General features: G+C 38.6%; 6 protein-coding genes and 3 pseudogenes across 9 annotated transcripts; 3 read left to right on the top strand and 6 right to left on the bottom strand.

The window, feature by feature from the left end:
- The first annotated feature begins 10,369 nt into the window (after window positions 1-10,369).
- TTC39A (tetratricopeptide repeat domain 39A) lies at window positions 10,370-48,789 on the top strand. Of its 3 annotated transcripts, none has more exons than XM_060083464.1 (18): window positions 10,370-10,465; window positions 17,518-17,622; window positions 25,802-25,933; window positions 26,829-26,905; window positions 28,180-28,247; window positions 30,103-30,167; window positions 32,219-32,318; window positions 33,667-33,732; window positions 35,076-35,184; window positions 35,628-35,695; window positions 35,777-35,836; window positions 36,768-36,929; window positions 41,872-41,963; window positions 43,915-44,035; window positions 46,225-46,336; window positions 46,757-46,871; window positions 47,795-47,911; window positions 48,451-48,789. In XM_060083464.1, the coding sequence occupies exons 1-18, from the start codon at window positions 10,428-10,430 to the stop codon at window positions 48,572-48,574; spliced, it is 1,731 nt and encodes a 576-aa protein (XP_059939447.1). In that variant the 5' UTR covers window positions 10,370-10,427; the 3' UTR covers window positions 48,575-48,789. The 3 variants fall into 3 exon arrangements, with proteins under 3 accessions (XP_059939447.1, XP_059939437.1, XP_059939455.1); XM_060083454.1 differs by having other exon boundaries at window positions 43,873-44,035; XM_060083472.1 differs by lacking the exons at window positions 46,757-46,871; window positions 47,795-47,911; window positions 48,451-48,789 and adding exons at window positions 46,466-46,514; window positions 46,620-46,685 and having other exon boundaries at window positions 43,873-44,035.
- Window positions 48,790-58,364: 9,575 nt separating this feature from the next.
- On the bottom strand, window positions 58,365-96,356 carry RNF11 (ring finger protein 11). Its single transcript, XM_060083440.1, has 3 exons — window positions 96,062-96,356; window positions 61,391-61,560; window positions 58,365-60,056 (listed from the first exon to the last, which is right to left on the bottom strand). The coding sequence occupies exons 1-3, from the start codon at window positions 96,182-96,184 to the stop codon at window positions 59,885-59,887; spliced, it is 465 nt and encodes a 154-aa protein (XP_059939423.1). The 5' UTR covers window positions 96,185-96,356; the 3' UTR covers window positions 58,365-59,884.
- Window positions 96,357-108,060: 11,704 nt separating this feature from the next.
- On the bottom strand, window positions 108,061-110,701 carry LOC132502908 (serine/threonine-protein phosphatase 1 regulatory subunit 10-like; annotated as a pseudogene).
- Window positions 110,702-163,319: 52,618 nt separating this feature from the next.
- Window positions 163,320-163,991, bottom strand: LOC132502900 (ras-related protein R-Ras2-like; annotated as a pseudogene).
- Window positions 163,992-180,428: 16,437 nt separating this feature from the next.
- On the bottom strand, window positions 180,429-210,149 carry C2H1orf185 (chromosome 2 C1orf185 homolog). Of its 2 annotated transcripts, XM_060083418.1 has the most exons (5): window positions 210,134-210,149; window positions 201,087-201,192; window positions 197,019-197,154; window positions 182,101-182,137; window positions 180,429-180,901 (listed from the first exon to the last, which is right to left on the bottom strand). In XM_060083418.1, the coding sequence occupies exons 1-5, from the start codon at window positions 210,147-210,149 to the stop codon at window positions 180,507-180,509; spliced, it is 690 nt and encodes a 229-aa protein (XP_059939401.1). In that variant the 3' UTR covers window positions 180,429-180,506. The 2 variants fall into 2 exon arrangements, with proteins under 2 accessions (XP_059939401.1, XP_059939411.1); XM_060083428.1 differs by lacking the exon at window positions 182,101-182,137 and having other exon boundaries at window positions 180,709-180,901.
- A 228,813-nt stretch (window positions 210,150-438,962) lies between these two features.
- Window positions 438,963-445,227, bottom strand: CDKN2C (cyclin dependent kinase inhibitor 2C). The gene is made up of 3 exons (XM_060083404.1): window positions 444,032-445,227; window positions 443,436-443,575; window positions 438,963-439,998 (listed from the first exon to the last, which is right to left on the bottom strand). Exons 2-3 carry the CDS (start codon window positions 443,562-443,564, stop codon window positions 439,621-439,623), a joined length of 507 nt encoding a protein of 168 aa, XP_059939387.1. The 5' UTR covers window positions 443,565-443,575; window positions 444,032-445,227; the 3' UTR covers window positions 438,963-439,620.
- Window positions 445,228-451,793: 6,566 nt separating this feature from the next.
- FAF1 (Fas associated factor 1) lies at window positions 451,794-930,795 on the top strand. Its single transcript, XM_060089778.1, has 19 exons — window positions 451,794-452,269; window positions 539,772-539,840; window positions 614,721-614,767; window positions 626,623-626,834; window positions 650,337-650,428; window positions 663,444-663,535; window positions 687,883-687,997; window positions 734,295-734,381; window positions 784,009-784,104; window positions 794,518-794,644; window positions 795,610-795,673; window positions 796,844-796,925; window positions 810,564-810,718; window positions 830,817-830,953; window positions 835,689-835,777; window positions 884,626-884,706; window positions 885,771-885,848; window positions 889,628-889,843; window positions 930,538-930,795. Exons 1-19 carry the CDS (start codon window positions 452,225-452,227, stop codon window positions 930,619-930,621), a joined length of 1,968 nt encoding a protein of 655 aa, XP_059945761.1. The 5' UTR covers window positions 451,794-452,224; the 3' UTR covers window positions 930,622-930,795.
- LOC132483456 (proline-rich protein 3-like) lies at window positions 538,623-539,347 on the bottom strand (annotated as a pseudogene).
- Window positions 930,796-947,775: 16,980 nt separating the features above from the next.
- DMRTA2 (DMRT like family A2) lies at window positions 947,776-952,957 on the top strand. Its single transcript, XM_060083389.1, has 3 exons — window positions 947,776-947,846; window positions 949,387-949,950; window positions 951,469-952,957. The coding sequence occupies exons 2-3, from the start codon at window positions 949,395-949,397 to the stop codon at window positions 952,518-952,520; spliced, it is 1,608 nt and encodes a 535-aa protein (XP_059939372.1). The 5' UTR covers window positions 947,776-947,846; window positions 949,387-949,394; the 3' UTR covers window positions 952,521-952,957.
- Window positions 952,958-974,388: the final 21,431 nt, after the last annotated feature.

Genomic DNA, 974,388 nt, shown 5'->3' with positions numbered 1-974,388 from the left:
TTTACATGGATTTCTTGCCTGCCTGCCCTCCTGTAAGAACCCAGCTGTGCTCTGTCCTGCAGGCACCCTGTGTGCTGGAGCGTAGGTGAGGGCCTGAACACATGTACCTTTCTACTTCAGCTGGAACTTGCTGGACACAAATACTCAGAGAATTCTGACTCCCAGTTGCCCTCACAAGATCTCACACCTGGGGCAACAAACCAGGTCTCCTTTCTCTCAGCTCGGGACTTGTGACTTCTCCACCCTCAGGCCTCACCCACCACGCTGCCTGTCTCCCACAGCCTGGCTGAGGGGTGAAGGGCTTGCGAGGGTGCTCGGCCCCTGCTCTGCCACGTACATACTGGCTCTATGACCCTGATTCAGTCGCCTGACCCATGTGAGCCTTAGTTTACTCAGCTATAAAATAGTAGCTACTTACCAAGTGGCGGAAGACCCTGGTGAAGCCACATTGGTAAAGGACCTAACAAAGAGCCACCGAGCATATTCGGTGACCAGTAAATGTGAGTTCACTGGTACGAGGGAATCTTCCTTCTGAGGTATTTGCATTGAACAGAGGGGATTCAGAAAGGTTTGGGAGCCAATGGTGGGCTTCCAGGCACCAGGACTGGGTAGCCAGGGACTGTTAGGAGAGGGAAGTGATGTCTGTGCACTTTAAGATGGGGATGGCCACCTACTCGGCCTACAAACAGGGTCCCTTCCCAGTCATACCAGTAGCCCCTGCCCCCACCCTATGGCTGCTCCCATAAGAGACAGCACCAGGAGCAGGGGGGGAAGTGCAGGCAGGCAGAATGCTTTTTTAAATTAATTAATTCATTTCTTTATTTATTTTGGCTGTGTTGGGTCTTCGTTGCTGCACGCAGGCTTTCTCTAGTTGTGGTGAGCGGGGGCTGCTCTTCGTTGCAGTGCACGGGCTTCTCACTGCGGTGGCTTCTCTTGTTACCGAGCACAGGCTCTAAGTGAGTGGGCTTCAGTATCTGTGGCACGCGGTCTCAGTAGTTGTGGCTCGTGGGCTCTTGAGCGCAGGCTCATTAGTTGTGGCGCATGGGCTTAGTTGCTTCGCGGCATGTGGGATCTTCCCAGACCAGGGCTGGAACCCATGTCCCCTGCATTGGCAGGTGGATTCTCAACCACTGCACCACCAGGGAAGTCCAGGCAGAACGCTCTTGAGAGAATAATTCAGGGGCAGAGCTTGTAGGAGGGAGGGGCCGCCCCAAGAATGGAGGGGCCCTGCTGAAGAGACTGGGGGCCTGCTGGGCTGTTGTTGACAGATTTCTTGCTCTTGGTTTGAGTCTGAGCTCAAGGAGCTCTCAGATGCCTCCAGGTAGGGAGTTTCGAATTTGGTGACTGGAATCATTGGGCAGCTATGGGGTCCCTTCCTTGGGACTGGATGTGGACTCAAGGCCAGTGCTGAGTTTTCACCTCTGGGATTCTAAGATCCTCTGAGCTGAGGCATCTGTGGTCACCAGACTCATGATTTAAAATTCCAAATGTCTACGATGTTGAAGCTACTGACCCCAGGATTCTGATTTACCCCCTGTTGCTGAGGGCAGCTGCATGGGGTAGGAGAGGGCTCTGGTGTGGGAGGCACAATGTGGTCCCTCAGATCCTCAACCCCTGGTGAGGATACCATGGAAAAACTCCAAGTAACCTTTGTCACCCTTTGTCAGTTATGGAGGGATTCTGACTTGGGATATTTTTGGTCCTTTCTTGAGGTCAATGGAAAATAGATTATTTAGGTTGCAATTTCAGTTCTGCCAGCATGCCACATTTCCTGAAATCTCTTCAATCTGTAGCTCTAGTTGCTTTGTCCTTCCCCTGAAAATTTCTGCCTCTCAGCTCAGTTTCTGTCTGTGGTCAGCTCCGTTCTCTCCTAATGCTCACCTACTTCTCTACTCAATGCAAGACATGGCTGCCAGCAGTTTCCAAGCTCACGTCCTGGGACAGTAAGACAAAGCAGTGGAAAGTCCTCTGGAGCCACACAGGTTGATTTTGAATCCTGACTCCAGGCCTTTCTACCCGTGTGACCTTGGACAGGTTGTTTAAGTTCTCTGAGCCTCAGTTTCTTCATCTGTAAAGTGAGGGTAATGGTAGGACTTGCCTCACAGGGTTGTGAGGACTGCATGAATTAGTTTATGCAAAGCACAGAGGACCGTCCTTGACACATAGTCGGTGCTATACCCAGGAGTGTTACTGATTATTATGATTAGTCTCCCCAGGCCAGGAGAGAAAGGGGCTTCTCCACCAGCTCTAATATGAAAAAGCTCAGGGAAGTATTCCAATTGGCTCTTCTTTAACCAACCACTGTGTCCTGAGAGGTGGGGTCAAGGAAGAGAATGCACCTCCCGTTCAGCCACTGGGGCAGGAGAGGGGAGGAGAAACAGTTCTCTAAAAACAAGTGGGTGGCAGGGGAGGGTTCAGGGCGGGGAGGGTTGTAGCATCCATGTGGCCACACGGCAGGCCTTAAAATAAAGCCATAGTTTCATGAAGTACCCAAATTGATTTCCTTGGAGCACCGCTGCCCATCTGTCTCAGTCTTCCAACTGTTGTTGACCCCCTGGGAGCTGGGAACTAGTCCCTTATGAACCCCTCTTGGGACCTGTGCCACCCACCACCCCCTGCGATTGTGGCTTTGCCAGCCCCAGTCCCATTCTCTCCATGACTACCACCACCTCCCTGGCCTGGAGAGGGTATAGGCTCTTTGCTTTATCACCCCATCCCAAGGGTGGGACAGACCTTTCCCCTAATTCCCTACCACTTGGCTAGGACCAGGCTGTAACTTTTAAGGCCACCTTGGGATGCAAGGAATGAGCAACTGAGTTTTATGATTCTATGGCTCCTCTCAAAGCCAACCATCCGGGCCTCCCTGGTGGCGCAAGTGGTTGAGAGTCCGCCTGCCGATGCAGGGGATACGGGTTCGTGCCCCGGTCTGGGAGGATCCCATATGCCGCGGAGCAGCTGGGCCCGTGAGCCATGGCCGCTGAGCCTGCGCGTCCGGAGCCTGTGCTCCGCAACGGGGGAGGCCACAACAGTGAGAGGCCCGCATACCGCAAAAAAAAAAAAAAAAAAAAAAAGCCAACCATCCTGGAAGGAGCCTTCCTGCAGAACTTCCACTTCTGGGAGGGCCCAATGTATGTCTTCCAGCATCTTCCCTCCCGAGAGAGGAGGAAATTTCTGCCTTAACCAAGACAACCAAGCCTTCCTTTCCTTTCTCAAGATCAGCCCTTTCCCAGGTGAACAGCAGTGCAGAAATCTACTGCTTTCAGGTAAAATCCTTTGCCCAGCCTACTAACTGGCTGGTTATATTATAACCCAGACAATTATATTAGGAATTATGACAGTGGGTGGGACACCAGGCACCCGTCCAGGTAGACCTGGGTCTGGTCTATTCCTCTTTTTTTTTTTTTTTTTAGATGTTGGGGGTAGGAGTTTATTAATTAATTAATTTATTTTTGCTGTGTTGCGTCTTCGTTTCTGTGCGAGGGCTTTCTCTAGTTGTGGCAAGCGGGGGCCACTCTTCATCGCGGTGCGCGGGCCTCTCACTATCACGGCCTCTCTTGTTGCGGAGCACAGGCTCCAGACGCGCAGGCTCAGTAGTTGTGGCTCACGGGCCTAGTTGCTCCGCGGCATGTGGGATCCTTCCAGACCAGGACTCGAACCCGTGTCCCCTGCATGAGCAGGCAGATTCTCAACCACTGCACCACCAGGGAAGCCCTGGTCTATTCCTTTTGATTTCCTTTTTTCCCCATCAGACAAAGTTTGTCCGTGCATGTTCCCTCCCACAGCCTCAAGTGTTCCCCTTACCCCCTCGCAGAGTCGCCCTGCAAGTACCCACCCCCTGTAAAAATTCATCTCCAGCTAAGAAACAGCCTCCCCCAGATAGAGCATCCAAGTGTCAGATTGAAGTAACTCTGCTCTCTTTCCAAGAAAATTGGTGGGTGGGTACTTCCTTTATATCAGTGACTGAAGGGCACACCCAAGCACTGTCCCTGAGTGCAGGCCAGGACAGTCAAAGGGGGATGGCGGCTCCCCAGGCTCTGAGGACAGCACGGCACTCAAATCGTCACTGTTCTCCACCTGCACTTGCCCCTGCTCCCTCCAGCCACAGCTTCTCTCCCCGACACCCTCTTAACTAGGCCCCTGCCTCCAGAAGACCCTGTGCCCTTCAACTCTGCTGCCACAGTGATCTGTAATAACAGCGAGATCTGCCCTTGGCTGTGCCCTGACTTGACATGCATCATCATCTTCAATGCACCACAACTCTGACCAGGGGCTCTGTTGTCTCCAATTCTAATAGATGAGGAAATTGAAGGCTCCTCATACCTTCTCAAATGCATAGACATTGGGGTTTTCTTTTTAGTACTGGATGTGTAATTTTGCATTCTGCTTTTCTCATATTTTTCCACCTTTTCAAAAACTCATTCATGCAATAAATATTTATTGAGACCTACTGTGTACCAGGCACTGTTCTGGTCACTGAAAATATGTTAGAGAACAAAGCTGGAAAAAAAACCAAGAACAAACTCTTCTCTTGTGGAGTGTAGAATTTAGTAGGGAGAGACAGAGACTAAACGAATAAGCAAAATATACAGGATGTCAGATAACAAGTGCTGTGGAAAAAATAATGCAGGGCAAAGGAATTGGGAGAATGAGTGCGATGGTTCCATTTTAAATAGAATGGTCAGGGAAGGCCTCACAGAGAAGGTAACATTTGAGCTAAGTCCTGAAGGAGGTGAGGGACTAATCATGTGAATATCTGCAGGAAGAGCATTCCAGGCATAGGGAACAGGAAGTGCAAAGGCATGCTCCCGAGGTGGGAGCGTGCCTGACATATTTGGAGAAAAGCAAGGAGGCTGGTGTGGCTGAATAAGAGAGTAAAGGGAGATGATATCAGAGAGAGAGAGATGGGGGTGCAGGGCATCCAGGCCTGGTGGCCATGCGAAGACTTTAACTTTTTCACTGAGCACCATGGGAAGCCAGTGCAGAGGTGTGAACAGGAGCGTGGCATGATCTGATCAAGTGGGTCTGGTGCCGTGTAGAGAGTAGACAATAAGGGGACAAGGGTAAGAGCAGAGGAAACAGTTAGGAGACAATGCAGTGATCCAGGCAAATAAATTCTCTATAAATTTAATATCTGCAGAATAGTTCACCCTACAAATTCACTATAATTCACTGAACTAATTCCTTATTTTTTTTTAACATATATTTATTTATTTATTTTTGGCTGCGCTGGGTCTTTGTTGCTGCGCACGGGCTTTCTCTAGTTGCGGTGAGCGGGGGCTACTCATCATTGCGGTGCACAGGCTTCTCATTGCAGTGGCTTCTCTTGTTGCAGAGCACAGGCTCTAGGTGCACGGGCTTCAGTAGTTGTGGCTTGAGGGCTCTAGAGTGCAGGCTCAGTAGTTGTGGCACACGGGGACCAGGGCTCGAACCCGTGTCCCCTGCACTGGCAGGCGGATTCTCAACCACTGCGCCACCAGGGGAGTCCCTGAACTAATTCCTTATTGATGGGCATTTAGGTTATTTCCAGCTGTATCTTTATTATAGGAAACACTATGATGAACATCAATGTACAATAAATCCTTGTGTCTGTGATTATTTCTCAAGACATGTTTGCTACCCAGGTGTTACTGGTCATCTTTCTGAGGCTTTCAGCCCATAATTCCAGTTGCCCTTCAGAAAGATGGTGCCACTTTCTACCCCCACCAGCAGTGAGTGAGGAAGCACATTTGCCCTGAGGGCATGTAGTAGGTGTCCAATGGATGCTGCTCTGTCCCTGTGGACCTGGCCAGGTCTGGGTGCACATCATAGGGGAAATGCCTCTTCTCTGGACAGCCTTGCATAGTTCCAAAGCTCTTTTGGGTTCATTTGCTTATTTAGTGCTCACGACAATCTTGTTATCCCTGCTTTATGGGTGAGGAAACTAAAGCTCACAGAATAATGATAAGGCCCCATTCCAAGAGCTTTATGTATTTTATCTCATTTCATCCTTACAGCAACCCAGTGAGGTTGGTGCCATCAACATCCCCATTTCAGAGATGAAGTGCAGGGTGTCAGAGGTGGGGTATAAGCCCTGGCTTGCAAACCTGCTCTCTGAACTGCTCCTTGCCCTCCCTTGAGCTAGTAGGGTGACTGACTTGCTTGGAGCTGCGGAGCAAGGACATGGTGGGGCAGGAGTCCAGCCAGATCTTCCTGGTCCTGCAGCCCAAGTTCTAACCTCTGATGCCAGAAACCCTTCATTAGCATTCTGTATCTTCTTTTCATTCAGAATTGCTCTTGGTCCTTTGTGCCTGACTGGAGGCTCCTTTCTTAGACCCACCCTTGGCAGCTCCTGGAGACCAGACTTTCATAAAAGAGCTCAGGTCCGAGAACTGAGAACATCAGAGCGGGGAGGGTCCTTGACTTCCTGGTGCAATCTTCTCTCCCTTTTATATTTGGTGGGGAGAGAGAAACCAAGGGCCAGAGCGAGGCAGTAACTTGTCTGCGGTTCACAGCTAGTAGGGGCCAGAGTCCTTGAGGAGGAAGGGGGCCGGCCCAAGGAGCAGGCCTCGTGCTCCCTAAGGGCCTCTCTCCAGGGAATATTGAAGTACTGTGACTGGTTCAGCCCTCTTCCAGGGCCCTTTGTGTGGATGGGCCTGTTTACTTGTGAATTATTAACGAGCCCAAGCCTGTAACCTGCTGGGTGGGGCTCACTCACTTTAAGAAAACCTGCTTTACAGTCACCAGCTCAGCTGGGCTGGGAGGGCTCTAGGGTCTGAGGTGGGTAGTTCTGGGCTTTAGAGACAATGGGGGTGGGGCTGGGGGTGGAGGCTTTCTCCAGGGAGAGGTCTGGAGAAAGGCACTGAGAACAGGGAAGGGGACAAGGGGTCACCCAAGTAATGCTCAGTAAGCATTACTACCAGCATCCCTGAGAGGTTGGCACTATTATCCCAGGTTTACAGATGGAAGACTGAGATTCAGAGAGGAGAACTGACTTCACAGCTTAAGCTCCTTCTACGATGGCATCACTTTTCACATGCTCACACCCCTATTTCTGTGACACACACACACACACACACACACACACACACATTTCACACATTTTCTCTACAGGATAGAATTGAGACCTGGTTTAAGATATGGCTAGACCTGAGTCCAAGTCACACTTGGTCCAAGCCCCAGTCTTCTCATCTGTAGGATGGGAGATAAAGCTACTATGGAGCTTTCTGGAGCATTCGGAGGAGGTTTCACTAAACAGATACTTATTGAAGACCTTCTTCTTTTTATTTTTTTTTTAATTTTTAAAAATTTGGCCACGCTATGCAGCTTTCAGGATATTAGTTCCCTGACCAGGGATCAAACCCGGGCCCCGACAGTGAAAGCACCAAAGTCTTAACCACTGGACCACCAGGGAATTTCCTGAAGGCCTTCTTAAGCTGAGAGATGGTATTGGTGAAAACAGTCTATATTGAGACGTCTCAGGGCCACTGAGAAGTGCAGTGAGCCCAGTGGTTTGTTCTTGCAGGCTGGGGAGAAGATGAGAGAGGAAAACAGGCCTCGCATCTCCCAGGCACAAAGCACCAGAAAAAAAGGTCCCCTGGCAGGGGAGGAGGGAACCCAGGACTCAGGATGCTCTCCTGGTCCCCTGGGAATGAGCAGGAGACCTGAGCAGGGTCACCGGGGTTGGGAGGCAGAAATAATGGTGACTAACACGCTCCCCAGGGGTGGGGCTAGGCAGGAGCTCTTGGGGGCCGGATACTACCCAGGTGGAACCCTCAGGAGGGGTGGGCCACTCTGATGCTCTGACTCACCAGGCGAGTGGCCCCGGCATCACTGCCACCGTTGTGGCATGGGCAGAGTTCTAGCTCTGAAGGCGAAGCTGAGCCTCAGTTTTCATCTGTAAAAGGGGGAGAATAATAGCGTCTACCTTGGCACTGCCACCACCATCGTCAGGGCACTTATGTAACACCGTAAGCACATGCTAGGCACCATTCCGGGTGTTTTACACATATAAATGCTTAATCCTCACAATGACCCTTTGAAGCAGGCAGTACTTCCATCTTACTGATGAGGAACTGAGGCTCAGAGAGGTGGTTAAAAGTGTGCATTAAACGAGATAATCCACGTTACATACTTAACATGTGTGGCACATAATAAGCCTTCGATGAATTTCAGTCATTGTTATAATCATTACCTCAGAAGAAAATGGTAAAGTGCTAGGCTCAGTGTTAAAGTTTTTGGTGATTAGTTAGGCACTGATACAGAGATGTCTGACCAGGCCCTACCCTCCAGAAGGTCCCAGTCTGATGGCAGAGACAGTCACATACAAACCTCACTCCACCCCACCATACACAGATGGTGTTCACCCAGGGTGATAGGGGAGGTCAAAGTGGGTTAGAGCAGTGTGTGCCCAGGAAGCCCCTGACCCATCTAGGGAGGGAGGGCTTCCTGGAAGAGGAGGCATCTGAACTGAAACCTGCAGGGTGAGTAGGAGCTTTAGCACAGGGCAGGATTTTAATAAATGTTGGTCAAATACAGTAAAGATTTACTTTGAAGCTAATGTAGCATAAACCTTCAGAACTCCTTACTCACCTGGCCCCTCCCAAGGCTCTGGGAGGACCCTGGCAATTTTATATTGGTAAATTTGTATTCTTTTTTTTTAAAAAGAAGCCTTTCAATTGTAAGCTTTTGGATCATCCCTTGGTTAAATGAATGAATAATATGTGACAAGGAAGAAGGTGTGTTCCAGGCAGAGGGAACAGCATGTGCAAATGCCCAGAGACCTGAAAGTGCCTGGCATGTGACAAGACCCCCCACCCCCCCCCACCGCCAGCCTCCTCACCCAGGCTCCTCTTTACACACAGTGCTGGTCTTCTCACCAGCTTCACAAACTCCAGCTGTCCTCAGTGTACCTTTGCCCACTTCCATGCTTTTTCATCCATGTACCCATCTGGTACATCCTTTCTACAACTTCATTGTGTATAAATAATACAAACTTCAAGGCTCAACTCTGTCCACCTTCTCCAGGAAGCCCCCAGCCTATATAGCACTCTCCCTTATCTGGACTTCTGTAGATGACAGTGGATGTTATCATAGCCCACTCCTTGTAGTTAATTATCTTTTCCATGCTTATGTCAGAATCCCAGAGGTGGGATGACCCTTGCTAGTGAGCACCTGGCCTCTGCTCACACATGGACAGCATAAGAACTCACTACCTTTCCAGGCAACCTGTTTAGATTTAAACAGTAATCCCCTAAACCTCTCCCCTCTGCCACCAGGCCCAGTCTGCCTGGCTCTCCCAGGACCAAGTCCAAGCCCTCTTTCTATCATGGCTGCTTCTCCAGACTCCTCCTGTTTCCTTTTCTAACATCCTGGAGCTCAGGGCAGATCCAGGGGTGCTGGAGTCCCTCCTCCTTCTGTCCCCTGCCTTTGTGAAGGGACAGGTCTAATGGCAGCCACGTGCTCTGATGAGTCATGATTAAGAGCATCTGGGCCCCGGACGTGGTAGCTGGTTAACTCTTCATGGGCCAGTGGCTCTTCTGCCAGGAGACCAGGTCGGCTTCAACCCTGGTCCTAGACATATACCTTAGGGCTGGGCACACAGTAGGCATCTGAGGAGTGTTATGGGTGACTCCACATAGGCCCTGGGGATTCAGGGGAGAGGGGTCCCAGAGGGCAAGGGTGTGCACTTTGGAGTCAGGAGGGTTGAGTTCCAATCACGACTTGCCATTTTTTAGGTGAGTGGCCTTGGGCAAGTCACGGGAACTCTGTGCCTTAGTTTCCCCATCTGTAAAATGGCAGCTATGGGGACTATTTGAGGAGGCGAGTGTGAACTGCTGGCTAGCAGTGAGTGCTAAACCGCGTTATTTTCTGCCTTCTGGTCGCCTGCAAACACAGTCAAGCTGTGGACAAGTGGGTGGGATTAAAATCCAAGCCTGACTCTGGAGGCCATGTCTTTCTTTGCATGAATGCCCCCCACCGATGCAGTAGGATGATGAAGGGCTCGGGTCAGGGGCGGTGAGAGTGGCAGGGAGGTGGACCTCAGGCCTAGGAGAACTTCCCAGGACCACACTGGTGGGGCTCCTTGAGGAAGGAGCGCGCCCCCGCTCCCGGGGGCATGGGCCGGGCAGACCTTGGGCGCCCCGGGGTCTTACCCGTCAGAGCGGAGGTGGGGCGGGGGCGCCTTCCGCTGGCGGGCCGGCCCCAAGCAGCCCCCGCCCGCTGCTGGGCCCGCGTCTGCGGTCGGCCGCGGGCGGGCGGCGGCCTGGCCCCACTGCGCAGGTGGGCAGACCGAGGCCCGGCCCTGCCCCGCCGCCTTCCCCGCCCCCGGCGCGCCCCTCCCCGGCCGCCGCGTCCGCGGCTCGGCGGCACAGCGCCCGCTCGGGGTTCCGGCGGCAGCACCTGGGCCGCGGCTGGCGTCCGCGGGGGTACGCTGTCCGCCCCCCTCGGCGATGACCACGGCCGGCTCCCCGGGCGCCGTGCCGGCAGGGTAAGTGCGCTGCGGAGCGGCCCCGGAGGGCGCGGGCGGGCGGCGGGGGGCGGCGCCGGGCCTGGCCTCCCGCGAGGCCCGCACTGCGGCTTCCAGCCTCTGCGGGGCGGCACTGCGACCCCCGCCCCTCCCGGCCTCCGGGTGCCGCCGCCTCCGCCTCCGCCTCCGGGGAGCGGGGAGGGGGCTGCGCGGGGACGGTGGAGGCCCTGGGCACCCTGGGTCGGTCGGTCACTCCCCGCTGGGTCCCAACTTTGTTAGGAAGCTGTGTCCACGGCCGGGTCAGAGCCTCCTTCCTCCGCTTGTGGCGTTTACACCTCCACACCTGTGGGTGGGCTCTTATTGTCATTTCCCTTACAGGTGAGGAAACTGAGCAGTAGCTCTTAAATGACTTGTCTTAGGTCTCCCAGGAGGTGAGAAGTGGGCCTGGGATTTGAACCCAGCGATGCCAGACAGTACTTCATCTTCGGGGATATTCGGAGGAGTTAAATGACTAAGATAGGAACCGGCCCGGCCCACCGGGCACAACAGGAACAGGGGTAGTAAAGGTGGTGTTGTCACTTTCAACGTGGCACTTCTGCTCATCCCCACCCCACCCCGTTGAGGAACCCTGTAGGACCCCTACACCGCCCCTGTAGCAGTGCCAGCTGCCAGCTGCTGGGAGACCTGGAGCAACTCTTTGCCATTCCTGGACCCCCGTGGATAGGGGCTGGGAGCCCTGCTGCTGGGAGCTGGCACTGCTAGGAGGTTGCTGGGTGGAGATCCTGCGCAGGTGAGCTGGGAGGGCTGCCATTCTGCCTGGAACCTCAACACTAGGGACAGTGTTTGCCTAGGGCCTCACATGAACAGGGAGGTGACTCGGCTGGTGCCAGCTGTCAGCTGGAGGCCTCCACAGGGCCTGTGCGTGTCCCAGGCTGAGGGCTTGGAAGTTGGGTGGCCGGTGGACACCCTGGCCTGGGGGAGGGCTGCCTGGTGAGTCAGGCAGTGTTTTGTATGACATCGACCAAGTCCTTTATCCTCCCTAGACTTCTGGTCCCTCCTTTGGAAAATACAGGGAGGCTGGGCTGGCTACTCCCTTCCTTCTCTGGGCTGGTCTTTGTAAATCTGGAAGCTTCCCTTCTGCCCAGTCCTGAGCACCACCCCATTGAGCCCAGAAAAATGGTTTCCAGGAGAGAAGGCAGGCATGGAGCAGGGCACCTATTAAAGAATCCTGAACTCCCAGACTAGAACCCTCATTCATCCTCCTTCCTTGCACACTCACATCCCTGACTGAGGCCTCTCTACAACCCAGGGCTCCTCTGGCCCCTCCTTGGGCCTCCAGGGCAGTGAGCCTGCCCTTCTAGCACTGGCAGGTCATCCTCACACTAAACCATACCTACCCACCTGCGTGCCCTCCAGGTCCATCTGTCCCTGGCCCTGTTCAGTGCTATTCTGGTGGGGTCTGAGCAGAGCAGGGGCAAAGCAGTTCCACCTTCCCCATAGACACTCATTCAGTCAGTCAACAAACACTCCCAGGCCTGCTCTGGGCCCGGCCCCATGTGTGAGGCTCAGTGGTGAAAAGACCAACATTTAAATCTCCTCCACTTTAAAAATTATGAAATATTTTCAGCCTTCAGAAGAATATCACAAATAATAAAATGAACTCCATGCCCTTGCCAGCAAGCTTTTTCAGATGTTAACATTGTGCCCTGTTTATTTCATATTCTTTGTAAGAAATAAACCATCTCTGTGGACCAGCCCACCCTTCCCTCTACAGAGATAGTCACCATCCTGAATTTTGGTTTTATCATTTCTCTGTTTTTATTCTTTTGCTGAGTATGTATAAGCCTAAAAAATATGTAGTTCTTTAAGTTTTTTCTGTAAATGGAGTCATATAGCACAAATCATTTTGCAGCTTGCTTTTTCTCACTCAGCTTCAGGTTACTGAGATTTAGCTCTCTTGATCCTTGAAGCCCTGGTCCCCACTTGCCTTGAAGTATGATATGCCACCTGATGTAGAGACCATCATTTATTTATTTATCCAGGCTTCTTGGTGAACACTGAGGTGGTTCCCAGTGTCTTGCTTTTCAAACACTGAATATTCTTGAATGATTGTCCTTTGCACATATATGTGAGTGTTCTTCCACGTTGCCAGGTAGGAGTGGAATTGCTGGGATTTTACAGGATATGTGCACTCAATCTTTTAAAGTTACTTAGTTTCATTATAAAAGTGGTGCTGCTCGGTAAAAGAAATGATGGAAATACATAATCTTAGGAAAGAAAATTTGCTAACGTTTCCTGAATACTTCTTATTGTGCTTTCCACTGTCTCAGTCATTCTTCCCAGCAACCCTGGGAGGTAGGTCATTCCCATTTCATTGATGAGGAAACTGAGGCTCATAGAGGTTAAAGAACCTTCCCACTTTTCTCCAACAAGTGATTGCTGAGCTGCAGCTTGAGTCCAGGGTTGACTGCTTTCAAAACTCCATGCTACCTAGGCCACACCACATCACTCCCTGCCACGTGGTACTCGCTTTATGCACAGCTAAGCGGGAGTCTGGGACCAGAGTCACAATCATATTTGCAATTTAGAAAGGTCACTGTGGAAGTGACAGATCCCCATGTACAGGTTGCCTTACCCCCTGAGCCAAAAGTCCCCCCTGAATGCTGTAAGGAAGTAAAAGCCAGCTCTGGTTCCAGTCTGCTCTCTGAATGACTGCCTCGCCCTGCTTCCGCTGCCCCACCCATGTCACCCTGACTGGGATGGGGTAGGAGGGTTTCCTGTCTCCAGCGGAGAAGAGGGTCCCCTAGCTCTGCCCATCAGACACTAAGGTAGTGGTTTCCAGGCAGACCACCATGGATGGGGACGTGGGAGGAAAGGGGAGTGGGGTGGCCCTCTTCTCACTTTGGCTTCAAGCCCCCTCCCCCACTACGCTAAAGTTCCTGGTGTTAGTAGTCACCAGCCATGCTCCACGCTCCACCCTGCTCAACATCCTCCCCATACCAGAGTTTCCACCTGGCACGGCAAAGAGGCCACCATCACCACTTGGGAACCCAGGAATATTTTGGCCAGGGCCCCGGCAGGGTGGCTTGGAGCAGAAAGGCCTTAAAGACATGGGACAGCCTGCAGAGAAGTGGGGACCTCAGTCACAGCCAGGGGAGGGGAATGGTTTGGCAGGTTGCTTTTGCAGAAAGTATTTCTGTCTTCTCCCAGGTTCCTGGGAGGAGGACATCAGGTTCCTGTCTTCACTGTCTTCACTTATCTATCAAGTGCAGATAAGAACATCTGGCTCTTGGGGCTAGTGGGAGGACTGAGTGAAATAATGCAGTCATCAATTTAGATAACTTGAAGTGATATTCTCGTAGTGGTGATAGGTGTTTGTTCATGCTATTATTAGGTCAAATGGGGCCAATGTCCCCAGCCTGCCTGAGCTCCCCAGCCAGCTGGGATGCCCCCATCCCACCTGTCCACTTACAGGCCTTCCAGAGCCTCTGTCTTCTCCACCTGCCCCATGATGGCCTGTGCCCCCTCCTCACTATGGTATCGTGCCTCCAGCCCTTTGCTCACACTCTTTTCCTCTTCTGGGACTTCCTTCTCCATCTTGTCCTCAATTCAGGGCCATCTTATCCAGAAAGCTTCCTTGACGGCACCCCCCTCACTTCCGGGCCTCCCCAGCCCCCCAGTGACTCCCATGATCACGGCCCTGATGGCTCTGGCCGTCACTGTAGCCCTCAAGGGCAGGCCCACGTCTGGGTCCAGTTTCTTTCCCCAGAGTCCAGCCCCAGGCCTGGCCCAGAGCCAGGGATCGGTGGATATTTGTGGCAGGGGAGAAATCAGCTCCAGGACTGCCCCAAAGCAGCTGCCCGTCTGGAGAGGTCACCGCAGACCCACCTCATGACATTTAAGGGGAAGTGGTGCTGGGGCTGCCAGGGGAGGGACTATGCGCTTCTGTGCTGTCTGTCCATCTGTCTGTGCATCTTTCTCTCCAGGTAGACCAAGGAGGCAGAACCTCTTTCTTGATGGGGTTGGAGGTGGGAGTGGGAGCGGGGTGTGCGCAGAAGTGGGAGGTAGGCTCTCGACTCTGGAATTGTTTAGAGATGGGCAGAAGCCAGGACAATGGGCTTGACTTCCTGGGGCTGAGCTGGTGGGCACTGGCTCAGGCAGAAACTTGGGTTAGAACCCACGCTTAGGCGTGTGACTTTGGCCAAGTCACCTCTCTTCTGTGCCTCAGTCTCCTCATCTGCAGTGGAGATAATAACCCCACTCCACAAGGCTTTGTGAGGGCTCACGGAGAGCCAGTTAAATGCCTGGGGCAGTAGGTACTCACTGCCTTTTCATTGATTCATGCAACAGAGACAGTGGAATGAACACCACTCACTAGGCTAAGCCCTGGGTGCCAAGGAAGTCTCTGTCCCTGCCTCGTGAAGAGGGGGGCAGAGGTTGCTTCCAGTGGGGCCTTTTTGTCCCTGGAAAGGAACTTGATCTTTATCCTAAGGGTAAGACAGTGAAGGATTTCAAATCCAGAAGTGACATGGTCAGATTTCAGTTTTAAAAAGATAATTTTGGCTATTATGAGAGGGACAGAGTAAAGGGAATAATGCTTCCTACATTATCCCTTAAAAAATCTACCTAGAGGCTGGATGAGTTACAACATACATCCTTTAAAATACATTCCTGAGTGCCCGCAGAAGTAACAAATCCTCTCAAGCCAAGAATTAAGAGAGAGCTGAAATCAGGCTGGTAAATAAGATGAAGCCACAGCAACGTGAGGGTATTTACAAATTCCAGAAACCTAGAATCTTGAGTTTTAATGACACTTAAGGAATGGGAAATAAGGACTTGGGGCTATGCAACGACAGTGTGAAGAGTTGGAACTTAGCCTCCCACCACCTCACGTGAATCTGCCACCTTCAAAGGGCGTCCTCAGCAAATAGGGGCATTGACTAGAAAAAAACACCCACCCACCACAGAGGGAGACGACAGTTCTTGTGGGGGCAAAGAGGCTCCCTGGACAGTTATACATGTTGGTCTGCCCTCACACAAATTTCAGGTTTGAATATACACTACCTCTGTGGTCCTGGAAATGCTAAACTAAAAAAAATAACATAAATGGTCTTGGGGGTGGTAGCACCCCAGGGAACCTGGCTGAAGTCAATGAAAATCCTCTCTGGAGGAATGGATTCTCATTTCAAGATCCCTTTGGGATCAGTCAAATAGGAGCTCATGGTAAAATTACAAAACGCACAAGGAAACAAGTCACTGTGAGCAATAGATACCAGAAGCAAGAAATAGCAGAATTAAGAGTCTAAGATCCTAGAGTGATAAGATATTGATTATAACTGATTGTGTTTAAAATGTGTAAAGAAATCAAAGGTAGACTTGCAATGATACGCAGGGAACAAAATACTGCCCAAAATGACCAAGCAGATTTGAAAATGATCCAAGTGGAATTTCTGAGATGAAAAATAAAATCACTGAAATTAAAAACTCAGTAGAGGATAAGTAGCAGATGAGACCCGCTTAAAGAGAATTAGCGAAATGAAAGATCTAAAGAAATTACTTAGAATCTAACAGAGAGAGTGAATGAGACGGCAAAGAAGAGAGAGAAGAGGCATGAAAAACAATAAAATGGGATAACAGAGAGAGAGAAGAGTTAGGAATGGACAGGAGTACAGGAGGGGTCTTCCATCAGATATGGGTACAGATGGTAGTGGCCTGGACTGGGGGGCACTGGGTGTAGAAGGAAGTGGATTAAGAGATGTTCAGGAGGTAGAACTGATAGGGCTTATTGATGGAGTAGATGACGGAGGCCAGGGGGAAGATGTGTCAAGGATGACTATTTCTGACTTGAGAAACTTGGTCGAGGGGTACTATTTATTGAGATGGCAAATCTGGAGAACAGATTTGGGAGAACAAACAAAAGTTCAGTTCTGACCAAAACATGTTTCATTTTGCCTGGGAAGTTCTGTTGATGCATCACAGAGGAGGAGATATTAGAGCTGGGCCTTAAGATAGGTGTAGAAGTTTACCTGGTGGAGAAAGAACTTTTATTAACTTTGGGGGAAAAGGATCTCCTTTCAGTGAGATCATCGTGACACTTTTTAGAACCTTCTCTACTTAAAAGCGACCCCTTGAGAAGAGACATTCATAAGACCATCAGACAGGACTTTTGGGATCATCTCTCATCTTTCAGATGGGAAGCTGAGGCTCAGAAAGGTCAGGGATTTGCTCTCCTAGCCCAAGACTCTCCATCCATCCATCCATCCATCCATCCATTCATTCACTGACTAAAGCTATATTTATCAAAAGCCCATTTTGTACCAGATACTAGGTGCTGGTGATACAGCAGTGAACAAAACAAAGATTCCTGCCCTCAGGAAGCTTATATTTTAGTGGAGGGAGACAGACAATAAACACAAAAATAAGTTAAAAAAATATATATGTCAGAGGGTGATAAGAGCTATCAAGAAGTGTAAGGACTGGAAGGAGGTCGGGTGTACTGGAGGTGCCATTGGGAAGGTGGCCCTTGAACATAAAAGGCCCTGGGCAGCTCTTACAGGGTGGCTGCCCACTATGGCCCATTGTGACAGCGCCTGTAGGGTTCTAGAGTGCAGGCCTGAGGAGGCCAGGAGAAGGCCTAGAGAAGGAAGAGGAAGAAAGGAGCTGAAGTGGGGTTTAGTGGGTAGGCTGTGCCCCCCCAGTGGGGGCAGAAAAGTCCAATGGGTCAGAAGGGCCACAAAGACTCCTTTTACCCTTGTGAGAAGTAAGATAAATTTATTCCTGAGGTTTCCTTGCACCAACCCACCACATCCCATCCTCAGCCCCTCCCCACGATCTCAGATGACACCACCCCCTTCTGCTCCCCCTCCCACCTTTAGGAACACTTAGAGGTAGGTCCAAATTGTCCTGTGTCTTAGTACAGAGTGGGCAGCCTGGAGGAGCTCATGACAGGCATTCAAGGACCACCAGGGAGTTCGAGTGGGCCTTGGGCGGCTCTGTTCCAGCCAGGACAGTCGAGCCTCTCAACTGAGGCTCTTTTGAGAGCTCCCAGGTCATGCCTGTGTCTCTCTCATCAGGACTCCTGTGAGCAGCCTCCATGAGTCCCTGGACCAGTGCATGACTGCCCTGGACCTCTTCCTCACCAACCAGTTCTCAGAAGCACTCAGCTACCTCCAGCCCAGGTGAGGCTTAAGCCCAGGTTGTGTGTGTGTGTGTGTGTGTGTGTGTGTGTGTGTGTGTGTGTGTGTGTGTGTGTGTGTGTGTGTGTGTGTGTGTGTGTGTGTGTGTGTGTGTACGCACACATGTAAGTGTAGGGATGGGGATGTCAGATGGAGAACCAGAGGTTTTATGTGAGAGGAACCCTGTGTAACTCAATGCCTTCAGCCTTCTGGGTCACTATGACCCCCGAGAATCCCATAAAAATGGCTCAGGGTCCCCATTCCACAGCCAGGAACAGCCAGGCCCTCCCCAAGGTCACTGTGACTTCCTTCCCCTCAGGTCTTGCAGCTTCTTCCACTTTGATTTCTTGTTCCCACTGAATCCAGCTCTAAAACAGCCCCTTTTTGTTATTTTCCTGCAAAGCGCTGAAGACTTGAGTTGCTTTCACTCAAGGCTTTAGGGCAATGATGCCAGTAGTGTAGCCATTTCTTCTAGTGTTGGCTGCCTTATTTCTTGTTTTGGCTGCATTGTGTGCAGGCTTTCTCTAGTTGTGGTGTGTGGGCTTCTCATTGCGGTGGCTTCTCTTGTTGCAGAGCACAGGCTCTAGGCACGTGGGCTTCAGTAGTTGCAGCACGTGGGCTCAGTGGTTGTGGCACTCGGCCCCTAGAGAGCGCAGGCTTCAGTAGTTGCGGAGCGTGGGCTCTAGGGTGCGCGGGCTTCGGTAGTTGTGGCTCGCGGGCTCTAGAGCGCAGGCTCAGTAGTTGTGGCACACGGGCTTAGTTACTCTGTGGTATGTGGGATCTTCCCCGACCAGGAATTGAACCCGGGTCCCCTGCATTGGCAGGCAGATTCTTAACCACTGTGCCACCAGGGAATTCCCTGCCTTATTTCTAAATAATATGCTTAGAGTGCTCTTTCTTTACTTACCACTTTTTTCAATTTTTTAAAAACTGAAATTAAGTTGAGATATAATTCACATACCATAAAATTCACTCTTGTTACTTTTTGCTTTTACACATCACCTGATGGTTGACAAGAATTTAGCTCTCTTATACCCCTGCCTCACCTCCCTTCCCTCCTCCTATCATTATATCACAGTATCTGGCTAAATCAGTAATCAGTGTTTTCATTATTATAACTATGTAATTATGCTCATTGCAGAGACAAGTCTTACATTATAAGATTACATATTCTTTCTGGAGTTAATAATTGTCTTGTTTTTTTTATTTGCCTGATTCGCTATACGTTTATCCTGACCTCTTTATAACTACTCCATCAAGTCATGAGGTTTTCCGTAAATACTCAGACATATCAGGTAAGCCCTCAGTCCCTCTTTTTCCTGGAAACCTCTCCCCTGGAGGACAGGCCTGTTTACTGGCCACCTTCCAGCTGGCTCCTGGAATCCCCTTTGCTTCTCTCCTGTTTGCTTGGCCTGGCCTTTTCTCTCTCATGTCGGTATCCTCCCTCATTTTACTAGAGCATGTCCTCTAGAAATTTCCAAAGAGAGAGTTGCATGAATATGATCTTTCCCCCTCAGAATTTTGAAGGCGTTGTTTTCTGCCCTGTTTTCTGGCATGTACCGTAGCCGGGAGAATCCTAATTCTTCTTAACGTGGCATGGGGTCTTTTTTCCTTCTCCAGAGATGTTTAGGATCTTCTCTTTTATTCCTGCAAATCTGAAATTTCACAATGATGTGCCAGAATGTAGGTCTTTTTACTTGGCATTTTTTTTTCTTTTGTTTGTTTTGGCTGTGCTGGGTCTTCGTTGCTACATGCAGGCTTCCTCTAGTTGCAGCGAGCGGGGGCTACTCTTCATTACGGTGTGCAGGCTTCTCATTGCAGTGGCTTCTCTTGTTGCCGAGCGCGGGCTCTAGGTGCGCAGGCTTCAGTAGTTGCAACACACGGGCTCAGTAGTTGTGGCTCGCGGGCCCTAGAGCGCAGGCTCAGTAGTTGTGGCGCACGGGCTTAGTTACTCCGTGGCATGTGGGATCTTCCCGGACCAGGGCTCGAACCCGTGTCCCTTGGTTAGCAGGTGGATTCCCAACCACTGCGTCAATGGGGAAGTCCCCTTGGTATTTTTTTATTCGGAAACTGAGTTCTAGGAAATCCTCTCGTATGATCCTTCCACGTTCTGTTTCCCTTTCCTGGGCTTTGTTTAAGGCAGGTATTGGACTTCCTGGATCAGTCCTCTTCTAAGATATTTATCCGCACACCACCCCCCTCGCATTTCTTTATCTTTTTTCCTCTGATTTATGGGAGAGTTCCTCAACCTTATCATTAAATCCACTGACTTTTCTTTCTTGTGTGTAATCATATGATTAATTCCCTAGTACTCTTCAGTGTTCTCTGAATGTTCTTTTTTTCCTAAAACATCTTATTCTTTGTTTATGAGTGCACTGTGTTCTTTATATGTATATTTAAAAATATGAGTGTCCTGAGGATAGGACCTGGCATGTAGCAAGCCCTCTAATAAGTATTTATTGTTGTTATTACTATTATCGCAGAATATTATCTCTTTTAAAAATATTTTATTCTTTCCCTGCATAATCTTGGCTTTCTCCAGGTTTCCTTTTTCTGTGTAATGGGGGGAGTACTCTCCTCATGGTAGGGCGGGGGGCGCTACCCTGAAATGCCCGATGGTCCCTGGCTGTCTGTCTGGTCGTATTTAAGAGCACATTCACTCAAAGGCCAACTGGAAAGTCTGGGCCAAGAAGCCTTGTAATTGGTGGGTTCAGCTTTTGGATGATCTGGCAGAGAGCGGGCCCCAGATGTTAGCTTTTCCAGAGAAGAATCCTCCATTCCTCAATCTGGACAGAGAGCCCCTGGCTGCCTGAGTTCTGGGACTGGGATAGGGGTGAGGGGCCAGGGGTCTAATCATGTCTGCTGCCTGCTTGCCTGATCCCCTCTTTTCAGCTCTAGGTTGTCCTCTGCCACAACTGGTTCCCCCAGGTCCCCAGGGAAAGCAAGTGCTGGGGTAGGGGTACGGCTTTCCCCAAGCCCCAAGCCAGGCCTGTTCAGTTTCTCTAGACCTGACTGACCCATCCATCTCCTCTCTGGGGTCAGTGGCCCAGCTTCTGAGCGGGGCAGCTCCAGGGCTTGGTGGTCCTGAGTCGTACCCTAGTCACTCCGCGAGCAGTCCTCACACCTCATCCCCACCCTCTGGGGGGGATCCGGCTTGAGGTACGGCAGGGCCAGGTCTGCTCAGGAGTGGGGCCGCTGCCTGAGGCAGGCCAGGCCCCATCTTGCCCCATCACCGAACATCCAGGTTCCCCTCCCAGTGCTTTAGGAAGGCTCCCCGGCTCCCCTCCCCTCCTGGTCACTACCCGTCCCGAAGTGGCTCCTCTCTGCCACTGCCCCCTCAGCCCCCTCCTCGCTGAGGGGCTGCCTCACCTTCCCTCACCTCAGGAGGGCCCTCTACTAGGGGTCCTGCACCTCAGGCCCCCAGGAGGCAACGCCTGCCCTGAAGGAAGCACCACAGAGAGAACTGGCTTCCTGTGAGGCCACCTTTCATCTCACACGTGAGGCACTGTAACCTCTTTCTCTTGACTCCTGCCCCATTCCGGAAAAGGGTCTTTGCTTTCTTTTGAGTTGAAGCACTTCCTCCCCAAATAGTGGATGTCATGAACACACTCCCCACCCCTTCTTGTGACAACCAAATAATGTTTCCAGAAATTGCCAGCTGTCAGGGGAGGGGCAGGCAGATTCAGTAAAAATACCTCCCCATCTCTGTTAAGAACCACTGGTCTAGATAAAATAATTCTTGCTCAAAAATGGTCTCCTCTCCCCATTCACAGCCACTGAAGCTGTGAAGGATGCTGGGGGTCAGTGTCATCCACTGCTCCCCATGGCACGCATGGTGTCTTGTTTCACTGTCACCCACACTTTGCCCTCCGGAAGTAACTGGGCTTTCCAAGCCTCCCCCCCCAACCCCCCAGCTTCTGCTTTCCCTTTTTCACTTCTTTCTTTTTTTTTCCCCCAAACTAACACCAGAACCTGCATGTTATACTACTTTGTTGTTTGTTTGTTTGTTTTACAGCAGGTTCTTATTAGTTATCTGTTTTATACAGATTGGTGTATATATGTCACCATATATACACCATTTGCTTTCCCTTTTTCACTTCTTTGAGTAGCTTCTAGTTTATTTTACTTCATGCTGTGTATGTCCCTGAACACTGTCTCTGGAACATGGTATCGACACTACTCATTTGATGAAAAAAATGGTCATGGTTGATAAGTAGCAGGACCAGGATGCACATCCAGCCCCACTCAGCTCCACAACCCACACTTTGCCTCCTGGGCCATCCTGGATCTCAAGCAGGTGGAGTTTCCCTGGCACAGAAGGCCTCACACCTGCCGCCTCTTCCAGGAGGGAGGGAAGGAGGTAGAACAGGTGTGTGGGGCCGAGGGAGGGCGGTGTGCCCCTGCACTGTCCCGGATTCCTCTGAGGGAGGAAGCAAAGTCCCCTGCTGAGAGGGAGGGGCCAGGCTGGTGCTTGGCTGGGGAGGTGACAGGGACTGGGCAGAAGTTTATGAGTGGCATGATGGGCCGAGGTTGGGGGCCCCGCTCACAGCGTGCCTGTCCGTGTGGCTGGCGGCTTCCTCCTGCCTTGCTCAGTGGCAGCGCTGCGGAGAAAGTAGGCGGTCGCGCGGCTCCTAACCAGGGCAGCAGGAGTTGGCAGGAGTGAGGGTTCCAGCAGTGAGGGTTTTGACAAGAGAGTGGCTGGTATGAGGAAGCTCAGCTTGGGGGTCAGGGAGAGAGGACAGGCTGGAGGTGGGGGGATGGCACAGTGGGAGTGACTGGAGAGATCACACAGGCGGAAGGCGGGGAGTCTGTGGCTGGGAGGGTGGGTGGTATCGTGTAGGACTCCAGAAGCAGAGCTGGCCTGTGGGCTGACGGGGAGGTCAAGGTGTGACCCATGGGATGGGGCAGTTGGGCGCCTGGGGCCGGTTCACTCGGCAGCACCTCAGGAGTGCCCTCGTGTGGCCGGCGGCGGGCCAGGTTCTGGGGCCGCAGTACCGAGCAGGGCGTGGGCCCTTCTCAGGGTTCCTCACGGCACCAGTGAAACAAGTAATAATGGCTTTAGGACCAGCCACATACCTTCCGGGGTGCACTGCAACGTGAAAATGTGGAATTCTTTGTTCAAAAATTATTAAGGGTTTCAAGACGGTGACAGCAGAGCATTAAACCAAGCATGGAGCCCTGTGTGACTGCACAGATCGCACACCCATGAAGCCAGCCCCGGAAGTCTTCCTGGAGGAAGTGACACTTAAGTTGAGAGAGGTTGGATGAGAAGGAGTCAGCCAGATGGAGAGGGCATTTCCAGGCAGAGGAACGGCCGGTGCCAAGGCCTGGCAGTGAACAAGGGTCTAGTGTATTTGAGGAAGACAGATAGTCAGCCTGGCTGGGGTGGGGAGAGCTGGGGAAGGTCCCAGAAGGGAGAGGGCAGGGTGATGGAAGGTGGACTGGGGATATGAGTCCCCCAGAAGGTGGTTGGGCTGGAGAGGAGGGCAGCGAGGTGGTCTGAGAGGCGTGGGGGGATTTCATGAGGGTGAAGGAAAGTGGCTTGGAGGCAGGGGGTCTGTCTCTAAGACAGGCTGCAGGGGGGCATCCTCGCCCAGAGAGGTCCTCGGGAAGTAAGGCCTTAGGCTGCGACTGCAGGGGGGTCCCCAGGAAAGAGCAGTGGGGTTTGGGTCAGAGTCAGTCGTCCTGACGGTGAGGACAGGATGGCTGACGAGTAGCTGACAAGGGCCTGAGCCCTGGCTACTGGCAGAGGAGGGAAGGGCTGGAGGCCGCTGGGCTTAGCAGACCTCCAGGTGGCCAAGGAGTCCCCGGTCCCAACACCCTGCTCTTCCGATGGCTCTTCCAGTGCCCTCCCCATCTTGACAGCTGGTCTAGGCCTGGCAGGTGAAACCCCACTGGGCATCATGTCCTAGAGGTGGGTCTAGCTCAGAGGTGAGGGGATCGTTGCTTCTAGGGGTCTGGTTGCCATATGTACAACATGGACTTTGTGGAGTGCAGACTAAACTTGGGGTGCCTGAGGTCTGGGGGGTTGTTATACCTCTGTGCCCTGAATCCCAGTCCAGACCAGAGTTGGGGGCTTCCACGTCATGGGCTGGGGAGGGGCTAGGATTCCCAGCTGCAGGTGCCTGTCGGGGCCTTGGGCCTCAGACTAGAAATTCCACTTCGCCTGCCAGCTGCCCAGGAAGGGCTCTCCCTCCTACTGGGCTGGGCAGGTGGGGCTGAGTCCCAGGCCTGGGACCTGGGGGTGAGGAAGGTGAGAGTTGGAGAGGCCTGGGGGGAAGGGGATTATCTGGGAGGTGGATCTGTGTGCTGCCCGGGAAACCCTTCCTCAGGGAGAAAGTTTTTATGTAGGGCAATGACCCTTGACCCCGGCAGGACACAGAGGGACTCAGACTCACATTCATTGAGCATCGGTGTTATGGCCCTGGCCTGAGCACCCTACTTAAGCCACCCAAAGTCCTGGGAGAGAAGGGTTATTGTATCCATTTTACAGAGGAAAAGACTGAGGCTCAGAGAGGCTACAAGACTCACGAGGATCACACAGCTGGGGACTAGCGAGGCCAGGATTCCAACCTGTGTCTGAGAGACTCTGAAGCCTGAGTTCTGTCCCCACTGCAGACTGTGGCCTCCTTTCCACAAGCCGCTGCCCTCAGATAAGCAGTTCTAGCAGAGACCTGGGAGGTGTCCCGACAGCTGCCAGGACTGGTCTCCTTCATGAACCTTTGACTTCCAAGGATAATATCACCTGAGAATCACCCAGAAGTAAAAAAGCAACTTAATTTACAGAGGTGTTTTATGAATGAGGAACGGGTGAAGTCTTACGATAGAATAGATGGTCTATAAACCTTAGTCATCTCTCTCTCCCCTGAAGTTCCCAGCATAAGCCTGGCACTGAGGAGTTTGGAAAATAATTAATAAGGGGGTGTAGGGAAGGGAGCAAAAAATCGCTGCAGCATCTACTGCGTGCCAGGCAAGGGTAATCCCCAGCCAGACCCACATGGACTTGGGTGGGCCAGCATTATTGTCCCCATTTTGCAGAAGCATAAATCAAGGCCCAGATACATTGTGACTTCCCCACGTACAGAGGGGGACTGGCATTGGTCCCATCCTTCCTTGCCTGTTGCTCTCTGCGTGTGTTAGACTAAATGCCACCCCTCTCCCCGCCAACACCCTTTAGATGCGAGGCCTGGGGCTGTGGCGGAGCCGGGAGATAGGACGGGGAGGCTTCCTGAAACCGGCTCTCTCAGCCCTGTCACGTTGGTGCTGAGTCAGAGATAAATCTCACACTAGCGCTGTCCTTGAGGTGCCCACAGTCTGGGAGAGAGCTGAGCCTCGGCTGATATAAGTTCAGTGTGACCTATGCCTCAGTTATAGACACATGCTCCCTTTGGGAGGGAGCCCTGGATTCCCAGTGGCCTTTGAGCCATTTGAGGGCCTTGACAGATGAGTCAGGGGATGCGGGGGTAGGGGATGGGCATTTCAGGCTGAGGGAACAGCAAGGACAAAGCCCTGCAGGAGGGAAAATGTGGGCTTTTCTCGAGGAGAGTGTGTGTGGTTCAGTGTGGTATAGTCTTGAATGTGACCAGATGGTGGGTCAGAAGCAGAAGTGATAAGAGGGCTGGGCTGGAGAGGTGGGCAGGGCCTGTGAATTGTGGAGCCTCGGGCCCCCAGCATTGTCTCATGGGATGTGGAAGTCACGGGAGGGCTCAACCAGAGAGCAACAGGATCAGATGATGGGGTGGGGAGAGGCAGGAGGTGGCGAGGTCAGTGAGGTCCAGAGAACAAGGATGGGCAAGCCCGAGGTGGGGCTTGAGGAGAGAAGAGACCCCACAGGCAGGACCTGCGGTAGGTGGGGCAGCAGGGGAGTACCGCCTCAGGCCAGCACACTGCTGAGCTCTTTCGGAGTCCTCACGGCAGCCTTGCTGCTGCCGTCCATATGGAATGGGTGAGAAACCGAGGCTCAGATTGGGAGAGTCACTTAGAGCCACTCAGCAGGAAGAAGAGATGCTGGGATCCGAGGCCTTCTGAGCAGCAATGGGTCAGCCCTTGGCGAGTCCCTTCCCCTCTCTGGATCTGTGTTTCCTCCCATGCGGGACGGGGGAGGGGACGGTGGGTGATGACACAGGGTCAGCTACCTTGGAGTTCTAGGAGTTTATGCTCTCGTGTCCCTTCTGTCTGGCAGAACCAAGGAGAGCATGTACCACTCACTGACGTATGCCACCATCCTGGAGATGCAGGCCATGATGACCTTTGACCGCCAGGACATCCTACTTGCTGGCAACATGTTGAAGGAGGCCCAGTCGCTCTGTCAGAGGTCGCAGCCGGGGGTGTGGACAGGGATGAAGGGTTGTGAGGCCCATCCTTCTGTCACCTTGGCCTATCCCAGTGCCTGACATGCCACTATTAGTCCTACTCCTTTTGGCTAAAAAAAGGTGTCCCCAAGTGCTAAAAGCCGTCCCTGTTAGCACTGCCTCAGGAGCTGTGTTGTCTGAGCCAGTCACGGAGGGCTTCCAGGGGCCAGGCTGGCTTGGGAGGAGACAAATCCTGGCTCTGTCATGTAATAACTCGCTGACCTTGGGCAAGCCCCTTTCTGGTCTGAATTTTCCTCATCCGTGAAATGGGTGTGATGACAGGGTTGTTGTGGGGACTGAATGAAGATATCCGTTACGGGACCTGGTGCATAGTTTGTGTTCAGTACATGTTAACTGCCTGAACGCGTGAATGAATAGACCCTCAGGGTTCATGCACAGGTGGAGTCGTTATTCACTGGGACACACCCCTGCCTGCCCTAGGCCAGGCCCTGTGCTGGGCACTGGCCACCCAGGGAATCATCAGACCCCGGCCCCTCTGACGCCTGAACTGCCTGATCGGGGAGACAGGCACAGACAGTAACACCCCAGCCCAATGCAGGGAGGCTCATGGGGTCGTGGGGGTCCAGCTGGAGGAACAGGAAAGGCATCCTGGAGGAGGTGATGCCAGAGCTGGGTCCTGTAGGGTGCCTAGGAACTGGCCAGGGTAGAGCAGGCAGGGGAGGGGGCTTCATGCAGAGGCAACAGCAGGGGCAAGGGTGTGAGAAGGCGTGGACTGGGGGGAGTTGCCAGGAGTTTACTGTGTGGAGTCCTACGGGAGGGGCAGGAGATGCTGTTGGAGGCGCCCAGGCCCCTCGCTCACCCTCCCTGAATGACCTGAGACCCCGTTTTCCTCTTCAGGCACCGGAGGAAGTCCACTGTAACAGATTCCTTCAACAGCCTGTTGCACCGCCCCACTATGGACCAGTTCACGGAAGGTGTGGCATCTGGGATGTCCTCTCAACTCTGCTGACACCAGGCAGCCCGGTTCCAGGCCCAGGAAGGGGTGGGAAGGGACAGCTGTCCTCCCAGTTGTCACCCAGGGGGCCGGGCCCTGCCCTAGACACTGGGACACAAATGGGTCAGACCTGGGGCCTTTTGAGGACTGGTCTCAGGTGGCGGGGGTGTGGGGTGGGGTGAGGGCAGTGGTGCAGGGGAGACTCACTTACCTGACAGTATTACCTGCTGGAAATGGGGTAAGAAAATGCTGTCGCAAGGTCCGTGCACTTTGCTCCTCAGGCCAGTGTAGGCTTAGGACTGTGTGTGCAGTTAGGTTTACTGGTTTAATTCTCTTAGTGATCTCACATGCTCCTGAGGGGAATGTGGTCCTAGAGGCTGACACACTGAGATGAAACAGCTGGGGGCCGTGGAAGAGAAGGTCTGGGCCGCCAGAGCCCTGTGGCACCTTTGTGCCGTGACCACATGTGGCAGTCCTGGAGACAGCAGCAGCCAACCATGAGCAATTTGGGGCCCTTTAGTGCAGGGGCGAATGGCCCTCCCCACCTCGAGAGCCCTTTGAAGGTCCCAGTGCGAAACAGCGCTTATGATGGTGCCACTTCCTACTTCCTACCTTCCATGGCTCCCACCTGCCCGCAGGACCAAATCTGCAAGCCTCCACCAGTGTTTAAGACCCTTTACAGCCAGCCTTCTGCCCCTCATCTTTCCCTGTCCCCTAAATCTCTCCCTGCTCCACCCCATTTCAACCTTCTGTGGCTCAGCTGTCCCCCAGGCACCTGAGTTGTTTGGCTTGCCTGGACCTCTGCCGAGAAAGCTCTTCCTGCCTCATCCTTCCATCCCACGTTCAACTCAAACAGCCCAGCTCAGGTGTCTTCTTCTGGAAGTCTTTCCTGACTCCTCGGGCTGCGTTAGTTCTCCTTCCTTACTCCTGCAGCCTGTGGCTTCCCTGGGTTGATCCCTTCATCCCAGCACTGTAGGGGTGTTGGTGCACAGCACCTACAGTGACGCCCGGGGGACAAGAGAACAAGGCCCAGGGCCCTGTGCTGACGTTCTCGGGGGTGGGGTCAGGTGTGTGAGCTAATTCAGGGCAGTGGTGCGTGCCACCAAGGAGCCTGGTGATGGGGATTCGGGAGGTGGCAGGCAGGTGCTGACTCAGGCTCCCTTTGCCTTTTGGGAAGTGGGATGAGGAGGATTTGGCCCAAGCCTCCTGCCAAGAGTCCCAGGAGGCCGCAGGGCTTTGGTTTTCTCCCTGCAGTGGAAATCCACGCTGAGGTCTGCTACGCAGAGTGCCTGCTGCAGAGAGCAGCCCTGACCTTCCTGCAGGTAGGAACCCTCTTCTTGTACAAGCAGCCTGGGGGTTTCAGAAGATGGATCACCACGTCTTAGCCTGAAGGGTCTAGAGCAGCCGTGCCCAGCCCCCTTGGGGTTGAGGCGAGGACTGAGGCTCCGTCACCCCAACACTCCTGGCCCTGGGCAGGCTCAGTGGCAGAGGTGATGGGCCCTACCCCTCCACACGGAGCACACACGTTCCCACCCACTACCAGGATGTGCTTCCATCTCGTGACTGCTGCTTCCCTGCTGTTTTTATGTCACGGGGGTGACAGAGCCTGCTTTACATTTGATTCATTCAGCAGACTAGTCTGAATGAATCAAACGTGATTCCTTCAAGAACTTGTAGAACCTGCAACATACCAGGCTTTGTATGTACATTACAGGCATGTTGTTTTTACATACCTTATACACATTGCATGTTTGTTTTTACCTACATTTCTATGTATTATTTAATCAGCACCTCACAGGCCTATGATGGGGAGGATTAGTGGGGGAGGAACTGCTTTCCCAGGGTCACATGGTTAGCAAATGGCAGAGCTCGGATTTGAACCAGGTCTGGCCAACTCAGAGCCTATGCTCCTCACCACAGTGGAAATTATGAGAACCATCACGTCATGATTTTACCAAAAAGCCTGAATTATAATTATAAAATATAATCGTCATGTAAATAGGTGTACTGGGGTTGGGAGGCACATATAAATTTTATTGTTGGGGTACTGTTTATTTTTGTTAGTGATTTTTCTATCTTTTTGGACCTCAGATGATTAGAATTGGATTAATCTGAATTCTTCGTTAGGATCACTGTAATAATTGCACCATGACTGGCCTTTTATTTCTGTTGTTTGTTTACTCTATTATTACACATAATAAATAATCGCCCACGAACCCCCCACCCAACCGGAGAACAGAACCCTGCTGGCACATCTCCTTGCCCTCTGCCTCCCTTCCCCCAGGGGAAACCACTACCTAGAGTTTGTATTTATCATCCCCCGCCCTATTTTTTAAAAATGGTTTTCTCGACTTCCTGTTCATGTCTGAACAGCATATTGTTACGTTTTAGTTGCCTTTGAGCTTCTTAAGGCCTCAAGCTGTGTGGGACTTGCTTTCTTCACCCAACCGTACGTGGCTGTGTAATACTGCCTTCTATGAATATACCAGTTTGTTTATCCATTATCCTGCTGAAGGATATCTGGGTTGTTTCTGGTTCTTGGCTACTATGAACAGTGATTCTGTGAGCATTCTTGAAGTTGTTCATCCATTTCTCTTGGGTGTATACCTGGGAGTGGAACTGTCAGGTGGACTGTAGGTATTGGTGCTTTTTTTTTTTGGCTGCACTGTGTGGCATGCGGGATCTTAGTTCCCCAACCAGGGTTCGAACCCGTGTCCCCTCTAGTGGAAGCACGGAGTCATAATCACTGGACTGCCAGGGAAGTCCCCAGGTACTGGCGCTTTAAATTACAAATGTGATAAATACCTGCTTGTTGTAAAAAAAAACACAAGCAATCCAAAAATGAACGTCTCCCTTCCTTCCCCATAGTCCCTCCTCTGTTAACCGGTGGGAGCATCTCCTTCAGGCCTCTCTGCACGCACATAGTATATGTACATGTGAGCCTGCTACAGGAGGTTGTGGTTGAGCCCTGGGCATTGTGGAGGTCTTGTTTGGCAAGCAAGACCCTCATCTCAAGTACCAGGGGTAGAGTGGGGAGGCCTCTGACCCCACCCACGCGGGGCCCCTCATAAAGCTGGGCCCAGGGAGGGCCAGGCAGTATCCAGAGCCTTGTATGATCCCTCTCAAGCCTGTGGCTACCCACCCAGGCCCGGCTCTTAGCATCTCTCCCCCCTGCAGGACGAGAACATGGTGAGCTTCATCAAGGGTGGCATCAAAGTTCGAAACAGCTACCAGACCTACAAGTGAGTGGGGCTGGCCTGGGGGGCCTGAGGCCACAGCATCTACTGCCCTGTGCCCCTCAGGCTGCTTTGTGGGAGGTAGAGGGCACTGGCTGGAGGCAGGAAACCTAGAATGCTGTGTGACCTCAGGTAGATTTCTGCACCCTCAGGACTTCAGTTTTCTGAAATATTATTCCCCTGGGTGTATCCGTTCATTTGGTCCCCCTGAGAGCTGACTCTGTGCCTGACCCTGAGCTAGGGGAAAACAAGGCACGTGTTCTGTACAAACAGCCCAGTCTGGTGGGGGTGGGAGAAAGACACAGGAACAGTCATTTTGAGAATAGCAGCAGGACTCCTACACATCCGTAAAGTCCCCGTCCACGTGCCGCTTTCCCCATAAAGCCTTCCTTGAACCCTCCAGTACACAGGGATGATGCTTACATAATACCACCTCTCCAAACTGGGAGCTCCTCGAGAGCCAGATTATTTCCATGCCATCTCAGCACTGGGCCACACGTAGGCCATGTTTATGGGGCAAAGAATTAAGACTCAGTCCAGAGCACTTCTGCCCAATGTGGTCCCACAATCCTTATCTACAATTCCAAAATCAGAAAAGCTCTGAAAATAATTAACCCTCCCCCCTGCCCCAAGTTTGGCATTGAAACTCCTTTTCCATTAAAAGTTGACTTGAATTGACTTGAGACTATCATCTTTATTTTCCCCACTTAATGTGACTATTTCCCTGCAGAGAGATGGTGAGTTTGATTTCCAGGTATTACTAGGGTATAGCACACCATGCAGTATATGGACACCACACTGCTTTGTGGGTCCTGCTGGAATTGTTCAGGGAAACCAGACTGTGTTCTGGCCCTTGTAGTCTCCCTACCAGCTGCCAGAGTGATGTTTTCAAAGCACAAACCTTGTCAGGTCAGTCAGTCCCTGCTAACTCCTGAGACCCCCCCACCTCTTGCTCTTAGAATAAAGTCCTGGGTCCTACCGAGTCATTCTTGGGAGGTCCCCCTGTCCTCCTAGCCATAGCTCCCGTCCCACCGTGCCTCAGACATTTGGGCCTTCCCTCAGGTTTTCAAACATGCCAGATTTCTACCTCAGGGCCCCGGGCCACACTGTCCTCTCTGCCAGGAACACTTTGTGCCAGGCTAACTCCTCCTCCCTCAGTTTTCAGCTCAGATGTCAGCTCCTTGAGGAAACCTTCCCAGAACCCCAAACTAGGCCAGGCTCCAGGGTTCCTCCTCATCCTCACAGTGACTCGATAGGGGTCTGTCTCTAAGAGCGGGAGAGTTGTGAGGACAGCAGCTTGATGGCTTTGCTCCCTGCTGTCCTCCAGTGCTTGGCACAGAGAAACCTTAGTCCGTGTTTGCTGAGCGAATGCCCTCAAGATGCTCATGGCCTAGAAGGGAGGCAGGTACATCTTTAAAGCCCCTGTCCTGCCCCAGGCAGACTGGGATATGGACTCTGAGCTATTGGTGACCAGAAGAAAGAGGGTTGGATTCCAACCAAGAGACGCCAGGAAGACTTCCTCAAGGAGGCGGTGTTGGAGTTAACCCAGGGGTTCCCAACTGGGGGCGGTTTTTCCTCCCATGAGACGTCTGGCGATGTCTGGAGACATTTTGATTGTCATACTGGGGGAGGTTGCTCCCGGCGTCTAGTGGGTAGAGGCCAGGGCTGCTGCTTTACATCCTAGGACGCACAGAATGGCCTCCTGCCCCAACCTGAACAAAGAAATTTTCCGGTTATCCAGCCTAAAATACCAGTAGTGCCGAGGTTGAGAAACTGTTGTAGACAGAATGCAGAGCGCGAGCAAATGCCTAGATGTTGGACGAGGCGGGTGTGCTGGGGCTGATATAGCTGGAATTCAAGAGCAAGCGGTATGTCATTATGATGGGAGATGGGGCTAGAAATTCCTCGAATATCAGCTCTCTGGACTGCCAGACGATTACAGATCCACCACCAGGGAGTTCTGAGATCAGCTAGGAGTATAGGGGCAAGTTGGGCCCAGCTGGAAGAGGACCCAGCCCCGCAAATGTGGCTGAAACAGGCTTTGCATCCCTCCGCAGGGAGCTAGACAGCCTCGTGCAGTCCTCACAGTACTGCAAGGGAGAGAACCACAGGCACTTTGAAGGAGGTGTGAAGCTCGGTGTGGGAGCCTTCAACCTGGTGAGTGCGCATGCCCTCCCCACATCCACAGTGTCTGGGCTCAAGATTAATCTCCCCTGCACATCCCTGCCCTACCCATGGCCTCTGCCGAGCTACTATCCCGCGCCCCAGTGATGAAGCAGACACGTGGCCAGCCTGGGGGCTCACAGCTGGGGTGGAGATGGGGGCTGGCTGTGGCTCCAGAGTCCCTTCTGTGCGTTTCTTCCCAAGGCAAGTTGAAAGCTTGCAATCCACTATAGTGGCAGTATTTACAGCACCAGAAACTGACAAACACAATACATCAGGGCCTTTTCCTCCCTGGAGGGCTGGTGGTTAAACATTAACCAGTGGCAGGGAAGGAGACAGGCCTGGAAACAGCTGACGACCCACAGGGAACAGAGAGCCAGGACTCCTTCCTGGGGGAGCCCGGGAAGGTTTCATGGAGGGGATAGTATTTGAGCTGGATCTGGAAGGATCCATAAGCGGGGGAAGTTTTCCAGGCAGGAAGGGCATTCTAGGCAGAGGGAACAGTGTGAGCTGAGGCAGGGAGGCTCAGAAGCATTGTGCCTGCTCCTGGGAGGAGGAGCTGCTCTCTGACAATTCAGACTCCTGGCCCTGGGTGGCCAGGGACTTACCCAAAAGTGTGAGTGTGGCAGGGGGTGGCTTTCTCCCCTCTAGGCAAAGCCTGTTCTGATGGGGGGTCCCTGCCCCTCTCTGGGTTCCAGATTCCCCATATGTAAAATGGGAGCAGTGATCCTGGCCCAAGTGTTGGGAAATACAAGCTGCCAAGTGCATCAGATACTTTAGCAGGTTATAGCTGGACTGTCTGCTGTTCGAGAACTGGCTCCACCTCTGATGAGCTGTGGTGCCTCAGACATATCCTGTCACTTATCTGTGCCTCTGTTTCTCCGTCTGTTGAAAGGGGTTAGTAATCCCTTCTTTGCAGGACTGTTCTGAGGATCAAATGCAATGACAGAGCCCCTGGTACAAAGTAGGGATTCAGTGTAATAATAATAGCTAACTGCTAGGTGCAGGCCCTATTATGTGCTTCACATATATTAATTTGATCCATCTGGTAGGGGCTATTATTATTTCCATTTTACAGATGAGGAAACTGAGGCAGAGAGAGGAAATGTAACTGTCCGAGCTGGGAGTGGTGAGACTAGGATTTAGACGCAGTCTGCTCCTAACTGTCCCTCTGTAGTGCCTCTCTATCTGGGGAAGTTGGCTTTTGGAAACCTAGGGCCTCCTCATGGGCATTCCAGAGACAGGGCCTGCACCTCTGGGATTACCCCCAGGACTCTGGAGGCTTGGAGATTGGGAGGGTCAGCCCCCACCCCTTCACGTGTCCACCTGCCTCTTCCTGCAGACGCTGTCCATGCTTCCTACCAGGATCCTGCGGCTGCTAGAGTTCGTGGGGTTTTCAGGAAACAAGGTAACCACCTTTCTTCTGGGGATCCCAACCTGCTCAGCCCTAGGGCTGCAGCTCAGCTGGACAGGGTGAGGCTGAGGGACTGCGGGGCCTGAGTGCCAGTCCTGGCTCAGCCCCCCTCAGTGTGTGGCCCTGGACAAGGCTCAGACCTCTCTGGACCTCAGTCTCCTCTCCTGCAAATGGGGCCATTGATCCCTTCCTAGGGTAGAGAGGCTCTAGGGTAAGTAAGGGTGGGTGTGAAGAGCAGCTCCTGGGGTCCTTCAGGGGCCTGGGGCCATATTCTCTGAGCCTGGCAGGTGTCAGGAACCTGGTCCTTCTCCCCTCAGAAGACCTTGAGCAAGTCCCTTACCTTGGGACCATTTTCTGATCTGGGAGATGCCCAAGGGAAGCCCTACTGTGCGCTGGGCCTTGAGGTGGAAACCAGAGGACTCAAGCACCCAGAGGCTTTACTGAGGGCAGGAACCTGAGTGCCAGGTAGCAGATCAGGGAGGGCTCCCTGGTGGAGGAGGCCTGATGTGGTACAAGAAGCATTAACCTGGAAGTCAGGAGCCGTGGGTCAGTCCAGCCTCATCCCCTTCTCCCTGTGAGTCTGAGCAAGGCCCACCCTCCTCTGGGCCTCTTTTTTTTGTAAAACAAGGGGCTTTTTTTTTTTTTTTTTTCCACATCAGGTCAATGTTTCTCCAACTTGGACTTTCTCCGTCCCTTCCTGATTTTTGCCATGTCCACACACCTCTGTATTATTACTTATGTATCATTTTTCTCAAATGTGATTCATATTTTTTAGTTAGATTTATTTAAAGGAAATATTACTACACAGAAAACCCGTATTATGTGGCACAATAAGAACATAATCATAACAATTAATACTACAGGAACTGAGCAATCTTACGAAAGCCCTGTCTGTGCCCTGAGCCTGTGGTTAGGATTATCTGCCTCCTTGTCATTCCTACTCCCCCACCAGACTTGGGGCTGCTCAGGGCCTTGGTGCCCACCATGGGGACTGAACAAGTGAGTAAAGGGGGGAATGGGGAAGGGGCTATTGAGGAGGTAGGGGACACCCACACCTTTGCCCTGGCTGTGGCAGCTGTGTCCCCTGCCCTCAGGAAGGTGGCTGAGGCACTGAGAGGGGCAGCCCCTTGTTCAGGGTTGCACAGCCTGGGAGCAGCTGACCCGGCCTCCAGGGCTCCAGACTCGGAGTCCAGCACTCTCTGGTCCCTTCTGTGGCAGTGTTGCCCTCACACCTGTCCAGTGGCCTCCCAGGCCCCTCCCCCCCTCCCTGGGTCCCGTGGAGGACCCTGGGGAGCTCAGGCCGTGCTGGCCTCAGCCAGTCCCCGTCTTTCCTCCAGGACTACGGGCTGCTGCAGCTGGAGGAGGGGGCATCGGGGCACAGCTTCCGCGCCGCGCTCTGTGTCATGCTGCTGCTGTGCTACCACACCTTCCTCACCTTTGTGCTCGGTAGGAGCGCGCTCGGGGCGAGTGCTGGGGCCTCTGGGCTTTGGTTGGCTCTAAGGGCGGGGGTGAGAGGGCAAGGGGCTGCAGACCCTGCTCGGGCCCCCAGGACTGGGGACGGGGCACTGAAACCAGAAACAGCAGAGCCGAGTCAACTGTCCTGGGGCCTGGCCTGCTGACCACTCGCTTCCTCACAGTGTGACTGGGTTCCAGCCCCAGTTTTCTCATCTGTGAAATGGGGGTGGGTCATGCCCACCTCAGAGAGGGTGTGAGGATGCTGTAGGCTGTACTGTCTAATTCAATCCTCACATCACCCTGGAGATAGAAGAGTTATCATCCCCATTTCACAGAGGGGAAACGGAGACCCTGAGAAGCCCCTGGTAGGTTGCTGGGAGGAGGCTCACCAGGGAGGATGGTGACGTGTCCTATTGTTCCCCCACCTCCTTCAGGCACTGGGAACGTCAACATCTCGGAGGCAGAGAAGCTCTTGAGACCCTACCTGAAGCGATACCCTAAGGTGAGCCCTACCTCCTGGCAGATACTCCCAGCCCACGTGTGCCTTGCGGACCCACACGGACCCACATGCGTGTTGTTGCAGGGTGCCATCTTCCTGTTCTTTGCGGGGCGGATTGAAGCCATTAAAGGCAATGTTGACGCGGTGAGTAATGGGGGTCGGAGCCGGTGCCGGAGGGCCCTTGGGTCTCCCAGGCCAGCAGGGAAACAGATACACACAGACGAACTCGGGGACAGGGCAGACTGGGAGGAGGGCCCCGAGAGAGGACTTACGGGAGAGCCGGGGCAGGAGAGGCATTTCCGACTGAGACAGTCTGGGAAGACGAGGGAGGAGTTGGCGTTTGTGGTGAGTAGGATTTGACCGGGGGATGGAGGGCTACGGCATCCTTGAGTAAGGCAGAGAGGTGGGAAGACCCACTGTCCAGTGCAGGGCGACAGGCTGGAACCCGGTGCCAGGGGCTGAAGCGGGCACCTTGAGGGTCTGGCTAAGGAGTCTGGGCTCTGTAGGTGAGAGGGAGCCGTCGAAGGGGTGAGAGAGGGGAGGGTCACGGTCCGGGCAGCATCCCCAGCATTAAGCCAAGGCCCAGTACGGACTCCATGACCTGGAGTCCTGGCGTCTCCCGCTGGTCCTGGCTGTGGTTCCTCAGGCAGCAGGACAGATGCCCGAGGTCCAGGTCACTTCGTGGGGGCTTCTGGAACCTTTGGAGTTTGCTCTGAGACATAGACGTTATTATTAGATCACTTTAAGATTAGCACATTCCACTGCCTGTTATCCCTGCATTATAGCTCTGTCCCACCCTTTCATTTTGTGCTGCAAGACCAGAGTCCCCAGGAGGGGCAGTAACTGGGCCCAAGGTCGTGTAAGACTTAGGCGGTAGAACCAGGACTGGAGGCCACAACTCCTGTCTCCCCGATGCTGCCCCTCGCCCCCTGCCCGTGCCTGGCACAGGGCTGGGCCGCTGTGCACGGCAGGAGGCTGGGGCTACTGTGGAGCTGGGCCGGGACAGAGGGTGCAGAGAGCAGGGCGGGGGCGGGCCAGGGGACGCCCACCGAGGCTGACCGGCAGGTGCCCACAGGCCATCCGGCGGTTCGAGGAGTGCTGCGAGGCCCAGCAGCACTGGAAGCAGTTCCACCACATGTGCTACTGGGAGCTGATGTGGTGCTTCACCTACAAGGGCCAGTGGAAGATGGCCTACTTCTACGCAGACCTGCTCAGCAAGGAGAACTCCTGGTCCAAGGTGGGCTGACACCATGTGCTGGGGGCACAGGGGGGACCAGGCCAACCCAGACTGGCCATGAGCCCCCAGAGCAAGGGCCAAACCCCTAACTGAACGCAGATGTCTCAGCTGGTATTTAACCAAAACCACAAATTCTACTAGGCCTCAGGGTTGGAAGAAACTAAAGACCATGAGGAACAGATGACCTTTAGAACTACAGTGTGTCGAGATTTTTAGTCACAAGGGACAGAAGTGTGTTGTGACTCACATGGTCTATATGAGTGTCGCCCAACAGAACTTTCCATTACCGTGGAAATGCTCTATTTCTTTTTTTAAATTTAATTTATTAATTTATTTTTGGCTGCGTTGGGTCTTCGTTGCTATGTGCGGTCTTTCTCTAGCCGCGGCAAGCGGGGGCTACTCTTCGTTGCGGTGTGCGGGCTTCTCTTGTTGTGGAGCATGGGCTCTAGGTGTGCGGGCTTCAGTAGTTGTGGCATGCGGGCTCAGTAGTTGTGGCACGCAGGCTCAGTAGTTGTGGCTCACGGGCTTAGTTGCTCTGCGGCATGTGGGATCTTCCCGGACCTGGGCTCGAACCCGTGTTCCCTGCACTGGCAGGCGGATTCTTAACCACTGCACCACCAGGGAAGTCCTGGAAATGCTCTATTTCTGCATTGTCCAATGTGGTAGTCCCTAGCCATATGTGCACACCGAGCACTCGAAATGTGCCTACTGCAATTGGGAAACTGGATGTCTTCAATTTTATTCCATTTTAACTAATTTAAATGTAAAAAGTTACATGGAGCTAGTGGACATAGTACCTGACTATGCGGGTGTAAACATAAAAGGCTCATTGGTTCATATAACTGAAAATTCTAGGCACATCTGACTTCAGGTAGGGCTGAATTCAGGAATTCATATTATGTCGTCTGGGCTTGTTTTTTCCACCTGGGACTGTGCCCTCCTCTATAACATCTTTGTTGTACAGGCAGGTTCTCTCCATGTGCCAGCAGGGTGGCTATGGGCTGCCTGCCCCTAACTCACATCTTCCCTTTGGTTTCAACCAGAGTCCCTGGATAGAGCCTCACTGGTCTGGCATAGATCACAAGTCAATGCCTGGAAACAGGGGTGGGAGGACCCCTCACGGATTGGGAGTAGGAGATGGGTGGTTCTCCAGAAGAAAAATGAGGTGATGCCCCAGAATAAGTGTGGATGGGGGTGGGCATTAAAGAGATGCCATGTAGGCAAAACGAAGCAAAACAGATGCTCAGCACAGCATCTTATAGCTTATAACATCATGGTAAGTGATGAAATAAGTATCAGGCGTTATCATCATAGTAACGATAGCACAGACTTCCGAACCAAGGGTCTTAGCATCAGCTAGATCATCACAGAGCATCTGGTAGTGTCAAATCCGTAGCACTTGTGTCTCAATGACCTTGAATCCTTATTTCTCATCTCTCCCCCACCTCTGCATGAAAGTCCCTTTTCAGCCCCCCTACCTGGGGCCCCAGCTGAAAGGGAACTCTCTGGGTGTGGGCAGGTGGGGCCCACGGGAGGAGTGGGCTTTCACGGATCTCTGTGTGCCCAGGCGTTATCTCCTTCAGGCCCAGGAGGGACACTGAGGCTTAGAGAGGGTGTGTGACTTTCCTGGGCCACACAGCTGCTGTGAGGAGCAGAGGGAGGACGAGGCCTCCAGGTGTCAGGGGGTCTGGCTTCCTGAGTCTGGCTCAGCCTCCAGCTCTGTGACTTCGGGGAGGTCAGCCCCTCTTTCTCTGCAACGCTTTCCTCAGAAGGGTTTCCTGTGAAAGTAGGGGTTGTGGCACCCCGAGTTCTGGGGCTTCATTCATCCCTAATCTCCAGCACTTGGCCACCAGAGTCCACCAACTCCCAGCTCTAGGAAGTTGGCCTGTGGCCACGGCCATACGTGCCGGTCCCTCTGCTCAGCATTCTTCTCTGCCTGTACTATGCTGAGTCGTCCCTTTGGGCCCGTCACGTTTCCCACAGTGCTCGCAGCTTGGGTGACCAGAAACCAGATGGTGACGACTGTGTGCTCAGTGCCGTAACGGGGGAATCTGAGGGGAGCTCAGAGGCATCCCTGGGCAGCCCAGCCAAGGGGACAAGGAAGGCTTCTGGAAAAGGAGATGTCTGAACTGAACCTTGAAGGAGGAGGAATTAGGATGGCAGAGGGGAGGAAGTGGAAGTTCTCTCCCCAAACCGAGAGAACTGCAGGGGCATAGGGTTTGTGGGTGGGAGTGCAGAGGGACTGTGGAGGGACCGTCCCCCTCTAAGCCACTCGCTGTAAGCTTCTGGAGGACAAGGACTGTCTGATATCACAGAGCCTGGTAGAATAATCCAGCCAAATAAATATGTGGACTCAATAGGCAAACAGATAACTCTGGGAGACAGGAGTCCCATCAGGGAAGGTGGCTGCAGTTTTCCATCAGTGTGGCCCCAGAACATCCCCTGGTAACTTGGATGTCCATGGGTCTCACAACTCTAGGTCACTGCGTCCACCCTAATTCCTGTGGACTCAGTGAGGGTGTGCTGTCCTGGGGGAGTAAGAGAAGGCTCTTAGAGGAAGCCAGCAGACGAGCCTGGCAGAGAAAGGACAATGGCATCCCAGGCAGAGGGACAGCACAGGCAAAGGCCTGAGGTGAGTTCCAGGAGTGATGGGGAAGAGTGGCCAGAAGAGGAGGAGCCAGAAAAGTGGGTCACAAGGGCCCTGAGTGGCTGTTTGGGCTTCAGTCTGACAGTGGGGGAGCCCATGCTTGGGGTTTAGATTTGTGCTTTTAAGAAATCCCTCCTGGGCCTCCCTGGTGGCGCAGTGGTTGAGAGTCCGCCTGCCGATGCAGGGGATACGGGTTCGTGCCCCGGTCCGGGAGGATCCCATATGCCGCGGAGCGGCTGGGCCCGTGAGCCATGGCCGCTGGGCCTGCGCGTCCGGAGCCTGTGCTCCGCAACGGGGGAGGCCACAACAGTGAGAGGCCCGCATACTGCAAAAAGAAAAAAAAAAAAAAAAAAAAAAAGAAATCCCTCCTGCAGTCGCTGGGCACGCTCACACGCCGGGTCCTGTTCTAGGGCAGGACATACACAAATGAACCAAGCAAAGATCCCCTCAAGGCTCATGTTCTGGTGGGAAGAGAGAGAGACAAGAACCACACAAATAGATGATGGACAGTGTAAGATAACGTCAGGTTCCAGGAAGTGCGATGAAGAAAAATCGGGTAAGGTACGGGTGCAGGGCGTGATGAGCAGTGTGGTCAGGGGAGGCCTTTCTGAGAAGACACCAGAATGGAGTGAAGGAGCAAGCCATGTGGACATCTCCGTGAAGAACAGTCCAGGCAGAGGGCATTGGTGGCTATTAGGGCAAGAGGGGGAGGAAGCTGAAGCCGTGAGTTGTGTTCTGGAAGCAGCCCGGAGGCCAGTGTGGCTAGAGTGATACAAGTGAGGGGGCAACAGCGGAGGGGAACTGGAGAGGAAATGGGGCGGACCGCACAGGGTCTCGCAGGCCGTGACAGGGCATTTGGATGTTCTCCTAAGTGCGATGGGATACCGTGAGATGATGTCTAGGAGGGACTGATGTGATCTGCTTCTAAAAGGTCAGAGTGGCAGGTGGTGTGGAAAATGGCTTGCAGGGCCAGGAGGGGGAGCAGGAGATTGGTTAGGAAACCACGTGGACTAGGACAGCAGAAAGACATCCCTGGTGGCCCGGAGCAGGGAGATGCTGTGGAGGCTGGTGCAATAATTGAGGCGAGGGCTAGGGCGAGGCCAGTGGGATTTCGGAGCTATGTGGGAGGTAAAATCATGAGGGCTTGGTGGCTCACTACCAGGGCCGGGGAGAGGTTAAAGATGGGATGGGGAACAGATTTCACAGAGGGGAGCTTCTTCTCAGCACACCCCACAAAGACCAGCTTTTCCTCGTGTTGTGAAGGGCAGACCGGAACTGGGAGTAGCCCTGGGCTTCAGCATGGGTGGGGCTCCCAGGTGGAGGTTGCTTCCCACCTTCTCCTAAGACTAGACTCCAGGATGTCCTGCTCCGTTTCCTCCTCCACCCGCTACACTTGTTTGCTGGGTCACTGCCCCAGGTGGCAGGAGCTGTGGTTCAAGACTTGGCCACTGGAGGGCAGCACAGAGCCAGACTCCCCTGGCACTGGACTTCAGGCAAAGGGGAGCGGCTTTGGGGGATGGATTTTTGGCCGGGGGTGGGGGGGGTGGTTGTGGCAGCTTTCAGTGGCAGCTGTGGATCCAGTGGACAGACCCTTGAAGCCACACAAACCTGGGGTCACTCCCAGCTCTGCTCCTAGCAGCTCTGCCGTCCCAGGAAGTACAGGTGGGGTACGGATTCTTTTCTGGCATTGTCTTTGGGATCAAGTGAGGTGATGTATGTAGAGTGCCTGGCACACAGCAAGGCAGTTTCACCAAGGGGCCCTGAGCTGAGCCCTGACCCAGGGCCCTGTTTATTCTTTTGGCCTCACACCTCTTCTTGTACACATCCCATGCTTTATGCTAGTGATTTGTATCCTACGTACACACATCTCTGCCCTCCCTGGCTTTGATCAGGCTGTTCCCCTTGCCTGGAAGGTCCTTTTTCTGTCTCTGTGAATCTTCCCATTGGCCTTCAAGGGCCCAGCCTGAAGTGGCTGCTTCCCTGAAGCCTGTCTTTGTGTCTCCATCCTATCCTCAGCGCCACCCCGTGCATCCTCTACTTGCTTGAGTCTGCCCTGCTACTTCAGAGTGGAGAGGGCAGCTGCTTAGACAGGGCCCATCGTGGATTTAACTCCTAGCTCAAATCCTCAAGCTGCTTTGGCTTCCTCACCCAGTTTCTCCCCTGGGGCTTGGGGATAATACAATGTCAGCTACCATGCTGGGCCATAGTGAGGTTCCAGTAAGGTACTGGTGCCAGTTCAGCACTGTGATTGGAGGGCGGGTTGCTCACGCCTGAGTGTTGCTGTGCCTCACACAGGCCACCTACATCTACATGAAGGCTGCCTACCTCAGCATGTTTGGGAAGGAGGACTACAAGCCGTTCGGGGATGACGAAGTGGAGTTGTTCAGGTGGGTCCGACTGTTGCAGCCCATCTGCCCACAGCCAGCCTGAGCAGAGGGAGGTGGTGGGGTTGTCGTCTCCCCGACACTCCCCCCCAGTCACCCCACGTGCCTGTCCTTCCCTCCCATCGCCGCCGGGGCCTCCTGTCGCTGCTGGTGAGAGCCCTTGGAATCCGTTCAGAGGTTTTCTTTCACAAAAGTGGTTGTGTCAACATTCTTTCCACTGAACCTCTTTCACCTGGAGTGTAGGACAGATGTGGACACTGAGGTCCAGAGAGGTTCCTTCGGCTGAGTTAACCTGATCCACTCAGAAAAGCAGAGTTGGAATCACATAAACAGGATAAAATCTAGCCTCTGCCATTTGTTAGCTGTGTCACCTTGGACAATTTCAGGATCTGTAAAATGGGAATAACCACCCCTGCAGTGTTGTTTTGCGAATCAAATAGAGAATAGATTTAAAGAGCCTGGGGTAGGGCCTGGAGCCAGTAAATGGCGGCTGTTTTTATTCTTATCTGCACTACTGTGTTTGCCTTCTGCGAAGGGCCTAGAGCAGGGCTCAGCCATGGCAGGCTGAGGATGGAGCCTAGGGCTTTCCTCCAGTCATGGTGAGGGTTGGCCCCAACATGCAACATGTTAGGTAACCCTAGCTTCCTGGGCTGTCACAGTCACAGGGTGTTTATCATTTACTGAGTAACTGTGTCCCCATCTTATGTAACTCTTCCAGAAGATCTGTGAGGGTAAGAATCTGTGGGGGAGGAAGAGTAATTTTTTCTCCATCCTTCTAGGTTCTTGGCTGAGACCCTCATAATAAGATTAGCAGGAGAAAAGCAAACAGAAGTTTAATAACTCCTGTATACATGGGAGAGACTCAGGAAAACTGAGTTAACTCTCTGAAATGGCCCGAGCCATTACCTTAAGTGCCATCTCCAGCTAAAGGACAAAAGAAGATTTGGGGGGATAGGGAGCCAGTTGTGGGAGGTTTTCAGGTAAAAGAGGGTATGTGGTTGTTATGCAGATTTAAGTCTCTGCCTTCTCCACTGATAAGTTTCTAGAGATTTAGTTATCCTCCTCTTCCTGGTACAAAGAGAGAGAACCTTACAAATGGAGATTTCCCTTATAAATGTAAATGTCTCGTACAAAAAGTTAACTTCTACTAGGTTTTCAGAGCTTTTTGTGTGTCTGTTGTTTCTTAAAAATAATCAGCCTAAAATAATCTTTATGCCAAAGAAGCATATTTGGGGTAACAACTTCTCCCTTTTATATCATTGTCTCCATTTTAGGGATGAGAAAGCAGGCCCAGAGAGGTTCCACAGTGAATAAGCAGGGGAGGTGTTAGGTGGGGGACCTCACAACCAGGTCCAGCTGTTTGCTGGGCCTGGACAGCTCAGGTTCTGAAGGTCACAGCCATACCCCCATGATTGTGGCAGAGATCGAGGGTAAGGCGGAGCTGGGTGGGTGAGGCCCCAGATGTGGAGGCTTGCCCAGCTGCATACCACATTTTACCGTACCCTTGGGAACAGCTGAGGAGGCCACAACTCACGTGGCCAAAGTTAATGAAAGGTTTGTGCTGTGTGGTCTTGGGCAGGTCCTTCCCTTTATGAGTTTTAATATCCTCTGTGAAAGTAGGGTCAGACTTCCACTGGGCCCTTAGGAAATGGGGGCTGGGAGTAGAGAGAGACAACTAAAAGGCAGAGCAGGCCTGGGGGGTTTGTGTACAGTCTCACCTCTGCCTGCTGCTGCTTCTGGAGGAGCCCCTTGCCTAGCCCTACGAAGTGCTCGGGGCTTGGGGCAGGGCTTGTGAAATAAGGCCATAGCCACAGGCTGTGAGTCCAACACTCTCATCATATAGATGGGGAAACTGAGGCCCAGAGAGGGGCCAAGCAGAGGCTGGGCAGGCTGGGGACTCTGTCCTTTCTAGCATTTTCTTGCCCTCTCCCCACCCTCCTCATCTCTTCCACAGAGCTGTGCCGGGCCTGAAACTCAAGATTGCTGGGAAATCTCTACCCACAGAGAAGTTTGCCATCCGGAAGTCCAGACGCTACCTCTCCCCCAAACCTATCTCATTGCCCATCCCTGCTCTGGTGGGTAGGACGGTCTTGACTGGCTCTGAACTCCAGTTTGGGATTGTGGGGATGAGCTGAGAGCCAGGGATATATATAGCCACTGGCCCCGGGGGAAGTGGATGAGGGAAGAAAACCTCATGCCTCAGGTGCCTGGAGAGGATTTCACAATTCACCTGGTACTGGGTGGGGGACACAGATGAGCTGGAGCCTGCCTCAAGCTCTGAGAAAGCACTGGTCTACTAGGGATGGGGGTGGGGAGACAGGTGAGTCGGCTGCAGGCACCTCAAGGCAGAAAGAGCAGCCCCCCCCAGACAGCCCCACACCCCTGTTCCCAGGCAGAGGCATCCCTTGGCTGTTTATGTTTCCACCTGTTTCTATCTTGTCACACGATTAGAATTGTTGTTTACACTGTCCCGCCCTCACTGGACCAAGATTTTCTGAGGCTGGGACCATGTTATATTACAGTCAACTCTGAAATAACAGCAATTGCTGGCACTGTTGTTGGGCACTTGCTGTGTTCAAGGCTCCTTATACCCATTGCCTATGGCCTCATTTGATCCTCACAACAACCTTCTTAGTAGGTGCTGGTGGCATCTCCATTTTACAGAAGGGGATAATAAGGCCTAATAGATAAGGAGGAAGATAAAATATCTAGTAAGTAGATAAGATATAAGTAGAAAAATGAAATAACTTGTCCAAGTCCCATAGCTAGTGAGTTAGCCAGAATTTGAACCCAGGTAGTCTGGTTCCAGAGCCCATATTCTGAACCACGGTTTTGATGCTAATTCCATGCATGATTTGAGCAGGCATCAGAGAAGTTTCTAGTTTGTTAAGAGTCCTTGTTATTCAAATAATAAGGCAGCCAGCAAGGTAGAAAGGGTGCTGCTTCAGAGACCTGGCTCTGCTGTTCACTAATTGTGTGACCCTGTGTAGGGTCCCCTTTCCCTTAATGTAAATAATAATATATTCCTTGCCCATTTTATAGGGCAGTTATGAGAATCAGCTGATAAAACATGTTAAACACTTTAGAAATCAAAAAGTTCAATACTTATGTAGAATTTATTTAGAGCTCGTATCCTGAATATCTTTAAATAAAATTTGAGCTATTTTACAGGTTAAAATATACAATAAAGCTATTATCAAATGGGGGCATATGTTGTAAGGAAGGGCAGGGGAAGCAACTATACCAGAAATTTTGGGGAGAATTTCCAAAACTATAATCTGAAAAATGCTATTTGTGCATAAAATGATTTCTGTGATTAAATACATTTGGGAAAGACTGGCCTAAACAAAGTTTATATACTGTAGACCTTCTTGAAGCCTTCGTATGCTAATCTGCATGGTAGGTCTCCAAGGAGAAGCTTGAAGATGCAGTTTTTCCCTAACTTACTTGGCCACAGAACAATCTTTTAATGGAACACTTGCTAACTTGAGACCATATAACAACTTGATAAAACCTTGTCTAAACTTAAAATCCCTCCCTGGAACATAACAAAAGCCATAACAAAAGTCTTTATAGAACTTTATGTATACAAATCACTTTCACATCCATTGCCTGGTTTGATAGTTTAGGAAATGCTAATCTAAGCTAACAGAATTACTAGAATGAAAATTTAATTTAGTATTCTGAACTTCCTGGCAGTTAAGGCAAAAAAAGGCATCAGATATGTTTCATAGATGGATACTCAAGCTCAGTGCCTTGGCGAAATAGGAGAGAAGGTAACATGGTCTTAAGCTCCTCAAGTGCTTAAATTATGGTTCCTCCAATATAGGAGGCCCTATTAGCTGGATCAAGGAGGAGGACTCCCTGGAGAGTGTGGGGCATGACCTGGTCCTCAAAGAATGGGAAGAGTGTGGACACAGAGAGATTGGGAGAGAGCAGAGTAGTGCCCCAGGAAGCCATGAGCAGAAAAGTAACTGAAAACTATCGGCAGCTATGAGCAGAAGAGTGAGAATATGGGTCCATCTTAAATTTTCACTGGGGTAAGGAGAGATCTCAATAGTAAGTAAGAGATAAGACTCCCCATAACTCCCTCAAGTCCACAGCTTCAAAGGCTGGGCTGAGACTTGTCAAGGCTGGGCTGAGACTTCTAGAGTTAGAAGGGCCTTTAGTGATCCTCTGATCTGAGCTACCCATTTTACAGATGGGGAAACTTGAGGCCCCACTGGGGAGGAAACCTGGGACTGACTTGCTCCCCTGCCCCCAGGAAATGATGTACATTTGGAATGGCTATGCTGTGATTGGGAAGCAGCCGGAACTCACAGACGGGATACTTGAGATTATCACCAAGGCTGAAGAGTTGCTGGAAAAGGGCCCAGGTGACTACCCCCAGGCCCTTGAACCTGCCAGGCTGGGTCAGACCACAGGTCTTTACAGTTGAAGATTCCCTCTACCCAAAATGTCCTTCCTCACTTCTCTACCCTGGTAATTGTCCTTTGCCTTTCCAGACTGAGCTTCAGTGGCAGCTCCTCCAAGAAGCTGTCCCTTGTCCCCCAGGTAGGGTCAGGGCCTCTTCTGGGCTCCCACAACCCCCGGGCTTCCTTCAATCAGTCCTGGTATCACTGTATTGTCATCGTCTCAGTATCTGTCTTTCCTCCCCAGATGTGAGCTCCCTGAGGATGGGGACCATGTGTGAGCCGCCTCTGTCTCCCCAGGGCCCAGCACAGAGTAGGGGCTCCATGAGTAACTGCTGAAAAAATGAACAAACCTGTCATCTTCCCTCACTTCCCTATTCTCAGAGAATGAGTACTCAGTGGATGATGAGTGCTTGGTGAAGCTGCTGAAAGGCCTGTGTCTGAAATATCTGGGCCGTGTCCAGGAGGCCGAGGAGAATTTCAGGAGCATCTCTGCCAAGTAAGTGCCTCTGTGGCCGCTCCCGCTCCAGATGGCCTACTGCTGGGCCCGTGGCTCCAGGGCAGCATTTTCTGGGCTTCTCTTTCTCATGCACACATGCACAGTGCCTGACTCTGGACTACCCCTACTCACTCCACGTGTACTAGTGTCTATCCTGTGCCAGGACCCTTGCTGGGCACAGATCATTCCCATGTTGTCCTCTAGGGCCACCAGACTGCCCAACTACAGGAGCCCATCCGCAATGAGTTTCAGGTGAATGGTGCCCACTGGAGTTTGTAATTTATCAACTCTGCCCTTGGGGAGTGCAGATGTTAGAGAGAGACAGCTACAGGCAACTCAATCTGGTATGGTGAGGGCTGTGCTAGAGGAAAGCAGAGGACAGCAGGTGCCAGGAGGAGGGACCTAAACCTAATAATGCTAGATACCAGGAAAGGCTTTCCAGGGATGCCACTTAAATTGGGAAGTTCACCAGGCTGAGAAAGCAAGGAAGGAGGAGTTTTAAGTGGAGTAGGTAGAGCATGTGCAAATGCCTGGACACAGGAAAGACACCTGAGGTTGGGTGACAGTGGTCAGGTCCCTCCCTGCCTGGGTGAGGTTGTAGAGGGAAAGGGTTGCAGATGAAATAAAGGGAGGGTTGGGGACTGAGGTGGGGGTGGGCTAACTAAGGACATTGACATGAGCCATAGGTTGTCAGGGACTTGGGGCCCCAGGTGCAGAGGATCGGAAGGCTTTGCTGTGGATCTTAAGCCTTTCTAGGGCTAGGTAGTGGGAACCCTCCCAAATTGGAATTCAGATCAGAAAACCCCACAAGACCATGAGTTGGATCCTCCCATTGGGGAGAGGCTCAGGAGGAGTCTGAAGGACGTGCCTGAAGGATGTCTCAAGAGCAGAGCCTGTACGCCATGTTCTCCTCTGTCCTGCAGTGAAAAGAGGATTAAATATGACCACTACTTGATCCCAAATGCCCTGCTGGAGCTGGCCCTGCTGTTTATGGAGCAAGGCAGAAATGAAGAGGCTGTCAAACTCCTGGAAACTGCCAAGTAAGGCATGATTGCCCTTGGTCTGTCCTTTGTTCCCCATTGAGTGCAGGGTATGGGCAGAGGCGGCCAGGCAGCAGTGAGGGAGGAGGGTGCTGGCAGAGGCAGTATAGGCAGCCCAGAGGCTGGGCCCATGTCCCTGGGGAACCCAGCTCTCACCTGGCGTAGGGAGGCCTCTTCCTCAATTTACCAATGAGGAACTGATATCCCAGCATCAGGGACTGAGTTACCCAGGGTCACACCACAAGCCAGCTGCAGGGCTGGTGTGAAGATGCAGGTCTCCTGCCTTCCAGCCCTTGGATGGATCTACCTCTTGAAACCACTCCTTCAAGCACAGGGACCCAACAACAGGACCAAGAGTGGCACCAGAGGGCATGATAACAGGTAATCCCTATTAGTCAGGGCCCAACTCTTTCTTTAGACAGAGGTAGGGATCTAAGCCTCTAAAAATATTCCTTGGCTAGTGGGCTCCCACAGTTCAGACTAAAGGAAAAGCACTTCCTGGAGCAGCCTCATGTGTCTGATTCTCTGGTTTCTTCCAGGCAAAATTATAAGAATTATTCTATGGAATCAAGGACACATTTTCGAATTCAGGCAGCCACACTCCAAGCCAAGTCTTCCCTAGAGAATGGCAACAGATCCATGGTTTCATCAATGCCCTTGTAGTTTTGTGCAGCATTCCCAGGCTGGAAGACAGAGTCAGCTGGACAGAGCTCCTGGAAACATTTCAAAAAGATCCCCTCCCCCTGCCCTGCCGTTGGGGTCCACAGGTGCTCCAGTGGGATGACACGACATAGGTATCTGTGCAGAAGCGAAGCTGGCATTTTCACCAGTGTGGCCAAGGGCCTTTGCCAAGGACAGAGTAGCTGGAGCCCTCTGCCTGCCCTATCACATATACGGGTACTTGTTTCTCACTGTGATGTTTAAGAGAATGTATAAACAGTTTACATTTTCCTTAGAAATACATTGATGGGATCAAAGTTGGCTTTGGAAAAAACTACCAACCAACCACCTGTAAATCATTGTTTTAACCCATACTGATGTGGAGGTAAATCTATGATGCCAAGGGCCAAAGTGCTTTTCAGACTTCAGCGAGGTCTCAGCTTCCAGGGCTGGAAGGACCCAAAGGAGGATCTGCACCGCAGGCTTTGAGGTTTCTGGGGGTTGGACATAGAGGTTTCACACACTCCCACTACCTTTCTTCTTACACTCCCTTTGTAACAACTTTCCAATTTAAAAAAAATCAAACACGTCTTTTTAGTGAGATAATTTTGAGTCCATCTGTAGGAAAAAAAAAAAATCGATCTTCGCCACTAAGGAATAGCGATACCAAGGCCTGAAGGAAGGGGGAGCCCTGTGGCCCTTTCTGTGCCAAAGCCAAGAAGTTTGGCAGGTAAAGTTTCTCAGACACCAGTCTGCTATATGCCAAATTGAAACCACTGGGAATGATTTATGAAACATAAAAATCTTCTGTACTTCCCTTCGAGGTACACTTATTTACTGACAGCGTTTTTCTTAGAAACAGAATGGTTATTCTTGGCCTGTTTGTGTTTCAGATTTTTCAGTTAAGAGAAAAGATATATTTAAGTAATAAAACTTATACACTTTAAGAGATCATGCAACATCTATTTCAGTAAAATATGTTGTTGCTTGAATTCTTAGGCTGGGCAGAAAGTTTGAATCAGAAGTCATATGGCTCAGGCATGTTTTATTTAGCCAACAATGTTTTAAAATTTTTAGAATAAGTTACTAACATTTTAAAATGGGGAGATTTCACAAATAAATCTGGTTTCTGGCATCTTATTTTAATAATCTGGCAACATTGGGCCTCACTCCCACAAGGCAACAATCAGTTGGAGCTGAGTAGAGGCTCTTTTCAACACTTATAATCTTTCTGGCGCCTAAAAGCATCTGCATTTGCACCCAGTGGGACTGTTAAAGCGAGGACTCAAGTTCAGTGACCAACAAACACCAAGTTTTACCATTCACAATCTAACAACAGCATACTTCAACTTAACCGTTTTCCTGGTAAAAATATTCATCTGTGAAAATGTGATTCCTCAAAACTGAATGCAGTTTTTGTAAAGGAAGAACCACAAGACAACTTTTCCAGTCTTCCAGCCTGCTGTATTTAGCAAACACTTCTGAGCATTTGCCAGAAGCTAGGTGGTTTAATCTATTAATATACAACCAAGCTTCCTGTGACTGATGCTGAATGAAGTTATGGGTTTTAGGTAAAGCATATTCTCATTAGGAAAACAAAGCCGAAAACCCTCATCCAAGGTCCTCTTTTGCACTTAGTGTACTGTCATAGCAGAAATGCTATGAAAGGAAGATTCCTTATTTATTTTGTTAGAACTAGACAAAAGAATGCTTTCCACAGAGGGCAAGTCCTTTGCAAGCTCTCTCTCCTCCACAGCCTGAATGCTGGGAGCCCAGCCTATTTCCAGGTTGTTGGGCAGGGCAGGTGAAAGGGGTGAACTACAGCCAGGCTGCTGAATGAAGGTGGCCTGTTGTCCTCCCTCACATATTAGAATGCTACCCATTGCAGTATAAAAGCAGCACCGGTCACAGGATACCAAACATAATTTGCAAAACTGCCGTTTTCAAAACACTTTCATCTCAATGTTCATCTTAGGTGCTTTCATTTTTAAATTTTTATGCCAGGATGGTTTCCTAGTTGTTGCTGTTTCCTGATGGGCTTCATTAATTAGCCTCTGTCACCTTTACCTCTGGCTGCGGTCTGGCTATGAGTTCTGTCTCCTTTATTCCTACCTGCAGCTTGAGCTAGTCCATCAAAAACATGTTATGTGAGGGAGTTCCCTGGTGGTCCAGTGATTAGGACTCAGTGCTTTTACTGCCGTGGCCCAGGTTCAGTCCGTGGTGGGGGAACTAAGATCCCGCAAGCCGAGTGGCGTGGCCAAAAACAAACAAAAGATGTATGTGAAGGTGAAAATGCTGGGTGTCTGACACCACCATATCCTTGTGCAGAGGCCTCTGAAGGTGAAAATTCTGTCATGGGCTTCTCACTGCATCTTGAGCCGTTTCTGGTCACTGCTTCTCTAACACTGCAGACCTTTCCAGCACATCTGCCCTGGAGAGGCACCTCATCAGGTGAGGAGAGTCTTGGCCTAGAAATAAGGAGACCTGAATTCTAGTCCTTGTTTTGCTACTGCCTTTCAGAGTGACCTTGGGAAAGTCATGGACCCTCTAAAAATTAGTAATTTGGACGAGATTAAGGCTCTTTGCTGCTGTCAACAGTTCTGATTCTAATTCTGGTCAAGTCTGTTTCTGGGCTTTCGTCTCCAAAAAGAGGCAACAGATATATACCTTCCTACCTTTTGTCAAAGGCTTGTGCCACCAGGCTGCTTACCAGAAGTGATGATAGCCTTCCTCCCAGGACACCCAGAGAGCAAATAATCCTCATGTGGGGAAAGTCTGAATCCTGTGCCACACAGAGGAACTCAGTTGTTAGGAAGCAGCAACTGTGTAACATGCTCTGAATAGGCTCTTGGCAACAGAAAGTCTACCTCTGCCTCTCACTGGTCCCAGGCCTTGGACTGGCAGGGTAGCTTCCAGCACTGTGCTGGTCCCTATCAGCTCTCCCATATGTTGGCAGGATTCCCTATTCCTTATCTCTCAAGTCAGAATGGGAGTGTTTCCAAGACAGCTGTCGTCATTCACAGCAAAAAAGCCACGACCTGACAGCAAAGCCAGGACCCTAAAAGGCCAACGCCAGCCAAACACTAGGCTGAGGTCCAGGTGGGAGATTCCCAGCAACTGAAGGGAGCATCAGGAGGATTTTAAAAAGCCCCAGCCTGCTGAGTGCTTGAATCATTCGACGAGGGAATAAAATCCAAAGACACTTTTCTCTGGAGTTACTCCCAAGTTTATCTCTTCTAAGATGATAGGGAGTGGACAACAGTCTTCTTTCTCTGCTTCAAATTTAAAGCCCAACAGTGTGCCTTTTCAACAGTTTTCTTATGTCCTTAGCACCATCACACTAATTCAGTAATAAGTGAGAGGTGCCTGGATTCTGAAAACCAAGCAGCAGATGGGAACTTCTCACCCTCGCCCTCAGATGCAGCTTTCCAAGGTTGGAAAGTGCCTTTCTTCTTGGGTTAGCACAGCTCTGTGGAAATCTGGTACAAAGTTCATCACTGTCCAACAGGCTAAGTCAGTCCACAAACAAGGAGCCTCATTTAGGGGCCTGAAAAATCCATTTCGAAGTAAGCAAACTATGAGTTGCTTCTACTGTCTAGTCAGCTCTTAAGTGACAAAATATAATAGAGCCCTTATTTTGGTAAGACATGCAATTACAGAAGGTCGCTATGGACTTCTAAAAGCTGACGTTCAAACTTAATCAGACACATCACAGCTAACACCTCACAGATGACTGGATAGGATGGTTTTTTCTTCATGTCCCGAACAAACACTTCATAACACCAGATACCATATGCCCTCGGGGGAATAATACTAGCTAATATTAAGTGCTATTTACCAGTTGTGATTCTAAGTACTTTACATTTGAAGTGGAGCTATTATTGCCATTTTACAGATGAGAAAACTGAGACATAGGTTAAATAACTTGCCTTAAGACCACACAGCTATTATGCATCAGAAATATTTGAAGTCAGGCAGCTGAACTCTAAAGCTCATGCTTTCCTGAACAGCTAGTCAAGCTTTCAAATTATCAGCTTAAAGTCGGATCTGACTTACATTGACTCTTGGGCCACTGTTAAGTATGGAAAAGGTACTGGCTGGTAACTCAAACACTAGAAATCCTTGGCGTGGAGCACATGGAGCATATGCCTGTGTGGCATGGTTCCCCTGTGGCACTTGGCATCATGAGGTAGGGACAGGGTCTATCTTGGACAAAGGCAATCCTTAAGCAACCATATTGCTCATAAAACCATCAGGATGTTGAAGGAAAAGGCATGATCTAATCCCCAGCTGGATAGGTAGAGTTCCAGTCAGCTACTCCAGAGATGGGTAGTCAACAGATGCAGAGGCTCAGGCCTGGACTGAGGCTTGAGTCCAAACCATATGCTAGAAGAGGTTTGCTGTAAGGCAGTAAGAGGTAGGAACACTGACAAACTGGGAAGCATATGATGCTGAAGTCACTCTTAGGATTTTAAGTTTAAGCACCTAAGAGTGCTGGCTGGCCAAACATATCACACCTGTGGGTCTAAGTGGTCCATGGGCCAGAAATCTGCCACCCTTGGGCTAAAGGTGACTTTCAGACAACTATCTATGGAAAAGAGGTGGGGAGCAAATTCATAAGAGAAAAGCCTGATGTACTAAAAACAGCAACTTTAAATTCTATTAATTACATGGGATAATAGTGGATAAAAGTACAGACTGAATTCAAATTATTCTGCTGCTTTGAGAATCAGTTTACTCTTCTATGAAAATGGGGCCAATGCCAACTGCTTCACAGGGCTGCTGAGAATAAAAAGAAATCAACTAAGCAAATAGCCCGGCACAGTCCTTAGGATATTAAGAAGGTAAATGTATTGGCCCACACATACTGTGGGAAGGCAGTGGTGAGTTTGGCCTAGGGGATGACTGAATCAATGGCTCTAGTGCATCCATTAGGCCTTCTCCATCTCTTGGCTTTGCTCGTGTTAGACTTATTCTCTTGAACTGACTTCTCTGCGTGGCAGTTCAGACCTTACGTCCTTACAGCTCTGTGACAAGAAAAGGGCTCCTTTTCCTACCTCCAGTATGAAAAATCCCCAGATAAGGACTCTGATTAGTGTGACTTGGCTTGAATGTCCATCCCTTAGGCCAGTGGTTCCCCAGATCAGCATTAGGTATCAGGGAATTTGTTGGAAATGCCATTATCAGCCCCCCTCCCCCTGATGCAGGGGTGAGGCCGAACCACCTTAACAAGTCCTCCAGGTGGATCTGATGCACACTGAAGCCTGAGAACCACTGCCCTGGAAAGGGAGTGAGGTACTACAATGGGTCTATCTTGGATTACATGCTCAGTTGGGAGTTATTACTAAAAAAGATGGGGTACTGGGCAGACAAAAACATGTATCCAATATGTCCTTTCTTTCAAAAGTTGATATACAGGAACTATGACCTGCCAACATTCTCAGGTGAAGGGGAGGATGAGGGCAGTACTGGTTAGAGACAAGGCTTATTAGAAAGCTGCCCATTCAGGAAGAGCTTTGCCTCTGTCCTTCTCCTTGCAACCCTCAACAATCTTTGTAAGACCCCAATTTTCCAATGGGAACCTCCTTGATGGTGGTTCCCACTCCATCAGAAATGCTCAGATTCCTTAGGGCTTCTCTTCTTCCCTGCTTTCTCCTTCCTTTCACTTAATAAACATCTGTTGAGCACCTAAATGTCCTGCTCTCATGAAAGTAAACAAATTAGAGCCATGGAGTAAATAAACAGGGGCTGGGTCCAGAGGGTAAGAAACGAGCCATCAAACAATCTGGGCAAGTGAACTACAGGATGGAACTACAAAAGATCTAAGACAGGAAAGAGCTTGCCATTTTAGAAAGCACACAAAAAAGTCTAGAAAGTAGAGTACTATGAAAGGAGAGAGGCAGAAAGTCTACCGTCTTCATTAAGAAGCTTGGATTTTATTCTCCACACAATGGGAAGCAATTAAAAGTTCTAAGCTGATGAAAGACATCATCCAATTTACTCAAAACTATTTTAACTGCTATGTGAAGAAGGTACTATACAGGGTTAAACATGGAAGTTGGGAGGCCAGTGCCATGCCAAAGGCCAACAGCACCACTTGCTTCTGCTTCATGAGAATTGCCATTAAAATACCTCCTCTTCCCTGCACCAGCTACCACACTTAGGGGGAAAAAATACTTTCAATATGCTGCTAAGTGATAATCAGGCTCTAAGAGTCAATGTGAGTTGGCATTTCTTGTTCTTTACTCTTCATGAGAAATCATCAACCAAACCCATAAACATGATTTCTTACTTAAAAGATATCTTCAATGCCATTAATGCAAAGTTTCAGAAATAAATAATCCTGAGAACAAGGCTTGCAAAAATGCCCAACCTGACAATGCCATTAGCACCCATCTCACTACTGAAAAGAAGAATGGTTATTATTCCTCATATCAAAATAACATCATGGACAGTGATTGTCAAGGGCCATGAGGACAAATGGTTTGTGAAAAACAACTTCCCTTCACTGCATACCCTAAAATTGTAGCCATTAACTTACCTGTCTGCTTGAGTTCAGCTACCCTCATGGAAAGAAGATCATTGTTCTGCACTATCTCAAAGCTGAAGACTGGCTGTGATCCTGGAATTGGCAGAATGTAGCTTATCCCCATACCTCTGGTATGGACAGTGCTGGAAGCCAATCTGATAGCACAGTCCAGGCTTTCCAATTCACACAACACCTAAGACTTGCTTTTGGATCCTGAATGACTAGATTAACTACTATATGGCCCCCCCAGAGAAAAGCTGGGCCCATCACTTGCTTAGCCAACCACATCTTCTCGTAAGCATTCATCACTATGACCAGACTCTTGAGGTAAACCCTCAGTTATCTTTTTCAACTTCTTTTTCTCAGCATGAAGAAATCTAGTCGATAAGCACTGCTGTTACACACTGATAAGAATGTATTCAAAGTAAACAGGCACTGCTCATCTTTTGATCACAATCAGTTTTAAATGCCTAAAATCTGTACCTTATTGATAATGCTGCTTCATTCATATGCAGAGAAAACCAAACTTCCTGTGGAAAGCATCCAAAGATGACTAAATCTTCCAGTGGACAGCTAGTTTTCTCAAAAAACAAAAATGTAAAAGAAAGTTAGTATCTCTTAAAGTTTCCATAAAAAATTTATGAAATGGTAGATGGTTTCAGTCTATCAGTAACATTAATTAGATGGATCCAGTTATTATCCTAGGCTAATGACCATTGCTTAGCGTGATAAGGCAAACAAGAACAATGTGGACAATTAAGATGTGCAGATAAATCCAAACCCCTTTTGTAAAATTTTACTGAAGCCTCTAACAAAAATTTTATGGATCAGGAAATGGGTTGTAAAGGGATTCATCTGGATTTTCATCCATGCTAAAGAGCAAGGAAACAGCCAAAGGATAAATGGAAAAGCAAAGTCTGGATACTCGTATCAGGACAATCAATATCTGAATAAATAATCACCCAGCACTGCTGTTTTTAGAACCAGAGGCTCTCAGAAAAAGAATTACAAAGTATATTTAAATTAATATTCCCCAGATACATGTGCCTCATCCATTTACTAACTTCTATATGTCATTTTAATATAAAAGTTAATGTGTTACAATGTAACTCTTAGGAGCTTAAAAAAAATATGTATTTTTCTCTAGTTAAAAATAGTACTTTATGTGAAGAGAGAACCAACAAATAGTCCAGTTAACTTTCCCTAAATATGTAAAATGAACTTACCACATCTTTCAAACCACTCAGAAAAAGTAGTTTTAAGGTGTTTTATATAATGTAATCAAGCACTTACAGTTACTCCTCCCATTAAACCCTTATGTTTCACTTGAATTACTACAAACTAAAGTCCTCTCTAAATCTGAATTATGAGCATTAAACCACTCACTGCCTGGCCATAAGCAAACACCTATTCTGACAATACAGAACTGAGAAAAAATTCTTTCAGAGACCATTTCTTGGTAGCTCTTAGGTAAATCACCTAACAGTGGGTCAATCAGTAATGACATTAAATGCAAAGATGGAAATTTTTGTAGTTGGACATTTTTACTCCACACTTATTAATTTAATGATGGCAAAATACTTAGAAAGTGGGACCAAGGGGGAAGAAATTATAAGGAATTCAGCTATGTCCTCAAAAGGAATAATATAATGCAGTCAGAATAAGACTGCATAGGACGCTGATGGCTCTCATGCCCATGCCTCACATGATGGGGACATCCGAACCAGGCCTGTGTCTTAGGGAAGTCTAGTTGAGTGTGAGACTAGAACAGGGGAGCTAGATAGGGCATAGAAGGAGGGGTTACAAACTATCTTCACTAACTTTTTCCATACCCAGTAAAAGAATAGATGATCTTTAAATTCGGGTGGGTAAATTTAGTATTACTTCAGGAGATACTAACCAAAATCCACCTTTTCTCATGTCCACCAATTTCAAAATTAAAGGCTTAAAGAATTAGCTGATTAGCTCTGATGCATTTAACATGCAAGTGTCATCAGCTGACTCTGAGAAACTGATTGCTAGCCAATGCCTTTGTAAGCAAACATGGCCACCAATTGCCTACATTTCCGAATTATGCCAAAGAAACTTACCTTCTTTCCTGTTTGCCATTTTCAGTCTCAAGACCATAGGCAGTTCTGCTTTGGACTCCTTATTGTTATTCCTTTTTTAAAATGCATGCTTCCTTAAGAAGGAGCTTTGTTCACAGAAAATTTGTTACCTCAATGCTCACTATATTCTGTTTTATATTACACAGACACCAAAAGTAGTTGGAGAGTCTTCTAATACCTGAGATGTCTTATAAAGAATACTCATAGCATTTAAAAGGTTTGTGTGAACCAAACTACAAGTATCTGAAAGTATTTCAAATTGTTCAGTTTACATTTAAAAGAGTAAGATTCTTTTATTTTTTCCTGGTCAGGCTTTCCAGACATCTCAAATCCTACAGCCAAGCCTGAACATATCTTGCCCAAATCCAAATATGTTGTACCTATTATTTGGCTTAAGAAAATTTAGAAGCTATCAAGCTTCTAAATTTATGATTAGATGGTATTAAATGCCAAGCCATAAAAAAAATACTTCCCCAAAAGTATATATACCTAGAAATTTTTAAGTAATTAAATTTATACATGTGTTTTAAAGAAAGGATTAGAATATTCTTATGTAATCAATTCTAACTTTAGCCCTTTACAACTGTATTATAACTTTATTTAACTTGGTAAAAGCCAAAACTGATGGTTCTTAACATGGTATGTGGAGATCAAAATTAAAGAATACAAAATACCTTAAAAAAAAAGCATTCAGCTCAATCCTGGTTCCTTCAATATTACTGCCAAACTTCTGTGAAAGAAGCCTTGTAATAAAGACTAACAGCAACATAGAAGATGATTAAAAAAAAAAGTTCATTTACCGATTTTAACAATCTAGAAAAAAAGAAAGTGACTATAATACTTGATGACAGACATCATGTTTAAGTAGAAAACACAAAGATAGAAAAAGTAATACTGCTGAAAATATTGCACAACTTCAGGTGTTTCCTCCAAATTTGCTTTATGTAATTGGATATAAATTAATGAACAAAAACTTAAGCAAGATACATGTAACAATTTAACAGAACCTGATCATCTAATTTCTTTCAATTTTTCTTAAACTCATCATGGGGCTCATAAGAAAATTAACCAACATGGATACTGCTACAGTTGAATGTCAAATCTTTAAGTGCCTATGACATACTAAATTCTTCTATAATGCAATTATGAAGAACCCTTCGAGAGACTTGTGTTTTTTATTTAGAAAAGTGTTCAAGTCAAATATTCAACTCAATATAAAATAAAAAGAAACATTTCTGATTTGTTGGGTTGAGATTGCTTCTCCTTTTGCTAATGAATGATTTTTTAGCTGTAATATCACTGAGTTGAACAAATACGTCACCTTCGAGTACATAAAGAAAAATAAACACATGCTAAATGGAGAAAACATTACAACTACATCTTTACTAGACCATCTCTACCTCTAACACTTCAGAAGCTTAGAGATTCAGTGTTCTTATATTAACTGCAAGAAAAAGATAAGAGAAATTCCTTCTTTTTTGAGATCACAACTATGAAGTCATGTGGTTATACAAATTCTGCATTTGTGTGCAAAACATGAAACACATTTATCTTAATTCTCCCTGCTTAGAATTGTCAGTCAACTAGCAGGACTGTCCTTCCAACAGAAACAGAGATGTGTTTTATATAACTTCAGTAACCTCAGCACTACAATAAGAAGAGATGCAGTATCCTTTTGCTATGTTCAAGACAACAGGGAAGGAGGTCACAGGAAAGAATAAATCAAAATTGTTGCAACTGTGAAATTTTCTCAGTTTAACCATGGTGCCACTTTCATTTCTACATAAGCATGGTGGCATAATTCAAGCTCAATAAATCAGAATTCTTAATATTTAAAATTTACCTTGACTTTTAATTATCACCATATTAACAACCAAAATAATTAGGTGAAACACATAAGAAAGGGTAATATTAAACCCCACTTTACTAGAGTTGGTTTCTTGACACATTAACTCATTTTTTTATAGAAAAGGGATAGTGCATCTCAGTTTGCTTACAAGCTAGGAGATCACTTTGAATTCTGCATTTCCTAACTGCAAACAGATATAGCACTTATAACAGGTTATAAATAAACTGGTTTTCAAGCATAGAGCCAGCCCCAACGATAATAATACACTATTTAAAAAGACCTAAGGCAATGAATTCCATTTCCAATGGAAAAAAAGAACTGTGCAAACAAGCTTAAAACTACTTTTTTTGTGCCAGTGTTATAAAATGTAGCTTTTAATAAAACCTTGACCCAAATGCCAGCAACTTGAGAAAAGAATTTGGGTGGGGGGAAGAAGAAAGTTATTTCATTTAGGAAAAACAACCACTATCTTTTTCCTAATCTTCAACATACACAATTTAAACACATACAGCTGCTGTTTAACACTTTACACAATTCCTATGTACTGGAGCAATAACAAGATCTAAATACAATTATATTTTTGAACACTGGGTCAAGGCTTTACATAAAAATACCTTCCTACTTTTCCCCCTAAGTTTCTAAAATATCACATACTTTTTTTCCCCAACATCTGCAGCCATTCAGGAATTCCTGCAGCCATGCAGGAATTTTTAGGAGACTTTTGTGCATGATCTTAATTCCTAATCCCTGGCTCTTTGGGCTCAGTGACAAAAGATCAAAACCACCAAAAATGATGGTTCACTTGAAGTCAGATGAGAGACCCTGGCTCAATTAGTCTCGTAGGACGAAAGCAGTGCTGCATCAACTGGCTCCATGCAGGAGGGGCACGTGAAGGATCTCATCAACCAGTCATCTATACAGTCCAGGTGATAGATGTGCATGCACGGCAGAAATCGAATTGGGTCCCCGTAAACAAAGTCCATCATACAGATCACACACCTGTTGAGGGTGAGGGAGAGAAATAAGAAAGCATTTTTAGAGAAGTGATCCATCTAGAATACTCTTTAAAATCCCCATTACAAAGACAGTGTTAATATGAACAGATGAAAATGGCTTGCCTGTCATCCTACCACCTAAGCATCCAGATTGAATTTTTTCCTAGTAAGTGTTACACAGCCACAATGTCTTATTTCAATCACCTGGGAATTTGAAGAGTTTGAGAGCAATCAACAGGGCAAAGAGAAAGGTATCACATAGGGATCAAGTCCACTGCTAGAATTTTACTTGTAAAACAGCTACATATTACAGAAGAAACCTTAAGGAGAATGTGAAGCTTTAGTACGTAGGAAACCATGTTGGATTAATTTTATTTGAACTGCTTTTTTAGTGTAAGCCCATATAGTTTTCACTTTAATAACTGTATGTAAATACAGAACCACTAATTTCAGCCTACTTACTAGGCTGCTACAGGCTAAAGTTCTCTTCAATAACCCCAGTTTCAAGCTCACTGCACTCTTCTACAGGTTCAAGAAGCAACCCAATTCAGCAGTCAATATTCTAGATAGGTTATAATCTTAAGTACTAGCCCTAAATGGTGCTACAGCTCAAAGAGCCAAACACAACATAGTAAATTACTTTATGTCTGTGTTGGTAAAGACCATTCTCAACCTAAAAGGAGAATGGCTGTCCTCATTAGGGATTCTCAGACAATAATGAGCTCTGAGGACAAAATCTCCCTTATATTTAACTAATCAGGCTTAGTACAATTATTCTACAAGTTAAGAAATGGATAAGATTTTCCTCATATCACTAAAACCCTTAGCAAACCATTTTAATGGCTACATAACCTACCAAAGTATTCCTCTACTGTTATTTTTCACTAAATAAAACTATGGTGACTATCTTTATGCATAAAACTCTAGGGATTGAAGTGAGGTACATATTTTAGGATAGATCTCTAGAATTAACTGTTTCAAAGGGTTTAGATCCTTGATATCCATTTGGCCAGTCCTTGACATCTGGCCAAATGGCTTTCCCAACTGATTAGGCCACCAGCAATGCTGGTACTAGTTCACAGTTATTACACAGGTAAATCATTTTTAACTGACATTAACTGTCATCCAAATGGACAGAGGCAACATATAAAATGGTCAGAATTCACACCATCATTTATTTCTTAGCTATTTTTACATGAAAATTCTTCTTAATTGCTACATCTAAACATTTCCTGGTAAGAACTGATTAAACATCTGACTTCCAAAATGCAGGAGAGTATTTTTAAAAATCAGATCCCTGAAGATAGATCTTTGAAATATGTATAAATTAAAACTTACTCCCGGATCTTTTTTTCTGATCCATCTCTTCCAGGGTCATAAACTCCTTTAGGCAGATGCTGTATAAGGCCTATTCTTTGAGCTATCCTAATTTGTTCCTCTTCAGTCAGCTGAGTTGCTAGGCGAGTCTGGCTAGGTGTTGGATGATAGACCGGAACTGGAACTTGTTCCTAAATTTTTTAAAATGGAGAAAAGAATTATTTTTTAAGAATTTGTTTTCTGGGGTAGTGTTTTCCTTTTGTTTCTTCCTTTTTTGGCTGGGGGAGGGGGCCTTGGGGAGAAGGAGACTGGAAAAGTATGCAGTAGCATGAGATTCTGTTTTACCCTGCCTTAACTTTAGCATATCTGACCTACGTTTAAAGGATACTGAAACACAGCTTTACAGAAAAACTGGAATGGAATGTTACTTCAAGTATTTCTACAGGAAAACCATATAACACAGACATATTCATTCCTGATACACAAAAAGATAAATCAATGTAACTAATTAATTAACCAAATGGACTGTATTCAATATTCTGTAGGCCACAATGGAGTTTTGTGGCCTCAGTATCATTATTTACATTAGAATTGGCCACTGTAGATTCCTCTTATTTTCAAACTTTTTCTTTCCATACAGACAACAATCTTAACATTAATTTATTATTTATTTGGAAAGACTGGACATTATTGCAATAAACTTCTGTAAAATTTCTTTTAGGCTTTTGGATACATATTTAGATATGATAATCCAGTGAGCCAAATGAGGCCACCTTCCTTCCAAATGGAATACACATCCAAGGACTCAACCAACCATGGATCATGTAGTACTGTAGTATGTATTTGTTGAAAAAAAAATCTGTGTATAAGTGGACCGGTGCAGTCCAAACCTGTGTTGTTCAAGGGTCAACTGTATTGCTTTTTTTTCCTACTCATATTTATGAGATAACTTTATTCACACTCTATACAGTCTTTCAACAGATACTTGAGTATCTATTATGTGCGAGGTGATGGGGAGTGAAGAGTAAACAAAAGCAGGTTCCTAGATTGAATGCTACTTTAGGTAAGATACTCAGAAAAAATCTCTCTGATGAGACATTTGGGAAGAGACCTCAATGAATACGAGGGAAACAGTGCATCTCTGACCTAATGATTTCATTGTGGCTAAAACCATTTTTGAGCCACCTAATATGGTGTTTCAGACAACATCTCTACTGCATAAACTGAACCATAACACTTTCAATCCATGTATGATGTTTCCATGGGAAAATTTATGTTAAATCACAACTACCTAATCACATTACATTAGAAAATGTTATTTTCATTCATCCTATATGATCACTCATAATTTCTACAATTTAAGCACTCATTTACAATGACAGCCAATATTTGCAAGTATGAGATTATGTCTCCAGGAATAATTGATAAATTTGTGTTAAGCTTTAAAAAAAAAATTCTGTGAAATAACCTCCATAAGCATTCAGAACTAGCATCAGTTGAAGCTGTTTTGAGCCAATGGCTTCTGGGGTTCAAAATAAAATAATTAAGAATGCACCCATAGGCTGTGACAAAGCGAGAGAGAGGCATGGACATATATACACTACCAAACATAAGGTAGATAGATAGTGAGAAGCAGCCACATAGCACAGGGAGATCAGCTCGGTGCTTGGTGACCGCCTGGAGGGGTGGGATAGGGAGGGTGGGAGGGAGGGAGACGCAAGAGGGAAGGGATATGGGAACAGATGTATATGTATAACTGATTCACTTTGTTATAAAGCAGAAACTAATTTAAAAAAAGAAAGAAAAAAGAATGCACCCATAATTAGAGACTTCATAAGGGCTCAAGTATAAATATCCTTTTCAAAGAGAAATTTTAGGGGAAAGTCTCAGATACATATAAAGTAGGCTCAAATACTGAAATATCTAATTCAAGGAAAAAGGCACTTCACTACAATGTCGCTTAAAGATACCATTATGTCCCTTTAAATTAGCCTTATTCTTATAAACCCCTTTTCTGACAGTAGTTATTATTGAGTTTCTTATCAAAGGCAGTTCAACTTAAGACTTTAAATATTTCTTTTCTCTGAGATTCAGAACAAATCTGTAATTAAAGATTTCAAAACACAGTAAATCCTTTATCAAATAATTAAGATTACATTCTCTGGTAAAATGTCAGTATTTCAAAGTTTCATGTTTTATGAATTTCCACATAAAATCATTAATGGTTACTTTCATACTTCTAGCTCATGATTTAGGAAATAATAACCAAGCATGTGAAGTGCTTATCAGAACTATATTCTTCATCCAAATATTTATTTAGTTCATATTACATGCAAAGAAGATTTATTATTAATATGGTTCTTGGATCCAGATAACCTTGGGTTAAAGTCACCTCTCTGCCACTTCACAGAGTGACCATGTTGACGTGATTTAACCTATCTGGGTTACCCTATCTTATATGGTTGCTATAGGACTTAAATGAGAAAGATGGTGAACCTTGGAATGGCAGGAACTCAATAAACAGTAGCTATTATAACTATTAACACTGCATTCGAAGAGCTGTTTATTACTGCAGCCCAATTAGCTGTTTCCTATGTTTCATGCTTGTCCATCTTACTGGCTTTGTTCTTGCTATCCCCTCTAGTATCCCCTGCAGGTCCCTTGGTCCAAATTCTACCTCGTCTAGCAGCTTGTTGACCTAAAGCTTTCCCCAATCCTCCTCCCTACCACCCAATATTGACAGACTCTGCCTCTAGCCTCAGTTGAATTACATAGGTGTCTACCTATAAAAGAATTAAGACGATTATACAGAATACAGTAAAACTTTTAACAAGTGCAGTCATCAAGTGAGAAGAGACTGTCAATAACTAGCTTTCAAAGAGGAAGTGAAGTACAAAACTGGCTGCATTTCAGGACTTCCCTGGTGGTGCAGTGGTTAAGAATCCGCCTGTCAATGCAGGGGACATGGGTTCGAGCCCTGGTCTGGGAAGATCCCACATGCTGCGGAGCAACTAAGCCCATGCGCCACAACTACTGAGCCTGTGCTCTAGAGCCTGAGAGCCACAACTACTGAGCCCGTGTGCCACAATTACTGAAGCCTGCGCACCTAGAGCCCATGTTCCGCAACAAGAGAAGCCACTGCAATGAGAAGCCCATGCACTGCAACGAAGAGTAGCTCCTGCTCACTGCAACTAGATAGCCCGTGCGCAGCAACGAAGACCCAATGCAGCCAAAAATTAATTAATTAACTAATTAAAAACTGCATTTCTTTTTTTTTTTTTTTTTTTTGCAGTACGCGAGCCTCTCACTGTTGTGGCCTCTCGCGTTGCAGAGCACAGGCTCCGGACACGCAGGCTCAGCAGCCGTGGCTCACGGGCCGTCGCTCCACAGCATGTGGGATCTTCCCGGACCGGGGCACGAACCCGTGTCCCCTGCATCGGCAGGCAGACTCTCAACCACTGCACCACCAGGGGAGCCCAAAACTGCATTTCTTTAGCACAGTATGAAAACTTTCTTTCAGCCCTATATATCTACACCACTGTGACTACAGGCAATTTTTTGCTTTATAAAAAGTTATTTTTTTAACAAATATTTCCTTTTAAACAAGTCTGTATATATACAAAAATCTTCAGTTTGTAGGTCAAACTCAGAGAATCTTTTATGCACTAGAAAAATAACTTTGACCAGGCTTTATAGTGCATATAAAAGTTACATGACCCTTCTGTTATTAAAGATCATAAAAATGGCTGTTGCACCTCTGGTTTAGAAATTCACCTCTTTAAGGTTTTATACCTAGGAGGCTAACTTTCGATGCAGAAAAGTTTCATAGTTCAGAGTCAAAAAGGCTGTTCCTGCTCTGGTACTTATCAGGCATAAGAACTTGACCAAGTTATTTACTTAACCTCTATTAGACTCAGTTTCTCTATGTGTAAAGTACCAGGACTACTGTAAGAATTAAAAGAGACTTGTAACTGGTGTCCCAGTACAGCATGAGACACACATACAAAAGCTCATTAAATAAATGTTAGCTAAATAAATGTTAGCTGCTACAATATTATTCTGTCTCTACTAGTATGTGACTATAGAAAAGCATTGCAACGTTTAAGAAATGGACTGAATTTTCAATTTTGTATGTCAATTATAACTCAATAAAGCCGAAAATGAAATAAAACAATTTTTTTAAAAAAAGAAGAAATGGACTAGACTATGACAGAGGTAAGTAAAACTTGTCAAAAAAGAATCTTAGAAATTCACTTAAGAACAACTCTCTCATTTTATAGGCCCAGGCTTGGCCTACAGTCACAAAATTACTGACAATGTTGGAATTAGAATTCTGGTCTCCCTTTTAAGCTGGTAATTTCCACTACATCATGCTTGGTTGCTGGATAGGAAGGAGATTCTCCAAGTTAAATGATTTGGACCTTGTCCATTTATATTACATTGAAATGACATTTTAAGAAAGCCATCAAAATAAAGAATTTCTAATAAAGTTATAAAGATCTTTCATCTTCAATAAAGGTTTTATCATTTCAAAAACTTCTAAAATTTAAGAATTTCAAAGAACATCAAATCCATTTTGAAACTGCCCCATAAAATATATTCTATTGCTGAAAGAAAAACAGAATCCCACACCCCCACTCCTACCTGGGGTACCTTCTCAGAATCCTAGGAATCAATAGAATACCGTTTTTAAAACACTGCTATTTATGAATATGGAATTTTCAGTCTGAAAAATTAAATTATAAGATTTGAGTCTCTGATACTTCCTGCAGTGAGTAAGTTATTCTAACCCTCTGCTTTCTCTCCAACATCAAATGACTCTGGTTTGCAGACTTGAAGCTAACTACTATTGCCCCTGGCTTTGGTCCTATCTTTCTGGCTTGTCTCTGAATACAAGAACCTCTTCGGCCTCTGTTGTAACCCCCGCCAGGTCAGATTTCAACCCTTGAATTATGATTTCCAGTCTAGACTACCTTTCATTATTCTCAGTCCCAGACCAACTGACCAGTCTTGATGAGCTGCCATCCACATCAAGATATGACTCATAACGGAAGTCAGCGGAACAATTAGTACAAGACTGTGGGTAATGAGGTACTCCTTAATCCTTGAACATACCTACTACAAACAAAAAGACCTATACTACAAACAAAAAGACTTTAACTGTCTCTAAGCATGTGCTTTTTAAGAGGCTAGATTTCTTTGGTCTTGTGGTTCACATATGGGAACAGGGAACACAGAAAGCAGAACAGAAAAGGAAAGCTCTACCTTACGAAGAAGCATATTAATAGACAGAAAAACAAAACCCCTATCTCTTATTCACATTATGGATGTATTTTCGTTAAATGAAAGAAACCCTCTAGATATTTTAAGTGATTCACCATTCTAATTTCAGTTTATATGCAACTTTTCAGAAACCCGCTATAGGGAAGAAAATGACTAAGAGCTCCTGATATTTTAAAGATAGCCTCACCCTTCTTACCACACACACCTAGTTTTAATTCCCATCATACTTATTAAAAATGACCTTAAGTATGAATTACTATTTAGTAACTAGAGATCCAATGGTAATTTCTAGGTGGCAAAATGTAAACTTGTTTCTCCTGTCAGCTAGAAGACACTGAATGGAAGATTGGACGGGGATATAAAACCAGCACTGTTGAAAAGATCTGGACTCTGGGGCAGTTCTCAACACTCCCTAACTGATGGCTCACTGTGCCTAAACGCTTTGTGTGAACAGTACGATTTGTGCTGAACACCTGCTTTCCCTCTGGGAGTCTAGAATTTTGTTATACGTTAGGCAGTGGCTCAGTACTTTGGGCTTCCCTGGTAGACAACACTTCAAACATGTTGGCACAATTCAGTGCTGGAGAATTAAGCACATTCCGTGTGACTCCACTAGGAGAGAACTCTTAGAAGCCTATGCCTTTCCTATGGACCTATGCACCTTTTCCCTTTACCAATTTTGATTTGTGGTCTTTTGCAGTAATAAATCATAGCTATGATTACAATTATATGCTAAGAACTATGAATCCTCCAATGGAACTGAAGATCATTCTAGATAATGTTAAGAGTGATAGGGGGAATTCCCTGGTGGTCCAGTGGTTAGGGCTCTGCGCTTCCACTGCACGGGGCTCGGGTTTGGCACTTACCCGCCTCCCCCACCCAAAAAAAGAGTGATGGATAGTGCCTGCATTGACTCCTTTGTTTTCAAGCAATTTATTTGGTGATGTTCATTAGAAATGCTCCTTTGTGGACTTCCCTGGCGGTCCAGTGGTTAAGACTCCGCACTTCCACTGCAGAAGGCATGGGTTTGATCCCTGGTCGGGGAACTAAGATCCTACATGCTGTGTGGTGTGGCCACAAAAAAAAAAAAAAAAAAAGAAATGCTCCTTTGTGAAAAATGTGTGTTTTGACAATGGCAGTTACACAGTACTTCTGTTATTCCTTTTTTCAAAGCAAGTTTGAAGGAACTAATATTTTGAACATTTATTATTTAGCACAGAGAAAAACACCTTTGACATAGAAGGGTTATATGCTGAACTGTGTCCCCCAAAATTCTTATGCTGAAATTCTAATCCCCAGAACCTCATGATGTGATGATATTTGGAGTGTGTGACTGTTTTTGTCCTGGTCTCTTCTACTGCCCTATACTCTTCATCAAAACTATATCCATGTTGACAGCTAAAACTACCACCTAGATATAAATGATTCACAAATTTATATTCCAGTCTAGATCTCGCTTTTAAACTCCAGGCTCTACTTTGATAGTTCTAATTCGATGTCCAAAAATGAACTCCCCTCCAAAACCTGGTCCTCTTCCCTATCTCAGTAAATGACACAACCACCTTTCTAGTTCTGGAAGACAGAAACATCCTTGGTACCTCCCTTCCCTTTACCTTCCTATATTTAATACATCACCGGGTTCTAGTGAATTTATTTTCTATTGAAATGCTGATGGAATCTGTTCATTTCTTTCCATGTCTATTGCCAATACTCCAGTCTAAGTTCCCATTTCTTTCCTGGTGTACAATATTAGTTAGGAAAATCTCAATTTGTTCTCTACCCAGAAGTTACAGCAATCTTTCCAAAACAAATCCAACCCTATGCCCTCCTCAACATACTTTAAAACTCCTTCAATAGCTTCCCACTGCTCTTAGGATGAAGTCCAAAGTCCTTAATAAGACCTCCAAAGCCCTGCATAGTCTGGACACCTACCTACCTACCACTCACCCTCTCCTTCCTCATCTAACAACTCACTCACTGCTTTCTAGCCCCACTGGCCTTCTTTCAGATATTTAAAGAAGCATGATCTCTCTTATGTGAAGTCATAGCACCTGCTGTATTCTCTGCATGAAACACTCTCCTCCACCATCTCTCTGCTTAAATACCTCTTTTTTTCTTCCTTCTGAGCTCAGTTCAACTTCTATTTTTTCAGAAATCTTCCCTAACTAACCATTCTCCTCTATTATAGGCTCTTACACAACAAGTAACTTTCCTTCATAGCATCTGTCATATTTGTAATTTTATATTTAGTTATAGTAATTTAAATGTTGTCTTTCCCACCAGACTGTAAGATCAATGATAAGAATTGTGTCTGTTTTTGCTCCTCACTGAATGGATAGATGAATAAATGACCTACTAAAAATGTTATCTACTAATAGCTAAAAATAGTCACCCATTAACTTACTCCCGTGTTCCTTCTCATTTCAGTGTTTCTATACTTATTAAAGTTAGTATACATGCTATAACACTGGGATTACAGAGTTGTTTTTGCTTTGCTAAGTATATTCTTTAAGAATGACTGATAATAATAGTATCTCCACCAATCCCTCCAAAAAGTGAACACTAAATATGATTTTGAAGACCTGTGGAAAAATAACGTTTACAAATTAATCATTTACAATGTACAAGGGCACTTAGTACAAAATGAATGGGTTTATGAAAATCTAAATCACCAATGTAGTAAATTGCTAATTAATATAAATGCTGGCAACCTTCAAGGGTGGTTCAGTCGGCTGCCCTCACCTCTATCTCTATGTCTATGAATATGATTCATGAAGTATTTTGTCTCTGGGCTAAAAAGGTGATTACGTGACTATTTTACTAATGTATTCCTTCACCACTAGACTATAAGCTTGATAAAGGTAGGGATTATGTCTGTTTTGCTCACCAATATATACTATTTACCTAGCACAGTATCTTTCACATAGTAGGGATTCAAGCATTACTGGATAACTGAATGATTTAAATCAAAGCACTCATGTTCCTGTAATCCATGTCATATATTCTTATCAGGATTTTGTAAACATGCTATGAAAATTTTGCTAAGGATTTGGATTATGCCACAATAAAACCAAAAAGGAAAACCTGATATAAATTACAACCAACATTCCTTCTCCAAGTGATAACCTGGTTTGTTGCCTCTCTGAAATTTCAACCTACCTTTCTATCCCAGTAACTTCAATTTGTCCAAAATCAAACTAATTATCTCCTTCTACTTCTACAATCATTCTCAAGCTCAGAATTTCTATGCCCACTATCTAGGTTAATAATAGAAAAGTATAGTGGAAGGAACACAGACATATCATAGAATTTCAGCCTCTGGCACTTATCAGGTATGTGACCATAGGCAAGTTACTTAATACCTCTAAGCCTAAGGTTCCTCATCAGAAAAATGAATAGAATACCTATCTTAGAAGAATGTTATAAGGAATAACTAAGAAAATGTACCAACCACGATAGGGGCTCAAATATCTGGGCCTTCCTATAATGACATCATTAATCATCCAAGGTACACATCTCTTCCCCCTTTCCCTTTATCCCCAGCATCTACTTAAATGCCTTATCTAACTACCATTTTCTCAATGTTGATAGGAGACATACATGTACCTGCCCTGTGAGTTTAAATTTTGAGAAAGAGGGGATTCACAGTAAGAGAAGCAAATATATTTCAAGTAAATTTAAACATTTTTTTCCTCTTTAATGCTTTAATTCTCTACGTCTTCATGCAAAAAACAAAAAAACAAACAAACAAAAAGACCCCAAAGAGAATCCAAGCAAAAGCATTTGCCTTAAAGAAAGGGAAAAATTTAAATTAAAATGTGTTAGGAAAAGAAATGCAGCATCACGGAAAGGGGTAGAAGAGACAAGGAACAAAGGATTACAAAATGTGCTGAGGCAGAGCAAAGGGCAAAGACAGGGTCAGTCACACAAAAAAGCAAGGTTGACCTTCTGATGAGGAAAATCTCTGAAGCGTACCAACTGTTTGTTAATAAATAATGTATCATCTATAAAATGATGAATGTTGTGAAAAATAAAATGGGCCCCAATCTCAGAACTTACAAGTCAAGAAAGAAACAGATCAAAGTGTGAACTTGTCTATCTGAAAGGCACTGCATTAAAAGTTGGACCCAGGTTAGGGAATATGATATAATTTCAGAAACTAAATAAAACAATGCAGTGGGGAAGTGCCTAAATAATGTGCTGAGGCTGGAAATAGTACAAGTCTGGTTTGTGGTGAAGGAAAAATAAAGTCACTGCCAAAGAATGCAGCTTGTCACCAAAAGCTGTATCCTTTCCTCCAGAAGAGTCAGCTCTTCTGATTTTCTCCTTACAGCCTTACAAACTGCTGCTGGCACCACCCCCTCCCCAGCTGCAGTTTCCTACTGGGAATGTTTTTTTCTGAATTTTGCCAGACTGAAACATAAGGCCATAAAATGGAGGATTTGGAATAAATGATCTCAATGCATATTCTAACTCTGATGTTCAATGAATCTTGACCAAAAACCCCCAAACCAACCAAACAAACAAAACCCCAAAGACTAGCATTAATGAAATTCCTGAACCATAAAGGATAACAATTATACATAGAGGGGAAAAAAGCCAGCATCCCATCAATGATACTGACAAATGATATGTTTTATTTAATGAGATCAAACCGAAGTGATCTGCATGGAAAAAGAGCATTGCTTCCAGGGAGGCGTTTTGGCATTTATTTGTTTGCTTATTTTTTAAAGAAATGAAAAAGTTGGCTTCTTTTATTCATTACATAAATATTCACTGAGCACTTGTCATACAGGGTTATATACAGTATCCTAATTGGTGGAGAGCTGGTAGGCATCATCACCACAGGCACTCAGCATTAGCAAGTCATAAATCCATCTAAAGGTCAAGACAACTGAAATCAAGGTCACATTTTGAGCCTAGGCACAAATTACAGTATTTCTTGAATACTCAACCATATTTCAGATGCTGCTTTAGGCAAAGGAGATACAGTGGTGACCAAGACAGATGAGGTCTGTCCTTACAAAGCCTAAATCCCCTACAGTAGGGGGATACAGAGATATAGCAAACAAGAGAAGATGATTACCTCACCCATGGCTCCTACTATCCCTAAATTGCCCATGACCTGGCAACTCCTGGGACAGGCATACATTCCAGTGGACCCATAGGCTAGTCAACATTTGATGACTTGCAACCTCCTGACTGGTGAAGAGAGGATGAATCAACAACAGACTGTCTTCTCTGAGAATTAGAATTGGAAAACTGAATTAACTGACCTGAAAGGTCATTGAGCAGGAAATACAAGGTGTGTAAACTGAGGTTTGAGGAAACTGTATTAAAGACAGATTAGAAATGCTGAGTGAAGCAGACATTAGGAAAGCCCACAAATGAAAAATCCTGAAGCCTCTGGGTAAGAAAAATGGGAGAAAGTGGCTGCCTTGATTACTTGACAGCTGTCTGATTCTAATCCATGTGTATATCGTTAAAATAAAGCACGTTTCCTCTGAGTTAATTTTGTCTAAAATAAGAGTCTCCTAAGCACCACCACTATTTTCTTTACTGAATGAGACCTAAATTAGACCACCTTTTCCTTCTCATCAAGCAAACTGGTTTCCAGAGGGGAAATGGTACCCACTTACTAACAAAGAATTGCTTACCAGTGGGGCAGATCTCCACGGTAGTTGTGGGCCTAGAGATATCCAATCTGACTTAGTGCTTGAGTTATTGTTGGAACCACTTCTTTGCTACAGCCAAAAAATACTGGAATTTTTCTCACTTAAGCATCCTATCTTTGAATTTTACCAGTTCAAAGAATAAGAATATACATTTCAATAACTATCTTTCATCCTTAAATGGAAGATTCAAATATATGACAACTTGAAAGCTAACAGTAATAAGCCCAAGAATTCTTTGCAAAACCAGAGTCAGAATATACACAGCCTTTATGGAGTTAAAAGACGAAAGCTTAAAAAGGTGTTAATTCCAAAAAGAATATGTTTGTCGCAGCCAAGCGTTGTCTTTGGAGCTCAGGAAGTCTGTTATTGCATTTACTGCACTAAGTTCTCTAACAGATACCTTCCCCCCTCTTTTTAAGGGTTATTTTTTGAAGGGCTAACATCATCAAAAAAAATTAATTCCCTCTGAAAACTGGTGAACTTCAGTTGCAAAAATCTGTTTTTTAATTTTTAAATTTTATTTTATTTTTGGCTGCATTGGGTCTTTGTTGCTATGTGTGGGTTTTCTCTAGTTGCGGCGAGCAAGGGCTACCCTTCGTTGTAGTGCGCGGGTCTCCCATTGTGGTGGCTTCTCTTGTTGTAGAGCATGGGCTCTAGGCGCACAGGCTTCAGTCGTTGTGGCTCGGGAGCTCTAGAGCGCAGGCTCAGTAGTTGTGGCGCACTGGCTTAGTTGCTCTGCAGCATGTGGGAACCTTCTGGCCCAGGGCTCGAACCTGTGTCCCCTGCATCGGCAGGCGGACTCTCAAACCACTGCGCCACCAGGGAAGCCCTGTTACTCCTTTTTAAAACTGGGATTTTTATCTTCACTGAGTTGTAAAGAGTTCTGTATATATCCTGAACATAAGTCCTTATCAGATAGATGATTTGCAAATACTTTCTTGCATTCTATGGATTGTCTTTTCACTTTGCTGGTGTCCTTTGAAGCACAAGTGTTTAATTTCATGATATCCACCAAATTTATTTTTTGGTCAGCTGTGCTTTTTGTATCATATCTAAGAAGGCTTTACCTAATCCAAGGTCAAGAAGACATCTATATTTAAGAGTTTCATAGTTTTAGCTCTTACTAAAACTATAGTATAGGTAATATGAACAATTGAGTTTATTTTTGTATATGGTGAGAGGAAGGGGTCCAACCTCATTCTTTGTGAGTATGCAGGTGTCCCAGCACCAACTGTTGAAAATTGTTTTGAAAAGGCCTATATTTTAATGTGAGTTTTCCCAGAAGCCTAGTGAAATATTTCAGGGAGGAGGTTAAAGGAGTAAGGATTTTATAAGACTGCTTATTTTAAGCAAACGTGGTCCCTTCAGGAGGCATAAAAAAAAAATTACTCTGACCAAGTATGTTTTCTATGTCCTCTAGTCAAATCGGCTGCTGAAGCTTCTACATAGCTGGTTCTTATTTTCTAATGGACTATGCATTCAATACCGTATCCCTGGGACTTCCCTGGTGGTCCAGTGGGTAAGACTCCATGCTCCCAGTGCAGAGGACCTGGGTTCGATCCCTGGTCAGGGAACTAGATCCTGCATGCATGCCACAACTAAGAGTCCACATGCCACAACTAAAGATCCTGCATGCCACAACTAAGACCTGGCACAGACTAAATAAGTAAGTAAATAAATAAATAAATAAAAATTTTAAAAAGCATGATCCATAAAAAAATACTGCTCAACCAGTCTTAATGAAAATGAAAATTTAAGAAAAATACCATATCCTTAATACTTGCCTTCTAATTGTTCATGATGTTTCATGTAACATACCCTAACATAGAAAACAAAGAAAAATTATAATTGTCTTTACAGTGATCCTCTTTAAGACACAGACACCTCGGATCTCAACTTTGAGACTGTATTAAATAAATACTGAGATGCTGATACTTGTCCACTAGACTGCTCAGATTATGCTGAGTATCAGCACCTACAAGTCTTAAACTAGAAAATCAGGTTTAATCTTTAGATTCTCCCTCAAGCTCAATTCCAGGGGTCAGGTCATCAGGAAATCTCTAACTAGTAAGCAGAATATGGAATACAGAGTGCTTAAGTCCTTTTGCTAATGAACCTCAAAAAAAAAAAAAAAAAAGGCTTCCTAATACAAATGTAAGTAAAACGAAAGTTAAGATTACTAGAGAGATACTAATGTTCCCAAATGTAAAGTTGCCCTAAGCAAGGCTATCTACCCATCAGCCAGCTATTTACAACTTATTTTCAAACTGAAACTGTCAACACACTACTTTTTCATAAAAGCTCCCCTGGTACAATTTCTAGATGAGAAACACATCTCAACATCTCCTCTACCCCTACTACCATCAAGAATCAAGAAACTTATCCTGGAATATCAAGAAATAACCTGAATGTATAGAAGAGTAATATGGACTTAATAGATTTATAGATTTAATGGTTTTTTAAAATTGGAGCTTTCAAAACTACAGTAACATGAGAAAATGCTTGTAAAATGACACTGAGTAAAAACTAAAAGTATGCAAAAAATATTAGAGAGTAATATTATACATATTTTAAAATATTTGCATTTGGGATAAAAGTATAAAACTCAGTACCCTTTAGGTAGTTACCACCCATTCCTCCTTTTCCCCAGCCTGTATCTATGGACTTACCTATTCTAGATATTTCATATAAATGGAATCACAGACTACATACATGACTTTTTTTTGGGTGTCTAGCTTCTTTCACTGAGCATTATATATTTGAGCTTCGTCCATGCTGTAGTATGTATTAAGTCCAATTTTAAGATACAGTGAACCAGTCATACATAATTCTTTTAAGTTTCTTGCATGTAGGGTACTATTAGCTAAACAATATTTGGTTTCAACAATGCAACTTGGAGTGCAAAGGTATACAAATCAGTGGAAATTAACTTTGTTTTTTATACTTAAAATTGTAAAACTACAAAGAAAAAGGATTGTTAAATTGCACAATATGTTTTTAAAGTATACAAACTACTTCTAGTTTAGAATTATGTAATGAAATCCAATGATACACGCTGTGTACCATAAGTCAGGAAAACATGGCTCACTGTGGTGTTACAAAATAGCTGTGTGACCCTATCACACCCATTCAGTCAAACATCCAAGAGTACAGGACATCAAATGTTCTTAAATTTTTGTTCTTTATATTAAATAGCTGGCACTGAGGGATCACTGTTTAATAGGAGACCTGGCAGCAGTAGACAAGATATAATGAAGAAGGCAATGAAAGAAAGTAAGAACAGAAGTTTGAGATGATAGACGAGAGGTTGTTAATTGAGATCTGGGCTTAAGGGGGGTACATAAACCCCTTGAAATTGCATGCAAAATTCTGTGCATCTTCCCAGGAAGAGGACTTATGGTTTTCAGCTTCCCAAGAGTTAATAAATAATGAGAGGGTTAAGAGACACTTCTGTGAACTTGGATGGCTGCCACAGAACAGAAAAACCAGTTGAAGGAATATAAGGAAACATTTCAAACAAAGAGATAAAAGAAATCTTGGTTTTTGACACCTGAACACCCAGTCCTTCAAGAAGCCATCTCACAAAACTGTAACCAAAAGTTAGCTGTCTCACCTCAAGCCTCCTCTAGCACCTGTCACCCGTATGACTTTGTACTGTTTCATATTTGATCTTATACTTGGCCCATGGTACCTAACAGTGAGAGTGACCTCCCAGATCCACGAAAGTTAACTGAAAAAATTATAACCACTTTCAGGTGCCTTAAGTCAGTGCAAACAAATTTATAATTTAGACTTAATGCATTTTTCTATTTTACGTTAAAATTACACATTCTGTAACTAAAACACAACAGTAGAAAACTGAAATTCTTTGGAAATTAGGCAGTAATGCCTTCTCATAGAGCTTCTGAACTCAAAACACAGTCTTTGCCCTAAAAAGGACTCCTTGCCCTTCACTTCAGATGGGCTAGATCTATCTAACCTTGAATGGAGGGTCCTAATGTGAGGCTACCAAAAAATAGTCTTAATTCTTCACTATCAAAAGGTGACTTCTGAAAGTGACTTTTGACTGACAAACATGTAGTTTAAGGAGTTTTCCTGGTTATTGTCTCCAACTTTGGTCTAGTGACTGACTCCCTTACCTCCATCTAGTTTATTGACCTGGCCAGATTTCCCTAGATGTGGTATTTTAATTCCTGCTTATTTGAGCAAGTGAGTCTCCACATATCAGCTCTTTAACCTGAATATTAAAGTTCAGTCTGCTGGCCCAAAAATGGACCACCTACCTCTCTGTATCCAGATCATTTGGACCACTTAACTTTTAGAGTCAAACATACAGTCCTGCTCACAGGTGCACCTATCTCCAGTTAGTCTTTTCATCTTGTTAAAATAGAGGCACTAACAAAAGAATGGTAATGACCTAAATGTCCATCAAATAGGGAACTGATTAAATAAATAACAGTACACACAATGAATACTATGCAGCCCTAGAGAAGAATGAAGCTTTTTATGTACTGATAGGAAAACAGCTTCAAGATACAGTGTGGGAAAAAAAGCAACATGCAGAATTGTTTTGTACTGCGGGCTACTTTTTGTTTAAAGGGGTCAAGGAGGACTACTTGTATTTGTTTGCATGTGTATAAAATCTCTTGAAGGATATACAAAAAACATTAACTTTAGTTGCCTATTGGATGTGGAACTGAGTGGCTACAGAACAAATAAGATGTCTCATCCATACTTTTCTAGAATTTGACCACATGAATATATTATTTAAAATCATTAAAAAATAAATTTAAAGATTGTTTTCTTTTGTGTAGGCCAACCCTACTAACTCTGTTTGGATTCCATGTGCTTCCACCTTCTCAGAAACCTTATACTACAGATTTTTGCTGCTCTCCATATTCAACTTCTTTTCACTGCATCCTTCCCATCAGCTTATAAACATAAGTCTTTCTCATTAAAACAAACTAATCCACCGTCGATTCCACATCTAATTATTGCCCTATTCCTATACCCCTCCCCTGCTTCACAGCCGATCTTCTCCCAAAATAATCTGTTCTTGATGTTTCTATATCTTAATCTCCTGGAAAAATTCTTACCATACAATCCATTACTAAGTTCTGCTGTTTTTGTCTCTCAAATATCAATAGAATTCATCTATAACTCTTCATCTCTATTGCCAACACCCTAGCTAACAATATCTGCTAATGCAGTGGCTTCCTAAATAGTATACATACTCTTTGTTCTCAGAGACCTTCTTTAAAAATACAAATCTAATTTAATTTACATAATACCCCCCTCCCAACCCCACCTAAAATCCTTCACTGGCTAGCTTTCCTCTGTTCTAGTATAAAGTCCAAAATCCTTAATAAAGATAAGAAATGTAAAGAACCTGGCACAAGCATCTTAATGACTATTCCCAGGGTACAAACATGTACCCACTTCTCTAAAATGCTCTTTTTAGAGAGGCAAGTTTGAATTCCTAAGGGATTTTGTTTGAAATGCCAGACATAAAAAATATTTTAAATGTATTTCATAATCTTATCCTTTTGGTACAATATCTTGGAGTCTTTCTCTGGACTGCAGGTCATGACCATTGTGGACTGTAAAATAAGTTTTAGAGGGTCAAAGCTAGGACTTTTCAGAAAATGAAATAGAATATACAGAATATATAATAGTAAGGGTCAATACTGTTTTATGAAACTTGTTTCCGTTTTTACAAACTGAAACATGGTATAATATGTATTTTTTCTATTTTGAGTTGCCAAAAAAATATCTGAACCCATGGTCTAAGCAATTTGAGATTATGATACTACTGTTTTCCTACGATACAATGTTTTTCATCTATGACTAAGAAATTATACTTCAAGTTAACTTTCAATAGGTTTCAGAATTTCAGCCATTTTAAAATGGCTCTATTTCACACTATCTAATCTTAAATAAGGTCTGATAATTTACCTAACAGTGTTGCAACAGCAAAATTTAACTGAATACCTATACCACACACCTATCAGAACTCTGTGGTTCAAACCCCAAAGGCTTTGCGGTTTCTGGCAGCAGAGATATGAGCTCATTACCTGCAACTCAGAGACTGCCTCTCAGGGATTCTTAACCTTCTTTGTGGCATGGAAACCTTTACCAATCCGATGAAAAGTCGTAGATCCCTTCTCAGAGTGCTTTTGGATGGATACATAAGATTACCAAGGAAATTAGTTACACTGAAATATAGTTCTATTCTTGACCCTATAAGGATCTGTGGACCTAAGGGTAAGTATTCATCAATCTAAAGATTACACTGAGTTTAAAATTTATATGTAAGAAGTCCTAGGTAACTAAAGCACATTTTAAGAAATACAAAGCATTTTTAGAAAAAATATCTAGGAACAAGAGAAAATTCCAGATAATGAATCACAGTGGGGGATGGGAGCTGTATGTGAAAAATGAAATACTGATAAGCTTACCCCAATATTAAGGAAGGTTTCTTCCCTTATCTCTATTTCTCTACTCTCATGTATATATGGACTTCCTGCTAAAATCAACTTTATTTACTTAAGTAAATTTCTGCAATGGAAACTCTTAAAAATCATTTTTTGAACCTTAAAAAAAAGTACAAGGTGCCCATATATCCAAATCCCCAAACAGTTTATTCACAAATAAAAATGCTGCTCTACTCATAGGTACTACCTTTGGGCTCTCTTCTACTGGCAGCTGCTAGGAAATATTATGACAAACCTAATTATCTGATTTTCCAATAGGCAGAATATTAGAAGAGTTACTATAAGGGGAGCTGCATTAACAGCAGATGAAGAACCATCAGACAGTGGGAAGACAATGAGAAAAAAAAATTATAAAATGCTGGTACAAGAATTAAAAGCAGAAGGACTTCCCTGGTGGTACAGTGGATAAGACTCCACGCTCCCAATGCAGGGGCCCCGGGTTTGATCCCTGGGCAGGGAACTAGATCCTACATGCATGCCTCAACTAAGAGTTCACATGACAAAACTAAGGAGCTTGAGTGCCGCATCTAAGGAGCTGCTGAGCCACAACTAAGGAACCTGAGAGCCAAAACTAAGGATCCGGCAAGCCACAACTAAGACCTGGTGCAACCAATTAAAAAAAAAAAAAGAAAAGAATTAAAAGCAGAATAGATTTCATTCAGTAACACAAATATTCCTACATAATAAGACTCTGGGGCACCATTCTATCACCTACAGAGAATAATAAACTAATCCTTCTAATATGTTTTGAATCAGTAAAATGAGATGAAAATCTGCTCATAAATCAGAATTTCAGTGATTTATGGGGGAAGGAGTGAGAATGAAAAGGGAGCATTGTGAAGTTTGAAAAGACCCAGCTGCGAATCAGTCTTAGAAAGACCCTGTTACCAAAGACAGTGTTCTGGAATTTTAAAAAAAGTTAAAAATGTAAAACATATTTTAGAAGGTTTCTATCCAAAACTTATCTATCCAAAATAAACTGTTTGAATTGGAAAATTTCACTTAAATCTAATTGCAGTTGTACTTTCTACAACTGGATCCATTCAGTTCTCCTGTGTGATTTCAATACCCCATCTTTTTAAGTCTTGTTTTTTAAGTCACCTTGCTCCTTCACTACCCTGAACAGAATACTTATCAGTACCTATGGCTTCAGGGCCCTCTTAAGCTTCAAATCTACTTCTATTACTTCTACGTTTAAAAAAACATCACAGGGCTTCCCTGGTGGCACAGTGAAGAATCCACCTGCCAATGCAGGGGACACAGGTTCAAGTCCTGGTCTGGGAAGATCCCACATGCTGCGGAGCAACTAAGCCCCGTGCGCCACAACTACAGAACCTGTGCTCTAGGGCTCGCGAGCCACAACTACTGAGCCTGCATGCCACAACTACTGAAGCCTTGTGCCTAGAGCCCATGCTCTGCAACAAGAGAAGCCACCGCAAGAAGCCAGCACACCGCAACTAAGAGTAGCCCCTGCTCGACACAACTAAAGAAAGCCTGCGTGCAGCAATGAAGACCCAACGCAGCCAAAAAAAAAAAAAAATTAAAAAAAAAATCACAGTAAAAGGCAAGAAACTAGGATACAAATGACTAGTGGAGATAATGCTAAATAAAACACATTCACACTATACTATAAATTAGCCTCAATCAGGAATTGGTGCCTTAATATCAATTAATGGCAAATGTACAATGTTTGATTTGAGAGAGAAAGGTTAGACAGGGAGCCCTGATCACCTAATGGAGAAAAGAAAGGTGAAAGGGGAATCACCAATTGAGGATAGAAAGAGGACATTGGAACACCAAAAACACTTTGTTAACTTTAGCATTTTACTGAGTGACAGTGGTGTGTATTTTCAAATGACAAAATAGATGTTACACACAGGGATGTTTCTGTCAATTTAGCAGAACACTGCTGTGCTATATGAAACTTACCTTTATATGATTTAAGAGATCTTTTTAGAAGACCCACTTTATTATAAAAGGAGTCTCATTACCTCAATTATCACGTATAAACCACTTCATTCCAATATTCCATTCTTCTGACAGATTCACTTTACTGGAAAAGGACTCCCAGGTCCCCATGACTGCCTTTGAGTCAAATCCAGTGTTACCATATCTATTTTGTGTGTGTGTGTGTGTGGTAAGCGGGCCTCTCACTGCTGTGGCCTATCCCATTGCGGAGCACAGGCTCCGGACGCGCAGGCTCAGCGGCCATGGCTCACGGGCCCAGCTACTCCACAGCATGTGGGATCCTCCCGGACCGGGGCACGAACCCGTGTCCCCTGCATTGGCAGGCGGATTCTCAACCACTGCGCCACCAGGGAAGCCCCACCATATCTATTTTGATTCTTCTACTATTCCTCTGCCACGCTGTGCAATTACCTCTACCATCTAAAACTCAATTCTCATAGCTGACTAGCTCTACTGCTAAAACCTATTTCTTCATCTATAAGATGGGAATAACATTCACTTTCATATAATTATTATGAAAATTAAGAACTCCCAGTTTCTGATCTAGCAAGTAAGCTTAGAAGTCACCACACCACCCTAACAAAAAAATCAACAACTCTTCTTAGACTGGTCAGAGATGTGGGGTCACAGAGCAAACTGCTGACCCCAAAACTTAAGAGACAGACAGATGGATACAGAAAATCACAACTTACCAGAGCAGAAACCTGTCAGCAGAACCAGTGCTGGGATAGGAACACCTGAACTGTAATTCTTCTGGGGACTGTATGATTACTAGGGGTTCAGTGTGAACAAGTCTGAGTTAAAAACTCCAGGGGGACCCCACAGTCAATTTGTAAGTTTTATTTCCATGAGCTTTACCAGGTGTTCCCAGCGAGTATCAGAGAAAAATTCCCCTCATGCTCCCAAGAGGAGTGGGAAAGGAACCATTTTGATATATGCCAGAGCATTCTATTCTTCTTCACCTAAGGGGGTAGAGGCGGACACTGAGAAGCAATGGGAATTGCAAATTAAAACAAGCAAACAAAAACACCACTTACACCTATTAGAATGGTGAAAATTCAAAACACTTGACAGTATCAAATGCTGGCGAGGATGTGGATGGAGCAACAGGAGCTCTCCCTTACTGCTGGTGGGAATGCAAATGGCACAGCCACTTTGAAAGACAGTTTGGCGGTTTCTTACAAAACCAAACATACTCTTACCATATACAATCCAGCAATTATGCTCCTTGGTATTTACCTAAAGGAGTTGAAAACTTATATCCACCCAAAAACCTGCACATGGATGTTAACAGCAGCTTCAATCATAATTCCCGAAACTTGGAAGCAACCAAGATATGCTTTAGTAGGTAAATGGATAAACTTGTGGTGCATCAAGACAATGGAATACTATTCAGTGCTAAAAAGAAATGAGCTATTAAGCCATGGATAAACGTGGAATAAACTTCATTGCATGTTACTAAGTGAAAGAAGCCAATGTGAAAAGGCTACATGCTGTTTGATTCTAAATATATGACATTCTGGAAAAGAAAAACTATGGAGACAGTAAAAGATCAGTGGTTGCCAGGGGTTAGGAGGAAGGGATGAACATGTGGAGCACAGAGGATTTTTTAGGCAGGCAAAATATTCTGTATGATACTATACATAACGGAGAATCCATGTCATTGTACATTTGTCCAAACTCATAGAGTATACAACATCAAGAGTGAACCTTAATATAAACTATGGATTTTGGATAATAATGATATTTTAGTGTAGATTCATTTAAAAAAAATCAAATGTGGCCCTATCAAAATCCCAGCTGATTTCTTTTCAGAAATTGACAATTGATCCTAAAATTCATATGGAATTATAAGGGACTAAGAATAGCCAAAATAATGTTGAATAATAAGAACAAAGTCTGAAGACTCACACCTCATAACTTCAAAACTTACTGCAAAACTAGTATAGGACTAGCATTAAGAATAGACATGTAGGGCTTCCCTGGTGGTGCAGTGGTTGAGAGTCTGCCTGCTGATGCAGGGGACACGGGTTCCTGCCCCGGTCCGGGAAGATCCCACATGCCGCGGAGCGGCTGGGCCCGTGAGCCATGGCCACTGAGCCTGCGCATCTGGAGCCTGTGCTCCACAACGGGAGAGGCCACAACAGTGAGAGGCCCGCGTACTGCAAAAAAAAATAAAAAGAATAGACATGTAGGGACTTCCCTGCTGCTGCAATGGTTTAAGAATCCACCTGCCAATGCAAGGGACACGGGTTCGATCCCTGCTCCGGGAAGATCCCACATGCCGCAGGGAAACTAAGCCCGTGTGCCACAGCTACTGAGCCTGTGCTCTAGAGCCCGTGAGTCACAGCTACTGAGCCTGTGTGCCACAACTACTGAAGCCCAGGTGCCTAGAGCCCGTGCTCCACAACAAGAGAAGCCACTGCAATGAGAAGCCCGTGCACTGCAACAAAGAGTAGCCCCCACTCACCGCAAATAGAGAAAGCCCGCACACAGCAACGAAGACCCAACGCAGACAAAAATAAACAAATAAAATTTAAATTAAAAAAAAAAAGAACAGACATGTAGGGACTTCCCTGGTGGCGTGGTGGTTAGGAATCCGCCTGCCAATGCAGGGGACACGGGTTTGATCCCTGGTCCGGGAAGATCCCACGTGCCGCAAAGCAACTAACCCCGTGTGCCACAACTACTGAGCCTGCACTCTATAGCCCGCACACCACAACTACTGAAGTCCACATGCCTATAGCCAGTGCTCCACAACAAGAAAAGCCAAGCGCAGACATGTAGATCAATGGAACATAACTGAAGAGTCCAGAAATAACCCCTTAACACTTAACGGACAATTAATGTGGGGCACAACAATGGGGAAATATTGAACAAATGGTGCTCTGACAGGATAGTCACATTCAAAATAATAAATTTGGGCCTTCCTTACACTACACACAAAAATTAACTCTTAAAAGAAAACACAGGAGTAAATCTTTGTGAATGTGGGTTAGGTAAAATGTTCTTAGACACAACACCAAAAGCTCAAGTGACAAAAGAAAAAATAAATTGGATCCACCAGAATTAGCAATTTTTGTGCTCAAGTAACACCATCAGGAAAGTGAAAAGAGGGCTTCTCTGGTGGCCCAGTGGTTGAGAGTCCGCCTGCCAATGCAGGGGACACGGGTTTGAGCCCTGGTCCGGGGGGATCCCACATGCCGCGGAGCAACTAAGCCCGCAAGCCACAACTACTGAGCCCACGTGCCTAGAAGCCGTGCTAGGGAGAAGCCACTGCAATGAGAGGCCTGCGCACCGCAATGAAGAGCGGTCCCCGCTCGCGGTAACTAGAGAAAGCCCACGCGCAGCAATGAAGACCCAACGCAGCCAAAAATAAATAAATTAATTTTTAAAAAAAAGAAAGTGAAAAGACCATAGCAAAGGAAACCATAAACAAAACAAAAAGACAACCCACAGACTGGGAGAAAATATTTGCAAAGAAAGTGACCAACAGGGATTAATCTCCAAAATATACGAACAGCTCATGCAGCTCAATATCAAAAAAAAAAGCAACCCAATCGAAAAATGGTTGGAATATCTAAATAGACATTTCTCCGAAGAAGATATACAGATGGCCAAAAAGCACATGAAAAGATGCTCAACAGGGCTTCCTTGGTGGCACAGTGGTTAAGAATCCGCCTGCCAATGCAGGGGATGTGGGTTCGAGCCCTGGTCCAGGAAGATCCCACATGCCACAGAGCAACTAAGCCTGTGCACCACAACTACTGAGCCTGCGCTCTAGAGCCTGCAAGCCACAACTACTGAAGCCAGCACACGTAGAGGCCGTGCTCCGAAACAAGAGAAGCCACCGCAATGAGAAGCCCACACACCCGCGACTAGAGAAAGCCCACACACAACAAAGACCCAATGCAGCCAAAAATTAATTAATTAATTTAAAAAAAAGATGCTCAACATCACTAATTATTAGAGAGATGAAAATCAAAACTACAATGAGGTATCACCTCACACCGGTCAGAATGGCCACCACCAAAAAATCTACAAACAATAAATGCTGGAGAGGGTGTGGAGAAAAGGGAATCCTCCTACACTGTTGGTGGGAATGTAAATTGGTATAGCCACTATGGAGAACAGTATGGTGGTTCCTTTTTTTTTTTTTTTAACATCTTTATTGGAATATAATGGCTTTACAATGTTGTGTTAGTTTCTGCTGCATAACGAAGTGAATCAGCTATATGTATACATGTATCCCCATATGCCCTCCCTCTTGCATCTCCCTCCCACCCTCCCCATCAGACTCCTCTACCGAGCTGATCTCCCTGTGTTAGGCAGCTGCTTCCCACTAGCTGTCTATTTTACATTTAGTAGTGTATATATGTCCATGCTACTCTCTCACTTCGTCCCAGCTTACCCCTCCCCCTCCCCATGTCCTCAAGTCCATTCTCTACATCTGCGTCTTTATTCCTGTACTGCCCCTAGGTTTGTCAGAGCCAATTTTTTTTCTTTTAGATTCATTATGGCGGTTCCTTAAAAAACTAAAAATAGAGCTACCATAGGATAAGCAACCCCACTCCTGGGCATATATCTGGAGAAAACCATAACTGGAAAAGATACATGCACCCCCATGTTCACTGCAGCACTATATACAACTGCCAAGACATGGAAGCAACCTAGATGTCCATGAACAGAAGAATGGATAAAGAAAATGTAGTACATATATACAATGGAATATTACTCAGGCATAAAAAAAGAATGAAATAATGCCATCTGCAACATGGATGGACCTAGAGATTGTCACACTGAGTGATGTAGGTCAGACAGAGAAAGACAAATATCATATGATAGCGTTTATACGTGGAAGCTAAAAAAATGTTACAAATGAACTTATTTACAAACAGAAATAGAGTCACAGATGTAAAAAACAAACTTATGGTTACCAGGGGGGAAAAGGGGGGAGGGATAAATTGGGCAACAGGGATTGACATATATACACTACTATATATAAAATAGATAACTAACAGGGACCTACTGTATAGCAAATGGAACTCTACTCAATACTCTGTAATGACCTATATGGAAAAAGAATTTTAAAAAGAGTGGATATATGTATATGTATAACTGATACACTTTGCTCTACAGCAGAAACTAACACAACATTGTAAATCAACTATACTCCCATAAAAATTAAACCACCCCCCCCAAACTAGTCTATCTGTAGGAACAAGCAGGAGCAATCACTCACAAAGATCTAATAATGATATTTGAAGGGTTTTTTTTTTGCAGAAATGATGGAAAAGTACAAATAAAACATGAAATTGAACAGGGTATGCTTGTTAGGGTCTCTAGAAGCAGAAAAGAGCTTTATAGGGTATAATTACAAAATCTACTGGCTTTTTGTTTGCATTCACTTCCAAAGATTCTGACAACAGTCTTAAAACAGTCTCAGAGTAGATGACTATCGCTGTCTTTATTTGTCCAAAATTCTGAAATTCTCATCACCAAAACAGCTGTTAGTCTGCTCCCAGTAACATTATGTTCTTCTGAAAAATACCACTTCATACCCTTTCTCTGAGCGCTTTCAATAGAAGGATTATTCATGTCACATATGTTCTCTGTCTGTAATTAACTAAGAGGAAGGGACATAAAGATTTAAAGGAAGGTAAACTCATGGTTACCAAGGAGGAAGGGGGGTAGGGGATAAATTAGGAGATTGGGATTGACAATAGGTAACTAATAAGGACCTACTGTATAACACAGGGAACTCTACTCAACACTCTGTAATGACCTATATGGGAAAAGAATTTTAAGAAGGGTGGATATATGTATAACTGATTCACTTTGCTGTACAGCAGGAACTAACACAACATTGTTAATCAACTATACTCCAATAAAAATTAATTTTTAAAAAGTGAAAAGACAGTCCACAAAACAGGAGAAAACTTGCAAATCTCATATCTGACAAGGGATCAGAATATATAAAGAACACTTACAACTCAATAAGGATCTGAATAGACATTTCTCCAAAGATGTACAAATGGCCAAGAAGCACGTGAAAAGATGCTCAATGTGAGCCTTTACGGAAATGCAATCAAAACCACAATGAGGACTTCCCTGGTGGCGCAGTGTTAAGAATCTGCCTGCCAATGCAGGGGATTCGAGCCCTGGTCTGGGAAGATCCCACATGCCACGGAGCAACTAAAGCCTGTGTGCCACAACTACTGAGCCCGTGCTCTAGAGCCTGCGAGCCACAACTACTGAAGCCCGCGTGCCTAGAGGCTGTGTTCTGCGACTAGAAGCCACCGCATCTAGCCACCGCATGAGAAGCCCATGCACTGCAATGAAGAGTAGCCCCCGCTAACCGCAACTAGAGAGAGCCTGAGCGCAGCAACGAAGACCCAACGCAACCAAAAATAAATAAACAAATAAGTTAATTAATTTAAAAAAAACCCCAAAACCACAATGAGATACCACTTCATCGGCACTAGAATGGCTATAATTAAAAAAAAAAAAACGATAAGTTTTGGTGATGATGTGCAGAAATTGGAACCCTTGTGCACTGCTAGTGGGAATGTAAAACCATACTACAAGTGTTTTGGAGTTTGGCAGTCCCCCAAAAGGTTAAACATGGAATTATGTGACACAGCAATTCTATTAGGAAGTGTATAACCAAGAGATATGGAAACATATCTGTACAAAAACTTGCACACAAATGTTTATAAAAGCATTCATAAGAGCCAAAAAATGGAAGCCCAAATGTTCATCAACGAAGAATGGCTAAACAAAATGTGGTTGATCCACACAATGAAATACTTCACAATAAAAGAAATGAAGTCCTAATACATGCTACAACATAGATGAATCTTGAAAACAGTAAGAGACCATTAGTATGCATACTGGTATGCACTTCTCATTGGGGAAATGCAAATTAAAACCACAATGAAACACTTCTACACATTTATCAGAGTGTCTAAAATAAAAGACTGACAATACCAGGTGCTGGTAAGGATGTAGAGCAAACAGAACTCTCGTATATAGCTGACAGGAGTGTAAAGTGGTGAAACCACTTTGGCAACTTATTTTGAAATGCATCCAAAAATAGGATGGATTGATAAAGGGACTGGATATGTGTTAAAACAAACATAGCAAAATGTTAACTACAGTCTAAGTGGTAGGAATATGGGTATTCAAACAATTCTGTCAACTTCTCTTGTTTTTGAAATTTCCATAATAAATTATTGTGGGAAAAACTAAATATATACCTGTTCCATTACCCAGAATTTCCACTCCTGAATATAAACCAAATAGATATTTACGTATATTTAAAAAAATGTTCACAGCACATTCATACAGTCAAAAACTAACACAACCCAAATATGAATTAATAGTAAAATGGATTTTAAAAGTATATTTATACAACTGAATCCTCTACAGCAATGAAAAATAATATGAGCTACTGCCACAAATATGGAACATCATAACCGAATTTCACAAACAACGCTGAACAAATTAAGTTCAAAACTGGGCAAAACAAATAGAAGGTGGTAAGAGGTCAGAACAGTAGTTACCTTTGGGGAAGGGGTATTGACTGTTAGAGGAGATAAGAGGGAGCCTTTTGGGGGGTTGGATATTGGCTATATCTTGATGGTGGTTATAATATGTAAAAGGTCACTGGACTATATAGTTAAGATGTTATTTATACTATTAAAGATATACTCTTTATTGTATATAAGCAATAAAAAGGTTTTACACACACACGCACATATTATACTTTAACTGTACAACATTATACAACTCCCTCTAAATTCATGCTCACCACCTATTGATTATTCTTCCAGCTCCAAGCTCCCCAACTCACAGTTTAATCAGGGCAGTTCTTTTGCTTTTATTATTTTTTACATTTATGTTCATCATTTGATGTCTTCAGAAGCTAAAGAGTTATTTTTTGATTCACTGCCCTATCATAAATTGATCCTCTAACTTAAAAAGTCTCAAGTTTAATACTTGATTATACTGTTTCACACTGAATAAATGCTTCATGTATATACATTAATCTTGTCTCCTTAAAGTGGTAGCTCCTTAAGGGTAAAGGACTCATTTCTCCTTTCACCTTGGTGCCCAACACATACCTGCTGACCGATAGAAGAAACGAAGTATCAAGTGTCCTGGTTTTTATCCTTAAATCCTTGCTATTCAGTTTACGGTAAACTGCTTTTTTTGCCACATATGTAAGAATTAAATTGTTATACAAAATTACATGTAATTTTAACTAAATGGATCAATTATAAAAGTCTCATTCTTCTTAAAGCCATTCAGCTTCATAAGAATTCATGAAGTTTTAATAAATTTAGGAACTAATATATCTGGAGGATTGCTTTCTTCATTCCCACACCTTCATATCCCTTACTTACCTTACTGTATGCTCTCTGGATTAAGTAACAAGATAATTACTCAACTGCCCCTGGGAGCACACTCCATGTTGGCTATTTAATTAAAAGATAGGTATATGTGCATTCATATTAAAATGAACTCAAAGTATTTTTAATTGGTTACAATAAGGAACTCTTCCAAGACTTGAAAAGCAACATACCATAAAGTCAAATTGAATATCAAAACCAAAAGGTCAGGCAGATTCTCCAAGAGCAGAAAATATATTTAGTTCTCCCTTATCACTTTACTTTTCAACTGCATGTAGCAATTTCTTCTGCCATTAAAAACACACACACTTTGGCTATCTATATGCTAGCTTTTCCTCACATCTTTCACTCACATTTCCACTCTGAGTCTTTAGTATCTTTACCACCTCACTCTTGATTTCATTTACATCACAACTGCAAAAATCCTGAATACTGAACAGGTTAACAATGTCATAAATATTTGTTAAATTCAATATTAAAAGTTACTGACAAGGAATCAACTTCTGGAAATTTGTTACAGCCTATTTTTTAATAATCTGTTGATACAGGACAGAAACACATAATCCCTAACTCTTTGCTTTAAGAAAGGTAATACACAGAAGATAATTACATTCAGAAATGGCTTGAGGCAAGATGACAAAGAAATACAACATCTAATTCCAACTGTATTTACAATCATCCTCTTTTCACTTCCTTCCTCATTTCTAGAAATTTTGAACTTGGCTGAGACAGTAAAGACAGAAAGAAGTGGTACAAGTTGAAGAAAAAAAGTCAGGGAAAACCTATAGTAGCCATTCTGTGACAATTTTTCTATGTAGAAGGACCCAAATAAAATTAAGATCTTAAAAAAACAATCCCCTTCTACCTAAAGTATTATATTATGATTTTTAAAAGATCTAAATTTTACAAAAATATATACTAGAAAGTGCTAACTAAAAAATATTTTAAGAAAGTCTCAGACCTTATGTACCAAGTACTCATTACCCCTATCTTCTCAAGTTACCCTATAATTGGCTCTAGAATTAAATTGACACGCAGACTGTCCTACTCTTAAAGGTGCTCATACATTCTTAATGGCAAAGAATCTGCCTTAATTAAAGGACATCCAGAGGGGTAGATCATGCATAAACAAACAAAACCCTTGTAACAATGGTTACAAATAAATAAGCAAAGATATTTGCTTAGTTATTAAAAAAAACAGAAGAGGCAAGCTGAGCTACACAGAACACAGACTAAACTCAAATGAAAACGAGGTAAACAGATTAACTTTCCCAAAGCTTATGCACATTATAAATTAGAAGTGATAGGACAAAACTGAATATAGTCAGATAAAATAGTTAATGTGGGAGAGAAAAATAGCAGAATCCTTTAAAGTACAAAAGCCTAACACTAAAGCACAGGATTCTGGGAACAATTTATAAATAATCGAACAACCATAAGACTTCACACTCACAGAAAAACACAATAACTGATTTTCACATTTACTCAAGTATTTGAGTGCCTGCTATGTGAAAAGCACAGTTCTAGCAATGCAAAGATGAATCATCAGACTTGGATTCTAGTAGGGTACAGGCAACATTGTTATAAATAAGTTAAATCAAATAGGAAGGGTAAAGCAGTGTATAAAGAGGAGTATTCTGGGCAACAGGAATAGAATGAGCAAAGGCAGAGGCTGGAAAGCAGAAGGCATATACAGAACATAGCAAACTCCAGTCTGACCAGAGTATAGGTTTTATGTAAGACTACGAAAAGCTGGAAAAGTATAAAAGAAGCCAGATCATAACTCTGAATGCTACGACAGATCTTCAGTGATGAGTCGGGAAGAATCATTAAGGATTAAGAGGCAAGGGAATCTGATTTGGATAGAATTTACTGAACAATAAATGGTTGGGGATGAAATGCATGGAAGAGGAGACATCAAATAGGTAATTGTGAGAGGTCATGAAGACCTCAGTTCCAGTGGTGACAGTGTAAGAGGGAGAAGGCAGAGTTCTAAGTTAGACACCAGGTGTCTACAATGTGTAAGGTACCATTCCACTCCACTGAGAAACTTTTAAAATCTTAACACATCATTCGCACTTTTAAGGAAACAGTAATCTGGAAAAATAATAAATGTTAAAGCACCGAGAGCTAATAAGATAATATATGATTTCCAGATAAATATTACAAACAGAAAATACTGCACTTGAAGAAATCAGGAGAGGGGAAAAAAATGGTCAGTGGAGGCTTTATTAAAGAGGTTGGAGTTGATCTGCACCTCAATGAAAAGGTAAAATTTCAAGAGGGGAGGGATAAAATTTCACACAAAGGGAGTTTTTTTTAAGTTAAATAATTTGTTTAATAAGAGCAAGATAAGTGAGATACATTGAGGTAATTTCCAACAAAATAGTAAACAAAACACTAATACATAAAAAAAAAATTCAACTACCTGAACTTAACTTCATAAAGATACCAGAAAAACAAGGTATTATTACTATTACAGCTCTGAATGCTTAAAAATGAGTATTTTCTTATATTCTAGATCTTTAAACGAGAGGGGTTACTTTTAATGAGTTCCATAGGAGAGACCAAGCCTTAAAAAAAAAAAAAGTAACCTTCAGTCAGTTTGAAATATCCAAAATGTTATGTTTTGTTATTTGTGAAAGAAGTTCCTCAAGACACAACATAATCTGATAAACTCTTCATATTTTACACGTAAGTGATATGAACTCAGACCCATGTGACTCCAAAACCAGAGCTACACTTGCACTCAGTGCTGTATTACCAATAATTTTTCTTTTGATTTTAAAATCTCAAATGTATTAATCACAAAGTGCACAGCAGAAGGAAGAGACGAGTAAATCTCAAACTACATAACTACTGCAAAAGTGAGAGATACCACTTTATTTATATATGTATATATATATTCAGATTAAAGTACTGTAAAGTGCTTTTTTGTTGTCAATGAATATTAATTTAACAGAGTGCCACTCCCAAATTAGCCATGAGAAATGGGGGTTTTAGAGTGACTAGTTAGTGGTTTCTCAATCTGTTCACTTACACCTTTCAAAGCTGGGCTACCTACCTGGCTGGCCCTTTCCTCTTATCAACCTTCATTCCTCAGCCTTTCATGACTTATCCTCCCTCTCACAACCCTTCTAAGACTGCCCTTGATGGGCAGATTTCCTCTGTATTCTTTTTAAACATTCAGGAAGGAAAGAGTAGACGGTATGCCAAATTTCTTTGTTTTTTACCTTCTAATTCAAGAAAAGCTCTAACCTCTTCCCTCCAATTTCTTTAAGGACAAAGATTTAAGTTCTTTCTCACAAAATAAACATTTTGTTATAGAATATAAACAAGGTGGAAAAAACCTATTTTATCAATAATTATTTTAAACCAATTCCTATATTTAGTATTATTGGGATTTGATCTTTAGAATTGATTCCTTAAAAATGATCCATTATAAAGGAAAAAGGCACTAGGAATGTGCATAATTCTTATAAAACATTTTACTGCACTTGCCTCAAAATAAATATATTAATTCATTTAAAAGAAATCCAGTCATTCAACCAACAACTGAGTGCCTAATGTGTGCCAGGCACTATTTAGGCACTTGGGAAACAACAATTTTTTAAAAACTCCCCTTTCCTCAGGGAGTTTACCACCTAGCAGGAGGAGACAGATAATAAACAATAAATATAATAAGTAAAGGTAATGTGTTAGAAAGTGATAAATGCTATGGGAAAAAAATAGAACAGGGTAAGCAAGAATTCCAGGGTGCCAAGGCAAGTGCACTTTTAAATAGGGTGGTCAGAGAGGGTGTAAGAAGGTGTCATTTGACTAAAAACTTGAAGGTAAGGGAGTCAGCCATGATGATACCTGGGGGAAGAGTGCTCAAGGCACAGAAAAAACCAGAGTAAAGGTCCTGGAGTATCCTAGAAACAAGGAGGCCAGAGGAAGCCAGCAAAGGGCAGAGTAGTAAGAGGTGTCATAAGAGCTATGTATGGGAGCAGAGGGTATAGATCATGTAGGGTTTATGGGACACTAAGGAATTTGCCTTTTACTTTGAACGAAATGAGGATCCACAGAAAGTTGAGTAGAGTGTCATGATCTGTTTTACCATAATCACTCTGGATGATGGGTTAAGCACAGACTAAAGGGAGGGTAAGGGTGAAAGCAGAGAGACCAGTTAGGAGGCTACAAAAGAAACCCAGGAGAGAAATATGTACTTCCCATCAACTTTGATCACAGTAGTGCAGTGCTTACATTTAAGCATAAATAGATAAAACAAATCTCAGATCCTGCTAATAAGAAATAACTGGATGTTACAGAAGTTTTTTATATAGAGCTCTTGACATATAGATACATTGTACATCTTTTAACCACTCACTACAGAGAAATACCAAATGTGTTCCTTTATAATCAGTTATTCCCTCCATGAATTTTTTAAAAATCCTACTGTAACTGAGACTATTCTTTAAGGAAATAAGCCAATATTTCTGTAGCTCTGTCAATTATACACTATTTTTGAAGAAAAAAATAAGTCACTTCTATCCACTGAAAATATAAATCATTTACCTTGGATTAGTGTTTCTCAGATCACCTGATTTACATTCCTAAAAACTTCAATTCCTTCAGGTAAGACAAATTTCTACAAAAGTACCTCTTTTTATGCTTCTATCTTTAAAGAAATTACTTCTTTCAAATTGATGCCAAATTTGCATATCAGTATCTGGGTCGTTCATTTCAGGAAATGGCAACCACAAAAAACTCCCGCTGTCACAAACAACATGTTTCAAAAAACATTCCTTCATGACACCAAAAAAACCCTCTTATCATCTTATCCTCCTGGAAAAGGCAAATACAATTCCCATAAATTCTAAAGAAGTTATTCTTAACACTGTATTTATCATAAGGATATAAGAGAAAGAGTGTAGAAAGTCAAAGATATTTGACTTGCTTAGAAGGGGGCTAGGGAACATGGAAGGAGATTTTGAAGCAAAAACTCATTACCTCTAAAAAAATTTGCTTATGAAACTGAAATAAGCACACTGTCCTATAGCATTTATGAAGGAAACCAAGAGTGAAATATAAACTATTTACTTGCTTCAAAGACTCAGAAAAACATCTAGGCTTAGCTTGGATTTTTTAAGAGACTTCCCTTGTGACAATTCTTTGGAAGAAATGGGTGTGTAAATTTACAAAACAACTGAATTCAAATTCATTAATTCACTCAACATTTAAGTGCTTATGTGCCAGAAATTGCACTAAGGGGGCATAGTCCCTGTTCTCAAGGGCTTACAGTCTTCACTCACTCCAGTTACTAAGCATCTACTATGAGCCAGATGTTGCGTATACAACAAACAGGAAACACAGGGTCCCTACCTGCATACAGCTTATACTGGAGAAGGAGGGAAATGCCTCAAGAATGAGACACACATCTAACTAAACAAGGATAACATTCAAGTGTTAAATGGGCTGCTTATGAAAGTGTGGACACTTCCTTCAGGGGGGACACAAAGAAGGGAGTAATGGATTCAGGGTGAGAGGGAGGGGAATGTAGGGACTTCAGATACAGTTGAGTCCTCAAAGAGGATTACGTGTTCACGTGCTGACCTTGGGGGAAGGGCTCCAAACAGAGGGGGCAAATGGAGCTAAGGCAGAGATGTGTGAACAGGCTGTTGTATTTGATAGGCCTGTAATATGAATGTGGGAGAGAAATCATGGAGACTTCTCTATGCCACAATTAAAAGACTAGACTTTACTGGCATATATGAAAGGCCCCTGAAGGGTTTTATTCAGAAAACCAGCATATGTGATCAGGTTTTTCTGGTGTGGTGAGACACTGATTTACATAGGAATGAGAAAAGAATAACACTAGATAATGATGTCACCACATGAAACAACAAAGGAGACTGCCCAGTTTGAAAATTAAACCCCATTCATGAAAAAAATTAAGCCACTTAACTATCCAAGCCCTTCTGGGGAAAAAGTTTTTAATCAGCATCATTTAAAATTGAAAAAGTAGAGGAAAGATTTATATATATTACGGATTATAACATCTGCATATCTATTTTGAGTTTTCTAAAGCAGTCTTTAGCTCTTTATTAATTGTGTAAAGATATCTGGAGCTGCTGATTGCTGTACAAAAAGCAGTGAAGCTATTTAGAAGACAAGTCTTTGATACAAAGAGAGAACCACGAGTAACATAAGGTATTTCTCAAGTAAGGTTTGAAGGTTTCCAAAGTTCAAGATAAGCAAGTTCTCTTAAGTCAGCGCGTTTAAAAGGTGTGTCATAGGGGTGGAGCAAAAGGAGGGATTAAAAATTAATATAAACATATATAAAAACAAGTAACTCGATGTTGCTGGAACCAAAATCTCTACTTGGAAATCTTCTCCCAAGCAGAGGGAGAAATGAACGCCTACCAGATCCAATGAATACAGGCAGACAGGAGGGAGGAGAGGATGATCGCACTTGAAAGTATAAACGGGGGGGAGGGGGTAACCACCTATCCAGAACCCAGAATCCAGCTGCCGATGCGATGAGGAAATCACCTCCAAACCTCACAGTTCAGGCATAAAGGCAGGAAAATATCACTTCCAAACTCCACCATCTAACCACCAGCCACAGGCCAAGGGGATATCACACATACTCGAATACCAGAACTCAAGGACAAGTACCATCCCCACGCAGTGCTTGAGGGGAGGTGAAGGATTCCCCCTATCCTGATGGTGGGGAGCAATCACCCTCATATCCAGCCCTAAGGGGGTCAGTGCCCCTCAGGCCAGGGGCAGTGACAGCCCCGAAGATCCCACAATCTCAGCCAGAGCTGCCTCTACTCCTCGCACCCCCGTTGCCCAACACACACCCTCCCCTACCTGATATGGCGGCGGCGGCTCCTGATCCGGCTCCGTCCCCTCGCCAAAGCTAGCCCGGTCGGACTGAGACTCGTGAAGCAGGGAGATGTCATCCGAAGTGGGGGACTTGAGGCAGTTCCCCATCTTCCGGGGCTGGGATGTGTGATCTGAGGGAGGAAGAAAGCAGTAGCGGGGTCGTTCGCACGCTCCGCGCTCAGCCTCGGTCAGCGAGGTGGGGTCGGGCGGCAGGCCGGGGCTCAGGCGGCGACGGCTAACCCGCCCCCCGGCGCCGCCGAAGAGCCGCTCATGCCAGCCCCCGGGGTTGGGGGCTTAAGGCTGGGCCGCGGGTTCCCTGGGGTCGCGGCGGTAGCCTCCTACGAGGCGGCGGCGGCGGCGGCGGCGGCGATGGGGGGGGGCGGGGAGACGAAGCACTTCCCCACCCCGCCCCCCCGCGGGGCGGCGGCGGCCACGGAGCTGCTGGGCCTAATCCAGGTCAGGAGGGGGGGGCGCGGCCGTCGCGGCTCCCTCAGCTGCTGCCTCAGCTGCTGCTGCCCCCGCCGACGCCGGAGCTGCAGCCGCGGGCCTCATCCTACTCCGCCTGAAAGCGGCGGCGGCGGCCAGAACGAGGCCAGCTGCGGTCCTGCGTCACGCCGCCGTGCGTGCTCTGGGCCCGCCCCCGGCACTGGGAGGCGTGGGCGGCTCTCAGCTGCGCTTCCCCTCCCACCCCGCCTCTCTTGTCTTCTCCAGTCCCCAGCAGCTGTTCCTGGGCCTGCGTCAGTTTCTGCTTCTCTGACAGTTTGAGACGTGACTCCGAAACCTGTCCTGCCTCTCCCGTGCCTCCCCAGACGCACTGCGCCCACCTTGCTTGTCTCAGCCCTTACCTGTGCGCTGTTTTGACAGTCTTCTCACCACCTTCAGCCAAGTGATCTATTTTTAAACCCGTATCTGAATGGATCACTCCCATGATTAAAATGTTAAAAGGTTTACCATTTATCCCTTCAGAATAGAGTCCAAACTCACTAATGAACCTTCCCTACTTCCCCAGTCACTTCCTAAACCTCCTACATCACAGCCAGAAAGATTCTTCTACCAATTGTTCTATTTCTTTCCATTCCCACCACCATAGTACAAGTTACCATCATTTCTCTGCTGTAATACTTCGAACTCTTTCCCCTGCATTCACCATTGCTCCCATTCAATCCACTATTTGTACAGTTGAGTTATCTTTTTTAAATGTAAATATGATCATGTCATTCCCCTAGGGGGAATTTAAGCCTTTTAAAACCTTCAATGGCTTCCCAATGCTGTTATGACTAAATATTAATTGTTAGATTGTTTACAAATCTGGCTACCCCTCCGATCTCATTAGCGGCATTGTTCCCTGCATATTCTAAACTCTAGGATGTCTAAATAAAGTAGTTTCAGTTGTCTAGAGGACTATTCCCTCTGGCTGAGGCCTTTACCCATATTTTTTCTCTGACAGAAACTCACTTCTTCCCACTCCTGACCTTATACCTCCCATTAAGCTAAACTTTATCCCCACTTGTCTTCCTGGACTCAACTTTGGTGCCACTGGGAAGCCTCTCCTAACCCTCCAGTCTGGGTTAGTTGCCTCCTCTGTGCTCTCAGTCCCTGAGCTTCTCTCTGTCACAGCCTGATCAAGCTGAATCATCTGTACCTCCTCTGTGCAAGGCCTGGCACATTGCCTAAGGCAGTGTAGGCTTTCTTCTTGGTTGAATGAACAAAGAGCTCAAGAACCAATGTATGTAAAGGAAGGAAATAAGAAAGATGAGAATGCTCCTAATAGTCATTCATTCAACAAGAGACTAAAATTGGGTCTTGACTCCATTTCTTTCATTCATCATGTACTGATTTTTTTTTCCCTAGACCTTATGCTAGGCACTAGGGAAACCTGGCTAGTTCCTGATGGAGCCCAGAATCCAGCTGGGAAGACAAGTAAACAGATGAGTTCTTCAGTCACCCACCACCAAAGGTTTTTAGAGGGCACAGAAGGGAGTGATTAGACCATTGGGTGAGGATCAGATAGGATTCTTGGAAGCAGAACTGTGTCAAACTGGCATGGGCCTAAGTGCTCTAACTTTGGAGTCCCTATTCTATAAAATCACATATTTTATATAAATGCACTCATATCTCATATTAAATATAACCATTTTGCTATTTACCCTCTTCCAAGACTTGCCTTCCTTCCTATTAATGGCTTCCACCTAAATAGGTGTATCCCTAATGCCATGTTTTTTATCAGAATCTTTTACACATCCCCAAGAATCATTACTTAATTCTCTGGCTTGGACAAATAAAATTATTGGATCATTTGGGAGGAAATTTTCAGGAATTTGCCTCTTTTCTCCTATTGCCATTTTCCTTGTCCCCTCTGAACTATTGCGACAACTTCTTAATGAAGCCCTTGCCTCTGCACCATCAATCCATTCTCCACACTACTGCCATGAAAAATGTAATCAGAGAGCATTCATAGACTCGTGGTTCAGAAATTTAGCATGGCATTAAGGCCTTGAACCATTTGGTCCCATCCTGATCTCCCATATGACTCTGACTCCAACCAGGCATTCTATATTCCAGCCATATCACACTACTTACCATGCCCTCAGTTTTCACCGTGCTTTTTCACTTCTGATCTTTTGCCATGCTGTTCCCTTCTGTTGAAATCCAACTATCTTTAAGACCCTCCTTAAATACTACCTTCTTCATGTAGCTGACCTTTATTTCACTTAGTTGGAATATATATAACTATGTAAAATAAATGGGATCTATTATTGTATTATATTGTGTATATCTATAAAACATGTGAATATTTTAACATAATTCATATATATAAACAGATATGTATGTATATATGTGAGTGTATGTGTGTGTGTATATATATATATATATATATATATATGTAAAATCATAACTTCCATTTATTAGCCTGAGCCTTGAAATGTTAATGTTGACATTCCTGTTTTATAGGAATAGAAACATGGCTATTCAGGGGTAAAGCCAAGATTTGAATTATATACCAGTTGCCTTTATTAGGTTGTGGGAGGGAACTACACCCTTTTTTCATCCTGATATTCCTTTCTCAGTGTATAAAAACAAGAAAATGGGGGAAGACTTATCTTGAATGCCTTTAGCATCTACATGTACCTTTGTAAGGAAGTAGTTATTCAATGATCTTTCTTCCTAATCCAGATTTAGAAAAGAACCCTTGGGAAGCGTCCTGTAGACCAGAGAGTGTGATCTAATCACAAAACATAATTTTAAATAAAACAAGTAACCAAGACTATTGAAGTGACAAAGACTCTCCTAGACCCAACTCTAGTCAGGCTCCTCTAAGCCCTCAAGGCTCTAACCTTGGGTTCTGTGCTTAGCCCACTTATTCCAGTTTTAGCAAGATTCTAGCTGAGTTAGTTTAGCCAGAATCCCCCTCCCTCAGTATCTGACCACCTTGGCCTGCCTTCAGCAGCAATCCTATCAATGGGTTTAGCCAGAATTCCCTTTCAACCCTGATGTTTCCTCTTTGTAATTTTCCACCCACTTTCTCCCACCCTAGTCCTTGCCCATAAATCCCCACTTGTCCTTTTTGTATAATACAGAGTGAAGTCCAGTTCTATACTGAGGTTTCTCTTCCCCTTTTGCAATAGGTCCTGAATAAAATTTGCCTTCACTGCTTTAACTTGTCTGGTTCTGGTTTTCTCTGACAGCAGGAGATCTAATGCAGAAGCCGATATGAAAATCTAGTACCCTCTGTTGAGCCAGATTTTTTAAAATAGTCTTTATCTTTTTAGACCAGTTTTAGGTTCACATCAAAATTGAGCAGAAGGTACAGAGATTTACTATATACCCCTGCCCCTGTACATGCATAGCCTCTCCCATTTTCAACACCCTGCACCAGAGTGGTACATTTGTTACATTGATAAGCTATCACACAAAATCCTTGCTTAAGTTAGAGTACACTCTCGGTGTTGTACATTCTATGGGTTTAGACAAATGTATAATGATGTGTATCTACCATTATAGAGTCATACAGAATAGTTACACTGCCCTAAAAATCTTCTGTGCTCAGCCTATTCATTCTTCCCTTGCCCCTAACCCCTGGCAACCACTGATTTCTTAACAGACTCCATAGTTTTACCTTTTCCAAAATGTCATACAGCATGTAGTCTTTTCACATTGGCTTCTTTCACTTAAATGAAAACTAAGGTTCCTCTGTTTCTATCCATGGCTTGATAACTAATTTCCTTTTAGCACTGAATTATATTCCACTCTCTAGATGTCCCACAGTTGATTTATTCATTTATCTACTGAAGGACGTTTTAGTTGCTTCCAAGTTTTGGCAATTATGAATAAAGCTGCTATGAATATCTGCATATAGGGTTTTTTCCCCAATTTTTTAATTGTAGTAAAATACACTTAACATAAAATTTACCACCTTAACCATTTTTAAGTGTATAGTTCAGTATTTAATACGTTCATAATATTTTGCAGCCATCACCACCGTTCATCTCCAGAATGCTTTTCATCTTGTAAAACCAAAACTACCCATTAAACAATAACTATCCTTTTTCCCCTCCCCTCAGCTCCTGGCAATCACCATCCTACTTTCTGTCTCTATGATTTTGACCACTCGAAGTATCTTATATAAGTATAATCATACAGCATTTGTCCTTTTGTGACTGGCTTATTTCATTTAGCATAATGTCTTCAAGGTTCATCCATGGTATAGTATATTGTGAATTTCCTTCCTTTTTAAGGCTGACTGCTGTAATATTCCATTATATGTATATACCACATTTTGCTTATCCATTCATTCATTGATGGACACTTGGATTGCTTCCACATTTTAGCTACTATCATGCTGCTATGAACATGGATGTACAAATATCTCTTCAAGACCCTAATTTCAATTCTTTGATTATACACCCAGAGTGGAATTGCTGTATTATATGGTAATTCTATGTTTAATTTTTTGAGGAACTGTCATACTGTTTTTTCACGGTAGCTGTACCATTTTACATTCCTTCAAACAGTATGTTTGCAGGTTTTTATGTGAGCATAAGTTTTCAACTAATTTGGATAGTACCAAGGAACACAATTGCTGGATTGTATGGTAAAAGTGTGCTTAGTTTTGTAAGAAACTACTAAACTGTCTTCCAAAGTGGCTGTACCATTTTACATCCCCACCAGCTATGAATGAGTGCTCCTGTAGCTCCATATTCTCACCAGCTTTTGATGTTGTCAGTGTTTGGGGTTTGGCTATTCTAATAGGTACATAGTAGTATCTCATTGTTATTTGATTTCCATTTCCCTTAAATTTTCCTTTCATATGCTTATTTGCCATCTGTATATTTTAATTGGTGAGGTGTCTGTTGAGGTTTTGGCCCATTTTTTAAAAGAGTTGTTTATTTTCTTGTTGAGTTATAAGAGTTCTTTATATATTTTAGAGGACAGTCCATTATCAGATATGTCTTTTGCAAATATTTCTTCTCAGTCTGAAGCTTGTATTTTCATTCTTTTGAAAGCATCTTCTGCCCAGCAGAAATTTTTAATTTTAATGAAGTCCAGCTTATCAATTCTTTCTTTCATGGATTGTATCTAAAAAATCATCAGCAAACCCAAAATAATCTAGATTTTTCTCCTATGTTATCTTCTAGGAGTTTTATATATTTGTATTTTACATTTAGATGTGATCCATTTTGAGTTAATTTTTGTGAAGTGTGTAAGGCCTGTGTCTAGATCCATTTTTTCACATGTGGGTGCCCAGTTGTTCTAGTACTATTTGTTGAAAAGTTTATCTTTTCTCCATTGTATTGTCTTTGCTCCTTTGTTAAAGATCAGTTGGCTATATTTATGTGGGACTATCTGGGCTTTTATTATGTTCCATTAATCTGTTTGTCTATTCTTTCACCAATAACATACTGTCTTCATTATTGTAACTTTATAGTAAGTCTTGAAGTTGGGTAGCATCAATCCTCCAACTTGTTCTTCTTTTTCAATAATCTATTGGCTATTCTGGGTCTTTTTGCCTCTCCATATAAACATTAGAATCAGTTTGTTGATAACCTCTAAATAACTTGCTGGGATTTTCATTGGAATTGCATTGAATCTATAGATCAAGTTGGGAAGAACTGACATCTTGACAATATTGAGTCTTCCTATCCATGAATATGGACTATCTCTCCATTCACTTAGTTCTTCTTAGATTTCATTATCAACATTTTGTAGTTTTTCTCATATAGTTCTTATACATATTTTATTAGGTATGTATCTAAGTATTTCATTTTGAGGAGTGCTAATGTTAAGTGACAGTGTGTTTTTAATTTCAAATTCCACTTGTTCATTGCTGGTTATATAGGAAAGCAATTGACTTTTGTATGTTAACACTGTATCCTCCAATCTTACTATAATCACTTATTAGTTCCAGGAGGGGTTTTTTGTTGATTCTTTTGAATTTTCTATAGAGATAATCATGTTTTCTATTAACAAAATCAGTTTGATTTCCTTCTTCTCAATCTGTATAACTTTGATTTCCTTTTCTTTTTTTTAACTTTTTATTTTATATTGGAGTATAGTGATTAACAATGTTGTGATAGTTTCAGGTGCACAGCAAAGGGACTCAGCCATACATATATGTGTGTCCTTTCTCCCCTAATTATTTCTTTTTCTTGTCTTATTGCATTAACTAGGGCTTCCAGGACAATGCTGAAAAGCAGTGGTGAGAGGGTACATCCTTTCCTTGCTCTTTATCTCAGTGGAAAATCTTCTCACTAATGTTGGAATCTCACCATTCAGTATAATGCTACTGCAGGTTTTTTTGTAGATATTCTTTATCCCATTGAGGAAGTTCCCCTCTAGTTCTAGTTTACTGGGAGTATTTATCATGTATGGGTGTTGGATTTTGTCAAATGCTTTTCCTACATCTATTAATATAATCATATGATTTTTCTTCTTGAGACTGTTAAGGTTGTGATGTAATGGATTATATTAATTGGTTTTCAAATGTTGAACGAGCCTTGCATACCTGGGGTAAATGTCACTTGGTATATAATTCTTTTTATACATTGTTAGATTCTATTTACTAATGTTTTGTTGAGAGCTTTTTACATCTATGTTCATGAGAGAGACTGGTCAGTTTTCTTTTCTTGTAATGTCTTTCTCTGGTTTTGGTAATTATAGTAATGCTGGCCTCATAGGATGAGTTAGAAACTATTCCTGCTGCTCTATCTTCTGAAAAACACTGAGAGAATTGGTATAATTCCTTACTTAAATGTTTATTTTATTTTATTTTTTCAAATTTATTTATTTATTTTTATTTTTGGCTGCATTGGGTCTTTGTTGCTGCTCATGGGCCCTCTCTAGTTGTGGCAAGCGGGGGCTACTCTTGGTTGCAGTGTGTGGGCCTCTCATTGTGGTGGCTTCTCTTGTTGCAGAGCACAGGCTCTAGGCATGCGGGCTTCAGTAGTTATGGCATGTGGGCTCAGTAGTTGTGGCTCACGGGCTCTTAACCATTCTTAAGTGTACAGTTCAGTGGTTTTAAATACCTTCACATTGTTGTACAGTCATCACCACCATCCATTCCCATACCTCTTTTCATCCTGTAAAACTGAAACTTAATAGGTATAGTGATACCTATTTAAAAAATAACTCTCCAGTTATCACTGTGCACAAGCATTCCAATTTCTCCACATCCTTGTCAACACTTTTTGTTTTCTGTTTTTTTGATAGCAGCCATCCTAACTAGTGTGAGGTCATATCACATTATAGGTTTTTTTTAATATTTATTTTTATTTACTTATTTGGTTGTGCTGGACTTTGCTGGCTTCTTTTGCTGTTATTGTTTTTATATTCATTTTTTTCTTTTTTTTTAAATTTAATTTAATTTTATTTTTTTATACAGCAGGTTCTTATTAGTTATCTATTTTATACATATTAGTGTATATATGTCAATCACAATCTCCCAATTCATCCCACAACCCCTCCCCCCACCCCGGCTGGCTTCTTTAATTGTGGCACCTGGGCTCCTTAGTTGCGGCTTGCAGGCTCCTTAGCTGCAGTTCGCCAGCTCCTTAGTTGTGGCATGCATGTGGGATCTAGTTCCCTGACCAGCAATTGAACCCAGGCCCCCTACATTGGGAGCGTAGAGTCTTAATCCATGCACCACCAAGGAGGTCCCCACATTATAGTTTTTTTGTTTGTTTGTTTGTTTTTCTGGTACACGGGCCTCTCACTGCTGTGGCCTCTCCGTTGTGGAGCACAGGTTCCAGACGCGCAGGCTCAGCGGCCATGGCTCACGGGCCCAGCTGCTCCGCGGCATGTGGGATCTTCCCGGACCAGGGCACGAACCCATGTCCCCTGCATCGGCAGGCAGACTCCCAACCACTGCAACACCAGGGAAGCTCACATTATAGTTTTGATTTACATTTTCCTAATGATCAGCAATGCTGAGCACCTTTTTGTGTGCTTCTTGGCTATTTGTATATCTTCTTTGGAGAAATGTCTCTTCAAGTATTTTGCCCATTTTTGAATCAGGTTGCTTTTTTATTGTTGAGTTTTAGAAGTTCTCTATATATTCTATGCATTAATGCCTTATCAGATAAATGATTTGCAGATATTTTCTCCCATTCTGTTGTTTTCTTTTTTACTCTGTTATAGTGCCTTTTGATGCACAAAATTTTAAATTTTTCATAAAGTACAATTTGTCTGATTTTTCTTTTTTTATTTATGTTCTTAATTCATAGCTAAGAAATCATTTCCAAGTTCAATGTTGTGAAGCTTTTGTCCTATGTTTTCTTCTAAGAGTTTTATTCTTTTAGGTTTTACATTTAGGTCCATGATCCATTTGGAATTTTTTTTTTATATTATGTTAGCTAAAAGTCCAACTTCATTATTTTGCATATGTATATCCATTTTTCCCAGAATTATTTGTTGAAAAGACTGTTCGTTCCCCATTGAATGATCTAGGGACTCTTGTCAAAAATCATTTGACCATATATGTGATAGTTTATTTCTGGGCTCTCTATTCTATTCCATTGGTCTATATGTCTGTATTTATGACAGTACCACACTGTTTTGGTTACTGTAGCTTTTTAGTAAGTTTTGAAATCAAGAAGTGTGAGTCCTCCAGTTTTGTTCTTCTTTTTCAAGGTTGTTTTGACTATTTGTGGTCTCTTGAGATGTCATGTGAATTTTAATATGCTTTTTTTCTATTTTTGCAAAAAAAAAAGTAGTTGATATTTTGGTAGGGATTACATTCAATCTGTAAATTGCTTTGGGTAATATTGACATTTAAAAAATATTAAATCTTCCATTCCATAAATACGAGATGTGTTTCCATTTATTTATGTATTATTTAATTTCTTTCAGCAATGTTTTATAGTTTTCATTATACTCAACCTCCTTGGTTAATTCTTAAGTAATTTACTCTTTTTGATGCTATTGTAAGAGGATTTTCTTTGTAACTTCCTTTTCAAATTGTTCATTCTTAGTATGTAGAAATCCAACTGATTTTTGTGTTGACTTTGTATCCTGCTTTTATGCTGAATTAATTAATTAGTTCTAACAAGTTTTTTGGGGGGGAGGAATCTTTAGGATTTTCTACATATAAGATTATACCATCTGAAAATAGAGATACTTTTACTGCATTCTTTCCAATTTGGATGCTTCTATTTCTTTTTCCTTGCCTAATTGCTCTGGCTACCACTTCTAGTACTATGTTGAATAGAAGTGGTGAAAGTGGGCATCCATCCTTACCTTGTTCCTGATCTTAGATGAAAAGCTTTCAGTTTTTCACCATTGAATATGATGTTAGCTGTGGGTTTTCATATACAGCTTTTGTTATATTGGGGTCATTTCCTTATATTCTTAAGTTTGAGTGTTCTTTATCATGAAAGGGTGTTGACTTTGACAAATGCTTTCTCTGTGCCACTTGATATGGTCATGTGGGTTTCTCCCCCTTCATTCTGTTAATGTGATGTATTGTATTGATTGGTTTTCATATAATGAAACATCCTTGCATTTCAGGAATAAATGGCACCTAGTCATGGTGTATAATCCTTTTAACATATTGCTGAATTTGCTTTGCCGGTGTTTTGTTGAGGATTTTTGCATCAATGCTTGTAAGGGATATTGATCTTTAGTTTTCTAATAGTATCTTTGTCTGGCTCTGGTATCAGGGTAATGCTGGCCTCACAGAATGAGCTAAGAAGTGTTCCCTCCTCTTCAATTTTTTGCAAAAGTTGGGAAGGATTGGTGTTTGTTCTTTTTAAAATGTTTGGTAGAATTCACCAATGAAGGCATCAGGAAGGGAGTTTTCCTTTGTAGGGAGATTTTTTGGTTGTGAATTCAATCTCTTTACTCGTTATACATCTATTCAGATTTTCTGTTTCTTTGTGATTTAGTCATGGGTTATTTTTCTAGTAATTTAACCATTTCATCTTGGTAATCCAATTTGTTGCTATATACTTGTTGATAGTAATCTCTTATAATACTTGTTATTTCTGTAGAATCTGTAGTTATGTCCCCACTTTCATTTCTGATTTTAGTAATTTTAGTCTTTTCTCTTCCTTTTTGGTCTCTCTAGCTAGAGGTTTGTCAATTTTGTTAATTTTTTTGAAGAAGCAACTTTTTGTTTCCTTGATTTTTTTCCCATTGTTTGTATGTTCTGTTTCATTTATCTCTGCTTTATCTTTATTATTTCCTTTTTTTTTCCTGCTAGCTTTGGGTTTAATTTGTTCTTCTTTTTCTAGTTCCTTAAGTTGTACAGTTAAATTGTTGATTTGAGATCTTTATTTTTTTTTAATGTGTTTATAGCTATAAATTTTCCCCTTAAAACTGATTTCAATGATCCCTATAAGTTTTGGTATGTGTGTTTTGCCAACTATTGTTGTAGAGCGTACTATTTTTTTTAATAAGCTGTTTCTCTTTCCACTGTTTATTATTAATGTACAAAGTATACAAAATGAAAAGAAAAAGAAAATACTCATCCTCAAATTCTTTGTGGCTCTAACCCAAGACTGTGCACAAAATCCAAACAATGCACTGTTTTCTTAGATAACAACTGATGCTGAGGCAAGTGAAGGAGAGGGCTGTGAGAAGGCAAGTCATCTTATTGAATCCACCCAGGAAAGCACTTGGTGGGGATTCAGAGATGGCTGACAGGGCAAGGGAGCTGGAGGCCTCACACTGACAAGGTTCCAGGTGGAGGCCAGGAGCAAGCTAACTCCCAGAGGAGTGCAAGTAGTGTGACTGTCAGGTCCAGCACACTGGGCTTCAGCTGATAGAAAGCTGGTCTCACTGAAGTGTTTTACAGTTTCCAGAATGAGCTGTAGACCACCATCAATGGCCTCACCTATGCAAGCTGAAACTTTCACTGGATGCCAGTATGAATTTGCCATCATTGAACCTAGCAGATCCATGATGCAAACTTGGGTATTCACAGAAGATTGCAAAGTCTTACTTGAGAAAGGACTCAGAATGTAAAGCTTGTGTCAGAGGAGGGGTGGACATGATGTGTACTCCAGAACTCAAATCCAGCTGGATTGAGCCTTCTCAGTGCAGTAGGATACACAATGCCCCTTTTGCCGTCTCCTCACCCCATAAGGAAGAATGAACTTGACTGGGACGATTTCATAAGTGCAGTTGATCTTGCATCAGAGTTCTGTGTGCATGAGGAGGACCCACAATAGGAGAGTAGAGGTATTCTCCAGGATAACCAGCTTTAGGTTCTCAGGCATCAAGGGTAATACCAGAAAGGGGCTTGGGATACAGGGCAAATCTCCTCAAAAAGTGAAGGCAACTGAGTCTCCTCTTAAGCAGTCCATGGTACAGAATGTGTCCAGTCTCTCTCCTCCCCAGATTGGAGGAAAATATGTACATCAATGTGCACCAGTGATCAGAAAACCCACAGGAACCCAGGCAGGTGGGCCCTGAGGGGGCCAGCTCCTCAGCTGGGGAAAGGGGAAAATGGGCCTCACAGAAGCCATAAAAGTGTGGAAGGAGAAAGGCTACAGTACATAAGGGTGTGTGTGGATGGGGCAGGCAGTTGATTCCCTAGGACAGGAGAGGCCATTGACACTCGGGTGGTAGAAGGCACAGTTGTTCTCATAACAGCAGTTGCTATGAGAACATCATGATATGTCAACAAACAGGGCAGTTTGACATGTTTCCTCCATGGCTGTGGCCTCCATCATGCCCTTGGTGACCCCCTCCTCCATGGCCAGGGCCATCATAGCCACGGTACTTATGAGGGGGTGGCCTTCGATGGTCATGGCCTCAGTGACCAGGGACATAATGAGGCAGTGGCCATGGGGCCCCCCATATACAGGGCCTTCATGGGGCTGATGTCCATCACCAGCACCCATTCCTCCACCAGGGCCTTCATGGATACCATGCCCACCGCCTCCAACCATGCCCCCATCAGGGCCCCCTCGTCCATTTGGGGGTCCTCCTCCAGAGCAGCCTCTTCTGGTCCCTCAGAACAGAAGAGAAGGAAGAGGTTCATTTCCTCCTTGGCCACCACGGACTCTATGGGATGGTCCAGGGCCTGGTCCTGGTACCTCCAGCGTCAGGCCACACTGAATGGGGAAACCTGGGTCACCCTAGAAGGGATTGCACTGCCCCCAGGGAGGGGGTGGGGGACCCAGGAGATGTGGACCACTGGCTCACCAGGGCCCCCAGGGCCTCCATGGGGACCTGGCATAGGTCCCCTAGGTCTGGGGGGGGAGGAGTGCTGTATGCCCTTGGGGGCTCCCGGGGCCTCCCGGTAGAAAACCATTGGCTATCAGATCAGGGCCTAAGAGTATGTGTGGCACCGGCATCTGCTTGACGTTGTCTGAATAGTCTGTTTGCTTCAGCAGTTCCTCTGCGGTATGACTGTTAGGGCTATGCATGATGGAGGGAGGATCTCCTGCACATCGATGCCTCCTCCTCCAGAACCCGGGGGGCTCTTCCCGGCACCTATGTTTTCCATAAGATCGTCCAGAACAGAAGGCAACTTGGAAACACTTACCCTGTCGGGTGAACCACAGCCCACCCAACCTAAGGCTCCAGGGTCTCAACATATGGGGTTTTATCCATGGAATATTCCTCATCTAGGGGCATGAATTTTGGAGGGATAGGCTCATAGGGCTCAGGATCAGGATTGTGAGGACTTTCCTTTCTCAGGAAGAGCTCCTGAAGCATCCCCTTCTTCTACTCAGCCTGGATGTACTGATCCTGGCTACTGCTTCCAGGGGTGATGAGAGGCGAGAGCAGCACCGGGAGCCGGGGGCACACCCAGGACACATTCTCCTCCATGTTGTTGTTGCTCAGACACCGGGCTACCTCAAATGCGTGTTGGCCTGACAGTATCTCTCACTTAGCTGACTTGCCAAAGTCCTTGATCTTATTCACATTTACTCGTTCAGTTTCATTCAGTTCAAAATAGAAATACTCTCTGTTTGCCCTCCTCAGGTCATGTCACAGTTTTCCTCTTCCTGCCTTTCCCGGTCAGCTGGCTAAGATCTCCACTGGCTTTGCATCCCAAGCTCCTGGTTCCAAAGAGGCGGTATCCATGAGTTCTGGGACTTCAACAGGGGGAACTGGGGTCCCTGGACATTCTGTGTCCATAGCCGCAGAAGGAGGTGCTGGCTCTGGGGAAGAAGGTTTGCTGTGCTTGGTTCTGTGCTTGTTTTCCATTCAAACGGGCTTGACTTGGCAGCTGTGGGTGACAGCACCTTCTTCTTAATTTTGATGCCTGGAACAGGTGCTGAATTTAGCGCATCCAGAAAGCCCAGGCCCTCCATAGGCTATGGTGGGATGATCTTCACTTTGATCTCTTTGGTGGCATTGGGTGTCATGTTGAGTGGCTTGTATTTCTTCTCTGCAGGGGGTACAGCATCTCCTGGGGCAGCTGTGGAACTCTGACACTTGAGGGAGATGGGTTTAAGGTTGTACTTGTCAGAAACCACCACTGCACTGGCATTCTTCTTTAAAGGCACCAAAGACGGAGTCTCCAGCTCTAGCCTAGTGGAAAGGAATGTGACGTGACGGGGCACCATGGTTCAGAGAGACCTGGGCTTCTCCCTCTTCTTCTCTGGTGCCTCCTCAGTCTGAGTTTCAGCCTTCACATCAGTCAAAGGTCACTCAGGAGGGGTGGTTCAACTCTTTCCCTCTTCTTTCCATTTCTTCTTATCTTTCTCAGCAGGCTGGGTACTGCTCTGGGAGTGGATGACAGTCATTCAGTTGCTGATAAGGACTGAGACCAATTTCCAGAGCTCTCATCCTTACTTGACTTGCTCAGTTGCTTCACCAGTTTGGCTGTGTTGTGCTGCTTGAGATGGTCAACAGTGAGTGGTAGATGCTGCAGCATCAGCAGAATTTGCTTCAAGGGGGGAATGTTGTTGGTTGTCTTTGAATACGTCAGCCAATTGTTAAGAAACTTGTAACTACCAACATCAGTAAACTTGACCAATATTTCTAGTGAACAGGTCTGCAGGAGAGTGTTCAAGTAAATACATCAACTCACTATCTTTCGTGCTTCCTTTATCATACTGAAGATCTTCGAAATCCCATCCACACTCTTGATTTCCCCATCTCAGTTAAGGAAGCTATCCAGCTTCCTTAAGCTTAAGGAGGCTCTTTGGGGTCTATGGGACCTGAACCCATGATCGAGGTTTTATCGGGCTTGGGGTGGAGGGGGTTAAAATTTGGGGAAAAAAAATAAAACAACCAACGAGAACCCCAAACTCAATTATTTGGGGGGCCTCATTGGCTCAAAAAGTCTCTTTTAAAAAAACTAAGGCTAGCTCAGTATTCATCCCCCCCAACCAACTCCATTTAGGGAGGGGGGTTGTAGAAAAAAGTTCTGAGTGGATTCAAAAAAGTAAATGCTGGATGAGTGAATTTGGGTGTGTTTGGGAAGGGAGGGTTGTTAATTATTTTTGAAGCTATGTGGTGATGGTCCTTCAGCCACAGATTTCAAGTCCCAGGCAGAGTGGGCTGGTGGGGTGGGCAAGATAGGTGGCAAGGGGTAGAAGACACAAGTGCTTGGGCTTGTGGCTGCTGTTTTCCCTCCCCTGACACCCTCAAGTTCCTTTCAAGGTCTTCGATGTTGCTGCCGTTTGTTTCTTTTTTCCTCATGGCCGTCCTTTCTCTGAGAAAATTCAAACCTCTAAAAGAACCCCAGAATCGAGCCTTCTATTTCTCCCTTCAATTCCATCAGAAGGAAAAGAGAAAAATGGGGGGGGGGAAGAAATAGGGGTGCCAGCCCTTTAAATCCCCTGGAATTTAGCTATATGGGTAGGAGCTTGCAACAGGGTGGGATTTGCAGCAACAACTGCCTGCCTCTTTGTCTGCAGCTCTGTGATCAGAAGCAAGTCTTCCCCTGGAAGTTGTAAGCAAACCTTCAATAGACTCCAGAATTCCAAATAGTTACATGAGGCAGATTCTGCTAGTGAAGTTGTTGTCTAGGTGGGGAGATAGAATACTGGTGCTTTCTACTTTGCCGTCTTCCCAGAATCCTCTCTTGCTAACGTTTTGTCCTCTCAAGATGAATTGTGGTGATTACAATCTTTACAGTAAAACCAGGAGCTGAAACTGCCAGTAGTCCTCTTTTGGAGTTTCATTCTAAAGGAAAATTTAAAATAAAAAATAAATACATAGGGCTTCCCTGGTGGCGCAGTGGATAAGAATCCACCTGCCAATGCAGGGGACACGGGTTTGAGCCCTGGCCCGGGAAGATCCCACATGCCACGGAGCAACTAAGCCCGCGTGCCACAACTACTGAACCTGTGCCCTAGAGCCCGTGAGCCACAACTACTGAACCCTCATGACACAACTACTGAAGCCTGCACTCCTAGAGCCAGTGCTCTACAAGAGAAGTCACTGCAATGAGAAGCCCACACACCGCAACGAAGAGTAATCCCCCTCGCCACAGCTAGAGAAAGCCTGAGCAGCAATGAAGACCGAACACAGCCAAAAATATAAATATAAATATATATATATATATATATATATATATATATATATATATATATATATTTCACTGACAGCTAATCTCAGAAACAACGATCTAAATGTTTGATCATAGGGAAATATTAAGTAATTGTGTATTTACTACAAGAGGTATTTTCTAAAATGGTCACTCTCTACATTACTTTCTGTTCCATTGCCTTGCTTTAATTTGCTTTATAGCACTTGACATTTGCATTGTTTGTTGTATGTCTCTCTCACTGACATTAAGTCCTCAGGGTAAGAGCTTTGGCATATTCATTACTGAATCCTTGTCATCTAAAATAGAACCTGGCAAATTATAAGAACTAAGCAAATATTTGTTGGGTATATGCATGAAGGAAACATGAAATTTTGGGGGTCATACTATTTAGTAAAAAGTGCAGAAAATGAAATGTATTCTTCCATTAAAACAATAAAAAATGACACACATTGGGCCTCCCTGGTGGCGCAAGTGGTTGAGAGTCCGCCTGCCGATGCAGGGGATACGGGTTCGTGCCCCGGTCTGGGAGGATCCCATATGCCGCGGAGCGGCTGGGCCCGTGAGCCATGGCCGCTGAGCCTGTGCGTCCGGAGCCTGTGCGTCCGGAGCCTGTGCTCCGCAACGGGGGAGGCCACAGCAGTGAGAGGCCCGCATACCGCAAAAAAAAAAAAAAAAAAAAAAATGACACACATTGACAGAGTTTGGAATTTAGGAACTTGGAGACAATGGTCACCAAGGTTATGTGGAGAAATGAAAACAGTTTATACGATAGGAGACAGGATTGTCGGCAGTGTTTTCTCCCCCTTTCTCTTTATTCCTGGTATTAGTGATTCAAAATTGTCTGTGCACTGAAAAAAAAAACTTTAAAAAAAAGTCATTTTCCTGAGGCAGATGAAAGTATGGATAGAATATTATGCTTACCAAACTTATTCCTGACAAATTGGGCTCTATATTCCAGGTAGGAAGGAACAGTCCCTGGAACTTTCAGAGAGAGGACAATAAAGACAAAGAAGGAGAATGATTTGCTTAGTGTTTGCACAGTAAGTCACAGAATACTTTATAATTAAAGAATGTGGGGAGCAGGGGACAGAAACTAGCTTCTCTGGTCTGTTTCCACAGGCTCTATTCTGCATTTAACAATAGAACACCAATAACTAGCCAAAGCCAGAACATTAGAGTCACACATTCTGTACATGTCACAAAGGTGCCAGAGGCAGGAAACAAATGGCAGCTGATATTCAGACCCCGCTCTACTCTCCAAGCCACTGAAACCTGGTGTGAGCCTGTATCTGCCCAGAGAATATACATTTTTCTAATTTTCACACAGGCATTGCAGGGGACAGGTATTGGAATGGGTCTTTGACTTAGCATGTTGGAGTCTGTTGCTGAGTAAAATACCTCTTTGTTGAACCACGCCAATCTCCACTCCACTAAGGACTAAGGTCAGGCTTAATATGTAGCCTTCAAATAACCATATGAAAAGGCAGGATGAGTATTTATGACACACAGTTACCCAGACTTGCACACATGTTGGAAAACCGAAGTTTATATGCTGGATGTAAATATAGAATATTAAATGACCTTATCTTCCTCTGATCCTATTGCCATGATTTAATGAAGAAACAGGGTGGGAGGGTTGCAAATAGAAACAGAGAAAGAAAAGCTTTGGAGTCACAACTCTTAGAATCAATAGGAAAAACATTAGGCTGAAATGAAGTCTCCAATCACCTTCTCCCTATACCTCTCTGACTACCTCAGGAAAAAAACATTAAAATAATTTCAGGTTTGTACTCCTCACATTCTCCACATCAATCACGTGAACTCCTCAATGTTTCCCAAACATACCATGCTCTCTCACCCCGCCTCTTCTTGACCCATGCCTAGAAAGTCTTTCACTGTCTTCTCTTCTCAGCAAATTCTCTTCAGCTTTTAAATCTCAGCTCTAAGATCATTTCTCTAGCAAGCCTTCCCGATATTCCCTCTTTCCCAGTGTAGATATTCCCTCATCTTCGGTGTTCCCCCAGCATTTGGCATAACTCTCTATTAGTATCTAGCATTATCTGTGAACATATCTACTAACCTCATTAGACTGTGGGCTATCTTAGAATAGAAGATAATGTTTATATCCTGCTCAGCATCGAACATGGTACCTAACAGACAGCAGCATTTCAGAAATGTTTCTTGGATCATGAATGAAAGAAAGAATGAATGAGTGCTATGACCCATGCATGCATCTGAAGGCAGAAGATCTGGGTTCAACTCTTTGTTTTACTGCTAACTTTCTTTATGTGGCAGATTAAATATGGCCACAAATTCTTTGATGCTCCTTCTATTAAGAGATGATGTCCATATACTTTCCCCTTGAATCTGAGCAGAGTCTGTAACTGCTTTAGCTAATAAATAAAATATGGCAGAAATGACATTGCCAGTTTCCAAGCCCAGGATTTAAAAAACTGGAAGCTTCCATTTCTTATCTCTTGGAACACTGCCTCCTGGATCCCTTGGGTGTCACATAAGATGTTTGACATCCCTTCTGGACACACTTCATGAGCAGGCTTTGAGACTACATGCAGAAGAGAAGGGCCTGACTGAGCCCAGCCTTCAAGAGAGAGAAAAAGAGAAGGCCTTCAAGAGAAGGCTGAATCTAGCCTTCCGGTTGTCCTTGCCAATGTCTCAGTCATGTGAGTGAAGCTATCCTGGATCCTTCAGACCAGCCCAACCGCCAACTGAATATCAAAACTGACCCCAGTTCACTTCATGTGGAGCTGAAGAACTGGTCATTCAAGGCTTACCTCAAATATTGACACACAAAATCGAGACATATAATGATTTTGTTTTTAAAGCTACTAAGTTTTGGGGTGGTTTGTTAGGCAACAACTGATAACCACAACAGAAGTTGATAACTGGGAATTGGGCACTTCTATAACCCAAAACCCCAAACATGTGACATTGGCTTTGAGACCGGGCAATGTGTGGGGACTTGAAGGGCCTTGAGGTGTCTGTCAGTGAAAGCTAGAAAGACTTGGAGGAGGTGTTGGTGATCACTTTCAGAACAGTAAAGGAATTGTTACTGGAAGCTAAACAAAGGTTTGGCAACAAAGTTACTTGTGGTAACAGGGAAAATAGAAAGGTACCTAATGAATTTGAGGATCTGTTTGGCGAGTTTCCAGGCAGAAAGTCCAAAGTGTCAGCTGGCTTTTTCTAGCTATTTATAATGAAATATGAGAAGAGAGAGGTAAACTAAAAAAGGACCCAGGATAGTATTTCCAGGCAGCACAAGAATCTCAGTGGAAAAAAATGGCCTCATAGTAAAGATCAGCTCTAAGGTGTTGCTAGCAAAATGAGATCACAGGGTAAAGACAAGTCGAGGATGCAACCGTAAAGTCCTTTGTTAAGACCTCAGAAAGATTTTTTTAATTGAGGTAACATTGGTTGATAACAGTCATGTGTATAACATTATATTTAGACTTCTATATACACTACAGCATACTTACCACCAAAAGTTTAGTTTCCATTCACCACATACAGTTGATCCCCTTTACTCATTTCACCCTCCCCCCATACCTCTTCCGCTCTGGAAGCCACTACTTTGTTCTCTGTATCTATGTGCTTGTTTTTATTTTACTTTTTAAAAATATTCCACATATGAATGAAATCATAAGTTGTTTGTCTTTCTCTCTGACTTATTTCACTTAGCCTAATACCCTCAACGTCCATGCATGTTGTGGCAAATGGCAAGATTTCATCTCTTTTATGACTGAGTAGTATTTCACTGGTGTGTGTGTGTGTGTGTGTGTGTGTGTGTGTGTGTGTGTGTGTATAGCACATCTTCTTTATCCATTCTTCTGTTGATGGGTACTTAGGTTGTTTATATATCTTAGCTATCATACATAATGCTGTAATGAACATAGGGGTATATGTACCTTTTCTAATTAGTGTTTTCATATTCTTTGGATAAATACCCAGTAGTAGAATAACTGGATCAAATCATAGTTATATTCTTAATTGTTTGAGGAAACCCAATACTGTTTTCCATATGGCTGTACCAGTTTACATTCTCACCAGCAGTGTAGGTCAGAAAGATTTAAGGCAGTGTCTGATAGATGCTTTCAAAGTTATTCCTAGTGGAAAAAAATTCTTTCTGTGGATCTTAATGCTGTGCCTCATGGACCCTCTATGTTAAACAACAGGATTTCTAAGAGTCTTAAGGGTGTTGTTCCACAACAGGTTCATAGGGGGCCCAAGGTCGAGAAAGGCTACCTGAAAGATTTGTGGGTGTGTTTTTTGGATAATGGAGTAGAGTATAATTTGATACACAGGAACCCCCCCCCCCAATTTTAAAAGGATTACGTTAGCTTGGCCTGAAGCTCACAGAGACAGTATGAAATGAAAAGAGGTCTTTGGACTCCCAGTCTACTATGGGCAGAGAGCAGGCTGAGAAAACTACTCAACTATAAAAATGGGCTATTTCTTATGGAAAAAGAATGGTGACTCAGAGGGCAGAACCAAAAGTCACAGAGACTCATTCCCAGGGAGCAGAACTAACCCTTAATTAAAGCACTGGTATCATGTGTTTGGCTAGATTTCAGAATTTCTAAGCACCAGTGATTGCTTTGTGCTTCCATTCCTTCTACCCACCACCACCACCCCACCCTCTTTTGAACAGGAGTGTCTACAGCAGTTACCTTATGCCTGTCTCACCATTGTAGTTGGGTGTATATGGGGAAGATAACTTTTCTCTTTTGTTCAGAGATTTTCAATGGAAAGGAACAGTGCTCAAGAAACTACACCTTAGGAACTACATCTGAGGAAACTCATCCACATCTGGAACTTATTCAGATGATGAGATCATGGACCTTGATCCTGAGCCTAACACTATAATAGGTTGAGTTTGGAGGGGTAGGTCCTTTGAGGAAGTGAATGTATTTTGCTGTGGGAAGAATGTAAATGATTTGTGGCCAGAGGGCAGATGGTGACAAATTAAAGATGGCTGTAAATTCTTAGATCCTCCTCCCATTGACAGTGGGGTCTATGTCTCCTCCTCTGGAGTCTGGATGGGCTCTATGATTGTTTTGACCAATAGAATACTGTAGAGATGACACTGTGCTAGTTTCCAAGCCCAGGTCTTAAGAGACTGGTAACTTCCACTTCCTGTCTCCTGGGAATATTTTCTCTTTGAGCCCTGAGATACCATACACTCTGCTGGAGATATCACATTGAGACACTCTGGAAGGGGAGAGGGGGCCAAATGAAGCCAAGGCTCAAGGCATTGGGTGAAGCCAAACGAATACCATGGAGAGATCTCATTTGACTCTATGTGGAGCAGAAGAAGCAACTAGCCTAGCCTTGACTAGATTCCTGACTCATAAAATTGTGAGAAATAATATAGTGGTTGTTGATCTAAGCTGCTGAACTTTGGGATACTTTGTTACACAACAGTAGGTAACTGAGATCTCCATGACCTTGGGTCAGTCTCTTCTCTCTAGAACTACTTCTTCAACTTGGGCAGTGTTGGGCTAGGTTAGCTGAACTCTAAGGATCTTAATAGCTCTGATTTTCTGTCCCAATGCAGTTGAAGGCAGTTGAACTACACCAGATGACATTTGGACATCTGTTGAATGACCGGCAGGACATAGAACATATATTATTAGGTACCCAATAAATATTTTAATGAATTTTGAAGGACAAAGAAGAACTGGGTAAGTAGAAGTTAAGGGAGGGACATTTCAGGCAGAATGAAGAGCATGTACAAAAATGCAAAAACCTGGACAGCTTAGGAAACTGAAAGCATTTCAGAATTGTTGAAGTAGCAAGTACAAGGGAGAATGGGGGAGATGAAGCTGGAAAGATAGACAAGGGCCAGATGATGGAGGGACTTGTGTGCCTGGCCAAGTGTTTTAGGCTTTTCTACAGACCCAGAGAGACCTCTGAAGGAAAATTATCACTGAATCCTCAGTCAGATAAATGATGTATTTCTTCTTTTTATACATATAGAAACTGAGGTTTTGTCACTTGCCGAAGATCACATTATTAATAGGTGGTTGATCCAGGATTTGAATCCATGTCTTACAGCTTTGAAACGATATTTTAAAAGACTTCAGAAGTTAATATAACTTTATTTTAAAAGTTATTTTGAACATATTCTACATGACTGAAATTGTATAAAGTAGAAGAAATGTGAAAGTAAATGTCACAAGCAATATGAATTACTTATGATTTATTTTCCTTGTGGGAAATAGAAGGAATGATTAATTTTCCTTGGAGAAGTGAATAAAGCTTCCTAGAAAAGAGGACATTTGTTTATTTGTTATTCATTTATTATTATTTTAAACCAGAGCTAACATTCACTGAGCTCAAACTACGTACCTGCCATTGTTCTAAGCATTTTACTCATGTTATTGATATCTCACAACAACCCTGTGAAACAGGTACTGTTATTTTCTACTTTTATTTCTAAAGCAAAGAGAGCTTAGGTAACTTGTTCAAGTCACACATTTAGTAATCCTGGGTTGGATCCTGGTGAGTCAGACATCATGTTTTAGCCATAAGTAGGGACATTTAAACTGGGCCTTAAGACAGGGAGATTTGTGGACCAAAGGGCATTTAAGAGAGAAAAACAAATGCAAATACTTGATGGTATGAAAGTTCACTGTGTTCTAAGAATAGGATTTCAGGGAAGTTTAGGGAAATTTAGAGAAAGAACAGTGTGTGTGTGTGTGTGTGTGTGTGTGTGTGTGTGTGTGTGGTAGGAAGTGGAGAGAGAGGGTTACAGAAGAATGATAGAAGAGGGTGCTAGAAATGTATTGGGTTGCACAAAAAGTTCCTTTGGTTTTAAAATAAAAATAAAAGACACATTTTTCATTTTCACCAAGAACTTTATTGAACAACGTATTCACCATTTTGTTCCACTAACTTCTGTCATTTTTCAGGCAACTTCACAATTCCATCTTCCCAAAACTTTTTATCTTTTTGAGCAAAGAACTGTTCCAGGTGCCTTTTACAGTTTCCAGGGAATTGAAATTTTTTTCATTAAGAAAATTTTTTAAAGACCGAAATAAATGGAAAGCTGAAGGTGCAATGTCTGGTGAATACAGTGGATGAATCAGAACTTCCCAGCCAAGCTGTAACAATTTTTGCCTGGTCATCAAAGAAACATGTAGGCTTGCATATCCTGATGGAAGATTATGTGTTTTCTGTTGACTAATTCTGGACACTTTTCGTCGAGCACTGCTTTCAGTTGGTCTAATTGGGAGCAGTACTTGTTGGAATTAATTGTTTGGTTTTCCAGAAGGACTTCATAGAGGACTCCCTTCCAATCCCACCATATATACAACATTACCTTCTTTGGATGAAGACCGGCCTTTGGTGTGGTTGGTGGTGGTTCATTTCACTTGCCCGACGATCTCTTCCATTCCATATTATTGTACAATATCCACTTTTCATCATCTGTCACAATTTGTTTTAAAAAGGGAACTTTTTTTTTTTTTTTTTTTTTTTTGCGGTACACGGGCCTCTCACTGTTGTGGCCTCTCCCGTTGTGGAGCACAGGCTCCAGACGCGCAGGCTCAGCGGCCATGGCTCACGGGCCCAGCCGCTCCATGGCATGTGGGATCTTCCCAGACCGGGGCACGAACCCGTGTTCCCTGCACCGGCAGGCGGACTCTCAACCACTGTGACACCAGGGAAGACCAAAAAATGGAACATTTTTGTTACATTTAAGTAGAGAATCGAATGCGGAAATATGGGTTTTTTTCGCTTAAGGTTTTTTTCGCTTAACTTACGTGGAACCCAAACCTCAAAGTGCTTAACATAACCAAGCTGGTGCAAATTATTTTCACTGCTTGATTTGGCTATTTTGAGTATGTCAGCTATCTCCTGCGTGGTATAGTGTTGATTGTTCTCAATTAATGTCTCGACTTGATCACAATCAACTTCGACTGGTCTACACGACTGTGGAGCATCGTCCAGCAAGAAATCTCCAGCACGAAACTTTGCAAACCACTTTTGACACGTTCAATAAGTCACAGCACCTTCTCCATACACTGCATAAATCTTTTTTTGTGTTTCAGTTGTGTTTTTACTTTTCTTGAAATAGTAAAGCATAAAATGCCGAAATGTTGTTTTTCTCCCTCCATCTTCAATATTTAAATGGCTACACAAAAATTCACCAATTTTGATAAGTTTTTTCAAAATGCATGCTGAGATGAGAGATGTCACAATACTATCTAACAAAATTGTTTAGAATGAAGTTAAAGACAACTAAGTGTTACTAGAGACATCTTATGGAAAAAACCGAATGAACCTTTTGGCTAACCCAGTAGTTTGTGGCCAGGTAAGAAGGCCTGGATGCTAGACAAAAGAATTTGGACTTGATCTTGTAGGCTATGTGGAGGCATTGAAGTTGCTTTTCTTCTTTTGTTCTTTTTTTTTTTTTTAAATAAATTTTATTTATTTATTTATTTATTTTTGGCTGAGTTGGATCTTCATTGCTGTATGTGGGCTTTCTCTAGTTGCGGTGAGCGGGGCCTACTCTTCGTTGTGGTGCATGAGCTTCTCACTGCAGTGGCCTCTCTTGTTGTGGAGAATGTGCTCTAAGCATGTGGGCTTCAGTAGTTGTGGTGCGTGGGCTCAGCAGTTGTGGCTCCTGGGCTCTAGAGCGCAGGCCCAGCAGTTGTGGTGCATGGGCTTAGTTGCTCTGCAGCATGTGGGATCTTCCCAGACCAGGGATGGAACCCGTGTCCCCTGCATTGGCAGGCTGATTCTTAACCACAGTGCCACCAGGGAAGCCCTCTTTTGTTTTTTTTTTTGTTGTTGTTTGTTTGTTTTGCTGTACGTGGGCCTCTCACTGTTGTGGCCTCTCCCGTTGCAGAGCACAGGCTCCAAATGCACAGGCTCAGCGGCCATGGCTCACGGGCCCAGCCACTCCACGGCATGTGGGATCCTCCCGGACCGGGGCACGAGCCCGTGTCCCCTGCATTGGCAGGCGGACTCTCAACCACTGCGCCACCAGGGAGGCCCTCTTTTGTTCTTTTTTAATCAAAGGAATGCAATGATTATGTCTGTGTTTTAGAAAGAGTAATCTGATGGCAAGGAAAAATGGACTGAATGGAAGAGGCTGGAGGCATACAGAAGGGAGTCAGGACTCAGTTGCAGTGTCTGATATCAAGGCCTGAACTAGGATGATGGTAGCGAGGATGGAGGAAAGGGAACCGAGGAACATGTGGACTAGAGCTTATTTTCATAGCCCATGTCTATTTCCCTTTGGGCATAATATTTTGAAAGATGAATAATGCTGCTGGGTTTGCTTGGAGAGAGTATTTGGAAAGTCAGGAACTCTGCTTACAACTCAGTGGTCTTCCACACAGGGCAAATCAGACACACTGAGACCGTAAGAGGATACACATACCAAAAAAGTTTGGACACTTTAGTGTTTTCCTGGCCATCCCATTTGTGAAACTATGCCATGTATAGCTGTGTGCCTTCTTTCTACCTCAAAGACAGGATGCCAGCTGCATTTTAATAACAGGTACCTTTCTGAGATTTGAAAATGTCCACAGAAAGCCACAAAACTTGACCTGACCCAAATAAAACTAAACAAAAGCTGAGGCAAGCTCACATTCTGCATGTCCTACCTTCTAGCCTTAACAAACATGACAAAGGAAACTTGCTGACACCTCCAACCCTTTTCACATTAATTCCGTTTGCCTGGAAAGCTCCCCCTTCCATTATCCTCCTCTGTGAAGCAGCTCAGATCCACCTCTCCCAAGGCAAAGCTAGATATGCACTGCTTTCTGCTAGTGCCCTTCATATTTCTCTGTTATAGCACTTGTCATCTATTTAATAGCTACTTGGTTATTTATCTTTCTAGCTGTGAGCTATTTCTTTAAAGGTAAATCTTTAACTTTCCTCATGTATTTATCTCCAGTGCCAGGTAAGACACCAAATATATACATAAATGTTTGTTGAGTAACTTGCAGTCAGCACATAAACACATGATAAAAAGACTTCAGTTAGGAAATTTAAATGAAAATATTTTTAAAAAAATATTTAAATTTTTAAAAAAGTAATAAAAATAATATATTCACATTGTTTATAAGGTCAAAAAATGCTGTAATGCTTATTATGAAAACTCCCAATCTCCAGTTCCACCCATTCTTAACCTCAAACTCCCTGCCCAAACTTTTTTAGCTATTTCTTCTAGTATTTACTTCCATTAAAAAATAATATAGTTATACTGATTCTTTTTGATTTATCAGTTTTAGACATTATCTTTTGAATTCCTATTTTTGAAGATGAGGATTCATCTCTTCCATCACCGTAGGCCCCTATTTCCTCTCCCTTATGTAGTTAAAATAAAACTTTTGACTAATTCAAAATTCATTTTTTGAATTAGTGTTAAGCATTGGTTGCTGCTAAGCTAAGTTCTGCACTATAATTATATTTCCTCTCTTGTACATACTTTTCTTACTGGAGACATTAATAATTTTATTTTTTCATTTGCTTAGTTCTCTATGTCACTATTTTCTACATTATCAAATATATCAGATAATGTATCTGTTCCATTTATTTTCCTGAAGACATAAGTCCTGGAGCCCTCTATTCTCCTGTTCCAATCTTTTTACGTGCTAAACAGTGGTTATCCTAGGAATCCCTTTTAAAATCATCATGGGGATTCTCTTTGCCTCTCTCCTGTGTTATACTTCCTGTTTCTTTTTTTTTTACAAATCCCATGTTTCTCTCTCTCTCTCTCTCTCTCTCTCTCTTTTATTTTTAAACTCCCTCATTTTGGTGGCACATATCCCGTAGTAGCTTTCTGGAAAAGAGGTATGGGAAGTAATATTTTTTTAAGACTTTGCAAGTCTCAATGTGCCTTAATTTTACCTTCACACTTGATTGGTAGTTATCTGGATATAGAATTCTAGGTTGAAAAAAGTTTTTGCACAGAACTTTTAAGGCATTGCTACTTTGTATCCTAGTTTCTAGTATTTGTTGTTGAGAAATTTAATATCATTCAATCTCTCTCAGTCCCTTGCATGATACCATTATTTTCCCCTGGAAGTCTGAGCATATTTTTTTTAATCTCCTAGTGCTCTGAAATTTCTTAATGATGCACCTTGACATAGTTTTTGTTTTTGTTATTTAAAACCATTGTGCTCAGCCCTTGATAAGCCTTTACAAACTGGAAATATGTATTCTTTAGTATGGAAATTTTTTCTTGTATTCTTTCTTTAATAATTTTTCTTTTTTTTTTCTTTAACATCTTTATTGGAGTATAATTGCTTTACAATGGTGTGTTAGTTTCTGCTTTATAACAAAGTGAATAAGTTATACATATACATAGGTTCCCATATCTCTTCCCTCTTGCGTCTCCCTCCCTCCCACCCTCCCATTCTGACCCCTCTAAGGTGGTCACAAAGCACCAAGCTGATCTCCCTGTGCTATGTGGCTGCTTCCCAGTAGCTATCTATTTTACGTTTGGTAGTGTATATATGTCCATGCCACTCTCTCACTTTGTCACACCTTACCCTCCCCCCCCATATCCTCAAGTCAATTCTCTAGTAATTGACTCTGTATCTTTATTCCCATCTTACCCCTAGGTTCTTCATGACATTTTTTTTCTTAGATTCCATATATATGTGTTAGCATATGGCATTTGTCTTTCTCTTTCTGACTTACTTCATTCTGTATGACAGACTCTAGTTCCATCCACTTCACTACAAATAACTCAATTTTGTTTCTTTTTATGGTTGAGTAATATTCCATTGTATATATGTGCCACATCTTCTTTACCCATTCATCCGATGATGGACAATTAGGTTGCTTCCATCTCCTGGCTATTGTAAATAGAGCTGCAATAAACATTTTGGTACATGACTCTTTTTGAATTATGGTTTTCTCAGGGTATATGCCCAGTAGTGGGATTGCTGGGTCATATGGTAGTTCTATTTGTAGTTTTTTAAGGAACCTCCATACTGTTCTCCATAGTGGCTGTACCAATTCACATTCCCACCAGCAGTGCAAGAGTGTTCCCTTTTCTCCACACCCTCTCCAGCATTTATTGTTTCTAGATTTTTTGATGATGGCCATTCTGACTGGTGTGAGGTGACATCTCATTGTAGTTTTGATTTGCATTTCTCTAATGATTAATGATGTTGAGCATTCTTTCATGTGTTTCTTGGCAATCTGTATATCTTCTTTGGAGAAATGTCTATTTAGGTCTTCTGACCATTTTTGGATTGGGTTGTTTGTGTTTTTGTTATTGAGCTGCATGAGCTGCATGTAAATTTTGGAGATTAATCCTTTGTCAGTTGCTTCATTTGCAAATATTTTCTCCCATTCTGAGGGTTGTCTTTTGGTCTTGTTTATGGTTTCCTTTGCTGTGCAAAAGCTTTGCAGTTTCATTAGGTCCCATTTGTTTATTTTTGTTTTTATATCCATTTCTCTAGGAGGTTGGTCAAAAAGGATCTTACTGTGATTTATGTCATAGAGTGTTCTGCCTATGTTTTCCTCTAAGAGTTTGATAGTTTCTGGCCTTACATTTAGGTCTTTAATCCATTTTGAGCTTATTTGTGTGTATGGTGTTAGGGAGTGTTCTAATCTCATACTTTTATATGTACCTGTCCAGTTTTCCCAGCACCACTTATTGAAGAGGCTGTCCTTTCTCCACTGTACATTCCTGCCTCCTTTATCAAAGACAAGGGGACCATATGTGCGTGGGTTTATCTCTGGGCTTTCTATCCTATTCCATTGATCTATCTTTCTGTTTTTGTGCCAGTACCACACTGTCTTGATTACTGTAGCTTTGTAGTATAGTCTGAAGTCAGGGAGCCTGATTCCTCCAGCTCCGTTTTTCGTTCTCAAGATTGCTTTGGCTATTCGGGGTCTTTTGTGTTTCTATACAAATTGTGAATTTTTTTGTTTTAGTTCTGTGAAAAATGCCAGTGGTAGTTTGATAGGGATTGCATTGAATCTGTAGATTGCTTTGGGTAGTAGAGTCATTTTCACAATGTTAATTCTCCCAATCCAAGAACATGGCATACCTCTACATCTATTTGTATTGTCTTTAATTTCTTTCATCAGTGTCTTATAATTTTCTGCATATAGGACTTTTGTCACCTTAGGTAGGTTTATTCCTAGATATTTTATTCTTTTTGTTGCAATGGTAAATGGGAGTGTTTTCTTGATTTCACTTTCAGATTTTTCATCATTAGTGTATAGGAATGCCAGAGATTTCTGTGCATTAATTTTGTAACCTGCAACTTTACCAAATTCATTGATTAGCTCTAGTAGTTTTCTGGTAGCATCTTTAGGATTCTCTATGTATAGTATCATGTCATCTGCAAACAGTGACAGCTTTACTTCTTCTTTTCCATTTTGGATTCCTTTTATTTCCTTTTCTTCTCTGATTGCTGTGGCTAAAACTTCCAAAACTATGTTGAATAAGAGTGGAGAGAGTGGGCAACCTTGTCTTGTTCCTGATCTTAGTGGAAATGGCTTCAGTATTTCACCATTGAGGATGATGTTGACTGTGGATTTGTCATATGTGGCCTTTATTATTTTGAGGTATGTTCCCTGTATGCCTACTTTCTGCAGGGTTTTTTTTTTTAATCATAAATGGGTGTTGAATTTTGTCAAAAGATTTCTCTGCATCTATTGAGATGATCATATGGTTTTTCTCCTTCAATTTGTTAATGTGGTTTATCACATTGATTGTTTGTGTATATTGAAGAATACTTGCATTCTTGGGATAAACCCCACTTGATCATGGTGTATGATCTTTTTAATGTGCTCTTGGATTCTGTTTGCTAGTATTTTGTTGAGGATTTTTACATCTATGTTCATCAGTGATATTGGCCTGTAGTTTTCTTTTTTTGTGACATCTTTGCCTGATTTTGGTATCAGGGTCATGGTGGCCTCACAGAATGAGCCTGGGAATGTTCCTCCCTCTCTATGTTTTGGAAGAGTTTGAGAAGGATAGTTGTTAGCTCCTCTCCAAAAGCGATAAAATTTGCCCGTGAAGCCATCTGGTCCTGGGTTTTTGCCTGCCAGAAGATTTTTAATCCCAGTTTGAATTTCAGTGCTTATGATTGGTCTGTTTATATTTTCCACCTCTCCCTGGTTCAGTCTTGGAAGGTTGTGCCCCTCTAAGAACACGTCCATTTCTTCCAGGTTGTCCATTCTACTGGCACATAGTTGCCTGTCATAATCACTCACGATCCTTTGTATCTCTGCAGTGTCAGTTGTTACTTCTCCTTTTTCATCTCTAATTCCATTGATCTGAGTCCCTCCCCTTTTTTCTTGATGAGTCTAGCTAATGGTCTATCAATTCCGTTTATCTTCTCAAAGAAGCTGCCTCTAGTTTCATTGATCTTTGCCAATGTTTCCTTCATTTCTTTTTCATTTATTTTTGATCTCTTCCCTATGATTTCTTTCCTTCTGTCAACCCTGGGTTTTTTTGGTTCTTCTTTCTCTAATTGCTTCAGGTGTATGGCTAGGTTGTTTAATTGAGATGTTTCTTGTTTCTTGAGGCAGGATCGCATTGCCACAAACCTCCCTCCCAGAACTGCTTTTACTGCATCCCACAGGCCCTGGGTCATCGCGTTTTCATTGTCATCCATTTCCAGGTATTTCTTGACCTCCTCCTTGATTTCCTCAGTGATCTCTTGGTCATTTAGCAGTGCCCTGTTAGCCTCCATGTGTTTGTATTTTTTACAGATCTTTTCCTGTAATTGACATCTAGTCTCATAGCATTGTGGTCAGAAAAGATACTTGATATGATTTCAACCTTCTTAAATTTACCAAGGCTTGATTTGCCACAGAAGATATGGTCTATCCTGTAGAATGCTCCGTGAGCACTGGAGAAGAAAGTGTATTCTGTTGTTTTGAGATGGAATGTCCTATAAATATCAATCAAGTCCATCTTGTTTAATGTATCATTTAAAGCTTGTGTTTCCTTATTTATTTTCATTTTTGATGATCTGTTCATTGGTGAAAGTGGGGTGTTAAAGTCCCCTACTATTTTTGTGTTACTATTGATTTCCCCTTCCATGGCCGTTAGCATTGGCCTCATGTACCATGGTGCTCCTACGTTGGGTGCACAAATATTTACAATTGTTATATCTTCTTCTGTGACTGATCCCTTGATCATCATGTAGTGTCCTTCCTTGTCTCTTGTGGTAGTCTGTATCTTAAAGTCTATTTTTTTCTGATATGAGAATTGCTACACCAGCTTTCCTTTGATTTCCATTTGCATGGAATATCTTTTTCCATCCCCTCACTTTCAGTCTGCATATGTCCCCAGGTGTAAAGTGGGTTTCTTGTAGACAGCATATACATGGGTCTTATTTTTGTATCCATTCAGCCAGTCTATGTCTCTTGGTTGGAGCATTTAATCCATTTACATTTAAGGTAGTTATCGATATGTATGTTCCTATTACCATTTTCTTAACATTTGGGGTTTTTTATTGTAGGTCTTTTCCTTCTCTTGTGTCTCCTACCTAGAGAAGTCCCTTTAGCATTTGTTGTAAAGCTGGTTTGGTGGTGCCAAATTCTCTTAGCTTTTGCTTGTCTGTAAAGGTTTTGATTTTTCCATCAAATCTGAATGAGATCCTTGCTGGGTAGAGTAATCTTGGTTGTAGGTTTTTCTCCTTCATCACTTTAAATATGTCCTGACACTCCCCTCTGGCCTTCAGAGTCTCCATCGAAAGACCAGCTCTCAACCCCATGGGGATTCCTTGGTATGTTATTTGTTGCTTTTCCCTTGCTGCTTTCAATATTCTTTCTCTGTATTCAGTTTTTGATAGTTTGATTAATATGTGTCTTGGTGCATTTCTCCTTGGATTTATCCTGCATGGGGCTTTGTGCTTCCTGGACCTGATTATTTCCTTTCTCATATTAGGAAGCTTTCAACTATAATCTCCTCAAATATTTTCTAGTATCTTTTTTTTCTCTTCTTCCTCTGGGACCGCCATAAGTCAAATGTTGCATTTAATGTTGTCCCAGAGTTCTCTGAGACTGTCCTCAATTCTTTTCATTCTTTTTTCTTTATTCTGTTCTGTCATAGTTATTTCCACTATTTTATCTTCCAGGTCACTTATCCGTTCTTCTGCCTCAGTTACTCTGCTATTGATTCCTTCCAGAGAATCTTTAACTTCATTTATTGTGCTGTTCATCATTGTTTATTCGCTCTTTCATTCTTCTAGGTCCTGCCTAAATGTTTCCTGTATTTTCTCCATTCTGTTTCCTAGATTTTGGATCATCTTTACTATCATTACTCTGAATTCTTTTTCAGGTAGGCTGCCTATCTCCTCTTCATTTGTTTGGTCTGGTAGTCTGGTTTTTACCTTGCTCCTTCATCTGCTGCATATTTCTCTGTCTTCTCATTTTGCTTAACTTACTGTGCTTTGGGTCTCTTTTTCACAGGCTGCAGGTTTGTAGTTCCCGTTGTTTTTGGTGTCTGTCCCCAATAGGTAAAGCTTGTTCAGTGGGTTGTGTAGTCTTCCTGGTGGAGGGGGCTAGTGCCTGTGTTCTGGTGGATGAGGCTGAATCTGGTCTCTCTGGTGGGCAGGTACACATCTGGCGGTGTGTTTTCGGGTGTCTGTGGCCTTATTATGATTTTAGGCAACCTCTCTGCTAATGGGTGGGGTTGTGTTCCTGTCTCACTAGTTGTTTGGCATAGGGCGACCAGCACTGTAGCTTGCTGGTCATTGAGTGGAGTTGGGTCTTAGCATTGAGATGGAGGTCTCTGGGAGAGCTTTTGCCATTTGATATTACGTGGAGCTGGGAGGTCTCTGGTGGACCAGTGTCCTGAGCTTGGCTATCCCACCTCAGAGGCTCAGGCCTGACACCTGGCTGGACCACCAAGATCCTGTCAGCCACACAGCTCAGAAGAAAAGGGAGGAAAAAAGAAAGAAAGATAAATAAATAAATAAAATAAAATAACGTTAATAAAATAAAAAAATTTAAAAATTATTAAAAATAAAAAAATTAAAACGTAATTTAAAAAAGAAAGAAAGAAGAGAGCAATCAAACCAAAAAACAAATCCACCAATGATAACAAACGCTAAAAACTATACTAAAAAAAAACCCCCAAAAACAAAAAAACAAAACCCAGACAGACAGAACCCTAGGACAAATGGTAAAAGCAAAGCTACACAGACAAAATCACACAAAGAAGCATACACATACAAACTCACAAAAAGAGAAAAAGGAAAATATATATATATTAAAAAAAGGAAGAGAGCAACCAAATCAATAAAGAAATCTACCAGTGATGATAAGCTCTAAATACTAAATTAAGATAAACATAAAACCAGAAACAAATTAAACACAGAAAGCAAACCCAAGTCTACAGTTGCTCCCAAAGTCCACTGCCTCAATTTTGGGATGATTCGTTGTCTATACAGGTATTCCAGAGATGCAGGGTACATCAAGTTGATTGTGGAGATTTAATCTGCTGCTCCTGAGGCTGCTGGGAGAGATTTCCCTTTCTCTTCTTTGTTCGCACAGCTTCTGGGGTTCAGTTTCGGATTTGGCCCCACCTCTGCATGTAGGTCACCTGAGGATGTCTGTTCTTTGCTCAGACAGGATGGGGTTAAAGTAGCAGCTGATTCGGGGGCTCTGGCTCACTCAGGCCGGGGGGGGAGGGAGAGGCATGGAATGCGGGGTGAGCCTGCAGTGGCAGAGACCAACATGGCGTTACAACAGCCTGAGGCATGCCATGTATTCTCCCAGGGAAGTTGTCCCTGGATCATGGGACCATGCAGTGGTGGGCTGCACAGGGGAGGTGTGGATAGTGACCTGTGCTTGCACACAGGCTTCTTGGTGGCTACAGCAGCAGCCTTAGCATTTCATACCCATCTCTGGTGTCCGTGCTGATAGCTGCAACTCGTACCTGTCTCTGGAGCTCGTTTAAGTGGTTCTCTGAATCTCCTCTCCTCGTTTACCCCGAAACAATGGTCTCTTGCCTCTTAGGCAGGTCCAGACATCTTCCCGTACTCCCTCTCGGCTAGCTGTGGTGCACCAGCCCCCTTCAGGCTGTGTTCACACAGCCAACCCCAATCCTCTTCCTGGGATCTGTCCTCCGAAGCCCGAGCCTCAGCTCCCATCCCCCACCTGTCCCGGTGGGTGAGCAGACAAACCTCTCTGGCCAGTGAGTGCTGGTTGGCACCGATCCTCTGTGGGGGAATCTCTCTGCTTTGCCCTCTGCATCCCCTTTGCTGTGCTCTCCTCCGTGGCTCTGAAGCTTCCCTCCCGCCCCCCACTCACCCCCATCTTCACCAGTGAAGGGGCTTCCTAGTGTGTGGAAACTCTTCCTCCTTCACAGCTCCCTCCCAGAGGTGCAGGTCCTGTCTCTATTCTTTTGTCTCTGTTTTTTCTTTTTTCTTTTGCCCTTGCCAGGTACGAGGGGAGTTTCTTGCCTTTTGGGAAGTCTGAGGTCTTCTGCCAGCGTTCAGTAGGTGTTCTGTAGGAGTTGTTCCACGTGTAGATGTATTTCTGATGTCTTTGTGGGGAGGAAGGTGACCTCCACGTCTCACTCATCTGCCATCTTGAAGGTCCCCCTCATTCATTATTGTTATCAACATAAGTTAATATAATTCCTTTGGAATATAGAAATCTATATTGAGTCATAAAAATACTTTGACCTTTAACTAATTATCTTATGAAATTTTTAGGGGAAAAATTTAATCAACAAAAATGTTATTAATTTTAATGAAAAATTAAAGGCAATGAAAATTTCTAACAATCTTAAGATGTTAAAATTCAGTAGATGTCTAGTTTGAGATGCTAGTATTATATAGTAATTATTTTCCAACATGGATTACATTAACAGTTAAATATTATAATATAACACTAAGTGCAAAGAAAATACAAACATATGTTCACTGGGGGTAAGCAATGTAAACTTTATATGCTATAAAGGGAATATACAAAAATAGAACCAGTTGTTTTAGCAAGGTAGAATTAGGAAGGTTTTGTTTTTCTTTTTAAAAAATTCCTTTTATGTTGCAATAAAAATGTTTTTATAATTAAAAAAAAAACTTCTCAAGCCTAAAGCTGACAAAAATCATAGTGATTGTGTCTACCAGACCCCTTAGATGAAGATGAAAACTAAACCATTCAGTCAAACATCTGAAAGTTTCAGAACAGCCAGGTCTTTGATGTTGGGTAGACTAAACAACCAGATGTTTGACTGAAGTTTTCTATTTTCATCTGAAGGCTGACATCATGTAACTATAGCCTGAGTGCATTACTGTTGTCAGTCACCATAAAGTTCAATGAGTTGTTAACATGGCCCCATGCAGCTCTCCTGGCCTTCCTCATTTGGTACTCAAAAATATGATCTTTAACTTTCTTTTTGCTTTAAGGTGTTATATAACTCTGATTATTCTTCATTGTCTAAAGAATAAAGGTTTAACAATTCATAATGTGGCCCCAACTGGCATCACCAGCCCCATCTCTCATCATTTCCTTCCCTCACAAGGTCTATATGCTCTAGATGCTAGAAATATAGACCCTGACCCTCAAGATACTCATATTTGTATTATTATTATTATCTTTGGCTAGAGAACATTAGTGTTATCATTCATTGAGCTATTATGCTCCAGAGTGCTAGGGCTTAGTATACACTATTGAGTTTAACCTTCACCATATCTTTCTGTGGCATTATTTCCATTTTAGCAGTAGAGAAAGAGAAGCTACAGAGGTTAAGGATCTTGCCCCAAATTATATAACCAGTAAATTACAGAGCCAGGACTCAGTCTATTGGACTCCAAAGCTTATGCTCTTAATCACAACACCACTGAGACATGTTTACTAATAAATTTACTAAGGTATTATGGTGGCTGTGTGGTAGTATGGAGAGAATGAGGTCTATAAAATGGCAGTAAATAAAGTAGAAATAGGCAAAGGTTTAGTCCAAGTACCATTTATAGAAGGCCTAGTATGTTCTGGGCCCTATCCTAAGTACTAGGGACACAAAACAGTCAAATATCATCTTTGCCCTGAAGGAGAAATCAGTTTAATAAGGGTGTTAAGAACCCAAAATTAGGTGGAAAATTCAGGTGGTTCTAGAAATGGAACCCAAAGAAGTGATGGTGTCATATATGCCCAGGGCTGGGCTGGGGTAAAGAGTCATGGGGTAAAAGCTCCAGGAAGAAGAGAAAGGAAATAGAGAGCTCCCCAGATACCAAGGAATCTGGGAAGAAGTGCCCAGAGTGGTCTGAAACACATGACAGGCACAACTGTTTAAAACAATAATGAAACACTGAAACACGTGACAGGCACAACTGTTTAAAACAACAACGAAGATTTATTTTACTAGTTCCTGTTGTTGCCTCTACTGGTCACCAGGGATTTGGATTAGAGTCAGACACAGTCCCTACCAGTAGTGGTCATTGGGGTTGGCTCATTCTTTCTACAAATAAGTATGGAGAAGATATTATGATTGAGGCTTTGTTCTAGGCACTGGGGATACAACAGTAAACAAAACAGACATGGCTTCATAGAGCTTACGTTCTATTAGGGAGAGACAGACAAATAAATATGTAAAATATATAGTATTTTAGAAGGTGATGAGAATCAGGAAGAAAACTAAAGAAGAGAAGGGGGCAGGAAGTATCAATGAGATAGCAAAATCAGGAAAGGCCCCTCTAGGAAGGTGATATTTGAGCAAAGACCTTGCATTTTCACAAAAAGGAGAGCATTCTAGGTAGAGGAAAGAGTAAGTACAAAGGGCCTGAGTCTGAAGAGTGCTTGGCGCGATCCAAAAACAGCAAAAAGGCCAGTGTAACTGGGAAAGATTAAGTATTATAAGAATTTTGACTCTTATTCTGAGAGAGATTGGTAGCCATTGGATGGTTTTTGAACAAAGAAGTGTTATGATCTGCTTTATGATGTCACATTTTTATTCTGGTTGCTATGTTGATAATAGACTGAAGAAGGATAAGGGTGGAGGTAGGGAAACCAGTTAGGTGGTATTGTAGGGGAGAGATGATGGTGGCTAGGATGAGGATGATAGCAGTAGAGGTACTGAGTGGTCTGATTCTGAATATACTGTATTTTAAAGGAAGAGCTTGTAAAGTTTGCTGATGGATCAAATTGAGGTGTGAAAGAGTGGAGTCAAGGATGACACCAAGGTTTTACCCTAAGGAAATGTAAAGGTGGAATTGTAATTCACTTTGGTGAATAAGACTGAGGAAGAAGCAGCTTTTAAGGGAAAGATCTGGAGCTTAGTTTGGACATGTATATTAAATATTCAGGTGGAGATGATGAGTAAGCAATTGGATTATATGGGTCTGGAGTTCAGGGGAGAGGTCCAGGCTAGAGATAATAATTTGGGATTCATCAGCACGTAGATGATTATTTGAAGCTACATGAAGTCACCAAGGGAGTGTATACAAGAAAAACGACCAAGGACTGAGCTCTTGGCACTCCAAGATTTAGAGGTCAGGACATAAGAAACCAGAATAGAAGACTGAGGAAGAATTATTAAAATTAGAAAGAAAACTAGGAGAGGGTAGATTTTAAGAATCAAAAGAAGGCAATGTTCCTGGGAAAGGGAGTGATCAACTCAGTTATGTGCTGCTGAGAATTGACTGTTGGGCTTAACAATATGGAGGTCATTGGTGACCTTGACGAGAAATTCCTATGGAATGTTGGGGGCATAGCCAGACTGGAAACTTTAAGTGAGATTTAGAGGAAAAGAAGAGACAAAGTGAGATTAGATAAGACTTTTGAGGACTCTCTCAGTAAAGCAGAAAATAAGGTTGAAGTTGGAAGGGGATATGGAGTTAGGACAGGGATAGAAGTTTAATATGGGAGAAATATCAGCATCTATGTGTGTGCTTATAGGAATGTTCTAGTTTAGGGTTTCTCAACTTTGGCACTACTGACATGTTGGGCTGAATAATTTTTTGTTGTGGAGGGCTGTCTTTTGAATTGTAAGATTCTAAGTATAACATCCCTGGCATTCTATCCACTTGATGCCAGTAGCATCCCCCCATCTCCCCAGTTGTGATAACCATTAGGGTCTCTATGCATTGCCAAATGTTCCCCGAGAGATGGAGGGAAGGAAATGGGCAAAATCACCCGTAGCTGAGAACCACTGACTTAGTAGAAAATAAAAATATTGGTGATGCTGGATAGAAAATTGGAGACTTGCTGGGGCAATATCCTTGAGTTAATGAGAAGGTATGGGACCTATGGCACAAGAAGAGGGATGGGTCCACTAGTTTTATAGACTGTGAATCCACATTAACAGAGAAAGCAGAGGTTATGGGCACAGATGCAGCTGGGTGGCTAGATGTGGTGGTAGAAATCTAAGGAAGTTCTCTTCTAGTCAACTTTGCTCTTTCTCAATAAAATAAGCAGCAGAGTAGGCAGCTAAAATTGAGCACATGAAAGGTGTTGGAGGTTTTAAGAGATGGAAGATCATCTAGGAGAATGAAAGACAAAACAGACTAGTGAAATGTATTGTGATTGCTGAGCAGCTTTACTGTTCAGAAGTAAAGACCCATTAAGAGTAGAGTAGGGCTAGTTGACGTTGCAATGTTTTTTTCTCCAGCCACACTTAAAGGTCTTGATGCACAGAATAAGCTAAGTTGGGTATGGGCACGGTTGTAGCCTTACCAAAAAAGTATCATGAAATGAAGTGGGGCAAGGGAGTTGATAGAATATGCAAGGGAGTGATTATAATCATGGTCCATGAAATTTAAGCTGGGTAGGGAGGGAAATGAGGACATGAAAGGGGTGAAGGACAGTGAAAAGGTGGTAGGAACATCAATGGAACATGTCAGTCATCAGTGGAATATAAGTGGGACTGAAAGATTGCTGGAGTTGGAGTATTAAAGAAAATGAGCTGGAAATAGAGTCAGCCAGAGATTGAGATGATTGAAAGTGAAATTATGGAGGGGTGTATTTATTGGTAAGGATAGGGTCTAGGGTATGACCATGTCGGTGAGATTTGGGCTGAGGTGGAAAATGGAGTCACAAAAGCAGATGCACAGAACCAGAGAGTATCAGAGTTCAGGAGATGAGGACTAACAGCAAGGCCTTACTGTAGTAATTAACATAAACATTTACCAATTTCCACCCTGCCTTTGATGATTAGCTTAAACTCTTTGTGATAACATTATTTCCCTTCCCAGTGACTGATATAGGGGTGGCTGAGAAGATGAGGGCAAGTCTGGGATATGTTTCCTTTCTTTCTTTAAAGTTTTTTTAAAAATATTTGTTTATTTACTTATTTTTAATTAAAAAAATTTTTTTTGGCTGCGTCAGGTCTTAGCTGTGGCACGAGGGATCTTTGTTGACTCATGTGGGATCTTTTGTTTTGGAGCATGGGCTTCTCTCTAGTGTGGCGTGCAGGTTTTCTCTTCTCTAGCTGTGGTGCACAGGCTCCAGAGCACGTGGGCTCTGTAGTTTGTGGCATGCAGGCTCTCTAGCTGAGGCACACGAGCTCAGTAGTTGTGGCATGCGGGCTTAGTCGCCCCGTGGCATGTGGGATCTTAGTTCCCTGACTAGGGATTGAACCCTTGTCTCCTGCATTGGAAGGCAGATTCTTTACCACTGGAACACCAGGGAAGTCTCTGGGAATTTCCTTATTCTGAAGAAATAGAAAGTTCCTCTTCTTTCTCTGGATTATGTGATGCCTGAAACTTTTTAGCCATCCTGTTAGCAGCCCGAGGATGAAGTTAACACTAAAGATGGCAGAGAGAGGGAAAAAACATGGGTTCTTGATGATACCATTGAACCACTATATCAACCAATCCTGGAGCCTGCCCTACCCAAAGACTTTCTATTTTGAGAAATAATAAATTCTCTTATTGTTTAAGTCAGTTTGCATTAGGTTTCTGTTATTTGCAGCCAAAGCATCTGACAACACTATCCTTGAGGAGAACCCTGCCTGTGGGAGAGCCAGACATAGAAACAAACAAACACATCTCAGTATGTCAAGTGCTGCTCTGGAGGAAAACCAGGGGACCGTGAGAGCCTTGTGTCAATGCCTAACCAGATTGAGAGTCAGAGAAACCTTTCCAAGGAAGAGTAGTTCTTAAAGGTCAATAAGAGTTTTCTGGGCAAAAGGGGGTTCCTGAGGAGAGAGAGATGAATATGTAATGGGGCAATGATAAAAGAAAGTTCAGACCTGTTTGTAGTTTTACAACCAGCAGAAATTCCAGTTGACCTCAACAAAAATACTAGCAATAGTTGATACATACTTACCAATCAAAAAGATAACACATTAGAGGTTCTCATTAGTTGACTATCCAGCATCTACCTTCCCTCTCCTCTTCCTAATCATACTCATATTTTCCTCTGAGAGCTACTCCTTCCTCCTTGTGTGGTTAACTACAATCCCAGCTCTAGAGGTGACTCTGACTGACAGAAGCCAAGTAGACTAATCTTAAGCCCCTTGACACAGTGATTTGTTCTGGTAAATCAGGTATAAATCAGTCAAATCTGGCAGTTTCTGGCTACAGAAACTGTAGTTTGGGACTTTGATTCATTAGTTTTGAGGAGCAATGCTCTCTCCCTCTGCATGTGGGCAAGAAAGGATTACAGGCTACGTGCATGGAGGTCAGAGATGAGACAACTGAAGAGCAATTGAGGAAAAGCCCTGACTGTACTGCCCTGGAGTCCACCCTATTGTTCGACTTTCAGTTACATTTGCCAATAAATCTTTTCATTAGGTTAAGCCGATTTGAATTGGATTTTCTATTACTTGAAACTGAATTGATTTCAATTTGAAACACATATACACAGAATCAGTATGTTCATTTATAACTTACATTATATTTTATGTTAGCTGGTACATGAACAATTCATACCATAATATATTTTGTATTTTTTATTTCTCAGACAGATAGATGAAATACAGGATGTCCAGTTCCATGTCAGATGTCTGCAGACCCTAATGGCTTGGAATGGGATACATGGATATAACTCTGGAGAAGAGGACAGGAGACAGTATTTTATCCTAAAGATAAAGGAGAGTCAAGAGTAAACAAAAGGTAATAATCATGGTTTTGAAGATAAGCCTTTTCAAAAGGGAAATTCTTTTTCATTGCTTTTTTTGTCATTAAAATTCTTATTGATTTCAAGATCAACCCATTCATTCAATAGCTATTTATTAAGCATTTACTATGTGCCAGTCACAGTTGTAGGAACTTAGGATATAACAGTGAACAAAACAGAAAAAGAACTCTGCCATCATGGAGCTTATGTCCTTTTCAGGCCAAATGGTATCCTCTCTAAGATGTCTGCCTGAATTTTCTAAATCATAGTTAATATCTCCTTCTGCTTTTATGGCATGCTGTACCACTGTAATTACCCTTAAGTTCTGCTGCAAGGTAGATGTATTTTTCAGATATCAAATATCTCCCTCCCTATACCAAGGGAATCTTGGGATCAGGGTCTATGTTATAATCTGTCTCCCAAGCACAGAGCTGGTTTGGAGCAAGTGCCATTGGGTATTTGTTAAATAACTCTGTCTATAGTCCTATAGGGGAAGCCCACATGGTGCATCTCTCACTGCAGCCTCTGCCAGGTATTTGGAGCTGCTGGACTTAGGCAATCTGGGAGTTGTATAGAAATGACTTTCTTAATGAGCGATTATTACTGATAAGTGATAATAATAAAGGTCATTTGTATGACTATGGGCATAATAGGAATTGAAAGTCTAGATAATTCTATTATGAAATTCAAATAGCTGGGACTTCCCTGGTAGCACAATGGTTAAGAATTCACCTGCCGATGCAGGGGACATGGGTTTGATCCCTGATCTGGGAAGATTCCTCATGCTGCAGAGCGACTAAGCCCATAGGCACTCTACTGAGCCTGCGCCCTAGAGACCATGAGCCACAACTACTGAAGCCCGCATGCAGCAACTACCGAAGCCCACGCGCCTAAAGCCCATGCTCCACAACAGGAGAAGCCACCACAATGAGAAGCCCTTGCACAGCAATGAAGACCCAGTGCAGCCAAAAATAAATACATTATTTAATTAATTTAAAAAAAGATATATCTTAAAAAAAAGAATTTCAAATAGCTGTCCAGCTTAATAAGTGTAAATGGTTCTTTGATGAAAAAGTGGAACAATGGCAGTGAAAACAGTGAGTGCAAGTATGAAAATACTTCTTTGGTTAAAACTTAAACAACCCAGGATTGGTTCAAGATGGCGGAGTAGAAGGACATGCGCTCACTCCCTATTGAGAGAGCACTGGAATCACAACTAACTGTTGAACAATCATTGACAGGAAGACACTGGAACTCAACAAAAAAGATACCCCACATCCAAAGACAAAGGAGAAGTCACAATGAGATGGTAGGAGGGGTGCAATCACAATAAAATCAAATCCCATAACTGCTGCATGGGTGACTCACAAACTGGAGAACAATTATACCACAGAAGTCCACCCACTGGAGTGAAGGTCCTGAGCCCCACGTCAGGCTTCCCAACCTGGGGGTCCGGCAATGAGAGGGGGAATTCCCAGAGAATCAAACTTTGAAGGCTACTGGGATTTGATTGCAGAACTTAAACAGGACTGGGGGAAACAGAGACTCCACTCTTGGAGGTCACACACAAGGCTTCAGGACCCAGGGGGAATGAGCAGTGACCCCTAGGAGACTGAACCAGACCTACCTGTTAGTGTTGGAGGGTCTCCTGCAGAGGTGGGGGGGCAGCTGTGGCTCACCACAGGGACAAGGGCACTGGCAGAACAAGTCTGAGAAGTACTCCTTGGTGTGAGCCCTCCCAGAGTCTGCCATTAGACCCACCAAAGGGCATGTAGGCTCCAGGGCTGGGTTGTCTCAGGCCAAACAACCAACAGGGAGGGAACTCAGCCCCACACATCAGCAGATGAGTGGATTAAAGTTTTACTGTGCTCTGACCACCAGAGCAACACCCAGGTCTACCTACCACCAGTCCCTCCCATGAAGAAGCCTGCACAAGCATCTTAGAGAGCCTCATATACCAGAGGGCAGACAGCAAAAGCAAGAAGAACTACAATCCTGCAGCTGACTAAATGAAAACCACATTCACAGAAAGATAGACAGCATGAAAAGGCAGAGGTCTATGTACAAGATAGAACAAGATAAAACCCCAGAAAAACAAGATAAATCCCCAGAGAAAACGTTAAATGAAGTGTAGATAAGCAACATTCCAGAAACAGAATTCAGAATAATGATAGTGAAGATGGTCCAGGACCTTGGAAACAAATGGAGGCAAAGATCGAGAAGATGCAAGAAATATTTAACAAAAACCTAGAAGAATTAGAGAACAAACACCTAGAAGAATTAAAGAACAAACAAACAGAGATGAACAATACAATAACTGAAATGAAACATACACTGGAAGAAATCAATAGCAGAATAACTGAGGAAGAAGAATGGATAAGTGACCTGGAAGACAGAATGCTGGAATTCACTGCCATGGAACAGAATAAAGAAAAAAGAATGAAGAGAAATGAAGACAGCCTAAGAGACTTCTGGGACAGCATTAAATGCACCAACATTCGTCCTATTGGGGTCCCAGAAGGAGAAGAGAGAGAGAAAGGACCCAAGAATTTATTTGAAGAGATTATAGTCGAAAACTTCCCTAACATGGAAAAGGAAATAGCCACCCAAGTCCAGGAAGCACAGAGTCCCAGGCAGGATAAACCCAAGGAGAAACATGCTGAGACACATAGTAATCAAATTGAAAAAAAATAAAGACAAAGAAAAATTATTAAAATCAACAAGGGAAAATGACAAATAATATACAAGGGAACCCCCATAAGGTTAACAGCTGATTTCTTAGCAGAAACGCTAGAAGCCAGATGGGAGTGGCACAATATATTTAAAGTGATGAAAGGGAAAAACCTACAACCAAGATTACTCTACCCAGCAAGGATCTCATTCAGATTTGACAGAGAAATCAAAATCTTTACAGACAAGCAAAAGCTAAGAGACTTCAGCACCACCAAACCAGCTCTAAAACAAATGCTAAAGGAAATTCTCTAAGTGGGAAACACAAGAGAAGAAAAGAAACTACAAAAACAAACCCAAAAACAATTAAGAAAAGTGTCATAGGAATATATATATCAATAATTACCTTAAATGTGAATGGATTAAATGCCACAACCAAAATACACAGGTTCGCTGAATGGATATAAAAACAAGACCCATATATATGCTGTCTACAAGAAACCCACTTCACAGTTAGAGACACATACAGACTGAAAGTGACGGGATGGAAAAAGATATTCCATGCAAAAGGAAATCACAAGAAAGCTGGAGTAGCAATACTCATATCAGATAAAATAGACTTTAAAATAAAGACTGCTATAAGAGATAAGGAAGGACACTACATAATGATCAAGGGATAATCCAAGAAGAAGATATAACAATTATAAATATTTATGCACACAACATAGGAGCACCTCAATACATAAGGCAAATGCTAACAGCCATAAAAGGGGAAATGGACAGTAACACAATAATAGTGGGTGACTTTAACACCCCACTTACACCAAAAGACAGATCATCCAGATGGAAAATAAGGAAATACAAGCTTTAAATGACACAACAGACCAGACAGATTTAATTGATATTTATAGGACATTCCATCCCAAACCAGCAGATTACATTTTCTTCTCAAGTGCACAGGAAATATTCTCCAGGATAGTTCACATCTAGGGTCACAAAACAAGCCTCGGTAAATTTAAGAAAATTGAAATCATATCAAGCATCTTTTCTGACCACAACACTATGAGATCAGAAATAAATTATAGGGGAAAAAAACCATAAAAAACACAAACACATGGAGGTTAAACAATACATGACTAAATAACCAACAGATCACTGAAGAAATCAAAGAGGAAATTTAAAAATACCTAGGGACAAATGACAATGAAAACACGACAATCCGAAACCTATGGTATGCAGCAAAATCAGTTCTAAGAGGGAAGTTTATAGCAATACGATCCTATTTCAAGAAACAAGAAAAACCTCAAATAAACAATCTAACCTTATACCTAAAGCAACTAGAGAAAGAAGAACTAAGAGAATGCGAAGTCAGTAGAAGGAAAGAAATCATAAAGATCAGAGGAGAAATAAATAACATAGTAACAAAGAAAACAATAGCAAAGATCAATAAAACTAAAAGCTGGTTCTTTGAGAAGATAAACAAAATTGATAAACCTATAGCCAGACTCATCAAGAAAAAGAGGGAGAGGACTCAAATCAATAAAATTAGAAATGAAAAAGGAGAAATCACAACTGATATTGCAAAAATACAAGGATTATAAGAGATTACTACAGGCAACTCTATGCCAATAAAATGGACAACCTGGAAGAAATGGACAAATTCTTAGAAAAGTATAACCCTCCAAGACAGAACCAGGAAGAAACAGAAAATATGAATAGACCAATCACAAGCAATGAAATTGAAACTGTGATTAAAAAGCTTCCAATAAACAAAAGTGCAGACCAAATGGCTTCACAGGTGAATTCTATCAAACATTTAGAGAAGAGATAACACCCGTCCTTCTCAAACTCTTCCATAAAATTGCAGAGGGAGGAGCACTCCCAAACTCATTCTATGAGGCCACCATCACCATCACCTTGATATGAAAATGAGACAAAGATACTACAAGAAAAGAAAATTACAGACCAATGTCACTGATGAATATAGATGCAAAAAACCTCAACAAAATATTAGCAAACAGAATCCAACAACAAATTCAAAGGATCATACACCATGATCAAGTGGGATTTATGCCAGGGATTCATGGATTCTTCAATATATGCAAATCAGTCAATGTGATACACCATATCAACAAAATGAAGAATAAAAACCATATGATCAACTGAATAAATGCAGAAAAAGATCTGACAAATTTCAACACCAATTTATGATAAAAACTCTCCAGAAAGTGGGCATAGAAGGAATCTACATCAACGTAATAAAGGCTGTATACAACAAACTTAGAGCAAACATCATTCTCAATGGTGAAAAACTGAAAGCATTCCTCAAAGATCAGGAACTGGAGAAGGATGTCCACTCTCACCACTCTTATGCAACATAGTTTTGCAACTCTTAGCCATGGCAATCAGAGAAGAAAAGGAATAAAAGGACTACAAATTAGAAAAGAAGTAAAGCTGTAACTGTTTGCAGATGGCAATGATACTATACATAGATAATCCTAAAGACGCTACCAGAAAACCACTAGAGCTAATCAATGAATTTGGTAAAGTTGTAGGACATAAAATTAATGCACAGAAATCCCTTGCATTCCTATACACTAACAACGAAAGATCAGAAAGAGAAATTAAGGAAACAATCCCATTCACCATTGCAACAAAAAGAAAAAATAGCTAGGAATAAACCTACCTAAGGAGGTAGAAGACCTGTACTCAGAAAACTATAAGACACTGATGAAAGAAATTAAAGATGACACAAACAGATGGTGAGATATACCATGTTCTTGCATTGGAAGAATCAATACTGTGAAAATGACTATAGTACCCAAAGCAGTCTGCAGATTCAATGCAATCCCTTTCAAATTACCAATGGCATTTTTTTACAGAACTAGAACAAAAAATCTTAAAATTTGTATGGAGACACAAAAGACCCTGAATTGCCAAAGCAATCTTGAGGGAAGAAATAGGCTGGAGGTATCAGACTCCCTGACTTCAGACTATACTACAAAACTACAGTAATAAAGACAATATGGTACTGGCACAAAAACAGAAATATCGATCAATGGGACAGGATAGAAAGCCCAGAGATAAACCCATGCAACTATGGTCAACTAATCTATGACAAAGGAGGCAATGATATGCAGTGGAGAAAAAACAGCCTCTTCAATAAGTGGTGCTGGGAAAACTGGACAGCTACACGTAAAAGAATGAAATTAGAACACTCCCTAACATCATACACAAAAATAAAGTCAAAACGAATTAAAGACCTAAATGTAAGGCCAGACACTATAAAACATAGGAAGAACACTCTTTGACATAAATCACAGAAAGAACTTTTTTGACCCACCTCCTAGAGTAATGGAAATAAAAACAAAAATAAACAAATGGGACCTAATGAAATGTAAAATCTTTTTCATAGCAAAGGAAACCATGAACAAGACAAAAAGACAACCCTCAGAATGGGAGAAAATATTTGCAAACGAATCAAAAGACAAAGGATTAATCTCCAAAATATATAAACAGCTCATGCAGCTCAGTATTAAGAAAACAAACAACCCAATCCAAAAATGGGCAGAAGACCTAAATAGACATTTCTCCAAAGAAGACATACAGATGGCCAAAAGGCACATGAAAAGCTGCTCAAAATCACTAATTACTAGAGAACTGAAAATCAAAACTACAATGAGATATCAACTCACACCTGTTAGAATGGACATCATCAGAAAATCTACAAACAACAAATGCTGGAGAGGGGGTGGAGAAAAGGGAACACTTGCACTGTTGGTGGGAATGTGAATTGGTACAGTCACTATGGAGAACAGTATGGAGGTTCCTTAAAAAACTACAAATAGAACTACCATATAACCCAGCAATCAATCCCACTACTGGGCATATACCCTGAGAAAACCATAATTCAAAAAGACACATGCACCCCAGTGTTCATTGCAGCTCTATTTACAATAGCCAGGTCATGGAAACAACCTAAATGCCCATTGACAGACGAATGGATATAGAAGATGTGGTACATATATATAATGGAATATTACTCAGCCATAAAAAGGAATGAAACTGGGTCATTTGTAGAGACCTGGATGGACCTAGAGACTGTCATACAGAGTGAAATATGTCAGAAAGGGAAAAACAAGTATCGTATATAACACATATATGTGGCATCTAGAAAAATGGTATAGATGAACCAGTTTGCAAGGCAGAAATGAGACACAGACGTTGAGAACAAACGTATGGACACTGGGAAAGTGGGGAGGGGTGGTGGTGGGATGAATTGGGAGATTGGGATTGACATAATATACACTAATATGTATAAAATAGATAACTAAAAAGAACCTGCTGTATAAAATATAAATAAATAAATAAAAACTAAAATTACCCAATAACTGGGTCATATATGCACTTGAATACTTTATAAATTATTGTAATTTAAGGGCAAAGACCTCTGATTTTTCTAAAAACAAACAAAAAAAGAATTACGGTAAAGATACAAAGCAATTGTTTCTGCTGGATGTCAAATGGTTGCTATTTATTGCTACACGGTCAACAGAGGGAGCCCATGTTACAAAACCTAATAACATAATTTCCTTATAGAATGTTTTAGAAAGCCAATAGAAGAAACAGAAAGAAAAAGAAGAAATAGAATAGAGGAGTTAAGGTATTGGACAATATGATTTTAAACTTTAACTGGAATCTGGAATCTCTCTTACAAAACTGAGTTTGGGGAATGATGTTAATTACAGGTATTTCCAAATAGCATATATGTAGTAGTTTTTTTTTTTAACATATTTATTGGAGTATAATTGCTTTACAATGGTGTGTTAGTTTCTGCTTTATAACAAAGTGAATCAGTTATACATGTACATATGTTCTCATATATCCTCCCTCTTGCGTCTCCCTCCCTCACACCCTTCCTATCCCACCCATGGAGGTGGTCACAAACCACCGAGCTGATCTCCCTGTGCTATGCAGCTGCTTCCCACTAGCTATCTATTTTATGTCTGGTAGTGTATATATGTCCATGCCACTCTCTCACTTTGTCACACCTTACCCTTCCCCCTCCCCATATCCTCAAGTCAATTCTCAAGTAGGTCTGTATCTTTATTCCCATCTTATCCCTAGGTTCTTCACGACATTTTTTTTCTTAGATTCCATATATATGTGTTAGCCTATGGTATTTGTCTTTCTCTTTCTGACTTACTTCACTCTGTATGACAGACTCTAGATCCATCCACCTCACTACAAATAACTCAATTTCATTTCTTTTTAGGGCTGAGTAATATTCCATTGTACATATGTGCCACATCTTCTTTATCCATTCATCCAATGATGGACACTTAGGTTGTTTCCATCTTCTGGCTATTGTAAATAGAGCTGCAATGAACATTTTGGTACATGACTATATTTGAATTATGGTTTTCTTAGGGTATGTGCCCAGTAGTGGGATTGCTGGGTCATATGGTAGTTCTATTTGTAGATTTTTATGGAACCCCCATACTGTTCTCCATAGTGGCTGTACCAATTCACATTCCCACCAGCAGTGCAAGAGTGTTCCCTTTTCTCCACACCCTCTCCAGCATTTATTGTTTCTAGATTTTTTGATGATGGCCATTCTGACCGGTGTGAGGTGACATCTCATTGTAGTTTTGAGTTGCATTTCTCTAATGATTAATGATGTTGAGCATTCTTTCATTTGTCTCCTGGCAATCTGTATATCTTCTTTGGAGAAATGTCTATTTAGGTCTTCTGCCCATTTTTGGATTGGGTTGTTTGTGTTTTTGTTATTGAGCTGCATGAGCTGCATGTAAATTTTGGAGATTAATCCTTTGTCAGTTGCTTCATTTGCAAATATTTTCTCCCATTCTGAGGGTTGTCTTTTGGTCTTGTTTATGGTTTCCTTTGCTGTGCAAAAGCTTTGCAGTTTCATTAGGTCCCATTTGTTTATTTTTGTTTTTATATCCATTTCTCTAGGAGGTTGGTCAAAAAGGATCTTACTGTGATTTATGTCATAGAGTGTTCTGCCTATGTTTTCCTCTAAGAGTTTGATAGTTTCTGGCCTTACATTTAGGTCTTTAATCCATTTTGAGCTTATTTGTGTGTATGGTGTTAGGGAGTGTTCTAATCTCATACTTTTATATGTACCTGTCCAGTTTTCCCAGCACCACTTATTGAAGAGGCTGTCTTTTCTCCACTGTACATTCCTGCCTCCTTTATCAAAGACAAGGGGACCATATGTGTGTGGGTTTATCTCTGGGCTTTCTATCCTGTTCCATTGATCTATATTTCTGGTTTTGTTCCACTACCATACTGTCTTGATTACTGTAGCTTTGTAGTATAATCTGAAGTCAGGGAGCCTGATTCCTCCAACTCCATTTTTCGTTCTCAAGATTGCTTTGGCTACTCGGTGTCTTTTGTGTTTCCATACAAATTGTGAAATTTTTTGTTATAGTTCTGTGAAAAATGCCAGTGGTAGTTGGACAGGGATTGCAATGAATTTGTAGATTGCTTTGGGTAGTAGAGTCATTTTCACAATGTTGATTCTTCCAATCCAAGAACATGGTATATCTCTCCATCTATTTGTATCATCTTTAATTTCTTTCATCAGTGTCTTATAATTTTCTGCATATAGGTCTTTTGTCACCTTAGGTAGGTTTATTCCTAGATATTTTATTCTTTTTGTTGCAATGGTAAATGGGAGTGTTTTCTTGATTTCACTTTCAGATTTTTCATCATTAGTGTACGGGAATGCCAGAGATTTCTGTGCATTAATTTTGTAACCTGCTACTTTACCAAATTCATTGATTAGCTCTAGTAGTTTTCTGGTAGCATCTTTAGGATTCTCTATATATAGTATCATGTCATCTCCAAAGAGTGACAGCTTTACTTCTTCTTTTCCAATTTGGATTCCTTTTATTTCCTTTTCTTCTCTGATTGCTGTAGCTAAAACTTCCAAAACTATGTTGAATAAGAGTGGTGAGAGTGGGCAACCTTGTCTTGTTCCTGATCTTAGTGAAAATGCTTTCAGGTTTTCACCATTGAGGACGATGTTGGCTGTGGGTTTGTCATATATGGCCTTTATTATGTTGAGGAAAGTTCCCTCTATGCCTACTTTCTGCAGGGTTTTTATCATAAATGGGTGTTGAATTTTGTCGAAAGCTTTCTCTGCATCTATTGAGATGACCATATGGTTTTTCTCCTTCAATTTGTTAATATGGTGTATCACATTGATTGATTTGCATATATTGAAGAATGCTTGCATTCCTGGAATAAACCCCACTTGATCATGGTGTATGATCCTTTTAATGTGTTGTTGCAGTCTGTTTGCTAGTATTTTCTTGAGGATTTTTGCATCTATATTCATCAGTGATATTGGCCTGTAGTTTTCTTTCTTTGTGTCATCCTTGTCTGGGTTTGGTATCAGGGTGATGGTGGCCTCATAGAATGAGTTTGGGAGTGTTCCTCCCTCTGCTATATTTTGGAAGAGTTTGAGAAGGATAGGTGTTACCTCTTCTCTAAATGTTTGATAGAATTCGCCTGTGAAGCCATCTGGTCCTGGGCCTTCCTTTGTTGGAAGCTTTTTAATCACAGTTTCAACTTCACTGCTTGTGATTGTTCTGTTTATATTTTCAATTTCTTCCTGATTCAGTCTTGGCAGGTTGTGCATTTCTAAGAATTGGTTCATTTCTTCCAGGTTGTCCATTTTATTGGCATAGAGTTGCTTGTAGTAATCTCTCATGATCTTTTGTATTTCTGCAGTGTCAGTTGTTACTTCTTCTTTTTCATTTCTAATTCTATTGATTTGAGTCTTCTCCCTTTTTTTCTTGATGAGTCTGGCTAATGGTTTATCAATTTTGTTTATCTTCTCAAAGAACCAGCTTTTAGTTTTATTGATCTTTGCTATCATTTCCTTCATTTCTTTTTCATTTATTTCTGATCTGATCTTTATGATTTCTTTCCTTCTGATAACTTTGGGGTTTTTTGTTCTTCTTTCTCTAATTGCTTTAGGTGCAAGTTTAGGTTGTTTATTCGAGATGTATCCTGTTTCTTAAGGTAGGATTGTATTGTTATAAACTTCCCTCTTAGAACTGCTTTTGCTGCATCCCATAGGTTTTGGGTCATCGTGCGCCCATTGTCATTCGTTTCTAGGTATTTTTTGATTTCCTCAGTGATCACTTCGTTAACAAGTAGTGTATTGTTTAGCCTCCATGTGTTTGTATTTTTTACAGATCTTTTCCTGTAATTGATATCTAGTCTCATAGCGTTGTGGTCGGAAAAGATACTTGATACAATTTCAATGTTCTTAAATTTAGCAAGGCTTGATTTGTGACCCAAGATATGATCTATCCTGGAGAATGTTCCATGAGCAGTTGAGGAAAATGTGTATTCTCCTGTTTTTGGATGGAATGTCCTATAAATATCAATTAAGTCCATCTTGTTTAATGTATCATTTAAAGCTTGTGTTTCCTTATTTTTTTCCATTTTGGATGATCTGCCCATTGGTGAAAGTGGGGTGTTAAAGTCCCCTACTATGAATGTATTACTGTCGATTTCCCCTTTTATGGCTGTTAGTACTTGCCTTATGTATTAAGGTGCTCCTATGTTGGGTGCATAAATATTTACAATTGTTATATCTTCTTCTTGGATCGATCCCTTGATCATTAAGTAGTGTCCTTCTTTGTCTAATAGTCTTTATTTTAAAGTTTATCTTGTCTGATATGAGAATTGCTACTCCACCTTTCTTTTGGTTTCCATTTGCATGGAATATCTTTTTCCATCCCATTACTTTCAGTCTGTATGTGTCTCTAGGTCTGAAGTTGGTCTCTTGTAGACAGCATATATATGGGTCTTGTTTTTGTATCCATTCAGCCAGTCTGTGTCTTTTGGTGGGAGCACTTAATCCATTTACATTTAAGGTAATTATCGATATGTATGTTCCTATTCCCATTTTCTTAATTGTTTTGGTTTTGTTATTGTAGGTTTTTTCCTTCTCTTCTGTTTCCTGCCTAGAGAAGTCCCTTTAGCATTTGTTGTAAAGCTGGTTTGGTGGTGCTGAACTCTCTCAGCTTTTGCTTGTCTGTAAACGTTTTAATTTCTCCATCAAATCTGAATGAGATCCTTGCTGGGTAGAGCAATTTTGGTTGTAGGTTTTTCTCCTTCATCACTTTAAATATGTTCTGCCACTCCCTTCTGGCTTGCAGAGTTTCTGTTGAAAGATCAGCTTATGGGTATCCCCTTAAACTTATGGGGATTCCCTTGTGTGTTTGTTGTTTTTCCGTTGCTGCTTTTTTTTTTTTTTTTTTTTTTTGCGGTACACGGGCCTCTCACTGTTGTGGCCTCTCCCATTATGGAGCACAGTCTCCGGACGCGCAGGCTCAGCGGCCATGGCTCACAGTCCCAGTCACTCCATGGCATGTGGGATCTTCCCAGATCGGGGCACGAACCCGTGTCCCCTGCATTGGCAGGCAGGCTCTCAACCACTGCGCCACCAGGGAAGCCCCCTTGCTGCTTTTAATATATTTTCTTTGTATTTAATTTTTGATAGTTTGATTAATATGTGTCTTGGCATATTTCTCCTTGGATTTATCCTGTATGGGACTCTCTGTGCTTCCTGGACTTGATTAACTATTTCCTTTCCCATATTAGGGAAGTTTTCAAGTATAATCTCTTCAAATATTTTCTCAGTCCCTTTCTTTTTCTCTTCTTCTTCTGGAACCCCTATAATTCGAATGTTGGTGCGTTTAATGTTGTCCCAGAGGTCTCTGAGACTGTCCTCAGTTCTTTTCATTCTTTTTTCTTTATTCTGCTCTGCAGTAGTTATTTCCACTATTTTATATTCCAGGTCACTTATCTGTTCTCCTGCCTCAGTTATTTTGCTTTTGATCCCATCTAGAATATTTTTAATTTCATTTATTGTGTTGTTCATCATTGCTTGTTTCATCTTTAGTTCTTCTAGTTCCTTGTTAAATGTTTCTTGCATTTTCTCTATTCTATTTCCAAGATTTTGGATCATCTTTACTATCATTATTCTGAATTCTTTTTCAGGTAGACTGCCTATTTCCTCTTCATTTGTTAGCTCTGGTGGGTTTTTATCTTGCTCCTTCATCTGTTGTGTGTTTTTCTGTCTTATCATTTTGCTTATCTTACTGTGTTTTGTGTCTCCTTTTTGCAGGCTGCTGGTTCGTAGTTTCCATTGTTTTTGGTGTCTGTCCCCAGTGGCTTAAGTTGCTTCAGTGGGTTGTGTAGGCTTCCTGGTGGAGGGGACTAGTGCCTGTGTTCTGGTGGATAAGGCTGGATCTTGTCTTTCTGGTGGGCAGGTCCACATCTGGTGGTGTGTTTTGGGGTGTCTGTGTACTTATTTTGATTTTAGGCAGCCTTTCTGGTAATGGGTAGGGTTGTGTTCCTGTCTTGCTAGTTGTTTGGCATAGGTGTCCAGCACTGTAGCTTGCTGGTCTTTGAACGAAGCTGGGTGCTGGTGTTGAGATGGGGATCTCTGGAGATTTTTGCCATTTGATATTACGTGGAGCTGGGAGGTCTCTTGTCGACCAGTGTATTGAAGTTGGCTCTCCCACCTCAGAGGTACAGCACTGACTCCTGGCTGCAGACCAAGAGCCTTTCATCCACATGGCTCAGAATAAAAGGGAGAAAAAGAAGAAAGAAAGAAAGAAAGAAGAAAGAGAGAGAGAGAGAAAGAAAGGAAGGAAGGAAGAAAGAGGATAAAATAAAATAAAGTTATTAAAATAAAAAATAATTATTAAGAAAAAAAATTTTTTAAGAAAAAAACCAAAAAATGGCCTGATAGAACCCTAGGACAAATGGTGAAAGCAAAGCTATACAGACAAAATCTCACACAGCAGCATACACATACACAATCACAAAAAGAGGAAAAGGGGAAAAAATAATAAATCTTGCTCTCAAAGTCCACCTCCTCAGTTTGGGATGATTCGTTGTCTATTTATGTATTCCACAGATGCAGGGTACATCAAGTTGATTGTGGAGCTTTAATCGCCTGCTTCTGAGGCTGCTGGGAGAGATTTCCCTTTCTCTTCTTTGTTCGCACAGCTCCCGGGGCTCAACTTTGGATTTGGCCCCTCCTCTGCATGTAGGTTGCCGGAGGGCGTCTGTTTTTCGCTCAGACAGCACGGGGTTAAAAGAGCAGCTGCTTCAGGGGCTGTGGCTCACTCAGGCCGTGGGGAGGGAGGGGTGCGGATGCAGGGCGAGCCTGCGGTGGCAGAGGCCGGCGTGATGTTGCACGAGCCTGAGGCACGCCATGCGTTCTCCTGGGAAAGTTGTCCCTGGACCCCGGGACCCTGGCAGTGGCGGGCTGCACAGGCTCCCCGGAAGGGAGGCGTGGACAGTGACCTGTGCTCCCACACAGGCTTCTTGGTGGCAGCAGCGGCAGCCTTAGCATCTCATGCCCGTCTCTGGGGTCCGCGCTGTTAGCCGCGGCTCGCGCCCGTCTCTGGAGCTCCTTTAAGCAGCGCTCTTAATCCCCTCTCTCCCGCACCAGGAAACAGAGGTAAGAAAAAGTCTCTTGCCTCTTCGGCAGGGCCAGACTTTTCCCCGGCCTCCCTCCCGGCCAGTCATGGCGCACTAACCCCTTCAGGCTGTGTTCACGCAGCCAACCCCAGTCCTCTCCCTGCGCTCCGACCGAAGCCCGAGCCTCAGCTCCCAGCCCCACCCCCCACCGGCGGGTGAGCAGTCAAGCCTCTTGAGTTGATGAGTGCCGGTCGGCACCGATCCTCTGTGCGGAAATCTCTCTGCTTTGCCCTCCGCACCCCTGTTGCTGCGCTCTCCTCCGCTACTCCGAAGCTTTACCCCTCCGCCACCCGCAGTCTCCGCCTGCGAAGGGGCTTCTAGTGTGTGGAAACCTTTCTTCCTTCACAGCTCCCTCCCACTGGTGCAGGTTCCCTCCCTATTCTTTTCTCTCTGTTTATTCTTTTTTCTTTTGCCCTACCCAGGTACGTGGGGAGTTTCTTGCCTTTTGGGAGGTCTGAGGTCTTCTGCCAGCGTTCAGTAGGTGTTCTGTAGGAGTTGTTCCACGTGTAGATGTATTTCTGGTGTATCTGTGGGGAGGAAGGTGATCTCCACGTCTTACTCTTCCACCATCTTCCCTCTCTCCTGTAGTAGTTTTTTTAAAAAAGCAGTTTACATACTGCCAGAGTGATCCTTTATCTTTAAAGTACACAATTATATTACTCTCCTGCTTAAAACCCTCCAATGGCATCTTTATCATTCCTTTGACAAATCTAATCTTATGGGATTGTGAAGATTAAAGGAGATGATAAATAGCATAGTGCCTGGTACAATAAATTCTCATTAAATTTTTGGTATTATTTTTCACTACTGTGTCTTTTATTGTAGTGATCCTTCAGACTAGAATGTTTTCTGAACTGTCCTATTCCTACTCTAGATTTTGTCTTGTTAACTCCCTTCTTATCCTATAGGTTTCAGGATCCCAGTCGTCTTGCCTCATTCACAGTCTGAATGCTCTTCTGTTACTTATCACACCATATTGCAGTAACCTGTTCACAAAGGTGTCTTTCTGACTTGAGAGCAGAGGTCAGATCTCATAAATTTTTCTGTCTCTAATGCATAGCAATAAGGTGTCCAACATTCTAGGTTTCCCTGGGACTGCTCCAGTTTTAGCACTGAAAGCCCCATGTCTGCAGAACCCCACATTTCCAGGCAAACTGAACAATTAGTCACTTTGCCACAGATCCTGAAACATAATGATATTCAATCAATTAATTTGTTTACCTAAGCAATTATCTTTGGTGAGTCACTTTTGCTTCATGGGCTTAAATTTCTCCAAATATAACTAAAAAGTTTAAACAAAATAATATTTAAGGCCCTTTTAAATGCTGACATTTTAGAATTGGATGTCACATTTATGGCCTGCCTACCTTCATCATTTTACGTTATTTACAATACTAAGGAAGTATTAACTAGGTACCCTCTATTTTTTTTTAAAGCACTGCTAAAAATACTCATGATAAATTAAATGAAAAGAGTAAGATATGTATGTTTTATACATGGTGTGATCCCAATTTTGTAAAATGTGTATATTTTTATGTTTTAGAGAAGAAAAGGGAATAGAATTATGAATGCATTTTTTACTGTGGAAAAATTTTCATACTTTTTGAATTTTCAAACATCTCTACAATGATCATTTGATTTTACAGTCAGCAAACAGTACGTACAAAACACCGGTGTTTTTGCTGATGGGGCAGTGGGTATACTTTGAATAATTATTTTTCAGAAAATTGTTACCTTTGTGTGAAGTTGTTGGCAAAAGTTAGGTAACTGATTACATGATTTCTTTAGGACAGTGCTTCTCAAACCTTAATGTAGGTCTGGGACGGGCCTATGATTCTGCATTTCTAACAAACTTCCAGACGATGCCAGTGCTTCTGGTCTGTGGACCACATTTTCAGTAGCAGGCTCTAGTGTACATGAATTCTAATCCACATTTGACCATTAATTACAAAATTTTTACCATCCTGTGCCTTTGGTAGTGCTTCCCAAAATGATACACTGGGATAAATATAGAAGGCTTCTCCTAATTCAGCTTTCTGAGAACTGGGGAAATCAATACTTTGGGAACCTCTGTGAACTCTGAAGTACAGTATAGTGGTTGGGAATTCCAGCCTGAGAGTTAGTTGTCTTTTGTAAACAAGAAGTCAAATGCAGCAAAACATATCAGACCAACCAAAATACCAGAGCACTATGTTGATAGATGCTACATTATTCAAAATAGATTAACTGCCCCCTCCTCTATGTCCCTCACGGAGCTCCTAGTACAGTTGTGTTTGAAGACAGAAATGAGTTTAAATATATAATAATAGCTAACATTTGAGTACTTTCTGTAGGTTTAAAGCACTGGTTCTCAAGTTTCAGTGTGTGTGAGACTTATCTGGAGAAGTAGCTGAAATGTAGATTCCTGAACTGTATCCTCAGAAATTCTGATTCTGGGCAGTGGAGTTGAAGAATCTGCATTTTTAACAGGCATCCTGATGATTCTAATGTAGATGTCTCTGGACAATATGTTAAGCAGCACCAGTTTTAAACGTAAGAAAAAAAATACTACAACCTATAGTAAGAAATACACTTTACAGCATGATTTAGTTCACACACACATTTATATACATATATATCTGAAAAAAAAATTTCATAAAATAATACTAACCCTCACTATGTGTTATATAGCTTGATATTTTCTATTTTATTCAATTTCATTACTAAAACATTGCCCATGACCAACTACATTGATTTCACATCATTTATCTCATTTGATCCTCACATCAATGCTGTAAGGTAAACACCCTTAACTGCATATTTTTTTAATCTGGAAACTTACTGTGCCCAATGTTACGCATCGGGTATATGGCAAAGGTGGAATTCAAATTCAGAATGCCTGGCCTTAAATGGCCCTGTCCTGCCCTCACCCTCACACAGACATTCTGAAAAAGCCCAGCAACCCTCTAATTTGGGAGTACATTCAGATAACCTCAGGTTTCCCCAGTTGAATCCTATCACCTTTGAATACAAATTTGAAATTTCTATGAGAAAAAGAATTTGTCTCAACTTGGACCAGGTGTGAACTCTGATCTGTTCTGCTGTAGTCAAAAGGATGCTGAGGAGGGGTCACCTAATACAGCCATTGCCAACAAACCCCTAAAGAAAGGGCTGAAGCTGGGTGAGATTTCAAAGAAGGGGCAAAGGGCTTGGCAGTCACATAGAAACACATTTACTGTACCTGCATTTCTCCTCCTTTGAAAAGGGGGATTTTCTGTCTCCCTCCCCAGAAAGGTCCTCACTGCAGTACCATACCACTATAATCTATGTCTCTGCCATCTCACAACCTCCTGCCAGATGTCTGCCCTCTTCACCTCCCCATACACAGCAGGGATAATACTGAAAGTTCTCACCTGAGGCAAAGGAGAATGTCAAAATGAAAGGGCATCTTCTTCAGTCTTTGTGACTGAGGACAGTGATTGACTTTCTGTGTCAATAAATATCTTAGGATAATTCAACAGTAGCTGATTCCTCTCCATGTTTGAGATTGTCACTGTTGTCCCCTTCATATCTGGATCCAGCAGCAGGTTTTTGCCTAAGATTCTGAAAACTTGATACTGTTGACTACATCATTCAAACTTTGCATCCAAGACACTATTTTAACCTTTTGAAAAATGAAAAATTGCAAAATTTCTCTCAAAAGTTGTTGGATAAAGAAAAGAAACATTATTAGCCTTCTTAAAAAGTATTCAAAATGGAAAATTAATGTGGCAGTTCTTTAACACATGTTCCTTTCTTCTGTTAATGTAGACACACACCTCTTATGAAGACCAGCTATGGAAGTTTGAACTATGAAACTAGAAACATAAGACTAAATAAATCAAAAGGTTATAGAAGCATATGGAATTTTTAAATGCCTAAATCCTTTTTGGACAAATCAAAGAGTGCTTTCATCTCAATCCTTTGTTTTCTTCCCACCCTGAAAGATCGACAGTTTCTTTGATTAAAAGAATTGATTGAAGTGTTTTTTAAAAGAATATTTTTAAGATTTTACTTTCTGTTATTTTCAGTATTCTTAAAAGTTTTAAAATATTTTCTGTCTTTAACATGGCAAAATAAAGATTGATCTTTAACTTGCCTTATAAATAGAATGTTAATAATGGTTATTTCTAATTAAACTCTAAAATTTTTTTAGAAATAAAAACGATCTCTAAATCCTAATTCAGCAAGCATTTTCCTTTTCTTCCCAATCTTTTCAAGGCTTTATATGCTATAATTTTGTATAATGATAATCCTGGTGAATATAAAATGTTGGATTGTATCTTTCCCCCTTGATGACAACAATAACAAAAACAATAATCGTGCTTTCTTTTGCAGAAGTTTATTTGCTTGGGGACAATCATTATAAATATTATTTCTAAGTGTTTCAGGTATTGCTATCATGACTCATACTCTTTCATATGGAAGCATTTTGATTTGTATTATTTAAGATGAGTATTATTTTAACAAACATTCTTTTGTTCATTATTATTCATATTTCCGTGAGTGAAGATAGCATCTCATGCTGCCAAAGTAATGCCAAAAGTCAACCCACAGTATTACTGTTACTTTAATAAATAAAAACTGGCATTTCTCTTAGGAAATAAATGCCTCAGGAAATAAAAGTTTCACACAAAAAATTAACAAATGAAACTCTTTTAGGAAGAAAGAGGTAAATATACATTTGAATCCTATCTTAATGGTAGATGTGGAGAGGGAATAATTGTATTTAAGGTTAAGCCTAAGCCAAAAATTGAATGTACTCAAAATTACCCTTTAAAATGCCAAGTCAAGTACTGTATACACCACTCTTTTTTTGTATACAATCCTATAGAATATCAATGTATAAGACACATATCAAATATGAAGAATATAATTCCAACAGGACTTGGAAATTTAAAAATTTAGGTACTCCACTGTTTGGAAGACTGCAAGTTAGTGAAGATTCCAACTTGTTGTTCTTCCTATAACTGATTTTATCAGTTCCTCTTTTCATCATCCAGGAAAGCATACAACTTATTTTCTTCTCTTTTTTAAAAAAATTATTTTATTTATTTTATTTTTGGCTGCGTTGGATCTTCGTTGCTGCGCGCAGGCTCTTCTCTGGTTGCGGCGAGCGGGGGCTACTCTTTATTGCGGTGCACAGGCTTCTCATTGCAGTGGCTTCTCTTGTTGTGGAGCATGGGCTCTAGGCATGTGGGCTTCAGTAGTTGTGGCACACGGACTCAGTAGTTGTGGCTCGCGGGCTCCAGAACACAGGCTCAGTAGTTGTGGTGCATAAGCTAGTTGCTCCGCGGCATGTGGGATCTTCCCGGACCAGGGCTCAAACCTGTGTCCCCTGCATTGGCAGGCGGATTCTTAACCACTGCACCGCCAGGGAAGCCCACAACTTATTTTCAATGCAACTGCATATGCTACTATTTTGTTTGATTTCTATGGAAAAACTTGTTTTGTTACGTTTCAAAATCTCTTGTTTGCTTAATTTAGTAAGTTAAATGCCACTTTCATTGTATTTTTGTTGGTCTAGCTTTTGTATGTGTGTGTGTAAGAATAACACCAGAAAAGAGAGAAGCATGTTGGTAAAATCCTAATAAGAATAGTGTTGCCAAGACTGGAACAAAGACTCTTTTGTGTTTTTGAATAGAAGAGCTAAAAAATAAGAATCTAAAACAATAATTATTTTCCCTTGGAAATTAGAAACTCTGCAAATGAAGCATAATTCTAAAAATGCAGGAGTTACAAAAATAATCAGATGTAACACTCAAAAATACATCTGTAGCAGTTTCCAAGAAAGGAACAAAATATTTTAATACTTGATAAACCTATCTGAGGAGACATAAACCAACGGGCAAGTTTAGATCTCCTTAAGAATATTGGCTTCCTGGGATTTTCTTTGTCACTTTGTTTTGTTAAAGCACACAATGTCATTTATGACAATCTAAATTTAGGAAAAGTGACAGGGAAATAGTATTTATCCTTTAAAATGAAAACTTTCTATATCTTGAATTTTAAAAATTTCAATTTTGACTTTGGGTATAGAAAAACTAGAAAAACATTTCAATACTCTTCTATTGTTTTCTTTCCAAAACACCTTTCTCTTTAAAAAAATATTTTATGTCACCTATTGCCTATAGAATCTTAGCATTCAAAGCTCTCCACAGTGTGGCTGCAATCTATTTTTCCAGTCTTATCTCCCATCATTCTGTCCCTTACCATACTCCGGCTCATGCCACATTAGACTACAACTTAATCTTCAAACAAGCTTCCTGTTCCCTTTGCTGCGTAATGTTGACTCTTCTGCCTGTGTTGCTCTTCTCCTACTTCACTGCCAAGTAAAACACTGGTCATAGATCAAGATTCAGCTCAGATTGCTTCTATTATACTAGAGCAAGTTCTTAAACGATTTCCCTGCAGTCCATCTTGCATATCACTTTTAAGCCAATCTTATTAAAACTATTGTTTTATGTTTTTTTTTTTTTTTTTTTTTTTTGCGGTATGCGGGCCTCTCACCGTTGTGGCCTCTCCCGCTGCGGAGCACAGGCTCCGGACGCGCAGGCTCAGCGGCCATGGCTCATGGGCCCAGCTGCTCCGCAGCATGTAGGATCTTCCCGGGCTGGGGCACGAACCCGTGTCCCCTGCATAGGCAGGCGGACTCTCAACCACTGCATCACCAGGGAAGCCCTGTTTCATCCTTTTATTATCAGCTACCAACTGGGGCTTCTAGTTCAAGATGGTAAACTAAACAATTATGTTATAGATGTGGGAAATACAGCATTCCTAAATACTTCAACATGTGACTCTTAAGCATGAGGACATTCTCTTACATTATCACAATAAAATTATCACACATGAAATTTAACATTGATACAATATTATTATCTTATAGTTTATATTCAAATTTCCCCAACTGTCCTGATAATATTCTTTATAGCTCTGTGTATGTGTTTATGTGTGTGTGATATGTGTGTGTTTATGTGTGTGTGTGTGTGTGTGTGTGTGAGAGAGAGAGAGAGAGAGAGAGATCCAGGATCCAATCAAGTATCACGTTAGTTGACATGTTTCTTTATTCTCATTTAATAAAGAACAATTCCCTAGCCTTTCACTAGCCTTTCACGACATTGCCATTCTTGAAGAATACAGGCCAATTGTATTATAGACTATCCTTTAATTTGGATTTATTTTATTGTCTTCTCATGATTACACTCAGATTATTTTGGAGGGGCGTCAAGAATACTAAATAGGAATTGTTGTGTCCTCCTCTGTACAAACCTATCTGGAGGCAAACAATGTCAATTGGTCCCATTTTGGGTGATATAATTTTGATCACTTGGTTTGCTCATTTTTAGATTTTTTTCATTGTAAAAGTACTTTCTTCCCTTTTTATACATAATCTGTGAGTGATTCTTTGAGACTGCAAATCTCATGTTCTCAACGATCTTAAACCTAATGTTTTAGTGTACATTGACTTGCTGCGTAAATCAATTATTGCTAAAAAGTTTGCAAAATGGTGATGTCCTAAGTTTATCATTCTTTCTGCATTTATTACTTGGCTTTCTGTCATGATCTCCTTTAAATTTTTTAAAAGTTATCAGTATGGACTCATGGATTCTTTTTTATTCAATATTTTATAGTCTATTATTATTCATTTTGATTTCAATTTTTCTTGAATTTGACCAGTGGGAGCCCCTACAAGCTGGCTCATGTATCCATTTGTCCTGGTCCCAACAATTTATGAGTACTTCATTACCTTAGGCACAAGAAAATGTTCCAGGTTCAGTTTTTACTTTCCTTGCCCCAGCCCTAGAATTAGCCACTTCTTCAAGGAATGTTGTTTCCATTGAGTGAGGAATAGTTTTTAGAAACCAATATCTGGGCATTAACTGTGCTCGCTGTGCTTGGAATGAGGTATCAGTATTAACATATACAGTATGAACATATATAGTATGAATATGCTAATACTAATAATAGTATTAGAGGTATCAGTGTAAATAAATAAATACCCACACAAACACACAATACATATACATACATACAGATACCTCTAATTCTAACCCAATACCACACAACATGTTTTTTTAAATTTTCTTCTGTGGTCCTAACTTGCATGAAGATTAGCTAAGGTCCCACTAAAGAAGTGATATTTGAAGTGAAATCAGAATAATATTTAGAAGCCAGCCATGCAAAACTCTAGAAGCAGATCATTAAAAGCAGAGGGAACAACACAAAGGCCTTAGGCAGAAATAAGTGTGATATATTTGAGAAGCAGAATAGCCAGAGTGGCTGGAACATACTGAGCTACAGGAAGGTGGTTTGAAATGAAGTCAATGAGGTAGGCAGTAATAGTTGCTTCATATAAAGCCTTAAAGGATATGGTAAGGAGTTGGGAATTAATTTCAGCACAATTGAAAGACACCGAAAGTTTTTGAGAAGGTGATTGCGATAATCTGATTTATGTTTCAAAATATTACTCTGGATGTTGTATAGAGAATAAATTGTTCAAGGACAAGGGAAATAAAGCAGGGAGATATTTATAAGACTTGCAGTAATGTAGGCAAGATGAAATGATGAATTAGAGTAGCAACAGATTAGATAGAAGAGAATATCTTGAGATAAACTTTGAAGGTAGAACTAATTGGACTAATTCTGTATTCTCAAATGGTTATTATACATCTACTATGTGCTATGCATTGTGCTAAGTCCTGGGGATAGAAACACTAAAAAGAGATAAGCCCTACTTTTAATGAACTCATAATTTAGCAGTGGGGATAGATACACAAATAAATTGTTTGTATGTGTGATAAGAGATCAATTTTAGTTCTAGAACCTGAAGCCATACAAGGGTACACTTTATAAATGTCATGGGACTGTTGTACATGTTCAATAAAGTGACAGCTGTGCAATACCACTTAGTATCTCAAATCAGGAACATACTTTTGAATTGCCTAAATACAATCTGTAGAATTAAAAACAAAATAATAAGCCATCCACAGTTAAATTGTCAAATAAAAGTTTTACACTTACTACTTGATACAACAGTAAATATCTAGAATGGGATATTGAAAGTGATTTCAGACTCTCATCCTGTTGTACTCTATTGGGAAGGTTTCTTGAGTAGTAGGTGACTGGCCAAATGTGGGTACAACCAGGACCAGAATAGCAAGTAAAGTTCTATCACAGTTTCTGTAGTTTTCACTTTTTTGTCTTTGTCAGTTAAAAATGAACAGTGGGAATTAAATATTTATATTTACATATACACAAGGTATGCTGTGAAAACATATTTGCTTACAAACATAAAAATACTTGTTAACTAGTTTAATAAGAAAATAATCTATAAAAGTATATAGCAAAAATATTAATAACCTCTGACCCTGGAAAGATCAATTCCATATTTAGTATTACAAACAAAACCAGTTTTGGGTTTTTTGAATTCCTTATCTAGAAATGGTTGAAAAGAAAGGCAGAAAAAATTACTTTTAGTCTCAACATGGCTTTGAAAACATTAAATTAAAAAAACAAGAACGGGACTTCCCTGGTGGCGCAGTGGTTAAGAATATGCCTGCTAACACAGGGGACACAGGTTTGATCCCTAGTCTGGGAAGATCCCACATGCCGCAGAGCAACTAAGCCCATGTGCCACAACTACTGAAGCCCATGTGCCTAGAGCCTGTGGTCTGCAACAAGAGAAGCCACCGCAATGAGAAGCCCGCGCACCACAATGAAGAGTGGCCCCTGCTCGCCGCAACTAGAGAAAGCCTGTGTGCAGCAACTAAGACCCAACGCAGCCAAAAATAAATAAATAAATTAATTAATTAATAAAAAAAAAACAAGAACATTGAAACACCCAAGTCCAGAATGAATCCAAATACTTGACCACACAGAATATTATCATCTTTAGGAGTAGGAGTAATAATAAAGGCCTTACAAGCAGTTTTTCATCTGCAAATACAGTAGACATTTTGGTATTTTGGCAACTGGCAAACAAAGGCTATAGCATCAGTGAAGTTTTGAGTCGCCTCACTTTTGTGGATTCAATTCGTGTATTTAAGGTTAACTAAAGTTGACATCAAAACTTTCAGACAGGCAAAAATTCATATTTTATTTTTTTATTGGGGTATGGTTGTTTTACAATGCTGGGTTAGTTTCTATTGTACAGAGAAGTGGAGTTCCCTGTGCTATACAGCAGGTTCTCATTAGTTATCTATTTTATACATATTAGTGTATATATGTCAATCCCAATCTCCCAATTCATCTCACCCCCCACTTTCCCCACTTAATGTCCGTATGTTTGTTCTCTACATCTGTGTCTCTATTTCTGCCTTGCAAACCGGTTTACCTGCACCATTTTTCTATATTCCATATATATGCGTTAATATATGATATTTGTTCTTCTCTTTCTGACTTACAAAAAATCACATTTTAAATAAACTCCCTATGATTCTATTTAGAATAACAGTAGGCAATGATTTTAGAAGATAAAAGTTATTTCACAACCTATGACTTCAGCTTGGCAAACAGCTTAGGTTCCAAAACTGATCCATTTCTACTAAAATAAAAGCCCTTACAAAAGAATATGTTTGTGTATATAGAAACATATTTAAAATGAATCAGATAACTTTAAAAATATTTTATATATATATTTATTTATTTTAATCAAGTTATATGTGACATACAATAATATATTAGTTTCAGATATAAAACAGTGTTTCAATATTTTTATACATTATGAAATAATCACCACAATAAGCCCAGTTACTATCTGTCACCATGCAAAGTTGTTACAATATTATTACCTATATTCCCTATGTGTACATTACATACTGTGACTTATTTATTTTATAGCTGGAATTTTGTACCTCTTAATATCCTTCACCTATTTCACCCATCCTTCCACTCCCTTCCCCTCTGGCAACCACCAGTTTTTCCTCTGTATCTATGAGTCTGTTTCTGTTTTGTTTCATTTGTTCATCTGTTTCATTTTTTAGATTCCACATATGAGTGAAATCATACAGTATCTGTCTTTCTCTGACTTATTTCACTAAACATAATACCCTCTAGGTCCATCCATATTGTCACAAATGGCAAGATTTCATTCTTTTTTATGGCTGAGTAGTATTCTATTACATATATATATATGCATGCCTTATCTTCTTTACCTATTCATCTATTGATGTGCACTTAAGTTGCTTCTATATCTTCGCTATTGTAAATAATGTTGCAATGAACACTGCAGTGCATGTATCTTTTTGAATTGGCGTTTTTGTTTTCTTCAGATATATATCCAGGAGTGGAATTGCCGGATCATATGGTAGTTCTTTTCTTCGTTTTTTGAGAATCCTCCACTCTGTTTTCCATAGTGGTTACTCCAATTTACATTCCTACCAACCTTGCATGAGGGTGCCCTTTTCTCCACATCTTCACCAACACTTGTTGTTTCTTGTCCTTTTGATAACAGCCATTCTGATAGGTGTGAGGTGGTGTCTCATTGTGGTTTTGATTTGCATTTCCTGGATGAGTAGTTTACCACTTTTTCAGGTGCTTGTTGGCCTTCTGTATGTCTCCTTTGAAAAATGCCTATTCAGGTCTTCTGCCCATTTTTTAATCAAATTGTTTGGGCTTTTTTGATACTGAGTTGCATGAGCTCTTTGCATATCAACCCCTTATGGGACATATCTTTTGAAAATATCTTCTCCCATTCATTAGGTTGCCTTTTCACTTTGTTGGTGGTTTCCTTTGATATGCAAAAGCTTTTTAGTTTGATGTAGTCCCACTTGTTTATTTTTGCCTTTGTTTCCCTTGCCTAAGGAGACATATCCAAAAAAAATATTGCTAAGACTGATGTCAAAGAGTGTACCACCTATATTTTCTTCTAGGACTTTTATGGTTTCAGGTCTTACATTTAAGTCTTCAATTCATTTGAGTTCATTTTATATATGGAATCAGGTAATTTTTGAAGCATCCTTAGTGTTTCCTTTAAATCTGTCTTGAAATGACCGTAAGATTAGCTTCATAGAAAGGATTAACCAGCTTCTTGGTCTAAGGCTACCAGGATCATTTGTCTAAGGCTAGAAAGGTACCAACATGATGTAAACTGTAAGGAGAGAAGGAGAAGATGCAGGTTTTCCTGGCACTGGGTAGCTAAAACTCAAATAATTCTTAGAAAATGACACGATGGCAGCTTTTCTCGTCATTTTCTTTCCTCGTTGGTGAAGAAAGACATTCCCACTGTTGAAATTTCCTTATAACCCAGACAAGTTCATGGAAACCTTTATCTACATTCATCCTAATCTTTGCTGACACCTCCACAGTATGTTACCTTAAGTTGTGGGCTAACTGCTATTCTTCCTATGTTACCTGTCTATGATGATCCAGGTCTGCTTTTTTACCAATTAAAATCATTGGAACTCATCATGATCCTTTACTCTGAGAGTCTGTCTTTGAAACTCACAGATTTCTTCAAAACTGCCTCTATGCATGTCTGAAAAGAGCAATAGGAAACCCTCATCAGTTCTTAGGAACTATTCTCTTATAGCTCCAAACTCCTTGTCCTATTGTACCCAGAACATCTAGCTGGGCTGCTCTGTCATCTATCACACACACACAAAGCAGATTGTTGGCTCACATCTGTTACAAAAGAGGACTGTATGAGTCGGATGGGGAGCGCCAACTTGCCCAAGCCACCCCACCATCCACCACCAACTGGTACTTCTGGCCAGAGCCGTTAGGTCAGTGCGCCACTGCCACCAGGATGCTCAGAGTCCAGCCTGGCCACTGAGCTGCCGCCTGACCTAGGTCTAGCTCTGGGGACATGTGGGGCCCGCAGGTGTCCAGGGTCTGGTGGCATTGCAGCACTCCTGGGGCTGGCCAGTCAGGCCCAAGGGGTGGAGAAGCGGGGTGACCTCAGGGGCCAGGAGCGTCAGGGGCCAGGGTCTCACTCCTCTACACCTCTCTGTAGCATCCACCTACAACTAATTTCAATATATGTGTGATGAACAGATAATAATAGAGTTAACAATAATAACAAGAACTGAATTCAGTACTAGATAAAATGTCGGTACAAAGGAAGAAGGAATTGACTGTGCCAGATGCAGGGAGTGGTTATTGAAGTATTCATAAAGGATACAGAGAGCTGTCCCTTTCTTTTTCCCATTGAGATATAATTGACATATTACATTGTGTAATATTAAGGTGTACAACATGTTGACTTGATACACTTCTATATTGCAAAATGATTACCACCATGGCATTAGCTAATACCTCTGTCATCTCACATACTACCATTTCTTTTTTATTTATTTATTTATTTATTTATTTATTTATTTTTGGCTGTGTTGGGTCTTCGTTGCTGCACACGGGCTTTCTCTCCTTGCCGGGAGCGGGGACTGCTCTTTGTTGTGGTGCACGGGCTTCTCATTGCCATGGCTTTTCCTGTTGTGGAGCTTGGGCTATAGGCGCACAGGCTTCAGTAGTTGTGGCACTTCGACTTCAGTAGTTGTGGCTCGCAGGCTCAGTAGTTGTGGCGCACTGGTTTAGTTGCTTTGTGGCATGTGGGATCTTCCCGGACCAGGGATCGAACCCGTGTCCCCTGCATTGGCAGGCAGATTCTTAACCACTGCGCCACCAGGGGAGTCCCTACCATTTCTTTTTTATGGTGAGAATGTTGACGATCTCTCTTAGCAACTTTCTTTTAATTTTTATTAATATGTTTATTAGAAATAAGTTTACATAATGCTAACTATGAACATGGGATTGATACATGAATTTTTTTTATTAGTTTCTGCTTTATAACAAAGTGAATCAGTCATACATATACATCTGATCCCACATCCCTTCCCTCTTGCATTTCCCTCCCTCCCACCCTCCCTATCCCACCCCTCCAGGCGGTCACTCTTAGCAACTTTCAAGTATATAATACAAATTATTAACTATAATCATGTACATTAGATCCCCCAAACTTATTCTTCTTGTAACTGGAAGTTTTTACCCTCTGACCACAGACAGCTATCTTTTTTTTTTCGGTATGCGGGCCTCTCACTGTTGTGGCCTCTCCCGCTGCGGAGCACAGGCTCCGAACGCGCAGGCTCAGAGACCATGGCTCATGGGCCTGGCCGCTCCGCAGCATGTGGGATCTTCCTGGACCAGGGCATGAACCTGTATCCCCTGCATCGGCAGGCAGACTCTCAACCACTGCGCCACCAGGGAAGCCCGAGAGCTATCTTTTAAAGGCTAAAGGAGTGGGAAGTAAAATAAGCACAGGTGCATGAAACAGCCTGATGAATTCCAGGACTGCTTAGCATGACAGGAACCTAGAGTTTAAGAATGGGATTAGTGTCAGGTGGAAGCAATTGAGGACTTTTAAGTGAGGAGAGATAATGTTATATTTGCATTTATGAAATATCACTCTGGCTTTATAAGGAAGAAGATAGATTTGAGGAATGCAAAACCAGAGTTAGGAGGGAGTTAACACTTTTAGCCCTGAGGCAGTAACAGGGACTAGATTTACCTTTCCACTTAACTAGAAAACCAGACAAAATATGTGAAACTATGTTTCAGACATTGGGCAACAGGCCTTGCAAGACTGTGAACCCTGAGAAATGGGAAATTAATGAAGTAAACCCCTTGATTTCCTCAACTTATTCCCTGGAGGAAGTTTCTACACTGCAGTGGAAGGAAGGGAAATTCAGAGTCTGGTGGTCTTGCTGAGTTGAGGAGATAGATACTGGAGTTTTTGGAGGTGAAGGCAGCTATTATTAGCTAAGCAGAGTGCCAGAGAGGAGGGAACTGCAGAAAGAAAGAGCTTTGGAGATCTGCAGAGCGTTCCCCCTGAGTCTTTTGATGAGCATTAATTTGTGAATGCAAATGAGGACACTATCTGAGGCTGGGGAAAGTCTGTTAGAAAGCAGTAGGCCAAACAATTCCCACATTCACCTAGGGCTGGGAATATTTTGTGTGCAAAGCTGGAGTGAGGAGGCATCATAAAACACAAGGCATCAGATAGAGTTCTCAGAAGAGGAATGTCTTAGTTGTGGAGCTTTATTAGGACTAGAGTAAAGGCTCATCTGGATGCCTTTACTAATTTGTTACTAACCTAACAAATCTTTTTTTTTTTTTTTGAGAAAATATCAATATTTGTTTACTCTGGGAATTCACATATGACTTTTTATTATAATTTTTATGGTACTTTTCTGTATTTTAAAATACAAAAACAAGCAAACCAGGTGAGATTGTTTTTCCCAAAGAACACAAGTTTGTTATCTTTTTTATTTTTTTAAATCTGTAGGCTGCTGATGAAGATATTATCATGATATTCAATGAGCATCTAACAGTTTCTTGAAGCCATAGAATTTAATGGAACAGCTTTGGGAGATGTTTTGTTTCCAGCTTTATTGAATTGAATATATTATATATCATATTCAAATATAATAGAATATATTATAATTGAATAATTATTGAATATAATTATTGAAAACAATTTTAATATAATAAAATTGCATGTATTTAACAAAGCGCTTATGGAGCTCAATATCAAAAAAACAAGCACTCCCAACTAAAAAATGGGTGGAAGACCTAAATAGACATTTCACCAAAGAAGACATACAGATGGCCAACAAACACATGAAAAGTTGCTCAACATCACCAATTATTAGAGAAATGAAAATCAAAACTACAATGAGATATCACCTAACACTGGTCAGAATGGCCATTATCAAAAAATCTAGAAACAATAAATGCTGGAAAGGGTGTGGTGAAAAGGGAAACCTCCTGCACTGTTGGTGGGGGGTAAATTGATACAACCACTATGGAGAACAGTATGGAGGTTCCTTAAAAATTTAAAAATAGAACTACCATATGACCCAGCAATCTCACTACTGGGCATATACCCTGAGAAAACCATAACTCTAAAAGAGAGACATGTACCACTATGGTCATTGCAGCACTATTTACAATAGCCGGGAGATGGAAGCAACCTAAATGTCCATTGACAGATGAATGGATAAAGTAGATGTGGCACATATATATAATGGAATATTACTCAGCCATAAAAAGAAATGAAACTGAGTTATTTGCAGGGAGATGGATGGACCTAGAGTCTGTCATACAGAGTGAAGTAAGTCAGAAAGAGAAAAACAAATACCATATGCTAACACATATATATGAAATCTAAAAAAAAAATGGTACTGATGAACATAATGACAGGGCAGGAATAAAGACGTAGACATAGAGAATGGACTTGAGGACACAGGGTGGGGAGGGGGAAGCTGGGGTGAAGTGAGAGTAGCATCGACATATATACACTACCAAATGTAAAATAGCTAGTGGGAAGCAGCAGCATAGCACAGGGAGATCAGATTGGTGCTTTGTGACCGCCTAGAGGGTTGGGATAGGGAGGGTGGGAGCGAGGCTCAAGAGGGAGAGGATATGGGGATATATGTATGCATATGGTTGATTCACTTTGTTGTAGAAACTAACACAGTATTGTGAAGCAATTATACTCCAGTAAAGATCTATTAGAAAACTGTATATATTTAAAGTGTATATGATAGATTTGACATATAAATATTGATACATTGTGAAATATTTACCACAATTAATTTAATCAACATGTCCATCACCTTAATAGTTACCCATTTTTGAGTGTGTATGGTGAGAAAGCTTAAGATCTTCTCTCTTAGCAAATTTCAAGTATACAATACAGTATTATTAACTATAGTCACCATGCTGTACATTAGATTTTTAGAGCTTATTCACCTTATAACATAAGTTTGTACCTTTTGACCAACATCTCACCATTTCCCCAATCCTTGGCAACTGCCATTCTACTCTCTCTTTCTATAAATGTGACTTTTTTTTCTTTAGAGTCCAAGTATAAGTGATACCACATAGTAATTGGATTTCTCTACTTGGCTTATTTCACTTAGCATAATGGCCTCCAGGTTCATCCATGTTGTGGCAAATGGCAAGATTTTCTTATTTTTTGTAACTGAATAATATTCCATTATTGTGTGTGTGTGTGTGTGTGTATATGTATATATACACCATATTTTCTTTGTCCATTCATTCATTAATGAGTACTTAGGTTGTTGCCAGATCTTGGCTATTGTAAATAATGCTGCAATGAACATGGAGGCACAGATAGCTCTTCAAGACATTTATTTTTAGATATATATCCAGAATTGGGGTTGTTGGATCATGTGGTAGTTCTATTTTTAATTTTTTGAGGAAACTACATGCTGCTTTCCATAATGGCTGTAACAATTTACATTATTATTACTCTACCAACAGTGCACGAGTTCTCTATTCTCCATATCTTCACCAACATTTGTTTTGTGTTGTTTTTTTGATAATAGCCCTTCTAATAGGAGTGAGGTGATATCTCACTGTGGTTTTGACTTGCATTTTCCTGATGATAAGTTTTGCTGATCACCTTTTCATGTAAGATTGGCCACTTGTGTGTCTTCCATTCCACAGGTTGCCTTTTCATTTTGTTATTGGTTTCTTTTGCTGTGCAAAATCCTGTTCGTTTGATGTAGTGTCACTTGTTTGCTTTTGCTTTTGTTGCCTGTGCTTTTGGTGTCAAATACAAAATACCATTGCCAAGACCAACATCAAGGAATTTTTTTCCCTGTGTTTTCTTCTAGGAGTTTTGACAGTTTCCAGTCTTACATTAAGTCTTTAATCTTTGTGAGTGGTGTAAGATAGAGGTCTGGTTTCATTCTTTTGCATGTGAATATCCAGTTTTCCCAACACTATTCATTAAAGAGACTATCCTTTCCCCATTGTATGTTCTTTGTGCCCTTGCCAATGATTAGTTGGTGGGCTCATTTGTGGCTTCTCTATTTCATTCCATTGTTCTAAGTGTCTGTTTTTATGCCAGTACCATAGTGTCTTGATTACTATAGCCTTGTAATATAATTTGACATCAGGAAGTATGATACCTCCACCTTTGTTTTCTTTCTTAAGATTGATTTGGTTATTTAGAGTCTTTTGTGGTTCCATATAAATTTTAGGGTTTTTTTCCTGTGCCTGTGAAAAATGCCGTTGGAATTTTAATAAAGATTACATTGAATCTATAGATCACTTTGGGGAGCATGGGTGTTTTATTGATATTAATTCTTCCAATCCATTTGTGTCTTGTTCAGTTTTTTCATCAGTGTCTTACAGTTTTCAGTGTACAAGTCTTTCACCTCCTTGGTCACGTTTATTCCTAAGTATTTTATTGTCTTTAATGTGACTGTAAATGGAACTGCTTTCTTAATGTCTCTTTCAGATAGTTTGTCATTAGCATATCAAAATGCAAGTGACTTTTGTATGTTGATTTTATATCCTGCAACTTTACTGAATCTGTTTATTAGTTCTAACAGTTTTTTTGGTAGTCTTTAGGGTTTTCTATATATAATATCATGTCATCTACAAATAGAGAAAATTTCACTCTTCCTTCCCCATTTGGATAACTTTATTTCTTTTTCTTGCCTCATTTCTCTGGCCAGGACTTCTAGACCTATGCTGAATAAAAGTGGTGAGAGTGGGCATCATTGTGTTATTCCTGATCTTACAGTAAAAGCTTTCAGCTTTTCACCATTGAGTACGATGTTAGCTGTGAGCTTGTAGTATATGGTCTTTATTATGTTGAGGTACATTCCCTCAATACTCACTTTGGTGACAATTTTTATCATGACTGGATGTTGAATTTTATTAAATGCTTCTTCTGCATCGATTGAGATGATCATATGATTTTTATCCTTAATTTTGTTAATGTGATGTATCACGTTTACTGATTTGTGGATATTGAACCATCTTTGCATCCCCAGAATAAATTCCATTTGATTATGGTTTATGATTATTTTAATGTATTGTTGAATTTGGTTGGCAAATATTTTGTTGAGGATTTTTGCATCTATGTGCATCAGAGATGTTGGTCTGTAATTTTCTTTTCTTGTAATATCCTTGTCTGGCTTTGGTAACAGGGTGATGCTGGCCTTGAAAGTTGACTATGGAAGTGTTCCATCTACTTTAAATTTTTTGGAAGAGTTTGAGAAGGATTGGCATTAATTTCTCTGTAAATGTTTGGTACAGTTTACCAGGTATACCAACTCGTCCTGGACTTTTCCTTTTTTGGGAGACTTTTGATTACTAATTTAATCTTCTTACTAGTTACAGGTCTATTCATACTTTCTATTTCTTCATGATTCAGTCTTTTCAAAAATTAAATAAAATTTTATTTTATTTAAAAATTTTTATTGAGGCATAGTTGATTTATAATATTATTATATTAGTTTCAGGTGTACAACATAGTGATTAAAAATTTTTATCTATTTGATGTTGGCATGTTATATTTCTAGGAATTTATCTGTTTCTGTTAGGTTGTCCAATTTGTTGTCATATAATTGTTCATAATGGTCTTTTATGCTCCTTTGTATTTCTGCAGTATCAGTAGTAATGTCTTCTCTTTCATTTTCGATTTTATTGATTTGAATCTTCTCTTTTTTCTTAGTTAGTCAAGATGAAAGTTTGTCAATTTTGTTTGTTCTTCTTTAAAACGGCTCCGTTTCATTGATTTTTTTTCCTACTATTTTTCTGGTCCATATATTGATAGTTTTTCTATGCTGATCTTTGTTATTTTCTTTCTTCTGCTATCTTTGGCCTTAGTTTGTTCTTTTTCTAGTTCCTTGAGGTGTAAAATTAGCTAAATAAACTAAAATATGTATTCCTCTGATGATGGATGGATAATTTCAAATGACGTCTTTGAATTCACAGATTTTTTTCAGCTTGATTAAGTCTATTGTTGATGCTCTCTATCACATTTTTTATTTTATTCATTCTATTCTTCAGCTGCAGAATTTAAAAAATAATTTCTTTCTTTGCTAAACCTCTTATTTTGTTCACATACTGTTTTCCTGATTTCATTGAGTTGTGTGATTTCTTGTAGCTGAGTTTCCTTAAAACAATTATTTTGAGGGACTTCCCTGGAGGTCCAGTGATTAAGACTCCATTCTTCCACTTCAGGGGGCACAGGTTTGATCCCTGGTCAGGGAATTAAGATTCTACATGCCATGCAGCTTGGCCAAAAAACAAACATAAACAATTATTTTGAATTATTTGCCAGGCAAGTTGTTGATCTCCATTTCTTTGGGGCTGGTTACTAGAAAATCATTGTGTTCCTTTGGTGGTATACTATTTCTTTGATTTTTTCATATTTCTTGAAGTCTTGCATTGTTTTCTTCACATTTGAAGAAGTCAGCTCCTCCAATATTTACTGACTGGCTTCAGGAGGGAGATACCTTCATTTGTTAGTCCAGCAAGGAATTCTGAGGCTTTTACAGATCTTTTCTATGGATGTGCCCAGTCTACACTTCTTGCTCTCTCTTAGGGGAGAATTCTTAAGACTGCATGCCTTTTCTCAATCTTGCGAAGATAGACTGGGTGCTGAGGGCCTCCTTTTTTCCCCCCTTGGGCAGTGCCCTGAAATACTCAAGTTTATGAGCATTCTCCCAGTCCCACAGAGCTGGGATCACTTTCTGTGCTTGTTTGCTAGACATCTGCAAGGGCTAGCTCTCACTGTCCATAGGAGCTCATGCTGGGAACCAGCCATGGGGAGGTCGTGAGTATAGGGGAGATGCACAGAGAGTTGAGGGTTCTCATGAGCCAGTTAAGATAAGGCATTCCCAGTGTCTCATGGTTGGCCTTTTAGATAGAATCCAAAGATCAGTTGGTAGGAAGAAGCATGAAGCTGTTAGTTGTGTCCCTTTGATATATTCCAAGTACATCAAAGGGACACAACTGTGTCCCTGTGCTCCCCTCCTCTCCCAATCACACAGCCTTGCAGATCACCTCAGTAACCTGAGTTAGGCAAGAAAGAAGTGGACCCCTTGGGCAGCATCCAGAACAGCTGGGAGAGGCAGGCACTCACTCACATGCTCTCCCTTTCTCCTGCGGGAAAAATTACAGGCTGTGGGGGTCTTCCTGGCACCAAGTCCTGCCACCTTGAGGTAGAGGTGACATGGGCAAAGTGAAACTCTTTCTCTAACCCTCTTCAATATATTTATTTTCAGACATTTTTTTTCTTTGATGGTGTTTTGGAACTTCTCCACTGAATTCCTGGACTCTCACAAATGTACCTTCATCTGTGGGTAATTGCTTAAATTGATGTGGAGCCCCAAATCTGCAAATAAATGCCCCTGCAATCCAGGGCGCAATATTTTTTAAAATTTATTTTTATTTATTTAAAATTTTTGTTCTAGTTTTATTGAAATGTAATTGACATATTAGTTTAAGGTGTACAGCATAATGATTTCATACATGTATGTATTGCAAAACGGTTGCCACAATAAGTAACATCCATCAGCACACAGTGTTACAGTTTTTTTTTCTTGTGATGAGAACTTTTAAGGCCTACTCTCTTAGCAACATTCAGATATATAATACAGTGTTGTTAACTAAAGTCACCATGTTGTACACTATATCCCAGAAATTATTTATCTCATAAGTGCAAGTTTGTACCTTTTGACCAATTTTACCCATTTCCTCCACCCCTCATCCCTAGCCTCTGGCAACCACTAATCTGTCCTTTGTTTCTATGAGTTTCGCTTTTTGAAATTCCACATATAAGTGAGATCATACAGTATTTGCCTTTCTCTGACTTATTTCTCTTAGCGTGATGCTCTTGAGGTCCATCTATGTTGTCACAAACGGCTAGATGTCCACTATAGTCCTATACACTATTCCATTTTGTATATATACCAAATTTTCCTTTTCCATTCATCTGTTGATGGACACTTGTTTCAGTGTCTTAGCTACTGTAAATAATGCTACAATGAATATAAGGATGCAAATACCTCTTTGAGATAGTGTTTCCATTTCCTTTGGATATGTACCCAGAAGAATTGCTGGACCACATGGTAGTTCTACTTTTAATTTTTTGAGGAATCTCCATACTGTTTTCCATAATGGCTGCACCTATTTACATTCCCTCCAACAGTGCACAAGTGTTCCTTTTTCTCCACATCCTTGCTAACACCTGTTATCTCTTTTTTTTTTTTTTTTGCGGTATGCGGGCCTCTCACTGTTGTGGCCTCCCCCGTTGCGGAGCACAGGCTCCGGACGCGCAGGCTCAGCGGCCATGGCTCACGGGCCCAGCCGCTCCGCGGCATATGGGATCCTCCCAGACCGGGGCACGAACCCGTATCCCCTGCATCGGCAGGCGGACTCTCAACCACTTGCGCCACCAGGGAGGCCCTATCTCTTGTTTTTTTGATGACAACCATTCTAAAAGGTGTGAGGTGACATCTCATTGTGGTTTTGATTTCAGTTTCTCTGATGATTAGTTATACTGAGGAACTATTCATGTGTCTGTTGGCCATTTGTATGTCTTCTTTGGGAAAATATTTGTTTTGGTCCTCTGCCACGGCTCACTCTTGAACTGTTACATAGGTGAAAATCCAAGTTATCCAGGGGCAAAACAAGAGCTGAAAGAGCAAAACAGACACTTTCAGCTGTTGTCTACCACAGTGGAGACAGATTTAACCTATAAAGACTAACTTGATCTGAATAAGAGGAAAAGCTCTAGCTCGATAAATAGGTCTAATTTGAATCACTACAATATAATTGAGTGGTGGCTCCTCAACCACATCCCAGATTTAAGCTTGTTCTCAGACCCAGAGCCCTTTGGATAAAAGATGGCCTTTGACGAAGGACCTTGCTGCTCTCCTAAAAATTGACACTGTAAATCTTCCTCCTAGGCTTCCCCCCAAAATATTTGCAATCATTTGCCAGTGTGACGGTGCATTAGGCTAAGGGAAATAACCAGATTTTAAAAACAGATTACTAGATAATTTTTGTGAACTGACACTAATTACTGGAGTTCTAAAATGTCACAGTAGTCCACTAGTCAAATAGGGGTTTATGGAGCTCAGGTCACTAATGTAGTGGTGGTTTGGGTCCATGTCAATGGCTCCAGTAAATTCCAAACCAAATCCATGGTTCTCTCTCCAGTTCCAGAAAGCATAATTGGAATAGACATACTTAACAAAATCTCCATATAGGTTCTCTAACCCATGGAATGAGAGCTATTATGGTAGCAAAAGCCAAGTGGAAAGCACTAGAAGTGCTTCCCCATACCAAAATAATAAACCAAAAGCAATAGCACATAGAGACATTGGAGAGATTAATGTTGCTTGAAGGATGCAGGGATGGTGATTCTTGCCACATCTTCTTTCAGCTTGCCTATTTGGCCTGTGCAGAAGACAGATAGATCCTAGAAAATGAAAGTGGATTGTTCCAAACGACTTATTCACGTAGTCCCTCTAATTACAGCTGTTTGGGTGTTGTTTCATTGCTGCAAAAAATCAACACTTTCCCTTGTATCTGGTATCTGGCATTCCTTTGGCAAATACTTTCCCCCCCCTTTATTCCTGTTAGTATGACCACACGATGTAGTTTTGTTTAATCTGGAAGGATCAGCACTACACCTTCACTGTTCCACCCCAGGGTTAGATTATTTTTCTAACCTCCTGTCATAATCTAGTCCAAATGGGTCTTGATCTTCTTCATTACACAAGAATGGACACCACAGGATATTTGTGGTACCATGCTGACTGGACATAGTGAATAAGAATTAGTAACTATTCTAGATAATTTGATAAGATATATGCACATCAGAGGGCAGAAAGAAGTTCCACAAAATTCAAGGGCCTGTTGTCTCAGTAAATTCTAGGCATCCAGTGGTCTGGAGCATGTCCAGATGCTCCAAGATGAAAAACTAGTTGCTGCATCTGACTCCTCCAACCACTAAGAAAGAGGCACAATGGATATTGGAGGCAACATAAACCTCATTTGGGTGTGCTACTTTGACTCACTGAATAACTTGGAAGAGTTCCAATTCTGAGTATTGCCCATAAGAATAGAAGGCTCTGCAGCAGGTACAGGTTACCAAGTTAGTTTTTCTGTCCCTTGGGCCATATGGTCCAGCAGATCCATGTTACTTGAAGTGTCTGGCAGATAGGGATACTGTATGAAGACTTTAGCAGGCAAATATAGGTTGATCAGAGTTTATAGGATTCCAAACAAAGCTATGTTATCACCTGCCAATAATTATTCCCCTTTTGGAAACACCACCTAGCTTGCCATTAGACTAGTAGAGACTTACCATATGACCATGGCCACCAAGTTACCTTTGAGTTGAGCTGCTCACCATGAACTGAATGTTCTCTGATTCACTAATATGTAAAGTTAGGCATACAGATCTATACTAGATCAAAAATGGCATTAAAACATATAAAATTGAATTTGAGTGGATTCTGAAGGCACAAAGGAATTGTATGAGGAAATGGTTAATATACTTGTGGCTCTTACTGCTGCTGCATGGTCTTCTCTCTTTCAACATTATCTATGACTTGTCACCAATTGACTGAAGAAGAAAATCCTTGACCCTGGTTCACAGATAGTTCTGCATGGTATGCCAGCATCAGCTAAAAATTCACAGCTGGAGTACCATAGCCCTGCTCATGTATGGCTCTGATGGGCCGTAGTGAAAGACAGTCTCAGTAGGCATAACTCTGAGCAGTGACCTATTTGTATAGCTTGGAAGAACAAATGTTCAGACTGTATAGATTTTCACTGATTCATTGGCAGTGGCTAATGATTTGGCTGGATGGTTGCAGACTTGTAAGGAGTACAAGGAGTCTAAGGAAGATATATGTAGGTAAATTTCTCTGAATGGGCACAGAATGTGAAGATAAATTTGAGTCCCCTGTAAATGCTCCCCAAAGGGCAATATCAGAAAAAGACGTTAATGATCAAGTGGACAAGATGATCTGTTCCATGGGTGTTAGTCATCCTCTTCCAACAGCTACCCTTGTCTTTGCCCAATGGACTCATGAATAAACTTGCCATGTTGGAAGGGATGAAAGTTACTCATGGACTTAGGAACATGGACTTCCACTCACTAAGGCTGACATGACTACAGCCACTTCTGAGAGCCCCATCTGCCAACAGCAGAGACTAACACTGATTTCCCATTCCCTGGGGGGAGTATGAGTCAGCCACTTGATAACAGGTTGATTACATCAGACCACTTCTACCAAGAGAAAGACATCACCTGTGTTCTCACCGGAATATACACTCACTTTGGATATGGATTTGCCTTTCTAGACTACTGTGCTTCTCCCATTACCACCATCCCTGGACTTCAGGGTACCACATTCACCATAATGGTATCTGAAAAGATTGTTTCTGACCAGAAAATAATTTTACTTAACATCAAATGAGGTATGTCAGTAGGGTCATGCTCATGGAATTAACTCTTCTTACCATTTTCCCCATTACCCAAAGCAAGAACCGATAGAATGGTGTGGAGGTTGGTGGGGGGCACTTTTTGAAGATCCAGTTTTAGTGGCAATACTTTTCATGGCCCAGACAGATAATATCCTCCAGGATGTGGTATATGTTCAGGTACTAAGATATGGTGCTGTTTGTCTCTTGGCTAGGATTCTCAGGTCCAAGAGAGAAAGGGTGAAAATGAGAGTGACTCTTCTATTACTCCTGGTCATCCAGTAGTGAATACTTTACTTTCTGTCTCAGCTGTGACCATGTGACAAGTTACAAAAATGATGGTAGTAGTTACAGGCATTTCACTCCTACTTTGAAATGAATATATATCAGTTCTTTTTCTTTTCTTCCCCTATCTCATTCCCCTACTAGCACATGTGAATTGTGGCTAACCTTGTATTTCATTATTTAGGTTACAGAGTATCCATGGAGATCTGTCTCACTAGAAGAGAAACATCACTCAAAGATGGATAAAGTGACATAGGGGGCTTTGTATCCTCCACTGGGGAGAGTGTTGGTGTATTGTTTATTATAGGAGGGATCTTGCATCATGGAACGTAAGAACATGATTGATATTTTGTTATACAGAAGTTTTAAATATTGTTAAAGTGTAAATGAATGCCAAACTGATGAGTGAACTGAGGTGGTTTGTACTCTGCTAACTCATTAAGCTCGAATTATGTTACCCAGTATCCTTTTCCCTGTATGATTCCAGGTTAGAGTTGGCCAAGAGAGGAATCTGTGCAACATCTGGAAGGCAGAATTTAAGCAGAAGCCGTTTCTCTGTGAAGGTCATCATGCTTAGATGTGGCAACAACAGAGAGGACAGTGGTTTCCAAGTTGCCCTCACTCTGTTGTGTTTCCAGTCCTTCTTCCCAATGTCCAGCTTTTCCTCCTAACTGCTGACCCTATCGACAAACTATGGCCCCAGGGTCACCACCAGAGAGCTGGCAAAATACTGTCAAGGCAGTAGCTACTCAGAGGCACATCTTCCTGTAGACATTCTCACAAGCCTTTCCCCCACCCCTCTCCCCCCACTCCACAGTCTCACTGTGGCAGTTGGACAAGTGGCTTCTCAGATCATCTGACTGGTGACTTCTCTGATTCTCCGATTTCTAAACTTACTTCACTTCCCCAGCTTCTCCTACAACATGTAAGATATAATTCCTGTAATAAATCCCTTTTCTCATATATGATAGTGGTTCATTTTCCCCCATCAAAACTTGACTGGTATGAATAGAGAAATTCCTGATGGACTTTGAGCCTGTTCTGTCTGTTCCTGAGGCCCAGTTACAACCTTGTGTTTCTTGTATTTAGTTGCTTAACCATTATTTGATTCTATTTACAAAATAAAAATTTTTCCTAAGATAATTTGCGTTGGTTTCCAGGTATTTGTGATAAAAAAAAAAAAAACTGTAACCAACACCCTATGGCAATGTTAATTACGGATCTCTTGTATTTCTTCATGCCTGTGAGCAGACACACAGACTGCCAAACTCTTTTCAAGGGTGTTTATGTAGCAAAGAATTTTGGAATATATTGTGGTTTCCTATGGTACAAAGGGCACGTATGCTTACTGCCCATTATAAAATATGTTTCCCTCACTCAGTGTTCCTTTCCCGTTATGCAATCCACTGTACAGGTATTATTTGGGCCTCTTCCTACTGCCCCGTGGGAACTGGGGCTCAGGAAATGAGGCAAAAATGATGATACTTTGGCTATTGCTATTGCTATGACTGTCCTTTGTCGCTGACCTAAGAGACATGAAACTGTTGCAGGTTAACTTGTCAGATGGTATGGATGGTGAAATCTCAGATCCTTCATAGTTCTTGAAAATAAGATTATTTTAGACTGGTGTAATTTCATATGAACTGCTCATTAGGCTTTCCGAATAGAACAATGTATATACTTATGATACAAAGTAACATTTTAATAAGCAAGTAAATGTATTAGGTTTTGAAGAAATAAACTCAGTTTATTCTATCACTACAGTGTAACAATTACTTGAAAAGCATAGATCTCTTTCTCATTTGTAATGACAAGAATTTGGTTAGGATGCTTTGGTTATAGTAACAGAAACAAAATTCTACTTTATGCAAAAAAGGTAATTTATTTAAAAATTACAAGGGTATCTTACCAAAGCTAAGAAAAACAGTTAAAAACAGGGCTCAGGGATGGTGGCTAGAAATCAAATCTTGTTAGCTTAAGCAAAAAGGGGAATTTATAATTAGGATACAAGGTTGCCTTAGTAAGCCAAGGGCGGGAAACATGAAGGGCTGGAACAAGGGAATGGAGCACTGTTAGAAAGCCAGGAATCACATTCTCCTGATCTCTCATCTCTATTCTTCACTTTGCAAATATTTCACTGCTCTCTCACTGCAGATTTCCTGTTTTTTTTTTCTTTTTAAACCACAGGGTGGGACATGGCAACTCATAGCTACCTAATTTATGTTTCCTCTATTCCAGAGATGAGTCAGACCAAGGCTAGAATCTCTTGTCTTCAACCCCAAATTCCTAGGGAAGTTTTAGAATCTTACCAGATTTAGAGATGACTTTCTTCTCTGAGGTAGTAAGACAGAAGTTGCTAGAACACCAAGAGACAGAGACCAATTCAAAATACTTTTTATCACTCCTTACAAACCTTGAGCTGAAATAGCTTATTTTGATTTAGGAATGGATATAGACAGATGTTCTCACAACTATAACCAGTAGAAATGACCAGGTGCTTCAACAGAGAGAGGTGTTCTAATACTTTTTAATATTCCCCCTAGGAGGGACGTGATCGGCCTGGATAATGCTACTACCATATTTGAGACAAGTTTCTTTTCATTTATTGTAATAGGCATGATTTATCTCTTGGGAAGATATGCACAGGTCCTGGTATGAGTATTTTAAGCACAAAAGGTAATATTATATTTTGTTAATTGTTTTTCCCAAGAGAAAGAAAAACAGAGACTAATTACATGAAGCGTATTTGTGAGAAAGAGATGAAAAGAGATTAATTACAGGGTGGGTGTCAGAAATCCTGCAGCACCATAAATAGAAATTTGACCAAGGGTCTCTCAAATTAGAGAGGAATTCTGGTTCATCTAGCTTGCGTCACATGTCTATGAACATAACTGCTCACATCATCATTGTGGGGTAAGGACTGGAGGTCTATTCTGAGAAACAGACATGGGAAAGGGCAAAGAAAATTATTTTCTGTATTCTTCACAGTGTTCCAGGCTCCCCTAGAGGAGCAAAGTTATATTGCTTACGAAAGTCATGGCATAATAAGATTTAAACGGTAGGTGATTTATGTATTTAAAATTCAGAATAGTTGACAGAAGTATTCTGCCCAGCCTTACCCACATTGAAATAAAACTGAAAATGTCAAAGCATAAAGAAATGCTGCAAATGTTTTATTAAAAATGTATTTGTGCTGAAGATTTCTTTTTTTTTTTTTTTTTTTGCGGTATGCGGGCCTCTCACTGTCGTGGCCTCCCCCGTTGCGGAGCACAGGCTCCGGACGCGCAGGCTCAGCGGCCATGGCTCACGGGCCCAGCCGCTCCGCGGCATATGGGATCCTCCCAGACCGGGGCACGAACCCGTATCCCCTGCATCGGCAGGCGGACTCTCAACCACTTGCTGTGCTGAAGATTTCTTAAAGTACTTCTCCTATGTGTTGAAATACATTCCTATTATTTATTATGTCCTTTGATGAGATACAAGGAGTTAAACTTAATGTTTATGATATTGCTTTAGTTCTTCCTGTAATTTTGTTTCTAGAAGTAATTGGTAAGGGAAGTAGGACCACTCTATGGTAAAGATCAAGAAAAGCAATATTAGCATGGACATGTTAAGAGACTCAGAAGCTGGTAATTCAGTTTTAACTTTACGTGATTTCAGTGTACACAAAGTTTCAAAAGAAAAAAGTCATTCAATATTATGTTGAAGGTTTTGTATTTCAACCTCTGTATTTCTTCGTGTAAATCTTCCCTTAATGTTGTCATCTTTTTGATCATCATAAAGTGTCATATTTAGTACATTTCCAGTACATTCTTCTAATGGAATGGTTGACAAGTATGAAAATATTTTCTCCATTACAGGCTCCCCGAGAAAAGGCACTGGAGGGCTCTTTTTCACTAGGGAATCATCAGAAAACCAGTCATCAGCTACTTCTATACTTTGGCTGTAATAAGAATCAGATGGTAACGTTGATAAGCTTAAGGTAGCACTGCTGGGATTTGTTGCCGAGGTAGTCTCTGAGGGGTCACAAATGACCTTTTTTGCTGCAAGGCAGAATTCATCTTTAGAATAACCTTTAATTGCTGTAAAAAAATTAGATTTACTATGAATATTACATATTCATGAGCCAAATCTTAATTATAAGGATAATGTTACTTTCTAAAATTCAAACTCTTCTTAGGGTTTTAATGAACAGGATGATGCAACAGTGAAAATGCTAAGTTGCTATCATCATCCATACAATGTTAAGTATGTAATGGGGAATCAGCAATATTTTCATGATAATCAAGAGCACAAAAATCTATTCTAAATAAAATCAACCTGTTTTAACAGGAGACGGTTCTAAACAGGCTAGAAAGCTCAGTTCTGGAATGTCCCTTAAAATCAGAGATGGCAGACAGTTTCTTAACTATTTATAGCTAAATATTATCTTATTTAAAAAATAAATTTTAAAATGCCTCCTTAAGCAGGTAGATTACAAAATGTTTGATCCACAGTGGGAAGGGCCTATGGGTTGGCTTTATACCAGTTAAAGTAACAACTAACATTCATATAGTGCCTTACAATTTACAAAGCAGTTTGATATACTTCCAGATCTCATTTATCCTCTCAGTTATTCTTCAAGGTAGTTATTAGCCCTACTTCACAAAAGATATGACTGAGACTGAAACTTAAAGGAATGTCACCAAAATCAGATACAAAATGGACTTCAATCTAGATTTGTGTTACTCTAAGTCCCATGCTTCTCCCACTACATTAGTTATGCTGCACAGTTGTAAACAAAAAATGTTAAGTTTTAGAAAAGATCACATTTACACAATATCCTAAAATATCCTTTATAATATTTTACATGTTAATTTTTGATATGAATATATAACATTAATTGTTAAAGCTGTTTTAAATACCTTATTACATTTTATATTCAGCACTTCTAAAATTATGTAGGAGGGTAATGATTTGAGGTACTAAGTCAATATCTAAAGGGTTACAAAACACTCATGTCTTTTAACTCTCCATCATTACTATATGGCATTGACTGTGATACCTAGAAGGGACAAAAATTAAAATTTCACATTTTAATTTAAGACAAGACATTATAAATTTTGTTTTCTAAAAAATATATGCCCATTCATATATTAATAAATGTTTCCCTTGAATTTTTATGATTTCTAAAAATATCTAGATATTTAGGATATATTTAGGATAGCCTCTTGATTCTTTAAAATGTGAATTGCTGGAAGTTGATTACAATTTATTCTAATAAATTGTTGAGGGAAAGTACCTTTTATATGTGCTGTTTCCTTTTTTCTTTGCTCCTCCTACATAAAAAAAAAACGTTATTTGTTTTAAAAATTAAGTTTTTAAACAATTTGATATATATTTATATAAGAATAATATATTTTAACATCATAATAAATTTTTGATAGAATCATATTTTCCACAATATGAATTTATTTTACCAAACTATATAGACAGGAAAGAAAAAGTGTTGAGGTATCATCTGAAAAGAATGTGAATTGGTTCAAGAAGGCAGTCTCCAGGATAGGGAATGAAGGGTGAAATAGAGTTCAACAGGATTATTTCTCTCCATTCTCACTAACTTAGAGTCACTTGGTTAAAACTAGAGAGGGTTAAAAAGTAATTACAATTCCTAGACTTGCTCATTCTATTAACTAATAACAACAAAAAAGTGAATTCTGGCAGAAGGCTTTTATAAAAATGCGACTATTCTTTTGAAGCAAGTAAAACATTTGATCAAACAATACATTCCAGATGTGTTCTGGGAAGTGTGGTGGTGTAGTCGTTCTCAAGCAGGGCATCAGAATCACCTGATGTGTTTATTAAAATGCTGATTCTTGGACATAATATCAGACCCTACTAAAACAGATTTTCTGGCAGTAGGGTTTAGGAGTATGCAGTGTAACACACTACTCAAGCAGTTCTGATTCAGTTTTTCCTTAGACCACTAGATAAACAATGAGCTAGTGCATAGGGTGTTTGCTATGCGGTGGGTGAAGACAGAGAGATAACACTGTCTCTTGTGTTATAGGGGAACAGTGTGGGTATTCTATGCTGATTTTCATTGTCTTGTTCACCGAAAAAGGCTTGCTTAGGATATACATATATATAGGGTATACATTTATATGAGATATACATATATATAGGATAACACATAAGTACTTTTTCTTTTACAACTTACTTTACTTTTTGATCATTTTCAACTTTTATTAATATAAATGCCAGTATAGGCTCCTGACTTACCTTGCCTGGATTTAGGACCAATTCAATTTGTGACTCCTGTACAAATTATATTAGAACATTGCTTCTCACACTTTCATGTGCCTATGTATCACCTGGGGGAGCTTGTTAAAATGCATATTCTAACTCAGTAGGTTTGGGGTGGGGTCTGAGATTTTGCATTTCTAAAAGGCTCCCAGGTAATGCTGATATTGTTGGTCTGGGAACCACAGAGTAAGGTCCTAGACTGATTAAAATTCTACCCAAAGTAAGAGAATGACAAAATGGGCATTCTTATATATTGCTATATATAAATAGGTATAATTTTTCTGGAGGGCAACTTAACAAATCCATTTCTAGAAATTTATTATGCCAGGTAAATAATTTTGGATTTGTATAAATATTCAGTTACCAGAATGTTCCTCACAACACTGTTTAGCATTTTTAAAACCTACAATTTAAAATTCTAAAAGTAAGGAAATCTTTAAGTATGTTAGGATATGTGGATATTAATACAATGAGTATTCTTTCAAAATGATACTATAGTATCAGAAGTAAGTAAAGACTCAAAAAATGATGGGGACATATAAAAAAGACAGAGGAATAATCTTAAACAAGTGGCTCACTGGTTAAATTTAGGAAAATTTGAGAATCAAAATAATGATAGTAATGGATTATAATCTGCTGAATAAAATAGAAATCCATGAGTCTATACTAATAATAAATAAATAAAATAAGGAAGAGGGTAGGGCTTCTTTCTCAAAGTAGAAAGCCAAGTGACAAATATGGATGGGAGTGGCAGAATTAGAAAATCATCATATTGTTACAGTTTTGTAAAGATTATCTCAAGTAATAATTTATATAGCTAATAAGTAGAGTTTGATGAAGAGGAGGATAGTTACATGTTTTCAAAGTGTCACCACACAGCTTGTTTATTAACTGTAAGGGTAAAAACAGAAATAATTCAGTGAAGAAAGAACAGACATCATCTTGATTATGTGATCAACTAAAATCACCAGTGAAGAGCAGATGTACACTGTACGCCTTCAGATGTGATAAACTGCAAGGAAAAGTCACACTGAGGAATAGTCTATGATCTATAAAATAACTGGCTTGTATTCTTCAAAAATGTCAATATCATTGAAAGACAAAGAAAGGAAATTTTAAAATATTTTGAACTAAATAATTATGAAAAAAAACATAAAATTTGTGGGATGTAACAAAAGAAGGCCTTAGAGGAAAATTTAAATATTAAATGTTTATATTATAAAAGAACAAAAGTCTAAGAATAATAAAGCATAAAACTCCAGGCAAGACTGATTCAGGAAAAGAGAAATATAATCAGGAATAAAAAGAGTACCATCAGTAAAGATACTATAGATTTTAGAAGCATAATAAGAAGAAACTACTAAAAACTTTCTGCCAATAAACTAAACAATTTAGGTACAATGGACAAATTTACTGAAAAAAATTTCTAAACATACAAAATAGAAATATTTTGTATGTTCCACATCTGTTAAAGGAGTTAAATTCATAGTCAAAAATTTTCTCGGGCTTCCCTGGTGGCGCAGTGGTTGAGAGTCCACCTGCTGATGCAGGGGACACGGGTTCGTGCCCCGGTCTGGGAAGATCCCACATGCCGCGGAATGGCTGGGCCCGTGAGCCATGGCTGCTGAGCCTGGGCGTCTGGAGCCTGTACTCCGCAACGGGAGAGGCCACAACAGTGAGAGGCCCGCATACCGCAAAAAAAAAAAAAAATTTCTCTTGAAGAAAATTCCAGACCTTGATGACTTCATTGGTGAATTCTAGAAAAAAGTTTGAGAAAGCAAAATAGCCCATTCTACACAAAAATTTTTCAGAAAGTAGAGGAGCAGGAACCATTTCCCTATTGCTTTGTGACGAGAAAGAACTGTGATACTGAAATCTAACCAGATATTACAAAATAAGAAAATTATAAAATAATATCCCTTGTTAACATAGGTGCAAAAATTATTTAAAATATATTAGTAAATCAAACCCAGTGGGCTTTATTTCAGGAATACAGGGTTGATTTAACATTTGAAATTCAATGTAATTCACATTAACAAAATAAAAGAGAAAACCCATGTGAACAATTTTAAAAGATGCAGGAAAAGCATTTGGCAATTATCAGCAACCCTTCATGGCAAAACAAACAGACAAACCTCTCAGGAAACTAGGAATAGAAGGGAATTTCCTCAATCTGACTATATGCATCTACAAAAATTCTATAGCTAATTTCCTATTTAATGATGAAAAGCTGAATGTATTCTAAGATCAGAATATAAAAAGGATATCTGTTCTCAGTACTTCTGTTCATCATTATACTGGAGGTCCTATCCAATGCAGTAAGATGAGAAAATAAAATAAAAGCATAAACATTGGAAAAGAAATAAAACTTATGTTTTTCACAAATCTCATGCTTGTACATGAAGAAAACTTTTGTGGTCCTCAAAAAAACTACTAGAAGTAATAAATTATTTATAAAGGTCATAGAACACAGGTCAACTGTAGTAAAGATGGCAATTCATTACAAACTAATGTATAAACTAAATGTAACTCTTGGGACTTCCCTGGCATTCCAGCGGTTAAGACTCCACGCTTCCACTGCAGAGGGCATGGGTTCGATCCCTGGTCGGGAAACTAAGACCCCCATGTGGTGTGGGGTATGCTGCGTGGTGAAGCCAAAAAAGAAGAAAAAAAAAAGGTAATTTTCATCATGATCTCAACAAGATTTTTTCCAGCTAAAGTTCACCTTAAAACGTATATGGACATGCAAAAGAATAAGAAAACCTAAAACAATGTTGAAAAAGAAGAATGAAATTGGAGAAATCATACTGCTCAATTTTATAATTTACTATACAGCTAGAGTGTGATATTGGTAGAGATAGACACACAGGTCAATAAACCAGATAGAGAATGCAGTAACAGACTAACACATATATGCCCAACAGATTTTTCACAAAAGTTGCAAAAACAATTCAGTGGAAGAGGATAGCCTTTTCTTTTTTTTTTTTTTTTTTTTTTTGCGGTATGCGGGCCTCTCACTGTTGTGGCCTCCCCCGTTGCGGAGCACAGGCTCCGGACGCGCAGGCTCAGCGGCCATGGCTCACGGGCCCAGCCGCTCCGCGGCATATGGGATCCTCCCAGACCGGGGCACGAACCCGTATCCCCTGCATCAGCAGGCGGACTCTCAACCACTTGCGCCACCAGGGAGGCCCGAGGATAGCCTTTTCAATAAATAGTGCTGGAATAATATGACATCAATAGCTCCCCAAAATGAACTTTGATTTAAACCTCACACTTTATACAAAAATTAACTAAAAATGGATCAGAGATAGAAATATAAAATGTAAAACGATAATAGCCAAAAAAAATCTTGAAAAAGAAGAACAAAGTTGGAGAACTTACTGATATCAAAACTTACTACAAAGCTATAGCAATGAAGACAGTGTGGTATTTGTATAAGGATAGATATATAGATCAATGGAATAGAACTGAGATTCCAGAAATAAATGCTCATATTTACAATCAGTTGATTTTTGACACAAGTGCTAAGACAATTTCATAGGAAAAGAATACTCTTTTCAACAAATGGTGTTGGGACAACTAGGTTTAAACATGCAAATAAGTGAAGTTGGACCCATACCTCATACTATATACAAAAAACTAACTCAAAATGGATCAAACACTTAAATATCAGAGCTAAAACTATTAAATTCTTAGAAGAAAACAGAGGTGTAAATCTTTATGACCTCAATTAAGGAATGATTATAGATATGACACCAAAGACACAAGCAACAAAAGAAAAAAATAGGTAAACTGGACTCAAGAAAATTAAAAACATTGGTTCTTCAAACAACACCATAAGAAGAAAAGACAACCCATGAAATGGGAGAAAATTTTTACAAATCATATATCTGATATAGGATATGTATCTAGAATATAGAAAGAATACTTAAAACTCAACAACAAAAAGACAAATAGCCCAAATAAAAAAAATGGACAAAGCTTTGAATAGATATTTCTCTAAAGAAGATATACAAATATCCAATAAGCACATGAAAGTATTTTCAACGTCATTAGGCTTTAAGGAAATGCATATCAAAACCATGACAAGATACCATTTGATGCCCACTAGGATAACTATAATAAAAATAAAAAAAGACAGGTTAAAAACAAGGGTTAACAAGGGTGCCACAAAATATAATCTTCATATACTGCCTGTGGGGATATAAAATGGTGCAGGCACTTTGGAAAACAGTCTGGCAATTCTTCAAAGATTAAACATAGAGTTACCATATGACACAGCATTTCCATTCCTTGGTATATACCCAAGAGAAATGAAAACATATACCTGCACAAAAACTTGTATACAAATATACATAGTAACATTATTCATAATAGTCAAGAAGTGGAAACAACTCAAATGTCCTTCAACTGATAAATGGATAAACAAAATGTGATATATCCACACACAATGGAAAATTATTCATCCATGAAAAAGAATAAAATATTGATATATGCAATAACACAGATGGCCCTTGAAAACATTATGCTAAATGAAAAGGCAGATACAAGAGACCTTATATTGTATATTTCTATTTATAAGAAATTCCAGAATACGCAAATCTATAGGTACAGAAAGTATAGATTAGTGGTTGTCTAGGCCTAGGAGGGTTGGAGGAAAATGGAGGGGCAGTGATTACTAAACATACAGGGTTTCTTTTTGAGGTGATAAAGGTGTCCTAAACTTATTGTGAAGATGGTTCTATAACTCTGTGAATATCTATCTAAAAACTACTGAATTAGACACTTTAAAAAGGCAAATTGTATGGTATGTGAACTATATCTCAATAAAGCTATTAAATATAAAACAAAGCAACCTAAAACTAAGAAACTTTTGGAAGAGAACTTAGAAACAAATCCTTGTGACCTAGGGTTAGACTAAGAGTTATTGGACATGACACTTAAAAAGTATGATTCAAAAAGGAAAAATATACAACTCAACAACAAGGAAGCAAACAACCCAATGAAAAATGGGCAGAAGGCCTAAACAGAAATTTCTCCAAAGAAGAAATACAGATGGCTAATAGGAACATGAAAGATGCTCAACAGGGCTTCCCTGGCGGCGCAGTGGTTGAGAGTCTGCCTGCCGATGCAGGGGACGCGGGTTTGAGCCCTGGTCTGGGAAGATCCCACATGCCGTGGAGCAACTGGGCCCGTGAGCCACAACTACTGAGCCTGCGCGTCTGGAGCCTGTGCTCCGCAACAAGAGAGGCCGCGATGGTGAGAGGCCCGCGCACCGCGATGAAGAGTGGGCCCCACTTGCCACAGCTAGAGAAAGCCCTCGCACAGAAACGAAGACCCAACACAGCCATAAATAAATAAAAATTAAAAAAAAAAGAAAGATGCTCAACAGTGCTAATATTAGAGAAATGCAAATCAATTACAATGAGGTACCACCTCTCACCAGTCAGAATGACCATCATTTAAAAGTCTACAAATAACAAATGCTGGAGAGGGTATGGAGAAAAGGGAACCTTCCTACACTGTTGGTGGGAATGTAAGTCGGTACAGCCAATATGGAGAACAGTATGGAGGTTCCTCAGAAAACTAAAAATAGAATTACCATATGATCCAGCAATCCCACTCCTGGGCATGTATCTGGGCAAAACTATGATTCAAAAAAATACATGTAGCCCTATGTTCATAGCAGTACTATTCACAATAGCCAAGACATGGAAACAACCTAAATGTCCATTGACAGATGAATAGATAAAGAAAATGTGGTATATATATATACACAATGGAATACTACTCAGCCATAAAAAAGAAAAAAATATAAAGCCATTTGCAGCAACATGGATGAAACTAGAGATTATCATACTAAGTGAAGTAGTCAGAAAGAGAAAGACAAATACCATATGATATCACTTATATGTGGAATGTAAAATATGACACAAATGAACCTATCTATGAAACAGAAACAGAATCACAGACATAGAGAACAGACTAGTGGTTACCAAGGGGGAGGGGATTGGGGGAGGGGTGGAGTGAGAGGTTGAGGTTAGCAGATGTAAGCTTTCATATGTAGAATGGATTAACAACAAGGTCCTACTGTACAGCACAGAGAAGTATATTCAATATGCTATGGTAAACTGTAACGGAAAAGAATATATAAAAAAAAGAATGTCTATATATGTATAAATGAATCACTTTGCTGTACAGCAGATTAATACAACATTGTAAATCAACCATCTTCAATAAAAACAAAACAAAACAAAAAGGTAAAATGGATAAATTGGACTTTACCAAAATTAAAACTTATGCTGTTTTTCATTTTGAGAGGATGAAAACACAAGTCATCAAATGGGAGAAAATATTTGTAAATCACATATCTGACAAAAAGACTTGTATCCAGAATATACTCTCTAAATTAAATAGAAAGATAATCCAAGTAGAAAATGCACAAGAGACTTGAAGAGACTCTTCACCAAAGAAGATATATGGATGGCAAAAAATTAAAAATATGAAAAGCTGTTCAACATCACTACCCGTTAAAGAAATGCAAATTAAAATCACTAAACACATTTAAATGGCTAAAGTTTAAAATGCTGCTAAGTACCTACCCGGTGATAAAGAGGATGCAAAAACATGATTCTCTTATACGTTACTGGTGGATATGTAATATGGTACAATCTGGAAATCAATCTGGAAATTTCTTTAAAAATTAAACATATTTACCACATGATCCAGAAACTGCATTCCTGGACATTTATTTTAGAGAAAGTAAAACTAATGTTTTCCAAAAAGCCTATACACAAACGATCATGGCATCCTTATTTTGTAATAGCTCCTAAATGGAAACAACCCAAATATTCCTCAATGGATAAATGGTTAAACAAATTGTGATATCTCCACACAATGTTACACTACTCAGTAATAAAAAAGGAAAAAACTATTGATACATGCAGTGATATGGAGGGATCTTAAGGGCATTATGCTAAGTTAAAAAAAGGCAAGCTCAAAAGGCCATATGCTATAAGATTCCATTTATATAACATTCTAGAAATGAAGAAATTATAGCAGTGGAGAACAGATCAGTGGTTGCCAGAGGTTAGGGAAAGGGAGTGGGGGAGTGACTATAAAGGGTAGTATGAGGGAGTTCCTTTATGGTGATGGAACAATTCTTCTGTATGTTGATTGTCGTGGTGGTTATACAAACCTATACATATGATGAAATGTCATAGAATTATATATAAAAACAACAAAAAGTGAGTACATGCATAAACTGGTAATCTTTGAGTTAGGTCTGTAGCCTAAATTTCCTGGTTTTGATAATGTATACTCATAATAAAGTATACAGTATACTTTTCATAAAGTATACTTATATAAGATGTCATTGGGGGAAGCGGGTGATAGGCATACAGGACATCTTTGTAATTTTTCTGCAACTTTTTCGTCTGTAATTCAGAATAAGATAAAACAATTGTATTTATATTTACTAACAACAAACAGTTGGGAAATAAAATTTTTAAATCAATACTATTTACCATAGCATAAAAATAACTATAAATAAAACTAAAACAAATGTGAAGGACTTCTATACTGAAAACCACAAACTAAAAAGAACACCTCAACAAATTAAATTAATAAATTTAAATTGAAGAAGTCAATAAAAGTAGAGTGGGACTTTCCTGGTGGCACAGTGGTTAAGAATCTGCCTGCCAATGCAGGGGACACGGGTTTGATCCCTTGTCCGGGAAGATCCCACATGCTGCAGAGCAACTAAGCCTGTGTGCCACAACTACTGAGCCTGCGCTCTACAGCCTGCGAGCTGCAACTACTGAGCCCACGTGCCACAACTACTGAAGCCTGCGTGCTCTAGAGCCCACGTGCCACAACTACTGAGCCCGCATACTGCAACTACTGAAGCCCACACGCCTAGAGCCCGTGCTCCGCAACAAGAGAAGCCACCGCAATGAGAAGCCCATGCACTGCAATGAAGCATAGTCCCCGCTCACTACAACTAGAGAAAGCCTGTGTGCAGCAACAAAGACCCAATGCAGCAAAAAAAAAAAAAAAAAAAATCACTAGAAAAAAAGTAGAGGAATATTATCCTCATAGAAAAATCAATATTAATATATCCATTCTCCCTAAATTGATTTATAGATTCAATGGCAGTTCAATAAAAATTCAAGCAGGCCGTTTTGAAAAACTAAACAAGCTGCTTTCTAAATTATATGGAAAAACAAAGCACCTAGAATAGCCAAAATATTCTTGAACAAAGAAGAATAAAGTTGATTCCATGACATAAAGCTACAATAATCAAGACAGTATAGTATTGCTTAAGGACAAATAGTTCACTGAAAAAAAATATAGAGTTCAGCAAATAAACCAACACATATACAATAGACTGATTTTCATTCAAAGTGACTAATTGGTTCAATGGGGAAAGAATGTCTTTTCAACAGAATTTTCTGGAACAACTGGATATCATCATAGAAAATGATGAAACTTTACTTCTACCTTATAGACCTAAACATAGAACTCAACATTATATAGCAAAGATAAAAGAAAATATAGAATATTTTTGCAAACTTAGATAAATATTTGTTAGGATACAAATTTCTTTTAAAAGAAAAAAATCATAGATTGGTCTTTATCAACATTAAAAATTTCTGCCTAACAACTGATACCATTATAAAAATGAACAGACAAGCCATGGTCTGGAAAAAAACATTCACAACATATATATCTTACAATAGACTAATTCCAAATTGTATTAAGAACTCCTACAAGTCATTAAGTTAAAAAACAAACAAAACAAAACCACTAAAAAAATTTTAAAAATAAGCAAAAACTTGAAAAGGCAGGTCACAAAAAAATATGCAACTGGCCAATGAACACATGAAAAGGTGCTCAACATCTTTTGTTATCAGAAAAATGTAAATTTAAAGCATACTGAAATGCCATTACACACCCATTAAAATGGCTAAAATGTAAAAATACTAATAACACCAAATGTTGGCAAGGATGTGAAGCAAGTGGAACACTCATTTATTGTTGACAGGAGTGAAATAAGGTATAACCACTTTGGAAACTTGTTTGGCAGTTTCTTATAAGAACACACATATGTCTACCCAAGCCCCACCAATTCCACGGTCAGGTATTTTTCCAAGAAAAATGAAAATATATGTTTACTAAAAGTACATAAATATTTACAGCAGTCTTATTCATACTAGTCAAAAACTGGAAACAACACTAATGTCCATCAATAAGAGAATATATAAACATGTTATTGTATATTCATACAATGAAATACTACTTATTAATAGAAAGAACAAAGTTTTAGCACATACAGTAACATGGGTGAATCCCCAAAATATGTATTAAGTGAAAGCCATATGTAAAAGATATATATCATACAATTCCATTTGTATGAAATCTAGGAACAGATTAAAACTAAACTTTGTTGATATAAATCAGAAAGTGCTTACACGGGATGGTTAGAGGAATTGACTGGAAGGAGACATGAGGGAACTTTTTTAGATGATAAAAATATTCTGTATCTTGTTTTTGGTGTTGTTTAAATGTATATATCATTGTCAGGATTTACTGAGTGGAACATTTAAGGTCTTGCATTCTATTGTAGGCAATTATACATCAATAAAATATTTAAAAAATCATATCAATTTCACTTCAGTGTTATTCTTCCCCCAAATCCATAACCCCAGTATAATAATGAGAAAAACATCAGATAAATCCAAATTGAGGAATATTTTACAAAATATATGGCTAGTACTCCTCAAAACTGTAAAGCTCAGGTAAAACAAGGAGACTGAGATACAGTCACAGAGCAGAAGAAATTAGAGACAAATGCAATGTGGTATCCTGGATTAGGTCTTGAAAGAGCAAAAGTAAATTCATGTAAGAACTGGTGAATGCAAATAAAGTCTGAAGGTTGGTTAATAGTGATGTAACGATGTTGGTTTCTTAGTTTTGACAAATGTATCATGGTAAAATGATTTTTAACGTCAGGGGAAAATGGGTAAAGTACAAGATAATTCTATACTGTATTACCTTTGCAACTTTCCTGTAAATCAAAAACCATTCCAAAATACTTTACTTAAAAATCATATCATAGGGCTTCCCTGGTGATGCAGTGGTTGAGAGTCCGCCTGCTGATGCGGGGGACACAGGTTCGTGCCCCGGTCCGGGAAGATCCCACATGCTGTGGAGCGGCTGGGCCCGTGAGCCATGGCCGCTGAGCCTGCGCGTCCAGAGCCTGTGCTCCGCAGCGGGAGAGGCCACAACAGTGAGAGGCCAGTGTACCGCAAAAACATCATATCATAAAAGCATAAACATATAAAATTTCCTGTAATAAAAGCTAGCATAGGGTAGAAGGAGGTTGGATTGGGAGTTTGGAATTAGCAGATGCAAACTGGTATATATAGAATGGATAAACAGGTCCTACTGTATAGCAGAGGGAACTATAATGAATATCCTGAGATAAACCATAATGGAAAAGAATATGAAAAAGAATATATATATATATATATATATATATATATGTATAACTGAGTCACTTTGCTGTATAGCAGAAATTAACACAACACTGTAATTCAACTATACTTCAATAAAATATAAAATTTTTAAAAAGCTAGTATAAGATGTACAAGGCTTTTATAAAGGTAATTGTAAAGCTTCATTGAAAGATATTAAAGATAACATATGTAAATACAGAGAAACAACATGTTCATGGATTAGAAAACTTATTATAGAGAATCAGCTTTTCCCAAATTGATCTAAAACTGCACTGCAGTTCCCCTCAAAATTCCAAAAGAATTTCAGTAAATGCTACTAGGCAGTTGGGCAAACATGGAAAAGAAGTGAAATTGGCTTGCTATTTACACCAAACACAGACATCAATTCTAGATTGATTAAAGATCTATGTAGTCAAAACTACAAAACTCTTAGGTGGCAACATAGAAGAGTATCTTTATGACTTTGGAGTAGGGAAGGAAATAAATATTAAAGGAAAAGGCTGAGAAATTAGGTTACCTTAAAAATTAAAGAATGTTTTGTTCATCAAAACACACCATAAACCAGTGAAACAAAAACAGAAACAGATTCACAGACATAGAAAACAAACTTATGACTACCAAAGGGGAAAAGTGGGGGGGAGGGATAAATTAAGAGTATGGGGTTAACAGATGTACACCACTATATATAAAATAGATAGACAACAAGGATTTAGTGAATAGCAGAGGGAACTATATTCAATATCTTCTAATAACCTATAATGGAAAAGAATCTGGAAAATAATACATATATTATATACATACATTATATATGTAAAAGCTGAATCACTTTGCTGTACACCTGAAACTAACACAATATTGTAAATCAACTATACTTCAATATTAAAAAATAGTGAAAATAAAAGCCACAAAATGAAGATATCAAAATGAACATAACTGACAAAGGATTAGGTATCCATGTTAATATAATCCATTTATATTAATATAAAACATTTAACGTTTTATAATAAAAAGACTAATAGAAAAAGAGGTAAAAGATTTGAACAGACATTTTAAATAAGAGAAAACCATAATGGCCAATGAACTCTAGAAAAGAAAATCACCTAATTTTTTAGCAGGAAAATATAAATTAAAACTAAAGTGAGATATTAAGAGAATGAGAAGACAAGCCACAGGCTGGGTAAAAGTGTTTGCAAAAGACATATATGATAAAAGACTGTTATTAAAAATATACAAAGAACTCTTAAAACTCAACAATAAGAAAACAAACAACACAATTAAAAAATAAGCAAAAGATCTGAACAGACACCTCACCTAAGAAGATATACAGATGGCAAGTAAACATATGAAAAGATTATCAGCATCATATATTATTAGGGAAAGGGAAAATTAAAACAACAAAAAACTACTATATGCCTATTTTAATGGCAAAAATCCAAAACACTGACATCACCAAGTGCTGGTGAGGATGTGGAGCAACAGGAACTCTCACTCGTTGCTGGGGATGCAAAATGGTACAGCCATTTTGGCAGTTTGGCAACAGAACTAAACACCTCTTACCATCTGATCCAGCAGTCATGCTCTTGGTAGTTACCCAAATGAGTTGAAAATATATGTCCACACAAAAACCTGCACATGAATGTTTATAGCAGCTTTATTCATAATTGCCAAAACTTGAAAGCAACCAAGATGTCCTTCAGTAAGTGAATGGATAAATAAATTGAAGTAGATCCATACAAAGGAATATTATTCAGCACCAAAAAGAAATGTGCTATCAAGCCTTGAAAAGACAGAGAGAACTTTAAATGCATATTAATAAGAGAAAGAAGCCCCAAAAGGCTACATACTGTATGATTCCAACTATATGACATTCTGGAAAAGGCAAAACTATGGAAACAGCTAAACAATCACTGGTTGGAGGGAAGGATGAACAGGGATGGATCAAGATTTTTAGGGTAGTAAAACTATTGTGTCTGATACTATGATGGTGCATACATCTCTGTCTCTCTGTCTTTCTGTCTCTTTGTTCCTGTTTCTCTCTCTGTGTATGTGTGTGTGTGCCTGTCTGTCTGTCTGACTCTCTCTCTCTCTCTATAGATATGTCAAAACCCATAGAATGTAGGATTCAAGAGTGAATACTAATGTAAACAATGGACTTTAGGTGATGATGTGTCAGTGTAGGTTCATTAGTTGTAACAAATGTACCACTCTGGAGCACGATGTTGATAGTGGAGGAGGCTGCACTTGTATGGGAGCAAGGAGTAAATGAGAACTCTATTTTTTTCTCAATTTTGTTGTGAACCTAAAACTGCTTGGAAAAATTAAGTCTATTAAGAAAAACTACAGTGAGATACTATTACACATCCATCAGATTGTTAAAAATTTAGGAGCTTAAAAACATCAGTATTTGTTGATATGGAGCAATCCTAGCAATTATGCATGCCTGAGGGGAATGTATATTGACAGAACTACTTTGGAAAATAATTTGAAGTTATCTAATAATATTAAACATGCACAAACCCCATGAGCCAGTGATTCTACTGTTAGGTACATTCCCTATGGAAATTTCCTTCAAAAAAACCAACTGAAAACAATTCAAATGTCCATAACATAAAATTTGATATATTAATACAATGGAATATGATATAACAATAAAAAATGATGAACGATGGGTATATGCACCAACCTGGATGAGTCTCAGAAATGTAATAGAAAAAGGGAAGACTATATTAGACATGGAGTCCAAAACATATAAAATTTAATAATGCATTGATTAGCTATATCATAGTTTTAAATTTCTACTGGTGTCTCCCTTGTTTTACTTTGTCCATACAACTCTTGTGATGCCATATAACAGGAAGTTAATTATGTGTCTGCCTTTCCCACCTGTACTACACCAGCACTTTTAAGGTAGGGTTTGTATCTTACTATCCTCAATAGGTAGGGCCCAGAGCTCAGAATGTAATGAAGCCTTAATAAACCCTTATGAATTTCAATTAATATTTTGTAGTTAATTTCAATTAGTTGGTTTGGTTAGGTTATTTGGTTATCTGAGTATCCTCTTATCTCCAAATCTCTTTCTTCTGATAGGCTTGGCAATTTTTGCTTTGTTTTTTTTTTATGCCATTTATCTTCATCCCTGTAACAATTCCAATGTGGGGAATACAAGTTCTCAGGCTAGAGATACAGAGAAGCAACTGTAGAAGGAGACATTTTCATTTAGTCTTTCAGTTTCCTGTAATATAAACTCTAACTAGTTTGGGTAATTTAAATTTAGCTCCTTGTTAGTGTACCTCAAATTTAAAAATAATAGTGGATAATTTAAATACAACAATGCTAATGACATGGTGTCAAAAGAAATTATTTGAAAACATTGCTATAAAATATTACACATTACCTGCAATTGGAAATTTCCAGTATGAAAATTTTGAGAAATAAAAACACACGGAGAATGAGATTTAATCTTTGCCTTTGATGGTCTTTGTCTGCATCTCTCATCAATTGTTTTAAATTTGGAATCTTGAAATATTTCTCTGAAAAATATTTTATAGAGAATATTATTAAACATGAATTATAAAACAAAATTATTCTGTTTCCAACAGTTCTACAAAAACGTTTTAAAATCAGAATATATTATATATTTATTTTTAAAAGCACAAATCAACTTATATATTCCCTTTTCATATGTTACTGATTTCATTACACCTATTTTGTCCATAGAACATAAATTAAGCTACTTCTTCGCAGGGTTAATATTTCCAGTTTGAAGATTAACCATCAGTCTTTGATAACCTTCTCTCTGGTTGTGAGATAATTAATCGACTTTAATGTCACTTAGTCTTTTCATAGATTTGCTTTTAATGGCAAAGGAAATTAAGTGAAATGGAACTCAGTGGCCAATTTTATATTTAATAATGTCTCTGGCAAAAGTGAGTAGAAGGAAACTGAATTGAAACTAATGACTTACAAGGGAAGAGTACCTGTGATCTTTATGCATGCAGTCACAAGTAATTTTGAGAGAGGGTTAGAAATAATGAAGCAGCAAGTAAACTGATCAAAGCGGATCAGACAGTTAAGTATAAAGGAATGTAGTTTCTAATAGTAATGCTAAACTTAACAATTTAAAAAATAATGCTGATTGCCTTTTCTTCTTTCCTAGAAAATTTCCAAATTAATTCAAGAAATCATATTATGTTACTTATTGCATTATTAACAATTAAAATTCATTCATTTATTGAATTCAATTGACTTAACAAATATTTACTGAGTACTTACTATGCGCCATGCATTATGCTGGATGTTGTATATACAGTGGCAGGGGAAAAAAAAGCACAGCCACTATACTCATGGAACTGTCATTGTTTAAGCTCTCATGGAGCTTAAACACTAGCAAGGAAGACAGGTATGAATAAAACAATCACAAGAAAATGAAAAATTACAACTGTGGAAAGTGTTATCAAGGAAAGCTACCTGCTACTCTGTGAGTTTATAAGAAAGGGAATTGACTTGGCTAGAGAGGTCAGGGAAAGCTTTTCTGAGGATGAGATGATTGAATTAGGCATCTGAAGAAATGGGAGTAGTTATTAGATAGAATGTAGTGGAGGAGGGGAGTTGTAGGAGTAAGAATATTCTAGTCAGAGAGAATATCAAGTGCAAAGACCTAGTGCCCAGGACCCCAGCAGGCTTGCTGGGGCCTGAGTGGTGGTGGGGGACACTAGTCCCATTCCCCCGATCTTCAGATCCCCTAGGGTCCCTCCCTGTTCACCTCTACTCTTCCCCCTTCTCTTGTTCCCACGTCCCCAGGACCCATGTGGATGGAGGGTCCTCAGAAGGTGGAGGACCAGACCTGGGACCCCAGCATGCTCCCCGGGGCCCAAGTGGGCAGGGGAAATGCTGGCCGCATTCCCCTCTGATCCTCCAAACCCCTGAGGGTCTCTCCCTGTCCCTGTTAAACCCCTTGCTGTGAATGGGTCTCTCCAGGCATGGGAACCCCTTCCTTCTCCCAGCCACCCCTCAGGGGTGCCAGTACCATCTCACCTCCACTTCTCTTCCTCCCTCGCTCCCCCCATCGTCCTACCTAGTCACTTGGGGGTTCCTCCCATCCCCTTGAGTGTCAAGGCCACCCACCAGCATATGGTAGGTGCCCTAGTTGTGAGGAGATGCAAACTCCATGTCCTCCTACTCCACCATCTTGACTCCATGCCCCCCAGTTGTATGATTTTATATACCCTCTATACATTGATAACCTAAATCTTCAGGCCTGATTTCTCCCCTGAAGTTCACACATGTATATCTGACTGTCTAACATTTTTACTTGGATGTTTCATAGGCTTTCAAACTTACATCCAAAATACAACTCCTAGTTTACCACCACTCCCTCAACTTGTTTCCCTCCCAATCACCTCCTCATCTCAATAAATGGCATGATTAACTAGTCAGTTGCTCATGATAAAAATGTGGGTATTAGCATTAACTCTGCCATTTCACTTATCTTTCCTTACCTCATCCAATCCATCAATAAGACCTGCTAACTTTACCTGCAAAACTACCCCAATTCCAGCCCCTTCCCTTCATCTCCTCTACTTCCATATTAGTCTAAGACACAATCATCCTTAACATGGACTGTGCAGTAGCATCCTAACTTGCCTCTCCGCTTTTACTCTAGTTCCATTAACATACAGGATTCATAAAGACATAAGAAAATTCTTTTAAAAATATGAATCAGAACTCTCATACATTGCTGACGGGAATGTACATCCATCTTGGAAAACTGTTTAGCAGTTTCTTATAAAGCTAATCATACTATCCACCAATTCCACTCTTACCCAAGGGGAGTGAAAGCACATGTACAAAAAGATTAGAATGTTCACAGCAGCCTTATTTCCTAAGGACTAAATGTTGGAAATGACCTAAATGTCCATTAACAGAAAAATGGATAAACAAACTGAGGTAAATTCATACAATGTAATACTGCTCATTAATCAAAAGAATGAACAGATAAATGCAACAGCATAAATGAATCTCAAAAATATTACATTAAGTGAAAAAAGCAGACATAAAAAGTCCATTTATATGAAGTTCAAGAATAGGTAAAATTAATCTGTGGTGATAAAAATCAGAATAATGACTGCCTCTGGGTAGGAGGTGGGGAGAAATTGCTGGAAAGCAGGATGAGGGATCCTTACAGGATGATAGAAAATGTCTATATCTTGACTGGGGTTGTGATTACATGGGAATATATTTGTTGAAATTCAACATCATATATTTAAAATCTGTATCTCAAATTTTTAAGTGTTATTAAAATGTAAATCATCTATAGGTGGCATTGTAGTCTTTAAAATGGGGATAATATTACTGCAACTTCATGGGGCAGTTATGAGGTCTAAATGAGATAACTACATATAAAGCACTTAGAACAGCGTGCAGTAAACACTTGATTTTAGCTATTATTATGATGATAATGTCATTCCCTTGCTTAAAACCTTCTGATGGCAGAAATAATAAAATCTAAACTCCATGTTTTAGCCTACAAATTCCTGTGTGATTTGACCCTTATCTCCCTCTTTAATCACATCATTATTTCCCTCTCACTTCAGTCTACTCACACTGACTTTCTGTTTACTGAACAATACCAAGATCATTCCTACTTGGAGTTTCTGTACTTGCTATCCCATTAGCTTAGAAAAAAGCTCTTCCACAGGGCTGTCACATTTCTGGCTTCTTTTTTTAACTTAAGTCTCAGATTAAATACTACCCACTTGAAGAGACATTCCCTGACCACTTTATTTGTTAATTATCTGTCTCCTCCCAGTGGCACTGCAAGTCTGTGAAAGAATGAATTAGTGAATAATTTCTGGTTTTCTGACTTGTGCAAGTGGATAGTATGTATTCATTTGCTGAAATAGGGAATACTGGAAGAGTGTGTGGGAAGATCGTATTACAATTTAAACATTTTAACATGAGCCAAAGCAAATACTGAACCAATTAAATAATAAAAAAAACACCAAATTTTAGGGTTGAAAGGAACTGAGGTATCAAGTATCTTTTTTCCATCTCTGGTAAAAGACTACATTTAGACCATACCAGAGATTCTGTCAGCTCTCTTCTTAAATATCTCCTAAAGAGAGTCTTTTTCTCTCAGTAATGTTTTTAACCTCTAAGTTAGTAGTCAAAATTTTAAAAGTTTTCTAACCTTCTATTATAATTCAAACCCATGTCTTCTACGGAATAAAATAGATCTCGTTATTCCTTAAAATTTTAATGCATGAAGATTGCTATTATACTGCTTGGACTATTATACTACTAGGACTTCTCTTTTCAGGCTACTCTAAACATGTAAAGTTTTCTCTCCCCAATCAAATTACAGAATGAATATCATTATAGTTATTTAAATTTAATACCATTTGAGAAAATCTTTCACTGAATTTTTAAAAGAAAAAAAGTCAAATGTTCTAATAAATCTTACCTTCGTTTGCAAATCAGGAACCACAAAGCTGATGCCAAAGCCAAGAAACCAATTCCCAAAGTAACAGCACCAGCAGCCAGAAAATAGGTTAAGTGGCTTAAAAAACCTATACAAATAAATTATAAAAGATTATTTCAGGCATATACCTTCATTCTCTATGTAAAATTAAATGACATAATAGCTTAACACATAATGTAGTGTTAATAACACATAATGTGTGTTAATACACATTAACACCCATAAAAACACACATAATGTGCATTAATAACACATAATAACCCATAATGTAGTGTTTAAGACATTAATGAGGAGGTTGGGAGACCTAAATTCTGGTCCTTTGTAATTCTAATAAATTTCAAGACCCTGAGTTTGAGAATTACTCGGGGCCTCATCCTCATTAGGGCCCAGGGCACATTTCTTTGACCCTATCAAAATTTGAGACCTAGGTTTTGCTTGTTTTTATACAGCTGTCACCTCCTTGCTTCTTATCTAGCTGTCTCCCTTTCCAGTCCAGCTGTGAATTTTTATGCTACTTTTCCAGTATCATTCTTTGCAGTCCTTCAACATAAGAGGATTTCCATTTTAAGATTTTTATTATCAGTCACTACAAGGAGGTAGATGAGGGTACTAAAGAACAAATATGAGGAATTTTTAAAGATCTTAGAAATCTTTAAACATTTTATCTCTGCTTTTTCTCAGGAACAGTAAAAGATCATAGCCGAAAGCTAAATAAAAACAATGTAAATAATGATATATCACAGGTTTATAACTGGAAAAGCCTACAGGAATTATATGGTATAACTCCTTCATTTCCAGGTGATAAAACTGAGGCCCAGGTGAAAGCAGTAAGTGAAGTAAGGTCATGCAGCAAATTAAGGGCAATCCTCTGTTTTTTTCTATTATCGTATCCCTGCTACCAAACATCTTAATACTGGTATGTATTAAAAAGAATTAAGAATAAAGAAAGCATGAGATATTTATAGTTAGGTTGGTCAAGTATTCATTAAGATTCTGAAATCTGCTACCTAAGCATAAAGCAAGCTGTAGAAAGCTTTCACAGAAGGCTGTATAGAACTTGAAGGGTCTTAAGACAACTTAGGAGTATATTATTTGGGGGAAAAGAGGTTTAAAGTATAAAACTAATAGAAGATCTTTATGTGTGAACATATTATAAGTTCCACTAAGGGTATGACATGATAAAGACTTTGTTGTTCCCATACTTTTGTTGTTTTCTAAGTAATTTCCAACTTTCTAGATGGTGCCTCTCAAATCTTAGTTTTCTTTGGGTTCAGAAATACCTACATTTGGAAATTAATTAATGGTACAAAAAAGTAACATAAGGCTATTTATCAAAGTGATACAATATGAAAAAACACCTCCAATTTTCATTTTTATATATGAAACCATATTGATATTTTGGACCAGATAATTTGTTGTGAGGGACTGTCCTGTGCATTGTGCCAAAGATATCTCCAGGCATTACCAAATGCATTCTGAGGGGCAGAACTGTCCTCAGTTGAGGATCACAGGCATAGTGGTATAAGGAAGTATCAGATAGTATTAAATGATAAAAGCAAGATAGATAAAACACATATTTTTTAAAAATTTAAAGATATAGTTGTACTCAAATATAAGATAAATATTTCTATGGACAAAAGAAGAAAAGCAACACACAGAAATAAGTAGGAGCTAAAACTACAAGCATGCTAGGCACCGAGATCTGGAAGCAGGAATTAACTAGAAGAAGCAGAGAATATCAGTGAGAGAATTCCCAGACCAAGCCATCCTCTGGCGTGGTGAATGACCAACTCAAAAAAGAACCAAGGAGGAATCCTGGAAATTATAAATTTAAAAATTTTAAGATGGGGCTTCCCTGGTGGCGCAGTGGTTGAGAGTCCGCCTGCCGATGCAGGGGACACGGGTTCGTGCCCCGATCCCGGAAGATCCCACATGCCGCAGAGCGGCTGGGCCCGCGAGCCATGGCCGCGGAGCCTGTGTGTCCGGAGCCTGTGCTCCGCAACGGGAGAGGCCACAGCAGTGAGAGGCCCGCGTACAGCAAAAAAAAAAAAAAAAAAATTTTAAGATGGCGTACATGCTTCTTTAAATACAAAGAATTAATGAAATGAAAGATAATACTGAGAGATTCACCCAATTACATAAAAAAGTGAAAAATATGATAAATTATGAGACTTGGGAAAGATTAAGAGCATATAGCATAAAACTAATAGGGGTCCCAAAAGAGAATAGAGAAGTAGCAGAGAAGCAATATTAAGAGATACAGCTTAAAAATGTTTTTTCTTTTCCTTTTTAAAAATTAATTAATTTATTTTTGGCTGCGTTGGGTCTTCGTTGCTGCATGCGGGCTTTCTCTAGTTGCGGTGAGTGGGGGCTACTCTTTGTTGCGGTGCACGGGCTTCTCATTGCGGTGGCTTCTCTTGTTGCGAAGCATGGGTCCTAGGCACGCAGGCTTCTGTAGTTGTGGCACGCAGGCTCAGTAGTTGTGGCTCGTGGGCTCTAGAGCACAGGCTTAGTAGTTGTGGCGCACGGGCTTAGTTGCTCTGTAGCATGCGGGATCTTCCCGGACTGGAGATTGAACCCATGTCTCCTGCATTGGCAGGTGGATTCTTAACCACTGTGCCACCAGGGAAGCCCAGAAGGTTTTTTCTTTAAAAAACTTTTTTTCAATTTACACATACTAAAATTCACTTGTGTGTGTGTGTGTGTGTGTGTGTGTGCAGTTCTGTAAGTTTTGACAAATATAAAAAGTATTTAATCACCACCACAACCAAGTTACAGAAAACTTCCATCAGGCATACAACCAATAAATGAGGGAACAATAGTAATTAAAAAATTGCTAAAGTCCTCCTTTCCCTAGTATAGACAATGAATATCTTTAGATTTTGTTAGCAAAACAGTTAAGTATAAATGCTAATGGGCTTCCCTGGTGGCGCAGTCGTTGAGAGTCCGCCTGCTGATGCAGGGGACACGGATTCGTGCCCTGGTCTGGGAAGATCCCACATGCCACGGAGCAGCTAAGCCCGTGAGCCATGGTCGCTGAGCCTGCGCGTCTGGAGCCTGTGCTCCGCAACGGGAGAGGCCACAACAGTGAGAGGCCCGCATACCGCAAAAAAAAAAAGCTAAATATTTAAGGGTATCATAAAAGAGGATATCTAAATGGCCAATAAATATATGAAAACTTCATTAATAATCACAGAAATGCAAATTAAACCACAATGAGTCAATACGACAACCCTGTACGATGCCTAAAATGAAAAAGATGGAAAATATCAAGTGCTGTCAAGGTGGCAGAGTAACATGAATTCTCACTCACTGTTGGTGGGAATGTAATTTTCTATAATACTTTGGAAAACTGTTTGGCACTATTATTAAAGCTGAACATATACATGCCCTATGACCCAGCAACTCTTAGACATATACCAAACTGAAGTACATATATATTTTCTTAAAAATATATGCTAGAATGTTGACAGCATCACTTTTATATGTGTACGTTGATAGAGACACAAACTGGAAACTACCCAAAGGCCCACTGATAGTTAAACGGATAAATTTTAAAAGTTTAATTGATTTAAGGAAGCAAAATGTCCTATAACAATGGGAAAGAAGAGAGTACAACTATGCACAACAAAGTGGATAAATTTCATAAATAATGTTGGGCAAAAGAAGGCAAACAAAGACATCAGGGGGGAGTCCAGGGATGCTGGTAATTAATGTACTGTTTCTTGAACAGGGTGCTGGTTATAGAGATGTGTTCAGTGAAAATTCAAGCTTAACACTTATGACTTATGATTAAACTAGATCTATATGTATCATCATAAATAGAACTGAAAAACCTAGTGTTCAGTGAATAAAGGAATTTCCATAAATTTATATTCAATTATTCTAATCACATACTGATACCATTTATGCACATTAAAAGAAAACACAAAATGATACTTTTTAAAAAACAATGTAACAGAAGTATTAAAATACACCATACTCATGATATTAGTTGTGTCTGGGGAGGAAATGAGGGGAATGGGACTATGGATTGAATATAAACTTAAGACTTTACCTGTAATGTTTTCTTTAAAAAATTTAAAATCTGAAGTTTATATGACTAAAAAATATTTATTTAGTAGAAGATTACATGAATGTTTGTTATTCTTTGTCCTTTTCTTTTTACTTTTCTGGTTTTCTCAAATATAAAAACAATAGGATCTCAATTTTGTAAAAAAAAAAAAGAAAGAAAAAAAAAGAAAAAGGGAGAAACATACTTTTACAAGGAAAATAATCAATATTGGCTACTCCTGGGGTGAGGGTTTAGTTATAATTTTCCACTCCAGACCTTTCTGTACATTCAGATTTTCTAGCATGAGAATCTTAGAAAAATCAGGAACAAAAATTTTTAATCTTCATATGTGATTATTGACTCCTTTACTTAGTACAAGTCTCATTGCAGCAACTTCTCTATTGTTATCACTGTGTTTACAGCCTACTTAGCTTTCTCCTCCTTAAGATCTCTGCCCTCCTCTTTATCCTTTTTGTAATTCTCCATTAGGGAAGAAAATAGGTGTGATTAGTAAAACACCATTCTAGTCCCTGGCTTAAATGGGCCATTTATATCTCAGGGGAATTCCAGTGAGCTATAGAGAATATGAACGTTCCCAAACCACTTTACCAAGAGAAAGACAAATTACATATTTTCTAATTCCTCCAACAAATCACACTTTATCTATAAATCAATCTGTAAAATGAAAAGGCTTGACTCTATGATTATTAAGATCCCCTCTCACTTTGAAGATTTAGTCAATATATAAGTTAAAGAAACACTATATACAGAGGTAGGATTTTTACTTTCTTGACTCTGCCCTTAAGTATGCTATCTAAAGTAATGACTCCTCGGGCCTCCCTGGTGGCGCAGTGGTTAAGAGTCCGCCTGCCGATGCAGGGGATACGGGTTCGTGCCCCGGTCTGGGAGGATCCCATATGCCGCGGAGCGGCTGGGCCCGTGAGCCATGGCCGCTGGGCCTGCGCATCCGGAGCCTGTGCTCCGCAACGGGAGAGGCCACAACAGTGAGAGGCCCGCATACCGCAAAAAGAAAAAACAAACAAACAAAAAAAATAAAGTAATGACTCCTCACTTTCAACAGTCACTTTATTATGTGATGCTGTTTCTTCGTCTTTATTTATTTATTTATTTATTTATTTTTTTGCGGTATGCGGGCCTCTCACTGTTGTGGCCTCCCCCGTTGCGGAGCATAGGCTCCGGACGTGCAGGCTCCGGACGCGCAGGCTCAGCGGCCACGGCCCACGGGCCCAGCCGCTCCGCGGCATATGGGATCCTCCCAGACCGGGGCACGAACCCGTATCCCCCGCATCGGCAGGCGGACTCCCAACCACTTGCGCCACCAGGGAGGCCCTCTTCGTCTTTAATAATTGCTATAATAAATAGTCTTCTTTACTTATTGGTTTACTGTCTATTGTCTGTCTTCTTCTACAAGAAGATAAATCTTTTTCACTCTGGTATTCTTAGAGTTTAGAATAATGACTGGTTACTCAAAAATGATTGACTATTCAATGAATAAACGATAGGCACTGTGCTACATGTTAGTATTAGAAAAATGAATAATAAAGGTATGTGGGTTTTTCTTGTTTTTTGTTTTGTTTTGTTTTTTGGCTGTTCCACTCAGCATGCAGGATCTTAGTTCCCCGACCAGGGATCAAATCTGCACCCCCAGCAGTAGAAGTGTGGAGTCTTAACCACTGGACCACCAGGGAAGTCCCTAGGTATGTGGTTTAGTAGGAAGTTCATATATGTGAAAAAGAATAAGTGCAATTAAAAAGGTATTATAGGGCCTCCCTGGTGGCGCAAGTGGTTGAGAGTCCGCCTGCCGATGCAGGGGATACGGGTTCGTGCCCCGGTCTGGGAGGATCCCATATGCCGCGGAGCGGCTGGGCCCGTGAGCCATGGCCGCTGAGCCTGCGCGTCCGGAGCCTGTGCTCCGCAACGGGAGAGGCCACAGCGGTGAGAGGCCCGCATACCGCAAAAAAAAAAAAAAAAAAAAAAAAAAAAAGGTATTATAGGCATTATAATGGAAGAAATAAATAGAAAATACAGATACAGGAAGATCTGTAAAAAGATAGGAGAAAAATTTTTTAAAACTCCATAGTCTAGTTAAACTTGGTTTGAGAACTTTCTATGGCCAAACCCTTGCCAAGAATTGGTGACTGAGGACTTCTTTGGTGGCACAGTGTTTGAGAGTCCGCCTGTCAATGCAGGGGACACAGGTTCGATCCCTGTTCCAGGAGGATACCACATGTTGCAGAGCAACTAAGCCCGTGTGACACAACTACTGAGCCTGCGCTCTAGAGCCCATGAGCCACAACTACTGAGCCCATGTGCCACAACTACTGAGCCTGTGCACTACAACTACTGAGCCCATGCACCACAACTATTGAAGCCCACATGCCCTAGAGCCTGTGCTTTGCAACAAGAGAAGCCACTGCAATGAGAAGCCCGCACGCCGTAACAGAGTAGTCCCTGCTCGTCACAACTAGAGAAAGCCCACATGCAGCAATGAAGACCCAACGCAGCCAATAAATAAATAAATAAACGAACAACAACAAAAAGAATTGGTGACTAAAAGATAAGTAACACATGGTCATAGAGTTTAAAATCTGGAGGGTACAACATTTAAACAGAATATTTGTTACAATATTCTAATTACTATGATAATGACCTGTTGACAGCACTAAGACAACAGAGACACTTTGACTAAGTGCAGGAACAGTTTCTTAGAGAACACCTGAGCTAAATCTTACAGAATGAGTAAGAGATAGCTAGCCAAAGATATTAAATCCTAAACCAGGGTATGACCATTTCACCTTAAGATAAACAAAACTTTCTCTCTATGCACAGTAACCTCCAGCTTACAGTTGATCCTTTTCTTACCATTTGCAGCCAAAACTCTTAAAATGAGAATTTCTACTTCACAACTTCTATTCCCAAGGTCATTAATAACTTCATTAACATAAAATTGAAAGGTCACTATTGACCATTCTCTCTCTCTCTTACCTTGGCGTAAGTAAAATAAATTCACTTGGTTTTTTCCCATTTCTCTGTCTATAATGTTATTGCCTTTATAGGTTCCTCTTCCCCAGTCTGTCTATCCTTTAACCTATCTATCTATAGCTAGATATATACATATCCTTTAACATATCTACATATGGATATATATAGATATATAAAGGATATAGATAAATATAGACATGGATATAGATGTTATTTATCTGTATCTATGCCTATATCTTTAACCAGAATTACTATATATTTGTGTCAGGAGTAGTTTCAGATTATCTTTTGTAGTGATTCCAGAACTGAATGTTCGGTTTTATTTTTTGAGTATTCAATAACTTTTTATTATACTCTCTTGGGGTTTTGCCAGATTTCGTCTCAGGTTTACTCCAGTTCAACAAATGCTTATTGAACACCAAATATGTGTGAGATACTGTTTGAGACACCAAGGGAGGGATAAAAGGCCATTGAAGTAAGAATGAATCCTTACCCTGAGGTTTAAAACTCTATAATGAAATATAAGCAGGGCTCATATACAACTGGTATAAAAAGTTGACCACACTGATTTTTTTTTTAGTTGGTGGCTCCTCTGATTGAATACAAAGCTAACTAGGAAGAACTTGTACTTGGAAGAGATACTTATGCTGGTTGGATTTTAATGTTATTATTTGAAAAATGGGAGTCATATTACCTGTCTCACATAATTAGAATAAGGAATAAATAAGATAATGTTGCAAGGAATTACTAAAATAGTAAAGAAGATGACATCTCAAACAGCATGCCTATACCAGCCCATAAAGCAAGACTCAACAGTTTTATAGGATTATTACAGATACCACATTCTCTGACAATAATAAAATTAATTTTAAACTAGTAACCTAATACATACTCTAGGAAAAGCTTCCATACTTGGAAATTTTTAATCTCACTGTAAATAACTCTTGCATTAAAGAAGAAAATCAATGGAAATTTGGAAATTACATAAAACTAATCAATAATGAAGCACTATGTATAAATGCTTGCAGCAACAAAGCTGAAGACAAATTCAAGGGGAAAAAAAAAAAGCTGAAAAAAAAATGAGCTTAGCATTCAGATTGCAAGTTGAAAAAGACAAGCAAAGTGAGTCCAAATAATGTGGAGGAAGGAAATAAAAAAGAACAGAAATTAGTGAAAAATATAAAGATTTTAGGTAAACACTAACAAGATTAACAAATCTCTAGTAAGAGTAACCAAATTTTAAAAAAGAAGGCACAGGTAAACAATTTCAAAGATAAAGAAAGAACATAATTACAGTTACAGCAGAAATTAAAATAAGAAAATACTTTCAACAAATTATGCTAGTATATTCTAAAACTTATACTAAATTATATATACCTAAAAAGTGACTTACAAAAAGTGACTCAATACTAGAGCATGGACTTGAGGATATGGGGAGGGGGAAGGGTAAGCTGTGACAAAGTGAAAGAGCGGCATGGACATATATACACTACCAAACGTAAGGTAGATAGTTAGTGGGAAGCAGCCGCATAGCACAGGGAGATCAGCTCGGTTCTTTGTGACCGCCTGGAGGGGTGGGATAGGGAGGGTGGGAGGGAGACGCAAAAGGGAGGGGATATGCGAACATATGTATATGTATAACTGATTAAATTTGTAAAATAAAAAAAAAAAAAAAAAAAAGAAAATAAAACCATAGTTTGAAATAGAAAAAAAAAAAAAAAGTGACTCAAGAATAGAAAACCTAAATGAACATGTATCCGTTAAACTTAATCAACAGTTACAAAATTTCCCCGAAAGAAAACAGCAGGCCCCAATAACTTTACAATTTCTACTGTATACCCATGATTCAAGTATTTCGTATCTAATACAAGCCCTTCCAGAGAATAGAAAGAGGTTTCTGGCTGTTTGTCCAAATGTATTTTCCTCTTCTTCCCAGGCAAAAAGCTAGACTACATGTCCCAGCTTCCCATACCATTAGGTGAAGCCATGCGACTGAGTTCTAACCAATGGAATTTGAATGGAAGTGATGTCATAAAAACCTCCCAAGCACCTTTCTCCGTGTTCTTTCTCCCTTTAGGCTTGACTGGGATGGAGATGAACCCCAGGGAACTTTGGAAGCCATGTATCATCATGGATGTAATTGACATTTACAGAACACTCAACCCAAATGAAATGAAACACAACATATCAGGATTTGTGGGATGCCACCAAAGCAGTATGTAGGGGAAAATCAATACGAAAAAACTGCAGTATTCGGGAAAAAATGTGTGAATAATCTTAAAAACTAAAATAAGTAGAGCAAATTAAGCCCAAAGTAAAGAAAAGAAAAAAAACCTAAAGACCAAGTGAAAACCAATGAAATAGAAAACAGAAAAACAATAAAGAAAATCAATGAAACAAAAACCTGATTCTCTGAGATCTATATAATTGATAAACTTCTAGCTAGACTGACCAATAAAAAGAAAAAAGGCACAAATTATCAATATCAGAAATGAGAGGGTTTCTGTGGTGGTGCAGTGGTTAAGAATCTGCCTGCCAATGCAGGGGACATGGGTTTGAGCCCTGGTCCAGGAAGATCCCACATGCTGTAGAGCAACTAAGTCCATGCTCCACAACTACTGAGCCTGCACTCTAGAGCCCACAAGCCACAACTACTGAGCCTGCATGCTACAACCACTGAAGCCCACACGCCTAGAGCCTGTGTTCTGCAACAAGAGAAGCCACTGCAATGAGAAGCCCATGCACCACAACAAACAGTAGCCCCTGCTTGCCACAACTAAAGAAAGCCCGAGCCCAGCAACAGAGAACCAGTGCAGCCAAAAATAAATAAGTAAATTTATATAAAAAAAATGAGAGATATGACATTACTATAGATTCTACAGATATTAAAAGAATAATAAGGCAATATTATTAACAATTTTATGCTAATAAATCTAACAACTTAGAAGGGAAAATTCCTTAAAATATATAACTTTCAAAGTTCACTCAAGAAGAAATAGATAACATAGATAGACACACATCTATTAAATAAATTGAAATTGTAGTTAAAATTCTTAAAAAGAAACTCCATGTCCAGGTGCTTCACTGGTAAATTCTACCAAACACTTTAAGGGAAAAAATAGTATTAATTCTACACAAATGCTTCCAAAAATTTGAAGACAAGAGAATTCTTTTTTGATTTATCCTATGAGGCTGACATTACCCTGATACCAAAGCCAGGGAAAAAAAGAGGGAGAGAGAGAGAGAGAGAGACAGAGAGAGAGAGAGAGAGAGAGAGAAGTGAGAGAGAGAGAGGAAATTACAAACTGAACAGATATGCAAAATGCATCTGTGGACACAGATGCAAAATTCTAAACAATATTTTAGCAAATTAAGTCCAACATTATATTAAAAGAATAATACATCATGACCAAGTGGCATTTATCACAAGAAAACAAGGTTGGTTTACCATGAAAAAACCAATCAATGCAATTCATCATATTAAGAAGTTAGAAAAGAAAATCCATGTGATCAATATGGATCTGTGTCAATAGATATGAAAAATTTTGAAACATCCATTCCTGATTTTTTTTAAAAAAAGCTCTCAGAAACTAGGATAGAAGGGAATCTCTATCCTAGTTATCAGTTCCCCAACCTGAGAAAAGTTATTTATTGAAAACATCAGACTTAATGGTGAAAGATTTAATGCTTTCCTCCTAAAATCAGTAACAATACAGGGATGTCCACTCTTACAACTTCTGTTCAACACTGCACTGAAGGGTCTAGCCAGTGCAACCAGGTATGAAAAAGAAATAAAAAGCATCTAGAGTAAAATGGAAAAAATAAGAGTTATATTCTCAGTGCTTTGGTCTGAATGTTTCTGTGCCCCCCAAATTCATATGTTGAAATGCTAATGCCCAATGTGATGGTTTTAGGAGGTGGGGCCTTCAAGAAGTGGTTAGGTCATGAGAGTGGAGACCTTGTGAAAGGGATTAGTGCTCTTATGAAAAAAGATCCCACAGAGCTCCCTAGCCCCTTCCACCACTAGAGAACACATCAAGAAGCAAGAAGAGGGCTCTTACCAGACACAAAACTTGATCATTTTGGCCCCCTGATATCAGATTTACAGCTTCCAGAACTGTGAGAAATAAATTTCTGTGCTTATAATACATGCAGTTTGCGGTATTATGATATAGCAGCTCGAATTGACTAAGACACACAGAGAACATGATCATCTATGTAGAAAACCCTGTGGAATTTTAAATAAACTAGTACAAAAATTAAGTGAGTTTAATAAGATTGCAGGATACAAGAACAATATACAAAAAAAATTTGTCTTCTGGTACTGTTAACTCCTAGAAGAAAACAAAAAAAATGTTTCATGACATTAGTCTTTGCAATTATTTCATGAATATGATACCAAAAGCATAGATAAAAAAGCAAAAATAGACAAGTGGTACTATATCAAACTAAAAAGTTTCTGAACAGCAAAGGAAACAATCAACAGAGTGATAAGGCAAAATACAGAATGGAAAAAATATTTACAAACCATAAGAGGTCACTTTCCAAAATATAAAAGCTACAACTCAATGGCAAAAAACTAATAACTCAACTTAAAAATGGGCTAAAGACTTGAATGGACATTTCTCCAAAGAAGACACATAAATGGCCAATAGGCATATGAAAAGATGTTCAACATCTCTAACGCTTAGGGAAATGTAAATCAAAACCATAATGAGATATAACCTCACACCAGTTAGAATGACTATTTTCAACAACAACAACACAAAAGAGGATACAGATAAATTGGAACTCTTGTACACTGTTGGTGGAAATGCAAAGTGGTGCAGCTCCTATGGAAAACAGTATTGAGATTCCTTATAAAATTAAAATTAGAACTACCATATGATTCAGCAATCCCACTATGGGTATTTATCCAAAAGAAATAAAAACAAGATCTCAAAGACACATTAGCACTCCAATGTTCAGTACAGCACTGTTCACAGTAGCTAAAATGTGTAAAAAAAACTAAACATCCACCAGTGTATGAATGGATAAAGAAAATGTAGTATATACATACAGCCTTAAAAAAGAATGAAATCCTGCAAAATATGACAACATGGATGAACCTGAAGGACTGAAATAAGTCAGTCACATTAGGACAAATACTGTGTAATTCCATTGATATGAGGTACAATCAAACTCATAGAAACATAGAGTGGTGGGTACCTGGGGCTGGAGGAAGGAAGGAAATGAAGAGTTGCTAATCAATGGGCATAAAGTCTTAACTATGCAAGATGGATAAGTTCTAGAGATCTGCTGTACAACACTGTTCCTATAGTTAACAGTACTGTATTACACACGTAAAAATTTATGAGGGTAGATTTCATAATTTTTTAAGTGTTCTTACCACAATAAAATAAAAAATTTTTAAAAGACAAAACAAAAAGAAAAGTCTTTCTATATACTATCAAAAACAATTGGAAGGGCAGAAGTTGAGACACAGAGGTAGAGAACAAATGTATGGACACCAAGGGGGGAAAGCCGCGGGTGGGTGGGGATGGTGATGTGATGAATTAGGTGATTGGGATTGACATGTATACACTGATGTGTATAAAATTGATGACTAATAAGAACCTGCTGCATAAAAAAATAAATAAAATAAAATTCAAAAATTCAAAAAAAAAGTGCCATAATATTTGCCTTCCTTCTGTTTAGGATAAGAAAAAAACAAACAAACAAAAAAAACAAAAAACAATTGGAAACTGAAATGTTCAAAAATTACCATTTGCAACAGCATAAAAATATGAAACACTTAGGGATAAATCTGATAAAAGATGTGAAAAGCCTGTACATAAGCAACTACAAAATATTGCTAAGAGGAATTAAGGATGAACTAAATAAAAAGAGACACATACCTTGCTCAAGGGTTGAAAGACATACTACTGTTCTGATATTAATTCTCCCTAAATTGATCTATAGTTTCAATGCAATCCCAATCAAAATTCTAGTAGGCTTTTTTATAATAATTGATAAGGTGGTTCTAAAATTCAGATGGAAATGCAAAAGACCAAGAATAGTTAAAAATACCTCTAAAAAAAGAAGAAAAAGTTGGAGGGATAACTACATGATTTAAAGGCTTATTATAATTAAAATAGTAATCAAAACAGCATGGTATTGACAACCAGGGCACCTACCAGGCACTGGTGGGGGACCTCGGAGACCTAAAGTGATGGGAGTAATCCCCATGCAACTGGGTGGGATGTTGGGGGGAAGGAAGGGGGAAGGAAAAGTGGAGGCAGGATGGGACTGGTGCCACTGAGGGGCAGCTGGGGAAGAGGAGGGGTTCCAACTCACAGTGAGGGAATCAGCTGGGACAGAGAGAGACCTTTGGGAGATTGGGGGATTGGAGGGGAATGTGGCCAGCATTTCCCATGCCAGCTCAGGCTCCGGCGAGCCTGCTGAGGTCCCGGGCCTGAACCTCTGCCCTCTGGGGACCCATCAACCCATGCAGGTCTTGAGACTAAGCATGGCCCCCCAAGGCATTTTATAGCCATGCAGCTCCTGAGCCTAAGCCCGCCCCCACCAACTCCCCCCATCCCCACTACCCAAGGATTTTTCTGGCTTTTTTTCCCCCCTGTTTTCCTTTGTTCTGTTTTCCTTTGGTCTTGTTTGCTTTGTTGTTCATTCAGTTTTATTTTTTCTAATATATTATTTATTTCTCTAATTTAATTTATTTTTTATTCTTTGTTATTGTTCTGCTCCTTTTTCCTTGTTACCTTTTTTTTTTTTTTTGCAGGGCTGCATGACTTGGGGGCCTTGGTTCCCAGGCTGGGGGACAGGCCAGAGATCCTGTGGTGGGAGCAAGAAGTCCAAACTGGTGGACTAACAGAAAAACTCAGACCCCAGGGAATATTAATTGGAATGAGGTCTCCCGGAGGTCCTCAACTCAGCACCACGACACAGCTCTATCCCACTGCCTGCAAACTCCAGTGTTGGACATCTCAGGCCAAACAACCAACAAGACAAGAACACAGCTCTACTCATCAAAAAAATGAGACAACAAAAAAATATGTTACAGACAAAGGAGCAAGGTAAAAACCTACAAGATCAAATAAATGAAAAGGAAATAGGCAACCTACCTTGAACAGAATTCAGAGTAATGATAATAAAGAAAATCCAAAATCTCAGAAATAGAATTGAGGCACAGATTGAGAAAATACAAGAGATGTTTAACAAGGACTTAGAAGAACTAAAGAACAAACAAACAGTGATAAACAACACAATAACTGAAATGAAAAATACACTAGAAGGAATCAATAGCGGAATAACTGAAGCAGACGAACGAAAAGTGAGCTGGAAGACAGAATGGTGGAAATAACTGCCAAGGAGCAGAATAAAGAAAAAAGAATGAAAAAAATTGAAGACAATCTCAGAGACCACTGGGACAACACAAAATGCACCAACATTTGAATTATAGGGGTCCCAAAAGAAGAACAGAAAGAGAAAGCGTCTGAGAAAACATATGAAGAGATTATAGTTGAAAATTTCCCTAACACAGGAAAGGAAATAGCTGCCCAAGTCCAGGAAACACAAAGAGTCCCATATAGGATAAACCATAGGAGACAAACCAAGATGTATATTAATCAAACTAACAAAAATTAAATTAAAAGAAAAAATATTAAAAGCAGCAAGGGAAAATCAACACATAACATACAAGGGAATCCCCATAAGGTTATAAGCTGATTTTTCAGCAGAAACTCTGAAGGTCAGAAGGGAGTGGCAGGATATATTTAAAGTGATGAAAGGGAAAAAGCTACAACCAAGATTACTCTACCCAACAAGGATCTCATTCAAATTTAACAGAAAAATCAAAAGCTTTACAAACAAGCAGAAGCTAAGAGAATACAGCACCACCAAACCAGCTTTACAATAAACACTAAAGGAATTTCTCTAGGCAGGAAACACAAGAGAAGAAAAAGACCCACAAAAACAAACCCAAAACAATTAAGAAAATGGTAATGGGAACATACATGTTGCTAATTACCTTAAATGTAAATGGATTAAATGCTCCAACCAAAAGGCACAGACTGGCTTAATGGATATAAAAACAAGACCCATATTTATGCAGCATATAAGAGATCCACTTCAGCCCTAAGGACATATACAGACTTAAAGTGAGGGGATGGAAAAGATATTCTATGCAAATGGAAATCACAAAACAGCTAGAGTAGCAATACTCATATCAGATAAAATAGACTTTAAAATAAAGACTGCTACAAGAGACAAGGAGGGATGCTACATAATGATCAAGAGATCAATCCAAGAAGATATAACAATTATAAATATTTATGCACCCAACATAGGAGCACCACAATACATAAGGCAAATATTAACAGCAATAAAAGGGGAAATCAACAGTAACACAGTAACAGTGGGGAACTTTAACACCCCACTTACACCAGTGGACAGATCATCCAGACAGAAAATAAATAAGGAAACACAAGCTTTAAATGACACAATAGACCAGATAGATTTAACTGATATTTATAGGACATTCCACCTGAAAGTGGCAGAATTCACTTTCTTCTCAAGTGCACATGGAACATTCTCCAGGATAGATCACATCTTGGGTCACAAATCAAACCTTGGAAAATTTAAGAAAATTGAAATCATATCAAGCATCTGTTCCAACCACAGTGCTATGATATTAGAAATCGATTACAGGAAAAAAACTGTAAAAACATAAACAAATGGAGGCTAAACAGTGCTAAATAAAAAATGATCACTGAAGAAATCAAAGAGGAAATTTTAAAAATACACAGAAACAAATGATAATGAAAACATGATGATCCAAACCTATGTGACTCAGCAAAAGCAGTTCTAAGTTTATAGTAATTCAATCTCTCCTCAAGAAACAAGAAAAAACTCAAATAAAAAACATAACCTTACACCTAAAGAAACTAGAGTAAAAAGAACAAACATAAAACCCAAAGTCAGTAGAAGGAAAGATATCATAAAGATTAGAGCAGAAATAAATGAAATAGAAATGAAGAAAACAATAGCAAAGAACACTAAAACTAAAATTTGGTTCTTTGAGAAGATAAAACAACTGATAAACCTTTAGCTAGACTCATCAAAAAAAAAAAAAAAAACAAAGGGAGAGGACTCAAATCAATGAAATTAGAAATGGAAAAGGAGAAATTATACCTGACACTGCTGAAATACAAAGGATCATAACAGACTACTACAAGCAACTATATGCCAATAAAATGGACAACCTGGAAGAAATGGACAAATTCTTGGAAAGGTACAACTTTCCAAGACTGAACCAGGAAGAATTAGAAAATATAAACAGACTAATCACAAGTAATGAAATTGAAACCATAATTAAAAATCTTCCAACAAACAAAAGTGCAGGACCAGATGGCTTCAGGTGAATTGTAGCAAACATTTAGAGAAGAGCTAACACCTATCCTTCACAAACTCTTCCAAAAAACTGAAGAGGGTGGAGCACTCTCAAGTTCATTCTACAAGGCCACCATCACCCTGATACCAAAACCAGACAAAGATATCACAGAAAAAGAAAATTACAGATCAATATCACTGATAAATATAGACCCCAAAATCCTCAACAAAATATTAGCAAACAGAATCCAACAACATATTCAAAGGATCATACATCATGCTCAAGTGGGATTTATCCCAGGGATGCAAGGATTCTTCAATATATGCAAATCAACCAATGTGATACACCATATTAACAAATTAAAGAATAAAAACTATATGATCATCTCAATAGATGCAGAAAAAGCTTTGGCAAAATTCAACACCCATTTATAATAAAAACTCTCCAGAAAGTGGGCATAGAGGGAACCTACGTCAATGTAATAAAGGCTGTATATGACCAACCCACAGCAAACATCATTCACAATGGTGAAGAACTGAAAGCATTTCCTCGAAGATCAGGAAAAACACAAGGATGTCCACTCTCACCGCTCTTATTGAACATAGTTTTGGAAGTCAGCCACGGCAATCAGAGAAGAAAAGAAATAAAAGGACTACAAATTGGAAAAGAAGAAGTAAAACTGTCACTGTTTGCAGATGACAATGATACTACACATAGAAAATCCTAAAGATGTCACCAGAAAACTACCAGAACTAATCAATGAATTTGGTAAGGTTGCAGGATACAAAATTAATGCACAGAAATCTCTTGCATTCCTATACACTAACAACAAAAGATCACAAAGAGAATTGAAGGAAGCAATCCCACTTACCATTGCAATAAAAAGAATGAAATACCTAGGAATAAACCTACCTAAGGAGTCAAAAGACCTGTATGCAGAAAACTATAAAACACTGATGAAAGAAATCAAAGATGACACAAATGGGTGGAGAAATATACCATGTTCTTGGATTGGAATAATCAATATTGTGAAAATGACTATACTACCCAAAGCAATCTACAGATTCAGTGCAATCCCTATCAAATTACCAAGGGCATTCTTCACAGAATTAGAACAAAAAACATTACAATTTGTATGGAAACACAAAAGATCCTGAATAGCCAAAGCAATTTTGAGAAAGAAAAACAGAGCTGGAGGAATCAGGCTCCCTGACTTCAGACTATACTACAAAGCTACAGTAATCAAGACAGTATAGTACTGGCACAAAAACAGAAATATAGATCAATGGTACAGGATAGAAAGTCCAGAGATAAACCCATGCACCTATGGTCACCTGATCTTTGACAAAGTAGACAGGAATATACAATGGAGAAAAGACAGTCACTTCAATAAGTGGTGCTGGGAAAACTGGACAGCTACATGTAAAAGAATGAAATTAGAACACTCCCTAACACCATACACAAAAATAAACTCAAAATGGATTAAACACCTAAATGTAAGACTGGACACTATAAAACTCTTAGAGGAAAACATAGGAGAAACACACTTCGACATAAATCACAGCAAGATCTTTTTTGAACCACCTCCTAGAGTAATAAAAATAAAAACAAAAATAAATAAACGGGACCTAATTAAACTTAGTAGCAAAGGAAACCATAAACAAGAGGAAAAGACAACCCTCAGAATGGGAGAAAACATTTTCAAATGAATCAATGGACAAAGGATTAATCTCCAAAACATACAAACAGCTCATGTAGCTCAATATCAAAAAAAACCAAACAACTCAATCAAAAAATGGGCAGAAGACCTAAATAGACATCTCTCCAAAGAAAACATACAGATGGCCAAGAGGCACATGAAAAGATACTCAACATCACTAATTATTAGAGAAATGCAAATCAAAACTACAATGAGGTATCACCTCACACTGGTCAGAATGGCCATCATCAAAAAATCTACAAACAATAAATGCTGGAGAGGGTGTGGAGAAAAGGGAACACTCTTGCCCTCTTGGTAGGAATGTAAATTGATACAGCCACTGTGGAGAACAGTATGATGGTTCCTTTAAAAACTAAAAATAGAACTACCATATGACCCAGCAATCCCACTACTGGGACATACCCTGAGTAAACCATAATTCAAAAGGACACATGTACCCCTGTGTTCATTGTAGCACTATTTACAATAGCCAGGACATGGAAACAACCTAAATGTCCATTGACAGACGAATAGATAAAGAAGATGTGGTACATATATACAATGTAATATTACTCAGTCATAAAAAGGAATGAAACTGAGTCATTTGAAGAGGTGTGGAAGGACCTAGAGTCTGTCATACATTGTGAAGTGGGTCAGAAAGAGAAAAAAGAAATATCGTATATTAACGCATGTGTTGAATCTAGAAAAATGTTATAGATGAACCTATTTTTAGGGCAGGAATAGAGACGCAGACACAGAGAAGAGACGGGTGGACACGGGGAAGGGAAACGTGGATGAAATGAGAGATTGGGATTGACATATATACACTACCATGTGTAAAATAGGTAGCTAGTGGCACCTGCTGTATAGCACAGGGAGCTCAGCTCGGTGCTCTGTGATGACCTAGATGGGTGGGATGGTCCATGAGAGAGGGGATATCGGTATACATACAGCTGATTGACTTTGTTGTACAGCAGAAACTAACATAACATTGTAAAGCAATTATACTCCAATTTAAAAAACACAACAAAACAAAACAACAACAACAATACAACAGCATGGTGTTGGCATGAAGACAGACAAATGATCAATGGTACAAAATAGAGATTGCAGAAATAAACCCACATATAGGAAGACAACTGAGTTTTGACCAAGTGTCAAAGACAATACAGTAGTGCTGGAACAACTGGATAACCATATGCAAAAAATAAACAGAACTATATCTCACAAAAATCTCATGTAAATTTTAACTCAAAATTAATCAAAACCTAAGCATACCTAAAACTATAAATTTCTAGTAGAAAACATAGGGGAAATAACTTTGTGACATAGAGCTAGGCAAAGATTTCTTAGATATGACACCAAAAGCACAATTCAAAAAGAACAGATGGACAAATCAAATTTTAAAACATCTGCTCTTCAAAAGACATTACTAAGAGAATGAAAAGACAATCCACAGACTGGGAGATAATCTTAGTAAAGCACATATCTGATTAAGAAGTTGCATCCATAATTGGGAGATTGGGATTAACACTTACACACTACTATATATCAAATAGATAACTAATAAGAACCTACTGTATAGCACAGGGATCTCTACTCAATACTCTGTAATGACCTATATGGGAAAAGAATCTAAAAAAGAGTGGATACATGTATATGTATAACTGATTCACTTTGCTGTATGGCAGAAACTAACACAACATTGTATATCGAGTATAATCCAATAAAAATTAAATTTAAAAAAGAATTTGCATCCAGAATATATAAAGAAACCTCAAAACTCAACAGTAAAAAAAAAGAGAAAAACTCAACAGTGACAAAATGAACAACCCAATAAAAATAAGCAAATTCTATGAACATACCCTTTACCAAACAAGATACATATATGACAAATAAGTGTATGAGAAAGTTCCCCACATAATTAGGACAGCTAAAATTAAGGATTGACCATACCAAAGACTGACAAGGAATTGGAACTCTCATACCTTGCTGGTGGGAATGTAGAATGATACAACCACTTTGGAAATAGTTTGACAGTTTCATGAAAAGTTAAACATATGCCTACCATGTGACTCAGCCATTCTATTATATATTTATCCAAGAGAAAAAGAAATATACATCCATACAATTTTCATAGCAGCTTTATTTGTAACAGTCAAAAACTGTGTGTTAGGCAGAATTCTAAGTTGGTTCCAAGATTCCTGCATGTATTCTCCTGGTATAAATGCACCTACCTTCTCCCAGTTATTAAAAAAGTACTAATCCAGGTACTACTTTGAAAAGATTGTGCAGATGTTATTAAGGTCCCAAATCAGTTGAGTTTAAGATAGGGGGATGACCTGAGGGGCCTGGCCTAATCACCTGAGCCCTTTAAATCTGGGTCTAGCGGTCAGACTAGTAAAGTCAGGGATTTGAAGCATGAGGGGGATTCGTGTATGAAAAGTTCTCTGCTACTGGTCTGAAGATGGAGGGAGCCATGTGGCAAAGAATGAAGACAGCCTCTAGCAGCTGAGAGAGACCCCTAACTGACAGCCAGCAAGAAAATGGGGACCACGGTTCTACAGCTAGAAGAAACTAAATTTAGTGAACAACATAAATGAGCTCGGAAGTGGCTTTTTCCCCAGAGCCACAAAAAAGAAATGCAGCCTGGCAGACACCTTGATTTCAGCCTTATAATACCGTAAGCAGAGAAGTTTGGCTATAGTGTGCCTGGACTTTTGCCCTACATAACTAAAAACTAATAAATGGGTGTTGTTTTAAGCAGCTAAGATTGTAGTAACTTGTTATGCAGCAATAGAAAACTACTACAAACTAGAAACAACTCAAGTGACAATCAACAGATAAATGGATAAACAAGTTGTAATATATTCATACAATGTAAAATTCTCATCAATAAAGAGAAATAAACTATTGATACATGCAACATGAATAAATTTTAAAATTCTGCTGAGAGAAAAAAGCCAAAAAAGTCTACATATTATATGATATCATTTTCATAAAACTTTAAAAAGTGCAAACTAATGTACAGTGACAGAAAGCAGATGAGTGATTGCTTGGAGATGGGGGACAGAGAAGGGTGGGAAGTGGGGATTAAAAAAGGGTACACAGATACTTTTGGGGTAATGAATAGGCTCATTATCTTGATTGTGATGATGTATATTTATACATATGTCAAAACTTTGTCAAAAGTGTCAAAAATGTGTTTCAATTATTCCTCAAGGAGTTTTGTAAGTAAAAATTAAATTATAATATTTTAAAAGAAGAGATGAAAGAAAATTTGAACACAATGAAAATGAAATTAAATGCTACATGTTAAAAAATAAATAAATAGAAGAGTCTCTGGGAACTTTCTTTTTGTTTGTTTTTAGAACCATTTAAATTCTACAATGAAAGATGGATATGAAAACTTGCTAAAGTAATTATACTGGATATTCATTTGTGGATTCTGTATTTGTGAATTCATTACACACTAACATTTATTTGTAATACAAAAATAAACACTCACAGTGTTTTTGTGGTTGTTTACAGACCTGCATATGGGCGGTGGTGAAAATTTTGAGTTGAAGTGCATGTTTTTAACTGAGCTCAAACAAGGCAACATTCTGCCTTTTTGCTGCAGCTCTCATACTATAAACAATAGTTCTTTTTGTGATGTATTTACTGCCATGATTTTTGCATTTTTGTAATTTTTGTTGGTGAGTTCGCTGTTTAAAATGGTCCCCAAGCATAATGCAGAACACTGTCCAGTGTTCCTAAGTGCGAGATGGCTGTGATATGCCTTAAAGAGAAAATGTGTGTGCTAGATAAATTTTGCTCAGCTATGAGTTATATTGCTGCTGTCGGCTGTGAGTTCAATGTTAATGAATCAGCACTATACCTTATGAAGTGTCTTTAAACAAAAGCACACACAGAATAATATAATACATTCATTGTTTGATGAAAATGTTGTAATCAGAGGCTTGCAGGAACCTAACCCTGTATTTTCCCCTAGGAGTAATGTTTAAGTATTTGTTAATTCAGTTTTCACAGCAACTTTATAGAACCTAACTACCATGAATAAGGAGAAGTTTGTTTTCAATGAACTATAGATCTAGATCCTATAATCTAGGCTTATATGGATAGTCAGAGGCTTTAGAAATAATTATTTCTCTGATAACTTCTGCTTTGCCTATTTTTTATTTCAGTAAATTAAATACAATAAATTATATAGATTTTCCCACTTATTCTCCACTGTAGATACTCTAATTTTCCTCCTTTACACTTAAGTTTAAAATCCTATCTACTATCCTTAATTTCAGATGACCTCTGTCCATTTCATGCTTTAAAGCATGAATTTCCTCTTACTTAAAAGCATTTTAAAATGTTATAAACCTCCTATGTTTTCCTCTAAGAGTTTGATAGTTTCTGGCCTTACATTTAGGTCTTTAATCCATTTTGAGCTTATTTTTGTGTATGGTGTTAGGGAGTAATCTAATCTCATACTTTTACATGTACCTGTCCAGTTTTCCCAGCACCACTTATTGAAGAGGCTGTCCTTTCTCCACTGTACATTCCTGCCTCCTTTATCAAAGATAAGGGGACCATATGTGTGTGGGTTTATCTCTAGGCTTTCTATCCTGTTCCATTGATCAATATTTCTGTTTTTGTGCCAGTACCATACTGTCTTGATTACTGTAGCTTTGTAGTATAGTCTGAAGTCAGGGAGCCTGATTCCTCCAGCTCAGTTTTTCAATCTCAAGATTGCTTTGACTATTCGGGGTCTTTTGTGATTCCATACAAATTATGAAATTTTTTGTTCTAGTTCTGTGAAAAATGCCAATGGTAGTTTGATAGGGATTGCATTGAATCTGTAGATTGCTTTGGGTAGTAGAGTCATGACATAAATCACAACAAGATCCTTTTTGACCCACCTCCTAGAGAAATGGAAATAAAAACAAAAATAAACAAATGGGACCTAACAAAACTGCAAAGCTTTTTCAGAGCAAAGGAAACCATAAACAAGACCAAATGACAACTCTCAGAATGGGAGAAAATATTTGCAAATGAAGCAACTGACAAAGGATTAATCTCCAAAATTTACAAGCAGCTCATGCAGCTCAATAACAAAAAAACAAACAACCCAATCCAAAAATGGGCAGAAGCGTCCGGAGCCTGTGCTCCGCAATGGGAGAAGCCACAACAGTGAGAGGCCCGCGTATCGCAAAAAAAAAAAAAAAAAAAAAAAAAAAAAGGGCAGAAGACCTAAATAGACATTTCTCCAAAGAAGATATACAGATTGCCAAGAAACACATGAAAGAATACTCAACATCATTAATCATCAGAGAGATGCAAATCAAAACTACAATGAGATATCATCTCACACCAGTCAGAATGGCCATCATCAAAAAATCTAGAAACAATAAATGCTGGAGAGGATGTGGAGAAAAGGGAACACTCTTGCACTGCTGGTGGGAATGTGAATTGGGACAGCCACTATGGAGAACAGTATGCAGGTTTCTTAAAAAACTACAAATAGAACTACCATATGACCCAGCAATCCCACTACTGGGTATATACCCTGAGAAAACCATAATTCAAAAAGAGTCATGTACCACAATGTTCATTGCAGCTCTATCTACAATAGCCCGGAGATGGAAACAACCTAAGTGTCCATCATCGGATGAATGGATAAAGAAGATGTGGCACATATGTACAATGGAATATTACTCAGCCATAAAAAGAAACAAAATTGAGCTATTTGTAATGAGGTAGATGGACCTAGAGTCTGTCATACAGAGTGAAGTAAGTCAGAAAGAGAAAGACAAATACTGTATTCTATCACATATATATGGAATTTAAGAAAAATAAAAAAAGGTCATGAAGAACCTAGGGGTAAGATGGGAATGAAGACACAGACCTACTAGAGAATGGACTTGAGGATATGGGGAGGGGGAAGGGTAAGCTGGGACAAAGTGAGAGAGTGGCATGGACATATATACACTACCAAGCGTAAAGTAGATAGCTAGTGGGAAGCAGCCGCATAGCACAGGGAGATCAGCTCGGTGCTTTGTGACCACCTAGAGGGGTAGGATAGGGAGGGTGGGAGGGAGGGAGACGCAAGAGGGAAGAGATATGGGAACATATGTATATGTATAACTGATTCACTTTGTTATAAAGCAGAAACTAACACACCATTGTAAAGCAATTATACTCCAATAAAGATGTAAAAAGAAGAAAAAGAGAAAATCTTTTTTTAAAACATAAAAAAGTTATAAACCTTATAGTTACAGGAATTGCATAAAACTCTTTCCTTATATAAAACAAGATGATATTTCAACTTTCCTTCTTAAATTTACTTTTAAATAACTTGATTCAGTTTTTACATGAATTGACAAGAAACGTTATTGTATTTGCTATAAAATGTTTATTGGGGATGCAATTTGCCATATTACCAAATAGACTGTTAATCAAAATCCTATGTGAGAAGTAGGATTTTCAACGGCAACAAAAGCAAAAATAAACAAGTGGGACTACATCAAACCAAAAAGCTTCTGCACAGCAAAGGAAACCATCAACAAAATGAAAAGACTTGTAAAAATTGGGAGAAAATATTTGCAAATACGATAAGGGGTTAATATCCAAAATATATAAAGAACTCATACAACTCAACAGCAAAGAACCACAATTTGGGCTTCTCTGGTGTTGCAGAGGTTGGGAGTCCACCTGCCGATGCAGGGGACGCGGGTTCGTGCCCCGGTCTGGTAGGATCCCACGTGCCGCGGAGCGGCTGGGCCCGTGAGCCATGGCCGCTGAGCCTGTGCGTCCGGAGCCTGTGCTCCACAATGGGAGAGGCCATGACAGTGAGAGGCCCGTGTACCGCAAAAAAAAAAAAAACCAAAGAAACAAACCACAATTTGATCAAAAAATGGGCAGACAATCTGAATGATGGCCAACAGGTACGTCAATAATTGTTCAACATCACTAATCATCAAGGAAATGCAAATCAAAACCACAATGGGGATATCACCTCACACCTGTCAGAATGGCTATTATCAAAAAGACAAGAAATAACAAGTGTTGGTGAGGATGTGGAGAAAAGGGAACCCTTGTGCACTGTTTTGGGGAGTGTAAATTGGTGCAGTCAGTAGGAAAAACAGTATGGAGTTTCCTCAAAAAGTTAAAAATAGAACTGTCATATGATCCAGCTATTCCACTTCTGGGTATTATCCAAAGGAAACAAAAAAAATAACTCAAAAACATATATGCACCTCTCTGCTCATTGCAGCATTATTTACAATAGCCAAGACATGGAAGTAACCTAATTATCCATTAATGAATAAATGGATAAAGAAAATACTGCATATATACACACACACACATGCACACACACACACACACAAGATGGAATATTATTCAGCCATAAAAGAAGGAAATCTTTCCGTTTGTGACAACATGGACAGCACTTGAGGGTTGAGGATATTATGTGAAATGAGATAAGTTGAAGATAAATACCATATAATATCACTTACATATAAAATCTAAACAAAACAAAACAAACAAAAGCAAAAACCAGAACTCATAGATACAGAGAACAGATTGGTGGTTGCCAGAGGTGGGGGGTGGGGTGGAGGGTGGGTGAAATGGATGAAGGTGGTCATAAGGTACAAAATTCCAGTTATAAAATAAATAAGTCCTGGGGATGTAATATATAGCATGGTAACTATAGTTAATTATACTGTCTTGTATATTTGAAAGTTACTAAGAGAGTAAATCTTAAAAAGTTCTCATCATAAGAAAAATATCTGTGCCTCAAAAAAATTATTTTTCTTTTTGTCAAGGAGAATAATGTAGCTGACCATGTTTCCTTTTACATTTTGTCTTCTAGGAAGCTCAGACTTAAATTTTAGGTTAAATATAGTTAATTTGAAGACTTTCTATTTCAAAAAAATATTTTGTCAATTCTGAATCTTTACTCCTTATTTCTATTATATTATTGAATGTGTTCTTGCTATAAGACCTTGTGGGAAGTTGTGCTGCATTCTTGACATAAAAGACCAGTACATGACTTTGGGCTTCCCTGGTGGCACAGTGGTTAAGAATCCACCTGCCAGGGGACACTGGTTCGAGCCCTGGTCCAGGAAGATCCCACATGCCGTGGAACAACTAAACCCATGTGCCACAACTATTGAGGCTGCGTTCTAAAGTCCGTGAGCCACAACAACTGAAGCCCGAGCGCCTAGAGCGTGTGCTCTGCAACAAGAGAAGCCACCGCAATGAGAAGCCTGACACCTCAACGAAGAGTAGCCCCCACTCACCACAACTACAGAAGGCCCACGAGCAGCAACAAAGACCCAATGCAGCCAAAAATAAATAAATAAAATTTAAAAATTAAAAGAAAAAAAAAGGCCAGTACATGACTTAAAGCTAATGCCCTAGCCTTACCATCACAAACCAGGAAGAACAGTTTAATATCAAATATGACAAAATTAATATTTCTACTTAGGGAAAATGCTTTCCACTTTCCAGTGGATAATACTAACTAATTTTATTCATTAGATCTGTAACTTTTGCATTGGGTGGGTAAGTTTTACAGCTAGCTCATCCTGAAGGTTTATCTGGACATAATATTAAAAATCAGATGGGCAGAAATTATAAGCAAGTCTTTAATGACTGATGCCAATTATAACAACAATTCTTTCAGAAAAGAGTTCAGCCCAAAACAATCTATTCCATGTTCAATAACAAAACAACAGCAACAAGCAAACAAAAAATACAAATAAAAACCCCTTGATACTTAAATAAAGAAAGTGTAGTCATCATTGTAGATATTCTTGGGACTCATCTGTTTTTGCAGATGGGCTAGCCCTAAGGGGAAAAGTACCAGATTTCAAAGCAGAAATTCTGAGCTAAATTCCGATTCTGCTTCTTGATGTCTACCTTGGGTGGGGTTGGGGGAAAGGTTGGAATGATTAAATTAGCTAATAAAATTAAAAACACATTTTTGGACTTACTTCACTTCAGTATTATATTCTCTAGGTCCATCCATGTTGTTGCAAGTGGCAATATTCTTTTTTATGTCTGAGTAATATTCCATTATGTATATATATATATATATATATATATATATATATATATATATATATATATATATATATATATATATATATATATATATACCATTTCTACTTAAACCAATCATCTGCTGATGGGCACTTGGGTAGTTTCCATGTCTTGGCTATTGTATATAGTGCTGCTATGAGCATTTGGATGCATGTATCTTTTTGAACTAGAGTTTTCATATTTTCAGTCTGCCCAGGAGTGAGATTGCTGGATCTACTTTAGTTTTTTAAGGAAACTCCATACTGTTTTCCACAGTGGTTGCACCAATCTACATTCCCATGAACAGTATAGGAGGGTTCCCTTTTATCCATACCCTCTCCAGCTTATATCATTTGTAGACTTTTTGATGATAGCCATTCTGACAGATGGGAGATGATACCTCATTGTGGTTTTGATTTTCATATCTCTAATAATTAGTGATGTTGAGCATTTTTTCATGTGCCGTTGGCCATCTGTATGTCTTCTTTGGAGAGAGGTCTATTTAGGTCTTCTACCTGTTTTTTACTTGGATAGTTTGTTTATTGAGTTGAATGAGTTGTTTGCATATTTAGGATATTGACTCCCTGTCTGTCACATCATTTGCAAATGTTTCTTTCCCATTCCATAGGAGGTCTTTGTTTTGTTGATAGTTTCCTTTGCTGTGCAAAGGCTTTTAAGTTTCATTAGGTCTCATTTGTTTATTTTTGTTTTTATTTCTTTTGCCTTGGGACACTGATGTAAGAAAATATTGCTATGGTTTATGTCAGATAATGTTTTGCCCATGTTCTCTTCTAGAAGTTTAATGGTGTCATGTCTTATATTTAAGTCTTTAAACCACTTGGAGTTTATTTTTGTGTATGGTGTGAGGGAGTGTTCTAACTTCATTGATTTACATGTGGCTGTCCAGCTTTCCCAACACCACTTGCTGAAGAGACTACCTTTTCTCCATTGTATATTTTTGCCTCCTTTGTCATAGATTGATTGACCTTAGGTGTGTGGGTTTATTTGGGGGCTTTCCATTCTGTTCCATTGAGCTGTATGTCAGCCAATAACCAGCTGTTTTGATTATGCAGCTTTGTAGTATTAAGTGTGGAAGGGTTATGCCTCCAGCTTTGTTCTTTTTCCCCCAGGATTGCTTTGGCAATTCTGGGTCTTTTGTGGTTCCATATAAATTTTAGGATTATTTGTTCTAGTTCTGCGAAAAAATGTCATAGGTATTTTGATAGAGATCATGTTAAATCTGTAGATTGGGGCTTCCCTGGTGGCGCAGTGGTTGAGAGTCCGCCTGCCAATGCAGGGGACACAGGTTCGTGCCCCGGTCCGGGAGGATCCCACATGCCGCGGAGCGGCTGGGCCCGCGAGCCATGGCCGCGGAGCCTGTGTGTCCGGAGCCTGTGCTCCACAACGGGAGAGGCCACAGCAGTGAGAGGACCGCGTACAGCAAAAAAAAAAAAAAAAAAAAAAAAAAAAAATCTGTAGATTGCTTTGGGAAGTCTGGCCATTTTAACAACGTTGATTTTCTAATCCATAAGCATGGGATATTTTTCCATTTCTTTGAATCATCTTCAATTTCCTTATCATGTTTTTATAGTTTTCAGCACATAGATCTTTCACTTCCTTGATTAACTTTCTTCCTAGGTATTTTATTTTTTTGACGCCTTTTTTTTTTTTTTTTTTTTTTTTGCTGCATTGGGTCTTCCATTGCTGTGCGCGGGATTTCTCTAGTTGCAGTGAGCAGGGACTACTCTTCGTTGCGGTGCGAGGGCTTCTTATTGCGGTGGCTTCTCTTGTTGTGGAGCACAGGCTCTAGGCACGCAGGCTTCAGTAGTTGTGGCACATGGGCTTCAGTACTTATGGCTTGCAGGCTCTAGAGCGCAGGCTCACAGTTCTGGCTCACAGGCTTGGTTGCTCCACGGCATGTGGGATCGTCCCAGACCAGGGCTCGAACTCATGTCCCCTGCATTGGCAGGCAGACTGTTAACCACTGCACTACCAGGGAAGCCCTTTGATGCAATTTTAAGTGGGGCTGGTTTTTTTGCTTTCTCCTTCTGATATTTCATTGGTAAAGAAATGCCACAGATATCTGTATATTATTATTGTAGCCTGCTACCTTGCTCAATTAATTTATTAGTTGTAATAGTTTTTGTGGGGAGAATATAGGGTTCTCTCTATAGAGTATCATGTCATCTGAAAACAGTGACAGTTTTACCTCTTCCCTTCCAATTTGGATACCTTTTATTTCTTTTTCTTGTCTGATTGCTGTGGCTAGGACTTCCAATACTATGTTGAATAGAATTCATAAGAGTGGGCATCCTTGTCTTGTTCCTGATTTTAAAGGAAAGGCTTTCAGCTTTTTGTTGTTGAGTATTATGTTGCCTGTGGGTTTGTCATAAATGGCTTTTAATGTGTTGAGATATGTTCCCTTATACCCACTTTGGTAAGAGGTTTTTTTTGTTTGTTTGTTTTTTGTAAAGACCCAAACTACCTGATGGCTTTCAGAGGAAGGGTTTTTATTATTTATTTATTTATTTGGCTGTGTTGAGTCTTCATTGTTGCATGCAGCCTTTCTCTAATTGCAGCGAGTGGGGGCTAATATTTGTTGTGGTGCATGGGCTGCTCATTGCAGTGGCTCCTCTTATTGTGCAGCACAGGCTCTAGGCACACAGGCTTCAATAGTTGTGGTATGTGGGCTCAGTAGTTGCGCATGGGCTTAGTTGCTCTGTGGCATCTTCCTGGACCAGGGATTGAATGCAGTGTCCCCTACATTGGCAGGTGAATTCTTAACAACTGCGCCACCAGGGAAGTCCCTTGGTAAAAGTTTTTATCATGAATGGATGTTGAATTTTGTCACGTTTTTGTCTATTGAGATGACCTAGTGGTTTTTGTCTTTCCTTTTGTTAAGGGGGTGTATCATACTGATTGATCTGTGTTATGTTGAACCATCCTTGAGACCCTGGAATAAATCCAACTTGATCATGGTGTATGATCCTTTTTGTGTATCATTGGATTCAGTTTGCTAACATTTTTTTTAAAAACTTTTGCATCTATATTCATCAGAGATATTGGCTTGTAATTTCCTTTTTTGTAGTGTCTTTGTCTGGTTTTATTATCAGGGTGGTTGTGGCTTCATAGAATGAATTTGGGAGTGTTCCCTCCTCTTCAATCTTTTGGAATAGTTTGAGGAGGTCAGGTATAAATTTTTTTTATGTTTGGTAGAATTCCCCAGTGAAGCCATCCAGTCCTGGACTTTGTTTTCAGGGAGTTTTTGTTTTTTTACAGATTCTATTTCACTTCTAGTGTTTCTTCTTGACTCAGTTTTGGCAGGCTGTATGATTCTAGAAATTTGTCCATTTTTTCTAGGTTGCCCAATTTGTTGGCATATAACTGTTCATAGTACTCTCTTTTGATTTTTTGTATTTCTGTGGTATTGGTTGTTATTTCTCCTCTTTCATTTCTTATTTTGTTTATTTGGGTCCTCTCTCTTTTTTTCTTCTCTTTACTTCTTTTAGAATCCAATATCAAGAAACAGTCTTTTTAGACCAACTGACAATGTGTTCATTTGTCAGATATAAGAATTATATAACCAGTGTTTCCTTGCCTTGAATACAAGAAAGTTCAAACTAAAATTTATGCTTGATTATGGGAATTATGTTAACTAAAAATTTTAAATTATGACTCTTCTATTTCTCCTTCCATTTTTAACTTTTATATCTTAGTCAGTTCTACTATAAAACTTTTACTGAAAGCTACTTTAAATCCTTTCTGAAAGTAAGAAAGTTATACATTTCTTAAATTTGTTAGAACTTTGTTAGTACTTCAAAGAAAAGGGCCGCATACTATTCACTTTTGTGTCCCTGGGCACTTTAAAATTTATCCTTAAATTTTGCTTGCAGCATAGTACACAATAGAAATTGAACTATGAATGGCTCATATTATCATTTGAAGAATTGCTACACAATGGGAATGGAATACATTAATTCCATAATTATTTACTGAGCACCTACCATGTGCCAGACACCATTTTGAAGCCAGTGATACTGTGATGAACAAGATGACGGTCCTGGGACTCATATTTTAGTAGGAGAGGACAAATAATAAACACATAAGCAAATAAGATACTTTCAGAGAGTAATAAAGGTCTTGAAGAAATCACCTGAGAACCTGGTGGAAGTTGGAAAGGATACCTCAAGATAATGTGTATTTTCATACTACCATCCATGAAAAGATCTGAATTGTCAATTTGAAAGGGATACTGCCTATATCACCAGTTCAATCTTTGGGGGCACTTTTTTTAAAACAATGCTAAGGAGTCTCATTTAAGGATTTAGAAGTAGAAGATGTTGAACACTATCATTAGAGCATCAAAATAACACAAGCAATTATGTTATTTAAGCTCATTATATGAACAATAGAACAGTCTTTTGACTTTCACTAAGGTAGTCTTCTATTTTTATCTCTTAAGTTTCCTCTGCATTTTCCTAGGTTCTCTTCACTGTAACCTTTCTTCCAAAAGATGAGTGGATCATAAGCCAAAAGATAAACATATATCACCAGCTAGGATAAGTACTTAAGTTTTAGTTTCCCTGATGTGAATTAGATAGGTGTAATATCATTGAGGCCATTGTTTTCTCTTCTTCATGCAATTGCAGCATCCTCTGGTGGGCATTATTTTATTTAATAGCTTTTGAGAAAAGCTTTTACAGTTTTTGAGAAACAGCTTTTATGACATTTAGCACCGAAATAAAATATTATAGTGCTTCATTATTTTCACTAAGTTACCAACTTCACAAAGTATTATGTTAGTGCTTAGTGTCAAATTTAAACAAGCATCTGAGAGATATGCAATTACATAAGTACAAATAATAATGACACTACTACAAATAAATGGTAATACATTATTCTGGAAAATCTTCAGTTGAATTTTGAGGGAAAAACAAAAATTTATCATGAGATTTAAATTCTCTAATTGTACCCTATCCTTTTACATATTTTGACTTCTATCCCATGGTACATTTATTAGCTATTCAGAAAAACTAAAAAGCACAACTGAAAAGGGTAAAATAAGTTATTTAATATAATTTTTTAGCCAATGGGACAAAAATTTATTGTTTCTAATGAGTAATACAAAATTAATGAAATAAAACAGCATAATTTATAAAACAAATAGCAAAGATTCTTAGTTTTTATAGGATGATTTACAACTCAATCTCATAAATAGGTACTGATAATCTATAATAGAACATATAAGAAAAGTTGGAGATTAGTGCTTTTTCATTTCTGTAATCTATTTCCTTCTAGTTATAGATGTTGCTGCTTTCCAAGGAGAACCTGTAATAAGGAAAAAGGTCTCAAGAGAACAAAGACAAAGTTGTGATAGTGGGATTAATTGGAAACCCATCCCAGAGCCCTGAGATTCCAATATCAGAGACAGGGATAGAATGCCAGGAGAGTAAATTATGCATGTTAACACATCATAAATGCTTATTATAACAAATAACTGAAGAGAAGATGGCACTTAAGTCAGAACTTAATGGATGCATAAACTAAGAGTAAGTATAAAAGAAAGAGGGACTCAAATGCTTATGAGTTAAGAGGGGTACTCTAGAGTTGCCAAATTCTAACCAGAGGCGCAATTACAGCTGCTATCTGGGCACAGAAAACAAAACCACGAGTATAAGATAAGTGCTTAGCCAGCCTAGAAGAATCACTAAGGCATTTTTTTTCTTTAATTGAAGTATAGTTGACATAGAATATCATGTTAGTCTCAGGTATACAACAGAGTGATTCAACATTTATACAGTATGAATTTATCACCACAATAACTCTAGTATCTATCTGTCACCATACAAAGTTCCTGCAATATTACTGACTATATTCTCTATGCTGTACATTACATCTCTGTGACTTATTTTATAACTAGAAGTTTGTACCTTTTTTTTTTTTTTTGAGGTACGTGGGCCTCTCACTGTTGTGGCCTCTCCCGTTGCGGAGCACAGGCTCCGGACGTGCAGGCTCAGCGGCCATGACTCACGGGCCTAGCCGCTCCACGGCATGTAGGATCTTCCCAGACCGGGGCACAAACCCGTGTCCCCTACATCGGCAAGCGGACTCTCAACGACTGCGCCACCAGGGAAGCCCAGAAGACTGTACCTCTTAATCCCCTTCACCTATTTCACCTAACCACCTCCCCCCACTCCCCTCTGGGGACCACCAATTTGTTCTCTGTATTTATAAGTCTGTTTCTGTCTTGCTTTGTGTGTTCATTTCTTTTCTTTTTTAGATTCCAAATATAAGTGAAATCATATGGTATTTGTCTTTCTATCTGACTTATATATATCACTTAGCATAATACCCTCTAGATCCATCCATGTTGTTGTAAATGACAAGATTTCACTCTTTTTTATGGTTGAGTAATATTCCACTTTAAATATATACATATATACTATATATATATATATATATATATATATACACACACACACACACACCACATCTTATCCATTCATTTATTAATGGGCTCTTAGGTTGCTTCCATATCTTGGCTATTATAAATAATGTTGCATGCAATGAATAGAGATGTACATATATTTTTTGAATTGGGTTTTCATTTTCTTAACCAGGGCATTCTTATGTTACTTTTAAGATCTCTCGAATGGCTGCTAGTGTTTGGCATTTTCAAGTTTATAAATCTCTGCTATCCTAAGCTGACACTTTATCTAAGATTGGTGCTCTGATTGCCACCTAAAATGTGACTGTTTACTTTCCTGAAGTTTCTATTCTAAACTGTTACTGAACTGACTGAACTCCACTTTCACAATTCCATGAAATTTTATCACTGAAAGTACTACTACTTTTTTTCCCCATTCCTTTCTAATCCTGATAAGAAACTCTGAAATAAAATAAGCATATATGTTAAGCTCATTATACATTATGAAATTATCAAATATATGACTATAAATTAATTTAACCTCCTCAAAAGTACAAAAGAATAAAAAGGAAAAAATAAAGTAGACTAATCTTTTCTACAACAGAAACTTCCAAGCCTTAGAGAATCAGGTCAGTACAATCAGCAAACCATATCGCAAGCAACCATATAGATATAACTGTTTATAGTAAATATGTTTTATATAATTCCATTCATGAAAATATGTATGTGAAAGATTTCCTTATAGTCACTGTTGTAATATAGTTTTTATAAAGACTATTTTAACTCAGTTTTGAGGCCCTGGCTAGAGGCTGGTCAGTTCCCTTTCTTGAGAAGCCAAAAAAATTCATACCCCCAACAACCTCCGTTACAGAGCTCTCACACTTCAAATCACTGTACACTCACCCTAACTGCTCCAGGGCCAGGTAACAGACAACCAAGAACAGCCCCTATGTTCCAAAGCCTATGAAATTACTCAGACCAGCCCACCTTAAGCCTCCTTACCCTGTCTCACCCTATTCCTTCTCACAGAAATCAAAACAGAGGCACTTGCCTACTGTCCCCAACTCTCCCTCTGCCTTGTGATCTACCCTGGTACTTCCCCTGAGTGGGCCTGTGTGGCATACTGCTTCTTTCTAGGGAGCTGTGAGTATAATAAACTGTAAAAGTCTTTCTGGTTTCTCTCTTTTGATCTGAATCTGGCCTCACATACCTCATTCAAGGTAATATGGATAAAACAAGTGTCAATAGGGAATTCCCTGGCGGTCCAGTGGTTAGGAATTAGCACTTTCACTGCTGGGCCCGGGTTCAACCCCTGGTCAGGGAACTAAGATCCCACAAGCCGGCTGCATGGCGTGGCCAAACAGACAAAAAACAAGTGTCAGTAATAGTTGTCAATAGGGTCTATGGCTCTATCATAGACAACTATGTCCTGTTACTTGGGAGCTGCCACAAATCAGCGAAAGTGACTGTATGTTACCCCAGTAACTACCGTTTTATTTTAGCACAGTTCCAGTGATGCATGTATTAACCTAATAATGCTGAACCTGAAACTTTACCATTTGATCTTTTATTATCAAAAAATTCGATCCTTAAGGTTGATTTTTAAAATGGCAATATTAATAAACAAAGAAAAATCTTTCAAACAATTTAAACTAACTTTTGAAGAAATTCTTACAAAGAAATAATCATGTTGGATAAGCAAGGCAACAAGGTAGAAGGACTAACTGAAATCTAACATAAAAGTAAGCACAAATGAAGAAAAACTTCCTACCATCCCTTGCACTGGAACAAAATCTTTTGGTATTGAGAGATGACTGTATGGACATTATGCAGAAGTTGACCTATGTGCAAGAAAACTTGAAACATTGCATACGTCAAGCCAGGAAATGTTAAATCAAACAATTTAATAAATTGAACCGCCAGCATAGTTATAATACTTGATCTTTTCTTTTTCCGGTTATCCTGCGATCCCCATCAGGAGATGTAATAGCTAATGAGCTGGGCTGCTAGAGCTGAAGTTACTTTTTAAATATGCTATTTTCACAAGTATACTATTACTTGTACTAGAAGTAAATCTAGGTGTAGAATAACAAAAACAGTCTGGGAAATACTAAGTAGGGTTGGTCACACACTCACTTAATGTATTTCACTTTGCTTTGTTGATGTTCTTCATCTCATACCCAAAAAAGATCTCGAAAATAATTACAACTTGAAAGGGAAGAGACTTTAGCCATTATCTTTTTAGTGTTCCTATTAATAATATTCCAGTGCCATTCTACCTTATCTACATGTAAAGTAAATTGAAGATTGACAACAAGTTGTGGTTTACTTCCTACTCAGAGTTGTAAGTGTCTACAACCAGACTAAGTTTTCATCATAAAATAGTTTTATGTCCATCAACAGAGGAATGGATAAAGAAGATGTGGTACATATATACAATGGAATATTAGTCATAAAAAAGGAGCAAAATAGTGCCATTTGCAGAGACGTGGATAGACCTAGAGACTGCCATACAGAGTGAAGTAAGTCAGAAAGAGAAAAACAAACATCATATAATGTCGCTTATATGTGAAGTCTAGAAAAATGGTACAGATGAACTTATCTGCAAAGCAGAAATAGAGACACAGATGTAGAGAACAAACTTATGGACACCAAGGGGGGCAGGGTGGTGGAATGAATTGGGATACTGGGATTTACATATATACACTACTATGTATAAAATAAATAACTAATGAGAACTTACTGTATAGCACAGGGAACTCTATTCAGTGCTCTGTGGTGAGCTAAATGGGAAGGAAATCTAAAAAAAGGGGGATATATGTATATGTATAACTGATTCACTTTGCTGTACAGCAGAAACTAAACAAAACTGTAAAGCAACTATATTCCAATAAAAATTAATTTTAAAAATAAATAGTTTTAGAGAAAACAAGAAAAAGCTTCTGCTTGCCACACATACTTCTTTTTTCCCCCTCCCTTCACCAGTTTTTTAGGCATAGATAATTTTTTTCATTGACTTTGATCTATACTCCAAAGCCCCCAGCCTCACTCATTACATTCTGACTGTTAGTTTTTGTCACCTTATTAATCTTTTTTGTTTGTTTGTTTGTTTTGTTTTGTTTTGTTTTGTTGCGGTACACGGGCCTCTCACAGTTGTGGCCTCTCCCGTTGCGGAGCACAGGCTCCGGACGTGCAGGCTCAGCGGCCATGGCTCACGGGCCCAGCTGCTCCACGGAATGTGGGATCTTCCCGGACCAGGGCACGAACCCGTGTCCCCTGCATCGGCAGGCGGACTCTCAACCATTGCGCCACCAGGGAAGCCCAATCCCTTCATTTTTGAAGTTTTCCAGATATAAAAATTAAATGCTGTTTCTTAAACATTATAAACTGAAGCCAATATTAAAAAAATAGATATCTACCTTGTCTGAGAAAAGATAGAAATTATAGATAGCAAAAATTCTTAGTGACACTAAATTTTAAAAATTGTGTTAATTTCAAGGACTTAAAATTCAGTCAAAATGTTAAATCTCCCAGTTTTCTGGTTTTTTATACTTTAGTTATAAATTCCACTAAAATTCTTAGTTGTCCTGCCCAGATCTGGGTGGGTTAAAAATAATGACCAATAATGTCCACAGATCATCAACTAAAAACTGCTAAAGATAATTAAATGGTTTGAGAAGTTTCCTACTTCTTGTACTACATCACAAAACTGCTATTTCATAAATTTAATCATGACTCTCACAGCTTACACTATGCATAATTGTGAATGACTTTCATCTTATTAAATATACTTTTACTCATTTTCTTCTGATTAGCAGATTAGTTTACATTCTGATTACATTCCTATCTTGAAGTTAAAATAAAGGACTTTATTGACTGGGGGGTGATGCCAACAAAATGGTGAAATAACAGTTTTCTACCATCTTCCCCTCAAAGAACACCAATTTTGACAACCACCCATGGATGAGAATGCTTTTGTGGAAGTCTGGAAGTCCAGTTGAGAACTTCCAGCACGTCATTGGAGGGAAAAAAGAAATCTGAGATTGGATGCATTGAAGAAGGTAAAAGGAACAGTTTTACTTTACCCCCAAGGCGGCACAGTTCAGTCCCAAGAGAGATTTTCTTGGTCCATGATTTCTCCCATGGGAAAAAGTGAGAGTATGTGAGTAAGCACCCAGATTTCCGTAATTGTTCAGGATGCTGCCAAAGAGGCCCATTTCTCCCTTGAATACTGTCACGAACTGTACAACAGAGGGTCAGAGAGGGGCTGAAAGAATGGAACCCAGGGCTCAGAATACAACATAACAAAGGGACACAGATCCTACTAACCACTTCATGAACTCCATCAGGAAGCCCACGCACAATCCAGTGGTGATACCATTTCTGAGGATACAAGAGCTGGCCCATGGACAGCCCAAACACTCTGCAGCCCTCATCCACACCCTGACACCTCAAAGCCGGTTCCCTGTGCACACCCTCAGAAGTGAGAGCAGGTCCTTGCAGATGGCTAGTGAGCATATGCAGAATGCTGGCCTGACTCTGTAGGATTGAAACAAAGCACACAAACAAGCATTCAACATTGCCCTAAGGAAAGAAAATGGAAAGTTGTCAGTACCCGACCCGACTTTGCAGGATTAAGAAAAGACACACAGACTTAAGAATTCCCCACCAGAAGGGAAAAAGAAGTGTGGAACATAGAGAAGGACTGAGAAAGCCTCAGAATCCCTAATAGGTCAGACAGAAGGTATTTATCTCTTGAGGCCAGTCAGTTAAGACTAGAAGAGGCAATTGTTTCTTCAAATGTAAAGACAGCAACACAAAACTTCCAGGAATAAGAAAAAATGAAGAAAACATGACACAATCAAAAGAATGCAATAATTTCTAGTAACCAACCCAAAGAAATGGAGCTATGCAATTTGCATGAGAAAGGATCCAAAATTCTAACATCCACTTACACCAATGGACAGATAATACAGACAGAAAATAAATAAGGAAATACAAGCTTTAAATGACACAATAGATAAGATATTTTCATTGGTATTTATAGGACATTCCATCCGAAAGTGGCAGAATACACTTTCTTCTCAAGTGCACATGGAACATTCTCCAGGATACATCACATTTTGGGTCACAAATCAAGCCTCGGAAAATTGAAGAAAATTAAAATTGTATCAAGAATCTTTTCTGACCACAATGCTATGAGATTAAAAATCAAATACAGGGGCCTCCCTGGTGGCGCAAGTGGTTGAGAGTCCGCCTGCCGATGCAGGGGATACGGGTTCGTGCCCCGGTCTGGGAGGATCCCATATGCCGCGGAGCGGCTGGGCCCGTGAGCCATGGCCGCTGAGCCTGCGCGTCCGGAGCCTGCGCGTCCGGAGCCTGTGCTCCGCGACGGGGGAGGCCACAGCAGTGAGAGGCCCGCATACCGCAAAAAAAAAAAAAAAAAAAAAATCAAATACAGGAAACAAACTGTAAAAACACAAACACATGGAGGCTAAACAGTGTGCTACTAAATAACCAAGAGATCACTGAAAAAATCAAAGAGGAATTCAAAAAATACACAGAAACAAATGACAACAAAAACACGATGACCCAAAACCTATGGGATGCAACAAAAGCAGTTGCAAGAGGGAAGTTTATAGCAATTCAATCTCATCTCAAGAAACAAGAAAAATCTCAAATAAACAATCTAAACTTACACCTAAAGCAACATGAGAAAGAAGAACTAAGAAAACCCAAAGTCAGTAGAAGGAAAGAGATCATAAAGATCAGATAAGAAATAAATGAAATAGAAATGAAGAAAACAAGAGTGAAGATCAATAAAATGAAGAGTTATTTCTTCAAGAAAATAAACAAAATTGATAAACATTTAGCCAGACTCATCAAGAAAAAAAGGGAAAGGACACAAATCAATAAAATTAGAAAAGAAAAAGGAAAAATCACAACTGACACTGCAGAAATACAAAGGATTATAAGAGACTACTACAAACAACTATATGCCAATAAAATGGACAACCTGGAAAAAATGGAAAAGTCCTTGGAATGGTAAAATTTTCCAAAACTGAACCAGGAATAATTAGAAAACATAAATAGAGCAATCATAAGTAATGAAATTGAAACTGTAATTAAAAATCTTCCAACAAACAAATGGCCAGGACCAGATGGCTTCACAGGTGAATTGTATCAAACATTTACAGAACAGCTAACACCCATCCTTCTCAGGCTCTTCCAAAAAACTTCAGAGGGAGGAACACTCCCAAATTCATTCTACGAGGCCATCATCACCCTGATACCAAAACCAAAGATATAAAAAAAAGAAAATTATAGATCAACATCACTGATGAACATAGATGCAAAAATCCTCAACAAATTACTAGCAAACAGAATCCAACAACACATTCAAAGGATCATACACCACGCTCAAGTGGGATTTATCCCCAGGATGCAAGAATTCTTCAATATATGCAAATCAATCAATGTGATACACCACTTAAAAATTAAAGAATAAAAACCATATCAACATCTCAATAGATGCAGAAAAAGCTTTTGAAAAAATTCAACACCCATTTATGATAAAAACTCTCCAGAAAATGGGCATAGAAGGAACCTACATCAACGTAATAAAGGCAGTATATGACAAACCCAAGCAAACATCATTCTCAATGGTGAAAACCTGGAAGCATTTCCTCTAAGATAAGGAAAAACACAAGGATGTCCACTCTCACCACTCTTTTGCAACACAGTTTTGGAAATTTTAGCCACAGCAATCAGAGAAGAAAAGAAATAAAAGGACTACAAGTTGGAAAAGAAGAAGTAAAACTGTCACTGTTTGCAGATGACAATGATACTATACATAGAAAATCTTAAAGATGCCACCAGAAAAGTGCTAGAACTAATCAATGAATTTGGTAAGGTTGCAAGATACAAAATTAATGCACAGAAATTTCTTGCATTCCTATACACTAACAATGAAAGATCACAGCAGAATTTAAGGAAGCAATCCCATTTACCACTGCAACAAAAAGGATAAAATACCTAGGAATAAACCTACTTAAGGAGTCAAAAGACCTGTATGCAGAAAACTATAAAACACTGATGAAAGAAATCAAAGATGACACAATCAGATGGAGAAATATACCATGTTCTTGGATTGGAAGAATCAATATTGTGAAAATGACTACCCAAAGCAATCTACAGATTCAGTGCAATCCCTATCAAATTGCCAATGGCGATCTTCACAGAATTAGGACAAAAAATATTACAATTTGTATGGAAACACAAAAGACCCTGAATAGCCCAAGCAATTCTGAGACAGAAAAACGGAGCTGGAGGAATCAGACTCCCTGACTTCAGACTGTACTACAAAGCTTCAGTAATCAAGACAGTATAGTACTGGCACAAAAACAGAAATATAGATCAATAGTACAGGATAGAAACCTCAGAGATAAACCCACACACCTATGGTCACCTAATCTATGACAAAGGAGACAGGAATATACAATGGTGAAATGACAGCCTCTTCAATAAGTTGTGCTGGGAAAACAGGACGGCTACATGTAAAAGAATGAAATTAGAACACTATCTAACACCATACACAAAAAATAAACTCAAAATGGATTAAAGACCTAAATGTAAGACCTACTAGACACTATAAAACTCTTAGAGGAAAACACAGGGAGAACACCCTTTGACATAAATTGCAACAATTTTTTTTGGATCTGTCTCCTAGAGTAATGGAAATAAAAACAAAAATACAAATGGGACCTCTTTAAACTTAAAAGCTTTTGCACAGCAACGAAAACTGTAAACAAAATGAAAAGACAACCCACAGTATGGGAGAAAATATTTGCAAACAAAGCAATGGACAAAAGATTAATCTCCAAAATATACAAACAGCTCATGTAGCTCAATATCGAAAAAACAAACAACCCAATCAAAAACTGGGCAGGAGACCTAAACAGACATTTCTCCGAAGAAGACATACAGATGGCCAAGAGGCACATAGAAAGATGCTCAACATCACTAATCATTAGAGAAATGCAAACCAAAACTACAGTGGGGTATCACCTCACAACAGTCATAATGGCCACCGTCAAAAAATCTACAAACAATAAATGCTGGAGAGGGTGTGGAGAAAAGGGAACCCTCTTGCCCTCTTGGTGGGAATGTAAATTGATACAGCCACTGTGGAGAACAGTATGGAGGTTCCTTAAAAAACTAAAAATAGAACTACCACATACCCAGCAATCCCACTACTGGGCATATATCCTGAGAAAACCATAATTCAAAAAGTTACATGTACCCCAATGTTCATTGCAGCACTATTTACAATAGTAGGACATGGAAGCAGCCTAAATGTCCATTGACAGATGAATGGATAAAGAAGATGTGGCACATATATACAATGGAATATTACTCAGCCATAAAAAGGAACGAAACTGAGTTATTTGTAGTGAGATGGATGTAGCTATAGACTGTCATACAGCGTGAAGTAAGTCAGAAAGAGAAAAACAAATACTGTATGCTAATGCATATATATGGAATCTAAAAAAAAAATGGTACTGATGAACCTAGTGGCAGGGCAGGAATAAAGATGCAGATGTAAAGAACAGACTTGAGGACACGCAGTGGGGGGAGGGGGAAGCTGGAACCAAGTGAGAGATTAGCATTGACATATATACACTAACAAATGTAAAATAGATATCTAGTAGGAAGATGCTGCATAGCACACGGGGATCAGCTCAATCCTTTGTGATGACCTAGAGTTGTGGGATAGGAAGGATGGGAGGGAGGCTCAAAGGGAGGGGATATGGGGATATATGTATACATATAGCTGATTCAGTTTGTTGTACAGCATAAACTAACACAACATTGTAAAGCAATTATACTCTAAAAAAGATGTGGTACATATATACAATGGAATATTACTCAGCCATAAAAAGGAACAAAATTGGGTCCTCTGTAGAGGTGTGGATGGACCTAGAGTCTGTCATATAGAGTGAAGTAAAAGCCAGAAGGAGAAAAACAAATATTGTATTATAACACATATATGTGGAATCTAGAGAAATGGTACAGATGAACCTATTTGCAGGGCAGAAATATAGATGAAGATGTAGAGAACAGACATGTCGACACCAGGGGGGAAGGGGAGGGTGGGATGAATTGGAGATTAGGGTGGAAATATATACACTACCATGCGTAAAATAGACAGCTAGTGGGAACATGGTATAAAGCACAGGAAGCTCAGCTCCATGCTCTGTGACAACCTAGACATGTGGGATGGGTGTCATGGGAGGGAGATCCAAGACAGGGGGATATTGGTATACATATAGCTGATTTACTTCATTGTACAGCAGAAACTAACATAATATTATAAAGCAATTATACTTCAATAATAATAATAAAAAAACTAGAAGAGGCAATTGTTTCTTAAAATGTGGAAACAGCAACACAAAACTTCAAGGAACATGAAAGAATAAAGAAAACATGACACCATCAAAAGAACACAATAATTTCTAGTAACCACCCCAAAGAAATGGAGCTTTGCAATTTGCATTATAAAGAATTCAAAATGTTGTTTTAAGGAAGTTCAATGAGTTACAAAAAACACAGAAAGACAATTCAATGAAATCAGGAAAACAATACATAAACAAAATGGGAAGTTTAACAGAGAGATAGAAATCATAAAACAAAACCAAGAACTCTGGAGTTGAAGAACACAATGAGCAAAATGCAAAATGCACTAGAGAACATTAAGGGCATACTTGATCAAGCAGAAGAAAAAATATATGAAGTAGAAGACAGGTCATTTGAAATTATCCAGTCAGAATAGAACAAAGAAAAAAAATGAAAAGGAGTGAAGATAGCCTACATGAACTTGAGATACCATTAAGAGAAACAATCTATGAATTACTGGATTCTCAGAAAGAGAAGAAAGGGAGAAAGGGGTAGGAAACTTATTTAAATAAATAATGGATGAGAACTTCCCATATCTGGGGAGAGACTCAGATATCCAAGTTCATGAAGCTTATAGGTCCCAAACTGAAATCAACTCAACTCAAAAATACCTTCTCCAAGTCACATTATAATTAAACTGTCTGAAATTAAAAAATAGGTGAGAGAATTTTAAAAGCAGCAAGAGAAAAAATTTCTCACCTACAAGGGCCCATAAAGCTATTAGTGAATTTCCCAGCAGAAACTTTGCAAGCTAGGAGAGAGTGGGATGATATAGTCAAAGTACTGAAAGAAAAAACTACCTACCAAGAATAATTTACTTGACAAAATTGTCTTTCAGAAATAAAGAACAAATAAAAACTTTCTCAAACAAACAAAAGCTGAGGGAATTCATCACCTCTAGACCTGACGTACAAGTAATGCTGAAAGGACTTCAAGCTGAAATGAAAGGACACTATAGAATAACATGAAAACATATGGTAAAGGCAAGTATATAGTCACAATCAGAATATTCCAATACTGTAATACAGTGGTGTGTTAATTATTCAACTCTAGCAAAAAGGTTAAAATAAAAGTACTAAAAGTAATTAATAATGCTTAATGAATACACAATATAAAAAGACATAAGTTGTGACAACAAGAACATAAAATGTGGGAGGGAGAGAAAATGTGTAGAGTTGTTGTACACAACTGAAGTTAAGTTCATATCAACTTAAAATAAATTGTTATATCTTTAACATGTTTTATGTAAGTCACATGGTAACCACAAAGGAAAAACCTACAGTAGTAGCAAGAAAAGAAGAAAGGAACAAGGGAACTAAAAAATAGCCAGAAAACGATAAGATGACATTTGTAAATCCATACCAGTCAGTAATTACTTTAAAGTAAATGGATTAACTTCCCCATTCAAAAGGCAAAGCATGACTCAATGGATAAAAAAAAAAAGACCCAATTATATGCTACCTAAAAGAAACACTTCAGGGACTTCCCTGGCAGTCCAGTGGTTGGGACTCCGCACTTCCAGTGCAGGGGGCAGGGGTTCGATCCCTGGTCAGGGAACTAGGATCCCGCATGCCACATGGTGCAGCCAAAAAATAATAATAAGGAAAAAGAAACACTTAAGCTTCAAGGATATTCACCAAAGTGAAGGGATAGAAAAATATATTCCAAGCAAATGGAAACCAAAAGAGATAACCCTTGCTCTCTTTTTCAAGCTACACTTACATCAGACAAAATAGACTTTAAGACTTTAAGTCAAAAACTGTAACAAGAGACAAAATAAGTCATTATATCAATTCATCAATAGGATATAACAATTGTATACATGCATGCACTCAACATGGCAGCACCTAAATATATTAAGCAAATACTAAGAGAGAAATGGACAACAATACAATAATAGTTAAGGGACATCAAACCCCCATTTCCAACAATGGATAGATCATCCAAACTAAAAAACAATTGCAAAAACATGGAACATGAACTGTACATTAGACCAAATAAACCTGACAGACATAGAAATAACATTTCATCCAACTACAGAAAAATACATATTTTTCTGAATAGCACATGGAATATTCTCCAGGATAAAAAATATATTAGGCCACAAACAGATCTTAATGAATTCAATACTAAAATCATACCAAGTATCTTATCCAACTATAAGAGCATGAAACTAGAAATCAGTAAGAGGAAGAAAACTGGAAAGTTCACAAATACATGGAAATTAAACAACACAAACCTGAACAACAAATGGGTCAAAGAAGAAATAAAAAGGGGAAATAAAAAATATCTTGAAACAAATGAAATGGAAACATAACATATCAAAACTTATGGAATGCAAGAAAAGCAATTTTAAGAGGGAAGTTTATAGTGATAAATGCCTACATTAAGAAAAAAAGAAAGACCTCAAATAAACAGCCTAAGTTTACAATGGAACTAGAAAAAGAAGGAAAAACTAGAGCCAAAGTTAGCAGAAGGGAGGAGATAACAAAGATTAGAGCAGAAATAAATGAAATAAAGATGAGAAACACAATAGAAAAGACCCAAAAAACTAAGAACTGGATTATTTTAAGATAACTAAAATTAACAAACTTTTAGGTAGACTAAGGAAAAAGAGAGAGAGAGTACTCAAATAAAATCAGAAATGAAAAACAAGACACAGAAATACTAAGGATCATAAGAGACTACTATGAACAATTATACACCAACAAATTAGATAGACAAGAAGAAATGGATAAGTTCCTAGACACATACAACCTACCAAGACTGAAACATGAAGAAACAGAAAATCTGAACAGACCAAGAATGAGTAAGGAGTTGAATCAGTAATCAAAACTCTCCCAACAAAGAAAAGCCCAAGGACCAGATAATTTCCCTAGTGAGTTCCAACAAAGATTTACTGAAGAATTAATGCCAGTCCTGCTCAAACTCAAAAAAAAAAAAAAAAAAAACACCCAAAAGAGAAGGAAACACTCCCAAACTCTCTTTATGAGACCAGCATTATTACCCTGATACAAAATCCAGAAAAGGACACTACAAGAAAAGAAAATTACAGGCCAATATATCAGATGAATGATTTTAAAATTCTCAATGAAATACCAGCAAACTGAATTCAGCATGTTAAAAGGATCATAAACCATAATCAAGTGAGATTTACCCCTGGGATGCAAAGATGGCTCAAAATACGCAAGTCAATAAATGTGATACACCACATTAATAGAATGAAAGATAAAAATCATATGCTGGGTGAAGGAGGTCAAAAGGTTAAAAAAAAGCAGAACTTCTCTCCTACCATTTACAACAGCATGGATGGACCTAGAGGGTATTATGCTTAATGAAACAGAGAATGACAAATATTCTGTTCTCTCACTTATATATAGAATGTAAAAAATAAATGAATGAACGTAACAAAACAGAAACAGATGTACAGATATAGAGAACAAACTAGTGGTTACCAGTGGAGAGAAAAAAGAGGGAAGGGGCAAGATAGGAGTAGGAGATTAAGAGAAACAGACTACTATGTATAAAATAGATAAACAACAAGGATATGTTATACAGCACAGGGAATTACAGCCATTATTTTGTAGTAACATTAAATGGAGTATAATGTATAAAAATATTAAAGCACTAAGCTATATACCTGAAACTAATATAATATTGTAAATCAACTATACTTCAATAAAGAAAAGAATACTGTCAAAAAAGTAGAATTTCTCGTTAATTTTTAGATTGATAACATACTTCAGATACATTGGTTGAAATAAAACATATTACCTGTTTATTTAAGTAACAGAATTAATTTCACCTAAAAAAACCATATGATCATCTCCATAGATGCAGAAAAAGCATTTGACAAACTCAGTGTCTTTTCATGATAATAACTCTCAACAAATTGGTTATAGAAGTAATGAACCTCAACATAATAAAGACTATATATGACTAGCCCAGAGCTAACATCTTACTCAGTGGTGTAAGGTTGAAAGCTCTTCCTCTAAGACCAGAAACAAGACAAGGGTGCCCACTCTCATCACTCCTATTCAACATAGTACTGGAAGTTGTTGCAAGAGCAATTAGGGAAGAAAAAGAAATAAAACACATCAAAATCTGAAAGGAAAAAGTAAAGTAGTCTCTGTGTGAAAATATTATCTTATTTGTTAGAAAGTGCTGAAGATTCCATGCCAAAAAAACAAAAAACAGAAAAACGTTAGAAATAACACAAAATTTCAGTAAAGTTTCAGGATACAAAATCATTTGCATTTGATACACTAACAACAAACTTCCTGAAAAAAGAAATAAAGGGAATAACCCCATTTACAATAGCATCAAAAACAATAAAATACTTATGAATAAATTTAGCCAAGGAGGTGAAAGATCTGTACACTGAAAAGTACAAAACACTGACGAAAGAAACTGGATAAGACATAAATAAATGAAAAGATATTCTGTGTAAATTAGAAAAATTAATGTTAAACTGTTCATACTCCACAAAATTAATGTAATCCCTATCAAGATTCCAGAGGAATTTTTTATAGAAATAGAAAAAAAATCCTAAAATTTGTGTGGAACCACAAGGACCCTGAATAATCTAAGTTATGCTGAAAAAGAAGGACAAACCTGGAAGCATCACACATCCTGATGTCAAACGATACCACAAAGCTATAGCAATAAAAACAATACGGCAGGATCTGCCTGTGGACCTGACTCCACCAGGTAGCTGACACGAACCTGGTCTCCTCAGGACCCATGGGGGCTTTGGCTTCTGGAACACATGGGGCTGAGTCCATGCTGACAGCGTGGGGCCTTCGGGACAACACAGGGTCAAGTTTATGCTAATGGGAGCCAAGTCTCCTCAGGAGTTGCTGACGCTTCGGCTTTGGGACGTTGTGGAGTCCAGTTCACACTGACGGGAGCCCCGTCTCCTCAGGACCTGCTGGGAGGTGGTGTGGCTGACGGAAAAGAATGTCATATAAATGAGGTCATAGAGTGTGTAGCAGTTCAGATTGGATTCTTTCACTTAGCAACGTAATCCACAGGACCCAAGATATGGTAGCTACTAATATACTCTTCCCATGGTGCCCCTTAATATCATGTGGACTCCTACAAGGGAAATAAGTATCACAACTTTGGTTGAACGTGGTCTGGCCATGTGGATGAAAGGCTCTTCGTGCTCCAGCCAGGTGTCAGGGCTGTGCCTCTGAGGTGGGAGAGCCAACTTCACGACACTGGTCCACAAGAGACCTCCCAGCTCCACATAATATAAAACGGCAAAAATCTCCCAGAGATCTCCATCTCAAAGCCAAGACCCAGCTTCACTCAACGACCAGCAAGCTACAGTGTTGGACACCATATGCCAAACAACTATCAAGACAGGAATACAACCTCATGCATCAGCAGAGAGGCTGCCTAAAATCATAAGGCCACAGACACCCCAAAACACACCACCAAACGTGGACCTGCCCACCAGAAAGACAACATCCAGCCTCATCCACCAGAACACAGACACTAGTCCCCTCCAACAGGAAGACTACACAACCCACTGAACAAACCTTAGCCACTGGGGACAGACACCAAAAACAATGGGAAATACGAACCTGCAGCCTGTGAAAAGGAGACCCCAAACACAGTAAGTTAAGCAAAATGAGAAGACAGAAAAACACACAGCAGATGAAGAAGCAAGGTAAAAGCCCACCAGACCTAACAAATGAAGAGGAAATAGGTAGTCTACCTGAAAAAGAATTCAGAATAATGATAGTAAAGATGATCCAAAATCTTGGAAATAGAATAGAGAAAATACAAGAAATGTTTAAAAAGGACCTAGAAGAACTAAAGAGCAAACAAACAATGATGAACAACACAATAAACGAAATTAAAAATACTCTAGAAGGGATCAATAGTAGAATAACTGAGGCAGAAGAACGGATAAGTGACCTGGAAGATAAAATAGTGGAAATAACTACTGCAGAACAAAATAAAGAAAACAGAATGAAAAGAACTGAGGACAGTATCAGAGACCTCTGGGACAACAATAAATACATGAACATTCGAATTATAGGGGTCCCAGAAGAAGAAGAGAAAAAGAAACGGACTGAGAAAATATTGGAAGACATTAGAGTTGAAAACTTCCCTAATTTGGGAAAGGAAATAGTTAATCAAGTCCAGGAAGCACAGAGAGTCCCATACAGGACAAATCCAAGCAGAAACACGCCAAGACACATATGAATCAAACTATCAAAAATTAAATACAAAGAAAACATATTAAAAGCAGCAAGGGAAAAATAACACACAAGGGAATCCCCATAAGGTTAACAGGTGAACTTTCAGCAGAAACTCTGCAATGCAGAAGGGAGTGGCAGGACATATTTAAAGTGATGGAGGAGAAAAACCTACAACCAAGATTACTCTATGCAGCAACAATCTCATTCAGACTTGATGGAGAAATTAAAACCTTGAGAGACAAGCAAAAGCTAACAGAATTCAGCACCACCAAACCAGCTTTACAACAAATTCTAAAGGAACTTCTCTAGGCAGGAAACACAAGAGGAGGAAAAGACCTACATTAAAAAACCCAAAATAATTAAGAGAATGGGAATAGGAACATACATATTGATAATTACCTTAAATGTAAATGGATTAAATGGTCCAACCAAAAGACATAGACTGGCTGAATGGATACAAAAACAAGACCTGTATATATACTGTCTACAGGAGACACACTTCAGACCTAGGGACACACACAGACTGCAAGTGAGGGGATGGAAAAAGATATTCCATGCAAATGGAAATCACGAGAAAGCTGGAGTAGCAATTCTCATATCAGACAAAATAGACTAAAATAAAGACTACTAGAAGAGACAAAGAAGGACACTACATAATGATCAAGGGATCAATGCAAGAAGAAGATATAACAATTGTAAATATTTATGCACCCAACATAGGAGCACCTCAATACATAAGGCAAGTACAAACAGCCATAAAAGGGAAAATCGACAGTAACATAATCATAGTAGGGGACCTTAACACTCCACTTTCACCAATGGACAGATCATCCAAAATGAAAATAAATAAGGAAACACAAGCTTTAAATGATACATTAAACAAGATGGACCTAATTGCTATTTATAGGACATTCCATCCCAAAACAACAGAATACACATTCTTCTCAAGTGCCCATGGAAGATTCTGCAGGATAGATTATATCTTGGGTCACAAAACGAGCCCTGGTAAATTTAAGAATATTGAAATCGTATGAAGTATCTTTTCCGACCACAACGCTATGAGACTAGATATCAATTTCAGGAAAAAATCTGTAAAAAATAAAGGCACATGGAAGCTAAACAATACACTACTTAATAACCATGAGATCACTGAAGAAATCAAAGAGGAAATCAAAAAACACCTAGAAACAAATGACAATGAAAACACGATGACCCAAAACCTACGGGATGCAGCAAAAGCAGCTCTAAGAGGGATGTTTATAGCAATACAATCCTACCTTAAGAAACAAGAAACATCTCAAATAAACAACCTAACTTTACACCTAAAGCAACTAGAGAAAGAAGAACAAAAAAACCCCCAATGTTAGCAGAAGGAAAGAAATCATAAATATCACATCAGAAATAAATGAAAAAGAAATGTAGGAAACAATAGCAAAGATCAATAAAACTAAAAGCTGGTTCTTTGAGGAGATAAACAAAATTAATAAACCATTACCAGACTCATCAAGAAAAAAAGGGAGAACACTCAAATCAATAGAATTAGAAATGAAAAAGGAAAAGTAACTACTGACACTGCAGAAATACAAAGGATCATGAGAGATTACTACAAGCAACTCTATGCCAATAAAATGGACAACCTGGAAGAAATGGACAAATTCTTAGAAATGCACAACCTTCCGAGACTGAAGCAGGAAGAAACAGAAAATATGAACAGACCAATCACAAGCACTGAAATTGAAACTATGAATAAAAATCTTCCAACAAAGAAAAGCCCAGGACCAGATGGCTTCACAGGTGAATTCTATCAAACATTTAGAGAAGAGTGAACAACTAACCTTCTCAAACTCTTCCAAAATATAGCAGAGGGAGGAATGCTCCCAAACTCATTCTACGAGGCCACCATCACCCTGATGCCAAAACCAGACAAAGATGTCACAAAGAAAGAAAACTAGAGGCCAATATCACTCATGAACAGAGATGCAAAAATCCTCAAAAAAATACTAGCAAACAGAATCCAACAGCACATTAAAAGGATCACACACCATTATCAAATGGATTTTATCCCAGGAATGCAAGGATTCTTCAATATACGCAAATCAATCAATGTGATACACCATATTAACAAAGTGAAGGAGAACAACCATATGATCATCTCAATCGATGTAGAGAAAGCTTTTGACAAAATTCAACACCCATTTATGATAAAAGCTGTTCAGAAAGTAGGCATAGAGGGAACTTTCCTCAACATCATAAAGGCCATATATGACAAACCCACAGCCAACATCATTCTTAATGGTGAAAAATTGAAACCATTTCCACTAAGATCAGGAAGAAGACAAGGTTGCCCATTCTCACCACTAGTATTCAACATAGTTTTCAAAGTTTTAGCCACCGCAATCAGAGAAGAAAAAGAAATAAAAGGAATCCAAATCGGAAAAGAAATAAAGTTGTCACTGTTTGCAGATGACATGATACTATACATTGAGAGTCCTAAAGATGCTACCAGAAAACTACTAGAGCTAATCAATGAATTTGGTAAAGTAGCAGGATACAAAATTAATGCACAGAAATTTCTAGCATTCCTATACACTAATGATGAAAAATCTCCAAGTGAAATTCAGAATACACTCCCATTTACCATTGCAGCAAAAAGAATAAAATATCTAGGAATAAACCTATCTAAGGAGACAAAAGACTTATATGCAGAAAATTATCACACACTGATGAAAGAAATTAAAGATGATACAAATAGATGGAGAGATATACCATGTTCTTGGATTGGGAGAATCAACATTTTGAAAATGACTCTACTACCCAAAGCAATCTACAGATTCAATGCAATCCCTATCAAACTACCACTGGCATTTTTCACAGAACTACAACAAAAAATTTCACAATTTGTACGGAAACACAAAAGACCCTGAATAGCCAAAGCAGGCTTGAGAATGAAAAACGGAGCTGGAGGAATCAAGCTCCCTGACTTCAGTCTATACTACAAAGCTACAGTAATCAAGACAGTATGGTACTGGCACAAAGACAGAAATATGGATCAAAGGAACAGGATAGAAAGCCATGCACATATGGTTACCTTATCTTTGATAAAGTAGGCAAGAATATAGAGTGGAGAAAAGACAGCCTCTTCAATAAGTGGTGCTGGGAGAACTGGACAGGTACATGTAAAAGTATGAAATTAGAACACTCCCTAACACCATACACAAAAATAAGCTCAAAATGGACCTAAATGTAAGACCAGATACTATCAAACTCTTAGAGGAAAATATAGGCGGAACACTCTATGACATAAATCACAGCAAGATCCTTTTTGACCCACCTCCTATAGAAATGGAAGTAAAAACAAAAATAAACAAATGGGACCTAATGAAACTTAAAAGCTTTTTCACAGCAAAGGAAACCATAAACAAGGTGAAAAGACAACCCTCAGAATGGGAGAAAATATTTGCAAATGAAGCAACTGACAAAGGATTAATCTCCAAAATTTACAAGCAGTTCATGCAGCTCAATGTCAAAAAACCAAACAACCCAATCCAAAAATGGGGAGAAATTATTTGCAAATGAAGCAACTGACAAAGGATTAATCTCCAAAATTTACAAGCAGTTCATGCAGCTCAATGTCAAAAAACCAAACAACCCAATCCAAAAATGGGCAGAAGACTTAAATAGACATTTCTCCAAAGAAGATATACAGACTGACAACAAACACATGAAAGAATGCTCAACATCAGTAATCATTAGAGAAATGCAAATCAAAATTACAATGAGATATCATTTCACACCGGTCAGAATGGCCATCATCAAAAAATCTAGAAACAATAAATGCTGGAGAGGGTGTGGAGAAATGGGAACCTTCTTACACTGTTGGTGGGAATGTAAATTGATACAGCCACTATGGAGAACAGTATGGAGGTTCCTTAAAAAACTACAATTAGAACTACCATACGACCCAGCAATCCCAGTGCTGGGCATATACCCTGAGAAGACCATAATTCAAAAAGAGTCATGTACCAAAATGTTCATTGCAGCTCTATTTACAATAGCCAGGACATAGAAACAACCTAAGTGTCCATCAACCGATTAATAGATAAAGAAGTTGTGGCACATATATACAATGGAATATTACTCAGCCATAAAAAGAAACGAAATTGAGTTATTTGTAGTGAAGTGGATGGACCTAGAGTCTGTCATACATTGTGAAGTAAGTCAGAAAGAGAAAAACAAATACCGTATGCTAGCACATATATATGGAATCTAAGGAAAAAAAAGGTCATGAAGAACATAGGGGCAAGACGGGAATAAAGACACAGACCTACTAGAGGATGGACTTGAGGATATGGGGAGGGGGAAGGGTAAGCTGTGACAAAATGAGAGAGTGTCATGGACATATATACACTACCAAACGTAAAATAGATAGCTAGTGGGAAGCAGCCACAAAGCACAGGGAGATCAGCTCGGTGCTTTGTGACCACCTAGAGGTGGGATAGGGAGGGTGGGAGGGCGGGAGATGCAAGAGGGAAGAGATATGGGAACATATGTATATGTATAACTGATTCAGTTTCTGAAGCAGAAACTAACACACCATTGTAAAGCAATTATACTCCAATAAAGATGTTAAAAAAGAACAAGCAAACAATATGGCACTTGGAGACTAAACAGCATGTTAGTAAAACACCACTGAGTCAATGAAGAATTCAAAGAGAAAATCAGAAAATACCTCAAGACAGATGAAAATGGAAACACAACTTTCCAAAATGTATAGGATGCACTGAAACCAGTTGTAGGAGGGAAGTTTACAGTGATACAAGCTTACATCAAGAAAGAAGAAAAATCTCAAATAACAACCTAATGTACAATCTAAAGGAATTAGAAAAAGAACAAAGAAAGCTGAAAGTCTGCAGAAGAAAGGGAATAATAAAGATCAGAGAGGGAATAAATCAGATACAAAAAAGAAAAAAAAACAGATGATTGAAACCAAGAGGTGGTTTTTCAAAAAGATAAACAAAATGGATAAACCTGTAGCCAAGCTCAAGAAGAGAAGAGAGTAAGCCCAAATAAACAATAAGAAATGAAACAGGAGAAATACCAACCAATACCACAGAGATACAAAAAATCATAAGAAACTACTACAAACAATTATATGCTATTTGGACAATAGATCATAGGAGATTACTATGAACAGCTATATGCCAATAAAATGGACAACCTAGAAGTAATGGACAAATTTCTAGAAACATACAACCTGCCAAGATTGAATCAAGAAGAAATAATGATCTGAAGAGACCAATCACTAGTAGTGAAATTGAATATGTAATTAAAAAAAAAAAGCTCCCAGCAAATAAAAGTCTAGAACCAGACAGCTTCACAGTGGAGTTCTACCATACATATAAACAAAGGTAATACCTATCCTGCTCAAACTATTCCAAAAAATTGAAGAAGAGAGAATGCTCCCAAATTCATTCTATGAAGCCACTATCACCCTGATACCAGTCAGACAAAGAGATTAGGAAAAAAAAGAAAAAAGAAAATTATAAGCCAATATCTCTGGTGAATATAAATGCAAAAATCCTCAACAAAATATTAACAAACTGAATTCAACAATATATAAAAAGGATCATATGCCATGATGAAGTGGGCTTTATTCCAGGGATGCAAGGATGGTTCTATATTTGCAAATCAATCAATGAGATACACCACAGCAATGAAAGAAAAAATAAAAATCACATGATCATCTCAATAGACACAGACAAAGCATCTGACAAAATTCAACATCCATTCATGATAAAAATTCTCATTGAAGTTGGTACAGAGGAAATAAATGTCAACATAATAAAGGCCATTTATGACAAAGCCACAGCTAACATCATATTCAATGGTGAAAAGCTGAAAGTCTTTCCTTTAAAATCAGGAAGAAGACCAGGATGCCCACTCTCACCACTTCTATTTAACATAGTATTAGAAGTCCTAGCCACAGCAATAAGACAAGAAAAAGAAATAAAAAGCATTCAAGTTATAAGGGAAGAAGTAAAACTGTCACTATTTGCAGATGACAAGATACTATATATACAAAGCCCTGAAGTCTCCACACAGAATCTATTAGAACTAATAAACGAATTCAGTAAAGTGGCAGGATACAAGATTAATATCATAAATCTTTTCCTTTTCTACACACTAATAATGAACTATCAGAAAGAGAAAGCAAGAAAACAATCTTGTTTAAAATCTCAACAAAAGAATAAAATATCTAGGAATAAACTTAGACATAAATGTGAAAAACCTATACTTTAAAAACTATAAAACACTGATGTGGGAAACTGAAGATGATACAAAGAAATGTAAAGATATTCCATGTTCATGGACTGGAAGAATTAATATTGTTAAAATGGCCATATTGCCCAAAGCAATCTGCAGGTTTAATGCAATCTGTATCAAAATACCCATGACATTTTTCACAGAACTAGAACAAATAATCCTAAAATTTATATGGAACCACAAAAGACTCAAATTACCAAAACAATCTTGAGAGGAAAGAACAAAGATGGAGGTATCATGCTCCCTGACTTCAGACTTCAGACTTCAGACACTGCAAAACTATAGTCATCAAAATATCATACTATTGTGCCAGCTTGATACTGGCACAATAACAGACATATAGGTGAATGGAACAGAATAGAGAGCCCAGAAATAAACACACACACCTATGGTCAATTAATCTATGACAAAGGAGGCAAGGATATACAATGGACAAAAGACAGCCTCTTCAATAAGTGGTGCTGGGAAAACTGGACAGCTACATGTTAAAGAATGAGATTAGACATTTTCTCATACCATATACAAAAATAAACTCAAAATGTATTAAGACCTAAACATAAGACCTGAAACCATAAAACTCCTAGAAGAGAAGACAGAACACTCCTTTTTTTTTTTTTTATTGTGGTACGTGGGCCTCTCACTGTTGTGGCCTCTCCCGTTGCAGAGCACAGGCTCCAGACACGCAGGCTCAGCGGCCATGGCTCACGGGCCTAGCCGCTCCGTGGCATGTGGGATCTTCCCAGACTGGGGCATGAACCCGTGTCCCCTGCATCGGCAGGCGAACTCTCAACCACTGTGCCACCAGGGAAGCCCCACAGAACACTCTTTAATATAAATTGTAGCAGTATTTTTTAGGACCTGTCTCCTAAGGCAAAAGAAATAAAAGCAAAAATAAACAAATGGGACCTAATTAAACTCCAAAGCTTTTGCACAGCAAAGGAAACCATCAATGAATGAAACAACAACCTACAGAATAGGAGAAAATATTTGCAAATGATATGACTGACAAGGGATTAATATCCAAAATATATAAACAGCTCACACAACTCAATATCAAAAAAAACCCAACCCAATTAAAAAATGGGCAGAAGACCTGAAGAGAGATTTTTCCAATGAAGACATACAAATGGCCAATAAGCACATGAAAAGATGCTCAACATTGCTAATTGATAGTGAAATGCAAACCAAAACCACAGTGAGATATCATCTCACACCTATCCAAATAGCTATCATCAAAGACAACAAATAACAAATGCTGGTGAGGATTTTGAGAAAAGGCAACCCTTATACACTGTTGGTAGAATGTAAATTGGTGCAGCTACTATGGAAAACATTATGGAGGTTCCTCAAAAAAACTAAAACTAGAACTACCATAAAATCCAGAAATTCCAACCCTGAGTATATATCCAAAGAAAACAAACACAATAATTCAAAAAAAGACATGCACTCTTATATTCAGCATTATTTACAATAACCGAGGTATGGATGCAACCTAAGTGTCCATCAACAGGGGAATGGAAAAAGAAGATGTGATATAGTCATACAATGGAATAATATTCAGCCATAAAAAAAATGAAATCCGTCCATTTGAAACAATGGGGATGGACCTAGAGGGTATTATGCTTAGTGATATAAGTCAAATGAGACAAATACTCTATGTTATCAGTTATATATGGAATCCAAATAAGAAAACAAATATAAGTATATAACAAAACAGAAACAGATACAGAGGCAAACTACTAGTTACCAGTAGGGAGAGGGAAGAAGGGAGGGGAAAGATAGGGGTATGAGATTAAGAGGTACAAACTATTATGTATAAAATAGATAAGCAACAAGGATATATTGTACAGTACAGGGAAATATAGCCCTTATTTTGTAATAACTTTAAATAGAGTATAATCTACAAAAATATTGAATTACTGTTGTACATCTGAAACTAATATAATATTGTAAATCAACTATACTTCAAATAAAAAAAAAACAGTATAGTACTGGCATAAAAACAGACACATAGACCAATGGAACGGAATTGAGAGCCCAGAAATAAACCCATGCATATATGGTAAACAAATACCTGACAAGTGAGCCAAAAATACTCAAAGAGGAAAGGACAGTCTCTTCAATAAATAGTGTTGGAAAGCTGGATATTCACATGGAAAGGAATGAAATTGGATCCCTATCTTATACCTGTTACAAAAATTAACTTGAAATGGATTAAAAACTTAAATGTAAGACCTGAAGCCATAAAATTAGTAGAAGAAAACAGGGGAAAACCTCCCTGAAATTGACCTTGATGATTATCAAAAGCAAAAATAAACAAGTGGGACGACATCATACTAAAAAACCTTCTGCATAGCAAAAGAAACAATGAACAAAATGAAAAGGCAACCTACAATGAGAGAAAATATTTTCTTATCACGTACATGATACGAGATTAATATCCAAAATATATAAGGAACCCATAGAACTCAATAGCATAAAACAAATAATCTGATTTTTAAAGTGGGCAGAGGATCTGAATAGACGTTTTGCCAGAGAAGGTATACAAATGGCCAACAAGTACATGAAAAGATGCTCAAAATCACTAATCATAAGGGAAAGGAAAATTAAAACCACAATACACCTGCAGAATGGGTATTACCAAAAAGACAAGAAATAACAAGTGTTGGTGAGGATGTAGAGAAAAGCTGACCCTTGTGCATTCTTAGTGGGAATGTAAATTGGTACATCCACTGGAAAACAGTATAGAAGTTCCTTAAAAAATTAAAAAGAGATCTATCATATGATCCAGCAATCCCACTTCTTGGTATTTAACTGAAGGAAATGAAATCACTATCTTGAAGAAATATCTGCATCCCCCATGTTCACTGCAGCATTATTTACAATATCCACAAGGTGGAAACAACTGAAGCACTCATCAATGGAATAATGGATAAAGGAAATGTTGTATATATACACAATGGAGTATTGTTCAGCTATTAAAAAAAGGAAATCTTGACATTTGTGACAACATAGATAGAACTTGAGGGCATTATGCTACGGGAAGTCAGTCAGTCAGAGAAAGAAAATACTGTATGATTTCACTTATATGTGGAATCTAGAAATTCCAGTCTCATAGAAACAGAGTAGAATAGTGGTTGACAGGGGCTGGTGGCTGGGGGAGATGGGGCTATGCTGGTCAAGGGTACAAATTTTCAGTTATAAGATGAATAAGTCTGGGGATCTAACGTACAACATGGTGATTAGAGTTAAAAATAGTGTTAAATATTAGAAGGTTGCTAACAGAATAGATTATAAATATTCTGACCACACACCAAAAAGGATATTATGTGAGGTGACAGAAGTGTTGACTAACTGTACTGTGGTAGTCATTTCACAATACATACATGTATCAGTCATCATGTTTGTATACCTTAAGTTTATGTAATATTATATGTCAATTGTACCTCAATAAACCAAATATAAAAGACATTTTTAAAAATTTAACATCTTTATTGGGGTATAATTGCTTTACAATGTTGTTAGTTTCTGCTGTATAACAAAGTAAATCATCTATATGTATACATATATCCCCATATCCCCTCCATCTTGTGTCTCCCTCCAACCCTCCCTATCCCACCCCTCTAGGTGATCACAAAGCACTGAGCTGATCTCCTTGTGCTATGCAGCTGCTTCCCACTAGCCATCTATTTTACATTTGGTAGTGTATATATGCCAATTCTACTTCTTTTACTTCGTCCCAGCTTACGCTTCCCCTCCACGTATCCTCAAATCCATTCTCTAGGTCTGCTTCCTTATTCCTGTCCTGTTCATCTAGGTTCCTATATATGTGTTAGCATATGGTATTTCTTTTTCTCTTTCTGACTTACTTCACTCTGTATGACAGACTCTAGGGCCATCCACCTCACTACAAATAAATCAATTTAGTTTCCTTTCATGACTGCATAATATTCCATTGTATATATGTGTCACATCTTCTTTACCCATTCATCTGTTGGACACTTAGGTTGTTTTCCATGTCCTGGCTATTGTAAATAGTGCTGCAATGAACATTGTGGTACATGTCTCTCTTTGAATTATGGTTTTCTCAGAGTATATGTCCAGTAGTGGTATTGCTGGGTCAAGTGGTAGTTCTATTTTGAGTGTTATAAGGAACCTCCATACTGTTCTCCAAACTGGCTGTATCAATTTACATTCCCACCAAGAGGGTTCCCTTTTCTCCACACCCTCTCCAGCATTTATTGTTTGTGGATGTTTTGATGATAGCCATTCTGACCAGTGTGACGTGGTACCTCATTGTAGTTTTGATTTGCATTTCTCTAATAATTAGTGACATTGAGCATCCTTTCATGTGCCTCTTGGCCATCTGTATGTCTTCTTTGGAGAAATGTCTATTTAGGTCTTCTGCCCATTTTATAATAGGGTTGTTAGTTTTTTTGATATTGAGCTGCATGAGTTGCCTTGTATATTTTGGAGATTAATCCTTTGTCAGTTGCTTCGGTTGCAAATATTTTTTCCAATTTTGCAGGTTGTCTTTTAGTCTTGTTTATGGTTTCCTTTGCTGTGCAAAAGATTTTAAGTTTCGTTAGGCCCCATTTTGTTTATTTTTGTTTTATTTCCATTTCATAGGAGGTGGGTCAAAAAGGATCTTGCTGTGATATATGTCAAAGAGTGTTCTTCCTGTGTTTTGCTCTACGAGTTTTATAGTGTCTGGCTTTACATTTAGGTCTTTAATCCATTTTGAGTTTATTTTTGTGTATGGTGTTAGGGAGTGTTCTGATTTCATTCTTTTACGTGTAGCTCTCCAGTTTTCCCAGCACCACTTATTGAAGAGGCTGTTTTTTCTCCATTGTATATTCTTGCCTCCTTTATCATAGATAAAGTGACCATATGTGTGTGGGTTTATCTCTGGGCATTCTATCCTGTTCCATTCATCTATTTCTGTTTTTGTGCCAGTACCATACTGCCTTGATTACTGTAGCTTTGTAGTATAGTCTGAAGTCAGGGAGCCTGATTCCTCCAGCTCCATTTTTCTTTCTCAAGATTGCTTAGGCTATGCGGGGTCTTTTGTGTTTCCATACAAATTGTGAAATTTTTTGTTCTAACTCTGTGAAAAATGCCATTGGTAGTTCGATAAGGATTGCATTGATTGTGTAGATGGCTTTGTATGGTATAGTCATTTTCACAATGTTGATTTTTCCAATCCGAGAAAATGGTATATCTCTCCCTCTGTTTGTATCATCCTTAATTTTTCATCAGTGCTTTATAGTTTTCTGCATACAAGTCTTTTGTCTCCTTAGGCAGGTTTATTCCTAGGTATTTTATTCTTTTTGTTGCAATGGTAAATGGCAGTGTTTCCTTAATTTCTCTTTCAGATTTTTCATCATTCGTGTGTAGGAATGCAAGAGATTTCTGTGCATTAATTTTGTATCCTGCTACTTTACCAAATTCATTGATTGGCTATAGTAGTCTAGTGGCATCATTAAGATTCTCTATGTATAGTATCATGTCATCTGCAAACAGTGACAGCTCTACTTCTCCTTTTCCAATTTGGATTCCTTGTATTTCTTTTTCTTCACTGATTGCTGTGGCTAAAACTTTGAACACTGTGTTGAATAACTGTGGTGAGAGTGGGCAACTTTGTCTTGTTCCTGATCTTAGAGGAAATTATCTCAGTTTTTTACCATTGAGAATGATGTTGGCTGTGGCTTTGTCATATATGGGCTTTATTATGTTGAGGTACGTTCCCTCTATGCCTACTTTCCAGAGAGTTTTTATCATAAATCGGTGTTGAATTTTGTCAAAAGCTTTTTCTGCATCTATTGCAATTATCATATGGATTTTTTCCTTCAATATATTAATATGTTGTATCACATTGATTGATTTGCATGTATTGAAGAATCCTTGCATTACTGGGATAAACCCCACTTGATCATAGTGTATGATCCTTTTAATGTGCTGTTGCATTCTGTTTGCTAGTATTTTGTTGAGGATTTTTGCATCTATGTTCATCAGTGATATTGGCCTCTAGTTTTCTTTTTTTGTGACATCATTGTCTGGTTTTGGTATCAGGGTGATGGTGGCCTTGTAGAATGACTTTGGGAGTATTCCTCCCGCTGCTGTATTTTGGAAGAGTTTGAGAAGGATAGGTGCTAACTCGTCTCTAAATGTTTGATAGAATTCGCCTGTGAAGCCATCTCGTCCTGAGCTTTTGTTTGTTGGAAGATTCTTAATAAGTTTCAATTTCAGTGTTTTTGATTGGTCTGTTTATATATTCTATTTCTTGCTGGTTCAGTCTTGGAAGGTTGTGCTTTTCTAAGAATTTGACCATTTCTTCCATTGGCCATGTAATGGCTTGCAGTAATCTCTCATGATACTTTGTATTTCTGCAGTGTCAGTTGTTACTTCTTATTCGTTTCTAAATCTATTGATTTGAGTCTTCTCCCTTTCTTTCTTGATGAATCTGGCTAATGGTTTATTAATTTTGTTTATCTCCTCAAAGAACCAGCTTTTAGTTTATTGATCTTTGCTATTGTTTCATTTCTTTTTCATTTATTTCTGATCTTTATGATTTCTTTCCTTCTGCTAACTTTGGTTTTGTTTGTTTGCTCCTTTCTTTAATTATTTTAGGTGTAAGGTTAGTTTGTTTATTTCAGATTTTTCTTGTTTCTTGATGTAGGCTTGTATCACCATAAACTTCCCTCTTAGAACTGCTTTTGCTGCACCCCATAAGTTTTGGATCATCATGTTTTCATGGTCATTTTTTTTTAGTTTCTTTTTTTTTCCTTTCTGATTTCTTCAGTGATCTCTTGGTTATTTAGTTGCATATTGTTTAGCCTCCATGTGTTTGTGGTTTTTACAGTTTTTTTTCCCCTATAATTGATATCCAGTCTCATAGCATTGTGGTCGGAAAAGATGCGTGATATGATTTCAATTTTCTTAAATTTACCAAGGCTTGATTTTTGTCCCAAGATATGATCTATCCTCCAGAATGTTCCATGAGCACTTGAGAAGAAAGTGTATTCTGTTGTTTTTGGATGGAATATCCTATAAATATCAGTTAAGTCCATCTTCATTAATGTATCATTTAAAGCTTGTGTTTCCTTATTTATTTTCATTTTGGATGATCTATTGATGAAAGTGGGGTGTAAAAGTCCCCTACTATTATTGTGTTACTGTTGATTTCCCCTTTTATGTCTGTTAGCATTTGCCTTATGTATTGAGGCGCTCCTATGTTGGCTGCCTAAATATTTACAATTGTTATATCATATTCTTGGATTGATCCCTTGGTCATTATGTAGTGTCCTTCTTTGTCTCTTGTAATAGTCTTTATTTTAAAGTCTATTTTATCTGATATGAGTATTGCTACTCCAGCTTTCTTTTCATTTCCATTTGCATGGAATATCTTTTTCGATCCCCTCACTCTCAGCCTGTATGTGTCCCTGGGTCTGAAGTGTGTCTCTTGTAGACAGCATATATACGGGTCTTGTTTTTGTATTCATTCAGTCAGTCTATGTCTTTCGGTTGGAGCATTTAATTAATTTACATGTAAGGTAATTATTGATATGTATGTTCCTATTACCATTTTCTCAATTGTTTTGGGTTGTTTTTGTAGGTCTTTTCCTTCTCTTGTGTTTCCTGCCTAGAGAAGTTCCTTTAGCATTTGTTGTAAAGCTGGCTTGGTGGTGCTGAATTCTCTTTTGTTTGTCTGTAAAGGTTTTAATTTCTCCATCAAATCTGAATGAGATGCTTGCTGGGTAATCTTGGTTTTAGGTTTTTCCATTTCATGACTTTAAATATGTCCTGCCACTCCCTTCTGCTTTGCAGAGTTTCTGCTGAAAGATCCCCTGTTAACCTTATGGGAATTCCCGTGCATGTTATTTTTTGCTTTTCCCTCACTGCTTTTAATATTTTTTCTTTGTATTTATGTTTTGATAGTTTGATTAATATGTGTCTTTGCATGTTTCTCCTTGGATTTATACTGTATGGGACTCTTGGTGCTTCCTGGACTTGACTATTTCCTTTCCCATGTTAGTGAAGTTTTCAACTATAATCTCTTCAAATGTTTTCTCAGACCCTCTCATTTTCTCTTCTTCTTCTGGGATCCCTATAATTCAAATGTTGGTGCATTTAATGTTGTCCCAGAGGTCTCTGAGACTGTCCTCAGTTCTTTTCATTCCTTTTTCTTTATTCTGCTCTGAAGTAGTTATTTCCACTATTTTATCTTCCAGGGCACTTATCTGTTCTTCTGCCTTAGTTATTCTGCTATTGATTTCTTCTAGAGAATTCATAATCTCATGTATTGTGTTGTTCATCAGTTTGTTTGCTCTTTAGTTCTTCTAGTTTCTTGTTAAACAACATTTCTTGTATTTTCTTCATTCTATTTCCAAGATTTTGGATCATCTTTACTATCATTACTCTCACTTCTTTAGGTAGACTGCCTATTTCCTCTTCATTTGTTTGGTCTGCTGGGTTTTTACCTTGCTTTTCATCTGTTGCATATTTCTCTGTCTTCTCATTTTGCTTAACTTACTGTGTTTGGGGTCTCCTTTTCACAGGATGAAGGTTTGTAGTTCCTGTTGTTTTTTGTGTCTGTCTCCAGTGTGTAAGGTTTGTCCAGTGGGTTGTGTGCCTTTCTGGTGGAGGCAACTGGTGCCTGTGTTTGCTGGATGAGGTGGGTCTTGTCTTTCTGGTGGGCAGGACCACGTCCAGTGGTATGTTTTCGGGTGTCTGTGAACTTATTATTTTTAGGCAGCCCCTCTGCTAATGGGCAGGGTTGTGTTCCTGTCTTGCTATTTGTTTGGCATGAGGCGTCCAGCACTGGAGCTTGCTGGCTGCTGGGTGGAGCTGGGTTTTAGCATTGAGATGGAGATCTCTGGGAGAGGTCTCGCCAATTGATATTACATAGGGCCGGGAGGTCTCTGGTGGTTAAATGTCCTGTACTCGGTTCTCCCACCTCAGAGGCTCAGGCCTGACACCAGGCTGGAGCACAAAGACCCTCTCAGCCACATGGCTCAGAAGAAAAGTGAGAAAAAAACAAATAAAAAATAAATAAAAAATAAAATAATTAAAATTAAAACATTATGAAAATAAAATTATAATAAAAAAGAAAAAAGAGAGCAACCAAGAAAGAAATCCACCAATGATAACAAGCGTTAAAAACTATACTAAGATAAACATAAAAATCAGAATCAAGTCAGTTGCAGGCAGCAAACCCCAAGTCTGCAATTGCTCCCAAAGTCCACCACCTCAATTTTGGGATGATTTGTTGTCTATTCAGGTATTCCACAGATGCAGGGTACATCAACTTGATTGTGGGGTTTTAATCTGCTGTTCCTGAGGCTGCATGGAGAACTTTCTCTGTTTGCACAGCTCCTGGGGTTCAGCTTTGATTTTGGCCCCACCTCTGCATGTAGGTCGCCCTCGGGCATCTATTCCCCACCCAGACAGGAGGTGGTTAAAGCACCAGCTCATTAGGGGGCTCTTGCTCACTCATGCTGGGGGGAGGGAGTGGTAAGGTAGTTATAATTGGAATGTGGGGCGAGCCTGCAGCGGCAGAGGCTGGCATGATATTGCAATAGCCTGAGGCACATTGTGTGTTCTGCCAGGGAAATTGTCCCTGGATCACAGGCCCCTGCATGCTGCAGAGGCTCCCAGGGGGGTGTGGATAGTGACCTGTGCTTGCACACAGGGTTCTTGGTGGCTGCAGCAGCAGTGTTAGCATTTCATGCCCGTCTCTAGTGTCCGAGCTGATCATTGTGGCTCGTGCCCATCTCTGGAGCTTGTTTAGTCGGTGCTCTGCCTTCTGTGGGCAGACAGGGAAGGAATCATCTCTCCTCGTGCACCCTGAAACAATGGTCTCTTGACTCTTAGGCAGTTCCAGATTTGTCCTGGACTCCCTCCTGGGTAGCTGTGGCACACTAGCCCCCTTCAGGCTTTGTTCATGCAGCCAACCCCAGTCCTCTCCCTGGGATCTGACCTCGAAAGCCCGAGTCTCAGCTCCCAGCCCCCAACCGCTCCGGCAGGTGAGCACACAAGCCTGTCAGGCTGGTGAGTGCTGGTCGGCACCAATCCTCTGTGTGGGAATGTCTCCATTTTGCCCTCTGCACCCCTGTTGCTGTGCTCTCCTCCATGGCTCTGAAGCTGCCCCCCCGCCCATCCCCCCCTTCTCTGCTAGTGAAGGTGCTTCCTAGTGTGTGGAAACATTTCCTCCTTCACAGCTCCCTCCCAGAGGTGCAGTTCCCATCCCTATTCTTTTATCTGTTTTTTCTTTTGCCCTACCCAGGTACTTGAGGATTTTTTTTGCCTTTTGGGAAGCCTCAGGTCTTCTGCCAGCGTTCTGTAGGAGGTGTTCCGCATGTAAATGTATTTCTGATGTATTTGTGGGGAGGAAGGTTATCTCCATGTCTTAGTACTCCGCCATCTTGAAGGTCCTAAAAGACTTAAGCCCCATCTATAGATTGAAACCTCTCAAGAATTTTCTCTTACAGAGTGTGAAGAAAGAAGATATTGATGTATGATGGATTTCTTTGCTATAATTGGCCTAATGACTATGAAGATGGATCTAATACCAGTAGGATTAAAAAGCTAATAATAAACAGATCACTTAAATCTTTATTTCCAAAGCACAAGTGAATCTTTGATGGTCAGAATTAAGCAACATGGATGTAACTTTACTACTAAAATCTAGTGCTTTACTTTCCCTTCAGAATTCGGGAAAGTGATGACTAATAATAAACTTGTCCAAAGATGAGTTATCTTACACAGTAAGAGTTCTTTATAGTAGAACTCTGTTACATGAGTTTCTATGTAAACGCTATAATATTTAATAGGCATGCAATAATCCACAAAATTCAGAGGAGCAAAAATCGAAGTCTTAGTTATTTAAGTAGTTTGACTACTGGTGGCAAAAACCTTAACCTAGATGCTTTCTAGTAATTTTATTTCAATTCTATGATGTTTTAAAAATAAATCCTACTCGGTTGTAGTCTAATTCACACATGCCATCCAAGACATCACTACTATGGATGTGGTCCATCTTGGTTTCACCTAGGCTGTTGGTACAATAACTGATGTCCTTATAGTATCTTCTTTCTGTATAGGCAGTGTCTGATGTTGAAGGTTCAGTCTTACTCTCCATCTAGTAGTCCACCCTAAAGTCCTATACTACAGGGTCACTTTGCCTCTCTCTCATGATTAAGATCCCTTGGTCATTATCATCTTTCTCCTTCAATTCTCATTTCCCTTCCTCTCTTTAGCATATGGGAATTTTACATTTCCTCCTCATCAAGCCAGGGAATCAGGCTGTACCCTACTCTTTCCCACTGAGAGGTGCGACTCCACCATTTTTCTGGTTCCTCATTCTCTCATTTTCTAAATAATGCTGGATGCTGCTCTTAGTCCACTACCTATTGGAAATCTAGCCAAAACAAGAGTATGTATCTGCACTCCTTTTTTTTTTTTTTTTTTTTTTGCGGTATGCGGGCCTCTCACTGTTGTGGCCTCCCCCGTTGCGGAGCACAGGCTCCGGACGCGCAGGCTCAGCGGCCATGGCCCACGGGCCCAGCCGCTCCGCGGCATATGGGATCCTCCCAGACCGGGGCACGAACCCGTATCCCCTGCATCGGCAGGCGGACTCTCAACCACTTGCGCCACCAGGGAGGCCCTGCACTCCTTTTTGATTCCTCAATTCACACACACACACACACAGGCGCACGTGCACACACAATTTACACTATTCCTTGAAGCAGGGTGAAAGGGGAACTCTGTATCACTCTTTATCTTCTTCCAAACTCTTTCTTTTCTCTTCACTCCACTTTAAAATTCTCCAGCAGCTTTAAGACAAACCAGTTCTTATACTCTCTTTTTGCTCCCATTTGTTTTTGTTTTTTTTTAACATTTATTTATTTATTTATTTTGGCTGCCCTGGGTCTTAGTTGTGGCACATTCAGACTTCTTAATTGCAGCATGCAAACTCTTAGCTGTGGCATGCATGCAGGATCTAGTTCCCTGACCAGGGGTGGAACCCGGGCCCCCCACACTGGGAGTGTGGAGTCCCACCCACTGGAACATTAGGGAAGTCCCTCCCATTTGTTTTTATCTTGTGCATAGTATAGTGCCCTTTGAACTCAGGAATTTATAATCCAATGTTTTTTCTCTTGGTGATCAACAGAAAAAAAAAAAACCCAGAACACTCCTTTCAATATTCTATTAATCTGCTGCAAGTTAACATTCATATATCTTCATCCTAATTCTGTTAGAATTCTGAGATGGTCCCTAAGATTCCTTTCCTCTGGTGTACATGCCCTGTATAATCCTCTCTCCTCGGATGCAGGTGGGACCTGAAATATGATGGGATACTAATTCTGTGGTTGGTTTATATTATAGGGCACAGGTCAAGAGATTTTGCAGATATAATTAAGACTTATTATTAGCTGACTTTAAATTAATCAAAAGGGAGATTATCTTGAGTGATCCCGACCTAATCAGGTGAACTCTAAAGAGGATTTAGAGGTCACAGTTGGAATAAGTTAGAGAGAGTCTCCTGTTAGCCTTGAAGGAGCAATTTGCCATATTGTAGAGAGGGCCATGTAGCATGGAATGGTAGTCAACCACTAGGAACTGAGAATGGCCCTCGTTGACAGACAGCATGAAAATAGGGATTTAAATCCTACAACTGTAAGGGACTGAATTCTGCCAAGAACCAATAAATGTGGAAGAGGACCCCAAGACTTGAATGAGGTAACAGCCCCACCCAAGACTGATTTCAGACTTGTGGGACCCTAAGCAGAGAATCTAGCTAATCTAGGCCCAGAGTCCTGACTTACCATAACTGTGTAATAACAAATTTGTGTTTCCCACTGAAGCTGCAATTTTGTAGTTTAAAAGAAAATAATATATTTATGAGAAGACTACAATTTTCTAGCCTTAAGTAATATATTCAACTTTTAGAAGACTGTCATTAATACTCCCATAAACGTACTGATTACTCTGTTTGATATATTTGCATTATTTGAATGTGTCTAGTACGAAATGCGATGTTGACGTTAGATCACATTTCCAGATTTACATGTTGCTTCTTTACAAGAATATTTTTTACCTTAGATACCTGTCTCTTTTGTGATTCATTCCTGTCACTTATCAATTTAAATATATCATATAAAACTTCTGATTCTTTTGTGACATTTTCCATTTGGCCTTAAAAACATTGTTTTGTAGATCTGGGTGAAATTCTTTCAAAATGTTCTGAAGATTCTATCGTATGACTATATTTAAATCTCATAATCTTTGCCAATTTAAATGAACATAGGAATTTTTTCTTGAACAAATTCTCAAGCTGCTGCTCTACTTTTGCATTTTAAAATAGACTGAGTAACTGTTTGAAAATCTGTTACTCACTTTATTACAAAGGTTCTTGAATTACCTTGTGTATGCTTGTTCGATTACAATCAAACCTACATTTTCTATAACTTGGTGACTCTTTTGCACTTAGGTTGATTTTTGTTTAACAGAGGTTAGTAAGGATGAAGAATCTTTATTTTCCCTTTGGGGTAAATCTGGTAAATTCTGAGAATACTTGTCAAGAGTTTCAACCATTTATTAAACTACTTTAAAACCATAATCCTCCATGACATTCTTTAAATAAAACACTGTGGGGTTTTTACCTTTATTTTCCTGTTTAACACATAAAACATTTTTAAGTGCAGTGATTTAAATGGATCATATGGTTTCTATGATCTGAAACTTCTGATGAATTATGTTTGAGTTAAGAAATGTTAGCAATGCAGTAAAAACATAATATCTTTTTCATTTTTAGTTTGAAATGATTATTTTCATTGTCCTGAAAAGAGTTGGTTAAATTTAATACTGAGATGCTTAATTCCCACAAGATTTTCTTAATGCATTTACCAACCATATGTCAGAGCACATAGTTAATATTTATTAAAGTTAGTTGAATTGGTATTCTTTTCAACTGCCTACTTAGGTAAAGTAATTTAAAATTCCTTCATAGTATGTTATCTGATACATCTTATATGTATTTCTTCAAACTTCTTATAATTCTAAACAATATTTTTTTTGCTGTTAAAGCAGAACTTTCTTTTTTTCTTTTTAGTTTTAAATAGATATTTTAATTCCACTGATATTCTTTTTGTTTACTATATTAAATTATTCTTAAAATATTTTCAAATAAAAGTTTTTGTTGCCAATTCTTGCCTTTGTTTCATATTTTCTGTTGAAACTCTGCTTTTCTAACATCCATAAAATAATTTTCCTTCCCAGCCCTTTAATAAATTAAATTTTTTATTTATTTAAGTGTGGCCTGCTCTGAATTTGTAGTGTGGCCTGCTCTGAATTTGAAGATGGTAGCTGTCCAATATAAGTAGTTTAGTTCAGCACTGATATTGATTCCCTTTTATTTGACCTGAAAATCATAGTAAAATACAACCATAATTAAGCAGATGTTTTAAATCACTTTGTTATTCAATATTAAATCATATATTATGATGATTAAAATTACTTTGAAAAATTCTAAGAATTAGTAAAAAATCCCATTAGAAAGAATGTGCTGAAGAATGTAGTAAGAAAATTAATCATAAAATAAAGCTGCTTCAGTAATGTGAAATAACTATACTACCCAAGGCAATCTACAGATTCAATGAAATCTCTATCAGATTACCAATGGCATTTTTTGCAGATCTAGAACAAAAAATCTTAAATTTTGTATGGAAACACAAAAGACCCTGAATAGCCAAAGCAATCTTGAGAAAGAAAAACAGAGCTGGAGGAATAAGGCTTCCTGACTTCAAACTATACTATAAAGCTACAGTAATCAAAACAGTATGGTACTGGTACAAAGACAGACTTATAGATCAATGGAACAGGATAGAAAGCCCAGAAGTAAACACATGCACCTATGGTCAATTAATCTATGACAAAGGAAGCAAGAACATACAATGGGGAAAGATGGTCTCTTCAAAAAGTGGTGCTTGGAAAATTGGACAGCTACATGTAAAAGAATGAAATTAGAACATTCTCTAAAACCCTATACAAAAATAAACTCAAAATGGATTAAAGACTTAAATGTAAGTCCGGATACTATAAAACTCTTAGAGGAAAACATAGGCAGAACACTCTCTGACATAAATCGCAGCCATATCTTTTTGGATCCACCTCTTACAGTAACAAAAATAAAAATAAAAATAAACAAATGGGACCTAGTTAAACTTAAAAGCTTTTGCAGAGCAAAGGAAACCATAAACAAAATGAAAAGTCAACCCACAGAATGGGAGAAAATATTTGCAAATGATACAAACAACAATAATTAATCTCCAAAATATACAAACAGCCCATACAGCTCAATATCAAAAAAAACCAACCAAACAAACAACCCAATCAAAAAATGGGTGGAAGACCTAAATAGAAATTTCTCCAAAGAAGACATACAGATGGCCAACAAACACATGAAAAGATGCTCAACATCACTAATTATTAGAGACATGCAAATCAAAACTACAATGAGGTATCACCTCACACTAATCAGAATGGCCGTCATCAAAAAATCTACAAACAAGGATCCTGCGTGCTGCGGAGTGGCTGGGCCCGTGAGCCATGGCTGCTGGGCCTGTGCGTCCGGAGCCTGTGCTCCGCAGTGGGAGAGGCCACAACAGTGAGGGGCCCACGCACCGCAAAAAAAAAAAAAAATCTACAAACAGTAAATGCTGGAGAGGGTGTGGAGAAAAGGGAACCCTCTTACACTGTTGGTGGGAATGTAAATTGATACAGCCACTATGTAGAACAGTATGGAGTTTCCTTAAAAGACTAAAAATAGAACTACCATATGACACATCAATACCACTACTGGGCATATACCCAGGGAAAACCATAATTCAAAAAGATACATGCACCCCAATGTTCACTGCAGCACTGTCTACAATAGCCAGGACATGGACGCAACCTAAATGCCCATCAACATGGATAAAGAAGATGTGGTACATATATACAATGAATATTACTCAGCCATAAAAAGGAACAAAACTGTGTCATATGCAGAAACACGGATGGACTAGAGACTGCCATACAGAGTGAAGTCAGTCAGAAAGAGAAAAACAAATATTGTATAAGTCGCTTATATGCAGAATCTAGAAAAATGATATAGATGAACTTATTTTCAAAGCAGAAATAGAGACACAGATGTAGAGAACAAACATGGATCCCAAGCAGGGAAGGGAGGGTAGGATGAATTGGGAGATTGGGATTGACATATATACACTACTATGTATCAAATAGATAACTAATGAGAACCTACTGTAGAGCACAGGGAACTCAATGCTCTGACCTAAATGGGAAGGAAATCCAAAAAAGACAGGATATATGTATACGTATAGCTGATTCACTTTGCTGTATAGCAGAAACTAACACAACATTGTAAAGCAACTATACTCCAATTAAAAAGAAAAAAGAAGATGTGGTACATATATACAACGGAATATTACTCAGCCATAAAAAAAATGTAAATGCAAAAGGTATGTCATTTGCAGCACCATGGATAGACCTAGAGATTATCATACTAACTGAAGTAAGTCAAATAAAGACAAATATCACATTATATCACTTATATGTGGAATCTAAAAAAATGATACAAATGAAGTTATTTATAAAACATGAACAGACTTACAGACATAGAAAACAAACATGGTTACCAAAGGGGAAAGGTGTGGGGGGAGGGTAAATCAGATGTTTAGGCTTAATATATACACACTACTATATATAAAATAGATAATCAACAAGGACCTACTGTACAGCACAGGGAACTCTACTCAATATGCTATAATAATCTATATGGGAAAAGAATCTTAAAAAGAATAGATATATGCATATGTATAACTGAATCACTTTGCTGTACACCTGAAACTAATACAACATTGTATATCAACTATACTCCAATATAAAATAAAAATTTTTTAAATGAAGCTGCCTTATAAAATCTGATTCTATGAGCTTAATTTAGGAAAGTAACAATAAAAATCACCTCATCTATCAAATGGAAATAATGATAGTATTTACCTCATTAAGGATTGTGAGAATAAGATAATGCATATAAAGTGCTTAGTATAGTATCTAGAATTCTAAAAGTTTAATAAATGCTAGCAACAATCATTCTCCATGCCCTCCTCCACCTCCATCCCAGCTCAGTCCCAAACTGCTTCACCTCTGAATTTTTAACTCCTATATTCTGCTTTTTGGCCATAATACGCTTTTCTCTGATCACTATCTCAGCCTTTACTTGCTTAATACCACTGTAATTTTAATTTTACTTCATTGATATTTCCAAACCCTTGATCTTATCATTTTCCCCAAATTTATTACCACTCCTTGGCTTTACTTCCAGTCCTACTTCTTTCCCTGTCCAATATAAGACCCCATAGTCCACAAGTCTAACTGCATTCCCTTGGGTTTTGTTAAACCCTAGAAGTGTATCTGTCACAGGATCTGAAGCCAGAAAAACTTTGGGTTCAAATTCTGACTGTTATTTACTATCTGTAACAGATGAGCCTCTTTCTTTTTTAAAAGTTTTTCAGAAAACCTTTTATTACACTGAGCATGATATAGCTATATTTAGCATAAAAATGCCATAACTATTGACAAGGTTATAATAAAAGTGCCTTGAATTCATTACTATTATTACAATTATACCTTACATTTATCTAGGACTTTACAATGTACAAAGCACTTTCACATACACTGTTGAAATGAGCCTCTCTTGATATGATATATATATAATGATGATTGTTAGAATTAAATGCAATAATGTATATAAAGCATTTACCATGCAGGCTATCATATTAGACTTCTGATAAATCTTAGTTCCTTTTCCTCAATCTTTTCAGTAACTCTTCCAAAATTTCAGCTCTTTATTCAAATTCTCATTTAATTGTTCCCTCACACTACCCCAGCAGATGATCTAATTTCCTATTTCATAGAGAAAATTGGAAACATTAGGCTGAAACTCCTTTCATTTCTTCCATACCACTTATAAATTAATCTGCATCAGTACTCATCTTTATCTCATTCTTTCCAGGCTCAGTGGAGACTCCCCCTTCTATCTATGACTTAAGGTTCCACCTGAGCTCAGAAATCATTAATCATCACTTCTCTCTTCCTTCTGTACTATTCCTTTGCTACTCCTCTTTTGATCTTTTCCCTTAACATATAAATATACTATACAAGTCCCTTCCACCTTCAAGACAAATAAACCCTTTATCATTCTTCATAACCAAGCACCTTGGAAGAGATGTTCACTCTCACTATTTGGCTTTCTCACTTCCCAACTCACTCTAATATTACTTTTGCCCATGCAGTTCTTCCAAAGCTGCTCTAAGGTCAACATTGATCTCCGTATTACCATGACCAATGGACACATTTCTGCAGTAATGACACTGTTGACTGTTCCATCATTCTTGTAATCCTTCTCTTCCTTGACTTCTATGCCATAATTTTCTTCAGGTTTCCAGATATTGCTTTAGTCTTCTTGTCAGGCTCATCTTCTAATGCCTATCTCCCAAATGTCATAGTTCCCTAGGATTCTATCTTAAATCTTTGTGTTTTTTCTCACATTAGTTGGGTGATCCAACTGAATCTATGGCTTTAATTATAATACTTACATGCTGAGGACTTATTACACTTTCTTTCCAGTTTAGATATCTAGTACAAGCTCCAGAATTTTTTACTCAACTATCACATCTCTCCTCCTAAATGTCCCATAAACACCTCAAATTCAATATATTGAAAACTGAACTCAAATTTACTTCTTCACATATAGGACACATTTTAGCCAATAATAAGCAACCATCTTCCATACAATTACCAAGGTCTTTCTCAATCCATGTTCTTTATCTGAGCACAGAAAATTATTTAAGTGACTATTTTCTCAATTTTTCCAAGGATCAGTACATAGGTAATACTGTTCCAGATGCATAGGAAATTAATTCATTGCATATAATAGATACCTTAGGGCACAAGGGCTTAATTCTCTCATAGAACTCAGTTGAGATAGGTGCTCATTTACCTTCTATTATCTATGCACCAAATTATTTGGCTTTTACTTCTATCTCTGGTATCCTCCACTCCTCCTCCTCTCACTTTTGTTAGTTTATGCTCTCATGCTTTTCCATTTGACTGCTACAATAGCCTACCAATCTGGTTTGGCCCAAATCTAACTATCTAATTTGATTTCCTGACACTTTCCTTTAGGCTCATTATTCAACAGCCATACCATGCTGCATGTACTTCCCTGAATATGATGCAGTCTCCTGAGCTAAAGTCTCTGCCTTCACTGTTTCCTCTCTGGTATCCCTTCAATCAAACTAACGTTTTTTTCTTTAATTACACAAGAGAATGATGAGTACACATTCTGTATAAAGGATTCACACAACACAAAAATACACAGAGTAAAAAGTTAAGTATTTCTTTATCTTGCCCTGTCTCCTCCAAATTAAACACACACACACACACACACACACACACACACACACACTTCCCACTCCACAGGTGACTGTTATTAATAGTCTGGTTTGTATGCTTCCAGACTAAATTCTATTTACTCATTAACTGTAAGCTGAAGTAATTTCCTTCTGAAGTTCTGACTTTCAAAGACAAGGTGAATTAACTCCTCCTATTTGCTTCTTTAAAACCTTGCATTTGCCTTTATCTGAGTATCATGATGTACTTTAGTTGTTTAAGTTTTTGTTTATACCCAGTCTGAATTGTAAAATCCTGAGAGTGGGGCTTTCTTTTTGGTCTTTATGTTCTCCAGTTTGTCACAGTGCTTCATACATTTTTGTTGAAGTATAAATTACATGGTCTTTGTTCTCACTATGGTCTAGTGGGGAGACAAATCATTCTGGGGGGGAGTAGGGTATTAAGGAATCAGGTTTAGGAACATCTTCCAGGTAATGTGTGACTCCTATAAGTGTGAATAGAAGTAGACTAGAAGAAATGGGAATGTGTTCCACAAATAGAGTGACACCACAAATATTAATGTGTGCTTAAAATCTGAAAAAGACACCAGAGGGCAGACAGCAGAAGCAAGAGCTACAATCCTGCAGCCTGTGGAACAAAAACCACATTCACAGAAAGATAGACAAGATGAAAAGGCAGAGGGCTATGTACCAGATGAAGGAACAAGATAAAACCCTGGTAAAACAACTAAATGAAGTGGAGATAGGCAACCTTACAGAAAAAGAATTCAGAATAATGATAGTGAAGATGATCCAGGACCTCGGAAAAACAATGGAGGCAAATATTGAGAAGATGCAAGAAATGTTTAACAAAGACCTAGAGGAATTAAAGAAAAAACAAACAGAGATGAACAATACAGTAACTGAAATGAAAACTACACTAGAAGGAATCAATAGCAGAATAACTGAGGCAGAAGAATGGATAAGTGACCTGGAAAACAGAATGGTGGAATTCACTGTTGCAGAATAGAATAAAGAAAAAAGAATGAAAAGAAATGAAGACAGCCTAAGAGACCTCTGGACAACATTAAATGCAACACCATTCGCATTATAGGGGTCCCAGAAGGAGAAGAGAGAGAGAAAGGACCCGAGAAAATATTTGAAGAGATTATAGTCAAAAACTTCCCTAACATGGGAAAGGAAAGAGCCACCCAAGTCCAGGAAGTGCAGTGAGTCCCATACAGGATAAACCCAAGGAGAAATATGCCAAGACAGAGTAAACAAATTGGCAAAACTTAAAGACAAAGAAAAATTATTGAAAGCAGTGAGGGAAAAATGACAAATAACATACAAGGGAACTCCCATAAGGTTAACAGCTGATTTCTCAGCAGAAACTCTACAAGCCAGAAGGGAGTGGCATGATATACTTAAAGTGATGAAAGGGAAGAACCTACAACCAAGATTACTCTACCTGGCAAGGCTCTCATTCAAATTTGATGGAGAAATCAAAAGCTTTACAGACAAGCAAAAGCTAAGAGAATTCAGCACCAACAAACCAGCTCTACAACAAATGCTAAAGGAACTTCTCTAAGTGGGAAACACAAGAGAAGAAAAGGACCTACAAAAACAAACCCAAAACAATTAAGAAAATGGTCATAGGAACATACATATTGATAATTACCTTAAATGTGAATGGATTAAATGCTCCAACCAAAAGACACAGGCTCGCTGAATGGATACAAAAACAAGACCCATATATATGCTGTCTACAAAAGACCCACTTCAGACCTAGGGACACATACACACTGAAAGTGAGGGAATGGAAAAAGATATTCCATGCAAATGAAAATCAAAGGAAAGCTGGAGTAGCAATAGTCATATCAGATAAAATAGACTTTAAAATAAAGAATGTTACAAGAGACAAGGAAGGACACTACATAATGATCAAGGGATGAATCCAAAAAGAAGATATAACAATTATAAAAACATATGCACCTTTATCCATTCATCTGATGATGGACACTTAGGTTGCCTCCAACTCCTGGCTATTGTAAATAGAGCTGCAATGAACATTTTGGTACATGACTCTTTTTGAATTACAGTTTTCTCAGGGTATACGGATAAAGAAGATGTGGCACATATATACAATGGAATATTACTGAGCCATAAAAAGAAATGAAATTGAGTTATTTGTAGTGAGGTGGATGGACCTAGAGTCTGTCATACATTGTGAAGTAAGTCAGAAAGAGTAAAACAAAAATACCATATGCTAACACATATATATGGAACCTAAGGGGAAAAAAAAGGTCATGAAGAACCTAGGGGTAAGACAGGAATAAAGACACAGACCTACTAGAGAATGGACTTGAGGATATGGGGAGGGGGAAGAGTAAGCTGTGACAAAGTGAGAGAGTGTCATGGACATATATACACTACCAAACGTAAAATAGATAGCTAGTGGGAAGCAGCCGCATAGCATAGGGAGATCAGCTCAGTGCTTTGTGACCACCTAGAGAGGTGGGATAGGGAGGGTGGGAGGAAGGGAGATGCAAGAGGGAAGAGATATGGGAACATATGTATATGTATAACTGATTCAGTTTGTTATAAAGCAGAAACTAACACACCATTGTAAAGCAATTACACTCCAATAAAGATGTTTATATATATATATATATATATATATATATATATATGCACCTAATATAGGAGTGTCTCAATACATAAGGCAACTGCTAACAGCTATAAAAGAGGAAATTGACAGTAACACAATAATAGTGGGGGACTTTTAACACCTCACTTACAGCAATGGACGCATCATCCAAAATGAAAATAAATAAGGAAACAGAAGCTTTAAATGACACAATAGACCAGATAGATTTAATTTATATTTATAGAACATTCCATCCAAAAACAGAGGATTACAATTTCTTCTCAAGTGCACACAGAACATTCTCCAGGATAGATCACATCTTGGGTCACAAATCAAGCCTCAGTAAATTTAAGAAAATTGAAATCATATCAAGCATCTTTTCTGACCACAACACTATGAGATCAGAAATGAATTTCAGGGGGAAAAAATGTAAAAAACACAAACGCATGTAGGCTAAATAATACATTATTAAATAAACAAGAGATCACTGAAGAAATCAAAGAGGAAATCAAAAAATACCTAGAGACAAATGACCATGAGAACACGACTAGGCAACACATATGGGATGCAGCAAAAGCAGTTGTAAGAGGGAAGTTTATAGCTATACAAGCCTACCACAAGAAGCAAGAAAAATCTCAAATAAACAATCTAACCTTACACCTAAAGGAACTAGAGAAAGAAGAACAAACAAAACCCAAAGTTAGCAGAAGGAAAGAAATCATACAGATCAGAGCAGAAATAAATGAAATAGAAACAAAGAAAACAATAGCAAAGATCAATAAAACTAAAAGCTGGTTCTTTGAGAAGATAAACAAAATTGATAAACCATTAGCCAGATTCATCAAGAAAAAGAGGGAGAGGACTCAAATCAATAAAATTAGAAATGAAAAAGGAGAGGTTACAACAGACACCACAGAAATACAAAGCATCCTAAGAGACTACTACAAGCAACTCTATGCCAATAAAATGGACAACCTGGAAGAAATGGACAAATTCTTAGAAAGGTATAACCTTCCAAGACTGAACCAGGAAGAAACAGAAAATATGAACAGACCAATCACAAGTAATGAAATTGAAACTGTGATTAAAAATATTCCAACAGGGCTTCCCTTGTGGTGCAGTGGTTGAGAGTCTGCCTGCCGATGCAGGAGACACGGGTTCGTGCCCCGCTCTGGCAAGATCCCACATGCCTTGGAGTGGATGGGCCAGAGAGCCATGGCCGCTGAGCCTGTGCATCCGGAGCCTGTGCTCCGCAACAGGAGAGGCCACAACAGTGAGAGGCCCACATACAGCAAAAAAAAAAAAAAAAAAAAAATCTTCCAACAAACAAAAGTCCAGGACCAGATGACCTCACAGGTGAGTTCTATCAAACATTTAGAGAAGAGCTAACACCCATCCTTCTCAAACTGTTTCAAAAAATTGCAGAGGAAGGAACACTCCCAAACTCATTCTATGAGGCCACCATCACCCTGATACCAAAACCAGACAAAGATACTACAAAAAAAAAAAAAAAAAAGGGCCTCCCTGGTGGCGCAGTGGTTGAGAGTCCGCCTGCCGATGCAGGGGATACGGGTTCGTGCCCCGGTCTGGGAGGATCCCATATGCCGCGGAGCGGCTGGGCCCGTGAGCCGTGGCCGCTGGGCCTGCGCATCCGGAGCCTGCGCATCCGGAGCCTGTGCTCCGCAACGGGGGAGGCCACAACAGTGAGAGGCCCGCATACCACAAAAAGAAAAAAAAAAAAAAAAAGAAAATTACAGACCAATATCACTGATGAATATAGATGCAAAACTCCTCAACAAAATACTAGCAAACAGAATCCAACAACACATTAAAAGGATCATACACCAGATCAAGTGGAATTTATCCCAGGGATGCAAGGATTCTTCAATATCAGTCAATATCTTCAAATCAGTCAATGTGATATACCATATCAACAAACTGAAGAAGAGAAACCATATGATTATCTCAATAGATGCAGAAAAAGCTTTTGACAAAATTCAACACCCATTTATGATAAAAACTCTTCAGAAAGTGGGCATAGAGGGAACCTACCTCAACAAAATAAAGACCATATACGACAAACCACAGCAAACATCATTCTCAATGGTGAAAAAGTGAAAGCATTTCTTTGAAGATCAGGAACAAGACAAGGATGTCCACTCTCACCACTATTATTCAACATAGTTTTGGAAGTCCTAGCCACAGCAATCAGAGAAGAAAAAGAAATAAAAGGAATACAAATTGGAAACGAAGAAGTAAAATTGTCACTGTTTGCAGATGACATGATATTATACATAGAGAATCCTAAAGATGCCACCAGAAAACTACTGGAGCTAATCAATGAATTCGGTAAAGTTGCAGGATACAAAATTAATGCACAGAAATCTCTTAAATTCCTATACACTAATGATGAAAAATCTGAAAGAGAAATTAAGGAAACACTCCCATTCACCATTGCAAGAAAAAGAATAAAATACCTAGGAATAAACCTACCTAGGGAGACAAAAGATCTGTATGCAGAAAACTGTAACAAACTGCTGTAAGAAATTATCAGTGATACCAACAGTTGGGAGAGATATACCATGTTCTTGGATTGGAAGAATCAATATTGTGAAAATGAGTCTACCATCCAAAGCAATCTACAGATTCAATGCAATCCCTATCAAATTACCAATGGCATTTTTTACAGAACTGGAACAAAAAAATCTTAAAATTTGTATGGAGACACAAAAGACCCAGACTAGCCAAAGTAGTCTTGAGGGAAACAAATGGAGCTGGAGGAATCAAACTCCTTAACTTAAGAATATACTGCAAAGCTACAGTAATCAAGACAATATGGTACTGGCACAAAAACAAACATATATCAATAGAACAAGATAGAAAGCCCAGAGGTAAACCCACGTACCTATGGTCAACTAATCTATGACAAAGGAGGCAAGGATATGCAATGGAGAAAAGACAGTCTCTTCAATAAGTGGTGCTGGGAAAACTGGACAGCTACATGTAAAAGAATGAAATTAGAACACTCCTTAACACCATACACAGAAATAAACTCAAAATGGATTGGAGACCTAAATGTAAGAACGGACACTATAAAACTCTGAGAGGAAAACATAGGAAGAACACTCTTTGACATAAATCACAGCAAGATCTTTTTTGTTCCACCTCCTAGAGTAATGGAAATAAAAACAAAAATAAACAAATGGGACCTAATGAAACTTAAAAGCTTTTGCACAGCAAAGGAAACCATAAACAAGACAAAAAGACAACCCTCAGAATGGGAGAAAATATTTGCAAATGAATCAACGGACAAAGGATTAATCTCCAAAATATATAAACAGCTCATGAAGCTCAATATTAAAAAAAAAAAAACCCAATCCGAAAATGGACAGAAGACCTAAATAGACACTTCTGCAAAGAAGACATACAGATGGCCAAGAAGCACATGAAAAGCTGCTCAACATCACTAATTATTAGAGAAATGCAAATCAAAACTACAATGAGGTTACCACCTCACACCAGTTAGAATGGGCAACATCAGAAAATCTACAACAACAAATGCTGGAGAGGGTGTGGAGAAAAGGGAACCCTATTGCACTCTTGGTGGGAATGTAAATTAATAAAGCCACTATGGAGAACAGCATGGAGGCTCCTTAAAAAACTAAAAATAGAATTACCATATGATCCAGCAATCCCACTACTGGGCATATACCCAGAGAAAACGAAAATTCAAAAAGACACATGCACCCCAGTGTTCATTGCGGCACTGTTTATAATAGCTAGGTCATGGAATCAACCTAAATGCCCATCGACAGCCGAATGTATAAAGAAGATGTGGTACATATATACAATGGAATATTACTCAGCCATTAAAAGGAACGAAATTGGGTCATTTGTTGAGATGTGGATGGATCTAGACTGTCATACAGAGTGAAGTAAGTCAGAAAGAGAAAAACAAATATCGTATATTAACACATATATGTGCAACCTAGAAAAATGGTACAGATGAACCGGTTTGCAGGGCAGAAATTGAGACACAGGTGTAGAGAACAAACGTATGGACACCAAGGGGAGAAAGCCATGGGGGGGTGGGGTGATGGTGTGATGAATTGGGCGATTGGGATTGACATGTATACTGATGTATATAAAATGGATGACTAATAAGAACCTGCTATATAAAATAAATAAATAAATAAAATCTTTAAAAGAGGTGCTTAAATATTATGATACAACATTATTATATTAACATATTCAAAAATTTAAAGTATTTTTTATGATCTAGAGTCTTAACATCACTCTACTTATAATCTCTAATTATTATCTCTAGATTACAGAGAAAGAAATTAAGGCTTAATGAATGTTTCAGACATCGTCAGTGCCCAGCTCATATCCCCCTTTGCCACCCTGGAGTCTACCTGCAGTTTTATATGTCAATTTCCATTAAGGCTATGCCAATGGCTTCCCATCTCAACCATTTGTCTTTCTGCCTGAGGGTTTTCTCTAGCAGCAGGCACATGCTACTCAAAGGAAGGCTGCCTAGGGAAGCAACAGAGAATTAACAATCCCAAGAGTAACCCTCAACCACTGACGGAAGGGAATTAGTACCCTGATCCTTATCTCAGGGTCTTAGTTGTAGGAGAACCCAACTTAAGATAAAGAAGTTGGTTAAATTCATACATAGCTAATAAATAGTGAGTGTAAGTCCATCTGACTCTACATAACTCACACTCTACAATATTTATATCATCTCCTAACCTGTTTTGAACTTTCTTTTTCCTGCTGGTCAGGCCCACAATTAAATTTATATGTGGCATAAACTCAGAGAAGAGTGGGGCTATAAAAGTTCAAGAGTAGAATACTAGTTTTGAATACACATTCTTGACAGTGAATAAAATGAACTACATTTTGAAAAACATATTTGATGGATTATAATAATGAAAAATATATTCAAGTAGAATTGGTTGCTTTTTTCATTTTCTATGCTATACAGGCACACCCTATTTTATTGTGCTTCACAGATACTGCACTTTTTTTACAAATTGAAGGTTTGTGGCAACCCTGCATTGTCAGGTGATGGTCAGCATTTTTAAAGCTGTTTTATTTTTATTTCATTTTATTTTATTTTGGCCACACCGCACAGCACGTGGGATCCTAGCCCCTCAACCAGGGATCAGACCTGTGCCCCCTGCCATGGAAGCACGGATTCTTAACCACTGGACCAACAGGGAAGTCTAGCGTTTTCAGCAATAAATTATTTTTTAATTAGGTTATGTACATTGTTTTCTTAGACATAATGCTACTGCACACTTAACAGAATACAGCATAGTGTAAACACAGCTTTTACATGCACTTGGAAACCAAAAATTCGTGTTACTCACTCTATTGCCATATTCACTTATTGTGCAGGTCTAAAACTGAACCTGCAATATCTCAGAGGTATACCTTGTATCATGTCCTAAGGGTCAGCAAACTTAAATTTCGGAATAAGTCAGTCATAGATATTACTTTATACCCTGAAAGTTTACACTTCATTTCCATTACAGCCCCTGAAAAGCAAGGTCACACATGAAGGAGTGGTTCTTGACCACCACTTTAATTAGCACGTGGTAGGAAATTAGCTTCTTTCCAGAGAGTGTTCAGATGTAAGGAAGAGGAAAAGAGGGTTATCTCACTCTTCCCAAGACCATTCTGGAACGGCCAGAATAGGGCAACTCTTTAAATTTAGAGTTAGCACTTTGCTTATCATTTTAAGAACATTCTCACCTTTCCCTTACAAACATGGCAAGGGGCTCCTCATCACAAACCAGAGGAGTCAACTAAAGCACAGGCTCTTTCAGGAACTCTAAGTCAGAGAGGGGAGCCAAACAAAGGGAGCAAAAGAAAATACGGGCGAAAATGGGTGCCAGGTCGTTAACTCACACCAGCAACAGGAGACTCCGCTGAAGACGCCAACCTCCGCAAGAGATAGAGGTGCAGAGGTATTTTTTTCAGAGGGTTTGCAGCTTGCTGGGACGGCAGAAAGGGAGAAAAAGAGGAGATCCTCTAGGGCGAGAGAGGAGCAGTAAGACACACAACTGCAACCGCCGTCGCTTTCCGGGACTGGGCGGTGCCTCCACGGCCGGCCGGAAGCCGGAGCCTCGCAGCCGGAAATAGGAGCCCGACCGGCCGAAAGCCTGGGCCAAGCAGGCAGCGCCAAGACAAACCGTGATGGCGAGGAACCTGGGGCTGGGAGGTTGGAAGCTGGAATGGTTGGCTCATTCAGAATGGTTGGCTCAAGTTGGCACCAGCACCTGGGCTGTTGTTATCCGAGGGAAGGGGATCAAGCCTTCTAATGTGCTCCCAGGAGGCTCCTTTGAGTCCATTTTCACAGTCCGCGTTCTGGCCTTCGGTTCCTTTGAGGTAACTAGCCCCTGCCGCCTGCCGAGCGCCAATGGTCTGTCAAGCCCTTCCGAGTCCCTATCCTGGGAGCTTCGCCTTTCCCCGCCACCCCACACCTACCTATTACCGACCCCACCCCACCACACACGCCCTCCCATAGCGAGGATGAAGAGCCTTAAGCTGGGTCTTCCCAGAGCGCTCAGTATACTTTAGTCACTTACTGTTAGTGTTTAATTCAGGAGCATGTAGTAGATTTTTGTGCATCCAAGTCCTGAAAGAAATTAAAGGTAAAAAGGTTGATTTTGGTTTTTGCCAACTTTGGCATATTAATTTCAGTAATTTTTTTCAACCAGCGCCTGGCACTGAACATCAGTCTGTCAAATCCTGTGGAAATGAAGCATGTTTTTTGCTATCTAGGAGCATCCAAGATAGGTAAAAATACTGGATTCAGCATATTAATATTTCTTCATATGTATCAAATTCAATGATAATTTATTAAATAGCTATTATGTATTAAGCTCTGCTAGGTTTTGGTCTTAGGAAGTTGAATCGATCTTTGTCTTAGAGATCTGAGCTTACAGTCTAGGTGAGGGAAAGGGACAGAGCACAAAACAATTATCTTTAAAGGTATAAGATGGACACTGGTAAATGCTACTCACAGATTCAGAACAAGTGGGAGTACAGGAAACAGAGAATTGAATTATATGTCTAGAGGGAATTGGAAAAAGCTTTGTAGAGGAAGTAACTTGTGAAGTATGCCCTGGAAGAGGAGGGGTTGTTTCCAAGTGGAGTTCTGGCTTAAGGTTTGAACTTTCTAACAGATCTCACTTGAGGGCTTTGCTCCATTTTCTCTTATTTTCTCTTGCTTTCCAGTGCACTTTGCCTTCTACCCACCAGCTCATGTTCTGTTTTCTTGGAAGTAGCCCAGCCAGGTATTTCACTTACAAACGATACTTACCTCTTATTAAAATACTTATTTCTGCATAGACAGTCCTTGTAAAGAAAGAATTTTCTTTCTCTTTATTTTTGTAGAATTTGTTTTAGCCAAGTCAACAAAGCACAGTTCCTGTGGCCCATATTCTAGAACACAAAAATAGTCTCACCATGTAGAAACAGATGTTTAAAATGGTATTCATTAAAATGAGATCCCACCTGTAATAGAAAACAGAGAGTGGATGCAAAAGAAATGTAAGCTGGCAGAGCTTGCTCTTGCCCTCCATTCCCTTAGGAATGTATATTTCTGGGTAAAGTATTGCTAATTGGAATATGCTTCTGGCTTTAGTGTCTAGCCGTAGGGGTTATTAGTAATAATGAAAAACAATCAGCATAGCTCATTACAAGAGTAGTAGTCATGAAAAAAAAGAACTTACCTCTAGGGTGGATGCCTTCTTACCAATGAACAAAGTTATCTTGGGCAGAAAATTAATGACTATCCTATATTAGTAACAGAAATGAACATTTACTGGTTACCTTCTGTGTCAGGTGCTTTACATTTTTACAAGGACCCTATGAAAGAGATATTATCCCCACTTTGTAGATGCAGAAATTGAGACTGAGCAATATAGTAAATAATTTGCCCAAAGTCACAAATACATGAGAATCCAAAACTCTCAGATTCCTAAGCCAATGTACTCTTTCCACTATTTCACACTGTCTTTACAGCAATGGAGGCACATAGAGGTTAAAACCCCTACCCTACCAAGTGGAGTATCTGGGATATAAATCCAGGTCTGTCTGATTCCAAAGCCTATGCCTGTGTACTTCTATATATTTTTGGCCTTTGCTTCCAAGTTCATTTAGCCCCATTTATGGCATGGAGGAAAAGAAGAGAACATCTAGTGAAATAGGCAGTGTTCTGTTATAACTAACAAGCCCAGGCTGGCATTTAGTACCTGTAAACAGAAAAACATTATATATACTGGTGAAAATAAATGAACCATTTTTAATATATATAAAATGTAGATTTACTTCTTTACTGCTTTCATTCATATTTTTTCACGTTCTTTAATTCATTAATCCAATAAATTTCATTGATCTCTTACTTCGTGTGAGACATCGGATCAATCAGACAAAAATCCCTATCTTCATGGAGTTTACATTCTGGTTGGAGATGCAGGCAATAAGCAAGATAAATATAAATCAGGAAAGTATGTTGCATGTTAGATGTTCAGTGTTAAATAGAAAAGTGAAGTAGTGAATGGAGATAGGATGTATGTGGTAGGGTTTGTTTCATTTTTAGGTAGGGTGGCCAAGGAGGACCTTACCTGAAGGAGACAAGAGAAGGAGTCAAGCTGATATCTATGGGAAGTACATTTCAAGAGATGGACTGTCAAGTGCAGTGGCCCTGAGCCCAGTGTGGCAGGAACAGAGTATGGGAGAGGTAGATAGTAATATGAGGTTGGAGTGATAAAGAGGGGGGGTTCAGATCATGAAGGGCCTTGTGGGTCATAATGCGGACTTTGACTTTTATTCTGAGATAAAACTGTTAAACGATATTGAACTGATGAGCAACCTGATTTGCCTCATACACATGACATAAAATTTACCATCTTACAGGTTTTTAAGAGTGCAGTTCAGTAGTATTAAATACATTAACATTGTTGTGCAGCTATCACCGTCATCCATCCCCATAACTCTTTTCATCTTGTAAAACTGACACTTTATACCTATTAAACAATAACTTCCCATTCTCTCCCCTTAGGCCCTGCCAACCACTATTACACTTTCTTTCTTTATGATTTTGACTAAGTACCTCATATAAGTGGAATCAGATAGTATTTTTTTTGTGTGACTGGCTTATTTCATTTGGCATAATGTCTCCAAGGTTTAACCTTGTTGTAATATATGGTAGAATTTTCTTCCTTTTTAAGGTTGAAAAATATTCCATTGTATGTATATACCACATTTCTTTATCCAGTCATATGTTGATAGACATTTAGGTTGTTTCTGGATCTTAGCTACTGAAAATAATGATGCCATGAACATTGGTGTACAAATATCTCTTTGAGATCCTTCTTTCATTTCCTTTGGATATATACCCAGAAGGGGAATTGCTGAATCATATGGTAATTCTATTTTTAACTTTTTGAGGACCCTTCACACCATTTTCCACAGTGGCTGAGCCATTTGGTATTCCCAGCAACAGTGCACAAGGGTACCAATTTCTCCACATCCTCGCCAACACTTGTTTTCTGGTGGTTTTTTGTTTGTTTGTTTGTTTGTTTTTAATTAGCCATCCCACTGGTGTGAGGTAGAATCTTACTGTCGTTTTGATTTGCATTTCCCTAATGGCCAGTGATGTTGAGATCTTTTCATATGCATTTTGGTCATTCGTATATCTTCTTTGCAGAAATGTTGATATTCAAGTCTTTTGCCCATTTTTGAACTGGATTGTTTGTTTTTTTGTTGTTGAGTTTAAGGAGTTCTCTGATCTGGATATAAATCCTTTATCACAGGGGTCCCCAACCCCCTGTTAGGAACCAGGCCACACAGCAGGAGGTGAGTGGCGGTTGAGCGAGTGAAGCTTCATCTGCTGCTCTCCATTGCTCCCCATTGCTCACTCGCATTACCACCTGAACCATCCCTACTGCCCCCCAACCCACACGGGTCCATGGAAAAATTGTCTTCCATGAAACCAGTCCCTGGTGCCAAAAATGTTGGGGACGGCTGGTTTATCAGATAGATGATTTGCAAATATTTTCTCCCATTTTGTGGGTTGTTTTTTACTCCCTGGATATGCGTGCCTCTCACTATTGTGGACTCTCCCTTTGCGGAGCACAGGCTCCAGACACGCAGGCTCAGCAGCCATGGCTCACAGGCCTAGCCGCTCCGCGGCATGTGGGATCTTCCCAGACCAGGGCACGAACCTGTGTCCCCTGCATCGGCAGGTGGACTCTCAACCACTGAGCCACCAGGGAAGCCCTGGATAGTGTCTTTTGATGTACAAAAAGGATTTGATGTGCAAAAAGATTGGATTAGTTCTTCTTTAAATGTTTGGTGGAATTCACCAGTGGAGCCATAAAGTCCAGGGCTTTTCTTTGTTGGGAGATTTTTTATTATGTTTTCAATCTCCTTACTAGTTATAGGTCTGTTCAGATTTTCTATTTCTTTGTGTTTTAGTCTGGTAGGTTTTGTGTTTCTAGAAGTTCATCCACTTCATCTAGGTTATCCAATTTTTTGCCATACAATTTTTTATAGTACTCTCTTGTAATTTTTTTATTTCTGCAGAATCTGTAATAATGTCCCACTTCTATTTCTGATTTTAGCAATTTGAGTCTTCTCTCTTTTTTCTTAGTTCATCTACCTAAAGGTTTGTCAATTTTGTTGATCTTTTTGAAGAATTAACCTTTGGTTTTGTTGATTTCTCTATTGTTTTTATATTCTCTATTTTGTTTATCTCTGCTCTCCTCATTATTATTTCCTTCCTTCAGCTAGCTTTTGGGTTTTTTGTTCCTTATCTAGTTCCTTAAGCTTTAAAGTTAGGTCATTGATTTCAGATCTTTCTTGATTTTTAATGTAAGTATTTATAACTATAAATTTCCTGCTTAGCACTGCTTTCTCTGCATCCCATAAGTTTTGGTATGTTGTGGTTTTTTTTTCATTTGTCTTTAAGTATTTTCAAATTCCTTTGTGATTTCTTCTTTGATCCATTGGTTGTTTAAAAGTGTGTTGTTTGATTTCCACAGTTTTGTGAATTTTTCAGTTTTCGTTTTGTTATTGATTTTTATTTCATGCTGTTGGACAGAGAAGATGCTTTGTATGATGTCTATCTTTTAAAATCTATTGAGACTCATTTTGTGGCTTTAACATATAGTCAGTGCTGGAAAATGTTCTATGTGCACTTGAGAAGATTGAGTACATTGTTGTTGATGTTGATGTATGAACTGTTCTATATACATCTGTTAGATCTAGTTGAGTTATTGTGTTGGTTATATCCTCTGTTTCCTTATTTATATTCTGCCTGGTTGTTCTACCCATTATTGTGAGAGAGGTATTGAAGTCTCCAACTATCATTGTACACATGTATATTTCTCCATTCAGTTCTGTCAGTTTTTGCCTCATATATTTTGATGGTCTGTCATTAGGTGCATAAATGTTTATACTTGTTATATTTTCTTGCTGTTTTGAACCTTTTATTAATACATAATTTCCTTTTTGTCTCATAAACTTTTTTGATTTGAAGTCTATTTTGTCTGTTATTAGTATAGCCACTCCTGCTCTCTTTTAGTTAATATTTGCATGGAATATATTCTTCCCTACTTTCACTTTCAACCTGTTTGTGTCTTTGGATCTGGAGTCTCTTTTAAACAGCATATAGTTGTGTCATGTATTTTTAATCCATTCTACCATTCTCTGTCTTTTGATTGGAGAGTTTAATCCATTTACATTTAAAGTAATTACTAATAAGGAAGGATTTACTTCTGTGTCTGGGCTATTTGTTTTCTATATGCCCTATAGTTTTTATCTCCCACATTTTCTGCATTCCTGTCTTTTTAGTGTTTAGTTGATTTTTGTAGTGAAATGGTAAAATTACTTCTTAATTTCCTTTTGGATATATTCTGTAGCTATTTTCTTTGTTGATACTGTGGAGATCACATTTAACATCCTAATGTTATAAACTTCTAATTTGAATTTATAGCAGCTTAACTTCATTAACATACAAAAACTCTGCTTTCTTACATCTTCATCCCCACTCCTTTTGGTTGTTAATGTCACAAAATTCCATCTTTATACATTGTGTGCCCCAAAACATAAACTAATAATTCTTTTAAATGCATTAGTCTTCTAAGTTATGTAGATAGCAAAATGTAGAGATACAAACCAAAGTTACAGTAATACTAGCTTTTACACTAGTTGTTTTTTTTTTATCTTTCAAGGTATTTGTTTCTTAAATTATGTAGAAAACAAAAAGTGCAGTTACAGACCGTTGTTACAATAATACTGGCCTAAATTGCCCATGTATTTGTTTTTATTGATATCTTTATTTCTCCTCACAGCTTCAAGTTACTGTCTAGTGTCCTTTCATTGCACCTTGAAGGATTCCCTGAGCATTTCTTGCTGGCAAGTCTAGTGATCCTGAACTAGCTCAGCTTTGGTTAATCTGGAAATGTCTTGATTTCTACTTCACTTTTCTTTTTTATTTTATTCTTTTTTTAAAAAATTTCTTGGCCGTGCCACACAGAATGTGGGATCTTAGTTCCCCAACCAGGGATTGAACCCATGCCCCCTGCATTGGAAGTGCAGAGTCCTAACCACTGGACTGCCAAGGAAGTCCCTCTACTTCACTTTTAAAGGACAGTTTTGACAGCTGTAGGATTATTCTTTGACTTTTTTTTCTTTTAGTTCTTGGAATATACTGGCTCACTGCCTCTGGTCTCCAAAGTTTCGATGAGAAATATTCTTGTTATCTTATTGTCTTCCTTGTATGTGATAATTTGCTTATGATTTGCTGCTTTGAAGATTCACTCTGTCTTTTGAAAGTTTGATTATGATGTGTCTTGATGTGGGTCTCTTTGAGTTCATCTTACTGGGGTTCACTGAGCTTCTTGGCTGTTTATATTCATGTCTTTCCTCAAATTTGGATTTCAGCCATTATTTCTTCAAATATTCTCTCTGCCATTTTCTATCCCTCTTCTCCTTTTGGGACTCTCATGATGGGTGTGTTGGTTTGCTTGTTGATGTTTCACAGGTCTCTTAGGCTCTGTTTACTGTTCTTCAGTTTCCTTTCTTTCTGTTCCTCAAACTCGGTAATTTCTATTGTCCTATCTTCAAGTTCACTGATTTTTTTTCTTTCTGCTTGCTCAATCAAATCTGCCTTTGAATCTCTCTAATGAATGCTTCATTTTAGTTATTGTGCTTTTCAGCCTCAGAATTTATTTATTTATTTTAGCTTTTTTTTAAGTTTTCTCTTTATTTTTAAAAAAATTTTTCCATTGCTTTTATTTTTTATTGCAGTATAATTGCTTTACAATCTTGTGTTAGTTTCTGCTGCACAGTGACGTGAATCAGCCATATGCATACAAACATCCCCTCCTTCTTGGAACTCCCTCTGCCTCCATCCCACCCAACTAGGTCATCACAGAACACCAGGCTGTGCTCCCAGTGCTATACAGCAGGTTCCCACTAGTTATCTGTTTTACACATGGTAGTGTATTTATGTCAAACCTAATCTCCCAATTCATCCCACCCTTCCCTTCCCACCTGTGTCCACATGTCCATTCTCTACATCTGCCTTTCTATTCCTGCCTTGAAAATAGGTTAATCTGTACCATCTTTCTAGCTTCCACATATATGCATTAATATACAATATTTTTTTTCTCTTTCTGACCCACTTCACTCTGTATTACAGACTGTAGGTCCATCCACATCTCTACAAATGACCCATATCATTTCTTTTTATGGCTGAGTAATATTCCATTATATATATGTACCACATCTTCTTTATCCATTCATCTGTCGATGGACATTTAAGTGGTTTCCATATCCTGGCTATTGTAAATAGTGATGCAATGAACATGGGGGTACACGTGTCCTTTTGAATTATGGTTTTCTCAGGGTATATGCCCAGTAATGGGATTGCTGGGTCATATGGTAGTTCTATTTTTAGTTTTTAAAGGAACCTCCATACTGTTCTCCATAGTGGCTGTATCAGTTTACATTCCCACCAGCAGTGCAAGAGGGTTCCCTTTTCTCCACACCCTCTCCAGCATTTACTGCTTGTAGATTTTCTGATGATGGTCATTCTGACCAGTGTGAGGTGATACCTCATTGTAGTTTTGATTTGCATTTCTCTAATAATTAGTGATGTTGAGCATCTTTTCATGTGTTCGTTGGCCATCGGTATGACTTCTTTGGAGAAATGTCTATTTAGGACTTCCACCCATTTTTTGATTGGGTTGTTCGGGTTTTTTTGATATTGAGCTGTATGGGCTGTTTGTATATTTTGGAGATTAATCCTGTGTCTGCTGCTTCATTAGCAAATATTTTCTCCCATTCTGTGGGTTATCTTTTTGTCTTATTTATGGTTTCCTTTGCTGTGCAAGAGCTTTTAAGTTTAATTAGGTCCCATTCGTTTATTTTTGTTTTTATTTTCATTACTCTAGGAGGTGAGTCATAAAAGATATTTCTGTGATTTATGTCAAAGAGTGTTTTTCCTAAGTTTCCTCTAAGAGTTTTATACAGTCTGGTTGGTCTTACATTTAGGTCTTTAATCCATTTTGAGTTTATTTGTGTGTATGCTGTTAGGTAGTGTTCTAATTTCATTCTTTAACATGTAGTTGTCCAGTTTTCCCAGCACCATTTTTTGAAGAGGCTGTCTTTTCTCCATTGTATATTCTTGCCTCCTTTGTCATAGATTAGATGACCATAGGTGTGTGGTCTTATCTCTGGGCTTTCTATCCTGTACCGTTGATCTACATGTCAGTTTTTGTGCCAGTACCACACTTTCTTGATTACGGTAGCTTTGAAGTATAGTCTGAAATCAGGGGAGCCAGATTCCTCCAGCTCTGTTTTTCTTTCTCAAGATTGTTTTGACTATTTGGGGTCTTTTGTGTTTCCATATGAATTGTATAATTTTTTTGTTCTAATTCTGTGAAAAATGCCATTGGTAATTTGATAGAGATTGCGTTGAACCTGTATATTGCTTTGGATAGTATAGTCATTTTCACAATATTCATTCTTCCAATCCAGGAGCATGGTATATCTCTTCATCTGTCTGTGTCATCTTTGATTTCTTGAATCAGTGTTTTATCGTTTTTCTGTGTACAGGTCTTTTGCCTCCTTAGGTAGCTTTATACCTAGCTATTTGATTCTTTTTGTTGTGATGGTAAATGGGATTGTTCTTTAAAGTCTCTCTTTGATCTTTTGTTGTTAGTGTATAGGAATGCAAGAGAATTCTGAGCATTAATTTTGTATCCTGGAACCTTACCAAATTCATTGATTAGTTCTAGTAGTTTTCTGGTGGGATCTTTAGGATTTTCTATGTATAGTGTCATGTCACCTGCAAACAGTGACAGTTTTACTTCTTCTTTTCCAATTTGTAGCCATTTTATTTCTTTGTCTTCTCTGATTGCCATGATTAAGACTTCCTATACTGTGCTGAGTAATAGTGCTAAGAGTGGATATCCTTGTCTTGTTCCTGATCTTAGAGGAAATGCTTTCGGTTTTTCACTATTGAGAATGATGTTTGCTGTGGGTTTGTCATATACGGCCTTTATTATGTTGAGGTAGGTTCCCTCTATGCCCATTTTCTGGAGAGTTTTTATTATAAATGGGTGTTGAATTTTGTCAAAAGCTTTTTCTGCATCTATTGAGATGGTCATATGGTTTTTATTCTTTAATTTTTTAATATGGTGTATCACATTGATTGTTTTGCATATATTGAAGAATCCTTGTATCACTGGGATAAATCCCACTTGGGCTTGGTGTATGATCCTTCGAATGTGTTGTTGGGTTCTGTTTGCTAGTATTTTGTTGAGGATTTTTGCATCTATGTTCATCAGTGATATTGGGCTGTAATTTTCTTTTCTTGTGATATCTCTGTCTGGTTTTGGTATCAGGGTGATGCTGGCCTCATAGAACAAGTTAAGGAATGTTCCTCCCTCTGCAATTTTTTGGAAGAGTTTGAGAAAGATTTGTGTTAGCTCTTCTCTAAATGTTTGATAGAATTTGCCCGTGAAGCCATCTGGTCCTGGCCTTTGTTTGTTGGAAGGTTTTTAATTACAGTTTCAATTTCACTGCTTGTGATTGGTCTATTTATATTTTCTAATTCTTCCTGGTTCAGTCTTGGAAAATTGTACCTTTCCAAGAAATTGTTCATTTCTTCCAGGTTGTCCATTTTATTGGCATGTAGTTGCTTGTAGTAGTCTCTTACAATCTTTTGTATTTCTGCAGTGTCAGTTGTAATATACTTTTTCATTTCTAATTTTATTGATATGCATCCTCTCCCTCTTTTTCTTGATGAGTCTGGCTAAAGGTTTATCAATTTTGTTTATCTTCTCAAGGAACCAGCTTTTAGTTTTATTGATCTTTACTATTGTTTTCTTTGTTTCTATTTCATTTATTTCTGATCTGATCTTTATGATTTCTTTCCTTCTACTAACTTTGGGTTTTCTTTATTCTTCTTTTTCTCGTTTCTTTAGGTGTAAGGTTAGATTGTTTATTTGAGATTTTTCTTGTTTCTTGTGGTGAGCTTGAATTGCTATAAACTTCCCTCTTAGAACTGCTTTTTCTGCATTCCATAGGTTTTGGATCATCATGTTTTTGTTGTCGTTTGTTTCTAGGTTTTTTTTATTACTTCTTTGATGTATTCTGTGATCTCTTGGATATTTAGCAGAGCACTGTTTAGCCTCTATATGTTTGTGTTTTTTACATTTTTTTCCTGTAATTGATTTCTAATTTCATAGTGTTCTGGTTGGAAAAGATGGCTGATATGATTTCAATATTCTTAAGTTTTCCAAGGCTTGATTTGTGACCCAAAGTAGAGTACATTCCATGTGCACTTGAGAAGAAAGTGTATTCTTCTGCTTTCGGGTAGGATGTCCTATAAATATCAATTAAGTCTGTCTGGTCTACTGTGTCATTTAAAGCTTGTGTTTCCTTATTTATTTTCTGTCTGGATGATCTGTCTTTTAGTGTAAACGGGGTGTTAAAGTCCCCCACTATTATTGTGTTACTGTCGATTTCCCTTTTATGGCGATTAGCATTTGCCTTATGTATTGAGGTGCTCCTATGTTGGGTGCATAAATATTTATAACTTATGTTTTCTTCTTGGATTGATCCCTTGATCATTATGTAGTGTCCTTCCTTATCTCTTGTAACAGTCTTTATTTTAAAGTCTATTTTATCTGATATGATTATTGCTACTCCAGCTTTCTTGTGATTTCTATTTGCATGGAGTATCTTTTTCCATCACCTCACTTTCAGTCTCTATGTATCCCTAGGTCTGAAGTGGGTCTCTTATAGGCAGCATATATATGGGTCTTGTTTTTGTATCCATTCAGCCAGTTTGTGTCTTTTGGTTGGAACATTTAATCCATTTACATTCAAGGTGATTATTGATATTTATGTTCCTATTACCATTTTATTAATTGTTTTGGGTTTGTTTTTGTGGGGTTTTTTCTCCTCTTGTGTTTCCTGCCTAGAGAAGTTCCTTTAGCATTTGTTGTAAAGCTAGTTTGGTGGTGCTGAATTCTCTTAGCTTTTGCTTGTCTTTAAAGCTTTTGATTTCTCCATCAAATCTGAATGAGATCCTTGTTGGGTAGAGTAATCTTGGTTTTAGGCTCTTCCCTTTCATCACTTTAAATATATCCTGCCACTCCCTTCTGGCCTTCAGAGTTTCTGCTGAAAAATCAGCTGATAAGCTTATGGGGATTCCCTTGCATGTTATTTGTTGCTTTTCCCTTGCTGCTTTTAACATTTTTTCTTTGAATTTAATTTTTGTCAGTTTGATTAATATGTGTCTTGGTGTGTTTCTCCTAGGGTTTATCCTGTACGGGACTATCTGTGCTTCCTGGACTTGGGTGGCTCTTTCCTTTCCCATGTTAGGGAATTTTTCAACTATAATCTCTTCAAATATTTTCTCAGTCCCTTTCTTTTTCTCTTCTTCTTCTGGGACCCCTATAATTCGAATGTTGGTGTGTTTAATGTTGTCCCAGAGGTCTCCGAGACTGTCCTCAGTTCTTTTCATTCTTTTTTCTTTATTCTGCTCTCCAGCATTTATTTCCCCCATTTTATCTTCCAGCTCACTTATTCGTTCTTCTGCCTCAGTTATTCTGCTATTGATTCCTTCTAGAGTATTTTTAATTTCAGTTATTTTGTTGTTTATCACTGTTTGTTTGCTCTTTAGTTCTTCTAGGTCCTTGTTAAATGTCTTTTGTATTTTCTCCATTCTGTTTCTGAGATTTTGCATCATCTTTACTGTCATTACTCTGAACTCTTTTTCAGGTAGATTGCCTATTTCCTCTTCATTTATTTGGTCTTGTAGGTTTTTACCTTGCTCCTTTGTCTGTAACATATTTTTTTGTCATCTTATTTTTTTATGGGTGGGGCTATATTCCTGTCTTACTGGTTTTTTGGCCTGAGGCATCCAGCACTGGAGTTTGCAGGCAGTTGGGTAGAGCCGGGTCTTGGTGCAGAGATGAGGACTCCCGTAAGACTCACTCTGATTAATATTCCCTGCAGTCTGAGTTTCTCTGTTAGTCCCACTGTTTGGACTCAGCACTCCCACCACAGGAGCTCAGGCCCGACCCCTGGCCTGGGAACCAAGATCCTGCAAGCCACGCAGCATGGAAAAAGAAAAGAAAAAACAAGAGCAGTACAACAACAAAGAACAAAAAATAAAATAAAATTAGAAAGATTAAAAAATGTTGGGAAGGGCTTCCCTGGTGGCGCAGTGGTTGAGAGTCCGCCTGCCGATGCAGGGGACACGGGTTCGTGCCCCGGTCCGGGAAGATCCCACGTGCCGCGGAGCGGCTGGGCCCGTGAGCCATGGCTGCTGAGCCTGTGCTTCCAGAGCCTGTGCTCCGCAACAGGAGAGGCCGCAACAGTGAGAGGCCCGTGTACCACAAAAAAAAAAAAAAAAAAATGCTGGGAAAAATAAAAATATAATTAAAACAACTACAAGGTAAAACAGAACCACAACAGAAAAAGAAAGAAGAAAAAGAAAAAGGGAACAAGCCAAAAGGAACAGAACAATAACAAGGTATAAAGAATAAAATAAAATCATAAAAATAAAGGATTTATTAGAAAAAAATAAAAATATAAATGAATCAGCAGCAACAAGGTAAAACAGAACCACACCCTAAAAGAAGAAGAAAAAAAAAAACAAAGAGGAAAAAAGAAAAAAAAAGAGGCTAGAAAAGGCCTTGGCTGTAGGGGCGGAGCCTTAATGGGGGGTAGAATGTAGGCAGGGGCGGAGTTTAGGGTGGGGTGGTGCCTAGGCTTAGTACCTGCATGGCAGCACGGCCTGAGGGGAGCCTTGGAGCATGGAGTTCCGGAGTTTGGAGGTAAGGCTCTGGGTGAGGGTGTGTGGACAGGGTTTAGGCCCAGCACAGTTGAAGGAGTCTCAGAGGGAGTCTCAGAGTGCCACGTGTAGAGGTAGGGCCCTGAGTGGGCATGTAGAAGCGGGGCTTAGTCTCTGCACTGCTGGAGGTAGCCTCCACAGGCTGAGGATTGGGCCCAGGAGCCCAACAGGCTCCCCAGTGCCCAAGTGGGCAGGGAAAGCACTGGCCATGCTCCCTTCCATTCCTCCACTCCCCTGAGTGTCTCCCCCTTCGCTGCTGAACCCCTAACCATGGTTGGGCCCCACCAGGTGTGAGAACTCCACTGTTCCCCCAGCCACCCCTCAAGGGTGCTGGTTGGTCCCATCACTCCCGCCTTTACTTTTGCTCCCCCTGCCCTCCCTCCCACTCCCTCAGGACCCATGCAGCTGTAGGGGGCCTCAGTGGGCAGAGGATCAGGCCCGGATCTCAGCAGTCTCCCCGGGGCCCAGGTGGGCAAGGGAAATGCTGGCCATGCTTCCTTCTGATCCTCTGCCCTCCCAGCAGCACCCCCTTTCCCCCTCTGGGCATGGGATCCCTTCCCCTCCCCCAACCACCCCTCAGGAATGCTGATCGCATCTGGCCTCCACTTCTCCTCCCCCCTCTCTACCCACCACATCCTACTTGGTCACTGGGGGTTCCTCCTGTCTCCTTAGGTGTCCATGGTCCCCACCAGTGCCTGATAGGTGCCCTAGTTGTGTGGAGACACGAATTCTGCATCCTTCTCATCTGCCATCTTGACCTCTATCTCTTTATTGATATTTCCTTTATTAAAAATAATTTTATTTTATTTATTTATTTTTCACTGTGTTGGATCTTCGTTGATATGCATGGGCTTTCTCTAGTTGCAGTGAGTGGGGGCTACTCTTCGTTGCAGTGCACAGGCTTCTCATTGCGGGGGCTTCTTGTTGCAGAGCACACGCTCTAGGCTCACAGGCTTCAGTAGTTGTGGCATGTGGGCTCAGTAGTTTTAGCTTTCAGGCTCAGTAGTTATGGCTCACGGGTTCTAGAGCATAGGCTCAGTAGTTGTGGCACACGGGTTCAGTTGCTCCACGGCATGTGGGATCTTCCCAGACCAGGGATTGAACCCGTGTCCCCTGCATTGGCAGGCAGATTCTTAACCACTGTGCCACCAGGGAAGTCCTGATATTTCCATTTTTATCACATGTTGTTTTCTTGACTTTCCACATCTTCCTTTAGTTCTGTGAGCATCTGTTAGACAGATGTTTAAAAATCTTTGTCTAATATATCTGCCATTAAGTCTTATTCAGGGACAGATTCTGTTGGTTCATTTTTTTCCTTTTAATGGACCACAGATTCCTGTTTGTTTGTATGTTTTGTGATTTTTTTGTTGAACATTGGACACTTGAATCCAAAAAATGTGGTAACACTGGAAATCAGATTCTCCCCCTTTCCCAGCGTTTGCTGGGGGGGGGGCTTGTTTTGTTTTGTTTTTTGTTGTTATTGTTGTAGGCTGTTTCTATGCCAAGGAGCAGCCTGACATGTAAACTTAGTATGTTCCTAGGTCTTCTCTGAGCCTTTCCCTGTGCATTCACTGTCATGTTGTAATTTTCCCCATATATGCAATTGTTTTTGAATGTTTAATCTTTAATGTCTGACTCCTGAAAAGGGGAAAGCAAAAAATGGAGAGCAGAAATCAGAACACAGATCCCCAATATTTGGAGGACAGAGTTCTTTTTACCCATTCTACCTCCCACATGCTATGTACAAGCTGCTCCAGGAACTCCTGCACAGCTGCCTGCCATGTGTCTGGGGGTGAGGAAAAGGTAGCTGCTACTCTGTTAAGAGCTGAAATCGACTGAAATTAATCACATTTTACTGGCCAAGCCTTGCCATGGAAGGTGCAAGACTTTAAGACTCCAGGGTTTCAAAAGAGTTATATTAGATTCTGACAGTGCAATTGCTGTTTGGGTGGAGATGCAGATTCCTGGTGCTTCATACTCTGCCATCTTCCCAGAATCCTCTTTCCATTATGTTTTAACAGGATCATTTTGGCTGCTCTGCTGAGAATATACTGAACCGGAGCAAGGAGGAAGCATGGATACCAGTTATGAGGTAAGTAATCCAGATAAAAGATCCTCAACAGGAGATCAGAGTAGGTATAAGACTAAGGCAAGGATAATTACTCCCCTGTAAAGGGATTACTTCCTGCCAGGTCACCTGGCTGTGTCTCTTGACTAATGGCCATTGTCCTTTTCAAGATAGGTAATTCTACAGTTTTTTCCTTTCCCTTTTCTCTTTGGGGTGATGATAGCTTGGCTACTATTAAATTTGGGATTAATGAACTATCCTTTGTGCTTTTCCTATATCTACATCTTATAAATATTCCTTTATAAATAAACCTTCATTGAATTATCTTTTTGAAGTGTGCCATTTGTTTCTTGTTGAGACCCTAATTGATACATGAATTCTTCAGTTTAGGATACAATATATTAAGTACTCACATTAAATCAAGCTTGTTAATTATGTCCAAATATTTTATATTACTGCATTAAAAAATCTATGATCTATTAGTTACTGACAGAACTATGTTTAAATCCCCCATTATTACTATCATACCCTGTGTCTTTAAGAACTAAGATTCTCAGTATGGAAGAGAGGAAATAGAGAAGTAATACAGAAAATAGAAGAGGTCACATAAAAACACTAGTATTAAATTTGAATTGGAAGTATTCATATGAACTTGTGAGGTGTCGTATGTGTTTGTGTATATATGTTTGTGTATGTACATATACATATCTGTATGTGTTTAGCTCTGTCCACCAAAAAGGAGTAGAAAATGTCCAACCCAATAATAATGAGCAACCCTAGCACCCACATTCCCAGATTATAGTCTAGAATTAACATTTGCCATTCAAAGAAACCAGGGCATTTTAGAAAAATGGTTTATTCCAGAAATGCGCAAGGTGAATCTGGAATATCTTATCATTACTAGATAGCAAGGAAGCCATCAAAGACTACTAAGATTAAATGAAAAAGATACACGCCTAAACTTGAAGAGGCTCCCACTGGCCAGATATGGGACAAACTGAGCTTCAGTAAGGATCATGATCACAATAGATTTAAACTCATAGAATCCATAGGTTCATAGTGATAAAAAATATTAGTCACTTTCAGAGAATGATAGGAAACAAATTTGTTACTTGGAAACTGGCAAAGGGAAAGATAGAGAATTTATTCTGCCTTTCCTACATGAACTGTATCATTTGGTAACCAAATAATAGATGAAGAGAAGCATCACTTTAATGAAGTATTTCAACTAATAAAAAAGAAAATGTTAGAATTAGAATATCAGCATTTTGGAAGTCTCAGTGACTTAGTGGCTAAAAGCATTCAGCAGCAATAGTTGTTAAATCACAGTCAGACATGATGCGCCTCTTAATGAAAGACCACCTGTGGTCTTGCCAACGTGAATAAACCTGAGTCTGTTCAAGCCTCAGGATCCAGCTGCCAACTTGAAGGAAATACAAGAGTCAGAGGAACACTGAATTGCATGTTCCTCTGAACCAGTTTCAAGGGTGCTCACCTTAAAATAATTCAGTAAGCTACACATTCATGTATTGTTCTTGATCTGTGTTTTATTTTACAGGGGAAAAAAAGAATTTAAAAAATCTCTCACTATGCTTCATAGAATTGCTTGTTTTTCCTTGTAGTTCTCTCAGTTTTGTCATATATAAATAATAAATAAATAAATACATGTGTATAGAGAGAAAGAGCTAAGGGGGTGTGGGGGAAGAGGGCAATTTATTAGGAACATACAAGATTTTTTTTAAAAATTTATTTGTCTGCGCTGGATCTTAGTTGCAGCACGTAGGATCTTTGTTGCTTCATGTGGGATCTAGTTCAAACCCGGGCCCCCTGCATTGGGAGCATGGAGTCTTAGCCACTGGACCACCAGGGAAGTCCCAACATACGAGTTTAGAATGATTAAATCTTCTGGTAAATTGTGTTATGATTCTCTATGTTGTTAATGTTTTTTTCCCTTGAAGTCTATTTTTATATTAATATAATGACACCAGCTTTCTTGTTGTTAATATTTTCCTGTTATATCTTTGTCCATCCATTTAGTTTTTAACCTTACTGTATTACTTGGTTTTAGATGTGTCTCTAGCAAGCCAGATATTGCTTCATTTTGTTTTCCATCCAGTCTGTCAATCTTTGTTTTTTAACTGACGTTTTATACACTTTTATGTACTGTGATTACTGATACACTTGGATTTGTCTTACCAGCTTATTTTGTGTTATCTATGATCCTATTTTTTAGTGTTTTCTTTTCCTGCTTTCTTGGCAACTTTGTGGTGTTTTTCATTTTATTTTTTTGCCCACTACTATTTTCAAAAGTATATACTCTATTTCTAATATTTTAAGGATTACTTTTTATATTTTAATATTTATACTTAACATATCAAAGACTAAAATTATTCAGTGTTCTTATCCTTTTCCCAGACAACACAGGAATGCTAGAATACTTGAATTCAGATCAAAACCTCCTGATTAAATACAATTTTTTCCTGTACTTTAGTTCTGCTTTTTTAATCCTTAATGATGATGTTATTATTTTATAATATCAATATGTGTTTAGACTTACCTTTTAAGGTAAGGATAATTTATTACTCTTTTTAGATTTAGAATTATTTATCCCTTATTACATATAATTCATCTCACATTTCAGAGACTTTGCATCTGTGAATACTTTCTACTTGAAGTTTCTTCTTTAGAATTTCTTTTACTGAGGATCTGTTGGTGACAAATTCTCTCAATTCTTATATGTTTGAAATTATCTTTAGTTTGAATTTGTTCTTAAATGATATTTTCACCAAAATGGCAGTTTTAGGTTGAAACTTCTTTTCTCTATTCTCATTCAGCTTTTGTTGTTACTGTTAAGAAATCATCTGTCAGTATAATAGCAGTTCTTTTGTAGGCAGTATGGTTTTTTCCCTCTAGCTACATTCAGAATTTTTGATTCTACAGTTTCACTATAAGGTACCTAAGTAAAGATTTTCTATTTATCATGCTTGGTATTTGATGGGATTCCTGAACTTATAGATTGACATATTTTATAAGTTCTGGAAAATTCTAAGGCATTATCTTTTAAAGCATTGCTGTTTCTCCATTCTCCCTATCCTCTCCTCCTGAAACTGATTAGATGCACATTAGGTCTTCTCAATCTATCCTTCATTTGTCTTAATCAATTTCATTTCTTCCCATGCTAAATTTAAAATAATTCCTTCAAATTCATCTTCCTAGTCTTCATTTTGAGTTAACATTTTCCATTTCTAGAAATCTGTTTTTTACATGTTATGTTTGTTGTTTTAAAAAATATTCTCTTGCTCTTTATCCATATTCTGGATCCCTTATTTTTTTTTAAATTATACTAAACAGGGGTTGGGGCTTGGCCGATATGGCAGAGTAGGAAGACCCTGAGCTCACCTCCTCTCATGGGCACACCAAAATTACAACTATTTACAAAGCAAATATTGATGAGAAAGAGTAAAATCTAGCAGAAAAGACCTTCTACAACTAAAGATACAAAAAAGGATCAACGAGATGGGTAAGAGGGGCAGAGTCATGGTATTGTCAAGATCCATACCCCCAGGTAGGTGACCCACAAACGGGAGGTTAATTACAACAACAGAGGTTCTTCCCACAGAGCAACGGGTCTGAGCCCCACGCCAGCTCCCCAGCCCAGGGCCCCTTCACTGGGAAGACAATCCCCAAGAACATTTGGCTTAGAAGGCCAACAGGGCTTACTTTCAGGCTATGGGAAATAGAGACACCACTTTGCACCCACAAAATCACACACTCCAAGACCCAGGGCAGAAGCAAAAATTTTAAAGGAGCCTGGGTCAGACCCACCTGCTGATCTTGAGGAGTCTCTGGAGAGGCAAGAGTGAACTGGAGCACATCCTGGTGACATAGACACTGGCGGCAGCCATTTTTAGGAGCTCATTCTACCATGTAGACACTGGTACTGGCAAGCACAATTTTGGAATCCTCCGTCTAGCTTATCAGCACAAGGACCTGTCCCCATCCACCAGCCTATTAGCACCAGTACTGGGATGCCTCAGACCAGGCAACTAGTTGGGCAGGGACACAGCCACACCCATCAGCAGGCAGGCTACCTTAAGACCCTCTGAGCCCATAGCCACCCTGGGGCACATCCTTGTCCACCAGAGGACCAGGACCCTGCCTCACAGTGTGAAGGCACTAGCCCTGGGCCTCCCGGGTGACTGCAGCCAGAGAACCCAGGACCCAGCCTGTCCACCAGCGGGTTAACACCGACTCTGAGATACTTTGGACTCAGCCAGCTGACCCAGGATCCAACCCCACTCATCATTAGGCTAACACCAACTTTGACACACCCTGGAACCCACAGCCAACCATGTCAGGAACCAGTCCCAACCACCAGAAGGCCAACACTAGATCTGGGAACACTGGCCATGCAACCACCTACCTCAGAACCTGGCTCTGCCCACCAGTGAGCCAGAACTAGCCCTGGGATCCACGAGGTTTCTGCAGCCAGCTGCCTTGTAATGTGGCCCTGCCAACCAGCAGCTGGCAGGCTCCATGCAAGACAGGGCCTGGCAACCAACGAGACCAGGAGACAGCCACACCTACCAGACCACTCACAGTAGTCAGCACACCACAACAGAAAGACCCATGTAGCCCACATAGGGAGCACCCCTAGAGCATATGGCTCTGATAACCAGAGGGAAATGTGCTGCTGGGATGCATAGCATGTCTCCTACAAAAAAATCTAATAGATAACACACAAAAAAAGAAAGGAACAAAAATGAACTACAGAAACAAGCCCAAAGCAATGAACAAAATATCAGTAGCTATCAGTAATTACTTTAAATGTAGATGATCTAAATGCTCCAATCAAAACACATAGTTTGGCTGAATGGATACAAAAACAAGATCCATATATATGCTGCCTATAAGAGACTAACTTCAGATCTAAAGTCATATACAGACAGAAAGTGAGCTGATGGAAAAAGGTATTCCATGCAAATGGAAATCAAAAGAAATTCGGGTAGCAATACTTATATCAGGCAAAATAGACTTTAAAACAAAAACTATAACAAGAAAGAAGGACATTACATAATGATCAAGGGATCAATCCAAGAAGAATTTATAACAAGTGTAAATATGTATGCAACCAACATAGGAGCACCTAACACATAAAGCAAATACTAACAGACATAAATAGGGAAGTTGCCCTGTGGAGGTCAGAGATAGCAGGGTTCAGGTGCTCAGCCCCACCATGTTCCAGGGACACAGAACAAAGGATCAGAGCTGGGGGAGGGGGAGCCCTACCCCCCCACCGAGTTGGGCTGCAGGCTTCCCACAGCAGGTCATGGGAGTCCTGTGGGAAGCCCCATCTCCAGGCACAAGATGGCCGTGAAACTCCATGGGAGCCCTCGGGCAGCAGACTCAGGGGGCTCAGACGGGGAGTCTGACACCTGGTCATCTCCCACACCTCACCCCAGTCTGCAAGGGGGCAAGCATGGGACCCACCCCCTCAGGTTATGGAGGGGACGCTGAGGCTCAGGGAGATGCCAGAGGGTGTTATGGGGTCACCTAGGGTGCAGGACAGTGCGGAGCTGGACCCACACAGGTGCTACCTGGACCCCACCCTCAATGGGAGTAAACACACACACACTTGCTACCACACATGTATGAACACGAACACATGAACACACATACACACACACACAGGCATGCCTGCAGCTGCATACCCAGCCCCTCCTCCACCTCCTGGCCCTGCAACCAGAGCCCTGGGCCGGGCACCAGACACCTCAGCTGTGGAACATGACTCAGGGCTGCAACTCAAGGCTGCCTCCCACCTGCCCCCTTGCAGACTGGGGTGAGGTGTGGGAGATGATCAGGTGTCAGAGCCCCCCTGTCTGAGCCACCTGATTCTGTCCTCCGAGGGCCACCATGGAGTTTCAGGGCCATCTTGTGCCTGGAGATGGGGCTTCCCACAGGACTCTCATGACCTGCTGTGGGAAGCCTGCAGCCCCTGACTTGGCAGAGGGTCTGGGATGGGGCTCCCCTTCCCCCAGCTCTGATCCTTTACTCTGAGCCCCTGGAGCATGGTGGGGCTGAGCACCTGGACCCTGCTATCTCTGACCTCCACAGGGCCCCAGGCTGCCATCACTGTCCCCTGGTGGGTGCCCTGGCCTCCCCCCACCCCCTGAGCTGGCCCTGGCAGCTCTTAACCATTCACAGTGGCCTCCCCAGGAATCAGCTATTTGGGGTCAGCAGCTGAGGGCCACTCTCCCAGACGATTCTCAGAAAACCTCCAAGTTGCCCAGGGGAGGACCCAACAGGGCTGGCCTGTGTGTGCACATGTGTGTGTGTGGTCCTGTGTCTGGAAGCTGGGCTTCCCTCTCAGGGCAGGATCTGGGGTGTCCTCATCTGTTCCCAACATACAATATTCATAATGTACTTTAACACTCCACTTAACATCAATGGACAGATAATCCAGACAGAAAATCAATAAGGAAACACTGACCTTAAATGACACATTAGCCCACATGGACTTAATATATATGGAAATTTTCATCCAAAAGCAGCAGAATACAGATTCTTTTCTAGTGCACATGGAACATTCTCCAGGATAGATCACATGCTAGGGCACATAACAAGTATCACATTTAAGAAGATTGAAATCATATCAAGCACTTTTCCTGAACACAATGATATGAGACTAGAAATCAAGTATAACGGAAAAAAACTGCAAAAAACACAAACACGTGGAGGCTAAGCAATATGTCACTAAACAGCCAATGGGTCACTAAAGAAATCAAAGAGGAAATTAAAAACTACTTGGAAACAAAATTAAACTGGAACATAATGATATAAAATTTATGGGACACAGAAAAAAGTTCTAAGAGGGAAGTTTATAAATGCCTACCTCACGAAGCAAGAAAGATCTTAAATAAACAATCTAACCCCTAAAAGAGCTAGAAAAGAACAAACAAAACCCAAACTTTGTAAAAGGAAAGAAAGATCAGAGCAGAAATAAATGAAATAGAAACTAAAAAACATATAATCGATAAATAAAGCTAAAAGCTAGTTCTTTGAAAAAATAAACAAGATTGATAACTTACCTTTAACTAGTCTTATCAAGAAAAAAAAGAGGACCTAAATAAATAAAGTCAGAAATGAAAGAGAAGATACAAACCAACACCACAGAAATACAAAGGTTCATAAGAGATTACTATGAACAATCTTCTGTGTAAAACAGACACCTAGAAAGAATGGATAAATTCCTAGAAATGTGAAATCTCCCAAGACAAAATCAAGAAGAAATAGAAAATATGAACAGACCAATTACCAGTAAAGAAATTGAATCAGTAAGTTTTAAAACTCCTAAGAAAACAGAAGTCCTGGATTAAACAGCTTCACAAGTGAATTCTACTAAACATTTAAAGAAGAGTTTATTTCTGGGACACAGAAATAAACCCATGCTTATATGGTCAATTACTCTATGACAGAAGAGACAGGAATATACAATAGGGAAATGACAGCCCCTTGAATAAATAGGGTTGGGGAAACAAGACAGCTAGATGCTGAAGAATCAAACTGGACTACTTACACCATATAAAAAAGTAAACTTAAAATGGATTAAACACTTAAATGTAAGTCCTGAAACCATAAAACTCCTAGAAATAAACATAGGCAGCACACTCTTTGACATCAAGCATAGCAGTATTTTGGAAGATCTATCTCATCAGGCAAAGAAACAGAAGCAAAATTAAACAAATGGGACTACATACAGCTAAAAACGTTTTGTACAACAAAGGAGACTATCAACAAAAAAGGCAGCCTACTAAATGGGGAAGATATTTGCAACTGATATACCTAATAAGGGGTTAATATCCAAAATATACAAAAAGCTCGTACATCTCAACATCAAACAAACAAAAAAACCCAAACCCCTGATTTAAAAATGGGCACAACAGCTGAATAGACATTTTTCTGAACAAGGAAAATACAGATGGCCAACAGGCACATGAAAACATGCTCAGTGTTACTAATAATCAGAGCAAAGAAAATCAAAACCCCAACAAGATACCACCTCACACCTGTCAAAATGGCTATCATCAAAAACCAACAAATAACAAGTGTTGGCAAAGATATGAAGAAATGGGAACCCTTGTGCATTGTTTGTAGGATTATAAATTGGTATAGTCACTATGGAACACAGTATGGAGGTTTCTCAAAAATTAAATATAAATCTGCAGTAGGATCCAGCATGTTCACTTCTGGGTATTTACCCAAAGAAAACAAAAACACTATTTTGAAAAGATATATGCACACCACTGTTCATTACAACATTATTTAAAATAGCCAAGATATGGAAACAACCTAAGTGTCCAATGATAGATTAATGAATAAAGAAGTATATATATATGTGTGTGTGTGTACACACAAACACAATGGAATACTACTCAGCCATAAAAAAGAGAAATCCTGTCATTTGCAACAACACAGATGGATCTATAGGGTATTACGCTAAATGAATAAGTCAGACCTGGAAAGTCAAATACCTTATGATCTCACATATATGGAATTAAAAACCAAAACCAACAAACAAAACAAAATGAAAACAGACTCATAGATACAGATGCCACAGGGGAGGGGAGTGGGGAGAGCTGAAATAGGTGAAGGGGACTAAGAAGTACAAATCTCCGGTTATAAAATAAGCCACAGGGATGTAATATATACAGCATAAGGAATATGGTAATATTGTAAAAACTTTGTATGGGGACAGATGGTTACTAGACTTATAGTTGTGGTCATTTCATAATGTATACAAATGTCAAATCACTATGTAATATATCTGAAACTAGCATAATATTGTATGTCAACCATAATTTAGTGACAAGGTATTCAACTTATACCACAGAAGTCCACACACTGGAGTGAAGGTTCTGAGCCCCACGTCAGGCTTCCAAGCCTGGGGGTCCGGCAGCAGGAGGAGGAATTGCTAGAGAATCAGACTTTGAAGGCTAGTGGGATTTGATTGCAGGACTTCGATAGGATGGGGGAAAACAGAGATTCTGCTCTTGGAGGGCACACACAAAGTACTGTGTGCATTGGGACACAGGGGAAGGAGCAGTGACCCCATAGGAGACTGAACCAGACGTACCTGCTAGTGTTGGAGGGTCTCCTGCAGAGGTGGGGGGTGGCTGTGCCTCACCATGAGGACAAGGACACTGGCAGCATAGGTTTCGGAAAGTACTCCTTGGCATGAGCCCTCCCAGAGCCCGCCATTAGCCCCACCAAAGAGCATGGCTAGGATCCAGTGTTGGGTCACCTCAGGCCAAACAACCAAAAGGGAGGGAACCCAGCCCCACCCACCAGCAGACAAGCAGATTAAAGTTTTACTGAGCTCTGCCCACCAGAGCAACAGCCAGCTCTATCCACCACCAGTCCCTCCCATCAGGAAACTTCCACAAGCCTCTTAGATAGCCTCATCCATGAGAGGGCAGACAGAAGAAACAAGAGGAACTACAATCCTGCAGCCTGTGGAACAAAAACCACATTCACAGAAAGGTAGACAAGATAAAAAGGCAGAGGACTATGTACCAGATAAAGGAACAAGATAAAACCCCAGAAAAACAACTAAAGGAAACAGAGATAGGCAATCTTCCAGAAAAAGAATTCAGAATAATGATAGTGAAGTTGATGCAGGACCTCGGGAAAAGAATGGAGGCAAAGATCGAGAAGATGCAAGAAATGTTTAACAAAGATCTAGAAGAATTAAAGAACAAAGAAACAGAGATGAACAATACAATAACTGAAATGAAAACTACACTAGAAGGAATCAATAGCAGAATAACTGAGGCAGAAGAATGGATAAGTGACCTGGAAGACAGAATGGTGGAATTCACTGCTGCAGAGCACAATAAAGAAAAAAGAATGAAAAGAAATGAAGACACCCTAAGAGACCTCTGGGACAACAATAAATGCAACAACATTCGCATGATAGGGGTGCCAGAAGAAGAGAGAGAGAAAGGACCTGAGAAAATATTTGAAGAGATTATAGTCAAAAACTTCCCTAACGTGGGAAAGGAAATGGCCACCCAAGTCCAGGAAAAACAGAGAGTCCCATACAGGATAAACCCAAGGAGAAACATGCTGAGACACATAGTAATCTAATTGGCAATAATTAAAAACAAAGAAAAATTACTGAAAGCAGCAAGGGAAAAACAACAAATAACATACAAAGGAACACCCATAAGGTTAACAGCTGATTTCTCAGCAGAACCTCTACAGAAGGGAATGGCATGATATACTTAAAGTGATGAAAGGGAAGAACCTACAGCCAAGATAACTCTACCTGGCAAGGATCTCATTCAGATTTGATGGAGAAATCAAAAGCTTTACAGACAAGCAAAAGCTAAGAGAATTCAGCACCACCAAACCAGCTCTACAACAAATGCTAAAGGAACTTCTCTAAATGGGAAACACAAGAGAAGAAGAGGACCTACAGAAACAAACACAAAACAATTAAGAAAATGGTCATAGGAACATACATATTGATAATTACCTTAAACATGAATGGATTAAATGTTCCAATCAAAAGACACAGGCTCGCTGAATGGATACAAAAACAAGACCCATATATATGCTGTCTACAAGAGACCCACTTCAGACCTAGGGACAACTACAGACTGAAAGTGAGGGGATGCAAAAAGACATTCCATGCAAATGGAAATCAAAAGAAAGCTGGAGTAGCAATACTCATATCAGAAAAAAATAGACTTTAAAATAAAGAATGTTACAAGAGACAAGGAAGGGCACTAGATAATGATCAAGGGGTCAATCCAAAAAGAAGATATAACAATTATAAATATATATGCAACCAACATAGGAGCACCTCAATACATGAGGCAACTGCTAAAAGCTCTAAAACAGGAAATCGACAGTAACACAATAATAGTGGGACACTTTAAAACCTCACTTACACCAATGGACAGATCATCCAAACAGAAAATTAATAAGGAAACACAAGCTTTAAATGAAACAATAGACCAGATAGATTTAATTGATATTTATAGGACATTCCATTCAAAAACAGCAGATTATACTTTTTCAAGTGCACACGGAACATTCTCCAGGATAGATCATAACCTGTGTCACAAATCAAGCCTCAGTAAATTTAAGAAAATTGAAATCATATCAAACATCTTTGCTCCACAATGCTATGAGATTAGAAATCAATTACAGGGGAAAAAAAGTAAAAAACGCAAACACATGGAGGCTAAACAATACACTACTAAATAACCAAGAGATCACTGAAGAAATAAAAATATACCTAGAGACAAATGACCATGAAAACACGACGATCCAAAACCTATGGGATGCAGCAAAAGTAGTTGTAAGAGGGATGTTTATAGCTATACAAGCCTACCACAAGAAGCAAGAAAAATCTCAAATAAACAATCCAACATTACACCTAAAGGAACTAGAGAAAGAAGAACAAACAAAACCCAAAGTTAGCAGAAGGAAAGAAATCATAAAGGTCAGAGAAGAAATAAATTTAATAGAAACAAAGAAAACAATAGCAAAGATCAATAAAACTAAAAGCTGGTTCTTTCAGAAGATAAACAAAATTGATAAACCTTTAGCCAGATTCATCAAGAAAAAGAGGGAGAGGACTCAAATCAATAAAATTAGAAATGAAAAAAGTTACAACAGACACTGCAGAAATACAAAGCATCCTAAGAGACTACTACAAGCAACTCTATGCCAATAAAATAGACAACCTGGAAGAAATGGACAAATTCTTAGAAAGGTAAAACCTTCCAAGACTGGACCAGGAAGAAATAAAATATATGAACAGACCAATCACAAGCACTGAAATTGAAACTGTGATTAAAAATCTTCCAGCAAACAAAAGCCCAGGACCAGATGGCTTCACAGGCGAATTCTATCAAACATTTAGAGAAGAGCTAACACCCATCCTTCTCAAACTCTTCCAAACAATTTCAGAGGAAGGAACACTCCCAAACTCATTCTACTAGGCCAACATCACCTTGATACCAAAACCGGGCAAGGATGTCACAAAGAAAGAAAACTAAAGGCCAATATCACTGATGAACATAGATGCAAAACTGGTCAACAAAATACTAGCAAACAGAATCCAACAGCACATTAAAAGGATCATACACCATGATCAAGTGGGGTTTATTCCAGAAATGCAAGGATTCTTCAATATACGCAAATCAATCAATGTGATACACCATATTAACAAATTGAAGGAGAAAAACAATATGATCATCTCAATAGATGCAGAGAAAGCTTTCGACAAAATTCAACACCCATTTATGATAAAAACCCTGCAGAAAGTAGGCATAGAGGGAACTTTCCTCAACATAATAAAGGCCATATATGACAAACCCACAGCCAGCATCGTCTTCAATGGTGAAAAACTGAAACCATTTCCAGTAAGATCAGGAACAAGACAAGGCTGCCCACTCTCACCACTCTTATTCAACTTAGTTTTGGAAGTTTTAGCCACAGCAATCAGAGAAGAAAAGAAAATAAAAGGAATCCAAATCGGAAAAGAAGAAATAAAGCTGTCACTGTTTGCAGATGACATGATACTATACATAGAGAATCCTAAAGATGCTACCAGAAAACTACTAGAGCTAATCAATGAATTTGGTAAAGTAGCAGGATACAAAATTAATGCACAGAAATCTCTGGCATTCCTGTTCACTAATGATGAAAAATCTGTAAATGAAATCAAGAAAACACTCCCATTTACCATTGCAACAAAAAAAATAAAATATCTAGGAATAAACCTACCTAAGGAGACAAAAGACCTGTATGCAGAAAATTATAAGACACTGATGAAGGAAATTAAAGATGATACAAATAGATGGAGAGATATACCATGCTCCTGGATTGGAAGAATCAATATTGTGAAAATGACTCTACTACCCAAAGCAATCTACAGATTCAATGCAATCCCTATCAAACTACCACTGGCATTTTTCACAGAACTAGAACAAAAAATTTCAAAATTTGCTTGGAAAAACAAAAGACCCCGAATAGCCAAAGCAATCTTGAGAACGAAAAACGGAGCTGGAGGAATCAGGCTCCCTGACTTCAGACTATACTACAAAGCTACAGTAATCAAGACAGTGTGGTACTGGCACAAAAACAGAAAGATAGATCAATGGAACAGGATAGAAAGCTCAGAGATAAGCCCATGCACATATGGTCAACTTATCTTTTTTTTTTTTTTTTTTTTTTTTTTGCTGTACGCGGGCCTCTCACTGCTGTGGCCTCTCCCGTTGCGGAACACAGGCTCCGGACACACAGGCTCCGCGGCCATGGCTCGCGGGCCCAGCCGCTCCGCGGCATGTGGGATCTTCCGGGATCGGGGCACGAACCCGTGTCCCCTGCATCGGCAGGCGGACTCTCAACCACTGCGCCACCAGGGAAGCCCTGGTCAACTTATCTTTGATAAAGGGGGCAGGAATGTACAGTGGAGAAAGGACAGCCTCTTCAATAAGTGGTGCTGGGAAAACTGGACAGGTACATGTAAAAGTATGAGATTAGATTACTCCCTAACACCATACACAAAAATAAGCTCAAAATGGATTAAAGACCTAAATGTAAGGCCAGAAACTATCAAACTCTTAGAGGAAAACATAGGCAGAACACTCTATGACATAAATCACAGCAAGATCCTTTTGGACCCACCTCCTAGAGAAATGGAAATAAAAACAAAGATAAACAAATGGGACCTAATGAAACTTCAAAGCTTTTGCACAGCAAAGGAAACCATAAACAAGACGAAAAGACAACCCTCAGAATGGGAGAAAATATTTGCAAATGAAGCAACTGACAAAGGATTAATCTCCAAAATTTATAAGCAGCTCATGCAGCTCAATAGCAAAAAAACAAACAACCCAATCAAAAAATGGGCAGAAGACTTAAATAGGCATTTCTCCAAAGAAGATATACAGACTACCAAGAAACACATGAAAGAATGCTCAACATCATTAATCATTAGAGAAATGCAAATCAAAACTACAATGAGATTTCATCTCACACCAGTCAGAATGGCCATCATCAAGAAATCTAGAAACAATAAATGCTGGAGAGGGTGTGGAGAAAAGGGAACACTCTTGCACTGCTGGTGGGAATGTGAATTGGTACAGCCACTATGGAGTACAGTATGGAGGTTCCTTAAAAAACTAAAAATAGAACTACCATATGACCCAGCAATCCCACTAGTAGGCATATACCCTGAGAAAACCATAATTCAAAAAGAGACATGTACCAAAATGTTCATTGCAGCTCTATTCACAATAGCCCGGAGCTGGAAACAACCTAAGTGTCCATCATCGGATGAATGGATAAAGAAGATGTGGCACATATATACAATGGAATATTACTCAGCCATAAAAAGAAACGAAACTGAGCTATTTGTAATGAGGTGGATAGACCTAGAGTCTCTCATACAGAGTGAAGTAAGTCAGAAAGAGAAAGACAAATACAAATATGCTAACACATATATATGGAATTTTAAAAAAATGTCATGAAGAACCTAGGGGTAAAACGGGAATAAAGACACAGACCTACTTGAGAATGGACTTGAGGATATGGGGAGGGGGAAGGGTAAGCTGTGACAAAGCAAAAGAGAGGCATAGACATATATACAGTACCAAACATAAGGTAGATAGATAGTGGGAAGCAGCCGCAGAGCACAGGGAGATCAGCTCAGTGCTTTGTGACCGCCTGGAGAGGTGGAATGGGGAGGGTGGGAGGGAGGGAGATGCATGAGGGAAGGGATGTGGGAACAGATGTATATGTATGACTGATTCACTTTGTTATAAAGCAGAAACTAAAAAAAAATTCCAATTACATTAAAATAAAAATAATATATATGCTCCCATAAAAAAGATGCTTTATTAACTCTGGACCATAATAAAACTGCTATATTAAAAAAAATTTACAGAACAGCTAACACCCACCCTTCTCAAACTCTTCCAAAAAATTGCAGACAAAGGAAAACTCCCAAACTCATTCCATGAGGCCACAATCACCCTGATACCAAAATCAGGCAAGGAAAATTACAGACCAATATCACTAATGAACATAGACACAAAAATCCTCAATGAAGTACTAGCAAACAGAATCCAACAACACATTCGAAGGATCATACACCAAGCCCAAGTGGGATTTATCCCAGGGATGCAAGGATTCTTCAATATATGCAAATCAATCAATGTGATACACCATATTAACAAATTAAAGAATAAAAACCATAGGATCATCTCAATAGATGCAGAAAAAGCTTTTGACAAAATTCAACACCCATTTATGATAAAAATTCTCCAGAAAGTGGGCATAGAGGGAACCTACCTCAACATAATAAAGGCCATATATGAAAAACCCACAGCAAACATCATTGTCAATCATGAAAAACTGAAAGCATTTCCTCTAACATGAGGAAAAAGACAAAAAAATATCCGCTCTCAACAGTATTATTCAACATAGTTTTCGAATTCCTAGCCACGGCAATCAGAGAAGAAAAAGAAATAAAATGACTACAAATTGGAAAAGAAGAAATAAAATTGTCACTGTTTGCAGATGACATGATACTATACATAGAGAATCCTAAACATGCCACCAGAAAACTACTAGAGCTAATCAATGAATTTGGTAATGTTGCAGGATACAAAATTAATGCACAGAAATCTCTTGCATTTCTATACACTAATGATGAAAAATCTGAAAGAGAAATTAAGGAAACACTTCCATTCACCACTGCAACAAAAAGAATAAAATACCTAGGAATAAACCTACCTAGGGAAGCAAAAGACCTGTATGAAGAAAACTATAAGACACTGATGAAAGAAATTAAAGATGATACCAACAGATGGAAAGATATGCCATGTTCTTGGATTGGAAGAATCAATATTTTGAAAATGACTCTACTACCCAAAGCAATCTACAGATTCAATGCAATCCCTATCAAATTACCAATGGCAAGTTTTACAGAACTAGAACAAAAAAAACCTTAAAATTTGTATAGAGACATAAAAGACGCCGAATAGCCAAAGCAGTCTTGAGGGAAAATAAAACAGAGCTGGAGGAATCAGACTCCCTGACTTCAGACTATACTACAAAGCTACAGTAATCAAGACAATATGGTACTGGCACAGAAACAGAAATATAGATCAATGGAACAGGATAGAAAGCCCAGGGATAAACCCATGCACCTATGGTCAACTATGAATCTATGAAAAAGGAGGCAAGGATATACAATGGAGAAAAGAGTCTCTTCAATAAGTGGTGCTGGGAAAACTGGAGAGCTACATGTAAAATGATGAAATTAGAACACTCCCTAACACCATACACAAAAATAAACTCAAAATGGATTAGAGACCTAAATGTAAGACAGGCACTATAAAAGTCTTAGAGGAAAAACACTCTTTGACATAAATCACAGCAAGATATTTTTTGATCCATCTCCTAGAGTTATGGAAATAAAAACAAAAATTAAAAAATGGGACTTAATGAAACTTAAAAGCTTTTGCACAGCAAAAGAAACCATAAACAAGATGAAAAGACAACCCTCAGAATGGGAGAAAATATTTTCAAATGAATCATCAGACAAAGATTAATCTCCAAAATATATAAACAGCTCATGCAGCTCAATATTAAAAAAACAACCCAATCCAAAAAGGGGCAGAAAACCTAAATAGACATTTCTCCAAAGAAGACATACAGATGGCTAAGAAGCACATAAAAAGCTGCTCAACATCACTAAGTATTAGGGAAATGCAAATCTAAACTACAGTGAGGTATCACCTCACACCAGTTAGAATGGGCATCATTCAGAAAATCTACAAACAACAAATGCTGGAGAGGGTGTGGAGAAAAGGGAACCCTCTTGCACTGTTCGTGGGAATGTAAGTTGATACAGCCACTATAGAGAACAGTATGGAGGTTCCTTAAAAAACTAAAAATAGAATTACCATATGACCCAGCAATCCCACTACTCGGGATATACCCAGAGAAAACCATAATTCAAAAGGACACATGCACCCCAGTGTTCATTGCAGCACTATTTACAATAGCCAGGTCATGGAATGCCCATCAACAGATGAATCAATAAAGAAGATGTGGTACATATGTACAATGGAATGTTACTCAGCCATAAAAAGGAACGAAAGTAGGTCATTTGCAGAGACGTGGATGGATCTAGAGACTCTCATACAGAGTGAAGTAAGTCAGAAAGAGAAAAACAAATATCGTATATTAACACATATATGTGGATTGTAGAAAATGGTACAGATGAACTGGTGCAGAGCAGAAATTGAGACACAGTAGTAGAGAAAAAACACCAAGGGGGGAGAGCGGCATAGGGTTAGTGGTGGTGTGATGAATTGGGAGATTGGGATTGACATGTATACACTGATGTGTATAAAATGGATGACTAATAAGAACCTGCTATATATAAAATAAATTAAATTTTAAATAAAGGTATTCACATTGAAAAAGAAGTAAAACCATATCTATTTGAATATGAAATGGTCTTATATATAGAAAATCCTAAAATTTTTGACCACACATGAAAAAGCTATTAGAGCTAATAAAATAGTTTAGCAAGGTTGCAGACACAAGATCAATATACAAAAGTCAATTGTATTTCTATACTCTAGCAATGAACAATCTGAAAATTAAGAAAATTTCATTTACAATGACATCAAACAATAAAAGAACTAAATGGAAAACATCCCATATGTTTGGATTGGAGTATTTAATATTGTTAGATGTTTATACTCTTCAAATTAGTCTACAGATGGGGAGCAATCTCTAACAAAATCCAAGTTTCTTTTTTTGCAGAAATTGATCAGTTGATAACTAAAATTAATTTACAAATGCAGAGAACTCAGAATAATCAAAGCAATCTTGAAAAACAGGAAGAAAGTTCAAATACTTGCTCTTCCCAATTTAAAAGCTTACTCCCCATTCACAGGGAACTGGTTGGAATAAACTGTGGTAAACTGTAGTACAATGGAATACTATGCCACCATTAAAAACTTGAGAAGAGCTGTATAACTGATTTTATACTGATGAATAACACATGAATAAATGAAATGTAGTATACTCAAACAATGGAATATTATTCAGCCAGAAAAAGGAATGGAGTAGAGATACATGCCACAACATGGATGAACCTTAGAAACATTATTACACAAAAGAATCCAAACATGAAAAGCTACATATAGTATGATTAAATTTATGTGAAATATCTGGAAAAGGCAAATCTATAGAGCCAGAAATTTGATTAGTGGTTGCCTAGATGGTGTGGGGAATGACTGCTAATTGGTTCAAGATTTCTTTTGAGGGTGATGAAATATTCTAAACTTAGATTGTTATGATAGTTACCAAGTCTATGAATACATTAAAATCTATTGAATTGTATACTTTAAATCAGTGAATTGAATCATGTAAAATTATATTTCAAAAAAACTTTTTAAGCAACCTGAGGAGAAAAAGAAAAGAAAGAAAACACACATATTAGAATTTGAGAAATGCAGCTAAAGCAGTGGTTAGAGGGAAATTTGGAAATAAGAAATGTCTTAAATACATGTTTGACTCCAATGTAAGAAAAAGCAAATTACACCCAAAGCAAGAAGTAGGAGGAAATAAAGAAAAGAGAATAATGAATGAAATTGCTAAGAGGAAAACATGGAAAATTCAGTGAAAACAAAAGCAGGTACTTTGAAAGAATCAATAGGATGTATAAACCTCTAACAAGATTGATCAAGAACAAACAGAAAGAAGACATAAATTACCAATATTCAGAATGAAGAGAGAAAAATACTACAGACCTTAAAGGAGAATATAATAAACAGCTTTATTACAATAAACTTGATAACTTAGGTCAAATTGACAAATTCCTTGAAAGGAACTAACAAAGATCACTCAGGAATAAATATATAATGTGAATAGCCATATATCAACTAAATTTTAATTTTTAATTAAAAATATTCCACAAGAAAACTGTAGGCTCAGATGACTCTACTGGTGAATTCTATCAATCATTTAAAGAGGAAATAATGCCAATTCTTCACAAATTCTTTCAGAATACAGAAGAGGAGGTAACTTCCCAACAAGTTTTTTAAATTAATTAATTAACTAATTTGGCTGTGTCAGGTCTTAGTTGTGGCACATGGGATCTTCTTTGCTGCATGCGAGATCTTTGTTGAGGCATGCAGGATCTTTTTTTTTTTTTTTTTTAGTGGTGGCATGCAGGATCTAGTTCCCAGATCAGGGATCAAAACCAGGCCCTCTGCATTGGGAGCATGGAATCTTAACTACTGGACCACCAGGGAAGTCCCCTAATTCATTTTATGAGATCAGCATACCCTGAAACCAAAACCAGTAAATCATGTTAGAAGAAAACTACAGACCAGTATTCCTCATGAACACAGTTGCAAAAGTCCTTAACATATTAATAACAAATATAATCCGGTGTTATATACCAAGGATATTGCATCATAAATAAGCAAGGTTTATCTCAAGAATGCAAGATTGGTTAAACATTTGAAAATCAATGATTCACAACAATCAGAGAAGAAAAAGAAAAGGAATCCAAATTGAAAAGGAAGAAGTAAAACTGTCACTGTTTGCAGATGACGATACTATACATAGGAAATCCTAAAGACAACATCAGAAAATTACTAGAGCTCATCAATAAGTTCAGTAAAGTTGCAGGATACAAAATTAATATACAGAAATCTGTTGCATTTCTATACACTAATGGCAAAATATCAAAAAGAGAAATTAAGGAAACAATCCCATTTACCATCACATCGAAAAGAATAAAATACCTAGGAATAAACCTACCTAAGGAAGCAAAAGACCTGTACTCTGAAAACTATAATACCCTGATGAAAGAAATTGAAGATGACATAAACAGATGGAAAGATATACTGTGTTCTTGGATTGAAGGATCAATATTGTTAAAATGACCATACTACCCAAGGCAAGCTACAGATTCAGTGTAATCCCTATCAAATTACCAATGGCATTTTTCACAGAAATAGAACAAAAAATTTTAAAATTTGTATGGACATACAAAAGACCCCAAATAGCCAAAAACTCTGAGTAATAAGAATGGAGCTGGAGGAATCGTGGTCCCTGATTTCAGTCTATACTATTAAAGCTACAGTCATCAAAACATTATGGTACTCTCACAGACATAGAAAACAAACTTATGGTTACAAAAGGGGAAAACAAAGGAAGGATAAATTGGGAGTGTGGGATTAATATATACACACTACTATATTAAAAATAGATAATCAACAAGGACCTACTGTGTAGTACAGGGAACTATACTCAATATTTTATAATAAGCTATAAAGGAAAAGAATGTGAAAAGAATATATATAAATATATATGTATATTTATATAACTGAGCCACTGTGCTGTACAACTGAAACTAACACAGCATTGTAAATCAACTATACTTCAATTTTTAAAAGAAACAGTATCATACTGGAACAAAAAGAGACACAGAGATCAATGGAACAGGATATAGAGCCCAGAAATAAACCCATGCATCAATGGTCAATTAATCAACAACAAAGGAGGCAAGAATTATACAATGGAGAAAAGACAGTCTCTTCAGTAAGTGGTGATGGGAAAATTGGACAGCTACATGTACAAGAATGAAATTAGAACATTCTCTAAGACCATATACAAAAATAAACTTGAAATGGAGTAACGACCTAAGTGTAAGGCCATATACTATAAAACTCCTAGAGGAAAACATAAGCAGAACACTCTTTGACATAAGTCACAACAATTTTTTAAAATCCATCTCCTAGAGTAATGTAAATAAAAACAAAAATAAACAATTGGGACCCAATCAAACTTAAGAGCTTTTGCACAACAAAGGAAACCATAAACAAAAAGACAACCTACAGAATGAGAGGAAATATTTGCAAACAATGCAATCAGCAAAGGATTAATTTCCAAAGTATACAAACAACTCATATAGCTCAATATCAAAAACACAACCCAATCAAAAAATGGGCAGAAGACCTAAATAGACATTTTCTCAAAGAAGACATACACATGACCAACAGGCACATGAAGAGATGCTCAACATCACTAATTATTAGAGAAATGCAAATCAAAACTACAATGAGGTATCACCTCACACCAGTCAGAATGGCCATCATAAAAAGTCTACATGTGATAAATGCTGGAGAGGGTGTGGAGAAAAGGGATCCATCGTATTCTGTTGGTGGGAATGGAAATTGATATGGCCACTATGGAGAACAGTATGACGGTCTATAAATAACCAAAAACAGAGTTACCATATGATCCAGCAATCCCATTCCTGGCCATATATCCAGAAAAGATGAAAACCATAATTTGAAAAAAGATACATGCACCCAATGACCATTGCAGCACTATTTACAATAGCCAAGACATGGAAGCAACCTAAATGTCCATCAGTAGATGAATGGACAAAAAAGATGTGCTATGTATATATAATGGAATATTACTCAGCCATGAAAAATGAAATAATGCCATTTTCAGCAACATGGATGGACCTAGAGATTATCATACTAAGTGAAGTAAGTCAGAGAAAGACAAATATCATATGACATCACTTATATGTGGGATCTAAAAAATGATACAAATTAACTTATGTACAAAACAAGTAGATTCATGGACATAGAAAAAAAATTTATGGTTACCACAGAGGAAGCGGGGAGGGATAAATTAGGAGTTTGGGATTAACAGGTACACACTACTATATATAACATAAATAAACAGCAAGGACCTACTGTATAGCACAGGGAACTATATTCAATATCTTGTAATAACCTGTAATGGAAAAGTATCTGAAAAACATTTAAAAAATATATATATATATATGACAATCTCTTTGCTGTACACCCAAAACTAACACAACATTGTAAATAAACTACTTCAATTTTTTTAAAAACAATCATTTTTATTCAGGATATCAGGAGAGAAAAATTTTAAGTAAACTATCATTTTAACAGAGTAATTAAAGCCTTTGTTAAAATTTCCTATCCATAACAGGTATCTTGATAGATACCTGTGAAAAATCTACAGCTAGCATACTGGGTGCTTTCACCCTAAGATTAGGAACAAGGCAAGGATACCCATTCTTATTACTTCTGTTCAACATTGCACTGGAAGTCCTATTCAATTCAATAAGGTAATAAATGGAAACAAAAGGCATGCAGATTGGAAAGAAAGAAATTAACCTATTACAGATGGAGGGATGGTCTATGTAGAAAATCTCGAAGAATCTATAGAAAGCTACTAAAACTAATAAATGAATATAGTAAGGTCAAAGGATACAAGACCAACATACAAAACTAAATTTTAGTTATATATATTATCAATGAAGAGTTTGAAATTGAAACTTTAAAAACACAATTTATAATAGTATAAAAATAAATAGGGATAAATCTAGCAAAATATGTGCAAGATTTATAAGCTAAAAAGTGCAAGATATTGATAGAAAATTTAAAATATCAAAATAAGTGGAGAGATGACATTTTCATGAATCATAAGACTCAACATAGTTAAAATGCCAGTTTTCCTGAAATTGATGTAGATTCAAAGTAATCTCAACCAAAATCTCAGTAAAATTTCTAAAAAGATATTGACAGGCTGATCCTAAAATTTATATAGAAGAGAAATGTAAACATAGTTTTAAACAAAGATCTTTATGTGAGTATGCATAGCAGCTTCATTCACTACAGGTAAAAATTGGAAACAGTTGGTGAATTGCTCAACCATGAATAGATAAACAAATGGTACTACATCCCTATCATAGAATTCTACCCAGATATAAAAAGGAACAAACCACTACTTTTTGTAACAATATGGATGAATCTCTAAAAAATCATGCTAAGTAAGGGAAAAGATCCATGTACAAAAGTTTTTATACTACATGATTTTGAAAAAGAAGAACAAAGTGATGGACTCACAGTCTCTGATTTCTTGACTTACAGTAAAGCTACAGTAATTAAAACAGTGTGGTATTGACCTAAGAATAGATATAGATCAAGGGAATAGAATGGATATTTCAAGAATAGACTCACATATATATGGTTATATCAAGAAAAGTGCCAAGGTAATTCAGTGGGGGAAGATAAACTTTTCAATAAATGTTGGCACAATTGAACATCTGTGTGCAAGAGAATTGATTTTTTAAAATACATTTATTTACTTATTTAGTTTTGGCTGCATTGGGTCTTTGTTGCTGCACGCGGGCTTTCTCTAGTTGCGGCGAGCGGGGGCTACTCTTCATTTCCATGCATGGCCTTCTCATTGTGGTGGCTTCTCTTGTTGCAGAGCAAGGGCTCTGGGCATGCAGGCTTCAGTAGTTGTGGCATGCAGGCTCAGCAGTTGTGGCTTGTGGGCCTAGAGCACAGGCTCAGTAGTTGTGGCACATGGGCTTAACTGCTCCGCAGCATGTGGGATCTTTCCGGACCAGGGATCGAAATTGTGTCCACTGCATTGGCAGGCGTATTCTTAACCACTGTGCCACCAGAGAAGTCCCAAGAATTGATTTCAAACTTTAATTCATACCATATACAAAATTCTACATAAAATGAATCATAGACCAAACTGTAAGAGCTAAAACTATTCCAAAAATTCTAGAATGAAACCTTCATGAATTTAGATTAGGCAAATATTTCTTAGGACACAAAAGCATAAACCATAAAAGAAAAATAGATAAATTAGTCTATTTCAAATTTTAAAACTTTTGCTCATTGAAAGATAATATTAAGAAAATGGAGGGCCTCCCTTGTGGTGCAAGTGGTTGAGAGTCCGCCTGCCGGTGCAGGGGATACGGGTTCGTGCCCCGGTCTGGGAGGATCCCATATGCCGCGGGGCGGCTGGGCCCGTGGGCCATGGCCGCTGAGCCTGCGCGTCCGGAGCCTGCGCGTCCGGAGCCTGTGCTCCGCAACGGGGGAGGCCACAGCAGTGAGAGGCCCGCATACCGCAAAAAAAAAAAAAAAAAAGAAAAAAAAAAGAAAATGGAAAGACAAGCCACAGATGGTGAGAAAAATGTTCATAAAACACATATCTGATAAAGAACTTGTGCCCATTCAATAATAAGGTGCAAAATCCAATTTTTAAATATGGGCAAAAGTTTTATACAAATATTACAGAGGATATATAAGTGGCAAATGAGCACATAAAAATTTGCTTAAAATCCATAGTCATTAGGGGAATGCAAATTGAAGCCTCAGTGAGATACCACTATCCATCTACATTAAAATGGCTAAAAAACAAAACAAAAAAACCCGTACAAATACCAAGTAATGGCAAGGGTACAGAATTCTCCTACTTACCAATGGCAATAGAGAATAGTACATTCACTTTGGAAAATAGTTTGACAGTTTCTTAGAGAGTTAAATATAGGCTTACTAGCAACCGTCTTCATAGGTCTTAAGAGAAACACAAATACAGGTGTACCCAAAGAACTGTTCATGTAGCAGTTTTACTCATTATAGATAAAACTAGAAATAATTCAATGTACATCAGCAGTGAATGTATAATCAAATCATGCTGTCTGTATCCATGTCATGAAATACTACCCTGCAATAAAAAGGAATGAACCACTAATTTATGCAACAATATGGATGAATCACTAAAGCATCATGTTAAGAGAAAGAATCCAAATGCAAAATCATACTACTGTATGATTTTATTGACGTGACATTCTGGAAAAGACATGACTCCAGCTTCCCATTCTTACTACTTTCTCCTGTAATGATCCATCTGCATTCCACTCAGGTTCCAACATCCTAAGCCAAGCCACCCTTCCATGAAAATGCCTTTCTCACTCCACTCAGGATCTGATATTCTTCATAGGGCTGTCCTTCCACAGGAACATACTTCCCACCCTACTTGGGCTTTAACACCCTATGTTGGGGAGTCAGCTCTCTGCAGATATTCTCACTGTGCTCAGATTTGGATGCCTCATGCTGGACCCCTCACCTGCATAGAAGTCCTCACCCTGCTTGAGGTCTTACATCCCTTGTCAGCCTCTTCTTTTTTGTTATTCTTTTCAAGCTCTGATATTCTACACCTAACAGATCTCCTATAAGGATACCCTCCTCACCCCATGTAGCCTTCATTATCTCAGTTTGGGATGCTCTCTCCACATGTTCACCAATAGAATTTTCTTCTCTTTGGAAGATGGAAAACAAATATCATTGTAAAACTACAGAAAATAAGTAATTTGTCCAAGATATTACAAATCAAACCAGTTGCCCTGATTTTTTTAACTCTGATTATCTTTCTGAAAATTAATTTTTTTCAAGCATCACCATTAAGAGTTTATATTGAGGATATTCATGGAAATAAGGAAGCATTCCCTGTAGTCATAGCGAAAGGCCTTGTGATAACTGAAAAAGTGTTCAGGATATAACAGCAATTGTGGTGCCTCAATTGGCATGTGTTTTTGGAACATGGTGCTGTGATGGAAATGAGACTAGAGAAGTAGGTTGTAGCCTTTATACACCCTACAACAGGTGGTTTGTTGAAGGTTTTCAAACAGAGAAGTGACATAATCTCATTTTTTAACGAATGTATCTGATGGCACAGTTGAAGATAGATGGAATTAGAAAGTAATGGCAGAAAAATCAGTTAAGAGGCTACTACAATTAGCAAAACTAGAATAAATGAGCGCCAAACCTAAGGCAGTAGCAGTGGTGCACAGAAGAGTCAGATTTGAGAGAAATTATTGAGTTAAGATTTATATAAATTGAGTTTAATGTTTTTTGGTGCCTTCTAAAATCTGTAGGATTTTCAGGATGTGTAGTCCATGATTTGGAAATGCTTGTCTGGAAATTTATTTTGGGCAGTCATCAGTGTATGGGTCATAGTTGAAGCCACTGGTATGGATGATATTACTCAAGGAGAGCAAGAAGAAGACTGAGAATAGAACTGTATTAGTTTCCTATTACTGCTATAACAAAATTTATTGGCTTATGGCAACATAAATTTATGATCTTATAGTTCTAGAGATTGAAACTCCTAAAATGGATGCCAGTAGGGCTGTGTTACTTCTGGAGGCTTTAGAAGAGAACTTGTTTGTTTTTAGCTTCTGAAGACTACCATCATTCTTTGGCTCCTGACCCCACATTATATAGCTGTGTCCCTTTGCCTTTGTCATCACATGGCAGTTTCTCCAACTTTTCCCTCTTGCCTCACTCTTATATGGACCCTTGTGAGTATATTGGGCCCATCAGGATAATCCAGCATAATACACACATCACAATATCCTTAATTTAATCATATTGCAAAGTCTCTTTTGCCATGCAAGGCAATATATTAATAGGTTCTAAGGATTATGACATGAACATCTTTGAGGGAGGTCATTTTTCTTGTCTATCACTAGGAAACTGAAGAAAATTTAAGATTAAAGAGCCCACAAAGGCTTCTTTGTATTAATGGAACTATCACTCTACCAGTTATCCAGATATAAACCTTAGTTATCTTTGACTCCATCCTTCACCTTATCTTCTACTCTCACTCCCATTCAGTGATGAGTTTTGTTCATTATTTTTTAGTGATGTATTTGAAATCCACTCATTTTTCATTCCAGATGTCACTACAGTTGTTCAGATCATAAGTACCTTATGCCTGAAATACTGTGATAGTGTTATTGCTCTCTGTGTGTTTTTTCATTTCCCCTTTTGGTGCCTTCTAACCACCAATGTCAGAATAATCTTTATAAAACATTGCTTTGGCCATTTTACCTCTGCTATTTAAAAGTATTCCATGGTATTCAAAGCCTCTATAGTCCAGCCTCTACAAAACTATTCCACTCAACTACAGTTAATTTTGGCTCCCAACATATGACATGCACATGCACACTATGAGTCCCACCTTGATTTTCCTATCTGTACTCTTGTCTGTCTGTCCTTCCTTATCAACCTTTCCTTTAAGACTGAACTATCATCCGTCCATTACTAATTAGCTCTCATCTTAAGTTCTATAGCATTTAGAGTATACATGTCACTACTTGACAATGTATATACAACATTATATTATAAACTTTGTTTTTATGTATATACCATGATGATTTAGGATGCTACTTTCCTGAATTAAATTTGCCAAGGGACTTCCCTGATGGTGCAGTGGTTAAGAATCCACCTGCCAATGCAGGGGACACAGGTTTGATCCCTGGTCCAGGAAGATCCCACATGCCGTGGAGGAACTAAGCCTGTGCACCACAACTAGTGAGCCTGCACTCTAGAGCCCCCAAGCCACAACTACTGAGCCCATGCACCTGAACTACAGAAGCCCACATGCTGTAGGACCCACGTGCCGCAACTACTGAGCCTGCATGCTGCAGCTACTGAAGACCATTCGCCTAGAGCCCATGCTCCTCAACAAGAGAAACCACTGCAATGAGAAGCCTGTGCACTACAATGAAGAGTAGCCCCCCGCTTGCGACAACTAGAGAAAGCCTGCGCACAGCAATGAAGACCCAGTGCAGCGAAAAAATAATAAATAATAAGTTTGCCTAGACTTTTCTCTTTCCCCCTTAAGTTGTGAACTGGAGATTTTCTTATTTGAAAATTGATAAGCCACTCAAGCAATTGAGATCCTGATTGGCCCCTGGCCTGGTATAGCTAAGGAATGGAAAAAGGAGTAGGAGAATGATGGTAGGATCTTTAAAAGATGGGAATTCTGTCACCATGCTGGAATCCCCTTCCTAGAGGACATCCATTGAACAACAGTACTCTAGCCTCAAGAGGATTCAGGTGGACTGTTGGTAATGGGGCCTATGGATGTAAAAAGAAGTGGACAATATATAAGTTAACTGAGGACACTGTGCTACTTCTGAGGAAAATCCTAAGAGATGAGATTGTAGTCATAGCTACTAAGAGGAGAAGACTGTTGTGTATCTTAGGACCTGTGACACCAAGAAGAGGAAGCACTGTGTTGTTCATTTGGCTTTGACAAACTGTAAACTAAAAGGCCTATTTTGACCATAGGGGGCTTGGACAAGATGGTAGAATAGAAGGACCTGAGCTCACCTCCTCTCATGAAAACTGCAAAATCACAACTAACTGCTGAAAAATCATCAGCAAAAAAGACTGGAATCTACCAAAAAAGATATTCTACTTCCAAAGACAAAGAAGAAGTCACAGCAAGATGGTAGGAGAGGCACATTTGCAATACAGTCAAATCCAATACCTGTTGGGTGGGCGATCCACAAACTGGAAAATAATTACCTCACAGGAGTGAGAGCTCTGAGCCCCATGATGGGCTCCCCAGTCTGGGGGTCTGGCATTGGGAGGAGGAGCCCACAGACCACTTGGCTTTGAAGGCGAGCGGGGCTTGATCGCAGGAACTCTGTGGGAACTGTGGGAAACAGAAACTCAAATCTTGGAGGGCACACACAAAGTCTCATGTGCACTGGGACCCAGGGGAAGCAGCACTTACTTCATAGGAGCCTGGGCCAGACCTACCTGCTGGTGTTAGAGGGTCTCGGTCTCCTGGGGAGGCAGGGGGCAGCTGTGGCTCACAGTAGGGACAAGGACACTGATAGCATAGGTACTGGGGAGTACTCATTGGCATGAGCTCTCCTGGAGGCCACCATTTCCCCCCCAACACCTAGCCCCACCCAATAGCCTGTAGGCTCCAGGGCTGGGACACCTCAGACCAAACAACCAACAGGGCAGGAACACAGCCCCACCCATCAGTAGACAGGCTGCTTAAAGTCTTCCTGAGCCCACAGCTCTAAACACACCCCTTGACACAGACCTGCCCACTCTACCCACCAGTGGGCAGGCACCAGTGCCTCCCATCAGGAAGCCTGCAAAAGCCTCTTATACCAGCGTTACCCACCAGGGGGCAGACACCAGAAGCAAGAGGAGCTACATCCTGCAGGCTGTGGGAGTGCAAACACAAAAAGTTAGACGAAATGCGGTGGCAGAGGAATATGTTACAGAAAAAGGAACAAGATCAAACCCCAGAAGAACAACTAAGTGAAGTGGAGATAGGAAATATACCTGAAGAAGAATTCAGAGTAATGATAGTAAAGATGATCCAAGATCTCAGAAAAAGAATGGAGGCACAGACCGAGAAGATTCAAGAAATGTTTAACAAAGAGCTACAAGATATAAATAACAAACAAACAGATTTGAACAATACAATAACTGAAACGAAAAATACACTAGAAAGAATCAATAGCAGAATAAATGAGGCAGAAGAACAGAAAAGTGAGCTGGAAGACAGAATGGTGGAAATCACTACTGCAGAACAGAATAAAGAAAAAATAATGAGAAGAAATGGGACAGTTTAAAGAGACCTCTGGACAACATTAAATGTACCAGCATTCGCATTATAGGGGTCCCAGAAGAAGAGAGAGAGAGAAAGGGCATGAGAAAATATATGAAGAGATTATAGCTGAAAACTTCCCTAATGTGGGAAAGAAAACAGTCCTCCATGTCCAGGAAGTGCAGAGAGTCCCATACAGGATAAACCCAAGGAGGGACATACCGAGATACATAGTAATCAAATTGACAAAAATTAAAGAGAAAGAGAAAATATTAAAAGCAACAAGGGAAAAGCAACAAACAACATACCAGGGAACTTCCATAGAGTTATTAGCTGACTTCTCAGGAGAAACTCTGCAGGCCAGAAGGGAGTGGCACAATATATTTAAAGTGATGAAAGGAAAAAACCTACAACCAAGAATAGTCTGCCCAGCAAGGCTCTCATTTAGAGTTGATGGAGAAATCAAAAGCTTTTCAGACAAGCAAAAGCTAAGAGAATTCAGTGCCACCAAACCAGCTTTACAACAAATGCTAAAGGAACTTCTCTAAGTGGAAAAGAAAGTGCCACAACTAGAAACAAGAAAATTATGCATGGGAAAGCTCACCAGTAAAGGCAAACATACAGTAAAGGCAGGAAATCATCCACACACAAACATGATATCAAAACCAACAATAATGAGGAGAGTACAAATGCGGGATACTGAAAATGCATTTGAAATGAAGAGACCAGAAACTTAAAACAATCTTGTATATATATAGGCTGCTATATCAAAATCTCATGGTAACTGCAAACCAAAAATCTACAATAGATATACACACAAAAAAAGAAAAAGGAATCCAAACACAACACTAAAAATAGTCATCAAATCACAAGAGAAAAGAACAAAAGAGGAAGGGAAGAAAAAAGTCCTACACAAACAAACCCAAAACAATTAACAAAATGGCAATAAAAACATACATATCAGTAATTACTTTAAATGTAAATGGGTTAAATGTTCCAACCAAAAGACGTAGACTGGCTGAATGGGTACAAAAATCATTTGACCATATATTCATGGGTTATTTCAGGTCTTTCTAGTCTATTTCATTGGTCTATATGTCTGTCAATATGCTAGTAAAACATTAGCAAATACTGTTTTCATTATTGTAGCTTTGTAGGAAGTTTTGAAATCAAGTAATATTAAGTTCTCCAGCTTTGTTCTTCTTTTGCAAGACTGTTTTGGCTATTCAGGGTTCCTTGAGATTCCATATGAGTTTTAGGATGTGCTTTTCTATTTCTGTAAAAAATACAAAAATTTAAATTTCATTTTAATAGAGGTTATACTGCATCTGTATATTGCTTTGGGTAGTATTGACCTCTGAACAATATTATCTTCCAATTCATGAAGATGGAATTCATTTCCATTTATTGATGTCTTCTTTAATTTCTCTCAGCAATGTTTTAGATTTTTCATTGTACAAGTTTCTTGATAAGTTAATTCCTATATTTTTTGAGGCTATTGTAAATGGAATTTCCTTTTCAGATTGTCCATTATTAGTGTGTAGAAATACAACTGATTTTTGCATGTTGACAAAAAATAAAATAAAAGGCCTATACAAATGTAATCACATTTTGTCTATTTCTTTTTCATACACTGTTTTTCTGTTGTTGTTGATAGAGGTGTTGGTAATTATACTAAACCAATGATTGTCAATAGAGTCTTAGTATTTGTCACTCATAGAAATGTCACTCATGTCTGCCACATGATGTGTCATGGGAAGAATCTGACAAGGTGAGAAGCCTATAAAGTTAGTCTTTATTTACCTTGTGATTTCAAATTAGGAGGCAGCAGTGCCACTTGTAAATGGAGCTCTTTTTGGTATTCTCCTGTTACTTGGATGAGTGTGTCAGAAGGGAAAAAGATTACCACATGTGTAACCAAAGGACAAGTGATAAACCTTCTGGACAGTCCTATAATAGGACTATTTTGAGTATGGCAAAACCCTATTTTGATGTGAAACTAGTAGGTTTCAAATTTTTTTTTTTTTTCTTTTTGCGGTATGTGGGCCTCTCACTGTTGTGGCCTCTCCCGTTGCGGAGCACAGGCTCCGGATGCGCAGGCCCAGCGGCCATGGCTCACGGGCCCAGCCGCTCCGCGGCATATGGGATCCTCCCAGACCGGGGCACGAACCCGTATCCCCTGCATCGGCAGGCGGACTCTTAACCACTTGCGCCACCAGGGAGGCCCTCAAATTTTTTTATTGCATAAAATACAAGGTCATAATATTGTGAGACTTCTGAAATGAAATAGAGGTAAGCTTATGCAGCTAATGTCCCATAGATACAGGTCTGTTTATACCATTCAAATCCATCCAGATACTGGTGTAGTACTGGCAGTTGTTTATTCTGGCTGAAATATTGACAGAAATAATTATGGGTTCTGTGTTTATTTGGAACTTCTGGACAGCTGCTGTGATTCCAGGAATCTCCTCTTTAGTTGACACCGAGTTTTTACACTGATCTGGGGAGATAGGGCCAGGAGAATATGGGGCTTTGGAGACCCACACTCCCCCCCACTGATCTCTCTAATGATATTGACTACTTTTTTCTTTTATGGCTTCTGCCTTCGGTCCATATTCCCTTCCTATACCCCTCTACCACCCTCCCTCCCACACATAAACAACGATAAGAATTTTAATTTCCCTGCCAGCCTAGTAGTTATGATTCTGGGCTTTCACTGCCTCAGCCCGGGTTCAATCCCTGGTTGGGGAACTGAGATCCTGCATGCCACACAGCACTGCCTATATATATATATATATACACATACACATATTTTTTAGCTTTTCCATGTTTGAGAACAGGGGCTGGGAGAAGACTGGAGCCAATTCCCAATTGTATTATATTCAAATTTATCTTATTGTGGGCCTCATTATCATTGACTTTTATTGTATTTGAAATTAAGTTTCTAAGAAAAGAACTGAAATTACATAAAAAGTAATCATTGTTTAATTGTTAGTTCTAAAATGTTTGAGGGTTTTTTTCTGAAAATCTAACAGTTTCTTTGCAAATTTGGGAATTATGGGGGTGGTGTGATATAGTAGAAAGAGTGCCAAACTACAAGTCAGAAGAATTGGTGCTATTCTCAGTTCAACAAGTGTTAGTTAAGTATTTATGATAGGCCACACACTAAACTAAATGTTGTCCTGCTACTAGCAGCTAAGATATCCTAACTTTGATATGAAACTTCATCTCATTTAATCTAACTTGACTCATTGGCAGAATGAGAGTAACTCTCTCAAATATCAAAATAAAATTCTTTTTGGTCTTTAAACTTATCTCTTTCTGAGTCATTGAGTCTCCTGGCACACGAAGTGAAAACACACCACATCAGCTCCTGAGCTGCAAAGAAAATTGTTCTCACCACACTGAGCAGGGATCAAAATAAAATTCTTTAGATGATTGCTAATAGGAAAATAATGAATATAATAGAATTCTATATTTTTTCTTGAGTATACAATTTTAATGTTAGTTACTTGTGATTCCAATTAATATTTTGAAAGAATCCTAACCCTGAATATTAATTATTTAGTTAAATTATTAGTTTCAGTGATTGAAAGGAAAAAGATTAATAATCCATTTTCCTTCAACTTACTAGCAAATAAATGACCTCTCTGAAGTAGCTCTTTGTGCTGTCTGAATTTTCTGGCTAACAACCAGTCTTACACATCAGGTTATGCAGTATAAATCTGAGCTAGACTGGAATAAATTTGTATTCATTCATCCAATACCTTTATTGATGAACCTCTATCACTAGAAACATTTCTAGAAACTATACATACTAATTCTAATCTTCATAAAATAGCTAGGTGTTTGACATAGGAAGAAACTCCATCTACAGTGTGTCCTCAGTACTGAGGCTTTTATCTTTATTTGTATATATATCTATATATTATAAAATTCATATATCTAAATCTTATACATATATCCATATTCTTTCTAAATATATATATCATATTAACTATAATAACATGTATTATATTAATATATAATGATATATGTTGCATATTATATAGAATTAATATTTATTTCAATATAAAAACATATATTTATATATTATATAATATACAAATAATAACTATATAATATATTTTTATAATTATATATATATAATTAATATATTTGGGACCCTGGTTTTCAAACAGACAGCAAGATTGCTCTAATATTTTAAAATATTTCCAAACTTGGACTAATTCCAGAGTCCTCATTCTTTCTTCTTGCCACATTGCTTCTTAATGAGAACATTATAAAACTATGAAAACAAAACAAAACAAAAAGAAGCTTCACTGGCAAGTTTCATGCATTGCTTAATGAATTCTAGAATGGTAAGCCATTTTGTAAAACTGTCACTTTCTTAAATAATTAATACATTACCTTATGACTCAGCAATTCCACTCCTAAGTACTCAAGAGAAATGAAAATTTTCATAAAATGAAATGCCCACAAAAAGATTTGTACAAGAGTATTAATGTCAGCCTTATTCATGATAGCCAAAGAAATAGCCAACAATCCAAATATCCATCAACAAATTAATTAATTAATTAATTGTGGTATATATGTAACATGAAATACTACTTGATAGTAAAAAGGGATGAATTACTGATACACGCGTGAATGTGGATAAATCTCCTAGACATTATGTTACTACAAGTAGGAAATTCTGTTTACATGATGTTCAAAATTAGACAAAACTAATCTTCGGTGATAGAAATGAGAGCAGTAGTTGCTTCTGGAGGTGGGAGAACTGACAGGGAAGAAACATGAGGAAAATTTTTAGGGTTATAGAAGTGTTCTATATCTTGACTGGAGTTATGGCTTCATGAGTATACACTTATTAACTCATCAAACTATCCTCTTACAATCTGTGTATTTTATTTTATAAAAGTATACCTCAACAGGAAAAGAACTGGGGGAAAAACTAATGAGTAGTTGTTCTTCCCAACCCTATTTCACTTCATGCCTTCATTTATTTATTCAACAATAAATAACCAATAAAGGTATTCAACACTGTTCTAGGTGCTAGGGATACAGTGAATAAAATATTCAAAACCGTTCTTTCAATATACATGCATTGTAATGGGGGAACAGACAATAACAAGATAAATACATATATTTATCTTTAGATATACCATATATTTAAGATAGTGATAAGAATTAAAGCAGGGAAGAGGATATGAAGGCATTGGGAAAGAGCTGAAATGTTGATAGGTTGGTCAGGAAAGACCACACTGAGGAGGTAGCTTTCGAGCCAAGGCCTAAAGAAAGTGAGGGAAGTAACTATGTTACTTCTTGGGGAACTGTATTTCAGGAAGAAGGAAAAGCAGATGCAAATGGCCTTGAAGACTGAAGCATCTTTGACATGTCAAGGAACAACAAGGAGGGTAGTGTGGCTGGGGTGGAGTGAGAAAAAGGTAGAATTGTTGAATATAATGTTGGAGTAGTAAAGAGAGGGAGGTCTAGATCATGAAGGCCATCTAGGTCATAGTAGGGACTTAGGTTTTACTATGAGTGAGATGGAAATTCATTGGAGTGTTTTAAAGAGAGAAGTGACATTATCTGGCTATATGCAGATTAATAGGATTACTCTGCTGGTGTATTGAGAATAGATACTGGGAGGTGGAAACTGGGTTGAGGAAGAAGAGCAGAAGCAAAGAGATCACTTAAGGGAGGATATTAAAATAGCTGAGATAAGAGATGATGGCAGTTTGGACCAGGGTGGTAACAATGGGGATTGTAAAAATGATAAAAGTCTGGATATATTTTAAAGATGGAGTCAATATAATTTGCTATCTAACTGAATATGAGATATAAGAGAAAGGAGTCAGAAGATGACACCAAATATTTTATCTGTATAAATGCAATTATGGAATTGCCAGGAGGAGTTGGTTTGAGGATTTTTTGATGAAAAAATTAATCAGTTGCTCTAAAAAGAAATGGAAGATTTTATTCGAGCTGAATTGAGGATTAGAACCCTGGGAACAGCTTCTCAGAAATCTCTGAGAACTGTTCTGCTGGTTAGAGGTCATAGCAGTTAAATAAGTTTTTGAGACACAGGGCTGTACGTTAAACGACGTATTATTGACGGGTTACACAATCTAGCGAGTAGTGGGTTATGGGTCACCATAGACCCTTACAAGATTAAGAGGGAATGTTATCTCTTTATGAGTTGTCTCCTTGGTGCTAGGAGAATATTGTTCTTTATGGTTAAGCAGGTATTTCTGCTGATGGGGAAGAGTTGGTCCATGCATTGATATAATACAGATACACAATGCACAATAGAGGGAAAAGAGGAAGCCAAAGGGCAGAAAAAAAATTTTTTATGTTTAAATTTTTCTTGTCTTGCCATAAAATATGAATTTTATTTCACAGGGTGAATATCAAGGCTAGTTTTTAATACATTAATTTTGAGATGCTATTAAGCATCCAAGTGAAAATGCGAAGTAGGCCATTAGATAAACAGGTCTGGAGTTCAAGGGAGAAGTCTAGGCTTGAGTTATGAAAAAAATGTTGTCTAAGAACTGAGTGTTGGAGTACTCCAACATTTAGAGATTCATTCATTCATTTATTCCCAAAGGTCCAAAGTGTTTAATGAAGGGCAGAAGAAAGGACCACAGTCTGGGAGGCAGGTGATATATTTCTGGGACTTTACTGGTTGTGTGACCTTGGACAAGTCACTGCCCCACCCTGGGTCCATGTTAGACTTAAATTAGCATTTTCAAATTGTAGGCTGCAAATCTGACCCCAACTAGGACACTGAAGCACCCAGAGCTTGGAAAGACTGATCTTACAAGGAGTTGGGGCATAGGGAGGCAAGGGGCCAGGGTGCCACTGTGCTGCAGAGATCATCTATATCATGTAGTTGGATCTCCAGAATGAGTATATGTCACCCTAGACATGCCCATCTCAGGTGTAAGGTCCTTGGGGAACCAGAGCAGGCAGATGCAGAGGGCTTGGGGAGCAGGGGGTTAACTCAGTTATTTATTTTTAAGAGCTTGTAAATTCAGGTGGTTCAACATTCAAAAGATACAAGTGGGTGAATAATGAAATATCTACCTTCTGTTGTGGTTCCCTTCTCCTCAGGCAAATAGTGTTAGCAGTTTCATATGTATGGCTGATTAGTTTTCCATCCCATGAATATATGAAGATAACTAGCTCTCAGTTGATGAATATCAAGTTGCTTCCAATCTTTTGCTAATACAAACTCTGTTGCAATGAATAACCTTTTATATATATCATTTCATATATATATATGAATAAATCTATGGAATAAATTCATATATAAAATTGTTGGGTTAAAGGATATGTTCATTTGTAATTTTGATAGATTTTGCCAAACTGTCTTCCATGGAAATACCACTATATATTGACACTTCCATCAATAATATATGAGGACTTCTGGTTTCCAGTTTCACATGTAGGGAGCTTAGAAGTCATCACTCCATCCTAACAATAAGTAAAAATCTGAACAGATTGAAAAGTAAAAAACTCCTTTTGGATCTGTAAGAGAGGGGAAGACACAAGGCAAACCATTGCCCCCAAGATTAGAGAGAGAGACAGTTGAATACAGGGAATCACAGCTTACCAGAACAGAGACTCCTGCCTGAGCAGAAAATGAACCAGAAACCAGTGTCAGGATAGGAGAACCTGAACTGTCATTGATGAATTGCTGAGGCTCAATGCAGCAAGTCTGAGAGTTAAAAACTCCAGGGGACAAAGTCATAGGGGAGAACCTACAATGTTGTTGTATTTCTCTCCTAGAGTTCCACCAAGTTCCCACAGCAAATATCGGAGAAAAAAAATCCCTTCATGTTTCCAGCAGGAGGAGGGGAAAAGGAATAAGTGTGAAATATGCCAGATCATTCCGTTCTTCTTGACAAGACCTGATATCAGGGAAAACTGGTTAATCAGAGCCTAATCTGCTGGGATATCAGAGCCTAACTCTCCTGGGGGAAGGAGAATGCTCAACTCCAGTTCCCTCTAGCCATTCTGCCTCAACCAAGAGGGAAAATAAATGAGATACACTTGTGAAATTCACTGTCCAATGGCATAGGCTCACTAAAAGACCAAGACCTAATCACAGGACTATAGAATGTTTCCCCTCCCCTGACACCTTACTAGCACATTACTAAAGGTCTCTTTACAGCAGTTCCTTTTACCTAGCGTATCATGTCTGGCTATCAAGAAAAAAAATTATACGGTATAATATGGTATACTAAAAGACAAAAAACACACTTTGAAGGCACAGAGCAAGAATCAGAATGAGATATGGCAGGGACTTTGGAATTATCAGAATGGTAATTTAAAACAACAGTGATTAATATTCTAAGGGATCTATGTAAATCAACTATACTCCAATAAAAAATTTTTAAAATACATGCTAAGGGCTCTAATTGATAAAGTAGACAACATGCAAGCACAGATATGCAATGTAAGCAGAGAGATGAAAATCCTAAGAAAGAACCAAAAATAAATGCTAAAGATTGAAAACACTATAACAGAAATGAAGAATGCCTTTGATGGGCTTATTAGTGAACTAGACCTGACCAAGGAGATAATCTCTAAACTTGAGGATATATCAATAGAAACTTCCAAAACTAAAAAGAAAAGAGAAAAAAGCCTGCCAAAAACCCAGAATATTCAAGGACTGTGGGACAAGTACAGAAGCTATAATGTATGTGTAATGGGAATACTAGAAGGAGAAGAAAGAGAAAGGAACAGAAGATGTATTTAAGATAATAATGACTAAGATCTTCCCCAAATTAATGTCAGGCACCAAATCACAGATCCAGGAACTCAGACAACATCAAGCAGGATGAATGCCAAGAAACTACACCTAAGCATATTTTTTCAAATTATAGGAAATCAAAGATAAAGAAGAAATCCTGAAAGAAACCAGAGGCAGGGTGGGGGGTGGGAAACCCTTACCTATAACAGGACAAAGATAAATTACATTCAACTTCTCCTCAGAAAGCATACAAGCAAGAAGATAGCAGAGAGAAATATATGAAGCGTTAAGAGAAAAAAAAAAACTACTTAGAATTCTGTACCCTGCAAAATTATCCTTCAAACATGAAGGAGAAATAAAGACTTTCTCAGACAAACAAAAATTGAGAATATTTGTTGCTAGTAGATCTGCCAGGCAAGAAATGTTAAAAGAAGTTCTTTAGAAAGAAGGAAAATCATATAGAGCAGAAACTCAGATCTACATTAAGAAAGAGCTTCCCTGGTGGTGCAGTGGTTGAGAGTCCACCTGCCGATGCAGAGGACAGGGGTTCATGCCCCAGTCTGGGAAGATCCCACATGCCACGGAGCGGCTAGGCCCGTGAGCCATGGCTGCTGAGCCTGTGCGTCCAGAGCCTGTGCTCCGCAACGGGAGAGGCCACAACAGTGAGAGGCCCGCGTACCACAAAAAAAAAAAAGAAAGAAAGAAGAAAAAAGAAAGGGAGATCATCAGAGAAGGAATAAGGAATAATTTAAAATTTTTATTTTTCTTATTATTAATTGATCTAATAGATAACATTTTGTTCAAAATAATACCAACAATGTGTTTAATTATGTGTGTATGCTTATATATAAGTACAATTACTAACAAAATGATACAAAGGTTGGGAGGGAGGAAATAGGGTTATTTTGTTGTGCTATGGTACTCACACTACCCATGAAGTGTTACAGTGTTGTTTGAAACTGGACTTAGATGTTAATGTGTATTCCAAATTCTAAAGTAGGCATGAAAAACACATTTTTAAGTGTAATTGATGTGCTAAGAAAGAGAAAATTGAGGGAATTCCCTGGCAGTCTAGCGGTTAAGACTCCAGGGCCAAGGTTCAATCCCTGGTTGGGAAAATAAGATCCCCCAAGCCGGGCAGTGTGGCAAAAAAAAAAAAAAAAAAAAAAAGAGAGAGAGAAAATGGAATCATATAAAATGCTCAGTTTAAAAAAAAAATGTATGAGGATGCCTTTATTTTTCCACATCCTCACAAATATGGTATTATATTAAACTTTTTGTGTCACTATAAGGAAACTATCAGAGTGTAGTTCTGATTTATTTTTCTTATTATGAGGAAGATTTTTTAATAATGTGTTTGAAGTACTGATATTTTATTTCTGTGAGCTGTCTGTTGCTAGGAGACTTTTTAAGGGAAAAAAATGAATTTCAGAATGTGTTTTGAATGATGTTGTAGACCAGAAAATACTTCTGTCATTTAATTTTAGATTATGTTGAAAAAGAAATTCCAAAAAAGAATTGGGAAGATTTGTAAAGAACAATTATTCTACTTATATATGATGGCTACAGTGACTTAACTATTTATGTAACACAGAACAAAATTGAACAATTTCTATCCCAACTCTAGTACATTTATCTTCATAATGGATGAGTCAGAGAATTTATGTCTAAAAGACATGTTGGAATGACATCAGCTAGATGGCAAAATAGGAAGTCCTAGTCCTTGTTTCCTCACAGATACACAGATTTAACAGTAACATAAGTAACAAAATAAGCTTATGAGCAGTATATAATTCAGTTAAGAAGTTACAGTACTTCAGACAAGCACAAGGCTGAGATCAGCTGCACTGAGACAGGTTAAACAGAGCGATTTTTCTTTACCTGTATCACAACAAAGCACAAAGAGAGATTCTGACTCCTCTTTTTTGGGGGAACAGAGAAAAAGTAGGGCAAACTTCCAACATCCTTGGCCTTCCAGTAGACTCCCAGAGGGACCAGCTTTAGTCTCATTTCACATGGAGCATGGAAAAAACTGGAATAGTCCAGATGTCTCAGGTAGCTTAAGGAACGGACAGCATTTTTTTTTTTTAAAAAAAAGAATATTGACCAATTATTAAACAGAAAATTCTCAGTTTTTCTTTATTACATATTTTCAGCTTGAAAAATTTTTATGTTTATATCTTCAATTAATGTGGAATTTATTCTTTTTTTTTAGCCAAAAGTTCTTTTGCCTTTCTTCTTTTTTTTAAATTTTTTGCTTTATAACAAATTAAATCAGTTATACATATACATATGTTCCCATATCCCCTCCCTTTTGCGTCTCCCTCCCACCCTCCCTATCCCACCCCGCCAGGCGGTCACAAAGCACCGAGCTGATCTCCCTGTGCTATGCGGCTGCTTCCCACTAGCTATCTACCTTATGTTTGGTAGTGTATATATGTCCATGCCGCTCTTTCACTTTGTCACAGCTTACCCTTCCCCCTCCCCATATCCTCAAGTCCATTCTCTAGTAGGTCTGTGTCTTTATTCCTGTCTTACCCCTATGTTCTTCATGACATTTTTTTTCTTAAATTCCATATATATCTGTCAGCATACAGTATTTGTCTTTCTCTTTCTGACTTACCTCACTCTGTATGACAGACTCTAGGTCCATCCACCTCATTACAAATAGCTCAATTGCATTTCTTTTTATGGCTGAGTAATATTCCATTGTATATATGTGCCACATCTTCTTTACCCATTCATCCGATGATGGACACTTAGGTTGTTTCCATCTCCGGGCTATTGTAAATAGGGCTGCTATGAACATTTTGGTACATGTCTCTTTTTTTTTTTTAATTTTATTTTACAAATTTAATCAGTTATACATATACATATGTTCCCATATCCCCTCCCTTTTGCGTCTCCCTCCCACCCTCCCTATCCCACCCCTCCAGGCGGTCACAAAGAACCGAGCTGATCTCCCTGTGCTATGCGGCTGCTTCCCACTAGCTATCTACCTTACGTTTGGTAGTGTATATATGTCCATGCCGCTCTTTCACTTTGTCACAGCTTACCCTTCCCCCTCCCCATATCCTCAAGTCCATGCTCTAGTAGGTCTGTGTCTTTATTCCCGTCTTACCCCTATGTTCTTCATGACATTTTTTTTTCTTAAATTCCATATATATGTGTCAGCATACAGTATTTGTCTTTCTCTTTCTGACTTACTTCACTCTGTATGACAGACTCTAGGTCCATCCACCTCATTACAAATAGCTCAATTGCATTTCTTTTTATGGCTGAGTAATATTCCATTGTATATATGTGCCACATCTTCTTTACCCATTCATCCGATGATGGACACTTAGGTTGTTTCCATCTCCGGGCTATTGTAAATAGGGCTGCTATGAACATTTTGGTACATGTCTCTTTTTGAATTATGGTTTTCTCAGGGTATATGCCCAGTAGTCGGATTGCTGGGTCATATGGTAGTTCTATTTTTAGTTTTTTAAGGAACCTCCATACCGTTCTCCATAGTGGCTGTACCAATTCACATTCCCACGAGCAGTGCAAGAGTGTTCCCTTTTTTCCACACCCTCTCCAGCATTTATTGTTTCTAGATTTTTTGATGATGGCCATTCTGACTGGTGTGAGATGATATCTCATTGTAGTTTTGATTTGCATTTCTCTAATGAGTAAAGATGTTGAGCATCCTTTCATGTGTTTGTTGGCAGTCTGTATATCTTCTGTGGAGAAATGTCTATTTAGGTCTTCTGCCCATTTTTGGATTGGGTTGTTTGTTTTTTTGTTATTGAGCTGCCTGAGCTGCTTATAAATTTTGGAGATTAATCCTTTGTCAGTTGCTTCATTTGCAAATATTTTCTCCCATTCTGAGGGTTGTCTTTTCGTCTTGTTTATGGTTTCCTTTGCTGTGCAAAAGCTTTTAAGTTTCATTAGGTCCCATGTGTTTATTTTTGTCTTTATTTCCATTTATCTAGGAGGTGGGTCAAAAAGGATCTTGCTGTGATTTATGTCATAGAGTGTTCTGCCTATGTTTTCCTCTAAGAGTTTGATAGTTTCTGGCCTTACATTTAGGTCTTTAATCCATTTTGAGCTTATTTTTGTGTATGGTGTTAGGGAGTGATCTAATCTCATACTTTTACATGTCCCTATCCAGTTTTCCCAGCATCACTTATTGAAGAGACTGTCCTTTCTCCACTGTACATTCCTGCCTCCTTTATCAAAGATAAGGGGACCATATGTCCGTGGGTTTATCTCTGGGCTTTCTATCCTGTTCCATTGATCTATCTTTCTGTTTTTGTGCCAGTACCATACTGTCTTGATTACTGTAGCTTTGTAGTATAGTCTGAAGTCAGGGAGCCTGATTCCTCCAGCTCCATTTTTCGTTCTCAAGATTGCTTTGGCTATTCAGGGTCTTTTGTGTTTCCATACAAATTGTGAAATTTTTTGCTCTAGTTCTGTGAAAAATGCCAGTGGTAGTTTGATAGGGATTGCATTGAATCTGTAGATTGCTTTGGGTAGTAGAGTCATTTTCACAATGTTGATTCTTCCAATCCAAGAACATGGTATATCTCTCCATCTTTTTGTATCATCTTTAATTTCTTTCATCAGTGTCTTATAATTTTCTGCATACAGGTCTTTTGTCTCCGTAGGTAGGTTTATTCCTAGATATTTTATTCTTTTTGTTGCAGTGGTAAATGGGAGTGTTTCCTTGATTTCACTTTCAGATTTTTCATCATTAGTATATAGGAATGCCAGAGATTTCTGTGCATTAATTTTGTATCCGGCGACTTTACCAAATTCATTGATTAGCTCTAGTAGTTTTCTGGTAGCATCTTTAGGATTCTCTATGTATAGTATCATGTCATCTGCAAACAGTGACAGCTTTATTTCTTCTTTTCCCATTTGGATTCCTTTTATTTCCTTTTCTTCTCTGATTGCTGTGGCTAAAACTTCCAAAACTATGTTGAATAAGAGTGGTGAGAGTGGGCAACCTTGTCTTGTTCCTGATCTTAGTGGAAATGGTTTCAGTTTTTCACCATTGAGGACGATGCTGGCTGTGGGTTTGTCATATATGGCCTTTATTATGTTGAGGAAAGTTCCCTCTATGCCTACTTTCTGCAGGGTTTTTATCATAAATGGGTGTTGAATTTTCTCAAAAGCTTTCTCTGCATCTATTGAGATGATCATATGGTTTTTCTCCTTCAATTTGTTAATGTGGTGTATCACGTTGATTGATTTGCGTATATAGAAGAATCCTTGCATTCCTGGAAAAAACCCCACTTGATCATGGTGTATGATCCTTTTAATGTGCTGTTGGATTCTGTTTGCTAGTATTTTGTTGAGGATTTTTGCATCTATGTTCATCAGTGATATTGGCCTGTAGTTTTCTTTCTTTGTGACATCCTTGTCTGGTTTTGGTATCAAGGTGATGGTGGTCTCGTAGAATGAGTTTGGGAGCATTCCTCCCTCTGCTATATTTTGGAAGAGTTTGAGAAGGATAGGTGTTAGCTCTTCTCTAAATGCTTGATAGAATTCACCTGTGAAGCCATCTGTTCCTGGGCTTTTGTTTGTTGGGAGATTTTTTATCACAGTTTCAATTTCAGTGCTTGTGATTGGTCTGTTCATATTTTCTATTTCTTCCTGATTCAGTCTTGGCAGGTTGTGCATTTCTAAGAATTTGTCCATTTCTTCCCGGTTGTCCATTTTATTGGCATAGAGTTGCTTATAGTAATCTCTCATGATCTTTTGTATTTCTGCACTGTCAGTTGTTACTTCTCCTTTTTCATTTCTAATTCTATTGATTTCAGTCTTCTCCCTTTTTTTCTTGATGAGTCTGGCTAATGGTTTATCAATTTTCTTTATCTTCTCAAAGAACCAGCTTTTAGTTTTATTGATCTTTGCTATCGTTTCCTTCATTTCTTTTTCATTTATTTCTGATCTGATTTTTATGATTTCTTTCCTTCTGCTAACTTCGGGATGTTTTTGTTCTCCTTTCTCTAATTGCTTTAGGTGCAAGGTTAGTTTGTTTATTCGAGATGTTTCCTGTTTCTTAAGGTGGGATTGTATTGCTATAAACTTCCCTCTTAGAACTGCTTTTGCTTCATCCTATAGGTTTTGGGTCGTCGTGTCTCCATTGTCATTTGTTTCTAGGTATTTTTAAATTTCCTCTTTGATTTCTTCAGTGATCACTTCGTTATTAAGTAGTGTATTCTTTAGCCTCCATGTGTTTGTATTTTTTACAGCTCTTTTCCTGTAATTGATATCTAGTCTCATAGCATTGTGGTCGGAAAAGATACTTGATACAATTTCAATTTTCTTAAATTTACCAAGGCTTGATTTGTGACCCAAGATATGATCTATCCTGGAGAATGTTCCATGAGCACTTGAGAAAAATGTGTATTCTGTTGTTTTTGGATGGAATGTCCTATAAATATCAATTAAGTCCATCTTGTTTAATGTATCATTTAAAGCTTGTGTTTCCTTATTTAATTTCATTTTGGATGATCTGTCCATTGGTGAAAGTGGGGTGTTAAAGTCCCCTACTATGATTGTGTTACTGTTGATTTCTCCTTTTATGGCTGTTAGTATTTGCCTTATGTATTGAGGTGCTCCTATGTTGGGTGCATAAATATTTACAATTTTTATATCTTCTTCTTGGATCGATCCCTTGATTATTATGTAGTGTCCTTCTTTGTCTCTTCTAGTAGTCTTTATTTTAAAGTCTATTTTGTCTGATATGAGAATTGCTACTCCAACTTTCTTTTGGTTTCCATTTGCATGGAATATCTTTTTCCATCCCCTTACTTTCAGTCTGTATGTGTCTCTCGGTCTGAAGTGGGTCTCTTGTAGACAGCATATATATGGGTCTTGTTTTTGTATCCATTCAGCCAATCTGTGTCTTTTGGTGGGAGCATTTAGTCCATTTACATTTAAGGTAATTATCGATATGTATGTTCCTATTCCCATTTTCTTAGTTGTTTTGGGTTCGTTATTGTAGGTATATTCCTTCTGTTATGTTTCTTGCCTAGAGAAGTTCCTTTAGCATTTGTTGTAAAGCTGGTTTGGTGGTGCTGAACTCTCTCAGCTTTTGCTTGTCTATAAACGTTTTAATTTCTCCATCAAATCTGAATGAGATCCTTGCTAGGTAGAGTAATCTTGGTTGCAGGTTTTTCTCCTTCATCACTTTAATTATGTCCTGACACTCCCTTCTGGCTTGTAGAGTTTCTGCTGAGAGATCAGCTGTTATCCTGATGGGGATTCCCTTGTGTGTTATTTGTTGTTTTTGCCTTGCTGCTTTTAATATGATTTCTTTGTGTTTAATTTTTGACAGTTTGATTAATATGTGCCTTGGCATATTTCTCCTTGGATTTATTCTGTATGCGACTCTCTGTGCCTCCTGGACTTGATTAACTATTTCCTTTCCCATATTAGGGAAGTTTTTAACTATAATCTCTTCAAATATTTTCTCAGTCCCTTTCTTTTTCTCTTCTTCTTCTGGAACCCCTATAATTCGAATGTTGGTGCATTTAATGTTGTCCCAGAGGTCTCTGAGACTGTCCTCTGTTCTTTTCATTCTTTTTTCTTTATTTTGTTCTGCAGCAGTTATTTCCACTATTTTATCTTCCACCTCACTTATCCGTTCTTCTGCCTCAGTTATTCTGCTATTGATCCCATCTAGAGTATTTTTTATTTCATTTATTGTGTTTTTAATCGATGCTTGATTCATCTTTAGTTCTTCTAGGTCCTTGTTAACTGTTTCTTGCATTTTGTCTATTCTATTTCCAAGATTTTGGATCTGCGAAATCGAATCTTGGATCATCTTTACCATCATTATTCTGAATTCTTTTTCAGGTAGACTGCCTATTTCCTCTTCATTTCTTAGGTCTGATGGGTTTTTGCCTTTCTCCTCCATCTGATGTGTGTTTTTCTGTCTTCTCATTTTGCTTATCTTTCTGTGTTTGGGGTCTCCTTTTTGCAGGCTGCAAGTTTGTGGTTCCCGTTGTTTTTGGTGCCTGTCCCCAGTGGCTAAGGTTGGTTCAGTGGTTTGTGTAGGCTTCCTGGTGGAGGGGACTAGTGCCTGTGTTCTGGTGGATGAGGCTGGATCTTGTCTTTCTGGTGGGCAGGTCCTCGTCTGGTGGTGTGTTTTGGGGTGTCTGTGGACTTTTTATGATTTTAGGCCACCTCTCTGCTAATGGGTGGCGTTGTGTTCCTGTCTTGCTAGTTGTTTGGCATAGGGTGTCCAGCACTGTAGCTTGCTTGTCGTTGAGTGAAGCTGGGTGCTGGTGTTGAGATGGAGATCTCTGGAAGATTTTCGCCGTTTGATATTATGTGGAGCTGGGAGGTCTCTTGTGGACCAGTGTCCTGAAGTTGGCTCTTCCACCTCAGAGGCACAGCACTGACTCCTGGCTCCTCAATTTGGGATGATGTGTTGTCTATTCATGTATTCCACAGATGCAGGGTACATCAAGTTGATTGTGGAGCTTTAATCCGCTGCTTCTGAGGCTGCTGGGAGAGGTTTCCCTTTCTCTTCTTTGTTCTCACAGCTCCTGGGTCTCAGCTTTGGATTTGGCCCTGCCTCTGCGTGTAGGTCGCCGGAGGGCTTCTGTTCTTCGCTCAGAGAGGACAGGGTTAAAGGAGCAGCCTCTTCGGGGACTCTGGCTCACTCAGGCTGGGCGGGAGGGAGGGGCATGGAGTGCGGGGCGAGCCTGCAGCGGCAGAGGTCGGCGTGACGTTGCACCAGCCCGAGGCGCGCCGTGCGTTCTCCCAGGGAGGCCGCCCCTGGATCCCTGGACCCCGGCAGTGGCGGGCTGCACAGGCTCCCGGAATGGCGGTGTGGACAGTGACCTGCGCTCGCACACAGGCTTCTTGGCGGCGGCAGCAGCAGCCCCAGCATCCCACGCCCTTCACTGGGCTCCACGCTTTCAGTCATGACTCGCGCCCGTCTGTGGAGCCCCTTTAAGCAGCGCTCTTAATCCCCTCTCCTCGCGCACCAGGAAACCAAGAGGGAAGAAAAAGTCTCTTGCCTCTTCGGCAGCTCCAGAGTTTTCCCGGACTCCCTGCCGGCTAGCTGTGGCACATTAGCCCCCTTCAGGCTGAGTTCTCGCCGCCAGCCCCAGTCCTCTCCCTGCGCTCTGACCGAATCCCGAGCCTCAGCTTCCAGCGCCGCCCGCCCTGGCGGGCGAGCAGACAAGCCTCTCGGGCTGGTGAGTGCCACTCGGCACCAATCCTCTACGCGGGAATCTCTCCGCCTTGCCCTACCCAGGTGTGTGGGGAGTTTCTTGCCTTTTGGGAGGTCTGGGGTCTTCTGCCAGCATTCAGTAGGTGTTCTGTAGGAGTTGTTCCACGTGTAGCTGTATTTCTGGTGTATCCGTGGGGAGGAAGGTGATCTCCGTGTCTTACTCTTCCGCCATCTTACCCGGAAGTCCCCGGACAGCATTTTTTGCAGCGAGCATGGCTCTGCAAGACTGGAAAAAGTCATGTAACTGAGGCTTCTCTCCCAGAATGGAGGGGAAACAGTGGAGCATGCCCCCAAAGTTACCAGTCTTTCAGTGCACTGCCCAAGGGGTTGGTTTCTACTTCACCTCACACAGAGGACTGACATAATTGACATAGATCCTGCAAGATGCACAGCGTGGTCAAAAAAATAGTAATAATTTTTTTAAAAACTTTTTTAAAAAAAAAACAGTTGGTTTTTAAAAAGATTTTAAAAATTGACAAACCCTTGGCTAAACTAAGGGAAAAAAGAGAGAAAACTAAAATAAATAAAATCAGAAATGAAAGAGTAGACACTACAACTGATGCCACAGAAATTTAAAAGTTCATAAGAAACTATTATGAACAATTATATGCAATCAAAATGGATAACCTAAAAGAAAAGGCTAAATTCCTTGAAACAACTAATCCACCAAGACAGAATCATTAAGGTTTAGAAAAGTAGAACAGACCAATATCAAATTTTAAAAAAATAACTAATAAAAAAAAAATCTCCCAACAAAGAAAAGCCCAGAACCAGATGGCTTCACTGGTGAAGTCTACCAAACATTTAATAATTTTTAAAAATTTATTCATTTGTAAACTACAGGCCAATATCACTGATGAACATAGATTCAAAAATCCTCAACAAAATACTAGCAAAAAGAATGCAACAGCACATTAAAAGGATCATACACCATGATCAAGTGGGGTTTATTCCAGGAATGCAAGGATTCTTCAATATATGCAAATCAATCAATGTGATACACCATATTAACAAATTGAAGGAGAAAAACCATATGATCATCTCAATAGATGCAGAGAAAGCTTTTGAGAAAATTCAACACCCATTTATGATAAAAACCCTGCAGAAAGTAGGCATAGAGGGAACTTTCCTCAACATAATAAAGGCCATATATGACAAACCCACAGCCAACATCGTCCTCAATGGTGAAAAACTGAAACCATTTCCAGTAAGATCAGGAACAAGACAAGGCTGCCCACTCTCACCGCTCTTATTCAACTTAGTTTTGGAAGTTTTACCCACAGCAATCAGAGAAGAAGAGGAAATAAAAGGAATCCAAATGGGAAAAGAAGAAGTAAAGCTGTCACTGTTTGCAGATGACATGATACTATACATAGAGAATCCTAAAGATGCTACCAGAAAACTACTAGAGCTAATCAATGAATTTGGTAAAGTAGCAGGATACAAAATTAATGCACAGAAATCTCTGGCATTCCTGTTCACTAATGATGAAAAATCTGTAAATGAAATCAAGAAAACACTCCCATTTACCATTGCAACAAAAAAAATAAAATGTCTAGGAATAAACCTACCTAAGGAGACAAAAGACCTGTATGCAGAAAATTATAAGACACTGATGAAGGAAATTAAAGTTGATACCAATAGATGGAGAGATATACCATGCTCCTGGATTGGAAGAATCAATATTGTGAAAATGGCTCTACTACCCAAAGCAATCTACAGATTCAATGCAATCCCTATCAAACTACCACTGGCATTTTTCACAGAACTAGAACAAAAAATTTCCAAATTTGTTTGGAAAAACAAAAGACCCCGAATAGCCAAAGCAATCTTGAGAATGAAAAACGGAGCTGGAGGAATCAGGCTCCCTGACTTCAGACTATACTACAAAGCTACAGTAATCAAGACAGTATGGTACTGGCACAAAAACAGAAAGATAGATCAATGGAACAGGATAGAAAGCCCAGAGATAAACCCACGGACATATGGTCCCCTTATCTTTGATAAAGGAGGCAGGAATGTACAGTGGAGAAAGGACAGTCTCTTCAATAAGTGATGCTGGGAAAACTGGATAGGGACATGTAAAAGTATGAGATTAGATCACTCCCTAACACCATACACAAAAATAAGCTCAAAATGGATTAAAGACCTAAATGTAAGGCCAGAAACTATCAAACTCTTAGAGGAAAACATAGGCAGAATACTCTATGACATAAATCACAGCAAGATCCTTTTGGACCCACCTCCTAGAGAAATGGAAATAAAAACAAAGGTAAACAAATGGGACCTAATGAAACTTCAAAGCTTTTGCACAGCAAAGGAAACCATAAAGATGACCAAAAGACAACCCTCAGAATGGGAAAAAATATTTGCAAATGAAGCAACTGACAAAGGATTAATCTCCAAAATTTATAAACAGCTCATGCAGCTCAATAACAAAAAAACAAACAACCCAATCCAAAAATGGGCAGAAGACTTAAATAGGCATTTCTCCAAAGAAGATATACAGACTGCCAAGAAACATATGAAAGAATGCTCAACATCATTAATCATTAGAGAAATGCAAATCAAAACTACAATGAGATTTCATCTCACACCAGTCAGAATGGCCATCATCAAGAAATCTAGAAACAATAAATGCTGGAGAGGGTGTGGAGAAAAGGGAACACTCTTGTACTGCTGGTGGGAATGTGAATTGGTACAGCCACTATGGAGTACAGTATGGAGGTTCCTTAAAAAACTATAAATAGAACTACCATATGACCCAGAAATCCCACTACTAGGCATATACCCTGAGAAAACCATAATTCAAGAAGAGACATGTACGAAAATGTTCATTGCAGCTCTATTCACATTAGCCCGGAGATGGAAACAACCTAAGTGTCCATCATCGGATGAATGGGTAAAGAAGATGTGGCACATATATACAATGGAATATTACTCAGCCATAAAAAGAAACGAAACTGAGCTATTTGTAATGAGGTGGATAGACCTAGAGTCTGTCATACAGAGTGAAGTCAGAAAGAGAAAGACAAATACCGTATGCTAACACATATATATGGAATTTAAAAAAAATGTCATGAAGAACCTAGGGGTAAAACAGGAATAAAGACACAGACCTACTTGAGAATGGACATGAGGATATGGGGAGGGGGAAGGGTAAGCTGTGACAAAGTGAAAGAGAGGCATGGACATATATACAGTACGAAACGTAAGGTAGATAGATAGTGGGAAGCAGCCGCATAGCACAGGGAGATCAGCTCGGTGCTTTGTGACCTCCTGGAAGGGTGGGATAGGGAGGGTGGGAGGGAGGGAGACGCAAGAGGGAAGGGATATGGGAACAGATGTATATGTATGACTGATTCACTTTGTTATAAAGCAGAAACTAATAAAAAATGAAAAGAAATAAAAATTAAATAAATAAAAATTAAAAAAATTTATTCATTCGTTTATTTTATTTTTGGCTGTGTTGGGTCTTCATTGCTGTGCGTGGGCTTTCTCTAGTTGTGTGAGTGGGGGCTTCTCACTCTGTTGGCTTTTCTTGTTGCAGAGCATGGGCTCTAGGTGCATGGGCTTCAGTAGTTGTGGCACGTGGGCTCAGTAGTTGTGGCTTGCGGGCTTAGTTGCTCCACGGCATTTGGGAATCTTCCCGGAAACAGGGATCAAACCCGTGTCCCCTGCATTGGCAGACAGATTCCTAACCACTGTGCCACCAGGGAAGTCCCAACATTTAATAATTAACAGCAGTCCTTCTTAAACTTTCCAAAAATTGAGGATGAGGGAACACTTCCAATCTCATTTTATGAAGCCAGCATTACTCTGATACCCAAGTCAGAGAAATACTACAAGAAAGCTACAGACCAATATCCCTAATGAATGTAGATGTAAAAATTCTGAAAACAAACAAAAAACACTAACTCATTAAAAGCATCATACATCATGACCAAGGGGATTTATTCCTGAGGTATAAGGATGGTTCACCATATGCAAATGAGTTAATATGATTCACCAAATCAACAGATTGAAGAATAAAAATCACATCATCTCAATAAAGGCAGAAGAAGCATTTGACAAAATTTAACACCTTTTCATGGTAAAATCTCTCCACAAAGTAGGTACAGAAGTCATTTAATTCAACATAGTAAAGGACAAACATGAAAATCCTATAGCTAACATCATACTCAACAGTGAACTAAAAGCCTTTCCTCTAAGATCAGGAAAAATGCAAGGATATCCACTGTCTCCACTTCTATTCAACATAATCCTGGAAGTCATAGCCTGAAAAATTAAGCAAGAGAAAGAAATGAAAGGCACCCACATCAGAAAGGAAAAAGTAAAATTATTTCTATTTGCAAATGACATGATCTAATGTATAGAAAATCCTAAGGACTCCACACACAAAAAAAACTATTAGAACTAATAAATGAATACAATAAAGTTACAGGGTACAAAATCAACATACAAATATTGGTTGTACTTCTATACACTAGGAACAAATTATCTGAAATGGAAATTAATAAAACAATTTCGGGCTTCCCCGGTGGCGCAGTGGTTGGGAGTCCGCCTGCCAATGCAGGGTAACACGGGTTCATGCCCCAGTCTGGGTGGGTCCCACATGCCGTGGAGCGGCTGGGCCCATGAGCCATGGCCGCTGAGCCTGTGCGTCTGGAGCCTGTGCTCCGCAGCGATGAGGAGCCCGCGTACAGGAAAAAAAAAAAAAAAAAAAAAGAAAACAATCTCATTTACAATAGTGTCAGAAAGAATAAAATACATAGGAATAAACTTGACCAAAGATTAAAGATTTGTACTATAGAAAGTATAAATCATTGAAGAAAGAAATTAAAGAAGACACAAATGAATGGAAACACTTCCCATGTTTATGGATTGGAAGACTTGATATTGTTAAAATGTCCATATTACCCAAAGCAATCTACAGATTTGATGAAATCTCTATCAAAATACCAAAGACAGGGCTTCCCTGGTGGCGCAGTGGTTGAGAGTCTGCCTGCCGATGCAGGGGACAGGGGTTTGTGCCCTGGTCCGGGAAGATCCCACATGCCGTGGAGCGGCTAGGCCCGTGAGCCATGGCCACTGAGCCTGCGCATCTGGAGCCTGTGCTCCGCAACGGGAGAGGCCACAACAGTGAGAGGCCTGCGTACCGCAAAAAAAAAAAAAAAGAAAGAAAAAGAATCCCAAAGGCAGTTTTCTAAAAAAATAGAAAAAACAATTCTGACATTCATATGGAACCACAAAAGACCCCAATTGCCAAAGTAATCTTGAGGAAAAAGAACAAAGCTGGAGCATCACTCTTCTAGATGTTAAAATATATTACAAAGCAATTGTAATTAAAACAGTATGACTGGCATAATAACAGACATATATATGGAGCAATGGAACATAATAGAGTCTAGAAATAAACCCATGGATATATGATGAATTGATCTTTGACAAGGAAGCCAAGAACACACAATGGGAAAAGAACAGTCTCATCAACAAATAATGTTGGGAAAACTAGATATCCACATGCAAAAGAACAAAATTGAACTCTTATACCATATTCAAAAATCAACTCAAAATGGATTAATGACTTAAATGTTAAGACCTGGAAATGTAAAACTCCTAGAAGAAAGCATAGGAGAAAAGCTTTATAACAGTGAGCTTGGCAGTGATTGATATATGATACTGATATGGATATAACACCAGAAAGCACAAGTAACACAAAAAAGCCAAGTGGGACTACATAAAACTAAAAAGCTTCTGCACAGCAAAAGCAAACAAAAACAAACAAACAAAAAAACAACCCCCAAACCAAAAAACAATCTACAGAGTGACAAGGCAACCTACAGAATATAAAATATTTGCAAACCATATATCTGGTAGGAGATTCATATCTAAAATATACAAGGAACTTTTACAACATAACAGCAAAAAAAAAAAAACAAATAACATATTTCTTAAATGGGCAAAGGACTTGTATAGATATTTCTCCAAAGAAGACATACAAATGGCCAACAGGTATATGGAAAGGTGTTTAATATTACTAATCATCAGGAAAATGCAAATCAGTATCACAATGAGATATCACCTCTCACTTGTTAGGATGGCTATCATCAAGAAATTGGAACACTTATATACTGTTGGTGGTAACGTAAACTGGTGCAACCAATGTGCAAACAGTATGGAGATTCCTCAAAAAAATAAAAATAGAATTATTATATGATCTAGGAATCCTACGTCTGGGTATATATCAAAGAGAATTGAAATCTGGATTTCAGATGAACACTCCAGTGTTCATTACAGCACTATTCACAATAGTCAAGATGTGGGAAAAACCTAAATGTCCATGAACACATGAATGGATAAAGAAAATGTGTTATATACATACAATGGAATATTATTCCACCTTAAAACAGGAAGAGAATCCTGGAACAACATGGATAAACCTGGAGGGCATTATGCAAGTGAAATAAGCCAGTCACAGAAGGACAAATAAAGAATGATTCCACTTTTATGAGCTATCTAAAATAGTAAAACTCATAGGAACAGAGAGTACAAAGGTGGTTACCAGGGACAGAATGGAGGGGAAATGGGAAATTGTTGTTCAACGGGTATCAAGCTTCAGTTACACAAGATGAATACATTCTAGAGATCTATTGTCCAACATTGTGCCTATAGTTAACAATACTGTATTATGCACTTAAAAATTTGTTAAAAATTGTGTCCCTACCATAATTTTTTTTTAATTTTAAAAGGCTTGTAAAGAGTTTTAAGCTATAGTATTTAATAAAAGAAAATAATGATTAAGAGGATATTAATGCTTGGGCTTCCCTGGTGGCACAGTAGTTAAGAATCCACCTGCCAATGCAGGGGACACGGGTTCGAGCTCTGATCCAGGAAGATCCCACATGCCACGGAACAACTAAGCCCGTGAGCCACAGCTACCGAGCCTGCTCTCTAGAGCCCACAAGCCACAACTACTAAAGCCCGTGCTCCGCAGCAAGAGAAGCCACCACAATGAGAAGCCTGCGCACCGCAACAAGGAGTAGCCCCCGCTCGCCGCAACTAGAGAAAGCCCGTGTGCAGCAACAAAAACCCAACACAGCCAAAAATAAACAAATAAATAAATAAATTTATTTTTTAAAAGAGGATATTAATGCTTAAGAGAGTTACCATTAAGGAAATTTGCTTTCTATTTATGTTCTATTCTTAGTTATAGCTATCTAGGATTAGTATACCTTGCATTCCTATACTTTTACAGTATTATATAGCTGGAAGAATTTTGTCTCTAAGTACAATAATCTTAAACTTAGTGCATTAAAAATTGCATATAAAAAAGTTAAAATTTTTAACACAACATTATAAATCAACTATACTCCACTAAAAATTTGAAAAAAAATTTAAGTTTTAATTTGGCATACCTTTGAACTTTCAGTAAACAGATTTTTAAATTCCGTTTTAATCTCTTGATTAAAACCTCTGATATTTATCTGAATTTCTAAGAAGCAGATTTGTGTTGTGACAAGAATTCGGGCTTTTAAGACTTAGGTTAAAATTATGACTTCTTATTAGCTGTGTGACCTTGGTGACTTATATAATTGCTCAGTCTTGATTTTCCCTACGTGCAAAGTAGAAATAATAGGACCAAATCAAAAGATTGTTGGAAGAATTGTATTAGATAATGTACCTAAATGCCTAGCCTATAGTGAGATCTACCATTAAATGTAATTGTGAACTCTAAATTCCAAACCTTAAAAAGAAAATATTACAGAAAAACACTTTCAGTAATCTTTTTGAAAAATCACATTAATTACACCAGTGATTTTTCTGTATGTTCTCTGAAGAAGTCATTAAAACATTTCATGAGTAAGACTTTTCTAATTAAAATACCACCATATGTAGTATAATTTCCTATTAGTCAATAAATATTTAAATCCTTCCTATGAAAATAATATATACTTTTTGATTTAATATTGTCAGAGCTTGATGCGTTTTGGTATGTCTCTTCTAATATTTGACAATTACCAGTATTTTTCATTCTACCTCAGAAAGATAAATTTAAAAATAAGTGGTTCATAGCCAGTGAGTGATTAAACTTAAATTTACAGAACATTTTTTCGTTTTTAAAAACCTACTCTGTATCAGTTCCCATATTTTAACAGATCCTGATTTTAAATCAATATAAAATTTTAGTAGCATACACAACATTTATATTTATTTATGTAAACATACATACACATACCATACACACTAAAATATAATCGATTTGGTGTATTTAGAACCAACTAGCCAGTTTGAAATTTTATATAAACATTTAATGAAGAAAATGATTTAAAAAGAAAAAGTAAAAATGCTGGAGTTGGTTCAAGAGTTTATTTATATACTTGAAGCACTTTGAAAGAGACTGAGGAAGATTACTTGTCAATGTTTTACTTCATTAACCTAAGCTTCATTTTAAAACTTTCATTTTTTTCATGAATACTTTCATTTTCAATACCTTCAAATAAATGTTTGTACAGCTCAGCTATTTGATAAATATCCACAAGATGGTGCCGTGGTTAACATGTTAACATGGGAATTTGAAAATAGGAAGGGAGAAAAGTGTTTGACACACTTTTGAATATGACAAAATTACCACCAAATATTCATTTGTCTTCCATAATAATACTCATTTATACATTTCGTATGTTCAAATTATTATATTTTAGTATTAAAATGTTTATTCTTTGTAAACATATATTTCTTCAAAGGGAATATTAAATGATGAAATGCTATTCAAAGTTGCTAAAAGAGACATAAATTAGACCTTTTATATTTTACAAATTAATGGATATGTTTTTAATGATCTCTTGTTCCATCTTTACTGCCAAAATTAAGAATAATATCCAAATGGTGTCCAATTAATTAGCATCAGTTAATCTTATATATAGGCTAGGTCTTTGCTATGGACTGAATTGTGTCCCCACAGAATTTATATATTGAAGGTTTAACCCCACAGTATGATGGTATTTGACGATGGGGCTTTAGGGAGATAATTAGGTTTTGATGAGATCATAACTGGGGCCCTCATGATGGGATAAATGCCCTTATAAGAAGAGACACCAGAGAGCTTGTTCTCTCTCTCCACAATGTGAGGACACAGCCAGAAGGTGGCCTTCTGTAAGCCAGGAATAATTCTCACCAGAAACTGATTATACTAACACCCTGATTTTGGACTTCAAGCCTCTAGAACTGTGATAAAATAAATGTCTGTTGTTTAAGCTACTCAGTCAACGGTACTTTGTTAAGACAGCTTGAGCAGACTAAAACAGTCTTAAACAACAAAAATTACCAAAACTGCAGAAAAAAATTATTAAAAAATAAGGCGTGTTTGCACAGTTGATGGAAACTCATACAGTTTATAACAATTAACATTATTTATAAAATGTTAACCATATATAATTGTTTTTTGTTTTTTTGGCTGCGTTGGGTCTTCATTGCTGCGAGCGGGCTTCCTCTAGCTGTGGCGAGTGCAGACTACTCTTAGTTGCAGTGCACGGGCTTCTCATTTTGCTGGCTTCTTTTGTTGTGGAGTATAGGCTCTAGGCATGCAGGCTTCAGTAGTTGCAGCGCATGGGCCCTAGAGCACGTGGGCTTCAGTATTTGCAGCGCATGGGCTCAGTAGTTGTGGTGCGTGGGCTCAGTGGTTGTGGCTTGAGGGCTCTAGAGCACAGGCTCAGTAGTTGTGATGCACAAGCTTAGTTGCTCCGCGGCATGTGGGATCTTCCCGTACCAGGGATCGAACCCATGTCCCCTGCATTGGCAGGCGGAGTCTTAACCACCCACCACCAGGGAAGTCCCTATAATTGTTAACAATATTTAAGGCTCTTCCAATTTGAGTTCACCATAGCTGTAGTAATAATGATTTTGTTGATGAAATATCTAATATAAACATTTTAAGGATGTATTTGGAAGGAAAACCTAAGGGAGAATTTGATGAGTGGGTGGGGAGAATTTGCCAAAATGGGCAGTTATACAGCAGGAATACAGTGAAATTTAAGAAAGCAGCTCAAGAGGGAAGCTAGGACATGGGAAAAAGTGAAGTGAAAATTTTGTGAAAATACTATGATTGGATTTCCTACAAACACCTAAAAGTCATTATTTTAAAAAATTATCATTGAACTCTTATCTCTTTGCATTTTTCTATTATGGTGTGCAATTATTATTAGTTAGCTCTGCTTGAAACTTGAAGTCTTCTTTGATTTCCCTAGTTATTTTACATGACTTATCCATCACAAGATTTTGCCATTCCTTTATCTGTTTAATAGGTCTAATATATTTTCTACCTGATTTCTGAATTACTTATCCAAAAGCCTATTAAAAGAACCTTAATTACTTATTTTAAAAACTTATATACTCTCCCATATTTTAATCTAGTAGCCTACTTCCAACATAATCTGTTGCTTAAGAATTTCCTTTCATAAATTCTGTTTTGGTGATGTAACTATTCAAAAATCTTGTTTTCTTTTGGACTTATTCTGAATTTTGCAACCCTTCAATTACTGCCTCTTTCCTCCTGTCTTCCAATAGTCATTTCTCATTATTCATCATCAAATACGTTCATCTAATGCAGACACTGGTTAAAAACAAAAAACATTTGATGAGTATGAGTAATCGATATCTTTTTTTAAAAATTAACCTCTTCCCTTTCTTTTCACTCTTTCTCTTTCTTCCTTCCTTCCTTCTTTTCTTTCTTTTGGCTGATGGCTTCTTAGTTGCAGCATGCAAACTCTTAGTTGCAGCATGCAGGCTTCTTTGTTGAGGAATGTGGACTCTTAGTTGTGGCATGCATGAGGGATCTAGTTCCCTGACTAGGGATCAAACCCGGGCCCCCTGCATTGGGAGCATGGCGTCTTACCCACTGGGCCACCAAGGAAGTCCCTGTTATCTTTTTTTAAAACTTAATTTGAAATACTTTCAAGAATACTTTGAAATACTTTCAAGAATAGTACAAAGTTTTGTATATGCTTCCATCAAATTCACGAAGTTTTACTGTTTTCCTAGTTTTTAAATTGTCACTCTTTTCTTTCACTCTCTCTACATACACACGTATATGCATTTTTCAATTCTCTGTTGTGGTAAAATGCACTTGACAGAAAATTTACCAATCTTAACCATTTTTAGGTGTATAGTTCAGGGGTATTAAAAATTCATAATGTTGTGCAACCATCACATGCTTTGGAGATGGAGCTATGGAGATGGGGAGCTCCCCATCTCCATAGCTCTTTTCATCTTGTAAGATTGAAACACTATACCTATTAAACAATAACTCCCCATGCTACCCTCCTCCCACCACCTGGAAGCCACCATTCCTTCTGTCTCTGTAATTTTCACTACTCTAAGTATCTCATATAAGTATAATCATACAATGTTTATCTTTTTGTGACTAACATTTCAATTAGCATGATGTTCTCAAGTTTCATCCATGTTGTAGCAAATTTCAGAAATTTTTTACTTTTTAAGGCTGATTAATGTTCCACTGTATGTATGTACCACATTTTGTTTACCCATTTATCAATGATGGACACTTGGGTTGCTTCCACATTTTAGCTGATGTGAATAACAATGCTATGAACACGGGTGTACAAAAAACTCTTCAAGACCCTGCTTTCGATTCTTTTGGTTATATGCCCAAAGTGAAATTGCTACATCATAAACACATATGTATTTGTATATATATAATTTCTTGAGTCATTCGAGAGTGGGAGTTATAAACATAATGCCCCTAAATACTTCTGTGTGTTTTTCCTAAGAACAAGAAAGTATATGATTATATATCCAATTATATTTACAAAATTTGGGAAATTTTACACTAATACATTAGTATTATCTAATGTAGTGTCCATATTCAATTTTTAGCAGTTATCTCAGCAATGTCATTTTGCATTTTCCCTATGATTCAGGATCCAGTCCAGGATTACACATGGCATTTTGTTGCTATGTCCATTTAGTCTCCTTTAATATAGAATGGTTTTTCAAATTTTCTTTGTCTTTCATGATATTGATATTTTTGAAGAAGATAGGCTAGTTATTTTGCAGAATATCCTTAAGTTTTTTTTAATGTTTCCTCACAATTAAATTCAGGTTATTCATTTTAGTCATATACTATATAATGATGATGTCAGCTTGTCCCATTACATTACATTTGTTACATTGTCAATTAAATTGGTTATTTGTTTGTTTTTACTATGCTACTTTTTTGGGGTACAAATCAGAAGATATATATATATTCTCTCATTTCCCCTTATTTCTTTCATAAAAGATAGCATATTATATTTGCTCTTCTTACAGTTTGCTTTTTTTCACTTTATAGTACATCCTGAAAATCCTTGCCTTTCAGTTTAAACAGATCTTCCTCATACTCTATTGCGTGAATATACTATAATTTATATAAACAATCTCCTATGTATGAGCATTTAAGTTTTTTCAGTATTCTGTAATTATGAATAATGGAGCAATAAATAGGCTAGGGCATAGTATTTTCATATTTTTGGAGTTTTTTTTTTTTTCAGTACGTGGGCCTCTCACTGTTGTGGCCTCTCCCGTTGTGGAGCACAGGCTCCGGACGCGCAGGCTCAGTGGCCATGGCTCACGGGCCCAGCTGCTCTGTGGCACGTGGGATCCTCCTGGACCGGGGCACGAACCCGTGTCCCCTGCATCGGCAGGCGGACTCTCAACCACTGCGCCACCAGGGAAGCCCCTGGAGATGTATTTTAAGAGTAAATTTTTACACATGGGGTTGCTGGTCAAATTATAGAAGATATATATATATATATATATATGTAACTTGTTAGATATTGCCATATTCACCTCTATAGAGAATGCATTATTTTTCATTCTCATCAGCAATGTATGAAAGTGCTTCTTTCTTCAAAGCCTCACCAATACAATGTGTTGAAAAGCTTGTGAGGTTTGGCGAATCTGGTATGTGAGAAATGGTATCACAGTGTAGTTTTTAGCCTGAAGGACTCCTTTTAGTATTGCTTGTAGTACAGGTCTGCTAGTGATGAATTCTCTCAGTTTTTGTTTATCTGGGAGTGTCTTAAGTTCTTCTTCAATTTTGAAGAATGGTTTCACAGGGTATAGAATTTTTGTTTGACGGTCTTTTTTTTTTTGAGTGCTTTGAATATGTTGCCTCATGATTTCTGGCTTCCATGATTTCTGATTAGAAATTAGCTATTTATCTTATTTAGGATATTTTTACCTGAAGAGTTACATCTCCCTTGCTGCTTTCAAGATTCTCTTTGTCTTTCAACAGTTTGATTTTGAAATATCTGGGTGTAGATCTCTTTGAGTTTATTCCACCTGGAATCTATTCTGCTGTGTGGATGTGTAGATTAATGTTTTTCATCAAGTTTGGGATGATTTGGGGCATTATTTCTTCAAATATTCCTTATGCTCTTTCTCTCTTGCTTTTTCTTGTGGGACTAAAATTATGCATATGTTTTTTTTTTTTTTTTTTTTTTGCGGTATGCGGGCCTCTCACTGTTGTGGCCTCCCCCGTTGCGGAGCACAGGCTCCGGACGTGCAGGCTCTGGACGCGCAGGCTCAGCGGCCATGGCTCACGGGCCCAGCCACTCCGCGGCATATGGGATCCTCCCAGACCGGGGCACGAACCCGTATCCCCTGCATCGGCAGGCGGACTCTCAACCACTTGCGCCACCAGGGAGGCCCTATGCATATGTTGATATGCCTGATAGTATTCCACATGTTTCTGAGACTGTTCATTTTTGTTAATTCTTTTTTCTTTCTGTTCCCTAGACTGGCTAATCTCAATTATACTTTCTCATATGCATATTGGTATATATGTATAACGCATAATGCATAAGGGTAGTCCAAGAAGGCAAGGAGAGAGAGAAAGGAGCAGAAAAAAAATACTTGAAGAAATTTTGGCCAAAGATATCCTAAACTTTGTGAAAAACATTAATCAACACCTCAGAAAAACTAAACAAACCCAAATTTAGGATAAACTCAAAGATATCCACACCCAGACATAATCACTGGTTTCTATAAACTAGGATTATTGTTTCTTTGGCAACACAATTTCCTAAAATATTTAGTATGTTTCTGATATACTTCCAGACAGTTCTATGTGCTAATAATCACAGTGTAAGTTGTTTTTTTGAGACTTATTTACTTTTTTGGGGGGGGGGCTGGTCTGGGCAAGATCTATCTCTTCCTCATTTAATGGCAGTTATTTTGAGTCCAATTAAGTTAATAACAAGCTTGGGTGGGAAGACTTCACCCTTAATCTAATCTTTGCAGTTGCTCTAACTGCCATTTTGTGGAAGAGAAGTATTAATGGATGAAGCTTGAGAAAAATCTGGAGCCAAATACTCATGTTTGGAGGAATATAAGTAGTTGGAGTTTTCCAACCCTGCTGGGTATGAATCATCCTAGATTGTAGTCCACAGGCAGGGAGGATCTCCCTTAAGAGAACTGAATTGTTTTTCATCTATGCTTGAAAATTGGCCAATTCTTGTCTGAAGAGATTTCTTTCTTGTAATATCTTGCGGTAAGCATCAAGAAATACACACTATATGCTAGTACTTTGTAACTTATTCATCTAGAGCTCCAGGTTCTGTTAGTACATAATTTTACTTCCAAGATAACAGCGACAACAATTTTACCAAATGTCTTTCCACAGTATATGAAAATAATTAAATTTCCAGCATGCAGTTGTTTCCTTTCCATCTACTAAACAAATGCAGATGCTGCACATTTGAGTAATTTTGCTTATAGCATCATCCATTACTGATACCAAATACTCTATCAATCTGGGTTTGCTCCAGATAGGAGAAAGAAGACTAGATATTTCAAGAAGGAAGGAATTTATTTCAAGCAGGAAGGAATTTAATACAGGGAATTAGGTGCTTACAAAATCTTTGGAGAGTTAAAGGAGTGGCTTCTTGAATAAGCAATCTGGGACTACTGCCAGAGTAAGTCTGAAGTGATACACTAGGGGACAATTACCACTGAGGCCACAGCATCTATGCTTTAAGAAGAAGCTGCCACAGTGGTCTCTTGCACCCAACAAGGCAAAGAATGAGTGTCTAAGACCGCAAACTAGAGATTACCAAGTATAAATTCAGATGCAGAAACATTGCCATGACTACTATTTCTTTACTCACAGGGTAATGGACACTGGAATGCTTTTTCAGAGGGCTGCACGTTTACAAAACTTGCTTTCTAGCAGCAACAGACCAGAACTACAGCTAAATGGCATCTATCTTACTTTCACTTTGTAAATCTCTTTTGGGTATATTCTATTGGTAGAACCTGACTCATAACCAGAAACCTAGCTGCAAAGGAGTCTGGGAAATGTAGTTTTTACAGCTTTCCAACCTCTACAAATACATAAAGAGAGAAATTGAGATTGAGAGAACTATCCAAAATATCTACCATAGTCCATTAACGTGACTAATTTTTTTTTTTTTTTTTTTTTTTGCGGTATGCGGGCCTCTCACTGTTGTGGCCTCCCCCGTTGCGGAGCACAGGCTCCGGACGCGCAGGCTCCGGACGCGCAGGCTCAGCGGCCATGGCTCACGGGCCCAGCCGCTCCGCGGCATATGGGATCCTCCCAGACCGGGGCACGAACCCGTATCCCCTGCATCGGCAGGCGGACTCTCAACCACTTGCGCCACCAGGGAGGCCCAACGTGACTAATTTCAATAATGTTTTTTTACATTACTAAGTTCCATTATATCATATCACATTTTAAAAATACACTGTTGGATTCAGTTAGCTAATATTTAAGATTTTTACAGGCATTTTTTCATAAATGAAATCTGCTTGCAAGTTTCTTGTACTATCCTTTTTGGATGCTCTGTCAAGGTTATCCTTGCCTCATAAAAATAATTCATGTTCTCTCTTTTTCTATATTCTATTCTCTGATACTTTCAAAAATTCTACTCTTTGACACAGGCATTTGGAGAGGGGAGATAGGGAAGGGAGGTTAAATGAAAGGTTGGGAAGGGAAGTATACAACCAACACCACAGAAATACAGAAAGTCATAAGAGAATACTATGAACAGTTATATGCCAACAAATTGGACAACATAGAAAAAATAGACAAGTTTCTAGAATTATACAGCCAATCAAAGTTGAATCAAGAAGAAACAGATAATTTGAACAGATAAATCACTAGAAGTGAAATAGAACCTGTAATAAGAAAAAAAAAAAAAAAACTCCCTGCAAACAAAAGTCCAGGACTGAACAGCTTCACTGGGGAATTCTACCAAACATACAAAGAAGAACTTATACCTATCTTTCTCAAACTATTCTAAAAGGTTGAAGAAGACAGTTCACTCCCAAATTAATTTTATGAAGACACCATCACCCTGATACCAAAACCATACAAAGACACTACAAAAAAAGGAAATTACAGGCCAATATCTTTGAAGAATATAGATGCAAAAATCCTCAAAACAATATTAGCAAACCGAATCCAACAATACATAAAAAGGATCATACACCATGATCAAGTTAGACTCATTCCAAGGTATCAGGGATGGTTCAACGTATAAAAATCAATCAGTGTGATACACCAAATTAATAAAAGGAAAGACAAAACCACATGACCATCTCAATACATGAAGAAAAAGCATTTGACAAAATTCATCATCCATTCATGATAAAAACTTTCACCAAAGTGGGTGTAGAGAAAACATATCTCAACATAATAAAAGCCATTTATGACAAACCCACAGCCAACATAATGCTCAAAAGTGAAAAGGTGAAAACCTTCCCACTAAATTCAGAACAAGACAAGAATGCCCACTCTCATCACTTCTATTCAACACAGTATTAAAAGTCCTAGCCACAGCAATCAGACAAGAAAAAGAAATAAACTGTATCCAAATTGGAAAGGAAGAGGTAAAACTGTCACTGTTTGCCGATGACATGATACTCTATAGAGTGAACCCTAAAGTCTCCTCACAAAAACTATTACAACTAATAAATGAATTCAGCAAGGTAGAAAGATACAAGTATAATATACAAAAATCTGGCATTTCTGGCTTAATATCATCAAAACAAACAACCCAATCAAAAAATGGGCAGAAGACCTAAATAGACATTTCTCCAAAGAAGACATACAGATGGCCAAGAGGCACATGAAAAGATGTTCAACACTGCTAATTATTAGAGAAATGCAAATCAAAACTACAATGAGATATTACTTCATGCCAGTCAAAATAGCTATCATCAAAAAATCCACAAACAGTGAATGCTGGAGAGGGTGTGGATAAAAGGGAACTGTCCTATACTGTTGGTGGGAATGTAAACTGGTACAGCCACTATGAAGAACAGTATGGAGGTTCCTTAAAAAGCAAAAATAGAGCTACCATAAGATCCTGCAATACCACTCCTGGGCATATATCTGGAGAAAAACCTGGTCCAAAAGGATACATGCACCCCAATGTTCATTGCAGTACAGTTTACAATAGCCAAGACATGGAAGCAACCTAAATGTCCATTGACAGAGGAATGGATAAAGAAGATGTGGCATATATATACAATGGACTATTACTCGGCCATTAAAAAGAATGAAATAATGCAATTTGCAGTAACATGGACAGACCTAGAGATTGTCATACTGACTGAAGTAAGTCAGACAGAGAAAGAGAAATATCATATGATATTGCTTATATGTGGAATCTGAAAAGAAAAGATACAAATAAACTTATTTACAAAACAGAAACAAACTCAGAGACTTAGAGAATAAACTTATGGTTACCAGGGGGAAGGGATAGTTAGGGAGTTTGGGATTGACGTGTATACACTGCTATATTTAAAGTGGATAACTGAGGGGCAGAGTTAAGATGGTGAAGTAGGAGGACATGGAGGTCATAGTTCCTCACAACTAGGACACCTACCAGGAACAGATGGGGAACCATGGACAACTAAGAGGAACGGAGGAACCCCTGAGAAACTGAGCAGGACTTGGGGGGAGGGAGGGGGAAGAAGAAGTGGAGCAAGGATGGGACTGGCACTGTTGAGGGGAGGCTGTGGGATGGGAGGGGCTTCCATACACAAAGGGGCTCACCCATGATGAGGGGAGCAACAGGGATGGGGAGAGATCCTCGGGAGATTGGAGGATCAGAAGGGAACACGGCCATCATTTCCCCTGCCCACTTGGACCCCAGGGAGCTGGCTGAGGTCCCGGGCCAGATCCTCTGCCCTCCAAGACCCCCTAAACCCCACTCCCCCATCCCCACCCAGGGCCTTACCTCCGAACTCTGCACTCAGAGGCCCCTTCTGTCCATGCTGACTTTTCCGGCTACACAGGTCCTGAACCTAGGCTCTGCCCCCACCCTAAGGACCCCTACCACCAAAGCCCCACACCCTGCCTAAGCTCCACCCACACATCCAAAGCATTTTCTGGCCTTTTTTTCCTTTCTCTTTTTTTTTTTTGAGGTTGTGGTTCTATTTAACTTGTTGTTGTTTCATATATATATATTTTTTCTAATAAATTTTTTATTTTTCTAATTTTATTTTATTTTTTATTCTTTGTTATTGTTCTGCTCCTTTTGGTTTGTTCCCCACCCCCACCCCGTTTTCTTTCTGTTGTGGTTCTGTTTGACCTTGTTGTTTTTGTTTCACTTATATTTTTATTTTTTCTAGTATAATTTTTATTTTTCTAATTTTATTTTATTTTTTTATTTTTATTTATTTATTTTTTTGTGGTACGTGGGCCTCTCACTGTTGTGGCCTCTCCCATTGTGGAGCACAGGCTCTGGACGCGCAGGCTCAGTGGCCATGGCTCATGGGCCCAGCCACTCCACGGCATGTGGGATCCTCCCAAAGCAGGGCATGAACCCGTGTTCCCTGCATCGGCAGGCGGACTCCCAACCACTGCGCCACCAGGGAAGCCCTCTTTTATTTTTTATTCCTATAATTGTACTGCTCCCTTTTTTTTCTATTGCTGCAGCACATGGCTTGCAGAATCTTGGTTCCCAGGCCGGGAGTTGGGCCTGAGCTCCTGTGGTGGGTGCACAAAGTCCAAACCACTAGACTAACTGAGAACATCAGACCTCAGGGAATATTGATCAGAGTGAGGTCTCCTGGAGGTCCTCATCTTGGCACCAAGACCTAGCTCTACCCAACTGCCAGCAAGCTCCAGTGCTGGATGCTTCAGGCCAAACAACCAGTAAGAGAGGAACACAGCCCCATCCATCAAAGTAATTAGATGACAAAAAAAATATGTCACAGAAGAAGGAGCAAGGTAAAAACCTACAAGACCAAATAAATGAAGAGAAAATAGGCAACCTACCTGAAAAAGAATTCAGAGTAATGATAGTAAAGATGATCCAAACTCTCAGAAATAGAATGGAGGTATGGATGGAGAAAATATAAGAAACATTTAACAAAGCCCTAGCAGAACTAAAGAACAAGCAAACAGTGATAAACAACACAATAACTGAAATGAAAAATACACTAGAAAGAATCAATATCAGAATAACTGAGGCAGAAGAATGAATAAGTGAGCTGTAAGATAGAATGGTAGAAATAACTGCCAAGGAGCAGAATAAAGAGAAAAGAATGAAAAGAATTGAGGACAGTCTCGGGGACCTCTGGGACAACATTAAATGTACAAACATTTCAATTATAAGGGTCCCAGAAGAAGAAGAGAAAGAGAAAGTGTCTGAGAAAACATTTGAAGAGATTATAGTTGAAAACTTCCCTAACGTGGGAAAGGAAATAGCCACCCAAGGCAAGGAAGCACAAAGAGTCCCATACAGGATAAGCCCTAGGAGAAACACACCAAGACACATATTAATCAAACTAACAAAAATTAAATTCAAAGTAAAAACATTAAAAGCAGCAAGGGAAAAGCAACCAGTAACATACAAGGGAATCCCTATAAGCTTATCAGCTGATTTTTCAGCAGAAACTCTGAATGCCAGAAGGGAGTGGCAGGATATATTTAAAGTGATGAAAGGGAAAAGCCTATAACCAAGATTACTCTTCTCAACAAGGATCTCATTCAGATTTGATGGAGAAATCAAAAGGTTTACAGAAAAGCAAAACCTAAGAGAATTCAGCACCACCAAACTAGCTTTACAACAAATGTTAAAGGAACTTCCCTAGGCAGGAAACACAAGAGAAGAAAAAGACCCACAAAAACACAAAACTATTGAGAAAATGGCAATAGGAACATACATATTGACAATTACCTTGAATGTAAATGGACTAAATGCTCCAACCAAAAGACATGGACTGACTGAATGGATACAAAAACAAGACCCATATATATGCTGCATATGTGTCCCTCACTTCAGACCTAGGGACACATACAGACTGAAAGTGAGGGGATGGAAAAAGGTATTCCATGCAAATGGAAATCAAAGAAAGCTGGAGTAGCAATACTCATATTAGATAAAATGGACGTTAAAATAAAGACTGTTACAAGAGATAAGGAAGGACACTATGTAATAATCAAGGGATCAATCCAAAAGAGGATATAATCATTGTAAATATTTATACACCCAACATAGGAGCACCTCAATACATAGGCAAATGCTAACAGCCATAAAAGGGGAAATTGACAGTAACACAATAATAGTGGGGAACTTTAACACCCCATTTACACCAATGGACAGATCATACAGAAATAAAATAAATAAGGAAACACAGCTTTAAGTGACACAACAGACCAAATAGATTTAATTGCTATTTATAGGACATTCCACATGAAAGCGGCAGAGTACACTTTCTTCTCAAGTGAACAAGGAACATTCTTCAGTATAGATCACATCTTGGGTCACAAATCAAGCCTTGGTAACTTTAAGAAAACTGAAATCATATCAAATATCTTTTCTGACCAGAACACTATGAGATTAGAAATCAATTACAGGAAGAAAACTGTAAAAAAAAAATGGAGGCTAAACAGTGCATTATGAAATAACCAAGAGATCACTGAAGAAATCAAAAAGGAAATTTAAAAATACATAGAAACAAATGAGAACAAAAACACACTGATCCAAAACCTATGGGATACAGCAAAAGCAGTTCTAAGGGGGAAGGTTATAGCAATTCAATCTCACCTCAGGAAACAAGAAAAATCTCAAATAAACAATCTAACCTTACACTGAAAGCAACTAAAGGAAAAAGAACTAAGAAACCCCAAAGTTAGTAGAAGGAAAGAATTCATAAAGATCAGATAAGAAATAAAGGAAAAAGAAATGTAGGAAACAATAGCAAAGATCAATAAAACTAAAAGCTGGTTCTTTGAGAAGATAAATAAAATTGATAAACCTTTAGCCAGACTTATCAAGAAAAAAAGGGAGAGGAGGGACTTCTCTGGTGGTGCAGTGGTTAAGAATCTGGCTGCCAATTCAGGGGACATGGGTTTGAGCCCTGGTCCAGGAAGATCCCACATGCCACAGAGCAACTAAGCTTGTGCACCACAACTGCTGAGCCTGTGCTCTAGAGCCCTCAAGCCACAACTACTGAGCCCTCGTGCCACAACTACTGAAGCCCATGCACCTAGAGCCCATGCTCCACATCAAGAGAAGTCACTGCAGTAAGAAGCCCGTGCACCATAATGAAGAGTAGCCCCCGCTCAACACAACTAGAGAAGGCCTGTGCACAGCAATGAAGACACAGTGTATCCTAAAATAATAAATAAATAATTTTTTTAAAAAGGGAGAGGATGCAAATCAATAAAACTAGAAACAAAAAAGGAGAGATTACAACTCACAATGCAGAAATACAAAAGATCATAAGAGACTACTAAAAGCAACTATATGCCAATAAAATGGACAACCTGGAAGAAATGGACAAATTCTTGGAAAGGTACAACTTTCCAAGACTGAACCAGGAAGAATTAAAAAATATAAACAGACCTATAACAAGTAATGAAATTGAACTGTAATTAAAGATCTTCCAACAAACAAAAGTGCAGGACCGGATGGCTTCACAGGTGAATTCTATCAAACATTTAAAGAGCTAACACCTATCCTTCTCAAACTCTTCCAAAAACCTGTAGAGGGAGGAACATTCCTAAACTCGTTCTACAAGGCCACCATCACGCTGATACCAAAACCAGACAAAGAAAATTACAGACCAATATCACTAATGAACATACACACAGAAATCCTCAATGAAGAACTAGCAAACAGAATCGAACAACACATTCAAAGGATCATACACCATGCTCAAGTGGGATTTATCCCAGGAATGCAAGAATTCTTCAATATATGCAAATCAATCAATGTGATACACCATATTAACAAATTAAAGAATAAAAACTATATGATCATCTCAATAGATGCAGAAAAAACTTTTGACAAAATTCAGCACCGATTTATGATAAAAAACTCTCCAGAAAGCGGGCATAGAGGGAACCTACCTCAACATAATAAAGGCCATATATGACAAACCCACAGCAAACATCATTCTCAATGGTGAAAAAAATGAAAGCACTTCCTCAAAGATCAGGAACAAGACAAGGATGTTTACCCTCGCCACTCTTATTCAACATAGTTTTGGAAGTCCTAGCCACAGCAATCAGAGAAGGAAAAGAACTAAAATGACTACAAATTGGAAACAAAGAAGTAAAACTCTCACTGTTTGCAGATGACATTATACTATACATAGAAAATCCTAAAGATGCCACCAGAAAACTATTAGAACTAATCAATGAATTTGGTAAAGTTGCGGGATAGAAAATTAATGCATAGAAATCTCTTGCATTCCTATACACTAACAACAAAAGATCAGAAAGAAAATTAAGCAAACAATCACATTTACCATTGCAACAAAAAGAATTAAATACCTAGGAATAAATCTACCTAAGGAGGTAAAAGACCTCTACTCAGAAAACTATAGAACACTGATGAAAGAAATCAAAGATGACACAAACAGAAGGAGAAGTATACCATGTTCTTGGATTGGAAGAATCAATATTGTGAAAATTACTATACTATCCAAGGCAATCTACAGATTCAATGCAATCCCTATCAAATTACCAATGGCATTTTTCATAGAATTAGAACAAAAATGTTTACAATTTGTATGGAAACACGAAAGACCCTAAATTGCCAAAGAAATCTTGAGAAAGAAAAACAGAGCTGGAGGAATCAGGCTCCCTGACTTCAGACTATACTACAAAGCTACAGTAATCAAAATAGTATGGTACTGGCACAAAAACAGAAATATAGATCAATGGTACAGGATAGAAAGCCCTGAGATAAACCCATGCACCTATAGTTACCTAATCTATGACAAAGAAGGCAAGAATATACAATGGAGAAAAGACAGCCTCTTCAATAAGTGGTGCTGGAAAAACCAGCAGCTACATGTAAAAGAATGAAATTAGCACACTCCCTAACACCATACACAAAAATAAGATTAAAATTGATTAAAGACCTAAATGTGAAAGCCAGACACTATAAAACTCTTAGAGCAAAACATAGGAAAAACACTCTTTGACATAATTCACAGCAAGATCTTCTTTGACCCACCTCCTAGAGTAATGAAAATAAAAACAAAAATAAGCAATTGGGACCTAATGAAACTTAAAAGCCTTTTCACAGCAAAGGAAACCATAAACAAGATGAAAAGTCAACCCTCAGAATGGGAGAAAATGTTTGCAAATGAAGCAACTGACAAAGGATTGATCTCCAAAATATACAAACAGCTCACGCAGCTCAATACCAAAAAAACAAACAACCTCATCAAAAAATGGGTGGAAGACCTAAATAGACATTTCTCCAAAGAAGGTATACAGATGCCAAGAGGCACATGAAAAGGTGCTCAACATCACTAATCATTAGAGAAATGCAAATCAAAACTACAATGAGGTATCACCTCACACCAGTCAGAATGACCATCATCAAAAAAATCTACATACAGTAAATGCTGGAGAGGGTGTGGAGAAAAGGGAACCGTCTTGCACTGTTGATGGGAATGTAAACTGATACAGCCACTATGGAGAACAGTATGGAGGTTTCTTTAAAAACTAAAAATAGAACTACTATATGACCCAGCAATCCCATTACTGGGCATATACCCTGAGAAAACCATAATTCAAAAGGACACATGTACCCCAGTGTTCATTGGAGCACTATTTACAATAGCCAGGACATGGAAACAACCTAAATGTCCATCAACAGATGAATGGATAAAGAAGATGTGGAACATATATGCAATGGAATATTACTCAGCCATAAAAAGGAATGAAATAGGGTCATTTGTAGAAATGTGAATGGACCAGGAGTCTACCATACAGAGTGAAGTGGGTCAGAAGGAGAAAAACAAATATCGTATATTAACGCATATGCATGGAATGTAGAAAAATGGTACAGATGAACCTATTTGCAGGGCAGGAATAGAGACACAGACATAGAGAACGGACAGGTGGAAATAGTGGGGGAAGGAGAGGGTGGGATGAATTGGAAGATTAGTTTTGACATAAATACACTATCATGTGTAAAATAGATAGCGAGTGGGAACCTCCTCTATAGCACAAGGAGCTCAGCTCGGTGCTCTATGTTGACCTATATGGGTGGGATGGTGGGGGGAGAATGTCCAAGAGGGAGGGGATATATGTGTACATATGGCCGATTCACTTCATTGTGCGGCAGAAACTAACACAGCATTATGGATCAATTATACTCCAATAAAAAAATAGAATCTTAACTTTCTATCTATAAAATTAGAACCCCAGCTCCTGATATAGTGGTTCAGGAATCCTACTGGGCTACTAGGACCAAAACTCCATGAGATGTAGTGGTTTGAGCCCTCCCTAACTTTGTGGCAATAATAATATGGTGTCATACCTACTGAGAACAAGAGAAGATTAGTCTGAAGTTGTGCATCCTTTTGATAGTTGGCACTTCATTACTCTGATGGTCATCATGAAGGCAGGAAGCGAAGATACTATTTCACCCACAGATATCCCTGGATGAGATGAAGTGGATAAGGACAGCTTCCCTTTAGCTGAGCTGCTGGCTGTATATGCTGGGAGCTGGTAGCCTGGCTTGAGAAATCTGGCGTGTTTGTTTATTAACATAAATTGCCAAGAAAGTTCTCTTTCCTGTGGAGTTGACATAGGAGAAGAGATGCTACAAAAATACAAAGAAAAGGCAAAGATGAACCCTGCTAGGAAATCTCTCCTCCCTTGAAGTTCTTTTGCATTTGTGCTAGTTCCACCCTGGAGAACTTACTCCCCAGGCAGGCAGAGTTCAACTCATCCATCCCCCACCTCTGGCTAGCCCTGCCACAAGTGCCTCCAACTGTCACAACTTCCCTTGTGAGCTTCATCTCTGTTTGCATCCATTCATCTTTCCAGCCAAGTTCTTCAGGCTCTTACACCCTGGCCCTCAGGGATCCCTCTTCCTTGAGTTCGTAGCACTTACTGTTCTCTCAACACTAATTTAGCAAAGCTGCCTGGAATTAACCCCCAAGAGAGCAGGGTGCTTTGCCTGTGTGAGTTTCCTATCACCAATTTGTTAGGCAATTTCCTAACAAATTGCCACCAACTTAATGGTATAAGACAACAGAAATTTGTACAGTCCTGGTCAGAAGTCTGAAATGGGTCAAAGTCAAGGTATGGGCAGAGCTGCATTCCTTCTGCAGGTTCCAAGGGAGAATCTGTCCCTTGCCTTTTCTGTCTTCTCCAAGCTTCCCTCACTCCTTGGCTTGTGGCCAAGGAGTTGTCATTTCAACAATCGATTTAGGATATTGCATAAACTTAGTTGATAAAGCAGCATCAGGGTATGAGAGGACTGACCCCAATTTTGTAAGAAGTTCTACTGTGGATAAAACGTTGTCAAATAGCATTGCATTCTACAGAGAAATTGTCTGTGAAAGCAAGAGTCAATATATACAGGAAACTTCACTGTTGTCTTACTTTAAGAAATTGCCACAGGCATCCCAACTTTCAGCAACCACCTCCTTGATCAGTCAGCGGCCATCAGCATCAAAGCAAGACCCTCTGCCATCAAAAAGATTACAACTCGCTGAAGGCTCAGATGATGGTTGGCATTTTTTAATGATAACTTATTTTTAAATTAAGGTAGGTGCCTTGTTGTTTTAAACATAATGCTGTTGCACACTTAATAAACTATGGCATAGTATAAATATAACTTTTATGTGGAATGGGAACCAAAAAAATTGTGTGACTTGCTTTATTGCAATATTTGCTTTATTGTGGTGGTCTGGAACTGAACCCACAATATTGCTTAAGTGTACCTGTACTTGATGAGTCTTTTTTCTCTTGCTACTTTCAAGATTTTCTCTTAGTACCTCTAGTTTTTCGAGCTTCTTGAAAGTCTAAATCAATGTTTTCTTTTAATCAAATTTGCGAAGGTTTCAGCCATTATTTTTCAAATAATTGTTCTGCCCCTTTCTCCCTCTCTTCTCCTCTGAGACTTCCACTATATGTATGTTGGTACACTTGATATTGTTCCACAGGTCTCTGAGGCCCTGTTAATCTTTATTCAATGTTTTACTCTGTGTTCTTAAATTTGTATTATTTCTATGGATCTAGCTGATGTTCACTGATTTTTTTTTTTGGCACTTAAATATGCAGCTGAACAAAATGAATTTTTCATTTGATTATTTTACTTTTCAATTCTAAATTTACCATTTGCTTCTTTTAAATAATTCCTGCTTATATTGATATTCCCTATTTGTTCAGTAATTGTCATTCTATTTTCCTTTCATCTTTGAATGGGGGTCCCTTTAATTCTTTGAACTCATAACTACTTTGAAATCATTTTGTGCTAAATGCAACATTATAACACACCTAAAATCAGTTTTTGTAGGCTGCATTTTTCCTGAGAATGGGTCATATTTTCCTGTTTGTGTGAGAATGCAAGCAGCTCCATGCAGGAATTCCACATTATCCCTACTATTCAGCAGGTTTTCACAAACATTTCTCACTTTGTTGATTCCCTCTCGTCTGTGAAGATTGTTTTTGTTTTTTATGCAGTTTTGTCTAGTTTTAAGTTGTTTTGTGGTGAAAACGTTTGTCAAACTTTTCATTCTGCTACAGCTAGAAGTCTTTCCCTCTGAATTCTACTACACACCATGAAATAAACCTTGTTGTTGTTACTGTTGCTATCAGGCAATTTTCGTTGAGATTTCTCTACATGTTTATATATATTCACTATTTCTTTATGTATTGTAGACTACCCTGCTGGGGTCATTTTTCCTATTTCTAAAATGAACCCTCTAGAAGATTTTTAGTTTAGGTTTCTTGGTAGATAACTCTTATAAATGTTGCCAATCTAAAAGCGTGTTTTAAAGAAAACCATTATTCTTGAAATAAAATTTTGCTATACAACTTTAGAAGGTTATTTTTTTCTAAGCACTTTGAAAATATTATTCCATTTCTTCTCTTCCATGATTTCTTCTGCGAGGTCTTCTTTCTGGCCCTATGTATTACTGCTTTATAAGTGACCTGTCCTTTTTTTTTCTGGCTACTTTTAAGATTTATCTTTTTTATCTATGTTGTTTTTTCCAAGTTTCTCAGTAATATATCTAGGAGTGGATTGTTTTGTTTTTGTTTTTGCTTATCCTGTGTGGTACATGTTATTTTTCTTATGTCTAGATAATCATGTATTTTATTAATTCTGGAAAATTCCAAGCTGTAATCTCTTTAAATGTTACATCTCCTCCATTCGTTTTTGGAATCTACTTAGACATATTTTAGTTCTTAAATTCTTCTTCCTATTTTCCTTTTTACTCTTTGTGACTTATTCTTGGAAATTGCCTTATATACATATTCCTTTCTATTTCATGTCTATTATCTACATTTTTCTGTAGCTAGTCTGTCGCTTAACTCATCAACTAATTTTTTTAAATTTATTTTTCATTTCTAGAAGTTTTATTTACTTTCAAATTTGCCCAATCATTTTGATTGTCTCTTATTTATTGACGTTTTAGAAATATCATATCAATAATTTCCTTATTTTATATTCTTTATCAGATCTTCTAATATATAAAGTTCCTGAAGGTCTAAATTTGTTGTCATTTTGCTGACTCTTACTCATGGTAACTTCTTCCGTGTGTGTTTGGTATTTTGAGTTCATATAATTTATTGAATTCAATACACAGAATCATGAAAGTCTAAATTAGAATTTCCAAAGAGTAAAGCATGTTATTATGCTTGCTTCTAATAATAACCAGGGATGCTATAAATATAGGACCACTTTACCCCATTCATGAACTCTAGTTAATTATTGGAGTCTCAAGTTCAGCTCTTTTACTTTGGGGCAGGGTTCATATTTTGCCTCCCAATATTAGTGTTGTCATTGGCATTTAACACCAATGGAAACTCCTAACCTCTCACAATTCACATTTCATATTACTGTGTCTTTATTTTGGCTCTTGGAAATTTCTTTCACTTTATTGAATGCCCAGCAAAGCTTTTTAAAAAAAACTTATATTTTATCCAGGATGCCATTATAATGTAATAGGAAAACTCTTTAGAGTGTATAATCCAACATTTTGCTGGAAACAGACCTTTCATGTATTAATTTTTTCAGAAGAATTGAATGATGTATTTCACTCCAAAAAATTAATTTTCATTGTGAGTATATTAAATGTACAAATTAATAAAAGGATAAATAGCATTTTTCTATGCTTAGGTAAGATAGTTTTTCCATTGAATTAGTGTCTTTTATATCCATCAGGCTTATGCTTTTCAACATAATTCTTACGTTTCTTATCAAGTTCATAACTAGAAATTCTTCGGGTTTGTTTTTTTAAAAACATTTTTTGTGATGTTGTCATCATAATGGTTTTATTATCATATATAGTGAAACTTTGTAATTTTGCATATTTATTTTGTAACCAACTAACTTAGTAAAGTTGTTCATGTTTCTAAAAATCTTCAGTCTATTCTCTTACATTCTTTAGACTTGTTGTCATATCATCTGCAAATAGTAATACTTTTGCCTCTTCCTTTCCAAGTTAGTGCCTTTTATTTTGTACTTTTGTCTCTATGCTTTAGCTATGACTATCACATATCACCTTCATGTTCTTTTTTTTTTTTTTTTTTGCATTACGCGGGCCTCTCACTGTTGTGGCCTCTCCCGTTGTGGAGCACAGGCTCTGGACGCGCAGGCCCGGCGGCCATGGCTCACGGGCCCAGCCGCTCCGCGGCATGTGGGATCCTCCCGGACAGGGGCACGAACCCGCGTCCCCTGCATCGGCAGGCGGACTCTCAACCACTGCGCCACCAGGGAAGCCCCACACCTTCATGTTCTTGCACCAAAACTTTCAAAGCTATGATATCTGTGTAGTATATATTTAAACTTGGAATAAAACAATTGACTAAAATTATCTATAAGCAGATGTTTTAGTCCTTTACATACTATTAGAGGGGCATGTTATACCAACAATAAGCTGTTTTTACATTTGTTTTATTTTTGGCCCCAGCTTCCAAGTGATTAAATTAATTGCATCCTGAATTTGATCTCTAGAGAGACTCATGGGTTGGAATCACAAAAAAGTATCATCTGCTTTCCTCAAAAATGTACCATATTGTGTGGAGAAAAGGTAACCCTCCTACACCACTGGTGGGAATGTATATTGGTACAGCCACTATGGAGAATGGTATAAATGTTCCTTTAAAAACTAAAAGTAAATCTATCATTTGACCCAGCAACCCCACTCCTGGGTGTATATCTGTAGAAAACCATAATTTGAAAATATACATGCGCCCCAAAGTTCATTGCAGCACTATTTACAATAGCCAAGACACAAAAGCCACCTAAATGTCCACTGACAGAGGAATGGACAAAGAAGATATGGGACATATATACAATGGAATATTATTCAGCCATAAAAAGAATGAAATAATGCCATTTTCAGCAACATGGATGGAACTAGAGATTACCATACTAAGTGAAGTAAGTCAGACAGAGAAAGACAAATATGATATAATTTATATGTGGAATCTAAAAAAATGATACAAATGAACTTATTTACAAAACTAAAACAGACTCACAGAGTTAGAAAACAAACTATGGTTACCAAAGGGCAAAGGTGGTGGGGAGGGATAAATTAGGAGGTTGGGATTAACATACATGCACTACTATATATAACATAGGTAATCAACAAGGACCTACTGTGTAGCACAGGGAACAATACTCTGTAATAATCTATATGGGCAAAGAATCTGAAAAAGAATAGATATATGAATATGTATAACTAAATCACTTTGCTGTGTGCCTGAAACTAACACAGCATTGTAAATCAACTATACTCCACTATAAAATAAAAAGGTTTTAAATGCACTATATCAAATGATTTTAATGTTTTCAGTAATGTCTAAATTGCTTTCCAGCACCAAAAGGAGTATCTTAGAGGACTTGCTGGCAAGATGGCAAAGTAGAAGGAAATGAGCTCACCTCTTCTTACGAAAACACTGAAATCACAGTTAACTTCTGAGCAACAATTTACAAAAAACAAACAAAAAACCACTGGAACCTACCAAAAAAGATAGCCTACAACCAAAGACAAAGAATAAGCCACAATGAGACAACGAGATGGTAGGAGGGGTGCAATCACGATAAAATCAAATCCCATACCCGCCAGATGGGCAACCCACAAACTGTAAAATAATTATACCACAGAAGTTCTCCCACAGGAGTGAAAGTCCTGAGCCTCATGTCAGGCTTCCCAGCATGGGGGTCTGGCAATGGGAGGAGAAGCCCTCAGAAAATCTGGCTTTGAAGGCCAGAGAGGTTTGATCACAGGAATTCCACAGGACTGGGAGAAACAGAATCTCCATTCTTGGAGGGTGCACACAGGTCTGGTATGCACAAGGACTAAGGGGAAAAAAAGCAGTGACCTCATTAGAGATTGGGCCAGACCTACCTCCTAGTATTGAAGGGTCTCCTGGGGAGGTGGGGGATGGCTGTGGCTCATGGCAGGGGGAAAAAGACACTGTCAGTGGCAGCTCTTGTGAGTACTCTTTGGCAGAAGCCCTCCTGGAGGCCACCATTGCCCTCCCAAGACCTTGCCTCACCCAACAGCCTGTAGGCTCCAGTGCTGGGATGACTCAGGTCAAACAACCAACAGAGCCCCACCCAATGTCAGACAGGCTACTTAAACTCTTCCTGAGCACAGCCCTGCCCACCAGAGGCACAAGACCCAGCTCCACCCACCAGCAGGCAGGAACCAGGCCCTCCCATCAGGAAGCCTGCACAAGCCTCTTAGCCAGCCTGACCCACCAGAGGGCAGACAACAGAAGCAAGAAAAACTACAACCCTGCAGCCTGTGGAATGGAAACTGCAATCACAGAAAGTTTGACAAGATGATATGGCAGAGGAATATATCCCAGATGAAAGAACAAAATAAAACCCCAGAAGAACAACTAAGTGATGTGGAGATAGGAAATCTACCAGAAGAATTCAGAGTAATGATAGTGAAGATAATCCAGGACCTTGGAAAAACAATGGAGGCAAAGATTGAGAAGATGCAATAAATGTTTAACAAAGACCTAGAAGAATTAAAGAACAAACAAACAGAGATGAACAATACAATAACTGAAATGAAAACTACACTAGAAGGAATCAATAGCAGAATAACTGAGGCAGAAGAATGGATAAGTGACCTGGAAGACAGAATGGTAGAAATCACTGCCATGAAACGGAATAAAGAAAAAAGAATGAAAAGTAATGAAGACAGTTTATGAGAACTCTGAGACAATGTGAAACGCACCAATATTCACATTATAGGGGTCCCAGAAGGAGAAGAGAGAGAGAAAGGACCTGAGGAAATATTTGAAGAGATAACAGCTGAAAACTTCCTTAACATGGGAAAGGAAACAGTCACCCAAGTCCAGGAAGCACAGAGAGTCCCAGGCAGGATAAACCCAAGGAGGAACACACTGAGACACATAGTAATCAAACTGACAAAAATTAAAGACAAAGAAAAAATATTAAAAGCAATAAGAGAAACACAACAAATGACATACAAGGGAACTCCCATAAAGTTATCAGCTGACTTCTCAGCAGAAACTCTGCAGGCCAGAAGGGAGTGGCATGATATATTTAAAGTGATGAAAGGGGGAAACATACAAACAAGAATACTCTACCCAGCAAGGCTCTCATTCAGATTTGACAGAGAAAACAAAATCTTTACAGACAAGCAAAAACTAAGAGAATTCCACCCCACCAGACCAGCTTTCAACAAATGCCAAAGGAACTTCTCTAGGTGGAAAAGAAAAGGCTAGAAACAAGAAAATTATGAACGGAAAAGCTCACCAGTATAGGCAAACATAAAATAAAGGTAGGATATCATCTGCACACAAATATGACATCAAAACCAGCAGTTGTGAGAAGAGAGCACAAATGCAGGATATTGGAAATGCATTTGAAATTAAAAGACTAGCAACTTAAAAAAATCTTGTTTATCTATAGACTTCTATATGAAATCCTCATGGTAACTGCAAACTTAAAATCTACAATAGATACACACACGAAAAAGAAAAAGGAATCCAAACACAACACTTAAATTAGTCATCAAACCACAAGAGAAGAGAACAAAAGACAAAGGGAAGAAAAAAGATCTACAAAAACAAATCCAAGACAATGAAGAAACTACATATCGATAATTACCTTAAATGTAAATGGATTAAATGCTCCAACCAAAAGACATAGACTGGCTGAATGGATACAAAAACAAGACCTGTATATATGCTGTCAACAAAAGACCCACTTCAGACCTAGGGACACACACAGACTGAAAGTGAGGGGATGGAAAAAGGTATTCCATGCAAATGGAAATCACAAGAAAGCTGGAGTAGCAATACTCATATCAGACAAAATAGACTTTAAAATAAAGACTGTTACAAGAGACAAAGAAGAACACTACATAATGATCAAGGGATCAATCCAAGAAGAAGATGTAACAATTGTAAATATATATGCATCCCCACATAGGAGCACCCCAATAAGACATATACCAACAACCATAAAAGGAGAAATTGACAGTAATACAATAATAGTGGGGGACTTTAACACCCCATTTTTATCAATGGACAGTTCATCCAGACAGAAAAATATGCAAACATGGGCCTTAAATGACACATTAGACCAGAGAGACTTAATTGATATTTATAGAGCATTCCACCCATAAAACAGCAGAATATACTTTCTTCTTCCAAGTGCACATGGAACATTCTCCAGGATAAATCACATCTTGGGCCACAAATCAAGTCTTGGTAAATTTAAGAAAATAGAAATAATATCAGGCATCTTTTCTGATCACAACTCTATGAGATTAGAAATCAACTACAAGAAAAAAACTGTAAAAAAACACAAACACGTGGAGACTAAACAATAGACTAATAAACAACCAATGGATCACTGAATAAATCAAAGAGGAAATCAAAAAAATACCTACAGTCAAATGAAAATGAAAGCACAAAGATCCAAAACCTATAGGACATGGCAATAGCAGCTCTAAGAGGGAATTTTATAGCAATACAGTCTTTCCTTAAGAAACAAGAAAAATCACAAATAAACAACCTATCCTTACACCTAAAGCAACTAGAGAAAAAGGATTGTCTTAATCTTCAAGAGCACTATTAAATAACCCTGTATGTTTCTTTTCTCCAGAGTAATATAGTGTTCTTTAACCTTTATTAGTAATTCCTATTTCTCAACTCTTTCATCATTTTCATTACTATCTCTAAAAACCCTGTTTTTCTGAGGTTATAGAACGTATTGTTAGCTCACAATGGTCTAGTAAGTATCTATCCAGTGTAAAGAGGAATAATTATAGATTGTTTGCCACATATTGTCCTACCCTCTGGATGATGAGATTTTATCTGCATTTTTAACAGCTTTAATTAATTACTCATTTTCATGTTGTGATACTTTGTTCTTTAATCTTTTTCAGTCAAACTTGCACATAGCCTGTGTTCAATAAGAAGAACCTGTTCTTTTCTTTGGACAATGTCATTAGAAAGAATGAATCGACCTTTATTAGAAGAAGGAAACCATTATACGTTGTGTCTGGAATTCAGCTAACACTCTCTGCACCTAATCTCTTTTGACAGTAGATAGTGGATAACATAGACATGTTGACTTGATAATTAAGTAATAAAATGAGTGTTTATTAAAAATGAATATTTATTAAAGACAATAATAAGAATCATAGGTGTGTTTTAAACTAGAGGCAGTCTTTGGTCATAACAGTTAGTGGTAGCGGTCTTCCCTGGTGGTGCAGTGGTTAAGAATCTGCCTGCCAATGCAGGGGACATGGGTTCAAACCCTGGTCCGGGAAGATCCCACATGCCATGGAGCCACGAAGCCTGTGCACCACAACTAGTGAGCCTGTGCTCTAGAGCCTGCGTACCAAAACTACCGAGCCCACATGCCACAACTACTGAAGCCTGCACATCTAGAGCCCATGCTCCGCAACAAGAGAAGCCACCGCAATGAAATGCATGTGCACAGCAACGAGGAGTAGCCCCCGCTGGCCGCAACTAGTGAAAGCCCACGCACAGCAACGAAGACCCAACACAGCCAAAAATAAATAAATTAAGTTTTAAAAAAAAATAGTGGTAGGCCCTAGAGAAATGGCTAATTCTATTACTGAGGGAAGAAATTTACAACATGAACCAGAAAGTAAGAAAGTAGTGCTGGAAAGTAAGAAAGTACTCAAACACCCAGAATAATGGGGGTATATCAAAAGGATGCAGTAGCTACCTGAAAGAGTTCCCAATAGCTGAAACAATTTGAATAACAAAATTAATGAAGTAGTATTTGATTATAACCCAAAGCCTAAAATAAATATATATAAGCCCATACTGATATAAATAAATGTTTGAATAAATGAATACATGGGGGGAGAATAGACAATTATCTCATGAAGAAGAATTCTAAATAATTTATGTAGATAATTCACCTTTAAAGAGATGAAGCATAAATCCCCACTTCATAAGTGTAGGATGCACATAGTGACTTTCTTCCAAAGAATAATTTATGGAAAGAGATTTTTTTAAAAGGAGAGAGAGTGATTTTACAGTGGAGAATCCTGACAAACATCTCAAGCCAAGTGACCAAAGCTGGCATCAACAGTGATAAGTCATACTGATAGTATTGATAGTTGTCATATTGGATATGATATGATGAGCATGGCACTATACCTGTGTGGTCTTCCTCCCCAAAACCCATAACCTCAGTCTATTCATGAGAAAAACATCAGACAAATTCCACAAAATACCTGGCAGTACTCTTCAAAATGGTCAAGGTCATAAAAAACAAGCAAATTCTGAGAAACTATCACAACCAAGAGGGGCCTAAGGAGACATGACAACTAAATATAATGTGGTATCCTGAATGAGATCCTGGATCAGAAAGAGGACATTAGGGGAAAATGCAGGAAATCTGAGTAAACTATGGCCTTTACTTAATAATAATGTATCAATATTGTCTCATTAATTGTGACAAATGTACCATACTAACAATTTAAGATGTTAATAATAGAGGAAACTGGGAGTGGGATATATCTCTCTGTACTATCATTGTCATAATTCAGTATATCTAAAACTGTTATAAAATGAACAGTTTATTTAATAAGTTTCTAAAAAGCTGGTAGTAGGGCTTGTTTCTTTCAAGTTTGGTATATAAATGATGATGTTGAATAAACACTGATAGTGTCTCAATCAAGTTTGATAGAGAAAAATGAGACGAGATAGCTCATTAGTTTAAAAAGGTAATCGAGATTTTAAAAGATCTCAACAGACTGGAATGAGAGACTGATCTCCAATAGGATACATTTCATAAAGTTAAATTATTTTGAATTTATGTCCAAAAATCAATTGCATGAGTAAATTATGTTTGTCAGCTGCAGCATATGTGAAAAAAATCTTAGAGGCTTTATTTTATGATGAACTTGGTGTAAAGTTATAAATTTTTGCTGTCTAAAAAAGTCAATATTCATCTACATAAACAGTATTTACAATGAAAGGTAATGTTGCTACTCTGTTATGGCCAAAGTACAATTTTTTTTTTTTTTTTGGCAGCATTGGGTCTTCATTGCCGCACGGGCTTTCTCTAGTTGCGGCTAGCCAAGGCTACTCTTCGTTGCGGTGCGCGGGCTTCTCATTGCTGTGGCTCCTCTTGTTGCGGAGCACAGGCTCTAGGCGCACGGGCTTCAGTAGTTGTAGCACGTGGGCTCAGTAGTTGTGGCTCACGGGTTCTAAAGTGCAGGGTCAGTAGCTGTGGCACACGGGCTTAGTTGCTCCACGGCATGTGGGATCTTCCCGAACCAGGGCTCTAACCCGTATCCCCTGCATTGGCAGGTGGATGATTTTTTTCTAATTTTTATTTTTAAAATAAATTTATTTATTTATTTGTTTATTTTTAGCTGTGCATTGCTGCGTGTGGGCTTTCTCTAGTTGTGGCGAGCAGGGGCTACTCTTCGTTGCGGTGCACGGGCTTCTCATTGCGGTTGCTTCTCTTGTTGCGGAGCACGGGCTCTAGGCACGTGGGCTTCAGTAGTTGTGGCACACAGGCTCAGCAGTTGTGGCTCATGGGTTCTAGAGCACAGGCTCAGTTGTTGTGGCGCACGGGCTTAGTTGCTCCACGGCATGTGGGATCTTCCCGGACCAGGGCTCAAACCTATATCCCCTGCATTGGTAGATGGATTCTTAACCACAGTTCCACCAGCGAAGCCCCCAAATACTTCTTGAATCTGGAATTTGGTTTGGGAATGCTGCACTTTAAATGATACAAGACAGATTGGAGCATGTCCCAAGGAGAAAAAGTAGAAATGCGAGGAAACTCCGCTTTATATGTGAAGAAATTTTGAAGGAAATGGAATGTTTAGCTTGGGTCAGGGGAAATTAGAATATAATCAGTTTTTTCACATATTTGAAGAGCAGCAGTACTAAAGATTAATTTTATATGACTTCAGAAGATAAGATATATATATAGATAGATAGATATAGATATAGATATAGATATAGATATAGATATAGATATATATAGGATAAAAGCTTGAAGGAGAAACATTTCAAGAAAAAAATAATTTCTGAAAATAAAATTGTGTATCTCAATATGGGTTCCCTGTCGCTGTAGGTATTTAGGTAAAATCTCTATGATAATAGAGATTTGTTGAAGAATTTCATCAGGAATTCAACTATTTATGTGGAGTTTTAGTAGAAAGTAGTTAATACACACTTAGCCTTTATATTTTTTGACATTTCATTCAATTAAAAAATTTCAAAATACACTGTTATTTTCTGATGCCAGTTACTTCTCTAAAGACTTCATATTAGGCACTGAGGAAGCAGCATAGCATATAGTAGATAAGATTATACATAATCTTTGGAGCAATTGTCTGAGTTTTGGTCTGGTTCCACCATTCACTAGCTTTGTGACCTTGAGCAAGTTGCTTAACTTCAATGTGTTGGAGGTTTTACCCAGCCAAAAACAATGTGTTTCCTCGTTTGCAAGATGAGAATAATAGTACTTACCTCATGAGATTATTATAAGGATTTAATGATTTCATATTTGTAAAGTGTTTAGAATAATAACTGGTACTTTGTAAGTATTATAAAAGTGTTCAAAAATAATGAGGATTTTTAGTGAAAGTTTTAAGAGGCTCTAGGGTTGAGACTGAAGTCTGTATTTTATATGGTACATTTACATCTTAAATACAGTTTTTCTTCTGATTTAGACTTTTTGGTCCTGTTTTGTTATATTTTTATTTTTTTTAAAGTTTAAATTATTTATTGGTTAGATATATGCACATATTTACATTCTCATGTCTTTTTTTAAAAAATTAGTTTCTGCTTTATAACAAAGTGAATCAGTCATACATATACATCTGTTCCCACATCCCTTCCCTCATGCATCTCCCTCCCTCCCACCCTCCCCATCCCACCCCTCCAGGCGGTCACAAAGCACCGAGCTGATCTCCCTGTGCTCTGCGGCTGCTTCCCACTATCTATCTACCTTACATTTGGTAGTGTATATATGTCCATGCCTCTCTTTCGTTTTGTCACAGCTTGAGGGAATCTTTTCAAGATACAATTTAAAAATAATAAGTCTAATAAGATCAGTAAACCAATGGTCCTCTGCTATGTAGATGTTTATATTTACATTAAAAGCTTACTTACTTTATGCTATATTATTTTCCCCCACATTTACTCTATATCAAGTTTAAATTCCAAAGTGTTTCTCGCCTAACTTATTTTAAGGCCTGCCTTTCATCACTTTCTTTTTGCTCATCCCAAATACAGCAATACCCTTGCTTAATCAACTTAACTTATGCATCTGGAATTGCAACATAAATGTCCCAAAACAGCACTTGAGAAACTATGATTTATACTTAATGTGTTACAGGTGGCTTCTTAAGAGAAATGCTTATTTCTAGTGTCATTAAAATGATAAACTTATAAATCCTTAAACTGCATTTCTGTTAAAAGTTTACTGTGGTACATTTTCTTCCAAACTTGGTTTGCATACACATTCCCAAATAATACTTTTGACCTTATGTTTATAAGAGCAAATTACCATTAAAATCCTTGTAGAAGTAGATGAATATTGACAAATTTAGCAACAGGATTTCCTGCTATTAAATCATAAGTTATTTAGACTAAACTGTACCATATTTTACAACATGTTCTAGGAATTGTCTGGTAAAAAATTTACATCAGATCACTATCAAAACCAATATGAATGTAATGGATGAGGCAATCTCAAATATAAATTAAAATATACAACTTTATAGATTTTGATATGTGATGTTACATTGTTATTTGAGAGGGTGGCAGCCAATTTATATCTTTTGAGAATATTTCTAATTTAAAAAGAAAAAGGTTTACAATGAAATAAATACAATACCATGTCTTGAAAATGCATTTGACTATACTTTTGCTAAATTAATGTTTTACAATTTAGAAGTTACTTTAAAAATGAATACAGAGACCAAAAACATGGTTTCCAGTAAGCTTTGGTGTGATACTGAAAACATCTTTTGTTGATTTAAAGATAAAGAGTGTTTTGTACTGCATTAATACTGCTAAGCTGAATTTTAGGTATACCTGCACAGATTGTCAACTGAATTCCCATCATTTTGGTACAAGACAATTAATCCTGTATAACTCTGTGATATTTTAGGAATATACTGTTCGTTAACGATTAAATGAAGATGGTTATTTTCAAAATTTTAAATACGATAACTTTAAAAATGCTATGAAGACAGTCGTTTCTATACTTTCTAATGTTTAATGTCATTGTATTCCCAATCAATGAGCATAAGAATGAGCTATGGTAGCCTGATTTACCCATTTTTATTTCTCTCATGGTTACTCTTTAAAATATTTATTTATTTGTTTGTTTGTTTGTTTGTTTAGGCTGCACCGGGTCTTCCTTGCGGCATGCGGACTTAGTTGCATGCGGACTTCTTAGTTTCAGCATGCATGTGGGATCTAGTTCCCCAACCAGGGATTGAAACAGGCCCCGTGCATTGGGAGCATGCAGTCTTACCCACTGGACCGCCAGGGAAGTCCTCCTCTCTTGGTTACTCTTAAGGAAGGATTGTAGATCTACTGATTGCTGGGCCTGTCTTGGGGAAAATCATCTGTCCACCAGTCAAATCACTTAGCTACTAAAATTGTTTCTCGGAATATGAACAACTTTCTATATTTTAATGTCTCCTTGAAGGAAGTAAATTTAGTGCCATCCTTGTAGTGTTCAAGTCAGAAATTATAGAGTTGTGTCATTTGAGCGTGTGGACCATAAATAAGCCCCAAACTCTACTACTAAACATGTAGAATAAACTCAATACTGTAGCCTACAAGCACTTTCCTTCATTCTTCTCTTGTTCAATCACTACAAAAACTTTTATTGTGCCTAATTTATGTCAGACTCTATACCATGTATTAATAATTTTTTAAAAATACAAAAAGCTTGTTTTCAAGGACTTTACAATTTAGTGAGATTTGAAATACAGTTTGTTTGAAAATGCTATGGTAGAGTACCAAAAGAACATATCAAAGAGGTACCTAATTGTGCCTGAGATGGCTTGGGAAGGTTTTTTGGATAAGATACTGATTGAATTAAGACTTAAAATTTTGTGTAAATTATTAGGGAAAACTTGGGGCAGAACAAGAAGATAAAAAGGATATTTCAGGCAGAAAACAGCATTTGCAAAGGAGTTTCAAGAGTGTGTGGTATATTATAATAATAATAAAAATCTTAATATTTAGGCGTGGCAAGTAAACAGGAGCCTATTGGTAGAATGAAGAAATATTTCTGGAAAGGCAAGGTCCAGGTCAAGAAGAGTCTTCAATAAAATCCTATAACTTAAAATTTTATTCTGAATATGACACATGGTCAGGCTGTTTAATGGTAGCCGTACTACCATTGTCATTAAGCTATAACATACATATAGCAAAATGCATTGTGTACAACTCTACAAAATTTTAATATATAAACACCTTTTTAACTACCACCCAGATTAAGATATAAATCATTTCCAGCATTCCAGGTTCTCTCACGCCCCTTCTCTTTCTATAACCACCCCCCACCCAGGTAATGAGTATCTTAATTTATATTATCATGAATTAGTTTTGCCTGTTCTTGTACTCTTTTTAGACTCTCTTCTTTCACTCAACATAACATTTGTGAGATTCACCCATGTTAATGCATGTAGTACTAAGTTTATTTTCTCATTGCTGTGTAGTCTCTTGTACGATTTTTATCACAGTTGCTTATCCATTGTACTGCTCACTAACATTTACATTGTTTCCAATTTTTTGCTACAATAAAACGGAAGTACTATAAACATTCTTTGCATATGTTGGTATGCTGCTTGCATTCTTTGATAGATGTATGCATTCTATTCTTTTGGGAGGATTCTCTTGGAGTGAAATTGAATGTCTAGGTTTAGTAGATAATGCCAAGAAGCTTTTCTAAAGTGGTGTAAATGTACATGCTCACTAGCAATGTATGAGTAAGTTGATCCACATCTTCGACAGTACCTGATTGTTATTATTTTTTTAATAAATTTATTTTTTTGGCTGCGTTGGGCCTTTGTTGCGGTGCACGAGCTTCTCATCGTGGTTTCTTCTCTTGTTGTGGAGCACGGGCTCTAGGTGTGTGGGCTTCAGTAGTTGTGGCACACGGGCTTAGTTGCTCCGCGGCATGTGGGATCTTCCCAGATCAGGGATTGAACCCATGTGCCCTGCATTGGCAGGATGATTCTTAACCACTGTGCCACCAGGGAAGCCCCAGTACCTGATTATTTTTAGTCGTTTTCTCTCTTTTCTTCTTTTTCTTTCTTTCTTCTCTTTTCTTTTTCTTTTTTTTTTTTTTTTTGGCTCCACCCGCACAGCTTGTGGGAATCTGAGCCAGGGATCAAACCCACGCCCCTTGCAAAAGAAGCGTGGGGCCCTAATCACAGGACCGCAAGGGAATTCCCTAGTCTTTTTTCATTACTAGCTATTCTGGTGGATGCAAAGTGATATTTCATTGTGGTTTTAAATTTCATTTCCCTGACAATAATGATATTGATCCTTATTGGCCATTTGGATATCTTCTTTTAGAAATACTTGTTCAATTCTTTTGTCAATTTTTAAGTTAAAATTATTTTTCCCCTCTATCTTATTTGTAGGAACTTTTTGTAAACTCAGGATACAAGTACTCTGTTAGATGTATTTCTTGTGAATATCTTCTCCGGACTGTAACTTTCTTTTTCAGTGTTTTTGATGAACTGAAGTTTTAAACGAAGTTCAATTTATTAATTTTTATTTTAGAGATTTTAGAGTTAGTGTTTCTTTGTGTCCTGTTTAAATCTTTGCCTATCACAAAATCATAAAGATATTATCCAATGTTTTCCTCTATAAACTTAATTGTTTTAGCCTTCACATTTAGATTCACAATTCATCTCAACTAATTCTTATGGATGGTAGGAATTAGGGGTTAAATTTTCATTGTTTCTCAGATATCCACTTTATCTAGCATCATTGTTTAAAAAATCTCCCCCCACTTAACTGCAGTTACACCTTCATTGTAAATCAGGTGACTGTATATATGTGACTCTATTTCTGAACTCTCTACTCTGTACCAATATTGGTCTGTATGTCTATTGTCTTAGTTCAGACTGCCATAACAAATTACCATTGATGTGTGGCTTAAAAGACAAATATTTTTTTCTCACAGTTCTGGAGGCTGGAAGTTCAAGATCAACATGGCTACATGTCTGGTGAGAGCCCACTTCCTAGTTTGCAGTTGGCTGTCTTCTCATTGTATCTTCACATGGTGGAGAGCAGAGAGAGAGAGAGCAAGCTTTTCTGTCTCTTTAAATAAGGGCATTAATCCCATCCCTGAAGGCTCCATCCTCAAGATCTAACTACCCCAAGGGCCCTACCTCCTAATAATATCACATTGGGAGTTCAGATTTCAACATATAAATTTTGGGGAGACACAAATATCTATTCTTTTGCCAATACCAAAGTGTAGTAATTACTTTACCTTTATAGTAAGTCTTCAAATCTTGTTGTTCTAATTCAGGATTATCTTGGCTATCCCAAGTCCTTTGCTTTTCCATATAAATTTTAGAATCAGCTTGTCAATTACTACAAAATTGAGGCCTTCTGGGATTTTGATCAGGGCTGAATTTAATATATAGATAAAACTGTGGGGAATTGATATCTTAATAATAGTAAGGTTTTTTTCTTCATGAACATGGATTATCTCTCTTTTTATGAAGGTCTTTTTTAATTTCTGTGACAGTGTTTTGGACTTTTCAGTGTAGAGGTCTTTCACAACTTTTTTTAGATTTATTCCTAGGAATTGAGGTTTTTCATGTTATTGTCAATGGTATAACTTCATAAATTTCACTTTCCATTATTTGTAGCTAGCATATAGAAATACAATTAATTTTTATATATTAACCTTGTATCTAACTACCTTGCTAAATTCAGTTATTTTTGTAGATTTCCTTGGGTTTTCTATATATATAATCATTATCTGCAAATAATGCAACTTTTATTTCCTTTCCAATCTTCATACATTAAATTTTTTTAACACTGGCTAGAACCTCTAGTATAATACAGACATACATTGGAAATATTGCAGGTTTGGTTTCAAACTACCACAATAAAGCAAATATCTCAATAAAGCAAGTCACACAAATTTTTTGGTTTCCCAGTACATATAAAAGTTATGTTTACACTATAGTGTAATCTATTATGTGTGAAGGAGCATTATGTCTAAAAAAACCTATATGGATACCTTAATTTAAAAATACTTTATTGTTTAAAAAATACTAACAATCATCTGACAAGGCAGGGTTACCTTCAAGCTGGCAACATAAAACAAGTTGGTGAGTATTTACTCTTCCACTATAGTCTGAAAGAGTTTGTTAATATTGGTATTATTTCTTTCGTTAAATGTTAGGAATAATTTAGCAATGAAGCCATATATGCCTAGAACTTTCTTTGTGGAAAGAGTTTTAATTTTGAGCACAATTTCTTTAACAGATATAAGACCATTCTGATTTTGTTCCCTTTCTTCCTTCCTTCTTTTTTCTTTCCTTTATATATTTTGAAGTTATGTTTTTAGGTGCTTATATTTAGGATTGTTGTGTGTTCCTTTTAATCAATACTTTAAACATTTTCAAATGTCTCCCTTTATATCTAGCAATACATCTTGCATTAAAGTTTACTTTTTCTCACATTAATATAGCTGTGATAGTTTTCTTTTGGCTAGGGTTTATTTTCAACCTTTATCTGTTCTTATCTTTACAGCATGTCTCCTATAAACAGTATATATTTGGGTTCTGTTTTTTCAGTCATTCTGAAAATATTTGTCTTTAAATCAGAATGTCCCTGTACATTTAAGTACTGATATATTTAGATTTAAAGCTATCGTATTTTTTGTTTCCTATTTGTGTCATCCAGTCTTTGTTTTCTTACTTCTCCTTTCCTATGGTAGTCATCATCATCTGCTTCTTCTTCTGGACCAGTGAATTTTTAGTTACACATTTTATGATACTATTGTATTAAGGATCACTTTGGAACAGGGTTTCCCCAATCTCAGCACTATTGACATTTTGGACCAGATAATTCTTTCTTGTGGAGGCTGCCTTGTGCATTACATGATATTCAGCAACATCCCTAACCTGTACACAGTGGCAGCACCTTTCCCCCCACAAGTTGTGACATCCAAAAAATTTCAAGACATTACCAAATGTTCCCTGGGGTAGCCAAATCAACCCTGGTTGAGAACCACTGTTCTAGATTAGTGCTGTCCAATAGAAATATAATACAAGCCACAGATGTAATTGAAAATTTTCTAGTAGCCACATTAACAAAGCAAACAGAGAGAAGTGAAATTACTTTAAAGAATGTTTTATTTAACAAAATATACCCAAGGTATTATCATTTAATAATGTAATCAATATAAAAATTATTAGAGATATGCTACATTCTTTTTTCATACTATGTCTTCCAAATCTGTGTTTTACTCTTACAATACATCTCAACTTGAACTGGCCACATCAAGTACTTAATAGCAACATATGGCTAGTAGCTACCAAATGGACAATACTCTAGAGACCTCTGTATTTATCCTTGATTTATAATCATTAGTAGGTAAGTCAATAAATACAGTCAAAAGTAAATCAAAACTTCTAGCACAATAGAAGAATCTTGCAATAGTTTAACTCCATCTATCTCCCATCTTCCCCATGTGGCATTGTTATCATGTATTTTATTTCTATATATGTAATAAACCCCACAAGACAATATATTGTTAGTGTTGTCTTTTGAAAAAATCTGTATGCTTTTGCACTAACCCATATATTTACACTTCACTCCATTCTGCAGCTCTGTATTTCTTCTGGGATAATTTTCCTTCAGCCTGAAGATCTTTTAGGATTTATTGTTGTGTGAGTCTCCTGGCAACAAATTCATTAACTTGCTTTCTGTCTTTATTTTACTTCATTTTGAAGAATATTTTTGCTGGGTACAGAATTCTAGGTTGGGAGTTATTTTCTTTTAGCAATTTAATTATTGCCATTCCATGATATTTTCACCTTCTGCTGAAAGTCAGTTAGAAATCTTATTGTTGCTCTTTTAAAGGGAATGCTTCCTTTTCTCTGGATGCTTTTAAGATTTTAAGTTTCCTTCCTCTGATTTCAGCAGTTTTACTAAATTGTATCTGGGAATGATTATCTTTGCATCTACCCTGAAGCTCTTGAATCTGTGTACTCCTATCTTTTTATCAATTTTGGAAAGTCCTGATCATTATCTCTTCAAATATTGCTTCAGCCCCATTTTTTTCTCTTCTCCATTCATGGCTCCAATTATATGTGTGTTAGACTACTTGACTGTGTATACACGTCTTTTATTACTCTTCTGTTTTTCTCACTCTTTTTTCTTTCTGTGCTTCAGTATAGATATTTTCATTGGACCTGTTTTTGAGTTCACTAGTCTTTCTAGTCTGCTTTTAAATGCATTTAATGAATTCATTATTTCAGTTATTGTATTTTTCATTTCTGGATTATCCATTTGATGATCCTTTTGATGAATTTTAGCTCATTCGAAGTTCTCCACATTTTCACCCACTTTTTAAAAACCTCACCTTTAAGTTTTAAGAACATATTTGTAATAGTGATTTTAAACTCCTTGTCTGCTAATTTCAACATGTGGATCATTTCTGGTTCTGACTCTATTTGTTATCTTGATTATTGGTGTCTCTTTTTTTCTCTTTATATGTATTGTAATTTCTAATTATATGCAGACATTGTGTTAACAGACCATAGAGAATACTGGTGATGTTATTTTCCAGAGATAGTTCACTCTTTTCTCTGCTAAATAAAGGAGTAAGGTGAAGATTACCTCAGTACAATCTGGATTGAGCTAGGTTGGAGCTGAGTTTCAGTTTTAATGAAACTCAATCCACCTCTGAGGTGGCCATTTTGAGCTTTCAATTGAAAGCTAGGTAGGTCTTCAGTACTGACCTACTGTGGGAGAAGCCTGAAATACTATTGGAGATTCATCCAGAATTTTGGCTATCATGAAACCACAAAAGATTTTACTCTACCTTCTCAATTTAACCCCATCCTCAGGTGTGACCTTCCCAGGTTGTTGATTGAAAGCCAAGTGAGTTTCTGTCTCCTCAGTCCTGAAATTTCCTTGGAAATTTCTTTGAAAACTTTGTAGCTTTGAACTTAATTCTTTTGTTTCTCTTCACATGCATGTTTTAAATCTAGCAAATTTCTTGAGAGGGATATCCGTTGTGTTTGTTGCAGGCCCATTCACTTTAGCAAGACTCTTTGTCTCCTAAGCACCATGAAATTTTACTCTGCCTCCCTGGCCCAGGCCCATCAGCTTCCTGATTCACTCTTTCAAAAAATCCCATGTGATAAACTGTGTGATAAAAACATTTGGGGTACCTCTAAATTCCAATCCATTATGCCAGCTGTCAAATGGCTTTCTGTTTCTTTTTCTCCCAAGGGAGTCCCTCTGACTAGGCCAAGCCCAATTCCTCAGTCTGTGCCTGGAATTAGCAAGTACAATGAGGAAAGAAAACAGTTGGCTCTTGTCAGCTTACCTGGAGAGGGCTCTGCCTTCTGAAATTTTAATTCATCTAAATGAACATCGATGTATTTTAAAATATGATTTTTTGTAATTTATCCATTTTTTTCTAGTTGTTGCAGCAGAACATTGGTCTATCCTTCCCACTATATCCTATCTACAAGTGGAATTATCTTTTTCATTTAAAGTGAATTTTCCTGATTACTAATTAAATTGAGCTATTTTCATGTATTTATGGGCATTGGATTTCCCTTTTTTTGTGAAGTATATAGTCTTCTACCTGTTTTTTCTACTAGGTTGTCTATGTTTTGATGGTTTGAAGGAGATTTTTATATTTTTTTTCTATAATGAGTCCTTTGTGAGTTTTATGTGTTGCAAATATATTCCCTTCCTCTGTGGCTTTTTTTACCTTTTCTGTGGATATGTAATATATCATAATAAAAAAGTTTTGAAAATATTTTGGAAATGTTGAAATTAAGATTCCTGTGGACCACAAAAGTGGGACTGTCTAGGCCATGGTTATGGATTGGGGAGTATATTTGATGTTTTTTATGCATTGCATCAGATTTTCCACTAGTCTTCCTGGCCCTCAGCTTGCTGAGCCCCAGCTACTGCCTCCATGACCAGTTCTACAGACTCCAATGATCCAAGTGATTTCACAACTGAATCTTGAAGTCTCTGACTCCTGCCACAAATTCCAGACTCAGATCAAGGATTATGGCACAGAGTATGATATCTTGCTTATACAAAAAGTACAGGAGTGGCCAAGGGACTGGAAAGTATAGGGTAATTAACTCTGTGAGGGGCAAACTTTGACAATGGGGGAGAGGACACAGGAGTGGCCAGCTAGTAAATTCTCTCTTCATTCTTTTTCAATAGATTTTTCTAAGGCATGGTGTTTCTGTAATACCTGCCTGGAGATGTCCTGTTTGGGTAAGTTTCTGGTTGTGTAACTTTGAGAAGTAATGGCCAGTTTAGTAATATACCACATTATATTTGCTACCAACTTTCCCCTACCTCACTGCCCTTTTCCTCACTCTTACATTAGCGCTTCAGCTTTGCCTCACAGTTTGTTTTCTAGGGAACTCAGGTTAATACAGCCTGTTAGTTAGTAGCCTTTCCTTCTCACCTGTAAATTCTATCTACTCTGAAGTATCCAATGTTATTTTCAGGTCCTGTTAAAATGCTGCCTCTTCTATCTTACTTCCTGGATTCTTTTTATTTATTTATTTTTTTCACTCAACTCTCAAAGAACTTTTCCCCTTCCTTTACTATGATACTTACCATTTTCTACCTTGTAATATAATGGTAACTTTTTACTAAACAAGCTGAACCTGGTACAGTGCTAACAGAAAGTAACTTTTTTCTTTCCCACTGATTCCTTCAAGACTGCTCTCTCAACTTTTTCTTCCCCATCCCTGGATGATACGTCAGGAGGTCCCGTGGCTTTGCAAGTCACTTTGCAGTAATTTTTAAAAAAATCCCCCAGTAAAATAAATGAAGTCTCTTTTTTGAAACTAAAAATGTCCAAACTCTCCTACTTCAAACTCTTATACAATTTAAACTCCTTTACCCAGCTTGACCTCTATCAGATGTAAAATCCTGCGATGGAAAGGGTAACATAATTGACTTCTACTTTATCATTTTGCACTTTCACTCCTTCTCCCCCTTTCATTAGACTATATCCAGACTGGAACAAGGGAGAGAGAAGACAGGTAAGAGGCAGAAAAATGTCACTTAACTAATATAGTTATAATCTTCCTTCAGGGTCTTCTTTATGGCAGTTACACAATCATTGACTCTATCTTTCACAGATTGCTTTTGTGGGCTTTTTCATGGACACTCCTTTCCAATTCCTGGGGGATCTCTCTATAATACTCAATGTCTCTTTCATTTTATTGATTAGAACTTCCCTGAACCTTAGTTTCTGACAGTCCACCCATCTGTTGAGGTCACCTCACCCTCAAAGCAGTCCTTTTGTATGGAGTCCCTCTAAAGAAGACCTAATCAGGCTCACTGGCACACATCTAGTACAGTGGTAAGGATTGAAGCCAGACTTCAGTAAGTTGGCCACAAGATTTTCTTACAGTGATTCTGAGTTTAGTGCCTTGACATTCAATAAATGTTAAATTTTGTTATTCAGGGACCCTCTGAATTCCTCAGTGCCTCCAGCAGAATTCAAGGTGTGACACAAAACTCTCAGCTTTTGGGAAGAGTTCCTCTCTCTTGCAATACTATTTTACCACAAACATCTTCTTTGGGACCATCAGAAGTAATCTTGTGGTGCCATTTGTCCCTGTTTATATCAATCATTATATCAATCACTACAAAGAGCCCAGGTCTCTTACGTCATCCCTCTTACCTCTGAGTATAATCTCCATTGGACTATGTACATGTCATTACCTGACTTCTTTCCAACCTAGCTCTGTCACTGACTACCATAATGACACCCTAGACCTTGTCTTACCTATAACTATAAACTTCCTATAATGCTGGTTTCAAGCATTCTACTCTCCAACCATCATCTGTCTTTCTACTCACTCCTTCTGGGATCCTAACTCTGGTAATTCTCAAAGCCCCCTGAGAATTATAACCTATTGTTCCTATGACCTTTTAATTGTCCTTCATCCCACTTATGACCTCAAACCATTCTTACCTAATTTAAACTCCATAGCCAATGATTATAATTATTTTCTTCAACCCACTTGCTTCTCTCTCACTCATATTCCCTTGGCAGAACTGGTTAAATTCAACTCTCTTTTTTACCCTTTGACTACACTCACATCACTAAATGTGACTCGAGAAAAACACATAACTTATACTGACTGCTCTCACTTTAAATTCATAATCACTAATCTCAAGGGACACAATGCTATTCAGAAATCATACTATATTATTCTAGTATGGGTAGTAGGAAAGTTTTTGCTCTTCTACTCTCCTAGAAAACTATTCATACCTCCTGTTTCCTCAGACCTCCAACTACTCCTCCCCCTTTTGCACTTTTCGTGTAATAATTCTACTTCCTATTTTACTGAAAAATTTGAAGCAATCAGAACAGATCTTCCACAACTCCAACACACTCTCCTGGTTTCTCTCTGACTATTCCTTCTCCTTCTCTTTTGCTGATTCCTCTTCATTTCCCTGACCTCAAATATTGGAAGGTCTCAGTGCAGAAACATTTTACTTTGTCTATTTTTCTCTCTAACCTTATACTTTCAGCATCTCATCCAATCTAATATCTTTTAAATATCATGTATATGCTGACAACCTCCAAATTTATATCTCCAGCCAGGCTTTCTCCCCTGAACTCCAGACTAATGTATATCCAGCTGCCTACCCATCATCTCCATCTGGATATATGATAGGCATCTCATATTTTATATCTTACCCCCAAACCTGCTTCTACTACAGTCTTTCCAATCTCAGTTCTGTTTGTTCAAACCTAAAACCTTGGAGGCAAATCCTACTGGCTCTCTCTTTAAAACATACCTAGAATCTGATTATTTATCACTACCTCCACTGCTACCATCCTGGTCCAAATTACCTTAATCTCCTGCCCAGATTATTGCAATGGCATCCTAACTGGTCTCTCTGTTTCTGTCCTTGTCTTTATCATCCTTGTCAGCATAGCAGCCACAGTCATAGTGTTAAAATAGAAGTCAGATCATATTACTTTCCTCCTCAAAACTCCAATGGCTTCTTCTTGTCTCAGGGTAAAAGTAAGAGTCTTAACAATACTCTTCAATGCTATCCATTATCTGTTTTACTATCTCCCTTCTGATGTAATCTCTTCCTATTTCCTCCTCACTCACTCTACTAATCCTACCATACTAGATTCATTGCTTTTCTTTTCTTTTTTTTTAAATTAATTAATTAATTTATTTTTGGCTGCATTGGGTCTTCATTGCTGCGTGCAGCCTTTCTCTAGTTGTGGCAAGTGGTGGCTACTCTTCATTGTGGTGCGCGGGCTTCTCATTGCGGTGGTTTCTCTTGTTGCAGAGCACAGGCTCTCGGCGTGTGGACTTCAGTAGTTGTGGCACGCGGGCTCAGTAGTTGTGGCTCTTGGGCTCTAGAGTGCAGGATCAGTAGTTGGGGCGCACGGGCTTAGTTGCTCCACGGCATGTGACATCTTCCCAGATGAGGGCTCTAACCTGTGTCCCCTGCTTTGGCAGGCAGATTCTTAACCACTGTGCTGCAAGGGAAGTCCCATTGCTTTTCTTTGAATATGCCCATGACAGGCATCCTCCTGCCTGAGCATCTTTGCACTTATTTTTCCCTTTGCCTTAACCCATATATTAATATTGGTTCATATTTTTAGGTGTTTTCTTAAATTTCAACTCATTGAGACCTTCCATAATCACCCTATTTAAATTTGCAACTCCTTCAACACTCTTTTTCCCTTTGCTATTTTATTTTCCTCATAGCACTTGTCATCTTACAGCATACCACATATTTTATTTGTATATTTTGTGTTTTGTCTTCATTCTCTCTACTAGAATGTAAGATCTATGAGGGTAGAAGTTTTGTCTGATTTGTTCTTTACTGTATCCCTAGAGTCTAGAAAAGTGCTGAAAAAATGATAGGCACCAAGTACATATTTATTGACTACCCACGGGATGCCAGACTTTTACTAGTTGTTGAGCATATTACTGTGAACAGACCATCATTCCTATCCTGGAGGAGCTTATGGCCTAATTCAGGAAATCAACTTTAAACACAAAATTATCCAAATAAATATTCAACTACATAAGTACCATTAAACAAAAGTACTGATTGATATAAGGTCATTAAACAAAGGGCCATCAAACCTGCTCTAAGGAGTCAGGAAGGTTTTCCCTTATGAAATGATATTTAAGTTGATACCTGACTGATGAGATAACAAAGCATAACAAATAGAAGGAGTAGCATATACAAAAGCCCCGAAGGAAGAAACAGCTTGCCCTCTTCACAGAACTACAAAATCCCTAATGTTACTGGAATATAGTGGTAGAGAGTATTTTCAATTTGTGTTTCTCTGAAAGCAGAGCCAGAGACACAGTCTTGGATGCAGGTAGTTTATTTGGGAGGCAGGTAGTTTATTTAGGAGGTAATCCCAGGAACCAGAAAGGAAGGAGTGAGTAGAGTGAACTAGCGAAAGAGGAAATCAAATATAAGGATGTGTTACTGAGTTTTTTGGTAATCCACTTTAAAGAGACTTGAGCATTTATCCACAAACCCCACACCTTATCAATTGAGAATTGCCCCAGATAGGGGTTAAATCCCCCACTCATCTGTACTGTGCTTGCCAAATGTGCTGAGCAAGCTTCCATGGTGTCTGGAGAAGCCTAAGGATAGAATGCAGACTTATTTGAGTAGGACACTGCCAATATGAAGTGAACTGGAATGATGTAACACAGATACAGCTAAAATCAGAGATACGTTCTGAATATGTGATATGGGTGGTACCAGAGTTATCTGCTACAAAAGGGGAGAGTGCCATTGCTATAATAATTACTATTTTAAATTAAGAATGGAGTTGCCTCAGAACAAGAACAGCTAAATTTGGAATCATTGTATTTCAATGCTTAACTTCTTTCCTTCTCAAAATCAAATTCAGTTTTTGGTCTAGTTAGGATGCAGTAAGAATATTTATTACATTTATATTTGTTGACTTCCTATTACATGAACTGCCCTCATGGAATTTATAGTTTATTTGGGGAGATAATGTACAAATTGGTGAATGACTCAGAATAAAATATAAAAAATAAAGTGCCTCAAATTTAGAGACATGGAGTGTTCAAGAAGGTAAAATATTCCTAACCTCATTCTTAAAATATTAAATTGTTATTACTATAGGAAGTGGGGTACTTTGTATATTTGACACCAGAAATGGATCATTTTGCTAACATATTCCTCCTCTAGATGACAAAATTATTTTTAGTGAAAATCAGAAAATAAAATGAATAATCATAATGGCCAGAAAAAAAAGACAGACAGTGAAAATCTTCTTTTTTGTTGAGATATAATTGCCATCTAACATTATATTAGTATCAGGTATATAACATAATGATTCAATATTTGTATATATTGTGAAATGATTACTGCAGTAAGTCTCATTAACATCCATCACCACATATAGTTAAAAAATTTTTTTCTTGTGATGAGAACTTCTAAGATCTACTCTCTTAGCAAGTTTCTAATATACAATACAGTATTAACTATAGTCACCATGCTGTACATTACATCCCCATGACTTATTTATTTTATAACTGGAAGTTTAAAGTTACCTTTTGACCACTTTCACCTATTTTTCATACCCGCATCCCCTGCTTATGGCAATCACCAATCTGTTCTCTGTATCTATGGGTTCATTTTTTGTGGACTTGTTTGTTTGTTTAGATTCCACATATAAGTGAGACCATATGGTATTTGTCTTTCTCTGTCTGACTTATTTCACTCAGCATAATGCCCTCAAGGTCTATATATGTTGTTGCAATTGGCAAGATTTCCTTTTTATGACTGAATAATATTCCATTGTGTATATATATCGCATTTTCTTTATCCAGTCATTCATCAGTGGACACTAGGGTTGTTTCCATATTATGGCTATTGTAAATAATGCTGCAATAAACATAGGGTACATATAATCTGTTTGAGTTAGTATTTTTGTTTCCTTCAGATAAATACCCAGAAGTGGAATTGCTGAATCATATGGTAGTTCTATTTTTAATATTTTTAGAAACCTCCATACTGTTTTCCATAGTGGCTGCACCAGTTTACATTCCCAAAAAAAGTGCACAGGACTCCCTTTTCTCCACATCCTCACCAGTACTTGTCATTTCATGTCTTTTTGATAGTAGCCATTCTAACAGGAGTGAGGTGATATCTCACTGTGGTTTTGATTTCCATTTCCCTGATGATTAGAGATGTTGAGCACATTTTCATGTACCTGTTGGCCATCTGTATGTCTTCTTTAGAAAAATGTCTATTCAAATCCTCTGTCCATATTTTATTTGGATTGTTGATTTTTTGCTATTGAATTGTATGAGTTCTTTATGTTTTGGATGTTAACTCCTTATCAGATATACGATTTGCAAATATTTTCTCCCATTCCATAGGTTGCCTTTTCTTTTTGCCGATGGTTTCATTTGCTGTGTAGAAGCTTTTTTGTTTGATGTAGTCCCACTTGTTTATTTTTGCTTTTGTTGCCTTTGCTTTTGGTATCAGATCCAAAAAAATCATTGCCAAGACAGATGTCAAGGAGTTCACTGCCTATGTTTTCTTCTAGGAGTTTTATGGTTTCAGGTATTATGTTCAAGTCTTTAATCCATTTTAAGTTGATTTTTGGTATGATATAAAGCAGTGGTCTAGTTTCATTCTTTTGCATGTGACTGTCCAGCTTTCTCAACACCATTTATTGAAGAGACTGTCCTTTTCCCATTGTATATGCTTGGATCCTTTTTTTGTAAATTAATTGACCATATATGCATGGATTGAAAATCTTCTTTTATTGAAAACAAAAAATAAAAAAGTAAATATTATAGCACAGAAAAATAAAAATAAAAGATTAATGCTTTTTAATTTATTTTTAAAATTAATTTATTAATTTACTTATTTATTTTTGGCTGCGTTGGGTCTTCATTGCTGCACGTGGGCTTTCTCTAGTTGTGGTGAGTGGGGGCTACTCTTTGTTGTGGTGCACGGGTTTCTCATTGCAGTGTCTTCTCTTGTTGCAGAGCACGGGCTCTAGGTGCACAGGCTTCAGTAGTTGTGGCACACAGGCTCATTAGTTGTGGTGCACAGGCTTAGTTGCTCCATGGCATGTGGGATCTTCCTGGACCAAGGCTCAAACCTATGTCCCCTGCATTGGCAGGCAGATTCTTAACCACTGAGCCACCAGGGAAATTCCTAATTAATTTAGTTTTAAAGGGGAAAGAAAATTATACTTACATAATATTTTGTAATACATTTTGCAATAATGAATAACATTTTGTTTTTAAGACTTAATGTCTGCATATTTGCCCATGACTTCATCAAAATTGATCTTCTTCACATACTCATATTCAGTAGAGAATGTATAAAGATTTGTCAATCTATTTTTACTCACTGATTGAAGAAATCTTTTTATTGACTTTAATTTAGAAAAGTTTCTTTCAAGTGAAGCAACATATCTACAAAAAGTTAGGAAAAAGCTTAAACAAAAAGGATAAGCTTGGCAGAGATTTACAAAAATCCCATTTTACAATAAATTTTTGAAATTATACATCTTTGCTTCTTCAGGATCGATTTTAGCAGCTTTCAAATGTTTCTGCATTTAAATTTGAAATAGTAAACACAAATAAAAACTCCATATAATGATGTAAAATGACAGAATTGAAGAAGTCAATTTCCTTTCTTCATCTTTACAATCTCTTTCTTATTATTTATATCAAATTTACTGTCTAAATGCAGAAATATTTAGTAGCACAGGGGTTGGAGACAAGAACGACATATGTAGTGAACTCAAACAATTCTGAACCATTATGAACTTACTCTAAAAACAAATGTGTAGCTGAGTCTGAGTGTGTTTCAAGCTGATTCCAAGTTAACTTCCATGTAGAATACAATGTTTAAATGATTTTAAAATGTGCTAATTGGGGAGAGGTGTAGTTTGGGAGTTTGGGAGTTTGGGATTGACGTGTACACACTGCTGTATTTAAAATAGATAACCAACAAGGACCTACTGTAAAAATAAATAAATAAATAGAAACAACAACAACAACAAAAAAGAAGAATACAAAAAATGTGCTGGGCTTCCCTGGTGGCGCAGTGGTTGAGAGTCCGCCTGCCGATGCAGGGGACACGGGTTCGTGCCCCGGTCTGGGAAGATCCCACATGCCGCGGAGCAGCTAGGCCCTTGAGCCATGGCCGCTGAGCCTGTGCGTCCGGAGCCTGTGCTCTGCAAGGGGAGAGGCCACAACAGTGAGAGGCCCGTCTACCGCAAAAAAAAAAAAAAAAAAAAAAAAAAAAGTGCTAATTGGAAGTTTATGTATATATTATTAAAACACAATTATTTAGAACTTAGACTAACAAAAGATTTGGGGGACAGGATATTTTATCATTGATGTGGTTTAGAAGTGCTGATATATGATGATAATAAAAGGCAGATCTACCTTTCGTCAGTTTTTAATTATTGTTTTTAATTCTCTACACTTAGTTCACCTCCTTATTGCCTTCATTCAGAGCAAACTACTCCTACTGTCCCATCCTTGGTACACCACTAACTCTAGATAGATTTTAAACTTTATCCTAAACTATATCCTTATTTCTGAGATTTAGACTGAAAAGACCAGTGTATTAGACCAACTAGGAATTTGCATGAATTGTTTTGCATAAAGTTTGGGGAAAGAAGTCATAAAAGAAGTAGGGTGAAAAGAAAAATTGGGAATACAACATGGAGTTTGTCTTAGAGAATGGGTCCAACTAATGGACTTAGGTTTGAAGCCCTTGGGTACTCTAACAAGATATGGAACAGGCTATTTTTAGAAAATACTCTGGGAGAATTTGGGTCACAATCAGCACTGCTTCATTCCCAGGTTTATAAAGTGTGGAAGAAGAGCATTCTCTTCTCTTCTGCCCTAAATATTGCCTATTGAAACTCTAAGAAATCCAACAGTATTTTGGCAGCTAAAGGATTTTAGCAGCTAAAGGATTGTATCATATTGGTACTAGCAGCCTTGGGAGCATCAGGAAGCAGTGCCTTTGAAATAGACATCAAAATATTCAAGATGAGCCTCAGGACTAGTGTCAGTGCAGAGGCATCATTAAATAATTTCATGGGCAGTTGGAGGTCAGGGGATTTCACTGAAGGGAGTTTGGCAGGAGAGTATGACATGACAGGTGGTAGCAGAAGGACTATTCATGATCTTACATGAGATACTCTCAGACTTCCAGACATAACTGGGTGGGATTTTGAAGGTGAGAGATTAGGGATCCTAGAAGAATAATAATAATAATAATAATAATAATAATAAATAAAACAACAAAAAGCCATTCTGAGTACCTAGGTATATGCAAAATTTCTTTCTTTTCATGGGATCATTCCAATGCTACAAACATGCTCTAGTATTCCATCTTTAAAAACCCTCCCTTGACACTAAATTCACCTTCAGTCACCACCTCATTTCTTTCCTCCCTTTCACAGCAAAATTCTCTTAAGTTGTCAAACCTACTGTCCATTCTTCCTCATCTCCAGTTTATTCTTCCCACTTCATTCCAGCTTCTGCCCTTATCACTTCACTGAAACTACTCTTGTCAATGTTATCAACAACCTTAGTATTACCAACTGCAATGAATAGTTCTCTTTCCTCATTTTACTTGATCTCTCTGCAGTATTCAACACTTTTCTTCTTGAACTTTTTTATAAATCTTTTGACATCACTGTATCCTGATTTTTCCCCCTACCTCTCTGGTTCCTCCTGCTCAGGCTTTTTTTTTTTTTTTTTTTTTTTTTTTTTGCAGATTCTTCTTGTACTTGAGCACGGAGTGTTCCTCAAGTCAATTTATTCAGTCCCAAAACTGTAAGGCTAAATTTCATATCCAGCTTTGACCTCTTTTCTGTGTTTAAGACACTCATATATGACCATTTATTTGATTTTTCCATTGTATATCTCAAATAAGCATCTCAAGTTGAACAGATCTAAAACTGAGCTTCTGCTATTCCCTGACTCTCCTTACCCCAAATCCCTGTTCTTTCTTGGTTTTCCTCATAGTAGGCACTCAGTATAAATTAGTAGAATGAATGAATGAATGAATGAATGAATATTTACATTGCCTCATTTCATTCTGACAATTATTGTAGGTGCTATTTTCAGCCCCATCTTAAAAATGAGGAAGGCAGGGCCTCCCTGGTGGCGCAGTGGTTGAGAGTCCGCCTGCCGATGCAGGGGATACGGGTTCGTGCCCCGGTCTGGGAGGATCCCATATGCCGCGGAGCGGCTGGGCCCGTGAGCCATGGCCGCTGAGCCTGCGCGTCCGGAGCCTGTGCTCCGCAACGGGAGAGGCCACAACAGTGAGAGGCCCGCATACCGAAAAAAAAAAAAAAAAAAAAAATGAGGAAGGCAAAGTAAGTAGCAAATATATTAGAGAAGCAAAGTAAATAATAATGTAAAGAATATAAAATTTCAGAGCCAGGTTTATAATCTCAGTCTGCTTTTCTCTAAAGCTCAAATGCTTCCCCTCTATGCTATAAACGGCTTCTATCAAAACAGGATGATTATCATGAATAAGATTGTATTTGTGACCATAATCTAGTGCAAACTGGAAGCATCAGCTACATTATTATTAATTACAATGATGATAACAGTCATTACACAGAGCACTTATTGGACACCTTTCACATACCAAGCATCATGAGAGGCCTTTTCTTTTTTAGTAATAGACTTTATCATTTAGAACAGTTTTAGATTTACAGAAAAATTGAACAGATAGTACAGAGAGTTCCAATTTACCCCCTTATCCACACAGTTTCCCCTATTATAAACATCTTTTATTATTAGTATGGTACATTGTTATAATTAATGAACCAATTGTTGTATTATTTTTAACTAAAGTCCACAGTTTATTCATATTTTCTTAGTTTTTACCTAATATCCTTATTCTGTTCCAGGATCCCAAGTTACTTGTTTATCTCCTTAGGCTCCTCTTGGCTGTGACATTTTTTCAGACTTTCTTTGCTTTCTTTGAAAGCCTTGACAATGTTGAGGAGTACTGGTTAGGTATATTGTAAGGTTGTTCCCTTATTGGAATTTGTCTAATGGTTTTCTCATGATTAGATTAGCTATGGTTTATTTTGTTAATTTTTAGAAAAAGCTTTATTTCTTTAGAGCAGTTTTAGATTCACAGAAAAGCTGAGAGGAAGGGACAGAGATTTCTCACACACTCCTTGCCCCTTACACATGCATAGTCTCCCCCGTTGTCAACATCCCTTACTTGAGTGGTACATTTGTTGCAATTGATAAACCTACACCAACACGTCACAACCACCCAAAACCCATACTTTACCTTATGGTTAACTCTTGATGTTGCACATTCTATGGGTTTGGACAAATATATAATATACATCCATCATTTTAGTGTCATACAGAGTATTTTCACTGCCCTAAAAATCCTCTGTGCTCTGACTATTCATCTCTCCAAACACCCAACCCCCGGAAACCACTGATCTTTTTACTGTTTCCATAGTTTTGGCTTTTGCAGCATGTCACACAGTTGGAATCATACAATATGTAGCATTTTCAAATCAGCTTCTTTCACTTAGTAACATGTATTTAAGATTCCTCCATGTCTTTTCATGGCTTGATAGCACATTTCTTTTTAGCAGTGAATAATATTGCCTTGTCTGGGTGTACCACACTTTATTTATCCATTCACCTAGTAAAGGGTATCTTGGTTGCTTTCAAGTTTTGGCATTTATGAATAAAGGTGCTGTAAACATCCGTGTTCAGCTTTTTGTGTGAACATAAGTTTTCAACTTTTGGGGTAAATACCAAGCAATACAGTTGCTGGACCAAATAGTAAGAGTAGGACTTCCCTGGCGGTCCAGTGGTTAAAACTCTGCTCTTCCACTGCAGGGGGTGTGGGTTCGATCGCTGGTCAGGAAACTAAGATTCCACATGCCCCGCGGTGCAGCTAAAAAGAAAGAAAAAAAACTAGCAAAAAAAAAGAAAAAAGATCCCCACATAGTAAGAGCATATTAGTTTTGTAAGAAACTGCCAAACTTCCAAGGTGGTTGTACCATTTTGCATTCGCACCAGCAATGAATGAGAGTCCCTGTTGATCCACATCCTCGCCAGAATTTGGTGTTGTCCGAGTTCCGGATTTTGGCCACTGTCATAGGTGTGTAATGGTATGAGTTACAGGGTTTTTGGAAGAAGATTACAAATGTAAAGTGCCATTTTTATTATATCATATCAAGGTTACATACCACCAACATGACTTATGACTGTTGATGTTGACCTTGCTCCCCTGACTGAAGGAGTGTTTGTCAGGCTTCTCCACTGTAAGGCTCTTCTTTCTTCCCCCCTTTCCATATTATACTCTTTGGAAGAAATTTTCTGTGTGCAGCCCACACTCAGGGAGTGGGAACTTATCTCCCTTTCCTTTAAGTTGGAGTATCTACATAATTTGTTTGGAATTCTTCTGCATGGGAGATTTATCTGTTCGCCCCTATTTATGAATTTATTCAGTCATTTATTTGTATCAATATGGACTCATGAATATTTATATTATACTTTTGGTTATAATCAGATGCTGCTTTAATTTGAACAATGCTCAAATTGTTCCAGCTCTGGCCATTGGGAGTTCTTTCGGTTGGCTCCTGTGCCCCATTGGCATGTCCCACTCAATGTGTGTATGTGTGTGTTTTGAACAATTCCTTACTTTCTGGTGCCACAAGATGATCCAGGCTATATTTACCCATCCGTATCTATATTAATCAAACATGCATTCTTACTGATGTCTTCAACTTGAATCCATTACCACATTCATAATTCTAGTCTATTTCCCTGGCTCTTCTTTTCTGTAACCTCCCAGTAATAAGAGGAAATGTATATATATTTGATCTTATTTATTCCTGTGAGAATAGCAATTATTATCTCATTTTATAGTTGAGGAAACTGAGGTTCAGAGATGATACATTTTTTTTTCAAAGACACAGGGATTAAGAGGTGGAACTAGGACTTCTTCTGGAAGAAAAAGAACATTTAAGAGATGGAAATGAGAAGGTACTTGGTTTTTTAGTAGGCCATCCTGTGAATTGGTAAAGTGGATTAAGGCTCTGTTGGCATGGCCCTGAATTAAACATGGATTGTTTCAATGTTGTGTGTACCTCTTTGAGGAGCAAACTATTATACTGAAAATTTGTTATTAATTATATGCCACTCCATGAATCACCTGAAAGACTATTTAAATTTTATATCTTCTAAAAGAGGCATGATTTGCTCTTAAATTATAAAGATCATTTTGTGTTCTACATTTTAAATCAGTTGATTAAAGGATAATAAATAGGAGTGGATTAGATAGAGTAATTGCACCTCTAGTCAAATTTCCTGCCCCACTTAAAAACTTAAAACAACAACCATGCCTCCCCCAAATTATGGCTTACTTTAAAATCTTTATCTTTGACTGCTCATTGAAAAGGGAGCTCTGTGATAGAAGAGCTTAAGAAACAGTGAATATATATCAATCCCCTTTTGCAAATTCATGTTTGCTTATTAAAGTAAGTGATAAAATCTGCAATAAAAAAATTACTTCAACTTTTTAGTAACTGCTTCCTAAATTTATTTGTCCATAAACTGCTTTTTTCATGTAAGGGCTATTAATATCCCATAGATAGATATTTGGAACACAATTATTTATTCATTTCATAAGAGAAAGAACCTTGTTTATTTTTTCTGTTTTCAGAATTCAAAATAGGGACTGGCACATAATAGGTCCTCAATTAATGTTTGTTAAATAAGTGGATGAGCAAATGTTTATTAAGCATCTGCTATATGCCAGTCGCAAGCAATACAATGGTGGAAAAATAAACATGGTTTCTGCCCTATGTAACTTACAGTTTACCAGAGAAGATTGTAAATAAGCAAGTAAAAAAAATTAAATTTTAGATAAAAGTTATTATGGAAATAATTACAATGTTGAGATGGAGAATAAAGGAGGAGACAGGAATGGTACTCTAGAAGATAAGCAGCTAGCCCTTCAAAGCATTTATGCAAACACAACAGTTAACCAGAATCTGAATATTTCTAGCATCAACCTTCATTCAGAATCCATGTTGAAATCATTGATACTAAAGTCCTTGCACTAAATGGATGGCATGCTCAAAAGGACTTAAATTGCCACCATGGAGAACAGTATGGAGGTTCCTTAAAAAACTAAAAATAGGGCTTCCCTGGTGGTGCAGTGGTTGAGAGTCCGCCTGCTGGTGCAGGGGACACGGGTTCGTGCCCCAGTCCAGGAAGATCCCACATGCCGTGGAACGGCTGGGCCCGTGTGCCATGGCCGCTGAGCCTGCGCGTCTGGAGCCTGTGCTCTGCAACGGGAGAGGCCACAGAAGTGAGAGGCCCGCATACTGCAACAAAACAAACAAACAAACAAACAAAACTAAGAACTACCATATGACCCAGCAATCCCACTACTGGGCATATACCCTGAGAAAACCATAATTCAAAAAGAGTCATGTACCACAATGTTCATTGCAGTTCTATTTACAAAAGCCAGGACACGAAAGCATCTTAAGCGTCCATCAAGAGATGAATGGATAAAGAACATGTGGCACATATATACAATGGAATATTACTCAGCCATAAAAAAACAAAATTGAGTTATTTGTAGTGAGGTGGATAGACCTAGAGTCTGTCATACAGAGTGAAGTAAGTCAGAAAGAGAAAAACAAATACCATATGCTAACACGTATATATGGAATCAAAAAAATGGCTCTGAAGAACCTAGGGGAAGGGCAGGAATAAAGACGCAGACATAGAGAATGGACTTGAGGACACGGAGGGGGAAAAGTAAGCTGGGACGAAGTGAGAGAGTGGCATAGACATATGTACACTACCAAGTGTAAAACAGATAGCTAGTTGGAAGCAGACGCATAGCACAGGGAGATCAGCTAGGTGGTTTGTGACCACCTAGAGGGGTGGGATAAGGAGGGTGGGAGGGAGACACAAAATGGAGGGGATATGGGGATATATGTATATGTATAGCTGATTCACTTTGTTATAAAGCAGAAACTAACACACCATTGTAAAGCAATTATACTCCAATAAAGATGTTTAAAAAAAAAAACTCAGTGGATGGGTTCAACTGCAGAAGAGAGGGATCAGAGGAAAGAATCCATGAACTGCAAGATAGAACAATAGAAATTACTCAGTCTGAAAAACAAAGAGAAAATAGACTTAAAAAAATGAACAGAGCCTCAGGAATATGTGGGACAATAACAAAAGATCTAATATTTATGTCATTAGAGTCCCAGAAAGAAAAGAGAAAGAAGACATGACTGAAAAAATACTTGAAGAAATAATTGCTTAAAACTTACCAAATGTGGCAAATAACGTAAACCTACATATTCAAGTATCTGAGTAAACCTAAAGAAATCCAAGCCAAAACACATCATAGTTAAAATTTTGAAAACTAAAGACATTAAAAATCTTTAAAGCAAGGAAAGAGAGAAACAACACCTTACCTATCAGAGAAAAACAATTCAAATGACAGTGGATTTCTCATGAAAAGCCACAGAGGCCAGAAAGAAGTGGTACAACACTTTTCAAATGCCAAAGATAAGAACTCTGAATCCAGAATCCTACATCCAGCAAAAATGGCCTTAAGAAATGAAGGGAAAATCAAGACATTCTCAGATGAAGGAAATCTAAAAAATTACTATCAGCAGACCTACACTAAAAGAATGGTTAAAGGAAATTCTCTAAACAGAATGGAAGAAACTAAAAGAAACAACCTCGGAGTATCAGAAAGGATGAAACAATATAGTAAGCAATATATGGTTTAATAGAATAGATTTTCCTTCTTTTTGAGGTTTCTAAAACATGTTTGACAGCTGAAACAAAAATTGTTACACTGATGTGGTTATAAATATCTGTAGAGGAAATATTTAAAACAATTATAAAAAGGGGAGCGTAAAGAAACACAAAGGAAGGTACTCCCCTCAACTGATAAGATGACATCAAGTAGACCATGATAAGTTACATATGTATGAGGTATACCTAGAGCAATCCCTAAAAAAACTGTACGAATAGACGCACTCAAAACTATTACAGATAGCTGAGGCGATCCGGCACTGGAGCCTGCCCGGGCTCTTTGGTGGGGCTGGTGGCGGATTCTGGGAGGGCTCACACCGGGGAGTGCTTCCCAGAGCTTCTGCTGCTGGTGTCCTTGTCCTCGCGGTGAGACACAGCTGCACCCACGCTTCTGCGGGAGACCCTCCAACACTAGCAGGATTGATTTGGCTGGATTACTTGTGAAACTAATAAAGCTTAAGCTTCAGACTTCTACTTGCATAGCCTCCTTCTAAAGCAGTGTGGAGGGTGGACCCAGGACAGTGGCTGCTGCTCATAATTTGGAGATGGAGGAGGATGTGAATCTGAATAGGGATAGAGAGATGAAAGAAATGCTGGAAGAGGAGAAAATGAGAGAGGACAGGGCAGGTAAAGATCCCTTCAAGCCTAAAATGGTCCACAGGATTGTCTCAAAATGGATGCTTCCTGAACCGGTGCAAAGAACATACCTGGAAGGAGCTAACTGCCTCCCACCCCTGTGTTCATCATCTCCATCAGCATCACTGAGGATCTCTTGCCAGCTCCATCTTTGACCCACTCAGATCTCTTGTGGGTGCTCAGGAGGAGTCTATGCTCTGATGGGAGGCTATTTTATGAATGTTCTAGTGAATTTTCAAGAAATGATTCCTGCCTTTGGAATTATCAGACTACTCATCATCGTCCTTATAATTGTGTTGGACATGGGATTTGCTCTCTACAGAAGGTTCTTTGTCCCTGCAAATGGGTCCCTGGTGTCTTTTGCAGCTCACATTGCAGGTGGATTTGCTGGAATGTCCATTGGTTATACCGTGTTCAGCTGCTTTGATAAGGCACTGCTGAAAGATCCAAGGTTTTGGATAGCAATTGCAGCTTATTTAGCTTGCGTCTTATTTGCTGTGTTTTTCAGCATTTTCCTACCCCCAGCGAACTGACTTGCCCCTAACACAAAACAATTAATAAAAAGAGCCATCTGGGAAAAAACTGGAGAACTCTCTGTGAAGAAACAGAGAAGTCCCAGCAAATGCTAACAATTTTATAAAGAGGACAAAACACGCTTGAAGTCGTTGGTTTCAAAGACTGCTTACAAAAGGAGTTATGGTTTAAGGAAGGGGCTCTTCTGAGTGCATGAGGGGGAAGAGGAAGAGAGAAAAGGAAAGGGAAGTGAGAACCAAAGATTGGCTCTTTCCCAGGCGTGCTGCGTGAGGGTATGTATCCTCTAAAAGAGACTTGCTCTCCTAGTAGGGTATAGTACAGAGATTGCTTGATAGAATCCACAAATAATGTTCTATGCTGAAAATAAAATCTTTTCACATCTGTCAAAAAAAACCTACTATAGATAAATCAAAATGGAATTCTAAAAATTTCAAATAACACAAAGGAAGGCAGGAAAGAAAAACAGAAAAATGAAAAACAGAGAGAACAAACAGAAGATAAAAAATAAAATGGCAACTTAACAGATCAACAATTACCTTAAATGTAAATGGCCTAAATACCAGTTAGTAGGGACTTCCCTGGTTGTGCAGTGGCTAAGAGTCTGCCTGCCAATGCAGGGGACATGGGTTCGAGCCCTGGTCCAGGAAGATCCCACATGCCTTGGAGCAACTAAGCCCATGAGCCACAACTACTGAAGCTCACATGCCTAGAGCCCATGCTCTGCAATAAGAGAAGCTACCACAATGAGAAGCCCGCACACTGCAGCAAAGAGTAGCCCCTGCTCACTGCAACTAGAGAAAGCCCGCATGCAGCAACAAAGGCCCAATGCAGCAAAAAATAAATAAATAGGTTTATATTTTTTAAAAAACCCAATTAGTAGACGAAGATTGGCAGAGTGAATTTAAAAACACAACCCAACTATATTGCTGTCTAAAAGAAACTTCAAATATAATGATCTAGGCAGGTTGACAGTAAAAGAATGGAGAAAGAGACATCATATAAACATTAATTAAAAGAGAGTAGCAATGGCTATATTAATATCAATAAAGTACAGTTTAGAGCAAAGACAATTACCAGAGACAGATAAATGCATTATATAATGTTCAATCCACCAAGAAGACACAGTAATCCTAAATACATATGCACCAAACAACAGATCTGCAAAACATGTGAAGTAAAAACTGATAGAACTGAAAGGACAAGTCCACAATTATAGCTGGAGACTGCAATACCCATCTGTCAACCACTGATATATTGGATAACAGATTTAAATATAAGAGCTAAATCTATTAGAAGAAGAAAAAAGAGAATGTCTTCATTATCATGAATTAAGCAAAGTTTTTGCAGAGAGGACCCTGAAAACCATGACAGAAAAAAATAATAAAAGGGCTTCATCAAAATTTAAAACTTCTGCTTATTGTAAGGATATACCATATTTTGTTTATTCACTCGTTGGTTAATGAACATGTGAGTTGTATCCACTATTTCGGCTACTATGAATAATGTTACTATGAACATTTGTGTACATAATTTCTGTGAACGTATGTTTTCACTTTTCTTTGATATATATATATATATATATATATATATATATATATATATACACACACACACACACACTGCAAGCAGAGTTTCTGTATCATATGGTAACTCTATGTTTAACAATTTGAGGAACTGCCAAACTCTTTTCTAAAGTGGCTCTACTATTTAACATTCTTACCAGCAATGAATGAGGATTTCAATTTCTCCACATCCTTGTCAACACTTACCATAGTCTTTTAGATTGTAGCATCCTACTGTATGTGAAGTGGTATCTCCCTGTGACTTTGATTTGCTAATGATATTGAGCATCTTTTCATGTGCTTACTAACCATTAGCATATCTTCTTTAGAGAAATATCTATTAAAATATTTATGCCCATTTTTAAATTAGGTCATTTGTCTTTTTATTATTATTGAGTTGTAAAAATTCTTTATATATTCTGGATACAAGTCCATTATCAAATATATGATTTGTATATATTTCCCTAAAATCCATTTTGAGCTTTTGTGCATGCTATAAGGGTCAAGATTAATTTTTCCCATTTAAATATAATTTGTTAAAAATATTAAACTTACTCCTTTGAATTACCTTGGTATGTTGAAAATCATTTGGCCATAATTGCATAGGAGTATTTCTGCAGATTTGATTCTGATTCATTGATTTATATATCTGTCCTTACACAAAGATCACAATTTTTTGATTAGTGAATTTTTTTTTTTTTTTGCGGTATGCGGGCCTCTCACTGTTGTGGCCTCCCCCGTTGCGGAGCACAGGCTCCGGACGCGCAGGCTCCGGACACGCAGGCTCAGCGGCCATGGCTCACGGGCCCAGCCGCTCCGCGGCATATGGGATCCTCCCAGACCGGGGCACGAACCCGTATCCCCTGCATCGGCAGGCGGACTCTCAACCACTTGCGCCACCAGGGAGGCCCTAGTGAATTTTTTTAATTGTTCTTTTATTGTAAAATATATACAACAAAAATTACCATTTAAATATTTTTATAAGTACAATTTAGTGGAACTAAGTTACATTCACAATGTTGTGAAGTTATCACCACTATCCATTTCCAGTAACTCTGTACCTACTAAACAATAATTCCCCGTCACCTTCTCCCTCCAGCCCCTGGTAACCACTATTCCACTTTCTGTCTATATGAATTTGCCTATGCTAAGTACCTCATATAAGTGGAATCACACAATATTTATCATTTTGTGCCTGGGTGACTTCACTTATGTTGTTTTTGAGGTTCATTCTTTTTGTAGCATGTATTAGAATTTCTTTCCTTTTTAAGGCTGAATAATATTCTGTTGTATGTATATACCACATTCTGTTTATCCATTTAACTGTTGATGGACAAGGGTTGTGGCTTCTGGCTATTGTAAACAATGCTACTGTGAACATGGTACAAGTATCTGTTTGAGTCTCTGCTTTTAATTCTTTTGGGTGTATATCTGGTAGTAGAATTGCTGGGTCATCTGGTAATTCTCTGTTTAACTTTTTGAGGAACCATGAAAACTGTTTGCCACAGCACCTGCACCATTTTACGTTCCCACCAACAATGCATGAAAGTTCCAATTTGTCCATGTCCTCACCAACACTTGGCATTTTCCTTTTTTTAAAAAAAATAATAGCCATCCTAATGGGTGCGAAGTGACGTTTCATCATGGTTTTGATTTGCATTTCCCTAATGATCAGTGATGTTGAGCATCATTTCATGTGCTTATTGGCCATTTGTATTTCTTCTTTGGAGAAATGTCTATTTGAGTCGCATGCCCATTTTTATTTTTTATTTTTAAAATTATTTATTTATTTATTTGGCTACATTGGGTCTTAGTTGCAGCACACGGGATCTTTGTTGCAGCATGTAGGATCTTTTGTTATGGCGTGTGGGCTCTCTTGTTGTGGTGCGCAGGTTCCAGAGTATGCATGCTCAGTAGTTGTGGCATGCAGGCTCTAAAGTGCACGGGCTTAGTTGTCCCGCAGCATGTAGGATCTTAGTTCCCCAATCAGGGATTGAACCCACGTCCCCTGCACTGGAAGGTAGATTCTTAACCATTAGACCACCAGGTAGGTCCCTTATGCCCATTTTTAAATTGGATTTTTTGTTGTTGTTGTTGAGTTGTAGGAGTTCTTTATATATTCTGGATATTACTCCCTTATCAATTAATTCTGGATATATGATTTGGAAATATTTTCTCCTCTGTAGGTTGTGTTTTCATTCTCTTGATAGAGTCCTTTGGTTCACAAAAGTTTTTAATTTTGATGAAGTTCGATTTATTTTTCCTTTTATTGCCTGTGCTTTTGATGTTGTATCAAATAAATCACTGCCAAAACCAATGTCATGAAGCTTTCACTCTATGTTTTATTTTAGGAGTTTTATGGTTTTAGCTCTTACATTTGGGTCTTTGATTCATTTTGAGTTAATTTTTGTATGTGGTGTAGGGTAATGCTCCAAATTAATTCTTTTGCATGTGGATACACAGTTTTCCTAGTAAAATTTGTTGAAAAAACTGTTCTTTCATTTAACGATCTTGGCAGCATTATTGAAATCATCTGACCATATATGTGAGAATAGAGTTCTGGGCTCTTTTTTTTTTTTGCTGGGGGGGGACTCTTTACTCTATTCCATTGGTGTTTATGTCCATCCTCATGCCAGTACCACACTGTTTTGATTACAGTAGCTTTGTAGTAAGTTTTAAAATAAGGAAGTGTGAGTCTTCCCTCTTCATTCTTATTTTTCAAGGTTGTTTGGGCTATTTGGAGTACCCTGAGATTCCATATGAATTTTAGAATGAGTTTTTCTATTTCTGAAAAACAAATGTAGTTGGGATTTTGATAGAGATTGCATCGAATTGGTAGATTACTCTGGGTAGTATTGTCATCTTAACAATATTAAGTCTTCCAACCCATGAATATAGGGTGTCTTTCCATTTATTTATGCCTTCTTTAATTCCTTTCTTTTTAAATTCCTTTCAGTGGTGTTTGCTGCTTCTCAGTGTACAAGACCAGTTAAATTTATTCCTAAGTATCTTATTGTTTTTTGATGCTATTGTAAGTGGAATTATTATTTTGATTTCCTTTTTGAATTGTTCATTGATAGTGTATAAAAATGCAACTGGTGTTTGCATGTTAATTTTGTATCCTGCAACTTTGCTACTCTGATGAACTGATTTATTAGCTCTAAAGTGTGTGTGTGTGTAGAATTTTTAGTGTTATCTACATATAATATCATATCATCTGCAGACAGAGATGATTTTACTTCTTCCTTTCCAATTTGTATATCTTTTATTTCTGAAGTTTTTAAAAAAATTATTTTCCATTATGGTTGTTTTTTAATTGAAGTAGAGTTGATTTACAACATTGTGTTAGTTTTTGGTGTACAGAAAAGTGATTCAGTTATACATATATACATATATTCCTTTTCATATTCTTTTCCATTATGGCTTATTACAGGATGTTGAATATAGTTCCCTTTGCTATACAATAGGACTTTGTTTTTTATCTATTCTATATATAATAGTTTGCATCTGCTAGTTCCAAGCTCCCAATCCAACCCCCCCTTCCCCTTGGCAACCATAAATCTGTTCTCTATGTCTGTGAGTCTGTTTCTGTTTCATAGATATGTTTATTTGTGTCATATTTTAGATTCCACATATAAGTGATATCATATGATATTTGTTTTTCTCTTTCTGACTTCCTTTAGTATGATAATCTCTAGGTCCATCTATGTAGCTGCAAATGGCATTATTTCATTCTTTTTTATGGTTGAATAGTATTCCATTATACATATATCACATCCTCTTTATCCATTCATCTGTCAATGGACATTTAGTTTGTTTCCATGTCTTGGCTATTGTAAATAGTGCTGCTATGAACATAGGGGTGCATCTATGTTTTCAGATTATAGTTTTGTCCAGATATATGCCCAAGAGTGGGATTGCTGGATCATATGGCAACTTTATTTTTAGTTGTTTCCTTTTTTTTTTTTTTGGCCATGCCACGTGGCATGTGGGATCTTAGTTCCCCAACCAGGGATCGAACCCGTACCCCTGCCATGGAAGCATGGAGACTTAACCAATACCTATTTTTAGTGTTTTGGGTAACCTCCAACTGTTCTCCATAGTGGCTGCACCAATTTACATTCCCACCAACAGTATATGAGGATTTCCTTTTCTCCACACCCTCTCCAGCCTTTGTTATTTGTAGACTTTCTGATGATGGTCATTCTGAACAGTGTGAGGTGGTACCTCATTGTAGTTTTGATTTGTATTTCTCTAATAATTAGTGATGTTGAGCATCTTTTCATGTGCCTATTGGCCATCTATGCCTTCTTTGAAGAAATGTCTATTTAAGTCTTCTGCCCATTTTTTGATTGGATTGTATGTTTTTTTGTTATTGAGTTGTATGAGCTGTTTGAATATTTTGGAAATTAAGCCCTTGTTAGTCACATCATTTGCAAATATTTTCTCCTAGTCTGTATGTTATCTTTTTGTTTTGTTTATGGTTTCCTGTGCTGTGTAAAATATTTGTGAAGTTTTATGGTACATCTTGAAATCAGGTAGAGTTAGTTCTCCAACTTTATTTTTCTCTTCAAAATTATTTTGACTCTTCTAGGAACTTAGCATTTTCATACAAACTGTAGAATCAGGTTGTCAATTTCTAATAAAAAGTATCCTCTAGGCATTTGAATGTGATTCTGTTGAATCCATTAATCAATTTGAGAAGATTAACATCTTAGTGGTATTGAGTTTTCCACTCCATGAGCCTATTATATCTCTCCATTTAGTTTTAAATTTTATTGGCAATATTTGTGGTTTTAAATGTATAGCTTGTGCACACATTTTGTTAAGTTTATCAGTAAATAATTTGTGTTATTAATAAGTAACTTCTTTTCTAATGTCTGTGCCTTTTATTTCTTTTTCTTACCTATTTCACTTGATAGGATAACCAATACAACATTGAATACAAGCAGTGAGAGAGTGCACCCTTACCGTGTTCTTGATCTGATGGGGGAAAACGTTCAGACTAATAATTAAATATGAGGTTAGTTGTAATTTTTGCATAGATGACCTGTTGAGGTTAAAGAAGTCCCATTTTAATACTATGTTTTTTACTTTTTATCATGCATGGATATTGAGTTCCTCAAATGCTTTTTCTACATCTATTGAGATGATTATATGAGTTTTCTCCTGAATTCTGCTAACATAGTGAATTAAATTGATTGACCTTTGAATGTTAAACCAACCTTGTATTTCTGGGCTAAACTTTACTTCCTCAAGCTATGTTATATATTGCTGAATTCTACCTGCTAATATTTTGTTAAGAAGTGTTTTATCCATGTTTATGAGAGATATTCTATAGTTTTATTTTCTTCTGATACCCAGTTTTGGTATCAGGGTAATGTTGATGTCATAAAATGAATTGTAAAGTATTTCTACTTCCTCTATTTTCTGAAAGAGTTTGTGTAAGGTTAGCCTTGGTTCTTCCTTAATAGCTTGATGAAGTCAAAGCAGTGATGTCATTTGTGCCAGGAGTTTCCTTTGCATAAATTTAAAAAAAAATTTCTTCTGGCTTGGTTGAGTCTTAGTTGCAGCACACAGGATCTTTTGTTGCAGTGTGAGGGCTCTTCGTTGCGGTGCATAGGCTTCTCCCTAGTTGTGGTGCATGGGCTTCTCTCTTTCTAGTTGTGGCGTGCAGGCTCCAGAGCATGTGGGCTCTGTAGTTGTGGCACACGGGCTCTCTAGTTGTGTGGTGCACGGGCTTAGTTGCCCCACAGCATGTGGGATCTTAATTCCCTGACTGGGTATCGAACCAGCATCCCCTGCATTGCAAGATGGATTCTTAACTACTGGACCACCAGGGAAGTCCCTGAATAAATGTTTTAAACTAAGATTTCAATTTCTTTAATAGCTAAAAGGCTATTCAACTCATCAAATTTTTATTTCTCCTTGATTCAATTTTGTTAATTTATTTATCTGTTTTCTTCAAGAAGAAATGTGTCCTTTTCTTTCAGGTTGTTGAATTTATTAAGATAAATTTGTTCATAATTTTTCTTTTATCCTTTAAAAATCTGTAATGATTAATTTTTGTATTTGCTATTTCTTGATCAACCTAGCTAAAAGGTTTACAAATATTTTTAACCTTTTCAAAGAACCAGCTTTTGGTATCCTCTAACAAAGATATTCTCCTAATCACAATGCCACTATCTCACCCAGGAAATTTAACATTGATATGTTAATCTTGTCCATTATACAGTCCACATTAAAATTTCCCTAGTTGTCCAAAAATGTCCTTTAAAGTTGTCTTTTATTCAATCAAGGATCCAAGATAAGGCCATGCATTGTTGCTGCATGCGTCATCTCTTTAATCACTTTTAATCTGTAACAGTCCTGTCTGCTTTTTTCTTTGATAGCATTGATATTTTTAAAGGGTCTAGCCAATTGTCTCATAGAATATCTCACAATCTGTTTTTGTCTGATTGCTTTCAAAGTTAGACTCTGGCTAAACAGTCTTGGCAAGAAATTTCATGAGTAAAATTGTGTTCTTCCCACCGTATCATATCAGAAGGTACTTAATGTCAATTCATTCCATTACACTCATTCTAAGTATGATCACTTGATTAAAGTGATGTCCAAAATATCTCTCCATTGTAATAATACGTTTTCCCCTTTAGGATTAATAAGTAATCTTAAGGGTGATACTTTGAGTTCATGTAAATGATGCTGAAAAGTCGGCTTCTGTGCACCAGTGCCGAATTGAACCTTGGAGACAGAGTTTTGGATGAAGTAGAGAAGAACAGCTTTATTGCTTTGCTAGGCAAAGGGGGACACAGTAGACTCCTGCCCTGAAAAATTGTATGTCCCACACCCAGGAGGATTTGATGAGGAGTTTTATAGCAATGGTTCAAGGGTAGGGTTGCTGATAAGGATTAGGGTGTGTGCAGGGCCTACACTCCTTTAATCTGTTCTCAGGTAGTCTCCTGATGAGCTTCTCTGGTTCCTTTAATCTGACCTCACATGGTCTTCTCTGGAATGAAGAATGCTAGCATCTTCCATTTATTGGGGGTTTTAGTTCTGTAAAGAGCTCAAAGATATTGTTATATGTATCCCTTGAGGTGGAACCAGGACCCTGCCCCAAGTCTGTACCACTGTTTCTTGGCTACTCCTCCCTTGTCTCTGCATCCCCTCACTTCCCTGATTAGCAACTCTTCGAATATGCCCTTTGGAACTCAAGGAAGGTCATGAAGGCTGGAGTCTATTCCCTATAAGAAACAAGGGACATGGAAAGTCTTCCATGCCCAGGAGCCTCACAGGGTCCTGCTTGGTTTCATAAATATCTTGTTACCCATCCAACTTTCATACAATGATTTTTAACTAAGTACTATTACACTGGTGGTTACAAAATAGCATTTCTTAATTCTCTCCTTCATTCTACTTTCCTTTTTCATTCAACACATATTTACTGGGTGTCTACCATGTGCTAGGCACCATGGTAGGAACTGGGGATAGTAAGGTGACAAAAAGAAACATATTTCCCCATTCTCATGGAGAGAAATAAATAAGGAAACAGCCTCTTAGCACTCCAAGAAGGGGCTACCTAAAGCACATGTCCTACTTGGACTCATCATCATCTTTATATCAAGTAAAGGGCAGTAGACACATGTCTGGGTTTTGGTGTATTTTGTTGTTTGATTTTTGTTTTGCCTCCCTCTTTCTCTTTTTAAAAAAGATTTTATATATAATTCATATATCATAAAATTCACCCTTTTAATAAAGTGAACAATTCAGTGATTTTGGCATATTTGCAAGTTGTTTAGCAATCACCACTATTTAGTTCAAGAACATTTTTATCACTCCTAAAAGGAACTTTGTACCCTGTGATAGTCATTCCCTATTTCCCCCTCCAATAGCCCCTGACAAGAATTAGCCTACTTTCTGTGTATATAGCCTATTCTGGACATTTTATATGAATGGAATCATACAATACATAGTCTTTTATGTCTGGGTCCTTTCACTTAGCATAATGTTTTCAAGGTTCATCCATCTTGTACCATGTATCAGTACTTCATTCCTTTTTATGTCTGAAAATATTCCATTTTATGAATATATCATATTTTGTTTATCCATTCATCACTCCAAATAAGTTTATACAACTCTTCCTAACTTTTAAATGGCTGCATAATTCTCTATTGTGTAAATGTGCTACAGTTTATTCTAACTAGCCTCTTGTGGATGAACATTTAGGATAGTAACAATATTTTGCTATTAAAAATAATGTTTGTTTGTAATGCTGTTACAAACACACATAATGAAATACTTTACATATATTCTTCCTATTTTGAAGGCATAGTTTCAGGTTAAATTCCTACAATTAAGATTCTAGGGTTAAAACGCAAACGCATATGTACTTTTATTACGTGTTGCCAAATTCACTTCATAGAATTTGTACCATTATTTTATTCCCACCAGCAATGAATAGAGTGCCTGTTACCCCATGGTCTCACCAACAGAATGCACTGTACATTTTTTACCAAATTAAAATTTTTTCTACGAAAGTTATCAGTGAGAATTATACATTTACTTTGCATTTATCTAATTTTGAATGAAGTTGAATATTTTTTCAGATGTTTAAAGACCATCCTAGACTCTCCAGCCTTATGTGACTGGCCCAGATGAGAAGAACCCTGTAGTCAATCCACAGAACCACATTAAATAATAAATCTAATTGTTTTAAGCCACTAAGTTTTGGGGTGGTTGGTTAACTAGCAAAAGCTAATGCATATAATCCTATTATCCTATTAGTCATAAATCTTATGACAGCCTAAATACAAGGGGCTGGAAAGTACAGTCTGCCTCTTGTGAGAAGAATAGCAAATTTACCTGGCAAAGGATATAGATACAGGGAGCACTGAGTAATTGGTCTTATAACTCAACCTACCACAGTATTTTTCTTTGCTCCTATCTTTACCAAGTTTAACATTTAAAAATTTTCCTTCTTTTATTATGTTCTGGAATAATTTAAGTAAGCTTGTCATTATTTGTGTTTGAGAGGTTGGAAGGATTTGCCTGTCAGATATATGACTTGATACTTTTTTGAGAGATACTTCTTTGGTAATTTTCTCTGTTTTTTTTCTATGGAAATTGGCCTATTTACACTTTTTGTCTACATTGAGGTCAATGTGAGTAAATTTTATTTTACTAGCAATTATGTATTTTTAACTACACTCAAATATGTTTGCATAGAATTGTGCAAAATAGTTTTTCATTTTTTGCTTTGATACTCTCTATATCAATGTTTATTTCCCATTTGTCATTTCTTACTTTGTATATGTGTGCTTTCTCCCACATGATTAGGTAAGCTAGTGGTTTTTCTATTTTATTGACTTTCTCCAAAGAAACAGAAATTTTAATTTATTTATTATATAGTTTCTCTGTGTTCTACCTCAGTAATATTTGCTTTTACATTTATTATGTTCTCCCTCTGATTTCATTTATTTTCTTTTTCTAGGTACTTGAGTTGAAAAATTAATTCATGTAAATATATTCATTTTTATTGATATAAGTGTTTAAGAATGTTTTCCTCTGACCACTACTTTAATTATGTGACTGAGATTCTGACATATAGACATTATTGTTAGTTTTTGAGAAATTCTGAGATTTTCATTTGTATTTTCCTTTTCAGCCAAGAGTTGTTTGCTAGAGAGTTATAATATATGTAGTTGGAAGAAGCTTTTTTTAGAAAATATTTTACTATTGATTTTTAGTTTTCTTAAATTGGAATAAGAGAATCTTATTTGTAATATATCTACTTTATAATATTTGTTGAGGATTTGTTTTTTTTTTTTTTTTTTTTTTTGCTCACTATGTGACTAATTTTCCTAAATGCTTCATGTGCACTTGAGAAGCAGGTATATTTTCTATTATCAGAGTGTAAAGTTTGATATATGCATTAGGGCTACCATATTTTTTATGTTGTTTAGGACTTTTTAATTTTTACATCTTTATTAAAATTGAAATGTGTTGGATTAAGAATCATATGGTAGTGCATTTTTGTCTATTTCTCCTTACACCTTGTATAGGTACTTATTTGTGATGGTAAGTTCTTTTTTTCTTTCTTTTTACTATGAAAGTATTTATTTGTGATAATTGTATGTCAGTAAGACCAGCACAGACATGGCCTCTACAACGCTGTAAGGGGTTTTACATTTAAAATGCTCTCACACACGCACAGTAGGTGGGGCTGGTAGAGCACGGGGCTAGTGAAACCACCACCAGAACTGCAGAGACCCACCCCCCCTTGCAGCTGGTGGTAAGTTATTTATGAAGTTGCTGTCTTATTTGGTTCATATAATTCATAACTTTTATAACTTCATTGTGTATTGTAGTCTTTAGTCATTATTAAAGTTTCCTTCTTTGTCTTATTTAATGTTTTTTGGCATGAATTCTAATTTGTCTGATGTTAGGATCATAAACTTTCTTATTATTTGCATTTCCCTGGTGTATATTTGCCCATCCCTTTATGTTTAGGCTTTCTGGTTCACTTAATTTTAGGTATGTATCTTAAATAAAGCATAGATTGACTTTTGTCCTGAAATTGGAAAATCTTTTTCTTTTAATAGGTGAATCAATCCCATTTACATTTGTTGATATGACCTATGTATTTGATCTCAACTGAAATAATACAAAGTATATTTTATGGCCATAGTGGGAATAGCCCATGGATCAAAGAGAAAGTCACAGGGGAAATTAGGAACATTTTTAATTGACTGAAAATGAAAACAGAGCATATCAGAATTTCTTGGATGCAGGGTAATTTGAGAAACAACTGTTTCTTTTAGAAAATAAGAAATATCTCAAATCAATAATCTAAGCTTCCACTTTAAGAAAACAAGAGCAAATAATGCAAATGATGTGAGCAACAAGGGGTTAATATCCAAAATATACAAACAGCTCATATAATTCAATATCAAAAAAACAACCCAATCAAAAAATGGGCAGAAGACCTGAATAGACATTTTTGCAAAGAAGACATACAGATGGCTAGCAGGCACATGAAAAGATGCTTAACATTGCTAATTATTAGAGAAATGCAAATCAAAACTATAGTGAGGTGTCACATCACACTGGTCAGAATGTCTATCATCAATAAGTCTACAAATAACAAATGTTGGAGAGGATGTGGAGAAAAGGGAATGCTTGTATACTGTTGGTGGAAATGTCAATTGGTGCAACCACTATGGAAAACAGTATGGAGGTTCCTTAAAAAACTAAAAATAGAACTACCATATGACCCAGCAATTCCACTCCTGGGTATATATCAGGAAAAAATAAAAATGCAAATTTGAAAAGATACATACACCCCTATGTTCATAGCAGCACTATTTACAATACCCAAGACATGGAAGCAACCCAAGTGCTCATCAACAGATGATTGGGTTAAGAAGATGCAGTATATATATAAAATAGAATATTACTCAGCCATAAAAAAGAATTAAATACTGCCATTTGCAGCAATGTGGGTGGACCTAGAGAATATTATGTTTAGTGAAGTAAATTAGACAGAGAAAGACAAATACTGTATGATATCACTTATATGTGGAATCTAAAAAAATAATACAAATGAATGTATATGCACAACAGAAACAGACTCACAGATATAGAAAACAAACTTCTGGTTACCAAAAGGGGAGAGGGAACAGGGAAGGGACAGATTAGGAGTATGGGACTAACAGATACAAACTACTGTACATAAAATATGTAAGCAACAAGGCTATACTGTATAGCGCAGGGAGTTATACCCATTATCTTAATATAACCTATCATGTAGTATAATCTGTAAAAATACTAAATCACTGTGCTGCCACCTGAAACTAACACAGTACTGTAAGTCAACTAAACTTCAAATAAAAAAAGAAAATAAGAGCAAATTAAACTGAAAGCAAGCAAAAAGGTGAAAATAATAAAGGTAAGAGCAGAAATCTGAAACCGAAAGCAGAAAAAAAATAAAGAAAATCAATGAAGTCAAAAGCTGGTTCTTTGAAAAGTTCAGTATGATGATATCTTCAATTGATCAAAATAAATGAATGAAAGAGAGAGAAGATATTAATTGCCAACATTAGGGATGTGAGAGGATGTAACTGCCTGTACTACAGGCACAAAAAATAAGGCAATATTATGACCAACGTATTTTCAACAAATTTAACAACAAAAATAAAATGGACAAATTCCTTGAAAAACACAAAGTAACAAAGCTTACTAAATAACAGATTACCTGAATAGCCCTGTATCTATTTTAAATTTTGAATTTGTGGATAAAGACTTTGTTATGAAGAGGACTCCAGGCCCAGAGGGCTTCATCAGTGAATTCTACCAGATATTTAAGGAAGTTATAATACCAATTCTATATAAATTCTTTCATAATATAGAATAAGAGGGAACGCTTCCCAACTCATTTTATGAGGTCAGCATTACCGTAGTACCAAAACCAGAGAAAGATATGTCTTATCTCCTCAGGCTGCTATAAAAAAATACCATAGACTGGGTAGTTTATTAACAACAGAAATTTTTTGTTGTTGGTGGTGGTTTTTGTTTGTTTTTTTGCTGTGTGGCGCTGTTTGTGGGATCTTAGTTCCCTGACCAGGGACTGAACCTGGCTCGGGAGTGAAAGTCCCCTAACCACTGGACCGCCGGGGAATTCCCAACAACAGAAACTTCTCAGAGTTCTGGAGGCTGGGAAGTCCAAGACCATGGCTCTAGCAGATTCAATGTCTGGTGAAGGCCTGCTTTCTAGTTCATAGGTGAAAGGGACTAGGGAGCTCTGGGGGTGTCTCTTTTAAAAGAACACTAATCCTATTCATGAGGGGTCTACCCTCATGGTCTAAACACTTCCCACAGGCTCCATCTCCTACTACCATCACATTGAGCATTAGGTTTCAACATATGAATTTATGGAGGTGGGGTACACAAATATTCTATCTATTTCAAGATGTCAAGAGGAAACAAAGCTATAAGTCAATAACATTCATGAACAGAAACATAAAAATATTTAACAAAATATTCATAAATCAAAACCAGCAATATGAAAGAAGTAAAATACGTCAAGACCAAGTGAGATTTCTCCTAGGAATGCAAGGTTGATTCAATATTTGAAAATCAGTGTAATTCACATTTTAAACAGGCTAAAAAAAACACAATCATCTCAATAAAAGCAGGAAAAATTTGACAAATTCCACATTCATTTATGATTTTTTTTAAACTGAAAGCAAACTAAGAATAGAAGGAAACTTCCTTAAACTGATAAAAAAGCATCTGTGAAAAATCTAGAGCTAGCATCATAGTGAAAGACTGAGTGCTTTCCCTCTAAGATCAGGAATAAAGCAAGAATGTGCACTCTTTCCACTCCTATTTAACATTGTTTTGGAGGTCATAGCCTTGCAGCAAGGCAAGAAGAAGAAATAAAAGGCATACAGATTGGACAGGAAAAAAAAATTAACCTGTCTTTATTTACAGAAACATGATTATCTATGTTGAAAATTAAAAAGTATCTACAAAAAAAAGAAACTAGAATAATTAGTGAGTTTAGCAAGATTACAGGATATAATGTTAGTATACAAAAGTCATTGTATTTCTATATGCTAGCAATGAAAAACTGCAAATTGAAATGTAAATAGCATAAAAAATGTGAAATACTTAAGAGCAAGTCTGGTAAAATATATAAAAATTGTATACTAAAAGTGGCAAAACATTAATGAAAGAAATGTTTAAACCTAAATAAGTAGTGAGATATTCATGGTCAAAAGACTCAAAATTGTTGAGATATCAATTTTCCCCAAATTGATTTATAGATTCAACATAATCCTAATCATTTTTTGAGAATTTGACATGTTAAGTCTAAAATTTGAAAATGTATATAGAAATCAAAGGACCTGGAATATCAAAATTAAATTTGAAAAAGAACAGTTGCAGAACTCATACTACTTGATTTTGAGACTTATAAAGCTATAATAATCAAGACTATAATATTTGTATAATGATAGAATATAGATCAATGGTACAGAATAGAAAGTCAGAATTAGACCTACATATAGATGGTCAATTGATTTTTCCACAAAGACGTCAAGATAATTCAGTGGTTATGGATCGTATTTTCAACAAATGATCCTGGAACAACTGGATATACATATGCAGTTTGTATATGTATATCCAGTCTTAAAAAGTTTTTTTAAGAAAAAACTTTAACCCTTTCCTCATACCATATACAAAAACTTACTTAAAATAGATCACAGATCTAAATGTAAATTCTGAAACTATGAAACTTCTAAGAGAAAAACTTTATTTCCCTGGTTTAGACAAAGATTTCTTGGATCGCACAAAGCATGAACAAGAAAAGAAAAAAATTGATAAATTGTGCTACATTAAATTAAAAACTTCTCTTCAAAAGACATGGTTAAATGAAAAGACAGGCCACAGATTAGCAGACAATATTTACAAAACACATATCTGATAAAAGACTTGTATCCAGAATATACAAAGGACTCTCAAAACTCAATAATAAGAAAGTAAAAACAAACAAACAAACAATAAAAATGGGCAAAATATTTTGACATTTACTTTGAGTTTTCCTTGAGTGTATAACCCTTTGGGGCTTCTAGCTTTATAATGGGGCCTTCTGTCAGTCTTTCCACCTCACAATTGCCCTAAGCATTGTCTTTTATCTTCTCCTTGAGTCTCCTTAAAACTAAAACTTTAGGTTACCAGGTGTTACTGGTTGAATTTTGCCCCCCTAAAAGATGTTGAAGTCCTAACCTCCAGTACCTGTGAATGTGTTCTGGTTTGGAAATAGAGTCTTAGCAGATGATCAGGTTAAGATGAGATTATTAGGGTGGGCCCTAATTCATTATGGCTGGTATTCTTATAAAAAGGGGAAATTTGGACACAGAGGCAGACACACAAAGAGGGAAGACAATGCAAAAACACAGGGAGAACAGCATCTACTAGCCAAGTTATGCCTCAGGCTACAAGAAGTTAGGAGAAAGGAATGGAATAGACTTTCCCTCAGCCCTCAGAATAAACTAACCTGATTTCAGACTTCTAGGCTTTAAAGTGTGAGATAATAAACTTCTGTTGTTTAAGCTTCTCAGTTTTTGATACTCTGTTATAGCAGCCCCAGCAAAGTAACACCCTAGAGATCAGTGGATGCCCCCCAGAGCACCTGGCATCAGGACTCACTTTCCCTCACTTTTGGCCTCTGTAAATTTCCCTTACCTTCTTACCAGTGCAACTCTGAATTCCAAAATATGTTAAAAAAATTTTTATCCATCAGTTTATCTGTTTTGTTTTGGGAAGATTTTAAAGGAAATCTAGTCTTCATTTTGTTGGAAATGAAAGTCTACTTGACTCTTCTAGAGTTAACTTTCTGAAAATGGAGTTTGGTTTCTCAAAGGTACTTATTACTTTCCAAATCTAATTTATTATTTATTTTGTACCTTCATTAAGCCTAATATCCTATTATACTCCATATAAGGTATTTTGTTTCTCTCACTAGTTCCTTGAGGGCTGAGATGATGTCTTACCTTCATATACTCAGCATATGGAAAAATGCCTCACATATTTTTAATAAGTTTTTAATAAGTGTGGTTATTAAACTGAATGCACTTGTGTATTGGTCACATGCATAGGTGCTTGGAGTGACGACTTTAAGTCTAAATTCAAAGTTTTTATTCTTAATCCACAAATGGCTGTGTTACTCAAGGTTATGTTCACCTAAGAGGGATTTTCTTTTCTTTCTTATTAATTTAACTAAATCTAAATCTCAGGAAACCTGTTGTTTTATAGCCTTCCAAGTTTTCTATGTTGAAGTATTAAATGACCTATTAATAAATATTATTCCTAATTATTACAACTATGTGAAGTAATTATTATTATACCCATTTTACAAATGAGGAAATGAGGATTAGAAAGGTTAAGTGCCTGTTCCAAGGTGAGGTACATAGTAAGTACCAGAGTTAGAAATAGAGTTTATTTGGCCCTGAAGCCATTCACTCACTATCCTCTACTACTTATTATGGATCCCATTATGTAATGATTATGAAACTCCTAGGTATTTTTCTATTCCCATTTGAGTCAGAATATCATAGCCACTTATTCGAAAATAATGAAAGATACCTTTCAAAATACCTATGTATGTACGTTTTTTATATTTTCTGTCCATGCAGTCACTTTCCATTGTTCACCTGCTATATTTGTTGGATATAGACACCTTCAGAGAGTACATGCTAGAAGAAGTCAATTATTTTGTGGTGGCTTTTCCTTTTTCTTCTCAATAAAGGAAAATTTCCACTATAGGATATTCAAATCAATATCATAAGTTTAATAAGATGTTTGGTAATAAGTTTGCTCTTTTGGTGCAATCTATATCACATACTACCATGTACTTGCTTATACCTTGTTTGCTTTCCAGTTGTTATATGTATGCCACATGTAAACTTTATCTACCCAAATAGTTTTTAAGTTCCTTGGGGTCAAGAATGGATTTTCTGTTACTTTAGAGTCCCCATAATAATAGTTCCCATTTATTAAAGGCTTGCTGAGTACCAGGAAATTTACACATACTTCATTTATTATTTACAATAACATGACAAATTAGGTATTATTACCCCCATTTTGCAGATGTGGAAAGCTTTGGATATAATTAGTCCCCAAATTGTAAACCTATTAAGCAACTATAATGATGGGTCCTTAATATGTGATTATTGAGTTGACTGATTTGTGGTAATTTCTCTGAAAGATCTTTCCATCTGGCTATAATGAAGTAATAAAAGAAATGAGTTTGTATCCTTATGCTATAAATTACCAGCCTGTGACATGGGCAATTTACTCAACATCATTAAATCTGAGTTTCCTATTTGTAAAAATGGGAGAATAAAGCCCAATGCCTGAGGGGGTTATGAATATTAAGTTAGATAATACAGAGACTAAATAATAGATATTGATTTATTAACTTGTTTGATTTTGTGTTTCTTTTCTCTCTCCTCTTACTGAAATGTAAGTTGAATTAATATATGTATAAATTAAGAAGTACCAAAAAGAAGAGACAATTACTAAAGTGTCTCTTATTTTCTTTGTGTACACATGATTTAACAGCCTACTAGATGATGACAAAATTCAGTATATTTAGTACTTTTTATATGCTCACATTTTCACACCTATATTAAAATATCTTCGGAGAATCCTCTCAGATCAATTACTATCACACTTCCTAAACTCTTCCTACAGCAAGAGACTCACTTGCTTTTTAGCATGTTCATATCCCTTTCCTAAATATTTAGGATTTTATTTCCAACAATATTGAATAAGAAACCAGTAATCTTTTAATCTAATGGAAAAGGTTTTAAATATTTTTTCCTATCACTCCTTTTCCCCAAATTAATGGAAGATTTTCGTGTGAGACAATTCTTCTGTTGGTTGATTTAATATCATTGTTGTTCTTTAACTTGAATCTTACATCTGAATTTTATGTTTTGATCTGATTTCTCTTTAGTCTGTCCTATTGCTAAGTAAGGAGAAACCTCACAATGTCTATACAGAGTTCTGTTGTTTAAATCCTATATATTTAAACTCAAAATAATGATATAAAATATTACTTTACTGTAGAAACATTAAATAAATCTTATGTTGATCCTAAATATAATCATATTTAGTTCATAGAAGACAAAATGTACTGCTGAAAATTCCCAGATCTTTATCTTGATAATGCAAGACAGAACATTTTCCTTAGAAAGCACTGATCTTTACAATTCTTTTATATTGCTAAGCCTCAAACTTTATTTGCTGATTTTAGGGTATGGTGCATGATCTTTCAATAGGTCCTTTGGATTACTTTTTTGAGAAAAATTTAAAAATTAAAATATTAATAAATTAGTATGTGTTGTATATTTTACAGATATTAGTCATATGGTTGAAGAACTGTGCATTTTAAATATTTAAAACATAATAAATAAGCCTTTTTAAAGAAATGAAAGCAATCATTTATCTTCAGCTGATGTTATTTGTACAGTTCTCTTTTATATTGCTACATTAATATTTCCCCATGACATTTGTGATGTCCCTCTGGATGCAAAAATATATATATATTCCTTCTTTTAACTGTCTTTGTGTAAAGTTATTTGCTTTTCCATTAGGTACATGGTGTATTTAAACAACTGTAGGCAATTTATACTACCTCAGAGCCATTTTGACTACTCTTAAGCAAATTAGCCAGCATTCAGACAGTTCGGTACTCTCTCCCTTGTGGCCCTACTCGGGCTGCACATTAAACAGCCCCTCAGTCTAGTCCAGATGTCCAGCTGTATCCACTCACCCTTTCAGAATGGTGTTGAACTTGCTATTTTTGGACAGAATATATATTTTTGTATTTAAGTAAAACACATATGTAATTTTAAAATATGACCATAAATAATAAGTGGTTATTTTCTAGCTGTGTTTTAAAAGCATTATCCAAGTGAAAAAGTAGCACACTTCACTGGAAACTGTAAAATTATCCATACCAAGCACATTAATTTGTTTATATTTCCTATGGTGGTATAATGGGGAAAAAAAATTTTTTTTTGGTCTTGTTTGCCCTGCTTTTGAATTATTGGGCAAATATCTTTTACTGGTCTTGTTTTGTCCTTGCTTTTGGATTATTTAGCAAACTGCCCATCATGTAATTGATATTAAATTAACCCACAGGCATGGCTTCTAAAACTTGAAATGTCCTTTCTTCCTCTTAGCACTATCACAATTCTGTTTCTAATATTTCAAATTTGATTACATTAATTGTGGATGTTAAGTGGTTTCATGTATATTTGCCTCATGATAAAAATTTGAAACAATAACCTAGGTGGAACTAGGATCTGCATCAATGTTTTCAGTTCTAAGATTTTAATTTCTATCCTTCCCTGGATCTTACCTATATCTAAAAAATTATCAGCCTATATTTCTGTAGCAGATCATAATATAACATTTTAAAAATAGCAATATGAAGTGAACTGGTAGTATTTCTTCAAAATATCTATTTATTCAGTACTGAACGTTAGTAAGAAATATCTAAATATACATATATATACATAAAAATACTCACATAGAACAGGATCACAAAGTATTATTTGGATTAACTGCATAACCAACTATATGCTTATAGATAAACATAGAGAACTTTGGTCCATGTGCCAAGTGCAAAATTTAATTATAAAATAATAATCACTACAATTAGAGTACATAATTTAGCAGCAGGAGTAATTTATTTAAAAAAAACATTGCTTTGGATTTGATATCATAGTCCTCTCTTCATATTTTCCTGCAAGTATCAACATTTTAATTTTTTATTAGTTAAAACAATTAGCCTTATCTTACTATGGCAAATTAAAATATATTAAATTATTTTGCAAAGAAAGACCAGAAATTAAATTTAATATTTTCTAGATCTTGATTCTAAACTGTTAATCTTAGCATATGTTATGTCAAAATATTAAATGTGTTTTAAGATTCTGACAATTTATATTCAAAACATAAATACACACTTGCTACAACCTAATGTCCAAACTTTTTTCACTTTATTTTAAATAAAATACAGACAATACTTTTTCACTTATAGGCCTATGATACATTTTAATTAATGGGTATAATTACTTTTTAGCATCACAAAACATGGTTTTTAAAGTTGAAGTAATGTTTGTAAATGGAGAAGTGGATGACTGAGGCAGCAGAAATAAAGGAGGATTGGAAACCTTTTTCTACATGCTATTTTTGTTCATCACCTATAATGTAGAGACAAAAAAGTAAAAGAAGTAGAAAAAAAAGAAAGAAAGAAAGATGGGAACAGCCAAAAATATAGGTGATAGTGTAGTTTTTTTTTTTTTTAGCTAATGTGTTTTAATTATATTTTACTTAATATTGAAAAAAGATATTCTGGACTTCAATTCCTTTTATATATCATGATGAGTATTACATAATATTGTCTTTCACAGTTAAAAATCATACCACAATACACACTATTGCTTATTTGAATATTGAGGTAGGGAATATTGTACTATTAATCATCATCAAATGCTGCTTAGCTTAATAATTTGATCCCACTTTTTCTTCTGATACATAAGGCTTTAAAAATTTCATCTTGAATCATCAACTATAATAACTGATTTTCAAATTAATTATTCTAGGCCTTTCAAATGTTAACGTTCATTCACGTCTGTTCTGAACTTGGACAAAAGAAGAAATGAATGTTTCCTTTTAAATGGCGTGTATAAGTCTGGTCCCAAGTTCTTGAATTAGAAGAATGGGCAGCAGAATGCTGCTGCATCACTGAGGACAGTCACTTCTTAGTAAAAATATCTGAAGGAGAAAATTTTGGAACAAGAACAATTTGGGCCCAAATGGCTTTTACAATAGATCCAAAATGTAAAAGGAGATATTGTTACATTAGCTATACACAGAATAGCCAAATTATAGAATAATTATTCCTAAAGAACAGTGAGTTATTTTTTACTTTAGGAAGTCATGTTTCCAAGGCATACATTTTAAACTCAGGACAGATTTCTTTACCAGCAAGTTGTGCAAACTGTACACTTAGAAGAAACAAGGGAGTGGACTGTACTTTAATATAATTGTGATAATTTAGTTGCATTTCTAAATTAAAATTTTAACATTAAAAGATGTCAGTTTTGCTTTATATGTGAACTTTCACTATTCTTGTAACTAATCTGAAAAACTAAGGCATATAACTAAAATAAAATTAGTCAGCATGATACTGCTTTATATGGTCAAGATAAAGTATGAGGTTTTTTTCCAAGTAACTACTGTACTGATGAAATATAAAGAAGAGCAGAAGCTTCCGTCTCCAAACATTTCAATGGAGTTTTTTTTTTAGCTTTTCACCTATCAGTTCCAGAAACTGTCCCATTATTTTAATGTTAAAAGCTAATTAATATCACTTTAATTATACCAACTGAATGCATTTGAGGTCCTGGTAAATTATTTCTTCTTCCATAGTATAGGTTATATGTAGGATTTCTTCTTTATGCTCAAAAGAAATGACGGGTAGTTTGGATAAGGATTGGTGGTTTTTTTACTTCCTCCCCAAAAGAGCTGATGTTTTTGGCTGACTGGTTTTTTGGGGGGAGGGGAGGGAGGAGGGAAGAGAAAAAGGCTGAATGTAGAATTATTGAATAGGCCTACACTACAATTCTTCCTTGACCAATGGGGACTGGGAGAAAGGAGAGGTGAGGTGGAACACTCTAAGTCTAATAATATCTGTGTAGTTTTAAAAAATGTACAAACTCCTCCAGTCCCCCGTCCCCCTCCTCGTATGTGCTGGTACCTCTGGACGGTCCAGAAGCCATTTTAGAACTCAGGAAGGAGTTCCACTTGTGCTTTTGCAGGTGCTGTGGTGGCAAGGATAACCTCTGCTCACTTGCCGGGTGTGTTACCATGCTGTTATTTAATGTCTTTCAGGATTAAAGACAGCACAGAAAATTCCAAACCCACATCCTAACACCTGAAGCTCGCACAATGTTTCTATAGCAGATGGCAAAACATTTCACTGGAACCTTGATTTACCAAGTGAATCTCCAGATCTGGGGAGTTTTTATTCTTTTCAGGCACTGCTGAAGAGCCATACTCGATTGTCGGATCTATTCCGGGTTCAAAAAACACGACCACTTCTAGGTGTTTTGCGCGTCCCAGCCCCACCCAAAGTCCCGACGGGCCTGCAATTCTGAGTGTTTCAAGCTAAGGGTCTTTCCGAATGAACGTGCATTTTCAGTTCTGGACGTCTAGTAATTTGTGGGGGAAAGGCAACACCATAGGACTTTCCGAGCAGTCGAAGCGGGTGAGAAGCCTGAGAGGCATTTGCCTCCTCGCTGTTGGACGCGAGGCTCGGAGCCCGGCTGTCCTCAGCTGTCACGGGGGGAGGGGGAGTGCTGGCATTGGCTTTGGGCATGGAGTTGCTCCAGCCGCCGCGCCCGGTCCCGCCGCCAGCTCACCTCTGCAGAGAGCTAGGCACTCACCGGCCCGCTTGCCCCTGCTCCCACGTCGCCCTCGGGCCCCAGTCCTCAGGCACAGGTCGCCGGAACCATCCAGTGGGATGGCCGCCGCCTCCTCGGGGACCGCTGCCTGAGGGCCAGGGCCGGGGAACCCTGGCCGCCCCGGCAGCCCGTAGCACCCAGGGTGCCGCGGAGGCTGCAGTGAGGCACCGGGGCCCGCTCCCCCTCCCCGCCCCCGCTCCCGCCTCCTGCCTGCTGCGCCGTGCGCCCGCTTGCCCCAGCCGGCTGGCGCAGCAGCGCACACACTCACTCCGAGGGCGCCTCCAAGGTTACCCGCGGGGTGGGGGCTGGGGCAGGCTCCGGCCACTGGCCTCCTCTGCTGCTTTCCTATCGCCGCGGCCCTTCCGCCGCTCCAGGGCGACCGGGTTCCAAACCCCAAAGTAGAAGAGACTCCAAAGTCCGGGGAGGGAAGTCGAGCTGGGAGCAGACAAGCGTCCGGGCGGGGGGCGGCCTTAGTTGGCTCTGGGTGCCGGGAGAGTCGGGTCAAGCGAGGTCGCGGCAAGAGGGGGCTGTGGCTCCGGCGGGCGCGCTCTGGGCCGCGCTGGCTGGGCCGGGGGCAGCGCGCAGGGGCTGCAGGCAGCACCGAGGCGTCCGAGGCGCCCCGGGCCCGCTGGGGGGCAGAGACAAGCGGGCGGCCAAACCTGCCGAGGAAACTAACTAAATAAAAGGAGACTGTTATTTAAGGCGCGGAAATTTGAAATATTTGGACAGGAAGAGAAAAGAAAAGAAACCTTAGCGAGGGAGGGGAAAAAAAAAAACACACAACGCGAGCTAACGGTTTTGAAACTCCCCCACCCCCACCCCGGGCTTTTCTGCGCGCCCTGAGGGAGCTCTGGGCTCCAGCTTCCTCACTAGGGAGCCGGGAGCTGCGGTTGGAGTCTGGAGAATTTCGAAGGGACAGAAAGGATGACTTCGCAGCCCCTCCATAGAGGGCTTGGGTTGACTGTGCGCAAAGCTTTACCCCGGGTCTCAGGCTGGAAGATTGTCTCCAGCCTCTCATTAGGTCCCTACGTGGATCTGTTTTTTTGGAATTGGAATTGTGGTGTAAAATCAAAGCAATCTCGAGGGACGAAGAGACGGACTTTCCCCCTCCAACCCCCCCTCCCCCGCCTTTTGATGAAGGTAGCTTAGGGTAGTCAGGAAGGCTGCGAGCACGACCCTTTCTCGCTCCAGCACTGTACTCTTCCAGCGCTTCTGGACTATTACTTCTACCCCCGGCAAAAGCCGAAAGCACCTTTTTGGGAACTGAGATTTCGAAACCAATCCGGGACCACGGATTCCACAACGTTTGTTTGATCAACACGATCAAGGACATTTATAATATTGCCAATTGAAATGCCTTTCCTGGGACAGAATTATTTTATCCATTTATTAGTCACCCAGCGTGGTGTGTGTGTAGGAGCTCATCACACCATTAGGAGATGCACACTGTTTATCAGGAAACTATTGATTCACTACCGAAATATGGTAAAATGCAGTTGCTTAGTGGCTTGGAGACCAGAACGTGGACTGAGGTCCTGTTGGTGTTTCCCTCCCGCACCCACCCCCGGCCCTGCTTTTCCCCAGGTGTAAGCCGGGGGTTCAGCTTACTGGGCAAAGGCTAAGCCTTGAGTTTCCCGACGTGGATGCGGGCGCAGTGAATAACTGAATTTGAGAGCGCATCTCTGCTTACTATCCTCCATTCTTTCTATGGCGTCGTCCCCTGGGGCTCTGGCCATTCCATTAATTAGCACTTGCCTTTCTACTGTGCATCTGAAAAAGTTCAGATCCTTCCCCGTCTCAGCTCGCTGTAAACTAGACCCCGTTAAACTCTGCAGTACTGTTCCTTCCATTCTATACATTTCGGTATATTTGTCTTACTGAATATTGTCGAGGTTTTTGAGAGATTGAATAATGGCTTTTCATATTTCCTAGAGGAGACCACACAACTCATTTCTAAAATACTTAGATTAGCAAAGCTATTTCCTGTGAAGAGCCCAAGAAATGTGGCGGTGTTCTAATGCCTAGGCAAGTTTTAGGCTGGTGAAGAGGGACAGAGCTCCCTCTCCTCTTTTCGTGCGCCGACCACCTGAGAATAAAGCAACTGCAGAAGTACCTCTCATTAACTTTAATAAACATCCTATATTTGAAATATCTAAAGAGCAATTTTAATGCTTATACTTGATGGATACTGAAAAGTCCATTAAACTCGACTTTAAATTAAGAAACGTCCATCTTTACAGTTGCAAATTGTAAGAAGTGTTTATTTGTTTTAGTAATAGTCTTGTGTTTAGAAATATTCAGCTTACTCAAGCAGTGTATTTTGTGTATTGATTCTAGTTTTTAAATGCAAATTACACCTTTTTCCTTCAAAATCATCTCAATTTCTACTTTTTTCTAAACTTTAAAATAAATGTTTTACATTTAATTTCATGTTGCTGTCAAAAATAAATTTACTCAGTAACTTGTGGTTTGAGGTGGCAGAAGTTGAAGTCTTGTTGCACTTGACATAGGGAAGGTGAACTTAAAATGCCAAATGAAAAGGATTTTTTCCTCGGATTTTTTTCCTCTATATTCTTTTATACTATCATGGAAAATAAATTATTGAAAACCACTTGCCTGCCACCTTCCAATCCTTGTTAGGGCAGGCATCAGAACCATGTCCTTCAATAAACCTTGAGGTATTTTCTTCTTTTTGGAGTGAGGGCAGGGAGCTTATAAAGCAGAAGGAGGGAACTTTTACATAAAACATCTTTGTTCTTGTGGGAGATGATGAATAAAGTATTTATAAATTTATAAATGGAAATTGCATTGAAATCCTTTGGTGAAATCTTTAAAATAACAGAGTAAGTAGTAGATGCTGGAAAATTCTCTTGGAAATTTGATATTTCCATTTCGTTCAAATTTTTTTTATTTTTAGCTAAACATATTCTTAAGATTTTATATGCCTTTACTAAAAAGCTTCGTGGGAATCAAGTGCTATATGTAGGAGTGGCCTATTTATTTATTGTAAAAGTTTCTATATTTATTATCCTGTAGCCCCTAAATAAGTTATGACCCTTATATGTAATATATGTATGTTCTTGCTAAGCTTTTTATCCCCTAAATATTGGTATTTGCAGCATATTTTAATATTTAAACATTTTGTAACTTTACACTTCTGATATTTCAGGGAGAAAAAGCCAGTGTTACACTTAGCATACTTATGGTATAACTTTGGGAAACGTATTGTTTAACCAATTGTTTCATTTTGTGATTTTTAAAAAATCAACTAATGGGAAGCACTTTTAGATGGCATTTTCTTTTTAAAGTGCCTTTTAGAGCTAACATATATTTGCTTTCAGATCGCTACTTCTGAAACTTGTTTTTCAACTATTTAACTTTGAGAGAAAGGGAAGATCGAATATATAAGGATAAATTCACACTGAAATAATTTCAGGTTTATTTCCAAAACATGTTGTCCTTATTCTGTTTTAAAGCAGACATACTAGGCACCAAGTAAAATCTTTGAGGGGGAAGCATGAGGAGAGAAAGAAAAGAATAACTGAATCATCAATAGAATATGTCTAGTTTTTCAATTAGTCTACTTTTTCTAACTTCAAGACTTAATACACCATGATCTTTTAGTGTAGCTCTCCTTAGCAAGAGGCAAATTATGTGGGGATTATAAGAGGAGTGGAAACCACAGAAAACACTGTCCTCCTGTTTTGAAAAAGTGTTTTAATCAGGCAAAAGAAGCATCAGGACAAACCATTTTTAAAACAAAGTCTTCAAGTTGGGTATTGAGACTGGCAAAGGGAGAAGCAAGGAGAAAAGTCAGGGAAAGATAAAATATTCAGATGAAAGCCAAAGCTATTTGCAATTACATGTTAGAACTCAGGGTTTTGCAGGTGAAAAAGATGTTGCTTAAATATATTCATAAACCTGTAGTAAGATTTCCACTTAGCAGTTTCAGAAGATTTAACTAGCTGCTTAAAGTATTGACAAAACTGAATTTTAACAAATGATATTAAAATAGGACAGCCAATCAATTAACTGACAAAATAGAAGGCAGTGTGGGAGAGCCCTCCCCACATTCATTGCAGATTCGCAGCTCCCTCCGCCCGGTTTCCCTCCATCAGGCTAACGACCTCGTTTCTCCGGTAGAGCCTGGCCAAGTCGCAGGCGGTGTCCCCCTGATGGTTCCGATGCCCCACTTTGCAGGCCGTGTGCTTCACAAGGAACTCCACCACGGGGAGGTGGCCTTCTTTGGCAGCCAAGTGCAAGGGCAGGTTCCCTTCATTATCCTCGATGTTAACATCAGCTTGAAACTCCAGCAAAGTCTGTAAAGTGTCCAGGAAACCTGCTCTGGCTGCATCGTGAATGACAGCGAAACCAGTTCGGTCTTTCAAATCGGGATTAGCACCTCTAAGTAGTAGTCTCCTGGCAATCTCGGGATTTCCAAGTTTCATAACCTAGAAAAGAAGAAAAAACGGTAGAATCCTTCAAGTGCTCCTACTACAAGAATATTTTAAAATATCCATCTCTTTTTATGTATGTAACTATTTTTGATGAAGGAGTGCTTGGGGAAGACCCATATGATCGGGTTTGAAGGGCTCAGTTGCAGGAAATGAGTACTATTAGGTAAAAGTAGAAGAAAACTAAAAATTGAGCTTCTATGATGGAATATCTTAAACGGGCCCAAAAGTAGGATAAATTGATTAATAAAATAGAATGAGTCCGACTTATATAAAATTCACTGACAACTTGGTTCTCTATCTCCCATAAAGAGTTGTGTAATTTCATGAATTTATTAAAATGAAAGAAATGGAACTTGAGATTTAAGTAAGTCTCCTTCTGTTTGCTTGTTCATGCTCATAAAATGTGCCTGGGGTGTTAATTCTGTAAAATAAAATGTGGGTAAATTTTATTTTCTAAATAGCTGAAAAGAAATAAGGAGAGTGAGTTTCTTTAAATCCTCAAAGAAGTGCTTCCACACATCAGACTCCATCTAGTCTGATTTTATAAGTGTGAAAATGATCTCCTAAAAATCCAAACCTGGTATTTTCTTAAATTATTAATTTTCACAAGTTCTTTCCAAATAGATACAGCCCCAAGTTTCCAAGTATTTTTTTAAATAGTTGTTTTTTCTTTGCAATTATTTCATATGGGTTACTAGGTGTGTTTAGTGCTTAGAATCCTTCACTTGAAATTTAAAAATGTTACTGATTATTAAAGTGAAAAAAAGCAACAGTGTTCTACATTGTCAATGTATTTATCTAAAACTAAGTTCATGATATGTCTTGTATTAGATAGGAAATGACTGTATGGAAACTGTTCTTGAAAAGAATGAAACAGTCATTCTACTATATTACTTACTGTTCCCTAAAGTTCTAACTAGCCTCCTAATTTTCAAGTGAGCAAAAGAAGAGAAAATAAGATATTTAATGTGTATTTTGGGACACAGACAGCTTTGTCTTGTGGTTTCAGCCCATTTATTAATCAACTGGTGATCCCATCTTATTTCCTTTTGCAGTTATTATCAGGCATTTAGGAATAGCTATGTATAAACTGCCAGTATTTTAAAAGCCAGAATTTGGTATTAAAATTTGCTATCAACATACAAAGAATTCACATGACAAAGACTTATCTACTGGTGTTTATATATATTTCACGCTAATAAGAAATCACTATTAGGCTCTCATAGTTATAAAATATTTTGTGGAGCAGTATTCAGTTGTACAATACATATAATTTAATTGTGAAAAATATAGTCTCATTAACATGCAAGAATATTTCAGCATTTTAATTGTTTTAATTTATATTTAGGTATATTCATAATAACCTAAATTTATAATACATTACACAGTAGACACTCAAATGTTTGTGAAATTAAATATACATTGGACAATACATACAAAGCTGATCTATCTCTTTAGAATGTTTGTTTTAAAAAATCACAAATTAAGGAACATGATGAAATATATTTAGAATGAATAATATTTTATAAATGCAAACTCTATAGATGGCCAAGATGTTAAGCTTCCCTGCTGATAAAACCCTGTTGACTTTTAGCCCTTCCTTTGGGGCAGTGGTTAAAAATGATACATAATTTATTTTTCAAGAACTTCAATGAAATACTTTTTGGTTATGAAAAATTAACACAGTCTAATTTTTACCACAGCTGCCTCTAAATACTTAGTCACATCTAAGGACCTGAACTGGGAAAAATAAGAGAGAGACACCTTGGATCTTTGTAAAGCAAATGTACGATTAAGGCCTTTGATATCATCCTGATTGAGAAGCTTACACTAGGAAGGGGGAAAAAGCTTTTGTAATTGGGTTAATAAACATAATTGTAGGAGAAAATTTGCCATATTTCACCAAAAATAATAGTACTGCTGGAAATTGTTTTGAAAGAAAGTTCTTTCTTGAGTTATGACACAACTTCAGAGTCAGGATTATACATACTGAAAATAAGCCTTGAGACTCCTGTTTGTGTGTGTTTCATTATATGTACTAGGACTAAGCCACAATAAGTGGGTGTTAATATCTTGATAAGTATGTTTAATATAAACGAGACTGCAGAATTGTATTAAAAATGTTTGTCAAAACTTTTTTTTTTTTTGCAGTATTAATCTCCCAGTCTTCCTGCTCGTCAAAAGTCCTGCAAGATCCTATTCTTACAGGGTTAAGTGGCTCACTCTTTGTGATATTTATATAATATTTTGAATGTTCAATAGGAAACTTTTCAATATATTAAATTTGTGGCATTGCTATCATCACAAAACCTGTTAAAAACTACTAGGTGGAAAAAGAAAAAAATCCTTTCCCCACTTAATCTACCTGAAATAACAAGATAAATAATTTAGTATCTGTAAGCTTCCTTAATACTGAAATTTTTGCAAGGTCAGTGTATTCTGATTTAAAATATACAGGCTGTATGGACTTCATCTGTCAATAGAACATCTCCTGCCACTTAAATTTCTAATTCTTGCAATTAAAACAAAGCACTCTAAAAACCCTCTCCCCAGTGGATTTTCAAAAACAGCTTTAAGTGTTGCATTTCGAATACGCATAGCTTATAAGAATATCATCAGAACTCAGATAAAGCAACTGTTTGAGGCTACTTTGCCATTTTTCTGTTTCTAAGCCTTTCAACTAAGTTACATGATAACGTTCAGAGGAGGAAAAAAAATTATCAGGTACAATACTTGGCAGCTGGACGTGTTTCATTTGTTGCTTGTAAATCTAATTACTAAAAATTAGAACATACCAGGGTATGACCGCAGAGACAAAAACACTATAAACTGAGCTCTGATTAGAAAATTCAACTTTTTATTCCTCCTCGATCCTGAATGGGTGGATGGTATTACATTAACTGTGAAATGTACATCCTGTGCCCGTGCCCAGGCCACCCATTCCAAACGAGGAAAGGTTGTTGGTCAAAACCTGAAGCATTTGAAGAAAAAACACCCTTGCCAGTAGTCAAGAAAATTAACGTTAAACTCAATTATTGGAGCAAAGTACGGAAACCACTAATAGCAGTGTATTTACTTCAAATAATAATCATAATAACGTGTTTACAGAGCTGTCTAAAAAAAAGAAAAACCAAAAATCTCAGCGCTGCTACGACTGCTACAGAATCCCCACCGTCACAAAAACATTCCAAAAATTAAGACCAAACCTGGAACCCACTTGATATCGAGGATGTTATTGGATTTGACGAGTTTGTTCAAAGTACGTCATTTTGGGGAGTTGGATCCACTTAAAGATATAAAATATGGCAACCAACTAGTTTTTAAAACAGTTAAATTTTGTACCCCTGAAAGCTTAAAAGCTATTATTCTAGAAACCCGGGTCACGTAGGCAACATTGTTGACCTGTTTTCCCCACCTCTCTGGATACCAACCTGCAGCGCAGTCCTTCCAAATCCATTTTGTGCATTGACGTTTACATTATTTTGCAACAAACTAGTAAGTTGCTCTAGGTCCCCCCTGGCAGCTGCGGACGCCAACTCGTTCCCCCAAGGCTCGGCCATTCTTTAGGGTCCTGACGATCGGGAAAAGATGAATTAGTTGTTTTTCTTTTTCCCCTTTCCTTCGCTCCTAACCAGGCTGCATGATGGCATCGGAGACTGACAGAAGGACTGGGATGGTTAATCTGGAGTAGAGCTTGGTAGTAAATACTAGTAAGATCTGCCTGCCAAAAGCCCGCCCCTCGATTCACACGTGATTATTCAGCAAAACTGAGCCATTGGAGAGGGGCTCCGCTCCTCGCTTTTTAGCTTAACCCCTATGAAGAATTCTGGTGATTAAACTGAGAGATATACAGGCACACATATATTTCTGGTAAATTACTCTGGACGTAAAATATAGGCAGAGCTGGCACGTACCTACACTACAGATCTCCGTGAGGAATGTGTGCGGAGGTTTAAGGCACTAGATCAGGGCAGAAAATACCGCGAAAAAAGAGACATTTGGGGGGGAAGAAAAGGCATCAACCCACCCTTGTTCACGGTGGTGACTTGAGCCGCGCGAGCCAGTACCGCAGGGGCAGGTCCTCGAAGGGGCTCGGTCTCCATCCGTCTCGCCGAAGGGGTAGTCCTGAGTCCTCCGCTGCAGGGAGAGCGCCGCGGTGGCTGGATGCTGAGGTGCTCCGGGGGTTAAAGATGATCGCCAAAAGCAAATGAGAGTAGCAGTTCCGTGGCCCTCAAGTTACAGGTCGTAACGACTCCTCGGTGGCCTTGGATTCTCCGGAGGAGCCTTAATTCGCGTTCAGGCCGAGCTGCGGGCTAACGCCGCGCGGGAGGGCTCCGGAGCCCGCCCGCCGGGCTACCGCAGCCCCACCGAGCCTCAGAGGCCGTGGGAGCCAGGCTCGGCGCGCGTCTCCGGAGACTGCCGGGCGCGCGGCGGGCCCCCGGCAAGCCGGTCATGCCGGCCCCACCGGGTCCTGGGACTCCCAGCAGCGTGAGGAAGGGGGAGAGCGATGCGGGAAGTGTCTATGGGGCCCGGGCTGCTGAAGCAGCGCGCTGCAGCATCGCGGCTGCACAGGGCAGCCCACCGGTAACTTCCCGCCTACGACCGAGCCAGTTCAGACTTCCTAATGTAGAAGCTCATTGAGCTGCCGCCGCCTCTTTTCCTTCCTTTCCCGGTTTTCTGAGGGCCTCCGGAGATCGGGAGGGTCCTGGGAAGTCTCAGGCCAAGCTCTGAGTATCGGGAGTCGCCACAATCCCAGGGCGCAGCCAGTCCCGCCGCTCTTGGCGAGAACCCAGCGGCTTCGGCGCCGGGTGCCACTTCGCCAACCTCTCGCGGTCCCCTGGCCTGTGCCCCCAGCCTGTGCAGCCGATAGGGCAGCGGCCGCCAGCCAGCTGTGCCCTGGAGCCGAGCTGGGTAGCACCGCTTGCTCCCGAGCCGCAGCGCTCCCAGTGACAGTTTCTTTTGTAGCTGGTCCCCCCCAAATCGCCGGTCCCTGCTCCCTTCACCCCTACAGACACTTGTGCGTCGTGCCCCTTTCTGGTCTTTTCCTTCCCTCCCTCCCTCGCTTCTTTTTTCGCTCAAACAATTGCTGCTTCTGTTGCCGCTGCAGAGACGGTGCCGGTTTCTTCTCCCTTTTTTCCGACCTCATCAGCTTTTTTTGAAAAGAAAAAAATTGAGCGCTTTTTGAGTTGAAAAACCCGCCCCCATTTTAACGGCAGAGTTTTAAGGAGGCTCGGCAGAGTTGCAGCGCCGCGGGAGCGGGAAGGCTGGGCACCGCCCACGCCCCGCCCTCCGCCCTGGTGGCGCTCGAGCACTCTGCCGGGCTCGCCCCGCCCCCCGCCCCGCGCCCTTTCTCCCGCCTCCTCGTTCTCCGCTTTCCTCCCTCAGTCTCCTGCGCTGGCTCCCACCCGCTAACCCAGCGGCCAGGCCCCAGCCGGAGTGGCTTCTTCGGACCCGCGGAGCCGGGTTCGGCCCCCTCCGGCTGGCGGGCGGAATGGAGTCTGCGATGTGAAACCCCTGGCTGCCCCGAGGCCGGCGGGGGCGGAGGTGGAGGAAAGAGGCTTGTTAATTAAGGCTGCGGAGAGCCGCAGGGCCTTGGAGGCTCGGCGGCGCTGACTGCTGGAAGGCGGAGAGGAGGCTGGCGCAAAGCGAGTCTTTCCCCGGCCCTGGCCGGGCAGCCCGGCCCGCCTCCGCGCTCCCCCGCTAGGCTCTCGAAGTTCGGGCGGCCAGGCCTACGGCTGCCGCCTCTTCCTCTGGGGCGCGCGCTGTGTAAACTCGGCCTCCTTTTCTCAGTGCAGAGCTTCGGCCTCGCACCTGCTAGCTCAACGCCCAGGGCCGCGGTGGGCAGAGGTGGCCGCGGGGTGGAGGGAGAGACCTGACTGACAGCAAAACCAGTGCTCAGGAAAAGCAAAAGTCTTTTATAGACTGATTTTTACGAAAACTAAAGGCATGGTATAGGTAAGAAATCACGACGAACTCTGAAGCCTTAATGTTACAGGGACTTGAAACTGAAATATTCCATTTCTTTGGGGAAAGGGAGAAAAGCAATTAACTTTAAAGCAAAAAAAAAAAAAGTCTTGGGAAGGATTTTCTAACAAGGCCATTTCTTTCTTGTCAAAGTTCTCTCTGACTACTTAGATGGGTCTTGTTTTGGGGGGGAGGGGGGTGTCTAAATGTAAGGGAATAGCATCTTCCTAATCGTTTATTTCAATCATCTGAGACACCAGTTCTGTGTACTTTTAACTTCCTCTTTTAGCTATGTAAGATTAATTAATTACTGTTTTCTATATTTTTTGTACTTAAAAATATCCAACACGGTTGCAGGATGCACCCAGCGGTCAAAATGAAACCAAGCAAAAAATGACAGGTGGTCTAATTATTACCGACCTCTAGCAAGCATGTCCTCCAGCAACATCTATACCCAGCTCCTTGAAGTACACTGGGAGTATTAGCAACGAAACACACCAACAACGTTTGGATAATCATCTAGCATCAGATTGCCTGGTAGGTAGAGGGAGAGTTGAAACTGCGAAGAATCCTGCAGTGTTTCTTTCCTTTAACTGAATTGTTGAGAGGAAAATAACCAGAGCTCTTTTCTCTCTTAGGTAACTAAACTTGAAATGTGAATCAAACATGAACTACAACACAAGAAATTAACTCCTCTCGTTTCTTACATATATTTAGACATTTCAAATAGAACATTTAGGATTCCATATATACCAGTAAATACCATAAATAATATAATTTACTTTTGATTATTCTGGGAAATTAGTATGTAATCTTTCAGTACAGCTGGAGGGTGTGATGATATAGTAGCACTGTTGGCTGTTAAGAGATAACTGGCATTAGTCCAACTTATGAGAGTTGCTTTCTAGCATTTATTATGGTTTCTTGCCAAGAGAAGACATTGTAATAAGGAAGACTATTGTACTCATGTAAAGTATAGGTATACATGTGTTATAATTTTCATGAAATAAAATTCTTTTTGCTGAATAACGATAAATAAAACTTATGGTAATTTAAGATGCATACAGAGCTGGATTAATAGTTTTGGAGCTCGTAAGCATTGAAAAGATTTTGATGTCCCAACAACTCACCTCATATGTAAATAAAAATAATACAAAACCAAAAAATAAGTGTAAAGGAGTCCAACAAAGTTCTGATTTTTCCCATGTTGACTACTTCAATGCTTTTGCTGAAATATTAAATTCTTTAAGAAAGTTTGTTTGTTTTCTACTCTGGCTTAGCTAGTGTCCTGAAGCACATACTTCGTTTGCTTATTGTATAACCCAGAACTGACAGCATAGAGATTACAATCTTAGTTCAGAAAGCGTAAGTAAGCACTACAAAAGACCTCCAATGAAAATCTCATATTGAGGGCTAGTTCACTGAAGTCAAAGTTGAGTATCTTTGCCCTCAATAAGCTTACATTCTAACATTATGTACAAAAAAGATTAACAGTTAAGCATCTGTTATATTGAAAGTAGTAGTTTGTCTTTTAACACAGTAATGACATATCTCTCAAACACTGAAATAGAGCCTTTTAGTTGGATATAAAATACTAACAGTCATGGAAATTTTTTCAGCAGTTCATACTCATTTTAAAGGGTTTATAGAAATACTACAGTCAAATTATTTTGTGCTTTTTCCCTCATTGACTTAAGTATGCATAGTTTCTGAATGATTAACTTATGGATATGTATATATGGCATTTACAGTTTCTTTACATAGTCCCCAAGTCTTCCTTTTGTTATATTTATAGATCCAAGAGAGGTAGAAAACAGACTGGTACCCTCAAGGGGCCTTTTTTTATCATTTCATTATTGTGGCTTTGGGATTTTATTTCTGAAATTCAGCAGGCTTTTTCATATGGGTTCTCACACCACTTATGAAAGTCTTTTTGTAAAGTAAGAAAAGAAAATGCCCAGTAAGCAACTCAAAAGTTTAAACATAATAGCAACAATTAATATTTATGTAGTGTTTCCTGGTTATAACATCATGCACACATTACTTAATCTTTACAACTCTGGGAGGTAAATATGATAACTATCCCCATTTTTCAGGTGAAGGAATTGAGGCTTATAGAGAATGTGACTAAGGCCAATAAGTAGTGGATATAGGATTTGAACTCAGAATTCATCCCCAAATGTTAGGCCTTTTCCATTACTTAAGAGTCCAGTTCACTGGAGGCTTTGGGTTTGGAACTCTCCCAGACTTTTCCCTATGTGCTTCCATTGGCTGGTTTTGGCCTGTATCCTTTCCCCTTTTCCTGTAATAAATTGTAACCATAAGCTAAAAAAAAAGAGAGTCCAGGATCAGGCACTAGTATCCTAACGAACATTAAATCATTATATGAAATACATTTTGGGTTACTTAAGTGTGGATCTAACTGTAGTAGCATTAATCTTCTCAGGAATTAGATTGTAATTGAGTAGCATTGTTAAAAAGCTTGATTAACTTAAGGGATCAAGGTTAACGCCCCCAATAATGAGTCATGTTGATGTCATGTGTCCCTGATATGATGTGATGAGGACACATCACCTTTGTGGAATCCTTCCCCTGAATCCATAAACTCAGCACAATTCTGAGAAAACATTAGACAAACCCCAACTGAGAGAGGTTCTATAAAATTCCTGACCATTAGCTTCAAAAGTCAAGACCAAGCAACGGTCACAGATTGGAAGAGGCTAAGGAAACATGACCACTAAATGTAATGTGGTATGCTGGTTTGGACCCTGGAACAGAAAAAGTACATTAATATAAAAATCCAAATAGAGTCTCTAGAACATAATTACTAATATTAATGCCAGTGTTAATTTCTTAGTTTTGATATCAGTACCGTGGTCATGCAAGATGGTAACAGAGGAAGCTGGAAAAAGGTAAATAGGAGCATTCTGTACTATGTTTGCAACTATTATATAAATCTAAAATTATTTCAAATAAAAATTTAGCAAAATAATTACAAGTAAACTTTATTATATATATTTGAAAAAATATGAAATAAAATTCCTTTTAAAAGAAGAATGGTAAGATCAAAGAACATGGAGATTCTAGAAAAAGATCTATATTTGAATTAGACTGAGCTCCATGAGTTAGTGCAGTAAAACAACTATGAGAATGGATAGATTAAAATTATTTTTCTTTGCTCATGCTTATGGACAGAGAATCTCTATATTTTTATTCTCTCAGTTTTTGACACTGGAATGAAATTGTTTTCCTTTAAGGAAGGAATTCTGGGAAAATGAATTTTATCTCTTTTTTTTTAGATTTTTTTGATGTGGACCACTTTTAAAGTCGTTATTGAATTTCTTAAAATACTGCTTCTGTTTTATGTTTTGGTTTTTTGGCCACAAGGCATGTGGGATCTTAGCTCCCTGACCAGGGATCAAACCTGCGTCCCCTGCACTGGAAGGCAGATTCTTAACCACTGAACACCAGGGAAGTCCAGAATTTTCTCTTAATTCAGTATTTATTTTTCTTTCATTCCTTTCTCTGTAGTGGAAAGTTACTCTGGATTCTGGGTATCCAACCATGAATAGTTACGTCATAGGGAAGAATCAGTCTCTTCAGGAATTATACACTATGGAGGGTAAAATGCAGGGAGGGAACAGGGTGAGTGGAAAGAGCACTAGTTTTGACCTGGCCTTGAATACTAGGTCTGTCCCTGTATAGCATGACTTTGGGCACATTCTTAGCCTATCAGAGCAGTTTTTTATTCTGTAAAATGGTTGTTGTAAAAATTAAATGAGATAAAGTGTGTGAAGTACCTGTACATACTAGACATCCAATAAAAATAAATCCAAAGGCATTGGTTGTTATGTACCCAAGAGTTTGCTATTTATGAACTATGGTGAATATAAAAACACATGGAATGAAATGGCTGATAATCTCAAAGAACTTTCAACCTTTGAGGAGAGATTAAAACATGCAGAGATGAAACAATTAGAGAAAAAAATTACAGAATTTATCAGAGTATTAAACTGTGTTGTAAAGATAGTACAGCAGTGATTAGAAAGGAGAAGAATCCTTGTTGGCGTAAATATTATGAAAGAGGTGATCCTAAGAAAAGCATTTAGGAACTGGTATACAAAGTAATAGCAACTAATATGGTTTAAGGTTTTGAAAAGTTTTCACAAGCATTATATCACTCAATAATCACAATCACTCTGTGAAATAAGTTTTATAAGCCCCATTTTAGAAGTAAAGAAATCAAGACTCAGAGAAGTATTTTGTCTTTGTTTTTGTCAAGCGGCAGAACTAGAACTCATAGTAATGCTGACTATGAAATCTATGCTTGCTTTGTAAAAATATTTTATGCTTCCATGCATTTTCATAATTGTTTTCTCATCACCTGAAATAGTCATGTCAAGCTGAAGTCAGAGAGTCTAAGTGACCCAACCAAGTTCCCCCAGCTAATTAGTTGGGAAAGCAGTACTAGAAACCATATGCCTGAATGTCTAGTGTATTCTTCCCCTCTTTCTGTATTACCACATTCTTTTAATTTCCAGATGGAGAGGAGGGAGAAGGGGAGCAGTACTGGATTTGAATGGGCTTCGAGATATACACACATGTCATCACAGAGAAAAATCTCAACTTTGCAGGGCTGCATTAATCCTGGCCATGTAACTAGACAATCATCCACCTGCCTTGTGCTGAGAATGACATATATGAATGGGGCAAGTGAATTGCCACACTTAAATTGCTGGTACTATGTTTCACCTCTTAATTCATATTCATGCTATATTTTGGAATTACTTCCTTGGGGGGTGGCAATTAACTAAGAAACCCTTCAATTCATGTGACTATGGAGGGTTCTGTTCCTTATCTACCTCATTCTGGTCTAAATACAGACCATTACATGAGAGTTGTAGGCCAGACTATTTTCGTCTAAAGAAAAAAAAGCAGAATAAACCTAGGTCTTTAGAACACCACAGTGCTCTTTGTGTTCAGGGAATACAAAGATTCTATATGGTGATTTCACTAGTTTCTATTTTAATACTACAGCACAAAATCAGCAAACTTACTTCACACTTTCAGGATTTTACATACTTTCCACCGCAAGTACATGCTCTATTTCAGTCCAGAAGATATTTTCCCAAGTCAAAGTTGAACATATTCTACTGTCACTCTTCCTCCAGCGGGAATGACATAAACTATCACACTTCACTGTACATAGTCTTCGACTATTGGCTCAAAGCCTGATCATCTTTTTCTCGGGATCGATATTCTCACCTTTCTCCGCTTCTATGTCTGCCCCATGACTATCGTGGGAATCTGGTTGCTTGCCATTCTTTGTTACTGAATGTCTGAGGATGCAAGCGTCAGGGCTTGGGATCGAGTGTGACAGTGTGCAAGTGGGCTTTGACAGGTTGAGCATAAAAGACTATGTGAAGTTGTATTTTGGTGAAACAGAGAAAATGTACATTTATGAAATGTTTGTTAGACGGGATGTGACGGTGTGCTGAGTTGGTTTGTGAGGCTTGACGTGTATGTGTGTTACTATATAACCACGTAAGGAGCAGAATCTGATCCCCGCCCCAACCATGGGGAGGCGGTACCCCGAGGCCTTTGCTTAATTCAAACCGGAATAACCTGTTGCGGGACTCCAAGCTGCCGCAGTTGCAGGTTGGCGTCCCCGCCGGCGGCGCGCAGATCTCCGCCCGGTAGTCGCGCGCCCAGCGCCTGACAGGAGGGCAGTCACGTGGCAGCCGCAAAGCGGCGCTTTGCGACCTCGATGACAGGCAAAATGTGCGACAGCCTCGGCGCTGGCCAACCAGGGGCGGAGGCGGCGGCCAGGGAGGAAGCGGAGGAGGCGGAGGCGGCCGTGGCGTTCGCCCGCCTGCTTTTTCGCTCGTTTTCCCCGCCCCCGCCGGTCTTGTCGCCGTTGAAGGGAGCCGGCTGCGTGCTGTCGCAACCAGCCCTCATCCCTGGCCGGCGACAGTAAGACCGAACCCACATCCCTACCAACCTTCCTGTCGGGGCGGCTGCGGCTCGGGCTCCGGGGGGCGCAGGCAAGCGGCCCAGGCGCCTGAAGGTTACCGAGTGCATGAGCGCCTAGCCTCCCGCGCTGCCCCGCCCGCCGGCCCGCCGGCCCGCCCGCCGGCTCGCCCGCCAGCCCCTCGGCGCCCGGCGGCGGCGGCGGCGGAGGCGACGGCCGCAGGAGGCGCAGTCTCCCTCCCGGGTGCGCGCTTCGCTCCCGGAGCCGCGGAACTCGGCGGCCGCCATGGCGTCCAACATGGACCGAGAGATGATCCTGGCAGATTTTCAGGTGAAGTATCGGGCCCAGTTACCCTCTCACCTCCAACCTCGTGGGTTCCTGGTGCCCAAAGGGTGGCCTCTTCCCAGCGTTTGTTTGAGCACTGCAGTGCTGTGTGGTTTGAGTTTTTATACGGTACCTGGCTTGAGGTGTGTGTGAGTGGTGTGTGTGTGTGTGTGTGTGTGTGTGTGTTGTGAACTGTGGGGGACTATGTTATGTTGGGGGTGTGTAGAATGGCTTATGTACGGCTTGAATGGCATTTGTCGAGTGAGTGGGTGTTATGTCGGGTTGTTTTGTGTGTGGATTGTATTGTTTCCTGTATTATAGGTAATGTTTAGAATTCGAGGATAAGTGTGGGGCTTTTAAGTATGAGGTGCTTTAGGTGAGGAGTTTTGGGTTTGTGAGGAGAGTGTGCTGTATGGAATGTGGGTGTGGTGTATTAAGGGGAGAGTAAAAAAGAATGATGGTGAGGAGGTGGTGAGGGTAGCGGGACATTGTGCTGGTTTTGAGGGAGAAATAAACATTTGAGACTTGATGCCTTATTGGAGTCTTTGGGGTGTAGGAAGAGGAGGAGGCAAATAGACTGTATGTATCAAAGTATCTTTGCAGTGAGTTCACAAGCTTTAATAAATTACCAATTCATATTTGTGGATTCCCTTCCTCTACAGATTTGAACTACTTGGTTGGTGTCCTTTCTCCAGGAGAAATTTTAAGGATGAGCAAAGATTATTTCTTACTGACTCAACTGTAGTGACAGTGGCGTATAAGTATTTTAGGGAGGCCCTTTGAAAGTAGAGCTGTATGCTTCATGAAAGACTTGGAGTTAGAACTAATACCCTGTAAACACCACTTTTGCCTTTTGATGTTGGAAGAAAATATTGTAGTGAGATATTTTTAACCATTTGTTTTGACATTAACTTAGAAGCTATAGTTCTGTATAGGCAGGCGTTTCCCTCCTTTAACACTGCCATCATTGCTCATGGTCTAACGCTAGCATAGTAGGCAATATTTTTCCTTACTGATATTTTGTTGGGCTTTTCTTCTTTCTCTAATTTTTAAAGTTACTTATTTTTACAACTAAATATTCTGATGGCCATTTCCAGAGTTTGCTCATTTAATTATTCAAGTCATATCTGCTACATAAGGAATATGCATATATCTGCATTTGATTATACTGTAACTTTCAGACTCAAACAGAAAGAAGTTCTGAAAATAAAAGTTGACCACAAGGTTTTGGTGCTTTGTAGGATTAGGATTGGCCTGAGATTTTCTGCCTAATTCTTTCACCTTTTTTTTCATTCTCCAAGTTAGTCTTTTATCTAATGTGGAATGTAGTTGTGTGATAAAGGACTCTATATGTCTAGGAATGATTTTATCCTTTTGTAAAATTGTTCTGCTCTGGTAGGAATGGCTTTAGGCAACAAAAAGTATAGTTCACCTCATTAAAAGCTTTAAGGTAACTGTAACTTTGTTTTGATTTACCAAACTTTTGACTTCCTCTAATAACTTGTAGCTGTTTGCCCTCTTATTATTTGTGACAATTATTATTATTATTATTTGGCCACGCTGCGTGTCATATGGGATCTTAGATCCCCGACCAGGGATCCAACCCGTGCCCCCTGCAGTGGAAGCGCGGAGTGTTAACCACTGGACTGCTGGGGAAGTTCCTATTTGTGACAATTATTATGCTTAGTTTTATTGGCCAGTCTGGAAATTTAGGACTCCTGCATTCAGAGGCAAAGTAAGATTTCCTGACAAGCATTTGGGATTTTATTTTGATTGCATGAAAACATTCTAATAAGTTTTTTTCTTCAAACCAATGGCAATGCTGTGAACAATTGTTTACAAAATGGAAAAAGCTTATGGCATCTGCAGTGAACAATCGTTTTCCAAATGGTGAGAGTTAATTGCATATTGTCAAATAGGCAGGAGAACATTACTGGTAGAAAAAAGTTATTTAGAAAACTATGCAGAAGCACATTAGCCTTTTGTGTATTTTAGGAACCTTGTATTCCTCTTACAAATGATGATTCCAGATGAGTTTATTCTTGTGGACTTGGTTTTAAAATGGATTATTCTTCACTTTGCTGTACACCTGAAACTAACACAACATTGTAAATCAACTATACTCCAATATGAAAGAAAAATTTAAAAAAAGGGTTTTTCTTACTTTAAAAAATATTATGTAAAAGTTTTGTAGAATTAACTTTAAAAAATTAGCATTTATCCAGTTATCAGAAACCAGGCAATTTATTTTGAAAATTATAGATCAAGACTTGGAATGTAGATGCTTGGATGATACTGGCTTCTTCTATAACTGGGCAAATCAGTTTCCCCAGCCAAAGTGAGCATAGTAAAATTATGTTCTGTTTACTTCATATGATTATGAAAATTAATAATAGTTTTGAGAGCTCAGTGCTGCTCTTGTAGAAAGAGACATGATTTTTAAATGTGACTAGATTTTAAAAATAAATAAGTTTAAGATTTTGATTATTGCTGGAAAATACAATGTCTAAATATGGGAAAGTTTTTGAGAAGGATTTTGTATTCTCTATTTCAACTCAATAAACAAAGGACTTCTGTTGAAATCAGTGGCAGAGTGGCTAACAATCATATGAGGTAAATAGAACATAATTTTACTATGTTCACTTTTGGGTAGGAAAATTGATTTGACCAGTTATAGAAGAAGTCAGTATCATCCAAGCATCTACATTCCAAGTCTTGAGCTATAATTTAAAAAATAAATTGCCTGGTTTCTTTTAATGAGGTAAGTAGTGGATGGAAGATTTCAGCTCAGACTTAATGGGATAATTTGGGACTTTGTAGGTGAGTGAACTAATTACAAAGCAAATATATTCCAAATTGTCCTCTAAAAGATTTTTTCCCCCAAGTAAGAACAGCTACCAATAGAAAAAAAATTTAAATTGTGGTGAAATACACAATAACATAAAATGTGCCATCTTAACCATTTTTATCAATACGTGTCCAGTTCAGTGACATTAAGTACATTCACGTTGTGCAGCCATCACCACCAACCATCTTCAGAACTCTTTTTATCTTGCAAAACTGTAACTCTCTACCCATTAAACAGTAACTTCCCATTCTTCCTTCTCCCCAGCCCCTGGCAACCACCATTCTTTCTGTCTCTGTGCATGTGAATGCTCTAGGTACCTCTAATAAGTGAAATCATACAGTATGTGTTCTTTTGTGACTGGCTTATTTCACTTAGAATAATGGCTTCAATTTTGTAGCATGTGTCAGAATTTCCTTCCTTTTTAAGGCTGAATAATATTTCATTTTATGTATTTACCATATTTTGTTGATCTGTTCATCTGACAATGGACACTTCTTCCCTAAGTTTTGGCTGTCGTGAATCATTAATGCTGTACATGTACATGGATGTACAAATATCTCTTTAAGTCTCTGTTTTCAGTTCTTTGGGGTATATACCCAGAAGTAGAATTGCTGAATCATATGGTATTTCTATTTTTACTTTTTTTTTAGGAACCGCCATACTGTTTTCCATAGTGGCTGCACCACCAAAAGTTTGAATGGAGAGAATGACAGCGTAGTGTTTAATTAATTTGTAAATTCCACTCTGAACAAATGAGTTTAGAACTTGGAATAGTCCAACAAAAATCAGCTATAAATGTAAATAGTGTTAGCATAGTATATTACTGGTAAAGGAATGACTAGACTAGTACACCTACAGTTCTGGCTGACCAGAACCAGGAGGGGGTGTAAAGGAATTTCCTGGGTTTAAAAAACAGGCAGGCACTGATGAATCAGGAGAGATTTTTTTTTCTTCCTTAAAGTTTTTTTTTAATAACAGATGCATTCAGGTGCAAGTTCCAAATCTTTTTCTTTTTGTAATTGTATAATTCATTAAGGTTGAGAGGTATAGAGCAAAAATCATTTGATCAAACTTTTGAGACTGTATTCGATTTGCTTACAGATGTGAAAACAGTTATCCAAACAAAATTGCGGTTGCTATTTAATAATTTCAGTAATTAGTTACCTCTTACTTTGGGTCTAGATGAACAAAAAAATGAGTCTTCTCCCTTCCCCACCCCTTTAACCTTTCAGTTAATGCCATGGTAAATTCTTTTTCCTCTAAGATACTTTTTTTTACTTATAATTTTTCTTTGAGAACAAAATGAGTGGTGTACCCATTTAGATTAGTGTCACATGTGGGTCTCATGTTTTTTCTATTTATGTTTCTTTGTTACTGATAATATAGATACATAGATCATAGCTCTACTCAAGTGAAGAAAAAACAACTTTCACTAGTAGTAATATTTTCTATCAGACTTTATCATAAACAAAACTTATCTGCCTTGCTAAAAAAGTATTCTTTCTGAATCTAGTTCCATTGGTCACATATTAAGAGTACCTGTATTTCTTCTCTAGTTTGGCACTGATTTTGAGGTTACTTTCAGTTGTATATCCTGGATGACACAATTGTGGCTTTGTTTTCTACTCCTGGTCTTTCCAGCTAGTAATACCTTTGCTGCCTAAATTGCTTTGTACATTTACATATATTGGACTATCACTATGGGATGTAGTGAGTTTTCATTTGCCTGTCAACTCCTCTTTGAAGCGTGGACTCTTCCATTACACTACTGGTAAGTTACTTGTAGGTAATTTCTGCCCTTTCATTACATTACATTTTTTCCTTCTAAATGAAGCTGTGAATCACTCTTCTTTCTTTTTTAGTTTGACGCAAAGAGATATTTTCTACAAAAGAGGATACCAGACTGCGAGTAGAAATGGTATCGATCCAAACAGATAGGTATCCTTGGTGATGTTGTGGATCAGGGACCAAACTAAGTATTCATGGAACATCATCTTTATTTCCTGGGAGGTTACCTTGGGTAGGAGATTGAGTACTATGGCAGAAAGTAGTCTTGTTAGTATTCTTTCTTTCCTTTCTTCAGTCCCCTTCATTTTTAGAGGGACAAAGCATATTGTTTTGTGTCTGGATTGTTGGTCATTGGGAAAATAAGGTTTTGGCATGTAGATTAAAGTTTAGTAGTTAGTGGTTAAGAGCATGGGCTTTGATGTCAGATTACTTAGATTTAAATCACAACTCTGCCATTCACTCATCTTGTGATTTTTGACCAGTTACTTCACAGCACTTTGCTTCAGTTTTCCCATATGAAAAAAGGGTTAATGTAAAGTGATTAGAACAGGTGTCTGACATAGAAAGTGTTTAATACATTTTAGCTGTTATTTTCATTGTTGACAGTTTTAAAGTACTCACTTGTTCTCTGCAGGGCACTGTTTCTAGCTTCTCATTTTTCCTTTCGTGGATGTTGAGACCCCGAAAAAGGAAGTGACTTGTCCACGGTCATGAACTGGTTTGAAACAAAGATTTTATCCAGGTGTACATAAGAGTGTTCATTTTCTAGCTTAATTTGTCAGATAGCTTGGATGTCTAGAGGAAAACAAGACCCACCACTTAGAAATTTGTCCAAATTGATAAAACTTACATAGAAAATAAATTAACAGTACCTGGCATATAGCAGACATACCAGCAGAGAGGGAAGGTGGGAAGGAGGAAGGGAGGAAGGGAGGAAGGGAGGGACTGATCATTCCTAAACTGCCATTCATTCCAGTTCAGTGCCATGCTTCTAAGCTCACTGGTGATCAGAAGCCATGGAATGGAGAGACTTTAGATTTGTTGAGCATGGCTCGGTTGATGCCTGTTGTTTGCCAGACAGGTTTTATGGATTCTGTAGTTCAGCGGTCAGGAAACTGTAGCCTGTAAGCTGGTTGCCTGTTTTTATACATAAAGATTTATTGGCACACTCATTTACCTGTTGTCTATGACTGCTTTCTTGCTGCAGTGACAGAGGTGAGTAGTTGTGACAGAGACTTAATGGCCCACAAGCTTAAAATATTTACTATTTGAGCTTTTAAGATAAAGTTATCTATGTCCCCCCCCCCCACCCCCGCACCTGAAATCAGTACTTTTCTTTCTAGGTTTTAGTAACTGCAAAGTGTTAGAACATTTGAATGCCTCACAGGTATACATGGTTACTTCTCTATAGGAGGCAGTTATAACATTGCACTTAGGCAGACTAGACTGCTCGTTTTTTTGCTTTGTTTTTTTTGTTTTGGCTGTGGTTTTCTGAGCAAGTCATTTATCCTTTCTGGGTGTCAGTTATTCAGTCTATAAAATGTAGATCTGCTTAGACCCATATCTACTTGAACACAGAAGATTAGACTAGATTAGGTGTTCAAATAGAGTCTGGATAATCACTTGGCAGCAGTGGGGTTGAGGACATTCAGTTATAATTCAGGTAATTTGTCTAGCTTAGGGGTCAGCAAACTACATCCTGAGGGCCAAATCACCAAATTTTTTGTCAGCAAGTCTTATTGGAAGGCAGTCTTGCATGTTCATTTACATACTATCTCTGGCCACTTTTGCCCTCATTAGCAGAGTTGAATAATTGATTGCATGACCTGCAAAGCCCAATATATTTACCCTGCCCCATATAGGAAAGTTTACTGATCCCTGGTCTAGATAAGTGGTTTTCAACTTTGGATGATTTCTGTTACCCAGAGAACATTAGACAATTTCTAGAGACATTTTTGGCTATCACAACTGCAGGGTGCCTCTAGCATTTAGTGGGTAGAGGCCAGGGGTTCTGCTAAACATTGTATAATGCAGTAGACATCCTGTGACAATGAAGAATTATCTGCCCAAGAATTTCAATAATTCTGAAAACCCTTGATCTAAATCAGTGGTTCTCAAACTTTAGCTTGCATAAGAATAAGTGGGAGGCCTTGTTAAATCACAGGTTACCGGAGCCCAGAATTTTTGATTCAGTGGATCTTGGGTGGAGCCTGCAAATTTGCATTTCTACCAGGTTCCCAGGTTATGCTGATGTTGCTGGATCCAAGGACTACACTTGAGAAAAACTGATCTAGGTGATTTTTGAGGTTACATCCATTCCTGTGATTGTTTGATTTTGTGATCTTAAGTACTCTTCCATTTTTTATGACTTAGGAAAATTTGAGTTTTTCAGTATATACTGGATGCTCATAATAAAACATGCTGTTTCATGACTCCATATGTTTGAACCCTTAGTTTTCGTGTCCCTTTGGAAAACTTCTATTTATTGTTCAAAATTATTGCCTACCTTTTGTTTATAAAACATCAGTACTCTGTGCCCAGTTAGTGTTAATCATTTCTTCTTATATGTCTTGTACATATTTCTTTTATATCAGAAATAAGAGAATTTCTCAAAAAACTCTGAAAAATTTCTGAAATTCTCAAAAATTTCTCTTTTGAGTCTTATATCAGATTGTCAGTAATCACTTAACATGTTGCTTTTCCCTACTGTCAGCTCTTCGAGTGAACAGCTGCTTGGGTCTGAACCACTGTTCCTATAGTATCTATTAAGAGGTGCTCAGTGAATATTTTTTGAAGAAATATTATGAATATTGGCTGTTATGGTACAAGTAAATGGAGTAGAATTGTAAATTATGTATTTTTAAGCATTTACCATTTTCTGACATATGGTTTTGAATAAGAAAATCGGTCACTGAGAGAATACAAATTAGACTTGTTTATTAAATTGAGGGTTATAACTTCAAGGTGACGCATTTATAGAGAAGTACAAAACACCCACACTCTGTTTTAGCTTTTACAGAGGGCTCAGTTAATGTGACAAAATATACGGCCTGAGGCCATATTTGTAAAACTTGAATGCTGTTACTGAATTGCTACGTGTTAGCCATTCTTCCTGATTATGTTTTCACTCTCAAACTGTTTTTTAAGGCAGAAATTCTAATTTAAAATAAAAATTGCTTACCATGTTAAATCATTAGTCATTGACTTCTAGGTAAGTTTGAGATAATTGCAAGAAGCAAAATTAACAGAATAATTGTACCTGTCTTTATACTTATTTGTGGTTATAGAGGAATAATTGAGATAGAAAGCATGAGATGTCAAGTTGTGGTAAAGAAAAGTGGAAACGTTTGCAGGTTATGTGTACCTTAATGGCATTAGAGTTAGGTTCCAGTCACCTGTTTTTTTTCCCTCTGCAGGTCACCTGGTTTAATGACTGAAGTTGAAAAGTGTTAGTGAGAGGAAAGTTTTGTCTCTTATGCCCTCCTGGCTCCCCATTCTCTTTTCTCCCAAGGGAAAAGTAGTGGTTGAACTTTTTTTTTTTAAGCCAATTTTAGCGATATTCTTTGGCATCTAGTTAAAGTGAGATGGAGACACAATTGAGCATTTTTATTTTAGGTTTAATGAGGAAGGAATAATAATATTAGCATATAGCTTTTGGTTGATTTGTATGTGCCAGATATTGTGCTCGGTTCTTTTTTTTTTTTAAGTTGATATGTTGTATTCTCAATTTTATTCAGTTCAAGAAATTTTCTTTTTTTTTTTTTTTTTTTTGGCCACAAAGCATTCAGGATCTTAATTCCCCGACTAGGGATCGAACCTGTGCCCCCTACAGTGGAAGCGCGGGAGACTTAACCACTGGACCGCCAGGGAAGTCCCTGTGCTAGGTTCTTAACATCTAAATTCTGCAGTGACCCTGTCTTAGGATCCAGAGATACAGTTCTCTGTGGCCTCTGTAATGTCTTGTGAGCACAGGCACTGACTTTTTGTTTCTGACTATGTTTTCAAGGATATTTGTATAGTGAGCAGCCTTGGAAGACAGAGGTAATGTCTCTCTCTGGAGCAAAGGGCAGGCATGCATAGTGTCTATTTTAAAAGATTTGGGTTCTCTAGGCTCTAGGTTCCTCTTCTGTAACACAGTCCACTGTGTGTGCAGGTATCACTTGGCCTACTTTGTGTCACCCTGTGGGAAATAGGACTGGGAAACTGTGCAAGAAAATTCTGATATTCTGTCTACAAATATTGCCATGAGTCATAAAGTTCATTGTCTCCAACCCAGGAGTCTAGCTCTTCTGCCAGCATCTATGAAACTGGCAGGCTCTAACTTAGTTTGTAAGTAGGGTAAAAATCTCAGATCCTTCTCTGCTCTTAATAGTTCTGGCAACAAGGATGGGATGTTGACAGAAACATAGGTTTCTGGAAGAGGAAGGGTGAGGGCCTTATGGGCTGGGGAATAATTTGAGGGAAGTCCATGGGAGTTAGTAGTGAACATGTTGACAAAATTGTTAAGTGGTTCTCTACTTTCTTGCCTGTTAATGAGGAGGAATTAAGGAGGTGGTTGCAGACTGAGTACCAGGAAGTAGGTTCGAAGACAGCTGCCTGAACTTTCCTCTGGTTGAGGCTAACTCTCAACAACCCTCAAATATTCTCTCTGATAGAGGGAATTTTTTTCACCAGTCTGTCAGTCAGACTCAGATTCGGACTCCTCACAATGTAACAACTAGCACTAAGATTTGTCCTGGCTGGGCAGAAGGCTCTGCCTCCTTTCAGACATTTACAGATGTGTGTAATTTGCAGTTGCTGTGGGCAGAAAGCAAAGTTGTTAGAACTTTCACTAGTTTGAGAGATAAGAGGATGGGGGTACAGAATGTCTTGTGGCTCAGCCCCTCCTTTGGAGGAAGCTTTATTCCCAACTTCACTGTCTGAAGCAAAGCCACTGACTCAATGAGGTCCTCAATTTATTGAGGTTTCCCTAAACCTTGTCCTGGTTCACCAGTGGTTCAGCCAAGCTGAAACTGATTGTGTCTGCTCATCTTTTGTGGCTGTTCAGCCTTTGCACCAGCTATGCAGACTGGTAATGACTGTAATTGCTGTGTTCAGTGGACAGAACTCAAGGCTGTTCTTATAGGTCTGGCTCATACTCTCCTTCATGAACTTGTATTTTTGCTGACCCTTGGCCTGTTGCCAATGGCCTAGCTATTTGGTCTGCCACTTGGAAACTATAGACTGGCAGATTAAAGACTGCTTTCTTTGAAGCTGTGAACTATGGAAACAAATTATAGCTGCTGATCAAACTGTCTGGATCACTCATGTAGATGCCCACAGTAAGGGCCTTTTCTCTGATGAAGCCCCCTAGAATCAAGCTTCTGATTGAGCCTGCACTGCCCAGAGCCATCATTGTTGCCAGGATCCATCACTGTATCAGATATGACAGCATATCAACTATCATAAAGTGTGTAAAGTAAAAGACTGTATTTCTGATGCAGGGGGTACCATTGCATGCCAGACTTGTGACTCCTGCCAAAAGTTGACCTGTTTGTCATATAATGAGAGAAGCTTCATTACATGGGATGTGGCCCCTGCCTGTTTTGGCAGATTAAATAAATTGGACCTTTGACCTCCCTCTCTGAGGTATCAGTGGTGCCTCACTGCTGTTGACACTTTTTCTGGTTGTGCTCTTGTTGTTGTTAGTCCAGTTAGCTGACTGGCTACACCATTTTGACCCTTGAAACTAATTGTGTTATGCTTTCCAGCTTTCTGGACCATTTGCAGTTTGGCAGTGGTGCACTTTTTATTGCACCATTTTTATTGCATTAGTGAGCTGATAGTCAAGATATTTGAGGGGCCTTTCATGCCCTCTACCATTCACAGGCATTTGGTATGTGGACGAATGTTGACTGCTGGAATAACTTCCTCCTCAGTAAGCCAGTTTGGTCACTGAGTGCAGCTATCTCCAGAAAGGGATCATTTCATCTTGGCTACTTCCTGGGTAATGATCAGAATGGAAGGGGTGGGAGGTTATGTAGCTCTGTTTTGAAAATTCAGGATTCCACCTTGACCATTTCTGGGCATGATGCTTCTTTATTTCTCCTAGCAGCAACTCAGTGCCAGCCTGTTGATATACCTTCTGTGTGGCAGCTTGCCAAAAGGTGGTGTAGGGGATTCAAACTGAATTCTGGTTCAGCTACCTGGGTTTTCTTGTTGGGTTGACACGGTCCTAGATCATAAGGATAATGACCACTTGGTTGAGTACACTGCTTGCTGAGCCTCCCTATGGTGGCTTATGTGGATCAGTAGGGACCATAAATGGGTTTCTGTACATTTAATGAAAATTCCCTTGACCATCTTGCACCTGACATTTCCAGATAAAAGGCCTGTGTGTAAGGAGATGATTGGAAAGAAGATGAAATTATAGCTACTGGAAGGGGACATATGATTGTGTGGCAGTGGAGGCAAAGCAACAATCTTGACGCCTGGGGAGGGATCACCTTAGACCCCAGAAAGTTCCGGGAAAGGAAAGACATTAATGTTCTTTGTTTTTCTGAACCGAACTTGAAGCCTTCCTTATGAAGGAAAATGCCTGGTACAGCTCTTCCAAACTGTTGCAGGCACATTAAATTCAATCGACTGCTGGGTCTGCCAAACCCCATTAGAGGTCTGTGATAGCTATTTGATTGTCATTCCTCTTAACCTTACTGACAGGTCTATTGGAAATACCAGGGGTTGGCCCCCAGCTTTTTTACCTTCATGCAAAACACCTGTCAACACTTCCTGATGCCTACCCCACCCCCATACCATAGCCTTCACTCAGAGATTCTGTGGGGCAGATTACTGGTGGCCTGCACAAATGGGTCAGTTTAGATTAACTGCCTTCATTAATTCCTTTCAAAAACAAGGACTAGGCTCAATTGTTGGAATTCAACTGGGAACCCTAAGGACCACCACTTGGATGGGAGGCCATGTTGGGACACAAGTTGACAGTGCCTCCCAGACTGATATAGGTCCCACTTGGAAGGACCCAACAATTGTAAACAACCCACTCTATCTAGGTGCACTGTGTCTGCCCTGAGGACTGTATTTCATATATGGAAACCAGGCATTAATTTGCCTCCCTCCTAAAAATATGGACTCTTGCACCTTTTAAATGGTTAAGTAAACACCACCAGTAGATCTTGTAGCCTTCATATGACTGTGGAGATCTCTCCAAAATGAGAGCCTATCCTTGGTTTCTTGGGGAAGCTTCCCAGAGTGATTTCTGATTTGTTATTTATGTGCATCCTGTGGACAGTTATCTCTCTGAGAGAAGTCATTCAATTAGAATAGGTATTTCAAAATTTGTTCCTAACTTTTTAGCTAAAGTGGCCCTGGAAAGCATTCAGGTCAGCCTCAAGTCACTGACCAGAGTTGTTATGGTTGATAAAATTGCCCTACACTTCTTCCTTCTGGGCCAGGGCAGAGTTTGTATAATTGTTAATTCATTCTGTTGTTCCTGGATTAATGCTTTTGGCCAAGTGGAAAGGTTAATACAGAAACTTAGGGAGAATGCTGTCAGACTCTCTTTTCTGAGGTAAACCCTCATGACTTATCAGATTTCTTCATCTTATTTGGGTGTGGAACCCTGAGAAACATGGATGAAATAAATTCTGATGGTTGGCCTCATCCTGTTGGCTGTTGATAGTCGCCTTAATTAAATGCTGTACGAGACAAATTAAATGGATTTCATCCTAGTCTCTGTCAGATTAATCAGAGTGGCTGTTGGAGTGGCATGCTTATGAGAAGCCATAGTGTTCAGTGGTGAAGACGGTTAGGAGTAAGGGGTAGACATTTTGGGAGATAGTTCTCTGTATGTCTGTTCTATTTCTGCACATCTTATGAACAGAGACATTGATTGTTCCAGACTATCTTTTCAAGGGTGTTGGACTGTTAACCAGCCTAGATAATGTCTCCTTCCAGACCAAAGGGCAAGTTGCTTACAGTCTGGAAGATAAAGGTGCTTTGATCCTCCAAAGCAAAGAGTCCGCATGCTTACTGTCCATTATAAAAGGTTCATGTTCCTTAAGCTCAGGGTTCCTCTCTTGTAATGCAGATCTACTGCATGTGCAGGTGTCACCTGGAGCACTCTGTCACCCTGTGGGAAATGGAACTTGGGAACCAGTGCTAGAAAATGCTGACACTTGCTGCTCTTGCCCTGATTAATAAAGTACTTTGTCCTTGACCTAGATGTCTTGAGTCTTCGTCCAGCATCCATGAAATTAAAACAAGCTGCATTGTTAGCTTGCAAGTAAGTACGGTGGAATATTTGATCTTTCACAGTTCTTACCACTGTGAAAGGTTGATGATCCCTCATTTTACAGATTGAATTTGGACCTAATCTGTGATAGCTCTTGTTGTGTTCCCATTTTAAAGATGAAAAAGTAGAGGTGTAAAGAGGTTAAGTAATTATCTAATGACAAGTAGTCATAACAAGGTTGGGTTTGGAATTCAGGTCTGCTTTACTCCAAAGTCAAGTCCATGATCTTATATATCCACATTTATCAAATGAGTATGCTAAGGAGTAATCAAAGCTACAGAATAAGTATGCACATCTTCTTGTAGCACCAATTTACTAGAATAACTTAAAAAGAAATGTTTTTTTAAAATTAAAAACAATTATGAAGTAAATATAAAATTTGCATGAATTTTAAATAGAAGATGAAATTTCAAAGAAATTGTAAAGATGTTGCCTGCATTTTGGGTCATCTCCTCCCCTCCTCCCATGAGGGAACATGCTTTCCTTCCTCTATCATTCTGGCTACAGTAGTGTAAAAAATTAATAAGTAGTGCACTTTACAAGGTTGCCTTTTAAAAATACAAATCAAAGATGCATCTGGTTATTTTTTGATTCCTTCATCCTGTTGTAGCTTTGTGAAACACAAAAAAGAAGAACAATAAAGTTTTTCTGGTGTCCCTGGATTTACTGAGGCTAATAGAGGGATCAAAGAAGAAAAAAACTGGAATTCATTGACTTCTTATCTTGAAGTTGTATGTGGCAGTGGTTTCTGTTGGGATTACTTAGTACTTCAGCAAGAGATTATCCTGTCACTGGTATTTTTTTACTTCACTTTTACATTTATCAGCATCTGTAAAGTATTGTGTATCTATATTTATGCTAAGTAAATTTGCATTATTTTGGGGAGTGCTGTCAGTTTGGATATTTTCCTGAGGTCCTAGTAGTGGGACTTGAAACTAAAGTATAGTTGTCCCTCAGTATCCATGGAGGATTGGTTCCAGGAGTCTCTGAAGATACCAAAATCTGAGGATGCTCAAGTACCTTATGTAAAATGGCGTAGTACAGTGAATACAGTGCACTGTCGTTATCTGTAATGATTATATGGGATAACGTAGTAAGAGATATTTTGCCAGGGCTCACTGAATATTTGATGAAATTAAATACTTAGGGTTTTTAAGTATGATAATGCACTGGGTTATGTTAAAAAAATGTCCTGGAGGAGTTGAGGAAGGTGGCGGAAGAGTGAGATGCGGAGATCACCTTCCTCCCCAGAGATAAATCAGAAATACATCTGCACGTGGAACTGCTCCTATAGAATACCCACTGAATGCTGGCAGAAGACCTCAGACCTCCCCAAAGGCAAGAAACTCCCCACGTACCTGGGTAGGGCAAAAGAAAAAAGAAAAAACAGAGGCAAAAGGATAGGGATGGGACCTGCGCCAGTGGGAGGGAGCTGTGGAGGAGGAAAGGTTTCCACACACTAGGAAGCCCCTTTGTGGGCGGAGACTGTGGGTGGCGGAGGGGGGAAGCTAAGGAGCCGCGAAGGACAGCGCAGCAACAGGGGTGCGGAGGGTAAAGTGGAGACATTCCCGCACAGAGGATCGGTGCCAACCAGCACTCACCAGCCCGAGAGGCTTGTCTGCTCACCTGCCAGGGTGGGCGGGGGCTGGGAGCTGAGGCTCGGGCTTTGGTTGGATCGCAGGGAGACGACGGGTTGGTGGCGTGAACACAGCCTGAAGGGGTTAGTGCACCATGGCCAGATGGGAAGGAGTCCGAGAAAAAGTCTGGACCAGCCGAAGAGGGAAGAGACTTTTTCTTCCCTCTTTGTGTTTCCTGGTGCGCAAGGAGAGGGGATTAAGAGCGCTGCTTAAAGGAGCTTCAGAGATGGGCGCGAGCCGCGGCTAGCAGCGCGGACCCCAGAGACGGGCATGAGATGCTAAGGCTGCTGCTGCCGCCACCAAGAAGCCTGTGTGCAGGCACAGGTCACTATCCACACCTCCCCTCCCGGGAGCCTGTGCAGCCCGCCACTGCCAGGGTCCCATGATCCAGGGAACTTCCCCGGGAGAACGCATGGCGCGCCTCAGGCTGGTGCAATGTCACGCCGGCCTCTGCCGCCACAGGCCCCCCCCCCCGCACTCCATGCCCCTCCCTTCCCACCGGCCTGAGTGAGCCAGAGCCCCCGAATCAGCTGCTCCTTTAACCCCATCCTGTCTGAGGGAAGAACAGACACCCTCAGGTGACCTACACACAGAAGTGGGGCCAAATCCAAAGCTGAACCCAGGGAGCTGAGCGAACAAAGACAAGAAAGGGAAATTTCCCCCAGCAGCCTCAGGAGCAGCGGATAAAATCTCCACAATCAACTTGATGTACCCTGCATCTGTGGAATACCTGAATAGACAACGAATCATCCCAAATTGAGGAGGTGGACTTTGAGAGCAAGATACATTATTTTTTCCCCTTTTCCTCTTTTTGTGTGTATGTGTATGCTTCTGTGTGAGATTTTGTCTGTAAAGCTTTGCTTTCACCATTTGTCCTAGGGTTCTGTTCGTTGGTTTTTTTTTTTATACTTAAAAATTTTTTTTCTTAATTATTTTTTATTTTAATAACTTTATTCCATTTTACCTTACTTTATTTTATTTTATTCTTTCTTTTTCTCTTTCTTTGTTTCTTTGTTTCTTTCTCTCTCTCATTCTCTCTCTCTCCCTCCCTCTGTCTCTTTCTTTCTTTTTTCTTTTCTCTTCTTTTTCTTTTCTTTCTTCTTTTTTCTCCCTTTTATTCTGAGCCGTGTGAATGAAAGGCTCTTGGTGCTCCAGCCAGGAGTCAGTGCTGTGCCTCTGAGGTGGGAGAGCCAACTTCAGGACACTGGTCCACAAGAGACCTCCCAGCTCCACGTAATATCAAATGGCGAAAATCTCCCAGAGATCTCCATCTCAACACCAAGACCCAGCTTCACTCAACGACCAGCAAGCTACAGTGCTAGACACCCTATGCCAAACAACTAGCAAGACAGGAACACAACCCCACCCATTAGCAGAGGGGCTGTCTGAAATCATAATAAGTTCACAGACACCCCAAAACACACCACCAGACGTGGACCTGCCCACCAGAAAGACAAGATCCAGCCTCATCCACCAGAACACAGGCACTAGTCCCCTCCACCAGGAAGCCTACACAACCCACTGAACCAACTTTAGCCACTAGGGACAGACACCAGAAACAACAGGAACTACGAACCTGCAGCCTGCAAAAAGGAGACCGCAAACACAGTAAGATAAGCAAAATGAGAAGACAGAAAAACACACAGCAGATGAAGGAGCAAGGTAAAAACCCACCAGACCTAACAAATGAAGAGGAAATAGGTAGTCTACCTGAAAAAGAATTCAGAATAATGATAGTAAAGATGATCCAAAATCTTGGAAATAGAGAAAATGCAAGAAACATTTAAAAAGGACCTAGAAGAACTAAAGAGGAAACAAGCCATGATGAACAACAAAATAAGTGAAATTAAAAATACTCTAGAAGGGATCAATAGCAGAATAACGGAGGCAGAAGAACGGATAAGTGACCTGGAAGAATAAATAGTGGAAAAAACTACTGCAGAGCAGAATAAAGGAAAAAGAATGAAAAGAACTGAGGACAGTCTCAGAGACCTCTGGGACAACATTAAAGGCACCAACATTCTAATTATAGGGGTCCCAGAAGAAGAGGAGAAAAAGGGACTGAGAAAATATTTGAAGAGATTATAGTTGAAAACTTCCCTAATATGGTAAATGAAATAATCAAATCCAGGAAGCACAGAGTCCCATACAGGATAAATCCAAGGAGAAACACGCCAAGACACATATTAATCAAACTCTCAAAAATTAAATACAAAGAAAACATATTAAAAGCAGCAAGGGAAAAACAACAAATAACACACAGGGAATCCCCATAAGGTTAACAGCTGATCTTTCAGCAGAAACTCTGCAAGCCAGAAGGGAGTGGCAGGACATATTTAAAGTGATGAAGGAGAAAAACTACAACCAAGATTACTCTGCCCAGCACGGATCTCATTCAGATTTGATGGAGAAATTAAAACCTTTACAGACAAGCAAAAGCTGAAAGAGTTCAGCACCACTAAACCAGCTTTACAACAAATGCTAAAGGAACTTCTCTGGGCAGGAAACACAAGAGAAGGAAAAGACCTACAATAACAAACCCAAAAGAGTTAAGAAAATGGGAATAGGAACATACATATCGATAATTACCTTAAATGTAAATGGATTAAATGGTCCCACCAAAAGACACAGACTGGCTGAATGGATACAAAAACAAGAGCCGTATATATGCTGTCTACAGGAGACCCACTTAGGACCTAGGGACACATACAGACTGAAAGTGAGGGGATGGAAAAAGATATTCCATGCAAATGGAAACCAAAAGAAAGCTGGAGTAGCAATTCTCATGTCAGACAAAATAGACTTTAAAATAAAGACTATTACAAGAGACAAGGACACTACATAATGATCAATCGATTGATCCAAGAAGAAGATATAACAATTATAAATATTTATGCAGCCTTCATAGGAGCACCTGAATACGTAGGCAAATACTAACAGCCATAAAAGGGGAAATCGACAGTAACACAATCGTAATGGGGGACTTTAGCACCCCACTTTCACCAATGGGCAGATCATCCAAAATGGCAAAAAATAAGGAAACACAAGCTTTAAATGATACATTAAACAAGATGGACTTAATTGATATTTATAGGACATTCCATGCAAAAACAGGAGAATATACATTTTTCTCAAGTGCTTATGGAACATTCTCCAGGATAGATCATATATTGGGTCACAAATCAAGCCTTGGTAAATTAAAAAAAATTGAAATCGTATCAAGTATCTTTTCCGACCACAACGCTATGAGACTAGACATCAATTACAGGAAAAAATCTGTAAAAAATACAAACACATGGAGGCTAAACAATACACTACTTAATAATGAAGTGATTACTGAGGAAATCAAAAAATACCTAGAAACAAATTACAATGGAGACATGACTACACTAAACCTATGGGATGCAGCAAAAGCAGTTCTAAGAGGGAACTTTGTAGCAGTACAATCCTACCTTAAGAAACAGGAAACATCTTAAGTAAACAACGTAACTATGCACCTAAAGCAATTAGAGAAAGAAGAACAAAAACCCCCCAAGGTTATCAGAAGGAAAGAAATCATAAAGATCAGATCAGAAATAAATGAAAAAGAAATGAAGGAAACGATAGCAAAGATCAATAAACCTAAAAGCTGGTTCCTTGAGAAGATAAACAAAATTGATAAACCATTAGCCAGACTCATCAAGAAAAAAAGGGAAAAGACTCAACTCAATAAAATTAGAAATGAAGAAGAAGTAACAACTGACACTGCAGAAATACAAAGGATCATGAGAGATTACTACAAGCAACTCTATTACAATAAAATGAACAACCTGGAAGAAATGGACAAATTCTTAGAAATGCACAACCTGCCAAGACTGAACCAGGAAGAAATAGAAAATATGAACAGACCAATCACAAGCACTGAAATTGAAACTGTGATTAAAAATCTTCCAACAAAGGAAAGCCCAGGACCAGATGGTTTCACAGGTGAATTCTATCAAACATTTAGACAAGAGCTAACACCTATCATTCTCAATCTCTTCCAAAATATAGCAGAGGGAGGAGCACTCCCAAACTCATTTTACGAAGCCACCATCACCCTGATACCAGAACCAGACAAAGATGTCACAAAGAAAACCAAAGGCCAATATCACTGATGAACATATATGTAAAAATCCTCAACAAAATACTAGCAAACAGACTGCAACAGCACATTAAAAGGATCATACACCATGATCAAGTGGGTTTTATTCCAGGAATGCAAGGATTCTTCAGTATATGCAAATCAATCAACGTGATACACCATATTAACAAATTGAAGAAGAAAAACCATATGATCATCTCAATAGATGCAGAGAAAGCTTTCGACAAAATGCAACACTGATTTATGATAAAAACCCTGCAGAAAGTAGGCATAGAGGGAACTTTCCTCAACATAATAAAGGCCATATATGACAAACCCACAGCAAACGTCGTCCTCAATGGTGAAAAACAAACCATTTCCACAAAGATCAGGAACAAGACAAGGTTGACCACTCTCACCACTCTTATTCAACATAGTTTTGGAAGTTTTAGCGACAACAATTAGAGAAGCAAAAGAAATAAAAGGAATCCAAATTGGAAAAGAAGAAGTAAAGCTGTCACTGTTTGCACATGATATGATACTAGAGAATCCTAAAGATGCTACCAGAAAACTACTAGAGGTAATCAATGAATTTGGTAAAGTAGCAGAATACAAAATTAATGCACAGAAATCTCTGGCATTTTTATACACTAATGATGAAAAATCTGAAAGTGAAATTAAGAAAACACTCCCATTTACCATTGCAACAAAAAGAATAAAATATCTAGGAATAAACCTACCTAAGGAGACAAAGGACCTGTATGCAGAAAATTATAAGACACTGATGAAAGAAATTAAAAGTGATACAAATAGATGAAGAGGTATACCATGTTCCTGGATTGGAAGAAACAATATTGTGAAAATGACTCTACTACCCAAAACAATCTACAGATTCAATTCAATCCTTATCAAACTACCACTGGTAGTTTTCAGAGAACTAGAACAAAAAATTTCACAATTTGTACGGAGACACAAAAGACTCCGAATAGCCTAAGTAATCTTGAGAATGAGAAATGGAGCTGGAGGACTCAGGCTCCCTGACTTCAGACCATACTACAAAGCTACAGTAATCAAGACCGTATGGTACTGGCACAAAAACAGAAAGATAGATCAATGGAACAGGATAGAAAGCCCAGAGATAAACCCACGCACATATGGTCACCTTATCTTTGATAAAAGAGGCAAGAATATACAGTGGAGAAAAGACAACCTCTTCAATAAGTGGTGCTGGGAAAACTAGACAGGTACATGTAAAAGTATGAAATTCGAACACTTCCTAACACCATACACAAAAATAAACTCAAAATGGATTAAAGACCTAAATGTAAAGCCAGACACTATCAAACTCTTAGAGGAAAACATAGGCAGAATGCTCTATGACATAAATCACAGCAAGATCCTTTTTGACCCACCTCCTAAAGAAATGGAAATAAAAACAAAAATAAACAAATGGGACCTAATGAAACTTAAAAGATTTTACACAGCAAAGAAAACAATAAACAAGACCAAAAGACAACCCTCAGAATGGGAGAAATTATTTGCAAATGAAGCAGCTGACAAAGGATTAATCTCCAAAATTTACAAGCAGCTCATGCAGCTCAATAACAAAAAAGCAACCCAATCCAAAAATGGGCAGAAGACCTAAATACACATTTCTCTGAAGAAGATATACAGATTGCCAACAAACACATGAAAGAATGCTCAACATCATTAATCATTAGAGAAATGCAAATGAAAACTACAATGAGATATCATCTCACACCAGTCAGAATGGCCATCATCAAAAAATCTAGAAACAACAAATGCTGGAGAGGGTGTGGAGGAAAGGGAACACTCTTGCACTGCTGGTGGGAATGTAAATTGATACAGCCACTATGGAGAACAGTATGGAGGTTCCTTAAAAAGCTACAAATAGAACTACCATACGACCCAGCAATCCCACTACTGGGCATATACCCTGAGCAAACCATAATTCAAAAAAGAGTCATTTACCAAAATGTTCATTGCAGCTCTATTTACAATAGCCAGGACATTGAAGCAACCTAAGTGTCCATCAACAGATGAATGGATAAAGAAGATGTGGCACGTATATACAATGGAATATCACTCAGCCATAAAAAGAAACGAAATTGAGTTATTTGTACTGAGGTGGATGGACCTAGAGTCTGTTATAAAAGTGAAGTAAGTTGGAAAGAGAAAAACAAGTACCGTATGCCAGCACATATATATGGAATCAAAGCAAAAAAAAAAAAAAAAAAAGATCATGAAGTACCTAGGGGTAAGACGGGAATAAAGACACAGACCTACGAGAGAATGGACCTGAGGATATGGGGAGGGGGTAGGGCAAGCTGTGACAAAGTGAGAGAGTGGCATGTATGTATATACACTGCCAAATGTAAAATAGATAGCTAGTGGGAAGCAGCCGCATAGCACAGGGAGATCAGCTAGGTGGTTTGTAACCACCTAGAGGGGTGGGATAAGGAGGGTGGGAGGGAGGGAGATGCAAGAGGGAAGAGCTATGGGGGTATATGTATATATATAACTGATTCACTTTGTTATAAAGCAGAAACTAACACCATTGTAAAGCAATTATACTCCAATAAAGATGTTAAAGAAAATGTCCTTATCCTTTAGAGATATATTCTGAAATACTTATGGTTGAAATGATATCTGGAGTTTACTTCAGAACAATCTGGGAGGGCTTTGAGGGGTTAATGGGGGCTGAAACAAAAATGGCTATGACTTAGTAATTGTTGAAGAGGGTATTGTGTTCATGGCTGTTCATTTTACTGTTACCTCTACTCTTGTATATGCTTGAACGTTTTCATAATAAAAAGTAAAGATACCAAAAGAAAAGTGACTTGGAGGGATTGTAAACTTTAGGATAATATCTTCATGTTCTAATGGACTATAGGATTTGAGGAGTTGGAATGAGACTATTACAAGGAAGTTATAACAGCAGTCACAATAATGTTATGTAATCCCAGCATTCAACGAATATAATTGGTAAATTTTTGTCAAATTTTTCTCTACATTTTAAAACTTAAAGTAGTTTACTAGTTAAATTTTCTTTATTAAAAGCCTTAGGTGAAGTCTTGGAATAATGGTTTCCTAAAAATAATCAATTTTCTAACTAAGATAAAAGAAACTTGTAAGGGGGCTTCCCTGGTGGCGCAGTGGTTGAAAGTCTGCCTGCCGATGCAGGGGACACGGGTTCGTGATCCGGCCTGGGAGGATCCCACATGCCGTGGAGCGGCTGGGCCCGTGAGCCATGGCCGCTGAACCTGCGCGTCCGGAGCCTGTGCTCCGCAACGGGAGAGGCCACAGCAGTGAGAGGCCCTCGTACGGCAAAAAAAAAAAAAAAAAAAGTAACTTGTAAGGAATTAAGTTCATGTGCTAAATTTGAATAACTGAAGACAAGTGTTATTTTGGCAAAGAGGTGCTAACACCTTCTTTCTCTTTTTAAAGCAATATTTAAACAAAATCAGAAACCCAAAAATGTACAAAAAATGTATTAAGCAAAAAGGAAAGGCCCGTTAGATGATGTGTCATTTTCTGTGTGTATTGATGCAATCTGTTTTTTGCAATGACTTTTTACTCTTCATTCTGCCTTTATTGTCCCAATAGAATGGTATGTGATGTTAATGTTTAAATATGGCTTTTTAAAAATTATTATATAAGCTTCAGGTGTACAAATTATAATTTGGCATCTTTTTTTTTTTTTTTTTTTGGCGGTACCTGGGCCTCTCACTGTTGTGGCCTCTCCCTGTTGTGGCCCCTCCCGCTGTGGAGCACAGGCTCCGGACGCGCAGGCTTCATGGCCATGGCTCACGGGCTGAGCTGCTCCGCGGCATGTGGGATCCTCCCAGACTGGGGCACAAACCCGTGTCCCCTGCATCGGCAGGCGGACTCTCAACCACTGTGCCACCAGGGAAGCCCCTTGTTTTGTTTTATGTTCCACATATGAGTGAAATCATATGGTATTTGTGTTTTTTCTTCTGGTTTACTTAACATAATATCCTCAAGATCCATCCATGCTGTCACAAATGGCAAGATTCATTTTATGGTTGAGTAGTATTCCATTGTGTGTTTTATACACACAAACACACACTCACACACACACGCACCCCACATCTTCTTGGTCCATTCATTCATTGATGGAAACTTAGGTATTTTCCATATCTTGCCTGTTGTAGATAATGCTGCAGCGAACACAGAGGTGCATGTATCTTTTCAAATTAGTGTTTTTGTGTTCTTTGGATAAATACCCAGAAGTGGGACAGCTGGATCGTATGGTAGATCTAGTCTTAATTTTCTGAGGAATCTCCATACTGTTTTACACAGTGGCTGCACCAGTTTACAATACCACCAACAGTGTATGAGGGTTCCCTTTTCTACACAGCCTGTCCAACACTTCTTATTTCTTATCTTTTTGATAAAAGCCATTTTAACAGCTGTGGAGTGATATCTCATTTTAGTTTTGTATTTCCCTGATAATTACAGATGTTGAGCACCTCTTCATGTGTGGGTTGGCCATCTCTGTGTCTTCTTTGGAAAAATATCTTTTTAGATCCTCTGCCCAGTTCTTAAATATTTAGTTATTTGGCTGCATCGGGTCTTAGTTGTGGCACGTGGGATCTTTGTTGCGACCCACGAGCTCTTCGTTGCAGTGCATGGGCTTCTCTCTACTTGTGGCACACGGGCTCCAGGGTGTGTGTGCTCAGTAGTTGAGGCACGCGGGCTCTAGAGCGCATGGGCTTAGTTGCCCTGAGGCATGTGGAATCTTAGTTCCCTGACCAGGGATCGAACCCATGTCCCCTGCACTGGGAGGTGGGTTCTTAACCAGTGGACCACCAGGGAAGTCCCTCCAGTTCTTAATTGGGTTGTTTGGGTTTTTTTGTTGTTGAGTTGTATGAGTTCTTTACATGTTTTGGACATTAACCTCTTACCAGATATAATTCACAAATATCTTTTCCCATTCAGGTTGCCATTTCTTTTTGATGGTTTCCTTTGCTGTGCAGAAGCTTTTTAGCTTGCTGTAGTCCCATTTGTTTATTTTTGCTTTCGTTTCCTTTGCCTTTGGACTCAGATCCACAAAGACATCGCTAAGACTAAGGTCAATGACATTATCACCTATGTTTTCTCTTAGGAATTTTATGGTTTCAGGTCTTACATCCAAGTGTTTACTCATTTTGAGTTAATTTTTATGTATAGTGTAGATAGTGGTCTAGTTTCATTCTTTTGCCTGTGGCTGTCCAGTTTTCCCAGCACCATTTATTGAAGGGACTATCCATTCTCTGTTGTTTGTTCTTGGCTTCTTTGTTATAAATTAATTGACCATATATGTGTGGGTTTATTTCTGGGTTCTCAGTTCTGTTCCATTGATCTCCGTGTCTGTTTTGTGCCAGTACCATACTACATAGCTTGAAATATAGTTTGAAATCAAGGAGCATGATACCTCCAGCTTCATTCTTCTTTCTCAAGTTTTGGCTATTCGGGATCTTTTGTGTTCTATACAAATTTTAGAATTATTTGTTCTAGTTCTGTAAAATATGCCGTTGTAATTTTGAGAAGTATTACATTGAATCTGTAGATTGTTTTGGGTAGTATGGACATTTTAACAATATTCTTCCAATCCATGAGCATGGAATATCATTTCGTTTATTTGTGTTCTCTTTAATTTCTTTTATCTTTATCTTATAGTTTTCAGTATACAGGTCTTTCACCTTCCTTGGTTACATTTTTTCTTAGGCATTTTGTTATTCTGGAGGAAGTTGTAAATAGAATTGTTTTCTTAATTTCTCTTCATGATAGTTCATTGTTAGTGTATAGAAATGCAACAGATTTCTATATATTAATTTTGTATCCTGTGGCTTCTGAATTCATTTATTAGTTCTAGCAGTTTTTTGGTGGAGCCCTTAGGGTTTCCTCTATATAATATCATGTCACCTGCAAATAATGACAGTCTTAGTTCTTCCTTTCCAGTTTGGATTCCTTTTATTTATATTCCTTTTATTTCTATTATTTCTATTATTTTATTCCTTTTATTTCAAATTGCTGTGTGGCTAGGACTTCCAATATTGTGTTAAATAAAAGTGGCAATAGTAGGCATCTTTGTCTTTTTCCTGACAGCTTTTCACTTGAGGTACATTCCCTCTGTACCCACTTTGTTGAGAGTTTTTATCATAAATGGAAGTTGAATTTTATCAGATTCTTTTTCTGCTTCTGTTGAGGTGATCATATGATTTTTTCCCCTTTGTTATATTAATTTGGTGTGTACATTGATTAATTGGCAGATATCGAACCATCCTTGCATCTCTGGAATAAATCCCACTGCGTCATGGTGTATAATCCTTTTTATATATTGTTGAATTTGGTTTGCTAATATTTTGTTAAGGATTTCTGCATCTATGTTCATCAGTGATATTGGCCTGTAATTTTCTTTGTGTGTGTGGTGTCCTTGCCCAGTTTTGCTATCAGGGTAGTATGGACATTTGGCTGGCCTCATAAAACATGTTTAATATTGCTTTGTTTTAAGAACAGAGAAATACTGCATAAGCTATTAGTCTTCCCACTTAAACAGGCATGAAGAGTATGTAAAGTTAAAATGTAGATTATGACAAAATGAAGTATGTTTTATTGTTAAGATTAAAGATTTTGTTGGCTCATAAACCTGACCCATAATCCAGGAGTAATTTAATTTGCCAAGATAAAAATATTAATATGCCAAGAAACAACCACATACTTTCCTGGCATGTCTACTAGAGGATTTTTATTTCTTTACTCTTTTTTCAGTGTATGCATTGTGTATGCGTGCATGTGTGTGTGTGTGTGTGTGTGTGTGTGTGTGTGTGTGTGAGAGAGAGAGAGAGAGAGAGAGAGAGAGAGAGAGAGAGAGAGAGAGAGAGAGAAAGAGAGAGATTGATTGATTATAGCAGAGCCTTGGCATTTCCAGGGGATGGATCCTGAAGGTATGCTGACTTAACATGGTTATAGAGTCATCCTTTGATTAAAGGGCAGTGGTAACATACATAGCTGGTCCTAGGACTCAGCTCCATATGCAGTCCTCCTGAATTTTTAGGAGACTTCGTGAAGATAGCTGCAAGGAATTCCCTGCTGGCCAGGGCACATCTCACAGTTGCAGCTGCTGTTTGTTACCCATGAGGAAAGTATGAAACTGTAGAGTCATGTATTTAGGTTGCTCTTCTCACTTATCCCAGATAGGATTCTCTGAACTTGCCCAACAAGGCATTTCCTCAGAAATACCTCTCTTCTGGTTGTTATTGTGGTCAGATAAGTGAGATAAAAGAGATGGGAATATCATGGAGTTTTGGTAGTATTAGTGATAGTGCTTGATTAATGAATAGAGTGTTTAATATTACACGTCACATATTGCTATGTGAGGATATGATGTGAGGGTATGAAGAATACCAAGAAATATATATTATCTGAGACTGTCTTCATGAATATTTTCACTCACTTGACAAAATCGAATACCTGCTGTGTGCCAGGCATTATACTAGGTAATTGGGAGATCACTAGGTTCATAAGGCAACTAAGATAGCTAATAAAAGTTTCATTGTAATTTACCTATTTACTCTAGAGCTGTGCAGAATTTATTTTCCCACCACATGAAGGCAGCTATGTTACTGTTAATGCTTATTATCTGATCCCTAATTTTCCAGTTCTTTCTACCACTTATCACTTGGTTGCTTTCCTCTGGATGTGTTTACTTATTAATGGCTCACTTCAGAGGAGGAGCTTTGGAGTTAACACAATATTCCAAGAGAGATTTGGAGTAGAGTAGAATGCCTCTCCCCTAATTTTGCACATTATATTACTGTTAATGCAGTTACCTTAAATTTTTGACACATGTTCAATGGGTAGTAACTTAAAATTCAGTATGAGTAGATGAGGTATATCTCCTTCATTTTAAATTTAATCATTTGAATTTTTCAAACTAAGTGGAGAACTTGATGTTTGTTAACTTCCATCCCTCTATGTGCTCTTAATCATCTGTCTAGGAGTCTGCTCCACATCAATTTTTCCTTACATTTCCTTTGGCTTCTGAATCTCCCTTTCTACTGGTTCCTGTTTCTCAACCTATTTCCAATTTAAAGACTTGCCAGGTTTCTCTCAGTTTAAAAATACCCTTTATTCTATGTCCTATTCTGAATGCTTCCATATTTCTCTCTCTATTCCCCCCATATTTCTCTTAAGTATTAATGTACCTTAAGTGTCTATCCTTGTTCTCTTTTCCATTCCACCCTACCCTGTTACATATGGTCTCTTTGAATAATCATCTTTTCTTTGGTTTTAACTATCCATTTTATATGTGCTATTGACTTTCAAAGCAGCAGCCTCATTCCTAACTTCTGTTGAATCTATATTCGATTGCTCGTAAAGGATGAAAGTCGGGTTAGTTGGCTTGGTTAACAGAGCTCACTGTGATTTGGCCCAAGGTGGCCTATACCTTTCCCAATACCTTATATTATAATGATACTTTGATGCTTGTAATTTTTGTGAACTTCATTATTTCATGTCTCTTTGCCTTTGCCAGTTCTCTCAGTTGCTTGCCTCTTAGTCTTCTGTTTGTCCCTTAGACTTCTGCATAGGCGTTCTGCCAGTCTTCCCTGGCAGTTACTTACTCCTCCCTCCTCTGTATTTCTCATTCTTATACATACATCTGCTATTGCAGCTGTCACATTACTTTATACATATCTGTTTGTCTTTCTTACTAATTTGTGAGTTCTTTACAGCCAGGAACTAGATCTTATTCATTTTAGTATTCCTAATGCTTAGCACACTTTTCTGGCACATAGTGTATTCTCACTGAGTATTAAATTGAACGTAACTAGTTTTGAGCTTATTGAAATAAGATGAAGTATGATGAGAAGGATATGATTGAGTTTTTGGATCCTGGTTTTATCATCAGAGTATTAGCTACTTTATCTTTGTGTCATTCGTATATGTAATTGAACATCAGTCTGTTAGTTAACACTCTGAGTGTCCTGAGATTTGGAATTGTATCATATTCACTTCTGTATGGCTAGTACCTAACACAGTGCCTGCCAAATGTCAGGCTACCAGTGTTTTTTGAACTGAAAGAAGTCAAGTTGAAATTAGATGAAGGCATTCATGCTGCAATGATTCTGTATGACTGGTAACATTCATCTTTATTTCTGTATTTAATTGTTAAGAATAAGTCAGAGAAATTTCGTCACTTGCCTTATTGAAATCCAGATTTAGGAAATATATGTTATATTCCTGACATGCAAGTCAAACCATCTGTTAAAAAATGGGCATCATTTATTCATAATGGTATCAGTTCTCCTTCTAAGGATCTATTGGCCAGCATCTCTTCAAGAATTTGTTCTAAAATTTGTTAGGAATTGATAGCAAAGTAATAGTTGTCTTAATTTTTCTATTTTTCTCCTCTTTTGAAGTGCATTTCAATACAAGCATTCCTTGTATTGAAAAAAAATCCCTTAGTATCTTTGATGGTTCTTGGTGCAAGACATAAATTTACAGATTCAAGAAGCTTGAGGAACAGAACACCAAGGAGGATTAATACAAAGACACATAGGTATATAAAAGTCAAACTCCTGAAAACCAAAGGTAAAGAGAAAAGTCTTAAAAATATTCAGAGGAAAAAAAAGACATTCCATAAAGAGAACAATGACAAGAATGTTAGGTAACTTCTCATCAGAAACAATGAAATACGGGGGACAGTGAAACGATATCTTTAAGTACTGAAAAAAATTATCAAAATAGAATTTTATATCTAGCAAAATTATCTTTCAAAAGTGAAAGTGAATACATTTTCAGAAAATAAAACCTGAGAGAATTTGTTGCCAACAGACCTGCACTTTATAAGAAGTGCTGATGGAAGTTCTTTAGGCTGAAGAGAAACAATACCAGATGGATGTGGATCTATGGAAGAGTGAAGAGAACTGAAAATGGCATATACAGGGCTTCCCTGGTGGTGCTGGTTGAGAGTCCACCTGCCAATGCAGGGGACACGGGTTCGTGCCCCGGTCCGGGAAGATCCCACATGCCGCGGAGTGGCTGGGCCCGTGAGCCATGGCTGCTGAGCCTGCGCGTCCAGAGCCTGTGCTCCCCAACGGGAGAGGCCACAACAGTGAGAGGCCCGCATACGGAAAAAAAAAAAAAATTGGCATATACAGGTATATCTCGGAGATATTATGAGTTTGTTCCAGACTACCACAGTGAAGTGAATATCACAGTAAAGTGAGTCACATGAATTTCTTGGTTTCCCAGTGCATATAAAAGTTATGTAATACTATGCTGTAGTCCGTTAAGTTTGAAATAGCATTATGCCTACAAAAGCAATGTACATACCTTAATTAAAAAATGCCTTATTGCTGAAAAATGCTAACCATCATCTGAGCCTTCAGTGAGTTGTAATCTTTTTGCTCTTGGAGGGTTTGAAATACTGCAAGGATTACCAAAATGTGACACAGAGATACAAAGTGAGCAAATGCTGTTGGAAAAATGGCACCAATAGACTTGCTTAATTTGTAAAAAAAAAAAAAAAAAAATACAATGTCTGTGAAGCACAGTAAAATGAAGTATTCCTGTATGTGGCTAAATATAAAAAAATTGTATTTCTCTTTGCATATTTTCTTTAAAAAACAAGTAATACAGAAACAACAACATTACCTTGTGGAGTTTTATATTTTATGTAGAAGTTAAAATACAGTTGGCCCAGGACTTCCCTGGTGGTCCAGTGGTAAAGAATCTGCCTTCCAATGCAGGGGATATGAGTTCGATCCCTGGTTGGGGAACTAAGATCCCACATGCCATGGGGCAACTAAGCCCCTGCGCCACAACTACTGAGCTCCCACGCCTCAGCTGGAGAGAAGCCCAAGTGCCGCAGTGAAGAGCCCACATGCCACAACGAAAAGATCCCGCATGCCTCAGCGAACTTCCGTGTGCCTGCAACTAAGACCCGATGCAGCCAAAATAAATAAATTAAAAAAAAATACAGTTGACCCTTGAACAATGTCTGTTTGAACTGCATGGGTCCACTTAGTCCACTTACACATGGATTTTTTTTCAATAAATTTGTACTACAGTACTATGTGATCCATAGTTGGTTGAATCCACTGTGAAGTTACACACAGATTTTCAACTGCATGGAGGGTTGGTACCCTGACCCTCATGTTGTTCAAGGGTCAACTCTATGACAAGAAGCTGAAAGAAAAGAAGTAACTGAACTCTCCTGTAAGGTTCTTAGATTATATGGGATGTAGTAATAATATTAACTCAAGGTAGACTGATAAGTTATGGATACATATCATAATTTTTAGAACAACCAAATAGAATAATAAATAAAAGAACTATATAGTTAAAAAGTCAATAGAGGAGATAAAATGGAATACTAAAAATAGGCTCAACCTTAAAGAATGCTGATAAGGAAGAATAACTAAACAAGAGAATTGGGACAGATTACAAACAAAAAAGATGTTAGACTTAAACTCAGCCATATTAATAATTACATTAAATATAAATAGACTAAACAGTGATCAGAAGGTAGAGACTGTCAGATTGGATAAAAAAGAAAAACTGATCTGTATTGTTTACAAGAGGGGCATTTGAAATATAAAGACCCAATTAGGTTGGAAATAAAAGGATGAAGAAAGCTGTGTTATATAGACACTAATCATACCAAAGTTGGTGTGATTAATTGACACACTTTTGACCAGAGACGTATTACGGCCACAGGCATTAGTTTCTGCAAAAACCCCCTGGTCAATAATGTGTTACTGTCAGTCCAAGTAGACTTTAAGATAAGGAATATTACTAGAAATAAGGAAGTTCTGGCCTACTATTTTTCTGCTTTTTAATCCTGGGTAAATCATATGGCCTTCTTTTGATTTCTCATCTATAAATTGCAATTAATATTTGAGTTTTTATGTTAGGCACTTTACCTGCATTATCATCAGTCCTTGTAGTAGCCTTGCAAGATGATTGTTATTCCCATTGAATGGGTGAGAATACTGAGGTTCAGAGGTAAGTAACTTTCCTAAAGTCACAGGGCTAGTAAGTGGCAAAATGTGGATTTAAAGCCAGTTCTGCTTTGATTCAGACTTGATTTTTTTTCACTATACATTGTTTCTTGACAATACACCCTCGTGAAAAGGACTGTATCCATATATTTTGCTTCTGTATAGACACACCTAATTGGAAGATCTCTCCCGATTACCTACCTATTTAATCTTGCCCTTTTGGAACCCATTCTTCTTTAAGTCATATAAAAATAGTTGTATTCAAATGTTATTAATAGGTTGTGATTGAGACTTTTCAGTGTTGGCATTATGATTTTACTAGTAATCAGTACATTTCAAAGATGCTGTCTCCTGAAACACTTTAAATGCAGCCCCAAATTCCCCTAGGTCAGTGTTGATTTGCTGTCATTTTGATTAAGCTAAATGAAAAGACAAAGTAGTTTAGATCATTGAAGTCCACATGGGAAAGATATTGGCATTTTGTAGCCTACTGTGAATTCTTCATATGATAAATTGCATAATGTATATTATTTGCCTCTTAAAGTTGAAGACTGTGCATTACTGATACTTGTTTAATCTTTTTCATCACGTTTGTAGTTTCTGGTCAGACTGAGTACTTATAAACTTTAGCTTACAGTAATGCTATAAAAAGCTAAGTATGATTTGTTTGTGTTTATTAAAGAATTTTACAAACCTCTAGATGTACTTTGTTGCCTGAAATGCTATGAAGCCTGAGAGCAGGACTATATCTTTTACCCACTGTTGTTCCAGACACTGCTGGCACGTGGTAGACACTCAATTAAATACTTTTTGGTAGTTTTATTATTATTTTTTCTGGTTATTGTTCCTAAAAGTCTTATGTAAAAATTAGTGGTGTAAGGCAGTTCCCGTAAAGATATATTAAGTGTTTGCTCCCTCTTGTGGATATAAAGGAGAATGTAAGCTCTTATAATAAGTCTATTCTCTTGTTTCTTTTTCTAAAAAGTGACCCATATTTTTTCCCTTTTTGGAAGGATATTAATCCATACAACTTTATCAACTCAGTAAAATGTTTAGTCCACATACACTCCTAAAACACACAGAATTCATGCTCAAGTATCATTGTGTAATGTCCAAGATAAACTTTGTATATTATTATTCAAGCCAGAACTTAGTAGCACTTTTTGAGCACACCCTTTCTAATATTCTGCATATAAATTACATGAATTGTGAAATAACTTAATTTGTTTTAATTCCAAAACCACATAAGATATTTTTGTATGTATGTGAGAGTATTACTGGGAGTATAATTTCCTAATTGTGTTAAGCATTACTTTTTTGATCAAAGTAAAAATAAAAGCTTAATCAATTTGCTTGCCTTCCACAGCTTTTAATATTAGAACACCTGTCCAAACGGGTTTTTTCTAATGCATAATATGTATATATATATTTAAAAATTAATTAATTTATTTTATTTTTGGCTGCGTTGGGTGTTTGCTGCGCATGGGCTTTCTTTAGTTGCAGCGAGTGGGGACTACTCTTCGTTGTGGTGCGTGGGCTTCTCATTGCGTGGCTTCTCTTGTTGCGGAGCACGGGCTCTAGGCACGTGGGCTTCAGTAGTTGTGGCATGCGGGCTCAGTAGCTGTGGCTCACGGGCTCTAGAGCACAGACTCAGTAGCTATGGCGCACCAGCTTAGTTGCTCCGCGGCATGTGGAATCTTCCCGGACCAGGGCTCAAACCCGTGTCCCCTGCCTTGGCAGGTGGGTTCTTAATCACTGCGCCACCAGGGAAGCCCAGTGCATAATATTTTTATTCTAAAGACTTAATCCAACTGAGACTATAAGCATCTGAGCCTTGGGAATGCTTTGACATGTAGAAAAATCTTTTTAACACATGTATGTATCCTTGACATTCTTTTCTCTATATAATTAGAGACTTTCATATTACTTTGTTAGACCTCTTCATTTTCTATTTACCTCTGTCATTAATAGAAGTTGACTTTCATTTTAGACTATTTTTGGAATGGAGACAATATTTTCACCACTTGAGAAGAATTGTACTCTGTGTGCCAAAGGCAAGTAGCATGCAATAAAGGTTCACTTTAGTGTAGATGTTGGACTCTTAATCGGGCTCACTTACTAGACAGGTGTGTGGTCCTGAAACCTGTCTAGCTGTGAACCATGATCCAGTCTTCAACTCAGCAAAATCACGATTTATCTGTCATTAACTAAAGCAAACAGAAAACCAAAACTTTGTTGTGGTATAATATTCATACAGCAAAGAACATAGATCATAAGAATATAGTTTCATGAACTTGTACAAAATGAATGCATCCATGAGAAAGACATTCAGGTTAAGAAAACTATATAAGTAGAACTACAGAAGCCTCCTTCTAGTCAGTACCCCGCCCCACCCACGCTCTAAGAAAACCCAATACTTTGAATCTAACATTATATATACTAGTTTTGCCTGAAAAAAACACTAAATTGTGTGAAGCCATATGTAGGCTTTCTTTTTTTTTTTTTAAAAAGATGTTGGGGGTAGGAGTTTATTAATTTATTACTTTATTTATTTTTGCTGTGTTGGGTCTTCGTTTCTGTGCGAGGGCTTTCTCTAGTTGTGGCAAGCGGGGGCCACTCTTCATCGCAGTGCGCGGACCTCTCACTATTGCGGCCTCTCTTGTTGCGGAGCACAGGCTCCGGACGCGCAGGCTCAGTAGTTGTGGCTCACGGGCCTAGTTGCTCCGCGGCATGTGGGATCCTCCCAGCCCAGGGCTCGAACCCCTGTCCCCTGCATTAGCAGGCAGATTCTCAACCACTGCGCCACCAGGGAAGCCCCTAGGCTTTCTTTTTGTGTGGTAAAATATGCATAACAAAATTTACCTTTTTAACCATTTTTAAATGTACAATTCAGTGGCATTAAGTACATTCTCACTGTTGTGCACCATCACTATCATCTATCCAGAATTTTTTCATCTTCCCAAACTAAATGCCATACCGATTAAATATTAACTCTACATTCTCCTCTCCCTCCAGCCCCCGGCAACCACCATTCTACTTTCTGTCTCTGTGGATTTGACTTTTCTAGGTACCTCATATAAGTAGAATCATACAATATTTGTCCTTTTGTGTCTGGCTTATTCTGACATAATGACCTCATGGTTCATCCCTGTTATAGCATGTGTCAGAATTTCCTTCCTTTTTAAGACTGAATAATATTCTGTTGTATGTATTTACCACATTTAGTTTATCCATTCATTGGTCAATGGGCATGTGAGTTGATTCCACCTTTTGACTATTGTGAACAATGCTGCTATGAACATGAATCTACAAATATCTGTTTAAGTCCCTGCTTTAAATTCTTTTTGGTATATACCCAGAAGTGGAATTGCTGGGTGAAATGGTAGTTCTGTGTTTAATTTCTTGAGGATATGGTAGGTTTTTGTCATATATTTTGTATCCCGTGACCTTAAAAATTTACCTGTCACCCTGGAAGCTTTTTCTTTTTAAAGAATGCAGAGGATTTTCTATGTATAGTTATTTGTGATAAAAGATATCTTTGTTTCATGTTAAACCACCTTTGCATTGATGGAAGAAGCCCCACTTAGTCATGATGTGTTATCCTTTTTGTATGTTCCTGGATTTGGTTTTGTTAAGGATTTTTGCATCTATATCCATGAAGAAAATTAGTCCAGATCTGGAGAAATTGTAGACTTTCTCTCTGCTCCATGTTAGTGAGGTGAGCCAGTGGATCAGTGACAATGTGTATGAGTTACAATAGCACCTTGGGCCATATCTAGTCTTTTTGAGGGTAGTTTGTCTGCTGCTTCTCTTCTGCCTTCTAAATCTTGCAGACATTTTTCTTATGGCTATTCCTGACCCGAAACCACTGAGGGAAGAAATTTTCAGAAATGTAGTTTCAACTTAGGTAAGTCTGAGATCAGCTGATATCATCTTGGCCATACCTCCTACATCTCTTTGTTTTTCCCCTTGTTGTTACAGCATACAGCATACATAGCTTTCTTAGCACAGTCAGACTTGAATTATATTATACCACTTCATGTATAATGAGAGAACTTTATAATAGGAATACACTTCAATTTATCCCTTCCTAGCCTTTGTTTTATTCTTATATTTTTACTTCTATGTATGTTATGAACATCACAATTCATTGCCATTATTTTTCCTTTAAAGAGTTAATTGTCTTTTAAAGAATATAAGAAATGAGAAAAAATGTTTTATATTTACCCATATATTTACCATTTTTGGCACTCCTTGCGTAAAAGTTCCATCTGGTATCATTTCCCTTCAGCATAAAAAATTTAACTATTTCTTGTACCAAGAAAGATTTGTTGGTGAGAAATTCTCTCAGCCTTTGTTTATCTGAAAATTTCTTTATTTTGCCTTTTAATTATTTATATATTAACCTTTTATTAAGGAGTTAGATGCAGTGGTAAAATTAACTGTGTTGGGTGTGTAAAACATTTTGGCAAAGAGTATTAAAGAAAATCATTAGGGAAATTAAGTCTCTGCTACTTCATAATTTTATTACTCTGCTTTTTTCTTTTGATAAGTAAAATTTATTTTGCTGTTTATAACTAAAAAAATTTTAACTTATGTGAAATGCATGTTCAGTGAAATGCACTCATTTTACGTGGACAATTTGATGAGTTTTAATAACTGTATATACCCCTCTAACCATCACCCTAATAAAGATACATAATATTCCATTGTTCCAGAAAGTTTTCCTCATGTTCTATTCTAGTTAGTCCCCATGCCTCATAGGAAACCACTGTTCTGATTTCTATCATGGTAAATTAGTTTTGCCCTTTTTTGTTCTTCATATAAATGAAGTCACACAGTCTTTTGCATCTTGCTTCTTTCCCTCAACATAATGCTTTTGTGTTTCATCCATGTATGAGTATATGTAGTTTTTATTGCTGAGTAGTATTCCATTATCCTAATAAAGATATAGAATATTTTCCTTGCTCTAGAAAGGTTCCCCCAAGGCCTCTTCCAGTCAATCCCTATGCCTCATAGGAAACCACAGGCTTCTATCACCGTAGATTAGTTTTGCCTATTATTGAACTTCATATAAACAAAATCACATAGCATGCAGTCTTCTAAGTCTGACTTTTGTTTTCAATCTAATGCTTTTGAGGGTCATCAGATACATGTATTATGAATATTTTATCCCAGTCTGTGTCTTGCCTTTTTATTTTACCTTAGAGCCTGGTGTGTTGTCTGAGATCTTGCCCCCCTGCTGTTTCTGAAGTATAATTTTTTTCTGGTACGACCGCCAAAAATTATGCTCTTTTCTTTAGAGGTTTTTTTTAACTTAGGTTTTTAACTTTCTAACCTGTAGATGCCTAGAATTTAGTAAATGTTACTTACCAGAAAACTGGCATTATGTTTGAGGACTCCCACATTTCATTAATAACATCATGAGGCAAATAATAGTATAAGGCAGAGTAGAATTAAATTCAAAGTGATTGTTACAGAGAATCATAAGAGAATAGAAAAGAAAGAACCGTGTTTTTCAAGGGCTTCTTATATGAGGGATTAAGGCTTAGAATCCAAGTCATCTTTTGGCTTTTTCTCTTTCACATTTCAAAATGGAATGTGATTAAATGCTAAGTAAATCACTCAGATTTTTTTGTTTTGATGCTCTAATTACAGTAGTTTTGGAAAAGCAGTTTCCCAGTGGGCTAAGTCTGAAGAAGAATTGATGCTGGACACTAGAGAGTAGCATTGATTCACTCTGTTTGTTATCATATACTTACTTAGGGAGAAATTTAGCTTATATTAAAAAATGGTTTTTATTGGCCTGTATAATTTTGTACACTTATTTAGATGCCTGTGGCATCATAAGCAAAATTCCCTGTTTGGTGTAGTTGAAAGTGAATGGAGAAAAAGACAGGTAAGATTGAATCATAGTTGTTTATGCTAGGTTCTGAATTTCTGTGAAATGTAGCTCAAATAATGAGAGAAGTTGGCTGACTTATAAGGAATCCATTGTCTGGTTCTATGCTTTGCAGATTTCTATATTTAATTTTTATTTATTATCCCTCAGTGATAATGCTCTAGAAAATTGATTCAGAATAACAGATTCACAGGAGACTGATTTGTTAACTAGAATATTAATTTACAACATGATAGACACTTTCATTGGGCTGGCCTAAATGTTCCTTCGGTTTTTAAAGTAAAAATAAAAGACACATTTTTCATTTTCACCAAGAACTTTATTGAGCAACTATTCACCGTTTTGTTCCACTACCTTCTGCCATTTTTTCAGGCAGCTTTCTAATTCCATCTTACCAAAACGTTTTGTCTTTTTGAACAAAGAACTGTTCCAGGAGCCTTTTACAGTCTTCCAGGGAATTGAAATTTTTTCCATTAAAGACCGAAATCAATGGAAATCCGAAGGTGCGATGTCTGATGAATACAGTGGATGAATCAGAACTTCCCAGCCAAGCTGTAACAGTTTTTACCTGGTCATCAAAGAAACATGCAGTCTTGCATTATTCTGATGGAAGATTATGCATTTTCTGTTAACTAATTCTGGACGCTTTTGGTTGAGTGCTGCTTTCAGTTGGTCTAATTGGGAGCAGTACTTATTGGAATTAATCGTTTGGTTTTCCGGAAGGAGCTCACAATAGAGGACTCCCTTCCAATCCTACCATATACACAACATCAACATCAATATGGTTGTTGGTGGTTCATTTTGCTTGCCCCACGACCTCTTCCATTCCACATTATTGTACAGTATCTACTTTCCTTTGCCCGTCACAATTTGTTTTAAAAATGGAACGTTTTTATTACGTCTCAGTAGAGAATCTCATGCGGAAGTATGGTCAAGAAGGTTTTTTTCACTTAACTTACATGGAACCCAAACATCAAAGTGATTAATATAACCAAGCTGGTGCAAACGATTTTCATTGCTTGATTTGGATATTTAGAGTATGTTGGCTATCTTCCGCTTGGTACAACATTGATTTTTTTAGATTATTGTTTCGATTTGATCACTATCAACTTCAACTGGTCTACCCGACCGTGGAGCATTGCCCAGCGAGAAAACTCCAGCACGAAACTTTGCAAGCCACTTTTGACACGTTCGATCAGTCATATCACCTTCTCCATACACTGCACAAATCTTTTTTTTTTTTTTTTTTTTTTTTTGCAGTATGCGGGCCTCTCACTGTTGTGGCCTCCCCCGTTGCGGAGCACAGGCTCCGGACGCGCAGGCTCCGGACGCGCAGGCTCAGCGGCCATGGCTCACGGGCCCAGCCGCTCCGCGGCATATGGGATCCTCCCAGACCGGGGCACGAACCCGTATCCCCTGCATCGGCAGGCGGACTCTCAACCACTTGCGCCACCAGGGAGGCCCACAAATCTTTTTTTTTGCGTTTCAGTTGCATTTGTACCTTTTTTGAAATCATAAAGCATAATATGCTGAAAATGTTGCTTTTTTCCTTCATCTTCAATATTAAAATGGCCACACTAAAATTCACCAATGTTGATCATTTTTTTAAACTAGATTTAAAAAAATTAATTGTTGGTTGCTTTGGGTCTTCATCGCTGTGCGTGGGCTTCTCATTGTGATAGCTTCTCTTGTTCTGGAGCATGGGCTCTAGATGCGCGGACTTCATTAGTTGTGGCACACGGGCTCAGCAGTTGTGGTGTGTGGGCTTAGTTGCTCTGTGGCATGTGGGATCTTCCCGGACCAGCACTTGAACCTGTGTCCCCTGTATTGGCAGGTGGATTCTTAACCACTATGCCACCAGGGAAGTCCCAATTATTTTTTTTAATTTTTTAAAATTTTTATTTATTTATTTATTTATTTTGCGGTACTCGGGCCTCTCACTGTTGTGGCCTCTCCCGTTGCGGAGCACAGGCTCCGGACGTGCAGGCTCAGTGGCCATGGCTCACGGGCCCAGCCGCTCCGCGGCATGTGGGATCCTCCCGGACCGGGGCACGAACCTGTTTCCCCTGCATCAGCAGGCTGACTCTCAACCACTGCGCCACCAGGGAAGCCCCGCAATTATGTTTTTTTTTTTTTTTTCGGTACGCGGGCCTCTCACTGTTGTGGCCTCCCCCGTTGCGGAGCACAGGCTCCGGACGCGCAGGCTCCGGACGCGCAGGCTCAGTGGCCATGGCTCACAGGCCCAGCCGCTCCGCGGCATATGGGATCCTCCCAGACCGGGGCACGAACCCGTATCCCCTGCATCGGCAGGCGGACTCTCAACCACTTGCGCCACCAGGGAGGCCCCAATTATGTTTTTTTAAAGCAAAACGCTGAGAGTTTTTGTTTTTGTTGTTGTTGTTTGTTGTATTTGGCCACACCACACGGCATGTGGGATCTTAGTTCCCCATCCAGGAATCTAACCTGCACCCGCCTGCTCCATCGGAAGCTCAGAGTCTCAACCACTGGACCACCAGGGAAGTCTCTTGATAAGTTTTTTTTTTAATTGCATGCTGACATGACAGCTGTCACAATACAGTGTAACAAAACTGTTTCAAATGAAGTTAAAGACAACTAAGCGCTGCTGGAGCCAGCTTACGGAAAAAACCAAATAAACTTTTTGCCCGGTGCAATACATTGACCACAGTACCTTTAGTTATTATTCAGAACATCCTCTTCCTGGTATTAGGATGCCTGAGAAACCAGTGTGGTCATCAGAGCATAGATTGGTAAGCATAAAGCAGAACAGAATAATTGGATTGTTTTGGGGGATGGTTTACCCAGGCCATGGTTAAGTCTAGGGAATTATTCCTGTTCCATTTCTAGTGTTTGGATATTCAGACCATCAGTTCCATGATTACTATCTTTAAGATATCTTTATAGTAGCTTTTTTGGTCAGTAATGGACAAATTCTTACTTCCTGGTTCTTCTTTTCCTATATTATTGGTACCCTTCTGTTAGAAATTTACTTAAGGCATATATTAATATGATTAGTTTGATTGATACTTATCTCCTGTTACTGACAGTTTGTTCTTCTTATTTTTTGCTTTTTTTTTTTTGATGGTTCTTTCTTTTTTTTTTTTCACTCACACACACTGTATTTTATTTTTACAAGAGATAAACTGACACCAAACATTGTAAATGGATGACCACAACAAAAGCAACAATGATTGCAATTACCAAACACGAAACACACTCTTACTATGTCATAATATTGACATTCAGTCCAGTAATCCTCCACTGTAACAGCTCCTTCACTTTGCAGTGAAAATTGATTTGTATATTTTTTGCCTCTGAGTCCTTGTAGGATTTTTTTTTTATTATTCAAACAGAAAGTCACAAAAATTATAATCATCCTCATCAGTTCACTCAGTCCCATGTAATTAATTATTTTTTCATCTTGATCTTTTGTTAGCACTTTTATGAATTCATCAGTTTTCCATTAGAGTTCTGAAAATGCTTATTCGTTCAGTTCAGCAGTATAGTCAGTTACCAGAAACCTGTACTTGTCAGAGTCTTTTCCATGAATTCTTTGAAGATGAAACCTTTTTATAGGAACATTTTTCAAAAGCATCAGAGTACACCCAGAACTGTCTGTAAATGACAAAAGACTTAAAAATGACCACGGTTAAAGATTTGATGAAAGTTCATAATAATGCAATTGACAAGGAAATTTAGTTATTTCTGAGATATACATTTTAAAGTAATAACTAGAATTATGACTTATAATATTATATCAGAACATATAAGATTTTTAGAAATTTCATGTAATGTCTGAAACATTTATATTAACATATTTCCATGTAAATAACCCAAAGAGAGTTTAGTATTAGTTGTTTTTTTTTTGTTTGTTTGTTTTTTATACTGCAGGTTCTTATTAATCATTAATTTTGTACACATCAGTGTATACATGTCAATCCCAATCGCCCAATTCAGCACACCACCATCTCCACCCCACTGTGGTTTTCCCCCTTTGATTTTTTTATTACTCAAAAAGTTTCACTTTTTAAAATTTAATTTAATTTAATTTTATTGGGGTATAGTTGTTTTACAATGTTGTGTTAGTCCCGGCTGACATGTTTTTTCGTTTTAGACAGGCTTTAAGAACTTTAGCTGTCATAGTAAGAACTCCTCGAAGTTAGCCTGGGCACACGCCACATGCAGATTCTGGTGCTTTTCCAACCTCTTGGTGTAAACAGTTCTATTACCAGGGGTTTGGGACAGCTTGGTTTTGTTAGAGGCTGTATTATAGGACAGCCTAAAATGGTATGTCACACACTGGACCATCCTGAATGCCTCTAGATACTGTCCCCAGAAGAGGAAAAAGAAGCGACAATTTGGTCTTTTTTTTTTTTTTGGCAGTACGCGGGCCTCACACTGTTGTGGCCCCTCCCGTTGCAGAGCACAGGCCCCGGACGCGCAGGCTCAGCGGCCATGGCTCACGGGCCTAACTGCTCCGCGGCATGTGGGATCTTCCCGGACTGGGGCACAAACCTGCGTCCCCTGCATCGGCAGGCGGACTCTCAACAACTGCGCCACCAGGGAAGCCCAATTTGCTCTTCTTGATGAAACTGGGGAACAACCCAAGACTTCCTAAGACTGTGCTGCAGATACTCCTCCTTTTTTGATGTTAACACCTTGATGAAATTTGCAGGGTTGTAGTGGAAAGATTGGGTGCTTTGGTTTTCTGGCTCTAGATTCAGATTCTAGTTTCGCCACCAAGTAGATGAGCAACTCAGGTATGCGGCTTGATCTCTTTAAGCTTAAGTTTTCTCATCAGTGATACTTTATCTTGTAAGGATGATGAGACAGTTATGAATTAATGTGACTAAAACACTTGAAAAGTGTGTAAGAAATGTATTTGTATAAAAATCACCCATCTCTTCATCCTTTCAATAAGTATTAATTGAGTGATCTACCTATGTGCCAGGCAGTTTGCTATGAATGGGGTTACAATACTGACCATGATAGTCAGCTATCTCTTCACTTATAGCATTTACAGTTTAGTGGGTGATAGAGGCACATAAACAGGCAATTATAATACTGTGTGCTAAGTGCTATAGTAGGTGATAAAAGCATATTCATAAGTGTTTTTAGATGTGCCCTAACAAATGCAGTGTCAAAATCTTTAACACTTTTCAAGGCTTAAGTCCCCCAACTTAGTAACAGTGCCTGGTTCATTTCTGTGAATTGAATGCATGCATGACTTACATGAAGGAAATGTTTGTATGAAGCATAGCTAATCAGAAGTAAATTCTGGTGTGGCTTCTACATTTCAAGTTTTTTTTTTCTTTCTTTCTTTTTTTAAAGAAAAACTTTAAGTTTTATGAAAAACTTTTAAAGACAAGTTGTTTAAGAAACTGAAACTTGGGTCAGTAACTCAATATTTTCTGATATCAAACTACTCTTTGACAGAATGTGTGTGCACCTGCATTGTGGCACTGTTTGGCATTTATAAGCATTCATAAACTTGTGAATAGATTGCAGCAGTGTAGAATCATATGGCATCTTATTTTGGGAAATTGTAAAGACATAATTTATTTTTCCTAGTCACATTGCCAATGGAAGCAACTATGTAGGTTGTTAAAACCATACTAATGATGTTAAGAAAGAACAATAACAGCACAACCATGCTTGGTAAAAATTAAAATAGTGTAATTCAGTAGTTCTTTTAAACAACCAACAAACTTCTGTACTGAGTTAAACAAAATGGTTTACTTGAAAATATCTAGCTGGGGGTTAAGAGGTAGGCAAGGCTCTCTTCCCACTGTACTGGTGGTTCTCAAACTTTTGTCTATGAAAGAATCACCTGGGTTGCTTAGTAAAACATATGTTCTAGAGCCCTACTTCCAAGAAGTCTGATTCAGTAGTCTGAGGCATAGTCTAAAACTCTGTATTTTTAATAAGCATACCAGGTAAACCTGATGCAGGAAGGATGAGGACTATACTGTAAATAACACTCTAGTCCACAATGCTGCCTCTTTTGTTGTCTCTGATAGTGACTTGTCTTGGTGCTGCTCAAGCCCTTCTGTCTATCTTTCTGAAGTTGGTGGCCTTCTTGAAATCATATTGTTCTTACCATCGCAGCACTGACAGTAATTGTCTGCTCTGTGTTATGCTTTGTTTGTCTAAGTGCTCTGCTTTTGAGTATTATCCTTGGATATATCTGAATTTTCTCAAAATATGGGGAATGTTAGCTATCACTCTTTTCTTTTTTTCCCCAAAATTCTTAACTTAAAAAATGTTCTCTGATATAAATTTATGCTTTAATAAAAGTAAATTATTTTCAGTTTCCTAACATGAATGCTCTTTCCCTTCCTTTATATCCTCGTTTGATTTACTGTCTTCTCTACCTCTTCCTTCCTCTCATCACTGCTGTTTATGTTTCTCTGAGCAAACTATGAGCTTCTTAAGCCTGGAATAGAGTAGGTGCTTAATACATAAAATGAATAAGTGAATAATATGGTTTGAATTTTCTCAATATTGTAAGTCAAGTATAAGTTTCATAGTTGTTTAACCCATTCATGGAAGAAGATTTTTCTTTAAGAAAAACAAGACAAAATAAAGGTAAAACTCAGGATAGTAGTTAAACTAGTGGAGAAAGGAAGGCGATTAGGAAGTAGCACTGGGAAGACTTCAGAGATGCTGAAAATGATGTAATTTTTAAGTTGGGTGGCGAGTATATTAGTATCAGTAGGTATTTGGAAACTGGTTGTTCATCTTTGCTCAAAATAGGGAAAACTGAAATATAAACTGACTATTATTAAGACCATTTGTAATGTAAGTGGGAAGGTTTCTGTACTTGGTATGGTAAACCCCAAAATGAAAATCACTAGGAGATGTTTGAACACTTGGCTTCTATGAGATTGGTAGGAAACTCTAAGCACAACTAAGCATTGCTAAGGGCTTGTCTTAATTAAACAGGATTTTAAAAATTGTAATAAAATATACATAACAAAATTTATCATTTTAATCATTTTTAAATTTACAGTTCTGTGCAAAAAGTACATTCATATTGCTGTGTAACCATCACTACCATCTATCCCCAGAACTTTTTCATCTTCCCAAACTGAAACTCTGTACCCGTTAAACAATAACTCCCCATTCCCTCGTCTCCCCAGCATGTGGCGACAACCATTTTACTTTCTGTATTTATGAATTTGACTACTCTAGTTATCTCTTATAAGTGGAATCATAGAATATTTGTACTTTTGTGTCTGGCTTGTTTTACTTAGTATAGTATCTTCAGAGTTCATCCATGTTGTAGCATGTGTTAGAATTTCCTTCCTATTTAAGGCTGAATAATATTCTGTCATATGTATGTACCCCATTTTGTTTATCCATTCATTCATCAGTGGACACTTAGGTTGCTTTCATGTTTTGGCTGTTGTGAATAATGCTGATTTGGACATGAGTGTATGAAGATCTATTCAGGTCCCTGCTTTCAATTCTTTGGTATATGCCCAGAATTAGAATTGCTGGATCAAATGGTACTTTTGTGTTTAATTTTTTGAGAACTGCCATGCTTTTTAAAAATATCTTTATTGGAGTATAATTGCTTTACAATGTTGTGTTAGTTTCTGCTCTACAACAAAGTGAATCAACTATATGTATACATATATCCCCATATCCCCTCCCTCTTGAGCCTCCCTCCCACCCTCCCTATCCCACCCCTCTAGGTCGTCACAGAGCATCGAGCTGATCTCCCTGTGTTATGCAGCAGCTTCCCACTAGCCATCCATTTTACATTGGGTAGTGTATATATGTCAGTGCTACTCTCTCTCACTTTGTCCCAGCTTCCCCTTCCCCGCTGTAGGACTGCCATACTTAAACAGAATTTTTTTTTAAAGAAAATGTGCAGTGATATTTATTTTCTCAAAATGGGGAATGGGAAATGCTCAAGTAAGGAAAATATGTACAGAAACATGATACCAGTGCCTGATTTAAATTAATGCAAACTAGATGTTTAAAAACTAACTACATAAATAATTGCATGCAATAATATAGAACTCAGTTTCATACAATGGCAACAAACGCTGAGCCTGCAATAAATTATACGTATTGAAAAAGAAATTAAGTAGATTGAAAGTGCTAAAATTAAGAATCTGAAAAATTATTCTCACAGTTTTATATTGTTTCCTGTACTAAGGCAATGACAATTTAAAAGACTTATCTCAGGAGGAAAGGTAACTAAGGAAGAATAGAAAAGACCAAATGTGGAAATGGAGTTGGTTGACAGAGAATATTTGATTTCTTCAAGCATCCTATTGAAATTGGTTCCAGGACCTGGTCCCACAAAGGACCATTGGCTGGAAAGGTGGAAAACCAGGGAGTTTGTGTCTTACTTCAGAGATCACTTTTACTGCATCATCTTTTTTCCCTGCAAGTGTGTGATAGTGTAGAATACAGTGTCTACCAGTGTCTACAGAATGATTCTAGTATACTGACATGGCGCACCAGAGTACACAGAGTTTTTATACAGGTTTTATTTATACAGCTAGTTCTGTGACATGCCAGAAGAGGAACTTAGAGGAAGTAACCTATATCTACACTCTTTTGAGAGAGCAAACTGGAAACAAAGACAGTAAGAGACTACAAAGATTGTAGTAGAGACTATTCTGTAGTCAGTCCCTGTTCTAGGAAGCCAGGGAGAGTTAAACTCTCGTAGTATCTATTGCTGCTACTGGGTTTGTCTCCAGGGGTATATTACCATATAACTAACATGGTTGGTTAGCAAATGGAGTCCTTCCTATTCTGTTCCCCTCTTCCCTTTAAATCCCCTGTTATACCTAGACTTCTGTATTTATTGCAATTTGTATTAGACATCCAAATATTCCAACTTTTTTGTTTAGAAACTAGAATTTTTGTTAGTGCATGCACAGTGATTTAATTCATGCATATACTAAAAATGCATTATTTAATTCCTTTGAAAGGCATTTATTATCACCAATTATACTAGACATAGTTATAGATGATGAAGCTACAAAAATGAGTAAGACACTGTTCAAATCTTTGAGGGGACAATATGTAAATGATTATTTATTATAATATATATGGGTGCATATATATCTCAGGGACTTTGAGATACACAAAGTCCTAAGAAGACACAGGTAAGTAATTCTTTCAGGTTATAGAGGCTAGAGGTGCTTAGGGAAGGGAAGACTTTACAGAATGAGGTGTCTTGAGTGGTAGAAAAGACATTAATGACGCTTTAAACATAGGAAATAACTTGAGCAAATGGTGGGGCTAGTTTGAAAATGCATTAGATATGAAGAAATATTATTTGGCTGTGCACTTAGGATAAAAAGACTACTAAGACATGGTTCCCACATTTCAGGATATCAGAATCTAGTAGGGAAGATAAAAGAGAGATTTTTAAACAAATAATTGTAATACAGTCTGATAAATGCCCAAGTTTCATGGGAGAATAGTAGGGAGAAGGACCTAGATTATCAGAAATAACTGCCAAAGTTTAATTTATTTGGATCACTGTGAGTTGACTTGAATTCTTTTGTCAATATTTTGATTTTTAAATTTGTTTCAGACAGGAGAGTAAATCTAGTTATTCTATCTTTGAGAATCCTTTTTTGTGGTTGCCTAATAATGTAAAATATTTACATGATAATAGTGAAATCTATAAATTAACGTATATTCAAAGCAGTCTAGCTTTATTTATTTTTCCTTTTGCCCATTCCCCCACTTTTTAACATTAAAAACATTTTCTTTATTTTCTCATTGTAAAAAAGTAGAATTGAATGTGTTATATTTTCATATTCTTATTAATTTTAAATAAATGATAGCATATTACACAAACTTTTCTATAACTTTTTTTTTTCCACTCAAGGATACATTCTGGAGGTCTCTTCTTTGTAATATATAGAACAATTTTTGTAATCGTATAGTACTGCTAGAGTATTTTTTAAAATGTAAATCTCAGACATAATATTTTCTTCCACATTAATGCTACTGCTGAGCAGCAAACCACACTATAGCCCAGTAATTTAAAACAACAATTATTTATTTTCATTCAGGCACTTGCTATGAGTTGACTGATCTAGGCTTTTTGTCAGGGTGGCTCTGCTTCAAGTTACAGATCTAGTTGAACTTGGCTCCTGAGCTAGTTGGGCTCAGATTTGTTCCATACATATTCATTCTAATATCCTCTTAAGGGACTGCAGATAACCCAGTGATTGTCTGGGTTAACATCTGTGGTGATGACACAGATGTAAGAGGACAAGCAGAAACTTAAGATGCCTCTAAAGGCTTAGGCTCAAAACTATAATGCCATATCCAGTTATACTACATTTACAGAATCAAGTCATAGATATAAGCCCCAAAGTTATCTTCCTAGTGTCGGTCTTCACTGGCCAACCTATCAGAAATTTCATTCCTTTCCCAATGTTGCCTATTGCCCTTGCTTTAATGCTCAATTTATTACTATATTAAATATATATATGTATTTATTCTATTTATCTTGTTTATTGTCTGTATCCCCCCATAACAATGTATGTGTAATGAAAGCAGGATTTTCTATATTTATTCACTGTATCCCCAGCCCTAAAACAGTTCCTAGAACATAGTTGATGCTCAATAAATATTTGTTGAGTGAATAAATGAAGGCATGGAGTGAGATGGGGTTGGGGAGACCTATCACTCATTAAATTTTTTCCCCAGTATCTTTTTTTGTTGTTGTTGAGTTATACCTTTAGCAAACAAAATACGTAGATCTTAAGAGTACAGTTTGATAAACTTCAACAAAAGTATACTCATGAAGCCATAACTGTAGTTAAGATATAGAACACACCTATCACTCTAAAAAGTTTCTTCATGTCTCCATCCCATTAGTTCTTCACCTCCAGAAGCAATTATTGTCCTTATTTCTGTCACCATAGAACACCATAGTGTTTCCTGTTTTGAATATCATGTATATGGAATCATGTAGCATATACTTGTTTTGTATTTACTACTTGCACTCAATATTTTTGAGATTTATCTGTGTTGATACATGTATCAGAAATTCATTCCTGAGTAGAATTATATTGTACAAATAGCTCAGAATTCATTTATCTATTCACTTGTTAATGGATATTTGGGTTGTTAGTTACTTTTTGACTATCATGGATAAAACCAATTTTAGGATTCTTATACAAATCTTTTTGTGCACATTGCATTCTAGGAAGATTTTTTTTTTTTTTTTTTTTTTTTTTTTTACAGTACGCGGGCCTCTCACTGTTGTGGCCTCTTCCGTTGTGGAGCACAGGCTCCAGACGCACAGGCTCAGCGGCCATGGCTCACGGGCCCAGCCGCTCCGTGGCATGTGGGATCTTCCCGGACTGGGGCATGAACCCGTGTCCCCTGCATTGGCAGGCAGACTCTCAACCACTGCGCCACCAGGGAAGCCCTCTAGGAAGATTTTTATTTCTCTTGAATAAATATGTAGGAGTGGAATTGCTGGGTCATAAGGTAATATATTAACTGTTTAAGAAAGTGTCCAACAGTTATTCAAAGTGGTTTACCGTTTTAGAATTCCACCAGCAATGTAAGAAACTTACCAGTTAAGGGCTTTTTTGTTTTGAGAGTTAGCTTATAAGTGTTCTTAGTAAGAGGCATTGTGGTAGGGAGAAAGAATAAGGACTCTGGAAATGCTCCAAGGTTGGGAAAATGTTTTAAATATTTAAGCAGCCTTCATAGACATAGAAAATAAACTTATGGTTACTAAAGGGGAAATGGGGTTGGGGGAGGGATAAATTAGGAGGTTGGCATTAACATATACACACTAATATATATAAAGTAGGTAACCAACAAGGACCTAGTATATAGCATAGGGAGCTATACTCAATATTTTGTAATAACCTATAAGAATCTGAAAAGGAATCTATCTATCTATCTATCTATCTATCTATCTGAATCACTGTGCTGTACACCTGAAACTAACATCATATTGTAAATCAACTGTACTTCAATTTAAAAAAACCCAAAAAAACCCTTAAAAAATATTAAAAGAGTCTTGCTCTCTGAGAACCAAGCTCCAAACTAGGGGGAATACCTAGGACAGAGGCCTCAATACTAAGACAGAACTGTAGATGGAGTTTTTACCTTTGTGCAATATTTACCTACTTTATGAAGACTAGAATTGGTATGTAGACTGCTGGTTCTAGATGGTGATGTGGAAGGATCCTGAACTTGCCTCTGCCTGTGGACACACCAAATTTACAGCTACATACAGAACAGTTCCCTCTGAAAGAAATCCAGAAACTAGTTGAGTGACTCCTACACATTGGGAAATGAAATAAAATCCACATCAAAAAGGTTAAGAGAGGCTGAGACACAATCTTGCCATAAAACCCACCTCTGTCATAGCAGCACACAACCAGGAGGGAATGAACAATTCCCTGCTTCTCCTTGACATGTGAAGAATTTGGATCCCACATTTGGTGCCCAGCCATTTAAGACTTCCACCTGAGAGATGGAACCTCAAAACATCTAGCTTTGAAAGCCAACGGGATTTGCGTCCATGAGACACTCAAAGCTATAGAGAACCCAGAGACTTCTTAACACATTTTTTGACCAGAGACGTATTAGGGCCACGGGTGTTAGTTTCTGCAAAAATCCACCAGTCAGTAATGTGTTAAATAGCTTATACAGATTTATTGTGGCTCACCCTATAGGGACCAGTGCACCGGCAGCAAACTGAAGCCTGCCTAGTCTTTACATGAAAGAGGCCTATTTGCTTATCTTAAAAGCCTGAGGGACAGGTTTCTAATTTTAAACCCATTTAGGGGCCAACTGTAATGGTCTTCAGAGACTGAGGAGGCTGGTAGGCACCATTTTCTCACTCTCCTTCTGCCTTGTTTCAGGTCTCCTTTCTCTGAGAAAGGAGCTTGTGCACACATCTGCCACCCTGGCTTTTGTGACTGCTGCCCAGAGGACACATACCCTGATAGTGTGGTTCTGGTGGCCAGTGGAGTTTGTTCATAGGTTCAATGGGATGTTAGCAAACAAACTGTTCTTAACTGGCTGTCACCCCAGGGCTCAATATAGAGGGAGCAGACAGACAGGCCAATCTCCTAGTCTTCACCTGGAAGAGGTATATTTGCATACTTTAATTATACCTGTTGCCTAAGGATTCAGCTTCCAATCAGCCTGCATCTAGGTGCTGACTGAGATCCTCACCTCTGGGACACTGACAGGTCTTGGTACACCCTCAACTACTGGGAGCCAGTAAGAACAATGAAGGCTGCTTGGATAATCACAAAGGTTTGAGAGAGCCAAGAGCTAGGGTAGGGTTGAATGATAAGGTTCATCTCCTACATGAGACCACTCATTCCAGACTGGGAGAGGTGGCTGTTTTATCTGATGCACAGAAACCAACACAGAGAGTCAAGGAAAGTAAAGAAACAGAGGAATATATTCCAAATGAAAGAACACAATATAACCTCAGGAAAAGATCTTAATGAAACAGAGATAAATGATTTACCTGATAAAGCATTCAAAATCATGGTCATGAATATGCTCACCGAGGTCAGGAGAACAATAATTGAACAAAGTGGAGATTTCAACAAAGAGATAGAAAATATAAGAAAGTATCAAAGAGAAATCAAAGAGCTAAAGAGTACAATAATCAAACTGAAAAATTCAATAGGGGGGTTCAGAAGCAGACCAGAAGAAGCACAAGAAAAGAGCGGTGAACTTGTAGACAGGGCAGTGGATTCATCCAATCAAAGAATGAAAATGAGTGAAGATAGCTTAAGTAATTTAGGGGATAACATCAAATGAATTAATATTCATATTATAGGCATCCCAGAAGAAGAATATAGAGAGAAAGGGGCAGAAAACTTACTTGAATAAATAATGGCTGAAAGCTTCCCTAATGTGGGAAAGGAAAGAGACATCCAGATCCAGCAATCCCAGAGAGTTCCAAATAAGATAATCCAGAGATGCAACCAAGCCATATTATAATTAAATTGTCAAAGAAAAGAAGAAAATCTTAAAAGCAGCAAGAGAAAAACAAATTGTTGTGTATAAGAGAACCCCCATAGAACTGTAAGCAGATCTTTCAGCACACACTTTGCTGGCCAGAAGGGAGTGGCACGATATATTCAAGATGCTGGAAGAAAAAAATTGCCAACCAGGAATACTCTACTTGGCAAAGTTTTCCTTCACAATTGACGGAGCGAAAGAGTTTCCCAGACAACAAAAACTTAAGGAGTTTGTTACCAATAGATCTGCCTTAAATAAATGTTAAAGGAACTTCCTTAAGCTGAAATGATACAGTGCTAATTAGTAACAGGAAAACATATGAAAGTATAAATCTCACTGTTAAAAGAAACTTATAGTTAAATTCAGGATAATCTAATGTTATGCTGGTGGGTTAATTGTTTATAAATCTAGTATGAAGATTAAAAGACAAAAGTAGTAAAAATAACTATGTAACTACAGTAGTTTGCTAATGGGTACACAAGATAAAAAGATGTAAATTGTGACATCAAAATCAGAATGTGTGTGTGGGGGAACAGTAAAAATGTAGAGCTTTAGGATGCCTTCAAACAAGTTGTTACCGGCTTAAAACATCTTTTATTTGCAGCAGTCTGTTTTTATGATAAGCCTCAGGGTAATTGGAAACAAAAATCTATAGTAGATAACAAAAGATAAAGAGAAAGGAATCGAAGCATACCACTACAGAAAATCATCAAATCACAAAGGAAGAGATCAAGAAAAGAAAAAAGGAACAAAGGAATTACAAAAAACCCAGAAAATAATTAACAAAGTGGTATAAGTCCATTCCAATGAATAATTACTTTTAATGTAAGTGGACTAAATTCTCCAATCAAAAGACCTAAAGTGGCTGAATTGGTATAAAAACAAGACGCAGCTATGTGCTGCCTATGAGGGACTCACTTCACCTTTAAGTAGAAACACACAGACTGAAAGTGGAGGGATGGAAAAAGGTATTCTGTGCAAATGGAAACCAAAAGAAAGCTAGGGTAGCTATGCTTATATAAGACAAAACAGAGTCTGAGACAAAGACTTCAATAAGTCACAAAGAACGTCATTATGTAATGATAAAGGCATTAATCCAAGAAGATACATTTGTAAATATTTATGTATCCAACATAGGCGCACCTAAATGTGTAAAGCAAATATTAACAGACCTAAAAGGAGAAATAGTGATACAATAATAGTAGGGCACTTTAATACCCCACTTCATCAATGGATAGATTATCCAGACAGAAAACCAATTAGGAAATGTGTTGGCCTTAAACAACACCTTAGAACAGATGAATTTAACAGACATATACAGAACATTTTATCCAAAAGCAACAGAATATAATTCTTCTCAAGTAGACACGGAACATTCTTCAGGATCAATTGCTTGGTTACATATGTGTAGTGATTATTTTTTCCCTTCTGACACATATCAGAGTAGTATGGGAAAACCAAAAAGAGCTCATTGACAAGTGGCACCATTATCACTTAATCCTAAATCACTAGGTACATGAAGACTAACTTTATAGTTTCCTCACCCTGTCAGATTCTTCCCACAAGACCCATATCATGGGGCAAATATGATAGCTTCATTTCTCTGTGACTGAAAGGAACTAAGATTCTTTTGATAATCATTGGGTTAGTATAATTATCAACACCTCTACAACAATAACAACAGAGAAACAATATATGAAAAAGAAAAAGGATAGCCAAGATGTGATTACACTTGAATAGTCCTGTTAATCCAGTCTTCTTGTCAAAATCAAATTAACTGGGCTTCCCTGGTGGCACAGTGGTTAAGAATCTGCCTGCTGGTGCAGGGGATGTGGGTTCAAGCCCTGGTCTGGGAAGATCCCACACGCCGCGGGGCAGCTGGGCCCGTGCACCACAACTAGTGAGCCTGCGAGCCACAACTGCTGAAACCCATGCGCCTAGAGCCAGTGCTCTGCAACAAGAGAAGCCACTGCAATGAGAAGCCCATGCACTGCAATGAAGAGTAGCCCCTGCTCGTCGCAACTAGAGGAAGCCCACATGCAGCAACAGAGACCCAACGTAGCCATAAATAAATAAATAAATAAATAATTAAAAAAAAAAACAAATTAACTTCCTAGGTGCTCCCTTTCTTTTGTGTCACAGGACCTAAGATGTGGCCAACTTTCTTCTCTGAATAGTTACTGTGACTATAATTTCTTCTTTTGGGATTTTCCTTGGAACTAGGACAGTTTCCTTAGTTACCTTATGTATTATGCATGTTTTTTTTATAGCCCAGGTCCCATTACCAGCAGTTCACCTAGTGTACTCCTGTTCAGTGGGGTGTCCTCTAGGTAGGGGGTTCCAGTATGGTGGCTAAAACCTCAGCTATCTACAGAGATGGTCTTTCAATATACATGAAATTGCATTTTGTTGCCATGCTAAAGAATGTGGATTCAGGCTATCCCCATGTTCTTTTTCAGCTCCACTATGGTTTTTTTTTCCTCCTTTCTCCATTATTTAGCTGCACCACACCTGGGGGTTAATCAAGATCTTACTTAGTATAATGTCTTGGGTGGCTTAGTAATATTCAAACAAGATAATCTCAGCTGGCAATTTAAAGGGGAAAGAGAACTGGTTGTGAAAACAATTCAGGTAAACAGCACCTGAAATCACCACACTATATATACATAGAAACAAAGTGTATAATGTTCTATATACTAATTGTCAAGTAGTGACACATATATTCTAAATGCTGTAGAAGTTAAGAAGAGAGCTGCATAATGATGGACACGTGATAACTCAGTCTTAAAGGAAAGGTTAATAAGGAAGAGGTAGACGAGAGAACAGATAGGAAAATCAAGATGGGAATCATAGTGTGCAAGTGAGTATCATGTGTTGGGAGACCAATTTGTAGAGGCCAGACTATAGAGGGCTTTGAATACCATAGAATGTTTTAAAATAGAAGATGTGAAATGGCCAAAGCAGTAGTTAACAAAGATTAATCTGAAATTAATCTGAAATTGGTAGACAGAATGGACCAAAAGAGGAAAAATAGAAAACACACAGAAGTGACACTACCATAATATTTCAGGTTTTTGGTACTGAGAATTAAGCAAATGTAGTGATATGTGGAGTGGAATAGGAGTGGATTTCTAATACATCACTAAGAAAGGGTGAGCAAAATTAGGTGGCCAAATGGGAATAGGAGTAGAAGTTAGGTAACGAGTGATTCAAAGATAATAAAGTTTATATCTGAATGATTGGGAAAATGATAGTTTCATTAATATAAACAAAGAAGCCTTTGAAGGGTCTTTCACCTTAAGTTTTCCTCGAGGTTCTTGTGATACAAGAATAATGGGCCCCTAAAGATGTTCATGTCTTAATCTCAAGAACCTATGAATATGTTTCCAACATGACAAAAATACTTTGAAAATGATTAATTTAAGTTAATCATATTTAGATGGAGAGATTATGCTGGATTATCCAGATGGGTTCAGTGTAATCACAAGGGTCTTTATAAGAGTCTGGCGATAGGGTCAGATTTAGAGAGAAGGTGATTTGACATCAAAACCCAAGAGACAAAAGGGTATGTAATGTGAGGCAGGAGCCAAATATTGAAGACAACCTCCCGAAGCTGAAGCTTTTAGAAGCAAGTAAATATTTTCTCCTAGAGCCTCCAGAAGTAAAGCAGCCTTGTTGACACCCATTTTAGGACATCTGACCTCCAGTACTGTAAGATAATAAATTTGTGTTGCGATAAGCCACTAAGTTTTGTTTCAGCAGTAATAGGAAAGTAATACAGTTCTGTTCTCTGGGTAATATCATCCATACCAGTGGCTTCAACTATGATCCATACACTGACCAAAATAAAGTTCCAGATCTGGATTTCCAATTCATTCTGAAAATCCTACAAATGCCTCAAAAGTGTTGGATTCAGTATGTATCGGTTATAGCTAAAAAGTTTCTCTCAAATCTGACCTGTGCACCATTGGCACCATCCTTTATTCCTAATTTTTTTTAACCATGGTAAAGAACACATAAAATTGACTGTCTTAACCGTTTTCAAGTGCACAGTTTGGTGGCATTATGTGCACTCATATTTCTGTGCAAACATCACCACCAACTTCATACCTCTTTTCATCATATAAGATTGAAACTCTGTACACATTAAGCAACAACTCCCCATTACCCTAGCCCCTGGTAATCACCATTCTACTTTCTGTCTCTTTGATTTTTGACTATTTTGTCATATAAGTGGAACCATACAGTGTTTGTCTTATTTGTGTCTGGCTTATTTTACTTAGTATAATGTCCTCAGTGTTCATTCATGTTACCTTTTTTGTGTTTAGTTAATTTTTGTATTGAAATGTTTAAATCTCTTTTTCATCTTCTTTTATGTATATTCTTTAGCTGTTTTCTTTGTGGTTATCAAGGGGATTAACTTTAACATCCTGAAGTAATAATATTCTTAATTTGGATTCATACCAGGTTAACTTCAGTATCGTACAAAATTCTGCTCCTTTAATAACTCTAACCCTGCTCATTTCAGGTGTTGATATTACAAAATTACATCTTAATTCATTGTATGTCCAAAGCCATAAACTAATAATGTTTTTAATGTATTAATCTCTTAAATTATGTAGAAAACTAGAGTTACAAACCAAATTTACAATAATTCTAGGTTTTACACTAATAATGATTTAAAAATGAGTTTTTAAAGTCATGTAGAAAATAAAAAGTGGAGTTGCACACCTTTCTTACAATAATAGTAGTCTTTGTAATTCTCCATGTATTAACCTTTACTGTCATCTTTATTTCATCCTGTGTCTTCATGTTACTGCCTAGTGTTCTTTCATGTTAATCTGCAGGACACCCTTTAGCATTTCTTGCAGGGCAGGTCTAGTGGTAATTGACTCTGTCAGTTTTGTTTTCCTGAGAATGTCTTGATTTCCCCCTCCATTTTGAAGGACAGTTTTGATGGATATAGGATTCTTGGTTGACTGTTTTGTTCTTTCAGCACCTTGAGTATACCAGCCCACTGCCTCTGGCCTCCAAAGTTTCTGATGAGAAGTCTGCTGAAAATCTTATTGAGGAACACTTGTAGGTGATGAGGTGCTTCTTTCTTCTTGCTTTCAAGATTCTATCTTTGTGTTTAGGCAGTTTGATGATAATGTGTCTTTCTTGGGTCTATTCAAGTTCATCCGACATGGAGTTCATTGAGCTTCCTGGATGTTTATATACATGTGTTTCATCAAATTTGAAACTTTTTGGCCATTAGTTCTTCAAAGAATTTCTCTTCCCTCCTTCTCTTTCTCTCATCATTTTGGGACTTGAACACCATGCATAAATATATTAGTCTGTTTGTAGTGTCACACAGGCTCTGTTCACTTTTCTTCAGTCTTTTTTCTTCCTGTTTCTCATACTTGATAATGTCCATTGTCCTATCTTCAAGTTCTCTGATTCTTTCTTCTGCTTACTCAAATATGCCTTTGAATCTGTCTAGTGAATTTTTCATTTTTAATAGCATAATTTTTTCTCTAGAATTTTTCTTTATCTCTTCGTTGAGATAAAAAAATTTCCATTTTGTTAATACATTATCTTCTTGACTTTCTCCATATTTTCCTTGAGTTCTCTGAGCATCTTTAAGATAGCTGTTTTAAAGTGTCCAGTAGGTCTGACATCTTGTCTTGCTCAGGTATGGCTTCTGCTGGATTATTTTTTCCTTTTGAATGGGTCTCTGCTTTCCTATTTCTCTATATGCCTTGTGATTTTTTTGTTGAAAACTGGATGTTTGAATCCAGTAATGCGGTAACTAACTCTTGAAATCAAATTCCCCCTCATCTTTAGGGTTTGATGTTTTGTTTGTTAATTCTTTTTGTTTACTTTTTAAAATTGTTGTAAGCTGTCTCTGGTCCAGGAACCAGACTAAGGTTTATACTTAAGGTCTTCTGAGGTCTTTTTCTGAAACTTTGCTTTTCCTTGCTCATGCTTGGTGACATCCTAAATTCTGTAGGTTTTTTGTAGATGTTGTTTATCAAGTTGATGGAGTTTTTCTCTTCCTGGTTTGCTGTGTGTTTTTATCATGAATAGGTGTTGGATATCATCAAATCCAGTGTTTTTTGTTTTGTATTTTCTTAATGCAAAGTCTTTGAAATTTATCTTGAAGCCTGGTAGATTTCATTGCTTTGCTGTTTAATTTACCGAAAGTTCCTTTAAAATGAAATTTTTATTATTTTAAGATGAGAAGAAATGATTTTACTTTATCCTCAACTTATTATTATGAAGATTTTCAGTCATACAGAAAAGTTGAAAAATAGCACGATGAGTACTTGTATACCTTCTACCTAGATTCAAGAATTAACATCTTGTTATTTTGCTTTGTTTCTCTCTATATATACATGTATATATTTGCTGCTTTGTATTTGAAAGTGACTTGTAGACATCATTATACCTCATTGTTAAATACTTCTGCCTGCAACTCCTAAGAACGGGGACAATTTTCTGTATACACGATACCATTCCTATATCTAAGAAAATTAATAATTCCGTAGTTTCATCTGTCAACATTGAAGTTTTCCCAATTATGCCAAAATTTTTAAAAATAACTTTTCTTGGGCTTCCCTGGTGGTGCAGTGGTTGAGAGTCCGCCTGCCGATGCAGGGGATGCGGGTTCGTGCCCCGGTCTGGGAAGATCCCACATGCTGCGGAGCGGTTAGGCCCGTGAGCCATGGCCGCTGAGCCTGCGCGTCTGGAGCCTGTGTTCCGCAATGCGAAAGGCCACAACAGTGAGAGGCCCGCATACCGCCAAAAAAAAAAAAAAAACCCAAAACTTTTCTCTTTAACCATGGTCTGATTGAAATTCATGTATTGCATTTGGTAGCTTTGTCTTTAGTCTCTTCAGTCTAGAAATGTTCTTCTAACTCTATTTTTAAGGGGTTTTGGGGATGGGGACTTTTCTACACTGAAATGTTGAAAAGTCCAGGATAGTCTTGTAGAATGTTGCAAATTTTGGATTTGTACAGTTGTTTCTTTATGGTGTCATTCAACTTGCTCCTCTATCTCGTATAGATCTAGAGCCTTGATTAGACTTAGGTTGAACATTTTTGGCAGAAATGTTTGATGAGTGATGTTTTTGTAAACTTCATGTTTTATCACATCAGAAAGCTTATAGCATCATGTGGTTTCACTGTTTGTGATGTTTAGTTTGATGATTTGGTTTAGGTGGTGAATATTTTGAAAATTAACAAGTGATCTGGGGGTGATATTTTAGCGTTTTAGAAATATCCTGATTTCCAACAACCTTTTGGATAATGTAGCCTCTACTTATGATCCTTCCTAGAATCAGGTATTACATTGGAATGGCAAAACAATAGTTTGCTTATTCAATTATTTCTTCTACACTTAGCCTCAGAAAGATCCGATTTTTAAAATAATAAACATGGATTCATAGATTTTTATTTATTCAACATATTACAATCAAGTATAGACATTTTTATTTTTGATATTCAAGTTGTCCTATACAGTTACTAGTTTTGGCCTAATGCATACACTTATGGTGGTATTTGAATTGTGTCTTAACAGAGTAAATAGGGTTTTCCAGGTATGGCTAAACAGTGTTCTCCTAACTGTCAAATCTAATGGGCATACATGGATCCTGATTCTAGACCTCTTAACTGCATTTCAAAGTCAGTCTAGCATTTTAGTCTTTCCTTTTCTTTGTTGCAAGAATTCAATTTTATATTTTAGATCTTTTTACAATATAAATTAGCCACTCTTCTTTTGTTGGCCAAATACATTTTTTTCCAGTGTATTATTCTTTTTGGGCTTAATTTAGGACTCAGGTGTAATTATATAGGACTTGATTTCTTTTAAAAAATATGTGTGTTATTTCTGTCCATTAATCGTTGCTCAGTATAATGACTTGCACATTTTATAGGCTGTTTCTTATGCATTATCATCTTTAATGGTTCTTGAAACAACGTCTTTTGTGGGAAGTCACCATTAAAATACACTTAAAATCATAGTCTCAGGCTTTCCTGGTGGCGCAGTGGTTGAGAGTCAGCCTGCTGATGCGGGGGACACGGGTTCGTGCCCCGGTCCGGGAAGATCCCACATGCCACGGAGCGGCTAGGCCCGTGAGCCATGGCTGCTGAGCCTGCACATCCGGAGCCTGTGCTCCGCAATGGGAGAGGCCACAACAGTGAGAGGCCCGCGTACCGCAAAAAAAAAAAAAAAATCATAGTCTCCAAATAGATCAATGGAATAGCAAAAACTTTACCAATATCAGTGTTTATAGCTTTAAAAGTTATGCTTCATTTGTGTATGTTTTCAACATGTATATTAATGTTGCCTTTTCTTTTTTTTTCTTTTTTTTTTTTTTTTTGCAGTATGCGGGCCTCTCACTGTTGTGGCCTCTCCCGTTGCGGAGCACAGGCTCCGGATGCGCAGGCTCAGCGGCCGTGGCTCACGGGCCCAGCCGCTCCGTGGCATATGGGATCCTCCCGGACCAGGGCACGAACCCATATCCCCTGCATTGGCAGGCGGACTCTCAACCACTGAGCCACCAGGGAGCCTTTTCTTAAATGTACTTTTTCTATAGTGATGAAAGAACTCCTCAGTTCAAGGTTGAAATCTCTTAAGATATTGAATATTTTCCTCTGTGTTAGATGAAATTATTCAGTTTTCTAGAAACTACTTGTATAGCTGGGAAAGATGATAACAGTGATGAGCTTGTTACTTATTTTATGGACAGCAACTCCAGGTCTGGACAAGTACCTGCATGTGTGGCCAAGAATTTTCCAGAGTATTGCTTTCAACTTCTTGATTTGCCCTAGTAGTATTCACTCAAAACTCCAGTGTTTTGTTTGGCAAATGTGGAGGAGTGGAAGGAAGAGAAGACAGGCAGATTTTTGGAGTAATTAATTAAGGCATTGCTGTCAAACTTAAGTTGGGACAGTATTTAAGTTCTCAGGCTTCCAAGATGATTTCACCAGCTGGAGAAGTTTGGAAGCAATTTCCAAACAGGAAACAGCGGGTGCACAAGAACAAAACACTTCTTATATGATGGGATCACCTGCATTAGAGTCACCTAGGGGAATTTCCAAAATGCAGATTCTTGGGCGCCTCTATAAATTACCTGAAAGAGCCTCTAGGAGTGGGGTCTAGGAATTTTCATTTTTCTTTCATTTTTAATTTTTAGGAAAATTATACCTGCATGTTGTCTAGAGCAGTGGTTCTCACTCTGGCTTCACTTTAGAGTCACCTGGGGACCTTTTTAAACAAGGTTAACTCTTGAACCCCACTCAGATTAATTAAATCAAAACAATCTCTTGAGTGTGTGGGATAGTGACACTGATTTTTTTTTTTTTTTTTTTTTTTTTTGCGGTACGCGGGCCTCTCACTGTTGTGGCCTCTCCCGTTGCGGAGCACAGGCTCTGGACACGTAAGCTCAGCGGCCATGGCTCACGGGCCCAGCTGCTCCGCGGCATGTGGGATCCTCCCGGACCGGGGCACGAACCCGCATCCCCTGTCTCAGCAGGCAGACTCTGAACCACTGTGCCACCAGGGAAGCCCGACACTGATATTTTTAAAATGTATTTAGATAATTCTCTTAGGTAGCCAGATTGAGAACCGCTGGGCCAGAATTTGATTCTGAAGCTGAAAACTAATAAATATAATTTCCCTTATTGAGATTGCAGAGCCAATTAGTGTGCTAGAATTTCCTTTTTGTTCTTCTCTAAGATGGTAATTTCATAACTGGACCACTCATATGAAATTCATCATATTTTTACAAATCAAATTTATTCTTTTTGTTCCCTGCTACATTAGTTGTTCTTAAGTTATGCCATATTTTAGCTTGCCTCATATGTTAGTCAGTTTGGGCTGCCATAACAAAATACCCTAGACTGGGTGTCTTAAACAACAGAAATTAATTTTCTCACAGTTTTAGAGGCTAGACGTCCAAGCTCAAGGTTTGGCCGAAAAGGTTTCTGGTGAGAGCTCTCTTTTTGGCTTGTAGATGCAAGTGGAGGCTGCCTTGCTTCCAGAACCTGTGATGGGAGTTGCATCTATGAAGATTTCTAAATTGCTTTCTGGGGGTCATGCTTCCTTTTTCTTAACGGATATCAAGTTTTTGCAGACAGATAGCTCTGTGTCTGTCTTTAGTTTCTCTTTAGTTCCAGCTAGCAGTATAACCCCATTTCTATTCAGGCTTCTGCTGAAGTGGCAGATTAAATTCTGGATTAAATTTGTGGTTCACACCCATACTAATCTCCTTATCAAATGCTGGTTCATCCACACCCTCACTGTTCTCTTTAGAGCAAGCTTTCTCATTTTTTGCAACATATATAGGTGGAGAATTTTCCAAATCTTCAAGTTCTGGTTCCGTTTTGCTTAATAATTCCTTCTTCAATTTATTTCTCTCCTCACATTTTATTATAAGCATTGAGGAGGACCCAAGCTGCACCTTTAGTACTCTGGTTAGAAATCTTCTTGGCTAAATACCCATTTTCATTGTTCCTAAGTTCTGTCTTCCAAAAAACACTAGAACACAGTTCTGCCAAGTTCTCTGCCACTTGTAATAAGGATTACCTTTCCACCAGTTTTAATAACCTATTCCTAAGTTCTGAGACTTCACCAGAATGGCCTTTATCATCCATTACCAACATTCTGTTCATAATTATTTATGTATTCTCTAAGAAGATGGAGGTTTTCTTTCCATCTCTCCTTTTTGCTTACTGAATTCTCACCAGAATCACCATTAACATCCATATTTCTACCAACAGCCCCTTCTCAGCAATCTAACTTTTTTGTAGCATGCACCTCAAAACTCTTTCAGCTTCCATCCATCACCCAATTCCAAAGCCACATCCACATTTTTAGGTATTTATTTCTTGGTACCTAAGTATGTACTAGTCAGCCTGGGCTTCCATAACAAAATACCATCGATTGGGTGGCTTAAACAACAGAAATTAATTTTATTGCAATCATGGAGGCTGGAAATCCAAGATTGAGGTTTGGCTGGTTGGGTTTCTGATGAGGACTCTCTTCCTGGATTGCAGACAGCTGCCATCTTGCTGTTTGCTCACATGGCCTTTCTTTCATGCATGTGTGCAGAGAATGAGCCAGTGAACTCTTTAGTGTCTCCTTTTATAAGGACACTAATCTGATGGGATCAGGGCCTCCTCCCTTAAGACCTCATTTAACCTTGATTACTTCCATACTCGAATACCATACTCGAAATACAGCCATAGTGAGAGTTTGGGCTTTAACATACAAATTTTAGGTGTATGCAAACATTGTCTATAACACTTTGTATGTTGAAACATGGCATTCTTACACAGTCCTTTCCTTTTTTTTGGACAGAAAAGAAAATTGCTTCATTATCCATGACATGAATATCACCTCCTTGGTTGGTCTGTTTGTTGCTTGCCGTCCATTTTCTTCTTCGTAAAAGCATTCCGCTTAGAGGCCAAGAGTAACATCCCTTACTGTTAGCAACTTACAAAGGAGTGTGTTATCAGCAGTTGTCTCTTGGCCAAAATTGAAGTTTAACCCAGACTGTATTTTATGTTCACTTTGTCGTGAATAATAGGGAAGAAAAAATGATGTGTGTTTTTCTCTACTGTGTCAGGACCCATGTTTTTGTTGTTGTTATTGGCATAGTGTTTTTAGAAATCTGAATTTTCTAAGCAGGTTTCTCCATATAATCCCTTCCACTTCTTGTTAACTAACTACACCTGGCTGCCTCAGGTATTTGAGGCAGTTCTCAAACTCGAGCATGAATCAGAATCGTTTGTGGGTTTGTTAAAACAGATTACTGGGCCCTAGCCCCAGAGTTTATGATTCTGGAGTATGGGGTTGGACCTGAGAAATTAGATTGCAAACAAGTTCTCAGGTGATGCTTCTAGTCTGTGAATAGCCCTTTGAGAACCACAAATTTAATCTAGCCTCAAGGACATTTAAGATTGTCATCCCATTGTAAATACACTTGTAGCATTTTGAACCACCTGTTTCCCCCTTTTCAGTTGTTGAAACGTTGGTCATCCTTCATAATCAAGCTTAAATGGTTTCTGCCCTTTGGAGCTTCCCCATCATCCAATTAGAGTGAATTTTTCTTTCCTCTTCCATCAGGTGTAGTTTTTAACCTGTATTATAGCAATCATTTCATTCTGGTTTGTAGAGCTAATTGTTCACATGTGTAATCAATTGTGAATTCCTCAGTACAGGGACTATATCATAGTCATCTTTGTATCCCTTCCCTCCTCATCACAGAGCACTCACCAAATCCAATAGGCTTCTCCTGAATTGAGGTCACTGTAGTTGACCCTTGAACAAGAAGGGGTTAGTAGCGCATGTCCTCTAAGCAGTCGAAAATCCACGTATGATTTATAGTTGACCCTCCATTAACATCGTTTCTCCTTATCTGAGTTTCCTCCACATTCGCGGTTCCCCATCCATACATTCAATCAACTGCTGGATCATGTTGTACTGTAGTATTTACTTTTTAAAAAAATTTTTAGTTTTTTTATTTTTAAAAAATTTTTATTGGAGTATAGTTGATTTCCAATGTTGTGTTAGTTTTAGGTGTACAGCAAAGTGAATCAGTTATACATATAATATATCCACTCTTTTTTAGATTCTTTTCCCATATAGGCCATTACAGAGTATTGAGTAGAGTTCACTGTGCTATACAGTAGGTCCTTATTAGTTATCTGTTTTATGTATAGTAGTGTGTTGATGTCAATCCCAATCTACCAATTTATCCCTCCTCGCCCTTAACCCCTGGTAACCATAAATTTGTTTTCTACATCTGTAACTCTACTTTTGTTTTGTAGCTAAGTTCATTTGTACCTTTTTTTTAGATTCTACACATAAGTGATATCATATGATATATGTCTGTCTATCCCTGACTTACTTCACTCAGTATGGCAATCTCTAGGTCCATCCATGTTGCTGCAAATGGCATTATTTTGTTCTTTTTTTTATGGCTAATATTCCATTGTATATATGTACCACATCTTCTTTATGCATTCCTCCATCCATGGACATTTAGGTTGCTTCCATGTCTTGGCTATTGTAAATAGTGCTGCAGTGAACATTGGGGTGCATGTATCTTTTTGAATTATGGTTTTCTTTGGCTATATTTCCAGGAGTGGGATTGCTGGATCATATGTTAGCACTATTTTTAGTTTTTTTACAGAACCTCCATACTGTTCTCAATAGTGGCCGTACCAATTTACTTTCCCGCCAACATTGTAGGAGGGTTCCCTTTTCTCCACACTCTCTCCAGCGTTTATTGTTTATAGATTTTTTGATGATGGCCATTCTGACCAGTGTGAAGTGATACATCATTGTAGTTTTCATTTGCATTTCTCTAATGATTAGTGATGTTGAGCATCTTTGCATGTGCTTTTTAGCCATCCATATGCCTTCTTTGGAGAAATGTCTATTTAGATCTTCTGCCCATTTTTTGATTGGCTTGTTTATTTTTTGATATTGAGCTGCATGAGCTGTTTGTAAATTTTGGAGATTAATCCCTTGTCGGTTGCTTTGTTTGCAAATATTTTCTCTCATTATGTCTTTTCATTTTGTTTATGGTTTCCTTTACTGAGAAAAAGCTTTTAAGTTTAATTAGGCCCCATTGGTTGATTTTTGTTTTTATTTTCATTACTCTAGTAGGTGGATTGAAAAAGAAATTGCTGTGGTTTATGTCAAAGAGTGTTCTGCCTATGTTTTCCTCTAAGACTTTTATAGTATCAGGCCTTACATTTAGGTCTTTAATCCATTTTGGGTTTATTTTTGTGTATGGTGTTAGGGAGTGTTCTAATTTCATTCTTTTACATGTAGCTGTCCATTTTTCCCAGCACCACTTATTGAAGAGACTGTCTTTTCTCCATCGTATATTCTTGCCTCCTTTGTCATAGATTAGGTAACTATAGGTGCATGGGTTTATCTCTGGGCTTTCTCTCCTGTTCCATTGATTTATATTTCTGTCTTTGTGCCAGTACCATACTGTTTTGATGACTGTACATTTGTAGTATAGTCCAAAGTTGGCAAGCCTGATTCCTCCAACTCCCTTTTTCTTTCTCAAGATGGCTTTGGCTATTTGGGGTCTTTTGTGTTGCCATACAAATAATAAAAATTTTTGTTCTAATTCTGTGAAGAATGTCATTGGTAATTTGATAGGGATTGCATTGATCTGTAGATTGCTTTGGGTAGTATAGTCATTTTCAAAATATTGATTCTTCCAATCCAAGAACATGGTATATTTCTCCATCTGTTTATGTCATCTTGATTTCTTTCATCAGTGTTTTATAGTTTTCTGAGTATAGATAGGTCTTTTGTCTCCTTAGGTAGGTTTATTCCTAGGTATTTTATTCTTTTTATTGCAGTGGTAAATGGGATTGTTTTCTTGATTTCTCTTTCTGATCTTTCGTTGCTAGTATATAGGAATGCAAGAGATTTCTGTGTACTGATTTTGTATCCTGCAACTTTACGAAATTCATTGATGAGCTGTAGTAGTTTTCTGGTAGCATCTTTAGGATTTTCTACACATAGTATCATGTCATCTGTAAACAATGACAGTTTTACTTCTTTTCCATTTGGATTCCTTTTATTTCTTTTTCTCTAATTGCCATGGCTGGGACTTCCAAAGCTGTGTTAAATAATAGTGGCAAGAGTGGACATCCTTGTCTTGTTCCTGAACTTTGAGAAAATGCTTTCAGTTTTTCACCATTGAGAATGATGTTTGCTGTGGGTTTGTTGTATATGGCCTTTATTATGTTGCGGTAGATTCCCTCTATGCCCACTTTCTGGAGAGTTTTTATCATAAATGAGTGATGAATTTTGTCCAAAGCTTTTTCTACATCTATTGAGATGATCATATGGTTTTTATTCTTCGATTTGTTGATGTGGTGTATCACACTGATTGATTGGTGGATGTTGAAAAATCCTTGCTTCTCTGGGATAAATCCCACTTGATCGTGGTGTATGATTCTTTGAATGTGTTGTTGGATTCTGTTTGCTAGTATGTTGTGGAGGATTCTTGTCTCTGTGCTCATCAGTGATATTGGCCTGTAATTTTCTTTTTTTTACTTTTGTGATATCTTTGTCTGGTTTTGGTATCAGGGTGATGGTGGCTTCATAAAATAAGCTTCAGAATGTTCCTTCCTCTGCAATTTTTTGGAAGACTTTGAGAAGTGTAAGTGTTAACTCTTCTCTAAATGTTTGATAGAATTCACCTTTGAAGCCATTTGGCCCTGGACTTTTGTTTGTTGGAAAAATTTAAATTACAGATTCAGTTTCATTACTTGTGATTGGTCTGTTCATATTTTCTATATCTTCCTGGTTCAGTCGTGGAAGGTTGTACCTTTCTAAGAATTTGTCCATTGCTTCCAGCTTGTCTATTTTATTGGCATATAGTTCCTTGTAGTAGTCTCCTTTGATGCTTTGTATTTCTACGGTGTCCATTGTAACTTCTCCTTTTCCATTTCTAATTTTATTGATTTGAGTCCTCTCCCTCTTTTTCTTGATGAGTCTGGCTAAAGGTGTATCAATTTTGTTTATCTTCTCAAAGAACCAGCTTTTAGTTTCATCGATCTTTGCTATTGTTTTCTTCATCTCTATTTCATTTATTTCTGCTCTGATCTTTATGATTTCTTTTTTCCTACTAACTTTGGGTTTTGTTTGTTCTTCTTTCTCTAGTTGCTTTAGGTGTAAGTTTAGGTTGTTTATCTGAGAATTTTCTTGTGTTTTGAGGTAAGACTGTATTGCTATAAACTTCCCTCTTAGAACTGCTTTTGCTGCATCCCATAGGGTTTGGATCATCGTGTTTTCATTGTCATTTGTCTCTAGCCATTTTTTGATTTCTTCAGTGATCCATTGGTTATTTAGTAACATATTATTTAGCCTCCATATGTTTGTGTTCTTTACAGCTTTTTTTCCTGTGATTGATTTCTAATCTCATAGCATGGTCGGAAAAGAAGCTTGATATGATTTCAATTTTCTTAATTTTCTGAGGCTTGATTTGTGACCCAAGATGTGATCTATCCTGGAGAATGTTCCGTGTGCTCTTGAGAAGAAAGCGTATTCTGCTTTTGGGTGGAATGTCCTATAAATATCAATTAAATATATCTGGTCTATTGTGTCATTTAAGGCTTGTGTTTCCTTATTAATTTTCTGTTTGGATGATCTGTCCATTGGTGTAAGTGGGGTGTTAAAGTCCCCCACTATTACTGTGTTACCTTCAATTTCCCCTTCTATGGCTGTTAGGATTTGCCTTATATTTTGAGGTGCTCCTATGTTGGCTGCATATATATTTACCATTGTTATATCTTCTTCTTGGATCGATCCCTTGATCATTAGGTAGTGTCCTTCCTTGTCTCTTGTAACAGTCTCTACTTTAAAGTCTGTTTTATCTGATATAAGTATTGCTACTCCAGCTTTCTTTTGACTTCCGTTTAAATGGAATATGTTTTTCTGTCCCCTCACTTTCATTCTGTATGTGTCCCTACGTCTGAAATGGGTCTCTTATAGACAGCATATATATGGGTCTTGTTTTTGTATCCATTCAGCCAGCCTTTGTCTTTTGGTTGGAGCAGTTAATCCATTTACATTTAAGGTAATTATCGATGTGTATGTTCTTATTGCCATTTTCTTAATTGTTTTGGGTTGTTTTTGTAGGTATTTTTTCTTCCCTTCCTCTTTTGTTCTGTTCTCTTGTGGTTTGATGACCATCTTTAGCGTTGTTTTTTGGTTGCTTTTTCTTTTTTGTGTATGTATCCATTGTAGTTTTTTGGTTTGCATTTCCCATGAGGCTTTGATAAAGCAGTCTGTATATATACAGGGTTGTTTTAAGTTGCTGGTCTCTTAATTTCAAATGCAATTCCCATTTCCTGCATTTATACTCTCCTCACAGTTGCTGGATTTGATATCATATTTGTGTATGTATGATTTCCTGGTTTTAGTATATGTTTGGCTTTACCAGTGAGCTTTCCCATTTGTGATTCTTCTTGTTTATAGTTGTGCCTCCCCCACCCCCACACTGCCGCCCCACCTAAAGAAGTTCCTTTAGCATTTGTTGTAAAACTGTTTGGTGGTGCTGAATTCTCTTAGCTTTTGCTTGTCTGTAAACCTTTTGATTTCTCTGTCGAATCTGAATGAGAGCCTTGCTGGGTAGAGTATTCTTGGTTGTAGTTTTTTCCCTTTCATCACTTTAAATATTTCATGCCACTCCCTTCTGGCTTGCAGAGTATCTGCTGAAAAATCAGATGATAACTTTATGGGGATTCCCTTGTATGTTATTTGTTGCTTTTCCCTTGCTGCTTTTAATGTTTTTTCTTTGTATTTAATGTTTGTTTGATTAATATGTGTCTTGTGTGTTCCTCCTTGTGTTTATCCTGTATGGGACTCTCTGCGCCTCCTAGACTGGGGCGACTGTTTCCTTTCCCATATTAAGGAAGGTTTCAACTATAATCTCTTCAAATATTTTCTCAGGCCCTTTCTCTTTTTCTTCTTCTTCTGGGACTTGTATAATTCAAATGTTGGTGCGTTTAATGTTGTCCCAGAATTCTCTTAGACTGTCTTCATTTGTTTTCATTCTTTTTTTCTTTATTCTGTTCTGCAGCAGAGATTTCCACCATTCTGTTTTCCAGGTGACTTACCTGTTCTTCTGCCTCATTTATTCTGCTATTGATTACTCCTAGTGTATTTTTCATTTCAGCTATTGTATTGTTCATCTGTTTGTCTGTTCTTTAGTTCTTCTAGATCTTTGTTAAACATTTCTTTTATCTTCTCGATTTGTACCTCCATTCTTTTTCTGGAATCTTGGATCATCTTTACTACCATTACTCTGAATTCTTTTCCAGGTAGATTGCTTATCTCCTCTTCATTTAGTTGTTCTTGTTCGTTTCCATCTTGCTCCTTCATCTGCAGCATATATCTTTGTCTTGTTTTATCTGACTCACTGTGTTTGTGGTCTCCTTTCCAGAAGCTGCAGGATCATAGTTCCTCTTGCTTCTGGTGTCTGCTCCCTGGTGGTTGAGGTTGGTCCAGAGGCTTGTGCCATCATCGCCTTGATAGGGTGTTTGACTGGTGTTGCAGTGACCAGGACCTTCCCTGGATATTGAGTGCGGCCTCCCCTTTGCTCTGTGGTTGTCATTGTCCTGTCAGGGGTGGGGTCTGCTCCCTGTTTGTTGGAGTAGAGGCTCCCAGAGCTATTTCTTAGCTGTGATTCTGATCTGCGGTGCAAGGTAAGAGAGATTGGAGCACTCCCACTGGGAGAGAAGGCACTGCGTATTCCTCCTCTGAAGCTGTTCACCTGTGAATATGCTCTGTTGTGTCCCCTTTCACCCATTGTGCAGGCTAAGAAAGTACACTATTGTTGGCACTGCTCTTGGTCCCACCTTAACTGTGGGTATGCTGGCAGTTGGGCCTGGTGACTCTCAGGTGTTACTTACACCAGGCCACTGGCATAGATCAACTGAGGTCAGGTCCCAGGACTGCAGTGATCGTGTACTTCAACTTGCTGTGGGGGCTGTGGAGGCAGGTCAGGCTGTGGCCTGGCCCAACTCTCACATGTACGTGCCCACAAAGAACATAGATGCTAAAGCAGACCCGTTCCAGCTGCAGGAGCACTTATTTTCCTTTCAGATGTTTCATAGGCACTGTATTTAGGAAGCTGTCTGTGGAGGTATAACTCCGTGGTTTGCACAGCTGTGAGAGAGATTTCATCTCTTCTTATTTAGTCACTTAGCACCTGGGGCTCAGCTGTGGTTTCAGCCCTGCCTCTGCATGTTTTCCTCCCACTGGAGTCTGCTTCAGAGGATGCTGGGGCACCCAAGCCCATCAGGCAGGAAGGAGCCGAGGCAGTGATTGGGGTGAGCAGGTCACCCAGGCAGGAGGGTACTAGGGTAGCGTTTGGAACACGTGAGCCTGTCAGGCAGCGATTGGGGCGAGTGGATTGCCTAGGTGGGGGGAGGGGGCGGAGGAGGCAGTGGCAGGGGTGTGAGAGCTGGCTCTGGCGGGAGCCCTCCCTAGTGCCCATGGAGGTAGGGTCCGGTCCGTGACGGGAGAGGCTGCAACGGCGGCCCTGCCCTTTGCGCATCACTCAGTATGGCATTTCGCCTCTGTGGCAGTCCAGGCTTCCTCCACAAGCATTCCTGGTTGCGGAGCTCCTCACTTTTGTCCTCTCAGGCTGTCTTCTGGCAGCCAACAGCAGTCCCCTCCCCCAGTCTACTCTCCAAACCCCATGTTCCAGCACCCAGCCCATGTGCACACCAGCAGACACCCGTCTCAGGCTGGGGCACACAGGGCTGTGGCATGCACCATCTTTGTTTGTCTCACTCGGTCCTGCCTGCCTGCCACAGACTGGTTGCTGGGCTCTCCTGCCAACCCCCGAAGCTCCCCTTCTGTCCCAGTTGATCTCCCTGCTGGTGAGTGGGCTTTCCCAGATGTGGGAACCTCTCCTCACCTTTAGTTTTCCTCCAGGGGTGCAGGTCCTGTCCTGCTTTCTCTCCTCTTCTTTTTCCCTAATTCCTTCCTTCATCCTACCTGCTTACATGGGGATCTTGCTTATTGTTTTAGGTGTCTGAGGTCCTCTGCTAATGTTCAGCAGGTGCTCAGTGAGAAGTTTCCCATTTGTAGATGTTTTCTTTTTTTTAAAATTTTATTTATTTTTTTATACAGCAGGTTCTTATTAGTTATCCATTTTATACATATTAGTGTATAAATGTCAATCCCTATCTCCCAATTCATCACATCGCACCACCCCCCTGCCACATTCCCCCTTGGTGTCCATACGTTTGTTTTCTGTATCTGTGTCTCAGTTTCTGCCCTGCAGACTGGTTCATCTGTACCATTATTCTAGGTTCCACATATATGCATTAATATACAATATTTATTTTTCTCTTTCTGACTTACTTCACTCTGTATGAGAGTCTCTAGATCTATCCACGTCTCTACAAATGACCCAATTTCGTTTCTTTTTATGGCTGACTAATATTCCACTGTATATATGTACCACATCTTCTTTATCCATTCATCTAGTGATGGGCATTTAGGTTGCTTCCATGACCTGGCTATTGGAGATAGTGCTGGAGTGAACATTGGGGTGCATGTGTCTTTTTGAATTATGGTTTTCTCTGGGTATATGCCCAGTAGTGGGATTGCTGGATCATGTGGTAATTTTACTTTTAGTTTTTTTAAGGAACCTCCATACTGTTCTCCATAGTGGCTGTATCAATTTATATTCCCACCAACAGTGCTATAGGGTGCCCTTTTCTCCACATCCTCTCCAGCATTTGTTGTTTGTAGGTTTTCTGATGATGCCCATTCTAACTGGTGTGAGGTGATAACCTCATTGTACTTTTGATTAGCATTTTTCTAATAATTAGTGATGTTGAACAGCTTTTCATGTGCTTCTTGGCCATCTGTATGTCTTCTTTGGAGAAATGTCTATTTAGGTTTTCTGTCCATTTTTGGATTGGGTTGTTTGTTTTTTTAATATGGAGCTGCATGAGCTGTTTTTGTATTTTGGAGATTAATCCTTTGTCCGATGATTCGTTTGCAAATATTTTCTCCCACTCTGAGGGTTATCTTTTTGTCTTGTTTATGGTTTCTTTTGCTGTGCAAAAGCTTTTAAGTTTCATTAGGCCCCATTTGTTTATTTTTGTTTTCATTTCCATTACTCTAGGAGATGGATCAAAAAAGATCTTGCTGTGACTTATGTCAAAGAGTGTTTTTCCTCTAAGACTTTTATAGTGCCTGGTCTTACATTTATGTCTCTAATCCATTTTTAGTTTATTTTTGTGTATGGTGTTAGGGAGTGTTCTAATTTCATTCTTTTACATGTAGCTGTCCAGTTTTCCCAGCACCACTTATTGAAGAGACTGTCTTTTCTCCATCGTATATTCTTGCCTCCTTTGTCATAGATTAGTTGACCACAGGTGCGTGGGTTTATCTCTGGGCTTTCTATCCTTTTCCATTGATCTACATTTCTGTTTTTGTGCTAGTACCCTATTGTCTTGATTACTGTAGCTTTGTAGTGTAGTCTGAAGTCTGGGAGCCAGATTCCTCCAGCTCCTTTTTTTTCCCCTCAAGACCACTTTGGCTATTTGTGGTCTTTTGTGTCTACATACAATTTTTAAGACTTTTTGTTCTAGTTGAGAGTCTGCCTGCCGATGCAGGGGACACGGGTTCCTGCCCCGGTCCGCGAAGATCCCACATGCTGCAGAGCGGCTGGGCCCGTGAGCCATGGCCGCTGAGCTTGTGTGTCTGGAGCCTGTGCTCCACAGTGGGAGAGGCCACACAACAGTGAGAGGCCCGCGTACCGCAAAAAAACAGAAAACAAAAAAACTTTTCCTCTACCTCTATGCCTAGCTCCTGGTAATCTCTAGTCTATTTTTTGGCTCTGTGAATTTGCCTATTCTGGGTACCTCATATAAGTGGAGTCAGACAGTATTTGTCCTTTTGTGTTTGGCTTATTTTACTTTGCATAATGTTTTCCACACTGATCTGTGTTGTAACATGTATTAGAATTTCATTCCTTTTTAGGGCTGAATCATATTCCATTGTGTGTATATACCACAATTTGGAATATTTCACTGGGAGTAAATATTTCTATTGTGAAATAATAATCAGTAGGAATTCTGATACTTGATTAAATAATTGCTAGTTAAAGCAATTTTAATGTGTCAGAAACCACCAGTGTAACTAACAAAAATTGGTAATTGTAATAAAATTTCAATATTGTCCAAGTTTTGGTAAATAGGAATAGTTACAGACAGCTGATAGCATTCACTATGGATTGATTCCGTCTTTCTTATATGTTCAAGTGTGGAGAACTGTCTCAGCTTAGATTTCTTAGAATCAAAGTCTGAGACAGGGCTTCTTGTGCAAGTAATTTATTGAGGAAGTGACTTCAGAAAAACCTGTTGGAGTAAGAGCAGAGGAAGAAACTAGGTGGAGGCATACGGTTTCAGAAGTATATCTTCAGACTGTTTACATAGGGAGCTCTGGAACCTAAAATTTTACTGCAGAATGGAATCACCCAGGGTCAAGGAGCCAGCACTGTTTTACCTCTGCATCAGTAATTAATTGTCTAGGGCCCACTCCCGGGGAGGAGCATGTAACCTCTCAGGCATCTCTACTCTGTGGCTCCTATCAGCAAAGGATATTCCTCCAGGGAAGAGTTCAAGTTTGAGCCTTTGACAGCTGATACATGTAGCAAGTGAGAAATGGGTTCAACAGCCAGGGAAAGACACTTTGAATGAGGCATAAACAGCATCTGCAAACGGACCTATAAAACGCTTCTGTCTTTTCACTTTTGGTTCATTGCATCAGTTAAGAGTCAGATTAGGGAAGGTGGATCACTATGAGTGTGGAATAAAGGATTTATTACAGGGATTAGCCTTTACAGAGTTGTGGAAAAGCTGGGGGGGAAGTAAAGGTCCAAATAGGGAAAGTCAGAAGAAGAGGGAAAAGTCACCAGGTATCACAAAGGGAAGCTGGTGAAGAAGTTTAAGGAAAGCTGCCGCCTCTGTGTATGGTGGTGAGCCTGAAGTCATTATAGGTCGGTAGAACAGGAAGCTAGGAAGAAAAGCTTAAATTCAAGAGGACAGATTGGAGCCATGTCTATGTCTGACACCACCTTTAACCCTGATGATGTGGGTGATAAATAGAAGAAGCTGGTACTATTTGCCGTTTCCATGGCTGGAGATTCAGAGAGGCTAAAGGATGAGAGCTGGTGGGAGCTGGAGGAACTGCAAGCCTCACTGGTAGATCATTTCCAATTTTTCTTATTATAAATAATGCTACAATGAATAACTCTGTACATTTATCATTTTGCAAGTGTACAAATGCATAAGTTCCCAGAAGTGGGACTGCTGGGTGAAAGGATTATTTACATTTGAAATTTTGATAGATATTTTCTGATTTTTTTTTCAGGGCTATATCAAATTACACTTCTCTTATAAATGGAGAATTCTAGCTATTGCTACAAATCCTTACCAGTAGAGTGTCCATTACACCTGCAGAATTTTGCCAATGTATCATTTTGTTTCAAGCGTTTTTACTTTATCTTTTAATTTAAATTTCATTTTGTTCACTCTTCCAGAGTGCCTCCAGTGTTTTGCAAGTTTTATTCACCCCTTTGTTTCTCCCATTTAGTGTTTTTTATCTCCCCTCAATTTCTTTCCTCAATTTTGCTACCTTGTGCTTTATCTCTTTCTGTTTTTAAATACTCTCTTCCTTGAATTTTGATGTCTGTCCTTATGGTCTTCATAGAGTTCATTGCTTTATTAAATATGCTACATTTACGGCAGGATGTTTGGTTACAATTTTTTATCTGCTTCGTAACATTATTTTTGTCTCTTGCTATATTTTGCTGCCCTTTTCTGCCTCCGTTATCCTTTTTGTTCTGTTAGTATCTTTGTATTGATGCAGCGTCCCTTTTTAAAAAAATTACTTATCGTTGCATGTGTTGGGTTTTTCTGGATCAGACTACCCTCCCTGCCCCCGCATCCTCCCTGCCCTTGAGATTTCTGTGGTGAGAGAGACCTAGAATATCCCTCTAGGCACTACAAACTAAAGTTTCTTTCTTTCTCTGACACAAAGACAATCAGTTCCTTAAATATATTTCCTTTGTATGATTCTTTTTAAAAAAATAAATTTATTTTATTTATTTTCGGCTGTATTGGGTCTTTGCTGCTGCGCCGTGGGCTTTCTCTAGTTGCGATGAGTGGGGGCTACTCTTCATTGTGGTGCCCGGGCTTCTCATTGCGGTGGCTGCTCTTGTTGCGGAGCATGGGCTGTAGGCACGTGGGCTTCGGTAGTTGTGGCATGCAGGCTCAGTAGTTGTGGTGTGCGGACTCAGTAGTTGTGGCACACGGGCTTAGTTGCTCCGTGACATGTGAGATCTTCTGGGACCAGGGCTCGAACCCATGTCCCCTGCATTGGCAGGCGGATTCTCAACCACTGTGCCACCAGAGAAGCCCTGTATGATTCTTTTTATAGTTCTAAGCTACTGCATATGAGTGTATAGCTCCCTCGTTCCTAATCAGCCATTAACCTTTAGAAAGTACACTTATTTTTTTGACTGGTATTTTCTGATATCTGCCTCCATTGGACTCCTCATTTCCCTAGTTTCCTGCTTACACCTCTTCCTGCACACCTTCTGTCTGATCCTGCCCTTGCTTTCCCAGATTGACTACTGGTTTTTGAAAACAAGGGATATTATTTTGCATTCCAGGTAAGCCCCTTACTTTGAAGAAATATATTTTTAAAAAATTGAAGTGAAATTCACCTAACATAAAATTTACCATTTTAAAGTGTACAATTTGGGAGTTCCCTGGTGACCTAGTGGTTAGGGTTCTGGGCTTTCACTGCCATGGCCTGGGTTCAGTTCCCTGGTCAGGGAACGGAGATCCTGCAAGCTGCATGTCATGGCCAACAAAAAATAAAATAAAATAAATAAGTAAATAAATAAAGCATACAATTTAGTAGTATTTAGTAAATTCACACTGTTATACAACCATCACCTTTATCAAGTTCCAAAACATTTTCATCACCCTGAAAGAAAACCTTGTGCCTATGACACAGTCACTCTCCATGTTTTCCTTCCTCCCAGCTCCTGGCAGTCACCAATGTGCTTTCTGTTTCTATAGATTTACCCCTTCTAGACATTTCATATAAATGGAAATCATACAATATATGACCTTTTGTGTCTGTTTTTTTCCACTTAGTATGTTTTTGGGGTCATCCATGTTGTAGCATATACCAGTACTTCATTACTTTTGTGTGTGTATATAGCGCATTGTCCATTCATCCATTTGATGGACAGATGGGTTGTCTCCATATTTTGGCTATTATGAATAATATTGCTATGAGCATTCATGTACACGTTTTTGTTTGGATAGATGTTTTCAATTCTCTTGCATCTATAGGAGTAGAATTGGGTCATATGGTAACTGTTTAACTTTTTGAGGAACTACCAAACTGTTTTACACAGCAGTTGAATCATTTTACCTTTCCACGTTCAGTGTACAAGAGTTCCAATTTCTCCAACTCCTTGCCAACGTGTATTATTTTCCATTAAAAAAATACAACCACCGTGGCGAGTGTGATAAAGTGGTATTTCATTGCGGTTTTGACTTGCATTTCCTTAATGATTAGTGATATCGATCATCTTTTCATGTGCTTGTTGGCCATTTTTATATCTTTGGAGAAATACCTATTCAAATCCTTTGTCTATTTTTAACTGGGTTGTCTTTCTTTTTGTTGTTGAGTTGTAAGAGTTCCTTGTATAATCTGGATACTAGACCCTTATTAGACATGTGATTTGCAAATATTTTCTCCTGTTATGTAGATTGCCTTTTCATTTTCTTGATAGTGTTCTTTGCCACACAAATATTTTTATTTTTCATGAAATCTAGTTATATGCATTTTTAATTTTGTTGCTCATGCTTTTGATGTCATATCTAAGAACCCATTACCAAATCCAAGGTCATAAAGCTGTATTCTTATATTTTTTTCTAAGAGTTTTATGATTTGGGGTCTTATATTTATGTTGTTAATCCATTTTGAGTTAATTGTTGTATATGGTGTGAGGTAGGCATCCAACTTCATTATTTTGCATGTGGATATCCAGTTGTCTCAGCAGCGTTTGTTGAATAGACTATTCTTTCCTTATTGAATTGTTTTGGCACACTTTTGAAAAGTCAGTTGTCCATAGATGTATGGGTTTACTTCTGGACTTTCAATTCTATTATATGTCTTTATATCTGTTGTACATTGTTATCACACTGTTTGGATTACTGTAGCTTTGTAGTAAGTTTTGAAATCAGGAAGGGTGAGTCTTTCAACTTTTTTTCTTTTAATTAATTAATTAATTTTATTTTGGGCTGCATTGGGTCTTCTTGGCTGCACACGGGTTTTCTCGAGTTGCAGTGAGTGGGGGCTACTCTTCAGTGTGGTGCGCGGGCTTCTCATTGTGGGGGCTTCTGTTGTTGCGAAGCACAGGCTCTAGGCACGTGGACTTCAGTAGTTGTGGCGCATGGGCTTAGTTGCTCCGCGGCATGTGGGATCTTCCTGGACCAGGGCTTGAACCTTTGTCCCCTTCATTGGCAGGCAGATTCTTAACCACTGTGCCACCAGGGAAGCCCCCTGTCTTTCAACTTTGATATTTTTTTCAAAGATTGTTTTCACTATTATGGATCCCTTGCAGTTCGATATGAATTTGAGGATCAGCTTTTTCCATTTCTACAAAAAATACTGTTGGAATTTTGGTAGGGATTGCATTGAATCTGTAGATTACTTTGGGTAGTATTGTTCTCTCTTTTTAAAAAATTTATTTATTTATTTATTTATTTATTTATGGCTGCGTTTGGTCTTTGTTGCTGCGTGTGGGCTTTCTCTAGTTGCAGCAAGCGAGGGCTACTCTTTGTTGTGGTGCATGGGCTTCTCATTTCAGTGGCTTCTCTTGTTGCGTAGCATAGAGTCTAGGCACACGGGCTTCAGTAGTTGTGGCACGTGGGCTCAGTTGTTGTGGCTTGCAGGCTGTAGAGCGCAGGCTCAGTAGTTGTGGAGCACGGGCTTAGTTGCTCCGCGGCATGTGGGATGTTCCTGGACCAGGGCTCGAACCTGTCTCCCCTGCATTGGTAGGCGGATTCTGAACCACTGCGCCACCAGGGAAACCCCAGAATTATTTTCTTAACATCCTTTTCAGATTGTTCTTTGCTAGTATATAGAAATGTTACTGAGTTTTGTGTGTTGATCTTTTATCCTGCAACTCTGCTGAATTTATTAATTCTCAAAGTTTTTGTTTGTTTTGTGTGTGTGTGTGAATTCCTTAGGATTTTGTATAAGATCGTGTCATCTGGGAATAGGGATATTTTACTTCTATTCCAGTTTCTATGTTTTTAATTTCCTTTATCTTGCTTAATTGATCTGGCTAGAATTCCCAATATGATGTTGCATAGAAGTGGCGAAAGTGGGCATTCTTATCTTGTTCCTGATCATATGGTAAATAAAGGCTTTTATTCTTTCATGATTGAGTATGATGTTAGTTCTGGGTTTTTCATTAATGTGTTTTATCATGTTAAAGAAGTTCCCTTTTATTCATAGTTAGGTGTTTTTATCATAAAAGGTTGTTTTTTATGTGTTGTATCTTTCTTCCCCGCTCAGTTCCTTCATTTCCGCCATTTGTGTTTGACTTTTTTGTATTGTACTGTTTTGATTCCTTTCTTATTTCTTTTTATGTATATTTTTTAGTTTTTTTAGTGGTTGCTCTACGAATTACATGTAACACCTTCTATTTATAACAATCTAATTTGAATTAATACCAACTTCAACAGTATACAACTATGCTCCTCTCTTTTTTCCTTTATGTTGTAATCACATCTTGCATCTTTATACATTATATGCCCATTAATATCATTTTGTAATTACTGTTTTATGCATTTTTCTGTTAAATCATACAGAAAAAAAGAGGAGTTACAAACCGAAAGCACAATAATACTGGCTTTTATTGGATGGGCCAAAAGTTGCTTTCATTTTTGTTCTGTAAGATGGCTCTAGTAGCACTTAGTTGGCTTAATTTCATTTGAAACAATTTTGTTAGATTTTATATGACAGCTGTCATATCAGCGTGGATTTAAAAAAAGACATCAAAATTGGTGAATTTTTGTGTAGCCATTTTAATATTGAAGATGGAAGGAAAAAAGGAACATTTTTGGCATATTATGCTTTATTATTTCAGGAAAGGTAAAAATGCAACTGAAATGCACAAAAAGATTTATGCAGTATATGGAGAAGGTGCTGTGACTGATCGAATATGTAAAAAGTGGTTTGCGAAGTTACATGCTGGAGATTTCTCGCTGGATGATGCTCCATGGTTGGGTAGACTAGTTGAAGTTGATAACAATCAAATGCAAACAATAATTGAGAACAATCAACATTATATATACCATGCAGGACATAGCCAACATACTCAAAATATCTAAGTCAAATGCTGAAAATCATTTGCATCAGTTTGGTTGTGTGAATCACTTTGATGTTTGGGTTCCACATAAGTTAAGTGAAAAAAACCTTCTTGACCATATTTGTGCATATGATTCTCTACTGAAACGTAATGAAAGTGTTCTGTTTTTATAACAAATTGTGACAGGCGATGAAAAGTGGGTACTGTACAACAATGTGGAATGGAAGAGATCATGGGGCAAGCAAAATGAACCACTGCCAACCACATCAAAAGCTGGTCTTCATCCCAAGAATGTGATGCTGTGAATATGGTGGCATTGGAAGGGAGTCCTCTATTATGAGCTGCCTCTGGAAAACCAAACGATTAATTCCAACAAGTACTGCTCCCAGTTAGACCAACTGAAAGTGGCACTCTATTGCATCCAGAATTAGTCAACAAAAAACACCTAATCTTCCAATGAGATAATGGAAGACTGCATATTTCTTTGATGACCAGGCAAAAACTGTTACAGCTTGGCTGGGAAGTTCTGATTCATCTGCCGTATTCACAAGACATTGCACCTTCGGATTTCTGTTTATTTCGGTCTTTCCAAAATTCTCTTAATGCAAATAATTTCAATCCCCTGGAAGACTATAAAAGTACCTGGAATGGTTCTTTGCTCAAAAAGATAAAAAGTTTTGGGAAGATCGAATTATGGAGTTGCCTGAAAAATGGCAGAGGTAGTGGAACAAAAGGGTGAATATGTTGTTCAATAAAGTTCTTGGTGAAAATGAAAAATGTGTCTTTTATTTTTACTTAAAAAATCAAAGGCACTTTTCGGCCCACCCGATATATTTACCTGTGTACTTACGTTTACCAGTGTTATTTATTTCTTTGTATAGCTTCCAGTGACTGTCTAGTATCTTTTCATTTCTCATTTAGTACTTCTTGTAGCATAGGTCTAGTAGTGACAGACTCCTTCAGCTTTTGTTTATCTAGGAGTGTCTTTATTTCTCCTTCAGTTTTTGTTGTTGTTCACAGTTTTTGTTTTTCATTTTAAATGTTATCCCACTGCCTTCTGGCCTTTATAGTTTCTGATGAGAAATCAGCTTTTAATCTTATTGAGGATTCCTTGTACATGAAATACTTTTCTTTTGCTATTTTCAAGATTCTCTTTGGCTTTTGATAGCTTATCATAATATGTTTTGGTATGGGTGTCTTTGTATTTATCCTTCTTGGAACCTATTGAACTTTTTTTTTTTTTTTTTTGCAGTACACGGGCCTCTCTCTGTTGTGGCCTCTCCCGTTGCGGAGCACAGGCTCCGGACGCGCAGGGTCAGTGGCCATGGCTCATGGGTCCAGCCGCTCCGCGGCATCTGGGATCTTCCCGGACCGGGGCACGAACCCGTGTCCCCCGCATCGGCAGTCAGACTCTCAACCACTGTGCCACCAGGGAAGCCTTGAACTTCTTGAATATGTAGTTTCTTGTCTTTTATCAAATTTGGGAAGTTTTCAGCTATTATTTCTTCAAATATTTTTTCTGCTCCTTTTCCCTCTGAGACCCCTGTTATGCATATGTTGGTACACTTGGTGGGGTCCCATATATCTCTTAGGCTCTGTTCATTTTTCTTCATGCTTCTGAGACTGGATAATTTTAGTTGACCTATCCTCAAGTTCTCTGATCTTTCTTCTGCCTGCCTAAAGTTGCTCTTAAAACCTGTAGCTAATTTTTCATTTCAGTTATTGTACTATTCAGTTCTAGATTTTTTCTGTTGTTTTGTAAAATCTTGATCTCTTTATTGATATTCTCTATTTGTTGACATGTCATCCTTCTGGTTTTCATTAGTTCTTTTTCCATGGTTTCTTTGAGCTCTTTGAGCATATTTAAGATAGTGATTGAAGGTCTTTGTCTAGTAAGTCTGTTGTCTGTTCTTCCATCACAGACAGTTTCTACTAATTTCTCCTTTGAATGGACCATACTTTTTGTTTCCCTGAATGTCTCACAATTTGGTTTTGAAAAATGGACATTTAAAAAATTACAGTGTGAAAACTCTGGAAATCAGATTCTTCCCCATTATTCATGGTTTGTTTTTAGTGCTCTCTATGGGTTTTTATTTTCTGTTTGTTTAGTGACTTTTCTAAACTATTTTTGTAAATTTTTTTCATCATGAGTGGTTTCTGTCTTAATCTGCTCAGGCTACCATAACAAAAGACCAAAGAACATAAATCTATTTGTTCACAGTTCTGAAGGCTGGAAGTCTGAGATCAGGGTGCAAGCATGGTTGGATTCTGGTGAGAACTCTCTTCCTGACTTGCAGATGGCCACTTATCTCTTTGTTCTCACATGGCATTGAGAAAGAGATGAGAGAGCAAGAGCAGCCTCTCTTTGTCTCTTCTTTTAAGGGGTACTAATCCCATCCGGAGGGCTCCACCAAGTCCAAGTTCACTCTGCTCACCACATGACAGGCCAATAAATCGGGAGACGAGGTGTTGAGACAAGGAATAACGACTTTATTTGGAAAGCCGGCAGACCGAGAAGGTGGCAGAATAATGTCTCAAAATAACCATCTTATTGGGATCTAGGTGCCAGTTTCTTTTATAGAACAGAGAGGGAGAGGAGGTGAGGAAGTAAAGTAAAAAGGCCATTTATCTTGCAGAATAAGAGGGGATGTGTTAATTTCTTCTTTTCTGCAGCCATTCACAGGTGGGCATGGTCAGATTGTCTCCCTTTGAGCTGAACAAAGACACTTTAGTTTAACATTCAGGCAGAGGCACAGGGTTCCCTGAGGCAGGCCATCATGTACGATCATAATAACAAAACCAATGAAAAGCAAAGGTTAAAGTCAAAGAAACAGATACAACATGATGTCAAAATTGGCTCTTCGCTGTTACACACCTTTATGACCTCATCTAAACCTAATTACCTCCCAAAGGCTCATCTCAGTGTATCATCATGCTGGGCCTTAGGGCTTCAACATATAAATTTGAGGGGGGTGGGGGAACATAAACATTTAGTATGTAACAGTGTCTGAAATCTCTTTTTCTTTAGTTGCGGTCTGCTAGTGTTGTGAGAGAGATTTCCTGAACACGTAGAGTAAAAAAGAAGATAAGAAGAAAGAAAAAGAAAGGAAGGAAGAAAATCCTTTCCTAGCCCTTGTAGACTGGCTCTGTGTTGGGGCACTCTAACACTCAGCTAGGCTGTTTAAAACTCTGTGTTAGCCTTCACTTCCTGCTTTTGCTGAGCGTAGAGATGAGCCAGTAGTTTTCTCTGAGTAGGTGTCCTGCCTTGGACATGTGCATGCCCTTCAAAATTGCCCAAATGTTTTTCAGTGCCCTAATTTCCCAAAGAAACTCACTTTGCAGCTTTTCCTCCAGGTTTTGGACATTTCTGTTGTTTGACTCAACTGTAATATTTTGTCTCAGGTGGCAGTGGAGTTTTCATTTGCCCTAAAATGTTTTTTTTTTTAAGTTTATTTATTTTTGGCTGCTTTGGGTCTTTGTTGCTGTGTGCGGGCTTTCTCTAGTTGTGGTGAGGGGGGGTTACTCTTCATCGTGGTGCACGGGCTTCTCATTGCAGTGGTTTCTCTTGTTGCGGAGCACGGGCTCTAGGCACATGGACTTCAGTAGTTTGCAGCCTGCAGGCTCAGTAGTTGTGGCATGTGTGTTCAGTAGTTGTGGCACGCAGGCCCTATAGTGCACAGGCTTCAGTAGTTGCAGCATGTGGGCTCAGTAGTTGAGGCATGCGGGCTGTAGGGTGCTCAGGCTCCAGTGATGTGGTGTGTGGGCTCAGTGGTTGTGGTTTGCGGGCTCTATAGCCCAGGCTCAGTAGTTGTGGTGCATGGGCTTAGTTGCTCCGCGGCATGTGGCATCTTCCCGGACCAGGGATGGAACCCATGTCCCCTGCATTGGCAGGCAGATTCTTATTGTGCCAACAGGGAAGCCCCAGCCTTAAAGTGTTTTTGAAGAATTGCCCCCTGATAGCTACTTTTCTGTCTTAAGTGAGATCCAAGTTGATGAAACAAAGGAGAGTGCCTTCAGTCAGTCCTTCAGGTAGCCCGATAGGTCACAAGAGACAAACATTCTTTGAGAACAAAGTCTTCTCGGCTCCCTCTAGAACCAGGGTCCAGGGTCCAACCATTGGAATGTAGGCTAGTGCATTCAAGACTGCTCTTGAGCCAAGAGTGAAGAAGGGGGAAAAAAATGCCTCAGGGTTTTCATACTGTTTTTACAATAAGTCACCTTTTTCTTGTTTCAGCATTTGCTTGGTTGACGTATAACTTTGACTGTTTTCCAGAGTTTTGGCAAATTTGATTCTGACAGCTTTTGCTCAATTTTTTCATGTTTCTATGGAGGGATGGGCTCTTGGAACTACGTCCTCCACTGTGTTTTGTTTTTTTTTTTGAAGACAAATGGTGATGTCATTGAAGGAGGTGTACTTTTGCTTGTGCTTTCTGATAATTGCTGCTGTTAGGCTTGCTCTGCACTCCCTGTAGTTTTTCTTTCTGCTTCCTTCTGTGTAACTTCTGCCCCACCTTAACTGTTCTCAGTAGCTTTTATTAGTACTTTCGAGCCTTTGGTTTATCCTTGTCTTTTCATGTAGCTTAAGATGAAGATTGCATTTTTAAATGTCTTACTTGGTTGTCTTTTGTTGCTTTTTTATGTTATTCGGGGTTCAAACTGTTCCTTTACCCTGCAAAATTCCCTCTTGGTGTTTGTAGTCAACCCCTATTCCCACCTGATAACCCTAGTAATCATTAATATGTCTCCTGTTCTTTTAACTTTGCCTTTTCTAGAATGTCATATAAATGGAGTCATACAGTGTGTAGCCTTTTGGGTCTCGCTTTTACTTAGCATTTGAGGTTTATCCACATTCTTTTGTGTTGTTAGTTGTTCATTTTTGTCGCTGAGTAGTTTTCTATTGTATGAATGTACAGTTGAAGGCCATTTCGGGTGTGGTCTGTTTTCAGCGATTATAAATAAAGCTGTTATAAACATTCATGTATAATTTTCATGTGAACATAAGTTTTATTTCTTTTAGATAAGTACCTAGGAGTGGGATTACTGTGTCATAACTTTCTAAGAAACTGCTAATCTGTTAGCACTGTTTTCCAGAGTGGCTATATCATTTTGCTTCCTCCCCAACAGTATATGAGAGTTCCAGTTTTTCTGCATCCTTACCATCACTTGATATTGTTTGTATTTTGGGCTTTTGTCACTCTAACATATGGAAATGGTATCTCTCTGTTTTGCATTTCCGTAATGACTAATGATGTTGAGTGTTTTTTTGTGTCCTGATTCTCATATGTATATCATCTTTGGTCAAGTTTCTGTTAAAATCTTTGGCTACTTACAATTTATCTAAACTGAGTTTTGAGAATTTAAAATTCTTTTTTTTTTTGCGGTACACGGGCCTCTCACTGTTGTGGCCTCTCCTGTTGCGGAGCACAGGCTCCGGACGTGCAGGATCAGCGGCCATGGCTCAAGGGCCCAGCCGCTCCGCGGCATGTGGGATCTTCCCGCAACTGGGCACGAACCCGTGTCCCCTGCATCGGCAGGCGGGCTCTCAACCACTGCACCACCAGGGAAGCCCTAAAATTCTTATATTCTGGTTATTAGTCCTCTGTTACATGTGTTTTGCAGATATTTTCTCCCAAGCGTGTGGCTTGCCTTTTCATTCTCTTAACAGTGTCTTTCGAAGAGCAGTAGTTCTTTTTTTTTAAAAGCTTCTCTTTATTATTCTTTTTTGGCCTCACCACGCAGCTTGTGGGATCCTAGTTTCCCGACTAGGGATCAAACCTGGGCCCTTGGCAGTGAAAGTGCGGAGTCCTAACCACTGGACTACAAGGAAATTTCTGAGTAGTAGTTCTTTTTTTTTTTTTTTTTTTTTTTTTTTTTGGTATGCGGGCCTCTCACTGTTGTGGCCTCTCCTGTTGCGGAGCACAGGCTCCGGACGCGCAGGCTCAGTGGCCATGGCTCACGGGCCCAGCCACTCCGCGGCACGTGCGATCTTCCCGGACCGGGGCACGAACCCGTGTCCCCTGCATCGGCAGGTGGACTCTCAACCACTGCGCCACCAGGGAAGCCCTGAGTAGTAGTTCCTAGTAAAGTCCACTTTATCAGTTTTTTGGATTGTACTTTTGCTGTTGAATCTAAATGTCACAAAGATTTCCTTCTATGTTTTTTTCTAGAATGGCATTAGAAATTGAATGAGTCATATATGTAATTAAAAATTTTTTAGTATCCACATTAAGAAGCATAAAATGTAAAAGAAACAGGTGAAATTAATTTAAACACTTATGTTTTATTTAAGCTAATATATTTTAAATGATCGTTTCAACATTTATTTACTAGAAAAATTATTGAGATACTTTACAGTTTTATTTTTGTACTAAGTCCTACACTGGTGTGTATTTAATGCAACACATCTTAACTCAGTCGAGCCACATTTCAAGGGCTCATTAGCCATATCTGTCTAGTAGCTACCATATCTGACAGCACAGATCTAGAGGCTTTGTAGTTTGGGGTTTTACTTTAGGTTATTTATTTATTTAGGTATGTATGTATTTATTTTCCACTGTGTTTGTAACTAATATAAAAAAAATTTAAGAAAATAATTCATTCTCACTTCTCCAATGGCTCTCATCCCTCCCTCTTGCCCACACAACTCCTGACCTGTTTCCTCAGGGCCAGTTCAAAACTGAACCTGTTCACTGCCATTTTCATAGAAAACAACCAGTGCCAGGGATGTAGGAGAAGAAGGTTGGAAGTGGGCAAGAGTACTGCCCAGGTTCTATCCAAAGGTAGGCTAAGTGGAGATTCACAGAGTTCAAACAAAAGGGCTAGTGGCCTCACAGTGATGTAGTCTAAGTAAAACGGGCTGGAGAGGAGATAGGGTAGGACCATCAGAGGCTTTAGAGGACATCTTTTGAGCCTGTGTCAAACCCAGAGAAACTGACACTAGAAAAAGAATGGGGAGGGCCAGGGAGGCAGTCTTGTGGAAAGTTTCATAATTCTTCCATGTTGGGAGGTGGGGAAAGTCTAGAGGGTACCAGTGGCCTCACTCAATTTGGCAGAAGAATGTACTCAACTGTTGGAAGTCACAAAGATGCCGTGGATACTGAGAAAGGCTACGAGGGGACGTACAGTTTCAGAAAGTGCACTGACCACAGACCATAGCAGTGGTGATCATGCTATTGACACACAAATTACAAAACCCCAAAACAGGAAGTGTAGCCTTTTAGGGAGTAACTCTGTACCAGTCATTTAAAATTGACCCCAGGTCAGACAACCTGATGAGTTTCACAGAGCAGGTGACAACATTGTGGGTAGGGGTTGTGACATGTAATGGACTTAAAGCAAGCAGCTAGAAGAAGGGAATGGTAAGAAACTGCTCTACGGCTCTCAGGAATCAAGGGCAACACTGGGGGCTTGGTGGACAGATGAACAAGAAACAGCACTAAAGAGGTTTCCTGTTCAGCCGTCCATTGGCGAGGGGGAAGAGGATCCAGGAGGCAGTTGAATGGAGCAAAGATGGGGTCCTGAAGATGAGGCTCTGGAGGCTGGATCAAAAGAAAGAGCGCACACCGTGCACCAGTGATGAAACACAACTTTGGACCCCACATGGGGGAGGTGGCCATGGGGATAGGTGTCACTGACTGAGGGTGGTAGTTGGAACAGCCCCACAGTAGCCATCACAGGGCCACAGGGAAGTATATGGCCACTAGGTCACAGAAGGCTTCTTCAAGCCTGGATGGGAAGGCACAGTCTCACGAAGAGGTCCACGGACTCTGCGTGGTAGAAGGCACAGAGCTCAGTCCTCATATGGACAGTGGACCTTTTTGGCAAAGTGCCAGCAGACAGGGTGGTTGAATCTGTCTTCCATAACCTGGGGTCCATCCTTGGACTGGCAGGTATTCTTTTTCTTTTTTTTTTTTGCGGTACGCGGGCCTCTCACCATCGCAGCCTCTCCCGCCGCGGAGCACAGGCTCCGGACGCACAGGCCCAGCGGCCATGGCCCACGGGCCCAGCCGTTCCATGGCATGTGGGATCCTCCCGGACCGGGGCACGAACCCGCGTCCCCTGCGTCGGCAGGTGAACTCCCAACCACTGCGCCATCAGGGAAGCCCTGGGCAGGTATTCTTGATAAGAGACCAGCTCTTGAGGCTTTGAGGATTTCTCTGCTCTTTGTGAAAGCCTCCCTGGAGGGATCTCCATGGCCTGGTCCAGGAAAAGGAAGTTTAGCACTAGCCCCTCCACCAACTATGACCATATGAGCCAGATTTGGAGCTCAGCCCTCCCCAAATTCGGCCTCTCCTCCAGGGAGGAGGTGGGAGACTCAGCAGTGGTGGAATCATTGGTCCCCTTGACCCTGGAGGACCTCTGTGCAGAGCTGATTTGGGGTCACCAGGGTTTCCATGGGTCATGATGGGAGGGCCCAGGAGGCTGGGTGGTCCGATGGGACTTTCATCCCTCTCCAGTGTCTTCCTGTTCTGGCAGTGGGGGCTGCTGCTGACTCTGCTTCTTGCACTTCAGCATTGTGGTTGTGGCAGTGGCTGCAGCGGGGTTTTCGTCTGTTATTATTTTGAGTTAATTTTTGTATAAAGTACAAAGTACGGATTGAAGTTCATTTTTAACACATGGCTGTCCATCAGAAGCTCTTAATAAAGTTGTTCTGGGCAGTTAGAGATATAGAGATCATCCTGGGCTCCAGAGCTCAACATTTAAGCATATTTTATTACTTTATTGTCTTTTATTTCAGTGTAATGGAAATTTACACTGTAATTAACAATTTTCAAACCGTCCGTGTAAAATGCTTAGAAGTCTTAGGCATTTAGTGTATTGGCTTTATTCATATACCTATTCAAACTTAAATTACACATTATGCTGTTTATTTTTTTTTTAACACTAATTAACCTCTCCATTCCCCAAATCCTATCTGAAATTCTTACTTTGTTTTTAGGCATGTACTGGCATTGAAAACATTGATGAAGCTATTACATTGCTTGAACAAAATAATTGGGACTTAGTGGTAAGTACTTTCTTTTTTCTTTTTTCAGCTTTATTGAGATGTGCTTGACATATAAGATTGTGTAAGTTTAAGGTGTACAATGTGATGATTTGCTATACATATATATTGCAAACTGATAGCCACAGAAAGGTTAGTTAGCACATTCATCACCTCACGTAGTTCTTTTTTTTTCTTTTGGTGGGAACTTTTAAGATTACTCTTTTAGCAACTTTCAAGTATATAATGAGGTATTGTTTAACTATAGTTATTATGCTGTACATTGGATCCCCAAAACTTATTCATCTTATAACTGGAAGTTTGTACCTTTTGACCACCTTTACTCATTCTCCACCCACACCTGCCAACTACCAGTTTACTCTGTTGTTATGATTTGGTTTTCTTTTTAGATTACACATATAACTGAGATCATGCAGTATTTGTCTTTCGCTGTCTGACTTATTTCAAGTACTTTTTTCTTTATATGACAAGTAATGAAACTTTATGTATTCTTGAATGTCTTTAACATTCCTTATAGGTAGTTCAGCATGCCATACATAGTCTGTCTATAATTCGAACCTGAAAGAATAAAATCTAAATGTCGTATTTTTAATATGAAGTTCCTATTTAGTTTAGTATTAGATTAATAAATTATTATGAAATCTTAGGTAATTTAAGTTATTTTTAAACTTCTCTTCTCTGACTGTATATTAAGGTTCGTCTTCCCCTGTAGTATTGTGGTGGAGATTGGAAGGAGAGAAAAATCAGACTTGTTTGAATGTCTGAATAACTCTACTTGATGTTTCTCCTTCCTTTCTTGGGGTGGGGGTGGGGAGTCTCACTGATGATTACTCCTTTCTAAAGCTGTTAAAGAAGTGGCATTTTGGGCTTCCCTGGTGGCGAAGGGGTTGAGAGTCTGCCTGCTGATGCAGGGGACACGGGTTCGTGCCCCGGTCCGGGAAGATCCCACATGCCATGGAGCGGCTGGGCCCGTGAGCCAGTGGCATTCTGCTGTGGCTTTCCCTATGAACTTCAGGCAGTTTATTATAGAAGTGGTTTAGTATTTTTAAGGGGGGGTGAGCAGTAACTCAAAAGGCAAGGCCCAGCACAGCACAGCACTGCACATTGACAAAACTGTAATTTATTTACCATTGCAAAGCAAACTAAAAATAAATTGTGCAACAGTATAGGAACAGTATTGGTTGTGTTAGGATGACACAGAGTTCTCTCCATACCTTTGAAATCCGAAAAACATCTAAATTAGAATTTTGAAGAAGTGCTAATTTTTGAAAGTCAAAACTCAAGGTGTATAATTATAGAGCTGAGATTAGTTGTGTAGGTATATTCAAGTCCATACATGGATTTACATAATCAACTGTTAAAAAGCTATTTGTTTTGTGTAGATTTACCACTATTATTATTATTATTTTTTTTGTGTGTGTGTGGTACGCGGGCCTCTCACTGTCGCGGCCTCTCCCGTTGCGGAGCACAGGCTCCAGACGCGCGGGCTCAGTGGCCATGGCTCACGGGCCCAGCCGGTCCGCGGCATGTGGGATCCTCCTGGACCGGGGCACGAACACGCGTCCCCTGCATCGTCAGGCGGACTCTCAACCACTGCGCCACCAGGGAAGCCCCCTACTGCTATTATTTTTTAAATTCAAAATATAAAAAAACTTTATCTACAGCTTGTAAAAGTAATAAATCATTATAAAAAAATGAGAAAATGTGTAAATTTACAAAGAATAAATTAGTAATCACCTTTAATTCCATCACTTAGAGATAGTTATTGTTTAACATTTTTGGGTATATTATTCCAGAATGTTTTCTCTTAATTATATGATTAAAATTAAAAAAATACAAATTAGATTGTTCTATTCCTATCGTTTTGTAACCTGCCCTTTTCACTTAACAACCTATCATGAATGTCTTTCTATCCAAGTAAATGTGACTGTTCATCATTCTTTTTTTTTTTGCGGTACGCGGGCGTCTCACTGTTGTGGCCTCTCCTGTTGTGGAGCGCAGGCTCTGGACGCGCAGGCTTAGCGGCCGTGGCTCACGGGCCCAGCCGCTCTGTGGCATGTGGGATCTTCCCGGACCGGGGCACGAACCCGTGTCCCCTGCATCGGCAGGCGGGCTCTCAACCACTGCGCCACCAGGGAAGCCCCATCATTCTTTTTAATGTTTAATGTTTGGATAGTACTTCATGGTATGGTTGTGGCATGATAATTTTACCATTCAGTCCTGTGCTGTTAGACATTTAGAGTTTTTGTGGTATTTTGGAGTTATGCACATTAGAGGACATTCTTGTACATTCATCCTTGCTTACTTAACCTATTGTTTTCCTAGAAGACATTGAATAAATTCAATTAATAATTGAGTTTCTGGGTCAAACTGTATACATATTTTTAGGTTTTTGGATACTTATATTGCCTTCCAGGATGGTTGCACTAATTTAAATTTCTACCAACTCTATAAATTTTTAAGATTGCCTGTTTCATTAAACCAGTGCTATCTTATTTTTTCGTGTTCTGGCACTTGTCAAAATTTACAAATATTTGTATGGCCTGACTTCAAATACATCCTTTTATCACTGTGTTATTCTCTTAACAAAGGACAGTATAGTGACATATTCCTGATTTCTGTGTGGGGGAAGGGGCAGCAACTTATTTGGAATGATATCACCAGGTTTCTTGTCTTGAAATTTCTCTTGCAATAGCAAGATCATTGCTTTATTTAGTATGTATATTCTTAGGCTATGTCTTGGAGAGGCTGATGCAGATTATTGGTTGAGGTTAAAAATCCCACCAAGCCACTCTTGCATGGTGCTGATGAGAGATATATGGGCTAGAGTAAAGGGAGGTTGTAGACTAGGAGTAATGGACTACAGGTCTCTGAAGTGAGAATTACCATTTTTGGAGGATGGATATAAGTTCTCTCCTTATCTGCTTTCTATTGGTCCATGTTCATTAGTTTTGGAGGTTAAACATTTATTGGTTCTGGATATTTTCTCAGTACAATAATCTATCTAGAGTATTGCAAGAAGAGAATTTTTCCCAGATAGTGTTAAATAATTGAATGGTACAGGTATTCTCCAACTGTTTCTGAGTTACTTGATTTTGGAAAAATATTAAAATAGCACTTGAGCTAAAAACACTGGTGCTATATTTCTGCAGAAATGCAGTCTTATCCTGTGCTGGGCCCAAGTAAAAGCATCAGGCTATTTTTCACAGTCTTAAACTTCGGCTTTCTTTTGAAATATATGTCTTAGCTGGCTTTTCTTGTAAATAATGCATTTTTATCCTCAGTAAACATTTGCTGTGCTGTGTAAGTATCTTGCTTTATAAAATTTCTCACTTCCCTTGTTCTTATACAGCACTCACTTTACATTGTGGGTTTTGAAAAATAAAGCAAGTATTTTGAATAACCCATTACTAATTCAAACTTTCATTAGGGGCTTCCCTGGTGGCGCAGTGGTTGAGAGTCCGCCTGCCGATGCAGGGGACACGGGTTCGTGCCCCGGTCCGGGAGGATCCCACATGCCGTGGAGCAGCTGGGCCCGTGAGCCATGGCCGCTGAGCCTGCGCATCCAGAGCCTGTGCTCCGCAGCGGGAGAGGCCACAACAGTGAGAGGCCCACGTACCGCAAAAAAAAAAAAAAAAAAAAAAAAAACTTTCATTAGGATCATGGAACTTTTTATATGGTGTTTTTTATATCTTGCCTGTGCATTATATTTTGTGTTTGTAAATTATAATTATCACTGCTTTGTATTTTATGGGCTTTGTGGAACAGTTTGCATAGTTTGAGTTTTTAACTTAGGACATGTCTGTATTTTAAATTTTCTGTACATAATCAGTTAGACTTCTGCAGTGTTTTTGTGCATATTTTGCTAGAGATGTGTAGAGGAATGTGAGTTAGGCATCACAATTCCAGACTGTGATGAATTAAAAAAAGTCCAATAACAGAAAACTCATTCTGTCGGTACTGAATGCTTACAGTATACCCAGATTTTTGCTAGATACAGTGAAAGCTTAAAAACATGTTAACACTATATGATGTCTGACTTTGAGAAGTATACTGAAAAGTTGATAAGACAGGTGGTCTTTTATACATGTATATTATACTCAGAAATGGGAATAACTTCCTGAAAAAGTAATGATTGCAAATATTTTTGCTATTTTATAGATTTAGACACACAGATAAAAAAGTGTTCTATATGAAAATATAGCCCAGTCCCAGCAACTTTAGTCGTTAGTCTTTCCCTGATACTGTACATTATTTTCATTATGTAGCTATCCACAGAGCAGTGCTTCCAAAACCTATATTTTAAGTACCCTACAATTGACTACTTATTTTGGGGCAACTGCAATTTGGGTTATAAATGCTAAATTCTGAAAGCAAAATAACATGAACTTTAACACTATTGGTAAGCATCTTGGGATACTGATTTACTTGACATGAATCCTCCCCATACCTCCATCTTTTTCAGACTTTCATTTTTCACATTGTCCTGCACTTTTAGTTAGGAGATTAATGTCATTGCAGTTGATTCCTTCATTGCAGACAAGTATTTTCAGTATACATCCAGAAAGATGAATACCTGAGGGAGAATTATTAACAATCAGTTAGAATCTTTTACCAAAGGATTGCCTTCTTACATGGAAGCATGCTACATCATCACTATATATTATAAATTATAAATCTGGGCTCCAGAATTGACCCACTGCTCACTTTCTGTTTTCAGTATAGAAGAATTTGGGCCAGTGGAGAATAGAATCTGTACAGCTCGTGTTAATTTTGAGTAATCAAAGTGTGAGACAGCTAACTCTAGTGGTGAACCCACTGCATTCATCTTGAATCAGGAGCCCTGGCTTTTCAAAACTCTTGTCATTATTTTATTGAGTATGGCCTAGGCTACGTTACTTCTCTCTGAACATCATATAAAATAAGGGGTTTGGGCTAGTTTATAGTCAAGATCCCTGATACGTGAAATATTTATGAAGAATCTATTTATGTCCTAATTTCTTTTAATATTCTACAAAAGCAGTCAATTACGAATAGTAATACAAGTAAACATTTTAATGGAATTTTATAAGTTTGAAACACTTGTATGTATACCATTTTGATGAATCCTTTGAACAACTTTATGACGTAGATAATGGCCAGACAAGATACCGTGCTAATTGTTTCATGGAAGGTCTGTATATATGAAACTCCTTCAATAAATTAAAATTTCCAGTAAGCTCTAGGAGATCCAGGGAAGGCTATTTGACATACACTTGATAACCCAGTGCTAAGTGAAATAAAGTACAAGTAAACATTAACCTAGCTATACTACATTTTAAGTACTCTATGCTCTTAGGAAATGATTTTTGAACTTTGCACTCAATTTCTGCTCTGATTTGCTGCCTGAGGTGACATAGGTGCTCTGCTGAAGAAAGACTCTATTCAGAGTGCTTGTATTTATCTTTAACTGCATGTCTCAACTTAGGGCAAAAATGAAACAAATAAGCCTATCCAATTTTGTATTGTTACTGAATTTCTAGTCTTCAAAGATAGTTTTGTATTAATAGAAGCTTATAATAAAGTCAGTAACTCTGAAGAATCAAACCCAAGGCAAATTATGCACATAATCTGTCTCATTTTGAGATTCACTGAGGTGCTCTGAGACATTTCCATTCCACCAGTTTTCACTTTTGAAGAAATGTGTTTTAATACTTACCCTAAAATGCCTTAGAACAGTTTCTTCTACTACCCTACTCAGGATGTGGCTATAGAGTTCCTCGAATGTGCATTGCTTTGCTATCAATACTTTATACAGTGTTATGAACACCTGCAGTTTTATGAATGAACTAGTCTAACCAGTGACATAATGAGTCTCTGTCATCAGAAAGCAGCCTAACATTGAGTGCTGCCCTTTATCAATGGCCATTAGATCCTGGCTTATATTTGCACAGATCTTTGCTGTGACAAAAGAGATGTTACCATGAAGGAGTATCTCATCGTATCAATTTCTCCTATTTTGCTATAGTCTTCTTTGTTTCCCTTGTTTTCAAAGGACTGTAAGCCCCTTAAAATTCTACAGAAGTTTTCAGTTTCTCAGTTTGTAGTTTGGCCATCATCCGTCCTCCTCTACCATCTCTCCTTTTATTGAGGGTCTACTTTGTGCTAGGTATCATGTCAAATGATTTACCTACATTATTTCATTGAATCTTCACAGCAGTCCCTAAAGGTGGTTAGGTAGGTATTATCTTTATTTTACAGATGAGAAACTGAGGCCCAGTGATTTAAGTAAATTGTTCATGCTCACTCAGCTGATAAGGGGTAAAAACTGTGATTTTTGAACCCAGGTCTCTCCATAAAAATTTTAATAGTTTTAAAATTGTAGTTTAAGGTTATTAAATTTTCCATACCCAGTGTGTTATTCTTTTCTGAATTCCTATACTTTTCTTTCTACCACTCACAACTAATTTCACATTGTCAAGTGAAAGAGCTTTTGCTGTAGTTACATAATGGTACTTTAAATATGTTTATGCTTTGCTTTCAAATAGATTCTAAGATTCTAGAGGAAAGGAATTATGTTTCTTATTAATTTTGTCTTGGCACATGGTAGTTGCTTAATAACATATTTGACTGATTTTATTATTAGCATACTTACTTTTAAATCTATTTTCCATTTCCATTATTTGGGTATTTGAAAAGTCTTTGCTATTAAGACTCATGACTCTTACTGCTATCAGTCTTCCTTATCTGGCAAACATAAGATTTGAGGAAAGAGGAAGGCCCAGATACTCAAGGAATAAGATTGGCCTGATTTCATTATCTCATGGATAAAATCTAGATGGTTTCTTCCTGTTGTAGCTTTTTGAGAAATATTATTCACAAATAAATCCTTTTCTTTGCAATTTTTTTCTTGGCATCTCAAAAAAATTTTTTTTCTCTCCTGTTTATTTCTGGTTGTACCGTTTTACTCGAAAGAAAGCTCATTATATCCAACCTATTTGAAATTTTTCATCAGTTCTGCCTCTCAGGAGAAAACTAAGTGTGATAAAAGAATGCTGTTACTTAATGTATAATTAAGTGGGTATGAAAGAATTGTTTTCTCCCTTTCAAAGGAAAACTTAAGTTTTTACAAACATGAAGTTCTCAGTTTACTAAACTTACAGTTAGTGGTTCACATTATCAAATCAAAACTCTTTGTGGTCCACATTTTTTCCCAGACTGCAACTTGAATTTCTGCTTATTTTTTCATTGGTTCTTGCTTCATATGTTGTTACTTTTCCTTTGAATATAATCTAGTTCTAGAATTACTTTATTGCATGAACCAAACATCTCCTCTTTTATAAAACCTATGGTAGATAATAGTTCAGAGGCTTTAAGACCTAGTGGGAACGTGGTGTGTTAATCCCCTAGCAGGAAGTGATATGCCCATTCTTAAATGAAATTTGGAAATGTGGCTAATGTTTATTGATTTCTAGTACTACTTATCTAACCTGTGCTTCAGAGCACAGTTAAACTTTTTAAATGAAGTACGTAGTAAGGAGTCCCCTTACTGCTATGAAACTAAGCTGAAGGCTTTATGCTAATTCTGAAAGAAGTAGTATATGCTACTTAGGATTTGAACATTTAAAAGAAAATAAAAATTTCAGTGGTTTTGTTTTTAAAATTGTTTAGTTTAAGCGGATATAGTTTGATCTTCATATTTTATAAAGTTGCTAACCTACTAGTTAACTTGATTTAAAAAATGGGTTTTTTTTCAAAAGTTGCCTTGATATGATATTTAACTAATTTATTTCTATTCCTGGAAGTGGTTTAAACAAAATACCATTGCAGCAAAATCAGTGGTTTAGTGGTTACACCTGTAAATGTGATGACTTGCAGTTCTTCCTGCTGGTTTCAAGGATCAGCTGACATAAACCAGTGTGTGCTTGGAAAAGAAAAAATAATATGGCATTTAAAATTCCTACTTTTACAACTTTATACTGATAATTTTTTTTTTTTTTGCGGTACACGGGCCTCTCACTGTTGTGGCCTCTCCCGTTGCGGAGCACAGGCTCCGGACGCGCAGGCCCAGCGGCCATGGCTCACGGGCCCAGCCACTCCGCGGCACATGGGATCTTCCCGGACCGGGGCACGAACCCGTGTCCCCTGCATCAGCAGGAGGACTCTGAACCACTGCACCACCAGGGAAGCCCTATACTGATAATTTTTAATAATTTGCTACTTAATGGTAATATACTTTTTAAAAAAATTTAGTTGTATTTCTATCTTTAAGTAAAATGGTACTTAAAATTTTCACATAAGAACATTTATATTTCCTTCCTATATATCCCGAGGTTCTTATTTTCTTCATTCCCTCTTATTTATTTTTCTTATTAAAATTTTTTTTTTCTAGGTGAGTATGCTTAAGATCTACTCTTAACAACTTCATTCTCTTTTAATAATCTATTTTTGTGTTTTGTTGTTTGGTTTAGGTTTTTTTTAACTTGATGTTTTAGTAATTTTTTAATTATATATTTTGGGGTCCTCATCTAATACTTCTTTCTTTCTTGTGGATGGATTTCTCTCAAACACAGACTTGCTCTGTCTTTAAAAAAATCATAGCCAAGTTTAAAATCTCTCTCCATGGTAAACAGTGATAAACATAGTTTCATGGTTCTTCACATACCAAGGCACTCTAAGATTAACTATGCTCTTTCTATATCCATTTTAGTTACAGGAAACTGAACAGTGGAGTTGTTCTTTGAATGCCTCTGTTACAGAATTTGGGCCATCTTTCTTAGCTTAATGTTGAAAGCCCTCTACCATTTAACACTGCCTCTTCATTATGAGTGAGTTTCCATAACTCTGGAGCCTGTATGACTTAATACAGCCAAACTAGCCTATAACGTGCCATATGTATTCCTACTGCCAAGCTTTTGCTTCTAGATCTCCCATGAATTTTTCCCCTCTTCCTTCCTGACCATCTAGATGTTATCCTTCCTTTAAGGCTCACCTGAAGTCTAATCCCCTCTATTCCCTAACAGCCTCTTCTCTCAGTAGGGACACCTGTCTCTGAAGCTTCGTACCACAACAAGGGTGTTGTGGTACTACTCTTATAACACTTAGCTTTTACTGTATTATTCCCCTTCCCTTCACCCCAACACATGCTTCATGTGTGGCGCTTGCACACACACACGCTGAAAGAGAATGTGAAATAATTGTTTAAAGAATTAAAATTTACACATCCAGTTAGGGTGTTTAAGGAAGTTATATGGATATACACTTTCGTAGATGCAGCTGGGAAAATGTATTACATGATACCTTTAATAAATCCTTGGCTAGTAGCTATGTAGAAGAGGCCTTTGAGAATATCTTAGTCCTTATTTATTGCCACATTATTACCTACGTGTTGGCATTTTGACTTTGTTATTTTTAAACCAGGAAGTTTATTTTTTTCTTAATGTCAAAATTGAGATATAACCTGTATTTTAGGTACACCGCAAGTCTAATAGCACTCTCACAAATTTTAGGCTTGAATTCTGGGATTTTTTTTCTTAGTAATTGATTTAATGTATAGAGGATGAATTTTTAAAAATGTATAATGACTGATAACAGTGTGTGTAGAATATGAGAATGTCTAAAAATTCTAGGCATTTACAGAAGAGTTGCAAAATAATGCAGGGTTCTTGATATACTTCATCAAACTTCTAATGTTAACATCTTACATAATTACAGTATAATTGGTATAGTACTATTGGTAATTTTGGTATAATACTATTACAATAGTACTGTTGTACTATTGGTACAATACTATTAACTAAACAACAGACCTTATTTGAATATCACTAGATATTCTATTAATGTACTTTTTTTGGTTCAAAATCTGATCTGAGATCCACAATGCATTTAGTTTTCATGTCTCCCTAGCCTCCTCCAATCTGTGATTTAAAGAAATTTTTTTAAAAAATTTGTATTTTATTTATTTATTTTTGGCTGCATTGGATCTTCATTATTGTGTATGGGCTTTCTCTAGTTGCTGTGAGTGGGGTCTACTCTTTGCTGCAGTGCACTTGCTTCTCATTGTGGTGGCTTCTCGTTGCAGAGCACGGACTCTAGGCATGCGGGTTTCAGCAGTTCTGGAACACAGGCTCATTAGTTGTGTTACATAGGCTTAGTTGCTCCGTGGCATGTGGGATCTTCCTGGACCAGGGATCAAACCCGTGTCCCCTGCGTTGTCAGGCAGATTCTTAACCACTGTGCCACTGGGGGAGTCCCCAGTCTGTGATTTTATTCCTCAGCTGTTCTTTGTTTCATGACCATGACACTTTTGGAGACCACAACACTTCAGGTATTGTGTAGCATATTCCTGAGTTTAGATTTGTATGATGTTTTCTCATGAGAGACTGAGCTTATACATTCTTGGCAAGACTACCACAGATGTAATTTTGTGCCTTTCTCAGTGTAACAAGAGGTACATGATGTTAATATGTCTTGGGCTTCCCTGGTGGCGCAGTGGTTAAGAATCCGCCTGCCAACGCAGGGGACACATGTTTGAGTACTTGTCCGGGAAGATCCCACATGCCACGGAGCAGCTAAGCCCATGCACCACAACTACTGAGCCTGTGCTGTAGAGCCCGTGAGCTACAACTGCTGAAGCCCACACGCCTAGAGCCTGTGCTCCGCAACAAGAGAAGCCACTGCAATGAGAAGCCTGTGCACCACAGGGAAGAGTAGCCCCTGCTCACCGCAACTAGACAAAGCCTGCGTGCAGCAATGAAGACCCAATGCAGCCATAAATGAATGAATGAATGAATGTCTTATTATTCGTGATGTTAACTTTGACACTTGGTTAAGATGATGTCTCCCAGGTTTCTCCATCTTTGTAATTAGTAAATATCTTGTGAGGAGATACATTGAGACAACACAAATATCCTGTTTTTTTTTAATTAATTAATTTTTGGCAGCTTTGGGTCTTCGTTGCTGCATGCAGGCTTTCTCTAGTTGTGGAGAGCGGGGGCTGCTCTTTGTTGCGGTGCACGGGCTTCTCATTGTGGTGGCTTTTCTTGTTGCAGAGCACGGGCTCTAGCATGCGGGCTTCAGTAATTGTGGCACACGGGCTCAGTAGTTGTGGCTTGCAGGCTCAGTAGTTGTGGTGCATGGGCTTAGCTGCTCTGTGGCATGTGGGATCTTCCCGGACCAGGGCTTGAACCTGTGTCCCCTGCATTGGCAGGCAGATTCTTAGCCACGGTGCCACCAGGGAAGTCCCCAAATATCCTGTTTTTCATTAAACTTTTGCTCACTAATTTTTTGTCCTCTATTGATTTATCATTATACCTCTTTTGAAATTTTTTTTTAGTAGTTGTCCTAGGTTTTAAAATATACTTTTTCAACCATCCAAGTCTACATTTAAATAATAATATACTCCTTCATATGTAGTGTGATGGCCCTACAGCATTGTATTTCCAATTCTTCTCACCCATGTTTTTTTTTTTTTTTTTTTTTTTTCTTTTTGCGGTATGCGGGCCTCTCACTGTTGTGGCCTCTCCCGTTGCGGAGCACAGGCTCCGGATGCGCAGGCCCAGCGGCCATGGCTCACGGGCCCAGCCGCTCCGCGGCATATGGGATCCTCCCAGACCGGGGCACGAACCCGTATCCCCTGCATCGGCAGGCGGACTCTTAACCACTGCGCCACCAGGGAGGCCCACCCATGTTTTGTACTATTGTCATGTATTTTAGTTTCCCATATGCTGTAAAACACAATATGTTGCTACTATTTTTCTTCAGATAGTTATCTTTTAGAGCAATAAAATATAAGAGGAAATCATTATATTCATTTTATTTTACTTTCATTTGTTTTACTTCTTTGTGTAGGTTTAAGTTTTTGTCTGGTATCATATTCCTTCTGCCTTAACTACTTCCTTTAATATTTCTTGTAGAGTAGGTTTGCTGGCAATATATTCTTACAAGTTTTTGTTTGTATGAGAAAGTTTTTATTGTGTCTTCATTTTTGACAGATGCTTTTAATGGATATGTAATTCCAGATTGACATGTTTTTTTTTTTTTTTTTTCCTCCAGCACTTTAAAGATGTCATGCTGTTATTTTCTAGCTTGCATGGTCTCTGGAGAGAAGTCTGTTGCTATTTTCATAGTTATTCTTCTGTATGTAATGTCTTTTTCCTCTCCTCTGGCTGTCTTCAAGATTTTCTCTTTGTGTTTGTTTTTCAGCGGTTTGGCTATGATCTACCCAAGTGTGTGTATGTGTATGTGTATGTGTAGCTTAGATGTTCTTAGATCTGTGACTTTGAAGATTCTTTTTTCTTTTTAATTGGGACTAAATTCATGTACATATAGCTAACCATTTTAAAGTATATAGTTCAGTGTTATAAATACTACTGTGTATTCCATGGAATTTTATTCCATTGCATATAAATACCATTGTGTATTCACAGTGTTGTGCCACCACCAGCTCTCTTTAGTTGGTTTTGAAAGTTGTTGTTATTATTTTTTCCTGCTCTTTCTCTCTTCTCCTTTTGTGTTTCATATATTAAAAAGTTTGATTTTGTCTACAGCTCTTGAATGCTTTGTTCTGTTTTTTCCCCCTTTTTTTTAAATGTGTTTCAGTTTGAGTAGTTTCTATAGACCTGTCTTCAAGTTCACTGATTCTTTCCCTATGTCAGTTTTACTGATAAGCTTATTGAAGACATTCTTCTTCTCTGTTACTGTAGTTCTTTTTTTTTTTTTTCCCTAACGTAGTATCTCTCTCTCTCTCTCTCTCTCTCTCTCTCTCTCTCTGTTGAAATTACCCATCTGGCCTTATCTGTTGTCCATTTTTCCCATTAGAGCATTTAATATTTTAATCACAGTCATTTAAAATTCCCTGTCAGTTTTTAGTATCCTACCTAAGTCTGTTTCTGATGATTGCTTGTCACTTGCAAATGTACTTTACCTGGCCTTTTGGTATGCTTTGCAATTTTTGTTGAAAGCTGGACATTTCATGTAGAATAGTAGAGACTAAGGTAAATATTTTTATGTGTGGAAATTGACATGCATGCCTTTCTGAATTCTAAGACTTTAGTGCAGGTGTTTGAGTTTATCTAATTTTGAGTTGGGTTGTGCTTGAGACTTATTTGTCCTATGGCTTTGTTCAATATACCAAAGTCTTCAAATTCCTCTCCTGATACATGGTGTTTAGGGTGTCGAGTGGTTTGGTAGATTTTTTTGGCTGTATGGCTCGTGGAATCTTAGTTTCCCAACCAGAGATTGAACCCGGGTTCTTGGCAGTGAGAGTGCAGATTCCTAACCACTGGACCACCAGGGAATTCCGAGATTTTTTTTTTTTTTTTTTTTTTAATGCTCACTCCTTAGCTTTTGGTTTTCTCTCTGAGCTGTGCTTCAGAGAGGGTGTATCTCTTGCAAGTTGCTTGTTACTCTGCTTGCTATTCTGGCCATGGGGACTGAGGTGGGGGCATTCTCTGTTTCTGATAATACTTCAGTCTTCTGCAGGCATTGAGTCCCTGGGCCTTCGGTTTGTGGCCTTCACAAAGCTCATGTCTCTCTCCAGCTATAATTCTGAGCCCAGCATGTTTTCCTGCTCTTCTTCCTGGGGCAGAGGATTTCCCCGCCTTTCCTCCTTCTGGTTGCAGTGGATATCACATGTGCCCCAAGGTGATAATGTTTGTTGCCCTTCTCCCTTCAGATTAATGCTTTTGTTTTGTGAGGGAGATGCAAGGGTCCTGGCAGTTTTGTGCCCCTCCCACCGTATCTGCTGATTCTCTTTGTTCTATCCCCTAGTAGGGACTTTCTTGGGACTTTGCCAATTTTTTTTTTCTTTCTGTGAGCACTTCGTGGTGTTCATGGAGTAAAAGCCTGCAAGAACTTGCAGATCCCTTCCCTGTACTTGCCTTAACTTTCTTACCAGTGCATTGTTAGCCTCTCCCAATTTGTCAGCCACCCTAGTGTAACTTTCACTTTAGTAAGCCAGTGCTCACATTTTGCCTCTCTCTGCGTACACCTGTCTTAGATTTTGGGCCAGTTGTTTGCCCTGTGATCTTAGCATTTTAATGGGTTTCAGAAAAGTCATGTACTTGTGCTCTTGCTCTTTCATTATAAGGTTGGAAGCAATATGCTTTCCAGTTCTCTAATAATTCATTGTCATTATCTTGAAAAACCTACTGTAATTTCACTTTGTACTGCTTTCCCAACAAAGGTTTAAAAGATGGTTTTAAAATTTTCAGATGCAGGGTCCTTTCTATTTTCTTGTTTTGTTAGTAACTTCTAGTTCCTTTGTGTTGCATTTAGAGAGTATTGTTTATAATGTTTCAATTTTGTGGCAGTTATGTTTCTTTATGACCTCACATATGATTGATTTTTGTGTATGTGTCTTTGGCTTTTGAGAAAAGGTGTGTTCTCTGTTATCAAATGTAGAGTTCAATACGTATGTCCCTAAGATCTTCTACCTTCTTTCTTATTTTTTGTCTGTTTGATCTGTCTTGTATTGAGAATAGTGTATTTAGTCTCATTATTTAGTATATTTCTTTTTCTTTTTAAATCTCCTATAGTTTTTCCTTCATGAAGTTGATTGCTGTGTTATTTCATGCATACATATTCATAAGAGTTATACCTTTATTGTGAAGTGTGGCTTTAAGCAGTAAAAAGTGACCTTTATCACATTTAGTTCTTTGGGCTTCAATTCTGTTTTGTCTAATAACAGTAGGCTACTCCTACTCTCTTTGTTTCCAATAGCCTGATATTTTAATTTTAATTTTATTTTTAGTCATCACTTTGTTTTCGGTATATATCTTGTATGTAGTATAAGTTGAGTCTTGTTTCATGAGCCAAATTGAAAATGTTTTTCTTTTAATAGTTAAGTCCATTCATATTCACTAATATGATTGATGTGTTCGGTCAATGTTGTCATAATATTTATGCATGCTTTGTTGTACTTGCTATGCTGTGAAATACTACATGACTTATCAATTTTCAAGTACTGTACTCTCTAAGCCTACCTTTTGGGTATATAGCAATCAATGTGCTTATTCTGTTTTCCTTTCCCTCCTCCTTCTTTTACTTAAAAATTGCATTACTTATACTTTTTCAGAACATTAAAATTTATCTATTTGTCTTTCACCCTGCATCCCACCTTTGTTTTAGTGGTGTATATTTATATATTTAAAAAATACTCATCATCGATCCTTTTACTTAAGTTTTCTTAGTCATCAGTTGGATAAAGCTCTTTCTCTAGTAGATTTATCAAGAAGGGCTGATTGATGCACAATTCCTTAAGTTCTTGTATACTGACAGCTGTTTTTCTGTCACCCTGATATTTGAAGGACAGCTCTGCTGCATATAAAAATCTTTGGTTCATACTTTCTTTAATTGTGTTTTTAAAGAAATACTGCTTCATTATTGCTTTGTTATATGTATTGGTTTGGAAACTCTGATGCTACTCTTATTCTTTTGCCTTTGTAAGTTATTGATCTTTGCCTGGAGGCCTTGAGTTTATTTTTGAAACTTAGCTTTAGTAGAATATGTCTCAGAGTCATTCTGGGTTAAATTTTCTGAGGCATCCAGTGAGCTATTCGATATATAGTTTCTTGTCTTTTTGTATTTCTGGAAAGTTTTCTTAGATTATAGTTTTAAATTTTAGGTCTGTTCCATTGCTATGTTTTTCTTTTTCAGGGACTTGACAGTGTGAATATTATTACTTTATCTCTCTTCCACTTCCACTACTTTCTCTCTGATTCATTTTACTTTGATCATTATGTTATTTTCATCCTCTTGGTTGGTTTCTTGCCTTTCTTCAATGCCTCGCATTAAATTTTGTCGGCATCTGTTTTCCCTTGGGCATCTTGTGATTTACTCTTCATTTCTGAGAGAATTTTCTTTCTTTCTTTCCTAGGTGGCATCAACTTTCTTTCATTTTTCCCTGCCTTTTTTTTGTTGTTGTTCATAATTTTTGAATTTTCTGATTCAAGGTGATTTTTCATATTCTCAGATGCTTATTTAAGTATATTTCAATATACTGTTTGAAGCATTGATTGACAGGTTTTTCCTGCTTCATAGTTGTTTTGTGAGAGGGAATTTTCCTTAGTAGATATGTGTGAAATTTCATTTCCTGATTTTTTTTTGCAATACCTCTTATATATCTGTTGGTTTGTGTGTGTGTGTGTGTGTATGCACACATTTTTATGATAATGGTGTGATTTACAAGGTTTTTATTTAATGGCGCCCTCTTCTGTCAGTTTAGCAAAATTCAGATACTTTAGTCAGTTTTTTGGTTGGTTTGTTTTGGTGTGTGGGGGGCTGGTGGGGAGGGGTGGGGAGGAGTAACAAGTGCTTTGGTTTTATGATTCTCTTTTGCCTCTTTTCTCTTTTACCACTCCATTGCCATAGGGAGCATTTCACTTTCTTCTTGCTTTTTTTTCTCTTTGCAGAAGCTATGTGTTTCTTAACCTGCCCTTTAGGTTATGTCTACCCCTTTAAGTTGCGCTTTATTTCAAGTCCTTTCCTTGTAATCTTTGCTCTGATCTGTTTATACACTTTTTAGTGTTTTCAGACAGATTGAACTTAGGCTCGTAGGCAGTAGTTTTAGAGCAATTTTAATCTCTTTCTCTAGCTTCCCTCTTCTGTCTTCCCCTCATTTTTTCTGTGTCTGTCTTTGTGGGGTAGGGGTGGGACCAGGAATATGAGAGATCATGCACTAGGATTTGGTAATTTTTCTCTTTTTATTCACAGTTATTTTCAAGTTTCAATATTCTCTTTGTTTAGCTTTATTTTCCCCTTGTTGTTGAATAGTATTGTTATGGATAGTGTAACAGTCTGAGTCCAATCAGGATATATAAAATCACAAAGTTGGTTAAACAGGTGAAGTTTAATATAATGAATTATTAACTATGATAAACGAGTAAGGATAAGATATGAGGAAACTGTATATTGTACTTGTAGAGCTAAGGGAGAGTACCCAAGGAAGGATATACTTTGAAGGGATTCAGACCTTGTTGGAGAAGTGGTTCAGCTCACTCAGTAGAAGAAGAGTTCACTGTATGGCTAAGCCAGAAATGGTTTGAATCACTGGGCAAGTAATTGGCACCCTCTGGTGTGCAGATGGAGGAGCAAATCAGCAATCAGTAGTGTGGGTGTGCAGTGGGCTTGTATGGAGTTGGGGATCCTCTGGGCACAGGCAGGCTGCATGTGGGGGGTACTTGCAGAAGGAGTGGCAGCACGGTGTGAACCCTCTGACCACAGGCAGGCTGTGCACAGGGGCTTGTAGAGGGAGTCAAGGTACTGGTGGGGGGGCAGGAAACCTTTGAACACTGGTTTCTATGTTGAAAGGGCCATGAAAAGATTATCACTAGGCCAAGACTGCAAGGTTGCAGAAAGACCATGTTCTGGGCCCATGACAGGGACAGAGCTCCATTGGGTGTCCTCACTCCCACACTGCTAGCTCCTATGCTGCAGCCAGAAACTGCAGGAGAGCCTGTTCCCTCTGCAGTATCCTTCTAGTGCCCTCTACTGAGAAAATTTAAGATTGTGCTCATTTTATTTTATTTATTTATTTATTTTTGGCTGTGTTGGGTCTTCGTTGCTGCACACGGGCTTTCTCTAGTTGTGGTGAGCGGGGGCTACTCTTCGTTGTGGTGCGTGGGCTTCTCGTGGCGGTGGCTTCTCTGGTTGAGGAGCACAGGCTCTAGGTGCATGGGCTTCAGTAGTTGTGGTGCACGGGCTTAGTTGCTCCACGATATGTGGGATCTTCCCAGACCAGGGTTCGAACCCGTGTTCCCTGCACTGGCAGGTGGATTCTTAACCACTTAGCCACCAGGGAATTCCCATGATTGTGCTCATTTTAAAAGAAATGTTAAAGGAATTGTTTCCTTCCCTTCCCTTTCCTTCCCTGTCCCAGAACATAATTGAAATGTGCATTCAGACCTGAGTCAATAAATTGATAAATGACACAGAAAGAAATATTGCATGATAGATAGGCAGCCATTGTTGACTTGTTACCTGCAAGTCCCACCAAATTTTATATATCTGTACCTTTTTTCTTATTAAATCCTTTGTTTGCAGTGCCATTCCTTGGTACTTCAAACCTTTCCTTCCTCCCAGCCTGTCAAACATTTATCCTGCCTTAGGCACCTTCTCGTTGTAATCTTTTTCTTAACCTTTTCATTACCAATCACTGCCCCATCCTTTGTAATCTTAATTTCAAACATCCCTCTTTCCCACCCCCATCTCATACCCTTTAAAAACCAGACTTAGAAAATCCTTCCAGCACACTAGGATCATTGATTGATGATCAATAATCAATTCATTGATTCTGCCACCTGTACACTATTTTTCAGATCTTGTGTATCTGCCTTTTTTGACCAAAATTTTAGCTTCTATCATTATATTGACAATGCTGGAGGGCCAAAACTTTGTCCAGGTCTTCTGACTGTAGATTCAGATTCCACTATACTAGGGTTGGCAAATGGTTTTAACATGTAAGCCAATTCTGTTGATTTTTCTTTTTTTTCACTGTGTGCAAAGGCAGTTGATAGTGTCTGTCTGAAGAAGTGCATTAAGGTTTATGAGGTCATGTCCAGGTTTAGTAGGAAAAAGTGACATAATTGCTTCTGAATACCTACCATGGACATATATTTTTCCTTGCAACCACGTTTGTTTCAAAGTGTCTTAAAAATCAAGTGTGTTCACTAGCATTGAAGTTCAAAAAGCAATTTTAGGTTTTGGTTTGAGACAAAGATAACTGACCTTGCATCTCTACTCCCACCACCTGCCATGATGTGTTCTAGGAAGCTAATATATAATTCCAAAATGAGTTTATCTCCTTCACTTATTAATTGATTAATTTAAATATATTGAGTCCTTACTATGTGCCAGCACTTTCCTAGGCACTGGGAATACAGCAGTGAACAAGACCAGCAAGGTCCATACTCTTATTGGAACTTACAGTCTTGGGTGGGAGCCATATTATCTGCAAATAAATTTATAAACACACAATATAATTTTAGAAAATAATACTATGAAGAAAACCAAACAGGACTGAAGACATACATAGAGAGGGTTATTTTATATTGTGGATTCAGGTAAGGTTATTTTATGGGGTAGCATGTTAGTTGACACCTGGGAATGAGGAGCCAGCCATGTAAAGATCTGAGGAAAAGCATTGCAGAGACAGAGGGAAGAGCAAATGTAAACACCTTGAGGTGAGAGCCAACAAGTGTTTGAGGAAGAGATGGAACTCTAATGTGGCTATAGTGAGCAAAGGGGAGAGAATGCTAAGAGAACTCAGAACAAGAGATAGGGACCCGATTTTGTAGGACTCTATAGATGAGAATTTTATGTGTATCAAGAATATGTCAGTTTGATAACTCATAATCCAAAAATGATTTTCTCATTAATACATTAAACATTTAAACACGTGCTTAAGAATGATAGAAAATAATATTGGTTTGGACTACAAAGTAGTGTTCTCTTACAGTAGACTTCAAATGACAAGTTTTATAATACCTGTCAATGAAGAAACAATGAAAGAACTCATTACTGTACTGAAGAAATCACTACTCAGACCCTCAGCTCTTTTTGTACCTACCTGTCTTTCACCTTTTGGACTGCATTGATCTAAGGGTTCAAAATCCACAACAGAAAAAAAAAATCCACAACAGAAAGAAAGTATTGGTTCTGGTCAGTCAGTGTGAAATGGTTAAGTAAGTACTCTTAGTGTAATGAGGCTTATAGTATGTTAGTGTATCTGGACCCAGCAATCTTATTTAGGGTAACAAAACTCAATATACTTAGACAAAATATAGCAGGGTCTTATATTTTTGGTCAGTAAGTGAAATGTAGTCCAGAATTCCAAGGAAGTTAGAAAGTATAATGAGGCCCTTGCATTCCTAGTCAGTCAGGAAATGTAATAGAGTCCAAATCTCTTACTTAGTCTGGAAATGTAATGATCCAGCATTCCTAGTTAGTCAGAAAGTATACTAGTCCAGCACTTAGCCAGATACTGCTTAGCAACTGGTATGAAGGTTTGATGGAAAGGAAACAGAAATAAATGGTTAAAGTGAAGTTTTGGTGTCATTAATTTATTTAGGCCATGATTTTGATTGATCTCTTTAAAATTTTATGCCTCATATCTGGGTTTTTCTTTTTGCCTTAATTACTTCTTTTTAAAAATCTTTTACTATCTGGCCTTTCATTCCCTCCATATATTTCTGTCTTATATTAATTGATTGGCTAATTCAAAATGTTGCTTTTCAAGTAACTTCATATCATTTTCTCTTTTTTTCTCCTTTGCTAGCCAAAGCCCTAGAGTTCTTACCCTTATCTTCCTTTTTAATAAAACCTTAAAGGCAAAGAAACAAATGAAAAACATAGCTAGGTTTAGTCTGTTTCTTTTGAGTTTACTACTAATTATATTTTTACAATATAAATATTTGTGTTTAAATACATGAACAGTACATAGATATTATTGAAAAAATTGAAAACTGTGTAAGAGCAACAAAGGAGAAAGTCACGAATAATCTTACACTACAATTTTCTTTGACATTTTGATATATTTTTTCTAGTCTTTTTTCCCCTCCTATGTTTATGTGTAAGCATGCATATCTATGTATCAGTTCTTAAACTGTTTTGGGTCACAGATATCTTAAAATATTTTGTAACTTATGGATGACAGAAAAGTACTTAAAAGCAAAAGACAAAATTTTATATATATCTTCAGGAGAATTCAGGATTTAATATATCAGCACTGGTCTTTTCACTTACCGGCATGTGTTGTTGCTGAACCTTATTCCTTTAGATCTTGTTCTTCTGCAGTAGAGCCATTGCTGCTCCATACCTTTTGGCCATGGTAATGCTATAGTTAGGATGTACCATTCTCATAGTTCATGTCCACTGTTAGCTAAATATTTTTGACAAAGTATGACACCCATGTACCCAGTGACTGGGTCCTGAGAGACTTTCAGTTTCAGTAATATGTAGTGCCAGGACCAGTCTTACCTTAATAACCCATGTTATAATTTTCTATCAACTGAGTAGTATTCCACTGTAGGATGTACCATAATTTATATAATTAATACTCTATTGACATACATTTAGGCTCTTCCTAAGTTTTCTCTATTTATTATAAACAAAACATTTGTGCACTAAATACCTTCCTGTTTACTTGTCTGACAATTTCCTTGTGTTATATTCCTAGAAGTGAAATTGCTTAAATTTGATATGAATTGCCTGATTGCACTTGAGAAATGTATCAATTTATAGATAACAAAGTTTATCTTTGCTAACACTAGGCATTATGTAATATTTTTAGTAGTTACAATTTTTATAAGTGAAATGCTTAGATCTTAAGTCTGTAGTAAGATGAATTTTGACAATTCTGTACACCTGTGTAACTAATACCTCCAGTCAATATATAGAACATTTCCATTGTCACAGAAAGATTCCACAGGAAAAATTCCATTGTTTATAGGTCATTTATATTTTTGGTGAAGTGTCTATTCAGATCTTTTGTGCATTATATTTGCATCATTTTTCTTATTAATTATAGGAATTCTTTATATATTCTTTGTATATATAGGTCCTTGTTGCTTACTTGTTTTATATATAGTGATATGTATATGTTAATCCCCAAATCTTAATTTATCCCCCTCACCCCATTATCCCCTTTGGTAACCATGTTTGTTTCTATGTCTGTGAGTCTATTTCTGTTTTGTAAATTCATTTGTATCACTTTTTTAGATTCCACATATAAGTGATATATATTTGTCTTTTTCTGTCTGACTTACTTCACTTAGTATGATAATCTCTAGGTTCATCCATGTTGTTGCAAATGGCATTATTTCATTCTTTTTTATGGCTGAGTAATATTCTGTTGTATATATAGCGTATCTTCTTTACCCATTCCTTTGTTGAAGGACATTTAGGTTGCTTCCATGTCTTGGCTATTGTAAATAGTGCTGCTGTGAACATTGGGGTGCATGTATCTTTTCGAATTAGACTTTTCTCTGGATATATGCCCAGGAGTGGGATTGGTGGATCATATGGTAACTCTATAAAGAACATGGGTAAAGGATTATATACACTCTCTTCCCATTTTGTGGAATAGGTAAGATAGATGATGTTTTCTTCATTTTACATATGAATACTGTGAGGTTTAGAGAACCATGCCTAAGGTCATAGGCAACTACCTTCATGCCCAGACTTCTCTCCTAAGCCTTTGGGGTCCTTTCTCTTTCTAATCACTCATTAGCCACCTGGATGTCCCACAGATATCTTAAATGCAAAGTGCCACCAACTTATTCCTTTCTCTTTGTATTCTGTAGTTAGTGGTGCTTTGATCTACCCAGATGAATCTGCCAGGCACCTGCGTATCATCCTACAATTTCTGTCCTTTTATCTAATTGGCTTCGGGGGAGAAGAAACGGGGAAAGAGAACTAGTATTTTTCACATACCTATTCAATACCCTATTTGCTGATTTTCATAAATCTTATTAAATCCTCTCAGCAACCCCTGTGGTTAGACAGTGTCTCCAGTTTTGCAGTTCTATAGTAGAAATTAGGAAATAGGCTCAAAGAAGTTAAGTGATTGGACTTAAATTGTAAGGAGTGACTGAGATTTGAACTTAGGTCTTCCAGTTTCTAAAGTCTTCATTCTCTCCAGTGTTCCTAAGCAAATTTTTCTTAACTTTTCTCTTACTCTCAATGATACTACCATTGTTTGTCTCAGTTTGGATTGCTGAAAGAGCCTACTTAATCAGTCTTTCTGCTATCAACCACATTTCCTTTAGTTAAGCCTCCAAGCTGTTGAAGAGTGATCTTTTTCAAAACAAATGTAGTCATATTGCTTCTTTTCATTGATAGCATGAAAACAGCAAACAAAGCACTTCATATGACCTAGTTCCTACCTGCTTCTCTTTCCTCATCTGTGCTTCCTCACATCTACCCTACTCTCCAGCCACAATGAAAAACTGAATTGCAACTGCTATAGTCTATTATGTCTGCATGCCCTCATATTTGTTATTACTCTAGTTCTTTCACTGTCTGCCACATTATCTGTTACACATACTACTCAAGATTCTAAAGTATAAGTTCCTACTGGAAGTCTTCACAAAAGCTTCACTAGCTAAATTAGGTGCTTTTTCTTTGCCCTATGCATATTTCTGTTATAGAACTTTGTTTTAACTATTTGTTTTCATGCCTTTTGCTATACAGCTCTGAACTCTTTAGGGTCAGTAAATGTTAATGGATTGCCATCTAATAGTAACACTGTAAAAATACCTTTCCTTAGGGAAGCTGGCATAAATTGGATTTTCACAGAGTTGTTGTGACTTTATTCATCCCTGGTATTGGAATGGTATATTGGGGAACCTGACTTCTGGTATTTGATGCACTGTCTTAGGCAAGTCCCTGTTAATTTTCTAGGCCTCAGTTACCTCATCCAGTTAATGACAGGTTGAATTAATTGTTCTCTGCCCTTCCCTGCCCCCCCATCCATCTTTCCCAGTGACTCTGATTTTATAATTTCATCTGGGCGGTTTTTGAGCAGAGATGTGACACATTGAAAGTAGTGTTGTAAGAGTTCCACTTTGACAGAATGTGTAGGGTGAATTAGAAGGAGATAGACTGCATAGATTCTGAGAGACCAGTTAATGAGGTTTGATGAGCATTTGGGATAGGATCAGTATTGGGCGAAAGAGAAATAATTATGAAGGAAGGGTTACAATTTAAAATGGTAAGCGCAGAGTAAAGTGTTGTCTTCCGTCCCCCCCTACTCCCAAATGGGTTCCAAGATTTGAAGCCTGTGTTGACTTTTTTTTTCCTCCACTTTTTTTTTTAATAGTTTGTATTGGAGTATAGTTGCTTTACAGTATTGTGTTAGTTTATACTGTACAGCAAAGTGAATCAGCTATACGTATACATAATCCCATCTTTTTGGATTTCCTTCTCATTTAGGTTGCCACAAAACATTGAGTAGAGTTCCCTTTGCTATACAGTAGGTTCTCATTAGTTATCTATTTTATACATAGTATCAATAGTGTATATATGTCAGTCCCAATCTCCCCATTCACCACACCTCTTCCTTTCCCCGTTGGTATCCATACATTTGTTCTGTACGTCTCTGTCTCTATTTCTGCCTTGTAAATAAGATTGTCTATACCAATTTTTTCAGATTCCACATATAAGCGTTAATATATGATATTTGTTTTTCTCTTTCTGACTTACTTCACTCTGTATGACAGTCTCTTGGTCCATCCATGTCTCTACAAATGACCCAGTTTTGTTCCTTTTTATGGCTGAGTAATATTCCATTGTATATATGTACCACATCTTCTTTATCCATTCCTCTGTTGATGGGCATTTAGGTTGCTTCCATGACCTGGCTATTGTAATCAGTGCTGCAATGAACATTGGTGTGCATGTGTCTTTTTGAGTTATGGCTTTCTCTGGGTATATGCCCAGGAGTGGGATTGCTGGGTCATATGGTAGTTCTATTTTTAGTTTTTTAAGGTGAGTTGTCTTCCACCCCCACCCCACCCCCCACAGCCCCAAATGGATTCCAAGATTCAAAGCCTGTGTTGACTTCTATAGGAAACTAGATTTTCTATTTTGAGGGAAATATAACTAGGGGAGTAAATAGCTTAAATTTCTTTCTGATTTCAGCCTTAGCTTCAAAAGAGAATAAGAAATGGAACTTCATAACCAGAGACATAGTCATTTCCAGATTCATACAGAAAATATATTTTTTTCCCACCTGAAGAATTAGTTCCTTAAGAACACAGAGAGAGGGTTATTAGTCAGGGGCAGCATAAAGACAGGAAAAAAAGGGAAAACTAATTAAAAAAAAAAAACAGAAAGAAACAACTCTCTGAACATGCTCATTGAGTTCAAAGGCTATGAAGTTTTGGTTTTGAGATTTTCCTCATGGAACATATGCTGTGGAGAAGGTCTCCTTGTTAGTATTATTGCAGTTGCACACTTAAATTTAATATTTGTTGAGCTCTCATACTTGTTCAGCAGAAAGCTTTAGAAAACATCTCTACTGTACTGTAAGGATGCTGCTGGCTCTGTTTACTCCAGTCAAGAAATCCAGAAAACTCTCTGGTACCAAAATTGATACTAACTCTGAGAAGTGCCATGAGTGATTGATCACTCTGTTCCTTTCACTACTGCTGGGTTCTGTGGCAGTATAGGACCATGGTAACAACTGTTGAGGTAGCTGTTGCTAATGTCTCTACTACTCTAAAAGCTGTAAAATGGTTCCACTGGATTTGCAAATATCTTGAGAGGAAATATGTTGTTTTTCCCAGTTTCATCCTTCATATTTTTCCTGTCACACTGCACATTCATATTTCTGATAGCAAGTATATTAGTTTCCTAGGGCTGCCTTAACAAATTACCACAAACTTCGTGTCTTAACGCAAGAGGAATTTACTCACTTACAGTTCTGGAGGGCTGAAACTCAAAGTCAAGGTGTTGTCAGGGCCACACTCCCTCTGAAGGATCTAGGGGGGAATCCTTTCTTGCCTATTCTAGCTTCTAATGGCTCCTGCTGTTCTTTGGCCTGTGGCAGCATAACTCCAATCTCTGCCTCCATTTTCACATGACCTTCTTATCTGTGTTCTTTTTTGTCTCTGATAAAAATACTCTTATTGGATTGGGGCTCACCCTATTCCAGGATTATTTTAATCCTTAACCGAATTGCATTTGCAAATACCCTATTTCCAAATAAGGTCACGTTTTTAGGTTATAGGTAGAAATGAATTTTTTTTAGCACACTACTCAACCCACTACAGTAAAGTGTTGGCAATTTGAGAACTTTTTGTTAGAGACATTGTTTCCTTTTGACCGTATTGATTTATTTGCTTACCAAACATTTAATGAACCCTAGCACTGTATGAGGAGTAGGTTCAGAGAAAGAGGAACTAGTTAGATTCTTTTCTCTTAAAGAGCTCCCATGTAGTTGGAAGGCATATACAGACCCCAGTATCTGCAGTGCAATATGAAAAGCTGGGTAATAGAGATTTATACCAGATGCTGAATACATCTTTGTATTAATTCTGTATTTGCTGTGGAGGGACCTAGGAGGGAGGAGGTAAGAGGAGAGTCAGGAAAGATTTTAAAAAAGAGATGACATTTGAATCTTGAAGGAAGACAAGGAGGTTGCTGAGATAGAGGTAGTATCAGGTGTAAACAAGGCACTGTAGGTTGAAAGAGAGCGGCTTAGGAAACCATAGGTTCTAAGGTGTCATCGAATCATAGAATGCATATGGAGGAATAAGAACAAATAATAAAACTTCTGTTTTCTAACAACACTGACTTCCTGACTGCAGTAATCCTATGAACATTGTGGCAAAGATATTACTATAATAAATTTCTCCAAATCTCTTTTCATATGACTCCTTCCTGGGAAAACAGAAAACATTTTTCTAGCCCTTTTGAAGTTACATGGGGACATCCCCACCCCCCACCTGCTTTCTTCTACTCTTTCCTCCTTCCCTTCTTTTTTGCTTTCTTCTAAGCTGTGGCCATTGATGGAAACTCTTTTTTTTTTTTTTTTTGCGGTACTCGGGCCTCTCGCTGTTGTGGCCTCTCCCGTTGCGGAGCACAGGCTCCGGACGCGCAGGCTCAGTGACCATGGCTCACGGGCCTAGCCGCTCCGCGGCACGTGGGATCTTCCCGGACCAGGGCACGAACCCGTGTCCCCTGCATCGGCAGGCAGACTCTCAACCACTGCGCAACCACAACCAGGGAAACCCGATGGAAACTCTTTTAACATGGTGGTGCAGCAATTCTGGAGCAGCCTGAATGACTGAGTTACTGTATGGAAGACAGATATACTGGAGAGTTGCCCATACTTTCAGCAGATTTTGCATGAGTGAGAAGTAAACTTTTATTTGTTAAACCACTGAAATTGGGGTATTGTTTATTATTGCAGCAGATACTATCCTGGCATAATTTAAAAAAATTTCCTTTAGATATCTCCCCAAATTAAAAATGGCAGAGGAAACTGGTTGCTACTTTTACATTTCAGGCTGAAAATATATTTCAAATGTAATTATGTATTTCAAACTTAACCCCTTTTACAATTATAAAAGTCATGGATTCATTTTTATGAAATATAGAAAATATAAAGTAGCCTTCTCTCTACCCAGTTATAAATAAATACTACAAATAATTTGGCTCAAATAAGTCTCTCCCCCAAAAGATTCTTTTATAAATTATTTTTAATATTTCTTTTTAGAGGTCATGAAATATTTTTCATAAAGCGTGATTTTCAATGGCCCCACCACATCCTATCATGAAACATAGATTTTAACCAGCTTCCAGTTATTGTTTGTTTGTTCTAATTTTTTACAATATAAACACCAAAGAGAATATCTATGTAGAAAAATCATGTAAAAATTCCTAATTATTTCCTTATACTGAATACCTAATGATAGATTTGTTGGTTTAAAGGGATCTCCCTCCCTAACGCTTTTTATTTATTTTTATTTATTTATTTTATTGGAGTATAATTGCTTTACAATGCTGTGTTAGTTTCTACTGTACAATGAAGTGAATCAGCTGTATCCCCTACCTCTTGGACCTCCCTCTCACCCCACCCCCCATCCTACCCATCTAGGTCATCACAGAGCACTGAGCTGAACTTCCTGTGCTTTATAGCATGTTCCCACTAGCTATCTGTTTTAAGCATGGTAGTGTATATATGTCAATCCTTATCTCCCAATTCGTCCCACTCCCCTTCCCGCACTGTGTCCACATGTTCGTTCCCTGCGTCTGTGTCTCTATTCCTGCCCTGCAAATAGGTTCATCTGTACCATTTTTCTAGATTACATCCACATCTCTTCATTCCTTTTTATGGCTGAGTAATAGTGCATTGTATATATGTACCACATCTTCTTTATGCATTCATCTGTCATTGGACATTTAGGTTGTTTCCATGTCCTGGCTACTGTAAATAGTGCTCCAGTGAACATTGGGGTACATGTGTCCTTTTGAATTATGGTTTTCTCAGGATATATGCCCAGTAGTGGGATTGCTGGGCCATATGGTCATTCTATTTTTAGTTTTTTAAGGAATCGTTGTACTGTTCTCCACAGTGGCTGTATCAATGTACATTCCCACCAAAAGTGCCAGAGGATTCCCTTTTCTTTCTTTCTTTTTTTTTTTTTTTGAATTTTATTTTATATACTTTTCAATACAGCAGGTTCTTAGTAGTTATCCATTTTAAACATATTAGTGTATATATGTCAATCACAATCTCCCAATCATCACACCACCACCACCACCTCCCCGCCACTTTCCGCCCTTGCTGTCCATACGTTTGTTCTGTACATCTGTGTCTCAATTTCTGCCCTGCAAACTGGTTCATCTGTACCATTTTTCTAGGTTCCACCTCTATGTGTTAATATACGATATTTGTTTTTCTATTTCTGATGTACTTCACTAAGTATGACTGTCTCTAGATCCATCCACGTCTCTACAAATGACTCAATTTCATTCCTTTTTATGGCTGAGTAATATTCCACTGTATATATGTACAACATCTTCTTTATCAATTCGTCTGTCGATGGACATTTAGGTTGCTTCCATGTCGTGGCAACTGTAAATAGTGCTCCAGTGAACATTGGGGTACATGTGTCCTTTTGAATTATGGTTTTCTCAGGGTATATGCCCAGTAGTGGGATTGCTGGGCCATATGGTAGTTCTATTTTTAGTTTTTTAAGGAACCGTCGTACTGTTCTCCACAGTGGCTGTATCAGTGTACATTCCCACCAAAAGTGCAAGAGGGATTCCCTTTTCTCCACACCCTCTCCAGCATTTACTGTTTGTAGATTTTTTGATGATAGCCATTCTGACCAGTGTGAGGTGATACCTCACTGTAGTTTTGATTTGCATTTCTCTAATAATTAGTGATGTTGAGCATCTTTTCATGTGCCTCTTGGCCACTGTCTGTCTTCTTTGCTGAAGTGTCTATTTAGATCTTCTGCCCATTTTTTGACTGGGTTCTTTTTTTAATATTGAGTGCCATGAGCTGTTTGTATATTTTGGAGATTAATCCTTTGTCTGTTGCTTCGTTTCCAAATACTTTCTCCCATTCTGAGGGTTGTATTTTCATCTTATTTATGGTTTCCTTTGCTGTGCAAAAGCTTTTAAGTTCCATTAGGTCCCATTTGTTTATTTTTGTTTTTATTTTCATTACTCTAGGAGGTGGGTCAAAAAAGATTTTGCTGTGGTTTATGTTAAAGAGTGTTTTCCCTATGTTTTCCTCTGAGAGTTTTATAGTGTCCAGTCTTACATTTAGGTCTTTAGTCCATTTTGAGTTTATTTTTCTGTATGGTGTTAGGGAGTGTTCTAATTTCATTCTTTTACATGTAGCTGTCCAGTTTTCCCAGCACCACTTATTGAAGAGGCTGTCTTTTCTCCATTGTATATTCTTATCTCCTTTGTCATAAATTATGGTGACCATACGTGCGTGGGTTTATCTCTGGGTTTTCTGTCCTGTTCCATTGACCTATATTTCTGTTTTTGTGCCAATTCTTTTTTTTTTTTGACATCTTTATTGGAGTATAATTGCTTTACAATGGTGTGTTAGTTTCTGCTTTATAACAATGTGAATCAGTTATACATATACATATGTCCCCATATCTCTTCCCTCTTGCATCTCCCTCCCTCCCACCCTCCCTATCCCACCCCTCTAGGTGGTCACAAAACACTGAACTGAGCTCCCTATGCTGTGCAACTGCTTCACACTAGCTATCTATTTTATGTTTGGTAGTAGTGTATGTATGTCCGTGCCACTCTTTCATTTTGTCCCAGCTTACGCTTCCCACTCCCCGTATCTTCAAGTCCATTCTCTAGTTGGAGAGCATCTTTATTCCGATCTTTCCCCTAGGTTCTTCATGACCTTTTTTTTTTTTAGATTCCATATATATGTGTTAGCATACGGTATTTGTTTTTCTCTTTCTGACTTACTTCACTCTGTATGACAGTCTCTAGGTCCATCGACCTCACTACCAATAACTCAGTTTCGTTCCCTTTTATGGCTGAGTAATATTCTATTGTATATATGTGCCACATCTTCTTTATCCATTCATCTGTTGATGGACACTTAGGTTGCTTCCATGTCCTGGCTATTGTAAATAGAGCTGCAATGAACATTGTGGTACATGACTCTTTTTGAATCATGGTTTTCTCAGGGTATATGCCCAGTACTGGAATTGCTGTGTCGTATGGTAGTTCTATTTTTAGTTTTTTAAGGAACGTGCATACTGTTCTCCATCATGGCTGTATCAATTTACATTCCCACAAACAGTGCAAGAGGGTTCCCTTTTCTCCACACCCTCTCCAGCATTTATTGTTTGTAGATTTTTTGATGATGGCCATTCTGACTGGTGTGAGATAACATCTCATTGTAGTTTTGATTTGCGTTTCTCTAATGATTAATGATGTTGAGCATTCTTTCATGTGTCTGTTGGCAATCTGTATATCTTCTTTGGAGAAATGTATATTTAGGTCTTCTGCCCATTTTTGGATTGGGTTGTTTGTTTTTTTAATACTGAGCTGCATGAGCTGCTTGTAAATTTTGGAGATTAATCCTTTGTCAGTTGCTTCATTTGCAAATATTTTCTCCCGTTGTGAGGGTTGTCTTTTGGTCTTGTTTGTGGTTTCCTTTGCTGTGTAAAAGCTTTGAAGTTTCATTAGGTCCCATTTGTTTATTTTTGTTTTTATTTCCATTTCTCTTGGAGGTGGGTCAAAAAGGATCTTGCTGTGATTTATGTCATAGAGTGTTCTGCTTATGTTTCCCTCCAAGAGTTTGATGGTGTCTGGCCTTACATTTAGGTCTTTAATCCATTTTGAGTTTATTTTTGTGTATGGTGTTATGGAGTGTTCTAATCTCATTCTTTTACATGTAGCTGTCCAGTTTTCCCAGCACAACTTCTTGAAGAGGCTGTCTTTTCTCCATTGTATATTCTTGCCTCCTTTATCAAAGATAAGGTGACGAAAGATAAGGTGGGTTTATCTCTGGGGTTTCTATCTTGTTCCATTGACATATGTTTCTGTTTCTGTGTCAGTACCATATTGTCTTGATTACTGTCGCTTTGTAATATAGTCTGAAGTTAGGGAGTCTGATTCCTCCAGCTCCATTTTTTTTCCCTCAAGACTGCTTTGGCTAGTCCAGGTCTTCTGTGTCTCCATACAAATTTTAAGATTTTTTTGTTCCAGTTCCATAAAAAATGCCTTTGGTAATTTGATAGGGATTGCATTGAATCTGTAGATTGCTTTAGGTAGTAGAGTCATTTTCACAGTGTTGATTCTTCCAATCCAAGAACATGGTATATTTCTCCATCTGTTGGAATCATCTTTAATTTCTTACAGCAGTTTGTTATAGTTTTCTGCATACAGGTCTTTTGTCTCCCTAGGGAGGTTTATTCCAAGGTATTTTATTCTTTTTCTTGCAGTGGTAAATGGGAGTGTTTCCTTAATTTCTCGTTCAGATTTTTCATCATTAGTGTATAGGAAAGTAAGAGATTTGTGTGCATTAATTTTGTATCCTGCAACTTTACCAAATTCATTGATTAGCTCTTGTAGTTTTCTGGTAGCATCTTTAGGATTCTCTATGTATAGTATCATATCATCTGCAAACAGTGACAGCTTTACTTCTTTTCCAATTTGGATTCCTTTTTTTTTTCTTTTTCTTCTCTGATTGTTGTGGCTAAAACTTCCAAAACTATGTTGAATAATAGTGGTGAGAGTGGGCAACCCTGTCTTGTTCCTGATCTTAGTGGAAATGGTTTCAGTTTTTCACTATTGAGGACGATGTTGGCTGTGGGTTTGTCATATATGGCCTTTATTATGTCGAGGAAAGTTCCCTCTATGCCTACTTTCTGCAGGGTTTTTATCATACATGGGTTTTGAATTTTGTGGAAAGCTTTCTCTGCATCTGTTGAGATGATCATATGGTTTTTCTCCTTCACTTTGTTAATGTGGTGTATCACGTTGATTGATTTGCATTTATTGAAGAATCCTTGCATTCCTGGGATAAACCCCACTTGATCATAGTGTATGATCCTTTTAATGTGCTGTTGGATTGTGTTTGCTAGTATTTTGTTGAGGATTTTTGCATCTATGTTCATCAGTAATATTGGCCTGTAGTTTTCTTTCTTTGTGACATCTTTGTCTGGTTTTGGTATCAGAGTGATGGTGACCTTGTTGAATGAGTTTGGGAGTGATTCTCCCTCTGCAGTATTTTGGAAGAGTTTGAGAAAGATAGGTGTTAGCTCCTTTCTAAATGTTTGATAGAATTCGCCTGTGAAGCCGTCTGGTCCTGGGCTTTTGTTTGTTGGAATATTTTTAATCACCAATTCAATTTCAGTGCTTGTGATTGGTCTGTTCATATTTTCTGTTTCTTCTTGGTTCGTCTCAGAAGGCTGTGCATTTCTAAGAATTTGTCCATTTCTTCCAGGTTCTTCATTTTATTGGCATATAGTTGTTTGTAGTAGTCTCTTCTAATCCTTTATGTTTCTGTGGTGTCAGTTGTGATTTGTCCTTTTTCATTTCTAATTTTATTGATTTTCATCCTCTCCCTTTTTTTCTTGATGAGTCTGGCTAAAGGTTTATCAATTTTGTTTATCTTCTCAAAGAACCAGCTTTTAGTTTTATTGATCTTTGCTATTATTTTCTTTGTTTCTGTTTCATTCATTTGTGCTCTGATCTTTATGCTTTCTTTCTTTCTACTGACTTTGGGTTTTCTTAGTTCTTTCTCTAGTTGCTTTAGGTGTAAGGTTAGATTGTTTATTTGAGATTTTTCTTGTTTCTTGAAGTGAGATTGAATTGCTATAAACTGCCCTCTTAGAACTACTTTTGCTGTGTCCCATAGGTTTTGGGTCATCATGTACTTTTTGTCACTTGTTCCTCTATATTTTTTTTTTCCTCTTTGATTTCTTCAGTGATCTCTTGGTTATTTAGTATCGCACTGTTTAGCCTCCATGTATTTGTGTTTTTTACAGTTTTTTTCCTGTAATTTATTTCTAATCTCATAGTGTTGTGGTCGGAAAAGATGCTTCATATGATTTCAGTTTTGTTTTTTTTTTTTTTTTTTTTTTTTTTTTTCTGCGGTACACGGGCCTCTCACTGCTGTGGCTTCTCCCGCAGAGGAGCACAGGCTCTGGACGTGCAGGCTCAGCAGCCATGGCTCACAGGCCCAGCCGCTCCGCAGCATGTGGGATCCTCCCGGACCAGGGCACGAACCCGTGTCCCCTGCATCGGCAGGTGGCCTCTCAACCACTGCGCCATCAGGGAAGCCCCTGATTTCAGTTTTTAAAAATTTTCCAAGGCTTGATTTGTGACCCAAGATGTGATCTATCCTGGAGAATGTTCTGTGTGCACTTGAGAAGAAAGTGTAATCTGCTGTTTTCGGATGGAATGTCCTATAAATATCAATCAAATCTACCTGGTCTATTATGTCATTTAAAGCTTGTGTTTCTTTATTAATTTTCTGTCTGGATGATCTCTCCATTGGTGTAAGTGAGGTGTTAAAGTCCCTACTATTATTGTGTTACTGTCGATTTCCTCTTTTAGAGCTGTTAACAGTTGCCTTATATATTGAGGTTCTCCTATGTTGGGTGTATAAATATTTATAATCGTTATATCGTCTTCTTGGATTGATCCGTTGATCATTATGTAGTGTCCTTCCTTATCTCTTGTAACATTCTTTATTTTAAAGTCTATTTTATCTGATACGACTATTGCTACTGCAGCTTTCTTTTGATTTCCATTTACTTGGAATATCTTTTTTTCATGCCTTCACGTTCATTCTGTATGTGTCCCTAGGTCTGAAATGGGTCTCTTGTATACAGCATATATGTGGGTCTTGTTTTTATATCCATTCAGCGAGCCTCTGTCTTTTGGTTGGAGCATTTAATCCATTTACATTTGAGGTAATTGTTTATATGTATGTTCCTATTACCATTTTCTTAATTGATTTGGATTTGTTTATGTGGGTCTTTCTCTTCTCTTGTGTTTCCTGCCTAGAGAAGTTCCTTCAGCATTTGTTGTAAAGCTTGTTTGGTGGTGCTGAGTTCTCTTAGCTTTTGCTTGTTTGTAAAGCTTTTGATTTCTCCTTCAAATTGAATGAAATCCTTGCCAGGTAGAGTAATCTTGGTTGTTGGTTTTTCTTTTTTATCACTTTATCTTGTAATCGCTTCTGGCCTGCAGAGTTCCTGCTGAAAATCAGCTGATAACCTTATGAGGATTCCCTTGTATGTTATTTTTTGGTTTTTCCTTGCTGCTTTTAATATTTTTTCTTTGAATTTAATTTTCGTTACTTTGAGTAATATGTGTCTTGGTGTTTTTCTTCTAGGGTTTATCCTGTATGGGACTCTCTTTGCTTCTTGGACTTCAGTGGCTATTTCCTTTCCCATGTTAGGGAAGTTTTTAGTTTGTTTGTTTGTTTGTTTTAACATCTTTATTTTAGTCTAATTGCTTTACAATGGTGTGTTAGTTTCTGGTTCATAAGAAAGTGAATCAGCTATACATATCCATATATCCCCATATCTCTTCCCTCTTGCGTTTCCCTCCCTCCCTAGGGAAGGTTTTGACCATAATCTTTTTGAATATTTTCTCAGACCATTTCTTTTTCTCTTCTTCTTCTGGGATCCCTGTAATTTGAATGTTGGTGCATTTAGAGTTGTCCCAGTGTCTCTGAGATTGTCTTCGGTTCTTTTCATTCTTTTTTCTTTATTCTGCTCCTCAACAGTTATTTCCACCGTTCTGTCTTCCAGGTCACTTATTTGTTCTTCTGCCTCAGTTATTCTGTTATTGATTCCGTCTAGTATATTTTCATTTCAGTTATTGTGTTGTTCATCTTTGTTTGTTGCAGTTCTTCTAGATCTTTATAAAACATTTCTTGTATTTTCTCGGTCTGTGCCTCCATTTTATTTCCGGTATTCTGTATCATGTTTAGTATCATTACTATGAATTCTTTTTCAGGTAGTTTGCGTGTTTCCTCTTCATTTATTTGGTTTTGTAGGTTTTTACCTTGCTCCTTCACCTGTAACGTATTTTTTTGTTGTCTCATTTTTTGTTTTTTTCCGTTTTTGATGGGTGGGATTGTGTTTCTTTCTTACTGTTTGTTTGGCCTGAGGCTTCTAGCACTGGAGTTGTAAGCTGTTCGGTAGAGCCAGGTCTTGGTACTGAGATGAGGACCTCCTGGAGACCTCACTCTGATTAATATTCTCTGGGGTCTGAGGCTCTCTGTTAGTCCAGTGGTTCGGACTTGGATCTCCCATCACAGGAGCTCAGGCCCAAACTGTGGCTTGTGAACCAAGATCCTGCAAGCCGAATGGGGCAACAACAACAACCAAAAAAGGACCAGAACCATAACAGAGTAAAAAATAAAATGAGATTAGAAAACTAACAGATTTGTTAGAAAAAAAGAAATATAGATGAACAACAACCGGAAGGTAAAACAGAACAGCAATAGCAAAAAGTAGAAATAAAACAAGCTAGAAAAGGCCTTGTTGGTGGTGGGGAGAGGCTTAGGCAGGGTTGGGATTTAGGCCGTGGGTGGGGTCTAGGTTTAGTATCCATACAACCCGAGAAGTCCCTGGGGCATCGGGGGCGGGGCTTGGGCTCAGTGTAGCCGGAGGGGCCCAGGAGTGCCTCTGGCCTCAGAGGGCAGAGGACTAGGCTGGGACCAGACCCAGCAGGCTCCCTGGGCCCGAGTGGGTGGGAGAAACGCTAGGTGTGTTCCCCCCAATCCTTCTTTCCTGTAGGGCCCTCCCCATTTCCCTCTCTTCTTCCCCCCCGCCACACTCCTAGGACCCTTGTGGCTTAAAGGGGCTCCTGAGGGCAGAAGACCAGGCCCAGGAGCCCAGTAGGCTCCCTGGGGCTCACATGAGCAGGGGAAATACCCGCCATGCTTCCCCTGATGGTCTAGTCCCAGCGTGTCCCTCTCCCATCCACCTCTCCTCCTCTTCCCCCCTCCTTCCTCCCTCCTACGCCCCTAAGACCCACGTGGCGAGAGGGGGCCTCGGAGGGTGGAGGACCAGGTACAGAAGCCCAGCAGGCTCCCTGGGGCCCAGTTGGGCAGGGGAAACACTCGGCTTGTTACCCCCATCCTCTGATTGTGGAGGGGCCCTCCCTGTCCGCCTCCTTCTTCTCCCCCCACCCCCGCACACACCCTTAGGACCAGCGCGGCCAGAGGGGACCCCAGAAAGCGGAGGACCCGGCCTGGACCCTGTCAGAATTCCTGGGGCCTGAATGGGCAGGGGGAACACTAGCCACACTCCCCCCAAACCTCCAGGCCCCCGAGGGTCCCTCTAGGCATGGGTATCCCTCCCTTCGCACAGCCACCGCTCAGCAGTGCCAGTTCCATCCAGCCTTCACTTCCCCTCCCCCCTCTTGCCCCCCCCATGTCCTACCCGGTTGCTTGGGGGTTCCTCCCGTCTCCTTGGGTGTCGAGGTCCCCAACCAGTGTCTGCTACGTGCCCTAGTATTGGGGAGATGTGAACTCTGCCTCCTCCCACTCTGCCATCTCGACTCTGCCCCCCCAACCCCTTTTAATGGTTTTGATACTATATCAAATTTATCTCCAGAGAAGCTGCATTATTTACAATCCCACCAATATTATAAAAGAAATCCTTTTCATTATGTCTTTAGCAATACCATATTTTCGTGTATGTGTGTGTGTGTGTGTAAGTAGATATGTATTTCAAATATATATGTATGTAAATATATTGGTATATATTTGCCAGTCTGATGAGCACGTTTGTTATCTTTTTTTTATTAAAGTATAGTTCATTTACAATATTGTATTGGTTTCAAGTGTACGACATAGTGAGTTAATATTTTTTATAGAGTATATTCCATTTAAAATTATTATAAAATATTGGCTGTATTTCCTGTGCTGTACAGTATATCCTTTTATCTTATATATTTTATACATGGCAGTTTGTACCTCTTTATTCCTTAATCCTAACTTGTCCCTCCCCTTCCCCCATTCCTCTTCCCACTGGTAACCATTAATTTGTTCTCTATATCTGCCAGTCTGTTTCTGTTTTGTCATATATATTCGTTTGTTTTATTTTTTTAGATTCCGCATATAAGTGATAACATACAGTATTTGTCTTTCTCTGTTTGACTTATTTCACTAAGCATAATACCCTGCAGTTTCTTCCACATTATTGCAAATGGCAAAATTTCATTATTTTTTATGTCTGAGTAATGTTCCATTGTATATATTATATATCCACATCTTCTTTATCCATTCATTTGTTGATGGACACTTAGTTTGCATCCATATCTTGGCTATTGTAAATAATGCTGCTGTGAACATCGGGGTGCATATATCTTTTTGAATTAGTGTTTTCATTTTCTTCAGATATGTATTCAGGAGTAGAATTGCTAGATATATGGTAGTTCTATTTTAGTTTTTTGAGGAGTCTCCATATTGTTTTCTGTAATGGCCGTACCAGTTTATATTCCCACCAACAGTATACTAGGGTTCCCTTTACTCCACACCCATGCCAACATTTGTTATTTGTGGTATTTTTGTTGATAGCCATTCTGACAAGAGTGAGGTGATATCTCATTGGAATTTTGACTTGCATTTCCCTGATGATTAGTGACGTTGAGTATCTTTTCATGTGCCTTTTGGCCATGTATATATGCCTTCTTTGGAAAAATTGTCTATTCAGGTCTTCTGCACATTTTCTAATCAGATTATTTGTTTTTCATGATGTAGAGTTGTCTGAGCTGTTTATATATTTTGGATATTAACCCCTTATGGGTCATATCATTTGCAAATATTTTCTCCCATTCAGTGGGCTGTCTCTTTGTTTTGTTGATGGTTTCCTTTGCTGTGCAAAAGCTTTTAAGTTTAATTAGGTACCATTTGTTTATTTTTGCTTTTTTTTTCTTTGCCTGAGGACTAACCCCCCAAAAATATTGATATGGCTTATGTCAGAGAGTATCTGCCTCTGTTTTCTTCTAGGAGTTTTTATGATTTTTTAGTCTACATTTAGGTCTTTAATCTATTTTGAATTTATATTTGATGTGGGAAAATGTTCTAATTTGATTCTTTTACTTGTAGCTGTCCAGTTTTCCCAGCACCACTTATTGAAGAGACTGTCTTTTCCCCATGGTATATTCTTGCCTTTTTTGTCATAGATTAATTGGCCGTGTGTTTATGGGTATATTTCTGGGCTCTCTTTTCTGTTCCATTGATCTATGTGTCTGTTTTCATACCAATACCATACTGTTTTGATGACTATAGCTTTGTAGTATAGCCTGAAGTCAGGGAGCATAATACCTCTAGCTTTGTTCTTTTCTCTTAAGATTGCTTAGGTTATTTGGGGTCTTTTGTGGTTCCATATAAATTTTAGGATTACTTTTTGTGGTTGTGTGAAAAATGTCATGGGTATTTTGATAGGGATTGCATTAAATTTGTAGATTGCTTTGGGTAGTATGGGCTTTTTAAAAATATTAATTTATCTAATCCATGAACATGGGATATCTTTCCACTTCTTTGTATCATCTTCAGTTTCCTTCATCAGTGTTTTATTGTTTTCAGAGTATGGGTTTTTCACCTCCTTGTTTAAAGTTTATTCCTAGGTATCTTATTATTTTTGAAGGGGTTTTAAATGGGATTGTTTTCTTGATTTCTCTTTGTGATAGTTTGTTAGTAGTGTTTAGAAAAGCAGCAGATTTCTGTACATTATTCTTGTATCTTGCAGCTTTACTTAATTCATTTATTAGCTCTAAAACTTTTTTTGGTGGAGCCTTTAGATTTTGTATGTGTAGTATCATGTCATCTGCAAATAGTGGCACTTTCACTTCTCTTTTGATTTTGATGTTTTATTTCTTTATCTTATCTGATTGCTGTGGCTAGGTCTCCCAATACTATGTTAAATAGAAGTAGCAAGAGTGGACATCCTTATCTTATTCTTTTTTTTTTGGTGGTATGCGGGCCTCTCACTGTTGTGGCCTCCCCCGTTGCGGAGCACAGGCTCCGGATGCGCAGGCTCTGGATGCGCAGGCCCAGCGGCCATGGCTCACGGGCCCAGCCGCTCCGCGGCATATGGGATCCTCCCAGACCGGGGCACGAACCCGTATCCCCTGCATCGGCAGGCGGACTCTCAACCACTGCGCCACCAGGGAGGTCCTCTTATTCTTGATCTTAGAGGAAATGCTTTCAGCTTTTCACTGTTGTGAAAATGTAATGTTAGCTGTGTGTTTGTCATGTATGGCCTTTATTATGTTGAGATATGCTCCCTCTATACCAACTTTGATGAGAGTTTTTACCATGAATGGATGTTGAATTTTGTCAAATGCCTTTTCTGCATCTGTTGAGATTATCATGTGATTTTTATCCTCCCTCTTGTTAATGTGGTGTATCATGTTGATTCATTTATGGATATAGAACCATCCTTGCATCCCTAGAATAAATCCTACTTGATCATGGTGTATGATTCTCTTTATATATTGTTGAATTTGGTTGCTAATATTTTGTTGAGGATGTTTGCACCTATATTAGTCAGAGATATTGGCCTGTAATTTTTCTTTTTTTGTAGTGTCTTTGGTTTTAGCATCAGGGTGGTGGTGGCCTCATAGAATGAATTTAGGAGTATTCCTTTCTATTCCGTTTTTTTGAATAGTTTGAGAAGGATAGACATTAGTTCTTCTTTACATGTTTGTTAGATTTCCCTTGTGAAGCCATCAGTCTTGGACTTTTGTTTGCTCTGAGTTTTTTGATTACTAATTCAATGCACTACTAGTGATCAGTCTGTTCAGAATGTCTTTTTCTTCCTGATTCAGTGTTGGAAGATTATATGTTTCTAGAAATTTATCCATTTCTTCTAGTTGTCTAATTTGTTGGCATATAACTGTTTCTGTATTCTCTTATGATATTTTGTATCTCTGGGATAGCGGTTTTAATTTGTCCTCTTTCATTTCTTATTTTATTTGGGTCCTGTCTGTCTTTTTCTTAATGAACCTGACTAAAAGCTCGGAAGTTTTATCTTTTCAAAAAAACAAACAAACAAAAAAAACCAGCTCTTGGTTTCATGGATCTTTTCCATTTTTTTGTCTCTATTTTATTTAACTCTTCTCTGATCTTTATTATTTCCTTCCATTGACTTTTGGCTTTGTTCTTTTTAAAATTCCTTTAAATGGTAGGTAGGGTTGTTTATCTGAGACTTTTCTGTTTTCTTGAGGTAGGCCTTTATTGCTATAAACTTACATCTGAGAACTGCTTTTGCTGCGTCCCATAAGTTTTATAAAGTTTTGTTTTTATTTTCATTTGTCCCGAGGTATTTTCTCATTTCCTTTCTGATTTCTTCATTGACCCATTGGTTTCTTAGTAGCATGTTTAGTTTCCATGTGTTAGTGTTTTTCCCATTTTTTCCTCCTGTAATTGATTTCTAGTTTCATACTGTTGTGGTTGGAAAAAAATGCTTGATATAATTTCTGTCCTCTTAAATTTGTTGAGACTTGGTTTGTGCATGTCATCTATCCTGGAGAGCGTTCCATGTGCATTTCAAAAGAATGTGTATTCTGCTGATTTTGGATATTAAGTTCAACTGGTTTAATGTATCATTTAAGACCACTGTTATTGATTTTCTGTGTGGGTGATCTGTCCATTGATGTAAGTGGGGTTTTAAAGTCCTGTACTATTATTGCGTTACTGTCAGTTTCTCCCCTTTTTTCTTAGCATTTGTTTTATATTGTTAGGTATTTGTATAATAGGTGCATATATTTTAATGAATATTCTATTCTATTCTTGTATTGACCTTTTTATCATTATATAATACCTTTCTTTGTATTTTGTTATAGTGTTTTATAGGCTACTTTGTCTGACATGAGTATTGCTACCCCAGCTTTCTTATTGTTTCCATTTGTATGAAATATCTTTTTCCATCCCCTTACTTTCAGTGTGTATGTGTCCTTAGCTCTGAAGTGAATCTCTTGTAAACGGTATATTGTTTTTTTTAATCCAGTTTTCCACCCTGTGTCTCTTGATTGGAGCATTGTCTATTAACGTTTAAAGTGAAACTGATAGTCATTTGAGTTTAAACACGTTCTGAAAGATCTACATTTTTTACTCCCCTTCCCCTCATGTTTTGTGATTTTTACATCTTCATGTTTTTCCTTTACCTGTTTATTGTAGTTACAGTGGTTTTTGTTTTTTTTAAAATAATTTTTGTGTTTTCATCTTCATGCTAGGTTACTTAAGTGGTTGAGACACAGCCTTCACTATATATTTGCCTTTACTAGTGGGATTTTTACATTCCTATAATGTCTTACTTCTTCTTGTAGCCTTCTTTTCCACTTAGAGAAGACCCTTTAATACTTCATGTAGGTTCAGTTTACTGTTGATTAATTCTTTTAGTTTTTGCTTGTCTGAGAAGTTCTTTATCTCTACAATTCTGAGTAATAATCTTGCTGGGTAGAATATCCTAGGTTCTAGGTTTTCCCCCATCAGCCCTTTAAATAAATCATGCCACTCCCTTCTGGCCTATACATTTTGTGCAGAAAAATCAGCCTTATGGGGTTCCCTTGTATGTGCTTCTTTGTTTTTCTCTTGCTGCCTTTAAAATTCTCTGTGTGTAACTTTTTCCATTTTAATTATGAAATGTCTTGGTGTGGATCTCTTTGCATTCATTTTGTTTGGAACTCTCTGTGATTCGTGTACTTGGAAATCTGTTTCCCTCTTCAACTTCAGGAAATTTTCAGCCACAATTTCATCATATATATTTTCTACTCCTTTTTCTCTCCCTTATCCTTCTGGGACCTCTGTAATGCAAACGTTAGAACACTTGATGTTGTCCCAGTGGCTCTTTAAACTATCCTCATTTTTTAAAAATTGTTTTTCTTTTTGCTGTTCTGATTGGGTGATTTCCATTATTCTGTCTTCCAGATTGCTTATGTGTTCTGTATCACCTAGCCTGCTGTTATTTCCTTCCTTCATTTCAGTTATTGTATTCTTCAGCTCTGATTGGTTCTTTTTTATATTTTCTAGTTCCTTGTTAAAATTCTAACTGTGTTCATCTATTCTTTTCCCAAGTTCAGTTAGCATTCTTTTCACCTATGCACTGAACTGTTTGTCTGGTACTTTATTTATCTTTGCTTCTTTACAGGCTTTCTCAGGGTTTTTTCTTGTTCTTTGATTTGAAACAAACTCATGTCTTCTCATTTTATTTAACTTTCTCTGTCTCTATGAAATTAAATGACACAGTTACCTATCCCAGTCTTGAAAGTGTGTCCTTGTGTGGGAGTGTCCCTATGCATCTGTGTGTGCTCAGTGGCTTTGGTAGTAGAACTGGATCTGAAGTGAGCATGGTCATGTATTCCCTTAGGGTTTGCTGGCAGCTACCACCAGCCTCTGCTTCTTCTAAGTGCACATACCTCCTTTAGCAACAACACCTTTGCCATAGTGGGGAGCAGTGCCAGAGCAAGAGGGGCCAGAGTGAGTACCCTGCATTGACTGGGGCAGGTGCTGGGATGGTCCTGGATGCTTATCAGAGCCCCAGGTTGCTGCTAAACCACTGCCTCCATGTGCACCAGCAGTGACCATCCTCCCTCTGTTCAGAGGCAGGGCCAGATCTGACCTTGTTCTGTCCTCTCCCTGTGTGAACTCTTCTTGGCAATGGCATGCTTCCTCTAATGAAGAGAAGTTCCTTTATATATTTTTTTAATTTAATTTTTATTTTATATTGGAGTATAGTTGATTTACAGTGTTGTGTTAGTTTCCGGTGTACAGCTAAGTGATTCAGTTATACATATACATATATCCATTCTTTTTCAGATTCTTTTCCCGTATAGGTTATTACAGAATATTGAATAGAGTTCCCTGTGCTATACAGTAGGTCCTTGTTGATTATCTATTTTATATATAGTAGTGTGTATATGTTAATCCAAGCTCATAATTTATCCCTCCTCACCATGTTTCCCCTTTGGTAATCATAAATTTGTTTTCTACATCTGTGAGTCTCTTTCTGTTTTATAAAGAACTTCATTTGTATCATTTTTTTTAGATTCCACATATAAGTGATGTCATATGATATTTCTCTTTCTCTGACTGACTTCACTTAGTATGATAATCTCAAGGTCCATTCATGTTGCTGCAAATGGCATTATTGCATTATTTTTCATGGCTGAATAATATTCCATTGTGTATACGTACCACATCTTCTTTATCCACTCATCTGTCTATGGACATTTAGGTTGCTTCCATGTCTTGGCTATTGTAAATAGTGCTGCAGTGAACCCTGGGGTGCATGCATCTTCAAATTATGGTTTTCTCCAGATATATGCCCAGGAGTGGGATTGCTGGATCATATGGAGGTCACTTTAATTTTTTTTTTTTTTTTTTGGCAGTATGTGGGCCTCTCCCGTTGCGGAGCACAGGCTCCAGACGCGCAGGCTCAGCGGCCATGGCTCATGGGCCCAGCCGCTCCATGGCACGTGGGATCTTCCCGGACCGGGGCACGAACCCGTGTCCCTTGCATCGGCAGGCGGACTCCCAACCACTGCGCCACCAGGGAAGCCCCGATATTATGTTTTTAATTTGAATTGTTCATTGCTGGTATATAGGAAAGAGATTAATTTTTATATATTGACCTCGTATCCTATAAGGATATTAAATTCTTATTTATTATATATTCTATTCTTTTTAACCTGATTATGATAGAGGTTAAACATTGTACCCCTGATTTTTTAAAACCTAATATAAATGAAGAGTTTTACCTCTTTCCAGAAAAAACAGGGCATTAGAACAACACAGCATCCATTTATTGCTTCTTATGTTTTATGTATTTCATTATATACTTTAATTCTATGTACATTTAAAGTCTTATAAGACATTATTATTATTGTTTTATCCTGTAATATGCATTTAGATTTACATTCTAATTACTCTTTCTGTTGCTTTATATTTCTTTCTGCATTTCCTTCCTTCTATCTGGTACCATTTTCTTCTACTTGAAGAACATCTTTTAGTTTTTGCTTTATTATGGGTCTATTAATGAAAAATTAAATGTTTTTGGAAATGTATTTATTGTCTTATTTTTTTCTAACTTCATTTTTGAAGAGTATTTTTTGCTGGATATAGAATTCTGGATTGGAAAGTTTATCTATTTTTCATTACTTTGAAAACATCTTGTTTTGTTTTGGCTTCCATTGTTTCTGGAAAAAAAAGCAACTTTAGATTTAGTTTTGTTCCTGGAAGGTAAATACTGTTTTCTTTTTAGTATCTTTTAAGAGTTTCTTGTCTTTGGTTTTTAGCAATTTAACTAATATGCCTAGTTGTGGCTTTCTTATTATTTATCTTGCCTAGAGTTCATAGGGTTTATTTAATACGTGTCTTGATGTCCATCAATTTTAGGAAATATTAGTACTGTCCTTTTAAATAAAGGTTCTGTCCCATTCTCTTTCTCTTCTAGGTCTGAAATCCAGTAACGTATGTGTTATACCTTTCATTGTGTCCCATAACTCTCTTTTACCCATTATTCTATTATTCCATTATTTTGTCTCTCCATGCTTCATTTGGGTATTTTCTTCTGATTTACCTTTTATTCACTAATTATCTCTTTAGTTGTGTCTATTCTGATGTTAAACTCATCTACAAAGTTCTTAATTTCAGTTACAGTAAGTCTCCTACATAGGAACCTTCAAGTTGCGAACTTTCAAAGATGTGAATGTCTGTTCGCATGTCCAGTCACTTAAGTTATTAGTTCATGTGTCTGGCGTACATTGTCACATGCATGCATCCTCTACAAGTGGTTGTGCTTTTGTGTACTTTACTGTACAGTACTATCTAGAGTACAGTAGTACAGTGTCTTTATTTCAAGCCCAGGACCTCTGGAAGCAAGCGTAAAAGCAGTGGTGATGTAGCTGGTACTACTAAGAAGTGCCAAGCGATAACGATGGAAACAAAAGTGAAAATAATTGAGACAGTGGAGCAAGACAAAAAGATGGTACATGTCGCTTGTTCTTATAACATGGCTCATTCAACCATCAGCACGATTCTAAAGAACGAGGACAGGATCATAGAACCTGTGAAGTCTGCTGTGCCTATGATGTCAACAATAATATCGAAGAAGCATGGAAAAGTGATGGGGGAGATGGAGAAAGTTCTCAGTGTGTGGATGCAGGATCAGCATGAGCATCGAGTCCCACTCAGCTTAATGCTGACTCAAGAGAAAGCCAAAAGCCTTTATGAAGACTTGAAAAAGAAACATGGCAAAGAATCAGAGGGCACATCTTTTAATGCAAGCCATGGCTGGTTTCAACGGTTCAAGGCTAGAGCTAACCTTCACAATGTAAAAATACAGATACGGTAGCTGCCCGGGAATTTCCTGAAACACTTTGAGAAATTATTGATGAAAGCGTGTATTTACCTGAGCAGGTTTTTAATGTGGATGAGACAGGACTGTACTGGAAGAGGATGCCAGATCGAAGTTACCTCAGTAAGGAGGAAAAGTTGATGCCAGGATATAAAGCAGCAAAGGATAGGCTAACTCTGTTGTTTGGTGGCAATGCTTCCGGTGATAGGAAGCTGAAGCCTTTCTTAGTTTATCATTCAGAGAACCCAAGAGGCTTTAAAAACATAGCCAAGGGCTCTCTTCCTGTTGTGTGGAAGAGTAACTCCAAAGCCTGGGTTACATAGGCCATTTTCCAGGACTGGCTTTTCCACCACTTTATCTCGGAGGTAGAGAAATACTGCTTGAGGAAGGATGTCTCATTCAACATGCTTTTGCTGCGTGACAGTGCTTCTCCTCTGTAGTGCTTAGTTCAGTGTATGGTTGTGCTCATCATTTGCCAGTTTTCTAACTGTCTCCTTCTCCATTCTAAGTTACAAGGCTGACTCACACAAGCTCCATTCCCCAAGCTCTCTTGCTGTCTGGCTTTCAGCTATCATCCAACGACAGGCAGTGTCAAGAGACTGGACAGTGAGAAACTAGGCTATTCTCCCCTTTTCTCCCTATTTCTGTAGAGTCTCCAGTGATTCCATTTCTTTTGTGCCTCCAGCTCTTTTCAGAGTGCCATCTCACGCTGGACAGCCTCTCCTTCATGATCCCCATTCCTGTTAGGCAGCCTTGGCTTAATGGACTTTGTTAATATATTCCTTTCCTTGGTATCTCCACCCTAATTGGGGTAGTAGGGACTTCGTGTTCTTGCTAATTGCTAGGTTGCCTCACGTGAGCTTTAAAAAAATTGAAGTGAAATTCACATAACATTTGATTAACTATTTAAAAGTGCAATTCAGTGGCCTTTAGTGTATTGCCAGTGTTGTGCAACTGTCAGCTCTCTTTAGTTTCAAAACTTTTTCATCACCCCATAAAACACCCTGTATCCATTAAGTAATTCCTCCCCATTTCCTAGTCCACCTTCCCTTATCCTCTAGTAGCCTTTAACCTGCTTTCTGTCTTTGTGAATTTGCCTGTTGTAGATATATCATACAAAAAGAATTATATAACATGTAGCCTTTTGTGTCTGGCTTCTTTCACTTAATGCAGTGTTTTCAACCTTTTAAATTTTCCAACACTCTTGAAAGAAGTTTTCCTTATTGATGTCCCTCTATTGATCTATCTGGTATTGATTCCTTTTCCGTACTGGACACTGACTGATGAAATATTTATTTTTATGTTTATTTTCTTGTTTATTATTTATAAGTTTTTAGGAATTCCAAGCTTCATGAGGACAGAGACCATTACTGTTGTCCTGTTTTTTTGGTATGAGAGAAATTTTAATACAGTGCTGAGGAATGTCACAAATCACAGGATTATTAGCAATCTTATCAAAATGAGGAGCTATTAACCTTTACAGTAAATTGGTCTGTAATGAGTACATTACTAATTGTTTTCACCTGCTTTTGATAAGAAGCCTCTACTAAAAACAGTAGACTATCAATTAACCAACATAAGAATCTGCCAATATAAGTAATGTTTAAGTTTATATATTACTGGCATTTCTAAAAGGAAACTACTCTTGGAGAATGTTTATTTTAATCTTTCCTCCCTTCTATTTCTTTATCATTTCTTTCCTTTGCAGGAATCTTTGTGTGTGTGTGTGTATTTTTAAATTGTGGTTAAAAAAAAGATACAATATGAAATTTACCATCCTAACCATTTAAAAGTGTACAGTTCAATAGTTTTAAACATATTCACATTGTTGTGAAACAGATCTCCAGAACTGTTTTGCCTTGCAAAACTGAAACTATATTGTTTAAACAATAAGTTCTCTATTCACCCCTGCACCCAACCCTTGGTAACTACCACTCTACTTTCTGTTTCTGTGAATTTGACTACTTTAAATACCTCACATAGTGGCATCATACAGTATTTGTCTTTTTGTGACTGGCTTATTTCAGTTAGCATAATGGCCTCCCCGTTGTAGCCTGTGACAGGATTTCCTTTCTTGTTAAGACTGAATAATATTCCATTCATTGTAGGTTTATAACAAATTTTTTTTATTTATTCATCGATAGTCATTTGGGTTGCTTCCACCTCTTGGCTATTGTGAAGAATGCTGCTATAAACATGGGTGTACAAATATCTTTTTTAAGACTCTACTTTCAATTCTTTGTCTCTCATTTCCTCTCATATCTTTTCTTTTACATACTGTGATTAAGACGAGTGTTTATTAAAACTCCGTCTTCAGGCATTATTGGTAAAGTGCTTTATTATCTGAAGTTCTTTTAAACCAAAAAAAATTTTTTTTTAAACTTTCGTATGAAAGAGTTGAAAGAGTTACACAGTTCTTAAATATCTATACAAAAACGGTCTACAGCAATACACTCTCTTGTCTGCTTCTTTTTTCTGTCTTTATATTTGGATATCTGATAAATAAGTTTACTGTGGTAGATATGATATGAGTTTAGTCACTAATAATAGGCTTGGAGCAAACCACTCCACCTTTCTGGAATCTATTTTTGTTGCCAATGGCTGAAGGAATCATGTTGCATTAGAGAAGTTTGACAATCTTCTAGTTTTTGTAGTTGCTAATATGCGTTTTTCTTTCACTAATGCTAGAAATCTTACAAATTTACAATCCCGGAAACGATTGGGGCAGTAGAGTAATGTGCTGATTCTTAGAAATAAGTCTTTTGTATAAGTAACTGTATGTTTATTCCAGGAAGAGAGTTGTCCTGAAACAGGAAAAGGGGCAGTTATAAGATGTATGTGGTGCCATTGAGGGCCTTTATTAAGGATCTGAGAGGTAGGAGAATGATGGAAGTACATAAAAAGAAGTGAAGATGGCTGCAAATGTAAGAGAAAATAGTGCTGTGGTTAGAAAACCAATTTTCAGATAGTAAGAGAGTATACTGCAGGTGCTCCAATTATCCCTTATCTTTTTTTCTTCTTGTGTACAGCAGTAGATAACCAAGGGGGTGTCTTTTGCTAAACCTTAATTTGCTTTCTGTTTTTTTTTTATTTTTCAACACTTTATTATGAAAATGTTTGAACATACAGAAAATTTTAAAGAATTTTACAGTGAACACCTATATACCTGCCACCTAGATTCTACTATTAACATTTAAAAAAATTTTATTTCACCAATGGACAGATCATCCAAAATGAAAATAAATAAGGAAACACAAGCTTTAAATGATACATTAAACAAGATGGACTTAATTGATATTTATAGGACATTCCATCCAAAAACAACAGAATACACATTTTTCTCAAGTGCTCATGGAACATCCTCCAGGATAGATCATATCTTGGGTCACAAATCAAGCCTTGGTAAATATAAGAAAATTGAAATTGTATCAAGTATCTTTTCAGACCACAATGCTATGAGACTAGACATCAATTACAGGAAAAGATCTATAAAAAATACAAACACATGGAGGCTAAACAATACACTACTGAATAACGAAGTGATCACTGAAGAAATCAAAGAGGAAATTAAAAAATACCTAGAAACAAATGACAATGGAGACACGACGACCCAAAACCTATGGGACGCAGCAAAAGCAGTTCTAAGGGGGAAGTTTATAGCAATACAATCCCACCTTAAGAAACAGGAAACATCTCGAGCAAACAACCTGACCCTGCACCTAATGCAATTAGAGAAAGAAGAACAAAAAACCCCTAAAGCTAGCAGAAGGAAAGGAATCATAAAGATCAGATCAGAAATAAATGAAAAAGAAATGAAGGAAATGATAGCAAAGATCAATAAAACTAAAAGCTGGTTCTTTGAGAAGATAAACAAAATTGACAAACCATTAGCCAGACTCATCAAGAAAAAAAGGGAGAAGACTCAAATCAATAGAATTAGAAATGAAAAAGAAGTAACAACTGACACTGCAGAAATACAAAAGATCATGAGAGATTACTACAAGCAACTCTATGCCAATAAACTGGACAACCTGGAAGAAATGGACAAATTCTTAGAAATGCACAACCTGCCAAGACTGAATCAGGAAGAAACAGAAAATATGAATAGACCAATCACAAACACTGAAATTGAAACTGTGATTAAAAATCGTCCAACAAACAAAAGCCCAGGACCAGATGGCTTCACAGGCGAATTCTATCAAACATTTAGAGAAGAGCTAACACCCATCCTTCTCAAACTCTTCCAAACAATTTCAGAGGAAGGAACACTCCCAAACTCATTCTACGAGGCCACCATCACCTTGATACCAAAACCAGGCAAGGATGTCACAAAGAAAGAAAACTACAGGCCAATATCACTGATGGACATAGATGCAAAAATCCTCAACCAAATACTAGCAAACAGAATCCAACAGCACATTAAAACGATCATACACCATGATCAAGTGGGGTTTATTCCAGGAATGCAAGGATTCTTCAATATACGCAAATCAATCAGTGTGATACACCATATTAACAAGTTGAAGGAGAAAAACCATATGATCATCTCAATAGATGCAGAGAAAGCTTTCGACAAAATTCAACACCCATTTATGATAAAAACCCTGCAGAAAGTAGGCATAGAGGGAACTTTCCTCAACATAATAAAGGCCATATATGACAAACCCACAGCCAACATCGTCCTCAATGGTGAAAAACGGAAACCATTTCCACTAAGATCAGGAACAAGACAAGGCTGCCCACTCTCACCACTCTTATTCAACTTAGTTTTGGAAGTTTTAGCCACAGCAATCAGAGAAGAAAAGGAGATAAAAGGAATCCAAATTGGAAAAGAAGAAGTAAAGCTGTCACTGTTTGCAGATGACATGATACTATACATAGAGAATCCTAAAGATGCTACCAGAAAACTACTAGAGCTAATCAATGAATTTGGTAAAGTAGCAGGATACAAAATTAATGCACAGAAATCTCTGGTATTCCCGTACACTAATGATGAAAAATCTGAAAGTGGAATCACGAAAACACTCCCATTTACCATTGCAACAAAAAGAATAAAAAATCTAGGAATAAACCTACCTAAGGAGACAAAAGACCTGTATGCAGAAAATTATAAGACACTGATGAAAGAAATTAAAGATGATACAAGTAGATGGAGAGATATACCATGCTCCTGGATTGGAAGAATCAATATTGTGAAAATGACTCTACTACCCAAAGCAATCTACAGATTCAATGCAATCCCTATCAAACTACCACTGGCATTTTTCACAGAACTAGAACAAAAAATTTCAGAATTTGTTTGGAGAAACAAAAGACCCCGAATAGCCAAAGCAATCTTGAGAACGAAAAACGGAGCTGGAGGAATCAGGCTCCCTGACTTCAGACTATACTACAAAGCTACAGTAATCAAGACAGTGTGGTACTGGCACAAAAACAGAAAGATAGATCAATGGAACAGGATAGAAAGCCCAGAGATAAACCCACGCACATATGGTCAACTTATCTTTGATAAAGGAGGCAGGAATGTACAGTGGAGAAAGGACAGCCTCTTCAATAAGTGGTGCTGGGAAAACTGGACAGGGACATGTAAAAGTTTGAGATTAGATCATTCCCTAACACCATACACAAAAATAAGCTCAAAATGGATTAAAGACCTAAATGTAAGGCCAGAAACTATCAGACTCTTAGAGGAAAACATAGGCAGAACACTCTACGACATAAATCAGAGCAAGATCCTTTTGGACCCACCTCCTAGAGAAATGGAAATAAAAACAAAGTTAAACAAATGGGACCTAATGAAACTTCAAAGCTTTTGCACAGCAAAGGAAACCATAAAGAAGACCAAAAGACAACCCTCAGAATGGGAAAAAATATTTGCAAATGGAGCAACTGACAAAGGATTAATCTCCAAAATTTATAAACAGCTCATGCAGCTCAATAGCAAAAAAACAAACAACCCGATCCAAAAATGGGCCGAAGACTTAAATAGGCATTTCTCCAAAGAAGATATACAGACTGCCAAGAAACACATGAAAGAATGCTCAACATCATTAATCATTAGAGAAATGCAAATCAAAACTACAATGAGATATCATCTCACACCAGTCAGAATGGCCATCATCAAGAAATCTAGAAACAATAAATGCTGGAGAGGGTGTGGAGAAAAGGGAACACTCTTGCACTGCTGGTGGGAATGTGAATTGGTACAGCCACTATGGAGAACAGTATGGAGGTTCCTTAAAAAACTAAAAATAGAACTACCATATGATCCAGCAATCCCACTACTAGGCATATACCCTGAGGAAACCATAATTCAAAAAGAGACATGTACCAAAATGTTCATTGCAGCTCTATTCACAATAGCCCGGAGCTGGAAACAACCTAAGTGTCCATCATTGGATGAATGGGTAAAGAAGATGTGGCACATATATACAATGGAATATTACTCAGCCATAAAAAGAAACGAAACTGAGCTATTTGTAATGAGGTGGATAGACCTAGAGTCTGTCATACAGAGTGAAGTAAGTCAGAAATAGAAAGACAAATACCGTATGCTAACACATATATATGGAATTTAAGAAAAAAAAATGTCATGAAGAACCTAGGGGTAAAACGGGAATAAAGACACAGACCTACTTGAGAATGGACCTGAGGATATGGGGAGGGGGAAGGGTAAGGTGTGACAAAGCGAAAGAGAGGCATGGACATATATACACTACCAAACGTAAGGTAGATAGATAGTGGGAAGCAGCCGCAGAGCACAGGGAGATCAGCTCGGTGCTTTGTGACCGCCTGGAGGGGTGGGATGGGGAGGGTGGGAGGAACGGAGATGCATGAGGGAAGGGATGTGGGAACAGGTGTTTATGTATGACTGATTCACTTTGTTATAAAGCAGAAACTAATTTAAACAAATAAATAAATAAAAAATTTTAAATTTTATGTTGGAGTATAATTGATTTACAGTGTTGTTAGTTTCAGGTGTACAGCAAAGTGATTCAGTTATACATATTCATGTGTCTATTCTTTTTCAAAGTCTTTTCCCATTTAGGTTATTACAGAATATTGAGCAGAGTCCTCTGTGCTACAGTAGGTCCTTTTTGCTTATCTATTAATTTGCTTTCTATCTCTCGTCATGCCCAGTGTTAAGATGGCACCATGTGGGAAAGTAGACATTAAATGTGGCAAGAGGTCCTTTAGAGAGGGTTTGAGATCAAATGTTATTCAAGTGATTTTGCAATCTCAGTGCTTTTTTTTTTGCATTACGCGGGCCTCTCACTGTTGTGGCCTCTCCCGTTGCTGAGCACGGGCTCCGGACGCGCAGGCTCAGCGGCCATGGCTCACGGGCCCAGCCGCTCCGCGGCATGTGGGATCTTCCCGGACCTGGGCACGAACCCGTGTCCCCTGCATCGGCAGGCGGACTCGCAACCACTGCGCCACCAGGGAAGCCCTATCTCAGTGCTTTGATGTGAGACTGGAGAAGTCATAAAATTGTTAGCGTAATTAAAAGAAAAAAAGAACTAGAGGAAAAGATGACTGCATTTTTTATCTTTTAATATGTGCCAAAGATAGGGGAGATGGTGGCTACTTTTTTCAGCATGTTCAAGGAGCATAATTGGTCATTTTGCAGTTTATGTTATTTGTATTTTCAGACTGTTAAATGTTCAGATGTGCTCTGTTGCTGTTGTGACTAACATCTGTGTACCAGTTAGCAGATAAGGTGCCAAGGGTATATTTTGTCATCTTTTTGTATTGTTAAAAGGATAGAGTGTGCATGAAACAAAATTATTTGTCTTGGTGTTTTGTATGGATTGTAGTTCAACAAACATCACAGAAATGCTTAAGGCCTGTACAAGTGTATTTGAATGTTTGATGGAATCATTTATAGCAATTCCACATTCCTGTAGAGAATTGTACTCTACACTCTTATTGATTAAGAAAAATCTTGGGTTATTACAGTTAAATCAATTCAGGATTATTAATTGCAGCTATTTATTCTGTATGGCCAGTATGTTTTCAGATGTTGAATAATTTTGCTATATTTTATGTATATAAAATAGTTATATTATTTATTTAGTTGGGAAGAGACAGCATTTGCCTTAGCTCAGTCTATTTGGCTAGATCTATTGATTTTCAGAGTTCTAATTATTAGGATTTATTTAAAAAATATTTTTAAACCACTGCAACCCCATCCCAACCAAGTGTAATAGTTCCAACCTTGCAAAAATATACCATATGATTAATTTGTGAAAGTCAAATAAACATCACTTTTACCCCTTAAGCTCCAATACTTGGTATTATTTTGTTTTGAGGACTTCTTAGGTAAGCCATTAAATCATGTCAGGGAAAATGTAGATTTCCCTGTTGGAATTTGAAACCAAGAGAATATCACTGATTCTTGGCATTCGTCTAATTAGTTTGGGAATCAGTGATTCTTAAACTTCAGTGAACTAAAAATCACCTGGGGAGCTTGATACAGAGCCCTGCCTCACCTCCAGCCAAGTCTGCAGTTTCTATGAGCTTCTCTCAACATCTGGTTAAAACACTAAAGAGAATACCCCGGAAATGAAGGGTGTTGGTTCATTGTGTCATTCAGTCTGCAGTTGCCGTAAGTCCAAATCCCTACTTTTTGAGGTTCTGTTTCTCTTATTCACATATCCATCTCAGTACCTTACCCCTACTTCCTCTCTCAGTGTCATACTTATCAAAATGATCCCGTCTTGATACTTATTACAGATCCCTATGAAAAATGGCTTTAAGGAAAGGGTTTGAATAAATACAGGCTTTTAGAGATGACTGTGAGAACATGGTGGCGCTATAATATTAGACATGGTGCCTAAAGACCTGATTTACAGCTCCATTCTAATATTTACTGTAAGAGCATGGCTAATTGGTTAAATTAACTGCTTTAATCCTCAGGTAATCATAATTATTTCACAAGGTTATTAAGATTAAACAAAATTACATATGGAAAGTTCCTAGCAATGTGCTTGTCAAATTGAATCCAATTTGATATTGAGTCCTGGATATGAAAAAGCATTCCAGTTACTGTTGCTGTATAATAAACTACTTGAAAACTTAGTGGCATAAAATAAGCAGCTTATTATGTTCACAGATTCCATGGATCAGAAATTTAAAAAGATTATGTTAGGAATAGCATGTCTGCTCCATGATGTCCAGAGCTTCAGCTGGGATGAGTCAAATGGTTTAGTGTGACTCATATGGTTGGGAGCTGGAATATCTGGGGCTAGACTGCTTCCAAGATGGTTTCATCACTCATGTGTCTGGAACCTGTGCTGGGATGACTACAAGGCTGAGCTCAGCTAGGACAGTAAACTGAATCGTCTCTACATGACCTCTCCATGTGGTGTGCACTTTTCTGACAGCTTGGGGCTACGTTCTGAAAGGGAGTTTCCCAAGAATGAACTTTTAAGGAAACCGTAGAAGCTCTATAGCCTTTTATTACCTAGTTTGAGAAGTCACGTAGTGTACTACTGCTGTACTTTGTTGGTCAAAGCAGTCACAAGCCTATGTAGATTTAAGAGCCCACTTTTTGATGGGAGTGTTATCCAAGAATTTGTGGCTAGTTTTAAAAACCTACAAAGAGTCATTGGAGATTTTACATCTAGTCCAGCTTCATTTCCTTTCCTGTTATCCTGTTAATTTAAGTGGATTTAACTTTATTGATATACATATACATATACATATACATATATATATATATATATACACATATATATATATATATTTATTTATTTATTTATTTATTGTTGTTGTGGTTAATTTCCCTGAAGAATCCCTTAGGGATATATCAGTAGACTTTATGAAGTAAGCACCTTCACAGGTGCAAAGGTCAAAGGTTATGGAATCTTAGGTCTGGAAAACACCCTAGAGATCTGTGATTGTTAATATTATGTGTCAACTTGGCTGGGCCACAGTGCCTAGATATTTGATCAAACATTATTCTGGATGTTTCTGTGAGAATGTTTTTGGTTGAGATTTATATTTAAATTGGTGAACATAGTAAAGCAGATTGCTCTCTATAATGTTGATAGGCCTCATCCAATCAGTTGAAGGCCTCTCCTGAGCAAGGGGAAGTCTGTAGTAGATGGCCTTCATACTTGAACTGCAACACTGGCTTTTCCCTAGGTCTCCAGCCTGCTGGTCCACCCTGCGGATTTTAGACTTGCCAGCCTCCATAATTGCATGAGCCAGTTCCTTAAAATTAATTTCTTTCTTCCTATCTCTCTCTCTCTCTCTCTCTCTCTCTCTCTCTCTCTCTCTCTCTCCATCCTATTAATTCTCTTTCTCTGGAGAACTCTGAGTAACACAAGATCATTTAGCCCAACCCCTTTGTTTTTACAGATTTGGTAACATAAAGGCTCATAGAGAGAAAGAAATTGGCCAGGGTCAAAGATCAAGTTATTGAGAAAGCCATGACATGAACCCATCTCTTGATTTCCAATTCAACACTCTTATTACCTGACATAATACCTTGCCCAGAGCTATAAAACCAAATGGAAAAGCTCACCCTCTCCTACTTCAAATAAAAAATAAGCATATTGAGTCCTTTCCATATATCAGGTTCTGTCCTAAGTAGTTTGTATCCTTCTTTCTCATTAATTTTCACAACAGCCCTAGGAAATAAGTATTATTATTAGAATGTCTTTCATTTTGCATATTTGGAGGGCAAATGACTTGCCTAAGATGACACATACAGTCAACAATAGACCTGTTATCTGAATTTAGGTCTCTAAATCTGGAATTGGGATTAATTACTATGCTGCATTCTCTGTATAAATTTCTTTTATTCCTGTTCCTTATTGATACTAAGCAATGAAGAAGAGATTTGGATTTAGTGAACTTTTGATTCTCATCAGCCTGGAGCCTTTTCCCTTCATTGGTTATTTATAAGCCCTTATCTTTTGTTAATACTGATTATTTCCTGAATGAAAATGTCTGGGCTGTTGTCTGACCATTGCTACCCAAGACATTCCCAAAGTGGACACATTACCATGAAATTATGTGCCGTGGTCACATGTACATTCTCTGCTGCCACTAACTATTATTATCCCTCCTCCACCTTCCTGTTTCTCTTGCCTTCTATCTCTTCCTGTAGTACCAGTGGAAGGGAGCTAGGGGGAGAGGGTAGTGGTGTGGAGAAGAGTTTTTCATCTAGGTGGAAGTAAGCAGAGCATTGAGTTGCATATTACTTTCAGTTACATAAAGTTACGAAGGGAGCTTACTTGTTAGTTTGTAGGACTAAAAAAGGAAAAAAATATAACCAACTTAATGATTTGACCTCCTTTAGCACTTTGATTTCTGAGTACTAATATTTAAAGTGTGCAAAGAAGATGGTAATCAGTCAGTAGAGGATCAACAATTAGGAACTGGGATTGGAAAGACCCTGGATTTTAGTAGTGCTTTCCTTGTACAAATTGGTCAGATTTACTGAGCTTGAGGTAATTGTCCTGCAGATCTGTTGTATAATAGATTGAAGACAATTTTGTTTGGTCATTCTTTTGTATATTTGGAGCACTGGATACACAGCTTTCCTATCTTCTAGAAAATCAGTCAGCTCTAAGTGCTATGATGAATGCAAAGAAGTAATACATTGTTCTTGCCTGTGGGAGCTTAGACTCTAATTGAGGACACAAAACACATAGCTGGGAGAAAAAGGATTAACATTATAAGTCAAAATATAATATGTGCTAAGTGAACGGCCCATAAAATAACTGTCTTCAAATAGATTTTGGCAATAAAAATTGAGAGAGTGTGAGAATGATTGAGAATGCCCAGGGTATGGGATAGAGACTTGCATTGGGCCTCATGACTATTGACTGAAGTGGATGAGCTTAGCTTCTTTTAAAATAAATAATGAGGGTTTATTGTATATGTCTGAGTATGAGATGATTCTCATTTTCCCAATGATAAGATAATAAAAATATTTTTAAATAAATTAATTAATTTATTTATGGCTGTGTTGTGTCTTCGTTGCTGCACGTGGGCTTTCTCTAGTTGCAGCGAGCAGGGGCTACTCTTCATCGTGGTGTGCGGGCTTCTCATTGCGGTGGCTTCTCTTGTTCCGGAACATGGGCTCCAGGCGCATGGGCTTCAGTAGTTGCAGCAGGTGGGCTCAGTAGTTGTGGCTCATGGGCTTAGTTGCTCTGCAGTATGTGGGATTTTCGGGACCAGGGCTCGAACCCGTGTCCCCTGCATTGGCAGGCAGATTCTTAACCACTGTGCCACCAGGGAAGTCCCAATAAAATATTTTCGTTAGCCTGAATATATAAACTTTTTAAAGCTTGTGTATGAAATAGTCATTAAGTTTAGCTTGTTAAGTTATGCATATGTATTTTAAGTTAGATAATATAAACTATTACTTTAGAAATATTGCTTTTTAAAAACACTCATTTAGTGAAACATTATTCAAACCTTTCACATGCATTTTAAATGTTCGTGTCTTCCTCATTACTGGAAATAGTCTCTCAGTTTTCCAGAGCACGTGATCTTAATTTTTGCTTAAGTGATTTGAGATAGAGTGCTTAAAAAATCTGGATATGGTACTTTTTCTGGGAATTTTAATATCAAGCCACAAGAACTCATTTGCTATTCATGAGCTTTACAATGAAACCCTTTCAAGTAATCTTTAATGGGCTTATTTATAATGACATCTAAAGTTTTAATTGTGAGCCAATACCTGCCCCCCCCCGCTAAATAAATATGGAAATCTGTTGAATTTCTGCCATTCTTTTTAACTGACTCCATTTGGTAACCTGTTTTCAGTGTCCAAAACTAGTATTGTCTGAAGTTGTTTTAGGCTCTGTGTATTTTTTTTTTTAATTTTTATTTATTTATTCATTTATTTATAGCTGTTTTGGCTCTTCGTTTCTGTGTGAGGGCTTTCTCCAGTTGCGGCAAGTGGGGGCCACTCCTCATCGCGGTGCGCGGGCCTCTCACTATCGCGGCCTCTCGTTGCGGAGCACAGGCTCCAGACGCGCAGGCTCGGTATTTGTGGCTCACGGGGCTAGTTGCTCTGCGGCATGTGGGATCTTCCCAGACCAGGGCTTGAACCCGTGTCCCCTGCATTGGCAGGCAGACTCCCAACCACTGCACCACCAGGGAAGCCCTAGGCTCTGTGTATTTTCTAAACAGTTTTTTTTCTTCAAAAATAAAATACTGTAAAGACTCAACTATAGGGCAGTTTCCTCTTTTCTTTGGGATAGTTTTGGGAAAAGAATTTTGCCCTGTATTCAGTGTCATCATCTAAAATTGATCAAAGTATTACAAGTGAGCTAGTGAGTAAGGTGAAGAGGTAGTTGAAGTGGAATGGAGAGTCTAGTACAATGCTGTTCAATACAGAAACTACTAACCCCATGTAGGTATTTAAGTTTAAATGAATAATTTAATAATTATGTAAATTATTAAATTATAATTCAATTCCTTGGTCACACTGGCCATACTTCAAGTGATCAGTAGCTATGTAGGGCTAGATCATGGTTATAATATCATACAGTGCTGATACAGAATATTTCCATCACTGCAGAAAGTTCTGTTGGGTAGCACTAGTCTAGAAGATGTTCTATAGCCTCAGGAATTCAGAGATTTCTAGGAATAATCATATTGGTGGTAGTAGTCAGCCCCCTCCCCCCCCACCTTGCCCTCCAACTCAGCTGTCACCTTCCCTTCCTCCACATAGACACAGATCAGAGGTGGGTTGATTTCTCAGTTCCTAAAATAGACTTAGTGACCCAAGGAACTATAGTAAATATTAGTATTGCTAGTGTATTATAGAGATTTGTATTGTGTTGATCTGATACTCAAAGTACACCCTTTCCTCTATGTTGTTGTCAAGAAATAGACCTCAACTTGCTTTATGAAAAGAGCAGGACTTTTTGGACTCAGAGAGGCCTAAGTTTGAATGCTACTGTGTGTGATTTTGGATCAATCTCTTAATTTTCCAGAATGTCATTTTCCTCATCTGTTAACATGCTTGCTTCATAGAGTGAGGATTAAATGAGATAGGTAATGATGTGTAATTACTTTACATAATGCCTTGCACATGTCAGATGCTCCCTTTCCTCTTCATTCCTCTTAATGTCCCAAAAGACATCTAATAATGTAGATTTATTCACTTAACACTTTCACTCAGAAATTCACTGGAAAATATTTATTGAGCATTTACTATATGTAAAGTTCTCTTCTCAGTGCTAGGAAAATAACAGTTAACCAAAACAGATAAGACTCCCTGCCATGATGGAGCTTATATTTTCATAATGGGGGACAGACAGTAAATAATATAAGTAAGTAACATTATATAATGTATCGGAAAATGATAATGCTAAGGAAAAAAAATAAAACAGGGAAGAAGGATGTGAACTATGTTGGGTGGTGGTCTGCAGTTTTTAGAAAAGGTGGACAGGTGACAGATTAAGACTTGGAGGAAGGGAATTAGCAAGTGAGCCATGTATCTGGGGGCAAGAATGTTTCAGGCAGGGGGAATAGTGACCACAAAAATCCTTACGTGAGAAATCAGGCCTGACATTTTTCCAGGAACATCAGGGAGACAAGTATGCCTCAGGAAAGGAGGAGGAGGAGAAGTTAGAAAGATTAGGGGAGTGAGGGAGGGAATAAGGAATCTTAATGATGTTGTCTTTTTATACTAGAGAAAATATCAGTGGAAGATTTTGAGTAGAGCATTGACATGATCTAATAACTTTACTATTAAATAAGAATACACTAAAGGTGAGCAAGGGCAAAGCCAGGAAATCAACTAGGAGGCTGTTATAATAATGGAGGAGAGAGAAGATGGAGACTTGGACCAGAGTGATAGCAGTGAAATGTGATCAGGATCTGAATGTGTTTTAACATTTCAGCAATCAGAATTTGTTAATGAGTGGGGAAGGAGGGAATAGTGAGAGAAAGAGAGAGTCAAGGATAACTCTGAGGTTTTTGGTTGGACCAACTGGAAGAATGGAGTTGCCATTTATTAATCTAGTGACACTTTATATATTCTTCTTAATGCTGTATTCTTATTTCTCCTCCTGGTTTCCCAAGGTTTGGGCTGTCTTGCCCGTTTGTTATCTACAATTCTTTGCACAGAGTAACTGCAATCTACTTTCCTGAATTAAATTGATTTTTAGATGAACATCAGTCTCAAAATAGAGGTAGCTGTATTCAGGACTGCTGATAACTAGGAAGAATGTTTTCCTTATGTTGCTGCTTATAATATAAAGCATATCTGGTTTGTTGGCTTTGCTCAACCAACTAAAAGTCTTCCCTTGAATACTGTAGGATGTCTACCTCCATAAAGCCTTCAAAAGGCTAACCTTCAGACATTTCTGTTTCTTTTGTGCTTTAGCTTGCCAGTTGAATCTAGAAAAGGCAGATTAGTGGATTTCTCCCTTCCTCTTCCCACAGCTGTTGGATAGAGCAGAAGGCAGTTATTTTATAATAGGTGGAAGAGAGAGAGGTTGTGTAGGCCTTTATGTGACGCTGACCAGAGTCTAAGTACCATCCACTTGCCTAAGGAAGAGTAAAGAAGCTAGGGGAAGAAAGTGACTGTACCAGAAACTACCTTTCTTGCATTTTGATTTTAGTAAATGAGATCTTGGTTCTCAGTTCGTTTTGATCTTAGCTATGTGGTTCTCCCAGTTTGCTATTTGTTTTTTCATCTGTAGATATTTATTTGACAAGGGTGAGGCTCTCAGCTACCATTAGTAGTCTTAGGATCTCCCTCGTATTCCTTTGTCTTTAATTTGGTTTGCACCAGTCTTGATTCTGCATGTTGGGCTATTTTGATAGTGATATCTGCTTGGAAAGATTCAGTGAACTTTTTTTGCACTAGACTAAAAACAAATTGTGGAATGGTTATATTTCTTAAATTGTTTTGCTTTCTGTGTTCTTCCCCTGAAAAAAAAATCAAATTAGCACTTATTAAAACCAAATATTTGCTATTAGGACCTGCTACAGGATTGCCAATTGGAATTCTTTTCTATTGCAAAAGTAAACAGCAAGATTAATAAAAAGAAATTTGAGTTTAGGGTTAGTTGTAGGGGATATTAAACTACTCGCTTCTACTTTAGTCTCATCATCTTATCTGTAACTGTTAGAGTATGTTGATGATGGTAGACCATTATTTAAATAGTGAAGAGAAAGAGGAAACATCTCCAGAAATAAGTTGTCTACACTTGGTAAGTGTTATGAGTGGAAATTTTTTTTTTTCTTTTGCGTTACGTGGGCCTCTCACTGCCGTGGCCTCTCCCGCCGCGGAGCACAGGCTCCGGTCGCGCAGGCCCAGTGGCCACGGCTCACGGGCCCAGCCGCTCCACGGCATGTGGGACCTTCCCAGACCAGGGCACGAACCCATGTCCCCTGCATCGGCAGGCGGACTCCCAACCACTGTGCCACCAGGGAAGCCCCAAATTTTCTATTTTTAAGTAGTGTCCTTTCCTTGCCTTGAAAATTTTGTGATTAAAAACTATTTGTGATTTCAAACAAGGGTAGATCTCAGGATGACAACAGTTACAATAAAGGCAGCTCACCTTTATTGGGTATGTTACTATGTATTGAACACCATTTAAGCATTTTATATATGTTAACAAGTTTCATAAAAACCCAATGTGCAAGTATCACCCCGCATTTTACTGTTGAGAGAACTGAGCCAGAGAGACATTAAGTGACTTTCTAAAGATTATGCAACTAGTAAATGATGGGGCTGGGATATACGGCTTTCTGGCTCAAGAACCCTCACTTTCAGCATATTTAATAACGTGAGTGAGTTTATGAAGAACCTATGCCTTTAGACATTAAGTAGCTTCCAAAGTAATAAAGGGTTCGGGGGAAATAATAGATTCTGTGTGTAATGGCAGACTAACAGACTTTATATGGGTCTCTAAAATGTGTGCTATAAACTCTCTATAGTTGTTCTCAAACTTTGTTGTGCATCAGAATCACTTGAGGAGTTTGTGTGTTGTGGGGGAAGATTTCTGGGCCTCATTTCAGACCATCTGAATTTGGATCATTGGGAGCAGGACTTTATATATCTGGATTTCTAGCCCAGCGTGAGGCAGATATTTATGCACCACTGATGTACAGCACATAACAAAACTGATTAAAACAAAAACACCATGTAATGGGGATGGATAATTATGTTGGCTAACGTTTGCAGAGTACTTTTCTTGTATTATCTCATTTAATCCTTATAACAGCCATATGAAATAAGTTGGTATTATTACCTCCACTTTATAGATGGGAAACTAAATCTTAGAGTAGTCAAGTTAACGTGATGAAAGTCACACAGGTAATAAATATATGATAGAACCGGGATTTGAAAACAGACTTAAACTACAGAACATAGAAATTGCCTTAATTGACCTAGTTAAATTATAGTAGATCATAGGTCACAGAGAACTAAATACTGAGTATGAATTGTTACTGTAGTTTTTTTCTTTGCTTAAAAACAAAGATATAAAATTAATATATAGGGACTTCCCTGGTGGTCCAGTGGTTAGGACTTCACGCTTCCGATGCAGGGGGCCCAGGTTCCATCCCTGGTCTGGGAACTAAGATCCCACATGCCACACGGCCAAAAAATAAATAACTAAATAAAATAAAAATAAAATAAAATGAATATATAAAAATTAGTATTTGCATGCCATCTGCCTTTTATCCGTTTTCTATTAATGGCAATAAATTATCATACCTGGTGGATTCTCTCAGGCCAACATTTCAATATTAACAACTTGGTTGATGCATATATGTAACTGTAACTGAGGTTTGTATTGAAGCTCAGGTGCCCATATATATCTCCTTCTACTTCTCTGATACTTCTGTTTAATATTTTCTCCGATATTTCCTACATGCTACGTAAATGTTGGCATTCCAAAGGTTCCATCAGTGAAGGCTTTTCTTTGTTCATGCTACCTCTCATTTTGGGTAAACTCAATCCACGCCTAAGACTTTTGCAAATACTTTTTAAAAACACTATTGAGATATAAGACACATAATATATACCATCTTAACCACTTTTAAGTATGCAGTTCAATAGTGTTAAATATATACACATTGTTGAGAAACAGATCTCTAGAACTTTTTCATTGTGCAAAACTGAAACTTTGTACCCATTAAACTATAAGCCCCCCTTTGCCCCCCAGCTCTTGGTAACCACCATTCTATGTATTTTCAGTTTCCATGAATTTGATTACTCTAGGTACCTTATATAAGTGGAATCATACAGTATTTGTTATTTTTTGGCTGGCTTATTTCACCTAGCACAATGTTCTCACGATTTATCCATACAGTGGCCCGTGACAATATTTCCTTCCTTTTTAAGGCTGCATAATATTTCATTGTTTGTATGTACCACTTTTTTTTAATCCATTACCATTGCTGGACATTTGGGTTGCTTCTACCTCTTAGTTATTGTGAATAATGTTGCTGTGAACATGAGTATACAAATATATTTTTTGAGACCCTGATTTTAATTATTTTAGATATATAACTAGAAGTGAGATTGCTGGATAAATTTGGTAGTTCTGTTTTCCCCCAATATGTTTAAAGTGAATGACTCATGACTCCAAACTCTGTATCTCGAACTCACACATTTTAAGATTCTTAACAATCTATTGGACATCTCTGTGTGAATGTCCCATGTGTACTTTAAAATCAACATGCCTAAAACTGGAAGGCTCAAACCTCCCTATCCTTCACAGCCTGTTCCTTTGCTCATGTTCTATGGCATTTTCATTTATTCACTTGTGTATTCAGCGTATATTAACTCACACCACCTAGGTACTAGGCCCTTTTGTTCATGATGAGGGCACATCAGTGAACAAAATAAAGTTATTTGGAGCTTATATTCTGGTCAGGAAAGACAGATAACAAACAAGTAGACAGTAGGGTTAAGGAAAACCTCTCTGAGATGACCGTTGAGTAGAAAACTGACTGAAGTGAGGGAGTGAGGTATGTGGTTATCTAAAGGAATAGCATTCCAGACAAAGGGAAGAATAAGTTAAGGAGTTTAATGTGGGAGCATGCTTGGCTTGTGCAGGAAATTGTAAGGAAACCAGAACAACTCAGTGGGGTTAGTAGAAGATGATGTCAGAGAGAGAGAGAGAGAGAGAGAGAGAGAGCGAGTGAGCTGGAGCCAGAATATGTAGTCTTATAAGGTCAGAATAAGGACTTTGACTTCGATTCTGATGATATGGGAAGGTATAAGAGTATTTTGAGTAGGAAAAGGGTTTTATTTGGCTTGACATTTATAAGCATCATGCTGGCTGCTATGTGAATAGGGAGCAAGTGTGTGGGGCAAGGATGTTTGGAGACTATTGGAATACTACCCCAGAGGAAAGATGATGATTTAGACCAGGGTGGAAGCAGAGAAGGTTGGTGAGATTCTACATTTTGGACATAGAATAAAGAATTCGTCATAGATTGGATGTGGAGTATGTGAGAAAGAAGAATTGAGGATGACTACATGATTTTTGACTTGAGCAATGGAATCATTAGAATTGCATGCCATTTTTAATGATTGAGAGGACTGGGGCAGGAGCAGTCACCCAAGTCAGAAGCCTGGACATCATTTCCAGCATTTTTTTCCTTTTCAATTCACACCTCGCAGTGCTACCCACATGATTTTCCTAAAAGGTAAATTTGAGTTGCAGCAGTTGCCTCCCCATTATCTTCAGATTAAGTAAAACTATTAATGCCTTTATCCTGCCTCTCATAATCTAACTCTTACTTAATTTTCCAGCCGGCCTCTCACTGCTTCCTGATGCAAACCATTGCTGAAGCCACACAGAACTACTTTTAGCTTCCTGGGTAGACTAAGTAGATTCATACATTGCACTTAAAAAAAAAAAAAAAAAAACTCTTCCTGAATGCTCTCAGTCAAATTTCTTTTCCCTAGAAGAGCCTTGTTTTAATACTTGATTCAAATATCATCCTTTCTTCCCAGCTTTTCTCCGAACATTCACAGTACTTCCACTTTTTTGCCTTTAGAGTATCTTATATGTTTCTCTATTGAAGTCCATAATAAATGGAGGAAAGAGTCATCAGCTTTGGTGTCATACAGTGGAGTACTTGAGAAAAATTTAGAGAAGAGTATCATAGTGATTAATGTGTTTGGAAAATAGGAATTTGAAGGTACATTTAGAAGAATTTAAATATAGCAGATTGTTGGAAATGGTCTGTTACAGATATGAAAAATTAAATAATTATTTATGAAAAATGATTTTCCTTTCTGCCCAGAAAGAAAGAGGGGGAAATGGTATTAAGCATCTTCTAGCCATAATCTCATGGTATTTCTTTAGTGTGGACACTTAAATCTATTGTTTCTTTGCCCGGTCACATCTGTAGCTGGGGAAATTTTCATCCCAAAAGAGATCTCTTTCTCATAGCTCACTTCGTTAACATCATATTAATGAGGTTTGTGAAATAATAGAGATTTATATTGGTCTGTCCTGGTTCCTGGCACAGAGCTTCTAAAACCCTTGTAATTTCCTAAGTGATAAGAGTAGGATTTTTTGTTTTAATATTTGGTCTTTGACCCTGGTTGCTGACAAAGAGCTCCCAGATCCCTTGGAACTTCCTGGGTGATAGGTGTGTCTTTTGTTTTAATGAGGAGACTCTTGGGCTTGTGAATAACTTCAGGAAAGGGGCCAGTCACCAGAAAGACCAAGCCATGATTAGAAGCTTGGAAATTTCAGTTCCACCTCCTATCCTCTAGGAAGGGGAGGGGGCTGGAGATTGAGTTAATGATCGATCATGCCTACATGTTGAAGCATTTGTAAAAATACCAGTAGTACAGGTTGGGGGAGCTTCTGGGCTGGTGAACACATAGGAGGGTAGCATGCCTGGAGAGAGCATGAAGCTCTGTGTCCCTTCCCACATACCTCACCCTATTCATCTCTTCCATCTGCTGTTCTTGAGTTATATCCTTTTATAATAAGCTGGTAATCTAGTAAGTAAAATGTTTTCCTGAGTTGTATGAGCCAGTCTAGCAAATTAATCGAATTGGGGAGAGGGTTGTGGAAATCTCCGATTTATAGCTGGTTGGTCAGAAGCACAGGTGACAACCTGAACTTGCGATTAGCATCTGAAATAGGAACTGTCTTGTGGGACTGAGCCCTTAACTTGTGGGATCTGATTCTATCTCTAGGAAGATAGTGTCAGAATTGAGTTAAGTTACAAGGACACCTACCTGGTGTTACAGAATTGCTTGATGTGTGGAAAACCCACACATATGGTGTCAGAAATGAAGTAGAGTTGTAGTAGACTGTGGTGCGTTCTTTCCCCATACAAGGTCAAAGGTGAAAATTCCACAATTCACAGCTGTAAGATGATGGTCTCTTTCAGAATTTCTCATTGACCCAATTTATGGCAAAAACATGAGAGGAGGATGATTCTGTCTTATTCACAACTGTTTTTTCCTCAGTACTTAGAATAGTTTCAGGTTAGTAATTAAATATTTGTTGAATGGGTTATAATGGTAGAATGAATGAATGAATGCAGTATTCGAATGCATGAATAAGAGAATGATTGCTGTGTCAGTACAACACAATGAAAAGTCATTGAGAAAAAGGTGGTGTGAGTCAGTTAAATTTTCTTGGAGAAACTGATTCAAGTCTGGGTCTTGAGCTCTACTAGTACACAGTAAGCATTCCTTCCTTTGTGATCCCATACTGTTTCTCATGCTGGATTGAAATTGTTTCTGTAACTGCTCAACTTGGGAGGAATGTGTCTTGTCATCCTGTATTCCCTCCAGTGTCTAAAACGCTGCCTTGATTATGGAGAAGAGAAAGCCTGGGTTTTGTTGGAAGAATTCACTTGATGGCAAGATCAGAATTGTAAATGCTAAAATACTAGTACTTTGTGGGTTTGACACCTATTATTTAGATATTTTGAAAATACTTGAAATCTGACATACCATAGAGTAATGATTTCAAATTAAACAAAAGTGCACGAATTTAGAAAGCATTTTTCTATACTTTAAATATTTTCAAGAGATAGAAACAATGCTAATATTCTAATCATAATTATTCTAGTTCACAGGCTTTCTAAATATGTGGAACATGCAGAGTTGCCTATACTATTCTATCTAGTAATAATATATATATATATGATTATATATAATGAAAATGTATTTGTCATTTCTATTTTCATAAATTTTAAAATTTAACAGGTTTTCTTTCTCTACTTGTTTATAAATTCTTATATTTGAAATGTATTAAGTGTTTAGTTTCACTGATCTGCAATCAGTAATTAATTTAGAGATTGACCAGCTGAGGAGACTGCTATAAGAATTAAGCTAATGATAATGCTATGACATAATTGTTGAAGACTGGAAAAATGGTGGTCTGTTAGTAACTTAACGTGTATTGTGTTGAGTTTGTCATGTAACCTCATCTAATCTTGGTTTATCAGTCTTTGAATACAAAGTAGAATTTGGGAGGGAGGATAGGAAGCAGGGTTTATTGGAAGGTTGCTGAGAAGCTCACACATTTGAAAGAAAGCTTGAACAACCAAACCAAGTCTTAGGAAAACCAGTAAGCCGAGTTGCTCTGTCAGAAACTTACCACTGAGCGCCGTTGTCAGGACACATCTTCAACTAGTTAGTCACTCGTTCAAGAGCCACATTCCCAGAAGAGCCTGATTGGTCTAGATTGAGTCACCATGATTAATATATTTTCAGTATCACATGGGATGAGGCAGGAGTAGTAGTTCTCCAAAAGAAACACATGATCTGTATCAAAAGGAAAGAGGGAAGTGATGATGGGCTGGTACAAACCACAGATGGGGCACAATAATAGCTAATGGGACAATATATGCATCTGAGATTGCATTTTTCTAGTGTTTCATGAAACTGAATTAAACCGGAGTTTTAGTGTTCTTTTGTTAAATCAACTTTGTCAATGACTAATTTATATATGTATACAGATTTTAATTGTATACAACTCTATGAGTTTTGATACATGTACACATTGTGTATGTATACATTGTGTATCCAGTCCCCCTCCCTTCAAGATTTCCATCGTATTAGAAAATTTGTTCTCTTTTCCTGTCAGTAACCCTCAACGCTGCTGCAGGCAATCATTGATCTGATTTATATTGCCACATTTTGGTAGTTTTGTCTGTTCTAAAACTTCATATAAATGGAATCATACTATGCAATCTATTGTGTCTGGCATTGTTTACTCAACATAATATTTGAGGTTCATCCATATTGTTGCATGTATCAGAAATTCATTTTTATTATTGAATAACAGTCCTTTGTGTGAATATGCCACAGTCTTGTTTATTCATTGGTTGATGGATATTTTGGTTGTATCTAGTGTTTTGGTATTATGAATAAAGTGTCTATGAATATTTATATACTAGTCTTCAGTGGACATATGTTTTTATTTCTCTTGGGTAAATTCCTAAGAGTGGAATTGTGGTACTATATGTTAAGTGTTTGTTTAACTTTATATAAAACTATCAAACTGTTTCCAAAGTGGTTGTGCCATTTTACATTCCCATCAGCAATGTGTGAGAGTTCTAGTCCTCCAAATCCTCACCATCATTTGGTGGTGTTAGTCTTTTTAATTTCAACCACTTTAGTGTGTTTGAAGCAGATTTCTTTGTGGTTCTCTTTTTAAAAATTAACTTTATTGATAATAAAATGAACCCCTTTTAAGTGTACAATTTGATGAGTTTCAACAGATGTAAGTACCTACATTACTACCACCACCACAGTCATTATCCCTAAATTTCCCTATTGTCCCTTCCATACCATTCCCCACTGATCCTAAGGAATCCTTTATCTATCTGCCTTCTTTAACTAGAGATTAAAATAGTCTTTCCTAGAGTAACACATACCTGAAATCATATAGTATTTTCTCGTGTCTGACTTCATTCATTTAGCATAATGTTTTTGAGATGTACCCATGTAGTTGAATGTATCTGTAGTATGTTCCTTTTTATTGCTGAGTAGTGTTCCATTGCACCCAGACACTGTGGTACACCCAAAACAACATTTACCTGTTGTTGGGCATTTGGGCTGCTTCTAGTTATTGGGTATTGTGATTAAAGCTGCCATGAACATTAGTATACAAGTCTTTGGGAAATATGTTTTTATTTCTTTTAGATAAATACTTAAAAGTAATATTGCTAGGTTATATGTTTACCTTTATATATAAAACAGTTTTGAAAGTGATTGTACAATATATGAGACTTTCTGTTGTTCAGTGTTATTGCCAAAACTTGTATCATCCTATTTAATTTTAGCCATTTTATTAGGTATGTGGTGGTCTCTTATCATGGTTTTAATTTGCATTTCTATGATGACTATTTAATGTGAACAGCTTTTTATATGCTTATTGGCTATTCATATATCTTTTTTTGAAAAGTTTCTGTTCAAATCTTTTGCCCATTTTCTTACTGACTTGTTTGTCATCTTATTGAGTTATAAGAATTCTTTTTATATTCTGAATATAAATCCCTTCTTGGACATTTATACATAGCAAATACTTTTCCCAGTCCGTGACTTACCTTTTCATTTTCTTAGAGGTGTCTTTCAAAGAGCAAATTTTGAAATTCGTCATTTTTTTCTTTCATCTCTTGCCTAGCCAGTGTTGTCACGATTTCCCACTGTGTTTTCTTGGTGTCCTCATTTGTAAAATGAGGGGGTAATATGAGAGTTAAATGATCTAATATGAGTAAAGCACCTAGAGAGTACATAGCACCTAGTAAAAACTATATAATGTTAGCCACCTTTATTGTTACTACAACTCCTTTACTCAGAAGTTATCATTGAAGTTTTTGGATGCGGTCTGTACATCCCTGTCTCTTCTCCCTCCCCTCTCAAGATATCTCATTGGCATTTTCTTTAGGGGTCATTTGTTTAAAAATATAAAAAGACCAAAGCCAAGATTTTCTATATGTGTAGGGGATGATTTATATCAGATGATGTAGTTTTCAAATTTTATTTATTTATTTATTTATTTATGATGCTGTAGTTTTATAATCTACCAGTTTGCCATTTCCCTTCCCCCAAAAGGTCTAAAGCCCACCATGAGTGTCATGGTTTTCTCCTTCTGTTAAGGCTGAAGATAAGAATATTTCTTACAGCCACCTCTGACCTTGACTTCCACTGTACTTTAAACATACCTCACATGTCTTCCAGTGGACTCTGAGAAATAACGATTCAGAGGGTGTTGTCAAGTTTTGCTAAAGAGAACTTGGAGGCTGGGATTCTAATTGTGGTAAATTAACTGATTAAAAATGTCATGGACATAATTAGCATAAAAGCAATAATAGTTATACCAAAATGGATTTTCATACTACCATAAGCTAGGTCAAGGCAAGATACTGTTTTTTAAATATGTTGCAGTCTGCTGAAGATCCACTGTAGTGTGTTTGGGTCGGTCCCAGAAATAGAAATATTGTGTTTATTCTCTGTTTCTTTGGCCAAATATTTAATCATTCCCTATTATTATATTCCTGTTTGTAGAATGAGAGATATAATATCTTCCTAGCCAAAAAACAAAAACAAATTAACAATGGGATTTTTTACATTTAGCGAATGATAACGTGGTTCTTATGTGATCAGTATCATTTCTAGTCTATAATCTAGGTTTTTCTAAATCTAATCCCTTTTCTAAAGGTATCCCCTCTATCTGTGCTCTCCTGAGCCCTAGATCAGGTACCAAGCATACCCAAAGTCTAGCATGGTGCCTGGCAATGAATAGGCCTTTGGTAAGTTTGTTGAACCAAACTTTTAATTTTACCCTTTATTTCTTGAGTCTTTATTGTTTCCCTTTCCATGAATTCTCTTTGAACTCAAGAAATCACTATTCTTTAAAAAAAAAAAGGAAAACAAAAACTTATCGAAGCCATTCTTCTTGCAGGTCCTATCTTTATACTTTTCATATTGTTTCAAGAATCAGTTTTACTTACTTTCTTATTTCCCTTGTATTTCTTAGCCTTTTATGATATAGTTTTTGCTAAAACTGTTTTCAAATATGTCTAACAGTCTCTTCTTAGGCCTCATTATATTAGACTATTTTCACATTTTTTATTTTGTCTAATCCCTCCTTATAGTACCTTCATTGCCTCTCTATGACATATTCCTGGTCCTTCCCTTTCTATCTGACCCTTCCATTTTTATTGTTTTGTTTTGTTTCTAGCTTTCTCTTCTCTTTTTTTTACATATATGAATTCCCCAAGATTCTTTGTCTCACTTTTCTTCACCAGAGAGTAAAGGAGGGAGGGAATTAAAGTATTTCTAGGGCTTCAAATAAGCAGGTGTTTTACTTAATCTGGCTCTGATTTTTAAAATTACTTTTTGTCTCCTTTTGGATATTACCTGAACTTCTCATAGTAAAATTAATTGTTGAATGGATTTTTTTCCATGCTAGTAGACATGCTATGTTATGTCCATTAATATATCTGGTACATAGTTGGCAATTACAGTCATTCCTCCGTATCCGTGAGGGATCTCTTCCCGGTGCCCCTGGGGATACCAAAGTCCACAGATGCTCAAGCTCAAGTCTCCGAGTGGTTCTGCATCCTCGAATTTAGCTAACTGTGGATTGTAGTACCGTCGAATGTATTTATTGCAAACAACAACAACAAACCAAATATTAGTGGACCTGTGTGTGGTTCAAACCTGTGTAGTTCAAGGGTCAACTGCAGTACATATTTGTGAAGTCAACAAATGATATCCTACTATTACCTCAAAGGTAACATTGTTCAAAGTCGAATTCATCTGAAATTTTCCTTTGCTTCTACATCTACCCATTATTCAGTGTCCATATTAAATGCTGTCCCTTTTCTGAAACTTTCCTTAATCCTCACAGTCAAAAAGCACTCTCCCTATCCTATATTTCTTTAGCAAATCATACTTTTATTGTATCTTCATTCTGAATTACATTTTACTTATTTATGTACAGAGTTTATTATGTACATAAGGTTGAGGTCAGGGATTAACATTCTATCCCAAAGCAAATACATTATTTAAAATAATATAAGATCTTAGAAGAGGAAAAGGGTTGAAAGTGAAGGCGTGGGGACTTCCTTGGTGGTCCAGTGGGTAAGACTATGCACTCCCAATGTGGGGGGCCTGGGTTCGATCCCTGGTCGGGGAACTAGATCCCGCATGCAGGCCGCAACTAAGAGTGCACATGCTGCAACTAAGGAGGCCAAAACTAAGAGTCTGCATGCCGCAACTAAGACATGGCACAGCCAAAATAAATAAATAAATAAATATTTAAAAAAGAAAGTGGAGGTGTGTCCTGGTACCTTCTGAATAGTATTGCCCCCTTCCCCATCTTGCTACTTTTCATTTACCCTTCAGTCTTAGTTGAGACATTATTTCATCCAGGAAGCTTTCTGTGAGCCTTAAGCAAGTCTCCACTGTGCTGCTTTTCTTTGTACTCCTCTAGCATCATTCATTTAGCAAGTGATTATTGAGTGCCTTTTATATACTGGCATTGTGCCAGGCAGCAGGAATAAAGTGGTGAACAAAATTGATATCATCTCTTGCATCATGGAGACTACAGTCTAGTGAGAAAGGCAGACATAAAACAAATAATCACTAAGTAAGTAATTATCAATTGCTATGAAGAAAAAGTACAGGGTTCTTTGTGAGAGTAAACCTATTGGGGGGGTGTTGATTGGAGAAGAATTTTTGGAAAAAGTATATCTAACAAAAACATCAATTATGATGATTGAGATTCAGCCAGACAAAGAATAGGGAAAAGGGCATTCCATGCAGATATAGTATCTTAAAAGGCCCTAAGAAATAAACAAAAAACTTGATGCCTTTAAGGAACAAAAAGGCAGGGCCATTTTGGCTGAAAATGTAGTATTTACTCATACAGATGAGGAAACTGAGGCTCAGGGAGGTTCAATGAGTATAGAATATATACTAAGGTCGTCAAAGTAATAAATGGGAGAATCTAGATTGAAATTTTGGACTTTATAAATTCTTAGTGTTCTTTCCATTATACCTTGGCATTCCCTAGTGAAAATTTGAACAAAATCTTTCGAAACTCTGGTATTTTGTTTCTTTTCCAACATCATAGAATATTCTCTGACCATTTTCTATTTTTTAACAAAGAAGATATTTGTATGTGGAACCATTGCCGTCAACAGAAAAGGGATAATTGACCTGGCACCAGGCAGGGATGCTTCTATTGAATTTGTGGCTTTGAAAACTGATTTTAGCATTTCCTTGACTCTAAGGATTTCTGAGCCTCCAGAGTTGTCAGGGTTCTGTGGTATCCACTGTCTTTAATAATCTGTGGATTTCTTTGATTTTTGCCAGTGAAGCGTTAAAACTTTCAAAATTCATAGCAAGTATCTTACACTCTACTTTGTTTCCATTCAACAGTATAACTTTGTAAACCTGACCTACCTCTGGCAAAAATTTAAGTTAACGTTTCACAAAATACACAAACTCCTTTTTGCAGTTGATCTCCACACAGCTGATAAAACATCCAAGTGTTAGCTTCCCCCCTCCTCCCATTTTGATGTGGATGTGGATGGGAAAGGGGAGGGAAGAAGTTGTTACAATGCAAAGGCAAAGTTGGAAGAGTCATTATTTTCCTCCAGAGAATCTTCTTTATTACACTGTAATGACGTACCCACAATCCAGGAAGTAACAGCCTGTTTGCTTAGTAGCCTTCAAAAATGTCCAAATCATGGCACATGTGTTTACCTGTGTTCTAGGTAATTGGTGACTTGTTAGCTTAGAGACCAATTTCAGGAATGTTTTATTTAAGGAGACTCCCCCAGGGATGCTCATGCTCCTTTTGTAACCTGATGTAATTGTGGTGTGTTTATCAAAGACCTTTTGATACATTTTTTCCTTCTAAGTATTCTTTTCTTTAAGAATAATGATTGTAACAAAACACAATGAATTTAATTCCTGAGTTAATTTTAAAATTCGTATTGGCATTTTTCATTTGTGATTTTATATCTTGCTTCTCTCAATCTGAGGAAGGAAATAATGTTAAAAGATTACTTTAAGGTACTGATTTTACTTGTTCTAACACCCTTAAACATTGGTTCTGTGGGTGTTTTGCTTGAATGAGGACTGTGGAATTAAGCTTTTTATGACTCAAGATTTGGAGATATTAGATGCCAAATGTATGGTTTTTTTTTTTTTTTTTTGCCGTATGCAGGCCTCTCACTGTTGTGGCCTCCCCCGTTGCGGAGCACAGGCTCCGGACGCGCAGGCTCCGGACGCGCAGGCTCAGCGGCCATGGCTCACAGGCCCAGCCGCTCCGCGGCATATGGGATCCTCCCAGACCGGGGCACGAACCCATATCCCCTGCATCGGCAGGCGGACTCTCAACCACTTGCGCCACCAGGGAGGCCCTGTATGTTTTTTAAATTATCTAAAACATAGTTTTATTATAGAGAGGGAGAAAAACATTTAATGGAGAATATTTTTTATCACTAAGGAAACACTTATTATTTTGTTTAAAATTTCAAAGTATACTTATTTTCCTTTACAGTGTTTTCCACCCCACTCCACTCCACCCCTGAGCATTTTTCTGTTTCTTTAAATGTCTTCTCTGTTTTTTGTTTGCAGGCAGCTATCAATGGTGTAATACCCCAGGAAAATGGCATTCTGAGAAGGTATGTTATAAGGTACTTAGTAGTAAAATGAGAATTTAACAAAGCAAAAAAGAGACAGTTGTTAATTTTTTTGGTTTCACTTTTTGATAGAGCACTTTGTGATGATCTTTGATGTATAAGTTCATTAATACAGTTATTCTTCTTTCAGACATTTTTATTAGTCATATTAATTTCCTAAAGTCTCCAGTGTCTAACTGTATAATGTTATTTCAGATTGGGTGATACCACTTTTAAATGTGATTTTATTTTATTTTTAAGGAAACTTTTCAAGGTCATCTTCTAATTCATAAGATGGAAGGAACTGAATCCTTTAAACTGTTAGTAGTGAGAAAATGAGACATGTCTCAGGAACTCCAGAGCATGGTTATCATCTAACTATACAGGCTTTATCTTCAACCTTACTAATTCTTTTTTTTTTTCCTCCCTTTGGTTTCTAAATTAAATTTATGTTAATTTGCAACAATTTGAGTAAGTCCTTAATAATGAAACTTCCCAGAGCACTGAGCTGTTTTACCTGAAGTATACGGTGTTAACATGTGGAATAGTCTTCCTGGTTTTGTGCCATTGCCAGAAGGTAAAATTGGAAGATGATGCCAAGAGAACTATAGTAATTACAAAATAATTCCTTAAATTAAAAATAAATTCATAACTTTTCTTAAAGTTGGAGACTGGTTCTGGATTAAAAGAGCACATTATAAAGTCATAGGAGGTAAAACCATTCTCCCTTACAAGTGTGGGAGGGAGATATTACTTGATATGCCCCCCCGTCCCCCCCGCAGTTCAAACTTTGGCTTGAATTTTGGTGGCTGGGATTTCTAAGTCACTGAAGCATGATCTGCTAAGTGCAGATGAGGCAAACAGAAACAGCAGACTACGAATGAGGTTGTTTTGGAGAGGAAGAAAAGTGCTGTTGCAAAAACATCAAAAAATTTACCATGAACTGCAAAATGTGCTATACTTTATAGGAAACTGTGTATATTTAGAAAGGAAGAAAAATTCTGTTTGGTACCTACCACCCTTAGTGATTAATGGTTTTTAGGTGAAAGCAATGATAAACAGACCTATTCTCCACTTTTTCTTTTTTGAAAACTGCCAGAATTTCATCCAGAGTAAATGTGGCTGATTTCCAGAGTCTGTACCAAATTTTCTGTGTTGGTTTTTTTTTTTTTTTTTTTTTTGGTCAGAAGCATTCAGTTCTATTGAAGACCTTGTCTAGAAAGCAAGCCAGATGATTACAAAAACTTCCTTCAAGATTATTTTTTTCCTTGCTTTAGAAGGTTTTAGACTGCTAAATATGGCTCCAGTTTTATTCTTGAGTAAATGTTATTCCACTTTTTGTGCTCAAATTTTTGCTTGCTAAACCCTTGTGGATTCAGCTGCTAGGTTCTGAGTACATAATTGGATATATCTTACAATTAATAGTATTTGCTATGGGTGAACCGTAGAAATTCCCTCATCCCTGGAAACATCCCATCTCTCCTGTCACAGAAGATACTTTTTGGTTAATATATTTTATAGCTAGAGATTCAGTAGGGAATTGATTTCTAGTAAGGTTACTATAATATTTGGGGTTTAACTTTCATCAGAATGGGTTTTTGTTTGTTTTGTTTGCTTGGTAAAGGAATGAATCATATGTCCACAAAAGAAAGTAATAGTTTTCAACTATTTCCTTCCTAACTTTGTTCTTTAGTTTTGAAATCACCGTGGATTTGACAGAACTGAAAATTACTCTTATATGTCTACTGACCAGAAAGGAAAGAGGGCTCTTTGTACTTTCTCATAGATTTAACACTGAAAGTGGAAGACACAATGCTGGGAATGGTATATGTAGGCAGTTTAAAAGGATCTTTGTTTTGTGTGTTTGATATTTGTAGTAAGTTGATTATAGTATGTGAAGACAACTAACTCTTAATTTGTCAGTTTATACCTTAGCAGAGAAAAGAGCTACCAAAAAGAGTTGTTTTTTTTTTTTAATATGAAGTATTTTTGGAGGGAGAAGAACCTAATCTCTGCGTTTTATAGCTTTTCTTGAAATCAGATGTTTATGTGAATTCAAAAGTGGGAATTTGTTTTTTTAATGTGCCCATAAGTTCAAGGCAAAGAAACTAACTTTTTAAAATACTTAAGGCACTGTGCTGGGTATTTGATATGGTTTTCTTTATTAATACCCATTAAAACCCTTAAGAAATAAATGCTCATATTTCATAGATGAGGAAATTCAAGATTAGAGAATTTATAGATTCACTGAAGGCCACAAATATAGTAGCTGGTGAAGTCTGGATTTTCTCATTTTAAAAACACATTTTCTCATTTTTAGAACTGGTTTTTAAAATGGACATATTTTAAAAATATGGACATACCACATATCACTCTGTCCTCTTCAAGGTCAGTAACCCAGGCATGTCACAACTTTTAAGATTTTTTCCTTTGGGTAAAGAAGTTGAAATTTAATACACGTATATAACATCTTTCTTCCACAGCTTTGTTTTAACAGTTATTATTTTACTTGTAGGCAAGTAAAGGCATTTTACAGGTAGAGAGAATAAGGCATGAAGTGACTTGGCTCAGATGATACAGCATGATGTTGATGAGTCAGTAAGCAAGTCTTCCATCTCATCTTCCAAGGCTTATTTCACTAGACAATACATTGCTAATACAGCATATTTATAAAGTGTAAAAATATGCAGTCATAATCTAAACCATTCATTTAGTCATAAGCAAACATCAAGTATGTACATGTATATTTACTACATCTTGTTGTAATATTTTATTTATTCAGGATATTGTCCAGAGCCTTTTAAAAAATTATTTTTTGGAGAAAACTATTGTTAGAAAGGAGCACTAATGAATTACTTGTATTAGTAGAGAGTAGATGCTATGTTTTATAAAAATTTTATGAATTAATAGTGTAATTTTACTCATTGACTAAGTGGGTGGTATTTATCAACTCATTTATTTTATGATCCAGACAGATATACTGTATATTTCTTTGTCTATTGTTTAATTCATTGAGGAAACCTAGCGAAGACAGGTTTGTTTTCAAATCTTGAGCATTATTATAATAGCTTTCAGAATATATAAGTGCTGAGGTTTTCTGATTTAGAAAATGTCCGTTTTGGCCAGTTAGTCTTTATTTATTGTCTTTTCTGATACCCATTTAAAAAATCTGATCTTTTTCTAGATACAAATTTATCTTTAAGACACATTTTTTTTGCACCTAGAGGTTTTACCATGGGATGGACTTTTAAAAATTGAAATAAACAAGTGCAGAGTTTCTGTTTACTTTGCTTTGTTCACTGTCTTCCAAGGATCTGTGTGGTTTGTAGAGGAAAGTTGAGTAAGGATAAAAACACTCCTTTAGTTGAAGTTTAGATCTAAAATAGATTTCTCCATAGAGTTTGCCTTACCACCCAGTGTCTTTTTTTTTCCTCTTTCTTTTAAATTATTGATTAACTTGAAAAGAATAGTGAGAAGGTTAAATTATAGGATGGTAGTCTTCATAGATGAAAAATCTTAAAAACAGTTTTTTTTTGACTCAATAGTTTTGGATGCCTTTGCACTCTTTGGATATCAGTGAACATTAGTCACAACTAACAAAATCATTCATTAACTGGTAATCTCTTTTCCTCTCTCTCTCTCTCTCTCTTTTTTTCTTTTGATTGCTAGTAAAAAAAACTAATGTAAATTCATTATTTTTGTTGATCTCGAAATAGAGTAATTATAGCTAATAAGAAAAATTTCAAGAGATAGCTTTAAAAAAATCCTCTTTGTGGCTGAGAAACATACCAAAGAGCGTGCTCTGATTAGAAATATTAAACTATCTTCTAGAGTTAGGGCTTGGTAAAGGGAAAAAAAGCACCACACTAGCACCTCTTTCAAAACAGAGGGGATTTCATATAGGGAATGAGTTACACAGATATATAGTAGGTTGAAAGAGCAGTAATGACTGCAGGAAACAACTGGACCATCAGGCCCACATGGGGGTGGGTTCTGCTGGTCGATGAGGAAGGGAGCCTAGGACAGGAGGAGACTTAAAGCTGAGAAGGTTGGGCAGAGCCGGGACTGTATGGGGCAGATCCATGGCACCCACTCCAGGAAGCCTGCTCTAGGACAGACCTGCCCAGAAGAGGCCCCTATTGACCATCAAAGGGCACAAGGTCACTCCTGGTACTGGAAGAAAAAAGGAAAGAGCTTGGGAGAGGTTGAAGTTAGCAGAACTTTGGAGCTCAGAGGAAGGGCCCTAGGAACTTGGCCCCAGACACATGAGAAAGAAGTCCTGCTCAGCTGATACTGGTATTTCTGACAGGATGCAGAGGCTTGTTTCGAAGTATTGAAAGAAAATAGAAGCTAACTTCAGTGGTTGATATTGAAACAAAGTGGGTGTCATTGTTACGGTGTTGTCACTGCTAGGGTAACGTTGATAGGATCAGTGTGTAAACTATAAGAAGAGAATTTTGTCTGTGTCTGTGTGCGTACACGTGTGCTGTTACTGTCCTTGTTTCTGTTATGATCATAAAGCCATGGTTGATATTTACCAGTTTCTTCCACTATTTATTCTATATTCCCTCTGCCAGTGCCTCAGATAGTCAAGGTTCTCTGCTTCGTGGGACATCTCAAACATTCATTCTTGAAGAGTTAGAATCCTCAGTGGACTTACCCTTTTTAAAAAATTGGTTGTAGTTTCCCACTAACTCTTAATTTTGGACATACTCTAGAAAATAGTCCATTGCATAGCAACAACCTGATTTTTTTTCCTTGGTAATCAAGACCAGCTAGTACCTCCTCCTTTGCTAGTTGATTCAGTAGCATGAGGAGTATAAAATGGCCAACCGGCATTCTCAAATTCTAATACAGTGGAAGTACTGTGGAAACATTACATCCTGTGATCTCTGAACCATCAGAGCCCAAATTTGCAGGAAGCAAAAATTTGGTAAGTTATTAGGCATAAAAAGGGGAACCCTTACCACGACTTAATTCCCATACTCATTTTTTTCCTGGCAATATGAGATATATCACTGTGTTTTGGTCATTGATATAAAGAATATACCACATGCTTTAAGGTGGAGCCCCAAGCTTTGACGATATTCTCTCCCAACCTGTGGCATAACTATCTTCACCATTACACTGTTCAGTCAAGCTAGGTGCTTCTGGGTAATGATATACACCAGTGATACCAGTGCTGCACTTCTCTTACTGTGATATGAGTTCCTTGGTTAGAACCAGTGTCGTGTGGGAAGCCATAGATCAATAAGGCATTCCCTAAATCCATAAATGGTGGTGCTGGCAGAAGCATTGCTGTCAGGGGAGTCAGTTTCATATTCAGAAAAGTGTCTTTTTAGGTAAGAACAGATCACTGCCCCCTCCATTATAGAAATGATCCATTACCAGACCCTTGAGGAATGGGGCCGTATTGAGAGCTCCTTATTGGTCTCTGTTTGCAGTTTAGGCACTCAGTTTCCTTAGCCAGATTCAGACTTGGTGAGGGTAAGTTGATGCTGTTGTGCCTATGCCTAACCTCTATCCCTATTGGCATGGCCACATTGTACATTAATGCATTGAGTAGTCCTGGGGTAGTAAGGGAATAAGCTAACTGACATCAACAGAACAATGTCATCTTATCCATATTGAGAGCCTTTTTTTTTTAAGTGGATAGCTTGTAGATAGCAGTCTCCCCATGACATATATTCACATTTTGTGTTCATTCTAAATGATCCATTTCCAATCCTCTTCCCCAGACTTGTGTGTCAGCCAATTTTCTTTTTATTCTTTCCAAGCTCTGATCAGCTGGGCAACCCATTAACTATTGCCCGTGATTCAATGTAGATTTGTATCTCAGGTTATTTCTCCTTCTAAATGAAGTGGTCAACCTGTGGTACAACCTTAAGTTCTCCCCACTGGGAGGCTTTTCTTTCACTACTGTCTTTCAGGGATATCTTTGATTGGGATTGTAATGTTTCAGCAGTCTGTTTTTGGTTGGTACCAGCATATTATACATAACCATTTTTTCCTTTCCCAGTCCAAATGTTTTTCTTTCTCAGTTAGCTTAGATATCTCTTATGCACTGATGAGAGATACCAGGTGCAGCAGCCAGCCATGTACCGTAATATGCTTCTGACCCCTGGACCCCAAAACTTCACCATGGTGAAGGCCTCTGCATTTTCGTGGTGTGTATCTCCTAATCTCTAGCATGCATGTATCTTACCAAAGCATCTAAGTACTTGCTACTTTTGCTCTTCAGGACCAATCTACATTGTCATCACCATAATGTTTTGTGGAATACCTGGGTTATCAAGATCTATCCAGGCTAGATTATTATGCCAAAGAGCAAGAGAGTTGTTATTATCTTCAGGAAAATATAGTGAAGGTATATTGTTTACCCTGCTGAGAGGAAGCAAAATGCTTGTCATGGTGCTTGCAAATTAAAATAGAGGGGAAAAAAAAGTCTATGCAAGTTTAGTTGCTTCCTGTTGTCTCCTCCTACATAATAACCCTAATTCCATGAATTAGGAAGTCAATATGAGCTATCTATCGGGATCTGGGGAAAAAACTACAGGGTAGGTTAAATAGATTGAATGAACACTGTATGACTGGATTTAGGCCAAAACCTCATTTACCACCATAACTTCCATTTTTGTATCCCCAGGAATTAGTATTAGAGTTAGCATCTAGTAATCCCCTAAAGCTCTAGATATTTTCCTTTTTTCAGTACACAACCCCCTAGTAAATGGCTACAGGTCTCTTAGGGAAATTCTTAGAGGAAAATTTACAATACACATACGTGGCTCTGTTGCATTGTCTTTGGGGGACCAAGGACTTTGTGTTTGGCAACTGGGAGTGACTGTGACCCTCCATTATAGTTATAGAAGTTAGGATCTAGGCTGCCAGATCTAGGTTTCTGTTGTTTATAGGTCAAGTAATATTTTAGTCAACTGACTTCTCATTGTGTTTCTTAGAAGTACCAAGTTCAGTAAAGCACTACTAAAGGTCTCTGCAGGTTGAAATCTTCTGATTGCCACATTTTGTCCATGCTGTCCGTTAACATCATTGCTCCCTCCTTTTTCCTGTTAAACTCTGCCATTTGACCTGTGCCTTCTGGGATCTCATCATGCCTATTAGGGAGTCTTTTCAGTGGTGTCATCTCCCCATGTTATTCCCAACCCACAGAAGAGAGCCACTACAGAGTTTTTCAAGGATGTAGATTCCCTCACTCATGTATTTTTCAGTGCTTTAGTGCAGTGTTCTCTGGGACCTCATGGATTATGTAGTAGGAGGATGTGTATAATATATTCAGGTTGTACATGGTTAATCCACTTTAGCATTCATATTTTTCTAAGCATCTGGATTTCTTCTACATTTTGCCAGGAAAGTTTGGGCATTTCCTCCTCATTAAATGTGGACTCCTTTGGGATTTAAGTTTCATTCAGTCGACAAGGAAACTATTAGAAACACTTACAACTGCTTAAGCAAATATATTATATTTGGCCCTATTCAAACTCTTTTGGTCAAACTCACTTAAAATTCATTTCTACAACTATTCCCTAGGTTTTTGCTGATATAATTTATCAAAATATTATAATTACTTTTGGATGTAAGCTGTCTTTTCTCAGTTAAGACATCGTACTTATTTTCTTGGAACATGCCTACATCTCATTTTAGAGGTAGTAAGGAATGGTGGAGGTAGGTTTTGAGAATAGACATCCCCCTTCAAGGCAACTGTCTCAGGTAAGAGTATTCATAGTTTTTAAGCAAGAGGCTAATCTTCTCAGTCATGGGAGGAGGAGCTGTTTCTGCTTACAGAAGAGGCTCAGAGAGACTCCAGGGGTTCAAGATTCCAACATTCATCTGAATCCACTCAGGTATCCCCATTTCACATCTTAGGTTCTCACTCCTTCCACAACAGTGCCTTAACTTTCACAAAAGAGACGTAGAAAGTATGTATATTCAACTTTCACTGTAAGTATGCAAGCTGCAAAATTAAATTTTGAGTCCAATTAGGAAGATCATACCTGTGGTTACAAGAAATAAGAAACTCTTTTTAAAGTGCCACTTCAGAAACTCTGTAACTTTCTTGTCATGAATTGAACTGAAATTTAAAAACCTCGGGCCTCCCTGGTGGCGCAGTGGTTGAGAGTCCGCCTGCCGATGCAGGGGATACGGGTTCGTGCCCCGGTCTGGGAGGATCCCATGTGCCGCGGGGCGGCTGGGCCCGTGAGCCATGGCCGCTGGGCCTGCGCATCCGGAGCCTGTGCTCCGCAACGGGGGAGGCCACAACAGTGAGAGGCCCGCATACCGCAAAAATAAAAAAAAATAAAATAAAATAAAATAAAACCCCCAAGTGTGTCATTTTATTCTGTAAGCTCTCCTTTAGAGTCAGAAGCAGCCTGCTCATAGTCCTTGTCGTCATTATTACCACCATAACGGTCAGCTCAGATAGTCATTTGGTTCCCTTCGGCACTTGTTTCAATAATGATAATTAATCATTATGCCAATGCATGGCTTGGATCACTAGTATCCCATTTTCCATTGGCAAGGAGCTCAGCAGTGCATTGAAGGTCAAGGCCATAATCAAGCCAGTTCCTGAATCCTTTGTTTCCTGGGACACCTCCATTATCAAGAAAATGAAACCACACTAGGGTATTTTTAACAGAGGGGATTTAATGTAGGATTGGTTACACAGATGTGGAAGACTAGAAGAGCAAAAAAGTAAAACTGAAGTAACCTAGATATAATAACTGCTTCAGGAAGTTACCGCTTGAAGGTGTAGGGAACAAAGGGATTAACAGAACTTTGAAACTCAGAGGAGCTCTTTGAAGCTGAGGATCAGACCTCTGTGGAATGTATACTGTCCAGCCATTAGTGATATCTCAGAGGGAATGACAAGAAGCTGGTTATAAGAGTGCTGAAAAAAGCAGGAGACTGAAAGCTGTAGGGTGATGCTGATTGAAATGCATGCAGACAGGAAGAAGGAAGTCTTTCCTCCCCTCCTCCTAACTACTAATCTCTACCTAGTATCCTCTATTTGACAAAGGTCTATCAGGAAACCATATGCCAAAGGAAAAATATAATTTTGTAGAATCCTAGCCCCTGCATTACAGAATAGACTACAGAAGGATGAATTTGGAGTTAAGAAAACAATGTCAGTGACCAAACTGCTAATTAGCTGTTTTTCTTAGGTTCTGAGAAGTTGTGACAACATTTATATATGTGAAGTATTATTGCACAGATTCTGTTCATAGATGCCTAGAAAGCTCACTTTGGCTTCCAAACAGTGACATTCTTCCTGCTTTGGACATTTTCTCTGTTCTCATGTTTTCCTTCCCACATTACTTTCCTTGACTCTGACAACTGGGAGAATGAATAGTTTTTTGTTTGGATCAGTGATTAGAGTGTCTGAACTCTGGTGAGATCTAAGCTAGTCACTTTCAAACTTTTTTGACAAGACCTACAATGAGAAATATTTGCAGTCCAAAATACACATATTACAAATATGTCCCAGAATCAAAAGTTTTATGAAATAATACTTGGTCCTAACTATTTAGTGAAAGATACTGATAATTTCTATCCTATCCTATTCTTTTCTATTCTTAATCTTATTCTGATTGTATTCTTTAAAAGACTTACCACAACTCAATCAATTATGTAATCTATAATTTGATAAACACTGATCAAAGCAACAGTGTGAAGTAAATGTAAATATTCTCCTTCTTAATTGTATAAACAATGCTTAACTTGGCAAGTTTTTGGTCATTTTTGTTGTTGTTCCTATTCGGACCCCCAACACATTATTTTTCTTTAAATTCAGGGTGAGAAGAAATATATTTTAGAACTGAGCTTGTAGTTCTGGTGGTGGAGAAAAATTATACAATAATGATATTTAATGGGAGCATTTCTTATGTTTCCTCCCTCCCTACTTTTCCTACTGAGGGGGGAAAAACAGTGACAGTATATATATATGATAACTTAAGTCAGAGAAAAAAATCCAAATTCTTCATAATTATTTCTGTACTCATTAGTTTGTCAAATATTTGTATATCTTCTATGTATAAAATCTTGAACTCAGCAGATGATACAGCCATTAAAAACACAAATGTGAGCTGCATAATTATTGATAGTGGTGAGATGTTAGAACTAGTCTGAGGTAGTAAAACATGCTCTGAGTTGAAAAATACTCAATCTGAGATATGAAAGATAAATATAATTAGCTAGAAGAAAGATAGAATTTGGGGATGGGATGGGAAGGAAAGAATATTCTTAGAAGGAATAGTTTTTATGTTACCTCATGAAATAGGAAGGATCAAGGTAAGACAAAAAACAAAAGGCTGTTCTGGCTATTAGCATAGAGAGATGGAGATAGCATAGCACAAGATGACAATGGGAAGGTAGATAGGATTCAGATCATATAGGGCCTTGTACGCCACTCTGACCATTTATATGAAGAGCAAAGGGGAGTATAGAAGAAAATGATATGAAGACATTTGTCTTTAATTTCACTCTAGTGGTGGTATGGGATGAAATGCAGGGAGGTAAGGGTATGTATGGAGAGATTAGTTAGGCTATTGCATTAATCCGTGTAAGAGGTGACTGTGGCTTGGACTAGGGTAACAGCTTCGGAGGGGAAAGGTAGATGACTTATCTAAAAGATATTTAGGAGGTAAAACTGAAAGGACTAGTTAGATGTGGGAGTTGAGAGAGAAAAAGAGGGCAAGGATAATGCCAGAGGTTTTTAGCTTGGGTAGCTAATATGTGGAATAAATGGGAAAATCAGGCTTGGGGAAACATTCATCGTTTAAACTTTGGCTATACTGGGTTTGAGGTTTGGGATCTTACTAAGTACTAGGCATTGTGCTAAGCTTTTCATACACATTATTTGATCTAATCCTTACAAATATAATTAATTTTCCTATTTTACAAATGAGACATTTATTAAGTGGACAGAGCCACGATTTCATTTTTATTCTTTAAGAAGGGAGAGATTCAACCATGTTTAAATGTTTCTGAGAAGAATCCAGAAGAGAAGGAGATGTTGAAGATAATGGAAGGGAAAGGGATAATCCATAATGTAAAGCTAATGAGTAGATGCGTATAGAATCATGTCTTCTCTATTTAGAGAAAGAGAGTGCATATGCAGGTTAGTTTGTGGATTTGATGTTAGAAAGGTAAGGGAATTTCTTCTTGATGGCGTCTGTTTTCTCTGCAAAGTAGGAAAAATATATTTTAAGACTGAGGAGTGAGAGGGAGAATGGAGGTTTAATGATGATAAAGTTTCAGAATAGTTTTTGTGGAAAGTAGAGTTAATGAATCAATTAATGATTCGGTAAGTAAATGAGAGTGGGTTAAGAAGACACTGTTAGTAATTCACAGAGTTGAAAATGATGTTTTATCAGCATCATAACAGCATAAGGCAAAAATCTAATTAAATGAGATATGTGTGATACTGCTAACAGACATAGAAAGGCAAGGATGGGAGGGAGAGTAATGTGGCTTTCAGTCACTGGGAGAGATTTTGTGGAAGAATTAGAACTTACTTAGTCCATGATGCACAGGTAGGTAAATTTGATATGAAGAACAACACAAGCCAAGTACAGTTAAGTCCCCTCTATACAAATGAGTTCTGTTTCGAGAGTGCTTTCGTAAGTCCAGTTTGTTCGTTAGTTCAACAAAGTTAGCCTAGGTACCCAACTAACACAATCGGCCATATAGTATTGTGCTGTAATAGGTTTATAATACTTTTGCATCTTTGAAAGTTTGCAACTTGAAGGTTTGTATGTAGGGGACTTACTGTATGGAGTGGGTCCTTAGTGGTAATCTGTAGTTATTTGGTTGATGATAATCCTTCTTTTATGTCAATATTTCAGTGACTATGGGGGTGAGCCTATATCAGGACCTGCATTTGATCCAGCAAGTCACCCAGCTCCAGCTCCTGCTCCTGCTCCCTCTTCCTCTTCAGCATTTCGACCTGTAATGCCATCTAGGCAAATTGTAGAAAGGCAACCTCGGATGCTGGACTTCAGGGTTGAGTACAGAGACAGAAATGTTGATGTGGTACTTGAAGACAGCTGTACCGTTGGTAAGGTTTTTCCTACCATATAGCCTCCACATATAATTCATTAGGTAAACATTCAGTTTATATTCTTTTCTTTTGAGTTGACTGCTGACAAGAAGGAAAAAAAAACAGTTTGATATTGTTTCATACAGATTATTGTGTTCTCATTTTAAATACTGTCTTCAGATTGAGGTAAGTTTGAGAATAATTTTTGTTTGTTCCACATATGCAGAATGGTATATGAAGCTGTTTTAGGGCAGATACAAATCAAACATCTCAGAGCTTTAAAAAACACCAGAATTATTAAGTATATTGATATCAGACTTTATAGCTGAAGCTCCTTCATTTTTAATACTATGATTAATGAGAAATCAGAAATAAGACATTTCCATCACTTCTTCTCCCTGCCAGCTAAATAAATGAGTAGTACTGTTCTCTCAAAGGAGACTCATAGTGTATGCCTGCCATTTTCAGACAAACTTTACCAAAGTTCTGTAGAGAAACTATGTTGAATTCATGTTTGATTCAGATTATTTGATCCATGTTTGTTGTAGAACTAGAAATTATATTAATTTCTATTTTAATATGGTTTTGCCTTATATCTAAATTTTAGATATTTCTGAAATTTTGCCTTTGTTCCTTTTTGGGGAGATCCTTTCCTAATTTTATGTCATTTTATTAAATGAGGTACCAGTCTGTGGCCTGTTAGGAACTGAGATGCACAGCAGGAGGTGAGCGGCAGGCAAGCGAGCAAAGCTTCATCTGTATTTATAGCCGCTCCCCATCGCTTGCATTACTGCCTGAGCTCCGCCTCCTGTCAGATCAGCAGCGACATTAGATTCTCATAGGAGCTCCAACCCTACTGTGAACTGTGCATGCGAGGGATCTAGGTTGCACGCTCCTTAGGTGAATCTAATGCCTGATGATCTGAGGTGGAGCTGAGGTGGTGATGCTAGCTAGCACTGGGGAGCAGCTGCAAATACAGATGATCATCAGCAGAGAGATTTGACTGCACAGAGACCATAATAAATCAATTGCTTGCAGACTCTTATGAAAACCCTATCAGTGAGTGGCAAGTGACAATTAAGCTGGATGTGGTGGCAAGGCTTTATAGTGGCAAGTGAGTTGATGTACTTCAATTGTATAGCAGTGTCTGGTGGCAGGCTTTAAGTCAGAATCCGACACTTATTTTAGTCCATGAGTGGCCCGCCCATTATTTTATTTACCACTACTATCCGCGCCTCTTTCCCACCCTGCGCACTTGTCTCAGTCACAGTTTTGGTAAGCCCACAAGCTAACCCTAGCCAAAATGAGTAAAAAACAAACGTCGCTGGAGAGCTTCTTTGAAAAGGGGGAAAGACCCAATGATGAGACAGAAGAAGACTCTAAGACTGCCCACAAAAAGAAAGCTGCATTTAAAAGAATATACCAAGACTCCTACTTAAATTACAGGTTCATTGCAACAGGTGATTGACATTCTCTAACCCCGATTTGTATAATATGTGGCAACTGGTTATCCAATGCAGCTGTGAAGCCTTCAAAACTGCTTTGCCACATGGAGACCAAGCACCCTGCATTAAAAGACAAGCCTTTGGAGTTTTTCAAAAGAAAAAAATGTGAACACAAGAAGAGAAGCAATTGTTGAAGGCCACCACTTCATCAAATGTGTCTGCACTGAGAGCATCATTCTTAGTGGCTAACTGCATTGCTAAAGCTAAGAAGCCCCTTACTATTGGTGAAGAGTTGATCCTGCCTGCAGCTAAGGACATTTGTCATGAACTTTTCAGAGGGGCTGCAGTTCAAAAGGTGGCACGTGTTCCTCTTTCAGCTAGCACCATAACTAGCTGAACTGATGAAATAGCAGAGGATATTGAGGCATAATTGTTAGAGGATTAATGAGTCACCGTGGTACGCAATCCTGGTTGACAAGTCTACCGATGTTGACAACAAGGCAACAGTGCTTGTTTTTGTGCGATATATTTTTCTAGAGGATGCTCATGAGGGTATGTTATGTGCATTTTTGTTGCCAACCAACGCTACAGCTGCAGAACTATTCAAGTCTTTGAATTATTACATATTAAGAAAACTGAATTGGTCATTTTGTGTCAGTATATGCATGGATGGAGCAGCTGCCATGACTGGACGGCTTTCTGGTTTTGCAACTCGGGTCAAAGAGGTCGTTTCTCAAATGTAAGTCTATGCACTGTATCATCCGTAGAGAAATGCTGGCTAGCTGAAAAATGTCACCTGAACTTAACAGCATTTTGCAGGATGTGATTAAAATTATCAGCCATATTAAAGTGCATGCCCTTAACTCACATCTGTTCACGCAGCTCTGTGAGGAGGAGGATGCAGAGTCCACACGTCTTCTCTTACACACAGAAGTGAGATGGCTTTCTAAATGTAGATCACTGGCCAGAGTTTTTGAGTTATGAGAACCACTCCAGAGATTTCTTTTAGAAAAAGGGTCACCACTGGCAGCACATTTCAGTGCCACAGAATGGGTCACAAAACTTGCTTACTTGTGTGACATATTCAACCTGCTCAACGAACTCAATCTGTCACTTCAGGGGAGAACGACAGCTGTGTTCAAGTCGGCAGATAAAGTGGCTGCATTCAAAGCCAAACTTGAACTATGGGGGCAACAAGTGAACATTGGGATTTTTGACATGTTTCAAACATTAGCAGAGATTTTGAAAGAGACTGAGCCAGGGCCTTCTTTCTCCCAGCTGGTGCGTGATCACCTATCTCAGCTTTCAAAAGAGTTTGAGCATTACTTGCCAACCACAGAAGACTGAACTGGGAAGGAATGGATCCATGACCCATTTGTGAATAAGCCAGGTGAATCGACTTTGTCCGTGCTAGAAGAGGATCAACTGCTTGAGATCGCAAATGACGGTGGCCTTAGAAGTATGCGTGAGACAACCTCAAATCTCCATACGTTCTGGATGAAAGTCAAGACGGAATATCCTGAGATTGCCACAAAAGCACTGAAAAGGCTGCTTCCATTTCCAACATCCTATCTTTGTGAAGGAGGGTTTTCTGCAGTGACAGCAACCAAAATGAGATTACGGAGTAGACTGGACATAAGCAACACACTTTGGGTGTCACTGTCTCCCGTCACCCCCAGATGGGACCATCTAGTTGCAGGAAAACAAGCTCAGGGCTCCCACTGATTCTGCATTATGGTGAGTTGTATAATTATTTCCTTATATATTACTATGTAAGAATAATAGAAATAAAGTGCACAGTAAATGTAATGTGCTTGAATCATTCTGAAACCATCCCCCCACCCCGTCTGTGGAAAAACTGTCTTCCACAAAACCAGTCCCTGGTACCAAAAATGTTGGGGACCGCTGCATTACAGAGAAAAGCAAGTCTGTTAAAAGAGTGATCCATTCCCAAACATGAATCAGATTGTTATTCCCTTACTTTAAACCATTTAGAAACTTTCCATTGTTTTGGGGATAAAATTCAAATCTTTTAACATGACTCCTTCTTACTCACCATGCCTGAGTTGTGACGGACCTCTTTCAGTTCCTTGAATAGGTTATTAGCTCAGGGCCTTTGTACTTGTTTCTTTTTTTGCCTGGATTCCTCCCCTAGTCTAGTCCCTTCTCCCTGTGCCCATCCCCATGCCCCCAAATATTCTCCTATACATTCCTTTTTATTTTACAAATGAGATATATACAGTATAGTTTTATTAACTATGGGTACATTGTTGTACAGTGGATCTCTAGAACTGTTTCATCTTGAGTAAGTGAAACTCTATATCCACTGAACAGCAACTTCCCATTTTCCCCTCCTGCAAGCCCCCTGGCAGTCATCATTCTGCTTTCTGCGTCTATGAGTTTGACGACTTTAAATACCTTATATAAGTGGAATCACGCAACATTTGTCTTTCTGGCTTATTTCACTTCATATGATAAGTGAAAGGCTCATCCATGTTATAGCATATTAAAGGATTTCCTTCCTTTTTAAAAGCTGAATAATATTCCATTGTATGTATATACTACATTTTCTTTCTTTTTTTTTTATTAGTTTCTGCTTTGTAACAAAGTGTATCAGTCATACATATACATCTGTTCCCACATCCCTTCCCTCCTGTGTCTCCCTCCCTCCCACCCTCCCCATCCCACCCCTCCAGGCAGTCACAAAGCACTGAGCCGATCTCCCGGTGCTATGCGGCTGCTTCCCACTATCCATCTACCTTACGTTTGGTAGTGTATATATGTCCATGCCTCTCTTTCGCTTTGTCACAGCTTACCCTTCCCAATCCCCATATCCTCAAGTCCATTCTCAAGTAGGTCTGTGTCTTTACCGTTTTACCCCTAGGTTCTTCATGACATTTTTTTTCTTAAATTCCATATATATGTGTTAGCATACGGTATTTGTCTTTCTCTTTCTGACTTACTTCACTCTGTATGAGAGACTCTAGGTCTATCCACCTCATTACAAATAGCTCAGTTTCGTTTCTTTTTATGGCTGAGTAATATTCCATTGTATATATGTGCCACATATTCTTTATCCATTCATCCGATGATGGACACTTAGGTTGTTTCCATTTCCGGGCTATTGTGAATAGAGCTGCAATGAACATTTTGGTCCATGTCTCTTTTTGAATTATGGTTTTCTCAGGGTATACGCCTAGTAGTGGGATTGCTGGGTCATATGGTAGTTCTATTTTTAGTTTTTTAAGGAACCTCCATACTGTTCTCCATAGTGGCTGTACCAATTCACATTCCCACCAGCAGTGCAAGAGTGTTCCCTTTTCTCCACACCCTCTCCAGCATTTATTGTTTCTAGATTTCTTGATGATGGCCATTCTGACTGGTGTGAGATGATATCTCATTGTAGTTTTGATTTGCATTTCTCTAATGATTAATGATGTTGAGCATTCTTTCATGTGTTTGTTGGCCGTCTGTATATCTTCTTTGGAGAAATGCCTATTTAAGTCTTCGGCCCATTTTTGGATTGGGTTGTTTGTTTTTTTGCTATTGAGCTGCATGAGCTGCTTATAAATTTTGGAGATTAATCCTTTGTCAGTTGCTTCATTTGCAAATATTTTCTCCCATTCTGAGGGTTGTCTTTTGGTCTTGTTTATGGTTTCCTTTGCTGTGCAAAAGCTTTGAAGTTTCATTAGGTCCGATTTGTTTATCTTTGTTTTTATTTCCATTTCTCTAGGAGGTGGGTCCAAAAGGATCTTGCTCTGATTTATGTCGTAGAGTGTTCTGCCTGTGTTTTCCTCTAAGAGTTTGATAGTTTCTGGCCTTACATTTAGGTCTTTAATCCATTTTGAGCTTATTTTTGTGTATGGTGTCAGGGAATGATCTACTCTCATACTTTTACATGTCCCTGTCCAGTTTTCCCAGCACCATTTATTGAAGAGGCTGTCCTTTCTCCACTGTACATTCCTGCCTCCTTTATCAAAGATAAGTTGACCATATGTGTGTGGGTTTATCTCTGGGCTTTCTATCCTGTTCCATTGATCTATCTTTCTGTTTTTGTGCCAGTACCACACTGCCTTGATTACTATAGCTTTGTAGTGTAGTCTGAAGTCAGGGAGCCTGATTCCTCCAGCTCCGTTTTTCGTTCTCAAGATTGCTTTGGCTATTCAGGGTCTTTTGTTTTTCCAAACAAATTTTGAAATTTTTTGTTCTAGTTCTGTGAAAAATGCCAGTGGTAGTTTGATAGGGATTGCATTGAATCTGTAGATTGCTTTGAGTAGTAGAGCCATTTTCACAATATTGATTCTTCCAATCCAGGAGCATGGTATATCTCTCCATCTTTTTGTATCATCTTTAATTTCTTTCATCAGTGTCTTATAATTTTCTGCATACAGGTCTTTTGTCTCCTTAGGTAGGTTTATTCCTAGATATTTTATTCTTTTTGTTGTAATGGTAAATGGGAGTGTTTTCCTTTCTTGATTTCACTTTCAGATTTTTCATCATTAGTGTACAGGAATGCCAGAGATTTCTGTGCATTAATTTTGTATCCTGCTACTTTACCAAATTCATTGATTAGCTCTAGTAGTTTTCTGGTAGCATCTTTAGGATTCTCTATGTATAGTATCATGTCATCTGCAAACAGTGACAGCTTTACTTCTTCTTTTCCAATTTGGATTCCTGTTATTTCCTTTTCTTCTCTGATTGCTGTGGCTAAACTTCCAAAACTAAGTTGAATAAGAGTGGTGAGAGTGGGCAGCCTTGTCTTGTTCCTGATCTTAGTGGAAATGGTTTCCGTTTTTCACCATTGAGGACGATGTTGGCTGTGGGTTTGTCATATATGGCCTTTATTATGTTGAGGAAAGTTCCCTCTATGCCTACTTTCTGCAGGGTTTTTATCATAAATGGGTGTTGAATTTTGTTGAAAGCTTTCTCTGCATCTACTGAGATGATCATATGGTTTTTCTTCTTCAATGTGTTAATATGGTGTATCACATTGATTGATTTGCGTATATTGAAGAATCCTTGCATTCCTGGAATAAACCCCACTTGATCATGGTGTATGATCATTTCAATGTGCTGTTGGATTCTGTTTGCTAGCATTTGGTTGAGGATTTTTGCATCTATGTTCATCAGTGATATTGGCCTGTAGTTTTCTTTCTTTGTGACATCCTTGCCTGGTTTTGGTATCAAGGTGATGGTGGCCTCATAGAATGAGTTTGGGAGTGTTCCTCCCTCTGCTATATTTTGGAAGAATTTGAGAAGGATAGGTGTTAGCTCTTCTCTAAACGTTTGATAGAATTCACCTGTGAAGCCATCTGGTCTTGGGCTTTTGTTTGTTGGAAGATTTTTAATCACAGTTTCAATTTCAGTGCTTGTGATTGGTCTATTCATATTTTCTATTTCTTCCTGATTCAGTCTCGGAAGGTTGTGATTTTCTAAGAATTTGTCCATTTCTTCCAGGTTGTCCATTTTATTGGCATAGAGTTTCTTGTAGTAATCTCTCATGATCTTTTGTATTTCTGCAGTGTCAGTTGTTACTTCTCCTTTTTCATTTCCAGTTCTATTGATTTGAGTCTTCTCCCTTTTTTTCTTTATGAGTCTGGGTAATGGTTTATCAATTTTGTTTATCTTCTCAAAGAACCAACTTTTAGTTTTATTGATCTTTGCTATTGTTTCCTTCATTTCTTTTTCATTTTTTTCTGATCTGATCTTTAGGATTTCTTTCTTTCTGCTAACTTTGGGGTTTTTTTATTCTTCTTTCTCTAATTGCTTTAGGTGCAAGGTTAGGTTGTTTATTCGAGATGTTTCCTGTTTCTTAAGGTTGGATTGTATTGCTATAAACTTCCCTGTTAGAACTGCTTTTGCTGCATCGCGTAAGTTTTGGCTCATTGTGTCTCCATTGTCATTTGTTTCTAGGTATTTTTTGATTTCCTCTTTGATTTCTTCAGTGATCACTTCGTTATTAAGTAGTGTATTGTTTAGCCTCCATGTGTTTGTATTTTTTATAGATGTTTTCCTGTAATTGATATCTAGTCTCATAGCATTGTGGTTGGAAAAGATACTTGATACAATTTCAATTTTCTTAAATTTACCAAGGCTTAATTTGTGACCCAAGATATGATCTATCCTGGAGAATGTTCCATGAGCAGTTGAGAAAAATGTGTATTCTGTTGTTTTTGGATGGAATGTCCTATAAATATCAATTAAGTCCATCTTGTTTAATGTATCATTTAAAGCTTGTGTTGCCTTATTTATTTTCAGTTTGGATGATCTGTCCATTGGTGAAAGTGGGGGTTTAAAGTCCCCTACAATGAATGTATTACTGTCGATTTCCCCTTTTATGGCTGTTAGTACTTGCCTTATGTATTAAGGTGCTCCTATGTTGGGTGCATAAATATTTACAACTGTTATATCTTCTTCTTGGATCGATCCCTTGATCATTAAGTAGTGTCCTTCTTTGTCTCTTCTAGTAGTCTTTATTTTAAAGTCTATTTTGTCTGATATGAGAATTGCTACTCCAGCTTTCTTTTGGTTTCCATTTGCATGGAATATCTCTTTTCCATCCCCTCACTTTCATTCTGTATGTGTCTCTAGGTCTGAAGCGGGTCTCTTGTAGACAGCATATATATGGATCTTTTTTTTGTTTCCATTCAGCCAGTCTGTGTGTTTTGGTGGGAGCATTTCATCCATTTACATTTAAGGTAATTATCGATATGTATGTTCCTATTCCCATTTTCTTAATTGTTTTGGGTTTGTTATTGTAGGTCTTTTCCTTATGTTGTGTTTCTTGCCTAGAGAAGATCCTTTAGCATTTGTTGTAAAGCTGGTTTGGTGGTGCTGAACTCTCTTAGCTTTTGCTTGTCTGTAAAGGTTTTAATTTCTTCATCAAATCTGAATGAGATCCTTGCTGGGTAGAGTAATCTTATTTGTAGGTTTTTCTCCTTCATCACTCTAAATTTGTCCTGCCAGTCCCTTCTGGCTTGCAGAGTTTTCTGCTGAAATATCAGCTCTTAACTTTATGGGGATTCCCTTGTGTGTCATTTGTTGTTTTTCCCTTGCTGCTTTTAATATCTTTTCTTTGTATTTAATTTTTGACAGTTTGATTAATATGTGTCTTGTCATGTTTCTCCTTGGATTTATGCTGTATGGGACTGTCTGTGCTTCCTGGAGTTGATTAACTATTTCCTTTCCCATATTAGGGAAGTTTTCAACTATAATCTCTTCAAATATTTTCTCAGTCCCTTTCTTTTTCTCTTCTTCTTCTGGGACCCCTATAATTAGAATGTTGGTGCGTTTAATGTTGTCCCAGAGGTCTCTGAGACTGTCCTCAGTTCTTTTCATTCTTTTTTCTTTCTTCTGCTCTGCAGTAGTTATTTCCACTATTTTATCTTCCAGGTCACTTATCCGTTCTTCTGCCTCCGTTATTCTGCTATTGATCCCTTCTAGAGTAGTTTTAATTTCATTTATTGTGTTGTTCATTGTTGCTTGTTTCATCTTTAGTTATTCTAGGTCCTTGTTAAATGTTTCTTGCATTTTCTCTATTCTATTTCCAAGATTTTGGATCATCTTTACTATCATTATTCTGAATTCTTTTTCAGGTAGACTGCCTAGTTCCCCTTCATTTGTTAGGTTTGGTGGGTTTTTATCTTGCTCCTTCATCTGTTGTGTGTTTTTCTGTCTTCTCATTTTGCTTATCTTACTGTGTTTGTGGTCTCCGTTTTGCAGGCTGCAGGTTCGTAGTTCCCGTTGTTTTTGGTGTCTGTCCCCAGTGGCTGAAGTTGGTTCAGTGGGTTGTGTAGGCTTCCTGGTGGAGGGGACTAGTGCCTGTGTTTTGGTGGATGAGGCTGGATCTTGTCTTTCTGGTTGGCAGGTCCACGTCTGGTGGTGTGTTTTGGGGTGTCTGTGTACTTATTATGATTTTTAGGCAGCCTGTCTGCTAATGGGTGGCTTTGTGTTCCTGTCTTGCTAGTTGTTTGGCATAGGGTGTCCAGCACTGTAGCTTGCTGATCGTTGAGTGAAGCTGGGTGTTGGTGTTGAGATGGGGATTCTGGGAGATTTTCGCCTTTTGATATTATGTGGAGCTGGGAGGTCTCTTGTGGACCAGTGTCCTGAAGTTGGCTCTCCCACCTCAGAGGCACAGCACTGACTCCTGGCTCCTCAATTTGGGATGATTTGTTGTCTATTCATGTATTCCACAGATGCAGGTACATCAAGTTGATTGTGGAGATTTAATCCTCTGCTCCTGAGGCTGCTGGGAGAGATTTCCCTTTCTCTTCTTTGTTCGCACAGCTCCTGGGGCTCAGCTTTGGATTTGGCCCCGCCTCTGCATGTAGGTCGTAGGAGGGCGTCTGTTCTTCACTCAGACAGGGCGGGGTTAAAGGAGCAGCTGATTCGGGGGCTCTGGCTCACTGAGGCTGGGGGTAGGGAGGGCCACAGTGCGGGGCGAGCCTCCGGCGGCAGAGTCCGGCAGGACGTTGCACCAGCCTGAGGCGCTCTGTGCGTTCACCTGCGGAGGTTGTCCCTGGATCCCAGGACCCTGGCAGTGGCGGGCTGCACAGGCTCCCCGGAAGGGAGGTGTGGATAGTGACCTGTGCTCGCACACAGGCTTCTTGGTGACGGCAGCGGCAGCCTTAGCGTCTCATGCCCGTCCCTGGGGTCCGCGCTGTTAGCCGCGGCTCCAGCCCATCTCTGGAGCTCCTTTAAGCAGCACTCTTAATCCCCTCTCCTCGGGCACCAGGAAACAAAGAGGGAAGAAAAAGTCTCTTGCCTCTTCGGCAGGGCCAGACTTTTTCCCGGACTCCCTCCCGGCTAGCAGTGGTGCACTAACCCCCTGCAGGCTGTGTTCACACTGCCAACCCCAGTCCTCTCCCTGCGCTCCGACCGAAGCCCAAGCCTCAGCTCCCAGCCCCTGCCCGCCCCGGCGGGTGAGTGGACAAGCCTCTCAGGCTGGTGAGTGCTGGTCGGCACCGATCCTCTGTGTGGGAATCTCTCCGCTTTGCCCTCTGCACCCCTGTTGCTGTGCTCTCCTCTGTGGCTCCGAAGCTTCCCCCCTCCACCACCCACAGTCTCCGCCCGAGAAGGGGCTTCCTAGTGTGTGGAAACCTTTCCTCCTTCACAGCTCCCTCCCACTGGTGCAGGTCCTGTCCCTATTCTTTTGTCTCTGTTTATTCTTTTTTCTTCTGTCCTACCCAGGTATGTGGGGAGTTTCTTGCGTTTTGGGAGGTCTGAGGTCTTCTGCCAGCTTTCAGTGGGTGTTCTGTAGGAGTTGTTCCACATGTAGATGTAGTTCTGATGTATTTTCTGAGAGATGAGAAGTGCTTGCAGACACCAGAACTCCAGGCTAAGATCAGAGGAACAGGACAGATTGCTTACATTTCCCCTGAAATGGCTGCTAGTGTTGGAGGGTCTCCTGCAGAGGCCGGGAGTGGCTCTGTTTCACCGTGGGGACAAGGACACTGGCAGCAGAAGTTCTGGGATGTACTCCTTGGCGTGAGCCCTCCCAGTGTCTGTCATTAGCCCCACCAAAGAGCCCAGGTCAGCAGTGTTCTTTATTTTGATTGTGGTGGTGGTTTTACAGGAGTATACATTTGTCAGATACCATCTCATCAAACTGCCTCTTGGCTAAGTTCAAGTGCATTACCCTAGCACATACACCCTTTCTTATCTGGTCTTATCCTACCTTTCTAGCCCTACTGCTTTCCTTCCCTTGTAAATACTTGGTTCTGATTTCATTGTATGCCTACTATATGCCAGGTGCTCTTCTAGTCGTTTAAGGATAGGCTTGACATTAAAATGTTAGTTAAGCTCTTACGGTAAGCAGTTTCAGGCGTTAAAAAAATACAGTCCCCGAAGGACAAATTAAGCAGTGAGTAGTATGACAGAAAGCCACCACCTTTAGACAGAAGTGATTATTAAGGTAAACTAGTATGAAGCAGTAGTTCTGTGGCAGAGCTGTGGATTATGGAGAGTCCACAGCAACATCTAGCTGGTACCAACATGCTTGATAGCTAAGCCATTTCTTCTTTTCCTCCATCCCTCTCATCCTCAGGTTCTACCATTTATTAAACTCCATAGGAGTGTTTCTAATTTTATATGCATATAAATCACCTTGGGGAGGGAATGGGGGGTTGATTAAATGTATAAGTCCTGGGCCAAATCCTATAGATTTAGATTCTAATTCTGTAATGAGGTAGAGCCCACAAATCTGCATTTTTGAAAACAAATAGTACAGGTGATTCTGATGAAGTTGAAGAACTATGTCTTAAGAAACATTGCTAAAGAGTCTTTTTCACAGATTACTGTCTTGTGCATCACCTTTTCCATTTTCAACATAAGCAGTTTATACCTTCCTTCACTTTTTCTTATCTTGCTGTTTTAATACCCTCTGCTAATAGGTTTCCTCTTTTCTGTTTCCCACTCAATTCTTCGCTCTACTGCTAGATTTTCTTGCTTAAAATGAATGAGTAACAAGTTCCTCAATATACATGGTTGAAATCTGGCACTTAGGAGAAAGACTTGCAACAGATATTAGTTGCTTTGTTCACTCTTTCTTTCTTGAGTACTAGGATAGAAGTTGCCTTCCTCTGTTTTTGAATAATTCATTTCCAACCGCATTCCTGCTCCATTGTTTGTTGTAGAAACTTTATGAAATGGACAGAAGTGTGGAAAAAGTAAAAATTACCAGTAATTCTACTTTTAACTACAGTTAGCATTTTGCTGCATTTACTTCCAGTTTCATTCTATGTCTGTTGTATAAATCTATATTTTACAAAATTGAGATAAACTATATTTGATGCTTTAGAATCTGCTTTTTTTTTTTACTTGTACTATTATATCATTGTCATTTTCCATATTTTAAAATACTCTTGAAGCACACAGTTTTTAAAGACTGTACTATGATTTATTGTACCATTTTCCTTTTGCTGGTTATTTTGAGCTCCCCTCCATTCCTGATCTTTCACTGTAACATACTGCAGTGAAGTTTGTTGAACCTCAGTGATTATTTTTCTACATAGAGTTGCCTAGAGGTGAGAAGGGATGCACATTTTTAAAGTTTTAGATATATTCTACCAAATTACTCTTTAGAGAAATCTTATTTTAAATTGCCATCAACAGTATACTAATTTATAGTCTTGCCAGTAGTTTGTGATATTAAAAAACAAAACCAACAAAGACCTCAACATAAGAGCTCAGACTATAAAACTCTTAGAAGAAAATATAAGGGGAAAGCTTCATGACATTGGGTTTGGCAGTGATTTATTGTATATGACACTAAAATACAGGAACAAAAGAAAAAGTAAGTGAATCAGACCTCATCAGAATTCAAAAGTTGTGCATCACAGGACGCTATCCATAGAATGAAAAAGCAACCTACAGAATGGTAGAAAATATCTTTGAACCATATGTCTGATAAGGGTCTAATATCCAGAATATATAAAGAACTCATACAATTCAACAACAACAAAAAAACCCATTTAAAATTGTTCCCACTACAAAAAAGAAATGATAATAATGTGATATGATAGAGGTGTTAGCTAATGCTACAATTGTAATCATATTTCAATATATAAATGTATCAAATCAACACATGTATACATTAAACTTACACAATGGTTATATGTCCATGATATCTTAATAAAAAATTTTTTTTAATGGGCAAAGGACTTGAATAGTTGTTTCTCCAGAGAAGATATACAGGTGACCAGTAAACACATGGAAAGATGCTGAACAATATGAATCATCAGCGAAATGCAAATCAAAACCACAATGAGATACCACTTCATACCCCTTAGAATGACTGTTCTAAAAAACAACCAACCAAACAAAAAGTAACAAGTGTTGGCAAGGATATGAAGAAATTGGAACCCTTGTGCATTGCTGGTAGGAATGTAAAATGGTGCAGCTGCTGGGGAAAGAGTATGGCAGTTCTTTAAAAAATTAAACATAGAATTACCATATAATCCATCAATTTCACTTTTGAGTATATACCCCAGATAATTGAATGTAGGAACTTTTACAGAAAAACAGAACAAAAAATAGAAGCAACCCAAGTGAACATTGACTGTTGAATGGCTAAGCAAAATGTGGTATGTACATACAGTGAATATTGTTCAGCTTTAAAAAGGAATGGAGGGCTTCCCTGATGGCACAGTGGTTGAGAGTCCGCCTGCCGATGCAGGGGACACGGGTTCGTGCCCTGGTCTGGGAAGATCCCACATGCCGCAGAGCAGCTAGGCCTGTGAGCCATGGCCACTGAGCCTGTGCGTCCAGAGCCTGTGCTCCGCAACAGGAGAGGCCACAACAGTGAGAGGCCCGCATAACGCAAAAAAAAAAAGGAGTGGAATTCTGCTATATACTACAACATGGATGAATGTTGAAGACACTATGCTGAATGTTTCATAAGCCAGATGCAACAAGGACAAATATGTATTATTCCACTTATAAGAGATACCTATAATAGTCAGATTCCAGCAAGTAGATAGTGGTTACCAGGGGCTGGGGGGAGGTGGGAATGGGGAGTTATTTAATGGATACAGAGTTGCACTGTGGGCTGATGAAAAGTTCTGTAGATGGATAGTGGTGGTGGTTGCACAATGTGGAATGTACTTAATGTCACTGAACTGTACACTTTAAAGTGGCACATTTTTATGGTATATAGCTTATTACAATAAAAAAGAAAAGAAAAAGCTTTGTCAGTTTAGAAATAAATGGTATCTTATGTTTTCAGTTCAGTTTTCTTTTACTACTCAGTTAATACACTAGGTTTATTGGCTCTTTTGTATGTAAGTTTATATGATTCTATTGTGACTTTCTTTAACAAATTTTTTAAACTTATAAGAATTTTTTGTATATTAATGAGATTATCCTTTCATCCATTACTTGTTTAGCAAATATTTTCCCCATTTACATTTTCATTTTATTGTGCTTTTCGAGATACAGAAGTTTTTTTATTTTTACAGTATTGTGAACTTTTCCCTCACAGTTTTTCTTTCTATGTTTGTGGTTAGGAAGCCCTTCCCATTCTGACATATGACTTAGTTTCTATGTTTTCCAAAGTGCTTATCTTAATGCCGTACACATTGGGTAGAATGTGAACGTGAGGTTTTAGAACTGGAAGAACCCTTAGAGGACATTTAGTCTAAATGCTTTATTTTACAGGTATGTAAGCTTAAAACTCAGGGAGGCTGCCCTGCCATGGTAGTTAGTAGCAGACTCCAGAACAGCCAGTCACTGTCTTTTGACTTTTAGCCCAGTCTGTTATCCACTGAACTAAAACAATTCTGCTATATGGATAGTGAGCACAGAGTGTCTTTATTTGGGTAAAGGTTCTACAATACAAGAAGCAAAGAGGTAAACAGAAAACAAAGTTTCTAATGAAAAGTGTTGGATAATCTTTACTGATCATTATGCTTCATAAATGACTGGAACTTTTGCTCCCTGTAAAATTATTTTAAATACTTCCCTTATATGTTAGTAATAATCATTAGGTTTCTTTCTGTATTAAGGGGAACATTAATATTTAGGAAAAAAAGACTTCTGTCTTCTAATCTTACAGACACAATTAAACATCAGCCTTTATAGCATTCTGATAGAGTGTTTTGTATGCATTGTTGGGTATAATCTCAAATCCTGTTAGACCCATTGACACACTGTAAATAACCTAAAAGTGAGTAGCATTTTCTGGAATCCTTTTGTTTCAGACTGCCTACATATGCACATATTTATGATTCTTGTTGATAATTATAGGTGTTATGGAAATGATCTTTTTGTTTATAAGTTTGAGCATCAAGATATACAAGGGCTGCATCTTTGAACATCTGAGATGGGAAGGTGTAGAGGGAAAAGCAATGGAACATTGCCTTGTAGTCTTTGCCATTAACTTACTACTTGTTCTTGGGTAAGTCATATCCCAGAATGATTTAAAACAGCCTCTGAGCTGGGTCCTTTCTAGCCCTGAAAGTCTAATGTTGCTTCTGCTATAGAATCTTAATCTGATTTTTCTCAAAAGAATAGTTTCACAGTTGAAACAAGTGTTTGTAGGGGTTGGTGGCTTATAATGTTTAAAATAAGGAAATGAATGGAGGCAGTAGAAGATTTCTGACATTACAAAAAATGTGATTTGAACAAAGGAGGAAGAAATTCGTTTTTGAGAATTGTGCTTGAGAAAAATCCACATGATATATTATTTCTCATTTTGTTTTTTCTAGGTGACAGGTTTGATTTTCTTGTGTCTACTGGTAGACTAAGTCTCATTTTTCTTTGTGGGCAGTTCTTACTTTTTGGTGCCACATTGTGTTGATATTTTTTAATTTAAAAAAAGGGAACAAGGTGGCATTAAATGTATTCTTAGCTTTTTAAAAAAAATTAATGTGGAATTTGAGGCCCAGAGAGGGCCTATAAATTGGCTCAGTAATTAATAGTCACTTAGTGATAGAATTGGGATAATGCTTTTGAACCTAGTGATCATTACTTTTGTACAATCAGTCTCAAGGAATCCCCCAAATTTCTGAACTGTACTTTTGAGAATCACTGCTTTAGATGCACCAAAATAATGTCATAAAGATGTCTCAAAAGGATCAACCTATATGCATGAAATGTAAGGACCTGTCAAAATAAACTTCTACACTCCTTAGGGGCAAACCATTAAATGCAGACCCTCATTAATGTAATTTTCATAATGTCTGGTGTTCAGTCAAAAACTAGGAGACATGAGAAGTAGCAAAATGTGACCCATAGCCTGAAGAAAAATTAGAAAATAAAAACATATTCATAAATGGCAAAAATAATGGAATTAGGAGAATTTTAAAACAGCTGTTATAAATATGCTTAAGGATTTAAAAGAAATCGAGAACTTGAAGAAAGAATTGAAAAAAACCAAAGGAAAATTCTAGAGTTAAAATTTAAGATCTGCAATATAATATTTACCCTGAAGGATTTAACAGATAGATGCTATTAAAGAAAAGATCAATGAATTTGAAGACATGGCAATAAAAACAGTGTGAAGTGGAGTACACACAGCAAAAATACAGGGGAGAGGGCAAAGGACAGAGCTTAAGTGACCTGTCATGAAATAAAAAGTGGCCTAATATATGTGTGATTAGATTCCCCCAAACAGAGGGGCTAATAGAAAGGGGGAAATTTTAGAGAAATAATAACAGAAAACAACCCCAATTTGATGAAAACTATAAACTTACAGATCTAAGAAGCTTAGTAACTCCAAGTAGGAGTAACTCAAAGAAAACCACATCATATTAAAACTGCTGAAAATCAGTCGTAGAAGAAAATTTAAAGTAGCCAGAGGTGAAGAGACAAAGACACATTCCATATAGGGAAAAAAAGATTTTAAAATAATGACTACAGACTTCTTATCAGAAGCAATGCAAGCCAGGAAACAACTTGGTGATATTTCTAAGTGCCGAAGGAATAAAATGTCAACCTGGAATGCTATATCCAACAAAAATATCTTTCAGAAATGAAGACTAAATAAAGATATTTTTTTTGCACAAACAAAAACTACAAGAAATATTAAAGGAAGTTCCTCAGGCTGAAGGAAAATGATACCAGATGGGAAATCAGATTAACACAAAGAAATGAGAAGCACCAGAAATGGTAAAAATTTGGGTATATACAAAATATTTACTTTCTTTTTAATTTCTTTAAGAGATAAATGACACTATAAAGTAAAAGTAAGAGCAATGTATTGTGTGTTTTGTAAATTATGTAGAGGTAAATGTATGAAACAGCGCAAAGAATAGGAACGGGGAAAGGAAGTATGCTGTTGTAAGACAAGTCCTGTGTTACTTGAAGGTGGACTCTGTGAAGTTAAATATGCATATTCTAAACCCTAGAGTAATCACTAAAAATAAAACACACATAATGGTTATTAAGTCAAGGTTTGAAATGAAATGGAATATCTAAAACTATTTGATAAATGCAAATGAAGGTAGAAAAAGATGATAAAAGAAAAAAATCAGATAGGACAAATAGAAAACAAATAAGACTATAGATAATTACAATAAATATAAATGATCTCACATCCTTATGCGAAAGGTAGAGATTGTGAGACTGGATAATAAAGGAAAACCAATTATATATGTACAAGAAACCCACTTTAAGTATAAAGCATAAGATTGAGATATACATATAAGAAAATAGTGATCAATATATATGTTATATTAACAACATTATGTTATGCTAATATTAAATGAAGTAGACTTCTGGACAAAGAATATTATGAGGGATAAATGGGAACATTTCATAATGATGAAGATGTCAATTAATCACAAAAACATAAGTATCCTAAATGTGTGTGTATATAATAACAAAAGCTTGAAAGTATGTGAAACAAAACTAATCAATAGAACTGCAACGAGAAAAGAACAAATCCACAATTATAATTGGAGATAACACTCCTTTCTTAAAGTAATGTTCAGAACAACAGACAGAAAATACGAACAGAATATCAACCAGTTCGACCTACTTGAAATGTATAAAATGCTTCTCATAACCATAGGAAAATACATATTCTTTTCTCATGCATTTGCAGCATTCATTAAGGTAGAAAATATGCTCAGCCATTAAACAAGTCACAGAAAGTGACTTAAAGTGGCTTAAAAATCATGTGAGGTATATTCTCTGACAACAGTGGAATTAAAATAGAAATCAGAGGAATCTGGAAAATCCTGATATATTTGGAAATTAAACAACATATTTCTAAGTAAACCATAGGTCCAAGAAGAAATCACAAAGGAAATTAGAAAATATTTTGAACTGAATTGTGATGGAAACGTAGCGTATCAATGTTTGTTTGATGCTGACAAAGTGGTACTGAGATGGAAGTTTATGGTTCACATGCTTAATTACAAAAGAAGGTAGTTCCAAAGGCAATGATCAAAGCTTCTAGCTAAGAAATAGGAAAAGTGTCCCTACCCCACCCCAGCCCACCCTTCTGCTTGCAGGAACCAGAGTTACCTTCACCAGCTAGTTTGGAAAACCTCATAATTCATAGAGGATAGAGTACAGTTGACCAATGACCTCATTCTTTGGATAGAATACAGTTGACCATTGAACAACACTGGGGTTAGGGGCACCAACCTTTTGCACAGCTTAAAATCCACATATAACATAGTCAGCCCTCCATGTACTCCATTCCTCTGTACCTGCATTTCCTCATTCACTGATGCAACCAACTGTGAATTGTATAGTACTGTAGTACTTACTATTGAAAAAAATCCAGGTATAAGTGGACCCCCACAGTTCAAACCTGTGTTGTTCAAGGGTCAGCTGTACTCAAAAGGCTCTTGCCTCAGTAGTGTCAAGATTAGCCGTAGATTAAATACTGCACAGGTGGTACCAACATCTTAAAAGCAAAGACCCAAAAGCACTGAACTGTTACCAGGTAACTTAACTGCCTCCCAGAACAAAGCTCAGTATATTTATAGGAATAAAAAACATTCAGCACCCATCAAGGTAAAATTCACAATGTCTCATATCCAGTAAAAAATTGCCAAGCATACAAAGAAGGAGAAAAGCTGGCCCATACTGAGAAGAGAAATCAATTAACCAAAAACAACCCAGAATTGACATAGATGTTGGAATTCACAGATTAAGGACATTAAAACAGTTCTTATAGCTATATTACTTACGTTCAAAAAGGGAGAGGAAGGATTGAAAATCATAAGTAATTGAAAAAGTTAAAATAACCCAAATCAAATGTCTAGAGGTTAAGACCATGATGTCTGAGATGGGATTAACAGAAGATTAGATATTCAAGAAGAAAAGATTAGTGAACTTGAAGACATCACAGTAGAAACCAGTTTGGAAAAGAGTTTGGCTGTTTCCTACAAAGTTAAAAATACACTGGCCATCCCTCTCTTAGGTATTTACCCAAGAGAAATGAAATCATATGTCCATCAAAGACATGTATGTTACTGTTCATTGCAACTTATTTGTAATAGCCTCAAACTGTGGAAAAAACAGCATGTCCATAAACCAGTGGATGGATAAATAAATTGTTGTATATCCATACAATGGAATACTACTTAGTAATAAGAAAGGGGTTATCATTACGTGTAACAATGTGGAAAAACCTCAGACAATGTATTTTGAGTGCAAGAAGCCAGATTTTGAAAGAACATCCTGAAATTCCTTTTATCTAAAATTCTATATAATTCAAGCTAATTCATAGTCACAAATCAATCACTGGTTCCCTGGAGATATGGTAGGGGAAGTGTGGAGGAGTTAACAAGGGGCATAAGAAAAGTTTTAGGGGGAGATGAATAAATTCATAATCTTGATTATGATGGTGGTTTCACTGGTATATTTGTCAAAACTTACAAATTGTGGATTTTAAATATGTGCAGTATTTTATATCAATCATAATAAAGCTGTTAAGAAATTTTTTTGAAAAGAGCAAATCAAACCCTAAGTAAGTGTGGAAAGAAAAAGAATCATACACACACACACAGATATCAATAAAGCAGAAAATGGATAAACAGTAGAGAAAATGAACAAAACCTAAAGCTGTTTTTTGAGATCAATAAAATTGATAGTTCTCTTGCTAATGTGAATAAGAACAAGAGAGAAAACACAAGTTAATCATTGAAAATGAAAGGTACCTACAGACACTGAATGGATTATAAGACAACATTAAGAGCAAATTTAGGCCAGTAAATTGAAAGGTTACATGAAATATTAAAAAGGTAGAAAAACTCTTTTTAAAGGTGTATGTTACTACAGCTGACATGAGCAAAAATTAAAAATCTGAATAACTCTACATCTAATATATAAAGTTATTGATAGTTAACAATCAAAACCTTTCCCCAAGAAAACCCAAGCCCGGATGGCTTCACTGGTAAAGTTTGTCTAATATTTAAGGAAGAAATGTTAGCAGTCATTCACAAATAGAGAAAGATGAAATGTTGCCTAATTCATTTTATGAAACCAGCATTAACCCTGATACTAAAACCAGACAAAGACATTACAGGAAAAGGAAACTATTACAGACTATTTCTTACAACCATAGAGGCAGAAATCCTTTACAAGTATTTGTAAATTGAATTCATTAAATATAGTAAAATACATACATATGTATATAATATAACTCATGGTCAAGTGGGCTTTATCCAGGAATATAATAAGGCTTGTTCAACAATTTGTATATAATCCATTATTGTAGTTCACCATATATTAGTACAATGAATGAAAAAATTCATTTGATCATTTCAATAGATGGAGGAAAAAGCATTTGACAGTATTTAACAACAATATTTAAAATTTCGTGTTTTTTGTTTTTAAATAATTAAACTCGCAGCAAAGTAAGAATAGAAGGAAACATTCCCACGAGAGTTCTCTTTTCTCTGTATCCTTGCCGCCATTTATCTCTTACTTTTTGACGGTAGCCATTCTAACAGGTATGAGATGATACCTCATTATGGTTTTTGGTTTGCATTTCCCTAGTGACTAGTGATGTTGAGCATCTTTTCATGTACCTATTGGCCTTTTTTTTTTTTTTTTTTTTTTTTGCGGTACACGGGCCTCTCCTGTTGTGGAGCACAGGCTCCGGACGCGCAGGCTCAGCAGCCATGGCTCACGGGCCCAGCCGCTCCACGGCATACGGGATCCTCCCGGACCGGGGCACGAACCCATGTCCCCTGCATCGGCAGGCGGACTCTCAACCACTGTGCCACCAGGGAAGCCCCTATTGACCATTTTTATATCTTCTTTGGAAAGATGTCTAATCAAGTCCTTTGCCCATTTTTAATTGGAGTATTTGGGGGTTTTTGGGTTATTGAATTTTATGAGTTCTTTATATATTTTGGGTATTAAACCCTTATCATATATATGGTTTGCAGTCAGTGGACTGTTCCTTGATGGCATCTGCATATCTTCTCAGTTTTCGAAGTAACATACAGGAGTGCCATCTTGTGTTAAGATCTTTGGAGTCAGGCAGACCTGGATATAAAAACTGGCTCTGAAACTTGCTGCATTCTAGCATTTCACTGCCCTAAAATATTTTGGATATTCTTGAAACAACAACTATTTATTGAGAACCTATACTGGCCAGATACTATGCTAGACACTTATGTGTGTATTACCTTAATTAATATGACTTAAAACTAACAACATTTTTTGAGTCCCTTTTATGTATTGGACACATAGTAACACAAAGTATTTTCCATTCCGTATGTCATTTAATACAGCAACCCAATGAAATATTGGTACTATGGTTATTATTCCTACTTTAGAGAAGAAGAAATTGAGACCAAAAGAGAAGAATTTTTTGAATATGAGGAACTCAGTTGCTGTGATGGCTCTGGGTTTGTTTTCTATTCTTATCTACCTGTGGAACAAAAGACTTTTTGTATTATATGTTACCCAAGCTTGCTGCAAAGACTAACTGGGACTTTAACTTAAACTCTCTTTTTGTTTTTCCTTTCTTTTAGGTTATGAATGCTAAGGGTGTCTCCAAGAGTTTAAGCAGGAAGTGTCAGGTGAAGATAAGTTTCTAAGAGGAAAGCACTGGGCAGGCTTGTAAGCGCATAAGCCCAGTTCCAGATAGGTACAGCTTTAGAAATAGCAACCTTAGTCACAAATGAAAAGGCAGTGTTTATATGTATTTGGTAAAAGAAGTATAGCTCACCTTTCTCTCATTTCCATGAACAGAACAATCCTTTGTCAGCAGTGATATTTTTGAAGGTCAAAGTTGATAAATTTTGTGCTTCTAAAATATAATGTTGAATCAGAATTCTTTTTATGATGTTTAATCGCTATCCAAAGTGCCTAGGTAGGAATTTTCTTTAGGAAAGTAAAAATATGTCACTAAGGCCGTGAAGGGTTTGATTGTAGCATTGCTTGCTTAGGCAGCTGTGTAGTGTAGAACTTGTGTAGTGTAAGCTTCACCCTCCATCTTTTCCTTTATCAGCATGGAATTACTTTTAATATATAGTATAATCATTTTCTGCAGTGTTCAATCACTTAATATAAATGAAATTGAATTATGTTAATCTATAATTATAGACTAACCAACCTAATAAAAGCATATATATGAAATATTTGTACATTCTGATTTAATGATCTGTTTATTATACTGTAGTATCAGAAATTAGCTGGTTAATTTATAAGTAGACTCGATTCCTGAAAAGTAATTTGTGGAGTACTGGGAAAATAGTGATTCCTCACTGTTTCTCATTAGCATCATTTTTATTTTTTCCTTTTTACCTTTTGGTCTTTGTCTTCACTGAATAGAATATCCTGGCCTTTGATTTGGCTCTCCTTCACAACCCGGCTATACTTGAAGCTTGGTTTAAATGCAGCTGTATTACAAACTGGGTTTAAGTCTCATCTGTCTCACAAAACTTTCTCTGACTATTTGATCCAACATAATTTTTTTTCTTTTCTGAAATTCTGCTGCTTTTCTCTTCAACACAGTTTAAATTGTCTTCTAGATTATATACATTGACTTTATTATTTTTTTCCAGCTACATTCATGGATGTTATCTCCTTTCACCCTTGAACCCTAGAGGTAGATAAGATAGGCAATATTATTCCCCATTTTATAGATGCAAAAATTCTTATCTTAGAGGTAGATAAGATAAGCAATATTATTCCCCATTTTATAGATGCAAAAAAAAGGGCAAGTTATTTGATTTCTTCAAGATAAGACTTCAGCCCAAGTCTTCATTCCACAATTTGCTTTCCCTATACTATAATGCCTCAAGTTTTATACTTTACCGACTACTCCTACCATATGCTGAGCACATATAGATATGATCCGTTGGTTTAAAATAGATTATTTCTTTTCAAACCCCCAATCACTGATATCTGTTTCTTTTTAAAAAGGTACTTAAGTAATTGTGGAGTCTTTTATCATAATGGTGGAGCCTTAGTTCTTCAAAGGGACAACATGTTGTATGATCAAGATTTGAAGTTTGGACTACTGAAATTTTTCATATGCATTCATCAGATAAATGTCATTGACTGTGGACCATATGCCTAATATTAATGCTAGCTCTGGATATGAACAAATATTTATTGCATTATTTTGTTAGTAATATCTGGTCTCCTCTTTTTCGTACAGGAGAAATTAAACAGATTCTAGAAAATGAACTTCAGATACCTGTGTCTAAAATGCTGTTAAAAGGCTGGAAGACTGGAGATGTGGAAGACAGTGTGAGTTTAGTAACTGCCTAAAAATAAAAAAAAATTAAGTTATGCTATTGACTAAATGATGTATAAAATTGTTTTTTATTAATGTTGTTACATATGACAGATGTAGGTTTGGTAATAGTAGCTGAGTTTAAGGAATCAGCAAACAATGTTTTTCAAGCTAAAACATTTTCATAGTAAACCAACCACAGTTTTAAGTGAGTTAGATATGTAAGTGGCATGATTTTCCTACTTCTAACTATTTTATAGGAGTTAATTTCACATTCTTTTTTGAGAGCTTTTACATTTTTCTCAAACCTCATATGATGTCAGTAAGTGCCTTGGAATAATAATTTTTTTCTTAGCATCTTTATTAGAGTACAATTGCTTTACAATGGTGTGTTAGTATCTGCTGTATAACAAAGTGAGTCAGCTATACGTATACATATATCCCCATATCTCCTCTCTCTTGAGTCTCCCTCCCACCCTCCCTATCCCACCCCTTCAGGAGTTCACAAAGCACCAGGCTGATCTCCCTGTGCCATGCAGCTGCTTCCCACTAGCTATCTATTTTACATTTGGTAATGTATATATGTCTACGCCACTCTCTCACTTTGTCCCAGCTTACCCTCCCCCCTCCCTGTATCCTCAAGTCCATTCTCTATGTCTGCGTCTTTATTCGCATCCTGCCCCTAGGTTCTTCAGAACCTTTTTTTTTTTTTTAAGATTCCGTATATATGTGTTAGCATACAGTATTTGTTTTTCTCTTTCTGACTTACTTACTTCACTCTGTATGACAGACTCTAGGTCCATCCAGCTAACTCAATTTCATTTCTTTTTATGGCTGAGTAATATTCCATTGTATATATGTGCCACATATTCTTTCTTTATCCATTCACCTGTCGATGGACACTTAGGTTGCTTCCATGTCCAGGCTGTTTTAAATAGAACTGCAGTGAACACTGTGGTACATGACTCTTTATGAATTATGGTTTTCTCAGGGTATATGCCCAGTAGTGGGATTGCTCGGTCAAATGGTAGTTCTATTTTTAGTTTTTTAAGGAGCCTCCATACTGTTCTCCATAGTGGCTGTATCAATTTACATTCCCACCAACAGTGCAAGAGGGTTCCCTTTTTTTCCACACCCTCTCCAGCATTTGCTGTTTGTAGATTTTTTGATGATGACCATTCTGACTGGTGTGAGGTGATACCTCACTGTAGTTTTGATTTGCATTTCTCTAACGATTAGTGATCCTTTCATGGGTTTGCTGGCAATCTGTATGTCTTCTTTGGAGAAATGCCTATTTAAGTCTTCTGCCCATTTTTGGATTGGGTTGTTTGTTTTTTTGATACGGAGCTGCTTGAGCTGCTTGTAAATTTTAGAGATTAATCCTTTGTCAGTTGCTTCATTTGCAAATATTTTCTCGCATTCTGAGGGTTGTCTTTTTGCCTTGTTTATGGTTTCCTTTGCTGTGCAAAAGCTTTTAAGTTTCATTAGGTCCCATTTGTTCATTTTTGTTTTTATTTCCATTGCTCTAGGAGTTGGGTCAAAAAGCATCTTGCTGTGATTTATGTCACAGAGTGTTCTGCCTATGTTTTCCTCTAAGAGTTTTATAGTGTTTGGCCTTCCGTTTAGGTCTTTAATCCATTTTCAGTTTATTTTTGTATACGGTGTTAGGGAGTGTCAAATTTCATTCTTTTACATGTAGCGGTCCAGTTTTCCCAGCACCACTTATTGAAGAGGCTGTCTTTTCTGCATTGTATATTCTTGTCTCCTTTATCAAAGATAAGGTGACCATATGTGTGTGGGTCTATCTCTGGGCTTTCTATCCTGTTCCATTGATCTATATTTCTGTTTTTGTGCCAGTACCATACTGTCTGATGACTGTAGCTTTGTAGTTCGTCTGAAGGAAAGGAACCTAATTCCTCCAGCTCCATTTTTCTTTCTCAAGATTGCTTTGGCTATTAGGGGTCTTCTGTGTTTCCATACAAATTTTGAAATTTTTTGTTCTAGTTCTGTGAAAAATGCCATTGGTAGCTTGATAGGGATTGCACTGAATCTGTAGATTGCTTTGAGTAGTAGAGTCATTTTCACAATGTTGATTCTTCCAATCCAAGAACATGGTATATCTCTCCATCTGCTTGTGTCATCTTTAATTTCTTTCATCAGTGTCTTATAGTCTTCTGAATACAGGTCTTTTGTCTCCTTAGGTAGTTTTATTCCTAGGTATTTTATTCTTTTTGTTGAGCAATGGTATAAGGGAATGTTTCCTTAATTTGTCTTTAAGAATTTTCATCATTAGTGTATAGGAATGCAAGGGATTTCTGTGCATTAATTTTGTATCCTGCTGCTTTACCAAATTCATTGATAGCTCTAGTAGTTTCTGGTAGCATCGTTAGCATTCTCAGTGTATAGTATCATGTCCTCTGCAAACAGTGACAGTTTTACTTCTTCTTTTCCGATTTGGATTCCTTTTATTTTTTTATCTTCTCTGATTGCTGCGGCTTAAACTTCCAAAACTACGTTGAATAATGGTGGTAAGAGTGGGCAATCTTGTTTTTTTCCTGATCTTAGTGGAAATGGTTTCAGTTTTTCACCATTGAGGACGATGTTGGCTGTGGGTTTTTCATATATGGCCTTTATTATGTTGACCTAAGTTCCCTCTATACCTGCTTTCTGGAGGTTTTTTACCATAACTGGGTGTTGAATTTTGTCGAAAGCTTTCTCTGCATCTATTGAGATGATCATATGGTTTTTATCCTTCAACTTGTTAATATGGTGTGTCACACTGATTGTTTTACATATATTGAAGAATACTTACATTCCTGGGATAAACCCCACTTGATCATGGTGTATGATCCTTCTAATATACTGTTCGATTCTGTTTACTAGTATTTTGTTGAGGAGTTTTGCATCTTATGTTCATCAGTGATATTGGTCTGTAGTGTTCTTTTCTTGTGACATCTTTGTCTGGTTTTGGTATCAGGGTGGTAGGGGCCTTGTAGAATGAGTTTGGGAGTGTTCCTCCCACTGCTATATTTTGGAAGAGTTTGAGAAAGATAGGTGTTAGCTCTTTTGTAAATGTTTGATAGAATTCGCCTGTGAAGCCATCTGCTCCTGGGCTTTTGTTTGTTGGAAGGTTTGTAATCACAATTTCAATTTCAGTGCTTGTGATTGGTCTGTTTATATTTTCTGTTTCTTCCTGGTTCAGTCTTGGAAGGTTGTGCTTTTCTAAGAATTTGTCCATTTCTTCCAGGTTTTCCATTTTATGGGCATAGAGTTGCTTGTAGTAATCTCTCATGATCCTTTGTATTTCTACAGTGTCAGTTGTTTCTTCTCCTTTTTCATTTCTAATTCTGTTGATTTGAGTCTTTTTCCCTTTTTTTCTTGATGAGTCTGCCTAATGGTTCATCAATTTTGTATATCTTCTCAAGGAACCAGCTCTTAGTTTTATTGATCTCTGCAGTAATTTCCTTCATTTCTTTTTCATTTATTTCTGATCTGATCTTTATGATTTCTTTTCTTTTGCTAACTTTGGGGTTTTTTTTGTTCTTCTTTGTCTAATTGCTTTAGGTGTAAGGTTAGGTTGTTTATTTTGAGAGTTTTCTTGTTTTTGAGGTAGGATTGTATTGCTATAAACTTCCCTGTTAAAACTGCTTTTGCTGCATCCCATAGGTTTTGGGTCATCATGTTTTCATTGTCATTTGTTTCTTGGTATTTTTTGATTTCCTCTTTGATTTTTTCAGTGATCTCTTGGTTATTTAGTAGCATATTGTTTAGCCTCCACGTGTTTATATTTTTGCAGTTTTTTTCCTGTAATTGATATCTAGTCTCATAGTGTTGTGGTTGGAAAAGATACTTGACATGATTTCAATTTTCTTAAATTTACCAAGGCTTCATCTGTGACCCAAGATATGATCTACCCTGGAAAATGTTCCATGAGCACTTGAGAAGAAAGTGTATTTTGTTGTTTTTGGATAGAATGTCCTATAAATATCAGTTAAGTCCCTCTTTTTTAAAGCTTGTGTTTCCTTATTTATTTTCATTTTGGATGATCTGTTCATTGGTGAAAGTGGGTTGTTAAAGTCCCCTACTATGATTGTGTTACGATTGATTTCCCCTTTTATCGCTATTAGCATTTGCCTTATGTATTGAGGTGCTCCTATGTTGGGTGCATAAATATTTACAATTGTTATATCTTTTTCTTGGATTGAGCCCTTGATCATTATGTAGTGTTCTTTTTTGTCTCTTGTGAGAGTCTTTATTTTAAAGACTATTTTATCTGATATGAGTATTGCTACTCCAGCTTTCTTTTGATTTCCATTTCCGTGGAGTATCTTTTTCTATCCCCTCACTTTCAGTCTGTAAGTGTTCCTAGGTCTGAAGTGTGTCTGTTGTAGACAGCATATATACGGTCTTGTGTTTGGATCCATTCAGCCAGTCTGTGTCTTTTGGTTGGAGCATTTAGTACATTTACATTTAAGGTAATTATCAGTATGCATGTTCCTGTCACCACTTTCTTAGTTGTTTTGGGTTTCTTATTGTAGGTCTTTCCCTTCTCTTGTGTTTCCTGCCTAGAGAAGTTCCTTTAGCATTTGTTGTAAAGCTGGTTTGGTGGTGTTGAATTCTCTTAGCTTTTGCTTGTCTGTAAATGTTTTAATTTCTCCATCAAATCTGAATGAGATCCTTGCTGGGTGGAGCAATCTTGGTTGCAGGTTTTTCCCTTTCATCACTTGAATTATGTCCTGTCACTCCCTTCTGGGTTGCAGAGTTTCTGCTGAAGGATCAGCTGTTAACGTTATGGGGATTGCCTTGTATGTTATTTGTTGCTTTTCCCCTGCTGCTTTTAATATTTTTTCTTTGTATTTAATTTTTGATAGTTTTATTAACATATGTCTTGGAGTGTTTCTCCTCGGATTTATCCTGTGTGGGAGTCTCTGTACTTCCTGCACTTGATTGACTATTTCCTTTCCCATATTAGGGAAGTTTTCTACTATAATCTCTTCAAATATTTTCTCAGCCCCTTTCCTTTTGTCTTCTTTTTATGGGACCCCTATAATTTGAATGTTGGTGCATTTAATGTTTTCCCAGACGTCTCTGAGAACGTCCTCAATTCTTTTCATTCTTTTTTCTTTATTCTGCTCTGTCGTAGTTATTTCCACTGTTTTATCTTCCAGGTCACTTATCTGTTCTTTTGCCTCAGTTATTCTATTAATTCCTTCTAGAGAATTTTTAATTTCATTTATTGTGTTGTTCATCATTGTTTGTTTGCTCTTTAGTTCTTCTAGGGCCATGTTAAACGGTTCTTGTGTTTTCTCCATTCTACGTCCAAGATTTAGGATCATCTTTACTATCATTACTCTGACTTCTATTTCAGGTAGACTGCCTATTTCCTCTTCATTTGTTTGGTCTGGTGGGTTTTTACCTTGCTCCTTCATCTACTACGTATTTCTCTGTCTTCTCTTTTTGCTTAACTGACTGTGTTTGGGGTCTCCTTTTCGCAGGCTGCAGGTTCGTAGTTCCCATTGTTTTTGGTGTCTGTCGCCAGTGGGTAAGTTTGTTCAGTGTCTTGTGTAGGCTTCCTGGGTGAGGGGACTGGTGCCTGTGTTTGGTGGATGAGGTGGGTCTTGTCTTTATGGTGGGCATGACCACTTCCGGTGGTATGTTTTGGGGTGTCTGTGAACTTATTACTATTTTTAGGCAGGCTCTCTGCTAATAGGTGGGGTTATATATCTGTCTTGCTAGTTGTTTGGCATGGGGTGTCCAGCCCTGGAGCTTTCTGGTCATTGAATGGAGCCAGGTCTTAGCGTTGAGATGGAGATCTCTGGGAGAGTTCTCACTGATTTATATTACATGGGTCAGGGAGGTCTCTAGTGATCCAGTGTCCTGAACCTGGCTCTCCCACCTCAAAGGCTCAGGCCTGATACCTGGCCGGAGCACCAAGACCCTGTCAGCCACATGGCTCAGGAAAGTTTCTAGAGGTCCAGTGGTGTGAGCATGTCAAGCTCTCCCTTTTATAGCCATGAAAAAGTTGCTGTATCTGGCCCTTCCTTTCCAGTCCTTGCAGATTGGCTCTACTAGGTCACTCTTCTGATGCTCAGCAAGGCTGCTCACCACTCCAGTTGGCAGCTCATTTCCCGCCTTAAGCAGGAAAGCCTGGAATAATAATTTATGAACAATTACTTATTGGCCTGAAAGAAGTCATACATAGTATATACATTTATGTCCAGTAGTGTTTATGGAACAAAGAAGATAATAGGAAATCTTTTTAACTCGGAAAATTTAAATGGTAAGAATATTTCTTTGTTTACTTGGATAGGGTCAGGTGCATGGAATGAGTTATATTTTAAGAATTTGTACAAAGTGTTGTAATTTTAAAGTAGTAGTTGCTATTCTCAAGGACCCAGTAGCAGCCTTAGGCATAAAATATTTCACACACTTACTCTTTTTCTGACAGAGAGAGTAAGGAGTGATGGAAGGAAATGAGTTAATCCAGAGCTTTAGGTGTTTGAGGTAGAAATAATTATCAAATCTTTTCACAGTAGTTACTGAGTTGGTACTTCAGTACCAGGCAGAAACTTAGAATCCTCATCTTTTGGTTCAATTCTTTGTCAATTGCTTCTGGTAGACACTGTGCTTATAAATACTTATATGTGAGTTCATTTGATATATGGAGATGTTCTGAGTACTTCAGTAAGTTATTTATAGAAATTTCAGGTTGGCAAAATATTTATAAATTAGGTACAAATTAGTGATGTGCTATATTAGGGGTCAGCAAACTTTTTCTGTACAGAGCCAGGTAGTTAATGTTTTAGGCTTTTTGAGTCATACAGTCTCTGTTGCAACTACTCAATTCTGCTGTCATAGCTTGAAAATAATGACAGACCATATGTGTAAGAGTGAGCATGACTGTTCCAATAAATCAATATTTGTGGACACAGAAATTTGCATTTTATAATTTCACATATCATGAAATACTCTTCTTTTGATTTGTTTTCAAACATTTAAAAATGTAAAAACCATGCTCAACTCACAGGCCATCCAAAAGCAGGCAGTAGGCTGAATTTGTCACACAGGCCATAGTTGACTGATCCCTGCTGCTTTATGGCTGCTATAATTGAAACGTGAATTAAAAAATAAAAATAAGTCTTGACTGAGTAAATCAACAACTTTGGCAGAAGTAAAACACCAAAATGTATTAGTTTACATAGCTATATCATTTATTCGTTCATTTATTGAGAGACCTGTGGATGTGAATCAGCCTTACATGGCATTTTCGGTAGTTTGTGAAGAGAAAGGCAATTATGTTGAAAATGTTCTTAGAGCTATGTGTTCTAATACAGCTGTCTCTCAGTAGCCATAGGAGATTGGTTCCAGGACCACACCCCATACCAAAATCCATGGATGCTCAAGTCTCTTACATAAAATGGCATTTTAGTTGCATATAACCTACACATCCTCTGTATACTTTGTCATCTCTTAATTACTTATAATACCTAATACAATGTAGGTGGTATGTAAATAGTTGCTGATGTGCATCAAATTCAAGTTTTGCTTTTTGGAACTTTTGGAATTTTTCTTTTTCTGAGTATTTTCCATCCTTATGTGTGGAACCCATGGATATGGAGGGCTGACTGTATTTGAACTTAGTCTTTGTTATCAGTAATATTTTCAGTTACTTATTTCTATGTACTCTTCTCCCTAGGTGATTTCTGCTATTTCCATGCCATTAATTTTCTGACTGCTTCCAAATTTATATTTCTAGGTTATACTTCTATGAATTCACATATCCAAATTGGTAGTTCACTTTAAGCTTGCATACCTTATTAGCATCTTTAACTTAACATGTTTAAAATGGAACTCTTCATTATCCTTCCCATGCCATTTCTCCACCAGTCTTCCCCTATAAATGGCAGAACTATATCACCACTGCTAAATCCAAAAATGTGGGCATTAATCTTTTCCCATTTGAAAAACACCTAATCCTCAGAAACTAACACAACATTGTAAATCAATTATACTTCAATAAAATAAATATTAATTAATTTAATTTATTGGCCATGCTGTGCAGCTTGTGGGATCTTAGTTCCCCGACCAGGGATTGAACCGGGGCCATGGCAGTGAAAGAGCTGAGTCCTAACCACTGGACTGCCAGGGAATTCCCCAATAAAATAAATTTTTTAAAAATGTCGAAAGCACCTAATCCTTTTGTAAGCCCTGTAGCATCTATCTCCAAAATATATCTCAACCATGGCCACTTTTCAGTATTTTTATTGCACTACCTAATCCAGACTATTAGCATATCTTGCCTGGAACAATGTAATATTATCATTATTGTTTTTCCAGCTTTTTTTCTTGGGTTCTCCCAATGCATTCTCAGCACAGGAGCCAGAATGAGCTTTTAAAAATATAAATCAAATTATATCACTCTCCTGGTAAAACATAACTTTTTATTGCACTTTGAATAAAATTCAAGATACTCACCATTGTTTAAAAGGTATTGTATTATTTACCCTCTATTCACGTCTACAGCCTCATCTTCAGCCTTTCATACCCTTTCTTTCCAAGCTGCAGCCATAGAAACCTCCTGTTAATTCTTCTAATAGGCTCAAGCTCTCTATAACTTTACCTGACAGATGCTGTCTAACTGCCTGGAATACTGTACCCCCAATTCTGCACATGGGTGGCTCTTTTTCATCTTTCAAGTCTCAGCTTAAAATGTTACTTTCTGTAACAGACCTCTGTATAAAAGGCTCCCATCCCAGCGTTTCCCATCAAAACACCATAAGTAGAGGGACCATGTCTGTTTCTTTCACCATTAGATATCCAATGCTTGGTATAACAGGCACCAAATAAATGTTTGTGGAATGACTGAATGACTTAAAGAAAGCATCCATTTATTTCATCATATCATATGTGGTTTGAGAAGGAATGTTTAGCGGAAAATCTTTGGATGATGGCATGGCAAACTGACAATAATAATCAAGTGGTAAGACCAAGCAGTTATCAATAATCCTCAAAGTAAAATAATGAAAGATGAAAAATGGTAAAAATAACTTTGCTGTGTGTATATGCATGTGGTTTTTTTTTGTTTGCACATGAACTCTTGAAAGGTAACATAGATCAATTTCAAAAGGACTTTCATATATTTGACAAAAAGATTTAGAACTTCAGGGCTTCCTGGATGATTGTGAAGTTATGATTAATTACCTACTACAGTGTCTTATTTTCAAACCATGGGTCACAAGCCATTAGTGAGTTTTGAAGTTAACTGAGTGGGTTATAGCCAGTATTAAAAGAAAAAGAAGTAGGATAAAAGATGTCAGAGTGTATTGCAAATAATGAGTAAGTATTTCTTTTTATTTAAGAAATAACTAATATGAGTCAAGAGTAAGTCCCAAAGCCTGTGAAGGAAGACTGTGCCCTTAGTAAGATGGGCCCTCTCACGGAGGGGTCAAGAATAAGTTCATTATGTTCTATGCTTGGGTAAGATCAGCCCTTTCCAAGTGTCCCTACTTCCATCTGCAGGGTTAAAAGGGGTTCCTTGATATCTACTCCACCTTTCTTTCCAACACTTTCATCCCTGACATTATTATTTGCTTTGATTCAACCAGAACCAATTTCATTATGCCTTTTCCTCCTGTTTATGCAAGTTACTCAGATTCCCACTTCACTCCTCACTCAAACCTCCATAGTCTCTGCACAGCCCATATCTGTCTCTATTCTTTTTCCTTTACAGTGCTTGAAACCTTTTTGCTATGCCCTGTGGAACTATTCATCGTTAACCAAATTCCTCTTATTGTCAACCTCTTCCCTGCACATTCTCTTCACCGTCTACCTCTGACTGAAATCTGCCTTTCTGATCACATTGTTTTCCTGTAGGCTTCTCAGTGTTAATTGCTTTTCTCCAGTAGCCGTCATACCACTGGACTAACTGGTAAAACGTGTGTTCTCATTTTTCCTCATTTCCATTTCCAGTCCTTCCTCTCTAAAAAACCTTCAGCTTTGACTTTCATGTAAAAAAAAATTGTATCACTTACTGATTGAGTCCTCATTTTCTGATGATTTTTAGTTCCTGGTTTATAATTGCTCTCTGTGTTAATTCTTAGTAATATAGCCTTGTAAATGATTCTTCTAACATCTTAGCCTCTTAGTTCCTTGAACTTATTTTCTACAGTGATCTTTTTTTCCCGTCCTATGTCAGCCATACCTTCCTGTGGTCTTGTCATTTAATTAAAACAATTCTTAAATACTAATTTCAAGCTTCCATTTCCTGCTAATCATCTCTCATTTTTCTAGTCCACTTCCTTTAGTATCCTAGCCCTAACAATCCTTCAGCCTTATTCAGGCCTCCAATCCATTGTTGCTACCATCTTTTCGTGATCATTACCTCTTTCATGTCCTCTCTTTCTTCCTTAGAGTGGGCAATATCCCATGGTCATTCATTATAATCACTTTCTTGCATGTAGCCTCAATTCTTGCTTCATGGATCTTGCTTGACAAAAATCCTTACCTTGGATAAATACGACTCTGTCTATTCTGGGCCTCACAGTTAAATGTGACTAGAGACAAACAAAATCATGCTGATTGGTGTATCTTTAAATTCATGACCATAATCTTTAGAGAGCCCCCTAATGTTGCTAGGCAGTGATAGCGTATTTACCTGGTTTATCCACACTCTCCTAAAAGGCCATTTTACCTTATCTTTTCCTCAGAACTTTAAAACACCTCTCCCGTATTCTCACCCTCAGCTGATGACTTCGTTTCCTATTTTGTTTCACTGATTAAATGAAGGCAATCACAAGAGAATTTCCACAAGCTTCCAACTTGGTCTCTGTTTACTTACCTGCATCTTATACACATACTCTTCTTTTTCTCCTGTTACTCTAGATGGCATGTCCAATCTCCTGTCTAACACCAAGCCTCCATGTTTGCTTCAGATTACATTCTGTATTCCCTCTGGCCTAAATCAAGGACTTCCTTCACAATAATTCTTCCCTACATCATCAGTTTTTCCCTCTAGTAGAGTGTTACCACTAACATTCAAACGTGATGTTATTTCTTCCATTTTTCTCTTGATCCCACCTCCCCTTCCAGCAATCACTCCATTTCTCTAGTCCCTTTGATAACAAAACTTCCCCCAAAGATTTGTCTATATTTGTTGTCTCTAATTCCTTTCCTCCTGTTTCTCTTGAGCCCAGTCTAAGTAGGGACCTGCTAGTGGACTTGCTAATGTCACTCATGACCACATTACTAAATTCAGTGTCATGGCTTTTAAGTGTCGTCTGTGTGCACTGTCAATTTAATATCTCTAATTTATATTTCTACCCTAGACCTGTTCCCTGAATTCCAGATGGATATATCTGACTGCTTTCTTATCTTCTCCATTTGAATGTTTAATACACATTTCAAACTTACATGTCCAAAGTGGAGGTCTTCATTTGCAGTCTTCCCATTTCATTTGACAGCAACTTTATCCTTCCATTTGTTGTCTAAAAGCTTTAGGATCATTATTGACTCATATCCAGTCTGTCAGGAAATCCTTTTGGTGTGATCTTCAGAATATATCCAGAATTCACCTATTTTGCATCACTTCTATTACCATCACACTGACATAAGCCATTATCATCCTTGTCTTAGTATATTTTATTACTCTCTTCTGTGCTTCTGCCCTCCTTTGTCAACCTTTTCCCATCCATTTCAACACAGCTGAGAGAGAGATCCTTTTAAAATATGAATCCGATAATGTCACTCCAATAGCTTCTGATCTCATTCAGAGAAAAAGTCAAAGCCCTTACATTAGCTTAAATGTCTCAACACATTTCATCTCACCTATCTCCTAGCATCACTGTTAACCTCTCTGACCTATTTCCTACCAGAACTCGTTTGGCTTCAGCTGCATTGGACTCCTTGTTGTTCAGTAAGCATTTTGCACTGGCTATTGCCTTTGCCAGCCATATTCTTTTTCTATATATGTTCATGGTTTCTTTCCTCACCACTTTCAAGTTTTTGCTCAAATGTCACATTCTCCAAGTGAGAACCACCCTGATAACCAAGTTTAAAATTATGTAATTCCCCAACCTCATATACTTCACCCTCCCTTTTCTGCTTTATGTTTAGTCAAGAAAACTTTCACTTCTAGTAGTCAACTATATAGGTTACTTTATTTATTCCTACTAAAATGTAAGCTCCAGAAGATCAGGGGTTTTAGACTGTCATGTTCACTGCTGTATCTTCAGTGTTTAGAATACTCCTGGAACAGAATTGGTGGCTCAATAAATATCTGTTGAGTAAATATTTTTGTCCTGGGTTATGATGTAAAGATGTAAAATGTGTTTCTTAATGTGTCTTGCTGTCCAAAAAAGTTTGAATTAGCAGGTATTTACCATCAAGTTGGGAGTTTGAAAGGTACGTAGGAGTTCTCTGGCAAATAAATTTGGTGACATTTTGTGTGGTTATCAAGTTAGTAGGTCAGAGGTAGCCCAAGAGTAGTTTATTCACCCCAGACAAAGTGCTTTAACAAAAAAAAATTATCTGGCCTAACGGTTAAGTGACCTAGGTAACACTTACAAGAGATCTCATCCAAGTCATTTCACCTCTTAGGCTGCAGCTCCTCATCTATAAAGTCTTTAGGTTGAGGTACTCTCAATGATCTTTTCTAGGTCTAATGATCTCTGAACACCTACATCGCTAATTTTTGCTATAATGATCCTGAATGAAGTGGATATTAGTTGCAAGGATATGCTTCTTCAATGAAGAAATTAATGATTCTCGACTGTGTTCTTATATGTTTATATCATTTCACGAGCTAAAGAATTTGTATTTTATTTTAATATTCATATTTATGCTAACTTATGATATTTATGAGATAGAGATTTTTTGCAATTCAATTGTTCTTCTGTATTATCCTATTTAAGAAATTGTCAAAAGATGCAAAGCCAAACTACAATAGTGATAATTTTCTAAGAATTATAGGAAAAGATTAAAAATGCACAATCAATAGTTATTTTTTATTTGTTTTTATTTTTTGTTTTTCAGACGGTCTTAAAATCACTACACTTGCCAAAAAACAACAGCCTTTATGTTCTTACACCAGATTTGCCACCACCTTCATCATCTAGTCATGCTGGGTAAGGTGTTTACTTTTCCTGGGAATCTGAAACAAAAAGTTTGATTGTTAAGTTGCTTTACTGTATATAAATATCAAAATCAAAATCTTGTTGAAGCTTTAACTTAGCAACAGCTATTAACTATATAAAGTTTCAAACTATTTGGTTTGGGTAGTTTATTTGTTTGATTTTAGTGATGGAATCTTTTTACAAAGAAAAGCTTTAGGAAAACTCTATTATGTAAGAAAGAGTCAAAAATGGCACTTCTCTGTTTGAAGGGGAAGAACTGGAGTTGGAGGGAAGAGATTGAGTAACTGGAACTCCAGTGTCTCCCATGGCTAAAGAAGCAAAGCGTTGAGGAAGATTCTTGGGCTCTGCAGAATACAGCTTGAAAAACACTGATATAAAATTTTTATTAAGATTTTCTCTCTATTTAGAATAGAGGGTCTCATTCTTTTTTCAGTATTCACAGTGAAACACAGTACATTTATAGAATGATCAGATGATTTTAATGTTTAATTGTATGTTACATTATTGCCTGATGAAGCAACCTGATCTAAAGTGAATGATTAAGGTAGTGATAGAGTAATAATTTTAATGAGTACAGTATCCTTCCAGAACTATGTTTAAGTTGTTCTTAGATTTTCACCATTTTTTGCACATTTTCTCTTTTTATTTAATGCAACTTGGTGTTCCTAAACTTCGAATATTGTCCAATTTTTCCCCACCACCTACCAAATACCTTTATTATTAATGTAGTACAAAGAAAAAAGTCCTGTTTTTCTTTGGTACCCTACCCACAGAACACCTCTGGCCACCAGATGTGTGGGTCCCCCCCCCACCACCACCACCATGAGACAGTTCTTCATTCCCAGCTGGATGTTCTACAATTTAACTAAATTCTGATACTACCTACCTGGAGATAGCATTAGATCTCACAGGTTCAGGGCTCAGTCCCACAAGACTGCCCCCATATCAGACCCAGTTGCAAGTCTGTGTTGTTACCTGTGCTTCTGACCAACTGGCTATAGATTGGAGGTTCCCACCACTCCCTTCTGAGTTCAGTAATTTGTGAGAGAATGGCTCACAGAACTCAGAAAAATACTCTATTTGCTATTACCAATTTATTATAAAGCATATTTTAAAGGATATAAATGAACAGCCTGATGAAGAGATACATAGGATAAGATCTGAAAGGGTCTTGAGCACAGGAGTGCCTGTAATGTTTGGGGTGTGCCACCCTCCCAGGACACGAATGCATTCTTGTTTACCAACTTGGAAGCTCTCCAAAGCTCTTCAGCTAGGATTTTTTATGGAGGCTCACCACAGAGGTATGATTAATTGAGTCACTGGCTATTAGTAATTAACCCAACCTCCAGCTCCTCTCTCCTTCCTGGAGGCGGAGGTGCAGGCTAAAAGGTCCAGTCCTCTAATCGTGAGCTTGGCTCCCCTGGCAACCAACTTCTCTCTAGAGGGGTTTTCCAAACATCATCTGTTTAGCAAACCCAGGTGTGGTTGAAAGTGGCTCATTATGAATAACAAAAGAGACCTCTCTTTTTTCACCTTTATCACTCTTATCACTTAAAAAATTCCAAAGATTTTAGGAGGTCTAAGTGGGGAAGAAAACCAAATGTATATTTCTTATAGATCATACCATCACAGGTGGATAGTAGCAAAAAGAAAATTAAATTTCACTTTACCAAAGTAGAAATCACTGAACTGAAAAAAGTTAAATCTAATATAATTTTATCTGATAGTCTGTTAAAGGTTTTAGGCTAAGAATTTAAAGATTTCTTGGGTTGCTCTTTATCTTCTATGTTCAGATCATATATTAATGGGAAGTTGTATTTGCATACTACTACAAACAGCCAAACAGTACTTGTAGTCCTCGTGTTTATAGTAATGTTGATATAAATACCAGATGAGATTATAGGTATGGGTTCTGTATCTAGTCATGTAGGATATTATTTTTTAGGTTAGTTAACAGAGTGTAATCACTGTCATCCAATATATAATCCACATAATTACAAGTAGGTAAGAGACATCATTTGTTATAATCTATTGCTTTCCCGTAACATGATTAAATGGATTTATCAAAATGTCTTCCTGGGCTAATGGAAATGTTCTTCATTGCCATGTGGCTGACCTTAGTTTGATTGCCACTTCCTCAGTCCCTAGGCAGGCAGGGGCCTACAGTGCTTCTGAAATACAGTGTTTATAGGAGAATGAGTACTTTATATAGCATTAAAGTAGTCTTCCCTAGTTGGCTTTATGGATTTTTAGCAAGTTACAGTAATGCTTTTTCCTGTGTTGGAACAACAAGAAAGACATAAAAATTCAAAGCCAAATAAAAGTCACAAAGCACAGTCTATCTGGCTAGTGAGAGGAGGGGAATTAGAGCTTTCCTGCTTGAAAGCTGGAAAAAGTTATAAAGGGCACATTTGATGAAAAAGTTATATTAGGGCACATTTGATTAAAATCTAACTAAAAAGTCAAGGTGTGTTTCTTTTAGGTGTGTTAATATATCTTTCTATAAAACTACAGATTATTTTTCTTTTTTTGTGTGTGATGTATATCTTAAATTCTGATTTCATGAGAAACAATTTAAAAAAACAAAATCCATACAAAAATTTAAAAGCCAATGGTAATAATTATTTTTAACTTCTGATTTTCATTTTGTATTTATCAAATAAAAATAATTATTGACATCTTAACTATATAATAGAGTCCAAAAGTAATTTAGTATTGAGTTATAAAGCACATCATATTATCAAATATGGGAGACATAAAATTTCTCTGCACTAAACTCCATAATGAATCAAATTGATTTGTTTTTGAAAAATTTTGTTATAATTGGTGTATTCATACAAATCTTATTGTAATTTGTAACCTAATTTATAATCTAAAAAGGATAAAATAAAAGGTAATTCTGATTCTTAGTGTTATATTTGAGAATTGGCAAATGAATAGAAGAGATCTGAAATTGGTAGAGAAAAATAGGAAAGATTCTTCTAACACCTTGGCCTCTTAGTTCCTTGAACTCATTTTCTACGATGATCTTTTTTCCCGTCCTACATTAGCCATATCTTCCTGTGGTCTTGTCATTTAATTTAAACAATTCTTAAATACTAATTTCAAGCTTCCATTTCCTGCTAATCATCTCTCATCTTTCTAGCCCACTTCCTTTAGTATCCTAGCCCTAACAATCCTTCAGGCCTCCAATCCATTGTTGCTACCATCTTTTCGTGATCATTACCTCTTTCATGTCCTCTCTTTCTTCCTTAGAGTGGGCAATATCCCATGGTCATTCATTATAATCACTTTCTTGCATGTAGCCTCAATTCTTGCTTCATGGATCTTGCTTGACAAAAATCCTTACCTTGGATAAATACGACTCTGTCTATTCTGGGCCTCACAGTTAAATGTGACTAGAGACAAACAAAATCATGCTGATTGGTGTATCTTTAAATTCACGACCATAATCTTTAGAGAGCCCCCTAATGTTGCTAGGCAGTGATAGCATATTTACCTAGTTTATCCACACTCTCCTAAACGGCCATTTTACACTTATCTTTTCCTCAGAACTTTAAAACACCTCTCCCGTATTCTCACCCTCAGCTGATGACTTCGTTTCCTATTTTGTTTCACTGATTAAATGAAGGCAATCACAAGAGAATTTCCACAAGCTTCCAACTTGGTCTCTGTTTACTTACCTGCATCTTATACACATACTCTTCTTTTTCTCCTGTTACTCTAGATGGCATGTCCAATCTCCTGTCTAACACCAAGCCTCCATGTTTGCTTCAGATTACATTCTGTATTCCCTCTGGCCTAAATCAAGGACTTCCTTCACAATAATTCTTCCCTACATCATCAGTTTTTCCCTCTAGTAGAGTGTTACCACTAACATTCAAACGTGATGTTATTTCTTCCATTTTTCTCTTGATCCCACCTCCCCTTCCAGCAATCACTCCATTTCTCTAGTCCCTTTGATAACAAAACTTCCCCCAAAGATTTGTCTATATTTGTTGTCTCTAATTCCTTTCCTCCTGTTTCTCTTGAGCCCAGTCTAAGTAGGGACCTGCTAGTGGACTTGCTAATGTCACTCATGACCACATTACTAAATTCAGTGTCATGGCTTTTAAGTGTCGTCTGTGTGCACTGTCAATTTAATATCTCTAATTTATATTTCTACCCTGTTCCCTGAATTGTCTTCTCTTCACCTCAGATTTGGAATTTTTTTTAAAAGTATATTTTATTTAGGTGGTTGGTTTGATATTTAATTGGTCTTATTCTTTTATTTCTCTGACACAAGTCAGTGGATGTTGGAAGACTGAGGGGAACTGCATAATAAACTTCCTGTTAACTGCAGTGCAGAACTATGACGAGGTCCTGTTGCTGGATTCCACCATTCCAATTCCAATGCAATGGCAAATATTAGGTTCTTTCTTTATAGAGTATCAGTCTTCTCTCAATGGACTAGACAACACTGGTATTATAGACAACACTGGTATTATAGTATCACTCCTAAACAAAATTTATTATGAGCAAATCAGAAAAGTAATATGATTACAATCTATCTCATCATATAAAAGATAACAAGACCTAGAGAGAAAAATCCTGGATTACACTCCCAGCTTGGTTAGGGTCTTAGATTTTTCATATATAAAATAGGAAGCATTGATTTTAGTTGCCAGGGTGGTTGTAAAAATTCATTAAGCAGGAGAGGTACATTATATTTGAAATCACAAATTACAAAGCATGATTATTACAATTATTTATGCTAGTAAATACCAATAGTAATCTTTTTCATTCAACTCTCACTTGATTTTTATAACAACTCTACAAGATTACAGGCTGATTTTGATATCTCTAATTTATAAATTAGGAAATTGAGGTGTTTAAAAGAGTTTTGTGGATTGTTCAAGGTCATCAGTGAATACTTCTGATGCTTAAATCTCCATCTGACCCTCCATCTACTATAGCTTCCAGTTTCTTGACACAAATATATAAAGCTTTATTCCAAAGGTGCCTTCTTTTTTGGAAGCTGTTCTCTATAATGAGATTTAAAAAAAATATCTTGTAATTTGTCATTATATACTTGTTAAAGGGTATTTATATACATTATTTCACTTACTGTAGTTCTCAAGAATATTAATGAAATTTCGCTGTGTGAATGAACTTTTAGTTACCGTACACTATTAATCATTTAGTAAAATGTAGATATAAAATAACATGCTTTTAAATTGTTTACTGACAAACAATATTACTCTCAAGGTTTGGTGAGAGCTATATCTTAAACCATGTTCTTATAAAATTTTTTTTTTCTTAACTTGATTTTACTGCCACTAGGGGGTGCCTGTTAATTGAGTCTTATTTTGTATTTACATTTTTTTTAAAGCTAAGAGCAGTAAAATTACCATATAAGTGTCTATAACTGAATTATATTTAGAATTATTTTAAAGTAAGTAATGTTTTTCAGAAAACAAAATTTCAGGCTTTTTGAGAATTTAAGAGCAAACTCTTTAATCGTAATCTTTATAACAGTTGAAAAGCATTTAAAAACTTTTTAAATAAATCGGATTTCACTAATTAATTCAAAGGTGATGCAGTACCCCTATGGCACAACTTCGGATTATACTGTAAATCATAGTAAAATCAGAAGGGATGGGGACTGTCAATTATACCTGTTTCATATTATTATAAGAAAGATTCAATCTGTCAAAGATTTATTGATTACCTACTAGATGAAAACAAGCTCTGTCCTGTGGGAGCTTATAACCTATTCATTAAGGTATATATAAGCTTTTATATATATATATATTATTTATTTATTTATTTTTGGCTGTGTTGGGTCTTCATTCCTTTGTCTAGTTGCAGTGAGCAGGTGCTACTCTTCGTTGCAGTGCACAGGCTTCTCATTGCGGTGGCTTCTCTTGTTGTGGAGCACAGGCTCTAAGCACACAGGCTCAGTAGTTGTGGCTCATGGGCTTAGTTGCTCCATGGCATATGGGATCTTCCTGGACCAGGGCTTGAACCCATGTCCCCTGCATTGGCAGGCAGATTCTTAACCACTGTGCCACTGGGGAAGTCCCCTTAATTCATCTCTTTAAAGAAAATTTCCAACATTGTTTTGGTGTTCTGTGTGCCACTCAGGTTGATTCATCCAGTAATCACCTCTTTTCTTCATCTTTTCTAAAAGTTGGTGTTCCCCAGAGTTCTGTTTTCAGCAATCCCTCTTACTGTACATTCTCCCTGACATCTCCTCTCAATACTTCAGTTTCCAAAAACATATATAGATGACAAGTCTCTATTTATAAACACCTGTTTCCTACTTGCCAATGAAGCTTTTCACTGGTGTGTGTCCCATACGTAATTCAGTCACATGTCTAGAACTGAGACAATCCTGAAAAATATGTACTACTTACTGCCTATATATTTTGTCTCAAATGTACAATGCTACAAAATATTGCAGCGTATTCCAAGTAGGAGGATAATTATTTAAAAGATCATCCGTTTGGTATATAAGTAATTAGTGCATTTATTAAGATTATTTTTGGTAGGAAGATGAGAATAAGAACCAGGTTGTAGTAGATAAGTAATGGATAAGTGAGAAATGAGGGATTAGAGTTACTGTTATTTTCAGAAAATTCAACTCTGAAGGGAGAGAGAAGTTGAGGGAAGAGTAGGGTCAAGAGACTGAAGAATTATTAGAATTATGAGGAGGAAGAGACAGCAAATAGGAAAAATTTGAAAAAGTGAAACCAAAAAGGGCTGGTGGACAAAAAGGGTATGGGAGTATCTTAACTTAAGCTGCAATGACAAAATACCATAGACTGGGTGACAAACAGTAGACATTTATTTCTCACAGTTCTTGAGGCTGAAAAGCCCAATCAGGGTTCCTGTGAGATTTGGTTTCTAGTGAGAGCTCTCTTCCTGGCTTGCAGACAGCTACCTTCTCACTGTATCCTCATATGGGGGGATGGGGATGGGGGGAAGGAGGGAGGGAAGGGAAGTGGGGGAAGGGAAGTAGAGGAGGCAGGGAGCAAGCAAGTACTGGAGTCCTCTTAGCTCTCTTCCTCTTCTTATAAAGACACCAATCCTATTGGATTAGGGCCCCACCCTTATGACTTCATTTAATCTTAATTACTTCCTAAAGACTGTTTACAGGTACAGCCATATTGGGGGTTAGGGCTTCAATATAAGATTTCTAGGGTTGGGGGATGCAGTTCAGTCTATAGCAGGGAGGCAGGGTGGAGTCCAGGGGTTAAGTGTTGAAGTTAGCTGGCAGGTTTAGAGACAGTAGAAAAGGTAGAAGGATAGAAGATTGGAGCAAATGGAGAACATTTCTGGATTCTGGATTTCAGTGCTGTTAAGTAATAGTTGTTGAAAAGTGTAAATTATAGATAATACTGCAGTAGAAGATAGGTAATAGTTACAAGAATAAGGATGTTAAATATGAAGTTAAAGTATTTGGTAAGTGATAGTGACACAACAGTTATCATTTATGAAGACAGGCTTTTTGCCAAGCCCTTTATATATATTATCTGATTAAATCCTCACAATAAATCATAGATAGGTGTTCTTTGTCACATTTTGCAGATGGGTAAACTGAATTAGGGGTAGTGGTTAGGTGATGGCAGAGAGAGGGTAGTTATTGAGAGCTTGTTTAGGTTCTTGTTTGAAGAAAGCTAGAGCTACTGATTAAATTAGACTACATTAGAAAAATATAAATCTAGGTATAAATGTTATAAGTTAAGGGGATAAACACTAAAGAAAAATAACATGCATGCTTCTAGAAGAAAAAAGAATAGTCAGCTATATGTTGTTTATCAGAGAAATATCTCTTAAAGAAATGACACAGAAAAGAGAAAATAAAGGGTATAAGAAATGATATTTAAGCCAAATATTAATTTTTATAATGTAGTGTGGCAATATTAATATCACATAAAATTGAATTTAAGGCAAATAATATTGAGGGACAGTTTAACAAGAAGATATGGCAATTGTAAACTTGTGTGCACAAATCAGCAAAAATTGACAAAATTATAAGGAGAAATAGTTCAACCACAATTATATACAAATGTCTTATGGAAACTAATGAATTAAGCAGTAAATCTTTGTAGGCTATATATTATTTGAATAACCAAATTAAGCACATATAGAATACTTATGAAAATTGACCACGTATTAGAACACAAAGCCAATATCAAAGAATCACTATCATGCTGACCCATTCTCTGGCCATTATGCAATAAAATTAGGAGTGAAGTAATAATAAAAAGGTATCTCTGAGATTCTCCATACATTTGGACACTACAAATAATTTACTTCAAAATAATTTATGGGTAAAAATGAGATCATGATAGCAACCACTAGCTGTTCAGAAGTGAACATAAATAAGAGTGCTATATACTAAAACTTTGAATATAGCAAAAGTGGTACTTAGAGGGAAATTTGTAATATTAAGTCCACTAATTAGAAGATAAGAAAGTTAGAAGGGCTTCCCTGGTGGTGCAGTGGTTGAGAGTCCGCCTGCCGATGCATGGGACACGGGTTAGTGCCCCAGTCCGGGAAGATCCCACATGCCGCGGAGTGGCTAGGCCCATGAGCCATGGCCGCTGAGCTGCGCATCTGGAGCCTGTGCTCTGCAGCGGGAGAGGCCACAACAGTGAGAGGCCCGCGTACCGCAAAAAAAAGAAAGATAGAAAACAATTGCAATGTATGTTCAACTTAAGAAAATAGAGAAATAACAATAGAGTAAGTCTGAAGAAAATAGAAGGAAAGAAAGATTTAAAAGCAGTAATTAATGATAGAAATAATCAACAAGTAATAACTGCTTGAAAAATCAACCCAAGAAAAAAACGAGGGTAAGCACAAAAATATTAGGTATGAAAAAGGGGACTTAACTACAGATTCAGAAGAGATTATTTGATTAATAAAATAATTATTAAATAAGTTAATACAAAACAAATAAATTAATAAATTGTTTTAAAACAAAAATGCATGAATAGTAATAAAATAAGCGTATCTTTATGACTTATTAAAATCTGAAATTTAGTTGAAATGGAGAATTTTGTATAAACTATCAAGTACTAAAATGAATACAAGAAATAGGTAACCTGAAAAAAGTGATAGCCATCAAAGAAATTGAATTTGTAGTCAAAAATTTCACATGCCACTTCTTCCCCCTCCCCCACCCCAGAGGATTTCCATAAAGACATTTTACACAAACTCTTCCCAGTGAGACTGCTACCTATCTTATTTTATAATGTTCATGTAGGGCTTCCCTGGTGGCGCAGTGGTTGAGAATCTGCGTGCTATGCAGGGGACAGTGGTTCAAGCCCTGGTCTGGGAAGATCCCATGTGCCGCGGAGCAACTAGGCCCGTTAGCCACAACTACTGAGCCTGCGCGTCTGGAGCCTGTGCTCCGCAACAAGAGAGGCCGCAATAGTGAGAGGTCCGCGTGCCGTGATGAAGAGTGGCCCCCGCTTGCCACAACTAGAGAAAGCCCTCGCACAGAAACGAAGACCCAACACAGCCAAAAATTAATTAATTAATTAATTAATTATTTTAAAAAGTTAATGTTCATGTAATCTTGTTACCAAAACTAGAAAAAGATAATGTAAGAAAAAAATTGTGTGTAATTCTCACTTATAACCATAGGTAATAAAAATGAGTCAGTAAACTTTTCTTTGCCTTCTCTCAGCCTTACCATTTAATGACCTCTTCTTTCCCCTGTCCTTATTGCACTACTTCAAATGGCACCTCTCCCAGCATTCAAATGGTCTAAGATGTAAATGAACCAAAAACCATAAGCTGATTATGTCTCTCCCCTGCTCAAACCCCTCCATTTGCATTTTTGCACTTAGAATAAAATCCAGGTTCCTTACTAAGGTATATAAAGGACTTACATAATCTTGTTCCTGACTTTCTCTCTAACTTCATCTTTTATCATTCTCATCTCTGGCTTGTATCTTGCCAGCCACACTGGCCTCCCTGCTCTTCTTTAAACATTCTAAGTGTGCTTCAACTTCAGGACATTTGCACTTTGCTATTCCCCTGCCTGAAATGATGTATCACTTATCAACTTGGCTTACTCCTTTACTTTATTCAGGCCTCTACTCGAATGTTACATCCTCAGATAGGCTTTTCTTGATTCCCCTGGCTACAAAAGCCCCTCTGTTATACATTCTCCCTTTATCTTACATTATCACAACAATGCATTATATTAGTAATATTAGTAATGTATTCATATTTGTTGTCTGTGTCCCTCATCACAATGTAAAACTGTAAGAAATCAGCGACTTTTTTTTTTGTTCACTGTTGTATCCTCAGCAGCTAAAAGAGGGCCTGAAACATAGTAGGTACTTAGAACTATTTGTGGAATGAATACTGTGAAGTGCTACATGCCTAAGGATGTTTGCCTCCTAAGAGAGACCAAAGGTAAGAAGTAAAGTTCTAATGGAGGGATATCAAGCATCATGCGGAACAGATATAAGATACTTGGGGAGCCAAAGGTCTTACAAGTGTCCCATAAATGTAATGAACTAGGCAATCTCCACTCCTTGACCTGAGTTTAGCCTTTTTTGTCCAGTGTTCCTTTTCATTTTTCTCATCAAAGTATGGAGTGATGGAAGGAGCTCTGGCTTTATAGTGAGACGCTGTTTATCCTATAACTGTCCTACACTGGTTTTGTGGCCTCAGGCAACATCTTTCTTCTCTGAGTCTTAGTTTTCCTAGTTTTATTTCTTATATGGCTGTCCTCTCTCCAACCAGATCCTGAGCTATAAAGAGCAAGAGCATTCTTACTGAGCATCTCCCTCAGTTCAAGAGAGTGCCATCTATATAGAGGCCCTTAATAAACATTTGTTGTAATGAATATGAAAAGTTTCATGACAAATTGAGGGATTTAGTTTTTTATCCATGCATGTGTAGTCTCTCCATTGGCTGTTTTGCTATTTGTCAAACTCATCATAAAGTATTTTTCAGATAAATGGAGAGTCCATCTCATTTATTCATGCAGGATGTCAGTTATTTACTCATTTACTAGATATAGATTGAGTACCATCTTAAAATGTGTTAGGTCCTTGTTCTAGGTGTTAGGGATACAATGAGAAACGAGACAACAAGGTACCTGCTTTCATGGAGTTTACAATATAATATGTGTAGACATGGGGGTAGGGTGGAGGGACAGGCAACAAACTACAAATAAGATATACCAGAAAAATTATCAGATGATAACAAGTGCTTTGCAGAAAACTGAAATAGAGTGACATGATAAGAAGTAATTGGGTGACTACTGTAAGTTGTACGGTTAGGAAAGGCCTCTCAGAAGAGGTACTGTTTCAACTGAGACATGAATGATTGAGGAACCATTAAAGTGAAGAGCAGAATGAATAGTATTTTAGGCAAGGGAAATATAACTAGTGCCAAAGCCCACAGGCCATGTATAAATATAAATGGAGAAGGTTTAGTATTTTTGGATTTGGTATTACTAATGATCACCTTGCTAGAAAAGGACTGAATGGGTGTCTTGGTAATAAAAGACAGTCTTTTCAACTTGCTTTGGTCTTATTCTAATAAGTGCTTAAAATGTCCAGCTCCATTTTAATTATATAGATTGTCTTCATTTTTATGGCAGGGCGACAGAAAATAAGGTATCCCTTATGTGTAGCTGTCCCTTTTACAAGTAGTAATTGAGTCTTTCTTTTGAACTTTGACCTTTTTATACTGGGAGGATGGTTCCCATTAATATTTCGATGAGTTCTATGAGGGTATTGTTGAGCTCTGGTCATGCAGTCTAGCATATGGTCCTCTTGTGTGGCCTCTGAGTTGTGAAGTTGCTTTTAATTCTGACTTTGAATTAGTTGCTATTTGTGCAAGCATTAGTAAATTCAGTAAATTCAATTAGTAAATTCAAATTAGTAAATTCAATTAGTAAATTCTAATTGGGACTCCTGTGATAGTTAAGTAAACCACTGGTGTTAAAATATGTGGCCTTTTTTTTTGTCCTTGGAAAACCGTTGATGGGAAAGCAGGTGACAGTAGCCTTGAATTAGGTGAGAGTAGGGTATTATATTTTCTGATGGATACTGTGGAAGGAAATTGAGGAGTAGTGAGTCAAGATACCTGAGTCCTAGCCCCATCTGAGTTCTAGCCCCAGCTCTCCCATGGAATCACTGTTTGACTTGGGGCAGGTCACTCCTCTGCTCCAGGCCTCAGATGCTACCAGAAAATAAAGAGGCTCCGTGACTGGAAAAAGAAACTGCTTTAGTAGCCAGACAAGCACCAAATGGATCATGTGGCTTAGACTTGAGTCCTAAGTGAGGTCTTCTACCTTTCACTCCAGATCTAAATCTTAGGGCCCACATGCTCAAGTGACCTATAAAAAGAGTTATGACTGGGTCTTTAGAGCCTTAAGGACTGATGCAATAGACCTGCCTCACCAACCTGGTCACAGCAGGAAACAGCTTAGAGAGCTCATGGCAAACCTTGTCCAGGGGTGTTTACCACAGAGGATAAAAAGTGGAAGGGAATTTAGTGCACTACGGCATTGGAAATGGAAGAGGAAGCTGCTGTTCTCGTCCCTGCCTTCTGTGAAACCTAACCTAGTACAGGTGACCTTGTGAATAGTTATAATAGTCTCTTCTTTTCTCTGGAGGAGGCAGGTTTAGAATGGGGAGAAAATGCTACAAGTGTTAAAACACTTCCTTTGTGAGGAGAAGCAGCATGGGCAGAAATAGTATTCACCGTGTAAGCAGAGGCAGAAGCTTGAAGAAAAGCAAATGAAACATTGTTCTCATGATCTTTGAGGTCTCTTCTAACCTTCTACGTTGGATATGCACTTCACTAAAGCCATTAAGCCTGGTATAATTAAGGGAAAAACAACTATTCCTCTTCTATCTCTGCTTCTTATAACTAGCTGTGGTAATAGGTATCCAGCTGTGCTTCTAGCCTCAGTCTTAGCTAAGAGGTGACACCCTCTGGGTGGTATGTGTATTGATACTCATACAAACAGTTTATTTTTTTCTTTTTTGTTTTCTTTTTCCCATCTCTCCCACCCTGTACTGAGGCCATTCAGGATACTTGTTCACCCCCCATTATCCCAACTAAAAAGATAACTGAACAGTATCATGGAACAATTGTGGGGTTCACTTACTACAAGGACATTCTAAGGATGCTCTCAGATAGCTCTCATCCTACTTCTGTTTCCTCAACACCTCACAATCTCGGCACAGATGTTAATCCTTATAATATTTTTCACTTTTTTTTAGTCTATATCCTGCTATTTCAATTTTTGGTGTTCTCCCTTAATGCAAGAGTCATATCCATCAGAGCTCTGACTTAGAAGAAAGCTCTAGGGTATCATCTTTGGAAGGATTTAAAGCAATCATCTAATCTAGTCGCATTTTATGACTAGGGGAACTGAGGTACAGAAAGGGGAAACTTTACATATGCAAGTAAATGTTCTGAAAGGATTGGTTAATTTTTTCTTCCAAAATGCTTTACAAAACAACTTCTTTTTTGTTTGTTTTTACAAAGGATATTCATCTGTGAAAATGTTTTACCAGTGTTGTAAGTAGTACAGTATTTGATAACAATTCGCTGTATCATTCTTAAAGTAACTCATCATTTCTTAAGGATAAATTAATATAATCAGTGTTTCAAGTTCATTATGGTGATTACTGTTCAACTTTAATTCTTGTGAGCATTATTATTAGATTTTGTAAAAGTGAAATTAGGAAGTATTGGATTGGTAAGTGTTTCTTAATAAGGGGCTACTTGAAAAGTGGCTTATTTTAAGAAGAGGACATTTCCCTATAGTTATGCATTCTGGATGAAAGAAACTTGTCCCCAATTAAAGCATTGGTGGAGATCACAACACATCTAATTGGATTGATGTAGCAAACCCATTTATATAGTTTACTGCCTATTGATAGGTCAGTGAGTACTAAGATTAGCTTGTTAACATCACACTTCGAAAAAGAACTGCAGGTATTCTCTATGGTTGATTTAATGGACAGTCGGAAACTTGGTCACTAATTTATGAAACAAAAATCATTGTATCTGTAAATTTTTTTTCTTTCTTCGTGGTTTGTCTAGATGAATAGAATTATGTTTTGACAGTTTTGCTATGAACTACTTGATGGATCACAATATATCACTATCACTGCTAATTACCACATTGATTAATTTTATATACTTTGGTTAGTACATTTTGCTGAATCCAGTATATCTCTATATTGATAAACAGTAATTATAGACATAAGGACACCTGAACTTTGAAATCTTCATGAAAATGTTGTTAAGAATTATGTGAAACCGAATGTTTGTTTATATAGACATATTTAATTGCCAGCAAATAAAGCAATTAAAAGTAGCTGCAGAGTAAGAGGCCAACCTTTGTTAAACGTGGTTTTAAGATTGTTACAGAACTTGTGGTGATGATAACATGGTGTCTTGGAGGATGTTAACAACTGTAGCAGAGTGTTAATTAAGAATGATGTAATCTGCAGCTCAGAATTATTAGTATCATATGTTAGTTTAGCTGGACAGGAGCAAAACCTAATTTCAGTTATGATGAGGGCTCAAGTTATATTTGTAGTGGAAAGATTAACATTTTATTTTTGTGCTGTTCCTGAGACAATTTAAAAATCCTGAATGAAATACAGTCAAATGTAAACATCAAGTCCCTAGCTCATTTACATATGTGCCAGATTTTCAAACTGATTGCTGTTTGAACCTAATCTGTCATTGCTGGCTGCATTAGCTACTACAAACATTACATTTACATATTGATTTCTTATTTTGTTTTAGTGTAAATAATCCATAATTATAGTAAATTTGGTCTTTTGTTGACAAGAGCTCATATGACTCTGTAAGTTTAGAATGGAAATTTAAATTGCCATGTGTCATGCTTTTTAATTTAAAAGCTTGATATATCTGAAAGGATAAAAAGATCATTGTAGATAATAAAATATTCCCAAAGAGATAAAGGAGACAAAATTTTGTAGGGCCTTTTAGAAAGATATAATTTGTAAATTATTAATGAAAAATTCAATAGCACATTCTAAGATTATTATTTATATTTTTATAAGAAAAAGTCACAATAATTTGAAAAAATTACTTTTTTTGGCTTCAATATCAGGTTATATTTAAAAAATAAAAGTATTGGAAATGAACCTTCTAAACATGTTATTTTACATTGATATTTGTTTAAAATATCCAGTGCAAGAAAAGAAAGCATACACACACAGCAGGAATGAAACAGGAGATTTTTTGATATCTGTATTGATGTTAATATTTTACTCACCTTAACTACATATACAACATTGATTTGAGAAATTTAATTTCACGGACAACAGCTGTATGTGTCAGTGGTCATATAGTATTATTAAGTAGCAATGGCAAAAAATCCATGGTTTCCATTTACGTTGATAAAAAGTGTGTTGTATTTTTGAAGTTAAAAATATGGGACCCATTTAATTACCAAAATAGTAGTTATCCAATTGTTCAGGTACTTTTTACGGCTTATAATTTTTTTGTGGAGATATGATTTACATATAATAAATGGGTTCTTAAGTATTCCCCAGTTATATGAGTTTTGACAAACACTTATTGTTTTCTACAATGGATTTTAATGGGTGGAATTTTAATTTGGATGTGTATATACCATTTAACAAACAGATAGCCATTCAGTAGAAGCCTGTGCAGAATTGATGGTATCTGTTTACTTTGAGTGCTGTGAATTCAGAACTCTTAAAAGCCCTTATGTTAGTCAGCTCAGGCTGCTATAACAAAATACCCTAGACTGGGTGGCTTAAACAACAGACATTTATTTCTCACAGTTCTTGAGGCTATGAAGTCCAAGATCAAGATGCTGACAGATTTGGTTCCTGGTGAGAGCCCTTTTCCTGGCTTGCAGATAGATGGCTGCCTTCTCACAGTGTCCTCACTTGACAGAGGGAGAGCCCAAGCTCTGTTCTCTCTTCTTCTTCTTATAAGAACAGTAATCCCATCATGGGAGTCCCATCCTCATGACTTCATATAAACATAATCATCTTCCAAAGGCCCTACCTCCAAATACCATCACATTGAGGGTTAGGCTTTCAGCATGTGAATTTGAGGGGATACACAAACGTTCAATCCATAACAGCCCTGAAACCCAAGTCTGAATGTGTTGTTTTTCCTAGTCTAGTTGCTTAATCTTGTTGGATTTATACTTTATAACAATGAATGCTTCCCCTAGAACTGTTACTGTTTTAATAGGAAGGCTCTGATTTAGCCTGGCCAAATCTTCTGCCCACTGAAGATTTAAGAGGGAATTCTTGATTCAAGGAATTGCTGAAGAAGAAATCCTTAAAATTACTGTTATTATCCTTGATGCAAGACACCCTGCCTTTTACTGTTCTACCCTATGGGCCTGCTGCTATTTGTCAGGAGGAAGCCATTCCTCTTCTTAATCAGGAATTAATGACAGTTATATAGCTACATGATGATCAAATGATCATTTCACTACCATAATGCAATCTTAAGTTAACCTTGAAAAATCACTGTGTCATACATATTAAAATATCCATGTGCTTTCTGCGTAAGTGGATCACTAAAGTGCTCTCTCAGTGTGAAATAAGCAGTCAAGACAGTAAAGGCTGTTATATATATTTTCTTAATGTTGTTGCTTTCATCAGTACTTGACATATGGAGGCCAATAATTTATGGCTTTTTATGTTCTCAGGTATAAAAAAATGTCTGTAACTTCAAGTTTATTTATTGGGGCCTGTGTTAAAATTTGCTCTACACTAATTTTCCCCATACTGTCCTTCCCCGCCCCCCCCCCAAAAAAACTGGATGGCAATATAAAATGTATTAAACTAAGTCAGTGAATTAAAGTGAAGTTGTTACTCACTATAAGACATATTTTACAGATAACTTCTCTGTTCCTGATAAATGCTCATAGTTAAATTGGAATGGGATCCCCCCAGGCATAGGTGGACATTCATTAGCAGAATGAATGTCCAAGACTTGTGGACAGAAAAGAAACTAGAGAAGGGATGTTCTGCTGAAACTATTTCTAGAATTTTGTTGGTGGCTTAGATATTAATGCTTAGTTATACTACTGAAAATTTTAAGGAGGTAGATTATCTATCTATCTATCTATCTATCTATCTTTTTGTAGTTCCCTCTCACATGCCTCCCACTGTCCCTCCCCCAACTTGAAAATTAAGAAACTGGCTAGGAGAATTATGAGATGGTATACGTGAAAATGTCTAGCACTTTGCCACTAATTGCTTTAAAATGTTAACATTCACTGTGTTGTGTTTTTTGCAAATAACCACCAGTTCAAAGCTTGGGGACAATGTATATGATTTTCATTACATTTCAAACATTAATTTCAGTTTGTATTTGAGGGTACAACAACGGTAAGTTTTAATGACTTGTCTATTTGTAGAAACAACCATCTCGTTGTTGGTAAATACAAATATTCAAACTGAAAGTAAAATCATAATAGAGAATGAAAAATTAAAAACCAGTAAGGAGAGAATAGATGTTCTATTAAATCCATTTCTTGCATTGAGTTAAAATTCAACTGCTTTTAAAAAATTTCTACATTTGCTTACACCTTTCCTTCTCCCTCTTATTGAAGAGAAAACATGCCATTAAGGGCAACAAAATACTGTTTTGTATTATTTCTCATCCACCTACTTTGGTAATTACCCTCAGCTATTCTGAAGGTCAAAGTTGAAGGAGCATGAATGACTTTGCATTTTGAAGGTAAAAGACTGCTTGAAGGTGGATTAACTGTGGCTAACTATCCTTACCAACTATTAGAAGACACTATTGTGGAGAAAATTGCTCCTAGGTGCAGCAACTAAGGGCTTAACATATTCTGCTAAGCAGCAGCTAGAATCAATTTCTATAGATAATATTTTAGCAATAAAGTCTTTGAAAATTATGCAAATCACCATAGTAAGTTCCTTTACAGCCTTTGCCTCCTCCTTAGTCTAATTTAGGTATTCTTCCTCTGTATTTCCATACCACCTTAGCAAAAGTGATATTAGAGCTCTTAGCAAATGGTACCATATATGGGTTGTAGGTTTGCTTGTCTGTGCATTCCTCAATAAACTCAATGAAGGCAGAAATAATATCTTACTGGGTCCTCTTCCCCAGTATCTGGAGGACAAATCATAAGAGTTAGACCTTAGAAGAGTTACTACTACTTATTTTGTGTGTGACATTAAGTGAGTAACTTAACATCAGTTTCCTCATCTGTAACAAGAAAATGATAATAATAAACTTCATAAAGTTGACCCAAAGCCCTTAATGCCTGATGCATAGTAGCACTCATTAAAGGCTAGCCATTATTATTAATGGCTAAGTGAATGAACCAGGCTAGAGTCTGAGGTTGCAGATAAAAACCATTCTCACAAGGAACATGAATGTGGTATATCAACCCCCAAAAAGATCTGTGTTAAAAAGAACCCTGTGAGCTTGGATAACATTAGGCATAATGTACAGTTATGTTCCATGCATCAGAAATGGTTTTACCTGGAGATTATCATACTAAGTGAAATAAGTCAGAGAAAGACAAATATCATATGATATTGCTTATATGTGGAAGCTAAAAAAGAATGATACAAATGAACTTATTTACAAAACAGAAACAGACTCACAGACTTAAATAACAAACTTTTGGTTGCCAGGAGGGTGAGGGGGGATAGATTGGGAGTTTGGGATTGACATGTACACACCGCTATATTTAAAATAGATAACCAACGAGGAGGACCTACTGTAACAACCTAAATGGGAAAATTTGAAAAAGAATAGATACATGTCTATGTATAACTGAATCACTTTGCTGTACACCTGAAACTAACACAACATTGCTAATCAATATACTCCAGTATAAAATAAAAAATAAATAAATAAAAAGATTTTACCCTCTATCAACTCCTACAGAGAAATGAAACTAAAACATGAAAAATAACTGCCACAAAACCACCATAGACACTTTAGTTAATGTTTTACTGTCATTGTAAGATTTTATAGTATGGGTACCCCTCAAAAGTATTCTATTTTTAATAATAGACCACCTTAAAACTTACATGTAATAAAAATTCCCACTTGGCTTTGTAAAATTTAATATTCAGAGTTTTATCAGGTAAAGGTTATTTTCTTTTTTCTGAAGAGGAAACAATTTACAGAGTAGTTAAGTGCCTAAAATAAGGGCCTGTATATGGTAGACACAAAATAAATAGTATTGAAAGAATTATTATTGTGGGGGTGGGAGACAAAGGTCGAACAAATAGTGGGGAGTGGAGCAGGAATTCAAATCTGACTCTGTGACTTCCAAGGAGTTTAAAGCCATAAATGTTTTTTCTTGCCAAACTTACCCTTCCCCAGGGCTCCTGGGAAATTATAGAACTAGACTAAATTGGTGTTCTTCTAACGTAGTTTGGCAGTCAGTGCTGGTCCTGGCCAACCTTTCTACAAAGTTATTGCACAAGTCTGCCAGTCAACATCAAGAAACATATCTAAGGAACTGCATAAAGGCAAGCACTAAAGGTATTAAGCATTTGTATAGATTCATATGTAAAGATAAAGGAGGATCTATCTATATAATAATCAAGACTTCTGGAATTCTGAGCTCCTTAGCCCAGCATTTGAAGCCCCCATAATGTTGGTCTTTAACGTTTTTCAAGTTTCCTCTTTCAGAAACCCTTCTTTACATCCCCTTATACTTCTTCCTCATTGCTTTCTCCACCCTTCCCTGTATTCTCCAATCTCATCTCTGCTCAAACTAGTCTATGTCTGAAATCACCTCTATTATATACTTGTCAAATTACTATCCATTCTTTTTTTTTTACATCTTTATTGGAGTATAATTGCTTTACAATGGTGTGTTAGTTTCTGCTTTATAACAAAGTGAATCAGTTATACATATACATATGTCCCCATATCTCTTCCCTCTTGCATCTCCCTCCCTCCCACCCTCCTTTACTATCCTTTCTTCTTCATAGTACTTCAAAGTACTCTTTTTCTTCTCCACAATCCTCACATCTGTTTTAACTCTCAGAATAGTCTGTCTTGAGGTCAGTGACTATATCTTTGATTCCTGTATTACTACAAATAAGAATCAAATAATTATAGAAAGAATGAATGAATTGTGAACTCCTAGCAGGCAGGGTCTTACTCATCTTTGTATCCCTAAAGCAGCCTAGCCATTTGGGAGATAGGATGCTGAAGAACATAGAATCAAATATAGTTTAAAAACTGGCTTCCATCTTTTTATAGCTGCATAACCTTGGGAAATTACTTAACCTTTCTGAACTACAATTTTGTGAGTAAAATGGCACTTCAAAGGTAGGCTTAAAAAATGAGAATTAGTAATTCTTTATATGGAGTTCCAAATATGCAGAACTATTCCTTAAGTGTTTATAGGATTGCCTTGAATCACCTTTTAGTATGCTAAGTGTCAAGGGAAATACAGATGAATAATAAAGATACTTACTCTCAAAAGGCTTGTAGTCTTGAATTCAGGACTTCCACACGTGAAATAAAGCAAACCATACAAAACACTATAAATAAGTATTAAATAAGGAATATGATACATGAATTCAGAGGAGAGGCAGTCTATAATAATACTAATGGTAGGACATGAGGTAGTCTGAAAGCTATGCAGTATTTGGGAGGAGAGCACTGTTTGCCTAGGTGATTTCTTTTGGCTACAAAATCTATATACTATCTGTAGTAGTCCCCCTATCCATGGGGAATACATTTCAAGACCCCCAGTGGAAGCCTGAAATCACAGAGAGTACCATATTCTACGTGTGGTATATTTTTCCCTATACAGGCATACACCCCAGAGATATTGTGGATTCAATTCCAGACCACTGCGATAAAGCAAATATTGTAATAAAGTGAGTCACATGAATTTTTGGTTTCCCAGTGCATGTAAACTTACGTTTGCACTATACTGTAGCCTATTAAGTGTTCAATAGTGTTATGTCCAAAAAAAAAACAATGTACATACCTTAATTAAAAAATAATGCTGTTGGAAAAATGATGCCAATAGTCTTGCTCAGTGCAGGGTTGCCACAAACCTTCAACTTGTAAAAAATACACAGCCTGTGAAGTGAAATAAAGCAGAGTGCAATATAATGAGGTATGCCTGTACATACATACCTATGATAAAGTTTAATTTATAACTTAGGCACAGTAAGAGATGAACAACAATAACTAATAATAGAAAAATTATAACAATGTACTATTGTAAAAGTTATGTGAATGCAGACTTTCTCAAAATATCTTATTGTACAAATATGATGCCTTTTCCATCTTAATCACTTATCACGCACTGTAGCCATAACTTTTGCATGTAGAGGTGAGACAGCAAAACTAGCACAGACTTCTTTTTCCTTCTTCACAGTTTCACTGGTAGAAGATTAATTCTTATTGTTGGTCTTAGCAACCTCAGCGTACAATTTTTTTTTTAACTTTCACCTTTTCACTTAAAGGAAGCACTTTATGGCTCCTCTTTGGCATATCGGAATTGCCAGAATCACTACTCTTGTGCTTTGGGGCTATTATTAAGTAAAATAAGGTTTGCTTGAATACAAGCACTATGATATAGTCTATCTGATAACCAAGATAACTGTTAAGTGACTAAGGGGCAGGGTATTCTGGACATAGGGATGATTCATGGCCCAGGTAGGATGGGTCAAGAGGGCATGAGATTTCATCACTCTACTCAGAACAGCCTGCAATTTAAAACTTATGAATCGTTTATTTTTGTAATTTTCCATTTAATGTTTTCAGACTTTGGTTAACTGCAGGTAACTGAAATTGCAGAAACGGAAACTGAAGATAAGGGTGTGGGGGGTGGGGGCGGGCAGGCTCCTGTATGTGCTGTCGATTCTCCTCCTCCGAGCTCTCTTACTTGACCCTCAACTCTTATACACAGCTATACATGATATCTCTTTTTGGATCTCTAATAGGCACCTTAAACTTTGATATATACATAACTTCACTCTCAAACTTTCTACCTAACCTGTTCTTAACCCAGTTTTCCTTGTTAAATGCAATTCCATCTCTCCACTTGCTCCGACCACTTTGGAGTTATGTTTTTCTCTCACATTCCATCAGTAAGTTGTCTGGCTTCTACCGCTAAAATACATCTGAACCTGACAACTCTTCACTCTCTGCCTCTATAGTTAGCGTAAGCCACCATCACTTCTTGCTGGGACTAGCCCTGCCTTGACTCTTTTCGTACTGTAGCCAGAGCAACCAGAATAATGTTGTATAAATGTACATGTAAGTCAGATCTTAACCATTTCCCAGTGTAAAACCTTCCAATGGCTTTCCTTTGCAATTACTATAAATACCAAGTTCTTCACTGTGGTCTACAAGGACCTACATGATCAGATTCCTGCTATCTCTTTCTTATACTAACCTCAACTTAAATGTCATTTCCTCAGAGATGTCTTCCCCAACTATTATGTTGAAAATAATTTCCTTCCCCCCACCCTTCTGCTACCTTTTATAATACTGTTTATTTTCTTCATAGCACTTAGCATTCTCTGAAGTTACTTATTCATTTACTTGAGTATTGTTTCCTTTACTAGAATATAAGTTTCATGAAAGCAGGGACCATTTTTTTTTTGTTCATAACTGTGTCCCTAGCAACTGGAACAGTGTCATAAACATAGGTATGTGCTCAATAAATATATGTTAACTGAGTGAATGAACATGCTGTGTTCTTCCATTTATTATTTCCTAGTCTAAAAAGTGCCACCCATCTTCCTTCCCCAAATAAAACAAAAATTTAGTCCCTTCCAATTAATAAACTCTAAGGTCCTATTTATCCTTTATATTTCAATTTATATTCTCTGAAGCTTTCCCTTAACCCTTTCCCCCCTCTCACTGAGACAAAGTTAAGCACTTCCTTCTTGGTTTTGGTTGTATTTTTTTTCAATTTCTCAGTTGTATCTATTACATTATACTATGGCTGTCTACGTGTCTGTCTACCCTCATTAGATTGTGAAGGTTTTCATGGACAGGAACTGTGTATTATTTGGGTTGGTTTCCTTAGCATCTGGAATAATGCGAGGCATTCAGTTAATGTAGATAAATAAGTGAATAAAAGTCTTAATTCCCATGGTAGTTTTCCAGAAGGCAACATTGCTGTGTAAAATACAAAGATGAGTAAGACTCTTGCCTTCTGAAAATTTACAGTTTATTCATTATTAAATAAATATTTATCTGCAGTGTGCCAGGCATTATGCTTAAGTGGTAAGGATGAAAGACAAAGGTCCCTGCCTAAAGAAACTCTATTTTAGTGGGGTATTATTTCCCTTGACTTTGATCAATAATATTTCATGCTGTATATAGGTGTTTCCTAGGTATTTTGAATCTGTAATTTACCTGTGAACTCGATGGGCGACACTGGGACACACAGATTAACTGCCTAATTCTGATCTTATGTTGCATGTATATTTATCACATAGTTACATATTGGCAAAGGAGGAGTGATGAAGGCCAGAACCGTATATTTTTTTTGCTTCTAAAACATAGCATGGAAGAGAGACTAGCACTACACTTGAGACTAGCAATACAGATTGTTTGTACATAATGGTGACAGATTTTTATTTTCATTGACGATGGTGCTTTTTAATATTGTTATAAACAAATAGAACCATGGCCTATTTTTCTTAATTGATGTGGCTAAATTCATTTATTCTTCATGTTTCTGACACATTTCTTACATTTTGGAACTTTGGCACAGAGTTTAATATTGCTCTGAATTCTCCAATTTCTGAATTCTCGGTATTTCTGACTTGTAAGTGAAAGCACAATTATTTCGAAAGAATTTCGGTATAGCAATTAAAGTTCTGTAGATTTCCATACTTTCTCAATTTTTACTGAAACTGTATTTCTATACCTATATGACACTCATGAGTATAAACAATAGTTTCAAATTTCTGTTCTTCCAGAACTGCTGTTTCATTTGGAATTGAACCAGAGTTTTTGAGTATACATTTTAGTAGCATATTTGGAATTTAATATAATTGACAAATTTGCTTCTCTTGGAGAAAATACATATGCAGACAGTAGCACATGACGTCAAAATTCTTATGTATGTAAAGTATTTGTAACTGAAGTTTAAAAACACCTTGGTAGAGAAGGAGTTAACAGGTTAGCTCCCCTTGGTTGTTCTCAGCTTGCTCTTTTGCCTTTAGGAGCTGAAAAGATGATAACATTGGGCCCGGACATGCCTGTGTGGAGGTTATGGTACTCCTGGGGTTTTTGCAGCTAACCTAAAGCAAGCTAGAACTTGTTCATCTCAGAGTTCCTTGTTTCTCTTTCAGCCCTTTCAGTGCCCTGCAGGAGTCATTAAATCAAAACTTCATGCTGATCATCACCCACCGAGAAGTCCAGCGGGAGTATAATCTGAACTTCTCAGGAAGCAGTACCATTCAAGAGGTGAGTTATGTCTCACAGCTAACGAATAAAGGTAGCTCATTATAGCTAATGTTGACCCTGTTAAAGAGGGCTTATGTGTTCTGGTTGGAAACTCTCTTTATGTTTCATTATTGGGTTTTTAATTTTAATTAACTTGAGCATCAGTGATTACTGTAGATACATTAAATGACTTGACCTAGAAAGATAGATGTAGTAAATGAAAGCTCTTGATAATTCTTAAAATAGTCAACTTTTAAAACCCTGCTTTAAAAAAACACATTGTTATATATTTCATAGTTTTATAGTAATTATTCAGAATATTAATTTGGAAATTATCGACAGCATGCATTTTCGAACATGCGTATACTTTATTTGAAAGGTTGCTCTCAAATATATTATTTATAGTGTGTATCCTGCCTATTTCCAAAAGGAATTGAGGAGGCTTTTCTTAAGCAGTTGAATTCCAGCCTTGGGCAGTATTCGTGAGATGCTGTAGGGAACCCAGTCATTTAGCTCAGAGTATCTAAGAAGAATCTATTTATAGTGTAAATATTTTCATCAATGTGACCAACCAGGGCCACTGTTTCAAAAAGAACCTCCCCCAAGAGAGAAGAGGTAACTTCTTGTTACCTCTTTAGGTGGCCCCACTCACCTAAAAGCTAGTAATTTATCTGCTTTGGGGGGGAAAATGTGTAAGGCTATGTGACAAGACTTGTGTTTAGAGACAGTGAAATGTTGATTATGTCACATTACCCCTTGTAAGTTATGAGGACAACAGTCATTGTCCACTCATGTTTTTATAAAGAAAATTAATCTTGTTTAATCTTAGATTATTTCATAAATTTTTTCTTGGACTACATTGCTTCAACTAATTATTGATGTCATATTGAAAGAACAAGTTGTTTTCACCCTAATCATTTTTCAGAAGTATATGAATTATTTCAGTAATGGCTGGACTGTTAATGGTTTTTCTTTTTTCATGTTTTATCAATAAATTTCAACTTCTGAATTTGGCATAAATAACTCATTACTTGAAGTTTATTTTCTCCGTTTATCACTTGAATAGTTCGTTGACTAGTAACTAAGATCTTTAAGATTTTTCTTGGCCCCTAATTTGAATCATAGGTTTAAATTATTTGATTTTTTTCAGGATTTTAAATATATTAATTGCCATTTCATTTTTAATCTCTATAATGGATGTTCTGTTCTCTAAATTTAAAATGTTAATTCCTTGAAGAATCATTGTCATTTTTATATTAAAAATAATGTTTAACTCTGGCCCTATCGCAGAGTTATTCTGGGAACCTCATGATTATGAAATTTAAATTATATATTGAATAAAATTAAATAAGAAATTCAGTTTCAAAATAAATAACCCCAGTTAACAGCAAAGCTAATAAGAGGTAAATTTCATTCTGTCGTTTCCTTCTGTCTGTTCATTCTGATTTCCTTTTTTAAGTTGAAGACTAGTATATCGCATGAAGGGTACATATAGACTGCCTTATTTTTTTTTTCTGATTGCAATGTTTATAGCCAGAATTTTACCTTTTTTTGTTTTTTTTGCATTTTTGTTTTAACATTTCCAGTTTCTATAGTTTGAGTGTGTTTCAACTTTCTCCCACAAGAGGGCAGAGAGGACTATTAAACTGATAGTCTAAAAATGCCATTCAGTGTTTTCAAATTAGCTTCTCTTATATTAACAAAAAGGAGCATAATAGCCAAGTTATTGTTTGATTTACAGATAATTGGCATATTGCAGGGAGGAGACTTAATTTCACCCTTTTAAATTAAACAGGGAGATTTAAAAAGACATAAAATATTCATTAATGCTCGGTGATTATAAAGTAGTGGCATATATTTATTTTGCCTTTATTACTGTTTCGATGGGAAAATACTGCAAATATTTCCGAAATCGAGTTGGCCATACTGACAAGTTGAAATGTTTAAGCAGCGTTAATGCAATCTGCTCACACCTGATATCCTATGCAGAATGATTCAAAATGACTACATCAATTATTAAAAGAAATATTTAAAATTCTGTAAATGTGCCATTGTGTGCCACAGTTGGCTGAAACTGTTCTCTGCATCCTGCTATTTAGATTACCAAATATATTTTAAGCTTCAAGGACTTGAAAACACTAAATCTTTTTATACCATTTTCTAAATGAAAAGTGTCCTGAAAATATTTTTGCAGACAAATATTCTTATGTATTTCTCAACAGGAGTTTGGTTTCTTCTTTTTTTTCTTTTTTCCTTTTTTTATCTTTTAGAAGTTGATTTAAAATAATATTTGAAATGCTAGTTGCCAGGAAAAAAATAAATGCAGTTGTTTCTAGTATCTGTTGCTTTTCTGTGGGCAGACAGGTACACATAAACTCTTTTATTCTGTACAGTTTAGAAAAGGAATGTGGATTATACTCTCTAGGCCTAGGGTCACACTCTGTAGGCCTAATCCTAAGACTTTTCTCCTTCAACTTGTGGAATATCTGGAATGGGGTTCAAGGAGGACAAGATGCTCTTATGCTACAGCCATGCAACCCACAGTGACACTTAAGTACATGTATTTTTGTTGTTGCATGATTGAAAGTCAGGTTGCAACACAATAAAAATATAATCTTGAAATGATTTTGCAGTGTTATTTTATAAATGCTAGAATTTTTGCTATTAATTTGGAAGCTTAATGATACCATATATCCTAACTTGTAAATTCATTTTTGTCACCAGTTTCAGAAATCTTTTTTCAGTGTTGTTTAATAGGTTCAAGAATGAATTCCAACCAACATATAAGAGAAAAGGAAGAAATTTTTTTAAAAAAACTGTTTTTATTTTCCAGTGTAGTTGTATATTATTTTTGTTGTAGGTGGGGAAAAAAATACCATTTTCTGGTATTTTTAATTTTTGAAAGCCTTGCATTTTTAAAAGAAAGCTCTTGTAATATTTTCCCCCCAGAGGGAAAGTTCTATTAAATGAAATAGGATTCACAAAGGCACTATAATTTCAACTTTTAATTAACAAAATACATTTTAAAAAATACTGACTTCGAAAATAGAACTTAGCTGCAGTTTGAATTTTAAATAACTCTTCAGTGACCATATGTTCATGCAGGTTAGTGGTGATAAACCGATAGTTGTACAAGTGTTTGTTCATTCTGTCTCTGTGGTCTCTTGCCTCACAATGCATGACTTATATCCTTTGGGTGCTCTAGACTTTAATTTAAGCTAGTTAGATATTGAGGTTATTTTTTTTAAGCTCTTTACAAATCCTTCCACTTACATTATCCTCCTACTTGAGGAAAAGGCAATGATAGTATAAAAAGGTCAGAATGGAGGGTTGCAAGTAGTCATAAGAATAAAAATCCTTTCCCTTTTTCCATTATGACAAAATAGTTTATAAAAATGATCAAATAATGTAACAATAACTTTGTGATGATCTGTCTTTCTACCTTTTTGGACCCTTAATTACCTAGTTGACACACTTTAAATTAGTGAATTTCCCTGAAAATTTAAACAAGCTTACCTTATTTTAATGAATTTTCTACATTGAGAATTTAGATTTTTAAACAGTTAATTGTACAGATTTCAGTAATTCTGATTTTTAAAGATCTGTGGCTACAAATGCACTTGGGATTGGTTAAATTAGGGGGAAAAAATTGATTTGCCTACTTCAGATCCTAAACCCAGGTGTGGAAAAGGAAATAAAGTCCCTGAAATCAAGCCAACTTTTCTTGGAAACGAATTCTTTGTTGTCCATCTTCCTATTGCAAAAGCTTCTATTAGACAAAATATCACTTTTCTTTTAGATGTCATACAAACTTAAGGAATACACACATGACCCAGAATAACACTGATAAAAAACCAAAGTATTTTTGGTACGGAATCATGGAGTATTCCTTATCTCTTACAGCGAGAAGCACTATTGGAATTATTTAAGTCCTTTTCTGAGTTTCACTTTACCCTAGAATTCTCACTGTTCTTATTAGTGTTTATTTAGTTCTCAATGGTAATTAAAGGGAAAAATCGACAACCTATAAAGATACATCTTGCATGGAATAGTAAAACATTTCACTACTAATACTAGCGGTTGTTAAGTGGGAAGCCACTACTTTTGAATTAGCAACAAGAAGTGAACTAAATAAATCATACCGGTTCTTAAAAATAATGTTGGCTAAATAACTGTGAAATCATGAGACTAATTCTGATTCTGCAAATTTGAAACTCCTGTTGGGTTTTTTGTTTCTCTATTTCTCTTGCTACTTACTCAACTTGCTTAACTAATACATATTTTAAACTACTCCTTTAATGCTGGACGTTGTTAACAGTACATTTGTAGTCTTTTACAGATTATACTAAAGAGCAATTTTCTAGTAGTGGGTTGACTAAAACTTCTTAACTAACATGCCCTTTCTGTATATGTTTTACGTATAGTTTGTTTGTTTATTTTTTGGTTTGTTTGTTTTCCAGTATGGAGAGGGTGGGGGCTGCTGGCACAGAACTGAAGAGTAGAGAGATAAGAATGTGCATATGCAATAGGGTAAATTAAATTGTGTGCTTATTTAATTAAAAGTTTACGTGGTTTATTTTTACTGTAAGATGAATGGCATATATAAGCTCAATTAGAATGAACCCATTTTAATTTGCGTGTATCATAGTTTGATTTTAAAAAATTTGAAATCACAAATGACATCTTAGGAAGAATGAAAGAGAGATGATTTCTTAAGCAACTGGGCAATGAATTTGAGCCTTTTTTCAGCTTTCAGAAAAGGAGACTATGAGTTTCTTTTGCATGTATATAAGTTTCAAGTTGCACTTTGTCACTGAGATCTGTTGAAGTTATACCACTTCAAATCAGTAATGATCATTTTATAAACTTTGGGGTTTTCTGTAATGCTTAATAAATTATCCCCTTAGGAAATAAATTTAAGTAATATTTACAATGCAGCTATTTGGAACTGACAAGTCTTTCTTTCCCTCTGAAAGTATTTTAGAATAATCTCTATTGGACATTTTTTTTTAGCCATGTAAGTATTTCTTCACCTACATTTCAAGAAGGTAGAAACAATGAAATTTTGTTAAGAGTCGACGGTGCTTTAGACCTTTGTTACTTAAGATAAGTGTATCCTGACAGCTTCCTGGCCGACCGTATTTCATAATCTGTGATTTGTGTGTTGGTAGTTTTAAAATGCCTGGGTTAAGAGATATTATGTTCAGTTATCAGAAACTAATAAACATAAGACATTTTTATATGCAAGAAAAGGCAGAGAGTAAATAATTGCACTGGTGACCAATACTGTAATAATCCTGTTTTACAATATGCACTTGACAGGTTGTAATAGTGCTAATTGAAGAGACTAATTCACACTTGCTTCATTCTATTCAAAGGCAAAATCAGCAGCTTGTTTTGCTTTTGACCAGATGGTCCTCATGAACACCTACTGTGCACTTTAAGTGCTTTACTAGAATTACAAAGGCTGGGGGCTGCGTTCGACTCCAAATGATTTGAGGAGTGAGAGGGAGAGAGAGAGAGGGGGAAAAAAAACCCTCTGTGCTCAATGGATTTGGTGCAAGTAAATTAATTCTAGTGGACCCATTACACATTGAGCCCCCTTTTCAAAGCTCTGAGCCTCCTCGCTTGCTCTGTAGCAATGAGAAAGAGAAAGAGAAAGGCAGATTACTGCAAACAGAAATAAAAAAAAGGGGTATGAAAGGGAGAAAAGAGGCCTTGAAGCCTTTCATATCATTTGAGTTTTTCAAGTGCGTTATTTTTGGGGAGGGTGGATATATGAAAAGCCAATTGGAGTTTTTTTTGTTTTAAAGTGAGCTATTTAAGCACCATGAATATAGGCGCAAGAGCAACAGTTGACTGAGTTTACTGTGGTGAAGCTTTGTGTTCGAGGATGAATCAAATTCATTATATTCAACTCTTTGTGTTTTAACATGAATGTAGGGTTAGTTTCACAAGACTGTGTCTGTTTAGGATAATTATAATTTAATATTTTCCTTTCATAAAGTTATCACTGTAGATGTCTAAAATTTTAATCAAAGCAGATTTTGTACACTGACTTTGAAGCACCCTGACAGTTTAAAATTCAAAGGAAAGCTTTTTTAGTTTTCAAAAGAAAAGAAAGGCTCATTCTAATGGCATCGAAGCAGAGATTATTATAACTAATTAGAAGTCACACATCTGTTAGCTTTTGGTTTGTGACTTACTTATGTATTTTTTCAGTAAAATATATACTTTAAAAATATATTGCTGTTATTAAGTGAACCCAAAGGGATAAAATGAACTTAAAAGAGAACCACTTATTCGAGCCAACCATTTTTCCAGATCTCCACATTTTCCCATAAAAAATATGTAATGTATTAAAGTCCATTAAATGTAAATTGGAATCGCGTAATTAATAATAAGTTCAAATGCACTTCCAAACAAAATGTTTTTGCACAGTTCTTGTTAGCATAATTCTGATTATGAACCAAAGTTATTATAAAAATAACAAGAAAGTATAAGCAAATCCAGTTTGTGTAAATTTATAATTATTTCTTATCATTAAAGCCGTTTGTGTATAATTTGGAACACTGACACTGTAGAATGATCAATTCTTATTCTTAGCTTATGTGGGTTAAAATACAAGGGATCATATCTAGGAATACATGTCAGTTATTTTGTATGCTTTTATACTTTCAAGTATAATTCTCTTGTGATATATTTTTGTTCCATGGTTTACTTTTGTTTGATGACATGTATTATTGACACTGTAATTCAACTTTATTTCAATTATAACCATTAACAAAGAATACAACAAAATCATACCAATAGTATTTTATGACTTCAGGATAATTGTAAACATTTTACAAAAAATGAATGTCTAGAATTTGTATTTTTGGCATAATGCATCAATATGCTTTATATGTCAACATGTTTTAATTACATTTTTAGAAAATAAAATATAGAAATACAAAGACAACCACAAAAATATTTAAAGTTTTACTTCTCAAAGACTTTTAATGAAGAGGATAGGATAACATGCCTTCTTTGATATTTAAATTAAATTTAATTAACTTCCTATTAATGTGGTCATTACTTTGGGACTTGTTCATTGAAATATTCTTTGTGGGGTGGGGAGGAACATAAGGGGAATCCCCAGACCTTCAACTAACAAAATATCCAATGAAATTTATAAGCAATGAGGTGTTAATGAATTGATATCCTCTGGGAAAAAGGGATTTCAAGAAAAAAATCTGATTAGGAAAAACTTACTGAAAAATACTTTTTGCAGTAGACTATTTAAAATAAAGGTAAGACTACTAGATTCTCTTTCTTGTAGGTACCATAAAAAACTATCTTTAAAGCCAGAACCTCAATTAGCAGAAGTGGATTGATCATGACCATGCAGTCATTTATTTAGGTGGGGCTAGTTCTTTGGTTTCCCACACACAGTAGTTGGGGTGTTTCTCCTCATGAAGAAGAGTTTATTTCAGTATTAAAATACTAACCCCTAGATTTCTGAATGTCAGAGGCAAGGTTCTCTTCTATAGGGTAAAGGTTGGAAAAGGCTGCCGTTTCTTTATAGACCTTGATAAGTACCACATTACTTAAGCTGAGAAATGTTTTAGCATTTAACTATCCTCTAGCCATAAAATAAGAATTATATAACCTCCCCATTTTTCTCCCCACCCCACCCTCCCCCAGCAAAAACATAAGTAAAAACAAAGAAGGAAGTAAATCAAAGGATGGGTAGGTAAATGAATATAAAATGCTCATAAATATAAGCTAGACTAAGACTAGGTATATTAAGATAAGGCCTGCATATAGAAAATATTTACATGTTTATCCTTATATACCAAAGATTATTTGTCTATAACCTGTTAAAACATGTGTATGGTAATTTTTCTTTTGTCTAATGTGTTTTGTGTATGGCCTAATACTATTTAGTCAAGTAGTTATTCTTTTTCAAACATATTTATTTTGGCAAATATGCTTAAAATTTTTTTATTGATCAATTTAGGGCTGTATTACCCTATTATTACCCTCAATATATTCCTTTTATTATTTTCTTAGACATTTTTTTTAAAGAAAAAAGACTTTAAAAGCTCATAGTAAACATTTTCCCTAAATGACAAAATGTATTCCTTGCTTTGTGGTCATTGCGTGACCAGACAGTAGAGTACTGGATTGTTTTAAGGTTTTTACAGCTGCAAGGCAAAAGCATCTGCTCATTGCAAAGACGGCATTGTTTAATTTTGACACTGACTTTTCCATGTGTCTTGTACCAAGGACTGGATTAGATGCCACTAAGATGAAATTTGTTTTAAGTTGCTCCCAAAGTGCAGCTGTTCCCATATACAGCCTGATAGCTTTACCAAAACAGACAGACATAGGATCAATCAGAATCTTTGTACAGGGTCACCTCACTAGGCAAGAGAGGCTCAGAGGAAGAATGTTAATGATATTATTTATCATGAATAACTGCAAAATTAGTTTCCAGGCTGATTTAGTGTATGTAGAAGTAGCCCCCTGCCTGCTTTTTAGGGCAATAGAACCATTATTAAATATTTAGCTTTTAAACTGGAATATAATGGTCAGATAGCAAGGTGCCTATGTGTGCATTAGGCACTATTCTTCTGCAGTCAGTTGCAAGAAAAATGATCAGTTTATTGGTCACTAAAGTAGTAATTGACTGAAAATAAAACTCAATCTAAAATACCGCTGCTAAAATCTCGAAAAGTGGACATTTTTGTAGAATGGTAATTTTTCTTTAATGTTTCAAGTGAATGAAAAATGAAAGAGCACCTCACTTCCTGGGTTTCCTAGGATTGTGTGAATTTCTACCCAGCTGGTCCAAATTGATTGATACAGGGCCAAATATTTGTCTGCCTACATTTCAAAGTCTATAATTTGCTAATGAATTGTGGTAATAATCTTTCATCATACATGAAAGATTTAGCCAAACAATTTGCTAAGTATGTATTTTGATCATAAAAATTTTGGACTTACACCAAGCTTTACATCTATTTTACAGCTAATGCATGGGGGTGGAGGGAGAGCAAGGGGAGAAATAATACTGAACATGGACACTAGATGGAAAAGGATGAAGGAAACAAGAGGGAAGAAGGTTCTTTGGAAAAGAATAATGCCGGGAAAGTCCTATGACTGACAGTGGAAAACAAATTAGATTTGCACATAGAGTGCAAAATAGAATTTTTAAATGCCATCAGAGTTGTAGTCTTCAGTGTCTAGAGGTATGGCATCCATGAGGATGAACACGAGGAAGAAATCTTTTCCTTTTTAGCTACAGCTATTACACACATTGATTATGGAGTAATTTGCTAGAAATTTATGCTAGAAAAGTCAGATGCCCACAAATTAGAAGTAATTGAAGACATAAGAATAAAAGCCAGATGTTTGTTGGGGCTGATTTAGAGACTTTGGGGAAAAAAAAAACAGTGAAGAAATAAATGTGATTGGAACAATTTCAGAAGAAGGTGAGAGAGGAACCTCCTAGTTAACTCCTAGGAATGAATAGAAACGACTGTAGGCATCCAAGAGAATATTTTCTCTCACCAAGACAAAGACCATACGAAGGGAGATGAAGCTTACTTATATTTGTGAGGGGATATTTAGGATTAAATAACCTCTGTTTGAGAAAGTACAAACTTTATTTATGTATCTTGGGAGGGCAGCATAAGTTATACTCCACATGAAGTCCAAGATTAAACTATGGAGTGAGAGGACAAGAAAATATTCTAAATAAGACTCTTGTACGTGTAATTTCTCTTTCATTGTTAGATATCAAGGAACCATGACTTCCTATTTGACTGAAATAATCTGAATTGCTTTCAAGTTGTCTATGAGGAGAATATTTAATGATACTGATAAAATTTTTCTTGCTTTGTGAGCAGGGAGCTTAAAAAAAAGAAAAGCAGGTAGCTTAATAAAGAGAGAGAGAAACCATATTATAAAAGGGACTGAACATTCCATTTTGTAGATTTTTTTTTCTTTTTTCACCCTCCCCCATTTTGTAGATTTTAAAGATAAGCAGCTCTTGAATTTTTACATACCTGCTGTACCTCCTGAATATGTCACATTTCCAGTCTGTATCCATTTATGTAAACCTCTTCTTGTTCTCTGATAGAGATAAGCCTGTTCTAAGTGTTAGTACAGTGATGGAAACTCTTAAAGTATTTAGGAAAGTTAAAGTTCTATATGTCAAGCTTATTTCAGATGAGTTGAAATCTTGTTTTACACACTGACTTTCTTAGCCTCTTTCCCTCTGTCTTGCTGACTTTTTTTCTATTTTATTTAATACTTGTCATAATTTTTTGTAGGTTGTATTGTTATCACATTATGATAGTTACTGAGGTAAATATAGAAGAGATCCAGTAATCATTATGAAGGGAAAAAAATTCATCATTATATTTAAATAAATTGTGAGATAATTAGTAGGATTCCTGACTCTCTTGTTAATAATTTTATAAAAATTCCAGTTCAAAAACAAATATTAGAGTTATAGATTATGTATGTAAAATTCAAAATATGCGGGTTGCCATTTGTTTCTAGTCCTTTTGGTGTTCTGTTGTCAAAAGCACTTTACATTTACCACCCTGCCTTTGCCTGATGAAAATGTGAAATATTTTCACCTAAGAGGTATACTTGTAATATTTAATAATAATAGAATATCAGTGAAATATCAGTTCATTTCTGTTGAATTAGGAGATGTTTCCCTTATACTTCACATTGTAAATGAGAATATTAATAAGGTGTTTTTAAAGGCTGCTGTTTTCTTACAGGTAAAAATTTTTGTGATGATAACAGGTATACTCATGGATCACTTTGCTTGGGATTAGAAATTTCAGAAATACAGTAAAATGTCTTAGGAGTCCTAGTTTCTACTGGTAATTGTAATTTCAAATGTTGTAACCCATTTTTGTATGTAATGAATGGAGCAGTGTATGAAGTATCACTCTAAAGTAAATGTGATTGATATATTGACATGCATACATGTCATAAATTTAAATGAATGTTGCTCCTTCAAATCAGTCATTTCTGTTGTTGATATACATACCTTCTGTTGCTCAACAATTACTCTGAATTTCCAGGAACTGGCTCTAGAGACTATGATGTGGGGGTTTTTTGTTCTGTTTTGTTTTGTGGAATAACCTCACTTATGGCCTGTCTTTGTCCTGTGAAGAGGGGAAACTGATTTGTTGAAACTGCCATAAGTAATTTGAAGCCAAAAGTTGTGAGCCAGGTGGTTATTTAATCTGAGTGGTCAAATTTGTGGTTATTCAGGTTAGGTGTCTCTTTGCTGAGCTCCTCCTCTCCCTGTGAACATGTATCTGTCAGAGCATTTACCACACTCATTTACAATTATCTGTTTACTGATTTATTTCTCCTGTTAGACTAAGAGCACCTTAAAAATAGGAAAAGTATTGAATTTATCTCTTTGTTTCTAGGCCTTTCACTGAATTTGTCACAGAGTAGGTGTGCTTAATGAATGACAACTAAAAAAGAAGAATCTATAAATCAGTGAGATTATTTGTAACTGAGAGGCATTTGTAAAAGTGAAGTTATCCAAGTATGTCTGAATATTTCAAGCATTTCAAGGATTAATGTTGACATGAATATGTACTTTCTCAAGGGGATTATTATGAGAGGATCTCTCTGATTTGGCTTCCTAAATTCTCATTTGTTAAAAATGAGGCTGAGAATAGGTAGTGTGCACAGCAGTAAAAAATAAAACTCCAAGTATTAAGGTAGATTTATGTTATCCTTAATTTCTAGTGTCTGCCAGGTAACTTCTTTGCAGTTTCCCTTCTAAATGAGATTGTAAAAATTGATTTAAAATTTTTTTAAATCAATAAAAACTGATTTTTAAAAAATGTTTTCTGAATCTAGGGATGCAGTGTTACAGATTTTAATCAAACTAACAGTACTTCTCAATTGGCAATTAGTTAGCTTGTGGTAGTGGAAAGATTATTGCACTATGGTATAGGGAATCTGAGTTCTAACCCCCTGCCACTAACAAGCTATATGATTGTCTAGCCTTGAGTGGCCTGATATTTCTTTTTCATTTGTTTGGCTTTTTCATAGTGTAGAACTGCAGAAGCTCAGTTTTTGCTAGTGAAAATACAAAGTGTCTTAGAACCTTAAAATATGCATAAACTCCCTGTGTCCCATTGAACCTATTAGGCACATCTGTTGTAGCACTTCTGTTGCAGCACTTCCGTCCTTTTATTTGCTTTGTGTTTCTTGACCTTATCATGGTAGGCTCCTTGAGGGCAGGTCTCAGTCATTTAATCTTCATATTTACAGCACTAAGCCTAGTGGCTAGCACCTTTTAAATGATTGTTGAATGAGCAAATATTTACATGAGTCAGCATCCAGTGGGTGAAAGGAAGTTTGGAAACCTAGATTCTAATATCTGATATTGTGCTTTCTACCTATATGAGTTTGGGCAGTTCATTTAACTACTCTGGGTCTGGGTCATCTATGAAAAATAGGAAATGATTTCTGAAAATTTTTCTGGTTCTAAAATTTGGTGATTACATGTGAATTTAAAAATTTCATATGTGCTTCAAGTCAATCTTGTGTGTGGGAGTGGGAGGGAGCAAAGGAGAAAACTGGTCAGTAGGCAATAACTGTGTATGTAAATATGCATATTTGTCACTGTGGAATGTAAATATCCCTTTATTCATTAAGGTGTTATTTAAGAGGTTTAAGGTTGAAATAGAGGCCTCTGTTGCTATGATGTTTGAACTTCTATAATTAAGATTTTCTTCTGAATAGTTTTATTTTTATCTTAAAGTAGACTTTTACCTTTTTAAATACATATGATGCAACAAGACTTTAAAAGTGAATTGTGCCAACATAGAAAGTCTTTCTAATGTATAAGAAGAGTTTTTAAATATTGAGATACAATAAAAGTGTTATTAATTTGATGTCATTAACTTCACTTGTGGTAAGTGAATTAAAATTCTATGTGAATATCAAGGCTATGGTACTGCCATAAGGATAGACATATAGATCAGTAGAATAGAATTAGAAGTCCAGAAATAAACTCCTTACCCTCAGGGTCAATTGACTTTCAGCAGGATTGCCAAGACAACTCAACAAAAGAATAGTCTTTTAAAAATATGGTTCTGGGGGCTTCCCTGGTGGCGCAGTGGTTGAGAGTCCGCCTGCTGATGCAGGGGACACGGGTTTGTGCCCCGGTCTGGGAAGATCCCACATGCCGTGGAGCGACTGGGCCTGTGAGCCATGGCAGCTGAGCCTGCGCGTCCGGAGCCTGTGCTCTGCAACGGGAGAGGCCACAACAGTGAGAGGCCCGCGTACCGCAAAAATAAATAAATAAATAAAATAAATTAAAAAAAAAAATTTTAATGGTTCTGGGACAACTGGATATCTACATGCAGAAAAAGGAAATTGGCTTATTCCTTTACATCATATATAAGAATTAACTCAATTGGATCAAAGACCCCAATGTAAAAGCTAGAACTATAAAACTTTCAGAAGAAAAATATAGGAATAAATTTGTGACCTTGGGTTAGGCAGTGGTTGCTTAGAAACATAAGTAACAAATGGAAAAGTAAGTAAATTGGACTTCATCAAAATTAAAAACTTTTATGCCTCAAAGAGCAACATCAATAAAGTTAAAAGACAACTCACAGAATGTAAGAAAATATTTCCAAGTCATATATTGGTAAGAGACTTGTATTTGGAATATATAAAGAATTCTTACAACTCAAAAAGAAAAATAAACTAATATTAATACGAGGAAAATATTTGAATAGACATTTCTCAAGAGAAGATATGCAGTCAGTAAACACATGAAAAGTTGCTCAACATCTTTAGTCATTAGGGAATTGTAAACCCAAACCAAAATGAGATACCACTTCATACCACTAGGATGGCTAGAGTAAAAAAGATGACAATAACAGTGTTGGTATGGATGTTGAGAAATTGAAAGCCTCAGACAAGTGGGTATGTAAAATGATACAGTAGCTTTGGAAAACAGTTTGGCAGTTCCTCAAAAAGTTAAACATTGAGTATACTATATGACCTAGCAATTCCACTCCTAGGTAGATAGATAGATAGATACACACAGACACAGATACACACACACCCCAAGAGAATTGAAAACATATGTCCACACATGAATATTTATAGCAGTATTATTCTTTTTTAATATCTTTATTGGAGTATAATTGCTTTACAATGTTGAGTTAGTTTCTGCTGTATAACAAAGTGAATCAGCTATATGTATACATACATCCCCATATCCCCTCCCTCTTGCATCTCCCTCCCACCCTCCCTATCCCACCCCTCTAGGTGGTCACAAAGCACTGAGCTGCTCTCCCTGTGTATAGCAGTATTATTCTTAATAGTCAAAACATGGTAACAATCCAAATATCCATCAACTGTTGAATGGGTACACAAAATATGATACATCGTAAATGGAATATTATTCAGTCATAAAACGGAATGAAGTACCAACACATGCTAAGAAATAGACGAATCTTGAGAAAATTTTGCTAAGTGAAAGAGCCAGACACAAGGAGGGCCTTGTATTGTGTGATTACATTTATATAAAATGCCTGAATAGGCAAATGTGTATAGAGGCAAAAAGTAGATTAGTAGGGCTGAAACTACTCTGTATAATACTGTAATGGTGGATACATGTCATTATAAATTTGTCCAAACCCATAGAATGTACAGCACCAAGAGAGAACCCTGATGTAAAATATGGTCTTTGGGTGATAATGACATGTCAGTGTAGGCTCACCAGTTGTAATAAATATACTACTCTGGTAGGGTATGTTGATAATGGGGAAGGCTATGTGGAGGCAAGGGGTATATGGGAACTCTGTACCTTCTGCTCAATTTTGTTGTGAACCTAAAGCTTCTCTAAAAAATAAAGCCTATTAAAAAAATTTTTTAAGTAGATTAATGGTTTCCAGGGGTACCTGGCTGAGTAGTAAAGGGGAATGGGTCATGGCTGCTAATGAATATATTTTTTTGGTTGTTGTTTTCCTTTGTCTTATTGTCTGTTTTTGTTTTTTACACTTCATTAATAATAAACCACTAGGTATGCAACACAATGCATTAAAAATACTAGATATATTTAAATAATTGTGTATTTATTTACATGCAGCAGTTTTCATAATGAGAAATATAATGTAATTTAAATGCAGCACAGTGGTCTTCATATGGGTACCCATAGAATGTTTAATAACTTAGGAAAGTCAGTTTAAATCTTCATGTTTATTTGTGTACACATTTGTTTTTGTGTGCATGTCTCTCACTACTTAAGCAAATTTTCAAAGTTCTAAATACTTTTGGCTTTCTAAAAAATATCTGAATTTGCCATATATATGATTTTTCCATGGTTTTAGTAAAATTTACAAAACATAAAATTTATCATTTTAACCATTTTTGAGCATATAATTCAGTGGAATCAAGTACATTCACATTGTTGTGCAACCATCACCACTATCCATCTCCAGAAATTTTTTCATCTTCCCAAATTGAAATCCCATACCCATTAAAAATAACTCCCTGTACCTCTCTCCCCTGTAGCCCCTGGCAGCCGCCATTTACTTTCTGTTTCTATGAATTTGTCTACTCTAGGTACCTCATATAAATGGAATTATATACTCTTTGCCCTTTTGTGACTGGCTTATTTCACTTAACATAATGTCTTCAAGGTTCATTTATGTTATAGCATGTGTCAGAATATCTTAAGGTTGAATAATATTCCATTATATTTTTGTACCACGTTTTGTTTTATCCATTCATCCACTGATGAGACATTTGGGTTGTTTCCACCTTTTAGCTATAATGAATAATGCTGCTGTGAACATGGGTGGACAAATATTCAAGCCCCGGCTTTCAGTTCTCTTGGATATTTACCCACAAGTGAAATTTTTGGATCATATGGTAATTCTATGTTAAATTTTTAAGGAACTATCATACTGTTTTCCACAGTGGCTGCACTATTTTACATTCCTACCAGCAATGCACAAGGTTATTCCAGGATCCTCACCAACACTTGTTATTTCCTGTCTTTTTAATAATAGCCATCCTAGTAAATGTGAAGTGGTATTTTATTTTGGTTTTGGTTTTCATTTTACTAATGGCTAGTGATACTGAGCAGGCATCATTTCATGCGCTTATCGGCTATTGTGTATCTTTTTTGGAGAAATATCCATGTAAATCCTTTATCCATTTGGGGAGAGTTTCCTTTGCAATGATGAAAATATTCTGGAATTCATTAGTGATGATGGTTGTACAAGTTTGTGAACATATTGAAAATCACTGAATTGTACACTTAAAAGTAGTAAAAATGTAAGCTAAACAAACAAACAAAAAATGGATATGGAGAACTGAGAGCTAATGAGAGTGCTACACCTACAAATAGAAAAATTGTACCAAAAAGGAAGGTTAAAGAACTGGGGATGATGCCACTAGGATAAAGTATATAAGAACACCAAGTTTCAATTTACCAATGTTCGCCAAGAATTTAAAGAACTCTTTTTGAGACAAGTAACTAGATTTCCCCCCTTTCTATTGAAGTTAAACCAAGAGAAAACAGACTTGGTAATGTTGGAGAGAATTTTTCTTGAGTTTGATATTATTAAGCATTGGAGAGTTTTATGGAATCACATTTCATAAGCATTTCTGTTAAATATTTAAAAGAGGACAGATTATTTGTTTCTACTTGATGGCAAGTCTATTGCATGACTAGAATAATATCCCAAGTGGATTAATACCCTTTTTTTTTTTTTTTTGGTGGTAACATGGACAGAGGTACTATTAAACGGTACTGATGACATCATCATACGAGTTTCTGTGATTTAATTTTGCATAGTGCTTCTTCATCAGTATTGTTGTTGAAGCATATTTGAGCATGGAATGAATACTTTGTATGAAGAATAAAAATATTAATTATTAGTCTGTTAAAAAACATATTCTCTGTGGGAAATTATCTATCATCTATAATCTAGTAGAGGCTCATTAAAAACTGGAATGGGGGCTTCCCTGGTGGCACAGTGGTTGAGAGTCCACCTGCCGATGCAGGGGACACGGGTTCGTGCTGCGGTCCGGGAAGATCCCACATGCCGCGGAGTGGCTAGGCCCACGAGCCATGGCTGCTGAACCTGCGCGTCCAGAGCCTGTGCTCCGCAACGGGAGAGGCCACAACAGTGAGAGGCCCGCGTACCAAAAAAAAAAAAACTGGAATGGTTTTTATTTCACAGTAATTTGAATGAATTTCTTTTTTTTTTTTTCAATTCAGATTTCCCTAGTTTTATTTGGACTTATTTGTGTGTTTCTTTTCTTTTTTTCAGTAGTGTATTAGTTCCAATTTTTATTTTAGATTGGAGAGTTGATTAACTCTTAGTAGAGTTGATTAACAATGTTCTGTTAGTTTCAGGTGTACAGCAAAGTGATTCAGTTATACATATTCATGTATCTGTTCTTTTTCAAATTCTTGGATGAATTTCTATGGAGACTTTTCTAGTCAGTGATATTCTGGCTATTAACCTTAAAGTTGTTGGTAGTTTCATTGAGGGGAAAGAGGAGGAAGCTTCACATTGGGTTAGTGTTTTATACTTTTCAATTCCCCTCCCCCTGCCTTAGTTCGTTTGATTCTTATAGGCTCTACTAGAGTCAGGCCTGCTGCATATGGCTATGCAGGTTGAAAATGGCACCTCCTGAAAGCTGTGGTCTTGATGAGCATGTGAATGTGGGACTTGATGGTAACTCTTCCTGCTATATAAATAGAGATACTGATGCAGATTGTAGGTAAGTGGTCTCCAAGAGTCCCCAATAAAATCACTGCTTTTTCCCATTGTATGATTTGTAGTGCCTTCAGTGATTCCATTTCCTAAATCTTTAATCCATTAACGAGGTTTATATTGAGGAGTAACCTACTTCACCCTCCTTTTGTCTCTACATAGACTCTTTCCTCATCTTTAAAGTTAGCATAGTGGTAATATTACTTGCCTGACAGGTATTTAATTGTGAGAATGAAAGTGAGACAAATAGGTGAATATAACTATTAGCTCTAAAATATTTTTAGAGGAGTTATTCTCACTTCTTTCCACATACCTTAGATTTTTACTAAATGATATTACTTACTTGTGTCTGAACACACCCCACCATTTTTAAAAAGGTTCCTTTAACTCTCTTCCTTCTGCTTGACCCTTTCTCTTCACACCGTTCAAAAACCCCTATATGTTTCAGGAAGACCATACTTAGCTGATACATCCTCCAGGAAACCTAAAATCCTCTGTCCTATTATAAATGTAACCTATCCTTATCTCTTGATTTTGTCCTCATATGCCAGAAAGTGTTATATGTGCCTCATACACTCTACGTGTAGTTGTCTTAGCCCATTGTCCAGCCTATATGCTCTTTGAGAAGAGAGGGATTATACTACATCTTCTGATCTTTATATTCTCTCTATATAGAACAGAACAGAATGCTTTTAGAATAGAAGAAGAAAAGGCGTTTGTTGAAATTAACTGAGATATTCAGGAATTTTGTGAACCTGATGAACTGTTGCTAGCTTGAAATCGGCCACAGTGAGAGTATTTACACCATGGAAATAAGCAAACTTTTCAAATCACAGCTTTTTGTTTGGAGAGCCGATTTATTAGCACACTACTGGTTGTATGTCTCTACCCCCAGTAGATGGTGAACTCTTCAGATTCATCTTTGCCTCAGTGCCTGGCCTGTGATAGGAAACCTCTTTGCTGAATTAATGAATAAATAAATGATTGAATATATCAACTGCCTTATTCCTCTACTGTCTGACTTCTGCTAGCAGAAACTAAATTTTAGAATCTAATGTATTTTTTGAGACCAAGTTCTGAAATGACCCATTGTCATGGACTTCAGTTTTCTTTCTGCTTAATAGTTTGAACCAAAAAAAGTGTCTGTTGGAAAATAAGGCTATTAAACACACATGTTTCAATAGCACAGTAAGGATGGCATTTCTGTCCATTATCACCTTGTTAAGCTACTCCTGCTATGACTTTGCTGCCTACTAAGTTTTTGGCATCTATTGCTTAACTGACTGACTTACCTTTTAATTTCCAAGTTGGAAACCAATAGTGTGAACCATCTCGAATTAGCTGAAAGATTTTCTTTCCCATTATAAGAGGTAACTAACCAATTAATTCTCTCTTGTCATGGATGTTAAAAATACCAACAAATGAAAATATAATGTCTTAGGACTTTAAAATATTACTTTAAAAATTACTATATTAAAACAACTTGTACTGTTCTTTCTATTAATTTTCCTGTTGATTTTATCGACATAACATATAAAATGAAATTTAAAGATGTTAACAGTCACTTGACTTTGTAATTTTTTCTAAAACATACTCCATAATGATGATGCATATACGTTTTTTAAAAATAATGCTAGCTTTCTGACCATTCCATGTGCTATCTATTACCATCTAAACTTGAAACCATTTCTAATTTATTTTAAAATTTGAAGAAAACACTATGTTCAGATCTCAACACTAATTATTAAAAGAATGAAATATACCAACTTACTCTCTGAAGATCTCAGTAAGTGTGATGTTCTATACACCATATTTTATGTGACTTATAGTACTTTAATTTGCTTTTAAAAGGGCTGATGAGAATACCACTATGTATTAAATATGTAGCAGACTCACTTGTAATCAAGGAGGTAAATAGGCTAATCACTTACTAACATAATTTTTTATTTTTCAAGTTCTGCTCTCACTTTACACAATAGGTTAAATATTTTGTTGGTTAAAATCGAGACGGACAGAAAATGACATTAGACAACAGGCATATTTGTTGGTTTTATTGAAAGTGTGAAAAATTTCAAACAGTTCTAATTAGGTGCAAGTGCACTCAATCTCTGGAGGTACATCTTTCAGCATCAGCTACTCAGTTACACATTGAAATTTTGTGCTGTATAGAATTAATGTACCACAGATACTAAAGATGTTTGATTCAAGGATAATAATAGAGTGATGACATTTTAATAAAACCTTACCTATTTTTATGGAATAGTTGAAAGAAGCTATTCAGAAAAATGGGAGATTCTTGTTTGGGTTAAAAATTTATAGTGTGTTAGAATTTCTTTTCAAGTGAGAGAATATGAGAATTATTGAAACATCCAGAGACTAATAAACATTTACAATTTATAATAAATCAAAACATAAAAAATTAACTACTTTCTTTCTGACAAAGTAAAGGTCATCACAAATTAAGCATATGACTAAGAGTTTTCTTTTTAAAGGCATTTTGTTAAAATAATTAGAATTCTTAATGTATCTGTGATCTGTAATATATGGTCAATTTATATCTGTAGAAGCAACTGTTCAGATTACAGAATAGCTTTCTGTAGACTCTGCATATAATTAGTTTGCTTAAATTCTGTGCTTAAGTGTTCTAACTATAAGAATGGGAAAATTACAAGTATTTTATTTTTTTAATATATTTATTGGGATATAATTGCTTTACAATGGTGTGTTAGTTTCTGCTGTATAACAAAGTGAATAAGCTATACATAAACATATATCCTCCCTCTTGCATCTCCCTCCCACCCTCCCTATCCCACCCATCTAGGTGGACACAGAGCACCGAGTTGATCTCCCTGTGCTATGCGGCTGCTTCCCACTAGCTATCTGTTTTACATTTGGTAGTGTATATATGTCCATGCCACTCTCTCACTTCGTCCCAGCTTACCCTTCCCCCTCCCCATGTCCTCAGGTCCATTCTCTATGTCTGCGGCTTTATTCGTGTCCTGCCCCTAGGTTCATCAGAACCATTTTTTTTTTTAGATTCCATACATATGTGTTAGCATACGGTATTTGTTTTTCTCTTTCTGACTTACTTCACTCTGTATGACAGTCTGTAGGTCCATCCACCTCACTACAAATAAACCAACTTCATTTCTTTTTATGGCTGAGTAATATTCCATTGTATATATGCACCACATCTTCTCTATCCATTCATCTGTCAGTGGACACTTAGATTGCTTCCATCTCCGGGCTATTGTAAATAGTGCTGCAATGAACATTGTGGTACATGACTCTTTATGAATTATGGTTCTCTCAGGGTATATGCCCAGTAGTGGGATTGCTGGGTTGTATGGTAGTTCTATTTTTAGTTTTTTAAGGAACCTCCGTACTGTTCTCCATAGTGGCTGTATCATTTACATTCCCACCAACAGTGCAAAAGGGTTTCCTTTTCTCCACACCCTCTCCAGCATTTATTGTTTGTAGGTATTTTCATGATGGCAATTCTGACTAGTGTGAGATGATATCTCATTGTAGTTTTGATTTGCATTTCTCTAATGATTAGTGATGTTGAGCATCCTTTCATGTGTTTGTTGGGAATCTATATATGTTCTTTGGAGAAATGTCTATTCAGGTCTTCTGCCCATTTTTGGATTGGATTGTTTGTTTTTTTGATATTGAGCTGTATGAGCTGCCTGTATATTTTGGATATTAATCCTTTGTCAGTTGCTTCGTTTGCAAAGAGGGAAAATTAGAAGTATTTTAAGTTGATCTGAGTATCTTGGAGAGGGATAGAAATTCTCTCAAAATTCTAATCACTTGTGAGAGAATTTTGTTATGGAGACCACTGCACTGAGTAGTTGTCTTGACTAGATGATCCCATAGGTCACTTTTAGCTTTAAAGTTCTTAGAATCTGTGTTGGATTTTCAAAGTGTTTCCTTAATAATATGATAGAGCATTATAACTTCTGTTTCAAAGGTATCTTTTTGATAAAATGCATCTTATCTAAATAATGTATAGCAGGGAACAAACTAAAAAATTATAATTAAAATGGTAAAGCTAACTGTCAGTAACACTTGAACACTAGTTCTATAAACATTAATTAGATATTCCTGTTAGCAGTCTGTCATACACTATCAGAGCTTAAGATTTCTTCAACTTGGAAAACATTATTTAATCTTTTAAGACCCCCTAATTCTGTAACATAATTAATTCAGTATGAAACAAAACTGATTTCTTGGGCACCTACTAAGTGTGCTAGATATATCACAGTGAAAATGTTTTTCCTTTTTTTAGCTAGATATTATCTAAAGGCAAAATATTACTTATTTTGAAGCAAAGGTATAAGTTCCAGGCTCTAGAACTTATTCCTGTTTAGGTCATTTATCAGAAATTGAATATATTTGTTGGTCTGTGTGATATTGTTATTAGTTGTATTAACTGCCAAGATGTGTGGTTCAGACTCTACATAAATGCATAGACAAAAACGGTTTGCATTTAGAATATCTGTGACATGCAAATGAAGGTGGTAAGATATTTTTATTTTCTGTTTACCTACTATGTGCTTTACACTTTAATTGCATAGAGTTATTATTTTATTAATCAGTAAAAATGTGTTTTCAGCAATACTAAATTGAAATACAACTGATAGAAATAAAATATTATTTACTGAGAATTATCACATTGCCTCCTTTACTTAAACACATAAGGCTTGGGCTTCCCTGGTGGCGCAGTGGTTGAGAGTCCGCCTGCCGATGCAGGGGACACGGGTTCGTGCCCTGGTCCGGGAGGATCCCACATGCTGCGGAGCGGCTGGGCCCGTGAGCCATGGCTGCTGGGCCTGCGCGTCTGGAGCCTGTGCTCCGCAACGGGAGAGGCCACAACAGTGAGAGGCCTGCATACCGCAAAAAAAAAACCAACCAAACAAAAAAAAACACATAGGCTCTTTCCTGCCTCTTACCCTTCTGTCTCTTTGCATGATTGGCTTTTCATTCTTCAGGTCTTGGTTTAAATATCATCTGACCTTCTCTGCCACCGTCCCCCCAGTTTAAGTAGGTCTCCACTCCTTTGTTAGTTTCCATTATTAAACCTAGTTTACTTCTCTCATAGGACTGATCATAAGTTGTAATTATATATTTGCTTATTTGTTTTTTCTCTTAGACTGTAGGCTTCATGGGAGTAAAACCATGTTGTTTCATTCCCTGGCATAACCCAAGCACCTAGTTCAATATCTACAGCACAATTTTACTGCCTTTAAGAAACATTCCCAGTCAAAGTCTCTCTCTTCCTCTCCTATACTGATATAGAACATTGTACTAGATCCTCCACTTACAAACTCTCTGACCTTGAGAGTTATTTAACCTCTTCCTGCCTCAGTTTCCTCATCTCTGAGATGACATATCTCGGGGGGTTGTTACAAAGATATCAGTGTATCTAAATCTCTTAACAATACTAAAACATAATAAGCCTCAATACATGCTTTTACATTATTTTAAGGTGTATTATTGCCTGGATTGTATGAAATTCTTTTATTGTTGTGTCCATTACTCTCTTTTCATTGTAAGCTTCAGGAGGATAGTGGGTATATCTTACTTATTTGTCTATACTACTGTTATCTAGTACAATGTTCTGTAGCAAGTTGAAGTCTAATTCAACACCAATTTGATGCTTGATTCTATCCCCTAAATATCTACAGTGTAATAATAATTGCTCTCTTCATGTCTGAGTGTTCGTGTGAGCTAAAAACAATTTCACCTTTATTCTCCCTTGTTCACCAGAAGCTCTAACCACCACTCAGGGATGCTCTGCATTCTTCAGAAACACACTCCTGCAACTTCTTGTACCTTTGTTTATTCATACTATTTCGGCTCTGACTGCTTTTACATTCCATGTCCATATCCAGAAAGTTTTTAAGATCCATGCTCAAAAGTGCCACCTCCATAAAACTTTTGCTAATCTTTCATAGGGATAGAATGACTTTCTTTTGATACTTAATAATGTAGTATCTTAAATTTGGGATATTTGTATAAAGATGTGCCTGTGTAAAAGAAATATATATATATATATACATATACACGTACACACACACATATATATACACATATGTATGTGTGTATATATATGTACTCTTTTTTATTACCCATTGATTTTATTTTTTAAACATTTTTTAAAATTAATTAATTAATATATTTATTTAGGTTACACCAGGTCTTAGTTGCGGCACACGGGATCTTTTTACTTGCGGCACACAACCTTCTTAGTTGTGGCATGTGGACTTCTTAGTTGTGGCATGTGGACTCTTACTTAAGGCATGCAGATTCTTAGTTGTGGCATGCATGTGGGATCTAGTTCCCTAACCAAGGATCGAAGCCAGGCCCCCTGCATTGGAAGCATGGGGTCTTACCCACTGGACCACCAGGGAAGTCCCTATATATACTCTTATATTCAACAAATATCCCTGGTGCTCCAATTACGTGCTAAGCACCATTCTAACAGCCTATAACACAAGGATAATTTCCATGTGGACTTTTCTATCCAAGGTAAACCCATACATATTAAAGATTATTTAATAAGTGCTGTAACAGAAGTCTGTTGAAGGACTGTAGAGACTGGGATTAGCTTTACCTACAGGGTTGAAGAAAGCCTTTTCAGGAAGCAGTATCTGAGGTGGACTTTTCAAAATGAGTAAGATATAACAATTGTAAAATTTACGCACCCAACATAGGAGCACCTCAATACATAAGGCAAATACTAACAGCCATTAAAGGGAAAATCGACAGTAACACACTCATAGTAGGGGACTTCAACACCCCACTTTCACCAATGGACAGATCATCCAAAATGAAAATAAATAAGGAAACACAAGCTTTAAATGATACATTAAACAAGATGGACTTAATTGATATTTATAGGACATTCCATCCAAAAACAACAGAATACACATTTTTCTCAAGTGCTCATGGAACATTCTCCAGGATAGATCATATCTTGGGTCACAAATCAAGCCTTGGTAAATTTAAGAAAATTGAAATCATATCAAGTATCTTTTCTGACCACAACACTATGAGACTAGATATCAATTACAGGAAGAAATCTGTAAAAAATACAAACATGTGGAGGCTCAACAATAGACTACTTAATAACAAAGACATCACGGAAGAAATCAAAGAGGAAATCAAAAAATACCTAGAAACAAATGACAATGAAAACATGACGACCCAAAACCTATGGGATGCAGCAAAAGCAGTTCTAAGAGGGAAGTGTATAGCACTGCAATCCTACCTTAAGAAAAAAGAAATATCTCAAATAAACAACCTAATCATACACCTAAAGCAATTAGAGAGAGAAGAAGAAAAAAACCCCAAAGCTAGCAGAAGGAAAGAAATCATAAAGATCAGATCAGAAATAAATGAAAAAGAAATGAAGGAAACGATAGCAAAAATCAATAAAACTAAAAGCTGGTTCTTTGAGAAGATAAACAAAATTGATAAACCATTAGCCAGACTCATCAAGAAAAAAAGGGAGAAGACTCAAATCAATAGAATTCGAAATGAAAAAGAAGTAACAACTGACACTGCAGAAATACAAAGGATCATGAGAGATTACTACAAGCAACTCTATGCCAATAAAATGGATAACCTGGAAGAAATGGACAAATTCTTAGAAATGCACAACCTTCCGAGACTGAACCAGGAAGAAATAGAAAATATGAACAGACCTATCACAAGCACTGAAATTGAAACTGTGATTAAAAATCTTCCAACAAACAAAAGCCCAGGACCAGATGGCTTCACAGGTGAATTCTATCAAGCATTTAGAGAAGAGCTAACACCTATCCTTCTCAAATTCTTCCAAAATATAGCAGACAGAGGAACACTCCCAAGCTCATTCTACGAGGCCATCATCACCCTGATACCAAAACCAGACAAAGATGTCACAAAGAAAGAAAACTAAGGGCAATATCACTGATGAACATAGATGCAAAAATCCTCAACAAAATACTAGCAAGCAGAATCCAACAGCACATTAAAAGGATAATACACCATGATCAAGTGGGGTTTATCCCAAGGATGCAAGGATTCTTCAATATATGCAAATCAATCAATGTGATACACCATATTAACACATTGAAGGAGAAAAACCATATGATCATCTCAATAGATGCAGAGAAAGCTTTCAACAAAATTCAACACCCATTTATGATAAAAACCCTGCAGAAAGTAGGCATAGAGGGAATTTACCTCAACATAATAAAGGCCATATATGACAAACCCACGGCCAATATCATCCTCAGTGGTGAAAAACTGAAACCATTTCCACTAAGATCAGGAACAAGACAAGGTTGCCCACTCTCACCACTAGTATTCAACATAGTTTTGGAACTTTTAGGCACAACAATCAGAGAAGAAAAAGAAAAAAAAGGAATCCAAATTGGAAAAGAAGAAGTAAAGCTGTCACTGTTTGCAGATGACATGGTACTATACATAGAGAATCCTAAAGATGCTACCAGAAAACTACTAGAGCTAATCAATGAATTTGGTAAAGTAGCAGGATACAAAATTAATGCACAGAAATCTCTGGCATTCCTATACACTAATGGTGAAAAATCTGAAAGTGAAATCAAGAGAACACTCTCATTTACCATTGCAACAAAAAGAATAAAACATCTAGGAATAAACCTACCAAAGGAGACAAAAAATCTGTATGCAGAAAATTATAAGACACTGGTGAAAGAAATTAAAGATGATACAAACAGATGGAGAGATATACCATGTTCTTGGATTGGAAGAATCAACATTGTGAAAATGACTATACTACCCAAAGCAATCTACAGATTCAGTACAATCCCTATCAAACTACCACTGGCATTTTTCACTGAACTAGAACAAAAAAATTCACAATTTGTATGGAAACACAAAAGACCCGAATATCCAAAGCAATCTTGAGAAGGAAAAATGGAGCTTGAGGAATCAGGCTCCCTGACTTCAAACTGTACTGCAAAGCTACAGTAATCAAGACAGTATGGTACTGGCACAAAAACGAAAATGTAGATCAATGGAACAGGATAGAAAGCCCAGAGATAAATGCACGCACATATGGTCACCTTATCTTTGATAAAGGAGGCAAGAATATACAGTGGAGAAAAGACAACCTCTTCAATAAGTTGTGCTTGGAAAACTGGACAGCCACATATAAAAGAATGAAATTAGAACACTCATTAACACCATTCACAAAAATAAACTCATAATGGATTAAAGACCTAAATGTTAGGCCAGACACTATCAAACTCTTAGAGGAAAACATAGGCAGAATGCTCTATGACATAAATCACAGGAAGATCCTTTTTGACCCACCTCCTAGAGAAATGGAAATAAAAACAAAAATAAACAAATGAGACCTAAGGAAACTTAAAAGCTTTTGCACAACAAAGGAAACTATAAACAAGATGAAAAGACAACCCTTAGAATGGGAGAAAATATTTGCAAGTGAAGCAGCTGACAAAGGATTAATCTCCAAAATTTACAGGCAGCTCATGCAGCTCAATATCAAAAAAACAATCCAATCCAAAAATGGGCAGAAGACCTAAATAGACATTTCTCCAAAGAACATATACAGATTCCCAACAAACACATGACAGGATGCTCAACTTCACTAATCACTAGAGAAATGCAAATCAAAACTACAATGAGATATCATCTCACACTAGTCAGAATTGCCATCATGAAAATACCTACAAACAATAAATGCTGGAGAGGGTGTGGAGAAAAGGAAACCCTTTTGCACTGTTGGTGGGAATGTAAATGATACAGCCACTATGGAGAACAGTACGGAGGTTCCTTAAAAAACTAAAAATAGAACTACCATACAACCCAGCAATCCCACTACTGGGCATATACCCTGAGAGAACCATAATTCATAAAGAGTCATGTACCACAATGTTCATTGCAGCACTATTTACAATAGCCCGGAGATGGAAGCAATCTAAGTGTCCACTGACAGATGAATGGATAGAGAAGATGTGGCACATATATACAATGGAATATTAATTAGCCTTAAAAAGAAATGAAGTTGGTTTATTTGTAGTGAGGTGGATGGACCTACAGACTGTCATACAGAGTGAAGTAAGTCAGAAAGAGAAAAACAAATACCGTATGCTAACACGTATGTATGGAATCTAAAAAGAAAAATGGTTCTGATGAACCTAGGGGCAGGACACGAATAAAGCCCCAGACATAGAGAATGGACCTGAGGACATGGGGAGGGGGAAGGGTAAGCTGGGACGAGGTGAGAGAGTGGCATGGACATATATACACTACCAAATGTAAAACAGATACCTAGTGGGAAGCAGCCGCATAGCACAGGGAGATCAGCTGGGTGCTTTGTGACCACCTAGAGGGTTGGGATAGGCAGGGTGAGAGGGAGGGAGACACAAGAGGGTAGAGATATGGCGACATATGTATATGTATAACTGATTCACTTTGTTATGAAGCAGAAACTAACACACCATTGTAAAGCAATTATACTCCAATAAAGATGTTAAAAGGAAAAAATGAGTAAGAATTTTCCAAGGGGCAAGAGGAGAAAGCATGGAGGCATGAAAATTATTTTTCCTTTAAAATAACGTTTTAGGGAAACGTTTTTTTTTTTTTTTGATATACATAGAAAAAAAGTTTTCTTTTATCTTCAAATTCTGTCAGGGTCTACCCAGCATAGTGCTTGACATATAGAAAGTTATTAATGTTTGAATAATAAACGAAGTGATTTGAGTCTAGTACAAGTCTGCATAAACTGTTCTCTATGTCCATCTCTTGCTTCTACTTTCTTCTGAAGTATCTTTATTCTTAGTCAGTAACTTCCCAAGTAGTGATATAGTGGCTAGTACATAAAACTCTGAGTTTATTCTGCCAGTTTAGTAACTTTAGTGAAATTTGCCTTTCTCATGGTTACAGCAGAATTCTTGCTGCTGATTTAAGTGACTCAGCTTGGGTCACATATTCATCTTTAAACAAATAACTTGGTGGGTGATAGGATCATAGTAAATTATTAATTTGGAGAAGTAGGTGGGAGCCAAATCGTTCTAAGAACAGTGGGATGCCTTTAGAGGTTTTAAATAGAGAAATTATATGACCTAGTTTTTTATTTTTAAAAATGCTCTTTTTGCTCTGTGTGTAGAGTGGATTGCAGAAGGCCAAAGTGAAAGCACCTAGACTAGTAAGGTGGTTCTTATTATAGTCCAGCTGAGAGATTATGATAGTCTTGTTTTGGTTTTGGATTAAAAGGGAATGGATGGTGAGATTAAGGGGAAAATGAAAAATGATTCCTGAAATCTTGACTTGAGTAATTGAGTGAATGGTAGTGTCATTTATTAAAATAGGGAGGACTGAACGTGATGATAATTTAGTTTTGGCTGTTACATTTTCATTGTCTATTAAATGTCTGTGTGGAGAAGCAGGTGTATAAGTGGGGCAAGTCCTTTTCTCATCTTTAAAGTGGAAATAATGCCATATATTTAATAAGGATACTGAGGGATGTGGTAATGTATAAAGCATGTGGCATTTAATAGTTGAATGAATAAAGGAATAAATGAATGAAGTTGATATTTAAAAACCTAATAACTACACCCTTTAAAAAATTGGAACTGGCTTACTTTCCCTATGTAATTTTGTTGCCACATTTAGCAACTACAAAACAATGTACCATGTGTTCATTTATCATATTTGGTAGATAAAGATTCTGGCATAGGAAAATGTTTTTTAAAGAGCAACTAATTTTACTTTATCAGGTTGTCTAGTTCTTGCCCTCTTCCTTCTGTTTTACTCATAAAAATCGGTGAGTTTTGTGAAATGTGTAGGCTAGAGTTGAAAAGGTTTCCCTTTAGTACCCTGGTCAAACATTAATGAACTTGCCCTTAGATATATGCTTGACATTGCCTGACCCATGAGTTAAATAAAAATGACATTGCGGTTTTAATAGTATACAGCTGCCTGGTTACTCAGTCCCTATACACTTGTCTATGAGGCTAATGCTATTTGGATTTATGAGAGATTGGAGAAATTCCATTTTTGTGCAGTTTTTAGATTCTGTATTTTGAGATATCTTAAAGGGTGAGGTGGGGGGTTAGGGGTTGGTTAAAGCTGCTTATAACAGGGGAAGGGCCTGATGCCAAGTGTTAATTTTGAATGGATAGTGGCTATCTCAAATAGTCTTAAGTTATCCAAAAAATACAAATTGATTATTTTTCTTTTGTAGTTTACACATGAGGCCTAGATTTGCTTCACAATTCATACTTTTTAAAATGTATTAATGTAAAATAAAGTGAAGAAAGTATCCCATACACTCAGGTTGACATTGAAAAGTATAACAACAATTTTTCCATCATAGTTTTTTTTTTATTACTCAAAAAATACATGAATAATACTTTCATGGTAAGTGACTCAGGAACTCAGGAGTCTAAAAAATAAAACATGACCGTCCTACTTTGTGAATTGGGTGGGTTTCTCTGAGATAGCTACTTAGAAATGAAATGTCTGGGTTAAAGGTTACATTCACTTTATTTTGATAGATATTGCCAAATCCCCCCCTCAAAAATCTTTACCTACTTCTTCACCCACCAGCAGTATTAAGCATGCATGTTACATTGTATTCTTACCAAACAATGGATTATGTCAATATTTTTAGTTGTTTCCTAATTGAAAGATATAAATGATATTTTGTTTTAATATGCATTTCCTTAATTACCTGAAATTAAACACTTTTCTTTCTGTATCATTAGCTTAGTGATATTATAGTAGTTTCCAAACCAGATTATTTTAGCATTTATTGAATTAAAAAGTGATTAGTTAACATGCATATAGTAACAGTTATATTATAATGACACTGACACACTTGATTCACATTGTTAATTTTACTGTAGACCAACTATATGTTGTAGTGTATAATTTATTGCTCTTTTTACTATATCATAATTGGAATAAAATATAGAGAGGCAGAAGAGCACAGTGGTTAAAAGTATGGACTACTGAGCCAGAATGCCTGGATCAGAATACTACTTCTAGAACTTATTGTTATTTGATGGTGGTTAAGTTACATATCCTCTCTGTGCCTCAGATGCCTTATCTCTGGATGAATGGATAAAGAAAATATGATTTATAAATATAATGGAATATTATTCATCCTTAAAAAAGGAAATCCTGCCATTTGCAGCAACATGGATGAACCTGGAAGACATAGTGCTAAGTGAAATAGACAGACCAGAAGGACAATACTCCATGATACCACTTATATGAGGAATCTAAGATAATCCAATTTATAGAAGCAGAAAGTAGGATGGTGGTTGCCAGATGTTGAGGGAAGAAGGAAATGGGAAGGTATTAGTGGAAGGGCACAAAGTTTTAGTTATACAAGATGAATAATTCCTAGAGATCTACTGTAAAACACAGTGTCTATAGTTAACAGTACTGTATTGTATACTTAAAAATTTGCTAAGAGGGTGGATCTTATGTTAAGTGTTCTTATCACAAAATAAAAGTAATAGTAATGATAATAAATGAAGAGGATAGGAGGAAACTTTTGGAGGTGAGGGATGGATTTATGGCATAAATTGGGTTGATAGTTTCGTGGGTTCAGCTCATCAAATTGTACACATTAAATTTGTATAGCTTTCTGTATTTTAATCATACCTCAATAAAGTAGTTTAAAAATGAAAAATTATGGGGACTTCCCTGGTGGTCCAGTGGTAAAGAGTCCGCCTTGCAATACAGGGGACGCGGGTTCCTGCCCCAGTCCGGGAGAATCCCACATGCTGTGGAGCGGCTGGGCCCGTGAGCCATGGCCGCTGAGCCTGCGCGTCCGGAGCCTGTGCTCCACAACGGGAGAGGCCACGACAGTGAGAGGCCCGCGTACCACAAAAAACAAACAAACAAACAGACAAAGAAACAACTAAGGCTGAATGCCGTTTTCCCATCACATTTCACTCGTTTATGTTTCCTCTCTGGCTACTCTAGACACTTGCATATGAGAAAGCTTGCTCTAGTGACAGGGTTTGGAACTTAGGAAGTGCTCAACAAATGTTTGTTGACTGAATGAATGAATGAAAGAACCATAAACATGCACGTATAGAAGGTTTACCAGATTTACTTTAAAGTGTCGAAGGTGATAGGGGTCTAGCTGTACTTTAGCAACAGCTATTCCCATCATCTTTTTCAATATACAGCATGAGGAAGGAATGGTTATGTTGGGGGGCGGTCAGAGAATGATGCTCTGAAATAACTGGCTTTCATTGGATGTGATTACTAGGCTGCCACATTTTCAAGAATAGACACCCTCAAATTTATTCACTACTAGTATAATGCAGTGAAACATAACAAAAAGTAAAATATGGGGACTTCCCTGTTGTCACAGTGGGTAAGAATCCTCCTGCCAATGCAGGGGACACAGTTTCGAGCCCAGGTCCAGGAAGATCCCACATGCTGCAGAGCAACTAAGCCCGTGCGCCACACTACTAGAGCTAGAGCCTGCGCTCTAGAGCCCATGAGCCACACTACTGAGCCCACGTGCCACAGCTACTGAAGCCCATGTGCCTAGAGCCCGTGCTCTGCAACAAGAGACGCCACTGCAATGGGAAGCCCGCGCACCGCAACAAAGAGCAGCCCCCGCTCACCGCAACTAGAGAAAGCCCGTGTGCAGCAACGAAGACCCAACACAGCCAAAAATAAAAAGATAAATAAATTTATTTTAACAAAATAAAATATGATCAAATGCACTTGCCATTTATTTTGGAGTGCATGACAATATCTTTTCACTTAAGCAAAACATACAAACAACACCCAACTGTGTTTGAAGACAAGGTATCTTTGATCAGAACTCTGAAATATTCCTTTGAGTTAGCTCTTAGTATAATAAACTTTATTAATTTGTACCTGACAGTAATTTGGTATTTATGATTATTTAGTCTAGTTGAACTGATGCATGTCTGTGACGGAGGGGTTAGCCAAGTAAGTGAAAAGTATGGGTAACATTTCTTTGGTAAGGATTGGGGGGGTGGGTAATGGTCTACTGGAAAACTAGTTTTAGTTTTGGGGGGAAATATCATAAACAGTGAAAAAGAGAAAGTGCCTCAGGGTCCCATAGGTTTCTTTTCGAATCCTGCTTCTGCTACATACTTGGAGAATTTGGACCCTCAGTTGCATTTTCTATAAAGAATAAAAACTGCATTGACGTTGATAATAAGAATTAGAGAATATATACATGTATGTAAAGCATCTGACAGAACCTTTGCATTTCATGTTTTCTTTGCCTGGAACACTCTTTCTGGGATTTGTACCTTCTCATTCAGGATTCAACCCATCCAAAGTAGAGAATGACTGGGAGGAGTAGAACTTAACCTAATTCTGAAATTATCTTGTTTATATATTCATATTTCTTTTTTGTCTCTTTTCGCACCCCTCCCCCCCACCATACACCTACTAGGTAGAATGAACATAAGCTCCATGAAGACAGAGACTTTGTCTTTTTAGTCATGTCTTTTTAGTCACTACTACCAAATAGTGCCTTCCTCTAGTAGACACACTCAATAAATGTTTGTTGACTGGCTGGACAGCTGAATGAATGCTCATGAATTATTAGCACTCAGTGAATGTACTTGTTAAACTTAGACCAGGTTTATTAGTTGCTTATATTGATAAGTCCAGTGAGAAATTCTCCTAGCAATTTGTTAGCAAGCAGTACATTACGTATTTCTTTAAAAATATATTTTACTGTCACCCTAATTTTTAGCACTAATAAAGAGATGAAATGGCTTTTGTAAGGAGGCAAAAGTTTTATATTTAATTCTTAACTCAGTCCTATCTGCAATTTTTTCATTCATTTATTCAGTCATTTTACCTTTACAATAAAAATTTTACATTACCTTTAAAATAAAAGTCCTATAACAAGTGTATGTGTGTTGTAAATAACAATTCATACATTTTCTTCCCAACTAGGTTTGGTTCCTTAAGGGAGTGTAGAAAGCTGTATCTTGTCTACTCACCACTTTCTTTGCTGTATTGTAGTCACTTAATTAATAGATGCTCAGTAAGAACTTATTGAATCAATAAAGGACTGCGTATGAGACTGGTAGTGGCTCTAGCATCCCTTACACCTGTCTTTCCAGCTCTGCTTTTATTGAATGTTTTAGGTATCTTGGCCCAAAAGAAGGAATTAATTTTGAATCATCACTCACTTAAATAAAAAAAAAACCTGCCAGGTGTACAGGAAACATGATTTATTATAGTGACATCTAAATCATTGTAGTCATTCCCAGGTAACCATTTTATATATAATGCATGAATTGATGAATAATTAGACCCATATAATGTGGCAGCTATGTAAGTTATAAGCTTACATTTTTAACCAAAGGATATTCTACTGTCTTGGATATTTAATTACTATAATATGTTATAGTTCATTATTTCTCTTTTTCTTTTTTTTCAAGTAAGGTATCATTACGTGTATTCTATCATTATTCCTTTAATTATGTGGAATTAGTGCATATAGTTCCTATTAAAAACAATGAAAGAATAAGTATGAAAAATTAATTTAGCACAATATTTCTTCTTTGTGTCTCAAGGACTATAAAGAAATAAGAATGAGTTGAAGCATGTTTAAGTATATAGTATGTATATATAGTATACATAGTATATATAGCATGTATATATAGTATAGTAAACATCAGTGGTATATTTTTGTGTTGCTCTATATTCTCTACTTTCTTCATTTTAATCCACTATCCAGTAGGGTAGTTACTAGCCACATGTGGCAATTTAAATTTAAATTAATTAAAGTGAAATAAAGTTTGAAAACATTTTTCTTAGTCACACTAGCTGTGTTTTAATTACTCAGTAGCCACATGGGACTAGTGGCCACCCTATTGGACAGCACAGATATAGAACATTTCTGTCACCACAGAAAGTTCTTTTAGCAGCTGGTAGGCCATCATATACACAATTCCTTATCCCTTATTTTGCCACATTTACATTAGATTTTTTTGGTTTGTAATTTGAAAATGAAGTTTAATATGTCTTAGAAATACTACCTTGCTTAACTTCTTGAAATCTCTTTTCCCCAAAATGGTTGTTTTATCAACTATATATTTAAAACAATGTTTCTATTTTCCATATATTAAGATAGTCAACACGTGCCATTTTCATCATTATTTAAGACTCTAAATTCTGTGATGAATACAGTTGAAGTAATGCCTTTAGTTATTATTCACTTTTAAGACAACACAACATATGATAATGTCTCCATGTGCCTTTTTTTACCATATACAATGAAAAAAATACTTATTAAATGGTGATTTTTCCCCCCTTTATCTTATTAAGTAAATTATATGGACCTTTTTTATGGAAGCCTTCATAGTTAGAGATGTAAAACAGCAAATTTCTTGGTTCTATAGCATGACATAGTTCAGAGCTGAGATTAGAGAAACCCCATAGAGTTGTTAATACTTGAGGGCATCCCCAACTAGAAAAGTATGTGAATTTAGGCATGGGAGGAAGGAAGGATCTGCTTTAAATTTAGTGTAGGGTCACTGAATCTTAATGATAGATTAAACAAGGGAGGTAGAATAATGAATAGGGGTATGCAGTGTGTAGCACTAATACCAGAAGTCCATGGTTTGTGGCGGTTTTTTAATGTCCTTTCCCATATGGTTTTGAATAGAGTAGGTTATGGCAGGGATGAGCTAAGGAATAGCTTTGTTAATGAATAAATAGGAGTAATTTTTTTTAACAGGAGACTTCAGGCTGTTTATTTAGAATGCCTGCTTATTTGATAAATCGTGATTAAAATTTTTTCTGATCTTAATAATACATTAAGAGGTGATACTAAGGTATTCCTGTTATTTTCTTTATAAACCAGCTGTATTTTCATTTCAGAGCCAGTCCTAACAGTAAAACCTTTGGGGTGCGATTTTAACTGCCTCAATTAAAAGCCAGTTGTGTGGAGCTTCTGAGCACTGGCATCATCAGTCCTTAGTTAGGGTTTAGTGTACAGTATTAGACTTTCGTTCATGGTGTCAATTCACTTTGAAAGGTTTAATTAACTTGTCATTTGGAACCAGTCTCCAACTCTACCTCCTTCACCTAAAATTAACTAGGTATGTAATTTTGGTGGTTATCCTCTTATTATAACTTTGCTCTTGGCGAAGGCAGCTACTTTTCTTAAGATATCCTTTCTGCCCTTCCACCCACATTTATCTCAGAGAGAGTAATGCTAAAATTAAGCTGATCTTGGAAAGTAGCAAGTTAAAAGCAGAAAACCTGACCAGACACACTTTTAAATATCTCTCAGGGCTCTTCTTTGGAGACTACTTAATATTTCCAAAAGGAGAGGTTAAGTAGGTTGTCTTTGGTGCCTTGGTTAAGCAGAGGGAAGGGAAATGTAACTCTCCTGACTCCAGGGCCCCAAATGCAAACACTGGCCTAGTTGTTCCCAAACTTTCTCCTTGATGTGGGTGACTTGAATGGTTTATTTTCACTTGATGAGCCACACCCCCAGGCACTTTAGTATTCATGGCAGACCCCCACACTAAGTCCCTTTGTTGTCTTTGTTTTTTGCATTTTTTTGTTAACAAGAAAAGATAAAATTATTAGAGACCTGATTATAGACTGAGGTTCCATTGCTGATGGTTCCCACCACTTTTTTCAACATCTCAGAGAAAGGCAAAAGCCTGGATGGGCAACAGACAGCAGCAAAGCAAACATAAACATTATGTCTGAGCATCATTGTGGTGCTACCAGAGTGGGGAAGGATACACACAGTCTTCATCAAAATATAAATATGGGTCTTCACCAAAAACAGTAAGACTGCCAGCATCTGAAAAAATTTGAAGTTTCTATAGAAGCAATGGTCCTTTAAGGGAAAGAAAAAAATTCTTACGAGGAAAGAAGAAATGGATTAAGAATTTTTAAAATCCGCATTATCATCCTGACTTAGGCATTAACTAAGTGAATGACATTTGCAAGGCAAGTGGTTTAATTTGTCTGTGTGTGTGTGTGTAAAATTTAAAAGAAAATACAGTTCTGTGAAAAACAAATTAGCAGAGTAGATTAATGGCATTGCCCTACATCGTCTTCCTTATAGATGCAATTTTATTTTAGAACTTAAAGAGGTTTCAAATAAGACATATCTGATCAGAGTTTCACTTGTTCAAATCAAAAGCACAGAAGAGGGGTTGGCAACAGTGCCCAACCGTTGAGAGAGGGAAAACTGGAATAACAAGATGGGGCAAATTGATTTACTGTATATTGGCAAAGTAGAAGCAGCAGGCCCATAGTGTGAATGTCTTCCTATATTTTTATTCCAGACAAAACTCTTATCATTAGTGTTGGGTAGAGACTCAGACGGCACTGGGCAAAAGTTTATACAAGGAAGAGCCTTTGCTAACCCTCACACGTTAAAGTTTATTTACTGTTTTAACTGTTCTTCTCCTTTTACCTTGATTTATTTTCCTTGAAAAATTTTTATCTTGCTATTTCTTTCCCAGCTGTGTGTGACACCAGGAACCCTCTTACTGTGAAGGCAGCATTCAGTCATTGAAACACTAACAAGTTGCTATTTATTCTTGCAGTTGTCCTTCCTCTAACTTAAAGTACAAAACTGACAGCCTGTAACTGCTCTTCATTGCCTGTTACAGCACAACAGGTATGAAGAGGCTCAGTTACTCTCTTGACAGAGGGTTCACCCATAGTTGGTCACTCGTACTCTTACTTGTTACCAGTTAATACTCACCGCTCAGAGTAAGGGTAATGAGTCTTATGGAAAATTCTTGCCCGTTACAATTATAAAAGTGTCAGGTGAAAAAAATTTTTTAAGATAATAACCCTTTATTTTATAGAAGAGAAAATTCAGGCTCAGAGAAGATATGTCATAGTCATAAAAGAATCTAGACTTTAGAGTCTTGTAGAACTCAATTAAATCCAAATTTCACCATTTACTAACTGGAGTAACCTTAGGCAAATTATTTATTGTCTCTGAGCCTCAGTTTCCTTATTTGTAAAACGAAGATAATAACACATGTAAAAGTTTATTGTGAGGATATGTTAACATAAAACTTAGTTCCTGGTGTATAGAAGATGCTCAATAAATGTTCAGTTGCCTTTCTCTTTCCTTTCCCTTTCCTTTACTCAGGGTCACTCAGATAGTTAGTGGCACAGCTGAAGTGAACACCAGGTTGTTCTGACTCCAAATACATGTCTTTACTTTGAATGAAAACAAAATTTTTTTTTAATTTTCTTATTGCAGAAGTAATAGACACTTAGAAAAGATAGATACACAGAAAATAAAAGTGAGTCATAATCCCATGATGCAGAGGGAACAAATTTTAACATTTGTTCTATATCTTTTTTCTGTGCATATATATAGTGTACATACATATATGTATATGTATAACTTAATAAACAGAAATGGGCATAATTTTGTAACTTGTTTTTCTTTAATATTTAACAACTTTTTACGTTATTAAATATTCTTCTCCATTGGGGTCAGCAAACTTTTTCTGCAAAGGGCTAGATGATAAATATTTTAGGTATTGCAGGACATGTGATCTCTGTTGCATCTACTCAAGTGTGCCCTCATGGTAGTACAAAAGCATCCACAGGGCCTCCCTGGTGGCGCAGTGGTTGAGAGTCCGCCTGCCGATGCAGGGGACACGGGTTCGTGCCCCGATCCCGGAGGATCCCACATGCCGCGGAGCGGCTGGGCCCGCGAGCCATGGCCGCGGGGCCTGTGTGTCCAGAGCCTGTGCTCCACAACGGGAGAGGCCACAGCAGTGAGAGGCCCGCGTACAGCAAAAAAAAAAAAAAAGCATCCACAGACAGTATGTAAACAAATGGAGATAGTGGTGTTCCAATACAACTTCATTTACAGAAACAGACAGCAGACTGGATTTAGCGTATTACTGGATATTAAATTTGTGCCAGGTGTGTGTGTGTGTGTGTGTGTGTGTGTGTGTGAGAGAGAGAGAGAGAGAGAGAGAGAGAGAGAGAGAGAGAGATAATAAACAAGACTGCAGTGAATATCTTTGTAGCTAAATATTTGGCTTACATGTACTATTATGTCCTTAAGATTAACTTGTATACCGCTTCTGACATTATAACAAATGGTTTGCCTACTAAAATTGAGACTTAAAAATCAAAGTACTTCTGGTATACAAGTATCTCTTGGTTTATGTGACCAATTTTTAAAGTTGTACATAAAATTGAACTTTATAAAATGGTTTAAGGTTAAAGTAAAACTCCGTAAAAATGTTCTTATAATTGTTCCAGTTATTTCTAGGATTTACTTTTTTAAAAAATATTTATTTATTTATTTGGTTGCTCCAGGTCTTAGTTGCAGCAGGCGAGCTCCTTAGTTGTGGCACGTGGGCTTCTTAGTTGTGGCTCACGGGCTCCTTAGTTGTGGCATGCAAACTCTTAGTTGTGGCATGCCTGTAGGATCTGGTTCCCTGACCAGGGATTGAACCCAGGCCCCCTGCATTGGGAGCACAGAGTCCTAACCACTGTACCACCAGGGAAGTCCCTAGGATCAACTTTTGACTTAATTAGTGTTCTCCTTTGTGGAAGGACTTATAAATTAATTTACCTAATTCTAAAAGGGGAAGTTTTAAGAGCATTTAATGAGTGACTGATGTTTGATTCATTGTGGACAATAAAAAACATTCGCTTCTATGGTATCTATTAGGCCATTGTTAGAAAAACTTTGCTCTTACACTGTTTCCATAAAGTATAGAGAGGAAATATTGCCTTCTAGGATAAGGTCTTGACTGATTGATATGAGGTTAACCTCCCACTGTTTTTCCTTTGGGTCTTGTTTCAGGTAGCCTATGAGAGAGACCAAAAAAACAAACCAAAAACTGTTTAGTCTTTCCTTTGCTTCAAACAGTTCTCTGGTCTTTAGGGACATTTCCTGAATTCAGCTGATAGGTACAGGTGTCTTCCAAGTTTATTTAGTGTGACAATAGATCATTTATTGTGGATTTGCAGTTTTACTGCAATACCAAATATATATTATAGCCAGAAAGCAATCACACTTAAACTTAAGGCAGAAAAACTGAAGATTAACACAGATTTTCAATGATGAAGATTACTATTTATCAATTATTTCAGTGCTATGGAGTCTGTAGTGAAGTAGTGCTATCTTTCATTACTTTCTTAGACTAAAAATAATTACTTTATCATCGAAAAAATTACAGCACTTCTAGAACTTCCCTAACAAATCATTATTAATCATGTTCATTCTCAAAAGGACTAGCTACCTTAGGCAAGAGTTCAAAGAACTTTTGAATCAGTAAATTAGAAAGACACGGCTATCTGGGAGAGCCTATAACTCACACAATGCTTCTTAAACTTTGGCTTGGTAAGAATTACCTAGAGAGCTTGTTAGAACACATATTGTGGGGTCCCAGCATTTCCAGTGCACTAGGCCTGGGACGGGTCCCCTGAATTTTCATTTCTAATAGTTCCCAGGTGATACTAATACTGCTTGTCCAGGTACCACACTTTGAGAACCACAGATGCAGAAAAATAATTGTTCCCATTTGTGAAACATACTCAACCTTGCTCATTTATAAACGTTTTCTTCACTCTTTAAGAGTTCTCTTTTAAAATCCAGGCTTAACCTTTAACTAAAGCTATGAATTAATTTTAATAAATTTATGGCCATTAGTTCAGTTACTTTATGATCTAACATTGCAATTTTTATATCATTTTCACCCACACCAAACTTTTAGGATAGGAAATTCTGAATATAACCATGTTTCTAATGAAAGTGTTAAATTTTATCCTTGATAGTTTTTCAAGATGGCTAAAATCCATTTCTAACTATATGCATTCAAACTAGTTTCCGTATTTGCTTAGCTTTATTGTCATCATTCCCAGTAATCTCTTAAGATGCCGGTTGTCAGATTTCTTTGCAGACAAGTAAGAGGTGAAATAAGTTTTTAAAGTATGGTACAAAGCAAAACTTAGTTACAGTTGTTGGAATGAAGAATTCAGTTAGAGCCAAAAAATGCTTTAATAGAACAGAACGCAGCCTAAAGCCTGGTTGAAAGCAACTTCAATTTTACAGTTTTCTTCAAACAACATCCTCATTGTTTTCTGGAAAGATGGTATTTGAGAAAAAGAAATGTCTCGAGTTACTGTTTTTATGAGGAGAGAATTGCTGAGTCTCTTAAATGGTTAATGAGAAGAAGTAATAGTTAAACACTTGAAGCATTGATTTCTGATGTGAATTCTCCAACACAGGCCAGCCCTGAGGGAAAGGGGTAAAAAAAGCTTGCTAATTAACATTTGATTACTGATGCCACCTTCTCATTCCCCTTGCACCATCCGGTTTCAAGTGTTTTTGTTCAGGAAGGATTTTTAGGAGGGTTTTAACTTGCATCATAGTAAAACAAATCCATGTGCAATTGCAACGAGTATACAATATGTTAAAAAAAAAGAAAAAGTCCTTAGATATGAAGTATATGTTCAAACCCAGTCTGTATCAGAAGTGATTGGTTTCTTAACTATTATAAGCCTTTCAGAGCACCAGTGATTGCTAAGAAACTGGAACTAAGCCTAGTCTGTATGTCTTATTTAAAACACACACACACACACAAATACTTATTTATTCAGTGCAGTTATTATTTAGCAAACTCTTAACTGGAGCATCATTTGATGGTGTGAATTACTTGGAGTTCAAATTTTGATACTCTAAAATTTGGATAAGCTCGCGTTCTAATACGACCAAAGGCCTCTTTCTTCTAAGACTGATAAGAAAATGAGATACATATATGTAGTTTCAGCGTGCTTTTTCCTAAGGGTTGTAATCTGTCATCGTATTCTTAATTCAGCAAATCTAGAAACTAGAGTGCTAACAAATTGATAACTGTTCTAAGCCCACGGCAATGAAATATTTGGTTTCTATTTTTTGCCATATTAAAATATTTGATATGTGAAAAGTCATAGGCCAGATTTCAAAATTTTAAAGATGTTGAAATAAATTAATAGAACTTTACAACTGTATCACTTAGCTTGTAGTATTCTGGCAAAACCATAACCTGTTTGGTTGATGAAATAGCTATTTGGAAAACCAGTATGATAGGTTTTATTTTTAAATGAGATCTCCTGGGAGAAGAGTATTATTTAGTCTTTTCTTAAAAAAAAATAATCTAGACTTTTCAGTGTAATTAAAAGCAAAAACGAAGACTTTTCTTTATCCAAGAAAAAAAATTCACTTAAAATGTTTATTATATCTGTATTTCTTAACTGAAATTATTTGCAATTTTCCTTTTTGATGTGTTATATTAATCACTCTTTACTATTTTTCTTTCATTTTCTAGTCTTACGGTTTTAAACTTTCCCTCTTTATTTGTTTATCTTAAATATATTTAGCTCTTCTTTTCCTGTATCTGGGATTAACTCCAGTATTTTCAAAAAATCATAGAATTTTAGAGCTTTGAAAATCAGTAGTGATCTTGTTTTATTCTTTTCGAATATTGAATAAACTAGGTCTCAGTTTCCACCAACTTGCACCACAGTAACAGCAGAATTAGGACTAGAAATCTAGTTCTCTGCCTCTCATTATGCCACAATACCTCAAACTTTGTGGCTTTTCTATAATCAGAATCTGCTTTCACTTGGATAATACCTGAATGAAATTTAAAATTCCCTAAAATGTTTTTCAATAGTGTGACCAGCATTTAGCTCACAACATTTAGCTATAAAATACAGCTGACAAAGTTATCTACCAAGTTTTATATTTTTCAGTTTGAATAGCTACAGACAGCTCATTTAAGGCTAATCTGAGCCTCAAAATTCGGCCTTCAGCAGAGTAACTTCCTAAGAATGTTTTTTCTAAGAAATTCTGATAAAATTTAACTGAAATATAAAACTATTTGAAAATTTATGGAACTCAAAATTTTGTGTGAGATGAATGTCTTGTATAATTTTATTTTGAGCAGGTCATAAAAAAATGATCTTTTTCCCAGTGCTGTGTTTAACATTGAAATTTCCACAATGAGGAAATATGAAGTTTGAAGTGGAGATCATTGCTTACATTGTTTTATTAACAATGAAAACAAATATAAGGAAATAAATCAATACTGCATTAATTCTGTACTATTTCAAGGTAATCTGATTCAAATATTTTTTTCTTAGTCACAAACAACTGTCTTATATGAAGCAATGGGGGAGAAGTGAAACTGTCCTTTTAGAAAATCTGGAAAATAAGCTCTGGAAAATCTATTGTCAATCTAGAACACTTAATCCAAATACAGTATAGTTTGTAACATAATTTTAATGTTCAGCTGGTAATCAAAGCATTTATTAAATTTTTTCAGAACTAATTGAAACATTTGCATAGTTTAGCAGCCTAAAATCTCATAGATTTAGAGCTTAATGCATAACAAGAATTGAAAAGATTATGAAGATTCAGCATAATCTTGAGCCAATGCTGATCAAAGAAAGTATGTAAGACAAAAAGGCCCTTAGGAAATGTTACCCTGTGAAGTGCCACTTGTCCTTAACTGGAATTTAACACAAATCTCTAAAGATGAAACTCCATCAGAAGTAGCACAGTAATTGCAGCTGGGCATGCCAGCTACAGCATCCTAGCCTGTATGTGTGTTCTTTCTGCCTCTCTCAAGTGCTCTTAAATCTCTCAAATCAATCACTCTCAACCTTCCCCCTCGCCTGGCCCCCCTTTTCTCCCCTTCGCTTTAGTCCTTCCTCTCTCCCTCCTCTGTTCCTCCATCCTTCTCTCTCTGAGAAAACTGTGTCCTTCATTTGATTCATGAGGACCATAAATTCATTTGCATCATTTTATACTTAGCTATATTTTGTCATTCAGCTTTCCTAGAATACTAATTTTCTAAAAGAATCATTTTTACTTTTGCTTTGTGTACATTTCTGATTTTTTTTCTTCCCTACAGAATTGTCACTTAAAATTTTAATTAAATAAGACCATCAATAAAGACAGTAGAATTTTTTAATCCCTATTAATAAGACCATCATTCATTATGTACTTTTGCTGTCTTATCACTTGTCTTTCTTCCATATAATGGTAAAATCTGCCTATGGTTTCAGCACTGATAAACATGGAATTATTTTTGAAAAACTAACTTGTTTTCACTTATGTTGTTGTTTAGTGATTATGGTTTAACGCAAGGTTCTTTTGGCTTACTTTCAGAAACGCTGTGAATTTAGCTTTTCCATTGGAACAATCAAACATTAGCCAAATATGGTTTACGTTGTACCCTCTCAGCCAAGTTCTTTCTGCATTAACCAGTTTATTCTATGACAAGTTGCTTAACAGATGTCATTCTGGGGAGAACAATGAAGCCAAATACTTGTGCAATGGCTAACATTACTCTAACTTTGATCACTTTTGTTCAGCACATCAGTCTGGCGTTGTGCTTTATACCAACATAACACTATAGCCAGAACATGCTTTTCAGGCTTAGAATAGCAAAGGAATGTTATTCATTCAGCGCAGTTACAGATGAGTTAATGAAAGAAGAAAAATACTGTTTATTTCATAATACCGTGTTGTTGTGTTTGGGAATTAAGGTGGAATTTAAAGAATCCCACTCCAGAGTTATTTGTTTATATACTCAACTCATAGTATTTGTGTATATTCTCCAGTGCAAGGGTAGCCTTGCCACCTTTCCAACAGATGTAAATATTTGTCCTGCCTTCCCCTCCACCTTCAAAATAGCTGCTGACCCTTGGCTTATCTAGACAACATAATTAAAACTAACTTTAAGAAAGGAATTTTTTGCCTTGAGGCCTAAAATTTCCTCATACTCCCTTCTTCTGTCCTCTCACTTTCTTTTATTAATAAACAATAGTAATAATATTTCGTGTGTATGGAACACCTTTCCCCCAAGAGCACCAATGTTTAAGAGTGACAGAATAGTCCTAGCTAGTGGAAGTGGTAAGAGGTTAGATTGCATTTGGTTAAATTGTTGGGTTGATAATGACTAATGAAAATTTCCAAACTTGATGTGACTGACCATAAACAAAATACTGCATGGTAGACTGGCCATTGCTAAGAATCTGTGAAAAAAAGCTGTGTGTTTGAATTGAGTGGGGATCAAGCCATGCCCCCAAGCGCCTCAGTTCTCATTTACTAAGTCTTTTTTCACAGGTGTACATTAGAGATAAAAATAGATTAAGTTCTGGGTTTTGTTTTGTTTCTTTCTTTCCCCAGTGAATATATTTCTCTCTTTCACTGGAAAGGTAACTTAGATGTGTTTATGTATAGCAAACAGTAATGTGATACAAAATGCTGTAATTGGACAGCATGATACTTCAGGCTTCTGCATTTTAAAAACATGAATGAATGCTGCTTGTTTTCCACATTGAAGTCATTATAGAACTTATTATGTGCAGCATTTCAAAATTAGCTTCATTGTTACAGCAGGGTAACCCCAGAACTAACCTGAAGAGTTAGCTAAGGTGGATGATCTCTTCATTCTTACGATTTGATAATTTATTTTATTCGTAAATATGGAATGAAAGAGAATTTTTGTAATCTATTTAGAAAAAAAACTAAAGAAAGATATGATAATTACTGGGTAAAAGAGTTTAACCTTCCAACACTTTATTCTGATAAATTACTTACCTCTTCTCCTTTTAAAGTTAAAAGGTATTTGGAATTCCCTGGCAGTCCAGTGGTTAAGACTGCACTTTCATTGCTGTGGGCGCAGGCTCGATCCCTGCTTGGGGAACTAAGATCCCACCAGCCACGTGGGTGTGGCCAAAAATAAACAAACAAACAAAGTTAAAAGGTATAATGTTACTTTTGAGAGAAACCGTTTTTTAACTTTACCAGTATTTAAAATAAAAACTATCATTACTATACTTTCTCTTGGGGAAAGGCCTAAATAGCATATTAATGGATGGCTCTCAGCTAATAAATATTCTGTTGAAATAGTTTCTAATTTGGAATGATTTGAAAGAAATAACCCTGTGCTGCTTTATTAATAAGTTGTTATATCCTTGAAACGTACATAAAACAATGAAGGAAACTTCAGGTTTTTCCTTCCACCCCCTTGGAAAAAAAACTGAAAAAAAACTAACACCCTTTTCTGTCCCACTTAGAAACTAGAAACGTATCTTTTATTTGAACCATTGCATATCTTGAGTCATTGTTAAAATTAAATAGATTATAAAAATGTATAATTATAAATTAGGTCATGTAGTCTGTCCTACGTGAACTGTGTACCTGAAGTTTCTTGACTGAAAAGAAACTTGAAGCCATCCAGGAACATAAAAATAATCAGCGGGGTGGGGTGGGGGGTTGTGGCTTAAACTATTATTTCATCTAACCTTGGTTTAAATTTGGTTTAGATTTTTTAATAAAATTTTTATGATTTGTGTTTTTCTAGTTTCAAATTCTTGTTTTGAATCTCGAAAACAGAGGAAACACAGTGTATCACATAAATTGACTGGCAACTAACATAAGTCACGTGGAAACCCTATTTTAATTGTTCTCTTTCTTTTTATAGGTAAAGAGAAATGTGTATGACCTTACGAGTATCCCTGTTCGCCATCAGTTGTGGGAGGGCTGGCCAACTTCTGCCACAGATGACTCTGTAAGTGACAGTTGACTTGGCAGTTTTATATCCTCCTCTCTCTTTTGCCACTTTCAGTCTAATTGGCAGTGATATTAAGCAGAATCAAATGCTTTGAATCCATTGGAAGAATTTTATAAATCAAATAATGTTGAGGATAAGACGAATTGTAATAATTTGAGTTCACTTGCAGAACTGGTGTCATAAGCCAAGTATATCAGCATTCTCTTGGTAATGTTACAACATCAGTATCAGGAACTTGATGCTGCTTGATTTGACTTAAATTTTTCCTTGATTAAAAAAATACAGATATTCAGATATTACTAATGAAATGTCCCAAACACAAAAATTTTTCCCTAAATTACAGATACTTCAAAATCAATCTAATCATTTTATTTAATTTTAAAACTGCATCTCCTGTAGTTAGACCTGTACTTTAAAAAGTTACTTTTTATAGTTAATATTAATAGCACTCTGTTCTTAAACACACTCATAATTTTCACTACCATAAAAAACTGGAAGAAAAGACCTAGTCTGTAATTTTTAACTATTATTACGTCTACTTGTAATAAATTTCCTGTTGTAAATTTTGAAATGTTTCCTATCTCCGTCCTGTTTCCAGTGATTATTATTTTCCAAGAGAGTGAATTTTATCATCTGAGGAGGCCATTTTGGCTACTTTTATCATAATCTTGGTTGTTCTAACCAGATACCCATTTTTCTTTTAAAGTAAAAAATTAGAATGTTTCAAGAATTTTGAAGTAAGTCTTATTTTTAAAGTAAATAGGGCTAAAAAGATGTTAAGACTTTGTAAACATCTTCTAACAATAAATACCCAATAATGATTATGGCTAAGAGTTTAATTACCTTTCCTTATTTTCTAGTAAATATTACATTTCTATCTGGATAATAATTACTACTCCTCTCTTAGCACTACCATCATATACTTTAATCTAAAGGAATTCTTTGTGGAAGACAGAAACATTGTTGAACTATCTGTTTATGTAGATGCCACTTGAGTCTAATTATTCCACAATCTAAACACTGTGCCTTTGGAAAATGTTTTATGGATTATGCAACTTTGAAAATAATCAGAAGATAGTAAAATTTGTTTTTTAAATGAACCCTTCAGAAAAAAATTATTTGTGTATAGGCAGTTACATTTATTTATAAACAACTGATTTTAATATTGACATTATAGTATATCATTAGAGTTACTGGTTGGTTGTCCATGGCTAAGTAGTAAGGATGTGGTTGTTGTTTTTAGTTTGTTTTTTCGCCATTAGACTGATAGAAGATGTGATACATTTATTTTTATAAAATTAAGAGAGTAACGTACATAAATGATAGCTTTCTGTTTACCTGAGAAGACTGAGGAAACCAGAAATGTTCTTAGCATTGTCTAATAACCTGCTACAATAAATAATAACTTTAATAGAAGAAAATAATTAAGATTGAGCATGTCACTTAAATTCTCTGAGTTTCAGTTACCTCACTGATCTGAAGAATTGTAATGAGGATTAGCGATAATATATATATACAGTACTTGCCTCCTAGTAGACACTCAGTAAATGAGAGTCAGTATTATAATTAAAATTAACATAACTCAGAAAGAGATCGCAGGCAGCAATTGACTGGTTTATGTAAATGAAATGGTACCTGAGATTTGCTTCAAAATAACCTCTGGGGTTGGGGGAGTGAGTGGGGATATAGAAAAATCCAAATTAGCTGTCTATTGATCATTATTGAAGGTGAGTAATGTGTATATTTGATTTTTTTATACTATTCTCTCAAGTTTTATGTATGTTTCAAATTTTCTGTAATAAAAAGTTTGAAGCAAAAATAATTGTCTGGTTTAAGGTAATAAGGTCCAGAGATGTGGGTCTTAATAGGGTTGGAAATGGCAGCTGCTCTTGGGCTCCACACCTGTAGAAACCAGGCTGAAATAGGCTTATCAGAAGCAAGTTCCAAGAGGGATAGGCAAAATCAGTGAAATACAATAAATTCTTCTGTAACATAGTACCTTATACATTTTAGTTGTAAAGCATTGACTTGAGTTGGCACTGTCTCACATTTTAATGATCTCACATTTTAATGATCTTTATTTAATTTTTTACCAAAGAGTTCTATGCAATTTCATTACCATGGGAAAATATGGAAAGCATCTAAAACTTACCATATTGAAGTCTGTGACTCTACCTGGTACTATAAGTCACAGCAGACACAAGAGGAAATCTCCATTAAGAAGCTTGATTCTTACTGCCTCATTTTTCATATTTCCACCTTGTCCCAGAACCTGTCAAGTGATGCCTGCCTATACCTCCCCAGAGCATATGTTGCCACATTGGCAGGATGTTGCCTTGAGCTTCATGATTGATACAACAAAGATGTTTAGGGCCAAGCTGCTTTTAATCAGTGCCATAGCAGCTCCACTAACTCCAGTGCTTGAGTTTTGGCAAAAATTGCTTATAACTGTAGTCTTTTAAGGAGTTTCTACCTAAAGAAATGTCATGAAACCTTTCTTTCATTCGGACTATAAAAACTCATAAAACTGGTGCTTGTAATCTATATTGTTGCAGGCAATGATGGTGTTGTTATACTTATTTAAATCACTCAAGTGGAGGCATCTGCTACAAAATAAGATCGTCCTCACAGCTTAGGGTATGAATTGGGTACAGCTGAGAAATGTCAGCTGTGTAAACAGCCTGCAATGTGTTACCAACAAAAATATAATTAATTTCTTTCCAAGACTATGTGCCATAACTGAATATTTAGGATGGTTTAACTTTCAGAGAAAGCACCTGAACATTTTCTTCCCAGTGCCAGCATAGAGGATTGGTTATAAAGGTCGTTAAAAGTGAGGTTAGTTTGTACTTTTCCTGCTCAGTTGCAGAAATTTGTGTGGCTTTGAATATATAGTAGCTTTAGATACCAGTGGCTTCCATGAATTGATAGAAATATCTTAGATCAAGAAGTTACAATAAGTGGTGCTGGGAAAACTGGACAGCTACATGTAAAAGAATGAAATTAGAACATTCCCTAACACCATACACAAAAATAAACTCAAGTTGAATTAAAAACCTAAATGTAAGGCCAGACACTATAAAACTCTTAGAGGAAAACATAGGCAGAACACTCTGACATAAATCATAGCAAGATCCTTTTTGACCCACCTCCTAGAGAAATGGAAATAAAAGCAAACATAAACAAATGGGACCTAATGAAACTTAAAAGCTTTTGCACAGCAAAGGAAACCATAAACAAGACGAAAAGACAGCCCTCAGAATGGGAGAATATTTGCAAACGAAGCAACTGACGAAGGATTAATCTCCAAAATATACAAGCAGCTCATGCAGCTCAATATCAAAAAAACAAACAACCTAATCCAAAAATGGGCAGAAGACCTAAATAGACATTTCTCCAAAGAGGTTGTACAGATTGCCAACAGACACATGAAAGGATGCTCAACATCACTAATCGTTAGAGAAATGCAAATCAAAACTACAAGGAGGTATCACCTCACACCGGTCAGAATTGCCATCATCAAAAAATCTGCAAGCATTGAATGCTGGAGAGGGTGTGAAGAAAAGGGAACCCTCTTGCACTGTTGGTGGAATGTAAATTGATACAGCCACTGTGGAGAACAGTATGGAGGTTCCTTGAAAAACTAAAAATAGAACTACCATACGACCCAGCAATCCCACTACTGGGCATATACCCTGAGAAAACCATAATTCATAAAGAGTCATGTACCACAATGTTCATTGCAGCACTATTTACAATAGCCAGGACGTGGAAGCAACCTAAGTGTCCATCGACAGATGAATGGATGAAGACGTGGCACATATATACAATGGAATATTACTCAGCCATAAAAAGAAACAAAATTGAGTTATTTGTAGTGAGGTGAATGGACCTAGAGTCTGTCATACAGAGTGAAGTAAGTCAGAAAGAGAAAAACAAATACCGTATGCTAACACATATATATGCAATCTAATAAAAAAAAAAGGGTTCTGAAGAACCTAGGGGCAGGACAGGAATAAAGATGCAGATGTAGAGAATGGACTTGAGGACACGGGGGTGGGGGGAAGGGTAAGCTGGGACGAAGTGAGAGAGTGGCATTGACATATATACACTACCAAACGTAAAATAGATAGCTCGTGGGAAGCAGCCATAGCACAAGGAGATCAGCTCGATGCTCTGTGACCACCTAGAGGGGTGGGATAGGGAGGGTGAGAGGGAGACACAAGAGGGAGGGGATATGGGGATATAGGTATACATAAAGCTGATTCACTTTGTTCTACAGCAGAAACTAACCCAACATTGTAAAGCAATTATATTCCAATAAAGATGTTAAAAAATAAGAAGAGCAAGCAAAAAAAAAAAAAGTTAATAGTTTAGGATGGTGGAAATGTTCTAAAATTAGATTGTGGTGATGGTTGCACAACTCTGTAAATTTGCTAAAAATCATTGAATTGAATACACACAAAAAAGAGTAAATTTTATGGCATGTAAATTATACATCAATAAAGCTGTTTTTTAAAGGAAGTTAGTGAAGAACTAGATTAAAATACTTTTTCATTTACGTTTTTATGTTGCATGAGAAATACTTTGCAGTAACACAGAAGGTGTTTTCTTCAATGTACTTCTCGTTAACCTTTTACTTAGCAAACAGGACAAAGAAATAGACTTCTTATAAGTAGATTCTTGTATAATCTTGAGTCTCCTTCAGACCTGATAGACTACAATCTTGACATTTTCAGTACTACTCAGTGAAGTTAACAATCATTTAGAACATTGTTGCCCCATCTGTCTTCAGAGTTAAAATATTTTCTTTGCTTGTAGTTGTACTCTAATGGGATATGGGATAGTGTATGAATTGTCAGTAACTTTCAGTTCCTTTTGCACTCTTTCACCAGGGAAATAGGTATCTAAAGCTTCACCAATAGGGGAATGTTTTCATGCTGTGACAGTTCAGCTGTGAGAACAAGGAGTTGCGAGTAGATGAGATCTTTTTACACTTTAACAAGGACGCTCTTGGTTTCCAGAGAGTAGAAATAATTTTAACACTGTGAATTATGTCAAGGCACCTTATTATAATGCAGACAATTTGAATATGTGTAGTTTTTAAAACTCGAGGTTTTAATAATACTTATACAATGGAAGAAAAATCCTTCAGTTTTTAATACTTTTTTGTTGTGCCCCACCCCCTTTTTTTCTTTTGAGATTACTAATGGTCTTCTGTGGCTCCATCATTGGCTAAGGAATGTTCATTCAGAATTTGAGAAATTAGGGATTTTACGACCAGATATCTTTAGACATGTGTTAGGAGTCAGAAAGCTACTTACTAAATACTAAATATTTTCACATTGAAAATGCGATCATTTATAAACAGAATCATTATACAGTGGCTTTTCTATGAAATAAAAATAAAAAATCATACACATGACTTACTCCTTTTTTTTAATTAAAAAGAATTCATGAATGAGGGAATGTCATCTACTTTGATCCTTCTGATGGAGACCATTTTCTCCTGTAACTTCTCCCTGATGATTTGTGTTTGGCAGGTGTCGAATTATAAACATTCCCCTGATACTAGATCCCCACCCTCCACTTTATAGGAGCTGCTGTCCCAGTACAGACTCTCCCTGTTACCACATACCTACCAAGCTATAGTTTACCAACTAAGTAAACTCATAACCTCTACTATAGTCATTTCATCCATTGCTGCAGGGTTAATATTTCTGAAGCGCAGAACAAGTCACATTCAGCCTTACTTATCTTCAATGGCAACCCAATACGTGCTTATGTCTGTATAGATTTTTATGCTGTCATTTAAAACCTTCATTCTGTAGTCTGAAACTTCCCTTCTAGGTTTATTTTCCCATACAGGCCCGGAGTAATTGCTCAATAAATATTTCTTGAATAAATGATTGAGTATGATACCACATGTATCTCCACTTTAGCTAAATATTCCTTTTGCTGTTCTTCAGACATATTTAGTGCTCCACTCTGTTATTTAATCATACTGTTCCTTCTACCTAGAATACCTATAACAATTATTTCTTTTCTTCAAGACCTTTCCTTAAGAAACTTAGCCTAGGGCCTCCCTGGTGGCGCAAGTGGTTGAGAGTCCGCCTGCCGATGCAGGGGATACGGGTTCGTGCCCCGGTCTGGGAGGATCCCATATGCCGCGGAGCGGCTGGGCCCGTGAGCCATGGCCGCTGAGCCTGCGCGTCCGGAGCCTGCGCGTCCGGAGCCTGTGCTCCGCAACGGGGGAGGCCACAACAGTGAGAGGCCCGCATACCGCAAAAAAAAAAAAAAAGAAACTTAGCCTATATCCCTCTTCCCATGCCACCTTCTTCAACCATCTTAGAAATTAGTTTCTATTTGTTTTTCTATTTAAATTATTTTTATTTTCCCTTATTTTTGTTCTTTCCTTCCTTATTCCTCTCACCTGGCTCCATTACTTACCTGACTAACCACAAATAACTTGATTAAACCCTTTGGGTCTCAGTCTCTATAACCATAAAACACAAATAATACTCCCAGAGTTTCGTGAAAACTAAGTCAGTAGTTACAAATATAGTTACTCCTACATTTATTTTGAAGATTGAAGTAGTCTGTACTAGATAATGTCTAATATATGGCTGACCTTTGGCTATTACTCTTTCTTTCATCCATCTATTCATTCACTTGACATTTGTGTAACAACTCTTATAGGCCAGTAACCACACTGGCCCTTAAAGTTGCAAGCATAGGGTCCTATTCCTCAGGTTTTTTGCAAAGTATAGTGTGAGACAGATATATAAACAGTGGCAATTGAAGTTCATGTAAATGCAGTGGGATCATAGAAGAGGAAACAACCAATTTCTCTAACAGATGGGCTGGAGAAAAAATGGCTTCCCAGAGAAAGGAACCAAATGTCCCTTAAGTTCAACAAATTAAACAAACCTAATTATATTTTAATTTGTATACATGTGTTCCTCCCTTTTGTAAATTCTAAATATTGGGAGTAAGAAGTCTCTTCCTCATTTTTGTATGCTCTGCAGGATCAAATGTAGTATATATTTTTTAAACATAGTGTTTTATACATTCGCTCATCTGAGCTGTTCAGAGCTCCATTAAGTTGACATCTATGACAATAAACAAATGATGAATTGGTATGATTATAGTGACTTGATAAAGAAGAAAGTGACTCGTGTGAGAATCAGGTTTATTTTCTTTCTAATAAAAATTATCAAAACTCGATATTTCTTTATTGGTAAGTAGAATAACAAATTTAGGAGTGGGGGAGCCACTACACTGAGCGAATTTGTATCAGCATATGTTTAATTGTGTGTGTGTGTGTGTGAGAGAAACAAGCAAGCAGACAATCCAAGTTCATCAAATCCCAGTATTGCTCTCATTTGGATAAGTTACTTATCATATGAATTTCATTTTCCTCATCTGCAAAATGAAGATGATGTTAATACACTTGAAAGTCTATTTTGAAGATTAAATGAATTAACATAATAGTTTGAACCATATGAGATTTCTATTTTTAAAGGATAAAATGGTTGAATATTAGCATTTCCACATGGTTTTACCTAATATGTAAAGCACATAACATAGTGCAGGGTTTGGCAATTCATCCCAAACCCTACTCCATCTGTTTTTGTAAATTTTTTTTTTTTTTTTTTTTTTTTTTTTTGCGGTATGTGGGCCTCTCACTGTTGTGGCCTCTCCTGTTGCGGAGCACAGGCTCCGGACGCGCAGGCCCAACGGCCATGGCTCACGGGCCCAGCCGCTCCGCGGCATGTGGGATTTTCCCAGACCGGGGCACAAACCCGTGTCCCCTGCATCGGCAGGCGGACTCTCAACCACTGCGCCACCAGGGAAGCCCTAAATATTTAAAAAAAAATTTTTTTATTTATTATTTATTTATTTGTCCACATTGGGTCTTTAGTTGCAGTACGCAGGCTCTTCGTTGCAGCACGTGGGCTTCTCTCTAGTTGTGGCATGCAGGCTCAGTAGATGCAGCACCCAGGATCTCTAGTTGTGGCGCTTGGACTCCAGAGTGCGCGGGCTCAGTAGTTGTGGCGTGCGGGCTCTATAGTTGTGATGCGCGGGCTCTAGAGTGTGCAGGCTTAGTTGCCCCGTGGCATGTGGGATCTTAGTTCCCTGAGCAGAGCTTGAACTCACATCCCCTGCATTGGAAGGCAGATTCTTAACCACTGGACCATCAGGGAAGTCCTGTAAAAATTTTTTTAATAGAGGTAAAATTGGTATATAACATTATATTAGTTCAGGTGTACAACATAATGATTTGATATTTGTATACAGTGCAAAGTGATCACCACAATAAGTCTAGTTACCATCCATTATCATACAGTTGACCCCCTTCACCCATTTCACCCACCCTCCAAACTCCTTTTCCTCAGGTAACCACCAGTCTGTTCTCTGTAACTATGCATTTTGTTTCGCTTGTTCACTTGCTTTTTTAGATTCCGCATATAACTGAAATCATACAGTATTTGTCTTTCTCTGTCTGATTTATTTCACTTAGCGTGATACCCTTAAGGTCCATTCCTATTGTTACAAATGGCAAGATTTCCTTCTTTTTTATGGCTTAGTAGTATTAGACACACACACACACACACACACACACACACACACACACCCCATCTTCTTTATCCAGTCATCCATCTATGGGCAGTTAGGTTGTTTCCATATTTTGGCTATTGTAAATAATGCCGCAATGAATGTACGGGTGCTTATGTCTTTTTTGAATAGTGTTTTTGTTTCCTTTGGATAAATGCCCAGATGTGGAATAGCTGGATCATATGGTAGTTCTGTTTTTAATTTTTTGCAGAACCTCCATACTGTTTTCTGTAGTGGCTGTACCAATGTACATCCCCATCAACAGTGCACAAGGGTTCCCTTTTCTCCACATCCTTACCAACACTTGTTATTTCTTGCCTTTTTGATAATCTCCATTGTAACAGGATCTAAGGTGATATCTCATTGTGGTTTTGAATTGCATTTCCCTGATGATTAATGATGTTGAACAGCTTTTCATGTGCCTGTTGGCCATCTGTAGGTCTTCTTTAGAAAAATGTCTATTTGGATCCTCTGCCCATATTTTAGTCAGATTGTTTTTTTGCTGTTGAGTTGTTTGAGTTCTTACTATATTTTTGATGTTAAGTCCTTATAGGATATATGATTTGCAAATATTTTCTCTCATTCAGTAGGTTGCCTTTTCATTTTGTTGATGGTTTCCTTTGTTATGCAGAAGCTTTTTAGTTTGATATAGTCCGACATGTTTATTTTTGCTTTTAGAGTCAAATCCAAAAATTCAGCACCAAGACGGTTGTAAATAATGTTTTATTGGAGCACAGTCACACCATCTGCTTATGTATTGTATACCGCTGCTTTTACACTATAACTGTAATGGCAGGGATGTTTAGTTGCAACAAAACCACATAGCCCACAAAGCCTAAAATATCTACTATTTGGCCCTTAACAGAAAAAGTTTGCTAACCCCTGGCGTAATATCTGGCATTTAGTAGGCATTCAACAAACATTGGCTCCTTTTCCCTTGAGTAAGCACCTTCTTTATATCACCTACACATGCAGAATCAGAAGCATTCTTTGAGTAGCTTCAGGGTCATCTTATGCTATTTAAATTACTTTCTTAGCCTGTCCTAGGTCAGACAGATTCAGGCAATCTTTGGACATTTTCACTGGCTTTTTCTTTATTTGGCAAGGTCATGGATAATGTTGCTTCTAACGGTGGTGAGACTCAGTAGCTTCAGAGGGTTCACTACCCTTGTCAACATATAGAGTCTTTTACAAATAACACAGGCAAAGACTAAACAGACAGAAAGAACAGCTTTGAATGCAGTAGAAGAAAGTTTAAGTTTAAAAGGAATGGAAAGTTTTGAAATGGGCTATACCCTGAACAGTGAGAATGAGAAGTTCGAGAGGGTGGATGAAGCAGTCAAGGGACATATTTACTCAGTAAATATGAGGGAGAACACATGAAAGTGAGCCCTCAGCAGGACATTTGCAAGCATTAAGATCTGATGTTGTTAATCTTGATTTCAGTTTATTAAAATCCGAAACATGAAGACTACTGCTTCTGCCCATGAAGGGGTAACTGCTATGGGAATTTTCTTTCCTCTGTAAACAACTAGAAGACTGGATAAAATATGTGAAACAACTGTTTTCAGATATTAGACAACAGGTAGTTCAGGACTGTGAAGAAGGAAGCAAATGAGCCCTGCCTGGAGGCAGTTTCTGGGTCCCAGGACAGGGAGAGGAAACCAAAACAGAATCTGGTGATTTTATTGTGTTTGAAGAGACAGAGAGTAGAGTTTAGGGAGGTCAAGGCAGCTAGACTTTGCAAGGCAGAGTACTAGCAGAGAAAAAGCTCCAGAAGTCTATATAGGGTTCTCCTGGTCTTTATCTGAATACCAATCTGTGCATTCATAGAGGAAATTCCAGGAGATTGGGCAAAGGACTACTGCCAGGAAAAAGAACAATTAACTGGGAGCTGTAAGGCAAACAATTCTCAGAGCTCACACAGAACTGGGAATAGTTTGAGTTCCCACAAGCCATAGTAGAGATACCTCAGTGAATACATGGAGCATTCAGGAGATACCCACAGGAGAGTCACACCTTAGTGGAGTGGATAAAAAAGACTTAGAGTGAAGGCTACTCTAGGACTGCCCTTCCACAAGCTTAAAAACAACTTTCCAAAGGAATAAGCTGATTAATAGGTAACTGCCTCTAAGAACAGAATCCAGCATCCAGTTAAAAGTTACTTTATATACAAACAAGCAGGGAAATCTAACCCCTAACCAGGAGAGAAATCAGTCAAAAGAAATAGACATAGAAGTTACATAAATAATGAAATTGACAGATAAGGATTTCAGCTATTGTAAATGTTATGAATAGACTCAAGAATTTAAAGGAAAACATGAACTTAATGAGAGAGTAGGATGTATAAAAGAAGATAGATAGATAAACAATATAATATCTGAAGTGATATTTTTACTGATGAGCTTAACAACAGATTAGAAACTGCAAAAAAAACCAAAAACAAAACGATGAGCTTAAAGATATAGCAATAGAAACTATCAAAACTGAAGCACAGAGGAAAAAAAAAAGAACAAATTAACAAAATATCAGTGACCTCTGGGACAAAATCAAGCCATCTAACATGCAATTGGAATCTTAGAAGGAGAGAAAGGATGGGGGGAAGGAGGTCAAAGAAAGACCAAAAAAATTGAAAAAATAATTTCGGAAATTTGTCCATATATGATGAAAACTATAAAACTTATAGATCCAGGAAGCTTAATGAATGCCATGAAGGGGAAGCACAAAGAAAAATTCCACACTAAGGAGTATCATAATTGCTGAAAACAAGTGATAAAAAGGAAAATTTCAAAGCAGAGAGTGTAAAAAAATGTACATTACACAAGGGAAGTAACATAAACTCTTTAGATTTCTCATCAGAAATAATGCAAGCCAAAAAAACAGTGGAATGACATTTTAAAACTACTGAAAGTGTTTAAAAACTGACAACTTAGACTTCTGTATCAGGTGAAAATAATCTTTCAAGACTGAAGGAAAAATAAAGACTTTCTCAGACAAACAAAAACTGAGAGAATTTGGGCCCAGCAAATATGCACTACAAGAAATATTGATGTTCTTTAGGCAAAGGGAAGATGATATCAGAATAAACTTGGCTCTATACAGAAGAATGAAGAGTGCCAGTTATGGTAAAAATGTGGTTAAATATAAAAGACATTTTTCCTTATGTTTTTAATTTCTTTACAAGATAGCTGTTGAAACATAAAATAACAAGTAATCTGGAGTTTTGAACATATATAGAAGTAAAATACATGACAGTAGCACAAAAGACAGAATGGAATTTTATGGTTGTAGGGTTCTTATCCTATACCTGAAATGGTATAATATTAATTTAAGGTAGTCTATTATATTAAAAATGTAAACTGTAAACCTTAGAGAAACCACTAAAAAAAACCACGCAAAAATGTGTAGATAATAAGCCATTAAAAGAGATGTAATGCAATACTAAAAAAACATTCAAAAATCAGGCAGGGAAAAAAGGAGCAAAGAAAAGGTGAAATATGTACAAAACAAATAGCAAGGTGGTAGGTTTAAATCCAACCATTTTGATAATTACAGTAAATATAAATGGTCTACACATTAAAGGGCAGAGACTATCAAAATGAATTTTAAACAGCAGGACTCAATTATATGCTGCCTATAAGAAATATACTTTAAATATAATGACAATAGTAAGTTAGACATAATGAGTGGGAAAAATTTACCAGGTAAACACTAAATGTAAGAAAGCTCTAACAACTATATTAACATCAGACAAAATACAGAACAAGGAATATTACCAGGACTAAAGAGAAACATTTCATGACAATTAAATTTAGGACAGGGGCTTCCCTGGTGGCGCAGTGGTTAAGAATCCACCTGCCAATGCAGCGGACACGGGTTGAAGCCCTAGTTCAGGAAGATCCCACATGCTGCAAAGCAACTAAGCCCTTGTGCCACAACTACTGAGCCTGTGCTCTAGAGCCTGCAAGCCACAACTACTGAGTCCACATGCCACAACTCCTGAAACCCGCGCGCCTAGAGCCCATGCACCACAACAAGAGAAGCCACCGCAGTGCGAAGCCCATGCACCACAAGGAAGAGTAGCGTCCGCTCACTGCAACTAGAGAAAACCCGCACGCAGCAACGAAGACCCAACGCAACCAAAATTAATTAATTAATTAATTAATTAATTAATTAAATTATAAAAAAAGAATTTTAGGACAGCTCGTCAAGAAGACATAACAATCTTAAATGTGTATATACCTAATAACAGTTTCAAAATATGTGAAGTAAACCTGACAGGACCAAAAGAATAAACAAATCCACAATTATAGAGGTTTCACATTTCTGTCTCAGCAATTTACAGGAAAATGACAGATAAGTATATAGATGTGAGCAACACTCTTAACCAACTTGACCTATTTGAAGTTTATAGACACTTCATTAACAATGGCAGAATACGCATTCTGTTCAAGTGCATATGGTACATTCCCCAAGATAGACCATAGCCCGGACCATAAAGTCTCAGTGAATTTTAAGAGGATTGAAATGAAGAGTATTCTCTCTGACCAAAACAAAATTAAATTACATATTTTATAATTTTGGTAATTTACATAAGTTACCTTTATTTTTATAAAAAATGTTTAGTAGTTTGTTTCTTTGGATATCCAATGTTATCAACAAAAAGCTACTAAAAGTGACAAGTGAAGTTACCAAGGTCACAGGTTACAAGATAGCCATACAAAAAAAGGGGGGGGGGTGTTACTATATAGCACCAAAGAACATTTGAAAATGGAATGTTTAAAAATTGTACCATTCATGATTCCATCCAAAAACATGAAATATTTAAGGATAAATCTAACAAAATATGTGTAAAATCTGTACACTGAAAACTTTTTTTTTAACAGAAAGTGATTTTCTTTTATTTTTAAATTTTTTATTGGAATATAGTTGATTTACAATGTTGTATTAGTTTCTGCTGTACAGCAAAGTGCAACAGGTATACATATACATATATATATATATATATATACATATACTCTTTTTTAGATTATTTTCCCATATAGGTCATTACAGAGTATTGAGAAGAGTTACCTGTGCTATACAGTAGGTCCTTATTAGTTATCTATTTTATATATAGTAGTGTGTGTATGTCAATCCCCATTTCCCAATTTATCCCTCCCCCCTTCTTTTCCCCCTTGGTAACCGTAAGTTTGTTTTCTACATCTGCCTCTATTTCTGTTCTGTAAATAAGTTCATTTGTATCATTTTTTTTTTAGATTCCACATATAAGCGATAGCATATGATATTTGTCTTTCTCTGTCTGGCTTACTTCACTCAATATGACAATCTCTAGGTCCGTCCATGTTGCTGCAAATGGCATTATTTCATTCTTTTTTATGGCTGAGTTGTATATATGTACCACATCTTTATCCATTCTTCTGTCGATAGACAGTTAGGTTGCTTCCACGTCCTGGCTATTGTAAATAGTGCTGCAATGAACATTGGGGTGCATGTTTCATTTCGAATTATGGTTTTCTCTGGATATATGCCTAGGAGTGGGATTGCAGGATCATATGGGAGCTCTATTTTTAGCTTTTTAAGGATCCTCTGTACAATTCTCCATAGTGACTGTACCGATTTACATTCCTACCAACAGTGTAGGAGGGTTCCCTTTTCTCCATACCCTCTCCAGCATTTATTGTTGTAGATTTTTTTTTAAGAGAATTATTTTTATTTTATTGAACCAAGATGGAATGTCATCTTTTAGAAATGACCATCCCATGTTTTGTTTGTTTGTTTCATGTATAAAATGAATTCAGTTGTGTGCCTTGAACAAAGCAAGAGATACATGTAGTTACCTTGAGAAATACACTGAGTTGAAAGATGTACAAACAGAAAGCAACCCAAGGAAAAATAAATTGTTGATTATGTTTCAGAAAAGCTGGGTCAAGAAAGTGGGGATAAAAGAAAAAGATATACATTTATAGTAGAAGACAAAAAAAGAAAAATCCCCATCTTGAAAGTCACCCCTATAATATAGAGAAATTGATAACAGTCTACTTGCAGTAATCCACAGTTCTTTGGCAATATTTTAGTATATTCCAGAAAAATCACTACGATGTGCTAGGCATACAATTCTACTTCAGCTCCTTCCCAACTGGCCAAATTTCTCCTTTTATTTTTTTTAATTTATTTTTTTTATTAGTTTCTGCTTTATAACAAAGTGAATCAGTCATACATATACATCTGTTCCCACATCCCTTCCCTCATGCATCTCCCTCCCTCCCACCCTCCCCATCCCACCCCTCCAGGCGGTCACAAAGCACCGAGCTGATCTCCCTGTGCTCTGCGGCTGCTTCCCACTATCTATCTACCTTACGTTTGGTAGTGTCCATGCCTCTCTTTCGCTTTGTCACAGCTTACCCTTCCCCCTCCCCATATCCTCAGGTCCATTCTCAAGTAGGTCTGTGTCTTTATTCCCGTTTTACCCCTAGGTTCTTCATGACATTTTTTTTTAATTCCGTATATATGTGTTAGCATATGGTATTTGTCTTTCTCTTTCTGACTTACTTCACTCTGTATGAGAGACTCTAGGTCTATCCACCTCATTACAAATAGCTCAGTTTCGTTTCTTTTTATGGCTGAGTAATATTCCATTGTATATATGTGCCACATCTTCTTTATCCATTCATCCGATGATGGACACTTAGGTTGTTTCCAGCTCCGGGCTATTGTGAATAGAGCTGCAATGAACATTTTGGTACATGTCTCTTTTTGAATTATGGTTTTCTCAGGGTATATGCCCAGTAGTGGGATTGCTGGGTCATATGGTAGTTCTATTTTTAGTTTTTTAAGGAACCTCCATACTGTTCTCCATAGTGGCTGTACCAATTCACATTCCCACCAGCAGTGCAAGAGTGTTTCCTTTTCTCCATACCCTCTCCAGCATTTATTGTTGTAGATTTTTTGATGGTGGCCATTCTGACCAATGTGAGGTGATACCTCGTTGTAGTTTTGATTTACATTTCTCTAATAATTAGTGATGTTGAACATCTTTTCATGTGCTTTTTGGACATCCATATGTCTTCTTTGGAGAAATGTCTATTTAGATCTTCCACCCATTGGATTGTTTGATTGGGTTGTTTGTTTTTTTGATATTGAGCTGCATGAGCTGTTTGTATATTTTGGAAATTAATCTCTTGTTGGTTGCTTCATTTGCAAGTATTTTCTCCCATTCTGTGGGTTGGCTTTTCATTTTGGAAAACTACTAATAATTGATGAAAAAATAAAGTCCTTAAACATGGATAAATAGATCATGGTCATGGATTGGAACACAGTATTTTTAAGGTGGTAGTTCTTCTCACACTGCAATCCCAATAAAAAATTTGTAAGCCCTTTTGGGGTAGAAATTGACAGGTTAATTCTAAAATTTATGTGGAAGTGTAAGGGACCTAGAATTCCCAAAACAATTTTGAAAAAGAACAAAGTTGGAAGACTTACACTGCCTGATTTCAAAATATAATGCATTATTCATGGTAGTGTGGTATTTGTGCAAAGATAGACATATAGATCAATGGATAAAACAAAGCGTTCAAATATAGATTTATATGCATGTTGTCAATTGATTTTGTGCAAAGATACCAAAGTAATGCAACAGAGAGAGAGAATGGTCTTTTTTTTTTTTAACAAATGGTGATGAATCAACTGGATATCAATAAGGACAACTTCAACCTTTACCTTATGCCACACACAAAAACTATCTCAAAATGGATCATAGACCTAAGTGCAAAAGCTACAGCTGTAAAACTGGTAGAAGAAAATACAGGAGAAAATCACAACCTTAGAGTATGAAAAATTTCTTAGAGAGGATACTAAAAGCCCTCGCCATAAAAGGAAAAAAAAAAAACCTGATAAATTGGACTGACTTCATCACAATTTGCGACTTTTGCTCTTCAGAAGACTCCATTTAGAAAAAAAGGGAGGGAGCAAGCCATAGACTAGGAGAAAATATCTGCAAAACATATATTTGACAAAGGGCCTCTATCCAGGTTATATAAAGAAGTCTTACAACTAAATAATAACACAAGGGAATTTGGGCGAGTGATAGAACTTTTTGAAATTTTGATTGTGGTGGTGGTAGTTAAAAGAGTGTGTATGTGTGTGTGTGTGTGTGTGTGTGTGTGTGTATGCCAAAACTCCTTGAACTGCACACTTAAAATGGGTGTGTTTTATTGTAGGTAACTGGACCTCAATTAATTTTAACTAGCGGTTTAGGATGAATATGTTGATCTGAAACCATAACTGGTAAATGAGAAGGTGAAATGCAGAACCAGTATTCAACTCTCAATCTGCCCCCATCCCTGATGCCAATGTCTTTCTCTCGTGCCATGCTAGTCCTTATGTATTCCATGTTGTTTAAAGTAGTTCCAGTTTTAAAATACCCAGTCTAATTTTTTCCAGAATGGTACTCATACTGGTTTGAAGTTTTACAGTTGTTCAGTAAGAGGCAGAAACAGAGAAACAAACCTTGCCTTTATTTTCCTTTATTAAGTTGGCACTTAGGAGTCTTTGAATATAAATGAATTTAAAATTTTCACTGGAGCACTTTTGCTTATATGCGTGTGTGTTTTGAATAGTAGCCATATTATTAAGGTGGCAGGGAATGAGCAGCAATACTCTATTTTGGTACCCATAGTTACTTAACATAGTGGTAGGTGAGTCTATTAAGAGACATGTATATAGTGATTTGTAGTTTACAAAGCATATTTCATATACATGATCTCATTTGAGCCAAGTAGTAGATTATAAATAAATAATTTTTGATAGAAATAGTATACAGTGGAATACAGTTACTATCTGTTATTGTAAATTTTCCTCAGAGTTTCTTCAAACCACATTTTTCTAATAGCTACCTCTTAGAAAGAGTACTTGTGGTAACTTGTTTACATACACTTTCCTCTATGAGACTATGAGCTCCTTGAGGGCAGTAAGCATGTCTTACTCGTTTTTATGTCTCAAGTGCCTAGCATAGCCCCGGCACAAAATAAACACTCAGTATATGTTTCTTGCATTTATATTAAATTTAACACTGAAAAGTCAAGTGATTGGCACTAAATTGCTATAAAAACTGCTGGCCTAGTATTCCAATACCTATCATTGCTTTCTTCAGAGACACCCCTGCTCTTTTTCAAGAAACCAAGCTCTTTTCCTCTGTTAACTGAGAAAACTCTCATTGGAACTCTTGTACCCAACCCTATTCTATAACTGAGAAATGGAAGGTTGTTTATAATACATATGTGCAGTGCTTAACCTCTGGCATTTGTGTTTTCAAGTTAACATCCTGTCTTTTGCATTTGAACAGCTGTAACATATGTGATAAGATCTCTTAATAAGTCATTTTCTTGAGCAACTGAAATATGAAGAGTAGTATTCCCAGCTTGTTAAGTTGTGCTTTAGATCTTTGGGTTTTGATATAATCAATTGCCCATAATTCTGTATTTGAGAAAGGTAGTAAAGATAGCATGGTAGCCTGTTTTGGCTAACAAAAATTCCATGGCATTTTTTGATGTGCAAATAAAAGAGATGTTTGCAGCTGTGTCTAATTGGCTAAATTCTTATGAATTTTCTAACCCAAAGAGAAGGCTTCAAATGAAAACGTATGCATGATAAGTAGCCTTTTGAGCTCCAGGTGACTTAATCAATAGTCAAATCAATTGCTGCCCCCACATCATGACTTTGTTTAATATTCTACATGTAGAATATATAAGGGTGCTTTTTTGATAATCATCCACAAGAGATTGTTGGTACTGATTGTTCCCACAGCCAAAGAAAGTCTTTTTTGTTCTTTCATTGTATGTTTGTTGACAGTTGTGATCAACATGGAATGAACTGCTTTACAGTTTATTACTTTCAAAGTACAAATTTGAATGCTGTGGATTCAGATGTATAAAAGAGATAAAATTACAGACAACCCTGAGTGGCAGTTACATATCAAACCTCATGGGGGTTTGACAGGCAACGAATATCGTTATTAGATGCTTTTTCCATAATTGCTGACATTTATCCAGTGTTTCACAGTATTTGCTAATGTATTAATGCAGTCAATCTCTGAGAGGCTGCACATGCCTTTTTAGCCCTGGCTTTTATGGGATTCTGAAATTCATAGACCCACAGATACTTATTCCCTGCTGGTTGCCGTAGTGACAGAGCTCAGAGATAAGCCAAGACAGAGCCCTTTTGTGATTGCTTTTCAGGTGACATTCAGCGGCAGCTTGAGTAGAGTGTCCTTTTATAGTTCCTGTAATTCAGAAAATGATAACAGCTTTTTGCTGCTTAGAAGAGAAGTCTGTGGACTGCTCCCAGTGGGATTTCGGTTTGCTGTGCCACTTCATACCAACACCAGCCTGATAAAGTTCTTATTATTGTGGAGATTTCAAAGTGCAAGGGGAGTGAATTAATTATGACGGGTTAGAAAATACAGGACTGATACTACAAATAAAACTTTAAAGAGCCAATGCATGTTTCATAACCATACGTAACAAATTAATTTGGACATTTTAAGCTATTGTGATGATGTAGTTAGTCACTTGCTCAATAAGTAAATGCACCTGACTTCTAAATTGCTTGGTGAACCATGCTAGCTGTTCCATCTCAAAGTTTAGAAGTTATCTTTCATTTCTATATATCATTTTCTCATTTGAAACTATTGCTTTAACATTTTGTTGTTTAGAGGCAGGTAGCTTTATTAGGAAGCATTCTTAGTCAGGGTTATTACAATTTCTTTTTAGTATTCTCAGCAGTGGAATAATTAAAAATGAGTATTTTATAAATAGCTTGTATAAAGTACCTCCAATTCTGAAGAAAACACTATGATGGAGCATGGTGGGTGGGGGGGTACATTTCAAGAAACAACTGGAGAAAATGGAATCTTACCTGGAAAAAATATAGATGTCTTAAGAAGGCATGTTTTTCCCTTAGACTCTTAAAGCTAGGAGAGTTAATAGTCATTATTCTGCAAGAAGGAGAACTCCAGTGACAATGGGTAATTATAGGAAACTTTGAGAGCAAGAAACCACTGTCTGCGTAGTTGATGTTATTGAAAAGACACCAAAAAAAGAACACCATGAAGAAGAGGAACACTAACCCAAATTAAACCATGCAAATCTGAAGGGAGTTATAAAGCACTTAAATATCTTACCCCTAAAATTTAAACGTAATTTGCAGTTAAACAAGAAGCAAGTAGAACTAGCTGAATAGAGAAGTAACTTGAGAATCTGAAGAGATGAAAAAGAATAGATGTGTTCCCTTGTTTCAAAATTGCTGGTGAACCCATGCTAGATGAACAAGCATACGGATAGCACATGAGTGAGGGCTCAGAAGAGAAATTTGGCCTAAAAATCTAATTGGTTATCTTGGATTAACTGTGCAATTGAAAAGCGGGAGATCTACTTTTTGTTACTTTCTAACCTTTTAGGCTCATTTCAAGCAGATATAAACTCACTCTCACAAAATTCAAATATTTGTAGTCAGACAAACCTTCAGACTAGTGACAAACAAATATGACATTTTCAAATGATATTTAGTAGACCTTTATTAACACTGTGTTACCCTGTGATGTTCATTGCATTCCTTCTTATGGTTTAACTTAATCATCAATCATTTGTTTTGATATAGAGAAATTTGTAAGAGTTGTATTATTATATCGTGTGCTTTTCTGTGCTGTGGTTATACACTTAGGAGTCTGTCTCAAAATTTAGTCATCCACTGAAAAGGTCTTTAAGACCATATCATTCCCACAAAATTTTAGAACTCATAAATATCAGTTTATAAATTTTACTAAAACAAAACACAAAACAAGCAAGCAAGCAAACAAACCAAAGTAATGAAACCTATAGGATAGAGGAAAAGGGCATGTAGTCTCTCAAAAACTGTGGTGACACCATGCTATAAAATGGTTATTATATTAAGGGGATTGTTCCTTTTTACTAACACAACAACCTATCCCCTGAATTCAGAAACGCAAAAATTTCATCATAGTTTTTGCCTTTGATGTTTATCTATTTTCAGATAACTGTAAAGTCAAAATAATTTAATGAAAGTTAGCCTTTTGCAATGTGACATCACAATATGAAATACTTCTGTGACTTGACCCTATGAAGTAAAAAAAAAAAGTCTAGATGAAATGTAACCATTTCTCTTTACTTCTATAATTATTATTTTGGTTGTTTTAATAACAACAGGAATAACAGGAATAATATCTGTTTATCTACTTTCTTTTAGGCACTCTGCTGGACCTTTATATGTTTTATCTCTAGTCTTCCCATTAATCAATCCTGAAAGGTAGATGTTTTTATCCCCATATTTGCACATGAAGGAACTCAAGCTTAGGGTGGTTTAGTAACTTGCCCAACAACACGCAGTTAAGAAGTGTGGGAAGGGGATCCTGTCCCAGGTTTTACTTTAAAGGCTACCTCTTTGCACTGTACCATAGGGATTTCCTTATGGACCTTAAACTCCAGGTTCTTATTTTTTCTTCCCTAGCATAGTTCCCCAGTTTTATCTATTATGAACATTCAGATATTTTCCTTAATCTGTCTTATCCCCATAAGATTGGTCCCTTTGCCTTAAGCTCATCTTAGACCTGTGTCTCTGCAAATAATGATAAAATAAGATAGTGCTTAAAAAATACTTATCATATACAAGGCACTAGTCTTAGCAATATATGTTTAATAGTATAACTCACTTAATCTGCCTAACAACCCCATGAGGTAAAGGTTTTTGTTTGCTCATTTTACACATGAGCAACCTGAGGCATATTTATATGACCTCATAATCAGTGGCAATGGTATTTGAACCCAAGTAGAATAGAGTTCATGGCCTTACCCTGTGCCTCTCATAATAACAGAGGAAGATCAGTGACAGGACATCTGTGAAAGCCTATCCATCATCTTTGTTCTTCACCATGCTGTAATGTTCACTGTGGAGCAACTCAAGGATGAACATGCCACATTCATTGTGGCCATAATTCTACTTTCATGAAGCATGAAATGGAAACTGGATCTTTCTACAATTTACTGTGAAGTATAACCACAGTAGGCACCATGTCTGCCAATTCTCTTTATTTTTCTTTTAGTTTCATTGGTCTGGAGACAGTTGTTTAATTACTCATAAGCTTTTAACATCCATGAAGAAGAAGGTATCATCATTCCAGTCTTTTTCATCTCTAAAGCAATATTAGCTGACAGTTTACTAATTGATCATAAAACTCCAGAAGTGATATGAAATGTTATCCTCATTTTAAACGTGGAAAATACTGTGACTAGTTATTTAAAACCTTGTCCAAGGCCACAGAGACAGGACTAAAAATTAGAAACTCCTTTACACTGAACATTAGGATATTGCCACTAGCCCCAACCCACACTTCCAAATCAGATAACTGTGTGTAGAAAAAGAACACTGGATTTGAGGGTCAGAAAACCTTGTTTCTAGTCTAAGCTGAGTAAGATCATTCCTCTACCTGTGCTCTGTACCCCATCCCCTTCTGTATTCTCAGAACTATTAATAATTATCAATTATCATTATCAATAATCTCTTCTTTAGTATTTTTACTAATCTCAAAGTAACTAGATATTCTATCCACATTTAAACATGAAAAGCCTCTTACCTTAAAAGAAACACACACATACATGCAATAAAAACAAAGACAAAAATCTTCTCTGACTTTAGCTGCTACTTTCTCTTCCTCTTTTCAGCCAAAATTTTAAAAGAGTTATCTATAGTTACTATCTTAATTTTTTGTCTTCCACTAATTCCTCAGCTCACACCACTCTGGCCTTCAATCCATTTCTCCACCAGAATAGCTTTTCTTCAGTTACCAATGACTGCTAAACCTCATTGTACTTGGCCTCTTAGCAGCATTAAAAAAAAAAAAAAACCTTTCTATCGAAATACATTTATTCATAAAAGTGTACAAATCATAAACGTACTACTTGATGAATTCTCATAAAGTAAATACCCTTAGGTAACCAGCATACAGACTAAGAAAGAGAACATTTCCAGCATCTAGAAACCCTCTCATGTCCCCTTTATCTAGGAGATAAGACCAAAGATTAGTTTTGCCTTGTTTTAAACATATGGAACCATAAGTGGAACATATAGTATGTTCCAGACATAAAGTGAACCATATAGTATATATTCTTTGTCTAGTTCTTTCCTTATTTCCTTTCTTCCCTTCTTCCTTCCTTTTTTTTCAACTTTATGTTTATGTGATTGATCCATATTCTTATATGTAGTTATAGTTCATTCATTCTCATTTTTTTATGTGGATATTCCACATTATTCATCTCTTCTACTGTTGATGGGGCCTTTGGGTAGTCTCTACTGCTGGGCTATTTTAAATACGTTTCAGCAGCATTTGACCCTGTTGAAAACTCCTCCCTGAAATGCTCTTCCCTTGGCTCCCAGGATACCACACTGTCCTGGTTTTTCCCCTTCCCTTGTGGTACTCCTTCCTTTTCTGTCTCCTTTAGAAGCTCATCCTTCTCTACCCCGTCACTAAATATTGGAGTTCCTTAGGGCTCAACCCCATTTACTCATTTTGTCTTACTTTGTATATTCTTCCTTGGCATTCTCATCACACCTGTAGTTTAAATTATCACCCATGTGATGGTGACTAACAAATTTGTATTTCTAGCCCAGTCATGACATGTCAGCTCCAGAAGAGCCTTATCTTCTCCACTTAGAGGTCCCAAAGGACCTTAAATTCAACATATCCAAAGTTGAATTCATGTTCTTCCCTGGCCATACCTTTGCTTCTGAAGTTCCCTAATTCCATGAGTGGCATCATCACTTATCCAGTCCACAAGCGAAGATAGGAGCTACTCTTGATACCTCTCTCTCCCTTGCTGACTGTATCCAAATCATCAATTCCTGTCAATATTAGCTCTTATATATCTCTCATTCATTCTCTGCTATCCATCCCCACTGCCATCACCCTAATACAAGCTACCAACTTTTTGAATCTGGACTGTTGCAAGAGACCCCAAACTGGGCTCCCATATCCACTCTCACTCCCCTTCAATCCACTCTTCATACTACATCAGGATAATCCTTTTTTTAAAAGATATATATTTACTTAAGTAATGTCCCTGTTTAAATCTTCCAAATAAGGACCAAGATTCTTAACATAACCTACCAGGCACTGTATAGTCTGATTCCTTCTTACTTCTTTAGTGTTTGTTTATATTACACTGCCTGTTTTTCTTTAGCTACACTGGTCTTCTGTCAGTTCTCCTAATTACCATCATTGGGCCTTTGCAAATGCTGTTGTCGCTACCTGGAACAGTCATCTTCCCTCCAGTCTCTTCTGTATATTTCTTACTCATTCTTCCAACTCGGTCACTGCTCCATGGAAGCCATTTTTTCATTGTGTTTAACACAGTTGTGATTTTGTATTTTATTTAAGTAATTATTTACCACATAAACTTAAGTTCCATAAGGGCAGATGTCTATTTTTGTTCACCTTTGCATAACTAATGCTTTCTGATAGAAGGTGCTCAGTAAATATTCGTTGAATGAGTAAACCTTTCTGAGCATTGGTTTCCAATTCTTACAGCTATTCAACATTGTTGTAAGGTTCAAATAAGATAATATATGTGTAAATATGTGGAAATACACCCTAAAATACAGCACACTAAAGAAATGTAAGGAACTGGTATTATTATACCCAAGCAGATAGATTCTTGCTACTAAAGATTAAAATTATTAAATTTTGCTGTGATACTAAGATTATGCAAACAAATGGCAAAAGTTATTGTGGTTTCAGTTCTCATTCTTTTGGTTTGTTGATCTGGTTCCAGTCATTCCATCATTCCTGCCATAGTTCAGACTCTCATCTTTTCTCCTGGTTTCCCTGTTCCAGATCTTCCTCTCTTGCTTCCCTTAGTCCATCCTCCCTTCTTCAGTATAGTTATCTTTATTAAATGCATTTGCATCATATTACTCCCTTAGTTCAAATCACTCTATGGTTTCCCATTGCTTACAGGATGATATCTAAGCTCGTTAATGGGGCATATTTGACTCTGCATGATCTGACATATGCTTTCCCTTCTACCTGTCTCCCTCACCCTTTTCTACCTTACCTGCCCTCCAGCAACACTAAACTACTTGTTTTTTATTTATTTATTTTTTTTTTTTGTGGTATGCGGGCCTCTCACTGCTGTGGCCTCCCCCGCTGCGGAGCACAGGCTCCGGACGCGCAGGCTCCGGACGCGCAGGCCCAGCGGCCATGGCTCACGGGCCCAGCCGCTCCGCGGCACATGGGATCCTCCCAGACCGGGGCACGAACCCGCATCCCCTGCATCGGCAGGCGGACTCTCAACCACTTGCGCCACCAGGGAGGCCCTAAACTACTTGTTTATTAGATGTGTTACCTTCTTTCTTGCCACTTTGCCTTTGCTGATATCATATTCCTTCTCTTCTAAGGTGCTTGTACTCCTCTTGGTCTACTCCTTAATCATATCATCCTTTTAAGATTCAGCTGGTACTCCTTTGTGACATTTTCTCTTGAAGTCCTCAGGCAAAGTTAGACATTTCTTCCCAAAGCACATATTAAGGGACTTAACCACATTGGTAAAATTAGTTATTTACACTTCTTATGTACAAGTACATTTCACTACTTATTGTGAACCCTTCAAAGGCAGGGATACTATTCTTTTTAATCTCTCTATCCATAGACATATAGCAGATACTTGAGATTTACTGACAGGCTGATTAGAGGAGAAGAGTGACCAAGAGGAATGAGGAATCATCAGATTTTAAAGTATGGGAAGATGCGTAGGGTCAAATTCATGTTGTATAGTGGATTCCGTCTATTATTATTATTAAGACTGAGGTCAGCTGCAGGATCCTGGTGCTATATAGAGGGGGGAGTTACAATGCATTTGACTTTAGCTCATTAGGGTTCTTATTGTGTCATCAAGATCAACTTAACAGTTCGATGTTTTGATTGCATATCTGCTTACTATATGACATTTGAGTTTTACTTTGAGGTCTTATAAGGTAACCAAGGTGAACATATACAAAAAGTTAAAGCTATGCTCATGTTATATAGTACATAGGATGAGCCTAGCAAATGTTGAAGGAATAAAATCAATCACCTGTTTTTCAGTTTTTAAAGTCATTTCACATGAACTAACTCATTGTTCTTTCATAATCTTTTTAATCAGGCAGAAGGGTTATTGTTTTCTCTTACAAGTAAAGAAACTGAGGGTCAGAGAGGTAAAGGACTTTGGCAAGAACACTAGAAAGTCACGGAGTCTGGACTAGACTGACTTGTCTACCAGAATGCCTGCCATGGAGCCACCTGGCCTTTCTGGTTGGCTATACCAGTGCAATGCCATTTGTGCTTTGATCTGTAAGAAATTTTTTAACCTGAGCCAAAAATTCTGAAAGTTTCCAAATTACATTCAAAGTGGAACATTGTCCCTCAAATGACACAGTTAAAGTGAATGAATATAAATCTAGCCAAGTCTTCAAGTGCTCTTTACTTGATATGGGCTGGTTCAGGCTTGGTGCCTCTGTTGAGTTAGTTGATACTTGAGGCACTGAGGAGATGAAACTCAACACAGATAAGATTCAGTACAGTTGGGAGATGGTAAGAGCAGCAGGGTCATGGTATAGGAGAAGATAATATTAATGAGCCTAGGGTACAGTATGGAGTTACCAAGTCGAGGATGATGAAGGAGAGAACCAGATCCTAGAAGAGGATTTGGGGAACAGGGATAGAGGGTAGAAGAAGCTCTAGGCTACCTCCCAGTTTTGCCCAATTGTGACTACCGCTGCTCCCAGACATACACAGCGATACTATCAAAGGCTCCCCAGGGGAGCCAAATTCCCCTCTCCTCATGGTATCCCCAAAGATATCCAACTCTAGTAGAGAGTTGATCACTGCCACTTGTTCCTTAGCTTCCTGTATGTGTCCAAAGTGGCAGCCTACTCATTATTAAGCTCCAAGAAACCAACCTTGGTGAATGCCTCCTGAGTTAGCAAAGCAAGAAGATACTTTCATTATCCTTCTTTCCTAGCAGACTTCACCAAAGACTGGCTACAGCATGGTATTATTTTCTCCCAGGCCATAACTGGGTAAAGGTTTTAGTGTTAGGAAATTGGAGAAGGTCAAGTTTGGGTAACATTATTTTGGTCTTGTCACATAGCTTTGAATGTCTTTTTTGCTGGAGAAGAGTTTATATGACATCATTTAGGAGGCTCTTGGATTAAGTTTTGGTGAAATGTGTATCTTGAATGACAAAGAATGGAAAAAGTATGGTGTATAGAGACTGGTAGACCTCCCTCATAGTCTTCCCTCTGTAACTTGCCACCTTTTTGATTTTGGAAAAGTCATGTAAGTCCTCTGAATGTTGGTTTTCTTAGCAGACAAATGAGTTATATTAGAAAATATGCATATGACCATGTATAATAGATCTTAAAGTAGCTTTAGACATATTTACTAATTTTGCTAAGCCTGTGTTTTCAACTGTCATGTGGCAGTATTAACAGTTTTAGGATTAAATGAGTTCATGAATATGGATTGCTTTGCTGAATAAAAGTTTCTTTCATATGAGTGAACAGATACAGATTCTAGAATCAGAACATCTTTAATTAAAATTAAATCTCAACCCTATCAGGAGCATATAGCCTCTTAGGACTTCTGTTTCCTGAAACGGGGCTAATAATACCTACCTCATAGAGCCCTTATGTTAATGGGGAGTGGGGAGATGAATTTAAAGTGTCTAGTGCATAGTAGTTGCTCAATAAATATTGGAATCCTTTCCCTTTCCATCATCTTCCCTACCCTCAACTCCAAGGTTTCCCTTAACTCTAAACTTTTCCAATACTATATACAATTCTAATACATAAATCTTCAGCAAATGAAATGGATCAACTAAAAGTAGGTAAATTTCAAATAATAAAAAACTCCTGAATGACAACCTTACTAGTGTTCTTTAAAAAATAAAACTTTCCTTAATTCTCAGATCATTTCTTGCTTTCATTTTGCTGAGCAATCTCTAGAGATTTTGTTTTGTTTGGTTTTTCAGGGAGTATTTCTAACATTTTCACTATATGTTGCTCAAAATAATTTTGTATAAAATGATTTATTCCTAGCCTCTGGAGAAAAATTTTTACTTTTTAGTTTTGTTATACTCACATTAAAGGTTCTTTTTTCTTTTTTTTTTAACTATAGTGCTTTTCAGTAAATTTATTTAGCTCAAAGTTACATGTTGATTAGTTTTTTGAAAATTAGGACTTATAATTAGCACACAAAAATTATTACTGCATGTTTTGGAGAATTAACACTTTAGCACAGTTTCATTTTACAATAATTTTTTTGGCATTGACATAAATAAGTGCTACAGGTATGAATCTGCGACAGAAGACATGCTTGACTCAGGAAAGAAGCATTATTTTATCATGTGTCAAATATTTTTTTAAAGATTATTGAATTTGAGGATTTTCCTATTTTTTTAATATAAAATATTATTCTTGGTGTGTGTGTGTGTGTGTGTGTCAGCTTGTTTGTGTACAAGAACCAGTGAACCAGTAGTAAACATATACACATGTATAATAGAGGGATTACTTATTGGTTCTTGTATTTATCTGAGTGTGAGTCCTAAAAAATATAACAGTAAAATAATGCTGGTATATTATTATTTTTATATGAGACATTATTTAAAATGTGTTAGAGTATTTTGATGTATAGTATACATTACTGGATAGTTTCTCTACCAATCTGAAAACATTTTTATTAGCTATATTATGCATCCTCATAAATTTGAGAGCCATCATGTCTTACAAAGTAGAGTTTAAATGACATTTGAATTACCCTAATTCTTGTGTAGTACACAGAGATGAAATATATTAGAATGGAAAGATAATTATAGAGAAACATTAAATATGAAATGAAACTAATGTGCCTTTCAAAAAATGAAAATGTATAAGTTCAAATTATATTGATGTTGAATTTGAGTGGTCTGTATTTTACTTATTTTGACTAGTTTCAAGTCATTAGTGACTACTGAATTAAATTTAACCTATCTTATGTCAGAATCCTTTTGAGCCTTATACTTTTCACTCAAACCCAGAGGTCAATAAAATAGTACTCTGATGATAGTTTTTACTATTTCTTACCTCACTTTGGAATAATTTCCAAGCACAACATCCTCCCCAGGTAGATTATGTATTCCTCTAGAAAATTACAAGTATCTTTTGCATTTTATTTTGTCTAGGAAAGTACCCATTTAAATTAAAGCAGTAAACATTTATTATGTGGCTGGCCCATCAAAGCAACCTACTAAGCCCTATAGGGGCTGAAAATGAGAATATAAGATCCATGCTGTGTCCTCAAGGACTTTAGGACCTAAACACAGACATAAGCGAAGTGAAAAGGACCACATACCAAGAATTCTAGAGGTTCACAGTAAGGGTATACGAGTTGAACAGAAGGAGAAAAATCACTTGGCTTGGATGGGCCAGGCATGGATTAACTAGAAAGGTGAAGTTCTTTCTAGTTTCTAGATAGCACCCACTTATGCTGCTGTGCCTAACTTTGTGTAGTTAATTCTGACTCCATTTTTCCCGGGAGGAAAACCCATGCCAAGATGCCCAGCAGCATTATGTCCATGTGCCGAGACCAAAGCTGTTAGCATAACTGCCTGAGTTTGCCAAGGAATTAGATGCTGCTGGAAAAATATTCAGAGCTGCTATGTTTGCTGTCCAAGGAGTTCCACAGTGTTGTGGGGTAAATGGCATCCCACTATTGACTAGATATGTGCCAAATGGCTGGTTGGTACTCTTTACACATACAAAACAGGCTTGAGATGTATCCTTGTAGATTTGAAGGTTCTGTGATTATGATGAGCTGAAGCCACCATTGATTAATACAGTAGCTCTCTGAAATAATGAGGTTTTTCCACTAACGGTACCTCTTCATCAGACTTAAAATGAGGACCCAGCTTGAGGTAAAAAACACCTTTCTAACCAAAGATTTTGTCTTAATTCTCGGTGAATATGTTGTGATTATCGAATAAGGCAAACGGCTTGTTTTGATAAGATCTTGGATTCTTATGATCAATATTTCCTATGTTGACTTCATATGCTTTTGTTAATAAATGACTTTCCAAATGTTAGAAAAATGAAGAAAAATATGAGGAGTTTTTTTTTTTTTTCTGCATAAGATACCCCTTCTGTATTTCGAATTGAGAAAAATTCTGTATTTCTACTGCATCATTCATGTATATGATGGTTTTTAAATTTCTGGAACTGTTAAGATATTGAAATTATGTTGCCATACCAAAATTACTATGGATTCACCAATCGATGTGATTTGCTAAAAATTAGCAACTGATTTCTTCTGTTGAATTCCTGCTCAGCATCATTATTTTGTCCTTTGCTTTTCATGAATGTTTAATGCTTCCAGATTCTTTTTCAAAGAAGTCTCCATGAGCTTTGGCTTGCATTCTCCAACCAGGTTGTTGATGTTTATATGCGTGCGTGCACGCGTGTGTGGGTGCATGTATGTGTGTGCGAAGCAACACTGAATCCCTTTTAACTCTGCCCAGGTAACAGACACTGGGCATTTGTGAATCAAATCGTGCACGTGCTGTGGCAAATACAGAGCCATTCGCTGTTGTTTTGTTAGCACACGTTAGCATTGATTATGATGTGTACATACTTATTTCCCAGACTTGCTTCATCTAAATAACAGCAACAAATAATGAAGTGTCCAGAGCTTAGCCATCATCGTGTGGCGTTTCCTTAAGTCCAAATTGAAGTAAAAACTGAGTAAATGACCATTTTATTTATTTTTAAAATCCCCTGTCAGGAGAGAGTAATTAACTCAGGATCCACAATTAGCCTCACAGCAGTCTGTGTTAACCACCTCCAGCCATCCCAGGTCTTTCAGAGGTGGCCTAATTCTGAGATTATTTTGCACTCGAAACAGAGAGACTTATAATAACCAGCTTGAAACACATTTAAGAAGTGTGAGGTTTTTCCTTTTTCCTTTTGAGTTAACGTCTGCCCTCTCTAATGATAATTTTCTGGTTTGCAAGTGGAAAAAAAACACAAATATTTGGAGTGTTCTGTCCTGCCAAGTTCTAGAGCTTTGTCTTTCCTTTGGTAAATCTAGAAGTAGCTGCTTTGCTTTAGCTGAAAATTTCATTATTGATTTAGTTACGTGACACAAAAGAATTAGCAAAATGAAAAAAATATTCAAGCTTGGGAGAGAAACATGAAGAAAACTTAGAGAGGCCCACTCATCACCATTGCTTGCTGTTAAAGTATAACTGCTGGCTTTTCCTTGTTTACCTTTTTGGTTTTGTTTTGTTTTAAAGGAAGTGTTCAGTTGCAGAGCATTCCTGCATAATTCAGATATAGCCCAAAGCTCGACCCTGGGAACCTTTGCTGCTGCTCTCTGAACGTTTTTTTATGCAACCTGCTTTTACAGGTTTAAATTACATTCTGTGACACTGTTTTTGTGGTTGAATTAGAAACTTTTTTTTTTTTTTTTTTTTTTTTTTTAGTTAAACCTGTGATAAGTAATTGTCACAGTTAGCGCCCTGGTACAATGCTAATTTGAAGTGACATGTCCATACTGGCCCTCCGTAACATGAAGAAGCCTAACAGGTGTGAGGGGTGTGGCTTCCCATGGGCTCTGTTGAACTTCTAACCAGAGAAAAATAGCAGAAAAAGTGAAATGAACCTTGAATAAAGCTGTCAGCAGTAATTATCTCAGCAACACTTTGTGGGGAGATAAAATAAGCACTGGTGCTTTTATAACCTGAACACACTGGACCCAAGATAGATTTTTCACCCATTTAACATAAACTGCTGAATACCTTTCAAGAGGTATTTTCATGGAGCCTAATTAAACCATAACAATAATTATTATCATGAAGTATAAATTTCTGGAAGACATGCATTTGTTTTTTAGGTTAACACATGGTTTCTTTTTGGTTTTTTTTTTTTTACTGGTAGTTTTGGTAACAACCTTTTTTTTTCATGCTTCTTGTTTTGGTAAGCCATTATGGTGTGAAATCTCAAATCGTCTATAGAAAATTATCTTCTGGGAGAGGATACTTTCACAGTTAGCTCAAAAAAAGCTAGAAAGTTTGGTTTTCAGATACTTTGAGAGGTGTTCAGTATATTGGACTTGCCCATATAAAACAGAATAATATATATGAATGAGCTGAATGAAATGCAAGTCATCATATCAACACTGCTGCCTATGCTTCCTTGGAGAGATATAACAGCACTATACTTCTTGAGTGGAGTAGGACCCAGGGAAGATTTGATAAATCTTTTTCAATCTGTTTTTCAAGCACCATCCATTGTCATTTTCTTTGACAGTGGTATTTTTAAAGTAGATTTTAGTTTACTTAAAAAATAATTCAAATGGCATAATGATTGTGTTTACCTAATGTAAGAAGTATAGAAAAGTTATAGTATGATTTTTCTTTATAAATTTCCAGTCTGTAGAAGCTAACTGTGCAAAGAAACAGATGAGACTTCGCAACAGAAGTTGGAAAATTATGCTGGATAATTTTCTTTGTCATAACTATTATTTGATTGCATTCATATCTTCCTTTCTTATTTTTTTAAACCATGATTGTGGGCTTCCCTGGTGGCGCAGTGGTTGAGAGTCCGCCTGCCAGTGCAGGGGACTCGGGTTCGTGCCCCGGTCCGGGAAGATCCCACATGCCGCGGAGTGGCTGGGCCCGTGAGCCATGGCCGCTGAACCTGCGCGTCCGGAGCCTGTGCTCCGCAACGGGAGAGGCCACAACAGTGAGAGGTCTGTGTACTGCAAAAAAAAAAAAAAAAAACCATGATTGTTTTAAGCTTTCCTACTGCCAGTTTGATTCCCGGTCCTGTTTAGTCCTTCTTGTTTTTAACTTACATATTCCATAATGATGTTTCTTTGGATTTCAATTAATGATTTTCTCTGTAGGCTTTATTGACATCTAAAATTTGTTGGACTGAAAAATGAAAGAGAAGTGTATAAAAGTTACTATATATAAAATATAATGTAATACTTGACGGTGACAGAAGAATGGGTTTCTAAGAACTTTTGCACAGAGGGTTTTATTAAGAAAGTGTCTCTTGAAATTTGTGAGGTTGGTTTGAAAGAACTTCTTGCAGAAAACAGAGATGGTAAATCTGTGGCACATGTATTACCACTCCTGTACCCCATGATGGATGTGCTGATAATCACAATGTCCTTAAAAAAAAAAAGTATAGGAAAGTTATAGTATGATTTTTCTTTATAAATTTCCAGTCTCTAGAAGCTAACTGTGCAAAGAAACAGATGAGATTTTGCAGCATAAGTTGCTATCTTTCTTTCATTGCCTTTCTAGAGTTATGATTTCAGGTGATCTAATGACATCTAGAGACTTTTAAATTTTTTTCATAATTCATCTTTACCATTATCCTCCACCCAATGTATCAGAGGCTTAACAAGATCGCCAGGTTGGCTCACATTTAAAGTGGAGGTGATGTCATTTTTTAAAATGACAACATATGTTAGTCCTGACTGCTGTGTTTATTAGCTCTGAGATCTTGTGTGAAAATATGAGCTTCATTTTTCTTTCCTGTAGAATGGGACTGTAGCAAACTAGGCCAAGTGCATTCTCATTTAGGGGATAACAAGGATTAGGTATAGCAGAATAAAATAGAGCTAACATGGTCTTCAGTTCATTCACAAACCTGTAGCCTAGAAAGCTATTAACTTATCAAAGTAGAAACTCTGTTCACTATTGGCAGTGTCCTTGGTGCTCAGCTGAGTTCTTGACACATAGTAGATGCTCAGAAACGATTATTTAAGTGAATGAATAGTATATTTTGCACTTTACTTAAAACAAATTTAGTACCATCTGTTTGTCTTTTCCTCAGAATTATATACCAAAATCCTTACCATCGACCATATATCTATATATATCTTTACCCATACCTATCTACATTTATATAATATATACATATAAGCGATAATCCTCACAACTTTTTAAAATGTTTTTATTTTTTAATTTTTATGCAATTTGTTATGGTTGCTTTCTGTTTACAGTTATTACAAAACATTGGTTTTATTGCCCATGTTGTACAGTACATTCTTGAGCCCATCTCACACCTGATAGTTTGTTCCTCCCCCTGCCCCCCACAACGAGTGACCACTGGTTTTCTATCTGTGAGTCTACTTCTTTTTTTGTTATATTCACTAGTTTGTCTCACAACAGTATTTTGACTTAGAAACTTTACAGAGGAGGGAATTGAGGCACTGAGAAGATAGGAGTTATCCAGAGTCATACAGAGCTAGGATTTCAAACACTGACAGTGTAGCTTTGGAGTCAAGTTCATAATCACTCTGCTTATATACCTCTCCAAGCAAGTATAGTGGCACCTGATTACCAAAGAATTCGCCTTACAGTGACACACTTTTTTCTAGAAATTTCCTTGTCACCTGTACAAATGAATCAGGAGACATAGGGTACATTTTGGGGATGAGATTCCTTCCTTATTCAGTAGGATATTCCCTTACTCCCTCACCTTCTAGAACAGCAGGTTCCCTGATCTATTTTACCCACTGAAGTAGTGTCACTGCCTTTCTTGGGACCACCTCTTCCCCAGTGACAGAAATATCACACAGGGCTATGTTCTGGGCAGACTTCCACCAATGTAGAGTGGCAGAGTTTTGATCCCTAGGTATTTGGCTTTTCCACTCGGTTGAGTCCAGTTCCTGAACCAGGCTTCAGTGCCTTCAACCCAGCCCCTGACCTACCCATGTAAGACCTCTGTCTCTAAAGTCTCCACTGTCTCCTTTTACCCAGCTCCCACTGTGATTCTGGTACGCCCCTCAAGTAACAAGCTGACTGAAAGATGTTTGTCTGTGGAATATTTGTCAAAGTGTCACTAGGTATGACTGACTGCCAAAAGACACCGGGTGTTTTAGAGAACAGAAACTGTTTTGAGGTTGGGGAGGTTATAGAAGGTTTTCATGAGGAGATTGAGCTGAGTTTTAAAGAAGTACTTTTACTTACTTTTCTCCAATAATCCTAACAAATCTATGAGGTGGACAGGTGGAGAAGAATGGGGAGAGGAGCCCAGCAGAGAGTAGTGGCATGAGCAAAAGCCTGGGATTAGACAAGTGCAAGGCATATTTTTGGATCAATGAGCAAACAAACCTGTATGCAGTATAAAAATTAGTGAAGCATAACAGCTGGAAAGGTAGGCCATGTTACAGCCTTGAAAAGTTGGTTCAGAGTGTGAGAAAAGAATTTGGAGATCACTTTTTTTTTTTTTTTTTTTCTTTTTGCCGTATGTGGGCCTCTCACTGTTGTGGCCTCTCCCGTTGCGGAGCACAGGCTCCGGATGCGCAGGCCCAGCGGCCATGGCTCATGGGCCCAGCCGCTCCGCGGCATATGGGATCCTCCCAGACCGGGGCACGAACCCGTATCCCCTGCATCGGCAGGCGGACTCTTAACCACTGCGCCACCAGGGAGGCCCTATTTTTTTTAATTTACTTATTTTGGGCTACATTGGGTCTTCGTTGCTATGCGCGAGTTTTCTCTAGTTGTGGTGAGCAGGGGCTACTTTTCGTTGTGGTGCGCGGGCTTCTCATTGCAGTGGCTTCTCTTGTCACGGATCACAGGATCTAGGCACACGGGCTTCAGTAGTTGTGGTGTGCGGGCTCAGTAGTTGTGGCTTGTGGACTCTAGAGTGCAGTCTCAGTAGTTGTGGTGCATGGGCTTAGTTGCTCCGCGGCATGTGGGATCTTCCCAGACCAGGGATCGAACCCATGTCCCCTACATTGGCAGGCGGATTCTTAACCACTGTGTCACCAGGGAAGTCCAGAAATCACTTTAGTAAGAGGCAGATTTAGGATTTTTACCCAGGTCCTTTTATCTATGTACAGTGCTCTTTCCATATATTAGCCGCAAATATTTTTAAACACGTGGAATCATATCACAGGCAGCATTGATGGGAGAAAGTCATAAAAAGGCACCATGCAGCCTTAAGACGTAAAAGAACAATACTTGCTTTGCTCTAATGGTGGTGACAGAAGAGAAGTAGCTTATAGGCTCGTTAAGTGTATTTAAGCTGAAAGTTCTCAGTAGGCTTAACTGGTCTCCTAAAATCACTACAGCAGTGACTTTTCTGTACCCCCAACAATCTATTTTCCTATCTCTCAGTCTCAGTTAATTTCACTTCATTGGGGCTTCCATGGTGGCGCAGTGGTTGAGAGTCCGCCTGCCGATGCAGGGGACACGGGTTCGTGCCCCGATCCCGGAAGATCCCACATGCCGCGGAGCGGCTGGGCCCGCGAGCCATGGCCGCGGAGCCTGTGTGTCCGGAGCCTGTGCTCCGCAACGGGAGAGGCCACAGCAGTGAGAGGCCCGCGTACAGCAAAAAAAATAAATAAATAAATAAATAAAAAAATTTCACTTCATTGGAGTTAAATGGCAAACTTGTAGAAAGTTCCACTTTTGGACATCACTTATAAGATATACTTTTAACAATCCCAGTCGTAAGCAGAGAGTGAATGTCAGGGATGAGCTAGCTCTTAGACAAACTGAGAGCCAAAATATATCTAAATAAACATACTCTCCACTGGGTGGCACTTATAAGAATGTCATATAAGCTCTTGAGAAGAGATGAGAAACATCTAAATAAACTTTGTTCACCTAGGAAAAAACTATTTTACTAAGTATTGGTCAACATCTGGATGTCTTTGGTATGGAAAAGATTAAGTAATGTATTTGGTTGCTCTGTGTATGTTCCAGAATACATATTAACTAAGTTAAATGTAGTTGACGTAAGGTGTAAAACACTTAACTTATACCAATAAGGTATAAAACACTTAACTTATACCAATAAACACTTAACCAATACCAATTATTGGCATCTAGGCTTAAATTCTTTAAAGAAAATTTTTTTTTAATTTTTATACAATTTTAAAGGTTACTTTCCATTCACAATTATTACAAAACAAAATAGTGGCTATATTCCATGCATTGCACAGTACATCCTTGAACCTATCTTACACCCAATAGTTTGTATCTCTCACTCCCCCACCCCTAAATCACCCCTCCCCCTCCCCATTGGTAACCACTAGCTTGTTCCCTATATCTGTGAGTAGGCTTAAATTTCTTAAAAGACAAATAATTGTGCATTGCATCTGGAAACACCTATATGATAGTCCTTCCTTCTGTCAAAGAGCCAAAGATTAAGTTGTGTGTGTGTGTGTGTGTGTTTCAAATTGCAAAATTAACTAAGACCACTATTCTAGGCACCTTTTTATTTATCATCTTTTAATGTTGTCAACCAAGATATTATTCTTATTTCTCATATGACAAAACTGAAATCTTACGAGGTCAAGTGACTTACCTGGGAAATGACATTAAATATCAAAACTAGGATCCTAAGCCAGGTTACCTGGCATATAATAGGAACTTAATAAATGTTTATTGAATGACTAAGTTATAGACTCTGAGTAACGATATGGTTAGTATAGCTTATTCAGCAAATAGCTCTAAATTATGAAGTAATTATAGGGAAGAAGGGCAAAGTCAAGAGAAATCTGCACATGTTTCAGATCACTTTCTCCCCCTCACCAGTCTTGTGGGTTAGAAGCAATATATTTAATATCTTATTTTCTCTCTTCTGCCCTCCACCAGAGGGTGCTCATAAGCAATTAAATAACAAAGCAGTAGAGACAGAAATTGAGAAACCAGTACCATTTTAATTCGCAACATGGATAATTGGCCTCTGTGCAAAATGGTTGACTTTAAAACAGAACTCTTGATTCAGTTGAAATAGCTTCTTCGGTTTAAAGTTGCCTTGCAAATAACAACTTGTCTGCTTGTCTGTGCTACTATCTTTATGCAAGTAAATCTGATCATTTTTGCTAAATAGGTGTGGGAAAGACTATGCCACTAGGCAGCATCAGGATGGTCTAATAGGGCAGTATTTCTTGCATAATTTAATGCTCTTCAGTAGTATTCTAGTATTCTGAAGTATTTCAGATACTCTTCTAAGTGTACTCATTAGAATCAATAAATAGTAGGATTCAAGGATGCTGTTATTATCTATATATTTAGTTTATAAAAATACATCTGTTTATAAAAATACATCTAATTCTGTTGCAGTGGGCAACTTTTTATCTCCCTATGGTGTAATCTGGTTTTAGGGGCTAGGATGCAATAGAAGATTTTTTAAAAAAACTTTTGTGTTGAGCATCCTTTTTTTTGATAGAAAGAACTCAAGGTAATGTTGGACCAAGTGCAGAGAAGCATGAAGGTGGGCAATCATAATGTGGAAGAGTAGCATCAGGTGATTCTCCTTGTTCTGAAGCTTCCCAGCAGATTAAAAGAAACAAAGAACAAGTCAGAAGCATTTTTGATTATTTTCATATATATTTCCTAAAAGTTTTTAGAAGTTTGAGGTAATTAAATCAAGATAGTTATTATTTTACAACTAACTATAACATCTGAAGAACACAGATGTTATAATGTGTTATCTGTTATATATGTTATATATGTTATAACATAACATAATAATGTTATGTTAACATTATTTAGTAGAAAGATGTAGGATACGAGTCAAGAGAATATGTTTATGCTATCATTAAGCAGATATGTGACTTGAGGCAAACAGTTTTACCTCTCTACATCTCAGTTTCTCTCCCTGTTAAATGCGAGGATTAGACTAGATCTTGTGAGAAGAAACTGCCTTTCATTTGGAATCTGTTGAGGATGATGGGACTCCTGATAGAATAAGTTTAAGAATAGGCTGCTGATACATTTCCCTCTGGAGATTCTCAATGCTAGCTTGGAATGGAGCTGGGGATGCTTGACAGGGAGGGTATGGCAGCAACGCTTAACTCAGTTAAGGCCTCAAGGTCTGTGGTCTCCTGCCTGGGATGCCAACAATTGATGAATTCTAAGGACGCTTCTGACTCTAGTATCTTATGAGTCTAAAATGAAGCCATCTGTAGGAAGCCATCCTTGTTTCTTCCAACTCTGCTTTCTTATATGATAACATTCATGTTTATGTACATAACAAAAAAACCTCAGAATTTGTTACTGTTGGTTTATTTCATTAAACCTTACCAACTTGCCAAATCAATTGGGCACTATAACACAGCAAGGCCAGACAGAGGACACAGTTTTTTAGCTATTTACACAGGAGTTTTGTAAATAATTGATCTTGACTTATACATCTCTTATGATATTCTATTGGTTCCAGATTATTATTAGTCACTTCCTTTTTAACAGTGTGTTTTTTTATGAGGTGACTAAACTGCTATTTAACCCTGCTACAAGAATGTGACAGTGGGCTAGTCCAGACAAGTGGAGGTGCACTTGGTAACTAACATTCTTAATAAGCTTGCTTCAACCTGCCACAAATTAAAAGCTCTGTGACTTTTCTAGCACATAAGTGATTTAAAAAAAAAAAAAAAAAAAAAAGCTTGGATTGTGAATAAATAAGCTTTTTTGATTTGCACTCTGGTTGGCAGTAAATGAAACTTCAGCCTCATGATTCAGTTTTGCTTAAAACTACCTTAATAATCTGTCTAGCTAAGCAGTGAGCTTCTGTAAATTTTAAAGGGTTGATCCAGCAGTCATCTTCGGGGCTCCGTAAAAAGGCTTCGTGTTGCTCGGAAACATGATGTAGTTGAAAACTCCATGGCCTTTGGAGTAAAATCTGCTTTGCCACTTAGTGGTTGATTGATCTTACATAAATTATTCTACCTCTCTAAGGCTGTTTTATGATTCATACAGTCATGGTTGTCTTTAATTTGTAGGATCATCATGTAGAGTAGACATATGTTAAGCACCTAATATATAGTACCTGGCAAATTGATGGTATCTAGGAGTAGCTGTTTTAATTAAGCCAAAGAAAGTAATTATTGTTTATCAGACCATAAGACAACATATAGTAGGACCTTAATAGTTGTTTGATAGAATTCTTTTTAAATGGCTCTGAGATAAGACTGCCTGAGTTTAATTTTGGTTTGCTACTCAGTACCTGTATGACCTTGGACAAGCTTCTTAATCTATGTAAGGCTTAGTATCGTCATCTTTAAAAAGGGGATTATAATAATACCTATCTGGCAGGTTAAGTGGAGTAATGCATATAAAGCAATTTGCACAATACCAATACACACTAAACTCTCAATAATAGCAGTTAGTTAAAAAATATTTTTAAAACTACTGAGTAGTTTCATGGGTAAATATACATATTTCAAAACTTATCAAATGATACTCTTCAAAATATGTGTAGTTATTGTGGATCAATTATACCTCAATAAAGAAGTACTTAGTGATTGTGTGTGTATATGTGGTATGTATATATATATATTCTTTTTTAAAACATTATTTCTTTTTAATTAATTATTTATTTATTTATTTATTGGCTGTGTTGGATCTTTGTTGCTGTGCACAGGCTTTCTCTAGTTGTGGCTAGCGGGGGCTGCTCTTCCTTGCAGTGCAGGAGCTTTTCATTGCAGTGTCTTCTCTTGTTGTGGAGCACAAGACTCTAAGTGCACGGGCTTCAGTAGTTGTGGCACACAGGCTTAGTTGCTCCACGGCATGTGGGATCTTTCCAGACCAGGGATCGAACCCATGTCCCCTGCACTGGCAGGCAGATTCTTAACCACTGCGCCACCAGGGAAGCCCCTATATATTCTTCATATTGTGTTGATTGTATTCAATGCTGGTGCCCAGTAGCATTCCCAAACCTGGATAGAATTAATTATGCTGGTGTCAAGATGATGACAAGCTTGAAAACATGGTTGTAAAAAAACTTTCTTTTATTAATGTTGTTTTTGAAACACAAGGGAATTGTATTTTACAAACTGATTTTTTAAAGATACATATAGTAAAGCTATACTTTCAGAACTGTTAGTGTGTGTTACTAAGTGTGTCACATGCAGGGTGAGGATCCTGCAGGTGACTGAACTGAGTTTTCTTAGTGACGTATTAAGATCACAGTCCATTAGAGTTGGAAGGGATCTCAGAGGTCATTCATGTGGGTTGCTCCCATATTTTGCAAAAGAGAATGTTAATTCTCCTGATGACTGGCTCAAGGTCCCATAACCTGGTTTCCTAAATTCTTGTTCAGTACTTTTTAAATGTCTTAACGTGTCATTAACAGTGAGCAATAAAGACAGGCTACAAGTGTGTATTTGGGAAAAGGCTAAAATTTGGCTACAAAATAAAAATACTTTTAAGAGCTAATCCATATGTTTAGAGAAAGCATTACTTAGAAGGGCCTAAAATAATAATAATACTTGTCAGAGATAGCCAGTGATCAATTATGATGATTTACAGGAGTTGTCTTTTGCACATTGTTTTGGTATTTCATTTTAATTTGTTTATAAGGAAATTATGTAAGAGGAAACATTGAGAAGATTCTCAAACTTCATAGAAGAATGTGCTTTGGAGGCTTCTCAATTGTTTCAAATAATTGCCATTATTATTTATGAAAATTGGTTTCATCTGTGCACATTGCATACTCCAGCAGTTCACAACTTTTTGGTCTCAGGATCCTTTTGTACTCTTAAAAAGTCATCAAGGGGCTTCCCTGGTGGCGCAGTGGTTGAGAGTCCGCCTGCCGATGCAGGGGACACGGGCTCGTGCCCCAGTCTGGGAAGATCCCACGTGCCGCGGAGCGGCTGGGCCCATGAGCCATGGCCGCTGAGCCTGCGCATCCGGAGCTTGTGCTCCGCAACGGGAGAGGCCACAACAGTGAGAGGCCTGCTTACCGCAAAAAAAAAAAAAAAAAAGTCATCAAGATGCCAAAGAGCTTTGGTTTATGTGGATTATATCTACTGACATTTGTCATATTCAAAATTAATATTGAGAAAAATTAAATGTTTAAGATAACAATAATAAATTGATTATATGTTAATATAAATAGTATTTTTTTAATGGAAAGTAATTGTATTTTCCAAAAAATAAAATTAGTGAGTAGAGTGATGTCTTACAGTTTTACATACCTCCTTAACGTCCGGCTTAATTGAAGACAATTGTATTCTCATATCTTCTGAATTCAGCCTGTTCTGATATGTTGTTTTTGTTGACGTATATGAAGAAACTCTGTCCTCACACTGATCTGTAGTTGGAAAAGGGAGGAGTATTTTAATAGTCTTTTCAGATAATTGTGAATATTCTTCTTTGATACTAAACTGACAAGTGATAGTTTTCTAAAGGCTGGTTTCAATGTGGAATCTGGAGCCATATCAATGTACTTTTCGAACTTTGTTACAGCAATATCCCTTGGTCTGTCTTGCACTTTGAGTAGATCCTTTATCCATGCCTGATTTTACAACGTCATGAATTCATTGTTATTTGGAGAGTATTGGTCCTCTGAGTTATACAGATTTTCTAATGTTGAAAGATTTCATTATATAATATCAAAAATTTACTTCTGCTAGTATCACCACTGATCTCATTAGAAAAGTCTTTAAGCATTAAGGAGCTATTGAGTCCATGGTGGCTGATGGTTTTCCAAAACTTTAATCTTTAATTTTGAAAACTCAAATTTTGTCATTGGCAATTAATACTTCCAGACTTGTGCCTTGAAATAACAAGCTTGCCTCATTCATTTTGGAGGAGAATCCTGTCAAATACCTAAATCTGAATAACCATAGTTCGTCTGCCAGTCATTTAAGTAATAATAGTGTTCCATGGAAAAAGTAGCTGGTTCAGAACACAACTCAATTATACAAGTGCTTTTCCCTCAGCACAACCTTAATTCTCTGCTGTGCAGTGTGAGTGCTTTATGCATACTTCCCAGTTGTCACATAGAATATTAAAAGGCATGTGCTCAAGGGTCAAGTTTAATTAAAAGTAATAATTTTTGCCCATTCAACAGCGGCATTCTTAAGTGAAATTGGCATTTTTACAGTGAGTACATGGTACTGGAGACTTTAACACAATATGGTGTCACTACTTTGGTTTGTGCTAAGGCACCAGCAGTTTTGCCCACCATTGCTTTTTTTTTTTTTTTTTTTCTGTGGTACGCGGGCATCTCACTGTTGTGGCCTCTCCTGTTGCGGAGCACAGGCTCCGGACGCACAGGCTCAGCGGCCATGGCTCATGGGCCCAGCCATTCCGTGGCATGTGGGATCTTCCCGGACTGGGGCACGAACCCATGTCCCCTGCATTGGCAGGCGGACTCTCAACTACTGCGCCACCAGGGAAGCCCAACACCATTGCTTTTTTACCATCAGTGTAAAAAACATAGTGAAAAAGTCAAATACTATATAAGTATTTATTTAGAAAATTATTTTGACTTTGTGGAACCCCTAAAAGGTTCTTAAGAACCTTGTGTTTATAGACCACACTTTGAGAATCATTGGCATAATGTCTTCCTATGAAAATACTAAATACTTTCTATAAGAAGAAAAGAAAAGAACTTCAGTAGATTTTAAGAGTATTCAATATTCTTCTTTAAGCCATTCTCACAGAAAGCCTGTTAGGAGAGGTAATATTATCCATTTTTATAGATGAAGAAACTGAGCTTTGAGATATAAAATATTGATTGGAGTAAATAGTAGAACAGTGACTAGCAGAAGTGAATTTGAACTCAGGACACTCTGACTTTAAAAGTCCTTGCTTTCAAGAGAATGAGAAGACAAGCCACAAACTGGGGGAAAACATCTACAAAAGATATATTTGATAAGGGACTGTTATCCAAAATATACAAAGGACTCTTAAAACTCAACAAGAAAACAAACAACTCAGTTAAAAAAATGGGCCAGGGCTTCCCTGGTGGCGCAGTGGTTGAGAATCTGCCTGCTAATGCAGGGGACACAGGTTCGAGCCCTGGTCTGGGGGCAACATGCCACGGGGCAACTAGGCCCATGAGCCACAACTACTGAGCCTGCACGTCTGGAGCCTGTGCTCCGCAACAAGAGAGGCCACGATAGTGAGAGGCCCGCGCACCGCGATGAAGAGTGGCCCCAGCTCGCCGCACCTAGAGAAAGCCCTCGCACAGAAACGAAGACCCAACACAGCAAAAATAAATAAACAAATCAATAAAACTCCAACCCCCAACATTTAAAAAAAAAAAAAATGGGCCAAAGACCTTAGGAGACACCTCACCAGAGAATATACACAAATGACAAAAAACCATAGGAAAAGATGCTACATCACATGTCATCAGGAAATGCAAATTAAAATAACAGTGATATACCACTATACACTTATTAGAATGGCCAAAATCCAGCACACTGGCAACACCAAATGCTGGTGAGGTTGTAGAGCAACAGGAATTCTCATTTGTTGCTGGTGGGAATGCAAAATGGTACAGCCACTTAGAAGACAGTTTGGCAGTTTCTTACAAAAATAAATATACTCTTACCATATGATCTAGTAATTGTGCTCCTTGGTATTTACCCAAGGGAGTCGAAAACTTATGTCCACACAAAAACCTATACACAGATGTTTATAGAAGCTTTATTCATAATTGCCATAACCTGGAAGCAACCTAGATGTCCTTCAGTAGGTGAATGTAGAAATAAACTGGTACATCCAGACAATGGGATATTATTCCCCACTAAAAAGAAATGAGCTCTCAATTCATGAAAAGACATAGATGAACTTTAAATACATATTATTAATTCAAAAGGTCCATGCTACATTCACCTGTCTCCTGTTATTAAATAGAAAGAGTTGCTTTTAACAATCCACAAGAATTTTTTAAGTGCCTGCATTTTCCTTAGATTATTTATTAACACTGCAGATTTACTTGATTTTGGTCATTTTTCTTCAAGTCTAATTTTTTTTAAATAAATTTATCTATTTATTTATTTATTTTTGTCTGCGTTGGGTCTTTGTTGCTGCGCGTGGGCTTTCTCTAGTTGCGGCAAGCGGAGGCTACTCTTTGTTGCAGTGCGTGGGCTTCTTACTGCGGTGGTTTCTCTTGTTGCGGAGCACAGGCTCTAGGCATGCAGGCTTCAGTAGTTGTGGCACGTGGGCTCAGTAGTTGTGGCTTGCGGGCTCTAGAGCTCAGGCTCAGTAGTTGTGGCTCACAGGCTTAGTTGCTCCACGGCATGTGGGATCTTCCCAGGCCAGGGCTCGAACCCATGTCCCCTGAATTGGCAGGCGAATTCTTAACCACTGCACCACCAGGGAAGCCCTCTTCAAGTCTAATTTAAAAACAAATTTGACATCCTTATGGTACTGAGTCCAAGCTCATACTGCTCACCACATGACTGGCCAATAAATCGAGTTGTTGAGGCAAGGAATAGTGACTTTATTTGGAAAGCCAGCAGGCCGAGAAGATGGTGTACTAGTGTCCCAAAGAACCATCTTACCTGAGTTAGAATTCAGACTTCCTTTATACTAAAAGGGGAGGGGTGTTGTTGGTTGTTGCAAACTTCTTAGTCCCGGAATCCTTTGTTCTTGCAGCTGTCCACGTAGATAGGTCCAGTCACAGTGTTCCTGTAAACCTCCAACAAGACAAATGTTATTTTCTGTTCTGCAGCTTTTTATCTGTATATGAATGGAAACGTTTTATACCTTTGAAGATCAGAGCCTTGAGAATGGGCTATCATGTATATTTTCAGGCTATAGGCAACATTCCAAACTTGTAGAAAAAGCAGAATACAGAGGTTAAAGTAAAAGAAACAGATCCAATATGGGGTCACATTTGTTCTTCCCTGTTACACTTTCAGTCATCAGCTGACAAGAAGAATCAGCTTGAATTCTTGCCTACAGTGGCTATCATGCTTAAAAATGTGGTCTTATTTTTAAAATGTAAATACCGTAAAATTGCTTATTTTTGTAAAGAGGAGTTTGTTGAACAGTTTAAAATATATAAGCTTTTTGTGTTAATGTAGTAGAATTATACTTGTCAAATTAATTCATTAATTTAGCATTATTTTGAATCAGTGTTATTTTCTTACTGGTCATTTTATCCCAAGCCACAAGTACTCATTCACAGAATAACAAAAAGAGTGTTTGTTGAGCATCTACTGTGGGCTAGGCATTGTTCTTAATGCTTTACACATATTAGCTCAGGCTTATCCCAACCCTGTGAGAAAGTACTAGTCTAATACTATCTCTATTATGTATCATTAGGGCAGCTATGGTTTTTTTGTTTTTTATTTGTTTAGTTTCATCTGTCTTATAGGTGTATATTCATCATCTCCCCAAGACATTTTCCAGAATATCTTTCAAAGGCTTATTTATAAGGACTTCCAACACTTGCAGTTGTGAGATTATACCTCTAAGAATAATCATGAAATTGGTGTTAAATATCCTTGTCTCTTTTATTAACCAATTCTGACAGATGAGCTCTGTAAGCACCTGAAGCATCATTGACAGGAGAGGGGAAGGGCTAATTTGTTTTTCCCAAACAGTCTATTGTAGTTAAAATTAAAGTATTTGAGGGAGCACTCTGTAATATGAGAACCTTTGTAAACACAAATATAAGGCAGCCTTTTCGGAGGAAGAATTTTAGATACGACCTAAACTTATATTTTGGTATTTTAGGTATATAAGTGTCTTATGGAATTTCTTTGATTCTGTGTCTCTCCTACAATTTATATTTTTTAGGTTTCATAATACTCATATCTGATTTCCATGTACATTAGAGCCATTTATTTTAATCTCAGGGATATTTTTCTTTTTTCACTCAACTGTAGGGATTGTTAACAATTTTCTTAATGATAAGCTTAGGAGAGAACTAGACAGGCCCTGTTCTTGCCCTCATAGAACCTTCTACAGTATTAAGCTAGACTTACAGGTTTTTTTGTCCTCTCCACTTTTCAGTTACAAATATTATCTGTATTCTTATTCATTACATAGCAAAGGTCTGTGTTTATTTCCAGTATAATTTCAAGCTTAAATTTATGGTATTCGCTCAAATGGGGATCATTGTTCTTTATATAGAAGGCCTTTATTGAGTATTTCTGTTCCTAGAGATTACCAGTTTACAAATTTTTCCACCCCACCAATGTGTTTAAATATGCAAGTTCAAGTATGTAACGAAAGAGTATAACTCACAGTGTTACTTTCTGGGGAAAAACTGCTTTAACCTAGTACAGTGAAGGACTGTGACTCACTTCAAAATCTATTTCAACTCTTTATTCAGTTTTTTTCTGGCAATATTAGACTTAATTCTTTGACTTCCCATCATGGCAGATGCAGAGATTCAAAATGGGTTCAAAAATTCAATATAGGATAAAGTCAAGATTCCTTTATTTTACTGTTTAATTCTACATACTTGCCGCACACCTGGGGGTATAATCTTCTGGATACTTAAGGATTGGGAGAGGTTGGTGAAAAAGTAGGTTAAAGCAATCTTGTGATTGAAAGATTACCATTATGTAGAGGTTAATTAACTAATATGATGTATGTAAATCTAAATGTAAATTTTCAACTATAAAGTCAAACAAACCTGCAAATTTCTAGTCAAACAAACCTAGAAATTTCTTTTTGTAATTTCTTGCAAAATAAATACTCCAATGATAATAATATTGGTTATTTACAATTACATAACCATTTGATTTCACATACATTATCTTATTGGATCTTCATACCAACTCTGTGAGAGAAATAGAACAATTGTAATACACCATTTTCTAAGTAAGAAAACTGAAGTACAGAAATTCTAAGTGATTTTGCCCATTGTCGTTGAGTGCTTTAGACAGCCTGGAACCTCCGCCTTCTGACTTCACATCTGTTATAGCTTTGGTCATGAGTCCCAGCAAACCTTTACTGTAGCCCTAACTTCTTGAAATCACTCTCTAAGTAACTATTGTCCCTTCCAAGGGGTCCCCAGCTCTACTGAGACTGTGATATAAGTCCAGCTTGACTCATTTGTATTCCTTTTTCTGTCTCTGTTCCTATGTGTATCTCTTGTCTCCCTGACTGGTATATCTGTTCCCTTAAAACAGACACTATACCTTATATTTAATCAATGCCGGGCACATAGAAATTCTTGACCCTTTAATTTCCTCAGTGTAGAGTGAGGCCTGCTTGTTCAGCTATAGACTAAGGAGAAAGTGCTGGCCACTGTCCTCTTCAGGAATTTTAGTAGCTATGGGGAAGGTTAATATTGATAACTGTGGAGACAAGCCCATTAAAGAGCCAGCCCATTTGTAGTACCATGTACTTTAGTGAGCGCCTTCCTCCAGCTCCTCCCAAAATATGTCCTCTTTTAATTTACAATTGCTCTGTATGCAGAGGTAGTGACAGTGGAAGTTAATCACCATTCCTCTTCGCCAGGTCCTAAAAATAATGACCATTGGAGTGATAACAGCTCTTCTGCCTATTTCAGTATAGTTTCAAAGCCATCTTTTCTTATCTTATTCTTTTTAACCCTTTCAAAAGTCCATTGAGGTAGTTAGGGCAGGGATTACTCACCTCAGTTAATAGAAGAGGGAACTCTAGCTTAGAACAGAGAAATGACTTTTCCAAGATCAGGAAGCTACGTGGTACTTAAATTGAGATTTTTCTGGCTCTTCCAGTTCTCTTTCCATTACTCTACACTGCTTTTGATTGTCAGTGACATTTACCATCATTACTATTTCATTACCAGAGGATTTCAGAGTGAGGGAGGAGAACTCTTTTCAAATGAAAAAATGAAGGCAGCGTGTCTTGAAATTTTGCCTGTGCTTCTTATCCAGCTTAGCTTTGCTTTTATTTGTACTGAAATGAAATAAATTGAGCTAATAGTGACAATTATTTTGATGGATATGATTGAATAGAAATGACAGTCATTGCAGTTTTGCTTTTATTTATTTATTTTATTAATCAGGCCTTCTAGCATTTGTAAAGTACAATGCCAAAATATCTAGGTGCAAAAGCAAACAAACAAAAACCTCCAATGAGACTAAAGGAAAGATAACAATAAAAAAACACATGATTTTTATCTGTGTAATCTATATGACAGTGCACACCATAAATGATTGAAAATACCTGGATATTTAGGTGACATTTGCATTTTCCATTCCAGTATTTGTCTTCAGATAATTAGCCTAATTATAACACGTTTGAATTATAGTTAGGACTGACCCACTATCGTGTCTGGTCCCTATGAATTTACAGATATTTGGGTTTCCTCATATATCAATTTAATTCACACCTCCCCCAAAGTTACAATGAATGCTTTCAGTGTGCTAGTGGATACCCTATTTTATTTCTAACAATAATAAAAGGAACTTCACTGTATATCATCATTACATTAAATGTGTGTCATTTTACTAACACCAAAGAAAAATACCGTCTTTTGGCTATTTAATATTGTTTTAATATTTTTATGCAGACAAAAGTGATATGCATTCATATTTTCCTAAATTTAATTTAAATCTCAAAATAGTTATTTAATATCAGACCCAAAATAAAATTCGATAGAAATAAATATATATTACTTTCATTGTTTTGGCTAAATTTAGTTAGCGTTTTAGATCATAATGGTAATAAAACTGAATGTCTGTGTGCCAGCTACTGTGCTAGGTGCTTTACATATATTATAGACTCATCAGCTATAATGATCTGAAATTGTGGATTAATATTGATTAGAGCATAAATGACATTGTTACCATGTATAGAAATGTGTTTGTTTTTTTTTTAATGCCTTCGGCAAACACTCTTCAAGTACCGTTCAAAATAGATTTATAAAGTACTGCCCTGGGAATTGGGAAATGGAGGTGTTATTCTACTAATCAGAAAAGTAACAGACATGCTGGGGTGGGGAGGTGTATATGATTAGCTTTACTTTAGGCTTGTTACAGTTTCCTGGAGCTCCAGTCTATTGTCTAATGAAAAATAGCCTTGCTGTTGTAACATCTGTATATGGAAAAATTTTCAAAATTTCAAAGCCTTCCTTTGAATGTAATGCCTAGGCTACTAGAGTGAACTTTCTAATCTTGCTTCAGAAATAATAGAAAATACCTGAAAAGTAAAATTTTTTTGTGAAATATGACTTCATTTTGTTTACAAATGGTGTATTCTACTTTTTGCAGATGTGTCTTGCTGAATCAGGGCTCTCTTATCCATGCCATCGACTTACAGTGGGAAGAAGATCTTCACCTGCACAGACCCGGGAGCAATCCGAAGAGGTAAGCCTGTTTGCTTGCTTTTCATTGAACAGAAGGCCTATCCTCCACTCACATGCCCACTTCCTATTCTTTTTTATCTGCCACAGCAGTGAATAGATAAAGTTAATGTAGCGTGAATAAAGTCTCAGTAAATTCTTAAAGGCAGAAACTTTCCATGCGAGATTATTGCTAATGTGCTCCTTCTTGTTCCGTAAGTTTCATGTTTCAAACAGACAGAATTTGGGTGGATTGGTTGAAATAATTTTTACTTAGAACTGTCAGGTTAACAAAGGAATTTTCTTTGCTGCTGACCATATAGTTCAGTACATTTATTAGGATTCATCCTGAAGGTCTTTTAACTCATTGAGTTGAAGCACCTTCTATGAGCCAGACATTGTCCTCAATACTAGGTAACAAAGATGAATAACAATGTACCTATACCAAGGTGCTCAGTCAAAGGTGATAAATTAGTAAACCAATAATAATGACATAATGTAATAAATGCAGTGATGGCAGTGCATACAGGGTGCTGTAGAAACAAAGAGGAGCAAGGACATTGAACATGTTTATGTATGTGATATGCCTGCATGTGTCTTTGTGGGTCTGAACTATATTAAAAGACAGTATCTTTTCCTTGGCTACAATAGCATTGTGTCCAACCATGACTTTGGTTATAAGGGAATGGGAAAGAGAGCATGGACATTACAGTTTATCTGTTTTAAAAGTATTTATTAAGCTGCTACTCTGTACTAGGAAAAATCATCACCATGACTTAAAAAGTGCATGCAACAGAGGTCATAAATAAATAGTACAAAAAACTTTATTTATACCAGTGTTTTTTAGGCTAGTACCTGATCCAAGTATTCAAAAGCTTGAGCTCGTCCAGTAAAACCTTTTCCCACTTACATTCTATGCAAAATATGGTTGCAAAATATTTATTTAAACTTATGTATTTTAGACATTCATTATGGAAGCTGCCACAGGACTTCTGCAGCCATCCTCTGAATAAGTACTTATATCGTTTAAATATGTGAAAGAGAAAAGGGACTGCATAAGTGAAGTTCTAGTCTATGATCATCTTGTGAAAATGATAATTTGCTACTCGGTTTTTGGAAATCCACAAAGAAGGGAGGTTTTCTTCCTACTGCAAATACTACTGTACTGTTTCCTTGAGACTCTAAAAATGTTAATTTCCTTTAAAGAGCCCACACCGTTTTTTCCAGCACTTTATCTCACTAATTCCTCATGAAAGGAAAAATGATAGGGTTTCATTGCTTGGCAGAAGTTGCCAGAAATAATTTATTGAAATATTTCCTTCTAGTGCTTGAGTATATTCTTAATGACTAAAGTACGTTATGCATCAACTCTTTAATGGATAAATCTGCTAACATTAAAAGGGAGCCAACTAGCTCCACCCAAAATTCTTAATTATTCTATGCTCTGAGATATGACAGTTAACTGTTTCACTTCATTTTATTTCCTTTTTTCACCCTCACCATTATATGTGTTATATGGGCAATCCCTTCAGTGGAAAGAAGTCAATGCCATATATTGAGGACTAGCATTTTTGAGGCTGGCATACACTTTAGATTAATTATGGAAGAAGGTAGAATAGGGTTAGGAGCTTTGCAAAACTAAAACAGCCACCCTTGGGAATATCTTTAAATCTGATTATCTGGGATGAGTCCATTATTTTTCCTTCCCTGGCTAACTGTAAATACCACTTCCTCCAGGGGACTGGTGAGAAACAGGAAAGAAGCTGTGACTTGGTTTTTATGTTGTCATAGAATTATAAAACTGGAAGGGATTTTTAAAATTTGATTTACACTCTCCCATCCATTCATCCCTCATTCATTTAAACATTTTTTTAATGTCTTCTTCATGCCAAACATTAGGATCACAATCTGTGTGCTAAAGGAGCTCACTCAAAATATATCTGTGTTTTATCTCCAATGGCAGGTTTCTGTCCTCATGAAGCAACCAGTTCCATTGTTGAGCATCTCTGTCTGTTGATATCAACCTTATATTAAATTGGAAACTGTGACCTTGTAGCTTCCACCCAGTGCTTCGGCTTCTTTCTTCTGGTTTTAACCCTTCTCTTATATGACTTCATGTATTTCAAGATAATTACCATTTTGCTATTGACTGTCTTCAGCCTTGAGTTAGGAAGAAGATAATTGAGACCAGCAGTTAAATTCAGGTTTTGAATTTTATGCATTGTGGTTATGTGTTCTTTAACTGGGAGAATTTTGTTTCTTACGTCCTCCTTCTAGCCCTGCAAATACATTTTCCTTATGATAATTTAATATTCTCTCTTTTCTTCCCATCCTCCCCTTGCTCCTGAGCCCCCTTTCAATGACCTTCCCATATTTCTGGGTACCTAGATAGGTACCTATCTCTCCTCATCATGGATGCTTGGGTGGGACAGTATAGGGACCCCCTGGACCCAGGTTCCTTAGGAGTTGTCCAATCCTCAGTTGATAGTGGAGGAGCAGGAGGGGTATTCCAAGAATAACAAAAAAAGAAATTTAAAATATAGTTGATGTTAAAACTATTGATTTATATTTTCAGTTACAGAGATGTCTATTGAATACTTACTATGTGCTAGTTAAATGAATATAAACTGAAAATTTCATATTATATAACTAATGAGAAAAGTGAGATAAGCATAAGATACTAGGGGAGCACATGTATGGGGGGAAGGGTTTTATAACCTTCAGGAATGTTTTTAGGCAAAAGGCTTGTCTGCCTCATCTATCTCTGTAGCCCTAACACCTAGTAAAATGCCTGAGGGGCTTCCCTGGTGGCACAGTGTTTAAGAATCTGCCTGCCAATGCAGGGGACACAGGTTCAAGCCCTGGCCCGGGAAGATCCCACATGCCGCGGAGCAACTAAGCCCATGCACCACAACTACTGAGCCTGCGCTCTAGAGCCTGCGAGCCACAACTACTGGGCCCGCGTGCCACAATTACTGAAGCCCACGTGCCTAGAGCCCATGCTCTACAACAAAAGAAGCCACCACAATGAGAAGCCCATGCACTGCAACGAAGAGTCGCCCCCACTCGCCACGACTAGAGAAAGTCCTTGTGCAGCAATGAAGACCCAATGTAGCCAAAAATAAAATAAATGAAATAAATAAATTTATAAAAAGCAAAATAAAATAAAATAAAGTACCTGGTATATACCAGCCACAGAATAAATATCTGTGAATGAATATTTTTTAAAAAGAAGAAGGAGCGGAGGGAGGAGGGAACTACAGCAGTTGACATCCAAATCGAATTAAAAGAATGAGTCACAGTCAGACAAATGAAGAAACATGGAAATAGTATTCCATTCAGAGGAAATAGCATGATATAATGTAGTATATGGGGTGACATGAGTGCAGTTTGTTCATGCAAAATAAAGTGGGAGGGGACTTCCCTGGCGGTCCAGTGGTTAAGACTTCGCCTTCCAATGCAGGGGGTGCATGTTCAGTCCCTGGTCAGGGAGTTAAGATCCCACATGCCCTGGGCCAAAAAACCAAAACATAAAAAAAAAAAACCAGAAGCAATATTGCAACAAATTCAATAAAGACTTTAAAAAAAAAAGAACTTTGTAAAAAAAAAAATAAAACTAAAGTGCGAGACAAAGAAAGATAAAAGATGAGACAATGGTGAATAGGTCTTGTATGTCAAGTTGGAAACTTGAACTCTGAGCAGGCACAGAAGGCTTTTAAGTGGGGAATGATTTTTTTTTATTTTCCCAAATGGACATTTTAGAGAAAAGCACTTTGCTATGCAGAGGCTAGATGTAAAGGAAGCAAGACTGGAGACAGAGAAATCAGATATGAATCTATTGTGCTAGTACAGGCAGAAGATAATGAGACCCTCAACTAGAACATCACTAGTTAAAAAAAGAGAGAAGGAAATGGATTCAGGATATATTTTGAAGGGAAAATCAGTAGGATTGGTAACTGATAGGATCTGTGGGAGAAGGAAGAGGGAGGAGATATGGATATGTAGGTTATGGCTTAAATGACAGAAAAGATTCAATCAGTAGTCATTCGATAAATTCTGATTACATACCTACTCTACATCTGACACTGGCATAAGTGCTGGGAATATGGCTGTGGAAAAAGCACAGTCTTTCTGTAAAGGAGCTTGTACCTATCAAAATGAAATTGAATGCAGATAGTTGCCAAAAATCTGTGTTTCAGTTTTTAAAACTTGTTGAGACAAGTATGTAACTTGTTTGCCTATGGGTACAATGCCACACTCACCACAGGCAGACAAGCTAAATAATAACTCAGTTCCTCCTGAGCATCTCCATCTGAATGTCCACTACAGATTCACTCTGTATAAAACTGAACTTACCATGTCTCCCCCAAAACCCATCTCCTCACCCTTATTAATGCTCATTGTCAACCCAAGACAAAAACTGTTTATTCCAGTCATAGAGGGACCTGCTATTCTTTGAAACTGTCCCAACTGATCTGATATATCAAGATTTTTATGATCCTTTCCTTTTTGACTGTTCAAATTAGGATATTTTTATGACAGCATCAAATTTTTTACCCTAATTTGTTAGTTGAGGTGTTTGCTATTAGAGTTTATGTTCTGCCCATTATCTTGATCCTACCCCCACTAGCCTCTCCCACAATATGAGAGGGCTAAGGGCTCTCTCTTGCATTTTTATCCTCTCCCTCTCTACTGGTTCCTTCTCTTCATCTTAAGAATATGTTCAGATCTTCTCATCCTAAAAATATATATATATATTCCTTCAAACTTAGCTCCCCTTCATGCGTTAGCTCATCTGTTCTTTTTTTTCACAGTCAAGCTTCTTAGAGTAATCTGTACCGGCTGACTCTATTTCTTCATTGTCTATTTACTTAACTCACTACAATGTGGCTTCTTTCTACGGAGTGACTAAAATTGAATTTAACTTTTAGAGACAGATAATAGTTTTTGGGAGATCGGCTAAGATGGCGGAGTAGAAAGACCCTGAGCTCACCTCCTCTCACAAGCACACCAGAATCACAACTATTTGCAGAATAACCATTGATGAAGAAGACTGGAACCTACCAGAAAAGATCTCCTCCAACTAAAGACCTAAAGAAGAAACTACAATGAGATGGGTAGGAGGGGCAGACTCATGATATAGTCAAGTCCCATAGTCCCAGGTGGGCGACTCACAAACTGGAGAATAATTACATTGCAGAAGTTCTCCCACAGGAGTAAGTTCTGAGCCCCACAATGAGCTCTCCAGCCCAGGGGTCCTGGTGTGTGCGTGTGTGTATACACACACACACAATGGAATACTACTCAGCCATAAAAAGGAATGAAATTTTACCATTTGCAGTAGCATGGATGGCCTTGGAAGGTATTATGCTAAATGGAATAAGACAGAGAAAGACAAATACTATATGATATCACTTACGTGTGGAATCTAAAAAATACAACAAACTAGTGAATATAACAAAAAAGAAGCAGACTCACAGATATAGAGAACAAGCTAGGGGTTACCAGTGGGGAGAGGGAAGGGAGGGCCAAGGCAGAGGTAGGGGATTAAGAGGTACAAACTACTACATATAAAATAAGCTACAAGGATATATTATACAACACAGGGAATATAGGTGATATTTTATAATAACTATAAATAGAATATAACCTTTAAAAGTTGTGAACCACTATGTTGTACACCTGTAACATATAATATTGTACATCAACTATACTTCAGTAAAAAGAAGTATGGGACAGGAAAAAATAGTTTTTATAAAATACCACGCTATGCCACCTTTTTTCACTTTCACAGCCAACTCTGTGGGTCATCTTCTACAGTGGTGATGCAATGGTGCTTGCCCAAAGCCATACAGAAAATGGCAAAGTATTCAACACTAGGTCTTTTTTTTTTTTTTAACACTAGGTCTTTTGATTATAAATCCAGGTTTGTTTGTTGTGCTGTGTTGTTTTTTTTTTTGTCATAGTGCCATAACTGTCTCTTTCTTAATTCTCATCCTACTGAATCTGTTTACATTGCTTGTCTCCATTGAGATTTTCTCATACCTTACTTCTCATATTCTTTCTCTTAATTGCCTTTCTAATCTTTGACAGTTAACTTTCCATCTCTTTTACTGTTTCTCTTTCTTCACCAATTGAAATATATATTCTGTAAACTTTTATCCTTATCACTGTCCTTCCTTTATTTTTTAACTGAATGATCTTACTCATTTCTGTAGCCTCTACTATTATTTATCTGCTGATTATTTCAAAATCTAAATCTTTTCTGGGCCTCTTTCTTGAGCTCCTAAAAAGATTTTTTTTTCCAGTTGCCTACTAGATGTTTTTACCTGGATGCCCTACAGCTTCCTCAAATGTATTCTATCTGAGAACTGGCCACAATATGCTTCCTCACCAAACCTGACCTTCCCTACCACTCAGTCACCCAAACTAGAAATTTTGTTTCATATGCCTCTTTCATTTTTTTATCCTCAAATCTAATTGGTCGACAATTCCTATCAGTTCTACTGAAGTATATTTTAAGCCTGTCCCCTTCATTGAATTCCCACTACTACTAAAGTATAGGCTCTCAAATCCTTTCACTTGGAACATTGAAATAAGTATCTCTTCTCATGTCTTCAAGTCTAATCTGCCATATGCTGCCAAACCACCACAAACACACGCGCATGCGTGCACATGCACATGCAGACACACACACACACACACACACACACACACCCATCAGAATTGTTCCCTTGAACAGTCCTCCGCCTAAAAACCTTTAATGATTTCCCTATTGCCATCAGAGTAAAGTCCAAATACCTTAGTGTACCAATTTAAGGACTACTACAATCTAGTTTCATGAAAACTGTCTGGCCTTATAGCCAGTCCACATTCCTCTTCCATACATAGAGCTGATAATTCAGTTTGTTTTTTGGAATTCTTTATTAATTTTTAAAATATCCAGTTTCTTGCTTGTGTTTTTTCTCTGCCTAGAGTACAACTCCCTCCCCACCAATCTTCCATTACATACACTCCACAACACTGATATCTTTTTTAAAGATATGGGTTAAATATTAGCACTTGCGTCAGGCCTTGCACAGTCTTCTAAAGTAATTAATCACTCTTTCCTTTATTCTCCAATAGTCTTTGCTTATACTTTTATTGTATCTCTTAACACACTGGAAAAGACATATTTGCAACTAAATATAGCTTCCTTTAAAATGGGAACTTCTTGAAATTTGGAACCATGTTTTCTCTCTGTACCCCAAGCTTTTAACCTGGTTCTTTGACATAGTAAGTAGTTGGTGAAAGAAATATCAGCTTCAATTATAAGCTTGTCTTATGCATGTATGAGTTCTAAATTTTTGTCTCAAGCAGTTTGGTTATCATCTTTTCTAAGAAGTTTGCCCTGATTCCTCCCACTCCCAATAATTTAGGTGCTCTCCTCTGAACTTACCTGTCATAACACTTATTGTTAGGTATTATAATTATCTATCTATCTATATATATATATATAGTATTCCTTGAGAGAACATACACTGTATATCTTTCACTCAAGTCCAGGCAATGTAGCATTTAGTAGGGTTTATGAATGTATGGTAAATGATAAAGGGAATAAATGAATGCAATAGAGAGCCAAAATAGAATCACTAATTTTTTTTTTTTTTTTTTTTTTTTTTTGCGGTACGCGGGCCTCTCACTGTTGTGGTCTCTCCCGTTGCGGAGCACAGGCTCCGGACGCGCAGGCTCAGCGGCCATGGTTCACAGGCCCAGCCACTCCGCGGCATGTGGGATCTTCCCAGACCGGGGCACGAACTCGTGTCCCCTGCATCGGCAGGCGGACTCTCAACCACTGCACCACCAGGGAAGCCCAGAATCACTAATTTTTTTACCTTTTAAAAATTTTTGAATAAATAGCTTCTCTGGTTTTAAAGAATTTTAGAGCAACCATGACTGAACCAAGAGATTATCTATTCTCATCAGCAAACATTAATGAAAAAAGGTTGTTTATCTCATTTTTTAGAAAAAGATTTTCCTAACCTGTTAGATGACTGATAAGAAAGGGATTGGGAGTTCCTTATACATAATTAAGTAGCTCATTCTTGCAGATACTTCAATAATTCATATTCAAAATATACTTTTTTTCAACAAAATCGGCTTTTTAGATACCTCCCTTTGAAGATGTTGTTGTAGGATTTTGTTTTCTGGGATCTTAAGACAGTTGGGAATTCTGTACTTTGTGAAGACTAAATAATGTGTTACATAGGCACAAAATTAAAATCACTGTCCTAGTCCTCTTATTATGGAAAGGGGCTATTATTTGACTGAAAGCTGGATTAGAAGAAAGAGGATAGATGTGGGGGAGTAAGGTAAAAGCAGTGAGAAAAAAAAAAGATGATATATAGAACAGTTCCTTTCTTTTTCATCCCTGTGTCTTCCAAACCTTAATCTAATGCCTCTTTAAGGGAGGGTGAGTACTAGGCAAGACTAAGTGAAGGCTGAGATGATAGCCTAGCTGACAAAAGATGTGAGAAAGTTTGTCATACTGGACTTTTGTTTCTTTCCACTTGCCTGCAAACCTGGCTAAGTATCCTAAAGGAATGTGTAGTGTACCTTTTAGATCCTGAGCCTTTACCCATTTAAGAATTCAAAGGAAGTTCATGCTCCAGATATTTGCCTACCTGAAACAGATGGAATTCAAGTACAGTTATAGTCCTAGTAAATGTGTTATTTTGAAGGGGAGGCTCCTTCACTGTTTTGAAATGAGAAAGGGTTTTGAATTTTTATGCTGTTGAATTGCTGAAATCAAGAGGAGGTCTTGGCTCTACAAAGCAAAACACTAAAGTAGCATTAGGAGTACAAGTAGAACCAAGGCTTCTGTGAGAAATAGTGGTAGAGTCAGAATAGCAGATAGGTGCTTAGGGCAAGGACCATTCATTTTTATTCATCCAGTAAGTATATGTACATTTCCTTCTCTATTCAAACCATTGGGAAAACTGTCTTTAAGGTAAGAGGGAAAATGTTAACAATTATGGGCATTAATGCTTGGTTATGCCCAAGGAGGAAGTGCTAAGCCTGCTGAGTCATATGGAGTAAATATCTTGCCTTCCTTATTTGGAGCTGTTAGACTCACTAGATTAATAGTTTTAAAAATTGTTCCGTAATATCCTGAGAGCCTTCAGAGGTACCCCAGCTATCAAAGGGATGTGAGGAAGAAAAGGCCAAGGCCAAGAGCATTAGGCTACTTGTTGCCCTCTCCCTGCATCAACCAGAGTGGCCTTACTTTTATCTATTGTATGCACTATAATTTTACATAATATTTTGCTTGGGGCTAGGGGAGGGAGGTAACTCTCTGAAAAGAACTTTGAAAACTGTTAGTGAGAGATCTTTAAAATCCCTTCCAGCTTTAAAATCTATGACTCTATGACTGACTGAACTCTAACATCCCCTCTAACCAAGTTTCATGAGTCTTTGATTCTGAGTTTCTTTTAATGCATGTTCATAATTTAGGTACATAGCAACATATTTTGAAAGATAGAAATTTCATTTATTCAGTGGTCTTTGTAGACTTTATTTATTAAACATGGTATAGATAGGCACTTAGCCAGATACCTTGCTGGGACCCCCTTCTTATCCAAGACATTAATATTTGTCAGTATTCACAACTCAGTTCAAATGTTTGAAATCTCAGTATTTTTGAAATCCCATTCTAACTTAGAGATCAGGAGCCAAGTTCATATTTTGAAACTGATGTTTTTCATTGTACTACCTTATATCTCAATGGACGTTGCTGAAAACAAAATAAACAGAGCATATTTATTAGTGCCCAGCATGTAGTAAATTCTCAGTAAATGTTTATTGAATTGAAGCATCATTATTACATCTCATATTTAATGGCCTTCGGTTTACAAAGAGCTTTCGTATATAGTGTATTTCATGTTATCTTCCAATAACACGTGGGGATAGTGTACCATATTTCACTAATGAGAAATTTGAGAACCATTGCAGTAGGGAAGAGGCAAATTTTTAAATGCTACCATTACTTCTGCCCAAAAGTTTAGACTACCATGAGCTTTTTGAAAGACTCGTATAGCTTGTTTATCTCTGACCTCTTAATTGTACCCGTTTCTTCATTTATTGAGCGAATATTTCTTGAGCACCTAATTGTATACCATAGGCTGGGGGTAAAACAGATAAAAATCCCAGTCTTCATTGAGTTTGTAAGCATTCTTCTTTTTCACTCAGGCTCCAGCCTTTAGTCTAGGGGTATCACAGCAAGATTAGAAATATATGTAAGCCTTAAAATGAGAAATATTAAGCTTCACTCTAGCAAATAGCTTCTTATTTAATAAAACTTTTATAATGCTAATGTCCTATTGTAATTACATAATTTATATTTTGGAATTTGATTTCCTAAAGTCAGTATGAAACTAATCATAGGACTTTCCTTAAATAGCAAAGCACCGATGTTCATATGGTTAGTGATAGTGATGGAGATGACTTTGAAGATGCTTCCGAATTTGGGGTGGATGATGGAGAAGTATTCGGCATGGCGTCATCTGCCTTGAGGAAATCTCCAATGAGTGAGTATTAATAGCTCTTTGGGTCCAGCATTATAATTCTCCCTCCTAGTGCAGAAACTTATGAGGAACAATGAACTTAAAAATCTCTTACTGACTTTCAGGTTTGGAGAGAGAAAATATAGGAAGTAGACATTATTCATAGGAACTAGAGCCTCTTGAATTTTGATCTTAAGCCCAACCATTCCCAATACTTTAGTAAAATTCATTAAAAACTCAAGGGAATGTAACTTTTGTTTCACACGTATAATTAGCTATGAGTTTATCTCTTTACTTTAAACCCAGAAATTGATAAACAAAATAGCTGTACTTTTTGTGACTGTACTTGTCACCACACATCTTATTGGAGATATCAGTTTTATCAGTAGTTATATTACTTTTCCATTCACTGGTACCCATCTTTGGAAGGAAAGAAGTAAACTAAATGTGCCATCTCCCTCACCTGCACCTGACAAGATGCATAGTATAGGATCGTAAGTGGTGCTACATAATAGTCATACAAAATGACTATTAAAATAAGTCCATAAATGGCTCATTTACTCTGTGAAATTAGGGGACATTCATGGGCAGAAATAGATGTGATATTTACATAAAATGACTATTTTCCTGATTAATAAAGTCTTTAGAATAATTTGAGAACTTTTTATATAATTTAATCATAAGATGTCATTTCAAGCATAATTGATGACTGGCACATATTTTCAACACCTAGCAGGATTGTATCAGCTGGTTTTCAAAAATTTATGAGCTTGAAAATTTTTTGAGGTTCTTTTTTAAGGTTTGATGAAATCTTCTAATGTATGTCGAGTTAAAATGTCTCCTCAGATGTATCACAGAAACTAAAATTTAATTCCTCTTTATTGATTAAATATATTTCTTATATGTGGGATTAGATGTTATGTGGTTTGTTTTTTGTGTCTATTTGTTTTGGTTTTTTGTTTTTGTTTTTTCTTTTGTTTGTTTTTTAGTGCCAGAAAACGCAGAAAATGAAGGAGATGCCTTATTACAATTTACAGCAGAGTTTTCTTCAAGGTAGGGTTAGGACATTAACTATATAAAATTGATGTTCTTTTAATGCTACTGTGATTTTTCTGGAGCAACTTTAATCCTAGATTGTTTTCAGTTTCTTCTTAAAGTATTCAAAGGATACATTTATCAATATATATAGTCCTAATAGTGAATACAGAGTATTCAAGTCAGATAACTAGTAAACTGTGCCGCTTCAGAGATGTATTTATCTTCTCTCTATATCTTTATAGAAGCATAATAAATGGATTACTAATTTAATATCTTGACTATATTTCCAAAAGGACTAGGTTATAGGATACTAAGTTTTAGTATATCCTGGGACAAACAAAAATTTTTTTTTTTTTTTTTTCTTTGCGGTACGCGGGCCTCTCACTGTTTTGGCCTCCCTTTGCGGAGCACAGGCTCCAGACGCGCAGGCTCAGCGGCCATGGCTTACGGGCCCAGCCACTCCGCGGCATGTGGGATCTTCCTGGACCGGGCACGAACCCGTGTCCCCTTCATCAGCAGGCGGACTCTCAACCACTGCGCCACCAGGGAAGCCCCAAACAAAATATTTAAAAAGTAATATTGAATAAAAAAAAAATTTTTAAATGATATAAGTGAATTTTTTCTTTTAATTTTTGTTTTGGAATCATTTAGCATTTCTTCTTTTAATAGTGTAATATAAAATTTTCTATGCATTTGAGATTCACCTAGAGGTGTTTAAAAAGATTTAAATATTTAAACCTAAATTTTCATGTAAACAATATTTCTCTTTAGTTCTATTTTCTGATATAATGTAATTTGGAAACTTAGCAAGGAACCATTTTTTCCCTCTGTGTTAGAGAATAAATGAACTAAAATGGAAAGTTAAGGCTACTGTAACTAGGAAAATCTTAGGGAAGTGGGTAACCAGGAATTGCTACTTGTAAATGGCATGGTTTCATAGCACTCATTAAGTCCATTTGCTAGATGTACTTAAAATTCCAGTGTTCTGATATATCGGTATAGGCCAAGAAGAGTTCAAAAAGCTAATGAAGCCCATTCCTAACCCTTTAAAGAAATGTTTTAATGTTTTGTCTATACTTAAGAGACATTAGCCCCAACATTTACTTAAAACTCATTGGTTAGACTTGTGAAATTTGAAGTAAATTTGAAATGTATTTTAATTAATAGACACAATTTTTCCTATAGATATGGTGACTGCCATCCTGTATTTTTTATTGGCTCATTAGAAGCAACTTTTCAAGAGGCCTTCTATGTGAAAGCCCGAGATGTAAGTGGAATCTTACCTTTTCTGATTAAAAAGTATATCCCATAGTTTTACCACCAGGCCTGAGGCAATGCTTGATGTTTTCTGTTTTTTTCAGATTGAAGACTTGATTTTGTTTCTGGTTCATCTACTAACCTAATCATCACCAAGCTGCCCATTTCAGAGGGGCAGTAGTATGATAGGGTACTGCTAGCTTTTACAGAAGTCTTTGTCAAGCTCTGAAACGGGTTTTTTTTTTTTTAGGGGGTGAAAGGGGTGGACATGCTTAGAAGGGACCAGGCTACGTGTTCGTATTCTTTTCAGTTATGTGATTGACAGTTTCTTGCTAAATGATTTGTCCTTCAGTCTTTTCCCCAAATGATTATTCCATCTAATAGTATATATCTTATAACTGTAGTATTTTTTCCTAAAAGTCATTTTAGACAAGAAAAAGATTTTTCCTTAAATATAGAAATGGGTCGTGTGATCTTGAAATCAAGTAGATCCAAGTATGTAACAAGAAATCAGAAGTTACATTTTGAGCGCGAAGATTCTGTGTGGTTGCTCTATTTATATGTTGACACTATAGTCGAGACCCCAGTTATCTGGCTCCTGCCTATCTTTACAGCTTCAGCTCTTCCCATTTCCTGCCTTACACTTAATAAATCTTGCAGTAGTGTGCCATTTGTACTTCCCCATAATCTAACTCTTTTTTCATGCTGCCCCACTGTCAGGAATACCTTTCATCCTGGTCGTTACCTGGTTGACTCCTACTCTTCCACACCCACCCTTTAGCACTTTGCAATGATAACACATTGCTTTTAATTATCCATTCTCTCTCTTTTATATATATGTCTTCTCAAGAGATTTGATTTTCTTTTTGGCAGTGACGATGTACCTTACATCCCTACACATAGTAAATACTCTGTATGTTTAATGAATGAAGGAAAAAAAGAGAGAGGAAGGAAGGAATAAGGTGTAGGTGGAGTTAGAGGGAAAGTTATTGGAATTAAAGAGGACAAAGGATTTTGAGAATAGAGTGCAAGGATGCCTCTGAAATTTCTAGTTTCTACTTATGTTAAGCTCTGACCTAAACTCTGACTTAAAGAAAGAAAAATTCATTTTAAACAGGTTTTAAAAATTGAATTCCAAGACAATAATTAGTGATCAAGCTTAGATCTATCATTGATAGTTCAATGAAGTAGATTAAGAAACATAAACTGTTCTCTACCCTAAGAATAGTGGAATATCCCATTGTAAAGGCAATTTTAAACATCTATTTTTTAACTATTAAATCTATATTAAATGGATTTTATTTTTGAAGAAATATATATTTATGGTAATACAGGTTTATAGTTTCCATAAATACAGGTTTATGGAAGATACTGAAAAGCTAAAAGAATATATTCTAACACAGATTAACTTTATATGTTCTTTCCATATATTTATTATTTATTTCATTGAGTGCACATGCATATTTAATATAAAATTGGTCAAGTTAAAATCCTGTTAAAACAGCTTATCTTCACCTTTTAATATTATATAATCATTTACTTAATTATATTTTATAATATTTTAACTTTTATTAAAACAATTTTTAATACAGAAAAAGTAAAGGAGTAGTACAATAAGCACTAAATCCCTTATACCTAGATTTAACAATTACTAAAATTTTTCCATATTTGCTTCTTCTATATACAGGGCATCCCGAAGTTTTAATGGAGCTTTAGCAATTAAACTTTTGAAGTTATTAAAACTTAAACTGCATAAAACATTTAGGATACTCTTATATATTCATTATTTTTTGCTAAGCCATTTCAAAGTGAATCACAGACATCATATTTTACCCCTAAAAACATCTGCATGCACTTTCCAAAAATAATGACATTCCCCTACAGAATCACAATACCATTGTCACATGTAACATACTAACAATAATTTCCTAATGTCATCTAGTATCCAGTGCATATTCAAAGTTCCCCAGTTGGCTCTTTTTTTGAAAACCGTGATCCACTCAAGGATCACAAATTACATTTGGTTGTTAGATTTCTTAAATCCTTTTAAGCAGACACCTGCTTTTTTTCCCCCACTCACCCCTTTTTATGACATTTGCTTTGTGAAGGAATCATGCTGGATGACTTACAGATTGTTCCAGATTCTGGATTTGTGTGATTGTTTCCTTGTGATATGATTTAACTTGTTCCTTTATCTCTGTATTTCCTGAGAAATGGCTATTAAGTCTAAAAGCTTTGTTAGATTCAGGTCAATTTTTTTGTTGTTGTTGCAAGAATGCTTTGTAAGTAATGCTGAATACTTTATTATAACAGGATTTCTAATGGTTATTAAGTCTCTCATTGTACAGCAATGTTATTATATTTAAACAGTCACTTATTGTTGCACATAAATATGTTTGAAAGAGTAATTATAGCTTTAAAATAGTCTATTTTTCAATTCATTCCTGGATAAGAATGTATTTGGGATTAATTCGTCTCTGCTTTTCCAGTAAGATTGCTAAGCAGTTGAAGTAACCAGAAGATGTGAGGGCCTTTTATAACCTAAATATAGCTCCCAAATAAGCATAGACATCTTTTAAATTCCATTTAAAAAGCTACTGTAAACATTATAACTTTGTGACAATACATTGTTTAAATATACAGTATATAATAGACGAAAGAACTTTTTATTGAGTGTCTTTGTATAGTAAATTGGCATTTGGATTTATTCAGACTGATGATTCCCAGAGGAGCGTAAACTCTTATTAACTTCTGGGTATTTCTAATGAAACAATTGATTGTTTGCTTTTGATGAGTGTGTTGGTATTTTAACAACTGGAAATCATTGGTTCATGTGTTTTGTTTCATATTAGATTGATACCCAAATCCACTGACCTATTTGGACTCCTAAACTGTCTTTATATTTTTCCCCTTGTCCAGGGCTTTTTTCTTTCCTTTTTTCTCTTTCCCAAGTTAAAGATCAATAACAGTTTATGTATCATTTATTACATTGCCCTAAACTTAAGTAAAATTCATCCACAGAATGGGTAAATTATTCAAAATTAGATCTAAGCAGGGACATTTATTATAGTCATCAACCAAATTATATACATCTCCTTTCAAAAATAGAGAGGACTGTATAGAAAGTATAGAAATAGCACTGCTACTTTAGATTTATATTGTGCTCTGTGGTTTATGAAGCTTCTTCCTATGCATATCTCATTTGAACCCCACAGCAAACCAGTGAGATGGGGATATATAATATCAATATTCTCATTGTAGAGATGAGGAAACTCAGAAAAGCTACATGACTTAACCAAAGACAAATCACGGGTAAGTAGTGGAGGCCAAATGAAAGTGCAGGTGTTCCAACACATGTAAGTGTGTTTTACACTATACCACCTTACTTCCAGAAGCTTTTCAGTGCTAACTGCTGTACTACAGGATTCGATCCTCAAACTTCATCTCTCCTTTTCAGACTGTACATTTGAGAGTGAAAACAAATCGTTTTCAATATTTTTTTAAAAACTTCTGAATGAATCATTTTTAAGAAAACAGTTTGCTGATGTTCAAATATTTTAAGGCAAGAATGACCGATACTCTGCCATTGTTACTAAATTTCTTTCGTCTTAAACATCGCATGTTTAATTTAAACTGTGGGAGGCACATTAATTTTACCAGGGCAACAGATGAGCCTTGAGCACCAGCATTCTTCACTTGAAGTGAGAAATTGAGTTCCAAGAGTAAATAAAAACAAGATTGAAGGTTTAAATCCTCTGCTAGGCTTTTTGAACTTATATACTCATTAAATGTTTATTGGAGTGGTGGGATTACAAAGGATTTGGGGAGCTTCATCAACTGGTATATAGTTAATCACTAAGTAAAACACTACATTTGATAAAGTGTTTCTCACGATGCCACATTCAATCCATCTTAATGAAAACTGCTTCAGACTGATTTCATTTGAGAGCACTTGGTGAGAGCACTCATAGTTTTTTCTGCCTTTTTCATGAGGAATTTACAATACTGTTCAAAGCAGAGCTCCAACTTCAGTGAAACAGGTATTCTAAGTTCTTGTGTTTAAGTATATTGTGACAAAGTTTCGACTTCTGGCAGTGGGTTGATCAGTTTTATGATCTTCTCCCTTGCCCTTAACTATTAGGGGTGTTCATTGAGTTGAAGGCCATGAATATGTATCATATGCCTATTAAGGACCTAGGATGTAGAGGTTTCCTGCCCTTGACATGTTCACAGTCTAGTAGGGATGATAAGACAATATAAATAGTTCCATATAGTGTAACATGCTATGGAAGCAAAGAGGAGAGGTACTTCATCTGCCTTAGAATTCAGGGAGATTTCCTGAGGAGGTATCTCTGACCTGAATCTTAGAAGATAAATGAAACTTAGGCAGATAACAGAATTCTAAACAGAAGGAAGGTCAAAAGCAAAGTCCAGAAGATTACAATTGAGGGAATTAAAACCAAAAAAATTAAGACAGAGAGCAAAAAAATGCAAGACAGAGAGTTGGATTGCATGGTATGATGAGGCTGGGAACATCAACGGGAGCATGGAGGGGACTGTGATGCCCTGGCATTACCTGGCATTTAAAAATATTTGTTGAATGAACCTTATATTTTATCTTTAGGTAAGTAAGAGCCAGTGGTTAGCTTCCTTAATTATGTGCAGAAGAGTTACCACTGGCCACACCATGATTCCCTGGGACTTTCTTAAAGAGGTTTTCTTTTTTCTCCTTAGAGCCTCCGCACCTCTCAGTTCTGCTGTCCCTGAGTTCTCTTCACAACAAAAAGTACCCTAGAGAATGATTAGACATTTGTAGTAACTGAAAATCAACAGCAATAAAAATCCCAGTGCCGGGGTTTATGTCCCATGGGAAGGATTGTTCCTATCCCAGCAGCCCTTTGGAAGACTGGGCTTTGATATCAGTAATCCTGTTACACTTCCTTAGATCTTCACTTCACACCCAGTGCTGTTTCCAAATATTATACATAAATTAAGGAAACTAGTGTTTTACATCTTGATTTCCCACTTAGTAACTCTGTTCCCAAACAAGTAATGAGCCTGTTTCTAATCTAGGGGGAAAAAAAGATGATAATACATATCTACTTTATGTGGTTGTTTTGAGGATTAAATGAGATCTATTCATAAATGCACCCAGCATCATGGCTAAGGTGCTTTTTAAACAGTTTTGGACAAATTTGAGAAATGTTTATAAAGTAACAAAATTGATTGTTCATGAACTAGCTCTAAGAACAGTTCCACAGAGGAATTTTGAGAACCCATTTGAGCATTTATGGCACTGAGATGAATGCTTTGCTTTTAACAGTGCTTGTTCATTATCAAGTTTTATTACATTCATTTTTAAAAATCAACCCATTTTAAGGTAGTGCTATTTCTACTTCCTCAGGTTAAAAGAAACCTAAATAACCATCACTGGTCAATATTTGTTAGGCAAAATAAGCTCTATACAAATCGGAAGCCACAACTGCAGTTGGTGAGTTTCTAGCACTCCATCATCCAGAAAAATCAGGCAAACAAACCTATTTGTGCTTTGGAAAATATGCCCAGTCTGTTCATCTTGTCTTTGTTGTCTTTTCAATTTAAATTCCTTAAAGGCAGACAGTGTCTTTAGAGTAATTTTTTATGACAGCTAGGACGGCATCCTGCACATGTGTGAGATAAGAACTATGACGCTAATATAATGTTTTGAAATGTGTTTTCATTATACAAATAAAATATTTTTTGAAAAGAAAAGAATACAGATGCATTTAAAGTCGAAAAATGCATTGCGTCATAATCCCAAACCTGAAAATAACCACTATTAAATGTTTTTACTTTTAAATGTGATTTTTTGAAAAAGTCTCCAAACATATATATCAGTAAAAAAGTTAAGTTTTATATAAGTGCAACCGTACCAAATATACTGTTCTGTAATTAGATATTTCCACTAAACAGTATATTGTTAGCATCATATTTAGAATTTGCCTCTAATTCTCCAACTGAGTAATCAGATCTACCTAATTAAAATTGTAAAAATCTTTAATGTTTATAATAAAATTATTTTTTAGTTAATAATTAAGTTAGTTTTAAGATATGCTTCTGTGTAAAACATTCTTCTCAATTTACTGCTATTCACCATTTTTTTTGAGGACCATATAACCATATTCGAAAAACAATATAGGTAAAATTTATTAAAATATCAAAAACAAGGCTGATTTTTTTTTGGTAGACTTTATTCATATTTGTATTATTTCTCTCAAAGAGCCCTCCCTGTCCCTAGAAAGTATTTATTATTCATATTACCTGTTTTTAAAGGATAAAAAGCTAAATTGGATCCCTTAAGTATTCCATCTGTAAATTCAAGAAGTTTGTTCCATATCTAATCTTAAACATTTTCACTTAAAGATAAAAGGCATGGTAGAAAGAGAAATAATCGGAATTCTTATATTTGAATTCTGAGTCCCCATTTACTTGCTGTGTGCTATTAAAACTAGGTTACTTAATCTCTCTGAGCATCAATTTAAAAATTTGTATTGTAGTACATACCTCACAGGGTTAACAAGCAATTAATATAAGTAAAATGTCTTCAACATGTATGTGAAACAGCTTTAAGATTGTTTGCTTATAGTAGATGGACATTGAATAAATCAGGCAGATTTGGATTTGAAACTGGACCCTGATACTGACTAGCTATATAAGCCTCCATTTTATTTTCTCTGAAATGGAGATTAAAATATCTTGGCAATTAACCCACCTTGGAATAATGACCTTTACCTTAACAGTAACCAAGTTATTCAGATGCACATGTTAGAGAAGATGAGTGGGCCTGCATAATTGTTACATGTAAAGGAGCAGCAGGAAATAGGACTAAAATAGAGAAATAGATTGGGATTTCATCATGGAAATCCCTGAATGCCAGGTAAAGACTTTTGTTATTGTTAGGTAATGGTTAGCTTTTGAAAGTTCTGAAGAAGAGGGTGACACTGTCAGAGGAATAAGTAATGTGGTGGCAGTTTGTAGGATGGTTGGTAGGGGAGAAATTCGTGGCAGAGACTGAGCAACTGTGTGCGTTTGTATATGTGTAATTGTGGAGTGTCAGGCGATGATTAGAAAATCATAGTATGATAATAGCACAGTGTAGTTTACAAACTTTTTGCCTCCTACATTTCACAGCCTGTTAGCTTTTGTATACCTTTTTATACATGTGTATCTTCTAGTATCCTGTTTCTCCCACACCCTTCTTGGAGTACCTAACAAAACAGAGAATAATACTGTTTTTGTCATAGACCTACAGTAATGTGTTTTGACCTTTCTTTCCTCTGTGAAGCATTTCAGTAGAATCTGTTGGTTTTATATTTGCTTTGTCATTTACAATCGTTTATAAATAACTGTATTAAGAAAATCAAAGTATTTCTGATGTGAAGTAGTGCCTAGTATCTTTATTAAAGATATTGGAAACTTAATTTCTCTAGCATATACATTTATGAAGAACTCTAAAAATCAATAAAAAGAAGACAACAACCCAATATGGGCAAGCAATATAAGTAAATATTTCACAGAAAAGGAAAGTAAAAACAGTTTGCTATAACAGCCAATCACTTGAGCTTCCAATTTCCTTATTCACAGAAACTTTAGACACATGTTTATCTTCCTCAAAGGTATTTTATAACCTGAGTATTACCATTTGAACAATGAAAACTGATAAAGCTCTGTACCCAGTGAACATGTGTCAACTTATTTTATGAAGAGAGTTTGATTTTGCTTTAGGCTTTTCAGTTTGTTTGCTTGTTTAACCTGTGACTTTCATATGAGAGTTCTCCCTTTGTGAGACTCAAGTACATCTGTGTCCTCAAGAGTGCCATTCCAACATCTGCTTCAGGAAGTGAGAGGAAGAAGGTACCATCCTGGCGTCTCCTCATCTTCAGTAGCTGGCTGTTTCCTTTTGGAACCTCTCTAGTTGGTTGCTACCTGTTGGTCCCTAAACTCAGCTTTGGGAGACAAAAAAGGCAAAGTGTCACAATTCTTTCCAAAATCCATCTGCACTCTGGTTCTTCACTCTTCAAAAATTACTAGCTTGGAGTTCTTTGAACACATCAGGCCATTGACAGCACAGGGCCTTTCCCAACCTTTTCTCTTTGCTTTTCCTCTTTTTCACTCTTCTTTTCCTCACTATCACCTAAATTTAGAATTCAGCTCAAGTATCACCTTCATAAAGAAGCAGCCAATCTGTTGTTCATGCCTAGACCCTAGGACCACCTCTATTATAGCAGTCATGTCATCACTGCCATCTAGACAGAGTGTTGGACTTCCAGAACTGGGTCACCCAAGGCACAGAAAAGAGAAGTAGCTTTCCCAAGGTTGCACAGGTGGGTGGTGGCAAAGCGGGAATTTGAATCCAGACAATGTAGCTTCATGCTGCCCTGCCTCTATTCTTACAGTGTGCTTATCTTGAGTCATGGTTGGGTGCTGGGCTGGACCTATGAATATCCATATACAGGAACAGGATTGTGGAAATGGGCAGTGTACTAGGATGATCCTATTTAGAGCCTGGATTTAAAACAATAAATAAAACAGCTACAAAGGACATTTTGAGGTACTGGGGAAATTTGAATATGGACTCTGTATTAGATGATTATAGCAATATTAAATTTTAAATATTGTAAACAATATTAAATGTCTTAGGTGTGATTAAAGAAATTATGGTTATGTAAGGGAATGTCCTTATTTCTTAGGAGACAGACACTAAAGTAGGGTGGAGCTGTCATGATATGTGCAACTTTAAATGTTTCAGGGAAAGAAGCATAAAAAGAATGATAGAGCAAATATGGCAAACTGTTAATAATTGATAAATCTAGGTAAAATGTAAAAGAGTGTTTATTGTTGTATCAGTGTATCTGTTGTTTGTGTCAGTAAACCACCCCCAAGCTTAAAAGAAAAGAACAGCGATAATTCTGATTATTATGGTGATGATAATGATGATAGAAAAGGAGAAGGGAAACTGAAAGAGGAGAAATAAAATCAGCTCCCAATTTATACAAAGGAAATTATTTTTAATTTATTTTAATTCTTATACTGAAAAAACTATGATATACCATTTCTAGAAATCATTTGTCATATCAACTTCAAAATCATTGAACACACAGATTATAGATGTTCTCGTACTTAAAATGAAACTAGACAACTTCCTTTTCAGTCCATCAGCAAATATTTTCTAAGCGTCTGCTCTGTGCCTGGCTTATTTTGAGACATAGCCAGCTCATTTCTTCCAGCTCTAATGTTCTGTGGTTCTGTGATGCTAAGTGTCTAAATACAATAGCTACTGTAGCTCAAGGCCAAGTCACACTGGTTGCTGTCAGCTTGGCACTTCCTAAGCATCAACTCGGTACCTTAGCTCCTGGGTTTGAATGTGAAGATTAGTGAGGCCCTGAAGGCACAGACACAATGAAGCATCCCAAACACTATGGCCAGCAGGAGAAATGAAGGAGCTGTATAATCTTTCATACATTTTCATGGCTATCATTTCTCTTGAAATGGCTTTCAAATCCTTTATTTTGCATGGATAGTTCCAGAATCTTGATCCTAACAGCTGCATTTTACTTGGCACCTACTATGGGCCAGGCATTGTAAATAGGCACTTTACCTACTTTATCCACAATTGTTACAACACCCATCTAACCCCCACAGTCACACAGCTGGTGAGTGGCAAAACCGGGTTTAGCACAGAGCTTTCTGTTATTTTAATGCTTGGAGACTTTCCTTTAACTGTTAACCAAAACCTAGATCACAAAGAGGGAGTCTGAGGAGAGTATAGCTGGGCTGCTTGCCTTTGTCGTCAGCCAGACTTACACCTCTCTGCCAAATTAGGAAGGACAAATAAAATGTAGGGTTTTTTAATGCCCCAATCTTATTGCTTCTCATATTATACTGCAGTTAACTCTTTGCTTTCTCCATACACCACCCCCTCCCCACCCCCAACTCTTAGAGAGCAAGGGAACTTTGTTTTATTCATCTTTGTATTCTCAATGCCTAACACATAGGCACTCTGTAAATGTATTGAACTAAATTATTAATGGGCCAAAGGGAAAAATGGTTATAGTAATGAAAAACAAAACATTTTCCTATGCTTTTTCTATGTACTAGATGCGCTTTCTTCACAAAAGCAGTTTTCTGATATGCTGAACCCAGTTCTCACTGTTTTGGACTATGTTTAGTTGAGCTCAATAAAGTAATCAGAAATCTGAGTCTGGGGTTCATTTAGGTGTGCCTATAATTTAATCAGAGATTTATGTAGCCCAAATTTAGTAGCATTTGCGTATTATTGAGCCTTTATATTTTGCTTATTTTTACTGTCATAATAGCAGAAGAAAAATTTTTGTTGAAAGCTTACTGTGTTTGAGAGAAAAGATTATTTTAAGATTATTCAGTTTCTCTTTTGAAAGCTACTGTGGGAGTACCCCTAACCTGAAGATCCTTTTCTGATACTCTTTGTATCATCTCCTTTCTCACAGTTTAGAGCTTAAAGTGAGAATTTTTTTTTAAGTGTGTTTTCCTGGCATCTCATGTTTAACAGTGTCAGGGGTTTGTGTCCCTAGAACGAAAACTGTTTCTCCAGAGCCTTTTTTCTCTCAGCTTCTAGTGAAAAGAGGGGTGAGGCGAGCCAGTCGCTTACCACAAAGCAATGCCACCACAAAGGAAAGATTAAGGGTTTAGAGAGAGGTCAATGTGGGTTTTTCTCTAACTAAACACTTTCCTAAAGTTTCCTTGTGGAAAAATAATGAAGTCATCTCAGAGTTTTTAAAGAATTTTTATTTCTTTTTCACCGTCTGCATTCGCTTGTCTTCTCAGCATGGATGTTTAATCTTCCTAGGCTTTGTGAATTGGCCCAAATGAATAAGTGGTGAGCTGTCTCTCTAGGAGCTAGAGGCTTATTCTAAGGGCCTAATCACTGAGTAAACACATCTTTGCCCTCCCTCTCACAACTGCGATATAATAGTCGAGATTCTAGCACAGTAACCTGGATATTGCAGGGACCAATGCTTTGAAATGCAGAATGGTTGATCCTCCAAAACAGTGCCTGATCTTCGCCTACCTCTTTCTTCTTTTTTAAATTAAATATTGCCAAAGAGATGCTGTTTTATTGCTTGATATTGTGCATTAGTGCCCTGGATTTCCAAGTTTAGTTTCAGTCAACACTGTCAGCTGCACGTAGAGGGAACTCTCCATGTTGGGTTTCCTAGTAGCCTCTTCAGCACATGTGTGTTTGGTTTGGAAGAGCATTTAAATTAAATCAGTGAGATAGCAATGTAAATCGCTAATCTCTTTCCCAAAGTCTAAATATTCCATTGCAGTGTTCTTGAGAGAAATAGGCATTTTAAAGATTTAGCCATTGCTATTCTTTGGTTAGAAATATGCTGATTCAAAAGTGGACAGCTCTCTTGTTCCCAGTGTCTCATTAAAGGTAGTTGCTGAGATACGATCAAGCAGAATTAAAGGTTGATATCCCCCTGTCTACTGGGCCAGAGAGCTTCTAAGAAGAGGAGCTCTGAATTTGTTAGTGCTGCCAGGTCCACGTTCCTTTCCCTAAAGCAGCAGATTTCTAGATTTGTTTACTAAGAGTGATTTGGCATTGCTGCTACCATTTGGTGTCTTTTTTGCCAGAGTGCTATGGTTGATATCAGCATTCATGTTTCTTTCCTCAAACATGCTGAGACCTGTGCTAACTTAGGGATACAAAGAAGACTGAAAGAGACCTGGTTCTCACCCTTGAGAAACTTTGTCTAGAGGGGAAACTGGTAAACAATTGTAATACTAAAATAGAAGAGATAGAGGCCCAGTAATGGAAGCTCTTAACGCTGCCTGAAGGAATCAGGGAAGGCTTCCCAGAGGCATTTGCTTTGAGCCTTAATGGATGAGTAGGAGTTTTCTAGATAAGTATCTCTCCAACAATGTATCTGATTACAAACTTCCTAGATAGCAGCTACTGGTATCTGCATATATCAACATAGATGAAAAAACCCTAAATCTTTCTTGTTTAGCATTTAATCACCACTGCTTCCTGCTGGGCCTGACACGAAGAATATTTTAACCAATACTTGTTGAATGAATGAATGAATGAATGGACACATGGAAGCATTTTGTCCTTATTCCCATTACATGCTGTCTCTGAGGCCCCGGAAGCACTGATATATGAGCATCTCGTGCCTTAATATTCTACAAGCTCCCCAAGTCTTGACTATAGTGCAGTTAGGTTCCCTGCTACAGTATCCAAAGAAAGAACACTAGGCTTGGAGTCAGTCAATCTGGGTTCCAATCCCAGATGTACCACTTACTTACTAGTTGTAGAATTTAGGATAAGTTAGGTTTCTAAAGCTCAATTTCCGCATAGGCTAATGAAGTTAAGAATACTATTTTACAGGTTTATTCTGGGGATTAAAGTACCTCTGGCTACCCTCATCTAGTACAAAATTTCTCTTTGAAGAAAATATTTTAACTATTATTATTAGGATTAGGATTATTAGGATTATTATTTGGATTATTTATCAGGATAATTCCAAGCATCAGACTTTCATCAACACGAGCCCTTTTTCTGTAAATGTCCTCCTTTTGTTTAGAATCCCACACAGCAGATTTCTTCTTCATCACATTCTTACAACTTCCTTGAAATTTTCCTTCACCAGAATTTCACAGATTAGATGTGTATATTGTCCTTACCATAAAATTTTATCTTTCCATGTCCTGGTAACTGACTGTTCTTTAACTCAGCTCTTCTACGAGGTAGCACCAAAAAGTTAAGGACAGTTTAGGTTCTTTAATCATCATTGTTGTGATTAAAGCTGACATTTGCAAACTATGTTGCTCAGTTTCAGTTTTTAGTTTCAGTTATTTTATTGATTATCCAACTATTACAGAGGATACTTTTAAGAGAGCAAATGTCATTTCTTGAAAGCAAGTTTTATCAGGCAAAAGGGAAAGAATAATTTTCCATATGAAAAACTTCACTGGACATTTTCTGAAATATAAACTAGAAAGAATTCATGTGAAGTGAACATTTTTCTATCATCCTTTCAAATGGCAATTAGATGTCACATGCTCTTAAGTAAGGACTTTGACATGGGAACACATTAAGGGCTTTGAAATTACCTGTGGAACTAAAACAAGTTTATTTCAGACCTTTTTCTTTCGAGTAGAAGAGACTATTTAGTGCTCAGATTAAAAACAAAAAATATGTAAGAGAGATTTTGGCATCCAATCTTAATCAGTATTTTTTTCTCTGTATAGTTGAATAGTTCAGAATTAATTTTCCCTTTACATATAAAGTATGTGTTAAATACAAAGAATGGTAATTCCATTTTATTTAAAGAAAATGCCATTCTGTTACAATTTGTGCTTGAGATAGGCTTGCACATGTTAACAGGAATCTGCGACAGCAGTCTGTAAAACAATACAATCATCCTAGGCTTTTCAGAGTGTAAGGAAGCAAAATGTATTCACATTAGTAGATGCTTTAGGAGCTCCAGGTGTCAGGTACTCTTTTAGGGAATAGCATTTAATTTTTACTGTTGTTTATATTGACTGACTGTGCCTTTCCAAAATTCAAGAAATATTACATTAGTGCATATTTTAATTCATCAGTCTTTCCCCCTCTTTTCAGAGAAAGCTTCTTGCTGTCTACCTCCACCACGATGAAAGTGTATTAACCAACGTGTTCTGCTCACAAATGCTTTGTGCTGAATCTATCGTCTCTTATCTGAGTCAAAATTTTATAACCTGGGCTTGGGACCTGACAAAGGACGCCAATAGAGCAAGGTAATACTGTTGTTCACATGTTATAAGTTGGGCTTTTTTATTGTTAAAAGTCATCATTGTATTTGGTTTCTTATCATCATAAACATTTTCATCCTCAGCATTAAATTTTCTATTATTACATTTAATTAGATAAAAGCTATTTGTTGTAGTTAACATGCAGTTATTTTCAATTGTGAAAAAATACCTTAACTAATAAAAGATTTCTTAAATTCAAGAATAACCTGAAAACCAAAACCAAAATACATTGTTCTTGTCTTTTTGCAATAATAATAATATAGTACCTTCCTGTGTACTGTATGTCCTTATGTTCTAATATGTTGTTGAATATTAAAATCTGTTTCTAATAATATTCAGAAAAGACAAGGAAAATCTAATATATAATCCTACTAGTAAGTTTAGTTTTTAATAATTCCAGTGATGAAGGCAGGACATTCTGGACCAGTCCATTGGAGTTGGTAATAGCTTAACTCTAGCATATGCTAATTGATGTAATCGCTTTATTGCACACATTCTTTTGCACACAGCCAGCATTACGTCCATATTCTCAATGGGAAAAAAAAAAAAGTCCCTTCCTAGCTGTCAGGATAAATTTACTTAGTTTGTTAATCATAATATTTGTAAGTGATGAATAATTATTCATATTTTGCCTATTTGAGTTTGCCATCTGAAATATATTTCATCGTGTTTAATTACACATGTGGCCATAACATCCTGTGATGCTACTTTGGGTGTGTTAACACAATCATCATCACAGACTGCTGGTTTATGAACAGGGCGATTAAATTCATTCATTTCCAGGCAATCCTATTGTAGTTACCTAATTTAAATGACTGTAGAACAATTAGAAATCATCTGATTTGTCTTTTTATTATTTTATGGTTCACTGAATTTTTGCTCATCATTCAGACTTTGTTTTATGTAATCTGAATCTGAAAAAAAAGATGATTCTTCTCCTAAATGTGAAGCAAAAGAATGTTGAAGCAATTTCTTCATCTAATACTTCATTTCTTTAAGTAAATGGTTAGGAAATTTCATAGGATGACTTCGTTCTGCCTTGGAAATGTTCCCTGTTATACATAAAGAACCTTTAGCACCTGTATTTGTTTAAATTAAATCAGGTTATTATTCACACTCAGTTAAAGGTGATGAAAAGCAGTGCCAAAAACAGATAAAAATGCAGCATCGAAGGGCTTTCATGAGGCAAAATACATAGACTGGAGACTTGGCTAAATCTTTTGCCATTCACTGGCAGTAAGGAATCTCCTCCTTTCCTTTTATCCACAACTTGATGGAGAAGGAAACACTATTTCTAAACCATCTGTAGTGGCTAAGTTCAGCGGGCTACCTGCTGTTATTTTGTTCTATCCTCCATTTAATTCCTTAGTTCCTTTTATTTTACAATGACAAAAAATTGCAGTGTAGGTTCTTTTGAAAAGTAGTGTTTGAGGGGTTTTTTTTTATGACTGGCAATCAACAGCCATGTAATTGCTTTGTTATGTTTTACTAAAGAAGTCTGTTAAGTAGCACAACTTTGATACACTAGTAATAAGAGTTTGCAGGTTACAGAGACACCTGTGGTGACCAAAGCGACAGAAGCTGCTTATTAGAAAGAACCAGTACAGCTGTGTCCTATTAACTCCTTATGACACTTTTTTAAAACACAAAATAAAGGCCTTGTTTAAGGCTTTAGAGCTATTTCCCAGTGAATTGCAAGACCAACTGTGAAGTATGATAGGATATTTCAATCTACATTTTAAAAAATGTGGCATCCCATTATTAGGTTACTGTTATGAAAACAAAAAGAAATGATATTAAAAACTAAATAGAAACATCTAGGAATTTAATAAACATTTATAGCAACAAAAAACAGGGCAGTGGGGAGAAAGAGAACATAATTTCTAGGATTTAAGATACTTGACGTCCTTATTCAAAGTCAAGTTCTATTCATATTACAAGTTAAAAACGATTGATATTTAAAGTTAAGGTATTACATTTCTCTCTATAAAGTAATAAATAAAATTATGTAGCTACTGTTCATGTACATCTCCTCGTTATTACAGTTAAGGCCTATGGTAAAATTCACATTTTACAAACACAAGATGAAAATTCACTGGAATGGCATATTCCTAAGAGAGAGTAAAAGTCGATTACCTTTTGATATACGAAGTTATAAGTTAGGCTGATTTCTTGCCCCCCAAAAAGAGTTTAGCTTTAGCCGCAATTTTCTCACCATCTACCATAGATTAATCTAAATACAATTATTTGAGTTTCCATCTCTATGATGTTTCTTGGATCTTTATCACATTTATTCAAAAGTGTTTGTCATGAAAATTGATTGCATCATCCATTTGATGCGATTAACAATGAGTAACAAAACCTAAAACTTTCCCTCTCTCAGTTCAGTAGAAGTCTTCTGTACTAATGTTTATTGGTCAGTGGTCTATATAACAAAAGTTTTTGTGCCATCATTTGCTATTACCAGGTAGTTAAAATGGGATAAATTAATACGTGGAAATACAGAAGAGATGTCTAGACATCACAAATAAGATTGTTGCTGTGGGTTTCCTTTCAACTGTGATCTCTTTATGACAAATGTTAAAGTTTAGAAATAAATTCCTGGTGTATTTCTTGTCTGGTCCCATATCTAGTTATCCTAGTTCAGGCTAATCCTACAAGTTTCAAGAGTCCTAAGCCTATAAGCTATTTAGCCTGGATGCTTCCTTAGTGGTTTTCTGAGACTATCCTCTGGTATGATAGCTGGAGACATTGATGCCCAAGACAGGAAGGGACTTGCCAAGCAAATTTATTTTTGCTTAAGAAATACTTGGATTAAGCCTCCAGAAACATTAGTCCTCCATAATTTACTGTGAATCTCTCCTGTTTCTAGAAGACAAGTGAAAGATATTGAACTAAGTGAATGCTTTGGTAAAGTTACTAGAATATGAATGTGAATTGCTGTTATAAGTCAAATTTCCTGATTTTGCTAACAAACCAGAATACCTGATTTCGCTAACAAACTAGAATAAAAAAGAACTATAGAATGTCACTGGTATACACCCCTGTAGTGTGATGATTTGTATTTCCCACTTTCAAAATGAGTCTAGTAACTTTCTAAGTTGAATACTTAAGTTAACCAACCTATATCTGTATAATGGATTAGAATAACTTCTAGATTGATCTTGGAACATTCCAAATATGAACTGAGAGATCACACTTTAGCAGTAGTGATTACTTGCCTGTTTTCTCCCTCACTAAATCGTGATCTTCTGGAAGGACTTATTTTGTCTCATTAAACAAGGAATTTTACAAAATTCTCGGAGAAAGAAACAATAAAAATTTGGCAAATGAATGTATTCTTCTAATTCCACTTAAGAATGTTGCTTATAATTTCAGTATTGTATATCTAAATAAGATTTCTTTCTTGGAAAACTCTCTAGAGTCTTACTGGCTGCCATGTGTAGTTGCATTTCAGGGCCATTCTTTCTTAAAGCAGCAGGCAGAAAGCCCTTGTTAGTCTTGAGAGGTGCTGGAGGGTATAATTTCCCAAATATCCAGTTGAACAATGGTCCTGATAGAAACAGTAGGATATGCCGGTAAAGAAAAAGCTAAAAACAGATAGATAATGGTAAACAAAGAGATCTTGCATATCGCTTCTAGAAGTGGCTAAAATATCTTAAGAAAGGTATATATTCCTCCATGTTTATTCATTGAATAAACATTTACTGAATGTTTAATATGAACCAGGATTGGTGCTATGCACTGAGGATGAAAAGTTGAAAAAGACACAGTGCTAATGCTTAAAACACTCATGGTCTAGTAAGCAAGACAGACATAAGAGCTAATATGTAACATGAAATATGTACAAGGTGCTTTGGGAGTATAGATTAACTTCATACTGAGTCACTCTACCTGAGTGAGCCAGGGAAGGACTTGAAAGAGATGACACAAGAAGGTGATAATAGAATTTCACTCTTTCTATTCAGAGATTTTTAATATTAGCCACATTCCTAGTTTGTTGGGTTGCAGGTGTTTGCTATTCTTATAAAAGGATATTGGTATTTTAAACCTCATAATTAGCTATCAGAATTGTGGAAGAGAGAAAAAAATAGAGAAAAAATGTAATCCTGTGTGGTCTGAACCAAACTGAGGATTTAAGGCCAACCAACCAGGATGGACAGATTCCAAAAAGTTGTTTTGTTAGTGATTCATCCTGGTACTGGCATATGCTTATAGGCAGACAGTGGAGCAGAAGAGTATTTTTAGCGCAATGTAGTGAATGAATGCTTGGTCTATGAAAGAATAATTTCTTAAAATTCAGAACACATATCACTTCTAGGAAGCCTTGCATCTTCCCATTCTTCCCTTGCCTCAGTCTGGGTAAAAATGCACATTCTATATGCTCCCATGGTATCACTCACTGTACTAACTTGTATTGATAGCACTCATTATACTGAATGTTTATTGTCTATCTCCCTGCTAGGTTGTCAGCTCCCCAAGGGAGCTATGTCTATAATCTCAATGCATTAAAGTGCCTTTTAAAAAATAAGTGTTATATTGGTAAATAACTCAATAATCTCTCATAGGCTTATTGAAACATAATGGATAAGAGAGACCAGCTTGGGTAGTAGAAAAAGCATTGGAAATGCTACCATATCCCTCTAATTGTGCGACACCCCCCCACACACAGCCATTAATAGGAATAATAAAGCAAAAGCCTTCAAAAGCCTTCTCCTTGCAGAATGAACTAAAAATGTCCAGACTGGGTACCTCGTCTTCTGCTGACACTATAGCACCCCAGGCTATTGTGGCCTATGCTCATGTGCCCCAGGCACCCACCATCTGGAAAGAGGATTGAATTCCAACCAAGATGAGTTTGTCCATTGGTCCCAAAGTTTCTTCCCCAGACTCACCAAGTCTCTATGATATCTCTAAAGTAATTGGCCTCTCAAATGGGGCCATTTGGGATGGTACTCTGAGCCTTCTGCACTGGTGATGACATGGATTAAAGTAAATATGCCCATAGGATATATAGGAATACTGGACTGGCTTCATGATGAGCTGTGCCAAGAAGGTAGGCAAAGGTCCATTTGGGCACCATCAGAATTAAATATAGAGAGAACTATATAAAACACTAGCACAATAAGTATTGATTTGCTTACCTCTATTAGAGCTGTTTGGGACTGGGTAGTGGGAACATTGGCACATGAGTGCCCTTGGTGCTGAACTGCAGGTTCTTGACTGAAGTTGCTTCATGAAGGAAAGCCATATAACATATGTGGCACAATAAACCACCAATATTAACCAGTAATAAGTGGGTTAATGGGTATCTCTTGTTCTGAACAGGCCCACATGGCAAATGTCTTACTTAGTACATCCAATATAGGTATTGTTTTAGATTATCTAATTCTAGAAAATTTAAACATTGAGTTTAACTAGGATAGTGCCAACTGGGTAATTAGCCGGCTACGAGTGCTGAAAAATGAGTTGCTTATATGTAAGTTCCTGAGTTGAAAGTGTGTGGCATATCAGTGTACATGCTACACAGTGTTAAATCAGGCATTGCACACTATTTCTAAGCAGTGTTCCCTAGGAATTGCTGACAGTGCCTGAGTTACACAGCTTGCATGTAACATACATAGCTTTGTATTAAATTTTGCATACACAGTTAGTACCGATGTTCACAGACAGAATTCTATTACCTATCAGTATTAGCTTTTGAATTTAATGCACTTGGCTGCAGTATATCAGGTCACTGTAGACTTCTGCTTCTACGCTGACAGGTACTTGTTAGCCTTAATAATCAAGTGATAGTTTTCCACATTACTTAATCTTTGGCAAGAGTTAATTGGCTTAAATCTCTTATTATCAGTAGGTTGTCTTTGCCTGCACTTTCCATCATAGTGGCTTACCCTTAATTCCAAACTACTCACTGGTTCATGCCTGGCTGAAGCTAGCTGACCATGTTACTCTAGCCCTACACTTCCATTTGATCCAGCAAATATAGCCCAGGTGTGGGGTCTGCATGGGAGACACAAGGAGTGTTAATATCCAGCTGCTACCCTAGGAGAGATATGGATTCTGCAAAAGTAGCTGATAAAACAGATGGACATGTTGTGGTCAGAGTACTAAGACTTCCAGAGAGCCTTCATGCCAGATTTCCATATAATTTTGCCCAAACTTCTTTATTTCCTTTGTGACACGTTTTCCTTCCCATACTTGTAAAGGAAGTGTATTGCCATCCTAAACATCCCAGGTCAAGGCTTAATTAATGCTTTAAAATAAAGGTTCTAAAACACTAGGAGAGTTTGTCATTTTCTCCCTGGTTTGTTTTGTGAAGAGGGAGGAGAGAAGGTGAGGAGGAACCCCTCCTGTTCCATGATTACATCCTACCCACTCATTTTCTCCTTTTCTCCTCTGCTTTTGATTTTTAGTGGCGGTCTTAACAGAATGTCAAGATCAATTTGCAGCATGGTTTAACTCAAGGTTTGCGTTCTGCCAGCAGCAATTGTCCCTGCAAACAATGCCGTGTGTTCTTGTAACTTCAGAAGCTTTTAGAAGGATCATGGCAAGGGCAGCATCTAATGACTTTATTAGTGTAGGGTTTCAAAATGGGCTCAGTAATTGTTCATATCTCTTTGTCAGCAAGTCATAATTACTGCTCAGCATTGTCCAAGGGTGCACTTGTGAATAGTTTCCTAATAGTACTGAAAGGAAGGAAAAGCGGGAAAGGATAAAAGGTGATGGCCTCTTACAATTGAGAAGAAGCCAGTCTGTATATAGATGATGGCTAAACTGTTTATAATACATTCTTTACTCTTTTTAAAATAGACAATTATCCTTTTAAAAGTGTTCTTTGAGATAACTTTAAATTACCAGTTTACAAGCTTTTTTAACTCTGATTTGGATACTTCCCACACTATTACCTAATACTATAGTCATAACTGCCTGGTGGTGCATGCATTGTATCTGAATCAAGCATTTGTGTTAAAAAAGTTTATTTCCTTGACATTAATCAAATTAATGCTATTTGGGAAATATATATTTAACTCAGATACAGTTGTTTGTTTTCACAGTCTACATGAAAACTGTTGTTAGGAAAGAACAATACAAGGTGATACTGTTGACAAGATAGTCCAAAAGAACATTTAAGTTTTTATCAAATCCGATTTTCCTCATGCACTAGACTTTTCTTGTTACTCTCTTGGCGTTCTTCTTGGTCTTTCTCCTGAACACTCTGTGCTTTGAGTATTCTAGGGATCTTGATTTTGAGAGTGATAGAATTGAAAGAATCGTTGCCTTTTCAAGATATATCAAGTTCGAGCTTCACACCAAGACTTCTCCCCTTTGTGCTGTGTTGCCAAACCCTTACCTGTTCTGTGACTCCCTGCAGTGTACTCATGTATAGTTACGTGCAAATATTCACTTCCAGTAGCTAGTTATTCTCGTATTTTAGGGTATACAGATTCAAATGAATATGACTGCCAGAGGTACTCGATCCAGTTTATATATATAGATTACAAAACATGAGTTATCGGGGCTTCCCCGGTGGCGCAGTGGTTGAGAGTCCGCCTGCCGATGCAGGGGACGCAGGTTCGTGCCCCGGTCCGGGAAGATCCCACATGCCGCGGAGCGGCTGGGCCCGTGAGCCATGGCCGCTGAGCCTGCACGTCCGGAGCCTGTGCTCCACAGCGGGAGAGGCCACAACAGTGAGAGGCCCGCAAAAAAAAAAAAAAAAACATGAGTTATCTAATGAAACAAATTCTAAAAATAAGACATTTCCAAAATAAAATATTTTTTAAAGTAATATACCCCATCATGTCTTTTGCTTTTCTTCTTATCTGAAATTGATAAGATCTAAAGAGATTTATTTGTTTTCTTAATTGCTTTGTCAGTGTTGATAATTTTTATATTCATGGTTGTTTCTGAAGAATTTTTACTAATCATGTCATCTATGCCATTTAAATTGGTAGCACATTTCTCTCTTTCATAAATACTGGTAGTAAAACACTGAGAAAAACTGTAAAAGAAACATGTTAGTTCAGTCATGTAAAACCACCTATGGAAACTGGTTCCTCCGACATTTTTCCAGTATTTGCCTGTCAGTCTACATAGATGCGCAAAAAGGTTTTAGTGCCCAATAATCTTAATGATCGAATCTGCCAAATATACCACCAAAAATTGAAAGAGGAAATAACTGTTAGTCTGGATTGGAGAGTGAGGTAAAATCCTATTTCTTACATGTCTGGGTAATTTGTTAGGGAATAGGTTTGGTATCCTTCAGCATATGTTTGTATCTTTGTATTTGATTGCATTCTAGTAATAAAGTGACAGTTTTATATTATTTATAAATAAAGAATTAACTATAGGGATTTTTAAACAGCCATCCGTTAATTTATCTGCTGTTGTCTGACTCAGTCTGTAGCCACAGCAACAATTTTTTAAATCCTCCTAAATTGTTGCCTTCTGTGTATCTTTCCTTTCCTTAATATGTGATCAGCACCAAGAAAGTCCTCTTTAACATACTTCTCTACAGATCTCAACCAGGGAAGGGATGAGGCAAGTTTATATGAACAATAAAGATGCTATGACTATTATATCTCAATATGAGAAATTATATTTCCCAGTCCCAGTTTCAAATAAGGTATTGGAGGTTCTGAGCTGCTCCCAAATAAGTTACTTAATTAACAGCCACAGCAACAAAAATTTATTATTTGGACATTACAAAAGCTATGTAAGTATTATTTATTAGTTCCTAAAGCAAAACCTATTCACATTTAAACATGTCAGTTGCTGTTCTTAAAAGACTGTGATTTTCAATACAACTGTTTCTTCACGTTTATATGCGGACAGTCACATGTCAGTCATAAAATGTAGGGCAGTTAAGAGGTAAGAGTCAGTCTGGGATTATGAAGAACAAGGGGTTATTAGGCAAGTGGTATAACATCTAGATTTTTTTTCTTCTATGAAAATGGGGGAGGGGTGACCCTATTTGAACTTTTATCTCTAAAATTCTGTGACTTTCTGATGACTTAAACACATAGTTTTCAATATAAGCAAGATTAAAAATGAATGTTAGTAAAGTTTGTAAGTAGTTTGTAGCATACTGCCCTTACCAGCTTATGATCTAGTCAGAGTGACCTTAATGGGCTATAGCTAAGGAAGCCATAGTCATTTTCCACCTCTTTCACCAATAAAGGCATCTTCCTTACCCTTAGAACTATCCTTCAAGCTCTAGCTATTTGTGATGGGAGCTTCTAGAGTGTCAGTAGCTAAGATCAAGATTACCACTACTGCTTTAAAAAAACACACACATAGCTGCAATCATTAATTAAGCCCCAGCTATGTGTCAGACACTATATATATATGAGCTCATTTAATCCTCACTCTATATACATTACTCCATTTAACCACAATTCTGCAAGGTAAATGGCAAAGTCCAATTTCACATGTGAGGAAACTATTTTTGGCTCAGAAATTCTGTAACTTACCCAAGGTCATGCAAATGATTGTACCAGATATAAATCCCAGATCTACCTGTGCTTTTCTGCTACATAATGCTTCTTGTCCCATGACCTTGTCAAGCTGGATTATTACCAACAAAGTTGTACTAAATAACTGTGCATAGCCCTGTGGGAGATATAAGAGAAGTATAAGACATGGATCTTTTGCTCAGGTAACAAGTAAACATGGAATTCACCAAATCTTAGAGTTGTGGGCTAGAAGCATTCTTAGTTAACATCCAATTTGCAACTATGCAGGCATTTTTCCCTGTATTATGTCTAACTGATATTACTACAGTCTCTACCTGAATACTGGTAGGGACAGAGAAATGAAAGCTTCAAAAGATAGTGTATTTTTGAGCTGCTCTTGAAGCTGGGAAAGGTTTTTGCTATAGTACTTCTTCCCATAGAGAGTTTCTGCAACTTTCTCCCTTTTGGTTCTAGTTTTGGCCTTGGAATTACCTGGCATAAGCCTAACTTCTCTTCTTCATTATAGTCCTTTATCAGTTTAACCACAGCTATCTTGTCTGCCTTAATTTTCTTGCCTTTCCAACCAAGATATATTTATTTCTTCCATTGTTCCTCGTGTGATAGGGTGTCTAGACCTAGTCCATTCTAAAGGGGCCCAGAATCGAGCATAATGCTTCAGAGGAAATTTGTCTGACGCTATGCTCAATTCTAGTCTGTAATTTTATTATTGGCTCCTATTGAACTGAAGGAGTCAACTAAAATCCCCTAGCAGTATTTCAGGTATGGGGTGGTCCAGAATGGGCTGGGTCTGAGTTGTTATTAAACCAGATCTCTGCCATTCTCTACTAATGCAGTTGATTGACAAGATTTTTTGAAGTTTGGACTCTCTCTATTAACTCTCCCAAATTTTATCACTCATAAACAATAACTGAACTTCTTATCATCTCTACTCCTGTTATCATTCTTGATACTTCTCTCAGTTCCCAGACCTGTCCAACTCCAGAGAAACTTTTTTCTTCTCTTTATTCACCACACTTAGATGTGGTCATAAATAGAAACTGTATCACCTTATATATTTGGATTTCAAACATCTGGCTCTGACCAGCACTTCCTTTTCCACTCACTTGCTCAAGTGTCACCAGTGCTAAAAATTTTTTTGTCTTATCATGCCCTTCAGTCTATTGACCCCTACCACTTCACTCCATCCACCCTTTCCTGTGTCCAATCTTCATTTCCTTCCTTGTCCTAATTAAATTTCAAGGTCCATCATTATCACTTCCTTGTAATACTTTAAACTCCCTCATCTCTGTCCTCCTCCACTGCACTCAATTTGTTAAACCCAACTATTCACCTTCCTTATGCCTGTGCCTGGCAGTTGAACATTGCTGGAGATGATCACTCCACCTGATTTTTAAGAAAAATAAACAGAAGCTAAGTTTTGTATATAAACACTGAATTCAACTCTGTAATTCTGGCAGCTAAAGGAGAAAAAGGAAATGTGATAGGCATATCCTCATTCATTCATCTATCAATACAATGTTTATTTATTGAGTTTCTATTATGCACCAGGTGCTATGCCTTAGAGTTTACAGATTACCATTTAAAATTCTCATTGTCTGATAAAAGGAAGCCTAATAGTTTATCTCAAAATTTCCTGGCACTGAATTCAAGGAAGAATTTTATTGCATGATTTTTTATTTGACAATCATTAGGAAATAAACAGTTATTTTTCTACTGTTGTTTTGTGTAAAATAGATCACTTTAAGTAGACGTTTCTTATATCACTCCCCTGTAAAAACAGAGAGCTCCGTGTTAACTCGTTTTTCAGTAAAGGTAGTTCTTTAGGTGATATGGCCCTTAGATATTCCTTTTTTTCATGATCTAACTCATAACAGGTATAGAGCTTAGAGAAAAAGCCTACATAGTAAACTTGTTCATTCAGCTCTTTCTGTCAGACATCAGCTGTCTCAAATGAGCCTTTGTCAAGAGCTGGGTTGTAATCGATTCTTGCTTGAAAGCTTTGATGAGTGACTGAAGTGCTAATACTCTGTGCTGTTGGTCATTTATGTTTTAAAGACTTCTCCTATGTATAAGATTTCTACTAATGCTCTCCCACATTTTTTTTATCCATTAGAATAATAGTTCTTTTCAAATACATAAGGAAATTGTGTATAAATGTCAGGGTTTCAAGAGAAACCAACCAACTCTGAAAAATTTTTGTGTAATAATGCTGAACAATTTGTATATAATAATAAAATCACGAAATCTCCAAATTTTGCAGGAGGAAAACAATCAGAGAACATAGCATGAAAATACACGTATATATCTTCAGTCTCTACCTTAGAGTAGGGAATAATCTTATGATGATTCTGTAGAAGTTATACAGCAATATAATGTATTTGTTCAGTGATAAGAGTCTGAGATTTGCTGTTAACACTTATTTTAGGAAACATTTTGCCATATCCATAATTTGGGGGGAAGGGGAGAGAAAGGAAAAGCCAATTTTGACTTTGAAGCATATAAAAGGAAGGAAGAAGAGGTATTGATTAACCCACAGACGAATTCCAAAAGTAGGTATCATTACCTTCACTTTATATGTGAGAAAACTAAGGCTCAGAAAGATTAAGTTATCCAAAGAAACAACTAGTGGGCTTCCCTGGTGGCGCAGTGGTTAAGAGTCTGCCTGCCGATGCAGGGGACACGGGTTCGTGCCCTGGTCCAAGAAGATCCCACATGCCGCGGAGCGGCTGGGCCGTGAGCCATAGCCGCTGAGCCTGCGCGTCTGGAGCCTGTGCTCCTCAACGGGAGAGGCCACAACAGTGAGAGGCCCACGTACCACAAAAAAGAAAAAGAAAAAAAGAAAAAAGAAACAACTAGTAAGTGACAAAATCAGGTTTATTTGACTCCAAAGTCTTTGTTCTTCCCATAATATTATGCTGCTTGCAGTAATTCCTACTTTCTCTATTATGTTAATATTTGGATACTTTACACCTCTTCTAAGTCACATTTTCAGTGAGTGGTGGCAAGATGAAATTATGTAAAAACTGCAGTATGCTAAAAGTCATGAGGGAAGCTTAGAGTATGAACTTGTGGACAATACTTGCTATTTTGAAATGGGACCAAGTGACCTATCAAGGTAGAAGCATAGTGAAAGAGGCCTGGGAGACCATGATAATTCACACCAACTGTCCAAGTTAAACTGATTTCAGCAAAGTAGTTGGAAGAGGAAAAGGAAGGTTGTATAGTCAACATTGTCATGGTGGAGATAAAGGTTACTAAAGCATGAACTGGCCCATTCATGTAACAAATACATACTGTTTGGCAGTAGGTGCTAGGAATGCAGAGGTGAATAAGAGATAATTCTCCTAACAGCAGTCCAGGAGCACTATCTTGGAACAGAAAGTTCTCCCTGATTTCTAGACTCCCATTCCGTTCTCTGATTTTTTCCAGCACTTCATCTGAACTAATAAATCTAGCCCCCAGTTATATATCAGACTGTGTTTCCTGTTTGAGGCTATAACCCTAAATATTCTTAGTGTCTTAAGGACACAAACCATGTCTTACCTTGTTATGCATTTCATAGGCCCTCATAAATACCGATCAATTGGTAAAAGGCAGAACACAGAAGAAATATTATCTGGCATTTAACATAAATTTGCTCTCTTGTATAGCCCTTGGAAAATGAATCTTCTCTTTACATTGCTAGAGAAGGAATTTCTGCATTTGATAAGACATTGGGTTCAATGTTCTCTGTATCTCTCCCAACTTAAAATAAAATGGGGTACTTACATGTTTATGTTCTTACTCTTGGTGAGAAGGCAGCCAATTATCTATTTATTTATGATTATTGTCCCTCCAAAAAAATTAGTATAAATCGGTCCCTATAGATTAGTTACAGCCCTGTCATTAAAGCCCTGTCAGTGCCTCAGAGCCTTTCCACTTGAGTGATTTATAGATGACAACAAGGAGATATTTGTGTTTTCTTTTTAACTCTGACTACTAGTCTATTAAGACAATTTAGCAGTTTACTGTTACTGGGTAGTCTTAAATCACAGACAGGTGAGAGATGCTTTTCAGATTAAATCTTCCCAAAGTCTCATCCTGTGTTTTCTTAAATTTGCCTTTACATGGATACAGTATTTGCATTTGCACGGAGAGGCATTATACTATCCTTTTAGAAAACAATTTGGCAATATGAACCACTAATCATTAAATGATTCTATACCTTTTTACCCTATAATTCCACTTCACAGACAGGCTTTTTTCCCTAAGGAAATACTTTAAGAATTTATCTAAGTATTATTTATAATGATTAAAAAAAACTAGAAAGAAAAATCTAGCTGTAGGTGAATAGGTAAGAATATAACAGCGTATACATCTACACAATGGAATATTATTCAACCGTTTAACATGCTGGTTCATTACTATGGTATAGAAGGCTAAAAAACTGTATCCAACCAAACACTGATTACCACAAAAAGGAAAAGATATATTTGAGCAAAAGACTGATAAGAAATAGACAAATGTGAATAACATTGTGTTAAAAGTTTGGAATTGCATGCAATTTTTCTTTATTTTTATAAGTTACTTACTTTCAAATTATTTATTGATTGGGCAATACATTCACTTTAATCAAAACTCAAAAGTTGTAGAAAGGTATGTAATGAAAAGTCTCCTACTTATCCTTGTTCCTAAGTTACCTTTTCTAGAGGTAATGTTTTAAGTTTCTTATTTGTCCATCCAGAGATTATTTTATATGTAAGCAAACAAATACATAATTATTTTTCCCCAGTTTTACACAAATGGTAAACACTATTTAACACCCTGCTTTTCCCACTAACATTATATCTTAAAAGATAGTTCATATCAGTTCATAAAGAACCCTTTCTATTTTATGGCTACATAATATTCCTTTGAATTCTGTAAGGTACTATAATTTATTTAACTAGATCCTAGTGGTTGACATTTGGGTTATGCCCAATATTCTGCTATTACAAGCTTACGGTAAATAACTATGTACATATGTTTCCATCTGAAAATATATCTGTAGACTAATTTCCCAGTTGTAGGAGTGCTAGATTAAGAGTTTGTGCATATTTAATTTTAATAGACACTGGCAAATTGCCCACAAAGGAGTTGGTACCAATTTCACTCCTACTAACAGTGTACAGTAGTGCCTGTTTCCCTGTAACCTTGCCAATGCAAGGTGTTACCAAAATTTTTTTGTCTTTACTAATCTGACAGATGAAAAATGGTTTCTTAGTGTACCTTTAATTAGGACTTACTCATTATGAGCTATTTTGAATATTTTTTCACATGTTTATGAGCCATTACTGTTTCCATTTCTTGAAGCTGTCTTTATATATTATTTGTGGATCTTTTCCTAATTGTTTGTTAAGAGTTCTTTATATATTAAGGAAATTAGCCCTTTTTCTGTGGTTTGAAATTCAGAATTTTTTCCCCTGTTCATCATTTATCTTTTGGCCTAGCTATGGTGTTTGTTACCATGTGAAAATAGTCGAAATTATCAATTTTGTCTTTTATGCTTTACTGTGCTTCAGCTATACTAACCTTCTTGTCACCTTTCAAATATGCTAGATACTCTCCAACTTTAAGGTCTTTGTGTTTGCTGTTCTCTCTGCCTGGAATTCTCTTCCTAGAGATATGTTTTCCACTTCCTCCTTCACCTCTTTTGAATCCTTGATCAAATATCAACTTCTCAGTGAGACCTAACTTCTCTATTTAATATTGCAAACCGCCCCCCCCCCCCGCCGCCTTGTTTTTCCTCCATCACCTGGAGCTCACAGACTGTAATTTTGTCTCACATCGAATTGCAGCTCACCTATACAAATGAAGCAAGTGAGAATTATCATCTTCAATGTGGTCATCACCTCAGGAGACTAGACACTTGGTCCAGTGAATATGCCATTGCCCAAAACATTTAGGGGACAACTTCTTTAAAAGCTACCTTCAGAGAGAGCTTAAAGCCTTTCAAGGAAAGCAGTCCTGCGTCCTAAAAGCAGTATTTCTCAAAGTGTGTTCCATTAACCACTTATATCAGAATCACCTTGGATGGGGTTGGGAGCTTATTAAAAAGGCAGTTCCCTGGGCCTTACCCCACATCTGTTGAATCAGAATCTCTGGGGGATGGGGCTGAGGAACTTGCCTTTTGAATGAACTTCATAGGTGATTCCTAGGCCCTTAAAGCTTGCAAATAATTGCCTTTATAGTCAGTGTCTTCCAGCTTGTTTACCTAACTCATTTTGAACCAAAGACTTAGGACTATTTCAAAAAAATCAAAGCCACCCTTAAAGGACAAAGGCATATATGCCAGTGGTGCTGAAGATCATCTCAGGGAATGAGCTGAACAATGGATAGGCATGCAGACTTGTGGAAATGATGTTGTGGAAGGGGACAAAAGTCTTTGGCTGGTTTTGGTATGCTTGACAATGCTAGCACCTTGATAAGACTTACTTCACACGTTAAAGGGCCTTGGCTTTAACTTCCCTATTAAAAGGAAAAGAAGAAGAAAGGAGAATTGTGTGTTGGCTAGATAGGTATGATCTCCAAGGTCCTTTCTCTATTTTGTGTTCTGGTTATTCTACTGTTGTACATAAATGTTCTTTAACCAACCCTGAACACATGAATGAATATGTATAAATAATGAGGCTTATTACTATAGCAAAAACTGCAAGCTTGGTTTGCTTTAAAGAGAAGAGCCTCCTTAAATCAAAGTGACTTCAAAAGAAGTAGTATAAAAAACAAACAACAACAACCAAAAAACACTTGGCAACCCATATTGAAAAAGTCCTATAGTACTGTTGAATGTGAATTTCTTCTGCTCAATGACCTTTCGTTTTGGAGAAATGGTTCACACATTATCAGAAAGACATTTAATGTGTTTAATGATTCAAGGGTAAGCAGCCAGGAATTGTGATACTGATTCTTGGTTTTAAATTAGTTAACATTACTAAACATAAATTACAGCATTTATAATTGTACTTATTTATTTCCCAAATATCAACACCTACCCTTTCATTCTCTGAATGAAAATAAAACCAATGACTGTATTTGTGTAGTCAACAATTCTTTCATGCTGTGTCTTACTATGCAAAAAAATCTTTCAGTGTTGGCCCATAGGTATAAGCTACCATTTTAATCCTGAAAGTAATTATGATAAAAAATGTTAAATATCATTATGCATTTAATAATGATTAAATAGCTACCAATTTTAAGGGCCTACCATATTCTAAGCACAATTCTGAGTACTTGCTGTAACTTACAAGAATATACGTATTTTAAAGATGTGCTATTTCCAGTTTATATATGAGGCTCCTTTAAACTTATGGAAGTCACATTGAAATGCATAATCAGGAAGCCTCACACAGAGGCTTAGCAGTTTTGTAGCCTCCATTCTTTATCAAACGTGCCTCTTTACATTACCTGGTATACAGTAGGTAGGCAGTAAGTGTTTGTGGAATTTCATCACCCTCCCCCTAAATTGCTGTGTTTCTTTTAGTATGTATTTTATGTTGAAGTACAGTTTAGTAAAATGAGATTACTTTTTCGTATATCTGATTTATTAGTAATCCTGGTTTCCATTAGCAAGATAGAAGTGATCTCTGCTTCAGAGACTGAAAATTTTACTAATGATTAATATATGCTAGCCATCAGATGTTCTGTTTATTTTTCTCCCCAAACTTTAGATTAAAACCACTTTATCTTATCTTTCCAATTTTAGCCTTCTAATAGCAAGAATTGGTGAATATAAGCTACTACTTCTGTTTTTTCTTTTCTTTCCTTTTGGGCACGCTGCACGGCATGCAGAATCTTAGTTCCCCTACCAGGGATTGAACCCACACCCCCTTCAGTGGCAACACAGCGTCCTAACCATTGTACCTCCAGGGAATTCCCTATATCTTGTTTCTTTACCAAGGCCAGAGTGTGAGGCTTCCCACTCCCTCTCCCCACCACCTTCCACCACGACCTACCCACCCACCCCTCCAGGGACCAGTGAGTTGCAGGAATGCAATTGCTGTAGAAATCATTTCTCCCTTCATGACATCTGACTCTGATGAACACCATATGCAGTTAGGTTGACAAGTTTGTTGTTGCCACTAAATGCACTGGCACACTTTTATATCTTCAAAAGCAAGAAATACCACAAATATAAGAACCACATTTGTTCTCTTAAAACAACTTGTTTTTCCCATGTTTGATTGCTCTAATGTTTTGAACTGGATTTTTGCCGCGGGTAGTGTGCTGCAAATGGTAACTTTGTGTTGTGAATGATCTTGAGAGGAAGAAGCAGAACCTCCCAGCCATGAGAAAGATTTGATATTTGTGTTGTGAAGTTCTTGTAAATTATAATGGAAGGAACTGACAAGTAGGAATTTTTTAATTTGGGGACGTCCATTGGCCCTACAGGATGTCAATGATTGCAATTTGAAAATCTCAAAGTAAACATGATCATAAGAGATTAATCAGATTAATTAAACTTTTAACAAAGTCTCTCTTCATTAGAACAGATTGTTAGTTAAGGCCACTAGAAAACATCAGCTGGCTATGTGATCCCTTTATATTTCTCAACTGCTTCTAAAATATTAGAATGATTTGCTAATACCTGGTAGAAAACTGATCACTGTGTTTTTTATAGTAATTGAATGGCTTAATGGTTAATGTGATGTTGAAAGCTGTACCTCCCTTGAATATGTTTTGTGTAGTTTTGAAATTTATGTTATATATTAATTTAAACCAAATAAGATACCTACATTTTCATAATTATTTTCTCTTCTAACTCATTTTCACAGAAAGAGGATTTGGGATGTACACAGTTGCCAGACAGAATTGTCTTGAAATCAAATTCTTAAAACCACTAAGCCAACCTGCCTGCTTGCCTCCCTTCTTTTCTTCCTTCCTTCCTGACTTCTTTCCTTCCTTCCTTTTTTGGGGGTCTCCTGTTTGACTAGTACTTAATATCACTTGTGAGGCTAGTGCTGTGATGGCCATCTACTGTATGATATCCACTTAATCCATTGATATGAAAGCAACAAGGACTTATTTTCTCCCTTTTGTAGGAAATGGCATTCCAACTGTTTTTTGACATCTTTAATTTTAGAGGTTGCCAATGATCAGATCAGCGTCAAGATTGACTTCAAATATTTTAGTAAGAAGCAGAAAGAAAAATGAGATCCTAACTTTCTAGTCTCCTGATCTACACGTCTCCACTGAAGAATTAAAGCTATATGGGTGTGAAATTTGGTATGGAGACTTAGGCTGCTTGAGCACCTTTTATCCCATAATAGTTGTGGAATGTGAAGATCTGAATTTTCATGGGGGCACTGATATTTCATGGCCAACAGTTGGTTTTTTAAAGGCCTTGTCATTTCAGATTGCCATGGGGTCCGGTTATTGCTGCTCTAAATGTGTATATGAACCTGCCTCCCAATGAACTTATTGCAGTGGTGCTAACTTGTCTTGACACTCTTGCCAACAGTTCTAGTGGCTCTGTGTGTAGTCACCGCACAGGTTTTGTGGAGGATTCAGCCTAAACTTCTGGGATGAATTTCTATGGACAAGAAATATACTGGCTTTAAAAATTAAGAGGTTTGATTCTGTTTTGAATATGGATATCAAATGAATCTGAGCACATGACATTTTAATGCCGTTTGTCTTTTGAAATAGATTTACCTTCTAATGCATGTGATGACAAGACTTTGCTCATCAGCTAGAACGTACATGTCAGAGGAGTTGTTACCTAAAATATTATCATAAGGCATAAGAAAACACACGATTTAAGTTGCCTTTCATGAACATAATTAAGAATTAATAAGCCAGTACCAGTGGCTAGTCCCCAGAATTTCCACTGTTTTGCCTTTTGTGACCTGTGTTATTAAAAGTCCATTATTTTTACAGACTTTATTAAATTGGATCTTATTAAAGCATTCTATATTTGCATTTGGTCTTTCATAATTCATTATTATTATGACATTTACTTTTTACCATCAGATCTGAAAACATATCATAAGCTACCCTTTTCTCTTGAAAGAAATGCTAATTTCAAACAGTCCTCTAATAGAAGAGAAAAGCTTTATCAGTTTTTTCATTTATTCCAGATCGTGTTAAGAATACTAATGCTAGACTTCAGTATGCTAATATCTCTGAGCTTTTTTTGGTCAAAAGCTTAGAATTATTATTTTTATCCCATACCAAGTATGAAACTAGAAGACCTCCTACTACTGGAGAAAACACAATTCTAAAGTACAATTCTTGATTCTAAGGACTTGTGAAAATGTTGCTAGATCTGTTTAGACTAGATCCTGATGCCGGTTTAACTTTTACCACCCGGTATTTGTCCTCTTTAAGAAATTCTTTCCTCTTAAAATTCATTTTGTTTGTTTTTCTCATAGTTTAGGGTAATATAGGGTGTGTGGCCTGCTTTTCTGTAGGATAATCATTTCTATAGCATTTATGATGTAGTTGAAAACTTAATACATTATAATTTTACATATTGATATCAGACTAATTTTAATATAGCTAATAAAACACTTAATGAATTTTTTCTTAGCGTAGTGATAAATTTATTAAACTCTGAAATGAAACTAACTTTGGATTTTGTCTCATTTTAGATTTCTGACAATGTGCAATAGACACTTTGGCAGCGTTGTTGCACAAACCATTCGGACTCAAAAAACAGATCAGTTTCCACTTTTTCTGATTATTATGGGAAAGCGATCATCTAATGAAGTGTTAAATGTGATACAAGGTAAAGTACATATCACAAGGGGAGTAGAGTGTCTCCTTATGTATGTGATAACCTTATAATATTTACCATCAAAGCTGAAAGTAATTCTCTGGATTGGTGAATATTTTTGCATTTTAAAATATAAAACACCCAGAAGAAGAATATCTTCAAAAAGTATAGGTGCTATGAAATATGAAATATGCTGCATGAAAATCCAACAGAAACATCTTAATAAAACTGCACAGCCCTTGGGACATAGGATAATCATGTTAAATATTCAGAATCGCTAAATTTTCTAAACTAGAAATTAAGCCATAATCAGTCATCAAATATGATATTTCATTCATACACACACACACACACACACACACACACACATACATATATATTTCTTGCTGTAATGTCGATTGGTTGAAGGAAATCCTTATATTTAGTTATCTGGAAAAACCAGTGACTGGATATTGTGAATTGAATAGTTCACAGTGGCAGTCGTTTCTCCTCATTTGTGTGAATCCATGTCTAGAATGCTTCAACCCTGAGGTGTGAAGCTATAGGATGCCTGTCAATTTAATCACAGTGCACACATTCTTTACCAAAATTATGAGTGATATTTTTTATGTTACTAATGTATCCTAAGGATCAGTATAAAGAATTCCTTTATACATGGCAAAGCTTAAATTGAAAACAGTATCTTTTCTATGCCACAGGGAAAAGGATGTTTCAAATGCTCCAAGCTAAAGCTTGTGTCTGAGATACTTAATTTCTGCCCCTATTTAAGTCACAAGTTCTATAGCAGATAATGTAATGGAGGAAGGGGTATAAATTCAAGTGCCTTTAAAACTCAAATAAAACAAAACCTCTGGTATTTTATTTTTTCTCTATAGCTAGAGCATTCACTTTCACAAACAATGTTAAAGAAGACCTACTGCGGGAACAAAATGCATAGAGTAAATAGATAATGAAGATAATATCTCATTCCTGTTTTCATATTAATTAAGATAATATTTCATTCCTGTTTGCTGTAATATTTCCAGCAATATTATAGTCAGTAGTGGTTCTCAAAGCATGGTCCACGGACCTTAGAGGTCCCCTAGATCCTTTCAGGGAATCTACAAGGTCTATTTTTTTTTTTTTTTTTTTTTTTTGGTACGCGGGCCTCTTACTGTTGTGGCCTCTCCCGTTGCGGAGCACAGGCTCCGGACGCGCAGGCTCAGCGGCCATGGCTCACGGGCCCAGCCACTCCGCGGCATGTGGGATCTTCCCGGACCGGGGCACGAACCCGTGTCCCCTGCATCGGCAGGTGGACTCTCAACCACTGCGCCACCAGGGAAGCCCCAAGGTCTATTTTTTTTTTTTTTGCAGTATGCAGGCCTCTCACTGCTGCGGCCTCTCCCGCTGCGGAGCACAGGCTCTGGACGCACAGCCCCAGTGGCCATGGCTCACGGGCCCAGCCGCTCCACGGCATGTGGGATCCTCCCGGACCGGGGCACGAACCCGCGTCCCCCGCATCGGCAGGCGGACTCCCAACCACTGCGCCACCAGGGAAGCCCCCAAGGTCTATTTTTGATAGACTCTTTTTTTGCTTTTTTTTTTTTTTACTGTGTACTAACATTTGTACTAAGTGGCACAAAATCAGTGCTGTGTAAAACTGCTGGCATCTTAGCACAAATCAAGGCCGTGACACAGAACTGTACTGGTAGTCATATTTTTCACCTCCATGTAGGTGCATTTTTTAAATTATTATTTTATTAATTTTTAACCATCTTTATAGTTTGTATGATGCAATGTGCAGATATTTCTCCAAGATGAACAAAGTGAGTCTGTTACTTCAAGAAAAAGAACTGACAACATTTGTTGCCAATGATAAAATTTGAGTTTTTAAGCAAAAAGTTATATCCTCCATTTAAGATTGACAGCTTAAATACTTTTCTGGTGACGTCGATGGTGATGACAATAAATGTGATTTTTTTGATATCATAAAATTAGGTGTGTCAACATTCAGAAGAAATGCATGACTCCGTGAACCAATATTTTCCAAATGACCAATGCATAATGTTATAAACTCATGCATGAGTAAAAGATCCATTCAAAGGGCAAAATAGACCAGTGGATTTTAATGTAACAAAGTACAATAAGTTCATTGATAACGGTTTCAAATTCCTCACATACCTAACCTTGAAAAAAATTCCACTTGTCAGTTTGGGTTTATTAAAGAAAAATAATCTACAATTATCTATTAAAATACTCCTCCTTTTTCTAACTATGTATCTGTGTGAGTCCATAATGGCTTCATAAATTTCAACCAAGACAACACATTATAGCTGGTTTAATGTAGATATAGATATGAGAATCCAGTTGTATTCTATTAAACCAGACATTAAAGAAATTTGCAAAAATGTTTAAAAAATTACATTCTTCTCACTGAACTTTTTCTTTTGGAACATATAGTCATTTTTCATAAATGTGATATTTATATTAACAAATTGTGGGTTATTTTTGTTACTTTTAAATGAATTGTTAAATATGTTTTAGAAATTTCAGTTTTAATTTCTAACACAGTAAATGTTGGTAACCATAACCCACATAAAAATTCTTCAGGGATCTCAATAGTTTTTAAGAGTATAAAGAGGTTCTGTTGCAATAAGCTATAAAAAATAAATTTTCCCTGAACTGCATTAACTGGAACCTTTCTCCATCTTGGATCATTAAGGGCTTAGGTATAAAATACCTTCAAGTACAGTTTGGCAATGAGCCCATATAGTTAGGGCTGAAGCATAGTAGATAAGCAGTGGCTTTAAGCCTGAAAATTAATGTCCAGTGTGTAGTCACCTGTGAAATTATAGTATTTCCCCATTGATGATTCTAGTACCCTCCACAAAGTATTCATGCCCCATACTCGTTGTTAGTCACTACAGTTTACAAATAAGAAATGGGGGCTTCCCTGGTGGCGCCGTGGTTGAGAGTCCACCTGCCGATGCAGGGGATGCGGGTTCGTGCCCTGGTCCGGGAAGATTCCACATGCCGCGGAGCGGCTGGGCCCATGGGCCTGTGGGCCATGGCCGCTGAGCCTGCGCGTCCGGAGCCTGTGCTCTGCAACGGGAGAGGCTACAACAGTGAGAGACCTGCGTATCGCCAAAAAAAAAAAAAAGAGAGAGAAATGGAAACCCAAAGATTTTCCTGGTAACAAAATCTACATTGAAGATTCTCTTATTAAACTTTTTGCCATTTGTTATATCTGTTAGTAATAACTATCAGTGATTGTGTGTGTGCTATGTACCAGGCACTTTACATTATCTCTGATCCTTCTAAGAACCCTACAGAGGTAGTGTTATCTTCATTTTGCAGATAAGGAAATTGATCATTAGAGAGCTAAAGTCACTCCCTCTTCTCTTATTCATTTGTTTACTAAGTGAATATTTATTAAGCCCTTGTCATGTGCTAGGCAACTTCTAGGTACCAGATCATGTAGTTATAAGTAGCAGAACTAGGGTTAGAACTCTGACTACAAAACCAGTTCTGCTTTCTTGGTAACATGATATCACACCAAGATAATACTTGTTCTCTAGCTCATTTATTGAGAGAGTAGTGCTGATGTGACCAAATTAGATTATTTCTTTGGCTAAGGACCACAGCTGCTCCCTAACCGCATGTTGCCAGGGGTCATAAGGGAAACTGGGAAAGGACCATTGAAAGATTATGTTAGTCAAACCCTACTCTGGAAGAATACAAGCAAGGATGCTTACTATTTGTTGTCTCGTTGGTGGCCATTCTGTTAACGGGACAAGAAGACACCTTCTCAGGCCCTGGAGAAGACTGGCTCTTTTGCCTGTAGGTTTGAAAGAAGAGAAAAATTGCTATATCTTTATGTATCTTCATGAGTTTCCTTCTCTCTTGTAGATGCATCCAAAGCAAATAACAGAACTTAATGCATGCAAGAAATGGCATATATGTGCTATATGTTTGTTACACACTTGGACAGGGAATAAAATAGCATTCAAGAAAATCAAACATTACAGTACCTTCTCCATAAAGATTATAGCATAGTCATTTGAAAGCAGCTGAAAGAGAAAAATATCAATTGGGAAAAAAAATTTTTTTTTTTCAGAAATTGAATTACTGCTTGTTTCACCAAAGAATTTTTAGTGATAGGAGATAATTCTAAGTAAACAGTATGCTAAGATGGCAAAGGAGACAGGCTTCTGAGTCAGACTCATATGGTTTCAAATCCTGGCCCTATAACTTAACCAATTTGACGTTGGTTAGTCAGGTTACTTGAGCTCTCTAAGCCTCATTTTCCTTCTCTTTACAGTCAAAATCATAATAACACCTTCACAGAATTGTTGTACAGATTAAATGAGATTTTATATCTATAAACCTAATCACTTAATGTAATTTGTTTGGCATATAAACAAATGGTAGTTGTTGCTAGCGTTATTAAGTAGATATGTTTTCCTAACTTGAAAGATACTTTGATCCTCATGACTTGGATATTCTTCTTGTAGTGCTGAAAGTCCTTCTTATTAAGTAAGAGACTGTTCCCTCAAATCTAAGTATTCTGAAATTTCAATTGCCAGTATACTGCTTTGTTCTCTTTCTGAAAATATGAAACTTTTCAGTGAAAACATGAAAGTTTTTATTAGCATGCCAGTCTGTAATTTTTTTAGACTGTAGTTATTCCTTACTGATTAATTCTAGAATGACTTTCCATTTTATAATGATCTTAATGTTAAATTTGGCTATCTCCATGTGTTGCTAGGTAACACAACAGTGGATGAATTAATGATGAGACTCATGGCTGCAATGGAGATCTTCACGGCCCAACAACAGGAAGATATAAAGGATGAGGTAAGGTGAAAGGTTAAGTAGACCTTTAATAGGATTTTGTTGAGATAATTTGTCAAATGGTGATGCTTGCCTATGTCATGATGGATAAATAAGGCATTGATGAAGATGTGTTTCCACATGAACGAAGGGTTTTTATGCCACTGAATTTACCTTTCAGTCTATTCTTTTCATGACCCAAGACCCAACAATTTGTTTAACTTTATGGACATTTATACTTTGCTAGATTTGATGGCAGGAGGTCAATTTACAGGAAACGAATTTTGAAGCATGTTTACAGAAGAAACTACAGTTCAGGAAATCCTATCTATTATATGGGTTTTTCACTCACTTTTAAGGTCCTCTTACTCTTTTTTTTTTTTTTTTTTTTTTTTTTGCGGTATGCGGGCCTCTCACTGTTGTGGCCTCTCCCGTTGCGGAGCACAGGCTCCGGATGCGCAGGCCCAGCGGCCATGGCTCACGGGCCCAGCCGCTCCGCGGCATATGGGATCCTCCCAGACCGGGGCACGAACCCGTATCCCCTGCATCGGCAGGCGGACTCTCAACCACTGCGCCACCAGGGAGGCCCCCTCTTACTCTTTTTAAGTATTGAGATTGTTTAGCAATAAACACATTTTACACTTGAACATATTTTTGAAGCACTGTGAGAATTAGTAAAAAGATCACCAGAATTCTGAATTTAGCAGTCTCCCGAACATATTTAGATGGTATAGATGAGATGAGCATGGAACCTCAAATAGAATAATAATAACAGCAATATTCATAATGACAATAGTAGTCAACACTTACTGAATATCTGTAATGTACTAGGCACTATGCAAAGTACTTTACATTTATCATCTCATGTGATCCTCAAAACAATCCCTTGAGGCTGCATGTGAGTCAGAGTTCTGGCTGGAAACAGATGACACTTTCAAACTGGGTTATTTGAGAAGAGTTTAATAAGGGAACTATTTATAAAGATATGGGCAGAGTTTATGGGAGTCAACAATGGATAGTACACTCTAGGGTTAAAGGAAGCCATTACTACCCTTAGGCCTAAAGGCCTAGGAGAGGGCGGTATATGAAGAGGATTGCTTCTTTTAGATATAGCCAACCCTTGGTGACCTGGTAAGGAGGAAACTAAGGAATAGCTTCCCTTTCCTTTTACACTCTGATCTCCTGCTAGTACCTCCTATTGACCTAACCCAACTAGAAACTGAAAGACAGGCAAGTGAACCTCCCTGGGCAAAAAGCTAGGTAGAGCATGGATACTGAGGGGCAAATGGAATATAATCCAACACAGATTGGTATTGTCATCTCTACTTTTCAGATGAGAAAACTGAGGATCAAAAAGTTTAAGTTAATTTACCCAAGGGTCACACAGCTAGTAGGATCTATAATAATCTCAAGTATTATTAGTGCTTTATTAGTCAAGAAATTTCTGGATTTGGAAAACAGTCTCAAGATAAAATATGAAACAGATCTTATCATTTGTTAATTTGAGATGCTAAGTTCGTATATCCATCAAATTATTCTTTTTAATTTTCTCTTTGTTTTTAATTTTTAAAGAAAGATTTATGTAGAACAAAATAAAGGAGAGTTTGATTTCTGAGCAATGATGAAAAGTTTCCGCATATAATGAGTGTTTTCAATGCAATACTCTTTAGCTATTACAAATGGGAAACACGTAAACAGTTTCCATTTAACCTTGTACTGTTGTATTTAACTTTATTTACTTGCCTCTGTCTTCTACTAGACTGTGAGTTTAAGAGCAAGGGTTGTATCATATTCATGTTTGTAACTCTGTCTTCCAACAGTGTACCTAGGACACGTAGGTACTCAAAAAATATTTGTAAGTGATTGAATGAATGAATAGTTGAAAGAATTTACATGAAATGTGACTTGAAAAAATAATACTTGATTACAATGATATAAAACCTGAAGTATCCACATTAACAAATATGAAAATTCTGAGCACTATACCTAGAGTTTTAATACTCAGTAGGTTCCTTTTATTGCTGTAAAAGTGTTGTTTGTAATTTTTCTTAGTAGTGTTTCATTTACTCTGAGGGAAAGGTAATCGGGTATATGGTAGAATGTTTATCTGTTACTTTATAAATCGACACTGACATTTTGAAATAATGAAGTACTGTACTTAGTTAGGAATTTGTAATAATAGGCGTGTTGCCATTCAAGATTACATTTATCCTGGAATAGAGGCATTGATTGACAATAATTCACTAAACACATTCTTTAGCCATTTAAATCTTGAGTCTCATTAGTACTCGATTTACAGAGTATGCTGTATAATAATATGAATGCACAATATTTGCATGCATATTCCCAGTTCATTCTTTCATTTTAATTTGTGTTCCTCATAATTCATTGGTAAGGAAATTGACTTTAATTCATTTAATACTGAGCACAAAGCTTAATATGAGGGTTGCAGGAAAAATCTAAGACTCCGTATAATTGAAATTTTTATTGAAATTGAACTGCAAGAGATAAAAGATTTGTTTCTGTTTTTAGAGTGTCTTATGAAAGTTATCTTTTCAGGTCATAAGTAGAGTTCCTAAGAAAAGCTTTTCTAAGTTTAAAAACTTCTTTTAGACTATGCATAGATCATGATTTGGTATCTGCTGAGTAAGTGATAAGAAACACTGTCCCTTGTAATTGTGAATTTGGCTTTACTTTTTAAAAAATTTCAAATAAGACTTAAGCATACAGTTAAAATTAAATTGTGAACACGTTTGAAGGATGGCTTCCTAAGCCTGAATTTATTTAAACTTATCTTTGGTTCAGTTACGTCCGTCACTTCAATGATACCATTGTATTAGTGCAACCAGAGATGCCTATATTACATAAAGCTTTTATTAAATAAAACCAAGCCCAAAGCATATTCATACTCTGCGTCATTCTTCAATGGCTCAGAATGGACTAACCTTTATATCGCTAATTGTTCTGTCTCTAACCAGGAATTATAAATTATGTATGAGCCTCTGTTTTGACAGAACTATCTCCATATGGATATATTCATAAACATTTTTATTAATGGTATTAGTTTGGTTTTATAAGTGTTTACTGAGCATCTACGAAGAATATAGCACTGGGCTAGGTCCTGGGGACAGAGAGGTGCTTTGCTCTAGTGAGAGGCTATTGGCAAAGAAGGGATGAGGAGAAAAGCAAATATCACTATATGACAGTGGCCACATTTTAGCATCTGTTTTTGATTACAGCTTGGTTCCAAACAATAGATGCTTTCTAACATGTAAATGGAGTCAGTTTTTTTCATATGCACAGTTTTTTTAGCCGTGAATAATTTCAAAACCTCTGATTATCAAGAGTTTATTATACTTAGCTCTTGATCTATTTGTTGCTTCATTCATTTGTTCGTTCATCCATTCAACACTAATTTACTTAGAATCCTCTATCGTAGGTGCAAGGATTACCCCTTTCCAGCCTAACCACTCTGATTAATTTGTATCTAAGCAATATCTCTGTAATTGTCAAAACCCAAATGTTGTAGATCAGGGCAGATTTCAAGGTCAGGAACAGCATTCTCATTTCTTTGGTAATTGTAAGAATATGCTAGTGGAACATGGGCAACATATGCCAGAGGGACCTTTTTAGGCTTACCCTTTAAGGATTCTGATTTGAGACTTAAAAACAGTATGCCACAGCACAGGGAGGGTAGGTTTATTGGCTCAAGGCAGCTTTTTGTGTTGCCAAAGGAAATTGTTGGCTTTGTGTTTGCCCCATGGAATGTGTAACTTTTTTGTCCTAAGTTTTGTCTTTATCTTACTATTTGAAGCACTGCACTCCTTTTCCTTTCATCTGTTTAAAATCTCACCATTGTCATACCCATTCTCTTTCCAGAACTAACAGTGATAAACAGGATACAGATTCTGGCTTCTGTTGATGTTTTCTTTAAAACAGGAGTAAGTCATCACAAGATAGAGAATAAAAACAGTATCTTTGTGCAAAAACTAAAGCAAAACATATACAACAGACCAACCTTTAAAAGGGTCTTTCACTATTAGGCTTCTTTAAAAATATATCTGGGGCTTCCCTGGTGGCGCAGTGGTTGAGAGTCCGCCTGCCAATGCAGGGGACACGGGTTCGTGCCCCAGTCCGGGAGGATCCCACATGCCGTGGAGTGGCTGGGCCCATGAGCCATGGCCGCTGAGCCTGTGCGTCCGGAGCCTGTGCTCCGCAACGGGAGAGACCACAGCAGTGAGAGGCCCGCGTACCGCAAAAAAAAAAAAAATATATATATATATATATATATATATCTGGACTACTTCCTGAAGCTAGCAAGAATAGTATCAATAGTTTTGTTAGGAGATTTTTCCCTGATATAGCTATATGTAAATCTATATGTGAGATTAAAAACAAAAACAAAAGTCAGTATTTTTAAACATCAGAATTTCACTGAAAGTGTAAAAGTCAGAGAAGATCTAATACTCAGAAGTAACTTTAAGGAAGAAGAGCTAATTGAGTTAATGATTCGAGCACTAAATAGATAGCTGAGTATACCATAGACGTCTTTCTGTAGGTGGTTGCTTTCTGCTCATAAAAGGGTGGTTGTTTGTTTGTTTGTTTGTTTGTTTTGAGATATCATTGACATATAACATTGTATTAGTTCCAGGTGTACAACGTTAATGATCTGATATTTGTATATATTACAAAATGATCACCACAATAAGTCTGGTTAACATCCATTACCACACAGTTATAATTTTTTCATGTGAAGAGAATTTTTAAGATCTACTTTTAGCAACTTTCAAATATACAAAACAGTATTATTAATTGCAGTCACCGTGCTGTCCATTACACCCCCATGACTTAATTATTTTATAACAGGAAGTCTGTACCTTTCAACTAACTTCATCCATTTTACCCGCCTCTCAACCAGCCACTCCAGCCCGCTCACTCTGATCTCTGCCAACCATCAATCTTTTCTCTGTATCTATGAGCTTGATTTTTTTTTTTAGATTCCATATATAAGTAAGATTATATGGTATTTTTCTCTGACTTATTTCACTTAGCATAGTGTTCTCAACGGTCCATCATGTTGTCAGAAATGGCAAGACTTTCTTCTTTTCTATGAATGAATAAGATTCCATTATACACACACACACACACACACACACACACACCACATTTTCTTTATCCGTTTATTCATTGATGGACATTTAGGTTGCTTATATGTCTGAGATGTTATAAATCATACTGCAGTGAACATAGAGGTGCATATATCTTTTCAAGTTAGTGTTTTTTTTTCCTTCAGATAAGTACCCAGAAATGGAATTTCTGGATCATATGGTAGTTCTATTTTTAATTTTTCTGCGGAAACTCTATACTGTTTTCCATAGTGGCTGCACCAATTTACATTTCTACCAATAGTGCAGAAAGGTTCCCTTTTCTCCACATCCTCTTCAACACTTGTTATTTTTTGTCTTCTTGATAATAGCCATTCTAACAGGTGTGAGGTGATATCTCATGGTTTTAATTTGCATTTTCCTGATAATTAGTAATGTTGAGTACCTTTCCATGTACCTGTTGGCCACCTGTATGTGTTCTTTGGGAAAATCTCTATTCAGAACCCCTGCCCATTTTTTAATCAGATTGTTTGTTTCTTTTGCTATTGAGTTGTATGAGTTATTCATATATTAAATATTAATCCCTTATCAGATACATGATTTGCAAATATTTTCCCCCATTCTGTAGCTTGCCTTTTCATTTTGTTGATGGTTCCCTTTGCTGTGCAACAGCCTTTTAATTTGATGTACTCTTCTGTGTGTATATTTTTGCTTTTTCTGCCTTTGCTTTTGGTGTCAGATCCAAAAAAATCATTGCCAAGACTGATTATAAGGAGCTTACTACCTATGTTTTCTTCTAGGAGTTTTATGCTTTCAGATCTTAATTCAAGTCTTGAATCCAATTTTAGCTAATTTTTGTGTATGGTGTAATATAGTGGCCAAGTTTCTTTCTTTTGCATGTGGCTGTACAGTTTTTCCAACACCATTTTTGGAAGAGACTGTTCTTTCCCCCTTGTATATTCTTGGCTCCTTTGTTGTAAAATAATTGACAATGTATACATGGGTTTATTTCTGGCCTTTCTAGTCTGTTCCATTGATCTATGTGTCTGTTTTTATGCCAGTACCATACTGTTTTGACTACTATAGCCTTGTAATATAGTTTGAAATCAAGGAAGCATGATGCCTCCATCTTTGTTGTTGGCTTTTTTTTTTTTCTTCTTAAGATTGCTTGGCTATTCAGAATCTTTTATGGTTTTATACAAATTTTAGGATTCTTTGTTCTATTTTTGTGAAAAATGTCCTCAGAATTTTGATAGAGATTGCATTGGATCTGTAGATTACTTTGGGTAGTATGAACATTTTTATTCCTAGGTATTTTATTCTTTTTGATGCAGTCGTACATTGGATTGTTTTCTTAATTTCTCTTTCTGATAGTTTGTTGTTAGCATGTAGAAACATAACAGATTTTTGTATGTTGATTTTGTATCCTGCAACTTTACTGAATTTATTTATTAGTTCAAAAATGGTTTTTTGGTGGTGCCTTTAGGGTTTTCTATATATAATATCATGACATCTGCAAATAGTGACAGTTTTACTTCCTCCTTTCTAATTTTGATGGCTTTTTTTTTTCTTGCCTGATTGCTCTGGCTAGGACTTCTGATACTACATTGAATAAAAATGAAAAGAAAAGAACATCCTTGTCTTGTTCCTTATCTTAGAGGAAAAGCTTTTAGCTTTTCACAGTTGAGTATGATGTTAACTATGGGCTTGTCATAAATGGCCTTTAATTTGTTGAGGTACATTCCCTCAATATCCACTGTGTTGAGAGTTTTTATCACAAATTGATGTTGAGTTTTGTCAAGTGCTTTTTCTGCATCTATTGAGATGATCATATGTTTTTTATCCTTTGTTTTGTTAATGTGGTATATATCACATTGAGTTATTTGCATATGTTAATCCATTCTTGCATCCCTGGAATAAATCCCACTTGATCATGATGTAATATCCTTTTAATGTGTCATTGAATTCAGTTTGGAAATATTTTGTTGAGGATTTTTGCATCTATGTTCATCAGGAATATTGGCGTGTAATTTTCCTATCCTGTGGTGCCCTTGTCCAGTTTTGGTATCAGAGTAATGCTGGCCTTATAAAATGCATTTGGCAGTGTTTCCTACTCTTCTATATTTTGGAGGAGTTTGAGAAGGATTGGAATTAATAATTCTTTAAATGTTGGTAGAATTCACCTGTGAAGGCATCTGGTCCTGGACTTTTGTTTGTTGAGAGATTTTTTGATTACTGATTTAATCTCCTTAAATCGATCTGTTCAGATTTCCTGTTTCTTCATGATTCAGTCTATACATTATGTATGTGTCTAGACATTTATCCATTTCTTCTAGGTGATCTAATATGTTGGTGTATAATTGTTCATAGTAGTCTCTTTTGATCCTTTGTATTTCAGTGGTATCAGTTGTAATGTATACTCTTTCTGATTTTGACTCCTCTCTTTTTTTCTTAGTGAGTCTAGCTAAAGGTTTGTCAATTTTGTTTATCTTTTTAAAAAACCAGTTCTTACTTCATTGGTCTTTTCTGTGGACTTTTTATTCTCTTTCACTTCTTTCCACTCTGATTTTTGTTATTTTTCTTCCCTCTACTAACTTGAGGTCTTGTTTGTTCTTCTTTTTCTAGTTCCCTGAGATATAGTTAGGTTGTTCTCCAACAACCTTTCTTGTTTCTTGATGTAGGCATTTGTTGCTATGAAATTCCCTCTTAGAACTGCTTTTGCTGCATCCCATAAGTTTTGTTATGTTGTATTTCTTTTCATTTGTCTCAAGGTATTTTTTTGATTCCTCTTTCGATTTCTTCTTTGACCCATTTGTTGTTCATTAGCATGTTGTTTAATCTTTGCATATTTGTGAATTTTCCAGTTTTCTCCTTGTAATTGATTTCTAGTTTCATTACTTTAGTTGGAAAAAATGCTTGATACGATTTAACTCTTCTTAAATTTGTTAAGACTTGTTTTGTGGCCTAATATATAATCCATCCTGGAGAACATTTCATGTGCACTTGGGAAGAATGTGTATTCTGTTGCTTGTGGATGGAGTGTTCTATATATGTCTGTTAACTCCATCTTCTCTAACATGTTGTTTAACTCCAGTGTTTCCTTACTGGTTTCTTGTCCGGATGATCCATCCATTATGAAACGGGTGTATTAAAGTCCTCACTATTATTGTGTTGCTATCTATTTCTTCCTTTAGGTCTGTTAATATTCATTTTATATATTTAGGTGCTCCTATGTTGGGTGCATAAATTTTTTTTTAATTTCTAAAAAATATTTATTCATTCATTCATTTATTTATTTTGGCTGCTCTGGGTCTTACTTGTGGCACGTGGGCTCTTCATTGTGGCATATTTAGTTGTGGGATGTGGACTCTTAGTTGTGGCATGCATGTGGGATCTAGCTCCCCAACCAGGGATCAAACTTGGGCCCCCTGCATTGGGAGCGTGGAGTCTTACCCACTGGACCATCAGGGAAGTCCCTAAATATTTTAAAAGGGTTCTTCATCCAATGATTTTTCTCCATAGTTAGGCCCAGATCACAGAAGATGATGTTTTCGCTCATCTTGCTTGTATATATTCATTTCATAAATATTTATTGGTCTTTTTCTATGCACCAGATGTAGGGCACCAGTAACATAGCTGTGAGCAAGACAGACAGGGTCCTTGGACTTACAGCCCAGCAGTTCCAAGTTGATGCAGCCCCAGGAGCACGCAGCTAGGGTGAGCTAGACATGCTATATAAGCAATTTAACACGGAACACAGAAGGGCTCTTGCATTCTGCCAGTGCAAGCTATGAGGCAGGTAGTACAGGTAAGAAATAAGATAATAATTGTAGTCATTCTTCAAGTTCCTCCTATATATCAGGTATAGTTCTAATCTCTAAGGCAGTGTTTTTCAGTATGTTTCCTAGACTATTGGTGTACTCAGCTATCTATCAAGGATTCCAGGCAGTTAGGTATGAACAAGCAACATAATCAGTTTTGTTCACGTTTATTTCACATTTTGAAATGTAAAATAAATTATGGTATCCCTCCAAATCCTGTTTCATTCACCATATCTTTTACGATTTATTAGACTCCTCATGTACAACAAGGATTGCATTGGTTGTTTAGTCTTGACAAATACTCATTTAACTGGGGCAGTTGATTTTGGCTTCTGAACTTTCATGACATTCATGTGTTATTCTTAAGTTTACATTCATTTTTCCTTGCTAAATTAGTTATATTATATTCTTAGCTCACCAGAATTGATCGTGGCTTACATGTGGTTCATTGAAGCATAAAAACAGTGATGAAAATACTATAATAAATACTGTAATAATAATACTATAATAAATACTGTAAATCAGTACAGATAGTTGGAACTACTTCAACATCAGTGTAAACATAATTCAGAGAACTATAGTGCTAGTGTAGGAAATGCCAAGGCAGCTGACTCTGATGATTTCACACTAGCTTCTATAAAAGAAAATTTTGACTGAGAAGTAAATATATGAAAATTGATTATATAGGAAAAGCAATCTATTTACCCTTAATGCCACTGTTATAAAATTTTTCATAAAAGCATGAGGTCTTCAAAGTTTTTGTTTCATTTGTAAGTAAAGCCCAATGACCTACCTCTCTGTTAAATCAATAGATTTTTTCAGAGCAAGAGAAAAAAGAATACTTACCACTATAATACATTTTTTAATTTTATTGCTTAAGTCAGAGAAGCAACCAAACCAGGAGAAATTGCTTACAAATTCGACTCTTGGAGGTAAAAATGGATTCAGATATTACTCCTGACAAGAAACTTGTAAATCCAGTTACTACAAAGTTAACAATAGGAAAAAAAAATGCTCAAACAATACAGGAGAATTAGTTCTTAGGGAAATACTTCATCAAATGGCACTGTTGGATGGCATGCAATGGCAATAGGATGGTCTGTGGAAGAGCAGTGACCACATGGTGCTCACTATCTTGCTTTTCGGTTAGATAAAACCACTATTGTGTGCGAAGTGAGAATCGGTTCTTAGCATATTGTTATACATATATATATATATATATAAGGTAGAATCATCTCTTCATTCTGTTCATCAATTAGAAATGTATATTACCAGAGAAGTTTTAACTTAGTGATTATTTTGCAAGTTCTGAGTTAGATTTTAAAAGATAAAGTAGAATCAGTATTGATGACAAAATTACTTCAAAGAACACCATCCAGAAAGTGAAAAAACAACCCACAGATTGGGAGAAAATCTTTGCAAATCATATATTTGATAAGGGACTTGTATCTAGAATATATAAAGACCACTTACAACTCAATAATTAAAAGGTAAATTACTCCCATTAAAAATTGTGCAAAGGATCTGAATAGACATTTCTCCAAGGAAAATAAGCAAATGACCAATAAGCACATGAAAAGATGTTCCATATCATTGGTAATCAGGCAAATGCAAATCAAAACCACAGTGAGATACCACTTCACACCAACTACAGTGGCTAGAATCAAAAAGTTAGATAACAAGTGTTGGTGAGGATATGGAGAAAGTTGAACCCTCATAGACTGCTGGTGGGAATATAAGATGGTGCAAATGCTTTGGAAAATAGTCTGGCACTTCCTCAATTGATTAAACATAGTTACCATATGATCCACCAGTTTCACTTCTAGTTATATACCTAAGAGGAGTGTAAAGATATGTCCATACAAAAATTTGTACATGAATGTTTATAGCAACATTACTGTAGCCAAAAGATAGAGGCAACCCAAATATTCATCAAGGGATGAATGAGTTAGAAAAATGTGGTATATACATACAATGGAATATTATTCAGCCATAAAAAGGAATGAAATTCTGATACATGCTACAATATCAGATACATTTTGAAAACATTATGCTAAGTGAACGAGCTCATCACAGAAGACCACATATTATATGGTTCTGGACTCATATAATAAGTCCAGAATAGGAAACTCTATAGAAACAGAAAGTAGAATTGTGCTTGCTTACAGTTGGGTGTGGGGAGTAAGTGGTTTTGGAAGATAGGAGGGTGATAGCCAGAGGTTTGTTTTTTTTGTGTGTGTGTGGTACGCGGGCCTCTCACTGCTGTGGGCTCTCCCGTTGTGGAGCACAGGCTCCGGACGCGCAGGCTCAGTGGCCATGGCTCACGGGCCCAGCCGCTCCACGGCATGTGGGATCTTCCCAGACCGGGGCACGAACCCACGTACCCTGCATCAGCAGGTGGACTCTCAACCACTGCACCACCAGAGAAGCCCTGTGTGGTTCCTTTTTGAGGTGATGAATATGTTCTGAATTTGACTATGGTGATGGTTGCATATATCTGTGACATGTACACTTTAAACCATTGATTGACTTGTACACCTTAAACGTGTGAATTGTGTGATATGAATGTATTATATCTCAATCAAGCTGGTTTAAAAAAAAAAAAAACAAACTATAAGTTCAGCAAGAAAGATTATGACTATTCAGATGACAAGGATTGCACCTGAATGTCAATCTAAACACTGCTTTACTGAAATGAATAGCTAGTAATTAATAATATTCCCCTCAAGTCTTGATATGGTATTGAAGAAAATAATGAAAATTGCTAGTATCTTAGGCAGCTTCAAGTAGACATCTTTCTGGTAAACCATTTAAATAATGCAAAAGGAGTCTAAGACGTTCCTTCTCAAACAAGTATGCTGGTTATCTAAGTCAGATCTCAGAGTGTCACCTGAGAACTTGTTAAAAATGCAATTTTTCAGGCCCCAGCCCCAGACCTGCTGAATCAGAATTATGAGGGTGGGACCCAGAAATCTGTTTTAACAAGCCCCCCAGTTGATTCTGCTGCACAATAAAGTTTGCAATCCTCTTCCCTAAGGGAAAGGTTTGAGCATAAGTTTTTGTAATGAGGCATGTGATAAAAACTTTTTATGACTCTAATAATAAAGGTAAAAAATGCAAGGGCCTTGTTCAAATTTTATATTTCAGTAATATATTCTTGAGCATCCTAAACCTGTTTTTCGGGGCTAAAAATACCATAGTTTTTAATTTTGAGAATAAAATTTCAAGATTTCTTAGGAAAAAATGAACTGTGGTGCACATGGCTTTAATTATCAAGAGCTTGATTCTTTCCAACAACTTGATAATCTTCTTCATTCTTAAGTAAAAGAAATTGATTATATATAATAGAGGATGTTTCCAATCCCTTAAGGCTTCAAGAAGAACTACTTTTTAGAGCAAGAGCACCCAAAAAAATGAATTAGGAATCTACTTACCACTATCTCCCAAGGTTAAACGGTCAACTCTTTGTCTCTTGAGTGGGATAAACTCTGACTTAAGTGTGACATAGCTTAAAGTAGCCCTGTATGAGGACTTTCTTGGTGGTCCAGTGGTTAAGACTCTGCACTTGCACTGCAGGGAGCATGGGTTTGATCTCTGGTTGAGGAACTAAGACCCCACATGTCTCTCTGTGTGGCCAAAAAAAAAAAAAAAAAAAGGTAGCCCTGTATGAGAAGTGTCTTTATAATTTGAGTCCTTATTTGATCCAAATATTCAGATGCAACTGAAAAAGCCAATAAGCATTAGATTATATTCTTAATAATCTCTAATTGGAATTTTCTAAGTTATTAGAAATAAAGAAAAGAAATGGGATATGAAAGCTACCCTACAGCTGAAACTAGGAGTCATCAAACTGAATACAAATAACTTTGGTGAAATATTGCAAACAATATCAATTACCTTTTAGTTAAAAGGTAAAGATAATAAACTATTACTAGTATTACTTAAATATTATGGCTGGGCTTCCCTGGTGGCGCAGTGGTTGAGAGTCTGCCTGCCGATGTGGGAGACGCGGGTTCGTGCCCTGGTCCGGGAGGATCCCGCATGCCGCGGAGCGGCTGGGCCCATGGGCCGTGGCTGCTGGGCCTGCGCATCCGGAGCCTGTGCTCCACAGCGGGAGGGGCCACAGCGGTGAGGCCCCCTTGTATCGCCAAAAAAAAAAAAAAAAAAATTATGGCTTATTTTTGTTATCTAAAAATTATGATCTTAGAAATTTTCCTAAAATTGATGGTTTACACATGGGCCAGTATCATTAAGTTCACTATTTTAAAGGAATTAAAGTCTGTTTCTTTGCCAATGAATTATGAGGTACACAAATTAACATGAAGACTGAACTGGGAATATGCCCACAAATATTGTGTGTTCATACTATTATATAATATAATCTGTAAATCTGGTATTAATGAGACTCATTTGATGAGGAAAAAGTATTTGACAAAATCAAACACCATTTCATGATAAAAACAAACAAAACAATAGTTACAGAAGGGAACTTCCTCAACATAATAAAGGCCATATTTGAGAAACCACAGCTGACATTCATACTCAGTTGTTAAACACTGGAAAGCTTTTCCCCTAAGATCAGGAACAAGACAACTATGTTTACTTTCACCACTGCTATTCAGTAGTGGAAGTTCTATATAGAGCAGTTAAGCAAGAAAAATAAATAGGAGGCATTCAAATTGGAAAGAAGTAAAATTATCTCTGTTCACAGATGACATGATCTAATATGTAGAAAACCCTAAAGATTACACACACACACTGTTGGAGCTAATAAACAAATCTGACAAAGTTGCAGGGTATAAACTTAAAAATCAGTTGTATTTATACTAACAATGAAGAATCTGAAAAGGAAATTTAGAAAAGAATTCCATTTACAATAACATTAAGAATAATGAAATACTTAGAAATAAACTTAACCAAGGAGGCCCATGCCCTGTATTCAGAAAACTAAAAATATTGCTGGAAAAAATTAAGAAGGCCTAGATAAATGGAAATACCTCCCCTGATAATGGAATTGGAAGACTTAATGTTGTTTAGATAACAACACTTTCCAAAGTGATCTACAGATACAGTGCAATCCTTATCAAAATCCCAAAGGTGATTTTTGCAGAAACAGAAAAACCCATTCTAAAATTCATACAGAATTTCAGGAAACCCCAAATCACTGAAACAATCTTGATTTCAAAACTCACTACAAACCTACAGTATCAGAACAGTGTGGCACTAGCATCAGGATAGATATATGGACCAACAGAATAGAAAAGAGAACCCAGAAATAAATATTCCCTCATATGTATGGTCAAATGTTTTTTACCAAGGGCACCAAGACCATTGAATAGGGAAGGAACAGTCTCTTCAACAAATGATTCTGGGAAAACTGGATACCTAAATGCAAAAGAATGAAGTTGAACCCTTACCTAACAGCATATACAAAAATTAGCTCAAAATGGATCAAAGACCTAAATTTAAGAGCTAAAACTATAAAACTCTTAGAATAAAACATAGGGGGAAATCACCATGACTTTGGATTTGGTAATGGTTTCTTGAATATGACATGAAAAGCACAGAAAACAAAAGAAAAAATAGATAAGTTTGGAGTTCATAAAAATTTAAAACTTTTGTGCATCAAAGAACACTATCAAGAGAGTGAAAAGACAACCTACAGAATAGAAGAAAATACTTATAAATCATATATAATAGGGTTTAATATCCAGAATATATAAAGAATTCCCACAACTCAACAACAAAAAAGCCAAACAGCACAATTCAAAATGGGCAAAGGACTTGAATAGACATTTCTCCAAAGACAATACACAAATGGCCAACAAGCACAGGAAAAGATGCTCAACATCATTAGTCATTAGAGAAATGCAAATCAAAACCACAATAAGATACCATCTCACATCCACTAGGATGGCTGTAATCTAAAAGAATGGAAAATAACATGTGTTGACAAGGATGTGGAGAAATTAGAATCCTTGTACATTGCTGGTTAGAATGTAAAATGGTACATGGAAAACAGTTTGGCAGTTCTTCAGAAAGTTAAACAGAATTATCACATTACCCAGAAATCCATTTCTAGGAATCAAAAACAGGGACCCAGAACTTGTACACGAATGTTCATGCAGCATTATTCACAATAGCCTAAATGTGGAAACAATCCAAATGTCTAATAACAGATGAATGGATAAACAAAAGGTGGTATATATGCATGCAATGGATTATTATTCAGTCATAATAAGGATTTAATATATGCTGCAACATGGATGAACCTTGTAAACCTTGAAATGAAAACTGCCAGACACAAAAGACCAAATTGTATGATTCCACTAAAATGTCTTGAATAGGCAAATTCATAAGAACAGAAAATAGATTAGAGCCCAGGAACTGGAGGTATGGGGTGGGTTGGGGAGTTATTGCTTAATGGGTATAGAGTTTCTGTTTAGGGTGATGAGAAAGTTATGGAAATAGATAGTGGTGATGGTTTGCACAACATTGTGACTGTAATTAATGCCACTAAGTTGTATAGTTAAAATAGTAAATTGTATACTACACATATCTTACTATAATAATTTTTTTTTAAAGGACAACACAATACACATGGATGTTTGGTACTTTTGAGTGCAGGGAATGGAGAGATTGCTGTGGGCTGGCAATCTTGTTTATTCTTGAGCTCAGAATTTGCTGGACACTACTGGGGACTGACGTAGAGTGGGAAAGATTCCAGCTCTGCCTTCGTGAGCTTTAATCCTGAGCAGTTTATTACTCTGTATTAAATTCCAAACTTCTACCTCTTAGGGAAGCAAGGATGTCACTTGAAGTACCTTAAAGAATGGAACAAGCATGTGTTTGATTGTCTGCTAGTGCCAAGCACTATGCTAGTTACTTTCTCCAAATACTGTCTTTTAGCTTTCATGGTAATCTTATGGGATACTTATTATCCCCGTTTTATTGAGGAGGAAAGTGAGGCTTATAGAAGTTAAATAATTTGCCCAGAGTCACACAGCTGTGTCAAAACCAGAATACATACTTATGTGCTTTTCATACATTATCATCCCTTGTAAAGCTGAGTTACATTTACATTAAAGATTCATGGGATAGGGCTTCCCTGGTGGCGCAGTGGTTGGGAGTCTGCCTGCCGATTCAGGGGACACGGGTTCGTGCCCCGGTCCGGGAAGATCCCACATGCCGTGGAGCGGCTGGGCCCGTGAGCCATGGCCGCTGAGCCTGCACATCCGGAGCCTGTGCTCCGCAGCAGGAGAGACCACAGCAGTGAGAGGCCCGCGTACCGGTGGTGGGGGGGGGGAGATTCATGGGATAAACTGAAGTAGTACTCTTATCAAGATTAGGTAGTCAGTGGACTGACCTGAAGAGTAGGTCAGACACTCACAGATTCCCAAATATCATATTCACTTGAGTAGAGTAAAAAAGTTTGTCATAACTGTCTACTCTTGAGCATGGAATAATGCTCACTGTTAAAAAATTATATCCACACCCTGTTTATTTACATTTGTTGCTCTTAAAGTGCCTGCTGATGGATCTGTTCATTCATGCTTGACACCTCAGAGTAGAAGTTAATTGTCATTTGTGAAGCTAATGTAAAGAGATCTATGACTCAACATTGGCATTACAATTCAACACACCTGTTCAGAGCCAGCCCTTCACATTTTTCCTTCCTTTGCCTGAGGTGGAGATTTCTTCATGGATTACAGTAACACTTTTTGACAAGCTTAGACTGGGTGGAGCTGCCTTGTACTGACAGCCCACAGTTGATGATATCTCAGTAATGCATTCTTTTTTTATTTGGGCTGTCAACATTTATTACTGTAAAGGCACTCATTTTTAAACAGCTGGCCCAACCTGTCCACTTTTTGTTTTTAGTAGCAGTAGAGTCTAACAAAGTATGTTTATTTTTCTAGTTATACAGTCTTAGCTAGCTTTGGGGGAAGTATATCTAGTTGTATTTTCTTTTATGTACCATTGTTTTAAAAGTAGCTATCTTAGTGTTCTCCAAATAAAAATTAAAGCCTTCTACTACTTCTAAAGTCTTCTTAAGTGGCTATTAAGACTTTCCCAATGTCATAAACCTGACAGGCACCTAAAGAAAATGTTAACTGAAACTCTCTTAAGGCAAATCCTTTAAAAAGATTCAGAGCAAACTGTTCATGTCTTAAATGCTACCTAAATCCCTGTCTTTGGAGACAGTCATGTCCTTGATGATTTTTTCTTTCCCACTGGGAAATATATGGCTATCTTAGAAGGAATTTGGGAGCTGGAAGTACATGTGCATTCTACCTTTACCTTGAACTTTTATGCTACCAGATTGAGGGCCTACCTCTGGTTGTTTTTGGAGAGGTTTAAAAAAAAAAAAAGTGTGAGGGACAATATTTTTCTTTAAGGAACTTAATCTATAGTTTGAAAGTTAAAGCACATCCTTACAAAAATAGATGTTTGTTACATGACTTAGAAGAATACAGGAGTGCATTTTGTATAGTCAGAAGAGACTTTTCTGAAGAGGTAAGATTGGATCTGGTACTGCAAAGGACAGAAGAGTTTGCATGTGCAGAGGTAAGAGGAGAGAGCATTACAATGTGGAGAACGTATGACCAAAGGAATAGTGTAAAAAAGTTGAAGTCATGTTGGTCCAGTTTAGATAAAACAGGGAGTTTGTATAGAAAGAATAGAAGGAAGCGAAATTAAATTGCCTATCATTCGTATTTTTAACAAGTCACCTTTGCCTTCCGAAGTTACTTTTCTCTTATTTTTGTGCCTCTCATGAGGGATCGTGAGAATCCCTTGGCACCATTCTTACAGCTACAAATTTACCTTAATTCCAGTTAACCCTATTCAGTTACTTATCATGCCAGCAAACAGTAATTGCAATATAGTATGAAAACACAGCAATGGCAATAAGTACAAAGTACAGAGGTGACACAAAGAATTCTTAGAGGTGAAAACATTTGAATATTAAAACATGATATGTAGATGTTCACCAAGTAAACCACCATTAATTCATTTCTTTGGCCCCTAAATCAACACATTTTTATTAAGAACCTGCTATATGCCCTCATTTCTGCTAAGCACTAGTAGGTAGAAGGATGACACAGTCCTTTAGATGTTCAGTGACATGCAGACGAAAGGATCTCAGTATAATGATATAATTCCAAGATGGAGATAGATGTAGGGTGTTAAATCTGCCTATCAGGGAAATTTCTTTTAAGTTGAAGCTTCTCTAAAAAGCAACATTGTAGCAGGTAGACTTGTAGGGAAGTATCTTCCAGAAGAAAAAAAGGTACTTCCTAATAGATGGCTAGTTTGGAAGACTACATCATCAGCCAGAAGAGACACACATTATAATTAAATGAGGACTACTTGGTTAAATGGGCAGAAAGATTCTAATTTCAGATTAGATATTTCACTTCAATGATAGCCATATATACCCTCCGCATCCTATTCTACTCATCTATCTCTTTGCAGACCATTTTTACCATAAAGCACACTAAACCCGCATACCGCAAAAAAAAAAAAAAAGCACACTAAAGGTAGTCAAGGTGAAGAAGAAATGATTCTCCACACTTCTAAATTTTTGTTGTTGTTAGAGGTTGTGTGTGTGTGTGTGTGTGTGTGTGAGTTTTGAATTTTATTTTTTTATACAACAGGTTCCTATTAGTTATCCATTTTATACACATCAGTGTATACATGTCAATCCCAGTCGCCCAATTCACCACAGCACCACCACCACCACCCTGCCGCTTTCCCCCCTTGGTGTCAATACATTTGTTCTCTACATCTGTGTCTCAGTTTCTGCCCTGCAAACCGGTTCATCTGTACCACTTTTCTAGGTTCCACATATATGTGTTAATATACGATATTTGTTTTTCTCTTTCTGACTTACTTCACTCTGTATGACAGACTCTAGACTCATCCACATCTCTACAAATGACCCAATTTCGTTCCTTTTTATGGCTGAGTGATATTCCATTGTATATACGTGCCACATCTTCTTTATCCATTCATTTGTCGATGGGGATTTAGGTTGCTTCCATGACCTGGCTATTGTAAATAGTGCTGCAGTGAACATTGGGCTGCATGTGTCTTTTTGAATTATGGTTTTCTCTGGGTATATGCCCAGTAGTGGGATTGCTGGGTCATATGGTAATTCTATTTTTTGATTTTTAAGGATGCTCCATACTGTTCTCCATAGTGGCTGTATCAATTTACATTCCCACCAAGAGTGCAAGAGGGTTCCCTTTTCTCCACACCCTCTCCAGCATTTGTTGTTTATAGATTTTTCTGATGATGCCCATTCTAACTGGTGTGAGGTGATACCTCATTGTAGTTTTGACTTGCATTTCTCTAATAATTAGTGATGTTGAGCAGCTTCTCATGTGCTTCTTGGCCATCTTATGTCTTCTTTGGAGAAATGTCTACTGAGGTCTTCTGCCCATTTTTGGATTCGGTTTTTTGTTTTTTTGATATTGAGCTTCATGAGCTGTTTATATATTTTGGAGATTAATCCTTTGTCCGTTGATTCATTTGCAAATATTTTCTCCCATCCTGAGGGTTGTCTTTTCGTCTTGTTTGTAGTTTTCTTGGCTTTGCCAAAGATTTTAAGCTTCATTAGGTCCCATTTGTTTATTTTTGTTTTTATTTCCATTACTCCAGGAGGTGGATCAAAAAAGATCTTGCTGTGATTTATGTCAAAGAAGCTTCTTCCTATGTTTTCCTCTAAGAGTTTTATGGTGTCTGGTCTTACATTTAGGTCTCTAATCCATTTTGACTTTACTTTTGTGTATGGTGTTAGGGAGTGTTCTAATTTCATTCTTTTACATGTAGTTGTCCAGTTTTCCCAGCACCACTTATTGAAGAGACTGTCTCTTCTCCATTATATATCCTTGCCTCCTTTGTCATAGATTAGTTGACCATAGGTACATGGGTTTATCTCTGGGCTTTCTATCCTGCTCAATTGATCTATATCTCTGTTTTTGTGCCAGTACCATATTGTCTTGATTACTGTAGCTTTGTAGTATAGTCTCAAGTTAGGGAGTCTGATTCCTCCAGCTCCATTTTTTTCCCTCAAGACTGCTTTGGCTAGTCAGAGTCTTTTGTGTCTCCATACAAATTTCAAGATTTTTTGTTCTAGTTCTGTAAAAATTGCCATTTGTAATTTGATAGGGATTGCATTGAATCTGTACATTGCTTGGGGTAGTATGGTCATTTTCACAATGTTCATTCTTCCAGTCCAAGAACATGGTATATCTCTCCCTCTGTTGGTATCATCTTTAATTTCTTTCATCAGTGTCTTATAGTTTTCTGCATACAGGTCTTTTGTCTCCCTAGGTAGGTATATTCCTATGTATTTTATTCTTTTTGTTGCAGTGGTAAATGGGAGTGTTTCCTTAATTTCTCTTTCAGATTTTTCATCGTTAGTGTATAGGAATGTAAGACAGTTCTGTGCATTAATTTTGTATCCTGCAACTTTACCAAATTCATTGATTAGCTCTAGTAGTCTTCTGGTGGATTCTCTATGTATAGTATCATGTCATCTGCAAACAGTGACAGTTTTACTTCTCTTTTACAATTTGTATTCCTTTCATTTCTTTTTCTTCTCTGATTGCTGGGGCTAGGACTTCCAAAGCTATGTTGAATAATAGTGATGAGAGTGCACATCCTTGTCTTGTTCCTGATCTTAGAGGAAATGCTTTCAGTTTTTCAACATTGAGAATGATGTTTCCTGTGGGTTTGTCGTATATGGCCTTTATTATGTTGAGGTAGGTTCCCTCTATGCCCACTTTCTGGAGAGTTTTTATCAAAAATAGGTGTTGAATTTTATCAAAAAGTTTTTCTGCATCTATTGAGATGATCATACGGTATTATTTCTTCAGTTTGTTAATATAGTTTATCACCTCGATTGATTTGCGTATATTGAAGAATCCTTGGATCCCTGGGATAAATCCCACTTGATCATGGTGTATGATCCTTTTAATGTGTTGCTGGATTCTGTTTGCTAGTATTTTGTTGAGGATTTTTGCATCTATATTCATCAGTGATATTGGTCTGTAATTTTCCTTTTTTGTAGTATCTTTGTCTACTTTTGGTATCAGGGTGATGGTAGCCTCATAGAATGGGTTTGGGAGTGTTCCTTCCCTTGCAATTTTTTGGAAGAGTTTGAGAAGGATGGGTGTTAGCTCTTCTCTAAATGTTTGATAGAATTCACCTGTGAAGCCATCTGGTCCTGGACTTTTGTTTGTTGGAAGATTTTGAATCACAGTTTCAATTTCAGTGCTTGTGATTGGTCTGTTCATATTTTCTATTTCTTCCTGGTTCAGTCTTGGAAGGTTGTACTTTTCTAAGAATTTGTCCATTTCTTCCAGGTTGTCCATTTTATTGGCATAGAGTTGCTTGTAGTAGTCTCTTAGGATGCTTTGTATTTCTGCGCTGTCTGTTGTAACTTCTCCTTTTTCATTTCTAATTTTATTGATTTGAGTCCTCTCCCTCTTTTTCTTGATGAGTCTGGCTAATGTTTTATCAATTTTGTTTATCTTCTCAAAGAACCAGCTTTTAGTTTTATTGATCTTTGCTATTGTTTTCTTTGTTTCTATTTCATTTATTTCTACTCTGATCTTTATGATTTCTTTGCTTCTACTAACTTTGGGTTTTGTTTGTTCTTCTTTCTCTAGTTCCTTTAGGTGTAAGGTTAGATTGTCTATTTGAGATTTTTCTTGTTTCTTGAGGTAGGCTTGTATTGCTATAAACTTCCCTCTTAGAACTGCTTTTGCTGCATCCCGTAGGTTTTGGATCGTCATGTCTTCATTGTCATTTGTCTCTAGGTATTTTTTGATTTCCTCTTTGATTTCTTCAGTGATCTCTTGGTTATGTAGTAACGTATTGTTTAGCCTCCATGTGTTCGTCTTTTTTATGATATTTTCCCTATAATTGATTTCTAATTTCATAGCATTGTGGTCAGAAAAGATGCTTGATATGCTTTCAGTTTTCTTAAATTTACTGAGGCTTGATTTGTGACCTAAGATGCAATCTATCCTGGAGAATGTTCCGTGTGCACTTGAGAAGAAAGTGTAATCTGCTGTTTTTGGATGGAATGTCCTATAAATATCAATTAAATCTATCTGGTCTATTGTGTTTTTAAAGCTTGTGTTTCCTTAGTAATTTTCTGTTTGGATGATCTGTCCATTGGTCTAAGTGAGGTGTTAAAGTCCCCCACTATTATTGTGTTACTGTTGATTTCATCTTTTATAGCTGTTAGCAGTTGCCATATGTATTGAGGTACTCCTATGTTGAGAGCATATATATTTAAAATTGTTATATCTTTTTCGTGAATTGATCCCTTGATCATTATGTAGTGTCCTTCCTTGTCTCTCGTAACATTCTTTATTTTAAAGTCTATTTTATCGGATATGAGTATTGCTACTCCAGCTTTTTTTTTGATTTCCATTTGCATGGAATATCTTTTTCCATCTCCTCACTTTCACTCTCTATGTGTCGCTAGGTCTGAAGTGGGTCTCTTGTAGACAGCATATATATGGGTCTTGTTTTTGTATCCATTCAGCAAGCCTGTGTCTTTTGGTTGGAGCATTTAATCCATTCACGTTTAAGGTAATTATCCATATGTATGTTCCTATTACCATTTTCTTAATTGTTTTGGGTTTGTTTTTGTAGGTCCTTTTCTTCTCTTGTGTTTTCCACTTAGAGAAGTTCCTTTAGCATTTGTTGTAGAGCTGGTTTGTTGGTGCTGAATTCTCTTAGCTTTTGCTTGTCTGTAAAGCTTTTAATTTCTCCATCGAATCTGAATGAGATCCTTGCTGGGTAGAGTAATCTTGGTTGTAGGTTCTTCCCTTTCATCACTTTAAATATATCATGCCTCTCCCTTCTGGCTTGTAGAGTTTCTGCTGAGAAATCAGCTGTTAACCTTATGGGAGTTCCCTTGTATGTTATTTGTTGTTTTTCCCTTGTTGCTTTCAATAATTTTTCTTTGTCTTTAATTATTGCCAATTTGATTACTATGTGTCTCTGCATGTTTCTCCTTGGATTTATCCTGTATGGGACTCTCTGTGCTTCCTTGACTTGGGTGGCTCTTTCCTTTCCCATGTTAGGGAAGTTTTTGACTATAATCTCTTCACATATTTTCTCGGGTCCTTTCTCTCTCTCTTCTCCTTCTGGGACCCCTATAATGCGAATGTTGTTACATTTAATGTTGTCCCAGAGGTCTCTTAGGCTGTCTTCATTTCTTTTCATTCTTTTTTCTTTACTGTGTTCCGTAGCAGTGAATTCCACCATTCTGTCTTCCAGGTCACTTATCCGTTCTTCTGCCTCAGTTATTCTGCTATTGATTCCTTCTAGTGTCCTTTTCATTTCAGTTATTGTATTGTTCATCTCTGTTTGTTTTTCTTTAACTCTTCTAGGTCTTTGTTAAACATTTCTTGCATCTTAATCTTTACCTGCATTCTTTTTCCAAGTTACTGGATCATCTTTACTATTATTATTCTGAATTCTTTTTCTGGAAGGTTGCCTATCTCCACTTCATTTGATTGTTTTTCTGGGGTTTTATCTTGTTTCTTCATTTGGTACATAGCCCTCTGCCTTTTCATCTTGTCCATCTTTCTGTGAATGTGGTTTTTGTTCCACAGGCTGCAGGATTGTAGTTCTTCTTGCTTCTGGTGGATGAGGCTATCTGTGTGTGTGTTTTAATGTCTGGACAGATACAGGAAAATATCCTTAAAAAAAAATTTTAGCGGAAACTATTTTTTTAAATTTATTTATTTTTGGCTGCATTGGGTCTTTGTTGCTGTGCAGGGGCTACTCTTCATTGTGGTACTTGGGCTTCTCATTACGGTGGCTTCTCTGTTGCAGAGCACAGGCTGTAGGCATGGGAGCTTCAGTAGTTGTGGCACTCTGGCTCAGTAGTTGTGATTTGCAGGCTTAGTTGCTCCGCAGCATGTGGGATCTTCCTGGACCGGGGCTCGAACCCATGTCCCCTGCATTGGCAAGTGGAATTTTAACTACCGTGCCACCAAGGAAGTCCCGCGAAAACTATTTTAATAGAGGATTTGCTTTTGGAGTTCTCACCTGTGCACATTGTTTTATTGAAACAATTTACTGCTTGTGTGCTAAAATACTCATCACAGCTTTGCATAGCTTTGCGACTTGGACTAGGGATGCTCATTACCCGTGAGTTAGAAGGGAGAACGCTAAGGTGTCTGACGAAGAACAACTGTAACTCTCATTCTTTGCTCCTGGGAATACAAAATGGTTCAGCCATTCAGAAAAATAGTTTGACAGTTCCTCAGAAAGTTAAACATACACTTAACACATGACCCAGCAATCTTTTTCCTAGGTATTTATTAAATCTAGAAAAATGAAATTTTATGTTAACACCAAAACTGTACATGAATGTTCCTAAGAACTTTATTCATAATTGCCAAAGCTGGAACAAAAATATCCTTCATTGTTCTCCAATTCACCTTCAGTGGGTGAATAAATAAATATACTATGTTACATCCTCAGAAATCAAAAAGTAAGAAATTATTGATATGTACAGCAACTTTGATAAATTACAAAGGCATTATGCTTGGTTTAAAAAAAAAGTCAGTTTCTAAAGGTTATGTACTATACAGTTCTATTTTATATTTTTGCAAAGATAAAACTAGGGACAGGGAAACAATCAGTTGTTGCTGAGAGTTAGGATTCAGGAGAGGATGACAACAAAGTGATAGCACCAGGGATATTTTGGAGATGATGAAACTGTTCTGTATCCTATGTTGGTGGTGGTTACATGAATCAATACATGTGTTAAAGATATAGAAATGTACATCAAAAATAATCCATTTTACTTTATATTCACATTAAAAAATAAGATTAAAAGCTAGGAAAATCAACAGTCCATAGAATTGACTTTAAAATGGGCTTTATTAACACAACATTGTAAATCAACTATATTTCAATTAAAAAAAATTTTTTTAATTTAAAAAAAATAAAATGGGCTTTAATGAAATTTTATTGCTCTTTTAGTTGTATTAACTTTTTTTGGATGCCTGTGATAGTAGCTACCATGTATTGAATCCCTACTCTTAGGCATAGGACTGGGCCATTTACATGTCTCGTATAAATTCTTCAAGACAGGTGTTATACCCATTTTACGGGCGAGGGCAGAGAATTAAATGACTTTCCCAAGTCAGATACTAATTGGGGAAAACAAAATCTTATTTTATACATAGCAGTTGGGATTGCACTAACTTTACCAATATGGAATGCAACCTTTGGAGTTATCAGTACTCAAAAATGTGATGCAGTGGCTATTTGCATCACAATCACCTGGGTAGCATGTTTAAAATGCATGTTCCAGGGCCTCTGATGTATTGAGACGGTTTCCAGTTTACTCTTATATACAATGGGGGTAACTTGATATGCATGTTTTTGTTGGTGGTGGTTTTGTTTGTTTTTGGCCATGCCATGCGGCCTGTAGGATCTTAGTTCCCTGACCGGGGTTCAAACCCGCGTCCCCTGCAGTGGAAGCTCAGAGTCTTAACCACTGGACCGCCAGGGAATTCCCTTGATATGCATGTTTTGAAGGTTAAGTAAGATAATACATATAAAGCACGCACTAGTGCCCAGTATTCAGTAAGCAGTATATAGATAAATATCATCTATTGCTATTTTCACTCTAGGCTGAGCTGAAAGGAATTTTGGAGATCATTTAATCTTAACTTCATTCTGCAGTTGAGGAAACTGAGAGCTATATAAGTTATTTGCCCAAGATTACTTATTGAGTCAGACCTTTTGTTGTTGTTGTTGTTTCCCCTTTTAGTGTTATTTTCTCTTAATTGAAACTAAGTATTTCCCTTGTAATGGCACCTCCAGTAGGTGTGGGGGCGTTGGGAGGAAGTATTTTCAAATGATTGTGAATTCTCGCTTTTTGTTTTTAAATAACATTTTCCTTTTTGTTTTTTTCATTGAGGTGTAATTGACATACAACATTATATTAGTTTTGGGTATACAATATAATGACTCAGTATTTGTATATATTACAGAATGATCCCCACAATAAGTCTGGTTAACGTCCATCATTATATATAGTTGAAGAATTTGTTTTCTTCTGATGAGAACGTTTAAGATTTACTCTCTTAGCAAGTATCACAGATGTACTACAGTGTTAGTTGCCATCCTGTACATTGTATCTCCATGACCTATTTATTTTACAACTGGAAGTTTATGTCTTTTGACTCTCCTCACTCAGTTTGCACACTCCCCACCCCCTGCCTCTAGCAACTAACAGTCTGTTCTCTGTATCTGTGAACTTGGAGTTTGTTTGTTTGTTGTTTTAGATTCTGCATATAAGTGAGATCATACAGTATTTGGCTTTCTCTTTCTGACTTATTTCATTAGCATAATGCCCTCAAGTTCCATTCATGTTGTTGCAAATGATGGGATTTTCTTATTTTTAATGGCTAAATAATATTCTGTTGTGTATGTGTGTATAGTGAAAGAATACAACCTATGGAATCTATTCACAGCATATATTGCAGGTGTGACTAAGACAAAGAAGATACACTTTATAGTCCTGAACTAGTTTATTCATGCAAAGCAGTAGAAAGATTCAGCTTTGCAACCAACCCAAAGTATTTGTGAACATCTCTTATCTGGGAAGGAAGTGATAGCTTCTATAAGGCTTTTAAATCCAAATAACAATTTAAATGCATAGCTATAGCTATCTAACTACTATTTACTAGGAGTCCAAACTCCAGAATTTCACTTTGAAAGTCAGGACCAGCCAGCCATGGATAACAATCCCTTATATGCTTAAGAGCCCTTTTATACTTGCTTCTCAAAATGACAGCCTTCTGTCAAGAAAGGAACTAAGAAATAGCTGCCCACTCACTCCTTCATTCCACTTTGGAGGAATTCCCCATTCCCCATTCACGTGCTTTCTCTTTAACCAGTGACCATAGTTCAGCTGGTAAAATGCTTGCTCTGCTTTTCAGTCCAACAATAATTCTTTCAGTGCCTGACATGTGCCAAGCTACACTGGGTGACAGTTTCTGCCCTCAGAGAGCTTGCCACTTAATCTCTAAAAATGAAACCTCAGTATGTGAAGCAGTTAGAGAATAATTAGGTTCAAACCAGGGAGAGATAGTTCACACAAGTGGAATGGAAGGAAGTTAGTTCAGAAGATTAAGAGATAAGAGTGGGCTAGAGGAACATGAAGAGAAATATAGTTTGAGTTAGGCCCTGGTTATCTGGAAGAGTCCTTGCTTGAGAATAGCTCACTGTCTCATAAGAGGCAACTGTAAGTTAGTGGTTAAGAGCTCAAGTTGCCATATAGCCTGAATTCAAACCCTACCTCTGCCACTTAGCAGCTCTATAACCTTGAGAAAACTATCTTAATTTCTTTGTGCCTCAGTTTCCTCAATTAGTAGTTACTTGATAGGATTAAATCAGTTGATACATGTGAAGTGCTTAGATTGGTACTTGGCATCTAGTAAATACTTTCAAAATATTTTCTATAATAATAACATATAAACTGAGTTTGGAAGAATGAGTAGGAAATAATCATTTGGATTAAGGAAGAAGTTCATTGAAAAAATGTGGAAGTGTGATAAGCTTGGAGATGTGAAATGGCTTGGGACATGTGGGAAATGAGAAGTAATTCAGCAAGGCAAGAAAGAGGTATTGGTAGAAGAAAGGGAGGAGAGAAAAGGCTAAAAATGTGCATTAGGGTCACACCGTACTTTTATGCTATGCTATAGAATTTGAACTTTAGACTGTGGGCAGTGAGTATTCACATCTTTTAAGTAAGAAGTTGACATAATTAGATTTGTAATTTAGGAAACTAATTATGATGGTTATGCTATTTGCTCATCACTTTGTTCATATCTTTATGAGAGTACTTATTTTGGTGTTATAATCTACTGTTATTTTTTCTTTTTGAGGTACAGTGCTTTTCAAAGTGTGGTCCATTGAGCACATATTTGTTAAAAGTACAGACTTTTGGGGCTTCCCTGGTGGTGCAGTGGTTGAGAGTCCGTCTGCCGATGCAGGGGACACGGGTTCATGCCCCGGTCCAGGAAGATCCCACATGCCGCGGAGAGGCTGGGCCCATGAGCCATGGCCGCAGAGCCTGCGCGTCCGGAGCCTGTGCTCCGCAACGGGAGAGGCCACAACAGTGAGAGGTCCACGTACCGCAAAAAAAAAAAAAAAAAAGTACAGACTTTTGAGCTTCCATTGCTAGACCTACTGAATCAGAATCTCTGCAGTTGAGCCAGAGAATCTGTGTCTTCACAAGTCTCCTATCTAACAAGTGACTCCTTTGTATCTTAAAATCTGAGAACCGCTGGTTTAGTGGAAAGAACACAGGATTCAGAAACAGATAGACCTAAGTATAAAAGCTGATTCAGTCCCATACAAGCTACACACTATGGACAAATTATGTAGCCAGTCCGAGTCTCAGTTTCCCCGTAGTGAAGTGGAAGTAATAATTACAGTTTGTGAGAATGAAAAGAAACAGCATTTTGTAAAATAACTAACCCATAATAGGCCCTCATACATATTGCCTTCCTTTCCAATTTTATACATCTATCTCCTGAAACTAGTGAGAGAAGGAAACCACATCTTATCTTTTTTTTTTAAACATCTTTATTGGAGTATAATTGCTTTACAATGTTGTGTTAGTTTCTGTTGTATAACAAAGTGAATCAGCTATATGTATACATATATCCCCATATCCCTTCCCTCTTTCATCTCCCTCCCACTTTCCCTGTCCCACCCCTCCAGGTGGTCACAAAGCACTGAGCTGATCTCCCTGTGCTATGTAGCTGCTTCCCACCAGCCATCCATTTTACATTTGGTAGTGTATATATGTCATTGCTACTCTCTCACTTCGTCCCAGCTTACCCTTCCCCCTCCCTGTGTCCTCAAGTCCATTCTCTACGTCTGCGTCTTTATTCCTGTCCTGCCCCTAGGTTCATCAGAACCTTTTTTTTTTTTTAGATTCCATATATATGTGTTAACATACAGTATTTGTTTTTCTCTTTCTGACCTACTTCACTCTGTATGACCGACTCTGGGTCCGTCCACCTCACTACAAATAACTCAATTTCTTTTCTTTTTATGGCTGAGTAATATTGCATTGTATATATGTACCACATCTTCTTTATCTATTCATCTGTTGATGGACACTTAGGTTGCTTCCGTGTCCTGGCTATTGTAAATAGTGCTGCAGTGAACATTGTAGTCCATGTATCTTTTTGAATTATGGTTTTCTCAGGATATATGACCAGTAGTGGGATTGCTGGGTCATATGGTAGTTCTAATTTTAGTTTTTTAAGGAACCTCCATACTGTTCTCCATAGTGGCTGTATCAGTTTACATTCCCACCAGTAGTGCAAGAGGGTTCCCTTTTGTCCACACCCTCTCCAGCATTTGTTGTGGAAAACATAGGCAGAATACTCTATGACATAAATCACAGCAAGATCCTTTTTGACCCCCCTCTTAGAGAAATGGAAATAAAAACAAAAATAAACAAATGAGACCTAATGAAACTTAAAAGCTTTTGCACAGCAAAGGAAACCATAAAAAAGACAACCCTCAGAATGGGAGAAAATATTTGCAGATGAAGCAACTGACAAAGGATTAATCTCCAAAATATACAAACAGCTCACGCAGCTCTATATGAAAAAACAAACAACCCAATCCAAAAATGGGCAGAAGACCTAAATAGACATTTCTCCAAAGAAGATACACAGATTGCCAACAAACAAATGAAAGGATGCTCAACATCACTAATCATTAGAGAGATGCAAATCAAAACCACAGTGAGGTGTCACCTCACACCAATCAGAATGGCCATCATCAAAACCTCTTAATCATTGTTTCCATTCCCTAACATAAAGCTTAACGTATATAGTAGGTGAGCATAAATGTTTTATAAATGTGTAAGTGAATGAACGGATGAATGAATTTTATAGGAAGGGACTGGAAGTTAGGAAACCTACTAAGAGGCCAATGCCATAGTCTAAGCAAGAGATGACCAGGGTCTGAACTGAGATATCATGCTTGAAAAACGTTCACATTTCATCCTACGTTACCAGGCAGATAGGTAGATTCTCTCTGGATAGGTTTAGCTTAACATAAACTCTCTCTCACAAGTTGGCCCACTCCCTCTAAAGCAGACACTGAGAGGACAGTTCATCATTTGAAACCCTGCCAATAAAGAAATTAGCAAACCAGTCTTAAATCCAGCTTTTCAACTCACTCCCGCATACCACTTCTATCCAGATGAAAAAGAATCTTTTCTAAACATCTGCACCGGAAATTCCAGAGACTTACATTCTAGCAAAGCAAGACAGTCTTAGTTAGGACTTGGAAGTTACTTGCTACATGTGAATTCAGCTCTCTGTTTTCATAGTCCTGCAGTAGGACTGTGATAGATAACAAGATACAAATATCTTGAAATTTCTCTGTTTAAAACTTTTGATAACTAGATTTTTAAAAATAACCAGGTAGTCTAACATTTAGGCTCTGTCCTTGATGTAACAGGTATCAAACCTATTCTTTCAGGTATATAACCTGAAAGAATATCAAGTGTCTGGTTTGCCATAATCCTTATTTCACCATTTTTGAACACTAGCAGGTCATTAATGATTTTACAGGCAAATCAGTTTAACAAATATAAACTTATAATGCAGATATCTGGTGGAGCCAGAATGCTCATTCATTGTTCCGTTTTTAAGGATCTAGGAAGTAGTACCAGGCACTGCTTGGGATTGGAACTAGGGATACAGAGATAAACAAAGAAAAGTCTCTTCAATTTGCTTAGAGTCTAAAAAGAGAAATAGACATGTAAATAGATGATGACAACTCTACAGGATAATACAAAGCTGGAGGTACCTATCCATTCTATACCATCTTGCTCTTCTAGGTGGAGAGTCCGTTGGTAATGAAATAAACTAAACCTGTATCTGTTTTTCCTATTCAGATCATTCAGCAAGTGAAAACAGTTTAGTCCCAAGAAAATCATTCCATAACTATTCCCTACACTGATTTAAGGACTATATTTGCAGTATTTGGAAGGAAGAAAATTTAGAGAGGGAAAAACACAATAAGTGTATAGGTTGAAGAAAGGTGAAATGGCAGAAAGAGCTCTAAATGAGGTAACAGATGACCTACATTTTAACAAGCTGAGTGACCCTGGAAAAATCACTTGAAGTTTCTCAGTTGCAATTTCCTCATCTCTAAATGGGAATCAAAGTCTCTTCCTGGCCAACCTCATTATTGTGAGTATCACATGTGAAAGTGCTTTGTAAACTTTGAAATATAAGACTTTAATGGATTAAAAGTCTTAGATAAAGATATAGGCAGGAGGATATTCAGTACTACTTACTACATTGTTCTTGCAAATACTTGGTTAATGGTAGCTTTTTAAAAAATTTATTTTTCTTTTCTTTATTTTTGGCTACATTGGGTCTTCGTTGCTAAACATGAGCTTTCTCTAGTTGCAGCGAGCGGGGGTTACTCTTCGTTGCGGTCCGCGGGCTTCTCATTGCGGTGGCTTCTCTTGTTGTGGCGCACAGGCTCTAGAGCACAGGCTCAGTAGTTGTGGCACACAGGCTTAGTTGCTCTGTGGCATGGGGGATCTTCCTGGACCAGGGCTCGAACCCATGTCCCCTGCATTGGCAGGCAGATTCTTAACCACTGCGCCACCAGGGAAGCCCAGTGGTAGCTTTGATTAACAAGGAAGTGAGGGCTTCCCTGGTGGCGCAGTGGTTAAGAATCTGCCTGCTAATGCAGGGGGCATGGGTTTGAGCCCCGGTCCGGGAAGATCCCACATGCCGCAGAGCGGCTGGGCCTGTGAGCCATGGCCTCTGAGCCTGCGCATCCGGAACCTGTGCTCCGCAACGGGAGAGGCCACAGCAGTGAGAGGCCCACATACCACAAAAAAAAAAAAAAAAAAAATAGAACAAGGAAGTGAGAACTTTTAACGCCATGGAAACCACAGTGATAAATTAGGCCTAGGGCCAAGGAATTCGTTCTTACCACAGAGTAGATGAGGCCTTCTAAATCATTCCTGATTCTATTAACAAAATGATCATTCCTTTCAGTCTGGAACCTTAGTCCATTTCAGAGCACTATCCCACCGTGTGTTCTTCTATTTAATTCTTACAGCTCAGGTCACTCGAAAATAGAGCAAACTTAAGAGTTTGTCCTGGGCCCTCATACTAAAAAGTCTCCCTCCTCTGCAACTTAGAATGTGATTACGTAAAGGCAGACCAAACATTTATAGAATAAGCAAAGTAGGTTCACCAAATAAATAGACAGGAAAAATATATGTAGACAGAGAGATACCTTTATGAAATTTAATATTTCAGAAAAATCAAAGTAGTCTTAAGAAAAATTAGAATTTTGTCAGACTTCTGAATACACTTTAATATTGCTTTTCTTCTAAATTACATATGGTGCATAATCTCTGCTTAGGACCTCTAATGTTCTTTTTGGGCCCTGGGACATCTGTCAGAACCCTGGTACATAGACTTGATAGGGTACAGCAGTCAGCTACAGAACAATGGGAAGATGCTTCAGAGACCTGAGACTCGTGTCCATATAATTGTTCGCGAACCTTCCCCTGTTTACCCTCCTCTACCACTGCCAATTTACCTATCAAAAAATGATGCTGTTAATGAGGGATAATTTGCCCCAGGGCCTCCGCAGGCAGTCCTTGGAAGAAATTCAGAGAAGTTAAACTGTTTGGCCTCAGGTTACACATCTAGTAGTTATTACAAGGAAGAGGATTAACATTACTAGGATGATGATGATGGTGATGATTATTAGGGTAACATTTATCAAATGCCCATTGTGCTAGGTGATATGTATTCATCATTTCATTTCATCCTTCCAGTAATCCAACTAGGAGGTAGTTTTCCTGTTTTGGAGATAAAATTGTTCAGTGTTGAAAGAGTTCAAAGAAGTTGCCCAAGGGCACAGAAATTAAGCCACCGACCTCGAATTCAGACCAAGTTGCGTTGTTTGTGTTTGAAGCTGTACTTTTTCCCCTGAACTGTTTTGCCATCAGGATGGAACAAGGACTAGAATCCAAGCCGTTTGGCTGGAAGATGAATGTCCTGGCCACAGTACACCATGGAGGCAATGCTACCAGGCAGTACTTCTTTTGAAGGCCAATTTAACACATTTTTTCAAGCAGTGCCCTCATCATTTATACTTCAAGTATAAATATTCTTCTCCTTTTTACACGGTAGAGTGCTTTGTTTTTATTTAGTTCTTGGCTCTGTAATTTGATACTTGGTTTATTTTTAGGCGAAATCCAGGTAACATAAAATGAACCATTTTACAATTCCGTGGTGTTTTTTACATTCACGGTGTTGCGCAACTACTACCTCTATCTAGTTCCAAAATATTTTTATCACCCCCAAACCGATTAAGCAGTCACTCCCCCAACCCCCTCTGCCCCCCACCAACCTCTAGCAACCACTGTGCTTTCTGTCTGTGGATTTGCCTATTCTCGATATTTCATACAAATGCAGTCATACAATATGTGACTTTTGTGACTGGTTTTTTCACTTAGGTTCCTCCACATTGTAGCATATATCATTACCTCATTCTTTTTATGACTGAAATATATTCTATTGTATGGATAGATCACATTTTGTTTATCCATTTGTTAATGGGCATTTGGACTGTTTCCACTTTTTGGCTGTTGTGAATAATGATAGAATGAACATTTGTATACAGGTATCTGTTTGAGTCCCTGTTTTCAGTTCTTTTGGGTATATAACTAGAAGTGGATCACTGGGTCATGTGGCAATTCTGTTTAACTTTCTGAGGAACCACCGAACAGTTTTCACACCGTCTGTACCATTTACATTCCAACCTGCAGGTTACAAGGATTCTCCACATCCTCGCCAACACTCATTTTTTCTTTTTAAAAATGATAGCCATCGTAGTGGATAAGGTGGTATTCCTTGTGGTTTTGATTTACATTTCCCTAATAATGACTAATGTTGTTGAGCATCTTTTCATGTGCTTGTTGGCCATTTGTATATCTTCTTTGGAGAAATGTCTAATTCTGATACGTTAAAATATGAGATACTATTTAAATGTTCTGTAAACAAGATTATCAGAACATCCTGTGGCCTGAGAATTTTCAAAAATAAGATCTTAAATATCTGAACTCCAATTCTGTCCCAGTTAGACCATAAGGTGGAGATTTAAAAAAAGGGGGGGGGTGCTTTTTAACACCCAAATACTAAAGAATAAATGGAGGCAGTCTTACATCTTTTTGGTGCCTAATGAATTAGCCCCTTAAGAATAATTTAATAGCTAAAATCTCTGCTTCCTCTGTTCTCACACCAACCAGGTATTTACTTAGAAAATAAAATGATCAATTTAGCTTTAGAGGCAGGCTTTGAAAACTTGGCTTTAAATGATCAAATATTTGAATTATTTTACTTTTTTCTTTTTGACATCACTGAATCTACAAAATTGCTAGGGATTGGTATATCTGTTTTAGTGACTCAGAAAGAGTCAGTTAATTGTCCTCCCAGTTCAATTCAGTCCACATTTGTAGAATACCTACTATGTGCCAGGCACTGTGCCCAGTCATCACATGAAGAGTCCCCTGAAAAGAAATTTGTCACCCTTGCAGATTATGTTACAGAAAGACGATAGTCCTGGAATAATCTAGCACCCTACACAAGGGGATAATTTTCCTCAGTAGAGCTATTTTCTTATTCCCGTCCTGCCTATTATTATTTCTCTCAAGGCTTCTAGCTGTCTTATAAATCTTAGAACCCAAATTAGGGTAATGGTAGCAAGAGGGAAGTAAAACAAGAGCATTTAGCTTGCAAAGGCTTTTGGCCTTTTTTGAGGTCCATGACAGTTCCTGGAACAGATACCTTAGCTCCCTTTCCCTTTCTTTCTTCTTTTATGTATAGTCACCTCTTTTCTTTCCTCCTTCCCTCAATATATCTGAGGATTATATATGATAATAATGTAGTTAGAAGAATGCCTGGCATATAGGAAACATTCACTGAATGTTAACTGCTATTATCTATCAAGTGCCAACTTGGTAGTGTTAACTTATGCTGGAAATTCAGAAATTAATACAACAGTATTCCTGCCCTCAGTGCTCAGTCTACTCTGAGAGAGAAATATGTAAATATATGATTAAATAAACAGTGTGAATTGAACACAGAAGTGAAGCCATTCAACCCAGGGTGAGGTACTTGTGAATGCCTAGACACTTAAGTTGAGCCTGAAAGTTGAGTGTGATTTTGCCGAAGGAGGAGTGATGAAGAATTTTCCAGGCAAAGGATAAAGTATATGCAAAGGCAGAGAAGCATGCAAAGCCTGGTCTGTTCAGGGAGCTGTGAGAGGGCTTGTAACGCTAGAGCATAGCGTATAGGGAAGGGGGAAGTGGGTAATGAAGCTGATAAAGTAATTGAGGGCACCTGTGCTAGGAAATTTAGACTTCATCCTGAAGATATGGGGAAATCATTGAAGGCTAAGAAAGAGGAGTGTTATGATGTGATTTTCATTTTAGAAAGGTAGTAAGTCTGACACTATGCTTTTAACAACAGAAATTTGATAACAGTAGGATATAACTACAAAATCTCCATAAAAATAGCCCCACCCAAATCATTTGTCCATTTCTTTTAGATGAAGTTTAAAGCACTTTTTAAAGTAGGACTAGTTTAACATATGTCTTTCCTACAATACCTGGCCCAGTGATTACTCATAGTAGATGTTCAACAGAGTCATTGCCTAAAACTAAGCCAAGGTACCAAGTGGTGCAGAACAAAAAGTTCTATACCTAAGCCTCTAAGACAGATGATTTGTTCACATGTGTCTAGAGTTAGAAATCATTCCTCCACATTTCCTAGATACCTGGAAACCTGTCCAAGTATGTAATTCTCTTGCATTCTTACATTTAATGAAATTATTTTTATCTATGATATGAACTCCCTTTCCCATGTAAAATTTGAAATATGCTGCCATGAGACCTTTGACTTTAAACCTTTCATACTGATGTCAGAGCTAGTTTATGGCTTCTGATTTTTTTTGTATGTAATAAACAAATCAGTTACTCTTTCCATCTGACCTTTTACTGAAGCTCCCCTTAGACTTATGAACTTTAAAATCTCATTTAGGGTTTTATTCTCTACTTACTAAAAGTTAAAAATTAAAAAGGCTGAAACCAACATTTATAATGATTTTAAAGGGTCAGCAGACATTTTCTGTGAAGTGTCAGATAGTAAATACTTTCGACTTTGGAAGCCATATACTCTCTGTCACAACTATTCAACTATATCATTGTAGCACATAAGTAGCCATAGATAATTCATGAACAAATAGGCATGGCTATATTCCAGTAAAACTTTATTTACAAAAATAGGCTACAGGCCAGCTTTGGCCCAAAGACCACAGTTTGCTGACCTGTGATTGAAAGTAAGCTTCCTCCTCCTGTCTTATCTGTCTATCTTCAGGAAGGAATCCTGACTGGAGAAGTGGCCACAGAATGTAGTATCTAGATTTTATCACAGACCATTACATCATCTCTGTTGCATGCGTGTACACACACACACACACACACAAACACACATACCCACACACACACCAAAAAAATCTCCAGAGCATTTAGCTTGACTTTCCATGTAAAAAAGATAGGTCCTGGTCCTAGTACTTAACTATTTTTCTGCACCAGAGTAGATGAACTTTCCCCATTTATGGCTTTCCTGCAGGCAAAAATAACATCCCAACCACTTGTCACTTAAGCAGTATACATTACTTTTAAGCAAAGCTTCTTAATCAGTGCTTTTCTAAATTAAATGTGCATAGGAATCACCTGGAGAATTTATTAAAATTCATATTCTGATTCAGTCAGTCTCGGGTGGAGCCTAAGATTCTACATTTCTGACAAGCTTCCAGTTGATTTCAGTGCTGCTTGTTCTTGGACCACACTTTTGTTAGCAAGGTTCTAAGTACTATTTCTGTTATTACAACCCAGTCATCCAAGGTCTTACCACTGGATCCACAGAATCAAGAGCTGGTCTTCTTCAGGTGAGGTGGCATTCAAAGCTGTGTTTGACTATGATGACTTCAGTCAATTTATTTGTTTATTCAGTTTGGTAGTTTCTATAGACCTAGAGGTTACCATTTGAAATGGTCCTTGGCCACTTATTCTTATCTTTCATCCATACTGGAAAATTCGAAAACATTATTTCTTTGAGTATTGCTCCATTCTTTATATTCCCTTCCAGTGTTCCTAGCAGATGCATGTTAGGCACTCTGATTATATCCTCCATGTCCACTTAACGTCTCTATCATATCTTATTTCTCTGTGTCTCTCCATGTTGCAATTTAAGTAATTTCTTCAGGTTTCTACCACTTTATTAATTCTCTCTTCACCTGTGTCCAAGCTGCTGTTTAATCCATACATTATTTTTTTCAGTATTATTAATCACTTATTTTCTAAAGCTATATTGAAGTATAATTGTATAAACTGTACCTATATAAACTGTCCAATTTTAAAAAGTTTTGACATATGTATACACTAATAAAATCTTTACCACAATCAAAATAGTGAACATATCCATCACTCTCAAAAGTTTCCTCATGAACCTTGTAATCCCTTCCTTCTGCCTCTACCTCCCAACCATTCAAGTCCCATGCACCCACTGATCTTTCTGTCACTATAGATTTATTTGCGTTTTCTCAAGTTTTATGAAAAATTGAATCATACAGTATATACTCTTTAGTCTGACTTCTTTCACTCAGCATAATTATTTTGAGGTTAATCCATACTGTTGCATGTATCAATAATTCATTCCTTTTAATTGCTAAGCAGTACTCTGTTGTATGGACATACAGCAATTTTACAAATTTTTTTGATTCTAGTAATATTTTTTAATAGAAGCAGAATTCACATAGCATACAGTTAATTATTATAATGTGCATTATTCGGTGACATTCTGTGTATTCACAATGTTGTGCAGCCATCATCTAGCAATATTAACAATGCTACATTTAAGAATAATTTAACATTTGCATTACAACTTTTTGCATAAGTGCCTTTTTAAAAACAAGTTAAAGAAAATACAGCAAATAGCTCAGATTACACAATATTGTTCTTTCAGATTAGCTCATCTCTCTCTCTCTCTCTCTCTCTCTCTCTCTCTCTCTAACACACACACACACACACACACACACACACACACACACACACACACAAGAATGCTTGAATATTCCACTATACTGAAATGCAATATTCCAACTGACCCCAATGCTTCATTCATTGTTAGCTATCCTGCATCCTAAAACAGGCTGCCAACATATAGAACAAGTCTAGTCTCCAACAGCCATTGTGCAATATGATGACTATAAAATTTGTGCATGCAAGGGAACTGCCTGAGCTTAGTACTCATCAGTCACTGAAACAAACACTGCAGATTTTACTTGATTCATTCTAAATACTGATGTGCCCCCTAGTCCTCAGTGGAAAGATTGCCAGTCTGCACTTTGATGCAGCCCTGTATGTGACCACCACCATCATCATCATTTTCATTTAGTAAAATGAAGCAGATAAAGCTAAGAATGGGTAGTTTCAGTTCTCACCAAATTGTATCTTCTCTTTATCTCCTCTGTCTTCACTGTTTTGAGAGTGAAGCTGGGTGGTCTCATTTAACCCTCAGTTTATTTCAGTGCTGTCTTGGGTCTTGAGAGGAGCCCACTTTGTATTGGTTACCTTCAGTAACTGAACCTAAATCACTCACTTCTGAGCATACCTCTTCTTTTGAGTCTCTGAGATTTGGTCTTCATTAGAGAACTCAGGTCTGCAAACCTACTAATCATTACCTTAAAATTTACATAAAAGTCCCTGGTAAATGGCTTACTTCTCTCATTCTCTGAAATCCTATGAAGGGGAATTGCTATGAACAAGGAATTGTTTGACAAAGCCCCTACTGCTGCTTTCAATAGTGTTTGTATTTTTTCACGTTTTGAAAAATCTGTTCACTTATTCATGAACATAATTGGAATATTTCCTAGTTTGGGGCTATTACAAATAAAGCTTCTATGAGCATTCATATACAAGTTTTTATATAGGCATATGCTTTCATTTGTCTTGGGTAACTACCTAGGACTGGAATGACTGGATCATATGGTAGGTATATGCTTAATTTTTTAAGAAACTGCCAAAATGTTTTCCAAAGTGGTTGTACCATTTTACTTTTCCACCAACAGTGTGTAAGACTGCCAGTGGCTCCACTTTGTATGTCAACACTTGGTATGGTTAGTCTTTTTTAATTTTAGACATTCTAATAGATTTATAGTGGTGCCTCATTGTAGGTTTAGTTTGTATTTTCCAAATAACTATTGAGATAAAGCATCTTTTCATGTGCTTACTATCCATATCTTTTATTTTAAATATTTATTTATTTATTTATTATTCATTTATTTTGGCTGTGCGGGGTCTTAGTTACGGCATGTGGACTCTTAGTTGCAGCATGCAGGCTTCTTGGTTCCGGCATGCAGACTTCTTAGTTGCGCCATGCATGTGGGATCTAGTTCCCCCACCAGGGCTCAAACCCAGGCCTCTTGTATTGGGAGTGCAGAGTCTTACCCACTGGACCACCAGGGAAGTCCCACCATATCTTTTTTGATGAAGTATTTTCAAATCTTTTGACCAGTTTTAAAATTGTGTTCTATATCATTTTTATATCTAAGAATTTTTTAATATGTTCTAGATGCAAGTCCTTCATTTGATAAGTAATTTGCAAAGATCTTCCTTCCAGTTTTTGGCTTAATTTTCATTATCATTTTCACCTGTCTTTAGTAGTGCAGAAGATTTTAATTTTGATAAAGTCCAAGTTAGATTTTTTTCTTTTATTATGTTTTTGCATCATATCTAAGAAATATTGACCTAACCCAAGGTCGCTGTTTTCTCCTATGTTTCTTCTAAAAGCATTATACCTTTAGATATTATGCTTAGGTCTATGATCCATTTGAGTTAAATTTTATGTATAGTATAAAGTAGGATTGAAGGTGGTTTTGTTTTGTTTTGTTTTTTTCCGGGAGGTAAAGGGAGATAATAGATATTCAGTAGTTCCAGCACAATTTGCTGAATTGCTTTTGCATCTTTGTCAAAAATCAGCTGATTGTATATGTGTAGGTATATATCTAGACTTCATTCTATTCCATTGTTCTTTTCTGTCTTACACTAATACCACATACAATTACTTTAGCTTTATAATGAATCTTGAGATCAAGTAGTGTAAGTCCTCTGAAGTTCTTTTCATAGTTGTTTTGGCTATTCTAGGTCCTGTCCATTTCCATATGAATTTTATAATCAGTTTGTGAATTTCTAAAAAAAAAATAATACTGCTGGTATTTTTATTAGAATTGCATTGAATCTAATTTAGAGAAAATTGACATATAAAAATTGACTCTTTTAATCTATGAAAAGGATATATGTCATGTTTATTTAGGTCTTCTTTAATTTCTCTCAGGTCTTCTTTAATTTCTCTCAGTAATGTTTTAGAAATTTTCAGTGTACATCTTTTTTCAAATTTATTCCTAAGTATTTCATATATTTTATGCTATATTATAACTGGCATCTTAAAAATTATAAGTTCTGGGACTTCCCTGGTGGTCCAGTGGTAAAGAATCCGCCTTCCAATGCAGGGAACTCAGGTTCAATCCCTGGTCAGGGACCTAAGATCCCACATGCTGCGGGGCAACTAAGCCCACACACCACAACTACAGAGCTCATGCACCTTAACTAGAGAGCCTGCGTGCCACAAACTACAGAGCCCACGTGCTCTGGAACCCACACATCACAGCTACAGAGCCCACGTGCCCTGGAGCCTGCACGCCACAGCTAGAGAAGAGAAAACACACACCACAACTAGAGAGAAGCCCGCGCACCACAATGAAGAGCCCGTGCTGCAATGAAAGATCCCACATGCCTCAACAAAGATCCCGCATGCCGCAACCAATAAATAAATAAGCAAACAAACAAATAAATCATAGCTTTTAAAAATAATTATAAGTTCTGATTATTTGTTAGTGTATAGAAATACAGTTGCTTATTGTATATCAATTTTATATCCTGCAACCTTACCAAAATCACCTATTCTAATAGTTTTTTGGTAGAATCCATACGATTTTCCAGATCCCTAATCATTTTATCTGCGTAAAGAGAGTTTTTCTTCTTTCCTTTCATTCTTGATGTCTTTTATTTCTTTTTCTTGCCTTAGATTTGAAAATCAGTCATTGTGATTTACCATTCAGTCATCTCAATGGATGCAGAAAAATCATTAAACAAAAGTTAATCCATTCCTGATAGAAACTTTCAGTAAAATAGGAATAGAGTACAACATGATAAAGGGCATCTATTTAAAAACCTAAAAGCTAATATTTTGCTTACTGGTGAAAGACTGAATGTTTTCCTACTAAGATCAGGAAAGAGGCAGGGATGCCTGTTCACATCACTTCTATTCCAGATAATGTGAAATTCTTTCAATATAAATACTTAGAGATAGTAGATAAATTATATAGCAAAAATGTTAAAAGTATTACTCAGCATGTGAGAAAGAAAGAACAAAGAAGAATTCTTAGGTACCACAAATAAAGAGGAAATTAAAAATCAGCCCTGTAAATGGTGAAGTAATATGGAACCTGACTGGAGATTCTAGCCAGTCTAATAAGCAATAAGTCTCCATTCCCCCTCCCCTCTAATGTTCTCACTGAATCTGCCTATTCTGGCTACCTCATGTAAGTGGAAACATATAATATTTGTCTTTTTGTGTCTGGCTTCTTTACTTAGCATAATGTCTTTTAAGGCTTACCTGTGTTATAGTGTGTATCAGAACTTTGTTCCTTCTTATGGCTGGATTCCATTGTATGTATATACCACATTTTGTTTATCTGTTCGTCCATTGATGAGTATTTGGCTTGTTTCCACCTTGTGGCTATTGTGATTAATGCTGCTATGAACATGTATTTGTGGCTATTGTGATTAATGCTGCTATGAACATGTATTTATTGACCATTTATATATCTTCTTTAGAGAAGCATCTATTCAAGGCCTTTTCTCATTTTTGGATTGGATTGTTTTTTCTTTATGTTGTTGTTGAGTTCTAGGAATTCTGGATATTAAACTCTTACCAGGTGTATGATTTTGCGAATATTTTCCATTCTGTGGATTGTCTTTTCACTCTCTTGATAATGTCCTTTGATACACAGAATTTTTCAATTTTTATTATCATTTATTTATTTATTTATTTTTAGTTTCTGCTTTATAACAAAGTGAATCAGTAGAATTTTTTAATTTTGATGAAACCTAACTTATCTATTTTTACTTTTTAATGCCTGTGCTTTGTATCATACTAAAGAAATCATTGCCTAATCCAAAGTCTTGAAGATTTTTACCTATGTTTTCTTCTAAGAGTTTTATAGTTTTAACTCTTTAATTTTAGATCTTTTATTCATTTTCAGTTGCTGTTTTTGTATATGGTGTAAAGTGAGGATCCAACCTCGTTCTTTTCCATCTGGATATCCAACTTTCCCAGCACCATTTGTTGAAAAAACTCCCCTTTCTCCATTGAATGGTCTTGGCACCCTGTTGAAAATAAATTTACTGTATATATGAGAATTTATTTCTGGGCTCTCTGTTCTATGCCACTAGTTTAGGTATATATCCTTATGCCAGTACCACAATGTTTTGATTACTGTAACTTTGTAGTAAGTTTTGAAAATGTGAGTCCTCCAACTTTGTTCTCCTTTTTCAAGATTTTTTTTTACTATTTATGGTCCCTGAGTTTCCATGAATTTAGAATGGTTTTTTTATTTCTATAAAAAATGCCATTGAGATACACTCAATTGTTTCTTAAAGAGATTTAAATAGTAAGGGAAAAAATGTCTATTAATTTACCCATGAAGCTCCCATTTTCAGTTCTCCTCATTCCTTTGGGTAGATCCAGATTCTGATTGGTATTATCTTCCTTCTCCTTAAAGGACTTCCTTTAACTTTTACTGTCGTACACATGCTGGTAGTTAATTCAGTTTTGTATATTTGAAAAAGTCTTTATTTCACCTTCAATTTTGAAGATATTTTTACTGGGTATAGAAAGAATTCTAAGTTAACAAGTTTTTTTTTTTGTTTTGGCTTTTTCTTTCAGTGCTTTAAAGAGGTTGCTCCACTGTCTTTCTCATTTGCACTGTTTTGGATGAGAAGTCTGATTGCATTCTCATTTTGTTTCCCTGTACATATTATGTCTTTTCTTTTGTCTGATTGATTTTAACATTTTTCATTTTAATATTAATTTTATGCAATTTGGTTATGATGTGCCTTGGTGTAGCTTTCTTCATGTGTATTTTGCCTGATGTTCATTTACATTCTTGGATCTGTGGCTTTATAGCTTTCATCAAATTCAAAAAATTGTTGGCTATTATTTCTTAAAATAATTTTTCTCCCACTCTTCCCTGCACTCTATTTCCAGACTCCAATTACACTTACATTAGGTTGCCAAAAGTTATCCCACAGATAACTTTTCCAACTTCCTACCTTGCTTGGGTCCAAAATGAAATCTTCTGGTTCCAGCTGGGCTTTCAGATTACCAAGATGGATAATCTGTCTGTCAGGTTCCATATTACCTCACCATTTATAGTGCTGATTTTTAATTTCCTCTTTATTTCTGGTACCTAGGAATTTTTCTTTGTTCTTTCTTTCTCACATGCTGAGTAATACTTTTTAACATTTTTGCTATATTTTATCTAGAGATATCTAAGTATTTAAATTGAAAGAATTTCACATTATCTTGGTCCATATCTCCTTAGAGACAGACCAGGACCATTTCCCTGTTTTCAAGATCCTACTTATTAAGGCAAAGAACAGTGTGTGCATTCTAACCCAGGCATTCAGAAGAACAAAAAATACCATATGTATATATGTATGTGTATATTTGTGTATGCAATTGGTTATTATTTGAAACAAGCCTAACCACTATAGCTTGCTTCAATTTGATAATGTGAAACTTTGCATTAGCCCTTTGAGAATTAATTGATGATTACTAATTTTAAACACTACTGAGGAGTAACAAGTTACACTTAAATCTCATTTCTGGTTAAATTCCTCATTTAGGAACCATTTGATAGCTCATAAGATGTTTTCATTATTTTTAATAGACATTATTTTTAATGGGTTGTAGAGAAATCTAATTCAATGGCCATTGTTTCAGAGATGTAAAACTATACTGAGGGCTTCCCTAGTGGCGCAGTGGTTGAGAGTCCGCCTGCCAATGCAGGGGACACAGGTTCATGCCCCGGTCTGGGAAGATCCCACATGCCGCGGAGCGGCTGGGCCCGTGAGCCATGGCCGGTGAACCTGCATGTCCGGAGCCTGTGCTCTGCAACGGGAGAGGCCACAGCAGTGAGAGGCCCACGTACCGCAAAAAAAAAAAAAAAAAAAAAAACTATACTGAGCAACCCAGAGTGCCACAGTGGAAAAAAAGCACAGGGTTTCAGGAGAGAAAGACTAGGTTTGAATACTAATTCCAGCACTTCTTAACAAGTTATTATACTACTCAGAATAGGAAAAATGCACTTAAATAAAAAATTATTAGTCTGAAGGATACTTAGGGGTTCCAGAACTTCAGGTATAAAACTGTTGAGCACTGATAATTCCACTTATTCATTTACCAAATAGGTATTGAGTGCTTGCCATATGTAAGATAGTGGCCTGGATGCTATAAGAAATACAGAGTCCTTTCCCTTTGGGAACTTACAGCTCTGGTAGGAGTAGTGAGACAAGTATACAGATGACTGTAGCATAAAGCAGCATGGGAGCAGTGACAAGTATGCTACAGATGAAAGGCTCCAGTGGAGGTTATCACTTAGTTCTGAGCAATCCAGCTTCTCACTTTACTATAACAAGGAGTGTTTTCATACCAAGTAGCCCAAGCCATAACCCAGGTAGCACCTGAAAACTATTCCTGAACCTGATCATCCAGCTGTTCTACCTCCACACAATCAACAAAGTATTTCTAATCACTTTGATGTGTCCTCTAAGATGCAGCAGGGGGAACCTCTGCAAGGACAGTATTTGTAGGACACAGGAGAAGTTCCAAGAGGCACATTTACAGTTTATGAGAACAAATTTATACATGAACTGTTAACCACAGCATCTGGAATTTTCTTAAAAGTCTAATTATACAGAATAATATGAGGGAAAGGCTAAGCAATGTTCTCTAAATCCCCAAATTAGAAATGACTGTGAATAGGACAGTTGGAGAGGCAAGTATAAAAACTACAAGACAGAAAAGAAGAAATAATAGCCATTCACAAGCAACTACCAAACACGCAAGAAGCTATGACCATGATGAGTTTAGGAAAATTCATCATTTCCCTTATCCACAGCTCTCCCTGAGCCACACTTCTATCTGTGATGGTCAGAGAGAGCTGTGGATAAGGGAAAGAGCAATTAGATTGCCAGGAGAGAGGAGAGGAAAATGTCGGAGATCTGGATTCACATCTCAGTTATGCCACTGACTTAATGGTCTTTTGTAAATTATTTACCCTCATATGATTTCAGTTTCTCCATTTGTGTACTGGCTTTGTTGGACATGTTGATATCTTATGTTTCTAAAAGTATATGAAAAGCTGGTAGGATTTTGAGTGATGGAGCCAATGAAACAAGAAGTTTTCCAGGTGGAGAGTGACATTATTTAAGGAACAAAAGGAAAGTAACACAAAACTTGAATACTGAACTCTTCACAATAAAATCAGTAGACTCCATAAAATAATGATGAAGGTGGTCCAAGCATGATTATCTATGTCTTACTCTATTAAACTGTGGCCTGCCTCTATAACCCCACTACTAGTGTGATGCCTAAAGTAAAATTGGTGCTTAATGAATATTTGTGAGAAGGAAAGGAGGGAAGAGAAATAGAAGAGAGAGAAGTGGGGAGGGAAGGAAGGAAGTTAGCTGGTTCAAGAAGTCCTCTCACAACAGGTGCCACATTTTGTGGCAGGGATCCCTGTATTTAATGCCCTTTCGTATCTGCAACAGTCTGTTTTAAAACAGAGCTGTTTACTTAGAATGCTTTTATAACAAACTGTGTTTGTGCTCAGAGAGGGCTTCCAGCTGTGGTAGCTTTTAGAAGGTCCCTTTGTGTGTGTACATAGTGTCATAACGGGTCATTTCTGCCTAGCCAGTCAATTTCATTGACTCAGATAGGGCCACTTTATGAATGAGCTATATCATTTTCCTCCTTAATTTTTACTCTAGACAATAAATGTTTTATGCCTGGAAAGACGGTTCATTTATTCAACAGATGCTTATTAAATACCTCCCAAAAGGTAGGCATTGTGTGAAACACTTGAAATACAGAGGCATGTAATATAGACAAGATCCCTGCCTTTATGGTGCTTACAGTGTCATGGGGGACTCTCACATTAAATAAATAATCATATGATAATTGATACAATTGTGATAAATGTTTTAAAGGGAAAGAACAGAATGTTACAAGAGAAATCTAAACTAATTTGAAAAGGTGGAGTCAGGAAAGTATGTTACAATTAAAATCCTAAACATCTTAAATATTTCCCTATTTGAAATGTAAAAAGATAAGATTACTCCCATAGGTTGTTGATAATATTAGGAATATCTAAATTTGGAAAGATAGAGTTGTTCAGAGAGACACAGATTCCTTAAAAACTCAATTCTTTATTTTAATAAATGACTGAAAAGGGAGACAGTGTTTACCCAAGAACACACAGCTTGCTACTAGCAGGGCTAGGAGTTGAACACAGGTCTTCTAATCTCCTCATTACCTCTCCTTGGTGACATAAAAAAATGAAGACATTATACATCAACTATAGATCAGCCATGGCCAAATGAACTATTAAGTGTCCAGTCTGTACAAGCTTGTATATTGAGCAGGCGAAGGTGTTTACAGAGTAAATATAAATGCAAATATAAACACAAACATACAGAATAAGTCCTATCAGGCTGATTGTATCTGGTCATAGTAAAACTGTAGTATATAGACCAAAGTAGGAAATACCCAGTTGGAATCAGTGAAAATGTCTTTAAAGGAATATGCTTCTGTTTCTTTAAAATAAAAATACTAATGGCTAAGTACGTCTCCAAGTAGGAGTTTTTAAAACCTGTTTTTATTCATGTGTCATATTACATGACACATAAATTATCTTGACTACTTTGCAGCCTAAGTGGTCTCTCAGGTTAAACATTGTTCCTGATATTTTGCCCCAACATATAATTTCTCTGGCATACTCTTTTATCACAGATGGTATAGCAATTAGCTTCAGGCCAACAACATCTAATTTTTCCTAATTTTTTATTTGAAAGATTAGGAATCAATGAAATACTACTATTTATACCAGAGATTGTGGACTTCATGGAATCATTGAAACCAAAAGGAGTATGAGGCTTCAGGGAGAAGGCCAGTCTTGAATAGATATCAGAGGGAGTACCTAAGACAGTGCTGAGCATACAGTCAGCCTGAGCAAGCATATATTGAACTGAGGAGACAAAAAGAAAGAATTAAGTTAAACCATATGAAATTTCCATTTTTATAGGTCAAAACCAGTCAAATATCAGTAACTTATATATGATTCAGCCTATTGTGCAAAATGACCAGAAAGGGGGCTTCCCTGGTGGCACAGTGGTTGAGAGTCCGCCTGCCGATGCAGGGGACACGGGTTCGTGCCCTGGTCCAGGAAGATCCCACATGCCACAGAGCGGCTGGGCCCATGAGCCATGGCTGCTGAGCCTGCGCGTCCGGAGCCTGTGCTCCACAACAGGAGAGGCCACAACAGTGAGAGGCCCGCGTACCGCCAAAAAAAAAAAAAAAAAAAAAGACCAGAAAGGGAACCTATATTCTAATGTCAACAGGTGTGGGTATTTATTAAATTTAAGGACATGGGCCTCCCTGGTGGCGCAGTGGTTGAGAGTCCGCCTGCCAATGCAGGGGATACGGGTTCGTGCCCCGGTCTGGGAGGATCCCATATGCCGCGGAGCGGCTGGGCCTGTGAGCCATGGCCACTGGGCCTGCGCATCCGGAGCCTGTGCTCCGCAACGGGAAAGGCCACAACAGTGAGAGGCCCGCATACCGCAAAAAAAAAAAAAAAAATTTAAGGACATGTATATTGGCTATACTCCAGAATGTAACAAATAAGAAATTCTGGTAGTTGAATTAACTTTTAATTTTATATGAAATCACAATTAAAATGTAGGCAGATGGCATAATCACTTGACACTAAAAATATTCTAAAAGATCTTCAACTTAGATAACTTACATTATCCGCACTTCATGAGTGTGAATGTTGTCAGGAAATACTCATTTGATAACCAAGCTTTAGTGGTGTGATGTGGACTAAAGTTAAGCAGGGTATTTTGCTTTCAGCCTCTTTCTGTGCTGACCAGATTACTTCCTAGTTCTTTACTCTCTCCCAGCCCTTAGTCCCAATGCTGATAATCTCCAAGTTTATCTTAGAAAAATCAGGAGTAAAGGAGAAGGGAACTAATCAATGAAAATGAACTAAATGTCAGGTACTTTGCTAGACAGTTTATATATCATTGCATTGAATTCTCACAACCCCATGAGACAAATGTTATTTCTTTTTTACAGTTGAGGAAACTGAGACCTAAAGAGATTAAATAACTTGCCCAAGGTCACACAATTTGTCAGTGGTAGACTAGGCTTCAAACATTCTTATTTTCACTATCTACTGTGCTACTCACCTTATTATTTGTTAGCTTATTTATATTGTACACATTAAAAGTGTCTTGTTTAATTATAATACATTTACACAGGAGTAAGACAAGGGGATTATTATTGTTTTTTTCTTTAAAAACCAGTAATGTGGTAAAATGCATTGGAATATTTTCCTTTCTTTTAAGGACGAACGAGAAGCCAGAGAAAATGTGAAGAGAGAACAAGACGAGGCCTATCGCCTTTCACTTGAGGCTGACAGAGCAAAGGTAGGTTTGGTCAGGGGACTTCTGGGATAAAGAACTCAATCCTAAATAGTCTTTCATTATTTAAATGCCAGCCCTTTAATCATTTTGAAACCTAAGAGAGTTGGGTTTGCAGTGGAGAAAGCTAGTTTCAATTAACAGAAAGAATATAATTCTACCTCAGGTTCTTAAAGCATGGTTCATTTTGACAAGATACATTTTTTCAAGAATCATGAGAAGTGAAAACAAAAATGGGCCTAGTGTTTACTTCATTTGTTTTTAATCAGTCTGTGGTAAAATCTAGCAATGTTTAAAAAGCTCTTCAGGTGATTTTAATGTGCAGTCAGTGTTGAGAACCACTGACTTATTTAATGCTTCTTGAGCACCTGCTTCTGTACTGGGCGTTGAAGGAGAGGAAAATGAATAAGTCACTCTTTCTGCCTTCAAAAGAAGGCTCACATTGTGCTGTAGAGTAGATTCAGTCAAGGGCACAGATAGCTGGAACACTTAGGCAAGGATCCCAAATGTTGTAAGGGAAGCACTGAGTTCTGTGAGAGTTCAATGAACAGGATTTTCAGTGGAAAGTTTTTTCCAGCTTTTTTGGAGAGCTAAGAAATGGGAATGTACTAGGGAGGGTTTCATAGAAGAGATTGTGTATTTGAACTGGATAGAGAAAGGGGGGTAGGAGAGGAAGTAATGTATGCTAGCAGCAAGGGGCCAGAAAACATGGGTTCAAGATAGAGGCTGATGTGAATAGAGTTTGATATTTGGGTACAGGGGAGGTGGCAGAAAAGACCAGAAAGGAAGACCAGAGAAAGGTCTGAAGGATCTTGAATGCTACACTACCCAGAGCTACCTAAATGTTTGAATAGGAACCCACCATGATCATAGAGGTATGCTTTGTTGTTGCTTTTATTTCCATCCTTGTTCCAGAGAGAAACACTTTCATTACCACAGTGTACCTCTGGGCCATGCTGAAAATGAACTTTTTTTCTTTTCTTTTTCTTTCTCTTTTTATTTCTTTTCTTTTTTTAAAAAAGTAGGCCAGTGTTTATTAAGTGTTGGATTCCTTTCTCTTTTATCAACAGAGGGAAGCTCATGAGCGAGAGATGGCAGAACAGTTTCGTTTGGAACAGATTCGCAAAGAACAAGAAGAGGAACGTGAGGTAGAGCATAATTTTGAGAAAAGTTATTCAAATGCTAGGTCTACTTCCATTGCATTTGATACTAAGGATGTTAATATTTCCTACAACTTACTTCTTTCTACTTTTCCCAGATTCATTTTGATATGGAAGACTGATTTTCTTTAGAAGAATCATTCCCAAATTGTTGTGTTGAACTCTTAGAAAACTTGAACTTGTACTAGATTCATGGTTTTCTATTCTTTTCAATTCCTCTCCCCTTTCTTGCCTGACAAATACTCCCATCCTTCCTAAATATTGTCTCACCCAAAAAGCACAAAGACTGTATTTTCTCCCCTTTTCCCAGGCTTTACTTTACCCACCAAAAGACACTGGGAGTTACTTCTGCAACATCTTTCACTGGACCCCTATATGTGAGAAATCCATTTAGCTTGGCTGATTTTTTTCCGCCCTGAGTTCAGGTCATGTCTGTGACAATATAGAGAATCTTTTCATTCACTCATTCGGCAAATATTTTTTTGACTACTTAGTGTGTGCCCAAAATCTTTTAGGAAGTAGGGATACAGATGTGGGCCTTCTGCTCCAGGAGTTGTAGTCTTGTAAAAATAGAATTACATACTATATGTAAAAGTTATTATAGAGATTTACCTAAAGTGCAGTGGGAAAAAAGAGAAGGGGTGTCAAATGACTTCCTAGGATGACTCACAAAAAACGGCTCTTAGAACTTTTTTCTAGACATGGGATTAATGACAAGATACACTTATAAATAGAGGAAGCCATCTAACAAGTGATAGAAAGACCTGGAGGGCCCTAACCTGGGCTGATGAAAACTCCATTAGTCATCACTCTTGGTCAGAGAATGCCACCTCGTAACTTATTCAACAAATTTTTTTAATTAAAGTATAGTTGGTTTACAATGTTGTGCTAGTTTCAGGTGTACAGCAAAGTGATTCAGATATATATATATAGTATATATTATATATATATGCTATACAGTAAATCCTTGTTGTTTATTTTATACATAGTAGGGTATATCTGTTAATCCCATACTCCTAATTTATCCCTCCCCACCTCTAACCCCCTATGGTAACCATAATGTTTGTCTTTCTTGGTCTGACTTACTTCACTTAGTATGATCATCTTTAGGTCTATCCATGTTGCTGCAAATGGCAATATTTCATTCTTTTTTATGGCTGAGTAGTATTCCATTGTATATATGTAGCACATATTTTTTATCCATTCATCTGTTGATGGACACTTAAGTTGCTTCCATGACTTGGCTGTTGTAAATAGTGCTGCTATGAGCATTGGGGTGCATGTATCTTCTCAAATTAGAGTTTTCGTCTTTTCCAGATATATGCCCAGGAGTAGGATTGCTAAATCATATGGTAATTATAGTTTTAGTTTCTTAAGAAACCTCCATACTGTTCTCCATAATGGCTGCACCAATTTACATTCCCACTCTCCCAGTGTAGGAGAGTTCCCTTTTCTCTACACCCTCTCCAGCATCAGCAAATGGTTTTTGAGCAAGAATTATTCTAGGCACTCTAAGAGAAACAAAGGATAGTAAGACATTTTCTGCCTGCAAGGAGAGATTACATCTTGTAGGGAAGATACAACATGTCTACAAGTAACAGCAAATCAAGGAAGAACGTGCTAAATAACATAAGAGAAATAAAAGCAAAATACTTAGAGTTCAGGGGCAAAGTAAAAATCTTTCACAGCTTTTGGAATCAGTCAACACTACAGAAGAACTGATATTTGAGCCAGGTCTTGAGAGATGTGTAAGATTTCACTGTTTGGAAATCAGAGTTTATTCATGTTCAAACACTTATCAGGTGCCTATCACACAAGTACGAAATACTATGCCTGACAAACTCTAGTATCTGTCCATGCTGAGGACTCTCAGTAATGGAAGGTAGAAAGTATTTTGTTGAACATCTTCTGTGTATCAACTACTCTGCTACCTGCTTTACCTATGCTTACTCATTGACCATTAAAACAAGCTACAAGGGAAGAGATTTCTCTTTTTTTAAAATTTTTATTTATTTATTTTTGGCTGTGTTGGGTCTTCGTTGCTGTGCATGGGCTTTCTCTAGTTGCAGCAGGCAGGGGCTACTCTTCGTTGCAGTGCGCAGGCTTCTCATTGCTGTGGCTTCTCTTGTTGTGGAGCACAAGCTCTAGGTGCACAGGCTTCAGTAGTTGTGGCACACGGGCTCAGTAGTTGTGGCTCGGGCTTTAGAGCACAGGCTCACTAGTTGTGGCACAGGGGCTTAGTTGCTCCGCGGCATGTGGGATCTTCCTGGACCAGGGCTCAAACCCATGTCCTCTGCATTGGCAGGTGGATTCTTAACCACTGTGCCACCAGGGAAGACCCAGTTAACTTATTTTTATTCTTCCCTTTTGAATGATATAAGAATTTTAAGGCTATGAATTTCCTCTGAGCACTGCTTTAAATGAATCCCAGAGATTCCAATATGAATATGAAATTTCAACAGTTGTTTTCTAGATATTCTGTAGTTTTCATTATATTTCCCCTTTTACCTAAGAGTTGTTTAATAGGGTTTTTTGTTGTTGTTGTTTTTTCTCCAAAGGGAGTGACACCAACTTTGAAAATTGTGTTGAGATTTTAGAGAACATATATCCCAATTTCTCTCACTCATGTTAATTGGGGGAAATTTTTGTTTTCCCTACTGATGAAAATTGGGAACATGGAAATGTGAAAGTAACCAGGAACACAATATAACTGTGAAGCTGAGCATGCTAATACCAGGCTTACTTGTCTAAGGAACCTGCCACAGTTCTAGGAACAAAAAGGTTTTAGTGAATTTCTGCCACAGGCAGGGACATCAGAGATCTTTAAACTCCTTCCACTGGAATATCTTGAATGTGAAACAACGTAATACTAGATTGAGAACTAGAGCCCAACTCTAGCCATGAGATCTCCCAACAGTTTACCGCACCTGTTTGAGTCTGTGCCACATGTAGGTCCAGAAATGTGGACTTGGACAAATCTCACAGCAGTTTAGTGGCAAACCTGGAACTAGGACCATAGTCTCCTGCCCCCAATAAGCCTGATATTTTAATTTCTTTCCATTCCATTTTTTTATTGTAACAAAATACATGTAACAAAAATTTGCCTTTTTAACCCTTCTTAAGTACAGTTAAGTGGCATGAATTACATTCACAGTCTTGCAACCACGACCATTATTTCCAAACATTTTCATCACCCCAAACAGAGTCTTTCCTCCATTTTGTCGTTAATATATTATCCAGAATTCTACAAAATCTTCAGTCATTTCTACTTGGGAAATGTATGTTCTCTCTCTCTTTTGTGTGCTCGCGCTCTCTCTCCCACTCTCTCTCCCTCTCTCTCTTTTCCTCACCCCCATCTCTCTCTCCCTCTCTCTTTCTCTCTCCACCCGCATCTGTGTGTGTGTGTGTTCGCGTGCGCACGCGTCTTTTGCAAATGCTTCTAATAGCCTTAATTCATACCCTAGAAAGGAATCACAAATACCTGAGCCCTTCAGTAAAAAATAAATTACCTTTCTTCTCTGTGTAGTTACCTATCAATTTAATGTGTCATCAAGGTGGGATTTATTTTAATTAATTGCTTATTGGGCTAATATTAAGAAAATGAAGAACACGTAATTCTGTTGTCCAAGCATTAGGCTTAGTTAATAAATGGGCAATAGCTTTTGATGAGTTTCTAGGAAGCAGCAGGTTTTTTCTTGTCTCTCCCTCCCCCACCCCCCACAATTCCATCCATCAACAGTTTAACACCTGATTTTTGCCCTCTTTAGGCCATCAGACTCTCCTTAGAGCAGGCCCTGCCTCCAGAGCCAAAGGAAGAAAATGCTGAGCCTGTGAGCAAACTGCGGATCCGGACACCCAGTGGCGAGTTCCTCGAGCGGCGTTTCCTGGCCAGCAATAAGCTCCAGATCGTCTTTGATTTTGTAGCTTCCAAAGGATTTCCATGGGATGAATTCAAGTTACTGAGTACCTTTCCTAGGAGAGATGTAAGTTACCATGCCTATCTCGGGAAGTGTGTCCAGATGGGAGATAGCCCATCATTAGGGCTGGACAAAGTAGTCCAAGAAAAGTGCCATGGCACAACTTACCACAAGACCACACACTCAGGAGTCCTTCTTTGTTCTGCACCCCTTTCTCTCCTCAGCCTTTGGAGAAGGTATGGCTTCCCAGGCCAGCAGACATGTGCCTAGTAGCCTAGGTAAGAAATTAGGTACTAGGTCTTCCTTCCTAGTTGTTTCCCCTATTCCAGCACTCATACAGGCTTTCCCAAGATTTCATCTCTGTATACCTTAGGGTAGATCTGAGAATTATGTGCTTAACAGCTTAACAGTCAGATCAGGGTCAATGATTATAGGTTCGTGAACGAGTCATGCTAAACCAAGAGTATTTTGTGATTTGACAGTTCTTACTAGCCTGGGAAGTCAGGGAGGGTTACCTGTATTCACTGTGTATCTGTATTTCAGCAAGGCTTTTGATAGTCTCTCATAGTATTCTGGGGAAAAATAGAGAGATGTAAATCGGCAGGTAGATTCATTGCTGATTAAATGGATGTGTCCAGAAACTGTTGACTAAGAGACTGCTCTCTCCTTGGAGGGAAACAGGAGGCTCTATATTTAATTCTTTATTACTCATCACACTTATTGGCAACTTGAATGAAGACGTTATCAGGTTTATGGATTATGAAAAATAAGATTCAAGAAAGCCTTAAAATAGTGAAATAATAGGCAAAAATGAACTTAGAAAAATTTTACAGAAATATATAGACATAGAAAGAGATGCCTCCATAGGCTTAGAAAACCAATTGCTCAAGTTTTGGATGAAAGAATCATGCTTTAGTAGAGGTTATTGTGGTTGAATTAAGCTGAATATACATTAATAATCTGTTGTGACTCCCAACAAAAAGCCAGCTGCATTTTTAGAGGTATAATCCCAACAAGAGAATAACAAGTCGTAGTCAACTGTTTACAAAGATAAACTACCCCTGAGTAGTCCTTAGACTCCATGCTGAAACTCTGTGCTGTCGCCTGAAGAAACAGGAGATTGGGAGCTCCCTGGCAGTCCAGTGGTTAAGACTCCACGCTCCCAGTTCAGGGTGCACAGGGTCGATCCCTGGCCAGGGAACTAAGATCCTGCATGCCGCATGGCATGGCCAAAAGAAAAAAAGCAACAGGAGCTTATCTAGAACAGGGCTGGTAGGAAGGGAAGGGAAGTGGAAATCATATCATTTGGGGAAATATTTTCCTCTAGAGAAGGCATGGCCATGGGAGATATGATTTTTGTCTTCAGCTACTTGAAAGCCTGCCGTGAAAAAGAGGAATCTGATTTTGTGCAGCTTCAATGATAAAGTGGGACCAATAAGTTGAAAGTTATTGGGAGGCAAATTTGGCCCAGTGTAAGAAAGCCACTTTCTAAGAAAAGAATATTTTGTGTTGTGAGGTAGTGATTTTTCTATTTTTGGAGATAATGAAGCGCTACTGAGTTATCGCTTTTTTTATAGTAATGGATAAATAGGGAGAAGGAGTCATTCCTGGAGTTCCTACTTTACATGTTCCTACGTTATATGAAAAGGGGCTTAGACTAGCTTATCTCTAAGATACATTTTTTTTTAATTTGGGGTATATAGTTGCTTTACAATGTTCTGTTAGTTTCTGTTGTACAATGAACTGAATCGGCTACATGTATACACATATCCCCTCCCTCCCACCCCCATCCCCAACCCATCCATCTAGGTCACCACAGAGCACCGAGCAGGCTCCCTGTGTTGTATAGCAGGTTCCCACTAGCTACCTCTTTTACACAGGGCAGTGCACGTATGTCAATCCCATTCTCCCAGTTCATCCCCCCCGCCCACCCTGTGTCCACACATCCATTCCCTACGTCTTTGTCTTTATTCCTGCCGTGCAAATAGGTTCATCGATAACCGTTTTTCTAGATTCCACGTACGTGCGTTAATATACGATACTTGTTTTTCTCTTTCTGACTTACTTCACTCTGTATGACAAACTCTAGGTCCATCCACCTCACTACAGATAACTCAATTTCGTTCCTTTTTATGGCTGAGTAATATTCCATTGTATATATGTGCCACATCTTCTTTATCCATTCCTCTGTCGATGGACACTTAGGTTGCTTCAATGTCCTGGCTATTGTAAATAGTGCTGCAGTGAACATTGGGGTGCATGTGTCTTTTTGAATTATGGTTTTCTCAGGGTATATGCCCAGTAGTGGGGTTGCTGGGTCGTATGGTAGTTCTATTTTTAGTTTTTTAAGAACTCTCCATACTGTTCTCCATAGTGGCTGTATCAATTTACATCCCCACCAACAGTGCAAGAGGGTTCCTTTTCTCCCCACACTCTCCAGCATTTATTGTTTGTAGATTTTTTGATGATGGCCATTCTGACCAATGTGAGGTGATACTTCATTGTAGTTTTGATCTGCATTTCTCTAATAATTAGTGATGTTGAGCATCTTTTCATGTGCCTCTTGGCCATCCGTATGTCTTCTTTGGAGAAATGTCTATTTAGGTCTTCTGCCCATTTTTTTTATTCTGCTGTTTATTTTTTTGATATTGAGCTTCATGAGCTGTTTGTATATTTTGGAGATTAATCCCTTGTCAGTTGCTTCGTTTGCAAATATTTTGCCCATTCTGAGGCTTGTCTTTTCATCTTGTTTATGGTTTTCTTTGCTGTGCAGAAGCTTTTAAGTTTCATTAGGTCCCATTTGTTTATTTTTGTTTTTATTTTCATTACTCTAAGAGGTGGGTCAAAATTATCTTGCTGTGAATTATGTCAAAGAGTGTTCTTCCTATATTTTCCTCTATGAGTTTTTTTTTAACTTATTTTATTTTTGGCTTCATTGGGTCTTCATTGCTGCACGCGGACTTTTCTCTGGTTGTGGTGAGCAGGGGCTACTCTTCGTTGTGGTGTGCAGGCTTCTTACTGTGGTGGCTTCTCTTGTTGGGAGCACTGGCTCTAGGCACGTGGGCTTCAGTAGTTGTGGTGCACGGGCTTAGTTGCTTCACAGCCTGTGGGATCTTCCCGTACCAGGGCTCGAACCCATGTCTCCTGCACTGGCGGGTGGATTCTTAACCACTGCGCCACCAGGGAGGCCCCCCTCTAAGAGTTTTATAGTGTCCAGTCTTACATTTAGGTCTTTAATCCATTTTGAGTTTATTTTTGGGTATGGTGTTAGGGAGTGTTCTAATTTCATTCCTTTACATGTAGCTGTCCAGTTTTCCCAGCACTACTTATTGAAGAGACTGTCTTTTCTCCATTGTATATCCTTGCCTCCTTTGTCATAGATTAGTTGACCATAGGTGCGTGGGTTTATCTCTGGCCTTTCTATCCTGTTCCATTGATCTATATTTCTGCTTTTGTGCCAGTACCATATTGTCTTGACGACTGTAGCTTTGTAATACAGTCTGAAGTCAGGGAGCCTGATTTCTCCAGCTCCGTTGTTTTCCCTCAAGTTTGCTTTGGCTATTCAGGGTCTTTTGTGTCTTCATACAAATTTTAAGATTTTTTGGTTCATAAAAAATCATTTCTGTAAAAAATACCATGGGTAATTTGATATGGATTGCACTGAATCAGTAGATTGCTTTGGGTAGTATGGTCATTTTCACAGTATTGACTCTTCCAATCCAAGAACATGGTATATCTCTCCATCCGTTTGTGTCATCTTGATTTCTTTCATCAGTGTCTTATACTTTTCTGAGTAGAGTTCTTTTACCTCCTTAGGTAGGTTTATTCCTAGGTATTTTATTCTTTCTCTTGCAATGGTAAATGGGATTGTTTCCTTAATTTCTCTTTCTGATTTTTCATTGTTAGTGTATAGGAATGCAAGAGATTTCTGTGCATTAATTTTGTATCATGCAACTTTACCAAATTCATTGATTAGCTCTAGTGGTTTTCTGGTGGCATCTTTAGGATTATCTATGTATAGTATCATGTCATCTGCAAACAGTTTTACTTCTTCTTTTCCAATTTATATTCCTTTTATTTCTTTTTCTTCTGATTGCTGTGGCTAGGACTTCCAAGACTATGTTGAATTATACTGGCAAGAGTGGACATCCTTGTCTTGTTCCTGATCTTCTAGGAAATGCTTTCAGTTTTTCACCATTGAGAATGATGTTTGCTGTGGGTTTGTTGTATATGGCCTTTATTATGTTGAGGTAGGTTCCTTCTGTGCCCACTTTCTGGAGAGTTTTTATCATAAATGGTTTTGAATTTTGTCAGAAGCTTTTTATGCATCTATTCAGATGACCATATGGTTTTTATTCTTTAGTTTGTTAATATGGTGTATCACATTAATTGATTTGCATATATTAAAGAATCCTTGCATCCCTGGGATGAAACCCACTTGATCATGGTGTATGATCCTTTTAATGTGTTGTTGGATTCTGTTTGCTAGTATTTTGTTGAGGATTTTTGCATGAGTGATATATTCATGAGTGATATTGGTCTGTAATTTTCTTTTTTTGTAGTATCTTTGTCTGGTTTGGGTATCAGGTGATAGTGGCCTCATAGAATGAGTTTGGGAGTGTTCCTTCCTTTGCAATTTTTTTTGGAAGAGTTTGAGAAGGATGGGTGTTAGCCCTTCTCTAAATGTTTGATAGAATTCACCTGTGAAGCCATCTGGTCCTGGACATTTGTTTGTGGGAAGATTTTTAATCACAGTTTCAATTTCATTACTTGTGATTGGTCAGTTTACATGTTCTACTTCTTCCTGGTTCAGTCTTGGAAGGTTATACCTCTCTAAGAATTTGTCCATTTCTTCCAGGTTGTCCATTTTATTGGCATAGAGTTGCTTGTAGTAGTCTCTTATGATGCTTTGTATTTCTGTGGTGTCCGTTGTAACTTCTTCCTCATTTCTAATTTTATTTATTTGAGTCCTCTCCCTCCTTTTCCTGATGAGTCTGGCTAAAGGTTTTTCAGCTTTGTTTATCTTCTCAAGGAACCAGCTTTTAGGTGATTGATCTTTGCTATTGTTTTCTTTGTTTCTATTTCATTTATTTCTTCTCTGATCTTTATGATTTCTTTCCTTCTACCAACTTTGGGTTTTGTTTGTTCTTCTTTCTCTAGTTCCTTTAGGTGTAAGGTTAAATTGTTTATTTGAGGTTTTTCTTATTTCCTAAGGTAGGATTGTATCTCTATAAACTTCCCTCTTAGAACTGCTTTTGCTGCATCCCATAGGTTTTGGATCATCGTGTTTTCATTGTGATTTGTCTCTAGGTATTTTTTGATTTCCTCTTTGATTTCTTCAGTAATCTCTTGGTTATTTAGTAATGTTATGTTTAGCCTCCATGTGTTTGTGTTTTTTACCTTTTTTTCCTTGCAATTTATTTCTAATCTCATAGTGTTGTGGTCGAAAAAGATGCTTGATATGACTTCAATTTTCTTAAATTTACCGAGGCTTGATTTGTGACCCAAGATGTGATCTATTCTGGAGAATGTTCCGTGTGCACTTGAGAAGAAAGTGTAATCTGCTGTTTTCAGATGGAATGTCCTATAAATATCAATTAAATCTATCTGGTCTGTTGTGTCATTTAAAGCTTGTGTTTCCTTGTTAATTTTCTCTCTGAATGATCTGTCCATTGGTGTAAGTGAGGTGTTTAAGTCCCCAACTTTTGTTGTTTTACAGTCGATTTCCTCTTTTAGAGCTGTTAGCATTTGCCGTATTTATTGAGGTGCTTCTATGTTGGGTGCATATATATTTATAATTGTTATATCTTTTTCTTGGATTGACCCCTTGATCATTACGTAGTGTCCTTCCTGGTCTCTTGTAAAGTTCTTTATTTTAAAGCCTATTTTATCAGATATGAGTATTGCTACTCCACCTTTCTTTTGAGTTCCATTTACATGGAATATCTTTTTCCATCCCCTCACTATCAGTCTGTATGTGCCCCTAGGTCTGAAGTGGGTCTCTTGTAGACAGCATATATGTGGGTCTTGTTTTTGTATCCATTCAGCAAGCCTGTGTCTTTTGGTTGGAGCATTTAATCCATTCACATTTAAGGTAATTATAGATATGTATGTTCCTATTACCATTTTCTTAATTGTTTTGAGTTTGTTTTTGTAGGTCCTTTTCTTCTCTTGTGTTTCCCACTTAGAAAAGTTCCTTTAGCATTTATTGTAGAGCTAGTTTGATGGTGCTAAAGTCTCTTAGCTTTTGCTTGTCTGTAAAGTTTTTGATTTCTCCATTGAATCTGAATGAGATCCTTGCCAGGTAGAGTAATCTTGGTTGTAGGTTCTTCCCTTTCATCACTTTAAATATATCATGCCTCTCCCTTCTGGCTTGTAGAGTTTCTGCTGAGAAATCAGCTGTTAACCTTATGGGAGTTCCCTTGTATGTTATTTGTCATTTTTCCCTTGTTGCTTTTAATGATTTTTCTTTGTCTTTAATTTTTGTCAGTTTGATTACTATGTGTCTCAGCATGTTTCTCCTTGAGTTTATCCTGCCTGGCACTTTCTGTGCTTCCTGGTCTTGGGTGGCTATTTCCTTTACCATGTTAGGGAAGTTTTCGACTATAATCTCTTCACATATTTTCTCGGGTCCTTTCTCTCTCTCTTCTCCTTCTGGGACCCCTATAATGTGAATGTTGGTGCGTTTAATGTTGTCCCAGAAGTCTCATAGGCTGTCTTCATTTCTTTTCATCCTTTTTTCTTATTCTGTTCCACAGCAGTGAATTCCACCATTCTGTCTTCCAGGTCACTTATCCGTTCTTCTGCCTCAGTTATTCTGCTATTGATTGCTTCTAGTGTATTTTTCATTTCAGTTATTGTAATGATCATCTCTGTTTGTTTGTTCTTTAATTCTTCTAGGTGTTTTTTCTTTAATTCTTCTAGGTCTTTGTTACCCATTTCTTGCATCTTCTCGATCTTTGCCTCCATTCTTTTTCTGAGGTTCTGGTTCATCCTCACTATCATTATTCTGAATTCTTTTTCTGGAAGGTTGCCTATCTCCACTTCATTTAGTTGTTTTTCTCGGGTTTTATCTTGTTTCTTCATTTGGTACATAGTCCTCTGCCTTTTCATTTTGTCTGTCTTTCTGTGAATTTGGTTTTCATTTCACTAGCTGGAGGATTATAGTTCTTCTTGTTCTGCTGTCTGCCCTCCGGGCGGATGAGGCTATCTAAGAGGCTTGTGCAAGCTTCCTGATGGGAGGGACTGGTGGTGGGTAGAGCTGGGTGGTGCTCTGTTGGGCAGAGCTCAGTAAAACTTTAATCCACTTGTCTGCTGATGGGTGGAGCTGAGTTCCCTCCCTGTTGGTTGTTTGGCCTGAGGCAACCCAGCACTGGGGCCTACCAACTCTTTGGTGGGGCTAATGGTGGACTCCAGGAGGGCTCACGCCAAGGAGTACTTCCCAGAACTTCTGCTGCCAGTGTCCTTGTCCCCTTGGTGAACCACAGCCAACCCCCACCTCTACAGGGGACCCTCCAACACTAACAGGTGGGTCTGGTTCTGTCCCCTGTGGGGTCACTACTCCTTCCTCTGGGTCCTGGTGCGCACACTACTTTGTGTGTGCCCTCCAAGAGTGGAGTCTCTGCTTCCCCCAGTCCTGTCAAAGTTCTGCAGTCAAATCCCGCTAGCCTTCAAAGTCTGATTCTCTGGGAATTCCTCCTCCTGTTGCCATACCCCCAGGTTGGGAAGCCTGATGTGGGGCTCAGAACCTTCACACCAGTGGGTGGACTTCTGTGGTATAATTGTTCTCCAGTTTGTGAGTCAGACACACAGCAGTTATGGGATTTGATTTTATTGTGATTGCACCCCTCCTACCATCTCATTGCAGCTTCTCCTTTGTCTTTGGATATGGGGTAACTTTTTTGGTGAGTTCCAGTATCTTCCTGTTGATGATTGTTCAGCAGTTAGTTGTGATTCCGCTGCTCTCGCAAGGAGTGAGCGCATGTCCTTCTACACCACCATCTTGAACCAGTCTCCTGAGCTTGTCTTTTAATGCCCAGTCAAATGTCATCTCCTTTGGGAAGCCCTCCCCATCTCCCAGGCTCCTCACTTATGTACCCGTTGCAGTTTATACATTCCTCTCTCATAGGACTTGTCCTTTTGTTCTGTAATCATTTACAGAGACTATCCATATCATGTTCATGTCTTATCTCCCCTGAAGTTCCCAGCCTGGTGCCTCACATATAAGTATTCAAGTTACTGTTGTCAAGCGTTAATAACCTCAGGTCTGATCCTAAATTCCTGATTCCAGAGTGAACTAGAGAGGCTGTTCCAAATGAGAACCGGTGCCCTAGGCCCTCCCAGATTCCAGACCCAGGCCTAAACCCAGAAAGCCCACCCAGGACTCATTAGACCTCCTAGACCTAGGGATGGGATGAGAGTTAATGGCCCTTCATCCTTCTCTGAATGCTCTTCCAAGTCTAATGACTAGTGTTTTTGCAAGGCTATTCTGTGACAGCCATCTGTGTCTGCAAGGATTAGGATCTAATTTGTAAAAGTCATCTTAAATTACAGCCAAACTAAAGACTGTTAAAAAGCACATCGTAAGACCTTGCCTTTTTAATAACAAATAACATAAGACTTAGCTCTAGGAGTCTTACTGTGTCTTTAGCCTTTTTTCCACAAAGCAGAGACTAGTTTCTCACCAAAGGACCTGTTAAACATTCTTCTGTGTCCCCACCCCCAAATCAAAACAATACTTCATGTTAAGATTTCCCAACTGTCCAACTATTTACTAAATGTCTGCTGGGTATACCACTGAACTGAGCGCTGTGGGACAACCAAAATAGCAGCAGACACGGGCCTTCCTGGGAGAAGCTGATTGTCAAGATACTGAGAAGACTGTGTTATTTGTTAGTTTTGTTATGTTGTTTTCCATTTTGCTAATAACAGTTACTAAGAGAGGAAGTAATATTCATTTCAGAGCTGCCGTCATTAAGCCCTACCTGGTGGGTATGTTCGAGCCATGTGAACATCATTGGCCCATTTGCCTTACTAGGGCATTGCCCTGGCAGTGAGGTAATTGAGTCTAAAAGCTGACTCCCCCCTACTACTTACCCTTTCTTGGAGTCAGAGTAAGGGGCCCCTCCAGGCCCAAATTGCCCTCTGGACCTGCAACTGTCTGGCACCACTCAGTGTGAAGTTGTCAATATCTCCCAGCCTTCCTCTTCCCTTTTCTTTCTGCCTTTCTCTCCCACCGCTCCATCTTCTTTCCAATTCTACTTCACCCTTTTAACCCTCTCCCCCTTCTTTCCGCTCTTCCCTCCTTTTTTTTATTTGTTTGTTTAATCCCACAACTCTTCTCCTTCCTGCCTCCTCTCTTTTCTTTCTTTTCCGTACTCATATCCACCTCACTCAGAGAAGCTCCACCTACAACTGGAACATGAGGTCTTTCTATTTATCAAAGGAGTGCAACCTACTGGGAAACATGGATGGTGATGGCAGTGAGCTTCAGAACTGGTGGCCTGTGTGCCTTGTCACTTACATAATCACACAGCCCCCATTCTTGCCCCAAGAACTTCTCTTCCTCCAGATCTATAGCTGTGAACCCCCAAAACAGGCAAACATGCATGCAGAAATACATTATCAGAAATTTTATATTCTAGAACAAAGAGGAACAGGAGAGTGAGTATAAACAAACTCCTAGCAGGGATTTTTACAAAGTACACCTTCAGTAAAGGTTTCTTTGAATGAACTGGGAGGAAAGCCTTACAAATTTAGGGTACACAGATTCCTTCCTCAGTCACCCATCCACCTTTGCTACACTAAGCACCAAGCTAAGCACTAAGCTCAGCACTGGAAACACAGTGTTGAAAAACAATAACATAGTTATTACCCTTGTTGAACTTACAGTCTGTATGCAGAAGCTACTGCTGGAAGACATTTGACTTCACTGATAATACAAGGATATCGTATTTGCCACCATAAGGAAATAGAAATAGGTTAATCTGCATGTCATGCTGGTATTCATTCTTTCATAGAGTAAAACATTTGCTGAGCAACCACTTGGCCCACCTCCATACCAGACACTGATGATATAGAAATAAAAGGAATTGTTACTGACCTTGAAGCGTTCACATTCTAGTAAAAACACACATGTAAAGCAAATTGCATTACAGATCATACCGACAGTTGGAAGGATAGGTAATTTCAGCCTGCAGTGATAAGACATTATAAAGGAAATGAATTTGACCTGAGCCTTTCACAGAGAGCTGTTGGGTGAATGGAAACGGAATAGCTTAGTTAAAAGTAAAAGTTTCAGTGGTACTTAGACCCGTATCTGAATCTCACCTCATCACATACTTGTTTTATGACATTGGGCAACTTACTTGGCCCTGCTGAACTTTTAGTTCTTCACCTTTAAAAGAGAATAATATCTAGCTCAGAGAGTTGTGATAAAAGTTAAATAAGTGAATGTAAACTACTATGTCCCTGCCATGTAATAAACAGTATCTGCTATAATTGTCCTAAGTGGAGAGAGGCAGAAGAGGTGGGAAAGGTTTACAGCTAAAGAAAGCATGATAGCGGTGAATTCTTCCACTAGAGCAATGATGGATATTTCCATTTAAAATATCCAAATGCTCCAAACCAGACAAAAGAATGTATCTTTGGAATCATAATATCTCATGTTTGAAAAGAATCTCAGAGATATCAAAGCCAACTGTCACTTTACAGATGGTAGAATCAAAGCATGGTAAAATTACACACTTTCCTTAAGTCACGTGGTCAATTACAATAGCAGAGCTGACCCTAAAACCCAAGTTTTCTTATGGCCATTACTGTTTAAGATCATTGGCTCCTTTTAAAATTCTGTTAATAGATTATAGAGTTCCACCTTAAAATTAGAGCCAAAGAACAATAGAACTTAAAAAATCAACATTAGAGACCACCTAGTAAATGCAATAAATTGCATCTCCAAGCACCAATATTTTAAAATATTCTGTACTTCAGTGACTTTCATATGTTAATGTCTCTAATATTGCAGTGGAACTGATTTCCAATTTATGTTAGACTGAGTTTGATTTTTTTTAAAAAAAGAAGAAGAACCAGAAGGAAAAACTTTAATGCCATTGAACTACCTATACCTTAAAAGCTTTGATTTCAAGATAAAGCAAGATGAAGCATGTAATCAATGAAATACATGTTAAAGTTACTACTGCTGAGCTTGTTCCATTCCCCACAGATATTGTGTATCACCAAATCTAATTATTTGAGATTTTCCAGTAGCCCTAAATAATCGAGATTCAGAGAATAAGAACTATGATTGTGGGATCGAATGCAATTAGTATCTAGTTGGTCACAATATTAATTCTGACTCTAAACTTCTCTCAAATCTGTTTTTTTTCTTTTCCTTGCCCCCACACCACTGCCCAAGTCTTCATGGCCCAGATTAAACCTCACAGCATCCTAATTCATCTCGCTGATTCCAATCTTGCCTACCCCACCTCCTATCAGTCCTTCCTACTGTCTCTCAAGTTATTTTTCTGAAACATAGGTTTGATGATATCTCATCTCCCTCCTGCTTAAAAGCCTCTAGTGGTTCTAATGCCCTACAGGAAAAAACGGTAAACTCCTTCCAAAGCATACAAAAGCCTTCATAATCTCATGCCATCTCCTCCCGCCATCCCCAACCCCTCAGTTCTTCTCACTCCCTCCATTACTTTTCTACCACATGCATCCCACCATTTAGCCACAATAAACTTCTTGACTGAAAGAAACCAAAAGATCTTACTAAGATGCAGATACATTCACAGTTATCGCACTCCTCTTCTTGTCAGCTTTGGGAAGTAGCAAGATAGGTGGTAGTCTGTGCCATTCAACAGATATGCAGGCCTGAGGTGAAATGACTTGCTTGAGAGCACACATTCAGTTAATGACCACTCAGGACTGCAGCCCAGGCTTCTCAGTTGCTTTATTTCCAAAAGCAACTTTGTAAGGAAAAATGGTCCTGGAGTATTTTGACCACAGGACACTTGAGTTTATAGGTTGAAGTCATTTGGTAAACTGTTTACATAATATTTACAAAAGAAACGAAATAGCAAGGGATTTAAAAGAATAATATAGCTGCTTCTTAAATAAGTCTATATATGAAACTCTAATCTGGCATAACAGCAGTCTAATTAAAGGAAAAAAATATTGTTTCTAGCAAGGGTGGTTTATATTTCTTCAGGTTATTCATTTTTTTTAAGAAATCTATTATTTTCTAAATTGTAAGTTTCAATTTTTTAAGTAATGAGATGAAGCATCCTCTGCCTTAATAATGCCTTACATGCAGAATCAATCTGAAAATTCATAGCTTTTGGGGGCCTCTACTTTATCGTTGGAGTGATTGAGGAGAGGGGAATAGAGAGAAAACAATGGTATAGAGGAAGGAACTTTGGACTGAGAATCACATGATTATTGGCTGTGCAACCTTCAACAAGGTACACCCTCTCTCTGTATCCCAGTTTTCTTTTCTATAAAACAAAAGCAATAAATTCTGCTCCCAGGACCATAGCATGGCTCAAATAAGGCAGTGTATATGAGTGCTTTGTAAACTGTGAGATACTGTCCAAATATGAAGAGTAAAGATGATCATGATGATTCTCCGATAGCCAAGTGTGCAGGATTAAAAAAATTTTTAATAGTATTTATTGAGGGCTTACTATGTCCTGTATGCATTATCTCATTTAATCCTAAAAACTATTCTAAAGGTCAGTATTCATACTGTACGCACTGAGAGGGGGGAAACTCAGGCACAAAACTTGTGCAATGTCATAGTATATATCAGAACCAGATACAAACCTGTGTGTGTGTGATTCTGGAGTCTTTGCTCTTAATCCCTATGCCATTACGCTCCTGAGCCAGGTAAGGAATAAATTAGTGAGGTAGTTTATCATCTGGAAAAATACTTTCAATGTGTAAATGAAGCTCAGTTCTATACATTTGGAAAGGTTGCATTATCTCTGATTTCTTTATATTGTCCTTGTAATTTTTATTCCTAAGTCACAGCCAGATGTAGGTAAAGTATACACTTAGTTGTATTTCATACTCTGTTTATCCAGGCACTGTGCTAAGTACTAAGGAATGAGGTACAGTCCTTCCTTCGAGAATACTCTGGCCTCTCATATAAATAATCCTCATAGTGCAGTTCACGCAGTGGGTCCTAAGAGTAGTCAGACCAAAAGGGCAAAAGAAGTCAGAGCTGGCCTGGGTGACCAAGAAAAGCTTTGTAAAGGAGGTAGCAGATGAACAAAATTTTGAGATGATAGGATGTCTGGTGGGCTGATAGGGGAGAACATTCTCCAGCCCTTGGGCCAGCTTAAAGAAGGAATCTAACTTTGGAAAGTTCAAGGCATGGCTAGACAATGGAGCATAGACCAGATTGATTGAAATATGGAGTTTGTATCATAAAGTTCTGAGAAAAGGCTGAATGGGGATTGTATAAAACCTAGAATATCAGGAAAGGGAGCTTGGCTTTATTCCATGTAGTTTGTTGAGGAAGGGGATGACATGGTCATCATGGTTATCTTCAACGTAAGAACAGTTAGCCCTACACTACTCCATAATGTACAAATTCACATTGCCTGGCACATAGTAGGTGCTCAGTAAATGTCAATTCTCTGATCTCTTTCTACCCTTAATATCTAGGGGATCTCATTCATCTTGTGGCTTCAATTACCATATATACAGTTGTAGCTCTGAAGTGTGTATCTCCAGCCCAAGCTTTCTCCTGAACTCCAGACATTTATACATACAACTGCCTACTCAACATCTCCATTTTATGTCTGATTGGCATCTCAAGTTAAACATAGTCAAAACTGAACTCCTGATTTCTACCCTCCCCCAAATCTGCTCCTCTTGTAGTCATCCTCACCTCACTAAATGACAGCTTCAGTCTTGTTCAGGCCAGAAACTTGGGATTTATCCTTGACTCCTCTTTCTCTCTTTTTCTATCCAACTCATAAGCAAATCTGTTGGTTTTACCTTCAAAATGTATATCCAGAATCTGCTTCTCACTGCCTGCACAACTAAACCCCAGTCCAAGCCACTGTGGTTTCTTGTCTAGATTATTGTAATGGTGTCCTCCCTCCACCTGCATACCCTCCCCCTTTCAGTCTTTTTTTCTAAAAAAACAAAACAAAACAAAAAAATAGTTTTGTGGTTTTTTAAATATAAAGCAGATCGTGTCATTTCTCTTCTCAAAACCCTGTAATGGCTCCCCACCTAGTTCTGAGTTTTTGAAAGGCCCTCCCTGATGTGACTCCCTGGCATTTCTCTGACCCCGCTCAATCTTTTTCAGTCACCCTGGCATCCTTGTTGTTTATGAAAAACCACGAAACGTTTTCCCACTTTGGCTCCTTGTACTTGTACTGTCTTCCTCTAGATATCCGTATTGCTCATGCCCTTACTTCCTTTAGGTCTCTGCTCAAATATTGCCTTTCCACTGAGGCCTTTTCTGACCAACCTATATAAAAAAACAGTCCTCCTTCCCTCTTCTCTGTTGCCACCTTCCCTACTCTGCCAGACTGGCAATCCCTATGCCTCTTACCCTGCTTTATTTTCCTCTACTGAACTGATCACCATCTGACATAGGTAATAATATATACTTACTTGTTTATTATCTACACCCTACTAGAATAAAAGCTTTTTGAAGGTGGGAACTTTACTTATTCACTGCTATATAGCTGGCACCTAGAACTGTACCTGGAACTTAATCGATGATCAGTAAATATCTGTTGAATGAATGAATGAAGCAGACAAACAACCTGAGAAGTAATAATAATGCTGCCTACCACTGTGTGAGTTCCCATTGTGTGTTGGGCAGCTATGCTATGCACTACACAGGTATCATTTAATTGAATCCTTACAACAATCCTGTGAGATTGGTATTATCCTTACTCCATAATTGAAAAAATTAAAGGCACAAAAAAACAGATTTAAAACCCAGGTCAAGAATCTATTATACCAAGCAAATATTATCTCCATTTTACAGATACAGAAAGTGAAACTCTAAGGGTTTTGAGCAAGGTCACCTAGCCAGGAAGTGGCAGAGCTGGAAATTAAATATGAAGGTGCTGATTCTTTTTCTGTTCTATCTCACTGGCAGTTTGGAAAGATGAATTGACATGGAAAAAGACTGAAGCCAGAATAGTCAGGGGATGTTGCAGTACTTAAAATAAGACTGATAAAAATGCAGCCAAGCAGGGGAAGATTAGAGAGATGGTTGTATGTAAATTCTAATGCCTAGACTAAGTATTGTGATAAATGGTTCCATAGCTTTTCCGGCCCTCCCTATACTTGGAGTCAGACGAATCCTATTCTAATGCTGGCACTTCTATCCACTTTTTGAGTTACACTGAGTAAATTATTTCTATTTTCTATATTTCAGTTACTTCATCTTTCAAGTGAGGATAATATCAAGCATCCTCACAGATATATTGTGATGATAAGATCAAAAGTGATAATGAAAACACTTGGTAAATGGCAGAGGGCCATGCCATTTGATTTGGTAATGCTGAGTTTCTTTGATCCATCTCCAGGAAGTCACTGCTTTTGACCTGTCTCTTGCCTTTAAAAAATAAGTTTTTAGACACATTCCTCATTCTTAATGTGAGGTGACCTGCTCTTTGTCACTTGGATTATAAAACACCCTTCCTTGGAAGAAAGTCCACTATTTATTGTAGTTCCTTTAGTGCAGGAAAAATGTGTTCTGAGCATTGGCAGTCATGATGGGGGAGAGGGCATGATGCTATAGTATAAAGAACGAGTTACCAGGTGGACCTTGGATGTGTCACATAATCTCTGTAAAATGGTTCCTTCACCTGTAAAAAAGCAGATAATAATAGCCACCTATGGGGTGGTTGTAAGAATTAAGTGAGGTGATTTGAGAGCGAGGATATGACACATAGTAGGTACTCAGGATATGTGAGGCTTTAAGACATGTAGACCTTGTGCTGGGAAGGAATAACACAGCTCACCATGCTCATGCCCCTGGGCAGGGCACTGTGTGTAGGATGAAACCACACCATCTCACTTTCAGTCAGACTTTCCTGTGAGGAAGTATATTCTCTCCTCCTCCTTCCGCATCACTGTTTCCATAAAGCAGAATCCTATTAGTTGGGATTGGATGGAAATGTGACTAAACACCAAAGAGGTTTTCAGTAAAATATGTTGGTACAATTTTTTGCTTAGTTTCAAGACGAGTTGGGTCTAAGCCTTCCGAAAGTGAGGGATTGCTGATGTGAAAGTTTTCTTTGAAATTTTTATGCCTGATTTGGTGATCTCTTTGCTTCTCACAGCCTTTTCCAGCTTTTAGTCAGACAAGGATAATAATAATTATTAATGTGCCACTCTGTGCCAGACACTTTAGAAAGTATTCTCTCAATCTTTATACAAACCCTAAAGCATAGATAGTAGCCCCATTTTACAAATAAGATAACTGAGGCTAAGAGACATTAAGTACCATTTTCAGGGTCACGTACATAGTAACTGACATATTTGTGATTTAAACCTCCAGAGCCTATGCTGTTTATCCTAAACGGGAAACTTTTTCATATAATGTGTTGGGGGGTCCCCAAGACCCACCTCCAGGTTCCATGATATTCTAGGAGGACTCACAGGACTGAGCATAGTCATATTCACAGCTGTGATTTGTTACAGCAAAAGAATACAAAGCAGAATCAGCAAAGAGAAAAGGCACACAGGGCCAAGTCTAGGGAAAACCAGGCAAAGCTTCCAAGGGTCCTCTCCTAGTGGAGTCACACAGGATGAGCTTAATTCCCCCAGCAATGGTTTGGGACAACACATGTGAAATGTTGTCAAGCAAGGAAGCTTTTTAGGGACTTAATGCCCAGGGGCTTAGTTGGGGGCTGATTATATAAGTACCCTCTGCCTGGTTCATAACAAATTCCAGAATCCGAGAAGGAAAGCAGGTGTTCAGCATAACTATATCGTTTGCACAAACGATTTAAGGTTAGTGAGCTACTCTTATCGGTTCTGAGAATAGTGGGAAGCCTCCTAAAAGCCAAGTTCCCAGACACCAGCCAAAGGCTGACCTTGTAAGCAAGCCTTTCAAAGAATAGCAGTCAGGCCTGCTATATGTTAACTCTTTTCTGCAGACATCATGCCTTTTGCTCTTGACCAAGGCATCTTTACAGAAAAATTATGATCAGTAGGAAGCTACACACAGAGTGAGAAAAACCTGTAGTATTGATCTCAGTTATTTATGCTTTTTAGGGATCCTGGACTCAGCCAGTTAAAACAAGTTCCATTAACCATTAAAGTCTGTCTTAGAAAGCCAGATGGCTTCCTCTTTGAGTTTCTGTATTAACCCTTTTTCTCACCTTGCCCAAGGAATCGGTTCAGGTACAGCACAATTCTAGCCAAGATGAAGCTGACCTGAACGCCTTCCAATACTGAGGCAGTGTCATGATATCAGGGTACACACCAGAAGTACAATCACAGAGGGCATTCATGGTACCCCTGGAAACAAAGTTTACAAGTGTTAGAGCACCCCAAGCAGGACATACATTAGTCAGGGCCACTGTGATACCTCCCACCATTGGGTTCTCAGTCAGCAATTTAGTTCAGCCCTTGGTTTCAGAGGGACTGCCTAAGGCAGTCTCAGTTTTGCTTATCCGTGACACCAGTTCATTCACCTCATGAATGTAGAAGGCATCTGGATGCGTTCTGTTTGGAAGTTAAGGAGCTGAGGCCACCTCCGGCTGCCTCATAGTCACCACTGTCATGTGTGATTGTAGACTCAGCAGTCAGTTTGAATTCAAAGTGGTTGCAGCAGCTTGGAAAGGCAGCATGGGGAGTTTTCCTTCAGGAAGAGGGGAACGTTTCCAGGAACAGTTTCGAATAGCAAAGATTTTAACACTTTCTTCCTCCCTTGCACCCACCTCCCCTGCCAGGTGCCAGGGTTTTGATTTGTTTTGTTTTATCTTCTTTATAAAATCGTTGTGTCTCAGCAGTCATAATTTTACCTTTTTTTTTTTATGATTATCCCCTACTTTCATCCAGACCTTTCCTCAGGAAGGACTGTATATGCAACAGGGCCAAAGATTTTTATAGAAAATCATTTTTATACAGCTTAACCAGAAAGGCACATCATGTTTAGGAATTGGTTAGTACAAAATCCTTAATTATGAAAAATTTTCAAAACAACTTTATATAACCTCCCATCCTTTTTGTCCTGTTCATTTATCCAGTGAGCAGCCTAGAAAAGATCAATCCCTTTTTGAGAACAGTTGCATTTAATAATCAGACTGTCTTTCTAAGGTGTGTGCTCCCAGGGAAAGGTGAAAGAAGTAGAGTCAAGCTATTTGTTAGTCCACTGTTGGAAACTGCAACTATTCTGGGAAGTTGAACACAAGTCATGAGCAGTGAGACATCCCCCAAAGGAAGTCAAAAGTCCATTCTGTCAAGAGTGGGCAAGGAGGTCACACTCCTTGTGATATGCTCTCCCCCAACTTGCAGGAATGCATTCAGTCTCTGCATCAAATATAAACCCGTCAGCAGCTTGATTTTATTTACTTATTTTTAAAAATAAATTTACTTATTTATTTATTTATTTATTATTGGCTGTGTTGGGTCTTCGTTGCTGTGCGTGGGCTTTCTCTAGTTGCGGTGAGCGGGGGCTACTCTTTGTTGCGGTGTGCGGGCTTCTCATTGTCGTGGCTTCTCTTGTTGCGGAGCACAGGCTCTAGGCGCACAGGCTTCAGTAGTTGTGGCACATGGGCTCAGTAGTTGTGGCTTGCGGGCTCTAGAGCTCAGGCTCAGTAGTTGTGGCACACGGGCTTTGTTGCTCCACGGCAAGTGGGATCTTCCCGGACCAGGGCTCGAACCTATGTCCCTTGCATTGGCAGGCAGATTCTTAACCACTGCCCCAACAGGGAAGCCCAGCAGCTTGATTTTAGATGGTCCCATCAAAAAACAAGCTCTTTCCTGTTGGAATTTGTATGTGACCCAGGTGATACAGACAACATCCATGATACTTTCACAATTTCAGGCGCCACCCACAGGTATCCTAAATCTACAGTGGTCCCAGAATCAAAGTCCTGTTCATTGAGCCTATGCTTGCTTGCAGTTCAGCACAGTACATTCTCATGCTGAAGCCACTCACAGCAGGCAATATCAGGTTTTAGTTTAGAGTCAGGTCTGGACAGTTAGCATTTGTGGAGTTAGGATTCCAATAGAAGTCAACAACTTTTCTTCAACAGCAGCAAAGCCAAGATGCTATAGGGACAGACAGCTGTGTTACAAGTTCAAGTGACAAGCAGGCTTTCCTAAGCCTTTTTGGTCTTGTCCAAATTTACCTACTCAAAAATATGCGCAGTATGCTGGAAAATCATTAGCCTCTAAAGATCAGACATCTGATTTTATAAGTACCATTATCAAACTAAAAACTGCTTTTTAAAACTCCCTACACGTATCTCTGTCTGGAGATTGCCTCTCTTGTCTGTGTTGTCTCCCTTTTTCCAGAGCCTCCAATAAGCAAAAATCATTAGTTCTGGAGACTTGTTCTGTTACTCAAAGAGTTTAAATTCTAACCCATTCACCAGCAGCAAAAAGCAAGGCAATCGTGTTCTACTAACACTTTTTCTTTGCGGCTTTCCCTAATTGAGCTGATTCCTTTAGCATTTATGAAATTAATTAGTACTGTATAATGTTTTATATCAATTTTTACCATATACCCAAATGTAGTAGCCACAAAACGATTATTTTTTTAATTCCCGCTTTTTTTCCTCATTGCAAATTTACTTAACCCTCCAGAAGTAAATTTAGCATTTAGAAGGATGATATTAAATTTGCTGGGGGAAGATCCCTCCTGGAATGCAAGGGAAGTCAGGAAGGGAGCCATACTAGGCTGCTGCAGCAAGGGTAACAACAGCCAAGAAACGGCTGAAGTATTTTTCTCCCTTAATTTTCCCGCTGGTTTATCTAAAATTGTGCTCCAGTCCAGGGAACTGATTTAACTTTTTTTTTCCCTCCCACTTAAAGGAGAGAACAGTACAAACTTTTAACATTTTTGACCCATCCAATCTCTTGCCACCTGGAAAAGAGAACAAAAACCAAAGGCATTACAAGGCTGTACCTTTTTCCCCTCACGTTAGCCAGTACAGCCAAAAAGCAGTCAGGGGAGCCAATAAACCAACTCTCCTGGAATTGGATCTATCATTTTAAAATTCCGTGAGGTAAATTTTACCTCTTACAACAGACCATCAGCTGAGCTGCTGTTTCATACCATGGACAGATGACTCTATATCCACCCAGGCACCAAAGGTTCATCATTCCCTGCTTCTTCATCCTTTTTTTTCCCCAAAAAACAGTGCTTCCACCATATTTTGATGAGCCGGGTTAGGCTTTTGAATCCCACTTCTGACACCATCTGTGGGGCAGGCGTCCCAAGACCACTCCGGAGTTCCATGATTCCATAGCAAAACTCAGCATGTAGTCATACTCACAGCTGTGATTTATTACAGCAAAAGGATACAAAGCAAAATCAGCAAAGAGAAAAGGCACATGGGTTGTCTAGGAGAAACCAGGCAAAGCTTCGAAGGGTCCTCTCCCAGTGGAATTACATAGGATGAACTAAATTCCCCCAGCAATGATTTGAGACATGTGAAATGTTGCCAAGCAAGGAAGCTTATTAGGGACTTCAGTGCCCAGGGGTTTCACTGGGGGCTGATCACGTAGGTACCCTCTGCCTGGTATATACCAAAATCTCAGAGTCCCAGAAAAAAAGCAGGTGTTCAGCATAAACTATGTTGTTTGCACAAGCAGTTTAGGCACAGTGAACCACTATTATCAGAATAGTGCGAATCCTCCTGAAAACCAAGTTCCCAGATGCCAACCTTGTAAACAAGCCTTTCAAAGGAATAGTCATCAGGCCTCTTCTGTGCACATATAGTTTTATTTTTTAAGATAGTCACATCTCAAATTCACTTCTGGGGTTTACTACTGGATATGGAGGTGGAACTCTGTAAACTGGGAAGCTTCTAAGCATTTGACTTTGCCTCTCATCTTCACTTGTAGCAGAACTTAGTCCTGTAGTGAAGGGTAAAAGCAGCTTCAAAATACTAACAGGCATCAGTTAATCCTGTATTTTCAAAGGAGACTTTCAAGAGAACCCGAGGGAAACTCAGTCCCTGGAGATGGCCATCTCCTACTTTCTAGGGTACCAACATATTCAATGTAAACTTGCCCCAAAATCTGTAGTGGTCTGCTCAGGGCTCCTGCAGTTGTTCTTGAAGCTGCAGCTACTTTCCCTCACCACAGAGATATAATATTTTATCCAAACTGGCTACTTAAAATAAAGGGGGAGTTGTTGGTATTTATTTTTCCTTGCTTGTCTTATAAGCAAGTATAAATCAACACTGTAAGGATGATTTATTTAACAGTACCTCTTCTTTTCAATCACATTTCAGAGGCATTGTAGCCTGAAACAAGCATATACACGGGCCTGGAGTCAAATGGCCCTGGACTTGAATTCTAGATCAACTTTTCACTGAGTGATCTTAGAGGGATTACTTAATCTCTTGGTAAAATGAGAGTAACAGTAGCTACTTTAAAGGGTTGTTGTGAGCATTAACTGAAAGAATAACTGTAAAATGTTTAATATATATAGCATTTAACACAGAGTAAGAATCTAATAATGGTAATTGGTATGATGGTAGTGGTGATTATTTCTCTCTTCATTCCCATTCCATCTTTCCTATCCTTATTTTTTCTTTTGTGTTTTGGTGTCAAGAAGACAAGGAATCTTTATCCACTGTTAACTGTTTGGAAACTACCAGCTTTTCCAGGAAGGATATCAGTCTACCTTACATGCCCAATAACAAAAGGTTGAGGGGGTGTTCAGGTAGAAATATCTAGAGTTTAATATTTGCACTGTGTTTTACCAAGATAGCAGATTTCTTTCATAGTTGGAAACATTCCTGAATTAGTTTATGATATTTTTCCTAGGGTCAAAGACAGGCTTATTTCCTCATGGAGACTTACTTCATTTATGTCAGGGTCCTCCAGGACCTGCTCTTTGTAAACTCAGTTAGGGCAGTAGCTATACTGTCTTATTTGCCTTTGCACCCCCTGTTTCTGACACAGGGACCACACAGGCCTATCACAGAGTAGGGGCTCCCTGAATTGTGGGTGGATGGAGGATGGGTGGATGGTATACACACTGTGGAGGATATGATGATAATTATAACATGGCCTTGGTCTACAAGGCCAAGTCTGGTAGGGGAAATAAGCAAGAGATCACCCTAGCAGGCAAGTGGCACATATCACCAAACAAGGCACAACATGAAGCATACACAGATTTGGCTGAAAAAAAAGGTCTGTCAGGGGTGCAGATTGTAGTGAGCAATGTACCTGAAGCTAAGAAATTACAATTTTATTCTGAAGGCTGTGGGAGCTATTGGTTTTAGAACTGAGTGTTACAGTCAGTTTTTATGATTTGCTGTAGTTATGTTGTATAAAGTGTCACAAACACTAAATTAGTAAATACTCAATCATTGCCTCAGGGGAAATATAGTGTTAAATTACTATGAGCCTCCATTTTCATCAATCAATGCATAACCTTGTTTTATGTGTGTTTCTGTTTAAAGACACTTTATTTAATATATAAGGTTGATTAATTAATATTGAACGCATAGCCAGCAGTACTACAACTCATGCCTAAATGAAGCTTATCTAACACACACACAGTCTCCATAAGGCACATCACAGCCTTCTTAAACTTAGGAACACTAGGTAGCACTTCAGCACTATGCTTAGGGGCCACTGACTGGGGATTGCACACAGTTTGCTATGACTGAATTTAGGATATGAAGTTGGGCATGGAGGAAAATGAGATAGGAGATGAAAAATACTGGAGAGTTTTCTTTGCATTAATCCAACAAATATTTGAGTACCACTTATGCGTAAGACATTGGGGATACAGTAGTGAATAGGCTAAACAAAGTTTTTGCCCTCATGAAACCAATTCTAGTGGAAATTTGAACTAGTTAAGTCAAGGTAGATGTTGAGCCTTATATTAAAGATGAGGAATTTAGACTTAGAGCTGTCAAATATCTAACAAATTGGGTAGCTAATAAGTTGCAGAGCAATAGCTCCAGCTAGGTCTTTATGCCACATTTCTGTTTTTTTCTCAAACCTGTTGATTATTTTTATCAGAAAGGATTAAAGTAGTGAGAGCCTGGGAAAGGGAAACCGGATAGGATTTGAAGTAGACAAGACAACAGTCTTATGGGAGTCAGAACTCAGATGACAGCATTGGGGATGAAGAGGAGGCACAGAATCAGGAAGAAGAAAGAATCAGTGAGATCTGGTGATTGTCTAGCTATGTCAGGGTGCTGGGTAGGGTAGGAAGAAGGAGTTTTCAAAGGTGCTTAGAGGTTCCCAGCCTGAATTACTAGGAACATGCTAGTTACCATGTGCAGAAATCAAAGAAGACAGATGACGCAGGCTCACTTTTGGATTTGTTAAGTCTGAGGTGCCAGGAGAAAGTCTAGGTGGTGCTTTCTAAAGAGGATAAAGAGATTTAAACTGTGAGACTAGTTTAATACCAAAAAAAAAAGAAGGCCCCTGGAAGTAACTGGAGTAGATTTAAAGGAGATGAGGGACAGAGAGACAGTACAGGGCAGTAGTTAAAAGACTAAGCTGTGGAGTCCCAGGCTGAATCTCAACTCTGCATTTCCTAGCTTTTTAATCTTGGGCAAATTACTTAGCCTCTGTGTAACTCAATTTCCTCATCTATAAGAAAAGGATAATGATAGTACCTACTTCACAGGGCTGCTTTAAAAATGAAGTGATACTTGTAAAGCACTAGTATACAGTAAATGCTCGGTATATCTAAGCCGTCGTGATGAAGTTGATGGTAAGGAGAGGAAAGGATCTTGCTAACCCACAAAGGTATTGAGAGAACCAGTGATATTATATAAGAAAACCCATCATTGTATGCCCCTGACCAGATCAAAGGAATACACAAAGGAGTTTTTAAAATATGTTTGAGGTGATTGCAGGCATTTCATGGAAGCTGAGTGGAATTCAGATTCTTAATAAAATCTACCTTTGCCCCTTTTTAACTCATTTACAAAGTACTTGGAACAGTGGAGGGTTATAACAATGACTAAAGCCATTTATTTTATGCCTATTATATGCACAATCAAGTATATTAGTTTTCTGAAAGATGCATATCACCCCCATTTTACAGATGAGGACACAGAAGCTTAGAGAGCTTAAATTTTCAAGGTTGCACAATAAATATCAATACCAGTATTTGATTCCTAAAACCCAGGTTCTTTCCCTACACCATGCTGAAAATAAAATGGAGTGACTATTAGGATTGTGTATAGGTATGTTGGTGTATTTAAACCTTCCAAAATTATTTACTTTGCCCCAGAATTTAATTTTATAAGGTGCTTATAAAGCACTATATCATTTGAAATTGCTCTATCAGAAATCAAATAAACTTGTTAAGGCTCTACATACAATCCAATCTGGCTCCATCTGGCCATAAATAACAAATCATTAGTTCTGTGCTCAGTATTCCAGGTGCTTCTGCAGACACATGTTGCTCACTTAAAGTCTGTATAATAACCCCATTCTAAATACAAACAACTGCAAATGTGTATATGCACAGATTAACCTTTTCTAGACACTCCTTGTAATTTTCAAAGCCAGTGCTGGAGTTCCAGTGCAGTAGCATGTGCATCATGATGCCAGATCCTCCGGGCCTCACTGCAATGCCAGTTCCAGCTCCAGCCCCTGCCTACTTCACCCAGACCACACCCTGCTCTTCACCCAGAACCAGGACCTCAAGGATTCAGGTTTAGTGTCTTTGGCTGAATCCCAAACCTGAAGATTCTTTTGATATTTCCAAATTTATTTCACTTTCCGTCCTCTGGTTATAAGAGCCTTGTGTGAACAGGCCTTCCCCATGCACGCATTTTAGACTGTGAGAACTAGAAAAGACCCTTATTTTATAGATGAGAAAACCAAGATGCAGAGAAAGAAAGTAACTTGATCAAGGCATAGAAAAACCAAAGACACCAAAAGCAGAAATTGTTGACCCAAGTTTACATAGTCACAAAATGAGGGTAAGATATACATTTTTTTAAACAAAAAAAAGAATTGTACACGTGAAGTCTGAAGTTATTTGGGATTATGTCTAATTCATCTGAATGTTCCCTAGTACAGTGCCTGGCACATAACTAAGCGACTAATACTGGTTTATTGTATATGAAAGTATGTCAGTAAAATGGTTAATTAGATTGTAGGAAACAGTTGTGCATATTAGAATGAGACAAGGAGGAAAGAGCAATGTGTAGTTGATTGACACACTAGGGCAAGTTAGGTGTTTATCTTCCTTGTGCTCCCCTGCTGCCCTCTTCCATATTGTAGCCCTTTACTGTTCTGAATTGCAGTGGGCCAATTTCTTGTGCGTCCTGCTCTAGACTCTACACTCCTTGAGGGCAGAGATGGTGCCATGTTCACTATTATATCTCAGTGCCCAGCACAGTTTCTGACATTGTAGTAAACACTCAGGAAATATTTGTCTAGTAAATTAATGAGAAGAAATAAAATATTCCTACCCATTCATGCATCTGTTGTTTTTGTATTTCTCATCTCACCAGGCAGCAACTCATATATAATTTATGGTATCCTGATGGTTGAGGAAGGCAACCATATATCTATATGTATATATATTCTTTTTCAGATTCTTTTCCACTATAGATTATTACTAGATATTGAATGTAATTCCCTGTGCTATACAGTAGGTCCTTCTTGTTTTTCTACTTTATATATAGTAGTGTATATCTGTTAGTCCCAAACTCCTGATTTATCCTTCCTGCCCCCCTTTCCCCTTTGGTAACAATAAGATTGTTTTCTATTTCTGTGAGTCTATTTCTGTTCTGTAAATAAGTTCATTTGTATCATTTTTTTAGATTCCACAAATAAGTGATATCATATGATATGTGACTGTCTCTGTCTTACTTCACCTAGTGTGATAATCTCTAGATCCATCTATGTTGCTGCAAATGGCAATATTTCATTCTTTTTTATGGCTGAGTAATAGTCTGTTGTATATGTATACCACAGCTTCTTTATCCATTCATCTGTCAGTGGACACTTAAGTTGCTTCCATGTCTTGCTATTGTAAATAGTGCTGCTATATGAACGTTGGGGTACATGTATCTTTTCAAATTAGAGTTTTTGTCTTTTCCAGATATATGCTCAGGAGTGGGATTGCTGGGTCATATGGTAACTCTATTTTTAGCTTTTTAAGGAACCTCCAACAAGAGCCTACAATATGCTGCCTACAAGAGACCCACTTTAGGACAAAGGACGCACATAGATTGAAAGTGAGGGGATGGAAAAAGATATTTCAGGTGTTTCTTAACAGTCAGTTGTCAGCCTCTTATTTTGACATCTCCATCAGGACATTCTCAGAAGAATGTAGTGGAGAGGGGACTAAGCTGGGAGCCAGGCAACCTAGGACAGAATTTTTACTCTTCCAGCCATTTGTTGTGTGATCTCAAGGAAGGTACATACTTCTCTGGGTCCTGTTTTCCTCATCTGAAATATGAAGAGATTAAGATAAGTGCTTTCTTAATCTTCTGTCAGCTCTGATACTATATGATTCTATAATTAAATGACCTGGATATAGATAATACCTGCTCCATTGACAACTCTCTTCTGAAAACTAAAACAAAACCATTGGCTTCCCCATCCTACTGGCTTTATTTAAGATCATCTTTTCTCACTCCTTTTATATGAGAATGTCTCTGTCCCAGGCAGTTTATGGGGACTTAAGCTTTTATTTACTGTAGCTGGCAGCTCCTATAAGCTGGGGCTTTGACAATATTTCACATTTATTTATCTGAGCCAGAGCTTAGGATCAGGTGGCAGTTAAGTCACTTAAGGTTATTCAAATGCATTGAAAATGTTGCTTAATAATTCAGAACCAGTTTTCTCTGTTTAGAGTATTAAAGATTTTTTAAATCCTTCTAATTATCCAATTCCAACAGCAGTTTAAATAGACAGGGAAAAATCTGTCCCTTCTGAAAGGGCAACTGATGCAAACTTATTTTCAGTCCCTATGTCTGTGCAGCAGGGCTGACTGAGGTAAGGGCCAGAGAGAGTCCAGAGCTAGAGGACTTGCCTGGGTGACCTGATGATGGTATCAGTGGCAGGCTCTGCCTGCCATAGGAGTGAGGCTACGGGAAGAGGTCTGGGGATATGGCTTCTTTTGACTTTGGGTCGGTGGAGGCTTTAGGGAGGAGTGGGGAGCCTCCACTCAGTCATTCAGTAGGTCAGTCTTTCAGCAAACATTTGTTGAATTCATACTGTTTCCAGCAGTATAGTAGGCCCTGGGGATAGATAGCCAATAAGACCTCATTTATGCCCTCGGAATTCAGTGTAACTGGAGAGACAGACTCATAGACAATTGCAAAATAACGTGAGAGACAGAACAGACAGATAACTCAGTATGAGACTGTAGCTGATCCTTTGGGGTAGGTCCCCAGAAATGGGTTGCCTTGCCTGGTCAAAGTATAAGAGTATTATTTTAACAAACGACGGGGTTGGCGTTGCCTGTGCCTGTTTTCCAGTTTAAACACTGACCTTGAGTCTGCCAGCAGACCTTTAAGCCACCTTGTCTGAGAAGCATAAGGGGAAGCAAAGGTATTAGTTAAGCAAATATGAATTGGCCGCATGCAGGGCAGTGGAATAGGAATATGACGGAGAGACCACAGTGAACATGTACGGCCCCTTTGTCACAGGAGCCATGGCCCAGTGAATCAGAGAAGATGCTCTGTCACTTAGGCCTGGTTTCACGGGAGAAGTAGCAATTGAGCTGAGCTTTGAAGGATGTGTAAGTTTTCAACAGGTAGAACTGGGCGGAAAGGACAGTCCAGTGGTGGAAACAACATAAGCAAAGGTTCAGAGAAGAGAAGCACGAGACATAAATGGGGAATAACAAACTGCTCTGGTCAACTGGAGCATAAGGTCTTTGAGGGGATAGTATTTAGAGATCAAAATAGTAAAGAGTGTTGGGGCCAAGCCACCACCACCCTTTCAAGAAGTTTAGGCCCAGATTTTACTTATTTGATTTTTTTTCTAAAGAAAATAGAATAAATGTCTATTTTGTGACTTACTCCTAAAATGTTAATAAAGGCTTGCTCTGTATTTTTCGATGTTCCATGATGTACATTCTCTGGTTTGATCATTTTTTCATCAAGCACTGATGAGAGCATATAATGCACCAGATTCTTTGCTGGATGTTGGGGATACATGAAACAGTCCTGCCTTTAAGCTATTCAGTCTTATCCAGGAGATGTTTGCATGATGACAGGCTGTGATGATGCTCATTGCAGGCCCATAAGGTGGTGCATCAGATGTCAACATCCTTGTTTAACAAACAAGGAAACTCAGAGGAGGAAAGGTGACTTTTTCATGATCACACAGTTGGTCAGAAATAGTATGCTAGGGTTAGGAGCCAGGTGTGTGGTCGCTCAGAGGGTGCTTATTCCCTTCTCTCCTCCTCTACTCTGAGGCTTGACCTTCTGTGGACATAAGGACTGAACTGATAGGAAACAAGCATGAAGAAATTTCTGGCCAGGTAAAATGCATATCTCCAGCCACCCTCAAGCACCACTTCCTTAACATCTTCTCTCCTAAATACTTTTGTTTCTTATCACGGTACTTTTCCTTAAATCCACGAGTTTGGGAGCTGGTATAAATTTGGCATAGTACAGACCTCCACTGGACCAACCTTCAAAGAAAACTCCTGCTCTGTTCATGATTCCTGCCTTCCAGTTTCATAAGCTTTGGGTGGGTGAAATGTAATATCAAAATAGCTCAGAGAGAGCCTTGGTAACATTTAAGATATTGAACGTGCTGCATCTGGTAACTAGAAAATTTAATGATCTCCTGCTGTTTTGGTAATTGGATAAGTAAATACATCAGAATAAATCACACCAGCAAGTCTTTTGTATGTCGTTAGGGACTCAACTCTTTTAACTCCTGTTCAAAGCTCCAGCTCTTGAGCGGTGTTTACGTTCAGAGTTACGCACGCACCAGCTCGCATGGCCCTGCTTGAGTATTAAAATGCATTCAAAATGCTTACTTTCTCCCCAGGTACTCTGCCTGAAGAGTACATCTAGTATGCCATTCCAGATCTCTCTGAGGCCAGGGAGAAAGGTTTTTTCCAGAAGTTTAAACTAAACATAATAAGGCATTTTAGCCCCTCACAGTCTATCTCCAAACTGTCTTTCTGGCCATGTCTTCCACTACAGATGTGTTATGAGCCTAGCCAGAAACACCACCCATTTACAAATCGGGGGAAATGAGGTCAAAGCAAAAAGGAATTATCCTGTTGTAGTAAGGAATCATGTAAGAGTTTTAAGTAGGAGAGAGGCAGGCTCAGATACTTTGTTCAACTGTCTCTCGAGTGGCAGGAGAGACCCAGAGAGAAATGATGTATTAGAGCTTATTGGGTGTTGAATGATGTTGTCATTACAGATGAGAAATTTGGGTCTTCTGGAGGGTAAATCACTTGCTCAGGAGTATTCATGCAGAGCCAAGATTCAAAATCCACTAGAACTTTTTCTTACTGCCTCCCTAATTAGCATTTAATCCATGTCTACTGGTGATCTGGGGCAAACAATAATCAGGGTTTCTCAGAGGGCTTTTAAGCTGAAGTAGCAGTTCTAACCTGACCGGTTAACAGGTTTCTCTCCTTTCATTTGTCTCTTAGTGTCCTGTTCCAAACACAATGGTTAGTGTTGTGGACCAGTCTTTTAACAGAGGTGTCCTCAGAGCCTTTTATACAAGAGCCCGGCTACCTTCCATCATACCAGCCTCTGAAAGCGAGGCATGTCCCCTCGATCATTGCCTCCCAGCCTGTGTCAGATCATCACACACACTGAAAATATTTGTGTGCATCATTGGAGTAATCATACCAGGTTGCTCAGGGTCAGAGGCAGCTCAGCCCTGAGGATTCTGGCTGCTTTGAGGGATGAGACCAGTATCGTGGTACACCTGTAAGTGGCACACCACTAGGGCTGATCTGCACTGGATTTCTGTTGCCACGCTCCAGAATCCTCACTCATTATTGGCCTATACCTTGTTTATTAAGCTTTCAGAAACAGTGAGCTTGCAAACCACTCTGTAAAGCAGGACTTCCTCTTAGTTACTTGAAATTGTGTCTTCCAGAGCCCAAGAGGGACAGGATCTCGATCTTCTTGTGTTTGTAGACTAAAGCGGCTTTCCGCCGCACCCTACCCTTCTTGGTAGAAGTCCCTCTGTTCCCTCTGGGCCTTCCCCACTAACATTGTTTAATAGTATAGTGACCAGGCTGCTCTCGCCTTATGAGATGGACTGCATTCTACCATTGGAATATGTGTCTCTCTCAATAAACCTGCTTTCACTTTAAAAAAAAAAAACTCGTATAGTGACCAAAACCACCATCAGGGATACCAGTGCAAGGAAAGCGTCACATTTTTTGTTTGGTGCCTAGGATCTCCCTGACAATGTGCCAAGTTTGAGGCCATTGTGACATTAGCAACACTTTAGAACTGGTATCCTCATTTAACAGCCCATCTAAAGGCACAGGCTGGGAATGAAGGCTCCAGATTTGGTCCCAGATCTGCCATGAGTGCTGAGAAACATTGGGTAAGTTCTTCCCACTCACTGGGCTTTTCTTTCCCCATCTGTTACAGAGATGACCTCTAAAGACCCATCCAGCTCTAACAATCACTAGGTCTATGATAATTGAGGAGCTAGACGAGTGAAATTTCCCCAAATGCCCGAGGTAGTAATATACTTTGTTGTGGGGAGGTATATGCTTCAGTTACATGAAGGGATAGTCTTTCCAAGCAAGAGACTTAGAATAAATAGTCTAGTGTATGACTGCAGTACTAAAAGTATCTAGTGTGGTGGTTAAGAAAACAGACTTTGGAGCCAGACCTAGTTTTAAATCCTTGCTCTGACACTTCCTGCCTGTGCAAGCTTAGGCAGGTTATATAATCTCTCTGAGCTTCTGTTCCTCATTTTTAAAGTGGAGGTAATAGTACCTCCCTCATAGGGTTGTGTAGTACTTATAAAATACTTGGAACAGTTAGCACCTAGTAAGCTCCTAATAAATGTTTTGGGGTTTTTTTTTAATTTATTTATTTTTGGCTGCGTTGGGTCTTTGTTGCTGCGTGCCGTCTTTCTCTAGTTGTGGGAGCAGGGGCTACTCTTCTTTGTGGTGCTCAGGCTTCTCATTGCTGTGGCTTCTCTTGTTGTGGAGCACAGGCTCTAGGTATGCGCACTTCAGTAGTTGTGGCGTGTGGGCTCAGCAGTTGTGGCTTGCGGGCTCTAGAGTGCAGGCTCAGTAGTTGTGGCACACAGGCTTAGTTGCTCCGTGGCATGTGGGATCTTCCCGGACCAGGGCTTGAACCCGTGTCCCCTGCGTTGGCAGGCAGATTCTTAACCACTGCACCACCAGGGAAGTCCGGTTTGTTTGTTTTTTAAGTAACAGTTCTTTTTTTCTTTATTTTTTTGGCTGCGTAGGGTCTTAGTTGCGGCACACAGGATCTTCATTGAGGCATGCGAGCTCAGTAGTTGTGGCGCACGGGCTTAGTTGCCCCGCAACGTGTGGGATCTTACTTCCCTGACCAGGGACCAAACCCACATCCCCTGCATTGGAAGGCGGATTCTTTACCACTGGACCACCAGGGAGGTCCCCCCAGTAAATGTTAACTGTTGTTATCATTATTGTAATATGATAAAACAAAGAACAGATAGGCAGCCTACGCCTTAGTTTTCTCTCCCTTTGTTCTTCCTTTAACTTTTCTTTCATTCTCCCTTCTTCCCAACTGAAAAAGTCAAGGAAAGGGATTTTCCTGGTGGAGCAGTGGTTAAGAATCCTCCTGCCAATGCAGGGGACACGGGTTTGATCCCTGGTCCGGGAAGATCCCACATGCCACAGAGCAACTAAGCCCATGCACCACAGCTACTGAGCCTGTGCTCTAGAGCCTGCGAGCCACAACTACTGAAGCCCACACACCTAGAGCCTGTGCTCCGCAACAAGAAGCCACCGCCACGAGAAGCACCCCGTGCACCGCAAAGAAGAGTATCCCCCGCTTGCCACAACTAGAGAAAGCCTATGTGCAGCAATGAAGACCAAACACGGCCAATATATAAATAAATAAATAAAATTAATAAAAATTAATTTTAAAATTAAAAAAAATTTTAAAGTCAAAGAAAGAAAATGTCGTAGAAGCATCCTGTGCTTTGCAGCCACAGAGGACCCACCCAACCTCACTTTCTAGCACCCTAGCTGTTCTACCACACTTTAATAATGGAAAGAATAGCATGTGACACTGTTTCCTGGAAACCCTCACCCCAGTGCCACTGCTTGTCTGTGATCCAATGAGGCAGATTGGTCCAGAAACTACACCAGAAGCTGGGATGTAAATAAGCCAGAGTGTAGTCCCATAATGGGACCCTTCCAGATTGGAAGTTGTTTTTGGGGTTGCATTACCACCTGCAGCAAATGTAGAGGAGAAGTTGGTAGGAGCTACAATTGGTGTTGTGGATAATGATGATAATCAATCCCTTATGTTCGCAAAAGACTTTACAATTACCAAAGCCTTTTCACACCCTGATCAGCACATGACCAGCAGGTTGGCTCTTAAGTTCTCCCTCTGATACTTTGTGGGTGTAACTGCCCTCTTTAAGGATTCCCAGCTCATCAAAAGGTGTTCAAAGAAAATGGACAGTTAGCTATTAGAACCAAGTTGACGGTAACGAAAGTTAGCTTATGTTCCTGTGGGGAACAGCAAAGCCTGTGCCACAACAGGGACATGAGCCAGGACAGCTGCAGAATGCCTGCTTTCTTTATGGCCAAGGGAAAGCCTTTTAGTCACATTAACTGTTCCCTGTTTAGAAGAAGGATCAGAGGTTAAGAGGCAGTGAAGGGCAGTGCATCAGACACAGGCTAAACGCTCACAAACCTGTGTGCAAATTCCAGCATTATCTTTCCTACCTACCTACTCGGGCAAGTCCCTTAACCATTTTTGACCTCAGAGAATTCATCTATAAAGTGAGAATAATAGGAGTACTTATCTCATAGGATCGTTGTGACCATTTAATTAGGTAATATATAGAACAACTAGTATAGTACCTGGCACTTACAAAATGCCAAACAAATGGTAACTTTTTTGGTAGTGATGACATTAACAATTATTTTTTAAACTTGTAATATTTAATATGCATGTTTTATAACAAAATAACAAAATATGTTACTTGTAGCTTACCAAAAAGATTAGTTGTTCTCCTAAGTTTAAAATAAATGCTAATTTTGAACAAAACCAAGGGCAGATATATTTAGCTTTACTATAATATGGGAATTTACATATGCAGCCTTTGTGCTGCCTCATAGAGTAGAAGGAGCTCAGGATTTGAGTGAGAAGACCTGAGCTCCACCAATTTCTAGCTGTATGACCACATGTAACTAATGTCCCTATTTGAGTTTTGGTGTTCTCATCTGCAGAAATGAGGATAAATTAGTCCAATCTCTTAGGATAGCTCTAAGGTTTAGATAATATATGTGAGAGTACTTTGAAAGCTTATTAGCACTGAATAATATTTCGTTGTCTGGATGTTCCAGTTTACTTATCCATTCACCTACTGCAGGACATCTTGGTTGCTTCCAGGTTTGGGCAGTTGTGAATAAAGGTGCTTATTAAACATCTGTGTGCAGGTTTTGTTGTGGACCTTAGGTTTTCAACTTCTTTGGGTGAATACCAAGGAGTGCGATTACTGAATTATGTAATAAAAATATGGTTAATTTGGTAAGAAACCACCAAACTGTCTTCCAAAGTGGCTATGCCATTTTGCATTCCCACTAGCAATATATGAGTGTCAGCGTTTGGTGTTGTCAGTGTTCTGGATTTTGGCCATTCTAATAGGTGTGTGGTGGTATCTCATTGTTGTTTTAATTTGCATTTCCCTGATGGCATATGATGTGGAGGAGTATCTTTTCATATGTTCATTTGCCATCTGTAGATCCTCTTTAATGAGGTGTCTTTAAGGTCTTCAGCCCATTTTTTAATTGGGTTGTTCATTTTCTTATTGTTGAGTTTTAAAAGTTCTTTGTGTATATATATATTTTTTTCCTTTTTTAAAAAATTTATTTATTTATTTATTTTTGGCTGTGTTGGGTCATCGTTGCTGCACACAGGCTTTCTCCAGTTGTGGCGAGCAGGGGCTACTCTTCGTTGCAGTGCTCAGGCTTCTCATTGTGGTAGCTTCTCTTGTTGTGGAGCATGGGCTCTAGGTGTGCAGGCTTCAGTAGCTGTGGCACAAGGGCTTCAGTAGTTGTGGCTCACAGGCTGTAGAGCGTAGGCTCAGTAGCTGTGGCTCACGGGCTCTAGAGCGCAGGCTCAGTAGTTGTGTCGCACGGGCTTAGTTGATCCTCAGCATGTGGGATCTTCCCGGACCAGGGATCAAACCCATGTCCCCTGCATTGGCAGGTGGATTCTTAACCACTGAGCCACCAGGGAAGTCCCTTTGTATATTTTGGATAATAGCTCTTTATCAGGTGTGTCTTTTGCAAATATTTTCCCCCGGTCTGTGTCTTGTCTTCTCATTCTCCTGACAGTTTCTTTGGCAAAGTTTTTAATTTTAATGAAGTTTAGCTTATCAATTATTTCTTTCATGAATTGTGCCTTTGGTGTTGTATCCAAAAAGCCATCACCTTACCCAAGGTCATCTAGATTTTCTCCTATGTTATCTTCTAGGAATTTTATAGATTTATGTTGTACATTTAAGTCTACAATCCATTTCGAGTTAATTTTTGTGAAGGCTGTAAGGTCTGCACATCTAGATTCATTTTTCTCATGCAGATGTTCAATTCCAAAATCAATTGTTGAACCTAGCATTTTTTCTAAATGTGAAAATATTAGATCTAGACTTTCCTTTATTCAATTTCAAAATAAAAGCTTACCTTGGCAAAATTAAATAAAATAAAAAGGATTGATAATAATACCGACCCTACAAGATTGTGATTTAATGTTTGTGTAAATATCTTACAAACTATAAAGTACTATTCATATATTGCTGCTACTGTTATTTTTAGTATTACTCAGCTCCTGCCCTCAAGTAGCTCCCAGCCTAGTAGTAGTGTTATATTTATGCTCAGGTATTTTTTTTTTTAAGTGAGAAGCAGAATAGTGTGACTAGAAAGAACCCCAGAACAGAAGTCAGAAATGAGTAGAATACTGAACTTATCAACTGTGTGATCAGGGCCAAGTCACTTGACCTCTCTGAGCCTCAGATTGCCCACTTGTGAAATGAAGGGGTTGGACTATATGGGATTCAAGGAGCTTTCCCACCCTAACATTCTGGAACTCACTCAGAGTGAGTGGCCTAAGAATGAGAATCTGTCACATTGATTAACATTTTTCTCAGCAGCAATGTTACACTTTTTCAGGGAAAAAAGCAAAACTGAAGCCCAGGGAAATAATAGAAGTACGCTGTACATGAAAAGTTCGAACTGCTGAGAAAAGGGACCTAGAAAAGAATAACTCTCTTTGGCAAAGAACATGTCCCATTTTTGTTAACATAGACAAGTTTCACAAAGCCAATTTGCTAAAATACTTAGGTTTCCTAAGTACTGTATAATGAATAAAATGTCAAGAAGGTTGACTTTCCTTTTCTAACATAGACAAAGTTAGGCCATACCTCTCATCTGAGAATGCCCCTCCTCCCCCCAGGGAGTCCCAAAGGGTGGGTTTCTCTGTTGATTTAGAAAGTCAATAATTCAGTAAAATCCCAAGTAAATGGCAGAACATAAGCTCAGATTGCGTTTCTGTATTCGTATTTTATAAACATTTCAGGATTTTTTCCTTGACCCTTGACCTTTTGCCATTCTTAAAGTGAAGATCTTATGTCGTAGAAGCTTGGTTAGAAAACAACCTCAGGGTCATCTCATCCAACTTCTTTCTCTGTGTGGACTCTACTCTTAGCAGCACCTCTGGCAAAATAGTCCAGTAGTTAAACGTATGGATTCCAAAGCTAGATTGCTATGATTCACATTCTGGCTCTGCTCTTAACAACTTTGAGACCTTGAGCAAGTTTTTAATTTGTTCCATGGTTCAGTTTCCTCATCTATAAAATGGGAATAATAATTATACCTACGTCAGAGGGTTATTATGAAAATTAAATTCTTTTATAAATGTTAAGTTATTATGAAAATTAAATTCTTTTATAAATGTTAAGTGCTTGGAATATGCCTGGTACAAATTAAATGCTCAGTAAATGTTAGCTTTATCATCATGATCTTCTTCCACAAATAAGCCCCTATTTGAATGCTTCTAGGGACAGCAGAGAGTACCCTCACCTCTCCCCTCCCTACCCCTTTATTTTCCCAAGGTAGCCTGTCAACATGTAGGCCAGAAGCATTCTGGTTATCATGAGCTTTGGAATCAGATGGACTTGAGTTTTAAACCTTATTCTATCTGCAACCTTGAGCAAGATAACCCATGGTATCTTCAACTTTAAAATGGCAATAATACATACTTCGTTCGGCTGTTTTGAGGACTAGTTAAGGTATTTTATATAAAGTACTTAGCATGGTTCCAGCTACACAGGAGGCACTAAATACAACTGGCCCTTGAACAACATGGATTTGAACTATGCAGGTCCGCTTACATGTGATTTTTTTCAGTAATAAATACTACAGTACTACACCATTCGTAGTTGGTTGAATCTTGGATGTGGAACCCTGCGTACAGAGGAACCACCAATACGGGAGGAACTGCATATATGGAGGGCTGACTATAAGTTATATGTGATTTTCAACTGCTTGGAGGGGTGGTGCCCCTAACCCCCAGGTTGTTCATGGGTCAACTGTAATTGATGGTTGCTACCATGATGATGATGATGATGAAGAACAAAAAGAAAATACAAGACAGGAGGGGAAGGAAGAAAGGTAAAAGAAAGTGAAGTAGTAGCCACACCAGCAGCTGCTGCTTTGTGAAAAAGTTTTTTCTGACCAGCTGAGTTCTGCTCCCCTACAATTTTACCTCACCAGTCTCAGCTCTACCCACTGGAACTGCAGTAGGCAGAGGACTTCAGGACTCTGTCTACCTGTCCTACTTGCCAGCCCTTCAGACATTCAAAGAGGACTGAGATAGCCCTCTCCTGCCCCTATAGCAGCAGTGCCCTCTCTCAGGAAGACATATCCCATTTTTCAGATGTGTCTTAGAAAACGTGGTTTTTAGGCTTCTAACAGGAGGTCCCTCCTGGCACACTCCCCATCCTGCCTGAATGGGGCCCAGAACACTGCAGGATCGTTTCACAATATGGCCACTCACAATATAGTGTCCTGCAGTCTCTCTGTCCACTCCAGGCAGATGAGAATGGAAACAAAAATTGTCCTTGTTCACTTTAAATTTCTGTCTGAAATGACCTTCAAAGAAAAAAATTGCTTGTGATACAGGGCACCAGAGGGAGCAGCCCCAACAAAACCATCTTTAATGTGAAGCAGTCCATTGATGGCACAGCCCCACTGAAGCTATAGAAGGGGGTCTCCAGATATTGAGACATTAGCCTATCAGGGAAAAGGGAGCCCTTCTGCTGAGCAGCAAGATGGAAATAAGAGAAACAGCCTAGTGCAGGCCTGGTCTCCTGAGACTTTGGGGAAAGAGCTCCAGCTGAAGTTAGACAGACTAGGGCCCTACCCAAGGCAACGCTCCAGCCAGTAATGGCTGCTACCAGCTGAGCACTTACTGGTTCAGTCTGTACCAGAGGCTTCATCAACATTATTCCTTTTAACTAGCACAACCTATAAAAGAGAAACTGATTATTCCCATCTTACAGGTGGGAAAACTGAGGCTCTCAGGTTGTATTACATCATCAAGGTCATATAGGTAGTAAGGAACAGAGCTAGAGTTTAAATCTTAGTTGCTTCACTCTTTTTTACTATCAATATTATACTGTATAGACAGACCCTCACTAACTATGTGGCCTTAACAAGTGGCAACCATGCTGAGCCTCAATTTTGTCAACCTTGCATGGCTGCTAGGGATTAAATGAAATAACATATTTAAAGTGCCTGGCATGTAATAGGTGTTCAAGAAATTCTAGTTTTTTTTTTTTTTTTTTTTTTTTTTTTTTCTTTTTGCGGTATGTGGGCCTCTCACTGTTGTGGCCTCTCCCGTTGCGGAGCACAGGCTCCGGATGCGCAGGCCCAGCGGCCATGGCTCACGGGCCCAGCCGCTCCGCGGCATATGGGATCCTCCCAGACCGGGGCACGAACCCGTATCCCCTGCATCGGCAGGCGGACTCTTAACCACTGCGCCACCAGGGAGGCCCGAAATTCTAGTTTTCTCCTTCTCAAGTCCCAGCTCTCCCACTTAAAGTGACTGGGGAAAATCACTTAACTTTTCTCAGACACAGTGAAAACTGGATGTGTTTTCTGAACATCTAACCTTGCATATTGACAACATGGCAACAAGGCTCCAACCTCCCAACCTCTTTTTGCTTTCTAGCATATCTTTTTGCCAGTATGCACATCTCTGGCAGTATGATTTTGGTTTCTCCCAGCAAGCATCATATTTACGAACCACAAATAACAAAGTAGAAGATGCCGGAAGAGCTCTGGCATGTTAATTAAGAACAATAGCAGAAGCAGCTGGGCAGAAAATGCCAATGAGTCGAAGCAGAGGCAGCAGTAGCTCTGTTTGTTGACAGAAGCCAGCAGAGTGTTGTATGTTAATTGGGGAAGTGGGTAAACATTTGCCAACAGCTTGCCCCCGGGTGCATTGGAAGACAGACAGCAGGCTAGGCCCTCCCCACCACCTTGCCTGCCCATCTGCCCAGAGCCCAAGAGATACGAGTGGAGCAGCCTTGCTATGGGTTCCTTATAAGCACAGAGGTTTCTGGAGGCAGATGTATCTCCTTAATGACCCTCCTGGGCATACCAGGTTTCCATCTGGATACAGTCAAAGGTAGTGTTCCTCCTTCAGCTTGCCAGCCTGCCTGTGACACTCAGGCCCCTAGGGCATCCCCTCCCCATCCGCCTGGAGAAGACAGTGGAGCCATCTCATTAGGTGTGGCTTGAGTTGAGCAGAGGACAAGATTGTCCGTCTCAGGTGCTATAGTCTCTGCCCAGGGACCCAGAGCTCCTGTACATGTCTGACAGAGCAGACTGCCCGGCCTCCCATCATGCACACTTGGAGCTGTCCATTTATCTGTGTGTCTGTTGTCCATCCTTACAGTTGCTCACATACACGGCAGCCCGCGTTGAACACCTGCTCTGTGCCAGACCCTGTGCTAATTATTTATTTTTTCTCACTTAATCCTCACATCAGTCCTACAAGGTTGATACCAACTCCAAAGCCACAAAGCTAATAGCCAACACAGCTGTGATTTAAACCAGAATCTTTCTGGTTCCAAAGCCCGTTGTCCTAGTATTTCTCAGCTTTTTAAAATTTATGTTCCCTTTAGGAAATTTTCGGGTTTTTTTCTCTCACTCTCGGATTCAGAAAACCTCCACATCACATCCTTGCCCCTGACCTAGGAGGCCATAAACCTAATGTGGGGTTCCTATATGATTAACATATCCCAGATGAGCCAAGAAGATTTTGTCTAGCTTTATTCTCTCCATAGTTCATATTATAAAATAATCATTTTTTATTTCTAAAATACAAAGTCATATTATGAACTTGACTCATTTTTTGGACCTAAATATCTTCACCACCACCACCAAGGAGACTGTGATGTGCCTCCCTAGGGAGCCTCTCCTCAGCAGGGGAGATACTCATCTTTGGGCACAGCGGGATGGGCACTCTCTAGTTTACTACAGGTATGTTTAGCAGAAGATCAGCCCCCAAAGCTTAGCTCTTTCCCACCAAGCAGAAAAGGCCCTCCCCGCTGTCAGGAGTTAACCAAACACGGGTCCCCAGCAATGCTAGTGAGTTGTTTGGTAACCAGTACCCTTTCCTAAGACCCTCCTGTTCTGCTGGCCAAGCTGAACTGTGCAGGAAGCAGTGGGCCTCCACCTGCCCTGAGGTCAAATGCTAGCTCTTCCACTAAACTATGAGACTTGACCTCTCTGAGCCCTGGTTTCCTCGGTTATAAAATGAAAGTAACAGGACTTCCCTGGTGGCGCAGTGGTTAAGAATCTGCCTGCCAATGCAAGCGACACGGGTTCGCGCCCTGGTCTGGGAAGACACCACATGCCGCGGAGTAACTAAGCCCGTGCACCGCAACTACTGAGCCTGCGCTCTAGAGCCCGCAAGTCACAACTACTGAGCCCAAGTGCCACAATTACTGAAGCCCGCACACCTAGAGCCCGTGCTCCACAACAAGAGAAGCCACCACAATGAGAAGCCCGCGCCCCACAACAAAGAGTAGCCCCCGCTCACCACAACTAGAGAAAGCCAGCATGCAGCAACGAAGACCCAACGCAGCCAAAAATAAATAAATAAATAAATAAATTTTAAAGCTTATTAAAGAAAAGCAGTAAAAAAATATAAATTAAGATTTTTCTTAAAAAATGGGAGTAACAACACCTACCTCACAGGTTATTTTGAGGATCAAATGATATAAGAGATGTGAAAATGCTCATGCCTGTGCAAAGTAGGCTCAAAATCAATGTGCAGGATAGGATCTGAATGCCATGAGAGAAAATAGTGCTTCTTCCAGTCTTTTTGAGTATGTGTTTTCTTTCTTTTTAGGTAACCCAGCTGGACCCAAATAAATCATTATTGGAGGTAAAGTTGTTCCCTCAAGAAACCCTTTTCCTTGAAGCAAAAGAGTAAACATGGTCCAGCAGTGGAACCAGCCGTTCCTTGACAAGCCAGAGGCCTGCATCAGGAGAAGGGCTCCTCGCCAAGCCACCTACACGCTCGTCTCACTCAGTTCAGTGTCACACTTCTGCCTCTTGCAAGATTGCTGGAAAAAAGTAATAATAAACATCGCTACTTAACATTTCCCATCCACGAGTGTATGTTCCCAACCCTCATCGTAGAGAACTATAGCTCTGCCTCTCTTACCCCCTTCACCTCGCCCTCGTTCAGTGACTAATGCGCTGCTGAAGTGTGAGTGATCATGAAGTAGGATGTTTACCTCTCCAGTGCCCATCTTCCCCACAGTGTCTGGGACAGTTCTGTCTGACCTGTGACACCAAGCTGCTCTGCATTTGATGTGTCTCATTGAGCCAGGGCTCATACACCTCTGCCTTTTTCTTTTCATGACTGAATTTCTACTTTGTCACCTAATTTTAAGAGGCAGGGGGAAAGGGTCAAATGGGACTTCTTGGCATGGAGATTAAACATTGTTGTAGGAAAAAAACATATCATTTTTGTTGGTACTTCCTGACTTCTTTACTAAGACGTAAGGTTGTGTGTGAGGACTGCATTTGACATATATGCAAGATATTCATTTACTGCTCCTGCCTTGGGTCCCCAGGTTCCATCCAGGAGGTATATGCTGTTCCATTACAGTGTAAGAAACTATTTAAGCTTGCAACGTGAATGTTGAGATAGTGTGAAGAGGACCAGTACCAGGACTTCAGTATCTGGCCCAGCTGCAGGAAGCTGCTGTTGGGTTTGCATTTGGGCAGTTAGAACCTCCTGGATACCAGCTCCCAGGTTGCTGGTCCATCAGTGTACACTCAACACAGCTCTCTCCTGCTTTCTGCTCTCTCTATTCTATCACGCATTTGGACCTTGTCACTTGGTGCTTTAAGCACCTTGACTGTCACCAAAATCTGATCAGCCACCCCATGGACTCTGAGCCCTGCTGTCATAAGGAACTGGCTCCACTATTTCATCCTTTTAATGTTTCAGTATTAGATGGTAGACTCCCATCTCAAATGAAAGGGATCTCATTCTATGGCTGAAAATTCTGACTTCATATATTTAAGAGACTTAGGGGCTTGGGGTCTTAGCTCAGAAGACACGTGTTGCCTGAATCTGCATATAATAATTTGGGATGATTTAGTAAATGTGGATTCTTGTTAATCTATGGATTTGGGGTTTGGAGTTTAGTTCATGGAAGCACTGTTTATACCTTCACCGCCAATGAGTTCTTTTCAGTCTTGAAATGTTTCTCCGTATCTGTTTTTGTGTCCAGTGTGGTCTCTATCCTAGGGTTTGGGATCCTAATTTGACATTTTGTACTTGTCCAAAAGAGTCTGAGTGCTGGGTTTTTTCCCCCTGGCCCAAGCCAAGGGGTTCTCAGAAGACTCTAACCACAGCCTGAGATATGCCTGGTCATTTTCCATCTGCCCAGAAGTGGGCATTGGCCAGGAAAATTCCACCTTGTGTCTCTTCCCTGACACCAGAACCAGGGACCTCCCCTGAACACTCTCTTCAAAGAATGTGTTTCTAACAGACTAGTGCTATATCTGCCTGGGTGCAGGCCTTCTCTGGCCCCAGGGGTCTCTCCAGGGAGGCTGAAAGGAAAAGAGACCCAAAGTGGGGGAGTTCAACCTGAGCACTTCCAGTCCAGCTCCACTCCCACCTTCCTAAACTAATGGCCCCACGAGACAGTCATTTCCAATGCTACAGATGCACTAGGGCACCAGCTTTTCTTTTTCCAGGGAGACCGTGTTCTGTAGCTGCTGTGGAGAAGCCACAACCTCGAACTCAGGCCATACTCAGGAACAGCAGCAATGTGTGGGTGGGGATTGGAGAGACACGACTCTGAATTCACTTTCATGTTTAACCTGTTCCATCTAATTTGGGTTTGACGTCATCATATTGTTTCCCCCATCATCTTCACTTCTGCATTCCAATAATACAGACTTTACTCTGAAACCAATTTCATAAAAGTTATTAAATGCTACTTGAATGTGTATGAAGTTTACACACCCTTTTTCAACCCTGCCTTGGAAGGTTTTTCTTGCTCAGTCCCATGAAATCCTATCCTATGGGCCCCTTTGCTAGGAAAGGCCTCAGCTAATTATCACTGTTCATTCATACCATTCTGTTCTACTGAGCTCCAGAACAGGAGGCCAGAGCAATTTTATGCCCTTTCTTACAAATACAACATTAAAATGACTTATATAAAGTTTGGATCCAAGAAAAGCATTAAGTGTCTTACTATCACCACAAAAATAGCAAAGTCCTTTGTAATTCTTCCTCCTACCCTTACACTTCCTTGGGCTTTATATCCCAGCCTCCAGACGCAGAAATGTGTCAATCAGAATATGTGCTCTGTGTTCTTATGCCCAGCTGTCTGGAGTGACGTTCCAGGGCTGCTGTCATCCCTGCCCCATTCCAGTTCACTCCTCTGTGTTTCTTGGATTATCACTTGTATGTTTGGAGCATCAGTTTGAAGGTTTAAGGAAGTATTGCCAGTTTCCCACTGCCTCTCAGAAGGTGCCGTTTGGGGGAGTTTTCTGGTCTGCTATGTTGTCATGCTCTGGCACCACTAGTTTTATGGGACATACAGGTGTTCGTCTTGGAATTGCAAGCATCTGAATGAAGTCTGAGTTCTTTTATGGAATCTTCCCTTTTCAGTGTAGGAGAATAGGAATCAGGCTTTTATGGATTTTATTGGTGACATTAAAAACAAAATAAGTTTGCAGTTGCATTAAAATTGCTACTCCCAAAGCTAGACATTCTGAGTTGAGTGTGCTGGTCAATGACATGGGTTTTAAAGAGGTTGCAGAGCTCTGGCAGATTTCCCCAAAAGCATAAAAGTTGTTCATTTGGTTGTGAGAAAGGGTCTTAATTGTCATAAGCAAGCATCTCTGATTGGCACACTTCCACCGTCCCTCTCAGCCCCTCATCCAACCAGTCCTGGATCCCACAGGCAGATGGAACATGGAATCCTGAATTCAGTTGGGGAGTAACTCACATGGGCATTGCACTTTATAGTCCAAGTGACCCTTCCACATGCATTAGCCCATTTGATCCTTTTTAAAATTCTTGGAGGCAGATCTACACACACACGTGCACACACACACACACACACACACACATTCCAGAGACCTCCGTGTCTTTCAGTTTGAAACTTGGTTCTGCCACTTAATAGCTGTGTGACCTTAAGGTGAGTAACTTCTCTGAGCCTCAGTGCCCTGATAACATTCACACAGCACTTTGCAGTTTACCACGCCTTCCACACCCATCATCACAGTCCACTGCCGTGAGAGAAGCAGGGCAGGCATGATCATTCCATCTTTGTACATGAGGCTCAGAGGGTAGGTACTTGCCTGAAGTCACACAATGTCAGTAGAAGAATCAGAACTCAAGCCCCAGGCTCTGACTTTCAGGGCCACAACTATTCTATAAAGAACCTCTAAGTTTCATGTCCAAGAATGGATCTTAGAATCCCCTACAATTGTATACAAAAAGTTAGATGTGTACTTTTCTAGGAGGAGTGTCTGTATTTCTCAGATTCTCAGTGGGTTCAGTTGACCTGCCAAAATTTAACAGCCACCACTTACATTATGCAAACAACATCAAACCATTTGGGAAGTTGAATTTGTCCATTCTTCTTCTCATCAAGCCTTTTTTTTTTTTTAATCTAAAAGCCACAAAGAGGGTGAGATGCAACAACTAGGCTTTCTTGCCTTGAACCTCTCTCTACATTTAGTGCTTCTCCCTGTCTCACATAATCTGCTTTGGAAGATAACCCTTAACAAGCCCAAATGGCCATATAGCTCTTGCATTTTGAAAGTGTGCTCTGAAAGGAGACACCAAAAAAGAGACTTGCTCTCCAGTCTTCAGTCCATTAACTCTTAGTTTGCAGACTCTCTGTTAGTTGTGGTTCTCAGTTTTGAGAGGTAACATAATGTGTGGTTAAGAGAATAGCCTCTGGGGCCTTATTGCCTGGGTTCAAGCCACTCCTCCACTTACTCGTGTGCCCTTGGGAAGTCACCTCACCTTCCTACGCCTCAGCTTTTTAGCTATAAAATGGATAATAACAGTACCTGGTTGATAAAGTTGTAGAGATTCAATGAATTAACACTTAACTGTTAGCTAACATGTAAAGCAGTTAGAACAACTACTGTCTGGTCTGCAAACTCATGGGATTACAAAAGGAAAAGAGAATGGGTGATGACAGCAGTGAGAAGTGGAAGTTTATGGGGGAAGACACAGAAAACATGAAAAGCGGTTACAAGAAATCCAGGAGCACTGCCCTAGGGCCCTTCAGGGAAGGTCGAAGAGCTCTGCACAAAGTGTCACTGCATTACTGGTGTCCATAAGGATCAGCCCGGGGCATGATGGGAAGGAAGAAGGGGGAGGAGGACTAACTTGCTGAGCACTCAGGATAAGCCCTGTACCATGCTCAGAGCATTACATATGTTACCTCCTGTAACCCCACAACAACCTGCTGGGTGAGTGATCTTGACCCCATCTTGAAGAGGCAACAGGCTCAAAGAGGTGAAGTGACTTGCCCAAGTTCCACAGCTAGTAACGAGCAGAGCAGGGTCGGACCCAGACCTTTGTCTCCAAAGCTCCTGCTGTGTTTATGATGATGCAGTGCTACCTTCAAGGAAATTATGACATAACTAAGGCATTTCAAATAGTAATTACAGTAACAACATCTTTAAATGTTGGAGGATGCTAAAAGGGATAAAAGGTCAGTTTTATAGAAAACTCAGCTTTCCAAAAATGACTCACTCCCCAGTGTGTCAAGAGCCAGAATTTAAGCAATGCCTTTTATTTTTAAGTACTTGCAGTGATTTAAGAAGGTTCCCATAGCTTCTGCCTCTGACATCTCCTAACTCCACTCCCTACTCCTTCATCCTTTGTCCCACTGACATTTCTTCCCTCCAGACCGTTATCATTTCTCACCTGGGTTATAAAACCACATCCTAACTGATCTCCCTTTCTCCAGTCCCTTCTCTTCTAGACCTGTCTCCACCTAGCTGTCAGAAACAGCTTTCTACAACACCTGCCTCACCATGCCACACCCCTGCTTCGATCCCCACAAAGGCTTCCCATTGCCCTCCAAATAAAATCGGATTTAAAACTCCTGTCATCTGTTCCCTACCTCCCTCCCCATCTGTATTTCCAGCCATACCCTCAACACACATACTGAACCACCTTACAGTTTCCTGAAGGCATCAGCTTTCTATCACCTCTGTCCTTGCATGTTATTCCCTCTGCCCTGAGCGCTCTTCCATCACCATTAGACTCCTACCACCATCCATCCAGCCTTCACTTTCAGTTCAGACTTCACTTCCTCCAAGATGGCTTCCCCGACCATTGCCACACCCTCTGCACACTCTCCAGGTTAGGTGCCTGTGCTGTGAGTCTTCAGCCCTGTATTGACTTTCTTGAAGCACTGGATTGCTCTGAACTGTAACTCTCTGCTCTCATGTCCTCCCTCCCCCACCCCCAGGCTGTGAGCTCCCCAAAGAGTCTGAGTCACTTCATATCCTTAAGGCCTAGTGAAATGACTAGTACATAGTAAGCACAGAGTAAATTTGTGCTTATTAACTGAATTCAAACAAAGAAACAATGATGGTCATGTACCAATAAGGTGGTCACTTCCATCTCTAACATCCGGCTTATCTGGGAACATTGTGAGGGCAGAGCCGGGTCGTCGTCGTCTGTTTATTCCCCTAGCCAGCCCAGGGTCTGGCACGTAGCAGTCATGCACCCAGTAGTTACTGAAGCAGTTAATTGCTTGGAGCTGGAGCTGGTGAGGAGAGACAAAGAGTAAGGGGATTGGTGTTGAGCCCCCAGGTAAGCCCTGCACTGTGCTGGGGGCTTTATGCCCTGTCCTCCCACAGCTGCCTCAGAATCACTGTGAGGTCACTACTGTTAATGTCCTCATTTTACAGTTAGCAAAACTGAGGCTCAGAGAAATTACGTCACTGTCCCAGAGACATGCAGTGGTAGGGAGAGAAGCTGACCTTTCCAGTCTGGATCCGAGCCCAACCCTCATGCCGGCTGTGTCTCCCCTCATCAGTGAGGCTCCCTCCCTGAGCTGCTTCAGTAGCTGTGACTTCTAGCCCACAGATGATAGAGTATAAGAAACATTCCCACACACTCCCCTCTGCCTTCCAGGATGCCACACTTCCCTAGTTTTCCTCCCACCTCTCTGAAAGTTCCCCCCCTGTCCCCTCTGTAGTTTTCCTGTTCTGCTTGCCTGTGAAATGTCAGCAGCCCGAGTTCCTTCCTCTGCTCTCTGCTCTTCCAAACTTTCCTTAGATAAGAGGCAATTTGTACTTTGATACTCAATTCAGATCTTACCTAAAGTATAAACTCCATAAGAGTAGAGCCCATGTCAACCTGATTTGTTGTTTTATCCCTCAGCATGGGCCTGGCACTGTGTAGGTGCTTGATAAATGGCTGTTGGTAAGAGAGTGAACATTTATATCATGTCTGCTGAACTCATTTATTCCTCACAACAATCCCATGAAGTAGGAACTATTACTCTCCCCACTTTATTGGTGAGCAAATTGAGGCACAAGAGATTAGGTAGGTAATTTGCCCAGGGTCATACAGCTAGTAAACCAAGAAGTCAAATTCAAACACAGGCAGTTTGGCTCCAGAATTCAGGCAGTTATCACTCCACCCCACTACTTCTCCTCCAGGAAGCCTCATGGAATCCCCAGGACAAGTTAGGGCCCCTTCTAATCCCCGTGTTTACCCCTAGTAGAACACTTATGACATTACTGTGATTATATGCACAGAAGTCTCCCCTGTAGACCATGACAGGTCTGTCCCCACTGGGCCTGGCACAGGGCACAGACAGTAAATGTTATACGAATGAATGAACTACAGAACTGCCCTCTGAGGTGGAACATACGATCCCTGTCTCTTACATTAATAAACTGAGGCTTAGAGAGGTTAAATCACTTGCCCCAAATCTCATAGCTACTATATAACATAACCCTGTCTAACTCCAAGGTAAATGTTTTTTCCCACCATGCATTTTCATCAGACCAGCATTTAATTTAAGTACTTTTAAGTTCCCTTTCCATATGGAGATTGGGTCAGTTTTGACTCATCCATCCATTCATCATTTAGGCTTTTCGTTAAACATTGATTCTCAGCCTCTACCCTTGGCCCAGAATTCCCAGGCTGGGGTGGGACTACCAACTTCAAGGCAGTGTGGTCAATGCTAGAGGAGTTCCAGGAGCTGTGGGAACCCAGAGGAGACCCCTAGTCCGGGCAGTCAGAGGGCTTCTGGAGAGGGGTGAAGCCCATCTAGGAGCTCTGGCCAGAGTCTGCTCTGTAATGAATGGGGCCACCCAAGCCCAACAGTCAGATCCCAGAGTTTGAGAAGGTAAGCAGCCTACAAGATCAGACTGGAGCCTGCCCCTCTGGGCTCGGGTCTCCAGGCCCCTGGAAATGTTATTGCCTTACTTGAGCACACACTGGTAACATTTGCATAGGACTTTCCTGAGGAGTTGGCAACAAAGAGAGTCTTACTGAAATTTTTCTGTGTTTTGGGAGTTGGGTGGAAGCACATGCAAGGGAAACCAGGTGTGGAGGCCAGGAACTTTGCTCTATTTCCAGAGGTGGATGCCAAGGCCTCAGCTGGATGGAGCATCCCACATGGGAATCGTCTTCTTCCTAGCTGGGTCTGCATAGACATTTCTCATTTCAGAGCATTTCCAAATCCAGCAGGTCTACCTTTTCTCATTCTACAGATGAAGAAATGGAGGACCAGAGCACTGAAGTGACTTGGCCAAGGCCTCCTTTCTGGCATGCCTTCAACTACACCAAGTATCAGTGGGGAACTGGCTTGCACAGCTGTTGCCTACATGCCTCAGTTTCTTCATATAAAAAAGGGGTGCATTTTATGAGTTTTTTATATGCTATGGGAGGTCATGAACACAGAGAGAAGAACAGGTTCTCTGGAATAAAAGTGTACTGTGCCACGGGGGCACAGAGCCCAGCCCCTGCCTTTGGGGAGCCCCACTAAGAACCAGCAGTTGCCAGGGTGTGCTCCAAATAGTGGAGGAGAAGAGAGGAGTGGGGGATGCTTCCAGAGGCTGGGGGTGGGCCCTGGGCTGGGCTGCTCCTTTCTTACTGACACAGTACCACTTTGTGCTTTGTGCTTTGTGACAAACATGTTCTGGTTAATGGAGCCCCTGGAGAAGGTGGTCGGTGGAGTGGGGAGGGAGGGAGATACCCCGGGCCTGCCAGAAGATCTCTGAGCCATGCAAATCCATCAGAATTCTGATTCTGAGGGAGTTTTCAGATTATGGTTCAAGTGCAGAGGCACTTCCTGTCACCAGCTCCCAGCTCCCCAGTCTTCCTTCTAATGGAGGCAAAAAGGTACCAAGAAAGGAACGGTTTTCCTCTCTGCAGGCAAAGAGAGGAAATCATTCATCCAACAACTGCTAACAAATAATAATACCCAATATACCTGAGTGTTTGCTACGTGTCAGACACTGAGGACTTTACATCAATTGTGTTACTGAAGCCTCACAATGATCCAATGAAAGCATTGTTTTTACTCCCATCTTAGGTAGGAGGAAATGTGACAAATGCAGGACTCCAGCCCAGGTCTGTTTCCACACTGGCAGCCCTGCTCAGCCAGGCCCTGTGACCAGAGGTACTGGGGATACATGAAGGGTGGTGCCAGACTCTTGCCTGGCAGTGAGGGCACAGTGTGGTCAGTCCTGAGGGGCGAAGGGGGGTTCTAGGTGCACAGAAGGGAGTGAAGAAACCCCCAAGAAAAGAGGCTCCAAACACCTTCCTCCACCCCTCCTCTACCCATCCCCAGGGGATCAGTTCAGAGAAATGGGGGTGAAGGAAGTGGCCTCAACTCCACCTCCAAGTCTCCAACCAGTCTCTTCTGTAGATGCAAAGAACAGTTCTCGTCCTCACCCCCCGCCCCAGCTGTGTGACCCTGGGAAAGTCACTTCCTCTCTCAGTTTCCTTCAGTATGAATTGGAGATGAAGATGGGTGGCTGCATGGCTTGAGAGAGGGGGCAATGCAGAGGCACTCGGAGAGCTTACAGGGTCAGCCTATGCGGACGGTACCTCTGACAAGTACAGGGGGCATCCAAGGGGCTGCGTGCTAAAGAGCCAGTAGAAGTTTCCCAGGTAACTGACTGGCCTGGGCCTGGGAACCAGGAGGGGGTGTCTGTACCTCGTTGCCACCCCAAGCCTGGAGTCTGAACCACCCACTGGGGCAAAAGGGCCTACTTGTGAGCCAGCTTCCCGACCCCAACCCTGCCACTGCCCTGGCCAGAGAAGAGAGTGAACATGTTGGGCTCCAGGCCAACCAGTATCCAGTCCTGAGCCAGTCATGCAGCTTGGAACTCACCCACCATACACAGTATGAAAGAAGACTGGGCGGTCCCAGGGCAGTGGCGGTGGAAGTCAAGAGTAGGAGAGCTCTTTTATCTGAGGGAGATAGGCCCGGGGGGTGGGGGGAGTCTGAGGCTGCCAGCGAGGATGGATTAGGTCTCTCCCTCCAAGCCACACCCCTCTCTCATGTCTTCATTTTGGTCAGTGACCTGGGGATTACAGGCTGCTGACAGATGATCCCTCCACTTCTGAAGCAGGGTCAGGACTCAAACCCGGCTGATTTCGGCCCAAGAACCAAGCCCTAATGCCCTTCCTCTTCGCATTTTCTTCCCCCCAAATGCGGTAGCCAGACCACTGCCATCCTCCAGGCAGTCTGATTCCTGTGTGGCCGGGAGGCAAGCCCAGAGGGGGTCACAGCAGCGGTGGCGCCCGAGTCGCGAGTCTGGATGGCGGGGAGTCTGGTTGGCGGGTCGGCCCCAGGGCTGATTCCCGGAATCGCTGTTTCCAAAGGCCCTCTTGGGAGATGGAGGCCAGGAGAAGGAAGGTCCAAAGAAGACCACCCTGCGTGTACACACCGTCCCCAAAGTCCCAGGAGGACCTGCAAATCACTTGGGCCTTTGCACCGTTTTGTCTGGGCAGAATCGCCTCTCTCTCTCCCTCCCTTCCTCGGCCTGGTCAATTCCAGGTCCTTCCAAACTCAGCTCCAGGAAACTGTGAGAACTAATTTAAAAGGGGGAGGGGTCAGAAAGGAGGCCGGTTTCAAGATAAGTATACTGTAATCCATAACTTTCTTCTGCTCCTATCATAACCAGTTAGATGTTGTAATGAGTGAAAAGATTCCATTCACAATAGCCACATAAAATGCCAAGGAATGCTTAAGGAACAGAACTATAGGAACAAAACGATAAAATTTACAAAGAGACATAAAAGTTGTGAATAAGTGAAAGTCATTCTGGGTCCTAGATGGAAAAATACCATACTGTGAAGACGTATAATCTCCCTCAAATTAATTTCTAAAGGCAGTTAAACCAACTTTCCAAAGGGCTTTTTAAACTTCACTTTCTTTTTGGAACTAGCCTTAAAAATTCTAACATATTTATTCAGAAAACTGTTTTTCCAAAACATCCATGAGAATTTTGGAGAAAAAAAAAAGAATCAGGAATCAGAAGGTGACTTGCCCTTCAAAGTGTTACAGAACTACAATAATTAAAATATGATACTAGTGCAAAAGGAAATAGCTCCCTAGATGAGAAAGCACTGAGAGGACCTAATTTCACCTGAGAATGCAGTGTAGCTATCTGGTCAGTGGGGACAGAGTGGGTTATTAAGTAGTGCTGTAATAACAGGCAAATCATTGGTGGGGGGGGGAATTAAATCACAAACTTCACATATTCCACCAAAATTAATTTCAAATAAAGATATAAATGTAAATAATTTTAAAAGCTCTAATATAAAATATAAGAATGCTTTTAGAAAGTTGGATTTGAAAAACCCTTGTTAAGTATGACCTGTAAATAGAATCTATAAAGAAAAAATGACAGATTTGACTACATGAAAAATTTTAATTTTGGTATAACAATAACAAAACAGGATCAACAAAAACAAAAATGGAGAAATGCAGCATATGTCCATATAAGAGGATACTGCTGCCTTTACTATATAAACAGCTATTACAAATTAAGAAAAAGAGAAACTATACGTTAGAAAAATAAGCAAAGATATACATAGATTTTTTAAAAACATGAGTGACCAACACATAGGAAAAACTAAGGAATCACTAAGGAAATGAAAATTACAGTGACAATAAGATACATTTTTCCTGCTTGAACTGGCAAAGATTAAAAAGATCAGCAGATGCACTACTGTTGAGTGTGTTCATTGATACAACTTTTCCTGAGGGCTGACAGGTAGCTATCAAAACCTTAAAAAAAAAAAAAAAGCCTCTGACCCTCTGACCATCAATCTTATTTCTAGGAATTTATCTTAAGAAAATAATTAGGCAAGTTCACAAAGGATGTTCATTGTAGCATTTTTTCAGTACAGCAAATATTGGAAACAAACTTAAATACCTATTAATAGGGAATTGGCTAAATAAATTAGGGTACATTCATACAATGTACCTACAGTTCATAGCAATTCTTTTAAAAGATTATGCAGATATATTGACTGATAAGAAAAAATGCTTATATTTGTAAATTAAAAAGCAAGTAACAAAAAGTATATTTTTGTAAATGTAGGCACACAGAAATATATATATTCCAGATATTCTTTGCTGAAATGTGTAAAATGTTTTATAATGTTTTACTTATCAGAACAGGCAATAATAATGTTTCCATTTGGGAAACCTGACGTTTTGCATCAGGGGTTCCTTTCTTCAGAAGCGTCCCTTGACCCTTCTTTGCCCACTCCCACCGCAGCCCTTTTCTCACTGTGAGGTCATTGACAGATGACTGTGTCCACAACTGGCCAACGAGCTCTTTAAGGGCCCATCACGATTGATTTATCTCCAGTCCTCAGGGCCAGGCGCATACTAGGTGCTCAATATTAGTGAAATGAATGAATGAATGACCAGTATTCACGTTTTCATGAATAATCAGCAAGTTGAATGGAATCGAATCGGCTGAAAGCCCCCAGGCCTGCTCCTACCCGCCCAGAACTGAAGGTGAGAAGAAAAATGCCTGAGAGTGGGAGTGGGATCTGGGTGCCTCTCTTCCTCTAGGCTCAGCAGCACTGCAACCCCGGCAAATTACGTTGCCTCGCTGAACCTTGGAAACTCGCCGACTCAACCCTGAAACGCGGAAAGTCACACCTCCCCCAAGGACTGCCTACCAAGCAAGACAGCACACACCAAGCGTTTAGCAGAGTAGCGGTACACAGTAGGCGCTCAAAACTAGAAGCAAGTAGTTGAGCAATGAACACCACTCTGCGCGTTTGTCCCAGGCTCAGATGCACTCAACGAGAAGGATGTGGAGACAGGAAGCCTGGCGACCCTGGGCGGCCGCCTCCCCTGCGCGTGACCTGCAGACACCGGGGCTGGATCCAAAGGAGGGCTGCTGCTGTGGCTCTGTGTTGGGGCTCCGGCCGCGCACCCCGCGTGGATGCCCTGGCTCCCCCGCCCTCAGCTAGGGCCCCGGCCCACTCCTTCCCTGGGGCCGGAGAGCCGGGGAAGGGACTGGTCCTGCGGGGGCGCGAGGTAAGTATTCCGAGAGGGGCCTCAGGCCAGACATCCGTCCCCCGCATCCAGCCCGAGCCCTCGCCTAGACCCCGGCAGAACTTGGGCCTTGGGTAGGGGCCTCCCCTGGTACGCCTGGGTTCGAATTCTGCTCTGTCCTGTACTAGTTGTAAGATGTGGGTCAAGTCGCCTCACTTCTCTGAGTCTGTTTTCTCACCTGTCAAGTGGGCTAACTGGACTTGCCTCTCAGAGACAGGGCATGGTGCGACTTAAGACACTGTGAAGGAAGGGCGAGGCGCAGGGTCCCTCCCAGGAAGAGCGCCTGAGAAGTCAAGCGCCACGATGGCAGAGGGTCTTTCTGGCTGCAAAGTTGTACCTGGGTCCTTGGTCCTGGCCTAGGCCGGACCTGTGGCCTTGACCACGCAAAAGCCGTTTTAGCGGGCTGGGGACCTGCACTGCAAGCCAGGCTGCGCTTCTCCCTGTCCATCTGGGGGTGCACGCGGCTGACATCTTAACGTGGCTCGAGAGTTGATCCGGCGGAAAATGTTGTCGTTGTGTGTCTATGCGTATACAGGTGTGTAAGTATCCACGCGCGTGTCGTATGCACAAGAGCGTCCGTGGTTGTTCAAGAAACAGCGTGCTTGGGGCGGCCGGCGGAGAATCCTCCCAAAGGCACCTTCCCTCTTTTCTCCACGCCCCCCTCCGGGTAAGGAGTTTCAGCCAAACTAACGGAATCTGGCGCGGCCAGGGGAGGGGTAGGGATGGGAGGGGCGATTCCGTCCCGGAGCCACTGGTTTGAGGATAATTACTTTTAATGTCAGAAAGATTTAGTTTAATATCATCTCTATTAGGCTGCCGGGAGGGTAATTAAACGCGACGCGCCGCAGCCGGCAAACAGATGGCGTCTGCTTGCTCCGAGGCCGCGGGCAAACAGCGCAAAAGTCAATGCCACCCGGGTTCCCCACCAGCACCCCCGGCCCTGCTCCTACTCTGCGCCACCGCGCCGCGCCTCCAGCCCCCTCCATACCCTCAGTCCCCAGCCCCGGCCTCACCCTGGGTCTCCAGCAGGGCTATCCCTTTGTACCCCACCACTGCCTGGGCAGGGGCGAGGGTTGGGGACCAGTCTCAGACATGAAGGAGGTGGATTTTCGTTGCTCAGAGTGTTCCCCCGGGGCCCTCACACCCTGGCACGGCAGAGGCGTAAGCAAATGAGTTTGAGCCAGGAGGACGTGCATGAGTGAGTGTGTATGTGTGTGACTCTGTGAAGATGGGCTTTCTGCCCTCAGCCACTTCATTTGTCCCGGAGGTCTGGCTTTCTCTGCTCAGGGTCCAGCGGCCCGCAAGGCCCTCGGGTAGGGTTAGGTCCGTGGACGAGCGATGGCGCAAGTGCACGAGCATATGCTCCGGTCTGGTGTTCAGCCACTGAGATGGGAATCTGTGAACACCTGGGTGAGAGGTCACTCACCGAGTGAATGTCTCAGAATAAGGACATGCTTATGAGAGTGCTGTGAAGTCCATCAAACTTTCCGAAGGGATCCTCTCAGGTGGGAGAGCAGCGTCAGAGATGCATGCACCCACTGGGCGGACACTCCGTGCAGGTACGAGGTGTGTCCAAGACTTGTGCAGAATGAGGTCACACGTGCAGACTGTGTGTCCAGCTGTGAAGCCACACTCTGGTGTGTGTCAGGGGCGTAGCCCCTAATGCCTCAGTCTGGGCATGCTCTCCCCACCGCTGGCAGCTCTGTCCAGCCACCCCCTTCTGGTCTGCTCCCCTCTGAGAGCACAGGCCAAATCAGGACTAGCTCAGAGTGGCCTATGGAGGTGTGAGTGCAGTGACTTCGACCAAGGACGGTTACTCTGACTCCTTCCATGGCACATTCACTCCCATGAGCAGGGGGGACATCAGAACCTCGGGGATATCAAAAGAAAGATTGTGGGTCCCGGACCTGTTGGGCTGTGATCCCAAGGAGGGAGGTGACTGCTCTAGGGGTGGGCAGGTTCCCTCTGGTTGGTCTGGGTTCCAGGATGTGTCCTCTCCCCAACTTAAGAAAATGAGATTCCTTCTACGCCAGCGGGAAAACGCGGGGATCCCAAATCCTGTGGCTTGACGCTTGGCTGCCGCAGGATCACTGGGACCAGACTGGGGGAATCTCACAGTGGCCTGGCCTCAAGTGAGAAGAGGGGTGTTTGGGCCAACGCCCCTCCGGAAGCTAGGCAGATTTCTATTGTTCATTTCGTTTGGGGTTTAAATTAATGTCTCGAAAACTTTATCCAAGGTAGCTCTGGGAGGAGGCGCCGGATTCTGTCGTCTCTCCTCCACCCACTGCCCTGCCAGGGTGCAGTTAACGCATAGATTTCCTTGACCTCATAACCTCAAGTTGTTGGAAGGTGGGGTCTGGGTCCTTCGCTCCTAAAGGATTTTTATCCCAGACTCACTCCCTTACCCTCAGTCCATGCGGGAGACCCAGCGGGAGCTGATCCCTTTCTCTCTCCCAAACATGTTCTCAGGCTCCAGCGAGTGGAATTTGCTAGGAGCGAACAGCCGGGTTTCTAGCCTTATCGCAGACTGTCAAGGTCTGAGCACGCTGCGCGCGGCCCTGGTCAACTTTCTGGAAGCAATCTGTCCGAATCTGCCTGGCTCTTGCGCGCACCACCCCCTCCCCGCCCCGGTATTCGGTTTGGCTTCGCCGAGGAACCTGCGCGAGGTCCCGCGCTGTGCGGTGGGGCCTCGCTTGTCTCGCCTTCCTACCCCAATCCCCAGCCCCCGGCGTAAGAGGCGTTCGGGCCGGCAGCAGTAGACCTGCCAAGTGGAAGGGGCTGCGTTCCGAGGCTCCCGGCCGAGTCTGCACGCCCAGTACGTCCGAGCCCCGGCTGGCGCGGGCCAGAGCCTGGGGGCCCTGGAAGTTCGAAAGGGCAACGCGGCAACCCTTGGTCGGGAGTGGAGGGAGAACGACTGGAAAACTCATTTTTTTCTCATGAATTAAACGAATTTTCTTTACTCTGAAGGAGAGAGAGAAAAGTAGAAAAGAAAAATGAGTGAGAGAACATTAGAACGAGGAAAAGACAGAAAGTAAAGGGAAAGAGAATCACAGCGAGAGAAACCCGAGGCGATCCCGCCTGAGGACCGCGGCATTAATTCCAGATGTTGCCATTCAAGAGGGAAACAAAATCCGAAACTGTTACCTCCTCTGCGCACCGAGCTGTTCCTCAGAGCCGTGACGTCAGGACGGGAGGGTAAGGCGAAAGTTAAAACTACTCATTGGGGCCCGCGGCGACCTTGTCTCTGGACCGGAAGAACAGGCAGACTGATGTGCGTCCTGCGTCCAAGAGGATATAGGGAGACAGAGAGAAGCCACTTTTTACTTTCGTTTAAAAAAGAAAATCAAATTTTTAACTTAAAACAACGACGAAAAGAATCCCACCACGACGGAAAAGATATCTAGATGCTGCAGAAGTGAGGAAAGGAAAGAGAAAAATGGGCAGAAGGACGGGGTTAGAGGGGCTGGGAAAGGAAAGGCGCAGAGCGCACTGCCCCGGCGGGCGCCGACAGGAAGCGCTATCCCATTTCTCCTCTCCCGGCTCCTTAAAAACGAAAATCCTCAACCCACACTTACCCTCCGTGATGCCTATCGTACCAGGACTTTTAAAATAAAGGATCTGCCTTTTAAAGGCGGCGTGGGGGGAGGGGGGGAAAACAGCCTCCACTACCCCAAACGCGTTGGACTTGGGAGCATGCCGAAACAGAGCTGGATGGATGGAGGAAAAATCTTCCTGGCATTTATGCCATGAGCACCCTCCCTTCTCCACCCCCGCGCTCCCATTCCACCCCCACCCCGACCGCGGTAATTAAATTGTCACCTGCCCCTATCCCGCCCTGGGCCGCCAGGGCTACTTGGGGAGGTTGACCTTGCCAAGCGCCCCCGGCCAGTGAGAGCGGCGCAGCGGAGCCCGCGCCCCAGAAACCGAGGGGTTACACACGTCTACTTAGAGGCGCACCCGACACGGTAATTAGGCGCAATTCACACGCTCTCGGGCACACGGAAACTACTTGTCACGGTATTTTCAACGCTCCTCCTTGCCCACTTTTTCCCCCTCCTTCCCTGGAGCGCCCCCTCCCCTCCCCGAGGCCCTCAGAGAAGCTTTTGGAGTTTCGAATCTTTCGGACACTGTAGAGTGCGGGGCTCCCCGGGCGCGGGCCCGGCCAATCAGAGCGCCGTCTGCCTCCCCTGGCCAATGGCAGGCGCCACATTGTTGGCCAATTCTGTCTAATGGAGCCCTAAGGAGCAACAATAGAGCTGGGGAGCTGCTCATTGAGAGTCTGGCAGCGCCGGGCAGCTGGGGCCAGACTGTGTGCAGCGTCCGGCGCGCTCCGCGAGGGGACGCGGCGCGGCAAGGGCCGGGTCGTGGGTTCCAGCCAGTCGATCCCTAAACGGTTCCCCGGCTCCGATTTCCGACGGAAGGGTTGGACTGCGCAGCGTTCTGAGGGGGTCCGGAAGTTCGGACATGGTGACTGAAGGAGGGTGACGTGGTCAGATAAGGGGCCGGGGGCAAGGGGAAGAGGCTGAGAGCGCCAGCGTCGCGAGCGGAGCTGGGAGGCGCGTGCAGCGCCCGCGGAGGAGGATCCCCGAGCCCAAGGCAGGTAGTTGAGGGCCGCAGGGAGGGCAGGGGAGGCGGCCCGGCCTTCCGCCCCTGTTGATGAAGCCCGGGCCACTCTGGCCTCAGGGACTGCGCGGCTCGAGGGGCCTGAGGGAAGAAGGCAGCGCGCAAAGGAACGGGGCCCAGAATTCTTGGGTGGAGACACCAGGATTCGGGCTCAGGCGGGGAACCGGGGACCCAGAGGAGGCCGCGGCGGAAGCTTAGAGTTGGGCCCGCTTGGGCCTTCTGAGGCCACGGCGCAGGGGGGACTCCTGCGTTCTCTCAGACCCAGTTCCAGAGGCGACTCCCACGCCTCGGTGGTGCCTGCTGGGCCATTCAAGTCCCAGGAACCCAACTCCGAGACCAGAACTTGGGAATCTGCTCCCGAGCGGGGTCCCGCGGTGCCCCAGAATGGAGAGGGCGTGTCTGACGACAGGATCCCTAAACCGGGAGGGGAGGGGAAGGCCGGGTGAGTTGGTCAGCTAAAAGGCTCTCCCTCCTGCAATGCTTAACTTTTGCAAGATACTTTTTCCTCCCCGACTACTCCAGACTACAAGGCTAAAAACTGTGCCACAGGTTTACTCCATCTCCAAGCCCAGCCTATGCCTGAGGGTTTTTTTTTTCACGCACACCCCTCTCTCCCGCGTGGACCCTGGGTCCCAGACCCCCATATTACCTGTTTCTCACTGTTTTCTTCGCCCCTCAAGCTAATCCTCGGGCTGGGTTTGCCTATAGAAGGAAAGATCCTTCTACTGCATTTCCTCTGTAATCCACCTCCCCAGGCCTCCTGTACTCCGCTCCACACCATTTTCTCTTCCCCGCTAGAGGCCCGCCCCTTGGAACTTGTACCCCCACATTTCCACGGGTCCCTGGGCTCCTGGGCCTAACTTTGCCCCTGAGTTGTTTCCTAGCCTTCACTCCACTTCCTAGAGCTTTTTTTTTTTTTTTCGACCCTGAGTTTTCTCTCCAACTCCTGCTCCCACCAGCAAAAAATCTTCCAGCCCAACCAGCTGAACTCTATGCTTTGATATTACCCTCCTCTTCACCCTTCTACAAAACTGAACGTTTCGCCTTGGGTTTTCCTGTTTTGCTCTTGGCATCAGTCTAACTGTTGGGTCAAAATTTTCTAATTCGAGTCCCATCAAACAAACATTTCTCTCTGCCTGTCTAACCTCAGTTCTGCTAAACTCTGGGGGATCTTTTTTTTTTTTCCAAACCCGTGTTACATTCATCTGAACCAATGACTTTCAAACTTTATATGTCTTTTAATTTTTTTCAGTGGAACCACTGATTCAGATGAAATCTTACACCCAATACATAATTCAGTTATAAGAACTCTGGTGGGAGTGGGGTCGGGGAGCTGGGCATTTACAAGGGGACTCCAAAGGCACCTCCTCCCAGCGATTCGGCAACTGCTAGCCAAACCTCCCGCTGCCGAAATGCCCCTCTCTAAACCTGGATTCCTCCAGGGTGCGCTTTAGCTTAGCGCACCATGCGCTCCTCACCGCAAGTTTCTCCCCTCTTCCCACGGTGTTCCACGCCAGGTCCTGCCATGGAGCTGCGCTCCGAGTTGCCCAGCGTACCCGGCGCGGCGACGGCGGCTGCGACAGCGACGGGGCCGCCCGTGGCTTCGGTGGCGTCGGTGGCAGCGGCGGCGGCGGCGGCCGCTTCGCTACCTGTGAGCGTGGCGGGCGGCTTGCTGCGAGCGCCGCCGCTGTTGTTGCGGGCTGCGGAGAAGTACCCGCGGACCCCCAAGTGCGCGCGCTGCCGCAACCACGGCGTGGTGTCTGCGCTCAAGGGCCACAAGCGCTACTGCCGCTGGAAGGACTGCCTGTGCGCCAAGTGCACGCTCATCGCCGAGCGCCAGCGCGTCATGGCGGCGCAGGTGGCGCTGCGCAGGCAACAGGCGCAGGAAGAGAACGAGGCGCGCGAGTTACAGCTCCTCTACGGCACTGCCGAGGGCCTGGCGCTGGCCGCCGCCAACGGCATCATCCCGCCGCGACCCGCCTACGAGGTCTTCGGCTCAGTGTGCGCCGCCGACGGTGGGGGGCCGGGAGCGGGAGCGCCCGCGGGGACCGGAGGCGGCGCCGCGGGCGCGGGGAGCTCAGGTGAGGAGAGGGGAGCAGGGACGGGGTTCAGGGGCGCGCGGCCCAGGGACTTGTCTCGGTACTGAAAGAGTAGAATCCCGTTCTCCAAACACCCCACCTGGTGGAGTTGCCCGCGCACCAAGCCCTCGATTTGAGGCACAAACACACAAACTTTCCTTTCTCCCCTTTCTGAAGCATTTGCACTTTATTCCTTCCTCTCACCGCAGGCCCAAATGTAAACGCTTTAATCTTATTGCCTCTACCCAAACGCAGCCATGTCCCAGCTTTCTTGATCACTTCGCTGGGTCTGCTCCCCAGCGCGAGAACCCACGCGTCCTATCTTTTCTTTCATTCTGCGCTTCTCCACAAGCCGCAGATCCCTCCGCTCCTTCCCAACTCTCTTCAGCAATCCGACCCTCTCCAAGTCCCCTCCCCCGCCCCGCTTCGCTTTCTCTAGGTACTGAAGACGCCGAATTCCTTCCCCACCCCACTCCCCCCCCGCCCCCGCAGGATTCCGTTTCTCCTGTTCCTAATGTTCCCTGGTCAACCGCCTTGCTCCTTCTTTCTAGCTTCCTTCCCCGCTCGCCTCCCTTTTCTCAGAGTACGTGCTCTCTCCCTTCTCTCAATCCCCTTTCCTCTTCCCAGTGCACTCCCTGTCCGGCTCTGGCCGCACCCTCTTCTTCGAAACTCCCTAGGCTTTTGGGGGAGGGGGTGCGGAATTAGGCCTGGGCTCACTCAGCTTCCAGCTTGGGAGGAAAGAACTTCTTAGGTCTTAATTTTTTAAAGATTTTTTATGTGGACCACTTTTAAAGTCTTTTTATTGAATTTGTTACAATATTGCTTCTGTTTTATGTTTTGTTTTTTGGCGGGAGGCACGTGGGATCTTAGCTCCCAATCAGGGATCAAACCTGGACCCCCTACGTTGGAAGGTGAAGTCTTAACCACTGGACCGCCAGGGAAGTCCCACTTAGGTCTTAATTTTGGAAAGGATGGATTAGAAATAGAGGCTCTACCTTTGCCTGTAGAGAGGCTTGGGATCTTGTAAATGCCCAAGGTGCATTCCCCTCCAGGCTGTGCTGCCCAGGGCCACAGAGCACCCAGGGCTGGGTTGGCTCTTGGAATCACAGGGGTGGAGTGAGGTCTTCTATACAGGGTGCGGTGCAGGTGCAAGTTGTGTTGGCTCCTGTTTGACCTCTGGATCAGGCCACTTCTGCAGAGCAGGCCGAGACTAGGAAGGGTGAAGGTACTGGGCACAGATGTAGGAAGAGGGTCACTGGACACTGAGGTTACAGGGCACAGGTGGTTGGGGTTCTGGGTACAGAAAGAGAATGCGCTCTGGGAGCCGAGAAAGAGCCAGGGCTGTAGGGGCTCAGAGGGGAAAGAATGCTGGAAGAAAAAGAAAGAAGGGTTTTGGAGCCAGTGAATGAGGGTTGTGAGGCTCAGAGGGAAAGGAAGCTGGACTCCAAAGGGCTCTGGTGCTGTGGGGTGCGGTCACTTCCCTGATAACCCTCCTTTACATACCCCTTTCTCCCCTCCTAGAGGCCAAGTTACAGAAGTTTGACGTATTCCCCAAGACGCTGCTTCAGGCAGGCCGCGCAGGCAGCCCGCAGCCGCCGCCGGGAAAGCCCTTATCACCCGACGGCGCGGACTCTGGTCCCGGGACATCGTCCCCAGAGGTGCGAGCGGGCTCGGGCTCGGAGAACGGCGACGGCGAGTCCTTTTCTGGGTCGCCCCTGGCCCGGGCCTCCAAGGAGGCAGGTGGCAGCTGCCCAGGCAGCGCTGGCCCCGGAGGCGGCGGCGAGGAGGACAGCCCGGGATCCGCCAGCCCTCTGGGTTCAGAATCCGGTTCCGAGGCCGACAAAGAAGAGGCAGAGGCCGCGCCCGCGCCCGGGCTGGGCGGGGGCCCGGGTCCACGGCAGCGGACGCCGCTAGACATCTTGACGCGCGTCTTCCCGGGCCACCGGCGGGGTGTCCTGGAGCTAGTGTTGCAGGGCTGCGGCGGCGACGTGGTGCAGGCTATCGAGCAGGTGCTGAACCACCACCGCGGGGGCCTGGCGGCCGGCCTCGGCCCCGCCGTGCCCCCCGATAAGGCCGCGGTAGGGGCAGTAGCAGCAGCGGATGACGCGTGGCCTGGCCGCGTCGACGCCGCGGCCGCCGGGGGGCCGGGGCTGACCGCGCCGCTGCAGGCGGGCCCAGCCGCACCTCCGCACCATAGACCTTTGCTGGCCGGCGCCATGGCGCCCGGGGCGCTGGGCTCGCTGAGCAGCCGCTCGGCCTTCTCGCCACTGCAGCCCAACGCCAGTCACTTCGGCGCCGACGCGGGCGCCTACCCGCTAGGCGCGCCGCTCGGCCTCAGCCCCCTGCGCCTGGCCTACTCGGCGGCGGCGGCGCACAGTCGCGGCCTGGCCTTCATGGCTCCCTACTCCACCGCCGGCCTGGTGCCCACACTCGGCTTCCGCCCGCCCATGGACTACGCCTTCAGTGATCTCATGCGCGACCGCTCGGCCGCCGCCGCTTCTGTGCACAAGGAGCCTACCTACGGCGGCGGCCTGTACGGGCCCATGGTCAATGGTGCCCCTGAGAAGCAGTAGGGCGAGCGGCCCGGCAGTCGGGCGGCCCCCAAACAGGGACCCCAGGCTTGCCCCGCGGGCTGCCGGCCCGTCTTTGCCTGGTGCGCTCTCTGCGCCCCGGCTGGGATCCTCTCGCTCCAAGGTGGTTTTCAGTTTTGTTTTGGACGGTGGGTGGGGAGAGCTGAGCAAAGAGGAGCAGCTTCAGATGCAGATGTTCTCGGAGGGGATGTGAGACCCCCATCCTCGTCCCGCGACCCCATCAAGGCTCCCCATCCCTTCAGAAGGCCGGGAATTCTTGAGAATTCAGAGGCTGCAGCCGCTGCGCAAGCTCCTGCCTCTCCTGTCGCTATGCTCGTCACACCTGCCCGCGCTCCCAAATGGTTGGCAGGATAGTCCGAGAGTCTGTCTTCTGTGTCTCCCCCTCCCTTAAAAAATTTTTAATATTCGCTCTAACAAATATAAATTTAGGATGTATAAATCTCTTGGCACTGAGTCGAGTCTTTGGGACACACATATATATCGATATCAATTGTAAAAAAAAAAAAAGGAAACAAGTTCTAAGGTGCACTTTCTTCGTTGCGGTATTTGTCGCTCTCTTTGTTGCTTATGCCGATAAGCATGGGTTTCCTTGGTGCAGTGTGAGTTTTTATATATGTATAAATCTATATATAAACTATACATATATATACAAGCCAGTGTATAATGTTATAAAATGGAATTCTAAGTTATTAATTGTAATCTGTAGGTGACCTCGGTATTAACGTGAAAAATATTCAAAAACAAGCAAAAAAAGGACAAAACGGAAAAAAATTAGACTATGCGCGCATTGTACTTATCAGGTTTTATAGATTAAATATATTGTAAACTCGAGACGAATCCTGCCCACCCACCCCTCTTGCCTGCGGCCTGTCTCTCCCTAAGGAGCGGTCTAGGTGCGCACTGAAGCAGGAACAGAGTGACCCGTGACTGAGCCGGAACCGCCCGCCGGAGGGCCCATCCCCGCCTCGCGGGACTCGCCAGGCACCTCGGCCGAAGGGCCGGCAGCAGAAAACGCTGCTGCAGAGAATGGCTCACTTTGTGCTTTCCTTTGCCTAGACATAAGCTAGAAATAAATGTTATTTTCTAAGAAAACAGCAACGAATCCCGTCCCGCTTCTCGGGCGGCCGGGTTGATAATCTTAATTCCTCGCCGGAACCGCGGTATCAGGGAGAAGCTTGACCGAGGTCCGGAGGGTGCTTACGACCCTCGGGAGTGCGGGGCGAGGAAACTTCCTGCAGCGCCTGGGAGAGGCGCGCGCTCAGCACTCCGGGAGGAGCGGCGCCCGCCGTGCTTGTGGGACCTGGTGTCCCCCCCACTCCCCGCTCGGGCGCGCGGGTTGCGGAGGGGTCGCCTTGCCAGTGCTCTCGGTCCCCGGAGTCTTGCGAGGCCGGCGGCCGGGTTCCCGTTCTCTCCGGGGCGCAGATTTGGGCGCCCGCCGCGCGCCTCCCTGTTCAGGTTTGGAAGGAACGGCAGCCGAGACGGCGGCTGGGGAGGGAAGGCTAAGACCGCTCTCTCACAGAGGCCAGCGGCCTGGGGGTTATTTTTGGGGTGGTGGGGCGCTGCCTTCGCCCTAGACAGTGTAATCTGAGAGCGGCGGTGAGGACGCGCCTTCCAGCCCGACCTCACTCCGCGCCCCTTTTTTACCTTCCCTCCTTAAGCGGAGCTGAGGAAATTGGCGGCTCCGGGGCCGACACCCGTCTCCGGCCTCCCGGAGTCCCTCCCGCTTCTGGCTGGGTGACTCCCCCTCTCCGAGAAACAGGGTGTCCCCTCCCCTAGGCTGGGCCGGCGACTTCCCAAGGTAAACTTCTGGGGCCGGCTCGAGTTCCGCCAGGCGGTGAAACTTAATAGCAGGGACAAGAAAACGGTTTAATAAAGAAGGGCTTTAATAGGGAACTAATTTGATTGAGTTGCCTAATTCCACTTTAATTGGAAAGGGGTTTGGCTGTTTGGTTATAAAGTGCGAGGGTGATGAGGAGCTGGAAGTGGGGGGAGAAGGGGCGAGAGCAGAGAGATGGGGCAAGAGAGAGCTGGGGCGAGACGGGCAGTGAAGATAGGGAGGAACGAAGAGAGAGACGAGAAAGAAAAGAGGGGAGAGTTACCTAGGAAGTAGAGAGGAAGGCGGAAGAAAGTGTGCGGGAGCTTCTAGAAGTGTGAACTTTCTTGCGCCTCAAGGCTGCGCGCTCTCAAGCCTCCCACTCCAGGTTTTCCCTCCTCCCACTCCAGGTTTTCCGAGGCCTCGCGTCCTCTCTCAACCCGCGCTCCAGCTGCCCCCTCCTCGGCATCCGCCCTCTTCCCCACTCTAGGTGAGCTTAAGATCGGTCTTGGTCTCTTGGTTTCAGGAGGGATCTATACTGGGTCCGCTGAAGTTTTTGGTTCCTGCTGGTGCTCAGGTCAGACGGAGAGAGGCGGCCTGTGGGCCCGCGTTACCCACTCTCTAGAACACCTGGAGCTTAATAGCTTTCAAGGTCATTATTTTAGTTTATCCTCACGGCAAACCCGGGAAAATGCAGTGAGTTGTTTATTATCGTCTCCATTTTACAGAGGAGGAAACCGAGGTCCAGAATGGTTCAGGGACTTGTCCAACCATCCGGGGACCTTGAATCTCTTTTCCTTTCCATTCTCCCAGTGGGCCTGTTACTCCCTCTCCTCCCGTGAAGCGGTCTCGGCTGGCCGACGGCGGGGGCTCTGCGGTAACCCACCTCCTGTGTACACGTGCGGCCCAGAGAGGAGAAGCGGCTTGCTCCTAGCGCCCAGAGAGGCCGCGGCCTCAGCTTTGGACTTCAAGCGTCGTCTTCCGTAGAACTCAGAATGGTTCTCCCGCGGTGGAAGTTAGAAGGGGTGGAGTAGTGGGGTTCCAAGGTTCCTCCCCTCCCTGGCCCGACGATAGAAACCCAGGGTGGTCAGCCACAGGCGCCTGGCAAAGTCCTGCACCCTCGGGGCCCCGGACTCCGCTGCCCACGGAGCAGTCAGGAAGACTAAGGCTCAGAGGCTGACAGTGACCGGCCCAGGGTCGCACATCCAGGCTCTGAGGAGCGAGAATCAGAGCCCAGGACACTCAAGCCGGGTTGCTAGGTTGCAGCGGTGGGAGTGGCAGGGGCGGAAGAGTGGCACCTTTGGTTCAGGGAGCTTCCGCAGCGGGCGGGAGGGGGCTGGGGCCTGAGCTCCCCTGGGATCCGTATTGGGGAGGAGCTTGGGGTTCTCGCTTGGGGCGTTGTTCTCACCCCTGATGGAGAGGACAAAGGTGGGAGCATCACCTCTTTTCTCCTGGGAGGGGAAGATGGGACAGGAGTTCCCTTCCTGATCGCTACTGTCTGTGTTTATTTCCAAACTCTTCCCTAAGCCGGCTGGAGCCGACTCAGTCCTGTGCCTTGCGGGAGACACACTCAACCGAAATGGTAGTCCTTTTAAAATTATCTTCTCCTTCTCCTCTTCCTCTTCCTCCTCCTCCTCCAACAGCAGCACTGTGTGCCTACTGTGTGCCAGGTCCTGTACTAAGCACATTCCCTGCACAGGATCCTGCTCAGTGGGTGAGAAAGAGCCAAGAGCTGGGATCCAGGCTCCGTCACTGGCTAGGTTTATTCATTCACAGATTACTCAAGTCAGCAAATATTTGCTAAGTACTTACTGAATGCCAAACCCAGTGCAACACAGGTGCCATCCCTGCCCAATAAAAACTATGTGTTGGGAGTTGAGTGGGGGAGGCAACTAAGCAGGCAAGGAGGAGGCACTGATCAGGGCCAGGGAGGTCTGCCAGGGAAAGGCAAGTTAGGCAAGGTGCTTCACCTTAGTTTCCTTCTCAGTGAAATAGGGCTAATAGTAGTGTATGCCACTTTGAGTGCTGTGAGGATTAAATGAGGTATTGTGCAAAGAGCTCTTGGCTCAGTGCCTACTCACTAGGCTTCCATTATTATAATTCTCAGATTCTTTGGTGTGGATATTGTCCCATTTCACAGAGGAGTGAACAGCTCGGAGCAAGTTCAGCTTATCAATCCTCTAAAGTGTCACAAGTTATGGGAGGCATCCTGCCCAGAGCAAGGGGCCATAGAGAAAGGTCATCAAATTGGAGAGTGTGGGTTCTGGAGATGCTTCTGAGAAGGGGTGAGGCTGCAGCTGGGTTCTGAGGGGCTTGATGAGGGGCAGCATTGCAATTCATGGCAGGAAATGGGTGAGGGAGTGAGGGGTTCCTCTAAAGGAGCAGGTGGAGAGGGAGGAGGAGGGGGCAGGCTGTGATGTTAGAGGTTAGAGGTCAGATCATGGAGATCGTTGAACTCCAGAATAAGGCTTTCAGAGTCTGGGTACCGGGAGCCATTGACAGCAGTGCCTGGTGAGATTTGCGTTTGGATTGGATAGATTGTTAGGAGGAAGGCTGAACCCCTCCGAGGGGGAGCCGTGAGAGATGGCAGCACCAAAAAATGACCAGTGGGAGCAGGGACAGGGAGAGAAGAGGTTGACTTCAAGAACTGCTGGGACCCAGACTCTCCACCGTTGATCCAAGCTGGGAGGAGGACTCATGGCTGATTTGCAGGTGTCTGGGCTGGGTGACTCACTGAGGGTGACACTCAGAGTCGTGTGCTCCTGGAACAGAGGCAAGATTGGAGGGTGAGGAAAGAATTTTCAATATTCGAAATACAGACGTTGGGGACTTCCCTCATGGCCCAGTGGTTAAGACTCTGCACTCTCAGTGCAGGGGGCCTGGATTTGATCCCTGGTCTGGGAACTGGATCCCGCATGCCACAACTAAGACCCGGTGCAGGCAAATAAATAAATAAATATTTTAAAAAAGAAAAGAAAAGAAAATACAGACTTTGAAGGGCTTATAGGGCCTCTAGGAATGGACACCAAATGGTGGAAAGAGTCACCATGTGGGTGGCAGCAGGGCCTTGGGAGGATGAAACGGCTCAGCATCATCCCTCCCCCCCCCCCATAGGACACAGGACTCTCTTGGTGGAGGCCATGGGCCAGGGAAGGGTGTTGAGACCCCAGACGTTGGAGTTCTGCCTCTCATCATTTTTGTTCATGCCTATTGAAGTCATTCTCCTAAAACTTTGCACCCTTTAAAGGTCATTGTCCTGGGGCAAGACCCTGGGCAATCAGTCATGTATCTATTGTGACACCAATGTAACTTAAAACTTAAACTTCAGGACTCCTCGCCTGTACAGGTTCTTTTCGTTTTGTGCACATGGTCAAGTGGCTTCTTTTTCTTAAAAGTTTCAGGCTCCATTAAAAACTGCATCTGCCACTACACAGCATAGGTCACACCTTCTGGCCTCCTGTTTCTGTTAACTATTGCTGCATAGCAAATGGCCCCAAATTTAGTGACTTAACACAATAACCATTTTTTTAAATCTCATAATTTCATGGGTCAGGAATTTGGACAGGGCATGGCTGGATCATTCTTCTGTTCCATATAGTGCTGATGGAGATCTCTGGGTGGTATTCAGCTGGTGGAAGTGTTAGTCTGGAGGGTAACAGCTTCAGTCACGTGTCTGGTGCGTTTGCATAGCTAGCGGGAAGGCTGGGCTCAGCTGGACCATTGATTGGAGCACCTACATGTAGCCCCTCATCATGGTAGCCTCAGGGTATCTGACCTCTTACATGTCAGGGTTCCAAGAGCAGATATTCAGTGAACAAACTGAAAGCTACATGGTCCTTTATGACCTAGCCTTATAGGTCAAGGAATGTAACAAGACTCTTCTATTTGCAAGTGACTGACACCCAAGTCACACTGACTTAAAAAGAGGTAATTGATGTCCTCGCAGAAGCTAGTCCTCAGTTACTAAGGCTTCTGCAGGATATAGGGCCTCTGGAAAACCAAGCTTTCAGGACAGCTGAATGTTTGCCCATTTTAGCCCTATTAGTCTTTGTTTTAGCATTTTAGCGTGGAAGCTTTATAAAACATGCTACACGCTTTTCCATTTTCTTTTTCAAGGGACAGTGAAATACTCCAAACTTTCTCTGACTCAAATTCATCTCGGATGTATCATGATAAGACTGTGGGGTCTTATTGGAATGAGGTTTCATTGGCTCTGGCACTAAGAGACTCAAAATTTCTGGCATTTTCTAATGCATTTTTAAGATTTTGAAAACCTTTTATTATGAACGATTTCAAGCATATAAGAAAGTAGAGAGAAGAGTATGATAAACCTTTACATATTCATCACATAACCTTAATAATTACTAACATTTGACATATTTGTTTGGCCTAGATTTTTCTTTGAAGTATTTAAAAATAAATTATCAACATTGTGAAATTCCACTGTGAAATGCTTCAGTATGCATTTCTAAAACATGAGACATTTTCTTACAGAACCACAGTATCGTTGATACACTATAAATAGGAAAAATAATTCCTTTATATTATCTAGTACTCAATACATATTAAGATTTACCCAATTGCCCCCACTGAGGATGGACTTATTTGTTTGTTTGTTAATACATACATACATACATATAACATTTAACTTATCGATTGATTGTTTGAACCAGGATTTGGTCAGTTATAGCAGATGCTGTCAGAGTCCCACTCATACCCCTTGGACCTTTTAGTTCACCGATTTCCAGCTTTCAGAAACAGTTTCTCTATGTCTAAGGTATTTTAGTTCAGAACCACAGAAGCAGATGGCACACCAGAGTTGGGGTAGTGGGAGCCATCTCCCCAGAGTAGGCAATTAGAGGGTGCATTGTTCGTAGAGAATTTTTTTACAAATATTTATTTATTTATTTATTTGGTTCCACCGGGTCTTAATTGCAGCAGGCAGGCTCCTTAATTGCGGCTCGCTGGCTCCTTAGTTGCAGCACATGGGCTCCTTAGTTGTGGCATCTGAACTCTTAGTTGTGGCATGCATATGGGATCTAGTTGCCTGACCAGGGATCGAACCCAGGCCCCCTGAATTGGGAACGCAGAGTCTTATCCACTGAGCCACCAAGGAAGTCCCTTGTAGAGAATTTAAAACAATAATAAAACTGACTACAAGTTGGTCAGCTCTTTATTTTATTTTATTTTTTTTTTCTTTTTGCGGTATGTGGGCCTCTCACTGTTGTGGCCTCTCCCGTTGCGGAGCACAGGCTCCGGATGCGCAGGCCCAGCGGCCATGGCTCACGGGCCCAGCCGCTCCGCGGCATATGGGATCCTCCCAGACCGGGGCACGAACCCGTATCCCCTGCATCGGCAGGCGGACTCTTAACCACTGCGCCACCAGGGAGGCCCTTGGTCAGCTCTTTAAATTATCACCATAGCCCAGCAATTCTGAAAAATTTCAGGAAGAAAATATTACTCACCTCAAAAAAATTGTTGGTGGTCAAAGTTCTAAACAGTCCCTGCAGTGATTGTGTGTATACAGATAGATACACACATATGTAAAATATATTCATATAGTTTTAAATTTGATTTATAATTTTTAAAATTTCATTTTTTAAATATTTGTTTTGTAGTACATTTCTAAATGTTGCAACACACAAATAGATGTGCGTAACCACCATCAAAATTCGGAACAACTCCATCACCCCAGAAAACTTCCCCCTGCTGCTCCTTTATAATCAAACCTTCTCCCCAACCTCTAACCCTTGGCAACCACTGATCTGTTCTCTGTCTTTACAGTTCTTTCTTTTCCAGAATGTTATATAGATAGAATCATATAGTATGTGGCCTCTTGAGATTGGCTTCTTTCACTCAGAATAACGCCTTTATGATTCAACCAAGTTGTTGCCTGTGTCAATAGTTCATTCCTATTTATTGCTGCATAGTATTCAATTGTATGGCTGTACCACAGTTTGCTAATCCATTCACTGTTGAAAGACATTTGGATTGTTTTCATTTTGGGTGATTGTGAATAGATGAATGAAACTGCTATAAACCATGAACAGGCTTTTGTGTGATCACAAGTTTTCATTTTTCCACGGTAAATACTTGGGAGTATGATTGCCAATTCATATGGTTAAGTGTATGTTTAACTTTATAAGATATTTCCAGAGGGGTTATACCATTTTTCATTCCCACCAGCAACATATGAGAGTTGCTGCATCATCACTCTTGGTTTGTCTGGCTCATTTTTTTAAAGCCATTCTGATAGTAGTGCAGTGGTATCTTATTGTGGTTTTGATTTGCATTTCCTTAATGACTAGTGACCTTAAGCGCCTTTTCATGTATTTATTTTTTATCATATATCTTCTTTGCTGAATTGTCTGTTCAGCTATTTTGCCCAATTTTTAAAAAGTTAAATTGTTTGTTTTCTTACAGTTGAATATTTTTAAATAACAGCTTTTTGAGAAATTATACATATACCATACAATTCACTTTTTAAAGTGTACAATTCAATCGTTTCTAATATATTCCCATAGTTGTGAAACCATCACCATAATCAATTTTAGACTATTTTCATCACCCCAAAAGAAATTCTGTGCCCATTAGCAGTTACTACTCATTTACCTCAGACTCTCCAACTCTATATAGCCACTAATTTACTTTCGGTCTATAAATTTGTTCTGGAAAATTCACATAAATGGAATCATAAAACATGTAGTCTTTTGTGTCTGGCTTCTTTCACTGAGCATAATGTTTTTGAGGTTCATCCATTGTAGCATGGATAAGTACTTCATTCCTTTTTACAGCTGAATAATATTCCATAAAATGGATATACCACATTTTGTTTATCCATTCATCTGTTGATGGACATTTGGGTTGCTTCCAGTTTGTGGCTATTATGAATAATGCTGCTATGAACATTTTGTGTACAAGGTTTTCTGTGAACATACATTTTGATTTCTCTTGGTTATATACCTAGGAGTGGCATTGCTGGATCATAACTCTATATTTAACCTTTTGAGGAGCTGCCAAAATGTTTTCCACAGCAACTGAACCATTTTACAATCCTACCAGCAGTGCAGTAGGGTTCCAGTTTCTCTGCATCCTTGACAATATTTGTTATTATCTGTCTTTTTTATTCTAGCCATCCTAGTGTGTGTGAAAGTGGTATGTCATTGTGGTTTTTCATATCACTGATGACTAATGATACTGAGCATCTTTTCATGTGCATTTTGGCCATTTGTATGTCACCTTTGTAGATATGTCTTTTCAAGTCCTTTGCCCATTTTATTATTTTTTAATTAATTTATTTCTTTTAATATGAACAAGGTTTTATTGACATATATATATGTACATAAAGCTGGGAAAGAGAAGGACCCATTGAGGCAAATGCATAGGGGGAGAGAAAGCATCTGAAAACAGCAGTGGGCATCCTGCCAGTTCCAAGTCTAGGGAAAACTGGCCGGGAGCTTTGGTCGGCCAAGTTAACAGTGAAGCCAGGGATGGCACAGTGGATGATACATGCAGCTCTCTTCCATTCTCCTAACTGGAACTTCTCAAGTCTGGTGTAGTTCTGAAGTGGGCTCATATGCTCCTCACCCTCCAACACACACACACACACACACACACACACACACACACACACACACACACTTGCACACCCCTGAGGTGTGGTCCTCCGGCTTGCTGTAGGAAGAGAGGTTAAGTTTCACTTAAAGGGGCTGAGCCGCTTTCCAGTGAGGCAAAGTCCATTCATGGTTACACACAGTTTGCAGAATAAGATCTGCTCTTCATTTGTTGAGTTTCTTCACAGAAGAAAGGAATTCGCTGACGGCTCCTATGAAGCCCTGGGCAGGTTATGAGGCTGCCAGACTCCTATGAGCACAGGCACAGCTGCCCTGACCAGGAGCCTCCAAACACAATGCTGGCTCGTCTAAGTCAGAGGGGTGTCCTGACTTGGGGACCCCAGTGTTCTTACTGAGAGTAGAGGTTCCTCTCTAAATATGGATGGTGCTATCCCCCATGGCACCAACTTGGTTTTGGCCAGGGGGGGCCCCAGGTGCTTTGTATGAATGCGGCACCAGATGTGTATCCAGTCACAACAGGTGTGGTGCTGTCCCCCATGGCCCCCCCCTGTTCTCTGCACAGATAGGTTCCAAGTCTGATGGCAATTATTGACACAGGGCCTCCCAGCACCGGTGAGATGTTGTGCCCTCCATCCGCACCACCTGTGTATTGGCCAGGTGGGTCCCAGTTGTAAGCGGGAATACCAGGTCCTCCATCATGAGCATGATGTTGTTCCCTCCTGTACGACTACCACCTGGATTGTGAGCAGGTGGGCCCCTTGTGTTTGGAAATAAGGTAGAACTAGAAGTGTGTTGAAACCCACGGGTGGTACCCACACTTGCAGCTCCAACAGATGTGGTGTGCTCTGATGGAAGGTGGAAACTGACATGTCCCTTGACACAGATTTCTTCTCCTTGGTGATGGAACTTTTAAACATAGATTTTTTACATCCAGATGGGCCCTGGGTTCAGTGATGGAAAGTGGCCTCCAATCGTGGGGATGCTGTTTTCCCCTGCCATCACCGTACCACCTGTATTCAGCCTAGGTAGGCCCCAGGTATTTGGATTTAGGTGGAATCAGGTATGTTCCCAAATGCTGGGATGGTGTCTGCCCCTCCTACTGCAGCAGCCTTGCTGTGGTCAGGTAGATCACAGGTTGTCTGGCCCAAAGTAGGAACAGAAGCGGTGCTGGGTGCCCAACTTAGTCCTGCCCCAAAGTTAAGTGGTCTGGATGCCTCTGAATGAGTGAGGCCTGGGGCTGACACACCGACTCCAAGACTCCCACCAGCCATAGGGGCTGCAGGTCCCATGAACAGTGCGCCCGGTGTGGTATCGGCAAACAGCCAGCTACTGTCCCCAGTACTGGGCATCCTGGTGGCAACTCCAAAGCCAGTAGCAATGGACACAGCCCTGGGGAGAATGCCTGGGTTGTCGCCAAAGGCCGGCTGCGTGATGCTGGTGGTGACCAGTAGGGGAGCTGGCAAAGCTGATTGCATGATGCTGACTCGCAGTGGCTGGGCTGCAGGAGAGGTTAGGACTTTACCTTGTGCTGAGGCTGCTGGGTTTCCCAGCAGAAAATAATCGTTAGGCCTCTGCCCATCGTTAGCCCCAGATGTGGCCTGAGACGGGAGACCTGGGTCCAAGAGAAGCTTGAAGTGCTGGTCTATCTGTTGGCCGATGTTGTAGGTAAATGAGGCATGGGCTGAGGCATTGCTACCACTGATGGTGTGTTCCCAGAAATAGGAACAGCCGCATGAAATGGGTAGTGATTCTACCTGGAGACAGGGGCAGACTGGAAAATGACAGCCTAAGAAGGAGGTATGGTGTCCATAGCTTTGGTGTCAGAGGTGCTGCCTACTGAAGCACCGATGACGGCCGAAGCCATAAATGGGGGGCTGGGGAAAACAGGAGCACCAGGGAGAGAGGCCCTCTGCTGCCCATCAGAGGTCCCAAATATGGGCTGAGGGTTGGTTTTGGGGCCAAAGGGATGATTAAAAATTGCGGTGGCACAGGGGACCATGGGCACAGGTCGGGTGATGGACACTGGTACCCCTGCAGGGTGCCTCTGCTCCATCCTGAAACCTGGGGGAGACCTAAAAATGACAGCTTGGGAAGGGGCAGGAGTGTCCATGTCAGTGACATCAGGATCTACAGTAGGCGGGAAGGTCAAACTTCCAGATACCGTGACCATGCTAGTGGAAGGGGTTGCCATAGAAGTCATGGGCTGCCCAGTTAAAATAGGGGGATTGATGGTAGGGACTGGAAGAGGGGTAGGTAAGTATAAAGGAGGGGTAGAATCTACACAAATGGGTGTTGGGGGTTCCTTTTCATGGGACGGTGGCTGGAAGGAGAAAGCTGGGATGCTAGGAGGTGTGGGGAGGTCAGAAATAAGAGGTTTTGTGGCTGTGACTGAATGAAAAGGGCCTTCATTCTTCTTAAGTGGAATTCCCAAAATGGGATTGGAAGCTGAAGGAGGAAGAGAATCAGCAGGAATAGCAAGAGGAGGGGACTTAGGGACTGTGTATCTTGTGTCCTGATCAATATTAGGTGTTGGGGAAGGTGGAGGGAAAGACAGGATGGGGGACCTGGAATATAGGTCGGCCAAGTCGGTGGTAGTAGTAGGGACCTCCAAAGGGTGAGTGGCCAGGGGCAGGGAGTCTGCAGTCTCTGAGGCAGGTGGGGAGAGAGAAGGGGCAGGCTGAGGGGCACTGCAGTCTTCCTTGACCTTCCTTATATTATTCAGGATCTGGTTCCATTGACGCTCAGTGTTCTTCTCCAAGGTGCCTGGGTTTTTGGCAAGTGCTAAGCGTGGAAGCTTAGGAGGAGGGGGCAGCTCACCTCGATCCTATGTCAGTGGCGGGGGCGACCTCCGCGGGGCCCAGAGACCAGAGCCTGCTCAGAGCTGAGTCCTTTGCCCATTTTTTTTTTTTTTTTTTTGCGGTACCCCGGCCTCTCACTGTTGTGGCCTCTCCCGTTGCAGAGCACAGGCTCCGGACACGCAGGCTCAGCGGCCATGGCTCACGGGCCCAGCCGCTCTGTGGCATGTGGGATCCTCCCGGAGCGGGGCGCGAACCCGTGTCCCCTGCATCGACAGGCGGTCTCTCAACCACTGCGCCACCAGGGAAGCCCTGCCCATTTTTAAATTGGGTTATTTGTCTGAGTTGTAAAAAGTCTTTATATATCCCAGATAGAGCCCCTTATCAGCTAGATGATTTACAAGTATTTTCTCCCATTCTAGGGTTATCTTTTCACTTTCTTGGTGGTGTCTTTATTTTTTTAATTTTTAAAAATAAAAAAAATGTTTTTAATTAGTTTATTTATTTATTTATTTTTGGCTGCACTTGGTCTTCGTTGCCGTGCACAGGCTTTCTCTGGTTGCAGCGAGCTGGGGCTACTCTTCAGTGTGGTGCGCGGGCTTCTCATTGCGGTGGCTTCTCTTGTGGAGCACGGACTCTAGGCTCGTGGCTTCAGTAGTTGCAGCACACAGGCTCAGTAGTTGTGGCTCGTGGGCTCTAGAGCACAGACTCAGTAGTTGTGGTGCACGGGCTTAGTTGCTCTGCGGTATGTGGGATCTTCCCGGACCAGGGCTCGAACCCGTGTCCCCTGCATTGGCAGGTGGATTCTTAACCACTCTTGGTGGTGTGTTTTGCAGCACAAGTTTTTAATTTTGATAAGGAACAATACATCTGTTGTTTCCTTGTTGCTTGTGTTTTGGGTTTTATATTTAAGAAATAGTGCCTAAACTAAGATCACGAAGATTTACGCCTCTATTTTCTTCAAAATAAAGTTTTATAGTTTTAAGTCTTAAATTGAGTCTTTGATCCATTTTGAGTTAATTTTTGTATATGTGTGAGGTAATGGTCCTAATTCTTTCTTCTGCATGTGGATATCTAACTGTCCCAGAACCATTTGTTGAAAAGACAGTTCTTTCCCCCATTGAATTATCTTGGCACCCTTGTCAAAACTCAATTAACCATAAATGTGAGGACTTACTTTGAACTCTCAGTTCTATTTTGTTAATATATGTCTATCTTTATGCCAGGACCACACTGTCTTGATTACTGTAGTTTCGTACTAAGTTTTGAAACGGCAAAGTGTGAGTCCTTCAGTTTTGTTTGTCTTTTTCTAGGTTGTTTTGGCTATTTTGTGTCTCTTGAATTTCCATATAAATTTTAGGATTAACTTGTCAATTTCTACAAAGAAGTCAGAAAATTGATGTGGCTTGTATTGAATCTGTAGATTAATTTGAGCATTCCCATCATGAAAATATTGTCTTCTGATTGACGAACATGGGGTGTCCTGTTTATTTGGGTCTTTTAAAATTTCTTGCAACAATGTTTTGTAGTTTCTAAGGAATAAGTTTTGTATTTATTCTGTTAAATGTATTCCTAAGTATTTTATTCTTTTTGATGTTATTGCAAATGGAATTGCTGTCTTAATTTTATTTTTGGATTGTTCATTACAAGTGTATAGAAACACGATTTTTGTATATTAACTTTGTATCCTGCACCCTTGTTGACTCATTTATTAGTTCCAATAGTTTTTTGTAGCTGGTTCCTTAGGGTATTCTATACAAGGTTATGTCATCTGTAAACAGAGATATTAGTTTTACTTCTTCATTTCTAATCTAGATGCCTTTCGTTTCACTTTGTTGCCTAATTTCCCTGGTTAGAATCTCCAATAAAATGTTGGTTAGAGCCACAAGACTGGACATCCTTATTTTGTTCCTGATCTTAGGGTGGCATCATTCTGTCTTTCACCATTAGGTATGATGTTAGCTGTGCATTTTTTGTAGATGCCTAAATTAGGTCGAGAAAGTTCTTTTCTATTCCTAATTTGTTGGATGTTTTTTATCATGAAGGGGTGTGGAATTTTGTCAAATGCTTTTTATGCATCGAGATAATCATATGGTTTTATCATTTATTCTGTTGATGTGATGTATTATATTAATCAATTTTTGGATTTTAAACCAACCTTATATTCCTGGGGTAAATCCCACTTGGTCATGGTGTATAATACTTTTTGTATGTTGATGGATTTAGTCCATTTTGTTGAGAAATTTTGCATCTATATTCATAAGGAATATTGGTTTGTAGTTTTCTTGTGATGTCTTTGTCTGATTTTGGTATCAAGGTAATATCAGTTTCATAGAATAAGTTGGAAAATATTATCACCCCTTCTATTTTGGGGAAGAGTTTGTGAAGAACTGGTATTTATTCTTCCTTAAATGTTTGGTAGAATTCACTAGTGAAACAATATGAGCCTGGATTTTTCTTTGTGGGCAGTTTTTTGATTACTAATTTGATCTCTTAACCTGTAATTGATCTATTCAAAATCTGTTCAAAATTTCTGATACTTCTTGTATCAATTTCAGTAGTTTACATCATTCTAGGAATTTGTCCATTTCATTGAAGTTATCTAATTTGTTAGTACATAGTTCTTTACAATATTCCCTTATAATCCTTTAAAAAAGTTCTGTAAGGCCAGTAGTGGTATCCCCCTCTTTCATTTCTGATTTTAGTAATTTGAGTCTTTTTTCTTCAGTCTTTAGTCTTTTTTCCTGGTCAGTCTAGCTAAAGGCTTGTCAATTCTGTTAATCTTTAAAGAAAAAAACCTTATTTTTTATTTTGCATATTGTTTTTCTATGCTGTATTTCATTAATTTCCACTCTAATGTTTATTATTTCCTTCCTCTATTTTCCTTGGGTTTGATTTATTCTTTTTATTATTGAATATTGAGCATTTGTTTTTATATATTCTGGATACAAGTCCTTTGTTGGATATGTAATTTGCGAACATTTTCTTTCAGTCTATAGCTTATCTTTTCATTCTCTTAACAGTACCTTCCATAGAGCAAAAGTTTTAAATTTTCATTAAGTTCAATTTATCAATTTTTAAAGAATTATGTTTTTAATATCATATCTACAAACTGTTTGCTTAACTCAAAGTCATAAAGATTTTCTCCAGTCTTTTAATATTTTAATAGCTTTACATTTTACGTTTTGACCTATGATCCATTTTGAGTTAATTTTTGTATAAGGCATGAAGTTTAGGTTGAAATTCATTCTTTTGCATACCAAAAGAATGACCAAATGTTCTAACATTATTTGTTAAAAAGGCTATCCTTTGTCTATCGAATTGTCTTTGCACCTGTGTTGAAGGAATAATTGGCCATGTCTGTGTGCGTCTATTTCTGGATTCTATTTTGTTCCACTGATTTATGTATCTATCCCTTTGTTAATACCACACTGTCTTCATCACTGTAGCTTTATAGTAAATATTAAAATTGGGTGCCACGAATCCTCCAACTTTATTCTTTTTTTTCCAAAATTGCTTTGATTATTCTAGTTCCTTTTAGCTCTCCTTATAAACTTTAAAATATGTTTGTCTGTATCTGCAAAAATTCCTGCTGGCATTTTGATTAGAATTGTGTTGACTGTATAGCTCAATTTCAGTTTCAAGGAAGAACTGAATTTTAACTATATTGCATATTCCAACCCATGAACATGATATGGCTCTCCTTCCATGTAGATCTTCTTTCATTTCTTTCATCAGCATTTCATAGTTTTCAGCACGCAGATTCTTAACTTCTTGTGTTAGATTTATACCTAACTATTTCATTTTGGGGGGAACCATTGAAAGTGCTCTTTTAAACATTTGGTTTCCAATTGTTCAGTACTATTATATAGATATAACATTTGATATTTATAAGCAGACATTGTATCTTGTAACTTTGCTAAATTCACTTACTAGTTATAGGAGCTTTTTTTGTATATTCCTTGGGATTTTCTACATAAATAATCATGTCATCTTTGAGTAGGGATAGTTTTACTTCCACTACAATGCTGATTGGGAGTTATGAGAGTAGAGATCCTTGCCATGTCTTAATCTTAGGGGGGAAAGATTTAGTCTTTCACCCTTAAATATGATATTAGTTCTGGGTTTCAGGCAAGCTTTGAGTCCAGGCTGGGAGATACTAGAGGAGTAAAACAAAAGACTCACCACTGGATTAGTGGTTCTTCAAGTTCTGGTTTCCTTCCTCAACCCTCCTGCTATTCTTTACTTTTCAGAGTCCTCAGATAACTGTTCCATGTGTTCTTTCTGGGATTTTTTTGGTTGCATACAATGGCAGAGATAGGGTGGAATGTGCTTACTTCATCTTAACTGGAACCAGAGCCAAATGATCACCTTTTAATTACTTATACTTTAACAAGCACATGGAAGTTAATTCAGGACAATCCAGGGTATACAGTCGACTCCCAACATATGCAGACTCAGCTACTTGCATTTGTTTCAAAAATAAGTTAGTGAAGTTTGGAATCACTGGAGCTTGCTTAGGATGCCGTCCATTATTCCAACCTCTGTGGAACTACATATTCCTGTGTTTAAACAGCAGATCTGAAATAAATGATAATAACATAGTGAGTGTAAAGATGAAGAATGAGAACTTGAGTTAATTTTGTCACTGTATGTGACCTCTTGGAGATTTTTGTTTGTGTTTGAAATTTAAAACAGTAAAACAAAGTGAAATTTGAGGTGCAATATTTTGGTTTGGTAAGCATGCTGTAGTTCAGGTAAAAATCAAAGATATTAATTCCAAATCCTTATTTGTGCTTTTTACAATATTCTCCGAACTTTTATGGAGTTCACACTTTTGGAAGTCCTATTTAATGTGTGATTTTTTTTAAACTTTGGGAAAAAAAATTATCCTTTCTTTTCAATATCACCTTGTCTACTAAAAATGCTGCTGAATGTAGGTATATTAGTGAAACGACTATTCCAGGCAAATGAAGCGTGTGCATAATAAGAACAAAGTTTGAAAGTTAATGTTAGCTTTTGAAATACTGTGCAATCTAAAAGAAAGCACAGACATAAGAGGATCAACTCATGTTTTGTTCTTTGCCCCCACATGGTTTGTTTTCTGAATTATATTTTAATATTTGGTGTGAAATTTTAGATGAGGTTAGTAAGACACAAATGTTTGCAGAGGGCCAGAATCAACCTTGAACAATGTATAGTAAAATTCATGCTTGAAGATTGGCACATAAAAATTGTAGAGAAGGCCATTGGCTATATAACAGAAAATGAAAGGAATGAACATTTACAAGGAAAAAAAGAAACAAATTTTGAAGAAGAATTCCAGGAGAAATGACAAAAGGTGCCAGAAGAAGTAAAAAGGCAATGTTTGAATACTCTGATCATTTCTACCAAGAACTGGACACTTATTTTAAAGCAATGACTCAAATAATGTCAATATCTGCTATCATTCAGCCATTTCATCTTATTTTGCTGAATAAAAATGGAGATTTTTACCAGGCATAGTAGAATGGTGAAGATACTCTAGTGGAAATTTTTGACTCTGGAGACAAACTGAAATCCACTAGCATGCATCCTCCAAAAACAAAGTAATATGCAGCGTTATGATTTCTGGAATTTGTTGTGAAATGGGTTTTTAAGAATCTCCATCAAAGTATTTATGGGTTGCTTCATGTAAAAGAGATTTTTCAAAATTAAAACTGATAGAAAGGAGTAAAGACAGATTGATAGGTTATACTGTCTATTTAACATGCATATGTGAAGAATATAATTTTGATGAAGTCACTTGCAAATTTGTAAAAGTTAAAGCTTGAAAATAAATTTTATTGTTATTATTCATTATTGCAATAGATCAGTAGGGGGTATGTTCCCCCCTTTTTTAAAAACCACACTGATGTATTTAGAAAGCATTTATCTTTCCTTTTTGCTTTTTGGTATTATAATACTTGTTTTATTTTTTATTATTTTAAATTTTAATGGCATGATTATACATACAAAGTTCAACAAAAGAAACTTTTCACTATATTTCTTTTCTATCTGATTATTTTTCATTTTATTTCATACTAATTATTGAAAATAATTTTTTCATATAGTGAAAGGGGTTAAATATGATCCATTGCAAGTATCAAATATATTAGGTATACCACTGTACAAGATTGCTTTACCTGCTTGTCACAGGCCAAGGAACTAACACTCCCAGGGATCAGTCCTCTACAAATGACTTTTGCCAGTTGGTATATAACTGTTCCAGCTCCCTTGCTTCTTGGGTGGGGGTAATTCTGAGTCTTATGTTTTGTGCCATTTCCAAGAGTTTCCTCATGAGATTGAGATCCAGCTGCGCACTATTGTAGCTGGCTTAACAGTAAACCCTGCATTAGTAAACCCTGCATTTCCTTCCCTGCATCTCTTCCTTGCTTCCCTACTGGTACTCTAGTACCTCCCAAATACACTCAAATCCGTATATCAGAGTCTTCTTCTGGGGGAACCATTACTATTTAATCTAGAACAGCCATTGGGCATTTTTTTTTTAATGTCAGTGATTTACTAAAGAAACTGAGGCAATTTTCTTGTTTCTTCATGGTGTCATTTAATTCTTTTTTTCACCCCCTTGTATTTCTAGTAAACTGGAAGTTAGTCATAAAAGGTTGTTTAAAGTCATGTAAAACATCCTTGTTAAGAATATTTCATAGGTGATACTTTTTATTTCATACTACACAACATCAGAATGCATACTATGTCCATCTGTTGTCACACCAATAGTGATGCTAAAATTGATCAGTGGGTTTAGTTGGGGACAGTCTGACTCCTTGATTGATAAGGTGCATTTCCCCCCTTTATAACCTCTTAGTAATCTGTAAATGGATAATCTGATACCTTGCAAGCATCTAGTTCATTATTGTGGTAAGCAAAATAACACCTTTCCCCCAAAGAAGTCCGTGTCCTAATCTCCAGAATTTGTGAATATGTTGTTACCTAGAAAGAGAGAATAAAGATTGCAGTGGAATTAAGGGTGATAATCAACTGACGTTAAGATAAAGAGATTATTTTAGATTAACCAGGTGAGTCCAGTGTAAGTGCAAGTGTTCTTTAAAGAGGAAGGCATGGGGGGAGGGGTCAAAGTCAGAAAGAGATTTGAAGATGCTACACTGATGGCTTTGAAGAAGGAGAAAGAGGCAGCTAGGCAAGGAATGCAGGCGGCCTCTAGAACCTAGAATAGGCCAGGAATCAGATTCTCTCCTAGGGCCTCGTAAGGAACACAGCCCTCGTGACATCCTGATTTTTAGCCCATTGAGACTCATTTCAGACTCCTGACCTCCAGAACTGTAAAATAATAAATTTATGTTGCTTTAAGCCACTAACTGTGTAGTTACAGTAGCAATAGAAAATGAATACATCCACCAAACTTTGATCGAATGTGTTTTGCATCCATTGATCATCATTACCTAGAACATTATTCCATGAGGGCTTGCAAAATAGTGTTTTTCTAATTCCATCTTTCCATCAATATTTTCTAGTTGAAATTCTTTTGTAAGGAAAGACCTTTCCTCATTAGCCAAGATATTTGGTTACATGCAATTTGACAGGCAGTTTGAGTCGAAAAGGCAGGCTAAATGATTTATATTTTCCTATTAATTGTCAAAATTCAGAATTAGGAGTGGGTATAATAGCTATCTCCAATGGTGATAAATGCATTTTTAAAGAGGATCATTATGATATGTGTTGACCTCAGCCAAGATAAATTCTGTAAGTCTTCTTTACCTCATCTGCAAAATGGGGATGATGGTGGTCTTACCTCAGAGTTTGCTGTGAGGACATAATAATAATAATAAATTTATGCACCTAATAACAGATCCTCAAAACATCTGAAGGAAAAATTGACAGAATCAAAGGGAGAAATAGTTCTACATTAATAGTTGGAGACTACAATATTTCCCTTTCAATAATGGATGGAAAAACCAGACAGAAAACAAGGAAAGCAGACTTAAGAATGAAATTCTGATACATGCTACAACATGGATGAAGCCTGAAGACACTGTACTTAGTGAAGTAAGCCAGTCACAAAAGGACGAATATTGTATGATTCCACTTATATAAAGTACCTAGAATAGCCAAATTTATAGAAACAGAAAGTAGAACAGGGACTTCCCTGGTGGTCCAGTGGTAAAGAATCCGCCTTCCAATGCAGGGGACGTGGGTTCGATCCCTGTCGGGGAACTAAGATCCCACATGCCACGGGGCAACTAAGCCCGCAGGCCACAACTACTGAGCCCATGTACCTAAACGAGAGAGCCTGCGTGCTGCAAACTACAGAGCCCACGAGCCCTGGAGCCCGCGGTCCACAACTAGAGAGAGAAAACCTGCATGCCACAACTAGAGAGAAGCCCGCGTGCTGCAACGAAAGATCCCACATGCCTCAACGAAGATCCTGTGTGCTGCAACTAAGACCTGACTCAGCCAAATAAATAAATAAATAACAACAACAACAACCAAAAGAAAGTAGAACAGTTGTTATAAGGGGCTGAGGGGAAGAGAGAATGGGGAGTTAGTGTTAAATGGGTACAGAATTTCAGTTTTTGATGATGAAAAAGTCCTGGAGATGGATGATGGGGATGTTTGCAATGTGAATGTAATTAATGCCACTGAGTGAGTTGTACATTAAGAATAGTTAAAATGGGGCTTCCCTGGTGGCACAGTGATTAAGAGTCTGCCTGCCAATGCAGGGGACACGGGTTTGAGCCCTGGTTTGGGAGGATCCCACATGCCGAGGAGCAACTAAGCCCGTGCGCCACAACTACTGAGCCTGCGCTCTAGAGCCCGTGAGCCACAACTGCTGAGCCCGCGAACCACAACTACTGAAGCCCACACACCTAGAGCCCGTGCTCCGCAACAAGAGAAGCCACTGCAATGAGAAGCCCACACACTGCCACAAAGAGTAACAGCCACGAAGAGTAGCTCCCGCTCACCGCAACTAGAAAAAACCCATGTGCAGCAACGAAGACCCAACGCAGACAATAAATAAATAAATAAATAAATTTATAAAAAGAAAAGAATAGCTAAAATGGTAACATTTATGCATATTTTACTGCAATAAAAGTAAATTTAAAAAAATATAATACTAATGTAGAGCTTACTATGTTCTAGGCACTGTTCTAAGCACTTTACATAATGTAAGCACACTTACTTAGTATATAAATAATACACTCTGGCACATAAAAGGTGCTGATAAATAGTAGCTAATAATAATTACTGGTGGTTGATGATGACAATCCCCATTTTGAAAATAAGAGACTGGAGCTCAGGGAGTTTAATGGACTTGCCCAAGATCACTCAGCCTGAAAGTGATGGTTCAGGGTCCACTTGTCTGCCAGACTCCAAAACCCTCACTTTCCCACTTTTCTGCTTCCCATGAATTATTGTATTTTACAGCCAGCACTGAGAGCAACGGAAAAGATAGAAACAATTCCATCAATGCAGACAAATAGCTGTTAGCAATCAAGATTACCAGTGCAATAAAAAATGATACAATCAGGGGCTTCCCTGGTGGCTCAGTGGTTGAGAATCTGTCTGCCGATGCAGGGGACGTGGGTTCGTGCCCCGGTCTGGGAAGATCCCACATGCTGTGGAGTGGCTGGGCCCGTGAGCCATGGTCGCTAAGTCTACGTGTCTGG

This window comes from Mesoplodon densirostris, chromosome 2 (assembly GCF_025265405.1).
Source record: "Mesoplodon densirostris isolate mMesDen1 chromosome 2, mMesDen1 primary haplotype, whole genome shotgun sequence".
Classification (NCBI taxonomy): domain Eukaryota; kingdom Metazoa; phylum Chordata; class Mammalia; order Artiodactyla; family Ziphiidae; genus Mesoplodon; species Mesoplodon densirostris.
Note: the sequence above shows the minus strand (reverse complement) of the source record. Positions and strands in the feature narration are given on the sequence as shown.

Bases quoted from the DNA above. Each gene is read 5' to 3' on its own strand.
- DMRTA2 (XM_060083389.1), top strand. From the start codon at position 949,395: ATGGAGCTGCGCTCCGAGTTGCCCAGCGTACCCGGCGCGGCGACGGCG. The intron at 949,951-951,468 runs GTGAGGAGAGGG...CTCCCCTCCTAG, and splicing joins CGCGGGCGCGGGGAGCTCAG to AGGCCAAGTTACAGAAGTTT.
- TTC39A (XM_060083454.1), top strand. From the start codon at position 10,428: ATGACCACGGCCGGCTCCCCGGGCGCCGTGCCGGCAGG. The intron at 30,168-32,218 runs GTGAGTGGGGCT...ATCCCTCCGCAG, and splicing joins AACAGCTACCAGACCTACAA to GGAGCTAGACAGCCTCGTGC. The intron at 35,837-36,767 runs GTGAGTAATGGG...AGGTGCCCACAG, and splicing joins TTAAAGGCAATGTTGACGCG to GCCATCCGGCGGTTCGAGGA.
- C2H1orf185 (XM_060083418.1), bottom strand. The intron at 182,138-197,018 runs GTAATGTGTAAT...TTTTTTATGTAG, and splicing joins CTGGAAATTTCCAATTGCAG to GAGGAGCAAAGAAAAAAGGA. The intron at 180,902-182,100 runs GTACTTTCCCTC...ATTTTTTTACAG, and splicing joins GGAAACAGCACATATAAAAG to CAATTAAAGGTTATTCTAAA.
- CDKN2C (XM_060083404.1), bottom strand. From the start codon at position 443,564: ATGGCCGAGCCTTGGGGGAACGAGTTGGCGTCCGCAGCTGCCAGGGGG. The intron at 439,999-443,435 runs GTTGGTATCCAG...CTTCTTTTCTAG, and splicing joins TTGGAAGGACTGCGCTGCAG to GTTATGAAACTTGGAAATCC.
- RNF11 (XM_060083440.1), bottom strand. From the start codon at position 96,184: ATGGGGAACTGCCTCAAGTCCCCCACTTCGGATGACATCTCCCTGCTT. The intron at 61,561-96,061 runs GTAGGGGAGGGT...TAAAAAATTTAG, and splicing joins AGCCGCCGCCGCCATATCAG to GAACAAGTTCCAGTTCCGGT. The intron at 60,057-61,390 runs GTAAGTTTTAAT...CACCCTCAACAG, and splicing joins TCAGAAAAAAAGATCCGGGA to GTGTGTGATCTGTATGATGG.
- FAF1 (XM_060089778.1), top strand. From the start codon at position 452,225: ATGGCGTCCAACATGGACCGAGAGATGATCCTGGCAGATTTTCAG. The intron at 539,841-614,720 runs GTAAGTACTTTC...TTTTGTTTGCAG, and splicing joins AAAATAATTGGGACTTAGTG to GCAGCTATCAATGGTGTAAT. The intron at 796,926-810,563 runs GTAAGTGGAATC...CCCTCTTTTCAG, and splicing joins TCTATGTGAAAGCCCGAGAT to AGAAAGCTTCTTGCTGTCTA.